The sequence below is a fragment of the Eleginops maclovinus genome, chromosome 22 (genome assembly GCF_036324505.1).
Source record: "Eleginops maclovinus isolate JMC-PN-2008 ecotype Puerto Natales chromosome 22, JC_Emac_rtc_rv5, whole genome shotgun sequence".
NCBI classification, from domain to species: Eukaryota; Metazoa; Chordata; class Actinopteri; order Perciformes; family Eleginopidae; genus Eleginops; species Eleginops maclovinus.
In genome coordinates this window covers 11,973,304-12,905,281 of record NC_086370.1, presented here as the reverse complement: position 1 = coordinate 12,905,281, position 931,978 = coordinate 11,973,304, and the positions used below count along the sequence as shown (strand labels likewise).

Sequence of the window (931,978 nt, the reverse complement as noted above, 5' to 3'; positions counted from 1 at the left end):
AGATCAGCCTGAAAAGGGTATAGTCGAAGATGTGTGAATGGTCAGATCAGTGGTTCATCTCTGGAAAGCTGTCTGCACAGGGGTCTGCCCTGAAAGATTTAATGTTTTTTTTCAAGATGATAAGTTTGTTATTCTTCTTTGTCCTCGTGGCATGGCAGATGTCATTTTCTGTTTTCAGAATCAGAATCAAAATACCTTTCTCCTCCCACAGAAACGTTGTTACAGCCAAAGTGAAGATAGAGACAGAAAATAAAACACTATTAGATAAAGGGCATACACAAAATATATAAAATTAAAAAGTTATCCCAATTTAAAAGTTACATAGTCACAGTCTTGTTTGTTACATTATTGTACGTTGGTGAAATTACACAACAGTGATATCTTAGTCTGTGTTGTTGTGTGAGTGTGGGGGTCTAACCAGGGCCATGATGGTTGTACAGTCTGACCGCTGCAGGAAGAACGGACCTGCGATATCTCTTTGTGAGACACCACGGGTGCAGCAGCCTGTCGCTGATGGAGCTGCACAGTGTGGATATGTCGTCCAGGAGTGGGTGGGACACATTGTCCAGCAGGGATGAAAGCTTGGCTGCCACTTTCCTGTCTCCCATCACAGTGTCCAGAGGACTCCCAAGAACAGAGCTGGCCTTCTTAACCAGTCTATTCAGTCTCTTCCTTTCAGCATCCGAGATGCTGCTGCCCCAGCAGACCACACCATAAAAGATGACTGATGCCACCACAGAGTCATAAAAGGTCGGCAGGAGGCCCCCTGCACCCCAAAATACGTAATTTTCCTCAGCCGATACAGTCTGCTCTGTCCAGTTTATTGTTCAGCCATTGATGAACAGCCAGGTAAGATTTCAAAATCTCCATGTCTGCTCCCTGGATATTCAATTCAATTAAGACATTTTATATACAAAATGGTTGACGATTTAAGTGTCTTCAGCCATGCACAGCAGTGTGATGTGCAAAAACCAGCTGCTAACAGGCTCATAAGGAAATGTGATGCTGGTGGAAATGTTTTTACACGTATTCCCTGCTGGCGGTGATATACAAAAATGAAGGGATCACCAAAGCGAGTAGGATTTATCCTGAGGGGGCCATCAATGTCTGTGCCAGATTATATGGCTTTGGATCAAACTGTTGTCTAGAAATGGAACAACTGACAATGTAAACCTCTTAGTGGTGACAGAGGGAAGTTTCTGGGATTACAAAAATATTTTAGGATTCATTCCCTGGGCAGCATGGCTATCTGTACCAAAAACTAAGGCAAGCTTCCAATAGGCGTCGAAATACTCCCGTTGTTGTAAAATGTGATTATTAACATTTAGAAGGATAAGGTGGCAGAGGAAAGAATTAGAGGGCACATAGAAATATCCATTTCTTGGCTTTCTCTGAATGGAAAATAATGCCTCAAGGGAAAGCGAAAATGCAACTGCACAAGAAATATTAGAAATCTGAGAGGAATGCAGAGAGTCAGTCAAAGAGAAAATAACAGTCCTGTCAACAAAAATGAAGAAAGTAATGCAGAACACATATTGAGGAAAAAACAAGCTGAAAAAGCACACCTATTTAAATGCACCAAAGCAAAAAACGGGTTCTGTAATAATGCAGAGGGAAAGATTAGATCTATAAACAGGTGGTGAGGAGAGAAGTTAACTGAAATGTTACTTCCAGCCAACACCAGCCTGATTGCCTAAAAATCCAACAGCTACTGTAGCAAACATCTTTAGCCTTGACCCAAATTAGAAGTGTGAAGCCATGATTCATCATCTAATACACACACACTCCCTCCCTCCCTCCCTCCCTCCCTCCCTCCCTCCCTCCCTCCCTCCCTCCCTCCCTCTGTAAATAGGAGAGCCAGGTCAGAAGAGTTTTATTGCTACTGTGTAAAATTGTCTGTATGCTACTCTTTTAGCTTATCCCTCATAATCAAATAACTTGTACACTGACATTTTGACACTTTCTGACATTCAAGGCAGCTCTGAACATGCGTTAGTTAATCAAACACACACACGCACAAAATTCCTCAAACATTCTGGCTCCCTTCCAGATCCTAAACAATGAAAACAAGTAAAACTAGCAAGCTTTACTGACACAACAAACTTTATTATTTGTGTTCCAAACAAGAAATATGTCGAAACTCTGAAACACTGGCCAAGTTCTCCTTTAGTGCAAAGGCTCTGAAGAGGTTTTAAAAAGCAAAAACAATCTCAAATTAAAGCTGCAAGCAGCAATGAGTAGGTCTGAGACGCTGGCAGGATGTTGTCACAACGTCGACATGTGTCGCGCAGGTGTTTCCCTTCACTTGTAAGAAAAAAAGAGAAAAGGCGGGAAGTTTCAGGCCGATCGGATGACATTCATGGGAGTTACAGCATTAACACAAACATGATCTGTCGCCATGGCAACGGCATATGATGACATCCCATAATACTCCTAGATGTGTTCAGGGCTGCATCAATATCAAACATGTTACGTTTTAGGTCATTTGGAGCATGTTAACTGGAGTTAAGAGAAAAACGTGTTGCCATGGCAACGGCATACGATGACATCCCATAATTAACATAGAGCTGGTCAGCGTGTGGCCAGTAACCAATATCTGCAGTGTGGTGCCATTTGGACGATTTTTCATTGACTTATGATGACAATGTGTTTTATGGCGAGCATTGCGTTTCAAGGGCAACGGCACATGGTGACACCCCATAATTAACATAGAGCTGTTCAGGGGCGGACCATTAACCATTATCTGAGGTCTGGTCGCGTTTGGACGATTTTCCATTCAGTTATAATGACAACGTGTTTTATGGCGAGCATTGCGTTACCATGGCAACAGCCTACGGAGAGATCGCAGATTTAGCTTGGAGCTGTTGAGGCATGGACCGGTGACATATAGGCGAAGATTGGGTGATGATCGGACCTTGTCCATTGGAGTTACAGCGACATTGTGTTTTTTGGCAAGGGATGCGTTGCCACGGCAAAGCCACATTTTGTAACGTACAGTTTGACGTACAGCTGTTCAGGGCAGCAGTGTTAACCATCATGTGGCGTTTGGTGACTTTCTGAGCATGGCGGTTGGAGTTATGACGTCATCATGTTCCATGGCGAGGGGTCGCCGAAAATCGCACGTTTTGTCGCCCATGTCTCAAGAAGCTACCCTACGATTTTCGAGCCAATCGGACAAGGCCCCTCGGAGGAGTTCGTTCAAATTCAAAATGGCCGACTTCCTGTACGTGTTTTCATACTGGCCCAAGAGGCTTTTTTGTTCGTCTCCGGACCCTGGATATGCTTAGCGATTTTCGTTCGTTTCCGATAAAGTTAAAGTTGGGGGAGTTTACATTAAAAACGGAAGTGGGCGTGGCCTACGCAATTTTTATCTGAAAAGTTCATACGGATATCAATCATGCGAGTTGCAGTACCCGCGGGCTACCCTGTTGTTATGATTTCGGACCCCTTCACTGGGCTTTTGCCCCTCCTTTTCCCTGTTTTGTGCGGCCTTTGGTGGGACGTTGTTCGCTTTGCGAACGACCAATTTCAATAGGGTCTTCGACGGCCTCTGGTCTCAGACCCTAATAACTCCTGATGAAATTGGAAACCTCTCCCTAAACCCCTTTTTTGTTTTTAGACATCAGTTGGTGAAGATGCATGAACGTCTGTAAGTGTACCGAGAGTAGCTGAAATTCCACATTAATGTAAGCGCTAGTTATAGTTGAGACTATGATTAATGTGCTTAATTTGGAAATAACTTGTGCTTCTTAAGTTGGGTTTTATGATTTACTTATTCATAAAAGAAGACGGCGGTCAGCATGCTTCTAGAAAGGAGAAGCAGATAGCAGTACCAACACATACGTTAAGTAAGGTAGTGTAGAGAAGTGCTCTTAAAGGCATCAAACTCCATTGACAAAAACAGTCATGTTCCCTTTCATAAGGCAGGAGTTGCTGGTCGGCAGTGTGTTATTTTTATTGAGTCATTTTCAGAGCAGATCAAACGTAGCATCCACAGCAGTGGCGTTACATTGCTAAGCCTCTGTGCTGGTACTCCTGTCTGCTTCTACACTTAAGACCACTAAAGGAGTTCTCAGTCCCTATTTACAGTATGATGTGTAACATTTATTTTGCTACTTTACAGTACAAAAAGAAAAACTGGTTTCCCACTTTTCTTTAATGTATATTTACCTAAGTGTTTTTTAATTCATCCATAGACAGCATCCTTTGTGTGCATGAAAAATTGAATGTTATGTCATTTGAGAAATTCAAATGGTTTTTCACATGGCAAAGTAGGGTTGGTAAACAAAGACAGGCATTGTTAATAATAATGATAATAATAATTTGAATTTATATAGCGCCTTTATAGGTACCCAAGGCCGCTTTTCAATTGAATACACCATTATGACACACCAGAGATATCTGCTATTTCCAGTCAAGCAATCATGTCCACATGTTCGGTCCTGTGCAAAATAACTGACAAAATAGCAACATCTGGCTGTCAGTGTAGTGAAATGTTGGTGAACATCAGAAAGATCTTCATATACCATGCATGCACAGTAAAATATACATTTACTAAATATACATCTTTGATCGATTATTTGAGAAATGTCAACTTTTAACGAAGATACTGACAATTAAAAACGTCTGACAATTAAAAACTATATTATGTTTGTTATGTAATAACTTTGTACGTATAACATACGATGTTTTTAAATGTGGGATTCATATTTACTTTTTTGTTAAATATTATATTATTATCTTGTTGAAATGATTTGCAAATAAAAAAGATGTTAATTCAAATGCCTTTTCAATCAACCTTTCTCCTACAAAAGCACTTTCCCATTAAACTGCATCTTAATGACCTTTTGTGAAAAAAACCCACAATTCTTCTGTATCTCTTGCGGCATTGTCTTCTTGAGTAAGATGACCTGGAATCTAATGAAGAGATGATTGTCATGTTTGTTTTCTGTCTTTAAGCAGTTCTCAATTCCATCTGTGTTGTACACGTTATATGTTATTCGGTAAGTGGAATTTGTCATTACAGAGTGAGTTTTGCTTGAGCTTGTATTGGATTTGCATTTTATTTCCCCACTGCGGTCAGTTTAAAGGGAGTACATATACGTTATGCAAACAAGTTGAAGTGAAATAGTTCAGACCCAATGAAACTGCTGACATGGCTTATGCAAAGAGTCTTTTTTTTCCCTGTGTGTTTTTGTATTGCTGGGTTGTAGTTGGAGGTGTGTAGTGGAGATTAAACAAAAACATGAATTTATCGATCACCAAAACTGACTTTTCTCCAATACATGAACAACAGCTTCACAATGACTCGTATCAGTTGCAGGGCATTTCCATTGAATTGCATTAGCCTTTACATGAGTACATGCATAACTGACCTGTCAGTGTCAAGGGCAGTTTTTTTTGTATTCCTCCTACAGGTATCCATAATGAATGCTGCAATTGTTTTCAACCTGCACCCACTAAACCCCACACAACATTGTACCCTCTTGTGTTGATGCTCCATGCACCACACTTGCTTGTGGAGAAACGTGAAGCTTTGCAGGTCAGCTATACTAACATTACAAATGCCAAGCAATACCCCCACCAAAAGTCTACTGTCATATCTGTTAAAAGTACAATTTAGTTTATCTTTATCCTTGTTGAAAATGTGTTGAATACAAAAACAAACAAGTTGACAACCACTGAAGAATTCCAATTATTGATGATTAAGCAAATCAGACGTGTCAGTACAACCCCTAATCATAAAACACTTTGGATGATCCATATTTTTCTCATGAATACCACTCAAGATATATTTTCTCACACAACTGGTCCACATGTCCCGTGACTCATACAATAATATAGTGCATTACCCCTGGCCTTCAACAATCCAGCATTCAATCAAAGGCTTTTACTGGTTTACTGTGCACCATTTCATCGTAACACATGTCCAAATATATAAATGGTATTTTGTTTGCCACAGACAAAGTGACAGCCGCAAATTATGAAAAATATAGTTCAAACACAAATACCAAAGCAAAAAGCATGTTGTGATACTATACTGTAGTTATAGGGATCTTATGTTGTGTAAACAACCTATAAGTGCTCTCTGAATGTTGCTCGTCTTCTTTGGCTTTAATGGCCAACCAAATAGTTTATCCTTTAAAGCTGGGGGGGTTTTTCTTCGATTTGTGTATTGGCTCAAGTAGTAACATTTGATGTCCTGAAATAAAAAGTTCTAAATGAAAGCATGAACTAGATAGCAAGACTCTCATCAATTATCTTGACTTTTAACGGTGTCTATTACAATGAGGCAATAATTAAGTTTATAAGGACTGATATAATCTATGTTTATTCCGTATAAGATAAGAGGTACTTTATTAATCCCAAACTGGGATATGTTTGCGTTGCAGCAACATAAAACAAATATAGCATATACAGAATCTAAATATACTGTATTTGAAATATGGATTGACCGCTCTTTGTGGGCCAGGTTGAAGCACAGTAAAGTCGCAACAAACTAGCCTTTCATTCTAATTAAATGTCAAAGCTGTCATTGTTGGCCATCAAAGGGTAGATCATGGACATTGTTGGGATTTTATTAAATAATATCCATTATATTTGAAACAGGCTCCATTTTCAAACAAGGAAATGAAAATGAACAATGGTGTTTTAATAATCATTCTGCCTTTAATTATATGAACAGAGAGATAGGAAATTAGATAATCAATTGAATTTAGCCATCATTAAAGGACTCCCGTACTGTGAACATATCACCTGTTCCTTTATTTAATTTATGTTTAATCTAAGTAAATACAATTCAAAGGAGTCTCCTATCATTAACTGATAAAGATATCATAATTAAGGGATAGTAAATAAGAATACAGAAATTGACATTGAGGATTTGAATGTTTTCTCAGATTACAAAAAGGCAGCCCATGGTTATTTAAGATCATTTAGGCATTCACCTTTTCTAAATACATTTTAAAAGGCCAGTGCCCTGTAGGACCTAACTCACACATGATGTTGGCTGAATCAAGTTTCTAAAATGAGATTAATGACTCTTTTTTCCAAATGTTGTGTTTTGTTTAATTTATCATAATTGATATGCTAATTTAACACAGAGGAATAATAATCTCAAGGGGAAATATATTAAGGACCTCTAGCATCCAACCTGTCTATATACATATTGATCATTCATAACGATGTAGAAAGTCAGTGAGTTGTTTGTGTTCTTGTTGCTATATTGGCTTTTTCCCACTGGCTGCCTGCATGGGGTTGGGATCTGGGGGAGTAAAAGCTCTCAGCATGCTTTATATACAAAGTGCTTGTTGGATTTTCCAGCAGTGTTCAAGCCAAACCTACACTTACTTTCTTCAGATGCATACAATCAAAGTGTGTCAGTTTTTGCATACACAGACAAGTGCAACAACATTAAAGCATTTGGGCAGAGACTATGAAAAAAGGTGTTCTCTCAGCAGGCATTTCAAAAACATTCAATGGGCATCATTGGTTTCCAGTTTGAGTAAAATATCTATTAGTTTAAAGAAAAATTGGAAAACACTGCACAGTGCTTTATACTGTTTACAGAAATGTCAGAGATGTGGAAAAAGTTGTTCAGAGAATGAGGGACAAATGCAACAGTGGAAGTGTCAACACATTTAAGTGTCAGTGCTTAATACCAACACTTTTCCCTTTCAAAGATGATATCAACTCAACCTTGAATTTGCTTTTTTATTTCATGGATAATGAAGCATCCAAAGTGTAAAAAAACTGCAGTGGAGATGTAGTGAGCTTTAGAGGAAAGTACAGAAAAATTAAACATAGAAAAGCCGCTGACACACAATCCCATGTGATCGACTTGCTCTGTGCACTATAAAGAGCCCGCGGGTGCATTTATGTTCTACTCTCTTACAAGTGATCACAGCTGGACACCATGTAGTCCCACAGCATGAGCAAGGAGATCAAATAAGAGTATTTTCCGTCATCACCAAAATCAAATGTAGATCCAACCTTTATTCTAACCACATGTGTCTTTTCAAATGTGCTTTTATTTTATTTTGTATTTTCAATATAGATTGATTAAGCTCAACATGTGTAACTGCTGTAGATAACCAACAAATTCATCTCAACAGATGTTATATTCACAGCTAATCGGGAAACTATTAACTTCATCTGCCTGTAGCTTTTATTAGAACCTTCTTTATCTGTCCGGCTAACTTTGTCTTGGTTTAAAGTCTGCTTGTAGTTACTGCATATTTCCTAAGCTCTATTACCAGGAAATTACACATTTCTATACATGTTCTTTTACATAAAAAATACAGGTTACTTAATGAATAGATGTTGAACAATTATATTGTCACTTTGCTTTGCCCTAGTAAGGCAGCACATGCACCTCACCTCTGACTGCTTCTATGTGTTATGCAAATTTAGTTTGGGAAGTGTCAATGTAGTTAGTCCGGCAGCAACATTGAAATTGCTATGGACTCCTACATTTGTTTCTTCTTACATACTAAAACCCTCATCAAGCATCCACAAAAAACGAAATGTATCATTATGTATAATAAACCTGTTCTCCTGTGTTTCGATGTACACCTCATTAAATAAAGGTTAAATCCTGCATTTAAACCTATAATTTACATCAACTGACACATTTGATGTCCCTCTTTGTGTGGAAATGCTTTATGTCGCTTACATTATCATCATCATGAGGATGGTATTGAAGATTTGAAAATGGTATGAAATGTGAATTATAATTCTGTAATCTCTATGGGACATCTCTCAATCTGAAGTATTTATTTTTTTACAGTCGGCACAAAAAGAGGACAAAGCCATGCTGGAATGATCAAAGATAAAAAAATGCCACTGATCCATCTCCTAAGTATATTGTGTTCACTCAGTGTCATGATAATGTTTGTCATAATGTCAGTCCTGCTTATAGAAGCACTTTACGACATCTGAACAGCACACCACTTGTTCAGACTTGCCGGCAGGAGCCAGGAACCACCTGAAGAACAGGTCGTGACGGAGCAGGAAATGGGTGTCACAAAAGGTGACTCACAAGGAGGCAGCTTTAGGATAAGGAACTCCGTGTGCCTTGGTGCGTCTGTTACGTTATACACACCCAGATTCAACACACAGCTAAACAATGGCACAGATATCTTGTTCTCCGTGGCTTTTTCAGTTGAAGCCACCAGAAGTGTTTCAGCCTTGAGAAAGGAAAAGTGTTTTTTTTATCCTTGTTACATTTCACACACTATATGATAGAAAATCCTGATTGTATTAACATAATTCATTAGAAATCTTTAATAAACCACTTGTGTAGAAGATAGTTGGCAAAAATAGAAAAAATCTACTCTACTTAATTTGCATTAATTATCACATTAATTATCACAATAGCGATGGATTTAATTTCCTGTCTTTATCTCAGTCACACTTGTATAATACAAATGAATGGACAAGAAAAAAAAGGAATGAGCATTCATCAAATTAAGTGTAATTGCCATGGACACATTTTATTATTGATAAAATGTATTAAACTAAAATATGATAGCCAGTTATTAGAATTATTTGATTCTGTTGGAGGATTGAATGGACAGTTTGTGATTTTTGGAAGTAAGATTATTCCTCAAATACATCACATTGACCCTAATTCGCTGCTAGCATTTAGTAAACTTAGCACAGCATACAGTCTGGAAACAGCAGCTTCGTCCAAAATCTGCGTATACATTTTTTTGACAATTTAGTATGGATTGAAGATTAAAATGTACCAATTGATACATTTTAGAGGTTCTTCTAGGATTTTGTTACCCCTAGTTTCCAGTATTTATGCTGACATAAACTAGCCAAATGCTATCTTGAGCTTTACATTTAGCCTAGCTTACTGTACACAGACAAGTTGTATTAATCGTCTCATCTAACTCTAGGCAAGAAGGCATAACATAAGCATATACTTCCCAACATATCAATCTCTCTCAGTTGGAGTAATCCTCCAGAGTGGGAGATATCTGTGTGAGAGGGGTTTGCATGTCCAGGTATTTACTGGTGAGGTGAGTAGAGGTGAGTTTGCTAAAGCCAGAGGGAGGATAGGTGTCCTTTAACCAAATGTCGTTTAGAGCCTCAGGGTAGTTTAAATACAAACCCCTGCTGACCTGAGAAATACTTTAGGGCTGATGGTGATAACACTGTGAAGCTGGCTGACATTCAAAATACAATATCCCATCTCACCTGAAGGTTGTGTGCAGGTCTGAACACATTTCAAGTTGTAATATTTGATGCAAATTGAGAAAAACTTTCCCACACGTAATAGAAATGACAAATGGCTAACAGAAAAATCATCTCCAGTAATAATTATTTGAATAATTTATTGAATATGTCCTGTTCTCAGTTTTACATTTGAAATAAAGCAAATGTATAATAATGACATTATGAGTATTATGTATTTTCTGAATAATAACTGCTAGGGTTTTGTAGAAGAGCATGCAGGAGTGTTTAATAGAAAACCCTTTAAACGCAGTGTTATAAAAGTAACAGTCAAAGAATCAGCTGTGGAAAGGTTTTCCATAACAACATGCCTTTTTTCTTTCCTGGAAAGTCACTTACATCCTTTATTGTACAATAAATTCAAAAGAGATATTCACAATATATGTCTTCAAGATGTGAAAATGTCAGCCATTTCACAAGGTCCAAGTGATCCTGTTTGTGCCTTGAAGGGAATGTATGCTCTTGTTTGCACCGTTTAAATGACATCAGTGCTTGCAGCGTTTCCCTGGAAGATTGCAGATTTAATGAACCACTTTTTCAAAACAGACCAAACAGGTTGAAGAATGCCTTATACCATTTATTTGTTGTTTCATATATTTTTAAGCAGCCCTACTTTAAGCAAAAATCTACAAATTAAAGAAAATCAATAAAGTCAGTTTATCTACAGTAAGCTTAATGCTCAATGTCCGGTTCCTTTAAACATTTACAAGGACATGAAAAGTGATTGTTTGCTTTCTCATGCATATACAGCTGTGTCCCCACCAAACGTTGATGGGGTCACTAACAATGACGTATTCATCAAAGCCTCTTTATGTCTATCATTATCTTGATATTCGTCTGTGTGCACTTTGTCCCTAGATAGAGAGGGGAGTGGCTAAATGCCTCAAACAGGTTTATGACTGTCTGAGAGCAGGTTTCGAGCCAGACCATTTTGCATGTCAAAACTAGAATCCACACCCTCCATCTGCAGACTGCTGGTCATGTTGAGACACCGACTTGTCTTTGTTTCTCTCCAGCGGCCAGTTTCTCCAAATATTGAACATAAGCTGAACATACATTAATCTAAGAGGGATATCCTTGGAGCAGTCAAGAGGATTTTTTCAAAGTTCACAATCCAGATGTAAGTTCTCCTTGTTGAACGTAAGAGTACAACGAAAAGCAGCAGCTGTTTAGGAATATGAATTACCTCAGTTTTTAAATGAATATTCCGAACAGTGTGATAAAATGTAAATAGTAGTAAATAGGCTTGGTACAAGGTTGTGATATGCGGTGAAGGTTATGATTAAACATGCTACAAAAACAGCTGCTAAGTGTTTCTCTTAGTTTGGCATATCTATTTAAATAAGTAACAGCGGAGTTAATGCTGACTTTGAAAGATCTTTGACATGCAAAGCTTAGTTGAATATGTCAATATTTTATTATAGAAACGCAAGCAACAGGGTTTATACAAGTGCCAACACCTATAAAAAAGAGATTGTAAGGGTTAAGAGTAGGTATAATACTGGTAGTGAAACTCAGGTGCAAGAAAAATGAATGAAAACTCAGCCATAAAGCGGGTATTACATCACCATTGTATCTTTTTTTTCTCTGCCCTTTTGGCATTCAGATGTATCAGAAATGCTCAAATCTTTAAAATGTCAGCTATTTCTGTCTCACTGCAACGGATAATTGGACGTAGTTTGGATTCATAGTGTCAAATATCATAACATGTATTGTGTTTTAAATGAAAATAGTGAAATTAAATCTTTACGGTAAATAGTTTAAAAGAAGGTTTTTTTTAAAACAAATGTTCAATGACAGATTTACAAGCTCCATTGTATTTCTTTTGGTGATTGAAGTTATTTGTACTAATTGACTTTGTCAGATAAAAACTAAGTCTAGTTTATGTGTCACTGACTTCCCTAAATACTATTGCAGAATATGAAGATCAAGATGTTTTATTTTACTGGTTTTATTTAACCTCTGATCCTGACTAGTGCAGCATCAACCAGTTAGTCATCCTTTATACCTGAATGTGAACAGGTTTTGTGTCTGATAATGATGGGTGAGTTTTCATGATGTGGCTTGTTGAAGTCAAACTGTTTTTTTTTGTTAATCAAAGGAAATACGGGGCGTGAAATGTGTTGCATATAACTGTTGAAAATGTGTTGAGGATGGAAATATGGAGTTTGCATTTCTCAACATTTTGAGCCTTTTAACTTATTACTGTACTAAACACAATCACAATGTAAACAAACATTGTAACCTTTACATATAAGGTACAAAAGATCATGTGAAGATATCCAGAAACAAGCAAAGTACTAATCAAATAGCTAGTCATTAACTGAACAACTTAGTAAATGGGGTTTTTTTTAGATTGCAGAGACATCTTACCTAGATACTGGTTGCATTTAGAGTATCTCTTTGTTCTGTTCCCATGTACACTCTCATTATGTGTGTGGTCAAGTGTTACCTAGTTACCATTTGTCATCTCTTAGATCTGGTTTGTTTGAATGTGTTTACCTTATTGTAAGTTATCACTAATGCATTTCATTAGTTCGTACATTACATGCAAAATACAAGCAAGGTAATTTACTTTCATAGTCATAGTGTGATATTTACACTGTGGTCAACAATACAATCTTTCCATGTATTGCATTACTTTGCATCATTGCTCTAACCAAGAGCCAATCTCTCTTTATAATGCTCCTTGTTTCTCTTACAACATGTAATTGATTCCCTTATTATCCATGACAGGTCCTAATGAAACAATCTGGAGCGATGGAGTCTCCGGAGCTTTCAAGGCTGTCGTCCTTGAGGGGAGAGTTGAAATCAGAGGATTACATCCAACCCCACTATAAGGAGTCATATCGCATGGCGATTGATCGACTGGTTAATGCCGGCCGAGAAAGTTACCAAGAGTTTCTCAAGGGAGAGCGTATTGGCAGTTTTCTCTCAGACGAGGAACTTCTCTTCATCACTGAAAATGCACAACAGCTCCCACCTCCAAACAACCCAGAGGAAATTGATGGGCCACCTGACAACCAATCATCCTCAGGGACGTACTGGCCACTTCACTCGGATGTGGAAACCCCTGAATTGGAGATGGGTTGGCCAGATGTCATGCATGAAATACTACAGACAAATATAGATCTGCTCTTCCATCCACCCAGACTAAACAACCCCTCCATCAAAGAGGTGATCCGGAAGCAGATTCAGGATGCAAGACAGGTAATCAAATACAGTAATACACACCCCTGTGGTTTTGCTATAAAGCTACATTGGAGCAGTAATATGTTCTTCTAGATTATGTCGTAAGAGCCTTTCTCCCTCAGGGCACTACCACAAAGCATTGTTGCCCTTAATTTCGACTGTAAGGAGTGTCTGCTGAGGTTGTCAGGGGCAAAATCTGGTTTTGCAGCTTCTCATAATGAGAAGAAAGTGTGGGAACTGTGTACAGTGCTAGCACTAGATTATAGTCATATCCATTACACAGTTAATGCCTCACCTATCCAAATTGTGTCATGATGAATCATTAACTAGTTTTGTTGCAAAACATTGTGGTTGGTAGACCATTAGTATTCTGCTGCATCTCTACAATTTGTTAGTACACTGACTCTTAATTAAACCAACTTCTAAGGCAAAGACTGAAAGGAAAGTCCGGAGACAACGAAATTCAGCTCAGAAAACCCTAATTGAGTTATTTTTTCTCTCCCGCATAATTACAGTCATTGTTGTGTTAAGTAATCTAGATTAAATGAGGAGAGAAATGTCATGGGACACAACAGCAGAAATGTCTTGTCTCTTTTCGAGGGATGAAAATATTTATACATGATTAACATTTACAAACACCTCTCATGCTTCACCTTGAGTGACATAAACAGGACATTAAATAAGCGAAAACTCCCAACAGCATTAATTAGAGAGCTCATTACGGAAACACATTATGATGTTTTCTGATGCATAACATTTAATATGTTCAAACTGCACTAACATGACATTTTATTGCAGTTAATTAAGACAAAACTATCTTGAATTGGGTATATATTCACATATATGTTCGAGTGACACAAATGGATTTGTTGTTGTTTTTATGTTTTTTTCTGTCTATTGATTTGCACATGAACAAGAAGATCGATCTTCTTGTTACAGCATCGTTAGCATCAAGGCTACTGCTACTGCTAGCAGACTGGCTAAAATTAGACTACTGTCCAAAGCAAGAAACAACAGTAAAAATCCCATAGAATTAGAAAACCCTGCTGTCGTATTGTAAAGACAGGCCTGGCTAACTGTAAACAAGTAGGCAGGTTTGGTCACTTACTGTTGTAACTTAATAGCTTACAGTTATAAGATTAATGATTTAATCTGTTTATTGATTTAATGCATAGAAAGCTGCTAAAGGTTGTATTACTATTTACAGTTAAAAGGAGAGTTAGAAATAATTATATTTTGTTGTATTCTATCTGATTGATATTGATTTGAGGTATGTTTTCTGTTCTATTGCCTAACAAAGGGTTAAGAAACTGAACTACCAGAATGCTTAGCGGCTAAAACTAAACAAGAGTTACGCGCGTTTTCCTAAGGATGAGTAGTGCCGCGTATACGAAAAATGACTAGTAAATACATGGAGCTGTTCATTATATGTTTTGTGGTGTTTGCTGAACGTGTAATGGTCGCTACTGATTTCTCTACATAAAGAAGCCTTTGTTTTCATATCCGACGTCCTGCTGTTTATTTGGGAGGTAGTTAATCTACACTTACAGTAGGTACTGATCAAGTTTAGTATAAAACATTTGCATTACTCTTCCTTCCTCCTCTTTGCCTCCTCCATATATGGGCTCCTTTGCTGGGGGGAGTTTCGACCTTAGCGTTACTTTGTTTCTTCCAACAGACATGCTACATCGGTATGGCGACTATAATCGGTTTTGATGAGTTTTAAGCTATTTTGTTGAGTTGCTTTTTCGCAAAATGCTTCTGGAAAGCAATGATGCATTGTATATGTATAGGTCTTTTATTTTGAAAGGTAAGAGCTCAGCTGTCATTTTTTGTTGTTGACTTTGTAGGAGCAAGATTAAATATTGAAAGCAGACAGAATTGCATAGTGAAAGGCAGCGTGCAGTGAGCCACTCAAAACAAAAATGTTGTCACTATTACACAACCTTTACATTGTGCAATCAATGTGTAATGATAAATTAAATTCAACTCGGTGATTCCAGGTTTTACAGGTGCAAGGTGGTCTTTGCCCCATTGAACTGATCAGATGTATTCACTTTGTGCTTGCAGGTCGTTGCCATTGTGATGGACAAGTTCACAGATGTAGATATATTCAAAGAAGTTGTCGATGCCTCGATACGAGGAGTCCCGGTTTATGTGATTTTGGATGACTCACATTTAAAAAGCTTCCTCAGAATGGCTGAAAATCAAGATGTCAAAATTCAACAACTCCGAGTAAGTATATTTGATTTAAAATATGTTTTAGATTTTTTCTTAATTATTTTCTAACTTTATTGGATGTTAATATGACCAGTAATTAGAAACTCACAAGAAGCGAACACTTGGTGGTTATCTATTTTAAGGTCAACAGTCTGTATAACAACACTCACACAAATACACAACTCTCTAAATGTTTGCATTTAATGAGTAACCTGGCATTTTTTGTACACTTGCATTTTGCCTATGACACTATTTTGACATGCATACAAAGTTGTCAATGTTGATTTGAGCCTATTGTACTAGCCACTTTGTACTTCACTGTTGGTTTCGCCAGTTGTCTTTGGTGGAGTTATAATTGTTTTTCTGTTCAAAAAATTCTAAAGATTCAAACACACCCATATAGATCCTTTTTAGTGTATTTCACATGCCGGTAACAACCGTTAATGTAGGACTCCGCCAATGCAACATGTTTACAACCTTTATATGTATCTGCACAGTGACTGTCTGTTTTCTCAGATATTTGATGATTGATATAACTTTTACTTTTTGCTTTAAGATTAATTCAACAACAATGATTTTTCACATCTTTTCACTGCTCTCAGAACATGAGGGTCCGCACTGTGAAAGGCCAAGATTACCTCTGTCGATCAGGAGCTAAATTTCATGGGGCAATGGAGCAGAAGTTTCTTTTAGTCGACTGCCAGAAGGTGATTTATGGCTCATACAGGTAAATAAAACTACATTGGTTGTGACTATTGAGGCATATACTAAATGCATTCATAAAGTGAAGCACTACATTTACTGACACTTTGAATTGCTGTCATCATTTCTTATTGACCCCTTTTGAAGAAACTTTCTAGAAAATGTTTCAACACCAAACAGCTCTCTACAAAGAATCATTAACAGACCAGGAGAGAAAACACACACATTTGCTTTGTCTCTATAATTCTTTGCCTCGTATTGATAATAAAGTAATTCCTGCAATATAAAACCTAGGTGTGCCACTTGATCTGTTATTAGAGTAAAACACAATTATGTTTTTTTGGTGTTTGTTGCAGCTTCACATGGTCATTTGAGAAGATGAATCTGAGCATGGTGCAGGTTATCACAGGCTACCTGGCAAAGTCCTACGACGAGGAGTTTCGAACACTCTACGCCCGCTCAACTGTGCCATCTGAACTCTGCCCACCAGAGGCTTTGTACCAAGGCAACGGGGAGAATGGAAGGAATATTTTGCCAAAATCTCATTCCATTCCTAAAATTGAGCGGAGGGACCACTTGAGGCATTCGCTGGACAAGGTCTATCGGAAGACCTGTGAGAGGAAACAAGGAGCAAGAGACCTTGAAAAGAGGCTCATTGAAGAGGAAACAAACAAACTCCGGCCCTTTAATGAGAATGGGATGATATTTCAGGCCCAGAGGCCCCAATTTCAGCCTACAGAGTCAGTGAACTACTTAAAAAGGCACAGCTATGCTGGTGAGATACAAGATGGATATGATGGATACATAACGCAGAACATCATGCCCAGAACGAGCAACTGGAATATCTCTAGAGAAACAGGAAATGGAACAAACCAATACCCAATGGACAATTACTTACAAGCACCACATATGCAGAGAGGTCCAAATATGCGTAAGTCTTACAGTGGTAACGACAAACAGATTCTATCCTTGCAGCAGAACATGCCAACACTGGAGAATACATCCAAGTCGTTCATGCGCACATGGAGGATTGAATCTTACCTCAAAAACCCTGAAGACCCATTCGGAGATTCTTGTGACTATTTAGACCAGTTTGAGCACCAGGACAAAGCTAACTCCTTCATGCAGGGAAGGATGAGATCTTCCCTTGCTTTCAGGTCATCCATACCAGAGCATATAGAGCCAGACAGACGCATTAACAACTCCATTGGTGTTAACTCAACAGCAGCAAACAGTCCTATGCACTACTCATCGATGCAATGGAATCAAACAGCTGCACCTGAAAATAGAATAAGTAATGAAGATTTCATGTTAAAGAGGCAAAGTTTACAGACTTTGGATGACAATCGAAATGATGCAATCTACAGTCCAGGTAGAACCTCTTACCACTCTGTATACGCTAGCTTAGGCAGAGCTAAGGGGGGTCACATGATCAGAAACCCAGACACCATGACAGACAGTTGGAACAAAAGGCATAGTCTGGCAGATCCGAGATCAAACACTGAGTACACGCATGAAACCTCAGGTCACATGTATGGAGCTTACACAAGGATGCAAGTTAATAGAAGCTCTGCAGGGATCAATGCACCGAGTGGAGGATATGGATCAAATCTGAAAGAAGATCAAAGATCTGCTTCTCATTATGATGTCAAGAGTATCACCGGCAGAAACAACCCTGGAAGTGCCACTTGGCAGGAGCCCCCATCAAGGACTCTGTCAGCAGCAGCCCTGGAAGTGAATAGCAAGGATTTAACTGCAAAATCCAACAGCATGGGTACCCAGCAACTTCTAAAGAAAGATTCCAATACAATAAAATCCGTACTGAACATACAACATAAAAGAGAAGATTCAATAGGAAGGTTAGAAACACAGAGTCTGTATTCAAGCGGCAGCACAGACACCATAACGGCTGAAGACGAGGAGAAGATATCACGTGGAGGAGGAAAACTTCCCCAAAGCACAACCAACTCTATCAGCTCCTATTCGGAGCGCCATAGGACGCAAATAGACGACAACACTAATCAACCTTCGAAACCTCGATTCAGAACTGAGGAGCATCAAAATCCACTGCAAGTTTCCCTCACTCAACCAAGCACACACAAGAAACCAAGCATTTTTGAGAAACAGCTGAAACCCGGCCTTGATTCAGGAAGCTTGAGCAAAGACAGAGGCCCAGAGAATCGTCTTTACAGCAGATTTGAGCCTTTGTACTCATCTGAAAAGAAACACTCCACGCGCACTGCACAGGGATTTGGAAGCGCTAAGGAAAAAGCCAAAGCCCTTCCCAAAGGTGAAGCATCTATTGAACACAACATCACCAGGGCTGCACGAGGGCACAATGAAAATAAACTGGAGAAGTTCTTTCAGAGAGTGGGTAATCTCATACACAAGAAATAGTAGCGTGTTTCCACAGGTCACTTATTACCAATGCACATTTGATACAAAATGTTTTTATTCTTAACGTTGGTCTTTCTTTCTGTGTTTACTCTGGAAAATGTTTTTAGAAAACACTGTTTACATGTTGACCTCCGTGTATGGTATTCTGTATATATGCACTGATAAATACTATTGAAAGGAACATTTGTTTTTAATGAATACTGACCTTTATATAATAAACTATTAAAAGCTGTCTCTAAGTTTGTCCTCCATTGGAGTAATCAACGTATGTGTCCACATTAGAGATGCTGGTGTTACTGTACATTCAGAGGGTTATACAGTATATATATGTTGTGAATACCAATATCAGACACACTACCGACTATTCCACATGATGAAAATAACAAGCTTAGCTAGAGCTTTTCATGAATGCTGTGGGGTTTACATATTTCTTACAGCAGAGGCTCTGCAAAAGACGTCATCCAGCCAAGGTTTGTTTTATTCTATGTATCTTAAGGCAAAACCAAATGTGCACTACAGGCACAATGACAAATACAATACACACTCTCAGTAACCTCTAAGGGATGATTAAAGTATTTCATCTTTAATTTACTCAAGGTGACAGATTTAAGCAAAGAGAAACATGGCCTTCAGTGTAAAACACATGCATGCACACAAGGGATTCATCTCTTTAATTCATACATATTTCATCTTTACAGTTAGTGACTCAGTATAGCAACTGAGTGTTTAGCTGATTTCATGGTATAGTTCATTCTAAACGTTTTGTTAAATGAAGCATTCAGTTATAAAATGGAAGTGCCAAATAGGGAAATTTGCGACAAAATTGGGAGAACAGACAAAACGAATAAGAAGCATCTTGGCTAATGTCAACCAGCACATCTAGAAGACCAATCGCAGCTATCCGATCTGAAGGGTGGAAGAGTGATTTTGTTAAATGTGTTGATTGTTGAATAAGAAATCAATAAATAAGAGCCTGCACACTGGAATCAGAGCTCCCTTTCTAGTGATTACTAAAACAACATGCATTGATACTCAGAAGCAGAAATTTGATTATAAATACTCACAGAAGAACAATAAAATAGCCATGCTCGCTTAACATAATTGATGGAAGATAGAACATTTGATTTGAATTATTTACTTTTAACGCCACAAAGGAGGTTCTGTTTGTTGGTTTTTCTGTGTGTTTGCCCTATGTGTATGAAAATAGTGTTAAGGGTGAATATGTAACTAAGATAGAGACCTTAATACTTTAGAGTGGATCCATATCAATGGGCAGATTTAAGCATTAATATTCACTTATGTTATAGAAATAACCCTGGCCAAGAACACCTCAGAGCCTTTCCAGTAGACACAAAGCTCATGAATAAATGGCTCTAAAAAATTACAGTCATTAGTAATTATGGTGTATTCATTTCATTTGAGTTGGTTTCTCTGTGCAAGTGCAGTTATGTGGTTGAATTTGGTTATTCAGCATCTATTAAAAGTAAACTCCACTTTCATCATATAAGTAATGAGTGAATGAACCAAATGTTGTCCTGTTTTTAATGTGAAGCACAAATAAAGTGACATAACAAACTATGTAGGACACGACATTGAATACTCAATGTTCTTTTGTCATTCAATCTATTTAATTATGCCTTTTATAGAGAGCAGGGAATCAAACAAAGCCTATTTGTAAGGGCTTAATTCTCTTCTTTTTTCCCACATGCCCCAGCCAACACTAAAAACAATATCCTGCCATGCTATCGCTTCAGTCACATGACTTCATGTACATAAAAGATGTTGAGGTTGTTTCTTCTAGATTCCTGTTTCTCAAGTGACTGAAGTGAAATTACTTTTGCTAGATAATGTTGTGGTGTCCATCAATCTGAAAGTAAATATAAAGACAACTTTTATAATTGTGTTTATAAGGGAAAACACAGGAATGTATGCATTCATGCATTTGATGCATTTTGTACAATACAAGAAAAAATAACTTATATACCTGAAAACTCGAGGTACATCTCATAGAACTTACTTTTGTTTCCTTAAGGAACTATTCCTCTCCACTTCTCCCACAGCCAAATGTTCCGAACCAGACTGTTTCATAAACGTTTGCAGTAGATAGCACATGTATTAATTCTGGCACAGCCAATCTTTTGAGTGTTTTTCAGCAATAGTTACATGATGAAATAATACATTTGTGTCTGTATGCATGCCTTGGGGAGGGACACAGTCTCATTCATCTCAGGCTTTTTTCTATTTTTTCAGATCCTATTTCCTTACGCTTTGTCAGAGATATAGCTTTAATGTATTTCCTCCTTGCAAACTGACTTCCATTCAAAAGCATATCTGGATTTAGTTTTTCTTAAACACCCGAGGAAGCTGAATATAATCTAAGCTAAGAGAAGCTAACCCCAAAAAGCGTAAGATATTATAACAGACACAGCACAAAGGCTTCACATTATAACATAACTTATTTATGAAGCACAGGCAGCATATGAGGAGTTATGTTATAGAATCACCTGAACATGTGCCCTCACTGTCACACTTCTGATCCATCACAGGCAAATAGCTGCAAATAAGGCAATATTATCATGTACAGGGGGTTGCTGTGGTGCAACAGGTGTAGCGGGACTTCTGCAACTCCATCACTGTTTGGATATTCTTTCCCACGATGGGATTCCCACCATATTAAATTGAATCCTACCCTGTCCTTTCATTTCCACCACAAAGCTTGAAGAGATACAGCAATATACTCCAACAATAGCTTCAATATTATGTGATGCAATGCATTAGATGTTCTCCCCCGCCACCACTCTGTCAGCAACAATAGTTGCTGTAAGACTGAACTTTTTGGATGTACCGACCCGAAGCATATCTCTAACACCCAAGACTGAGCCTTTCAATGCCGCTGGCATTCCACGGAGCTTCATTGCAATGCAGGTCATCTCGGGGGTGAGTGGATTACTGATTGCATTGCCAGCCCAAATGAGGGAGGGGAAAGAAGGAAGTAGGATTGCACAGTCCCTGTCTGACCTCTATACATGTTGGCATTTAGCAGATGGCTGTCTCTGCAATGGAGAATATTTTGAAAGGAGAATAAAAGAGCTTGCTTCTTTTTGTGTGCTAAGCAAAGATTAAAATAGTCTCGAATATTCATGCTACGAAAAAGCAATTTTAGGTATATACCAATGAAGACTGAGCTGTTTCCTTCTACAAATCAACAAATCCTTCTGCTAATATGAAAGCATTCTATACATTTACTCTGTTTCTCATATTCACTTCAAATGTTAAACATTTTTAGTTTTGTATAAATTATTCTCCCTTAAAATGTATAATATACAGTATCTATGACATAACTATATATATTTATATTATCTATAATAATCCAACTTTACAATGGAGGGTTGTAAAGTTTCCTGAGATTGCACAACGAGCAATTGTGGGTTATGGGATGTTGGGTTGCATAAAAGGCAAACAAATTAATGGGCAAAGGTCAAACAGAACTTAGAGCTGTACCAGACATCTCAGAGAGAATACAGTGAATTTGGCATGTACAGTACATACATACACCCAGCATTGCCTGCTCACTGATTGTGCCTGGATATCAAAGCGTGCACACATTCAGAAAAAACACAGCGAAAAGAGGTTGCTAAAAAAAAAAAGTAAATAGAAACACTGATGTGATTTCACAGTTGTTGAAAGCATGAGACATACAGTTAAAAAATGTTATACCTTTACCTGCAGCAGGATATCAGCTCCACATTTCTACAGTTTTTCACACAGCACTTCCTTTCAGATATTTGCTGGTTCAAATACAATGACAAATCAAAATAACAGTGTCCTGGTATGATTGTATAGTTAAAATGGATGATGTTCATTTTTATTGGAAAGCCTTACCTTCTTTTATCATTTATTAACTGCATGGAGTTTCGTATAGGCTTCTTTAGAGCCTTCAGACTCAAGTCCAGCTGAATATAGAAATGAATTGCTACCAATTTGTGATCATCTTCTAACACTTTGTTACATTTAACCAGCGGAGAAGAGGCAGAGCGCTTGACTTCAAACTCAATGGTAAGTTATTTTCATCATGTCACAATACTTTGGTATGACGTGTTTATCAATGGCAAACACACAGGAAGAGTTGAGGATCCTTGTTGTTTAGGTTTCATGTCAATCCATCACAGATAGACATTATACGCTAGGCCTCAGCAAACAAAGAAGCCCCACAGACCACAGCCGTAATAAATTGGCTGTGCTTCAGGAAGGATGAGCAGGAAGATGAATGGGGACTGTGTCCTGAGAGTATTCATATGAAACGGTTGATTAGAAATACCAACTCCTGAGAAAGAGGACCTGGAGTTATCATTTGTAACGATGACGTGAGTTTTGAGGGTAATGTGTTTTCCAAAAAAACTGAAGAAATCAATAGAATCTTAAAGTGGATCTGGGGTTCTCAATCAGAAACAAACCAGACTGTGCTGCCATGGAAACCATTAAGTGAAATAAGACATTAAATGGACATGTCACTGTGAGAGGAGCCTGTTCATTTTCATTTCTGTCACAGAACCATTAAAGGGCAGATTCACAGCATTCTCGTCTCCAGACCTGCTAAGTGAACTCTAAGAGACATTTGTCTGCACTGTGTTTAACATGTTTGTTATACTGGAGGATTGTGTCCTAATGAATTCTGCGTTTTGCTGTTCTCAGTGTCAGTCATGTTTGGGTCTCAGTCATGTTTCATTTCTGTTGTATTGGCTTATATGACAATAGTTGCTAATCTTAAGGAAAAAAACCATTCATTCATTTTGGAAAATATGATTTTTCACTGTCTGCTAAGAGCTAGTTATAAAGATCATTACCCCTCCCCAAATATGGCATTAGGAGTGTAAACAGGGGGAACCAGCAAGACTACCAGCACCTCTACAGCTCAATTATTTGCACTTACAAACTTGTCTTTCATATTATATTTAAGAGCTTCTCAATAATCCTCTCAACTAGAATGTGAAATATACAAGTCAAAGTAATGGGAAAAAGGCTAAAATGTCCAGAGTCAGGTATATTTTAAACGTTATATAAAAAAAAACCCTAAATGTTGAGAATTGCCAATCATTTGGTCTTTCAAGACAAATGTAAAGACACTCTGAGACACATGTTCAAAAGAAACACGTGCAAGTACGAGGGGATGTATAGTCATATACAGATAGCAAGGTAAGAGCAATCTCCGCAAAGGCAGGATTAAATAACAATGACATTAAGCATTATATAATTATTAATATTACACTTGCCTGCAAAGGATCAGAATTGTAACAGTGAGGGCCAATGTTCAGGTGATTTTAAAACATAACTCATATGCTGCCTGTGTATAAATGATGTTATAATGTAAAGGCTTTGTGTTGTGTCTGTTATACCATGTTACATTTTTCCTATAGCTCTTCTTTTTGGGGTTTAAACTATGTTTCGCAAATATTTTCCACCAAACAAAAGAGTTTTGACAGTACCAAAGTCACAGTAAATGTCGTTATCCACTTAATTATTAGTGTAAAGAAACATCAAATCAATTTAAAATGACACAGTGGGAACACGGCTGGTACTTCATCATAATGACTGAGGCAGTGGTCTTTAGAAACATTTCACGCTTATATTAAAGTGTGTGCATTGATGCAAAAACAGATGAAACCATGCGTAGAATAAAGTTTACACTTGTCATTCAACCCATTTTGACCTAAACTCTTAGCGACCACTTGTGCAGTCTGTCTTGTTTGTCTCACCACATGTTTCCACCACTTTCATCATCGAAGGCCTCTTTTCTCTCTGAAATACGGTCATCAATAACATCTCTCTTTAGTTTAGAACTGTCTCCAAACCCTGATAGTTCTCCATGGTTTTTCTGGCTTTGTTGTTGAGGTCATAGAGTGTTCGAGACCCTATGACCTTATCAAGCGTTTGTGTGCAGGATTATGATACCAGTTTTTGTACCAACTGCAGTGCAGAACTATTTCGAGAGAGATAATGCACCAAGGAGTGGGACAAAACAAAAGCGGCACAAGTATTAAGTTATACCATTCATTCCGTGCAAAACAATCTGTCTATGTCCCATTTTCCTCAAATTTTGAGGCAATTTATTTTGTAAGTACTGTTAGCAATCTGATCATGCAGGTTAATAAAGTGAGTAAAATGGTCTGAAATAATCCTTGAAACATACATTTTCCTCATTAGGAGGCTCCTAATGAAGTTCTGGACTGAATTTAAAAATAGAAGCTGCAAAAGCTCATTATCCAGTCAAGCACACTCCCTTTATTACCTGTTCTATTAGCAGCAAATGAGAAGGCCCTGTAGGAGTTTACATTTTTAACAAAACGTAATCTCATGCAAATTGAAATCTCCAAAGAGAACGTTTGAAGCAATAAAGACGATTTGAAATCTTGAAATTGTGATTATAGCATATGTATAGTATTCATAGAGGGGCCAAATCCTTAATGTTCATAATTATGGCTCCCTCATTTCAGTTCTCTGCCTAATTCAAAATGTTTCTCCTCCTATTTTTTCCTTCTCCTTGAGGGTTGTGGGTTATGGGTTGTTGTCTGTGTTGGTGTGTGATTCCTGCTGTGGTCTTTCACCGAGAACGAGAAAAGATCAGCGTCACACTGACGAGATGTGAGGAGCGCGTTAATATCGCTCCAGTCTTACGCGTCTCGACTGGCAGTGCTCCACAACCAGCGGTCGCTAAAGACACTCGGTGAACAGCAGGAATACGATAGACACATAAATACCTCGGAGGATGTCTGGGATCACAGGGAATTCTGATTGCGAGGAGTGTTTATCTGCGGCACATGTGGCCAACAACAGCACGGAGTTACACCCGCATGATGATGACGACGACGAACTTCTGAGATACATATGGAGGGAGTACTTACACCCCAAACAGTATGAGTGGGTTCTCATCGTTGCTTACATTATTGTCTTCTTCGTCTCTCTCATTGGAAACTCCTTGGGTAAGTTCTACCGTCTTTTTATATTCATGCACAAATGGTGTAAATATCCCATAAAACACTTTTGACAACTTTTGCTGAGAATGAGCGAAGTGCTTCAAGGAAAGAAAGCTTATCCCAGTGATGAAAAAACCCCCGAAATATTTACGTTTTTTTTTTAATGATCAGTGAAAGTGGAGCTCCTGATAGAGAAGGATGCACGAGGAGAGTGCGTCTCAGTGCAGCAAAGTGTAGCTAAACCTGTTCTGAATTGGATTAAAACTACAGACATAACACTTAGTGTGAGCGGGTATGTTTGATCTCAAGCTAAGTGGGGGAACAGACAGCTTAATGCAATGACAGAATGACATTGTAGCACAATTACAATTTGGTCTCAATTTCATTTAATCCCCACAATTGTCTCTTATTGGGCTGTCGTGTTGCTGTCTATACTTTTCTGACTTATTTGAAAAAGCCACCTAAAACCATTCCTCATACTGAGATTATGAGGAAAATGCAGTGAGCGAGAGCTACAATGTAAAGTGGACTCAAAATGACAATGCAGTTGCTTCTCTGACTTTTATTGACTGTACCTTAAATACACATGGTTGCAATTTATAGAAAAAACTATTGTGAAATATTGAGCAGTCTTCGTAATGTTTTGGATACCAGTGACAGAAAGTGAGAGTTATTGCAAAAAGCTGCTGAGTGTGATCCATTTTATCTCAACTCTCGAAGGCTTTTTGTGCAAATGTGTGTTTCTCATCACACTGCAGGATTCCTCCCTCTCTTATCAATGGAAGATTTTTGTCTTCACTGGAACCATTGTCTTCATAAATAACACAGTATTGTCATTATTGCTCACCTATTTAATTGGTTCAAATATTTCTCTGAAAAATACAGGACCGTTGAAACAGCTGTGCATATGGTTGCTACACCTTCTTACAACTATCTCTTTGTTTCCAGTTAGATGTAATGTCATTCCTAATTAATTAAATAAAGGATGTGTCATGCATGTTTCATAACTCGAAGGTTTATGAAAAAATTCATATTTTATTGCAGAGTTGTAGTATTGTCTTTATATAGTGTGGCAATATCACAATTGTTCATCACTTTATGCAGCACAAGGGAAAATACACCTCATTCAAAGATTCTAACTACAGTATAATGAATGAAAAATGTAAAGGAAAAGCATTTCAAAAAGTGAATTTAGGCCTTGTAACTAATTCACCAGCACTTACAATGGTATGAATTGGTTGAAGTGAATATATCTGCACCTTCTTTGTTGTACAAGTGCAAGCTATACTGCAGGCTTATATTATTTCAAGATGTCAATGCCACAAATTGCCAGCAAACACATTAGGCTGTCTTCTCTCTCCCACTGAAATTGACAACATAAATATGCCTGATTAATACTCCATGATTTGTGCAGAGGCTATGTAGAATATGTGCAGAGGCTATGTAGAACAAGAAGACATACTTTTATTAATCCCTTACAGGGAAATTGCTTTCTCTACTCTGTTGTGTTGAGACACATTAAACACACAGAGGAAATACATGCACACACAACCACATGCAGAGGAGAGGTGGCAGAGCAGAGAGGCAGCCAGATACCCGGCGCCAAGGGAGCAGACAGGTTAGGTGCCTTGCTCAAGGGCACAGTGGCCTAGGAGGAGAACTGGCACCTCTCCAGCTACCAGCTCACTCCATATTTTGGTCCGATCGGGATGTGAACCGGCGACCCTTCGGTCCCAAGACCAAGTCCCTACTGACTGAGCCACTGCCGCCCCAAAAGAAGATGAACCCTTATTTTTATTTACAAGTGGATTTGTTTGTCTAACAAATCCAGGGTACTTTGAGAGAAACTTGGCATGCTTCATCCGACGGGTCATTAGTTTCAGAGCTGACAGCTTTTCATTCTTGTTGTCTCCATTATATAACAAAACATAATGGAAACAATTGTAAACAGCAACACAGAAAGCTTTTTAAATCATTTCTTATTCTTTGTCATTTTGTGTCTCACACTTTTTTACTGATGTTAGCAGAAGCTTTTAGTTACTGCAAAATAATCACACCTTTAAAGAAAATCTATTAAAATCATAGTGCAGCTTCAGTAACAAAAACCATGTTGTATACATATTCTTGGTGAAAGAAATATGTCCAGATCGCTTAAGAGAAGAAAGTCGTAATGGAGGTATTTACTGTATATGGTGGCTCTCTAAATGAAATGAAATGTAATATATAATCAATATAAGTGGTCAATCCCAAAAATCCTAAAACAAGAAACAGTGTCATGTAAATAACTGTATTGTGTAGCCTGTTATTAAACTAAACAAAAACAGGCAAGATCAATGACACTTGCAAAGTTGAAACAAAGAAATTGTAAAAGAAAAAACTCTTGCAACGTATCTGAGTGATGAGGAGCAACTTCTATGTAAATAACTACATTTACTGTGCTGCATCAGCCAGAACGAGGATTACAATGAAAAGGAGAGTGATCATATATGTTGTTATTAATTGACACATACCATTCGGTTTCAAGGTGAATACTTTTATTGTAAATTGTCCTTTCTAGTAGAATGTACTGCAGCCTCAAAAATATCAGAGGGAAAGAGAAAAGACTTAATTTACATTCAAAGGCAGCCCAGCATCTACTGTATGTGCTCCTCAATTCACAGACAAGCAGAGGCCAATCGTGGAGTTGATTGTACGTGCTGCCGCATTATGAACCAGTTCACATCAGAAAATGAAGAGCTTCATTTCAAAGGGACAAAAGGAATGCATGAGTATTAACAATGAGATTGATGTCGGAGAAGCTGTAATGCATGTCATTAACATAATGGATATTAAACTGCAGGTCATTATCTAGCTGAAGGTCAAATGTATGAGTATTTGTTAACGGCTTCCGTTAAAACCTGATGAATAAAACTGATCATGAATCTGCAAATGATGATACCGTCTAACAACTGAGTTTTTTCACACTTCTTTTTTTGGGGTAGAATACTTATGTCTATAGATGACAGTGAGTTAAAAGTCAAAAAGCAAAATCTTAGTTAAAAGGTGTGGATTCATTGTTACATGCCAGTCTTGTCTATCTATAAGTGGCCCACTAATAAGCACCAGTTCATGTTTAAATATATTCAGGCCCTGCATTTGCAGGAGAGAGGAGGTTAAAATAACAACACCAGCCAAGTCGCTACTAAAACAGCAAAGCTTGGACTCAAAGTAAGATTAAACATGCTCCTTTAAAAACCACCTGCTGATTTAACCCATTATGAGGTCTGATAAATGTTGATTTGTTTATTAGAGGAGCCTTCTGTCTGTCAGAGAGCAGCATCAAACACTTGATGAGGAAATCTTGGAAACATCCAGTAGAGGAGTTGAGGCTATAACAGTCTACCAACACTCCTCGAACTTCAACCTTAAATGACACAAAAAGACTCAGAGCATCACACCAAACCATCGATTACAGGTCGATGCGCAACCCATGCTCCCAACTGGAGTTCAAAGGGAAGATATATATACCACGCGTAGATAACCAAGTCGAATACAATTCAAAGCTGTTTGGACTTGAGGAAAAAAAAAATATCTTCCTCTGATCCAAGCATGGCAGAAGTGGAATAGCACCAAGAGAAACCTCAGAACAGGAAATGTTGAAGTGAAAGCAGACAAACGCCCCCAGATGCTTATGGATCTTTTGTAGAGTCATTGAAGCCAAGGCCGACTAGAGAGGACATGCCATGACTGTACTTCTGAAAGAAAAACATTAGAACTCTAAAACAGCCAATCAGCAAGATATGCCTCCTGGTCGAAGCCTCAGACTTAATCAAGAAGCAAGCGCACTCAAAGACATTACTGTTATTCTATGTATAGTACACATCGACACTTAAAATATAGAAATATATGGAAGTATTTTTGTTTGCTTTGGCTGAATTTATTATTTTATTTAATTGCTACATTTTCCACTCAAACAATAGGGCCTGGTTAGGAGGAGCCCTGTATGAATATGAAATTTTACATGAATATTATTATAATATATTGCATGAAACAGTATGGAAAAAGTAATGTTGTTATTGTTTATAGTATACCACTAAAACCTTCTTTTTCTGCAGGCTGATGACCGGCTGTTGCATTTTTTAGACATCGCTAGTTCATCCGGTAGCACGTCAGCATCACATACGTACATAGTTACATACAAATACATTTAATTATGACCAGAAACAAGAACAGGAGATTAAAGAGTGTCTTTGACATAGGTGTACGTAACTGTTGCTATGGAAGCGGCCTGCAGACCACGGCACATCTACAAAAGTCTTAAATTGATAAGAAGTCTATCAGTTCCAAAATAGTTGCGAGTATTCTTTTTGTGTCTGTGCCAACAGATCGGGTTTGCTTAGTGAGGATTTCATCTTTTCATCTTGTGTTGTGTTCAAATCAAACAGCATATTTGAATAATAACTAATTCACAGCTGACCCACTTCCACAAAATGTGTAGCAGTAAACATGACAGGTGTATATTAATTGATATTCTTTTGTAAATAGTAATGATGAAATCTAAGGTAGTAATGGAAAAATGTAAATGCATGTATTAACTGTACCTTGTATAGCAGCCTTTACTGCCACTATATGAATATGTCCATGAATTGGTAAATGCTGACTTGGGTTGTAAAAGCGCTTTGAGTGATCGCAAAGACTGGGAATCTGCTTCATAAACCCAGCTTATGTACCATTTTACTCATACTGGGTAGAAGCTACTCGCTTACTGTTAGAAGCCGTGATGTATAACTTGGTGAGACATTGATTATATTAGAATTATAATCAATGTCCAGGTAAGTACTCCACTTTTCTTCACGGTTGGCAGTTTGAAATATGTTTTGATCCAGAAATATAATCTACATCCAGGCAAGCACTCTGAAGCGATATGACTATGTGATGTTGTAGTTTTCTCAATTACAGGATGCAGTATAAATGGTTCACCACTTTTCTTCATGAGTTGGCAGTTTAACTAGGTTTTAATCTGGATGCCTTAACACAACTTGCAGGTTTAGTGTACAGCATAAGTTACCATCCCAATGCTAATCCACCGCAGATGAGACCAAAAAGCCTGAAAATACTCCATTGTTAGTTGGTCAACCCACTAACTCTGCCTTGTGAGGAAAGTATTTATTCTCCTCTGGGGATTGGGTTGGCATGAAATAACGAGCCCTGTGAAAGCTGTGTATACTTCCTTTACTGAATTCCTCAGATAATTACATGTTATATCCAACAAACTGTTAGATAAACACTTCAGGATACCTATGGAGGTTCACTCACTAGGACCTATGCACAGTCCTTACAGCTCTTTCTTAACATTTCTCTGAGCCTTCCCTCATTAGTCGCTATTATGCACGGACATTCGGCACCAATATACAGGTGTTAAAGCATCCACCGGGGACATGATCAGATGCAATCATGTGCTAAACAAACAGAAGGGTAAACCTTACTACAAGCAAACATAACAAGCTTGTAGATTGACACTTTGAATATTCTGGCTTAGTGTAATTTATGTAAATAAAACACTTAAACTAATCAGTCTTACCTGAAGCACCTCAAACAGATTGTCCCTCATTGAATTCACAAAGACTCACAATTTAAATATCTCAATATACAGACAAACATTGCTAATTTACAAGCTACAGTATATGACAAAATATAGTATTCATGGCACATGATGCACAGGTAAAACCCCTCACGTGGAAGGAAGGACTGATATCTGGTAACATTCAAAGGTAAATAAACCTTGAAGTAACATCAGAAGTAGCAGCACCTTTTCTATATTTAGAATTCATCTGCCACAAACTGTTAATTAAAGCAAACCAGCACCCTTACGTCCTGCAAATTTAAAGTATCTTATTGGCTGTTCCATTGTTTTCACATATTATGTACAAAACATTAAACTAAACAAACTGCAAGAAACACACCCTGAACACAAACTCATAACAGGAAATAAAGCAAAACACAGAACCCAACATACAGAACAACTAAGACACTTCTGTACTCTTTATTATGAATTAACTGCTGCCTATTAAAGTGGATCAAACCATCCTCCCGGGATTAAGATAATGTTTTCTTTGATGTTAAGTTCTGAGAGATCAGATGTGGTCTAGATGTTTCTGTATTTTTTGTTATCGCCTCTGGCAGCTTGTTTCTACAGGCCGCACAGGACGCTGTAGGGGAGAGATTGTGGATCAAAAGGAGCACACTCATGTCCTTCTCCCTGTAAACATATAAGAACAGACGCTTACAACTTTACCATTCGTTACCATTATTGTTGATGCACACATGGACACAGAATCAGAGTCAGAAATACTTTATGTATCCCAAACTGGGGAATTTGAATTGATTGCAGGAGCGAAATACAAAAAGAAGCATACAAAATGTGATGTTTGACTTTGTTGCAGCAGACATTCAATATTAATATCTTTACATCTCATGCACCCAAAAAGTAAATTTCCCTTAATTGTATCTGTCTTTGGTGTTGTTTGTATATTTAATGTCTGCAGTTTTAAAATATCACATGATACCACATATGGGACTTAAAAAATAAACAATTATAATAAGAAAAAACACTTTTTACATCTGAAAACTGTGAAATGGTAAACAACAGTGAATCAACAGAGCACTGAATAGACCCCTTGTTTACTAATGCACAGGTGCTGACCTATGCTTCCTGATCTCTTCTCAGGACTGTTATTGATTAACATTTTCCACAACTTCCTATTCCAGCTATCAGAGTCACCAATCTATTTGATGATCTGATGTAAATGTGCTTTCAGTTTTCCTCTTCATTCATTTCAATGAGGAATAGACCTAGACACATTTCTATTCCAATCACAGTTTTGTCCATGTGTTTTGTCTCCCTGGTTCATTCTTTTAAGAGTGAATGCAAGTTAAAAGCTAGCATAAGGCTAAAAAGCAATTATACCAAAGATGCATAACTTTAATCCCACTATACTTGTCTGAAGTCTCATTTATCCTTTTGTTAACAACTAGTTTTAAGCTTTTATAAAAGCTTCAAAAATGTGTCACCAGTTCTGTCTGATTGACAAGCAACAATGTTTTAGACATGACTTTGTAGGACAAGCACAGACATACATACTCAATACTTTGGGCAATCCCTGCAGGAGCAATTTCGGGTGAAATGTGTTGCACAAGGACAAAGCAACATGCTGACTGTAGTGGGGACTGAAAAAATGCTCCCCTAATCCGAAGAACCTACTGAGCCACAGCCTCCCCATATCAATATTTTATTCATGAATTCCATGTAGCTGCTTAAGTTTCATTATTATGAATAATGACAAATTAACAACAAAATATCACATGTACCAAGGCAAGAGCACTGTCAAACATTGAACACTAAATGAAAAGGTTCTCTAACTGCCACTGCTTGCACTCCATATAAGATTTTGCTGCACCTGCTTTTACATAACAAGCAACATATCGTCAATGGGAGCCAAGCCCTGGACACAGCTTTACTGTATGCGTCATTAAAATGCAGAAGGCTCCTCGCTCTTCTGCCATGTTCAAATTAGAACGATTTAATAAAATATTGGCCCCACTGGACTAACATTACATGTTATGTAATAAGCTTCACAATACTATTTTTGCAGTTACAAGAAAGCAAGGTACTTTACTGTTCCCAAAAAATAAACAAGACACTGCCAATTTGAGCTGTTTAATTTAAAATAATGAATAACGTTTTATATCTTAGTCACAACTATTTACTAGGTGTGCGCAATGTGGGATTTTTAATGTACATTATTTATTCTCAAACAAAATAGACTACATCTTCATGCGTGTGAATCGTAGATTGTACATAAGGGACGTGAATGTGTATTGTTTCTGATGAGCAGGTGCCAGCGAGTGGTAGCTAAAGCTTTCAAAGTGCCATATACAGTAAATGCAGTCCATTTAATTGTCAGCCTTCTCACCTGTCTCTTTTATAGCAGGGTCAAAGCAAATGTATCTGCTGAATGACATGATTAGTATAAGGCAGCACTTTCAGAACATACTGCAAGTATGGAGAAATTGTTTTATCTAACTTTGAAGCCATTAAATCCAATCCCAAGTTCTTATTCAATGATACATGATTGGTTATGTTCCCTTATCTTCTTTTAATTCACTCCAGGCAAAGCAAAGTAGCCTGTTAACATTAAAGGTACCGTCTCCTGAAAAGTAATTGAAATGGACAACATGTGCTTTATGTTTTATTATTTTAACAGTGGCTGAAATGTGTTTTAACTTATTTTGAAGTAAAAATGATGTGGTTTTAATGTATTGGTACATTAAATAGCTAATGTTAAACTGCAACAAGACAAAGTGGATGTATTTTTCCATTATCTGATGTTAGATACGAAATACATTTTTAGAATTGTTATGTGACTTTATGGAATAGAAGGAACCCTTAATTGTCCCACAGAGGGGAAATTTACTTTCGCATTTGACCCATCCTAGTGTTAGGAGCAGTGGGCTGCCATATATGTACGGCGCCCGGTTTAGGGAACGGTGCCTTGCTCAGGGACACCTCGGTAGCATTTGGTCTTTCCGGGACTTGACCTGGTGACCTTTCAGTTCCCAAGCCAAGTCCCCATGGACTTTGCCACCAGCGCCCTTATATTGTGTATCATCCAATTCTGGACATTGAATCAAATGTAGCTACCATGAATTTGGTGAAGCAAAACTAGATTGACTAGATTGTCACATTTGAATTGTCTGTATGCACATTTCTAGTTGATAAATACTTGCCAAAAAAAACAGGACCAGCATTGTTTTAAATATAAATTCTATAATTGACAGAAATGCCTTCAATACAGTATTAATTAACATTTAAAGATACGTCTTTACATGTAATTTTTCCTTGGGTTGCCTTTTGATTGTGCACCATTTTCAGTTTGTTTTGCAGTGTGGAAAAACCGCCACATGCGCACCGTGACCAACTACTTCATAGTGAACCTCTCCTTTGCCGATGTCTTGGTCACCATCATCTGCCTCCCTGCGAGTCTCGTAGTAGACATCACAGAGACGTGGTTCTTTGGAAAAACTCTTTGCAAAGTTGTTCCTTATCTGCAGGTAAGATAATCGAAAATTAGGACTTTAGATATTTTGGTGAGATGCAAACCACGTTGCTCATTAAAAAGGGTGGCAGATAAAGTAATATTGTGCAGAAATCAGGACTGCCGGTTGATGCATGGATGAGGGAATGTTAAAAAGCATCAAAGCAAACCAAACAAACCGAGTGGGATTATGCATGCCAGCTTTGAAGGCTTCTCAGCCCAGCAGTCCTGGTGAACAACCTCCAACTAACGCCCTCGTCTCTGCATGACTTTTTCGTGAAAGAGAACGAGAAAAGAAACCATGCAAACCATGCCAAGCAGAGCAGGGAGGGCACAGGTCAAGACCTTTGTTTCCATTTTCCTCCTTTACTGTCATTATGTCAAATGTTCACTTTGATGTTAAACCAATGGATATTTAATGGTTTGAGCCTTTTCTTCTATGCTGCATTGTCCCCACTGTGCCAGCGCATCGAATACATCACACTGCTGGCCTGATTCATGTTTACAATACATCAGGGATAAGAGAGTGGATACAAATCCTACAAAATCTTTACAAATCCTATATTCTATTCACTTAGCAAATCCTGCTATAATCAATTTTTAAATTGAACTCTATAAAAATAAAAACCTCCAACCTCCAACGTCTTCTGAATGGATGCAGACGTAAACCACAGGGATAACACTGATTGCATTTTTTCAACTCATGGCAAAAAAATGTCTGTTGTGTTGGCTGCCAAACACCTCATGGCATTGAATAAGCCGCTTATTCAGTCCTTCAGTCGGATATGCATGCCATTTCCTGGTGTGTGCTTACTGCACTTTAACTGCTGCTGCTACAGTATTTTTGGAAGAGCCACCTCATGCTGCTTCAATAAACCCAGGAGGATCTTTATTTTGGATTTATTCCTGCTGCACTTGGGAATTACTTAAATTCTCCCTGAATTTTTATCAACAGTCCTCTGGCTTTTCCATTCTGCCGGGCTGTATTACCTCAGGGGGAGACGTGAAACTGTGCTGCCATCTTCTTTCGTAATACAGTATGTTGTAAATCCAATGAAATATGTTGTTTCTGAAAGACATGATCAAACAGCCGAGGAAAGTGTGATATGAATAAATGCTGATACATGAATATCGAAATAACTGCAGCATAGTCTCCGGTTTGTATTTGCATTCGGTTAGGGCAGCAAAAGCACGAAACCATACACAAGGCATTATGTAGTTATTGTAAGACTTTGCAAACTATGACTATAACTGATGAGAATGAAACTCATATGAGACTTCTATATTGCAACATATCTGCTGACTGTATGTGTTTAAGCAAAAAGGTAGTACTCAGTGCTTCTTTAACTAAGAAGTGGGAATGTATTGCATCATGTGAGTGTTTCTCTGGTTCCAATTTTGAATAAGATATACAATTTTAACCGCATGAATGATGACTCCAGTGTGACCTGAGGTTAGCTCCTGTCATATTCAAGTAGTTACTGAATCCCTGCTGGTTGCCTACAGCCACTCCCTGTGGTTTTTATGATTGCATCACACTCATTTCTCAGCCTTTCACATGAGCAGCAATTAAACTGCTTCCATACATAGCTCAACATACCTGTCAATCTATTGGATTTGTGATACGCAGAGAACAATTATTTTAGGATTTTTCCCCTGCTGTAGACAAGGTGATGTATTCCCCTCTTCTTTCTTTAGACCTTTTAAATTAAGGAAGTAAGTCATCAAAGGGGATTATGTTCACCGTGACATCTTTGAGCTAAGCGATTAAAGGTGATGGAGCTGGAGCTGTTTATTTCCCACAGGACATCCGCCAACCTCCACGTTCCACACGTTATGTCATCTGTGCATTTCACAGATCTGTTATTGAAATCTGGCTTCATTGGTTAAGATTTGAGAGAGGTCTGTCTGCAGGCCTCCACTCTCAGGACAGTTCCGTTATTTTCCCCGCCCCCCGAAGGTCTTGTCTGAAGGAAGTTTTTTCGCCCAAACCGGTTCCAGGGTCGTTTCAGGGCTAGAGCCTTATTAAGCTCTGGTTCTTCACCGGTAAAATATGTGTGTAAAAAACGGCTTATGCCACATTAAGATGGCAACAAGTATCAAGATAGTCAGATTAGCTGACGGTGGAAATAATAATAATAATCATAATAATAATAATAATAATAATAATATAATAATAATAATAATAATAATAATAATAATAATAATAATAATAATAATAATGATGATAATGATAATAATAATAATAATATAATAATAATAATAATAATAATAATAATAATAATATAATAATAATCATAATAATAATAATAATAATAATAATAATATAATAATAATAATAATAATAATAATAATAATAATAATAATGATAATAATAATAATGATAATAATAATAATAATGATAATGATAATAATAATAATAATAATAATAATAATAATAATAATAATAATAATAATAATAATAATAATAATAATAATAATAATAATAATAATAATAATAATAATAATAATAATAATAAAAAAGATTGAGACATCGCTTATAATCTATAGTGGAAAAATATCGCTTCCAACAGAAGAGTCACTAGATTTTATTTTGTATTTGGATGCATTTCCTGTGTACTCAGAGTGGAGGTGTCCTGAAATTGGTGCCTGCAGGCAGGCTCTAATGGAGTAAACTGCTTTCTATCGAGGAGACAACTAAAACAAGAAGAAAGTTGTCTGTGACCCTTGCCTTTTCAGACCAACTGAACCCTTTCAAAGGCTGCTCTCGGACTTTGTAGTGCATTGATAACCAAAAAGCCATCATCCATATAAGACTAGCTCAATGTGTGCTTGACTTCTACAGAGGTTCAGTGATGTGTTGTGAAGCAAGTGTTGCAATTGTATTCGCCAAATATAAGTGATTGCTAGTCTGATTCACCTACAAAATTAAATGTAATGATGTGATAGTCATCATAGAAATATTAGTGTTAAATTTACCATCATTATGGTTATGCAGATGCCGCCAGTACAAAGACAGATACAGCATGCTGTATTGCAAAAAACGTGAGACAGGACGTATTGCCATTTAGGCTTTTTTAATTCTAAACATCTGTATTGTAGGGCCTGACAGGTAAAAAAGGAAGGCTGCACTTAAAGCAAATCTCTAGAAATTACACATCTAAAATTACGGTTGCTGATTCATGCATAAAATCCAGTAACCTCCACAAAGTATATCTACAGTAAATTAAGGCAGAAGTCTCATGTGTCTCATTTGCAAACCATAATTCAAAAGTGACGTCTCTATCTACTGTAACTGGTGTTTCTTTTTCTTTTCTCCAGACCATATCTGTATCTGTATCAGTCCTAACACTGAGTTGCATTGCCCAGGATCGTTGGTATGCTATCTGCCATCCACTGATGTTCAAGAGCACAGCCAAAAGGGCTCGCAAGAGTATTGTTGTCATCTGGGTTGTGTCGTGCATCATCATGATCCCTCAGGCTATAGTGATGGAGTGCAGCAGCCTGCTGCCAGAACTAACAAACAAGACCAGCCTGTTCACAGTGTGTGATGAACATTGGGGAGGTGAGCTTTCACATATCCTCCTCAAACATTTGGAAATTGTGCCAAATCGCTCACTTGCCAAGCATTTATCTAAAACCAAGTGTTCAAATAAAAGACCAAAAGGAAAACTCCCACTCACATTTTCTCTTTGTTTTCAAAGCGATTCTTAAGAGAGCATTATTAACTCTGTGTGCTGAAATCATTATACGTGTCAGAAGCAATTTAGCTGCCCTTTGATGCTATAATTATAAGAGCAGAGCACTCTTCACAGGGCTTACTGAGACTAATACATTAGGATAGTTGACTTTTGATAGAATTCACATAATGAAGTCAGTTTGCATCACTGATTCATGTCCCCAAAGGAGGAAATCCATACAGAAAGAAAAGCTTTTTTAAGCTCTTCTCATTAGACGCAGGTTGTTGATATGAAAGTAATGACACTTTCTTGGCTTTCTCTATTGACACGTGAAAGCGAAAGTAAATGAAAAAACACTTATATCCTAAATACATTCCAACTGTACCAATTAAACATATCTCAAAGCAAAGTTGAATTCCCTTTGTTGGAAAAAACAGCATCATGCTCTACAGGACTGTCAAGCTTTTTTTTTTGCTCTTCACCACGGTATGCGAAGGGCTCTAGCTCTAAACGAAGTATATAAAGGAGAGTGAAGGGCAGTATTTATATCACCTTAAAACCTAAAACACAAGAGCAAACGTCTAAGGAATAGATTAAACAATAATTCAGTCTGTTCTAATGCAAGCTGCAAACATTAGGATGTACTTGTATTAATAACATATTGTTATTTTAATTTAAATTAGTCTGTTATAGCTTTTGTATATACTCTGGATATCAGTGTTGAGCTGAGTTAGGCCTGTCCGCCAAGAGCTGCATGCCACATCAATAAATCAATGTTTTATTAAATGCAGCACAAGTAACATTTCCTGCCTCAGTGCCTTTGGACGTTTAACCTGATTTCATTGCCTGCCAGTTGCCAAATGTTCTTCTGTTTAATTACTTTCACATCAGGTAAATGCCTTTAACTCAACCAGCCACGTGACAGTGTCTACATCTTGGCCATGTTATCTGCTACCAAACTTGTGCCAGCTGGAGGGAAAAGTATTCTCTGTTATCTTTGGCTACGGAAGTGTCAGTTCAAATTAAAGTGATATCACAGTATCAAGTAGAAATGTTTCATACAGATATCATATTATGTTACTGTCCAATAATGTTCTTGTCTGTGAAAACGGGACAGTGTCGGCTGCATTTGTTTGCTTCATTCCAGGGTTTTCTTCTTACAATATATGTTGATCTTCCATACTTTACATTTCTTCATGAGCTCTTTAATCTCATGGATGTGCACATTTTAGAGTGATCAATGCGTATAATAGAACTGACAAGTTTGCTCACAGTTATAATTAGGCAACGCCTCAGATGTCAGACCTGCTTACTCTTTAGTTTAAAACTGAGCTACACTGACAGTGATTCATTTCTTAATAATCATAATACTGCTCAAATGAAATGATACATGACATAATGAAGTGAAACACAGAGAGCTGTCTTTAACTATCACTGTTAAATTGAGTAAGCTTTTGGTTGGTGGTTTTGACCTCCGAAGATAAAGTCAAATTATTTTAACATCTGAAATCGTCACACATACGTCTGGTTGAGGTGAGGACATTGTCCTGGATAGTGTCTCAAAAGTCCAGGACAAGACACAGGAAACTGAAATTCCAAATGGTAAAAAGCTATTTGTGGTTTTAAATACATTTTCTTGCCAAAGTATAAAGATTTAGCAACGTAAAGGTTGAAAACTGGTGACAACATTTCTTAGCCAAGTTACAGTACAATACATCCATATATATCCAGCTGCCTGAAGCCATATTTAAAATGTTATACAGCTCCAGGAAAAATTAAGAGACCACCTCAGCATTATCAGTTTCTCCGGTTTTACTATTTATAGGTATGTCTTTGAGTTAAATGATTCATTTTTTAATTTATTGTATTTTATAAACGACCGACAACATTTCTCTGTGTGGGAATTCAACACAAACTTGAATGGCTGCCATACATGTAGAGAAAAATATTTAAGAAAAATGTGGAGTGGTCTCTTAATTTCTTCCGGGGCTGTATGTATATTTATTGTATAGATACATGTCTTTGAAGTATCTTTACTCTATAGGGCAAATGGCAAATCAGCACACACTTTATTCCATAGACTTTGACTTGACAGTGTCAATGTGACTTGCTTTGTTATTTTCTTCTGAATTTAAAATGTAAACATTTTAGAATAAAGCTTTTGTTTGAATATGCAGACATTGATGGACTTCACCTTCAGATATATGAACTGTCAGTTTCACCCATTTCTTACTATTAAATGTTATAAGCCCACCTGTGTAAAACTAACAATTAATTTTCTAAGGTGTATTCAGAACTTGGAAAAATTGCCAAAGAATACTTCAGGAGTGGAAAACTCATTGTGTAGGAGTTCTCTCCTGCATTTTATTTGTTTGAGGGTTTATACCCAAGCTGCACCAACCTAACCTATTAGATATTGGTTATTTCTCATCTTCCTTTTTTTTCTTGTAAAAGTAAAACAATATGGTTTGAAAAAAAACTTGAATTTTAAATCTGATTGAATATGACAGCTAGAGTTGTCAGAGACTCATTGTGCAAGAAAAAAGATGACTTATCTTGACTGATAATTATGATCAGAAGATTGACAGGCATAGCAACAGTAAATAATGGGGTGATTCTTGGCTATGGTTGCTTTCCAGAAGGTTTCCAATGTTATTAATGTGATGTTTTTAATCTTTCAACAGCTGAGATCTACCCAAAGGTCTACCATACCTGTTTCTTCATCGTCACATACTTTGCACCCTTATGTCTAATGGTCTTGGCGTACATCCAGATATGTCACAAGCTGTGGTGTCAACAGGTTTGCATTAGAGTGATTTATTTTATTTTGGTAGAAAAACCATTGCATCAGTTCTTACAAGGCCAAGATAACACCCCCTAATGTATGCACATATTAAATCAACAGATTCCTGGAAGCACATCAGTGCTGCAGAAGAAGTGGAGATCCATCCAGTGCTCAGCTTCGGCTCCGGTGTCAGGAGAGCCTGTGAGAGTGAGGACCAGCACGGTTTGTGCTGAGATCAAACAGGTCCGAGCCCGACGGAAGACGGCTCGCATGCTGATCGTGGTGCTCTTTGTATTCGCCCTGTGCTACCTGCCAATCAGCGTGCTGAATGTCATGAAAAGGTAAAAACATCTGCTGCTCAATGATCAAAGCCATTCAGAAATAGACACTGTGATAAACCACTGGCTCCAAATTTGGGAGTTCACCTCGTTAGATCACTGGGTAATCAGTGAAACTGATTCAGTATATTTAAGGTGTTGAAATGTTGCTCGTTTTTTTTCAATTTAAAAAAGTCATTTAGAGTATAACTACTGTAAAAGCATGCAAACCAGATCTTTAACCGATAAATTACTTTCTTTACCTGCAGAGTCTTTGGGACTTTCAAGAAAACAAACGACAGAGAGACAGTGTATGCATGGTTCACTTTCTCACATTGGCTCATATATGCTAACAGTGCAGCAAACCCCATCATATACAATTTCCTCAGCGGTAAGTCTATAATCTCCTCATCACTGACATCAATTCCGTGGGTTTGTTACTGCCCTCTAGTGGAAAGTTGGGTCACAAAAATACAGCTCACTGGTTTAAACTTGTTCTCTGATAAGAAGTAGTGTATAGGGCTTAGGCCTATGTAAATGAAATGTAAGAAAAAGGTGAACAAATAATCAAGTGTTCTTTTTTTATGGTGGCTGACGGGCAAAGGCTCCATCACGGCTCACTACGGCCTTACATTAACAGAAACACGCTTCACTTAAAAAACGATGCCAATATTAAAGCAGATCCGTACAAAAACACATGCCAATGAATAAACATCTTCACCAACTTGACTATACATATGCAGTTTTTACAAAAAGTGCTGCAAAAGAATATTCTGTTAATAAAATAAATGCTGCAAATAAACACAAAAACTGGAAAAAGCTCAAAACACAACGGAAATCAATAGACACTAAAAAGTGCTGCAAACGGCTGCAGCGTTTTTTGTAACGTTTTTCTTATTTGCAGTGTTTATTTTCTTGCAGCATTTATTAATGCACCACTTTTTGGAAGTCCTACCCATATGTTGTCAAGTTCGTGAACATATTTCTTAATTTGCATGTGTTTTGGCACATTTATTTGTTATGCTTGCATCATTTCTGAGGCTGCGGGACGTTTAACCTACTGGAAATGCTTTGGGCCATTGTTGCATATTTGCATCCGTCAGCCACCGTATATTTTGCCTAAAAATGACATAAGCTTTTGGTTGTCTTTCATGCAAGGCAACAATCGAACTGATGGTTTCTGTTTGGATTGCATCTTTTTAACCAGGGAAGTTCCGTGGGGAGTTCAAGGCAGCTTTTTCTTGCCAGGGTCAAAATCGAGCGCAGAGAACGAGGCCCATAGCAAGCACAGACAGCCGGAAGTCACTGTCGACTCAAGTCAACAACATGGACAATGTTTCACGCATTTCAGATCAAATAGTGTAGTCTTGTAATCCAGGTCAGACGTTCTTCTGACTCCTTCATCATTGAGGTATACACTGAATTGCTTGAACCTTATTAAAAAAAACAGACAGATACTTGAATGGGAAAGAATGCTTTACAACTGAATGTTTTGTGTGTGTTTTCACAAGGACAATAAGGATTTTTAGAGAACTGAGCAGTGCTTACTGTAAAGTTTCTCCCTTTGTTTACATAATGACGAACACAGTAAGGATAACCCAATCATTTGCAATTCCCAGAAACTGTGTAGCTATTTATAATCAAAGGACACCATTTGAATGTTTAGTATTAAAAAGTGCAATATGTAATGTCTGGCTCTAAACAAATAGGGGGCAAGCTGGTTATTGTGCTCATCTCAGTAGGTGGTGTGAACACATTACATGAAGACATCAACACTCACATTTTTAAATTGTTTGAGGCAAAATGATGGCCATATCTTGCTCATTGCACCTTTAAAAACTCATCGTGTATGTGGTTTTTATAACATAAACGTTCAATTACATGTATTAATTGCACATTGCTAGTATTACAGGGTATATATTTATTACATATGTATTTACTGGTTGGCTCTTTTTTTCATCGGAAGAGGAAGTGCTATAGAGATTAAGTATTTTAACTGATCAGGTTTCTTTAGTGGCTCCTTCATTAGATGTCTGGTTTAAGTGAAAATAATTTGATTGAAAAAATCTTTTTATAAAAAGCATGGATGTTATGTCAAACCTCCAACATGATTCAGTATCTATTCCTCATGAAGTATGCATTAGCTTTCCCGGTGGACCTCATTAATTCACTTTTCACACATGTCAAAAAAGGGGACTTTTCGGGGTTTCTAAACAAAAGTTTTAAAACCAGAACCGTCTTTTCAAAAGTTTCTTTGTAAATGCACATAAATACTTCAGTGGCTTTAGAAAAGGATTCAGAGCCAGATAGAAAAATAAGTATTTTTATACTTATACAAAAACACACTTTATTATACACAACTAAGACATGTCCTGACATGTGCTTAAGATATATGTTTGTCTTATACATCTTTAACCATGTGCATTGGCTAATGGCTACTAATCAAGCCTTGTTAACAAAGAAGCAACAAATTAATTTGTTGGCATAAATGCTGATCTTCAGTAACTCAATTATCACAGTTAATTTTGGTCTTAACAATGAATTTGACTGACCGTTATTTTTTTTAATCAAATAGAGGCCCAGTACACAGACAGTCTTACCTTGCCTAAAATAAAATGTATGTCTCAAAATAAATCCTTTTCGCCCAAGGACCGAAGGAGCAACTTCCCAAACTCCAAAAATGTTGCATACTATTGCTTTAGGAAGGACAGGGAAACTTTTAGGCTCTTTGAGGCATACTGAATAGTTTCAAGAGAAGATAAAAGCACAATATTCCTCTGAAAAAAAATTCTGAGCAAAATATAATTCTCATGAATATTTACAAGCAGCACATAATTGATAAATGTAATCACAGCTAGTATGCCAGCACATTCGAATGAGAAGTAAAAATAATCTCTGCAACAAAGGTTCCCATGCACAATTTATTCTCTTTGTGCCCTTAAACACCAAACCTCACACTCTGATGCACTGACTGCATGGAGCTTAAGGTGTTTGTGGGGCAGAAATAAAAAACTCAGTGAGACAAAGAATGTTAAAGCAGTTTATACACACTGTTTCATCCAAATGTAATGACTTAAAGCAACTGTTCTGCCAAGAGACCTTTTCGTCAGCGCATATCCATCAGAAATAGGGTGGTGCATAGAATTCTAATGCACCTGTTCAGACGGCAAACAGCTTGTGGTTTTAGAATATAGTTTCAAGAACATGCAACTTAAAAAAAAAAAAAAAAAGATTCAACTTTATTGTCATTGCACAGAGTACAAGTACTAGGACAACGAAATGCGGTCTCTGCATTTGACCCATCCTAGTGTTAGGAGCAGTGGGCTGCCATTATGTACAAATACTCCACATTTAAGCAAACAAATGTTATCATGTTAAACAAAAACAAATATCAATCATCACTGCATTTAGCAAAGCGCCACTGTTACTTTGGCTCATAGAGGCAGAAAGTGAAAACGCAAAGTCTGTCAAAGTTTATTTATATATTTAAAGTCTTGGTTGAAATCTCTTGACAAATCTAGCAAAACAAAGATTTCAACCATTCAAAGCCTTTATTGTCAGATGCACAATTGTTGCTGCGTAGCTGTTGGCAATGAAAAAAATACTTTTCAGTAAAGTAAAATGCTATAAAAAGAAAACAATATCATAATAAGATGAATAAAAATAAACATAATTAACAAAGCAATCAGGAAACAACAAAAAAACACAGTTAGAACATCAAGTTGTTCCCCTTAAAGGCATACTGAAGTGCAGCACTACACACCACACAGTCTAATAGTACAACTCAATAACTTGCAACCCATGTCATTGCGGTCGAATTAACGGAGTAGTTTTAAATTTAAAATTGCGCGCCAGGAAATCCCTGAAAACGTTCTTGTTTGAGACCCTTGGGGGCCCTAACCCTAACCGTGACGCTTTCATCTTGTTCAGCACCAACAGAAACAGACACATTTTCGCTGAAATCACTCTCACTGGTACTGCTAGCCATGGTTGCAACACTGTGACGTCACGCGAAAGTCGTCTGCTACTTCCGGTACAGGCAGACTGTTTTGAGAAGGTCCTCGCCGGCTGATAAAAATCGTTTTTTCTTGTCAATTATTCTGCTTGTAAGTGCTCCCCAAAAATACAAAAATTCCACCAAACGATCAACTAATATACATACAACTGAACTGCTATCCCCATTTAAGTAAAAAAAACAACAACCTTTCAGTAGGCCTTCAAAGAGGTCGTTGTGGTTAACAGTATCGCTTTGCATTTTCTCCCAAGGTTATCAAGACAGTTTACAAAATATTTTACTCCGGTCCACAAATCTACACAATGAAAGTGCATTAAAATCTTACTTTTTAACACATTGTGTAAAGTAAGTGTGATTTTTAAAAATCGATTTAAATATAACTAGTCAATGATTCGTGATGGTTTTGCATTTCCATTTGGGACCCTATTTGTGTTTGTTTTCTTCAAAAATGTACTGTATAAGTTTGTATATTCAGAAATAATTACATCTGTAAATATGTTTATATCTGTTGATGAGCTGATTTAACTAAGGGTGGCTGCTGATTAAGGACTATGATATGACATGACTTTCGATTTTACATGCTTTTCAAATGCAGTTTAATAAGAAGCTAATCAAAAATCCCTATGATTATTCTGTGCAATAAAATAATTTAAGCTCCTTCATCCCATATTGTCATAGCCCTTTAGTCCCAGAATGCCATTTTCTACATTTTTAATTAGCTAGGTTCAAAATGTCAAACAATCAATGTCTGGGACTTTAACCATCCAGCATTTGCACATTTAGTATTTGGCCTTTAACAAAACATAGTAAGTGAAAATAAGAAACATTACAGCAAAAGTCAAGAGTTATACACATAAAATGTACAATATCAAATGTCACGTAGAAGAATGTAAAATATCTATTTTATCCAAATGGATGGAATGTTCAAAATATTCACCAAGGAATTTGAAAATGTTTACAGTTGAAAGAATATGTGCAATGTGCATAAATAATACTTATTAAAGTCAACGTAATGCATTTAGGGCTTTGTGAACTAAGGCAGTTGGGCGATGTTCTGGTGGAGTAGGGTTTTTGGTCAAGTTGGACCATAATTTTGCCAACTGAAATTAAGACATGAAAAGGACGTTTAAGATTTGTTTTGTGACATTCAATGAATTCATTCAGGTATACGTTTTTATTTATTCACTAATTTATTTGTGTATTTATGACTTTTTATTGTGAATCTCATGATGTGTCCTCAGCTTGACCTTTTGAGACATTTCTAGTTTTCTTGACTTGATGTTTCTGTCCTAGTGAGCTTTCTAAAGTGTATTGATAAGTTGTTTACTCCACATCGTGTCTTTATCCCTTCCCATCTTTTATCAATAAAGTCTATATTGTACTACAATGTTTATCTTCTGTTGTCTCCAATTTCCCCCTGGGATTAATAATGTATTACAGATTCTGATTATCTTTGGGTCCAATTTCTTACAAAGAGACTTATAACAACAAACACAAATACAGGAAATATACAACAGCATTTGATTAATGGTAGTCTTAGCGTTGCTCCAGTAATAAAGAAAATGAGATTTAGGGAAATGTATATCATTGAAATGAAGACTTTCATAACGAGAAGAGCATCCAGAATGTGCAAACAGCCACAAAAGCCTTGCAGATGAAAAACAGTGCATGTACCCAACCCTTGATTTAGATTTGCTCCAGAAATGTAACTTAATTGGCACATACTCCACCCCTTACACTAAGGAAATCAGGCCTGCACTTTTCTCTGTTCCATTAAATTAAAATGAAGAACAACAAACAAACAAATGGAACTGGGAAAATTGAAATTGCCCTTGCTGTTTTAACTGCCATTTAAACACACATCAGCAAGTTTTTCAGTGTAACAAGTTTGTGCACCCTAATTTGAATAAATAAACTGCAAAACATCCGTTTGCTGTAATTCTGCAATAGGCTGTAATAGCTTTACTACTTAAAAGGCTGTTGAGGCAAGCTGTAAACAACAAAACATGTATAAACTGTATTATTAGCCTTTATAATAAACTTACCTTTTAAGTTGTTATCGTAAGTTACTGCCATGTATTTCCACATCCAACAGACCCAGAGAAACATGAGTGTTCATATAACATCTTGTAAACAGTAACTAATGGCACGCATTTTATTTGGGGATAATACAATCCCCACTACACAGACTTTCATGCAGTGTGACCCCCACAACGACTTGATTTTATATCATAATTCTTGCAGGTGTTTGATATTTCTGACCCAAATTCATCAACAACAACATTTGAATGTTGAATCCTACTTTGAAAGAGACACAGTGACATCCATTGAGTGTGCTCTTGTGTGCATGTGTAACTTCATTGCATGGCGCACGGTGCACCATCCAGTAAATGTGTTACATCCTGTTGACTGTGGAGGGTGTTTCCCATCCCAGCCGACCAGAGGCTCAGATCAGCAGCAGGAGGGACAGTGACAGCTCTACTACTGCTATCATGCCACTGATACGCCTGGAAGCTGCGATCATACTCGGTAAGTCAACTGTCACTATGATATGTTTTTAAAACTTGAACCCCTAGCTTATTGAATTCATCTTCACCTTAACAGAAAATCTAATTTAAATAGAGCTTTATGTCATGTAGCTTATAATGCATGTACAGTCAAGTGTGTTTGTTAGTGATGATCAACTTGTATACATTTTATATTGGACTCCTTTTTCGATAACAGCTCAAGACAAATATATGGTGTGTGGTTAGACATCGCATTCGAATCACAAAGAAACAGTTTTGAGGATATAATAAATACATTCTTGTAATGTATTTCAGGGATAGTGATTCATCAGATATCCACCACCAGCTTTTCACCCCCAACTTCTGACTGTTTCACTGCTGTGGAAACCTGCATGTCAAATCTGTGCAAGTGGAGTCAAGAAGCATTTTACGGCAGCATCTGTGAGGGTAAAAGTGACACATTTTCAATTTACCATTCCTGCTGAAGGATGTTAGGGCATGGTTTTATTAGATGTTTTTCTTGTGGCATTATAAAAGTGTTGATTCCATTTCCTCAGGAAGCGTGAGACATGAAGCCACTTAATTGAATTGCACCCCTTTGGGTATGGCTTGAATGTAATAACGGAGGCAATAGCCTGGGGCAAAGTTTGTATAACAACAAATCTATAATAATAAATAGCCTGTCATCGGTCCTCTATGTTTGTTCTGATTCATAGTGAGTTTTATGCTGTCTGACATCCCAGGGGAAACACCTGTTGCACGAACAAGACCTCATCTGCTTATCAAAATATCCTGTTTTTCTGCCTCCTCCTTGTGTTTGTGTTATTCAAGATGAAGGCTGCCAAATAAAAGGCTCAGAGGTGTGTAACTTGACCATCCAGACTGTGCTGGACCAATTTCCCTCCCTGCATGGATGTGTGTGTGCCTGGGAGGAGGAGCTTTGTGGCTCTATACAAGCACTGGCCACACAATGCAACCAAAAGACAGGTGCAGTATTCTCAGTAGTCTCTGAGATAAGCATTTATAGGTGAAATTGCATTTCTGTTTACCAAAGGCGTTCTGATGTACTGTGAGATTGAACACTACTATGCTACTGAATAAAGAAAGGCTGGTTTAATAGGCATTCGTAGGAATCATGTTTCCATTCTCCTCACAACAGCTCAGCAGAGGAGGAGAGCAGTGATGGACTGGCAGTCAAGCAGTTTAATAAGACATGGTAAATATGTGATCATAGTTTTAAGGGTAAAGTGCCCTATTTTCCCATATTTTTTTGACCAGTTTTATTTAAAATTGGTCAGGTGTTGAGTGAAAGAGCTGCAGCTGGCAACCACCAAACGAGCTGCAATGAAATACTATTGTGCAATTTTTCACCGTCAATTTCTTCCACTTTCAGTGCTTGTTTTATGCCACTGTCAGACTCAAATTGTTATTGTACCCGAAAGCCAATTGAAAAGGACCCTACCTCTTGTTATTGTGTCGAACCAAGCCTCCCTGGATGAAATATATTGTTCTGAAATCTTGTATTGCATCCACATTTTTTAAATGAAGCCTAACACTGAAAATCATCTTGACAACACCAAAGCACTGACAACACTAGCACTCCGCTCTCCAAATTTTACTCACTTTTAACCGTTTTCTTCTGGCAACAATGTCATAAGACAAAAAGTAAAAGAAATGTCACAGTTAGCTCCAACCTCAAGTTAAAGAAGGGAAATTATGTGGAATGAATTCATCAATTTAAAGTGATATGTCAATAATCTACAAACATTAAACATTATTTTTGTTGCAGTACAAAATGGTGCTGAATCCTGCTTGGACCAAATGAGAGTGTGCATCAATGATGCAGTTTGCAACAAGTACCTAACCCCTGTGATTCAGGCATGCGCGGCACAACAATGCGACCAGGACCGCTGTAACAAAGTGTCTCAGCAGTTCTACAACAGCATGCCACAAAATGTTGCCGAAATGATTGTCATGTGCGAATGTAAGGATTTGGATCAGAGCTGTCTGGACATAAAAAAAGCTCTGCACAGCGGCACATGTGGAGACCAGATCTGGATCTGCCAGGATACAGTTAACCTGTGTGTTGAGGACAAAAACTGCAGGTATGTGCTACTCTTTCCCTCCTTTCAGTAGTCTTGAACTGCAAAAATACTACAGAAGAAAATAGTTTATGCCACAAAAAGGTGAATTATGAACACATAAATTATTTGAGTGTGATAGTCTACCTTACTTCAAAGATTGTGAAATAAGTATTTAAAACATTGTATAGTTTTTCCTTTAAAAATCAGGTCATTAACAGATAAAGATAAATGTCTTCTCTGAGCAAAGAACGCAACTGATGCACCTAAAACACATTTTCTTTTGGTTGAGCAGATATCTGTTAAATAACTTCCGAGTTAAATGCTGGAGCCCTGAAGAAGCCCAGTGCAGCGACAGAGACCTCCAAAAGGATGAATGTATCAGCCAGATGGACCCAGCTCTCATCCTTGGTGCAAATTCTGAATGTAAAAAGGCCTTCCTGGCCACTTTGGGCACAGCTCTTCATTATCGGTGTCAATGCAAAGGAATGCGCAATGAGGATATACTTACGTGCAACATGATTCATGACGTATTTCACAACAGATCACACTTCAGTGAGTAGCATTTAGATTTACAAAATGAACACATTTTCATTATAAATGTTCATTGGAAACTTTAAACTTAAAATGTTATGTATTCCAGTGCCATCTTGGAAGAGCAGTGATGGTCCTACTAAATATCCGGAAGTCGATGAATCTGAGCAAACTCACACATGGTCAAAAGGTAAATTTAAGTAGGTTTGGTTAGTCCTGGCAGCACTACTAATTGAGCTAACAGCTAACAAGCTAACAGCTAACGGCAGCTACCTTTAGAACAGTTTGCCTTGCAATAGCAGGTAAAGCTTTCTGTCCCTCAGAAAACTTTGTAAAATCAGAGAAAATCAAGGACTTTTGAGGGGAATCCAGAAAACATTTCTCCCAAAACAGTGTCACCAAAATCAAATTAGTGAGTAAAGCCTAAAACTCTTCTGCTCTGGGATTTTAGCACCATCTCATTGAATAGCAACATGTGATTTTTTAATAATGAATATAATACATGAATAAGTATTAAAAGCAAACGAAATTATGGATATGATTATTGTTTTTGATATATTGAAATGTTTATGAATATTTTGTCTTTCAGATGATCTAATATATGCTTTTGCAACTGTTCTACTTGTTGGAGTTGTTGTATTAATGCCTCTGGCTGTTGTCAGTAAAATATGGTAAGAACATCAACAGTAAAATACATCAAGTCTCTCTGATATCTAAAAATAATGCACTTCTACTTTTTATTTTGTATTACAGGATGCTCAGAAGAAGAGACAAAACAAAGTTTCACCATCCAAAGAAAAGTGATGTTAGTCCTTGATGATGTGTTTATCCATAAATGTTTGTCATCAATAATCATGGATCAACATTTTGTTCCTTTTTAGATCAAAACGATTTTAAAAGTTGCCTGATTTTTTCACAATATTTATAACAATTATATACAAAAATCTACATATACTTAATTATACTTACATTTGAATTTGACATGTTAAATTGAGTATCAGAGATTTTTGAAGACGGATGAATATATTTGAATTGAGTTGTTTTGATGTTATTGAAGGGAAATCGTTTTCTTTCTGCTGTATATCAGTGTTCTTGTAATTTCTGTCTGTTTCACACTGACCTGGTTCTTCCATCATTGAAAGGAAATACTCATCTGGTACATTTGAAATTGCATCATGACAACAGTTGTCTTTTTGTGATGATTAAATAGTGATCTTTGGTCTTCAACTTTATGTGATAATAAACCCCACTCTTAACACCTGGAAGTCTCACTTGGCCTGTTTTTTTTCCAGCACAAATACATAGAAATTTAAGAAATAGGAAACAATGCAGAACAAACTGATTCAACTATCTGATTTGTTGTTGTTCTTTTAATCAAACTTGAACTTTAAACTTGATTTATCTGCATTTGACTTGATAATAGACATGAGAAGAGGAGTAGGGAGAAAGGTTAATGGCTTTAGTTCAAATAATTTAACCTCAGATTTATTTTCCTTCTGCTTGAGAAACTTTTCAGCCATGCTGGCTCCTGGAGACAATTATATGGTCTGTTAGTTTACTGTAATTATTGGGCTCCAGAGGAACAGGTAAATCTGGCCTTCAGCTTATCATTTAGCAGTCATCTGTACCTATACGGTCTTTCTTTTGAAGAACATTTTACTTACTTGTGACCGCTTGAATCTTGTCAAATTCATTTGTGTCTGATAAATCAAGAATCCGACAGAATGAAAGGAAGGCTCTTGAGTAATTTGAGCAATAAGCAGCTTCACCCAGTATTATTTATATTAAAAAGGACATTTTTTGATGGTGTTGTTTTTATGCTAATGACCTACTTACAATATTTAGGAGAAGAGAAGTGAAGCCGGACAGGTTTCACAGCTATGGGCTGTTTAAATTCACCTGACCAACATGTCTGGATTGCGGGAGGAAAGAAACCCACGCGAATATGTGAGCGATCAAGACTGAAAGTAAACACAAAACCACATGCAAACACATGCTACACACAGCAAGACCCCCGCTGGTAGGAAGCCAGAACATTCCTGCAGTTAGACTGTAACGCTGGACTCTGAATCAACCATGAAGTTATGGATGTAAATATAGGAGACTAAAGCAGGAACCTCCACAAAGTGCTTTAACCTAGCCAGCAACATAGGTAGATTGTATAAAATATGGACATATTCTCAGAGACGTCCTTTATGGTTTCTGAAGAGCCATTGTGAAGCTCAATGTGGGTGGATAATTCCATCGCCATCTTTGCAATGACAACACTGCCCACCTCGAGGCTAATTTAAAAATGGAATAGGTGGTGGATTGTTTTAGGGGCTTAGGGTCTGTTATGGTGCTCACCTTTTACTCAAAGCAGCCGCTCCCATAATAATGCAAAACTCTAAACCCTGAACAAAAATCAGCTATAAAGAGGATTTTTTTATACCATGCTTTAAAACCATGGGGGTCTGTGGGGATTTGCTTGCTTAGTAGTCAGTCTCAAGTCCTCATTAGAAGAGTTGCATTTTTTAGCTTAATTAGTTTGAGAAGCTTAAACAGTAGGTGGCTATGTTACAAAAAAGTCCTGTTTTATAAAAAATCAAAAATCCAAAGAACACCCTGATTAAAGTGCATAGACTTTGAAAGCAAAAAGACTTTTACTAAATGACACATTTTTACTGCAATGCCATTCAAATTGTATTTTATCTGTGAAATTATTCAGACTGTAAAACTTTGGGATTTTCTGGTTCAACAGTTTTCTTTGCAAGCAAGCTCATTATTCTATTGCTGCAACTCGATTCCCCTTGTTCACAAAGCCTTGTTTTCCCAAAACAGATCTGAGAGTGACTACACTTCATTAAATAATTGTTTGCACAGACAATGAAGCTGGACAACTTTCGGGGACAATTACCACATTTGAATATAAGTATGCCAGTTCTCTTAGCCCTCCCTCATCTGTTCATTAGAGTTATGTTTTATTATAGTCCCACTTTGCACCGCAGAGTCCTGTCCGCGTTCATTCTGGCATTTCAATTTAAGTAATTCCCTAGAGGGACAAAGAGCCTGCTATTAATGACAAGCTGGATAGAAAACCAAGGGTTCACTAAGTCCTGATGACAAAGACATCCACAAAGCACAAGCACTCCTTTCGTTCTGTTTTCTTTATTTGGATCATTGTAATCTCCAGCACATGAAAAGACAAAAACCTGATAATGATTCTCAAACACAATATATATATATACATTTATATAAAAGCTATTTATACTTGCCATCTTGTCTTGCATTACATTTAATTAGAAAATATTGTCATTTTCCATTGTAATGTTTATATTTTTTAGTTTTTACAGATAGCACACAGGATTTAAATACACGGAAGAAACACATTTGACACTTTCACAGACTACACTCACAGACGCTAGGTTGTGTAATGGTAAAAGCTTTTTTTAATGGCACAAACATGATCAAGGGGCACTTTCTTTATGCTTTTAGGCAAACCTGAGGGCAAAAACTATTTTGACAAGGTCTTATTTTTTTCGTAGTTTGATAGAAGTCTTGTTTTTCAGTTGCTATTCTCAGAGGACCTGACCTAGAATGAGAGCCGAAAAGGTCTTCGGAGGAGTAAAGTGCATTAAAGCTATTCATGTTTACAAAGCAGAACACAGCTTTTTCTTGTTGTTGTTTGTTTTCTCTATTTGTTAAAACGCAACACCCATGTGGTGATATTGGATAAAGTTCAGTGGGTTGGAAAAACTAATAAAAGTCTTATTCTGTTCATTTATTTTATAAGGCCACTGAGCTATGCAACGTAATAAAAGTGACTGATATTTAATCAGTGCCCATGTCTGCTCAAAATAAGTATGAGAAAGTTTGAAAACAGAAGTGAATACATTTGGATTTTAAAAAGGCCAGTTTATATTAGTTGAATGTGACACATATCTGACGCAAAGGCAACATATCTGAATGCAGCGACGACAGGGGAAGCACTTAAAATGTTGAGTAAAAAAGTTAATATTTAAAGATATTCCCTTCACAGTGTTCTGCCTCTTGCCTGGGCAACCTTGGAGTTTGTCTTGCGACGTAAAGCATTGCAGATGAAGTCACCAACCTCTATAACTTTGGCAAGATTCACACCCTGCAAAGAAAACATGTATCAGCAACGTCTACTCAGTGATTTTGTCTTAAGATAAACAAAACATTTGAAGACAGGCTTCTCATGACTTTAAGAACAATGTGTGCAACAGGTAGAAGAAAAGTGTAGTGAAAATATCCGACCAGCAGGGGTAGGGATTGTTAAATAAATTGTTCCCGAGATGGGGCATGCAACACTGTGGGCTTGTGCAAGTTGTGAAAAACCACTGATATTATAAAAGAAACATTAACAGAGCAGTATGTTTGCAGAGCAATCTTGTAATGTAAACAAACTCTGAAAAATGGTTGAGTTTGGTTGATCTGTTTGTATTATATATACAGCCAATATAAAGTGCACTGTGGAGAAATACTCACAGTTTCAATGCCCATGCCATGGAGCATGTAGAGAACATCCTCTGTTGAAACATTGCCAGATGAACCTTGAGCGTATGGGCAACCTCCCAGGCCAGCTACTGCAGAGTCCACCACACAGACCCCCATCTGGAGAGGACACACAACAGAGACATTCAGACAGACCTCCACACACTCCACCTCAGGTAAAATCCAGGAACAAAGATCCTTGTTCTGCTGGATTGTTCTGCCCGCTGCAGTGAGCCATGCCAGGGCTGCGGTCGTGTTTTACAGCTGTTTAGGAGAATTGCAGGCTTATGTCCCGAGGATGAGTGGGCACAGAATGTCCCACAGTATGGCTTAGTCATCCTCTTTGTCAGCTCCAACCACCAGCACCGCATAATTACGCTCATACGTGGGGAACTTTATAAATGCTGAACAGAATATGTTCCTGATTCTCCGTGTTACTCATGTTTTTACAGCAATACTCTACCCTTAACCATGGGGATTAACTTTTTTGCCACATGAGAATGCTTTTTTTTCCCCTTGGCTGGACGGTGTCCACTTACAGCGTGCCAACACTACAAGAATTGTAGCATTGCTCCACCAATTTGCAGTTGATACAAATAATCTTTAATGTCATAATAAATTTCACTGATGACTTTAGTAACATGTGTTCCTGTCCTGTGGTGGTGGAGCCTGCAATAGATTTATTTGAAGGCCTTTTACTTTGTTGCATGTTTGTCTCTATGGCTGCTTACAATCAAAGTTATTGTTACATTTCGTGGGAAACTTTTATTTTGTTCTTTTTTACTCGCTGCCAACAATACCAAGTGTGCTCCATATGAAAAGTTTTGTTTGACGGCTTAAGAATAAAAAGCGTAACTGCTTTTGTTTTGATGTTAATGCCTCAAGATGAGTACATTTATATCGTTGTATTTGAATAGTTCTCTGAATTCACATATTACGCAAAGCGATAAAACTGCAGTTCAAAGTGTAACACCTAAAAGTGTAGCTTTTATTTTCACACCAAAAACATATGAAGCCAGACCTTCAGAATTTAAGTCATTACAGCTAAGGTCTTGTGATGTTTTCCACATGTCCCTGGGATCGTCATGAGAATATTAAAAATGTTTTCCAGCTTCCGTGGCAGAACCAGATGTCAGAGGATCCCACAATGACACAAAATTAACACACTGACCCTCACAGTGGCATCGAGTCATGAAGGACTTTCAGCCCCAGAACCAAGCAAGCTAAATTAAAAGCATCTCTATTGCCTTTTTCCGAACAATGTTGCTAATTGGTTGCTTTTCCTCCAGACAAAAACCTATTTCTTTCAGGGGCCGTCTGAGCCAGCCGTAATTGCTGTTTGTGTTGGCAAGGGGAGAAGAGAAGGTGGGGTAGAAGGAGGAGGAGATCGACTCTGGTGTGTGCAGTGCACGAGATTTCCAGACCTTGGATAAAGCCAGAGCAGGATATTGTACTAGGCAGATTTTTTTTTAAAGCATAAACACAGAGTTGTAATCTAGCATGCCAATCCTCTCGCTTTCAGCTGCTAACCGTGTAAGGCCAGGGGTCCATGGCATACAGTTTCCGAGAGGAACAAAACGGACCCTTCATCAGCGTGCCCTGTACCTCAGGACACTAATCGTGCAGGATTTGGTGGTCAGCAGCTCAAGCTTGCCAATGCTCAGTTAGTTTCACACTGCCCTGAAACCAGATGTGCACTCAGTGTTAAAAAAGCCATATTGAGTAAGCTGTGGCCATATAAAAACAATACATTCCTTGGTAAAGACACAGTGCATTTTCAAACTTGCATGATTTGGGATAAGCTTGTTGACATTCTACACTCCGAGTGAACGAGGCTGAAGATGGACATGCTCCCACTTTGGTTTTAAAACTGCGTCAGAGAGAGAGCAACAGAGAGTGTGCATTCACTGAAGGATATGGAGCAGTGATGCTTTACCCACTGCTACATAAACTGGGAAGCTGAAAGAAACTGTCAGGGATCCACTGCTGACACATATATCACCTCTTTCCAGGAAGGCATAAACAGGAGTGCTCCTGAATACCAGAAGGTAGCTAGGAGATAGACAAAATAAACCTATTAAGAATAAATAAATCACATTTTTACTTCTGTATTTATTTGGGCAAAGATATTTGGAACCATATAATCACATCATTCATAAACTTGGATTACCAAACTAAAACCACCATTTCAATCATTTTATCAACGAATCTTAAACACATTATGATCCAAATGTTTTGTACAATTATTAAATGTTATGTCTTTATGTAAAGTTAAATCTGTGTGGTCAGTAACAGGTTGAAACGTATAAACTGTATATACAAACATACAGTTTCATCAACTTTTTAAAGTTTCCTTAAAGTTTGTTATTTTTATTTATCTGGTCTCAGTGATGAAGATCATGACAGTCATAATATGAAAATGTTAGATGGTCAATTATTGGTAAAACAAAGTTTTTTACAATGTACAGTCCATCAAAGGTTGAACAGTGCTTTAAAAAGGAAAACGCTGAATGTTATTGTCAGCGTGTTTTTGAGGATTCAATTGTGAGCCCAAACAGGTTCTACTGTATTCCCCAGCTGCAGCTGTACACAATACACCTACAATTGTGGATGAGAAGAAATAATTTTCGTTGCCAAACCTGTGAAATCTAAGTACATACGTTGTCATTGTGTGACCTGCCAGGAGTAGGTTTGTAACAAAGCCCCCCAGACCTCCTGGGAAAAAAAGAGGAAAGGTACAAAGACTGAGGAATGTCTTTATCAAGAACAAAAGAAGTGACTCAGGGCTGACAGCGCTGGGGGAATTCATTTCTATCCCAGTTGGTGGTGTGGACTTCTGGCACACAGTAATGAAAAGCTATGATAAAATCTTTCATTTCCATCTTGTTTATGGGTGAGTAAATGGTAGGCAAAATATCCCCGGCTGCTATTATTCTCTGTGGCCAGAGGGCAGCTGTGATGAATCATTCTGAATATGATCCACCGAGGAATTGAACCGTACTGCTGTGCTTTTTTACCCAGCAATCCAAAATCAAGGCTTACTTTTGTATATATTCACTATTTAACAAAAAGACCTCGTTTATCTTTTCTTCAGCATTATGCTAACGGATTACTGAGGAATAGAAGTGTAAATAATTAAGAGAAAAGCATTCACATGAACGCAATTCAAATCGTTTTTTCTTTGAAGGACTGCTGAGGCTTTATGGTGTTTTGTGTCCTGATAAGCGTTGACTGTCAATCATTAGTTGTCATTTTCATGAAGTAAATACTTTTTAACATCTGAAAACTCACGTCATGAGTTTTTTACATATCATCTAGTGTGCATGCATCTGCTATCTTAAGTTAGAATACAGTGAACTACATAAATAATGTTAAAGAGTTGGTTTATTACCTCCACGAGGGACAATATGATTTGGGTTTGGTTTATTTGCTTAGTCGTCAGCAGGAAACGCACTTTGTTCAATTTTAATGAAACTTGTTGGAAGGGTGTAGAATGAGCTAAGGAAGGACCCATCATATATGAATGCATGGCATTACAGCAGGTCCAAACAATGAGGGGGGTAGATCAATTATTTGTTATTACCATCGCAAAAAGGGAATGGATGGAGGTCTGCCCTATCTCAGCGCTCTACATACAATCATATTTTATTATATTAGTTAGTACAGGGGATAGTATTTACAAGACAGACAGGCTGTACAATTAACTGGCCTGCTTTAAATTAAATACCACAAAATACGAGTAAATGTTTGGTAACCGATTATAATATATATCAGAATGAATAAATAAAGCACCCAATACATTTAGTGGGGGTGTAACTTTTGGTAACTAAATGTTTCAAGGTTTTGAAACGTTGTCTTTGTACCTCAAACTAAAAGTCACGCACCATAACTACTTTTAGGACCCTTTTGAAATCTAGATTCTACATCTCAAGTGGGGTTGACTCTAATAAACAAACTTGAACATTATCTTCTGCACACCAGATATCAACAGGAGCTATCAAAGTCTGTTAGAGTTGGGTCTGCAACTGCAGTGCCATTCATCACGTGCTCAGCAGCGAGCGAATGAAAGGATCATTTTCCACTGGCCTTTAAGCACAGCATTGTCAGGGAGTTCAACAGCCAAGCGACAGATGAGTTAGGAGCCCCCCCGGGCCCTTCTATCCACCTCAGTTGCTTTGTCCAACAGACACTGAATAGGTGAGCCTTTGTGCTGACCCCCTCACATCTGTTGACCCACCCAGCCCCCGATGAGCTTCCTCCTCTGTGATGACAATGTGCTCCAGAGAACTGATATCTGCGTTACGTCTGTTTTATGTCTGCATTTATGTCCTCTTTACACTCGCTACGAGCAAAGCGGTAACAACACCCTGACGAGAGCTCTTCGACAGGAAATGTACAACCTAATTACATTTTTGTGAGATGTGTAGAAACCAAGTTTATTACTGTGGGCGTCCATGAAGTGTTGTTTTTTTGTTCACTGCAATACATGTGCACTGTGATGGAACGGCCCATTGGAAATATCTTATGCTCATTAAGATTCTGGGAGATTTTGTTCAGTGGGCAGTTTGTGAATCATCTTGCCTTGTGGGGAAGCTAAGATCATGTTTCTTATTGCCCCTCTTCCTTGTTGAGTGATGGTTCCTGCTTTTCTGTGTGTCCCATTGTAACCTATACATTTGTTTTGTGCGTTTTCAATACTCCCCAATACAGAGGATACATTCATAATGTTGTAAACAGACACATTTTCATTAAAGCTCAGGGCAGATTCAAGTTAACATTGTGTTACACTTTAAACTAAAAAAGTTAATCTGTGTTTAAGAGGCGAAACACTGTATAACACAGATGTATATTAGATCAACATTTGTATGCGTACGTTATTAAATCTCTTATATCATTTCCAACAAACTTAAGTGCCTTAACCTCAGCCTTGTTGAACCTTTTCATGAAATATAACTTCATTTTGCCAGATTCCGGTAGGAAAATAAACACTAATTATCCTTTGCTCTTCAAAAAATCAATCTTTGAATGTACTGTAACATCTGCCCCAAGATGGATTGGGCACAGCTTAGCATATGATTACCCAAGCAGGAATACTGATTTACAGCATCAGAAAAAACGCTGTGATCTCGGCAATGTTGGCAGTTACTTAAGGAAGTTGAAAGATATCCTGGAACAAGAATCACCACCTCAACTGTGCTTCCACATCTGGTTGCTCCTCTTCATGTCATCGTGAGTCAGAACACTGATTTATGAAAAGGCTGGGCCTTAATCCATAATCGGCCTGCGGTTCTCCACAAGATTGTTCGTATTCATCATAAGGAGGAAGATGTGCATGCGAGGGAGAAGGTGCCAAGCCGCTGAAGAAAGTCAAGCTATCAAGCAACTCAACAAGAGAGGATGTGTGGATCAAGAGGATGATATATTAATGTCTTGTGCTTTTACAGAGGGCTTCTCTGAAGAAAATAGGCCTCCTCTTCTAATCATGTCAGTATTTGGAGTTCCTCTTCAGACTTCTGCTAGAGAAAGTACTGGCACTTTAAGACCCCTCACACAAAGATCAGAACGTTTTCTCTTCAAATAAAATAACTATCATCAGAGCTCATGTCTATCTTTAATTTAGAAAAGACCAGAGAATTTTAACACATTACTTTCCGAGATTTGCAGATATTACAGGTCTCTCCTTCCCTCTTATTTTCAAAGATACAGGTTTTGAGAATGTTCTAGCTCCGTCCTCTGCGTTTCCCAGAATTCACAGGTCCCGCATCCAACATTGAGAAAAATCTTGGAACTGTTCCCCTTCATTTAAAGAAACTTGCCAGGTGCCTTAAGCAATTTGTACCTAGAGCAGGGCAGCAACATCTTGCCAGAGAAAGCAGCACCTTGTAAACCTTTACTGCTATTTATGTTTAGCAGATGAAGAGACTATTGTGAATTAGGGACTGGGGTTGAACTCTAGTGTGTGAGAGTGTGTTTGTAATTAATGTTATATTATTATCTTATCTGTTGATTTTCTTTTTTGGTGCCTATTGGTAATGTTTATGCCTTTTTTGGGCCATCTTGTAAATGAGATTGCTCGGGTTGTACACCATTTAAAAGTTTAAAATCTATTTAAAATGGACATTTATTGGATATGTTCATCTTAGATTTTACAGTCATCCTGTTTGTAACCAAACTCCCCAAACTGTGAAACTATGGGGAGTATCAATTGAATGAGTTGATGCAGCTTTGCAAAATGCAGCAAAAGGCTATGACAGAGTTTGGCTCATGTCTTATTGTTATTGTCAAACAATAACACTAAGTTCTTGTTTGTCAGTCTTAATTCAATTATTAAAAGCCTTTTTTACCACTACTTCTGGTAATACAATACTTATCGATTACTATTCCCACAATACATTATGAGTTCTTACCTGAAGTGCAGTAAGGATGTTGGGCAGTGCTTGCCCATAGGTGTCATGGCAGTGAACTGCGAGAGCGTGGGCGGGCACCTCCTTCATCACACTCTGCAGCATTTTCAACATGGAACCTGGAGTACCAACACCGATGGTATCCCCCAAGGAAATCTCATAGCAGCCCATTTCATATAACCTCTTTGCCACCTAAAAAAGTGTTTAAAAACGTGAAAGATTTTCTTATTAGCACAGAATCAGTTAATATCTAACCTAAAATTATGTAATCTTCTATGAATATATTTGTCTACAAAACCTGTATTTTGTAAATGTTTCTTAATATGCAATGTCATTTGATTTGATCACAATTCAGAATGAACATCATATTATATTTTCTCCACCGAATGTAACAGTTAATATGAATATTAGGATTTTCGAAAGGTTTTCTCACTTCAGACACTTTGGAAGGTTCAATGTGTCCCTCGTGGGGGCATCCAAGGGCACAAGACACATATCTGAAAGACAAAACATTTGGGATTTGCCTTTGAGGAACTATAAAATTTGACAACGGAGTTGGAATTAGAAGCAATTCAATAACAGAATTATGTTAGGTACTTTGAGGAAGACAACACTGTGGATTTTATTTCATTATTCCAAGTACTATGCAACAGTATACTGCACATATTTTAGTATAGATTTCATGTAAATCATTTTCTATATCTCAACGTATAATAGTTTAAATGGTTTTTATTTCATTTTTTGGTGTTTTTTAAAAACTTTTTCTTAGCAATAGACCTGTTTCTGATTCTGTTCGAAAGTTGCCTGTCTCGACATGGACTTGCTCTATTTAAATAAGAATAAGAAGATTGCTGATAATTCTGATGTTTCTAATCTTATTTTGGCTTTTCATCTTGAGATATCTCAAAGGCAGATGGAACTGTAATTACATTTTGGTGTGATAAGGATCTTCATTCGACTATCCAACCTTTGTTAAGCACTGATGTGTTCATCCTATTTGAACAGAGAGGTTTATTTAACCTAAAAAGACATGCGTAACAATTGAACTATATGCAGTAACTTTCACTGTTTGGTTTGCTTTAATGTCCATCTGGACGTGCGGTTCCCTAATGCATAAATATAACCTTGTGAACATCTGGACGTTTTATTTAAAGCTTTCATTACTGAATTGTGTGTTTTCTCATTGATATAGAAACTGCAGTATTTTCAACAGTCTATAATTTGGAAAGAAAAAAGAAAAAACAATCCCAAAAGTGGTTGAACTTTAGAAATGTGTTTTCATTAATTGTAAGAATCATTAATTTCCCAAATACTCACCCACGAACTGGAATCTGTTGCTCTTTGGCAGTGTTAATGACTTCCTCAAACCTCAGCATGCTTTCATCAATAGAGCAGTTAATATTTTTTTTACTGAAGGTTTCAGACGCTGACCCAAACACCGCCACTTCAGTAGCACCAGCTGCAACCTTAAAACAGGAGAGAAAAATGAACTTGTAAAACAGTTTTGAACACTGTGCTGGAGTCACACTGAAGTATGTGCAGGACTTATGTGGAAAAAAAGCACAAGTGCCTACATTAAACTAAGATTGACAAGCAAGTATAAATAACTATGGTCTAAAACAGAGATCATCAAGCTGAATTGGAAATAAATGCTTACAGCATCCTGGAAGCCTTGCATGTTAGGTGTCAAAACAGGGTACCGAACATGAGGTGCTCTCTGAATTCCTCTGAGTACATCAGTGTGGTCTGCCATCTAAATGAAGTGGGGGGAAAACATATGATGTAGAAAAATAAACCTTTAACATCATCAGAGAATAAATCATCCTGTACAAATGTTTTTACATGCTTGTAGGCAGCGGAAAGCACAGAATCACTTTTTCATCTACGATTTCTCAGTAAATAAAATGTGACATGTTCATGTTTGCTTTTTTTTAGGAAGTCAATACTGGCACAATTTATGACAGGGAACGAGAGAGTTAAAATACTCTTTCCAAAGGCATATGTAGGTCTAACAAGGATACTAGAGGAGATTTTCTGGAGGAGTTATGTGGACAAGAAAGAGAGCCTAATAAATCACTCAGCACTCTTTTGCTGTGCACAAAGAAGAGTTATTACCTGCGGTACCCACTTTGAAGAGACAAAGCTGGTGGCCTCGATCACCGGCAGGCCTGTTCCCGAGAGCATGTCTATCAGCTGGATTTTCACCCCTGTTGGAACAATTTCCTGGGGAACAATGAAACTGAAACTGCTTATTTTGCCTTTGATTCCACTCAGTATGGGAATTACAACAAGATATCTAACAGTTGTTCTTGCAACAATTTTTGCTAATCAATAACAATCTATATTCCCCTGCTGAATCTTGCACTTGCTTGATACTAATAACATATTGTGGTTATAAATGTACTTCATCCATGCAACTAGTCCGTGCAATCTGTAAAACTACAGGCGTCCAGTAAGGAGAAGCTGTGTCATCTTTCCTATTACATTTCAAAGAAAATGTGAAACATATGCCCCTGGCAATTATGGCACACAACCCATATGTTATGGATTGTTTCATGTATGAAAAATGGGAAATTCCCGGGTGGTCATGCATGAAGATACAAAACAAGGGTTCCTACTTATAAATATAAATGAGATTTGTGACGATAATAATAGTGTATACCTTTTCATTTTGAAGTCCATCTCGTGGTCCTACTTCAACTATTTTAACAAACTCTGGATACTCATGTCCTGTTATAGTCTGGGAAAATATCGAGAGATACAGAAATGAGAATTAGAGGTGCACAGGACTGTACACTAAACACATGCAGGCATGCAGTCATCCTTTTGGCACGAGATGCTCCAGGACATGATATTTCTAACATGAACAACTGTCTACCTCGAAACCACATGAAACCTGAGAACATAAACATAAACTTGTTATGACATTTAGATGCAAACGCAGGATGTCTCATTGAGAAAGGACAACGAAATAAGGTAAGGGTAACTCCACAAAAACCACATGGGATATTCTGAGGATCAGGGTATTTTTGGGGTCTTAACCTTGTTGTTTTAGAGAAAATTGAAATATAAAAACTGAATAGAGATTAAAGATAATAACAATTGATATACATGTAGCTCAAGATAGCTTCTATAATTAACATTATCCTGTCATGTTGACCACTAGCAGAAGTTGAAGAAGTAGATCATGTTCACAACTAAAAGTACTGCAATCAAAATGTTACTCAAATAAAGTAAGAAAAGTATTAGCATCAAAATATAGCCACTAAGTAGTAAAAGTGAAAGTACTCATTGCAGCAGATCGTCCCATTTCAGAATAATATAGTACATGTTTTTAATTCAAATTATTGATTCATCAAAGCTGGTTATTATGTTTTAATAACTTTGTATGCGGCAGGGTATCTTTTGAATTTACTCCAGGTCTAAATAAGGTATTATTTAAGGTTTGGTGTAAGAAATGTTCGTTTATTTGAAGCCCAGGAGACGGTTTAAAATAAAGAAAGCAAAACTCCCTTAGAAGTTATAAAAGGAGTGTTTAATAAAAGGATGCAGTAGTAGGCCTTACAAAAGCTTCACAGCTGTGGCTCAATAGCCCGGGACACGCGTCCACAGGCCACTGACTGAGCGGAGCTCATCAGTAGTTACTGTCTGGCGGTCCGGAACAAAAGAGAGCTCGATTTCACAATCCTTACATGTTTTATAGAACCACCCCTTTCCGACCATACAATAAACAACTTCAAAATCAGACGCGCCCCGCTGTCGTGCTCTCATTGGTTGGTAGCGGGGGCTGGAGCCTCCTCTATAGGCTGACGTCGTCGGGGGCGGGTCCTCTTATGACGTCACTGTCGCCATCTTGTTAGCGAAGTCCTGGAGCTGTCATCTACGATAGTCTATTATGCAATTCTTAGGAGGTTTATCAGTTATTAAACAGGCAACTGTATCATTGCAGCATCAATGAGTGAGAGGTAGAGGCGGTGTGTTTAGTATGCAACTCCACTGGTCCTTCTCCCTCTACTCATATATACAAAACAATATTAGCTTTATGCTATCTGAGGCTAAAAACAACATCCTGTAATACTACCGGAAATGGACAAATATGATCCGTCCAGAAACAGTGAATTATCTTTTAAAGTTCCGCTCTAATATATTGATTATTTCTAACAATCCCTCCTTACACACCTTTCAAACGGTGTGTAAACTATAATATAATCAATATGTTCTCCATTTGAATATTGCATAATACAGAATTGTATAGTTAAAAGTTATACATGATCATACAATCTTTTATTATTGAATACTTGTGGCTGAAATCCTGGAATGGCACCTAGAACAATAGCAGCAATTTCCTAAATGCGTTAACTCTTCAATTCCCTCCTTTCATATCTTGTGATGAGGTAAACAGATCATTTTCGATTCTAGTCCAGTGTAAATGCACTTATTCAATATGATCCTGTAAAAAATTAATGAACTGTGAGTAAATCATAACAGCAATCAACTCTACTATATAATACCAAGTTGTAAGAAGTGATAAATCACATCCTAGGAGTAGTTTATAGAGCATTTCATGTATACAGAAATAAGAACTTATAAGACACTTCCTTCAGACGAACTCATATTGCTCATGGTCTGAATAAGGGATAGGATCATCCTGTTTTTCAATTAACAAATGTAACTGTTTTCTCAAGAGAAATTGACCTTTATTTTTGCTCACTAGAGAGGACCGTGGTGATCAATTGGTCCGCTAAAGTGCGAATACATAGTATGTAACAACATCCACATAGTACCAAGATTGTATCCATTCCTGCATTGAATAACATTGATTCATTATCGGAGTCTAATATTTACTGAACATTCTTTCTAACGTTCCTACAAAGGGGTCCTCTACTCCACTATAGTCTGCTAGCTCGATGATCAGGGCGGTAAGTCCTTCTAACGCTCTGGTTACTGATCCATCTGGGGAAGGGTTATTTGGGATGAAAACACAGCACAAGATTCCAATTAGTCTGCAAACACCCCCTTTATTAGACAAAAACATATCTAAGGCCACCCTATTTGCCAGGCCATCAGACTGGTTCCATCCAACTGTACGTGCAGTCCCCTTACGGCATCATGGGTGTAATTTATGAATCTCTGCTGGTTGTAGTAAATATAGTTGATCCAATCCACATTCTTGTTGATTGTAGGCCAAAGAAATATTGATTCGAATCCTGCAGTTATCTGGTTTCTAGCTTTAAACTCCCTCTCACCAACTACACCAGTGCAAATGTTCCAGGCCAGTCATGTGGAATGCCTGGACACAAAATTTTAGTACCACTGTACCACCAAACATCTGCCCTGGGGTATTGTACGTTAGCCACAGCAATTCCTGAAAGAAGGTCCTGGCTGGTTACTGCTGTTGTGGAATTTCACCATCGTAACGTTCCCATACTGCCTCATCAATGCAAGATCAGTAGAGCCTGCTTTGTTCTACCGCATACACAACCCAATCTTAACCATGCATTAGTGCCTTCATACTATATTTCCACCGCTATAACCTTCTGCACAGTCGATGTACTCAAATATGTCACCAGTCTATTATTATCCAGTATATAAGCCTGCGCTGTTCCTATATGAGGGACTGCATTCAGGGAAGAATTTGAATCTGCCGTTTCAGGGACTATCTCCGCTTGGGGCTCAGCTATTTCTATCAAAACCGAGCACATAGGAACTTTTCCAGGAACCTCAACCCCTAATAGTAAATGAAATGAAGTTGTTTCTCCCCTTGCTTTGAATAGATCATCCAATACCATTTCATGCTTTCACCGTACCAAACACACTCTGTCATTTACCTTTCCTCCTATTTCATGTCTCTCGGGGGATAACACTTCATTTTACCCAACTTTGTAACTGCAAGCTTTCTGTTATTTTTATCCCAACCAGTCACATAATCAAAAATAATTCGACCACTCATTCAAACCATCCTGTATTTCGTTGAAACAACCTGTATGTTTCTTATCTGTTTCAAAACACTAAATAAGTAAATTATGAAAGTTATGCTCATCTGGTATTATCTGTTGTGCAACATTTGTTCCCGTCATTGGAAATTCCTTATGGTCTAACGTGACTTCAAAACGTTATTGGCTTGTGCCATAATTACAAACAAAAATGAAATACCCAACTTCCTTCGGTAAATTATGTTACATATTGCAATTAGCTTTGAATTTCCAATAAGTATCTAAATTATTCCTACATTTTAAAATCCCCATTTCAAGTCAAAATGCAATATGTCAACTCCTCTCATTTCTGGAGAAGGATACACTGAATGTGTAGATAGAATAAGACCCAGTAAAACCATGATGCAGCCAGAATGAATGTATTTCCTGGCTGTTGTTCCTGAAAAGGTGTGGATGAAATATACTTCTGTATCAGAATCAATTACCCACGGCTTCCCGTTCCTGCCAATCACTTAACCTCTTTAGATGTATCAGCTTTCTCCTGTGCCAAACTCCATGTCGATCTCTGCCTGAATCGTGTGCAGAAATCCCTCCTTAGGCACCAGACAAACTGCTTCTACCTGTTAGTGTTTAGAAGTTAGAGAGCTGGGACATGAAATCAGAATTCCAACAAAATGTCATCACATTTTTCCTAGGAACTTAGATTACATCTGTGAAATTATTGTTGTGTTTATCACCCTCCTTATACTCATAATCTCCAACTGTCTGTAGTTGAGCCTTACCCTTTGTTCCACTATTTTATTCATCGTACCTGGACCATGTATATCGAGTAGTTGGAGGAGCCTGGGATATAAGATTTACATTGACAACCTATATGCTGTACCTGCTGTGCATATTACAAACAAAACCTCTGAACCTTTGATACTTCTCAATCTCTACTAGAGAAAGGGCGCTGACTAACTTGGTTCCCATTTCATCACATCATATGTTTAGCTTAACTTTAAATATTCTTGTTATCTCCATACTTCTACTATCCCCAGGTAACATATCTGTTAAAAAACCATTTACAAATTCAATATCATTATCACAGGTGAACTTCTTTCATAGGTTCCACTCTGGAATTGTATCTGTCAGCAGCCTCTCGGCAACTGATTCTGCTTTTCCTGTAAAAAATGTAAAGAAATGGAAACAATAACATCATTTATAAAAAATTGAATTGTTAATCATGGAATTGTAATTTAAACAATCATGCTGTTGAGCAAACATGTTGCCACTCCCCCTTTTTACACATCTTAACAAAGAGGTGTAACAAAAACCCGGTTGAGAAAAAGAACTTCAGTTAAACTAATTCAAAACCACATCAATCATTATTCAGACACATCAAATCATTATTGTTCAAACATCAAACTCTCCCGTTAAAGAGTGTCTCTCTCCATCCATCAGTCCTGAAAGAAACAAAATCTCTGGATTTAGTTTGTGTTAGTTCAGAACATGCTCAGTTAGTCTCTGTTCCTCTCTAAACTCATGCAATTGCATTGATCAGATGCAAACATTCATTCTCACTCACACAGTCGGGTCTGGTCAGGGTCAACCCAGAGTCAGTCATCAACAGTGCTGTTGTAAAACAACAGTCAGTCCCGGTCAAAGGTCACTCGGTCTCAGTCTTCTGGTCACGTCATGCTCTGCAGAGTCTTTAATTATTCCGTCATACTCTCCATTTACAAAAACACTTATAAGTTTCCTTTTAATTAGTACTGTTTTTTAAAATATGTCTTATCATTCTATTAGGACAGCGCCGTGGTTATGTAGAGACGTCCCGGACGTATGCACATTCCAATCTACTCACATTAACCTGTCAAATGAACATATGCCAGATGTGTAGGTCACTGCTTTTTTGACCTCCTAAAGCGACAGCTTTATTACCACAATATATAATGTCAAAACTGTTGAGATATTGCACACATCTAGTGTCGCAGCTTGTGTGAAACCTTCTAAAGAACAACAACAACTTACTTCAATATACTTTACTTAGATTACATTAACAAAAACTGCTTCCCTCATGTTAAGTTAAGTAATTGTTAAGCCATCACTTCCTTTTTTAAACTACTGGATCTTTATCACCACCGAATTCATACAAAAATCTCTAATAGATCTTATTTCCAATACTCTTCACATACCCACTATCTTAAATCAAAACATTATTAGGATCTGTATGACTCTGCTCGATTCTCTTAATATACTCCATTATTTATGATCAATTCTAGTCTTCTTGAAAAATATTTCAAGTCTTTAATCAGGAAAGTAATGTGTGGAACTATGAGAGCTTTGACATGTTACAATTACACCTTTAATCCATAAGAATGTTTAAAGTAGGAATGACTTTAATAATGGTTTCCATTCACTTGGTTAATTATATTGGACATGGTCTGGTATCTAATGTTGGAGTTATCACTATAACAAGTTTGTTTCATTTAAGTATCATATCTGAGATCAAGTGTGTACTAAATCTCTCTCCTTCTGTAGATCAAAACTCCCACAATTTAATTTTACCAAAGTCACACCTCGATATAGGCTCTGAAATATTAATAGGTTAACATGATTAAATGTTCCTACTCTGTTCTCCTGACTCCTGAACAGGTTCTACCAAAAGTGTAGTGGATCTTGCTTATCTCTATAATTTCCCCCTATAATAATGTGTTACAGATTTATTTACTCCTTTACTTTAAAAACTTCCCTTTTTCAAATATCTTTTACCAATCTATAAAATGTTATGTAATAAAACATTCGATATTTGATCTTAAATTTACAAAGTCAATTCAAATTCTTTAAATGTGTTCCACTTATGTGTTTACGTGAGTGAATGTGTTTACACAAACTCACCCATTCGAAATCCCCTTCCTGCCACCTCTGCTCTCTGGCTTGATGACCCCGACCTCCTTAGATTCGGCCGATTGACCTTTTCGCCCCTTCCTGTGCATCTGGTTTTTGACAGTCTTTGACTTTTTGAACCTGCATTCCACATCAAGCTTCTCTCCTTGTGCGGATTTTCATTTCAGCATGGGTCTGCTCGATCACCGTCTCTTGATGTTTTTCATGGGAGACGGAACCCCGTTTTCATGTGTCTCATTGTCCATCAGAATCTGTGCTCTGAATCAACCCTTGTTGCTCTGGACCTCTGTGATCTTATCAGAGGGACTGGTGATGAGTAGATCTCTGTCAATCAGCATGATTCATGTTTGTTGCTGACCTGGGTGGAGAAGCAGACGGATGCAGTTCTAGACAAAGCCCTGCTTTTGCCTTCCTTTCTTATTGAATTAGTCAGGAAATCTCCGTGGGGGATGGTCTTTCGCATTATTTCAGGAGGACATGGGTCTGTCACCAGATTGCAGAGGCTGCAGTCCAGGTGGCAGCTTTCTTTAAATCTATGAATCTCAACACACTGGTTAAATAAGTCCACTTAATTTTCACTTTTTTAACTAAGCATGTGTTCTGTCTTGTGTATTAAATGCCATCTACTGTAATAACAAGTTAATGTCTAATAATAACATCTCTCAAATGCATTTGACTTAACTCCTTTAGGAAAATATTTTCTCCCATAATTCAAATATTCACATCCAGAAACCATATTCCCACACATTATCTTTGTACGGCCTCTGTTTTCTTCTACTATAAAAACATTCCAATGCTTTTTCAAAAAGTTAAAATCCCTTTAACTTAGCCTGTACAACCCAGCAGAGCATATTCACAGATCACTAAGATGTAAATGATTCAAGTGTAGTCATACGATTCACTCCTGTATTTATCTTCATATTTACTAGTGTTAACACTTTTATCTATATTAATAATCGCTAAACTTCTTTTAACAGCACTTTCTTATAATTAATTCCCGTTCTGTAAAATGTTTCTCCTCTCTTCTCTACTGCTTACAGACAGATGACTCCTGAGTCTCCTCTCTGTGTGAGAAAAACATCAAAGTTAATTTAGATGATAACAGCATTTGGTCTTACAAGAAGATTTGGGTGTCGCCTACACCCCCCTTAATGGTCTTAATCCCCTCTCTTACTCAAACAGGCTTTATCTTTATGGTTATTGCTCAACACAGCTTCACCCCCCTGTTCTGTTCTCAGTCTTATCAGAGAGTTACCTCTCTTCTGTGATCTTAGTAACCTTTCATCCTTTAACCTCTAACTCCCCACCATCTGCTTCTTGTTGGTAGAGAATTCACTCTTTTAAAGTGTAATTGTGTTCTTGCCATTTGTGCTTTCTCTGTTTTTATCATTCTTAATTTCAATGTATCTGTCCTAAACTGTAACTCCCATATGGGAAAACTGGTGTTGGATTGAAGATAAACATCAGCCTTAGCTCTATTGTTATTCATACTCATTACCTCTCTGGTTCTTTCATCTCTTGTGAGATTAACCAATAGGTCCAGACATACCGGATCCACCAAACAATATAAAATCACTATATTATAACAGAGACACATCTATTTGCAAAACTCTGCGGGAGTTGCTGGTAGTTGGCACATATAACCGCATGTTGCCCGGATGGTTTGTGCGTTCTCTTGCAAGATTTCTGTCATTACCATTTGGACCTCAATGTACACTATTCAATACCCTCACCAGAGGGTGCTATTTTGTTCCTGAAATAATACTGGATATATATTAATTCCTCCAGTAGGGGCGCTGTTTTTTCTTTCTGCCCCGTCTTTATTGGCTACTTCCTGACTGGTTTAGCCTCTCTGACCATTACTTCCTCTGAAGTTTTCTGTTAATGGCTGATGCTAACAGACTACGCTAACTAGGTTAGCCTATTAAAGACAAAGGACTTTGGGGGAGGGGAATAGAGAACCCGTTTCCAGATGGTTTCAAGCAAAACAGCACAGTTCAAAAAGGCCCAACACTGCTTGGTTCTTTAAAAAAAACCCTCTCTGATTACGATTACACATAACACTTAACCCTACACTAATAATTTAGAAATTCTCCATGCCCTAACAATTTAAGTACTCTTCAAAACAATCGCAGATAGAGAAGGGACTTCAACCTCAGCTCTTCTCGTTGTAGTTGGTACCATAAAACAAATATTTTCTAAATCTATGAACTATGCTTTGTTAAGTTCCAGAATCAGTAATGACGTCAGGACTCCAACCTGTGCTCTCACCATGCTTTCTTCCCTTCAACAAACAGTAGTCTCGAGGACTTTAACCCCAAGCTACGCCTCTCAGACAAAAGAGGTCTTCCTTTTAATATTAACACTATTTGCCAACTATGACTGTTCAATAACGCAACACGCTAATCAGAGACTATTGGAATGTCGTCACAATTCTCAACGTAATTCTGTCGCAAAGATTACATTTACTGACCCACTCACTAATCACTCGATTAGGCCTTAACCTATTAGGACTTTTTTAAACTTACTTTATCACAAAATTATACTATCAATGCCGAAATACGCTCCAGAACCTTAATCTGAATCTACGCTGCCAATTTTAATTAGCACTACGTTACCGAACTTTAATCGATATTTACGTATTAATTTTACCTAAATCTCATTCTAATTCCGGCGTAAAAAGGACAAACACAGACAAACAAAACAAACAAACAAAAAGCTTTGGAAAACCCAGGACCGCACCCCGGTTAATTTCAATATATTCAGTTCTTAACTTTAAATAGCCAGTTCATGATTAACGACTCACCTCCAGACACTCGCATATTAAAATGCTATATAAACTATGCAGATTTTGAAATAAACAGGCACTGCTCACCTTATGAAATGGGATCCAATCCGAGTGTCTGGAGTTTATGCCGATTCCGCGAAATCCCCGTCCCGTCCTGGCACTTCAAATCACGTCCGGGGTCACCAATTGTAAGAAATGTTCGTTTATTTGAAGCCCAGGAGACGGTTTAAAATAAAGAAAGCAAAACTCCCTTAGAAGTTATAAAAGGAGTGTTTAATAAAAGGATGCAGTAGTAGGCCTTACAAAAGCTTCACAGCTGTGGCTCAATAGCCCGGGACACGCGTCCACAGGCCACTGACTGAGCGGAGCTCATCAGTAGTTACTGTCTGGCGGTCCGGAACAAAAGAGAGCTCGATTTCACAATCCTTACATGTTTTATAGAACCACCCCTTTCCGACCATACAATAAACAACTTCAAAATCAGACGCGCCCCGCTGTCGTGCTCTCATTGGTTGGTAGCGGGGGCTGGAGCCTCCTCTATAGGCTGACGTCGTCGGGGGCGGGTCCTCTTATGACGTCACCGTCGCCATCTTGTTAGCGAAGTCCTGGAGCTGTCATCTACGATAGTCTATTATGCAATTCTTAGGAGGTTTATCAGTTATTAAACAGGCAACTGTATCATTGCAGCATCAATGAGTGAGAGGTAGAGGCGGTGTGTTTAGTATGCAACTCCACTGGTCCTTCTCCCTCTACTCATATATACAAAACAATATTAGCTTTATGCTATCTGAGGCTAAAAACAACATCCTGTAATACTACCGGAAATGGACAAATATGATCCGTCCAGAAACAGTGAATTATCTTTTAAAGTTCCGCTCTAATATATTGATTATTTCTAACATTGGTTATGTACTGTATCACATTATTAATCAAAATCTGGCAGGTAACTGAAGGTTTTAAATACATGTAGTGGAGCAAAAGTAGGCTACACCATTTACCTCGGAATTTTAGTGGAGAAGTACACAGTAGCTAAAAATGAACACACAAGTCCCAAAAAATTGAACTATGGTACATTACTTGAGTAAATCTACTGACCATTAGGGAGAAGAGAAACAAAACAACCCGGCAGAAATGGCAGCTAGCAGACTTGTTGTTGCTAACAATTCCCGTGTTAGCAAGCACTGCTTTCTTTATAGCAGACATGGAGCTACATTAGCATCTACTTGAGTCTCTGTCTGTCTGACGTTACCTGACCAACGTAAGTCCAGTTTTCGCGCTACCTGTTTTTTTAAAGACCACCAACTTCTGAGAAACATGTCTTCGTCTAAGTTGCTAGTATAGACATTTACCACCTACCTCAACTAGCTAACATTTAAGGAAATACTGACAGTTTAAACTAGCTAGTAAACGTTAGCAAGTTTGAATTAACTCACCAACGTCAATGAACTGCTAACTGTTGCATCAGTAATGAAGTAAGCTACTTTACTTCTGCTAAGTAAGACAGATGTTGACATCTGTATATTTGTAATACAAGGTGCTTTGGAGACTCCACATGTTTAGTAAATACACTGACGTACACACTTTTCTCTGTAGCCAAATCCCTCTGCAAATTGGACAGGAATTTTAAATGCATGGCTTTATGGATACTCGAAAATGCAGTATGTATCCGTGGGACCAAAACAATGAGCCAGAAGAGTCTGTAAAGAAAGATGCTTATTGAATAATTTGATTCAATGTTATGAATTCAGTAAGAATTTAAGTGCAGAATATATTTCCACTCTCAAAAAACAAACGTATTGTTGTTATTATAAAATAATTATGTTTAGGCGGCCAAATGGAGTAACACAACACAAAAGAAAGAACAGAATTATCCAGCCTCCATCAATTGTCACATACAAACAATTTAGCAAGAAAAATAACACTTTACTATATTGAAATACAGAGATGCATCCCTTTAAACAGAGTGATGTGTGGATGTAGAGCAGAGTTTCCATTGAAGAGGACCATTACATAAGAAGCAGCAGTGCTGTTATCGGTGGCTGGCTGCTGTGCATCCTCTCTGTCATGACTGAGTCATGTGGCAGAGCATGTGCAGCAAATTAGAAACAAGAAAAAGGACGCCCACCTTCTCCTCCAGCAGCCAGCGTTTCAGCCATGGGTAATCCTGGATGAGTTGCTCATAGCTCAGGCAGTGCTTCACTGTACTGGGTACGTTACCCATCCAAAGGCTGCCGTTCAACCCTGCTGCTCCTCTGTGTCCTCTGAGACTAACCTGCACAGAATGCTGCAACTCATATAGCAAATTGAAGTGTTAGATCAATACGCTAATACAGGCCTGGATGCCGGAGGGCCTGGCTGCAGGAGGAGATGGAATTAGAGGACGCTGCAGATGGATGGCGGAGGATGATTCAGCAGTTGCCATGGCAGCCACATCCCTACTAGGGAGGGGTTTAAAACAGAAGGGGATGGTGGGGACAGAGACTGCGGGAGAGGAGATGTTGAAAAGCGCAATTGAGCGATATGGGAGATTAGTTCTGCACTTTGGACTGGGAGTTCTTTTGTGAACATGGGGATGATATTATATGTGCTAAAAAAATCTAAAAAAAATACATGCAGGTGCAGGGCAGAAAAAAGATACAGTAAGGAAAGAAAAGTCTGTACAACTTTAAATCAGTTCCAATTATGTATAATCAGGCTAAGAACTGATTTTTTTCATCACTGTGGAAACATTTGAACCAGTATTCACAAAAAGTTGTATATCTTGGTTCAACAACAACATTAGATACACAGTTGACTCCCTTTTCTGGTGAAGGCTTCAGGGAAACTGCTTTGATTGATCTCCAGTCACCTGAACAGTTGAAGGGTTTCCATTGCCAGACTTGCCACTGCTGCCAATGTCAACTGCATGGTGTAATAAAATCCCTTGTTAAGCTGGGGCAACATTTACCAGAGAAAGAGCCATTCTTCTGAACCCAGATGTTAACAATAGAGGGTCTTAATGATGTCCTAGCATTCAGCCATCCCACCACGCTAAACTGCTCTGTGATGAGAGACCTCTACCTCTCGCTCGGGGGAGGAGGGCGACTCATATGATCAGCCCTTAAAAAGATTTTTTTGTAGCTGACTTCAAGTTTGATGTCTATCAGTTGCCACCCCCTAAAAAATGGTGTATTGCCTCTAATCACCTTCATGGCTCTCTAGAGTATAGAAAGAAAAGTAGTGCTGCAGATGTGAATAGTGGAGTTTTGTAGAGTTAAAGGTTTACAATTTAAAACATTTTATTTAGCTTTTTAGATTCCATTAAATCAGTGTCGATTAATATTTTTGCTAAAGAATTATCAAAGGATTTTTTTAATGTTGTTATATTTGCACATAATTATTAACCCATTTGAAATAATGTCATGGTTTCTGTGGTTTGTGAGCCTCTAAACTCTTTCAGATGTCTGCAAATATGTGCTTTAAATGTGTCAAAGCCCAAATAATAATGAAAACCGCATTTGCTAAAGCATTAAGTTCATGTTAATTGTTTCTATAGAAAATCTGCTACCACAGTTTACAGTGTTGGGTATGTTTACTCTACGTAGAACTTCAAAAGTATATTTTAAGAAATAGGATATAATGAAACATTGCTAAGACCAGTTTTCATTTGTATTTGCTGTCTATTGTCAGAAAAATGAAGCCTTTTAAGGAAAAGTGGTTTCTTCTATGGCTTTTTTTCAATCAATGATAACTGCATCAACCAATTAACCCTCACTGGCCTTTTACATTTCTACCTTCAAGGAAACTCGGCAGCTACGGTTTATCTTGACAAATGCCAGCTGCAGAGGGTCACTTTAAAGAACTGGCCTTCAGGGGCTTTCCTGCTTTTAGGATTCAATGTAATGCAGGTGAGTGGAAACTTTAAAGTCTAAGATGGTATGTAAATGGAGATAGGTTTGACACAAAAAACTAAAAAACATTCCATAGAAAAGGTCATCTGTTTTGCTGGTATTTTTCTGAAATATTAGACTAGACTTAATAATATGATTTTCAGTAGTACATATTTATTATTTTATAAGAACAACTAATACAATTTAACTTAAACAGGTCTTACTTACAAAGACATCTCTTAGTCGAAGCCTTTTTGATTGCTCTAATTTCTCTTTTAGAGTGTACACAGGAAGTAGGATTTGGGCATTTTGCAATCAAATCCAAAAGAGGGATTTTTGTATTACAACAGCATTAACAAATTATCCTATATTGAGACCCCACAAATCACTGCAAAAAAGTTCAATTTGTTCAGAGAAAATAGAATAGAGAAATGCAGTGAAACAAAATGAAAAATGAGTCTAATGATCAGGCTCCTGACTAATAAAATACATGCACAAACCTTAAGATGTTTCCTATAGGTTAAACTCTAAAGGGACAATACTTTTTACCTTTCTGCAGATTAGGCTAACAGATATTTCTTGACAGGAAAAGGGATGTCTGAGCGCTTGTTTGTAAGCTCTCTCCGGAGAATAATATATCTTAAACATGAGGATTTTGGAGACCAAGTACATGATTAATGCCTCCAAATATTAAATCCAATTCAAACAGTGCAAGTGTCACAACGTGTTGCTGAACTGGAAAAGTTGTGTCTTAAAGAAAGAGATTATTCTGTTTTTTGGTACTTAGAAACAGATGTGAAACACTGCTTTATAGGGTACAGGTTTCGGCAGGGCATGAAAGAGGTTTTAAGCTCTCAGATATACACTGAAAACAAAGTGGGAGAAAGAAAACAGGAACCAGATTAAATCAATTTTCATCCTCCATCCGTCTTCAATTTCTACATCATGGATTTAACTGAACTGTAACAACAACAGAGTCCTGATGCTGAGTCAATGGCACATGATCATCTCACTGAAAGCATTAATCCTGACTGTGTTTTATAACCAGAAAAAAATGGAAGTGTTTGTTGGATATACTGTAGAATAATTCACACTCACTCCTAAAAAAACACTCAGAATACACATGCTGTACAAAAACAGCAAAGAATGAACATATATAAATAATCTTGTGGAAGGAAAGGCATCACCCCTCCATCTCATTTCCATTTTATTCAACTCAAGAGAAAAAATGACCACAAACACCATTTTTGTATAAATTGTAAAGCTTTGATAAAAATAGCAGCCTACCTTACAGATTCTTCAGGAAAGCTTTTCTGAGCCAACTTTCCACAGCTCTCCTCAGAGACAGCATGTGTGTTAAAGATTATCCTCACAGTAATCACACCACAGAGCGCCCTGTGGCTTCAGTCGCAAAAGCCACTGACCTGTGTGTTGTGTCCACATGTGATCAGGACTGTGGAATATAATTTACTTAGCTCTGTACATGCAGACTAAACTAACGCAGTGGCACCCGCCTGTTCAAGCTAATTCACCTTAATCTACATTTAATAAGGAGTGTGAGCACAACAACCTAAAACCTCACTAGTGAATAATCAGTTGGCTGATATACATATCATTCAGTATGACATACTACAGTCCTTCTGTTCAGATTTTTCTTCTCTGGGATATACCACTTTGTCACAAAGACTTTCAAGCGGATGTTTCTAAGCAGCCAGATATTTACTGAGCAGATTTTTATTTCGTACCGCAGAGGACTTCATGGCTGGATTACTGCTCCGACTGGATCATAAAATATAGAGATTTCCGTCAGTGTATCTGAATCCTTGGTGGGAGAAATTGAATTTCACAGTCAAATTTACAACAGCCAGACTTCACATGAGGTGGTTTAAGTGGTGGCTGTTGACATGTCTATTTGATATCTAAACGCTTGTATTATTCATTATTGTCATTGTGGGGGGAATAATGCATTTCTCATCTTACTCTTTTTGAGGCATAATGTTTGTTTTACAGTTTATCTAAAGAAGACTAGTTACCTTTTGTTCATTGTTGTAGTCAAGCAGCCATACAATTTGGATATAAGTAGGATCAAATTGGTCAAATTGGGATTTAAATATTTAAAATAATCATTTAAAATACTGATGTTTTCCTTTAACTCATTTCAGTCGTTACCAAAAGTACAGATACCATCTACAGTGTCTATAGAAAATAGGCTGAAAATAGGGAGATGTCCCTATACTCTACAAGTGAAATACTGAATGGCTGACAACACCAAACCCATCATCCCTGTTTCCAAATAGCTTCATGTAGGAAAGTGTGCAGTTGAGAAAGAAAACACCTTAAAAAGGACCTTCAATGTGTGCCAACTATTGTGTTAACATTAGTTTTGACTCAGCAAGTCAAGATCTACCTTTTTAAGACATTTACCCATTTGAAGTGATTTGTTATTGTGATGCAGATGGATTTAATAGAACAAGTTTGCCTTAATGGAGTGAATTTAGCATTTTCTGTCTTGCTTTTTGTGTTGCTACACTTCTCTAAGTTGATAATGGTGCTCAGATATGCCCAGGTTCTTCTCTATTTTGGCAGCTTTTGAACATTAGTAAGAGGATTGTGTTGATACAGTAAATCAGCACCATTAGTACAGGATTGAGACATCCTTGGCATCCGAAACAGGTTAATATCCTGTGCATCTGTTTTGGTTTGTATATTTCTTTAAACCTTTTTTTCATATTTTACGTGTTCTTTCTTTGACATAAATTGTAGATGGATAGGCGACAGGAGGACATAACTAACCTGCATAAAAAAGAGAGAACAGACATTGTTAGCATATCATGTCTGAGGCTTTTTGTTTCTCCTGAGACAAACCACAGAAGAAGAATACTAAAGAACAGTTTATTCTGGATGCTCATGGAAAACACGTTTCATAAATGCTGCACACAATGTAATGAATGCAAAGCCCAACTTCAAAGATTTACATTTAAAACAACAACTTCAAAGTAAAAAGAAGTTTTAAATGTATGAATTTAGAATATTCATGAAATCACCCTAAGGAAAGCATTGCTAATGAAATTCAGCCGCATTTGAATGCACGTGTTGAATCCACACTAAAAATACAGGATTTCAAAATAAAGAAAGGGTTTAAATGCACAGGTGCCATCTGTAGTGCTAATGGGAAGTGACAGTTGACTTCACAAACAGGCTGTTGTAAACGCGAGAACCCAAAACCCTCTCTTCGCCTGCTGGGGAAGCTAATGTGCATATGTGAATAACAAGCAAAAACAACGGTGTTTCTGCGTTGCCCTCTGTCGGGACACATTCCTCCCCGTTCCTGCTGCAGCCTTGTCATACCAAACAACATGTAAAAATGCGACCCATATGGTCTCCCTTCTCATGAGGGACTGATTGAGCTGTATGGAAGTCATGGCCCACCCACAGAACGCAAATAAGGAGAACCATATGTAGGAGATGAATTAGGTAAACTGCACAACATTTTTATTAGATACAATTTCACTTGCCTTGTGGATGGACTGCAAGGTGACACTTTGAAAATAAACTTTGAGCCTCAGAAAGAAAAAAAGGGCCTCCGGTTAAGTGGGGGTAAATCAATGAAACATGGAATTACTAAAGCCAAGGAACAATAACTCTTTCGTTTTTTCCTTGTATTAGATTGACCAATATGTGACAAAAAATAGCCATAATGTCAATCATCTGATCCGTTTGCATTAGAGCAGTTTGAACTCAAATTAAATATAACCAGAAGTGTGCTCACCGTCGCTGGCACATGTAACTCCATTAAGACTGTCAACAAATGTTTAGTTTCAAAGTTTGTGGAAATCCCACTTTTAGGGACTGCTGATTTTTTATTATACCAATGTTCTCATTTAGCACACTTGTTTAGGAAATGAATAACTACTTAAAATACTTTGGAAAAACCTTAAGTAAATCATCATGTGAAGTTTATGCCTGCAAAGCCTTTAACATTTTTAGGAGATTTTGCCCTTAACAAGTACACACGTGTTAAAAATAAAAATTTGAGTTAGCCCAAAAATAATCAGGAAGTTCTACCCTGTCATAATTTCTTAAAATGTTTAGTGTCAATCTCTTCCTTCAACTGTTGCTTATTGTGTTACTTTAATTCTTTGAATTTTAACCACTGATATGCGTGTCTAAGGCATCTATTCACTAATCTAATTATCATTGCAGCTTGCATGAATGGATCTGTTAAGACATCTAGAGCACAAACACCTCTGAAAAAATCTGCACCTCGTTACATTAGCTTTTTTGTTTTGCAGTATGCAACATATTCCTGCTTTTGATGGTTTAGATTATATTAAATGACATGAATCATAAAGTATTTGCGACTTTTGATAGCCAGCCAGCTCCGGCCTGCTAAGAGCTTCAAGATGATCTCCCCTCACTAAATATATCACTTTCCCTGAACAAAAGCGCATGTTCTAAACAGCCGCTCACGTGGACGTATGTTTTCTCAATCAGGTTAAGAAAATAAACATGTTTGTTGCAAAAGAAAAATCCTAATATCAGCACCTGGAAACACATCCTGACGTTACGTAACTTGGTTTCTGTAAAGCCAGCTAGATGTTGTGACACACTGTTACCCTGAGAGCATGATTCATGAATTATTCACTAGGGACCCTTCTTGAAGATGACCTTTTTCCAGCATGTTTCAGAAGTGGAAGTGGTGATCTGATGAATGTCAAGGCACCTCTGACTCAATGGTGCCTGTTTTTGACCACGGGGGTCTCAGAGGAGAAGGGGCTGCTATATTAATCTGCCCTGAGTATGGCAATTGTTACTCTTTCCCTTTATGTGGTCAGGAGGTTGATTTCGTGAGGGCTGTGTAGTTTAGCAGAACTCAAATAGGGGCTCATTCATAGCAGCTCCCGCGTTACAGAAAAGGAAGAAATGTAGCTGAATTGGAAAGAATCCACGATATTAAACAGTAGATGGGATTGTGAAGTGCTAGGAGTAATCATGCCAGGCAACAGGCCGCAGGAATGCAAATCATCCCTCAAGCCAAGAGTTAAGTTAGCAGGTGGCCTCCTCTATTCACCGAATGTCAACACTCCTTTAAGACGGAGCCTACATAACATCTGGGCAGGCCAGCCACTGCTTTTAATTAAGTGAAATACAGTCACTCAATGTTCGGCCATGTCAGAGAGAAAAAATGTTATAGAAGTGGGAGGGTAAGGGGGAGAAAAAGGTGCAACAGTACATATCCTGTGTTCAGTGAAGGTCAACACAGTTGTGTAAATAAATATTAATCCTTAACCTTATCCCTAGATTTCCAAGATTATTGAATCAGCTCTTCCCTGGATATTAGCACGTTCGTTCACATGTTTCTGGAAATTCTGCTGACTGACTGAGGAGGTAATGCAACAACACTGTCTCAGTTTAGTTTATGGTTTCCACTTTGTTTCCAGGGGGGAATCTTAGCTCGTAGCAGTTGGCAATATTTAAAATACGACTGTACAGAATGTAGGCAAGCAGAGGTTGACATCACATCACATGCATCAGGTGATGGATGGTATCTTTCCCCATAATCAGAAAGAAATTGCTTAGCAAATGATATAGTGATACAGCTCCATTATAAGCACCCTTTTGGGCTGTCGCTGCTCACACATTACCAGCAGCATTATCACTCCCCAAGATTATGTCAACAGGCTCCATGGGTGGACCCTCCTCTAGTTTATATCATACTTGTCAAACATTTATAACAGACAGTAGTGTGTTAAATAGTGTGTAAAACATCTGCAGAACTCCAAACAAATACAAAAGGACAACTTGAATTTGAAGCGACTGGAGGACTTGCAGCTGGAGGAGGAGGTTTAAATGTATTTCTGGATATAGATGAGGGTGATGAATGGAGCAAGAAAAAAAGCTGTAAGGTCAAGTAAAGGCAGAGCAAAAGATAAACGATCTCAAGTGGTACATTTATTAAAATACACTTAACACTCTACATAAAGATATACTTTTCCCAAACATAAGATAGAATCAGTGTGGAGCAAAGACGTTTACAGCTAGTCCACAGAGGAATGACATAACAGTGTTTATGGAAGAGATTAACATAAACATTGTTATAAAATGACATAACTTGTAAAGCATTCATAAGTCAACGCTCAACATAATAAGAGATTCCAGACTTATATAATCTCCTGCTCTGAACACATTCTAAAAACATTTTTTTAAAGTTGGCTTGGAAAAGGTGAAACGCTATCAGTGCTGAAAGACAGTGGCAGCTTTAAAATAGCTTTGAGCAGTTTGGTTTACATTAGAGAAAACATTCACTATGTTTTTCCCAGCGAACCAAGTGAACCAATTTGATTTAAGATACTTAAAACAGCAGTTGTGATGTAAGTGCTAATGCATTGCTGTCTACCTTTATAATCAAATGTATATAGGAGGCTGCCTTTTGTGACTTTATTCTGTATTTCTGGTCCATATGAAAAACAAAGGAGAATAAATTAGCATTGAAAGAAAAAGCACATCATATACCATGTGTGTCTAGCTCAGTGATCATTTACAGAGTGTATTAAAAGAGGGGAAAAACAAGCAGGAGGGGAAGTGCTCTCATGTATCATGATGACTCCAGTGAATAATGAACTCATAAAAGTTATACAGACGTCACTAATAGGGAGTATATGCCAATGGACACAAAAGTTAACTGATAACTGGCGTAAAGTAAAATCACCATGTCGTCCTAATCATTTAAATATGACGATATTCAGTGCTATTTAAAAAAAAGGAAAATAAATTAGGTAATAAAGACTTTATATACATAATACTGTACACAACATCACACCTGCAACAGATGTGTTTTCCAGCGATTCCCATACCAGATAGCATAAATTAAAGTTAGCCCTGCCACTAATGACAACCACAAGACCTAACCACCATATTTCTATATTTCTTGAGGATTACATTTGAGCTGTCATCAAAGTAAAGCACTGATATTGCATTGAGCTTCGTTGGGGCGCAGCATGGCTTTGGCACGTTGTCAGGAAACATTAAATGGACCTATAAATGAGAGCATAAAGTAAGTTTAAAAGAGGTGCGACAGCAGTGGGTTTCAAATGAATAGAAACTGTTGAGAACATTATGGTAGCTTTTATTGCGACAGGCGTGTGCAATTAATTTAAAGAATGCTTACCAGGGTTTGCACAATTGCATGATTTGTAGCATTCATGTGTGCGTTGAGTGGAAAAGAACATTCTCCATCACAGTAAAAAGCAGCGTAGCCCTCAGGTGCTATGATCCAATCCTTAAAAAGAAGAGTTTCCTTTATTTATGACACCGTATAACCTAACGACAGAGTATCGTCCATTGTGTTACTACCATTTGTTAGTGTTATGTTTTGGGATGGGAAATAATTTCCTACCTGCCAGCCTAAATCTCGAAAACTGACGTAAAGTTCATGCTTCTTACAGGCTTGCTTCTGTTCACTTGTGTTGTAATCTGAAAATGAATAAATGATTAAAAGGGTATTCATAACAAAAAAGTAATGGATTATATATTTTGTTTGTGCACTGTCAAAGGTTTGCACATAAAACCTTTATTCATATTTTTCACTAACTATTATATAATGATACATTGAAAATATAGAAATGAATAAAAGTGCAGGTACCTCCAGTTTTTGGTGCCCTAGATGATTCTTGTTGAGTAGTAGATTTATTGCGATTGTGGTTCTTTTTTTTCCCACCAGCCGCTCTGACAGAGCGAAGCAACACCCCACTGGCCTTGAAGAAAGCAACCAGGAAAGGCTGTTTGGACTGAGGCCCATTCCTCCCAATGATTCCAGCAGATTTCATGTTGATACTTCGCCCTGCAAAAAACAGGTAAATGCAAATGTTTTAAAATACAGAAGAGTGGTTATTCTGGCAGCGTAAGTCTAGTGTCTTTTTTGTCCATTAGGAGTAACCGTTAATCTGTTTTGTGGATTTAAGGATGAAATAATGCACAAATTCTCGACCATTCAAGTCACATTTGTCCTGAGGTCTATTCATTTCTTTGTGTTATCGAAAGAAGAAGTTGTGGATAACATTTCCCGACTTCCTGTCGTTTTCTAGATCCAGAGGGTAACGAGTACAAGACTTCATTTTTTAAAACAAAAACTGAACTTTACTTGCCATCTACAGTTTCCACACAGAGCTGCAGGCCCAAGTTCTGCTGGGGGTTCATCAACCAGTGGTTACTGGTGGCTGTGATGTCAAACACTAACCAGCCCCCATCGGATGCCAGGACCCTTTTGGAGTCAAGCAAGAATGTCTCTGCATCTCTGAAGGTAATACACAACAATAAAACAAACATCTGCGATTAATACACACACAGTTAAAATGATGCTCACACAAACATGCAAGCAGCAACAGTTATAACACAACGATCAACAGCAAACATTGTAAATATACTTTATCGTAAGTTGCTGCGAGTAAGATACTTTTTAAGATGATGTGTTGCGTTTCAGAGTAGTGCCAGTGAAATTATTGTGGTCACTTTACTGCTGCTTTATAAACAAATTACCAAACCTCAGTTCCTGTTACAGTGTGTTGAGCTCTAAAACAAATAAAACCTTGTCGTGCACATTCATGTTGCAAGGCTTTAATGGGACACACAAAAGAAACCATATGCTTCTTTGAGGGCATACAAAGTGAGTCTAAAAGGTCGTACTGGAACAGATAAACAAGGTATCACTGACTGATCAAAAATGGATGCTCTAGCCCAAACACTGGAGCAGAAGCCAAAAATCTGAGTGGCTTTTATTAGTTTCTTCATCTCTTCATCTTTCCGAAGGCCGTCTTTTAAAAGGCTGTCAGTATAAAAAACTGGTGATGGTATTTAAGACTTCATTTAGTTTTGAATGCCAGTTTTGTAATAGAGATGAAAAGATGCAGTCCTGCTTTTGTTATATAGGTTGTGACTTGTAATAAGCTGCACAGTTCTGTGTGGTAAAAAATGCCAGGATTGCAGCTTTTTGACAGGCAAATAATTTCAGGAGTTATGAATCATGTATATCAGCCCTTGTGTATTTTTAACATGAGCCCGACATAAGGCATCAATCAACCTTAAGTTGAAAAAGTCCTGCTTCGCAATTTGCATTGGATTCCTTTCAAATGGCAGTTTGAATAAGGCAGTGCCTGTTCAGTTTTTGTGGTTACATTGCGCTGGTTGGATGGAATCAAGATTTTCCAGGTGGCCCCAATAGTTCAGGAATTATTCATGTGTTTACTACAGGTGTAATAAAACTCCACCTCATGTGGAATTCAACATAAGGTCAATCAGTGACTGAGTGACATACTGGTGAACTTCCTTTTTGAAATGTACAGTATTAAGCTCATATCCTGTGATAATTTGAGTTTGTGTAGGTAAGAATTCACATTTCCCACAGCCAAATCCAAAAGGAAAATGCTTATCCTGCCTTTTTATCTGTGATTACTGGATGTACTGTTCCACAGGGTGAGTCAAAGTCTGCGGAATTTAGGGATAGAGGCACTTTAGACAAGTCTTACTTCTGCAAATTATGTTCATGGCCACTATTCTCCATTAGCAATTTATGTTCAACAGCAAAGTTCAGTTCCGGTGCAGGACGTAAATATATTGGAGTGGAAGAAGTTCAGGGTGGTGCGTAGTTGTTTGGCTTTAAGGGTACCCTGTGGAGTGACCACAAGTACTGTATATATGAATGCATTCATTACACCCAAACGATGCACACAATGTGTCTTGGTGTGAAAGAGAGAATCTAAACATGTTTGTTTGTGTTGAAAAAAACAACTGGTTCACTTTAACATAACATCTGGACTTATCATTCTGTTACTCATTACGACTAATACTCTTAATCATTACAAAGTTATTTTTAAATGACTCTTGAATGTCTTGAACTGGGGACATTGCAATTACTGTACCTGCTCACTATCTTAAACCCTTAAGATACCATAACAAAGCTTTTTTTAATTTACTTCTTAAACGTACTTACTAACTTTACACTAGTTAGGTTTTTAATCAAATTAGCAACAATCAATGTTTGTAAGCAGTATCAACATTCTATCTTTCAAACCAATAGTATTCATATAGTTCATTGTGACTTTTATATGTTGAAACAAAAAACTCCCATTCTCCAAAGCTGTTTCTACGGTTTCTCGCACTGGGAAATAATCATTATTTGTGAACACTAACCAAAACACACTATTCCCCATGAAAGCGTGTGTGAAAACTTAGCCTGAGCAGTCTTCCCCTTTAAAATGGCAGAGTCCATTGACTTGGACCTTTTCAAAGCCCAGGAGGGCCATATCTCCCCTTCAATCACCCACACACATTTTTGGCAAGCAAATGTGGGCCCACTTTTAAGTACACCCTTGTGTATTCAGCTATGTCATGGTTTAAACTTCCGGAATATTGTTAAGCCAGGCAGGTGGTGGGCATAACAGTGACCACAGGAGCACCCGAGGGAGCCCCTTCCCCCCTATTGTGGGCCCTCATGGTTTCATCTGGGACGCGGCCAGTTTGGCAGGCAACACAAGACGAGTGATAAGTGATGGACCTTCCAAGCTTCATAAGTGGCCGACTTGCTAATGGAGTTCTCTTTATCCGAGGACTATATTTGTAAGGCAGACATGGTGCGAATGAAGGAGAGCAGAGTTGGAGATAGAAGAGCGTTCTGTGCAAGTGGAAAGTTTTAACAGTGCAAGACAAAAGCTGTTGGACTATATGGCTTTTTAACTGTGAAAAAGATAACTGCATGGGGTAAAAATACTCATCCGGCCCCTGTCAGAATGTAACTGAACGTTTTAACTTGTGGAAGTAAAGCTTGTTTGAAATACTTTATATAGTCTTGGTAGTTTTTTTGTATAAGAATGGATCATTTTGTGAAAGCTGGCTATATGGAAAATATACATTTTTAGTAACTTCAAAATAATAAAAAATACAATATTGTGTGCATACAAATTGAAAGTTGTACCTCAATTTTACACAAGTTTACAGTACTTGATTAAATCTACCTATAGTTTCAATCCACAACTTGCTTAAATGTTTGTTTTTGGTTTATTAGGTACTTACTTGTTTTGATATTCCTTGATGACTTGATATATGCTAACCTTCAGAGTAACATTGTCGTAGCGGGTATGACTGCGGTCCTTATAGATCCGAAACTCTGCCGCAGTCACCGCCTCTCCGTCGGGGATCTGAGTCAGATCAAAACGGAACTCCTTGTAGTGCCGACGTTGGTGAGAAAAATCTTTATCTTTCTCCACTAGGAAAAGAAAAAATGCTCATGATGAATTTCATTTTCACTGGAAGCAGAGCACACACTTATCAAAAGTATGATTTAAACTCCTGAACCGCTGCGTGCGTTTCTCTAAAGAGAAAAATATGTCAGCATTAACGCACAGAAAAGGAGTCATTTATCACATCTTCTTTTACATTCCAGGTCCAATCCAAACATTTTGACTACCAACAAAAGCACTTTCCAGTTCATTAAATCAGTCAACTGAATACAGGTAGCAGTTCCCAGACAGGCCCTCTACTGTGTGGCTAACTGCATTCTCTGGCCATGATGAATGGGCTGTCAGTTTAGAAAAACAGGCTGATTTCAATTAAAGACACTTTCGACTGCTCCTCAAGTGAGAGAAAAGACCAGACAGGATTCTTCAACGTCATGTAGCGTCTACTCTGACCTCATTTCTGACCTCATTCTGACCTCCTGTAGGTTTCATTCAGTGCGCTCAAGAGTGTTTAATGACCCTAAACCTTTAAAACTGAATATAATGAGTATTATAATATATATTTTTGACTTGTAATTTTATTTTGAGACTTTAAAAACAAAGTAATTAATGTATAATGTGCTGCATGGAATTACATTTCTTTTACAATTTGAGTTTTTCAAGGGGTTGTTTCTAGTTTTATAGATCATACTGCCTATTTGTATCTACATAATATACATACTGTCCATTTTATTTTTTATGATGCTCCTATTGAAGTGGCTGCTAGTTGTGTCCCCCTCTGCCTAGTAGCAGGAAAAGTGGCATGTGGCGTATGTCAGCGGATTTTCTGAGCAGTAATTTTATGCAGTGCATTTCCCCAATATTTTATCGAGAGAGAACGGCTGCGGTTACTTAGCACAAACAGGTTAAAGGTCAGGCCTGACTTTTACCCACTGTGCGTATTCCTTTATATTAGCCACAGGCAGTAATCTGAAGCAGAGGTGCCACTGACTGCATTTAACTAAAAATGCAAATTCAGTCAAGTGATTTCTTGATTGATGTTGCATATTCATTTGATTCAGCTTTACCAGTACAAAATACATATCATTGTTTAAATAATACATTACATTTTCTGTATCTAACTTCCTAGTTATGCACGGAAAGACATTGTTACAGTAGGCATATTAAACTGCATGAAATGCCACATGGATGTTTCTGAAACAGTTGAGGTCAGTAGCTATATTTGAGTGTACTGTAATAAAGACAGAGCCCCATTGAACATTTCACTGACAGTCCCCAGAACGAGAGCAGAGCTTTCAAGGCTGACAGTGTACATGCCCTGCTATAGTGCTAAGTGGAAACAGATGGGCTCAGGCCAAGATGAGGGATTACTTCCAACTACACAAATTCACTTTTACATGTTTTGTTCTAAATTTAAGAAAATAAAATCCTTATGACTACTATACCAACATTGTCTTAAGTATATTTCTGGTAATTATCAAAAACATCTATATTTGAGATATTTGTGCAATGATGCATCTTCTTTCATTGTGTGGGTAACTCCCCATGTTTCATCATTACTATTTTAATTCTTACTAAAAAACGATAGATGTTACTAATAATACACATATGAACATTAAAGCTTCTGCTTTCTCTTAGCAACCGGATGTCAAGGAATAAAGGCATCAGTCAATATCACTCCCCTTTTTAACAACAGGAAATCATTTAGACCAATTTTCTCAAGGTCAGACAGTCATCTGATAAGGTGCTCTGAACTACTGGGTTAAGGGTCACTGCTACTGAACAAACACAATCATTATACAGATCAGCTGCTTTTTTAATGGAAAGCAGCACAAATTGGTGAAAGGTCAAAATGTTGGGCCTAATTCTGTTAAATACTGAATATTTCACACAAGACTAAAGCGACTGAACTGACGGATTTTGAAAATGCAATTACACATTCACATTTTGATGCAGACATATCAAATGCCTAGAAATGTGCGAGGAAATAAACAACTGGATTTAATATTGTTTTATAGGAGAGCAGATTAATTAAACAAAATCTACATGTCAATTTATTTTGGCAAAATGTGTAAACTGCATTTGCTGATACCACAGAGCAGATAGTCCTTGATACAAGGTCTATTAATACATCGAAATAGACCCGACTTTTGAAATGGTTGAAGGATTTTATGCTGCAGCATTTAATAGTTCCCTGCTTACAGTTGAATGGAAAAATATGCCCTTAACATTTGGCGTTTTGTCAATGCCACATATTCAGGTAAAAAGCGTATTATACTGGAATGATTTATTTTACAGCGAAATGAATGAAGATGGAGAAAAACAAGTTGGAGATGGAGTTTTTCAAAACTTTGAGATCTCTCTAAATACGATTGAAACCTGGCCTACATTATAAAGTTGATTAATATCGATTTTAGGAAACCTGGAAATACAATACCCCATTTTAAGGCAACTTACCTAAATTGACAAAACTCATAACCATGTCGGCATCATTGAGAAAGTTGGTGTCGTGTGCGGTTGTGAGCGCGGGGCTGTGGCCTAACAGAGGGGCCGCTCGGTAAGGCTGTGCCACACGGGAGTACCCGGCATGCTGGGGGCTGTAGTACGCTTTCCTGTGCCCTTGAGCCTTGGCACTGAAGCTCTTCACTGCGCCCTGCTGCACCCCCTCCTCCTCCTCCTCCACGGCCATGGCGTTGTACAGGTCGAGCATGAAGAGCGGCGCCGAGGACGCCTGCTTCCCGGGAGAGAAGGGCCTCGGACGGTGAGGCAAGCCCAGGATGGAGAGGATCTCTCTTTGGATCTCCCTTCGTTCGTGATTGCGCAATCTCCTGTAAATAAAACTGGAGTGCACATGGTTGTCACTTAACCCGCAATGAGCGCAGTACAGAAAACTCAAGCAGCTCCACGCGAGTCCAAATACAGCACGGTTCAGAGGTGTAAGCGCTGTCATCTTGACAAATAGTTCACTTTGGGGTGTGAAGTTGAACTACATCGCACTCAGTGAAAAAATAAAATAATTTATAGCCCTGCCAATACGGAATCATAGACTTTCCATATTAGACAGAGGCACCACAACTCTCACGGTTGTTTAAGGAGGTCAGCCCTTCTACAAATGAGGTATCAGCTTGCAAAAAAGTCGCCGCTCCTCTCCTGTATGCGAGCTTCCTCCAGCAGTATTTACTCCTCCAGGGTCCATCCAAATCCTCTGCCACACCAAGTATTTATGAAGCTATGACCCTGTCCCTCACCTTACTCCTCTGTGATGCAGAAGCACGTAGTTACGCCCATAACGTCGAGGGATAACCCGGAGTTTCCAGCGGATGAAATGTGTCAAAAATGAGCCCCACTCATGCTCCTACTCGCATTTTTCTTTTCTTTTTTCTTTCTCCCCCTGAGAGAAAGTGCACTGGGGTCGGTTGCCCTCTGAGTCCATCCCACACTCAACTTTTGTTTTTGCCTCCACCTCTAGTGGCAGCAATAAAACTTCAGCCCGGTCCCATGATGAATGTGGCGGCTCAGGAGTGTAAAAGGAGACACTTGAAATCCGAGAGCCCGTCTTAACGAGTGAAAGAATAATGACAGAGCCTTTTAATCACCTCAACTTATTGAAGTCCCGTATTTATGGGACAGCACTGCAACTGCATTCTCCACCAACAATGAGGATCCTGTTCTGTATTTCTGTATGGCTTTAAACATTATCTCATAGGAGGCTGTGAATTATTATTTTATTAAAAGCACAAACAAACACGTAGGCCAGCTTGAAATGTGTTTCACTTCAAATTATACATAATTTCCATATTGGAACACATCAGTTTAGACATAACAACAAATTAACACAGAGGTTAATACTGCAAATCAATATTAAGAGCATTAGAAACACTGGAAGTCTCCACAGGCTTAAATGATTTAAATCGATGTAATTATTTAAAAAAACTTTTTTTTAAAACCCACCCCAAACAGTAGTATGGAAAGAAAAGTTAATTTAAAGCAAAGAGCACAGAAAGCTATGTTCTCAGAGGAGCACTAAGTAAACAGCATATTGAAGGAAGTATGCTAGGATAATTAAAAACATAAATACTCAGAGGTTTCCATGTGATGGGTGGCTACTGTCCAAAATGAAAAAAAGGAAGCGCCTTTCTTAGGTCGAGTAAAAATCCTGGATATGCTGGGATGTTACCACATAGCACCACCTAGTGTACAAAGCACCTCATTTAATATTCCTGAAGTCTCTTAACACACACATGCCGCCCACAGAGGCTTTCTAGCTGCACAAAGTTTCCAGTGCTCTGTCCTGAGATGAGAACCAAGGTGGTGAACTCTTTTTTTTGTTCTACTCATCTACTTGTTTGAGGCAGTTGTTAAAATGGAAAGTCCAGTCGAAACACCCGATGAAGCTTAAAAAAACCAGAGCAGAAACCAAACTATCTTCAAAAATCATTATTATGTTTTACTTCTAGAAAAGAAGTTCATACAAAATCACCATAACACAAAATAATATAATTACAAAAGCAGTTTAAAACATGTCAATGTAGAAATACACAATTACGTCTCTTTTATAAATAACAATAAAATACCTGCTACAGTAATGTAAGGTAAGCTTCTGGAACATAAATGACATCAAATTTCAAAGTAAAATATCAGCATGCTCTGTGGCGATTAAACGTTTTACTTCCTAGATGGAATAAAAGGACATTTAAATGAGTGGGTTACGTGACATGGGGAAACATATTAATTAATCTTGGGTGATACACATTATTAACTGTTGTAAAAGTCTTTATAAAGGCTTAAGTGCTTAACAGTCCCACTGAATGCTTTAGCAACACAGGTAGCTCATACTCAGCTACAGGAAATCACAGTCTTGAAACATGCCAATTTCACACATCATTTATGGGGAAATAACTCACTGAACATGGAATTTATAGATCATAGAGGTTGTGTGGTTTTTTAACTGAAGATGTATGACACATTCATTGAGGGGTAGAAATGTAGAGAGCAACATGAAGTTTATGGTGGTCAGATGAGATGTTTTAGATGGTGCCAATTATTAATTATCTTAACACCATTAAAAACATGTTGAAAGACATGTGAATTCAATACCAGAAAAGAAGCCAGAGAATGTGATGGGATCTAGTCTGAGATCACAGAAAAGGTGTTGGCAGAGGTCCGTTTTGTTTCCATGATAGAGAAACTGTAATGATTAGATCTTCCTGAGAATGACTGTTCTACATCAGCTGGAGACTGTCGCCTGCAGTGACGCTGCATAACGTCAATAGTTTGGCCCTTTGCTGTAAGGATTCCGCCTCATCATGCTACCATAGCACATGGATGGATCACACACCCCTGGCTGACCGGGGATGCCAGGATTACCACTTTTACCCTCTGCTCCGTTCAGACCAGGAGATCCAGTCTCACCCGGAGTACCTGACTTTCCGTATCCCTGGGGACCCATTGGACCTGTAAAAATAAAAATACTAAGCTATTATTGGTTCAACAAAACAGTACACAGCACTAAAAAAAATACCGAATAATCAGCCACATGATTTACCTGGAGGCCCTGGTGGCCCTTGGTCTCCATTGGTGGTCCGACCCGGGCTCCCTTTCTCACCCTTGTAACCTTGTTCTCCTGCAAACAGAAGGGAACCTGTTTAAGCATCTTGCAAAACAGCTCTAATCGCACACTGTAGACTTTGGCACTGGTTGTACCTTTCAACCCATTAACACCGGGGTGCCCTGGCCGACCAGGGTGGCCTGGCTGTCCCCTGGAGCCACTAAGTCCAGAAGGACCTCGGAGTCCCTGGAGCCCAGTTGGCCCTGGAGGACCAGGAGATCCAGGCCGGCTTTGACATCTTGTACAGCTGCTCTGCTGCTTGCTCAGCATTAATATAGGCAGCTCAGCTATGATTGACAAAGAAAAAATATATTTATGACGTGATGAAACACACAGAAACACATCATCTGCCAATGATGATACTCACACTGAAGGATCTCTCTGCAGATTTGCCGAATGTGATTGTCCGACATTTGACTTGCCTTGAGTATTGATCAGAGTATTACATTATGTTAGTCATAATCAGATAAAACATCAGAATAAAACACGTAATGGAGAATAAAGTTAGCACAAGGTGTAGCACACATACAGGTCTTCCTTCAGGTCCTGGTGGGCCACCTGGACCAATGTCCCCTGGCAGCCCTCTGGGACCGGGTTGGCCAGACTGGCCTGATTGTCCGGGCCGTCCCACATGACCTTCTTGACCTCTCTGCCCAGCATCTCCTGCTGTCCCTTTCTGGCAAAAATACCACCCCAGGGTTAGCAATACAAAAGATAATTCAGTTTGGAGGGAGGCACAGTTAATAAAGCAATCAACCTAACATACCTCTCCTTTAAGTCCCATTGAACCAGTGGAGCCCTGTCAATGAAATAATTATTAATAGAAAAATAGAAAACATTCAAGAAAGCACAAGGCTGGACAATTGTGTTGATTTGTAATAACAGAAACTCAACTTCCAGAAAAAATACATTAAAGATCAGTGAGTGGAGTAATCCTTAATCTAGGAAATAAAATGGTTTATTATGGTTTCAAATGTGTAGCATTTCAGAGTCATGAACAAGGAGTTTGTGGCAAGCCATTGTAGTGCCACCTATAGGCTTAATGGCATCACATTTTATGTTATCACTCTGATATTTACCCATGTCATCCATATGCAGTTACAGTTTCACCTGCATGTGCTCGCAACTAAGTTAATTTGTTTGAAATAGGCCATGATTTTTATATTTTTTTCTACAAGAAATAGTGAAAGAGTCATCACACAAATATGGTTTGGATGAGGAGTGTCCTGTCCTGTTTATGCTGTATTGATAGATTAGATTTGTTTTGTACCAACTCCTTATGAATTCTTTTCCCAAGAACAAAATACTGTTTCTTAGCCTCATTATTGGGAATGAGTTAAGATGCAAAGTGGTTGTCATACACATGGCCACATGATGGCGCTATCCACACATAAAACTTATTCACACTTTTGGAACTTTCCTCGTCTTACAGGGAAAAGATTCATTGTCCGTTCTTGAAGCCAATATTTAAGATATTGTTCAGGCTTAATTTGCACAAAAATCTAAATTAAACAATTTTAAAAGACATACTTTCAAATATCCTATAAAATATGGTTATTTTATAATACATTTTCACACTACTTTGGCCCATTTGTTGAAAGTTTTCGTAACACAACAAAGCTGATTGAAAATACTTACAGGTCCCCCTGGCCGACCCTGCTCTCCTTTTTCACCGTTAATTCCCTGATGAGAAAACCATTAGACCAACGTCACGATACAATCAGTCATTGTTTCAAGAGCAAGACTAAACTTTGCGCAGCATATGGTTTTGTAGATGGTAATAAAGGTAAATCCATCCATTCAAAACATGATTGATGCAAATGTGTTCTATTTGTGGGTGATAATATTTTGAATTACACACATTATTACCCAGTAAACATCATGAATATGATTATACTTCCTCGTTGCACTTCAAAGGTGATAAATGAACAAATGTATCCAGTTTTTTTTTTATGTATTCTGAAAGTCAGCAGAATGGCAAACGTTTTTTAAAACATCCGAAAAGCATATTGCTTTCCCAAACCATAATAAATATGTGAAAAAATGACTTTATTTACACTGGTTTATAAACACTCATGTAATAGAATATGATCCTCCACTAATAAAGGGACGCTAATTATAGACAATTATTTCCACACTGTGATTGCAATGAACTGAAGTCCTTTTTCAATAGTGATAAACAATACTCTAAAATGTATTAGATTTATTGAAATCTAATAAACTGAGTTACTATTTAGGTTAGCATTACAGAGATCAACATGATCATAGCACGATCTGCTTGGGTGACTAACCTGATTATGTCATGAATCTTACCTTCTCTCCTCTGTCACCTGCATTTCCTCTTTGTCCCTGAAAAAAAAAAAGGATTTAATGGGATTAATGAGGAGAGACGACGGTGTCACAACACTCACAGAAAAAAGTATGTAAAGATACCTTGCTGCCCATCAGGCCTGGCATGCCCGGGTGCCCCAGCTGACCTGCTGTCCCCGGTTCTCCTGCGCTCCCCTGTAATAGTTTTAAATGTAACACCAATCATTAAAAATAATAGCACCTTTATTTATAAACTGCACGACATATGTTGTTGCACTGTGAATAAATACATGAAAATTCACTTGCAGCTTTGATGATTCAATTAATTATAACAGCATTTTAAATCAGACATAAAGCCAACTGGTTCATGTTACATTATTTAAATGGAAACATACCACAGGCCCCGGGGTTCCTTGTATACCTGGACTTCCACTTTCACCCTTATTCCCCTAGATTAAGACATAAACATCTCTTATGTTACAAAAATACAATGTAAGAACATCCAAAACACATAAATTCACTGACTGGACTGCAGCTGTTTGTCATAATTCATCATCATTGATGCGTGTTTTACTTTCACAATGTTTGGTGTATTTCAGTCTGACGTTCAATTATGTCTAAGCGTGTGCTTTCTTTTCCAGTTGAACAAGCCTCTGTAATTGCAGTCTGAATCACTGCCATAAAATCAAAGTATTGCCTCGCTGTCCATAAACTAGCTTTTCACTTGTGTGCCATTTACCAATACACATTGGCTTGTTAAATCCAGATCAGCTAATGAAAAGTGATTAGGAAACAGAGCGCCCAGACCAGACAGGCCCAGACTGCTTACATTTCCACTAAAATTCCACTGACGAAAGCAGTAAGACTGGATCATCGCTTAATTTAGCTCTGTCGGTGTGACCAAGAGATCGTTGCTTGTGCTAAAGTGTTTTTCAGAAAAATATAGACCAAACAAAACATGCGGTGCTGCTGACTAAAACAGCTTTATATTCCTTTCAACTAACTCAGCTCCAAAGATTTAAATTTTTCCAAACTATTGAAGCTATCCACTGCTTTTATGGCTTTTGAATGTAATGTCATATAATGCCACACTTACCCATATTTTTTGGCAGCTGTTTAACTATTCTATATTGTTCTTGGACTTAGCTAAAATCATGACATCTCGGCATGCAGCTTGTCGGTCTTTAATGCCAGCTTGTGAGGATTGATCTGCAGTATTGACTTTTCTTTGTGCTCATTACCCACAGGATGCAGAGGGGGATAAACTCACATTATATGTAGTGTACAGTTAATCCATTTTAAATACTTTTGATGACTGTCGGCGGGATGAAAGTTATTGATTGTTCTTTGTGGCTTTGTGTCACTCAAAGTAAAAGGTCTTTTTAAAAACCTCAAAGGGGATTTTCTAACAAGCATACATGATTACCTTAGGTCCAATTGATCCTTTAAAACCAGGTGCGCCAGGTAAACCCATTTCACCCTACAGGAAAAGAGAGAATAGCTTTGGTAACTTTTCAGATTCAATGTTAACTCTTTGGTGTACACAAGAATAGTCAAACATATTTAACTCACATGAGTTCCAGCAGATCCTGTGAAGCCCCTGGATCCAGGCAAACCAGCTTCCCCCTTCAATGAAATCATGCCAGTCAAACATGATCACAGAGAGGGACGCAAAACTATTTGTTTATCATATTTTCGCATACATTAGGTACAGGAACTCACCTTTAGTCCATTTAAGCCTGCAATTCCTGGCAATCCAGGCATACCCTGGTAGCAATAAAACACATTAGGCCACTGTATTGCAAATCAATATATTCAAGATAGAAAAAAGAACATGTCTCGGAATCTGAAATGATACTGAAAACGGTATGAATGACCACAAGTTTCTAATTCATTATTTTTCACAGTAAAATAATTGCTTTAATGTGTCAATAACAATCATTTATCTGTTCAATAAAAGGAACTAATTGAACAGATAGGAAGCACTGAAATTAAAAATGTAAAGGTCTTCCAAAATATAACCTTATTTAATGTGCTTGCTCTGTGCAGCAGAAGTGCACTATTTTAAGCACTATTTCAACGCTTAAGATCTTAAGATATAAATCATGCTGCAAATAAACTGTTCAAATGTTTTATTTGCTGAATAATGCAATAATATAAAAAGTAGTTGCTCTAGTGCCTGTAGGGAAAAAAAGGAATGCAGATCTAAATGTATACATGAATGGTTTAATAAAATAAAAGTTGATGTGTTTCCCAACATTCAACAGAACTACCCTGGGAAGTTTTGTGTTTTGACATTATTTTTTTCTGAGATAAATGCTTGCAGATGCTTCGAGGTTGCCTCAGACTGAAGTTTGAGTAACATATGTTCTTAGTCAATACATTTGACAAGCAGCGAAGAGACAGAAACGTAGTTTGAGCTACCCAGACACTCTACCTACGTATAGGTGAGGAAATCCCTGTCTCGGGGCAACACTTAAGCGCTAACTTCATCTTGTTTTAACTTGAGGAGCTGCACTGCTAATCCTGTCTCCATGGATACATTGCTGACTCTATTGTTCTGGTAAGGAGAAATGGCTACAGGCTTCTGGAGCAAGTGACTCATCTTTTGTGGACCCAACACAAACTTTTGGATAACACTTATACTCATGATCAGTGGGGTGGCTGCCCGGTTGAAACACTTTCTTCCTAAAACAGATTTACAGCATTTCCTTGCTGAGTTGTTTCACTGCCTTACATTACAGCTGGAGACCGCTTGTTGCATAACAGGGTTATCCTGGGATGACCTACAGGGGAAATACCCTTAATTTACTGGCTGTCAGGGGTAATCTCTGTACTGCTGCCAGTGTTTTAACACAGAGCCGTACTACAGGGAAACACGTTATGCATTCAAATCTGCATGATCCTCTTCTGCGGTGTTTGCCTTTTTTGATCTTCTGTAAATTACAGTATCATTTCATGTCAGCTTCAATGAGTAAACCTTGATTTGAATACCACGTGACAAATATTTTATATTTCATACATGCACAATTTGCATCAAAACCTCAATTTGCTCTAGTCAGAGCCAAGATTTGTCACCTCAAACAAATAACAAATGTTCACAATGTTTTTACAACTCACAGGATGGCCTTCCCTTCCATCAACACCAGGAATACCACCAGTCCCAGCTTCTCCCTTAATACAAAAAAGAAGAAACAGTATTAATACATCACATTCTAATCCAATTTAGTAGTAACACGACCTTAATTTGAAACATCACAAACATCATTGAGTCATATTTTTACACGCCATCGTGGATTAATTAAATAGGCATCAATCTAAGCTTTGATGTGTACAAAAGTCAAATGGGGTTTAGGAAAATACGAGGGAGACACCAGGACTCTATGACTACATTTCCATGGTTGCCAAACATCAACAATACAACTCTTAGGAAAAGCATAGGCTGTTAATGTGCAGCTTAGCCAACATTAGGCCTCCATTATTCTGATAATCCCTTAATGAGCTTTTTAACATTCTGCAATTTCAAAGCAAGCAGACCTTTTGACCTTCACTCCCTGGAAATCCGTCCTTTCCATCTCTTCCAGGTAAACCCTGAAACCAGAGAAAATGATTTTACACAACTATAGGGGTACATGAGCTTTGGATTCGATTTGGAATTGTTTTAAACATACAGGTTCTCCAGGAAAACCTGGTGGCCCAGGAGGTCCCGAATTTCCCTTTTCTCCCTGGAAACATAATGTCATCAAGTTGAGTTATATTATTTTATTTCTTGGGTAGTTTGTATTATCCATTAGAACTTTATGCACCCTTACCACTTGCCCAGCCTTTCCAGGTAACCCTGCAATTCCTGTTAATCCTATTGAACCCTGGAAACAGTCAGAAGATTAGGAAAGATCATTAGACAAAATCATCCATGTTTCTCAGAAAGAGTTGGATTCACAAGTTATACTGTACTGCTTGGGAAATAAGCAGTTCATAAACGCATTGTTAAGTCTACATGGTCACAATTATGCAGTAATTATTTGACGTTAGTCAGCAGGGTTTGTTTTTCTGGGACAGACACTGAGGAAAGTGTCTGTTGAATGGTCCCAGACCCTGGAATGATCCCTCACTGCATTTTCACATTTTCACTAGACGAGACAGCACTTGAAAAAAAAGATAGCGTAATTTAATTTCAGATTTTGCTTTCCATCAACCAAAAATATGGTAATCGATTGAGTATACAGCATAAAGCCAAATGACGTGTTTATCACTGGCTGGATCAGTTTGTTCCCGTCATTTGCAAAAAGAATGAGTATATGAAAATACATTTTATTTCAAGTTTTGAAAATGACTTTCTTTAAGTTTCAGCTGAGTTCAACTTTAAGTTTACAAACAGGAAGCAGTGATATGAAAAAGGATTTATGCCTAGTTCTAAGTTGTGCAGTAAAGGCACCATCATAGAAGCCAACTGGTAGTCCTTGGATTGTCTTTATCCCGCGATAAGTATGGGATTGTGTTGGCAGTACCACTTTGTTTGACGCAATGGAGCATTAAACATGGGCAGCTGCTAGCATAGGTAGTGTAAGCACTGACAAGTGTGTTGTAATCTAGGGAATGCAGGAAAGATGCAAGAAAGACTTTTCACTCACTCAAGTTGAACTGTGAGTTTCTTAATAGGAACACAGATTTCGCAAAATAATGATGTAGTTACATTGTTGATGAACTACAGAGTTCTTAAGCACAGCTTGGTTGGAGACATCATTAGCGTTGTTCCTTCAAAGCAACTGTGGTGAAGAACAAGTAACTCAGACTAAATACAAAAACATAGCCATTATTTTGGCAAACATTCCTTCTGCCTCTTGTGTCCTTAAATGATGTGCATCTGACTTAATTTAGCAGACATCTCATGTTTCTGTTCTCATCATCCTATCCCAGGAAAATAAGATGACACCGTTGGGTGGCCTTAAATTATGGGTACAATTGGGTGAGGTAGATGTAAATAGGTTTCCAAAAATATACCTTACTATACACAGAACTATGAAATGTTTGTGATATGTCGACCCTCTTTTCAGAGATTATTTTCCATGAAAGAAGTGATGGAAAATCTCTAGCATTGCACCCCTCTAGGTGCTCACCTCTGATCTTTTATGATGCCATTACGCTTTTGAAATATCCAACTATGGGATTTTAACAAACCGCTTCGGCAGACCATGAACAATGATGATAGTTAAATCCTAGAAGCATTACAGAAAGCAGGAGAAAAGATGCAGTAAACCCTCCTGACCTTAATTAATGCACTGCTCTGTATTTTGTTTGTGGTGACAAAATCCAAAGTACTTTACCTAATCAAAGAAAGTTGAGAAGATAGTCAGGACACTATTAAAAAACTAAATGTGATGCATCCTGGACCTGTGAGTAACACTCGAACATTGGGACAGATGTTACGGGAGGATTTGCTCCAGGTGCAGACAGCTGAGACCATTTTCAATATGACATTGCAGGCAGGAATCTCCTGTGGTCACACTGATTACAAGGTACGATGACTTGACAGAGAGGATATAGACAGGATGCATTACCTCAATGAAAATATCGCTTAATGGCAAAATGTTAACAGCTATCAAAGCAATCCGAAAGATGGATAAAGCTGTAGGACTGTCAGGTTTCTGCTCCAGTCTGCTGTGACTGTCGTTGAGGCCTTCAATGGTAAAATGCTGGATCGTTTGGGAACTGCTTGCTTTTGTTGGGTAATTACTGTATATCACGCAGCATGTATGTTTTGTAATCTGCATGACTGAGCAGTAGAAGAGAAAATTACACCCCTCACAGTGGTCTATTGTAGTTTTTTGGAGTGCGATATGATTGAGCGGTCATGCTTCTGAGTCTGTTTCGTTAGACCATTGGGTTTTCTGTCTAATGTCTTTCTTGCACCTCAGACCTTGCTATAATTGTTTATTGGAGAATTCTCAGCAAAGTGCAGAACAAAAGTCAGGAAATATAAATACAATGAAAGAGTCTGACAGCCCTTACTCCCTTTCTATAGAACTTGCATTTTTTACCCTCCCGGAGATTATGGCTTTATTTTAATAACATATGGTCTCTAGAGTGATTGATGTGACGATGTTCAAACGATTCAACTTAATGTGTCTAGCAGGGATAGCCTTTCAATCCTACATTTGATCTCGTAAAAAAAAGAGAATTTACCCTGATGATTTAATCTATATCTGTATTTTAACCATCACTTGTTATTTCAATGGATATCCCTTTTACTCAGAAATACAGTATATTGAAAAACATATGTATAGCATATTATCAAGTATTAAGAATAATTAACATCCCGACCTTCTCTCCTTGTTGTCCAGCTGGTCCTTGTAATCCAGGCACACCCCTCTCACCCTAAAAAAAAACAGAGTTAGTTTAGACCATTGTTGTCGATTGTCAAATATTGTGCAATAGCTTAATTACAAAATCAATTTGGCAACAATGTGATTTTTGACCTTCCTACCGAAACACCTGGCCTTCCTTGATCGCCTTTGTACCCATCTGACCCGCGGGAACCCTGAGAAGAGGAACAAAGTAAACCAGCTTTACATACTGTATTTTGGAGGCTGAATTTAAGTTTTTCATTACCTTTACTCCTGTTGGACCTGGTAGCCCTGGACTTCCTCTAATCCCGGGGATACCCTTCAAACAAAAAAAGACGAGAGATACTCACAATTGGTTAAACATTTGAACCACCTTAACTGTGTGCATTTTCTCTAAGTGATTCTTTGCTGCAGGGTAGGTTTTTGATCACGCTGTAGAACATGTGGTTCACTTTTGGATGGTTTTCATCACACAAACTCACTGCTATGCTTCCACCAGTGGTATAATCAGACATGTTTTTTATTTACCCACTGGAAGAATAACTATATTTACGTATGCAGCGGTTTTAACCACAAAGGATTAACGAGCAGAAACTGTCAGGACTTAATGGGTACATTAACTTAATTGGTATGGGTACTTTCTCAGATGCTGATGCGGATACCGCTTTGTGTTTTTGGCGGTTATGATCTGTATGTTTGTATATTGAACTATGTAGTACTCACAGGCTTACCATCAGCACCAGCAGGTCCAGGCTGACCAGCTTTGCCAGTGTATCCTTGTTCCCCCTAAAGAAAGTGGGAAGAGTTCATTTAAAATTGTTTGCACATTTTCATCGTGCAATCTACAAGGTCCCCTATTATGCAAAATGCACTTTTTGATGTCTTTTATACATAAATATGTATCCCTGGTGTGTAAAGAGACTCACAAAGTGTCCGAAAATACAACCCTCTCTCTTTTCCTCCTTACCCACATCTCTAAAAACGGGGGTACAAACGAGCTGTTCCAGATTTGCTGCGGATTTGACATCATATCAGAAATGTGGGCTGGCTTTACATTGAACTCCTGGCAATGTCCCACCCACGTGACACGTCCCGACCTATCATCCACAATATACAGTCGCGACCTGGATCCCCTCCGCAGCACCTCTGTGTCTCTGTGCAGGATGTCTGCAGGAGGGACTTAGAGTTGTTTTATATATAATATTTATAATGTCACTGTTCTAGTGGTAAATACTGAGAAGTGTTTCAGAAATAATGCTTGATGTGGTTTTGAACATAATATGGCGTTTAATCATGGCAGCATTTAGCTGAGTTTCTCCATTAGAAACTTCTCTCTTCAGACAGAGAGCTGCATGATGCTCCAAAGGGGCGTGGCCAGCTTCAGCTCAGCTCAAATTTAAAGCAACAGTCACAGAATCAGCACTTCAGGAACAGGGCTGAAATAGAGGGGTATGAGGCATGGGTACAGTGGGGGATCTGTTTGGTATTTTGAGCAAAACACTTCACAGATAAGTTTTGTGTGGATATTGCCCTACAATATATTGTTCAAATATACAATAATAGGAGACCTTTAAAGCAGCAAAATGGATCCATTTTGAAACATATCTGGCAACAATATACCTTCTCTGGCGCAGATTGTAGATTTAATTTATCTTTTGAACAATGCTTAGTTGTTTTATGTAATTTAAGATGATCTTGAACACTATGTTGGGTTTTAAAGAACATCTGCAAGCCTGCCATGGTCCCAGCATTTTGGATCTATTAGTAAATGCAGTAAAACCTGGATGTGACACTATAAACACAAACATGCCTGAAACCATGTAGGTTTTATTAACAACGAGTGTTGTTGCTGAGGTAATATCTCTCTAAGGTCTGGGTGTAAAGTTTTTATGACCGGGGCTGCCATTATTTGGTTGATACACCACGATCAATAAAGGGAAACATGTAGGCTTTATACCCTATTTGGGTAATTTTCCATTCAAACCAGTGTTTATCCTGAGCAATGGCCTGGTTTGCTTCAAGCAAACAGCACATTAGGATCTTACAAGGCTAACCATAACTTCCTAACAATTGCTAGCCGCAATTTGCCTTACTTTAGAAAAGAGACTATAATGTTTGTCCATAATTTGTTTTTTTCAGCAGGTAACTGTGTATTAAGGAAATAAAAGTGCCAAAACTCCCCAAACCACACAGTTTCTGGCACCCAGGAAATCTATGTTTACAGGCTGTAATGACTGTAGTTAAATTTGATCTACTGTATTGGAAAAATGTAACCTCAAGGGTTCATCACTTAGACTCATCAGACACAGAAAGCAGCATTTAGACATCAGTTCACATTCCCTCAAAGCTGAGCTGTCTCTGTTTTTTAACAAAAGCCATCTAGTCTCTTTTATCTCCTAAGATCACACATAAACCATAACTGTTAAAGATTATCATTTTCTTTTCAACAGAATACAGTTTGCAGTAAACATTAAACCAACTGTATGAACACTGAGGACAAGGGGCTCTGTATTTAACCAAGAACAGACTGTCTCTGCATGCATTTCTGCAGGCTAATTTGGCTTGTAATCTGGTTTTCAGTGTAGCAGTATGTGCTGTATATTGAATAAGCAAATGATAAAATACAAAGAATCAAAAATATTATAAAAAGAACAATGTCTTTTAAAAACTGACCTTTATTCCTGGTGTTCCAGGGGATCCAGGAGGACAAACACAGGGTTGTTGAGTTGGTTCAGCGTAATCGGGACTGTAGCACTGCAATGAACAAAGACCAGGTATTGTGCGCACACACAGAGTTATACATATTAGAGGTTGAATTTTGAGTATAATAGTATATTATATTTTAGTTTTAGTTTTGGACTATTGGTTCAACATTTAGAAAATGAGTGACCAGTTAATTCATGTTCAAATGTTTGTGATAGTCACAAACTCAAATACTGAACCTTAAAACTCATTAATGCACTGAAATAAAAAATATATATTTACTATATTATTAAAAAAGCTTTCATAACCTGCTGTGTTCAACATACTACATCTATATTTTAGGTCTCTGCTTAAATATACACAGCCTAATCTCTCTCCCAATGTTTGAAAAATATTCTGTGTGATATCAGACAATCTTACATCAAGAACATACATCAAAAGGAAATGAATTACATAAATAAGCCATTCAAAATCACAGAGAGAAAAAATAATCGGTGTTATACTTGGCAAGCATTTCTAATTTCAGGCTAATCATCTTGTCTCTTTTGATATTTTTATCTCACATCATCACATTAAAAGCATTATTTAGCGCTGACTCTTAGGATATAGCCATTTCAAAGCCAGCCTAATAAAAGGCCAGTGCTTCACAAACACAGTTAGATCCAGCAGACATTTAAAAAAGTACTGAGTGCAAAATGTTTGAACCCGACCCATGCGTCTTCTTCCAACACATTGTTATGCATCAACAGATGTGACTTAAATTGATATGCTGAGTGGACACTTCCACTACACAATACTGCAGTACACTGCGCTGAATTGTATGGCATGCAGTATGAAATGTGGAGTGAAATGATGTGCTTTAAAACAGAAGCAGACACCGTTGGACAAGATGGGAAGTAGGTGAGAAAAAGTTATCTTTGTTGCTTTTGGACCGAAAAACACGTGCAGTACGAAGCAGACTCTTGTACTTACAACCCCGGGAATTTCACATGCAGTCTCTCGGTTATTCTGCTCTGGGTCACAGTAAATGCGAAGTTTCTGGATTTCAAACTAAACAACATTTGAAAAAAGAAGAAACTCTTGTTAAAAACACAGTGGCTGTGGGAAGCTCCAAACAAGCTGACAAAACAAACATGGGGGTAATTTTGCAACGTTAAGGTTGCTTTTATTAGTGCTTTGCTGCTAATGAATTGAAATTGCTATTAAACTGTTAAATTGCCCTCATTGGGCATTGAGCAGCTACATGTTGCCAGACCTCCCTCAGTGTTGGAAGCGTTCTAAATCGACGTTACACTTTTCTTCCATTATTTGGTATTTTGTTGATGTTGGGGTAAAATGGCTCCAGAATGTCCCGTACGCTGTTGCACTTCAGTAACCCATTCAAGCCGAAAGATAATCCCAACTCATGATTTATATTATTGTTGTCCTCCTGAGAACACTAGTATGACTGCATGTTGGGGGCATTAATCAATGTTGAACAATATTGTTTTGTTAACAATAACAGTGTCTTGTATTTAAGTTTAAACATGGTAGGAATGTGTGCTGTGGTCTGTTGGTTCATGATAATGTAATGTTGTTTATAAAATAGCATTCGGGTACTTTCAGATGTCCAATTCAAAAGAAATATGTTTCCAATTATAAATGTATTTATCCAAAAATGATCCTCCACTCACTGTTGAATGACTTTAAACAATGTGATCCTTCTAACTATGGATCCATACACACAATAAGCCAAGCTGTGGCTTATGTTAATATCAACAGCTATTCTGGTGTGACAACATACTGAGGGTATGTAAAAGTCATTAATTAATTACGTTTTGTTTTTTCTTTAAAAACTGATCATTTTTTCTGCACATACCCTATCCTATTATTCCTTAAGTAATCCTTTGGATGAAAGTTATTAAATCATATTTATCTATAAGAATATAAAGCCAGTCTTTTTTTAAAAGGAGGGTGGATTAATTACACGATATTAAATGTATTTTTTCTCCATATACCATTATAGTGGCCAATAATGCAATGCAATGACAAACCTGCCTACATGCTTACATATGTGCCTGAAGTCAAATAGTCAATGTGTGCTTTGTTGCATAATACAATTGTTTTATCATATCAACACAAACAAAGAAGAAGTATTGTACACAACACAGTTGCTCTTCTTTTCCATATTATTATCAGTACATTAAATGTTGTGTTGTGATAGCAGGGATGTATTTGCATTGAATTATCACACTACATTACCTTTTGCTTATTACAACACAGCGTAATTATGATTTATCGCGCCATTTTTCGGAGCAAAATGTGCTAGTTGAGACAAATAAAACAAAGATTAATAAGACCTTGTGGAGAAAAAGGCACATTTTCGCCAAAGATTTATTGTCCGCAGAGTTCCACATGTTTCTCAGGAGTTAGCAATAAACGGTGTATTGTTATTTTTAACAATGCAGAAATACTCTTCAACAAACTCTCCCTCTTTCTGTTGTCCAGTACACAAACCACTAGGTTACAGTTCTGGCAACAATCAGGTTTTTGATAAAAATAGGATTCTTGATGTTATTGAACTTACCGGGACCGTTGTTTCCTTGCTGACATATTTCCCGACTTGTGTTTTTCCATTGATGAAAATACCAACAGGGGGCTCCAAGGTTTTGGTATCAATTACCAGGTCATCAACATAAAGAGTCACATCATCCTCGGTGACCAGCAGACGCAGCTGGTGCCATTTCTCATCAAACAGCTTTGTTGTCAAAGAAAAAGAGCGAGAAAAATTCATTAATTAAAACAGTACAGGCTGTCAGTATGCTGATCCATCCATCCATCCATCCATCCATCCATCCATCCATCCATCCATCCATCCATCCATCCATCCATCCATCCATCCATCCATCCATCCATCCATCCATCCATCCATCCATCCATCCATCCATCCATCCATCCATCCATCCATCCATCCATCCATCCATCCATCCATCCATCCATCCATCCATCCATCCATCCATCCATCCATCCATCCTCTTCCGCCTATCCGTCAGGGTCTTGTCTGCTGATAAAGACATTCGAAAAACCTTTTGGCACCTTGGAGGGTGTGTGTTCAGTGCTGTTATTGTTGTCAAGAAAAAACAGGTGTTTAATATTTTTCTAAACCAACAAAGTAAAAATGTATTTGTTGATCTGTTTGAAGCCTGATCAGGGTCAGTCATGGATTTATTTCGAAATATTGTGACATTTAAAACCTACTGCAAGAACAGGCTCTTAGGAAAAGGTATTATAAAAACACTACCATGCAATTTAGGAATCCCCATTTGGTTACATTACACACATGCATTATATATTGTTTTTATCTGTTCTGAATAAACTGCAGTTGAGATAGTCGTTTGTTTATTGATATGAATTATATGGTAGCGTTACTTTTGCAAAGGACAAGGACAATCTGCTCATGGTAGAGATGTGGAGTAGCTTCTACTTTTTAAAGGTTGAACACATTTCTGAAACCCAGGCTTATGTACAGTATGTAACCTTGTTGCTGTGTGAATACCTATTCACACAGCAACAAGTATTGTGTTTGAAATAAATGCTTAAACCTTGGCGATACATTGATTTAAAGCAGTTCACAGTTTCTCTCATAGTTGTATTATATAAAATAACTAAAATAATAAAGAGAGGAATACCCTTTGAGCGCCATTGATTACTCTGATTCTTGAACAAGTAACACACATTTATACTCAGGATTAATAGCATAAATGTATTATTCAGGCTCTTAGAGGCATAATCCATCAATTCATATTTTCTTTCAGAACAAGAGTAAGATTACAATCACGATATTCAAAATAGAAAGCTGAGATATCCTTAATTATCTACATTAGTCTCATAACAAAATGCTGGATCCTAACTTTCCAATAATGCAACTCAGTTTATCTTTATGTTTGATTCCCTCTTTTTGGTCAACATATAGCCGTTATTTGATTTGACATCCACAAAAGCCTGTGTTGCAATCTCTTTGTAAAGTAAACTGTACATAAAGTGTTTGATCAGTAAAAGTGCCCTGCGTTAGCAATTCAAAGAGGCCTGTTTGAAACGTGTCTGTTTCGAGCTTCTGGAGAACTGCTCCTCCAAACTACTTGCACTCAACCCTGCACTTCATCATGTCTATAGCAATACACTATCCCAGTATGAAGACGATTGTCGACAAAATGAATGACCACTCGTACAAACAGAAATCTTATCCTTCCATTGTACTAAATTCTGAAATAAATAATTCAAACTGTTGCCGTACCCTTTCTGTTTGCTGTGAAAATGTCACAGTTTGAATTCCACTGGGATCCTCGCTGGTTGTGGTGAACATTACTGTGAACTGTTCTCCATTTAGAGTCACCGCCATCTGAGGTTTCCCATCGCGCGTCTGTATTCTCCACACATCCCATTCCTCCATTGCCACCGCTCCTGTATACCTCAGTGTGGCCACAAAAACGTATGATGGCGGCAGGCCATCGGGAAAAAGGGTCCTGGATGACCAGATAAAAAAGTCAATCAACTTGGGAATACACTGGTGGAGAGTAAAAATAATAACAGCAAGCTGAATACCGTGTGGCTTCACTCAAGTCGACGCGAGATGTCACTTGATAGGCCTTGGTGCCGTAATATGCCCCTTGAGTCTTCTTTGCTTTTTTTGCCAAATTTAAATGTAACAGAATATCAAAACCCTTTTCTTCACGGGAGTCTGTGGGGATTTTGGCTGGACAAACAGTCTCTGCAACAAAAAAGGAGTGAAATAAACAGACATAAGGATAAGTAGAGAATAAGTGAGATAAGTATGAATTATGTATTCGGAGGTGGAGTCACAGCAATGATACTGTCACAGAGTAATATTTGACTGAATAATATTTGACATGTTTAGCTTCAGACAATGAACTGCAGCTGTTTACCTTCACAGAGTTTCTGTCGAATGATCTGTATGATCCTGGAAATACCTTTGTAGTCCTCAACCGAGAAGACATATTTTGAATATGGCTTGTTTGCAATGTCGTTCAACTCGGACTCTTCTGTCTCTGACCCAACACCAATTGCAAACAGAATGACTCCTTTTTTTCTCGCTGCCTCCGCTGCTTTCAAAACCTCATCTTGAGACTTCCCATCTGTGAGAACAACAGCAATCCTGGAAATACCTGCCGGTCCACGCTCAGAAAAGCCAAACACTTTGTCTGTAGCAAACTTAATGGCCGTTCCAGTCCTTGTATTTCCTCCCATGTAATCAATGGACTCCATCGCTTTGATGAGTTCTTTGCTGGAGAAATGCTTCCCCAGGGGTATTTCTATAATGGGGTCATCACTGTACTGGACAACTCCAACCTGGGTAAACTTCTGTCCAATGTTGAAGCTTGATGTTATGTTGACAAGCCAATGCTTTATTAGTTCAAAATTGACATCTTCTACACTCCAAGAGCCGTCTAGAATAAAGACCAAATCACATGGGGCGGTCCTACAACCTGAAGCAGACAGGAAATAAACAATCAACGTAAACACAATTATTTCCAACAAATCCAATCTAGTTAGGTGAAATACATGAAATTAATTTACAGCAAATACCTTTGCCAGTTGTATGCATTCGATTTTTAATGTAAGGAAAACAAGCAAAACAAAGTGTGAGAAAATGAAGGCAGAAGCACTCTTACTTCTTATTTCTTCATCTTGAGCTGCACTAAACAAATGGAGAAGCATGAAGCACAGGCATCTTAAGACACAATGCATGGATGTCGCTTTGTAACCCATTATGCAGCAGTACCAAGTTCCAATTGTGCACCTACAGGGAAAGGGAAACACATGCTTTGTATTGCAGGTAAAAAGGGAAAAGGACAATGCAAGCATTTGTGACATGTGGTCTCTGTTGATTCTTGCCTTGACAGAAGTAAATTAGTATTGTTTTTCCATTATTGAGTTGTTTGGCTGCCATTTAACCATTGCCTGCATATACCACTATTTGCACTATACCTGCATTAACATAAAATAAGTAATATTAAAGGGTGTGTGATTCCTTAAAATAAAGATTCATTTAAACATCAAAGGCCAATTAATATCATGTATGTATGTAAAAAAACTTGGCTACCAGAAAGGAGTATTTTGGAGAAAAGATGCTTAACAGTGAATCTGAGACCTTATGAGGACTCATGGTTTACTCAGCAGTAAACAGTATGTATGTGTACTTCTTTCTTAAGGCTTACATTTGTTGGCCACTTGGGGGCAGTAAAACAAAATTGACATATAATCACCTTGTAAAGTTGAAATCGCTAATTTTTTGGAAAACATATCCTGCATATCAGTATTTATTTTGATTTAGGTAATTATCCACACAATGAATGTTTGTCCATTTTTTAAACTCTCTTTTAGCTCTGTTTTTGGTTTCTACTAACTGAAATAGATATCTGGTTCATTAGCTGCTAAATCTTCACTATGTTTACATGCTGGTGCTGATAAGTGCTGGGCCATTATACAGTGGGTTTGTCAGAGCTCTAGAAACAGCTGCAGGCAGATCTCACTGAGGCTGTCAAGTGCAAATCCTATCACCTGTATTTACTTTCCGCTAAGTAATTCATGTCTTCCCTACCACTGCTGCCACAGAAACCTCTGTACTACCCACAAATCCCTAATTTTCTCACTTGTACCATGCGGCACACTCCATCTTTCCAGTCTTGCTGCACAGCCGCAGTACACCTAAGCATTTTCCCTTCAAGCCTCATCCACCACATCCTCACATGGCACTGTCGGCTTTACTAAATAAACAAGTCTCTGAAACTCTGACCACAACTACCCTTAAACCATTGCTCACTGTTTCCTGTGGTATCATCAGCTGTTTCCTCAAATCTGCAGCTTCTGCCCATCTCTGCCCGCTTCGGCTCAAATAGAACACGACTGCCCAGAAAATCTTCTCTCCCACACTTTTCCTTCCTCATGGATAAAACCAATTATAATTCTAAATAATTACTGCCTTTAATGATGAAGTCATTTTAACCAGTTTCCATCTTGTGCTACTAAGAAAACTCTCAGTAGTGTTTTTATCAGTCATTCTGGGTGTAAGACTATTCTAAACATGGCAAAATGTTTGAAAATATTAGCAAGTCTGAACAAGGAAATTGACATTTTTGGAAGTAAAACAATTTTGACATATGATTAATCGCTTTTGATTTGCCTCCATGCCTTTCAACTCCCTCCAGCTGTTTTGTATTTATCCATTATGTTAGTTCTGCTAAAACAGCCTTCCTTTTGATGTTTTGCCCGACAGCCGTTCTTTACCTGAATGATTGACTCAATCAATAATGATTTCACAGCATGGGCTCAGCCCTTAAGGTTTCCCATTCTACTCCCGCAGAGCAACATCTGTCCTGTACGACTGACTGCAGACTGTTGAAATGCCTTTCCTTCACCTGAGGCCCTCAAAACAAAGAAGCTGATGTCCCAATATAACCTCTTAGTGCTGAGATTGTCAGATTAGATGATGGTGGTTGAGGTTCCTCATATATTTGGTATCTGATCTATCTAGCATAGTCAAACATTTCCCTTACCTAGCCTCACTGCCAGTACAGAACAAATACTTTGAATAACTGTTTTTTGATTTATGCCATGTAGCTAATATCATTTGATTGAGGTGTTTGGTTGTAGGTGTTTTTGTAAAGATTTGGTATCTATATCTCCATTTTGTACTAATCCATGTCTCCATGACATTGGTGATCCCCTGACTTTACGTCTATCACCACCACCAACAGGTCAAAATGTCTATTTGTCCAATACTTTGGCAAAGCTCAATACACAATACTTTGTGTATGATGCTAATTTAGCATGCTAATATACCAAACTAATATTGTGAACATGGTTAACATTACACCTGCTAACCAGTAGTATGTTGACCTTGCTATTGTAAGCATATTTAACATGCTGATATTAGCATCTAATCCAAAGCTAGCATGGCTCTTAATGTTAGATTATTTATCACATAACAACAAGAGGGTAATTTTGACAAATTACAACTTTTCAGGTGACCCCAGTCTTGGATATACTTTTGCGCCACAAACTCAGAAGGGAAAAACGAATCCGTAATGTCAAGGCAAGAGCAACACAAGACAGAATGCAGTAACACGGTGTCATGTCAAATACAAAACAATGGCATGTTACATATGTGCTATTTACTGCATTTCAAAAGTTCATTTCAGTACAGAGTGAACACTTATATTATTAGAGGTGCTGCAAACAACATGTAGCATTATAGTGGAGTAAAATGATGGTTATGTTCATGCTCACATAATTAGTGATGAAATGGGATATTAAGAACCACGTAAAACAATGACAAGAGCTGTGTTTACATTGTGCATGTGAGCAGAGGGTAGACATTTAATAATGCCCATTTCTTTGACTGCTCTATCAAATTATCTTTTACAGTATTTTCCAACACATGAAAGGAAGAAAACTGCTGACATCCTAAAAGGAGGCAGTTACAAATGAGGAGCAGATATGCTGCATACAGTAGAAGAGGCAGGACTTGTGGAAGGAATTTGATATGAAGGAACAGATCTTACACCTTATCCATAGCTATTTCTGAATGTGACACATGAAGGTCAACAATACAGTGGTTATAGGGCACAACCCATTGGCCTACAAAATGTTTTATTACCCCACAGCCAACGAGAGGTCACACTCTTTAACGTGACTGCATTTTTCCACCATGTAAACTCAGCGTTTAAATAACACAGTTGAAGGAGGCGTTAAGCTGCAATAGTTGTGCAAGCCATTTTCTTCAGAATTCTCCCCTCTAGAGAGCCGGAGGAGGCTGGTGGAAAACCCCCTCATTGGCAGGGTCCAGTCAGGATGACTTTCCCCGCGACTGACTTTCCCCAAACGCAGTGTTTCTACACCTCTGCTCGAGCCACATGGAATTCATTTACACCATCAGACGGTGAAATGCCAGCTGTGGACTGTGACCAAACACATGTAGTCATGATGAAGGGGAAGCAACCTTCATCCAGGAATGAAAATGCAACATTACACGTGCTGTGCTAAATGCTAAAGTAGGAGTGCATGCATAATGTAGCAGAAATAACAGGTGCACTTGTAGTGCAGGTTAGTACCAGACTTATTGATATCTAATGTTATTGGGGCAGCACAGCCACTTTGTAACTCCAGATTTGGGGACTGAATGGCAGAACTGTAACATAAGTATAAATACTGAACAAAACAAAAAGTCTGAAGGCTATAAATAGGACTACCACGAGGAATTCATTTTGAGTTTTACCATTTGTTAGTTGGAAGAATGTGCACAGATTTATGTGAGACTGCTGTTCAGGAATCTGATGAACAAAATATTTACTTGCTCAGATGGGCGACACTGAGTCATCAGACAGATTGTAGGACAGTGTAAGACCAAATATTTAGTGCTTTACAGGGTATACTTCCCTTTAAAATGACACTTTTACATTCAGCAGGAATCATAACAAATTGTTGAAGTTATGGAGCCCAGAGAGAAAATATTTTTGTATTTGTTTTCTACCTGCACTTTATGTTATGCAACGGCATGTTTTAACTCCACTTGAACTGTTGGAAGCTTAACTTATCTGCTGTATATTTGGCTAAAAGGAAATGGTTCCTTTCCAGAAAAAACAACTGCTGTTCCTGCTGAATGGGTGCCAAGATCAGCCGGATTTATTGCTGCCAAGTTCTTCCAGCAACAAGGGAAAGCCAAGCCCTATCTGTTGTTCTCTCCGTGGAAATCTGTTCAACTGATTCCAATAATGACCAAACAGATAAATAATGTCTCGTAAAACTGAGATGCTTTCAAAATAGTTTCTTTTCACAAAATACATATTATTGTTGTCCATATACATGCAAGTCTCACATCTGTAAAAAACATTATGAGTACAGTACATGCAATGGCGTGGTGCACTATGCAGTTTGCCTGCCCAGATTCTAAGAATATGAAAGAAAAATCCATTTTACGAGAAGTGAAATGGCCAGGAAATTTTTCTGAGCTGATTCCATTCATTCTTTGCATGACAGTAGAACAAACAAGGGACTGATAACTGGGCTTAATGTCTTCAATATGCAACTGTAGCAGCACTGACTCTGTAGGACACTAAAGTAAAAGTTGAAACAGTGCAAAAACTGTAACTTATCTGAACACATCAAAACACATACAGCACTGTGCACTAAATTAAAAACACTATAATCAGCCCAAGATCTCTCAAATGATACTAAAAACTGACTCGTTACATTCTTCTTTTGATGAAATAGAAATTGCAGGTGCGTGATTGTGCATAAAAAACAACAACACCAGAACACTTAATGCCAAACTGAATTTCTAAAAGTCTGAAATAAGTCGCCTCAGAATAGTAAAACAATGCAAGCAAAAAGTTACCAGTTAGTGTCCAAGCCTTGTGTGAAATCCTGTTAATCCTCTCATTGAATGCCAGTGATCAATACTGTTCAGAGCCCTGGGTTTACAGAAAGTGAATTAGGGGAGCAGTGCACATGTTTCTCTGCTGAATGAAAGCCTGCCCTCTCCAGCAGCTCTCTCTGTCTACTCTGTTTCTGTCCCTCTTCCTCTCCACCCCCCCCGAGCCCCCCCCCCCCCCCCACCTTCTCTCCGGACTTTTACTGGCCTACAGCCACCTTCAATTACCATGGGTGGAAAGAGAAGCAGATAAGGAGAGCATGAAATAGTGAAGCAGACAGGCCATCCCTGAAAGTCCAAAAGGAAAATAATAGTAATGAGTAAAGCCTCCTTCCGAGTGTTGAGGGTTTGGATCGTTTGGGGGTTGCTAGGGGCATTACCAGAGAACATGGAGTTTTCTGGATGCAGGACAAGCCAACAAGTTTTAGTACACTGAGACACATATACTGCACTGCTCATGGTACACCTCAGGACCTAGAGGGCTCGGCAATGCATAACTCCTTTTTGATTTCCACTTCATCACCCAAATGGACTGCAGAATATTTTCTTACAAGTCAGCAATGAACTAGGTGCGAAGAGCTACTGCTGTGCTGTTTCTGCACGAACAGCTGGAAGTGTTTAGAAATGTGGAGCTGAGTCTGCTATCTGTAGAGCAGGCAGATTTCAGTTTGATCCTCTCTAACAAGTTTTATCATGTTTGTGCTCAGTGGCAGCCTGCTCTACATCAACTCAGAGCAGCCTCAGTGTTTTCAGTATCACTCAAAGCCTCTAAAAAGGTAGTAGTGTGCTGATCATGGTCTGTACAGCACTATTCTATTCAGGCTATATTGCAAAATGCAGCATGATTAAATATTCTATTGCAACCACTTGGTTGGACAACACGTTTAAAACAATACATATGTTGTTCTTTTTGTTATTTTTTAAATAATTGTTATGAGAGCACACTTATTTATACAAGTTCTTAAATGTTGAGGTAATTTACCCTTTTGATTGTTAAAACCGAATACTCACGTTAAAGATAGATCATCATCCCGTGCTGAGCAGCGCAGGTTTCCTGAGGATGGCCTTGTTGACCCTGAGCCTGAGCACACTCTGGTGGATCACACAGGAATATACCGTGATGCTGTTTTGAGCCGGGGAGTGGCCGATCTGCTGGTGAGAGTAGACTTTCCAATGCTGACTAATCTTCTGTTTCTACGTACTGTTCTCTGGTTTGTGACCAAAATGAAGGAAATCCCCGGCAGAAAATCTTGTGCTTTTTTTCCTCCCAAGAAGCCACTTCAAATGTCTTCTGAGGCCTTTACAATGATCAATATGACTTTGGACAGTGGTCATATCTGTGAATGTGACATTATATTTAACTTTGGGCTGATCAAGTTGAATAATTAATATGTTTGGCTGGATTAGGACCATTGAAGCAGAACAGGACATATTGTAATAGTTGACATACTGTAACTTGTGCCTAAAACAATTGTAGCATATCTGATTTAATTAAAATAAATTGCTATAATAGTAAAATTAAGCATTTTTTTTATGCCAGTAAAGTCAATATGAAACTTGCCTCTTTAGAACTTTCCATGAATGAAGCGATTGCATTTTGTGTCGGGTTGCGAGTAAATCAAAACAAAAAAACCCATAATCCTTGTGCAATCATATCAAGGCCGTTAGCTCAATTTACTTTTACTTGAATGTGCACACAACATTATGACAAGCCCCAGTGTGGCTTCAAAAAGGTTTTCCCTCTTTTTGTGCAGACTGTCCTGGACTTTGGTATCCAGTGGCAACGTACAGCTGTGCTCCCCAATGTTGTTTTACTTTATTAAAAGGCAAGGCCTACTCACACTCACAGAATCAGCAACCGCTCAGGTTTATTTTTTGACCTCTTGTTGGGTTCCCGAACCCTAGGTTGGTTGGTAACCACTGTGTAGGACAAAAGGTTTATTGTCAGGATATTGTACTGTAGTGCATTCCGCATGCTTTTTTATGTGAGAAGTGTATACAACATGTGCTCGTATCTTGTGGTAAAAAAAGCAATGCAATTGATGGAAAATGTGCACATTTATAGGGTTGTCTCGCATGGTAAAAATCTGTACAAACATACTGACCCCTGTTCAGAGACATGTTGTTAAAGAGCTTTAAATGTTGCCAGGAATCTACAAAACTGAGGACTCCTTTTACAACTTCTTTTGGATAACAAATTTGCCTTCAGGCCACTGTGTGGAAAAATCCTCAGTTAAAAGCCTTTTCTATTTGGCGATTCATATTATTGAGTGCTCCCATTATATGCCCCCACAGTCTCATACAAAAGGAAGAAAGGCCTTTTAACAAATTTATGCTCTGCATTTTTATCTTATTTCTCACATAATCCTGACTAACTATTTTCTAATCGCCAGAATGTTTGACATTTATAAACCAAAAAAGAAACCCTTTTTGAAGTAATTTAGAAAGCTAAACAGAGTAAAGTACTTTAAATAAATATGCGAATGGTATTAATAAATGGGAATGTTTTATATCAAATTAAAGGAATACATTTTACCAAATAAAAAGTTCATGTTGTCCACCCACAGAGCAGGATCTAATTTTGCCAATATGTTAAAACGTGAATAAAAGACGTGATGACAGGATGAAAATTGGGCCTCACAACACAAGTGCTCTGGCTTTGCTCACTCTCACTTCTACATAACACAATAACACATTTAGCTTATGACTTACAAACATATACAGTGTGTGGCAGTTGGTCAACTAGTTTGTTTTTTTTAAACTGCCTTTGGACAGCATAAAGACCTCTCTCTCTCTAATAACCTCTGCTTCAGTGCCATCACTTTGAAGTTTAATGGTCCTGGGTTGTTTTAATCAGCTCACATGCATTAAGCCGCATTTATCTTGATCACTTGTATGGTTTGCCGCAGAGATAAATAGTGAGCCTGCATTCTGAAGCAAGTGGTTGAGCCCAGAGAGAAAAATCAGAGGATAACCGTGGATTAGTAATAGTTTCCATGACAGAGCTGGCTGTAGCATCCAGAGCAGCATGGCACACATGATGCTGCAGTCGCCGAGGGGATCAGGGATGACGATCTATGGTCTGTGGGACTTCAGATGAAGCAAATATAAGCCAGGAAAGACACTGAGGGGAGTCCCACACAGAGTTTTGCTCTTTAGAAATAATCTTTCAACAGATTAAAGCTGTGGAAAAATCACAAGCATGGTTTTTTCTAAACTCACTAAGTGTTTATCTTTAAAGTTTATTTAGCTTTTATCACCCAGGATACATTGATCACAAAGTAGGGAAGTGGGGGTGGTTGTCCATTACACGGCTAATACAGACAGACTCTGCAACTCAAGCCATTAAGAGTTACTGTTCCTCTTGACCAGCAGGTTATTCAACTGTAAACTGCACATAGGCCAGGAATCACACCAGCTCTGTGTTGATGTGAAGCAACAGTGCTACAACAGTATGTTCTGAGCCACCATGTGGGGAACTTCACTGTTTGTTCTCCTTGCAACGTCTTTTAACCGAGAAGTAAAAGTTGTGGCTCATTAAAACTTCTGTTGGCAGCTGAACTCAATTTTGAATCCATGAATTAAGGCTGAAACTACTCATATTGTAACCAGATATCATTACAGGGAGTATTTATTAAACTACAGCTGTGGAAAGTCAGAACAATTTCTAGCTTTGTGAAAGTGAAAGATGTATAAAGACATTCCCTGCTTTTATTACAGCACCGTTGGGGATCTTGGCCCAAAAGTGGCAGAGAAAAAGGGGGTATACTTACTGTCCCAAGGGAGAAAAAAACATTAAATAAACTTGAAACCATGTTCTAAGATGGCCCTGCATTTAATACAGTTAAAGTTGCTCATTTCATCGTCACACGAAAAAAGCTTGCTTAAGATTAAAGGCGTTTATTCTGATCAACTAAAAATGTACTGACATTCTTTCAGCAATTATAAAATAGTCATTTTTCAGTGTTTTACATTCAATCCAATAGCAATTATTGTGAGTGATATTTTTGGCTAAGTACGCACTGCTGTCTGCCAATGTTTTTAATTTTTCAAATCAAACTGAACGATTAGTTTACAAAAACAGCATGTGTACATCCAAATGATGTTGTTAGTTTTATGATTAATATGTGTTTTATACAGTCATTAGTCTTTATGGGAAAATAAAAACTGAGTTGCACTTCCCTCAAAAGTTTGGTTGTTTTGCTCCAGTATTTACACCAGCTCCCATATTTATTGACAGAAAGTCTTTCACAGAATTTGTTAAAAAACTTCAGTCTCATTTTTTGATTTTTATTATAAAGAACAGATGTTTAAAGACAACTCAGACTTGTGAAATAAGTTTAAATAAAACTATCAATGAAGACGGCCTTTTTATACAAACACTTTATAGTATAATAATTTGTTACCACTCTCCTTGTGTTGTCCCTTGTGGTAACCTTGCAGATCAGTCTGCTCCCAGAAGTTCAGTTCATGTTTCAGTTTGGGATTCATATTTACATGAAAATTTCAATAGATTTGAACAAATATTAACAAAAACAATCTAGCATTTTTCCCTTCTTTAAGATCAATGTTCAACTCATTAGCCACATAGCATCTTTCTCTACTGGCGATTCCTCAACCTCCGCGGTGCAGGCCGAGGTGTCTCGCGGTTGGAGTTAGACTCAGCACACCCAGAGGTAAGACAAACACCTGGAGGGCCTCTGAGACCTGCGTGGCCCCTGAGGCCAGGCCGGCCCACGTGTCCCCTCTCACCCTGCTTTCCTGGCTGGCCGTTAAAGGCTCGGCCGGTGCGTCCACGCTGACCTGTAATGTAGGAAAAATTGTTGTTTAGTCTTCAAGGCCTCTCTGTCTACTCACTTAGCTGACTAAGACTATTTCACAGTAAGAGAGCATTTTCACAGAAATATTTTTTCTCTTTTGGCAAATATCACACTACTCATACAGTAACATATCTCCTCTACCCTTTCCTGGGAATCAAAGCACTGACTCAGCTGCACATGGTTTGTAAAACCACGCACAGGCCCAGATGTGAACATCTATTAAATGTTCATCTTAACCGAACATTATTAAGTACTGAAAGAGTCATTTACCCTTTGGTCCCTGGTCTCCAAAGTACCCGGGCAGGCCGTAACCCTTGGGTCCTTTATCACCTTGCTCTCCTCTGCCACCTGCAAGCCAGACACACACACATTGGTCTCGACAGCAGATGGGCCGAAATGCCATTCTCCTAGGACGGAGCACCACTCAAATACACAGCATACATGTTGATTAAAGACCTTATGTGTTACTGAGATCATTGTTAAATAAACATTTAAACACCTTGTAAATATTCTTTGATTACATCGACTAGGCAAGTGAATGTGGCATGAGTGTGACATCATGCTCAGGCCTCTAACCCTAAATTAGAGCTGAGCATATACACGTTAGCCGAAACTAGTTTTACACTATTTAAGTGCGGTCCATGATGAAAGGTAGCTGAGTGAATTCTTTCCAGTGGTGGAAAAAGTAAGAAGAAGCACATTTAGTCATTACTGTACCAATATGCAATTTTAAAAAGGCCTTGAATTTAATTTACTTGACATCACTTTCCTTTACTGTAGTTCAGAGGGAAAGATTGAACTTTTTTATTGCTACACTACATTTATTTACAAATACCGGACATTTAGGTATTTTGGACTTACATCCAACAGCCAAAAAAAGACTCCAAATAAATAGTAATGTTGCTACATGTCTGCTCGATGTGAAATAAGCAACAGTTGCTCAATACATAAATGGATATGTTTTATGTTACAGCTTGTTGTCTTGCCTGTTAGAGGTCCCCAAAAATCAATTATTGCCAGTCGGAGTAAAGGATGTGAATCATTTTTCTTACACTCGTTCTCGCTAAAACAAGCACTGGTAATTTATAGTTTTTGTGTTCAGCATATTCATATTTTATTTTTCACACCTGTTTCTCCTTTTCGGCCAAGATCCCCGGCCTCTCCGTAGAATCCCGGCAGACCCAGTTCTCCATCAACACCGTCATTACCAGGGTCACCCTGACAACGTCATAAATAGGAAAATGCCTCATTAATCTTTTTATGTGTTTTCAGTGAAAACCTTGCAATGTTTTCCTGAATCAAGGTTCTGCTAACCCTGACCAGCTACAAAATCAAAATATTTATTTGGATGATTATATAATACTTTGTTGGGAAAACCTTGTTCAGTAGTGATACATCACTGTTCCTGGTTTGGCATTAAACACCACAACATGAGGCTTACTGGCCATAAAGTACTAAAGTGAAATATTTTTATAACGTATTGCCCTCAAGAGCATTTATCAGCCTAAGATGCTTCATGAGTAAAGAAGTTGTGGAACATGAATCGGTTCAACACAATTATAATGTGGAAAAGGCTTTCCAATCCAACGACAGCCTTGATACTCTCCAAAAACCATTCAACACAGACCAAGTGTCTAGTCTGTGACTCCTTATTTGTCCTCATGGAGACGTGGAAAATCGTTTTTGCCAAATACTTCAGTTTCTCAGTCCAGTCCAGACCCTTGCAATGTGTTAGCGTTTTATTTAGACGGGGTAGAAATGCAAGGAGAATGTAAAGGGCTCCGACGTAATGAATGTGAGGAAAAACAGCAAGGACTTTGTCTCAATTTATGAACAATTGTAAAACTCACAGCAGGTCCAGGGGGTCCCTTCTGTCCGGTGGGACCAGGGGCACCCATTGGGACGTCCCCATACAGAGGACAAACTGCAGCACACGTCCTCTTCACTGAGTTGGCAAAGGTGGACATCTGCACCAGGACCACTTTCTTACAAACCTCAATAACGTGTTGAGCAGAGAGTGTCGGGCCCTGTGTGAAAAAGCATAATGATCACTGGAAGGGACCCAACTATGGGACATGTAATACGAGGAATATTACGGGACATGCATGCTGAAGCAGTGACTGCCTCACAGAGGAAATGCAATGATGAAATGAAGCCAACAATATTTCCTTAGGCTCATTATGGATTTATAGCCACACTTAATGAAACCCGTGCTGTGAGTCACTTATTACTACAGGCTAATGTGAAACTCTTAAATGTGTTTTTGACACAAAATACTGTTTGTGTGCCAGTCTGTGTAACTGCTGATGTAAATGATTGCTCTGCTGTTTCTGTGCCATCCTTTAAAGATAGATGAGGTGCCAAATATAGTAGAGGCTGAAGAGAAGGTACTACAATACTGTAACTCTGTAATGTTTGTGGTATAAGCAAAAAAAAAAATCCGATTCAGAGGTTTGTATTTTACTTACGGGTGGACCCGGGGGACCCTGGAAGCCATCAAGTCCTCCTTCACCTCGAACTCCCTTGACTCCGACAGGACCCGAACGTCCGGATGGGCCAGCCGGGCCGCGTTTCCCCCGTGCTCCCTGAGGACCCTGCCCGCCGCTGTCTCCAACCTAGTGAGTGCATCCGTCAGCATAACAGTGACAAATGAGTTCAGCGAACCTGGGACTTTTAAACTACTTACTCTGCTCAAAATCCATTGACCCTTATCTCTTTCTTTTTTCTTTTTTTTGTATCTGCACTATTTACCAAGGTTTAAACGGTTTAAAAGGTTTTGGTTATTCTTTGGTTACGTCCAAATCAAGGCAATGTGTTCATTATATAAATATTACATTCTATCTGTTTACTTGAACTAATATCTAGTTAAGGTAGCTTAACAGAGTGGCCCTTCTCATGTACATTATGTCTTATGATTGTTCTTGTCGTTCAAGTGATTGTGAGCAGAAACGTAACTGAATAGCATTGATCCAAACTTAAAAAAACAACTATTTCAGGGTTGGTAGTTAGTAGTTCTTAGATGTTTCAGTTTGCAAACAGACACATTATATTTCTCATTGAATCTTGAAAACAGAATCACAGCTCACCTTTCCTTTGGGGCCCTTAACTCCTTTATCCCCCTAAAAAAAAAGAAGAAACATGTATGTTAATGTTATTTGTTGCCACAAGATGTAATGATGAGGAGAGAAGATGAAACATTTAAGGCCTTACCAGTGCTCCTTTAACTCCTTGGATTCCCTGGATTCCCGTGTCACCCTGCACAAAGCGAATGAAAAATATTAAAAGCTTGCAAATATTTGATGTATAAGAACTTCACAGGTGTTCGCAGCATGACCAGACGGATTGTTAATACCCTGGTTGAATACAGCATCTTTTAAGTCAGAATACTCCAGTTTTCAGCTTGAGAAATACATCTACAGATAGGCATTAAATTGTGTTTTTAGCCTCATTTTTTAGAGGATGTATTTACCTTGGATCCTGGTTTTCCAGGCTCACCCACGTGTCCCTGCAAAGAGACAACATGGTTTAATGGCATGGAGGAAAATGAACTACTGTTTGGGAGATTTCAGGAAATTCTTGTGGAGCACTTACAACGGGTCCCGGTGGGCCGATAAATCCGGGTCTTCCTGGCTTCCCTGCAGAACCCTTGTAACCTCTTGGGCCCTCGAGAATAAAACATTCATTAAACCAACCTAAGGGATTGCTTTAGTCTTTGGTGTTTTCCTTTAAGATGGTAAACTGATGGAAAATGTATTATGTGTTTATCTTCTGAAAAAGCGACTTACAGTTCGGCCTTGGGGACCCATTTCTCCTGGAGGCCCAAGGGCACCTTGCTCTCCCTGTAAAAATCACAAATGAATGAACATGCCAAGAAAAAAAGTTTTACATATCTTCAGAAAAACAAACAAGATTGGCGAGTTACCTTTGTTCCAATGCGCCCAACCTTTCCACTCTGACCTTGTGCTCCTTGGTAAGCCTGTCAGGGATACATGACATTACCACGAGTGCACTTTTATCAACATTCTATCATCAAAACATCATTTTTAGGAGTATATAATACCTCTATTCCTAAATCACCATCTCTGCCTGGCAAGCCTGGATCTCCAAGAATGCCCTAGTGAAACAATAAGATTATTATAAAACAGACACATGATTTATGGAGGGTTTACTGAGCTCTCAGGTGTGTCAGCAGTAAATCACCTTCGGTCCGAGGGTGCCAGCTCTGCCTGCAGGACCAGTGACCCCCTAGTTTCCAGACAAAAAACATCCATTACATTTCAAAATAAAAAACATGTTGCTGTAATGGACACAGCCTAACCCTATCTGTTATTAATATATAATACATACAGGCGTCCCCTTTGCTCCAGCAGCTCCCCTCTCTCCAGGATCTCCCAGAAGGCCCTGTCAAATCATCAGCATAAATAATACATCAAAATATTTGCAACACATTTCTGTCTTCTATCAACCCGATGAACCAGGGAGCCTTCATTCGTATACAATTGAGTACGTTAGCCTTGTGGTTGAGTCTATTGATTCAGTGAATACCAGTTTATGTTGATACAGTCCATGATCCCAGCCAATACCCTGCCACATGTACTAATGTTGTTTATGGGGAGCCAAAAACAGATTTTGATTCCAGTGTTTTACAACGTTAATAATGATTCTCTGGCTCTTAGTGCTTCACATGGGAGTTTGAAGGTAGTGTGCGAGAATTAGAAGCTCATTATGGATTGTGAGACAGGGGATCCCACACAACAACCTACCTGCTTTCCTCTGGGTCCAGCACGACCTAATACACCAGTCTTCCCTCTTTCTCCCTGAAAAAATTAGAGCATATTGGCATTAAATCACAATATATAGATTAAAAACAAGACAGTGAAAGGAAGGAAATACAAATACCTTTACTCCTTGAAACCCGGGAATGCCTTCATATCCGTTCTCGCCTTTAGCACCCTTTAAGGAGGCCAAATTGGTTAAAGATAAAATCATTACATTTTAATAGGGCTTACCGCTGTGTCTGAAGGGTTAACTCACAACTTCGCCAAGATTTCCAGTCTCTCCGATGTCTCCACCTGGTCCACGTACTCCCTTTAATTAGTCATAATAATGACATTAAGGGTGTCTATAAAGTTGTAACATTAGACTAAATCTAATAAAATGTCTGTAACCTAATTAGCTGCCTAATTAGACATTTAATTCAATCTTGAACCCAGCCAGGAGCTTACCTTGAAACCCGCTGCCCCTTGTAATCCTTTCAGCCCTTTAGGACCTCTGTCTCCCTGTAAACAAAACATGTCATTAATACATCATGTGTAATATTTGAGGAGTTAATAACATAAAAAATCTCCGTGTGATAAATTACCACTTGGCCCCAGAGTCCTCTCTTTCCTTTTTCCCCTTTGATTCCTTCTTCACCCTGAGGAAACGTGTGAGGTTTCATTAAAACGTTTGATAACAAGCCAAACTGAAGTGTAACCCTGATAAGGGGATATTAGAGGCAGATCTCACCTTTAGGCCTGTATCGCCAATGTTACCATAGTCTCCTGTGTTTCCCCGGATCCCCTGCAAAACAAGTTTTAGTCAATCAAAAGCTAACATGCGGCTATTTGTTTGTGAATCAACCAGCTGGAGAAAAAGAGCATAAAATACAAATTTTGGTGTCTGTTTCAAGAGAAAAAAGCAAGAATCACTTGTGGGAGATTACACTTTGGACTCACCAGACAGGAAAAACCGTTTAGACATGACAGTTAAACACACGGAAATTAGCTTTGATTTGTTTGCAGGCATTGTGGCAAGACAGACAGTGAACAATCTGAGGAAAGCTTACTTGTGTGATGCTTGTATACTTTAGGTTAGCATGAAGACTGGAAGACGGTTTGTCTGGTTTAGTTAAGTGTAAACTAAATCTGCCTACCAGCACCTTAATCTCACAAATCTACATGTAACACGTCAGGCGTATAACACAGAAAAAATAAAAAGTTAGAAGACTGCAGGAAGTAATTTTGCTTGGGCAAGAAATAGATCAGCAGACATGGTAATAACTGTAAAAAATAATTCATATTTGTATGGAGCTTTATATTTAACAGACAGTTATGAGAGGGTCATCAATATATAAGAAAAACACAACGTAAGTTGCTCAAAGTATTAAATGAATTATTAATCTCCAGCCAGATGTTGATATGAAGGGCTCATTCTAAGCTAACGAAACCGCAAATGAAAATGGCTGGCTTGCTGTTTCCGTCAGCTGGGCTTACCATTTTCTGGCTGTAGCATGGAGTTGTATCTTACTCTTGGTGAAAAAACAAGTATATTCCTTAATAAACTATTCCTATAACGTAAACTGTAAAGATTGAATGACAAAATGAAACAACTGAAGTTTCAAATCTGAAACTACTATAAGTCTCATGCACAGACGTATTAATGGCAATACACACAAGCATGTTCAGCAGGATCTAGGAAATATGAGTCATAAATACAACAAAATAGACCACAATGGTTTGGACAGATGCTGACTTCCTTAGTAGTAGAAGGAAAAGTGTTAACAAACGGATCAAACAAGCTCCAGGATGCCTTTGTGTTGTCAGTTTATTTGAACACCTCACCAGCCCAGTCAGCTGGGCAAAGGGTAACCTCAGACATGGCTGACAGTAGGGCGAGAGGCATGACCGTGAACTTTACAACGTTTCGAAGGCGGTATACCTCAGACAAGCAAAGGACCACCCAACACCTAAGATGGACAGTTTTTTAAATCTGTGCCAGGAAATGCCCTTCTTGAATGCCAGCAGGGGAGGAGATAAACATGTTGGGGCTCCGTGATTCACAAGCTGGCAGGAGGTCAAAACTCTAACGAGTCACAGAAGACAGATGTTTACTCCCAGATGAGCTACAGCTGCAACTCAGGACACCAATGTGTAGCCTAGCATGTACAGAGCTCTGGAAATGTGCTTTGAATGTGCGTGGGTCTGGAGGCGTGCATGTGCTCAGGCAGCATGGGGGATTTCCTTGAGTGCAACGGACATGTTAAATGCCAAACGATCACACACGTATAAAAAAAATAATCCACCTTCTTTTAAACACATGTTTTAAAAGACTCTCACAACTGTTTCAACACAACACTGACCGCTAAGCATGAGAGAGATTAACAAGTCATAATCTTAAGTGGAAATAATCACATCTGCGGCTCCCTGAAGTTTACAAAAGTGAGTGTATTTGCTCGTTTTGATGCATTATTGATGCATGTGTAACTGCAACAGAAAACCGTCTTCGTTATCATTTTCTTAAACCTCTCCTCCCTTTCACTATTTGGTCTTCCTGTGGGGAATTAATTAGCCCTATCCAGACAAATTTCACCCAACAGTAAAGCATACTGATGGTGCTCATTACCAACACTTGGAGGGTCGGGTTATTGCCAAACTGCTTGGTTTTACTGTGTGTGGGATTCATTACATTTGGCTGAGTGTTTTTTTTTTTCAAATGGAAAAGCAAAACCATTAGAAATCCTGTGATCTCAGGCCAGTTTGAGTAAAATCTTATATTCTAAACAGCTAGGGCCTGTGTTTTGAAATGCAAATAGTTATTTCAGAACGGCAAAAACAAATTGATTGTTACATCCGTATTGGTTAGTGTTTATATTGGCTCCCTCCTGAACCTTCTGCAAAGCGGATATTAGTTTTAAAATATCGCCATAGAGCTTCTATGTTTACTATCGCTAAGCGCTTCTGCTTCCAGATCTGTTTCCATCCTGTCCTGTCTCAGTTGTACTTCTATTGCCATTTTCCACAGCTTCGCTGCTGTCCCAAGAATGAAAGTTTTACAATGTCACTCTCCCACAATTTATTTTAACTCTTCATTGTATAGCAAGAGGAAGTGGATGCTAAAGATTACACAGAGTAAACATCATTAATCCAGTGTTACACCGGGGGTTGATATTTGATCCACTGAGAGACATTTTGTAAATGTATTTACCCAGTTTCCGTGTCTTCCTTGGTCTCCGGCTTTTCCTAGAAGACCTATGTGACCCTGCAAAAGAATAGAAAAAAATGTGTCAACACAGATTGAACTTGTCTTATCAGTAAATCTCCCTGTAAAGGCGCATTAACCTTTGGCCCTGGAGATCCCTGGACGCCCGGCTGACCGTGCATACATTTGCAAGACGCTCTTCCAGCTGTTAGGCCGATCTCTGCATAACCTCCACACTGCCATGGACAGAAAGGCGAGAAAACTGTATTTAAAACACAAAAACGTATCCAACTGATAGAAGGAAACCATGTTGAAAGAAAGCGGACATACCACACTGGAGAGCTCGCAGCAGCCTTCTGAATAAGCCTTCTCTGGGTCACATGACACCTCCATCTGCTGGAGATCCACCTGGAAAGAGACAGGGATCATATGGGAAGTTGTTAAGTTTTTGAAATGCTACTTTAGATGTATATATAAATCCAAACTGTGAACGTACAGAGACAGAGCGATCTCCTGCTGCGCGCTTCACGATGGAAGTGTATCCTTGCTGGATTACTGGCCTCGGATCATCAATAGACTCCACGCTGACCTCTTCGCAGTCCAGCAGCAGCTTCACACGACTGCCCTTCACACTTAGTGCCAACTTGTGCCACTCCCCATCAAACATCTTCTCCACACCACTGAAAGTCCTCAGCATCTGGCTCCCATGGGGGCTGGTGTAGAAGAAGTCTAAAGAGCGCGTATCCCCTTGGAAACGAAGGCCAACTTGCTCTTGTCCCTCTGGGTTGCTGACCTGCCACAGGTCCCAGGATTTCTTGGCCGTGTCCTTGGTCACCTTAAATGTTGCAATGACGGAGTAGTCGGAGGGAAGTCCATCTGGATAGACATCGCTGTGGGAAGAGAGTGTGGTTTAGAAAGCTGGGTACCATTAGAGAGAGGCAGCATTTAGGGGCAAAACACCAATTAAGGGCTTTTGTAAGAACATATGGGTTTTATTTCATAAGAACATGAATAAGTAGAAACAGAGCTTCTTGGATTTCAAATTCCACTTTAGCATGTGACACAATTCTTTGTAACTATTTTGAATAATGCACTATTTAGCAAACGGCCATTCTTTCTTTCTTTAATTTGAGCAAAGCATATGTTCACTTAACCCAAGGGTAAAAAATCAGGATCTAAAGGCAATGCTGAATTCATTGTCAGAGTATGAGAGTTGAACGTGAAGGTCTACACCCATGCTAGCAGCTTATGTGAGGCACAGCAGTTCTTTGAGCTACATAACTCTCATCATTCAAACTCACAACACAATATTGATGTGTTTCAATTTTGCCAAGAGTATCTTAGAACCAAAGTAAAATATAGTATTTTGTTGCAACTTTGCTTGAAGGTTTGTATTTTCATGACATGCAGAAACATTGATGGCTGTGCTTGTTGTACCTCTCACTGCACAAAGCAGTGATGTCACAAGGTACTGACACACACTTGAGTACACTTACATCACCTCACCAATATCACTGCAGCATGGTGAAAAGTTCAACTAGTCAAGGTCATCAAAACTTGATTAAAATCAATAATTAAAATTGATACATTAAACCATCAATTATTTAGTCCTTTGTGATGATGCACTGCAGGCTTAGTGGCAATGTCTCTTGAGGTGAAGGCGGTCAGCTAGCCAATATCCGTTATGTGGCTAATGTGATGTTTTACATGCAACCACTAACACTTTTAGCTAAAATTAACTTAAAGAGACGCTGTAGGTATACTATCAAAGTCTAAATTGATATACTTTATTTCTGCTGTACAACAGAAACTTCAAATTTCAGCTTTATTGTCAGTGCATAGCTGCATCCGGATGTCCATAATTAGTTTCATGTTTCTACATGTTTCTAGCATTGTATAAGAAGAAAACGAATATGTCCATTTTATGCTAGAAATAATATATTATAATTACCGAAAAGTTGTCATTTGCATTCCTTGTATTAACTGACTTTGCATTTTTTCCAAATTCATTGAAATAAACTGGGCTCAGGCTGTGGAGGATTGTACCTTATGGTCCTCCGTAGGTGGATGGAGGGGTTGACACGGTAGGCCATAGCCTCAGGTTGAGAGCCGTCCACTCTCTTCACGCCTCTCGACTGAGGAACACGAAACTCCTCCAGCAGATCAAAACCTCACAGCACAAACAGCAAGCTTAGTTTGACATCAAAGGGATTCAGCATCAAAGGTGCTGGACTGCTTCTAAAATGTACGTCAGTGCTGATATCACGGATTGTTTCAATAGTTGCATTAGTCAATGTCATTAATAATGCCATCCCTTCACAGGCTCAATGAGCTCATTTAAGAAACCCGTTAACACAAAGACGCTGTTCATTCCTTGCATGTGTAAGTTTGGCTACTGAATTCGAAACACTTAGTGCTGCAGTCTGAATGAGATCACCAAAGCTGAGATGTTTCCTGTGATGTCAAAACTATTGGCTTAAGTATTCAGATTACAAATGTCATGACTCATGAAGAAACTAACTCTTGATCTCAAGGTATTCTAGGTTGAGTAGTTGAGAGAGAAATGATAACGTTGAGGTGTCCGGTCTTGTTCTAAAATTGTGCGATTGTATTGTATTTCAGTCATTACACCAGCAAAACATATCAAAGTCCACTTTAAATTGATAGCAGATCACATTGAAAAGGCATTACTACTGGGATCATCATTGCTTAGTGCTGCTGAAACTATTTCTGACTGTTTTATAATGATATGACACCTCAGGTAGAACAAAGAGTCTTACTAATTCATTTATGGTGAAAGTGAGACTCAGAGAAGACTGTGAGCTTCAAAGGTTCATGTACACAGCTTAACACAGGATGACCTCTCAGTGTCACATCGGCACTGTGGGGGCAGGAAATACAATACTGGGCCGACTGCTGTGAAGGCAAACAATGGACCATGAACTGACAAACACTGACATCTGCTGGACATGGTGCTGTAATACAGTGTTCAACCCGGAAAACTGAAGTCACTCAACAGATAATTAATGTAATTTAAGTGATTATTGCCCAAAAAGTGTTTTTATGATTTAACACAAATGATGTGTTTCTGATATTATAAATCTCTACAACAGGAAAAACACATCCACTACAACAAGTGTTACCATATGAAACTAGCATATTGTGTTGGTGGCGAGCCAGTGTTTGCGTTATATTGTTGGAAATATGCTGTAGTCATCAAATAGGTAAAAAATATATACAAAACTTACTTGGGAGCTTTTGACATTGGGTCAGTCCCAGGAAGGCAGAGAGTGCTGCAAACACCAGCATTTCTTTGTAGGCTGGCATTCTGTCTTTATTGAAGTCAGTGGCTATAAGTGCCTGCAGTACAGAAATAAAATCAATCAGATTAACCATTTGAACATAGGCTGTTAAAAGTCGGGAACTCAATTGTTTTAAAACTTTATATTTCAATGCATGCATGTGAACTATTGAGAAAGGAAGAAGAAGAACAAACTTAAATGTCTGCCAAACCTGCTGGATCACATCAAAGCAGATATATTTGTCCTTCTACATCATCTTAAATATTTGTTTTAAATGCTTTTGAAAGCCATGGTTTTCATGGTAATTTTATGATAAGAAAATATCAAAAACCCATAATCTTTTATATTCTACTGAACAACATTCTTTAGCTTCACCACATTAGAGAAACACAGTTATTGGAAGATGACATACATCACTGATGATACTATATCGTTTTTTTCTATAGGTTTTCAATCAAGAAATATATCAAACCCAAAATAACATCAAAATGTATTCTTTTTAAACAAATGAAGAACAGTTTAAGAGAATGATGCATTACTCACATATTCCTGAAAATAAAAAATGTCCCAGGGCTGCTGCAGATGGGTCTATTCCAGCGTCTGGTGTGAGGATGTATCCCGCTCTAAAGTGCCATCCCGGCCCTGTGTGTGGTTGAACAGGAGGACCATTCAGAGAAAAAGCTGTGGCTCTCAGAGGAGCCTGACCCCTGAGCTCCACTCCACCTTTGGTCCCCAGGGGATCTGTCTCTTCTCATAGGCCAGTTACACTTACAGTCACTGCAGGTCCGGGAAATAGAGTCATCACTCACATTAAGGACATGCAGGTGAACATACAAGAGCCTTACAGTAGCTATTGAAACTTGAGGTATGTTGTATGCAAATTGCAGTATGTTTCGATAGGCTTACCTTCAACAGTTAAATGCAGCTCTCAAAAACAAGGATTTTGGTATTTTTACACATTACGCTGGTAGAGTTCAAAGAAAATGTTTTTTGGGGGGGATTTTTGTAATAACTTAATCTACATGGTTTAAAAAGTCTCACAGTTTTAGTGTATGTTCATTGAAAAGACAGTGTTTTACAGTCATAGTCTCACTGAGAGAAAGATGTAGTATGTCACAGCTAAACACAAGATACTCTGCAAACATTCCACCCTGTGCAGACCATAACCTCGATGTAAACCCCCACACTGCTGCTAGCAACCAGGCAGTAGGTAGACTGTGGGAAATGACAACAAATAAACAGGAGATAGCTGCTTCACAATGTGGCAACAAGAAGTATAAAAGCCTCACATGTTCTTAAACTTGAAGCACCATGCTGTATTTAATTGTTATAATTTATCAGCATGGAAGAAAGAGACAAGAGATAAAGCGATAGACCAGACTTTAGCAGCCATGCCAGCAGCTCTGTGAGGCTAAAGCTAAATGTTAACGTTAGCATGCTAACATGCTCACAGGTACCATGGCAACATACTGGAGATAATCCTATGTTTATATTTGTCCTATTCATCTTAGATGTGTCACTTATACTTTTATAAGTGTGTAATGCTGTTACACAAAGTACAGCTGAGGCTGATGGGAAAGTTTTGAAGGTCATAAACCAGTACCAAGAAAAATAACATTTTGAGCTGATGGTCATCAAAATGGAAAAGTTCTGGCATCAGTACGCTGTGCAATCCAACAAGAAGTAATATTTGAGATATTTTGCTGTATGTCAAAATTATACCTGATGATGGTGCTAGCATAGAGGGAAAGTCAGGCTATTTCATTTAGCATGACCTAGGTTTCCTCCTCGGTGACGAACAAGGTCTGTACAAATCTTTATAGCCATTTAAACGTTAATATGTTTGTGTTGGGACCAGTATCAAACATGATGATTCATTCTTTGGGAACCATGTATGACATTTCCTGGAAATCCATCCAATACTTATCATGTATCTTAGTGACCAACCCACAGCCTGATGCTGCGAGCATTGCTATCAAAAAGAGCTAAACCAAGCGAAGCACAGAAAATTCCTCGGTCCACACCAGGCTCTGGTGGCGTTCTGCAAGCAGGTTTATTACAAAGTAATGATACAGTGACAATTTCAGCTCTACCGAAATATACCATACATAGACATGGATGCACAAGAGAATGTCTACATGGAGTTGCAGCACACACCGCTGTGAAGTGGTCGAACTAAGCAGGGAGTGCAGCTGCTCACAAACAAACAGGACATAAAAGCTTCATGATTATGAGGTTTCTGCTACTTGCCTTAAATAGTGTTTTTTCAAAGGTTTCTGCAGTGCTTACTGGGGTTTATGTAATATATTGCATTGCCCTTTAAATGCATGTTGGCAGTTTATCATAGCACTTAATAATAATTGCAGTGCCTGAAATGGTACCATAATGCACCTTCTACTCCAAACATCAGCAAACATAAATTACAGTACATTCAGTAACTCTCATGTTGCCCTTCATTAGTGTGTTTAGAAATGTTAACTAACCGTATAACGTAGTCATTACCAGATATTCTAGTGTTCATCAAACCTCTACAGGTTTTGCATTAATAAAATAAAATACAATAAAAACAATTTGACATTTTTCACAAAAAATAAAATACATTAAAAAACAAATTCACAAGGCCATTAACAATCCATTCTCACATAATATTAAACCATATTACCTCTCAACTGAATATTTTACATCTTCGCAGCAATTTAAATAACACTCAACACATTTGCAGTCTTTTAAGTTATCTCCAGTGTCCGTTACGCGTTTAGGGTGCAACTAGCTCCTGGGTTGTTTGGGTTGAAGGCCACTGACTATCGCTTTGATCCCTTGGCCAATTTGCTCGTGGTAGTGGTTCTTCTCTGAGGAGTGGGGATCTTGGAGGGTTTCCCTCCTTTTTGATGGGACGCAGAGCGAGGTGTCCCTCGGGTCGAGTCACCAACAGTCTCGGACGCGTCCGAGCACACAGACTGGATGTCTGAGATGTCAAAGTCAGAGGCGTCACTTCCTCTGCGACTGCTCCCTCTGCTTCCTGCCTTACTTCCAGGTCGGCTGGAATTTTTTCTGTCTAAAACATAAAAACAAGGACAATAAATAATGCTGCCGAACAATATACAAAACAAGGTATCAGTATTTGTCACTGGCAGGTGGATTCAGTGGAAGATTATGTTGTTATACTTTAACAGTCATCATATTTATTAGTTTAATTAGTCTGGCCTTTTCGGAGGATTTTCAGAAAATACTCAACTTTCTATGACTGTTGTCTCCAATTTATTTTCATTTTCAGAAGAGATAACAAGCTAGTCATTATTAAAAATCATTCCTGCCAGGCAAAGTAAAATATTTTGTCGTTTATTGCTTGACAATTCTTGCGACACCTTTAGTGATTTCTAGGAGACAACTCAGACGATTCACTCATCATGTTCAACAGACTGGAAATCACTCTGTCTGTCCCTGAAGAGGGTATTGTAATGTCAACATGTTTATTTAGAAACATAAAATTGGGTTGTTCTTGATCAGCGGCAACATTGTTTTCACTCTTTAAAATCAGAAACACTTGCTGCGAGTCTTCCACACATTTTCTTCCAAACTCATGCGTTGCTGAGGTTTTTTCTCCACTTACCACCTATTGTCTGTCCTCGAGCTTTCAGTACAGCAGCGTTAATGAGCGTTCCCTCCTCACCACTCTGAAATCCTTTGCCTGACAAGTACCCAGGAAGACGCAATTTGCTGCCTTGAACCGGTGTACTCTGCAAAAGAAAGAACTTGAATGACTTCCCGTTGTTCTCTCAGATAACTGCACAACATAAAGACAGTGCTTAAAAGTTAAACGAAAACATGACAAATGTTGTTGAGTTAGTATGAAATTCGGCAGAAAGAATTCCCATTCCTTATTTTTGCAACAACTTGGGATCTTTTTGAAGCAGTTAGTACTTGAAATATAGGTTAAACGTGTAATTAGAAAGTCATTAAATTCACACATGCTCAGATTACATCCCAAGTTCTTCATATTATGTAGCCATTAAAAGGAGACAGACGTTTTTGTCAGGCAAGAATTAAATATTCAGCCTGTTAGTAAAAAGATAAGTAAAAGGTTTTAGACCCAACTGAAATCTGTAACACATAAAACCAACATCTTACGGTTCTGTCAGCGTTCAAATGCAGAATACATTTCAAAATATAAATCAGAAATCTAAACCACTAGAAAATACACAAACAAGGAACTGGCTGATACATAAATATTTCTTTATATTTTGTCTCTTTATTTGAAAATTGTGTGGTAGATTTCAGTCGGGTCATGACTCTGAAGCCTCCCACATCATGTCCTATATATGACTATACCTCTGAGGATGAACCTTGGCTCTCAAAGGAGTCTGATGATTTAAGAGGAGTGGATGGTTTGCTGTTTGTAAGCCAGGGCTTATCATAATTGCGGGTTATGTGTTGGGGAGTCTGGGGAATAATGGCAAATCAAAAAACACAGACATGGAATCACAAATCAAAAACTAGGAGAAACACTAGATGGAAAAACACAAAAAATAAGAAAAAATGTGATCAAATGATGTAAAGTAAATAAAATAAGGCAGATAGATGAGAGGAAAATCATGTTGGAGTGATCAATCAACAGTGTGACAGAAACTAGAGACCTGCGGGGCGGGATCTCTCACCTTCGGTGTGCTGGTCACCGCTTGGCTAGGGGGGACCGCACAGCTCTGGCTGGAGCAGGATCTGTTGGGAGACGCTGCTCTGGACGACGGCCGAGATCTCCGGCCTCGGTAGCGGAAGCTCGCCATCACCTGAGTGGTTCCCTCTGGCAGGATGAACTTCTCTCGCAGCTCCATGTTGGTCCTGCCTTTAGCTAAGAAGTGACATTCCAAGTTAGCCAGATAGCACAAGTTATACTTTGATTTTTTTAAGGGTGGATGATGATGAGTGAGATAACACTTTATTTTTTTTGTTCTTGAAGTCCCTAATTTCACTAATCATTTCACACATTTCTTGCAAGAACTGCTGCATTTACACCCAGCCTTTTTAAAATGTGTAATCATCTGTACGTTAAATATTCTTGGCTGTGGAAAAATAAATCACAAAATTTCCTTTTCCAACTACTGTTCTTTGTTTACACTAGGAATTACAATAGATTAGAATAGAATAGGAATATAAATGTCAAAATTACCAAATTACTGGGAAATGATAAGGGACATATATAAAATAAAGTGTTAAAATGAATTCAAACTAAAGATGGAATACTGAATAAATGACGAAAACACAAGACTCATGCTCTGTCACATCTCCTCCATACTGCTGCACTACAGCAAACGTTTTGTTTCTCAACCATCAACAGACGTTTGTTTGCTTGGACCGCAAAACAAATGGTTACAAATATTTAAACAAATTACAGTTTGCCCAAACACCCTGACACCAACAACCCCAAATAACTATTACAAAACCAAGAAAACATAAATACACAGAACAAACCAACACAGCTGGCCCCAGTTGTGTTGAAAACAAACTTTAACATGCAGATTAAATCTCTACTGACAAAGTGAAATAAATACTGTTGTCAGTGTTGTTTGGTGTTATTTGGAGACCACTCCATCATCTTTCCCAATGATGGTGTTAGTCCAGCTTTATATTTAAAGGTATAAGTCCCTCATGAGGTTTATTTGTTTGATTGTCAAGCAAACCTGATATGTGCAAAAGAAGGTCAACTGTGAGCCACTCGCTACATGCAGGGAAACACAAGAGCTTGTTTGGCACTTCAGATCCCATGGAGATGTGACTCACACAAAACAACTGCATGCATAGAAACTAGCTGAAGGACAGCTGACTGTGAGTTCATGAGAATGCCATTCACGATGACCACAACAATCACGGTACCCAACACAAGCAGCACACACTCGGATGTGCAGACACACATACCACTGGTGGGTTCATGGAGCAAGGTGAGATATTGTGAGATTTGCCAACCTATAGGAGACTGAGTAATTGAAGAGTTTGACTCCGAGCGCAACATTTTGCTCCCATGGTGATGAACTAGAAGAAATGATATCATGTTCAGCAGGAGGAAGGTTAGGCAGGAAATACAGAAGTTTATACTTTATAGAAGATGGCAGAAGGAGTACATAGAGCCTTTTTGCAAAAGTCTTGGGCACAGAGCGGACGTGTCTTCTTCCACTTATATTCAAAATAAAAATAAGGCTTTCCAAAGCATTTGATGGATAAGGAACCAAGTAAATACTACTGCCTTTTAGCCTCAGTTAAATAATAAAATACTTATAATATTTACCTTGTCCTTTTCAAAATGAGTTGCTTATGCCTTAATCGAAGGTAATATAGGTATGTAATAATCACAGAAATTAGTTTCTATGATTTCAAATCAGTTTAGATCAATATGAATTATAGTTTACCAGACATTGGGGCTGTAATTTTGCAATCTATACCTGCTTAAAAATTCACAAAATCATCCTTATACCAGAAATCATGATCTTTAAAGAGTACCTATCCATATATAAGCAGGTAACAATGGAACAGTTTATATATCAGATAAAACAGAATACATGAATACGCAAGTAGACATGAGACAACATTTGATGTGTACACTTTTTAGTGTTAATGCATCTATCTTGCGTTGTGGCTTTTTGTTGTGAACTTTGATCTCACCTCGACAGGGGTCGTTCTTCACCAGGAACTCATCCAGAGCCATCCAGCCTCCTCCCACACGCACCATCACAGTGCTGCGTAAAATCCTTACAAGCCGAAGCTGTTGAGAGTCTCCAAACTATGCGAGGGGGGGGGGGGGGGGGCAAAGAAGGGAAGTGTGAAATTGCTGACCTCTGCATGAAACGCTTGACTGCATGTGAAAAGCTGTGCAACCCCCAAAACCAGACTGGTTTGGAGAATGACATTTATTCCAAATATGACTTCAATTGAAGTTTTCCCAGCAAAAATCTAACAGACCTAAACGTTTTTCCATCCACTTCAGTACTGATTTCCTTTTCATGTTGCACAGATTTACACAAACAGGATTATTAGAGAAGTATTTGTAGTTTTCATTCTCAAAGACACAAGTTACACAAAATGGCAATCCAACTGGTTTTCTTCTAGTGGTGTGTGCTGGTGTGTGCTGGTGTGTAAGATCAAATGTGTTGTTCCTTATGAGCGAATTCATTCCACATAGCCTCATTTCATGCAGAGCAAGACTCATTTATTGTTGAGACAAAATGATTACCTAATATTGGCTTCCAGCAGATGCTGTGTATTGATATAATCGTGTATACACATTTGTAAAGACATAAAAGTAAAGTGAAGAAAACTCATTGTTGTAACTTCATCACATATTTATATATTCTTTATGAAGTTTAGTGGACTTAAGAGGACTGATGTTTTACTTTTGCATCGTATAATTATGTATACTTTGAAATAGTAGACTATTCTACTATATCAGTCAGGCTCCTCACTGTAATCTGTCACAGTTTATAGTTTATTGAATTTGAACTGATGCATTGTATTGACAAGCTGAACTGTAAAGGCTTTAAGCAATTCACTGATTTATATGGAAGCCCATTTCCGCCAAATTCTTAAATATTTGCTTGATTCCCCAAAATCATGAGAAGCTGTTTCAAATAATTCTATAGAAATGTCAACAAAAAAAACCCTAGAATTTAAACAAGGTTTTATTTAATAATGTTACTTTTACAAGCGGTCTTTGGTTCCCATGGAAACAGCAGTGGAATATTTTGTTAAAATGTTCAAATTAATAGCTTATGTGTGGTTTTATTTCCCAACATGTGCGGCTTTAATCCAACAGTGTTGTGGCTTCAGTTTGCTGCCTGAACTGCAGGTCGAGCCTGTGAAGAAAACATTAACTGAAGGCACAGTATTTCACCAGCAGGAGGCACTAGAGAATAATAATTTGCCTTCATCATACCAAACACAAATAGCAAACATAAGAACATGTGAGCATGTTATGGATGCGAATGGTTGGAGGTTTATGAGATGAGACACAGAAGTCAGTCAGTTGGATGTGACCACGAGCATTAGCACAAAGACATCATTCACAATCACTGCATGCTTTTTGTCAAAATCAATTCCACATCATGATCAAGCGGACAAACAGCAAACTCCTGCAATCCAGCACTTTGCACTTTCTAAGGCTACCACTCAAAAGCTCAGGATGCACTGATAAGGATGCAGATCCAATGCAACTAGCTCCAATGGCACAACGGGATAAACATGAGGAATGGTTTCAAATTATTTCCGTCTAATCCATCACAGTGACACGCAGACATGACCAAACACTGATGACGCTCCACTAAGTGCCTATTAACTCGTGAAGTCTCTTCAACTGGTAAAAACGATTTATGATTTTTATAATGATTTAATGCCACTGGTGATTTAAGTGATCAAAATGTGATGATGATCTGGAGAAAAACGAGGCACAAGACACATTTTAAGAATAACCATTTACCAGAATACAGCTTTCCAAAACTGCAACGTTCAGGTGGGGGGTAAGATTTTGATTTTCCCTGTTTGCTAATGTCTCGTCGCCGAGTAAGGAGTCATGTAAGCAGTGGACCAGACCAAACTGTCAAAAGAGTTATTATAATTCATTGTTGTGTGACACATCAATACAAACTACTTCATAAAGTTGCCCCTCTTACTAACACCTCCCATTATTCATCTTAATCCAAATAAGCTTCAGCAAGCATGTGGCTGAACATGATCACATGAGTTTGAAACAGCAACATGCAATTTGTCAACACATAATAACTCAGTAGGTAAAAAGAAAAGCTAAATAGTCATTAAAATCCTCATCGTAGCCTGACTATGTAAATAAGTAATTATACAGTGTGCGTGTACCACAACATAATGTCAGCCATGTTTGTAAATCATTCCCATGATACTGAAGAGCCCAAGGCAAGCACACAGATAGCATTATTTTCCAAGCTGCCCAGCAGATGAGTTAATGCCCGTGGACTTATAAAATATATGGGCTGAAATGGTATTGGCTTGTTATATTGTTTATCTGAAACTCAAAAGCAGATATCGTATATAAATATATAAATAAATAACAAAAATATATATTTCTATGCTTAGACTAAAAATGCATTTTAGGCCAATGATCCTCATGGATTGCATCAGACAGCCACAGATCTTTAACTCTACTTCTGAGTTTCAGTCTGTAAACATCAGCCAGGAATCTGGGCAAAGAGGGTTAATTAAAAAGCAAACATGGTAAATGAAAAAGACGTAAGGCTTGATAAGGCACAGAACAGAGGGGTAAAAAACAGAAGAGGACTTTCATATGTACCTGGTTTCCAAGGTAGAACTGGTGATGTGAGGAACAATAAAAAAATATATAAGAACTGTTAGTTTTTACAATGTATTGGCACTTGAAGCACTTACCTGGTAGTATTTTAAACATTCGAAGGCATTGCGTGAGTTTTTGGAACATTTGCTAATATAACATTTTTTAAATCTGCTTACCCGGTATTTGTTGGCACCAATTTGCTCCACTTGGAATCGTTTTGTACATTTACACTTCGCCACTTGTCGTGTAACCTACAAACACAGAAACATTTTATGGAACAGTTCTCTAGGTATTAATCTCTCGATATACATTTCAGGAATTAGAGTTTGTATCACCTCATCTTCAATTTTGTCAGCATCTGTTAGCGGTTTGTAAGCATCCTTGTTGGGATGAAGAGCTGCCACAAACTCATAGTAGTCAATGTAGCCGTCTCCATCTCTGTCGAATATGTCTGCCACAGCGCTCATCTCCAGGCGGCTGGTGGGGAATTCTACACAGGAGCCATTACAGTGTTACAACATGAGCATTTTGCTGGCTGGGGTTCATGCTGTTTCAGTGTGAGTTTGTATGTCTGACACTTACTGGAGGAGAGGATGCCCTCAATAAACTCCTGTCGGGTCACTTTGCCATCTTGATCCTTGTCAATGCGGCGGAAGAAGTCCATGACACGAGACTTCTTGTGGTTCATCCAGCGCATGTATCGCTTCCGCCACACATCAAAGTCGAAGTTGGCAAATTCTTTCAACTGCACAGAAACAACAAAGGGGGATATGAACAGAGCTTTTCAAGATAAAAACACAGATTTGCTTTATTTATTATTTTCTTGTAATTCAATATTTATTTTTGTTATCAGATACATTTTAATTTGAAAATGTTTATTTTTCATATATTTAGATTTCTACATTTCTTTTTGTAAGGGCAAGGAATAAAGATGTCTCCTTAATATTTAAGTACATATAAATACACCATTCAGGGTTGAAGAACTGTGTAGGAATTGCCATTATGTTTCAAACTTTCGTTTTAGGAATCAACTCTTGTCTGTGTTAATCTGAGCGCTTGATTACCTCTTCCAGTCGGTCCAAGGCATCGTTGAGTTTCCTCCTTCTGTCCAAAGCCAGCAGCCACACGTGCTGCCACTTAGTGACCAGCAGGTTGACCCGTGGGTTCTTGGTCTCAATGGGAGGTTGTGTTGCTGACGCATACATCGTCTGTGTGGGAGAGCGCTTTCCTGCAAGTGAAAGACATAAACCCTTATTGTGACTTTGATCTAACAATGTAATCAGCAGGAATAGATGAGAAGTGACATCATTCCAGGTGCTAAAATGTACAAGATGAGGATGTCGAATCACCCTGCAGTGACTTAAAAACAGGGCCAGATGGCTCAGGTCATGCTCTATGAGGGGCATTTATAGGGTACATACTTCCAGTCCTTCCTTTGTCAAGCACAGGGATGTGAGACTGGACAGGGGGCTCCACAGCAGCCTTCCTTTTGTGTGTCTTGGTGATTTTGTCAACATCTGGTTGCTTCCTGGTCATTTCCTCCATGAATGCCTGCAGGGAAAAGCAACACGTATGCTTCCAGTAAATGTAAACTTACAGGCAACAACAAAAAAACAAGTGACTTCAAGTACTAAATAACTATGTATTTTGATATCTGCTGCTTTACCTGGTGTTCTGCTATGAGGGCTTTGACCTCCTCGAGCTCCTGTGGCAGCAGCTCCTTGTCCTTATCGTTGAGGTTGGTCTCGGCCCACTGAAGCCAGGTCAGCAGATTCTCCAGCAGCTCCTGAGTGGCTAACAGCTCAGAGAGAGCTGTGGCCAGCCGCTGCTGGTGCTGCCGCGCCCATGCTTGCACCTGTAACAGCAACATTAAACACATTACTCATACTTAATAGAGATATAGCCATTCCTTTTGTGTGATGAGGCACACACGTTCCTCCAGAAAATGTTAACTTAGTGATTTGTGTGGAAAAAGGCTTCAGGAAGTTGCCTGTAGCTACTATCGGCATGTGTGCAGCTGTGCACTGACCTCTTCAAGACGAGCTTTAATGATGGTGTTCCAGTGTTTGATGGTTGTGATAGAGTCTGGATGGCAGATGATCAGAATAGCTTCCCCCAGACTGGTTGCTTTGTTCAGAGCTACTCGTTTCTCCTCAAGTTTCTTGATGAACTCCTATGAATTACAAATGTGTACAAGATTAAATTCCTATCTCGATTCTCGTTGGCAAGCTTAAAATGAAGCACTGTTCAGAAAGTTTTTATTGCCAGAGATAATAGTGACCTCCTCAGGGAGGTTGTTCCAGAGCGTAGGGCCTTAAATGAAAAGCTCAATCTGGGTGCTCAGCGCAGATAGCTGTAAGAGCCTGTATATATATATATATATATCTACATATCTGCATTGCTGGCATTACATATGGCATGGCATCAACAGCAGTTCAAGAATCAGCTGTTTAATCAAGCAAAAGGCATAAAAGATGCTACCATGTGAACAGTATTTATTCAAACCATCCAAACTGTCAAAAGAAAAATACAAATATTTGAATGCTTGCCTTGTGTTGTTCGATAAGGGTCTGCAGAGCCTCCTCGTCATCAGGCAGGCTGCCATGGAAACGCAGACTCTGCTCGGCCTCGGCTAGCCACTCCAGCAGGATGTGGACAGTGGAGTGAAACTCTTCAGCCTGCCGTGATAGGACACACATCAGCCAGCTCTCAGAGACAGTTTACCTTTCATGTGACAACAGTAGGAGCGCTACAGTACCTGGCACAGCGCCTGCTCCAGCCGTGCCTGTTTGGACACCGACAGGTTGCACACCGTCTCCCAGCGGGTGCTCAGTTCCTGCATCTGCACTTTGACCCAGGATGAGTCATCGTGGCTGATGTCCGTCAGATCCCTGGCTGAACGTTTGAGGGCCTGAACGCTGACCGTCCTCTTTCCCAACTCCTTCTGGAATACCTGCAGGGACCAATTAGAGAAGGACACAGTCAAACAACATGAACCCGTATACAATTAATATGTGTGTCATTAGAGCTCTATACATACAGTCTTCGCAATCAAGACAACACTTTTTTACTCTTTGTTTCCCATGATGTGGTTAGTTGGCCACAACACACAAATCTATTAACTTTTTTCAAGTTTCAATATTAAGTCGAGTATAACATACAAAGAAGATGAAACTGTGAGGACATAAATAACGAGACTAAAAATCCCAACACAAAATGTAGACCTTTGTCACCCAGCATTTAAGAAAGGCACGATTCACACGATGGAGAAGAGAAGAAAGAGGCCCACTTAAAGTACTTTAAATTGGTTAAATACATTGTTTTTTCTGGTACAGCAACCAAAAACAATCCCTTAGCATGGGCCAAAAGAGGGAACAGACAAATGTATAGTATACCTTATCTTTTAAACTTTTGTAAACATATTTGATCCATAAAGAATGCGAGGGGGGGTGAAAGTGATCCCCACTATTTATTATTTGAAGACCAGAGGGTAATTGTGCTAGTGGATTACAACAAGCAACTTAAAGTTAGTGCATTAGTAAACAGAAGTTCTTCCATTGGTGATGTAGTGCAGTTGTAACCTGTTCTTTATACCAAACTTCAAAGAACATGGACTCTGAATGGATAGGCAGTACAATGCTAGCTCGTTTGTAATTGTTACTATGAGTCAAACCCTGGTGTGGTTTAAGCGCTCTTTATTTTCTATTGTGATAAGAAACCATCAGTGATAAAAGGAAAGGGTGGGGTCAGTGCAGCAGCGAAAACTTGTATGCTTTTGAAGTTTGTGTTGATATGGTCTGCTGTTGTTTCCTACCTTGTGGGTGTCTATCAGGTTGAGGACCAGGTCTATGTCTCCGTGTACGGGCTGGTCCTCAGCCAGCTGAGGCTCCACCCTGTACAGCCAGTCAATGAGAGCCTGGAGAGCGTCTGTAAACTGCCCGGAGAACAACAGGGCCTCCTCAAGCTTGTTTTGTCTGCGAGAGAGCACAGATCATTCACAGTGAATGAAGAATCTCATAGTCAAGACGCTCAGTAGTTATTAAAACAAATGCAGGAGAATGATTACTTACCTTTCTACTGACTTGCCACAAACAGTGTCCCATTTGTCCCTCAGCTCACTCAGCATGTCGTCCAGCTTCTGGTTATCATCCTGCAGGGAGGTCTTGTCTTTCAGTGCCCGACCTGTCCGAGTGGTGGTGTCGTACACTGAGTGTTTGCTGCCAACAGCTTTTTGGAACTCCTGCTTATGAGAAATACTGTCATCAAAACGCTGCTACCTTCAAACAATAAATAAAGGGTTTTAAATGAATAAACTGTGAAGTGAAAAGTCAGTAGATTGTTTTAAATGTCATGCTTTAGAAGTAAAGGGTTACAGTGAACCTTCTCAGCTTTGCTTCTACACCATACTAATGTGAACAATCCTGTGTGTGTGTGTGTGTGTGTGTGTGTGTGTGTGTGTGTGTGTGTGTGTGTGTGTGTGTGTGTGTGTGTGTGTGTGTGTGTGTGTGTGTGTGTGTGTGTGTGTGTGTGTGTGTGTGTGTGTGTGTGTGTGTGTGTTGTAAGATTAAGGAGACAGTATTCTGTAAAGAAAACCTAAAAAGGGGTCAAAAAATTAAGAGTCACTGGGATTAAGAGTATCCAAAAGCATTTGTTCCATCCAGGGATTATGTAGGATTAGCACAATATTCCTGCGTAACGCTGCAGAGAGAACAAGAGGGGAGTGGTTTGGACGCAGGGTAAATGCACGACTAATGCTTTTTGTGGATACTGTAATTCAAATATTTTTCACAGTTAGAATTGAATCAGAATACCTTTATTCAACCCATTATTGAAGTGGACATTTACAAAATTGATGCATCCAACTCCCACATACTCATATCTGTGTAATTATTCTGATTTGTGTCTGTTAGATGACTGAAAATCTACCATCGGAGGGGCCTGCTTATTTTAACTTTATTCCAGAGTAAATCCTCATAAAACAATGCTTTGTCACCTTGTGCTGCGCCAGCTGCGTCTTAATTTTGTCTGGATCATTTGCAATTTCCACTTCTGAGTCCAGAGCCTTCTCAGATTCGTCCAGCCACTCCATCAGTTTATTCCAGGTTTCATGGAACTAAAGGACAAAGAAATAAACAAAGCTTTGGTATGAGGTAACTTGATTTATGGCAGAGTTCTGTTCAAACCGAAAAGGCTCACATTAATAAATACGCTGTAATAAGCTCGGGCCAGAAAATGATCAAGTTTAATATACTATTTCCAGAACTATCGTCATAGCAGTGAAACAAATACGATTATAAACCCCTGCATGAATAAACAGAGCAGTACCTGCTTGGCCCTCTTCCTGGCGTCGTCCAGCAGACGACCTCGCTCTACAGACCGCTGCACCAGCTTCTCCCAGCGGCCCTGCACGCTCAGCAGCAGGTTCTTGATCAGCACCACATCCTGTTTCTGGCTGAAGTACTTCAGATGTGTTCCTGTCTTGTCCAGTTCAATGATATGTTCCCTGTGGGAGTTCACCTCTGTCACAAACATCTGCATAGCACACAGAGGAGAGAGAGGGTTAGTTCAGCTGTAATAATACCAAAGGAGAAAACAGGCTGTTTAATTGACAGCAGAGTTATTGATGTGCTAATGAGCTTCATTCTGGTTGAACAGATAGTTTGGATTCATTGAATCGATGTTGGCTTGATGACAAGGAAACCAAAACTGCCATTTTCTATATGACACTGATATATAGCGTCCGGATTCAAGCATGGAACTGCATAAAAATGTGTTCACTTCATCAGTAAAAGCAATCATTTACAAATGATAAATATTTAATAATTCAACTTAAGAGGCTGTGTGACCCTCCTCTCCGCACAATCTTTACCTTATGCTCATCAATCTGAAACATGATGGTGTCCAGTATAAGGGAGGCGGGGGAAACCATGTTCAGTGTCTGCTCTGCTTGGGTGAGCCAGTTGATGAAGTCTTGTAGAGAGTTATGGAAATCTGTGGCCAGCGTCAAGGCCTCCTCTAGTTTCACCTGAAGAAACAACACATCATCAGGCTTCATGTACAGACATGGAAACAATCCTGTCGTCTGGTCTCTCTAAAAAAAGAGCACCCATATCCTCCCGCTGAAAAAACAAACTGCTTGGTTGCCACAACACTAGATAAAGAGGAGTGGAAAAAAACCATTATTCTTCAATTGTGCCGAACATGACCTCTAATTACACAGAGGAAGTTAACATCTCTAGAGAGGCTGATGGTGGAGCACAAGGGGAATGACGAGCTTTTAATTCAATGAAAGACACATCCATTTGTTACAGGCTCATCACGTGGCTGTAAATGGTAATGACATTACAAACCTAAAGAGATTTATGGGTAATAACGTGCTCCTCTTGAGGTTAATAGACCCTACTTATGCTATTATTTGAATAAACTCTTTTCTGCTTGGCGAACGTGTTTGTGCTCACTAGACTGTGGAAGTCTCACATTGCTGAAGAGAGTTTGGTGCCAGCAGCTGCAAGCCTGTGTGGCTCTAAGATTTACCCGACTCTGAATTTCTGGGAACAGGACCAAAGTAAATAGGTAGCAAAAGCAAAAATGTTACAGCAAACTTTAGAAAGCATGAATATATGGAGCTCCATATCTGGACAGAGAGTGGTTAAAGGAGAGAAGATTATTCTTTAAGCCATCTTATATGATTATGTTTATTTATTGTAGCAAAAAAAAGTGAAACAAATTCACAATGGAATAACATGAGTAAGCGATGACTTATTTTTTTGATTAGCACTATTATTAATTCTTTGCACTTGACAGGTGTTCACTGTAACATACTGTATGAGACCACAGTTGTTCCACACTGACTCAGAGTGCTCTGATCTACAGTGTAACCACGTCCTGTGTCTGTGCCAGCACGCCATCTTTATACCATTCATTATCAGCACCGGGATTACAGGCTTACAAATACAGAGTCATAGCTCAAATGTGTATCAGCGATCTCTCACTGGGGATCTACACATGGGTAAGCTGACAACAGTGAAGCTCTATACGTCTTCGCCACAACTCTCCACTGCATACCTTTCTCTCAGCGACCTTCCCCTGCACGGCTTCCCATTTGTCCTTTAGGTTAGCGAGGTCCTGCTCCGTGTTGCTGTCCGGACCCTCGGGTGTTATGGCAAGCAGCTGTTGACCCTTGTTCATCAACTCCTGATACAGATCCTCCTTCACCTCCAAGGCAGAACACAACTCCTGCAAGAAAACATGGCACAATGACATGAGGGAAGCCTTTGTCAAAAATAATAAATCACAGTTCTGCTTCAGCGTTGGATAAACAGGAACTCTGGAGTCAATGCATCATTTTTATTTCACTTTATATTTCTAGTACAAAAATGTTGTGACGATTAGACTCTTAAAGGAAAGTTCCCACAAGTAATCCCTTTGTTTTTCCCCCCTCATTATTGAAGCTCCTTCAGGGGGAGTTTGTTGTGAACTGTCTTCTCCATTAATGAAAAAGGAAAACAAAGGCAAGAAACATTCCTAAATTCATTATAGCCAGACGCGGCTAAATCAGTTCGACACACTTTAAAAGGCTCTTTGTCATCTTCTGCAGGGGGATGCAAGTAGTGTATTTTGCAATGTCATTTAATTTTCACACTTCAGATAAAACACAGAAAAGACATCGTCGTCTCCTTCCAAGCCTGCCATCTGTATGTGGCCTTTCATATTGTTAAACACATACCAGATGGGCGTTAAGCTGCTCCCGGGCCGTGTCTGGTAAGCCTCCCACAGCCTTTGATGCCAACAGCTGACGTTCTGTGTCTTTCAGCCATTGCTGCATATCTTCTATCTCACCATGGAAACCTTGGGCCTACAACACAATACAACCTGAGTCAGGACAAAAGGTGTCACGCACACGCATTGTTAGCATCCCATGGCTCAGATAGGAGGATGTCTGAGTTATTAATTCCTCAGATTCATCAGCAGTAGTAGTGGCTTTTTGTGGTATTCAGCAGTAGCAGTATAAACTAAGAAATGTAATGAAATAAAACATTTGATTTAAAATAAACTATTAAAACGGTTGAACTTTTTAAGCTCACGGAGTGACAAATAAAGAATGATATATTTTGGCACTTTTCTGATGAATACACTTCTCTTTAAAACCTTCGAAACCTGGTACAGATTCAGTGTTTTACTTTCTAAACATTCAGATCTAAATCAAAGACATATTTCTGTTTCTCCTATCTCCCCTCACATCAAAGCATGCTGCTAAAGTTCAAAGTTATGAATAGGAACTCCACAGGATAAAAAAGGAATGAGGAGGCAGCAGAGACAGGGATCACTCCCCCGAAAAACATTTATGACTTTCACATAACTTCCTTGCTACCCTGGGAGAAAAGAATCAATCATGGCTTATTAAACATTGAATAATGACATAAAGGCGGTTTGAGTTGCAGTGAAAATATTTTTCTTACCTGAAGCAGAGCACTCTTAAGTTGTAGCTTCCTCTGATCCGTCTTCTCCAGGATTTCTTCCCACCGCTGGTTCAGGTTCTCCAGTTTGCTCTGCAGACTAGAAGCTTCCTCTCCAGCGGTGGACTCCACCAGGTCTTTACCGGCCTTATTGACCGTCTCCACCGTTGCCCTGTGAGCAGACACATCATTCTGTAGGACCTGTGGAGATAAAAGAGCCAGAAAAAAAAATGATATTGGGTGGATGGACCCGAAAGGGACATTGACATGGGTAACAGTACATTTTGGACCAAACAATAGAGGGTGATATATCTACTGCCTCTTTGCTGTTTTTCTGATGCTCATTTACTAAAACATGAATTTGCAATTTGCCGTACATGATGCTTGGCGAGCTCTATCTCCACGGCTTTGGGGTCTCCTCCGGTCTTCCTCTGGTCATTGAGCAGTTCCTCTGTGTGGCTCATCCAGGCCAGCAGCTCGTCCAGTGCGTGCTGGAACTGGCCCAGAGCCAGCAGGCCTCCTTCCAGTTTGTGCTGGATTAACAACAGATCAAAACATTAGATATCACAGCGCGTGAAAGCACTGGCATGTAAACATCACAAAATATTCCACGGATCCATAGTTGAGTCTGTTTTATTATCCATGAGTAGGATCTGTAAATGCTATACAAATGTTATGATGTTATATTCATACAGAGTCGCATACTGTATTTAAAAAGCTTATGGGCACTCTTTTAAATCACTTTTGAAAATGTATCTTCAAAAATGGCTAAACTGTAAAAAAATCGTTTATTTTTCTTCTTATGGTTGCCTGGTTATTTAAACTGTTAAAATGTATAATGGACTTCTATGTGTAGATTTAAAGCAGTTTGTAAGTGTTGTTATTTTGTTTTCGGTCTGGCTTGTTGGTCTGTTTATCTGATTGTTAGCAGAATAACAAAACAAATACTAGTCTGAGTTTATCTAAACTTGGTGGAAGGGTGTACAGTACGCCAAAGAAGAACCTATTACATTTGTAATCCTGAACCCTGGGGCAGTTGCATGAGTTACGCTCTACCATTGCCCTTCTAGTAACATACTTTATTCAAACGGCGTAATGCCCCACTGAACAGTGTACATCAAGCATCCCCTCCCCATGTGTCCCTTTGCTGACCTGTCGGCTGATGATCTTCTCATCCAGGTTGTCCCAGAGCATTTTGAGCTCGGACATTGGCTCCTGGATGGCCAAGCGATCGGCCTCCTCCGTCACCTTCTTCAGCAGGAGACCGGCCTGGTGGTTCAGGCGCTCCATCTCGATCTGCAGCTGGTACGCCTCTCCTTTGAATTCCTGCAACAAACAGTGGTACAACCCAATCAGTCAACAGAAATACAAAAGCTTTTTGGACAATACCTCTAAACCTGGCTATGCCCTTTCAAGCATTAAGGACAATGTGACTACTTTATGAAGCAGAGATTTAATACAAACTGGGGCAGGTTATTAATCATCATATTAATACAGCTTATGTTACGACAAAGCCGCTGTAGCACTGAATACGGAGTAAAGTTAAATATGAATGAATAAGAAATACACTTTACCTTGAGCTCTACAATCTGCTGTTTGACAGTTTCCAGGTCTGTGCCGACAGGTGACATTGAATCCAGTTTGCCCTCCAGAATATCCACCCAGTCAAACATACCCTGTGAACAGGGTGGGAAATCATTGTTACTGAGAGAAAACCATCTTAGGACACAGGGAGTCATGTTTCACATCTAGTGTCAAGATATGCACCAAGTACAATTGTGCTGTAAGTATCAGCAAGTATCATAGTAAAAAAGTAAGCAGACAAACTCAACAAAGGAGAAAGAAGCTCTTCACTTAAATACCACCATTTTAAAGAGGTGTTTTTTCTTTCACGTCAGTAAAACTAAAACAGTCCTAAAGAGGAGGTTTTTTTTCCAACAAGGAAAGGATTTCATACACATGAGATGAAGTTTGAGCAAAATAAAGCGAGCGCTGTGGTTGGTGTTTATTGTTTCAAATTTAAAAAGGCCTCTCATAAAATGTATCACTTCATCAGGAGCAGTAAAAGAAGGGTTTTACAATCTGGCTGGCTCCTCGTGTGTGTTTAACTCTAAAATGCATGTGCATGTCTCCATTAACAATTCTATAGTTAGTCATACAATACAGACAAATAACAGTAATGAAAAAAATATGAGTTTCATGATGATTCAGGATCATTTCAGAAGCCTTATTTTATATTTCTTCATGAAATTCTTTACAAAACACCATGAAGGAGGGATCGTCGTACCTGCAGGCCATCCTGAAACTGCACGGCAGCCTGCATGGCATCTTCCAGTCTCTCTACTCTCTCCTTCCAAGTCTTATTCAGATTTTCCCACGCTGAGTTCACCTGGAAAAATGATCCGGCAACTTTACCACAAGCCATATGCAGCCCCAGAAAACAGCACAGACATTTAGAAGAATACGTCTGTATGAAGATGCTTTAGAATGTCATCCAGTACCTCATCAAGACTTTTCTTTATCACAGGTTTGTCAGGTTCTCCGCAGGCAGTCATAAGCTCTGCACCCTGTGTACGAACCACTTCAAGCTCCTCTTGCAGCCCATCAATCTCCTCCTTAAATCCCTGTTGAAACAAAAAGCAGTTGTTAAACCTCAGAAATGCTCCATCCCTCTTCATTACCCATTGGTTGATTCAATTATCTAATTCCTAGGATCTGTCTACCTCCACAAACTCCTGCTGCTGTTTGACGACGGAGGGATCGACTCCAGGCTCCTCCAGCTCTCGCAGCAGGTCCTGGCTGTCTTTGATGGTGGCGATGAGAGCGCAGTGGTCACACCAGAACTTGTCGGCAAGGTCCATCACATCCAGCAGCTTTGCCTCCCGCTCCTCCAGTAGAGCCTGGATGTCGTTCCAAAGGAACACCATCTGATCCAGTTTGTCTTGTACAACTTGTGTGGCGGGAAAGGAATATAGAATAAATCAATGGATGAAATAAATAAATAAAACTGGATATAAACAGAAGACCACAGATATCAGCATGTATTTGTCGGCTGTGTGCTGGGGAACACAGCCGAGAGAACACACACATTTAATGAGAAACAGTTTGGTCTCCATCTATGATTTTTTATTGCAACTGAAACTAAGAACGGCATTCCCATTAAAGTCACACCTGGAGGAAAGCTTTGTGCAACTCAGTTAACAAAAATGCTGACTCAACACTCAAGCTATGATTTTAACCAAGGGTTTTGCATGTTTTGATTGGAGGAGAATTATAAGTTTGGCCTGCAATTTTTGCGCAGTATATCTCAGTGTCTTTCCTACTGTTGACCTGTTCATTGTACTATTTGTCTTTGTGGCTTTTACAATCATCACATACCCTATTATGGAGAACATTCTTTTTTTTAACTAGATTGAATTAAATAAAAATAACCCTATTAAAAAAAATACATACCTTTGGCAGAGATGTCCTTGTCTGCTCCTTCAGATCTTGCAATCATCTCCTCGCCACGCTGCTTCAGTGTCTCATAAGAGGGCTGCAGCTTCTCCAAATCCACAGAGACAGCTTTATTATCCGTAATCTGCTCTTTGATCTTTTCCACCTCCACCGAGATGGATGGAGGCTGCCGCAGGCGCTCAGCGATCCGTTCCAGGGATTCCAGCATCGGGTCTATTTTATCATGGAACTGGTGGAGAACGAGGATAGGAAATACCTCAGATTGTTATTAAATACTGTATGTTACAGAAATACACTAAATGTACAACAATAAATTATATTATATTACATATGGGCATATATTGAAGAACTGCTCCTCACCTGGGTTGATTTGGAGGTGGCTTCATCCAGTGCAGCCGCTCTCTCCTTGACATCAGCCTTGAGTTTGGTGTAAAGTTTGTCAGTCGCTGTGTACTTCTCTCTGATGGGCACTCCCTCCACCGGGCTGAGTTCAAGAAGCTGAGGTCCAGTCTTATTCATCTTGTCGATGTGGGGCTTATGTTCAGAAATCAGCTCTCTCATTTGCTGTGGAGTATAAACAGGGGACACATTTAGTTTTTAATTGCTTAACTATATGTGTTTTACTGAAAATGTGCTCCTATTGGCTTCTTACCCTGAGCTCCTCTTGCTGCTGCCTGAGGGTTTCATACTCAATGGAGGGTCGAGGCAGCTTGCTGAAGGCGCTGACAGTTTCCTGAAGCCAGGGCCACATCTCCTCATACGTCTCCCAGAACTGACTGGCCAGAGACTGGGCTCGCTCTAGCTGCAGACAGCGCTCCGAGTTCAGCTGACTGACGATGCCGTACTTCTCCAACAGAGTCTGGGTCCTGGCCTGATTCAAAATCAACAAGAACCTTTAATATCAACTAACTTGAACTGTGAATTTTCTTAATTGTAAAATGAAGTAAAGTGTTTATACCTTCAAGATTTCTTTCTCCTCTGGGTTTTTACTGTTCATGATGGCCTTTCCTGTTTTCACAATATCATCCACTGCATCCTTGTGCCTCATGATGTCCATGGAGAAGATCTGGAAAACTGGTACAGTGAGTTTTGGCCGGACTTTACAAAACAAACCGCTGTGTTTACTGTAATTTCTTTAAATGGAGGCTGTATCTATCCATACACACACATACACAGTTTGATAGGCTAACCTTCTGTGCTTGGAGCTGGGCTGTGGTTTGGTCCTGCTCCAGCCTAATCTCACCCATCGACAGCAACTTCCCCTCAGCTTCAGTCAGCCAGGAGAGTTCAGTGTCAGCAGCCTGTTCAAACTGAAAAGCAGACAAAGGATCTTTATATTGTACAAAGCGGGCTCAACATTAAATAAGGAAAGTATTTCAATTCCAGTTCTATATGAGAAAAAGCTATATATAAATTCCTTTGGTTCACCTGCTGTGATTTGAGTATCTGAGCGTTGATCTGGTCCACCTGCTGGGTGACGGTGTCACAGACGGCTCTGTACCGCTCATTGTCCTCAGACACTAGCTTGTTCAGAGCCTCTCGGGTGTGCCAGGGGATCAGATCCAGTAGAGAGTTGCTCAACTCATTCAGCTTGTCCATCACAGGTTTGTGGTCTTTGCCCTCCTTCAACAAGGCCTGGATAAGATGACATGAGACAATGAAGCACCAACTTAAGCATAGTGAACAAATGTGTTTTTGTAAAGAAGCTGAGTAATGACATTGTTTTTGTCCTAATTTTATTGTAGAAACTCTTACCTTCTGCCTGCTTTGTGCATGAGTGAGCTGCTCGCCCACAGGCTCCTCATCAGCAAAAGCGCTGACCTCAGCTTCTACCTTCTCCAGCCAGGAGCTCAGTTCCTCATGGGTGTTCTGCAGCTTAGCAGAGAGACTTGAAACACGCTCCAATGTCTTCAAAACGCTGTCACTCATTGAGTTGATCTCAGCATACTTTGTTTTTATTCCATCTAGTTTGCCTTGGATAACCACCACCTCATCACCTATAAATAGAGGGTAAATTATTATATATTAATTCAAGAAATGTTGTATTTCTGCTGTACTATAGGTAACTACAGTATGCATTGAGCGGTAGCAATGAGAGTCAAGTAAGCAGCATTATACATAAATTGAGTCAGTGCCATACAATTTAAATGCAATATGTAGTTGCAAACATTACTGACTGATAGGGAATAATTTGACATTTTCACTTTGGATTGATACTACATATATATCTGAATGGTTTAAACAGCCATTAGCTCAGCTTAGCATAAAGACTGGGAAACATGTGAAAAAGCTAGTCTGGCTCTGTTTAAAGGTGGCAAAATAGGCCCATTAACTTCCCCAAGAAATGTAATAACTTGCACAAATAGGAAACTGCCCGTTCTTTCTGAAAATTAGATTATAGATTGTTATAGATTTCAACATTCAAACCTCTGATCAAGACTTTGTATTACACATCATAAGATGTCTGGCCCTATTTAGGGAGCGGTTCAACCGTGGACAGAGAAACAATTGTTTGAAATGTGATTTGGGAGTCATAAAGTGAAACATGCCTGTTGTTCGCTTCAGAAGCTCCATCCCGTTAGAGATGGCTTGGTCAACATTCTTCTTCCTTAAATCAATATCACTTTGTAGGGCCTAAAAATGAAAACACAACCTTAGGAATTCTTTGATAGAGAAAATAAATGTTCCAATGTAAGCAAGGATAACACTCAAAAAATAAAGTGAAACATGATTGATGCAACTTAAATGAAAGGAGTAAAAAGTGCGTGGCCTGAAGAGGAGTGTGTACCCGTTGTTCTGCCAGCTGCTTTTCAAGAACATCTACTTTGTAGTCCTCCACGGACACTTCACTCAGCCTCCCGTGCGCCTCGTTGAGCCAGTTCATGAGAGCCACCTCGTCCTCTCCGAACACCTGGGCGTTCGCCAGAGCCTGCTGCAGCATCTCGGCTCTCCTCCTGCATCGCTCCTGGAGCTCTATGTAACTGGCCTGGGTGGAGTCCAGTTTGGACTGAACAAACTCCTTTTCCTCCACTGAGCTAACAGCTTTGAGCATCTGACCCAGACTGACAGCCTGTAACAGGTCTTTACTGTGATTCATAATCTCCTCCTCTAAGGCCTGACCACGGGGGATGGGAAACAAACCAAAGAAATATGACACAAACAGAAAAAACTAAAAATGTAAACAGAAATTAAATGAAAAACAGAATGGTAATAACGAAATGCACAAACTTAAAGTAACAAGCAAAGATGAATGTAACTAAATTCAGCTGAACAAAACCAACTGTATGATAAGAACAAACAGCGATGATGTAATGATGATTTTACCTTATGCTGTGAGATCTGGTCTTCCAGCCTTGACGTCTCAGTGCCGATGGGTTCCGAGTTGGCTAGGTGTTTATCTGTTGCCGCCAGCCACTCGCTCAGGGGCTCGAGCGTCTCATGGAACTGCTGAGTGACCACTAAGATGCTCTCCAGTTGCTTGTGCCTAAAACATTTATGAAAAAAGTAACAGAAATGAATCACGAGCAAATTTTCTTGCAGAGGATTGTGTGAAGATTAATATCACTCCATTTATCTAGGCTAAATTCTACATAGGCTAACTCCAGCAGCCAGCTTGCTTAGCACAACCCCAGGAAACAGGGGAACAGCTACCTTGGGTCTCTTAAGGGAAATAAGATCCCTGTACCATAAACAGCATGGGATTATTAGCACTACTTAGAGGCGCGAATATGCAGACCTTGTTTGGATAGACCAAGCTTCAAGGGTTTTTAGCTTCAGATTTATAGCACAAAATAAAGAGTGATAACGATCCTCCCGTTTACTCCTTGGGTAAAAAGGCAATAATTAGGTATCCCAAACGTTTAATTAGTTTTAACTTCATTAGGGGAAAAGTCAAAGTGCATTTTGCAGTGTCTATCTTAGTAAGTTTTGAACATTCCCAGATCAAAATCCAGGCAAATACACCAATTAAATTAGTAGGAAGCATTTCAATGTTTAAAGTCCTTCATTAGCAACATTTAACTGTGAAGCATATTAAACCCTGACGTGTTTATACAGACCTGTTTTCAGCCTTCTTAAGCAGACTGTCCCACCGCTGTGCAAGGCACTCGATCTCCTTTGCAACCTTTTCTTTATCCACGGACTCTGCCAGTTGTGCAACCTTCTCTCCCTCTTTTTTTATCAGCTCCACTGTTGGTTTTCTGTCATCCAGCAGTCTCTGTAGGAGCTGTCAGAGGAAAACAAAGGAGGAGAGTTATTGGGTGCCTTTAACTAGCTCTGACCACGAGCATTACTTGGTGGTGAAAAACAGTAAATCTAACCGGCACAGATTAAGTGTCCATTCCACCAACAGCTTTGTTTACCACACTTTTGTTCAACAATGGGTGTCAATTAAAGGAGATTGATGGCCGAGTCATAATGCTGTGTGGCTTTTCTGGTGTTGAAGTGGAAAGATTAAAACAGAACTGTCACTGTGGTTTTATGGGTTTATGTATTTGTACCACGCAATACCAACTTACTTTCTGCTCTTGTATCTGCGCTTTGACCACTTTGAACTCTGCAGATGGAGGTTTCTGATTGGCCATAAGCTCTTCTGTGTCGGTCAACCAGCTGAGCAGTGATTCCAGGGCATCCTGGAACCTCCCACAATGCAGCAGAGCTTCATGCAGCTGGGCTGAACGCTCAGCAATCTGCAGACCACATGGTAAATAAAGAGGACACCTTTGTTAAAGCCGAGTGAAAACTGCACCTAGTAACTCAGGGGATAAGAATACAACAAATAAAACAGATGACTCATTTCATTGACAATATCTCTCTTTAGTTTCACGAATGACTATTATTCAAAAGCAAAGATCAACCAGTCAGACCGGTTGTATTAAACAAATAACCTTTTTATTGAGGGTATTCCACTTTGTGTTGACTCCCTCCAGGTCATCCTCAAGCTTCTTGGTGCTCGTGCCTTTAGCAGCATTTTGTATCAGGCTGTGGCCGAGGGAGCTGATGTCCTGAAGCTGCGTCTGCAGCGGATCAATGTCCTCTTTCTGGAAAGCCTAAAGACAAACGAGACAAATAAGAATAAATATGTTATAAGCACTCAAATTACAAAGTCATTAGTCTTACTTGGAGGTTCATAAAAACGACTGGAGTACTGTTCTAGTTTCAAAGCACAGAGAATTAATGACACTTTAGTTTTACTTGATTTTCCGAACTAGGCCAATTACATAGTTGATTCTTTCAATAGGAAAAAAAGACTTTCTCTGATCTTGGTTTTATAGAGAGGAAAAATCAATTTACAACAGGAATCCAGAGACTCAATAGTCACGACATCAATTAGAGTTTGTTGCTAAAATTCCAGCTGACATAAACAACTCTCTCAACCAGTCAGCAGCTTCTAGAAAAGGAGAGTTCACCTAAACACACAGCTGTGCTTAATCTCATTCACAGGCTGCAAAGGTAAGCTAGTAAGGGCGAGGCATATGTTAAAAGTGAAAGGTGTAAATATAGTAAATGCGTAGATATGTTATTATTTTTCTCTTTATCATTTTTATTATAATCTGATCCATCTGCAATACATATTTTTTATTTGTCAGCATGAAGTATATTTTCCCTGTGAACAATCGATTCAGTTCTTGTCTTGAACTATCGTAATTTAAAACCTATTTTACTGATCAGCTAATCAGATATAAGAGAAGTTTTAGCCAGCAACCGGGAACATTCCATCAAAGACGCCTAAGATCTAGTCAAACATGGGAAACCAGCTAATGAACAAAGAAATGAAGGCTATTTTTGGGCACCTGTGGGGAGAAAAAACCCATAGGGTTCATTTCAGGACATGCAGCGATGGCATTCAGTAAGGCCTCTATCTCCTGCTCCCCTGCGTGCTGGAACGTCTGTAAACTTTTGGGCAGACAAGCCTCCACTGATTGTAGAAACTCCTCCAGGTCCTCCATGTTGTACTTGGACGCTCCTTGTTCAACAGTACATGGTTGTGTTTGCTGGCAGCTCTCTATGGGTAGAGTTACAGAGTTTCCATGCGTCTCAGGCTGTGTCACCACCACACTGACCAACTCGCAGTCCTCCTGAGGTGACACATCCTCCAACAACTCAGCAGTGGACAGCTCATCATAGTCTGTTAAAGTCCTTGAACGCCATCCAGAGGTGTCGTTTTGGGTCCTAGAGGCTGACCCAGAGGATAACCTCCCTGTGGAGTATTTGTATTCTCCATTGCTGAGGGTATCCTTTCCATTTAAATCCACCGCACCTGATTCTGTTTGTCGCAGCCCCTGCACCAAGCTGCTGCTGTGATAAAGAGACCGATTGTCCCTCACCGGTGAGAAAGGGAACTCCCCCTGCCCCGAGCTTAGCGATCGCCCAGCTCTTAGGTCCCCGGACATATGCATTGCCTCTGAAGACGACAGGCTCCTTGTGCCGGGGCCCACTCTTTTGTGGGACCTATGAGCATGTCGCTCCCTTTCCACAGTTGGGCTGTATAATCCCGAGTCCTCTTCAGATGTCAGTGAGCTGGTCATACTCTGCCCTCTCTTGCCATTGATCAACCCCGGCCTATCCACACTCCCCGAGCACAGGGTCCCACTGCGGCTTGCATACTCCCCCAAGTTAGTTGGGGCAAAAGTCCTCCATGAGCGTCGGTGATGCGGATGATCCTTCTTCTCTCCTAGACGTGTCTTAGGGAGCACTGTGTCAGTCGCCCTGCTTATGTGCCCATTGAGCTTAACTCCATCAAAGACCCCACGTTGGTCCAGGATGGCAGGTTTACGGTTTCGGAGCTCAAATGAGCTGGAAGCAGAAAGAGCTCCATTTCCACACAAGGTGCTAAAGTCTAACGTGCGGTGAGTGTAAGGTAGGGTGCCTGTGAAGTGTCTAGAGGAAAGGCTGCCCTTAGAGCCTGAGTCTATCTGCTCATTGAGCCGGACAGTGTCATTAATGGACCTCTGCGGCACATAGCAGTCATCAATGTTCAGGTCCTCCTCCTCCCCCTTCCCCACACAGGAAGGGTTTTGTCTGAGGCAATCCGGTCTGCTCAGCGGCTTGCCCATGCTAACACAATTGTCTACACTCACTACATAAAAAAAAAATAAGGATGAAGTGAAATACTTTGAGGTATATGTTGTGCAAACTGTATAATTTAAAAGAAGCACAATTTCACTCATTTACAAAAGAAGCAACTGTGTGCAAAATCATAGCTGTCCTCCTCTTTTAAATGAGAAGTCAACAAATAAATATCAAACGTTTTAACTTTTGTTGTTAAAGATCAAATCTACAGTTGCTTTTGGAGATTTAATTTGAACAAAATTTAGTTGATCAATATTTTTCTTAAATAAAGCCTTTAGAAATACAAATATGTCAAACAATATACAAAATCCAAAACAAATACTAGGACTGTATAGCAGCTTCATACTCCGTATCAGGAATGAAAATCCAGTCTCTCAATACAGTTACTTATCCCGAGAATATTCCTTTAGGCTCTTCTACGTGCATTGCCAACACTTAATCACTATTCCTCTGGTCCAAAGTGCTTCTTTTTCCCTGAAATCCTCACAGCATCTACGAGGGCTCTTCAGTGCAAAGTGAAAATATCCACAGGCAAATCCAGCAGGCTCTACGTAAAAACTATGGGCAGTTTTGAGGGGAGCTGGTACTCCTGGATAAACAAAAAAGCCTGCCCTTTCTCCCTCATTGCTCCCTCGCAATGACAGACACCCTCCTGGCAGAGGGTTTCATGCCCCGCCCCCGCTCATTATTCAGACAACATCTGCCACAACTCCATTTGTGCTGAGAGCCACTCCGGCACATGTTGATTGGTGGACACATGACCCTTTTTTTCTCCTCCCTCTAATTCCCCCTTATGTCAGCATGGCCCGTATGACTTCACTTCTAAGCCATCTTCTGCATCCTGACACAATCACACACTTTTCTTTCAGTGACTGAGGGAATGGGGAGGGGAAGTGATACGCACTAGCTTTTTTCTACTTTACAAAAAAACAACCTAGACCAGCAGGCACTAGCAGCTCCCACTCTGATGACATCACACTTCTCTGAAATAGATACACATTTTTCCTTTTTTCTCTCTTTGCCCTCTGTTTTCTTCTTGTGGACGGTTGCTGTGGACCCCGCAGATATTGTTAATTACTGTGGAATGCTGAGGGAGGCACAGGTCCCAGGTAATTTAACACCGACAGCTCTGCCAAGTGCATGAAGGCGCTTTTTATGTCCAGTGACCGGGGAAGGAGAATAAAGGAGAATAGGCGAGATAATGAAAGGAAGTCATTTTGGTTTCCTGGATTGTCTACACCATAGCAGATCACTAAGGAGCTGAACAATCCCAAGTTCTTTGTCCAGCTCTGCACGCATGAGAGAGACGGAAAGAGGACACTGGCAGAGATAAATTAGCAGTTAAGATCTGGATCTTAAAAAAGGGGTGTTCAGCCACTGAAACCTGCAAAATCTTTTAATTTGCAGGCATTTGAATGTTAATCACCAATTATTTCTCTTGTCATTTTCTCTTTGGGATCCCTTTGTCCCCACTGTCCAAAATATATCTTCTACTTCCTGAACGTTACAGAAATTAGGAACCACAAAAGAGTTTAAAACAGCTGACAAGTAGATAATACTTATGAAGGTTGATTCAGTTGTTATACAGCAAACAAAGCAGGATGATACATTGTATGTATGGTTTAATCGCTTAGGATGTAGGCCTGCATTAGAAAACAAGGCTTGAACCCGTTCATGAATAAAATTGTGCTGCTTTACATCATAACGACTTTAACTGGACGTGTACAGCAACTGTCCCCCAGAAGTTTCATGTTTCCCTTTAAGAGTGTATCATTGCTGAGTGGCAGTGAGTCAGCGGTACTACATGGTCACGATGACACTTTTTGCCCTCTTTAGCTTCAATGAATTGGGTTAGCTAGAGTGTGATTCAGATGCTAGAAACTCCTTCCCGAACGTGTAAAAGACACTGATGTAATGTCTGAAAGAAGGGACGCCAACCCCCAGGGGTGTTGAGTCACCAGAGCTGCCCTTTAAGGTTCATGTAAAGATATACATTCGCCAGGACTCCCTCAGGCGGGCTCCTGCGAATCTCAAGTGAAAAACAAGAGTAAACACATGAAGTCAGGCTTTCTCTTTCAAAACTTGACCTAAAATGGTAACAGCACATAAAAGACAGGAATCCAAGAGCTGTCTTTCTCTGTTTATTTCTTTCTCAACAGCTGCCAATAAAGTCCACTTACCTACAGAAATAGGAGCCTGATCCACCGAACATATAACAGAATATGACACATTAATGACCTAATGTTGCAGCTATAAAATGGAACAACTCAAGTTCCGATACTGCTCTATGGGTACCAATGAGTACAATGGGGGTTTTCCACTAGCAGCTGAGGCTGTATATGCCCTATCAACCCAGGCTGATGACAGGACAAAGAGGGGGTAGGAACATGCACCATGACAATGCTGCTCAGCAACTCTTTGAATCAATCACCCCTTTAATAGTTTCCCTGCGAGGCCCATCCAAATTCCACACAACAAAAAAACACCCCCTACCCCCACGATATTTTAATCCATGTATCTCAACTGGAGGTATCCCTCCACCCCCGTAATTACAAAAAAAAAATCCCCTGACCTATATCTTAGCACAAATCTGTGTCATTTGCCTACCCGCGGCTGTTTACATTGTTTAATTGTAATACTATCTAATACTTAAATGAAGAAGTGTTTCATAATGTCACCTCTGAATATAGGTTAATCCTCTTTTGGAAAACTCCAAAGGAATTTAAAGGATTTTAAAACATTTTGCACCTGTCTGTAAAGCTGGCTAATGGCCACCCCTTGTTTTATCACTCACTCAAATTAAATAAAACATCTACAATGTAATACATTACATGGAGTGTCAGAGAAATTAAGAACAGGTCATTAGGACAATTACAAATAGTATGGTATGTCTGTTACAGTTAATATATGATAACTTAAAGGTACATGAGTATTGGGAAAATCCTTAAGGAATAACCTACAGCTACCTACAGGGATGATAAAGTCAATTAAATATTAAATGAAGCCTTAAGGTTTTTTATTAATGGTATCCTCACCATCAATATACTGGTGTCTATATCAAAATCAACACCAGGCTACTCTAAACTTAGAGACATAGATAATAGCAGGCAGTGAATGTTCAGGCTTAAAACAACAACACTATCAATGTGTAGAGATCAGGATGCAGGCCCAGCTTCTCTAATGGGACCATTGAATCAAGTGACGCCCTGCTGATGACCACCTGGCTGCGACGGTCCAGCCCTCCTGCCCCATCCTTGCATATGGGCTGAGCTCTTTTGTTAACACCAGATGCCCTTAATGAACCGGCAGTCCCCAGAGGATTGCTTTGCATGTAGCCAGTGTGCTGCTCAGAGAAGAGCCTGCGGATAATCTGCCCCAATGCAAGGTTTCTTTTTTGGGATAAATAGCTTCTTAAATATCAAATGTTCAAACAAACTGTATGTGAACCCCGGAGAGAATACAGTGTTGAGCCCAGATGAATTCTTGGTATACAAAAAAAAAAACACACGCCTTTTTGAATAACAAAGGGGACATTGTGGAAATTGGTCAGATACAAAAAAGGCCTAAACAAGAGTAAATAATAATGTTTGTGTAATATGATCGGCCATTTTGAACTTACTGTGAAAAGATTATTTCTTATTTTCCACCATTACCCTTATTAAACCTAAAAAATCTGCATATCTACTTTAATCAGTGTCAAATAGCTGTTTTGTTGCTTTATACCTAAATAAACTAATTTGATTTGTTGCTTTATCCATTGATTGGTCGACTAAAGAAATAATTCCAAAAAGATATTGATAATTTATTAATGGTTTATTTAATTTTGTTAGTAAAACATTCTATTGTCATCTTAAATGTAATAAAGGGCCGCTTTTCACCTTAGCCTTATTCTATATAGGAAAATAGCTTATATATCAACACAAATAAGGGTACCTGCTGCTGTAAGTTCACATATTTTCCATCATCAAAATCAATCTCTTTGCATCACTTTAATAAAAATACCATGTTAAGGTGTAAAAAACAAAAGTAATGTGAATTTGGAAAGCCATACCTTAAAGGCCTCCAGCTGTTGGTTGATGCCATCCGTCTCCATGCCGACTGCCTCCTGGGCCGCCTCCTTGGACACAGCACCGCACAGTTTACTGTCTGCTTGGTGGAGTTTATCGTACAACTCCTCCAGTTTGGTGAGTGTGCTCTGCACCTGCACCTCTCGACCTTTAGCCCTGTCCAGCAGCTTCCCACACTGCTTACTCAGAGCATCCAGATCTCTCTTCAGGCCCAACAGGTCGGGCGAGGTTTCAGTCTCCAGCATCTTCTTACAGCTGTCCCCAGCGTTGGCCGTGTTGGCCATCAGCTCTTGCAGTTTCGCTACAAAGCTCTGAATGCTGTCTTGCTGTTCTTTAAGAGTGGCCAAGTTGAGATCAACAGGAGCCATGCTGTCCAGTTCATCATCAAGATCGGTGAAAGAGGTGAACATCTCCCGGATGCGGTTTTGGAACTGCCCGATTCCCTGCAGTTTGCCCTCCAAAACCTGGCACGTGTCCTCTAGTTTCTTGTTAAGCGAGCTGTAGTCTTTTTCCATGCTGTCAGCCTGCAGTAAGAGGTCTGTCACTCCATCAGCATCTGGGACGCCAACAACAAGGTCCTTGGCCTAACGTCTTCAGGTGCTCCACTTGGTTCTGCGCTGCCTCTAAACTCTTATGTTGGGCTTTAATGTTGGTCAGGTTCTTGTTGCTGTGTGACTGCACTCCCTGTGATTCATATGTATCCACTTGTTTCTGAGCCCCCTCGAGCTGACCCTTTGCCTCTTTGTAGGCATCATTGAATTCCTTAACTGTATGTAAGATCTTCTCGAGGGAGTCCCTTTTGTTCTGAAGACTTTCCACTACATTATCCACTCTTTTGCCAATGCTAGCCTTCTCCTCTTTGATAGCTTCAGTGTCTGCGTTGGCAACCTCAAGCAGGCTATCGGCGGCTGCATTGAGCTGCTCTACCATTCCCCTGTGCTTGTCCACATCTTTCTGGAGAGCTTTCACTTGGGAAATACAGCTCTCGACAGCAACCGGATCAACAGTGAGTTTGACTCGGCCTTCACTGTCCTCACACTCTTGAATCCAGGAGCTGAGCTTCTCTGCGTGTTCTTGATACTTCAAAGATTTCTGCAGAGTGGTCTCCAGTTTGCCAGCTTGCTCCACAGAGCTCTTCTTCACCTCCTCCCAGTCGGATGACAGTGTACTGAGCTGCCCTTGTAAAGCCAACTTCTCTGCACCATCAATTTTCTGCAGGAGCGTCTCTCCTTCCCCATGGATTGTGTTATAAGCTTTTTCATGTTCACTGAGAGTTTTCTGGAGTTTAATGTGCTCCTCCAGGGCTTGTTGCAGGATTTCAGCCTTGGCAGAGATGGGCTTCGGCTTAGACTGTTCCTGGAGCTTCTCACCCAGCCATGACTGGAAGTCTTTGGAGGTCTGATGGAACTGCTGAGAGCTGGCAAATGTTGAGCTGAGCTGCTCGATGCGTTTCGCTACAAGAGAGAAAGTGCAGCAATTAGTGATATACTGCAAAGAACGCTAACTGGGAATATTGTTGCTTATGAGTTTTCATTCTACATTTCTTATTAATGTCTATAACAATATGAAACACCAAATATAACATTCATTGTAAAAAAGATTGCAAAAAAGCCAGCGTTTACAAGAGTGATAGTGATTGTGAGCCTTTTGGGTAGATGCTGTCATAGAATAAACACATTTTAGTGTGACTCAACACAAAGAGAATGGTTATTCCTCTCCAAACATTACAACATTTGTTTTAAAGGTTTAGTTGAAAGGCCAACCTGCTTTCTCTTCCAGCTGTTTGAAAGGTTTGCTGACACTCTCTAGCTGTCTGGCAAGGTCTGCTTTGAGGTAGTCCTCCGTCACCATCGCTGTGAGCTCTGCGTTGATGGCCTCAGCCTCCTTCAGCTTCTTCCTCTCCTCCCTCAGCTGAGCCGAGATGTTATGGACATCCTCCAACTGCATCTTCACAGCGTCCGGCTGGGTGCTGTGGCCCTGATGGTTGGTGAGCTGATTCTCCAGCTGAGTGGCAGTCTGACTGACACCTCTCAGTAAATCTTGGAACTGACCTGTCTTCACTGAGGCCTGGTCGATGAGGCTGTCTCGCTGGTCCAGCTGTCCTGTGATGCCCTGCCACTTCTGGGTGACGGCAGAGAGTTGCTCCCTCACCACCTTCCCACCAGAGGGGTCCTGGTTGCCTGATGAGCTCAGGATGGAAGAGGCAGCTTCTTCCAGTTTCTCATATTGGGGTTTGCGGCTCTTGAATTCATTCTGGAGGATCTGGGGGGCAAAGTAACCGGCAAGATAAGTACCTCTTACAACCCAACTCCAAAACCTCCTAACTATCCCTTTAAGATGCACAAACTTAAAGTTATTCAACCAAACATGTAAAATGCTTACCTGAACTTGTTGCTTCTGCATTTTGAGCATGTTTGGGTCAATGGAGAGGGGTCCGAGGACACTCATCATCAGCTCTTTCTCGGAAAGCCACTGACCAAGCTGCAGCTGAGTTGTTTGGAAGATTTCCAGGTTCTTGTTGGACTGCTCCAGGTGCTGCTTCCTTTCCTCTACAGTGCAGCTGATATCTGCCCAAGCAGCATCTGAGCAGGGGGGCAGGAAAATCACACCAGTCTGCCTTAGTCAGCATAAAATCACCTTTCTTTCAACAGTCCTACTGTTTTCCCACCAAACCTCCCACTGTGCAGGACTTGGCACCAAAAATGTGTTAATTCGACTAGTGTGGGAGAGAGCAGGTACCCAGACACATTCTGTGTGCACATAATGAGATACACTTTTGGTCAACAGGATTCTCTGACAGTTTCAGTGACATAGGATACCTCTGGGCCATCTGGAGACAACACCTTGAATCATACCTATTTCAGCGAGCATCTGCTTCCATTTTGCTGCCTCGGGGGAGTTTGGATGGGTCTTAATCAAGTTTAGGAGCGTTTCTCTGAGCTTCTGAAGCTGCTCCTGCTTTTGCTTCATGCCCTCCTCAAATGCCTGAGAAAAAAACACAAATTATAATTGCTGAATCCTGTGATTTTAAACTAGTGTCATATGATTATCATTCCAAGCAGAACAAATAATGTTATGAGAATTGCGTCATCAAACAGCTGTTTAGAGACAACAAGCCCGTACCTTCTGCTGTTCGAGCTGTGTTCTCACAGAGTCTTTCTCTGTGGCTGCTTTGTTCCAGGACGCTGCAGTCTTTTTCATGTCCTTCAGCCATGTCATCATGTTGTCCGCCTGCTCTTTGGCCTCTTTCACCTCCTGTACTGAACTACTCAGATCTGCTGCCCGACTCTTCAGCGTTACCCCGAGGCTTGCGTATCCCTCATTGACGAATGACATGTTCTGCTGAATTACCATCAGCTCTGAGGACATCAGATAACAGTTTAAAGTCAGTGTCATCATGTGGTTGTGATACCAGCATCAGTGAAAAAGTAGAAGAGCTATAAAAGGACTTTAAATAGTATTGCCTGAGACCCAATGAATATGTTTTTTATATTATCTGATCGTATGTCCTCCATATGTGTCTAAAAGTAGTTTTTTTTTTAAGCTGAATGGAAAATGTTGAGATAACTCAGAACCTGTGGAGTTTGGCTTAGGCTTAATTGTTTAAATGGGATATATATTTAAAAAAAACCTATATACTCCCTTTGTCTTTTTGTTCCTGAAACATTATCATTCGTATTTGAATATATATGTCCCAGTGATCTTCAAGAGTTGCTATTTGTTGGGTATAGAGCCACCACAGCCATAGTGTTTTGAAAACCAGCCATTATACCAACACAGCACACAACAAAGAATATATTTACACAACAGCATCAACACACACTTGATTACCTTTATTGGTTAGGTAGGAATGGCTCGCTGGACCACCACCATTAGTAAGAGCTGATGCAAAGACATAAGACAAAGCTTAAGTAAAGGACAGGCAGACTGTCTGGAATAGTTGGCACAAGATCTTTCCATGCCTTCTAATGGTTAGTGAGAGCAGTCCACAGAAATGCACCCCGAACACCATGCTTCCCATTCCATTGACGGATCCAAACATATGAGGGGAAGAGTGCGGATGTTTACCTGACTTGTTAGGGGTCTTCGTCTTGGCAGGGGATGTGAGTAAAGACATGAGGCTGCAGAGCGCTGATCCTTTACTGTTCAGGTCTTGGACAGCTGGGTCTTTGGATGTCCACTCATCTAATAATCCCTGAGTAATCACACAGATAAATGGTATAGGTCATGGCATTCCTAAAGCCACAAGTGATTTGTGAAAATGTACATGTATGGAGAAACAGGGTTTCACAAAGAGGATTTTCCACGGTTACATTTTAGGCCTGGCCGCATTTTATAGACTTTGTTAATAAAATACTAATTTAGGTCACAAGACGCTGAACCCATCCTTACTTTGTGTTTGCAATAGGACTAAAAACATTCATGCTTTCGACCAGGTGAGTGGTAACTTTCTTTTACACAAATTAAATTGAGGTAGTTTAGTAAATGTTCTCCTATCTATTTACACGGATGAAAAAATAAAAAAATGTATGAACATAGCAAGAGTATCCTGGATAAAGCTTTTTCCCCCCACCTTTTTAAGTCATAAACACAAAAGACCAATTATTAAGGACTGACAAAGAAGATGAAAAACAATATTCTATTTTTTCGTGATAAACGTATTCTGGAAGAACTGATAAAAGACTGATTGCTTCTGGATTTGATTCTACTCCTGTTTTTGCTTTCCAGGATCTATTCCTGTATTCTTTCCTGCAACACCTCGTGACGCAAAAGTTGCTGGACAACATAGTGTTTCACTCCCTGATCTGTCTGTGTAAACACACACCACCCATCTGTCATTAGTTGGCAGAGAAACAGGTTGAGATGGAGGAAAATTTAGGGAGGATAAGACTATGATCTATTTTAACACAGTGACCATCTATCTTTTGGAAAACACAAGATACCTATACCATGCCAAATACAATGTGTATCATCAATGGCTTCTTTTCCAGCACTTAAGAGTGCAGTTAGACAAAATATATACACAAATGTCTCTAAAGTAGACTTTTTATTTATCTCCAGACTCACGGTGACTATCTGCAGGTCCTTCTCCAGACTCTTCACACTGCTTGTCGGCTGAACTGCTGGTACTTTCTCATTGGTCTGCTCCAGCCACTTGGTAAGAGTGGTAGCTGCAGATCTGAACTCTCCCAGCTGGTCCTGACAGGAAGATACCTCCTCTTCCCTGTAGATGACAAGAATCAGCCATATCAAGCATCCATCCGTACTTTATAATTATCATACATGTTAAGAGTGGAAATACAAATACTTGATTTTTCCCTCCACTGTCCCAACTTACTTTTCCTTCACAGTGTCTTTGAAGGTGTTAAAAATATTTGAGAGATTGTCCATCTTGCTCTGGATCTCTGCTTTGTTTCCATCAGGGCTTATTTCAGACAGCTCCTTGCACAGAGTCTGCAGCTTCTCCAAATCACTCTCATGCTCAGCCATCTCAGCTTTAGTGTTCTACAGAGGGATTAAAAAATGTCTGTCATTCATTGCAGTATAAAATTACATTTTTAGATGGAAACGTCAGTGGTGGAAGAAGTACTCCGAAGAAAAGATCCTTTTCTTAAGTAAAAGTTGAAATCCGGTCGCTAAAATACTCCAATACAATTAACAGTCCTTTATTCAATTTGACACTCAAGAAAACATGAAAAAGTATTTTCAGAAAAATGTTGACCAAGTATTCATTTTGCAACTCTTTTTTAAATTGGTGTGATGTTATAGAATATTATAATTGTATTTATTCTAAGCACTAACAATGACATGTAAGAGAATTGTATTGTATTGATTGTCAAACGTGAAGCCAATTGCAAATACTTTGTTTACTCCGGTACAGCAGATAGAATATGATACAACATATACAACAAGCATAGGATGTGTTTAAAGTAAAACTAAGCTAGAAACAGTAAGTGACAAATAAATGTATTGCGAAATAAAGTACAATATTTCCCTTTGAATTGTACCAGAGTAGAAGTATAATGCAGAATGAAATGGAAATACACTTCTTGAGTAAATGTACTTAGTTACTTTTAAACAAAAAGACCCCAGATATTTCCATTTATGGTCATGAACAGCATCAGCAGTATGGTTACCTGTGTTAGCTGAGACAGTTCATTGAACGTTTTCCCAGGCCCGTCTGTCTCATGTATATCTTGTGAACGCTTCACGACAAACTGCTGGACATTCTCTGCGACCTCCTCGAACTGCTCCACCTTTTCCTTCAGCTGCTCCAGCTGGGAAACTTTTTGCTTATGCTTGTCACAGGCACCAGTGAATCGCTGAGAGAGAGTATCCATCTTAGACTGCAGCAGCGCAGCAGCAGATGGATCTGCCGTCTCCACAAACTTCTTCACCTTCGCTTTCATGGCTGAGATGCTGCTCTGGCGACTTGCTATGTCCTGCTCTAATGCCTTAGAAAATACACAATGTAAGGCAGTTATAATAAAGGGAATGTTTAGCTGGAAAAATAAATAAATAATACACACAGTGTCCAGTTATTGTAATGCTAGAATAATACATACTGCTTCTTTGCTGAGGATATCTCCAATGGATGCAGAGTCCAGGGGGATTTGTCCTTTCTCTTTCACGCTGGCCTCCACTCCCTCCATCCATCCCATCATCTCATCCAAACCATCCTGGACACTCATGGAGCGAGTCAGGGTGATCTGCAGTTTCTCATTTCGGTCACTCACAGACTTGGAGAGGTTGTCGTAGCGCTCAACTATGTCATCTACAGCACAGGCAAAGAAAATTGGTTAAAAACTTAACAAATTCCCATTGTTCTGGATACATTTAAACTCCAAGCCGAAACATATTTGGCATCGATGAGTTAGTTAATGCTATAATCATGACTATGGATTACTTAAGATTTGCTAGTAAAAGCATTTTAAAGTGGAAGCCAAGAACCCAATTACTGGAAAGAGGAAGTAGAAATGAGGCCCTCCATAAGAAATCAGTTACAACTTTCCAAATACTGATGGTGACCACCAGTCTGCTTATTTCCCTATTATAAGTTACACATTTTTGTAAGGCTATGATATTTACGAACTGTAAATGGTACTATGTTAAACTTAATTTTGAGGCTTTCCCGAACATTTGATTTAATTTAAAGTGGCCATATTTGGTTGATCCAAAAAATGTCCAGGTTTTACAGGCCCATTTACAACCCTATGATTTGTTTCTAGAATGAAATAAGCTGAATTGCCTTATTTGGGGCTCATTTAAATAATTATGACGAGATCTGCTCTGATTGGCTGGTTTACAAGGAGCGATCTATGGCTGCCTCAGAGCCCACAGAAGTAAGGGAAGTTCGTGAAACGGTGAGAGATGAACCATGGAGGCTATTGGCATTCAACCTTACATGTTTGAGCCTTTATTGGAGGAGGAAACCGATGGATTTGAGAAACAGCCAGTTGGTCGGAGATTGGAGAGCAACGTTACGGAGTGGTAAGTGTTAGCGTTAGTGTTTCCAGCAGCTGGTGTATGCAAATGTTGGGGCTGGACTACCGTATGTTACGTCACACACAGGGATTGTTGTAATTCGCCCGTTTTATTGCCTTGAAATGCATAATCATAATTTGCACGTGAAGGAGGAAACAATGGTGTTTGAGTTTCACGGTATGTCAGTTCAATGTACTGAATTCTCCTTATTCAACTATGCCAAGGTATAGTTTTCCATTCTAAGGCACTTTTAAATTTGCATTTATAATTCCTAATTCCATTATTTGATTGTGAATGGTGGCCCGTGAAATCATCTAATATTTTTAATTTCTTACACCATTATTTATAGTTTTGCCACTGTATCTGCTCCCTACTTTTTTTCCTCACCTACTGTCTCCTGGATTTCATCCGGGTTGCTCAGCAGCTCTCCTTCAGACGTGATCAGAGACTCAGCGGCTTTGCGTAGTGTCTCGACAGCAGTCTGATGTCCTGTCATCTGACCTTGTAGGGCCTAACGATAATTAAGAAAGAAAAGGTCAGAGAAATTGAACTGTATTGACATAATAAATAATAAATGTCCTCTTTCTATATTTCTACAGTAGGCCTACTGCTCAAAATAACCATTTCACCCGCGTGGTGGATCGAAGAAGTAAAAAAATGATTATGCGCAACATCTTCAGAATAACAACCATGAACATTTATAGTAATTTCCTTGTTATGGTTAGATGAACCTGTCTGTTTCCACTGTTGCACTAACAGAAAGGCTTAGATTCTTTGCAGTGGTTTGTAACTAAAGCACAGCCTTCCTCGTTCGGCCCACAGGCGCCTCTTATCTTGGATATCTGTGATGTAAGTCACTACCTCTCAACAGAGAAATGTTTAAGCTGACTGCTGCCAAACTTTGACAGAGACAGGACCGTTTCTTATCCTCCTCCAGGAGAGTAAGAAGGCTACAAATAAACAAAGTTAAACTATTCACATGTGGGTCTGAATTTGAACACAGAGCTAAAAATAACCATGTAGTACTTAAGTCAGTGGAAACACTATATAAGGTAAGGAAGGTCTATTGGACCTTGAACCTTATAACCCAAGTCAATACACAAAGCTGCATGACTTCCTTTAAAAAAAAAGAAGCTATTCATCATTTCTTTACATGGAATTTTCATATCCTAACATCTATTAAAGGTCACAGAGTAGATGAAAGTGCGTATTGAAACTGCTGCAAAGCAATTTCCCATGGGATAAATACAACTTTATCTTATCTTATCCAAGGACAACTTCTGGCATATGCAAGGTCAAATAAAGCACCAGCTGAACTTTAACTGTTAAAATCAAAATGTCAGCCCAAATGCACAGCACTACATTGGAAAATAAAGATCAGAAGGGCTTTGTCATATGACTCCTGTGTCGGCCTCAGTAATTTGAGAGGCCGCACATAAATATTAAGAAATGTACAAGATGAACAATAGCAAAATCTGAGATAAATCTGAGGTTTGCACTGTCTTGCCTTGGTGTCCTCCAGCTGTTTCTGTAGTGTTTGTGGGTCTGCTGCTATGGATTCTGACTGCTGCTTTCTCGCCTCCTCCTCTGAGCCGTTGAGCCACTTCAAAAGACCTGCGCTGGAGTCGTCATACTTCTTGTATTTATCAACAACATCCTTGAGGTTGTTGCCAAGCTGATTGCACTGAAACAAATGGAGATTCAATTATTAAGTACACAGGTTTAATACATAAAGATAACAGATAACTGTCCCTTTGTCATCTTCACAGGGCTTACAGAAGATTGTGTGAAATATTAGTTTTTATTGAAGACAAAGGCTGCCGCCCAGTGGCAAGAACATGTCATTGCACCCAAACTCTATCTGATCATCTGTAGACTAAATACCTCTGAATGTAGTGTTTTGTATCGGCTGGCAGCTGAATCTAACTTGTCCTTGACCGCAGAACAAGTTCCTGAAGTATCCACATCCAAAAGAGCGTTCTTGGCTGCAGAGTCAGCAAATCGACAGGCGTTCGCCACATCCAGCACTTTCTGTCCTGACATGGTGATGAAGCGAAGGTCCCCTTTGTGGGAAATCACATCTTCTGAAAAGCTTTTCTGTCGTTGGAGTTTATCCGTGAGGATATTGAGGGAGGCTGCAGGAGCTCCTAGCTTCTCTACGTCTGCCTCGGCCTGGTTTAACCAGCTGACAAACTCCTCACAGTCACCCTGGAACTTCTTCAGCTCCTCCTGGACACACTGCACCTGCTTCATCTGCTGCTCAGCCTGTGTCAGCGATGCATCATAGCGCCCCTTTAGCTCCTGGATGTTCTTCTGCAGTTTCTCCTTCTCCTCTGAAGACAGCACGTTTGCCTGCTTGTCGAGCAGAGCCTGAGCTGACTGTGTGGCCATGATCAGGTCCTGCTGCTGGGACAGGATCTCCTGATGGCGGGCCTGAGGGAAGGATAAAGCCTTGAGGACACAATACCAATATAACACCCAAAACTAATACATATAACTGCAAATATATATCATTTTTTTTACATATTAGGTCGTTGTAAGCTCTAAAATGTTCTTCTACAATAGCATTTTAAGCTTGTATTTTCTGTTTAAAAAATATTATACCATGTTGTTTATTTTACTGTCTGTGTACATTTATTACTTTTGCATGAACATTTTCCTCAAGTAATGCTCTGTGGTGCTGCATAAGCTCCAACATGTGTGTATGAACTGTGGAGCAAACTTAGAAGATTCCTATCTCTACATTTGGCAAAAAAACACTAGTACCTTGACCCTGTCATACTGCTTATCGAGGTCCAGGGAGGCATCGCTCTTCCTGCTGGTCTCTCTGCCAGAATCATTCTCAGTGGTCTGCAAAGCGTTTCCATTGGCATCGTCATCCTCAGCTATCAGATTTGTGGCTGAAGTTTCTTCTGGCAGATTTCCATTCTCTTTACTTATATGGTCGTCTTTATCCAGATCACCCTCGTTTTCATTGCCTATGTTGGATATCCAGTCCAGGAGTCCTTCAATTTTGTTCTTACTTTCTTCAAGTCGCTCAACCGCCGCTGCCTGAAAAGACAGATGGATGACATGAAATACTGAATAGAAAAGTAAACAAATACAAAATGTTGAAATTAAGTTCCGCAATATTTTATGGAGACTGTAGTAATAATAATAATAACCTAAATTCTCATGCATCACATGTTTTTTACAGGTTGAACTCTGACCTTTTCACTCTCCTGTTTTATGGCTGTGGTCACCTTCTCCAAATCTTTCCTGGACTCCTCGGCCCGCTGGTTGATGAGCTTGTCTTTGCTTTTAGCCTCTTCCAACTTGCTCTCAATCGTGGCTATTTGATCTGGTGTCAGCTTGCTCCGGTTTTCCTCCAGAAACTTTTTAGTACTGGTGATGACTTCATTTAGGGCGCTGGCGTTAGTCAACACTTCTTTTTGCAGAGCCTTGAGATCAGAAGGAATAGGGGTAGAGAATCAATGTGATGAAAACATGGACATGTCTTGTGAGCAAAAGAAATGTTTTTCAAACCTGGTGCTCCTGCTGGTACTGCTGCAGGTCTGTGACACACTCTGTGTTTTCAGCCTGTTGCCGATGACCAATCAGCTGGTTTTCTGTCAGGGTGAGATTATCACACACTTCCACCAACTTCTCTGTAAACTCCTTTTGTTTCTCCAATAAAGACTGTCAAACAAGAAAAGAGAAACCAAGTAAATATCACAGGAGGCTGTGATTAAACCTACTTGCATAAAACAGACCCTGAAACCTACAACAATGAAGGTTGTCAAAACAGGCAAAACAACACTTGAAAACATAAAGATAAGGCAAGGAAGAAGGAACTTCTCAGGCATCTGATGTAACATGCAAAATCTGCTCAACATAATCCTATATTATAACAGTGTAATATCTAGTATGCTGTAAACATGCTATTTCGCCAGCTTGGTCTTGTGGTAATAGGCACATTATGCCTGGTGTGTTAATGGGGGTTTTGTGATCCGACAGAGAAGGTGCATTTTGTTCACTGTTAATAGTTCACTGGTGTCTTGAAGGCCTGTGGGATACAACCAGCACAAAGAGTTAGTTTGCAGGAGCCATCAAGCACAAGAGCATGCAACGTTGTTAAGGTATTCACAGTAGAACCTCCCAAATCTGAATCTTATTCAATGTGTTAGAGATCAAAAATAGAACTACCAATCCTTAAAACTGACTTGTAACATGGCTTCAACAGTGCAATCTTCATGCACTTTGAGCACTCTTATTAATTCTTATTTGACAAACCAAACATGTATTTTTCTAAGAAACCATCTGTGATGTTTGATAGTATATCCACAGGCAGACCTTCTCCTGGCTCTCCTTCTCCCTGGTGTCCAGTAAGACATTTAGAGCGCTCCTCTGGGTAACCAGTCTCTCTGTCTGGTCCCTGAACAACCGCTGCGTGGAGCTGAGGAACTTTAGGAGGTGGCTGCTCTGAGTTGGACTCAGAAACTGAGCATGCTCAGAAATAAAGCACTGGATATCAAATGTGACATCTTCTAACTTGAGCCTGACTTCTTTAAACAGTCTGCTCTCTGTGTCCTGGAGAAAAAGATAGAAAAAGGGCAAAGTAAGTTTCTGTAGTGACTGTAGATATTGGATGTTTTTACTCACATTTATTAATAAATACTTTGTTCTGTTGAATCAAATGTTTCAAAGTGTCCAGATCAGATGTTTTCAAATCCTCGCCATACGTCTCTGAGTTGTTCTGGATGAAGCCCTGCTAGTTCACCGAGACAACTAAGATGTTTCTGGTATGTTGATTCCAAATGTACCTAAAACAAAATGTAAAGAGGTCATTATCTAATGCAACTCTTACATCATTGTACTTTAATTACTTCCAATGAACACTGACCTTTCCCGTTTCTATTGCTTGAGTTAGGGAGTTTCTCATTTCAGCAGACATTTGGATTACAGCAGTGAAATTTGGTTCTAAATCCAGATACGTCGAGGCCAAATCTTGGTGAATTTGCAAGGGAATGTCCTCATCAACGGAATTCAAGAGCTGTTTGGCTTTCTCCAGATCTGCTGTCATAACACCGGCCAGTCGAAAAACTGGGACTCCTGAGACTGGATAAAAAAGATCATTAAGTAAGGAACTAATGCATTTTTGATTATACACAAGTGAACATTAAGAGTGTATATTACTGTTCAATATTTTACATTTCCAACCTGAAAATCCTCCATTTGGATCTGCAGGTCTTCCATGTTGTTACTGATGGGTGGCTGGATTAAAAGGTCTTTTCTGACATCTTCTAAAACATCAGCGTGATCCTGCAGCCTCCCAACACACTCCAGATAATCCTGGACGGAAAACAGCTGATGGGAGAAGAAAACTGTTGATGAATATTGATACACATTTTGAAACCTAAGGGAAGGGATTAGTACTCTTTACAAAATTTACAAACCTTTTTTTTTACTTCCTCAACTTTGGAGGCATCAGACTCCTGAGGGGACAGTTTGTGCTTGCCTGCAGCAGAGCGACCGAGACCAGAGTCGTCATCGGCTGACTCCTCATCTTCCCCCTCTGAGCTCTCCTCCTTGATGCTCTCCAGTGTGTGCCGTCGCTCCTCCTGAGATTCCCCCCCAAGGGTGTCCCCCCCCAGGGCACTGTTGAGAGTGTCCATCACTTCCTGAAGCATTGAAAGGTCTTGGCTTGTGGACACAGTCTTCAGAACCTGCAGCAGCTGCAGCTGGATGTTTGGAGCATCAGACTGATTTTCTGTCTTCTCACCGGCTTTCTCTTTCTGCATTATCAGTTCTGAGTTTTCTATTGCTATGTTGTTCAAACTAAGGGCGTTTTGCTTCAGTAAATCCATGAGCAGGTCTGGATGACTGCTCTCTATAAGTCCATGAGGGGAGTCTCTCTCATGAGAAACACTTTCATCTAAAGGTGGTGGAGTGCTCTGAGCTTTGGTCACGATATTTTCATCGTCTTGAGTTTGGGCCTCTTGCAAATCACTGACATCAGTCCCTTTTGTAACACTGTCCCCCTTGTCATCTACACTTTCAGGATAAAACCCTGATGGAGTTGAAGATGACGCACCATATGAAACAAGGCTCTCTGATAGGAAGTCAGTATCTACCTGGGGATGCTCTGAAGCAAACACATCTAATCTGTCTACCTCTGAAAGAATATCAGATTCTAACAATACACTTATTATAGTTTTAGATTGCCCTGAATTCATTTCTGACACATCTCCAGCAATATCCACATTTTCATAGTCACTTTCTGTCTGTGCATTTCTTGACACAGATATCTCTTTAGTCTCACTGGTGAAAATGTCCTCATGTTGCCTCTCAGGGGAAAAATGTTTAGTGCCTAACTCATCATCCTCTGCAGCTCCATGCTGTGACATAACTTCATCCGCCAGTGGTGTTTCAAGTGAAACTCTGGTGGTAGTTAGAGTGTAATGGCCTGAAGCTTCAACATTGAAACACTTCAGATTAATAGCATTTATTGCGGTGAGTTCATCGGAAACAGCGTGCAACTGTGAAGATCTCTGATCATTTTCAGAGCAGCTAGACTCCGATCCAACACTAAAATCACGATCTGAACAAAGCGCTGCTCGCTGAGGTAATGTATTTCTGCTGCCATCTTCTGTAATGTTGTTGTCATAGCTACAATTACCCCTGAACTCTGACATGGTTACACTTTCAGCCAAATCTCTTTGTGATGAGTAATCTATGTTCAGTGTTTGCTCGTCCAAATGTGACAGGACTGAACTCGTGTCATTCTCCGCTCTACTTCCCTCACACAACACATCGCTGTGTGATGAGGACATGTCTAAGTCACTCTCACTAACTGTCTGATCTCCTACTTCATTTCTGGTAATGAAATAATCATTATCAACGGGTGAGCTGTCAAACGCATGATTAATAGATGTGCCGTAATGAGTGAGGCTTTCTGGATCAGTGATGATGTCGCTCACAGTAGATGAACGTGACTGTGTAGTTGGAGCACCTTTTTGTCTGACAACGGCCATATCTGTCGGTTGGTTATTGATTACACCCTGTGAGTCACTGCCTTCAGCCGGGAAAAGTGATTTGTCAATATGATGAAAGCCCTCTGCGGTAACCTGACTCCATGAGGCGGGTGACATCATCAGAGACTCTTGACCGCTAACTGAGGGAGGGGAATGATGCGGACAATCACTCATCTCTCCTACACTTCCTGTTTTCTCCCAATCTAACTCTGAATCTGTACTTCCACTTTCCTTCTCTGTGTTATCAGCTTCCTCGTGGATCAGATCAAGCACCATGACAGCAATTTTCCTCTCAGTATGCGTGTTTTCAGCCTCATTATTATTAATAAAATGCAGACTATGATTACCAGAGATAGAGGTAGTGCACTGTTCTTGTGGATAAATTCTGGCCTCAGGGTTTAAATCATCTACAAATAATCCAGACTCCACCGACTCACTGATGCTAATGGTGCAAGCATCCCTTAATAGGCTCTGCTGTTCCATTTTATGAATATTTGAGGATGTGGATTCATCATACACAGGCTGTTTTAAAACCGATAATGTATCCTCCTCATTTTCTACGACACTTTCGTTATCATCCGATTGTATTCCAAGTACTGCCTCCAGGTCATAACGTAAGTTTACATCTGAAATCTCTCCTTCCTCCATTTGCCCTTTCAGAAGATGAATAACATATTCTTGCTCATTTTCATCATCCAACATGTCCTCAGAGCATAACAACTCATCTTGGGTGATATCTGTACCTTCTGATTCACTACAAAGTGACTCTGCATCGTAGTATGGAAGTGTTTGTCGGTTGGATGTTACTGAACACTCAGAGTCAAACGTCCTCGAAGGGGAGGTGACGTTTGTTCTGTTCACTAAGTGTAAAGTTTGAAGGACTGGAATAGTTGGGGTATCAAGACCTTCGCTATCAGCGCCTCCAATACTATTTTGGAGACTATTTTCAGGAATTCTCCCTGCAAATTCATTTGCCTGTGTCCAATTTGTGTTGTTTTGATACGTGGTTTCCTCTACTACACAAAGCTCTGTGGTGTCCATGTCAGAATCCTCATCTAATGAATATTCATCTTTTACAGCCTCGTCAGATTCATGTGTTTTTTCAGCAAAGCTAATTCTTCCATTGAGGGACGAAACTGAGTTATTAGGATCCAATGTGTGCAGTGTGTATTTCTCCTCCGTTTCCTCATTTATGTGCAGAGGTATCTCTAAATCTTCCCTTTCTGAATGATCCCCTACATTAAAATCCAGAGAAGTTACATTTTTCTCAGACAATATTGAATCTTCCAGAAAGATTTTAATCATTTTACTCAACTGTCTATCGAGTATTAACACCCTCTGTCCTGACTCTGGATCTATGTAGCTGTTCAAAAACAGGTAGGAGATGAATAACTGCTTTGCTTCTGCTTGTGTAGGGATGTTATCAACTGTCAAGCAATCGGCAGCATGAAGGCATCCATCAGCTGTGAGTTTTTTGTACATGAGCCAAGATGAAAACTTGTCGTTAAGGTGATCAGGTAACACATCAGGAATTTCTATAGTTTTCAAAATCTCTGCTGTGTAGGTGTCAATCAAACCCTTCTGTATGGCGGAGGTCATATCCACCACCTCGGAAATTTCTGGAATGTAAAAAGCTGCTATTTTTTCCCGATTAGCGAACAGTGAGCTGGTAAACTCCTCAGTGGTGGTTTGTTGATCATACTTGAATGAGGTGGACACAGTTTGGATTTCCCCAGAGGGAGGCAACACGAGTCCTATAAACTGCTTCTGATTTTCAAGCACAATGAGTGTGCTGCTACAGCTCATCAAATCACACTGAACCGCTGCATCCACCTTTAACTTATCACTCATCACAGCCTCTGTCATATCCTGGTCACTTAAACCATCACAAAACAACCTCAAAGTGCTAATATCTCTCCCTGATGTCAGTGATTTTTTTCTGCTGAGGCACTTTAATATCAGTCTATTGACCTCGTCCACTGGCACATCCTCACTGGCAGCCTCCATAATCTGACCGGTGTTTTGCCTCTGCAGAATCTCTACATACATGGAAGCAGGTATCACACCACACTGAAAAGCCCTCTCCAGGGTCAGCGTGTCCCCCGAGTAGCAGACATTCAACCCATCACTGACTTTTTTGACTTCTATCAGTTTGATGATCGGGTCTTCACACGTTGCCCCTCGCCTGGCTGCTGCAATGTCAGAGAGCGACACAGAAGAGACATGTGAGCTCTGTATGAACTTTTTTTCCTCGTTTAACTGTTGACAGTGGGTCAGGGTGGATTTATAGGCCAGATCTTGCGTCTCAGACTGGAAGAGGTCGGGGGTCACAGATAGGGCCCCTGGTAATTCACTGATCAGGCCACTCATGGGTTCTGTCCCAAGCCCTGTAACATTGGATTTGGAATCCTAAATAAAATGGAAATTTGAGTTGTTATAGCATCAAAATCTGTAGTATTCAATGTTTCAAATTTGAAAATAAGTCGTCAAAATGCAAGACAAAATGTTTACTCACCACAAGATAAATACGGGCATGTTAAAACACCATGTGCACAAGTGCAAGACCGCATCAGGGTTGCAACAGGAGAGCGACGGATAATACATATAAAGCTATCATGCATCTGATAATTCAGTATCCAGCATTTTGCTAAAAAGAGGGTAGTTAGTCACATCACATAGTGTACTGTAAAAAAAGGCTTAAGTGTCATATCTGTTATCCTGTTGAAGTCAAGCACATTAATAACAGTGAAATGTCAGACCAAAGCCGGGCGCAACTAAGCATGTTTACAGCATACTCAGATGTTCTTGTCCAGTAAGGTAATATAATAAAAAGGGGGGATGCAAACTGCACACACTGTACTAAGGAGAAGAGGAAAAGGTTAGTCATGCAGTTGAACATCAGGTGGCACTGTTTTCTAAGACATTATAAGGCACAAATGCAAATCACTCATAGATGTGACAGCGTTTTATCAAACCTCTTCTGCAGTTGTAGTCTGATCTGAACAATGCTGGGAAAGTTCACTGTAGGCCTGATTGAGAGCCTTCAGCTGCTCCTGGGCCGTCTCTCTTTCGTCCTCGTTCATTCTGTAAAATGAAACACAAATAATGACGCTGAGGATTTAAACAGTGGAAGTGATGTCACTCACAGCAGCTTCACTTACTTGTCACTGTGTTTGTTCAGCATCATTTGCGTGGCCCTCAGGGCTTCTGCAATTTGTTCCTTCTTAGTGACCATTTCCTCGACTGACACCTAACAAACATCAAACAATGATATGTTAGTACCAAATATGCACCACAGTGATTCATTTTTACTTTTGTATGACTTCCCTTTGAATATTAATCATAAAATAATGTAGTAACTTATGCAAACACAGTAAACAGGGATACAACAAAAACCCTAACAAATTCTCTTGAACTGCACATTTTTAAAGGATTGGTCAACATTATATTAATTGACTCATTAATATAGAATATGTAATTTCCTAACAATTAAATAAATTACACTCGTGTGACTATGTTTAAATAAGAATACACAATAACGCAATCCAATAGAAAATGAAAGCAAATCAAAAAGTGGTCGATATAAAAGAAAACATGTAAATTAAAAGTTTGTAGACGTAATTTTTTAAGGTGTAATTTGTTGTATTGTTGTATTTGATTGCATTGTGCATTATTTCTCTGCATTACACAGATTGACAACATTTGAGAAAATACACAGAGATGGTTTTATAATCTGGCCTCAAGCTGTCATTATCACACTGTTGGAAGTGTGTATTTAAATCAGAATGAATACTAATTAATAATACGTATCAGACATAATTAATATTCTTGATAAGAATACATTTTACTTTATATTACTACTACATTTGTTGTTGCGATATTAACAGAATCAAATCAAATATCTGATGACAATAAAATATAAAAACATGTTTATCTGGATGCATAAAAAACACAGACAAGGTTTGGCCTAACCTGATTAGCTGATCTGAACTGAAAAGTGAAAAATATGCAAAACAATATCTACCAAAAGACTCACTGTTCCTTTTTTGTTTTTGTGTCTATCATTATAATTATTGTAAGTATTGTTGTTGTTATTACTATTATTATACAACTCAGTGCTTTAATTTTGTTCTGCAATATAATTAACTACAGCTCTAGTTATTACATTGAAAATAATTAATTTACTACCAAATCATTTAAGGAAACCGATCATTTCAGGATCCCCACACTCTTTCTCAGAACGATTATCTTGATCTTCAGTACACATAAGTGAAATTTAAAATTCAAAATGTCAGCTTTGGGCCGCATATAATCGTAAACCAACGTAAAGTCAAAGAAATATATATGAAAATCATTTTCATTTGTTAAACAACTGTTGGGCCTAAATGACATTTAGTCAGTGAGGTTGTTCTGAAATGTGAGTGCTTGTGCAACTTTTGGTGCTATTGAATGATCCTGTTGTAGGTGATTGACATACTAAAAACCTATTGTGAAAACCACATTATTGACCATCCGTTTGTGTACAGGGGATACACTAGGTATTTACACAAAGTCTAAAATACATCGACTACATGAATCATTAAGTAAACACTGTTGTTTTTATTAGAAATCATACACTGTGACAGCTAAAGGGCAGTAATATCATTTTGATTAGAAAAATACTTGTGACTTTCCAAAGCATTCTGTCATGTACAACACATATGGGGCAAAATATCAAAACAGGACACATCAGACGACACCCAAATACAAAACACATTATTTACCTGGGGCTTATTAGAAGCGTCTGTGTTGGCATTGCTATCTTTCACAGCATTTCCATCATTGTTCGTGGTCTGTTTCACATTGGACATCCAGTGCAACAGTTTGCTAACTTTATCCCCATGCTCTCTCTTCTCCTCATCAACAGATCTCTACAATTAAAACAGATGGGGTTTTGAAGATTGTTAACTTTCTTACAAAAAAACTAAACAGTGGAGGGGGGGGGGGGGTGCTAAAAGGGAGGGGGACATTACCGAAAACACATTCATAATAAGATTAAAAACACAAATATTTGAGAACCCCGGTGAGTTGCATCAACCTCTATATTAAAACATGTGAACCAAGAAAAGGTGAAGTCAGAGTAACTTTAAAGCCAACACAAAACCAAAGCAGATGCTATATACAGCTTTGGCTTTTATGCTATGGACAAGCATATATTTAGAAATGTGTATTACTTGTAGGCGCAAACATAATGAAATGTTGCCTTGGCTCCATAACCATGAATTTTGGTGGCCTCCAGTAACCTTAGCCCAGTGTGGCAGTCAAACACACTTCTCTCAAGTGCCTCCCTGAACGTGATCCTTCTCTTTGTCTTTGGACAGGTTAGGCTTTTGGTCTGGAACCTCTCATCTTTGAGTGCAGAGGCAGTAACTTTGTCAACAAGGCCGCTCTGAATGACTTCCTCAAGGGAGACTCTGTCATGTGTCTCAGGGTTTATTAATCCTCCAGTCAGGAGCTGGAACTCAATACAGCGGAAAGCTGCATCCTTTGGGATGAGATTTTCCTGAAAAGCCTGGGTGATGGACAAGGTCTTGGAAGTCTTGGGGTGAATGATCCCATTAAACACCTGCTCAAACTGTTGGAGCTGCTGATTCAATGCCTCATCTAAAAGACCTATTTTGAGTGCCTCTGAGAGGGTAACTTTCTCCCCTGAAGAGGGGTCACAAATCCCTCCAGTGCAGGCCTGGGCCTCCAACAGCCTTGAGGCAGTTGCTCTATCGGTAAAGCCCTGTTGGAAACCTTGTAGAACCGAGAGCCTTTTCCTCTGAGTGACATCCCAGAGACCAGCAATTGGGCTCTTGACGTCTTCCACAACCACCATTCTTGAAAATATGATGTCTGAAATCTCGTAGATGCTAAGAAGCCCACTGCGATAGCTTTCAAGCTCAATTCTTTCAAGAAGCCTCTGACTCAGAGCGTACTCCAGACAAAGTTGTCGACCAGTTTTAACATCCTTAATGATGTGAATGGGGCGTCCTTTGGAGTCAACTACAGACTTTTCCTGCCATTCGCTTTCTTGCTTTGACAGGAACAGATATGTCCTCTTGTCAATGTGTTTTCCCTTGAATGCTTCGTACGCTGACATTTCGATGCCAGAGCTGCTGCTGACAACAGACACTCTGTGAGAACTCGTGGGAGAGGTGTTTGTTAGATGTTTCTCACCAAATGGAGAGAGAAATACACCACCATCGATGTCATAAAGGCACGTCTTCAGTATTTCAGAGTAGTAAGCTTTCTGTCCACTGTCAGGGTTGTGGAAACCTTTGGGGTTACTGACTGGATCGTACAGACTCTGTAGGGTCTCCTTGTTCAAAAGACCCCGATCAACAGCAATGCTAGCTGGCACCCTGATGCCAATTTCTGGGTTGATCAGTCCACCAGTGGCTACCTGGACCTCAAGAATCTTCTTGCCTTTGTATCTATCAAGAATTCTTTCCTCCATTGCCTGAAACACGGACAGCTTTTTGCCAGCATGGATGTAGCCACTAAAAGCTTTCTGAGCTTCTATAAGTTTATCATTCAGGCCCGCCTCTATAATACCTCTTTCAATAGCCTCAGCAACTGGATAGGTTTGCCCTGTGGACAGATCTGTGAGGCTTCCTGTTGTAGCCTGAGCCTCCAGGAACTCAAGAGCGTAGGTCTTCGCCAAAAAACCTTTCTCAGCAGCTTCAAGGAAGGATATCTTTTTTTTACTTGACTCCACATAAATTCCAGCAATGGTTGTTGGTTTGCCGGCGTACTGAGCAAGCAATGCCTGCAGCTCTTCCATTGTGATGAGGCCCACCTCGAACTTCCGCAGAACCTCTTCGTCCAAGAGTTTAAACTTGATTAAGTTTTGAATACTTGTGAAGCCTTTGAGTTCTTGTAGCTTTTGGGAAGTTGAATATATCGCACCACTTCCCTCGCTGTCCGATGTGTTTACAGTTTCACATGTTTGTTTAATCTGATACGTCTTGGTTTTAGTGATGCTTTGTGTTGCATTGGGACGTTGGTCTGTTAGTCCACACAGCGCCATGTATCCATGCATTGTTACAGTCATGGGCTCATCAGGTTTGATTTGGCCCTTGTGTGTCACATTTTGCATGTCTTCTTGAATGGTAGTTGGACTTTTATAAGAAGAGCTATTTAAGTTTTTCTTTGTCAGTGATTCGTGAATGAGTTGGCTGTGAGTTATTTCCATTTTATCTTGTCTGACTTGTTTTAGTCCTTCAACAATATTGCCTTTCTCCATTGCTGCCATCTGTAGATGTGACATTGAAAGAAAGTTTAAGTTACAAAGAACTACAGTTCACTGTGACAGATAACTACAAGTGTAAAATGTATATTGTAATAAATTGCAAAAACATAAATATAATATAGTGCTAAAGTAATCTGGAACTTCTTCCATACCTCTGCAGACACTTTCATTTTGCGATTCTCGTCCTCAAGGTTGTATTTTGCACTTTCATACGAGGGCACCATCTTGTGCATCACTGTCTGTTCCGTCTTCACTGGAACAGCATTGTTGTCCCACACCTTGTGACGACTGGTTTCAATGAAATCCTGTTTGTTCATCCCCTGGTTTTCAGTTCTTATCCTGACTTCAAGCATCACAAGCTTTTCTTGAAGAGTTTTAACCTCTCTGACGTACGACTCGATTTGATCCCGAAGAGCTTCATTTTCCTTCAGCGTCAATTTCCAATTACTGTCTGTACCCTTAGCTGACTCAATTGACTTTTCATGACAAAGGCCTTGTAAAGCACTTACTTTTGAGTTGAGTTTGAATCGGTCTTCCTCAAGTTGGGAAGTTTGCAAATTAGCCTTTATGAGCTCATGTTCTAGCTTCGATCTTTCCTGTTGCAGTTGGTCCATTTTAATCTGCATTTGCACCAGTTGGTCAGACTGGTGCTTTGTTTCCACAGAGGTTTGATGAACTGTTTTTATTTGTTTGACATCTTGTCTGAAATACTTGTTGAGCAACTCTGCTAAATCTACACTATGAGACTGCTGTTTTGAATTTCCACTTTGACTCGAGATTTCAGATTTAAGTAAAATTAGTTTTTTCTCTACTTCAGTCTGCACTAGCAACAACTGCCTCTCATAGCCCTCTTTCTGAAACTCTAGTTTACTTTTCAACTCTTCTAGCATTTTCGTGCACTTCTCGAGCTGTTCTTCCATCTGCTGTGACTTCAGCTTAACGACAGAGCTTTCTTTTTGCTTTTGTTCAGCTTCTTTTTGGGCACGTTGTAGATTTTCTTTCAGCATTCTGACTTCCGATCCCAATGAGATACTTTTCTCTAACACCTCAGCTTTCTCCCTTTTAAGGATGGTATTTTCATGCTGAAGATTTGATCGGGATTTGTCAGAGCTGGATGTTTCTTCTTTTATGGTTTGTTTATGTTTCTGTAGCTCATTCTCCATCTGCAATATTTTTGATTCTTTATCTTTTCTTTCTCTGGTCTCTTTCAACAATTCCTCTTTAGTTCTCTGTAGGGAAGAACTGAGCTCTGAGATTTGTACATTTAAGTTCTCTACCTTTCTGTCTGCTGCTCGCTTGTCGCTCTGAAGCGTATTCATCTCCTGCTTTACGTTTTCTGTCACTTTCTCTGAGCTGCTGGTTAACCCTTTAATACTGTGCTTGTGTTTGTGAAGCTCATCTTCTAATGCCTTAAACTTATTCTGATGTTTCTGACTCTCTTCAGATGCTTTTTGGAGCTCTGCATTTCTTTTCTTAAGCAGCTCGTTCAAATCATTAATTTCAGAATTTAGCATGTGGATCTTTTGATTTGCAGAATTCTTCTCAGCAAACACAGACTGAAGTTCTGATTTCAGAGTTGTTGTTTCGTTCTCATAATTGCCAATTTTTGAATTTAGTATTTGGATTTTCTGCTGCAGTTCAGTCATTCTCCTTACTTCCTCACTGTAATCCTGCAGTTTCATTTGAAGCTCATAGGAGTTCTGAGATCTTTTATTGAGTTCATCCTCAATAATTTTAACCTGTGACTTGGTGCCTTCGGCCTGAGACTTGAAGATTTTAATTTGCTGATCCTTGCTGTCTATTTCCATTGTCACCTGATCGAGTTGAGCTGTTACACTCTTCAGATTCTTTTCCATCTCCATATTTATCTGTTTTAACTCCTCTACGCTTTTCTGTAATTGAGACGCAACTAACTCACTTTTCTGAAGTTGTGCTTCGGTGTTATTACATTTGAGTTGTGACGCCTGCTCAGATCTCTTCACTAAGTTGTATTCTTCCTCAGCTGTTTGAAGCTGCTGTTTCCAGCTCTCTATCTCTCTCTTTAAAGACTTTACCTTTTGATCAGAAGATGATCTATCTTTTTCCAATGACTCTGTTTGGCTCTGGAGACCTCTAATGTCACTGTCAGATGAGACATTTATCCTTTTTAGCTCATTGCATTTAAACTTCAGCTGATCCACGACTGCCTGCTTGGAAGCTACCTCTTCTTCTAAGTTGTTAATCTTGTGGATATTTTCCTGCTCCATGGAGCTTTTCTTAAGCAGATCTCCTTGGGTGCTTTTCAATTGCTCTTTCAGGCCTTCAATTTCAGTGCTTTGGAAAAATGAACTTTGTTCCAATGAGGACTTAGTTCTCTGGAGAGATCTGATTTCTTCTTGAAGCTCATTGATTGATTTTCTCATGTTTACTGCTTCCTGTTGGAGATCCTCTGATTTCTGTCTCATGTTGAGCCTCTCAGTGTCCATTTCCATCTGAAGTTTCCTCAGTCTGTTGTTGCTGTCATCCAACAGCTTTTTATAACTTTGAGCTTTCTCCTCAGCCACTTCGACTCTTTTCTGGATCCGGACTAGTTCCTCTTCTTTCTGCTGCAGGTCAGCCGCCATCCTGCTGTTGTTTTCTCTGACTGCAGATAACTCTAGCTCACTGTTGACTGTCGACCCAGTGTCAGATGCCAAAGGCTGCTGAGCCAGATCATTGACTTTAGCCGTGACTTGACTTTGCACCTGTTCTTCACTACCTTCCTCCAAGTTTACTCTTTTCTTAAGTTTAGGGCTTTGTTGCTTACGACCTTGGTCATCGTTAGTTTTCTTTAGGAGGTCCTCTACTTTCTTTTGAGCTAAAGTCCACTTGGCCTCTGACTGCTCGACTAACTGTTTTGTGTGACCTAACTCCATCTCACTGGCAGCTTTGTCTTTTACCGCTATTTCTAACTTGGTGCAATACTGATTAACGTCATGCTCAAGCTTTGATTTCTGAAAGGTCAGATCATCAATTGTCTTCTGTTGTGTCTCTACTTGTCCTTCCAACTTTTCCAGCTGTGCTTGTCTTGCAACCAGCAAAGCCTCCTGTTCCTGGACCCGTTGCTTGAGTTGGCTATTCTCTATTTCCCCTGCAGCTTTTTGGAGCTCCGCACTCTCTGTCCTTTTAGCTTTCTCTGTTCTCTCAAAAGCCTGTTTGCTCTATAATGCAAAAAACATGTCATCCACTGTGTTATGTTTTATTAGAAATTGTAGAATAAATTGAATGAATACTTTTCTTCTTACCAGAGTGCTGCAGGCATATTAGTCAATCTCTCCAGGAATTTATAAAATCAAGACTGTATGACTTTATAGTTTGCAAGAAATATAAAGGAGGGTTAAAAATGTAAATTTACCAACAAGGTGTTCGATACGACTTTTAAGGTTTTATTTAGGGCACTAGGGTCACTAATTTCATCACTGCAGCTTTGGCAGTGTTAGCACTTTTGACATAGACATTCCTGGAGAGAATTTATTTTTCCACAGAAAGGACATCTTAGAAAGACTCTGTGTGAAAGAATAAAAAAAGCTCCCTTTTCCCAGCAGGTCACCAGCAATAAGGAAATACCATGCATGCAGACGTGCACCGCATCCGCGCAATTCCCTTGCTTCTATTGAGCTATGAAGAATGTGTTTTCACTTGTGATGAGCTGGACATCTATGATAATAGAAACAACCCTCACAGGAAGTTAAGAACTCAAGGGGGATACAGAGTTAAGTGCATTCTTTCAGGATTCACTACATCTTAGTGAGGCAGTGATACAGTATATGTTGATGCGAAACAGAAGACCTAGAAACCAAGCCAAGATAAGAAGGTAAGGCTAACAGGCCTTTTAAGTTTAAGCATCCATATAGCCCCAAAAGTCAAAAATATTCTGCCAAAGCTCCTGTAAATGTGAAAGCAGGGAAGGATTGAAAATAAGAAACGCTCACCTCTTCGTCTTCAGTCCTCCTCAATGTTTCACTGGCAAACTTCACATACTGTGTCATGAGAGTCACAAGAGCAGTGTAGCGGGTTCTGAGGTCCATGAACTGCAAATTTAGGAAAACAAACAAAAGTGTGACTGAGATGTACTCAACAAAGAGCACTCTTTTCCTATCCAAAATAAATCATGTATATTTAGATACCTCTTGTTGAATAGCATCCGCACAGCTCTGCATCTTCCGTTTCTTGAGAGGAGATTTGTGTTGGGAGTCGACCATCGCTCTGAACGTCATCAGCTGAAGTTCATAATCCTAAAATGATATATATGTATAAGTTTACAAGGCTGTCCACATATACACTCTTCTATGTTCATGTGTAAGAGAAACCACAAAAAAGTAATATAAATTAGCTTGCCTTAATGGAAGATGAGTACTGCTCTGAGTACTTCTGACACTCATCAATACTGCCCTGTTTTTGTTCAATTTCAGCAACAAGCACCTGAAAACAAAGACCTTTATTTAAACTGCCATATACAGTATGTACATGTCTTTACCTTAACAGTTAGGTTATCTGTTGTCCTACCTTCTGTTTGTTTAACAGCTCTGCCAGTGCCTTGCTATCTTCAGGTTTGTTTTCTTGGGCGTTGAGCTGTTCTGCTTCCATTTCTCTCACCCAGTCATCCAGACTACTATAAGAGTCTCTGTAGTGTTTCAGGGATTTGCCGATACCATCCAGGTCCCGAAGCCTGAAAATTAACATATTACATCAATGAGCAATAAGAACACTTCTATAAACAAATATGTACATATTAATCGTGTTTCTTAAAATAAATCCTTTAAAATTATTTAACACTGACCTGCTATCAATCTGGGAGTGAATGTTCAGCCATCTCTCGCTCAGCTGATCAGCTTTCTCCTTGTGCCAGTCAAAGTCAAAGTCACGCTCGTTGTGTGCTTTGAACATGCGGTCACTGATGACTCGTGCTTTCTGCAGCTCATCCTCCATGTCATGGAACACTTCCTGCTTCTCGTCAATCTCTGTCCGCCATTGCTAGAATGATTATGACAAGTGGTCACTAAAAAAGGAACTACAAACGCTGCTAATGTTAGAGATGTGTTCAATTCAAAAGTGTATTACCTTTAGTGTTGAAATGACTGTCTCGATGGATTTGACGTCAGAGTTCATAGCGTCTTCCTCGTAGAGTTTGGATTCATAGGACTTAACAAGAGCCTCTGCACTCTGGCTGTGCCTCACCACTAAGCTCACTGTTTTCAGTCTGCAACACAAAAGAGAAAAGGCCTTCAGTTTAGGTACTTTTGATTCAAATATATATATTTTAAACATATCCAAATGCCCCGATGTTTACTTCTAGACAATGGCCACCTACTTGTCCATATAGATGGAAGACATGGAGTACACTTGGCTCATGCTCTGAACGAGGACGGAGAGTTCGGAGGAAAGTGTTGGCACAGAAGGAAAGCCTGCAGCCTGTCTGAGGAACAGCTCACACTTCTCCTTCATAACGTCAAGGTCCTCCTTCAGTCTGTTCATCTCTGCTGTCTTTTGCTGCAGAGTGGTGAGAAGAAAAAAAGGATTAAGATAACAACACGCATAAGTTCAAGAATAAATGAAACGAGTATTGATAACCAGATACGTACCTCATGTTCTGTGATGCGCTGCAGACTTTGTTCGAGGTCGTCTCTCTCCAGCGGTGTGCGGAGTTGCCTGATGAGGTGTTCTTCGTGAGCCTCCAGATGCATCCGAAAGTTGCGTATTTCCGAGATGTAATGATTATACACTGACTCCTCGTGTTCCTCTGTTTACAAAAAATAAAATGAGTACAAAGAAATCACAAAAAACATGAAATATGTTTATATCATTCCTTTAGTTTGTTATGTTTAAAGATATGAAAGGCCAATTATGTGGTATTTAAATAAAATGAAAATACCTCATAATAAAAAATATATTGTTCAACCTCCATTAAGTCTTATACACAGTAACTGAAAGCGCACACAATCCCCACTAGGTGGAATCATTATCCCAAGCTGAGTAAGGCCAGTTGCAACTAAACTGCTGACACTGCTAGTGGGAAGCGAAGTCATACATCAGAAAAACATTCAAAGATTAGAACTATTTCTTTAAAAAGGTTTGTATACACTTACATATTTGTTTCTTTACATCAAAACATAATATTTAGTATTTTTTCAGAGCTACACATCATAGTGTTTGCTTTTCATTTACACAGCACTTTTTTTTAGCTCTGTAAAAAAACAACATAATTCCAAAAGGCATTCAATTTGGGTTTAATAGGCTTAAAGAGCTGTGTGTGTGTGTGTGTGTGTGTGTGTGTGTGTGTGTGTGTATGTGTGTGTGTGTGTGTGTGTGTGTGTGTGTGTGTGTGTGTGTGTGTGTGTGCGTGTCCGTGTTCAATGTGCACCAGCAGCTCCTTGTTGGGCGGGACAAAAAGGAAGTCTGAGCCTTGCCTCTTTCTGCTGATCTGAGTAATTCCTGGTAGTACTCCTTGCAGGCGGCAACGTCTCTCTCTAGCTGGGAACAGTCTGCCACCGTGAAGACCTCGGACTCCTCGCTGTCTTCCAGGAACTCGTCAAAGTGGGACTGCAGGTTGCTCAAAACCTGCTGATGTTCACCTGGTAACATGGTCTTTATCTGTGGAGAAAAGTTGGAATAAGACAAACATGTACAGTATATACTTAAACAGTTAGTGTTTAAAAGAATGACAAAATGGAAAATGGAATAATGTCTACATACTGAGGCCACATTCCAGTTGCGGATGGCTCGTACATCAGCCATTAAATAATGCCAAGACACCACACTCTTCATGTTGATGTGGGAGTGATGCCACAATGCCAGCACATTCTGGTATAACTGCTCAGTACTGCAGGAAAAACAAGAAGCAAACAAAATGCAAACCACCAAAGTCAGGTAACAAGGAGACTCTTAATGAAAGCATAAGCTGTTACCTCACTAACAACTTCATTTAGATGAACAGGACACAAAAGGAAGCCTAGCATCCTTCCACTCACCTGGTTGCCATATCAGCAGCCTCTTTGTTGGGTGGAGGCACAGTGAAGCAGACAGAGGGCACCATGGCCTCGTTCCCTGCGGGGTTGATGACTTTCCACTTGGCTCTGTGAGAGTTACTGGCCAACACGCACTCATCTGCTTTATAAATGGTAATCTGAAAGAGTTATGATAAAGAAATAACATGGATTCATGATTAGAATGTCAATTAAAGGAGATGAAGTGTATTATAAATTAGAGGATGCCTGTATACCTCTATCTGACGATAATCACAGATGGCTTTGACAGGAATGGAGGATCTTAAGGGGCTCTCAGGGTTCCTGGGCCTGAGCTGCACGATATTCTTGGCCCTGCCCACTAACCCAGCGACAGTACTGCGGTACTGAAGAAGCTGCTCTTTCTCATCCTAAGGGAAGCACCATACATAAGAAATTGTTTTTTTATTCATTTGAAACTATCTCAAAATACACACACACTCATTCATCTTTCTATCAGTTTACCATGGACTCCTGAATGAGATCCTCCAGTCTGTGTAAGCTGCTTGTTCGATCACAGCTGTATTTTCTCTGAATGGCATCCTGCAGGCTCTTTAGGTAGTCCATGGACTCTTTGGCGTCACTGAAAAACTGCATGGGTTAAAAGAAGGATGATGAGACAAAGAAAAACAAGGGATAATAAATTAGATGAGACAAACAAATGCACTCTGCTGCATAGGCTATTACAGGCACAAGCTTACCTCAAAATAAACAGCGTTCTCCTTGAGATGCTGTTCTACACATGAGCACAGCTGTAAGATCCAGCTCCACTGCGTCTGCATGGCAGCCCTGTACGCCTTAAAGAGAGACAACTCAGAATTAAGACACAATTACCAGGAGTAATAGCTGAAAATTATAACACTTAAAGACACCACAATTATTTAAATTGTTGTGGGAGCAGTATGCAGTGTGGCACGTAACTACTGCCTGCAGAAATGAGAAAAAAGGGCTTACTTCAATAGTGAGCCTGGCTGGGTGGTTCTTGAGCATAAGGCGTTCTGCCTTGTCCTGTACAGACTTGATCACTTCCTCCTTTTCATCCAGCTCCCTCATCAGGTCCTGTAAAAAGACATTAGGCTGAGTATCTCTGGCATACAGTTGTGGCAAATACCCAGTCACTCCATCCTCTCACACAATCCCACATCCTGTCTCAGAGAGCTGAGATGGAAGGTAATTATTAAGGACACAATACACAAACCCCTCCACTGGGAGTATAGTTTTAGAAAATTAATGCTACTGTAATCCCTAAACATTTGTCTACGCAAGCCCTTGTTATTCCATCTGCGTTGAAGATGACAAAGTTAACTTAAAAGACTCTTTATTAATAAGGAAATACGTACAGCATGGTAGTCTCTTTTCTTGGAGATGTTGCCGTTGCGATCACTCCAGTCAAAGGCTACTTCCTCCTCCTCCTTCTCATTCAGCCAGATGAGCTCCTGAGTAGCCTTCGACACAAAGTCGTGCAGGCTCTCCAGGTCGCTTTGTCGCTCTCTGGAATTGCTCTAAAAAGTGTGCAAAATGAACAAAAACAAAGTTTAGCATTTATAGTAGCACACATTTCAGAAAAAGACTATTGAGCTCAGGGATCACTTACCAATAGCCTTTCATACTGCTTTTCTAGTTTGTTTAGTTTGTCGGAATAGCTTAGTTTCAGGGGGATCTGCATCTGAATCTGAGAAAAGACAAATATTTTCATTGTGTTTGAAGTGCAGCCCACTTCAGCATGATGTCACACCAGTTGTTGAACTGTTGTAAAGTAGTCTCTGAACTATGTTTCTGTTTTTAACATGTCTAAAACTAGTGATAGATACATACAAATTGCACATTTTACATTATTTGAACTATTTCCTATAATATGTCGCCTGGAGAATGCCCCTTTTCAAAAAGGTTTGTCTGGAATTGTCCTCTACATTTCCAAATGTGCAAATAATATATTGTGTTTATTTCCACTTTGATACAGTATGTGAGTAATGCTAAATTCTTACCTCACTCAGCTTGGCTTCTTTAAGACTCATTTGAAATTCTTCAATGGCTCTGTGTACACTTTTGTGGTTCTCTAAATGCAGTTCCACACTTGGCAAATCAGATCCCCACTCTGAACGATCAAGCTGCAGCTTTAATGCAAAAATACACACATATTTTATTGAAAGTGTGTACAGTTAAAGCTACAATACATTATGAACGTGTTGAGGGTTGTGACTCACCTGCATTTCTTCCACCCAGCTCAGGAGGTCCTGAACAAATTTCATGTTGACCTCCTCTTCTGTCATGTTGGGGTCTGCCAGGGAGGATTTCAGTAAGGGCTTGCGGATCTGCATGTGTTTCAAATGCCTGAGACTGCCGGGGTCCATGCCGCCACCACCACTCCCCATGAAGCCCTGGACTGAAGCGGGCTGTAGACCGGGGGTCATGGCAGGGCTGAAGGATGGGGTCAGGCCCGGTGTAAGGCTGGAGGTGAATGTGGACCCAGGGGTACCTAACCCCCCCGGGGTGAGTGCAGGGGTAAGGGCTGGTGTCAGGCTTGAGTTGATGTTCTGAGAGAAGCCAGAGTTCAGGCTTTGTGTGATGCCTGAAATCATCATTTTGGTTTGTTCAGTCGTTAGCGTGCGTCCTTTGCTGTACACGGAAGAACACTCTGACCTCAGGGATAGCAGGTCATCCCGAAGTTTAGACACCCTGCATTCAAAAAGGAACAACGATATTTAGAATCGGAGGATGAATCCCTCTTTATCTTTGTCACACATGCACACAGCACACAGTGAAAATTGGCCAAAAAATTTAACAATATGAGATGAAAGAGACCTGGAAAAGTAAAACATTTTTGCAAGAATATATATTTCACCTTTGGACAAGTTGATCTGCAAAGGGGAATTGCCCATCCAGAAGAATTTGGATGTCCACCACTTGTTGTCTGAGGATATTTTCACACTCCAAGAGGTAGCCAGCAATCTCAGCTTCATTTAGAAACTGGATACCAGACTCGAGACGTTTTGCATCCTTAGCAGATAAAAAAAAAGAAGAGACTCATCACAAAGGATTGTTCATACACTGCTATTTTATCTAAATTTGTATATAGTCAAAACACAAAACTTACAGACTGCAGGGCGATTCTTGCCAACGCCAGCTTGTCCTCTCCGTTGACACAGTCCCGCTGGACCCGGTTGGCAATCTGCTGCAACATCTCAAGCCTTTACAAAACAAAAAACGTTAAATTGTGAGTATCACTTGAGAGAAAAATGTAAAATCTTCACAATTTATACGGTAAATTCACCTGGATCCATAGGTAATGCTGTTATTGAGAAAGACCGAGCTGTTGATTTGTAACGGTTCAGTGATGAAGGTGTCATTGGAGCAGAGACTGTTGAAACTACTGTTGCTTAAAGACGAGATCCCACTTAAATAGGCCATCTTACTTTTACTGGTGAACCACCACTGCCATTACCAGCGACTCAAACAATCCACGCTACATTTCTCATCCTAGTCCTCCCGTTGAAAGGATCCCAGCCTCGACCTAGCCTTGACAGTTTGTCGGCCAGCATTCGCAGTCCTAACTGATGGAGCGGCTTTCAACTCACTCATATTTATAGCACATCGGCCAGGTGCAGCTTGTGTCTCCCACTCTGACATAATGTGCTGCCTCAGGGGATAAAATTAAATAGCAGGTTGAGACAGTACTCCTGTATACCAACTGAGGCTGCATAAGGAGTGGCCGAGCCGCTGTTTTTGCTTTTACTGCCAGATTTTACCACTCCCAACATTAATAGGGTAAATATGCATTTATAAATCATAAAGGCAGGGACAGAGATTTTAACTTGTCTAAACTATTGTCTACCTCAAAATCACTGTATTAAGTGTCCATAGAAATAGTGTCTACTCAACAAAAATATTGGAAACAGAGCACCAGCTTGAGATTAAAAACTTGACTGAGCCTGCCATCTGAAAGCAGCCACTCTGTTCTATGAGCATATGCAAATATCTGGCTTTTTAAAGTAACCAGATCCGTCCTGATTTGGTTTCTGAGTGGAAAGCACCTCATAGTTTCCACACACAATTTTATGACACAATATTAATTTATTTGCTTCCCATTTGTTTCAAAACAATCGATCATCAGAGCCGAACCAACCCTCACAACTTTATCCCAGAGATGGTGCATTATGGGTACGGTAAATCTGATCAGGAAATACACAGCTCATAAATATGTTGATAGAATTAATATCGTAGTGTGCCATGGTTCAGTGAGGGGATTTGTGATTTAATAAGGACAATCAATCTCTGACATAAACACTGACCCTGACCTCAGCGCAACAGAGACATTAGTATGCTTGCAATATTATCACACAGCCTTTACCACCCTAAGGAAGTCATGTAAGATATTTACTCCTATTTCTAGATGCTCTTCACTAAATAAAACACTATATTTCTTGCTTAAATCCTTTAATGTTGTCTCATACTGCCCACCTTCTGTCAAATCAAAACACAAGCTTTTTAGATGGTGACTTTTGCCGGACAAGTAACCCACAAAATGTGGTTACAAATACTATAAAGATGACACCTTTAAATCATATCATGTTGAGCCAGAAAACATACAGTATTAATACGTGCAGTGCCTCCACATACCTTTCCACCTCGGGCCTCAGGCTCTTCTCTCTTTCCAGCATAGCAACAATTAATTTCCCCCATTCCTTCTCCACATCATTTGGGTGATGACCCTGGGGTAACTGAATACGTCCAAACTCGATCCACATCTGTCAGATATGCCAAAAAACCGACTTGTTATTATCAGTACAGTGTGCAACCATTCAACCACTAAATGTGTGATTATAGTAGCATGCTTTTTCTATTTTGGATTAGTATACCTCAAGCATTTTATAGAGAGTCTTGATTTTTGTCTTCTCGTTCTCTTTCACTGGGATTTCATTTTCTTTAAAATGCAGATACTGTGTATAAAGTGCCTGTAAAAGAAAGCAGAGTTTGTAACAAAAATCATGATTAAGCACTTTAGCAGATTTTTTCTAGGAGACAGATCTCTAAGCATGTGTCCATGCCCTCCCCTTGTCTGCATAAAAACTGAATAAAAGTGCCTTTACTGTTAGCTGCTATCGACTAATTGCTGTAAATGGATGCCTCTGCACTTTCATATCCATCAATATCACTTTAGGTCTCAGTTACAGCAGTTAGATGCTGCACATGGGTTCTTTGTAGCACACAATTCACCTTCACCGTACTGACACTACATGCAGATTTTAAGCACACTGTTACAGTGTGTAGACAGCTTTGGCCAAAAAACGCTAAACAAACCAACTAATTCACTTCTTTAATACCTTTAGTTCGACAGGGTTGTTGGGGAATGATCTGTCTGTCATTATGGCCACATTGTGTTTGATCCACTGGCTGAGGTATTTGATCATGTTCTGGTACTCCACCCATTTGATATCAACATCCTGTTCAAAGAAAAAGGATCATCAGCAATGAAGTACTTTCCAGCACTTTGACTTGGAATTAAGGTGGAGTTACTAGTGGACTGATGCCATCAACTCACATTTGGACTGATTCCATCAACGCCGTCAGGTACTTTGGGGAAAGCATCATACAGTGTCGACACGTATGTGATTACTGACTTTTCATCGGGTGACTGAACGTCCACGTCTAACGAGGGAAGCCAAAACCAAAAGGTCACAGATGCACATATGACAATGAACTGTATTTACAGAAGAATTATCCCTCAAGCTAACATCTCCGAGCTTCACTCCACATGATTTATAGCACAAAGTTGTTAAAAGCTTTTAGTGTTTTTCTGGAGTCAAAGCAAACATGACACAATGTGAATGGATCTCACCTTCGGGATCCAGCAATCTGGCAACCCCCAGCTGTTCGGCTACACAAAACGCATTCTCTAAATTTGATCGGTTGGCCTGTGTCGAGACATAGCTCATGTCAATCAGGTCTGGCCTATAAAAGAGAAAAAGAGAGAAAAAATATGGAGTTGGGCAAAAAATGCAAGTAAAAAGGCGAAATCTGGATGTAGTGCTTTTCCTATTCTGCAGTTACTTTGTTGTTACGGTACCTGTATTTATGTATAATGGCGTTAAATAGCCTCCCATCCCTCCACGAGGTTGTGAAGTTGTCACATCGTACGCCAACGTAGCCCTCTGTCATTTGCCTGGACCAGAACAGTAGCCTCTCTTTGGCTGTCATGTCCTCGGACTCTCCGGTCACATGGATCTCCGAGATCTGTCGAGATGCACTGACATTAAATGGCGCACAGACACAGAGCATCTAACCCACAAACCTGTGAATACCAACCCTGCAAGACCTTTACTAATTAGTAACAATCACAACAAAACATTGAAATAAACAGTAATGCAATCAAACGTGACAAGAACACAAGCTACAGCCATTAAAGTACTACATTTTAATCTGCATGTCACAACAATGAGCGAACATTTGAAGCTTCAAAAATATGTTGAAGAATATAATGAAAAAAAAACCTATTTCATATTTGATTGATCTGTGAATATGGTTTGGATTAGTTAAATAGTTTCCTTATCTCGCTGTTTACCATTCCTTCTCACACTCGAGAGATGGAAATTGACAGGAGGGCAGTGTAAGATAAACATGTGTAATGAATGACTCAGCACTTTTACAATGTGTATTACTGAAGATTAGGATGACCACAAACAAACAGTGACACTTCACAGGTTGAGTTAAACAGCGTTGTTACCACAGCGGGTTTAAAGCGCATTTATGACATCTCCGCAAACATTTATATCTCCAGCTCACATTATATTCAGCAATATTGATTTACGCTTTTGCGCTTTGTTTCCTGTGACATACATCCCAAACAATCACATGTATGGTGACACCATATGTCGGAAACAGTGTAATTCAGCTTGCCAGGATTACATAGGGTACATCTTAGAGAGTTTGTTACTATGTACCATATACCAGCAGACATTTTATGTCAGTACATGGTTTGAACAAAAGCCAAGAAAAAGCAAAACGCAGAATAGATGTTACAGGAAGAACATCAACAACCTTCCAAGAGGAAGGTATAATAACCATAATAACCACATCCTGAAGAAAAAAGATGGAGGAAGAATACCACCAACCTATCCAGATTTCTTCATTTTTAAAGTCTGAAACATTTCTCCAGTCCAGTTAAGAACACATATTACAGTTACTAAGCCTATAACTACTGAATCCCTTAAAAAACCACTATGGCCCCACCTCAAACTTCTTGAACACAGTATGACATAGACAGGCTGAATTTTACTGATTGTTGAATATCATTTTTCAGGACAAGCTTAAGATTTCCATCCCACACTATGATGCAAAAGGATAAAACAGATTCAACTAGGTACTCACAGAACACAGACCTCAGGCATTGACAAATGCCCTATCCAACAATGTTAACAAAAGTGAAAAATCATTTGTGTATCCACCAGAATTGTCCCAAGAAATGTGTCATTATATAACAAGGTGATTTCAGAGCACTGTATAAGAGTTGATGTTCAACAAGGGAGAGTAGAAATCAACAATAAAGTGCTCTGTTTGTTTAAATAAATATGAAAGGATGACATCATGATACAAACTCATTGATTGTAGCACCACAAGCCTTTTCCTGCTACTGTAGAAGACAATCGCTGCATCATCATTAGAATTTATATTGTGCCGATTTCCATGCAAACTATGGTAGCCATTAACTTACAAAATGATAAAAAGAGCAGACAAACAACAACTGTAAAGGCCAGGAAGATTGCCACCTTTTAAATTAAACACTGTTTACTGTCACGTCAGTCTCCTATAAACCAACTGTATTTTTTTAGCAACTATTCTAATTTGATCAGTTATTACACACACACAAGGTAAGAGCATGCTATGACTCTTTTACAGTAAGCTACTAGTTCCTGATGCTGTGAAACAGCTGTTAACTAGTAATAGTGCTTGAAAAAAAAAATCAACATACTGTTCCCCTCTACATACAGATGAGAAGCATACATATTTTAACAGAACTAGGAAAATGATGACGCCAAAAAAGTTCATGTTCTGCACAGGTGACGCCTGGGGTGTAAAATACCTTCAATAACCTCGGCTTTGTATGTGATCCAAGAATGACTTTGGACAGACAGAAATACACAACAGTAATGACATAATGCTCTTCGCTGCACCATGGACCATGCTTGAGCGGTACAGAGAAAACTAGTCGAACAAACTTCCATTTCTCTGCAGAAGTTCTTAAACATGATAAATCATACTCCAACAACACTCCTTATTTTTGTCATTATTACTGGCTATTTATAACCCGGTCTATGTTTACCTCATGCTGGTTGGAAATGTATTTGGCAGGAGCTGGAAGATGGTCTACGTAACCAGAGCAGGTGTGGGCTCTCCGTCTCCTCCTCCTGTGTGCTTGAGAGCCACATATAATCTTGGCAAACGTCTCCTCACTCCCAGGTCTGTCATTACCCCTCAGAGTCTTTAGCATGTGCTCCACTGCTCCAAAGCTGACAGCCCTCCTTAACTGCCGTTGCAGCAGCCTCTTTACAAGCAGACCATCCTTAGCTGAAGCGCTTCCGGGAGTTGATTTAGTACAGTGAAGCTTTCCTTCTACAGAGGACCTGCTTCTCTCATCGTCTGTGAAAAACCTTCCCGGCCTGTAAGCTAACCTTTTGGTTGTTTGATTAGAGGGATCTCTGAATACCAAAACTGGTACCTCGCCAACATACACGCCTGTGCTGATGCTGTCCTGCCTGGAAACATGTTTCTTCAACTCTGTTGTTGTACCCAGCCCTGCTTGGGACTCCTCTGGATTCGCTACTGGGACACCTTTAGGTTCTGCACTACCGCGGTTGTCCTCGGTTGCAACAGCCTCACCACGTCTAAGACCCCTGAGAGATCCAGCAGTTTGAAAATCCCCTGATTTCCTTTTCTTCCTCTGAAAATAGCGCCGCCCTTTGAGCTCCTTAGATTCAAGGCTCAGTGGAGCTTTCTTGGGGTCGACATAGCATTCCTCTTTAGGGCCTCGAACACAGCCGCAGATGTTTCCCATGGCTGACAGTCAAACAGCCTATTACCCATTGACAGGGCTGAAATCCAGACAGTGAGCTTCTGCTTAGGCAAAGAATCCGGTGAGCTTGGATTGATCTGAAAGACACTATCCCATTGACAGAAAGCCATTTTCACAATGTGCCACTAGCGCACAATACACAGTGACAGAAAATGCCGGTAGACATAATGCTCGCGCCAGTCAGAGCAAAGTTAACTTTCGTTGACTCATAGCTGAGAACCGGTCAGCCTCTCTCCCCCCACCACCCTCTCTCTCTCTCGCTCTCCCTCTCTCTCCCTCACTGCATTTCTCTCTTGCCTGCGTGCTCTCTCTTGAGTCTCTCCTCTGACACTGGAATCCTTTCTGACCTTTGAAACATTTTTCCGGCTTTGCTAATCCAGCACAAACACCATAAATGCATGTAAACGTGGCCCATGTGCTCGTGGCTCACAGCTGAGCAAGAATGGGAATGACTTGTGGACAGACCTGTTTTGTACTGGCTTGTCTGCTTCGTCTACACATAAACATGTGCACATAACTTCCGCCCTCCTGTGAGTCTTATATTTGTGTCTGTAATAGGAGGACGGACAAGGTTTACACTGCAAGTGGAAGCCAGCTGATGGCCACCCATTATGCTGTGAGAAATATTGGCTCAGCAAGTTTGGCTGTGTGACCCAGACAGAGTCCCAGCCGTTCAGAGAGGCTTTGAAAAACAGAACAGCGTAGGTCAACCAGAGAAACAAATCCGAGCTGGACAACAAAGTGCTTTCACTTTGTCTATTAATCAAGCTGCGTACAATGCCGAAGCCAGAGGTGGGGCTTAAGTCCAATGGTTTAAACAAACACTACTATCTGAACAGATCACCACCAACGCAGTTCACAAGGGGGCAAATGATCTGACCAGGAAGTGATTCACCACATTAAACCTTTATAACAACACTACACCGCCTGTCCCACAGTGTACAATAGGAATCTAACAAAATATTTAATAAGTAGTGTGTAAAACAGTTAATATATGTCACCAACGCAGCTCAACTAAAAATAAACACAGGGCCAGTGTCAGCTAACATATTCAAACAATGAAGTTACCCTGAAGGGCAATGTCACCTGACAGCTAACACATAATACACATAATGATTACTCACACTGCTACCTATGGCCACCTTATGTCAAAACTATTGAATACAGCATCGGGTTATGCTTGCACATACTGTACATATTTAAGTAAAATAGTGGAAACTATTCAATATTTTTCATATTTCATATTAAAGTTATTCATTCATCTGTGAATTAATGTAATACATGACTCGTGACCGGAGCAGTAGACATCACGAAGACAGTGAAAGAGAATCAGGGCAAAACAAACAAACAAGCACAGAAATACCTGACAACAGCGCATTGTCGTGGTGGCAAACTGTCACTGGCTATAGTTAAATAAACATCACACTCAGCACCACGTCTCAGAAGAAAATACCGCATTGTCACCAGGGTGAAGACGAGCTGTAGCTTTGTGATGAGATTTACCTATCTATACAAACATTATCAAACAAAAGATAGTGTCTAAAACACCTTAACACCAGCTATGATGTAAAGATACTACCTGTCATTGCTCTCAGTTTACACAAGTCAATATAAAAAAACTGCCTGCAGCAAAAAGAAAACCCTGAAGTATGTCCCTTCACATTTGAAAAACTGTTCATACTTGCTTATATAATGAAGCTGAAGGTTAATAATGTGACTGAAACGTTTTTTTCTGCCCAACTATCCTTAAAAATCAAGAAGAAACAGGCCCATCACTGCTTAAGGGCTTGCGTGAGAAGGACAGCGGCAGGTGTTGGCATCTTTACCAACGCTACCTGTCAGCGAGTCCAGGCAAAATTGTATAAACTATTCAACTCCATTATTTTTTAATGAAAGCATTTATATATTACTACAATTATGCATCTGTTTCAGTACCATCTCAATCAAAGCTGTAAGTGTGAAAGATTATTTCAATAATAATCCTGTCCCTAACCAAAAACTGAGTCAAGTGGCATGAGCAAAAGATATAAACAATCCACCATTAAACAGTCAGAGACAAAAAGAGAAGGGGAGAGAACACGTGAGAGAGGTAAGTATGAAGTTTCGGAGAGTTATTGGATTTTATATAGATACCTGGATACTCATGGCATGCACACTGACTAACCCACTTGACATGATTTGTGTCACTCCAGCATAAAACGAAAATATTCCCAGAGAGAACCTTTTTTAAAAGCATTCAGGGTCAGGGAGAAAACTAAAGCTCAGCCTGGGGCTCACAAAATGTAAAAAAAACACCATCACAACCTTTCAAACTGCAAAATGGTTGCACTGATTTGTGCACAAAGCTAAAATACAAACAGTAGACTAAGCAGATTCTGTTAACTGAATACACACAGTAAAACCCTTTTCTTTTGATTAAATTGAATATATTATACAAACAAAACAAAGCTACGTTCAAGCCTTTTACCATTGTACTCAAACACAAATCTGTGCAGGGTCCTTTTCCATGTCTCCATACATCATGTGAATACCAACACATTTCTTCTAACAGATGTCAACTTGTCAAATTCCCCCACAGGGTGGATCAAACATAAATTATAGTAATCCAAGTAAACACTCACATCATACATTACACTTTAATCTTCAATGAGTAACACAGCAATTACAACATTCAACATGATGTTACTGCACAGTTTTGACACCTTGTGGTCAAAAGTAGAATCATTTTTGTAGCATAAATCTGGAGTGCATTTGACACGCTATTATGTAACTCAATCCCAAAGCATGCCAGTGTTTCTGCTGCACTGATCATTAATCTTAACAAAGACCAAGTTAACCTTTTGGAAGAATAAAATAAACAGCATTTGTCAGTGTTAACTCATCACTGTCATATAAGGAAGTTATATCCAGTATCTGAGTGATAAATATGAATTATTGTTCCGATAAAATAATCATAATAATAATTACCACACCATAAGGAGACAACACTGACCTGAAAGTGCAGAATTATGGTCCAGATCAATCCCAGGGTCAGTTTTGGGTTGCCGTCTGTGATGTCGTCATTCCTGATATTTACAAGTTTGACCTAATGACAGAAAACACATGATTAGCATATTCTATATAAAAGTATTCTCCAAGTTTTTGAATCATGGCATTCACTTTTACATGTAAATGTATTTGGAACCAAGTAAAATCAGTGTAGCTCCGTTTTCTATTTTGCCTGTCATTGAACAAGCACCACAAGGTGGCACAATAGTCATTATATTATGTCAGGGAACACTGTTACAGTAATCATGTGGGTATGAGGTGACACAGAGATGAATGATTGCTACTAATTAAATACTATAAATCTACTAGGAGGTTTTCATCTTCCACGAACATAAGTGAAAGATAATCTATATTAAATCTTTTCATTAAATAAAACATGGTTCAGAAAGCAGAGTCCAAGCATTTTCTTGTTTTAATGGAGCAGTTAATTTATTCCTCCAGTTCCAGCCTGATTATCTGTAATAATGTTGTAATCAATAGGCTGCAGGGGGAGACTTTAGGGAGTTTACACAATGAGGGTGTTTAACATTTAATGACAACAGATGATGCATTGAAGTGTCTGATATGTGTTGTCGCTAAAACAATAGAACAACTCATTTGTGACCATCTATGATTCCTTTGTCTCAAGCCTTACGTCACATCTGGCTACGGCTCAGCCAGCCTGTGTGTTCTTCATCACATCCTGAAAGGTTGGGGGAGGGGAGGGCAATCAAAGCTCCCTGAAAAACCCCACTGATGGGATTTGTAGTCAGTGCTCCTTGAAAGCTGCCATTACTATTTCTGGGACCTGCTTTTTTATTTTTATCAAGAAAAGACTGAAAATGCCGCGAGTCAATCAGTTTGCGTCTTTGGATAATATCTACTGAATGGAGATGTCCCACACGATGGGGCGTTTTCATGTGAGCCCAGATATTTACACATACTGTCTCCCAGTTCAATTACATGTGTTCCTTTGCTTGCAATTCCCTGCCTCAATGGCTACGAGTGAACAGATTTATAGTAATATGATGCAACTCCCAGGATACACTGTAGCTGCACACAATAACTGATTCAATTCTGTGTGCTATTCAGCTGCAGCCTTTTGGATAATCGACTTCCTTTATCAAAGGGCAAAATGTCCTAATTTATTATGTGGACATTTGTTGGAAACTGCAAGAAGGTACATGAATTTGTTTTTAGCAATAGCATATAATGGCAAATATTCTGAATGGATGTCAATAAATATTGTTATAATGTGAGCTGTGAAGGGTTGGAAATATCTGATGGAACTACATGACAGTTGCTTGTGTTGCTCAAAGACCCAACACGAAAGAATTTAACAGCAATTTGTCTTTCCGGAAATCATTATCCTCTCGTCCATTAGTAGATATACTGTAGTAGTGATACGGTTGAAAGCAAATAATTACTCTGTGGAAACTGTTTAAATACTCTGGATAATCTTGAGCAACCTGGTCACGATTTCATGGAAGGAGACCTAATGTTGTCCATAAGATATTTTTGTGGCTTTAAATCAATAGCCTACATTTTGCACAGGTCATACAAATGTTTTCCGATGAAAAGTGTGGCAGATCAATAGATGGAGAGTGTACTTGGTTTGATCCTTACCTGCCGCCTCTTTAAATAATCCAGTGCTATTTGTACATTCTGGAGTCTGTGGAAGCGCATCCTCCCTCTCTCCCGAGGCTGTGGACATACAGAGGGAAGGAGAGCCATGATTATCAGGTACTTATCAAAATCAGAGGACACATTAAATAAATGATTAGTAACATCATGGTGAACACAGGACATGCTCCCAGTTTCTTACCCGCTACTCTGGTGAGACACAAAAAAAACTCTACCTGCAACAAGAGTAGCCATTTCTGCAGGCTCACCCAAAATCTGAGCATATACAAAACATTTTCCACCATTTGTATCTCCAAAAATGTGCTCTTAATGTGCAATAACGAAACCCAGTAACACACCCAAACAGCTGCAGTGTACATGACACACAGAAATACAGGTGTTTTGCTGTGCAATATGTATTTTAAAAATAATAGTGCTCCATTGTTCGAGCAAATATCCAATATCTTTTGGCAAATGGACAGTCAGGGGCCACAGCATGAGGTAATGAAATGGAAAATGCGTTGAAGCCAGGATGAAGCAGCAGCAATAGATGTTTGCTGCATTCAGCCAGATTTCTAAGATGATAATAGCTGATAGAAGAACCCAGCTCATATCAATAGCAAAGCAGCAATTTTTAATAAACCCATCTCCCACAGCCTTCATTCCGTAGACCTCATACACTTATAAACAGCTCTTAAGGCTTCAAAATACCTAAAAGCAGCAGATGAGAAATGTCCTGACGGTTTAGAGCACTATGATTGTATAGCTCAAAGATGGGCAAAGCTAGCAAGACTGATATAAAGACCCAGGCTTTAAAGGCAATTTCCTTTATTGCATCTTTGTCGTGCTTTTGCAAAGTCAGCTTGCCTATTGTATTGTGGATGCATGCTCAAAAAGACAATTTGAGCCTGAATATGCCTGGGCCTTTAGATCATGTGCACATCCCCCTACATCATCAGTTTCATACGGTCATGTAAACAATGATTCAGACATGATTTCCTGATCAGAAAAGATGGCATTGTGAAACATAGTAGCAATCAAAGTTGTTGCTTGATTGTGAAAAGTGAAACACTACTCTCTAAGCATATAGAATAACTACATAAAATCAAATCATTCAGTGGGATTGTTTCTACAGTCCTGTTAACTGGCCACACAGCACAACTCTGCATTAGTTTGTTAAAAGGGGGTTTGAGGGACAAGCCACACGTACCCCCTTATCATCATCACCATCGACCGTGTCTCCATGCTGCTCAACCGCACATGCTTCTGTCCCACTCACCAACCGCAAAGTCTTCAGAAAATCACGCTCCCTTGGCTTATCACCGAAAAGGCAACACATGAGGGAAGAAAGGAAAACATGGACACACACAGCGGCCAAATCAAAAGGAAGTTGAGACAATGGACAGAAACCAATGAGAGAGTGGAGAACAGAAGAAGGGGAAAGTAGAGGGGAAACAGGATGTAAACAGAAAATAGATAGCTCTTAGAGGATGAAAGTTAGTCACACTGGGGAAGGGAGTAACTGCTGGGGCTTCTTTCACAGGAATACATGCAATATAAATACAGTAAATGATAACATTATGGAGCTCAGGACTGCACAAAGACTATTACCATACATTAGTAAAAGATGAAATAATGACATGTTAACATAAAAATGAAATAATATAAATAGCTGCTGGTTATATAAAATATACAGATACAGTTTGCAGCTATTTACTCTATACTGTATGTAAGGGACTTTTATTTAAATATACAGAATTTAAGATGTGTCTTGAATTAAATAGCCCCCATACTGCATAACAAGACCAAGAAGCCAGGAGGTAATATCAAAGTTTACAGTTTTTTGGTTAAAATAACGTGTGATATAGAAATCATTTTCTAACAATACTACATAGCAACTCTATTCAAATATTTCAGTTTTGCACTACACATGGTTACTGTTTTTAAAAAGTGTTTCTTTCCTACATTTTACAACTAAAATGAGATAATTTGATGTGAAGAAACTTTCTCGTTATTTCTACATTTAGCTTGAATAATAGCTGGAAAGTAACCTTGTGGAGAACAATCTCCTAATAGTTTTTTATTCTAATTCATTTTTACAGAGCAACCGTCATAGCAATCAATCCAGCCCTGTTTTAATCCCCAGCTTCCTGCACTCAAAATAAACACTGCTTATGATTGGGATATAACGATACACCTTTATAGAAACAATTCACATCTTCATGTTTGGTCCGTGTCAGGTGCAGTAATGTATGTTTGCTTAGCGTCAAACAGATAATTCTCAATAAGACTTGACAAGAACTTTATGAACCAGCAGTGTTTGTGTCCTGAGGGTCAAAGTTCTCAGAAAAGAATATGCAGGAATTCTAAATACATAAGTTTAAATAACTGTCCCTGTTATTGTGCTATTTAAATACAATTCTTTAATACAGAAAGGAAGGTCTGCAGCAGTCTTTATGTCTTGTACAAACTGATAAATCTGTGCTGTTTCTACATATGTTCTGTTGTTAATGCTAGGAGTTTATGCTATACTCTAATAAGCATGACCAGAACTATTTGGGGCTTTGCTTTGTGATTTCAAAGTAGCTTTTGATGTATTCTATCATGGTTTTTCTATTGCTTAAATGTTAAAGTTAGCTCCTGTTCTGGGTATCAGGGTCCGAGTGAAATACATTTTAAAAAGTTAGCCTTTAGCAGTTAGTGCGTTAAAAAGGCTAGTTAGCAAGTTAAACTTTGTTAATGACTGATTATGAGTGGCCAAGAACTCGCAGGAAACTCAAGTGGGCAACAAGAGAGTCAGTTTTCCTTTTCGCAAGCTTTTTCTTGCTTTTATTTTGCATACTGAAAAACAACCACCATTCCTTGGTAATCTCCATCTTTAATATCCCATCAAGTATTTCGATACTTGACCACCACTACTGTGACAAAAATAACCTAATCTCTTAGTGCTTCCAAGTAAAAAACATCCTTTAGTTATATTACCTACATGTAGTAGCACAACATAATTAAACACAATGAGGATTACATCAGACAGATATCCCAGAAAGGATTTTCGTGAGTTTGGTGGACGCAAAATCACAGCATATCTGATTACAGACCATCAAATCCCAGGATTTTCTTCCTGACATCAGTTATGTAAGTAAGAGAGAGGAAGGTCAAGTCCATCAGTCATGCGAAGGTGTGATAAGTTGCTCTACATGAACACGTTTGTAATGGTGTCTAATGACAGTGTGAAAGTGTTGGGATTTCGTAAGACTGATCAGAACTTAATAGGATCAACAAACATCTGTAACCCAGCCGTGTAAATAAAAACAACAGGGAAACATTAACTCACCAATGTGTCTCCAGACAACACCTCCAGGAGCGAGATCAGGTTATGTCCATCTCTTAAATCTTCATAGAGGTCATTGATATGCTTTCGTACCTACAGACATGAGGGAGAATGCAAAATGTGAACATCATATATCAAATTATTACTAACACAGCTTTAATTGATGATTGGTTATACTAATAGCCATGAAATCAAAATTGTATCCCTTGGAAAATGTCTGACCGCAGAGGATCAAACAGGAACAATGACAGACTCTCACATTTCAACACCTGCCGTTAATATAGCTCAAGCTTTGCTATTGGTGTTTCTTATGTCATTCAACTTGGTGTCAGTTTCAGTTTAGAAAAAAACTGTTTTACTCATTTAACAACTAAATTCATTTCGTTTTTATTTCCTCACAGTTCCCTCTAAATGGAAATGAGTGTAGCTTAAAACACACAGGATATCATCGTGAAGTCTTATCGTGGCACTTGAGCGAGACACCTAACCACTCCAGTCCCAGAATTTCTCCTTCCCGTTGTCCCATCTCTTCTTCCCGTCCTAAATACCGCGCCTCTGAAATCACCGTACTACCCGCTGCCCGTTGACCTGCTTTCACACAGGGCTTTCAGCACTGTAATCCTAGATAGCGGCCACAGCTGTGAAACCAAAATAGACTTACACCCTTATGTTATTGGGTCAACAAAGCATATCCACAACTGTTACTCAGCACCTCAGATTTCTTAAAGAATGAAAGAGACTTAAAGAATAGGGTGGTCTGATATCTGTCCCTGAATCATGAAATTAAGAGATGATTAAAAATAAACCAAAAACTTATGTTTGACAAGTTCAAAAACTAAAGTACAGCACACATTGTTTTTATATGGTGTTTCTCATTGCATGTGTCATGTTTTATTGCAGTACTAAGACATAAAATATGATTTCCTTATTTCTTCGTAACGTGACAAATATGACATAATGCATCTCTTATCAAAACAGAGTGAGCGGTAGCAGATATTTCCTTGAGGCAGATCTGCACGCTTCCTTATCATGATTTTTTTATTGGAGACAATAAATGCATTCTGTTTGAGAAACGAAAAAGCCAATGATCATAAAACAAGTAATCAGCACTGATCCACAGGAAGCCCCACTCCCAATAAGTAAGGACCCTTAACCCTTAAACTGACCCTTAAGGACAGGTTTATGGCCCACACCACACTTTGGAGATGATGATCAAAGAACACAAAAATCCCCTCAGGAGCAAAACAATAAATCAAACATGGTTGGGGGAAAAGAACAGCCCCCCCTTGTCATGTAATAGTACAAGTCTGTTAACAGCATGGCCCTATTTTCAAGGTGAAGCTGCTCTACAGCTGTGTTACCAGTTAATGGACTAGGCCAGAGGTTTTGTCTCACCCTGTATAAGCTGATGTTTAACAGGTGTAAAAATAAGCATGTTCCACATCTTAGCTTAGCGGGTTAGCATGCTAACATGGCTAAACTAAAACTAAACTAAACACAAAGTAAAGCTTATAGTCGTGTTGCTAGCACAGTGAACCTGGAAATGTTGAGTACACCAAAGTTTTATGTTAGAACGTATACTGCGGGTCCCGAACACACAGAAACTGCCTTATGCTAACTTGCATATGTTCAACAATTTGCACAATTAGCATAACTTGTGTTAATTACAATGAATGGCCTATGTAAAACACTTTTGGAGTGGTTTTCAGGGTGAGGATGCTGAATCCATTTCTGAAATTTTCAGGCTAAAAAATGTCAGTCTAAACCAGAACGTGGCAATATTTTTTCTCTCAGTGGGATGATTTTGACTACCATGAGGAGTGTTGCGAACATTAGATATAGAAACTACAAGATGAAAATGATTATTTCTACTGTGGACAATTCTTTTTCAAATAAATAGGCAATCTGTCCAATCCAAATGATAAAATGTTCTGCTTAAAACAGTCATTTTTGATACTGAAAATGTCAGAAATGGATTCAGCATCCTCAATTAACCCCGAAATCATTAATACTAAGTAACACAAGTTATTCTAATTGTTCAAATTGCCCAACATATGCAAGTTACCACCAGGTAGTTTTTATGTGCAGGGGACCCGTACTATACATAATATACAATTGTAACATAAAACTTTGGTGTACATTTACGGGTTCACAATAGGACTCTATGAGCTGGCAATTAGACTATAGGTGGATTGGAATTTGTAAAACATTCAACAGATAAGCAACGTTAATTAAAGGCTATCCTGAGGGGAAAGCAATCTTGTACAAAATTATAAGGCAAAACACCCATTGTTGTTTAGAGAATGTCACTGAAAACCATTACAGTCAACCTCATGGTGAGATTACAGAAAGCATGTAGGAACTATTATAGCCTGTATAAAATATATGGGCCCATTTTCACAACTCTGACCTGCTGATGTTTTCCAGCAAATGTACTGTCACATTGCAAAAATAAAAATCTCCTGCTTACTCAGCTTATGCACAAACTAAACTACCATTGTTTCATATTTTGTCACTGGCTCAATACATTTTTTAAATACTGGGTTGCTGCTTGCACATTTTTAATCAGAAAATAAATTGTTTCCCTGGAAGATATTCAATGTACAGGACTCATGGAATCTCATACATGAAGCAATGCAGTGTCATGCATTTCTACTCAATTTTATCATAAGTCAACAAATGCATGAATGAATCAGAAAAATCCCCTTAATGTATATATCACTTACCTGTATGTCCATGTCTTATAACAGAAATGAGTGTGTTTTTTAGTGACAGCAGTGATTAATGCACCACTGTTGCATAAAGTATAACATTATACATAAATCCTGGGAAGTGATTCATTTTTATAAAGGCTTCTTTGATGAGACTTGCCAGTGCTTGTCTGTCTGATAAAGTCTTCATTAAATTCCTGACAACCAGTTGCTGTAGCAGAGCTACAGCACTTGTCAAGTTAAATGACTTGTAAAGCAACTTTAATAACATTTAGGGAGGAATGTTAGCATGTTGGGACCCAACACAAAAGGCGGTAATTATTATTACTGCCAATTCTTATCTAATGGATTGTTTATGTTAGAGGAAAAGGGTTTGCTGATTGTTAGGTGGAAACATGTTGGAATTTTAACTATTATTTAGGATTCACCCTTTGGTTTGATAAATACAGTTCCCAAAGGAACACATGGAGGAAATCAGTTTTCATCTAAACAGAAATATATTCTAAATTGGACACAGAAACAGGTAACAGAAAATATGCAACTATTACACATTAGTTCTTACCTTCAGGAGATGCTGGTTTATCCATTTGGTAAATGTCTTTTTCTGCACTCTGTCTCTTTCATCTGATGGAAAAGAGAAAAAGATACAACTTGTGAGTTTTTCCCACATTGTAAAGCATCACCACAGAGGTGTTCAGGCAACATTAGAAAAGTCTAATTTGGCTCTTTGCACGTCTGATGTGCAACCTTATATGTTTAGTGGTAACCGAGAACAGAGAAAAATGAGGGAACAGCAATTATTTTCTGATGGGTTGATAATTCAACTCCAATTATTTGAATTTTGAACATAAAGCTGTTCACTCTTATACCTTAATATTTTGCTTCCTGCTGCACAGACAATGTGTTATTTTAGGAATTATTTGTCCACTGAAAGTGAAGGATGTCATTTCCCAGAGGCTGAAATGACATCACTTTCTCCTGCATGCTGTCAATGAACACATTATTTTTTTCGTTTCCCTTTACCATAGCAACCAGACTTCCTGTAGCCAGTGACAAAATGTGCAACCAGGAGGATAAAAATGGATGCAACAATTCAAAGTAATTTGGTTGCATACATCTTCACAAAATCAATACTTGTTTTAGAAATAGTACTGTAGTATAATAAAGAAAAAGTATCAAGTTTTCTTGTCAACATTATGAACAACTTGTGTTTCTCGTTGCTGTGTTCTCCCTTAAGCTTGGCCTCTATCCAATGTCAGAGCAGCAGAGCAGGATTCAGGCCAGTTACCACAGTTGTGACTCATTCCACTGCTTCCACGTCTCCCAGTCTGCCTGACAAAACATCCTCCTCAGTAAACACCAAAAGAAATGACCATGTTCAATCAATAACATTAACAACGATCTGCCAGTTAGTTCCCTTTTAACCCACTGCTGATGTCAACAGCGCTGTGGAAGGTCAGTATGTCCCTGAGCTTTGAACACAGATAACCTCCTCCATTTAATAACCCTTGGTTACAAAAGAGGTTCTGCTTCGGGAAATCTTAATGAGCAAGCGCAGACATGACTAACCTCACAAGGAAATGACAGGAAGAACCAGTAAGATAAATACTGACCCATGCAGCACATTAGCGTTACCAGGTGAGCTCTATGCTCACTCTCAGCCTGAAACAGGTACTTCATCCTCTGCTTTAGCTCCTGCGGGCTGTCGAGAGGATCTTGAATCGGGCACACCGATGCCATGTGTATAAGCGACTGAGGAAAGTGTAATACGCTCCCTCTTCTTGCCTGCCTGCCTACGAGCCTCTAGGGCAGCCGTGACTCCCTTTTTCACCAAGCATCTAGAACGAGTTCGGTCAGGTTTTCCATGGCTACTCACTATTTTCAGTTTCCATGCGGTTAAGTGTTTATCTAGCGGCAGCAGTCGAAACCACAGGCAGAAATCAGTGCTTATTATTAAAAAAAAAAAAAGTTCCTGCAAACGTGGTTCCAATGGAAGGATACAGACAGTTCATTCAAACTTCAGTTTAAGAGTAATGTCCTATCATTTCTGATGACAGCATGCATCACTTGATTAATGCAATCATCTTACTAGTGTATATTGAGCAACATAAACATGTCAAACTAAAGATCTTCATTTCCAAGGGTGTTTTCAGATAATCATCTCTTTTGTGCATCAGCTGCCAAGACACACCACAATGTTTGCATCAGCAGAACTAACTGAGCACACATCCTGGAAAATAAGAATCAACACCCTTCTTGAAACAACAGTAACAGAAAAGGAAATTGTTCCCATCCTTAGATGCAGGACTGTGGAGTTGTCTCATATCCTCACGCAAGTGTGCCACTATCATTAAAAAAAAGCATATAAAAACCCTTACTGTAGGCTTTTGAATTATCATAAAGCTTAAAAAAGGCATTTACACTTTATCAGAGGTAGCTCACAAGCCACGTGAATATACCCTCTGTAGATTACATTTAGTTCATCTAAAAATAGCGCATCTCTAAAAGCTGCAGAGAATCAGTAAGTGGGTTCGTCTGCCAATTATTTTTTTTACACATTTAGATCAAGGCCTCACATGATGCCAAACATCAAATAAAAGAATGAACACATCAGCCGATCAAACCACAGTCCAACAAAAACAACACTTATGAAAAAAGGATAAGCAGACACAGTAAAAGTAGTCAGTCAGAGCTGCTGTGTCATTGCTAATGTATCTGTTCCTGTGACTCAACAGCAGATTTACAGAGGACTAAAGCAGTGCTGCCAGGAGTAGGACATTAATTTGGTTTGTAAAGTCCATATATAAGCTCTTTGCTGCATAATGTATAAACCTCTCCTGTGAAACTCATTAGTATAGATTGGCTGAGCAATCCAGGAAACTGTCCAGCTCAAAGGACGGAGCTGAAAGAGTGCATTATCAACCAGACATGGTCAGCACTGGTTAATGCACATATAACGGTTGGCCTAGTCTGAGAACCAGGGAGCAGGTTTAAATATATGATGAGACAAGTTATTTCTGTAACTGTGCTTTCCCCTCAAAACATTCGGGTGTTTTAAAGTATGGTGCCCTCTTGAGGATCATATGAAAATAAAAAAGTGAACTTAAACTCTGGTTTGATATTTCTTTAAAAGAAATAAACTTTAAATAGTCTAAATTATAATATAAAAACAGTTGGATAGATGAAGGGGAACAAAATCAAACATTAAACAGAAAAAGTGACATGATGTCATATCAAATGTGATCACACACTCATTCTCCAGTTGCAACTCTGAATCGAATCAGTCTCAATTCTACTTATCCGATCAAATATATGTTGTGATTACAGTATAGTATCTGGACTTTTCCACATTTTATCTAATTAAGATTCACATATTAAAAAAATGTTTGCCATGTAATCTTGCCACAGTATTTGTATTTTTTACTCAGCAGCACCACACTGAGATTTGCACTCAGTTTAAATATTCAACACGCACAAAGAACAACATCCCAGTAAAAGTAATTCTGTCAACCAAAAAATGAACACCAAATTCTAGAAGATGTGAATTTAAAAAAAAGACCAGTTTCACTTCTTTGCACACAAGTACGAACCTTGAGTTCCATTTTCAAATATTTCAGGTTTGATTTGAAAAGTTATTTATAAGGTTTAATGTATCCAGAAAGTTTCCGCATGAGCCTGAAGCAAAGATAAAACCTAACAGCAACTGCTGAGGTGTAAATTAAACACTGACTGAGTGAACAACTTCTTTGGCTCTGGCATGATTTCTAATAATAACATGGAAACCGTTGATGACAGTTTATGTATGATATGCTTGTAAAGTGAAAAGCCTCCAATATATGAAAAATGACTAGAAATAGAGCAAAGTGATTCAACTGAGCCCTTCATGGCAATGCTTGAGGTATAGTAAATAATCAAACACACATTTTCTTATGATCTGTTAAGAAAATTCTTACTTTTAATTCAGATTCATGTCCACCAAAGGTTTGGGTAGAGTTTTAGAATGTGTTCACAAACAGCTTGTGACCTTTGATTTAAATGGGTTGATGTTTAAAGGATCACAAGAGCCTGAATAACCGCCTGTCTCTCATATTACACTTGAACTCATTCACATTTGAAACGCGTGTTAGTTCAATTAATGTTGTCATTAAAGCTTCCTTCAGATATGAAACTTAAAACCATGACAGTAAGTTAAACCTGGTTTAATGAATTAAAGATTGATATTTCATTTCATTGTATATCATTATTTAGGTAGTGTGAGCATATGAGCAAACCGGTACATTCCTTCTTTTAACAATGCAGCGAACAATGGAAATCATGACACATAACAGCCAGTTTTGTATAAAAGTAAAGTCTGAACCCAATGCTAGCCACCACAGCATTGGAATAGAAAGGGAGCAAAGCGCTCCTGAGACACTTATTTGTAGAGCTCAGCAGAGCACATGTGCATGGATATAAATAGCTACAACCCTAAAACATGCTGCCCCTGCAACTGCAGCCCACATAATCTGTGCCACTTACTTCATTTCCTAACATACAACAAATATGACTGATTAAGTATATGGTTGTGGTTGCATTTCGTAAATTAAGTAAAGTTAATTTCTTATGCAGAGGCTTTTTCCTCCGTATTACTACAGTTGAAGGAATACAGGAAAGAGGGAGAGAGGGAGAAGCATGCAAAGGGGGCCAGTTTCAAACCCAGGTCGCCGCAATAAGGATGCAAATGTCTCCCAAATGGCAGGCCAGAACCTCCTCTATTTGGGCTATAAACATGTGTGTAAACAGATGAATAAGAAATTGTGAAGCACTTTGTTAAGATGGGAAGTTTCCATCAACACACAACCAGAATTGAGCAAATGCGAATAGCAGCAGAACAGGCCACAGCACTTTACTTGTGCTTCTGTGTACAAGAGAGTGGATACATTGTTGTTTTCAAGAGAATGCCTGAGTACAGGGGGCCGGTGACACCCTTTGGCATCTTGTTATGGCCCAAAATATCCTCACATTCTGAGTATAGCAGAGTCAAAAAGTCTTAGCAATCAAAATCCATCTGGTAATCCGCTTGACCTCATATGGGAGGGAAATCAAAACAGACACAAAGAATAAACTGAAAAACCACTCAACCTTCCAGCCTATGACAAGGACTCGCTAAACATTCTTGCTAAACAGCTTGCATTTCACATGTCTTATGTCACAACCAACTCAGAAAGCAAAGGCTTGTGTACCTTAGCTTAGCTTTGTTTTTAGTACAAGGCTGTGTGTTGCATAGCAATGGCAGAGATGTTGAAATGCAAGTCTACATCAATGTATACTTGATCTAAGTCAACATTTCATCACTGTGATAGAATAACAAAGTTCTAAAATATCACAAAATGACATGAATCAGCAAAACTATATTGAAGTGACAGTGATAATGTCTAGTTCTACATACAAACAGGCAATATTGAAGCATCCAAAATGAAAAGTGTTTGCCGCAGGCAAAAGCTTAATCGCGAACCCACAATGTTTCATCAGGATTAATAACATGTAAAAACAAGGGTTTTCACTCAAAGTCATGATGTGTCAAAAGCCTTTTTTTATTTGTAACAAAATGATGTTTGTAAAAAGAGTAAAAGGCCATTCCAGCAGCTCTGAGTTTTGACAGCTAAATGCTAACATCTGCATGCAAACATGCTAACACTGACCATAGAAGGGATACAAAAAAGTCAGTTGCATGGCTGAAATGGGCTGGTGCAACTTAAAACATTATTTAACCATGTATCCTTGTCAGGTGAAGCATTAGGCAGTTAGTATTAACCTACATAGAAGTCCACCGAAATGATGAGTCGGCTAAATATTGCAATCTTCCCCCATTGCATTTTAATAGACATGTAATAATAATTGTCTTTTCTACAACCTGAAGCCGTTAGCATAAAGGTACATTGAAAGGACATGTACAAGCCAAGATTTTCTTAATTTCTGTCTTAAGAAGACAGTTTGTGGTTGTGAAATGTAATACTCAATTTCTCCACTTTTTAGTCTAATTACCTTTGATGAAAAAAAATGGAGGATGAAGGTGAATCTATCACAGTGCATTTACCACAAAGGCACTCCAATAGGAGGAAGCGTTACAGGCAGCTAATGGGAAATACACACACACACACACACACACACACAGACACACACACACACACACACACACACACACACACACACACACACACACACACAGACACACAGACACACACACACACACACACACACACACACACACACACACACACACACACACACACACACACAGTCTCCAATACTCGCCTGCATATGTGCAACAGCTGCAACTGCCACATAAGTATTTGTGCCAAGTGACAAAATCTTGTTTTCGACTCACACAATTATATTCAGTAGATTCTACATCAAGATGTAAAAAGTTAATTATTAGTGCTACATGAACACTAATTGATCACGATTGTGATTTAATATCAAGAACTTTCTGTCTTGAAAAAAACCCTAATTAGGAAATAAAACACTGCCAAAACATAAAACCTCCAACCACAAATATCTATTTTAAATAGAAAAATCTGTTCAGATGTAGAAAGCTTTTCTTGAAAGGAAAATTGGGCTTAGATTACAGCCATAGTATATGATTCAAACTATTTTCAGTCTTCAAACCAATTGTATCCATGGTCTGTATTTTATCCTTCTTTTTACAACCAACCAATGACATAAAAGCATAGCATTGATTTCAAAATGGTAGATATTGATTCATGACACAACAGATGGAACTGCTCATTTCCTGCCTATGAGCCAGTGGAGAAATCTGTTTCCTGCTGCTAATATGGGATTGCTTCCCAGCATCTGCTGCATTCAGGAGAGAAGGGTGGTGCAGCTGGAGAGAGAGCCGAGAGGCTACAGAGCATGAGTCAGGGGTGGGACGCAGACGCACAGAGATGATCTCATGTAAGAGGAGCTAAGCAGAGCTGTGGAATGAGATTCAGTAATGCTGGTCTTTCCATCACCATGACAGCATATAAATAAAACATTTAGAAATACAACAGTGAGCAGGCATTTCACTCGTAAAATGCAACTGCAAGGCATTGCATTAAAGCTATATATAGCAATACGTTAAAAAAAAAAAATGTAAAGAATTCCAGAAATCATGTTGCATGTAAATCTCGAAATGATAAAAGGTAAGAGGAATAAATTATTAAAAATAAAATAGAGCAGACATATTTCTGTAGCTGCAGCCTGATAGACCAGTGAGTAAAAAGCTTTGTGAGAGCTCTGTAGATTACACTGCCCATTTTAAATGAAGTCTATTGATTAAATCAAGGAAGGGGCTTGGCCAGGGCAACAATATTGTGTTTTAGCATAAGTACATATGTATATTGTGCTTTGTCTCCACTGTAAAGGCTTTTTATTTTTCAACATTTATTTTTCAGATAAAATCTGACAGACAATAATAATAATAATACCAGATACATTTCAGACAAAAACTGGCATACGGTTCTGAGACAATATCTACTCCGGATGAAACCTGTAAAATGAAACCACAAGCAGTTGCTCGATGTTATTGTGAAATTGCAAAGTAGAAAGTTGAGCTGGAGTCGGATACAGATCCAAAAATCTCATGCACTTAATTAACCATTAGCACATAGCACTTAGGATTTTGGCTTTGTTAGCAGTAAAATGACCCTTGATAATCAAATATCCCAGTTATTATCATATTTGTTGACAGTTTTGCTAAACAAGATCCAATGTGTGTTATTTTAAATAAGTTAAATCTTTCCAGATATCAAATACATAATATGTCATACCAAAACGTTTTTTCGGACTAATCTCTGCATGGAAATAACAATGAAATGCCATCTGCTTTGCAAAAAAAGGTTTTAATTACAGTGGAAAGGAATTCATTAGCAGCATTTTCGGGTATGTTCTCTATGTAATTTGTGTCTTTTGACAATGATAAATCAATCTTAAAATCTAAGTTTAATTTTAACCTATATGAAGCTGGAAAATAGTTGAGTAATAGAGTAGTCAATCAATAGAAAATAATATCCAACTACTGCTAAAATATCTGTTTTTAGCCTTTCATATACAGAATTTCCTGCTTTTCCCTGTTTTCCTGCTGTTCTATATTGTATCTGAATGTATGTGGGTTTTGAACAAATAAATAAAGACATTTAAAGATATCCCCTTGGACTTTAGAGTCCCGTTCTGGGAGACCACACCTGTACAGTGTTAATCTGTGAGCTCCGTTAATTGGGTTGAGACCACTGTTAATGTTGCTCCTTCATATTTAGTGAAAAGCCAAAAAAGGCGTGTCACAACATCAACAAGTCTCTGGAACTTGGATGCTTCTACCCTAAAAACAAAGCGTCTTTTGTACAGAAACAGACAGTCTCCATAGGGCAGCATGCTGCGTGTGGGCCACTGGGCCATTTGAATGTGATGAGTGGGCTGTCGACATAGAGCAGAGGGGTTGGGCTGGGCACGGCTCAGGAGGATGCACAAAGGCAGTGACTGTGCAAAAAACACAAAGCTCTCTTACTTGCCACTGTGTTTGATAATGCATGAAAACACAAGTGGAAATACGTGATTTTAAGAATCATACGTTTAATTAACGTCTCTTAATGTACCACAAATCCTTCTCTTATTTAAAGATTAGGTCATAATGCAGACGTAATGATTCACAACAGACCACACCCTTGCATAACCACCACTAAAAGAGCCGGCATTAGGTATGTCTTTGAGTCAGTGCATTCCCATAAAATAAAGGTTGAACGGATGCTTTTTATAACATCACATTTAGGAAATAAGCTTCAAATGTATTTTCCTAAAGTATTACTAAATAGAAACACAATTTAGGAACAATAAGTTTAGGCTTAAATCTTCACCTTTTTTCACTAAATGTTTTGTTTGATGATGTTTGATTTAAAAGTAATGCATTACTATTATTTAACCACTTCAATACAATAAAAACACATAGAGTCAATTTGTTGTAGTGTGAATGTATGACCAGAATTAAATAAACTACACATTGGGCCACAATTTTTTTCAAGAGAAATCTGTTTATGAGCACTGAAAAGCAGGTCTTGTATGCTAAAAATGTAAACTATTTCTCCATCTTGAATTCTAATGTTCTGAGTATTATCGGCAGGGCTGTCAAGGTTTTCAACAAGCAAACCATGTTTATATGGGTTCAAATGTACGGTATTTTAAATCAAACAATTTTAACCATATGGCATTTTAAGAACAACATGAAATGCAAAAGAGCCAACTGAAACAGCGAACTTCTGATCCATTAAACCTTTCCTGATGTCAGAGGAGGATGAACTGGTGGAAAACGCAGTGGCCCCTTCACACTGACGGCCTGTTGAGCAGGCTCTGCAGGAACTCTGTGCTCCCACGCAGCCAGTGCCCATTGCCATTCATTGTTGTATGCGTCGCAAAACCCCTTTATTATCTAATTCCACAAGTTTACAGTCTTTTGTAAAGCCAGCATTGAATTTCCATAAAATCCACAGCAAATCCCTTCTTAAGTGTACTATTAACTGTAGTACCTAATTAGTGTGGCATTCTTACAGCTGGAGCAGTAAGAACTACAGTGCACGCAGTCAAAAGTGATATCACCTCAATTCCTAAATCTGACATTTTTGTCAAACAGGTCAGTACTTCATGCAGCATTTCTTTTATTTTACTCAAATGTTAATCGGTTCATCAAAGACCAAATAGGTGTTGAACAACAATGTATCTCCTTACATAACCCTACACATCGCACTCAACCATTATTGTGAAGCCTGCACAATGTTTTTTCTTTCGGTATCATCTATTCTCTCACGACTCTGGAATTTAACCAGACAACAAGTGGCACACAGCCACATAAACATCAACTCATCTGCACAGTTATTGACTAAAATGACACATGCGGGTACCCAGGACGATTTTATAAGTGAAAAGTAATGCATGTATCCACCTGAGATCAGCAACAAATCTTATGTGCTCTTCCTCCCTTCCACTAATTTCCATTAAAAAACCATGTCAGTCATTTTCCTGTAAAACTGTCCATGGACAGACAAACCAAAAAACAGAGTTAAAAATAAGTTGCAGTGCATTAAAATAAACTATCTTGAATTGGTTAGACAAAGATCGACTTTATAGCTGGCCCACTGGTTGTTTACTGGTTTGTTTTGTTGTGTTTGTTCAGTTGCTAGTTGTTGAAAATGTCTCCCTGTGATTCTCTTCGCATCACATGGACAGGAGCTTGGGGCTCTTGGTGATCGCAACTGCAAATAAAACTAAAGCAACAATGAAAACAGTGATTTCCCAGAACATAGTCAGATATAAAGAAGATGATTCAGCTGTGGAGAAGCAAATTTGTTTTTAATGGAAACGATAAATACAATTATGAGCTAATTTCATGCCTTGGAGGGCAATTTAACATTTAATATTTGGCATTATTTGATTTAAGAAGATATGAGTTTGACACAAATGTAAATATGAATTTCTTAGTCATATATGGTCAAATACACTGCTAACTATGGTATTGTATACAATGAAATCCACCAACCATAATATAACTTTCTGACATTTTCATCTCACGTAAGATTTGCCTTGTGTAAAACTTAAATGTAATTTATCACCTTACTCTCCATGTGCCACTATTCTCTAACTAAAGCAGGCCACAACTTTGCAAAGACACTAAAAGCTGGATAACAGCATGTTCTTCTTTCTTTTTCCTTTTTTTGTGACGATGATGTAAAAAAGTACTTTGGGAAACAGAGTTTTAGTGAGTTTAGTGAAAGTAATGATTAGCCCACCGGCTGTTCTCAAGTCTCTTGTTCAATTACTCAGTAGCCACACATTTATGTGCAAAATATTATTGAGGTCAAGAAAATTAACTAACTTTAATCAGTTTTGCTTATAAGAAACATAAAATGTGGACAAAATGTTAGAATTGAGACAGATAAAACCTTTTAGTATTGTTTGAGGCTACAACTCTTTCAATACATTTTAAATTTGTTGGTAAAATTATCAAGAAAATACCAATATTTGTCTTACCCTTCTTAGCAAAGTTCATTGTTCATCGAAAAACTGGCAGAGAGTAGAATATCCCCCAAAATTCACAACCGAACATGTAAAAAACTAAACTCACAATGATAGTTGTGTGTCCCAGCTCCTCTGCCTGAAGACAACAGCTAAAGACTGCTACTGATGCTACATCATATGATCCCATTAGAGTCCAGTCAAGGATGTTAAGCCTTATACCACAGCTGACTGGCGCTGCTGGCTAGAATACTCAGCAGCTGAGAGAACATGCTCACGGCAAGCATTCAGTACAATAGTGTGTGTTTTGTTTTACTTTGGGTTCTTTTGTGGAGGGGAAACACAAGAGTTAAAACCGCTGCTGTCAGTTTGAATTCAGCTCCACCACATATCCACAGGCCATGGCCTCAGAGTGCACGTGTGTGATTTTGTCAGCGAGCTCGAGCTGTCAATGAGACGCAGAGTAACATAGACCCCTTATATGTGATGGATTTCCTCTAATTAATGAGACCCAAATAGCACCGACGTGAAGTGACAGGAGCTACTGATATGAGCTAACGCCTCACACTGCTATGTCATTGTCCTGCCAGCCCATAGACCACACATAGGTTGGCTGAGCAATATTCAGTCAATGATACTCACCCTATAATATGAAAAGATATCATTTGCAGGATGAAACTAATAAATTATTACTTAATTTCTGTTATGACCTTCTAATATGACATAAACTATGCAGAAATAGTGATCCTCTGGTTTGACAGACACATTTCAAGATCTGTGTTTCAATATTACAACTAAACTCAGGGAATACACCTCTAATCTATTGATCAGCTGAGATCATCAAATACAAAACTCATAATAAAGCCTTTGTCTTGGCTACTAAAATGCAGCCTAATTGTGATGTCATGCAGGAAATATTTCCACTTTTCCACTGCAGGCATAAAGACACCAAGACCAGCCAGTCACCAGAGAGAGGGGGCAGGCTGACATTTATGGAACTGTCAAGCAGCAATCAGGCAATTTCTGTATCCTCCCAGAGCCTTAAGAAGAACCAATCACCATTGATCCTACCTTTATATTTTTCCAAAACATCCTCGTAAGCTTGGAGGTATTCCTGTTCGTCCGAAAGTCCATAAGGCTGCGGTGCGAACTGAGCCATAACCCGGGCTCCACAAACTGGACATTCACTAGCGGCGGACAGGGACACAGCGTGTGAGTGTACGCGTGTGTGTAAATGTGTTTCTGTGTGCATGTGTATGTGCTGGGGACTCAAGAGTGATCGGCGCTGTTGTTGCACTGAAGGAAACGCCCTACATCCCTCCCTTGTCTGCGCTCTGGCCAATAGGCGACACTTCCTCCCTTGAGTTCACTGGATTGATAGGAAGGACTGTAGGACTTGCTGCGCTGCAAAAAGTGCCTGTCCTAAAAAGTCTATTGAGTCAAAACTGAGTCTTAAATGTTATTAAAATACGAATGAAATATTATTTTTTAAACATAAAACTCAATATCCTGTAGTTTAACTCGGTATGTAGAAATTGGCCTTAGTAGGTTAAATAGGATATACAAATCACACTGAATGGGTTGATCATTTTTTACAGTGTATTATAATAAACGTTTTTCCAGGCGTCCCCTGTACCGGCTTGTAACATGGATCACGATCTTTTTTCATTGTTGTCCACCTGCCAAAGACTATTCCCACATTGATTGACAAAAGTACAGTTTGACATTCTACCTCTGAATTTGCTGTCCAAAGCACAGCAGCTGTCGACTACGTCACACAGATTAATTTAAGGTGCGAAATTGAACGCAAAAAAGTCCCTAAATTATAATCTGATATAGGCCTACTGTAAGTGATTATACAACCTTAAATAGGGTCAAAGTATCATTATAAAATAATTAAGTGCTGTAAAACTTCATAATCACATTTGAATCTACCAGAGTCCATAACAGTCTGACTTTTATAAATCATAGTTTGCTACAATAATTCTTAATTTACGATTTTGATGGAAATTCTAATTAGCCCAGTTATCCCTTTACAGTCAGGAAAGGTTCCTGTGTTCGTTTAATTCCGTTGAATTTATCTAACCTAAAAGAGTACTTAATGTAATAACGTTTTTGTTATCTTGAGTCCCTTTAATCGCCTTTAATGAAATATAATCCACTATTATAAGGGTCATGTTAAAATAGTAGCAGTTTGAAAATGCACCACGTATGCAAATACCCAATGGTTAGTTGGAAAGCATACAGATTAAGAGCAGACGAAAATACCATCACATGCCACAGATCCAGACCCTGTTAAGGCTACCAGGAGAAATAGCCTACTCCTTAACAAGTCGCTATAAGATCATGCACCCAACATATACTGCGTATATTGCAGCATATTCGCTGATTGTTTTTCTCGCTACAGCAATAGCATCTCGTAAACACGGGCAACAGCAAGATCTGACTCACCTGCGATCCTGAGCACAGCTCTCTCCGCTGGATCCAGCACGGATCCTCCCTGGATCTTCCTCTTGGACCGCTCATGTCTGGGCAGGTTCCAGGGTAAAGTGTCCCCTGGAGCAGGTGATGCTGACCCGGATTTAACACTGTAGTCATCCTCGTCTGAGATATCCGCGGAGGAAGACATGGAGCAGTGAAGGGAAGGGTTCCCCGAACTGGAGCTCTGCGAGACAAAAGAAAACGGGGATAAAGAAAAATGGAACAATGCTTGTCTTGATGTAACACAAAACGAAAGGGAAGGAATAACACGCCACAAATCCCAATATTTCTCACCGTCGCGGGTCAAAGTGCGCACTGCGAGTGTAGGTGTGAGGCGGCCACCAAATCGCAATGATACATAACAATAAAAGATTGAGCCAAATCAAAGCAATGTGAAATCAATAGTATCTGGCTCCCCCGCCAGGACAACAATAAGACTTACCACTGTATACATGGTGAGCTGTCAGCTGGAAGAAAAATAACAATCCTTGTTGCGGGTTATTAGCGTCCACCCTTCAGTCACACATTATACGACTCAATTACAAAAGGTGCCACGCCCTTTGAGGGATGATCCGGCCACGAGTTCGTCCCTTATCTACGCATTTAAAGATGCGAGGTGATGTCAGATCTCCAGAGGGCTGAAAAGATGGTACGCTGTGTGCTGTCGAGGCAGAGCTGGACCGTGATGGGAGAGCAAACTGCATGTGTCTCCGCGTCATACCCGGTAGACAACAGCAGCAGCTTCAACAGCTCGATGGTGTTAGAGCGCCATCCCTGCACAAAAGGTGCTGGGTGACTACAAAAACATCAGAAGCGGGGGTAAAAAGAGGACAAGGTGTATCCAGAGTTTCTCATAGCGACGGCTTTACAACAGATCCACAGAGAAAAGCACTAAAAGGAACACGATACCTTAAGTGTCTGCATTGAAGATGGGTTGTTAACCACGGGGTGCAGTGAAAGCATTCACATATGTTGAGCTAATTACCTGAGAGGGAGGAGAGGACCATGGGAGCAAAAAAAAAAAGGATTAAGTAGGATTAACTGAGTTTAATTCTAAACCAATTGAACCAAAATGTAATTAAATAAACCTCTTTAAATGAATCCTTGCAAGGGTTTTCTTTGATGTCTTCTTGAATCTTTGAAAGATTATAATTGAACACAATTTTCAGGATGAAAAAATTATTTCTGTTGCAATATCCTACTGCACCCTGCCACACCTGGGATTGAGCAACAGAGCAAATAGAAGGAGCCTAAGGAAAGACAGGGGTGAGGCACAAATACTTGTATGATCAGTCACACTTCATTTGCTAAATGATAAAACAGTATTCAAAAGGGGAAATGCAAATGTACATATACGTGTGAACATTGTTGGATGAGTCTGCATCCTGGAGCATGTTGGTGTTTTTACTTGGAGATAGTACATGAAACGCACATCTGGAGGATGAACTCAAAAACTTCTGTCTGTATCTTGAATGAGGTTCATGACATACTTACTATTTTTAAACAGCTGTAGTGGTGAGAATTTGTTCTCAGTGCTTGATCAAAACTGATAAAACAACACAGTGTTAATATTAGCAGCCTTTACATCAATGCGTCACTTTCATGGGTCTAAAATGGCATGCTGAAGAGACCGCTTAGTATTGCAGTTTTTATCAGCTTTCTGCTTAATCAACATTTATACCACTAAAAGGAACAAAAGTATGTTATTTCAAAGTGAATTCCTAAAATAATTCTTAGTAAGACTGCTATATGAGTATGTGCATTTTCTCTGTACATTTTCACTTTCTATAGGGGGCATTGAGCTGGGATATGGATAGTTGAAGGACAAAGATACATTTTTTATTTGTTAACACCTAATATTCTGTGCCTATGGAGCTGTTTCTAACATAATAATAGACATAAGGACTTCACCATTATCTATATCTTTGTCACTAATATTTGAAACTACAGTGGCGAGAAATCATTTTTCATAAAACCTTACAAAATACCTAAATGGCCATTTTATATGCAGCCCTGATTTATTCCACTTTTCAAGGGATCATTCAAAGAGAATATCAGCTAAAAACACAAAAATAGGGTTTTGCCATCTCAAGGCAATCATTCTGAATTATTAACTGTGCAGATTGGTGTAGGCTACCCATGCTAATATATCATGAATGATGCATGGTAGGCTGATGTAGGCCTGTCTCAGACTATAAACGACTATTACATATTCATATTACAATGAATATGAGTCTGCTTATATACAGATAATCTTTTAGCTTGTGATTCCACAATTCTTCACATCGCCTTTCTTGTTGGTAAAAGTGATATGTGAAATTCAACTGCCTATTGTTGTAATAGAAAAAAATATATTGTTAAGTATTATGCTCACCGCAGGTACACCTGCACAATCAATGCATATCAATGACCATCAAAGTAAAGTTGATATGGTTTTACTCATGGCAAGGTACCCTGTAGCACATCCACATAAGTCTTCAATGAGAACTGGCTCTGATCAAGTTCATATGCATGTTGTTTCTGTTATCTACTGGGTTGCAAAACAAGTAATGGCAGCAAGGAGTAGCATCATTTTCACACAGATCAACAAGTTCCTGTAAACAAAGTCAGTTCAAACAGCACTGAGATGTAAAATCTTGCACTAAATGTTGATGTAATTGCTATAGCCCCTTGGAGTAGGGATAACAATTGTATAAAGCTAATTTTATATTCTGAACACAACAAAAGATATTCAAAGGACGACATAGGCTTGGTGATGTTGTCAATGTGGCATATGGATTATTTTTCTATGGGACATAAAAAAGGATATTTCCAGTTTGGAGCAGCACTGCATAAGGAAAGGTCAGCAAACCATAGGGGTTCAATGTGGTTGTGCCTTAAGTTCCCATAAGTACACATTTCCTGCTGAGGCTCTGTGTTTACACAGCTCTCTGTTCCTGTATAGTCAGATGTTACCTTCCAGGAAAATTGGATCAATATGTGGGTCAGGTGTTATACACTCCCCCTCCTCACCTGTCTAACTGCACTATCTGGATCTAAGAAAAGTACTGAAGGATTGTGAGCACACAGTTTTGAAAAGAATCACCAAAATAACAGGGCTACAACAATGCACAAAGGAAATACCAAATGCCTAAAACGGTTTAAACAGCTGGACCTTTGAGACATGTAGGGATACATATAATAATGTTCTTATCCGACATAGTAAATTGTTAACAGATTACATTAAAAGGTTGAGATGTACAAGCATGCCAACTAAAATGACTATAAACTAAAGCAAAATGTGTTATGTGATTACCATTTGATATTCAAACAGGAAAATACCTAATGACCAACTAGTATGAATGATACATAAAGGTTACATACATAAATATGTTAAATATGCTCTGATTCTTTAATATAATTATCATAAGATTGCATCATCATTATACATTTCTTGCTAATGTATATAAAATGTATGTAAAACACATAAACCCATTTTGATTGCAAGATTTTTGATACAATTATAGTTGAATTTGAAGAAATGTTCAATTGTTTATGCCCTATTAACACTCTATTAATGTCCCTTTACATTTTGTTTTGTTAAACCTAAAGGTTTCATATGCTAGAATAGATTGAGTATGATAACAAGTGAACATGCTTTTTTGATTCCAATCCAATGTATGAATATTAACTAAACAATACAAATAAATAAAGTAACAATACTTACAATATACATATTTTATAGGACCTACTGTATAATGAGCATAATTAAAGAGCAGGGATTACAACCTGGACAAACACTTGCCCTGTGTCCTTGAGCAAGCTTCTGAATCATTACCGGCATTAAAGGCACTCTGGTCCTGTGTAGGGGAGCAAGCAAAACATACAATCAGTATTAACCATGGTTACAGTTAAGGGGGGTACCTACGGGTTTGCGTGTGGGGGTGACTTGTACAGACTGGTAAAACTCTGGCAGGACCCTCTTCTTTACTTTTCGTTTTCTTAGAGACGACGATGATTCTGGTTCACTCTCAGGAATCTCAACCAGATTAGGTTTTTCCTCTGTCCCTCGAGCATGAAGGCTTCTTCTTGCATGACGTGGACTGTGCCTGAAGCCCTGGGAAACATTTGCAAATATCAAAATGGCAGAAGTTCATACTTTCAACAGCAGTAGATATTAAAAGCTCAAATCAGAAACAATGATTCTGATTCAATTCATGTTTCTTATGCCATGGAGGCACTGTTATGGTAGGTGACCTAATACATTTCGATTTATAGAGAAAGATGATTCAGCAAATCTAAACCTATCCATTGTTTTCTTGTTATACCTTTAGTTCCTTTCATCCAGAGGTGTTCATTGCTTGGCTTAATGCTTCTAAAGGTAATAATCAAGGAACTGTTGTTCTACATTAAGCACTGCACGGCTGTTGTGCCCTTGAACATGATACGAAATCCCTATCAGCAGCAGTCACGAGCCAGTGGGGATTCAGTATCCTGTTGTTCAATAACATACCAGCAAAGGGCAGTCTTTTGTCTTTCGGAACTTCAAAACCACAGCAATTCACCAAAAAACGAAAATGTTGATTTTCAGGCATTAGTGGATTATATTTCAATGCAATATAGAGCAATACAATAGATAGGCATATGACACTTTTTAATGTTATTTATTCAGTTTATTAGGAAATGATTTATTGTGCCATAATCACTTGTCATCAACCCCATTTAAGTGGTTTTTTGGGGGTTTTTTGAACGAAATTACAGACCACTCCTTTTAACTGTAGACAACGCCAGGACCAAAAATGTTGAAACATACTTTTATCTAATAAGATAGCTTTTGCCATAGTATCATTTTGATTTTAAGATGACACTTTGGCTATAATAGTGGTTTTAATCCATGTTCATGCAGTTTTTTTACACTTGTTTTTTTTTTGTATTTTTATTTTGAAAGCAAAGTGCGTAAACCGGAAACCTGGCGACTGAAGCTACTTGACGCACTTAGCCATCAACCATGATGACATAAGCCTATCGTATGTGGCATAAAATATGGTGGCGTTCGCAATTCACTTTCAGCTCAATGTTATGTGTTTTGGAGAAAACACATGAGCCTACGGAGTTTCAACCCTCCTCAAAGCATGAAACTGCAAAATCACCCGAATAATTTATTGATAGCCTAACACATGCGCATTGCGTACATCATGCTCCTTAAAATAGTCATGCAGTTCTGAAAAAGTACATCAAACAGGCTTTTGGAGAAATATGTTATTCTAAAGAAGCCGATATATGTACTGACTAAGACTTTCACACATGTACTTCCTGATGTCTCCTAGCTGATTAACTATTACAGAGCACTGACTCAAACCCACAATTAAAAAAGTTCATCCTACCTCTGATCGAAAATGATGTGTTCGGAGGCCCACTACAGGACAGATAACAGATGTAATGAGATATTATAAAACATTCACCAAGTAAATATTGTAGTATGAAATGACAAATACTGTTTAAACAAATTCAGGTTTTCAACAATTCCAGATCTAGGCTAAAAACTATTAAAACAACCTCAGTGTCTTCGCACCTATATGCGTTTGTTATAGCAACAACCCATACTGCAGCTGAGGGCTGGCTTTTCTGGCTATTAGACATAAAACAGACAATGAACATCCACAACATGCAGGTTACAGACATGAGCTGTCAGGATGATGAGATGCGCATGGCCTGCGCCACTCACCGCGGCTCCTGGAGCGTCCGGACAGCACTGATTTTATTGGATGTTTTCCATTCCGAAGCTTGCGATGCCAGCAGCAGAAAAACAAAATTGTCGCTATAGTCCCGAGCAATAGCAACAACAGCAGCAGCACACATTGAATGCTATACGGCCTCAACAGGACCAAAAACGCCGCAGCAATCATCGTAAGGCGAGATGTAGGACAGAGCCCGCAGCTTCAGACAGCAGCAGGCTGCTCTGCTGCCGATGTGTCGCTGAAAGCTCAAGATGAGAATAAAGACAGTGACGGACATACGTGGAGCATCGCAGAGCCAACTGCGTATAGCATACAGATTCAAAGTATACAGCCCACACTATTGATATCATTATTGTGAGCTATACAATGCATGACTCAGCAGAGAAGCAAGTTTTATTTATTTATTTTTTTACAGGGGCAGGGAGAGTCAGCAGATTCAGCTGAGCATCGCAGTAATCTGCTGCAGTCGGCTGCAGGATCAGGCTGTCCCACTAATAACAACATTATTAAGACCAATTCAGACCTATTAATGTTTGTAAACCTCAATAGTCCTGGTTGATAGGGAACTTTTGTACATTTTTCTGCTATGATGTTTACCTAAAATGTTACAACAACATATTATTGTAGGTCATACAATATATATATAACATTTATTTAATCATATGTTTGAATTATAGGCTTGGTGAATTGTACCTTGTATTGACAATCCCTGAAATGAGACAGGCGATGAACACACACTTTTAGGATTAGGGGAGGAAAAAAGGAACCAACATTATTCATCATAATCCAACATGGGTTATGTTATTTCTGGATGAGCTGATATCATTGAGAGCCTTTTTGTCACCAGTCAGATGAAAAACTCAGACGAGCAAAGTGAGGAGAGAAAAATGAGTTTTATTCGAAAATTTAAAAAAGGCCTCATGAACCCCGATGCTGTCATGATTAGTATTACATAATATGCATCAGCCATATTGTTCGTGTCAAAAAGGGAAACATCCATACATGCAACAAACCAATAGCAAATCATATAACCTGCAATGTACCACATATAACACATTTTAAAGTTTGTATATGGTTATTCATTTATACTATGACTCATTTTGATTCATTATGAATGAATGAATGATCTTTATTGTCATTGCTACTAAAAAAAAACAAGTTTCCAGAACAACGAAATTCGAGCAATGTCCTAGTGCATTAACAAGAATAGTAAAAATAGAGCAATATAATAAACAATTAATTAATTAAAAAATATAAATATGCATACTATACATATGAGGTATAAATAACAAAGTGTCAGTAGGTAAAGTGTTTGGAGGCAGGTTTTTTCTAAGTACGCTCAGTATATCTAGGATAACAGGGACGGAGAAGGATACTGTGGTAGTGTTCAGAGCATGTTGAGCGCAGCTATGGCTCTTGGATAGAGACTGTCTCTGAGCCGGTTGGTTCTGGCTCTCATTGTTCTGTAGCGTCTGCCTGAAGGCAGTAGTTCAAAGTGCCAGCTAGTGGCATTAAGTATAATGAATCTTTTTCCTATAGTAGGTCTGCAACTAATGATTTTTGTTCATCATCAATTAATCTATTGGTTTACAAAATGTCAGAAAATAGTGAAAAACTTCCATCACAGTTCTCCAAGTCTTGGTAATATCTTTGCAGGTCTTGTTTGAATGTCCCACACCAATCCTTATTCTGTTTAGTGAAATCATTCTTCTTCTAAAAGTTGAATAGTTCACTAATATAAATCTATCTATCTATCTATCTATCTATCTATCTATCTATCTATCTATCTATCTATCTATCTTATGTTTGTGTAAGACATGTTAACATATATTCTTGCACAAATTCCATTATTATTTGCATAATTAAATGTTCCTGTTCCTTTCTGTTGTTTTTCCCACGTTCATAGTTTAGCTCATAGTCAAACTTTGACAACTAATGAAAATGGCTTGAATTGCTTGAATACTAATAATAATACATTTATGTATACATAAAAAAAACAGTGCAACAATTAATTTAACAACGTATTTTGTTTCATAGAAGTGAACTCACATACAGTGTACTATATGTAACACAATCTAAACCGTCCCTATTATAACATGGTTAAAAAAATAATAAACATGAAGAGTAGTAGTTAGGGATAGTTTCACAGTTTGGTCTCATGTGTGTTTCTTTTCAACCACCATTAACCCAGTCCTTACGGCACCGTCCGTGTAGAAAAGGAGCGCTTCATTTACACGTGACGTTCCTTTCAGACTCGACTAGTTGCGTTAACTGTAATTTTGGATGTTGCAGCATCTACCACACTCTGCCAACTGAGGTGCCAACAGAATAACCAGGGGGTAATGTGATGCTCAGATTCATAAACCTGTTGATTCCAACCATATGTTATCAACGCAAACCTAGCGTATTAGCATGTTTACCTTGTATTGGTTTAGTAGAGTTCAGACGTAGCAACTGTCAGAGCTAACGTTAGCTTATCCTGATCCAGGACGTTTAGCATCCATTTCGTTGCCTATAAAGTTGCTGTTCATAGATGATTAATGAAACTGAAACATTGGAACGCAGGTGAACGTGTCAGTGCCGGAATAGCAGACTTCACATCGATGTCAAGTTTGTAAAGTTGCACAAATAAGACTTTCATTGACGTAGCGCAGCTAGCTATGCCTGTGGCGCGAACTTCTTCCTCGCCTTCTTCCTCGTTCGGAAGCTCGGCGCTCAGTGCTGCTGATAGTGGCGGAGAGCTGTAGTACAAAAACACTGTGTTTTATTGTTCATTAGACTGAAATTTAGCTTCCATCCAGTAGAGGCAGTCTTAAAAAGAACCACTCTGGTAGGTCGAAGAAGAAAAACACTTCCCACGTTGGACATAACATTGGATGCATTGTTTTTCTACTGACTTGAATTACACCGGAGTAAGTGGTGTGTTTGTTACCGTTGACATCGAATATAATTACTTCCCTGGGGTGCATTGTACAACATTTTACTATTCATCAATCGCAGCAAACTTACCGTACTAACATTAGCGACCTGTACTCTTTTTAGCCAGGCCACCGGATGATGCGGTTTGCTCAGTGCGCACATGCATTAAAGGGTTATCAAAGCTGGAAATATGTTTGAATGACTTTGTATACTGTAGGGTAGCTTTTGAATTCAAAGTCCTTCTTATACTGCATTGACTATATTCCACATCATTCATCCAAATCTGCAAAGTAACTAAATGTATTAAATAAAAGTTGTGGAGTAGTGATTTGGAGTGGGGTAGAAGTACAAAGTGCTACTTCTACCCCAGTCCCTTAAAATTGTACTTAAGTACAGTGCTAGAGTAGATCTACTTAGTTTCTTTACTTCACTGCTGACGTGTTACAGCCCCTCTCTTCTGCACACATGTTCAAAGACTAAAGCTTCAACATTTGTTTTTCCCCCTCAGATAGATGTCTTCTCCAACTCAAGCAGATGAAGATGAGGTGGAAGAAGTGGAGTTTGTATCAGTAAGTCGTGTGTACAATATCTATTTATTCAACAAAAAAAATCAGTAGGTTCAAAGGATAAGATTAACAAATACATGAGCTAACTTTATATCTCTGAACAATGTAGCCTGATACTAAGACAGCATTCATAAATATATGGTATTTGATTCACTAACACAAGATGCAGCTCTGTGAATGGTATGACTAGCTGTGATTCAGACATAGATCACCTCTGTTATCATGTTAAATGAGATAAATCCCTCTTCACATTGTACAGGTTTTGCTCATTATTTGATTTATATAAATATAGGTATGTTTAATAAGACTAAATGACTTGTCTTGCATTTGCTTCAGGAGGGCTCTGAAAGACCAGTATTGGAATGTATTGACCTGCTGAGTGATGATAATGATGAGGATGAGGGATGTTCATCATTTGCAGGCACAGTAAGTGGATGAATAGAATATGGTTTTATTAGACAGTGTCTGTTTAGAGTTTTATAAAATTGTTGTGCCTTTCATTTTCCTGCAGATTGAAGATAAAATCAGCCGCCATAAGGCTCGTATTTCATCAACATTGGACCGACTAGCACAGCAGGTGGCCCGAGAGAAGCAGGAACGAATAGATAAATGTCGGGCATTCAAGGTACGTTTGCTTTAAAATGAAGTAAGCTGCTATCATGTCTTGCTTGTTAGATACTATTAACTGCTTATTTTAAGAGTCAATGTGATATAAAATGTATTTATCATTTATTTGTGTGGGTGGTATATGGGGTCAAATGAGGTCAGTTGTAGCAGGGACACTGCCATCTTGTGGGCAGAATTCATATAACACAACCTGCAGAACCAACAGTGGTATATTCTCTCCATACAACTTCATACTGCTTGTGACCTAGAGAATTAGCAATAAACAGTGTCCGTAGGTTTTTACTGGCATCTGTCTTTCTGCCATACAGTATTGGCAAGTGTAAAAACATGTTCTGCTGTTCTGTCGTACAGGAGAAGCAAATCTTACAAAGAGCTCATGGACAGCAGGAGCTGGCTTGTAGTTCTTCAAATGGCTTTAATCGGGAAGCAAAGAACTGTGTGGACATGTGGTTGAAGAGGCCAGGTGCTTTTTTTTTTATATTGATCAGAAATGTGCAGCATAATCACTGACATTGTCAAGCTGCTATTGCTGGAGTAGATACACCTTGAAAACATGTTTCTGTCATGAGCTGTTTGATATTTTTACCAGGAGAATATTTTGTCTTACTGCAATAATCAACTTCATTCACATTGTTTTCAACTTTTCAAACTGTACGTTTTCTCTTCTTCATTACATCATATATTTAGCTCCTAAACCTGGAGTGATCCATTCTGGATTTGGATGGCGAAACAGACGTGTTCCTATTCCTGGAAATATTTCCAACAGACAAACTTGTCCAGTGATCAACTGTAGTCGAGTTTATGACAATCTGTCCCTTCTTGACGGTCACCTAAAAAGGTAACCCTTTTCTTGTCATTTCAGCAATGATGTAGTACCATTTAAACCTTTTTCCTGAGTACAAATATGTCGTAATTTTACAATAACATATCTTATTTGTAGGTTTGATCACTCCCCTTGTGACCCGACCATCCATGTTAAAGGATGGCCATCTGAGCTCTTTGCCTGTATCGTCTGTTCTCAAAATTTTCAGACTGAAGAATCATGGAAAACACATCTCATGTCCAAGGTTTGTGCCCGTTTTGGCTCTGATGTAAAAAATAATCTTGCATTATGAATGATTTCTTAACAAGATTGGAATAAATCTTTGTAATATTTAAATTAGAAACATGTTTTGATCACTAGGTGTCCTCATCTGCCGCTGAAGGTCACAGCATCACTCAGACCTTTCAGAGGATTGTGTGTTTTGCCTGTCCTGCCTGCTACCACCTCTTCAACCTCCGAGATGAGTGTCTGCAGCACATGTCAACCTGGAACCACTTCACCGAGTCACTCCCCATGAGTGGTAAAGTTTAATGAACGTTTTGCATTTTCAAAATATGTTCTCAAGAATGACTTGGCAATACTGATGTAAACGTTTTACTGTTCTCCTGTTGTTAAAGAGCACAAAGGAAGAGCACAACCGATTCCCGTCTCACAATACGTAAAAAATCGTCTCATTGGGCTGTGCAAGGATGTCCCGTTCAATATCCGATGCTCTTTATGTCACAAAGTACTGATCTCACATCAAGCAGCTAAGGCTCACTTTAAGTAAGTTGTTTGGGGATTCATTCAGGATGTGTATTGTACTTATATTTTTGAATAATACATGTTTATTTAGCTGGTGCAGATTTAGTTTAGATCTTTTATGAAGCTGATTTTTCCAATCTGTTTTTCTTCATATTTCCTGTTTTCAGTGTGCAATGCCGAGAGGGCTGCGCCGTGGCTTTGGCTGATAAATCCATCGTGCAGGTGATGAAACAGCTGCAAGTGCATGGGCAGTGTTCCCTCTGCTGTAAAATCTTTCTCAGTCAAGCTGAAATTGAGAGGCACAAAGAATCGACCCAGCATGACGTGGAGGTGAATGACACCATGGCCAAAGCCCTGCTTCAGTACTGCAGGTTTAAAGAAATGCAACACACCCAGACAGCTGGAGAGGCACAGGGCAGAAGACAGTCCACTGGCCTTGAGTCACCTTCTCAAAAAAGAAGCAAGAAGAGGAGTGATGAATTTCCAGCCAAACGTCAGAGACTGAATCGCAGCGCTGTCAGAAACTATGTGACAGCCTGGTTCTGCGAGTGTGGCATTCAGTTCTCAGAGGAGGCTACAGCCAAAAAGCATATATTGGCTGCAAACCGAATTTTCCATCAGTGTGGCGTGTGCGGCAAACACATGGGGGAGTCCTCAATCACCCGCCTGCATATGAGTCGCTTTCACGGAGGAGCTCATCTCTCCAACTTCCTGTATAACTGCCTGAAATGCAACGTGGAGATGCCTCGTTACGAAGACATCCTGTCGCACGTGGCCGATGCTCACAGCGGACACACCTACTTCACTGAGCGGGAAGTGCCCAAGGAGCTCGATACCAAGCCTTCAACCAGCAGCAAAGCCGCCTTGCATTCATCCTCCAAATCCACGGTCCAACAGGGCCTAGCGGAGACTTCCAAAGCAGAGCCGACGTGGATGTGCAGGATGTGCGAGGACACCTTCGACTCGGAAGCAGCCGCACGCAAACACTGCAGCGACTTGAGCAACCACAGCTTCCAGAGGTTCGTCTGTGGACACTGCCCCCAGAAGTTCTTTAAGGAGTCCACCGTGCGCAGACACTGTGCGAATGAGCACAACGGGCAGATAAAGAGCTCCCACTTCTGCGGCCTCTGCGAAAGCATGCCGTTTGACACAGAGGCCATGTTCCTGGAGCACTACAAGAGTCTTCACAGTACCGACTACTACCGCATGGATGAGAGTGAAGTTGATCAGCCTGCTGTTGCTGAGAGCAGCAGTCAGACTACATGCCTGTGCATGGGTTCCGACGATAGCCAAGAGAAGAAGAAAGCTAAATTCACCCAATGCATGAGGTATCTGTCTGCTGAGGGGAAATGTCACTATGTGTGCGCTCTTTGTGGCGCCTCTGTGCAGTCCTATGCAAGGATGAAAACTCACATCCACACAAAGCACGCAGCCTTGAACCTGGACAAGACCTATGACGTAGAGTGCGATGTTTGCCAGGAGAGTTTCACGAGTGTCCCGAGTTTCCATAAACACTATCACTCCCGACACTGTTCAATGGAACCTTGCATTAGCTCCAGGACCTGCAGAAAAACCATAAAAGTAGAACCATCCCAAGTGCCTGATGCCGTGGCGATCATATCAGAAACTAATGGTAAATCTGTTAAAAATGTTAACATGTATCATCTATGTTTGCATGCAGCATTTAATCCTGTTTTTATCTTGTCATTTTAGAGATTGAAGATGAAACCGTGGTGAATTGTTTGAGGATGGAACAGGCCAACATACAGCATGAAGCACGTGAAAGTAGGCAGGAAACAATACATATCACCATCACTCAATAGATAAGAAAGCAAAAGCACATTTTAGCTTTCTTTTACATGAACAACTATATTTCATTTTGTGATGGTATTTTCATCAACTTAAAATATATTAACTTTTATTTTTGCTCCTTTACAGTTGACTCGGAGGAAGAGATGAACCATGAACCCTCTTCAAATACAGAAGAAAGAGAGTCAGCAGGTAAGGGTTCTTGTGGCGCAACAGGCATGCCTTGTCTCTCCTGAGAAAAGTGTTCCATTACTGCAGCCTCTGGAAAAATACCAAACCACACAATTATAAGCTCGATATATAAAATGTTCCCAGCATAATTATATATACATATATTATTAAATTTTCATTCTTGTATTCTGCTTTTTTTGTTTACAGAGTTGGAAGAAGTTCTCAAAAGGAGTCTTCTGGAGTTTTGAGGACATGATGGTTTTTGTTTGTTTGTGACATGATGCTTATCTGACAATATCTTGCGGTGATTTGTCCAAAGTATTTCTGTTCAAAATATTATAAATAAAAAAATGGCTATTGGAATTTTGCTGCGGTTCAAACTACTTTGGAAATGCTCCAATATATGATGACATTTAAAAAAAAAAAAAAGAGTAATACAGGGCTTACCAACCACAGGGAACCGACCAGATGCAGCTGGCAGAAGGTCTTTTTTGTGGCGTTGGATTTATGGTTTCTGTTGTGTAGACTCAACACTTGTATGTCGACACCTGTGCTATAGATGGCATCGAATGACACTGCAAAATGTTGAAGCTGAACTTGTGACCACAGGGCAAACTGAACCTCCCATTGCCATCTCTGATTTCATTGCAGACTTGAAATCCAGTGTCTTGTATGCGCCGTAGGGAGCAGGGCCAACGTGTGTATGTAGACATGTTTCAGACTTCTTGAAGTTACGATCGTATACATCGCTTGTGAAATGAAGATGAAAGACCTGTTTAAAGGCAGCTGAAAGTGTGGCAACAGCTGTTAGTTCTCTGTTATGTTTTCTGTTGTTTTCAAAATCATTTGAGGACTGACTGATTCTTTTAATAACCCGATTAGCACTACGAAAAGGCATTGAGGCATTGTTTTTTCTATATTGCAGTCTTTGTAATTATTATGTGGGTAGCCTCTCAAAATTAATAATACAGTACAATATGATAATCGCTGGAATGTTTCATAAAGGGATTAACGTGCTGAAAATAAATTACAGAAAGTAAATTTAGGCTGCCCAGCTGAGTACGGCTTTGTGACACCAAAATAATTTGAAATAATAATCATTATGGCTACATGCCCACAAAATGTTCTATCTTTCTGAATTGTGTTGCTCACATCCCAGGTGCCTTTGCGCTAACAAACTTATTTTATCTTATTTGCTGGTTATGTTAAAAATGAACCAGTTAAAAGTAACACCAGGGCTCCCAAACTTCTACAAATTGGTGGACCTGTCTGTTTTCTAAAACTGCATGCAAGAAAAAAAAAATAGCAAACCAGTCATATTCACAACTAAAGCTCAATCTAAGCAGTTCTGGGAATCCTCTGGAGCTTCTCAGGGGCCTGTAGGGGTCCTCGGACCTGACTTTGGTTACCACTGTATCTGGACTCCTCGGGAAGCTTCTGTGAGGACGGAGCGAAGGAAGTCGCAGCCCATGTTAGGAAATGTTCTCCCTGGGGCATTACCGCAGTCAGCTGGAAGGCAAGGAGTGTTGAACGCACACAGGATTTGCCTCTGGGACGGATCATAATAATCATCATATTAAAAAGCTTTCACCAACATGGCTCAAGCTAAAATACAGGCGAAAATGAACGAGGCTATGTGCAGCAAGTTCAGCAGGACGGTGTCCATGGCAGATCGCTCCGGACAACTCCTGGAAAGTTTGGATCAGCTGGAAATGAGGTACAGTGAAGTAACAGGCCGTACCATGTGCGACCAAACAGACCACTTGTTTTTTTTTTTAGCCATTATCCTCATTTATCATAACATGATTAACTAATTAATAGAAGAGAGGAAAATGATTTCGCCGATCAGGTTTAATTCAAATAGTTACATGATAATATAAATGGGTGTAGGTGGGTATTTTAGTAGAATAGTACTAAAATGTTAATAGTTTATAATACTCAGATGGTCTTATTATTACTCTCGATTAACAACAGTCCGTTATTTTTACAGAGGAGGGATGTGGTTTTTAAATGAAAGCCGGTGGTCATGTGTTGTTGTCGGTGTCTTTTAGGGTGGAGGCTTTACGCGAAGCAGCATCGGCCATGGAGCAGGAAAGGGAGCTGATCCTGGAAACGATCCAATCCATCCAGAACGGACAGGAACTGAGAAACGTCTCTCCTGGTGATACACGACTTTGCTGTGCTTATTACCTGACTTGATATGTTCTTTGACTGTGTAGTAGTCGCTCAATAATGTGTAATCTGCTTTATTTTGCCGCTCCTCTGCTTTCTCTGTAACATTGTGATCCAATGAGGTGATGCTTTGAATGCTATATTGTAGTCGGGTGGTGTTGACTAGCAACCTCAGGCACTCCACCCAAGAACATAGAGCCCAAGTTAAAAAGTTTGTGTTCCTCACCTACTTGATATTATAAGGTATAACAAATGGTTAAATTAGAATTTTCATACAGTATATCCTCCTGAGGTCAATACAGTAGTCACCCTGGCCTAACTATAAATTGCTTTACATACAGGGGGTTGCAAGTGTCATTAAAGAGACTCATACAGATCACGAAGAGATGAAAAATTACCACATGAAACTTAAAATTACCAGAAAGACACGAAAAGGACACCGAGAGACAAAACGACTACAAAATGACCACACACAAACAACAAAAATGTGCATCACGACTTCAAAGAGAAAAACATAATGGTTTTGGCCTTATGCATGTCTGCCCGTGGAGCCATTGTTTCTAATCCACCATCGGTAGGAGGATGCTGGAGCACAAACATTTCAAAATGGAAACTCAACACAGTAACGAGGACAAAGATTCTTCATATGTGTTTTATTATTGTGTCCGCCTCTGTATACTCAGTGTATTTTGCTATTTACTGATGCAGCATTTATTTAAAAAAAATTGTTTTGTATCTTTTAGGGGAGAGAGAAGAGTTGTCATTAACTGCAAACCATCTGATGGGCCGGACGCTGTGTGTGGAGGTCTCTGTTGGCACCATCAGAAACTCCCAGCAGGAGGAGGCTCTGCGCAAGGCCACATCTTTAATTGATGAAATAGTGAAGAAGTTGCTTGATGACATGAACAGCGGGCGTCAGCTGCTGCTGGCCCTGTACGCTGCCTGTGTGACCGAGGCCCCGCCCGTCCCCATCGACCAGAAGTTTCAGGCCATAGTGATCAGCTGTGCTCTGGAAGACCAGAAGAAGATCAAGCGGAGGCTGGAGACTTTGGTGAGGAACGTTGACAATGCTGAAAAGAACATCAAGATTATGGATCACCAAAAACTTGAGGACCCACAAGCCAATGGCTGTCAATAACACCAGTCACCAGAACAAAATGGTTCTTTTATGCCACTAACCTCACCAAGAACTGTTATTATCTTTTACTAATGTTCTACGTGTAGCAGTAAGACCAGTACATTGGGAAAATGATAATGATACTGAACATTATGGCCAAAATACAGTAAAGCACAACTCTGAGGGAAGTGTTACCTTCAACTTAAAGCTGTTAACACTGAACTTCTTCATATGGATTATTCAGTGTGTATTCACAATTCACAATGTGTGTTCACATATGCACTTACTTAAGACAAAATGGCATAAAGCACCATTAGAGGTATGGCTTTACAGTTTATAGTAAGAACCACATGCATGTCAATGAGTCTAACGTTAAAGTGTTTTGTGTTTCATTGTATCACCTTGGTATCTGTTTTGGTTGTGTGTAAACCACCTCTGTGTGAAAGCAACACCAATCACATTTAGCTGTGGGTTTTAGTTCACATTTGCACAAAGTATTTGGGATGTCAGATTATATGTCAAAAACAGAATAAAAAAATTCACCTCTAAAATGTAAAGGAAATACATTTTCTGTCACAATAGATGAAGCAGGCACTTCTTAGCTCTAATACTCATTTACTGTATGAACAATGGCGAGGATCAAAATGATGAACATCTTTGAAAAACAAGTCTTGGCTGAAGGTGTACATGGTAGCCTATTCAGAAGCGTTTAGCCTTGTTTACTCAAATACAAAACCGCTTTTGTTTAAAAGACTGTATTTTCAGGGGAATACTGTCATTTGGAATTACACACTGGATGCTCAAGAAAAAAATTAAAGTTTTATTAATGTCATATCACCATCAACTCCCCACCACAAACATAATATTGGGTGTGCAGTTGTGTGGCACACTTAAAAGTTGTTATACATTTTTTTCACTGTTAAAAACAAAAATCCAACAATGTGTTGTTTTTGTCAGTCTGAAAGCAAACATCTAAATGTGTCAGATTGATTCATGAAGTCACGTGTGATAAGGTATATTAACAGTAAGACACACAGATCATTACAACACCTGAGTGACAGCACATTGTTAGTTTTAACTTATGGTTCTTTAAGATTATATGCCATCTTCATGATAAAGTGCGCTATATCCATTCAGGCAAAAAAAGCAAAAAAGCCAAAGTACACACAATGTTACAAAGCTCAGGAAATAGTTATTTACAGAGTTACTGTGCAGGCAATTGTATACAAACAGCAAGAGTAGGGATTAAAATGGTGGGAAGAATGTAAACAAGGACGAGTCATGGTGGCATTGTAACCGTGGTTCAGCATTCACTGAAAAAAAAGGCTTGCATGCATTACAGTTAAGACACACTTTCCATGTTTCCCCCTCAAAACAGCACAACCAAATGAGAACTGTTAAAATGTGACACAATAAACTGGAGCATTTTAAAAGCACCCGTTGGGATTTTCACAACCGTCTTATCTAAAGGTCTTGAGAATCGAGGTATTTTGAATAAATCTGGGAAAAGCTTGTAACAAAAATCTGAGATCTGTTACAAAACCTTTTAATAGGAGCATGACTCCCAGTTGTCTTATACCAATTGCATGTAAAACTGTCAGTTAGTGGCCTTTTCCACATCACCACATTCTTTTTGTGCTTCGTAAACTTTCAGATAATGAGCTTTAGGAAAACCTGATGCAGACAGGGCAGTATCATACAGTTCACAGATAGCTGTTTTGAGGTCTGGGAATTAGTTTAGAGATCTTTTGAGTATTGTCGTGTGTTGAGAAGAAACTGATTTTTCTTGCATATTCAAGCACAAACAAGCAAAAATATTCCATCCTGACAATCAGTAACAATACTGATATCAACATTTACAAAATAAATTGATTACATACTGCAGAAGCCAAACCACTAAATCCAAAACAAGAAATCAAACCATGCTTAGTGATTGAAATGTTAAAAATATATAGTGTTTGAAATGATACAAAGAGAGTTGTGTCATCTAAAATGTGTTTTAGTCTGAGACTTTTCATAAGTAATTCAAAGCAGTACCAAAGTTAAAGAAATGCACAATTAAATATGTAAACTGCAATCAAAATCATAGTGCTATAACTGTGACTCGTGTTTTACATCTCAACTCTGTGAAAGTCTTGATTAACAAACCCTCAAACAAGCTGTAAGCAGACATATATAAGACCAGTTAGTGTTTCATATTTGGTTATACATAAAAGCACATTCTATTATTTTCATGATACATCCATGTTACTGCAGTGTTCATATTTACCCACAGCTGGGAAAGTGGAAATTTGGCACTATGTCAACACTTCAGTGAAAATATCACTCAACACTAGTGATTCGTACAAAAATACTCCATCACAGAGACTTCACTCTGGATAGTGTTTTTATCCACAGAATAGTTTAAACCACAAATATGGTTCAAAAGGATCTGTGAATCTTTTACAATACATGCAAACCTATTGCACAGATTATATGTCCAACACAGGACGGGTGAGTTTAGAAGTCATACACTGAAGTTTTCACAGAGCCAGAGTGCAAAATTTGCTGTTTTGGAGAGAGGATTGTAAGTCATGTTATATATAAACTACATACAGTACTGTAGTGTAGCTGCAGCTGTTGCTGTTATGGCAACCACAAGGACGGGATTTTGTGCGCAGGTCATTGAGGGAAATCCAAGGCTGAATGTAAGGAAATGTAACCATCAATGTAGGGAAACAACTTAAGGTACAGATTAATCATCAGGTTATTAATGTAGTATAGAGGAGTAGTTCCCAGTCTTGGGCTTTGGTCTCTAAATGTGGCTAGCTCCACAGAATACAACAATGACCAATTTAGTCTTAGAAACAAAACTAAAACTAAATGATGTTCTATCTAGAGTAGGCTGCAGCTTCCGAAAGGATTTTTACTCTTCTTGGTCCGTTGTTTGTTAGGTCGTAAAGTGATGACTTCTCTGCCGTTGCTGGAGTTCTGGTTGCAGATATTACTACTCGTGGTATTAAAAACACCTAAACAAAAACAAATTATATGATTAATATCATCCTACTAAAGTAAGAGAATGTGACATAATTATGGATGCAATGAAAGACTCCTTACCTATTTTATTGCTGGTTGTATGGAGCACCTCTGTCTCCTCTGCTGTTTGCTGTTTGAGCCGCTGAAGGTACTTATCAGCTAGGTACTTAAAAACTAGAAAAAGAGCAGAAATATTAAATATTATATCACATCTAGAGCCGGGTGGTTTCACTTGCAGTGTTTTTTTTTCTCAGTACCCACCCTCGTTGACATTAAGGTCCTCTTTTACTGAAGCTCGATAGAATCTCAGCTTGAGCCTTTTAGCCAGACCTTCTGCCTCCTCGCTGCGATGCAAGGAAAGAAAATCAATTCACTGTCATTACCCTCCGCTCTTAATATTTACATGCTCTTCTGTTCCAGTGGGATTTCTGCCCTAAAGAAACAACCGCTTACTTTTTTATAACGGTGTCTTCCAGGAGATCAATTTTGTTCTGCACTAGGACTGTGGGAATATCTCCCACCTCGGCCTCCACCTTCTCCCTCCAGCTGTCAATAGCCTGAAATGACTCTCTGTCCGTGGTGGAGAAGACCAACACACATGCTTGGGCACCTGGAATGCAAGACGACAGTTAATGATTTCAAGCTGTTCCTCCTTTTAAGAATGATTCATAACTCATTGAGGACGCAAGGACTTTGGAACAGCCCTGCTGGAGATTCACTTTTAACTCAATGAAGTATTTGCTAGTGCAAGTGTTTTTGTTGAGTGCCGCGCTGCCAGTAATCCATACAATCTGTGAGAAATCTAAACTTAACCCCAGCAGCGAGGAAGTTCGGCCTGAAGCTGCAGTGTTATATTCGTCACGGCACGGGGTCTTACCTCGGTAGTAGGCCTTAGTGATAGCGTCAAACTCCTCCTGCCCGGCCGTGTCCCACAGCATCAGTCTGACCTCTTCGTCATTCACACTAAAACACAAGAAGGGAATGAGGTTAATTTAAAATATAGGCCATAATTGACAGAGGAATGAGAACTTCTGTGAATAAAGACACTTACAGAATCTGCCTTTCCAGGAAGTCCACCCCGATGGTCTTTTTGTAGTCCTTAGTGAAGATGCCTTTGCAGTACCGTTGGATCATGCTCGACTTGCCGACGGCTCCATTGCCAACCACCACCACCTTGATGGCCACTTCCATGTCCTCCTCCAACATGGTGGCGATGTCTGGCTGGCTCACTCAGTTCCACTCTGCCCGGGTAGATATAGTGATGTGACACGAACACGTATACCTGCAACTGCAAAAAAAACACATTTCTGTACGGAACAGGTTCTGAAACTCTCGTGTCGAGTCTGAGGAAACATTAAAACACTTTGTGTTTAATTTAAAATGTTACTATGCAATAATATGATTTATAATAACTGTTGTATGATGTTAGCATGTTAGATAAGACATGTACTTTATTGATCCCAAATTAGGAAATGTATCCTCTGCAGCAGCATAAAAAAACAAGGCATTGCACATAATTAGAAAATTGAAAGAGTAGAAATAAACAATTCTAATATATAAACTATAAACACATTTATATTACGCATCAGTAGTTATAACCTGAACATTTAGGATTTGTTTACCACCTAAAAGTAGTTCTGATTTAACTAAATGTGAGTAGTCAACTTGTATAAGATGACACAGATGATACAGTGGCTGACAATCAGTTAGATCTGGCAATAACATACAAATGATTTCTTATTCACAGTAGTTACGCCAAAAGCTTAGCAGGTACAGTTATGTTACAAATCACTAGGGTGGCAACTGTCTGTTATCTTATATTAAAACTAAATGAATTACAAGATCTTAAAAGCAGTTATTACTTATGTTTTGCCCACAGACAGTGTCTTGTCAAAGCAGAAAAGTAACCACAAACAGCAGCACAGGTTACCAGCAGAATATCAGGGGGTGGGGGTGGGGGGGTTCACTGTACTAAAGAGCTTTAGCAGAATTGTCCTGTAATCTGTTATGTATGCTAGCATTGATTTGACTGTTGTACATTTTAAAGGGATTGTGTTTGCAGCGGCTGTGCAATGTGTTTATTTTTCCATTAGCAGCGAGAGCAGCAGACTCCACATAGCAACTGGGTCTTCCACAATTATAGGCGTGTAGCGGCTGAGTGCAATGCTAAACAGCACTGTGGGAAAGCTGTTCCCAGTGGGTACTGACGGCCTACTGTGTGACTGTGGTGTCCAACAGTCTGTTCGGAATTGACTCACAATATGTATTGCAGTCAACAATACTATTCATCAGCCATAATTGAGCTGAATGACGCAGCATTTGTTATTACATGCAGGCAAACATGGCTTAAAGTAAAGCTTGGATTAGATTTGACCATGGCAATCTCTTAAATTGAACATGTTAAGCGGAGATTCAGGACCCAATCCTTTCAAGTTTGATTCACAAGTCGGGTTACACATTAGCAGTCATCTCGTCTTTCAGCGTAATCATTTAAAGATGTGGTTTTTTTCATTTGTTTAAGGACCACAGAAACAACAGAGTGAAAGTAATGGGTTAGGAAGCAGGTTAGTACTCTCCATAGATTCTAACTGTCACCACATGAACACCACAAAAAAAACTATATTTAAAGAAGGGTTGATCACTAGTCTCAGAAAGTCTGACAAAACACCTGATTATAAAGCCCATTTCAAATATCATACAATACCAGGGTTGGGCAATACATTAGTAATGATCACTTAGCACATTGTCTCTCACTTTAGTCACGTTTAATATATTCTTCATAAATTGTGGTTCGATCTGAAAATACAAAATGAAGTTGGAAATCTTCCACATATATTTCTGAAAACCTGAACCTTCAACATTTCCATCCACTCCTTCATCAGATATTTAAACAGGTGGTTTTCTATACCTGCATCAGAAAGGATCATATCACCTGTGGTTCTTCTGGTTATCATAGTGTTTTGTACTTACAATGAGATAATTAATCATGTTCATACTAAATATACTCATATATTTCATGTAGCACAGTAGCAGGGTTACATACAATTCACATTAAGATGAACTCTGACAAATGTAAAAATAAATAAAAGATAGTACACCTCTCCTTAACAGTGAGTCATCTTCACAGACTCATCATCACTTTAGGCCCCGTTAAAGTCAATATTTTGGGAAACAGAGAGAGTACAAATGTTATAATGCCAGCAGGAGTAAGTTGACTTTTCTGATACGGTTTAATGTTGCTGTAGGTTGTATTTCTTAAGTGTGTGATGAAAGTAAGTATTTGTTCAAGCTTTAAGTTTCCTTAAATCAGGATTCCTTGCCTTGCTCCAGACCAGACATGATAGATGGATAGATACTTTATTTAACCCAAGATGGGAAATTGTTTTGCCACAACAGCATTTTTGACATTCATTGTACAACAATTGCTAAATGTATTTAAAATAGAATAAAATACACATTAAAAAGCAAATATACACATCCAAAGAGTGTTTAGGGGACAGAAACATATAAGCATATCTACTCTGGTCCGTGTACGAACACATGACCTGTTGAATAGGTCGCAGGAGGGTCTTTAGGTACCAAGCAGCTGCTAGTACTATATAGCCCATTACAGCTGACCAAAGGACTCACTGTGCTAGTGAGGACAAATGGAACATTAAAGCTAGCAAAGTGGCCACATTCTTACCTGTAAAATCACGTTTCAACTCATCCAGTGTCTGCCAACATTAGATGAGCTCATCCGCCGGCTGAACCACAATCACATATCTCCAGCCTCCCTCTGTGGCAATAGGAGACGCTGGTGACTCGGGTGCTAAGGTTTCCTAGCTAATGTTAGCCACTTTTCCCAACGAAAAGAGCCTTCTCCTCCGCCCGTCAGTGATATATAGATTTACTACACAGACCAAATGTTCTCAGCTTCAAAACGAAAGGTAAAGTTGAATCAACATCTACAACTGACATAAATAAGTGACATGAACGGGATGAAAATGCATTGCTATCTATCCGCAAGCCTTCGTTACTGCTACCTACGTTGCGCATGAGAGTAGCTAAAGGCAACTGGCTAGCTGGCTAATGTTTGTTGCTAAGCAGCGGAGTCAAGTCTTCTTCTTCTACTACTTCTTGATGTTGATTTCCAAAAACTAAATATCACATTAGCGACACCAACTGGTATGAATGATGTATGATTTATATTTAAAGTTAACACCACTAGGCCTACTTATACCAGAGCTGGGCACAAATACATCATAAAGTATTTTGATACAAAATACAAATACTTGATCAAAAAATGTATCAAAATAAAATACAAAAATACTGGTCTGGAAAATGTATTTAAATACAATACAAGTATTTTGTATTTTGAAAATACAAAAATACACGCGAGATAATGCCTGTATTGAATACTGTCTGTAAACTGAGGAATGTACAATAAATAAAAAAGGAGACAGCTAACGCTACATTCAAATCCATTTTATTTTATCCATATTAAACAGAAAAACAGATCAGTTGTTCTTCAGGACAACCAACTTCTCCAGCATATCTGGTGTTAATGACCTTCTGTGAGGCCGGTTCACTAAGCCAGCAAAAGAAAACAGGCGCTCAACCGGGGCTGAGGATGGTAGGGTTGTGTTAAATCTCACAAAAAGCTGTTTCATCAAAGGGTATGCATTTAGTGAAGCCAGGTCTTTTCTGGGATCCTCCAAAAAATGAAGGGTCTCCAGTTCCGCCTTGCTGTGGCTGGGCAAGGCCTCGGCCTCCAGCTGGTTGACTGTTCCTGTAGAGATTGAAGACAACAGAAAAAAAACAAGAGCAATCAGAGATGGCAAGCTGGCCTCTGCCAGACACTATGCATGGACAAACAGACAGATAGACAACAATCAGACAGGGTCATAGCAATACCTAGCACAAACTCCCCCCCGAGGACCAAATAATGCATTCTTCAAAGTATAAATACTGAAATTGTCACCAAAAGGTAAAACATGCTATTGTAAATTACAGTGTAAAGAAATTCTTCTCACCTTGATCAGTGAACACAAAGAATTCGTCATTCTCCTCTGTGCTCGGTGTGGTCCCGTCACTCTCTGAGAGAAGTCCGAGTTCGTCTGCTGAGTGCAGCATCAGTTGCTGTATTCGCCTCTTCTCAGAAGCCAACCTCTGGGGTAACCACCTCATCTTAAAGTATGGGTGTGTTGTGGTTGCCAGGATGGCCTCATTCACGTCATGCTCCAGCATCAGAAAATTGTGGAAGCGTTTTTTGAACCCTGCTATGGTTGCTTGAAGAACGTGTGAGCAGTACCTCAAGTTTGATGCTTGCAGATCCTCCAGCTTGGCTTGAATGATGAAAAGTGTTGGCAACAGCTCACCATAATAGCATGCAGATTGCCCTTGAAGCCGATCTATTGAGATGGCAATCGGTCGTAACACTCTGCAAAATTCCTCAATGTAGTCCAGTTCGACTTCCCTGAATGGTGGAAGTTGCAGGGCAGTCATGGCATCAGGGAGCTTGTCACGCAAGAATGACAACTGACTCAAGGAGTCATGCAGAGAATTCCACCTTGTAATGCAGGGTGTCTTGAGTTGCTGCTCGATTACTTTGCCTAGCGTTTCAGCACTCTTTGGTCTGCCAGATGCTGTCCATAATGCTGAGCACTTCGCCATCGTTGAATGATTCAGCCTGCTGAGAGTTGCATTGCTAGTGATCGATTTCTTGACATCAGTAGTTGAGATTAAACTCAGAGTATGTGTCGCACACCGGAGGTGTGGTGGTAAAATGATGGAACACTCAGATGCTTCTTCTCTCTCAGGATCTATGACCAGGAAGGACAGCTCATCGTCCAGCTCTTCAACTTCATCTGGGTCATTTGTTTTTCCAGTGACACTGAACTCTTTAAAGGCCTTTGCAAAGTTGGATGCATTATCAGTAACTGTAGACACAATGGTGTCTGAAGACAGCCCATATTCTGTGTGAATCTCATCCAACAGTTCTGCTATTCGGTTATAAGTATGGGGGCTGGGAAAATGCCTAACGGCAAGAGCGGCTGACTGCCTTTCCAGCGTGTCTCCATTGATCCAATGTACTGTTGCTCCCAAATAACTGGTTTTCTTTGTTGACCAAATATCCACTGTTGTACAAACACGGCGAACATTTTTAAGCGTCTCTTTTAGGAATGCTTTTTTTGTTGCAAATTCTTCATCAATCCGTCGTCCGAGTGTCCGTCTGGACATTACATTGGCACCTGGGTGAAGTCCCTGCACAAGCTCGATGAATTCTGTTTGTTCAACGGTGGCTAATGAGTGCATTCCTTTGACAACAAAGGATTTCACAAGGGAGTCGACTTTACTTTGTGATATTGTTGGGCTAGCATGGTCAAACAAACGAGTCTGCCTTAATGATGTTTTGGCTTTCTTCTGCTGGCCACTTGCACTTTCCTTTTTGTAATTTTCAAATTCCTGTAGATTCTCTGGGTGTTTTCTTGTTTCCTGACGCCTCTTCATCATCATGATTGTCACTCATCTCAGTTCAGTGGGACATCCTCTATTTCAAACGAAATTGTAAAAAAAAAAGTTGTTAGTCAGTTACTCTTCAACAGACACACACTTAAATCACATCATAAAAAAAGGAAAAACAATTAAATCCGAAACTGACTACTATATGCACTTGCATGAAAGGGCTCTTCTAACCTGCCAAGTGAAATATTACCTAGGATACTAATGATAAAGCGTTTGGAAGTGGAAAAACTAAAAGCCAGAGGTGTCAAAAGTAAAAGTAAAAGTACATTTTCTGGTGTAAGTACAACACTAGCACGTGGTAGCCTATTACATAGCTGTTAGACCATTTACTCCATTGTACCTAATGGGATAGATAGACTGCGTTGTTACTGAAAAACACTTCTAACAATCTAACAAGGACCCACCACAAACTTGATCCAACCAGTGTAGTCAGCTGATCGTAAGACAAGTACACAGGTCTACTGGTTACTCAGATAAGTTACCTGTGTTGGAAGGAAACTGTGTTTCTTTTCTTTCTTTTTTTTTTAACTTTTACTTTTGACATCTCTGCTAACAGCTGAGCTAAGCTCCATGCACAAAACTAACTACTATGCGCCATAACAGGCAGTGACTCCAAATCTAGTGATCTACAGATACTGAATTAGTTTTCAATAAATACAAATATAAAATAAATAATATGCCCTAGAAATGCTTAATACAGCCTACTGTATTGGTCTCTAATGGACTATTAAAAAAAAAAAAAGCCAAGTGTGAATATGATTTTAGAAGCTAAATGTGTAGTTTAAGATTATATAAAAGTGGGTTTTCAAGGATCCTCCCTAGCTTTGGTTGGAGCTCTAACAGGAACTGAATCTCCATATAATTAGTTAGTATGAATCAACATAGAAGACTTAATATTATTCAGAAATGCTTAGACCTAGCCTACTGCTCTATGATGGACATTTGTCAAGTGGCCCAAGCCCCTAAACAACACAATTTTCTCACGTTTTTTCACAATAAATAAATAAGTACTTTATTGACAGGTTATAGTTATGGATCGTTCTGGGCTCAAAACATTGTTATGAGCCCAGTTTAGCCTATCTCATTCTTTCGTTTGGTAATAGAATTTGGTACCGAGTGGAAAAGGAATTCGCCAGCTCGAGGTCTTGCCGTGGGAGGGAACATGCCTGCGAGGGCTCCTACAACATCACTAGGCCGATACAGGGGCTATTACGGGTTTAAACACAAAACTGGCGTTATTTGTTTTATTGGGGGTCATAGAAACGGGTCCTTTCTCGTTTAACATCAAATAATATGGCCGTGTTCCTCTACCGTTTCATCCAATTTAAAATTGGATCTCCTAACTGTCCTCAGTGAGAGTGACTAATTTAATCACCATATCTTACGTTTAGTACTAGTTTACCTTTTGCGAGTCAAGCATTCATGTTTGACCTCTCTGGTCTATATTTGATAAGCTACCTAGGCTACACTCTAAGAAACTTGCTCAATTTCGCTGACCTAAGCAATTTGACTGACCGTCATTTATCAACCCCTGCCTATCAAACACTCATCATTCAAGAGAAAGCTAACACTCGAAAATAGTCTAGTGCTTATGGTGTAATTCTGTTGACAATGTGTGTGGGAAGACTGTAGCATTTTTTTTATACAAAACATTTCACCTTAGTGTTGTTTCATGCATCGAAAAGCCAGCAACAGAGCCGTGTAGGTGCAGCTCCTCTTCACTGCTGTAGTAGTGATGACTGCTGACGTCGCGGAGAAAAAATGGTCGCATTCAAGTCTCGATTGGGCGTGTCACGTGATTTACGTCTTGACCCAAAGATCTCTGGTGATTCGCTTAGTTTTACTGATTTAAAAAAAAGGTTTTTTGCAAAGTATTTTTGTATTTAAAATACCCAAATACAGCACCTCAAAGTATTTAAATACAAACTACATTTCATTTTTTCCAATCTTGTAAAAATACAAAATGCAAAATACTGAAAAGTATTTTAAATACGTATTTCAAATACATGTAGTTAAAATACTGCCCAGCTCTGACTTATACAACATAAAAATCATTACTGCTGCAAAATGTTAGAAATGGGATTACTGCAGTTTTAATTAATGGCTATAATGATAATAGTAACTATATCAAGGTAATCGTGTGTTTCAGTACACTTACATTGATAAAATACAATCAGTTACTACATTGTATATAAATGCTATGTTTAATATTTGAGTCAAAAAATCTATTGAGGTAAAAAAAAAATACAATATTTCCCTTTGATATGTGGTGAAGTAGAATCATTAAATAGCATACATTGAAATAACCATCTATCGTTTTTACAAGTGAACCTTTAACATTAAGTTCAGAGAGCGTCTTGACAAGTAATGACAGTTCCTAAACCTTGCAATTTAATAATATTTTTAACACAACAAATGGATTTCCGTCTGAGGTGAACCACGTGTTCTGGGTACGCTTGTTATGTTGTACAGATAACTGAAAGTTCCTCTTGCACCTATGTCGACGGCGAAAACAGGAGTCATGAAAAATAAAGTGGATCAAATAGTATGGCAAAGCGACTGATTGATAGATATCGTGCAAAAATGTAAAAGCTCTTTTATCTTAACTTGTTTTTAATATAAATTCATTATCATCAGGAGATACACGGTAGGTCACACGGATAAGTAAAACGAGCGCCCCCCACATTATGACAGCGTTTCTCTTCCTGAATGGTCTAAAGTCGTCATTTACCCGCGTTTGTTGAACAACCCACTTTGTTTGGCGGGCTTGAGCAGAGAAGAATCAACCCATCATATTATCGGTAATGTAACAACAATAAAACATTTCGTTATGGTTGTGGTACTTGTCGTATTTGTGTGATAAGTTTCCTGAGACTGTTTTAGAAGTCGGCTGCCTTCAGTACAGTTTCCAGATCAGTTTATGTAAGATAGCACCTTTCACCACGAAGACGTTGCTGTTCTAGGCTTCAGATAATGTGTTGACTAATGGAACTGTAAACTGAGGGCTAAGGGTACATGCTTGTTAGCTTGATTGTTACAGGCTAAATATGAAGGCAGTAACAGCTATTTTACTGCTTAACACATTACTATATAAAGAATCGCTAGCTAGTATCATTAGATATGTTTAGTTGTATTTCTTGTGGAATCCCTCTTACCTTTCCAGATGTTGTACATCTATGGGATCAACAAGGCAGCTGTGAAATAATAACAACAAACTGTTATATATAGCACCTGTCATACAATAATACAGCACCGAATAGTGCTTTGCAACAAAGGAAAGACATATCATTTACATTTAATCATCCTAGAATACCATAATGCAAAATACAATTCAAATGAGATGGAATAGACTACATATAATGCAGTACAGACTGCACATATTCATAACTGCAGGAGGCTACCGAAAAAAGTACATTATCTTAAACTCAGTGGTTGAGGTTTACATTTTTATTTAAGACTTAAAGTATTTTGCCTTCAGTGCACTATGAACGAATTTGCATCTTTTTATTATTCCACTCATAAAACATTTTGACAGGGGAGTATTGCTTTCTGTTATGAATATTCACCCAGTCTTGACCCTTCTATTCACAGTTGGAGTGTGGTTTGTAGAATGCAGAAAAGTTACACGGACTAAGTGTGCATTTTATTATGCTTTCAAACATATCTTTACTTGATTGAATGCACAAATGCCTGCACCCTGGTGTTTGTAAGATAGATGTATTAACAGCAGTAAAGGATAGTACATTGGAGAACAAAAGTCATGCAATTTGTTTTAGTTTCTGTGTGTTCTGACTGTTCAAATATTTCCCTCATGGTGAATAGTAGTAGCCTATTGTCTTGTGATGCATTAATTTTCATTTCTTAAAGCATTCATGTTTTCCCTTACCATCAGGAACCATGCAGTTCTCTAGCAGAAGAAAGAAATTCACCACCAACTCTCAGGCAGAGCTCTATGGGGAACCTCTGCAGTTCTATGGGCAGCCTCCCCTGGAAAACATCTCTCTCACTGAGTTTGAAACCTTTGCTGTGGAACGACTTAAACGTAAGACCTAGATCTCCTGCAGGCGGACTTAATGTGAAATGTTATGTGACTTATATGCGAATGCTTAACATTTATAACGTCTTATTTTAATTCCACTGCAGTGTTGAAGACCATTGAGAATTTGGGAGTGAGCTATGTGAAAATGTCAGAGTCGTACACAAAGAAACTGGGAACAGAATCCAAAGCGCTGAACTTTCTTTACAGACCCGAAGCTGTGAGTATGTTTCGCAAGACACACAACAGAGTTTTCAACGTTATTACACGGCACTGATCCATCATGTGTGTGTGTGTGTATATATATATATATATATATATAGGTACTTGTGGCTTCACACTGTAATACTTTTTTCTTTTGCTTTCCTTAAATTACAATCAGATGCCATGTAATACACTTCACAATGTGCAGCGTCCAAAATGACAACAAGTTGTAGTTATACCCGTTGTATCTGTCGGGTAGACTTCTATAATGACTTCACAGCTTCAAAAAGGCTCATATTTACATGTAAGAATTTGAGAACATCAACTGATTTCTTGATTGACTGCAAAATAAACATACATGAAAATCACATCTTCTGTATAGGGTGTGAATAGTAGTAATTGCTTACTTGCCAACATATTGCATTTGACTATAGCCTAAATTAATGGAAGCGGACATTCAGGTATTGTAAACATGACTGTAAAAATGATTACACTCTCATTTTGATATGACATCTGTCTTTACAAGCATACTGTTCCTCTTGTAACCCATTAAGGATGACAGAAAACCTCAGAATGGACCAACTGAACAAGAGAAACGCAGAAAGGACCATATCTCCCACTTCATTCTCAGACTTGCCTACTGCCAAACGTAAGTCTGTAGTTTCTGTTAAATGTTTGTTGGGGGAAAAAAAAGTGATTTTAAAATGATATGCAACTGATGCATGTTTGCCTTCTCTTTATTGTAAAGGGAGGATCTGAGGCGGTGGTTTATACAACAGGAAGTTGATCTTTTCCGCTACCGCTTCAATGACCTGCATCCAAAACAAAAGCTGGAATTTCTTCACAGAAATAATCTGCAGTATGACAGGGTCAGTTTGTCCCCATTTAAATATTATGAAAGCCTATTATTTACTTTAGATAAATTCTGTAACTCAAAGGGTTTATACAAAATGTCACTAGATGGTGCTGTTTGATCATTGTTAGAGAATACTGTAAAGGGTTATAAGGGCTTAAATGTTAACAGTGTATTTTGCACCATGGGTTTTTTGTGAAATATGTATTTGTCACCAAATGATATGTCATAGGTGATAAATGTACATAAGTGCTATTTTTATCAGTCACAGCCATTCTTACTCTCATGTGTTTAGTTCCTCTCTGGGTTGTAAGTGTGCCTTCAGTTCCCGTTGAGTAAAGCACTGTGGCAGGTTTTCATAAAATGAAGGTTAATACTTAATGGAAAAATGTCGAAAAAAACCTATTCAATAATTTATCTACACATAATGCGTCATGCCAGGACGAAAACTGCAACTTGGTCTGATGAATGGTGTTCAGTTTCCATAGGCCTCAGCCTTCTATGTACTGCCATAGTTCTGCGTGTTCTGCTCTCCGCTGAAATTCATCATTCTCATCAATAACTTTTCAGATTACTGTCGAGGAGAAGAAGGCTCTGAACGATAAACTGGTCAACTCCAGTTACGCTCTCAGTGGAATTACTGTGGTAGAGCAGGACGTCTACAAAGTGAGTTACTCATCCCTCTCCATGGACACCACTAAGATATCATGTGCCTATGCCTGCATAAAGCCTCATACATTAATATTCTGCAATTTATATTCCTTCAGTTCTCACCAGTGGATAAAGAAGCAAGTTACATTGATGTAGTACCTGTTGAGCTCTGTCCATGATAAGCTAGATGACAGAACTTTAATAAAGAAATGACAATTTTAACATTGATAAATTAGCAGACAGCCAGAGAACGTTATTTTTTAAATCATCGATCAACCATCCACTGTAATTATATTGAAAGTGATTCTTCCATTTACTTTCAAAAGCTTCAGTGTTTCCTATATTTACAAACTGGTAAAAGTGAGGCGTTTGAAAGTAGTGGCTTTTATCAGTTTGGAAAGGCTTAAGAAGAGATGCTCTTGATTAGGGCTGCTCAATATGATGCTTTCATTGTCATCTAGATGTCAAATTGTGCAATAAACTCATCGGTATAGACTGTGCTATTGCACTTATTACAGTGACCCGTTGTGTCACATTTCTAGAGTCTCAAGGAAAACGTTTTCCCTATTGGCAAGAAATGAAGTGTTTTAATCCACAGTTTAGGATTTTGATTGTAGTGACTTCTGCTTGGACATATTACCACTTTGTCTTTAGTTTCACCCACGTTGTGTAATCCTAACTTGGCCAAAAGTACCAGTCTAGCAGTTACTGCCAAGTCTGTTCCTAGGAATTAACATGGAATAAAACACTGATTTATTTAAATGTCCCTACCTTTTTGAGGCAATATTTTGTCAGGAGGAGAAAGACCATCTTATTAAATGAACTATAAATGAGCAAAGATTGGTTTGTATGGGCTTATAGGAGAATTCTTCTAGTCCTTCACATGTAGAATTTCCCCTCCTGAGTCTTGATTTTCTTGCTTAAATAATATTTAATATCATTTCACATTCGAATGCATGTAAGTCTACAGTTGTATGTTCACATAATGAGAGCAATGGGGAAAGTGTAATGGCCTGCTACTTGACTTTACATTTAAAGCTTCTTGCTGACAGTCTTATTCGATGAATTGCATCCAAACTATGAAGGGCAAAAGGGATCGCCTCAGCATCCTGACACTTATTTTATGCAATGTGAACATTCATATCTTTGTCTAATAAATCCATTCATTATTCCGATTTATTTTAAAGGTTCCATTTCAAGATGCCCTGGATCTAGTGCGAACAAGGAAAGTGTACCTCAAAGCCGGCTACGTGTACATCCCCCACCAGGATATTGTCACCATTGTTATCAATGATTTCCGCACGAGGCTATCTAAAGCTCTCGCAGTAAGTATTTGCAGCGCCTCAGTGTTTTACAGAGATGAATAATAACATTACAGAAAAATGTGTGAACATTGTTTCTCATTTACATACCTTATGGGAACACAGCGACACACACTGTATGGGGACTTACAGATGGAGAGATGCACCTTTCTGACTCACAGCTCCACTTTGCATTATATTGTGTTTATGTTAATTATGCACCCTCTACATGTAGTTTGTATTAATACATTCGGTATACAATAAGGCAAATTCTTAAATTGCAGCCATGGTTGTTCCCTTCAATGCCCTGTGGGAAACAGGAGGAACTCAGGGTTGAAATGAGGGGAATAAGTATGCACACATGGCATGAAATGTCTGGAGGGAACAGCGGGGACAGCTAGTGTAAAAGTGCTCATTATCCTTCAGGGCATGATGTTTTTTTTAAAGGCTGTGGGAGTAGTTCTATGAACAATTTCAGCATGCTTGTGCGCTGCATTGATTCCCCGAGGGACATTGAACATGGTATCTCAGGGTCTAGAGGCATTGTTATAATACATGTGAGGAGACAACCACTTCACTTAAATCGTTGTGAGGGGTAATGACTAGGGAACAGCAAAAAGCATGCTCAACAACCATAGGCAGTCCCACTACTGTTTGTAGTTTATACAAAAAGCGTTCCTATTAACGAGCTGCAAGAAAACTGAAATGCAGGCGAATCAAAGTCACAGCGATAAAATATGCAACCAAAAAGACCTGGAAGTCCTTCCTGGAATCTCAGTCTTTTAATCTACGTACAAGTATGTACATTGTATGTGTTGTCATCATTATCAGAACAGGAAATCTAAAGTAAATATACGTCTCTGGAGAATAATGTATTCATTACGCTATTTTAATATTTAAATTGTACAGTGTGGAAGTTATTGGATGCAATATTGTGTCCTAATTTATACACACAATCTAAGCTTATCATAGCTTAAACCTTAGATAGTACTTGTCGACTTGTATATTTCGCTCTGGTCGCTACGTGATATTTTGAGTTTCCCAGCTAAAGTGTAGAGCCACTCACTGCAATGCCTTTCCAAAGCAGCCGTTTGATTCCACTTTGAAACTGGGGGTTCATTGCTTTGTTCGTAGAAAATGATTTGGCAGTTTGAACAAAGGTCCTTTTCATGTTTGGCGATTGTGGTGTGTTGTTCACAAACTTGTAATTAACTGTGTTGTCACCTTCAATCAGTGCCTTAACGTGTCATTTCTGCGTTCATGACAAAGAATGCACTCTGTCCAGCCTGGGATGCATAATGCCCAGTGGCAAATTGAAGCACTCAACTAAAACTCACCTCTGGCAAACTGGGATGTGCTTAACTGGCAGATTCACACAATAGTGACGTCTAAAAGTCATTTTCAAATCCCGACTTGACACTAGATTATGTGAAAGTCATTGCCTCAACATGAACTTGATTTGCTTTAACACTTGTCCTCCATCGTGGGACAGAACGAAGCATTTTTTCTAGATTACAAAAGAAAAAACTAATAAAAGAGCAATTCAGCCCAGTCCTGCCATTTTCCCATTTTCTGGTAATTATCCGGACGACTAACTGCTGGAATGGAATAGCACTCCCAAAACCTTTTTTCTCTTGTAACGGTGCCATTTTGACTGTTTGTTATGATTGTTTCTGTGTTAGCACTAATAGTAATTCTCTTCCACTGGGGACAAGAAGGACCCATTGTGGAAATATGTGCCATTATTAAGGCATGGAGTTGGAAGCTGTTTCTACATTTGACTCCAATTGTTGGTGGGATGTTTGTTTGGACAGAAATGGTTTATATTAAAGCGTATTTTGTGTATGTCTAAGGCAGTTTTAGAAAGTTTTTGACTCTCGCTTGGGTTAGTCATGTTTATAAAGCATTTAGAATGGACAGCTTTTTGTTTTGGCCGGGATATGGTCAGACATTCAACTGAGAGTTCACAACAAGCTGAACTACGTGTTTAGACTGAGGCAGAATGTGTGTGTGTGTGGGGGGGGGTGGTTGTAAAGAATCACCGGACAGCTGCAGTGAAACGTTCACTAACTGATGCAGTTGACTTCAAATTGCTTGAGTAACTAATCTGTGGCCTGATGTTTTAATTACTGTTATGTGTGGTTCGAAATGATTGCCTTTAACGTGCAATCTTCGATTGTTCTTGTCCTTTGACCAACACTATTTACCATTGCTAACATGGTGTCCATCTCATCTGCAGCTCACAGCCCGCTCGCTACCAGCGGTGCATTCTGATGAACGGCTCCAACCGCTCCTCAACCACCTCAGGTAAGCAGCAGTGGGATTAATAACTTCGCTGCCACTTTGCCAGGGCTCCGGTGAAAAACACATTTAGCACGATTGATCTTTGGCACCAGAGATTGTTGGAGGCTTGTCTTGGTCCGAGTACACCCAATCTGTCCCTGTTCAAAAGTCCAGATGTTGTGGGAACTTTTGGTCCTAGGCTACGTGTCCAGCATTAACGATTCATACTGTTAGAATTACTCTGAGGTGATTAAGAACATGTGCGTTTACAGGACATCTCCATCTTGTCCCATGGGGGTGGTCGTTTCAGTCCCATATTGATCAAAAAAACAATGTTGCTGTCAGAGGCCCACTAGTACTGACTGAAATTAAGCAAGACAAGATCTCCTTTTAGATACTACAACAGCTAATAAACGTACTAACCCCCCCAAGATACCTAAACGATATAGTTTGGTAATTTCATATTTGCTCAAACGTCACTTTATTCTGACAGCAGAGACGAGATTATCTATGAAGAAATCAGGTTCCGGAGAAACCACTAATCAGAGCAGGGCAGTGTCAATAACTGCTTTTGGATTCCGATCAAGCTGCCAAACTAAGCAGCTGTTATCAAAAATAGATCAAGATTCTGCAACTGCATTGACAACTTCTTATCTGAAACGTTGTCAGAAACATAATTTAGTGAACCTTTCTGCTGTAAGAGGAGGAAGTCTGACCCGGCTGCCATGTTGAAAACAGTTTCACCAAATCAGGCACTGCTTGGAATAAACTTTACAGATTTATAGGCTAGATTTGAGCTTTTTCTCACAGATCCGTCTCACACACCACTGTACGGTTATGTGGATGTTTAACTTTAAACTAGATCAGCAACAGCACACAAGTTTATATTAAAAATGGCTTAATAGCAGCTGCCTTCATTTCAGCTTGAAAAGAAAGGAAGAGCGGCTCACAGCGCAGTGAGGGGGTTTATCTCACTTTAGATGAAAGTAAGAACATGAAAATAAGGGTGGAAGAAGTCATGTTGCCCGATTGTTGATGGGGATTAAGGGGTAGGCGGCTGAGATTAGTGGGCAGGCCACTAATCTGTGAGGTGGGGGGAACACAATGAGAAGTAAAGCACTGCCATACGCAACTCAATGGGTTGCCAAAGTCATCGACTTAAGAATTGAACGATTATCAGTTTATCAACAGCTTATCAGTTTATTTATTTATTTGGCAGGGTGTCCCAGGGGATGTTTTTATTTACTTTTGTAATGATTCTTTCCAGTCTTTAATGTCCAGTCTGTACTTGCTGATTGCATTTTTGGAAACAAATATAATCCGATTTCGTAGAAGCCCTGATTGCTTTCCACATTGTTACTGTTATAAACATTTGCTTATTTGTCACAGTCCTAATATGTATTTAAATATGTTTTCTTCTTTTAGTCATGCCTATGTGGGACAGGATTACAGCATCCAGAAGAATGTAGGGAAAATCTCCTTGGAACAAATTGATTCAGTAAGTTGCGTTGACCATCTATTCTTCAAATGTCAGGTTCAAGGTGCCCTTCTGCCGGGGGGCGCAGGGTGTTTGTATAGCATTTCTGTTGGCCAAGAGCTATACATGAATAAAAGTGTATTTAGTGCAAGCTTTAGCTTTAATAAAATCACTTCACATTGTGTAATATGTTGGTCCTCTCATGGAGTAAATTAAACATCTAGAAAAAGACATATTTACAGGTACAGATGGAGTTATTTAAATTTCGGTATGAAAGTCGTTTATGTTTTCTGCTCCCAGCTTTCAGGAAAGTCCTTCCCGCTCTGCATGAGGCAGATCCACCAGAGCCTCAGAGAGAACCACCATCTTCGTCATGGAGGCCGCATGCAGTACGGCCTCTTCCTCAAAGGCATCGGCCTCTCCCTGGAGCAAGCCCTGCAGTTCTGGAGGTCAGAGTTCATCAAAGGCAAAGTGGATGCTGACAAGGTAATGTTGGAAACACAACTAATACAAATGTGGGTTCTGTACCCCGGTCTGCTAGCTGTCCTAACAAAGACACTTTCAAACCACAACTGACTAATCTGAGTGCTTAATGTAGCCCAAAGAAAATAGCATTGCCCTGTTTTTGGCGGAGTGTCGTCAAGTCGGCTTTGTGAGACATCAATCGGCATCTCCTAAATATGATTTGGCAGATATTCATTACATAATACTCTCGCTGAGCAATGCCTTACTGCGACCCAGACCCGTGTTACAGACGAAGAAAAGAGACGTATTCTGAAAAGTTGCATAACTATGTCAAAAGCCATGATCTCATACCTTTAGGTGTTAATTAGATGTAAGATTATAAAGAAATGAATAACAATGATTCAATAATCCAGTGATGCCCACATTTGTTGTGTTTGTTGATATACTTGTCCAACATTATTTTCAAAACTAGGTAAAATGGTCTTTTTTCCAATAAAAAGTCATTTAGTTTTCATCTTCTAAGCGTTATACAACCTGATTTAAAATACCCAGACAGGATTTTGTTTGAACATCAGTGGACTGTTGGGACAAATGTCTCAATGTCTGAGTGCCTCCTCTCTCCTGGAGTGCTGTTCAACAATTAAATGGGTGGTGCTGTTTCATTCATGATGAAGCGGCCCCATCAAAGCTGCATGACTTAAAAGGAACTTCACTGGTTCCATTATTTGAGCAGAGTACTGTGGAGGTGTGTGTTCAGATATAATGTCTCTTAGTAGAAGTCAGAGTTAACACAACATGTGTTCTGCATGAAGGGAATCACTACTGAATGAAAGGCAATAGTTTAACAACTCAATAGTCCTGACATGATTTTGTTAACTATCACCCGCATTGTTTGGTCTGTTCCTGATTCTGATCTATTAGATACCTGTAGATGTGTGGTTCAACAGCTTGTCTGATTTTACAAGGTCTAACCTCTGAACCATGTACTCATTCAATAAGCTGTCACTGCATGTTATATAGATAACTGCACAGATAGTGTAGAAGATATTTACTTTTCTTCATGCTTCCCCCTCAGCACAGCCACTTAGGAATCCCCAGTTGAGATATTATGTCTTTTACAAGATGGACTCTGAAGTGCTTGAACCATGAAAATTAACTTCCAAGTGACTGAACTTTATTCTGTGCTATAGAAATAAAAATGATTTAAATGCAAAATAAAAAAACCCTTGGAGTTACAGTTTAAGGATCCCAACTAGAGCTGAAACGATGATTACAATTGAATCTGCAACTATTTAGATAATCCTTTAAGAGTTAAAGACCTTTTCATTGTTTTGTTACACTTCTTAGACAAATAAATCATTATTTGCCGCCATAACGTTGATTATGAACTCCCAAAGGTGTCCTAAATACAGTGAGGAGGTTGTCACCAAATATTTTAGTTTTATTGTTGCGTCTATGAATATGTTTATGATAGCTGAATTTGTAATATACATATCCATCCGACAAAACTGTTAGCTAGTTGGAGTACTAATGGGAGGATATAAAAAAAAAAGCATGACCTCATTTCACTGTAAGAAATGTGAAACTTAAATCACCCATGTGAGCTGCTTTTGTAATTTTAATAAACATGTTCTAACTCGTATCTAAAAGTAAAAACTAAAGGAAATCTTTGTCAATCTAACCATCCAGCTGACTTCCACTGATAAAGCATCGCTACATGTCACACACGTGTTCCATTTTTAGGTTCTCATCAGACGATTCAGTATTAACAGGGTGGAAGAAGAGTGCCAAGAAATCATTTCACCGTGAGTTAAATAGAGACCCAGGGCCCCGAACTGGCACAGTGTGTGGTGGAGCAGCCACATCTTCCGATAATGATCTGTAGCAGTGGATCTCCGGCCTGGCATGTGACTGCAGGTAGTGTTCTAACACGTGTTGAACCAGACAGAGGAAGCATCCTGGCATATTTTGAGAAGATCATGAGCTCCTCTTTCATGCTGGTGCCACAGTTTCAGATGTAAAAAACATCAAATACTTGTGAAGCGGACACACAGATACAGTCCTTAATGTTTTGAGCTGTTCGAAGATCAGATATGTTGTCTCTTTGCTAACTGCAAAGAAACATGTTTGAAGAGAGTGGAGAGAAAAGGTGGAGAGAAAAGTACATTCATATAGAAATAGTACAAGACATGATTTACACAGAAAAGTAAGCAGTACTATTGTTAGTGATGAAGATTTAAGATCATTCAACCAATAAACCAACACATTTCAATCCAATCTTTTGAAGAATTTGCCAACTGCAAAAATCTCACAAAGAAGTCAAGGTTACAAAGAGAGCTGTTTCAATACACGGGCCAGACGTCTGCACCCCATCATCTTTAGTTCAGCTTCAAAAACCTTCATACTCTTAACACGCCACTCTACACAATCTTCACAGTGAACTCTGTTATTATTCCCTGCCTCTAAAAATTCATCCCTTTTGTTTTTCCTTTTATTTCAATGAGTACCAAGGAGTGCAATCAGGACACAGAGAAATGTTGCAGAGAACTTACAAGGTTGCAATATCACCAATAAGTTGTGGAGCTCTTTGAAATGGTTTCACTCTGCATTAAACTATGTTAAACAAACGCTATTGTTGACATCACATCTTTTGTGAGCTCTGACACTGGCCTGTCATAATACCTGATATTAGCCCCTGATTGACAGCTTTGAAGAATAAAAATAAGATATACTTTATTAATCCCTTACAGGGACATTTCTTTCCCCACCCTGTAGTGTTTACACACATTACACACAGGGAGGATATACATGCACACGCACAGATGATATACATGCACAAACAACCACACACATGCAGGACAGGTGGCAGAACAGGGAGGCTGCCAGGTACCCGGCGCCAGCGAGCAGTTTCAGGGTTTGGTGCCTTGCTTGGCAGTGGCTCAGGAGGAGAACTGGCACCTCTCCAGCTACCAGCTCACTCGATTTTTTTCGGTCCAATCGGGACGTGAACCAGCGACCTTTTGGACCCCAGTCCAAGCACTTACAGACTAAGCCACTGGTTAATAAAACAAAAAAGTAACTATTTTGATCATGTAATTGTGAATTAGGAAGAAGAGTCTGTCCACAGCTTCTCTAATATATGTTGACGTCCAACCTTTCTCTGGTTTTTATCTTATTTCAGTGAATGTCTTTGTGTTTGGAACTGGCAAACCAAGACATAAGACATCACCTTGGGCTTTGAGAGACTGGGATGGACATTTTTCTCTTTGTCTTGACTTTTACGAACCAAACAATTTATAGATGACAATAATTGCTAGTTGTAGTTCTACCCTCAGTGAGAACGTCATGGCTACTACTGTACACTGGCTTTATGTTGGTGAGCTTTACGTCCTTGTACCATCTTCCAGAGAAAGTGTGATGGGCTGCACACAACACCCAGCTCGTGCTCCACAGCAAAGAGGCAGAATGCTGCTGACCATATCCCGGCTCTCACAATGATGTATGTGTTAAGTCAGGGACTGCACTTTGTGGCGTGCTGCACAAAGCCTGCTCATTAGTATGCGGCTGGCACAGGAAGAAGATGGGAGGCAGCGATGCCGAGAGGGAGGCCTGCAGGAAAAAAGGCAATGTAATATTAGACTAGAAGAAGAGATAAAACAGACAAAATCGACTTGATCTATCCATTTTTCTTGCCACAAAAGTTAACCTATTCATTTGGAGGAGTCTCTATTTGAACTGAATTTCCGTGTGTCATATTGCCTCGGGGGAGGGGCCGCTTTGGAACTGCTTGTTTTACAGATGGAACTTCAGGTTAATTAATGTGCACCGACTGACACAGTGTTTCACAGCATAGTTTTGGTTTGCTCTGGGGTCCTTTCCACAATGCAAGATTCTCTTTGGGTGACACTTTTATATTAACAGCTCTTATAGTTTGGTAAAAATCCATGTTTTTTATCGCTGGTATTTTCAGTACATATGTACAACCCTCTTTATAAAAACATATCCCAACTCTTCACTTCACTTTCTTATCGGAAAGATAACAATTCCTCTTGTAGAAATTACAAGAGAAACACATTGTAGTAGGGTCACTCTTTCAATATTTGGACAGCTTCCAAAGCTTTTGGTCATTTATCTTTTTTGGTGAGATGCTTGCAGAATAGTGCTACCGTCCTGTTAAAGTAGAAGAAAAAGAAGAACAAGATGAACCTTTATTAATCGCCCAGAGGGAAATTCAGTTTTCACTCTGTTTTTACATACATACATTAACCACACACAGGTAGGTGCACTCATGGACATGCATTTTTAGTACCCACGCACATAGACACACTATACAGTTTTTTGTAGGTTGCACACCTGCACATCTATCCCAGTAACCATTTGACAGTGAGCCGGCGTGTACAGTCACTGAAGCAGATACATTTATTCAGCCATCACTCACTTATTCATTTTATTATTTACATGATCCATTCTTTAGTTTTACTTTTGTAGTTGCCAAATAACAAGATAGTTAGAAAGAAATCACAAATAGGACTGTAAAGATATTAATAATCTAGCCAAAAGTATTCACGCTATGCCCGTAAGAAATATGTTTATTGTGTCGTTTGAGAAAACGAATATGGTTTGTGTATTATTAACTTGAGAACAATATTTAATACAATAGTTATTTCCAATACCAGTAGACTGCAACACCTATATTTCCATTGACTTTAAGCGCTTTACTGGGTGAGATGCACACTTTAAGTGACTGCAACCGACTCGTCTCAGTGACTTTTTACAGTTCTAATTTGTCTCCAATGCCTTTCACTTGTGCATTGTGTATAAACGACCTTTATAAAAAAGCTTCCCTGTGTCTTTCTACAACATCAAACTTCTCAACTTGTGCTTACTCGCAGGATTTTACAGTTCCTCACCTTTTTATTGTTCTTAGGTTCTGAAAAAGCCTGTAGTGCAGATTAAAACGGGACGTATTTTAATGGTATTACACATAAGAGGAATTGGAGCTGCAGGCACACCAGTCACTGTGGACTGAGCCTAAGAAGCCATGCCAAGTTTACACACACATGCACGCACGCACGCACACACACGTACGTAATCCCTTTGATTGTGTCCTATTTCTCGGTCTCCACCGCCGCGGGTTTTTGTGAATGTGTCCTAGAGTGTGGGGGGATGTTACCGTGATGGAGCCCCATGAGCCAAGATGTGAGCTGTGGCTCTGCGCCGTTAATGCAGCTTTTGTGCTTGTGTTTAGACACTCTACTCTGATTTTCTCAATTCTCTCAGTTTGGAGGTCAACTGCGCTGAGACTATATCCAGGATTATCTGAAGTGTAGGCTGAAATGTAGGAACACAGTTGGCGATTAAAAGGAGCACTGAAAATGTCTTATGTGTAGTACTTAGTATGTGGAGTAAAAAGGGGACAAATTGTGAACGAACGTCAATTTCTAACCATTTGTAATCTGTCTATGGTTAATCCATATTTCAAAAAGTTAGTTATACTTTTTTTTCCCACAATTTTTAGCATAAAAGTCAGACCACCTCAGTCTCACCTGGAAGTTAAAGTTTAATAAATTAGAATTTCTAAGTCTTGGTATGACTCCTTCATACCACATAGGATCTTTTTTTATGTCCTAATTACTTTACATAATACATATTAAACACACTTCAGTGCCAGTGGAGTTTCAGGATCTGTTTTAATAGAGTGGGGGGGGTCCTAAATCAGGAAACGGCCTCTCCAATCCTTCACTGCTCTACATAATTAATATTTGATTTATTGTACTTCCAGAAGATTTTATGGATTTGTGAATTGCCGCTGCAGCTTGTCACATTAGCAAGTTCAAGGGTTTTATTACAGCATTAATGTGTTATGATGGGAGCAGTCGTGATGATTGTGTTCAGCACACTGTGTGTACTTTACTGTTTGGCTTTAGAGGCTGTAAATCGTTTTTAATGGTTGCATGAACTCTGTACGTACAATAGGAGTAAAGATTGTGGACAATGAACAAATAAAAAAATAGGGTTGAGTATTTGGGTTTGAAACAACCTGAACAGAAGATGTGTGAAGGTTTTACAGACTCCTGGCTCTTTGTAGTTTATTGACAGAGTAACCTTGACTTTTATGTGCAGCTTCGTGGGAAATAATATGAAGATTTTTCTCGAACAGTTTGATTGATTTGGTACGTCCAGCGATTTCTATTTAAAAACGTCTGCCCACCTCCAATGAGTCACAACATGGAGAGGATTTGAGATGGGCAATGAAATAAATACTGAGTTTTTAAATAAAAACAGTTTTTTCCTTTCAGCTGTAAAATATTGAAATAAACACACGAGGAAGTCTAACTGGTAAATATGCCTCTGATAAAATTTCTAACAACTAATAGACACCTGAAATGTCACAAAGGGTCTCAACTTTACACTTCTTGTACTTGTTAAATAGCTGCAAATTAATGGAGTCGAGTGAAATGTCTAATTATATCCTTTGAAATATAATGGAGTATAGGTTAAAATGAGCATAATATAAAGATACTGAAAAGAAATACCTTGAAATAGTATGGTACTTTGAATAATTTCAGCTCTTCACATGCCCCTATTCATTTAAACAAAGTCTCCTATTATGCTATATTTAAACAATATATTGTATGGCAATATCTATACAAAACATGTCTGTGAAGTGTTTTGCTCAAAATACCAAACAGATCACCCACTGTACCCATGCCTCATACCCCTCTATTTCAGCCCTGTTCCTGAAGTGCTGATTCTGTGACTGTTGCTTTAAATTTGAGCTGAGCTGAAGCTGGCCACGCCCCTTTGGAGCGTCATGCAGCTCTCTGTCTGAAGAGAGAAGTTTCTAATGGAGAAACTCAGCTAAATGCTGCCATGATTAAATGCCATATTGTGTTCCAAACCACATCAGGCATTATTTCTGAAACACTTCTCAGTATTTACCACTAGAACAGTGACTTTATAAATATTATATATCCAATAACTCTAAGTCCCTCCTGCAGACATCCTGCACAGACACACAGGCGTGCTGCGGAGGGATTCAGGTTGCGACTGTATATTGCAGATGATAGGTTGGGAGGTGTCACGTTGGCGGGACGTTGCCAGGAGTTCAATGTAAAGCCAGCCCACATTTCGGTTATTACGTCATACCGGTAGCAAATGTGGAACAGCTCGTTTGTACCCCCGTTTTTAGAGATGTGGGTAAGGAGGAAAAGAGAGATGGCTGTATTTTCTGACACACATTTATGTATTAAGGATATCAAAAAGTGCATTTTGCACAAGCGGGGACCTTTAAACAATTGCAACAAGACAAATAACCTCATAGAATAGAACAAGTTAACATTGCAGTGAATACTAGTACATTATATTTTCAGTACTACGTGTTTTTTTAATGTTAAAATATAGTCTTTGTATCTTATCAAAGTACGCTTAGGGCAGGTGGCAAAATCAATCAAAGGTAAAGATGGTTAATCTGTGATATCCATAGTTCAGCTCTTATCTACTGTGTGGAAACACCTCTACAGCAGGTTGGCTCTAATAGCTCTATATTTCATGGAGGAAAACACCCTGTCAAAACTGACTTGATGTATGACAATGTCTCTTTTCACCCCAACCTTGTCCGTCTTACACTCTCATCCTCACTGATGCCTTCTCTTCCTCTCTGCTTTCTTCTCCCTCTCTCCCTCTCTGTAGTTTGACAAAGCATATGCCTACAGCGTGCGCCACATGTTTGGCAAAGAAGGCAAGCGAACAGACTACACCCCCTACAGTTGCATGAAGGTGATTCTATCAAACGCACCCAGCCAAGGCGACCATCATGGTGAGTTGATGTTCTGTTGGAAGAAGCAATTACCCATGCGATAAACCGCTCGACAGCCATTATCAGCCTTTTATTTAAAGTCATTTCCCTGGGAACAGTGACACAAGTGACTGTGGTCACCATTACCCAATTATCTAAATATAGTTTCTACATGTTGAGTATTTAATCTTCCTTCCATGAGTGAAACATTTGTTGTGCTAATTCATTATTTATTTAATGTTTGTAGGATGTCCTTTCCGTCACAGCGACCCAGAGCTGCTGAAGCAGAAGCTCCAGGTCTACAAAGTGTCTCCCAGTGGGATCAGTCAGGTGGGTGCCGTCCAGGGTCTATATCACAACATCTTTTATACATTTCCGAAAATAAGATAACAGTTTAATTTAACCAGTGGATCTGCATGATCCTCACCAAGGTTTGGTCAAAACAGGGTAACAGGGGCGCTGCGCCCTCTTACCAAAATGCCACTTACTCCCCGTAAAATATTAACATGATGCAAGAAAACAATATTTCTGATTGTCAAAAACTGTATCATTAGTCCAAAAATATGAAAATCATGTCAAATAGAGCGTGAGACGGCACACACAGCTTTTAGTTTTTACAGAGCTCTGAATAAATAGGGGATGGATGTCGGGCATAGACAGTACAAATAATGGACGTAGTATCCGTGACGTCACCCATAGGTTTGTGAAGAGCCGTAATGAAGCTCAAAGTGGGCGACTCCCACCGTCGACATCTTCTCAGTCTACCTCCCGCCCGCTCCCGGCTAATCCAAATACGGACATAGGGTTGGATCTGAAGCGGGCGTGGCTACTGAAACACGCCCATCTAGCTCGAAGCTACCAAGCTAGCGAAGGCTTCCAAGCTAGGCTACATGCTACCGTATGCTTCTCTCATGCGATAGTATTTTCTCCAGCGGCAAGGTGGCGCTCCCGTTTCGCATCGTGGGCGTCTTGCTCGAAGGCGAACCCACAGGTAATTAGCTCGCTAACGAGCTAATCTAACAAGTGAGCAGGCGATACTTTATACATTCTATGGAGCAGACACACTGATAACTAGTGCTAACGGTGCTCAAATATAAATAAAATAATAATAAAATTTCACTTGCCGAAAAAACTGGAGACCAGACTTCTTGGACGGTCTGTTAGAACAATTAAACGCACAGCAAGCCATATTATGTCTGATATTTGCATTCAAAAGGCACCAACACCACCAACATGTCCGACAGGTCAAGTGCAGTGACTGTTAGCGGAGCTAGCAGAGCAGACAACTAGCGGCTAGCGCCCACTGACGGCGCTAACCTGTATCAAAGCGACCAAGCCCTTAATTATGCATAACTTTAAGCCTTAATATAATTAAAACGGGAGCGTTATATAGAACTTCACCCTCCTCACAGTTGTCATGAATAGGGAAATTAGCTGTAGAGACCAAAAGCAATTTTTCTACCACGCTTTTACACCTTTTTTCTGTAGAGGAAGTAAAGAAACCATTACTCCGGATTTATTTGTTGTTTGAGGTGCAATATATGACTCAGTAGCTTTTAGACATGAAGAAACTATTATTTTCCGCTTCGCTCTAATGCAGTATTTTCGCCGGAAAGTGGGCGGGGCATAATTTGGACCGGAGGTGACGTTAGCGCCCTCGTTCTATTTTCTAGAAGAAACGCTGCCTTTGTGGATCTGTATGATCCTTATCCCCATGACCCTTACAGTAAACTTTTCCAAACACAGCAGTTCTGCACTGTTAGGCAAATGTATAGTAGATTATATTTAATACAATAAGTGAAACTTTGACCTACTGATGGAACCTAATATAAAGCCTTAAGGCAGGGAAACCAATGGATTAGGAATCATCCATACATGTCTTTACAAAATGTCTATCCACACAGGCACATGTATCAATGATATGATCATACAGCTTTCGCAGTGTTTTGTGGATTCATCATGTGGTTACATGTTAAATGATTCCCACACTGAGTCTCTGCTTGTGTCTCTGGGCAGAAAGGTTAATAGTCCAAAGGTGTAGCAGCCACCGCTTGGGTGGACAAGTTGTAGCAGCATCACAAAGATGCTGTGTTAGCAACGCCTATTAATTAATTAATTAATTAATTTATTTATTTGTTTGTTTGTTTGTTCGATTGTCCATGTTTGTTCTAATTGTTTTCAATGTGCTGGAGCCTGGGGTACTTTTTAACGATTTGTCTGTGTTGTTTGAAACTTGTGACGCTGACGATGGATACCTTGTCTTTTTACCGCAAACCAAATCTACCTACCGGTACAAATAAATAACCAGAGCTTCCTAAGAACTTTCTAGTCCAGAGTGAAGCTCCATAATTGTAGTTGAGTACTGATATCACACCAGCAATATATCTTTCTCCTGTATAAATCCGAGCTGCTTTTAAATATCACTCTTTCTGTGAACTTTTGCTAATGTTCCCGGTTTTCCATTTACCAATAATATGAACTGCATCATCAGGCAGAGACTTGGTCACACCAGCCCTGGTGGTGAGCAGGCCTGTGGCGGTATCATGCTGGAGGCAGCCTTCAGGTATATAGGGAATTATAAAGGAGCAAAATACCTCAGTAGACGTTGGATTTAGTTTTCAGCAGGCACCCTCAGTATAGAGTCACACTGGCACTACAGTGATTTAAGTACAAGAGAAGTGAGAGCTCTTATGTGAGCCAGCCAAAGCATGGGCTTCAAAATACCTGCTAGCATTCTCTCTTTTTAACCCTGCAGAGCTTAAGAAAAATCAGAAAGAAATTATAGGAAACTCAAAAGGTGAGATTTACAATGAGGTACAAGCGTTGCCAAAATGTATTCTACAAAGAGTTGACTCATGGTATGAATATTTAAATCAGCCCAAATAAGCCTGGTAATGTTTTAACTGCATTTCAAAAGTCTCTAAGTCTCTTTCACTGCTGTAATTTATGAGGTGTGTTTGATTAGACTCAGTGTCTTTTTAAAACCATTTTGAATGCAGAGCTGCAACAATTTATCTTGACATATGTGAGTGAGTATCTAAGCTTTATCCCTAACTTGCCATCATCTTTTGTCTTTTCCTTATGCAGATCCTGGAGCTGGTTAAAGGGATGCACTATCAGCTGGCCTGCCAAAAGTACTTTGAGCAGACACACAATGTAAGTGCAGGTGTATTTTGAAGTAGGCAGTAACTGGGGCTACCTGTATCAGAGGCAGGGGTTTGCTCCTTATACACGTCATGCATGGACGCTCAGGAGAGACCCTGAGCTGTCATCTCCTCAATCAGTAGCTGGTTGTTATAGCCACTTAATTTGTATAGCTTTATTAGAACATTTTAGATTAATTTGGCCATGCGTGGATACCCCTTGTGAATAAGTGAATCTGTTTTAGTTGGTATACTTGAGTCATCACCCCTTTCAGTCACACTCACAGTGCTCGTTTCACAGAAAATAGAAAAAGCAACAACGTTGTCAAAAGGACTGAGATTAGTACACAGTTTAGTGGTTGGATGGGTTAATAAAAACACAAGGTTGCTGTGTGAATCAGTGAAAAATCATAGTATTACAGTAATATAACATGCTGAGTCACATGGAATGGCACTGTGTTACCGGCTGTAATTTGTTCTGAACATTTCACAAGAGCACTTTAGGAACTCACTGCAGGACTTGGCACATACTATAACTCTTTCAAACATGTGACACACTGGTGTTCAAATAATGGCGCCATATGTGGGGAATACACTCCTCTAATCCTACTTAAATGAAAAATGCCATAACATGTTTATTCATTTAGATTATGTTCTGCAGTCATGTGTAAAATTAATCATTTGGTTAGAAATCTGTAGCACAAGTATCGTTTTATGTGATGCACATTGATTACCGTTCGCTTCAGCCGCACAGATGCAATATAATATTTTTATAGGAAGAACTTAAATCCCTGCATTATTGCCCTAAAGGGAATCAAACATCCACAATGTCTCTAAAGGCTACAGGTGGAAGCAGCGGAGTGAAATGTCTCCTGCAAGCCTTTCCCAGTAATTAAAACATTCATTCACATTAATGGTTTCAATAACATCAATTTCAATTACACAACTGTTTAAAATGATGTAAAAGTTCACAGAAAGAGCATTCAAAAGTGCTCCAGCTTCATCTGTAAATTGATTCATAGGTTTTTACTCCTCATGAGCGATTTTGACATTTTACTTCCTGAAAGGGCATTTCATCTTTTCATTGAATTAGCTCGCTAATTTGGCAAAGTAAGCTCGCTGTCCTCATCATCGTTAATAAATGATTGGATTTTTAGTAAATTAGCAAAACACCCCACATGGTTGCCAATGAAGCAGATGTTTCATGGCTATTTTATACAAGGTGATAACATTGAGTCAATAAATTGGTATGCTAACAACAAAGACTGCTATTCTCATTTTCCTCTTGTCCTTTCTCTCTTGTGTTTGCATTTTATTGGGCAGGTTGAGGATGCCAGTTTCTCGCTCAACCACCCCAACCAGTACTTTATAGAGAGCCAGAAAGCTTTGGGCGGAGGCAAGGAGATAAAGCGAGAGACGGAAGCGCCGCAAAAGCCGCAGGAAATCCCCACCGGAGGACCCAGCGCGGCTCCAGAGGCAGCAGCGAACACACAAGACGAGGCCGAGATGACGGAGGACCTCGATTCTTTCTTTCAAGATGCCTGATTTGCTTCTTTTTTGTTATACTTTTTTTTCTTTCTTTGATGACTTTATGTTTGATCGGGTTCATTTTGAAATGGTGTAACATTTTTTAAAGTCACTGTACATGAGATGTTAAAATAAAAAGTTGCATTCCAGTCGTCTCTCCACTTTTTCTTATTATAATGCCACAGCACAACAGGCTTTGAGTTGCCTGGACAGTGTTCCAAGTTTTCTACCCTTAAATTGCTTGTTATGTCAGTGACACAATGACAGTATTTCTGCAGTGTTAAAAGCACTCTTTGGTTTTTCTTTCTTTGTTTTTACTCCAGTCTGAACTCAGATGGCTCAGTGCACAGGGTTTTGGCAGGGATGTGGTTGTGAGGGTGGTGACTAGAACATTACCCAGCTGTCTCAGAAACAATGTCATTGTATTTGCTGGCAGGAGAATGGATGAATGGTGGCAGGAAGATGGATGAAAATAAACAATTTCCACAGCTGTATTATGCCGCCTTGGAATATTGCCTCACAGTGCACAATGCGATTTATTCAAAGCATACGTGCTCAGGAGGTATTTAAACCTTCTCTTACACCTTTGTTTGCCATAATTTGTGAAAAATAACCGCAGTCTGAAAGTCGGGAACCTTCTATGATTGTGGGCTTTTATCTCTACTCTTACTATATGCGCTTATTAGATTACTAACTTTAGATCCAATTAGGGGCACTGAACAGGTAGCCCTGAATTACATGAATACAAATGTGTTTTCCAGCAGGCCAAGGGAAATATTGAATGTATAAATGAAAACCTCTTTCTGTAATTTAATGATTTTGAATTTTAAATCAAATGTTATCTCCCCGCGGGGGGCGAATGTAAAAAGAAATCATAGCACTTAGTCACATATCTTCTGCAGGCTTTTCTTTTTGAAGTCCTTGACGCTCACTCCACAGTTCATCAGCGTCTCACGCTTGTAACACGCGGCCTGCACCAGAGATGCACATAGTTGGAATTAAATTAGGTCTTAAAATCCAGGCATGGTGCTTGACACAGAGAGGATTTACCCAGTATAATAAGGAAACTAGAAAGCCGGGCTGCTGTCAGCAAGACACCCTTGATGTTTAATATTTGGTTGTGCATGACTATATTTGATAAAGCTGGCACTTTCTTAGACCGTGGGCATGCAGTTGACTAGGACGCTGTTTATCTCTTCCAAATGGATTTACAATCATTAGTCATGACCTTGCTTTCTTTCATCGTGCGATTTGTTCCCTTCCCTTGCTCATTACATGGGCGAGAGGTGTTCTGGGGATGGTGTGTTATCCAAAAGGGCAAGAAATGTAATCCAGGACCCGACTGCAACATTTGTTGCATGAGCTTCGTATGGAAGCTGACGTGCGGGGAGAATCTGTATGCAGGGATGTGCTGTGTAGCTGGAGAGGAGCTTTGTCAATGTGTCGCAATCTGGAGCTGGTAAATGCTGCAAACATGACCTCATCAAGATCATTTGCATTGCAGCTCTAGGCCAATAATATAAATTAAAATATACAAAAAGGAAACCAATACGTAGGGAACAAATGATCCCGTCATTTTGTTTAAAAATGCACCCAAACAAATCAAAGGTTATTCTTCAGGAGTATTGAATACTTAACGTTGACTTTCTATTCACAGTATGATGTTTCTCTTTGTCCTCTTCCTGATATAATTTCACCCAGGGGATCAAATGTGCAGCATTGTGATTTGTTATTCAATATTCCTCACCAGGAGCCGCTTTTAGTCATTTGTAAACTTTTGCTCATTTTGTTTTCATTTTTTAGGGATGAGATAACATCCCATAACACATACTTGGGTATGTCGCCCTGGGGCTTTATAAATATGGGCACAATTTATTTGATAAATGTCTCATTCCTCATTTCAGATCTCATAAAAGTTTGTGCTGTGTCGTGATGGAGTATTAGCTTTTCAGTGTGAGGAAGAGCAGATTATTTTTGGGTCTATAGTGGATTTCTGTCAAATTAGCTGCACTGCAGTCACACTTTGTGTTCACAGCACCCTAGTTACTGCCACATTATATTTATTTTTCAAGGTAATCAAAGTTTAAGCAGATCTGAAACAAAGCCTGAAGGAGGGTAAACTGGTTACACAATTGTAACCGGAGGCCTTGCTTATATTTAGTTAAATAAATATTATATTCAATTGGGTTCACAGGAAAATCTGTTGAAACAAGGACATTTAAAGTGTAAATGTTCAGACAGTCAACATTTAAGTTAACATAAATTATCATTACATATCTTCCTGGTATTTTCAGGAAGAAGGGGTAAAGGGGCAAACAACCACACCCAGACTGACCATTTGCTATCGGAAATGAAAAGGCTATCTAAAAGTCTAAAGTCTTACCCCTTTTTCGTCCACTGTCACAGTGTGTTTAAAGATGATGGTAAGTGGTTGACATTTTGTTCCTTTATCCTCTAGAATCATCCAAATGTCATCCACAAGTGTTTTCCCCTCTTCAAGCCAAAGTCCCATTGGGATTTATTAAAACACATTACTTTGTTTACTTTGCTGACAGAGAAAGTAGGACAACATGTTTACAAAGGAAAACATTGCTCCTATCTGCTGTCAACAGCCTGGAAAAGTGAAAAATAATAAATTAAAATACTAAATAATATAGTTAAAGTGAAGTGTTTCAGACCCATTGAAAAGGGTCAGTATGACTCCAAAAATGGTGATAGTTTTTAAAGAAATTATCAAAGCATATTATTTTACAAAGGTAAAGATTAGAGCATTATGACGGATTTGTGGGACGTTGTAAGACTTATAATTTCCCTTTTAAAACATGTTTTTTAAAGACCCTTGAAAACCATTTATATTTAATCTAATCATTATAATAGAATTCAACCAAAACAACATAATGGCATTCATCAATTACTGAAAAGCATGAGGGTGTATTAAGAAACCACATTTCATAGCACTCAATTTGATGTATGAACTTTTACTGTCTTTCCATAATTATTTAACTAATGTTACTACAATCTTTGACTAAAGGCAGGATTTACTTCGATTTCACTTGCATTCTTTCGGGAGCTGGAGAAAACCAATACAAACAGAAGGTGAACATGCACACTCTTAATTTGGCGGGAAATTGATCTGTTTGTTCTTGCTGGGAGGCAACATTGAGGCGGCCGCTGGCTTGAAAATGTAAAAGTGAATACATCAGAAAAGTCAGTCCCTACCAATAAGCGTTTTTAGATAAGCTGTCCATCCTTGCTAGGGTTTTACAGTTCAGTGAGGATACACCTGTTGGCATCTTTCAATTGGTCTAAATCTGGAGATCCACGAGGGTCCATTTCTGTCTCTTGATGACGTTGTTTAGTATTGATTGTAACAGCAAACTGAAGCATACATGAGACTCCCATCAGCATTTTGTCCAATTCAACAAACCTGGCAGTTGTTATGATGCAAAGTGTGATGTCGGTCTCTTTATGTTTAAAAAAGAGAATCAAAATACCCTTTCCTTATTGTCAGATGTCTAGGTTACATCTACACAAAATTAACCACGAGATGTGACAATGCTGTTGATCGTACATTTCAAGGATCCATTTCTGCAGCTGTATGTTAAACATATCATTATTCCTTGGGACATCATTTCATTAACCTGACAGATGTGTGAGCCGCTGTTCATGTGATTAACTTTGCATCAAATATTGAGTGTTCCTAAGCTTCACCTGTAGCCAAGCTGTCACTCCATGCTAAACAAAACCTGTGGAAGACTAGAAAAACTCCCTAAAAATGCTCAAACTATCCCTGCTCCTGCATCGCTTTGCTAAACAGGCTGAAATGCACCACTAGTGCAAGTTAATAAAAAATGTTTCTCAATACTCGTTGCGGTTAATTGAACATCGACAATATTCTTTATCAAATCTTATCTCATATCATATCTTTATTGCTTGTTTGGACAGGATAGTCATATGCAAATATACCAAAACTAATTTGGTGTACATTCCAGTAGAAATAGCCATCATTTATTTTTTTGTTCCACTACACTTTATTCAATACAATTATGTAGTTTTAAGTCACTTATTTATCTGACTTCTGGTTTTTTCACGTGATAGACGAAGAAAGGGTTCCTTTGTGAGTTGAGAAAATTCTACTTCCTAAACTAAAACTCAGCAGGTACACTAAATCACATCTAAATAATAGTAAATGTGGAACTGGTTTATATAGCCTACTTGTAATAAAATTAAAATAAAATATTAGCAAAAGATAGACATTTTGGGAATTTGCTTTCTGGCTGGGATTCAGGCAAGAAGATTGACCACCATGAAGCCGTTAAGTTTAGCTTAAAGATTGCAAGGAAAACAGCTTTCCTGGCTCGATCAAACTCTGCCTCGAGCACCAAGCAGGTGTAAAGTAAAATTAAGAACATTTGCACAGCAGATACTTTGGAATGTCAAAGCAGGAAAAGCACAAGTGTAAATAATCTCATTGACGATGGCTGTATTCCATTAAGTATCTGAGTAAACTGTGTCAGTAAGTGAGCCTGCATAACACCAGGCTCAGCTAAATGGAATGCACCCCTCATTAGTGTTTTCACCTGTGTTCCCTCTGTTGACCAGTAAAACGTCTTCTGTGAAAAAGGTCTTACCAAATAACTGTAATAAATCCGTGTTTTACTCATGCTACATTTCAAAATTGCATCCTCTACAACAGGGGTGTCCAAACTACGACCCGGGTGCCAAATGCGGCCCGCAGGTCATTTTGAATCGGCCCTCTGCAAATTCTAAAAGTATAATGGAATATGGCCCACAAATGAACCTTTTACTTGTCTTATATTGTACTTCTCAAATAGATGTTAACATATATTAATGAGCCCAATTTTCATCTAAATGTAGTCATTTAGAATTTAATTTTTTTTCTAACAAATCTTAGTTGATAAAAAAAAAGCCCAATAACTTATTTCTATAACAAGCTTGAAATTTAACCTTCATATTTACTCTTATAAGCAATCTGAGGCTTCTGTTTTAAGGAATGAGCTGCCAACAACATAAATGAAACCCTAAAGAGAGATGGGAAGGCTGTTTTTTTCTTAAAGCATTTTCAAGTATTGCGCATTGTTCCCCTACATTTGATTTGTTTTGCTAACTTATACATTAACTTATGAGGCAATATTCACCTCTATAAATGGCCCAGCTCTTCGTATATTGTTCAGTATATGGCCCTCGGTGAAAAAAGTTTGGACACCCCTGCTCTACAAAGTTAAAACAGTGAATTTGAAAAAAAAAAAAAGGCTTCACAGAACCAGCGCTGGAGCTAAAAGGCAGACTCCAGGGACACTCACGCCTAAGAGGTGGGTCAACATTACAAGCAGGTGGGGCTAGAAGTTATTTAGTGAACCTTACAAAGACAACAACTCAACCAAAAGAAGGAAGACATGCTCACTGTGGTTAGCATTATTGTTTCCAAGAAAGAATATTGTTTCAACAAGTCAACTTAGAAAATGATGTAATGCTAGATGCTACTTAAGGCTAATGCTAACACAGCCGTGGTCGTACTTCCTGTGTGTGGATGGATTTCTGCATCCAATGAGATGCTTATACCTTCAATGAGGTCAGGTGTGTGCACACTTTCTGCTGTTTGGAACAAATATGACTTGGAGTGAGTGTTAAAGACTTATTCAGCTCAACATGTTTATAATGGCAAACGTTGTAGGAGCCCAGTGGTACTGAGAGGCTGGCTTAATGGAGAACGAATGCTTTATGAATGAACAAGCAGAGAGATTGAAGTTGGAGCAGATGGTAAAGGACTTCACGGTGGAGACTCCCACAAAGCCATTTTGACAGGTGAGTACAAGTCATTAAACTCTCCATATGAGAATGTGTGCACACTTGTAGTGGCCGTTTTAATAATGTCCAAAGTGTCTAGGCCACTTAGTCTGCAATGTATCTTGGTTCTGACTCGTGTTCCAATTCATTCCAAACCTTTGGTGAAGACCCAATGTAGTCACGGGAGGCAGGTAACACTTGAAAGAGGGTTTATTCAAAAATAAGTACAACGTTACCGCAGGTGATTTTCATCCACAATACATCTCGTCTGGTCCAATACCGACTTGAAGTTTTGATATAACACGTAACAGTAAACAAGTAACACCTAACACGTTCAAAAACGTATTGCGATCCAATCTTGCAGACTTCCAGCATGTAACTAGCCTAGCATAGCTCCTAAAACTCCGCCTTGAAAGCTGCGTTTAAGGCCCTAATTCCATGTTGGAAATAGGAAAACCTAGCATTTTTAAACCGAAACACAACCTTAGCATAATCCACCTATATCACTGTATACAAAACTATACAAACATGATAGTATAAATGAAAAAATATTTAGCACCATGTAATATGTCAAGCCAACATAAACATTTTCCCCCAAATATGACTGTGTGCTTAATTGGCTCTTACAACACTATTGGTGTGTACAAACTGCAGTATCTCCTTTGGTTTTATATGTGTGCTTTTGGCCGTAAAGTGTTTGTGTTGAAGCATGGGTGATTTATTATCCTGCTGTTTATCCATGAAAAAACATCAGACTTTTTCCATTGATGTGGATAAATAATGATTGTTGCACCTGCTGTGGTCACTATGTATGACAGATATGAGTTGTATTTCCCAAAAATGGACTACATTGTCGATTCATAAAATAACACACAGTAACCAACTGAAATGTGGATGTGACATTAATGTGAATGGCTGCTCCACCAAAAAAAACCTTTCTTACGTCCTCTCACTGCCAGTTAAGTGGATTCAGTCATACATATTAAAAACAAATCTGCAGCAGTGAGACACATCAAAGAGGAAGTGGAAAGTAAACCCCCTTGTTAATAGAGGGTATTGTGCAAGTATGGACTGTCGGGTGTTGTGGGGAAATAATGGCACTGACAATCAACCAGCTGAGTGCCTGTCCTTTTTCCCAGCAGGGAGTGTCGCTGGAGAGTAGCACTGGAGCTTGTTGATGCTTCACGAGCTGACATAGAGTTAGGTCTGTGTCAGCTCTGAACGGACGGGAGATAAGAATTCGAAAGGTGGGAGTATTGAGGAACTAGAGTTGAGAGCAATCCCCTGGATTTCCTCTTTGACTTTGATAAATTGATGAGCCAGAGTTCACTGCGGTACAACAGATTGCCCCCTTTGAGATTGATGGATATAAAAGAATGTTTTTTCCTCCATCTTACTTTTAATGTTGACACCCTTTTAAAGAGGTACATCTTGATAAGTTCTAGCAGGGTAACAGGCTGAGAAAGTGCATTTTGTTGCACACCATCCATTCCAATTTGAAAGCATCATTTAGATAAATGATGTATATGATATCGTGTTTTGGTTAGAGCTCATAAGTTACTATTACTGTAGCAGAGCCATAGCGTGAAGCTGCTTCAATTTCATATCGTCTCTTAACTTTTATCTGGCAAATTCTTCCAAATGCAATAACAAAGTAATGTAATGCTCTATCGTGAAGGCATGATTACGTGACATGATTACAAAAAGATTATCATGACATTAAATGTCAATGTTTTGTTTGAGCTTCTCTGATTTTATACTTTCAGAAGCACAATGTTTATCATTGTGAAAACAAACCTTTCTTTGGATCCTTCAGGTTGACACAAATTATTTGCTCCATTAAATCCCAACCTGTCATAGAACATTTATTAAAAAATAAATCATGTTAGAAATGATCTGTTTGAGAGGGAGAGCGGTGGAGAACAGGGAGCTCACCTCTCTCTCACAGCTGCAGTGGTTAATCTCTTTCTTGTGGTTCATAGCTTCAGAACCCCTCGGGGAGCTGGGAATTTTCACTACTAACATGCATTTTTCATCTTCACTGGGTCTCCAGCAAAACCCACTGTATTAACTGCAGTTTTCCAAGTCCACTAATTGTCTGCGTTTTGAAGACTTAGCTGTGGTAGGCCGCACACATGTGCTCATTTCAGCTAGGAACTTCAGAGCGAGTTGCAAAGAGACTTTTTTTTTTCTTTGAGATTTACATCAGTTTGAGCACACAGCATAATGTCAACACCTCACATGGCTTAGATGGTACAGGCTACACTCTGACAGATTACTCATTAATTTTTTTTTAATGTGTTTTGTATAGGGTTGCCCCCGAGCAACAGAATTTATTTTGGACCTTATACAGAAAATGAAAATGTGTCGTATCAGGAAAAAAGAAACCTTTTGAAAATGATGTCTGAAATGAAAGACTGAGAAAAGCATTAATTAAAATGTCAGAGCCGCTCTGTACGCTGTATTTGCAAAGTTGCAATTTATGAATCCTGAAAATGACCCGGGCTACTTTCACTTAATTTGCTCCACAGGTTGCCCCACTGAAAAGGAGAGGTCAATGTAAGCTTGTAATCAACTTCAACAGCGCACTGCAGCAACGCCTCGGGCCTTTTCCCAAAGAAACAAAGCAGCAGTGGAGTAATAATTCAGTAATGTCTAAACTGTGGCTGTGGAGTCTTGGTTTAATGATTCTATCAAAAATGCTGGTTACTATGGCCTAGTTAACGAAGACAATTCAGAAATATGACTTAATAGATAAACATATAGTATTAATTAGATAACTGAACTCGAGTGTAAACTGAGATATAGCTCTTTATACGTTTCCTTTAAATTAAAATGTTGGTTAAAAAAAAAAGGAGCAAAATGCATCTAATATTTTTCCCTAACCTACTCATTTTTAACTCCCTTATTTTTTTTTTCTTGGTAGATATATTTCCATGTATACACAATGTGTACCTACTCAACATTATTTTATTAACCATACTTTATTTATTTCAACACTGTGACGCATATTTTGGAGTGCAAAGTGAATATTAGCATCCTCTTGCAGCCACATGCCCTTACACATTGAGTGGGGCCTTCATGAGTTGTCACATTGAATCTTTTAAAAATAGCTGAAGCATTCGATGAAAATGTTCGCCTATAGTATGTGGGCACTGTGAGGCCCATTAGTTGTTGTCTGTCAGTCATTGTGAGGAGCACCGAGTGTCCTTTGCAGAAATGTGACGGGTCTAAGTAGTTCCACTTTTGCAAAGAGTTCCCTATAGAAACAGACTTTTGTTCTATGCTCTTCATTTAAGCACCCAGGCACAAAAAGACTCAAACTTGACCTTGTCTAACAATCAACGTCAGAATCAATAGCCTGCTGTTTGTGTGTGGGCTAGATGGATCACCTTGCCCTCTGAGCAATAGCTGCTGTAGGTCATCTTGTCATCCACATCTAATTCAACAACTGTGCATCATTTCCTCGGCTGTGAAAATAAATCCGATCTAGGCAAAACAAAAAAAGTTCATTGGGGAAGTCAGTGCCTCTGAATCCTGACAGCCACATCACAGCCTCGCCTGTCGGAGGCATTTATCTGACATATCATCTTGGACTGTAACTCATGGGGGAATGTAAAGCAGAAGGGGAGAGATACCTGAGCGGCTGTCTTCTTTCACAACAATCTTGGATGTGTTTTGTAAGCTGATTTACATTTTAGATTTCCATGACTGAATAGCTTGCCTGAAATAATAACGCACATTTAGTCTGTTCTTGTTGAAGATTATGAAAACAGATCCATTTATGTACACTGATGAACCAACAGTAGAGAACCAGACAGAAAAGCATTCAGAATATGAGAGGATTAATGTAACGGTAAACAACTTGGCTCATTTTGATTCTTTTGATAGAGAAGTGAACATTTGCAAACATTATGCAGATAAAATGGAACAACAGATGTCACATTTTACTCGGTTAACAGTTTGGGGCTTTTAAACCAGAGCTATTATCAAGTGTAGAAATGAATGATGCAATGAATAATTCACTTCTATCATCATACTGTAGATGTTCAAAACAAGTTGTTGCATAAGTTCTGATTTATGTTGCTCCAAAATAAACCACTTCAATTATACAAATGGTTATGAGTCATACACAGTTCCAATAAAGGCTTTTTGAGTTCACATGACTTACTTTTATTTTGATAATATAGAATCCTTCAAAACTAAGTTAACATGGTGATTTTGTGTCAATCTATTTTAGATAAATATTTCACACACCATTCAGTGGTAAAGAAATTACACTGGTATAAAATGAGGGCAAATGAACTATATTGGCATAGTATCGCAGTTAATCCTGTTCAGATCTGGTACTGCATACACATATTTGTCTGATCCTGTTTAGATTTACAGGAAAATATACATAATCTATGGATTGTCTACTATCATTAGCAAGGAAACCAGCATATTAACGCCTTATCCTGTTTACTTCTGCCTTTTGTGGTCTACAAAGGCTCGGTTGCCAAGAAAATAATATGTTTATTCATAAATATCTATTTTATAATCTGAATATGGAGATGTATGGAACAGTCTGTATCTGCATTATGCATGGGAACATTCTGAAAGGAAAGATTCAGATTTCACTGTTTGTTTTGAGGACAATATTCAGAGAGGAATCGATTTGCTATTCATTTATAGAGACTTGTGCAAACTCAAATTTCACACCCAACTAGTCAGGATCAATGGGTGTCAATTTTGTCTTTTTGAGTGGACTATTGTTTTCTTGGGGACCATATTTAGTTTTTTGATTAGCTGTATCTTTTCCAATGTTCTAAATATTTCAAGAAAAGCTAGATCCCGCCAAAACATGTTCCACAACGTTACGAAGAAACACATATTGTGCGTGCAGCTCTATATTTGTGAAGATGTTTTGTGTACCAGATTTTCTAGAGAACATTGTCAGCCCAATTCCCTTGCTGCTTAGTTCATCCACACACACAAGGCAACACAACATGTCAAAACTCATCTCTACAAAAAATAGCTCTTATGAGCTGGAGGGGGCTGGATTTTGTGCAAAAGAGACCTAAGATGAGATATACAGTAGTTGTAGGTCTACAGTAGCACATAACTTCTTCAAAACTGCAGCTCAAGCTGAACATCCTCACCTTCTGTCACCTGGCTTAGATCCCAGCCTGCTGTGGCAAGGGGAACAACATAGAAATCATCAAAAGACGTCAAGGACTCTGACTCAGTGTGTGCAACACTGGTGAAGAGACCTTTTAGACTCTGGTGATTATAAGCCCTCATTTTCTATTCTGGCTCATCAAGCAGCTGTCTAAACAGAGCTGAGTTTGCTCAGGTATCCGTCTCTGGCTGGGGGAAATGCTGTATGTTAGAGTTATTACCATGCACGGTTTTGCATCATTGAACATTTCTGGGTACTCGCCTAGATCCTGACCCACTTTGGTGTCTTTGTGTTTCAAATATTTAGATCAAGTGATATCGAGGAAGCTAAACGCTCTGCTGTCCTACAGGCTGCATGGAAGAAATGAATAAAACTAATGCCAGATTCAGGGGCTAATGTTTTGATGGAATAAGTCTGCTTATACATTTGGGTATATTAATGAAATCCCTTTCCCTCCCTAAATACAAGCAGTGAGTTATCTTCTGCATCAAATCTGACTCGTTAGCCCTGCAAGCTGTTCACGTCGAACATGTTGCGAGACGCTGAGATGTGCCCGGTTTACGAGGCCATCGATTTATTGTTTTGTGAATCCAACATGAACAAACAAATTTGGGGAGAAGACATTCATGAACATTCATTTGAACAGTGGGATGCGTGTATCGCTTCTATCAATCTCAAGTGTTAATCACCGCGCACCATATGTAGAGCCGCAGACAGCACCATTCATTATGACTACCACTCGGAAAATGACACAAGGTGTGAGCTGTGTCTGGCGGCCGGAGGATATTTCGGTGGCACTGATGGGCTGGGCTCGTAAAGTAGCTGTGACAGTTGGCCAGCAGTGGGCTCGACTTGCTTAATGAACTAACATGTTCATGTTGGCAGCACTAAGTGAACCATTTATTAGTGTGCTGGGAACAGACACAGGGTCCGTAATGACAGCAGCCACCAATATGACAAAGTGGCTAAAGTAAGGTGCAGTCATGTTGAGATTTGCGTCTACATTTCCAATGTTATAAGAGCTTTTACTTGGACCATAACAATGTCCAAAATACAACATATTTTTGTGATAAACTGAACAGAGGTGACATTGAGCTTAAAACCCCCCCATTTTTAACATCAGATGTTTTTCTTTAGGACAGCATGGACTATCACGTGGTGTGAATTTCAGTTTAAATGAAAATGTCCTTGAAAAGAAATACTTGGGAGTCTTTCGTTAAAAAATGTTTATTGTCCAACAGGAATGTGTCTCATTGTTGTCTTCTTGTACACTCAACAACCTGCAAAACAAAAACAGATGTTAAACACACTGAAAAGAAAAAAGAAAAATCACATATTTAACAGATTTTAACGGCAGGGGTAGACATTCATTCTCTATGACTGTTTGCTAAATATGCTGCTAATTTGAGGAGACTGTTTTCTTGGCATAGCTAAAGATTGTTATCTGACTGTAAAAAGCTAAATTAGCTCTTTCCAAAGGGACACAATTATGCGTACTTGCACCTCTTTATCTCATTTGTTTAATCCCTACATAAAAGAAGTTTAAATCCAACAATTGATGATTTTATGGATGCTTTGTGAGAGACTACTTGTTGACTTTTTACTATTTCTATATGCTGAGCCAAGCTAACTGTCTCCTGGTAGTAGTTTCATATTTAAAGGTCAGTGGAGTGCTATCAATCAGATCATCTAACACAAAGCAAGAAAGCAAATAAGTCCAAAATGTCAAACTACTCCTTTCAGTCTACAATAATCAGAACTATTCATTTGACGGGCATGTTGTCATCTGTCTGAATTGATTCTGAGGATGTATGACAAATGACATTGTGTCCTTGGTGTGCAGGAGTTGGTAGCCTGTATAGAGCGAGCCTTTGAGCCCAGATCCTGACATTTGGGCTGGGAGAACATCAAAGGCAGTACAGTAATTCCCCTCCGTCCACTGGCTGCCTCTTTACGAACCCCCCACTTATAATCTGTCACCATGCGTCTGACATCCAGGGTGACGTTCAGTATGGAGATGCAGCTTTCAGCCAAAGACAATCAGCTCGTCCTTGAGATGGAGATGGAAGGAGATAGACCTCCTCACTCTCACCTCAACCTTTTCAAATGAGCTTTTATTGTCTTGTTAGGAACAAATCGGTTCCATTATTCGAGAAAATAAGGCTCTAAGCATGAGAGCTGGCAGCCATCATTTATTTGTTCACACAGCCATTGACTGAATTAGCAAGTACAGCATGTTGCATTTTTTCTCTCTCTCGCTCTCTGTCTCGCGCTGTCTCTCTGTCTCTGTCTCTGTCTCAGCCCATCGCTGCAAGCAGATGGTGACAGGATTGTGTTGGAATAGACCCATCGAGTTGTCACCTTTTATTTTCGATCATACATATTCATACTTATATCTTTACTTTTCTTGCCTCATTACCAAGACAGTGTCACTACTAGGTTAAAATGATTTTGTATCAGAGACGAATAGGTCAACAATTAAGGAAAATTCAGACCGTTTCTTATTTATCTTACTCATTGATCCCCCTTTGATCCCTGTGGTATTTAGTTTCTCATCTAACTCTTGGCAAAAAGTGAGTAGGAGTATTTCAAATAATTTCCCCAACATTTAGCACAACACCAGTCCAAGAAAGACTTCAGTGGAGTAAAGGAAAGTACATTTAATTAATTTTAATATAGAATGTGAAACCAATGTAAAGGAGAGAGATTTTGTTGCATGCATTGTTATTCTAACAGTAAGAGCTGAGACGCATACCGGCTTCCTTACCTGTGAGTCGTTTGTCTTTCCGTGTTTCATGTTCAATCATCATTCCTGTCATCTCTGTCTGCAACACATACAAGTTAATACCAACAGTTGTATCTGTGTTTGTTTTTGACACGCGTACAGATGCATACGCAGAGAGTATTCACTAAATGGACTAATGTGTATTCTATTAGGAGTGTCGCGACTGCATAAATATTGTTGCCAAAGGTGATAAACTTGGCAGATCAACAAAAATAAACAGCTGCCAGTTTTTATTGCGCCAGAGGCTGCAGCCCAGGACTACCTAATGGGTAAGAATCATCGTGGAGGAATGGCTAAGAGATGTGAAGACAGCTGCAAAGTCTGTAAGTGCCTTAGACTCCTGTCTTTGTGCAAAACTAAAAAAGAAACGAGTATTGACTGTAAAATCAGAATTTGAGAGTTTTATCAGTTGCATTGACTTTAAGAAACGCATCAACCTCCATGGCGGGCTTTGTGAATTTGGACTCTTGATTGGTTTGGAGCTGGCAACAGGCTTGACATGAAAATGGATTTGAGAGCGCTTTTGGCAAAGGCTGCATGAACATCAGTGGCTTTCACAGAGTTTCCAGCAACACTCATCACTTCCAAATCTTAGGTGCAAATAAACACGAGATTTAGTTTTAAGAAAGGATGGGAACATGTTGAAAATAGGGGATTATATTTAAAGCTTTTCCCAATATTTAATCATAATTCTATTCTTGGCAATTATTCTTGAATCACGTAAATCCCTTCATGTGACTGACTGTCCTTCTTAGTGTCATGTTCCTTGAAATGTTTGATTTGAGCATGTTGTCGTTGTACTTGATGAATAGCACATTGTCAATTTACACTCATTTATATTTTGTATTATCTTTTTGCATTAGATTTATACAGCAATGCATGAAACCTCAACTACTAATCTTTTCCAAACTCAGTACTAAAGAAGCTTGGGAAGTTGAAATACGCACCGAGCTACTCTCCTGACTGATGAATGGCCCGAACGTGTCTGATGGCTGAGTCCAATCTTCAGTCTTCTGGGAGCAGATTCCCGAGCCTTCTGCTCTGTAAAGAAGTAGAAAGTAAGAAAATGCTTCTTTTTGTTTTGTTGCAGAAAGGCAAAGGGAGCATGATGTGAATTGTGTTACAGTGCTGCAGAGTTAGACTGTCTAGTATTTCTACAATACAGCTGAACAGCACTTCAGCACACATTTCAGCATCAATGTGGAAAAAACTCAACATGCAAATTGTTTTCCGCCAACCTGTTCAGGCAACGAGGTGTTTACCATATAATATATGAAAAACACAGGTTGATGAGGATGCTTTTCCCAATTTAAAATGTTTTGATTAAATATTGTATTAAATCTACAGTGTTGATTCAAACAAAAAGCTATTGTTCCTCCTAAACTTATAATCAATATTACAATGTATGCAGAGATATCTTTTCATATTATGAGTTATTATTGACTGACTCAATGGATGAAAGGGAAAAAGAGAAGCTTTTCAACTTCACAAGCTTTTATTAACTGATATTATTGTTGGTGTTGCTGTTGGATTACTTTGCGTGCCACTCTGCATTCATTTCCAAACAAATAACGGAGATAACAAATTTCCAGATTTAGATTTTCATACGAACAACATGGATCTACCGTATTTTCCGGACTACAAGGCGCACCTGCATATTAGCTGCTCAAGCTAAAATTAGGGGTAAATCCTGTTTTGTTCATACATTAGCCGCACCAGACTATAAGCCGCAGGGTTCAAAGCTTGTGCAAAAAGTAGCGGTTTATAGTCTGGAAATTACGGTACTCGTTTTGCTCTTGCTAATCGAGTCAATTTTTCGGGCTAATTCGTACGGCACTACTTTGCCTGGCGGACGGACATGTGACCAACATACCACTCTTTTCCCCCGTGACTGTGTCTGATCACATGCCCCTTCCGCCAGGCAAAGTGGTGCAGTACAACAGCGGAACAAACAAAACAAAACCTCTTACGATATCACAAAAATCATGAAAAATCCACAGAAAAGCCGCACCGGACTATAAATCGCAGGGTTCAAAGCTTGTGCAAAAACTAGCGGTTTATAGTCCGGAAATTACGGTACTTGCTCATTTATTCTTAGCAGCATGGCTATTGCTACCGGCCTGTTTACCTTCCAAAGTAATAATGAAAAAATGGAGAAGTGTATTTCTTTACAAATCAAGCACTAACTGAAACAAATGTTGGTGCTGTGTCCTGCTCTTCTGGGTCAGCTTTGTCATAAACATGTTTATGTATTAACAGCACAAGTGTGCAATTAAGATGGTGAGCCTTTGAATACATTTTCAAAAGAATTGCACCTTCGGAAAAAATGTCAGAAGAAGAGCATGAATTATGAATAGGCCTGCGGCTATCTGTCCATGGGGATTAAATGTAGCTGCATTTGCAAAGCTTTAAAACACAGGTTGGGTGAAAAATATAAACAAATAGGATTTATTGCAGAAACGGCAGAAAGAAAAGATGCAAATGGGTAGTACAAAAAAACACATTTGTTTGACAGAGAATAAGTTATGTAAAAAGGGGTAATGTAGGTAAGGTGATATTACTTTTATTAAAGTTCTGCAGCTTTGTTTTTCAACATTTTGTTTGTACATCTACCCAACCTACACACACCTCAAACCAGCCTTACAGTGATACTCTGCTGCTCAACTAAGCAGATGATAAATGACTTCTAATCACACTGCAGTTTAGTAAGGGTTTTCTTTCCTTTATTCCTGTTGTTTCCTCTCTTTTAATTGCATGTCTGCGCCTTATTGTGTTTTAAATGAGATGCCACAGTTATAGAAACTGAGTATTGAACCATTCTGTGTTGATGATAATGAGCTTTAATGGTGCAAGAATGCACAGTCAGATTGAAATGATATGTCAATCAATTGATAGTGTGCACAGTAGCACACAAGACAATATAACTCTTATTCACAAAGAATGGACAAATTCAGTCGTTGGAGACCATTTAGTATCAAAATCAACACTTACCCATTAACACGAGTCTGTTTTAAACTGACTGTAAACCGTCTTTGCAAATTGGTGGGTAAATTGAATCAATCATGGAGGCAGACTGAACCAAACCTTCAGATTTTCTGTTCATTATCTCATTTAAGTGTTAGACGTAAAATGATTTCAACAAACCTCGCTTCAAGTGCTGTCATTTTCACACAACGCGACAAACTCACAACATGCCTGCTGAATATTTCCACTCACCTGTATTGGTGGTCTCTGCTTCGACCAAATAACACAGTAGTGTGTTCCTTTAACTAAAGAGAAAAACAAAGAAATATAATGAATTTATTTGTTATTATGTATCATCAAATATGAATAATTGACAGACTTCATGCAATATGTATGTAATAATATAAGCACAGAACAGTTATAACATTTCATCACTGTGAAAAAAGTAAACCAATTCAAAATATCTTGAAACTTTATGAGTTTTGAGCAAATGTTTGGGATTTATTCACTGATGTTTAGTTTCTGGTCATTATTTTAGTATCTTTTATTATTTTTTCTTTTATAACAGTTTAGCTGAAATTCCTTATGGACTATTTAGTCAGCGATAGGAAGGGATTTTATTTGGCGTTAAAAAGGGCAGGTTTACTTTTTTTAAGTGGCAGTTAGCATTTTGCGATTATATTAGTATTATTATTAGGGTTACCTGCTTAGTGTTTAGTCTTCTTTTCAGTCCCGTGATCTACACTCTTAATGTGGGTCAGGCTTCAGGTGTACTAATCACAGAGGAGAATTCAAATGACTAAAGTGGATTCAGCTTTGATGCACGGAAACTAACAGCGCATATATACAGCTTTTCTCAGGTTGAATGACAGAATGCAGAAAGAGGATAGCAGACACAAGGATGAGTCGCAGATAAAAGACACAGCACACTGAGTGCATACTATCAGAGGGTGAACATCAAGATCTACATGGCCCATTATGCTCTCCACGAGCCAGCTTCAAACGCCGAGGGTATTATTATGACAGTAATATATGGGGACTTCTTACCTCTTTTAACTCCATATCATTCTCAGAGTCAATCTGTGTCTCTTTAATGATGTAAAACCTCACAGAATGGATTAAAGAAAGAAGTTTATTAGTTTCCAAATAAGAAAATGATCAAAGATTCAAGGACGATTGAGCAGGAATATAAATTATTTAACAAAAGAGTGATTTGGGACAGGTTGGTGGGCTTTCTTTATGAAACGAGTTAGCCGCTACCTGGAAGCACATGTTAATGTTAACAAAAAATGCCGATTAAAGCTCCTATTTAGAGAGTCTTACACACTGTGTGGAGGTTTATGTTGTTTTTATTAAATGCCTTATGTACAAATACAGGTTACACACAGAACAAAGCACGCATTAGAAATGACACACTGTACATTGCTGTTTGCTCTCAAGCCAAACAAAAGAAAGGTCTTGCACGATTACGATCTCACACATATCATTGAAATTCACAATATAACTTAGGCTAACTTTAGTCGTATCAACTCATTTCTAACATGAAGTCCTCTGAGGTTCATATCACTATCAGTTAGGGGGGAAACTTGAAGTGGGATTTAGATTTATGGAAAACATTTTATAATATAAGTCCAGGTCATTTAGTCACTTGCATACAGGTCTTCAATTCTGGACAATGTTTGGTTTCCATCTGTTGCCTTTAATGGAGTTGTTTGTCAGGTCATTTGTGCTCAGAGCGATTTGTGTTTCTCTGTTTGTCACCATAAAAAAGATGAAAAGTTAAAGCCACAGCTGGAATCAAAACAGGAAGTGAAGCTTCTGCAGACAAACGCTTTATCTGCCGGCGCTTCAAAAGACAAATTAACCACAGAACTGCTTTTGATTTATTTTCCAACAAGCCAAACAATTAACACATTTTATGGAAAAGAATCTGGTAGAAGCGTGTCGGAAAGTTTTGCTTTAGGGTATGAGTCAGGAAGAGATCCACTTAAACCAGACTGAGCCCATAGCCAGACCAATCAGTGAACTGTGGAGGAAGGTGATGCACGTTGAAAAAAAGCTCATTTGAAATTTGAGGGTACGTTTGATTTGCAGCCGTTCCTGGTTTCAGACCATCCCGTCTTTACACTCATTTTGGGTGACCCACAATTACCTCAGCCAATGTGTACGCCACTTTTCTTTACCAAAATACTTTTGCACCTTGTAATGTGTCATAGTGGAAGACAATGGACATGGGATGTTTCACATACTTTTCAAAATTCTAGTCTACCTTAAATGCTGTGTTTATTGGCGTTGACGCATAGGAACAAATACATTATGTCTGAGTAATATGAGCACCTTAAAAGGCACAGATATTGGTTGCCTGGTATTGCAGGCGTTGGCTACTGAACCTTAATATTAACTGCACTAAAGGCAATGAATAGAAACTATTTTTCATAATACTTTGCTGTATTTCTTGGTATTTGTATTATGCTTTTTAGGAGTGGGTGGGGGCAGGCGGGGAATGAAGGTTATTTTAAAAGCCAATTCTAAATACAACCTTCCTCTACATGGGTGAATGTCTCTCTTTTACCTCTCTGGATTTATGAAAAAGAAAGACTCAAACTGAATACTTCAATATGTGTTACACTTCAGGATTTTGTGCTTAATGGGGTTTGTGTCCAAAGGAGACAAACAAAAACAGGAAACATTTGAACATTTTATGAGGAATTTAAAAAAAATATAAAAAGTTTTAAATAGGAGGTCACATATCTGGAGCACCTTCAGTATCTACCATAGGGATGTTTTCTGTAGCCCCCTCTTGTCAGCCGTAAAACTGGGGCTTTGTGACTGGGACGGGAAGTCCCCCACTCCTCCTCTGCAAAAAGAGTTAAAGAAACATTGTAGACAGCTGCTTTATTCACTGTGCCTCCTCAAAGTCTGTGAGCTCGGGTATTGTATACCTCCTTTTCACAACCCGTTAAACCAAAGACAACAACATTCAAACCAGCAAATTCTATCCCAGCGTCTCCCCAAAGTAAATGCATTTCATAAGCACTTGCCCTCTGTTGGACCAATACTGAGATCTGACTGTCAGCAGCCCCTTCCTCTGAGCCAAATTACATAAAGATGGCACCTCTGCTGCACGGCACATTGCACTGCTTCCAAATAAGAAAGTGTTTATGGAGCAGAAAATCAAATCATTGCCCCCTTGGTTTTGGGTTTGGTACGACCTCAACACCCCAATGCACAATTCATTGTGCTGAAAATGAATGAGCCTGCAAACGTGCTGTGACAACCGGCTTACCGTACAGCGCCGCTGTCGTGTGACAAACATGTTACTCAACGTTTGGTGATTGGTTTTGATTTAATTCAAGTTTTAAATGTTTTATTAATGGTTTGAGAAAATGTAAATATGCTTTGCTTATCTGACAGCAGTGCTGTTTGCACAGCAGTGGTAAATAAGCCAATAGTAACAGCTTTTCTGGAATAAGCCAATGAGGGCATATCTCCAAAAGGCAAAACACTCCACCTTTCACAACGGGCATTGGTTCACCCCCTGAACTTCCACTGGCTCATTTACTGTTCTAGTCAAAGGCAGCCCGTCGCCACAGAGGGAGGAGGGGTGGTGCATGCAGGAGCCCCCCCCCTGGGTGATGATTAGAAGTGGGCTGGAACCACAAGGCTTCTTTCTTTTTGTTTCTGTGCTTCCCAACATCTTTTAAATATCAGTACAACAGCAGACGGCATTGTTTGTCCAAGACTCTTTTCTTGTGAGGAATGAATTCAATTGAGGTCCGTGGATGTTTCTGAAAAAGTCTGTTTTTAAAATCAAACACTGTGCCTCGTCTACAAATTCAACTAATTATGTTCAACAAAAGGGGGAAATGCTTTTGTGAAATATTACTGGCTTAAATTCAGTACAATGATAACACTGGAAAACATGTCACACAATTGCAGATATTGCTGTATATGCAGCCGAACCTTAAGGTTTATTATAACTTTATTTAAGATTGGTTGTTTGTGCCCGATCTTATTCATTTTCCAATAACCTACCAATGAATAATTATTTTAATTAACTGACTTATTTTAGGCTGTTTAGGCTGTAATACACATTTTGCTACAGTAAACTGTTGACAGTGTGAGCGAGTAGAGAGGAGGGAAGACACATGAAAGGGTGTGACTCATACTTATATAGATGTTCAGCTTACAAAAATACTTTCCGCTACATAAAAAATATACAGTACTTACCATAGTTGTTATAGGATTCATCACTGTTGCCATGTCCATATTCATAATATTCTGAGATGCTAAAAGCAGACACATTAAAAAGAGTTTAAATCAAGAACTACAAGTTGAATATGTCAATAATCCTGTCAAATATGGAAAGATGCTGACATCTTTTCTTTAGGTAAAACAGGTTTAAGTATATATAAGGTTGGCAATGTGTTTTTAATTATCTTATCATATACTTTGTTTAAAGTTATGCACACAAAGCCATGTGTTTTGCAAAAAAAAGCTCTGTCATTTCCAGAAGGCGCTGGGCACTGAAGTTTCAGCAACTTTACTAGGAATGATTTTATTGGATTCACAGCAGACAATAAGCCTATAGTTTCTGGCTTATTTGTTTTGGGATTTATTAACAATACCTCTTATCATACTTTATTTTGAGTAACAGTGGACAGATGGTGACTGTGTGTAACCATCACCTCTTTGACTGATTGCTGTAGTTGTCCTCGTAGGCTTCGTAACTCTCCTCGTCATATTCTCCACCGTACCCATCGTCGTAGCCCTGCGAGGAAACACCGTTATTAAAGTCGACTTGTCTCCAAATCTCTATCCAGTCTAACTGGTTAGAGGTGAATGTAAAACAATCAATACTAAGCTCCCTAGGCAAAGTCCATTACTTTGTGTCTATAATAAGAGATGGAACAGGAAAAATTCCTGTCCAACAGAGATTATTGATTCAGGCTTGCAGGGGAGCATGTCTCACTACTGGAGCGTAATAGACAGCTTCTGAGTCTCAAACTGCAATATGGATCTGGACTATTGATAAGTAGCTACTTGAGAAACAAGCATAATAAGCCAGCAAGTAGAGGCATGTTAAACAACAATTAAAATGGCCTAACAGCATGCAGAGCAACAACAAAGACTTCTAAGTGTACAGCTGTATGGAGAATGTCACTGTCATTATTCTTACCTTCCCTGCGGCTGTGAAGCAAACACCTATCCTGCATATCACTCTTATTTGCATATTTCACTAACCGCACAGCACCTTTTATTCTCTCCCCAAACAGATTCTCTGTTCTGTTTGATGGGGAAAACTGACAGTATCAGTATTGCAATGTAATGTAATTGCTTAATAAAAAAAAAGCTGTCGACATGTAGAATTTCTTTTTGTTGTCAAAGAGGTCTGCAGAGTAAATTCTGTCGCTTGGTTTTGAGTTGAACTCAGTTGAACTTTTTACATCAGAAGACTCAGAGGCATTGCATGTACTGTAACGTAGTTTTGAAACAACTCAAGTAACCATTATAACTCGGTTATAAAAATGAGAAACCACAGAGGGGCGCGCTAAGAAGCTTTTGATATCAAACTATTTTAATATGAAATTGATTACTGTAGCATGAACACATCTCATCACTTGAATGTTCACTCCGTTTCCTTAGTTTTTTTTATCACTGTTAAAGATGTCATTTCCACAGGAGTCCATTTTGCTTTTGCAGTTTCAGTTGATTTACTCCATAAATCGTTCTAAGCAGACCTTTTCATCTTTGGACTGACCAGCTGCCAAAACCCCGATTTGAGAAGAGGGGAGATCCCAAGCTCATCAAAGTCGCTTTCAAATCAAGACCGTGCACTCGCAGCAGTTATGTTTTAGGAGCAGATATCATTACTTTGGGGCTTTATGTCCTAGCAGAATGTTATGTATTTAAAGCTAGTACTCCAAGGACACTTTTAGCTGTATGCCTCCAATAAGCAAACTGGTATAAAAGCAGGAATTTACGTATCATTATTATGCATGTACATTTATATATATTAAGGAAACACATCTGCCTTTAGATCATTCACCCACTTCTGAAAACAAACCCTGTATGGACTGATCAGTCTGAAGAATGTACTCCACACAATATTCAGTTTAATGGTTTATTCATGACAGAGGGGACAAAAGGTTTACGTAAACAGCTTAACCTGAATAACACCTTCACTGGAAGAAGGCCAAAGTGTGTGAAGAACAGTAAACGTAGCCATTGTCTGCTCTTGTAATTGTGGGATCTCGCTCACTGAAAGATATTTAGTGGAGTTTAAAGTGCTTATGTTTCTTTTTTCATCATGATCTAATCTCTTCTAATCCTTCCAAGCTTTGCTATTTAAAATCGAGCTCCACGTCGATGCATGCAAGTGTGCAGCTCCTGTTAGAGATCGAATACATTTTAAATCAGCAGGATGGAATGTGTTGAAAGCTTCATAAAGCTGGTTCATGCCAGACAGGGTTTTAACAGTCCATTATTCCTGTATGCCTGTAACAATGGAGCAATATCATCTTGCTTTAGGTGTCGCTGCTTTTGGTATAATGCTTTATGACACCAAAGCATATTGGTGTGGAGGACATCAAGTGCAGCAACACAAAAGAAAATAAATGTTCTTGTACACACTCTCCCTCTAATGACGGGTATTGCTAACTCAAAAAGCTCTGGCTCATGTGTGGCTTCATTTTTGGGAACATGAATTTGACAAAATTAAAGTTAGGGATTATGTCAGGGATTAAGTTGTTCAGGGGATCCAATACTTCTCTTTTCTTGCATGAGTCTTTCCCCACAAAGGCCGAGTCACAGACCTGCGTATCTCGGTAATTGAACGGTTTTGTTAGCAATCCCACATGACAAATCGCTCCACGCTGGACTATAAGTGTGAAAAGATCGGTGGATTAATTTCAGTGAAATGTATTAAATATGTAAACCTTCAGTCTTGATAGAGTTATGACGGAATAAGAAGTCATGTAGCCTAAAACTCAAGTTCTTTTATAGTTATATAGTACAATTTTAAAGGGTGATTTTATTTGTACACTTGTAAAAAATATGAGAAAATAACGACAAAAGTTATAGTGATGCTCAATTAATTTGAACCCCTCTTGTATCAGCATACTGTTCTTTGTAGCTGTTTGTTAACTGGAAAGATGTGTGTGTGAGTTCACCATGAAGGATATAGTGATAAAGTTATCTCTGCGTCAAGCTGCTGTTTGAAAAGATTGCAGCTGTCTAATTCATGCTTTTCCATCTACAAAATGTGAGGCTACTTGTTAAAATATATAGTTTCCAACCTTACAAAGCATTCTAGAGAAGCTTTGGTCCATACTGTTGGGTATTATTTCAAAACCTTAAAGCTTTAGGATGCTGTAAGTAGGGTTAATTGACTGTGGGCCTACTTGGAGGAGAGCAATATATCTTTTATATGTCAATTATCATCTTTCAAAAACTAAAAACTGACTGATTAAACTGTGTTTATCTCTCTAACACAAGCAACTAGTGTGGTGGAAACTTCTGAAGCAATGGAGACGAAACTCAGAGAGACGCTGGAGAGCAGGAACTTGATGTCAAAACACTTTTGGGTTTATTCTGAGTTACGGCCGGAGAATTGACAAGACATTTACTACTCAGGCATAGGAAGAGGTTTTAACTAGTTCTGAATGGGTAAGAAACATTCTCAGAGCAGCAGACTAAACAATCTAGGACAATACGTCAAAACTTAACCTGACATCCCGTTCACACATAACGTGTCTAACGAAGCATCTGGGCTCAGCCCCAAACAATAAAACCAATCTAAGAACAGGTGTGAGAGTGTAGCCACTGTGGGAACAAGGCTGCGGAAGCCGAGGCTGCCCTTCCTTGATGAAGATAACAGCACCTGCAAGGCCGTTAGCCTATGCCAGAGGAGGACTGAGAGGAAGGACACACTGGCTAACTTGAAAACAAGCAGTACACAAGCAGCTGTGAGGAGACCAATGGTCACGTGTGTGAAGAGGTCACAGGCCTGAGCGAAAGCTTACAAGCTTACACAAAATATTTCCTAACCACTTCTGTCTAAACTGCTTATACTAGCTACAATTATTACAAAATATAGTGTTCTGGGTGAAACAATAGACTTACTTCTTCAAATAGTGATATGGAAGTTGCATTACCCTAGTACATAAGTAATGTGAGAGATCATTTAGTTGTTGTTTCCCACAGGATTGGACTCTCCGTCCTTTTTCTATCTTATGCCTCCTGGTCACAACTACATGGATTATATACATTTTGATTTGGTTGGACATCCAAATAATAGTTAATTCCTTCATGTTGCTACAAAAAGTCTGTTATAACAGCTTGAAATGTTTGTTTAACTTATTTAATTGTAACATTTTCAGTATGAACAAATCTGATTAGTATTACTAGTGTAACGTGCAAGGTCTTAGGGCTTCAAAGATAGTTCTGTCTAACAAAAACTCTGGAACTTTTGTCACAGACAGCGCCTCCGTTTATTAACGTACACACACCCACTCTCTTCTATGCTTACATACGTCCTCCCTTACTGAAATAAATGTCCCTATTTCTATACACAAGGAGAAAACACACAAACAAAACAAATCTCACAAAAATACACCAACGAAAAACCACAAAACTAAACAGAGAACATTTGTGTGTGTACTGTATATATATATATTAAAAAAACAACAACAACCTAATAGGACTTCAAGCCTGGTCTGACTCAACCTATTCCCCTGACCTGCAGATTAGAAATACGAACAGAACACAATTATGCAGCAAAGAATGCGCATGTCGTCAGAACACAGGAGAACAGAAGCACACATGCATGAAAACAGCAGGCACTCAGCCCATAACAAAGTCCATAAAGCGAGCAGGAGGCCGCGCAAACCTCCTAGCCCGAGACACCGTTGGCGAGGCCTGGTCGCGCCCAGAGGGTCCAGGGCTCTGTGGGGAGACTGCATCCTGCATCGCAAGGGGCTGAGCATGGCTTAAGAGAGACCTTGATGGCCCCTCCAAGGGAAAGGCCAACGGCAGGTTGTATCGCTGTAGCCCGTCATAAGGGACCGTTTGGAGAGCGAACTCATCCCCAAATGGGCTACTTAGTTGGTACTTGACCCCAACTTCATTACCCCTGTCCATTCGCCTCTGCATCCGATAATGCCCCTTCCAGTGGGGAGCCAGTTTACGGCGGCTCTCAGTGGGATCATTCAACCACACCAAATCCCCAACTTCATAGGGGACGTGCCTCACCCTGGCATCGCAGTACGACTCCTGTTTGCTGCTTGCGGCAAAGTTGTTATTCCTTGTCTGATCCCACCGCTGCCACAAATGTAATGTGCGAGGTGTTGGGGCTTCAAATATAGTTCTGTCTAACAAAAACTCTTTGTTAAACATTTGTGCTTTCTGAAGCGTCACAGACAGCGTCTCCGTTTATTAAGGTCACACACCCACTCCCCAGAACCGCCTGCGCATGCTCAAACACATGAACTCTCACCCCAATGCTTACAGTAGTATAAAGCACTACAACCCATGCAATATACAATATATAAAAGCCTTTATTCACATTCGCATCAGCTCAGAGAGGACACTATATTAATATTTTTGACGCGATGACTTATCTCTCTGCTGACCTCGGAATTAATTTGACATACGTCACAGGCTGGGGTTCGACAAGGTGTAATGTGTAAATAGCCTAGCCCCTTATTAATGAGGCTTGATTCCACAAGTTTGAGTCATCTGTAAAAACAATTAACGCTGGTCCTTTTTAACAAAGCAGAGGGAATAAATCAAATGTTAACACAAGGGTGGAGAGCCCTCGCTCAGTGTAATTAGGACAGCAAGAACCTAAAGGCCCTTAGCACTGTGCTTCATTATCAATTGACAACCTGTATGCCCCCTGACAGTGACTGATCTTCACGAGGGGCTGCCTGTGAATGCCTCTCCACGCCGCAGAGTGCGCAGGAAAATGGGATTCGCAGCCTTTTGTTTCAGTGACTAGATGGTGCTCTTTACCGCTATCTATCTGAGCAAATTCAATGAGCAAGAGCCTTTTATTATTGGTTATACGCCTCTAGTAGGAGTTTACTTTTGAATATATTCACTTAACTTGTGTCACGGGGAAATTTGAGAAAAGGGCAAATCTCTCCCCATGAGATTGATCCTTAAATTCTTTCAAGAAATGTGACATTAAACAATATCATCTTTTTCTCTTTTGCTGAACGGATGCTCAAGAACAAAATAAACAGACAAGTCTTCAGATGATCGCAGTTCTTGATGTGCTGTTAGAGTTTAGCATTAAGCTTCTGTCTGCTTCTTCCTTCAGACCGGGCCACAATCCCTGATGATATCCAACTGAAGCCACTATGTATTCCACCTGAGTCTTTTTCTATTAAATAATCAAGTGGAAGTGTGTGTCATACAACTGTTCTAATAAACAGAAAGGTTCTGCAAGGGGAATTTGCATAATTAATCTAACAAATGTGAACTCAGCAGTGTATCCGAACCCATTGTTACAAAGCAATTAAGGTGGCCTGAGAAACCGCTCTGCTACAAGAAATATACAGAATCTCACACATCTTTTATGTTCATGAAATAGATGATATGGGGAGAATTTTCCCCCGTTTCAAAAGGGTGTCCTTTTGCTTTTTCCACAGTAGATAGATTAGATTTTTTTTCTTCAAAGCCTCCCAAAGCTCTGTGTTTAATCACATTATGGCATTTCCCCGCACTGCCTCGGTATGGTTGCAGGGCTCAGGTTTAAAAATCAAGCTATGCGTTTCAATTTTTACCAGCAATTTGAACAATTCGTGGTCGTCTGTCAGCGACAGATTCCTGCACGACTCTCCAGATTCCTCTCTTCTATCATCAGCCCTGACATTTAAAGATAAGATTTGATCCAGATGGGATTTGATCTCTAACATTAAACTGAGGCCAGGGTCCCAGTCTATACAAAATGCCATCAATCACATCTTTAATCTCCCTCTGCTTTCTCTTTGCGCCTTCTTCACGGAGGAACTTATCCTGATCACACTGCCTCACTGCTGCTCTTTCCAGGGGATTAGTAACATTTTTTCATTAACGCTTGTTGAAAAGTCAAGAAATCTTGGTTAATAAGGGTAATTTTAGCTCCTAAGCAGAGACACAACCCTGCAGCAACTGAACCTTAGTATAAATGTGCTTAATGGAAACCATTAAATACACATCAAAAATACATATTCTGAAAAGTGGCGCCACATCAAATCACATACTGTTTTTATAAGAGCTCAATAGTGTGTAAACATGTTCTCTGGTACCAGTGTAAGTCCTATAAAAATGCATATGACATAGAAAAGAACGGCTGATTGCTGAATTAGTGGTCATTTATCACTAGAAAATACTGAATGACAGTTCTGCATTTTAGGCACTTTCACTGACAGGAAGCAAGACAGTGTTGTACTTAGGTGGCCCACTATTCATTTGTGAATAGATTATGTGCTTTGAATTCATTTTTCAATGATCAGACAGTCTTCATAATTAAATAAGAAACTCTTCACCTTAAAGCACTGGAGTTTTCCTCTTTTTACAGTAAAAAAACAATCCTTTATGGATAACTGAATCACTGAAGAGAACATCAATTTATCTGAAATGATGCTGAAAGCCCACAGGCGCTTCACTGTATGAGGCGCAGATTTTTAACAGACACACGGCAGATCATTTGGTGGCACTGCTGCAATATGTTAACGTCTTTCCCTAAAAGTCTGGCAATCGTCCTGTCTAAGGGTTTCATTTGACGATGTGACAAATCTGTACAATACTGCTGACCTGGAATACAAAAAATGTGTTTCCCTCATTGTGTGGAGGTGGTATTTATGTAGACTTCACCTCCTATAATCCACTTCACTTCTGAATGGTTGCTATCCTTTAAGAGGTACAATAATGGTCACTGTCACTGTATTAGTTTTACAACACTGACAGTGTGACAGAGTCCATTAATCACTACAGCCTCCAGAGGAAGCCCTGTTACACGATGACCTGCTCCATAGCAGAAACACAGGAATTGCTTATAGGAACTTCACCCCATTGTATAAACAGTCAGTCAGTCATTTACTTAACACAATGACTGCAACCACATGAGTCATGAAGAACTGCATGCATACTCGCTAGCTATAGATAAGCAATCCTATGCAAATTAGCCGCTGGCAGAGAATTGTAAAGCAATATTCATAACGCTTTGTGATGACTGTGCTTAAAATGATGTAGGACAATGAAGAACTCCAAAATGCTGCGATGAAGGAAACAAAACAGGGGCTGCATCAATGACTCCTTAAATGAAGATATTTCCCTGAATTATGAACTAGTGTCTTTTCTCAAATAAATTCCCATTGTTAGTTAGTCATAATTCCTAATTAGTAAATTGGCAACCAGTGTGCTTTGCCAGAATTTAAATAAATCCTTCATGTTCCACATACCGATGGTGCAAATCTCAACACTTTGTGATTTCACTACAATGTTTGTTGTCTTTTTTCTAAAGACTTAACTCTTTAAGCAAAATGTAATAGTTTAATATAAAATAAGGTTCATTAATTTACTCAAACAGCTGGTCACAAGTGGCAGCTCTTTGCCAATATTACACAACCAGTAAACACTGGGACTATTTTCAGCTATGGATTTATACACATGGGGCTCAAAGTTTCTACAGAAGCACTGGATTAACAACAAAAAAACTACAGTGCTGAAGGAAAACGTCCTTGAGTGCAGCAGCGGTGCTCAGTGATGTGTTTTTAATAGTTGTTTTTTTTCAGTGGGATTTGTTGGCAACAACACAAATACAATATCAAGCTGAAAATCTCAATAACCTTATCTTTGTATTACAATTTGGCCTTGGATTAGTTCACAGTGTAATGTCAAAACCACACTTAGGAGTGCAAATCTGCTTTTGCTTTTGGCAGGGCTGCTTTATAAGGTTTAGGATGTTGGACAAGTGACTTACTGCAGCTTTCTGCAAGACCTTTATGTTAAACTAACTTGAGTCATTGCAAAACCAATTTCTCTCCAGGAGGAACAAAGAAAACCGAGAAAGAATAGTGCTGATGTAAAGGATATACCAAGGTGAGATTTGTGGGGGAAAGAAAAGATGAAACGTTCATAAATTATGAAGCAAAAATGATACATGATAACTACCAGCTTCCTCCTGCTTTTCCCTTAAAGTGTCAAATCAATACCCCACTCGATTAGATGCAATTATGGACATTCTCACAGTATCACTTTTATGAGACAGACTGACAGTCCATCAATCAATAGGCTATGGAGAAATCTACACGATACTCTCACACACTACAGCATTTCTTTTCGTCAAAGACAAACACAGGATGTAGCAAACGAAGACGTTTTTGTTGCTGATCTGTTATCGTGTTCGGCAGATTGTACAGGATTCTTGTAGGGGAATAACAACAAGCCTGCATAGCGTCTTGTATGCTCGGTGATTGAAAAAGCAAATAAACTTGGACCTTTGTATAAAGAGGTCGTGCTATGTTCTGGAAACATGCTCAAAGAAAATTGAGTAATGTGGTAGAAAAAAAAAGGCAAAGTGAGATATAAGGGAAGAAAATGTTCCGGACAAACTCATCTTTCCATAATCCCCTAGTCTCTGCGCTCCCATCCTTCTTTCCAACCTCCAATTACAAAGAGAAGAAATGCCCCGCTTTTTACTCCTCAGAAATACACAGGCTCTACATCAGAACTCAATTTGGTTTGGTAATGAGACTGCGCTTGTGCATTTCCCAATGCAGACAGCCCAATCTTCAATTGCCAGCACACATGGGGGCTTTGCTTAGCAGGAGGGCTCTGAGGAAATAGACTGGTAAAAGCATTGCCTTTTTTCATTTGGAGGAAAACTTTGAGCTCACCTTGTGTAGTCTTTTCAAAATGACCTTGAGAAATGTCTAAGTACAAGCTTACCCTTAAATAAGGCTTTGAGTTTATTTTGATATAGATCCAAGCATTATTGCAAGTGATGTGAACAAGACTTTATAGACCCCTGGTCAAGGCGTTGCACTTCCAAATGGAGTGTTCTCTTTCTGCATGCAGCTATTCACAGTGCAGAACTTCAGTGGTATACTATTATATAAATCTATGTATGATGATAAGTGTTTTACCTAACATGATCCATAGTGATGAAACCTATAGCTCATGGTATGTTTTATAGCACATCTGCTTTCATTACTTGTGTTTCGTAGATTTAATCAACTATTATGTGACCTTGATTCACATCATACCAAAAACATGTGTGCTTACCTCATTTATCACAGCCTAATCAGAATGTCGATGCTTCCCGGCATTAACCTTTTTTATTTATACTTTTCATTGTACCACATCAACAGGTGAGGTAGCATTACATAACTTCCTCCAGGTTTTAATAACAAGATGGTGTTGGATATGCAATTCAGGGGAAAAAAAAATCCAGTTGCACAGCAGTCAAAATAGTACCTGTCAGACTAAGTGATGGATAGATTTTTCACGGCAAATAGAGTTCAACGGCGACATATCTCGGCACTCAATACAGTGAAACCTGAGCTAAAATGTGTCGGTACAGCGAAAGGTGCTAGCCTTACAGCTTTTTGTGGACAGGTAAATCGAGCTGTCCCATTATGGAATGCCTGTCAAAGGTGACCTCTTGAGTCAAAACACTCCTATTTATAAACAGCATACCCTTACATATGAAGGATGCTAATCAACTTTTAATTCAAGCAAGTTGAATTTAATATTATTCTGATATTAATGGAAATCAATGGCTGCCTAATGGATAAAATCATTGTTGCTTGATTATGGAGTGCATTTAATTTAAGTTCATTAAATACAAATTGTAGAAGTTTCCTGCTTGCCCTAATTATTCCAGCTCATGTCCCTGAATACCCTACCTCTCCTTGTAAAATAAAGACTCATCCAGATTCTCATTAAGGGGATTAAAACCAGTCTGATGTACTCACAGTTAAAGTCAATTTTTTACCAGCTATACTTTTCAGTGTGTGCAAAGAGGATTGGACTTACATAGTCGTCGTATGATTCATGTGTGACTGCTAACAGCGGGGGTCTGTATCCTGCACTCCCTGCTGCCCCCCTGGCTCTCTGAGCTTGTACGTCCCTCGTGAGAACAGTCGTGGGTAGTTTGCCGTGCGTTGCTGCTGCTGCTGCTGCTGTCCCCCGAGGTGCTGCTGCACTCCTCCCTGTGCCTCTGTGGCCCCTGGTGAAACGTCAAACAGACAAACATGGCATACATTTGCCTTAAGAATGTCACCCCATAGTAGGTTATGCAGTGACTTAAGTGAAAAAGTGGGGTTAAGACATTAGGAAGTTTGTTAATTCCCTCTTATCGCTGCATACTATGTACAGGCTGCCTCAGTTGGTGGCTGTCGTATAGTCTGCCCGGGTGAAAAACAAGATAAGCATAACCTCCGCTGGCACTGAGGTAGATCTCGTAATGATCAGAGGGCTCAAGAGTGTCACTTTGTGTCTCTCTCGGCTCGTCAAACATGCCTGTGGGACGCAGCGTGCTTATTTCAATAACACGGTGGAGCAGTGCCGAGTCTGCACAGAGTCTTTGTACAAAATCACACCTCCATCTGCCTGAAGCTGCACAACACTGTAGAACTACAAAGACCTATTCAGCACGGTCCAGAAAAGAGACATTAAAAGCCAAAGGACATGGGCAGGCATGGACAGTTTAAGGCGGATTGTTTCTTTTAAGGGGGTATGACTGTCCAGTAGCAGAACCACAGAAGATACTGCAGGGATTGAACGGTGGATTTAGCTTTGGATATCTGTCTTTTGTCCGCTAACTTAGAATTTTTTACAGCGGTATGATGTAGGTGGGCTAGGATACCCTTTCTTCCTCTGGCACATCCTAGGTAGCAGCCCATTGTGATCCAAAAATACATCCAGTCAAAGGGGAATTACTGGTGCATATTTTTCATGGAGATTAACAATAATTGCTTATCTTGCCATAAGGAGAAAATCTAGGAGGGTAGTGGTGGTGGTGCTGGTGGTGACTTTAAATTGGGAGTGTCCCATGCAAGATTTAGCTCATTTTAAATGTGCTACCTGAAATTAGGCCAGGTTGTCAGGGCACACCGTACCTGGTTACTCCGGAGGGACCGCCATGGCAAAGGTAGATTACGGACAATTTTCTCTAAAAACGAATTTTAGAGGAGACTTGAACAGGCACACGTTTCATACGAGCAGCTGCATGCATGGCTAAGCCGATCAAATGTTCTCTAACATTAAGTTCTTTCTGCAGCGGCTCCTGTCTGTATCCTAAAATCCCCATGAGCTAGAGTAGAGGATGTAGAAAACAACTCAAGAAACAACTCGAAAAAAAACATTAGTAAAGAAAGACGTTTAAAAAGGAATTACGACCTGATCAGATTTTGATGACGTATTGAAATCGAACCATTGTGAATCAAGAAATTCACCATAAAGATGGCCAATTCCTTTTACATTTTCTAAGGTTGAGTTATAATGCCAATATTGCTATAAATATAAGCTGTGTGAGGTTGACAAGTGTATTATCACTTGACAATGACAACAATGGGAAAATAAGAATCCTCAAGGGGGGATGGGGGATAAGTAAAACTGCAGTTAACACAGATGTCAATCTTTTAATTCTTGTGAAAATGATTTAATGGGAAAAGAATCGACCGTCTTAACAATTTACGTAGTCTCTGACGTCCCCCATAGCTCATAACTCCCTACTAATTCAAGAATGGGCCAAGAAGTAACGTGTTGGTTAAGCCCAGGCGATGAATCCAAACCATCCAACGCCAACCTCTCACTCAAAGTGGCCCCGTCCTTAGTTATGCTTAACTCCTATAGCCTTTATATCATTTAAACAATCGAGATTTTAAATAAAGCTATGTATAGATTCCATATAGAGGGAAATTAGCTGTAGCTACCAGCCTGTTAACATGTTATATCTGCTGCAAAATTGTGTATTTTACCATGGGGTGTATTGGGATTGATTTGATTTTGAGTCAGCCTCAAGCACCAATGGTTGCTACTTAAAACAGTGTTAAAAGGAGCTCTCTAGAGTCAAATAAAATAACCCTGACAATGAGGAAAACACATGCTCACCATTCTGAACCTACCAGTGAAAAAATTTTGAGTGTAAATTTCAATTTTACTGCAGCAAATATCCAAGTTTTCTGAAATTAAGTTTGTCACATTTTCTCAGCAAACCTTTTTTAATAGCCGTTACATTCAGAAATACTAAACTTCAAGAACCAGTGATTGTTATTATTGCTTTACCCACACAAATACTCAGTCTTAGAGCCCTTTTCTTTTACACCACAGTATTTATAGTGCTTTACCCTGTGGATATGGTGGCTGCTGGTCGTGCCGTCCTCACTTGCGCACTCCTGCCTCGGCTCGACTCTTCGGAGCCGTTCAGCAGGGAGAGCTCTCTCAGCTGCTCCTGTCTGATCTCGTCATTGTAGTCCTGCGGGAAACAAAACCCAGCAAGTCACATTTGTCTTCTGACTGCAACAGATGCTCGCAACAGCAGCAAATGTCATATAATCAAAATTATCTTGACACACATAGGAAACACATGGCGTTGCGGAGTGTTGAATACCCAATGAAGAATATTTTCTTTTGGTTATATTTGGACACAACATGCTCGGAAGAGATAACTATTGTATGGAACAACCATAGATATTCCTAAAAGAGCCTTGGAATCATTGTCAGCAGCAGTTTTCAGTTTGTTTTTGCAGAACTAGTTTGAGTTTTTGACAATAAATTGCCTTCTGGAAGGATGGAAGAATAAATGGAAGAAATAACCAAGAAAATCTTGATAACGAAATAATACCCAAACCTGGACGGTACAACGACATGAAAATATGAATTCATTAAAAATAAAAATAAATACTCCAAACCAAATAAAAAACATTCCCTATTTTTTACAAAAAGCCCAAAATTGACAGTTTGAACAACTTTGTTTGAAATGTTGTTTTGTAGGTCTGCACTATTTTTCTGAGCCTGTTATCAATCATGATACGTATCATTGCACATCAGATAAGGGAGTGGACAAAGCAGTATTCATTATCTTGTCTTTACTGACAGATAAACATGTGTTTTTCTCAGAAAGCACACCCACCTAGAATATGGAGTATCGGACAAAATATTTTTCTAATGACAGCTAAACAACAGAGGCAGCAACGGATTTCTTTGGTCTTCGTTGTGTTTGACAGCCACACTTTGTAACTTTTGATGGGTCTTTGTGACTGAATGACTGGTTGTCACACACTGACAGCAGCCCTTTAAAACCAAAAAAGCTTACGTCATCCAGAACACTTTTACAAACAAAGCTGGAACAACAACGTAGACCCAGTATGTGAAGTACGTTTTCTAGAAAAGACAGGAACAACCGAGTTACAACTGGAAATCGAATCTATAACGACATTCTGAGGTATCACCTTTTTTTTGTTTGAATCCTATTTATACCTCCTCATTCAACAGTGTAAAGTGTTTAAATACTTTCAATGTATTCCACATATGTATATATTTCACATCCTCAAATCTTTATTGTTGTTATTGTAAATATTCTTCTCTCTTTTTGCACTATTTTATTTATCTTATTTGCACCATGTATGTTGAGTTGTTGGAGGAGCACGCGACATAAGATTTTCATTGCCAACATATACGCTGTATCTGCTGTGCATATGACCAATAAAGCCTTGAAACTTTGAAACTTGAAATTTGTTTTAGAATATTTTAAGCTCATCTACACCACACTAAGGAATGAGTGTGTTCACACTGAATTTGACACTGAAGTTTACCAGACAAAGCCTAGTTTAAAATTATTCTGTGTGAACAGGAAACATTGTGAAACTGATTTAGTGTCTTATTGTGTGGAAAAGAAACTCATTATCAGAATGTAGTCTGGTGACAACCCAATGTGCAATCACACTCTTCTTAGGACTTTGTTTCAGCTCGATAATGTTGGTGGGTCCTTCAGCATAAAGTCATTAATGTTTCCAAATGGCTTTGGCCCTCCTTTTCTTTTTAAAAATCATTTATTCATTTTTAATGTTTGAGGCTCACTATGCAGAATGAGCTTCAGTTTAAAAATAAACATTACATCTGTAGTTTGGTAGCTAAAAGCTGTCTTATATGCAAGTGTGGTCTGGAAACTTGCCTCCAGTATCCATATAGTGAGGATGGACATTTCAATGAAGTGATATCCGGTATAGCATTCTCTGTGGGGTTTTTGTCCATTATTAACAGTGTGGAGCAATGTGTTGTTGAGTGGGTCCGCTCTGCGCTAACAAAGGTTGTGAGGAACCCAGATGTTGTCACTGCAGACTTTGCAAATGTTTTACAAGGAAGAAAACACTCTCAACTTGTTTGTTTAAGCAAGTTTAAAGCTTTTTGTGAGTAACACTGAATGGAAAAAACAAACTTTGCTTGTTTACAAGAACACTCCACAGGGACCCTTAAAACTTTGCATATTCATAGATTACGCAACATTTTAATGAGGGAGAAGGAGTACAGGATCTATCAGACACACATTTTCTCTGTATCTCTTAAATCATGTCTAGACTAAAACATACAAGAGTTTCTCATATTTGGGCCATCAACCACTAATTTAGAAACGTATGGGTTTCATTCATTGTGGTGCTTTATGGCAGATAGACATCCTCCTGCATAGAGGTTCAATGATGCCAAATTATTCAGGAACTAAAGGAAAACAACAAAACTATTACTTCATAAATTTGAATATTAAATGAACTGACATGCAACAAAGGTCCCAGAGTGGCACCAGAGTGTACTGAGTTCAAAACAAAACTAGTCCATCACAAATGCCTGAGAAATATATTTGTACATGTTTCACATGTACCAAAATTCAACATTATTTTCCTGTCACGTTTTCCCATCCCTCCATTCACGTCAATGTGATATCAGTCATATTGGGGCCATATGATGAACAGATTTTTTGTCCCTCAGAAAATAATCTGGTGATTTCCAAAACACTTGACACAAAGCACACATGTGCTTCTCTTGTTAATGAATGAATAAGTCCTACAGCGTTGTGCTGGTTTGAAGGAGACTGGCAGGACGTTTAATTGGAAAGCTGGCAGCTTATTCAAAGCACAACAAACGTGCCAGAGCTTGTAAAAGTTGACTGTTGACAGAGGCGTTAGCGTGAGCACACACAGATAAACCCCATGTTGAGGCTTCTCGGGTCAGACTGTTTGCTCACTCAGATTAATTCTGACCATGCATGACCTTATACACACACACAATGCCCTTCACAGAGCTAAAGTTCGACTTTAAGGGGTCGGCACAGTACGTGGCGATAGAGATCTCTCTTGTGTTTGGGTCTACCTTCGACATGTCTCTGTTGCTGGCTGTGTTGATTGATTTCTTGCCTTGCTCATTTTTTATCTATCCTCTATCGCTGTGATATGAGTCTGGTGGCTTCAGGACAATTTATGAAAGAACTCCTCCTACATCCTTGGACATTTTTCTGGCAAAAACACCAGACATTTTGGATAATCAATCTCAGTAGATCTTTAATTCAAAAAGATGGTGATCTCCTCTGAGACCTTGAGGGAATCTTGTAATGTCATTTTGCTGAGTAAATACATTTCTCAAACAGAAACAAATTATGAAAGACAAGCAAAGACAGCAAATCAATCCCAGCTTTTGAATCAGACTTGAAGCCCTTTAATAATATTATTCAATCAAGGTGGGGATCCACATTATCACTATTGAGAGAACCATTCTAATATACACAGATGTCTGATTTATGCACGTCAGTAGATGCGTTTGTCTCTCTAAAGTAATTCAGTGGTAATCAGAAATACAGATTCATGGCACCCAGGCCTGTGAATGACCTGATTTCCATGAGCTCCCAAAATGTGTGTTTCGACCTGTCTCAGCTGATGATGAAGAAGCTCTTATAAAGGGTTGTGTCTGCAGAGCTGGATAGGCAGAATTTAAGTGTGTGATACATCATGTTCCCTTACACAGCAGGCACATGGGTCAATTTGCAGGTTGGACAAACTCATATTTGGCACAAATGGCAACCTCCAACCGTGGGTTTGTTTCAGTCCATAAAAGAATGTCAATTGTGTCAATGTCCATATAGACACAAATAGTTGCTGACTCAAATTGTTTTAAAAATAGTTAAGAAAGACCTGTGTATACATTATTGAGTTGATTGTTTTGTAGGATGTAAGAAGACTTTCAGATTATTTAAATTTTGTATGCGTGTATGAAAGTTCCTAGAGGGCCCAGTCTCGTAAGATTTGTTTTCCAACTAAATAAAAAGTCTGATAAACCATTACAGTACTTGCTGTCCTGCATAACAACCTAGTGAAAGATGTTCTTATCTTCCTAATGCACATCAGGCCCGTTGATCCAGCGGCACAGAAGCAGCTGTAGCAACAGCTGTTTCTGTGCATTTTGATATGATGTTTGCTAAATTCTGTACTGTATATCCATATGTTTTTCCACATGAGCTGCTCATTTTAGCAAAGATCTGGTTGAAGGCCTGGAATTCAGATACTAAAAGTTTTAATTTGTTAGTATAAAATAGGACTTATGCTTGTGTGTTTCACTTTATTGTGCAGGTTTGATACCGGTTGCAGAGAAGAATCTGTGCTACTATCAAGGTCCTGGTGCAGCAAAGAATAAGCAAACTACCACTGCACCTGAGAATTTCATATCTGCATATATAGTGCGCCATTATAGGACAAAATCTGCTACAAAAAAAAAAGTATTCTTTCCTATGTCGAGTTCTTTCAAAGTTAAATCAAAATAAATTGCACTACATTTCCACAACAAATTGGCCCTGCATTGTTAAGAGCAACGGCTGTCTGGGTCTTTGCTGAAGTTAAAAACGCAGATGACTTTGCTTAGAAGTGGTTGCCCATGCAACATCAGGCAAATCTTCAGTGATGGTTCTCTGTCTCTTGTGTGGGATCATATGGAACAAATAGATTACATTTAATTCCGTTTTAATGGCATGTTCATCTCAGTTTGACGTCATGTTTGACTTATGCAAAAACAAATTACTCTCACATATCTTCTTCAAGCATCTGTGTCACCCTCTGTCTGCCAACATGCAGTTTGGCCCGCGATGAAGGCCACACACTCATCCAGCTGACAGCAGGAGCTCCTATCCTCCTCCTTCTCGCTCTCAGCCTGTTTATACAGCACCGCACTGATCAGGTTCCTGTTTGCACTTTTTTTTTTCTTTTTCTAGGGTGCATAAATGTGAGCTGACAGCACTGACAGCACTTCTGTAGTCAGGTTTTGCTTCACGCCAGATCTGAGGGCTCGGTTCAGACAATCTTCTTTTCTTCAATCGCTTCAACGGCTGATAAAACTCACAGTCAGACAAACTGTACTCCTTGGCTGCATGTTTGTGCTAGTTCTGCGTACATTCACCAAAAATACAGTAATGGTGCATGTTAGAAATGGCCACACGGCTTGTTCATGTAATAGTACGTTTTTTGTGATTTATATCAAAATAAACAAGTGAAATAAGAATAAATTAAACATTCAAAAATGATTCCCTGTTTTGTAGATATGAGATCACTGGGAAGCATGTTTCATTAAAAACCAAGACATTTATTTTAAGATTTTTACATTAAAAAACTCAAATGTGCTCCATCTTGGAGCACATTTGAGTTTTTGTTCGAGAGAGGTGTACAAGTGAGCTCACTTCGGCGCTCTTTCTCTGGCACATACTTAGATTATAGCTGCCACCAGCGGTGTAAGTCACTTAACTAAACATGTGGCGCTGTGGGAGACCACTCCATGTCTCTCTGATCCTGCCTGCTGCATCATTCTGAGTTGAGTTTGGTTTTTGAAGCATAATGTCTCACAAGCAGGGGTATATTGGCTACTGGAGCAGTGCTAGTTTTCCTGGTGGGCCGTCAGAGAGAAGCAATAGTGTTGCACACCAGCTGTCTCGAATCAGGCATGTTTGTAGTTGGATCATAAATTCAGTCAATCTTTTCTCCTGGGCCAAATTGTATTTGGTGCATTCTACAATTTACATGCTGAGCTGACAAAAACTGATTTGAAAAAAAGGAGTCTGTCCTGGTATTTCCCTAACATTGTTAAACTCAAGATAGACATTTTAAACAAATTGCATCCAGCGTAATCTTCCTCTTTGTCAGACCAGGTGTCTATATCCACAATGCAACACTAGAAGCAGCTGAAAGTTCACATTTCTAGCTCAAAAAACACTTTGAAACCTCCAGAGTTTTTACATTTCAAAACTTCTATCTAAACCGATCAAACACATTGGGTTAATTTCGCAGACTTCACGCTGCCCCCCTGGCGCTAAAGTTTTTTTTATACATATGCAGTAGTACTCCCCAACCCTAGTAAACAGACTTTGATGTGTTCAATCGATGTATTTCCTCTTTAGTTAATCAAATCCGATAAGCAAATTTACATTTTGCTGCCATTTGGAAGTAAAGGAATTAAAAATTGAATTAACAACCTTAGCAAGGTGTCAAACCCAAGCTGATAATTTTCGACCGCACCAATGCCAATTAGCGATTCACTTGAAGTTGCATTCTGAGAACAGTAACACATCTCTGTTAATACACAGTGAAGCAATAACAACAAGATAAACAGCAGGACACATTTGCCACTCTTCACCAGAGGCAGGAAACATCTGTTACTATGGATACTGACAGATGCCTGTTGTGTGACATTATCCAGTTTATTGGCAAAACTATAAGAGCCCTGAGGCAGGATGCATGTGCTATAAAATATAATGTGTGGTCTTTGTTTTTCTGACATAAACATGACTGTGGACTTAAGGAGGAATGTTTTCATATTTTCTAACTTCACATAATATTTTTGGGTTTCCTCCAAACTCAATAAAAAGAAAATATATCTATTAGGTATTCATTTAATATTATATCAAAATAGCAGCTATTATTTTACTTTGGAATAGCATTTCCTATACTGGCAACCTCATTGGAGTTTTTATTGTTCACTGCTGGGACTAAATGGTTCCCTGCAAATATAGCAAACGGTGTCTCCTCATGCACAGTGATCATTTTCAGCTCTTATGTCACTTAGTTAAACCTTATTGATTTTGTCTCTTCCTCTCTGGTCCCCCTGCATAATTAATTAAGTCTGTTGGCAGATTTATACAAAAGAATGGTTGGACACTTGGATGTGTACACCTATTTAAAAATAATGCATTACAGCCGGCGCTTTGTATAAACTATTTGGGAAACGCGCTGTACTGTTATTATTATAATTGAAAATACACCGTAACTCATCTTTTACTACTGCAATGACGCGAGAGCTGAGACTCTGCCAGTAATATATTTATTTTCTTGGAAAGATTGTGTGAAAGTAGAGCATCGTGTTTATTGCAGTTTATACAGTGACCCCAGCTAACGATACACGAAAGCTCCTGCTGATCTGACCCTTTTTTGTTCTACAACAGGCTGGTGTGGATGGCACAATGCAAAGCACATCAGAGCACAAATGGGTTGTGAAGCAAATGAGCATTTCTGAGAAAATGTACGCCTGGTGTGCATTTACAGCACCAAGATGCTGAATGTTATCACAGCTGAGGGTTTCACAAAGCTTGTTTCACCTGACTATTGAGCACAGTAACGCTTCCAAAATGTGTTCTGAATGCATTAATCATTTTTCAGCAGAGACCAGTTCTGTTTTTAAGGCCTGACATCTCATCACAATTGTTTTCCCCAACAGTCAATGAAGCTCATGAGCTGCTGTTAGGAGGGGCGGGAAGGCATTGAAAGGTAAATTACATATGTTTCACAAGATTTCCTATGAAATATTCCAAATTCTAGACGATTCGAATAATTGCACCACATACAAAGTGAAGTTTAGCATCATGCAGTGTGCTCAGGTGGTGAACTGGCACCTCTTAAAGTATCACTCTGTACTTGGACTGATCCGGGACTTGAACTGGCAACCCTCAGCTACCAGACCAAAGTCCCTGTCTGATCTACTGCCTCCCCGAGATATGTCTAGTTTTTACATGTGGTATTTTCTCTGATAGTCTGAAACATCAAGAGCAGCTTAATAACTATTTATTTCTTAACTTGTTTTTTTCCTGCAGACAGTGTCATTTGTTAGCTGTACAATGCAGATGCAGTATCATCTTCCTGATGAGCAGAGATGCTTGTAAGAACAAGGGCTCAGAATAGGAAGAAACAGCAACTCCATAAAGTAGACTCATGCAGCACAACTCCTCTGTAAGGCTTGTCACATTTGCAAAGCTTGATTAATATTTACAGCTTAGACTCAGCAAGAGTACACAACATGCACATTAATTATTGCTCAGTTCTCCGGGCTATACGTTGCCAGAGTCTTGCAAGTATTTTCATACTGCACATTAATTGCTGAATACATTAGTTTTCATTTGTAAGTAAGGGCATGAAGTGTAGGGAAGTTGCTGTAAAGCGGAGAAAGTGCTTATCGAACCCTTATAATAATAAACCCTGGATACTGTAATCTCGTGGAGAAACAATCATGTCAGCAGTAATAACTGATCTTCATATACTGCACAGTAATGAAAAACAGGAGGGGAAAATAAGGTGAAGTATTAAACTTACTGGAACAAGGAATTTTTTTATCTCCTCCAAGGCGTGACTCATGCGCGAATAGGCCTCTCCAGGTGGAGCAAAGACTTCAATTAAAACGTGTAGATCATTACTCAGATGGGCGTATTTGGCCTCCCCGCTTTTCCTTAATTCTTCTTCCTGTGAAAAAAGAAAGCAAGCAGAAGATGTGTACAGATAAAATACAACCCAATATGCATTTTGAAGTTGTTTGGGTTAGCATGTCGTAATTAAAAGATGGCACACTACTGGGATTTTGGAATACATGTTTTTTATTGTACTGCAGATTGAATAATACAAAAAACAAAGCAAGTCATCATGGCGGATGAATCATATTGACCTGTATGTGTGTACAACAAAAAAAATATAATATAAAAAAGATAAAAGATAAATAAAGATAAAACCTTTTTCGTCATGTTTTTTCAGGAAGTTTAGGACGTTGGCCTAGCCTGTCTTTGCGTTGGACCTGACTTGGGATGAGTGCAAAGTCAATTGGATACCCCACCGGTTATCAGATCGGACCAAAGAAGTCTGACATTGTAGTGCATTTTTATTGAGCCACAGAATATTCCTGGTTTAAAATCATTTAGAAAATAAGGACGGTTTGCTATGAGACACAACACAACCTTTTTTCCTCCTCTCATCATACACATTTATTGGACAGGCAGGCTTTAACCAACATCAACTTTTTGATTTAGTTTCAAGTCAAGGACACACTTGAGAAATCACTACATTCATCACTAGGAAGTCACTTGTACCCACACAAAAGACTCTGAATGATATGTGACCTTTTCTTCACTTGCATAAGGAATATGTCAACTTGCGAAGAATAATTACTGCTCATATGACAACTACACTAAAATAACCTGACAAGAATAACGGAGAAATAGTAGAGCTCAGTCACAGATTCTGGCACCAGGGATGCTGTTGGTGAATGTGTTTTTTTTCCTCCTTGAAATTGAGTTTTGTAACTCTTTGTCAAGAAAGCTCTGCAGGCTCGGCTCCATACAGCTCGCAGAAGTGTTTAAATGGATTGACATCCTGTGCCTGAGACATGGCATATAGTTCATGTCATCTTGATGGACACTAAATGATGAATGTGTCCACTTGTGCCAAATGGATCTGAGAAAAAAAATCATGACAGAAAAAATTCCCCCCGAAAAGGCAAATATACAGTTACAGTTTAGGAATGAATATCACATATTGAGCAGGCTGATTATCTTTAGGCGGTTAGTTTTCAGTCAGCAAGGCAAAGACAAATTAACGAAATAACGAGGTGCAGCTGCGGAGGCAGCAGACTGATTAGCAGATGAAGGACAGGTGTGCCAGGCAGTTAAACACACAGGGGACGCCTGGTGGACAGGTGAGGCATGACACGTTTGATAAATTAAACAACACACAAACAAACAAACATGAATTGATGCAGCACCACCATGATGGAGACAAACCGTCTCTGTCTATACATTATTGTCAGATCACTCCCTTTACATTCCAGGAACATCAGATTTGAAAAGAAAACTGGCCTCTTTCTCTCATCAGAAATTCAATTTTTTCACAGTGAATGGTGATAAACAATACAAATATATTTCATTAAAATGATCAAATGAAAACGAAAGACAATTTCACGTGTTGAGGCACATTGTGTGCAATGTATTCCTGGCTGGTTAAATGCCTCACGTTCATTCAGCCCCTTCAGTGTGTTCACTTGAACTCCACAATATCAATTAAATAAATCCTTAACACAAAAAGGTTCCACAGGATAAATGTGGTAAGGGCAGAGAGAAATAAATTAGGAATGCAAAGAGGTGTTCAATTTGGATAGAGGGCTTTGATTTAAACAAAGTCTGCTAAAAAGCATTGAAGTGAGGAAAGATGTCAATCCATGCTCCCAATGCAAACTGTTCAAAGGCCTGATGGCAAGAGAAAACCCAATCACTTAGTGATTCAGTCTCAGTCTTAACCAAGGCCCAGAGGGGCCCCTGCCTGAGGCTCCCACTAACTTTAAAGGCTTAAAGGATCGGTTATATAGCTCAGGGCCAGTCTTTTACTATGTTTTAAAGGGACCAGTTGAATCCTAAACATTTTTGGGTGCAAATAAAAGGTAGTGATGTCAGACCTTGAGTGTGTATGTTTTGTCGTCTTGTATTAGTTGCAAAAGCTGTGCTACTTAATTAGCAATTTAGGGATTATTCATAATGCCAAAATACATTTTGTTGGAACCTGTGTGTTCATACTGCACTGCTGCAATTGTGTGTTGAGTGTTTAGCTCAAGGACACCTTGATGGTGGCTGTTAAGACCAGCTAGAGAGCCACTCACCAAGCCAATCTGGGGATTCAAACTTTTGTCCTTGCATCAGAGGGCTGTTATCTACCCTAGAGGAGAAATCAGCTTTAATTAAAAATCACTCCTCAAATTAAATCAGGTTTCCCATTCACTGTCAGACAGCTTAAGTCATCATGGATCAGATCAAAACACGCATGTGGGCGAATGATCGTGTCACCATGTTGTTTCAATAGTTTGTCACTGGAATGTTTTGGAGTGTTTCACAGACAGGGCAGCACACACAGATATACATCAGTAACCCTGACTGCAATATGCTCTATTAAATCCATCAATAATTTATGTTTGCACTTCTGTAAGGAACTAAACAATCTCTCTGACCTTGCAGTGTTTGCTTGCAGTGCGATGTTCTAGGAGGACTCTCGGCTTCTACACACACCGTATTAACCGATATCAGTGCAGGAGGTGTGATATTGACCATATGGTCCAATATGTGTGGGTGGGCTGTTCAGATGCGAAATTTCCAAACCTGAGACAATACCCTAAGGCTAGACAGATGCGCCCAACTGACGAACAGGATGAGATGGCAGAAATGTGTGATGGGAACTTTTGCTTGTACTGAGACTTTAGCTGTGTCTGTACCCCACACTGTGTTGGGAACAGCTGCCTGGAGTGACAGGCAGACTTTCAGTCACGACCTTTAGGTGTCAGTCTCATCACAGAGTCCTTCAGACTCGCCCAGACTGTACACAAAATCGATATGGCACACAGGAAACACCAAGCTAAGGGAGATCGTTACAAAGCTGACCAGTAAGACACTGTTAGGGGTCTATTATTTTCCTTTGTGCTGCACAATGCTCCGTGAATCTGACTCAGACTAAATCTCCAGGTGAAACAAGCAGTATGTTATTAAAATTGGCACTGAGTAATGACTCACAACTTTTTTCTTGAACCTGGAACTTTCAACATGATATTTTGTAGTTTGCTGCAAACTTTCCTACATTCAATACATTTATCAAATCCTGTTTGGAGTACTGTACTCTTTTCTTGATTTTTCTTATTACCTCACTGTTCTAACAGTTTCAAAAACAACATCCACTGCAAACACTCGCTGATACTTGCATAGGATTAAATGCCTGTGTTTATTGCATCTCACCATATCAAATAAACCTTCAATAAATAAAAAATCCTGACTGTATAAAATGATAGAAAGTCATTTTGCATGATGTGCTGTGTAGTGCAGAATCACATCTTTATTGATGCATGCGTACACCGTTATTTTGCATATAATGCACCGCTTTACTTAATTTATCACTATGCAGACAAGTCAATGCAGCACACGAGTGAACTGAATAGACTTAGTGGCAGGATGCCAAAGCTTTAAATGAACTCTTGGACTAGCCAAGGCACATTCAAATATGTGACAGTAAAGAAACTTTTCAGTGCGCTTACTCGGACTGATACAAAATGGATGCAAAAAGGTATTACCCATACTTTCTAATTACAAAGTCATCCAGCTGTTGAAGAATTTGGGGATTTATTAAAAGCTTAGTCATCCGGAAGATTACATGGTTCAAAATCCACTTTTACTGGGACATAGAAGTAAATCTACAACCTGATGCTGAAATATATGTATATAGCATACATAGTCAGTGGCGTACTGTGGGGGTTTAGACAGGGCCTTCAGTAAACAATTTTAAAGCACATAAATACATATTGTATGTCTCTGTTCCAGCCAACGCAAGAAAGTCATCTGCTATTACACTTGTGTGATTGTGCACTAGTCTCACGTCACTCTAAAATGACGCGAATAGTAACGTACTCACCCGTCACTTGTAAACAAAGTCCATGCGTCTGTCTTTTTTGAGAAAGCACTCAATCACCGCATCATGAAGATGTCCTTTTTGCTTCAGTTGATTGAGTAGTCCTTTCTCAATGGAGACGCCAAAGAAGACAGTCTACTTACTTGTCCTGTTGTGTTCCTTGCGTAGGTTTTTATCCACTTTAAAGCCGAAAACGAGCGCTCCACAGAGGCTGTAGACACTGGGATAGTTAGGATCAGGCATGTGAGTGCATACAGTTCGGCCATACTGTCCGCAAAAGAAGTCAGGAGATCATCTATACTTTTGCCAAGAAAGTTTGACATGTTATACATGACTTTGAGCTCAGCTTTGAGTCTGTTCAGGTCAAACTGCGTGCCGTAGCTCTCCACCAGAATCCTCAGCTCGGTCTCTGGAAATGTGAGCTTGAATTTTTCAAACTGCTGGGAATCAAGCAATCCAACAAACATCAGCCTTTCGTGATCTACAAATCTATTCCTGCTTTGTGTGAGTATGTTGTCGATTACAGCTGCATGAAGCTGGCTGTAGTGGGCGCGCGCGTCTGGATGTCCGCGCAGTGCACTCGGTTGTCCCACGGCCTGCACAGTCTTCTCAAAGATGTCACTGAATTTCGCCTTCGCCCTTTCAACACTGCATGTCTAAGGTCGTGCTTTGCAAAATCCCAAATAGCACATCAGCAATTTCAAAAATGCAAGTAAAGGTAAAGAGGAAAAAACGGCAGTCGAAACGTTTTAACTGTGCCAGGTGTCCGGACGCACAGTGTACAGTTTGCTGGTCAAAATCTTCAGCATGATCAAGGATGTGCTGGAAAAGGTCAACCAGTTCTTTTTCCGTGGATAGTGCACACAGGCCTGGAATTAAAATTCCACCTCACTGGCGTGATGCGTGACAGCCGTCTCAGACAAAACTCATACAGTAATTTGATGCGTTTCGGAGAATGCGTAAGAAATGCAGATAATCCATCGATATTTGCAAAAAATATCTTGCATTCCTTAATTTTTGATGCCCCCTGGGACAGCACTAGATTCAAAGTGTGTGCATAACAATGCACTAAGAGGGCCAGGGGGACTGCGTCTTTTACGCGAGCCTGTACTCCGTTTATACCCGATGCCATGACGGCCGCTCCATCATAGCATTGAGCCACTAATTTTGATTTACAGTTGTAGTTCTCAAGCATCTCCAGAACCAACCCTGCTAGATCCTGCGATCCTCGTTAAAAACTCCATGTAATTGCCTCTATTTAGCAAATCTGTGGATTCATCGTGTCCTCTGAAAGATAATTATTGTTGTCCCAAAAAGAGAACATAGTCAATAAGGCGCTTCAGGATGTCTCAGTTCTTTCTGACCCTCTCTTTGTGGACGCTGATCTCCCGCCTCCTCTGCTCATCCAGCTGTAAATCCACCCAAGTGTACCACTGACATAATATGGCGCTCGGTGCGTTGGTGTTTTACAGCTGCCTTGGTGAAGCTATTCAGATTGCCAAACCCAGAATCCTTGTCCCTTAACTGGTATTAGACAGCAAGCATGGCCAGCAAATTAGCTTGTTGTGCTCGTGCTAGCTGTTAGCCACACATAGCGCTCAAAGTTGCATTCTTTGAAGTGGTGCACAAAACATTTGCCTGCCTTTGGTAATGCAGCGAGTGCGGGTGTAGGTCTTTTTTAAATTATTTTGCTTTTTTCTTCAAAAAGGACGCCTTGAAAAACGCGTTTCCAGTAGACTGGCAAAAAGATTTGCTTTGGCACTGGCAGAGGCAGCCATATTTGTTTCACTCTATAGCTATGAAGGAAGTTCACGGCAGAAGTTTAGAGTAGCTCAGGACACACTGCTAGGCCCAGGGGGCATACTGTCATAGAACCTCAAAATCTGATGTGTTCTCTTTCAGCAAAAGGCTAGGAGTATTTGTTGTGCTGGCCCCCGCCTACATCCAGTACAGCCTCAACAAATGTACTTAATTTTCTGATTTTGAGGATATTATGCGGTTAAAACGTATAACTAAATACTCAAGAAAAACATTTTACACACATTTTATTTTGTTAGTTACAGGGCTAGCAGAGAAGGCCCTGCTGACCCTGACGGCCCACCACTGTTTATAATAATACACTGCTGTGATTTTATTACAACAGGTCCATTCAAGCTGGACAACCCTTTCTGCTGAAGAACATCACGTGAAGTCAGAATACCTGAACACACATCGACAGCTCGAGGTGGGTAGCTCTTACTATTAAGTACATGACAAGTAAGCCAACTCTGTATACTGATTCAGATCATTCAATGTGGGTGAAAGCCCCAGCATTGCAACTTAATCCACCTTGAGTTAAGATATTTTTTCTCAACTAAACTGATTTAAAATGTACAAAGGGCCATTAGAACCGCACTAAATGCTAAATGCTCCAATATGGAGGCACTTACCGTCTGTCTGCTGTATGATGCTGAGCAGATAGTACTTATATATTAGTTTGTGAGCTTTTAGACCTTTTGTTCTAAACTAAAAAAACATCTGCCTGCCATGGCTGAAACTATGCTGAGACTGGCAGCGAAACAATGAGCTGAAACTCATAATACTCATTAATATTTTTCTACATTTATTGTAAAAGAACATGATTATAGCCACTTTAAAGCAGTTGTTACAGCCTTTGGATTGTGTTACCTAAACCTTCTCTGATGCTATAAAATGCAGATCCAGTTTCACCAAAGAGGTGGCAACACTGCAAGTCTTTTGTCATGTCTAAATGTCTGAATCTGAGGCTACAGTAATAATAGCATTGTAACTCTATAGCGGCAAACTGAGATCTGTTAAGAGGGTGAACACCAGATACAGCACGCTGTCTGTGTACATGCTCGGATAAGTTTGGCTCCAGGGGAACACCAGTCAGCAGGACAAATGACTTTGGCAAAAAGATTCATTACTCCGCGTTCATAATTGACTATTACAGAATATGCTATTAAACACCATACAGAAAAGCATTCACATTTTCATCTACATATGTTTGTCAACTGAAAGCTATTAATTCTACTCTGGGTGTTATTCATCTCAGTTACAGCTCAGATGTTTTGGGTTAGAAAATTCTTCTGGGCTTTGGTTGAATTTCAAGTGCTTTGCTTCTGTAAATATTTCTTTGAACCAGCCCAACAACTATCTCTCAACACAAATCGCTATCTTACCTTGCCTTTATCCCTCATAGACCCTTTGCCGAGGATTGACATCTTGACTCCCGTCTCCTCCTGTAGACGTTTCATGGAATTTCCCCGTGGTCCCAGCAACTTTCCCACAAAATTAAACTGTGACATAGGAGGAAAAAAAGCAATCAGACACCTTATCAATACTTGCAACATTATGTTGGAAGAAATGAAGTCTTAATGTGTTGAATGCTAAAGGAATTTAATCCATTTGGAGAAAAGGTTAACCATAAAATATGTTGACTGCATGACCATTACTCAATATCAATCTCTTTATCAATATAATCCAGTCACCATTTATCATGCGAGAAAAATCGGTACTGTAGCCTGTGATAAATCAATAGAAATGTGCTCTGTGTGTAGCACCTTAAAGGGGAGCGGAACTCGTATGCATCCACCCGTTTGCCTGTGCCCTGGTTAGTCATGTATTTCATAAGTGTTTAGGGTCATACATGTCGTGCAGATGAAAACGAGAAAAGCCAATAACATAACATTCCTGAGACTGTTCCAGAGGTCAGTGCTGAGATAAAGTCAGAAATAATGAGTTTCTTCCCAATGGGAAATTAAGTAATACTATCCAGATGACAAACTATCAGATCCAGGCCTCAGGGCTCTGACTATCATTCCCCTCTCGCTGTGCACCAGCTAGTGTTCACATTGAGAGAAGTAGCTCTGGGTTGTTGAAGCTGCAACAATGCTTAGATTAGCGGTGATTAATCAGAGAGGTGAAACTCACATCTGAAGTCAAATGGGTCGTTTCTGAACAAAAAAGAGCAAAAGATCAATTAAGAAAAGACAACCACTTAAATACACTTATAAAGGTTACGTGTACAAGCTCACACACTTAAAAAAAAAAAAAGTGAATCATTTGACCTTCAAATGTTTGCTTCTAGATGAGATGATAAGAGACCAACTCCCAGGCTGAACAGGTGGTCAGCCGCCCACCACAACACACTCTGGCCAACCCTAAAATGATATTAACCTTTTCACGAAGCGGCTTCCCCCACTGTGGCTGGGTTGATAATCACTTTAGTGCCAGCTGTGTGGCTGCTGCAAGACAACTCCGACAACTGCACACTCAGCTCATTTCATGATCATCATTAACAGAGTGAACGCTACATCTCAGGTTAGGGAAGCGCCTGGGGACGTGGAGATGAGAGCATCTTCAAAAAAAGGGAAAGAGTCCCTACTGTCCTTGGCTGTCCTCTGATCTGAATGATTAAGGCATCTACGTGGATGCCTTTCTTCACAGGGGTTGCTTTGACAGGACTATCCTATAGCTGGCAGGGAGCTTGAGAGCAGATGGTCGCTGCAGCTAAGTCGAGAACGCGCACTGGGCGGTAGAAGAAGAGTGGCCTGTTTTCATTAAGCTAATGAATGTCTGGAGCCACTCAGCTGCTCCATGGTGAGCGATTTAGGCTTTAGAAAGGGGCATGGTCTCGATGTTAAATGAGGTTTGAAATGATGCACTGTGCCCCCCGCAGGCTCACCACTGATAAGTATGCAGATATTAGATGGAAGTTTGTTGTTGGATACAACAATTACGCACAAAGACATTTGAGACATTCAACTGATGAAAGTTAATTTGATGTACTTATTTGTACTTCTGAAAGTCTCATCTCCGCATGAAGGACAAACGTTTAGCAAATAACTTTTCTGCAAGATAAATACTAATGTATTCATCTCAATATTAATACTGAAAAGTAATTTTAGAGAAGTTCTCTGTTCAAGTTCATAGAGCTTAGAGCAGGAGGTGAAGGTTGAGTCCCGTCCCACTAATGTAAATTTCCCCAAACAAATATCCCCAATAAACCCAAAGCAACTACAGTAAATACAAAAACCCTAGCCAACAAACAGAAATGCCCTGCATGTTCAGAAAATAAAAGCAGTTATTTACACAAAACCATTCATACTCACATCTACGGGCAATTTAGAGCTGCTAATGAAATTATCTGCATGCATCTCCATTTCTTTTTCTTTAACAATGATTTGCTGGAGTCGGGTTTCATAAATGACATTGGTTTAAAACCTCACGTTCTATGAAACAAGTCTTCACATTTACAAGTCGGGATTATTTCATAGGTCATTGTGTGTATTCTCCGTACACTGCACATTTTGTCTGACGCTGATTGAGATTTTTTGAAGCACAAAGTATTATCGTTTATGTTTGAACCTGTGATGCCTCACAACACCCCTGAGCAGGAAGTTTTTAATATTCATAAAGACTTTGGTGCGTTAACACTGTATGGCTTATCTTATACATTATGTAAAACAATATAACAACTGCTGTCTAAGAGATTATTTATTTATTTGTTGAAAGAAACCCTGTTTCTGCTTCAGGCTTAAGCATTCTATCTTTATTTCATACCACATCACTGCAGTGCCCTACAAGCCCCGAGATCTCTGTAAACAAACAGGAGCAGCCCAGCCGGGTGTCGGAGCAGCACACGAGAATATTTTTCCATACACTAAAAATAATGATAGTTGGTTATATTTTACACTTTTATGACCCAGATTCTTTAACACTACTAATTTTAAAGTAATAAAAGATGTGAAAAGCATAATAAAAAGCAGTCCCACGAAACCCTGGGATGATTTTATCTTTATAACCAGCCTGTGCATATGCTTGTGTATAAAGTCCGTACCCTAGAGAGCAAGAAGTATTGAAGAACCTAAACTTCTTCAAGATGCTGCACATCTAATAAGACAAAAGCCTTTTTCGGCTTAAGGTCTAAAAATGCACGCGGTGGCCTTCCTGTAATACATTGCACCGGGGCCAGGCAAGATTTGCAGATATTCAAAGGCACTTTCTGCCAGAGTTGCGAGCTGTGCTATTGGGGAAGTCCAGGTCTGGTCTGATAGGAGGATTAAAGCCTCAGGTAGAGGTTTATGCTATAATGACAGCTCTGGATGACTGGGCAGTGAGCGTGTCTGAGGACTGTGTCCTATCGGCTCAGCAGACATTAAAGGAAGCAGATGGGAGTTGTTTGGTGGGAGGGGATTTACTGTTCACCTGGTTCACTGGTAAAAGTTTAAAGACATGGATACCAAACATGCTGTACATGGGGGCCACTTTTGGAAAAATATATATAAGCAATAAAGGCCCATATTTGATCTTTCTTTGAAATGATTACATTTAATATGATATAAAATTAGTTCTATAGGACAGATTAATTACTGCATGTATTAACTGTAACGGCATTTTAGTTCTAATCAGTCTAATCAGTAACTTTTGAAAGCGCTTGTAAAACATTAAAGCTGGAATTAATTATTATTTATTAAGCATAAACAGCTCAAACCAGGGACAGAATAAATTGCATATTTAATCTCTTTTTGTGGCACATTTATGGGATCAGAATGATCATAATCTCGCTGTCTTTTGCTCCTTAAAGGTGTCTTCCCAGACTGTTTCCTCCCTCAGTGCTCTGATAAACCATCTCTATAAGTCTATGTTGATGTTTTTTTAATGCATTCTCGCAACTTATTTCAATAAAAATAAATCCCATGGTGAGTCAATTTATTTTCAATGTTAATTAGGTATTGATTGGCCAGCCACTCAGCACCCTATCTAAAAAGCGGGCTGTATGTTGAGTAGCACTGTATTAAGGTATGACTCTAAACCTATTGTCTTTGTTGAGGGTTTTATTTTCTCTGGTGAAAATATGACTTAAAACCTTTTAGCACACTGGATGTTCTACATGTTCGCAGTTGCAATACATTTCACAGGAAAGTGGGAGTTAAACAGTTGAAATTAAAAAAAATTACAATAATGGTTTGCTCATTTGCAGAGGATAGCAAACCTAGATCATGGCTTTCCTACCCGACATCTTCAGCTAACAAGAGCAGAGTTTCTGATTAAACTGTAGCAACTCATATTAATACATAAACCCTGAACAGTCACCCAGATGGATTCACACACACATAGTAAACAAAACAAATGTCAGGATCACTGTATATTTTAACAGGTGACAAACACCTTCAGCCAAGATCAATACAGATGAGCAGCCATCGATGCCAAAGTGCTGAGAAGCTACAAAAGCTGTTTAAGACCGTGAAACTGTTCCAGGCAAACTGTGTTCTGCTGTCAGAGCAGCAGCTGCATAGCTTTTCCTGCTGGAGCAAAGAAAAAATATATTGACACAACCTTTTCTTGCACGTCTCTAACAAGTTACGGCTTTTAAATGACTAACGACAAACACCATTTATGTTTTTCTGTATTGAATCTCATCCACTTTTGTAACAGAGAGCCAGAGCTTTACAAATCCTGCTCAAAATGCAACCAAAGAGAACTTCACTCTTTCTTTGCTGTAAAGTTTTCTTAACTAGATTCATTGTATATTGTAATATTAATAAATGGCAAATGTGTTGACTATTCCTGGTGCATTTCAGGTAATTGTTGTAATCTTCTGAGCTTTGCCTTTACTCAGATTGTGATTTATTTCCGCATTACTAGTGAATATTTAGGAAAAAAGGATTGTGTCAATCCTACAATATGGTCGCAATAAATCCAACATAGATTAGCTGCCTGCGGCTGACTAAATAAGTACGGTTCCTAAGAGTGGTGAGAGTTGACAAAAAAGCAAAGTGCCAGGGTCTGTTGATTTCCCATTAATCCATCCTTAAAAACACTGAAGTTAATGCTTTACAAAACATTTATTCCTTTATTATGTTTCCTCTGGTCTTCATAGCTGTCTCACCAAGTGTTGCAATTTGTTTAATTGTCTCCAGCTGTGGTCTAGTCTTCTATTTCTGTTGTTGACTGCATTGTGGGACAATAATATTAATCAACAGCACACTTCAAAATCAAGTGAATTTATGCTGCGTGCTGACATTTTACTGTTGTCACATTTCCAGGACAGATGCCCTTTGTACTGACAAACCCTGTTCAAATTATCGGTATAGAGCCGTATCCCTGTCTATGTGTTGTGCAGTTTTTAACATGGGAGCCATTTAAAGTTTTTATTGCTCATCGTGAGCAGCAGTGTTGCAGACAAAGTCATCACACAAACATTGACTCGGTGAAATCCCAAAGTGAACTATGATGTTATCGCACAAGTGCTGTAATGTTATTCACCCTCTGTACTATCCCTACTGAATTCCACACTTATCTAGACAAAACACCTTTCCCCATGTAGGCCTTTCTTTGGTAAAGTGACATCTCTGCAAGACAAAAATGGAATTCCTCTTTAGGTAGAGCACCACTGCTGCACTTTATAAAGGTCACTGTAACCCAAGACCGATAAGCTCAAAAACAGGGCACCCACAAGGACAAAACACACTTGTTGTGGGATGCGTTTGTATGTACCTGCAGAACGGATGGATAAAGTAAATTCCCCACAAAACGTATACTTTCAAAAACAAGTTTGTTTAAAGGTTATAAGAGCAGAAATATGGCCATTATGTTTCTAACCAAATGACACAAATAAACATGTGTAGAGTAGTCCCAGCACTGGACTCCCAGATGTAGACGGTATCAGCCATTGAAAATCCATTTCATGCCCCAAGGTTATGAGATGCTAATCAAGCTGTCTCATTAAACACCAGAGGATAAATTCTTGTTAGGCTGTAATGAAAATGACTATGCTGCTTAATCATCATCTTCTTCTTTTTTTTTTTTGCTGAGTAAATAGTCATATCAGTGTACAATATTAAGGCTTGCTTAAGGTCGCTGTGTGTATCATTATTTACTTGTCAAAACCTGACAAGTACAGATGTACCTGGTCCTCAACCGTCAACCGAGATCAACTCCGTTTTCAAGGTTTCGTCACTTTTTGAGAGGAGATTAAAGAAAGTGACGGTGAGATGGTGCAAAGCACCAAGGCCAACTTTACCTTATCTTGACAGGCTATACAACAACAGCAAACCTAATGTAGATTTTACAGCGAGTGGTGCACACAGCACACAAGTCGTCCCCTGTGAATGATGCTTTGCCACTGGGACGGGTCTGTAATAAAATGCATCATCCCTCCGGGTTTTATAGTAGCTGCAGCTTTACCAAGTAAATCTAATCACTGCCTATTGTAGACTTTGCTCTTTTCCTGCATCAAACTGCTTGTTGCTAGCAGACTCTGCCCTGAAAGCATTTCCTGAAAATTTGTTTTTAGCTCTATTGGTGCAATACATGTATGGACATTATTCCTAAGGTGAATAAGATAAAACAATTCTCAAAATGTGCTACTGTTGATATGGATGAAATGGTTTTGTCTAGTACCAAATAATATTTATATTTCAAGAAGATGATATTATTAGAATATATATATACTCTATTAGTGTTGGGTAATGATTAAAAAAATGTATCGCGATCAATTCAATTGATTCAGTTGTTATGCGTGAAATTCAATATTGAATTCAAAAGTAGTGTATTGTGCACTTTTATTTTAATAGTGCTGATATATGAACAAAAGTGCAATAACATTTGGTTTGCAAACACTTTAAACAAATAGTTTTTTTCTTCCTTGCAAACCTCAACATAAACATTAATGAATGTAATCAGTTGAAATATAAAACCAAAGCCACTGCCAGGGCATTAACGTTTTCTCGATGTATATTTTATGTGATCTCTATCTCTGACTCAAAGCCTGAGGAAGTTTCAGTCACTAACCTTGTTGTATTGTAACAAAATTGAATATCATTACTTTCTCATTGCAACTCAGATATTTATGGGCCTGAAGCTTGTTTTGCTATATTGTATCATCATTAATTAAATGCTACCTAGACCATAAAATTATGCAATATCACAGAACAGACCTTTTTCTCAACAGGCATGAAGTCATTTCAGGAGAATCACAGGTAGAACTAATAACATCAACGATACCTGAGCCCTGTAACTGACCAATGAAATGTAGCCGTCACTAATTAGTTACACCTGTGTTTCTTCCTGCTATGACATGTCTTCAGTGAACACGCCCACAGTAGGTGTCTAAGGGTGTGCCATAAAGAATCATTTCCTCAGCACTGGTTGTTTCCCTGTTGGACGACATTAATCCTCCATGTGTCACGTCGTCAAATCCGAAACCATGCGGAAGAACTCTCCCAAGTAATAATTTAATTACTTTGCATTTAATTAAGTTGCAGCAATATGGCAGCGGTAAGCACGAATGAGCACTGTTGGACTGTTGGAACGTGAAGGAACAGATTTATGACATTTTGTAATTTGCCACCGGTGACAGAGAGCGACACTGGGCATTATTGATTAGCTATGACACAAAGCGAAGTTTCAAGTAAAAAAAAAAAAAAGAACATTTACTTTGTGACAATCGGCAGTGCCAATGCTGCTCAAGTAAAAACATGTTTTAAAATCGGGTTTTCACGGCTTTTAAACCAATTTTAATGTTTGTATCTGTGTTCTTTAATAGAATTCTTTAAGGAAACGGAAATAACAGGTAATCTGCTTTTTTCTCTCTCTCTTTTTTTGCAGTTTTCAGGTGAAGTGAATATTTTAACTCACATTCTTAAAGAGAATTCAACATTATAGGACACAGTAACATTTTGTTGGAAAACCATTTATAATCAATACATGTACGATTTATCTAAGTTGTAGTCAAAAATCAGTTTTTAACTTGGGGAAGTTGGCTGTGTTTTCATCTTACTCATCTTTCCAAGCTCTTCGTGACTTTTTTTTTTTTGTTCATCCTCTTTGTGGGCCGTGCCCTCGATCAAAGAGTTCCTTCATGTGGCTAATTACCATTAACTGAAAGTGCAGTGTTACCAAGATGTTTAAGATAGTGACACAGCAGTGTCTTGATGGGTGCTGACTGTGCAATTAGGTCACAGAAGTTGTTGTTGGACAATAGCTCTGTCCCTCTGGACCGCTCTGCTTTGCTTACTTTGCAGGCACTGTTACATTCATTACACAGAACCAGGATTCTCAGCCAGTGTATCGTGGCTGTGAAATTTGTTCATGATCATGTGTTTATTTTTTCAAAACACATTTTTATGACTCCCTTGAAGGCGACAACCCAAAACTGGCCAGGCATTTTTGGATGGTCAATGGTTCACAGATTGTTTACTCCTTTAGCTCCACTGGTTTTCATTAACCAGGAGCTGATTTACACCTGGGACACCTAATCAATGCCAGAAAGTATGATAGAGAAAACAAGGACCTACAATATTTTCATTTTGCTCCTGATCTGTTGTCTGTGGAAGTGTTTCAAAACAATCAGATACTTTTACATTTTTGAGAGAGAAGAGATTGTCACCTAACTTAGTGAGTGTTAGGTTGTTTAAATAAACTGTGGGATCACTACTTCCCATCATTATAACCCTTTAAGAGTATGAAACATACTTTACAAACATTGCTAGATGTTTTTAAAGGAGCCAATACCAACAATGTTTTTTTGCTAGATTTCCATGTAATTGGTTGTACATTCAAGGAAGATTCAATGTTGTCAATGAGAAGTACGCATGCATAAAAAAAAGGTTACATTTGGACAGAATATGTACTTAATTAGGCAGAAACACAGGGACAGAAAGATATCCCTTGTATCCCCTTGTGGGTCTTCTGTTCCCAAGAAACTGTCTCAATTGGCATTTTCTTATGGATCTGAAATCTATTTAATAGAGTGAGGAGTTCCTGAAAACAGCTTAATTACTTTCTCCACAATGATCCTGAGGAAACAGCAAATTGATTTCTATGGAGTGTCCAGAGGGGCTCACTGGACTAAAACATACCACCTCTGCTCCTGAGGCTCCTGACATATTCCTCTGGTCCTTCTCTAATAAGGCCGGCAAAATCAGTAAGCCACAGTTTTAAAGCCACAGAATTAGGCTGAAATTAAATTGCTATAGGATCATGAAACGTTGAAAGACGTTGGCACAACACTTAACAGAGAAAGGAACTTGACTTGAGTTAGACGGAAAAAATGAACACTGTCAGTGTTTTGTTGGACATCTCTTCCCCATAACTCTTAACTGAGCACTTACACCAGCAGCGACAATGAGAGGAAAAGTGACCACAAGTGATTCATCTCAAACAAGTGCTTGGAGACAAAAAGTGTCAGATACTTGGGAAGCAGAGACAAGGTCGACCAAATTGTTAGGAGAGGAGAGTGCCCACTATGTTTGGGGTAGAGACCATTGAATCCGTCCACTCCCGAGAGTTGGAAACGAAAGGTTGACGATTCAGTCTGTTATCAGGCTTGATAATGAAAGCAGTATTGTTGTAAACTGACTGTGAAGAACAGAGCGTGCGGGTTTTTTATGATGTGGATCGCTTGCAAGGTCACATTGAAACCTATGATTAGACATTGTGGAGTTTTAAAGAATTTGCACCAACAATGACAAGATGTATCAGCAAAGTTTTAAGGCTTAAAGACAATTGGGTTTTATCGGCCCCTAAAATGAATAGACCTGAGCAAAAATCCAAGCCAGTTCTTATAAATGATCATATATCTCATAAGCAATAATGCTCTTTCAGATATCATTTAAATGGCTTGACATAAAAACAACATTTAAGAATTGTAAACCAGTGGAACAAAAAGATATATTACATAAAGATATATACAAAAATACAGACAGTAAAGCACAGGAACAAAACAATATTACAGAAAATAGAAAGACTCCCAAGTGATGTCTGTCTAACTACAAATCAATGCAGTATGTATTGTACTAGCAGAGCAGGACAAATACCCAATAAAATGAATTAAAATATGTTCAGTTACAATGTGTTGCTACGCTGATGCTATTATTCTTTAAGTTGCATCAATGCAAACCCAGTGGAGCAGGTTTCCTTGATTACAGTGGCAGCAAAGCTTTTGGGTCGCCACAAGCAGCTGCGTGTTGTTGCTTAGCTGCCTGACGGAGCAGCCTCATTAGGCTTCATTTCAAACTTTGTCACTAATGACATTTCACAAGTCAGAATAAGGCGTACTGTGTCACACAGTGATTTATGGTCACTGTTCTTCACTGTACCCTTGAGTGCTTTAGTGCACTAAAAACATAGCTTTTTGACGACTACATCAAATAAGCAGACAGTGCTTGGTGACTTTCTATTAGCCTGTTTGAGGCTCAGGCGGATTTTCAGTGCAAAAGTATTTGTTCAAAGGGCTGAAGTAGGAGGGAGACCTGGTGTGACTAGGATTTATGATTAATTATTATCTCAAATTTCCATTTCTGGTCAGTTTCATTTCCACATAAAAAAAAGCCCCCTATATTGAGTGTTTTATAGTCTAACACGGTGCTGTTGTGTCTCTTACCTTCGGATACTGTTGGATTGGAATGAGAACTCTTTCTGAGAGCTTGATATTTTTATTGCTGATGATATCTAGGTATTTGTTAGTGTTGCCATCTTTTCTCGATTCATCACCTTCATACTTTTCAATCTCTGCAGGGAAACAAAATAGAAAAAAACAGATGAAATGATCATTAGTTTATGTCTTTGAAAAAAAGTCAATATCGTCTGTCTTCCTTTGGAGCCATCAGCAGCATGGAAAACAGGCTGGAGACACATTAGGAGAAACGTTACTCTGCATTGCATTACACAGTGAAATATCTTTCTGATGATTTTCCACTCAGCTGTAAATATGCTCACATTGCAAATGTATAATGATATTAGATTATCCCACTGACTCCTGGTACCTCCTTTTACATCAGGCTCTGTAATCGCAAAATCTAGTAATTCCAATCAAAATAACAACAGAGGCAAACAGTCACACTCGCTGTGCCTCACTTCGCTGCAAACTGAGCTCTTGAGGGCTTTTGGCAGTTTCAGATACCCACACAGCACGGGACTTGCACGAATGGTGTACTAAACTTAAAAGATCCTCAATGTTATCGGATGAACGTCAAATGGGGTGGTAAAGACTGGATCTGTGAACTCTCTTAGATCCTATTTGCAGATCATTGGTTCCAATCAAACTGCGGTATTCCTCCTAATAATTTGCAGGATGGGCAAATCCTCTGCAAATTAGCCCAATAGTTTCCCCAGCCCTTAATGTAATAAGATGAGAAATGAGCAGTTTTAAGGATATTAAATGTTCGGTTGAGCTTGACAGGAATGCCCTGCACAGAGCTATTTTTTTGATTGATGCATATTATAGCACTTGAGCTGAACCACTCGCAATACATTAAGTGCTCAAGAAATGAAGCTGTCTGTTGTCCACCTAGAAGGATGCTCCTTGTAGTTAATAATAACCGTTGGAATTACAATTATCAGCCTGCAACACACGGGCTAGACAATTAAGGACGTTCCTGAACGAGACCAAGAACGAGTCAGCGACCGCTACTTGCTTTATTAAAACTCAAGAGTTAATTTAGTGTGGAGCACTTGACTGTTATCTGAGCTGTCAATAGCCAGTGGTCAAAGCTGAGGTCAAAACCAGCTGCAACCAAATGGATGTTTCATTACGGACAAATTAATGTAATGTTTTATCATTGAACAACATTCAAATGAATGATTTCCTCCGTTTTTCTGTTCACTAAGGCAGGAAATTGCTTACAGAGAGAAATACGTTCTAACGAGGGGGCTGAATCTACCACAAGATTCATGTTTCACTTCCCAGAATTTGAATAGTCATCAGTTTGTATGCTAAAAGTAATGCTATGTTGAAACAGTGTTCTGGTTTATGTTCCCAGTGAGACTTTTCCTTGCCGTGACCTTGTGGCCGTCCATAACTCCAGTTTAATGATCCCTCTGTTCAGTTCCAACATTCACCCACTAGCAGTTCCTAATGGCCAGTGGTATCATTTTTACACCCTGGGTTCATTTGTTTGATATTGCTATTGTCTGGGAAATCACCAAGACAAAACTCCAACAGCTTGAAATGGCCCGATTTCTTCCAGCGTGACACAATCTCTCTGATTGTGCCTGATTGTCCGAGGAAGATCGTTTAAATTGGAACATGCTGTCTCCACTTTTTTGCTGTTTTTCTTTTGTGAAATGACTCTAACCGAAGCTAGAAAACTTAATGGAAAAATTAAGCTCAACAAACTGGGCTGCTGCTAATAAATGAATGTTTGAAAATTGTAGGTAATCAACTATGTACAAATCAATGCCAGATGGAGCAGGCTTAACATACTAATACGTAGTGAAGAAACAATGTTGTTTGGATTTATTCCAGTATACAATATGATGTTTTTAATGCACTCAGTCTTATTTGAAAAAATATAAAATATCCCACGATGAGGCTCTAATGGAAAGGACTGCATTACTAAACTCAGTGAACTCTGTTAACTGGTAATGCTTACTCATACCACCATCGCCTGTCTGGGTACAGACTGTGCCTGAAAACTTTTGCTGAATCACAGGTAAACAGATTGAAATAACCCTCCAACCTTTTATTCCCATCAACACAAGGCTGATTCACACACCTCCTTTTGTGACACTTTACACAAGACAGGTGTCCCAGGAAACCAAACGTGTCTTTTAAAAATAGCATTCATACAATCTTGCCTGAGGAGATAAATCAAACACAACCTTTATAAACACATTTTGAGATAGCTCTGCTTTAAAGACAGTGGACAGACAGGGCTGAGACGTACAGTATGTTTGTATACAGGAAGAGAATGTGTGGCCTCATTGGTGATTGGGCTGGGATGTCAAATTTTTTCAGTGGGTCCACCACACAAACTTAAATATCCCAACAACTACTGGATGAATTGCCATGCATTGTGGTGCAAACATTCCTGGACCCCAAAGGATGAATCATAATAATATTTTGGGATCTTTTTGAGCTTCACAATGAATAGAACTTCTATTTAAATCACAATCTGGGCTAGTTTAAAGGGCAATTTGATTTACTTCAATGATAATGAAAATAGTGATGTGAAAAGGATCAATTCCCCCAATATTGTGAATCCTATCACAATAGCAGTTTCAGTCACAAGTCATTGTTTTTTTTATCCAAATCATGCAGCCCTTATAGGTGATACCCCATCAACAGGGTAGAGGATGATGACTACAAAACAATGTTATTCTCATATCAATGTGGCTGACATTAGCATTAAGCTCAAACGCCCTGCTGTGTTTCAAAATAGCCGTTAGCGTGGGGAAACATTATCGCTCATCAATACCGACAGCACCAACCATCAAACACCCTAAACACATCATATTTTATGAACAAATCCTTCTAGCGACAATACGAATTATCAGCAACGGTGGATGACATTGTTATATTTTAACAATGTCATCCACATTGTCACACACATATATCGTCCACGTAAAAAATTGCTTTGGTTCAATGGAGGGGTCAACAACATATTGTTGGTGGTTAAAGTTTTGGTACTTTTAAGAACATTTGCATATGTTTGTTAGTCATACCATAAAGTAAAGCTCATTTGCATTTGAACCGATTTTAATTCCCAGTTTCCGGTTTCATCAATCCTCTTGATATCATCTCACATTAGTTTTGGTCGCTCGGGTCAGAATTTGTTTTTGGTAATAGTGTATTTCTAGCCAATGAACCTGATTAAACTCTGGAACAGCACAGAATGGGAAACACCTTTATTCTGGTCTGCAACCTGCCAGTGAACTCTGAAGAGGCTTATGTGTGTGAGAGAAAAAGAGGCAGAGGATGAGGGACAAGGAAAGGGAAACAAAAAAGAAAATGAGCTTACAATATATAAATCTGGGGAAACGTTCAGGAGTACCATCGATGTCAACTATGTTGCAGGGAGCGATGGGAAGATCAGAGAAGCGAGAATGTGCTTTGAAGGTCACTGGTTTCACTCAGGATGAAACAGATCTCATTGGGGGAACTCAAAGAGTAAAACACTCTTTGCTGTTATTCTGGTGCTCTTGATCCCCTCTGTTGCTCTGCCCAAACTGCTTCAGTGCAACTGCTCAGCGACCAAGAATGAAAACAAAATCTGTGGTTTAACTGGGCAGCTATACTAGATACATTTGTGCAACTGAAAAAGAAAAAAATGTGCTCAGTCAGCCTGCCATGGCTTAAGGTTAAAACCAGCTTTGGTCTCTATACAGCAACACAGAGCATCAACACAGACGGAGAAACAGTTTGAAGTTCATTTTTCCTGGACACCAGCAAAATATCAATAAATATACACAGAACTGTATTCCTAGTTTTTGGATTACAAAAACTAGGAATACATAGTAATAGTATATTGAGAGATGGCAGGATGATTGACTGTGTTGCACTGATATTATCTCTAACAACTTGCACAGACTGGAATTCACCAGAAGCTCTCGTATATTTAGCTAAACGGACAACAACACAAACGTAAATGGCCTACTATGTTTGAGCTACTGCCAGTAAATAATAACATGTATGCAGAAGTTCAACAGCATACAGAAGGGGGAATGGGAGCCGCACCATGTGTTGGAGATAATATGTTTACTGTCGGTTGTTTATCCTCACATCGTAGCTTTATTGGATTTTCAGTTGTTGTTTGCAATACAGTCCATGAAACTACAGCATGCACTTTGTTCTACAGCTGAATGGGAGCTGTTTGTAAACTGTGTATGCTTTCATTTCTGATATGATGTTGGAGGGTTACAATCGTCTCTTACTGCATTGCTAGAGCAGGTTTCTCTGTTAACTGCACACTACTGTATAATACAGCCAAACACAGAACTGGTTCCTATATAGAAAACGTTTGATTAACTCCCACATTGTTCCACTGACATGCTGTAAAGCGACTTCACGAGATAAAAAAAGAGCATGAAGATTAAGCTTATCACGGCCAACAAAGAAAAAATCCGAGATCTGAAGTGCTCTGTGCGTCCTTCCCATTTTTTCCACTGCGCTAGCCTTTTATTTTGCAAACCTGGCTTGAAGACTGGAAACCTTGAATAACCTGCAAAGGGATGGATGAGCATTAAAGAAAACTGCACGTAGTAAATGCTAGAAAAACATATTTGAACTTCCTGTTTCTGTGAGGTGTAGTAGATGGGAGTCGTTTTGTTTGTTTGATGTCCAGAGCTGTTATTCTAGCACATGATTTTTATTTTTTTCAATCACTAAACATCTGTGAAAAGAAACCATTACTGAAAGATTAGAGAGTCACTTTATTTATATTTATATATATATTTACCCTGCTCAATGTTTCAATACTGAAATTCAGTGATTATTACTTCCTTTTCTTTATTTCTCCTTTGCTTTACAACTGCAGGGAGTTACCAAACACAAAGGCTTTTTAGAGTACAGCCATTAGCCTGAAGATTATTCTTTGATTTCTTCCACCTACTGAGTGCTATATCTTAGACTTCACGATGCAAAAATGAATCAATGTAATTATTTTCCAATACCTAATTGCTTGTTCACATCCTACACGGAAAGAGGTAGGGCTCCACTTAGCAGAGCGGGCATGGTGGGGGAATGGAGGACGAGATGTGCAATTAATTCTGTCCTTATTCACTCTGGACTTGTGATTGTAAATGCATGGGGTTGGAAATAGGTTGGCCACATGCTGTTTATGTGTTTTTAACTGAGCCGCACTGAGGCAAATTGCATGGAGCCCATTGACACACTGATGAAGTATTAAATCTACAATGTAATTATAATGCCCTCTTCATATTCTCTGCTGAGTGGTCGATGGAAAGTGAAGTGAAAAACAAGTTACTTCTCAAACTAACGACCTAAAAAGCAAGCAACCTATACTATTTCAATCATGATGGTGTTTCAAATATCATATATTTTTACAACATGGCCTAAGGTCATATATATAACACACATATATGTTTTGTTTCTCTTCATTATAAACAAGTATACAGTATGTGCAGAATGTTATTTTTATTCCATTATACAAACAGTGTGATGTATTATACATGACAAGTGTGAATTAAATTGACTTACAATATACGTCTATAATTTAATTTAACAGCTTTGTTATATTCAAGGGTACACGGGTATGATTGGATACAGTGTGACAATTATTTGATGTATGAGGCATTCTGGCATTTTCATTATCACTACCAGCAGATATAACTTCCAGGTGTTTCTTGTATATTTTCACTGCTGTGTGCGTGTCACTGTGTTGTTGAGTTTATATTCTCTGTGTGTCTTGGATTTTGGTCAACAAGCATATGACCCTTGACATCACCACAGCGAACACTGTTTTTTTTTTTGTTCAACAAACACAAATTGTATTTATTCCTTCTGCAGAGGGTCGAGGCTTGGCATTGATGAGGAGGAGATGGGGGGATATATTTATTTTATATTGCAGTCTCTGATAATGATATGTTGAACAGCACATTGGCTACCATCAGCATGAAGTGGTTTATAAATCAAATAAACAAGAACCAAGTCAAAGTGAACAATGTGAGCAGACTTTAAATCACATATTACAACAAATACATTTTCCGCCACAGTAACATACTGTGTGAACCTGTGATAAAGTTGGCAGTCACTTCAAATAAGTTACCAACAAGTAATTTGAAAGTGTTTTACCAAACACATTCCACAGAATATGAGAGGACGTGTAGTCATTTAGCTTATTTCCTAAATATGTGATCCAAAATCTGTTATTTGTCATAATTTTTTTACTTTAAAAATCCCATTTCTATTTCTTTATGTAATGTCCCTGTTTTATGTGAACTTTAAGGAAGCACGGTCTCTAAAACATTTTGTCTGAGGCCTGCTGCCTCGGCTCATCCACTTATTTCAGATTCTTGAAATGCTAGCGACCTTGGAGTCTAATCTTATTCGACCCATGCACTTATTGTAACTCATTCTTGATAGAGTGTTGGCTAAATGCTGAAAAATGTAATGCAATGTATCACTTTCCTAAAATGTATTTTTTGTGTCCTTTTGATAGGTGCAGTGGCTGCTGTTTTTCTTTCGCTATGAGCTGGGTCACTGCTGGATACTGGACAGTCCATAATGGATAGACTGATAAAAGGAGCAACCATTTTTAAATAAGAGAGAAGTAGATTAAAAGGAAATCGTTTTTCAGGGAAAGAATTGCATCCTATGGTGAAGCATCGTCTAAATCAATTATAACAAAGTAATACGTTCCTGACTTAGCAGGCCATGCATGGGTTTGTTTGGAAAGCCTGTGTCCCTACAATATGTATTCAAACATTGCTTGTATTCTGCACCATGCCAAAACAGAAAGTCTTTTTGGATGTAATGTCTCATATTCAGAGTATAGCGTTAGATTGAAATGTACTTAACAGCCACTGATTGAAGCTTCTCAACAACTAATCATAACTTCATTATCAGCTGACTGAAACTAAGGCTAAAACAGTCGCAGTGTATTGTATGGGTTCATGCTTTGTCTGATTAATTTTAATTAAAGTCAAAGGGTCATTGCCCAAAATGTGATGTGAGCTTGTTTTCGATAAAGTCGTGACTGAGCATTTTCCTCAGCCCGGAGTTGGCACAGTATTCATTCTCACATTTAAATGTGTGCAAGCAGAAATAGACAAATACTGTCATTTGCGGCTGGTTACTTCCTCTCTTTCTAAGAACGTTTCCTCCTGTGGCTAAACTCATACATTATATGGATTAAAATGGTGTGTTGATATCATACAATAGGTGGTTTAAGAGAAAATTTAAACCGAAAATACTGTACTAAATGGACATTCAAGTGGCAAAATCATGAAATTGCATAAGTGAAAAATGGGCCCTTGTGCAGTGGGCAGATTTATTTGTAGTAAAAATAACACTCAACTATATTTTGATCAGAGTACAATTACCTGAAACAAAAAATCTTGTTTTCATTTTCCTCATTTCTACATAGGGAGTGCGTCCTCCTCCCAGAGTCTGCTATGAGCTGACAAACAAAACACTGACTCTGGAGGGCCTTTGGTGTTTTAATGCTACCTAAAGGCTAGTGTACTTCACCAGCAGGCAGCAGCCTGAAGTTGGTGGCTCATAAAGTAGAGTTATGGTAAGGAGGACCTCTGACAAGTCATTAGGTCAAAGGTTCCTAAAGATACCACAGCTTTACAAAACTAAAAACATTACTAGGCTTTACTTTACATGAGTCACAGAGTTGGTCCTGCTCCGTATCTCATCTGATCTTTTATTCAGAGAAGCATCTTTCAAATCTCATCTTGTTTTTCCTGTCACTGTGCCTAGCAGCATTTGTGAGGGCATCTAAATATAACAGACCCTGTCAGAACACTTAGTGACATAAAACTAGAAACTAGTAAACTTAATCTGTTATTGCAAAAACAAATGTGAGAAAGTTCCGCTTTACATAAAAAATTGAAACACAGCACACCCTTTGTTTGTTTTTCTCAACATTTCAGCATGTCTGCCTCCCCGTTTGCTTTTCTTTTAAACTTATTAGGAATCACATTAGTTTTCATGGCATGGCTGGGCTACGTGGCATGTAGGAAAACCACTGGGATCCATTAAAGGCTTCCTTTTTTTGACACTCACTTCAACCCACTTTAAAAACAGGTACGCTGCTGTCTCTCATTAGGTTCACGTCACACTGAAATATGATAATATTGTGTCAGAAATAAACACTTTTATGCATGTTGTATTAAATCTATAACAACAAAGGAATTCGTACAAATATTCACTTTTTCATCTTCAATCAAGCTTACACTTTGCTCTAAATGGTCATTATTACCACCACCCACCTCTTGAATGGCTTTGTCCCAAACTGCACTAAATGTGCTCAAAGAAACACAAACGATTTAGCAGGCAACATCATTTAAACACATTCATGGATATGAAACCGGTAAACTGAGACCATGGTGAAACCATGCTGTGCTGTTTGTCGTGCATCATGTGAATAATGCAGGATTACATGCTTTACTATTGAAGGAAACTAGTTGTGAATGTATACTTCTCTAAACGGAAGATAATCCTGCTGTCCTCTGATATATGTGATCCTACATCCATGAGACAACAATAATAAAAACTTTGGGGAAGGTTCCTAAAACTATTAACAGATGCTGCTTACAGATGATTATGTTGTACATGTTCAGAGTTGATCAAATGAAGCCGTCTGAACTGACAGTTTATTCAACTGATTGTCCACTATCGTGTTTGATGCGCACTGTTTAGGCTTGACCTTGCAAACTGGATACATGCTTTTCTTTACTATTATGAGGAACTGCAAGTGATTTGCAAGTGTATGTGTTATTCATTTACAGAAATTAAAAACATTCAAGTTGCTGTTCACTGCAGCGGATTGTAATGACTTGAATTCTTTGAATCCAACTATGTGAGTCAGCCTTGAGTAAATTTGGCAAACTGTGGTGTGTGCTAGATGATCCCATCTGCATCATCGTTAGCAAGAAGAGCTGGCCTGTCAGGGTGTCTCGTCAACATATTTCAGCAGCAAAGCTTAAGGGGCGGGAGGCACCAGAGCACTAACACCCCGTCCAATCAGAGTGCATTAATCTGACGGACTAACTTTTAACAAACATGTCAGAAACTGTTCAAGCTAGACTAGTAGTGTTTCATTTTGGGGGAAAAGAAAGAAATAATATTTGACTTAAACCAATTGGTCAAATGTTACAGAAATATCATTAAAAAGATAACTTTACAGTAAATATTCACATTGTATTAAATAAATGGTGTAAACCTGACATTTAGTTGAAGGTTAATATACCACATATAAAAAGCATGGTGTTTAGTTTGGTCTTTTCCTATCTGATTACTATCCTTTTCAGACAAACGTATTATACCAAATATATATATTATTATATTATATATATTATATCTGTTTGTATTTTAAGTAGAGTCCTGTAAAGCCATGTTGCGTTATCATATTTGACACCAGAATAAAAGTAAATTAAATCACCCAAAAAATCACATCACTCAAACCTTCGGAGCACTGAATCAAAAATGCAAAAATACATTTGTAGACCAACTGAGCAGAGCTGTGTTTTTGAATTTGTTTTTTGCGATAATGAGCTTGCTTTTGAAAGTGACACATTATTAGCAACGCAGAGGCTTTCTGCAGTATGATTTTTTGTCTATATGCTGCAGTTTGGAGCTGATTATAATGCCCTGTTAGATATACTGTAACATTAAACCAGAAGAAAGACTGGAGAACATTTGTCTCAATAGCATTAGGTCCCCCTGTGACCTTGATGACAGTTAGTCATAACTTGTGATAAAAAGAGAACATAAATACCATGCCACATTCACATTAATGGTGTTGCAGTTGTATTTTTCATGTTGTATAAATGACTCATGCTACAAATAGCACTTACATCTCAGGTAGTGTTCCTCAAAATATCACACTGATGTCATTTGATGAGTGTAATACACTTTCAATCAAGAAAACTCAAGGAGTGTGTTAAATGATCTGAACACTGAGTGATTCTGGCAACATGTTCTGAAAAAAGATATCGCAATCCTGATATGCTGAATATACAACAGCTGGCGAAACATGAAAATGAACATGTGTAACCTTAAATCTAAAAAGTGCACTATCTTTCCAATTAATTATGCATTAAAGCAAATTAGTCATTTTCCATTTTAAATCTTGGAGATGTTGTCCACTAAAGGTTCAGGGTATTTTTGGGATGTTGTCAGCCAGAGCTTGACCTTGGAGGGCAGTGGGTTACAATAAGAGGTGAGAACTGTCTGACTCTACACTCACTTTACTTTCTTTGTTTACTGCATTTATTCCTTCGATGGTAGAAACCCCCAGAAAAGTTCTGCACTGGAGCCAAACAATAGCTACCTTCATTCAACACAATGCACAGGGAACCCACTACCATGAAACAAGCATTAAGAATTAAGGTCAGTGGGTTAAGGAAAGCTCACACTGGGTCACTGTATTTGCACAAAAATACAACACTATGGTTTTTAATTGCCGGGATCATGGTGAATGCCTCTGATGAAGAGGACTTAAAATACCTGACTTACCTTCTGCAAGCAGACGCACCGCATGCACATATGTAGGGTCCAAGCCGTTCTTCTCGGCTACCAGTTCAGGTAAGCACTTCTCCGGATGCATTGTTTTATTGGAGCAGACCTGTTCCCCGGCCGTGCAGGTGAAGCGACAGAGGGCTGAGCGTTGGAATGCAACTGTAAACCTTCCCGCTCCGGCTTTTCGATAGCTTCAGTCTACCAGTCTAAAGAGCACCACAAGAAAAACAAAACCCTCCAAAAAATAAGTCGTCCCGGGGCTCAGAGATGCCTGACTGGTGCTGAGATGTAATTCAGAGGTGTGAGCGACTGGAGGAAGCTTTGACTTGTGATTCAGAGGTGTGAGCCCATTTCCTCCACCGCTGCCTGCTGCCTCCCCTCGGCACCCCGCCAGACTCTCACACTCAGTGGGTCTGCAGACCGCGCTGCTCCCCGCCCCTCAGCATCATTATCAGCCATATTCCGGGACAGGCGCTGCTGAAAAACAAAGCCGGTCCCCGCTGAGCGAAAACCAATTGGGCAATGTGCATGGACAGAATGGATTTTTTTTTATTAAAGAAAGTTCACGTTCCAGTGGTTGACAATAATACCTGCAATATTTCCTGTACACAATGTAAGAATATTAACTGTTATGCATTTTATGTTGCCAATAGTGTATCATTAAAAAAACTACTGTACAATAAAAATGCCTAAGGTCAATGTACATTTGTTATTAAGTGCCAGTCACGATGCAAGTCCCTATAAGAGCTATCAGTGGAGCCTAAATTAAAGTGTGTATGATAAGTTTAATTATGGATAAAAAGTGAAGTCCTTCTACTAAGAGAGATAGTACCTTATCTCCAAGAAAAACATCTCACACCTAAAACAATGTGTGAATAATGTAGGAGCAACGACCTAAACACAGGTTTGATGTGTTGCTGTCTGAGGTGCTGAACACTTGCTGCATGGCTGAGATTTCTCTGGATGTTGGAGCATATTTTTATTACATGTATTCTAAATGAGAACCTAGCACCAGAATAAACTACAAAAAGGAGGGTTTTCCAATGTTGCATTTACTTTATTAAGTAGGGAAAATATTCTATTCCATTGGTGCACTTAGATGTTAAGCAGCCTACCTCATTGTGTGTTAGCTATAAAGAAAATGTATTTCTAATATAAGACTCAGGTTAATGTATACTTCTTACCTCCTGTGTTAAAGGGGGCTCAAGTTGTCAAGAAGAGCTATGTCTGCTTGTGAAGTGAATTATATGACACTACCTTAAAGAGGTTTCAATGTCAAGGGAATGCTTCATTAGGTCTTTATGAAGCAATGTCAGTGATGTCAGCAGTGTAAGCATGCATCCAATATGAAACGCTTCCCTTGTCCCGTTGAATGATATTGGCTTGAGTCCTAATGTCATCTGGAGCACAGCACGCAGGCTGCTTTACTTACTCAGTCTTGAGTTTGAGCAGGAGAGCCTGGTGAATGACCAATTGTAGCTCCACTTGACCTTTACAGTTGAGTCGCACTACAGTGATCAGAATCACTAAGACTGTGTGGGGACTGAATGAGAGGCCATTTTGGTGAATCTATTTTTTTTTTTTACCACAAATGTAAGACCATCAATAAAAGTAGAAACTGTAAAGGTATATAGGTATGAATTTAATAAAGTTAGTTGACTTTGCCCACATAACTTCATTTGTCATGTGTGTCATTATTCAGTACTTTTCAAGCACTATTTCTTCCTTTTGACCTTTAAAGTATCTTGACATTTAAGATGAGTATGAAGTATTTTCTTTCTTTGGTAGACATGGTGCAAATGGTTTCAGAGGTGACATTCCAAAGTATGTTCTCTGTCATAACATGTGGACATTTCATCTTATTTGATTTGATTTATCTTGTTAATTGCTATTTCTTCTCATATGAAATGGCAAGCAGTGCTATAACATTCCAATATTGATCATAACTAGCTTGTCCTTTGCCATTTCTTTTCACAATTAACGATAATGTCTCTCTGAAATGAGGCACAATTTCATTCTTTGGCTTATGGCCTAAAATAAGTGACTGGACCCATGTCAGCCAGTACTGGTTTTGCATTTCATGCTTGCTGAACCTTCACTGATTTAATTTAATTCAATGATGTGATTCATAACAATGATGATGATGATCCTGCTGCTGTGCTGTTACAGTGGCTACTAATGGTAATGATGACTTGAACTGTTAGTGTGGTTAATCTTGTAATCCTATAAAATGGATGTGAATTTAGACAGAAAAGACATAAACACACAATGTGCTCCTTCATCATGACATTATAGGAAAAAAGAAAAGAAAATACGGATGGGCAAAATAGTATGTACATTGATGTTTATCAGTGCAGTTGGGAAGAATACTTTTTCTAAATCAGACTATAGGATTGCAAGTGACTATTTTAACTTGAACTCTCTGTATCAATACTAAAATAAGTGTTCCAAAAGTTCAATGCATCCCATGCAGATTTGCTGCTCTCTAGTGGTCAGAGTGCAACAATACACATTTCACGGCTCTATCCATGTGATGCAGTTTGGCCTTTCAACGGTTCTTTATTGCATATTTTATCAAATAGTGCAGCTGAACCATAGGTGATACATCACTAAATATGTTAAACTTTATTTCCCTAGTTTAAACGTCTGCAGAGAGGAATTGTGCAATGAAAATACATGTGCTTGATCACAACAAGTTTCCTTTATTTGCCGTTCTTGTTTATCTTGTGTATTCAGTGTGAATAATAAGATTCTATTTTACAATATTGCATATTATTTATCTTTATTATTTGCTATGACAATGAAAAGTAACATGCAGGAAGGGTAATGGGGAATTTAAATCATTAGATTTTGTGAGGATATCTTATGCGTGCAATGCAGAAGACCAGCCTCTATGCACACATTGTGATTGTTTGGTCATCTGGTAAACTCTGTCCTCTTTTGTCTCCTTGTTGGACCCACTTTTGTGAACAGATTATCAAACTTTGTTTTCAAAATAAAACTATATCAACTACATACTATATAACACACTACTGTTCATTTAACAGAACTAGCCTGTTAAATAGATCCACCTCGGGCCTTCCTAACCTTTAGACCCTGACAAAGCTTTTTGTTTGTTTTTATTCTCAAAAATCAACACCAATCATCAGAATATTTTGTGTAAGACAGAGCATTTGAGATAATGCCTGAGAGATTTAATAGACTGAGACTGTAAAGTACAGGCCATATGCAATACATTCTCTGTATTAAACAAAGCAACACATTGTCTGTCTATCAGGGCAAGTTGTTGATTTATATTTATGTAAAGGTGAAAAATGAAGAAGAAAACATATCAGGTGGAACAGAAACCATGCATGCCTTGCCCAAAAAGCTTTGGCACCACCTGACTAGGCAGTTTGCAGGCCTACTTGTAGAGACTAGTTTTGGAGTTGCCTTGTGAATACTTGTGAATACATGATTAAAATGATTACATCATTTCAAAACAAAAATTAAACTTTTTTAAAGGCAGTTATGATTTAAGCCTACTACTAAATGTTGGTCTACACGGGTTTTATTATGAAAGACTTTACCGGAAGTTTACTTTGAATGAGGTTACATTAGTATTCAGGCTCTTGTCGGGATGAAGGCGAGAAAAACACTTTTCCGATACCACGTTATCACGTGACTATTGCGGATTCGCGGAATGTTTTTATCCCGGGATTAAGCGAGAGTATCAGGAAAGGTATGAAACGTCTACATGTTTAATAAAAGTACATTTTGATTCAAACAACTGCAAAAATAATGCTAGACATCAGTTGGCTTCTGAGAATAACATGTGAAAGCCCGAGTGCCACACTGCCTGACACACGTGTCCTGCAGTGTAGTCGTAGATTCAGTTCAGTTTTTTTTCAGTTCCTCTGTTGAAGGACTTTTTTTTTTTTAAATCAAGTTTCAGCGTTAATTATTGCCTTGGAAAAAGCAGTAATAGACAACAACTCGAGGTCTATTTAGATTGAGCTACTGAACATGATCCTGAATGCTGGATTTGAGATACAGGTTGTTTTCAATCTGAAGAGGTCTTGAAAAAGTCCTGCATCTGAAATAAACAACATTAGATGAATGTGGCATACAAAGTGATCATTGCCATGCCCCTAATGCAAAAGTTGTAGTGTTAATAGTTTTCTGAGTTTCTTAGAAGGCACATCAGCATATTATGAATATCTACAATCAGAATTGTAGGCTGAGACACATTAAAGATAACATATTGTAACACTGTTTTTCTTCTGCAGGACCATGTCAGCAGTGGTAGTGGTGCATGGTGGGGCGTGGGCCATACCTGATGACCTGGCCAAGGCTTCTGTTGATGGAGTGAAGGCTGCAGCACGTGAAGGCTTTTCTGTGCTGAAAGTTGGAGGAAGTGCTTTGGATGCTGTTGAGGCAGCTGTGAGGGCCCTGGAAGATAACCCTGTTTTTAATGCAGGTATACTATACACAATTACTCATAGTTCTCATTCCAATAGTTATACATTTATTCTATGCAGTCTGCACTAAAGATACTGTATATATGCACAAAGATTCAGATCAATTGGTCTGTAGCTTAATGTCTCCATCTGCTGGTGGGGATGCCAACATTCATCTGGAGATAGAGAATCAGAGTGATGATGATCAGTAGAGGTGAGGTAACTGACTGGTAAAAGGGCACATCCTTACACTCTGGCATTTATCCCAAATGTGTTTTAATCCCAAAACATATCTGCATTTTAAATTATGTTTATATTGTAAGTAGCTGGTGTGAATAACATAAACTAGCCCAACAGAATGTAGAGTTCTGTACGAAGAATAATATAAATAATATTATTTTATGTGTGCCTAAATGAGTGCCACAGCTTTTGGGGACAATTTGAATTTAAAATGTTATGAATCCTGAAAAGTTTTCACTTAGAGTCTTTACCAAGTAAATACTGGTATATGGACAGTATTAAGGGATGAAAAAGTGTGGATAAATTAGATAAAGTAGTAATGTATATCTCTCCTTTTATAGTTTTGTGTCTGCCTCCTAGACACGTAGCTGCTATACTTTTTATACAATGAAGATACATTAAAACTACATTGCAGAACTTAAAAGCTGTTGAATTCATCAAAACTATACATTTTAAAATTAGTTTTATGTACCAAAGATATTTGTACGAGTAAAAACAATCTGGACACCAATAATGTGTCACATGACTATGCTGTTTTTATACGGGTTTGTCACCACCCTGTGGTTTTGAGGGGACATAGCAAGCAATTTAAAGCCTCTGTTTCCAAAGTAGGAAGGAAAAGCCTGTTGTTCTAGCACCCTCTCTGTCTGTTGCTCTTAGATTCTATTTAGTTTCTCTGCAGATAAAAGCCCTTCAGTTCACATGCTGACTCACTTTTAGCTGTGCACATCAGTTTTTTATTTGAACCATTGTTTACGGGTTTTTTTTGTGTGATTGTAGGTCATGGAGCAGCGCTAAATGCTGATGGAGAAGTGGAACTTGATTCCATTATCATGGATGGAAGGACACTTGCCAGTGGTGCCGTGTCTTCAGTGAAGAACATCGCCAATCCTGTGTCACTGGCACGCGCAGTGATGGAAAAGGTGTTGTCTTAAATACTTGCTTTTGTTAAGAACTATAACTGATTTGATTATAGATTTGGACTGAACCTTTTTTTTAAAATATTTTTTGGGTAGGGATTGTTGTATTGCAGGATAATGAAAATGTTTTGAAATCCATTTTCTTTTATTACATGTCTGCTGCCATTGAACATGTCAGACATCCCATGTCATGCTGACATGCAGAGGTGCAAACCTGTTTGCAGAAAGCATTGGCATGGCCACCGTCCCCGCTGATAAACTGGTGACTGAGTATGAGAGGAAAGAGTGGGACAAGCAAAAAAACTATGTCACTGGAGTTATGGAGGATTTCAACTCTCAGTGGCAAGTATCTTCAGCTTTTGACCCCTTCTTTTCTCAACTTCAGATTTCATTCAAACATTTCTACACATAACATGAACGTGATGATTGCTTGTTATATGCAAAGTCAAATATGTTGTCGCTTACATTCCAGGGCCCATGATACTGTTGGGGCAGTCGCTGTGGACTCCACTGGTAATGTAGCATGTGCAACATCAACTGGAGGAATCAGAAATAAAATGGTTGGCAGAGTGGGAGACTGTCCCATCATTGGTACGACTTCATTCACTTTCAATTTAAAAGGACGATGTATCATTTCAGTAATACTCCCTACCTTTTTGTTTTTACAGTATTTAGGGACACCAATGTGGGAAATTTAGCAAAAAAGTAGATTTAATGGTTTTTTTTCTGCCATGTTCTTTCTTGTAAATTAGGCTCTGGAGGATATGCAGACAACCTCAGTGGTGCAGTGTCTTGTACCGGTCACGGAGAGTCTATACTTAAAGTGACATTAGCCAGACTCATTCTTTCACATGTTGAACAAGGTGAAGTATTACACTTTAAACTCTCTACATTAAGACAAACCACATACTGTATGTCAGACTTTATCTGGTCTTAATATAATCTGATGTTACCACTTTTGTTTTTGGGATAATCAATAAAACAGTAAAATGAGGTAATGATTCATTTTAAATCAAGTTTGTATGCCTTGTAGTTTAGTTTAGTCAGAGTATCAAAAGAAAATGTTCTGCATTGTAGCAAAAATATATAATTTATAGATTTAACTCAAATGTTGACTGTTTCTTTCAGCTGAATTTGATTTGATGGAATGCTGAATTTAACAATGGCTGCAGTTATTAAATTAGCTTGTTTATTCAAGAGTTGGTTCAGTTAGTTAGTTAGAACAAAGTGCAAGGCAAATGAGAACACGTTAGATACTGTTGGACCTTTTTACTATGTTCTCCCACTTTGATTCAAGTTTAGCTATATTACATTCTGGCTTTCATTGACAATGGTATGCAAGTTTTAAGAAGGTCAGATTTTTTGTAAAGAAGAAGGAACATCTTATATGAATACACTTGTTTAGGAATATGACCACACATTGGTTCCCTGAATGTTGATGGTTATTTAACCATTTTCCATTCATTTCCATAATTTCTCGCAGGTAAATCAGTGGCAGATTCTTCACAGTTGTCTCTGCAGTACATGGGAGACCGTGTCCGTGGTGCAGGAGGCGCTATAGTAGTTTCTCCTTTAGGACAGTGGGAAGCAACATTTACCACAGAGCGAATGGCCTGGGCAGCAGTGGATCGGGATGTTCTGTGGTATGGATTAGACCCAAATGAAAGACTGAAGGAGCAGATATAATAACATAACTATCTTAGCACAGGTTTGACTTTTTATAGTCAAAGCCTGGAGCTTTAGAATAACTGTATTTCTTATTTGTTTTCTCCTAAATCTCTATGGTTTGGATCACTCTGTCATATTTTATAGTTAAAAGTTGCTACTGTTGTTTGTAGCCAAATTAAAGTCGTTTTTTCATTAGTTAGCATGTCAGACCTACATATTGTAAAGTGCATACTGTATGCACTGTGAAATCCACTGTTGAATATGGAGATGATAAATATTATTGTAAGTCGGAAGAAATTGGACCAGTTGTTGTTATCCCACGATTGAATATTACATTAAATACTAATGAAAGATGTCTGATCTTTTCGTTTCTCAAATAAATATCTCTATATAATATATTATCTATTTTTTACATTATGTTTTAGATTATCTCTCCCCACCCAGGACTCTCTGTCATCACTCTTGCACACCTGATACATAAAGTGTTTTGCATGCAATGGTAATCAGCTCTGGTGTGTACAAATTGAAAGGCTGTATTAAAGGTACACAGTGTGGATAATACAACTAAAAGAAAATTAGCATCCGGTGATATGGTGTTATATACAAAATAATTACAAGTATTTGACCATATGTGGATATAAATACAGGGTTTACCATTGTAGCAAAAACAATTGCATACTGAGAGATTTGATAGATAATCAAATAGTAACGTGGATATGATGACCTAGTGGGAACAGCCAAATAAAAACAACCAGGACAGTCTAGTGAGTGGAAAAATACAGCACTTTAGTCACCTTAGCACAAGAAAATATCTAGTCTCATATTACTACATTGAATATATTTCCTAAATGAAAGATTTATCAGTATAAATATATTATTTTGAAGATGTATAGACGGTCAATTTACATCAGTATACATCTTCTTTATGCTGTTAAGCAGTTAAATGCTGGATAGGATACTAGACCATCATACTCCAATTTGAGAATCGTTTAGTTCAAATTGGATAACATTTCGTCTTAAAATGAATAAATAAGTACTGTATGTCTGTGATACTGAACCGTGTTTTTTATGCACCTCTGTTAGAAATGGACTATCAGGGGGTTCTTAACATAACAACAACCTCATTCATGAGCCTCTTCTTCATTTGGCCAGCAGCATTGTTGACCCTGCTTCATTCTTTTAAGTAATGGCTGCTCAGACAGACAGTCACTGTATGCAAACCTGAATCTGAATTTGAATTAGAAACCAAGACAATTTACTTCCTGTGAGACGTAGGGGCAGCTCTTATCTGCTGGTTCATACAGTACAGTGGTGGTTCACAAAACACTATAAACAGGAGCAAACATTACTTTTATGGGGTTCTTATGAAGTAATTTGAATGCATTCATACTGTAATTAAGAATGTTGATATGTGCAGTGCTAAAGGAAAAAACGTAAGGTAGCCTACTTGATCATGGGTAAACTAAACTGTAACTGTCCTAAAACATGAATTAGATAGCAGAAGAAGTCAATCCGATGGCCAAGGTGTCAGAGCTCCACAGATTTGTTATCTTTAACAATGTCCTGCTGTTAGTGTGCAGAGCAAAAGTGGATGCATTCAGAAATACAGTTACTGTATAAAAAATCATTTAAACTTTGAGCACCAAATTTCATTATAAAAATTATCCTTATCCGTACAACCCACGTATATTGTCAGTCATTGTCTTTAATAATAAGAGAGGGCGTTTCTAATATTAGGATGGTCATGAGCTACACAAACTAACTTGTAGGCTATACGTTGAATATTTGTATGTTTACTCAAGAGTCCCAAGTCCATTTTTACTCAACGACGGCGTTATGATCACAGGTTCACTTGAGATGATGCATGCATATGACGACTGGTCATTTTCCATAAAGTTTAACACAAACTTTGATTTCACTGAATGCATGATAGCTTAATATAACCCATAAATAAACCTATAAATGAAGTCACAATTAAACTAACAGATATGTACAAACATAAACAAGAACACACACTATGCATTTGCTTTCCGGTCAAGCGGTGTTCTATTTAAAGTTGCACTATCCAATGTATACAAAAATAGCATCTTTAGTGGGGCTGCTGAAACATTTGAAAAGTTAACTCATACAACATAGCTTGCAATTCAAAAAGTGAACCCTTGTGGACTCGTGTTTATAGAGCATACAGATTGAAAACCCCGATCATAAAAGTATAATGTAGAAATGTGTATTGTCCGCACTATCAACTGCTAAGCTACCTGTAAACAGAAGCCACGTGACAAGCAGCTCTGCCTGTCAGGGCTTTGCAGCAGCAGGACGAATGACGGCCGAGTTGGAGGAAGTTACTGGGGGCAGCTGTGCTAATGTAACCTTACACGAGTTGGATACAGCATTGCAGTATAGGAGAGGTAAGAGCGTTATACATGAAGATAAATATTTCTAAATATCCGAACTGATCCGGTTGAGCAGATGCGTGTGGTCGTGATCATCTAACGACCGTTAGCAGCACTCAGGCTACAAACAAACTTGTAGTTTAAGGCCTAACGCTAAAGCGAACCAACTAGCCTGTCTGACAGATTAAGCACCGAGCGATATAAATAAACCTGTACAGATTTTACACAATATTTTTTTGCCGATCTGGCCTTTATTGTTTTTGATCCAAATGATATTCACAGCAACAGTGCATGAGTTTAACACAGTAAGTTACCTTGGGTGGTAACTTCCTTCTTATGCTAGTGTTAGCTTGCTAACAATGCTAGTATTCTGCAGCAGATTGTTGTTAGCCGTTTTATAACGCTAGCATGCTAACTAGCAAACACTTTATACATTGCGAGAACTAGGTCACAGAAACCCTGTGTTTCAAATTGGGATTAAGTAATAGTAGGGATCATTAAAATTAAACCCGTCTGGGGTTCTGCTAACATATTAACGTAACGTGTTTTTTTTATGGACTGTTTATTTGTGGCCTGCACAAGAATGTGTAATGTAACTTTATTGTAAAGGAAGAGCAACTTGCTAGTAATTTAACCATAGCTTTGCTTTTGATGGTCTTCCAAGTTGGCCACTGTAAAAGCTTGTTTTTCACTTGCAGAAATAAACCTAAAGTTTACTTGCAATGACCTTTAGGCTATGTAAATGCGAAATGGCCAAAACTGAGATTATGCGAGGTTTTCTTAACGCAGCCTGAACCCAGCGGGACAGTAAACGGGCAACATTTACAGGGGATTGAGGCATCTCAGAAGCAAAGTTGAAAGCTCCCTGTCACTCTATTTTGAACAATTAAAAAGGGAAAATCCGTCAGTAAACAATCACCTTTCGAGTTGAAGTTGTTTTCTCTACAGGTTAACCTTTATAAGTGTGTTATAACCTGGCTGTATAATCCAAAACCACCGAACATTCAGGATAAGGGGCCCTTAAAATTGAGACATATTGGACCCCACGCAACCTAAAGGCACAGATATCATCTTCAAAAATAAACATAAATGCGTGTTCCTTAAAACTTTAAAATCCCACAAGGTTGTCTGAAGCTCCAAATACTTTTGGTCCATAATAAACAAATATGTCGATATACAGTATATTTCTAAATTAAACATTAGTTATTTATGATAGGAAAGTCGTATTTCTGTTTTGTTTCTTGGTTATAGACTACTGTACTGCCTGTTGCTGTGTATTTCTGTGGAACAAGGGAGTTTGCTCAAAACGAATGAATATCTGCTCATCCTTACTATCTTGCTGAGATAAGACATGTATCAAGAAAGTATTTCTTCAATAATTATTCATAAACTTAGCATGATCAATATGGGTGATTTGATTCCAGCTTTTGCTAAATTCTGTCTGTCTTCTTTTCAAACAGGAAGGCAGCAGCATTCATGGATATTGTGGACACCTTTAACCATTTAATACCCAGTGACCAGTTGGATGACTCCCTGATAACAAGTCAGAATTTGGAATGTGAGGCCAGTAATGAGTTTGGGACAGGACTCCGACTGGAAGAGTCGCTGAAGAACATGCTCAGTGACAAAGACCCGATGTTTGGATGTGCGAGCTCTCAGTTCAATCTGCTGGACAATGAGGACTCCACTTTTCCGATTGCTGGTTCAACAGGTATGTCAACGAACAAAATACAAATGTCTAATGCTGATTTGTATAGATACCAATCTTTGATTTAAAGCTAATTTACATACTATATAGATCTTTCTAGAAAAGGTTCCAAGTAAACACAATGTTTCACTAACATTATTTATTCATGAGCAGTGGCTTTTCACTTAATGCTAGTTTTAAATTGTACACAAATATTTTGGTGTCAGCATATCAGGCATTGAATTCAAACTATTGCTTTTTGAATGTTTGATTTCACCCAATTGCGGTCTCCAATGTGTATTTCATTCATTTTTTGGACCGTTATGATTGCCAATTCACTTTCTTTTGGTGTTAAATGTATACATATTGAAAAATATATTTGATTCACAGGAAGATTAAATACATGTATTTGTTTCAGCTGTTGCTGCTCCCAGTGATGGTTCAGCACCCACAGGCCACAGCGGTGAACTGGACATTGCAGAGACTTCGCAAGTCAAGCGACCTGTTGGCAGGCAAAAGAAACGTCCAAGTCATTTAGAAAACGGTAATCTGCTCATTAAGCTTCCCATTTCCGCCATATGACACCTTTAATTACAGGTGGCGTGATACTTATTTTCTATATTTTGTTCTGAAACAGACACATCCACCAACACCATGATCCGAGGACGAATAGGAAGGAAACCAGCAAACAGGCTTCAGAAGTCCTTTCTTATCGAGAAAGGCGTTAAAGGCGCCCAGCTGAAGAAAGAACTAATTCTGGGAGGGCGTGTTAATGTTAATGATCTTCAAGGTGGATTATGGCTGAATCCTTCTGTTGTATTGAGACGATTGACTGTCACAATTGCAGGATTTAAGATTGAGCTGCTTCCAGGACCTTCTTACACACACAATGTCGAAGGGAGCCTTGATGGTGGTTTTGCGTATGCTGGGGACATTGGGTTTGCTGTGCTGCCAGGTGATACCATCAGTGTACAGAATCCCACACCTGAGAATGTGGCAGCGGTGGCTGAAGTTAAGAAGAGCTCGACTGATGATGCAGCCCTGGGGCTCGGCCCTTATGTGAATCCCAACGACGTGCAGACCTCCAACGGGACTTTGATGGGGAGTGCCTGCACGCAAGAGACAAAAGACGACAATCATAGTGTTCCTGAAAAACAGAAAACAGTCGGTAAAGAAAAAGATGGCATCAAAGAGCCACAAAACATTCAGAATAGCACAACCACTGTTAGTAACAAGACGAATGATAAGGAAAAACAACAGATTGTGGCCAAAACACTACCCAGGTCGAAACAACTGCCTTCTAACAAGAATAAGGACTTGGTTTCTGATAAACCAAATAACATGGTTAAGGGACATAAAGTAACCCAATACATGCCATCCAAAATCCAAAGAGAAGACCTGCACAGAATGAAGAATCTCAAGGAAAAGAAAGAAATTTCACCTTTGAAAAGGCCTGCAGAAATCCCCCAAAGTGAGCACGCTACTAAAATGCAAAAGACACAGGGCACAGGAGAGAGTAAAGGGAAGCCAAGCTCTCTCATGAAGAAGAGCCCATCATCTGGCAACCGTGTTGATCAGCAGGGAACCACTAAACATACGCCACCCAATATCTCCAAGCTTGAGACGGGTTATCAATCACCTTTAAAATTGACGGAAGAGGGGGGGCAGGAAAAGCCCAAACTGAAAAAGCCAGAAAAGATTCTTCAAAGACAGAAAAGTAAAACTCAAAGAAGCATCTCCGTGGATGAGCCGCAGCTGTTTATTCCAGACAATGCTCCTTCTGTGAAGAAGGAGAATGCTGAGGAGCAAACCGCTAACAGTGAGACAGTATGGGATGCAAACAACTGCTGCGGCCTGTGCCAGAACCAGCACAACAACACGTAAGTTTTGCAAAACAGATCGTTTTGTTATTCAAACCTAATTAGTGTCTGTTGTAGATTTAACTTTACAGATGGTTTTTCAGTTTTTTATAGAACTTTGAACAATTTTGAATGATTGATAGTTGAACATCTACCCCGCACAACCTGCAATAGTCAAAAGATGATAGACATAAGAAGGAAAGGCAAAAGTTACCACGGTCTTTGTATAAATATCAAAAGACCTGACTGCCTTACAATCAAATGAGTGTTGTAAACAAAAATTCAGTTGTTCTATCGGTAATTGTAGTGTGAGAGAATTTATCTGCTGCACAGAATGCTTGAAAAACACCTTTTAATGACGTCTGTTCTTTGCTTAGGTTCATGGTAGGCTGCGGTCGCTGTGAAGACTGGTTCCACGGCGACTGTGTTGGGCTCGACCTGACCAAAGTACGCGAAATGGAGGAGGAAGATCAAATGTACGTGTGCTTGAAGTGTTGCGAGGAGGAAAGCAAAAAGGTTCAGCCCGAGCTGCCCATTGCAGCCAAACCAGAAGTTAAAGCTAAGACGGAGGAACAGGATGTAAGATCGCCTCCCAAGCCCCAACCAGGACCCTCCCCGAAACTCACCTCGGGAAGTGTCAGACCAGTAAGAAATGTAAGCAGCGACACCTTGAGGTCCTTGATAAAGCTGTTTGATCATGTATCAATTTAAATCTTTCAATACAAAGGATATTTTATGTGTTTCCCCAGGACCTCTGATATTAATCATAGCCAGTGTCAACACTGTACAATGCTTGGTTGTTTTTTCACTTTTACTTTGCCTCTACAGAAGGTTTGCACGTGGGTGTGTGGTTAACAAGATGTACCCACAAATACTCACCCTGTATTTGAAATATTTGGCCAGGGGTTCAAATATTTTCTGTGGGGTCTTTTTAATGTTGTTTTTATTTCATGAACTAACCATGATGCTTTCCCCACTTCTTTCCTTAAATAGGATCCTGACAGGAGGCAGTCCACTGATTCAGCTCATAAAACAGGTACTTTTTAAGAAGCTCAATTGTTGAGAGACTTGGATGGACAGTTCAAACTACTATCTGACATTTAAAAGACCAAATGATGAATCAAGAACATTTTTTGCAGATTATTTGATAATGAAAATAATTATTAGTTTCTGCCCTAAATGTCATCCACATTTACATCTACAACTTGCAGTCTTATTCAAAACAGAAGATAATAAAAAGTCTCTCTGTCTTTTCTTGGATATTTGATAACAGCAGTCTTGTATCACAACTCTGTGTCAAATCCCTGTTCCCCACTTGCTCAGTAGATATCTTCATTCTGTCCTCACAGGCTTTTATCTGAAAGACTCAAAAAGTAAGACTTCAGGTTCAAAGAAACCCGTGTCAGTGGAGGCGATTAGGCGAAGTGTGCGGGACTCTCTGAAAGAAATCCTCATACAGAGGTACGTTTTTCATGAGAAAAGTAATTAAAAGATAAACTGACGTGTATTTTTTTATTGAAAACTTAACAAACAACTAACTTTCTGCACCCCAGGTTGAAGGAGTCTGATTTGAAAGTCTCAGTGGAGAGGGCCTCTGAACTTGCCAAGAAGACAGAGAGAGAGCTTTTCCACTTGTATAAAGACACTGACAACAAATACAAGAACAAGTACAGAAGCTTGATGTTCAACCTTAAAGACACTAAAAATAATGTAAGTATCATTGTAAACCAGGCATGATTCAAATGTACTGAGTGTTAATATATTCATAGTTACACTAGCTCTTTTGATGTATTTTTTTAGGTCCTCTTTAAGAGGGTTCTCAAAGGGGAAGTTTCTCCCAGTAACCTGATTCGAATGAGCCCCGAGGAACTGGCCTCCAAAGAATTGGCTGCTTGGCGACAAAGGGAGAACCGACATGTAAGTAAAGCTTTCCTGTGAGAGTGAGTATGCCAACAAGTTCAGCAGCCCTCTAAAAAGCAATATATTCCTTATTTGACAGACTATTGAGATGATTGAAAAGGAGCAAAGAGAGGCGGAGAGACGGCCGATCACTAAGATCACACACAAAGGAGAAATTGAAATTGAAAGCCAAGAACCAGTGAAAGCACCTGAGCCTGCAGAGGTAAGGGACACAACAAATATTACTCTAAATGATTGTCTTTTGTGGCGACATGTTTGCTTCAATGTGTATTATTTTCTCCCCTTGTCAGCTGGATTCTCCTCCCAAAGTTAGCGAAGTCACAGCCGAACCTCCAAAAACCCCTGAGAAGAAAGCAGAGGGTACCGGCACAGAGAAAGACACCACCAACCAACACAAGTCTCACTTATTTGACCTACACTGCAAGATCTGCACAGGTAAACCCTGAAATAAAAAATAAATAGGATAATCAGAGAGGAGTTATGGCACAAAAAAACAAAACCTTGCAGAATTCGAGATGCTTGTCAACGGCTGACCCAATCAGTTGAAACCCAAAGGAACCAAGCAAGACAACAGTAGAACAGCAACCATCGCATTCTCCAAGCTAAAAATACAGATTTGTCAATGGGGTCTGGTGGCTTTGATGAGGCAGTTGCCTGTAGGAAAAACCCGACTAGTGGTAATATCAGAGGGTGAACATATTCTAAATTTAGTTTACACTTAAACTTCTACTTTTAGGTGGCTAAAATTAGTTTTGCTGCTGCCCTGGTCCACAGAAGTACATTAGATGTCATCCAAACTTTCCATGTGTTTTCCCGCTCATAACATGTCATTACCCAGAGTTACCAACTTGTGTTGTTGTTTCTTTATTTGAAAAAGGTCGAATGGCGCCACCTGCGGAGGAGGTGCCGACCAAGGTGGTTAAAGTTGCCACTACAGTTGTTAGGAGGCAGTCCACAAAAGCAGAAGAGACGAAGAGCACAGGAACCCCTGGAGTGGACGAAGACCTGCACCTCACTGTTTTAGAGGAAAGCTTCCGGAGCGCTCAGTCAGGCTACGATGGAAGGTCAGCAGTCATTTCTGATGATGTGTGTTTCTGTCTGGGTTTTTTTTTAAGCTAGCTCAATTACTGTTGTGTGCGCCACAGGTCGGATCATGTAGCTGGAAGGGATGAAGAAGCTGCTTTCCTGTCAAACTTAAAGTGCCTGTGGCAAGGACTCCTTTACATGCACGCTGTGGCGAAGTTAATGACGAAAGCCTTCCCTGTTTCAGGCATTATGGACAACTTGACTGAGGTAAAGTGGAAACAATCAACATATTTCGAGTTTGAACAACTGCTGCTAAACTAAGTCCTGCCACTAACGTTGGTTCTTTATTTCCTCTCTCCACAGGACCTTCCAGACAACATTCAAGTTGGCGGAAGGATAAGTCCACAGATTGTATGGGACTACTTAGAGAAGATTCGGGCAATGGGAACAAAAGTACGTTTCTGGCAGCTTTCCGACTGAAAGGGATTGAACGGCCTGTAGTAAAATTCCGTCATTAAATATGATCAGCAAGAATTACAAATGTTTCATTGTAATCGAGAGCAGCTTATGTCCATACTATTAACATCCACATGCAATGCATTATAAAGCTGCTCTGTTGAAGATTGATGTGCAAACCTCTGGCACTTGGATTGAGGATTTTTACTGACGCATGCTTTTTCTTTTATTAAAAGGAGGTGTGCCTGATCCGCTTCTCCCCCGAGACAGAGGAAGATGAGATCTCCTATACTCTCCTGTATGCCTACTTCAGCAGTCGTAGGCGTTTCGGGGTGGTGTCCAATAACCGGAAACAAGTGAAGGATATGTATATCATTCCTTTGGGTGCCACTGAAAAAGTCCCACATCAGCTTGTTCCCTTTGATGGGCCAGGTAAGGAACATGAAACATACATTATTTTTCTCTCTGTAGGTGACATTACATTTCTTATTTTGCTTAATCTTTTCCTTTGACAGGTTTAGAAAACAACCGTGCCAACCTTCTTCTTGGACTCATCATTCGCCAGGCACCTAAAAGGGAATTTCTTCCTGTGGACATGAACGAAACTGCCAGGATTATTCCGGAAATCAAGCCCATCACCATTTCCACAAAAGAAACCAGAGCGAAAGAGGAGGAGGAGAAACGTTTCATCTCTTCCTTGACTACTGCACATAAAAAAGAAAATGACAAACCACTTAGCCCTGCTGAAGAAGTGAAAGAGCCGATTACAGAGTCTACGGAAGAACCATCTGCCTCAGAGGAGCCCAACAATCAGGAGCCCCGAAAACCACTGCGCTTTCTTCCAGGTGTGTTATTAGGCTGGGGTGGGGAATTGCCACCTCTGCCAGATGTTGGAGGTAAACCTGCAACAACAGCAGATGAAACCCAGAAGACCCAACCAGCTCTAAAAATAGAGGCCTACAACTGGAAGCTTAAAAAGTCTAACAGCTGCTGCACAACGAGAGCGCTTTGTCATCAGGAAGAAGGAAGCTAAACCTGTTAAAGCTCAACCGGAACTATCCAGCCCGACTCATACATCTGTTGCTAACAACCCATCAGGAAAGGATGCTGCAGCGGTGACCCACAGTGCACCAGTCTCTCTGAAAGATAAGCCTCCAGATGTATCGACCGATGTGTTCTTAGCGAGCCTTTCAGCAGCTCCGAGTGGGACTGAAACCAGCAGCGCCGCTTCTTCGAACAAAGGCGAAGTTGGCCTTTTGTCTGAGAGTGAAAAACCCCCATCTGAAGGGAATTCTTTGTCGCTAACCAAGGCTTCTCCAGCTTATAGCTCAAAACCTCCTTTAAGTGGAATATTGAAAAAATCTTCAGCCTATTCCAGTGTGAATGAAGATAAAACAGCGGTGCTACAAAAAGATGAAGAAAGCCACCACGCTCCTTTGAGCCCCAAACCTGTTCCTGTTGTGAGCATTACTAGAAAAGAGCCAGTTACACTATTTCACCAAGGGTATTTACAGCTTTCTCAAGCCAAGAGCAAACCCAAGGAAGAAAAACAAACAACTATTCCATCACCGGTGAGTGAAAAGGAGAACCCGGGCACATCCCAGGCTGAGGCTAAAGCACTTCAGACAGCATGTGCTGCTACAGAAGGACCACAGGCAGCGTGCTACACAGAGCTCAAGCAGGACTCTGTAATGGCACCAGCTATCTCAGCACACAGCGATGCACCCATCCCATCACAGCAGCCTCAGGTACCTGTCAGCTACGACTACACTACAGGGCCTCAGCCTAACACTTTCTCCAGCCACCACCCCCAGGATCAGAGCCACAGTGCACCGTGGGCTCAGAATAGCTCGTTGGACGCTCTTGCTGCTCTTCAATCCCAGTACGCAGAGAGCTTTCCCGAACCAGCTCCCGCACCTCCGTCCCTAGCTAAAGAATACAAGCGTGAAGAGGAGAAATACAATGATCCGTGGGAGAGGCCGCGCACATCGGAGGACAGAGACCACCACGGAAGGCACAGCCATCACAGGGACACTCATCACGGGAAAAAGAGCCGAAACCACGACAGGGAGAGGAGGCGTGATCGTAGCCACGAAAGAGAGAGGAGCAGGCACCGCGGACACTCGGACGACCGCTACAGTGAGAAGAGGAAAGAGAGACACCACAGCGACGATCACAGCAGCCGTAATAAGGACAGGCACAGACACAGGAGGGACTCTGACTATGAGAATGGACGGAGAAGCTCAAAAGACAGTTAATTATGTTTTTAGTTTTCAATGAGTGGAGGGGCTTCAAGAGAGAATGTTGGTCACTAAGCCGATTCAAAACACTTGATGGTGAAGTTGTTTGTTATTTTATACAACGGTCCACAGCTTGTCTGCCATTTCCTTCATAGAAGCTCCATTTGATGTTAATAACAATACAGCCAAAATAAAATATAATTTCAGTCGGATTGTGAAGACTCTTCACGCCAAGAAGAACTTATTATTGGAACAATTTAAACATTTTAACCTTTTTATTGTATATATCGAGTTCATCTTTGAGCTGCCGTGACTACAAATGATCAGTAAATGTTTTCAGTTTTGTGTTAACATATGAACAAAGTGTGGACCATCTGGTGAACATTTTAAGTTGGCATGAATGTAACACATACAACCTTTAACTGAGTACCATGACCCAAACAGCAGCTTTTCTTTTCCCCCCCATTTCAATTCTTTTAAATTGCTTAATTATTTTTTAAACTTACTTTTTGGGGAAAAGTATGTACATTTTGGCTTGTAATATACATTAGAGATGACGTGTGCCTTTGCACTGTGTGTTTATGTACAGTTCGTAATAAAGCTAATTCTTTTTTATTATTGATTATAAACAAACGTGTTATATTTCTTTCTAAATGTATTAAAGGTAAAAATCACTTGGATACAGATTTAAATTGTTATATATTAACATGATTTTAGACATTTGGCTTTTTGTTTTTTCTTGCTGGAATGAAATGACTAATGTTCAGGCCTCACAACACACTTGTTTGAAATATTTAATCATAAAAGTTTTATTAAGTCTACTTTGAAACATTCAATCTACCCGTCTTCCAGTGATTTCATCATGATCTTTCAATCAGTCAGATGGAAATCAAGCTGTACAATGTTGCTGAAACAAGTTTAAAAATACAGTTTAGTGTCAACAACATTTTAACCTAACTAGTCTTCAAAAATCGCCTCTGACTATTAGTAGTAGTGTGTTAAAAAAACACAACTAATGTAGAGTTTACCATCGCCTAACAATATCACTACTATTCATTGCCCTCGTAAACATCAAAACCCTCACTGTTCCTGAGAAACTGCAGTGGCTTAGTATCTTTAAACAAAAAAACATTTCTTAGATTTCCTTCAAAGCCTTTTGAAAACAACCCAGAAGTAACAATTGATACATTTCTGAACACTTCAAACCCCCCAAAGTAAAGCTGACCCCCGTAGTTTAAAGCCACGTAACGCTCAAACGGGTCTAAATCCTGGAGGACTCTCTTATTGTCCACAACCACCTGGATAATGGTGCTGTTTAAAGATATAGAGACATTGTGCCACGTGTCGCAGCACAGTGTGACATTCCTGAGAGTTATTGGCAGGGAAAGTCTCTCCCCAAGATTCACCGCAATTTTGAGGTGGCCGTTTTCAAGTCCCACTGCGAGGTAGTCATCATCTTCATGTTCAGCCTTCCCCATCCACATTACCAAACTGTTATTTGAGTTAGTTTTAAAGCTAAAAGAAACCTGTGTGTATTTAAAATTCCTCGTGTTGTATCTCGGGTCCTGGTATTTAACAAATGAGCTTCCCACAAACTTGAGAGTGTCCGTGGCTATTTCTGAGTCGCAGTACCTCCCACCCCATCCCAAAGGGCATATGCAGCGGTATGAGGTAACACCAGATGGGGAACATAAGGAACCCTGTTTGCATACGGGGTTTAAACAGCTTACAGACTGGTTACACACAGAGCCAGTCCATGATGGTGGACACACGCACATAAATGAGTCACCTCCTGTTGACCTGCACTGTCCTCCATTTTTGCACACCTTGTACCCACAGGCGGTCCCATCCCAGTCCCCTACATTTGCTCCACTTATAGCCCCCGTCTCTGTTAACTCAAACTCTTCCCCGTTCAGTATGAGTTCTCTTAAACCACCAGTGAAGCCCACCGGCTCCATTTCTGTTGCTTCTGTGGAGACGAAGCTTAAGGTTGACACGCCCCCAATGAAGATGTCAGTAGCAACATCGAGAGTGGTCATCCCCCGAGTCACATCCTCTCTAGTCTCCTTGCTGTCCAGACTGAGAAAGCCTTGGTGACCGACCCGGCCAGCCTTCACCGTGTGCCAGGTCCTGCTGCCTAAGTCCACTCGCTCAACAGACTGCAGGATGTGGGGGCCATCCCCGAGATTGTACCGCAGCTGGACAAACCCTGATGTCAAAGAGAGGCACAAGAAGTCTCCTGTTGGAAGAAAATAAAACGGTCATACTTTTTAGTCGTGATGTCTCTCCGTTAAAGGGTCAGTCCACTAACAGTTTTTGTATTATACAAAAAGTACACGTTTTTCAATTTGTGACCAAACTCACAGGAACATAGTTGGTGTCAAGACACTATTCACTTTTCAAATGTAAAGTTAAAGGGCTCCGAGCCACACATGCACTTCTTCTTTTAATGCTGACAACTTATGACGAATGAAACTATTACTTTGTTGGCTTTCTCTGTGACTTTATGACGACATTGTCATGAAATACTTTACTATCTATTTTATATACTACACTATGACTTTTTATGTTTTATTTTAACATCACATTAGACAGTGTTTTCACTTTTTGACACATATTCTTATTGAGGTTACAATATAATACCAATATGCTAGATTTAAGATGCATGAAATACTTGCAATTTGAAGAATAATTAAAGCAACTCTTTTATTGGTTCTTATAGCTATTTATTTCCTACTCAAAAGACTGTTCTCAAAAGGTAAGTGCAATGGGTAAATCATTTATTTTGTATTATACTGTGGAATAAAAGGATCAGTGGCATATATAATGTGTGCCATGTTGGCAGATAGCAAATAGTAATCCTGGATATCAACACATTGACATTCTGCAAAGCAACTTTAACACTTCCTTAATTTAAATAAAGCAGCTTATTGATGTCCTCACCAGATCTGGCACTGAGGTGCTGTGCAGTGTACACAAGGATGCCATCAGGTGATAAAGGCTGGAACTGCAGCTGCAGAACCGTCCTGTGTCTAATGCTCATAGGCGGGAATGACATCCATGAAGACTGGTTACCACTGAAGAACGGATCACTGATGGTCACAGCTGTCACAGGCAACAAGATATAGCAGTTAAATAATTGAATGGTGAAGGTCTTGTGTTAATAAATAAATATAAAACATATATAATGATAAAGTTAAGGTTCAGTGACGCAACCTTTCTCGCAGTAGAGCCCTGCGGTCCCCAGGGGGCACTGGCAGGTATATCCTTTGGGCAGAGGGATGCAGGTGGAACCGTGGGCACACAGAGGCGGGGGGCTGTGCTCCACATCACACACAGACACCGTCTCAGAACAGAGTGCTCCTTTCCATCCAAATGGGCACTGGCAACTGCAGAGGGACACAGTCAGGCTCTGTGAAAAGCTTGTAAATGCTGTCGATTCCTTTCGCTATACTAATAAATAATAAATACTTTGTGAGGGTTAATTCCTCTCATCCATAAAGCCATTCACAAGTGGATTTGTTGCGAATAATCAAAATAATTATCCCAAATGTCACTTATTTTTACTTACTACACAGATGAGCCAGAGTCCACACATTTCCCCCCGTTTCTGCAGTGAACATGAACACAAGGGGTGACTCCACACTGACCCACGCTGCGCCCAAAGGCTGGATGTCCCGCAGGCTGTCCCAGCACTTGGAACTTTCTGTCTCTTCTTGTACGAAACTGCACATCAAAAATGCACCCTTTAAAAAAAAGGACAAACACACCCACTGTATGTCAGAGGGATATCTTTTTTATTCATCTGATAAGGGATTATCAGAGGAAACACAACATTTTAATTTCCTTGTATGAGAATTAATGTTGGGCATACTAAATGTGAATATTCTGAGTTAGAATGATTTAAAAAAGGGTTTGAAGTTAACTTGTTGGATGGTTTTTGAATCGTGTGACACCACAGGGGTTATTATGAAGTATAAATACTTAATTCCAAATGTTTTTGTTGATGTTGATGTTAACTCTTGAATTTGATGGAATAAATTATCTGCAGTCCCTGCAGTACACATCCTAGAAGTCCGAGTTCTTAAATGAAATTTCTCTGCCTTTCTCTTCTCATGCATCTCCCTCATCATATTTGCTTTTTGCTCTCATGATTCCATTTTATCCAGACAATATTTGCTTTGGCCTGTACCTGCAGAGCACTGGGCCTTCTATAAATATAAGGCCTGAGCACAAGCCACGGAGTCATGTGCACATGCTGACTCCCATCTCTCTGCTGCATTAGTCATTGGCATAAACAGGATGCAGGGAAAATGTCATGCTCATTCATGAATATTCATGGCATGATGCTGTCTTCTTGGCAGACTCAAGTGATGGTTGCCGAGCTGCAAACATCGTAAAGCGAAGCAGATTTATAAGGAAGATTATTAAAGTTAGGTATTTTTTGGTTTTTGCGGTTCTTACTGACTCTTATTACAAAGAACCAAGAACCAGAGGAGCCAAGTCTGGTATTAATAAATGTCAGAGAAGAAGCTGTGCACAGTGAATGTGCAGTGAACTTGGCTTCACAGAAAAAAATAGTCAGAATGTAGTTCCTGTGGCAGTCTTTAAAAATCTAAATAAAATATATCACCATGCTATTGATATTGCAGTCATATCTTGTGATATTGTGTAAAATTACCATAGTAAGCAAATGAGGCCAACAGCTTGTTTAGTTAGGTCACAGTCACCTTTCACTCCACAATTCTAACCGTTCACCCTTGGGCGGACATTAATGCAAAATTTGAAGGAATACTCTCAAGGCGTTCATGAGAAAGGGAGGCAGAAGGTCACAGCAACCTTTAGCTTTCGACCTTTGACCACCACCACTTCCTCTTTGAGTCGTAGTTAATGTTTGTGCCAAATTAGAAATGTTTCGCTCAAAGCGTTCCATGCCACATTCAATGGAATGTTTTCTATAATGAACATAGGGATACACGTACTGTATGTAGAGTTGTACAACCCCATTTATTTTTGCGCCGGTACTGACCCTCAATATTTTTCAACAAGTGTGCTAAAGAAATATCTGCATGCTTAAAAAACATTTCACGTTTTTTGATCAACAGCTCAAATAGAGTGAGTGATTTTTTTCACCACCCAGCTGCCGCAGTACCTCCTCTGCCACCTTTCCAAAGGGAAGTGTGGATCTGTTGATAACTGGGAGTGAAGTGCATTATCAGTGTGTTCACTGCCAGCCATCATGATTAGGGCTAGAGGAAGGTCACACAGATCTGATTAGACGCTCATGAGTTCTCATTACATCCCGAGCAGAGAGGTTATGGTACCACCAGCGTCGCCTGACTCAGGTGGTGCTCACCATTACAGGGGAGTACGACAGGCTGATACAGCATGGGCCGACTAATGCTTTACCATAGCTGATTCCATTTTGAAAGGTTTATTTGATGAGCAAAAAAAAAAGAATTACACAGTGATAAATGAGCAAACACAAAAAATCGCTCCAGTCCTTAAATAAATAAAAAGCTCTTGATCATCTCAAATGGATCAGCCATGACATCTTATAATAACCAGCTTCATAGCTGTAGTGCAAAGACTGCTGAATCTGGTTATGATGATATTCATAGCTGTTGTCATCATTACGGTTATGGCAATTTTGCTCCACAGCCCCGAGCATTAGCAGCACAATGAATCCTCTCCAGAATACAATCCTATATGGGGTCACCTGAGAGAAAGCACAAAAGATGTTGATGATGACAAAGATCATTTGTATGGCAGCCTTGTTCATGTGACTTATCAGCAGTGAAATGGATTTGCACACAACGCAAACTGCACATGGGTGTGAAGTGATTAAAGGGTGCAGACACAATCAACCTCAATGCTCTGTTCAGGCCTCATACAGCAGTCCGAGCCTGTAACTCCCTTTTCCATTACACGCCTCCCCCTCTGCTTACAAATAGACCGAAATCCTTGGAGGAAGTCAAAGCACAGGTGCTTTTACTCCAGACAACAGTGTTGGGCTGTAATAAAGCCGTTGCTGTCTTACCCTGAAAGCCATTACGGAACCTGGATCCAAGTGGCAGGAGTTCAGGGGTGTACTCATTATATCCACCCACAAAGAGCTGGTTGAAAACATTGAGGCCTATCAGGGGGCCCGGAGAGGATCCTGTTCTGTTACGTTGCCCGTCAACCTGAGAAAGACATGATAAAATGTCAATTCAAAGCACAAATTGGCTGCCTCCATAGCTTTTCACTGTTGCTGCATACTTTTTCAGCTGGTGGGTAGGTCCAAGTACTCAAATCTTGTACTTGAGTAAAAGCAGAAATATCAGAGTGCAGGAATACTAATCATATTTTACAAGTCCTGCATTCAAATGTAGCTCAAGTAAAGCATCAACATATACCTAACGTACCAAAAGTAAAAGTACTTATTCTGCAGATTGTTCCATTTCAGAATAATATATCATATGTTTTGATTATAATTATTGATGCATTCATTTCTTTATCAAAGCTGGTAAAGGTGCAGCTAGTTTTAATTAATGTCTGCAGAGTAGCTTGTGAATGTTACCCTAGGTTTAAATAAAGGCCTTTTTAAGAATTGTTTATATTTCACAAAATTAAACCAAAATCTTCCAAGTAACTAAAGTACAAAATAAATTCAGTGGAGTAAAAGTACACTATTTAACTGATTTGTAGTGAAGTAGAAGTACAAAGTAGCATAAAAAGGAAATACTCAAGTAAAGTTCAAGTATCTCAGAATTGTACTAAAACACAGTATTTGAGTACATGTACTTTCCCCACCTCTGTTTTTCAGTCACACTTAGATGATGCAAACATCCTTTTCCTGATCACTGGACCAAAAATGATTTGTTGGTACTTACAAACCTGATGTGTTCCCAGAAATCATTCACCTTACTGTGACACCATTTACAAGCCTGCATCACCGACACTGGGCAGGACAGATCTCTAAAGTGTTTATGTGCGGATGTACACAGTGTAATACATAAAAAAAAGGTTGGACTAAAATGCCAATAAATGAGTGGCAAGAACAAAATTAAAAAGTATGTATCCGAGTTCCGAGTTAAATATCACTTTACAAAATACTATTCCCAATATGCACTTTGCAACTCTTTTGTATTATCTGGTTGATGTTCAACTGCACTTTGTTTTAGTGGCTCTGTGTGCAATGATAAAAAAGTTAAATATAGTGAAAGCAACAACAATATATACATAGATTCTACTTGATACACATGCAAGTCAGAAGGGAATAACATGAAATATTTGTACAAAAAATGCTGTTAAAGGAAATACATATTGTTTCCTATCCCTTTAATTATCTGGTGAATCCTTAACCTTACGAAACCTTTGAATGATTTAAACCTCATAGTTGGAACCAGAATTGTGTATTGAAGCTCTTCTGGTGGCCCAACACCTTTCTAATTCACAAATATGACGCCAATCCAAACACAACATCACCTTCAGCCATCCGGTCCTCTTTGACCTTCCAAACGTAACGGTGTGAATGCTGGTCTGCTGATTCAGTCGATCACTGAATATGACTGCTACACCCGATCCAAGGTTGAATCTATGCACAACTCGGCCATTCCGCAGTCCCAAAACGAGGAAGTCATCACCATCATCGCCTGGAAAACACATAAATAGTTCGTCACAAGCACAGTAGACATGAGAACTGAAAACTTTGACCTTACAATTACCCATTTAACAGTCTACACCACTAAGCAGGAAATACATACAGTATATACTGTATATAAATATAGGGTTTGTGGGTGCGAAGATGCATTGAGCACGTTGTATGCAGAACACTAATTTCAAACATAGTCATTAAACATCATCATTAAGACTGCATCTGTACTATAATCCTAAAAATACATTATGTTTGTTTGCTGAAATATTTATTCTAGTTTTGTTTTATAGTTTGCCTCATCTGCTTGTTTAATTACGTGTACCTTGATCACTGCCACCCAAAAAATTAAAGATGCCACTTCATTAAACCAATTATCATGCGAAACGTTCCTTTTTTATCTATTCTTACTTTATGCCTTTGTACCATTTCAAACAGTGCTGCTCTCTCTCCTGACAAGCGTTTCATTATTCATACTGTGTTGTTTTGCCTCCACCTTGATGAATTTTACTCTCAAGAGAAAACGAGTGCATAAGATCCACAAGATCTTTTTTATTTCTGCGCCCTCTTCCTCGTTTGATGAAATATGCTGGTGACAATGACACAGCAGTTACCTGCTTCTAAGTCTGACCCTGCAGTAGGAGACCTTAATTTAAAGTGATGGCTGCTGACAGCATCACATTGCACCTGCATCTCAAAGACTGTTGAATGCAATTAGCACTGATACTTTTGAGATGCTCAGTTCACATGTTCATTTTTTATGCTAGCAATGCATCTTGCTCCCGTTGGAAGTCAAGAACAATAACAGTTAGCTGTTAACATTACCAGGATATCAACTAATTATTGGACTTCAGAAAGACTCTTAATAAATGTCTCTCGATCTGCCAAAAAATAAAATCCCTTTAGGGTCGGCCTTGATGGGAGGATCACAGATGAGATTGAAAAAATCCTTAATGAAGTTTGACAACTAAAATGAAGGAGACGTTTCAATGTTTTTTTCCCCGTCTTTTTTCATTTGACATTCGGCAGAATGATTTTAAACAGCTGCGAGGGTGTCTAAATTGAGCTCACCTTGTCCTTTATGCCCAGCGAACAGCATCAGGTTATCTTTCACAGAAGATGAATTATCTGCGAGGGTGAACTTCAGCTTGAACTCGTAGAAGAAACTCAGGCTCGGGATGGAGGAGTAAGCCACGAAAGAAGTGTAACCAAACTCATCACTTCCACTGAATCTGGCACGGGTAATATTGATGGCTGCAAAACAAACACATGTATTTCATATATTTGAGTTCAAATGGGATGGTTCTTTTGTGTCTGTGTGGCTTGAATAGAACAGGCCTGATTCATTTTCTCACTCACGGGTTACCAAAAGATGGCACTATTGCTACACATTACATACCAGGGGTTAGTGAAATATTTTCCTTTCTGAATCTATAAGATGATGACCTGTTTTCAAACACTATCACCTCTTCAGTCCTTTTTCTATTTCCATTAGTAGCTGTTTAAGAAAGCTTCTGCAAAGCACGCATCGCTTCATACCTGATGTTCAAAAGGGTAGCACAATAATCCCAAGATATTCAATTACAATCTCAAGTTTACTTATTCAGAATGGATGGTTGATTCAATAATGCCCTCTCTTGTACTCCATCTCAGCACACCCATCTATTTGATTTTTCACTAGGGACTCAATGTAAATTCACCCCCCCCCCCCCCCCTGGTCGTTCAAAATGACATGCTGTGCTGTTTTTTTTTTTTTACACAGCAGAGGATTCAGAAACAAAACTGCTCTTCTTCAACACCTTGCATACTCTTCTGCAGCCCCAGGCTATGGCTAAGAAGGGTTCAGAGCTCCCCTCTGCGACTGCCCTCAGCTCCGTGTGGCTGTTAAATTATTAATAAAGCTGGGAATGCTTCTGTTATCGTTTCCAGACTGGAAGAGCTGCATCTGCCTTTTGTTTCATTCAAATGAGTGTTTTTATACCCTGAAATAACATCTTAGCTCAGACTAAATACAAACATGTGAGCCATGATTACAACAAATAAAAGGACCTTGGATTTGTTTATAGGAGGTTATTTACTTGGTCCATGGACACACTACCCATGAGCTTACTGTACAAATATAGTGTCCATACCAATCTACAATAAACTGATATAGGCAAATATTAGATGACCAGCCATGAATACAAAACTATTTTAATGTGATATACAGTTATTCAGTAGTGGTTTTATATCAAATAAAATGTGGGGGTTTCGAATTTCTGATGGAATGATTTATAACTGAACTTTATTTAAGTGCCTTCTAGCGTCTTGCTCATATTATATTTGTACAAACATACGTATATTATAAGTGTTTGGTATAATATCACAGACTGTACTATCTAATTAAAGCCAGCAAAACAGATCTACTAGAATTAATTTCTTTCTGGGGGTTACATTTAATTTGTTTAAATGATAGTAAAAACTGTTAACTTCTAAATCTAAACTTCAGGGGCCACAGTTTCTAAAGCTATCGCTATAATACGTTTTTATGTTTTTTTTTAACAATTTAATTGTCTTTGATTTTGAAAGGGTCAAGTAAGCAAGAGAGAGACCGACAGTTTAATCCACATCAACCTGACTTTCATAGAAAACCACAATGGTCCATATCCTTCTTGTGATGAAGGTAAATAGGAATTCAGAAGTAAATAACTGAGTAAATCTTTAGGTTTCCGCCCAATATTGAACTACAGCCAACATTATGCATAATGTATACCCCTTCATTGGTAAACATTTGAGTGTTCCTTCTAGAAAAACCATCATTGTATTATACTTCAGAATTAGGTTCAGTGCTGGCGAAAGTCACACGGTTACTGAACATATTATTAACACAGAATCTTATGGACTGTAGCTGTGAAATGCATCCATCTATGGATTAAAACGTCACACTCCGTCAAATAATATCACCTAACATTTACACTGCTGGGTATTTGTGTAATGGGCTGCAAACTAAAAGGAGCCGCAGTAGAAAAAACAGAATGACATGCGGCGCCAGTCAGAGTGTGAAACGCATTTTGACAAAAACTGCATGTATGGTGTGCCTCTTAGCTGTCACAGTGCAGCTGGGAAAACAACAACTCTCCTGAGAGAGAGTGAGAGATACACTCCTAAATTATTTTCAATCTGGGAACAATGCAAGGTTAACAGAAACTTCCCTAAATCAATACTGAACTGAAGTGCTGATTCTGAATAATGCGGAATAATGCTGCACAGTGTCAAAGCACAGACAGTAAAACCATTGAAGATGGATTGTTTGAAAGGTATCTATGAAAATATGATGTACTAAAATGTCTACACTGACTGTTTTACAAAACAACAATACTGTGTTGGCAATGTTTTTCCGGCAAAACCTTTTCTTTGAATCATCCCTCCCTGACTTAGAACATCTTTTGATTAAAAGACCATTATAACTCATTATAAATTGACAACATCTCATAGCTCAGACAGAGAGGATATACTATTTGTAGATTTGAGAAAAAAGGAGCTGTAGTACTGTACAGTTTTTTGTCTTTGAACTCTAAACACGAACAATCTAAACATGCATCTTTAACAGGAGCTATGGGCAACTTGTATACTCAGGTTCACCATTAGTATTCTGAGTGAAGTCATCTTGAATATTCATTAATGTTTAATGAGCACGTCACTTGAGACTTACAGCATCAATAGCACTTATATTCATCTCCTCACTGCTGGTTCATAGACCAAACTTATCCATTAACATGAAGGTGGGAAAATCTTATATTTAAAGCAAACATTTAGCTCTTTAACGTTCCTCTGCTGGATATATAACTTTAGCTTTGTCTAAAATAAAGACAAAAATAACTACCATGCTATCACTGACTATTTTGTATCATATTCAAGGAAAGTACAAAAATAGACCCCAGAGGCAGGCAACCTTAGTAGTGATCAGGTTCGCCTCTGATCCCATCTGATGTAATCAGGATTAAAATTCAAATGTCAGCCATATACTGAGTTTGACACTGGAAGGTTAGATTTTCCGTTTGGGATGTGGGTGTTGAAAGACTGTCAGGGGCTGTGGCATGGCTGAGTGACTTATATGCCAAGCACCACGCTGCTCCTAAAGTCACTTTAGTCAAGCAAAACCCTTTTGTTTCTGAGAGGCATAGAGTGTGAAGCCTCTCTCATGGCATTACTGTTAGAATAGAGACCTTAAAATGCTCATTAACTATACTATACAACAAACAACAAAATATAATTAACAATTTTCTGTAATCGGATATCTCAATTTGGATTAAACAGGAGTCTTCAGCTAGGTGAATGCTAATGTCAACCTGCTAGCATAATCAAAATTACTAAATGATTTTAAAGCAGGTATGTGTACCATTGTCCCCATCAAGAGGTATCTTTAGAATTTGCCAATTAGCATTTAACATAAATGAGAATGTTTGTAAATACATGATGTTGTCATTAACCAAAGTATTGGACAAAAGCCTTTGACATGTTAATGCTAGAAAAAGTCATTGGATTACCAAAGTTAGAGGGACTCTTGCTCTGGGGATGTTTGAACAGAACTTGATGGCAATCTTTCAAATATTTATTTCAGTCTGGACCAAAGTGTCTGACCATATTGCAGTCCCTACAGCCAGCCTGCTAGCATGGCTGAAAATACAGCATGTTTTTACAGTCACATTCAACAAGAGTTGTCCAGTATGTTTTCATTTGAGTTATGCAGCAGTCCTTGAATAAATGCAATTTGTAGCATTTTCAATGTCTTGGTTTATTAAGAGACTTTAAAGAACAGCATTATTTGAGATTCACTGGCCAAAAAGTTTTTGTATTTAATTAAATTTTTTGGCAAATAATTGGAAGACTATTACAAACTCATCTAAGGATTCAAAATACATTAGCCAGTCAGTGTATGACCCTTCATTATCACTTGCTCTGAAGTTGTGTGATAGGAATATAAAGTTAATGCTTCTATCCTTTTGTCTTGTAAGTTAGCATTTGGTGAAACGGCGAAAAAGTGACCACAGATGGGCATAAGCAACAGTAAGCTAGCTTATTAATAACATCGCTGGTAATGTGAGAACACACGAACACCCTGCTGTTCAAGCAGAAACCTGACATTTTAAGAAAAAAGTTGTGAAGAAAAGTTGCTTTGAGTCACACCGCTAAAATTACAGTAGCAAGGAATTAAGATCTTATGAACTAAAAGGAGTCATTTGGAATATTCAGCAAAGAGGCATGGAGTTTTCCCTTGATTATCTGACTATTGCTGGAGGAAGAGCTTTCTGCCTTTTCAGCGCAATTTAGTTTCATTAAACCCTTTACTTTTACAAGAAGCTCCTATTTTACCAACTGCTCAGGGCTCTCATTCACCAACTGTTTGCAGATCAGCCTCTTTATAAAGCTGCTAAATCTGTGGCGCATTGATCTGTGTGGAGCTCTTCTCTGTAGCACTCACGTTCATCACACAGTAGACCTTGTCTTCCGTAGGGGCAGAGACATACGGCCTCCAATGGTGACTTTGGGATGCATGTTGCTCCGTGACCACAGGGGTTGCGCTCGCAGGCGTTGAACTGGCAAAGTCGGCCCGTGTAGAGCGGGGGGCATTCACAGAACCAGTCCTCAGCATCACTAAACGTGTAAACATAGAGGGAGGCATCATTAGGACAGAGGTGAAAATGGACCATGACATTGCAGCAACAGGTCCAGTGGCAACACACAAGGAGATAAGTGATAAAACACCCTGTGAGGCATGGAAGAACCTGAAATGATGTTACAAATAAATGTGAGCAGCCTGATGGCTTACTTGTGATATATATATATATGAGATCTGCTGAAATACTTGAAATAGAGGGAACATGTGCTGGAGAAAAAATAATAATCTTGTTATGGAGTTATTCATCTTAGCAGCTGCTGCAGAGGCAGAAATGACTTCTCTCAGTAAAGATAAACACGAACGCAGCCTGAAAAATAACAGCAGAAAGCGGAGATTAGTAGCATGTCAGAAAACGTATAACCATGTCTTTTTTTCCTTGATGCATGCACTTCCTGTCTTGGCAAGAAGGAGCGTGATCTAGCATACAAAGTAATATCCAGACAGGGACTTTTTAAAATGCACTAAGATGTGCACAGCTTTGAAAGGTGTATCATCAGAAAGAGGAAGCATTTGTGGGGTTTCAAATCTATAAATTAATAATGTGTTTTGAGCAGCAGCACTGGAGGATGTATTTTGCTCTTAAGGAAACTGGCTTTTTGGGATAAAATATTTACATTCTGTCGCTGGAGTTGAGCATTGTTAGATCTGACTGTATTGAAATATAAAATGATTTTTATAATGCAGTAAACATTTGTAGTGTTTGATTATTAACAGGCTGAAGACACTTTCACAGCCGATTGTGACTGCTATTTTCAAAATAACAGTAACAAATGAAGATTGTCGTGCGTTGAACAGAACATACTTTGCTATTTGTATAATCTGTGACAACCTGCAACAGGAAGTATCAAATATTTAATAGAGCAGCTCCTGGTGCATTCTCTGTGTTTCAATGCTTTGGGTTTGCTAACTTGTCCCCAGCATTGTCAGTTAGTGTTTGTGTTTCAATGTTGACAACACACAAACTGCGTGGGCTTTCCTCCAGATGTTCTACTTTCCTCCCCAGTCAGAAAGCATGCAGGTTAGGTAAATTCATGGTAGGTGTGATTGTAACTGTGAATGTGTTTGTTTGGCTGCTGTGAGACTGCTATTTATCCTCCATTACTCCCCCCTGAATATGACGGATAGATACACACACTAAACAGTTATTCAAATTACAGAAACTTTTTTGTTTTAACACGCCAAGAATTATAATTCTATATGACAGACGGTCAGACTTTACAACCACCACGGCCCCTGGTAGACCCCCCACGAGACCTGGCTGCAATTGCTAAACTGTTATTGGTACTGGACGTGTATTTCGTATATCGTGTAATTTCAAAATCTTTAATATTAATAACACAAAAAAAAAAAACGCTGCTAACAATTGTAAATTACCCCTGTGGGACGGTATTCTTATTCTGACTTTACAAATGAGATATTATAGATACTGCAACATAAGATCATTTCCACAACATTTCCAGCTATATTTTCTTTCATGCCCTTTCTGTGGACACATTTCTATGAACTGCTTTTGTGATTCAATAGAAGATATACCTACATACTTACATATTTTATAAATTCAAAATGAGGCTATTGTGTAAGATCTTACTGGTAAGAGAAAAATAATCTCAAAACATAATGTTGTGAAAAAACTAAATTCTCTTTAGATGTGTAAAGAGCAAAAAGAGCACATACACAATATGTAACACAAGGTGATATACAATATAACACAGGAATTTTCACATGTATAGCAAATAAGCACTCAAAACAGGAAGCAGATATCTCGGTCTACTGAAAGGTGTAAGTAGAGGAGGCGCAGTAGCTCAGTTGAAAACACTTTAGTCTTAATTGGCTTAATCAAAAATACGTGAAGTGTGGGGTGACAAAAGGTTACTTTAATTTGTCTGAGGCAATCACTTTGATTATGTAATTGTTGAAATGTTTGCACACTCATTTTAAATATGTAAATCTCGAAGGCATGAATGTGGTGCTCAAGTTTCTCAAAACCTACACCGCTGCAGCACAAAGGCTGGATGAATTATTAAGGAATACTACATTTTTAATCTAATGAGTACCAGATAAAATGATGAATAATTGACCGGTTAGCTTATGATATCCCTGTCAGCTAGAACCATAAGCTCTTCGGACATAAGTATTCCTCACATTTTATCCCTTGTAAGTTATTTACAGAAGACTTCCTTTTAAGTGCTTGTTGGTATGCAAATACAATCCTACATCGAGGCCCGAATGAGGCTCTGCTGCCATGAAAATCTTCAGTTCTCGGGATGAAAGCGTGTAGCCCACTTCATCCTTTGTTAAAATAAAAAGGACCGCTAGGTTTAGCAGATATTATTTATAGAGAAGAACTGCTCAGGTACTGAAACGCCATTTGCCTTTCAGTATAACAAACTGCCAATTTGACACTGTTATATTACGGACACTGTGATCCTGGGTGGGTTGGAGAGGAAATCATTTAAAAGGCAACTGACTTTCCACTCAATTGTTTGTCATCTGCATTTCATTATGACCAGAGGGATGAAGAGGAATTTACACATGGCATTCACCTGACTCACTCAGGCTCCTGTTTTAGCAGACGGCTGTTCGATATTTCTCTGACCTCTTCCAGGCACCCCTGCAAACGTTCCCTTGTCTGTTAAGTCCCCACAACAGAGTTCTTAGAAACACACTGCCATAGAAAAGCATACTTTAGATGATACTTGAAATGAAATCCTTATAGAAAGTAAGCCTAACGTGTGAGGGAACTTTTCTCAAGGGATCAGATATTATTTCTAAAGGTCCAAACTAGAACACACTGCACTCTGCAACACTTTTAAAGTATATACACACACACTTAAACTCTACACTTCTCAAATGTGCCAGTATGTTTATACACAGCTTTTTTTAGGGGGGGATTTTTTAACTCCTGAAAGGCTAAAAACCAAGCAGAATGTCTTCTTATAAACTGCATTGCCTCCGTGTATCAGAAATAAAGTTGTGCCAAACAAATCATTTCTTTACTAACGGAGGTTCAGACAGATGAAATGATACGTGATGATAACATGTATTTGCGGCAGACCTAAGCAAGACTCAACCGTATTTTCTCTTCAAACAGAAAACCGGTCCATTCCTTCGACTCCATGCTGTGATATAGCTCCATCACTGGTCTGCTCTCTCACCTTAACACCAGCTAGCTGTCATTGGGCCAAATGTTCCAGGCAACTTCTATGAAACAGACGTAGCCTTTGTAATGGAATAAAAATAAGACAACATGTTGAGCTGTATTGTTGTTCGAACCAAAACTGAAACAAGTGTTTAAAAGGTGAAAGGAGACAAAAAACATCTCAAACTATCACTGACATGACAACGGGGGGAAGGAAAATATAAAGTAAAAAGTGGTGTTTACACTGAAGACTGTCTTGTGTTGATTTAATAAAATAACATGATGTTATTCTTTTCTAGAGAACAGATTCCTTTAAATGGAGAGTGCAAAACCTGCAACAACTGAGTATGGAGTTCCCGAAAAATGTCTCCTAATCTCTCCAAAACTCAAACCACTGAAGTCAACGAATGATCAAAAGGCTAGTACAAACAAACACAAGGGCACAACACATTACTGATCACAACAATTATTTAGTGCCACAATGTTGTTACTTATTTTGCACTAAAATAACATTTCCTTTCTGCAGATAACAGCATGATTGCTAACCTGGCAGAGTCCTGCACATGTATAAATATTTCTTGCTCAGAACAACAGTCTCCAGCTGTTTAAGGGAATAACTGAGGCATTGATTTACTAAAAATCAATAGGTTTAGGTATGAGAGCAGCAGGCAGGTAAGGGAAGTCTGAAAGTACTCATGGAATGACTAATGCACTGTATTTTTTATTTTTACCAAATGTGTTGATGACCCCAGCTTTAACACTTAATAGTAGCCTTGGTTAGAAATTCTTTCTGATTATTTGAGATAACACCATTTCTATTCACGACTGTCTGAGACAGTCATGAATGTTCATGGAAACAAATCCCTTTATTCCCTTCGGCGTTTTTCTTTCTGTTGTTTCCAAGGTCAGCTATAAAAGACAAATCAAAAGAACAAGCATTTCCTTTTCCTGTATGTTTTTATACTGAGTTATGTGAGACCCTTGTTATTTTAATTCTTATATAATAATGATATGCAACTCCTAAGTATGTCAAGGTTACACAGAAACTCATTTTTAGACAAGAAATTGTCTCTGTATAAAAATAACCAATTCTGGAAAAAAAGAAGTTGTTTTGAATGCACATGTCCTCCAAAATTCAAAGACACTAATGCAATGAACTCTGTAATGAGCAAGTTCTCTCTGAAAATATTCTTCAGGGACTGCAATTGCACACGGGACGATAGCTATGTTTGTTTCTCATGGTAAATTAAAATAATTGTTTCTTGGACCTTGATTTATTTCTTGGGTACTTTGAAACAAGTATAGCTGGAACTCTGATTAAGATACAATTGGTTTCACTTTCTTTGTGAGGAACAATTGCAGGCAGTGAAATGGAGCAAGGGAAAAATTGACTTTAGTGGAGGTCTGTTTGTTTGGGTGTTTGGGTGTTTGTGTGTGTGTGTGTGTGTGTGTGTGTTTGTGTGTGTGTGTGTGTGTGTGTGTGTGTGTGTGTGTACGTATGTGTGTGTTGCTGAAGCTGGACCATCACAGAACGAACAAGACAGCATCTCATCTTGCAGGCAATTAGCAAGAAGTAGCACTGTCTACATAATTTTCCTCTATGTGTGTGTGTGTGTGTGTGTGCGCACGCTAAGGAGGTTAAGCATATTTCAATAATTCTCTCAGTAAACTAAATGTGGAACTATGTGTGTGATGTGTTTCAATCTGCTGTCTCTTAGTCCAACAACAAGAACTCACATTCTGAAACAAATCTGCTATAATCAATACTTAATCATTTCTATCCAAATTATAATATCCTAATTATACATCAGAATTTCAGTGTCTTTCAGCTTTTGTTTTTGTAAATTTAACCACCAAGTATATTCTTTTGAGTGACTTTCCCTGCTCTCAACAACCATACACGTCCTGCTCACAGACAACCAAAATCAAAAGCTAGTTAGTAAAAACAGCAAAGTATTGAGCATCTAAAATATAAACATTGCGCTAAAAGCAAAAACAAATATTGGACTTGAGGGATCAGGCTGCCAGAAACATGGCTCCAAATAACTTCTCACACTAAATATAAATAACATGTAAGTGAAAATTGCTGGGTGCATTACAGATGGTCTCAATTCATAGCCCCCATGCTGTTACTGAAGACGCCTATAGAGGTGGGTAAACAAAAAAGCTAGTTATATTAGTATAGAAGTAATATTCCAGTATTCTACTGTCCTCAAGAGTGATCTTGTTGTTACAGAGCAACAACTATTTACTTTAGCATGAATGTGTCTTGAAAGAAATTCCGTTTTATAATTTCCATGTGCTGAATTTAATGACATGGTCTCAGCAACCTAGCTGAGGTTTAAAAATGAATCAAACAACCGCTGAGAGCTCCCCTTGGTTGCTGATTGTCTGGCTCATCACACCGATGTCACTTATACAGTATACCTTACATGTAGGTATCCCCCGCCAACCAAAAGCCATTATGCACTCAGGTTTAATATCGATATTTCTGCATTTCTACGTGAACAGAAATATACCATGACAAAGCGACAGCGCCAATATCACCCCAAATGATCCCACAATCAAAATCCTTTTTCATCCTATTATAGTGCGGCGGTGCAATCCAGGGCAACTAACAGAATGAAGAGAGCTCTATGCACTCCGGGTGACCCCTGCATACCGTGTAGTTGAAGAGGATACTGCATTAACTTTTATTCGTCACACAGATAATTGCAAGGTGCACTTTTTCACACATGACAAGCCATCGTGACCACAATGCCCCCGGCTCTTAATTGGTATTCTTAGAGCCATTCATATTATGAAATTCCCGGCGCCCCTTTTCATTTCCTGTTTAATAAATGCATGTTAATTAACACTGTCATAACACAATGAAGAAGACATTCAGAGCAGCTATTTTCAGGATTACCTCAGGTGAAAGAGCATCATATGTAGTTATTGCACACTTATAAAGACAGCCAAAATTGCTGGTAAGTGGTGTGTGATGGCAGTCTGATGAGCTGCACTAAATAAATATGAAGGGAGAAAAGATCTGCACATATAAGGGACTAAGTTTGGCATAGGGATTGCCGTGACTGGATTTATAGAAAGCACTGGAATTATTTTCTTGACCATGCAGCATTACAACATTTCCAAGTGAAACCAATGTTATGAAATACTAAACATTGTTGTAACAAAGTATATATTCATTTTTGGAGGTAAAAACAAAAACAACAACAAAACTTTCAATGTTCACTAGTTTTAGCTCAGCTTTTGGTCTCCACCAACTTCTAACGGAAAATTCTGGGAGCTTTTCTAATACACGTAGCAATCTTATGCATTTATGTGCTACATTAGGTTTCTCTTCAGTCGGATGAGTAACTGCTGCAGGACATTTTGGCAAATTGGTTCGTTATCAGTATAACAATTTCAGCATTTGATGCAATTAACAAGCAATTTATATAGATTTTCTGCTGAGTCCCAGTCAAATATTTCACAGTGCACTGTTAGCCTGGAGTAGGCCGACATTAAAATCAGTCTAATGTAGATAAGATAAGCTTGACAACTGAACAGTTCTGCATTAAGTAATGGTTGGTGCTGGGGAGAGAAGCCATTGCCAAAACTGTCTTTTCCTAAGCTGGCTGACTGGGTTAGTGTGTGCTCAAAGCTCCTACTGCAGAGCCACAACTCATTCATATTTGTGGGGATTGGAAAAACAATTTAAAGTGGAATCTGGCTCTAGCAGTATTGCTTCATACTGAGTCACATGGGCGGGAGGAAACAGCAGGTCAAACGTGTAATGACCCTGTCACTCACGCTACTGTACAGTTTCATGATCTTTATTGGTTTTAGCAAAATGGTATTCTTCTTTCTTTGTTGAAACGTACATGTATGTAACAACTGAGCTGCAGTTCACCTCTTTCCTTCTGTAATTTATTGCATGTTATAGATTATTATCACAGAGGGAAAATTCCTTACAGAAACTCTGTATTTCCTATTCTTAATGGCTTTTAAGTTCAAAGATAGTTTGGTGACATTTCATTAGTGTAAAAGGTGACCAAGTACCTTCTACAAGTTCCTCCATTACGACAGGGAAGGTGTTGGCAGACAGGCGGGTCACAATTCTTGATGTTTCTCCCGCTCACAGCCTCACCCACCAGGTAAATCTCTTTTGAGTTGACCTGAAGTTGCCCGATGCATCCAATGAATCTCCTTGCTCCCTTTGCACTCCCATCATGCATCTCCCAATGGGATGAAACATCCCCGAGAAATATGGGTCCAAAGGGTTCCTGCAAAAAAATGGTAGAAAGCCAGTCCTCAGTGTTATCGTTTAGTAGATCACACTAAATCATACAAAATCCCATCACGTACAAGCTACTCAGCTAAAAACAGGCTCTCAATATCAGTGTGTGCATGAATATATTACCATTATTATAACATTAACAGGACCTAACCATATATTAAGATCAACAAGAAAGATTAACACTATCAGCTTCTGTTGCTCTTCAGCTTAATGCGGTTTTAGCATGACCTAGACAAGAAACTGGAGTTATAATCGTTTCCTTTTTCTGTCCTGCTGACATCATATGATAAGACACACACCTGATACAATAAGAGAGTGGTACAATAACTAGAACATGCTGCAAGCCTTCTCTGATGTGTAAGGTAATTGGTAAGAACTAATGTAGATACATTCTGTGAACTTGCAGCTTATCATACCATAAAGGTCAATTTAAAAAGTGAGGCATAATTGTGTCTGTTACCAGAGCGGAGCTGCAAGAAATAAAAATAATTAAGCACAAGACGGTCTCATATTAGTACTAAATTAAACATTTCTTTGACCTCCAGATGTTCGAATGAATATACTACTTTCTATTTAGATGCTTCACATAACACTTTCTTTCATACTCCCACCATGCATGGTGATTCATTTACGAAAGACATCCTAACATTTATCCCAGCTTCATTACGCATCATTTACACATTCTAGCCAATTATGTAACTTGTGTCAGTGACTTTCACAATACAGCACTCTCCTGAGTCAAAGGGATTTTCTCTTTAATATATGAAAAGCACTAACCTGGCTATTATAATTTGAAAATATTAAAAAATAATGTCCAATAGAACTGAGACCCTTTCATTTTCACGTTGCTCACTTCAAGCTTTCCAACCTATAAAATAAACAATAAAACAATGAAAAAAAACATCCTCACTTTTATTGACACAGCTGCCAATATGTAGATGAGTACTGACTTCTTAAAGTGGAATATATCAAATCTGGTCATGGTAGATATAAAAACTGGTTTTCATATAAAGGGTCATTAAATTTAACACCTCACACCTCATGTCATGTATTTAAAATGCTTTGTATCTAACAGACATGTTGTTATGGGAGGCTTTATATTAGAACAACATTATGGTGCTATCGAGGCTCAGTTATGGTTAGGTAAAATCTTGTGAATATTTTTTCAAATCTATGGTGAGGATATCCCAATTTATATGGCATACAATAGTATGTAAATATCTTCAGACAGAATAAAGTGACTGACTATTTGAGCACATAAAAAAACCCCACAGAATCAGACATTTTAAGACTCACATGAGCTGCTATGAAATCCGAACTGTTAGAATTAATAAGACTTCCCTCAAATGTAACACTAACCATTACACCATGCTAGCACTTGATGAAAGGTGTTGGGCAGCTGCAGTGGACCTTATCATCTGGGATGTTGAATTAACACAAGCTTTAAATGTCATATCTGCTACGTTAGAAAGTCTATAAAAAGACACAGACCACAGGGGTTCACAGGAATGTAACCTCACCACAAAGTTAAGAGCCCTAAAATCTTTTACAAAGTTGAAGGTACAAATAAAATAAGCCGCTATGGATGGATACTTTTATAATGAGCTGAACCATATTTCATTAAATACCACCAGCTATTGTCCTGAGAAGCTGCATGACGACAATGGGCTCATGTGACCACTTTATGGTGTCTTCAAGTTTGTTTACCATGTTTATGAGAAGAGCTCATTTGAAATATCCACTTATGTAATATTCATGACTTTGTGAATGGACTTGCAGCATGCATTTCATGAATGCCATATGCTGATTTGTATGGTTCTGTTTGAAGGGAGAATAAGTCAATGGGGCCTCAATTTCATTAACTTATTTCTATATAGCATTATTATGCAAATGCGGTGATACTTTACACAGTGAAAAACATGACACCAACAGAAAGAAAAGCTTTATTATTAACTCTTTTCCAACATGTGAGGGTTTTCTTTTTCCCTATTGTATATATATGTATATATATATATTAAAATGATATTAGCTTAAAGCCCAAACCACATTTTGATTCATTTAACTAGAGTTGAAGGCCAAACAAAAATGAAATGATATACATTTCAAGTATAACATTTAAATTGTGGTAATACATTCATAGATACTGTACATACAGTCCTACTTTTTATGAGCAGCCAACATGCAATACCTTTGTAGGGAAGATATTTGTGTAATGAATGTATTATTAACAAAAAAGGGAAAAAATAAAAATTCTGACATCTCAAATTAAAGACTATAAATCACATTGAGGGAGGAAGGGGAGACATTTGGAGCCTGTGGGAAGGTCGAGCCCCTGTCTGCCTCTTTGAAAGTGAAAAACAAAAATTATTAATTTTATAGCAAATATAGGTGTAGTTAATCAAATTAATGAGCCAGAATGAAAAGACAAGGCCGTGATTAACAAGTGAGAACTAGCTTTGTGCTTCTTACATGTCGACATTAGGTAAAGGATTTGCCGTGTGTGATTATCTTGGCGAAAATGTAACAGGTGCACACGTTTTAATGGGAGCTCATGCTCTTCATACATAAAGCAACTGCTCCTACCTAGAAACAGTGAGACGTTGATAACCTACACTCAATCTGTTCATAATGTTTCTGTTATATGTCTTATAAGTGATTAAAGGCATACAATTCATGATGTAATTTAATATCCACATGCAGAAGCTAAGTGTTTTAGCCCATATAGGGAAACCTTTGAAATTCTGTGATACTAGTAATAATATACCTATACAGGAAGACTGAATTAATTATATCTAATGTATTCCTTCTAATCATTTAGTCATGGATGCAGATGTCAAGCAGGAGATTTACTTATGTTTTAATTGACATACGATGTGTGTACACTGTAGTGTCAAACAATGGTAAAACAGGCATGGGTGAGACATGCAAAGGTAGAAATTGGTTGTGACAAAGGCTCGATTTGACTGCAGGTCGGTCAGGTTACCTCTGACACGGGGTTTGAAACGTTCTCCTCGAGACGCTGGGCTGTTCCATTATCGGCAGCTATTTCAATCATACAAGACCCTCCTTGTTTGCCAACGGGCAGATTGTATCTGTTGTGAGAAAAAAGAGAGAGACCAGGGTTAGAAATATCTGACACTGTAAATAAATCCAGTAAAGCATGAAAAATGATGGAGAGACAAACAGTGCGGTCACAGCAATAAGGATTGCTAATGTGACCATTGAGACTATACTGTAAAAATGTATGACTACTTATACATTTTACACTATTTTCTCAGAAACGCTATGCACTGGTGGATAGCGTTGGAAGCAATGGTGCATTTTTATCCCACCGTCCAAAAACCCCAGGAGAGACAACAAAAATATAAAACAGCTTCCACAGCCGGATTTAAATAATACATTCATGGAGATGTTTCTGCTCAGTGCTGCAGTGATATTCTTTAAGTTGTTGTGTTTCACAGCAGATATATAAAATTCACAAAATAATACCTGCAAACAAACTACAGATATACCAGGAATTAGGATAGATATTAACATGATATGCAGTTTTGTTTCAATTAAAACAGATTAAACAGCAGTAATAATAGTAAGGATCAAATCAGCCTGAGTGAAAGTGCCCATTATGTCATTTAGGATTAATTATGATAAAAATGAGGGCACAAACTAGATATACATTATAAACCTAATGAGTAGGAAGACAATTTTATCATTTGACCCTCTGTGTCTCTCTGGGGAAATACACAATGGCGCTAGTCATTAATGTTGCAGCCATAAAGTTAAGTAGCTGGTCTACTTGTGTCATATTCCAGCTATGGAAAAGTCAAGTGATTGTCTCTCCCCAATTCATCATTGGCTTTACACCGACAACATAAAATAGCAGGCTCTCGGAAGGGTTGTACATTATGCAAAAAAGGTGTCCAATCTGTGCCACGCGCATAAACACGATTCCCAAAGTGGGAGTAATCTATATGGCGCACTTTTGTTCCGTAGGTTCATGGATCTGCAAATCTCCAAATTCATTCAACCGTTCTCTGCTTACGTATCATGATGATGAAATATCTGCCATAATGACCAGATGGAAACAATCAGGGCAATCGGCCTCCAGCTAATTTGAAACAGCCTTCCAGGACGTCTCCCTCAGGCAATCACGCACATGCAACTTCGGGTAGGACTAATTACAGGTATGGAGATCTCAAAAGCTACTTTGTACAAACACACTGATACATTAAGGCAAATTTGAGACTGAAGATCTAAAATGCCACCTAACATCCAGAGAAAATATCTTTGGGGTAACTACAGTAGCTTGTCATTAGGACTGCTAATGCTGCAAAGACTGTCCCTATGAGACACAGAGAGCATGCTCACTAAGCAAACATGATGATGTTACTTGATGAGCTCTCGTGAGCACATTGAATGCTCCAACGGTCTAATTTACATTGGTCTTGCTCTAAGGCAAAAATGACTATTTATAAAGATGACTGCTTTACTTGGTCTAGTAGCCAGATAGCTTGGAATATACCCCCACAGGCCCTCATCACCATCATCATCACATATACACATACAGACACAAAACCACAATGGATTATATTTCACAAACAAACATAGGAGAGAATCAGAAGAAATGGAGGCTTGGGTTTGTCTAACGCAGAGATGAAACGTAATTTCTTATTGGGAATCCCTGCGCACCATTCAGCGCCGAGTCTCACAGGACCAACAATAGCAAATTCCCAACTCGAGGTAAACAAACAAAAAGTGTATGAATATTTCATTTTCTCCAAACACGCAAAACCACAATATGGCTGTGATCATTTTACTCAATCATCATTTATGCATTTCTTCATCTGGCTAATGCTCTAATCATAAGTGATTTGTCATCTCTAACATCCTCATTTAGACCGAGACTGGGGTGTGACTAATTCAGTGCAACTGCATTACTGCAACTTTCCTCGAGGTTCACCACTGAAATATTACCTGCAATGTTAAGGGACTTTGCAAGTATTTTCAGCACCGCACCTTTACACAGAGGTATTTGTTAAACCTTATGGCAGGTGTTTCCCTTTACAATGTTATTTGAACGATTCTCCTTCACAGCCCTTCGCAGAAAATAAATAATGACGAAGGATCATCATTAAAATATTACTATTGCATAAAACATATTAAAGTATTGGCAACAGATGGCAGTAAAACATCATGCACTGCGCTTGTGCCCCTGCAAAAGTTTTCACTGGCTGGTAAGCAAGTGCAACTTTTTTTCATGGGTTATTATTCTAATCATATTTTAGATTCTTACAAAAAGCAAAAGCTAATCTGGAACACGTTAGCGATTGAATATATAATCCGAAAGTAAATTACTTATTTAGAGTCAAGGGTCTATTAGTTCTGCAGCAAGACTCTGTGCTCAGTAGTGTTTGAAACCTGTGAGCAGATACAAAGTAAATGGGTCACACAGATTGCATATATAAAGATGAGTCCCACCAGTTACTTTGATATTTATTGAAGCAGTAGTGTTATAGATCAGATTATGATGAAAAGAGAGGGGGAAAAACCCCATATGCTTTATAATGATGCATTGTTATTACACCACAGCACCTGCGTGTCAGAACGGATCTGTTTGTTAGCTGTTCCTTAAGTGCAACAAGCCCCTGTATCAGACCATAATCTACACCTATAATGACTGTAATGCTCTAGCTCTGGTGCAGTGACTCTCTCACACGCAGCACTGCGGCATTTGGTGCATAATTTGTGCTGTGACTGGCAAGCCTCAATTAATTTGGGTAGCCTGTGTTCTATCATTATATCTCCGGCAATACAATTAGACAGCACACAGTGAGCATCTTGGCATGGTGGCTTCACAAAAGAAACTCTAAGCAAGCAGGCAGGGCTGCTGGTTGCTTCTTCAATTAGTCTTTTAGGGGCCAACTTGTCAATACAGTGCTGAATGCTCTGTGATTGATAAAGATACGTTGCCTTAGATTTGGCTTTTTGTCAGGAGGATGTGGATTTAAAAACAGAATGCTCAATATTAAGAACTCTCTTTTAACACAGTTGCACATATGGCATGGCACGTCTCCAAAATAAATGTTTTTCTCCTGATTACTCTTCCAGCGATTAAAACCAAGCGAGAAAGTGGGAAAAGATCGGTTCTGTCCACTGTTATTGTGTGGTCCAGAAAAGGTAATCAATGGATGTTTACTAATTACTTTTCCAAATTACAAAGGAATTACTTTGCTCATCACTCGGATGAAAGACAATTACATCACTAATTATTTTACTTTTGACTTTCCTACTAAGCCTATACACATGCTCACCAGGTGCCAAAATGCAAAGTAGATGGACACAAAACAGCTCTCGTAGCTCTTTGTTAGCAAGTATGTGATTGGGCGAGGTTACATGAGGTAAAAGCTTGTTTCTGAACTGAACATGAGAAGTCACTCTGAGTGTGAGTAGATATTTTCTCAAAGAACTCAGACCTTGTGAAATGCCCTACTACTTTGAAATGTGTTCTCACAGCATTTGTCGGTTGTCTTTCACTTACTGCAGCTGTTGCCAGGCAACATTTCACACCCATGTATGCATTTTTACATCCAAACAATATTCAATGGCCAGTGAATAGCCTATTATACGATACTATTTAACATTATCAAACTGAAACATGAATGTGTTTCAGTTAGTGATGGTGGAAAGTAAGAGTGACAGCAACATGTTATTATTTATTCATGCATTTCCCACAACACATCATTTTCAGTATTTAAAATGTGCTGTCTCGTGTGGACTTTAGGTCTTAAAGCAAGAAGACATTGGTTTCATTAGACAGGCCTATATGAAAAAACCTGTTCACACGAGACATATATACAGACATATATATCTATGATGTCTGTCGTGCATTTACACGAGATTAGCAAAGTCTGCATTATACTTGAATTAAGGGGTAAAATACCAAGGCTCGTCGTAACGGCTGCTTATATCCTAAATATTACATTACATCATATTTATGTGTAATTATATAAACAATATTATACCATATAATATTACTACCATTTATGTGTATATTATATTCAAAAATACCATGCTCTATAGTAAGAGGAACACTCTGTAATTGTACGCACCCTCTCTGTTTGGTTAAATATGCAAGGTAATTTGCAGTGGATGATCACAGACGACCTTTGTAACTATTACTAGAGGTCTCCAAGAAATACCAGTCCCAGACGTATAAGGCTTAAGAGTGGGATAAAAAATCTTTGATGGTTTCCATTGGAATTTTATGGTACTTGTACATAATAAGGTCATTTATATTCAAAAATGTAGGGTGGCTTAAAAAGGGATACTATGCCAATTTTACACATGAAGATCAGCCTACTTGTAACAATGAGTAGTTCACAGCTTTTCTATCATGTCTCCTGTGGCTCTGGAGGAGCTTTTAAACTCTGAGAAAAAAGGGTGATGTTGTAGGCTACTGAACTGCATCATAGGCATTGCAATTTTAGTCTTAATTATTTCAAGAAAAACTATATCCAATCATAAAGCATAAGCATAAAGGCAAGGTATCTTGGGTCCTTTACTTTTGGTGATGAAGCATTACATTGACATTTTAACAGCATCCAACACAGACATTCAGAAACCTGGGAGAAATTTGAAGATAGCCAGGTATTCATGCATGGCTCATACTAAACAACACCTTTTTTTTAAAATTGTGAACAGAAATAATATGACATTGAGATACGCATCAAAACCCATGACTTTTGAGGCAGAAAATATTCTGTCATACAAAGAAATATTCCAAGTAAGTCAGAGCCCTATTTGAGACACCAACCCCATTCTTTTACTGAAGAGGAAAAAAGCGCCCACAAAAAGAGGTACACATTTGAATAGTATACCTGCCTAGGAAGAGATGTGATAATACTACGTTTTACCCAGTTGATCTTTGAATGTTTGAGGATGAAATTTACACCAACAGTGAATGCTTAGCACAATGGGATTCAACCAATAATGTACACACCCTCGCAAATGACCAGGGGAGCATTTTTAGAGGTTCGAACTTTAATCATAGCAGTATTGCCCAGAACATCCCCGAAGGAGAACTCACTGACATCAAAAAGCCAAGCCAACAACAAACGTGTCCTCCCTAAATGAAAAATGACACCACATCCCCCCTGCACACTCCTCTTTGAAATGACATGGCAGCACAGGGCATTGCAGAATTGGCGTTTTGTCTTTCCACCTTCACAGTGTAAAAGGGAGAACTACAAATGTGCTGAAGAACTCATTCTAAGACAATTATTTTTTCTATTTTACAGAAACAGAATAAACATACCTTGAAGTCGGGATGATATTTTAAGCATTTCACATTTACTACTGTTCTGCTTATCCATACCTTTCTTCACTAAAGAACACAATGCACAAGTACATTCAGAAAATGTGCATAGCTATTGATAAAGCGCCAGGATAAATGTGAACTAAAAAATCTTACTTTCTTTTAACCAAACTGGATTATGCAGGCTACATTGTTACAGAGATTATAAAGTATAATCAAACGCGAGTTTTTCACATTTGGTCTACCCATCCGGTATCTCGAATGTACATAGCAGCCTGTTCGGATCATTCGGATCCTTTTAGTAGAATCAGTTCCAGAAGCGGATGATAAACAGTTGATTAAATGTGCCAAATGTCTATCCTTAATAAGTAGTGAGCTGTAAAATTGTTAAAAAAGTTCTCCTCAAAAAAAATCTAAATAGGACTTTGTTAAAAAAAAAAAACAGCACTTAATGTTGAGTTTTGGAATATATCCATATATTTTTTTATCTGTACAGTAGACATTTATTGCTTACTTTGTGTTGAAGCTGGAGTAGATCATTTTAGAGCTTAAATGTTAGATTAGCAGCAACAGCTGGGTAGACCACCAACTAGAGGGCTTTTAATTTCATTTAAATAAGCCCCCCACATCAATGTGTTGTTTTGTACTCATCTTCATTAATGCGAGCAATTATATCCTTATAAAAAACTACAGTGCTTTAAAGCCCAGCATGGAAAAACATCAAGAGTTAAAGTGCATCTTTTCATAGTGCAGTGCTGTATGTTGAACAGAGGTGTCATACCACTTTCAACAATGCTGCATCAGTGCAAAAATGAAAGCGGAAGACAAATGTTTTTGTTTTCTACGGACCTGCACGTCATCAGAACAATGCCTGAGATGACAATATGTTGGTGGTTTGAAAAAGGAGTGCGTATGAGATGCTGAAGAGGGAAAAAGTTGAAAAGAGGTGACTATGTGATGCAGTGACATCAGGCGATTCTATTCTTCCCTGTTTGGTCACTGGAGCTGTGGGATATTTACAGTTATATACAACCCTGGACGCTGAGGGCAATTTGATGCAGCTGTTTTCACCGTAGGCGACTAGGAAAGGAAGGAAAGGAAAGAAGGTATTTAATGCTCAAACAAGACTAGATGATGTCATGCGCTCATTTGCATATGAATACAATTGCTGAACCGATCAAGAATAAATAGAGGCAAAGCTCAGCAGCAGCCCCCTCCTGTTTCTCCCACTGGCTCACTGTGCCCCACAGTGCCTGAGCTGTAAGCCTGTATGCGCACAACAGAGACAGAAGATCAGCTGTGCATGGGGAAGCATTGTGATCAGACCTATTTGGATGAGACAAGCAAGTAGTGCGAATGCATATGGATCAGGTTCAACATTTGGTACCAAATCTGTTGCCAAATGCTAACGATTCAGTTGTTTTCCCCCGATAATCCAAAAGAGTAGCAACATTCGCTGCTTCTGGCTTTAAGAAGTAATTTCACTCGGGGATGTGTCTTAAGAAATTTGCGAAATCTAGAGAAAAGTGTGGGAAGAAGGCTGAGGTTATGACTTTGTATAAATACACTGTCATATAACAGAGTTACAGCTATCTAACTCCAGCTGGGTTTATTTTTATGTTGTTCTGTATTTTTGCATCATTTATTCAGTCATACCAAAGGCTTGTTGTGAAAAGCTACTTACCTTGGCTAGGATCATAGTTTTTGGAAATGGTAATATAAATGAATCACAATTAGTTGGACTTTGACAAACAAATTTAACATTAGTCTCGGCAAAATGAATCCTCTGATCTAATTAAATATGTTATTTTGTATTTTGTCAATGTTCAAACAAGGTAACGTTTTTTCTTAAATGGGACTAGCTGTTTTCAGATGGTACGGCTGAATTTAGTGGTAAAGCCAAATGTAATTAGAAGTGGTGAAGTGTGCCAGTGGATTTTTACTGTATACATTCAACTTTCATAGATCATTAAGGGTCATTGAAGTCGACTTGCTCTACAAGTTCTCTTTATGTGAGCAAAATCCTGAGAGCATTGCACATTAGGCAGGAAATGACTGGGTCAAGGTGTAAGGTTTGTCTACTGGATGCAGTCAAGGTAAAAGGGGCACTTACAGGAAATCACCCTGCACCTATTTGCTGAAATGGCCAATTTTCTCAGCAGACTGAATATCAAAGTTTAATAATCCTAAGTCTCTCACTATCTGAGAGTGATCTATGAGATGCCATGGATGGTAACAGAAATGTTCCTCTTTTTACATGGTGTTAAACCATTTAACAGTATAGCTCAGTATCAAAAACAGAGACATAACATAGAGTAAGCTTTAGTTGTTAAATATAGTATACCTATTTGTGCATGCTAACTTTATTATTGATGATGTATATAGTTTATATGTTTAATTAGGTAAGTTTAGCTATTCAACTCAAATCCAATGGAATACAATTCAATGTGTGTACAATATTTCATTGAAATGAGTATAAGAATGAAATGTGATTGCAGTTTCTGTCTATAATTGTCCTAATAGGCATTGTACCAGTCCCAAAACTAACACTGCCAACACACTGAATGATTTTCTTTGTGATTTTGACATTTTGACACATGTCAGGGGTATGACTGCTGTTCTGGAGGTGCACAGGGATGCAGGGCATTAAAGTGGGATTTATCTGATGCAGGGAGCTTTCATTGTACTTCTGTGATACCGTAGAATCAAATCTCTGATCAACACTGGTGTGGATAGCTGCAGTACAGACAAGCTTTCACAGGGCTTTATCAAAGAGACCATGACATGGGACTTTGTGTAAAACCCCAATTGAAGTGGAAACAACTGAGCACTGCACACACATTTCTGAATAGATAAATGTGCACACTTAACACTTAATACATTGGTGTGTCTATTGTGTTCATTTTCTTTCTTTCTTATTACCTCAATCCTTCTTTATAAGCTATTGAAACTGAGTGGAGGATGTGCAAGTGAGTAATGAAATTGGTGACTCACTTGAACTCTTCAACAGCGTAAGTTATGAGGAAAGACTTTCAGAAAATGAAAATTGTTTGTTATTTGGCAGAGATCAACCGTGCATACGGTATCTGTAAAGATATATCATTCTAGACAGAATGGGCTTAAAATGATAGCAATTCTTGCTTTGCTATCATGATGTCATCGGGGGCTTCTTTTCAGTGACAAATACAGTTAACATTTTTCACATCCTACACAAAGACTTCCTGATACACATCCATTTTTCAAACAAGTAATTACATAGAAATCCTGATCAATACAGGCAGTGATAATGACTTTGCCAACAGAATATTAAAGAACAGAGAGGAAAGTAGGAGACTTATCATACCTGATTGTGATTGGCATCCATCTGTTATTATTGACGTTCTGGCCCACAGCAGCATGCAGAACATAACCGCTACCACACCCAAGTTTAGCAACAGGACTTCCATCTTGAAGGAACACATGAAGGAACTGTTCCCCCAAGTTCTGCTGTTGAGCTGAAATAGAAAAAAATGATGTTTAGTAAAGAGTAGTGTTTTTTGGATTGCCAAAATATCTTTTGATGTACCAAGTAGTTAAACTTTAGCTTAACTGTAGTTTATCCCGTCGTAGTGTGTGCAATGAAAAATATTTGTTTTTAACAGAGAAGAAATGGTTAGAAGATTAAATGGTATGACCTGATCGCATCGGCAATAAGTTATTAACTAAGGTTAAATTCCAATAAGTCTGTCCCGTAAAGCAGAAAACGGTGGTGCTATACAACAACATACACAACTAGGACCAAGAAGAACCAACACATACCCAGCTAGAAGAACCTGATAAATGTCAGTGTGATGGCCGCAAGGGCATACTTGTTTGTGATCAATACCTGGAAAATGAAAACCCAAGGGATGATTCTTGCCTGCCAACAATTGACATTGTACAACCACAGCCTTTGCTTATACAGGAGTTTACCAAGAACATCCTTGTGGACTCCACATCATAGCACTAGAAACACAGTGAACCAAGAGTGCAAGGTTTTCTAAGATGAACAATTTACAATAAAAACACTGAACTGCCCGGGCCATAATAAAATCTAGTTGTTTGCATTGTTCAAAGAGCATAGATGTGACAGTGTTTGATGAGCCAACCTGGTTTAGAATCCAAGCTACAACAGGCTATTCCATCCGACAAAGAACTATCCACTTTCAATAACAGTTTATAGTGCAATGAGCTAGCACTGCACCACTATGAGCTTAATCATATCTGCGTGGCTTCAGCCTTGTCCGAGTCCAAATATTTGCAAGTATGGCCTGACATGAGTTAGCAGAGGGCTTTGCGCCTAGAGAAAAATATCCACTTCCTCTTAGATAAACATGTTCCAGCAGAGTGATGTGGTTACTCTGATCTGCTGATCTTATCAATAAAGTGTTGGCATCCTATAAGGAAGGTGAAAGGTAAAGTGCAAAAGTCCCTTCCATCATTGATGACAGATAGTTCTGAGTCCTGCATCCATGATTTCTTGTTTTAAAAACATTAGCAGGACAGTTACAAGACTCAAAGAAAGCAGCTTCATTAGTGCTGTCGGTCAAATCTTCTCCATGTTCCAAACTCTGTTTACAGCTAGTACAGGTTGGGAGACAGGATGTCATTATAAGATATACCACTTCCCAGACTTCAGCATCTTTTATGACTAAGAAAGCTTATGCTGTGCTTGCACTGAGTCTCTTGCAAGTGAGACAGTGCAGTGGGGGAGCGACAGACAGCGGCCGCATTAATCCTCCCACGCAAGCTACGATGGTCTTCTTGAGGGAGGTACACCTCGGTTCTGCACAGCTGTCTAAGAAGTCATGAGAAGAGTGCAGAGAGGCAACCTAAGAATGCAGCTCAGAAAAGTAGACGGAGATAGAGCTTGCCACTCTTTTGCCTGTCAGTGAAGACATGGTTGCAGGGCAGAGGACCGAACAGAAAAACTGCACTGTTAAAGACTTAAAATGTTTCAGTGCTTTCAACAAGGCACATTTCACAGCTGGATTAGAGAGATTGACAGGGAATTTAAAATCCAAAGGGAGTTGCTGAGTAGAAGTGACACTTGCATGGCTGACCCCTTGGATTTCACACCAACAATGATAATTGAGCCAGGACTCTGTAACAGGGGTAGGCAGGTATAGGTCAATGAACCTGAACAGAGGTGGCTCTAGAGCCAACCTTGTGTCTCCAAAATGCGTGTCATCCCACATGAAGTCATTGTACAGCTGGAGGATTTGGACACTGTAGGAAATACGCGCAAAAGCTGTACTCATTGTTTCAGGGCTGCATTGAAACTGATATGAAAGCTCTGAACAATTCCTCTAGGGTAAGAAGGGCATCCAGAAAATCCCCATCATTGTCAGAGGGAGGCTGTGCTTAGTTTAATATGCTGCACTCTGATAATGCATTTTCTAAGCCGACTTGTAGGTCTTCCCTGTCATACGACTCAATAGGGATGCACACTTAACAGGGCCATATTACTAAACGCTGTTGCAGAATGGACCACAGGAGGAATATCTTGTTTAGATAATCCACCATTTCCTCAAGCTTTTTTTGTGAAAGGGAAAGACGTATTTTTCCTCCGACAAAAGCAGCAGAAGAGAAAAAGAAGGCAGACTGAGTTTATTATTTTGCATTAGGCTTCAAGGGACAAATCTTTTGAACATCATTTTATAATTTTATGTCTAAAGCTTTGCATGTGAAGTTCCTCAAGGTTCAATCCCTGGTCTCCTGATTTGTATTTGAATTATGCATCCAGCAAGCCATTTCATCTAGATACACATCTCTTATTAGTCTCTTACCAAATGTATTGCTGAGTCATGTTTTGCAACATTGCTAAAACTGCTACATTATACAATCATAATGTTAGGAGGTGCTTGTCAGAGGCAGAGGCAAAAAGAAGAAAAAGAAGAAGAAAAACATGTTCCAAAGTCAATCTCCTGTAAAATATTTAAAATGCTCTACCCAGAAGACAGTGGGTGGACTCAAGCACATTCAAAATACTGTCTAATTTTAACAAGAGAAACCGTTATGGGATCCTGCCAGTCCTAAGAGCTCTACATTTGCTTCCACAAGTTTAGAACTGGTTATACAAATGAACACTTTTGTTTGCAAAACCAGTGTGGCCTTGCTCAAAAGAACATGGCTAAAATGTATGTCTTTATAAGGAAATTACGAGTCTAAGTTTAAAATTCCCTGTTTTCTCAAGGGTTACTAGATTCTGACAATAATGCTTTAATTCACTTTTACTTTAAAAGGCTTAAATGATTCAAAATCCCTAAAAACAGGATTCACTTGTCCATGCAAGGCTAGCATAAAATGTCACAATTTATATACATTTGCAATGCTTTACGAAATTGAAACAGATTATTTGTCAGTTTAATGTCGTTTAGTACAACTGTTTTCTGTTTGTTTCACTTTTGTTTTTTTAAATATATACCTTGTTAATACCACACGTAATTACTTTTCCATACCTCTTATACTTTTTTTTAAATGTCATTTTAAAATACTTTCATTTTGCTGGTAAATACAGTACATTGATTGTAAGAGGAGATTGCTTCTGAAATGTTCATGATTATCTTTTGAATGTCTTTGAACACAGAAGAGCATATTTAATGTGTTTGGCTATTCGAAGAAAACACAGCTTTGTATCCCAACCTATTCTTAAACTATTGTTTTTGACATCATGTTTTTTCTTGTTTGTGGTGTTTAGGAGATTTAAAAAAAAAAAAAGAGAGCTTTTTCAGGAAAGCTTAAAAATGTAATAGAAAATGCATCAAACGTTGTGTTATACTGCACACATATTGTGGCTGTCAGGGACTGTTTTAAGCATGGCATACAATTTATTGTGGCTGAGAGAGGCAGATCTTGAAATGTAACTTGAGGGAACAAACAAGCAGAAAAAGGCGATGTTTTACATTTTCATTTGATGCCTATTTTAGGCAAATAAGGATTATGACTCTCAAGCAGGAAGCGGGTCTCTCCAAGTTGTTTGTGATGGTAGGAATAAAGCTGCAGCAAATGAAGTCTTAAACATGGGTTATAATGGAAATGTGTCTGAGGTTTTCCAACTGCTGTGAAACCAAATGTCTGGCCATTGTTATTATTTTTATCATGACAATGTTATAGTTATTGTTATAACTATTTTTCATTAATGCATGTAAGTTCTCAAATTTACAGAATGTTACAGATTTTTTAGCTGTCAAACACAAAAAGGTCTGACTGTCTGGTATTTTATGGTAGTTTTTCTTCCAAACAAAAGCATGTCTGTGTGCATAAATGACCCCAAAAACATAATTATGTCTGGCACATAATTGTCCATCATTATTGTTGCTAAACTGCAGATTCAGGTGAAACTCAAGAGTTAATGAATTCAGCAGGAAAGACTGACAACAAAAACACAGATGCACTTCCTTCTGTTACAATGTGCCTTTGTCTTCTCAAAGCACTTCTTCCCGCTTAGCACCATAACTCATTTGTTGACAAATATCATTTACAATAGATGTCAATGTTGCCCCATCTTTTATTTTTCTTCTGTAAGGGTATAGTTCCCTACTGTCCCCATGGCCCTGTTACTGTGCATCGAGCCTAACAGAGCGTTCGTCCTTTTGTCAGTGCCTGTCACCTGTTCTCTCTGTTGCTCTCCCTCCCCCCACCTCCTCGTATTTCTCTTCTCGATCTGACAATTGAAGTCCAGGGGGAGACTTACATGTTTGCTTCGGGGAGAGGGGTAAAAAGGGGAGTGGAGAATAAGGAGAAGGTCTGGTGAAGAGATTCTCTGCATCTCAATGCATGTCTTTTCGTTCTCTTCTGATTAACTTTGTCTGTTTGATCTCTAGAGTTTTCTTTTCAGTTCCTATCCTCTGATGTGAAACAAGATGGTGCACTATGAGCCAGGAAGCATTACTAGATAAAAGGCACTGTGCCCTCTATACCTGCTTTCAGTTTCCATGCTCACAATCTGCTTTTTGGCTTCTGTGTGCTCCAGCAGTGCCATATTGGTAATATGGTTATGGAAAAAAGAATAGGTATATTAACTACTCAACGATTATGATTGTGTTTATTTTTTACTGTAGTGTTTCAGTTACATTTTTTGAGTAAGGATGGCATAATGTTCAAACAGCAGTAATTATTTTTCAAACTAATCTATAAAGTATATCTGTGAAGACTTAGACTAAGTCTTATAAAATCAAAGTCTTTCATATAAAGAACATGCCGTGACATTCATACATTTAAAGGTATTCACAATCAAGTACTGAAGAGTATCTAAGAATACGACTAAGAAAAAGACATGTCTTTCGCTGTGATGTGCTGTTCCCCCCAAAAACATCCCAAAACAGATATTCTTTTAAGTAAAGGGTAGAGAAGCTTAAAAAGCTTTGCCTGGGTATTATTCTTCTGCTCTCAAACATATTATTCGACAGACTTAAGTAGTTCCTAACAATGAGCAACACACATTTTTCTGATATTTTTCTTAATGAGAAAAACAGTCAAATTCAGATGCCCCAAACTCTCTCAGCTGCCCAAATGTGTACTTCCTAACATTGCATTAACACTGTGTTAACTGTGAAAACAAGATGATTATTCCTTAACTTGGTGAAGGTGATCTTGATCATCACACACAGATATGTTTAATGGCTTCATGAATAGGGAAGGCCTGTAATAACTTATATTGAAAAACTCCGATATCCAATTGAGAAAAACGTCACATCACTTGAATTAGTGTCAGACAGGATACTGTATCTTTGTCTTAAAATTGATAGCACCATGGCCTGTGTGTTTAAGGCTTGGCTGACTGACCTTTCAAGAGCACCAACCTTGTTTAAAGCAGTAATTTAGAGCCCTCTTAGGTCTTGAGATCTGGCTAATTAATAGCTCCTTAAATACAAAGATTTAAGTCTTTGGTGGAACACTTACACATTCATGAGAGTCCAATATCAGCTCGGAGAAAAGCTATTATCACTCTAAGGAATAGGTACAAAAAAATGAAAACACGTGCACAATAGAGCTTACATATGAATTAAAAAAAGTACAGTCTTTGTATGTTAAAAATGCAGATGGTAATCAACTGTGAAAAATTTCAAACAGTGTTACTAGCTTCACATATTTTTTGGTTTATTAAAGGGCTATGTGCAATTCATTTAGGCGTGCTGCTAAAAACATAACGGTGTCAGTTATCGGAGGCAGAAAATTCAAATTTTGATATAAGGAAAGAGGGTAGCGATGGACCCTTTGGTATATTCTAATGCTTATTATACACTGTCCGGCCCAAAAAAAGCGCATATGCCTTTTTGGGGGGCAGTGCTATGATCTGGGGTTGCTGCAGTTGGTGTGGTCTAGGTTCAGCAACGTTATGTGCCCAAAGAATGAGGTCAGCTGACTACCTGAATATACTGAAGGACCAGGATATTCCATCAATGGATTTTTTCTTCCATGATAACACGGGCATGTTCCAAGATGACAATGCCAGGATCCATCGGGCTCAAATTGTGAAAGAGTGGTTCAGGGAGCATGAGACATCATTTTCACACATGGATTGGCCACCACAGAGTCCAGACCTGAACCCGATTGAGAATCTTTGGGATGTGCTGGAGAAGACTTTGCGCAGCGGTCTGAATCTCCCGTCATCAATACAAGATCAAAAAATAATTAATGCAACTCTGGACAGAAATACATGTTGTGACATTGCAGAAGCTTGTGGAAACGATGCCACAGCGAATGCGTTCCGTAATCAAAGCTAAACGCGGTCCAACGAGTATCAGTGTGTGAAAATGTTTGGGCCGGGCAGTGTATATGCAGATGTTAGGTAGAGGTAAAAGACCTTAGACAACTGCAGTCATTAGAGAACCTGCAGCTCCAGGCATTCATGTAGCGGCTTCCCCCCTAGGCTGGCTGGCACGTAATACATACAATGAACAGATGTATAGTACACATAAAGCTGGATAAATGGAACAAAGTTCTCATGGCTCAGCTTTCTCAAAATAAGAAAAAACCTACTCACTCCCATTCTACCCAAAACAATGCTCTATTGTTAAGAGGGTCTACTCAGTGGTTCTCAGGCCTACCTATCCAAATTTCTTTCACTAACAAAAGAGAGAGTGTGTGTGTGTGTGTGTGTGTGTGTGTGTGTGTGTGTGTGTGTGTGTGTGTGTGTGTGTGTGTGTGTGTGTGTGTGTGTGTGTGTGTGTGTGTGCAGGTGTGGGAACAAAAGAGCTGGCATGAGCTGAGTGTACAATGTGGAGCTCATGGTTGAAATAAAGGGTCATCCAATCCTTGCTCCCCATGTGATCGCCCAGCTCTTGCCTTCTTCTCGACTCCTTTGTTTGCTTTTGGGTAATGGCTCGGATCATCAGCAGAAAAGCAGACCCCTCACAACTGTCTATAAATGCGAGGCTATATTTTGTCCGTCCCCATAGCATGGTGTACTTCGCTTTTATTCCACTCTTTTATCACATTACATTTGCTTGCGGTGAAAAAAGACTTTTGGAAATGCATGTTATGAATGACCTTAACTAAAGAGAACAGAAAAGCCGGTCGGATCATCTGAAAATATTTTTCTTGAATGTGTCCATGTGCTTCCATGCCCTTGGAAACACAGTAATCACCTTTGTGTCTGACAGTTCACTGAAACAGCAGATGATGACTTATAGTGCCGATGTCCCAAGGTGACTTCAATACTAATATGTGGGAGTAAATATGTTTAAATAGGATTATAAAGAAACACCAGAGGCAGTTACTACTCATCATTTGTTTATGAACATGTTATTGAACTAGAATCAATACAGACTTTGTTTTTCCTGCCTTTTCTGTAGCGCCATAACTGTTGCCAGGCACCTGCTTGCTTACACTCAGAAACAGCATCATTTTAAATGTATTCAGCAGTAAATGAACAAAGCACAGGCTGTTGTTTAATTTCTGCATTATTATTGATCCAAAAATAAAAGATGTTGTGCTCGTTAATAATAGTGATAACAAGCACGACAGTAACAACAGGGGATGTCAAGAAAAATGTTAAGTTATAACTTCTCTAGAAAACATTATGCAGTGTAGACTTCCCCGTCTCTTCAAAGGATCTTATATTGGGGACAATTGGAGGAGAATTTTCTATTGATAACAACACATATTATATACATTGGTTTTAGGTTTTATGTGATTTTTAAACATTTTATTCCAGGTGTAACTTTTGTGTCTGTGTTAAATGCCAGGCATGTTGTACATGTGGTGTGTTTTCCTTCCTACTCTTTTCTCTTTTCCCCCTCTCTTCAATGCAGCTAATCAGCAGCTGATTGGTACCTGCTGGTACACCTGAGACTGATGGCTGATTGGATCCCCTCACCCTCAGTTGGCCAATCAGCAGACAGGGCTGACCATAAAGGAAGCAATCAGGAAGCTTTATGTCTCTCTGACTTGGGCCTGCTGCTGTCACCATAGCCTGCACGACCATTTTTGTACTGTCTGATTCTAGAGAGAATCGTGTTCATCTGTTTAGTTTGAATGTGTGTGTTGTGGGAGGTGGAGGTGTTAGGTAAGTTTGGGGTACCCTCTACATCTCATCACGTAGGTAAAACTTGGTTAGACACACTAGGTTAGTGGATTGTTGCCACCCCTGTATTTTGGTTTGTTCCATCCTTACAAGTGCAGAGAGTGAGGGTTGTTGTTTGAGTATTTGTTTTAAGGATAGATTTGGAGCTAGGCCTTGTTTCGTTATATTCATTTATTTTGTTTGGCACAATCTCCCTCGTCTCCTCCTCCTCCTAAACATATGTTAACCGTTACTCTGACTACTTCCGTTATTGGTTGGTGTGTGTTATTGTCCCATGGTCCCCTAGACCTTGGTGGGGACGTAACAGTATGCATAGAAAATATGAAGGCAGCTGCTGGTTAGCTAGCTTAGCTTAGCATAACGAGGGGAAACATGTGCAGTGAAATTATGTTTTCTGTTTGTCAGGAAAACTACAGCGCGCCCGGCCAAGAGATACTCTGGCACTTAAGACACATAAACCACCATGTGCTGTCTTCATACTTTGCTTTTAAAGCAGATTAGATCACTGTCAACCAAGGTATCAAGTCATTATGCTAAGCTAACGTTCTCCTGCCTGTAACTTCATAGTTCAGCTCATACTCTCAGAAATATTGCACTATTGCTTAAACTAAAGTATATTCAATATAATTAAAAGTTATGCATCCACAGCAGCAAAATATTAGCCACTTAAAATATGTTAATGTATAACACTAACAGGTGATGGATTTCATTGGAGGCTATAACATATTGCTTTCACTCACAACGACAAAGTTATACTTTTTATCAAATGTACTCAACAAAAAGGGCATATTAACAAAGAAGCATGCATATTTTCCAAATGTCATCTACTTGAGTTGCAGTGCTTTTAAATGTTTGAAAGACAATGGGACTGTACTCACTGTAGAGGATTGTGCCTTGTGCAGATCTTGTTTTCACTGTCAAACTAAGAATAACAGTGGTGTCCTTGACTGTAGCAGACAGATTATTAGTGGCACCAGAAGGCTGGAGAAGGGATGAAAGGGGCTGCAGCTCCAAATAAGATGTGCCATCAAATGAGGATATGTATACTGTGGTGTCTAGAAAGAAAAAAAGGAATAGAAATAGATGAAATTCAAAGAAAGTAAGCGAGTAGATTCCTAAAATTCCTTAGAAAATACATTTGTACTCTAGAACATAACACAATCACGCGTGTGTGAAAACAATGCCCTACAGTGCTATTTGTTAGTCAACAGAACAGAAAGAGTTGGCTGCTGTGTGGCTTGGCAGCATTGAAAGCTTGTCTGCGAGCAGTCTGCATGGTCTGTCAGTTATTTCCCACTGGATGGAAAAAGTGGAATGACTTTAAGGAGAGGCGAAGGAGGTACTGGCTCAGGTCATCAACTCCACAAGCCAGTGATGATCTGCTGGATTTTACACCGACGACATTATACACCTGGTGGATGGTTTGCTGTTCAGGTGCATGACTGTCCATTAAAAATAGGCCACCCCGACCGCAGCTCAGGGGATTCTACCTTCAGAGTCCAGCTCTGAAAGAGAACCACAGCTTGTCTTCAGCAGAGGACCTCTTAATGTAGAGGATCTGGCGGGTTCAAGAACGTATTCTTTCATGGTCAGAGATGTATGAATATCCTCTCATGACTCATGCTCACTTTTTTTTGTGCTTTGATGTTGGATGAAATGGATTTTAAAAACGGACGTTAGAAAATCAAAGACAAGAAATATTAAAGAGACATTTTATAAAGATGTAACATACAGTGGTCTTGGCTCTTTCTAGGATTGACTATGCAGTGGCAATGGCGGAGTCAAATGGATGTTCAATCAGTGTCAAAGTTTAATTAAGTACAATGGTTGCTGATGCATATAAATGTCACAACCCAGTATATTTACTCTGTGATATCAGGTTAAACAGGAAATGGGATACTGCAGCATTTCAAAAACAAATAGTTTTGTGGGGATTTGTTTAACTCAGTGTGTACACTATCTTATTCTGCTGTGAAAATAATTAAGTAAATACATTTTTTGACAATTTTTCAAATGCATTATTGTTAGCTACTATGATGGTTAAATATCAGTGGATGATGTTGCTGCTATTTCTTATTACATCTTTCTGTTGGCCTGCTTGATCTGTGAGTCAGATACTACTGGTAGAAAGGGCTTGAGTGATTTTATTTATGGCAGCAGGGATGGCACAATTCCTGATAGAAGTCATTCATGTCTACAGCTTATCCTGAAATGGCTTTAACTAGGCTCTGAAAAGGAACTAAGTCAATAGTATGTGAAAATATGAGCAAAGTTTGGCAGTACAGACATCTCAGTGGCCTGGGGGACAGAAATGCAGACTTGGTCCAGTTTAATGATCAGTCACCAGACCAACACCAGAGAAGAGTTTTTATTCATTTCTCAAATAGTCATAATCCTGTTATCTTCGCCTGTGTGCTCTGGCACTTGTTCGACTCTTGCTCTTTTCAAAGCCAATAGGAGTGGATAACACTTCAGAGTTGCACAAAGAGTTAAGTGGAGCAAACATGAAAGCCGATACTTCAAATTACAAAGAGAAAATAAAAACTGTGTATCTTTTTGTTGAGTAAGGAGTGGCTTCCTTGGACTGAAAACAATGAATCAATCCTATAATGTTTGCTGGCAATTTCTGGGTAAGGCAGATTGAGCTGGCTCATTTTAAAAGACACCAGCAATTACAGCAAACACGCACTAGATGATTACAAAAAAAACCTGGCACCTAAGCAGTGTGTTGGCAAAGCAGGAAGCCGACAACCCCTCATCAGGTCCCATTAGTGTCAAACACAAAAACACAAAATACTCACCACCTAAAAGTGTCTTCTGATTGCTTTAAAAAAATGATCATCTTTAAACCACATTTACAGGAATCTCTCTGGTACTGATGTATAACAAAATTACACTGAGGGTCAATTCATATTTCATTTTCATAAAAAATATGCACAAATTGAATTGCAGTCAATTAGGTACCTCCTGTATTACTGTGATGTTGTTAAACATGAACACAAAAAGTGTATGTATTTTGTTGAACGGAAAATGGGTTGACATTGTAGGGTGAGGGCAAAATAAAAAAGGAACTTATTTACAAAGCTGGGTTTGAAAATGATTACAGAAATCATATAATGGCAGTTAAAACGAGAAAAACATGCACAGTCGTGGTAAGGTAAAAGCCGACAAAAACACAAAACTGGGACAAAACTGTGCTCCGAACTTTCATTTTATTATTCCTCTGGCAAACATTACAGCTTCAAATATACGAGAAGTCAGGACATAAGGTAATGAGCCGTAAAAGGAGGTCATGATCAATACAGACCAAGTCTGAATAATTTCCTGCCTCACTGGTTTCCTTTTTTTGCCAACTTCCATACCTTGAAGCCATTTACTTTGTAACAAATTTTTTTGATCACTTAGCTTCAATTGAATGCTTACATACTTGACAGAGTGTCTTTGGCAAGGTCTACGACCCACTGTGTCTTCTTTGGAGGGACAATTTATCATCGCTTAAAACTCTGACATGCTCAGATGAACTGGCTTTATCTTGACAAAACCTGTCTTACGGTTGGCTACTTGATATCAAATACTCACTCAACCACCAGGCACTGGCCTGAATTACGGTGTGTCCCACTAGAGGTGCAGCCCTTGTGTCCAAACATAGAGCAGTATTCACAGCTAATACAAGTCAAGTGTCTTAGTTTCAGGCCCAACATAAAATGCCAACTAAATCTGATTGAGAAAATAAGCCTGAAAGCTGCTTTGGATTCAAGCTAAACTACTAAACATATTAGAATAACTATATAATTGTTGTGATTTTGGTGATATAGCAGAGGTATGCCGGCATTTTGTGTGTAATACTGTCTGAGTAATACATTTGACATAACACCTGACATTAGAGCTTTAGAGAGGAATTGAAAGCTTTGCTGCGCATGAAATTATTAATATCATTCCCTGTTGTAATCTTAATCCTGCATTTACAACTAACTATAAGATGCACGGGTCACATAAACTGTAGCTAAGTGGTGGAGGGGGTATTGAGATTTTTTACCTAAGTAGAGGTAAAAATATCCGAATGAGAGACATACGGTGTAGTACTATTATAGTCCTGCATACCAAATTTTACTTGAAGCATCTATAATCAGTATTTTACAATGTATCAAATGGCATTGTGAGTTACAATGTGGGAGGGTTTACCAATAGTAATTAACCTACAGGGAATTATCTATTTGAGTTTCAGCTCATTGTTTAGCTCTCAGGATCTCATCTTCTCATAGCAAACGTTCGCGAAAGCAGGGAGCAATTTTCTGCAAAGAAAGCTCTAATTACCCACTGTACACTACCTGCTCAAACTGCCGACACACACAGAGACTACCTGTTCCACATAATGGAGCATTTAGCAGTTAAAGAGACACATATTTCCTTCAGGGAAAAAAATACGCTTTATTTTGATTCTTAACAGCTGGATGTGTAAATAAGCAGCTGTTTGCTAACAGGTTTACCATATTAACTTAAAGGTTATGATTTGTCAGTAGTGTGTTTGCTACTCAAAAAACTGTTATTGCTTGTACAAAAAAGCAACAACAAAAATGAAGAAATGAAATGTTCTCATAATGCGAAATGACCCCAATACATATTATATATATTATTTTAAGATTATTATAATTTCTTCACAGTAAGCATTGTTTAAATGTTTGATGAACAAGTTCATAATCAACCTTTAACCTTACTCTGCAAAGTAACTAACTTAGAAAATGCAATGTTTTCCTCTAAGCTGTTTAAAGTAGCATAACATGGAATTACTGATACATTTCAAGTACTTCAATAATTGAATTATATACAAGACTTGATTAAAAGCATTAACTAACATTGACCTGCTCCATGTACACATCAATATTTACATTCATATAATCTTATCCCTATGTGCCTCACTATATATCAAATCAAATGATAAACCATTGTGCAATGTTTCAGAACAACAACTATATAGTAACATTAATTACATCCATTAGTTGAACAGTGAACAGGCTGTAGAGACTCATGTGCTTCCTGATATACATCTTAGATATACACTGTATGACATGTCAGCTGTTCATCTAGGACACAAACACGTCACCATCATTATTCACTGGGCAGGATGATGCATCTATAATTAACTGGGAGTGGGGGCAATATCCTTCTCTTAGGTCTATTCTTAATTCAATAAGATGTGAGGGCAAGGTTGTCACCCAGCAAAGTCGCAGTAGCAATACACAGACACCGTGTCAGCATGTAAACAGCCCCTGGACTCCTGTCTGCCTGCTAACAGAACCAGTGTTGCAAAGCACATCGCTGGAAGAGTGCTCATATGAGATTGCATTCTGTTAACATGAGAGACTGAACTGCTTTTGAGGAAAAATAAAATCCTCAAACTCAGCAGAAATTACTCTAAAAGGCCACTGCTGGTATTTAAAGGAAAAGTTTATGAGTGTGACAAGTTCAGGAATAAGCAGGATATTACTTTACGGGCATGGAAGGGAAAGGCTGGAGATAAGTCCCATAACTTTAAAAAAAATATTCTTTGTATGAGTCATCGGGCAAAATGAAAAATAAAATGACCAAATCCTGGGAATATAAAAACATTTCATTCCTTTTTCAAGTATGGTGATGGGGAAATATATGATATGTATTGTATTAGAGTGCATTATAACATCATATTGTCAGATTATAATGCATATTTGGTTTGTCAGGATTTGTTTCTAATTAATAAGGTTAGCCTTGAATGTGCACAGAGGCAATATGTCATGTCATGATATTTTTAAGCACTCTAGTAATTACCCTTCCCTGAACCTGAAAGGTAAAATGAAGAGAAATAAATGAATGAATAAATTACTTAATTAATCAATGAATGATTCATATTCCTCAATCTCCACTGACTGTTTAGAAGTTGGCCATAGCTCTTTAATAATTAGATTAGCAAAGCAGAATCTCTGTCATGTAAGCAGCACATTTCTGCCTCCCACAGAAAAACGAAAAAGCAAACAAGAGTGAAGTTTAAAAATAGCATTTTTTTTCTATGCGAGTGCCTGGAGAGACAAATATCATTTTTGTAGATTACTAAAACACCAGTAAATTAGCATTTTCAGAACTCATGGCAGAGGTGTCAAATAGGGCTGTAAGATGCACTCAGGATGCTCAGGCCATGTTAATGACTGCTAACGTTAGCTTTGGGCGGCATGCTGTCAGATTTCCATGTATTCTGTAAATATGAGATAATGCTATCAGTTTAAATCACCTTAGGGGATGTGAAGGTGAAAATCAATCCTGTTTTGAAGCTGTCTGAAATGCTAATATGAATTTCAATCTTTCCAATGATGACAACATTGTTAGTGCAATACTCTTTGAGTTGCAGAGAAGCCTTTCCTTCTTGAATGTGGCAAACTTTACAATTATATGAGTGACAGATACTCAATAAACTACACACTACAGTACACACTATGCATGTGTTTTTTTTACCATTAAAAGCAACAATTTGTTTCATGGTAGTCAGAAGTTAGTGAATATGCTAAGGACTACAGATTAGACTTGAACAGATTAACTATATTTAATTCATTCCTTACAAATTTGATTGTGTTTTTCTCTTCTGGAAAGGCAAAACTAAAAGAGGCACCCTTCAAGCTCTTAAATGGCAGATATTGCTCTTAGCACAGCCTAATAATGTACAATGTGTCATGATTGATAAGCTGCCATTGGTCAATTAGTGATTTGAGGCAGTGTTTAGCCAACTGTCAATTGGAAATCATTTGCATTTCCATCATAATTACATTCCACAAAGCGTAACATGTAAAACAAATAGAACAGAAGTACCTTCTTAATTCATGTTCGGGAGTTAATCATTTTCTGTAGGTTGAGTGTAGGGAAGACGTGATTATCATAACAAAATATCTGAAATGTCAATCAGTTGACATCAGCAGCTTGGTTTGCCTTATCAAGCGCAACATCAATTAATTTACTCTAGCATTACTGCTGCTGCCACGTCAGAGAATGACTATAACAGCTAAATACAGGACTCTATATTCCACGCCGTCAAACATATCATCCAGGGGGACGTCAGTAACTACATCGCAAGTGCACTGAGAGGAAATCTCCAAAGAAGAAACTCTGTAGTATGCATGTCTAGTAGCGCTGTCTCCTTAACGTTGGAGTAGTTCGCACAAAATACATATTTTTGGAAAGAGTCCATTCAAAAAGAGTATCTAAGGCTTGCTCTCATGCACACTGCTGAATGTTGAGCAAATGCTGCAAGGTCGTGTCCTCATTCTCAATGAGCATTGGAGGTGAACATGGACACACAGCGTTGGTTCAAGCTGCTTATATGGATCTTTCATTTCATTAATCATATCCTGAATAATTCACATCGCTCAAAATTCCTAATGCAGCTCACTCCATTCTCCCTCATAGTGAAACCTATTAGCCAAAGAGGCTCAGCATATATTAAGCAACATAATTTTTTGGCTGCCTCTTGATGATACCTCTACGGAGGTCACAGAAGAGAAGCTTTTTAAGCTTTTTACTGCTTGTGTGTTATATATTTCTATCACGTACACAAACTCTGAAACATTGTCAGATATCAACAAAAAATGTCAAAATGTACCTTTCTCACAAAAAGTTCCCGTAAAATGAAGCGGGCATTGACAGGTAGGCAGAGATCCAGCAGGCAGCTGCACATCGTGACATGTTCCTCCGTTGAGGCAAAGACCATCAAAGCAAACTCGAGGTTCATGCAGAAGTTGTTTTGGAGTTAGTGCAGGAGCAGCCGTTGTTGTTGTTTTGGTCACTCTGTCAGGATTGGTTGGTTGATTGGTCAAACTTTTTGACAAGTCTTTCATGGCAGACAGAGAAAATCTGAAAATTGGACAAAAGTTGAAGTATTTTAAGTAGGAATTAAAAGTATTTGCTTTTAAGGCGAAAGTTATGAACTTACATTCCAAGGCAGCTATTGTTATCACATTAAATGAGAAGTAAATGTAAAATGCATTCAAGGAGAGGATGTTTTGACTACAAACTCAGGCAGAGGGAAACCTTGAGCATTCATCTGTATGCGTCATGCAAATCAGTTATTTAAATAGTTATCTCTTGTGTATATCATGTTCCATTTACATGTTATAGCCTTCTTCTTGCACTGTTTTAAATTGATTTACTTGGACGTCTTGCAGTATTTCTTTCACTATTTGTATTGGTTTCATTTGTATTATGTCCTATATACAGTATATATCAAGTTGCATTGTTGGAGGAGCCTTGAGACTTAAGTTTTTCATTGCCATATCTACATTGTAACTACTGCGCATATGACAATAAAATATTGAATCTTGAGTTTTATTTATCCCAGTATGTGGTCTTCCTTATTGCATCATTTAAAACCAACATGTTTCTACTGGTGCTTGTGGTACACTTACATACAGTATCTTATACAAGTGTGTTAATGTGTTGGGTTTATTTTTATTTTTATAAACATTTAAAGATTTTACCATTCAAATATCTGGTGACAATGAATCAAAAGAATGGATCATGATGAAGCCCATTGTTTTTTACTATACCTGCATTGGTCTACGTTGCTCCCGCCGATGGCATCAGATGTGTAAAAGCTCCTCAGTTTATTCATTTCAATTATTTCAATGCATCCAGTATAGTTGTGGAAGGGTTTTGCTCTCTACGGGACAAACACATCAATATTTTTATTGAGACAATTGATTTACTGTATAAGGAGCTCTTTCCTATAGGTACAGTGAAGGAAATAAGTATTTGATCCCCTGCCAATTTTGTAAGTTTGCCAACTTACAAAGAAATAAAAAATCTAAGAACTAAGGACATCAGGGACAAGATTGTACACCAGCACAAGGCTGGAATAAGCTACAAAACCACCAGCAAGCAGCTTGGTGAGAAAGAGACAACCGGTTTGATCATTAGAAGATGAAACCCAAAATGATCATCAATCACCTTCAATCTGGGGCACCATGATCTAAGATCTCATCTCTTAGGGCATCAATGATCATCAGAAAGGTGAGGGGTCAGCCAATAACTACACAGGAGAGACTTCTTAATGATCTCATGACCACAGTCACCAAGAAAACTGTTGGTAACACACTACGCTGTAATGGATTAAAATCCCGCAGCGCCCCTGCTCAAGAAGGCACATGTACAGGCCGTCTGAAGTTTGCCAGTGATCCTCTGAATGATTCAGAGGAGGCTTGGGAGAAGGTGATGTGGTCAGATGAGATCAAAATCAAGATCTTTGGCATCAACTCGACATATCGTGTTTGGAGGAAGAGAAATGCTGACTATTACCCCAAGAACACCATCCCCAGTGTCAAGCAGGGAGGTGGAAACATTATGCTTTGGGGGGGTTTCTATGCTAAGGGGACAGAAAGAAGAAGCCATTAAGGTGATGGAGGGGCTTAGCCAGGCCGGACCTCCATCCCCCATCCCATAGACAATCTGTGGAGGGAGCTGAAGCTTCCAGTTGCCAAGCATCAGCCTCCAAACCTTAAGGACTCTGAGAGGATCTGCAGAGAGGAATGGACCAAAATCCCTGCTGAGATGTGCGCAAACCTGGTGACCAACTACAAGAAGCATCTAACCTCTGTGCTGTCCAACAAGGCTTTCTCCACCAAGAACTAAGGCACATTTTGCAAGGGGATCAAATACTTATTTCCCACCATTACATGCAAATCAATTCATATATTTCTTTGATGTACATTTCTGGATTTTCTTTTTGATATTCTGTCTCTCACTGTGAAAATAAACCTACCACTAAAAGCATAGACTGTTCAGTTCTTTGTAAGTGGGCAAACTAACAGATAACTAACTAAAGCGGCAGGGGATCAAATACTTATTTCCTTCACTGTATAATTATGTTGCCATTTGAGTGTTTCACCTATAGGCAACATGATTGTAACATGTAGGTTTCACTTTAAGAACATTTTAATCAAAAGGCCGTTGAGAAACTACAGTAGAGTATAGGGTACTGTGAAGCCTTACCTGATTGAGTAGATATTCTTGTGGCAAACCGCCTGTGAAGATGTGGTTTGTTCTTTGTATGATGTGTCCCAACCAGTAATTACTTGCTATACTTCTGATTGTCTCATGACCAGAAAGAGTTAGCTCTGCCTCACAGGGGGTCAGGTGTTGTCTATAAAAGAGTATGAACACATCTTGTTGATAACTTCAATGTTTTCAACATATACATGTAACAAAAAAATATAATACAGATGCATGATTGTGGATTTTTTTGTGACATGCTGATATTTTCCATCTCATTTTGGCCGACCGCCGATGCAGGTACAGATAAACGCACATATTTTTTCACCTAATTGGAAAAAAGTCTCTCCCTTAGTAGAATTGATATGTCATTGTGCCTTCTGTTATTGTTATACATGTCATCTCATCAGCCCATCCTTTAATAAAACAGTTTTTCACTTATTTTCAAAACATTTATCTGCCAATGACTGACAGGAAGAGTGTTAAAAGAAATGTTTAGTTTTAAAGTGAATCTGTGACAAATGCGTATAGTTTTCTTTTTTACTCTGTGGATATATATTAATTGATCACCTACCTGTATTTGTTTTCTCTAGGTATCTTAAACACATTCATACAACTATTTTGGACCCCCCCCCCCCTACAGCCATTCATAGTTTCAAAAACCAATTCTCCACTTTAGAAACAACAGGGGAGAGCAGATAATTACCTGAGTGCAGATCTATTCTAACCATCTGAAGCTTGAGGGTACTCAGGCCACGAATACACTGCCTCCTCTTTAGTGTCTCCTGATACCCCTTGTTCCCAGAGTGCAAGTTAGGAGGCCCACGAAGCAATCTAGTCTGATTTGTTAAGCCTGTACTTTGCAGGCTGTTGCGTATGCCGGCTAAACACTCGGGGCATAACTCCGAGATGCATAAGTCCTTCCTCTAGAGCCGGCATGGAGAGGCGGTTAATTTAGAAGCAGTCTGCCAGAGCGGCCTGGCCCGCAGCCAGAGGGCACTGTGCTCACTGTCCTTGAGAAGTCAGCCCCACTGGGTTTCTATTTAACATATTGAAAAGCGACTTTGACGGGAAGATATATTAAAAGTCTATAATGAGTTAGGCGGTGACGTTGAGGATGGCCATGGTGTTGTAGCTCTGGGTTAAATCAGACAAAGATGGACGGACTCGGCCATCAGACAATTACAAAAAATTTGCTTTGTGACACCAGGAACCATTTTTCCACACTCCCAACCCTCTAGTTGTGACAGCTCTCTTTCTAGCAATGTCTCCAAGGGGTTGGTACAGAACATTATGATTGATTCATACTGCTGTTGTATTTTTATTGCAGAAAGAAAACAGGGTTGGGCCTCGCAGCCCCTTAAACCTGATAGGCCTTTCTAGCTGCATTAACGTATTTAGGGCAGTGCAGCATTCTGCCAAGAAACATGAGGCAACCTTCACACTCAGCTTTGTTTCCACATGAGATAATTAGCTCACCTTTGGCACAACACATTCATAATCACCTGCACTAACTCATTAGTCTCAATCTGTGTTCAATTCTTGTCACATGTCATCCTCAGAAAACTTTCTCAGTCTTATATAACAGTGTAACAAACAAGAACAGTGTTCTATAAAATAATTATCTTTGCTAAAACAGATCTTCTGCTGAAACATTTAAATGAAATGGCCCTTTTTGCAACATTGCTCTATCCTCAAAAGCAAACTGATGAGTTGAACATTTGCCACTTTGTCTCCGCTTCCAGCCCATACATAATAAACTTTGTTTCTTGAAACTGAACCACAATCTTCCTCACCTCAGAATATAATGGAGAGGGCTGGCAGCAAGATTGCACATGGGCTTCGGAACAATATAACTAAAGGGGGCCACAGCCTCACTTTAAATCATTTAAACATTGATTTTGTGCTCAGCTCTTGCTTGTTAATCTTTTCGTAATGAAAAACTGCAAATGAAGACTTTAGAACAGGCAATAAAACATGGTCAGTGATCGCTAATGCATTTTAATAGGCACATTCTGACGTTTGCTTTAGTTCTTTAAAATGTAAGCCCATTTACTCATTTGTAATAACATCTAAATTCTTAGTCTGGTGATTCCTGCCAATTATATATCTTCCCCTGGTATTAATGACAGCCCTTGTCTACAAAGAAAAGTCTCCTTCACTTGAAATGACTGGATAACCAAGGATTCAGTTAATACCACCTGAGGTGCTAACGCTTTTCGAGAGCAACTTGTATATTACTAAGATCTTTTGTAAGCAGCTTATCCTGAATGTGCCTCTTTTATTCTCATCAGAATACTCTCATCTGGGTTGATGTCTTTTTTAATACAACTTGTATTTTAAAATAAAAAACATTTGATTTTGATATAACATGCTTTCTCTCAGCTTGTTTCTATAAAACTGACCACAGCACAGATCTGAACATTCACACCTATGAATTCAAAAGGTTGATTGAATATAACAACGGTGAACATACCTGATATTAACAATGTGAACCTTGCCATCAGCGACATGAATTATTGTGCTGATCCGTGAAACCTCTTCTTCTTCATTACAGCAAAAGGCGTACTGAAAGGGGAGAGAATAAAAAGGTGTTCTCATGTCACTGCTCTCATGAACTGTATAAACTCACTGCCCGATAGCTGGCTCTTATAGGCAAACATGACAACATTTGATTTAATAACTAAAAAAGAAATGTAAAGAAATGCCCTGAAATAATAATAACAATCTTATGGTTTCTTAAAAAATATTATTGAGACAGAAATGGCATTTAAATCTTTACCTACCTGTATTTGGATTTATGATTTTTTAATATTTTGTGGGGGTTTTTGTATTAATTTTGGTATAGCTTAGTTGTTGCTAGGATTTCTTTCCTCTACCTGGCAATGTTGTTAATATTACATTATGTCGAATATAATGTTTTGGGTCTAGGGAAGTAGGATAATTGAAGAGGCGATATTATTGTCCTTGTCAATTGTACTTATCAAGATTAAAACATGTTTAACAAAAAAACAAATAGCATTGAACTTTGTACCTGCAAGCTTCCATTCAAGATGAAGAGTTTCATGAAAAACGAATCACCGTTGGCTGGTCCTTGGTCCACATAAAGTATGGTTCCCTGGGAAACTTGAGTCTGAAATCTCACAGTGATGTTGTTGAGTGCGCTGAGGTTAATACCCTCAAACTCCAGGTATGAATTCCCAAAGTAATGCACGTAGCTTGAATCTGGGAAATAAAAAATAAAAATAGAATATAACTGAATTGGGGGGGGAAAGGGTAAACAAAAGCAGGACACACTTCAGTTTATGCAACTCCACTGTCAATACTGCTGAGGTTCTCTATTGATCTCTGAAAGGAGAATCCAACTTTTCACTCACTTCCTTCACAGGCATGTCAGTGCACAGGGTGAGAGACAGAATCGCAACCTCAGAATTATTCAAGATGCAGTCTGTCTAAGGACACCTCAGCAGGGAGGACGCTTGTTCCCACTGAGACTTGAACACAGACTTTCTGGTTTTGTTACTCCATGGCACACAATACTGTAGGTTGCCGCATTGAAATGTAAATGTAACCTGTATCCATTAAATAACCTTGGCAACATGGAAGGAACACATCTTGAAAAGACTAATGCACAGAACAGGCAATTTAGTGCGGGGAGGCAATAAGTAGATAACTATTTTTTCTGAAAGCAGGAAAAAGGCTTTTAAAATCTCTTGGTAGCATTAAAATCTCCCCATTTTGCTCACTGTACAGACATACTGTAAATAGTCTTATTTGCCAAATAGCTATGAAGCAAGCAAATGGCACTATTTTAGGCTAGAGAAGAGACTTGGCTGAAATGAACCTATTTGTACAAGTTTATTACATGGCTCATTTTATAGTGAAATAACTTGGCTTATATTATCCATGAGAATAGGCAATTATGGGATATTTCAGTAAAAGTTACACTGCCCGCAAGCTTATTGGGGGTAGTGACTCAGACAAACTTAAAAGACTGGCTGTGACTGCAATTGGAGGCAAGCATTAGGTATTGCTCATGCTCAATATATTTCTCATTTGAGGGAAGTAGTGCAATTTGTTGGAGAAAACTCAAATTGGAGAGCCTGTTAAAATGAAACGCATTCCTGGTTGCACCTGTCTCATGCTCTGTCTGTTCTCATCTGAACAAAAAAATCATTACACTAGAGAAATCAGCAAAGCCCCTTAAAAGTTGTTCCTGTGATTAATCGGGCAGATGCAAGTGAGACCTTTATCAATATTTGTTACGCGTCAAATCCTAATAGGCTAGACCCTCTTTGATCTGACAGTGGGCCCCCCAAGGGCATTTGGCAAACAAGCTAACCTAAATACCCTCATTTTCTCTGGAGAGCAATACGACCAATACCCTGAGGAAAATCCCCTGACATAAAAAAGGGAGAATTGTTAAGCGCAGACCTACTGTGATCCGTGAATTAATGAGGATACATTCACGCAGCAACAATGCAGTACTGTCTTCTGCTTCACTCCTGACAATGGGGTTTGCCGATGCTGATGATGGAAAATTACCCCTTAGAGACAAAGCTATTCATTAATTTTAAAGCCTTGTTTAGTCTGATGTAGGCTTTGATGCAGTCAGAGGCTGTTGCCAGGAGGCAATATCATACCTCATTAGCACTTAGCTTCAGTCGCTCCTTCAAAGGTCTCCAGTTTTTACATTCTCACACCAGATTTCTCCTACACATGTTCCTTTACACTTTACGTTGCAGCTTATATTCTTTTCCCTTTCTTATTTTGAGCACCATGTTTATTTTCTTGACTGCTGTTATAATATTAAACAAGCGAAAATAATGCTGACCAAGGAGTTTGTCATTACTATACTCTGTTCAAAGGCTTTTCTAGTTTCAATATAGGAAACGAACAGTTGTCTCAGTGGGAATATTCCTTTACATAAATCTTCAGATCAGATTTGATAGGGCCAGTCTCAGTACGTATAGTATAGTAGTACAGTATGTCCATAAAAGATGTGAGAACATTGAAACGAGTCATATTAAATGTAACTTGTAAAGGCTGCACACAACAGATGTCAGATAGGGTAAAGCATATGATATTCCCATTGAAAAATACATTTAGAGGAGTATGAACTCAAGATCAATTAAAATGGAGGATTGACTTGGGGTGGGAGATTTAATTGACATAGTCTAAATGTCCCATTTATTCTAGAAGAGGCAGGATGTAATTCCGATTTCACCACTGATTTATTGGGCGAGGTAATAGACTGACTGATTGAACTTGTCACAGGCCCGAGATAAAATACTGCTGAGGACCATTCTGGGACCCCTTGTAATTTCACAGCCCTGAGGGAAGACAAAAGGTCATCCTGTACTGTACCTACAAAACTGGCAGAATCTTTTTTTATATTTAAATACGGGAAGTAAAACTGCTGACATACACAGAGGAATACAATCCTAATATAATCATTTAAAAAAAATCAATCTAATCTATTTAAATGATATGAATTTTGTGCGGTTTTAAAAATAACTGATGAAATGACTCAACACATTGACAGTTAGAGTACAGGAGCACACACTTCATTAACTGCAGCTGAAATCACACATTTAGACACTGCTTTTTTCATTACTATTCATGACTGCACACATAATGTGGACGTCATCATGAGGTGACTAACTCCAGACTGGGGTCTGTATGTTTGAAAGGACCCTCCAGCTAACCTCTTACTCATCAAGTAGATTTTTACGAGCTTAAGTCATTTCAGTTTTGGTACACGTGGCAGCAACAGATAACAGCTTCACCTGGGCTGTGTTGATCATTCCCAGGAAAGTCAACCAAATTGTGGCTTAGCTGCAGTAAGCCTCCCTCCGCCAGCAGTGTCCTCTCTAGATCCCATCAGCTCTCATATTGTGCACCTAAAATACTGCGAAGCTCAGCATTGAATAGTGAATTCTGGGGGGTGGGGGTTGGGGATTAACGCAGAAGACAATCCACTCAATCTGTGGAATAATATTTCTTCAGCTGCTCACTGAATTAATTTTTTTTCTCTCAAAATAAGGTGAGGGAAAATTTTGATCTTGAACAAATTCCCATGCTCTTTAGCTTTTAACAAGAAATGCTATCTTCTACTGTCAGTGTGCCACGTTAACTAGCCCCCCTATGTTTAAATTCCCAATGACTTGGTTTATTTCAAAGGTTGTGGAGCAGTCTTAGGTTTAAAGGAGAACTGTCTGAGTCTATTTCAAGCAGCACCAAGGGCACTGCATGCGTGGAGATGGTGACCTAGTTAGATAAACTCATGAGTTTCTGGGTCCTCTTATTTTTAAACTTATTTACTTTGATTATGCACGTATACGTAAAAGAGTTAAAAGCCATGTTTTGGTGTGTAGATGCGTGGGTTTGTTTTTCTTTACAAGTGTCTTGTGTTTCTCTTTAACCCTCTCTGAACCGATGCAATATGCACTGGATGAAGGCTGGATCAGGTGCAGCGGGGAGGACTCCATTACGTTTGGCCCACTGTGATTTTCAGAGTGTCTCACTGAATTGGTTCAAGCTCGTCTGTGTTCAATAGGTCTGTTTTACCGCTCTGTGAACAGTTTCAAAGGTAGACAGACCTCATCTGTCAAGGAGTAACAATCTGCCCAGTGCTCTGAATTCCTCCTCTCACATAGATGCCTGAATCCAACCCCAATACCGTCAACATATTGTGTTCTGTGTCTTCATTTGAGTGTTAAAGGATATAGCCAAAACTTGATTGGACTTACCCCTCTTTCAAATTATTGTTCTCAAATAGAAATTGAAAATGCACTTTTGGGGTCAATAAAAACCTAGGATTTTTTGTTCAACACAGCTGCACAAACTACCACAATCTCTCCATCAATCCTGATATCTCATTGCCTGCTATGTTCCAAAAGCTATACAATCACATTTGGAGTAGCAGCTCAGTAGGAGTCCTTTCTTATTGGAAATTGGCAAGCCTTGGGTAGCAAAAATGTTTAGTAGGAAGGACAAGAGAAGGATAGTGTTGTAATTTGTCAAAAAAAAGTAATCCCTGGACCACCTTCAGTTCAAATTGATTGGTGTAATGGCCTATCAGTTTAAATAATTTAGTGTCCCTTTCTTGCACCCATAATGTGAATTGAAGTAATAGCATAGTAATGGAAGCTATGACTTGATTGAGAAACGTTAGCATTTAAGTTGATGACACATTAAGAACAATTACTTTTCCAGAATCCCTGAGTCTGGGTTTTATAGTAAAAAAATATAATTCATTATCATTTTGTTCTCAAGTTTTGCTCTCAAGGGACAGTTTTCATCAAAAATATGCAGAACCATCCTTAACACAGACAGGTTAAAAAAATGAGAAGCTAATCTGAACTGATGTGAAATTGAAACTTCCTAAAAGTGAGCCTTTGAAGTTGTCTTTCACAAGTATGATATAAGACACACGTTGTTTAAGTCAGCAGACAGAGACAGCACAGGGAAACTGCAGTATACTCACTATATACCCAGTGTGGGAAGAAGTACCCAGATCCTTCACTGAAGTAACAATACAATAAGTGTGGAAATATTCCATTACTAAGTGGCACATTCGAAATCATTAAAGTACTATAAATATATTATAAAAAGTAAATTACGGTGATTCAATTTATTTGGAAACTGTTAGCTAGTTTAGTCCAATGGTTCCTAGCCCTAGGGGTCAGGTCTCCTAGAAAGGAATATAACAAAGGAAATCTGAGACCTCTTTATGATAGATGGTTTAGGAAAATGTTTGGCTACAAAAATAAATAAAGATTGTTGTCTTGTGTTTTGATTTTCCTGTGAGGTATTGGATTATTTTAGCTTTTGGGCCCCAGAGAATTCTTAAGATTGAATCATGTGAGGGGATATCTCTGCCAGAAACTAGTATCATAATTCATCTAAAATGGTATAAGAGGCCCAAAGAAGTCGTCGTTTGTAAGAAGTCACAAGACAAAAGGATTGGTCATCACTGTTTTGTTGTGAGAGGGCTTTGTATTTAATAACGCTTACACTGAACCTTGTTGTTTCAAAAATAATGTTTGTATTGTTTGCAATATAAGCATGCACAGACATGCAAGCACAGCGTACCTGTGGATTCCTCAGCTGCTGGTGCCGGGTCGAGAGTAGGCGTTCGCACCCTAGGTGTTGAGCCGAAAGTGGTGTTCTTTACTACCGTGGCCAAGGGAACAGAATCGGTAACAGGAGGCAGGCAGCTGACCTTGTTGATGCCATCTAGACAGGAAAAGGCTTCTGGACATGGATTCAACAGGCAATCATCATAGTTGTGCTCACAGTTCCTCCCCTGTGTATGGAACATAAACAGCCTTCAGATGTGTCCAGCAACTCTGCAGTCAGATGCTCAATGGAATAAAATGTTTACAGCCTGAATAATTGAGCATTAATCAAGGCTTTAAAAAAAACAGAAGTTTTAAAATGTGATGTAACATAGTATCTGATTACTGACAAATAAATGTTGTCATATTTCATTATTTTTGTTTGGTTTATTACGCGGGATACATTTTTTTATATACTGTAAAGTAGTAGTAGTAATTACAAACGTCACATGTTTTTTTACATGAGAAAGGTATCGGATTTACCTGCTTCACAACAGGAATAAATCAACGAGACTATGCACAACAAAGAAAAACAGGCAAAGAAAGGTTTTTAACACATTGGAAATGACTGCCAGGTGAGGACTCGGGAGTTGTAGGTGTAAGGTTAATCAAGGTTAAGGTTAATTTAAAAAAAAAAAACAGAGAGAGAGAGAACAGACGGCGCTATGGGGAATAAGGTGGGGAGCCTCACCACAAATCCAGGACGACAGAAACAGGTGTAGCCATAGCCCGGATCATTCTGAATGCATATCCCCTGGTTGCAAGGCTGTGGAAGGCACTCATTAATGTCATCCTCACAGTGAAGGCCTGTCCAACCTGCCAGGAACAAAAGCCCACAGAGTGCCGTGGTGAGCCCAGACTCTCCCACTTCCACCCTCTGAAGTGAATATCAATCAGATTCTCTTACATTGATTTGCTTCTTTTTGCGTTCACACACATACAAAGACAAGAAAAGGCTTTCACTAAAGAGTAAGAGGACACATACATTTTAATGAGCCTGAGTCGTATCAACTTTTTATCACTTTTTTTTTTAGTACTGTAAAGCCAAACATTCTCCCTGGAGAAAACTTCATGACTTTTGAACGACTCCAAGGAACAGAAGCTATGTAGGCAACACGGTAACCTTATGTGACACTTCATATGGCCCATTTCAATCCAATTTAGGCATTTTCTATGTATTAACATGGTTTACATATGGTAAACTGACATCTGGGGCACAGTGAAGTGCTGCTGTTCACCTCAAAGATGTCTTTCTAGAAATGTGTCTTTGTTATCCTGTCCATGAGTCACAAAGCTTTCCTGTAACAGGCCTTATAAAGACAAAAAATATGCTTTGGTCGCCTCATTTCAAAGTAAATTGAGAATCTTGCAGGATGTCTGAGTGACTCACCTGACCTGCAGTGGCAGACGTAGCTATTAATAAGATCTTGGCAAATGGCACCGTTGTGGCAGGGAGCCGAGCAACATTCATTAACATCCACTTCGCAGAAATCTCCCATGAAACCTGGTGGACAGCTAAGAAAACATATCATACTTTCAAACTGTGGGTCTGTCTCACAGAGCTGTCACTTCCTTGCAGCGCATGTGACACACTGCATCTGTAAGAACAGCTTCTTTTCATTATTTATCAAGAACACAGTTTTATAGTCAGTTGTTGCTTCTTATCTTAGAGTATGCTATTTAAAACAGACGCATTGTGTTTGAATTTGGAGAGCAGTGGAATTAACAAGGCTGGCATTTAACTAAAGAGAGTTTTGAATACTAAGTAATGATTTTTTAATTAATGTATAATTTAAAGCCATATAAAGTAGGTTTATAATTGACTCAGGATGAATTTCCAGCATCTGTTACTGTTACGATTAGTTTACAATAATTGTGTTATAAAGTGTTATGATTGTTTAAAGTCGGATGTGTGTGTACTCCATACTGTTATCTTCCCAAACTATTTGTTAACAATCAAGTCTGTGCATCCAGATGTTTTCATAAGAAAGGAATAGCAAAGCCAAACTGCACATTGTCAGAATAAATCCAACAATAAATCCACGAATAAACAGTAAACATAGCCATGATAAAGTACTTAGGAGTTCTTGTAAGAGGTGTGAGAAAACACTGTTCAGTGGTGATGTTGCCAAATAATTGATCTCCAACTAATGTCCCTTGTTGCTTTGTCCGAAGTTGGACTTAATTTATAAGGTCCTTTATCTATTCATGATAAAAAGCCTAGAAAAAAAAAGACTAGATGTTTCGGGCCAGAAGTGCTTCCTGAGTGTATTCTGGCAATTTTCCTAATGTGTTAACATCATTAATGTTATTACATTTCTTTGACAAACGGGGTTGTGCCAAACAACAACAAAAAACTCACGGATGAAACTTAAGTTTACAGATCCAAAACTTTAAAGTACAGACCTTATTTAAGGGTAAGATAAAACATAATGAATTGATTCAGCAGGAAATAAAATCCACAGGTTATTAAAGTGGAAATATTTATGTGTGATAGGGTTTTTCTTTGTTGTAGAACTGATGATCTGTAGATGTAGACGGCAACACCTTAAGCAAAGAGAGGTGCGACTTGATTCTGCTAATGTCATCCCCACTGGCTTTCAGTTATGTAGAAGAGCTGTCATTTTCCAGAAACTGATCATGCATCAAGCTACCTGAGGCCAAAGGAAGACCAAGGTCTGCTGACTTGCATGGATTTCCAATTCACAATCAACAGACTGTTAACTCATTGATCATCTTTGAAAATATTTGAAGTCAGAATACGTGACACAATCAGCCCAATGGGAAATACATAAAGTAGATTCTCAGATTTACTGTACCACACGTACCATTCAGATAAAAGAACACTGTATTTCATGTATTGCAGAAATTAATGCATGACTGATTTTACATTCAAGGCCATTAGCTAGTTTGTTAGCCAGACCAATCGCTCTCTATTCAAGTGGAAAAACTAATGAGGATGTAAAGAACATATGACTGCGATGTAAAGGAACATCAGAGGGTAACCTCACCTACGAAACCCACAGGATTGAAAACAGATTTCACTCAGACACCAGATATTAGCTAAACCTGTAATAATGGTTGGTGGTGTTAAATCCTGCAATTAACCCGCCGAAAAACATCTTGCTAAATAAAATCCTTTTCTCTCTAAAATTGCTGTGCTTGGAAAGTAGGCAGTGCAACGCATCAGTATATAACAGTGCATAAACCCATTTGGAGTTGTGGTAATGATGATCACATCAGCACAGGGTGAGACAATGTAATCAACTGTAAGGCAACTAGGGAGCTGCTGTGTCAAATCTGCACACACCTACTACATACACCTTTTGTTTGGATACACTTCATCACTCAGGGGGAGCATGTGAGCAATTAAAAGTAACGATTTCACTTCACCTGCTACCAACCTGGACGACTGCTACTTTGTATGACTGCACACATATAATCACAAGGATGGTACATTCAATCACAATAGGCATTTTTTTGTTAGACATACGTAACATTGGTATACTGACACCAATCTTAACAGAAAAGGGATGAACATTCAGAAATATTGATTAAATCTCGGCCAATCAGAGCATGGCAGGTCATACCTTCACCACAGTAGATCAGGTCTGATGATGTCATTCTAAACACATATCAGCCATGTGCTTCTGTTTATGAGAGTGTGTCTTTTTGGAGTAATGGGCCTTCATAACAATGGCCATTTGTTTTCAGGATAACAGACAGTCGTACAAATGGGATTTTGGGCCAATGGGCCAATTTTTGGACTATTGGAGTTTCGAAATAATGGTCCTTTAGAACAATGGCATGGCACCATTAGGAGATCACCATGGACACCACCCTAGCATTCAGAGAAATCAAGTGGTTTCCAAGCCAATTTTTGCTTGTTACTGTTGCTAAGCTATAAGGCTATTTTTGGTTAAGTGAGTCCCGGCCGTTTCAATTCAGGATGACATGTTGTCCAAATCAACTCATGTTATTACATGACTCCATCCAGGGACAATCTTTCAGTACCATTAGATCCAAGCATTATAATACAATAACAAAAATACTTGTGTACTTCCTTACCTGCATGTAAAGTTTGATCCCTCACCGTCAAGGCAGGCAGCTCCATTGAAACACAGTGAGACATTAAATGCAGCTTCTTTGCAGACATCAATATCAATCTCACACATTTTCCCTTTGTAACCATCCTGACAGAAGCATGCATATTTATCAATGAGATCCACACATGATCCTCCGTTTAAGCAGGGAATGGATGCACATTCCTGGAAATAAAAAGACAAAAGCACTTCAGCAATAATACCATCTATTTTAAACAGGTAAAACCAAACATGCATGATTTATGATGTACAATTGTGGCTCAGAAAAATGTCTCAATAGTTAAAAACAAATGATGTGATTATCTATTGAAGTAAAGTCTCAGAGACATTGTAGGCCACTCAATGTGTTATCTCTAGAGTCCAAAACAAGCTGTGGTTTAAATCAATTAGGCATTAGACTAAGCAATTCCTTTTAATCATGTAGTTGTACAATGCTTCCAAGATCCTTGTAGTTCAATTGACTTATTTTGTAGCAAAGTCAATGGAATTTGTGATACCAAAGGCTACACACAGATTACAAAATTCTCCCAGCATTTCTTGTGGACACACAGCAGCTTTATTAATTAAGCTCGACTCACGTCATTGTTTGTTTCACATCTGCTGCCAGTCCATCCAGATTCACAGAGGCAGGAGTAAGAATATACTCCATCTTTACAGCTGAGAAGGCAACAACACATGGGGTTAGAATTGACTCATCAAACAGTATGAAATTCAAACAAAACACATTCATAAATATGCAGGTATTTTTGCTTTCTAGTTCATGCAGAAGCCTTAGAGGAAAATATAATCTTTTGAATGAATGAGTATTGCCCCTTCAGGGGAATTAATGACTGTAATTTGGAGACCACTGAGACAACCTTTATGCACATCACATTAGCTCCTTACAACATGTGACATATGTCTCCACTCTGCTATAATTAAAAATAATTCTATGCTATTTCTGCACTGCATTTTCCAGTCTTTCTGTTTTAAATGGAGTGGAAAATATCCGTACCTCCCATGAAGACAGGGCGCTGACATGCATTCATCAATGTTGGTTTCACAGTGGAGCCCAATAAAGCCATCAGGACACAAGCAGTGGTATCGATTAGGCGCATCAATACATTTCCCATGATTTTGGCATGGGTTCGAAACGCACTCATCAATGTTAACTCCACACCGTTCCCCTGGGAAATGAAGCATATTTTATCAAGCCATTAAATATTTAACAACATAGAGAGGAAAGGTCTTTTTTGTACTTCAATACAAACTTTTTACGAATGAGGTTAGATTACACAGGTAAATTACACAATGACACACTGTGGCTACAGAGATACATTTGTCCTTCTAAATGAATTCTCAGCTTATGTCTTTAATGAACTCTGGTCATCATCATCAAAGTAAATACAACTTTATTTTTGAATGGTAACGACAGGGTTATACAGTATAAGCCATGTTAGATTGAAAACCGTGTACCCCAATGAATGCTTTGTCAGCAACATCAGTTACTTTCAATGTATCTAAAGATTATGTTTTACACCAAGGCTCTCTACTTAATGGGTTTTTGCTTTTTTACTGACAATGTATTTTTGAGATTGTTTTATGACATTCATCACAACTAATTCCTACTTTATAACAAAGAAGAAAAAAAAACACTGTTGCTGTACTATATATCTATATAGCAAGAAATCATGATGGATTTGAAGCCACCGATTTAAGATTTAATCCATCCAGTCAAACTGCTCCTGTTTGCCGAATTGAAATCCAAATACCTGCCTTATACATTTTTCAAACAGACAGAGATTAATCTAAACCTGTTTTAGCCCAAAATATTTTTTGCTAATATGATTTATTTAAATAGCTTTAGTAATAGCCATTCATATTATTAATATCTTAGGTTGTTTAGGATTTCTGCTAACTCCCTAAACCAACCTTACAGAAGAAAATATTGCAGGCTAAATATATTACATTATTAGTTGAAAGACTGCAAGATGCAAAACCACCAAAAAACGTCTCCTAAAAGCAACATGCTTTTATAAACCTCTGCAGCATGGCATGTTCTTAATCTCTGGTCTCTTCAGTAACCTTTGATGAAAAGTGATCATAGGCTGACAGGGATGGTAAACAGGCATGTAAAGTGTGTGGGAGAATTTCTCTATTTTACCCCAAGATACCTCTAGTTCACATTTAATGAAAAGGGTTTGATATTAAAGGCAATTTAGGTGGTTTTAACTTGTGACTCATGAGTATACATGTTTCACATAAATAGCGACAACATTCAAATACTGAGCAGAAACGTTTTAGATTTCTACGAAATATCAAGTGTTTTAACTGCTATTGAAATAGCTTATGTGGCTAATGATGGTAAAGCTAATAGCTAGTTTGTTACATTTAGCAAATAAACATGAAATAATATCAAATGTTGACCCAATAATATCTAGCTTCTTAAATCTAATGCTTTTCTCAAATGTTTACAACTTGACATTGAATATTGTTGGTATTTTGTTTATTTGACCTGAAAATGTCTTGGGCTCTGGGAAAATGGGCATTTTTCATTCATTCATTGACAACCCTTGACCACTTGAATAATGTATGCACCTACAGCATAAAACATATCTACAGGTTTAATCTTAAACAACAATAATACAGTAGCCCATTAAAATGTACTCAAATATATGTGCTTTTATGTAAATGGGTAAAAACTCTGTGTGCTTTTATTCTTTGCCAGGTCTCACTTCTTAAAAAGATCATTGATTTCAATAGGACAAACCTGGTTAAATAAAGGCAATATAAAAATTAATTTAAATAGAGTGGCGCATGCTGTATTAAAGTCAATGTCCCTGGGAGGACTCAGTGAAGTGCAGCATTGAAGTAATAGAAAAGTGTGCCACATACTGTACGCACTGTATCTTACGCTGTGCCTACACAGTACTATGTCTATTAAGGCACAATCTTTCTAACAAACGGTACTGCACCAAATGTGCTGACTTAAAGGGAACATTTGAATTATACTGAAAACAAAAAACATCTTCAGCATCCATCGGACACAATTAAGATAAGTCTGAGGATTCACAAAGTAAGTCAGCTTTACGCTGAGAGTTGATGATATTCATTATTTATGCAGACCTCACCAAAATAGCAATAACATCAGAGAAGAACTAACGGGGAGGGGAGATTTCAAACTGTGAAGGAAACACCAGAGAACACAAAGTGTCAAAATTAGTCTCCCTTCTGCCAACAAATCAGAACACTGATTTATAGAGGTCTAAGTGAGAGCAGGTACTGCTTCTTCCACAGAAATTACAGCTTTTTCTGAGTAATTCAAAATGAAAAATAGGTTGTAGCTACATCCACAAAGAGGCATTTTGTGGTGTTGTTTTTCACTAAATGGGTAAAAAGAATATGTACCACCCTATCCTATCTTACAGGGTTAGACAAATAATTGTAGATTAATGATTAATTGTTAAAGATTCTGTCAAATGTAAACAAACATAGTGATAATGGAAACTGTGTGATTTACCATTAAAGTGAATGAATATACCATCTTAAATGTGCACGGACGAATCCCATTATGATCTCTCATCAATGAATGTAAAACAGCTTTTTCTTCTGCAAATATAATACATGTTTAAATTACCCAAAAGAAAAAGCTCTAAAACAACTGAAAAACCTTGAGATTAAGGCAGAGTTGCAACAGAATGCTCTACTTTTAATTTACTGTAGTTGAGAAGTCATTAAATACTTAGTAGTTTTGGGCTGGCATTTTATACCAAATTTAAAACATGAATAGGACTGAACTGTAAATGGGATTACATATTTCATATTTCATGCTGGTATACCAGGGTTTAAAAAGGATTTAAAAATATGCAATATGTGATTAGTAGCAAAACACATGTATAAACCAACTCTCTCTCTCAGCATAAAGTATGGTTATAAATTGATAAAATTAATAAATTCCATTATTCTTTTCAAAATATATGTACACTAAACCTCTGAAGCAAAAGATCCCTGTAAACTTGATGGAAGGAAGGAAGAAATAAGGACCAAATATTATTCATCATGTTCACAGAGCCAAAGACTACTGAAGCTTTTACAGCAAACAGCAATGCGAGGGCCAGCTCATCATCATCCGACAATGTGCTGACGGAGGAAGCTGCAACAATGTGCTGATTGCACTGTACCATCACTCAAGGGAGCATGCTCCTTAATGATGGGTGAAGAAGAGAAAACAGAAGGTGACGAACAGTGTGCTTAAACTGTGATTTATATAAACAAGATTACCCATTAATCATGTCGCTGTAATGACTTCTGACCTCCGCACAGAGCACGCCGCCTATGTACAGTTAAACAATACATTACTGTGATTACACAGCCTTTTAGAAACATCCTAAATAATTATTAGACAGCTGAGAGCTACGCAACTGCCGAAACTTACAGTTTGAGTAAGTGTGTGTCAATATGACTGAAAAGCAAAATCACATCATATAGAGAAATAAACGTGTGATTAGGTCCAAGCTATAACCAAAGGCTGTACGTGAACAAGTGAAGGCTGTAAGTGAACAAGTGATTCATTTTGACACGAAAAGATAAAGACAAAAAGCAGCTTTAATCAGTCAACGCTCTAAGTGGGTCAAAAGATTTTTTAAAAGGTAAAAAAAATATTATAAGCTGGCAGAAGTGTCAGAAATGTGAAGGGGACAATTTCCAGCTTTTGCTTCAATTATTTTTCCCAAAACTCGAGGGAGGTATTAGTCTGAACATTTTGATTTAAAAAAAAAATATAGATGGACTAAATCACTGACCAACCAACAGATAAGAAAATTCAATATGAAAAGCAATGCATGTGGGATTGAAGTGTCATTATAGCTTAATAACATATTTGGAAGGGCTCCTCTTCCTCCTTTCCCTCCATGTAGCACAACACTTATTTATTAGTAAGCACCTTCAACTGTAGCAGTCAAATTAATGTTGGCATTTCATATACAAAAAAAAAACAATCTACTTCCCTGATGGCTGAAGCAAATAATATGATAATACCATCAAGTGACACAACGAGTTTCAGTGATGGAGGACATGACGCATCATACCATCAAAGCAGAATAACATTAGATCAATTCCAATCAGGCTACACAAACAAGATGTGATGAAGACTGAAAATGAACTTTTGCACTAGTTTAATAAGAAGTCAACACACAGCTGCAGTTGCAACACAAACCCATTTGTGTTTCTTTGAAAAGTTGCAATACTACTAGATGTTACTAGAGCAAATATTTTGTAGGAGTTGTGGATGGTTTGAGCCAATCCAAACTGTATCCTCTGGCCACTTGCTCTCTTGGGGAACCCTGTTTCCTCACATGAGCTTAGAGCAACAGAAAAAGTAATGACTTGTACTATGCTGTACGAAGGCCTAATAATAAAGGCTGCTGCTGTGGGAATTGGGCCATGTGTGTCAGGTTGGGCTCTCCAGAGTAGCAATACCTCAGAGATTTCCCCCCCTTTCTCAACTGGGGAAGGATAAATTGATGATACAGTGTGGAAGACAAATGAAATTAATCTTCCCAGTACCTGACAGGAATCGGCTTCAGTGTGCACACACACATACACACACACGCAAGCGCTAAAATAGCTTGATATCTGTCTAAGTGGAAAATAAGACAAATGGATTGAAGTAAAACAACAAAAGCATTCTGGGACTAAGGCTGATGAAATGAAATAAAGGCAACTAACTGACACTGTGATGTTTTCATCGGATTAAAACAGGTGACGTGAATTTATCTCTGGTTAGCTTAACTGAAGCAGGCACTGTATCTTTCAGAGGCAGGCCGTCTAATTAAAAGCGAGTATTGTGAGGCAGTTTTTCTTTTTTACACTAAGCCAGATCTGTGTCAGAGTTGCCTCAATAACGTGGCCGCAGCAGTTGTGATAAGCTTTTTAGACTCTCATATTGATCTTCATGTCACCTGAGGGCAAACGAGCTACCTGAGTATCCAGGACGACAGACACACTTGAAGCCCCCGGGGGTGTTGATACAGATGCCCTCGTGTAGGCAAGGTGAAACTTCACACTCATTCACATCCAGGTCACACAGCGTTCCAAAATAACCAGGGGGGCAGATGCAGGTGAACCTAAGGAAGATGTGATAACACAATTATTAGGGAAGCAAATGCAATGAAGACCGGTGTATTAGACAGTAATTATAGTAAACCTTTTTATGGTCTAACAGAACTCTAAACTTACTTTGGAAAATTCCAGTGGAGAAAAACTAGAGAAACTAAAGTGTGTAAAACCAACTTTTAATTCTCAAACTACCCAAAGTAGTATGAAAAACAACACAAATTGGCAGTGATTATGTTTCCTTGTGCGTCCTTAATTTGAATTAAACTAGATTAATAATTCGGGAGAGCCTCATCTATCCAATAATGTGATTTACTCAATTCAAGTCCCTCTCTGCAGCTGTCGGTGGGTTTAATATCCCGGACCACACACCTCAGAGGAGATGCTTATCCTATTTGTAAGCAAGATAATAAGACATTTAATTAGACACCTCTGTGCTAAAGCTAAACTAAATCTTTTGATTAGTGAGACATCTTCTTTTATCAGTTAATTACTTCATATTACTTTTTAAGATATATACTAAATAGTATTTATTATGCCACAACTGAACTGTGCTGCCTAATGATGTCAACTCCTTAATACTGGACTGATCCGAGACATCAACAAACAATTCACACTTTTTCTCCAATGCTCCAATTGGTTCAGATGTGTTTTTCTTTACATATATAGTTGGGAGAAAACACTTTTACAGAGTCAAACTCAAAGTTTCTACAAAAAGAGAAAAAGGCATCAAGGGTTGAGTAAATACACTGCAGTCTGATTCATCACTGCAGTACGTATGGACTTGTTTGGCTTGTTGGGTCAGGGAGACTGAGATAGCAGTGTGTGCAGTGTTTGTGGTGGGCAGCGAGGTTAAAACACACCTGATGTGAACTCCCTGGACTGTGCGATCAGGGGAGAGCTCTGAGCAGGGCCAGTTCACATGGGAACGAAATCATGATGGGAGACAAACTGGAGACAAACCATTTAGGACTCAAATTGGCCCTGGGACTTTGCTACCCATCTGTCCGACTAAGCCTGAAAGCCCCGGGGCTCCCATTAAGCACAGCAGAGAGGAGCACCAGTGGAGTAAAGCCCAATCTAGATACATGATGTGTTCCTGCTGAATCTGCTCTCTGTCTTTAGAAGAGCAGCTTATGTATGTCAAGGATGAAGACAGGCTTGCTATATAGACTGTAACACCACAACCTTGTGTGTTTCCTTTGGACAGACATTTCATTCAACTACCAAAACAAAAAGGCAAAAATTATTCTGCCTGCCCTTCACTGATATGTGGATTTTTTTTTAAAGCGCACATTGGATAAAGGCTAAGTCAACGCAATGGCAGAGTTTATTTTTACTCACCTGTTCACAAGGTCTTGGCAAATGGCAGAGTTGTGGCACGGGCTAGAGGTGCACTCATTGATGTCTTCCTCGCAGTGAAGGCCAGAAAATCCCATCTTACAATCACAGCTGGAAAGGAAAAATCATTAATATTGATATTTAGTCTCAGATGGAAAATATTGTTTCCCTTCTGGCACATGCACAGAACAGAAACAAATCCATGAATTATGAATGATATTAATTACACATCTTACTGGGTTTGCACATACAGTACAGTGACATACATAGGCATGGATTTTGACTGTTTAAACACAAGGGTTGAATGAACCAAGACATTAAGGCAGATACATTTTTCTGTTAAGAATTTGACTTCAATCTGAAATGCTACATAACTATCTATTCATATAATAAAGGCCACACGATCAGAGCTAATTCTTCAGCTCATTGTATTAAAATTAGACCACAATTGTCTGAAACCTTTACAGGACTGAAAGTTACTGGTACCAATATTCTGGATTCAATAATGTTTAAAGGTCCATCACTACAATGCCTGACATTTTCTTGCCTCCAAAGAAAAGCTGGTTGTGGATAGCACTCTTTACCTGTAGCCGTTGACCCGGTCCACACAGTCGCCCTGGTTCTGGCATGGATTTGAGCTACACTCATTGGTGTCAATTTCACACCAACTTCCTTCAAATCCTGAAAGATAGATGAGATGGTCATGGATCAGCAAGCCCCTCTAGATCCTTAAAAACGTCAGGGCCGATGATAACAAAGACCCCAGTGAATGCCATTTTAATGGAACTAGTAGCCCCTGTAGCATATCTCATCTTCCAGCTCTCAGCAGTCACTGTTTCCCCTTTGAGAGTGTGTGAGTCTAATAATACTTTAGTGCCACAGACAGATTGGTCTGCGGGTTAGTGGTTTGGGGGTTTGGGAGGTGTGTGGTAGCATGCGCCACCGTGCATATGTGTCTGTGTGTGTGAGAGGAAGCCAGGGAGTAGGGGGACATATTGTTAAGTTGGGGTGAAGCTAAACCCAAGAGCTCTTTTGCCCTCGTTCATTAGGGGGCTGAGGGGCAGGATGGCTAAGCAGATCAGCGTGGATGTTTTGTTATACTTTTGTAGGCAGCCCTGGGAGCCGGTAATGTTCTGCCTGTCGAGGTATTCCTCTGGTGCCTGGTGTGGTGGTGGTGATGGTTTACTGCTGAACAGTTCAAATTAAATGACTTTCTTATATGAAGTTAAAATGAATAATGCATAAACCCCTGATGCACAATTGAAAAGAAGCAAAAAATGCACATAAAACCAGAATTGTACATGAAACTGAAAACCTTAATCAGAATAAATACTAAATATGATGACATTTAATTACCACTCAAATTATAGCCTTAAAATTATTCAGTTTAGAAACCATTTATCTTAATAAGGGCTTAAAAAAGAACTAAGTGCCTCTTCGGTTTTCATTCCAGCGAATATGTACAGGTATATATATATTTTCGGGTTTACAAATTCAGCAAGCAGTATTCCAAAAATATTTTAAAACTCCTAAAAAAGGTAATTAGTTCAATTTTAATCAAAAGAAGCAAGTTTAATGTCAAGTCAGAGATAAGACATTTAGAATTTAGTGTCAAGGACATAAAGGATACACAATAAACCTTAGCCTTTTTCAGTCTTTATGGCCAGGATTTGCTTCCATACTTGGAGCCTTTAATGCAATTTAATTTGATGTGCTAAGAATCAGGATACAGCATGTCCTTTACAATACTACTATTGTCTTTAACTATGAGCAGAAACTATCAGCACTCTCTGCCAGGCATAATTAAAGGTAGTACAAGCATTCAACATAGGGTTAAGAAGAAAAAGTAATTTATACGCGTTAGTGATTTTATTGTTTCCTTCTCTCATTGTTACTTTAAATTATATATTTGTCATATATTTGGCTCCTGAAAATATGAATTCCCAGCTGAGAGCAGCTTGTGTTGACAATGATGAAATTCCCAATTAACAGGACATGAATGAAACCTTTATTGCTCTTTGGGGAATTTGTTTTGCACAAAAGGAAACACATAATTGAACATCAAAAGAACATCAACAACATAGCATGACAGATTTGATAAAACATAAGCATCAAACACATGGTTTATTATGGGGAGGTGGATACATTTGAGAAGATATGTTTCGTATTATATTCCAAAAACATGGATGCACCAGTATCAATGAAGGAAAAAGCTTTCAGATAGTGATGATTACGATGTCATTTTATTCCTTGTATTGTTTGCAATCATACAATACATCTGGAGGTAACACCATGTATGCTTTGTAATGGCAACAATGAATAACCATTTCAATGCATTTGAACTGTACATAAAACAGATTGCAGACACTTATATGGATCATACATATCTGAGTTTAGATAGGTGCAGCAAAAAGAGAGCCATTATTTGTGGTTTGCTTTTCAGCCCGATAAAGGTCAGGTCTATTGATTATTAAGTGCTGAATAAAATATGGCCTAACAAATAGATGGAGCTCTACGAGAAACTGCCACTGGTAATCAGCTGAATAAACAATAAAGCATATCATTACGATTATAAATGAAGAATCTTCTATTGAGCTCGAGTGATGCTAATGAAAAAACACTATGACAGCAACACTGAAGCAGCTCTCTGTAACGTGGGACCTAAGAGTGAGAGGGAATCCACGAGACCACAGAGAGCACAGAGCACCAGGTGAATTATGGGACAGCACAGGTTTCCCAGGCTGGTCTGTCAGTCAAAGCAATAGAGGAGCACCTCAGGGACCATTTCAAATGTCACCGCAATGTAATGCATCTTCTGCCACTGAGCAGTGACTGGATGCCTCTTCTTGACAGAGTACGGAGAGGGATACCCAAGGCGTGTGTGTACGTAGTCATTCCATCATCAGGCTGGAGCTCCACTACGTGATCACTGCTTCTGCCAGTGGATGTCTCCGAGGATAAGAAATTGTGGGTAATCCTCAGCGGATAGCGAACAAACTTTGACGGACGCTTCAATTGAAATATGAGTGATGTGTTCATTTTAAAACGGTGAATTTGGTCAGGAATGCTACATCTGTGACAATAGTCTTCTCATCAAAGTTGCTGTCAGTTTGATGTAACAATTTCTCAGAAGAGGTTCATTTAAAATTACTTTACCCTCCACTCATGCAATGTAGATTACTGTCTTTCTCTGTGCTGTCATCAGTGGGCTTTCATATGCTACATCAGATCTCAGACATCACTGATTGCATAATCTATGTATGATTCAAATGCTGAAACCAATCACATCTCCATTTCATTTATGCTTTCTATCAGTGTCGAGTTTCTATTCTATTTTTGACACTTTGCAAACATGCAAAATCCCTGCAAGGTTCATGGCAAAACTGTTTGCATTTAAAGTTTCCCCTCAAGCTAAACGCTGCGAACACACAATTTTTGGGAATCACCAAATCACTCGCAATGAAAAAATAATACATTTAAAAAATAAATAAACATTGATACTATGCATGTCCCACATACAACCTGGTGAATGTGAGCTTCACATATAGTTAAGACTAGTTCATTGATAGCCATATTTCTTACGAGGTTCACATGATAACGTAGAGATCAAATATGAGACAGAATCTAAAAATAAAATGTTCAGATGTATGATTGTTTAGAGGTGATGAATTAATTATATAAGCACTTGGGTTATGTATATCTCATGTGTATGAACAGCAGGAATTGTGTTAATTCTTCCATGCAATGCATCACTTTCAAGGCAAGCAGGGCAGATAGCCATGAAATTCAGTGAACACAACCAAGTTCCTGAGAGGTTTAACAGCTTTAATTTGTGATGAGCTCTCTCGTACTGCACATGTTTGAAAATAATGATCCTGGAACATCATTATCTATTTGCAAATATAAAAGTTTACAACACAAGTTACTTAAATCAGTACTTTGTAAATAACCTGAACCAATGTATTATCTAAAATGGCCCTGTTTCATTTTGTATTGGATGAAAAGATATCTATGCTTTAAGGCTGTTTGTTCTAAAATGTTAATTTGCAATAGGGGACACATCTGGCACAGGCAGAGGCATCATTAATCTTGCAAGAAACAATAAACAAATAAATATGGGCAGTTACGAAACAAATCCAAATGGGCAGACAAACCAGATATCAAATTAGTCTTCGGAGCTGTTTTCTACTCGGTGGTACATCATGCTTGTGAGGCCTTTCGGTGCACTGACAAAAAACTGGGTTACTTAAATAAGTGGGTTAAGAATGAATATCTCTTTCCATGTAAATACAAGCCACTGCAGCCAAGTTACCCAGCTACCACACCTGGACCACCTCCTCAGTATTACTTATGAAGGTACAAAATGATTAAACGCTGAGTTTATCCAAAAGTTGTTAAGAAGCCGCAGCTGTTGCCGTCCCAGGCAGATATCTATACTTTATGTAGAAACTAACTTCTTTCTCACAGCGGTGTCACCACAGTTACTGTGGCTTAAACAAAGCTCACAGTCTACATCTCATGTCATGAATAACCACTTTTCTCTGAGTAAATTCATACATTAGCTCGAAATCAAAACCTTGATAGAGCTTTCTGAATGGCGCTTTGGTTTGCTGGAACATATGTTTTAGTCCGATGTTTATAACCATTTCTTATGTATGGCAAATAAAGTGTGTTGTTTTTTTAGCAGTCACCTCAAAATGGAAAAAGGACCATGCCTAACAATGCAATAATCTCCAAAAGAGAATGTATGCTATAAACCAGATTATAGCTAAAAGCTCATTTCAATCTGCAGGTGAACAAACCAGAGCAAAATGGTTTCCGTTGACCGTTCCGTAGGTTACACATTAAACGTTAAAGGGCACACTTTCCAATGAAATATCCCAGGTTTTTTAATACTAATTGAGTAAATCACAACATCCACAGTGTCCTCTATTGCATGCTGTCACAAGCTAAATCAAAGAGCACTATGACTTGAAGCAAATCCAGATGCACTCATCTAGGACGCCTTGGGCTGATGCCCTGTGCTTATAGCAATAAGCTTCATGAGCTTTAGTGAGCACATTGGTGACTGCGTTTTCTTTTTAGTTTTTGCCTCTCAGGCTACACACAGGGTGGCTTTAGACATATGATTGGTGAAGCTTGCTAGGGCTCTACATAGCCTGGCAGCTTTGCAAAAAGCCAAAAAAAAAGCTTTCCAAACAGCAGACATCAAAAGTGACTGAAAGATTTCTTTTAAATAATAAAAACCTAAAAAGACTCATGGAACCTTAAGAAAAGTTAAAGTGAATACAGGTATTTGGCTGAAATCTCAGCTCTCCACAACTGAAAATATGAATTGATATAGAGAAGGCTCCCTGACTTCATTGTTTCCCGTCCCACATCGGAAATTAAATCCATGCCCTTGGCTATTCTACATAAAATGAGTGTATATTTTCTCAGCACTAAGGCCAGTCTACACCAGTTTATATTCAGGCATTTGGGTATTTTGACCTGCTGTGAGGCATTCAAGGGTTAAACATCAATATGTTGGGAGCCATCTATGGCTGAGAATTTTTATGAAGAGAGAACTGCAGATACCACCACATCGTCATTAATGTTTTTTTCTATCCTATTTTTGATGCAGCTGTTGTTCAGCCTGGAACCGGAGGTCTCAAAGCTAAAATACAAGAAAGGAATCACCTTTTGCCCTCAGCAATGGAATATCACTAGCATACCGAGACCTTTGCTCACTGAAGGGGCACGCCCTCATACTGAGCTTGAACACCTGCTACATTTTAATATTTTGTTGCCTCTGTGTGGGACTTCACTTTCAGAATATTAAACTAGATACTTGTTCCCCATGGAGCTGTGATTTACATGCCATGAACTAAGCTTGAATACCGTAATGGACTAATATTTATTTGAGAGATATTTCTTTGATTTCAGTAATTGTACGGTGTGCTAAGAAAGGTTATTGTGGAAGCCTACTCTTGGTTTATTGATTAAGTTTCAAAAACCTAAAGTAATGAGTCAAAATACAACTCAGTTTTTAGTTTAATCCCTATATGTAACCTCTATAGTCTACAGTAGGGGTCTTCAACTGGGGGTCTGTAGAGGTACTGCAGGGGGGTCGCAACATTTTTGGTTAATGAGACCATCACTTCTTTTTTTACCAATTTTTTTCTCCACACATTTAAATGTCTTTAAATACACATTCACATGAATCCGAGAAATTGTAGCAAACGTATAAATGGAGGAAGCACACCGTTATTTTTCAGTCAGCAGTGCACACAGTCAGCGAACACCCAGGAGCTTTTTTGAGAAAAAAATTGATCGTTTTGTAACTCGGGCAAAAAAATCCACAATCAAAAGTGAGATACCCTCCACTTCAGAAACTACAGGTGAAAATGCAAGTGGCGAGGCGGCACCAGTGTCTACTGTGCTGTCAGACAAATAGATGAAGCCATCAAAGCTGCATCACCACTTAAAAGACAAACCAGTTGAATGCTTCCAACCTCCATCCGTCCAAGGTTAGATAAGTTGTGTGCTACTCATCAGGGTCAGCCATCTCACTAATGCGGGAGTACGTGTGCAATCCATACGTGGCTTGAGGATTCACTGTCCCTTCTATATGTATGTTTAAAATAAAAACAATTATTGGTGAATTATTTCAATAGCTCAGTGATGCATGCCTTCACATGTTTCAAATAAAAACATGAATATATGCACCTGTGTATTAATTGAATAGCTTAGTATTGAATGCACAATGGCAGGGTAGCTATGTTTATACAAGGCGCAGTTTAATATAAAACACAATTTTATGCAATATATAAAGTATAGTAGGGGCCTGAAAAACGTTATGTGTCACTACATATATGAGTCTCTAAAAGGGCCTTTTAATATTAGTGTGGCTATTTCCTGCTTAAATTATCATTTTTATTAAGAATAATTATTAAAACTAATACCAGCATGACAATAAATATCCTGTAGCTCACATAAAATAAATGAATGCGCTCGGATGCATAAAGACAAAGTAAATCACGTTAATCTAGAATGTTTCATTATAAAACACTATAAATACAGTAAGTTGACTCAGAGTATGTTGTTAGCAGTCTAGTCCCAGAAGAAAAAAGTGCATTATGTTCTTTATCAGTATATGAAAACAAAAAAAAGGCCAGTGATATTTACATCCATCTGCCAGGACAGATGGTTAAACATTTAAGTGTATTTATTATAAGTTATAGTCTCTACTACCTCTAAAAAAAAAAGAGGCAGCAAACACATCTTTGGCAACAAATATTCTAAACACATCTTTTTTAATATCATGTTAGGTGTGTGTCAGTGCTCATGTTGGCACAGCTTCACAGTAGCTCATTAACCAACTGTTTGGTAGGACACAATCTCAATCTTGTGGAAGGTGAAGGCTAGTGTAGCATGCCATGCAAATAAAGGGGTTTGTACTCCATCTGGCCAGGAACACCTCTGGGGATATTCTGAGCCATGGAGACCAAATGGGTTTTGCATGTAAAGGGACTGCACAATGCTTCTGAAATAATTCACTCCACTGCAAGAATCATATTCCTCCCCTGCACAGGCAAGCCAATTGTGCTTTCATCAAATAGCTGACTTTTAAAGCTGAAAAATGCCAACCCCACACCCAATGAAGATGTGTTAATGGGCACTCTAGCAGAGATGGAATTTTATATTGTAAAACATTAAATGCAACAGTCATTCAGTGTTGTTTCCATTGTGACAAAAAGCCTACACTTTGTTGTTGCCTTTCTGCAAATGACACAGTTACAAAAGTATTCAATTATGAACGATTAATTACCAATTGTTAATTTTGCATGTCTAGTAGAATACCTTATTCTCTCATCACAAGGTAAGAATACATGATGTTTGCATTATTTTGAGCAGGTTTCAATTTAATTAATTCCAATCCCTGAGAAAAAAGCAAATAGCAATTAAATCCACAATATACCATATTATTTGAATCATTTCCACAAATAAATCAATAAATGCAGCATTTTGTTGCACTCAATCATGGATCTGTTGGATTGTACTTTGTGTTTGCATCTCTAGTTTCAGTAAAAATGTTATTGTATGATATATTGTTTGTGTACTGTAAAGACATTTTGCAGTAGCAGTCGACACTAATGAAAATAACTGCTGGTCAAAATAAGCTCCTGAGTAAATGCATCCTAGAAAAATTGAAAGACAGTTTCTGGAAACATGAAACATAGAATCTAGATCCAGTTTCAAACAAGGATGCAGCAGCTTCAACGTGCAAATGGTTGCCTGTTCAGCAAGGACAGCCTACAGTACAGATAGTGTTTAGGAATCACAATCTGCTGTTACTCTGCCTTGTACCGTGATCGCTGGTGAGTGATGCTGTGCGTGTTTGTTCAATTTGTTGTGGTTGTCGGCCATCAACCCTCACCCCAACCTCTACCCTAACTCTCCCATTTTCAGGTTGCTCTTCTATCAGGTTTGGCACTCCCTGCTGAGGCGCCTCATTAGGAGGAGAGTGGAACATCTGTGCTGGTCAGGCAAGATGACTTAGGCCTCCTGGCTAGAGCCTCAGCGGAGAGTCACTGCTGGAAGAACAAAAGCTTCCTGCAGGAGCCCTCTGCAATCAAGAGAGGATAACTGCTGCCTTTATATATTTTCTTTTACGATGATTCTCTCAGCTGGCTCTGGCTTTATTCAGGCCTCAAGGTTGTCACAGTCCACCTTTGTCGACAAAATTATTTTTTCATTATGACTGTGCTTTACAAACGCTTTTAATGTACTCCCAGTAGGTAACCCCTAATAGTTTCTTTTTAATTCCTGTTGAACTGACTACCACTAAAGTTGCCACATCACCCTTTTTGTTAGAGTCATCTTCTTGTGAAGTGTCTCGGGAAAACTATGGCCGCACTAAGCTTGAGAACACTACACGCAGTACAGCAGGTTTGAGAAAAAACATCATTAAACCCACTGTGAAAGTGTTTAACTTTGACGAAAGACCCCTGTCAACTGCCATTAGATATAGCTGGGAAACTGGCTATTAAAAAACATTGACAGCTAACATCCGCTATCAGACCGTTACTGTTGTCTCCTGGGTATCTTCACAATAGATACCCGTGCCTCTTCAGTTTACAACCAGCCCAGAAAGGAGCATGCATGTCGAAGCCTTTTACTACAACAGTTTTAGTTAAGGTTAAGATTAATGAGGCAGTATTGGTGTGACTGATTGCTATGACGATGGCTGTACTATTTGTATTCTAATCAACACACTGGCGACATTTTCAACTACTCTCCGAATCTACCTTCAACATCATTTGAACAATACTGTTTTTATTTTGTTACAAAAACTGGAGTTATATTTAAACTAGAAATGATGTATTGTTAGCAAGAACAATTAGTATTGGCTTTTTTTTCTACGACAAATTGTGTTACTGCAACACTTAAATATCTCATACATAACTCAGCGTTTGTAGACTGCATTTACTTGTTACTTGACAGCTGAAATTCCCACTGAGAAACATATCCATTGCTGTCCCTCCATCTCCCGACAGAATTCATCTAAACATATATATTGTGTACACGATCCAATGCCATCAATACCAGCTTCATGCTTCAACACACCTATGTCTAGACGACTGATGTACTCCATAGTACAGCTTCGTTAACAGCACAAGCCTTCATGTCTGCCCTGAGTCATGTTTACTACGGTTCAGCTGCCATGATTTCCAACTGTTCTCGATACATACACTAAAACACACACATGGTCTGTGTTTTAGTGTTGCTCAACTAAGCTGCAGTTGGACAATCTACCATATGACATTTGGACAGTAACCATAATATCTTAATTTCTCTATGAAAGAGACACTATTTTAAGTGAAATGAAAGGTTTCAAATTCAATACATGTTTGTGTTGTGCTCATTTGCTTGTACACACTGCTGCCATACTATCTATGTGCCAATAATTATACAACCATCTTGGACTGAGACATGTTCCATTTCATGTGATGTAAAAACATCAAACCCCATCTCCGTAATTCAGTTCATTTCCATACCCTGCATCTCTACCATACACCATGCAAATAAGCACAGCTAAAAGTCATGGGCAAAATGGCTAATTGAGGAGGATTTCATTACAAGTTAACCTTGATAATGTCTACTGTGTGGTGTCCATCATAAAAACGTGGGATGATATGTGCTTATAGCAGTAAATCTGACAGACTGATTTCAATTTAATTAGGCCTGGGAATAATGTAAGGCCAATTTCCTTGACAAATAACCTACACTGAATGGTAAATAACAAGTCTGTAAAATTGCTGCACTGGGATCAAGACACAGACCGTATAACAGCTCTGCGTTTGTTGAGTAGTAGCTATGTAGGATGGATTTATGGTGAATAATAATGGAGAGCAGTGAGTCACAATACTTGTGTGAAGTGAAGACGAACAAGCCCACACAAAGCTCTTGGTGTAATGTATGCAGCCAGCACCTAATTTCCTATTCCTCTCTAAGGAAGCCTTCTGAATCCAACCCAGTCGCTCTATTTATATCTGGCAACGTCTTTTCATCTCTGCGCTGATAGAGCCATTAGGTACAGCCCAACCATATAGCATCTTCACCTGCAAACTGATAAGTATGAATGTAAAAAGACTTCACCATTTATAATTCCTAAGCTATCACACATAACTAATAAACCTCATAAGACCTCATTAATTCCAACAAGATAGTGGTCATTTCGTAAGGATCCATTGCTAATGGAATGGAAATAAGATGTGTGTTTGAAGTCTTAGGGTATTGCTTTACATGCATAAAGGGACGTGATTACAGGGAAAAAAATCTGAATTACGACAAACATTTATCTTAAAAGCGTTTAACTTGTGTTCCCTTTGTGATATCAATACTATACAAGTGTTTGTGTGTGTGTGTGTGCGTGAGTGTGTGTGTGTGTGTGGGGGGGCAAACACACTGAGGATACAGCCCAGTATGTAACAGCTGATCCACCACAGACTATAAGGGAGAACATCGCAGCCACCACTGGTTTTAGCTAGTGTTGGTCATCAGGGGAAATCAAACCAATATATTGCAACAGGCCATTTATTTTCTTAAGTAGTAAAAAGGACAGGGACCCCCATGGCTCTTTTGATCGGACTTTGTAAAAAGAGGAATGGAAAATATGTAGAAACAAAACTGAATTTGCAACTCCAATATTTTCCAAAGCCAGATGAAATCATTATGAATAGCACCTTATTTTGGGTTTTTAGCTATGACTTGTTAAACCAGCACAAATTGTATACGTACAAAAAACATTTTCTTTGTTAAAACAATTATATTTTGGAAAACCTCATACACTTCAGAGTCGATACAAATGATGCATGCTTCACTGTGACAGGATTTTCATCTTTTCATCTTCTTTCCTGAACCCTCTGATCTATGATGTAAATGTTTAGTCTGTTTGATTTGTCAAATTTTCAAAGTACTTAACTGTGCAGGTTTGACTACATTCAGTAACCTATTGAACAAAATGGTGCAGTGAGTCTGCAATTCTGGACTGGAAAAAAACCCTGGTATTATTATGAGGCTGTGGAGGTATGTACACTCACCAGCTGGGCATCTGCAGGAGGCTTTTCCATTGGAGCGTGTCAGGCAGGTGGAGTTGTGCAGGCACGGATTGTGGAGGGGGTCGCAGGGGTCATAGGGATGGTTGCACAAGGGGCCGCTGAAGAAGGGGGGACAGGTGCAGGAAAACTCCCCAGGTACGTCTGACTCCTGACACTGAGCTCCATTTAGACAAGGTCCAGAATCACACTCATCCACATCCTCTGCACAGTCCACACCTGTCCAGCCCGGAGAGCACAAACACCTTGGATACACCGGAGAGGAGAGGAGAGGAGCACTTCAGAGGTTATTTTTGGCATAAATAAAACTGAATCCTAAATAAATAAACAACTTATATTGTATTCTTTTAGGGGTTAAGGTTGTCTTTTATACATGTTGTGTTGCTGTACTGTAAGGTTATGTTAAAACTACCACAGTAATTCAAATGATCCCCTAGATACATTTTCCAGCATGCACAAAAGTACACAGTGCTGCAGTCCATGTATTGGCACTGCACTCCTGGATCTTTCTGTGAAACGGTGCAGGGAATTTAAAGGTTAATTGAGCTACTGGTCGGAGCAGCTTTTAATTCTGGACAGCTGAATGTAGGACAGAGGAGGTTAGGGCACTGAGCGGGGATTAAATGGAAATGTGCTAGACATAGACAGAGATGGGGACTGAGAAGCAGAGATTTCTGAAGCATCTGCTCTTAAGGCAGGTGAATATTCCACTTGGTGGCAGTGAGTACCCGGGCTGTACCAACCACTCCACCTTGCGTTCCTTTTCACCCACCAACTTTTCCACCTGAAGCAGTTTTACGTCTCCCCTGCGAGAAGAGGGCATTAGCTGAAGCAGATACACCAGCTTTTTCCTCCAATGAGTCACAGATCCCCTGAAACCTTTTCATGCTGTGAGCCATTGATTGACTCATTTGTTTTACCTGCCATCTGCAATTCATTATCTCCGCTGCCAGTGGAAGGACATATTGCTATCTCTGAACGCCTTCTTTTTCTGCATTTATTAAGTGACTGATGCACCTCGGGAGAACAGCGCCCTCAGGCAGGCTTGCACACCTACTTGTAGCTGTTAAGAAGGTCTGTGCAGGTGGCGTTGTTTTTGCAGGGCTGCGATAAACATTCATCAATTTCTTGTTGGCAGAACTCCCCCTCCCAGCCTGAGTGACATACACACTCGTAACTCTGCAACACAAAAAAGGAAACAGCATTATATTGAAATATAGTGACACCTTACATATGCACTTGCCTTGGTGTAGTAAAGTGAGCCGTTAAAACTCTATTACCGTCATCATAATAGCAAAGCACACTATTAAAATATAATTGTATTATATGGAAGCTGGTAATTAAGTTGTTGTGGATCAGTGGCAGGATAATCTGAGAACTCTTTGTAAACATTTTTATATTTAAACAAACAAACAGTGCTGTGCTGTGCTGTATGTACTCAATTTTCTCTCAAATATTGCGGGATAAAACCTCCCACTTACAAAGAAAATATTTCCTGTGGAATTACAGTATGTCTGAACTGTGAGTGTTTCATTCTTGTCTTCAATTTTTACATTTCTGCCATGCAGATGTATTTCTTCTACCACCCACCTTCTGAATAATAGGCAAGCCTGTTATTTCCATGCCATTCAAGGCATACAGTAAAAGACCCTATCAAGCATACAATATTACCTTTGCATATTTTGTAAAGGAAGGGTTTTATTATATAAGCAAACTTGGTACATATATTGTTTAGATTTCTGGTAAATGCATTGTTTTTTACTGTACATTGAGAAAGAGATTTAAGGCTCCTACTCTTGCCATTTTTCTTTTCTTCTTCCACTCAAAGCAGTATTTCAACGGCTTGTTTTTTATTTCTTCATTGCAATCTGCATCACGATAATTAATCATGACAGTATTTTAATGTTTTGGTTTCGATTACTTTCCAATGTAAATGGTTAAATATAAATTCCCCTTTACATACAGGATGATGGTAGTCAATGTTTTTTTAGGATTCCTCATTGCCAACTTCCTGTCTATTGGGTCCTGGCTGCTGCTAGTTGAATGTATGCTAATCTGTATTTCATACACAGGAGGGGAGCTGTTAAACTTTGTCGGATATAATTTGTACACTGTGGGCCCCATGGTGATGGTGGGGGGGGGGGGGTGCCGTCATCTCTTGATAAATTAGATACCTCCAGGAGACTTCCATTCCTTACCCCTGGCAATAGAGCATAATCTCATTTTTGCTGCTAAGTCACCTTCAGGGAGCGCAATTCTCCAAAATAAGCTAAAGCTCTGTGGGACATGATGTTCAGAGAGGAAAAGCTGCACTGTAAACAAGACTATGTTGTAGGGTTTATAAGAACTGACCTTATTTAAATAATGGGATGGGAAAAAAAGTTATAATTGTGAAACAGAAAAAAGTTTGACTGAAAACATTGGTTGAAATGAAATTACAACTCATATCGCTCCTAATTCCCTTTGAATGCAGTGTCCTTTTGTCTTTGGAATTGGAGTATTCAGTTTATCCCAGACAATTACACTCTAATGTTTTAACCAGGAAATTGTGCTAGGGGAATTTCAAAACCTTGTCATAGAACTCCTTGTAGAATAGTTCATAAAATAAAGAGGGAAAATGAGCATTTGCCCTTCAGTTATCCTCACTACAGTAGCACAGTTTGTATGTGGGAAAACAAGAAAATGCTATTTTGCTTCTGGTATCGCCTGTGAATACTTACCAATTTACAAATTAGTGTTTTTTATGACATAATTACCCATGCCAGTATACTTCGTTCAGTAAATGATGGAGAGGACAAAAAGTAATATTTATTACACACTCAAATGCAAAAATATGACACTGTGAAATTGAAACCTCAAAGTGTGGTGAAGCAATACATAATACAGCTTTAATTATCTCCATAGAGTCACAACCCCAAACTTAATGTTATTCTTAAACACACCTCATCTTTCTAACATACATTATGCACAAATTTTCAAGAGCATAAACACATTTCAAATCCACACACTAGGGGTGGACTATGCACCAGAAGTTATCTGTCTTTGTCTAAAGGGAAAAAAAAACTAACCCAAAGACTTTATCTCTGACACATCTGCTTCACAACTGCAATCTGTTAGCAAATAAGCAGCTGTTGGAAAAAGGCCCCTGGTACTCATTGCACAGTTTGTAAGTAGCATGCAGCTCCCAAGGCCTTATTGCAGCTGCAACAGATCAATGTTATTGGCTAAAAAAAACATTTGAAAAACTACAAAAGTAGAGCTGTGCCTTGTATAAACTAAAATCCTAAATGTCCTCTTCAAACGAAGCATGTGCGTCTTTAGAACAGATAGGAGTAAAGAACAAATCATGTTCTATGATATGATGTTTTTTACTTGACATATGGATTGGGTAACCTCCTGTCTATCTCATATGCTAAACATAGCCAGGGAGGATGGACCTCGCATCAAGTAATTAAGAATATTTAATTTAGAGACGTTTTGAAACTGTTAAATCACTGAATGGCCCTACAAAAATGGTGCTTAATACATGCTTTTAATACATGTTTTAAGATCTCCAGGAACCCTTTAAATATGTATAACTACTGCACAAGGATATAACTGAGCAAATAGACAAAATGTTCAGGCATTTCATGGTAAAAATAACTATTATAAACCCCTGTGTTATTTTCTTAAGATTACTTGGGTAACCTTTAGATCATTTTGGAACTTTAAAAGCTCAGCAACAAAGGCTTAATGGCATAATTGGTATGATTTGACTAATAGGACATAATAATGAGGTGCATTTGATAGTCATTGTGAGGCAGTTCCTGTTCCCTTCTTGTTTCACCCAGAAACCTGACAATGACTTGCATCGCCTCCTGCTACAGTAACAACTTTTCGAAAAAGACCAATAAAGTCTCCCAGATTTGGCTACAATATATAAACTTGATCATTGCACAGCTGTATCCGAGCCTAGAGCCATATTTGAGTGTTTTTAATAATACACCGTTATTCATGTTATTGCCGTTGTTTATATTTTACTGCAGTAGGAATGATGTCAAACTTTAACTGCATGGCGGTCATCAAAGGTAATAAGCGATGCCTTATGTGGCTCAGGTCTGTCAATATGCAATAATAAATAGTAGTGCTTTGCAATGACCAACTGTAGTGATTTACAAGACATTGCGCCATTTTAAAGCCTTTTAAATTCTATTATATCAGGCTATTATAGTGCCAAACAAAAATAAGTGTGTACTTACCAGATGGAGGTCTTTACATATCGAGTTGGAGCTGCACAGACTGTTCATGCAGTCATCAATGTCTTGCTCACATCTCAGCCCAGCATAACCAGGATTGCAAAGGCAGTAAAAGCCGTCTGCAACTGAAACAAGATCAGTAGGACAGTTACAGCACCTTGCATCATAAATTCATTCGATCTACTCTCAGTAGTTCATCTCTACACAGGTAAGAGCTGATTGCGTCTACAAAACACAATCCCCCACTGTGATTTCATTCTTTAATGGATACAACTATTGAATAAACACCATGTGCTGCATCAGTCAAACCTGATAAATCCAAGTGACAGGTTACCTCCCTATGCATCAGCCAGTTGGAGTTTGACACACTAACCATCTATAAATTAACCTCCCAGCAAAATTCAGTCAGTCTCTTTTCTGCTTCTCCTTTCCTCGTCCCCTGTCTGTACTTATCCCTCTGTTCCTCAATGAAAGCCTGAAAGCCTTGTCATTTGTTTTCACACCTGAATGAGCTGAAAAGAAGTACAACGTCAGCCGAGTGCCCATTTAAAGGGCCATTCTTTATTCACATGTTACAAATGCACTAATTTCTTCCATCAGAAGTTAGTATTTCCCACGTCTAATAATCCATTCCTTCCTGTCTTTAATTATTAATGAAGTTAAGTCGGGATGCATCATTCTGTTTCTCCTACACAACACGGGTGTACACGCAGCCAGTGACAGAGGTAATTGCACTTCTTACAGGAGTGAATTTATTACTTCCCCAGTCAGGGTCCCAGGATTCTTCATTATCCCAAAGATTTACCACGTAATCTATGCTGTCACTCTGTCTTGGTGCGTGTAGCTGCTATTACTCTCATTAAATGCTTTAGGTCCTGGGTGGCAGCAGCATTACTCATCGCAACCACTGTGGCTATGCAGTGCTCTCCCTGGTGGCTTTGGCTGGCTGGATGTTGCTCAGCACCGGCCAATAGGTCCGCGAGGCCTGCTTCACTAACCTAAGGTGAACTGGCTGCACTGAAGATTAGTAAAGACAGCTGGCCGAGGTCTACTGTAGCATAGTGAAGGATAGGATACTCTCATATAGCAATCCACTGCCATCAGTGTTTTGTTCCAGCAGAGGTGAGATGAAACAAGGCAAGATTTGGTTAAATGCCACAGCTGCTAGAAGGTAATAATAGAGCACAAATGTTATACTACTTAGAGGAACCCACTTTGACTCTGCACAAGTGCTGCACAGTAATTTTAGGCATCTTAAAATAAAATGAATCAGGGACATTTGTGCAGTTTTTATTTAATTTTGTCCTTCACAATATGCAAACCTTACTAACTGAAATAGATTATAATCGTTGACCAACGCATGATAAAAAATCCTTAATTCAAGAATATTATTTTCGATGAACAAGTTTTTAATCACATCTGCGAGAGATGGAAGATATAGGGGTTACATTGTATCAAGATAGCCACAGGAAAAAAAAACTATCTTCTGCCTTTGATTGTATTACTTTTGTCATTTATCATCCATTATTCAAATTACAATGCAGCATTGACGCTTAATAGATTTCCTTCTTTTTTAGTTATGTTAAGGAACTAATCAAGCCTACTCCAGCAGGTAATGTCCTAGATCCTCACATCAGATGAAATAACTCTACTCTCATAACACTCCTATTAGCTGCTGTGGTGACCTAATTGAAAACGGCCTGTCAGACAGTAAGTGAGCAGAACAAAACTTGACAGATTCAATGTGTGTGTGTGTGTGTGTGTGTGTGTGTGTGTGTGTGTGTGTGTGTGTGTGTGTGTGTGTGTGTGTGTGTGTGTGTGTGTGTGTGTGTGTGTGTGTGTGTGTGCGTGTGTGTGTGTGTGTGTGTGTTTGTAGGTGCATAGACGTGAGATTCCATCTTGAGTGCCTGTTATTAAGCATGTTGGAAAGATAGGCCGTTTTCTTACCATCGTAGCAGAAACCGTGAAAGCAGGGGCTGGAGCTGCACTCATCCACATTGATTTCACAGCGGGGGCCAGTGAATCCATGGCGACAGTGACAGCGGAAACCAAGAGGGAAATGGTCCTGATCCAACTCCTCCACACACACTGCACCATTCTCGCACGGATTACTGGCCTCACAGGGTAAGAACTCACAATTATGACCTGGAGCGAGGGAAAAAAATCACAAAAGAGAAACCTTTAGCAGACAAGAATCTGTGAAGAAATGCAATATAAGTGTACTCCTGGGGTTGGTAAGGATTAAAACCCTTTTGTATGTTTCCATGAACCCATACATGAAGTGTGGTAGAGTACGCAATGTGTCAAAGTCTACTCCTGAAACAGAGGGACACGCCAACCAAACAAAAGACACACAAGAAGCACGGTTCCATAAATGTGTAATTTGGAATAAAGAAATCTATTTATTGTAAAACAGTCTTTCCCGTTTTAAAACAGAACCAAAGCGTTAACCAAATATAACTAAAATATTAGCAATCACAGACTTTCGTCATAGTTATATAGAGAATCAAGCACTTGCATGCATTTCAGAACTGTTATGTCCATTTCAGAACTGTTATGTCCATTTCAGACGCTGAGTGCTCGAAATAAAATAGCTTGAGATTTCACAGTACCTAAATTAAAATTAGTTATACATTTGAGCTTGTGACAAAACAATTACAAACTGAATAGTCTCTGTCCTTAGTTCTGGCTGGCAGTGCGGATTGAAATTAACTCATAAAAGCACACCTGTGGTTTTGAGGCACTCAGAGCCACCGCATTATTACTAATGCACTGAACGTAAATATTTGCAATATTAAGATTTCCTCCCACTTTGATTTTAGCAAACTGCTAGAAATGAAAGTGCCAGACATCATTATATTCACATCATGTATAAACAGATTGATGAAAAACACTCTCCTCAAGCACAAATAAGAAATGAAATACTACCAAATGGAAACAGATCATGCTTATTCTCACATTACCTAAACAAAACAGGTGCAGACAATAATCAGCCCAGAAAATGCACTTTGAATAAGTGGTTGAAAAATATTGATCGCTGCCAAACAAGCAAAATTGATGTAACACAGTTCTTTTGTCCTATGTCTAAAATTTATTTCAGCTAAAATGATCAATTAAACTACAATGACAGCCTCACTGTCGTATGCCTCCCTTAACCAACTAAGGAAGTTTCAGTTGGTGGGTAAAATTGTCATTATTTGAATAGAAAATCTGGAGTGGTTCACAGTGACTTTAACCTCTTGACCACCAAATTCTAATATTCTCACCCTTTTTTTGTTGACTTTTCCAAATCTGTAGAAATGTTTCTTCAAGCATCCCAGAGAACGAAACCGACAGACCCAGGAGAAACACCCCAACCATGACTTTAGTCGGCACAGAAGCATAAAAAGTCCTGGTGAAATCAGTTTGTCGAGGAATTGCTAAACCCAAATGGGTTCTGCACACCTTAATCAGAAGTATATATAAAGGCACATCATTGCTTTTGGCTGAACCAGCAGGTTGTAGTATCCACAGCTGATTAAAGTTCGGTTCTGGCTGTGTCAGCTTGCTACATAGAAATTTGGTATGTATACATTTGAAATACTTCTGGCATTATTGAACAACTGGACATGCATACATACCCAGTGGACAGTCTTTAAATTATGGTTTTCTGGTAAAACTACTTCATGGCCAAGTGGCAACACTATTGACACATACTTCTTACAAAATGCTTACGGTACATAACTGATCATTGTATACAAAGTAATAGGTTTTACACCTCCTTGAAGCAATATTCTAATGAGCAGATTTAATCAAATCACTCAGTATTGTGAAATTATTATTACCAGACCTGCCCATCTCATTGAATATAAACAACCATTCTACAGCTGTTTCAGCTATCGGGCCTTTGAGCGCCGGCAGCTCTCACAAACTCCAGTATTTTAGTATTATCAAACTTGTACTGTGGCAATCTACCATTTGGAGATAAAACTAAACTTGGACACGGAGTGGAATTGTGTATTAAATCAAGGAAGACAAAGGTTTCCTATTTGCTTTAGACGCTTGTGATTTCCGTGTGACCGAGGAAGATGAATGAGTTGCTGATTGGGTCTAACAACAAACTGGTACAAACCAAGGCCTCTGTTTTAGTAGATGAAGCTCTGGCACAGCTCTGAATCTGATCTGTGCAGATTTGGAATCAAACCTTAATGATTATTCAAATTCATTCAAAAGTAACTGTAGTGCACACAAGATTATTACCATGCATGTCACTTACATGCTTTTTTCTCCAGACTTTTAAATTGAGACTCTTTCTTACTCTCTTATAGTGCACGTGGATTGGGTTTTATTAAAGGTTCCCTTCATCTTTGACTATGAAAAGCCCCTTTTGCTCCCATGAAATGACATTTGGAATTTTATCCAATGACAGTCCCAAAGAGTTTGGTCGAGTCGATAAACAAACTCGCACAATCCAGAGTGGATCTTTCATAATGGTAAACCGATGGTGTTTGTTCCAAGTCATGTTCAGAAAATTGTAGTCATCACAAACACGAGAAGAAAAATGAGCTGTGCCAACAAGTGCACATCATTAAAAATCTGGTCATCATTGATCATTCGTTTATGGAGGTTCAAGTGGAGAAATACCTTCCAAATCTACTTAACGACTGATTAAATCCTAATGTAAAATAATGTAACACATTCATATTGCAATTGAAGCAGATACCTTAGTAATCACCAAATATAAAACTGTTTTGTTGCCTTCAGATTGTCAAATAATGCAATATAATTGGGTTTTTTTGTACAAATCATGTACAAATAATACAAACATTTGTGGAAGATTAAATGAATTGTAATGTTAGCATTTTAACTTTGATTATTATCTGCCGGCCGTGAACAAATATAATTATAAAACTCATGTCAGGTTTTAGCTACAAACAGTGATCATTTTTTTAACCGGATTGTCTCTCAATGAGTCCTTAATCTCTTTACCTTTTTGTTAAATGCATCCTTTACCCCAAATAACCCAACAACTTTTTTGATAGGCCACAATAATGCTGTACAGCGCCGCTAGCTCTGTCATCTGACTAAACTATGAAAAGCTGTCACTCGTGTGACAAAAGCAGCCACCATAGAATACATCTCACTTAATTACTTGAGTTTTCTTTATTTAACCTGCAGGTAGCAAATGAAGATGTACACATTCTGTTAGGATATGTAATGTAAGTTCAGACAGGTGAAAATAATAGTATGTGAAGTTAATTAACTTTGCTTTTTTGTCCCCATTCCCTCAGTGCTCATTACCTTTAAATGGAGCCGCACATTGGCAGAAGTAATTACCAGGCTGGTCAATGCAAGTGGCTCCATTCTTGCATGGAGATGAAGCACACTCATCAATGTCAAGTTCACACTCTGTACCTTTGACACAAAAAAAAGAACACAGGTTGGTTAATATGAAATATTAATGTGTCGCTGGCATACATGTTTGACTTTTCTCAAACAAGAACAATGTTAAATCAGACTGATTGTCACAATCACACATGCTTTGCTGTCTTACAGATGACAGCTTGCACAACAAGCTGGTTACCATCACTTTAGAACAACCACAACCTTTCATTTGGGTATAACCAGGGAATATATAAAAACACAACGTGAGCTTTAAATAATTGGGGTGCTAAAAAAAAAGATTCTGAATACAAAACAAATATGCAGTGAGAGCTGAAACTAATACTGTAACTATGCTAAAAACAGTAATGATACCCATGAGGGCTCTATGTTGCTGCAGCAAGGAATACAACTAAACTGATCATCCTCACAGCAAGAACTCAATTTTCGATATCACTTCTGAATATTCAAAAAGTTTTCTTCAAACAATTATTCAGGGATTCATTAATCGTTTTCAAAGGAGACAAACCAGCTCCTTGGGGACCATACGATACAGCATTTCAACCAGTGTTATTGTTTGTAATACACTGAATCTGGCTCTGCGTGAATTATTACCAATTATGTATGTGTGTTTGTTATGTGACTGTTACGGGTGGGAACACATGATCTTCTTTTTAATCTCCAGTTATTATTCGCCTTGTTCTTTTAACAGTTGGCATCACAGCATCACATGCAGGAGAATAATTATTCTGCAAGACTTCAAAATGTGTGCAAGGACAAAACCAATGTGCTATGGTTTAAAGAGGAGCTGCTGAATGCTTCTGAGTTCACTTTGAGAATGCACTTGTAATGTACAGAATGTATACATTTCATTGTCTGAATGTGTTGCACCTACAGTATACACTTGCATTTGAAAACCTAAAAACACATTTCTTGTCTGAAACTACGAGGTGAATTCACTTACCTGTAAAGCCAGGCCTACAGACACATCTATAGCCGTGAACCAGGTCAAGGCACGTAGCATTGTGCAGGCAGGGTGAGGACATGCACTCGTCTATGTTGACTTCACAGTAGTTCCCTGTAAAGACATGAGCAGTCAGTGCTCATGAATACTGCAGATTGGAGTTGCAAACATTTGATGAACATTTCATCCTCAGTTTTCCACTTTCCCTCAACTTAGTCAAGTTTATTATACATTGCGTTTGACTTAAAGCCTCTTTGTGAAGAATTTGATTGAAGGGCGACAGCTTCAATCCCTTGGTTGAAGACAGCTGTCACAAACATTAAGTCAGCTGACAATTTTGCGTGAGCTTTTTGCAACACAAGGAATAAACATATTTTCACTGTTATGCTAGCAACATTTATTTGACACTGACATTTAGTTTTGAATATTTAAAAAGTCTTTAAAAAACAAACAAGGTTTAACAGCAACACGACTACACTTTTTCTCCCAAAAAACAACATTAACAGTTTGTTCTACGAAGCAGACACAGTAAGATGCACAAAACATGTTAAGTGTCTCTGGATGAGACGAGGTCTTTGAATTTCAACAAAATCCTTTGTTATTTGAGTGTACTGTTGGCGCTGCTCTTGTAACACTACAAACGTGTAAATAGAGAAAAATGTTTAACCTCACAGCCTCTGATGTGGCTAAAGGTTAGCATTCGAGTTCATGAGTTCATGGTTGAAACACTCAGGGGTTAGAGATGTCAATACTGATGCTGGACGTAGCTAAACACCTTGCAATTTCTCTGAAAGACTTGAGATGAATCTATTTGTACAAAGGGAAGTGAAGCTTAACCAATGGTTTGCTCCCTTTTATACTCAATGTATATATTGTTTGACTCAATGTTATTCCTCTGCATTTAATAATAGCAACCATAAGTGAGGCTAATACTTGGACATTTAATTATAATGTTTATAGCACTATTAGTAACAAAAACACTCACTGAGCAGTGGCAAGACTACCGTGAAACCAGATATGCACATATGCATGCTCAGGGTGCACTGTTCCGACTTCCTCTAGTGCCAACATCTACCCATTTCATCAAGCAAAGTAACCAACTTTGTAAACAACATACAGACCAACAAATATGTTGATTTCCATAAAACTTGATGTGGATATTACCAATTCCTTGTATCTGTACCAATAATACCATTGCTTATGCTTCCACAGTGATAAACCTTTTATTTAATGACTTCATGCCCCTTCATCTGTCACTACCCTGTTGAATAACATGACATTTATACCTCAATATCAGTAAGAAGAACTAGGATCAAGCATTACTTAATCAGCGCTAATTTTGCATATTTCACCAGCGTCTGGTAGCAGAGCTTTTGAGTGCTAGTTGTGTTCCTGAATGGATGTGCATCTGAAAATTCTAGTCTTACAATATAAATCAAATAGATCTTAATTCATAAATCTCCTTACATCTGAATTTTATCATCTGTGATTTTAACTTGTTTCATTTAAAGGCACAATAAAAACAACAGAAAGGCATTACCCTCTTCATGTTGATAAATAAAGCCCTGATTGGATTTCTGTGGCTCTGCATGAGCTTCAACAAAAGGGGTTGGGAGGCATCAAAGTTGAATGGAATTTAATTATAAAAAGGTTTGTTTCCATAAAACCTTTGATCGATATCCAGAATGAAATATATATTGTAATTCTTGCAGCGCATTTACTAAACGCCTGTTGTTTAAGAAACAGCAAAAAAAGAGCTGATTATAAATCATTAGGAAAAGCCGGGGATCTCCTCAAATCCATCCCCAAGCCAAAAAAATTACTATTTACTCAACAGTTCAGCTGCAAGCAGTGATTACTATGGGAGACAACCCAGTTTAACACATATACGTGTATATATTTCATAGATTCACAAAAATAATTGTTGTTTAAAACATTAAACATCACATTTAGCAACAATATGTACACTTTATAATCAGCTAAATGTTCTGTATTCCATGCTGCGATATAATGCCATAACTTTTAAACGGCATTAAATTAGTATTGAATAAGCAGAATGCAAAATAACTCTTAGTTAATTAAACATACCATGCGACACTATACAATTATGCTACATCTCGTTGAAATTGTGTTATAATTAGAAATGTAAAGATCAGCGTTTAATTGTTACATGGAGATCAAATATCATGGCAGATATTGTGTATTAATTAGTACAGTTCTTGATATGATACCCAAATGTAGATTTTGGCTAAATCTTTTTTGAAATTGATTTAACTGTTTGGAAAGTAGAAAAGGTTTTTTAAGTAACTAAAACATTACCATATTTGATTTTGAGGATAAGACACCCTCAGACTTACAGTATATGGTTACAAATCTAATTTGACTGAATTTGAAAATCAGTTTCTAAAAGGTAAATTGAAATGAAATGACCACATTCAATGAAAATTGCCATGGTGCATTGATATTTAAAATATATATATGGTCTGTTTACTTAACTTCCATGTGTATAAGCACACTAGTATGCATGCAGGTACTGAACACTCATCATTTGTAACTTACAAGTCAAGAAGAAGGAACTCTTAAGTCCCACAGAGGGGACATTTACCTTCTGCATGTGACCCATCCTAGTGTAAGGAGCAGTGGGCTGCATACAGCGCCCTGAGAGCAGTGCCTTGTGCACTTGGTCTTTCAGGGACTTGAACCGGTGACCTTCCGGTTGCCAAGCCAAGTCCCCTACGGACTTCGCCGTCCCCTCCCGGAGTCAGAGCGTTGTCTTGCAAATAAATACAGTCATATTAAGAAGCATGTCAAATGGGTATGAAATACCTGTGATTCCGAAAGGACACTGGCAGGTGAAAGAGTTGAGATCATCGATGCAGGAACCTCCATTTCCACAAGGCTCGCTGAGACATTCATTCACTTCAATCTCACAGTTATTTCCTTACAAAGAATGAGAACCACACAACATGTTGACACATTGCTTCTGTGAAAACCTTACAAAGTATAACTTTGAGATAACTTTCACTTACCAATAAATCCAGGTGCACAAAAGCAATTGTAGCCACCCACAGCATCATTACAAACACTCAGGGCTCCACACGGCTGTTCTTCACAATCATCAATGTTTACCTCACAAAATTGGCCTGTTAACCCTGCAGAGAGGAAACGGTGTATAGGATTTCTCCATTTCAGAAGATTTTAAAGTGATGCTTGTAGGATGTAATATAACACCTCCTAGTACAGCCTTCGAGTATTGTTCACATGGCGGTTAATATTTCAAAATTATTATTGAAATAAAAACAATTATGGTTTCACTTTGTTGTACTTTTGATGAAATATTTGAAAGAAGCAACAACTGATTTGGTATTAGTAATCCTCAACCTACTGTGTGTTAACTTCTTAATGTCAACATAACCAACCTTTTTGTTTGGCTTGTCCCAAAATTATGACACAATTCATATTGGGCGTGATGGCATTAAAACATGAAATGCCTTAATGTCCGGTATATAAAAGATGGTTTTCAGCATTTAAATTATGGAATAAAAAGTTAAACTAAATAATGTTGGATGAAGACAACTGCTTAACAAGGATATACTACTGTACATTATATCTATAATAACCCTAATTGCCTGTACACAGTAATGACCTGTGAATTATTGCAACAAATATAATGATAACTAATTTGACTTAATTTCCAATTGTGTACAATCTTATTGTACCATGCTATCTTATAATAGTAGATTGCATCGATTGAAACAATTACTTTCATAAAGTAGGTGTAAAAGCCTATTGGACCATAAGTGAGTTAAAGAAATACATTCCCAACATCCTTGCTGCTTTGAAGTCGACTCACAACCTGATGAAGTGAGCCCTGACGTCCGCTTTTCAAAAGGCTGTTACGTGTTGTTGCTTAAGGCCAAAGAGATTAGACTCCCACAGAGAAGGAAACTGAACAAGAGAAAGCATCAAACTGCAAGTTTGTCTGCTATATACATGATTCATTTTAAAGAATTTCTTCCATTTGAGTCAAGCCGCTGCAAAACGGTGCACCTACCTGGTAAACAATCACACTTGAACCCTCTTGATAGATCCAAACACGCTGAACCATGTTGACACAGGCCATCAACACAGTGGTTTATTAGTGTTTTGCAGTGCGGTCCAGAGTACCCATTTTGACACACACATCTATAAGTATTTGCCAGTTCTTCACAGAGGAGAGTTCCCTCAGGGTGGCACGGATTTGACACGCATTGGTTCACAGATGAGAAGCACTCATTGCCCTGGTATCCTGTAAGAGGTGGGATCAAAGAAGTGATTGATGTGCGCGCTCTGTACAGTATGCTACTGACTTCCAACGCCTGGCAAACATCATGGATTGTGATTTCACGAAATGTTGTCATTGCCAGTGTTTTTCCAACCTCTCATTTACATAATATATCCAGCCAGATCCTCAAGCACTAAAACCAAGGAGGGATTTCAGCAATAGTAAACAACCTACAACAGAAGTGTAAATGTGGTTTGCAATTGTAAGTAATTTGCTGATTTCTAAATGTGCTTTCTTATGATATTCACTAAGAATTAAAGGCTGTTTTGGTGATACCACAGAACACACAACGCATTTACATTTTCACTTGCATGATGGGCTGATTTTAAACAAGAACGATTGATGTTGAATAAACAAAAACTGCATATGACACACTGTTGTTAAAATGATTAAAAATCATTGTTTCTACTTTTGCTTGTCTTCATTCTTAGATGGAATTACTGTAGCATTGATTAAAGATAAACAAGCTATATATCAAACAAAAAATAAAGAGTAACAGAGGTAATACGAATCAACAGTATGAAAGCATTTTAATACCTGGAGGGCAAATGCATTGTATTTTCCCCGCTGAGTTGTAGAAGCAGGTTCCTCCATTACTGCACACCTCAACATCTGAAGCACACGCTGAGACAGATGTGGAGCAATTCTTACCTGGGAAGTAAATAAAGATTGTTAATTGAGCGCTATAAAAAAAAAGAACACATGCTAAAAACACATCTTAATATCCTGTCCAACAAATGGGTTTGACCGCAGCGAGTGACAACCGTTAACGTAATGAGCTAGAGTCAGGCGAGACATTTGTGTGTTCATTAAAGGAGCCAGTAAGGGTGATACAATACAACTGCCATATCTTTGTGCTATTGTAGTTCTTTTCTCAAAGCCAAAGGCATACACAATTTATTTAGCCTTATTTGCCTGCTTATGTCGTCAAAAGTGGAGAAACATTAATGATACCCCGTTGCAGGTTTTTTTTATAACATTTTTGTGACCAATATCTCATCTCAGATTATTTCTCTCAAATTCAGTAAAAAATACATATTTTTACTCAATCAGCTGCAGTCAGTCTGATTTGGTTAATGAGCTCCTACATTAAACAATGGGGCCACTTTGATGGTTATCACTTCTGAAGTGTCATCAATCTGCACTATATTCATTAAAGTCTAAAATATGAAAATGATGACACAGATAACTCACCAGCAAAGCCCAAAGGACAGATGCACTCATAGTCTGCAACCAGGTCAATACACGAGGAATTATTGGCGCAGTATCCATGGACACATTCATCATAGTTGATTTCACAGTTAAACCCCCCAAACCCTAGTATGAAAGGGGAAAGAGAAATCTTATCAGAGGATATCAGTAAACACCAGACATGAAAAGACACTAATTAGTATCAGATTTAACCCAAAAGCAATTTGTTGCTTTTGTTAAATTCTATATGACTTTTCAATGGGAGCTCATCACAAGTAAAAGGGGTACATAAGATGGAGGGTTGCTTGCGGCATGGTGTGAATTTGAGGAAATAAATAACGTTTTGTGATAAAGCGTGACATTTTGTGATCATGCCCTTTCATTTTAAGTTACATCAGCAAACTTGATATAGAAAAATAAAGTTAAAGTCATGAAGTAAAAGTGAGTGCTGTCAATTTCTGACATTTTAGTCCCCCATAAATATATTCCACCGCATGGTCACGCTACAAAATGACTATCATTAGCTCTGTCACACTCTGCAGCTACAGGAGGCCCATGACTAATGCTCGGCTATCAGCACCATCGATGCAGGTCAAATTCTCATCATTTCTCAAACTGACCATGGAACCAATTTCCACCTCTCTCCATGTCATAAAATGTGACAATTATCCTGACTTCATTAAAAATGCATAACAGGCTTCACCCGCAATCATGGTTTAATCAGAGGTATGTCTCACAGGTAAAATGTCAACTGGACCAAGAAATTATTGGAAAAATACCAGAGATGTATTTCCTGTTACTCTAATGATGCGAGATACAATTTCTGATAGAATGATTTAATGTGATCAGAGACTTCATGGCAAATATATGTTATCCTTTTTGCGATTGAACTGAAAGCAAGGAAACGTGTGTTATGGAAAATCATCATGAATTAAGCAATCACGATCAGATGATACAAAACAAACCTCTTTTTGAGAATGCAAAAGTTTTCATTCCAGGAAAACACTAAAACATCTGATTAGTTCCTGCACTATGGCGCAAGGTTTTATAATCGACAAAATCACCTAGTGTGTTTGGTTTGGATACATTTCTGTTTACTTTCAACCCCTTTTGCACATGATTGTACAGGTACTAGGATAAACATCTTGTTGTCGTCAAAATCGAAGGCGAAAAGAAGATAATGGGGAAGACTGGTTGATGCATTCCCCTATTCAATGGAGTTGGTTATCTAGGTTTATGCTTTAAGAACATATTGCAGAAAAACGAGTCTGCAAATAAGAAATAGTCATCTGCGATGTGCAGGAAGTAATCTCTTTGGTTGGTAGTAATAACTTATGAATGTCGAAAGCTCTGAGTTGTATGGTTCAGGTATACTGAGAACATTTTCTAGCAGACTGAAGAAGGATGTTTCAAATCAATTTTCTGCCTAACTGAGTTCTTGAGTTCAGAATGTTGAAGTAATTGTTTTGAAAAAGATTCAAATGCATTTTGTAATAGAAATAGAGTGCATTATCATTAAGATGGCAACATATTCCTTTTTTATATAAAAAAAGAGAGAAAAAACTCCATTTGTATTTAACCATGGAGACTGTGGATTGGAACCAAGTACGCTTCCATAATATTTTTAGATGTAAATATTGGATCGATTGGGGATATGGAATTTAGTAAGGGTGCTCATTTGAAATCAAAATGCAATGGTAGAGGTGATTATATTTTTTATAGGTTATCCCATCCGTCTATGATTAGTATAGCTACTGTGATAGTCAAAGTGAAAAAGTCTGTTGCTAGTAGTAACTGGGTTTTTTCCTTGTAAGGTTGTTGAACATCAGCACCAAATGGAAGTTGACCTTGTATGTTGATTTGAATAATAGCTGCAATGTAAATAAATCAAAGTCTTTTTATTTCCATTTGTCCATTTATCCACCGAGATTACAAGACATGAGGGTAAAAAGTGTTTCTGAATAGCCATTTCATCTACGCCAGGGTCATGTCTCCAGGACTGAAAGTGGTTGGTTGCACACTTCAAACACCAACAAAGGTCTGAATTAGCCACATAATCGCTTTGTCTGGACTATTGGGGGAGTCTAATTGCGTTTCAACTTACCCTCTGAGCAGAAGCACTGATACAGGTCAATGCCGTCCACACAAATACCACCGTTCTGGCAGGGCTTTGACTCACAATCATTGAGATTTACTTCACATAATGACCCTCCAAATCCTGCAGCATATGTAAAAAACACAGTTATTGGACTCCTTTTTGCCTGGTTTCGTTCCTTAGCCAATTAGGCTCAGCATGACTTTGTTTTCACACACAAAAAGGTGTTTTTCAAAGCTTGTATTGATTCAAAGAGCTTGCTGGGCACACGAAGACTCAGCTCACTGGATCATTTAATCATGTTTAATAAGAGCCAGTCATTGCCCTTCTGATTTATTGCATTAAACAAGCCAAATCCAGTTATTTTTAAGATCAAAGTCAATCTATACACAAAGGAAACCACATAAAACAAATAACATGCATCAGTGAACATGTGTAAAAGCACACACACACACACACACACACACACACACACACACACACACACACACACACACACACACACACACACACACACACACACACACACACACACACACACACACACACACACACACACACACACACACACACACAGGCCATTAAAGAGAAGAAACATGTCAGCGTTTAAGGCACATTATTGCCGGTGCTACACAGGCTGTTTGTGGGTTAACCTAACACTTATCTAAAAGAGTATGTGTTGTGTGTTTGCATTGTTTCACACAGTCAGCCAAGGACTAAAGATGAGGGTCCTTAGATGCTCTTTACAATTAGGAATGTGGGGAAAAAATGAATATAAAGAAACTGTCAGGATAAGCAGTTTTACCTCAAAACAATACTGTAGGGCAATACAAAAACAAGAACAACCAAACAAAAACAGCTGCTGCATTGCCAAAACCTGCAGACTGACAAAAACTGTCTCATGCCAACTGGGTCTTTTGATGAAACAACAGCTTTTGGTGTTAAAATATTGTAATGGCAAAACAAAAATAAGGCTTGCACTGCAAACTTGTTCATACATAAATAAATAAATGCTAATATTAAACAAAGAGAAAGTGCTGATAATTATTGTACGGGAAAATCTGCTTTTCAGGAGTGCTTACTAACTTCAAAAATGTCCCTGACAATGTTTATGAAAAGCTAATACTGTATTTAATTTAGAATAATTAATACAAACACAACATCTCACATTTTAAATCCATGAAACATACTCAACTCAAGCAAGGGGTTTGGTGTGAGGACTGAATAATGCTAGGTCAGAAAGTTGACAGCGTGGGACAGGAGGGAGGGTATGAGTAACATGTTTTGCAACACATTAAGGTTGGCAAGCACGAGATAATATGGATGCCAAGACTGTCGACCTGAAACATCTAGACAAGACAGCTTCTTACAGTTTGCCCTTGAGAAGTGATCTGGGAAAGCAGCTCGCCGCAGGGTTGCTTTCATTTACATAAGAAATCACTCATAATCCTTCAATTTGACATCTGCCGAGCATAAGTGCAACAGGAGTAATGAAGTTAGGGTTATTGATTGGGTTACATGAACTTCTATGCAATAGCCATTCATTTGTAAAAGAGATAGCTGAACTGGAGTGGAGTACTGTCGACTGAATTATGATCGGGCTGGCAGGAAAAAATGTTATCATTTCAAGAACCGTAGCTGTATCCAGAAATAAGCTGCATGCTTTCCAGTGCATGTACACGCAATGCTTTACTGGTCCTCTGTCACTTACTGCACATATATCCTTGACTTGCAAGAGTCTGAAGCCTGATTACCCCTGGCAAGCCTTGGAGTTCCTAACAGGTCAAGCCTCTTCCTCTTACTCCTGTGTTATCCCTGTCACTTCTGGCAGCTACTGCTGTGATAACACTGTCATCGTCATGGAGGGGAATCAGCGGGACTTGACTGACACACAAACAACATTGTTTTTTTCTGCGGGAGCTGTCAAATTACTCTGCGAAAATCAGCGTAAGATTATCAGATGGTTATAAAGGCGTAACAAATGTTTTGCACCTATCTTTTTGTGGTGTACAAAGACAGCTTAACATAGGATGTAAGTATGTAATATGTAAATATTCACTGAAGCCGCAGTATGTACAGCCATATACTCGTAGTAAAGTGACCTTGAAGCACGACACATTTTATGATTTTGCACCTGTTAATATACCTGCACGACAAATTTGACACCTGTTAAAGTCCTGCTCACCTCTTTTGCACGTGCAAGAAACATTCTGTCCATCCTTGGTCTCACTGCATATTAATGTATGCTCACTGCAGAGTCCGAATGAGCAAAGGTCAATATCCACGGAGCAGTCTTTCCCCTTGAACCCTGCAATGAACATTGAATTAACAACAAAAAAGGAAATTCAGAATAGCCAAACCCTGGGAAATAAGAAATAAGGTCTGAATTCATTCAACAGCAACACACAGTGCGCACCATATTTATGTGGCTGCATGTTTTATTAGGCAGAGACACCTTTTCTTTAGCGGATTAATGGGAGTATTGATTTTTCCCCTAGCAATCTACCTGCTATGCAGTATGCTAATTGAGTGAATCATTGACAGGGACCCACCCTACCAAACTGATCTATATCACATTTATCTGCCCCACCAAATGCACACCTGAATGTCACTGATAGATACCGGTGTCAATATCTATTGTTGTAAATAAAGCACAGGCAGATGGTGAGAGGGATACAGATGAGTTAAAGGGAGAAGACTAAAATACATTACTGTTTTTTTTCAACTGACATCACACCTTTGATAAGGTTATGGAGGTCAACAAAAAAATGCAATTTATTGTTATATTCACAGAGGTGCATTGGGTCCTAGAATATGAGCATTATGACAGCAAAATACTTGAAAAAGTAATTAACATGAATAAAGGCTCTAAAGATAAATATAACTCAATTAGGTCAACCTTCCTAGCAACCATCTACTGAATATAACAGATGGAAAAGTTACCAAGTAATTGGGTTTTATAAAGTATGAAGTTTGAAAAACATGTATCTGTCTGCAACGGTTTGGTAGTCAATATCTGACCAGTAGAGACTAAACTCCTATTTAATTACTAAATGAATTCCTGAATGTATTTCATAATTATTTTATCTCTTTGTTTCTGTGTTGATTGTTCCTGCTTTTGATTGCTTCTTTAGAACAACCTCTTGAAATTGTTTGCTCCCAAACATGAAGGATGTTGCCATATCTCCTCTGCATTAATCTGTATGCAGCCTGCAAAGTAGGTCTCACTCACTGGCAAAGGAGTGAAATATTTTAAACATCACCTCCTAATGCAAATCCCTTTTATCAAGACTTGAATATACCAACAAGACAGCAGCTACATTAGATTATATACTTCCTGTTATAAGCACTTTTTTTTGACATCGCATACTTTACATCAACACATCTATCTGGATGCTTGATGACCTTCCAACTACCCCTTTTCTCATCATATTATGTATTGCCTGGACTAGTTAATGGACAGCTATTGCCTCCAACAGAGTGTTTCAGAAGTGTTTAATAACCAATTGTGCATGCAATTCACTCTGAGGTTAATGTTGCATGAAGGAATGTCACATTTACAGTGTCACCATCTCCAAATGGGACTCCCTGTTCTATCTCACAGCTAGTAGAGTCTCAGCCCAATTCTGCTGCAGAAACAAAAAGACAGTAAGTGAGACTTGCCGTTTTTGACTGTATTCATCGGGAAGTAGTTAGAAGACATACTTTGATGTGTTTCTGAATAGTTTTAAGCAAAGTCCTTATGTACCCATGCTGAGTGGCTAATGGTAACAGCCGTTGGTCATAACTATCCCTCGGCTCGGAGAACTGCTGCACATCAGCACATTTGGTCATCAGTACATCACCAACGTTATGTTTGCTTCACTGAGAAACTGAAAATGACCAAATACAGTTAAATACAATGGGATTTACTGTTTATATAATCTGGATTTAGCTTGTGTTGCTCATTACCTCAAATCAACCATTAGTTTCTGGCCTTATTCCTTGGGCTGTGTGCAAGTTAGAAAAGTAAATACTGAACAGAATTTAATCAAATGTGGGGTGAAGTCAGTTGATAGGTCATTGAAAGAATGATTAGTTTTCATCAGTTTGGTTGAAATACAAAATTGCAACATGCTCCCCTATTTTGAAGCAGCACCACAACCCCCTGGTAACAAATACCAAACGATGTTCTTCATTTTTCTCTAAACATTGTGTCCCTGTAGCAGTTGAATAACATGTCATAATTACGAAATGGGATTTTAAATTGTGACTAAGTTTATATTACATGCACATTTTAAATGCTGTAGAAAATTATGAATTTAAATGGTGTTAAATTCACGTTCAGGAGTCTGACGCATTTTCCAAATAACACGGCTGCCAAGAACTCGTTAGCATAATGGCCAACACTACAGTGATTGCATGTTTTGATGCAGATCCAGATTGGCTAAAATAACCCGAAGTCTGCATTAAAAACTCACCTCTTGGTCACCATAGCCTTTGACCACTAACTCATCTTACTCCCCTGTTCTTCTACCACAACTGCCATTTCGGTTTTCTATTTTATTTACTTTGTTTTTTCTATTCTTTTATTTGCCCTAGTTTTTGGTTTGTTTATTTGTTTTCTGTCTGTCCTCACGAAATGGAAAGCGGCCTTGGGTACCTACATAGACGCTATATAAATTCAAACTATTATTAAATCATAATTTAAAAATGAAAAAACGGAACAATTACAATTTTAAGTACATTTGACAACATAGAGATTTTGTACTGTAAATGCAACCAGAGAACAGAACGGGTCAGAACGCAGGATGGCAGAATAGTTACAGCCCAGTGTTGCTTATTTTTGTAGGGAGAAGCAAACAAACCTCACAGACCATATACCTAATTTAATTTTTGAAAAGATCAAATGAAAAACACCCGTCTATAAATCTGTCAATGAAAACAAAACAGTAATGGAAGCTTTACTGACACATTGGTGTTCTGTTTCTGCCCAAATCTAATTTGAGCATAGGGCAGAAAAACGAATAAGAGCAGATTATTTACAGTACTGCATTTGCAGTGGCCATAATGTTGTAAGAACACACCATGTAACAGGTGCTGCACGAGTTTCAAGGCAGTAAGTGTTTAAATGACTTCACCCACATTTTGTGCTGATTTATTATGCCGTAAAAATAACAGGCAAACTTCCCTTAGGGAAAGAGACCAGAAACAAGATGCACAATGAAAACCCAAAAGCAGAGATATTGTTTCACTACATCACATTCAAACAACTTAAGTATGAGGAGAGACTTTCTAAAGAATACAAATATAAAAAGCTTTGCATTAAAATGTGCAGTTCTTGCGTCTTTGTGGAATATATTGGGAAAATAATTTAGTGATACAGAACTATTTCCCGGTGCCAGAGGGTGTTTTGTGTCCGGTCCACTCGTATGTTTTGTGGATTTATTTGTTAAATATTTGTCTGTAAATCCTGTTGTGTGAATTGTGGCTGTTTACTATTGAATGTGACATTGAACGGTGGCATTGTGACTTGTGCAATCATGTAGTGATTAAGTATTTTTTTACCAGAGGGCCAAGCAAAAAATCAGCTGCAAACTGAGAAAGGCAACACCGCCCTCTATTTTGGACTGATTATGGATCCTTTCTGAAGAATGTGTTATAACATTTTAAGCTTACAGAAATATGTGAATGAGGATTTCACTGCTGTAATCTCAGTCAAATTTGGAAATCACATTTACATAAATTAATGCTTTAGCAACATAGAAAACAGGGTTGTTTTCTCCCTGGACGTCAAATTTAACTTTGAATCATAACAATTAAATGAAACAAACTCACCCTAACCAATAATAGAGATGTACTACCTATATTAGCTTCTTAGAGGGCTTATTCAAACTATTATCTAGTTTGAATAAGCCCTCATTCAAAATCGTGTAACTCGTCCTTCTTCTTAGCTGTTTTTTTTGGGGAGAAAATATTGAACCAAAAACTCTAACATAAATTTGTACATGAACAAATCTCCTACCATACTGATGTACAATATGCAGAAATGATTAGCATGACATTTCTGTAATAATGGTCAATAATACACGAGTAGAAGGTACTTACCAACAGGGCAGTGACAAATGTAGTCATTTATTAGATCCTTGCACAAGCCTCCATTCAGACAAGGCTGCGACCAGCAGTCATTTACATTCTCAGAGCAGGTTCGTCCTGCAGGATGACGAGAGAAACAAATAAACTCTAATGTCACAGGGACTACAGTTTAAAATGTGTTTCAACTAATACGTTTTCCTGTCACTGTGGACATTTCATTATTATTGAGTTTTTAAGCTCTAGTGTGTGAATAATATTTCTAAACACATTCAGAACATATGCAGTTACTTTTGTGTTTATTTTCTAAACAAGGAGCGGCACATGGTTTATTGATGAAGTGGTTTTATTTGATGGTGCAGCTGATTGCGTCTGATTCCACTGGCTCAAAATGTGATTGAATGATTATGTGTTCAGCATGTTGCAGCTTGTATGTATGCAGAAACGGTGTAACCTCAATTTTATTATCCTCTAGGCCAGAGTTAGATACGGAATTGATTCCTGATTTTACCGACAAATTTAATGCTTCACTAGGCCTGGCCTCTGGCGATATTTCAGACAACTTAGTTCTCTGTGCGCTCGAGAGCTCCTAGAGAACAAACAGCCTGACATCCTCAGGCTCTGCTCGTCTATGTGCACGTCTGTCTAAACCTAAGGTAATTGTACCTTTCCCAACAGGACCCCCCTAGACACTGGCTAGTGCTGTGTTAATTATGTACTGCAAGATACACACATAATCAAGGTAGCTGCTGACTGTAACTCCAGTCTAGATAAACTGTACGAGACACACTTTGTACTGCACACGCTTGCATGCACAGCCAGATCGTTATGGCAGCCAATAATCATTAATTTAACTGCTTACACCTTACTGCACCACTGTTCATTTTCATCACACAAGATTGGTAATATTAACAATCCACAATGTGCCAAATGTATGGGTAATAGACAGACCATTCAAAATGCACATTATCTAACCTACAGCTAATGTATTGTTTAAACTATTTACTTCATTTTGATTTGGCATAGTGACATAAAATACATTGTATATAATGTTGGCACTTTTACATTTGCCAACATTCAAATAAATTCAGTAATACGAGTTGATTGTATTTTTCCTACATTATATTTCTGGTATCAGTATAAATATATCCAAACTAGAGCTTATACAATATGACTTTCTTTGTATAGTAATTCAAATGTTCCATGATATCAACTGAACCTGTATATCTTCCATGACTTATTATACATATCAATCGAGAAGCTCTACCCTCATGGCCAACAATGTGAAGACACTTTTGATTAACATGAATTTTGCCTATTTCTCTCTCAACCTGTACAAAGGAAATGTCTCTTAAACTTCTTATTCCTGTGAATGGCCTTAGCTGGAAACAGGTGTTCTCTCATTCATACACAATCAGATAGTCCCATACCCTCAAACCCTGGGGGACAGTGGCACCGATAATCACTGATTAGGTCCACACAGGTGGCACTGCCTGCGCAGGGGAAGCTGTTGCACTCATTTGTTTCCAGTTCACAGAGCGATCCTTCAAACCCAAGCAAGCAGCGGCAGGTAAAGTTATACTGCTGGTCTAGGCAAACACCATGTTCAGCGCATCGATGGCCAACACAGTAATCAATGTCCTCTTCACAGTAGACGCCGGCGTATCCTCTGGGACAAAGGCAGCTAGCAACAGATTAAAGAGAATTTCTTAATACTGTATAGAGGTAGAGGAGTTCTTTCAACCCTAAAGGAAAAAAACTGTAAATGTCAGAGCTTTTTACAATCATTGACATTCTGGTGTCTGAATGGCCTTGAGACAATCGAGATTTGTACACTCACCTACCTATAACCATCAATCGCATCCATACAAGTGGCTCCATTTTGACACCAGTGTTGAACACAATCATTGACATTGATACGGCAGTGGTGACCTGACCAACCAGGGGTACAAATGCAGGTGTAGCTGCTGGCATCATTCAACACACAGCGTCCTCCGCTGGCACATGGCTGTTGATAGAAGGTAGAGCTGTTAAGAGACGTGTTATGAAAAATGATGAAAAGATGAAATGACTTCATCTTGCATGGTGATATTTTAGATTGCACTCAGCCAGCACTGTTCCAAAATATAACCATTGTTTTACAATGCAACCCCTAATCGTTTCTTGCTCCTGGCTGCAGGAAAATGAGCTCCATTACAGCCACATGACACACTCATGAATACTGATCAATGCTTTTTACTTGGTTCACTCAGTATTCCATGTAGCATCTACATCATGTCTTACAAGACAAGATCAATGGTCATTGAGGGCTAAGTCTCCCAAGAGTTCTCAGTAACAAAACAGATATGCCTTCTTGCTGCTACATGTGTGTATATAGTGTATAGTAGAGGGGAAACAAAGGGGCTGAGAAAGAGCTGGCTTGTGGGAAGGAGGATAATGCAGACATCATGGCATTTCTGAATGGGGGCCAACACAAGGCTTTCTCCACAGTGAGTGATCATCTCCATCTGTCATCTGAAGAGGCTCATCTGTTTAAAAAAAAAGCTTTTTTTAACCGCAGAGGGTCGATTCATCTATACCTGAAGAAACCAAGCATTCAAAAATACAGACATTGCAAATCTGCAGTGGCACTCATCCGCGTCAGGTGGCACAGGCCTTTTCAGTCCTGTAGATGTGCTCGCCTGCTGCATGCCAAAAGCAGAAGCCCTGACAATCATACAATTCCAGCTTTGTCTGCTTCCACCATGACTGCTTAAAAAATCTGGAGGATGTGCAACCACATTAAAAAATAAGAAGGACCTAAACCATCTGCAATATACAGTTTACTGGGAATACATATTTTGTTCAACCCTATAGTCACTAACAAGGTGTTTTATAATTAGTCAGTCTTTGGCCAGCATCTGTTAGTTAACCACCTTTTTATATTGGTTCTGTTATGTTTCTCACAGCTATATTTCAAATGTGTCAATAAAAGTCACAAGAAAGCAGTGAACTCGCTCATTAGTCAATCATTTAATACAGCTCTTTCTCCACACCAACATACTGTACAGCTTCAGCACCAGCTGATTGCTGTGTTTATGGATTATCGCTTTTGCTGCCAATCTTCCTGTGGGAGTTATGCTTATTTTTATCCCTGTGTATAACAAAGGATTATCCCACATTTTATGAATAAGATACTGAAATAATTTTGGATACCTTCACACTGAAGTCCTCAATGTTATTTTTGAGTTTTCGGTGACAGTGTGTCGTTATTTTGAAGGTTACTATAATCAACTTTAAGCATTTCCTCTAGTCTTAAATTTAACAGTAAGAGACAGAGCTTTCTGCATTTAAATTCAGTCAGTTGGATTAAGTTCTTAGGCCAAAGTGTCAAACTGCTCACCTAAAAACGAGTCCATAATTTACGATCACTCTGACCAGACATTAATGTCATAGTTCTATCCTGAGCATTATGTGTTCTTTTGTGACAAAAATGATCAAAGAGAGTGCCGAAGGTCCCTTTAATAAAAATTACATTAAATGTTCTCATTAATTTGCTTGTGATGGTTCCCTGCTGTTTGCTGCACTGTTGAACATACATAGACATTGCTGCAAGGGATATAAACAGAACATTTGGGAGCTCTTTAAACATGCATAGAACTTAAGACGAACACTTATAAAATAGCAAAAGAGCAGATCAGGACCAATAGTCCATTAAAATATTTTACTCACTTGAAGGTTTTGAGGGCAGGGAACGCGACAGGTATATTCAAGGCCACCTGGGAGATCCAAACACTCAGTCTTTGGCGGACATGTGATGTTGGATAGAGAACAGGCATCTATGTCAACTTCACAGTTTCTTCCCAGAAAACCTGAAATAAATAAATGAATTAGAGTAAATGTGACGTATGAATGAAAAAAATGAACTTGACCATATCCACTGCAAACCCCTTTCTAATTAATGTCACTGTACCGGGTCAGCCAGCTCTTGTGTATGTCTAATAAAAGGCCAGAAGTTAGCCAATTTTTGGTTGTCTGCAGGATTGGTCCTGTTTTGAAGAATATTGTATGAGCTAGAGTGCTTCCCTGAAGTTGCATATAACTTAACCAATAGTAATTAACATAATTCAATAGTTAAAGAGCACTAATACTTGTAGAACTTGTGTATATGCTTATTTTAAGAAAAACAACAATATTTATCTCACTGTCTGTCTGAGTAACCTGTATCTACCTCTGTCTAAAACGCTGTTGCAGAGTCTCTTTAAGTCCCTACTCTTAAAAAAGCTGAAAAAAGGTGAGCTTAAGACTTGAATGGAGATACTCAGATGGAGGCTGTTATATTAAAATGAACACTCATGCCAGATATGAATGGCTTTTTGTATCCCATGTTTTCTGACCTAGGCAACACACAAACAACTGAATTGGGAGTCAGCTTGTGGGTTAGTCGGCACTCCAGAACATTAAATCAAAGTGCACCAGCACAGAAAAGTCTGTTTTTCAGGATGTGTCGCATTATTCCACCCTGATTATTTAACTAAACCCACTCCTTGAGCTATTGATTTTAAGACTCATCCATAACAATTATCAGATTTTAAGAAAGGATAAGTTCAAATCATCACAGACACTTTTTTATTTAAGGAAAATCCTTAATGAGTCCCAATAGCTACATGGACCACTGAACTAACATATCACAAATGTGTAAGCTTTAGAAGATTTAGCTTTTATCCATGTACTGTTAACTGTTAAGGGAACATGCAACATTAAGTTGGTGAAATATTCAATGGCAGGTAATGCTTGGAAGAAAAAAAAAAAAAGAAGCCCAAGACAAATAATTCCACACATCCTAAGACTTTGCTCAGTACTGGGGTCCGGCACTCACCAGACAATTTCCTTTTATTGTAAAATTTACTTCAACCTGAGAAGATGCAGCGGATGAGGCATATGAGTGAAGAGGCTTAGGTTTACTGAGATAACAGATGGGATTTAGTTGCAAGCCTGGAAAGCCAGGACGTGCCCTGTGGAATTTCGTTACCATGGATCTGTGGCCGGATCTAGTACCAGTTTACTTAGGGAGTTAGGGATTCATTATCAGGGATTACAGCGGGCTGCAAAGACATCTTCAGTGGAAGCTAAAAAGAGCAACTAATGGCCATGGCTGAAAAGAAAAGACACCAGCTTGCATGCAAAAGTATGGATAGCTGTCCCATGTTAGAAGATACAGCAAATATCAGAGTCAACTCAGTAGTCAAACAACACTTTGTACTCTCTGCACAATCGCCTTAGGCTTACTGTTGATATTAATAGTAAGAGGGTAAATACAATCATCGTAGAAACATTTGTAATTTAAAAAGAAATCTATTGTGAGCAGAGTAACTGAAAACCAAAAAAAGCGGCAGTAGACCGACTTGATGTTTTACGCCAAAGGTTTATTCGAGCTCAGCCAAGGAGAGCAACACATGTGGATTAAAAGGCTGTAGTCACGCTGTACGCTGCCATCTATTGTGAAGCTTCGCCTTTCTCTCTGGGTATTTATAATACGCTAAATGCATTACATAAGCTCCAACTAATATAGCCATTATCTGCAAATCTATTTAGGTGGCACAACACCAATAGGCCATAAATACCAAAACATGGTAGCCACAAGATTACCAAAAAGAAACGAAGAATCCTACATTGTGATGCTTGAACCACGGGATTAATAATTCCCCATAGTGTGTAGTAATATTTAGGTTGCTAAATAAAGTGTATGGGAACAGTCCTGATATGTGCAATGAGCAGGTGTAAAGGGGCTGGCACAGACTGTTGAGCCTTCTGGGGTACGTTGGGTCTAATTCAACTTGACATCTGTGATGGGAGGGTCCCATTCGATAACCTGAATGACATAGCTATCAGCCAATGTGTCATTCCTTGAACATCACAGCAAGATTAACACATAGACACCGCCCCAAAAAAGCACAAGGGACAGTCACAGCAGTGTTGCATCTCAGTGGTGTTTTGTGTAATTCCGGTTAAAAAACAGTGATGTATTCGTATACATTGTCACATCCACATTTCAAAATGTAAATATTTATTTTGAACGCTGATCAGAAGTAAATGGAATGCATATATTCCTTTTTGTGCTTTTCCATATACAAGTCAACGATAACCCTATTACACCCATTTACACAGAGGCAGAGGCTTCCATACATGGTGCCACCTGCTGAGGGGGGCTATCAATTACACACCGTTGGCTTTGCCATTGGGAGCAATTTGGGGTTAAGTATATTCCCCAGGTATAAATCTTCATGTTGACTGCAGTGGCTGGGAATTGAACCCCCCGACCTTCAGATTAGACCATGCCACCTCACAGCCACAGCTTCATCAAAGATGAAGACACCGGTGATGTAAGTTTTTGTGAATTATTTTTTCAGGGAATTCCTCTTTGCTTATAAAAGGACAAGCGCGCACGATGTGAGACTTTTATCATATTGTTGCATTGTACATTGCTGTGTTCAAAATTGCAGGCCTTTAAAATAGTTTGCAAGTTCTCCCTGTGTCGGAAATGTTTTCCTCCAGCTTCCTCCCTATGTCAGTGAAGTGATCTGGAAACTTGTGATTCCCTGTAGGAATGACTTTGTTTTTCTGTCTGTGTTTTTGCCCTGAGATCGACTGGCAACCTGTCCAGGGAATGCCCTACCTCTTGCCCGTTGCAAGAGCATCCATGCCCTAACAACCGTGAGCGGGATACGCAGCAGAGAAAATGGATGCATGCCTTGATGGAGGGTTGACTCCTTGAGCTATCATTCACAATCTTTAGAACTATTGAGAATTGCGCCCGAGACACTTCAAGGGCTGACACAATTCATCAGCTGATGAAAATACAAAGCCACCTCTGAATGTCACCTTAAATGGAGACTCTAATGTGGCTTGCTTCAGCAGCTGATGAGGCGAACAGCCTCTACAACTCATGTGTCATTAACACTGATATTGTCCTTTAATGTTTGATTTAACAAGAGTGAACAAACACAATTTTTCATTACCATCAATGTTACATTTCCCTAAAGAGCCAAAGAACCTTTCCTGAGAACGGCTAAAAATAACAGCTTCAGAATCTTGTGAGAAGAACTTCATCTGGCCACTAAGATGCTGTGCCCACACTGCAGTGAAATGTTCCAGGAAAGTGGGCAAGAGCAACTGCCAGACAAACTAACTGTGCCCTGCCAGCAACACCAAGCTCCCGCGAGTGGTCCATCAGTTAACGTTCAGTGAATGTAAATTCAGACTTGGTAAGCAATTACAGGAAAGTGTTATTAATGAGAATGTCATAATATAATATTACGACACTCCCTTTAATATATTTGCACAATTTAGTTGCATTATAGAGTTTTGGCAATGGGCTTGGTTATTTTTTCTCCGTTGTTCATCAAAGGCCAAGGCTGTAAACTGATACTGTGAATAATGTGTCCCTGGCTCTGACTTGCTGCCTCTATACAGCACAACAGAGCATGTTGGGACCAGTGAGAAGCAGACCTTTCATAGGTGGTTTTATACAACTTGTAGTTTTAAAATAAAATGTATTTATAAGCTTTAATTAAATGCATTGGAAAGTTGTTAGATGAATATATTAATATGACTAGAATGGAATAGGAAGATGTTCTTCTGACTATGGAAAAAAGTTGTTGCTAAAAGCATGTAAACAACACGATGTGAGAGGGCGTTCACATCAAGTTCCATTGGGAAGCACATTTTTCGGATTATTCCCACATCACATGAATGCAGCACAAATCTCATATCCTGTAAGTTAAAGAAAGTAAATCACTTACAAGTTTGTTTATCTGCCCTATGATTTGGATCAACTTCAAAATTGTACGTGGTGTTCTTTGAAAATGCAACACCCTTCTAATAAATGTTTCATTAAAGTTGGGCCAGTCAGTTTGCAATCCTGCTGACAAATAGACAAAAAGAAAAACAAACCGGTTGGATATATTACTACTTTTGCGGGGGTTATGGAAAAAGGTACCCAAGAATAGAAAAAGGTTTTTAATTAAAAAGGGTAAAAGTAAGAAATGTGGTTCAGGTGAGGAATAAATCATGCCGTCTTCTCTATCTTAACTTCCTTAGGCAGGAAGCGCCACAGTCTGGGGTCCTCGCCGGCAAAGACAAATCAGCGTTAGTTTACAGGGCACTCTAAGATCGCTAAGAATCTTAGGCCACATCCTGCACGGCCTGCTATCACAGCTTATACGGATGTCACATAATTGTCATTACAAACCCTTTATTTTTTGACAATAGCCCAACCTACCTGCAGGACATTGGCATTGGTGATGTCCTAACAACTCGGAGCATGTGCCATTGTGCCTACAGGGACTGGAGTCACACTCGTTGATCCCAGTCTCACAGTTTGTTCCTGAAAAAAAGAGGTAATAAAGGTTTCAATTAGTTGAATTTGTATCAGCTCACAGAGCTACTTATGACCGATAACATATTGCATATTTCAAATATTACCTCGCCATTTTCCTATATGAATAGATATTCTTTCTCAGGCACTCATCGTCTGAATCCTTAAGGACCTCACTAAAGGATTTTCTTTTGTGGCCTAGTTATTGTTTAAGAGTAAGCTTTGCATAAAGGCTGAAAAGCAGGGAGAACAGCTAGTTTGGCCCTGTCCAAAAAATACACAGAAATATGCCTACCAACAACAGCATTAAGCACTAGATAACATGTTTTATCTGTAAAACCAATGCAAGGGTCGTCAGCAAATATACTGGAGTTAGATGTCTATTGACCTCATGACTAGGAATACAGATGACCTGCAGTCCTTAAAACCACTCTGACATTGATATGTAGCTGTTAGGCATAAATGCATATACAGATACAGTATATGTGTGTGAATATTTATAGTCGTTTCCACAGCCTGCAACAGTAGATTCATATTTTTGCATGCAGAAATTAGACTAGTATCACATTTCCTCACAATATTTCTGTACACAAAGGGACAAACATATTTCCACAAATGTTGAAAAAGAAAAGTCTCCAACAGCTTGAGTCCCTCTTCACCTGAAACAATAATTAGGCTGCAAAAATCCCTTTAATAAGATGCTGTGTAGGATTCAGGCGGTGAGCTGCTGGAATTGGAAAGAGACAGAAGTGATTGGACAGGTTGACTTTCTTGTTAAAAAAAATAAACACTTAATAACGAGCTCTGTCCCGGCTGAAGAGAGCAGAAGAGATGGGGGATTGCAGGTTGCCTGATGGGAGATTTGTTTTGTGCTCAGCTGCCTCAGCAGCAGCTATCTTTACCGCTGTGGTTGGGGGTGGGTGTCTTCCAGCGCAGGTTATTAATTTAAAGTGTCCTATCATCAATAACAGCGCAGCAATGACATGTAGTGAAAGTCCCTTCTTGACAGCAGCAACCTCATGCTACAGCACAAACACCATGATTGATATCATCTGCACGGCAGTTGCTACAGGTCATTATATTCAAAATATGCCATGCTGTGCCGCAGAATTATACAAATGTGTCCTACTAAAATCTGAGAAACGCCCACCTTCACTGATGGCTGTGAATTAATTCAATTATGCAGTGTCGTATATGGTGATTTTGGAAAATGTTTGTACTGCAATGTTTTATAAGTGATGCGGAACAGTGATGTTGAAACTCAAACTAAATGAAAATTAATTTTAACTACATTCAAGCAAATGACTTTTTGGGCAATCATTTTTTACCTGTATGATCCTTAAAGTCAACAGATTCTCATTGGCAAGATAAAAGTTAAAATAAAAAAACATTGCGCCTTTCAGGTAAAGAAACACAGATGGTTTCACTATGTGTCCTTTAATCACACTCCTGGATCTTTGGTGGATTCTCAACTTACATTTACCTGGATGCTTAGTTTCCATGGCTTCTATTGTGGTCCACATAATTAAAAAAGATAGTGAATTTGAAAGAGGCTATCAAAATATATGCCAGCAGTTGTTGTTCTGTGGAAAATAAAGCCTTTTAAAATGAAAACTGAATGCCTGGGTGTGAGTAATGTATCCTGAGTGATGATCAATGATAAGAGTACGGTGGGGTTTCTGGGCAAAGCTTCAAATTAAATTGGCCTTTTCTATGCTGCATGGTGAAAAATTCTAAAGCAAAAATCCCAAGATGCCAGAAAATGATGAATTCTATCAGTCACTAAGACCTGCCATAGTGTAAGAGACAATTTTCCATTACTGAAGTGGCAACAGATTTTAGCTTTGAACAGAGGGGGAAAAAGCATGTTCATGTAGTGCTATGTAAGGGCTTATCTGACTGACAGGTCAGTGTGTCAGGACTTTAAGCTAGATTGTGAAATACGCTACAGGCCCAAACCTGAGTGCACTGGAGAATAAAAACATATACATTCACTGCTTGTTCAAGCAGTAAAACAATACTGTGGGGTACCATTATTAACTCTAGTATTAACAATGTTCAGCAAGGATTCATATTTTTACTGATTTTTTATTATATATTTATAATAGATTAAGTAACACGATCAAAATAGGGATGGTGTAATGTATTATGCTCATGAGCAGCTTATGATATAATATCTGACCAAAGAATTGACGGTTAATTTAAGCAATGCTAGAAACATGATATTATTATAGATAACATAGCTGTAAATCAGATAAACCTTTCACATGTCCTATAGGGACCTATAGGGTCTCTGCTTCAAACATTATCACAGAGGCATTATGCTTATTTGTAAGTATGTTCTGAAATTCTGTGCTACTTTTATATTTGTCTTCACATGGGAGGTGTCGAAGCACTTATGGATCAAACATGATGTTGTCTGTTTTCTATGAATTTGTTGCATCTTTTTAAACCAAATGAAAAGGGCTACATTTTTTCTTCTTAAATTCATACTCTGTAACAACAACGTCTTTTGTTTTTGTGTCTGTCCCTTGTTCCCTTTTTCCTTTTTCTTTTTGAACAGTTGTCAGTGATAGCTTAACAACTTTCGGAAATGTTCTGAGCTGGCAGCTAATTAGTAAGCAGTTTGCCAGAGTACTTGGATTAAATGCTATCAGCAGCAGGCCTTAGAAATGTCAAGCAGGCAAGGCGACTGGTAAATAAGCTTCAAGGTTAAAAAAATCCTTCATCAAGAGAATTGGCTTTTGCTTTAGAATCTGTGGCTGGCTTGTCATTTATAAATCACAAGCCAGCCACAGATTTTTTGGCTTGAAACTTTTTGCAAATGAATTTTTTCTATTAATTTGCACTTCAAAGACAGTCAGTTGGTTGTAGAAGCTAGATTTGTTTCTTCCCTGTAAGGGTTTAGACAATGTTTACTGCTAGTGTTGACTACTGATAATACAAATGGAGTGATCAGTGGACGGAGTTTTAACTTGTTCACCTCCTAAAGAGGACCAGAGGTCAAAAAGTAGTAATGCAGCAGCAAAACATGAGCTGGTTTGGATTCAGTCTTTTGTGACATCAATCAGAGCAGTCGCTTGCTAACATGGGGGTTTAAACCAAAAGCTGCCTCTCTTCTCGCTATGGTGCCCAGCTGAACCATTTGCAAGCAATGTAGAGTAATTAGTGACTTTGAGTGATCCACGTGACCCCCTCTCTCAATTAAAAAACTGCTCGCAGGTGTGACATCACTAAGGTAACATACATTTACTAGGGCACAGTTCAAGATTGCTTTATGGTAGCTGTAAAGATTTTAGAAAACTGACTTCAGTCAATTAAATTAACTCATCAAGATTCTTTGTTTCAATAGGTCAACGGCAAATGTAAGCTTGACATCTCTATTATTCTGTCTATGTTTAGATACTGTGACATCAGTGCATGGTTATACTTTTATTGTGTTAATTTGAATTAAATTGGACATACAGTAATATACTGTAGCGTTAGAAAAGCTCCATTAAGAGACATTACATTTTCGATCTTTTTTAATTGAATTTGATAAAGTATATCTAATTGGTATGAAACATTGAATTAAACAGTGATGAAAAAGTCAGGAGATCTTTTTCTAGATTCTTGTTAACATTAATATAGTATAATAATACCATACCAGTATTTATTTTACCTAAGTTGTGGAGTTGTGTGTTTATTTCCAAGCTCAACCTTTTGAACTGCTACCTTAAAACACAAATAAAAAAGGCAATGAAGAAACGTTTATAATTAATTGGTGGCTGTCTTCATCAAATATTCAGAAAATGTATGCCTTCACCAAATGTGTTAGATGTCTGCCTCTCATCTTTGCATAACATACATTTCATACAAAATACATGATGTTTACATATAGCACCAAATGTCAAAACGGAACACAAACCTCTGCCAACAGCATGTTAATATCATACCACTTCCATGTCAGATTTTCCCCAAACATCAATCAGTCATACCTTGCCTGAAGACCAACATTGCCAAAAGTGTTTGAGCAATTGATCCACATTTTGAGATATCTTCCCAAGAGACAGACGGATCAACGGATGGACAGAGGCAACAAAAACGGATAATAAAGGAAAGTTATCTCACCTGTGAAGCCGTGGGGGCACTTGCAGGTGTATTGTGGAGGAGAGGAAGGCTGACTTGTTGTAATGCATGTGGCTCCATTCAAACAGCTGTTTGGTTTTATCAGGCAGGCATTGCCTACATATTGACAAAACTCTCCAATCCATCCTGAGGCACAAACACACTGCAGGAAAACAACACAGTATTTGTGTGAGTGTGCAGAGATGTGTTTTCCATAGTTCTTTTTCTACCCGAGCATACTGGATTTCAATTTAAACAATGACCATGAGGAATAAGTTGCTGACTCTCAGTTCTAAGGGGCAGTGTTGGTGGGTGAACAGTGTAGGAATTGAGTTTCTTTAGACCTTTGAGCTGCATGAATTAAAGAGGAAACCATTTGCACAGTGTTTATCTGATGGGGCTTTAAACATCAGGGGATGTTTGGAAAAACTGAGATCGTTTTCGTTTAATTGGCTTTGATGTTCAGGTTTTGTCTTTTGAATTTTTGAAGTAGCAGCATTAAAACATGTCTCCAAATAAATCCAGTAGTAGCTTTTATTTTTCTGCAGACAGGAATTTAAATGAAAAAGTGAAGTTGACACCATGTCTGTAGATTATCCAACAGTATTAACAAATTGTGTTTTTCTGCAAATAAATTGTGCTGATTAAAAAAATACACCACAAATTAAATGATATGGTATTGTAAACAAGGATCCCACAAACATTGGCACTCATCCAAACCCTTATGCATGGCTAGATACTACTACTGCTACTGCTACTGCAAAGGATAATGCGTTCTATTTTTTTATTTGGGTGAACTCACTCTTTTTTAGCTAGAAATCTGCACTTTGCCCTATGATGTGTTTAAGTTTGGTTCACTGGAGTACAGAAGCAAAGCATAGCAGTCAAAATAAAAATTCAAAAGTACTGATCTACACTTACATACACTATATAGACAAAAGTATTGAGACACCTACACATTACACCTACAGGAGCTTTTATGACATCCAATTCCAAATTCTTAGGCATTAACATGAAGTTGGTCCCCCTTTGCAGCTGTAACAGCTTACACTCTTCTGGGAAGGCTTTCTACAATATTTTGGAGTGTGTCTGTGGGAATTTTTGACCATTCGCCAAGAATAGCATTTGTGATGTCAGACACTGATGTTGGACGAGGGGGGCTGGCTCGCAAACTTCGTTTTAGTTCATCCCAAATGTGTTCAATGGGGTTGAGGTCGAGGCTCTGTGCGGGCCATTCAAGATCTTCCAAACCAAACTCATCCAGCCATGCCTTTATGGACCTTGCTTTGTGCACTGTGGCACAGTCATGCTGGAAGAGAAAAGGGCCTTCCCCAAACTGTTTCCACATAGTTGGAAGAATATAATTGAATATGATGCATTAAGAATTCCCTTCACTGGAACTAAGGGGCCTAGGCCAACCCCAAAAAAACATCCCATAGAATTCTCCCTCCTCCACCAAACTTTACAGTTGGCACAATAGATTCAAGCAGGAAGCGTTCTCCTGGCATTCTCCAAATCAAGACTCGTCCATCAGACTGCCTGATAGAGAAGCCTGATCAGTCACTCCACAGAACACGTTTCCACAGCTCCAGAGTCCAGTGGCGGCGTGCTTAACACTATTCCATCCCATTCTTTGCATTGTGCTTGGTGATGTAAGGCTTGCATGCAGCTGCTCAGCCATGAAGATCAATGCCATGAAGCTCCCGGCACACTTCTGGTGCTGATATTAATGCCAGAGCTGGTTTGGAACTCTGCAGTTATTGAGTCAGCAGGGCTTTGGCCACTTTTACGTACTATGCGCCTCAGCACTCGGCGACCCCGCTCTGTAACTTTACGTGGTCTGACACTTGGTGGCTGAGTTGCTGTGGTTCCTAAACGTTTCCACATTGCAGTAATACAACTTACAGTTGATCCTGGAAGATCTAGGAGGGAGAAGCAATTTCACGAACTGACTTGTTGCAACACTGGCATCCTATTACAGTAGCACGTTTGAATTCAGTGAGCTCTTTGAATTAAACACCTGAATTAAAGGATTAAGAGGAGTGTCTCAATAATTTTGTTTATAAAGTGTATAATCCAACCTCTGGTTTTATTATGTCTGTAAATAGCCTCTCCATGACCGACAGAATACATGAGCATGCTGCATTTAATGAACTACCCAATGGTTTTTCCATACTCAAAGGGAAAATTACTTAAAAAATATAAATAAAACAAAAAAAACATAAAAATAAAGAAATGGCACATTTGTAGTGAACAACATTTTTTTGCTTTGGTCCAACCGTGGTTTAAGGAGCACCAATAGGCAGCGCTGAAAAGTGGATTTTAGATTAAGAACATTCACAATGGCCTAATGGAACAAGACTGATGTAGAATAATTAGGAGCTATGGGGCATTAGGAGCAGTCTCAGGTGTTGTAATAAACGCAGACGTTGGAGGAGACTGAGCAATAGAAAGGCAAATTAGACCAGAAGCTGTCTGTTGGAGCAATACGTCTACATACTCACAGTAATCAATGGGTAAGAATTGGATTACTGCTGTCTGAAGACATTTTATGTAAGTGAAGTTATTCTCTGTTTTTTTAATTTCAACTAAGGACATGTTTTCTTTTTAATGAAGCCGATTTTATTTCAAAGACAGAGGTGTTAAATAGAACATTTATATCCTTGTGAAATCTGTAGTTTAAATGTGTATTTAATCAAAGAGAAACAAGCGTTGTAGCTGCCAGTTATCTAATTTAAGGATTGATCACTTTATACATTAACATAACAAATACACTTTGATTTTAACATATGTCTATCTGAATAAATATGTACTGTAGTATGAATCAGTCTGTCCTTATCAATGTGTTCACTTGATGTTCATACTGTTTTTTGGTGCAGCATGAGTCATATTTTGTGGCCGTAGAGTATTTAATTTCGACTGAAACATTGAATTACCTACCTGATACCCGCCAATTAAACTCAAGCACAATCCCTCATTCAGGCAGTTGATATTGAGCAGCCGGCAGTAGTCAATTATTTCTTCACAATTCTTCCCGGAAAACCCTCCCAGACATCTGTTAAGAGGAGGTCAGTGTCATCAGATCAATTCAGCCAAAGCCTTTAACACTAACAAGCCATATGTGTTTCTTTAACAAGATTTATTGAGTCATAATTTTGTTTTCTACATAACCTGTTTGTGATACAGACATGGGTGATTTATTAGCTGCAGATATATTTGAGTTTTTATGAACTGGATGGCCAAGAACAGGAAGTGGAGTTGGGATATTAACACAAATTAACATACAATCAAATCATAAATGACAATACTGTGAGTGAGATCAGTTCATTGTTGGTGGCGGTCTTAACGTAGGATACTTTGACAATGAATAATTTTCATCAGCCAACATTGAGACTTGAGATATGCCAGACAGGTTTGATAGGAGTCCTACAGATCTTAATTACAATGTCATTTTAATCACAATTCAACGTGGAAAACGGACCAATTTGTATCCCACTCTCACAGGGAAATTACCTTCCAGGCATCCGGGAAGGTAACAATGAAGAGTGGCCTCGAGTCAATCTATGTTATGCTTTACCTGCAGAAGTGATCATTCCCCCTTGACAAACAGGTGGCATTGTTGAGACAAAGTGATGGGCTGCACAGGTTCTGAAGCCTCCTGCATGCTGGGACCACAGCACCATCTGCACAGACACAATCAGAGGCCTGCACACAGAGACAAACATACCAAGTTTTTTATCCGCTTGGAAAACTGAGAGATTACACAACGTGGTGAGAACATCTTGCCTTGATTAACTCACATTAATATTTGTTACTGATCTCTTCAATGATATTTAAATGAATCTAAGTAGGCAAGTTAATAACGAGTTTTCATATGAGTTTAAGACACCATGAGAGGCTAATAAATGCTAAGGGTGTCGTAATTCAAAGGTAAAGAGATTTGCGTTTCACATTAAGCTTCTAGAAAAATACCTATGTCAGGCTGCAGCCATATCAGCCATTATTTTTGATAAATGTCTCTTGTAGACTGCTGTACTCTAGTACTCTGAATGTGCTGTGAAAACATGCAGTGCAATTGACAAACAGTAATGAACAAAACAAAGGTCAGGTGAAGACAATTAAACCATTACTCTATTTACTGTGGTGTATCCTTGGGAACATTAGAAACACCACAGCCTTTGCAAAATGTATGACCGCAATGGCATTTCTAGTAAAAGGTGAAAATTGCAGCAGGCATGTAATTGCAAAAAGGTTTTGACGAGAGGCATTTCAAACTGGCACTTAAACATGCGCTGGGTCATTCAATCAAAATACTAGAGGAAGCAAGCTTTCATTCCCCGAGCTCATCTTCAGCAGGAAATATTAATTGCTGTTGCAGCCTTCAAAATGAGGCTATTTGATCTTGTTTCAAGGCAGTATATTCATTTTCATATGTCATTTCTAGTTTATCTCCTACCGAGATGAAACCAATAGGGGAAATTAAAATCCTCACACGCTCCCCTGCAGTGCAGAGTTGTTCCTCCTGACATGCATGTAACATGCAATCGAACACCACTCTGGATTCGCAGGTGACGCCCCCAAATCGTTCTGGACAATGACAAATAAATCCTTTGGGGGTGCGCTCACAAACGCCGCCATTTCTGCATGGATTTGGATCACAGGGGCCTCTCCTCTTCTCACAAGGGGGGCCTGCAAGGAAGAAACAAAATGAGAGCACTTGTATTTAGATTGTGGAAACCGTATTTTTCGTTAAGGCACTATAGTGTATCAAAGCCTGTCACCTGATGTGGCCCGACACACGTTTACCACACTCTAAGTTTAAACCAAGTGGTGAACATGGGAAGGAACATGGAGCAGTTATGAAATAGGTTTATATCACTTTCAAGTTTTTGCCTGGAAAAACATGACTGAAATGACTCATTACCCTCAGAAGAAGGGCTGACTGACGTGTTTTATCAATGATTACACAAAACGGGGGCATGTGGCTACTTCTCAACGTAAATAACGTAAAAGCAAGACCAAGTGTATCTAGCATCGTTGCTTCAGAAGTCTATGGTGGCCTCTGATTGATGATGTTTACCACTAAACTAACCACGTCTAATTGACCATCCAGATAACATCCTACTGAAGCTAACAAACCACACCAACTGGAAAATAATCAATACCAGGAACCAGTAGTTATCCAGCACATGGAAAAATACAGAAGAATATATATAAGACACTAACTAGGATAACTACAGTTCTTTAGATCGTGATGCTGAACAGTATTGTTATGGTTGTTCAAGACAAGTCATTATTAGAGAACACTATTTCATTTGAACCTCAGGACACAAAATATGAAGTGAACAGGATGGCAAATATTCTGAAAAGCTTACAGAACAAATCATTATGTTGGGTTCACCTAAAAATGAACAGTTTTCTCTGTCAGCTAAAAACAGGGTGTTGATTGTGTGCCCCTGTGTTTATCCTGCTTAGTGCTTGTGACGGAAAATTGGCTCCACCTCAGGTTGTTGTGTTTCATGCTGTGAGCGTGTGTATTAAAGTGTGTGTTAGCACATCACAGGAGGATTGGTTGGTCTGCAGCTGTCATACCGGGAAGTCAGGTCTAGTGTAACATTGATATATAAATGAGTACCTTGGTCAGCACCATGATCGTGAATGGTAGTTTGCTGTAAATACTGTCAACTCGCAAAGTTATAAAATGATGTGTGGTTCAGTTACCCCATGATTTTGCCAATATACACTATTATTTTAAATATGCATTTCATTTGTTTGACAATATAGATCCCTCTTGTGAAAAATGGCATCAAACACCTGCAAACCATCTGCACATGCTTTGGTCATGTACGTCTCTGCACAACTACTGGACTTCAATTTTCCGTACTTTGTCCGAGGTAACTGGGACGCTTACAGAGCCTAATGCCATTACTGCAGTATGTGGCACCCCCAACCTGCCTTTGCCTAGGCTCAAAGCAGACCTTATAGCCTTTGCAACATTACTAGCAAGATGTCTTATTCTAACAAGATGGAAATCACCAACACCACCTTCCCAAACTATGTGGATAAGAGACATTTTAATAATCTACAGCTCGAAAAAAATCTGTCATATACGTATGGAGAGTGCTTTACTCATTTAGTTAAAACATTTTCATTTATTTGTATTCCTACCTGAACAGAATGAGGTTATGTGTTTGTTTGTATTTTCTTGTGTGACCAAGTCTACTGTTTGTCTTGTTGTTGTTGTTGTGGTAATGTATCATATATCAAATGATCTGCATAACTGTAATGTGACACTGTCAATCACAACGCTCTGTCATCCCTGTTCATTTGTGTACAAAAATCATAAACAGAATGTGTAAACTTCCTCTTTTTTTAAATATGCATTTCATTTTATTTGATCATGTTAAAATAATCTTTTTCTATTGTTAAGTTGGAATAGACAACACATTGCATATCAATAGGAAGTTATGTTGATTGCACGATGTAAACTCCATCAGCGTTTAGATTGGTTCACTTTAAGCCTCAGGTTGACTTCATTCATGATTTTCCATTTTCAAAAGGCTTTATTGTGAGAGACAGAGAGAGCATTTTGCTAAAAAGCGACTCAACAATATAGCCAACATTAGATATCCCCAGGTAGCAGAACAAAAGGAGTAACGTGAGCAGTGAAAACTCAACCGGGCCAGAAATATATGAAAAACATACGAACAGAAATTGCGTTTCAACCTCTGTTATTATCCTGTCCTCCATTATTATTAAACCATTTGGAACTGCTGTAATGGAAAAGTAATGGTCCTGCTTTCACAATTGTTTTAACACTTTTGTGTTTTATGTTGATCTGAGTCACTGCTTGACATAATTGAATGTAGAATTTTGCTTAAGAATAACTAAAACTTAAATTGCCTGTATGAGTACAGGTTATAGTCAGCCAATTACATCATCTGGTTTCATGTGGCTATATGTGCAGAACACTAAAGATCTCCCAAAGTGGGTTGCGGTATTCCATTAAACATGTTTGCTGTATTACTGTATATTATTAGCATATATATTTTGTGACTGATGTACAAAGCATACAATATTTTTGATTTATTAAAATGCCTACAAGTTAATGACAAAACGCTGCAATTATTATTGCTGCTTTAACCACAACAATCTTCTATAATCATTAACACCAAGTACATTAATAAAAAGGAAGTCATCATAACGATGTATAAGTGATTTTTCACTGAACTGTAAACTAAGCAGTCAGAGCTGCAGCCTGCTTCAAAAGCATCTTCTAAGATAAAGTAATTCAGAACTAAGCTGTAGTCAGTAGTTTCCAAAAACTGCAGGACTGCAATCACCAGCAGCTGAACAACCAGTGTCGGGGTAAAGCCGCAGTGACATTGTATGCAAAGGATAAAATGAGACTGAATTCCCTGCAGGTTCAAGGTGAATCAAATTTGATGTTATTCCCTGGTGAGGGTTTTCATTTTTGTGTTCCTCACAGGTGCCTACACATTTATCTTTCCAGTGACTCTTTCTTTGCATATTTTCTTTAATCCCCCTGCTGATACAAGTGCTCATGTCCCAGAGGCTCCTCATAGCCTCCTCTGTGGGCATCAATCTTACTCTGTATAACTTCAGAGTTAGCTTTTTCTTCAACTTATTTCACCCCAGAAATGTTCACAACCACACTAATAAAAGTTGCTAAAATACTTAGTAGCATAGTATGTTAAGGAACACGTTCATCAACCACAAATACATGACAGAGATAATGGTTGGAGCATTCAAGGGAGATACACGTGTTTTGCATGGTTTAATAGATTTTGAATCATTTGTATTTGTGCTGGCAAACATAACTGTTCATCTCTAACACATTATGGCAGTGATTATGGACTGCAGCAATCTAAAATTATACATAAAGAAAACAACATCTTGTCAGCATCTAATTAAATAGATTAAGAAGGGTAATAACTGTAATATAGTCCAAACTAAACTTTAAAAATATGATATCGCCACACACAAGATAAAAAAAACCAAAAAAAATGAACACCTTATATCAAATGGAAATGGCCCTATGAAGATTGCTAATACCTTGCAACAATCACCCTGGAGACAGTGCAAAGGAGAGTCAAATCAAAAGAAAATCTCATTTGAAACGTCCCATGAGTTCCGCTCATTATTCTGTGCGCATAGACTTTGGCCTTTGAGGGCAGCCAGCGCTGGAGCAGCCACTAACTTCCAGTTGATTAATGAGGCAACTACAGCAGGGAGGTAGAGGCAGCACAAGCTCCACAGAACTCCCAAGAAGCTGATGGGACAGCAGGACACCATGACTATGCCAAAGCACCCAGTGGAGTCTGCTTACTTGAGAGAGTAGCAGCAATTAAAGGAAATTAGATGAAAGCTGCAAAGGCACAGGGTGCATGCAACTCACCGATTTGTTTCTGATGTGAATCATTTGCAATACAAATTAAAAAACAGACAGGGGCAGAAGTGTTTACAATGCCACCTGTTTTGATTGTTTTTCACAAAATGTCATCAGACATCAGTTGTTTATTACAAAAGACATGTTTGTGTTTTTTATTAAACTGATGCTCAAGATAGACAATTTGCAGTCATGAGCAGCAAGTGAAGAATACAATTAAAGTTGAAGGGATGTCATTTTCTAAGGGAACTATGTGAATGTGAGAACACGATGTAAAACATAAATGAGGGGAAATTCATTTCCAATTTGTTATGACAATACATTCAATCGGGTAGATTAATGTTACCTTGATATTAAATAAACCTACACTATTTGTTGAAAGCAATGTATGACCATCATCTTATTTAAATATCAGCATTCAACTCAGCCTTCATTTGGTATTCCCTGCATCAAGAGTTAGAATGTAAAGTATAATTGCTGCCTTTCACATTCAGATATTTTTTCTTGTCATTATAAATCTTAAATACAGGCCCCGGCCGTGGCGCAACTGGCTTGGACACCCGCACCGTACGCCGGCGACCCGGGTTTGATTCCCGACCCGTGGTCCTTTCCGGATCCCATCCCGACTCTCTCTCCCACTTTCCTGTCACTCTCCACTGTCCTATCGGATTAAAGGCAAAAATCCCCCCAAAAATATCTAAAAAAAATAATAAAATAAAATAAATAAATCTTAAATACATTCAGAGTCGTTATAAAACAGTTGAACGCGGCTGGAGCACCTGAACTGTACTTTGCCTTTCTACTGTACAGATTCAAAAGGCTTCCTGTACTAGCAGACATAACAGTAGTAAGTAACATTGAAACCTCTTATCCACAAATAATAAGCAGGAAGCATGGGCTGGACTTGAAAAGGCAAAGCAATGACACTTCAAAAATACAGCAAAGACAAATTGAGCTCCAAACAAAACAATGAATCAATGTGAACAGCCACCTGGAGTTTTTACTCCGGAAAGTTCAATGCAAGCTTGTTTTAACTGAAGACAGTGAGTTCCAGGGCAACCGCAAAAGTACAGAGGTCTTGTAACCCACTTGTGTCTTCTACAGATTAACCTAAGTGTATGTTAGTAGAGTAAATGAGGTCCATTACCTAAATACTGTGTGAAGTAGTGTTGTAATAAACACTCTCAGCGGAACACAAGTGCCAAGCAATGCTCACACAAAAGCCTCCAGCAAGTTATCTAAGTAACATGGCAAGGAACATAACGTGGCTGCTAAGAGAAAGATATGTGACAATTTGCCGTTTATAAATCGTTTAATGGGAGAGGCATTAGCATACAATAGCCTTGACTTGGCTGAAGCTTATTTCCTCCAATGCCACAAGCAAGAGTCACAGAGAGTTAAAAGAAATAAGAGAGAATATAAAGCTGTTCTGAAGAGCTGTTTGTATTTTTGCCCTTGCGCTCTTCTTCCTAGCAGGCTTCAACACTTTGACCAGTATCAAAGTTGGGATTTAATAGTCTCAGCAGAAACAATACACAATAAATTACATTTTAATTGATTGCTGTAAACCTTTTGTTTTACCAACTGTGACACGCTCAGTTTAGCAGCAGCTTTTTACAACTGCAAGGTCGTAATACGAGGTATTTGATTTGAAGTGGCCGCTTCATATATTATGACAAATATCAGGTGGGATCAGGTTCAAAGCCGTTGAATGATGTTTTTGCTTTAACATGTTCTAAAGATGGTTGCCCCTTTGACATAATTGACAAGGTAGTGCTTATGGAACTGAGATTCAAATAAATTAAAATACTGATTAGCTATCTTTGCATGTGAGGGATCAAAGCTGTATCATTCCATTCAATGTATGGTTTCATGGTCAAAGTCACATACACCTTAAACCAACCAACTGAATAAGAGTTGCTTACCAGAGGATCCTGTGTCACAGATGCATTTAAAGGATGCAGGCGACCCTTGAACGCATGTCCCATTTTCACAAATTCTGTCACAGTTTTCTTTTCCAGTGATTTCAGAGCAGTTCACCCCTAAAACAAATGGCAAGTTAGTTGAGTACAACAAAGGAACACACATACAGATTTAGACATCAAAAGATATGCCTGGGTCATTTAGTTCATGGGGATATACAAAAGCTATAGATGATGGTATTTATTTGGAAATTTGGTTGAAAAACTGAAAACTAAATGAGAGCTATAGATTATATTGCTGCAGTACATGTTGGCAGCAAAGAGACTAAGAAAGTTGTCATTTGGAATGCAAGCTGTTTTAATATTAATTCTGTTTGCGTTAGATCTGTTGGGGACATGCTGAATGACATTAACTTGACGTAGAAATATTTGATTGAAAAGTCAGGGTAAGGTTTTTTCCATATAATTTCTGTAGACACAACTAACTTGGACAAATGCATCAATTAGATTATACAACATTTAAAAGTGTTTGGTTACTCTGATGTAGGGTAACAAATAATATATGATTTCAAGCATATTCATTGCACAAGATATGCAAAAATTAACAGGGGGATTTAAATCTCAGCAGTTTTGAATCCAATTTTAAAAAGTTACAAGAGCTCAGGAGGTGTTATCAGTGGTGCTTACCTGTAAAATGTGGAGGACACAGACATTTATATGTTCTGTGGTTTGGATCTGTGGATCCATTGCTCAAACAGACTCCTTTGTTTTCACATGGGTTATCCAAACAGGCATCAGACTTTTCACAAAAACTCCCAGAGTAGTGGTGGTGGCATCGACAGCGGTATGCACCATCCCGGAGGTCTGTTTGACAAACACCGCTCCCCGAACAAAGCCGAAGCAGAGGAGAACCCTGACAAAGTTGCGTTTTAACAGACACGTTGAGCCGTAGGCCAAGCTGGCACAGCTGCGTTTCTCCCTCATGCAGAGCGATGAAGTAATGATGACCCGGGACCAACCACGTGGCCTCAACTTGCTCTGTTCCATTTATAGTGTGGGGGAAAAGAAACTGATCTTTTTTTTGCCCATTTGTTGAACAGCTCTCAAAGTTTTCTTTTGACACATTGAGGAGTGTGAAGCCGTATGACTTCAGTGTTTCATCAGCAGACATCAGCAGTTTGTCTCCATGTTGCAGCTCAAGTGGGCAGATCTGTGGGAAGCTGACAGGGGTAGTTGACTCCTTTCCCCCCAGTGAATCCCAACACTCAGAAACGCTCCTACATATGTTTCCTACGAGGGTCCAATTGACTTGGATTGCGTGTTGTTTAGGGTGCCATTCAAGTGAAGCGTGTCTGTCGCAAACCGCTTGGCATTGGATCACATGGACGGCCACAAAGACAGCAATCGAGTGAAGCAATGATGGACCCATGTTTCCACCAACTTCCTATTCAATGCAGGTCAGCCTGGGAGTCTGAATCTCAAATTCTGTCATCTGTAGAATGGATGAGGTAGATGTGATGTGTGGTTCTTCATGAGATGCTGTGACAATGTCTATGAGAAAAGCACACAATGGTAATAGCCTGAGAAAAAAAAAATTGGGATTAATGAAAAGGAAGTGGATTTTCACACAATTTTTTCTCTAATGTTCTGTTATTTCTAAAACTTTAAACTTGATAAAAGCACAAGCACCGTCATAAACACGTATTTTTTTGTAGCATAAATATTTTCTTCCTCTTTTCAATTCGACTTTTGATTTCGGCAAGTGTAGCATAGCTGTCATAATCATATGCAGTGCTGCTGACCACCAAGTGTGTCACAGCAGCCTCAGCCTCCTTGAGGTTTCTACAGAGACTGACAATGTCAGATAAAATATTCTCTCTTTGCTGTCGGTGCCTGGTACCTCAGTGTCACGCAGAGCGATGAGTTTAAGCAGACAGCATTGTCTTTCTCCCTCTAGCCCTTTTCATCCGTGTACACAAGATAATACAACAAAGTAGAGAAGGCTCCCCGCAAGACAAAAACTCCTTGATCTCCTCAGAAGGGTTGATATGAATAACTGCATGGTGATAAGTAATAACATGCTGAATATGGAAAACTAATATCAATAAAAGGAGGAGTGGTGTGTCATGATGAAGTCAATGAGTTTGCAAGTATTGTCATGAAGACGTGTGGGCACCCAGAACACCTCTTTTACACAAGAAGAGGTTGACTATTATGTTTCACTGAAAGAATCAGAAAGCTCACACCCGATATCTGAGGAAAAACATAATTGAAATTCAAATAAAGAAGAGAAAACGTGTGTGTTTGTTTTTGTATGTAGTAATGTATTCAAAATGCGTTATAAGGAGCAGTGGAGGAATGCATTGCACTAGTCATTTGTTGATCTATTTTTACCATACTTTTATTGAAAACCGCTTTAAACACCTTTTTTTTATATTTACGATGAATACAATGACTTTGTCTTCAGAATCAGAATCAAGTTTTTTGCCAGCCACGTTGTTATGCCCCTGTCGTTTTTTGTTAGAAACACTGTTCAGTGTCATTTGTTTACTTTGGTTAACATAGCAACTCAGACGTAGTGCATGCTGGGAGATGTGCAGTGATTAGCTACGGTTGTGTGAGCCGTGCTGTCTTCAGTTCTTCCGTCACACAGCTATTCTTTCTCCCTCTTCGCTAAAGCAACGTCTGTGAATATATGTTTACACTAACCTATCGAGCAGTGCTGAGTTTGTGTGAGCATTAAAGACTGTTAGCATTTTGATTGTGTAGCTAAACTGAATTAGCTCTATATTTTACTACTGCCGGGTGACAGATTATATTGTTTATAATAATGCGGATATTTTGCTGTATTTTCAGTTTCACAAGGTTCTCAGTAAAACTTCATGGAATCAATCACATGCGTCCTGGAGATTATTGGGAGTGTTTATGCTGATTGGGAACGTAGCCCATGACAGTGAAAAGACGGCAACACAGCTAACGGGGGCTACGAGGATCGCTTCCTACGGAGCTACACCACATCAAGAGATAAGCGGCTAACACTACAGCTTCCAGACAGCTTCACGCTAGCTTCTTTCTCTTGATATTGACTCAACGCTGATTCGCAATGTCACAACGTAGCAACAGTAGCAAAGGAAATAAAGACGACTCTCAGTCTATACACTCAAGGAGCAGTCGCTCATCTGGTTCATCGTCTAGCTCAAAAATTAGCATAGTCATCATCAAGGCTAAGGCAAAAGCTGAAGCAGCGCAAGCTAGAGCAGCACATTCGGAAAAAGAAATTGAACTGAAAGTGGAGCAAGCACGTATTCAAGCCAATCTTGATGCATTAACTGAAGAAAAGAAAAAGACGCCGCCATAGCAGAGGCGAATACTCTCATGGCTGGTTTATTAGACATGGGCTTTGAAGTACGCAGTGAGGCTAGTGACAGGGACCCCCAGTTTATCAAACACCAGCGCACAGCCACCTACGTGTCAGAGCAAGACAGCCTATACAACATTAGGCCATCAGGCCCAATAGAGGGTAACAACGCTCCTCCAACACTCCACACACTCAAAGAAAGCCAAACTCAAGCTGCTGCTTCCTCTGCCATCACACCTCACCACTCTCCTCAGGCTCCCCAGACAAGCGGGGCACCAGTACAACAAAGCTTCAAGCAGTCTCCGCACTCCACTCCAGCTCCTCAGCCTAGTGGAATACCTCCACCGGACCATCAGACCTTCAATCAGCATTGCCCATTTCCTATGTACCTGCCTGTTCATGGGACGCCTTACAGAACCAGCCACGACTACTCATCAACCAGTGGAGACCTTGTTAGATATCTTGCCCGCAACCGTCTGGTGACGTCAGGTCTCAACCCGTACGATGACCAGCCAATGAACTATTGGGCCTGGAAAACATCATTCGGAAATACTATCGCCGGTCTAGACCAGTCTGCTGCAGAAGAACTCGACCTCCTAACCAAGTATTTGGGAAAAGAGTCAGCAGAACAGGTAAGAAGAATAAAAGCAGTCAACATCAAGAGGGAGCATGGCGTGGGAGCGTCTCGATGAACTATTTGGCTCACCAGAGGTCGTCGAACAGGCTCTGTTCAACAAACTGGAAAACTTTCCAAAGGTCACAACAAAAGATCCACAGAGTCTCCGGGATCTAGCTGACCTGTTGTCAGAACTACAGGCCGCCAAGGAAGATGGCTTCCTCACAGGCTTGGCATATTTGGACACCTCTAGAGGAATTAAGCCCATTATTGAGAAACTCCCATACAACTTACAAGAGAAGTGGCTATACTTTGGAACAAGATACAAACGTGAACATTCTGTCAGCTTCCCACCTTTCTTTGTACTGGTAGACTTCATCTACACAGAGGCAAAGGCTCGTGCAGACCCAGGCTTTAACCTCTTCATGCAAGCTCCAACAGAGAAAAAGAGCAAATGGGAGAGGCCCACAAAGACATCTGTATATGTTCATAAGACACAGGTCTCAGGAACAACCAAGTATGAGCCTAAAGGAGCTAGGGAACGAATTGACCCAAAAGAACATTGCCCCCTACACCAAAAGCCTCACCCTCTAAGAAAATGCAGAGGCTTTCGTGAAAAGAGCATAGAGGATCGCAAGCAGCTCTTGAAAGAACACTACAACTGCTTTCGCTGTTGCTCTTCGGCAGAACATCTCGCAAGGAACTGCACTGCTGAGATAAAATGTACAGAGTGTGAGAGCACTGCTCATGCGACTGCACTACACCCCAACCAACCTACCTGGAGATCTAAGTCGTTCCCTCCCACTTCAAAGGACAGCGGGGAGGAGGACAAAGCGGATGACCAGGAGGTCAAGTCGACATGCACACAAGTATGCGGGGAAGGTCTAAGCGCCAGAGCATGTGCCAAGATCTGCCTTGTCAGTGTTTTTCCAAATGGATGCAGAGAGGCCTCCAAGCGGATGTATGCCATACTGGACGAACAGAGTAATCGGTCCCTCGCTCGGTCTGAGTTCTTCGATGTCTTTGAGATCTCCGGATGCTCCTACTCATACACACTCAAGACTTGTGCGGGACGTACAGAGACAGCGGGGAGGAGAGCCAGTGGTTACACTATCGAGCCAGTGGACAAGCAACTGAGCATTCCTCTGCCCACACTCCTCGAGTGCAACCAAATCCCTAACGTCCGTGCTGAGATCCCTACCCCGGATGCAGCATACCACCATGCTCACCTGAAACGTATAGCTGGCAAAATACCATCTCTCGATCCAGATGCCAAGATACTCCTCCTATTGGGCAGGGACATCTTGCAGGTTCACAAGGTTCGAGAGCAGATAAGCGGCCCAGGAAATGCACCGTTCGCTCAAAGGCTTGACCTAGGATGGGTCGTCATCAGTGACGTTTGCCTCACGCTCACAGACCACTGGAGGCGAGAAGCTACAAAACAGCCAACTTAGAGTACGGTCGCACAAGCCATCTCCAACCATGCAACAACAAGATCACAGTCAAAGAGACGTTCCGTCAAGCACCTAAACATCTGGCATTAAACCCCACGTATGGCTCAGCGACATTCATTCGAGGCAGCCTGGGACAAACCATCTTCGCACGTACTCCTGACGACCACAGACTTGCTCCATCCATAGAAGATTTGAAGTTTCTTCAGATAATGGACGCTGAATGCCACCAGGACAGCTCCAAAAGTTGGGTTGCACCTTTACCTTTTCGGTCGCCAAGGCAGCGGCTGCCCAACAACAGGAAACAGGCTCTCGACCGTCTTGTATCACTCCACCGCTCACTGGAAAAACGGCCGCAGATGAAAGCCCACTTCCTAGAGTTTATGGAGAAGATGCTTAAGAGAGCGCATGCAGAGGTTGCCCCGCCAACAAAACCTGAACAGGAGAGCTGGTACCTGCCCCTGTTCGGCGTGTATCATCCCAGGAAGCCAGATAAGATCCGCGTGGTCTTCGACAGCAGCGCATCGTGTGGAGGAGTATTGCTCAACGATGTTTTGCTCACTGGCCCCGACCTTAATAATAGCCTACTAGGCATTCTCATGAGGTTCAGGAAGGAACAAGTAGCAATCACTGCTGACATCGAGCACATGTTCCACTGCTTTGTCGTACAGGAGGACCACCGGGACTTTCTCCGCTTCCTGTGGTATAGGAACAACGACCTCAACTCTGATATTGTGGACTACAGGATGCGAGTCCACCTATTTGGGAACAGCCCTTCACCTGCCGTTGCCGCGTACGGTTTGCGACGGGCAGCTAAGGAAGCAGAGGCCGACTATGGCAGCGACGCAAAAAGATTCATTGACCGTGAGTTCTATGTTGACGATGCTTTAAAGTCCTTTAGCACCGAGGAAGAAGCCATCAGTGTCCTTGGGCGAGCACAGAAGATGCTTGCAGCTTCTAACCTCAGACTGCACAAAATTGCGTCAAATCGGCTTGCCGTCATCGAAGCATTCCCATCCAAAGATCGTTCCAACGATGTCAACAGCCTAGATCTCTTCGTCGATGACTTGCCTATCCAACGTAGCCTTGGATTGTTCTGGAACATGCGCAACGACACCTTCACGTTTCAGATTGAAGATGACAAGAAGCCGTTCACCCGCAGAGGGGTACTCTCGACAGTGAATAGCCTCTATGACCCTTTAGGGTTCCTCGCACCCATCACGGTTCACGGAAGACTGATACTCAGAGAACTCACCACACAAGCAGAAGATTGGGACTCGCCTCTACCCAAAGACATGGATTGATTGAGTGGACCAGATGGAAAGAGTCACTCCAAGACCTAGAGGGGCTCCAAATACCACGCCCTTATACGTCCTTCTCCACTGCAGGGGCACTAAGAAGAGAACTCTGTGTCTTTGCAGACGCATCAGTTAAAGCAATCGGCCGCCGTATTTTGGAGTGCATGTTGCTGGACCAGAAGAGGTCTCGTTTAACACATGAGGTTCTGACTATACTCATGGCCGAGGTAGCTGCAATCATGAATGCCAGGCCGCTCATCCCAGTTTCATCGGACCCGGAATCACCTCTCATCCTCACACCAGCAATGCTTCTGACCCTCAAGACAGGCTCTGCGCCTCCTCCTCCACCAGGCAGCTTTGAGGAAACGATCTCTTCAGAGAGGAGTGGAAGCAAGTTCAGGGCCTGGCAGATATGTTTTGGAACAGGTGGAAACAGGAATACCTCAAAACATTGCAGCTTCGGCATAAGTGGCAAGGAAAACGGCCGAGCCTCCAAGAAGGAGACATAGTTCTCCTGAAAGACAAGCAGGCCAAAAGAAATGAATGGCCCATGGGCATCATCACGAAAACCTTTCCAGGAGAAGATGGATTGGTGCGGAAAGTCGAAGCTGAAATCGTCAAGGATGGAGCCAAGAAGACCTTCTTTCGCCCCATTACAGAAGTAGTTCTGCATCTTCCCCAAAGACTGATTCTGTTCGTTAATGTGGGCTCTTTAAAGACCCCAAGCGGGGAGTGTTATGCCCCTGTCGTTTTTTGTTACAAACACTGTTCAGTGTCATTTGTTTACTTTGGTTACCATAGCAACTCAGACGTAGTGCATGCTGGGAGATAGGCTAAGAAGCCGGTTTCTCAGCGCAGTGATCAGCTACGGTTGTGTGAGCCGTGCCGTCTTCAGTTCTACCGTCACACAGCTATTCTTTCTCCCTCTTCGCTAAAGCAACGTCTGTGAGTATATGTTTACACTAACCTATCGAGCAGTGCTGAGTTTGTGTGAGGCATTAAAGACTGTTAGCATTTTGATTGTGTAGCTAAACTGAATTAGCTCTATATTTTACTACTGCCGGATGACAGATTATAATGTTTATAATAATGCGGATATTTTACTGTATTTTCAGTTTCACAAGATTCTCAGTAAAACTTCATGGAATCAATCACATGCGTCCTGGAGATTATTGGGAGTGTTTATGCTGATTGGGAACGTAGCCTATGACACACGTTTACCCATACAGTACAAAGAATCTGCTTTGGTGTATGGTATTATGTGTAATGGCTCACTTGTTGTGAAAAACCATCATTTCACCCCAGGCTGTCAGTATAGTCTACTTAATTGCCTGTCTGTTTGTTCTAGGAAGGAAAAACGCAACACTGTACAATACAAATTGACTCTTTTTTTTTTTTTAAATCAGCAAGGCTGGTTGTTCAACCTGCTACATTTATTTATTCTTTCACCTCTTCAGTTTCTAAAAAAAATGTGATCCAAATAAAGTCAATACCATAATGATTATGAGAGAGATATATTAAGTAATACAAAAAACAACCACCTACATTTGATGTTTCAACCTTCATGACTAGTTTGACAAATGTAGGTTGTATTTTACCTCATTTTGAAACCAGAAACAATATTCCTTCAATATAGCTGAAACATACTTTGTGATTTAAGGATCCACATTTCACAGAGATGTCTCTCATATTATTTTATATTAAACAATTCCAATAACAACAATTTAAAACATTCCAGCAGCTCTGGAGGTATATTAGATATTAGGTAAGAGAAAACAGATCAATGCCACTGTATTACAAACACAACAAAGGTCATTTTAACTAGTCTATTTCTTCTGAAATGTGTCCATAGTAAGATTTTAAATAGCAACTCAAAAGAACATAAATCGACCACACAGCAAGGGTGGGATTATATGTTCCTAAACTCTGCCTTGGAAACATAAAAATAAAGCTATTAAAATGTGTTTCTTCCAGCAACTCTTTGCCACTCAGGATAAAGAAAGTAGTCTATAGTTATTTCATAAAACACAAAACCTCACGTAACATGCACATCTCTATCAGCATATTAGCCGCCTCGCACTAAGTTATGTTCTGCTCAAAGTTTTCCACACTTTAGAATGCTATTAAAACAGAAACACAACTCCAAATAAATGCCAATGTATCTCCATCTCTGCTTGATGTGTAAATAAGCAACCCAACATTTTCCTCAACGTTTCACTGGTGTTACAGTTTGATGCGCTTCCCCAAATTGTCCAATACAGGTTGAACCCAGGGAGCCTCCTTCAGATTCAAACCAGTGTCTAACTCAATGTCCAAGGCAAGATAGGCAGCAAAAGTGACAAACAAAGAAAAACTGACATAATAAAATATGGCACATGTTCAAAACTAAACAGAAATGTAATAAAAATATCATACAGTTGTCAAAAATACATTAGTAAAACTATTAACTAATTGAAAAGACTTATATCTAATTATAAAATGCCCCAAAACAGTGACTACCAGAACAGTTGCAGCAGCTAAAGGTAGAATTTTGTGGCAGTTGCATTGAATTACACCGGCTTTCTATATCACCCGCAATGCACCTAGACAGGAGGCAGTGGTGCTGGTAGTAGTTGCCACAATTCAATAATGTTATGATGGATTTAGACCTTTTCTATTAACCATATAAGACCTTGGTCACCATGACGGCAATGCTGTCTCACCGAGATCTGTAATCCAAAACTGGAGCAGAGAGACAGCTGTGGTAAAAAGACCATCACATATCACCACGCATGTGACAGCAAACTGGCAACGTCAACAAGCAGCATGAGTAATGGAAGGATGCTAGAAGAAACACTGTAGCCAAGGATGAAAAATGTAGGTGGAAAAACTGCCTTGTTTTCCAGTTCCAAATGTTCACAGATATGCACTAAAGCCTCACACATGCAAAGCTCAGTGGTTTAAATTCTAGTCAATACATTTGATCCCAATATTGATTTTTCAGCACCTCTAATACAATTTGTTTCAGTACAATCCAAAGAGATACACCTAGAGGCTGTTTCGGCTCCAAACAGTCTGCATGATGAATGCAATTTAGACCCTAAAAGCACATTCATCCTTCTTAATTGTGCAACAGTTCAAATTCATTTAATCTGAATTTTATTCAATACTAATTCTTACCATTACAGCAATCTATACTGTTGGCCTCTCCTCAGATAAACAGACCCAAAGATTTTCTGGGATATTAAGATGCCTTAAAGGTATTGATCGGATAGGATTAAACTGCGGGCCCCTCACTCGAGTGGTTCAAGTAATAAGGGCCGTGGGGTCAGAAGCAAGGTCTTATTTGTGGGGGGGTCAACCAATTGTCTCACACAACCAACTGCTTTCATTATAGCTCAGGTTCACCTACATTTTAGGATGCCAATCACGCTGGTGTGTAGAGGGCAATGGATCAAGGGAGCTGTGTAAATCCTCGCTTGACTGATGACACCAAGAGGACACAACAAATTATCACATCAACCTCCTATAGTATGTCATACTACAACATATGGGCTAAACTACTGAAATATTTGCTCCCTTCATCAATTATGCGATGAACAGGAGGCGAATCATTGTTTCAGTTTGGTAAATTCGATCAGGGTCTTAAATGTGTATGCCTGCAAAAATTTTTTTCATCAAAAAACCTGGCTTAAAATTAAGTGAATGAATATTAATATTGAGCGAAGGCAAATTATCACATCATGTTAAAGATTTGTTTAAATGTAATCTTGTAAAATGTAGTTAATCCGTAGAATAAGCAGTTTTCACAGCAAACAAAAATACATATTATACAGGGCATTGTGACCTGTTCCACTTCATAACACTAGCTATAGGCAGCTAATGATAGATAATTACAACTATAAATGACAATATTTTCAAATCAAAGCAAATATCTCTTTTAGTTTTTTACCTTGGTATAAAATGTGGTATCCATCATCATGTAATTGACTGATTTTGGCATTGAATTTCTGTTAATGAGACATACTGTACCCACATGCAGCCCTTGGTAGTTGGGAGCGCTATTTGTCACTTCAAAATGACAATTCATCTTTGAATCATGAAAAGGAACAGCAGATAAAACGATCATTAGAAGAACAAATAAATAACTGCTTGCAGCGTGATAGGCTACATGTCATTATAGAATAAACACTAGACAAGCTATTTCACACAACAATGCATACAGAATACAGCTCAATCATAAACTAGACCACATCTCAAAACATTAGGTAACTTGCCCTCTAATGAGAAAAAAATACTTCCAATTTTTTCAACACAAGCAGCAAAGTTTGACTCATTAAGCCATCAGCGCAATGCGGAGATGGTAATGAAGACGTTAGCCAGTGAGTGAAGTGAAACTGCTAGTTACAGTAAAATGGCACTTATCCAGGTATAAGGAGACCCAGGTGTAAGTTGAGGAAAACACTCTTGAGATAAACCCTCCTTGTGTATGGTAACCGCTCATGATCATTTCCTTGATTCAGAACTTTTTAAATCCGGGCAGCTGCAGTCACTGAACGTTGTTGGTGTATTGTACTGTTTTGTGAGGACACTGCTCGTTTGCCTGCTCAGGGATAGGGGATGACTTCTCTGAAGATGATATTGGTGCATGTCAAATAAAGTAGAATAACTATAACAACTCAAATTGTAAGCTTTCTACACTGTATAAATATACTGCATTTCTGTCATGATTACTATTCCTCAAGAACATCAACAATAAAAGGGCCCTATTCTTCACCTCAATGAAGTTGCTGAAATGATTAAATCAGGAAGAGAAAGCAAATATCCCTCTAGCTAGCACTACAGATGTATGAGGTATGAGACAGACAGACTTTATGATGGCCATTACGCAGTCCACAGTGTTTTTTTAAACCTCACCAATAAATTGTCAGAGAAGGGAGAATCATTTCTCACCAGCATGCCAATTTATTCTGGAAGCCAAACAATCCTTTGGAAAGTTATATACGCCTGAAAACATCTGAAAGTAAAAACAGGCTTTAAATCAACTGGCACAGTACTCATTCCTCGGCCCATTCACCGTTAAGTTAACTGCTATTTCTGACAATAAAGACCGCGGTGATGGATTTGGTAGATGCTGTCACATTTCTGAGTAGGTTAGAGAAGAATGAGGTCAACTACCATCATCATTAAGTGTTTTGGGAATAAAGACGTGTTTCTGAACACATTTACAAATCAAAACGACTTCAGCTACAAGATTGATGTGGGACCAGAATCATTATCACTACTTGGTCATGTGAAACATAATAGTTACTCTGATTTCCTGCAGCTAAGCCTCAAAACCTATACAAATCTGTTTAGTTTTCCATGTTCAATCACCAGTGGGATTCCACTGAACAATACAGAGCTATTGATGTGAGTGCTGAGCCACTGGAGGACTGGTAAGCCAAACTGCAGCAGGCTGCTGGCCACAGCCGCTGCCGGACTGATCACTCGTGCTCCCTGGGTAGCTATCTGCATCAACACTAATCAGTTAGAACACTGATGAGCACCCCTGCCCTGCAACCCTGAAAACCAATCCCACATCAATTTTCTCACTCTAAATGCTCAGTAGTTGAAGCCAATGGAAAAACCAAATTCTACACAAAAAATGTCCGTATCATTAGTGAGCAGCTACTTATTTATTGGCTTGTGGCAAAAAGAGAATAATATTATTGTGAATTCTATCTCAGAAAGGTTACTAAAACAAGTTATGGTTAACATTTCCACCTTTACCTCCAGAAATATACATTTCTTTGTTCTTTTTCTTCCCTATAACCCCAAGGAGCATTTAAAAGTGCAACTGTGGGATGTTTCAAACACAGTAGTACCTCAAAGAAGTTATAACCCTGGGTTAAATTAGGCCAGAGCCAGCAGCAGCACAGATTCACCAGCGTGACTTCACCTCTATGAATTGCTCATTTTTGTTTGGGGCTATACCTTCATCAGTCACCAGCCCCCCTGTAGTATAGACTGCAGTGTTTCCTGTTTATTTGGTGCCCTGGAGGAGAACCTCAATAAAGCAAGGTTGTGCGTCTTTGTTTGTTTGTAACACTTGTACAGCGCTTGGGGGAATTGTGGTATAACCTATTTCAGCCACAGAGAGCCTTAAGAGCCCTGCATGAAAGAAATACTGCAGGTCTATGGTGCAGCATCGTCCCTTAATCATTAACCACTGCTAGATTAGCATTAGGATTTTCGCTCTCTAGTGAATAGGACGTTGTCTGAATTAAAAAGTTTCATTTAATGTTTTTTTATGTTCATCAACAATGAACAAGCTGCTCCTGGGTGTAAACAGGTGTTGCTGTTTGAGTTACAGAAGTTCCTCTCACTTCAATCAAGCAACAAAAAAAACAAAACAACACCAAACCCCCTACCCCTTGTTGGAAAGCTCTTGTGTACTCACACAGAAAATAATCAGACCTCTTTTGTTAAGATTTTTTTCCCCCACTTCTTTTTCTGTAATATAAACTGCAGCTCAACACAAACCAACACCTGCTGAATCTGAAAGTATCAGTATGTTTACCAGGTGAGAATAGAGCCACATGATAATGAGAATCCAGCAACGTGTTGTTACATTTTAATTGTATTTGGTGTAAGGTTTGGTCACCAAACGTAAAATGCAGAAAGTTACTCTATTATTATAAATTATGAAAGATGTATTTAAAAATACTCAATGGATTGTGAATCTTTGTGGATTATTGCAATTATGTTTGTGATTTCCTGGTTCCCTTTGATTTATAGTGCGGCTCTGATAAAATGACCGTTCAATCGAAAGGCTTATTACAAATGCCAGGAATACAATAACTTAAATTACAAGTCGGATGTTTTTCTTGGGAAAAGGTAGGGCATGTTTTACTGTTGTGCAGAATTTACATCATAGATTCTGTAATACAAATATGCAGAGTTTGATTGTTAATCACTTCTGGCAGTATTGGAGGAGGCCGTCTCATTCAGTCAGGCACTGAGGCCTTTATATCCACTCCTTCAGTTATGTACTGTATGTGTCTGATTTGAGGCTATGATTGAGCTTCTGTGTTACTGAACAGTGCAAAATAGTCAGTAAAACTATAGGTTACATCAGACCAGGTTCAGAATGGTCTAAACAAGTAAATCTTTACATCCCGTTGCAGGAGAGTCCACCTGCTGTCTGTTAGAGTGAGGGTGAAATAAGAGGCTGGCAAGCACTGCTGCTTCTCACACATTATAAAGCTGAAGCAGGCCTGCAGCCAAGGGGTTTGTACTAAACAAGAGCTTAGCATTAAACTGAGCCGACGCGTCTCTCTGCCCCCATTCTGCAAGGCCTCGGATTTACTACTACTGTATGGCCGGTAATCTGACTAGTAGGGTGCTCACATGGACCATCTGCCGCGACGTGCTGCTCGGTAAACGCACGTCTCTGCTGACTGACAGTTAATGTGAGGTTACATCGTGTGTGCCGGTAGGGTGCATGCTCACCATTAAGTTGAAAAGCTGGTCCGCCCTGGGACGGCGACTCGTAACATCATTTTGGAGTTTCTTATCAGAGCTGAGAAGTGTCTCTCTCTTGGGGATGTGACAGCTGAGGCGGTGTAAGCGCGCTCAGGAGGAGACATGTTGCTGAGGTAATGTGATCAGACTCTGAGTGAGGGTTGAAGGCGTGCCCGCGAGCCCCCGCCTGCAGAGGGGCCTTTGGGCTAGGGAGGGGGGGGCTACAGCCTGCCTGATTGATTATTTAATTACGCCTAACTAAATATTCATTAGCCAAGCAAAGTCATTATCTTGTGTAAACAACTGAAGCTCTCATAGGCAAGGAAAAAGATTGTATAGGTAACTGAGGGGTGAAATAAAAAACTGAAAAGAACAGCCTGACTGTCCTATAACTAGGAATGTACCGATGTAAACACTAAGAACCAACACTTTTTTAAACACTTTAATATATTTAATTTGTGGCTAGTCATATAGCAAATAAATACACATTACAGTAATACTCTGCCCTGCAGCACAAATGCTTTGACTGAGAATGAAATGGAGACAGCATTATCGGTAATGTTGCCATTCAGAAACTTGAATACTGTAGTAGGTCTTAAGGAGAGACCGGCTAAAATGCATTCATAAAGAGGGTAAATGCAGGTAGGCCATGCTGAGAGTATGGGAAAGAACGTTTGTGTTATTTGAACATTGAAGCATGTAAACATGTTTTTGTGGAAATCCAAAATGCAAGTATGAAACTGACAAGTAGCATGTCCTTTTGAATATTGGTGTAAATTCACAGTTCAATTCTTCTTAACATCCTCCTCGCCCCATCCTCCTCCTCCTCCTCCTCCTCCTCCTCCTACACAGGCAGCGAGAGGAGACTGATACCATTGTGGTATTGCATTGCATATATACCATATTTAATGTTTATATGCCCAAAGAATGTTTTGGCAGATTGTGCATGAAGCTTTTTTTGCAATGACCTACATCCCTTTCACATTTGCACCAGGGAGCTTCATTGCAATCAGTCTTGTACTGCTTGTTGCCGAGCAACAGTATAAGTAAGGGGTTAAGTGCCTTGCTCCAGGGACTATTCGGCAGTAGTTGCTGAGGGAGGGAAGAGTGTTGGCCGTTTACATTTTCCAGCCTAAATCCTTCCAGCTGGACAGGGATGCTACTTGGAGACTGTACATTCATTAGCCTGTTCCTCTGCCGCTAGCTAACACTGTCTGCCCAGGAAAATCATCTGAGAGTCAGTTTAGTTATTCAGAGAAACGTCTTTCATCCCACATATTTCATTTTTTTATGTCATTTGAAAACAATTCAAAATAAAGCACTGATTTTATGGGCACATGTCCAAAGCCCCAATATCATTATTTGACCCACTTTGAAGTCCCACCAGTGGAGAAACCCAGAGCGAGATGACAGATGTTCTCATAAAGGTCACTGGCTTCTGTTACTTTTTCCTTGATTGTTTGCTCACAGTAGGATTCACACATTTCATTTTTTACAAGTGGGTATTCCTCTGTGATTCGTGCCCTATACTCATTGTGCCCTCTACAAGCTTTCTCCCAAGAGAAGCTCTGCAAATAATAGTCTTGCCAGTAGTCAGTTTCAAGTAATTTCAGGATCAATTTTAAGATGACTGCTCTTATCAAAATACATCAGTATGAAGCACATGCCTGACCTTAAGATTTGACATATTCTATATTGTATGCTTATCCTGGTGAAAGACATTTAAGTTCTCAAATTTGGTTTGTTTCCCCACTGTGACCAGATTAACGAGCTGCCCTTTTGTTTGTAGCATTGGCCATATTTTCTCCAGCTTTAGGTATCTTCATTAGATGTAGAAATATTGACCTTCAGTGCTTTTACGAGGATGTATAACAGAGAAAAGCAAGCATTTATCTATATAGCTCCACAAACTATTCTCATCATGTCATATCCTCCTAAGGCAAGTCCATGGCTTGAGTTTTCTATTGCCTTTGAGTTGATATGTGAACAATCTGTTCAACATCTGATTCCTAATTCAATATGGTCAATTTAAAAAAACAGTAAAATACATTTTACAAACCATTGCAGCGAAATTGTGACTGCATGTGCATTATCTCTTTCTTAAAACCTGAACTAAAAAGAATTAAATGAAACAGAAGTAATTCCGCTAAGAATCTACCATATTCCATCAGCAGTAATTTCTGTTACTTTTTAGCACCTTGCTGTAGGTTAGAAAGTCTGTTGGCTTGAAGCACTTTCACTGTATGTGCTGACTCAACAACTTGTTAATCAAGTCCACAGTTATGCACACACAGTCAGCTGCATGGAGCCCGCTGAGAAATCCTTGGATCCCTCTTGAATATAGATATAATTAGATTGTTGCACAAGATCTTGCTGGCTGAATTATTAACTCTAGCGCACACTGTATATTCACTAAAAACAATGTAATATACGCTGAACTGTTCTCGCTAAACAATATGGCACTTAAGTATAAAACTAAGGTTTGGCGCTCAGATATGCAAACATTGCTATCTACATTGTGTGACTTGTTTTAAATGTAAATAACTGAAATTGTGAACTTATTTACAACTGTAAGATATTGTAATATTCTTCTCCACAATATTGTTAGCTGTTGACTTTGTGCAGATGTTCAAAAACCTATCTAACGAGAGCTTCCAGCTAAGAATGTCAAATATAAAAATAGGCCGAAAATACGAGAAATAATGAATATAGAGACATTATGTTAAAGTGTCAGGGAGAAACGTTAACAATTAATTACTGATTCAGAGTGAAAATGCCATGTTGTAATTGCCACGAAACTTAAATGTTTGAGGTGATAACATTAAAACATCATATTTCATACATTTATATGTCGCAGCCCTTATTCTGCCCACGAGTTATGCGACCTTTCCCGGTCTCTTAACTGCATACATTAGGGCTCTGGGGTAAACGCTGTTTTGCTGTATGAAGCGTATGCTCATTTTATACAAATGCAATATATTATCTTGCAGCTCCCCAAACTGACTCATAAAAAGCATATTCCCATCAGGTTTGGAGGAAGAAAACATGTACAAAATGAGTAATTGCTGCAAACAGAGGGAAATGAATCTGTGTTTGCCAGTTAAGGAATTCTTAATAGCCGCACAGCAAACACATATGATCACAGATACCACAGAGATGAGAGAGGCAATGTTGTAATGTATACAACATATGCTGAAAAAGTGAACAATATCAGATATGAGAACAATCGCAAAACAAATGACACGTTAATTCTGGCAATGCAGATAAAAATTGCATCAACATGTTGGTTAAGTATCCTATACTTTACATACTATTAAATTAATTGAACAGTAATCAATCATAGATGTAATCGAAAACATGAATTGTGATTGCAAATGGGGCTTTGCTGTTTGACAGATTACTCCTGGTCGAGTTGATAGAGTAAGGAGGGCACAGGAAACAAGGACACTGCAATCTTTCTCTCCTCACCTCTGGGATTTAAATATTAAACATAAAGGATGGCAGATTATTATCCCTGTCACCTTGCCTTAAGCAATGATATTCTGTTTTTACAGTGCCATCAAGTACCTGCTGTGTCACATATTAGTGTGATTTCAGGTTCTCTGAAATGTTTATGAGGCAAGTGAGTTAAGGGACAAACCACCAAGGGTTGTTTCTTCAGGCTCATAAGCATTGGTTACAGTCTGAAGTAGTTAGTGTAAAGAGAGTTTAAATTACCATAATGAATTAGATTTTATTCAGTAAAACAATTTAATTGAGGTTATTGCTCATGCAGATTTAGTCTGCAGAGATAGAGTCTTATGGTCTGTCATTTACAGCTAATGTGATGTATACAGTGTTGTTTTGAGGTAAAAATACAAAGCTGTCAAGCTATTGTTATTGTCCGTATCGCTTTACATATGGAGAATGAGCTTTGCATAGAATATTGCAACACACTTACATTTAATTGACCCAATTAAGAAAATCCATACTTTACCATTTACCTATTCTTTCTAAGGTCAACACAAAGGCAAGAAACTCAAAAATAACATTCTTAACAATCCACAAAGTCAGTAACATCTCTTTTTTTGTTAAATATAAGCCTGTTGTATGTTTGAAATCAGGTGCGAAGTACATCAGTACATAAAATGCAGCACAATCAAATGGAGCTGTTGAAACGCAGAGGAAAATGATACCAACAAGTACAGATCTGAGAAAAGCTCCGTGAAAGTAACAATAAAATCAATGCTCACAGGTCAATCTACTTTGAGCTAGTAAAAACTGCTAGTGAGTGCTGGGAATAAAGAGGACATGTCACATGTGGTTGTGCACATTGAAGGTAACAGCATTTACAGAAAGCCCAATTCTGAACATTTCCACAAGTTCAGTCTGTCCCAAAAATTTGCCAAAGAATGTCATTGTTTCTTTTCAGATTTGTTAATTTCAGATTCTGCTTCTCTTGGCAAACAAAGTACATGTCAGTTTAGGAAGAGCTCAGAATTTCTATTTTTTTCTTTAGCCATTTCCATGTCAACATTATCAAAATGCTGTTGCTGTCATTGGTCTGCATTACAACCAAGATTGACAAGACATGACCTACGTGGGTTCAGTCAATCCAATCAACACTTACATTGAATATAGTTTTACTGAATGCAGAGTACTTATAGATAAATAAACAACATTCATACACTCACCACTGTTCAAGGCTCTATAATGAAATGTTGTTTCTCTGTGCTTGCTACCAGAAATAAAAAGCAGCTTTGTGGCTTTTGCTGTTTTAAAAAGGAAAATGGGTTATCTTAAATTCCACAACAGGATAGGGGAGATATAGTGAAAGGTTTGACTTCTGTGGCCATAAATAGACTAAGTTGTATATTATTGTAAACCATTTTAGCAAAAACTTGTTTTCACAAACTTTATTCAGCAAGCTGGCTGAAGGATTTAAGGTAGGATACAGAGTCAGAGGCAAAATATTACAAGTATCTAACTCTGTAGTGTCCTAGGAGAGCTATGTGAATCCTCAAAGCCAGAAAAACATAAATCATCAGTGAAGCACTAGACACATCACTAACTGAGCTGAGCTCTGTACTCACATGAAAGTCCATGCTGGGAAAATCACTGAAGTAAAAATGTCACCTGTCTATACTGGTGTGCTTCCTGGCTGCATCCTCAAAGTCTCTCTGTGGCTTCATCTACAGAATACCAGATACTGTACCCTAGTCTCCTTGACACAGCTTCGTTTCTCACAGAACTTTTAGCATATCTCATGTCTTCCCAAGAAACAGAGTATAGTGTAAGTAAAAAGTTCAAATCCAAAATCCAAATGATGATTCCAATATTCCTGACAAGCTAAGTAAATATCATACCAAACTCAAAGATCTTGCTGGCAGCAAATAAAACACCCATTTCAAAAATATTGGCCCAAAAATTCTTCTTTTTTTCAATGTCGTTAAACTCCCAGAACTTCTACAACAGATGACCTGCTCTATCAGATTCAACAAAAATAAAAACAACAGACAACAACACAATGGTAGGCATATTCAGCCAATCAGAAAGATCTTGCCTATGAGATCCTATGTAATGTCTGTGATACAATGCTCAGCCATATTTGCATTGTTTTACTGATCCTCCCAAGACCTCATCATCTGTTTCTTTAGTGTCTTTGTTTCTTATAATGTGAACATGTTCATAAATAAAAGCAGGTTACACCAAGAGGAATAATGACAAAAGCAATGTGTGATTATTAAGGGATGTTAAATAGGCTCATTGCTTCATTCACTGCTGTAGTTAAATCCTGTTTGCCATTAGCTGCTCACGTTATGATTGAATTACATTTCTATGACATCCTTGTCCTTTTTAGTGTTTTAATTGGACAGAGTTATTAAGAATGCGTTGCTCACAGTTGCTTATTATCCATTCCTACCTCAATTCCAATACACAACCTTTGCAAAACAACTTCCTTTGGCCTCAGTTCGAGCTAATTTGAGTTTTGTTTTACCATCAGCTTTAGTGTTCAGCAGAAACACTTTCTTTAATGGAATTCAATGCAACACAAGAAGCTTGCCAGCAGTCGCCCTAACCCCAAACCAGCTCTGGGACTGAAAAGTGGCTCTGTCCTGTGTTGCTGTAGGGGCTATTCTCTCTGCCTTATGCCCTAGTATCCCCATATTTCTTTCTACACTGCCCTCATCTTGGTGTCTTTTTACTGCCAAAATAATATAAAATATGCAGCCATCCATGACAACTTCCATGTTGTTATCAAGGGATGCATTTTTTTGGCTTTTGGCTGTAGCAGCATTATTTATTCATCTATACTGAGTGCTATTTTTGCAGTTAGTGATGCTCTGAGGAGATCATTTATTCAGCTGTGAAGTAGTTCAGATATGCAAGCTACCATTTCACTGTTTTTTAAAGTGAAAATGGATAGGTGGGTGATCTGAATGCAAGAACATTCACTTGTTGTGTTTTGCTGCTGGCCAGACTACACTGCATTACATGAGAGGTCACTTTTAGGCATTCACTGAGCATTGGGAACCACAGAATAAGAAATAGGGAACCAAATAAGTCTCTGTTGGCACACTTTAGTTTGGTTATTATAACAGTGATAGTGTGGCAAACATAATCACTAAAGTCTCTAAACGTTTCAACTATTCAAGGGAAATAGAATAGTAGAATATTTTAATTTCACTTTAACATATCTTGAGTCAAATTTGTGTTTCAATAATTGTAGAAAGCAGGATGTGAAATCTTGAAGGGGAAATGGCAGTACATTCTCATGGTTCATATAATAGATTCAACTGCTGCTTCAAACAGACATTTACATCTTCAACACGTCACCCAGAGATCTTGTCACACTGTTACTGAATATGGAAAATGTGGCCCATGATACTGAAATAACACTGGCCTTCGTTTTGAATGTGTCATTGCCAGCTTAGTCTGGAAACTTCTTGCAGACCTGTCAAGAAACTACACCTCTACAAATCCAAACTTTCCATATTGTGTCTCTTCAAAGGTACAAAACTAAATGAAGTCCACCTTTGAAGTGTTATGTATATTTAATACCATCCGTAAGAAATGATCCCTGACACATTTATCCTGATCTTTACATCCAATATACCATTTCTAGTTCAGATTCTGTTATCAATATTAATTCAAGTAACCCATTAGCAGAGAGAATGGTTTCTGATAGCCTTGAGTTGATGAATACATTTTTTTTTCAAAAGATTTTCTTTCCAGACTTTCTATTGAAATAAAATAAAAATGTGATTGCAGCCGTAGGATCAAGCACAACCTCCTTTTGACCTAGTTATCAGTCGACCTGGTCACCCTCCAACTGAATCATTACTTCTGTGCTGTGATCCAAACCAAAAAAGCACTTCTGTCCATTAGCCACAGGTGTCTTCAAGTCACTTCTGACTTTGCCCAGTCTAGCTGTAATTCCCTTGATATATTATGGGATGGTAATTGGACGGGGAGTAGCCATGACTCAGAGTGGCCAGAACATGAATCAAGTTGGACAGAGCATATCTTTGTACCCAGCGACGCACCCGAGGTCATAGCTGTGTTTTTTTCTGTTTGGATGGATGATAACGACAGTACTAACATTTTTACTGTCATGCTATTATGATGGCTATTTTGATTTCCTGTCCAGCATCGTTTTACTGCTGCTGGCTGAGGACACACTGTGTGACAACAATGATTTCAAGGAGAAAAAAGAGAGTTGACAATGTTTATTAGTTAATGTGATTTATAACGGTACTTGTTTTGTTTTGTTGTAATACTGAAGACAGTGTCATAAACGTTTAAAAAATCCATCGCTGAATACATTGATAATGATGTGTTTTCGACTTCCGAGTGGAAAATACGCTTATTTGATTCTGAGTTAAATGAAAATATTGATCCCATCTCATGTGTGTCTGGTAATGGCAGATAAATAATCTGGCTTTTATACCCACTAAAGCAAAACATCTTTGTTTTCCAGCTCGGTTTGGTACAGATAGAATATATATTGAATTATCTATTAAACTTTAGATGTGATGGCAGGTGGATTGTTATCACCATTTGGTCAGAGCCCACCTAGATGTGTCCTCCTGTGTCCAGTCTTTATCCTAAGCTAAACTAAGCTAAATTAAGTAAGCTGAAATAAGCTTAGTTAAGTTAAAGTGAGCTAAGCTAACTGTCTATGTCGAATGTAGCTCTGTCTGTTGACTTTGGCCCCATAGAGAGCCCTGGAGCCTCATCAACATTTCTGTGTCTGTAAATGAGATCATTAGTAGCCCAAGTAACAGTAAAACATTATATACATACTAAATTGATGTCATACTGTAAAAAAAATGTTGTATTTGTTCACCATCATAACTTATGAGAGAGCAGTTTGTGGTGGGATAGATGAGAGATTCTTCTTTTTTACAAAATGTGTAATGATTTCAATAAATATTATATTCATACATTCAATACAATCCCCATGCATGGAAAGATCTTTATATCCACGTTTGTACTTGCAAATACAAATGAGTATCAGAGCAAAAGCAAAATGAATATGACCTGGTAACAATTGGCTGGTCAGTGAGTGTGAGATCATATCTCTAAAGAGGCTTTTGAATACGAGTTGCATTGCATTGACCTTGCTGCATCAAGTTTCCAGCCCTTGGTTATCCTACCAGGTGCTTGAACTGGATCAATTGTGCTTTTGTAAGGCATGGGAGGCTGCTCGCCTTGCAGCTTCCCTTAGTCAGCACACTGGTTCCTTAGATGTAATATCCTGTTTCTATGCTGTGTGATGCAAGTTATTTGTTATATTTCCCCTGGCACTTCACACAATATGTTTTTTCAGATGAAGTGTGCCTGTGCAGTAACATATCTGTTTGCTTACATTAAATACATTGCAACATATTGATTGACCTTATAAGATAATGGTCCAGAGATTATAATGCTGCATTGATAGTTGTTTGAATAATAAGTATGAAATCTCAGTTCTAATTTCTCTGTGCACAAGACACTTTCTACATCCCTGTTGTTGGACTACTTAAGTTCCTAATTAGCTATTCAAAGCTAAAAAAAAAAAAAAATGCACATGTTTCCTCTGGGCCTGTGATGTAGTTTTCTAAAACATTGTGTTTTTTTGTGCAAGGGAGCACAATTCCCTGAAGACATGCATCATCAAAGACATGAGTCAGCCTTGTAATTGAAAACTGAATTATTTCCTTATGCAATGCTATATATGATAATATCAATAACATGATTTCACTAGTTTACATTCCCTTGAGATCCCTTACCCACACTGTTGATCAAGAGCTGTTAATCTCAATGTCAATATTTTTACCTCATTCAGTAATAAATTCAGAGCTGAGGGGATGAAGAAAAAATATATAATTGTGTAATGTTTTGAAATGCCAACATTTTAACCCATTTACCCATCAGACTTTATTTGCACAGACAGCGAAAACCTCTACATCTTTGCTAGGAGGAAGAGATTGACTCCGCTCATTGCATAATCATTTCGTTGTCTTTGTTTGCTATACTTAGAGACTAACCTGACATGCATCTCAAACAAGTCCGACAGACAACTCCATCCTCATACACTGTTTTCCAAGGACTTTTTGCTTTGGTGTATATAGACCTGGCATTGTTAACACCAGGAATGTGTGCCTAGCATGCAAATACAGCAGATGTTTTTATGTGTAGTGGGAAAGCAGAGTGCTTCCTCTCCTCTCCTTGCTGGCGGAGCTGAAGGCTAGTGCCTGAACCAGGCGTTGTTCTGGAATGTATGTGTTTTTATTTGCAGATAAAATAATGTTTACCAGATTACTAAACAGATTCCTCAAAATATGGATTGAAGGAATATGATTTCCATCACTTTCACTTTGTGTTTTTCCCTGTCATGCGATATAAATGTATTTGATTAAGACTGAATGTGATAAGGGAACACTTAATTGAAATTTCCTGTTATAAACATATTTTAATGAACAAACCATGTTAAGTTCACCTGAATAAAAAAAAGATTTGCTATTTTATTTCCTGGTGAATTGTAGTAATTGACAAACAGCTCCAATAATATCGCATGACAACCCACAAGCTGCTTGTAGAGTTTCCCAACCACCTCATAACTCAGCCGCTGAACAATAAAGCACCCTAACACTAAAACAAGACGTCAAAACAAATCACAGAAAGACACCAAATGACTGAGAGGAATAGATACCCTGAGGCGGCATGTCTTTTTTGACACATTATCTGCAGCTGTTGGTTGTTTTGTTTTTTATTATAATGAAATAGGAATTCAAGTCATAAACAATGACAAATCAAAGCAAAGTTAAGAACAGCATTTTAACAACAAAAGCCCAAATTGATGATCAGAAAAGATGAAGGAACAGGCAGCAAACATCTAAGATGAGTGTTGGTTGCAGTGTTGTTATGACATTTATTGAATGTTCTATCTGGTGCACTTTGATTTCACAAAACAAAAGACTTTAAGTTCTGCTGGGATGCAAGCAAAAGCACCTTTGTGCTATTAATCCCTTTGCAAGAGAAATATTTCTTAGATAGATAAATAAAACATTGCTTCATATCTTGTATAAATGGACCCTGAGCAAACGAGGGAGCACATTCATGTGAGGCAGTGTGCTGGGGTTGTTCCAACAGGGGACTTCCAAACAGAAGGGAAGCTGGCTATGCCAAGTATGGTTGCAGCAACAATGCCAACACCTTGATGTGAGTTGGTGATACAGAGCTCAGACTGCTCACTTTAAAGTTATGCAGCCCTGGTTAGACTCAGGCAGGTGGAGAGGGAGCTGGAAAAACTGTCTGATATGTTCCAGAAACAATATACAATACCTGTGTGAGTATTTTTATGGCATAGTATGGTAATAGAAATAATGTTGTTGAAGTCTGGCCCTGAATGTTTGACTTTTTAGTGATGCAAGTTCAAATGTCACTTTTAGAAAATGGCAGAAGGGAAAAGGTTTACGGGATTGCGTGGTAATATGATTTCAGATGTTTGAAAAGCATGGTCCTTCTCAAAAAAGCCTCCTGACAAAGAGTTTCTGAAAGAGTACCTACTGTAGCTTTCAAAGGTTGTGATGCTGGTAGCCTTTGCAGCTTATAGTCATCCTCTTCTCTCAAACAAAGACCTGCCTTCTATTTAAACCCTTAAAGGTCAACCTGAGTGGCACAGACAGGCTGCTGCATGTTGAATAGGAGCAATGTTTAAGATGATCACTCATGGTGAAATTACCTTTAACGCTGTTTTTTTTTCTTGTGTTTATTTCTAAATGCAGTACTCTGCACAATATTACTAACAGCCAAAAGAAAAAGTAATGTTTATTGGACCGAGTTCTAATGGAAGCTTTACTGCTCCCAGATCACAGTGATTCAACCATAAGGGTGTGTTTTGAAAGCTTTTTAACCCTCCACACTAATGACAGAATGAGCACTCAGACACAGCCACCATCTTTTGAAATACACAGACAGCGTACTCCCACTCACTCTGCTCCCAGAGCAACTCTTCTGCAGAAAATATCTCCTGCCAGTATGAACTGCTCCCATTGGGTTTCTGTCTTCATCGTTCAGGGTGGACAACAGATAGACATCGAGCCTCCTTTGTTCCTCAGGCCGTGCAGTTACAAAACTGAACAGGACAACAACAAAAACCTGTGCATGTAACGTAGAAAGAACTTTCCCCGGCTATAAGTAGCAGCTGAATAAATGCACTTACTCTTATGACCTGTGCCTTTATACGATTGTGGTTGAGTAACTGTGAATCACTGTGACCTCAAAAACTCCCAGGATAAGATGTAAAGATAGAACATGTATTGGATTGGAGTTCACTGAAGCTAACAGACCTTGAAGTGAACGGCAATGAACCAGCACCTAACTGAACTGAGTTGGTGGTTTATAGGATGAAATGCTATTCCAGAAATGCTAAATGAGGTGTCAAGGGAATGAAATGTGAATATGAGCAATTAAGAGATTCACCTCACCTCACCTTTACTCTCGCTCAATCCAGGTACTGTTATTACTAAAGTGGAAATGTATGTGTGGTTTCAGGGTTACTGCTGCAGAATAAAACCCTGCAGCCCACCGATCTCTGACAGTTTTGTGATGTACTGTAGCTCTTGGCACAGAGGTACTTGTAGTGTCTGTCTGTGTGGTCTGCTGCCAAACAAACATATATAGTTATATGTACTTTTGTAACATTCTTGGCCACACTAGTAGCATGACTCGTTAAATTGCTATTTCAGTTGTCCGGAAAAAACAACTCGAATCAAACATCTGAAAAACTATTAGATGGATTGCCATGAAATTTGGATGGAACGATTTACGTAAATGTTAATAGGGATCAGCTCTCAATAGACTAAACAGCGTGTAAATAACACATTGCTGACAAATATTTGCAGCATTCACTCCACCTTCTTTTGGCCTTTCAGCAGCATACCTGACAACTATGAAGTAAATTAGGTGAACAGTTGAGAGGAATTTGAAGGACAGTCAATCAGACTAACATTGAGAGAATCCTTCCATTTTTATAATATCTCTAAAAATGTCAAATGGAAAAGGAAAATAAACACTGTGTAGCCTTGTTGCTGTTCAGAAGTCGGCTTTTGTTGACTTGCCTGTTTGGTGTTGTTTAACTATTGTTAATGCTGTAATCCCTCTTACTAATGTTCAATGAAAGATACATAATAGGGTTAACTACCAATAATTCTCTTTATAATTACACTTTGAATCCCTGTTACCTTGCACCTTGCTCACAGAGACTGGACACGGTTTGGGGTCATAACATTTAGAAGAATTGCCTGGTTAGCACAAATGCATATTAATGATGTGGTGTGTTTGCAGAGGAGAGAGCACAGGGCATGTAAGGGGCAGGACGAAGGGATTTTATTTTATAAGCTCTCTAATAAAGGTTTTGAACCATAAAATCAAGATGTGCACTGATGCTGGGTTGTCAACCTGCCCCTGTGACTACAATTACTCTTAGCCAACACCCAAGCTGGTTTATATGAAGCATGTATTCTGTTATACACTATCATATAATTATGAAGGATGGGGAAGTATATTAAATTATGGAAGTGCTGTTAACAGTCTTGGTCATAAAACTGGCTTTATTTCATGGGTATACATAACCATGGTACATTTTAATCCAACGTCTGAACTGAAGTCAAGCTTCACATGCTGACTAATTAGCATGAGGACTGTAGCTGTGACTGGCTGGCTGGTAAATATGTGAAAGAATTGGAACAATGTGACCTTTTGCAAATATAAATGTCTCTCAGAAGACAATATAATTGGCTCCACTGAATACCATGGGGAGAACAATTAAGGATAACAAGCAAATATCGTTGTCCCTAAACAGTGCAGCAATGGAGTTGAAAAATAAATGATTCAAAGCTGTGCCTGCAGGCTGTTCGGGGAACTTAGCATGGCATGCATACGTTCACAATAACTCTTTACATTTACAGTAAATGTTTGCTGATGACAAGCCTTTCCATTGAAATAGATTAGACACGCGGTGTGCGGCAGAGGTTAAGCAGTGCTCTCCATGTGCAGGAATTGACAGTGTAATTACTGAGATGACTGCAGCATCCCGGAGACCTGCTTTAGCTTACTATGCAGCTGACAACCAACAAGCAACTCAGCCCCTACATATGACTTTTCATGTCTTTGTAGTGTAGGAGAAGCTGCAACCCACAGCAATAATTCCAAACTGATCTCAATCAAACACATGTTTTCACAACACTGTGAAGACATCATCAAGAAGATGAATTTAAACCTAGCTCTGTTTTCAACATCTATCATTTTTCTATCATCTTGGACATCAGATAAGGATGGGAAAGAAGTTATAAATGTTGCATTGTTCCACATTCATAGTGTGTAACATTTATAAGATAAGAATAAGCACACCATAATGTTCATTTATAAATGAGTTTGTCCGCTTACTTTTATTCCTGAGGAGTTTGTGGAGCCTGTGCAGCACTGCTGCTGCAGTAAAGCCGTGCTTGAGGAGTCTGTTTTTTTGTTGTCAGCACGATTTTTTTTTCTCCCACTCCTACATAATTCATAACTCTGTCCTTCACTTTCATATAGTTCTACTTGAATGCAAGTCAACCCCCTTCACATAGACACAAAAATAGATTTTAGTTCCGAGCATTCTTATCCTGCCACGGTAAACCCCCTAACTTACATCGACTTGAAAACTGAAATTGTCTATGGCTAAGTCTGACGCATTGTAGATTACAATAGAGCTTGTATTTGCACTGGTACACAGTGCGCATCGGAATAAGCGGTTTCATTTATTGTAAAATATAGTGTTGTGACACTCAGCTTTTCTTATATGGTGAAGGAGTATATTTTAGCATGAAGGATTCTTACCTCATTTGCTACACAAGCAAATGCAGTGTTATTTCTTGGAACAATCTTTACTCTAAGTTATCTACATCTGATTTACTTCCATTAACATTGCACCTAGGCAACAACAGGCCTCCTTTTGCATTACATTTTGATTGGAAAGATAAAGCTAAAGTGAATCAACTAAATGGATCCTTCTTGTCAAGGTGATAGTTTGAAGTTGTTTTTGCAACTTGAATTTAGCAAACTGGTTTGCCAAGCTTAGCACAAAGACACAAATCGGCTAGCACATAACCCCTAACATGTCGTTTTTGTACGGATTGAATAACAAAACAACTTTAGCTTTATGGTACTGCTGGACCGGTTGGGGAAAACTTGGAAAGACTTTTGCTAGCTTTTTCTTTAAAACAAAAAAAACATGTGAGATCTTCTCACCAACTGCCAAACAACAATCCCTAAAGAAATGTGATATGAAGCAGCAACAGTGCAATATAGGGAAGCTGATTGAGTTTTCTGATAAAGTTGGCAAGTGTTCCTCTCCTTCGTTCAAGTGTTGTCAGGTGCTGTAAGTTAAGTCAGTTCAGAAACCAGACCCCTACAAGAGTTGACTGCTAGAAACTCTTGATAAGACAAAATTCTCTCAGCAACAATAATAATGTATAGAGGATGAAAAGACACAGGGAAAATGCATCATTTTAAAAGTGTGTCAACTATTGAGTACCAGAGTGAAAGGGGATTTTATAAGCAGGATAATTAAATGTTTCTGTTTGGTGTTCATCTTGTGCCACCTGGGGACATCAATAAGGCCAAAGGTCTAGTCTGTTGGAATGTGCTAACTGCATTGCTTGGGATGTGTTTCCAGAATAGGTCAAATCATGTGGCCATTAATATTTCAAACATGCTAAATGGAAAAAGATGTTCATATGGTCTCAGTGTCCAAATAGCTGTCCCCTCTTCTAATAACACAATATATATGAGAGACAATTTCCAACATCAGATCGGGGAAGATGGCTCTATCAATTTCTTGTTGGGCCATTTATCTTACCAACATTGATGAATTCATTATGGTGACAATTTCTGTCTCTATAATGAAATGCCACCCAAAGATTGGCCCATGGTTGAAATAGAGAGCAGAGATATCTACCCCAATTATTGTAAAATTTCCCTCCTTGGTAGATCCATCTTTCTTCTGCGGGATGATATTACTCATCACGCTATTGTGTCTGCCATCGCTGAAGGTCTCTTTGACATCTAAATGAGTTTAGAACATCCCCCCTCAGCATACACTCTTCTTTAATTGGACCCTTTACACAGGTTTAGACAAGGATAGGAAGCTTTGATTATAACTTATTAAGGGGTAGACCTGTATCACGCAGGACAAATCCACATTTTTATTACAGAATATTGTAAGGTCAATATAATGTGAGTCTAAGATACTTTTTATTTTATCATTGATTACTCTTGCTGAAATAAAAGACTAGAGCAGTAATAGTGCCTATTCAATTTCATTTTATTTAATCCATTTAAAATGTGGCTTTATGAGTAAGTAGCTAAAAATAACAAAAGGCTCACTAACAATATCTCCTACACAGACAAAGCATACCCAAAATCCATTAGGCAAAACAGTTCAAAACGCTGGAAAAAGCGACCAAACACAGTCTGATCACGATCCCCACAAGATGTTATCACTCGCTGCTGCCCAGTGCTGTAAAAGTTTTGATGGGATGTGTGTCACTGGATTATCTCGCCTACATCCCCCGCAGGCTCTCATTGGAGATCTGTGACATGGGCTGAGGCGTTTACTGCGACTCCCAAGTGTCACTGGCAGCACAGCAGGACCATGCAAGGCTCCAGGAAGCACCATCTATCATTGTCATAAGACCAATCATCCACATCAGCAGGGCCTTTCTTTCCGCAGGATCCATGACACCCATTAAGCAGTCTCACTGACCCTGTTTTGGTATATATTATTTCACTTCTATCTTGGCAAAAAAATGGTGCTGCTACCATGTTGAATTCATAGCTGGTTGACGAAATTGCTCATAAACGTCAGGGCAGAGTTTAAGTTTTGCCTGCTAGATATCAGGTTGGATTTGGGTACTGAATTTGGATTTGACATTCAATATTCACAAAGGAGAACATCCTGTATTAAACTCTGTGTAACCACAATTACGAAGGAAATTGAAGTTGATTTCTTTATTTCTCCGGAGAACACCGGGGTATATAATTCAGGGGCAGTGGGCAGAGTATCTGACATTTATGAACTATTTAAAGACAAATGTGATGATGGGGAGATAGGGTCAATAAAGTTTGCACTGAAGCTTACTGCATAAATTCCCTTCTAAATAAGACGTCAAATTATATTTACAAACATCTCTGCATAAATGCTTATCCTATGTGATATACTTCAAACATACCATTTTTAAATACATACAAGGACTGAATGCAAGAAACACTACACGATTGACTCATGTCGATTTTATCTTAAACGTATCCTGAAAGCACTCCACTGTACCAATGTGATTTACGCAGATATTGTTATTACACTGATATTTCCACTAAAGAGCTATATTTCTAAATGTTTGAATATGTATACTTCATTGCCTGAGTTTACTTTAATCTCATATGTACATATTTTAGGGAAATCAATGAGTTATACAAGCTTTTTGACATACAGTATCTTCCCCTTATACAGATCATGAGGCCATAATCTTGCTAATTTTTTATTCTAACAGTAAGCTCACAGAAATGTCATGTGTGCAAACCTGATCTGGGGAGATTTGCACAACCGTTGTCCTGTTATATAAGCTCAAAATGCTTGGGAAGAAAACATTTGAAGTTGAAATTCACTTGTGACAGTGCCTAGTGAGCCAAGAAGTTAATTTCAAGCCATGCTGGTGGAACACAAATGAAATGCAGTTATTTTGGTCAGTAAAAACTGTTTCATGAGCCTATATTCCTTGCATGCTCAAGGCTCACTTAACACAGCCTGTAGTTCAGGCATGAAATCCAACTACAAAATATAAAATTACTGGTCAATCAAAATATAAACATCCCAAATCTCAATGCACTGACGGTTCTTACAAGACATTCACAGGCGTTACAGTGCATGCTGAGCTCTCTGCCCACACTGCTCCCACACTCCCGCAGCTTGTTAATGCAGATTCCAACAAGGAGAACCTCAGGCTTTTATTCCCTCGGTGCAGATCATGAAATAGGATGTTAGCTCATTCAGTTTGATGGAGCTTGCTGCTTTGGCTTATCCAGTGGGATAGAGCCTTGGCTGGTGCCTGTGGAAAGATGAGCTCTGGCTGTACACATCTGGAATAATCCACCTGCACCTCTAAAGAGTGGTATCAACTCAGCCATGTTTCAGCAAACCTGTGTCAAAACAGCTTATGGACAAATGGTTATTGTCAATTACTGTGTCCGTCATTCATGAAGGAAACCATTTACATCTATCATTACAATTTTATTTCATGATTTTAAATAAATCGAAATCCCAGAGTGCACTTTTTTTTTTTTAGTTCTGTTGCACACGTGCCATTTCCTGTTTGTCTTATGACTTTTAAAATATATGAAGAACATTTAGCTCAACCGTTGAGTAACTTGAATGGATTGTCCATACATCAATCATAAATGAACACATAGCAGCAGAGGACAGCTGTTTTGCCCCAAGCTGGAGAATACGTGCTTCTTCGCTGTCCTTTTGGAAACATTCATTGTGAGAGGCTGTGTTGAACAGCAGAGCAAGAAAACATCCTGCAGCAGAACAGCCATAAACACGATTGATGTCTGCGACCAGGACATTTGACTCTATCCAGTCGAGCTTGAGAGGGATCATTCAGCTTCATTGAGCTGTACTGAGGTTTTGATCAAATTGTTTTTGCCACAATATTTTCTTTACCTGTTCCCAGACATTACCGATGGATGTCATATAATCGGAGGATAAAATGAAAGCAAATGTGGTTAGCTCAAAAGCTATGTTATGCCTGTTAAGCGCTTTCACCGGGGGTAGCGGAAGTTCTTAATGGAATAGATTTATGGTTAAAAATACTTTATGTTGTGATGCAAACTTTTCTTCTAAAGAAAAATAAGATTTCGAACATTAACATTTTTGTTAAAATACACTTTCCGAATTGAAAAATGTAAAATGGATATTTCTAGTAAAACTGTGATTCCTTAGCTAAGCTCTGAAACAAATGAATTAAAATCGCACTACACTCAGTTAAATATATTTGTTATATATAAGATAGATATTAAATGAGCTTTTCTACATTCAAGATTAAGAGAATTATATTGATACAGATCGAACTAAATAATATGAATAAACTACAACGACAACACTTTGCTTTCTCTACAGGTTCAGTTGTGCTAGGCAATCCTAAAGAAAGTGTGTCCATTTGTTCGGCCATGAATAAAGATTACATCATTTTGCTTCATGAAGCTTTAAAACTGTATTTGAATTCATCCTTGTGTTTAAGAAACCACTTTTGTATTTGTGTTGTGATGTGCTGGGAGGTATTAGCATTCCGCAATATTGAAAACATAATGAGGGAAAACTGTTTGCACCATAGGATGCATCAAAATATCTTCATATTCTGTGGGAGCTACTCATAATGCATTGCAATCATGGGACCTATTGCCTCTCATGGGTGGGCCGTCCATACTATTACAGCACCACCAGCATCATGTTAAACAGTCGGCGGCAGTCATTGCATTTTGAATGCAATCTTGTATTTCTGGATCTTTAAAATGGCCTTAAAGAAAAATGACTTTGTACTCTTGCCTTGGGGTAGGCCTACAAGTATTCTGCTTATTATAGTAAACCCTGAACACTGGATTGTTCAATTATTACTGAATCACCTGAAAACTATAAAAAAAACATTACAGAATAATCTTGCTGTTATGGAATTGTTCCCTCTGCCAACATGAATCTGTTTGGTGGTTGAAGTGAGGTAGGTTCAAAGATGGCGAGAATTTGAAATGATACTTATCTTTTTAAGCCACATTTATTTAGTGCATGTTATAATGTGTAGCCCCAGATTTACTCCTCACTGCTGGGCAGACTGTGCCACTGGAGTGTGTTTGGAAATAAGTTAGTGGTATAATCCAACGCGGCACTTGAACACATACGCTACGACATCTCAGAGTCTGTGCTTATCCAAAGAAGAAGTTGGTGAAGAGCTACCTGCTACACTTTTTAATGCACCAACTCAGGGTATTAAAAAACAAAACTGGAGAGAGCGATTCACTCTAAACTCCCTCTCAAAACTATGCATTTTAAATACATTATTAACCTACATTCTGTTATATTGCTTAATCATATTATTTCCCAAAACTGGATGTAACAGGGAAGTAATAATAGCTTTTTCTTGTGTCACAACAGCATGGATTTGTTGAACTGCAACATGATGATAAAGGTTTTCTAAACATTGGATTCCAGGTGAAGAACACCAGGCACAATTCATACGAGAATGAGGGCACAAAAACTTAACTTTGCTAAAGCATAAAGTGAAGCGAAATAAAAAAGAACCCAAAAAAAAGGCACGGCGCTACTTTCTCAAAACTGTCATCGCACAAATTGCATGGTATAAAGTCTACAACACAATGTCTGCCAGACATCCAATAAGGTTTGACTAACTGTCTTTCTTTATTTTTCTCTCTCATTATCTCGTTCTAATCCCACATATAACCTAACACACAATACACAACATGTCTTCCCGTCATTTAATTGCCTTTAGAGGGTAGGATAAATAGATCCTGGAGGATGCCAGACTGAATTGCCACTGTATATAATTAAGTAAATGCTATCAATTTCTGTGGTAGCAATTTAACATTGCTGATTCCATGTCCTGGGTGAATACTTGATTGTAATCAAAATATCCTTATCTAATCACTGCAATGCAGATTAGACTAAATTATGCCAAATTGGGTTTAGAGAGGGATTGTTTGAAACAGTGCACCCTGTGCCCAGCACTGAGTATCATGTTTGGTGTAACAACGCACAATGGATTTGAGATATAAAAAAAATTATCAATTTAAATCCTTAGAACTTAGAATGAGGCAAGTGTTTGTTTCTGGGAAGAGTTTTCCAATATGTTGCTGGGATAAACGTTTCACTTAGAGCAATTTATGCTTATAAATAATGGAAAACTAATGAGATGAGTCAAGAAGGGCAAGAACAAATGTCCATTTTTTATAGCAATATAAGCACAAAATCCACTGCTGCTGTGATTTTTATTCTGCACATTTAGTGAGTGAAGGCAGAAAGTGGATTAACTGATCATACAGAAATGCAGAAGCAATCTTACCTCTAACCCACAGTGGCATGTTGACTCAGAGCCCCTGAAGAATCATGAACACCGGCAGGCTGTAGCAGCAGCCCCGATCACTAATGCACCATGTGATGAAAGGGAACCATGTTTGGAGAAAAAAAAATGCCTAAACAGTTTTTTTTAGACTCATTTTAAGCATGGTGGCAATGTTTGTATTTCACTTCAATTAACTGAACATATTTGCAATTACTTAATACGTTAACTTAATCATGCCCCAAAAAGATTAAGAAAAGACTAAAAGTTGAGTCAGCATTTTCTGTTGTGCGTGAGCTGAAAGGATGATGAATAATTAACAGGAGCTCCATTTAACTAGAAGAATGCTGATGAGATGCCTTCCTACATACCTAAAGAAATTTATACCCAACATTAATATATATTGAAAATGGAGTAGAACACATTAATATAGATTGGTATGTTCTATATGGGTCAGTTGATCTGGTCAAATGTCATTAATGTAACCCGGGTTTATGAAGAACGTTGTCTAGTTTCTAGACAGCTCGCTGAGTTTTAGCTAGGTCAAAGCCTATTTACAGGAGAGTATGATCCTGTTATGGAGATGTGATACGGATGACTGGAAATAGTGGGAAGTAAGGTCTTCCTGTCCAAAGTGAATGCTAATTCTTGCTAGCTTCAAATGACTACCTGACAAAACTGTTGTTTTTTCTAACATGGCATCATCTCACAAGCATCAAATGTATAACAATTGTTGGGGTTGATGCCAGGGCCATTACCTGTGTTTGAAAATCCAGAGGCCTTGATTCCAGATTCCCAGCCCCAACACTTATCCATTCTACCAAGACCAGTTTAAATAGTCAGTATTTGTATATTCCTTATGATATGTTTTTGAAATTAAATATGTAAATCCCTTTGCTTGGATTTATTTCCTTTGGTAATGTTGCTCTTAAAAGGTTATCTTTTTCCTAAACGAAAAATAACATCTTTTGTTTTTGTCTACATTATGCTCCAAATTGTGTTACCTAACACTGCCAATTTTCAATGGTTTATCACAAATGGAAAAATAAGTAAACCTTCATCATATCATCAAAGAAAATCAAATGTGCCATTAGTGAATTGTGTCACTGTTGAACAAAACTGAATTAAAGCTACAGTCCTGTAAATAGTTAACACGGTATGTATATTCACTATCTATTTTTCTTGAGCAATAATATAAATCACATTTCTAAAAGACATTTTCTGCTAACATTTGTACATCTGAAGTAAAGATAGGTTTAGATAAAACATAAATATGTTTCTCTTCTTGTTCCTTTGGTACAATTTGAACCCCTTCTCAGAGATGATATTCTTTATTATGAATATACGTGAACAGAGAAAGATAGGCAGAACAATGCAAATGTGTCCATCACGATTAAGTCTGTTCAAAGAGCAGTCTCTGTCCCCACTGTGGGCTTCTCAGCAGAGGCTCTTTCTGTTGAAACTTGTATTGTTTTTGACAAATGATGTGCAAATGTTATCTGCTTTCAAATTCTGCTTGGCACACACAAAAGAAGAAGCACTGAGCAGGTACACGCCGCCCCTATAATCACCTCAGCAGGAATTCCAAACGTTAATAAAGCAAACGTGAAGAAATGCAGTGTGAATGCTTTGCAGTGAAGCTTTGAAATAGGAACATTCCAAGTAGTGCTTTCACATTGTGTGACATTACATACGCCTTACTATGAAAGTACTTCCACTGCTGTGGAAATAACCCACTGTATTTAATGGGGATATTCCTGATGAATTGATCTTATTAAATCAGTTTGGGAAAATGTAGGTAGTAAGGACTTTTTTCCACTCTTCCCGATCAAATAGACATTCTGTGAACCATGGTATTTCTTCACTCCTGACTTTATGCTTTTCATCTTCCTAAACAGGTATTATCTGTTTACCGCTCTCACTCCTGGGACCCAGTGAATATTATTTATTTTGCTCTTTGCAGCCTTCTAGCTCCAAGTTTCACTTTTCAATGGAAAAATGGTAAATGTGTTTTTCTCCCTCCCAACACCGGAGCTCCAGGAAGGAATTATAAACAAGGAATACAAACCAACCAGCTGCAACACAGTTTACACAACTGCATGTAGAGTTGAGTTAACTGCTCATAACCCCCCTGCTCAAAGCTAGGGATGGCTTACTTTACATTAAACATTGATGTCCTATTATGCACCCAGGGCACACTGTTGCTGACCTTGGTCCAGCTGCAGGCTGCACTGTGACCTGGGGACAGGACCCTCTCCACCTGGAGTTATCTGGCTGACCTGAATCCTGGGCAACACTGCAGCGCCTGCTGTGACTCACCTTCTGTGTTTGGTCTCAGCATCTAGCACTACCTGCTATATTGTGTATGCTCTTTGAATCCTCATATGCAGCTTATTGTTGCTATAGCATCAAAGGCAAAGACACATGGTGACCTAGATTTATGTTTCACTTCCAGAAAAGCCTATTTTCACTGAAATGAATTGAGGGTGCTGGTATTATAAAAATGTTTCCGCAAAAAATGCTGATGAAATGCTTTTTGAACTAACACCCAATGGCCTGAACAAAAACAGAATAACTGAACATAAAAAAAGGTATACAGGTCCAGACGAATTACCAGTATTTTTAAATTGACTGAATGTAATTTAATTTGAATGAGCGAAAATAAATGCTGTAATAAACCATAAAGAATGAAAGCTACTTGAAAATGATGTAACAATTCATGCATATAGTATACTACATGTCTGAGAGTTTTCAAGTGCTTATTGAGGTCAATCTGTTTAGACCCCATCATTGCAGCAATATTTGCTAAAAGGGGTTGTGCAGCCAAAACTGTAAGATCAAAGGTCACCTACAGAATACGTGTATATGTTAATAATTGATATCATGTTATTTATTGATCAATGCATGTTATCAATTAGTGGGAGTTAGCAGGGCTATTCAAAGACTTTGATATTTCTGAAAAGAATTGAATAATTAGATGTAATATCCTAACATGAGTACAGAGTAAATGATCTAGCCATTGACTTATATCAAACAAATGTAAAAATGTTCTATTTATTGGTCCAATATTGTTATTGAAATAGGTATTTTCAAATCTGCATTTCACCTGGGACAATAGCACATATAATATGTATGTATATAGTATTGAAGTTAAGCCAGAGCCTAGAGCTGCAGCCACCTTTGTAGAGCACGGCAAAGAGCTGAAAATGTGTCTAATCACTGATCTTGTGATTTATCAAATATCTGTTCACATATGGGGCACAGGCAACACATTACGTTCTGTGTTATCTCCTATTAGTTAACCAATGTAAATTATTTATCACCATCAAACAAGTTTTAATGCACTCTAAAAATCGTGTCTTCTCTCACCATCGATAAACCCAATGGGAATCATCACACTCATTCAATTTGAAAAGGGTAGAGATGAAAAAAATAGGTTGTTTAAAGTATTTGGTCAAGATGAAAAAGATGTTCCCATTTTCCTGTACTTTCTCATTGAGGTGAGCACTGGAGTGGATAATTAAATGTAAACTGCCCTGTGTAATTTGTCATGTCATGGGAAGGACCCAAGGCATTTTCACAGCGAGCAGATGCTACTCAGCACTTCTCTAGCAAAAGCTTTCATATGGGTCACAATTTCCTTTGCTGTTGTTCGTGCCAGATGGCTAAGTTAGAGGGGTTTGCCTTTCAAAACCACCTTTGTTCACATGTTAATAGCTTCTAAGTGTAGCATTAATGATAGGCTGGAATATGAAGTTGTTGTCCATTTGCCTTTGAGCAAAGAGCTTCACCCTCAAGCTGCTCAGTGATCAGCAGTGCGGCTAAGGATATTGATACTGGGTGTAAAAACATGAAATAAATAAAGAAGTGATTCTAGAAAAAGAGGAAGGTACAACTGATGTCTTCATACATACACAGATAAAATATATATATATATATTTTAGCTGAACAGATTGAAATCAGCTGCATGTCACTCTTCAACATGACAACCTATGTTGTGGGCAACAGTGGGTGTTCAGCTTGTCCTAAGTAGACATAAGATCTGTTTTCCATTATTTCTTATCACACTTTAGCTGCTTGAGCATATTGTTTATGTCACAAAGTACAGATCATTATGTATTCCAAAGCAAAAATGAGTTGATAAATGGATGTCCTTGTAGCACCAACCACAGCTAACAGTTTGTGCAAGGTCTGGTGCAGCCTCGAACACTTGGATATTCTTAGATGCTGAGGACAAATTGAAAACCTTTCAAAGCTGGGGGGTTTATTGGTCACAAGTGAAAACAGGCCAGTTGTTCTGTGTACTGCAACTGAGATGCATTCTTCTAGTCACAAAACCACCAAAAATCAATAGCAACAAATCTGAGCCATCAAAGCATGTGCCCAAGAGGCCTTAATCACAATACATTTGATGGACTGATTAGCAGATAAAGAGTAAATAAAGTCAAATGTCTGGCTGTCTTATTTGAAATTCTCATAAATCATTGTCGTGTTAAAAGGTTCCTCATCTAATCAAAAGCAGAATATATTATTAGTGGTTGTTATTGGGATGACTAGAATACATTTGAGATTTTTATTTGTAATTCATATTAAGGCAGAGGGAAATGTATTCATTCACAGCACAATTTAAATACAACTGACGTTAATGTGATCACCCACTGTGAAGCCTGGTGCGGAAGCTGTATGCCATCTACATTTGTAAGGCAGTGTGTATATATTGAAAAAAAGGCTGTTCTTAAAAAATACCATTACATCAAATTCTGTGTTTTATACAGAGAAAATAGACATGTTTTCTTTGTATGAAACACATTTCTAATTATGCACTCTTGTTCAAATTCTTTTGATTTAATTTAGAAACAGATCTTTAACGCAAACCAAGAAATAAAACGCTCAAGCTCTTAACTCTGAAATTATGAATTTATCTCAGAGCAAGACCTGCACACTGGAGTATACTTTTAAAAAAAAGAAGAGTTTATTAAGCTTGAATGCTACTTGATACTGAGAACAAAAATGTAACCCGAGTGACTCTTTGTTACTTTGTGAATCTGTAAAAGAAATTCAGCCTGTGATCACTTTTCACCGCTTGAACTTTTTATTGCAAAACCATTTTAGCAAGAAATGTACAAACCTAAAAATAATCAAACTTTTGTTGGGTTAGTACTTGGATCTTTTTTTCATAAAGGCACTCACTACTACCTGCAAGTCACTTATCCCGTTATTCACTACAGATAAACCCACCTGTACAAAGGGAGGTTTGTACAGGGGGGCTGCACAATATACTAGCACACATAGTTCCGATTTGGAAAAATGGTTGAAAATGAATCTCTTTTCATGAAGATTAGGTGTTTCAAATGTATTGCTTTTAGTTTTAGTCTAACACGATTCTATTTACCTCCATCAACTTCAGCAGATCTGGATAAGATAATAAGTGTTAATGAGAACATTTGTTTTATGCTTAGGTCTCAGTGGCAATAATAGGTTTCAAAAACACAATTTTCTTTAACAGACCCCCATAAAACAGGATTTTACAGCAATTATGTTTTATGGAGGTGTATAACTGAAGACCATTTGAATCTGGGTGCACAGGCTTCTTCTTTTTAACTGCTAGTCATTGATGTGTGATCTTCACATGAGTTTTTTGCAGTCAAGAAAACTGCCCAGAGGCCAAGCTGTATTATGGTGTACAGTCTACTGTCGGTGGAGAAATGATTATCTCTTTCCAGCCTATCATCGATTTAAATCTGTATGATCTTTGCAAAATGGCTGCTGTTGAAGAAAGCGATTGGAAATGGGGAAATATGACATTGATGTATTCAATCAATAAAAAATTCAAACTTAACTCAAGGCGCGCTGGAAATATCATCTATACATTTTCAGACAGGCAATAGTTTAAACACCTATACAATTTAATTGTTCAAATATTGTTTTTTATTTCAGATTGGGAATTTTATGGTGATTGTTAAATAGTATAACTTCAGAATAAACAAGCCAGTGGCCATTTTTATCCTGTTGTCTTTTAGTCATTAGGTCCTGCAGATTTAGTTTGTCAATTTTTCCATAGTAAGCCCTGTCTTAAAGATTGGTGGTTGTGTGCAGGCAAAACATCTGCAGGTATTGATCCACCAGGCTCTAACGCCCTTCTGATCCATATCACTGTTAGGCCTTATCAGTGACATACAGGGATTTTCTGTGATGTGCATAGTCTCCACCCAGGTCTCATGCCTGAAAGGATACGAGAATATGCAACTCTTCTTTAAAGCATTAGCAAAGATTAAAACAAAATGACATCCAATTCAACATCAACATCACATACAGTAGTTTCTAGGAATTAAATTGCCCTCAGGGGACTTGTGGTATAGCTCAGCTCTTTGTAGATCACAGTTATTTGCACGCACAACAAGACGGAGATAAAGACATTTTGTTGATTTGTGCTCAAAGTGACTACATTGCTAAGAAGGATGATGGTATGTGCTATGAAGGGAACTCTAAGGATTGTCTAAAGCAGGAAGCTATTCTGGGTCAATACTCATCACATTTACTTATTAGGAAAATTGTATTTTGAACTTCTCTTGCTTTAAAACCTATATTACTGCTTTAATTCTAATCATTCCTTTGCAGGCAGAGTTGGGACAGGACTTTATTACAAAAGAACATCAGATGCTGCATCATCAGTTCCTCAGTCTTTGGATGCGCACAACGCTGCCGTTCCGAGACAATGTCCTCCCTCGTATTCCTTCTTCATATTCCTGTTTTAAAGCCCCCTCTTCATTCTCTTTCCATCTCGTCTCTCCTATCAAAGCAGAAATCCTACCATTGATAAGCTCGAGAATTTCATTGCGATTTTATTACCAAAACCTGAATCGACCTCATAAGATACAGAGAAAGATTACAGAAGCCATTAAACATCTTTCCAACCTAATGGCCCCTTTAAAATGAAAAAAAAAAACGTCAGAGAATTCACGACACATACCTAAATACTCCAAAGAAAAAAGGAACTATAATATTGTACAAGTGACATTTAAGAGAATGCACCATTAGATTTACGTGTCATGTTAATGCTCATATGCAAGAAGTCATTTGTATCCATCCAGTTTGCTAAGTTGTTCATAGTATTTCCAATTATGTTAAAGCCACGTCTTTATTCCATTGTTCTCCTTGACAAAACGTATTATGGCAGTGTGAGGAATATACTGTTTTTGTGCAGTGTAAACAAAACTATAGAGGGTTGATATCTGAATTTCAAATGTTATCCTTCCCATCGTATGTGGGTGTATTGAGGACACTGCCACAGATGCTGTAGGATTGGTGTTGTGACCCTACGGGAAATATGTCTATTAAACCGGCACCACTTCAAATGTCCAGCATATAGAGCGAAAATACTTGATAAAGGATAGCATTCCATTTACAAAGAAGTGGAGTTTTCTATTACAAAATATAAGAGGGAGATTTGTCTAAAAAGACATTGCTTCTCAGAACACAAACAAAACACCTTGTACATTCAATGCATAGAGGCACTTTCCAAATGTTAAATGTGCAAAGTTATTATACTTACACATTTCTATTTATGTGAAAACACAACTGTATGATATAAGCAGCCAATGTTTTCACATATTTTTTATTAAAAGTTTCTGTTTATTAAAGATGCATGCTTTTCCCTGGGTAAATGTCAACAAGCTTCATCCGCTAATGCTAAACATCTGTCAGTCATGCTAATATGTTGAAATAACTATTAATATTATTAGCTGAGAGAGTGTTTGGTACGGTGGTGTATTGCTATCACACTAAAAAAAAAAATAAGGCTCAGTATCAAGTAATTACGTGAAAGTTTCTTGTTATAACAAGATGTTTTTCACGTTTAAACAAGATAAGTATCATGTTATTACATGAAATTATCACGTTATAACGTGAAAATATCATGTTATTTCAAGATATGATATTTTCACGTTTTTACAAGATATGCAACTATCACGTTATTCTGAGATAAGAAATCCACCAAGTCTGACTGGGCTTTCCTCCTGAACAACCCCAAGAACTTCAGTCGCCTCCTTAGCGTTGGCATGCTTATTATAATTCCGTCCATCCTAAGAAATGCCAATATCTCCCAGTGTCTCAGGCCAAGTAGGAAATAAAAGCATATATTATCAGAAACATCCATCTCGGGCAATTCGGTTGCGCGTCGGGCCGTTTTACTTCCTTTATAGGCTATTTCTTTGAAGCGAACGCTGTTTCGTCCATGTCATTATCTTGAAATAACATGATATTTTCACGTTATAACGTGAAATTATCACGTTATAACGTGAAAATATAATTATCACGTTATAACGTGAAATTATCACGTTATAACGTGAAAATATAATTATCACGTTATAACGTGAAATTATCACGTTATAACGTGAAAATATAATTATCACGTTATAACGTGAAATTATCACGTTATAACGTGAAAATATAATTATCACGTTATAACGTGATAATTTCACGTTATAACGTGATAATTATCACGTTATAACGTGAAAAAGATCTTGTTATAACAAGAAACTTTCACGTAATTACTTGATACTGAGCCTTATTTTTTTTTTTAGTGTGATAGCAATACACCACCGTAGTTTGGAGCCCAAATAAAAAAATATTTAAATAAGAGGATGCCACTGCTTTTTCAAAAAAGTCCCATATGACTGTAGCTAAAATTAGCATTATTTTCTGATCTGCAACCACCATCGTTGGAGTATGGTTTAATGCTTGGACAAATCATCAAGCGTTTGGTAATGACCGTGGACATGGTAAGAAAATACTTGTGTTGACTGGTCAAATGATTTGGATCACTTACAATTTGGATAGTTTAATACATCAAGGAGATGTACATTATTTTAAGCATTTTTTAAAATTACCTATGCCAAAGAAAACTTCCAGGAGCCAGTTGTGGTAATCTACCTTAAGTCACGTTGGCAATGGTATCCCATTTTGGACATAACTGTGGCCACATGGCTTGCTGCCTTCTGTTGAAATCTAGGCTATCATAATGTTCGCCTTCCATCACAAAAAAGAATATGTCATTGGTTGATTTGTATCACTTTGACATTATTAGTTTGGCTCTCATCCTATCATTCAAAATGTTTAAATCTTAAGAAATAAAAATCTTTACTTTGAGTGAACACAAAAGTGCGCACAGCTGCATTCATCTTACACTTTTTAATTTGAGTTCGATTGTCAATGTTTTTGTTCCTGCTTATTTTTTTCTTTATACAAATATTTGTATTACTTGAATTACATTTATTTCAGCACTGTCCTGCAGTAGAAACATCACATTATAGGCCAACATTTTTACAGTTTGTGTTCCTTTCTTATAAGGCCGAGGGTTCATCGGCATCATAGTCCGTAGTTTCCTATAAAATATTAATGTGTCTCTGTGAGTCTTTCAAGTCTAGCCAAGTTAACACTTGCAGCACACCTAAACCCCATATCAAACAGCAGCAGCTGCAGAGAAGCCCCAAGCCACCTCAGCTTAATCCAATTTGACTGGCCATCACTGTGGGCGATGCTGGATGGAACATTATGTGAGGTGGATAGAACGTTTTTACTCTGCATTAGTCGAGAGGGATTTATCAGTCAACTTTTGACTTTGCTGTGAAAATATACATTGGTTGTATGCTAACATTTATGCCATTTAAGCGATGAAATAAATAATCATCAGTATTAAGGACAACATTGGGTGGAAATTATAGGTCTATGTTGACAGGTTGCTTACCAAACTTCACACAATTATTCATAAAAATACAATTGTTTGAGAAATATCCCTAAGCAAACGGTTTATATTTCCAATCTCTGACCTTGAAATGTGAGATGAACAAGTTGGACAACCTCCATTTCTGTTGCTTGGACGCTTCAAAGCCTGCAGATATTTTGGAAAGTGGTGTATACTTTGAGGAGTCTGAACATCAGTGACAGACAAGGTGCAGAAATAAGCTTTTAGCTAATCCATGCCAAACATATCAGACATCTGTCACTCGCAGCGCCGGCCAGCCTTCTGCTTTGTGAGCTCATTTGGCCCTTGAAACTGAAAATATTCCAAAGACAATCTTCAGATTATGATGCTATATATCTGTCTCTGTACTTTCGATGGTGCTCGCACTCGATTCCCACTCCCAACAAAGCGGGGGCTCCCTGTGGTTTAAATATCAGAGAGATGTTCATTCCAACCGACAGAATTAACTTACAGTCATCTCAGCAGGAGGGGGGTGGGGGCTCAAATGATAGTATGCACCATCAGGAGATAATGGTAGTCACCTGAGCTCCAGCAGAGTGAGAACAAATAAGATGTGAATGCAGAGCCACTATGGCATTGCGATGACCTCATAACAAACAATTAACGCTGCGGAAATCTGATGTGAAAGAAAATAGGGCATACTCTTTGTCCATCTTTGATAAAAAAAAATAAAAAACAGACAGGTATTGTCAATTTATTTTCACACGCTCAAAACACATTGTATATTCTGTTACATCCTCTGTCTATGTCTGTTTCTGTTTCCCTCTCATAACAGATGGTATGGGGGATTCACTCCCGGGTCAGATGCTCTCACAAAACAGGTACGGTGTACAGTAGTAACTCAATGAACTTCACTGCAATGTCATGGAAGAGTGTTTTCCCCAACAGCTTAATTTGAAGGAAATAAAGTGTGCTTGATGGTATAGCCTGTATTAACTGCCTGTAATATTAACAGTACTTGACAAGGTTATGTTAGCACAGTAGCGGTTGCTTCCTAAGTGAGAACTCATTACCAGAAATAGAGAGGTGGTGTGATAATGGCAGCATTACAGGTGCCTCTGTATGTTTAACTCTTTTGTCATTTAAATATTGAAATGAAAAAAATGTACAAAAGAAGAACCAACAAACTGACAAAAGACAACAGAAAAAAGGAAAGAAACGTCACTAGACTGACATGTTTGCGGTAATCTAATTATATCTATATGTTACCTGAACCTGAACCTTATATATCTTTTTTAAATTAAACCCATAAAGTACACAAAGAAATGGAAAGTCAGCTTTAAAAAACACCTGGGAGTGAATCAATTGAAATATGCTGATAGAGAGCAGCTAGAGGGATTATGTAATGTGGTGTTGACGGTTCATTTGACAACGATGTGTTAAAGAGGCCCCGATGGGTTTCTGCCTTTACATTAAGTCCCTGCTATTGAGTTGCTTCAATTGGTTTCGATTAAGCAAATCGTATTTCTTTACATTGTTGAATAGAAACATAATCTTGTGCCTAAATAGGGAGTTTAGAGGAAGTGAGATTCAATGTGCCTAGGAAATATAAAACTGAAAAGCTTTGGCACCCTCTGCTGTTATAGTGATTTCCAGATGGCAGATATTTACACAGACCTGCTGTTGAGATGCAGACATGGCAGAGGGCAGCCTGCAGACAGACAGGAAGATAAAAATATAGCTCCTTCTGTGATTTTGGGAAATTATTATGCTTTAATTAACCCATCTAATAAGGTTACTTTGTATTTTAGGAGGGACTTGACACATCTTGATTTACATTCAACTCATTTAAATGGTTATCTCTTCTTAATCTCAAGAACCTGGATTTGTCTAAAAAGATTAAGTTAAAGAGTTTCTCTATTGTAGTTTTTTGTTGAACATTTTTTTTCCCCCTGCATGATGATTCCCAAAGGAGCACCAGACTAATTGTTGCTGTTGGTTGTTTCATTTTCACCTAACACCTTGATGCTTTTCTTGTGCTCCCAGGAGTACTGCACGTTTGCTCTGCAGTGCTTCGCCCAAATAGAGTGTGTTCTGGATATCCGAGGTGAACTAAGACAAACATTAATTGGTGGCACAGGATCCTCTGCTCTGTACCTGCTGTGCGCCCACAAGCCGCTTCAGTGTGGCAACCTCATCATCCCTCCCATCCCAAATCTCCTCCGACAGGGCCAGCAGCACCGAGCTCCTGCTTATCATTTATCATCCCAGCAGATTGGCTCATGTAACACGCGGCAGACTGATGGGTCATCCTCATGCTGGGGACCTGGCTGGAGTAAAACCGTGGCCAGTTGTATGCATGATTTGCAGAGCTGACAAATGGATGGGAGGGCTTGTCTTTAAAGAGATAGGAAGGAGGCATCTAATTCATCTCTGTAGACGTCGCTCTGCAGTATAAGTGCTTCAGACAGCGCCGATATCGTATTAGCACACCTGCACAGGCCCCAAGAGGATAGAACAGGGCTTCTTAGTGGAGTTCCTCAGCAGCTCCCTCGGAGATGTACACCAGAGATTACCCCATTAATACATCCCACTACTCACTAGGGTGGGCGGAGTAGCTTGCCTCCAATGAACATCTGTAGGAAAACCACAGGTGGCCTCCCCTCTGCACAGGGAAGTACCCTGATTGTGTTTTCTGGGCCTCCTCAGCTCAGTTGAGAATTTTTGCTGTTTTTTTTTGGCCTGGTTTCGACACCTGCAGTGTTGCACACTCTTTACAAGCCATCAAATCCCTTCTCGCAATGCCATGCAACGTTCATGCAATTTTATTTCTGACTTAAAACAACACTTTTTATCTGCACGCTACTTCATTTATTGTGAGTGCCTTGAGTTGATCAAAGGATGTTGGTTGACAGGTCATCATTAAGTCATAATCCGCCCCAAACCTCTTTGTTATTCTTCCGATCTCGGGCAAAGCAATGAATACATACTTATGAGCAAGGACTTGTGTTTTGAAAAGGTCAGACCCAATGCAATCAATGAGCTGCCCCATCAACCAGGAGGTGACATTGTGGACTCAGAGGGATATTTCCTGTAGCCTCAACACATTAATGAGCTTAATTTCATAGCAATGCTCAACAGGGGGATATATATCTCCCCACTGGCTGTCACCATGGATACTGACTCTTATTGTGTGTTAATGGGGCAGACATTGACAGTTTTACTTTGATAACATAAAATATTGACTTGCTTTTATCTGCTTCAGAATAAATATGGTCTCAGACAGACACAGACCTTGATTCTACTTTCAACCTAATAGGCATAATATAAACAGTGTTTTATAGGATATTTTTACTTCCATGAAAAATATATTTTGCATTTCACTTTCTGGGATATACACCGTCTCTCTGTTACTCATTTCCTATGATGGACATACTCTGACAGGCCCTACGCAATATTGCAAGGTGAGTGAACTGTGCCAGATATTATTACAGGTTTGATAAACAAAGGGAGAGCCCAAACAATGATTTGAAAAATAATACTGGGGGTTCCGTTTTTATAATTCATGTTCAAAATAATCAAAACCACCCACCCACCCTGATATAGTATCTGATACTAGTTATAACAGAATGGAAATTATTGTATGAAATTCTCTGAAAAGTTATGTGGTGCGATTTAAACGGATGGCCTGGTTGTGATGACAGAGGCACAGTTTAGCATGACCATTCATTCTGTTGAAAGCAGCTCTCTGGGCAGATGTGATCAGTGGAGGCAGTGTCTCCCCCCTGACCAGATTGACAAGCCAGACCAGACTCGCGAGATGGATATCACGAGGGACAGCTGAGCTGCAGGAAACCAGCGGTGCAGGCAGTTTTCAGCCAGCCTCTTCACATGACAGGTTGATCCAGGCATTGCTCTTCACACAAGGGTGATTTCAAAGCACTAATTGTAAAATGCATTATCGAATAACGATTATTAAACGGTTGTAAGATGTTTGATTTTACCTGAGAAAAACATGTGTGAGCTGTATTATAAGCAGCGTGCTGTGGCAGAATTAAACCATAAAACGTGAGATACATAGTTGAATGGACCTGCAAATCAAAATCCTTTATGTACATAATTTCCGAAAGGCCACACAGGAATAGTAAAAGGGGCAATTAATTCCAACTGTATAAAATACAATTTCAATTGCAATAAGAGAAATGAAGGAAACATATTCTCTGCAATTTGATCATTTACATCATGTTGTAACAGGGCATTGTTTGTTGCTGGTCCTTCTCTTAACAACAAAAAGCAGCAGATAAATTATCGCCTTTGCACTGTGTGACTGCATTTAAGTATTCTCTTATGTGCTTCACTCATCATAGCAAGAGCATAATCTCTGAGCATTAATCTTTATTGCTCAGCAGAGCCACTGCAGAATTCAAATCACCAACCATATACTCAAGGTCAGAGTAAAAAAAGAACATTTTACACATTTCAATAAATCAAAGTGTATGCCACCACTCAAAATGTAAGTGGCACACTCAGTATTGATTGGGGTGTCCTTATTTTGCTCAGTAAAACCATACTGAATACATATTTCATGACACATCCAAAAGAGAATAAAGGAGTTCAATGGAAACAGCCTATGTTTGCTTTTCACTTACAGTTTTTTCTATGAAACTGGCGATCAAGCATTCTGAGGCTTCATCTACTGTGCTCTGGGAATTCAAACTGCCGAAGACAAGAAGCTGTCCCCAAACGTGTTGTGGGAGCAGGCAGATCACTACTCAATTTACTGATTGGACATTCATTTTATGTGCACACACAGCTGCACCCACTACTGAACACATACAGTAGGAAGCCTAAATGCAATGAATTTCTCAACTTGGGAAAATTAAAGATGTGTCATAAAGATGTTATAGGAAAAGAGTAAATTATTTCAGTTGAAACTGTTCTAAATGATACACTTTTAATGTTCGATTTGTGTAATTTGCTCCTTGCTGTGGATATTCTGTGCAACTATAATTGACCATTGGCAAAACCACTCACCTGAGTAATGATTTTCAAGTCATAGCTTAGCAACTCTAGGCTAACTCTGCAGTGATCTGTTCTGCATTTGGGACAGAAGCAATAGGAAAAGTATAAGGATTGAATGGTGTGTCAAGCAGCATTTCTAACCTTGCGGTACTACCAATGCCTATTGTTGGTATATCACTTACTTCATTAGTTACACAGGTTAAATGTTACTCTAAAGACAATAATGAGGATTTTGCCTGACAAACAATGTCAAGAGAAATATAATTAATCATCGGATTCTGACCCACCCAAAGTGTGTGCCGTTTTTTTGTATCTACAGAAATCCCCCCCACTGCCTATGTTCTCTTTTCTTTGTATTTTGCTTGGAGTTGCTGACTTCTGGACATGACAGCAAAGCAGCAGTAGTTACGCTTGTGTTTCCGAGTAAATATTAATAGATTTCCAATTAGTAAAATGAAGACTCTATCACTCAATGTACCTTGTAGCGGTTTCCTTTGAAATCATAACCTGGTTTCAGAAAACACAGGTCTTGCATTATGTTTTGATCCACTCCTGCATATCCACCTACTGGGATGAAGGCATTCATCCAGGACATTGTTTTGAGCAAAGTGTAGGGCTATCTCTAAGTGAACATTAGTAAATGAGTTGTGGCTGTCCTTTCGACAGCAAATTGTTGGATGCTTGAAAAGTTTCTTATCAGTTCATTTGAGTTATTATGAAAGAATTTCATTCTCCATTGTCTACCGGGGAGGCTAATTATTTTATCACAGAAATTTTAATTAGCTGTATCTCAGTTTTCCACAGAGCTACAAAAGCTACAATAGATAGAGCAAATAGTGTATGTGAGGCGTTTCATATGAAGAACGAAGCTTCACATAGAATAAGACAAACAAAATATGGACTGTTCAGGATGAAAGAGGAAACGTTATGATTAAAAAAAAAATCTCTGTATGACATTCTGCTATGCTTTCAGTACAGCTCAAAGGAATGTCAGTATTACTGTAAAACACATCACACAAGGAAGTCAGCAGTTGCATGAATTTTTCAGTTGTAAAAGACTCACCAGAATCTGATTTCAGCATATGGTATCATCAGAAAAACGAATGTGATGAAAGGATTTTGCAAACCGCAGGGAGATCATCAATAAATCCAACTGAGCCTTGGTCAGATCAGTCTTCGTAACGCTGCAGATTCAAAGTTACGGTAATGATTGATTAGAGACAAGAAAGCCTATGGAAGACAAAAGCGCACACTAAAGTCAATTAAAAAATTATAGGGGTTAACTCATATTCATTTCTATTATTAATGTCTAAGGAGCCACTTGCCAGGCATCTTCTAGATTGTCAGTGTTTTCTTTCCCGCCCCCTCAATTGCTCATCGCCGGGTAAAATAAATTATAGACAGGAAAATGAAATAGTGGCAGGTGATTTGTCGAAAAGATAGTTTGTTATTGTGTGCATTAAGAATTGATCATTGCTAAGGTGACCTATTATCTCCTTGATTAACAAGGACACAGCTCTCCATTTCGACTGCTGCGGGGCTATTTCCAGAGCCCTTTGTCAGCATGATTTCTGTGTGTTTTTGTACTTAATGAATCATGTGATACGCTATCAGTCATCCATATTGTCTCCCTTATCCTAAAAAAAAAAGGGAAATTGTAATGATGTTTTATAAATATACCTTTTGGAATTATAGCACCTATAACAAGGGAATTCCTTGGCTGTTAATTCAAATATAAACATATAAAGATGTGCCACTTGTTTTGTAAAATAAAGCATGGGTAATCTCAATTTTAGATTAAAAACCACTGTTAAAGATGAAGTCAGGAATTGTTGTCAATCCACATGTGTGGGGGCAATGACTCATGGAATATTTACACAGCCAGAGAGGGGAGGGTGCAGGAGTCTAAGGCCTAGTGGTTGGAACCACATTCAAAGGAAATGGATAAAGGCCCTGAGGATTCATGCTGTGCAGCATTGTCTCTAACGAAAAAAAATACACGAACAATGCTGGGGAAAAATACCTTGATTTAAAATTCAGTTATAAACCCAGGCATGGAAAAGGCAAATAGGAGTGTGAGAGGAATGTAAAGCAGAGCTGTTTGCACCAGACTGGCATAGTTTAGGTCACATATGCATGAGAGACAATATGTTTCCCTGAATTGTAAATTCCAGTTAAAGAAATTGTGCCTTTTAAAGCTTACTGGCTATCAGGCTAACAAAGGCTGAACAAGGCTGAAGGCTGAACAAGAAGCATTTGCAAAGCTCACATTCGACTTCTACTTATACAAAGAATCCATCTGAATTATGCCTGGATTTTTAACCATGTATTAAAAATGAGAGTTAATCTATTCATATTTATACCGTGCCATATGGTAAACAAGTAACACAGTGGCTGGGAGATCTGGTTTGGTTTGGTGGATGGCAGCATCATTACTCTAAAAGGAGAAATCTAAAAAAGCAAATTCCTTAGAGTAGACAGCAGAATGGTATATTCTGGTATATACATCAAAAAGACCCAGGAAGGAAAGTAATGAAAAAAGCTGATAGAAAGAACACTTGTCATCATGGGGATTATATTCATTAGTTGGTGTTTGATTGTTGAGAATACAGCCACTGATGATCCAAAAGGTTACTATGTAAAAAACACATAAAATGCAAAAATAAGTGAAACCTTTATTTACTTATTCAGAATTATCCATACTATGTGTTTTATCGATAGAATTGCATAAATATATATTTTTTAAGCGCTAATCCCATTTTTCAACAGTGCCAGTTTGTACACACAAATTACAGCACCATCACGGACTCCTGAACCCCCTCCATTTTTGCTCCGTCCCACCATCATATAAAAAGTCAAATTTCAATTTTCAAAGTGGCAATCTAAGGCTTGGTTTTCACCTGTAAACCAGGTATGATGATGTCCTGGTGGCTGGAGGGTAATGTCATTGGGAGAACTGGGATCTGGGATTATTTCCATCCAAAACATCCTGCTTCCTACAGAAATATGTCAAACCCCTGAAGCGAGACAACATCAGTTTTCCCTCTGATTGTGAGCACTACATCCAAGCTTTGGAGGCTTTGCTCATTCAAATACTGAACACTGTGTGGGTGACTGCTTGCTCAACTGCGTACTTTAAATTATTCTACAATGATTAATTTAAGACAGCACCCACACTGTTGGAACACCCAAACTCATTTTAAGACTCGTTGTCTCAACCACAAGTGCCATTCTTGACAAAATGTTATCAATAAAAGACAAGGTTTCTAATTGTTTATCACACAACATTTAGCAAAAGTCCTAAAACCTTAGCCATCTCGACATATTAGCCAGTCTGAAAGTTAATAAAGCCTTAATCTCAGTGACTTTGAATCTAGTTTTTTTTTATTTCTTAGATTTATGTGTCATCATTGTCAACGGTTTTAGTAAAGTTCAAGGTTCAAGATCGAAGCTTTTAACTTTTCTTCCTGATCACAAGCAGCAGAAAGGGTTAAAAGCAGCAGTCACTGCTGTTAAAAGATGAGATCATATCACCCCTATAAAGCATTTTTACACTGTTGACTAACCGACTTTCCCCTGATACTGCAAAGACAGTACATATAGACTGGAACATCATGCAAGGCGGACCTTGGCCTAATGTCTCTTATCAAGGATGTTTCAGGGCTGTGCTCTTACTGCGGAGGCTATCAGAGTGCAGTATGTCAGTACACCTTACATTTCACTTCATTAATCAGGCAAGGTTATTCTAAGTTTGAATTTAAAGAAGGGTTTAAGTTGGAAGAGCATGTCTCAGCAAATGAGTTTGAACAGAGCCTGTGAAAACATTTGAAAAACATTTTAACCTATAAAATAATAAAGTATATTTACATTTTAATGTTCATAAATGTTTCATAGACATTACAATTTGGATAAAAGTGGACCTCTAAAACTCTGATTTATTGATAAATCTTTCAGATTTAAATATGTGGCAGTTTTGTTTTCCGGATGAGCTCTGAGAAATTATTCTATACGACCATAAATGCAAATATACAGTATTTTATTTATAGTGTTGTTTATGCTGGTAAAGAAACATCAAATGACTGCATTATTATCTTCCCTCAGCACCAATTTGAGTGATCACTAGTTTATTTCATTACATTAAAATTCAAATTGGGTTGCAAGCAAAAAATAAATGTGGTTAATAATGCATTTGTATTGAGCAGTAATGATCATGTGTGCTCAAGAGTCAAAAGGCTCATATCCCACACATGGGAAGTCATTTTGATACATCGATTGCATGTGCAATATATCTTCAAATTGCCACAACTATGCATCTTTTTGACAGACATTGATTATCTCATACGGTTAACACACGTTTCCCTTTGCACTCACTTGAAGTGTTTATGATTGCCATACAAGAAGAAGTGCAAGAACTGCCCTTAGCACTTAACCTCATCTCGACTTCAGCACTCTGCAATTTCTGTAACAGTTTTTAATCAAATATGGAGAAAAATGGGAAAACAGCCCTTGAAGGGATGCAAGTGCCCACACTTTAATTTGTTAATAGAGCGGTACATCATTAGTGTAATGATTACATCGAACCATAAGACACAAGCCTGTATACACTAATAACGACATCCAGTGGACATGACACATGAAGAACATTACTGTAAGCATGAATCCATAATGCTAATAGTTCTTGAGCGTGTGAAAGGTGTCGGACTTGAAGCATTTATGAATCCCCCCACTCTCACAGTATGTCTAGACATTCTCACAAGTTTCCTTGGCATTGCCTTGTCTGTGAACGTGTGCACTTCTATTCATAGGTTAAGGCTTCCTTATTTAATCATGCTGCTCTAAATAGTAAGATCTTAGAGTTCCTGCTGTGAGATTATACTATTTTTACATGAAGCTGTAGGACAAAGACATATTTTGCTGGTTTTGGGGAAATATTAAACAACACTCCTTTCTGTTAGGCTGCAGGCATACATGTAGCAATGCTTTTAGCTAAAATATGCATGGAAATCGCTCACAATGATAATGCTAATATGTTGATGATAAACAGGAGTAATGTTCACTGTGTTCACTATATTTGTTTAGCTTGTTACCTAGCTAACATTTGTTATTAACCTACACTGTAGGTGTATTGAACACACTCATTAACAACCACATTTTTTGACCTGATGATTGTGCGTGTGAAGGTGTGTATGAAATGCAATTGAAATTCTTCCAATCTTTTGAATTTCATATTTCCCAATATTTCTTTCAAAACCAAAAAAATTGAACTACTGTAAAGGTGGCACTGAAGGAAAAGTAAAGGAATCCCTTAAGTCAGTTAGATTTATCATTCAGGGACCTTCAATGTGCACATTTCATGGCAATCTATCCAAAAACCAGAGAGACTTGTTGACTGACTTCAAAACAACCAATCAGCATCACCGTCTAAAACACAGACGAGTTACATATGATAGCCCACAGGAACCTAACTATCTAAACCTCACTCTCTACATAAATGAAACCATATACAGTACATTAGTAAGAAAAAACAGAGGTACTGCTGCGTGTCAATTTGCTAAAGAAATGGTTTCTGCAGTAATCAAAAAACTTCCAGATCAGACCATAAAGAAATATATCACTTCTGTAATGACACATTGTACAATAACGTGTCCTTCAACAGCACAGGAGGATACACAACAGTATACAGCACTCCAAGAAAAGTTCTTTCAGACGCCCTCATTTGGGGTTTAACCATAAGTCATCCAGCTGAGATTCTTACAGGGAGAGAAGCCCATTATCACTGTGCTGAGACAAATGTAACATATGGACTACCTGATGGTGATGGAGTTGAGCTGAAAGTCTGAATACATTTCACCAGTGTCTGGAGAATTGTGCAAGTGTGTGTGAGTCTGCGTGTCTGTATGCACTGGTAGGTACAGAAAAGCTGTATTTTTTCTATGAGAGTAATAGTTTATATATTCCTAAAGCAGTCATGCTATAATGATTCATAAAGGTTGGTCTACATCAACAGACGATGTGTATCACATGATCGATGGACGGATGTTTATCGCATGAGACTTTGTAATGGACATAAATGCTGTAAAATAGCCATTACATCAAACAGACGTTCTATTCACAAACACACACGTACATACACATGTACACACACACACACACACACACACACACACACACACACACACACACACACACACACACACACACACACACACACACACACACACACACACACACACACACACACACACACACACACACACACACACACACACACACACACACACACACACACACACACACACACACACACGTGCAGGCTCAGTCACACAAACAAGAGCAGGTGATAATAGGGCTATTCTTTATGCCAGGTCATGAATAATTCAAAATCCATGTGCTCAAACAGATTCTTGAGTTGACAGAATAATGTGACGGATTCTGCAACTGCTAGTGGTTGAGAAATATCACAAGGGTTTGAGAGATCTAGCAGGGGATAACTGATCTGATGTGTGAGCTAAAATCCAAAAGGGATTTATGAATGTTTGTATGTTAATACATGTTGTCTTGCCCCAGCTATAGAATCTTTTGTACTTACTGTATAGCCATCTGATAGTCCTTTGGCTTGGACAAAAGGAAAATAACGCTTTCTTTATAACATACTGCATAATGTCAGACCACACCACAGACCACATGATGTCATCCATGTTATTTTTCTTCATTTTGAATGTCAAACCATTGCAAGAAATGCAGCTATAGCATTGACATTGTACACCATTCCACAGTAGATTTGACCTCTTAGCCATGCCATTACTTCACTCATTCAGCTCTAACTACATGGAACCATGTTTCCTCATGAAGTTCATTTTTCCTCCAGGTCGCTAAATCACCTAACTTGCAGGGGGCCATTTGGACTCTTGAATCATCTTTGCAGGGGAGAGTGATGGCAGCTTTCCTGAAGCTTGGCAATTGGCCTCCCCATGAGTCAGTGGAGAGACACTTATTGTCTTTTCATTGTTCAATAAGCCTTTGCATGAATTTTTTCAACCTCTTAGCTTAGTCAGCCAAAAGCTCCCTAAACGCCAACGTCTTCATTATGGCCGTGGAAAGAGTCGCTGGCTTGAGGTCACCCCTGATGTTCCACTGACTGCCTCGGGAAGACTCAAATTAGAAAGCTGCTGCAGTCACAGGCCACAGTAACCAACTGTGCTGAATTACTCCAATCTCCTTTATAAGTTTTGGCAACAGATTAACAGTGTTGTAAACGCTGCTTGGGACAGGACGTTGGGGAAATAAACAAGTTCTTTCAGATTGTCACAATGCTGTGGCGGATACTCTCAGTTCTAGAGCATTCTTTTGAGAGGCTGGCTTACAAACACTTCACACTGAAACTTCCTGGAAATAAATAAACAAATAGGCTCTTCATGCAGCATCTGCTCGGATGGAATGGATTCAGTCAAGGCCTGAAAAAGACGGCCAAGCTAATGAGAGTTAACTGTGCACATCAAAATGATTAGAAAAGCGGACCAACCCTCCAAAAAATGAGGGAAAGGAATGTGGAAAACACAATTGCTTATATGTGCATTGACCAATCGAATGTATCCCTTTTCAATATGCAAACTAATCTAAAAATGCAGATTAACTGAGCTCCAACATGTGTATATGGGAATATTAGCAGGTTCCTTTTTGATTAATTTGGATAAAGATTGCTGGGTTAATTTATGCATCAGATGCTTTATTCGCATCTGTTAAAAAGAACCAACAAGACCCTCACTCCATCTTCAATGGGAAGTTGATCAGCAGGCGTTTCAGATGTCTGTTTATCTCTTACCCGTGTCCATTATAGTCCCATTCTTTCCATGTGTTTATGTAAAGGAGGCTATTGCAGAGCCATTGATGCCGCATTGTCAGTGACCAACTCCTGAAGCCTGGAGCTTAAATTGGATTTAATAGACTGTTGATTGTTGAATCTCAGAATGTCTCTCAGAAAGTCAGGGTGGAGTTTTTGGAAGAAGTAGAATGGGCTATTCGATTACATTTAAGAGTTCTTTAATTGAATCAGGAAGTCATCATGAATACATTTTATTCTTACCTTGATTATACTGTAGGCTACACACTTAAGCATTCTCCTGATGTCTAAGAAGACAGTGAGATGGAAAAAAACACAGCAGGTTTGAGCTGCACCTGTAAAATGAACAACTTCCCAAAGAGAGTACAAGTTGCCCCATAAGCATTTGTTCTTCCAGCAGCGTGCAGGCAGTGCACAGGCGGATGGCAGCAGGCTTCTACACCACTGAGCAGTGAAGAAATCAAAACAACAGCGGCTGTCACCCATCAGGAGAGAATAGAAAAATTACCAAATACCCCAGCGAGCTTCAGGTCCCACTGATACAGCACGCATGTTATACCTCATGTTTTTCTCATGTACTTCCCCCTTTCCTGCTAAAAAATATAAAAGTCCATGAAATATTCCTGTCTTGGTTATGCTGCAGCAGCAATGCGCGGCGTTGTCTGAGCACAACTGATAGGGTCCAGTTCAGGGGGGAAACCCTTTTGACTCGAATTAAGGGGAGGCATACAAAAGAAGAAAAAAAAAAGGAAGGAGGAGGGCAGGGAAGAAAGTATTGGTGGTGCCAGACGCAGCGGCAGTAAGAAGCGTACGTACGTGCTTTATCTTAGCGGCTGAGTGTGTGACGTGATATTGCAGCCTGCTCCTGGAGCTCTGCAAGCACCAAGCAAAGCGCGTCTATTTCTCTCTCTGTTGTAACTCACTGGCCCCCCAACATCTCACATCCACCCACTACGGATCTTTTTTTTCTCCCCCCTATTTTTTTCAGAGGGGGGGTTTGCGCGACTTGCTGGAGAAAACACATTGGAATAGAGACGTGGAGTCTGCCGAATTTATTTATGGTAATACTGTAAGAATTGCCTCTATTCTTTTTATCACTCCACGAATTTCTTTCTCTCTGTGTCTCTCTCGGTCTCTTTCTCTGACTCTCTCTCTTTCTCGGTGGCTGTCGTGTGTTGTTTCGCTCCGTTTTGATGGGAAAAACCCAGAAGAAGAAGAAGAAGACGGGGGGGATATGAACGGGCAGACCGGAGTGTAACGCATTTTATTTTCATCCATTGAACCATCTTGTTGCGCCGGACTTGTGCTGTCGGGAATGGGGAGTACTGATTCACTGGAGGGCTGCAGAATTTATTTATAAAGGATGTGGTCAAGTATGTTGGAAAAATAGCCATAGCTTCCGCAGTGTAAGGTAAGATTTATATCATCATTATTACAATTATTTCTTATTGTTGCATGGAAAAAAGATCATTTGTCATGTCATCCCTCAGTTTAAAGTTAAGTCTCCCCATGTTTAAAACGTGCCCAGTCTATTCAACATGATGGCTTTGGAGCTTTCATCCGCTCACATTAGTCCAGGGTGCTTAACAGTTGATTTTTTAAGAGCTGATCTCTCTCCTAAGAGGCAAAAATCACTTTAAAGCGCCGTGCGTCGAACTGACACTGCATGAGATGTAGCCCGTGTCTCTATATTCAGATGTCCTCTCGAGACCAAATGGCTCACAGAAGCCCGGCAATAAAATCAGCGTCTCTTGACGACCGATCACTCGTCTCCAGAATACAGATTTTTTTTGGCGTAGCCTTGGCTATGAATCTTGCGGAATCATATGGATTAATCGCGACTAAAAGCTGATTTCACTAAACACTGCTGCTACAAATCCTTACGTAACTCATATTATCCTAATGTGTTGTGCAGTGCAGGTTTTATCATCTAAAAAAGAATAATAAGTTAGAGGCATACAATAAGTGCGATATTCGTTGGACTCTCGTATCTATAGCCTACTTCGTATTTTAACGCCCCCACACAAACACACACGCACACATGCACACACAGTTTGAGACACACACGCACGTTCTGCTGTGACACTGCTCACAGCTGCATTGCCTGTAGGATTAAAGCAATCAGGACATCGCATTGCATTCTCTCCCTCTCTCTACCTCCCTCTCTCCCCCACAAACGCACTTAGGCGCGCACGCAAACACACACAGAGGCACACACCACACACTCACACACACTGGCTCTTTATCAAATTGCATTGTCAAACATGTCAAACCTTGAATTTTCGGAGACATGCAGGTCGTGTAGTGGACAGAAAGCGCGCAGAAGGAGAGGAATGCCATGATGACCAGGCACACGCAGAAAGATATTTTTTTCTGTCTGTGCATTTGTCTCCCTCTCATTATCTAACTGTCGTGTTGGGAAACAGGCTAAATCACCAACAAAACAGCTTGATTTGAAAGAGATCTTCGTTACTGCATGCGTGAAAATGAGCAGTTGCATCCCACAGCTCGTGAGTACGGCACTGTGACTTTGGACACCTCTTTCACAGTTTATCTTGTTGATGTCAGATAATCCACACAACTGTATTTGAATATCTCCAGGGATTGTTCCACACTAAATACGACCCAATTAATATTGTCTAAATGACTCACATTATTGCACCCAACCCCAACACCCCCCCAAATAAATAAATAACGTAATAAATCATGACCAAAGCAACCACAAGGTGGCAATGCTTGCACAAAGTACAGTAAAGGGGGAGGCAGGATGGAGCTGCAAAAGACATGTTGCTCAGGTTAATGTGCCCCCCCCCCCCTCCATTTTCATGATAGGGCGTGATAAGAAGTGTGTGAAACACATCAACAAGACTTGACAGATGATCTCTATCAAGTGTGATTGATGTGCTTCACGTCCTCTGGTACAAACATTCCCTTGTGTGACTCTCTCCATCTCTCTTTGCAGGCCAAATGACATAGGATGAAGGCTGTTCGAAACCTGTTGATTTATATATTTTCCACCTATCTTCTGGTTATGTTTGGATTAACTGGTGCCCAAGATTATTGGTGTTCCACTCTGGTCAAGGGGGTCATTTATGGATCATATTCGGTGACTGAAATGTTTCCTAAGAACTACACAAACTGTACATGGACGCTGGAGAACCCAGACCCTACCAAATACAGCATCTACCTGAAGCTATACAAGCGAGACTTGGGCTGCTCTGAATATTCTTTACTAGCTTATCAGTTTGACCATTACTCGCACGAAAAGATAAACGAGTTGCTGAAAGTCAACGAATCTATAGTGTACCTGTGCGATTCAAAGAATATATATGTGTTTTTGCTGTACGACAAGAATTTTGCTCAACTACGGAGAGTTTTCCCATATGATTACAACGGATTGACAACACAGAAGCTGGATGAGGAGGAGAAGTCCAATGTGGAGTTTTTGGTGTTGAATAAGGCGAGCCCCAGCCAGTTTGGGTGTCAAGTGCTTTGTACGTGGCTGGAAAACTGCCTGAAGCTAGAGAAAGGGACAGTGGAGACATGTGGGATCGTGTACACAAAATGCACATGTCCTCAGCATTTAGGCGATGGAGAATCAGAGAGCATGCTCTTGCTCAACAACGTGGTTTTACCTTTAAATCCACAAACGGAGGGTTGCTTGTCACCCCAACTAGAAGCTGGGCAGGTCTGCAATCTGAGTGCAGAAGTAAAGCGTCCTCCTAAAGAAGGTGAGTATCCTTTCATGATCCTCTTATGGTGAAATAGATGTAAAGTTAATGGACTACTGTATGCATAGACGAGATAGTAATCATGTCAAATGTGCACGTCAATCACTCCCTTCTCTGCCCTTATTGCATGTTTGAAGTGTGATGGCCCATGAAACAAAGAGCACACATAGACCTTTAGACTGCAGTTGGCTCAGGAATGTGTCAACTTCAAAAACAAAGCTGCCAGAGGAGTTGGGTGTAGTAATGACCACAGCAGCACAAATCAAACCACCAACAAGGGGTCTTTTTTTTGGTTGGACTGAGTTCAAAATGCACTATCATTGCTGTGAATTTAAAATGGCTGTTTTTTCTACACATCAGCACAGAGTTAAAATGGCTGTAAATCAAAATGCATACTTTTTGAATGTGTTATACATTTATGTCAGTTGTCATCTTTACAAAGACCAACAGTTGCCAATATGGACGTATCGTTTGTTTTATTGGCTTATGTGACATGGAGCAACGGAGGCAGCAGCATCAGGTTGGATAACATTGCTCATGCAATGCAACATTGATTTTGCTTTATAAAATCTGATATATTTAAACACATGTTGGATTAAAAGAGAAGTGGTATTTTGAGAAGCTGCTCTTTTATATAGGGATGCTAACTGCCCAGTGTTGCCATACAGCAATGCAACGTGTTTATATGTTGGAATTGAGCATTATTATAATTATCAAATGCTTACAGAACAAAAAAAACATTTTCAGCAGACCAGCTTGCAGATACAATTCTGCATGTGCACAAGTGTATACATAAAATTCATACACATCCACATGTAGACATCTGAATGAACATTTAATAGTAAATGGTAATGTTAAGGATACAATGATTGTGTTCATTAGTGTCATTGTCTAGCAGGGGGGAGTTTTTTGTAGTTAACATACTGCGAAGGCCTTTGAATTACAACGGGAGCCCCTCTCGACACCCAGTTGCTTGTGTATTAACAGATAGCAGAGGAAAAACCCCAGAGGAATATGCTGCATACTTCAGAGGTGAGGTGCGTTTCACCGTGAGACATAAAGGAGGGGCATTCATCACGGCACACTGAACCAAAAATAATGAGTCAACCTTTAGATTTTGGGGAGGAAAAATAATGATAGCAGAAATGTTATGGAGCCGTCTCCCTTGTGGCTCTCACCAAAATAACAGTTGCTATAATAGCTCCCTTGAGAACAGGTGGCAGTTTTCTAATCAAGAAGAACATGTGAACATCGATTTCAGGAGTTCAGCTGTTTGGTTGACTCGTGCTGAGTTCTTCACCACATTTTTAGACAGGTTCTTATATCACATTCATACAGGAGGATTTTCTTGGACTAAAAGTTACAGGTATTTTAATGCTCGAGTAACTTTGCACACTTTTAAATGATTTATTACGGGGCTTGCCTCCATCAAATCAGATGATCAACTGATTTTCAGAGTATCGTGCACCCACCCTTTCACTATAGCCCTTAAGCAACAATGCATACAGTTTCTAATTCAATCTAGCATTACAACTCACCCTGCAGTTACAAGCATCATAAAGTATAAAGTATGGGTGTTTTTGGTGAATTACTTCATCATTTTGCGAATCTCATGTTGAAATTACAATTTACTAGGAAGCATTATGCTTATTTCCATAGATTTGTTTTGCTCCAAAACAACATTTGACATTTTAATAATGGCTTAAGAGCAGAGCTTATTTTTTTCCCCCTCAGAAGATTTTCCACTAGCTTCTATTTATAGGGCCGGTTGATGGGAGGTTTGAATAAATCCGTTTTCATCTGGATAACGGGGAGATCACCACCGGGTTTAAAAGAGCACTATGTCTCCCGTGGCATCAGGGCGACAGAGTGGGTGTTCCTGATGAAGAATAAAGCATTACAAACAGTCGACAAGGGCTCTATTTGATAAAATCGCCTGTCTTTGATCTTCTCAGTTCCTGGTAGAGGACGGCGTCAGAGCACATCAAAGAAAAGCAGGGCTGGAGGTTGTATACTCAAACCATACCACTGAAATGCCCCCTTCAGTGTTTTTCTGAGGACAACCACATTTTAAAGGTTAAAGCTCCTAACTATTTGAGGTGATTATGCAGACAAAGAACAGACCTCATTCTTTGATATGTGACATTTTGGAGACCAGTGACACCAGATTACTAGGATGACTCATTTATGCAGTCCTATTTTTGTCACATCCTCCCGTTTTAGGAATATAATTGTAAACATGTTCTCTTCTTTGTGTTTTGTGTTGGCGTGGTTTTCCTCCCACGTCCCACGCATGCAAGTCAAGTGGGCTGCTGACTAAGCTGCTCAAGGTGAATGGGAGAAAGTCTATGTTAGCTCTCTGATGCCATGCTGACGTGACCGGGGTCTTTTTTGCTTTAAATCCAATTAATGATCAGACAAATTCAAGCAAGAGGGAATTTTGGAGAGAAGTAAAAGCTATCCACTGTCACATATGTAAATGTCCCTGGTGAAATAATATTGAGAAATATATCAAATTCATAAAGAGGCTGCAGTTAGAAAACTACAACCAGACATTTCAGACTTTTAAATTCCCCTTCCCTGTGCAATCCAGTGCAGATGCCTGTGTTTACATGTATACAAGCTTAGAATCCTCAAAATCACAAAGCACTGCTCAAATCATCCACAAATTGAACTTGGCTGCAGGAAATAAACAACAAATGATGCATTGTCTTGTTTAGTGGCTCAGCATACTGGAATGTCCTTGGCTGCAGGAAACTGTCTCTGTTTGGAAATTGAACGTTTTCAAGGATCAGGGTCGAGGATTCTACTTTGTTGGGGAGGACTCAGCTTTTTTGCATGTTCTCTGAGCTGGGTTCTTATTGTAACCAAACTAAGATAAAATAAAATAAAAAAGCAGAGAAAATATTGACTAAATGGAGCAAATATACCATTTTATTAAACCAGCAAATTAGCTAAAACTATGTTGCCATGTTGAATAACAAATGTACATTTGTTGAAATGAGTGGAAATAGATTTTTGTTCTAGTTTTAAGCTATAGTATCTCAGTATCAGAACAAAATGGAGGCAGCATGAATTTTCGTCAACTATCGTGACCTTGAACTACAGACAAAACCTAGCATTCAGGGTAGATGGCGCTATTCTGGGCATTGCTACACAATTAATCACTGTTGTTTTTCACATGCTGACATAAATTGTCAGTAGATAATTAGAAGTAGAAGTTAAAATGCATTTCAACCAAGCTATTCAGTAGAAGTCTAATGATAACAAATTGGGGCCAGGATGACATCACATTTGGGAGTTTTTTGTGAGTATGGTAGTAAAAAAAATACTTAAATTCTTTATAAATTTTAAAATGGTCAGTCAATCACTGTTTTCCAACCGTGTATGTTCTATACAAATGTAGCTACATACTTTACTGAGATATTTTACGTTAAAAAACTATATAATAGGGGAAATTATAGTCAATTAAAATAAAATACATTGAAAATATAAAACTATTATAGTCAAGTCTACTTTTCTGTTCCCGAATAATGTTTCTGAAAAGCCTATGCACAAAGTTATTCCTTTAAAGTAAAACGGGCAATCATTTTTCACCCAAACCTCATTTAAATTCTATCAGATATTTCAGTTTGTATAACTGCACCCGTCTCTGCCCCGACTTTCCATTCCCATGTTGTCATGGGATGATGTATACTGTAATAGTGGGCAAAGATGATAAATGTGACAGTGGCAACTAGATGCTTTCTGGAGATAAGGTTTCATAATTAGTTTCAAACCCAACTATGCTACAAAGAACTGGAGCTCATATGCATGCAACACATTCAAATAAATATTTTATGAGCCCACAAAGTACGCCTCTTAATGCATAGTTAGTACAAGCAGAAGGTTAGGATTGACTCTGGCAAAACACATTTACAGATTCCCCATATTCAGTCTTCTTCTTCTTGATAGAAAACACCAATTGACACATTGGTGTTTCATGTAATACCTTTTATCATTTCTTGCTTTGTTTGACAAGGTTGATTTAAGTCAACCGGTACTAAACGTACAAAGAGGGAAAGGAATTTAACAACTACCAAAGGTTTTCATCAAATCTAACAAATCCACTCAAAGAATAAATGCTGATGCTTATTTGTGGAGTTGCAAATGCTTATTTGATCATTGCGGTATCTGACGGCACAGAGCGTGTGCCATGTGGCAAATGGCAATAGAATTTTATTGGCAAATGAAATGTGTGTGAAGCGTTCTAATGCACTGTCACCCGCCAAAGTCCTGAGCACTGCAGCGGCTCAGCCTAGCTGCCTCACATAGTGAGGCCTTTTATTCACTTTGGATCTCAGTCAAGTCACTCAGTAGTCACACCGCATTATGCTCACCCCCATTGTTCTGTACACTTGGAGGCCATTTTAGTTCCAATTCAGTGGAGGAGAGCGCTCAGTTCAACAGCACAAAATCTGTTTAATCTTAGACATGCTTTATTTGTCTTTAGCTATATGTAAATACCCTAAATAGCCCATGTCTCAATTCCCCCTACATTTCTTTGAGCCTACTGTAAATAATGTTATGATTTGAGTTTTTAAGAAACAGCATTTTCTTACCGGTGTTGTAGATGTATTTCCTTTGTTCATGTTTCTGTAATCAACTACAGCTGTGTTGAGATGGAAATAGTGAAGAAAGAAATTAAGGTCAAAACAAAAACACAAAAAATATGACGGACTGCAAATGATCCTGAGTGCCAGTGAGTGTTGTTTTCCTTTAACTACATATTATACGTTGCCTTAAAAATATAGGACATTGCAGTGGGGAACGATCAAATTTGTTTCATGCAGCGATCAACTACAAAGCTTTTGGTCGAGTCCAGTCAGTTTTGAGAAACATATAAAGAAAAATGAGGTCAAACATTACACCAAATCTAACTCGCCGCTTCTCAGAGAAGGAGGTGAGGGAGCAGTTATTTTCTGTGCATGGCTGAAAAAAGATACATATAAAAACTGTATCTTCAAATGGCCCAAGTCACTGTTTCTGAGTATAAAAATTAATGACGCTCGGAGGTGACTCCTAAGTCATTTTACACAGTGATAAAAAAACACCAAAATTGTTGCATGTTTAAAATGCTGCTAAATCCACTTACACTGTCACACAGGGAAGCAAATGGGCTCTTTGGAACCACAAAAGTCTCAGTTTTCCAACCATTACACATTTATGATATGATAAAGTATAGTAAACCACACGAGGCCTGGCATGGTTTTTAATTTTGCACAGCAAGTGAAATTATTAAAAGATAAAATGTACAGTTATGTTCAATAGCTAAATGCGCCATTTGATAATAAGCTTTATTAAAAAAGGCCTAAAAAACATATTAAAATAACCTCTTGCAACAGGACATAGGGTCTAACATGAACAAAAATATTATCCGCCAAATATCATTTACTTTTTGTTTAATTTACAGTATCGTTGTTTTGTGTCTGTGGGGATAGTCCCGGGAAAAAACACGTGTAGTGGCAATCTCTAGGATCAACACATAAACAAACCTGCAATTTCTGCTTATTGTCATAAATGCCGCCAAGAGGAACAAAAAGATTTCATTTGAGCAACTCAATCAAAATCGATGACAGTTGTGTATCTGCCTCACTGTCAATCAAATACGATCAATCCACATCACGCTATAGCAGCTAATACTTAGTACGATACACAAAATGTAATTCAGATTAAATAATCAGAGTTACAATATGTAGTTAGCATGCATAACATGTTTAGGACAGGAAGAACCTCTGGATTCTCTAGAAGACAGCTTTTCATATTTCTATACTTTTTTACGTTAAAGCTGTAAAATGTCCAAAGTTATACCGACGAAGCATTCTGTTCAAATAGACATTGCACATTGGCTGTGTGAACTGATTATGTTTTGATGCATGATGAAGAGTAAGGTGGTTCTGTTCTTAGGTTGCAAAGTATATTGTACCAATAGACATTGACTCAAACTGACAGGAATCTGGGTATTTTGCTCATTCACTTTAGGACCAGCTTTGATGCTACCAATGTTAACCTGGCAGTAGGGGGGGTGAGGGGTGTTGATCAGCTGTGTATACTGTGGTTCATTTGACATAGATTTGTGCTGCTGTGTTACAGCAGCATGGTAATTGAAAGTCAGAGTGATACCCACTATATCCACTATACCCAGACTGTGTACTGCACAGCCTCAGAATAATTAAAGGCTTGTGTTGTCACAGCTGTACTGCAGAGAGGATGTAATGAAATACAGAACGCCCGGAATCTGAAATACTATTTTGAGAAATGTGGACATGATTCATGGTTTCTAAGTAGCATCACACAGGAAGATATTGGTGGCTACATGTGCTGAAAAATAACTGCTTACATTTTAAGCTAAAATGATTCCAAGTTTCTAAAATATTTAGCTCAAATTACAAAAACAATTACTTTATTATTCATCTGAATTTAAAAAGGGGAAAAGTCCATTACCATTATCAGTTTAATTAAGTAAAGTAAAAAAAAGTAACAAATCAATTCTGACATAAATTGCTCCATGAGTGTTATACCATTAGTTATTATACATGTAAACATTAATCTAAAACATAACTATATTTAGTGATTCTGGTTATTACGTATATACAGTTATTGCAGTGGGGTAAAAAGTGCAATATTGCTGTTTTTTCCCATGACATCGAAATACTAAAGTAAAGTACTTTAGATGTTTTCTTAAGCAAAGTACTTGATTAATCGCATCGGTTAAAATAATATATCACAGCAAAGTGCCTTTAAAAAACCCAGAAAGGTCCAACCAGTGCATCAACCACAAGTGCATCTCTATCATTTCTGCTGTGTCGTGTAGGCGACAAGTCCACTCTTTGACTTTAGTGTCTACAATAAATACAGTTGTAGTAAAATCAGTGAAAAGCAGTTGTTGCCCATAATAACGTCATATTACAGTAGCAATCGTAATCAGAGTAATGGGTTATGTAATGGAGTATCTAATTCTCTGATGTGAAGCAGCCACTCCTGTTGTCCTCGAAACTGTGGAGCGTCACCAGTAAAACCCCGCTTAGGCAATGAGGAAGAACGCATGATGGATTTATCAGCGTGAATATTCCACCTATGTGCATGTTTATGGAGGTAGATTTGTGAGCATGTATATGTGCGCAGCTCCCGCAACTATTAGTTCCCCTGAAAAATGCACCAGATTCGCCTGTTTAGCACTCAATCCCTTTGTCAACTCTTTCAGCTTTCCCCATTTAATAAAAGTAACACAACGCAACAAACCTTAACTGCCACTGATTGCAGTTAAAAGTGTTGAAGTGAGGCTGGTTCGATACACAGTTTAAAGTTTTGACATTACATAAGAAAAGTTATTTATCTTTTCTATTCAAATGATTTATGGCTCTATCACTTTGCATACTTCCTATAAATTACTGTTACATCTGAAACATATTATATGTAGTCGTGTGGGACTCAATGCCATGGAAAGAATACTTAGCGTAATAAATCATTTGTATTGTTTAAGTCTTGTGTAAACCATTTTAACCTATATCTAAATATGTAACACACTGGTGCTGCATATACTTTTCCATGAGCTGATGCTGGTCTTTGTCATGCTGGCTCTATACAGTATGCTACTGTTTCATCCCTACAAAAGCTAGGTGTACTTATCATGAAACATTTCCATGTGTAATTGCATGTCTTGATTTGACATCAGAGCTCCCAGTCTCTATTTTGCAATTTATGAGTTAAAGATAAGTGAACCTTGTAAATCAAAGGAGCAGCCATCATTGTGCTTTTGTTTCCTTTGACTACAAAAAGGTTTCTATATGAATGCAAACATAACACGTAATGAGCCTCTGTAGATGAAGAAGAGTGTCTCATCTTCCTATTATACAAATTAGATGTGTTCACTGCCATATTATGCATAATTCAGTAGTAACCGCCATATCTGATTTCCTGCCATGAAACATATTCCTGCAGTCTCATTCAGGAGGAAACAGGGCACACCAGGAACGTGTTTCCATTATATCAAACCAGAATTGACTTTGAAATGAAGGTTTGGTATCTTTGCTCACAGCAGAAAGGAGCTGTTCGTCTCTTTGTAGAAAAATACAATTGGACAAGTACAAAAGTGATTCTCATATGACAAATTCATTTGGAAAACAAAATCCTTCAGAGTGGGCCTCAGCAAGTGGGATATTCATCCTTTTAAGAAAACATGACCATTCATACAAGTTACAGCTTTGCTCCACTGTTCTGAAGCGAGGGCGAGTCTTTGAAGCTCTTAGGGTGGATAAACACGGTCAGATGTCTAGAACATTTATTGTCAATTTGGAAATAGGCTAAAAAAAATCCTATATTCTAACTTTTGTGTGGGATTGCTTAATGTTGTAAATGCTATAAAGCCCTTGTTATGCAATGCCAGATATGGAAATGTAAATTATGCACTGCGTTCAGCCTCTCAGTAGCATGTTCCTGCATTTCAACCCAGTTAGTTTTGGCCTGTCATTGGAAGGCTATTCCAGCCCACAGAGGAGAGGCATTTGCATAAACATCCACCCACAAACCTGGCAAATGAGTCTGTCACTCAGAGACACAGTCTATGTGGTAAAGTGGAGGCAAAATCCTTTTTTACTCTCATGGGGCTTTTCTCACTGGCAGCCCCTCTGCACAGTATGGCAAGTGTCTTCGTGTAGCTGTAATGGATGCTGCCTTAAAACTTACATGATCTAGGGCAGCATACACACTTACATAATGAGTGTCTCATAATAATATCATGTACATATTCCACATGGAATTGAGAAGAAGAACAGAAACGATAGAATCTACAGCGTGTCAAATATAACTATCTATTACAGATCAAGTGCAGTTTATTGGACAAGGTCAAGAGGTGCATTTGACTCAACTTGCATATGTTTTCTTTATTCCAGATTATTCTATGAAAACATAAAACTGTCCTCCAAAGACTCATTTGTCAGGATCAGGAAAATTCAAATTAACCATTTACTTGTATTTTTTTTTAAGAAACTCTATAAGCCTCTCAGTAAAGGGTGCAATTTGCATATATTACATATCAAGCTTAACAAGTCACCAACAGTTTTCAACAACTATTTTGGATTGACAAGATAATGTTATGTTGTACACACGAATAAAGCCTTTGTAATAATGCATTGTCCACTCCACACACATTGGAAAACCGCTTACTTAATCAACAAATCAGATATAAAAAAAATTGACTGAAATCCAATTTCAGTGTCATCTCAGAATACTGTCTGTGTGAGGCATTGTCCATCTGTTTACTTCAGGTTTCAAACTGTCCTTTAAACCATAAACCAACCAGCACCAAAGTTAATGTCACATTCAGAGCAAGGTTAGTGTCGACGCTGCTGCAGATCTCGAACCCATCTGTCACCGACGCAGGTCTGTTGCCTTGGCAGGGTTCTGCATCTCTTCTAGTTATTGATATGGTATAAAAAAGAGGGTTTATTTAGATTTTTCATCTGGCCTGCTGCAGGCTGGTCTGACTACGGCCCGCCACTTAACATAGCTACACACTACTAAGCTCTTACTATAGCAACCAGTGTAGATGGGTTAACAATGCCTGAACATAAAAGTCCTTATCAATCTCTCACAAATAGCAGTGTGGACACTTGGTCTTTAAATTGAATATCAGAAAGAAATTGGATTTTAAAGCCGTCTGGGTATACTGTCTTTTTGCCAGACAGATTTTATCAGCTGTCTTTGGTATTACCGCAGTGGCATACCCCCATGGCATGATGTTCCTATCCCATCTAATAATATTTGGTCATAAGTCCTTGAATAAGTTTAAAGGATGATTGTGCTCATGAGATTCTGCAGCCCTGTGATTCTGCAGCCCTGAGTATTGTTTTATCCATTTTCCTTTGGCCTTGCATATCTGTAACAAATTTCAAAGCAATCCGGCCAATTCATATTTTATATATACACTTCACTAAAAACCAAGAATTCCATATTAATCACTTCAATGAGATATTTAAGAATTTGACCAAACAATTGACATTGCCACCGACAGAGCCAGCTTCTAGCATTGCTAAAAATTACAGTTTCGGTGTGTTGGCAACAAAAACTACTGCGTAGGTTTGGAAAATGATTGCTGTGGTTAAGTGGCATCTTCCATTTTTAGCTCTATTTTTGCAAAAGTCTCACTGCTCATTTTCAACTGCTTAAACAAACAACCTATGCTGTCATTTTACCCGGGAGAATACTTTTCTTTGTTTCCAAGATTCTTTTTGCTGCCATTTCCAAATGAAGAACAACTATTTCTGCCAAATAACTTATAACTTATAACCCAATAACTTAAATGTAATTTCACTATTTGAGAATTGAAGTTTCATAAACATGCTCTTCCTTTATATTATATTTATTTTTTGAAGTTTAAGGATCAGTTCAGGATCTCTTAAAAAAGTATAATGAGCAAATCACATTCAAATTTGAGAAAGTCTACTGTGGAGAGGCGTACCCATTCAGCCGATACAGACACATAACGGATGGTTAGATGCTCTCTGCAGTATTGTATTAAAGAGAAAGAGCTTCAGAGCACAGGGGCCATAATAAAATAGGACGGATAAATCAGCAGCACTTGGGAGATGGCTTTGGATTACTGAATCAATACCACAGCTAGTCTGGACTTCCTAAACTTGCACTGTTTTAGCAGAACCTCCATAAAAGCGTTTCATTTTTCCTCAGAGGCCGCTAGTTTGTTGTTCTCCTTTTAGAACAGAAAACAGGCTACAAAATATTTGAGGAACAAAGGCAAACATGCATATGAAGTTGTATGAGAACATCTCTCACATCTGAAATCACCACATTATGTCTCAGATAAATACAAGGGGCTCGCTCTGAGCATTCAAAGCTTTCTGTTGTGAAACACAAATCATTTCTACATGATACATTTTGATTCCTAAATAACGACAACAGCTATCATTTTTTTTTGCTGACTGCTTAATGTTCTCACTTTGCTGCAATGATGTAAATGTGTCCTGAGGGTGCGTTCAGTACATTGTGACATCCCTGTGAGAGGCCATTACAGGTGCAACAGAGCATGCCTCTGATCAACCTCTGATGGTATAAGTTGTACCTTTACCATTTGGCAGAGGTTTTCTGTAATTGCATTCCTTGTATGGAATATGCAAATGAAAATATAAATAATTAAATGACCGGAAAGCTGGAATATATAGTGCTGATCTTGTTTCTTTTTTTTTTTACACCCTCGGATTGAGGCTTTAACAGCTGACAGAGTTTGTCCATTATTATAGTTTATATGTATCAATGTATGATTGTGTTATGCAAGAGGTCAACCAAGCAAAATAAAGATCAGCAGACCTTCCTCGATGATGGAGAGGTCCTTCTCAGTGTGAGGCAAAGTATTCATTACTGGTAACTGAAGCCCTGCTGTGGCCTTAGCATGCACCATGTCATCTCTGCACTGTCTGCTGGTTATTTCAATTTCAAGTATGACATGTCACAAGGCCAAGCTGACATATAAAGAGCAGCAGTGAGTGTGAATGTTCTGCAAATGTCATTCATACTGTGTAAACTAGGGAAAATTTGTTTTAAAACAATGGTTTCCTTAGTCAAATCCCAGAATTATTCAAAACGAATGAATCCATGTGAGTTGACTATGAACAAATGCATGTAAGGCGTTTGAGGGGATAAAGAATTAATGGTACATTAGCTATCACCATTACAGCATTTATATTTAATGTTAGAAACATTCTAGAGCATGTTTTATTCCTACATACATTATCATTATGTTTAATTAACTATTAGCTGAAAGAAGTAACAGCTAGTCTGATACAGCAGACGTACAGAAGTAATAATAATTATAACTACATACTTTAATTTTTAAAGGCCACCTGTGGCCCATTACCTTTTTGACCCATTTTGATACCTTATCTCGTTTTTGTGATTTTTAATTTAGTCATGGTAAATCAGGCCTCTATTGGATTTTCTCTTGACAAAATCAATACATCATTTTTTTATATTACTTTTTTTTTTTTTTAAAGACATTTTAGATTATTTTCTACATCTACAGTTTCTGCCGTCTCCTGGGTAGTCTCTGCCACTCACAGCATGAAGCAAATCAATTATGGCTGCCCGTAAATACTGTGGGCACTTCTGTTGTCTGTTTAGTCTTTCATTTGGTGCATTCAAAGGCACCTTTGTTTGCTAAGGAAACATTAATAGATCATTTCTATGTGTGAAGCAGTTTTACAATCCTTTGATTCTGTCTCTTTGAAACGCATCTATGAAAAGAGGTCATGAACACAGATGCTGTGTGTATGCGTATTTTATCAAGCTAATGAATATAGAGCAACTGGCACTGAAGTGATAATGTAGAAAATAATCACTCTCTGATAGTTGGCTCGCCGCTGAGCAGGATATGGTTTCTGTCAATCTTCATAAACAGTTCTTGCAAATCTGGTTCATTATGACTGTGCATTAAAATTACATTGCTATTGTCAAATTGACTTTGCAGAAGGCTTTTTATGAGAACAACAGACTGATTGTACAACTGAAAGTGTACATTTAGATGTAGGATGACAACATGAACAAAAACTCTTTCAGCCCATGTCAGGCCATAACATATACAGTGGTATGCAAAAGTTTGGGCACCCCTCTGAGATTTCATGACAATTTGCTTTTCCTTTATAATAGAAGATCACAGCAACAACATTTGTTTTCCTACAAAGATGTAGACGTTTTAGTGTTTTCCAGACCAAAATTCTTAGGGTAGCATTACATAGTTTTATTATAATAAAATAAAATGCAAAAAATGGGATGTGCAAAAGTTTGGGCACCCTTATAAATAGCATTCATTTCAACACCTGTACGGATTTATAGCTGACAGGTTGCTGCACAAAATTGCTTTGATTAGCTCATTAGACCTTCAATTACAAAGACAGGTGGAACCAATCATGAAAAAGGCTATTTAACATAGGTAATAGCTGGCTGTGCCTGGCCTAGGTTCTTTCTTAGGGAGTGGCAAGATGGGGACCTCAAAACAACTCTCCACTGACCTGAAAGCTAAGATAATCCAACATTATAAATTAGGAGAAGGGTACAAAAAATTATCTGACAGGTTTAAACTGTCTGTCTCCACAGTCAGAAACGTAGTTGTGAAATGGAAGGCCACAGGAACAGTCCGTGTGAAGGAAAGATGTGGTAGGCCGACAAAAATAGGGGAAAGGCACAGGCGAAGGATGGTGAAAATGGTCACAGAGAAGCCACAGACCACCTCCAGAGAACTACAACAACATCTGGCTGCTGATGGTGTAGTTGTTCACCGTTCCACAATCCAGCGTACTTTGCACCAGGAAGAGCTCATTGGAAGGGTGATGTGCAAAAAGCCTTTCCTGAGTGTTAATCACAAGAAGAGTCGCATGAGGTATGCAAAAGCACATCTGGACAAGCCAGAAGCATTTTGGAACAAAATACTGTGGTCAGATGAGACCAAGATTGAGTTATTTGGTCATAACATGAACAGGTATGCATGGCGAAAAAAACACACTGCATTCAATGAAAAGAACTTGTTGCCCACTGTAAAATTTGGTGGAGGATCTATCATGTTATGGGGCTGTGTGGCTAGCACAGGTACTGGAAAACTTGTTAAAGTTGAGGGCCACATGAATTCCTTACAGTACCAGGAGATTCTTGACAAGAATGTTCTAGAGTCAGTCACAAAGTTGAAGCTACGCCGGGGTTGGATTTTTCAGCAGGACAATGATCCTAAGCACCGATCAAAATCCACCAAGGAATTCATGCAGAAGCACAGGTACAATGTTCTGGAATGGCCATCCCAGTCCCCAGACCTTAACATCATTGAAAATGTATGGATTTATTTGAAGAAGGCTGTCCATGCACGGAGGCCAAGAAACCTGACTGAACTGGAGACGTTTTGTGTGGAAGAATGGGCCAAAATACCACCTGCCAGGCTTAAGGGACTTGTCTGTGGCTACAGGAGGCGTCTACAGGCCGTTATTGCAGCAAAAGGAGGCAATACTAAATATTAATGGAATTATTTCTTAGGGGTGCCCAAATTTATGCACATGCCTATTTTTGTTTGAATGCACATAAACATGTTTCTGTTTGACCAATAAAAGTTATTTCACTACTGAGATGTTTCTGTTACCATAAGGTATAACATATGTTAAAATGAAGTTGCTGCTTCAAAAGCTCAGCAAGTGACAAACTGATGCAGTGGTTTTCCTAAGGGGTGCCCAAACTTTTGCATACCACTGTATCATATCGTACTGAATGTTGGTAAGCCTAGCTACATAGAAAAAACAGTCGAACACAAATCCAATTTTCTTCGAGGCAAACCTCAAACGCTTAAATTTCAAACTCCCATGCCAAAATAATCTTTTGTTTATATGCTTTGGGTGGCACTGGGAACTAATTCTCAGCTTTTGTTTTCCGTTATATTTCAACATGTCATGTAGGAAATGTGATTGAGGCAAAGATTGAGGGGTTGTACTTGCTGGTGCACAATGTACATTAGAGGTGCTGTTAATGACTGGGAGGGGTTTGACCTGACATCTTCAACCCGACTAAAATATACAGTAAAATTCCCAATAGATGCTAAAGTCTTTAGATGCATGACCAAAATTATTAGTCCAATTATATGCAATAATTGCAGACAGATTGTCTTAGAAATGTATTTTGCAAAGCTTATTTATGTCAACACAAACAGAGGGAAAATCGCTCTTTGTTAAAATGCTCTATAAAATCAGGATACTAAACTTTCAGCATGAATTATGACTATTTATAGGAACATATATTTCCCATCAATTCAGCGATATGTTTTAAATGGTGGGTGTCATGCATTCCCTAAAACAATATAATGCAATGTATGTGTCATTTTCCATTGGAAACACACACTAAGTGCCCATTTACTTTTAGAGTGTGCATAACCATAAGCCCAAAAATTTGTGACATTACAGTTAGTGCTGATGCAGGGCTACTCAGTGGTGATGGAAGTATTTCAGGTTTCTTTAGGCGCAAACACCTGGAACCGCTCTGTAGATTTACCGTTCAATGGGCACATGAAAATGTGTACACCCTCCAGCACTTTCACGCAGCGATCTAAAGCTATCATTTAGCAGGTGCTTTGGAGCTTTGAGATCCTCCAGTTAAAGAGCTCTGCTCCTCAGACCATCTTGCCTAACCATCAGCTCAGCGGTGTCCAAAAGCCCAACTGTTGTGATGTTGTCTCAACAGTTAGTGAAGTGCAATAATTGCAGCTTTGTTCTCTGAGGTGAGGTGACAATTAGAAGAACGGGGCGAAAAAAGAGGATTAGCTGTGAGAGTGAGAGAATACTTTGCCATTTGGCAGAGTGAACGCACACATACTGAAAAGCGTGGAGAAAAAAATCAAAGGATTTTGTAAACATTGTTCTTTGTGGGTGTCAAGAGATGCAGCGTTGACATTTTTTCCGAGTCGTTCCACATAGGCGATAAAGCCTGAATAAAATTTCCTACCAACACAGAGAGGTATTGTGTTCCCTTTTCTTTTCTACTTTGACTTTGGAGATTACAGACTTCACTTTAGCTTTGCGACTGTAAAGAGTAATCGACAGAGTTAAGGTCATTGTTGTCTCCTATCTTTGACCCAAGAGACCAATAAAGAATAGTGACTGAAGATGTTGATTTTGTTATCTGCGTCCTGAGCAGACTGTGGCATTACAATAAGCCTCATAGGTCAGGGCCAGTGAGTGGATGCAGAGATTGCTCATCTTAATGTCAGCTCTTATCACAGAGGCATGTTATGAAGTGTCTATGTCTGCCTGTCCCTATTATGGTAGGTCTCAATCCATGAGCCCTTACTGTTTAGTCCATTCGGGAATTTCACCCTCTGTATGCCATTACAGTCCCTGCCCCCAAGTCTGCTGTGCACTTAATAATGTGCACATCTTACAGAAAGCTGATTGGAAGTGTTCCTTAAAGAAATTAACTGTGACATTTGTTGCTGGCACAGCAGTAAAAAGTGGACAACAGATGTTAATGAGATACAGATTATTGGTGGGTTTATCCCCACAGCATCAATGCTGTTAGAGGAAGAGACAGATATACAAGATAGATCAGGATCAACAGAATAAGTAAAGGGCCTGAAACACTGTAGAATAAAAAGACTATGCCGAAGATAGACTTTATAACAACCATTAGTTGCAGCCCTTCATTTTAGATGAACACGGCGGTCTCAGAGCAGTGCGATACTCATAGCAAATAGATGTGAATGTATGCATGCATGTTTAAGCACAGAGGTAAACAAAGTGAAGAGATACTTGGATTAATGAAATAATCTCAAGTTTTACATTAAGAATATATTGAGCTAAAAGTCAGATATAGGCCACAGTAGCCTCCATGGGTCCGGTGTTCCCTACACTTGCTTCTCTATTGCTTGCACTTGCTGATGTAACACTCTGATTCAATTAAATTGGAAATCTTCCTTTAGGGACTGCTGAGCTCAGCGAACTACTTGCAAATGTATTTGACGGTTCAGATATTAAGCCAGGAGTTATTTTGACAAAGCAGGCAAGGAGAAGTATGCATGGGTGGATCATTATCAAAGCAGTGATATTGTCTAATGCAAAACACATGAACGTCATTTCAAAATTGCAGTCAACTGCTGCAGGTAGTGGTTTAAAATGTCATACACAACATATTACAATATTGCATTTCTAACCATTTCAGCTGTGCTGGGAATTAAGGCAACTCAGAAACATGACCAAAATAAAGCTGATTGGGTGATTGGGTTTATGAAAATAGCAGAGGAGATTCATGTCTTGAGTGGATTTAGTTGGATGGACAAAAGTTAAATTAGACAAAATGCAAAAATGTGTATAATCACAGATTTGTTTTGTAATTAGTACCCCACTGATTTGCCAAATTAGACCTCAGAAATCATCCTCTGAGCTACAATCGACTTCAACTTACTGTGTGTTGCTGTCTCACCGTCACCGTGTACAAAGGGTTTTTGTTTTTTGATGTTTTTGGTTCAATTTGTAATTTACTAACCATGTCATGAAACTGATAAGAGGGCTCTCATGTGGGTTACTCTCCACCAGAACAAAACAAGCCGAACAAATGTCTGTGTATACTTTCTGCCCTAAAGCTTCACTTGTCCACACGGAAAATCACACTTTTTTTCTGGCCTTTAGGGGAGAGCATATTTGGATGTTTGGCCAGTACTTTATTTGTGCATGTCCTACAAATGCCCTCAATCAATTTCTTCTTGTGTTCGTCTGACAAAAGCATTGATTTATTGGGCTCGCTGCATTTTTGGAAATTAACAGTGAAAAAACAAATTTGATCTCAGAGGGAATGTTGGTTTGTGTCCATTCTTGCAGCATGTCAGGTGTGTAACTCCAAGCCTGACTGAATTCCCTGATGGACTGAAGCCATCAGAGCCAGCCAGACAAATGAATCTAAAGCCAATGAGATTTCTACCCGACTCTGCCTTTCAGGACAGAACGGCATTGGTGAACTCAGTGTGAAAGAGGTATTTGGTCTAGACAGTGTCTCCCTGCTTCTTATGCGCAAAGCCGAGGCTGTGTTTAGGAGGCCCCTCACGTCCTGGGGTAGGGCAAAGCCTGTCAAACAGGGACTGTCAGAATACCTCCTCTCTTAACAAAAAGAACAGCATGCTGATCCCATTTAATTATTCAGGACCTCGGACTGGCAAGAAAAAATAAATGCCGCCCATAAGATAATGTCAGTGTTGGCTTCGACAGAGAGTAAACACCCACTCAAATCTGTCACTGGTTTGTTAATACTCCATTTTCTCATGAGATTTTTTAAATGTAAATTAAATGTCTATGGAGACCACATGTTTTGTTTTTTTTAACTGTGAAAATCGGTTGCCATGTAGAAACAGTTAGTATCAGGCACAGTAGAGAAAATAGTACAACCTGTTCTTGATTTCTGGCCAAAATCATAAGCATATCTGTACACACTGGGATCATCAGCTCCACTGAAAAGCAGTACCAACGGGTGCTGTAATTCTACAAAAAAAAAAACATAGCCACCTTTTCTTTAAACAATTAATAATGCAGCAACAAAAGGGTTTTGATTTTTTGGCCAAACCAAACACATTTGAAATGGCGCAAATATGTATAGAATAAATAATACATCTAGAAGATTTACCATATACGCATGTGGCTTCAGACTTCAAGGATAGGAAACAAAAACTAAGGCTGTATTTACAGTAGAGAGGCTGAATTGAGATGGCTTTGCCTGTCAAATTATTAAGTCATTTTTTATTTTCAAGCCCAGAAACTAAATCTCAGCTGAACTATTTTTGCCTTTAAAGTTTGACAAAGGCACCAGCGCCAGGTTTGCATGAAAGGTTTTAAACAGTAAATTTTAAACAGATTGGCTCTTGGGCATTTGTACATCACATTATGTGCCCATTAGAGTTTAACGCATCCCCATTGGAGATGGATTTCAGTGTCTGTTATGCTTGTACTAGTTCTGATCATCCCCGGGTGCGCTCAGTTAGAAACTGCTAAAATCAGCTCGTAGACAAGAGCAGAGGGAAGTTCGCCCTTTAAAGTCTAAACTGTCGGAGTGAGAGAAAAAAAATCTTATGTAAATTATAAAGCCACATATTTTAAGTCCCAAAAGCAAAAGAAATGATGAAAAATAACCAATGTGCATGTTAAAAAAAGTTACTCAAAAAGTGTTACATTTATCTTCTACAGTATAAATATAAATGCTGTCAGACCAGGGCAGCCGAAGCTTCATCACATGTCATTTATGTTTCCATTGGATTGCAGTTTGGCTCATGATGGGGAACAAGTGGTCTGAGTTCATTAATTGGCCTATAATTGTGGAAATAAACACGCGTGAGGAATAAATGCTGCACTGCATTATAATGCACTGTAGACATGAGCTATTATTACAAGACAAAATATTGTGTTCAAGGTTTTTTCTGACAGGAAAAGAGGCGAGGAGAGGGTGTAAGACGAGTTAAAAAGGGTTTTGAGCTAGATTAAAAATTACAGTATATTGCATGTCCCACGCATGCTGAGCAACCCAGGACACCCTATGGCATGTTATATTTTGATATTTCATAAACATGTCCTATTATTAGCCTGTCCTCAAGCTCTTGTGACACCAGTCTCAGTGCAGCAGTCTCCCTTCATGTCTTGGCTTTGCCTATTACACTTGGTCTGACTCACCAGTGCACTGTGCCTCCCAGCTGGCCATAGGCTGACACTTTCTTCCACCTCATTACCAGGAAGGCCAGTGAATGAAGTGAATGTGCCTCCTAGTCTAGTTACAGGATGGCACCTGGGGCTGTACAGTACCTTGGAAGACAACTGAGAAAACAGATATAATGAACCGGTTAGGCATGTATCGTTTCCATGTTTCAATATGCCTCTTGCAGAACAGTGATGTTGTCAGATGCTGGCCAAATCAGGGATATTCATCCACACAACACAAGAGGAATTATTTTCTCACCAAAAAGGTGTCAGACCCATTCATACTCTTGAATAATGTCCCCCTCTGAACCACACTGACTTTTCCTATAAGCTTTTTGCTTAAAAATGCTACAATTTCCCCCAAAAATCCAAACAGATTTCATGTCATAACAAATGTAAGCGCTATCTGAAAACACTGCATGGAATGTGGTAACTTTTGCACCATTAAACAAGTCATTTGTTGACAAAATTATTTGGGCCATGATAATGCATGCTGCTGTTTCTGCGCCTGTTCTGTGTACGGTTATTTTAGTCATAGCTCATTTGATTCTTAATTGAAACAAAGCTCAAAATACTGTCTTTTTTTTTCTCTTATGAATCAGAACATTAATTATGTTTTGATATAATTACGGTGGCATATTATTTGAATGAGCTATGCAGGGAGAATTGCTTGTTGCTCGACTAAATTCAGCCCTTTGATTCGGGTTTAAGTTTGTATGAGGCACACACCATATGTACAGTGATCTGCTGCACTTTTCATTATCAGTAGGTTGTTTGGAGTAAAAGCATAAGGTCAACTTTGTTGCCTTCAGGGGCCATGCTTGCCCTGCATTTGAAATGTTGCCATATTGCTGAAGGGACTCAATTATGGATGGGCTGAAGCAAGCATTTATCATATTTCACATCCAATATTATGACATATTTGTCAGAGCATTAATTTAGATTAATGACGTGGGGAGGGTATTGGGTTATCTGCAGAGCCCTTAACAGCTCATCCCTTAAGAGTCAGATGGTTTTAATGAAGATGGTCATACAGTGGATGAAAATATAAGAGCTATTAAATGTATTTTAGATTGCTGTGAAATGCTACTTCTAAGGACAATGGCAATATCCTATATGAAGTGATAGCCCCTAACCTCCATCCACCCACGTATGTATCTGTGCAGAATTAAAAGGAGGCAGGTGCTCAGTCCAAAAATAAATAAATGAAACAGTGAGTGGGGACAACTGTTCTTCAGATAAGAATAGATGAAAAGAAAACAAAATAGGTTAGTTAACAAGGGAACCGTAACCTCAGACAGCTTCAGTGACCCCGGTGTTCATTCTAATTTTGAATAATCTCACGTTTAAAATCAGCACTTTCCTTTCCTTCCATTATTCACAAAGAGCCGTGAAGACACAAAAATGTGATAATAGTAACTCCCTTTAAAAGTCAATTTATTTAGTCATGCGGGTGTTTGAGCAGTAGTTGTATTTGGCCTATCTCAGTGCTTTTCGTCCATCACCTCAGCTTCAGCACCGCGGCTTGCTGGGGAGCGCCTGCATTATTCAAATGCATTTTGTGTCTCCGTTATCTGTCATGCAGAGGGCTGTCAAGTGCCATAAAAAGGTGGGTGGTACTGTCATGCGCTTCCCGCCCTCTGTTGAACTGAAATGAACTTGACAAAGAGGCAGAAACAAAAAACATAGGATGGATATTGGTTGTGAGTGTGATGACTTGGTAGGGGCGGATGCATTCTGCCCACTTTTATACACATAACGGGGCAGCTGTGAGCTTTAAAGCACTGTGCTTATAATAGTGCATGACTCAGGGCTTTTAGGATGTGTGCTCCAGCAGTGATAAGCTATATGGTGTCATGCTAAATTAATCTTAATTAAACATGGTAGAGACTTTAAAAAGTATAGTTCAAGACGATCTGGTGTAGATATTTTTTTCTTATTTCTAAATGCATTGCCTAGATTTGCCCCTTTAAAAGCTATCTTTTTACGGAGGTAATTGTCTTCAGGTTTAAACAAATAGTATCGTATGTCTTTCTATAAGCACACATTGATAAATGGCAATGTGCTTTCAGGTGTCAGTGATTCCCTAAATTTATATGCCAGTCTTCTGAAAATGAAACTGTCTTTTCTGATAATCCTTATCCTCTTATTGTGGCTTACCAGAGACAAAGTTATGCCTAAAATAGCACATATATCTCCCCCTTGTGCCTCGGACTTCCTTCCTTTTTTAATTGTTATAAAGGCCTGCAGAAAATGTATTGCCAATCACCAATAGCCAATTGCTTTGGACTCAAGTCACACCAACTTGGGAGTCTCAATAACGCCTCTAAATGAGCCAAGTTCTCATTAAAGGAATTTCAAACTCGCCATTTAGACTTTCGGTCCACATTCCTACTTCTTTGTCCTTTAAAATGGTGTTTCCAAAAAAAGAAGACTTGAAATCAGACTGGAAGCCCAATTCCCGTCATCCTGCCATTAATACGGACAGTGTGGTATGCACATTGGTTGACTTGGTTGCTTGGTAACAAGAAGCTACCCATGCGGTTCACTTCTATGCTTTTTTGGATTTAATTAAGAAGCCTTTTAATAAGTGATACACGGGTTAGCTCATTTTGGACCTGTACTCATTTGATGCATTTGAGACCATCTCAAGTGAATCAGCTCAATATCACACAAACAAACCAGAGATGAGCCACAATTGTGAGCCAGAGGATTGAATGAGTGCAGTGTTGAAGTGCAGAATGACTCACAAAAAACTATCACTTGGCATGTTTTTAATCCTCAATGTAATATTGTTAGATTTCATCTCAAAGTGAAAATGGAAACAGTATTGCTCTTTTGGTAGCTCACTTTAATAAATAGATGAATGTAGACATTTTCTGGAACAGATCTAAATCTAGCAGACATCAGAGCACTGAACCCCACTGAGTTAGCAAACAAAGGTCTTATGGTTCCAACTCCAGAAGCCGCACTTTGTGCTGCTTGTGGCATTGCCGTCTTCTTTGCCCTCCCTTTTGCTCGCTCAGAGACGCTGCTGAATAGAAAAAAAGGAGTGACTCTTGTTGGGTAAGAGGCAAGAGGCGGTGTATAAAAAACAATGTGCAGGTATAAATGACAGGTGAGATTAACAGTTCTATCGTATTTATTGGCTGATATTTGATTGATCGTTTGTGGTTTTATCTCATTAACAACTGAATCAAGCTAAAGCATCCCCATGAATTTATCAACAAGACAAAGAGTCTGGCATGTTAGTGGCTCTGTAACGCTGTGGTTAGGCACAGCTGTGCTTTGAGCTACTTGCTAATGTCGGCATGCTAACATGCTCTTCCTCGCAAGGTTAACATGCTGATGTTGAGCAGTAGTTATAGCAACATTTCATTCTCAACATATATTTCAACCTCATCGCGGCACTGAGCGAAAAGTGGGATCATTAAAAAGTAATCAGAAACCCTGAAAGTCATCTCCTAAATGTTGAGATATTGCACAAGATACGCCAAAGGAAAGGGATTATAAAAATCAATAGGATCCATCCTTGAATGTCTGTACAAAAAGTTCATGACAATCCATCAAAAAGCGGTTCACAAAGTTCAGTCTGAGCCAAAGTGGTTGACGAGCAGACCAACAAACATTGCCATCCCTAGAGCGAAGCTGCAAGCAATGATAAGAAGCATTAATGTACCACATACTGTAACTCTTACTTTCTTAAGTGTATGTTAAGTAATGTGGCTGACTATACAACTATTGTGATCAGTTATGGTTATTATAATGTGTTGTATTCTTATTATTTGTTCTACTCTATTTCTCCAAATAACTAAATACTTGCATAGAAAAATGATGGCATACAAGATTGATAAATACTACCTGAAATATCGACAAACTAATTAAAACAATTTGGCATTTAATGTATTATTTATGTTAAGTATTACCAGAAGATACTATTAGGATGAGTTTGAAATGTCAAATCCAGTACATTCTGTAATTGCTTATTTATTTAGATGTGCTCCAGGGTCAGCTAACCAACCATGCATTAATCATCATATTGTACATGCTATTAAAAATAAGAGAAACTATTGAAGTTGTACAGCAATTACAGCGAGGCCGATGTTTCCAAATGTTTATTTCATATAAATAAATAGTATGTTCTATTGATTCATGAAAGTACCGCAAAGAAACTCTCCCCATTGTTTCCATTTAATTGGATGCAAGTGTAGGTTTACCCTCAATGGATGCACTTTATATAATGCATTAAAATGAGGTCTGCATTGACTGAGCTTCAGAGATTATCTATGAGGTTTATAGATGTCCTCTGCTTTCCAAAGTACCTTACAATATAAAGTTAACTGTACATTTTAAAGACAGTGGTGCGGATGTTCTTAATTGTGAAGTACTCCAATAAAGTGAGGGCTGAAGCTTCAGCCTTAAATAACTGTGCCGCCTGCTATGGAAGATCATGAGAGAAAAATCTCCTACTGATTTGTGCTCTTCTGAGATTTCCATTGGAAGTTACGTACGTCCACTGCATGTGTCAAATGTCTAATATGTGAAGGAAAGTGTGTGCCTCTGGTGAGTGGTAAGAATGTAATTGAAATAGCAAGATGTCTCAGTTAATCATAAGTTGATCATGGAGGAGGTCACTCAATTCAAGATGCCAAGCCATGGTTGACCGAGGCATTAAGACAAGGAGAAACAGGAAGGGCTCATTTGTAATGAATTATTGAGGTTGCCATATAATGAATACAGTCTCCTGTCTCTGTAGGGTACCTAGAGACGCCGGAATTGCTCTAACTTCAAATGAATGTATTGCATTTTGCATTACCTTGTAAATGCAGTCATGAGGGAAGTGTCTGGGCTCATTAGTTTAAGCTATTTACGTGCCAATGTGTATTAGACTAAAACCCACATGCAATTTTTATTTTGAAATAATTATCCTCGCTGCAGAAAAGACTGTATTAACCACAGACAGTCGTTATTTGGTTGGGATATTTGTGTTTTCATAAGTGACTAACATAGCAATAAATGTTATCATACAATAAATTGTTTGTTGTCGGTTCCTAAGGAAAGGAAAACCATATTTATTGGATGTCGTTCCTTTTTTCATTAATTGTTGTGAAAGTTTCTCCGTTAACTATTATGGGAGCAACCCTTAATTTAGTTTTACTCCTGCTGGGTATCCTGCCAGTTATAGTTATGTTTATTTTACGCCCGGCTGGCTCTGAAAAAAGGCCCTAAATGCGGTAGACTTTATTTATTTTTTAAGGACTGATTTATATGCCCATATATTTTATTTAAGAGAATAACATTATCTCGACTGCGGATAGTAAAAACGCTTACCAGCAAATAGATGTGTCTAAATGTCACTGCAGCCTACTTCAGGAACGCCAGTAGAAATTAACAACAGGGAATGCTGATTGTTGCCATATTGGCTTTGTAGACACTAGGTTCATCTACACAGTCTGGCTTATGTGTTTTAATACAGACACTTGATGGAGTGAAACACAGCATTTAATATTGTTGTATCCTTATTAAATGATAGCAAAATTCCACTATTTTTACATACTGACATTGAGTTAATAATATACTGTTACTGTTCAAACTTAAAGTGGGTCTGGGAAGGTTTGCCAGTCATAAAGCTAAAAGAAACATCTGTCAGTTATATAACATCCCAAAGGGGAACATCTTGTATGGTTGAGCCCATGTGCCTCCTTGTGGGTAGCTGGCTGGTTAGCAAGGTGGGACTGTTTGGACATCAGCAGCTGTGTGGGGGCTGTTTGGAGTAGGCTTTAGCCCCCAGTAGCCTGTGTGTGGTTTACTCATTTTTATATTCATATAACAATAAGTACTTTGTTAGAGTTCTACCACAACAGCTCACATAAGGCTTTGATAATCAGTGCTGTCAAAACTTCCCTGAAGTGTTACGCACTGAAAAAGTATGTCAATATCAAGGACTGAGTCAAAGGTTGGCCAATGAACAACCGTCCCCTTCATAGGTGATTGCACTCCCTTGATGCCACAGCATTTTGTATTGATCAGAACTCTGTCAGTCTGGCTCTTTGATTTTTAAGACCAGCAGAACAGCAACCAGACTTCTGCTGCTATAAGTACAAGGAAACATTCTGTACTTCAAGCGACCAGTAAATGTGAGGAGAAACACATTGATCAGTTGGACAAGTCAGTCAATCTACCAGTCATTCATGTCTCTCTGTAATCTGACACTTTACCCATAACCTCAAATGGCACTCGCTCGTATTGTATTGAGTGATACTTGCTTGGCCCATATTGCGGTCTTGCCAATGTGTATTTCATTGATGTTTTACTACAGTGTCAACTGTATACAACATTTGAATGATCAATGTGTAGAATTTGGTGGGATCGTATTGCAGAGATGGAATACTACATTCATAACTATGTTTTCTTAGTATATAATTACCAAAATCCAGTGGGTGAGACAGTCCCGGAAGGCTGTTCAAAAGCTTCTGGAAGCAGCTGTGTGGAGGTGGGGTGAGGTTAATCAGGCATACACGAAAAAACGACCAGTTAGTTCTCATTAGAAAATCTTTTCTCTTGCCAAACCGAAAAATGATGTCTGAAACCCCTTCACATAGAGCATTAATCTCACATTTGTGTCACTTCTCCCAAAATAAGTTTTCTAGTGTGGCATCTTCTTTGCCCTAATGAAGTGCGCTAAACTGTGAGGGGCTTATTACTGCCCCATGAGGCTCACTGCTAATTCACATTTGGTGAGAATTGAATTTTGTAGTAGAGGGTATGCAAATGTAGTCTGGTTAACCCTCCCACATCTGTGGCACAACAGCGCTTTTCTAGGAAGGGTAGAAAGTATAGGTAATAAGCAAATAGCTAAAATAATTCAGTTTTAAATTAAAGAATGGACAATTACCCTGCAATATACATTTTAAATGGTTCAACAGAAAATACAAACACGTTCGCAACCATCCTTACTATCATTATTTGCACACATTGTATAAATATTCTGTAAAATGGCCAGGAGGTGGTCCTTTAGAACAAAGAAAAGACAAGGACAAGGCCACACATGTCTTTAAGCTAGTGTGATTGTGTATGGCAACACATCACAACACTGGATGAAATTAACAATGGTTCTAACAAGACTTGCACCTGGTTCTGCAGCATAGTTCTCCTCCTTGTTCTACACATTAAAATCTTATCTGCATTATACCTGCAAAATCAGTAAACAGACCTTTCAATACAAATCTCATTTTCCCAACAACAGTCTCCAGTCATTGTTTTCACCCCAGGCAGCTATCCCATCACCTGAATTATATATATATATTGAGATTTGTCTTTTACCATGTACTGTTGCATTTTATATGTAGACATGTTTAAGAGTGAACATAATCTGTCTTTTATCCTTCTGTTCTTCTTTCTGTCATGTAATATTCAGCAAATAAATAGTACATTGTGCCCTCTGATTACCCTCCATTTTTAGATCATTTCATGTCCATGGAGATTCAATTACTGGCTGAATATAGTTGATTTATGCACCATTCAGTGCCGCTCGTTTGAAAATCAGAAAGAAATATAGAAAATATGCATTCATCAGTGACTCTAAATGCCATAATGAGGCGAAATGGTACTCAGGATTAAAATGGTTCCTTCATCCATTTGATGTACTATCCTTTTTTACTGTGTAAGTAGCTGTGTGTGGAGGAAATTGTAGCTATTGATGTCCTTGAACTTTTGCCTAGTTAAATAAATTCTAATTAGATTAGAGCAAGAGAGTGCATGTAAAGACAGATTTTTTCCTTTGCTGATTAGAGTGGGGAAAAAATATATGCATGGGGATCCCTTTTTTTGCACTGGAAAGCTCATTAAGGCTGCTCTAACAGAAGTGCAAGGGAAGTGGAAGGAAATGGATTTGTCAGCCGGCCTCACTAACAGATCACAGTTTGTTTGTTTGTTTGTTGTGTGAGTAACACAGAATGAACAAGTGGCAGCCTTCATATGCGGAAATGTTTGATGCATCACTAATTGCGGTGTAAGTTTTGATTTTATGCATGTACACAGCCGCAAATCTTCAACACAAGTATTTAGAAACTATTTTTTCATTCATTTTAACACTGCCAGTAACATTCATTTTGACATATTCAACCAAGCAAGATTAAAAAAAAAAAATACTGGGAAAGATTATGTAGAATATGCTAAAGCCAAGACAGACTTTTCTGCCAATTAACGGCTTCACCTGGTACCGTCAATGAATGGAAGAAAGACATATGGTTCAAATTGCCTCCTTTTAAAGCCTTAACGCACTTTTGGTGAGAGGCAGCAGACGTGAGAGCTTTGACTGCGTATCAGACAGGTACATCGACAATAACGTGAACTAGCTGACAATAGGTCAGACAGGCTATTCAGCCAAAGCTATCGGGGGCCTTTGGTGTCGTGGGCCTTTAAAACTCACGTTTCTCTGCAGTGAGTGTGTTGCCAGCTCCCTCTTTCAGTGCTCTGCAGAGCACAGCTGAATGGACAGCGGCCATTGTGTGCTCAGATAATGCACTTCAATCATCCTTAATGTCATCACAGCCAAAAAGGCTCAGGAGCTGAGTCAGAGAGGCTTTATTTCCTCCCATATCCGAGAACAAAAATGGAAGTTTAAATATTAAGATTTAGGACTGCACTTGTTTTCCACACTAAATGTACTGACCAGCTGTACTTAGACTAGTTTATAAGGATGGAAATGTGACTGAAATGCTGCTATAGTTGATTTTCGATGCACGTTGGAAGTGGCCTGTGGGAGAAAAACAAATCAGTAGTCATGTTAGGGTGAAGCTGATTTAATTTACTCTGAGTTTTACTTTTTTTCTTCTTTTTTTTACATAACACTTAATATTCTGGACATGGTATGCTGCAGGGAGAGCTTGTGGTGTGGTAATCAATTCCATATATTGGCCAACGGTAAGATGTTGAGTGGCTAATTGACCACCGTAATGGTGCATGGCTCTGTGGTGGTGGACGATGGAGACGTGCACATTAAAAAACAATTAATTTCCAATACTAATGTCACTCTTGGCTGCCTCTGCTGCTGCGTATAACAAGGAGCTGTCACTGATTAGTAGTTTCATACTTCATCTAGGACTTGATCCAGGCTATGTAACAAGGCCTTTTTTGATTCGATTGAGACACACACTTTCTCTGATGATTTGATTTGGTTTTTTTTATGTATTTCAAGCATTGTTCTCCTTGTTTGCAAAGCTCAAGGTCATGGTCTAGTCAAGGACTGATATAGTTTTCTGCTTTTAGCCACTGAGTCAGATTTATTTCACTCTTGTCTACAGCAAACTTCAAGCTGCATCAGACAGAGTTATTCTTTGGCATCTCCACATGGGAGAAAGACATCTCTATCAAAGTTGGAATAACTTCACTTTCCAGAAATTATAACATTACTTCAATAAACACAATCTCTTAGCTCTCTAAAAAAAAGGCCAGCAAGTTCAGCCATCATGATTAATTTGTAGTGTTTGCTGGCTGTGTTTTCCTTCAAATGTTGATTTATTACGTCTAGCACATGTTTATTTATTCATTCATATGCACATGGGTATTTACTTTGAAATGGTTACAGTGCTCTGCAACCATATCAAAAAGAAATCCCCACTTAGGCAATAGTTTGATTATCGAATCACAGAAAATTAATGTATCTTTTAAAGTGTCTTAATGATACGTTTCATAATCAACTTTATGCCTAGAAATATGTAGATGTGTTGATTATTTTATTTCTATTGATACATGAATGCTGCTCCCACCCAGAACAGTGATGTTTTTGTTTTAAGTCACATTGGCAAAATAGCTGTTTGTACTCAGGCAAAGCAAGTTGCATGTCAAGGAAATATCTACCAAAATAAAAAAACTTGCAAATTTATGGAAATGTTTACTCTCCTGCTCTTCATCAAATCTTATAATGATGAATAATCATATAAAGACTTCTAGTGGAAAATAACCCAAGACCTCATCCAGAATAGCAAAATAAAAACAACACGAGCTGATTATTCCAATGTTAAACTGTCCCCTTTTTATAGATTTCACACAATTATTTTGCCCTGCTGAAATTACAATTATCCTCCACAAAGACTCAGCATAATTTAAACAGTGCTATTCAGCATTTTTTTTAATTAAGATAATGTTTTTATCTATGTTTTTTCTAATTACGGTAACTTACCAGTACTTGGCATGTCTTTGATAGAGGGTTGCAAAAGTTTGAAAAAATAAGACTTTGAATACAAGCATTACACTTAAAATATGAACCCAGCAGTTTATTTTGGATGCAATATCATCGCTGAACCTGTGGTTGGCTGTTGGATGGAAAAAAGGGATAGTTATCATTGTGAGAAATACTAAAAGAGACATTTTACTGGAGGCACATTTTTAACCCCGTAAAAAACATTGTGCTGCGAGTTTTTCTCTGAATTGTTCCGTGAATCCAGAGATCATCAGGTGGTTAAATCCCCTGCCTCTTGAACTAAATGCCCCCCTTGTCTTGGGACTGGATCCCTGCAGTTTTCTCTCCAGTGTTTTTAATTTGCTATCTCCCTCAACCATTTTTAAGTCTAAAAAAAGAATAGAAAATCCTACATTTTAGAGGAACCAAATCTGACTTTAAAATGCTCATTCTGATGTTGATGGAGTTCACTGAATTTTATGATTAAAACATGACTATTTATAGAACTGATAACATAGTGTTAAGTGAAAAACAAGCACAATTATATTTTTACCTTAAACCAAGGTGGTTGGTTATCTGGTTATTTTCTGACTAGAGATTCTTTTTTCAAAACTGAACACATTATCATTTTTATATAAATAAAAACACTGTTGTTTTGAAAGGGGAATAAGGAAGGATAATATATTGCAGCACAAATACATGATGCATTTAATTTTTAAAAAACACAACCATATTACAATCCAGTGCAGCCATGCATGGCTTTGAAATTTGCAATAACTGTGATGGCTCTCATGTTCCCAGACTTGGCATTAGAATCCATTAAATAAAATCCCTACTGCACCACTGTCGTGCTCTTGTCTGAGGTCATTTCCGCATCGCCACTGTGTCCTTGTAATTATTTTGGAGAGTGTATTTGCTTTAACATGAGCTTAGCCAATGAGCGAAGACAGGGCATGTTGCAGGCATCTTCCTCATGACTAACTTGCATATGACAAAATGTTCCCTGTACTGATAGATGCAGGATGGCAGTCTGTAGCACTGGGTTTTACCACCACAAAAAGATCAGACATGATTGGTGCTGTGGAAAAGCTGACAGTATGAATTATGAAAGTCTCATTAGGGGCTGTTGGAAATGATTTATCTTGCCACGAAATATGGCCATCCAACCACATTAGCCTCCATGGTTACAGAGTCCATATTGTGTTTGGCTCTTTTAATTTCTTAGGTGTAGCATTTTCAGTTTATTAGTGAGTAGTTTCCATAGACGGCAAACCATCACTCTATTAAATGGAAGGTCATTACTTGGTATGCCAAGCAAAATGGCTTAGAAAAGGACAAGGTATGCTCTTTGAAAATTGGCTGCAGCCGCAAAGGTGCTAAAAAATGTGTCATGTTTCTCACTTGACAGATGCATTGCTTGGCTTGGTGGCATTGAGCTTGGCAGTGTGTTTGACTGCCAGGTCATCCACCAGGGTTGTGTGTTTCTATAGTGATGCCAAGAGCTACCTCCATAGTCTCTTCTATGCCCCTTAGCAAGAGCATTGTAGTGAAGCATACCCTGAAAGATAATCATGCATAATTTACTACAGCATATTAAGATCATATCCTGCTGGTCAAAAAGGGAAAAAATATAAATTGTTTCGAGGCCAAAACTTACAAGAGAATATTTCATGAAGTGCTTTAAGCGACTGACGAGTGTCCCAGATTTGAGAAGGCTTCAGCTTTTCATGCAGTATGAATTGTGTAGTTTTTTATACCATTCATGTAACATTACTTCTCTTTCTGAAATGGTTTCATTAGTAATCCGCTTCCATCCTTGTTTCTGTCGGCGCACAGTAGTCCTTTCAGTTGTGTCCCTGCAGCAGCCCCACTTTTAGTCATGGGTGGTTCAGCAGAGTCGCTTTTTGAAAAGGCTGGTGATTTTGCAAGTTATAAGCTGCAATCTTGGCATTGCTTTCACTTGAAAATGCTCTATAGGCGGATCCATTTTCTGATAGCATCATGCAGCTGAACTGAAAGCACGACACATTGCTTACTTTATCATGCGGTGGGTACATCTTTGTAAAATCCCGGAATAGATGACAAGGAAATTAGTATCTTCAATTGTTGTCTTTCCCAATTCCTTTTACCCTTGTTTCTTTTTAAATCAAAATGAAGTCTTTGGGGACATTGATAAGCAAGCATTTGTTTGCAAGCCAAGAAATGTGGATGTTTCTTTTGATACTTGTGGTGACAGATTATGATAGAATAGCTTAGACTGTTGAATATATATCTAAACAGTTAGGCTCGTGAAAGATATTAAATTGAAACATGTTTGAATGAGTTGAAATGATATAAAGAGAGAATGCTGAGGCCCGTTCCCTGAAGTGAACGGAGCAGAGGGGGAATGATCTGCTCAAGGCACCCAGCAACAGGGCTACTTGATGCAGTGCTTTGATAACGTCAGAGCTCCATCTAGGTTGCTTTGTGAGGTACTGCTCAATAACCTTGTGATTTGGCATTGTGCTGTAAATTATCAATGCAATCGGCAGTAGCCACTCATTTGTGTGTACATCAGTCATACAAAATATGTCTTCTCTACTAACAGCAGACTGATTTCGGAGTGCTTGTATCGCCACACTCACTCCATTTTCAGGCGAGTTCACACGACTTCTCAATGGAGGTGCAGTGGCAGTTGCAAAGAATTCTAATTTGGCTTCAATCTAAGTCATTAGGAGAGTCAACAGGAAGCAAACAGATGGCAGAAGGAATATGATGGATAATTGTACGTCTCAGAGGACAGTTCGTAATTTGTATCTGATTCTGTGCAACCCCCTCATTTTTTTAATGAAGGACTAATTGAGTTTTTTGAGATTGGCTCAAGCATATGGTCGCATCAATGGTGAAGGGTTTGTATAATGGCTGTAAGGAGATACATTGAGGACATTGGAGAAGATTCATAATACTAAGTTCATGAATGATAGTGAGATTTTTTCAAGGTTTGAGAAACACTTAAGAGGCCGTTTAGATGTGGAAATGCACTAATGAGCTAAAGTATGACGCATCTCCATTAAGTCACAATCATCATCATGTCTATGATTCTTTTTTTTATTAAAAAGATACTTACTGTGCGAAAATAAAATGTATTATTATGCCTCCAAAATGTTGGAATAAAAAAACCAGTAGTTGGATCTGTACTTTATTATAATTAAATGTATTTTCAATGTTTTTATATCTGTCTCTTTTATGTATTTTACTGTAATACATCATGACTGATTTTCTATTGTTTTTCTATTATGTTTATTCTTCTCTCTATTGTAATAAACGTGTGTTGATTGTTAATTGTTTATTTTGTAGCGAAAAACACATAATTAACAATAACAGGTTTTTAACTATTTTCTGCATCGATGTCTACGTTTTATTACTTTCAGGAAACAAGCAAATAAAAAGGCGCAGTCAGCAAAAACAACATTTTGAAGGACCTTAAATTATATTACAACTGTTTTAGCATGTGGTCACTCTTGACTAAAAGTCAATGTCTGCTTTTATCGTTCGGCATACTTCCATTGTAATTCCTGACTGACTGATCACAAGCCCAATACACTGTATCTAAGAAGAATACAGAATGGACTTTAGGCGTGTTACAACCCAAAGGTGTGCTTCATTTGACCAACATTTGACAGCAGCTCAGTTGATGAAAAATGGTTTGACGAAAGTCATAGGAAGTGAGGTATTTTTCATCCTGGTCTGCGTAGACTGTCCGCCTGTCTCTACTTTGGGAACTCACACTCTTTAAAGTGTAGTGGTAATGAAGTGGCTCTCATTAAGAGTTACATTTGTGACAGTCAGTCAGTCAGGCAGGAATGCATGGAGGGCAGGAGGCGTAGCGCCCCTGATAGAAGCTGCTCGTAGGGGCCTTTGAGTAAAGGCTCATTTCATGCAAGGTTAGACACATCAGTCATTGGACATGGGGCTGGCTTTTACTGCCTTTCAATGAAATTACACATGGAACGTGTCCACACAGTGAAGATGAACCTGAAAATCAAATATCTTCCATTAGGGTTTCTGCTGCTGGCATTATCACTGTGGGTGTGTAAGCCTAAAATTATCTGCATGCACTGAATCAAAGCCTCAGTGATGACAAAGGTCATGGACCCAGGGAACTTTCATCCTCTTTGATTGTGTGTCGAGTCTGTATTTGTTTGTAATGTGTGCTGCGAGTACTTAGTAGTGGGACATTAACTAAATCAAGCGTACGTTTGGCCACCAATTAAGCTTGAAAGCATCAATGAGCTGTGATGGTTAAAAAAGCTTTGAGCCCACCAGATCAGGCTCACATGAATAGTTTGGCTTGGGCAGGAGAACACTGTCCAGAACTATCCATGTTTGCACATCTTTGACACTGCGATGAAGGCCTGTGCAGGAAACAGCACATTTAGTAACACTGTTGCCCTAAAATCCGAGCCCCGGTACCCCCGTTATAACCTTCATGTATTGTCACCTGCTGAGGTCACAGCACTGTGGTTGCTTGATTGCACAGCCAGTAATTTGACTGGACATTTTTGCCAAAGGTTTTCATTGTTTTGGCTGTTTCTGCTTCATCATGCAGTGCTGGCTTTGCAAACAGATGCACCCTTTGAGATCAGCTACTAAAGCTCATTAAAACAAAAGAGTTATTATCCTTTCCACTGCGGCCAGACACAATAAGATGAACTTCCGAAGCAGTCTGGCTCAAAAGACCAGCCGCTAAATAACTTCTGTTTCTTAAAGTTGAGTCGGGTATTTTAGCCCTTAAATGTCGAGTCTTATCCCTCACCTCTTTATCATTCAACTGATTTGTTGATAATCCCTGACAAAAACGAAAAAATGGCAGCCGTTATAAATTGATGGCACAGCACAGTGGCAGCAGCAGTTCGGCTTGCTCTTTTGAAAATATCTATTCTGCACAAACTTGAAGTAATTGCAGGTTCGATGTAGATGTGTTACTGAATAGGGTGCTAATTTTAACTTACTTCAGCTAATTCGGACTTCTTTAAATTGTAAAAACTGAACTACAGGCCGAGGGTGTTGGTCTTAATTTTCATTTGCCTGTGGGTTTGTGTGTGAGTTTGTGTGCATTTGCAGGTGTCTGTATTTCTTTAAAGTAGATTTAGATATTTGTGCTATACATAAAAAAGATCACGGATAAAGTTTGATTGTCCCACCTTATATCTCAGCTACAAAATACTGGCAATTGTATCGAGAGGAAATCATGTAGTTGTTTGGATATCAGTATGAAAAGGCAGGCTAAGAAAATAAACAGCAAGTACGGGTATATATTTGACCAGGGGTCCCTCTTTACAATGTAAACTGCATCTTTAAACACCTTATTTATTGCAGTATGATGCAGGTTGTGATGATATTAATTATGGCCTTTAGCCTCACTTTGTTCAGTTAATACAGCACACTGTTCATTTACAGCATTTCCATTACAGTACCGGATACATAGACTAGCTTATGACTGCTTTATTTAAATGCCAAATGTTCCCTCAGTTCTAAGTTAATGTCATGCATTTAGTTTTGTCCACAATATACTGAATATAAACTAAATTAGGTCTACTTGTAAGATCCTTCCTCCTCTTTCCCCCCGTTGGATTCAGACTGTTGTAGATTATTTACTCTTTTCAAATGCTTGCTGGAACAAGCTGCATGGATTTGACCTTGTTTTAAAATATGTTGCCTGCTGGGAAAGTAAAAGTGGCAATTGCTGACCTGTCTGCCAAGGTCACTGATGTAATTCAGCTCCATATTTAAGGCAAATCTATTTAATCATCCATAATTATTTCAAAATAACAATGCCACTATTACTCAGTTTTGTCAAGGCTGCTACATTTATTGTTCACAATTAGAACTCTAGGTAATTTCCTAATTCTCAAGCTCAAAACGCATGCTTAGTCACGGTTTAATGCCAACAAGGGTATTCGCATGCAAACCAAAGTGAATGAATCTGTCATTGCACGAAAGGACAGAACGCTAACAATGAAGGATTTCTCTGAATGGCATTGCCCCTCCTAGTCTGTTTGAGCTTGATGGATATCAATAATAAGTGTTCACTTCAGTCTTGTCTGAAGGGCAGACACCTCATTAATCTTAAACTTAATTTTCTTAAAAACACACTGCTCTGAATACTGGCCAGAACATGAAAACGATACCATCTCAAACTGAGGAAATAAAATGACACGCTAAATGCATCATCTGCGCTTTCTGCCTTGTAATACAGTGAAGACACATTGTTTTGGGCTGCTTTGAATAATGGCAAACAGCCTGCCCCATCAGGTATTAAAATGCAGGTTTGATGTTCACGTTTATATAGCTACGGGCTTGAATTAAATCAAATTAGTTCAATTATTCCGTTGTGCTTATTTCTCAGAAGTTTTTTGGTGTCATGTTTCGAGATCTTTCTATTTTCCATTCTACCTTCAGGCTCTGTGAAACACAATGTTAGGATTAACATCTTGGCTTTCTGGCATCAAAAGAGATTCCAGTCTTGTACAATTAAAACTGAGACTTATTATGCAATAGATTACCCATTTTTTATTTGTGTACTAACAGGTTTAGCTTTTTTTTAATAGCTTCCTGTCCAGATTGATGAAGATATAATTACTCAGGCATCAGTGATGAAGACATGAATCCATGATGATGAAAAACATCTATTTAAAATGTGTGAAGTTTGATTTATACAGAGTGTGCTCTGTAATGAGTACACAGTAAGTATCTAACTGACATCACGCTTAATGACATTTTTATAATCCCTTTCATGTTTCAATGATTGTGTTGCATTGTTCATCACAAACTGCATAGAGCTAGATGAGATTAGGTGTGACTGACTGCAGGGCTAATATCAATGTTTAATAGGCTGAGTTGATCAATGTTTTGCCGAGGCAAATCATTTCATAAGGTATGATGGAGTTACGATCGATGATAGGCAAGGACGCTCATGTTGATTAGAATTTTAAAAGGACAATGTAGAATATAATAGCCTGCAGCATTATATATAGGTCGTCCTTCATACAGACACTGAACTATTTATTCATACAGTATTTATGTTGCTTCTTAATGTAAATATTACAACAGAGACCTACGTAGTATAAAATAAAGTAACTCTTTTTTTAAGCCCTGTGGCCTTTTTCTAGTACTGTGTTAAAACTGTTGCTTTGTTAGGGGATAAACAACAGTAGGAATTATATTACAATTGAATTTATTTATATATTATTATGTCATTTTGCATTTTTATAATTTATCTATAAAGCAAAACAATAAAAAATATGCAAAGTCATTTTTTTTATGTATTGTCCAGCCCCACTGAGCCAAGTGGCATGAAAGTGCCTCCATATGCTTTTTTTTTTATAGCTCTTAGTGTTTCGTTTCACTTGTAAATTCATCAAAAACCAGTGAGCCCTGCTTTTTGTATGATTTCCTGCAAAGAAGCAGACATTCAGGCTGACTAAATCAGACAACCCTTTTATTCTGCTAAATGGGGAATTGGTTTATGATCCAAGGCACCGTAGAGTAGAGCAGAACACAGTAAAGGGGTAACACGTCAAAGTATAAATAGTTAGCATCGCACGACTGAACGCTAAATTAAACTGCCTGCTGTTTGTCTAAGTTAACCTGCACATTTCTTTGTCCGGCACAGACTCCAAACAGTTTTTTCTGCTTAATATGAGCAAAACAGATGTGGACAAGATCAAAACAGACAGAACGACCTTTGAACGCGCTTATGAGGCTCGTTACTTTGTGCAGTCACGGTTCTGAAGATTCCAATCAGCTTCAAAAGGCTCTGATATTTGTTTTGTTACTGGCGGCTTCCTCTCCTTTCATTATACCCTCGAAATATTCAAATTTCGTATGCAAACACAACTTTCCTGATGCTGCTGTTTGAACACAGCAGAGTCTTTTTTTTGGGTCTTGATTTATTTATTAATTTTCCTTAATCCAATCATGGAACATGTTTGTTGATATAATTTGGCTAATGCCAACAGTCTGATGCGTGGATCAGACAACTGTCTTTTCATGTACTCGAGTGATTTACCGTATAATTAGTCCTAAAATTTCAGCTTTCAGTGGAACATGATCAGATGAGATGACAGATTTCTCCCTCTAAGCCTCACTGTGAGGGAGGTCAGTCTCTCTAGGCTTACAGTTTGCCGTAGGGAATAAAGGAAACTGAGACTACAAACTACAGTAGAAGAGACGATTCAAACATCCCCATTATCAATGGCTGATGCATTGTATTGTTTAATGTACTAACATAAGCTATGTGTGAATTTGTTGTTGATGCATCACCTGCATTGCCTATTTGCAAATTATAAAATCACCTCATAAGGACCACACTGTTAAAAGTTATGCTTTTGTACAATTGAAATAGGAGATCAAAAACAATATGCATCAGCTTTCTAAGTAGGTAAGATAAATATAACAAAGAGTGTCGATTGACTTACAACAGCTGCTGCAAAGTCTTAATTTGAGGCAATACTGCAAGCATCACTTTTCTCAGTGTGGCGTCGGAACATTGTTCTCATTGTCTTTTTGTCCCTTTACGGGAAACAAAGAGGGCATGCATTGTAATGAATACAGCTCAGAATACATTTGTCGAATGATACAAAAGAAAAAGGCTCACAATATTTTGAACTGAGTAAACAAAAAAAGAAATTCTGCAAAGATGACAAACTGTTGAAGAAACTGTGGATCAATAGCATGTTATGTCCATGACCCCCTCCTCTGTGGCTTTCTGATGGCTTACACATTTTTACTTTCATTTTGTTTTCTTTTGTTTTCTGGGTGTGCAGGAGGGTGGGGAGGGAGGGAGCTGGTCTGGTGAAGTGTTAGAGTCTTAAAAAACCAATGTGAGTTTATCTGCATGTTTGTATGTGTCTACGCTGTGCTTACAAGCTCAATTAATACTTCCAACTCACCCTGATAAATTGTTGCATTGTTCTATGCCCTAGAGTCAAGGACAAATTAAATACAATCGTGTGTGGTCTTTGTTTCTAGCCATGTACTGCAGTTTCTTCGAACATATTGAAAAGAGTATGTAATAAGCTTTTGTTCTCAGAAAATCATGTTTAAGCCTAGATTTTTTATATGAACCTCTACTTTGTCCCATAGAATATGGAATGATCGGAGAGCATACAGTAAAAAGTCAGCGGCCAAGATCAGTTCATGACACAAAGGCCCTGCAGGAGCAAGCTGAATCTGCTAAATTTATGGCACAAACTGGTAATACCGTAGTTACGTTTCTTTACTTTATTTTGTTAACTAAACTTAATTTCATCATGCATGCTCTCTATTGTACTGCACCTTTTAAGTGGAAATGTTTTGCATTATTATTTTTTCATTCTCTATGGCTACATATGAAGTAGGAAGATACATTTCTCATTTCTCTTAGAGTGTTTACTTTGAATATAGAACATAATTGGGTTTTGTGGGTCTGTTTGTTTTATCGTCATATAGTGAGTTGGCAAGTGGGTTACTCATACAGTATATTCCTAGAACATGAATTAAACAGCAGTTTACAACTAAGACCCTGATGTAGCTAATTATTTCCTCCAAGGCATAATAAATTAAATGTCATTCAATGAAAAAACCCACCCCTTCAGCCAAATATGAAACACATACTTGGCAAAAGTTGAAGTGATAGATGCTGCCCTTAGAGATAAAAGGAGGCTTTGTTGCTTAATCAAGTGTGGCATCCAATAAATTAAAAACTGAATTCATCTAAATTCATAATGACTTTTTTTTAATATAAAATCAGAAAGTATTGAAATAAGTGATAGAACTATTAAAGCAAACCTTCATTTTGCTTTTTGTTATTTTTCTGTTTTTTCCACAATGATTCCCAGTGGGTGGGTTTAGATCTAGCTTACACTTTTTCAATATTTTTTGGTGGATTTTTGGGAAATGTTTTGTTTTTTTCCATGTGTTGTTCCATTTAAATTGCTGTCATCGTTCAAAAACTCCTTTCATTACCATCTTATTTTGCAACAGACCATATATACATACCAGTACTAACATATACTCATTGACACCTCTCCATTTTACACATCCCCTAGGTATGTTGTTTCCCTGTCGAGTCACATCGCTGTGCTTTTCTGTTTCTCATTCTCACACAATTGACTCTCCCTGTACTGCCTCATTTAACAAATTGATCCACCTTTCAGTCTATTTTATGATCTGCAAAATTAAGGGCAGGGTTTAGATCCCTATTTGGCTGAATCTACATGACCTCGATACTACATGCCGATACACTACTTTAAAGCATATTGTGCTTAAAATTATTATACAGTTGATTTGATGACTTCCAATGACATAAATGTATTCAGAGCTGCAACTGAAATTAATCCTCGCATTAAATTACTGTTATCTAATGCATAAAGCCTCAAAAGGAAATGAATACTTCACCTGAGGGTTTAACATAATCAAACACCAATTATTCTGTGACTACTCTGAAGCAGGAATTTGATTGTCCAGTCACTTATCACCAAATAATTCATTCTTTTTTCATTTAGGCTACCATTGCTTTGGAAATCATCCTACTGCCTCATCATGATAATCCGCTTTATTTAGCATTTCATGGCTTTTTGACATTTGACCCTTTTAGACAATGAAGATTGAAAGGCTCAATGCTGTTTCTTCTTACCTTCTCTAATCTTTTTGACTTAACTCAAAAGATATCTTGATATCAATTTCACAACTATGATTCTTATCTTTACTTATCTGGAACCAAATGCAAAATGTTATATTCAATTACATCAGACCGCATGCAGAGTTAAAGTCCACTTGCCAAAACCTTGCATTGGCACAAAGGCCTGGACAGTAGGAACAGAGCCCACTCTCGTTCTTTGGCAAAAAAGCATCTTTTTTTCGAGGCACTCGCAGTGAGTGAGCTTTGAGCCACATTCACACATGTGTAAATGACTGTGACCTGCTGAATAAAATCAGCTCACTTTTTTCATTTTCCTCCACCCTTAGGAGTTAACAAGTTAAGATTGATTTCAATTTTTGTATGAAACAGTTGCCTAAAAGACATAATTTGCTCCACTGTTGTCAAGGGAACTAGAAAGTTTGCTGCAGTGCAAGGGAATCCATATCTCAACCCTCCGAACTAACACCCATCCAAATCCATTTTTTTTTTCTCAGACGTTGTCCTTGCATGTTGCCATGTTTTTATGAATTTTTCCTTTGTTTATGGTCTGCTTTGTTTAAACATATTATTGGGTTTTATAGAAATGCATGCGTTATTTCTTAAGGACGAAGTGAAACAGTTAGATGTTTCCCTAATATCTGTTATTTCTATATCATAGCCATGCCTTCACTGTGATCTTTGCATAAATGCTTATTTTGTTGTGAAAAGAAAATCTCTCCTGAACTAAAAAGATCATTTTCAATGCAAATACTTTCCCTGTGATGGTTATACACTTTATTGTGCTACATACAAATTAAATCAACTGAAGAATCAAGCTGTTAATCCTGTATTTATCAAAGATCACATAGAGGTAGTATACATGTACAATAGTTATGTAAATCTTAAAGACCCCACTTCCCCCCAACGTGCCTCATGTTGGCCCCTCCCCATTTGACTCAACCCTGCCAACCTTGCCCCGTACTGTAAGCCCTGCACAAGGACCATATTGCTGCATTTAACTAGTGTCACCCTTCTCCCACACAGGTGAATCAGGTGCAGAGGAGTGGTCCCAGTGGAGCTCATGCTCTGTAACATGCGGTCAAGGGTCGCAGGTGCGAACAAGAACATGTGTCTCACCATACGGAACACACTGCATCGGCCCTTTAAGAGAATCAAGGGTTTGCAATAACACTGCCCCTTGTCCAGGTAGTGTTAGCCGCAGATTCTTGAATATTAATGTTTTGCTCATATGTTGTGTATAGGAAGAAATGTGTTGCTGTGTTTTAACAAACTTTCTCAATGTCTCTATTTAAAAATGTATGATTACTGCAGTTATTATTACTATAATGAATCTAATGTTTTCTTTTCGTTGATGTTATTTTGTGAATGTGTTTTTTCATTATCACGTTTGTGTTTTTCATTTCATTTAACTGTAAAGCGATTCATCAGCATTGTGGTTTAATGACATTTGGTTCTGCATCGCGCTTGGGGAGCAGTAGATTCTGATATGTTGTCAGCTTCATTTCCTTGAAGGTCAGCCGTACATTTTTAAAATAGCTTGGCAGAAATTCTGCAAACGCGCTGGAAGGCATTTCTTCCTCAATCCAGGATGGCAGGGCAGATGAGTCACTGGCAGGCAGGTATCCGCATCAGATGCTTTTCAGACTGGTGGTTGCAGTGCTAATGTTTGTCTGTATGCGGACATCCTGTTGTGCTAAACAAGTCACCAATATCCATTTTTGCTTACAAAGACAAACAGTAGGGATAAAACTCTGTACTCATGTTGAGTTAAGGTATTTGATTGCACCGTTAAAAGGTAGAGCTTCTGAATCTGCACCACAAAGGTAATTATCTTAGGTAATTATGGCTTGTAAATAACTACTGCAAGCTGCATCCTCGGACAAACTGATCCATGATGTACTATACTTCATTTTTAGATGTGTCATGTGTAAAGTGGGAAGTTGGCAGTTGGCAGTTTTCAAAACGGTCACTCTCTAACTGTGCGTGGACATTAAGAGCTAGAAGGAGAATGAGTCATTTCAAAGAGCAGTTGCCTAAATACCAGGTTAGGTGTGACTCCTCTATTGCCATTATTTTTAGCTCAAACTGCATTAAAGTTCCTATTTCTCAAAAGCGACACAGCCCTATCCCAGGTATATGCATTAATTTGCATGAAGAATTATTATTAATTTAAAGACAGAGCTGCCCATTCATTAATATCCTTGATTTATTTTAAGACCAGTAGACATTAGGTCTTTGCTCATGGCTTATTGTGGATCCAGAACTTTCCTTCACAACACTTATCACCTAATAACTGGGCCATAACACTCTGGCTCAAACTTCTCATTTGGAGAAAACAAAAGAGGGATATACTTTTTAACGTTCTGTTTTCTATTTACTGAGGCCTAGTTATAATAATAATAATAATAATAATAATAATAATAATAATAATAATAATAATATTAATAATAACCTAGCTCTCCGATATATCCGATTATAAAGCACTCACTTGACTTTCTAAACTAGTAGACTGGTATCAAATAAATACCACCTGGCACCACATAAACACAGAGTTCATTTCTAATAACCCAGAAGGCAAACAGATCAATTCCCTCTGTTCAAATTGTGAGTAGTATGCCAAGGTGGAAAAATAACTCCACAATAGTCTATACTTAAATAACAAACAAATCACTACCAGTTTAAAAGCAGCCTTACCTTAGAGCCAACGTCGCTGAAAACATCAACATCATGGATGAACAATGGTTCAGGCGCTGCAGGCTGAAATCAGGCGTGTGGTTGGAAATGCTGGGCCTCCATACAGGTTGTGATCCTCCTTGTCAACACAATGCCTCTGCCAAAATATGATAAAAACTTCTACTTTACAATAAATTCCTTTTACCTGAATCATCCCGTTTTTAACCCAACTATTAACCCTCAGATACGTATTTTAATTTTGGATTTAGAATTCTGGAATAGGTTTGCAGAAGAAAACAGTCCAATCACATTGTACTTGTTTACAGTACAGTATACAATGAGTTTTAAACTACAGCACAAAAAACTATACAACAGAAAGACATGGTCAACATTCAGTATTGTGATGTAACTATCTAAATTATTTAAACACATACTGGCTGGTTTCATATAAACACTGCACACTAAGTGCAAACAGCAATATCAGGAATAAAACAGAGCATTGAGTCCATTGTGTCATGGGTGGTGTACTTTCAAAACGAGAAGTCTTACTTTCATTTACTTAAGTTGATTCTAATAATTGGGTTTTTATTAACTTTTGATCTCATCAGTCAATGTGAAAACTGCTGTATCTTGTGACCAATAACAAAGGCCAGGATACCACAAGAACACTACATAAATCGCTAGCTAATTTAAAATTGATAGGTACTAGATATATAGTTCCCTCAATGCCATTAAATCTCACTGCCACCAAAAAACAGATTAAAAAGACATACCTTTAAATTCGGGTGCGATGTTCTCTTATGCAAATGATTTTTCTCAGCTTGTTAAACCAGCAAAGTGTCATAAACACAACACGCCAATTTACCGAGCATGCACAGACTCAATTGTAACGCGCCGTCCTTATCTACAGGAAGTTGATGCAGCCGCAGATTTATTTTCAAAATAAAACTACCCTAGCTTTGCTAATACCACTGAAGTGTGTCACTCAAATGTAAAGGTACAGTTTCTTTTGATTTGAAATGTGTTTATGGCGACAGTGGACTTATTGTTGCTTGGAGGAGATCTCTTTCAGGCTTGGGCTGTTGGTTGATTATGCCTTTGTTATGGGTTGTGTTGAGATGAAGCCTGGTAAATGGATCAAATAACGTCAGAATTACCATGTAAACGTAGCAAAGCTTGAACATGCAAGAACATGACATCATTTGAATGTGTTGTTTAATCTATTGTAATTAATTCAATTATTAATCGTTTCTTTTTTTAGTCATACTGCTACTTATAAGCTAACTTGGTTTCAGCATGCAGAATGTCATCTAGGTACCTAGAATAAACAGAGGCAACATAAGCAGTGTTAACTTCCATTGAAACAGGCAAAAATGGCAGGTGACTTAAAAAACTATCAGAAGAAAACACTGACAGTTTCAAACTATTACAATAATGCAACTTGATTTCATAAAAAGAGAAAGGGGGGAGTGTTTAAGTGCTTTCAAACTATTTAAGACTGAAATAGGTCCTTTTTTAAATTATTTGCCAGTAAAGTTCAGCACCAGGGGAACGCTAACAAGTTAAATCCTTAAAATCTCACTGGAGGGATATGAATGAAATCAACTAAATCCCAATTTACCTAAAATTAATGAAAGCATTCTTGGCAAACCATTTACTCTGCCACCAATTTGTGCTGGTCCAAGGATTTCACCTCTTACAGCACAGTAAAAATGCTCATGGCCGCCCCAGTAAATTATGGCTGCAGTTAAGAAAAAAAAAAAAATAGGAAGCGAAATCCTATTCCATCACTGATACAGAAGCTTTGTTGACATCCTGCTTTGAACTTGAAATTGTCAAAGTAAATGCTTTGGCCACCAAGGGACACTTAGCTAAGTGCATCAAAGCAGCGCCTAGAGTTAGGGCCTGGGAGAGACAGTAACTCCCCCTTATGGCAGATCATCAGCTTGATCCCGATATCCAACTATTCTACAACCAATCCTGAGGTCCAACAACTATAATGCAGGAACATTAAACCCTACACAAGCTATTTAGTGAGCCCTGTGAAGTGGACAAAGTGGTCCAACACATATTTCCAAAGGTCCTAATCCCCATTTGTAATCAACAGCTATCCTGTGAGAACTGCCAATCTGCTTGTCGTTTGGGAATGCAGTGTGGTTTTGGTTTGATCCAATTTCAGACCCCTGAAAGCTTGTTTCGGATAATTAAATTCTGCACCTTATCCCTGGGATCAAGAAGCCAGCAGATGCTTTTAACAATAAAAATATAGTTTCAAGTTTTACATTTTGAAGTTGTGTTCATTATTTGAAATTGCTGTGTAGCCTACATTTAGCCACACTGCAACTGCCAAGACAAGACAGGAGGTGTCTAACTTCTCTCTGATTCTCAGATGCTCACTTTTTGCACTCCACAGAAAAACTTTAAGCCAATAGCAAATATCCTCTGCAGTTCTATAAAGACTCACCATCTGTCAACTAGAACCAAGTTAAACTAATATGCAAACCGAAAACAAGAGCAGCGAGGCCTTTTGCCTGATATTGTTTAAAATTATATTAAAATAATATTTTAAAAAGCAATCATTTCAATATATGTATTTTAATAAGAAGTCAAGGAAAACCACACATTTCATTACATTGTGTTAAGTAATGTAAATCCAGAAAATGAATCTCAAACATGGAAAAATTATCCTTTTAAATTATAGTTTGGGGAAATTTAAATGATTTACAAAAAAACCCCACTAAATGTCACATTACATTTTGAATTACTTTCATTTAGACAACAGTATAGGCTCTGAAACATTAACATCTAATTTGCTCATGTGAAAACATCTGATAAGGATACACCATATGAAGCATATCAATAACCACTTTCCCCTTGGATTTGGGCCGTCTGTGATGAAACTGAGTGGCCATTTTATTACAAATTGTAAAATCTTGGCAGTTATTCAGAGGTCTGGAACCAGGTTACGCGCTGTCTGCTGTGAGCATTACCATGATAAGTATGTTGGTGTAACGACAGATTTGCAGAACCATTGTCAGCCCACATTAACCTGAAGGTTCCCAGCTATTAGATTCCCAGTCAACCAAGATGCTCAACAAACTGTAACGCCTGCTGCTCCGACACCAGCACCTTGAAAATCAGGCTTCCCATGTTAAAAAACGCTGTGTTAAAGATTGACATATTTATCATATTCTTTACCTTTCCTGTGGCTAAAAGCATTGTTAGCGGGATGGCATTTATTATAATGTATTGAATGTATAGAGGTGATTGAAGCTTGCAGCTGAGGCTTTGTAAAGCCCTGCTGTGTCTGTGTGCTCAGTGCTTCATTTGCATTAGTTTTGATTGATTTTATTTCATTTCTTGTGTGCAGTTTTTGTTATGGGTGTGTTTATACTATAGTAGAGACAGAGACATTGATTAGGCCTGACGCCTTTTCTGTGCCCGCAGTACACGGTGTATGGGAGGAGTGGTCACCGTGGAGCCTGTGCTCATTCACATGTGGCCGGGGGCACCGCACTAGGACTAGGATGTGTGCCCCTCCCCAGCATGGAGGCAGGGCCTGTGACGGACCTGAAACCCAGACTAAGCTTTGCAACATAGCCCTATGCCCAGGTATCGTCCATCTGCTGTGTAAATATATTCAAAATAACTATATTTACCATTTTCCCTGAAGGCATCATTATGACAGGTATTGGAGAGTTAAATAGTCTAATTTCAAAAGATCAATTATTGAGAATGGTAGCAGTTTACCTCATACATTTCTATTTATAATCACTAATCAATACAGAACTTCAAAGGTGAGTAAAAAACTGAACAGGAGTCCGGACTGTGGTGCGTTTAAAGTAACAGTTCCTATACTGTAGTGTATACTGTAATGTGGATTAGGAAACCCTGGTGAGAGTCACTACTTTAATACTGACGTCAAAATCACCTACCAACAATTGCCTGTGAATGGTAAGCGGATTAGTAAAGATGATTTTTTTTCTACCCAGTAAATGTTAGCTTTGCTCAGGATAACTTAAAAAAAACACTCAATCCCAGTTGCTTTCCCCCTGCCTGGACAGGGAAAAATGAAGACATCTAACATATATATTCTGCAGTTTGAGCCTTTGGCATTTAATAATCTAAATCTTAACATGAGGAGATTGCACAAAAACACCTTTTATGTGTTATTCTCCTTTTGCCTTTGGCTATGTTGGGAATTATAATGAGAGCAGGAAACAAGTAGTACAATTCTCGAAAAATCTTCAAGTAGTCATGTCAGTTTTTTTTACTGTTTTTTGGCTTCCAATCTGAGAGAGAATAGTGATCTGAATATCTCCTCTCATTTCTGTCTGCCCTCTTTTTCCCTTCACATGGGACATGCTTGTTGGGTTGTGGTTGGTGCCTCAGTGGACGGACAGTGGCAGGAGTGGAGCTCTTGGAGCGATTGCTCGGTGACCTGTGCCAATGGCACTCAGCAGAGGACCAGGCAGTGCTCAGCGGCCGCCCATGGGGGATCTGAGTGTCGCGGTCACTGGGCAGAGAGCAGAGAGTGCCATAATCCTGACTGCACAGGTAAAATCCTGAGCCTCTTAATTCTATATCCGCTTTGATGTCTAAATACAAAATCATTAATTGAAATGGGTGGGGGAAGGAGAGACTAATAACAGCCCGTCCCATATTGTCGTAATCATCATTACAATCAATACTTTCTATCACCTAAAATAATAAATGTCGCCTGATTTTCCTGAAATGTATTACTCTTTCTTTTGCGTACTGAAAGGCTCAGCAGCATCAAGAATCAAGCTATGTCGTAAGAGTCAAGAATAATGTCTAAAACCATGCTCTATCAATTGGATTTGGGAAATCCATTTAGATATACTATGCCTTTCACATAATTCAGGGTTAGCTGTCGGAACTGTCTGTCAACATCATAGATGTATTAGAGGCTTGAATATGTCAGCTTAGCGGTCTCCATCAGGCTTTGAATTGTCTGATCATATGAAGGGCCCGAGCACTCTCATAATCTCCTGATGCAATTTTCACTTTAACAGCCTAAAACAGCTGGCTTTTTTTCTGTGTTTCACTGGTATGTGTGTGGCGAAGATATTCCTCTGAAATATTTGAACCAGTCAACCTTATGCCCTCTTGGACTCTTTAAATATGCTTCTGAATGCGTATTTCCAATTTGTGCTTATGATAATGAAGCAAAAGATGCTGTGGTTTGCCTCACGGTGAGATGATGCATTATACAATTTATTCATTTAATGAGGCCTACCTATTTAGCAATTCTTATTTGTTTGCGAGGTGAGAGATCAAACATTAGTGATACAAAGCCGTCTAAGCCTCCCAATGAACACGTCAGCTTGTGTCCATGACTGCTGGAGGCTTTGCTCTTCTTTCTAAAACAAAAAAAGCCTTCATTACAAACCCAATATGTTTTTCAGAAACAGTCAAAATTATGTTTGACTTTAATTTAGTGTGCTCCAAAGCAACAGACATTCTTTTGAATAAAAACAAAAAACTTAAATATAGGAAAAAAATGGACTAATGACTACAATAGAGGCCTTTGTAGGATTTTAGTCAAAGCTATTTCATTTAGATTTAAAGATTTTCTTCAGGGCTGCTGGCACAATGAGCTCTTTGTTACCCATGAGCATGCATCTGTCTGAGGAATCAGCTGCTCTGAGGTGGAGCCGAGGCTTCACTATCTACACCGATTTGATCAATGTCTTGCGAATATTCTTAGCCAACAGGTCACAATGGTCTCGGTTTTGTCCCTCTTTCGGATACAATCGTGACAAAGGTTAGTTGTAGGACATTAGATGGCCCCGCATGTGTGAAGGAAGGGGTAAGCGGAGGTTAAAATGAGAGTGTGTTTCCTACTCACTGTTCGTTGTACCTTCCCGTTCAGACAAGGGCATGTGATTTACTACATTGCTGAAGGGGAGCATCTGTTTTTTTGTCTAATGCACAATTTAACAGTGTTCATTACAAGGGCATAAAACATGCTGCTGGTTTTGGAAACTTCAGCATAAATACCTTTTAATATTGGCAAAGTGAATGCAACTCACAGAGCAGCTTCTTTAGCCATAAAACACACATTCTCCTGATTATTCAAAGTCATTTTGTGCTTTCTTTGGAATAACAAAATGTATCTGCAAATCAGTAAAATAAAATATAAAGCTTGCACTGCATCAAATACAATTTGTTATGCCACTGATAGTATCTGTTTCTAACAGAGGATGATTTTGTTCCAGCTAACGGTCAGTGGAATCCTTGGGGTCCGTGGAGCGGCTGCTCTAAGTCTTGCGACGGCGGATGGCAGAGGCGAGCGCGGGTGTGTCAGGGGGCAGCAGTGACTGGGCAGCAGTGTGATGGCAACAGAGAAGAAGTCAGAAAGTGCAGTGACCAACGCTGTCCAGGTGAGCCAAAGGATAATAAGACTAAAAGCTGAATGAGAGTGAGGAGATGATTATGTTACATAACAACTACAGATTCTGAAAAGGAGATGCTTCTAAGTGGCTACAGAGGAGGGATGAACAAGTATGGATATCTCCCAATAAATTAAGTCAGATACTGGTGAATTACTGATTAATGACGGTACCATCAAATCTTATTATGAGATTTTCAATTCAAGTTCCCTTTTGAAGTGGAGTCTTTCTCTTGAAGTCACTTAATAATACTATTTACTGAAGTAAATAAAAGAGTATTCCCCAAACACATTTTATTGTTATAATATTATATCATTTATGCACAAATATTGTGATTAAAGAAGAGGGTACATGTATGATTAACAACATTTCTCATGTTCACCAACACTATGCTGCTTTGATCTCCTATATTTCCATACCTCCGTGTATGTCATATGAAGAAAGTGTTGCATCATATTGGAAATACTGGAAAGCTCCTAGAGCAATGTGGTTACATTTGTATCACTTTGTTTTTAAGCGCCATATGAGATTTGTCCGGAGGATTACGCAGTATCAATGGTGTGGAGAAGGACTCCTTCAGGAGAACTGGCCTTTAACAGATGCCCACCCAATGCCACAGGTAAGGACAAGAGAAATTACTTTATTAATTCAGTCTATTGCCACATTTCTAAATGGGATAGTCTTTGTTTACATTATGATTACCTGTCCCGCTAACCCCTGTAGGATGCCATTAAAGTTTGAATACAGTATGTACAGTGTGAAATCAGCCTTTTACTTTAATATAAAGCCGCTGATTGACCATTATTTGACACATTTTCAAGGCTTTGCTGTTTGAATCACTCCAAAAAATGCAAATGTCACAGTAGCATTACCCTGCAATTTTATACTAATTTTAAAGTGTCAGTGTTTGAATACACAATACAATCCTACTGTACCAATAATGCTACATAATGATGCATAACACTCGATTTCTGCTACCATAGAAAGCTTTCCGTCCTATAGAGGTTATTTAGAAGCATATAATGGTTATAGTTGCAAAAATTGGTTGTTTATGGTATTTAAATCACCATTTTGGATGTGTCCCCTATTCGAGGAGAGAGCGCATATCCCTTCATCCCACATCCACATTCAGTGATGTAACTCATCGCTACACCCGTCAGTACGCAGCATGTGCAGCAAATGGATTTTTATTTTTACCGTGATTCTGAGAGCATTGTTGAAGAAAAGCGCACGGAGGTCTGTTTTCAGACATTAGGCAGAAGCTTTAATATGTGCACGGAGGAAGGAGCATTAGAGCAGAGGATGTGAGTTCTCCACTGGGGCGAGACTAACACTCAGCTTAAAAATGAAAAAAAGAAAAGAAAAGAGAGGAGAGGATGAAAGGAATGCATCCTCTGTTTAAGCTGATATGATACAGGGTTGCTTTTGTTCTTGTTGAAGGTCAGTTTGCCAACAAACAGACAACAAGACAATGATGGTTGCTAAAGTTACAGGTTGGGTTGACACGTTGAGCTGTTGTGAACATTTAAACATTGAAGGTGTTCTGAGCTGACATTTCCTCTACAATCATAAAATAGCTAACTGGCAAACTAGATGTAGCTGCAAACACACTGTCATTCACAGATGGCTTACCTGGGGCAAAGTTACACAGAGCAAGATTTAGTAGCCTGACATTGGCTCTCCGGCTCGACATTAGTTTATATGGCTAATAAAATTTGGCACCACAAAGCTGTTTTCGACTCACAGTAATGTCTTTTTGTGTTGCTGTATTTCCTCTCTACGATGTTGATGTAAATTTAACATCTCTGCTGATTAGGAATTTCATTGACATTAAGATCTGGCTTCATGTGCCAGATTTAGGTCAGTGAGTTGGGTTGAAAAATCTGGCAAATTTATAGAGCCAAAATAATGTGGGTTCATTAGTGAGAAGTATCATATTAATATGTGAAGTAATGATATTTAAAAATGCGGGTGTGGACAGTGGACATTAATAATTGATCAATCCCCTTTTATTTCTAAAACGCAACAGAATGTGAATGCTATATCAGGGGTTGCATTGACTAAAAATGTGTGCACGATGTAATGTTGTTTGGATGATCATACAGTAGGTCATACAGTACATTACATCAGACCTTAGTTGATGGAATCTGTACTTCTGTAGGCACAGGATGTGTGCACACCAATTCAAACACACATGGTGTTATATTACTCCACCAGAGAGCCAGGTCCTTTGAAGTCTGAGCAACAGAAGACCAGTATCATGATAAAAGGCTAAAATAACAGAGAGAAGACATTTTTCATGTTTAAGCACAGTGTATCCCAGTGTCAAAGCCGGCACTGACCAGAGGGGGGGAAAAAAACGATGATGGACAATAGTTCAGGTTAGGTCAAGTTTATTTGTAAAGCCATTAATCACAGTTCCCGTGTCAGCGGGTTTCACAAAGCCCACATTATGAACCTGTAAATGAAAACAGCACCTCCCAACCTTTGACTTGTAATTAGATCAAGGTCAAACTCATATAACCCCTAATTAGAACAATTTGAAAAGAAATCAGAACGCCTCACAGACAGATCTCCTCTGCCCACGACGGGGAGACAAGTAGTGACTGCTGAGAGCGGGTAAACAAACATGAAATATTGATCAGCAAAGGCAAAATAACAAAATGTGTGACATAGATGCTGTGAGACGGCTTTGGTGAAGCATCCAAATGTGTTCGGGGGGGCTTCAGCGCCTACTCAGCCGTAGTCACTGTCGTCATCAAGGTCAGCATAAGAACAGCACCCAGGGCAGGGGCGTCAGCCCCGCCACGGTCATCATGGATGACAACTGACACCAAAGGCGAGAAGGAGGGAACATTTGAGAGGATACACACACACCCATATACACACTCCGCAGCTGTATTTGTGCACTTTTGATCACTCAAACAAAGGTTCATACATTGGTACATAGTTTAACCATACATTATTAAATATGCTAATTTATGCTATTTCACATTATTATTTGTTTACTCTACTGACACCGACATGAACCAGAGATTTTTTGTTGTAAACATTTTGCTCTAATTTATAAGCCTCTCTAATTAGAGCCCCAAATCTCAATTATCAATTTAAGTTTGAGTCACCCAACTGAGAGAAGAGCAATTAAAACAACATAACCACATGTTATTAACGACCCCTCCACAGGTTAATGTGGAGAAAGATGATCATGTGTTTAGCAAACACGAGACAACATCATTGAGAGTGATAGAGGCAATTTTATTTATGACATTTAAGTCATTAATTGTATTGATAGTATTGGAAGTAGATGTTTAAATGCATCTTTCTTTCTTAAAGCAAGAGATTTCAGCGTTTCTTTCCGTTAATGGATGATATTCAGCAACATTCCTCCTAGGGAGTGCTTTCAGACACTGCTTTTGTGATACTCCTTTTTCAGTTAACACTTTTTTGGAGGGGATTGTTTGAAAAAGAAACTTTTCTTTAGTAGCTGCAGAGTTGAGGACGCTGTTAAAACAGGATTGTGACAGATCAATGCCTTGGAGAACTGCAGCCTTGATCTTTGATCAAGCTAGTCCTCATTGACCAATATTTACATATTCAACATACTTTACATACATCACTGATGGAACAAGAGATGACAGTTTGGTGCAGAATCACAAAAAAAACCTCACATGGCTCTTCTCTGACCTTTTCTGATCTCACTATGGACATGGATTTAGGCCAGGAGGGATCCAGTGTTTAATACCCTTTATATTTCTTAAATTCATAAAATAAAGTCTCTTTTTTGGTCTTATTTGTTTTAGCATGTCACAAAGGCACTTAAAGGGTGCTTATGGAAATGTTTTATTATATTTTATTTTGTATAGCTTATAAACAACAGCAGTGTTTTAAAAAAAATAATCCTGCTAAAAAACAAACAATGAATAGCCCTAGTCCAGGCATTTCAGTTTTGAATAGTTTTGGCCTTGGGCAATTTATATGCTGGAATCACATCATAATTGCAAAATAATCTTAAAATAAAAACAAACAGCAGGTCCTCAAGCACTTTCTTACCACAGCTTAAGATTCATATGTATTTTTATAAACAATACACCAACAAGAGTTATATCTTTTATTTTAGGAGCTTGACCTCTTCTTACTGCTGTGTGTCATTTTGCCAATTCCCCCTCAGTCTTTCTCCGCTAACAATGAACTTTAGGAATGTCTGAGCCAAAACTGATGTGAATCCCATACTTCCTAGGTAGCAATTTATTATAAAATACTCTCTATTTTTGGAGTATGAGTTCCTTGAAGACAATTTTTTATTTTATTTAACCTTTATTTAACCAGGTAAAAGACCCATTGAGATCGTGATCTCATTTTCAAGGGTGACCTGGCCAAGAAGGCAGCAGCACGTGTCATCAACATACAAGATACAAATACATTACAATAAATAGGGCCACAAGTGAATAAAATAACAGCAAAGTGCAAGAGCAAAGGAATCGATCATAGGAAATAATTAGGAGCAGAGGCACCGTCCAAATATTTGTTGTTGTCGGTCCTTTAGGAACAGGCGGAAGACATTAAAAGATACAAGTTCAGACATTTTTAGTACGGCCTGAAAATTGTTCCAAGTTGATGGGGCAGCAAAACTGAACGCTTTTTTCCCCAATTCCGTCCATTAACTATCGCTGGACCGTAAGGCATACCGGGTTTCTGCTCCTCGTAGGAGTGAACCAAGCCAAGCAGAGCCTTATAGATCATAAGCAACCAGTGAGTTTCTCTGCGAGTGCTCAATGATGGCCAACCAGACTCGGCATAAAGCTTACAGTGATGAGTGAGGCGGCCACAGCCAGTAAAAAACCTCAGTGCACTGTGATAAACAGTGTCCAAAGCTGATATTAATTTGAATAACAATGTGAAAACATTCTACTGTGGGCCAGCACCAGGACTGTAAAAGTGAACAAAAACAGCTCAGGTGGAGCCATCTTTGAGGGAGACGTATGCTCAGTGTGCCGTGTGCTGTGGGCCTCTGCTGCTGCCCTCTGGGCTGTCTCATAGTGCTGCATGGACGCTCCCGGGATATAGCAATGTTTGGTGTGCACTCATGGCATCACCAGGTAGTAGCAGTGGAAAGGGTGGGCGTGGGAGGTGTGGCTTTGATCTCTCTCTGTCTGTGTGTGCTAGTGTGTGAAAGACAGAGAGTGAGAGAACAAGAGATAGCGATGGGATTATGTGAAGCACCGATGCCAGGGGAAATGTTTTGTACTGTGGGAGTTTTTCCTCAGGATGTCAAGCACCTGTGTTGGAGCGGTGGGGTGATGTGTGAAGTGCACTCCACCGGGTCAACAGCAAAGAAGGTGTGATGTTGGACCCCTATGTAGGATATGTACGGCGATGTGGGTGGATGTTGGGTGGTTCTACTATTTTGGGATCACTGTTTAAATTCCTGACAGCTATCATAGCTGAGCTGCAGCATGCTTGAATAAGCCCCTGTAAGTTGTATTAACACAGCACACAATATGTATATATGGAAAGCAAAGCGGCCGGGTCTCATAATATAAACTGGTTCTGTTCAAATGCTGCAGCACTCTCCTTCCAGAAACCTCTCTCTCTCCGTCTTCCTAAAATGTGCTTCAACTTTACTGCAAAATTTAATGGGAGACATCAAATTTTGATGGTGAGTGATGGGCACCAGAAGTGGAGAATAGGGAAAAAGATAAGTCTTTCATGAAAATAATTAATACCTCTGTCTTCCTCTTCCTTTTTTGTCTCCCTCCTTCTCCCAACTCCCTCCACCACTTCCATCTGCCTTTCTTTTGCCTCGCCTTTGGTCTTAATCCCATACCCCCCTCCCTATCCTCATCTCCCCTCTCCTCCCTCCCTCCCACACTCCCTCACTCTGTCTCCTCTCCAAATCTGTCGCTGTCTCCTTCCCCTCTACAGGCACCACTAGTCGACGCTGCTCTTTGGATCACCGTGGTATGGCCTTCTGGGAGCAGCCCAGCTATGCTCGATGCATAACAAATGAATTCAGATACTTGCAGCAATCAGTAGGTGCAAAGTCAGCTTCCTTTCACTGCCTCTGTTTCCAATGCATCATAAATTACCTCCGCGGTGTTTTCCCCCTCCCCCTCCCCCTCATTCCCGTGTGGGGAGCCAAAGATTAACCACTTCAACAGAAGAGTAAATTTAAACACTGATTCTTCCATCTTTTCTGTGGTATAAATAGTCATCCTTGATCCCTTTTAGTGTTTTGATTTAGATTTTCTGGCATGTTCTTATCCATGTTTGTTTTGTTGTTTCAGTTGTGTTGCACTTAAAATAACCAATAGCCATTTTTTATTGGATAATCAAGCGACCTGATCCCATTGTAAGGGAAACTCAGTGACAACTTACTGTGTACTTCTCAATAGTATCACTTTTATTTACCAAAAGAACCTGGTGTGAACTCTATCCCTCTCATCTGTTTTTCATCTCGTGCGACATCTGGATCACAAAGAAAATCTGCTTTTTATTATAGTCTGCCTCCATTTTAAAGAGCTTTATTTAATAACATTTTTGCTATTGTGTGTTTCCCTTTAGTCTGGAAACACAATAGCACTTCCACTAGAATGGGTAATTTGGTAACCCTCTGTCCACAAGATAAAATAATTCACAAGAGCTGAGATAGCACATATAGCCCTGCACCTGTGAACGAGCATTTATGAACATAAACCTTGTGCAATGATGTGAAATGTCATTTCACAGTGCAATTTCTCCCTAAATGTGTGTCTTCTGCTCCAGTTAACCCTTTTATTCATATTGGCTCATTTCAAAACATCCGTGAGGCAGAATACATCCCAGCCTGGCTTAGATATAAGTGTCGCAATAAGGGCCTCAGAGAGTGCAGTCTTTCTTCCTGATTTTTGCACTCCATTTACTCCGAATGGGTAGTTTAGCATTCATCCTGCCAAACCTGCATAGGACACCGATGCCCCAAGTTCTGTGTTCTCCTGTTTTTGGAGGTTCAGGGGCACCTTGCAAAGGGCCAGAGGATGCTGGCAGGGGATGGGATGTCCCAGGTCACGAAGAATCTGCTGGACCTCACCCAGAGGAAGAACTTCTACGCCGGTGACCTGCTGTCTTCTGTGGAGATCCTTCGCAATGTGACAGAGACCTTCAAGAGAGCAAGCTATGCGCCTTCTTCGGATGATGTGCAAGTAAGTGCACAGTGTGATTGTTTGAACACTAAGTGAAACATATATTTATATCCCACTCCTCCTCCATTGTGGAATGGAGGTCCAATGGTATAAGAATAATGTTTCAGCGTATTCTATATATGGGGGAAAACAATGTTTCGTAACATGTCTGATATAGCACAAATGCTGAAGAACGCTCACCATGGCTCTATTGTATCAAAAGATCTCCCTCCCCGTCCTAAGCTGTTTCATCTCATCATGTTGGGGTTGACTGCAGTCTTGATCCTCTTTATGTCAATAGGATGATGGAGATTATAGCTAAAGCTCCACCTCCATCACCAATAACATAGTTTATGTCCTCAGAGCCGTGTCATTTTCAAAGACCCCCTTCTCCAGCCTCTTTGTTTCAATGTCTTTGGCTCGTGCTGTTTGTTAGAGAGAGCTAAACGGGGAAGGAAATAAATGTTACTTGCTCTTTTGGTGGGAACAGCAGAGCATGTTTTGAATATTGCATGTGTTTTAATGAAAAACGCTTTTCTCCATTATGGTATTTTGTAGAGTTTCTAATCCGTCTTTGTTGCTGCACCAAGCTTGTTTTGTTGTTGTTATTCTGCATAGAGATGTAAATAAAAGCGCCGGGAAATTGGAAAGGCAAGATTCTTGCCCATTAGCCATTTTCTGTTTTGGAGTAGAAATGAATTCTGCTTAAATAATGCGAAAGTTGAGTTAGTTATAAGGACCCATATCACAGTGCTGTTTCCACTGATTATAAAGTATTTTCATTAAATTATAGGGGACATTTTTTATATCGCTGAATGTTGGGGGCAGTACTGTAAAAAAGCAATTAGTATCAGTGATATTAGATGCACATTATCAGTATTTGAGTGTCTTTTTAATGTGATAGGATTTAATTGGTTTGGTGCTTGCACTTCAGGTTAAGATGTAGGTAATTGAAAATGTTGAAATATGAATTATGGACCTCCAAAGCGCAGTGATATTTGGACTCCAAAATGTCAGGGATGGTCTTTTTTTCTTTTTCTGCAGCTTTTTCTACAGATTTATCCAGTTTCCACCGATCTGTATGGTCTGCTGGTAATATTCCTGCAGAAATAAAACCCAAATGTGTTTTCCATGGATGGGCAAACATAGGGCCCATTTTCCCACCATAGAAAATCTATGAGATGTGGAAAGCATCCTTTCTCTGGTTATTATGAGGGCTCTATAGTGTGTGTGGGCAGACAGGAGAGCAGTCAGCCAGCCCACCCCCTCCGCGTGTCTCTGAGCTAATGCAGTGTTAAAGTGGGCACATTACCACCAGAGGGAGCATAAGCATTCAAGTAGAAAACAAGATAGCCTGTGTCAAGAGAGAGAGCCACTCCCTCAGGCACACTGTAGACCAGACGAAATAACAAGGCTAAAGATCAGACAGGGGTCCTATTACTACTGCAGGCATGCACCCCCTGCAGCCCCTGCCGCAGAAGAAGACAATCCTCACAGCTGCTCAAACATTCCCTTTCATCTTTCTTTATGACTGCAGCTTCTCTCCTCCAGCATAATGTGTTTGCTGCAAGCTGCAGGTGGTTTGATGTGTATTTGTGTCAGGGCTGATCCACAGGTCCATTTTTTTTTTCTTCTGATGACACCATCATGGCGTCATTGGCAAATTTCCTGGAGCTATTATACCCTGCAGTGACCGTTAGTCCTCTTTGAGTGTGTATATGATTCCATACTGTTTGTATGTCAGGCTTTTATAAAGCATCTTGCAGCAGTGCCTGTAATACGTCTCCGTGGGTATGTGACATATTATTCCATTTCATCATCTCCACAGAACTTCTTTCAAATCATCAGCAACCTCTTGGAGGAGGAAAATAAGGAGAAGTGGGAAGACGCACACAAGGTAAGCACAGAGCTGTACACATAGTAAATAATTCAGGCTGCTGCATGAATGTTTTGTGTCTAAAAAAAAGATTGCTTCTCTGCAGCCGCTTCATCTGAGTAAAAGCAGAGATAAAGTAAAGTCAGGTTTGGGGTACAGAGGATGTTACACTTACACATATCATGGTGAGAGGTCATTTTGCGGCTGTGACATCTGGCCTAATTTAGAAAGCTATTTCCTTAGAGCTCCACTTGGTGGCAGCAACACTGCCACAGAGACTGTCCAACGTTAACACTGCAGGACTCACTCACTCCTGCACACACATTGTTCCACCAAGCTGCTATGGATCACAGCAACCAGTGTGATTACACCATCATTTTTGCAACAGTTTTGATGTGTAATTGCTTCTAAAGTGACACTAATTGCCTTTTCTGTATTTCTATGACATTGTGAGGAAACTCAATCAAATGGAGAAGCAGTAAAATAAAAGCATTGTCTCATATCAAACACAAATTGTGGGAGCAAACGGTAATACAGTAAGGCACTTAGATCAAAAGATGTGTGTACAGAACAGTGCACTTTCTAGCCATGGTGTTTATTCAAAGAGATCTGCTTCTGGCTGCATCCTCTGTCGGCCACATCTTTCAACTTGAGAGGTGGCAAATGTTGTTTTCAAAAACCTGCCTCTGGTGTCTCAGACAACCTGAAATCACGCACATCCAGACTCTGACAGAGATACCATCTGTGATGGACGGCGAGCCTGCAGAGGGCATCTGCTCCGTTGTCACCTTCACTGGTAAATTGACTTAAATTGGGTATATCACCAGCACTGACACATGGCTGAGGGATGTCTCAAAATCACTAGGATCTCTTTTTTGTCTGCGTTTCTCCATGCTTGACTTTAACTTGGATGCAAGGGAGAGCACACAGTTCAAAGTCAATGTCTGCTGTCTCTGCAGGCAGTAATTACATGTGTACTCAATGCAGCTTTAGTTTTGCAGGGCAAAAAGGTAGGTTGTCTGTGAGAAGAGCTCACAAATGAGTAGCTTCGTCAGGAAGAATGCGTCAGAGATGGAGACAGATAGATCAGAGAAAATATAGGAATAGGAAAAGTTGTCTCAGTGATTGAACGCCCAGAAGAGATATGTGTTAATTATTTCTGTCGTTATTAATGTGCCTGTCCGAGGATGGCTCCTGCTTCAGATTCACCAAGAGGACGTTGGCTAAACGACGTTGTCTGATTTCAACAGACAACGACGCTTGGACTTTGCAGCTATCAATTTTTCTCACTTGCTGGCTTGTGGTACATTAATGAGTGTTCTGAGCTCACATTGCACAGCACCCACACACTGCGCGCTGTGGGCATTCAAAACACTCACATGAAACACCTCACTATGAGGTTTTAGTGCTGCAGAGTTGGCTCTGTTCAGAGATCACTATATATTCACCTCCTGTCACTGTTACCATGGCAAGGAAAGGAAGAGCTCTGTCTACAGAACCTCCACTGCAGCCATTTCCCTGCGCTGCCTTCACATCTCAGGGTTGCCATGGAGACCAGCAGAATGAGCATGACTGCACTGTGCGTCAGACATGCCGGAAGGGGCGACGTGATGTGCTTTTCTCCCCCACTATGGCTTTCACTCTGCTGTGTCAGAGGCTCTTAACTTCAGCATCACTGAGCCGCCTGCCTGGCTTAGCAGCAGCACATGTGTTGGCATGTGTGACCACACACACACACACACACACACACACACACACACACACACACACACACACACACACACACACACACACACACACACACACACACACACACACACACACACACACACACACACACACACACACACACACACACAGTGTTACCATCCAGGGGGTAAATACCTGCCTCAGGTGTTTGTTCAAAATTCAAATTGAAGTGTTAATTGCCAAATGCCACTCACAGGCATTTCTAATTGCCTGACATCCCCACTATGTGCTCACACATTTGTTTTGACATAGCTCTTTAACAGACATTTTGAAATATTAAAACAGTATGGATCTGTGCAGCGGCATCAGATGTTGTCATTTATGGCACAGCTTCACAGGACTACAGAAAAGTTTTGTCAATATCGGGGTCAAAGGAATGCAAAACTGCTCTCCACCCCATTGAAGCTTTTTATTACACTCGACCCATCAGAACTTGATCGGAAGCCCTGACAGTGGTCCAATCTTTTGAAGGTCAATTATCAGATTAGTGTGCCTTTGATTTATCGACTCGGAGGAAAGAGCTGACGGGACCAGCAGTGTTACTAGTCGTGGAAGTGAAATCCTGCCTCTGCATTCCCCCACTGAGTGCTGCTGTCCGTGAAGCGTCACATGAACCCTGGCAATCACCCTTGAGCTGGCAGAGCCTTTCAGAAGAGGAGCCAACCAGTAACTGTGTGTGCAAACATGGGGGTTATCGCTCTGGTGCTGATGTCACATGGTTCAATTAGGCTGCATTCAATTCAGGCGTTGCGGTGACAACACCAGTCAGGTATTGCTTTTAATCTGAGGTGGTGGGGTGCCAAAAAAAAGAGAGGCCTGCAGCAAAAGGTTGAAAAAAGTTTTTGATAAGCAGGATAAACACAACCCAACGTCATGCTGTGTTGGCCAATCACGTATCCGGCAAACCAGAGCTGTACACCGCCGCCATGAGGGAGTTCAAAGGCGTTAATTGTCATGCAGTCACTTGGTGCTAAATGGGCCATTTAAGTGACACTCAACATCATCGCATAACCCTGCGCTGACTGCTGTAACGCCTGATTTAATGTGATCTATCTACCCACTACTTTATTTGACCATTTGATCTATGGAGTCATCAGAGGATAATGAAATCTCATAAAAAAAGTCCCAGAACTCAAGATTACATATTTACATTGCTTGGGTATTAAATACGTTTATAAAAAAATACAAAAATCTTCACATTTCACAATATCAGTCACTGTTTTAAACTAAAAATATACTTTTACTACTAATGATGAATAATCAGCTGTGTAAAGGAACTGAGTAGATTTACTCAAGTACTGTACTTAAAAACAATTATCAGATACTTGTACTTCTACTCCACTACAGTTCAGAGGTTAATCGTGTACTTTTACTCCACTACATTTATTTAATAACTTTAGTTACTTTACAGATTTGGATTAATGATGTTAAATAGAATCAACACTTAAATCTGACTTGTGTTACATCTGGAGTAATTCACAAGCTACCCTGCAGTATACACAGCGATTCAAACTAGCTGCACCTTTACCAGCTTTGATAACACTTTAATGATCAATAATTAGAATCAGAACTTAACATATATATCTGCACTATGAGTACTTTTACTTTTGGTACCTAAAGTATATTTTGATGCTTGTACTTTTGTACTTTTACCTGAGTTAGATTTTGAATGCAGGACTTTTACTTGTAACAGAGTATTCTAAACTATGGTACTTCTACTTTGTCTTAAGTACATGATCTGAGTACTTTTCTCCCACCTCTCTGATTAATCAACTATCTACATATGGTGTGATTGTTCTAGATGGTTCAATTTTAATTACATTACATTTTGATACATTTATGTGAAAATACTGTGAAATCTGTTTTAAACCACAATACATTTTAAACAATCTAAGTATCTGTAACACTGTGACCTTTTGCCTATTGCTTTTTCTTCTGTTTTAGTTTTGTTCAGCTAAAATGGCTTTTGAAGTTGAGTTTTTGAATGTTTCTCACAGCGTTTGCATTTAACTATATTCATGAAGTTTATTTACAATATGTTTTTATAACCTGCTTTTATTCGCTGTGTTTTCCATTCTTCTGTTGAGCTACACACTCCTATCTTTCCCCTGATAACAACCGTTGAGATTGAAAATGTCTCCTTGTCTTTCATATCTTGTCCAGATCTATCCCGGAGCAGTGGAGCTCATGCAGGTCATCGAGGAATTCATCCACATCGTTGGGTTGGGCATGAACGATTTCCACAATGCCTATTTGATGACTGGGAACTTGGGTAAGAATCGGCCCACTTCTCCTCCCTGCCCTCAGGCACAGACTTTGTTTTCCTATTTATTTCCGCATGACATGGACACATAATCCCTGCTGACTCCTTGAGTCAATTTCTCCACCATCATTAATTTAGGATAAATGGTGCGTGGTAAGGGTGGGGGAGTAAAATTACTGCTAATCAATAATGTTAATTAAAACTGAGCTTGTGGTCTTAATATGCTGAATTCTTATGGAAACACTTAAAATTCAATCCAATATCGTGAGTGTGCAGTGAAGGAACCTCCACAAGGCAAATTATGTTCTTTAATAGAGCTATAAAGGAAAACATACACAAAGCAATCCTTAAATATACGTTTTGTGATACTTTACTGTTATTTTAGATGTTATTATGTTCTAAATACAATTGTTTTTGTCTTTATTATTCACTTTAGTGTTTTCTAAATCCTTATGCTTTTCTTTTATTGTAGATTTTCTATCCAGCCATAGTTTCAAATGTTTTTTTCCACAATAATCAAAGTATGTTTGTGTCATATTTGGTGGGTTAGTAAGTATGTGTGATGTTGTACTGTACTGCAATTCTAAGAGAGAGACATCGTTAGCAGAGCATAACCTTAAGCAAGTGCCGCTGCTTAAAAAGAGATTGTTTGTCAGCTCATTTAGAGATAAGCAGTCATGCAAAGAAAAATATTGTTGGAGTACCTGATAAAGGGCTATACAATTGGAAGTCAAATTACAGGTTTTTCTTTGCAGCTGCCATGAGCTTGAGAACACTTTTCCTGCGCCACTGATTCTGGACCAGATTATAACTCCCACTCTTTAAGAAGAAAAACTTATTTTAGCAACGTTTCTATTCCCTGATGTTCTGCTGGGTTCCTTTTGCTTCTGTTGCGCAGCCTCTTGGATGATCTGAAGTCTCTATGGCATTTAATTTGTTACTCAGCCATAAATGGTGTCTTACTGTAATGGAATAATAGATCTGCAGTCTTGATTTATTCATGCAAGTGAATGTGAGCATGTACAGCCTTGCAATTGCTCTGAAGGAGCAAGGTTCCTTTTTCATATTCTTCACAATAGCTAAAAGTTGACCCACTTCTAACAAACAGTTGCACTTGGTGGCTCTTTATGGCATATGATTTCCATATGGATGAATAGGTCGCCCAGCCAGAAAAGCATTACACACATGGCACAATGAATGCACACATCAAAATGCCATTACAAAGCATCATGAGCAGCAAATTAAGTAATCAGCACTTGGAAATAAGGCTTGAATGCATGACGTAAAGCCAAGCCTTAATGACTTCTTTCACAGATGTGAGAATATTTCAGTTCCCTTCCGCTGTATTATTATACTTCCTTCAATTTGGCTTAATGATACTCGTCCCAAATCAATGGCAATGCCTACTCTTTCTGCTTCAGAAAGCATTTACACAGACCCCTTCTGTATGCTAAATGTGCAGCGTATTCTGTGAAACTGACTCTAAATACACAGTTAAGTGGTTTCATCCAGATTTATGCAAATTCCTTGAACAGCCGTGTGAATCGCATGGCTAAACTTGGATAAAAAATACTTGACCCTAACAATATTAGTCAGCCATATGACAGTTGAGCCCCCGCTCAAATCTGTGGGACTGCAGATTAGACCTGTGTCAGACACGATACCACAGAAAATCTTTGGGTAAACATGAAGCACTGATACATCTCAGCATTGGTTGTCAGATAGCACTTCCTAATAATCAGGGCTATTATTCTAAAACTGGAATTATTGCAATTTCCAAAAACATATTAGACAAGAGACTTTTTTCTAATATTTTCACATTTAAGAAGGTATTTTGTCAGCGGGAGCGAAGCAGGCTGGTGCAGCACAAGGAGGTGGAATACGACGTTCAACAAAAAGCGAGCTTTTATTATTGTAAAAGCTGATAACAAAAATACATGGTTAGGGAAATCCAGAACATGAAAAAGACTTAACTTGACACATGAAGGACGACAATGAACTGACAACGAACACAAGGGAAAGCAGGACTAAATACAAAGGGACTTATCACAAGACAAGACACAGCTGGGAGGGGAGGCAGAAACACAAGGGCAACAGGTGACAACAATGAGACAATCAGACACGGAAAACCAAAGACAGGAAGTAAAACTAGACCAGACAAACAGAGGGAAGACATTTCAAAATAAAACAGGAAACTACAAACACAAAACAAGGATCATGACAATTTTTAGTTTGATTTTTGATAAGATTACTTTATATACCAAACAAGTAACTTTCACTAGTGTGATCAAAATGTCTGTATGACAACTTCTCAAGCTATTCTGTAAATCACTGCATTTAAGGGGCATTGATAGAAGAATTGGATTTGACTGAATTAAAAGTCAACAACTGACATAATGTCTTGTGATAGATAACCCTACAACTAATGAGGAAATTAGATAAACTGTGCTTTATGTTGGCATAACCTGCAGCCACTAGAATATACAGCTCTGGAAAAAAATTAAGAGACCACTCCAAATATTTCTTAAATCTTTATCTATACATGTATGGCAGCCTTTGCAGTGTCTGTTGAATCCCAACACAGAGGAAAATTGTCAGTAGTTTATAGAATACAATAAAAAAAATAAAAAATACTTTAATACCATACAGACTATAAATAATAAAACAAGAGAAAATGATAATGCTGTGGTCTCTTAATTTTTTCCACGGCTGTATTAGAAAAAATGATATATTTAATTTTCATAGGATAAATATTGAAACATTCTGCTTTAGGCGTAGGTTTTGAGATCACAACTGATGTATATTGCTCCCTAAGCAGAGGCAACATGTTCAGTATCATTATCTAAGACACACTTTACATCTATGCATCAAAATAAACAATAGCTTTCTAAAAGAAAGAAGATTCCAGTTTTATTTTTTTCCTCTTCCAGTTTTCCAGGTGTGACTGACCTATTCCTACTTTTAATTAGTTGCAGATCTGTTGCTTCATCAGTTTTACTAATAAAACAGACAGTCCGTCTTTCCTTCATACTAATGTAGTTGAAATACACAAAAATATAATTATAACAGTTTTAATATCAAGTAATCTGCCATGTAAAAATATGGCGAAAGGTGGGAGGTTAGCTATAGCTTGCTCAAAAACTGATCATTTTAAAATAAATAGTCCTGAAAAATATGTTTGAAAAATGCTAGGGGGGAGTTAGTGATAGCTTTTTCAAAAATACATTATGTCCCAACGTAATCTTGGAGAACAAGAGCAAAAAAAATGGTGAAGTGCAGTATGATTATTATTTCTGAGATGCAGGACTGAGTCAGAGAGATTTCTGAAGCAGCTTTTTGAGAAATGATTGAAGATGTAGCAGTAATAAGCTGCCTCTGGCTAGGATAAAGCCCAACCTTAGCTCGCTGCTGCTGGGAAAATATGTAGGTGTTCTCGTGCAAGACCTCAGAATAATGTTTTACCTGTTAGTTGAAAATGTCAGGACAAAATAATTATATTTCGAATGCTTTAAATCCTGTCATATATGGGAAATAAATCTGACTTAAAAGATAAGTGCATTTATTTAAAGGTGCGTTTAATGTGCATTAGTTATATTTTTTACACCGGATTTTCAAAATAAGTCAATATAACAAATTCTATTTTAATAACCCATTATTAAGTAATGGAAAACATTGGATTCAGGATGATAGATTCATCCCTGGACACAGCGCAGGCTTTCACTACAATGATTCGGTGTCCACGTGGCTCTTTTGATTAAAGGAATGGAACATTTTGTGGATCCATCGGTAGAAGCCAAGTAGAGAGCATCTGGCTGAGTAAGATATTGCGGCATCATTTCGTCACTAATTTATGGCAGCCTCTTGACACCTAGATAAATACTGGCTGTCACCGCTGCATCGTCCTCTGTCCTCCTACTTTTAGTCAAATAACCTTGATTGCAGAAAGCTCTTCAATCCAGCAACTTGTGCTCTCTTTTCACAAGCAAACACTTGGAGGACAAAGGGAAGACTGGTAAAATGAAACACCACGTTGGCGGTGAAATACATCATGCCCTTTTGACACCTCTGTTCTGGCTGTCTATTTTGAGGCTGTACTTCAGGCAAATTATTATTATGACACTAATAATGATTAATTGCAATTACACACCGACAAGCGACAGCTGCTAATGTTTATTAATTTATTTTCCGTCCGAAATGTTGTCTGACTTTGAAGGTTTACTAAATGCTGAACCTCTCAAGAACGCATTCAGACGTAATGAGCGGTGCAATTATTCCCTCTTATGATAATGCCCCATACAGAATACTCTCGGTGTTCAGCAGAATCACAATTCTAAATTATCACTTTATTTGTGCTGCCTATACCCATCAGGCAAGTGCAAAGCCCCATTTACCTGCAGAATTACCCAGAGTTCTGAAAGACAGCCGCCCTAGCCCCCTGTTGTGTTTCACAGAATGCCCCGTGACTAAAACCGCCAACACACAAACACAAACACACACACGCTCCCCACTGCTGCCTCTAACATCTGGTGCTGTGAACAGGACTCTTTGCAAATGGCTGGTCTCGCGGCGCTCTGTGATTTCGTGCCCGCTGCTGGATCATCCCAAACACACAGACACACCTTCTGTCACAGATTTCACTCAACACGGGGTCTTGCCGGGGAATTGTATTGTTGGCACAGCACAAGTAACAATAAGGTTTTGCATCAATGATAGGATTAGCCTCAGATTCCCCAGCTGACTGGGACTGGATGTGATACCAGGGAGAGAACAGTACAGCTTTATCCTTCGCTTGTAATGCTGAGGCCCTTCTAGTTGATCCTGGGTATTTTCCTTGTCGCTTGCCTCAGTGCACGACTGGCACCTCAGCAGGGAGGCGAGAAAAAGGAATGAGTGATTAAGGAGATTTCCTGTCTACCAGTTGTCAGGTGCCTGTTGTGGCTTTTGATTTTGCACTTCATGGTTAATGTGTAACTGAACGCATTCAAAGCCCAGTTGGAGATTATCTGTCATATCATTTACCTGAATCCGCACAATTCAGTTTGACAAATGAAAATAGGTATTTCTGTGTTTTGTCACTGTGTCACGTTGCCATATGAATGCATTGCTCCATTGTTCAGTGGTGCTAGACAGAGCATTAGGAGATCTGCCTTTGAAATTGGGAGTGATAGCAGACTATAATCCTGTTTTGAATATTGGTCGCAAGAGTGTTGCACAACCTCTGCAGGGTGAGAGGACTACATACAATATAATAGCTCTGATTCTTGTCATGAAAGAAAGAAAAGTCATTCAAATGACAGCCCTTCGAAAACAATGAGCTGTAGCCACCTAGCCCAACTTAGCTTAAAGACTTGAAAAGGAGAAATAAAGCTAGCCTGGCTTAGTTGGAAGTCACTGGTGCCTGTAAAGAAAGGTAGAAAAAACAATAGAAAGACAATATAAAGGATTTTACACAAAGTTTATGCAATAAATATCAATACTCTTCACTTAATAATACAAAACACATATTGCACATTGCATTTTTGTATGTTCTATCCTTTTATTCATAGTTCATAGTGACCTGCTGTGTGTAAGAGACTACAAAAACATCTGCCATGTGAAAACATTTTTATTAAAGGCAGACGTTTTTTTTTAACTGGAACCAGCATGACTCTCCATGACACAATCTATAAACTCATAAATACTCTAAAGTATATCGATCATCAGTATTTTTTCCTTTGGTCTGTTTGTTTGAATTCTGCAGTGGCCAGCATCCAGAGACTCCCCGCTGTGTCTGTGATGACTGACATCAACTTCCCCATGAAGGGTCGTAAAGGCATGGTCGACTGGGCCAGGAACTCGGAAGATAAAGTGGTCATCCCCAAGGGCCTCTTTGTTTCCCAGTCAGCAGGTATGTAAGCGTTTATATATCAGAGCTCTACTTCTGGTCCAACATGTCTTCATCTAGCAGCTGTAATGTATACACATGCTTCTTGTACTGTACAAACTTGAAATGATATATGTTTAAAGTTAAATTCTATATTAAACTTCCAGTTACATTTCCAGAATCTGGAGAGCGCACTGTAGAGGAAATGTATGATTAATGCATCGTGAATAGACAATGATAGATTCTCGGGCCACAGCTGAGCAATGACAAATACATATATGTACATCTCAGCAAAAGCAGAATGATGTTAGTGAAATTGTGCTGTCTGATTTACAACATGACTTGCATACCGACGGTATTTTCTAATGTTAAATGCTTTACCACCCCTTGTTTTGGGAAAGTTAAATAATGCTACAGCCTGCTTGCCTGTGCATGTTCAGTCACTGAGTTTCCCATCGACTCAGCATTTTCAGCATCCTTTCAAACTCTGCCAGTCACAACTGTATATCGTAATCCAGAGCCAGATAATTTGGTTAATTGGTGTAATCAGTCTTATCTGGAATATATCAAAGATAACAAAACAATGAATTGATTTGGAATCTGTGCCACGTGCCTAACCCCAGCCACTCTAATTTAGACCGTGTAAGAAGCTGATACTATAGAAGACTCGCACATATTTTACTGGAGTCAACAAAGGCTACTGGAAAAAGTCACACAATTAAAGTATAATTGGAAAAAACTACACTGGCATTTAGAACTTGCAGGCTTACTTCCTGTAAGCCAAGACGTGTTACTCCCAATTAAAACTTTAAAATTATTCAGCATGTTATTGGAAGGAAAACCCTACAGTATGGGCATTTTTAATATGCACTTTTCATCTATTAAAGCAACAGTGTCAACACGAGGTTGGATGAGACTAAAAAAGAAGGGCTATCATTAAACAACCTGAAAATACTGTTGAATAATTGTTCCTTTTTTCGTTTTCAGATATTGAGGTATCGCCCGTCTTCATTCTGGGAACAGTTCTCTACAAGACTCTCGGACTCATGCTACCTTCACCAAAGTAAGGGCAGCATATCTCACTGTCTGTATTTTCTGGTCTGGTGGCTATAGGAAATATGAGGCAGATTTAGTCCCTGGCAGGGTGCAGGGGGTGTCCGTTTGTATTCAGAATAGTATATCAAACCTTAAAAACAGGATGCACCTGTCTCCACTGTCCCTGATATGTTCCATTTCAAAGACATGAAAGTGAGTTTAACTTGGGAAAGAGGAATTCTAAAACTTGTCCTTTACTGCTTTGGGTTTGTATGGTCCTTTTGGGGAATATCTTTCTTTTATAATTCTTCTAAATTGAGTCCTTAGGGAATAAGCTCAGGATTTAGCATGTATAAAACTTTTTTAAATGAAAGAGTAGTGCGCTTTTAATGAAACATATTCCCTGTAGCATGGAAAATGTAGTTAATTAAGGAGGACATTAGTGCCTGCAAAAGCAGCGGGACGTTGCAAACAAACACCTGGTGTCACACCCCGATCAACAAGTCCCTGGCACCGACGTCCCAAGGACAGAACGGTCATTCCAGGCCAGGCCAGCTGTCACAGGTGGAGCAGCAGCGCCCTGTGCACATGTGGAGAGGAGCCCATAATGGGACCCTGAAGCCCGGGAGGATGAGCAGATCAAGTGGCAACTGATTTTTTTCTTTGCCAAATGTCAAGCTTGTGAAGTTTCAATGAAAAAACTAACTTTTTTGCTGCTAAATGTCAGAGGTCTTTTTAGTGCATTAAAAGCAGATAGCTAAATAACTTTGACTTCTTTTAGAAAATCCAGAAAACTGACTGATATTGTGTGAACAGTCAGATAAAGATATTCTGAGCTTGGGCAGCGGGCTGCTCGGACTTAACTCTACTTTCCTTTGTGAAGTTGACATTTCTCATACTAGTGAGATGCTCTCATGGATATCAGATTCTAACAATAACACTATTCTGTCAACTGTACAATAGCTGGAGATGTATTTTTCTATAAAAGCACTATAATGGTTGATAAAAAAAAAAAAGCATAGATACAAAATGAAAAATATGGTTCGGTTCAGACGAGCCTTTGATTTCTACTCTCTGTTTTCTGCTTGGAAGTTTAGAAAAGCATTACTGGTAAACATCCTGAACAGCTGCTTTGAAGTTTAATGGGCAGCTTTTTAAAATCCTGCATTCCCTGATATTTGAGATAAAATTCAATACAAACTGCTCTAGAGAAAATACCTTCGACTAATATGCAAGTTGTTTAAAAATGTTTTCGAACTACAGGCACTGTGAGATGATCACATTTGATTTGAGGGCATTTTAAACCTTTTTAGAGACCTTGAATCCGGTTTGATGCAAGTGTTTCTTATAGATCCCACATACTGTAAGTCTCACTGACTCTACACTTAAACCTTAACTGATAATAGGTAAAATCAAGGGTTTAAGACTTTGAACACTGGGAATGTTACTCCTCCTACATACCAAATGAGCTCTGTGTACCATTTGTAATTCAAGAGGATAACATTAGCCTATGTTACCCACATAGTGTTTGCATTTGACCCTAAATGACAACTAAACACTGTGTGTCGGAAACTTCCAAGATGTGTCTTTTTTCTTATTTTCTGGGATTTTTTTCTTTGACTCAGGAACCACACTGTTGTGAACTCCAAGGTCATCGCTGTGACTGTGAGGCCTGAGCCAAAGGCAACTGAATCCCATCTGGAGATCGAACTGGCTCACCTGGCAAATGTAAGCACCACCGTTTTTTCCCATTCAACAAAAGCACAAGTTGTTTGAATATATGTATGCTGCTCTTTGTGCAAAAAATGACAGGTTCTCTAGAAAGACTTTGGTGTCTGTCGACTGCATATTGTAGAGCACATATTACTCCCATCTTCCGACACAATGGTGGTTAATTGGCTCGATAATTAATTTGCAAGCAGCCGGTGTCAGGAGAGCGCACCGCAGTCAGATAATTACATGGACAATCCCTTTTATGATTCAGGCCTCTTTAGTCATCATGGAGATAAAGTGCACGGAAGTCTGAACACGTCAGCAAGTGTGTATGTGTGTGTGTGTCCAAAATCTGTGCTGTATGCAACACAAAGACCTACAATGAAGGACAAATATGCTGTAGATTTATGATGATGGTGATGATAATGATGATCAACTATCATCATAATTTACCTGATAAACATTATGTCCTTTTCTTGCCTCCCAGGGAACAATGAACCCTTACTGTGCACTGTGGGACAGCAACATCATGTAAGTGGGCATTCGCTTTCACTTTTCAAACCTTTCCGATGTATCACCGTTGTTGTTATTGTTGTTGTTGTTGTTGTTGTTGTTGTTGCTTTTCTATTACACCCCTGAGATTGGGACTGTGTGCATGCTTTCTTCATCTTCAAAAGTCTGGAACCAATTTCTCTAGTGCATTTCTTTGCGAATAAGCTGGGTTAACCAATAGCACAACAATTTATTCGTCCCACAGAGGGGACATTTACATTTGTTACAGCAAGTAAAGAGCCAAAGATAGCTTAATATCAAACAAGAAGCATGCATACAAATATTGAAGATACAACTAAAAATGACACAATGTACAAAATGCACATCCAGAAAACCTTCAGGGCAACATTTTACATTAAACCCTTACTAGGGATGGGACAAAATAATAGGAATACCATCATTCCAGGTGTAAATGAAACAGTTGTGAAGCATTGTGTGAATTATGCTTTGCCAAGATTCACAGATCCAAGTTTTTTTCCAGTTTTTATATGTGTTTTATTTGGCCTTCAAACTCTGAGTCAGTGTTTGTAAGTTTTGCAATTGCAGTGTTCCTGCGTCCAGCATATACTGTCATGAGTTCCTCTTATCAGAGCACGATATGAGTCACGTCTGAGTCACAAGTTTCATCCTCTGAATCCAAGTTTTAGAAACTTTTGTTCAAGTGTACCATAGAGTTAAAAACAAATTAGCTGAATCTTTGGTTCTCAACAGTCATCTGAAAAATAATTATTTCATAAGGAAACTCGCAGGGATACAAATAGGCTGGCTACTCACTGCCTGAAGTGGTGGAGCCATAAATACTGCAGCATTATGTAACATAGCAGGGGGAAATCTCCCCAAAATCATGAGGACATATGCAAAACACAGCTGCATTTGCAAAAAGAAGCACCACACAACAACAGCACAAAGGAAAATGTTAACGAAGACAAAAGAAGACGTGACACAATCACAACTGAAGTTAAACATCAGCCTTTGCTAAAACGGTTTTGAATTGGGTTGCAGTACACTTATGTGTTTTTATTATTCCTCTGTCCACAACCTGTACATTCACACACCCAATAATGCTTTTCTGAATCTTTTGGTTATTGCTGAAAAGTGAGCATCCTTTTAAGTTGGACTTTTTGTCTGAGATTGCTGTCCTGATGCTTCTAAATGGATTTGATGTCAGCTTGTTTGCGGTGGAATGATTTTCGTGTCTGCACCGTTAGCATTTGACGCAGCAATGTTCTTGTCACAGTGTCACTTGATAAAACCAAAGTTCTTGGAGCGTTTCCACTTGCGGAGGGTCAACCTCCTTTGCTACTTTGCAGTGAAGTCTGTTCACTGCTTTAGCTGAGAGGCAACTATTTACTAATTACACTATAACAGGAAGAGAAGCTAATAGCTGTTGAATTATTTACAGCTTTAAGCTTTCAGAACTTCATTATGGCAAACCCTGTTTTGAAAGTTTTTTGGCCAGCTATTTTTAAGATATTGCATTCTGTAATTGTCTCTGGATTTTTTAATTGTTATCGGAAGAGATTTATTGTCCTGTGTGGGATGCAAATACACAAGGGACTCGCAGGAAAAAATGCATTTCTGATACTGTTATGTGGAATATATAATTGGGTGTCCGACAACATTGTTGAATGTGGGGAATCGTCGCAGACTATGATTTGTTTTTCTGCACACTAGTTTCTCTCGTTCTTTTGTGTTTCTGATAATAATATAATTCTGGCATTAGCTGCTGAAGGCACGTTTGCTTCCCGCAAAACCTGTTTTTTGAAAGCAACTACGGGACCACCGGCACTTAACGCCACAACCACTAACTGAAAGTGCTGCTGAATCAACAAGAATATTTATCCCTTCAAGAGTAATTTGATTTTTAGATGTGTTAATGGATAACTCTGTGGTATATCTTATCATGTTTTGGAAACAGATTGAACGATGGCACATTTATGCGTTGCACATTACTAAAAGCAGTCCTACATGTTAATTATTTAGTGTGTTTTGATGTGTAACTAAATCAAGTCGGATGAGCAGTTACTGGAAATACTTTGGACCTCAGTTTTGCTTTGGTTTTGGGAAACTGCATTTGTGGCTGAAGCACCTCAGTCCACAGCTTGTAGGAGGTGGTTATTCTTACTTTCAAATAGCATGTGAATTGTGCTGTCCTCTATCGTGCTGCATTTGAGGGCAACCGGTCTATTTTAGAACAGCAAAGTTACAACTGGGACAACTCTGCTTCATTCTCTTTTACTCTGACTTTCACAAACCGAGAGTTTTAATTGCTGCATTTGTGCAAAAAGTGGTATGATTATCATGTTCACTTCAAACTGTTGGCTCGTCCTGTTACACAATAGCACTCACTCTCAGGACTCTCATCGAGGGGGTAATACGCCATCTGTCAGCCATGTTGGTTCAAACCAAAAGAGAGTGCTCACTGTTACAATTAGCAGAATGAAAAAATGTTGTTCACAAGAGGAGAACTGTGTCCTCTGACTTGTGAGGTCCAGATATGGAATCATGTGAATACTTAAGGCTGGAAGCAGCTACAGAAAAGCTGCGAGGCTTAGAAAAAACTGCCACACCAGAGCCTCTGCTGCTTTACGTTCACGGCATGAGTGGAAGCCCGAGGGGTAAGTATGCTTACGTGTGAACATGAGGAAAGACTTGTGATTTGTCTGTTTATGTGCTGGGAGGGATGAGGAGAGGGACATGCTGTTCATCACTACAAACCTGCAGCTAATATATCTCTCTGTGCTTTTACCCGCATGTTGCTATGCAAAGGCAACCAAATTGGTGCATTTTTATTGAATCTTAATAAAGGCAAAACTACATAATTGCAATCTTCTGTTTTTAGCATAAGGGAGTAATAGGAGAGAAGGGAATAGTTCTTCATTTTTTATTATACCCTGATCGGAGGCCTAGGTTTAATGAAAATAATTGGATTTATTAAAATCCATTTATTTAAGGGGATAGAAAGCCAGCTGAATATTTCAGAAAACTGCAAATGGGCATAAAATTTGGCAATTCTTTATAACCAGTATTGAATAGTTTGTATGATTAAAAAATGCAATTACTTTTGTTAAGAACAAGATGCCCCTAATACCTGATACCAGTTGAAAATGCATTCACTCCAGTGCTGTAATTAGGTTTGAGGTTCTCTATTCAAATCAATTACAACATTAAACTACTACTTGTATTATGCATCAGTGGTATTAATTTAAAAACGTTTGAATGCAGGGTTTTTACTTTACATAGTAGAGTATTTTCAAACTGCAGTGAAGGATCCGGGTGAGCGTTTTACACAACTAACAATATTAAGAATAAGGTCATTAATATGAAAAGATATTTGCTGCTTCTTTTTAAATACTAAAAAACAAGTCTTGACAGGATCATTTATTCTCAAAAGTCCTCATTTGATTATTTGCAATTAAAGTAAGATATCAATTGGGATATTCATTCTTTGACTCGTTTTTTTTAACCCAGAGAATTGATGCATCTGGCATTGGCTTACAGCAATAAAGAACGTAAATGCAATAGAGAGTTAAAAAAGATAGGAATAAACCTGAGTGCCGCTCTCAGTGTGAAAAGTAAAACATTGGAGAATCCGGAGAGCCACAATAATCAAGTCTCCACAGCACCGGGTGTAAACAGGTCAGATGCATACACTTTTATTACTCTTTGAAATGTCAATATTTTCAGCTATCAAACAAGCCTGAAATTGCCAATATCCCACCACTGTGCCAAGGGAAAAATGTGTAATGCAACACTGTGGTTTTAGATCAGTCAACTTCCCTGTAGTGTTCAAAAATAAATATTTGGGGGTGATAGATCCAACTTTCTACCCAAGAAACATAATATTTTACACTTATGTGCGATAACTTGGGGATTAAGAATCACTGAATGCAGCATGAGTCTAAATCAGATCACATTGTTGCTTATTTTAAAGCTTATAACTCATCTTTATTTCAATGAAAAAGATAATGAATCTCATTTTGAGCATTGTAATCACTTGCATAAATTTCTAGCTCCTTAGCTCCTCCAAACCGCCACTAAACTTGCAGGAAAATAAAATTAAAGAATTACATAACGAGCTAGTTTCAGCCTTTTGGCGTTATCCTGCAATTAGATGCTTTTATAATCCTCTGAATCCTTGTAAAGCGCAAGGAGTGCATGGAAAGCCGAATGAGAGTCTTTCTGACTTTTTAATCGGAGATGTTTTTGCTTCCCCCTCTCAGATTATCCACCAAAGCCTTATCGAGGACACCCTTCATTACTAACGGCTTTTAAATCCTGAAATAAATTTCCAAATCCGAATTAACAGCATCTTGACCCCTCTTTACCCTTGACCCTTTCTACTGACTGCCATATTTATCACACGTTATTTTATTTCTTATGATCTGATTCTCCTTGTTTCTTGCTTCCTCGCTAAACCTCTCAAAAAGGTAATAGATTATACTACAAAGCTATTGTCACCATTACATGTGGTTTACTTTTACGATGCAGTATAACCAAACAGATTATAATCTTTATGGCCAAACGTGTGTAATATATTTTCCATAAATGCAGTGGTCTGAGGCTCTGACCACAAGATTAGGGGTTTACTTCTTTTTTATTTTTCTTCTAAAGTATATAGGAGTCAATTTCGATGATTTACTCTGCAGTACGCAAAAGGACACAAACCAAATAATAGCGGCCTAAAGGATATAATAAATAATAAAAAAACATGTCATGAGACACAAAACCAGGGACCACCAAGTCTCTTATTGCTGGATTTAATTCTTTACGAAAATACTAAAAGATCAATCTTAAATTAATGATCAATGGAGATGGGAACTAATGGTGGAAAGAAGAAAATGTGTTCATTCCAAAGGTACAAACAGCACTTTCCAAGCTGTGAGATGTAGTCATTTAAACTGTAGAAAGTAGTAAAAAGCTGTAATTCAGCTTTCTTGAATGAATGATCTCTGGCAAGAAAGATCAAGCTCTATAGAGTTCATAACATGAATTTACCAAGAATGCTCTACTTTCCGCAGAACAGAAGCATATTAATCATTTATGCGTTAAGGTGTGAGAAGCAGCTGTTGCGGCTTCAGGTTCTAACAAACATCTGGATATCCTGGATTCGAGCCAAACAGGCTACAGTGAGGCAAGGCTTAAGAACCGAGAGAAACATTTAGTGCGAGGCTGGTTCTCCATCACCTTAAAGATTTAGATAATGTAGATGTCACAAGATGCATGATTTGGATACACTTGTATTTCCCACTTTGCTTTGCTGATGCTTAGAAATAGACAAACAAAATCAGGCTTCTCACAGACTGTTGGACCAAAATGAGAATCTATTGTCATCAGGTTTGGTGTACTTAAGTTAAGAGGCACTTAAGAAATTCAACAAGTTGTTTAAACAGTAAGTGCACCTGCAGCTGGTGATATATATTTAGGGCTTTACTCCAGTTTCACTTTTCAGTTAAAGTTGTTTTGGATTTAAGGTTCACGCTCTGCAATTCTGTTGAAATCGCTCTGTAATGGATCCCTTCTTTGACGTCAAGCTTCTTTGACATTTCCACATCTGAGATCAGCAGTTGTCAAGGTTTTTCACATCACAGACCCTTAAATAGACACAGTTTTGCTAAAGACTCACACTCGATCAGATTTAGACCCCTGTTTTTTCTGGTTCTGTTTTTGAACAGAAACCGTCAACGCTGCAGACGCAGAGATGGTAATGGCGAGATTTACTGTATTCTTTGTTTGTGATGAAATTAAACTGCTTCTGGTCTGCTTTTCAGTAATTGCAAGGTCGTTAGGAGGCAGAAGAGGTAACAATGTGGGCGATGTTTACAGTAATTCTAAGCTTCGCTCCGGCAAAAACTATGCATTAGTTGGCAGCAGGAAGTTTTGCTCTGTTTGCGTGGGAGAGTATACACGGTGATGTGAGTTAGGGTAAATTACAAGTACACCCTGAGGTAGGGCTGAAATGTCATTATCAGTTCTGACTCAATTCAGTTTGCCTTCATTGTTGTTTTTATATAATGTCAATTTAAAACTGGTGGGTTTCATTTCTACATAAGAGTATAGGATTCATGTTGCAGGTTTTACCGTGTAATGAAGACACAGAGTTGCAACACTTTTTCACAATTGGTAAAATATCTTATCATTTTTCTGACAAGCGAAGCAAACTGATCTATGTACCTACTTTGAGGGGTTGCGTACCACTCATGATTAATTAGATATTCTTGCTACTTCAAAAAAAGCACTCGTTTTTCTTTTCTCTTCATTCAGCTAACACACACAGTTTGGCCCAGAGGCTGATATGAATTGCCTGTCATCAAGAGATCCAAGATGGATGGAATAATTTCCCGGCATTGCTCCCACCCTCTTCTGCCTGTCATTGTGTCTTTCTAGACTTTATAAAATTGCCTAAAGTGCATCGGGTAAGGCAGTCCTTCAAGCCCTCAGCCCAGCGCCTGGCTAATCATAAGTGGGCATGTGATGAATTTAAAGAGCTTTTTGGAAAGCTATCCCCCATTCCTGATGAAATACTATATGTTTAACAAAGCAGTGTTATATCAAATATGATCACGTAGAAGAAGAACACGGACTGAAAAGCAGCAGTCTGATATTTTAGTCTATGCGGCTGCAGCAGCCTGCTTAGCTGGACGATCATGAGGTCACAGAGCTTCGCTGTTTGACTCTTAAGTGCACTGCTTGGAAGTGTGGCTAAGTTATAGGTTCAGTAATAAGATCTCTATGGCTGCAGGAACACCATCTGTCAAAGTTCAGCAAGAAAGACAAACCTAATTGGAGTTTTGAGCCTACGTCTATCTCTGTTTCGACGAGACACAGGGGTTCATATACTGAACGTGTGTAAAACTTTGTGGACTTGTTATGTCACTCGACTGTCATCATAAAATTGGAGCACGATCAAAATCTGTCACAGAATTTCAGTCCAGAAAGTTTGACTAAAAAAGTTATCAATACATCAGTGCATGGGTAGAAAGTGGTCAACCAAGAGTGTGTGAATGTCATGTCATCTGTGTCACTGTGGTTAACATCGGCAATGACATTTTCTCTAGGGGGCATTTTAAATTCTGAGGCCACCAAGCTCCCCCCATGAGGTCAGACAAACTATCAAACGTGGCGCACATAAATCCCCAGGCAGGCATGTTCTCCTGTCAGCCTCTCTCGCTGGCACAAAAGGGAAGCAAACATCTAGCAAGTCAAAAGTTAGGAACACATTATGTCGAGGATTGAGTTTTCACTGGGGAGAACAGTTCATTTATCCCAAAGTTATCAGGAGGCGGCATCACACAAGCTATCAATCTGAGCACCACACAGTGTGCATCGGAGAGTGGGTTCTGAATGTGACAATAGTCTTGTCAGAGTGTAACAGCAGCAAAGGGTGATCTCATGTGGGCAGCTGTGTGAAGGCTGTGAAGCTTGTTGGTCACACAGAGACTTCCTCACTACCCGTCTGTGTCCTCCAGGAATTACCTCAAACAATGACAAGGCTTCACTGCTATTAAAGGATGTGTTCCCTTTACATGACTATTCACAGAACAACCTCTCCAATAGACACAGTTTTGAAGAATTACCATTCTCTAGCTTCTCACAGGGACCATACATATTACAGAGATTACTTTTCAAACAGGCAGGAACCAACAATCATGTTTCCTTTCAAAGTGGAAGCGCGCAGATAGACTGTTCTACTGCTGTAAAGCTGCGGCAAGCAAGAGTTTCTAGTAACGGATGCACCTAACAATAGGTTTCATTATGAATTAACTTGCTGATAATGTTCTAGATTATTGTATGGTTAATAGAATGTTTCAAAAATGTCCATCCTAGTTTTCAAAGAATATCGTGATTCCTGTTTGTCTTGTTTTTTCACTATTAACCCAAAGATATTAAGTGTAATGTCATATAAGACTGATAAAAAGTAGGACATCTTCATCCTTTTCTGACAATCAATCAATCAATCAATCAATCAATCAATCAATCAATCAATCAATCAATACATTGTTCATTGCAGATATCTTTATATTTTGATACAATATTCTGCTTATGTGGCAGATTGGGCTTCTGTGAGCCACATTATTTTTTGTCAGTGAGTTGATGCCACCATCGCCAAGCTTTTTGTAATCTGAATTTCCCTAGTTTTCAAAGAATGGCTCCTATACTGGTACCACACTGGGGTCCTTGGTGCACTCACATGTGTCTATGTATTAGCAGCCCAGATTAATGCCAGCCATTTCTGTCCTATACATCATGCACCTATCAAGCTTGAAGAAATATAATATCTATAATATATACGAAACACCTGTCTTTTTGTTTTTTTACTATGCTTGACATTGGATGTGAGAGTGATGATTCATATTATTCAGTGCGGCTCAATAGAGTTACTCATGAGGACTTGTTTAAGAGCCTGGCCACACAGATCATTCATCATTGTGCGACATCAGTGCTCAAACCTTCCTTTATGAGGCCAGCTAAGAAATCCTTGAAACTTTAAATCAGCAGTATGGTGCGTCATATACTGTACATACCTTTTATGGCGTGAGTTGGCCCTCCACAGCCTGCAGAGAATTTGGGCTTTTTTAATTTAGATCATTCTAATCCTGTTAGGTTAATCATGTCATCTAGTAATAAAACAAATGTTCTAGTGGCTACATGAGTGTGCTTAACTGAATAGACCTGCTTACTGGTGTTCTGTGTGCAGGCTGGTATGTTGGAGTAAACAAGCATCAGTTGTTTGCACTAAACAGTCACAACCCAGTTAAGAAGAGAAGAGATGAGGGGGAGTGATGTGGAGAGTTTTTTTTATTGTTGCATTGCTGTGTACAGACAGCTCAGAGTACTGCTTGGGAATTTGCAAAGGGCTCACAGTCCCTTCCAGGAATAATAAATATTGCAGCCATATTGATCAAATGACAACGCAGGATTGCCTCACACAGCAGAGTCCACTTGGCCCACAAATCAACAGCCAGTATGCTCTGTGTTGTTCTAAATCACTGGTATGAATCTTCATATCTCATGGGAATTGTATAGCAGGGGATAGAGGACGGAAAGGTGTCTATCGGGACAACAGGTGTTTGTATCATGAATCTTAATATGAGGGTATGTGCTGCAGGCAAAACATGGGGGGGAACAAATCGGAATATCGTTGTGAACATTAAGTTTCCACATTTAATCTGAATGTTCAAAAGATGTGAAATGAGTTGGGGCGATAACAAATGGAAGAGAAGCGCTCCTTTCATTTCACCTACTAGCGGTGTGAAGTGGAGACTGGCTGCAACCATTCGCGCTGCTTCCGTGGGGTGGTATTAGTTCTGCAGTGTTTTTTTATGCCAATCTCTTCGCACCGAGCGGCGACAACTTTCGTGTAAAATGATTTTTAGGAATATTCCAAAAGCATCATGTATTCCCGGCATATCCTTAGACCTGCAGGCGAATAAACAAATCCTGCGACAGCGTGCGTTCCTCTTCTCATTGTATCAACCTCCCCCTCTCACCGAGCACAGAGGAACAGAGTATCAATCTGATGCTGTCCACCGTTTCCAGGGTGAAAATCCCCCTAAGGAAGCATTCAAAAGCTGCTAATTAAAACAGTTGAGCAGGGGCGAAAAAATCAACCGAAAAAGGAAAAAACACAGGATAACAGGCGCATTGAGAGAAGGGGGGAAAAAGGAATACTGTCGTTTTGGGAAACATCTAGAGGAATAGAGAATCACGCTGACAGACATGCAGGTAAATATGAGCGCTGTTATCCCTAAGCTTTATGAGGGAATAACGCTGTTTTCATATCGGGCTTGTTTTTATGTGCGTTTGGCGAATCAATCAGCACCGGTCTGTTTGGACAGCGCTGTGCGTCCTCCCCCTCCTCCGAGCCTCTGCCTCTCTATCAGCTGAAATGCTGCTCGTAGCCACACAAGAGCCGTGTCGATGTCTCTGATCGTGTTTTTGTTTTTTTATCCAACAGTCTCTACGGATCTTTAGCTATCGATTGAAATAAATAATCAAATAGGAAACGCGAAACGATGTGGACAAGTCTCGTGAAGTCGTGCCACCGCTGGAATTAAAGCTCTAACTGCCTCTGCCTTTTTCTTGCAGGAACGATTCTTGGGGAGCCTGGTCCTCAAAAGGATGTAAAACAGTGCTCACAGATGCATCCCATACAAAATGCTTATGTGATCGTGTATCTACCTTCGCCATTTTGGCTCAGCAACCAAGAGAAATAGTAAGTAGGCTATTGATTTGTTATTCAGTGTGGGTTTCATAGGCCAATGTTAAGGAGAAACGCTGCCTGTGTGTGCGTGCCTGTGTGTGTGTGTGTGTGTGTGTGTGTGTGTGTGTGTGTGTGTGTGTGTGTGTGTGTGTGTGTGTGTGTGTGTGTGTGTGTGTGTGTGTGTGAGAATGGAAATTGAATCTTTGGTGTGCTAATCCTGTTAAGTAGTAATTCAGCAGTAAAGGGGGATTGTGGGGGCTGTTAGTAGTTTGCACATAGATTTGGATAGCTCTGTGTGCGTGCACACTACAGGGTGTGTGTTCCATCAGTCAAATGCACATTTTGTTTGGGGGAGGGATAAAAGTTGTCAGATTTGACATTTTCTTTTCTTTCCCTATGTTGACATCAGTAACCTGACCTATGGGAGGACATTTTTAAAGCATGTATTAAGATCATGTGCTGAAATCAGACAACTGTAAAGGCCTGTAATATCTTGAGATGATAAAGCAGAGAACATTGAGAACTTAGAGTGCTTTCACCATGGCCTACAAGTACACAGTAGGAATTGCCATCACAAGGAAATCAATTACCTTCTTCTCTATCAGGCCTGAAGCATTCAACAGAATGACAATCATTCATTTAGCCATGACTACTGTATATAATGTATAATGGCACACAGAGTGTGTCTGGCTTCAGGCCTGTAATTGGCCGCTCACATGATTTCATATATGACTGGAAAAACAAACACAACATTTTAGTTGCACTTCAGCCGGTAGTTTTCAGTGTCTCTGCTACAGCCCACGCATGCACTTCAACCCTCACAGTATATTAAGGAGCCCACAGTGGAATGTTTAGATTGGTGGTGGTTTGTTTTGATTGGTTCCCTCTACGTGCAACAATAAAGATTTACCGTCCTGCTTTGACAACATCCCACCTCCCACTAACTGCTTGGTCTTGCTCTGTCTCCTCCACAGACCATGGATTACTCAGGGGTCCCATCTGTGACATTGATAGTTGGCTGCGGTCTATCTTGCCTCTCCTTGATCACGTTGACCGTCATCTATATTGTGCTCTGGAGGTAATTGCAACACTTACGCTGCAACCATGTTATGTTTATAAAGTTTGTGCATTTATATTGTTTAATCATCTGATAAGACTCTGATTTGGTTATATCATTCTCTGTTCTTCAGGTATATTCGCTCTGAGCGATCCATCATCCTGCTCAACTTCTGCTTATCTATAATCTGCTCCAACATACTGATCCTTGTGGGACAAACGCAGACGCACAATGTGGTAAGTCTCGTTTAAGGATTGTTCAACACAAACTACGAAGCAAGGTATTTTAAATTGTGTTGGGATAATGTGGCAGTGGACAGATCCAAGAGACACTTCACTGCGGCCTTGTGGTCTGAATAGAGCTCGATGTTGCATCGGCCACTGGGTGCATTTCTTTTCAATCTTCAGGGTTGTATGGCAGTGAAAACATGTTTGGAGAGCTGTATAGTACAGTTATTATGCACAATATCATGAGGTTCCTCTGCAAGATTTTAAAGATGAAACAAAAGTAGGAACTACATCATGTTTCCTATTCAATTTGAGGCATACACTTTTTATGAGAAGGCCTAACATTTGATTGATAGTGAATCTCAATCTACAGGCCTTATCTTCAAATGAGTCCTTATGTATTATAGATGTTGGCTTTGTCATTGAGAATGAAAATTAAAAAAAGCAGTCACATTATATACTATTTCAAGCAAATTACTGTCTTCTTGTGGGTCTCTCGCGGACAAGCTTCTCATTTTTCATCCAAATGGAATATTAAGTGTTTCTAATGCCTCCATAAGATGTCGATCCACTTTGTGTTGGCTCAGGACCATTTGTGTTACATTGTCCTCTGATAAACTTGGGACAACCCCAATCTGATGGCTGCGAGACAATAATGATCTTTAATTGCAATTAAAAATGCGATGCCATAAAAAAAACAAAAAAAAATGAACAAAAGAGGACGCTCGGATCACTTTGAGATGAAATCATACCCATTTTATTACTGTGGTTCAAATGTGAAGCACTGCATGATAATAAGCCTGGCAGTGCTGGATATTCAGCAGTGTAGAGCAGCAAGGCCGACATGATGCCCATCAGAAGACATGGGACACTGGTCATTAAAAAAAAAAAAAAAAAGAGTTATTGCAATTTTGACCCTGGGATGTGGAAGACAACCTTAAACTTGGCTATAAGAAAAGAAGCTCAGACTACGATTTGTTGCTTTCAGAAGTCAATAAGCCCTTAGCTTAAGGACGAGTCAGCAGTATTCAAAGGGGCAGCTTCAATAGTTATAAAGAAGGACTTCTTCCTATAAATACGTGTCACTTCCTCTATCTTCTAAATAACTGGCCGGTACACGAGTGGCAAATGTAAAAGATTGTTTGGCAAACATCAGTTGGGATTTACAAGCTGCCTACACAGATGCCCTTCTCTGTCATTTGGCAGCACTACAGTATGACACATTGTCCGTATTATTGTGTAACCATATTATCAGTATACCTTTAGACTGTACAGTTAACAAGGAACACTGTTTTTTGTCCTCATTATGACCCAGTGTTTCTCCTCATTAATCCGTTCTCTTCAGTTTTTCGGCTCATTAACACATTTTAGTATTTGGGCAAGTTTACATAGCATACAGTAAGTCATAGATTTAAGTGGAGATCAACAATGCATGTAAAACACAGCCAGAAAGCTTTATAAGTGCTTGCGGAAAATGTCAGTCGTGTAGGGATTGTATTTGCTGGTGATGTATGGCTACTTGCACCTGTGTTTATAGGTGTGACCTATTCTGGGAGCAGATATTAAAGCCTACTCATAAATCAAAATGCTTCCTTTTAATTCTACTATTTTCAACAAAAAATGTATTATAAATAATGTACAAGTTAACCAAAAGAAAAATGATGGGAAATGTGTTGGTAAACAACGCCTGGTTCCTGGTGACACTGTAGATTAACTATGGACATAATATACTAGCTGAAACCATTCATCACACACTGAATTGGCAGACCATTTTAATCTTGTGAAATGACAAAGAAACAGATTCCACACATTGCGAGTTCATCTGTTTCCTTGCTGGCCCTTACATTTCTGGCTCACAGTAGTACCCAAGCACAAAGCTTTAGGGCATTTTTTAAAGCTGAGCTGATTTGAAGCCTTGTCAGATTTAATCAGGGCTCCAGTCATCTCCTGTCTTGATTATGAGGACCACCACTTTACATGGAATCCTCACTCTGCATGCTGCTAATAGGATATCTGTCTCTGAAATCTGCAGAAAGATGAAGTGGTTTTCAGAAAATCCAAGGACATACTAAAGATGTCATTTCAGCATCTCCCAGAGTGACTCGACAAACTGACTCATTCACAGGGCGCCGAATTAAATAAACACTGACTAACTGCTTTGTGATCCAAAAATTTGATCCAACATTTTTGGATCCGATACTGTACCTTCAATATTTCTAATTGATTTGATATTTTTATTTGGGCTTGTGGATCTAATTACACTGTAACATGAAAGGGTGGCCCTAAGTGATGAACCCATGGCGTGTTATCCCTGACTCAACAGTTACCCCCCAGCTCTATTGAGCATCTTTAAGCACATTGTTTTGGTTTTACAGCACAACTTTGCAGTTTTTGTTCTCTCCAATGACTCTCCTAAGCCTTGTGTCTTTCAGAAGCAGGTAGCTGTTATCAGTGAAAAACTCTGATTCAATGAGAGGCGCAACATAGTGGATCATTAAGCGGCCAAAGAGCTATGAAGCTAAAAGCAGATACTATATTTGACCCGAATGCATCAGAGAGCCAGAAAGATAAAGTTTTGCATTGGATTGACACATTATTTTTAAGCAGATGTACAATAAAGTTAAAGGACTCTATATTGTACAAATGAAAACATAGAATACTTAAAGTAGCATTTGTCTTGTCAGTCTTTGCGATGCTGAGGATACAACTTTCAGAGCAATGACTTTTTCACATTGTTCTGTTTTGAATGTGTCTCTTATCTCTTGTGATAATATTTGAGCAGTTTTTTTATTAGTTTGATCATACATACAGTAGAACCCAATGTTTGAGTGGTAGGCCAGCCAGAGGAGGAAACATGGCTCCTGTGTGGGTTTAATTGCCATGCTGCCTGACACTGCCTCACTTGTTTTTCCTCCATATTTTCTAAGAAGTGCATATAATTGGCTCCACTGTTTTGTGGATTCAGACTAGCTCATCGTCTTATAGAAAATCATCTCTTTGGTGTGGAGGTGTCCTCTGGGAGCAGAAAGTCAGTGAGTCACCTTTGCCTGTATTTGCTTTTCCTTTGTCCTCTGTCGTTATTCGTCTTAGGAAGGCAACTAAAAAGAGGAATAAGGGGGTATCGCTACAGGAGGGTATGTTCCTCGAAATTGTTTATACCTATTATGAGAAAAAGATCAATAATACATTAGGTGAGTGAAAGTCAAAGTACACAGGGTCAGCAAACAAATGGTTAGCTTCAAAGAGAGATTCACTTTTTTAAAGTTTGCTCTTAACATGTCATAAAGTCAGGAGCAGAGTGAGCTGATATTCTTTAAACAAGCTTTGTATAAATGAACCTCCCGATGAGTCACAATATAAAAAAAACCTTTTGGTGTAACACTGCATGTTATTCACCAGTGAAGATGGCTTATGGAGCTACGAGTGGAAGATGAATACAGTTCCTACCCGTTTGTATGAGACAATTGATACATAACAAGCTCAAGGCCAAATATGTACTGTATTACACATACACAAACTGCAGTGTGCCCATATAAGCTTTGGTTTATTTTAAGTACAGAGAGCTTGACCTCCCTTACAGTGAGGTGCAGCAGAGGGGAATATAAGCTATCCCGTCTTCCAGTTTGAGGTTACTTTTAGTCGCTACATAAGTGGTGAAAGTTAACATGTAAACTACACATACAGCTCGAGCCTTCACGCCTCGCAGCAGCTTTATGAGGCAGTAATCGTCTGGTAAAGTTCAGGAGAATAGCTGTATGCTTTGTTTTGAGCCTTTAGAGTGTTACATATTGATGTAAGTAGGCAGAAGTACATGTGTCATAAATATAAGCTGACTCCAGTTAGTGTGACGTGCGTCTGTAGAACAGTAAGTAGCCATTTTCTGACGCTAGCGGGCAAAATTAATGCCTTTTTTCTTTATGGTTCAAAATCACTTTGCTGCCACCACTTTGTTGTCTGAAGTCCTCTACCCAAGCACCTCTTTTGTAAAGCACTGGTGCACTTGTTGCTTGATGTTAAAGGAGGGTGCTTTAAATCAAAATAGCACCAGCCTCCACCTCCCACACGTATTCAGGAAAATAAAAGCAACATTTTAAATAATGTGGATTTAAAAAACCTCTACTATAGATACTGTGCCATTAGGAGCTTATTGCAGTAATAGTGATATGTATTCAAAGTTTACTGTACTCTTATATGACCGATTAATGCATCAATAAATGATGGAAATAACTAAATTATATATTGGATTTGTAAATAAATAATGCCTAGGGAAAAAACGTCAACATTAGTTCAATCTAATTAGGAAGGACGCAGCTCCCCGCCTCACTATAAGCAAAACCGAAACCGCTTTTTTAAATGTTTCGCTTTGATATTATGTGACTGTTCTGTTTCTGTATTATTCCAGCAACCAGTAATTGCATTATGAAGCAAAGTGTGACAAGTTCATGGCAATAAGATGTTCAGATTTTAAAGCGTAGACCTTTTAATTCTGAGTTTATTCAGTCCGCAGTGAGACTTATCCCCAACCGGACATTAAACTGCTAGTATTGAACTGACTTAAAGTAAACTTTGTCAGCCTCTACCCGTACCTTCAAGTCTATCAGCTCTCCAATGTTACAATGTGGTGTCTTCGTCAGTTACTCTGTTTCCATGGATACTGACACAGTGTGCTCAACATCTCCAGGCATGTGCCTTCCTAAAGGGCAGTGTGAGCTCTGGGTTTTTAGGTTTTTTTCCTTTCGCTTATGTCCAAACTATTCTGTCATAATGTTCTCGTAATGTACCTTCCCCTGTTTTTCAAATGCAGTTTTTGTTTTGGAGGCTGGATGCTATAGGGATCCAAATGAACCGTGAAACATAAGGGTTGCATATGACCTGTTTCCAGGAAACAAGGCAGGCTCTATTTTCAGCACCTTGGACAGCACATGAGCAACAGCAAGACTGGAATTAGCTCTGCTTGAACAGGCAGTATAGCTGCTGCATTGTATGTCACACACTGTTTCCCCTTCCACTATTGTCTCCTTCACTCCTTTTTTTTTGTACTTTCATACAAGATTCCCCTCACTGATTTGGCATGTTTACATAGAAATAATCACATACTGCACAGCGGTGCACTAACATACAGGTCACTGAATTCGTTATTCCGCACAGATAAGCCAGAACATTCTAGATGTAGCTATGAAATAACACGGTATATATTATTTCTTATTCAAAGCTTTTGTACAAAACAGAGCTTATGTGTGATTTCAACTAAAGCAGGTGGTCGTGTGTCATGGGAGCTTCGTATCCATCGCTCAACATTAGCAAGAACAAACATTGTTTCTGAGTAATATAAATAAGTATATCATTTACCTGTTTCTGTTACCTTTAACAACATTCTTAAAAACATGTAAAATGGACTCATATTACATTATATGATAGTATTTTAGATTGGGCCAGTGGTGAAATAAGTGCATCTGGATATGAATTAGCAGATTTCATCGTATTTGTTTTACAACAATCAGACATTTTTGGGGAAAGTGCACTCTAATGTAATATTGCTGCTGTTGCCTCTAAGATTTGCCTTTATTTGGCAGGTTTGTGTCCCCATTTCTGTCCAAGCACACTCATTTCCTACAGAGCTCAGTAATATTATTTTTTAAAACATATTTGGGACGATGATTGTGTCAAATGGTCATGAGATATGGTTGCATCAACTCAAATAGAAATTGTATAAAGGCAGACTTTGTAATATCAGGAAATATGAATATTTCAAAAATAGTTGACATATTGTCTTGTGATAAAACTTGTGACTAACATCTCTACTTACAGAGTTTGTTTTATGTATCTTATCAATGTAAGGTGAATTGGTTTTATGGGCAACTCATTTACACAGTGGGCCACTGAAAAACTTCAAACCAGCCAGCAACAATTAAGGATCCGAGACATTGGCCATATGGCGGCGTGACATACTTACACCTGAATAGATCCTACTTAAACTTTGATAAATATTTAGGGTTACATAATTGGGATCCCTCATGGACGTAGGTAAACAGAATTCCCCACTACTGGCACACGAGGTAATGCAGGATTACTGTGTCGTGTGAACCCCGTGAACACTTCGGGGGATGGATGGATTTAATGTGGTTTTCTCAGTGGGGATGGTAGTGTACGGCAGATCTCGCAGTATGGTGTGGACGCCCTGGGACGAGATGATACACTTCAATCTTCCCCTCTTTGTGCACCATCGCTCAGATTACCACTTCTCCACACTGCAAACAATCAGTAACTGTAGAAAAAGCTTAATCTCGTCTCACAAATGTCAGTGTGCAATGACACGATTCTTAGAGATCCTCCTTATTTTTTTTGTTATTCTAATCCTCTTCTAAACAATCGCATTTGGAGAGGGCTTCTCAGTGGAACAAAGATGGACAAGCTAATGAAGCTGAAAAGTGGTGCTTCATTGTCGAGCCTGAATGCAATCTGCTGTCTCCGCCACGTGCATTCTGTATCATTTAAGCGCTGTTGTGTCTCTGTGTAAAACAGTTGACCTTGGCTCACATGCCTCCAGGTGGGATCCCCAGCATACTAATGACGGTGAGTGCAGAGGAATGCTACGCTAGGCTCTCTGTCGGCTAGCTGCGCTCTGATCTTTACTACTGCTGCCACCTCCGCTGCTGTAGTTTAAACTGACGCTTCGTTTCATCCACTGCACAGGAAGGTACTCCAGTGGAGGGTCTAGACAGGCAGATTCTGCAGGAATAGTTCACAGAAATGAGGAAATATCAATATGACCGATTTATAGGAATCTGCACAACTTCCTGCAGCTAATGTAGATATATCTCTCTGACCCTTTCTTTCCCTTTGTATCAATAGGGAGTCTGCGTCATGACGACAGCCTTCCTCCACTTCTTCTTCCTGGCATCGTTCTGCTGGGTCCTCACCGAGGCCTGGCAGTCCTACATGGCAGTGACGGGAAAGGTTCGGACCAGGCTCATCCGCAAGCGCTTTCTGTGTCTGGGCTGGGGTAAGTAAGCAGCATGTTTCCCTAAACCTCTTCATTATCTCCCATCATCCCTCGCAGCTGCCATATTCTCCCAAGGTCTCTGGCCAAGGTGTCTTTCCAAGTATCTGTGTGTCTTTTTCCGTCCGCTATTCCCATCCTCTCTCTGTGGGGCAGCCAGATCTTCCTCCTGTCAGCCTCTTTGTTGTGATGCTTTTGTGCTCCAGTCAAGCTCTCTGAGGGCCCAGTAAATGGACCGGTCTCAACATAGACTGGTGCGGCTCCAGCAGAGCCGGTTGAAATGACCTTATGTCTGATAAAGAGTGTGTATGAGTGGAGCACTTACACTGCGGAGAACACATTGTGTGTACAGTAAAAACCTCAGGTAAAGCAGTCAGTACAGAGGAAATGTAGTGATTTATTATGATTACACATACTCTGAAATCCTTCCAACTCAATTATGTGTAATATAAATATGTATTGCAAATGAAATAGTTAGTTACCAACATAATACAGTGGGGCAAAAAAGTATGTAGTCAGCCACCAATTGTGCAAGTTCTCCCATTTAAAAAGATGAGAGAGGCCTGTAATTTTTATCATAGGTAAACCTCAACTATGAGAGACAAAATGAGGAAAAAGAAATCCAGGAAATCACATTGTAGGATTTTTAAAGAATTAATTGGTAAATTCCTCGGTAAAATAAGTATTTGGTCACCTACAAACAAGCAAGATTTCTGGCTCTCACAGACCTGTAACTTCTTCTTTAAGAGGCTCCTCTGTCCTCCACTCGTTACCTGTATTAATGGCACCTTTTTGAACTCGTTATCAGTATAAAACACACCTGTCCACAACCTCAAACAGTCATACTCCAAACTCCACTATGGCCAAGACCAAAGAGCTGTCAAAGGAGACCAGAGACAAAATTGTAGACCTGCACCAGGCTGGGAAAACTGAATCTGCAATAGGTAAGCAGCTTGGTGTGAAGAAATCAACTGTGGGAGCAATTATTAGAAAATGGAAGACATACAAGACCACTGCTAATCTCCCTCGATCTGGGGCTCCACGCAAGATCTCACCCCGTGGGGTCAAAATGATCACAAGAACGGTGAGCAAAAATCCCAGAACCACACGGGGGGACCTAGTGAATGACCTGCAGAGAGCTGGGACCAAAGTAACAGAGGCTACCATCAGTAACACACTACGCCGCCAGGGACTTAAATCCTGCAGTTCCAGACGTGTCCCCCTGCTTAAGCCAGTACATGTCCAGGCCCGTCTGAAGTTTGCTAGAGGGCATTTGGATGATCCAGAAGAGGATTGGGAGAATGTCATATGGTCAGATGAAACCAAAATAGAACTTTTTGGTAAAAACTCAACTCGTCGTGTTTGGAGGAGAAAGAATGCAGAGTTGCATCCAAAGAACACCATACCTACTGTGAAGCATGGGGGTGGAAACATCATGCTTTGGGGCTGTTTTTCTGCAAAGGGACCAGGACGACTGATCCGTGTAAAGGAAAGAATGAATGGGGCCATGTATCGTGAGATTTTGAGTGAAAACCTCCTTCCATCATCAAGGGCTCTGAAGATGAAGCTTGGCTGCGTCTTTCAGCATGACAATGATCCCAAACACACCGCCAGGGCAACGAAGGAGTGGCTTCGTAAGAAGCATTTCAAGGTCCTGGAGTGGCCTAGCCAGTCTCCAGATCTCAGCCTCATAGAAAATCTTTGGAGGGAGTTGAAAGTCTGTGTTTCCCAGCGACAGCCCCAAAACATCACTGCTTTAGAGGAGATCTGCATGGAGGAATGGGCCAAAATACCAGCAACAGTGTGAAAACCTTGTGAAGACTTACAGAAAACGTTTGACCTCTGTCATTGCCAACAAAGGGTATATAACAAAGTATTGAGATGAACTTTTGTTATTGACCAAATACTTATTTTCCACAATCATTTGAAAATAAATTCTTTAAAAATCCTACAATGTGATTTCCTGGATTTTTTTTCCCCATTCTGTCTCTCATAGTTGAGGTGTACCTATGATAAAAATGACAGGCCTCTCTCATCTTTTTAAATGGGAGAACTTGCACAATTGGTGGCTGACTAAATACTTTTTTGCCCCACTGTATATTTATTACCCGCACACATTTTTATCAGTCTGGATGTCAGATACTTTAGTTTTCATGCCTCCCACGCTGTGTTCCTGAATCTTGAGTATTACGTCAGAAGAGAAGAGGCTTTTGAAAGGCGGCATATCTGTCAAGAAACACGCAGATCAACATCTGTATCAAAATTTGAAAGATTTAAATGTTCGTCTTCATTTGATAAATGTCAGTCTGTATGTTCGTCCAAAGGGTTCTTTTCTTACAGTCTGCTAGAAATCTCTCCTTTAAAAAAAAAAAAATCAATTTGATTATGAAAGAGCCCACACTCATTCTTCTTGTTACCTAGCAACAAACAAGGCTCTCTTAGTCATTGCAGTGCCACCGCTTGCTGCAAAAGAAATGGACAAAGGCTGTTCTACAATCACTAAAAACGCCCAAACAGACAATTTGTTGAGAAATAAAACAATCAATATCATTTTGTTTTACAATAATAAAGCATTACTGAATATTAATGCTATTTTTGACATACAAACCGGACTTAAATCCTCCTCAGATTACCCCGTGTTCGAATAGAAGACCATAAACCTTTTTAGAACGCATTTACAAAGTGATACGCAGCACACGGTACCTGTTGTCTCTTAATTCAGCCTGTTTGAAGTGCGGCGTCTCTGCCAGGCTGTTGCCGGCACGGTGATTCATGACATGCTTGTGTACACTCGGCACTCTTTACCTCTTCAGCACTGCAGAGAGACACTGGATGGCCACAGGGTCTTCGCCTCGTGCCTCCGGGAAACTGATTACATCAATAGCACCTGCCTGCGCTGCTCCGAGAGGAAAAAGCGTTAATATTCTGAGCACACAGTCGCAAGAACCGACTCCATTACACCAATCCATAATGAGGAGTCATGCTGCAAAAAAAAAATCCCTCCATATAAAACATGTGTGGAGGGCGGTGAAATTTCTTACAGTACGTTGATGAAATTTCACAATGTGGTTTCCTGGACTCGATGCTGTGCTGCCATTTTGTCGAAGCACAGTACAGTGTGTTCTCCTCTGCTACATAATGGAATACTGTGCAGCATGTTGAATGGAATATTAAAATGCATCATATACGTCTCAGACTATTGTATACTGTAGCATCTGATGGAGTGAATATGCGCTTTGTTAAATGGCTGGAAGGCAGAGAGTGACTTTTTCTGCATTGAAGTGGGCTTCTCGAATAACTATTGATTGTTTTTCTCTTTGCAAGGATTACCAGCTCTAGTGGTTGCTGTTTCAATGGGATTCACCAAAACAAAGGGCTACGGGACACCTTTATAGTAAGTGTTTTCTAAATTCTTATTTTTTTGTGTCATGCACACACTTAAGAGTAATGAATAAGTGCTTCTGCAGTGGCTTACTTATCTAAACAGTGCCAGAAACAAAGTCCCCTCAACCCAATCAAACTTCTTGCAGCAGGACCCCAATTCTGTGTGAGTTGTTTCCCTGCTGGATACCATACGCATAAACACAGCTTAAAATCTCTTTAGCATTTTATCCCCCAGTGAAACTTTGGAAATAGAGTTACAGCATATGGCACGTCTCCCTTGACAATTGAGGGAAATACAATTGTACGCTGGTGTGCACCATTAGCTCTGATGTTAATGCCTTGGTGGGAGTTAACTGTTTTTTTTTTCCTGTTCTCCGCAGCTGTTGGTTGTCTTTGGAGGGTGGACTCCTGTATGCCTTTGTTGGACCGGCAGCTGCTGTTGTTCTGGTATGTTATGTCCAGTTTTAACTATTAAATGATGCATAAACAGGGGAAAGTGATATACAACAACAACAGCCAGCGTCACCTGAAGAAATATATCCCAAAACACAACCATTGCGTGGCCTTTACTTTTAGAATTATAATCAATTACTTTTGAAATGCACACAAATCATTGCGTTGTCCTGGAGATGCTACAGTATCTATGTGGGACATTTGCACTGTGATAAAAAACGACTAAATGTTGCTCAGAAAATGCCTAAGAGTAACACACTCTGCTTTCAAAGTCAAAGTAATGAGCATCCCATCAGGCAATGTGCTCAAGCAATTCCCTTTCATTTACCATAATGGTGCTCCATGTCGCTGTGAGGTCATAAAGTATTAATGCATTAGATTTGTTCAAAATCTAATATACTGGGGTATTTTAATCATCTGGTATTTACATTGTTGTACAGAGAAAATTACACCAAGAATGTGATTATGCAAATCGCTAAATCTGTGTCGGAGGGACAGAGGACGTTGAATACTGAGTGATATTTTTCGTTGTGAAACCACTGTACTGTGGGGGGATTTTTAAATCAAGAGATTTGCTATTAAAAAAAATGACTAAACGTCTTAGTTTGAGCTTTAAATGCACAGAAGCTCCCAGTCCTGCTGTGCTTTGGTTTTCAAATGTGATGAACCTAAGAAGAACACAAGTTAATCTCTATAACAACTGCAGAAAAGGATGTATTGATACAGTAACATCACAATAAGACGTCTCACAGACACAAAGGGAGTCGGAAAGAAACGTCCCCGCATGTATAAGTATGAATACTTAATAGTGTCTTTATCTCAGCTCAGAGCGATTTCATATAGAAGAATATTCAAGAGAAGTGTCTACCCAGCTGCTGTAAATCTGCAGTTTTCTATTTGCCTAGGTGTTGCTAATAATAGGGGGAAGGTGCCTTTGAGGAGACGAGTGTTTCTTGTCAAGCCGATCTTTTCTTAAGGCTGTTTTGCCGGGCTGGGTATCCAGGGCATGCCTCATCCCTTGGCTGAAATGTCACAGAGAGGAACGAACAATAGAAGCTAGAGGTCAAAGCTCAGCGCAGGCAGAGAAGAAAAAAAAGCCCAGCGGGATAATGAAATTAAATAACAGGCAAAAAATGTCAAGCTCGGATATTAAGCGATATATTTAACATCGTTTTTAAAACAATCTTGTTGCAGATGATTCGTTGTAAAAGCTAATATTCCTGTTCCGTTTCTTATTGACAGGTGAACATGGTGATCGGTATCTTGGTGTTTAATAAACTAGTGTCCAGGGATGGCATCCTGGACAAGAAGCTGAAGCATCGAGCAGGGTATGACAGCACATCCTTGTCAGTACCTCGTTTTTTCTTCTTATCATCATGCAAAAATACAAATACGCTTTGATATTTCTTTTCACACACATATGGAGATTCAGACCTGCTTTTCATGCTGTTGTAAGGAAATGTAGAGGCATAAACATAAAGGGGTCAGATCTCTCTCGGGAGGGACGTGGCTTTCGTATTTCTTTGGCAGAATCAGTCCACGAGATGAAAATCATTAAATCGCCCACACATTGGCTGCGTCTGCTGTTGCTAACATGCTGGGGGAGAATTTTAAAGTCGGGGATAGTGGCTGTTAGCGTTGTTTGTCATGCTGTTGTCTCTATGTCCCACAGACAGATGAGTGAGCCGCATACAGGATTAACTCTCAAGTGTGCCAAATGTGGTGTTGTATCAACAACTGCTTTATCAGCAACTACAGCTAGCAATGCAATGTAAGTGCCTGTCAGTGTCTCTGAATCAATAAGACGATGCTACAGGGAGTTTCTGCATGTAAAGCGTGTCCACCGTTACAATTTAAACCTTGCAGTCCACTGCAGCGTGAACTGATGTTGAACTAACATCTACAACACACCCGAGCTACAGTGCAGGGATGTGTTTTACTGTAAACATGTGATGTTACATGTCTATTTTACAGCTTACATCACTACAAGCATGCACATTAAAGCCCTGGAGTAAAAGCGTTGATGGAGATGCAGCCTTCTGTACTCCAGATTTTATCGTGTAATCTATACCAGTAGGCCTGCTTTTATTTGCGCTCTCCTCCCTTCCTTCTCTCAGGGCATCCCTGTGGAGCTCCTGTGTCGTCCTACCTCTGCTGGCTCTGACCTGGATGTCTGCAGTGCTCGCCATGACGGACAAGCGCTCCATCCTCTTTCAGATCCTCTTCGCTGTCTTTGACTCGCTGCAGGGATTTGTCATCGTGATGGTGCACTGTGTCCTACGGAGAGAGGTAGACGAGGATTTTAAGTCATGTTTCCTTCACCCCTTTTTACTTGGAGAATCTGTTACTCTGTTTTATTTAAGATGTTGCAGGGAGTAGATTTGCTCAATCACAGGTTAAAATGGAGATGACAAGCAGGAAGTACATTTAAGTGTTTTTTTGTTGCATTATTTTCTTAGTCACAAGGTAAATACACTATCTTTTTCAAACTTGACAGAAGACAAGACCCATTTACAGTACAGTAATGCACTTCTAATTGCTTATCTCTAATTGCTATTAGTGACATGATTAATTCCCTCTTTCTTTAGGTCCAAGATGCCTTCAGGTGTCGGCTCAGAAACTGCCAAGACCCAATCAGTGGAGATGCAACAGGAACCTTCCCTAATGGGCATGCTCAGATAATGGTAGGCACATTTACTCTCCGTTTTCTGCCACCATTAGTTCCTCTGTAATTTACGAGACCTAATGCTCCCTGATTATTTATAATGCACATCCAGAACTCCCTTTTTTCCCCCATTGACCTTAATTTAAGTTGTGCTCTTCATGCATTGTTTTGTTCATTATTATTCAGTTTTAATACGGCCTCTAAAACATGAGGAATTGTTTTCCATAGCTTTATAATTTTCCACACAACGCGTTTGCAAAGCTGCAATTACATGCAGGGTAGACATTTGGCCCTCTGATAAATGGCATCAGCTCCCTTTGGTTTTCTTAGGCCCCGAGCCCAACGCTGTATTTCCATTTGATTGAACGTACAGGCCGTGTTTGCGATGCATCCCTCTCATTTCCTCTCACAGGGTAATAGAGGACTGTTCCCAGTCTGACCTTTGAAATGGGACACCAGCCCTCTTCATCTAGCACAACGATGCCGATGGCACATCATAGCAATGATCGGCCATTAGTATTCTAATGCACCTCAGAGTGGACTAGTTCTCATGATAGCAGAATGGTGTCAAGGCCCCCTAGTTCAATGCAGCCATTAGCAGCACCAAATACATGCAGCTGCAGCATTTATCCCCCAGAGATGTGTTATTGATATATTGTTGGGATGCGGAGAAGAAACGACTGCTTTGCATTTTTTTGCAACTCGGAAGACCACTCCAAATGTGTATTAAATCTCAATATCTACATGTATAGCAGTCATTTCGGTGTCTGCTGAATTCCAACATAGAGAAATGTTGTCAGTAGTTTATAGAATACAATAAAGAAAATTCAAATTAATGTAACTCAAAGAGATACCTATAAATAGCAATACCAGATAAACTGATGAAGTGGTCTCTCTCTTAATTTTTTTATAATGTTGCGGCTGGCTTTTCCACATGGATGTATCTTCTTTTGTATTTGCATATTTTACAGTATAAAAGGCATCTTGTTTTGCAATACTGACCTTTTCCCTGTCTTCTGCCTACAGACTGACTTTGAAAAAGATGTGGACATCGCCTGCCGATCAGGTAAAGAACCGACAGCCTTTTATCAACAACATTCTCCTTTGCCTTGCATGTGAAAGGAAAAAAGAAAAGAGGATCCACAATAAAAATAGCTGAGGTTACATAACAAGCATCAAACCCCACAGGAGATTTTTCTCACAGTTACCAAAACACTGACTTTAATCTGAGAACAAAACAGTATGAAGAGAGCTGCTGGATATTCACTTTAGGATTAACAGCACTAAAGTGAATAACATCAGCCTTTCCCTTCCTGCGTGTTTTAATTATGTCTCTCATTAACATGTAGACACTGTCGCAGGTGTGTGTGTGTTTCATTTCAAGGGGATTTTCTACCTTGGCTTTAACTAGTGGGAGTGTGTAACCTCCTGATTCTAGTTTTGGGTACTTTAAAGCCGCAATAGTTGTTTGTAGAGTGTATGATTTAATAAAAATAAATATACCGAAGGGTTTGTCAAAGTCAAGTCAACTTTATTGTCAATCTTTCCATTAGTGTTTACAGACAGAAAGTTTGAAGAACTGTTTCCCACAGTCCCGAGGTATATATTAAAAAAAAGTTAAAGTAAAAATATACAATATACAGTATATACAGTAGAATATGTAAATACATACACTCCTATACACCCAACCTATATATATATATATACACACATGAAAGGGCATAGATTAAAGATCAGTCAATATATACAAAATAAGACAAAAACAGTTCCTTCAAAACTACGAGGTCGGATATATTGAGAAATAATAGTAATAAATATAATAATAAAAAGTTGTGCAAGTGATCCTGCATGTATTTGGTAGCGGTCACTTGGCACAAGCATGAGAATTTGCTTTTCTCCAATCCCTTCCGATCCAATGAAGAACACATAAGTGGATCTGCAGGGAATAACAGAGCGGGCCACTATGAGGAGCTTTCAGAAACACAGCTTGTTAAGAGACAGAAAAAAAAGGTTGTCTGGCTCTTTTGACCACACACTACTTTAAGCCGTGCAGTCTTGTGAAGCTCAAGTGGACTTACTCGATACAAAAAAGGCAGAGCAAACAGGTGTCATTCATAAATCATGAGCACAATCAGACTGGTACAGTCGCCAAGAGAAATGCACTTCACAGATTACTCTCCGGGGTCAGAAAGTTTAATTTGGTTGTTTACAAATGGGGATTATTGTCGAGTGCAGTGGAAATATTCTGCTGTGTCACTCACAGAGTATAAGAGTAAACGGAATACCAGACTCAGATGTCAACACTGCAAATTAAATTAGGCTGAAACAAAAAGACAAGATGGATCTCTTGCTGTCCTTGTAATCTGCTTGCAGGCCTTTTGTGAACAGACAACATAATTCCTTCTGATTCATGAGGAGAATATTAAACTGCTCAGCTTGGAGGGCAAGTTGTTCTTATAACCGGAAAGTATTTCTGAATAGATAGCGGCTGTAACTCGTGTAATATTTGGTGCATCAAAAGGTCATCATGATCATTAAATTATGATAAGGCTACATGTTTTATGGTAGGGAAAATGTCAGGATACAACTTTATTTACTGTTACAGTCTCCAGGGACAGCTGCTGATGCGTCCTTTGCCTTTAGATGAAATGTCGCACTAAGCATTTATTTACAGTTATGTGTCCTGTCTGCAGTACACACTGCTTCGAGAATTGGTTCATATTGACTTGAATGTCTTGTTCTTGTGATCATATGTGGATTTATCTCAGACAAACTGTGACACAACTTTCATTACAGACAAACATCAACTAATGGGTGTATCACTCTGCCCTGCAGCGCTCCACAAAGACATGGGCTCGTGTCGCGCAGCCACCATCACAGGCACCCTCTCGCGCATTTCCCTCAACGATGAGGAGGATGAGAAAATCCCCGAAGGCCTCAACTACTCAACGTTGCCTGGCAACATCATCTCCAAAGTGATTATCCAGCAGCCTTCAGCTCTGCACATGCCGATGGGAGTGGGTGATCTGAAAGAGCAACAGTGCATGGTCGACAGCAACGCTGAGCTGCGCCGCGCCGTTTATCTGTGCACCGACGACGCCATTCGCCAGAGCGACCATGACATGGTGGGCCACGACATGGAGGGCCACGCGATGCAGGCGCAGATGATGGAGACAGACTACATAGTCATGCCTCGCGGCTCTGCAGCGGCAGTGTCGGGGTCGGGCACCCTCTTGAAAGACGACACCAAGATGAACATCACTATGGATACGCTGCCACATGAGAGGCTGATGCATTACAAGATGAGTCCTGACTTCAATATGAGCCCGTCAGGCATGGACCACATGAATGTGAACCTGGAGCAGCAGTATCCGAGCGCTACCGAGCAGATGCAGAACCTGCCCTTTGAACCACGCACGGCTGTAAAGAACTTCCTCGCTGAGATGGAGGAATCTGCGGGGCTTTCTAGGAGCGAGACAGGGTCCACGATATCTATGAGCTCCTTAGAGGTATGCTCGTGTGGTTGAAGCACAGAGGAGTCAGAGCTGCAACTAACACCTTATAATATACCATACAGCTTTAATGTGCGTACCTTCTTAGACTAATGACTTCAATGCTTGATGTTTTATTTTCACAGAGACGAAAGTCACGATATTCTGATCTGGACTTTGAGGTACGTGAAACATGAATTCCTTACGACATGCATCTAGCTTTTTTATGCAGAGAAAAGCCATTTCTTTTGCAGTTTGTCATTTGATTTACTAGTACTTGTTGTGCCTCTTAAGCTTATTGGAGTTACAAAGCCTTGACTCAACCAGATTTATTTACCTGCTGTGTAGATAAGGTAAAAGCAAGGCTGTCAACTGACAAACAGGGCAACAGTTCTCATCAACATTTGTTCCTCCTCCGTCTCCCCCATCCATTAGCTATACGTTGATTTTCAAAAATGTATGCTTTTAAAGTCATTTGCACATTTCACATCTGATTTCACCACTGGTTTCAACAATGATTATATTGGCTTGCAAACACATTCAAAACCCCCTTTGGCAGGTTTTAAGCATTCTTTTGCATTATTTAAGCAGGCTTTACTGCATATATCTTGTGCGCACTTTCAAAGTAAAGGAAACACGAGGCTCCTGGCAGCGATTTTGGTGAGGGGTGCATTTTGTTTTTGCGCTTCGATGCATACCAACCCTTTAAATGGAAGATTTGTGCCAAGGTTTGATCATAAGGATTTCCCTTACGCGTACAAAACCCTAAACGAGTCAATTCGTCAGTAATGAAGAATTATGATGAATTCAGATACTCCAGACATGGCAAATTAAAATAGTTTCAGGATTTAACTGTCCCGTCCCTCTAACGTTCATTATATTGGTGTTTCCTTAATTTTGGCAGCCACTTGTATATATGCAGAGACAAGTAGATTTGTTTCAAACCTGGCCTATAAGTCAATTACCATGACACTAACAAATTGATCAGAGTTGGAGTGGGTGGAGAGGAAGATGCTTTTCCATTATTGGCTGTCAATACCAAAGCAAAAACCCTTGCCATTGCAGAAAGTCATGCACACCAGGAAAAGACACATGGAGCTGTTCCAGGAACTGAATCAGAAATTTCAAACCCTGGACCGATTTCGAGACATACCAAATATGGGCAGCATGGTGAGTAACAGGAAACCAGTAGGGTGGCAATCAGTTAATTAAAGAGACTACATCAAAATAGCCTTATTTAAATATCCAGTGCAGGACACGTAATGTGTGATTGTGCAAATGAGCGGTTACAATATGTAGCGGTGTTCATGTGGCAGTGAACCTTCCTATACATAGAGGGCCTGCCAGCAGCTGGCGGGGGGGCGAGTGAGGGGGCTGCCCCCTTTTAAAAAAGGCACTGAAGCATTTTCTCCACAAGGCCAGTCTCAGGGAAAAGACCTTTGGTAATCTTGTTGTAATAGAGTGCATCCATTCCAATGCAAGGCCATGAATGCACTTTTATTTACATGCACATTTATCTACTTAGCAACCCCATCATTTTTCCATTAATGCATGGCAGATTTTTTAACCTATCAACATCTATACAAATATTACCTCAAGTTCACGGTTCTGTTACTGCTCTGTGTGTGGGAGGGGGGAACTTTTCTTCTTCGTCAAGTCAGAAGTTTTATGAGAATTCGTTCTGACGTTATCTGCAAATCCAAAAAGTCCCACCTTCTGTCTCCACACCTGGTGGGAGCTGTGGACGTCGGGAAACGAGCAGCATTGTTTTTTGTATTCAAGGCAACAAGTAGGAATTGGGCTAGCGACCGAACACAGCCAGACATATCAGACAGTGTCGGGCACGCAGCAGACTTTTGGCTGAATGTAATCATTTTTTTGCACTCACATTTCAATCACCCCTACAGCACTTTGTAATTTAAGGCCTGTTGCTAAGTGACCAGTGCAAGTTATTTTATATAAAAACGATAACAACAATATATTCTCACTGCCCTTTTCTCCACAAAAATGAATCTACCGTAGAGCTGGCTGCAGACACTAGTATCCATTTTATTTCCCTGTGACTGGGAGCAGCTTCCAGTCCTTATTTGTCATAGTGTCTGTGAGATTGTTGACGAGAGCACATTTAAGTTAATGGCCCCCACATGAAGCCCATACAGTGCATCCGTTTCCGAGCTTGGGGAAAAACACAATTCTGTTATGATAAGCATGGTCACATTTAATACACTGTCATTATCCTTTGTTATTTGATGCTTTCCACAGCATTAATCCATTACTTTCAATTATATGGAATTCATGCAATGCCCTTTTGAATGAACTGACTTGGATGGAAATGTGTTCTTTTTTTTCCGTTGTAAAAATACCAGTCTAGCCGCAGAGGAAGTCATGCCACTAATATCACACCCCACTGGCCATGTTCACAGGACAAGGCAATGCCAAACAAGAACCCATGGGAGAGCTACAATCCAGCCTGTGAGTACCAGAATTACGCCACTATGAATGTACTAGAATCTGACACCAAGGACTCACTGGAGATGACGCCCGCAGAGTGGGAAAAGTGTGTCAACTTACCCTTAGACGTCCAGGAGGGAGACTTCCAAACAGAGGTCTAGAGGGCGACGAAAGGAGAAAATGCAAACTAGGAAAAAAGGAGGAGAGCGAGATGTATTTTGCACTGAATAAAGCAACAGACTTTTCTAACAGCCTTGGCATACATATCTGGATTATGCGAGTGTGGCAGGGACATTATGTGCCAATACAATATATTACTGAGGAGAGAGGAAAAAAGAAAAAAGGGAAAAAAACATCAGTGTTACTTTTTGTATTCTCACTAGTGTACTTAGTGTGGGGCAGCCTGGTGTACAATATTTACCATCATGTGTTTCAAATTATCTGTTGAGGAATTGGCTAAAAAAGGTAATCTCTCAAGATGAAACCTCACAAAGCAAATGACATGCCATGTCGTCCCAGCTTCATTGGGTCCAGTTTTGATTTCATAAAACTGGACCCTGGAGCACAATGTATATATTTATGCAGGTTTTTAAAAAGTTTATAACAGTCTGTTTGGCCATTACTACACTTTTTACTTTATAATATAAAACATGGAGGCAAAGAGGATTTTTCTGTCATATTAAAATGAATGTTTGTCAAGCTACATTCTTCATTGCTTTAAATGCAATAAAGATAATACTCACTTTTATATAAATAATATATTTCACAACTTTAATACTGCAGAATCCGCTTGAAGGATCCCAGCAAGCTCTCTCATCTGCAGCTCTGTATAAAATATTTAAAAACAAAATGTTGTATGGTGTAAATAAACTTTTGTCTACATATGTTTTACTTGTGCCAATTTATTTTAATGAGAACAAATGCCAACCTGATCAAAAGTTATAGCGAAAAATGTTAACATTTGAAAAGGAATGTAAATAAAAGAGGAAATATGTTCGTACTGCTTCAGGGGTTGTGTCAAGTTTATGTGGTTTGTTGATTGTGGAACTCATTACTCACTCTGACATTTGAATGTATGAAACCAATGAAGGGAATTTGACTGGATATACAGCCATCACCGTCTGAGGATGGTGAAAATTAATTGGATTTATAAGATGAAAACACATGATTGACAGTGTCTTATTGGTAAAATAATTGTCTAAAAGTTCTCTTCAGTACCTCTCTGATGATTTGTGTCTTATTCCCTTTAGGATTTCAATCCTAACTGCAGTTAAAGGTGAAACACTCTAAAGTTTCCAGACTCACCCAATATTCGATTATCTCTCACACTCTTGTCTGATTGCTGAATTTGGATAGAAAACATTCAACTCTTTTCTGTGGCTCCAGAAGGCTCACCTGATAAGATCGGTTAAGATTTTCCTTGGCAGACAGGTCCAGACAGAGTAAAAATGGAAGGAGGGTGTGAGGGCTTAGGGGGAAATCTTGTTTGTCCCATCTGGAGGTTTGCGGTGCGTCTGTCACTTTGGGAATGAGTGTCTCGGTATGAGTCTAGCCTCTTGGGAGGAGCGGTCCACCTAGCAGGAGAGGAAGATACGGAGGAAGTGAGGTAGTTTGACTTTGATCGGCCCCATCAGTGAGGATGATGCAAAGAGTGAAAAAAGGGGAAGATAATAAACACAGGCTCACATTAATGAGGATACATTTAAGTTGACCACATGCAGAGCTCAGTCTAGACATCACCATCAGAATTCACATTGCATTTAGTTTTTCTCTACCAGACATAATGAGGTTAATTATATACAGTGCTGCTGCAGGTTCTGTGAGAGCTTATTTTCATTAACGTGAAAACGTCCAACACAGTGAAATGCCTGAAGAAACAGTCACTGGCTTTTATTTTTACCCACAGACCTTGTATGCCCAAACAAGATCTGACAGAATTTAAAATAGATACAAAAAATGTATTTAAATATATACACTCTTTGAGAAACTGCAATAATTAGCTGCAGACTTTATTAGGAACAGTAAGTGTATAATGACAATTTAGAAGTTGTTCTTATTCTAAAATAAATGTTTTCTCTTCCTACGGACAGACGATACATATAAAATCACCAAGGTCGTTTTAGGAAAGCACACACATCATAAGCTTTCAAATGCAAAGCTGTCCAAACTTACTTTCGGTCCCAAAACCTTAAGAATTTGCCCAATAAATGCATGGCTGACAGACTTGTTCATGCACAGAATGAATACCATTTGGAGACAGATGATATCAGACATGCTTCAGTGCCCCCAGAGATAATTTACGTGCGTTTATGACCTGATGGTATTCAAAAACAGAGCTCTTAATGTGTATGGGGTCAGAGTTCTACATCAGCTCTACTGGGTGGATTGTGTCACCGTCAGAACTGCGTAGTGACTCACCAGCATTTGAGCATAACACATTTCACAAGGCATATGCACAAACGAAAAGGTCCATTTTGAGTCTGTGTTGATCACATTTCTTGACAGTAATATTATTTATTCTCTACTTTTGTGTCAAAAACTGTTTGCAGAAAGGGTTTTAAAGACATGCATCTTTTTCTATCTATGTGCTAGTTTCCTCCAACAGTAGCTACAACACAACTTTTTGAAACACAATTCCCTTTTTGCTTTGACAGCCTGCAAATAAGGCAAATAAGTCTCAAGTAAAATAACTCAAATATTCATTATATTCTGTATGTACCAACACTTTTCATGCAGAAGCCATGATAATCCGAGTACTGCAACTTAAAGGTCCCCACTTGTGCAAAATGCACTTTTTGATGTCCTTTATACATAAATATGTGTCCCTGGTGTGCAAGTAGACTCACAAAGTGTTAGAAAATACAACCCTCTATATTTTCCTCCTTACCCACATCTCTAAAAACGGGGGTACAAAACATTTGCTTTCCTTATGACATAATAAGGAATGGGCTGGCTTTACATTGAACTCACGGCAACGTCCCGCCCACGTGACCTCTCCTAACCTATCGTCCCATATGCAGTCGGCGAGCCGAATCCCGCACCACCTCTGTGTGTCTGTGTATTCAGCAGGATGTCTGCAGGAGGGACTTAGAGTTGTTGTATACATAATATAATGGCGTTTATCTAGCGGTAAATACTGAAGAAAGAACATGTAAAGCTATGTGCTCTATCAGAAACAATGCGCGACGTGTATCAGTATCTCCCGGTAGAAAACTCTCTTCAGAAAGGAGAGAGCTGCATGCCGCTCTAAAGGGGCGTGGCCAGCTTCAACTAAGCTCAATTTTAAAGTGACAGTCACAGAATCAGCACTTCAGGAACAGGGCTGAAATAGAGGGGTATGAGGCATGGCTACGATGGGTGATCTGTTTGGTATTTTGAGCAAAACACTTCAAAGACATGTTTTGTATAGATATGGCCCTACAATATATTGTTAAGATATAGCAAGATTGGGGACCTTTAATTCTTGCAGGATTTTGATTATTTCCCTGGTTGCCAAGAGTATTACGACTGATTTTATGACTGTCATTTAATGAAAAGGCATAGACCTTTAAATTTAAATTAAATAATCCTGGTTGCAAATGTGTGTTTGACCAAAATGTCCTATGTGTCTGACAGTAAAAATCTGTATTATTTATTGGTAAATTGAGCAGGGACGTGTTGACAAGCCTGGTGGACAATTCATCATCTGGGAATGAGTGGCAGGCCCCACAGGCCCATAAGAGCTGAGAGGTTAACCTGCTGAGGGGCTGCAAACACTGAATCAACGTAATCACATTGATCCCTGCGTCACTTTCCTCCCTGGAGGCATGACTGAGGGGTAAGGCAAACTGTTCGCCTATCAAGGGCCTGTCAGAGGAGCTGAAGCCCTGAGGAAAGACCAGGGCCACCCAGAAATCACTGAAACCATCCCGGAAAAGTGTTGTGGAGGACATAATGACAGAGCAAAAGTGGTGTAATGTTCAAGTTTAGCTCCATCAATTGTTCTAACTTTAGCAGCCCACCGACTTTATATATGGTGCCATGATGCATCAAAATGTGTCCATGACGTTATAACGATTGGCATCCATCACAGGGGTGCTCTGTGTTCTAGTTAGCATACACAAACATCGCAGACATCTTAAAAACAAATGTTAAACATTAAGTTAGCACTGTCCATGTAAGTGTGTCTGAATTATGACATTTAAAGAAATCACGTCAAAATGTGTCAAAGGAGGTTCATGATTCCAAAACGAATAGCATCCATCTCCACTACATTTTGTGTTTGCTAGCATCAGTGCTAACTAGCATCAGTGCTAACTAGCAAACGCTGACATGGCAAAGATGGTCTATATGCCAACAACATTGTCTGCATGCTTAACAACATGGCGGATGCAAGTCTTGCTAACGGTTGTCCGTAGTTAAGGCTAATGTGGCATGAGGGTTTACTTAACATATCGAGAATGAATAAGCTAAGAAAAAACTTGGATTCAAATTTGTATTCTCAGACTATATAATGAAATAGTAAAAGTTACAAGTGTTATATAGTTTTTTTCATAGGCTAGCACAAAAAGCATATCCAACAGGGAGACAAACTGCAGGGAGTAAGGAGTGAGAGTTAGCTACCTTATGTGGCAGAAAATAGGTGGCCTAAAGCTACAATTAAATATACAGCTAGAACTGTGCTTTCCAGTATTGTTAAACTTAAATAAGAAATTCTGAAATGAAACTTTGTAAGACTCCAGAGGAGGTAGCCTACTTACCTTGCACTGTACGACAATAGATTATGTTCCTTCATCCTGTGGCGCTGTATGATTGGTAAAGAGGCCCCTGCAAAAGCTGTACGACTTCTGTTCTGTAGCCTAATTCCTCTCAGTATTACTGTACTTCACATATTCATTATATGAAAACATGGTTTGCCTCAGAAAAAATGAACTGTACTTTACTCTACTGTCAAAAGCCCAAAGAGTGGACAGTTTTGATTTTATTTAGTTTCTGGAGTTTGTGATGTCGGATAATCTCATTCATGAAGGGAGATAATCAAATTCCTTGTATTCCTTGTATAAACCCACATGGCAATACACCTGTTTTACTTTATTTGAATTGTCTAACTAATACTTAGCTAGGTGGCTAGGCAAGATACACATTGGCACAAAACCAAATTGAGTCTAAAATCCCACTACTGACTATAGAGATATAATGGCATCTGTTTTTGGAATTACATTTTTTTAAAGATCTGCAACATTCATATTTTAAAACCTCACCAGCTTACATCATGGGGTGTCACTGTAAACGTCATACATGTAAAGAGTTAAGAGCTGAATTAAATGAAGAAAAGATGCATGCACAAGAGCATGAATGAAAAGCAGCAAAAGACCATATTAGGCAACGTTAACTTATGACTGTTTATACAATCAAACCCCTAAATTCCTCTGTTTTGTATTGCCCTCAATAGCCTACGGAAGAGGATTAGGGCCACATTAATTTATTTTGATGTTGACTTAAGTCTTTATCTATATACAGTCTATGGTTATAGCTCACCTTTTGTTCTGCCATTTGGAATATGCTTTCCTCCGGGACCCCTCTGTCGCGCAGAAACTCCGTTACCTCCTTCATTGTTCCGTAGTGAATTATGAGAGTCTCTCACTGAAGTAAGGCCACTACAGGAACCCGTACTTTAAAGTCAGAATTATGAGAAAAAAAGTCAGAATTCTGAGACATCCCCAAAGAAAATGTTTCATGTGGCCCTAATCATCTTTCGTATACCTACTGATACTGTAGCTCCCAACAAATATTTTATTTTCCTGAACATATTCCCTCATTTATTCAATAAAATAAGTTCATTTCTCACAAACAATCTTGCAAAAGATACCTAAAAAGAGATACAGGAAGGAAAAGAACGATGAAACAAGTCTGGCTTTTGAATAAGGGGTATGACAAGGTAGGTTGCACTCCGAACAGCAGAAATCCCTCTGATCTGACACGTTGATCACACAATCTTCTCTGCTACAGTTCTGGGGCTCTGTGTTTTTGGCTCAAGGCTTATTTGGTTTATTAGTGAATGAGGGGGTGGCATATCACATAATGGTTTAACTCAAAATAAGCTTGCACAATAGTTATGACAAGGTATGCATACCCTAAACTCTAATTTGACATGTACTCAAAATTATATGCAAATCCATCCGAAGCAGCCACTGAGTAGTTATGCTAATTTACAGAGAGGTTGTATTTAACTGTCAGTTTCATTTGATACGTTTCCTTAGTCCTCTAAAAATGTCAAAACCTGAGCTTAAAGCAGCAGAATACACATGCTCACTCACAGAATTACTGATTGTGGCTATGTGGTAATTTAGTCCTTGTTATAGTCAATAGTACAAGAGTACTGAAGATTAATAACAGAAGACTCACAAGAAGCTGTACCGCAAATCTGTTCTAAGGAAGGTAGACAGTTTTCAGACATCTGGAAAGATGCTCCCTTTATTGTGTTGCAATTAATTATATTGGTTTCAGTTATAAATTTGGGCTCAAACACAAGTCATTAAAAATAAGAAGTGTTATACCAAATCATTCTTAAATTAAATGATATGTTGCATGAAGAACTCACTAACAATTAGTACAACAGAAATGACTAGTTCTAAGAAACATCCAATGAGATTTTAATATACTTTTGATATACTTGATTTAAGCCAAAATTGAGGAAAACTTAGAAACGTCACCTCCCTCTGTAAAAAAAAAGAGTCTAATAACAAATTACAACATATTATCATTTATTGGCCACTATGTATTTAAGAATACAGTCTTTTGTTTAAACGGTTTTATTTTTTTTAAATACAGGTATCATTCAATATCGACACAAGAGCAATCTTATCACAGTCGAGACGAAGTGGTGCAGTCTTTGTTGTCGTTGTGTAACCACATTTGTAACTGCAGGTGAACAGACTTTATCTCAAATCAAAAACCAAACTCATTAGATTCAGGCTAGTAGTAGCACGAACACGTACCGCAGTGTGTGCCCATCATGTTGCTATACATTCATGAGGCACAGGTATTTGGTTTCCATATAAATATGTTCTGACAATTCGTTAATGGAACTTGTTCATTTTCACACTTCTAAATACACTGAAAAGAAATTAATCATAGCTGGAAAGAAAAGCCTTTTATAGTTGCCAAAAGTCTGCTGTTGATCAACTCTAAAAGCCATCCCTAATTAAATAAAATCACATCCTTATTCGATTTATCTATGTGTAAATTATGATTTGCATACTTTCCTCATGTTCTTTCAAGACAGACAGCAAAAACCTGTTGGACCAATTTCATTCAAAATCAAGAATAACTAAAAACTTTTGAGATTGGTCCTTTATATTTTACAAAGTGCAGGTACAGGTACAGTAACATTTGTCCAAATAATGGTCTGAGATAGCAAATGACTAAATGCAGACAAAAAGAAACAGCAAACCAAAGCACTGAATTTAACCCCAGACAAAACGAGCAAAACTAAGTTTGAAAATGTTACTTCTGTCAACACTTTTTTTTTTTTTACCAATTAACTTTGCAGAAAAACAATCACAGAACAGTTTATCTTAAAATGTATTCTGTCTTAAAATGTATATTACAGCCAACTAAAGATGGGTAAGGTGGTCAAAAAGTAACAATTTAAAGGGCCTAGAAAGTGCTTTGAGAAGGTTAAAAGTATTTTGATGATAAAAAAAACCAAACATTTGTGTCATTGTGCAAGTCAAGTGAAGTCTCAAGGTAGGAGTAAGTTGGAGGACACTCCCAGAATCCCAAAGTTATTAATAAAATTGACCAAATAAGACGCAATAATCAGTCTCAGTGGTCTCATCCTCAACACATGTCTAGAGTCCACAAGACGTCACTAAAATATCTCTTTAAAAGCAATATATTAAATTATGACAAATCACTGACGTCCATTTATTTGTTTTTTTAAATTGCACTTTCTAGTCCCCTTAAGTGATGTGGGGAATATTGACTGATTATTAGTGCACATATTCATCATCACTAAAGTCGGAGTCGTCGGCCTCGACCTCTCCTTCGATCACAGACTTCTTCCCTCTGCAGCAGGACACCGCCAGACCGATGAGGAAAGCCTAAACATATAAAGGAGGGCACACAGGAAATATTTTGTGAGGATCATTTGATCAATACAATGCATCAACAGCACCAGGAGAGAGGCTATTAAATATTTTGCTGAGCAGATTAGCTGCGTGCAGACTATCATTTTTCAGTAACCTTTTTCCTGAGAACAAATTAAATGATGTGTCTTGGCTCTCACACTGCCCCCCCCTGAAGAAACACTGAACGCTTTTAAGCTAAATTAAATTCTTCAATATATGTTGTTTTTTGAAAATGTTTTGTTTCTCAAAAGATAAAAAAAACAACAATGTCAATTTTTTTTATCTAAGAGATATTTTCTGAGATTTTTCTTCCCTCAAATTTTCAACTATGATTCTCACTCTACTTTAACTAATGACATTGTATATAAATCCTTGGACTTACCCCAATAAAGGCCCAGTTACCAAAGTAGTAGATGGTGCTGAAGAACCAGAACTTATGGAGGAACAGATAGGATCTTGTCACAGTGCACTGGTCTGAAAGGGACAGAAAACAGGAGCATTAAATCGATTAATCGACACAATAACAGCATTTTTACTTTACTATTCAAGGATTCCCTGATTGTTAAACACTTGGTATTCAACAGTCTTGTTAAACATTTTGCATTTTGGATGCACAGGGTTTTTCCACCAGGTATTTATTTCAAAATAAGTTTAAAAAATGTAATTATCAAATATTTAAATTCAGTAAATGTTAAATGAAGTGGTAAAGAATTGTTTTTACACCTCTTTTTCGGGTGTAACATTTCTGCATGACGCCAATGAACATTGTTTAAAATACGTAATATTTATCTACACAAAAATAGGTGACCAAATTTCGGCCAATATGTTGTTGGGTTACAAAATAAAAACAATGAGTTCATATAAACCGATGAATAAAATGTGTTACAATGAGAGAATGCAACTGTCGTACCCAAAAATATGAATTTTAAAGGTCCCCTATTATGCAAAATGCACTTCTTGATGTCCTTTACACATAAATACGTGTCCCCGATGTGTATGGAGACCCACAAAGTGTCAGAAAATACAACCCTCTCTCTGTTCCTCCTTACCCACATCTCAAATTCTTATAAAACATACATAACTGTTATTTTTGAAATGGTAGAAATGTAGCTGCTCCAGTTCCACGGCCTCCAGGACAGTCTAATCCGACTCTCAGCCTCTTTAAAATGTAAATGTTTTAATTAAAAGTTTGCTATATCACACCTTAAGTTATCCTCTGCCTTTCTGTAGTTTTGATTAATTGATACAGAAGCCCTTGAAGGAAGTAGGAATCATTACAGAAAGAAGGAAAAAATAGACTTGTCCTGCAAAGTGACTGATGGTGGGGACAGGTAGAGGAAGAGTGAAGACAGGACAAAGACAGACAGACAGCCTGAGGAAAGAGGATTTTAGTCTTTAGAGAAATATGAGAGGTAACTGGTTCCGGAAAAACAGCATGAGTGCAATAAAAGGTGACATATATTGCTAGACGGGGTTTATAAATGCACAAGTGTAGTTCTTGTTATACATCTTTGTTATAAATGGCTCTGCACTCACTTAAGAGCCAAAAACAGGCTGCTATTACTACATGGAGCAGTGCCTCGGGCAAATTTGTCACTATAACTAAAGAAGACAACCGGTCTTCTGAAAAGAGGAAAGCCATGTCACTGTCAATGTGAATGTGGCTTAACCAGTCGATAAAACAGGGATGAGCTAACATTTAATGGAGCCTTGCATCAAAAATAACCAGTATTACACATTTCAGAGGTAAAAGCGTGACACGCGAGAAGACACCAACAAATTGTGAAGACAGTGAACCATAGGTTATGGGTTATGCATGTAACCCGGATTCTCGGATGAGTTAGAGAGGATTAAAATGAATATGGGACCCAATGGAATTCATGACAAACTTGCTATACTCTCCTCTTAAGGGTGTCAAAACATCTATTATAGGGCTGGGTGAAGTGAAGAACATCAATTATCACAATATGTTTGATATCCATAATGTGACAGTATTGTAGTGTTGACCATTACTGCTTTCACAAAATATTCACACAATCATTTATTGATAAATATTCATCAATTATGTGGACTTGATGACTAAGCGGGTTAAAGGTTATATTAGAATAGAGTAGAAAATGAGGGCATTTTGATGTAATGCAGCCTTTAAACCCAGGAAAAGACACCTACTATATTACAATAAACAACTCTAACCTGATATCGGCTCTCATGTGACAACATCAATATAAAAGCCCTATTAAATTAGACAGCTAGCTAACTGCATTTATTCAATATGCTATAACAAAAACAAAAAAATGATATTCTTGTAAAAGTTGGGCTCATACTAACTCCAAAATATGTGAAAGATATCTTATTGTTACCTTTTCATTAGGACAATATGCTGATTGATGTCTTGCTGAAGCTGTTTGGATGCGCCTTTCCCATCCTATCCAACAACTAAGTGCAGCAACGATCATGAATAAACCAGTCCAGAGAACACTTCAGTTTACCTGTGATGTCCTTGCCATACAGTAAATGGAAAAGTTCCCTAGCAAAAAGTATGAAAAGCTTTCTCAGCAAGCTAATCTGGTTTACCAAGCAGAAATCTACTCACTTATGTACCAAAGCGAAAGTAATAAGTTAAATGTTATGGAGTCAAAATCAATTTAATAAACCAATTTGAACCAGACAGGAAGCTCTAAGCCATTTTTCTGGGTGCACCTCTGAAACCAGCCTTGGTCCGGATAAATAAGACTTTACTCTGAAATGTGCTATGACCGAGAACAGTTCAATCGCTATTGACTAGGCTCTGTGATCATGAATATAAAACACATCAAAACCAAAAACTGGTTTATTTCTTATAAAAAAAAAATCGAATAGCTTTCTGTGTCCGTGGAGCGGCTCTGTGCTATATTCTCTTGACATCACCTTCGAGTCTCAGCCCTCCAGTTTTTAACAGAACTTGATCCTGCTATTGATCTGTCTGGCATTGACGGCAGGAATAATGTAAGAATTCTTAAGCTGAGTCATTCCTCTTTATGTGCATGAATGGGTATTGGCAGGAATGGGAAATGCTGATGACGTCAAGTGCGGCAAGTGCCAATGATATGCGCGCAGTGTCTCGCTCTCTCGTCTGTGCTCCAATTGTTTTGGTGTGAAAACACAGAGAGAAAGGGAAGCGGTGGAAGAAAAAAAACCGACTTGCCTTCAGATCACTTGTATCAATTAACTTACCATGCACACTGAAGCAACACGAGGAAAAAGTGACTTCAGTATACTCCTAATCAGACCTGTATTGTTTCCACAGAACAAGGAAAGACAGAAATTCAACAAAGTGGAGACGAAATGTCTGGCTATGTTCAAGAGCCATCTGGAGCATTAACGCTATCCCTGCTGAGCAGCTCCTATCACACTGTTCCTTACACAGCTCTTCACACTGAATTCAACCCCATGAGCAGTACAATCAGACTGCAGTGTGGTTTAGAATTTATCCATTAAAGTGAGCATTTCCACAAGTGCTCCTCTTTAAAGTGTTCATCATTAGAGCAAATTATACAGTCAATGCAGCTGAGGATGTACCAACAATCAGCTTGTACTTCACCAACATCAACACATAATAGAGGAAGCAAGTCTATCTCCATCCCCATGACCCCTCTCTTTTCCTCCGGTACCTCAGCCATCTGTAGCTCTCCAGCTGCTCGCCTCAATTGCAGGGCTCCGAGTGGGACCTACAGATGGTTCACAACAGTGGTCTGCCTAAATATATTATCATGTACACCACTGACCCACTTCACCTTGAAGTCATTACCGTTCTCCGATAAGAGCACGGGCCAGTGTGTGAGTGCAGGAAATTTCACCTTGACTCATGATACCTGGGTGAGTGCTGCCCTGTGTAGCATAATGCATAATGTATAAGTCTCACACACACACACACACACACACACACACACACACACACACACACACACACACACACACACACACACACACACACACACACACACACACACACACACACACACACACACACACACACACACACACACACACACACACACACACACACACAGTGCTCTTTGTGAAAGCGTCTCTATCAAAAAGCGCTTGTGTTCCTACACTGTATGCTTTTACTTTCTCTCTGTCTTAAAAGCAACAGAGCACTTTGCAGTGTCCTTTGAGGATGTTGATGTTCCTTCTACTGAACTATTTTCAAATCTCTGGCATCTCATATTGTCAATACAATTTACACAAAAGCATATTTCTGCTGTGTACCTTCTTAGTGTTTTTACTTGCAGAGAAATCCATTTAAGTAGGAAATCCACACAGACTAGACAGAGACAATATATGTACCTTACCGAAACTACTCATACCAACATAAACAAACAAAGAAAAGTATTGCTGTTTACAATATGGATCTTGTTTCCTAGAGATACATCTCCATAAACATTTGACTTAAGCCAATCAGACAACCTGTATATCTGTAAATGATATACTCTCCTATGTGTATACAGTATGTCTATGCTCCTGTAGTATAAGCCTATATTCCTGCTAGTGCAGTATTTTTAAAAAAGTTATTTTTAGGGGGCTTTTTGCCTTTCTCTGGATAGGACAGTGGAGAGTGACAGGAAAGTGGGATAGAGAGTCGGGGCGGGATCCGGAAAAGACCACGGGTCGGGAATCGAAACCGGGTCGGCGGCGTACGGTGCAGGTGCCCAAGCAAGTTGCCCCACGGCCGGGGCCTAGTGCAGTATTTTAGATTTTTTTTAGAACATTTTAACCATGCAGAATATGTTATATTGTTTGTATTTTTATATTATTTATTTTATATAATATTTTTCATTTTCTTTTTTATTCTCTATTCTACTTTTTAAGTGTTTGTATTTTAATGTCTGAACACACTGCTGCTTCGTAAGGAAATCCTTCCTTCCTTCCTTCCTTCCTTCCTTCCTTCCTTCCTTCCTTCCTTCCTTCCCTTCCTTCCCTTCCTTCCCTTCCTTCCCTTCCTTCCCTTCCTTCCCTTCCTTCCTTCCTTCCAACAACCTTACATTATTTAGAGGTATTAAATATTAACTCAATTTCTATAAATGTTTTGGTCTCCACCATCTCCTGAGGGACATACATGGATCTCTCTGGATGTCACAAGCTCCACTATGTTTACCTGCTCTCTCAGGTTATCGGTCTCCTGTTTTGAGCTGGGCAGGTAGTTTGGGGTTTTTCAGAGTTTTTTTTCAGGGTTGAAACTTGAAAAATACCAATTAAAACAGCTATAGGCAGAGAGTATCATTTTAATGACACCTGATTCGTAGCCCTATTCAGAAGGTGTTTTTATTCTGTTAGTTCACAGCAGAGCTCTTTTGTCACAATAATAACCAAACAGATATTATTGAAATTGTATTTCCTTTTCAAAGGTAAGGGGTGTCTCTGGATTACAAGATGGACATTTTTCCTTAACGAGAAAAGCTTTTGATTGGCACATTCTATTGTAATGCAAATTGATGATGATCCCCTTGATACAAAGAAAATTACTACTAATTTGTGTTGGGGTTCAGGGAGCCTCCTGTTGAAATTGCTTGGGCACCTGACATCTCAGAGGCAACACATAAAATTATGACCATCTTCCCCCTGAAGCTCTTTCAAAACTACGCAGTGGAAACTGGCAAGTTGCTAGGAAACCAGCCGCAGTCCACAGTGTAAAAAAAAACCCCACTCCTCTTTATGACAAAGTTTCTTCGCTGGGATTCAAACTAGAAATAATGTGGTGTGTCTTCTAAGCTGAAAACTGGACTTCAGCATAGTTAAAATTCAGCTTAAACTTCCAGCAAGACATTTACAGAATGGCTCGGGCGTGAGGGGTCGAAAACCACAATAATTATAATTGTGTAACCGAGAGTGTCGACCTAAATGGTGGAAAAGAGCAAGAAAATCATTAGCAGAAAAAGTGGAACGATGACCCAGAGGGCATTTCTTGGCAAATTGAGTTACTGTGTCAAAAACAAAAACATGTGGTTGGATCTATTGATATGAAGGGTGAAATAAACTCTGCTGCAGAAGTGTCGGAAAGACTATTCCATTAGGATTTAAGTTGTTGTTGACATACTAAGGTTTTAAAATTAGCTTTTTAATGAGTATAACAGAATTAACTTAAGATAATCATTTTTGTTTAGGGAAGAAATTGTGTCAGAAGTGGTAGACAGTAAATCATTGGACAGATAAATCTATAATGGAAGCGGTCATAACGATGTGAAATCAGATGCAGCAATGAGAATTAGAACTCCTTTAAATTGGTCAAATGGCTCCTTTACATTTAAAATCTTCAACTTTAAAATCTGATCATTTGCAGCCAGAAAAAGTACAACATAAATGGAAATAATCAAGTACAAGTATGTAAGAGGGTAGATGTTAAAGAACTTTGATGCCAGTCCCAGTGTGCGATCAAAGCGCTTCGCCCACCATGAGAAGCAGCGGGAGCATCATGGTAGAACGCATAATTTGAAAGAGCAGCCTTGTCTAGTGCTGAGAACTTTTCAGCAAGACTCTGAGAAGACATACATTTTTTGAGGATTCATTAGTAAAATGACTTGAAATTAGGTGATTGAATACACTAAAACCACATTCGGACTAAGTGTTGCATGGGTCGAGTGAAAATGATATAAAAGGAAATGGATTGAGATCTAACTTTTCCCTGTCTGGAATTAACAGCTGCTTAAATAAGGAGGAAAGCAGTGTCACTACTGTGCCGATACTCTGATTCTTCTTTTCCTTAAAATACGTTTGTGTTAAATCACATAGTAGACTTCAGAGTTCAGGTTGTCTGGGGGCATAGCAACTAATTCCTAAGGATTCATTTCCATTTGAGTACATACTCCAAATGAGTAATGGCGGGTAATGACCTTAGAGTAGATAATGGAGAGCTTGGCAGCGAGCACCTGCTCATCAAGATGTTGGCGTCATTACATCACTGTGACCAACCGGCCAATCAGTCAGCAGCTTGACTTATACCCTCTTTTGCCTTAGCTGTAGTTTGATCCAGTGCGGCACTAAGGGTTATTACAAAGTGATGCTCTCTGCAGCCGGTTCCGAATCTGATGCTATTTTCTACCCATTCTCATTTTTCACAGCAAGGGTGTCAAGGGATATCCGTGTTTGTGAATCCCTTGGTCATGCCACATCATAAAATAAATAAACAAATAAAGAAATCTCACAGGAGAGGTGGCGTGGCATCGAGAACACTATTATATTTGACAAAGCATACAGTTTGAGTACGCTGCCTAACGCTATGCTGCTATGGCTCTACATTAGATTTAAAAAATAGCAAAAGATTAATACAAGGAAATTGAATACAGGGTAAGGTATGTGACCATACAGTACACACACTATGTATTTTTATTGTACATGATTTTATGATAACATTTACATAACCTGTAAATTCCTTTTTACTATCAGTGGAACAGCTTCAGTTTATGTCCTTTATATTGGGCCATGCAACCAGGAATTTAAGCATAAATTATTAAAACGGCACAGATTATTGACAGACATGTAGATGAGACGAATGGACTGACTGGCACCTAGCCATGAAGTCCTCACCCCATAATCCCTCTCCCTGCCTTTATACTGCTACGGATAAATACATTTAAAGAAACTCCTTTTAACACAGAATGATGAGGTACCCTCTACTTAGGGGAAAAAGCTGCTTTATATAAGTAAAAGTTGCACTCTTTCACCACACAAACAAATTATTTCACCCGTTACTTTCTACAGCGTGTGAGTCTGTAAGCGTCTGATTGTATTCCCTTGCAGTCGCATGTGTTGTCTCTGCATGACACTTCCTCCTCCTCATGGTAGGAGGTACAACGGCTGTTATGAAAGCAGGAGCCATTTCCAAGATGGCAAAAAAAAAATGAACAGTTTCCCTAAGCTGGTCAAAAGAGAGAGCAGAAATATTTGTGGTCATTGCCCGAGGGACTCTGGCACCTTGATTCCCCAATACTTTTGACATCTCAGTAATTAACACTGCTCGGGCGAAAAACGGACTCATGTTCTTACTAATGGAGCATCCTGTGGTGCCAGCAAAAAAATATTATTATAATGTTTTAATTTTAATTCACTTAATTCAGCTCAACCTTCACAGCTTTTTTTGGCGTCTCTTCTAACTGAATTACTGTACAATACAACTTCCAGAGAGCAATAAACCACGCGACGGGAGCGGTGCAGGATCATGGATGGATCTGCCCGGGTTGGTTGTAATCGTTGTGGGACGGGAAACAAATTATTTGTTTGAGCAAAACAAACACCCAAATCAATTCATTTCAACAATTCTGTGTGTATAGTGATGTAAACAAGAGCATTATGGGGGATTGTCGTTTCTGTAATTAATGTATGTTTGCAGCTTTGGCTTTATTGTAGCGTGTAAACATAGCTCGATTAATGGAATTTGGATATTTGGGTATCAATTTGGCAACAACACATATTTTATTTCCTTTATAATTTTACTGAAAGATGTTATTATTATATATTATTATACTAGTTGTCTACAGTCTCAAATCTAGACAATAGACAACACATATAATAATATATCATCATTCTATCTATACTCTAGATAGAAGAATGATCCTCATCGCACCATAGTGCCAAATGTTTTGAATTTGGAAGAATCATTCATTTAAAACAAAATACCGGCGAGCCTTGGAATAACGACGACCACCTTTTGTGAAAGGTGCCACTAATTCATGAGAACTTGGCCCAAAGAGGTAAGCTTTTTTCAAATGCCAAATACATTAGTCCATTAGCACCTCCGTGTTGTATAACCCTTATATCGTCACCAACCATGAATTACACCCACTTCTGAAAGCCCAAGCAAACATGCTAATGTCTTCTTTCTTCGTTTGGTCTGTAGTTAAGTTATTCTTATTTAGCTGAGCACAGTTTTTTAAGGAGCTGTATGCATTGTTTTATTATCATAATTGTATCCTGACTTCTAAGGGAAAAACCTTGTACCCAGTAACCCATGGCGTGTCGTACAATGTGGCTTTGAATATGCATTATAGTGCTCTGAATTGATGCACAAGGAAGATCCGGTGCAATCTATTCAATAGGAAGTCTTTTTTAGCCTTGAAGACTTTGAACACTTGTGAACAAATGCAGCAGCATCAGTACGCCACATCTTCCTACACTCCAACGTCAATATAACTAATTCGAGCAGCAGCAACACCTTAAATAGTCTGGCGATTCAACATCAATTCCAAATTTAAGACAAGCTTTAGGCTTATGGTATATTTCGTCAAAAAACTTTTAGTGGCAGGATTTACCAGCTGTTGCTTTTGGCTTAAAAATAAAACCCAAAACCTGTATGCAAGCAAATAAAATTAAACATTTTTTAAAACCTAATCAAAAATGAAGAGTCTGGAGAAAATATATTTGTAAAATGACCAAACAATACTTATTTACACATTTAATTTACAATTATGCAATAATTAAGGGATGGCACAGGCTAAATAAGTATGTAGGAAATATCATAATGCTTAATACATGTGAGAATCCACCACTTTATTTAACTGTTTTAACGGGACCTTAACTCAAATAATGAATTAAATATTTGACATTTAAACCCATCATCGCTCATTAGCTACTCTAATTGCAATGCAATTCTGCGTCTTCTGGGAGAGCAGTTATGGACCCACACCTAGTTTCATTTAAATGAAACAATAATGACTCCCCGCACTAATAGACCTTACAAAAACAAACATGCACAAGAGTCCAAACACAAGGATAGACTTGGAGACTGGGGGAAACTGATGGGGGGGGGTTAGATGTGACAGGTTTACCAACGTACAGAAATCTATAGCTGGATAATTGATATTATAGACTGGACTGCTGAGTGTAAGCGATTCTATTCATTACATTTATTCCTACAGACAGACAGCCACATAGACATAATTAAAACTATCTCCGGCTTTATAACCAAATACGGCAATTCAAACTTATCAGCTCGGCACTGACAAGAGCCTTACTTCAGCTTTCAGCCCAATTAATAAATGATTGTGATAAAGCTAACTGGTACGATGTACATTTACAAATTCATGGCTGATTTACTGTAATAAGCGTTGGCATGGAGACGGCAGGAGTACAGCATTAGTAAATGTTTGTCCTTGGTATTAGACCCTCTACTGAATAATGAAAGGTATTAAGACAACTGAACTGTGCTCTACACGGAGAGGCCGGGTTGAACACTGTCCTCTGTTTCTTCTGGTATAGACTTGACTTGTGAGCGATAAATCTTTGATGATGTGTTGTAAGGTCTTCCAACATCTTACCGTTGGGCCACGCTACCTTGCTGTGCTGGCGGTGATGACACACTTACCCTCGGGCGCATCAGCATCACAGATCCTGGTGGTGCCGTTCCCTGGTGCAGGACCTGCTGAGGGCATCTGAAAAAAAAACAGGAGGCATAAACCGGTTGAGAAAAGAATCACTTCCAACTACTTGGTGCCGTACTACCATACTGTTGCTTTAAAAGAGGAGTTAAAACTATACTAAGTTGAAGTCTATAACACTACAATAATACATTTTAGAATGAGATAATAACAGTAGAATCACCTGGAAGTTGGAACGATTCAATAACTAGAATTAATTGAGATCTAACTAAGCAAATTATACTTTTAAATGGACATTAATCTGTTAATAAGGGTATGCTTTAAAGAAGAGAACACAAAATAAAGATAACCTTAAACTTTATAAAGAATCTCCCTGTGCACAATTCTTATTGTCTACGGCATACAAGCAACATTGTACATGCTGGGCTGGTAGAAAAATGATGCATAATATATTCACATACTGTAGGTAAGAAGACAGCAGCAGGAAATGATAAGGCATGTTTACTCTGAGTCATACAGAGCTGGGTTTAAAAAGGGTTTTCTCTCTCATTTAAAAGAGTATGTTTCAGCAAAAACAAAACCATGGTTCATTTTAATTATGTTGCTTTAAAGGATTTTTGAGAGAAAGCATAGACACAAGGGTGGATCTAAACCGCAGGCAAACACACACACAGAATGCAGAGCGACAAAACACAGAAAGAACAAGAGTCTGAAAGCCCCGCTCGCAGCCTGCTGAGACCATGCGGCTGTGACTCTCCGCTGGACCAAAGGGATTTGAACCCGCTGGCTGACCGACACTGACATCGTTAGAGCCCCATTCTCAGAGTTGGCTATTATTGATGACAGGAAAAAAAACTATAAATAAGGGAGAATTGACATCACTTTTGCTCACCTGTACGAGATATTTCTGGCTGCCATACATGACGTACTGTGGGGCGAGGCTGTAGATCATGTAGCTGGTGTGAAGGACTATCAAGAGAAGAATCATACAGAGGAAGAGGAGAGCCTGGGGGCGAGTTTTCTTGGGTCTTATTTTGTACAGCTGAAAAACAAGAACATGTTAGTATTGTTATTGTTGATATGGTGGTACGTTTTTAGGCTAATACATACTGAAGCTATTTGCTTACCCTTATCCAGAAAAACCAGATGCCCATGTTGCGAATGCCAGCCATGGAGGTGACTACAAAGTACATGGTGATGATGGTGATCAGGATGTAATCCAGCGGGAAAACCTATAACACCAAGGACAGGGGGTCAGCTATATCTCTCACATGTACACCCTTACAATGTAAACAGTATTGCTGTTAATGGCTGGTTTCCTGTCAGGGACAGTTTGGAGCTGTTAAAGAGCAACTATCACCAATTACACTTGCTCCAGGCGAATTAATCTAAAGTACAGTCGAACCACCTGTTGGTTATTTTACCTAACCTTAAAATTAGCACAGTGCGTGTGAGTATTAAATCAATTATGTTCTGATTTAACCTCAAACCTGATCCCTATGCAGTTCTCCATTGTTCTCTGTATGGTGCACTTAATTCCTTGGATAGCAAGGTCATACTTCTAAACACTGGCCGTAGACATTTAATCAATGCCACTATCTATGAGGCCATTCTTTAATGTCTGAGCTGTCAGTCATTTTTTCCTCTGAACTCGGCAGTGGAATACTAAGTTTAACAGAGTGTCCGATGTCTAGCAGCAGACAAGAGGGAGAGAAGAAATGGGTGTGATGTAATGTTGTTTAAGTCTCAAAAGTTCACTTTTTAAAAACTCTCAGGCAATGCTAACATCAAGAACATTTATACAGAAATACACAGGATTACACAGGAACACAAAACAACTCCCTAGAAAAGCAAAGGAATACATTGTGGTTCATTATCAGACATCCATGCAAAATTGTGAGCCTACATATCGTATCATTTTATGAAAATGATATAAATATTGCAATTAGCAAAGAGAATACTTAAGTCCTATGGAAAGTTTGTTTGTATCTTTGCATTCATCTCTTTTATACTGCACTATACTTTAACACATTTTATTTCCAATGTTTCCAAACGTGGTTTACAGAGAAATGTACATCATGGAACTGTATTGATTGACCACTTGACAGCAAAGCACACAGTGGTTTAAGATTAGTTAAGAAAAAATCAATCCTAATGCAATTCTGCCTTAAAAATAAAACCAGTTAAGCTACAGACAGTCTGGTGATGTTAAAGATAGTATGCTGGGATCATTATTATGTAAGGGCTAATGTGCAGCGAGGCGGTCATTATGGGGAAAAGAACACCCGACAGGCTGATCAGGGAGCCCAACGCGAAGCAGAGGGATCTTGATCAGCATGAACACATTATCCCGCTTATTACATGGCCAGGTACTAAACAAACTAACGACTCGTCTCCCAATATGAATTGAAATTCTTTTATTGAATCGGAAATGATTGTATTTCTTCCGCTAAGAAAAAAGATCTGTTACACGGCGCACCAACGGCTGGAACAACAACTCTACGGCAGCACTGATCGAGGTTTTCTGTAACTGTTCAAGCCTGTTCACAGTTTCTGATCCACTAACAAGTCCTTAAACACTGCAGAGCCCAGACCGTGTTCCTGTTAGTGTTCACTTCCTGTTTGTCTTCTTCTGGTGATTTATCGGACGTCCAGCGCTCCGTATTTTAACATCTTTTCCTTTCTCTTTCTTGATCCACTTTAGCAACGGTCAATAAATCTTTGACAGCAGTCTGTACTACTGGATTAACAACGTGTCACATGTTCTCAATTGACCAATCAGAATCGAGTATTCAACTAAGCCATGTAATAAATACAAATAAAGGAGGTACAGTTACAGTTGTATAACACTGTATTGTACTGTAGGGGTTTACTATTATGTTTATCCTTTATGGAAGTTGCAATCAAAATACATTTTCTGAATAACTTCTGCATCAATGTGAATAAGTGGTTTCAGAGTCAGATCAACAGGTTGTTCATGTAAACAGTTATGCGAGCTACAGTACACAATGTTTATGATGTAGTAGTTATTTGCTTTGAAGGAGTTTAGCAAAATCCTTTATCGCTGCCATTTAACACTCATAATGCTCCCACTTAAAGCTATGTTATTGGACTTTCATTTCTCTCAGCCTTTCTCCTTTGGAACATTACATTATTTTGAAGTAATATCAGACTGCAAAATCAATTGTGAGTAAATGTAGGTATCATTTTCCTGTCTGCAATTTAGCTTTCATATGATATTTTGTACAAGTGGTGACCGACAGAGCATATTTACAATGTTATTTAAAGCCAAACTGTATGACTCATTTAGTGTATGTATCCGCTTTTGCCGTTTGTTTTTCAAAGCTCACCTGCCGTGTATTAAAGCAAATGGATGGAATTAAGCTTAATTGAGGAAGATGATGATGGAAACAAAGAAATATGGTTTTAAGCACATCTTAATTGAGGATAATCATCATTGTGACAAGACAGATGAGAGGATACTCACGGGCTGTAATACTAATAGAAGTTCATTCAGAGGATTGGTAATGTTGGTGCCGAATATTATGAACCCAGAGCTGATGCCAGCAGAGTGGAGAGCTTTATCCAAACTGAAACACAAAGTCAAATTTAAACACGTGTCCTTAGGTCCAGATTTACACATAGCTGGACATACTTAAATAGAAACATGTTGGTTGATGCCTTATGAATTGTAGTGTTATGACTTACTTTGAAATGAATAAGGCGACAGTGAACAGCAGTGCAACCAGAATAAAGAAAATGCCCAGCATTATCTGCAGAAAAAAACAAACAAACAACACATTACAACACCACGCAGTGATTATGTTCCCGAATCCAAAGAGCAGGGATCATAATAATGACTGAACAGGCATAAAGGAAGAGGTATGTTTACAAAGGCATCTCCAGGGTCAGCAAATATAACCTTTCTAACATGTCTTTTGTCAAGGAGAGACCATATGGCATGGCCCAACACAGTTTGGCACTGCTGCCTGAAGGGACAGGGGGGGGGGGCAATGGCACAGGCGCACACAGAGCAGGCAGGGTGACACCAGGGAGGCACAAGGTGGGTAGCAGCCAAAAAGGCAATAAAGCCCATCAACTGCTCGCCTTCAGGGGGGCTTCATAGCTATAACACATTATATTTGATCCTGTACCAGCCATAGGGAACTAAAAAACAGGTGAACAGAATATACAGTACACTTTAATATTTGTTTCAGGGACATACAGCCGCGGGAAAAATTAAGAGACCACATCAGCATTATCCTTTTCTACTGTTTTATATATTTATGTGTTTGAGTTCAATTATTTTCTTAAAAGTTTTATTGTATTCTATAAACTACTGACAATATTTCTCTGTGATGGAAATGAACAGACACTGGAATGGCTGCCATACATGTACTGTAGAGATAAAGATTTAAGAAACATTTGGAATGGTCTCTTCATTTTTTCCAGAGCTGTATAGCACAATGTCTGAACAAATAATTATAAAAAAACAAACTTTCAAACTGATGAGCTATGACCAAATATTCCTGGATGTTTACTTATTAATTGCAAAGCCTCAATTACAATCAAGGAACGGATAATCAACACACATTTTGTTCTGATGTCGATATTGCCTGGATATAAACACAACTTCAAAAGTCAGTTGGCTAGACGAAGGAAAATATAGTAATTAAATGAACTGATTAAAATGGCCTCATCTATGTAATCCAAAAAAAACCATTGCAAAAAGAAGGGATAGCTTTGATATGCAAAAACAGTTTGGCTATTAAATAGGAAAATGCAAAGTAGCCAGGAAAAAATAAATCGAAAAGGTGGCATAGCTTTTTATGATCCAATCAATACACAGTAGCTATTCTTCTGGGGTCCAAGCTGTTTTGAACTGTAGATATCTGGATGTTCAAAAAGTCATTCTCGCCCACCACCAGAGTTGATATGAAAAGGACAGCATGTGTCGGAGGAACGGTGGAGCAACTGCTCTGGAGAAATCACAATCATTTGGCTTATCACTCTATACCAGTGCCTGAGTATACAGTAAATACATCTCCCAACTCATTACTGTTCAAATTTGGGTCTGGGGACTGTCATTAGCAGCACCACCTTCGGTTAAAGACAAACTGTTACAGACACTGGTTTAACATGCCTGCAGTGCAGTAAAATACTGGAAAATGAATAGCAGTGGGAGTTAAATGTGAGCCGGGAGAATGATAGTCGAATTGTTCCTGTCCATAACACAGATCAAATGATAAAGATAGTTTCAAAATGAATATTTTGGCTTTGCAATTTTTACTTCATGTATGAACGGACAGAAAGGGAGGTCATGGAACGTCAGGAACGGATGCTACTCTGCTCACATCGTTGCAATGCACCTGAATGTGAAGGAAGGCTGGGTGTTGTGATTAATATGGTGATGAGTCATTGGAGAAGCATGTCCGTCAGTCCCAATACCCTTTTTACACTCATTTAACAGCTAAAGCAGGAACTGTGTGAGGAGAATAATATTATTGTCGTCGGAAGGGTGCAAAAGGGTTAGATACAAGACAAAGGAAAACAATAACTGACCCACCGACGTCCCGTTGAAGCAGATATGATTAGTCTTTATTCTGTTATTCCGGGACATATTTGTCAAGACAGCCTCTGGGTTACCTCAAGATGAAATTGGGTATTTTTTGTTAAATAAGAAATGCAATGCTGTAGTGTATTCCAGAACTACTACATAGACTCTAATAATCACAGCTGTTGCGTCATGGTAACCAGGTGGTTAGGGATGAGGATACAGATTTTGTTCTTCTACAGTACGGTGCAAATTGGCTGTGTTTAATGAGTCTCTAGGATGTACCTTTTCTACGATATAAATCAGGGGTGTCCAAACTGCGGCCCGGGGGCCAACTACGGCCCTTTGTCCACTTTGAATGGGCCCTCAGCAAATTCAAAAAGTATAATGCAATATGGCCCACACCTGAAACTTATGCTTTTCTTACATTGTACTTCATAAATATACATGTAAACAGATATTCCGCAATAGTATTCATGTATTAATCAGCCAACATTTCAAATAAATTCACTCGTTTAAAATTGAAAACATTTTCTCACAAATCGTGGTTAATAAAAAAAAGCCCATTAACTTATTTGCATAACAAGCTTGTAATATATCCATCATATTTCCCCTTATCATAAACAATCTGAGGATCCTGTTTCAAGGAATGAGCTGCCAACACTTTTTGTAACAAGATAAATGAAACCCTATGGACAGCTGGGATGTAGGCTGTTTGTGTTTCTTAAAGCCTTTTCAAGTATCAAGTAAATTAAACGTATTTGATTGATTTTGCCAATTTATGACTTCATTCATGAGGCAATATACCTCAGCTCTAGTGAGGGGCCCAGCGCTGTTAAGTTTTTCTGTATGTGGCCCTCAATGAAAAAAGTTTGGACATCCCTGATCTAAATGCTTATAATGTACTACTGCAAGAGACCGTTTAAAATATCAGAATAAAACTGATCAGTATGAAATACACAAACCCATTTTGTGCATGTATGATGTAGTTTAGTATGTTTGCCTGGACGAGGCCAGTAGATAGTAGATAGAAAGGTAGTACTGCATTTTAACTTTAAAACAAGGGTTGTTATAAACCAGCTCCATTCCCAACCCCCTTTTGCAACTTTAAATATGGGAACAATGATATTCAAACTGCATATATAAGGTCCAAGTATGGGTTGGCCCAACCCAAAAAAAGCAAAATCAAGAGAAGTTTGTGGTTGTTTTCGATGATCCCAGGGGAACCATGAGATCTAGCCTGTGAAATGTGAGACTCCCTGAGAGACTTCAAAGTAAATTAGGTGAAGAGACTACCCGTGGGAATCGTGTAAATATGCGGTTGTGTAAAGTAGAACTAAAAGTAAATCTAGAGCAGTCCAGGTAAGAACTTGAGCACGAAGAAGTTAAGGAGAAAAATGATGAAGTTGGCGATAAATAAACAACGCATGATACCTGGCTTAACATGAATCCTTAAAATACACAACTATAAAGTGAAGAATCACAAAATTAGCTTTGGTTTATTGTGCAGCCTTAACCTACCTCTGATCAATAAAACAACAGTGCCAATTAAAACAAGGCAAAAGCACGTAAAGCCCATCCAACATACATGTACCGACAATAAAATACTGTTCATATAAGAAATGTAATTCACTTCTGTTAAATAGAACCAATTTCATTATGTGGACTCACCTTTAAAGGTCTGAGAGCACTGCCCACTTTAGTGCAGCAATTCCTCTCTGCAATTTCAAGGTGTCTCCCCCTGCGCCGGAGGACCTGCAGTTTGCCCTCCAACTCCTCCAGGTTTGTTCTGTCCCTTGATGAGAGAGGACGTCCATCTTGACACTGACAGAAAGACACATAACCAAATAGGTCATTAAAACATATTGAAAGGAAAACCAATGGGTAGAGGTATGTATAGTATTATCTGTTGTAGTTGGAGTGTGTGGTTCAATAACAAATATATAACAAATAAAAAGAATATGGTATGAAGGTTCGCGTATATCAGATCTCCTAATATAATAATAATCACTATTAAATACTGTGCAAAAATAGTTTGCTATTTTCTACCTTTCATTTCAGAAATAAAATCATTCTGTAAGAATGTGGACTTTTGAAATTCAAGTAATTTAAGCAAAATATCTTGTGTGTTCTAAATTAGACATTTTATCTACTATATATGTGATCTGTAATACAACTACAACTTCACTGAATACATATAGAGAAGGAATGACGAATGCATTGTGACAAATGTTTTTCTCTGTTTAGCTTCACGTTGCCACTGGCAACTAATATCCACTCATATACCTCTGTACATGTGTCTCCCTGTTTGTGATGCCTGCATTTGAGGGGGGTGCGGATGAGCATCTGTGAATGCATGCAAAGACAGAGGGACACTGCAGACAGATGAAGGAGAGGGACTGGTGCATGTTTACCTCTCTATGAACGCGTGAATAAACAGTGTAAACCAAAAACAACAAGCATTGTTAAAATGTTTTGATATTTGCTGTTAATACGTCTGTTTATTATGATCTATTAATGTCCACGCCTGAGGTTTGTCCAATGTAGTGACTTGTCACTAATTTTGTTTATTTGCAGTATGCACAGTGCCAGTGCTTTGTGTCAGCTGAGATACCAACCTTGGATTTCAGCTTTTCTATCTGATGCTCGACATCATCAATGTCCTCTGTGTTCTCCAGGCGTTCGTACACCACACTCCGTGTGCCTTTTATCAGATTCAAAGGCAGGACAGACATACCGTAAGCCTGAAAACAAGAGCAAAGCTACCATTATAATCACACAGTATTGACAGAGTGGAATGGAACATATGCCACGTGCATCCACCCACACATACACACGTCTGTTTGATGACAAACCCATAACAATGCAGGAAGCACGACAAATGTGTAAGCAAACAGACACAGGTTATCGTATAGTTACTGGCCTGCTGGGCCATGACATTTTTGAAGAGGAAAAAAGATTAAAATGGTGGAATCTATAATTGTGCTGAGGTTTATTGGTGAATTTGCTGCAACCATTTTGTGTGGAAGTAACTGCCTCATTTCACTGTGATGCAATTTACAGCTTAACAGTGCCCCCATGTGACAGCACTATCCTCTATCCAGGATTTGATCACATTTTTACAAGTGGAATTTTAGAGAGAGAAATCTGGGTTAAAGGAGGGGGCATCGAGGGGCCATCAATGTTGAATGAAATGAATTGAAATGAATATGAAATGTTCTTTTTCCATAAGAAGAAGATAAAATGCTTAAATAATAAACAATGGTTAACAGGCATACACATAAACACCAAAGACAGACAGAGTGAATATGTGCACGGACGTCCAAAGACATTTTCAGCTTTCAGTGGGCTTTGATCTTTTTAAGGGATGTTGAACTTAAATTAAAATAAGGGAAACAGTATAATGAATCAAAGTGAAAATAACCACAACAGGCCTGTGCTTTCTTGCTCTCCCTGCGCCGTCTTGCCTTAACCAACTTCAAGAAGTGCCATTTTATGGCTTCATAATAAAACAAAGTGGCCCTCTGTGCAGAGACACTTGCAGCCCTGTCACTGTCCTCTTTATTCTATTTTCCAAGTGGTGTAATGTCAGAGCCTATATTTTCCTAAAACTACTTTTACTAGTTTCAGAGTGTTAGGAAGCATTAAAAGAGTCGCATGGGATACTAAGTCAGGCTTTACTATTATTAGTCTCTGCAGTGGATCTCTGCTACGGGCGAGTGTCGCCTCCTGCAATGAATCATGGAGCTCTTAAGGCCGGAGCATGTCCCGAATATCAAACACACTCATAAAAGGAAAACCTGTCCCAGATCCCAAGAGAAACATTTCCCTTTGCTCAAATTTGCAACTACATGGGCGAAATATAAAGGAGAAAAGATAACCCCACAGGTGTCCCTATGCTATTGTAGTTGACATATAATCATCATGCATGGACATTAAAGTTATTTTAAAACCCACTGTAGTCAATAACTACCAGCCATAGCTTGGAGCAGTGTGGATGAAGTGTGTGTGACTCGTGTGTGTGTGTGTGTGTAGGTTGAGAGGGGGTATACTGGCTGAAATCATTCAGTGAGAGTCATGTGACTGCTGAGTGGGAAGAGGGAAGACTAGATGGACATAGGTCTCCAACACAAGCCTCCTCATTGTTGCTCTTTATACTAGCGGTGGTGGAGTCAAAAGGGAAGAGGGAGGAGAGAGAAGAGCCTTTCCCAACATTACACCTTTTTGCTTAAGAGGTAACTCCAGTATTATGTAATAAATATGTTAATATATATAACAATGCAGGCTTCATTAGTATGTATTCTTGTATGACTGAGCTTCCAACTCCTGTTTTCCTGCCTTTCAGCAGCTGCATTACATCTCATCTGTCTATATAACCTTCAAGACATAGTGTAGTCAATTTAGTAATAATAATAAGGAATAGTCTGTGGCTAATGCAGAGATTGGCACACATTTTTAGTCAGTTAATAACTTGCCCTATGTTGACCTCCCTTTAACATTGGGGAGGTTGTGTTATTGAAAGATTTAAATGAACGGAAAGCAATTTTACCCGTTTTTCTACAACGGAAAATCCAACTATGTGCCATTCCTGTAAAGGCCTGCCATTGTGACATGCTTCTTTAAACTTGAAGTGCTCTTTTGGCTTTCTAAAGACATTGTATGAAGTTTGACCTATCACCTCTTCTTTACAGAAATTGCAGTGAGCTTAATGAACCATTACAATCAGTGGTGTGCTAATCATAAAGTAATTGTATGTTAGCCTTTGATAAAAAAAAAAACAGAAAACTTTCAGAAAACCATGCATTTGAACGCACCAAAGTACGGTCACTTAACAAGTGCCTTGGTAAAGCAGCATGGTGTGCCTGTGGAGTAGGACTGTGTGCGCAACCAGGCAATCAAATGTGATTAACGGAGGGCTACAACTGATTGAAGCAGACATCAAGCGCTTGTTTTTACCAACTTGCATTTTAATAATAGGGTGAAATAGTATTTTGTAGTTAACCCTAATTAAACGTCGCCATTGTCTGTACTGTTTGTACCACATATTTCAGCATCAAAACAGAGAGGGAGCGGTAAAACAGTAAAGCCTAACTTTTGCTTGATTTGATTGGATGCCTGGGCCAAGAGTAATTGACTTGCTATGTGACCTGATGCATTGCGTTGAATGGTTGAGCATATTTGAGGTTTATTCTAGCTTCAAAACATTGAAAAAAACATGACACATGGCACAAGAAAGGAATGCATGATAGGCAGACTCTAGCATAAAACTAGTGTTTATGAATCCTAAATGACCCGAAATGTGACCACATATCAAAAGAAGGGATGTCCTGCTCAAGTTTTTAGGCACCTCAGAATGTTATTATAATTGACATGTTAGTTTTTGGTACCTCTTCCCTGTTGGGTAATTGTATTTTGCATTTTAAAAGTGTTATTAAAACTAGACACCAAACCACTCTACTGCAATGAATCTTTCATGCCATGTTTCACTTGAAATCCAAAGTCTAAATTCAGTTAAAAAGTGCTAAAGAAATATAAATTATATTAATGAAATGTAAATATTAAATATTGAAATTAAAGAAGCATCAAAGGATTTGATAGTGCTAAAGTAATATGTTTGAATGACACCCTCTGATTCACTCAGAGACAACATCTTCCCAGGTCAATCTCAGAGCTTCTGATTAGATCAGCAGACATTAATCTTCCCAACTTCAGATCAGCTGGCGGGCAATTTAAGAGAAAGAGACAGGTAGGCCCACGGGAGATAGAGATGTAAGAGTCATACGCTGACCTAGCTTTTAAACAATGTCAAAGGACTTCAGTTAAAATCAAATCATAATACATAAGGAGTGCATGTGTAAACATCGCAAGTGATGGGAAATAAATTTACCATTATTATAGATGGCCATTGTCAAGTTACTTAATCATCACCATAAAAAAATGACAGCCTAATTATTAAGTGACAATGGCTTTCATCACAAATCCAATACAAAGCTTATGAGCTATTAGAGATAAACTTGCATAGTGTTATTCATTTATGTTACCTGCTATTGCTCGAATCGATTAACAGGTGCTAAAAAATAAACTATAAAACCACACAACAAATGAAACTGACTGCCTTTATTTTAAATCATAATCAGATGATGCTTTTGAAAAATGTAATATTTCTGTGTACTTTATTTCACTTTTATTCTTATTTATTATCAGTTTAACGTGCGGGATAAAAAGACTATTACATATATATATAGTTGATTTAAGATTAAGTTGTGAGCATAGCACAAGTACATCTATAGTATGTCAATTGAGTAGAAAAATACATTTATTTGATCTGGATTTAAAGTGTAACTATAGAATTATCTAATCTAAGGTTGAGCTCTTTTTGATGCACTATAATAACAGTTATATCACTGTTACACCTTAACAGACAACAAGCTAATTGTATCATGAGTGGAGGATTGACTGACTATTGTATTCCCAATAGAAAGATTTTGCATTTAAAATCATTAGTTAAAGTTTAGTATAAGGATGGACGGACATACACCAAACCTGGTCAAATTAGAACAGTGTCGAATGATCTATTTTTACAACAGGATATCTCTGTTTGATGAAATATGTATCACACACATATTTCTCTCTTATGCTCCCTCTTTCTCATAAGAGAACATGGCTTAAAAAGTTCAAAAGGATGTCAAAGTTAGAACTTGTTTCACTTTGTATTCATTTTAAGTGCACTGGACTGCACTGATATATACACTGTTTACATCACTGAGTTTTGTGCATTAGGTGAAGATGGCAAGTTTTGTACGCAGAGTAGTGATAAATTAGCACAGGAGTCATGGACAACATTTTGCTGCTTATAGTACCTGTCACTAAGGCTCCATTAAGTTAATCAGGCTTAATAGTAACACATAATAAAACATAATAAATCAAAGAGCTCTTTGCAAATATGGGTAGGCTGCAACTAAAAGGACTTTCGCCGCCTGAAGACGGAGGAAGGAGCTAAAAAGGTAGATGAAAGTGAGATAAAGAGAGTGTCTGCACTTGTTTCTGTGAGAATAAGGAGGGAGTGGCAGATGCTGCTGTCGCCCAAAGGCCTGATTCCTTTGACTGACTTCATCAAAACAAGAAACATCAGAAACAAAGTCACACCGGGTGTTTCGACTTCTACAGGGCTTTCGCAGAATTAACATCAACACGGGGTCAGTGCAAATCTGAGAACACTTCCACATTCACTGGGTAATTATGCACCCTTTAGTGAACAGTGGATACAATCCCAGTTTAGATGGATTACATGTCCTTAAGCGAAAATCGTTCTACAACCCACTTGTCTCAGTTGTGTATTATTCATTAGGAGTTCCACACTCTATTGTTGTGTGCTTTGTCAAATAAGACTCTTTGAGCTCAACAGAAACTGGAAAGATTGGGGTTGGCTGTCACTTTTACTCTCCCTCCCCGGGTTTGTACAGGAACACTTTTTTTGGGGATATTTCTACCCAGTAGGCACTTTTCTGTGTTACTCCCACATTGGCACCAGTGCCCCCTCCTACAGGGAATATTCACAGTCTATTCACCAAGATAACAGCTATGAAAAATGGACAGCATTAAGAAGTGTTACAGCAGTCAATTTTTCTGATATAGGAAAAAAGTGCAGAATGCTGAGGGAATCAAAATATAGGCATATATTAATGGCCACTGAGGTGGATCTATATATATATATTCATACATTTATAAATAGACGTCTGATAAGTGGTAGATAAGCCGGCGAAGGGTGCACAACATTCATCATGCAAAAGTCTCGGGCGCTCAGGTGAAAGACAGCGTTCTGAGTAATTTGAGCAATTGAATGCCAGAGCTCTAACATCACACGGCATTACAAATACTGAAAGGCCACTCCATCACCAGGTACATCTCAACCCAGAAGGAGAGGAACCATTTGTACAGGAACAACTTTAAGAAACTGTCCTGCATCTTAAATAATATTTAGCAAAAACATGCTTTTCTAGCCACTTCCTAAGATACGAGTATATTTAGTCTTTCTTGATACTTAAAATACTTAACAGTGTCGATACGCAGATGTTCTATTGAGCTACTGGGCTGGCAACATTTTCCCCTATGGATGATTTGACTTCAACACTGTGCAGCTGTAGCTCCATTAAACACATGAAACAACATCAACACTTGTCTCAGGTCCCCACTCACCGTGTAAGTGATCACTGCCAACATGCCAATCAAGGTCAAGGAGCTGATGGAGAAAGAGAGAGCAGGTAGACCATCTGCAGGTAAAAGAAACGACAGGAAAGCCATTAGAGATTTGTCCTTGGCCTCTGAAAGAAATATCAAAGGACTCTTTGCTGAATGCACAATCTATCAAGAGCCTTTTGTACTGGGTCCACTTTGGCCGTGTGTCAGTTAGATGTTTGTCGTCCGTTCTAAAGATGCTTCTGAAATGACTCTGACGCATTTCTGTACACAGTGCAATGGAAACATTTATGAAGACTGTTTGAAGTAATTTAGATTACTCCAGGTAGATAGAACATATTCTGTGTGAATTTAGGCAGATCCACTGTGGAGAAGGTCCTTTTAGTCTTCAGGTGAACAGTTGTATGTTGTCTGCGGCCCTGGGGAGGCTTTGTCTTAGGACACAACCTTAATGATGTCATGGTGATATTATCAGGGCCATCCTATTGCAATGGCCCTGAAGTATTGATGTAGGGAATTTACTAGATGAGGGGAATCTTTTGGGGCATTGTTAAAAATGTAGGATCCAGCGAGGAGAGCCGGGTAGCTTTTCATCTGCAGCTAACATTTTAATTATTCTTTTTTAAATCTCTCTTTTGGTAGTCCCTGAGTTACCTCTTTAAATTGTTTCAGAATTCATTAAACCTCTGCAAAGGCAGTAATGGTAGCTAGACATCCTAGAGGTAAGTGGGAAAATATTTTTTTTTGGTTTTGTTATTTGGGTGTACTGATCTCTGAAATGATGTCCTGAGTGTTATTAAGGAGCCCCAGGAATTGTGAAAGAAAATTGCATCTCTTCAAACAGAATTACAAGATATCCAGAAATGAAGAGTTTTGCATATTTTCTTGCCAAGAAAACAACCCATGTGGAACTGCAAGAAATCACCTTTCTGCTAATGTTCTTTAAGTGAAAATTCAGGGAATTTGTTCACTTGGGAGGAAATATTATTCACAAGGACAAAGAGGAGGCCTCGTGCTGGTACTCTGTTCCTGGATTATAAATCCGCCTTTAATGAAAGCACAGCAGCAAAGTCTTCCTCTGGGAGACATATGGCCCATTTTTTTGTCATCCTTGCCATTTCATACATTGATCACGATGGGGAACAGCTGGGTCTTTCAATGTATGTAGGTTGAGATGATGTGTGTCACCTTTGATTGAGGCAGAAAGGGGACCACCCATCAGGCGAGGGCAGCAGTAGGTGCCACACCAGCTGTCAGAGTTGGTGTTGGAGGACAGGGATTGATGGAGAGACTGATTGCTTCAATCCCCTGTCAAGCTCCCACCTGTTATAGGGCTCCACGCAAAAAGCGATACAGTTGTCCCTTTATAGATATCCCGCATCCTCACAGCAGCATCTTCATTGTGCCTGGGCTACCTGTCAGCATGGCCATAGGTGGCTCCCTGCTTGCCTTTCTCCTTGTCAGCGGTCTTTGATTGAAAATATTAAGTCCGTATTCAGAGCATGTATACTTCATTTTGTTCATAACATTTATCACTTTTTTTTAGAGGCATTTCACAAGCAGCAGAACAAAGAGGTGGAAAATGGAGATAAATTATATGCCTGCTTCCTATTGTATTGTATGCAAAAAAGGAAACATTTTAAGTCTGACAGCTGGGCTGAACATTAACATTTGAATACGTTTCCTATTCCCGAGTGTTTCATGGCGATTTTGTTGCCATTGTTTAGTGGTGAGCTTTGAAAATAGACAATAGCTCCTTGTTCTGCATGGAGAACATTCTGTTCATGAACTCCACACAAAGCATAGGATAGATGTTTGCTGCCACTCTTCTTGGTCGTCTTGAGCAGATTTCCGGGGATTATACAGAGGGAATATGGTGTATTATTGGTGAGGCTTCCATATTTGTACAGCTTTGAATCCAGCAGCAAAGAGGTGCTCTTATCTGACGCCGCTTATAGCCCTTCAGGCTTGTGTGCATTCTTGTACAAAGAGGTGTTAATTAAGGAGCTCCTTTAGCACGGGCCCATACTGTGGAACGACAGAATCATCAAAACAAGTCAAATGAAGCTTTACGATCATGGGATGGGATAACATTTACTGTATGACTGCAGCAATTGCCACAAATTGCCAACAACAGCATGTGGAGGCCTTTAGCAAAGTTGGGAAAGTTGAAAGCCATAATTAGTTTTTCACCGTGTGGGTAAAGCTGTCATCATTTGAAAAATGGGGTCAGATACTAGCTTGTATTTAAGAACAGAGTTTGGGCATATTTTAGCTTTAATCCCACAGTTGAGGGACACTTTGAGGGACAGCAGGAATTGTCAAAAGATCCATCAAGTTGAGATCAGCGGCGTCGCATCAGCCCCCTCACTAGGAATCTATCAACTGAAGCCTCCAATGCATTTCAAATAAACTAATGGCCTCTATTTTTACTCATGCTATCTTAAAACTGAGTTAGCAAAACACAAACATTGGACTATGTTTAGAAGTAAAAAATATCAACCACAATTCTCAAAATGGACTACTAACTCCAGGACCCCACCAGAGACTCAAGAGAAGGAGACACAGAAGAGCTCATACACAGAATAACTTGGGGCTTATATTGCATTTCCATAGTTATCTTCTGTATGGATGTTGAAGACAGAAATTATTGATGTGGTTTAGATTTGCTCAACCACATCGATACACAGTACACGTTCATATTTCAGTGTCAGTGTGAGTTTATGTGTTCTTTTCTCAGTGATAATGAGCATACGCAGTAATTCTTGCCCAAGTACATTTACAAGGGAAAATTGGACTCCTACCCACTCCAATCCACCTTGAGGCATGGTCGAAAAGACTGTAGTTTCTGCTGTTGAATACCAACAGCTGCTGATCTAGAGAACATCCTGCCATCATTGGAACATTGTGTAGAAAATATTAGAAAGAGTAACGCAGCACCGGTGGATCACACTGCCGCTCTATATAAATGCCTTTGTATTCAGATGACGTTTCAGCCCTAACGCCTCTTTCAAAATGATTGTTGATCCTGAAGAAAGCCCGAGGGCCGAAACATCATCTGAATAAAAGAGACCTGTCAGTACGGAGTGTGCATCACCGGAACAGTGTAATGTTGGAGCCATTAAAGAAAGAGATGTAAGAGGCCTTAATGAACCAGCGTTTCAAAGCAGTCAGCAGGGTTACGGGGCAAAAGTGCCTTTCCTTTACTCAATTAACCCCCCCATCTGGAGAGGGAAAGGGATAGGAATTAGAAAGGGGATGATCTTCACATTTCCTCCTCAGCAGCAAGAGCTATTTCCCCCTGTGCCAAGGGAGGAAGGTTAGGGAGAGCATGTAGGGGTCCACTATTGTGCAGAGGACAGGCAGATGGTTCAACTTCCTCCTTGATCCCCTGATGGCAAAAGGCCAGAAGACTGATAGGAGTCCATATTTGGCAATGCTCTGTTGAGCAAGTGAAGATGCCCAAGGAGGGTTTTTCCGCAGTGTTGGGATCACACAGTCAACCATCATTACCAGATGATTAGAACTGGACAACTGAATTTCTTATGTCCCTTTTCCACCAAACCGGATCCGGTTCAACGTATTCCCTATGATATTTCTACAGCTCTTGTTCTTGCGGCTTTTCGTTGTTGATGATCAGGTTAATCCCGCCCCCGCCTGCGACGTATGCGTGACGTATTTGGTTATTGGATCCTGCCGGGCAGCCGAGTGGGGTCAGCTAAAATCCGGTATTCGCCGTTTAAAGCCGGCGCCACTGCGGTGGAATCACGAAAAACCAGATCTTTATCAGCTCCAGCTCCAGCACGGGATCCTGATCCGGATCCGTGTTGGTGGAAAAGCGGCATTACTGCACTTTGAAATTGAGGCTATAAAGTCACTTTTTATTGCTAGTAAAGTGAATTGATGGAAGAATCCAAAACATGTAATTGACAGTAACATTTGGGAATCTCACGTTCGGTAGACTAAGAGTAGTAGCACGAAGGATGCTTAAATATATGCCATTCAACATATTTAGTTTGGTAGTGAAGATGAATAAATAAAGGCATGATGTAACATGTTTTCTATTATCTAACATGCAGTCAGCTGACAGTTGACCCTTTAAAGGTTACTATTTAAATTAGGTTAAATTCATATCAAAACATGCTAACCTGAATTAGCTTCTATAGCTACCTAAAACATTCATGATGAAACTTACCAGCCTCTGCACACCTATGCTCATAAAGCTTTGGGATGAGCTTATGTTTTTGCTTGAGCTGAAGTATTTTCAAATCGAGCAAACCTGTCATAACCCAATATGCACTTTCTTTTGACAACTTGTCTCTTTTTTTGTCAGCTATGGCAACCCATCTTAAATATGCTCCCAATTCTGGCGTAAAATTGTAGACTTTACACCGGTCAATTTGTCTGGATAGTATAAAGTCATGAATAGAAGAGGCTGTACTTACGGCTACTCCCAAGCTCTTCAAAAAGGTATTGTACTTTCTCCCATTGGGTGGAATTCTGACCAGGTGGGGGCTCAAGTGGTACGAAGGCTCTGAAAGCAACAAAAGGATAATTTAGCAGAAGGACAAGAATAAAATTACATTATTTTCAGTCCCGAATATAATAATATTTTCCCTGTTATAAAATGTTCACAGCAGCAAATACAAATCTATACAAAGCACATTATCCACTTTGTGACTGTGCTTGAAAACAAGATGAACCTCTTTTTCTTCATTTTCACTTTATTTTGAAAGAAAGATCTACATTTATTATTATTACTATTTAATAGTTTAGCACAACCAAACATGAGGGACATGCAAAGATGTCTTGATTTCCGTGCCCGATAAACATATACAATCATGTTCCACTAAACACTTTTTACCCGTTTCCTCGAAGGTGAGAAACATATTTAGTCAAAACTTCTGAAACAGAACTGATGCTCTCGAAGCTAAAGGATTCTTTGAGGAAATTCAAAAACTGGTCCTTCAAAAAGTGAAAAAGCCTTCACCTGGGGAGGTAAAGGACCTTAAATCAGCATCTCTAAGACGTCTCTTTGCCTTACATGCAAAAAGAAAAAGGTCTGAGGTCTCAATAGGTTTTATCTGCCCCACTCTCATGTGGCTACCCTCAGGGCTGCACACTTAATCTGTTTCCTTTAGGCCATGGGATGTGTCATTTTTCATTCCTGGAAAAGAACACCTCATGAAAGTGACCTTAGCTGTGAGACATCTCTTCACAACTGTGACTACTGTGAAATGTAACTTTTGCAAACTCTAAAAGGTATTTTCTTAGAATAAATAAACTGAGTAATCATTTCCTTTGCCTATTCATCACGCATAATGTTCGAGCATTCTGAAATACACGAAGCCTCATCTAAAACCTAGAAAAAATAACCTTATGTAATGATTTGGATTTTTTATGTATTTATTTTGATTGGGTTGAAGCACAAAAGAAAATCATTCACATTTAAAGACGATGAGATGCCGGCAGACACGCGGCTCGTTTACTTATGTAGGTCATGTAGAAGCATCATTGAAAACTACTTAAACGTTTCTTGTTAACTTTAAAACAAACACGACTGGGTAGGGTGCGAAATGTTAAAAGAAGTTACTTGCAGTGGAAAAATAATAGGAAACGTGACACATTGGAATATAAATAATACAAGGAGGTGTAAGGAGGAAATAATACAAGGAGGAGCTATGTAAGTAGATAACACATGAACCCCACCTTTATTTAGACAGAGCTCTATAGTTTTAATGGCTGCAAGGTAAAACAAAAACACAACATATAAAACGCATCTAGAAAAGACCTAATGAATTAACAGGAACCCAACACAACCGTGACCTCTCTGAGTATGAGAAAAGCAGGCCAGTATAGAAGCCATTATTTCGTTGAACACCAAGGGACCGCAGAAACAATAGCCAGAATAAAGCCTTCTAGTTCTAGTTTCCAGTTCAGGAGGTAAAAGAGGAGCTTAATTGCTTGCGTCTCAAATAAATCCTTACTTCCAAACACTAACTGTGAAAAAGTATAGCCATGGGTCCTCTATTTTTCTAAAACCAAGTAAACCTTCAATGTATCATTTAACGGCTGAGAGAGCCCATTGCTTGTTTTAGGTAGCACTCGTGGCGTGTTGCTGTCACGGCTGCAGAGAAATCTATTATGTCGTGCAGGTGCTACTAAACACAACCAGTATAAAATTGCGGGATAAATGGGACATGGCTGAGAAGGTGCATCAATATAAATTTGACGATTTACCACATAATAGCACCAAAAAAGACTCAACATTGCCTCCACATGAGCTTTGTAAGTAGATAACACATGCTGGGTTGGAATCAGATTGACAAGAACCCCACCTTTATTTAGACAGAGCTCTATAGTTTTAATGGCTTATCATGGCCAGGCAAATAATATGGTGGCTGTTTGAAGGGGCCTTCCTCTCATTAACTCCACACAATGGCACATCCACACCCTCTTCCACATATAGAGTACTGAAGCCAAAGAAACTAGCCATTTCTCTAACTTACCCAATTAAAAGGAGCACCACGCAGACAATGGCAAATCCAACTGTGTATTTCAGAGCGTTTTTCACTTGCTGTAAAAGAAGAACATTTTACTGGTCAATCACGGCCATGAAATATTATTATTCATTTTTAATGAGGGAACGGGCTCATATACTTCATTTAGATAAGGACAATTGTGAATGACAGCTATACAGAGTCAGTGTAGATCCAGCTTGACCTGGCAGAGATAACTTGTCACTCCCGGTGCTATTCAATGTGCTTATAAAGTAACAATACAAAAGATTTCACTCTCTGGAAGAGAAAATGCCTCTGTCAGCTCAAACCTAACACAAGGAAATTAGAAAAAGGGCACTTTGTGATCGTGGTCCATTACTCACTAAAAATACTTGTAAAGATCGAAATTCTTCTTTCAGTCACAATATGGGGTCTATGACGTACAGTATGAATGCACTAGTTGCAGTATTATCTTTTTCCATAAATATATAAAGATTGTTTAGCTTTTTGTGGTTGTTTTTGTAAACAAATACAAATCAAATGCATTGTCTGTATCTTCATGGCCCTGCAACACATTCTGACTGAATACCCTACGCATACAGAGCACTAAACCATAGAGATTAATATTTGACTGTATTTAATATGATTCTATTTCTTTTGAATTAATAATACTGATTAGCTAGTTCCAGGTTTCAATTTTATATATGTCATTGTGTATGTAAAAATACAAGTCAATTCAATGTTTCTTCAGTGCCAGGCCACCAAATATTAAACCATACAGATAGATTTGAGTATTTGGAAAGATGGAATCCATATTTGAGTGTTTGTCATGTAAAAAGACTGAATCTAATGGTTTCATGTTGCCTTATACTGGCTTGCAAGTTACATCGGAACAACAAGACATTTTGCATTTAACATTTTGGTAAGCAGCACCGAATTCATTTGAATGAATTTGAATTCTTCAGAACCACATCTAAGCAGACTGTCGTGCTGTGTGTTTAAGAAGAAATGTGAGTTCTTACCGAGCATTTGTTCATGTTGTCGTCCTCCCTTTCTTCATAGTAGAAATACACAAAAGGGATCCATAGGAAGACGCAGAAGAGTATGATGGAGTAGAGTGCTATATGTAAACAAAGAAAGTCCAAAATGAGTCACATACATATAAACACATACAAAAGTAAGGTACATATGAATACTTATATCATGTTTTTCATTCAGATTTGAAATATATGTTTTTATTACAGTGTTATTTATTTACCCTGATCCTCCTAAAGGCAAAGTACATACAAAAGGATTTCCCTTATCAGGTCATAGTACAGTCATAAACTAATATAATTCCCCCTTTCAGTAACACCATTTCATCAAAACTCAAATACTTCAGTCATCAGAATGTCTGAGACGGCAAGACCCCATTTCTTAAAAGTGTTCTAATGACAAATCTAGGGCAGGGATCAGTGATTCACATACCAAGAAACATTGAAACCACAGAGAAACCTTAAATAACTTAAATTCAGTCATCCAGAAAAACTAGTTTGGGATAATACACCTCCCGTTTAACTTGCCACACAGAACAAATGTATCTGTTTTCCATAACTTTGAACCATTTGTATAGCTTTTCTCTTTTGCTAGTACTTTCCTAATTTCCCTCTCCAAAACATACTGCATATATCAATGGTTGCTCAATGAGTGACTATTGGGCATTGTCTTAGAGGTTCAATTTGACCCTCTTGGCCATTATCAGGAAAACAAAACACATGGGGTTTACGATACATGTTACAGAACCCGGCTGTTACTGCAATTCCCTTAACTCAAAATAGCTAGAGATCCTGGATGGTCAAAGCAAAATGGGCATTTAAAAAAACACAACAACTCGTAACTCGTAAGTAAGGGAGGAGGGATCTAGATCAGCATGAAGGGTGTTCTTTTCCCCATAATGACCGCCTCGGTGCACATTATCCCACTTATTAATATTAATTGAAATGATTTTATTGACTCAAAAATGATCATATTTCTTCCGTTAAGAAAAAACCCTGTTCCACGGCGCACCAAGAGCTGGAACTGCGACAACAACAACAGCAACTCTACGGCAGCACTGATCGAGGTTTTCTGTAACTGTTCAAGTCTGTTCACATTTTCTGATCCACTAACAAGTCCTTAAACACTGCAGAGCCCAGACCGTGTTCCTGTTAGTGTTCACTTCCTGTTTGTCTTCTTCTGGTGATTTATCGGACGTCCAGCGCTCCGTATTTTAACATCTTTTCCTTTCTCTTTCTTGATCCTGCTTAACAACGGTCAATAAATCCTTGACAGCAGTCTGTACTACTGGATTAACAACGTGTCACATGTTCTCAATTGACCAATCAGAATTGAGTATTCAACTAAACCATGTAATGATCTTTGATAGCGACCTATCCAAACACAGGGTAATGAGTTTGAGGAGCAATGTACTAATCTCTGTGAAGCATGATTTTAGTTGAAAGCATGGCCGTGGGTTACAGAAGCCGTTTTAAAGAAAGTTTCCTAAAACAGTTTAGGGGAAGCTTCCATCGGAGTAAATGCACTGTATACATTTGGGGCCAGCAGCAGGTAATGCATTTTTTTAATTAATGTATTACCATGTACCACCCTGTAGAGCTTAATATGTATTTAAAAGTTACTTGGCCCCGGCCGTGGCGCAACTGGCTGGGGCAACTGCACCGTATGCCGGCGACCCGGGTTCGATTCCCGACCCGTGGTCCTTTCCGGATCACACCCCGACTCTCTCTCCCACTTTCCTGTCACTCTCCACTGTCCTATCCGATTAAAGGCAAAAAGCCTCAAAAAATATTTTAAAAAAAAAAAGTTACTGAGTTGGTTTGCAGGGAAAAATACTATCCCTTCATGGAAATGTCTCATATAACTAAAGTGAGCTTCTTATTTGATTGAGGAGGTAAGGTTATCTAAATAAGCATACTCAATTTAGCAATTCCATACCAATTTTAAACACTTCAATATCAAAAAGCCAACTTCAGGGCCGGCAGAGAGGTCAGTGGTTATAGCCAGGGCCCATGTGAAGTCACCGCTGCCTAGCAAGCCAGTTTGAATCACGAGCCGGACAAACATTCAGCCCATGTCATCTCCTCTATCTCCCCTTTCAACTCTTACATCTCCAATAAAGGCCTTCTGGCCCAAAAACACCTAAAAGATACAAGCCTGCTTCATCAGAAAATCATTTCATAGACTTCTGTGTGGTTTGGACACAGTGGACAGATAAACCGGTTCTTGGTGAAAGAACTCGCTATTCTGTAAGTTGGTTTAGTTCTTCCTGTACAAGAAACGTTTTAAGAGAAAGACCAACAGTTGAAAACATTAGGAATTCATAGAGCAGAGTCAAAAACACTTTAATAGAGAGATGCTATTTCAAGCTGGGGGCTTTTCTTTTTGCTGCAAATGCATGCCAGTGAAGACAGCCCAGACAAACCCAAAATAACTCAAAGGAAAGCATGTCACAAACACGAAGGCACCCAGCAGCATGGTTGGCATAGCCCAACGCCTCTTTGAGGTGATAATGTGAATCATTAAAACAAGTCACATTGTGATGCCAAGTAAAAAATGTGCAAAGAGACAAACTAAGCTAACCACAACTACAACAGTGTCCCCTTTTTCATACATGTTGAACTGAGGTTTGACCATAGTGATTTTCAATAAATGAGTGAAGTCTTTGTTGGAAACACAGAAACCAAATAATGGATAAATATTAAGACCAAAACAAAACAACAACTTATTATTTGCCCTAAGCAGTTCCATAATAGCGTATTATAGCAAATTTATATCACAAGCTGCTCCTGATAACATTTAATCCAGAACATTAGCACCATATTTCAACTTCAATGTACATGTGGAAAACAACTGTTCCATATCAGTCAAATGCATGCCCTCAAGCAAGTACTAACATGCATCCCTGTGAAAGGTACTATATTTCACAAAATGCTCTCTCTACTTCAGACAAATGAATGTCATTGTTATAGTGGCTTTCTTTTTGCCAGCTGTGATTGTGATAGGGCATTACTTCCAATAAACGCGTATTCATTGCTCCACTAACATATCCATTTACACTCATTTACAGCCAGACAAAGTGAGTTTAGGATGATGCCAGGAGCCAATAAATGCAAGCCATGCACTGTGTGCAGCTGCTGACATATGCTTGTGGGTTAAAGCAATGGGTAAAATGAATCAAAACACCATGAATATTAACATACTGAGAGAATAGGTCATACTGCATTACCATGTATCATCCATTACTCTAAGCACATCTTCTACAGGGAGTAAGCACACGTATCCCCGCCCCCCCCCCGACAGAGAGTAGAGATTAAATAGTAAATGTCCTCTTTTCACCCTTCATACATGTTTTGTGTTCATACTCCACTTACTGAAAGGAAACGACAACATTTTGGAAAATTTGGAAGAAATGGCTTAAAAAAAAGCCTTCATCTACCAACAGTGCCAGCTGGTGAAACTATGTGAGTAAATCAACACACGCAATAGTCAAAACCTCATTATATTTTAATCATCATTTGCAGGAAATTTACAACAATTATAAATATTACAAGATATCAATCAAAGCAAGTAGCTTCACTCTAAATGAGAAACATTAGAGCCTTGTCTTCACCTTGCTGTGGCTCTCCACAGGGATATTAGCACCTGGTCACTTTTCACTTGCAGACAGGCAGCATGTATTACATTTTAAGTGAAAATGAAATGCCAGGGGAGGCTTCCACAGAAACACAGTCTCTGACAAAGGACTCCAGAGACGGATGAAAATATCTGTCTGTACAGACACTTGCTGAAAGGTATGACACTCTGAGCTTGCACTCTTATTTCCAGTAAACATCAGGGACGTATCCATTTTTAGGGGGTCGAACCTGGAATACACACTAGTAAATATTCAAGTTCACTTTGACAGGTAGCATGAGGGCCTCTAATTTGATGCTTTGTTTCTTCTGAGCGTGTGAGTAAACAGATGTTTGCTAACAAACAACACAAAGAAACTGGATAAGCTGACGCTGCATCCCGTTGTACTGCTGTCAGTTGTCTTTTTATTCATTCTTTGAGTCGATACAAGTTTTACAACTATTTTCTAGAGTTCAAAAGGTGAAAAGGAGTGTGTAACCCCTGTTATGAATAACAATATGAATATAACATTCAGATAGCTCACCACTATACAAAGAAGAAAGCTTTTGGCAAACTCTATTATAGCTTTGAAGACAATGCTGAAAAAGCACTTTGACAGTGAATGTTTGTGAAGTGCATTATTAGCATCTTTGCATTGACTGACATTTCCTCTCGGTCTATCAAAGTCACTCAAGTGATTTTGACTGTCACTGGCTTGGCACACCTTTCCCTCACCGACCTTCCACAACACTGTCACCCAAATTTTGATTTATTGACTCCAAACTGACGACAAGGCAGCGAGCAGTAAGTAAACCCGACTGCAGACCTTAAATGGACTCTGTGGAAACCTACAGGTTGTGTGGCAGATTCTGGTCTGAATGCAAAAATCTCAAGCGTCCAGACGCATGTTTCTGCAGTTTTTTCCATCTGCCTGAAAATGGACTGTCAAAACAAGGAACATCCTGTTAATCTTTGATTCACCTCATAGCTCAATGGCATGTTTTATCTGGTTGAAAAGAGTTCGTCATATCCCAAATGGACTCTACAGGGGGACGATCAATTTCAGTAGCCATGAAGGACATGAATAGGGAACTGATGAATACTTAAATGGAGGAAAAATATCTTTATGCGCTGCATTATCAAATGGTTTCCGAGCCAGAAGATCTGTGTGTGCTAAAACGATTTCTATAGCTTCATTGAGCAAAACCAACGTCACCAGAAGGAGCTTTCTCCGAATATATCCGGGCTATTTGACAGACAACACGCAAATAGTAAAACCCTAATCTCAAAGTAAAACAGGTATATGAAGATTTAGCTGGTTAGTTGAGGACATGTTTGTGCCGAATACGTATAAGAGTAACATTGCAGCCTACACCTCTGCTTCAATAAATAAACATGTCTCAACCTTTTTTATAATAAAATAGTGCCTTTAGCAGAGAAGGGAGCGAATCTCTCCTTTAAAACATGACGTCCAACATGCACACCTGGTAACATCTCAACGCAGTAAAACCAAGCAAAGGTGAATTTCACTGATTATATTATTTATATTTTGAAATTGGTGATGGATGACTTTAGAATATTGCTATCGTGATTTATTCTGGGAACAATATAGTAAAAATATAGTAATGTGACCGACCTCTGGCCAATATTATATTACTATTAACTTATAACAGAAATATTGTTATTTTTGTTTTTCTATCAAGGTACTGCATTACAAAAAATCCATAGATAGGATTAGCCTTATTAGGAATGAATGCAGTAATAACCTATTTTGTCAGGTTTATATTCCAAATGTAAAATGTCCCGCTCAGTATATTATTTCCAAAATGAGGGAACCTCAACATTATAACTTGATAGTCACAGAATCAGCCTCAGAACTCCAGCTTTAGTTGTGCTAAAAACAACCACAAAGGGACAAATGATTGAAGAGGTAACTACAGGCTTACAATTCTGTCCAAGTCTCGGAATCCCTGTTTTGTATATTTAGAGTTAGATTCAGGAAGAAGAAGTGGGTTTTGGTTTGTGCACATGGTGGCAAAATGTACCCATTGTTCTTATTCACACTGGACAATGTTCTTATGGCTGAAGGCCCCTCTGGATCACACAGAGCTGCTCTAAAAAATAAAACTGCAATTTGTCAATGTTTTCAAAATAGTCTTAAAGAAGCACTTGGCTACCACTTTCCTCCAGAATTCAGTCAGCACATCAGGGTGGAAAAGAATCACAGACAAAGAAAAGTACTTGCCGAGAATTTACAAGAGTATCCCTTCCTTTTCAACTTCTCCTCTACAAATGGCATTAAAGAAAAAAGGAAGAGAGAAAGCAAATGATTTATTTAGAGGTCCCAGGGGTGTTTTGCACTGTTGCTTAAGGGTCTCATGCACCACTGCTTTGAAGTACTGAGCAGTCCAAGGAAATGTATAAATGGACAGAGGCTGGAGATTGAGAGGCTAGGCTTGCAAACTTAGGGTTCATCAAAGATCACAAAAAGCTATTTGGGCTCTAAAAGGAAGTGGGTGTTGCGGTTGCAGGCATCCATCCACTCTGTCAATTTGAAGATAGATTTTATTGAATATAACACTGTGTAAGTTATAAAACTGCAGTTTTCTCTACAGAAGATAAGGAACATAACAGAATATTTTCACATCCGGTTTTTTGACATTGCAGTTTTCTGAATATCTGTTTCTCACTGGCACCAAGATTTATTGTTCAGCCTCGAAATGAGCCCTATGATTTAACTAAATGCATTTATTTGACTTAAATATGATGCCATTGTTGATGCAGCCAGCATAAGAACAGCAGAATGTAAGGAAATGAGAGATTTCCCAGATATTTGGTGTGCTTTAACATAAGCACACATGCAGTTTAATAAAATAATAAGCTATAAATATCACGGTGAAAAAGGAACAAATCTATAAAATAACTATGTAGTGGTGTTGTATTTCACCCGACTATATACAGTATTTCTCCACTATGACCTGACTGTGCATGTTAAACTTTTCAGGGTAATTATACAGTACAGAAAAGTGCATTTTAAATGCTGCAGAAATGTTTACAGTGTCAACTTTAGGGTTGATTAAAAATGTGTGTGCTCAGAGAAAAATGTACATTTTTTTAAACCAACATCCGACATTAATTTACCAAATGACAGCTATGTAAGGACATGCCACACATTATGTTAATAAACAGCAGGGGGTTTAAAAAGCACCGGACATACATATGTTTATTAACTGTGATCACCACTGAATGCAAGTCAGTCACCTGGAAGAAAAGCAAGCCTCACTGGAAGAAATAGGAACAGGGATCAAACCTATAATTACTCCATTTGTGAAAAGACAAATGGACATTGCTGTCAAATATGGTTGTGAGAAAATTCTACTTCAAAGGTTAGATTTGTGAGCACACTGTGCATGCAGCACACATGGAGCTTAGTCTCCACCTACTGGCAAATAAAAAAGCAAAGCCTCTCGAAAGAACAGAGGAAAGAGTCTCTAGTACGACTAAAAAAATCCAATCATCAAACACAACAGGATAGTGAAAAAGCCAAAATTGAATTTATCACATTTTCAGGTTTAGCCTATTACTTTAGCCTTCAGCAAAAATGAGACTTACTCGGCACACAATCCACTAAAAATGTCATCTTCACAAACATCTATTCACTGCAGTGACAAACAGTCAAACAGAGAAGCATGATGATCCCACTTAACTTTGTAATTAAACATTTAAATCTCACTGAATATATAACAACTCCATTCTGATGGTTTTGGGCATAACAAAAAGGAGCTCTGAATCTTATCATAAAAGCAGTGCACTGACCTCAGGAACTTGTCTTGTGTTAAATGATGTGTCAGAAGTTTTCCTCTCTCAGATTGCATTCACACATTTTTTCACCTTCAGCACCACAACACCAATCAGACAGAGAGATTGGGAAATGCGGGGATTGCTTGTATTTTAGGAAGGTTTAACAAGCAATCAACCTTGCTTATCAACAGTCGAAGGTTACAAGACAACAACAGATTTGCCGGCAGATATTTCGCACCACACAATCCCAGAGCTATGACTACATAAGAAAATGCATAAAGGAAAAATCCCTGCGAATAGCATGAACAAACTATTTGGCATGTTGTCCTTTACGAGTTTGACAGTATGGATGCATGTTTCCCAGTAACTCTAGCAGCCACTAAGACATGTTGACGCTCTACTTTTCTCAACCAATAGAGTGGTGCAGGGATGACGTATTTTTGTAGGCCGACCCGGAAGTACGCTGCGCATTGGTTCGATCGACAAAAAAGCAATGCGATTTCTCCATAGGATTTTGGAATATTGTAAAAAATAACATCTGTGGAAAACAAACATGTTTGATAAATGCACGTTTTGTTCCGCCGGATAATCTCCACATGTCTACCCTACTTTTATCATTCTCGTATCATAAATCTAATCGCCAGAAGCAAAATGATAACGTTATGCTATTAACGTACCACAGACGAGTACAGCAGGGTCGCATGACTTCAACGTCATTCCAACTTAAAAACTGAAATTTCTAAAATACAGATTCAAGTTGAAGCGTTTGTTTTACGAGTTTGTAAGAGCGCATGTACTTGCTTTCAAGCAGAACAGGGGCATACAAACTTAGCGGGAATGTTGACGTGTTTGGTGTAATGACGTACAACGTCCTCAACAACTTCTGTAGTCCTATTGAGCCACTTGTTAACAACCATCATTTTTCAGACGCGTAAACTCTTCAAAAATCCCCAGGTAGGGGGTTCACTGCTGATGTATTTAATGTCGTAGAGCAAAACGTGATCCTTCTCTTAAATTTGTGTCAATCACAGACCTTATTTCGAGCTATTTTCCAAAATCCTACGGAGAAATCCCAAGACCCTGAGACGAGGGAACCAGAAGTGGTAAAATGCTAACTCACTCCTGGGTTTTAGAACTCCTGCACCACTCTATTACCTGACCTTTGACGTGTGACGTATGCACCATGACAATGGTTTCTAGGCGGTTTGATACAATAACTGGAATTACTGGCAGTCCATGCATTCAGAACGATACCTATATAATCATATGTTTCATTGTATACGTCTATATAAAGCTACTGTACCATTAAACATGATGGCAATTCCAAACTAAAATCTTTTGTATGAAATCCTCTGGGTGAGTCCAAGGACAGTATACTAGGGGCTTTGAATGCTGGATCCAGGTGCAGTGTTCATAGTAAGCCAATTTTCTTATGTCATTTTACCAGTAGAAGTGGTTTCTTTGATTGGGCTGTCTGGGCAAGTAGACAGCTTGTCTTCTTTGCATTTGGCATTTCTGAACAGACGGCACATAACATTGTAGCTGACAAGCACTTTAAGCCAGCATCTGTTGGAAACCGTGTGATCAAGCATCTTTGGCATGACTGAATTAGCTATCGTCAAAGACAACCAACTCATGTTATCCTTTAATATGACAATCATGAAGAAATTTCCGTGGCACTAATAGCTTTCAGTTAGGAATGTAATAGCCAACCGGGCCTGGATACTATCAGTCCTCATGAATTGCAACCATGTTCAAATAATGGAATTATCCATGGGGGATAGACATGCCTTTCCTCAATGGAAGAGAATCAGGCAGGAGAGTCCAAGATCCGTGAATGGACGTTTAACAAACCTACTTATGATACAACTCAGTAGGCCAAAAACGAACTGTCAGACCCTTAGGGGAGATGCGCATTTGGGCTCAATGGCATAGCTTCAGAGAAACTGGCATCAATAAGGTTGTCCATTTCACCTGTGCTTTTTCTACTATGACAATTCAAATTGTTTGCTATCTAACAAGGTCCCTCAATGCGTTTGTCATGCTTAAAAGGCCTTGCACACTCACACAGGTTTTTTCACTTATTCTGGCTAATTGGACTTGGCTTAGGTTGAAGTCGGGCTGAGATAAACTTGTATTACCAGGGGCCAACATATTTTTTGAAAAATGATAAAAGGTGTAATTCAAAACCATTAGCAGGATTAGACTGATGTCAATCAAGCACGGTTGGCACACTCGTTAGGCAGCGTCTGAGTTAAGTGGGAACATCTGTGCTCCATCAGAGCTCTACACAAACCACAGCAACAGGTTACAATCACACCCAATGAACTCAGTCAGATTGGAAAAGCTGTTTTGATCACTACTAGAGAAATAACAAAATCCTATTAAAATGGTTATTTACTTGATCTATAAGCTTAGTATTTTCCTATCCTGGTAACTCCCTCACATGAGTTTGTAGCCAGGCACACAAAGCATCAATATATGTACAGCAACATACTTGATATATGGTTAAACAAAAGTAGAGAGCAGATAATAAAATACATTCCTTTTTCATATATTGTAAGTCATATATAAGAAAATAATTGCAAGGCATGTTTGCCATTAAAGACCACAATAGCACAAAAGTTAACAAGGCTGCATCGACAAGAAGTGCATTACATAAACAAAACAAAGATCTGACTCATCACTCTCTTAAGAAAAAGTCGGCAAAGTACTAATGTATATATATTAAATGTCTTCATATGAGTGTCATGAAAACAATTCACCTTGTGTTCTCCAGTAAAATAGTGTGTGCTGCACATCCAACGGAAAGCTTTTTAGCATAATTATGCAACAGTAAATGTAATTTATTATTGCCAGCTTCAGTTGACTAATGTAACCTGCCTGCTCTTTGACAAATTCCATTAATTTGTATGCTCATCCTTGACATTTTGCCAGTAAACACTGTAAATGTTGGATATCTCTGATATATTACATCATCATGGAAAACATTATCGGTCAGTTCATTAAGATGAACCAGTTAAAAGGGCTTTTGACTATCTACTATTTTAACTGTAATACCTATTATAGATTATTGTATTATGACTGGTTTTAATTCTATGTTTTATTTATTCAGGTTTCATGAATTACATTTAGCTCAGCCTCTGAATTGTTTTCTGATATACTGTATTTTTGGTGCAAACTTGAGCGAGACTGCTCCAGGGGGAACAAGATGTACTACTAAAGTTGATTTATAGTTACCATGAGTAAGAATGACTTGCAAAACAGCTTAATTCAATGACATTTTTTTAAACAAAAGACCAAATTTAGGGAATGAGATACATTTTCCATTACATTCTGCAATAAATAACCCCGATGTGATATGTGACAGATATAAAGAAAATGCACTTACTGTAATATCCATACAGCACAGTGTCTTCAATGTGCCCTCTTGTCTCATTGTTAGCTGCCCAATCCTGGAGGGTACCAAAGGAAAACCATGGCGAACAATTAAAATCAAGTTGAAAAGTAAAAGGAATGAAGTAAAACAACGAGAATAGATACCAGGCTTATCGTAAAAAGAAAAAAAAAGGACAATAATGACTATAAAAAAGGTTGTGGAGAAACTCAAAGGACAGACATGCATGCACACAGACACAGACTCTTTCCATTCTTGTTGGATTACAAGGTTTGATAACCAATAAAGTATGTTTGTTTAAGTAAATTAAGCATTATGTCCCGGTCGAGTTAACATGTGCATCTTATTTTAGGTTGCCTTGACTGAACTGTCCAAAAAACAATTAACAGCTAAAAGTAGAAAGCACCTCACAACCCACTGAAAAAAACAATTACCTGCTCTTCAAATGAAGATGCCAATACACACTTTGATGTATCTTCAAGTAGATAGAAACAAATGCAATGACTTTGCACAAAATTCATGAGCCAAGAAATGAATTCAGCTTTTAGATTGGACTAAAACAACATCCACTTTGTCTAATTCTAAGAAAATTACAAAGTAAAGTTAAAAGCTGCCTCAGGAGAAACTCATTAGTATTTCGCAAATTGATTTTTACTGGCGCTGTTAGAAGAAAGGAGACTTACCTTATAGGTACCATTGGGGTACTTCATAAATGAAACAAGGAATATGTCGACGGGGAGAAGTGCAGAGGTTATCAAAGCAATGGCCAGGGCACATATTGCTGTGATAGTTGAAACAACTTCACTCTCCTGACGACTTTGAAATTTCCGAATGTAGAACCAACAAAAAGTCAGGATTACCTAAACAAGGAGAAAAACATACCATCAGGAGGGATAGTAAATATGAGTAATATGCAAGAAAGACTATTCTAAAGCCTAATGTACAATCAAAAATGTAACAGTTCAAATACAATATAAATAGCACAATGTCCTTTTTGACTGGCAACACACCTAACCATTGATCAGTGTTGAACTGCTATAAATTCATTACACCGTGTTCACAACATTGTGTCGTCTTATGTCTGTTCAACAGTGCTAAAACCATTACTGCCATGTATGTGATGAGGATGGCCAAAGAGGAAATACCCAAACCAAGGTGTTAACACAACACTGGGGGATTAAAAACTAGAATAGCCTGACTGCAAGCGTTGGAAAAAAAAGACAATCTGATTATATCATCCTCCCTACTCCTATCCTTTCAGCACAAGAGTGGATACAGATTCACAATCAATTTAAGGACTTAAAAGAAATAACACAAAGGTACTGTTTTATAAAATGTTTAATTAATTCATGAATTTCCTCATGTATTCTGTTGCAGTTCAATAAGAGTAAGGGGGGGGGGGGGGACAGCAATTGTCCTAGTAACATGCAGGGAACTCAATAGGGAGAAAGGCAAATAAGGGACTTCAAAATGACAAGGTCATATTCACGGCACACAAGCTGTAGGAAGTGAGGACACTGCTAAAACTAGCCCCTTAAGATCAGGGGCTGCCATTCACAGACAGGATCAATTAAAGTCCTGCTGCCTTAAGCCTCTGGCTGCTTGTTTTGCCAGGTAATGAGCGGGGTTTGCATCCAAATAAGACCCACTGAAAGGTTTGTTCAAATAAAATGGGGCTGTAAGTGATGGGTGGGGAAGCAGTATCGGCATCCGGGGCATTCTCCTTGACGTCTTCTGATTAAGTCACGTGACTCTGACTGACAGCTGAGATAATGGGAGCTAAATTGGGCAGCAGATTACTGAGACCAAGTTCACATAACAGTTAAGTAACGCTACCGTTTAAAGTTATCTCTGAATGGGTCCAATTCTGTTTACATAAACAGAAAGGTTATATGTGTTTGCAGAAGCCTTATTAGCTTTTCAAGCAGCACTGCGATGACATTGAGTAAAGCACATTTTAAAACCTTGTGGTGAAACCTAACTACGCATTAGCACAGGTAAAAGCTGTAGATGTCTTAATTTTCTGTACAAGAATAAAATAGTTCCCACCTATTTTCGAAATACTCCTGATTTACACTACCCCAGCTTTTGGTATGCCATATAAACGAATTATAACTACTACATTGAGCACAAAACAGACTGTATGCTAAAGTGTGTCATGGCTAATGTTAGCTAAAACCAATCCCAAGCCAATATTGACGTTGATACACCGTAGCCATATCGTGTCGTAACACCTTAACCACGACGCCTCTACACCTACCTAAACATCTCAAAGTTATTGTATGACAGCCCACAACTAAATGAAAACACTACATGACTTAAAATGTGCTTACCATAAGTATAAAAGTGAAAATAGACCACCCGAGCATAGACTCGGAGAGAAACGACTGGTCCGCCATCTTCACTTCCTGCAATAACAAACCCACGTGATCCGGGGACCTCACCATAGTGGAGGGCGAGCAGCATTCGTAACGTGTCTGCAAAAAGTGCGCTGCGCACAACGTCTGTAGAAGTCTACGGTCTGTAGATAACTCCACATGTATGCACATGATTTTAACAGCAGTTGTATTGGAATTACAGAGCTTCACTGGTGGTGGGATAGGACGGAAAAACAGTGGAGCCGAACACTTTAAATACCAGAAGCTGTCGATACCAGCAGCCTACAAAATACTGCCTTTTGCATGAATCCAAATACATCTGGGTCAGCTATCCTCGAAGTAGTTGTTTTATAAAAATAAAATAAAAACACCATCAGTGACAGATGAATTAAATAAAAGTAGTCACACCAACACTAAACATATATATGTTAAAGTTTGACTTTTTGGAACAACAGAAGTATGATCAGAACATTTTTTCTTAAATATTTCTTTAAGATTGCCATATCTATTTTTATAGCATAAATAATATTATAAACAAATTGGATTGGTGATCATAGTGTATACACATAATGTGCAGAATAACACAGTGTTAGGTATTCCCTAAGCAGTGGTTCATATCTTATGTGCTGGTTCCATTTTTATGTGGAAAATGTACACATCCACTTAAGCTTACCTGACAGGCTTTTTTTTGAAAATATGAATATCATTTTGGCACATGGTCAGACCAGTGGGCACCTATAAGCTAACATTCAGTATTCATCCAATCTATCCAGAAAAACTCATTTGTTTTATTTCAGTTTTCAATTTGCTGAAAAGCTAGAAGTAGGTCGCTGTTAACTAGCAGTGCACCTGTAGTTGCATTCCCATGTGTAGAGCAGATCATTGGGGTAAAGCTTGCCATCAATTATCCACCACAGTGGCCCACACCAGTCAACAGCCACTGTTTGTGGGGCTGAAGCTAATCCCCATATGATATTGTATTCCTTGTAAAAATTATATTGTTAACATGCCAAATCTTTCCATATTAGAACAGCTGTCCAAGCAGTGGCTCCCTAGAAGCCTGTCTTTTATGAATAGATAGTCTGGTATAGATACACTTTCTATACAATAGACTTTTTCAGTTGACTTTGTCTTTATATATTTACATTGGGCTTATGGTTTATCTTCTTTTGGTCTCTCCTCTTTGGTTGGTCATTTTAAGCTTTACTCTGTACTGTATGCATGATACTTTTGTTTAAATTTCCATTAAGATCCAACATATATATATTTTTCCTTGTACCTCATACTGTATGTGCCATATGGCCAACCTACAGTAATAAGTCAACAATACAATGTGTTTAGGCCTTTCTTCTGGTGTATTCAGTATCTCAACAGCTAGAGGGTAGATGAAAGTCTAAGCTCAATTTTATGTGAAGTGTAAAAAAGTTATCCATAGCAATACCATGTATTACGTTTTTCAGTGTAACATAGTAAAAAGAAATAGAAATGACACTTTAGAGGCATGAGATTCTGTTTCATTCAGCAGGGGATCCAGAGTTCTTCAGCAATGGGATTATATCAACTTTTCAAGACTCTATGAGAAGTGTAACAATCAGCTTGGGTTTTTTTGTGCATGCAGAGCTTCTACCCATTTGCCAGGTACATTTACCATTTCTTTCATTTCTTATCCAATTTATCTTGCATTCAGACCCCATGGTATCTAAATATAAGGAATTTTCTGGCTTTATATTCTAACATTCTCCTACCACCCACTTCCCAGTTTTGAGTGTGCACTGTCCGGAGAAGCCTACTCCATTTATGAAGTATATTGTCCCTCAAATTACAACAGTATTAGAGTGTGCAGTCATGCTTCACCATGTCTGGAATTATGGAGACCAAATTAAATTATTACTCGAGTAATTACTTTTGCAAGTGGTAGACAGTGACATTGAGGCTTCAAAGTTTCTGAAACTAATACTTTAAATTATATTGCAGGAAATTGGTCTGTTACTAATTTGGAATGAAGAACACCAGTTAATTAGTCGGTCACTATTTGACACTTTCAAATTCAACTCACTAAAATCAATAACCATATATCTAAACTTCATTTATGCTTCTGTCTTGAAGCTTTTAATTAGACTAATGTAATTCATTCAACCCATTATTCACTTGCACAGGGGAGGTATAGGTCAACTTTATTCATGCAACCTTTCATAGCTTCATATCAGGAGGCTTGGCAACATGCCCTATTGGAAATCATGTACCTTAATGTATTATAAGGCATTTGGTGAGAAAAAGGTATGACATGTCAAAATTGTTAGTCAATGGATAACTGTTAGTCGCAACAGACTAAAAGTTCATAGGCTTATGCTGTTTTCATTTTTATTTCAGAATGGCACTAGTACATTGCAGGGGTTCCTGCAGTAAGCCGGTCACAAAACCATTGTTACCTACTCCATTTTTTTTCTCACGAGGATGATAATTCTGTTGCAGCAAAATTATAGTTTCTCCTCCAACTCTCATCCACTCCAACCAGCTTTCTCACCCAAGCTGAAAAAGCACAAGAGACACTGCAGAAATAGCTTCCAATTTGTCCAAAAGCGTTGGCCCTGAAGTGCTTGCTCCCCTATCAAATTTGTCCTTTAATTCTTAAAATTAATATGCACTGCCACTATTTAATGTGACCTCCTCCAACTGAATGTGTCAGTGAGAAATAGCTGGAGGGCATTGTGACCAAAGCAGACACTGATAAAGTTCAGAGACTTTGGTTGGATGTGGTATATGTTGTCATCAATGTGATGTGTCGATATAGGGTCAGTTTCTGAATATATGCATATTTTCTGCACTCTATCCTCAAATATCATCTTTTACCCAATGACCTCACCTTACTCTAACCTTGACTATTTCATTTGCTACTTTGGGTGTGAATCATTTGCAGGTTGTGCATTTGCCCTTCATAGGTAAATGTATGTAAAATGTCACGTGAACATTAGATGAGAGCACGCAGGTTGCTAAAAAAACACTCACAATTCAATGTACTGTGAAAGGCACTAAACAACCACATTTAATTCAGGATAGTGTACAAATACTGTCGGTGCAACACTGTCTTTTGATTGCAGTGCCATTTAGAATTGCAATGACTGGTGCATTTATTGCTCTATATAGAAAATGATTTAGCAAACTGTTTGGATCTTTGGCTGCTTGAATGTTTACATGTTCTGCTTTCTTCCCTTACATTCAAGTTAATTTAATATCTTTGGATTTAAGTGGAACAGTTATTTAACAATTGAGATGGGCATTTCACACTGCATTTTTGTAAACTAAACAATTTGTCAATCAATTGAGAAAGTAGTCGGCAGATTGCAGTCCTTAAGCTAAGTTGCTTCAATACAGATATAACAAAAGTGATAGAAAAAAACGATTTGCTGTTTATAAGGTCCCAATAGAGATGCAGTGTTTCGGCACACATGTTTTATAGCCCATTTACTGTGTATTCTAGATATAACCATCAAAGCATATTGCAGTGTCTGTTACCTGAAATTGATGTTGGTGCTTTTTGATTCATGCCTGCACTTGTTCCTCATGTTCAAAATGTATTTCAAACCACTGAATGTTTGAGATGATATCAAAGAAAAGCTGCTTCACACATCTTTCCCAGTGAAGTTGCCATTGATTTACTTTCATTCAATTTCAATGAATGGGTCAGCTATATGCTCATATTTTCCCCTTAGACCTGCAGCATAGCTGCAGGCGAAACTCACATGTTATTGTATCCTTTTTAATTATTTTTCTTTTATTGTCTCTACTTGAAGCGTTCATGCCCAGGTGAACTCTCAGAAATGATGAATGAGAATCCTTAATGGCTTTTGTGATTTTTATGAGCACATGAAAGGTACACATCAATCGTTATGTCTGCATACAGATTAATGATACACAGTATGCTGTCTTTGTCTAGTGCTTTGCCATATGTCAATTTAGTAAATGATGAAATGGAAAAAAGGACAGGTGTTTTGCTTCTAAGGCTCTTCAACAATGGGGACTTTACTGGCGTAATGAAGAGTCAGAATAGAGCGATTAGTGTGTTTGTATTTAAGGCAAATAACCGCTTATAAATAACAATAGTGTTTGCTGAGGTACATATCTGTGCAAATATGATGCTACACACATGCAGCAGCACGTATGTGCAAGCAAATACACACAAACACCAAAGATGAGAGTGCTGTATTGTTCTATTCTGGACACTGTGAGTTTCAAATCTTTTATCTGCATTAAGGGAAGCACAAAAGACTAATTGAACAGTAAATTGTTGATCTGTGTTGTTTTATATAAAGCTCAAATTTGATGTGTGAATATGAGGGAATGTGTGTATGAGTTTGTGATAGGGAGCATTTGATATGATCAATGCTGTTTATCATTGTTTATAATTGCCCAAAACATGTTATGCTCACCTTCAAATGATTAATGAAACAATATAAGCGCATAAATTAAAGAGAAACCACCTAATACTAATGTTATGATAACCAGATTTTACAGAGGTTGAATAACGCAGGTTGAAAAATGATTTAGTTTGAACAGTTCACTGAAATCCGATATGCGCCTTTTTAAGAGCATGTTATCTTGAACACTTATCAGAGATACGTCTTAGGGAATTGATCGCTGTATTAGCATTTCAATAAAATATTGTGAAAACAATTAATCATAAACAAATTATACAGGATGTACTGAATCGCTTTGAGTTGAAACTATGCTTCAACATGCAGCTTTACTTTATCAATGAGGAGTGATTTTGTTAGGACGCTATGTCCGGGTCATGAATACTATCACAAAGAGCAGTTCCAGTTGGATCAATATACTGTGAACATGTCCCATATATCAAAACAACACCACCTTCACAACATCTGAAAAGCTACTCAGAAAAAATCGTAAATATCATATTATGCCAGCATTGATAAAAATGTAAAAATTGCAACAAATATACATTATATATTTTCATTGTTGATTAATGCAATTTGCTATTAGAAATACAGCAAGAGGTTGGGACAAGGCAGATGGCAAGATGCCAAAAGTGTGAAGGTTAATTGATGACCTCACCTAGAAAGAGTGTTCTATTAGGTTATTTACTGATACTGTTTCAGCATATTGACTTTGGTATATTGTTACGCTGTGAACCTCTACAGCCACTAGAGTGCAGGCAAAGTGAGAATGCAAAGGTAAATACATTTGTAAACTTGCGATTACATTTTTTTTTTTTTTTCATGTCTTGTGCATGGAACAGTAAAATTCCGATGTGCACATGGTTAAAGTTGACAGCTCTCAAATGTTTGTTTGTTTGTACTTTTGTAGCAGTGACGCTGGAAGTCATTCAAGAGTTGGGGGTGCTGAGTGACGTCACCCGGTGACGATGACGTCACACCAAACGCAGCGCAAAGCAAAAAATGAGCTATATTCAATATTATGCTACAATTTACAATAGGCTACTTAAATTAGCTCTATCTAAAGCTAACCACCTCACAAGCCATATTTGTGAACATAACATCATTTTTTTAATGACACAGGAAACAAAAATATCACGATTATGTAAAAGTAGAAAATTAATGTTTTTATTTTGAAAAGTAAAAAGTTGAAAATAAAAAATATTAATTTAATGTCAGTGTTGCAATAGTCCTTCACCAGGGGGTGCTGCAGCACCCTCAGCACCCCTACTTCCAGCGTTCCTGTTTTGTAGTCTAACGCAGAGCCCTACAGAGATTACGGCTCTGGTATAACGCTAAGTCAATTATATGGGACGCACCCCTTCCTTGGAAAAATGGATTCGCATAAATCAGCTGCTACTTTATTAGTTTGATTCTGTCTCTTTGACATGAGATGCATTTTAACAGGTAGGCTATTTGGCTAGCTATTGAGTATGCATCATACAACTAGGAGAAACGATAGGCTGTGTCAGATGTTCCTTTTTGTCACGCAACATTCACACGGTTCCGTTCCGTTAACGCTTGCCGAAGGGCGTATCTGGCGCTTGCAGTTAACGCGACCGACAACCAATCACATTAATCTCCCGCCTGGCTACATAGTGGTCGTACAAAACCGGTTGATTCCCTACAGTTACTGTCATTTTTCCTCCATGTCTTTGGTAAATGAGTAAATGAGTAAATGAGTCGAGCTATGGCTCTCCCGGCATTTTTACATACAGGCGATTTGATTGGCTGGCGCTTCCGTCAACGCTTGAAAAGTTGAACTTTTCACATCTTTCGACGCGAGCAACGGAGCCGACGCAACGCGACAGAACCACAATGCAGTTCGATGTCAAGCGTTAACGGAACGGAGCCGTTAAGGTTACTGGAGCGTAATCGGCCAGCCAGTGTTAGCTAACCCACAGCTCCTTGCTAAGTTAGCTAGTGAAGGAAGGCTGTAATGTCTTCTGCATTCTGAGTATCTGTGACACGCTTTCTTTCTATTTAGTATAGAAATATATTAGCAGGCAAGATTAAAATATATAAGAGGCATTTGTATAACATAGTTTCAACTGTGACTCTTTTCTCGCATGTAAATTAGCCGGCGGGCTTCCTTGCTCATCTTGTATGATAAATCACCATCATTATCAGTTAAATGTAGCCTATATTTTTCCTTGGTATGCTTTTGTTTCTGATTCTTTCACATTAAACATAAAGCTATTGATTGATTTGTATTGTACACTGGGAGCCAGTTAATCACTTTTAGATACCATCTTCACTTGTTTGCAGTTTGCATGAATTACATGCACTGTTTCTCAAAAGCTGGATAAGACAACCTTCACGGAATCCTTCAAATGTATTCAAATCACTGGCCAGTGTTGTCAAACGGTAAGTGGGGTATTTTTTAACGTTTGCTTTCTATGTTGGAGGCATATAATTGAAATAATATCATGATGCAAAACTCAAATTGAAAACATCAATAGAGGGCCCAACCGGCACTTTGTTTTTCTGAATAAAACATGAGATGCTTTAAGTGGACAGAAAATTATGGGGTAAAAAGATATCTTAAAGGGCAATTTCTGGCATTATGTCTCAGGATTTTTTACGAGTTACGTCGGTGGGGCGCCAAATATGTAAATGTAATGTCTTGGGGTAAGAAACAGCATTACCATCTGTTGCCGGACCCTCCTGTCTGCCTTCCAGTTATATATTTTACTGAATGATTAAAGCTGAAATGGCATGAACATGTTATGTTAGGAGAAACGGTAGTACAGTAGTAATGGCCTACAGTTGCCAATTTAGCCCAAACTACTCTAAAATCATAACATTTTTGTATGACATAAAATACAAAGATATCTTGCAACACTGCTAAAATACCTGTCTTAGAGTGGAGATCATGTCATATAATTTAATTTGAGCAAAATAAGGAAAAAACATCAACAGCAATGTCTCTTTTTGACAACAATCTGCTGCCCCGGATGATCCCTATCAGATTAGTGATGTGTTTACTTTGGACCTGCCAAAGAAATGCTGTGAAAAGTTTTGACAGCATGTGATTTAGTGAGGAGTTTAAGGATAGCACAAGCAGGGCATCAACCCCTGAAATTCAAGCTATAACAAATGATAGAATTTCACCCTCTTTCATACAGGTTTGGCACACAACACCAACCCACTCTGTCTCTGCCCAGAGAGCAGCTACCAGGCAACAGCATGGCTTTTAACAACAGTCTGAGTACGGGATATCGTTCCAAATGACAAAGGTGAATATGTTGGACTTTATTCAAAAAATGTGTATGATCTCATTCTCCAAAATGAAAGGTTGTCAGGCCAGCGATGAACTAGGAATCCAGACGTCACCTGAATAACAACCAATGAACTCCTTCAATATCAATTGACAATGTATTCTCCATGGAATATTTGTTGGAAAACATCTACATGTTCATTATTTTATGAAAAAATTGACTGAAGACAGGGTATTTTAGAGCCTCCTGACAGCTTTCGGGACTTTGGAGTTTATAACATGTCCTTCTAGTTAGATGTGCTTGGTACATTTACCTTGATGCAGCACTTGCTGGGTTGCATTTGTCACCTATTTCGCCCTGACACACACTCTATTTATTTAGTGACAGCAAATACACATAAGTCTAGGTGATGCACTGACCGGGATGTTGGGCAGTAGATGATGCAGTTCCAAAATACAGTTCAGTTTGTGACGGAAGAAAAATGTTCTGTCAGCGTTACTATTTTTAGATTATAGTACTTTTTTAAATTAAATTATTTCAATTCAACCAGTAAGTACGAGAAAACAGTATCGTTTTCTTATGTTCAACACATTAAAAAGCACCTACCTTGAATGCCCACTATTGACTAACTGTTTTAAGGGCACAGGTGAAGTTGATACAAAATGTAGCCTGCTGGGCCATCAAGGCACCATACTATTTTCATTATTTACCAAAGCTCTAAACTTGCCCTTGCCTTAAGGGGGTCAGTTCAGCTAAAACACGTTTCCTTAGTGGTAGTGAGCCATTCAGTTTTTGTTTGTTTTTTTGCAAGGGTTTTAGAGTTATTCACCAGTGAGATTTCTGCTGCCACAGTAGTATAACAGAGGTAAGGATAAGTTAGCAATCCAAAAATCTCACAGTTAACCATTTTTATTTCAGGTATTAAGTGTGCAAAAAATAGTACCACTGTTTTAGATGCTATTTTGAAGAGAAGCTCAAATTCCCTCCCTGCTTTTTAGGTTAAAGAAATAATTTAATGTCCAAGAATGTGATTGCAGATGGAGAGGGCATCCTCTTGAGTTGAATCGAGAAACTGTCCCTCTAAATGCTTGTGCTCAGCCTTATTATCAATCCATTGTTTGTGAAGAAAAGGCTCTAACGAACTGCTGGTGAAACACAGACCAATTCTGAAGGCATGAATCTACCAGTCCAGAGAACACAGGGGCTGATTATAGATCCTGGCACTTAGTAAAAATAAATAAGTCAGCTAGTGTTGAGTTTATGTCACAGTGGTAGCATTCCAGCCAAAAAGACGAGTCAATTTGCACAAAATGGCTGTATTATAGTATTTGAATTGAAATACTCCCACCCTTTCATGCATAGTTTAAAATAAACATATAATAATGATCCCATTTATAGAAAAACGCAGTAAATAAAACTATTTTTATATGTTAACTGCGAGACAGTCTGCAATTAATATGCTGCTAACGATTGAAGTTTTCAGTCCTCACATTAAGAACGAAAAACAAACGAGTACAAAGAGCCAAAAAATAATTCAGTGGTTACGTTTGTATAATGTTCAAGAAAGAAATATTGCCATCTGCTTCAGTGTAATTGTTATGCATACCATTTTCTCTGTTTCTTTCATCACACCACTGAAAAGTATGTCTGTGTGTGTCCCTGTGGTGAAGGGGAGGGTGCTTTGAAATCATCTGTCTAAACAGTTATGTGTGTGGAGCCCGGACACCTGTTTCTTTCGGTGTGCTGTTTCAACAAAAACGTCAGGGGACAAAGTACCTGTGCTTTTAACCTTCATTTAGTTAGAAAAACACTGTAATACAATATGGACGAGGCATATAGACTCATGTTGAACATGAGTAGACCCTTAGTGGACAGCCTGTACATACTACTGATAAGACTACATGTGGAAGTTGAATTTGTTGCCTTCCACATAGCAGTATTGAGACATGGCACTAAAATAGTATGTGTATGTTGCTGTAGCACTAGGCCTGCCTTCAGAGCTGAGAGCTGTTACTATATTATGTTGGATCATCCATACAAATCTGCTATTTTTTGATGAGCAAAACATACATCATATAACATTTTACCTAATCTTCCTGTGTTCATATAAATAACTTTTATTCTATTTTTTTTATTTCTTACTTTAACATCTTTTAGTTCATTTTATTTTATTATATATATGTTTTTTTCATTATGTATCTTTTATTATCTTACAGTATCAACTGTCACAAATCCCAGTTTTCCCTCTTAAATAAAGTTAGGATATTCTATTATAGTATGATATAATGAATAATCTCTTCTTTTTGTATCATGATAAATTAACTGAAGATTTTTTGTATTGTTCTTATATTTACTTTACTTAATGAAGCCACCTTAAAGGGTTAGCAAATCCCTTACAGTTAGACATCTATTCAGAACATTTACTAAGAAGACAATACATCAAACTGAGGTTAGCTCCCGCACCTGGCTGAGTTAGAGAAGAGTTTGTTTTAACCCCCGCTGGGCATGCACTCGCTCTTAATATGAAAGCTTTCAGTGCGTGCTCCTCTTGTTTGCTGAAGTCTCTGTCAGTGCGTCTCAGTAGTAATGACAGAGTGGGAGGGCCACTCGGTGCAACTAATAAGGACTGCGATCTAGCTGGCGATCCCACTGTGACTTTTATTTCCAAGTCCTGGAATCCGGAATCACACTGATCGCTATCACACATGGATTATACTCTTTTCGCTGCTTTTTCTTTTTTGCTGCCTTAGAGGAAACTTTCTCACCAACTGTAAGTACTCGTAGATTTATTTCACAGTACATTTAAAAAAAAAAAAAGAGCTTAAATATCAGCGTGAAAACCCTTTTATAACTGATTCATTTCGCATCTTTGTTGCTCCGTATTAAAGTGTTTTTTTTTTTTCTCCGCATGGCTTTCTAACTTGTGTGTGTGACCGGGACACATTCCCTTATGAACAGGTTATTCTGATTTACGCACGCTCCGCAGCAGTAAGCACGTACCGTATTGTATGACTTGTTAACAGCAGAGTGCGAAATTGTCCGGACACTAAAAGAAAATCCATCATACCGTAATTATTAAAACATTTAAAAAATACACTCAGCCAATCAGCGGCCACGCAGAGAAACACGCTTCTTTGAATAATAGAAAACGTGTCACATTAAATGAATAATGAAGTGACAGCATATAGTAACGTCACTTTCCACCTGAACTTAAACTGTTAGTTAATAGTAGCCTACACAGTTAACTACACTGCCAATTTTAGATTGAAATCCATGCAGATGGTGCTGTAGCTGTACACTAAACTGCATGATTTAAAACAACATGTGGTCTTAAATCAAGAAATAATCTCTCACCAAAACAAAGTAGATTAGTTGACTGCAGATGTTAGAGCTGTGTGCATTGATTGTATTTGGAAAAATGACTGGAATAGCATTACTCCTTCACACAGAAAAGGAATGTGATACCTCTGTAGTGTTGCTTGTCTACAGCCCATGCATGGTTGTAGTTGTGAGTGGCAAAGTCACTTCATCTCCATGCGCCATGATACTGTGGGCCTACATGCAAAACTTTATGATCCACTGGTTGGAACAAGTGCCTGGAGTAGCATTGGGAATTAATCATTCAGGCAAGATTTATTTTTGATAAGACAGCAGCAGTTAAAGAAGGAGAGTATCATACAAGCTTTTGGGGACACACTGTGCCCATAAATTTACTGAATGTGTTGTGGCTGTTTTCTGGTCTGTGGAGGTCAAGTTCAGTACTCCGCTATGTCTTCATTTGTTTTTTCCCTTGTGGGAATATATAACTGTGCATCAGGAAGGAAGGATTATAGTCTCCGCAACAGAATTAAAGTTGTGATGTCAGAAAACTATTTTCCAAGTACAGAAATAATAAAGTTAGTAGTTAAATTAATTATATTCCACTTAATTTTCTGTTGGACTGACAAACAGACTGTTGTTTGAAAAGAATAAACCCAAATACAAATTGATTTTCCATCATGCTTTTATGATGTGTAAACCGGTTTCTGTTGAGTTTCTTCCATCTTTTTGTACTCCCTAAAAGTCATTTTTTTCAAAACTAGCACCTGAAATTATTATTTTTCTTTCTGTGTTCTGTATAATCGACATTACTTTGCCAGTACACCAATTTTAGCAGGCAAATCAATACAGAAGTTACTGAAAGTGTTTTGTTTGAGCTGGAATAGTCTGCTGAAAATGATTGACTATACTTTTGACCACACTCGTGGTATCCAGGATGACTCGGCTCTAAAAAAAAGAATTGCTTTCTATGAAATGGCACAAATAATGCTGATGATTTGGTGTGACACCACGGTCAAATGGCTTAAGAGAACTACTTAAGATTTCAAGGTTTTTTATTTTAGCTGATGACGTCCTTGAACAGGACACTGCTGTCAGCTTACAGATCAAAACACAAAGTTCAGAGAGTACTACAGAAATAAAGATCAAGGCTTTGGCGCTATGAGAGAAGACATATATAAGAATACATGGGGAGACCGCAATCATGTATCGAACTTCTCATACAATGGCACATTCTTCAAAGTTAATGCAGTTATTGAGATAAAGTTAGAGGAAGAAAAATAATAAAAGGAACTAACACGTTTTATCTTTGATCATATTGCATTTAGACTAACATCTTGCATATTAAAATCTCCTCATTTTATATTCTGAAGTTAAGTATCAGCGCACTTCCTCTGCTAATTTGTGGTAACGACACAGGCCTAATGAATTACAAACCGTCTAAGGAAAGCAAAAGGGAGCTTGGCTGCTAGTTACAAACCTAAACATAAACATTGCTTAGTGTATAATGATTTAGCTGCAGTATAGACATCTCCATTCATCAGTGTATGGCAGGTGTTCATGAAAACTAATGAAGGAAGGACTCAGAAGTGCATTCTCCAGATTGAGTGGCTTTACATAAACACAAAGAGGCTTTAGGGACTTACAAGTGGGCATAAGCGTGGGCTGTTTAGAGAATTAAAATTGATTTACACTTTAAATGCTTTCTCATAATAGTGCATTTTGAACACTCTCTGGTTTACTGATTTGAGGAGAATTTAAGTGTAAGTTTGCCTAGCAAATACATCGACATCGGATTGTTTCAGACCATCTCAATAAGTCCAAGTATCAGTTAAACCCAGCCAAATAGCAGGTGTACAATAAAAAAAAAAGGTTCCCAAATAGTTTTCTTGTGTCTGCTATGAAGTTACAGTACATATTAGATATTGTTAAAATATAAATAACACATTTGAATAGTAAAATAAAAATGTTTATGTTTGTGTCCAGGTTTCCAGGTGGGACTGCTTTCTAGTGTCAGAGCCATGAGTTGCTTGTTAAGATGGACTGCTTTGATTTGGACTGTAAATGTAATTCCTTGCACTTTTGGAATGGCAGTGAGTGAACGAACAGGTATGTGTGTTTTGTTGTCCTCGACTGAACAAAAATAATTGTATTTTGCATAAAATAACCATTTATTGTACTCTTAAATGTCCCTTTATTAACATAAAGCAGACACCTTTTATCACTTTAATATAGAAATCTGTAGCAGATGAATCGATGGTCAGACATTTTATGATTAAAAGGCTTTGTTGGCTTTTATTTGATCATTTATTAAAATGAATGACTTTACAAATTTGTATGCAGAGGGTAACATATCCATGCTATTGTTAAACTGAGCATATTGTATCAAATTCTACAAAACATTTTAGGTTCACAATTGATTTACATTTGCATTTTATGTTTGGAAACAATTGAGAGTGTGAGCTTGAAACAAATCTTTTAGAGTTGTAAAAATGTTATTGAAATATCACTATTCATGAAGCTACTCTCAATTTAATCTTCAGTAAAGCAGTTCTAGGCTTGCCTCTTAATTACATCCCAGAGTCCTGTCTCTGTTGGTAACTTTATGAGTTCAAACTAAAGTTTTAAAGATTAATAGGAAAAAACTTTGAATTGATTTCCCTTCGCTCATTTGAATTTTTCTGAAGAAGATGAAACGAAATGCACCTTCCAAATAAATTCATGATTCAATTGATTGTCTCCTTTTCTATATCAATTGTGCAAAACTGGTGCAAAACATAAATGAACATCTGTGCTCGGCACATCCAACTTCTTGGTGGCTTTCCTGTAGATGGCTCATGTCCCCCTCTGAGCGTAGAGGAGCACAGGTTCTCAGATGTCTTAGATCGTCCTCTGGATATCACAGGTATGTTCTGGATGAACCCAATTATTTTCGAATACATGTCAACATTTGCTTGGTTCAATATATTGACACTGAATCTGTTCACAGGATTCGATCTCACAGAAAAGTTTCTTCTCCGAAAGGGAACGATCACCGAGGACCTTCCATCGTATCGTTTAGGAAGCAGTCCTCTCATAAAGCCAACAAAGTGAGTAGCGTCTTGTGTGCTTGTTTTCTGCATCATTGGGGTTCAGATGTTGTACTCTTGTACCTTATAACATTTGAGGGTAACTCAGACAGACAGCCTGCATGTCTTCCATGACCTAATAAATAATCCCCCTGTATCCTGCTTCATTTCTACCACTCTCATGCTCTTGCTATGGAACAGTAGCCTGATGAAAGCAGGCCAAAAGATGCAGTCACTCAAGTGAAGCCGAGAGTATGAATGGTGTTAAACAGCAGTGTTCATTTTCCTTACCACCTAGTGGATTGCTGGTTTTGCTACCATATGGGCAGGTTCTGAATGTGGAAGTTAGTTCATGAATTAATATATTTCAAGACCATATGATAATTAAGAAAGATTCTAAATTAAGACTGCTGTAATCGATTTAAGGTAACAGACCATTATGCGGCTTAAAAGTTTCTTTTCTCTCAGATCTGGGGATATTCTAATATTAAAAACTGTGGCCATTTCTGTATTTCATGACTTGAGGCAAATCAGAGACACCCTGCTCAGGGCAAAAGTTCCATTTGCCTTGGCTAATAAGGGCAAGCTGTGAGGTGAGCTGTTAGACAGGGAATAATTTGAACGGAATTAATATATATCGCGTTTATTCTAGAATCTCCTAAGGGCACAAAGTGGGACAAAAGGGAAAGGGGAAAAAAACGCTGGGGCACGTATAATAAGACAGGCATATTAAAACTCTACATAAATGACACACTAAGGTGCTATTGACTGAAGACTTCCCCCTTCAAGTCGTGGGACAGCTCTGTGACTTCCCCTCTGTGCTAATATTGATGATATAGTGGGGATGTTAATTCCATATGATATTTATGATGGCCCATTATACTTATATACTAGCACCATCAAGAAAGACACTTGGCACATTTGAACCTTTGTCGTTCTTGTCCTTACAGTAATGTCTTGGATTTGGAAAGATGTATTCTTAGATGTTTATTGTTTTGTGACCTCAGTGAAAGAGAACACTGTGTCATTCTTCCAGGAGGAGAGGATATTTTTAGCATTTTTACATGACATGCAACTGTAAACATTTACTGCCACTCTCTCTCTGGCTAGGTGAAGGTATCTTTGCGCCAGGTGATTTGTGATCCGCTTTCCTGTTCAGTCGGGCAGCCGAAAATACATTTCCTCCAGCCCTTCCCTCAGTCTACGCTCATAGTGCAAGAAGATGCTAGTTCTCAATGACACTGCTGACAGTGTCATTGGTTATAGTGGCGAGTCTGCTATCCCTCTCATATCCAATTATCTAAGTACTTTGACAGGTGATACTGCATGTCAGCTGAGGAAGGAAAGCGAGGGCAATTGCATGAAGCAGGAGGCCCCCTCTGCCCCCTCTGCAGACACTAAAACATTGCTCACTTTACTCGCAGGATATGCAGCAATAGATGCTCCACTCTCCGGATCTGCTTAATGTTCTACCAGCTTCTTGGCACAGTACGCCTTATTGTGCATAGATCAGAGCTGACACACTCAAGGAACATGTGTGCAAAGTGACAAATTGCCCCTACGAAATGCAACATCTATTCAAAACATGCTCACACAGAATTGAAGCACAATGCTGCAGTCAGGTCTGTCTGAATACTGAAGAATACTCTTTCTTGAAATGTTCAGCAAAAAATGATCAATGCATGGTTTTTCTCTTCTTAGCAATAAGGCAGCAAGCCGTCACATTGGACTAAAGTCTTACTGGTTTGCAAAACATTACATACCCGAGCATTTAAATGAAAATGCAAACTTGTGCTTATACATATTTAAAATGATTTGTGCTTTTCGTGAGCTAAACCTTTAAAATGTTGAAGACATGTTTGTTATTTTTCAGCCTTTTAAAGATCAAATCAAATTCTCAGTATAAAGTTCAGCACAAAAGGACATTTTCCATTTCCCTAATAAGTTTCTCCTTAACAGCCATTGCTCATTTTGAAATGGTAATTGGAATCCTTCATTGTGACAACAATGTCTCATTATGTGATTTCTGTGACTGGAATGCCAACTATGATCCAAGCAAGTGAGGTAAATGTTTCAATGGGAAACAGAAAGCTATTTCATCATATATAAAAGCTGAAGAAACTTTAAAAGCCAGGTTTGTTTGTGTTTATTTATCTGAGTTTTCGGTTGTTTTTGACTGTTGTGTTAGTTAATAAATCATATGGTTTAACTGCAATCAATACTGTATACCTGACTCTGTATTTATCTCAAAAGTATCTGAATGCCTTCTACATAATACAGTGCTTCTCTGTATTTATACCTTTCCTTTTAAGAAATATATTTTGCAACCATATTCATTGACGTCTGTGTTGTTTTATCCTGCAGTCTTACATGTGCTAGCGGCTTGAAGTGATTTAACTGACCTGTATTTACCGCCAATTTCACGTCCAAGGCTTTGTGTCCTGGGGTGGGTACGAGGCAGCGAGGAAAGTGACTCGAATACAAACCTGCAGACTTGAGTGATTTTAATAGTAAAATAATCAAACAAAGGCTTAAAGGCAGAACGGTAGTAGCTGACAATCCCCAGGTTAACAGGAATGTGGAAGCTAAAAGGGTTCAGGTTGACAAGGCAGGAAAGCAAAGTCATGAAGCAACAGTGACAATCAGGCCAGGAAGACTTTGAAAATGAAATGTTCTGGAGAGTGATGCATGAGCCTGCGGGGACTTAGCAGAGGCTGGAGACGGCCACTGTGAAAACTTGTTCGATAGTCATAGCAACAGTTGTGTTAGTTGCGGGGATTTTCTACCATGAACAATAGCCCATTTAAAAAAAACGATTCCGTGTTGATTGGAGTTAACAAATTACTCTGAGTTTATTTTACGGCATGCACTCATGGTGTCAGATGACATACTTGTTAAGATGTTTGTCTGCTATTGGTGGCTTGTTATCTCTCAGAGAAACACCTATTTACCCTGGAAGGATGATAGCATAGCAGTCTGAGCTTCACACATGCACACTCGGTATTATAAAATGTCTCTCCAATGGTAAGATATACTTCAGCCAGATCACAGGCATGCATTTGATTTGGCTTCATCAGTGGCAGCCTTCTATCATGCTGGCAAGCATTTCCACATTTAAACAGGAAAGAGGAGTCCTGCTGAGAGGAGGTATAGACCTTGATAGCATGAATGATGCATTTAGCGTATAAACTGTCATGGTTGATCCCACTTTGATTTGTCAGAGGATTGAGTGTCAGTGATAGTGATGTGAGCCAACTAGGCAAACATTTGATTGTTTCAGCCACAGCCATCTGATTCCTCTGACTAATTTGAAGAATCCTCCTGGATAGGATTTCTTACGAGCCGGGACACTAGAGCCGCTTCCGGAAGATTCTCTACCAGACCGGCAGTGTTGCTGTGACATTATGTCAAACTATTGTCCCTGATTATACAAGGAGTCGTGCCAGACAAGCAATATGCATGGTCAAAGACGTCTTCCAAGACTAGTGATGGTTTCCAGAAAGCTCCTTATTCAAATGGAATACGAAGATACAAATTGAATTGGAAGACAGCGTGTTGTTCTGTGATCTCTGTGCTTATGCTGATCGTTCCTATAGTTGTACACTGCATACTACTCAAAGTGTATTTTTTTTGCCATCCTTCCAGCTGGAGCTGTTTCAATTATTTGAAATTTGAACCAGGCAGAGTAACTTTACATTTACAATCCAACCCTGTAGTATAGAAACGTCTCACTTGCATTAAAACGTTATTGAATGTAATTGTGTAGGCACTTTATTCCCTCCAGAATATGCCAGTGTACGTTAGTTATATTAATAGAACTTTTATGAGACAGGGTTGGCAAAATGCGGTGCCGTTTACTGTGAAAGTTGCAGCATGAGAGCTTGCAAAATGATCCTCTTCCTTCACTCATCACTTCTTTGAATATGCAGAGTAGCGTTTCTTCCAAGAGTCAGAAAAACAGTGTTGAAATCAACCCACGCTGAGCTCCGGTTTAGCCATTTAGCCACAGATGGCAGTCAACACAAGGTCAAGAACTTTACCCTCTGGGCCCACGGAGATCAAGTGTGCCGCACTGCAGACAGGCCGTGTTTTGAAACACGAGCAGACGTAGTTGGGAACTTTGTAAAGAAGCGTGTGAACTGCAGAGCTTGAGCAGAAAACAGCCCTCAATTTTAATATTGCAGACTTGATATGTTGTATTAAACATGCTTTAATGTGTTATATTCCATAAGTTGCAGGTGCAAGTGCTCTAGAAGTTCTCTTTTCCCCTTTGCCTTGTTGAAACTGCATGATAATGTGTTACACATTGAGTAAAAGCAGTTGGTTTACAAGCAGCATGGAAATATTCAGTGTTGAATTTATTTTATGAATCCTCATTTTTATAAATTGCCCTGCCACTTTTCATATTGATTTGCAGCTGAAATACTCCTTTAGCCCTCAGGCAACAAACAACCTTCCCAGCCCTTGGCCTCTCAAAGAGGCATTTCTTTTCGGGAGCTTTAACTTGGTGTATTTATCATTTTAGTCATGTACCGTTTACACCGAAATCTCAAAGAATTCAGGGGACACAATAGGAGAGGGTATGAAGCTCTGAGAGAATGGGAGATGATATATTGGAGTGAAAACTAATTTCCAACCTGTCTGAAGAAACTCTCTCCCTCCTCCCTCGGGCTGTGCTCTGCCTTTTCAATGACCTTATCATTGCATTATTATTATTTTTGCTGATCTTGATTTATTATGTTTTTGTATTTTTTTGCACTTTTGACTGTTAATCTGAATCTGGAGTTAGGGCAGGGGTTAGGGTATTTTGAAGGCTACCATTTTTTTTTCTTTTTACGCTAGGTATAAAATTAATAAGAGAACGGGGTGTGGGCTGAGAGATCAGATACTAAATAAGCCACAATTCATTTGAGAGCGTGTCTGATTTGAAATATGATATTGTTTTTCTATATTTTCCCTCTTTTTTTCTCTGCATAGTTTGCTTCTGTTGAAACACATTTTCGATTGTGAATACAGAATTGTTATTTGACTTTACAGAGCAGCTGAGGTCATACACATAAACCTGTAGATGCATTGCATCTATAACCCGATATCGTTAGCGCGCCATATCTCGGTGAGGTTAGAGATTGGATTCTGAGAGTTTGGATCAATTTCAACATGTTTTCATTATCTGAGAGAAAGGGAATGCAATTCATAGACCTTGATGCAATTCATCAAGCTAAATGGAACCAAGTTTGTCAGGTTTATTTATGTGAGGGGCTCTGCAGCTAGAGGATATTGAAATGTTTTATTGATCATTGAAGTTGATTGGCTGGTTCATTGTTCAGCCCCTGAAAGCTTTTAGGTTCACATTCAATATCAAGAAATGACGCTTACCTTTATTTTATATATTGTTTTAATATTTATATTCAGTCAAAATCTGACTTTGTTATCTGTTGTATTTCAGAGTAATATTTCCAAATGGGTTTTCAAGTGAATTCTCCCTTGTCACCATCTTCCGTGTAAGAAGAACTACAAAAAAAGATCGCTGGTATCTATGGCAGATATTTGACCAATCGGGAGAAAGTCAGGTGAGCCCTACTGTATTTTCAATGACACATATCCGTTTCAGTATCTACAAATAAGCTGCAACGTGACAGGATAGATGTTTATTTGCAATAAGAATCCTGTCTTTAAACTCTTCTTTCCTCCTCAGGTATCTGTGGTGGTCGATGGTGGCAAGAAGGCGGTGGAGTTTTTCTCCCGGGGCGAGCTTAAGAACGCTCTCCGCTACACGTTTAAGAGCCGTGACCTACATGCCCTTTTTGATCGCCAGTGGCACAAGCTTGGCATTTCTGTCCAGAGCAACATAGTCTCCATTTATATAGACTGCAAGCTTGTAGAAAGGAGACTGACGGATGAGAAAGACAACGTGGACTTCAGTGGGCGCACTCTCATCACCACCCGAGTGGAGGATGGACGACCTATAGACGTATGTCCCACTCAAACTCTGTGAAGCATTTTAGCTAGGCAACAGTGTCTTTTAAAGACTAACCAGTTTTAGATGCCATTTTTTTTTCACTTCTCTCCATTGATAGTGAATTATCCTATAGAAAAAAATGAATCACCTATGATTTCCATAGGTATTTAAAACATGCCTCGGGAGAATTCTCTTAATCTCTGTAAATCCCCTATTGTGTGATCTGTGTTGCGCCTATTCTCAGATATGCCCCTAAAGCGCTGGAGAACATGAGGTCAACTATGCCATTTGGTCACCCAGTGCCTCTGGGCAGAACTCGGCTTAAGTAGCATTAACAGCTGACTTTTTGGGCCATGAGATTTGTGTAGATGTAAAGCAGTGCATCGGAAAAACGGCAGGGTTCAAGTACTGCTCTGAAGCAGCTGCAATTCATGCAAAGGTTGAAGCCTTGTGAATTGTGATGTCTTAACCCATGAAATGCAGGGTCAAAATATAGGCATAATGTGGTGACACCTCTGTGCAATGCTGATATGGTTCCTTGATGAGATTTTTTTTCCACAGATTGAACTGAGACAAATTCTCATCTACTGTGACCCTTACATAGCCGAAATGGAAAATTGCTGTGAGCTACAGGAGCCAAAGGTAAAACATCACGATATTTAACCCAAATAATAATACCCTCTGTTTATTTTAAACAGTTGGACTAATAAATAAGTAATTCAAATGATGTATAATGAATTTCTGAGACATGAAACTCTATTTGGTGACCTATTGAAGAACATTTAGCGATTGTCGTGATTGCACTAGCTTGTACATTATCCTATGCAGTGTCTTTAGCCAATAACGGTGTACGTTTGTGGTCTTGTCTATGAAGAAATGTAATAACCGAGCTCTTCTGTCACCGTTTAATCAATAACAGCTAATGTTACAGGGATTCCAAATGGAGAGATGACCTTTGACCCCTTACCATTACATGTCTCCATAAGCATGCTGTCATGTCAGTGTAAAGTTACTCTGAGGGAATTCATACAACCTTGACAAGGACTTATCACTGCTTGTCTACTTAGTACTTTTTGAATTTCACTTTTATTATTGTTTTTAGCAGCTTGATGCAAATTAATTCCACCTACAACTCGGGTTCGCTTGGATTGATAAGGCTGTATTATAGTGGATTGTTAAGAGTTTTTTGCCTTGTTCTGAAGCAAACAGGAAAAAGGAAGGTGTCTAAATGTCGAACATTCTTTATTGATCCAGAGTGAAGCCAACAAGACCTTTAATGGGACGTCCCCTCCCCCAGTTGCAGCCCAGCTCCCACAGATGCTGTCTCAACCCGCCACAAAGTCAATTGACAGATGTCACTGTCCAGCTGAAAAGGTACAATCAATTCCAGCCAACAAGAGCCTCTTATTGAGTAAGTGTAATGCCTATTGTTACTGACTCAGCACTGATTTACACCGCATGTAGGCATTTAACTGCGGCAGTATAGCCACGATCTATCAGCAAATACAGGTATAATTCTCCCAAACTGTTCAAACATAGTCAATCCAGACCTGCTATAAATGTGTGGGAATGCTAAAATATTATTTGTACTGCAAAAATTGATGTTAGATAAAAATGCAAACTGAGACGTTACGGCTTCCTCTTTGGAAGGGAGCAGATGGTACAGCTCCAAGGTGAAGTCCAGTCCCACAAACAATCTTTTGTGATTTTTACATTTGACCTGTAAGTTAGGAACAGAATGAGCTTGTGCGGGGTCCTACAGAACATTAGAACAGTATTTTGCTACTATGCAGAAATATATTTTAGATATTACAATAAGCTCAAATAATATTCATTTTTATAACACTTTGACTACATTTCTTTACTGATGGATCATTATTTTTCCTGTTAAAATATATTTCTTGTTTGGTCAAGAACAATTTGGTCAAAATCAAAAGACTTACATTGGTTGATAGTAATGTTTTTTTTTTCCCTTTGTGATCAACTTTTTGCTACAGATATAAACAAAGCACACATTAAACAATACACCACAAACAAAGAATTGCTCTATTGTCAAGGTTCAAAGTGTGTGGTGCTTCATGTTCTCATACAAAATGTAGCACCATAGAATTCCTATTTAATAAAGAGAGATCTAAAAAACAAAAAACCCATTTTCTCATTGATTTTACATATTTGTGTTTACCATATACACAGGGAGATGGTCTTCCAGCTGTAGTTGGACTGTCAGGACAAGGAGACAAGGTAAGGACCACATTGTTATGCTGTTCATATACAAATGTGTTTTTTCCTTTATAATTTAAAGGAAACATGCTGTGAATAAGTGCAATATGTTCACTGCAGTGTAGATTTAAGTATGGAGGCAGCATCCACAATTCACTGTAACTCATACATAATTCAGAAGCATTCATCGCATCACGGAGAGAATTATCACTGGGTCACTGTGCTTTTTCTTGTGATGTAAATCACCATACTTTTGTTCTCAAATGAAAGTCTGCCGTCCGTTTTCTCTGTGTCCAGAATCACTAGTATTCCCGGACAGTTGCAAGGTGTAAATATGAAGAAAAGAGCAAGTCCCTGCGGGGCGGATTTATACTTTGGGAGAAAGTCATCGTCAAAGGAAGAGGAATACATCTCTCTCTCAGGAAGCAAATGTCTGTGCTGTAGTGTCTGACAAAGGTTCATGTTCTGCTGTCTCGGGCCTTCAAAAAGGCTACCTCACATTTGTCCAATCACTAGAAAAATAGGTAGTTCAAAAAAAGGGAAGCATCCGTTCTGAAAATCGAGGGTGTTGGTTAGAGGACAAGGAGAAATAAATTACGAGTATGAAAAAATTCCCTATTAGCCGCCGGTGAAAGGAACCACAGGACAATGCATTAGGCTATGAATGGATTCATAGGGGATAAACAGGTGGTGCTACTGTATGCCTGATAAGGACAGATGGCTCTCGGGGTCAGTGTCTTAATTACCATGATGTGGCTGCGGGATTAAGATATGCAGGATGACTTTTGTTCCTGGAAAACCACTCATTCCTGGAAGGCACAAATGTGACATTTATATTAGTGTAAAATCATTATACCTGTGGAGCTCAGCACAGGAACTCTGAATTGGGGCATTTTCTGCGTAATTAACATTGTGAAATGTTCTTCCTGTTAAAATGGCATTGTGTTTAAAGCTGTTTAACCTACAGACTGCCCCCACCAGGTGACTCTGGCCTGAATACTTAAGATTGGTTTGACATTTTAAATAGCTGTTTTGTTTGAATTTGTGTGAAATGAATCAAGAATTATAGATATAGATTCAGGTTTTGCATTGAGCGGACACATGTAACTGGAAATAATGAGCATCATTCGTTGTCATGTGTACTTTTTTAAATTATTTATATGGTTCGGTGGCAATTCTGCCCTTCTTCCATTTTTGTAGCTATGAATAAAGAGGTGAATATTGTAAACGTTGTGTGTATAGCAGCAGTTTGTACTAATCAAATGTGTAAATGTGTTATAATTGGCCTCTAATGAATCTTAATTGACCTAGCAGGGATCAGCTCTCAGGCTGTCATGTGTCTGTGTGTGTGCACTTGGAGTCTGTTGGCGGTTCTGGTGATTAATTACCTGCTGCTCGGTGAAATAACTGGTTTCTGTGGGTATTTCTTTAGATTTCACCAGGCAGCATGTATAGCAGGCTCTTTCACACATAGTGATATATTCCCAAAGGTGGTTTTGAGGCAAAGCCTAAGAGCACATCCAAAGAGAAACTTAGTACACATCTGTCGTGTTACAGTGCTAAACAATGATTTAAACATGATTTTCAGGCGGCTGTTCCATTATTTCTGCAGGCCTTGTGCTATGAGTCAGTGGCTCACAATGTTTACACCTGAAATTAGATTTCAGGTCTTCAACAAATCAATACTTGGCACCGCTTGTTTACTTACTGAACAACAAAATTCATAACAAATCCTATTACAGGCTTGATCTCCAAATCAATAACGTTAAATAAAAAACTTGATTAGGGACTGCACATTCATTCAACTCTAACTGGCACCTGTCAGTTGATAACACCCCATCGTTGTGTTTACCCCGAAAAAAGGTCTTCATATTTTATTCATTATATATTTAATTTATGATATTAGAAGTTGTTCTACTTTGGATGAATGGCATGCTTAAGTATATGTGACTTGTTTGTCAGAAGGCGGATAAATGTAAATGATGAACTGAAATGTAACTATGGTGATATATTTGATGATGCTTTACTGTCACATACAGTCTGACGTTTTCTTGCATCACAGCAGCTCCATTTGGGACATCAAAAGACAATCGTTTAAGAGAAGAAACAAGACTCAAATTGATATGCTGAATCTGAAATCATTAGGTTTTCTTGCTTTACCTGTATCCATTTTTACCTAAATTATGAAAGTAAAAGTACATTTTTTTTTCATATCTATTTTATTGTAAAGACAAATATTGAATCTACTCCTGATGGGTTCCTCCCACATCAGTCCTTGAGAGGTTCCTCGTTTTGTTCACTTTCCTCCTTATCCCTTGTTCATCCCCCTCATCTCCTTACACTCGCAAGGAGTAAAGAATTGTTGTTGTAACATGAGAGCTAAAGAGCTTCGCAGTGTGGTAAAATAACACATGTAATCTCAGGTTAAGTGTTGATTTAATAAATCTCTGGAGCGGTGACATTTGTTGAAATATGTGTAAAATCAATACATTAAAAGGCATAACATCAGCGCGCCGCAGTGGTTATTTGTAATACTTTCCTGATCTAGCATTTCAATGAGTTCCCACAGAATATAGCTACTGTGTTTAATAGACTATGGTATGTTGGCAATTTCATCAGAAATACCTAGAAATCAATCATCTTGGTTCAACATGATAATATACACTGCCCGGCCAAAAAAAAGGTCACAAGCCTGTGGGGGGCAGTGCTATGATCTGGGGTTGCTGCAGTGGGTCTGGTCTAGGTTAAGCAACGTTATGTGCCCAAAGAATGAGGTCAGCTGACTACCTGAATATACTGAAGGACCAGGTTATTCCATCAATGGATTTTTTCTTCCATGATGACACGGGCATGTTCCAAGATGACAATGCCAGGATCCATCGGGCTCAAATTGTGAAAGAGTGGTTCAGGGAGCAGGAGACATCATTTTCACACATGGATTGGCCACCACAGAGTCCAGACCTGAACCCGATTGAGAATCTTTGGGATGTGCTGAAGAAGACTTTGCGCAGTGGTCTGAATCTCCCGTCATCAATACAAGATAAAAAAAAAATGAATGCAACTCTGGACAGAAATAAATGTTGTGACATTGCAGAAGCTTGTGGAAACGATGCCACAGCGAATGCGTACCGTATTCAAAGCTAAAGGTGGTCCAATGAATATTAGAGTGTGACCTTTCTTTTGGCCAGGCAGTGTATTAAGACAGATTGCATGTAATCATGCAGGCAGAGCTGCATATGAGATGGTGTCAAACGAGTATGTGCAACTTGAGTAGTACTTGAAGACAACAAAAGAGTTTAATCATGGAGTGGAAATGTTTGTCATGACTTGTGGGATTTGCAATTGCTCATGTTCCACTACCACAGAGAGACAAAGTAGAAAAGGTGTTTATTTCCAGCCATCTGGGCAGTATATCAGGAATGTCATGCTTTGACAAGATTGCGTGTGGTAATAGCTTTCGCTCTTTTACCCTCTCACCTTGGGCACATTAATCTGTCTGCTAAATTATAGTAGCAGTGGCCCTCTGATTAAGCATATTTAATTCTTATTGATCCCTACATTTCCTACGGAGTTCCAGTGACTCTGAAACGCACTCTTTAAGATTTACATTGAAAGGGGCTAACAAAGTCATAGCAAATGCTGTTAATAAGGTAAGCTCATGAGACTTTCAATTACCGACATGCAGATCTCATTTTAAAAAAAATATTCAAAGGTAGTCCGAGGATACTTCTAACAATTATGCTTGACTTTGTAGAGATTAATCAAAGACATCTAGGCAATTTAGAGCATTTAAAAACACCCATTATGAGAAATACAGGCCAATCAGCCTGACCTACAAAGAGGATTTTTTTTTAGGGAAACAAGCAGGGATTACTTTGTGTTACTCCAACAGAAAGTACTATCCCGCATTACAGTCAGGAGTTTGACGGTGGATTGTAATGCAGTGCCGAGGGATTAAACTGCTATGATTAATCCAGAATCCCTCAGGAAATTAAACAGATAAGGATTGGGTTATAAGAATGCAGCTTACTTGAAAGGAAATCCATTTTCTATGGCCTTGCACATAAAAGCTGGTATTGCTAGATTTACAGCTCCTGCATGTACATGCAAAAGGAAAAAAACGAAACACAGGCATAATGGTGAAATTAAAACTTCTTCCCCTTTTACAATACCTTTAACTTGTTTTGCACCGTTTACAACTCTCCTGCCCTTATGGCTTTTGTTTTCAATTAGTGCCCTCTAATTCAATTTACACCCCATTGTACCTTTCCGGAGTGAATCATTCCAGGAATTTTCAAGGCACTTTATTATTTTCGCTGACACCGTATTTCGATTAACTGTCAAAACCTTCCATTGTTCGTATTGTATTCATGAGTGTTAAAATGTTATTAGCTTCAGCTCTTTCTAAAGCAGGGGTTTGAGTTAGTGGTTGAATGGGAAATCTAAATGAAAGGATTGAGAGCACTGTAAATCACGTATAGCCCCATACATTTTATAGGAGACTTATCTGTTTAATGAATGACATCTGCAGCTATCTCACACAAATGGAATAATCTTCTAATTGCGGGGTCCATGGAACGTGTTACATTTGCCACATGCTTAATATCTAGTCAAAGAACAGCATTTTCTCAGAGCTAGTTTTTAATTTACTCTTACAGTATGTGTTCTGGGATAATGGGTCTGTAACCCGTGGCATAAAGAGAGCTTCGGAGTTGTTTGGTTTTAAGACACATTTTCTTGTTCTTCCTAAACAGTTCTAACAACAGGGCTTCTAATGAAGCTTTGACTGAGTGGGCATCGCATTTAATTAGATTCTTAGCTTGCAGCAAGTTCTGTGTGAGCTTAATTTGTCCAATAACTATCTACCTCCATCTTCTCTCTCTTAACAATATTGTAGACAATCAGTTTCCTTTTCTGAATTACATTATAACCCTAAGACAATCAAGCTTTTCTTACTTTCTTGCCCTGTCTTTTTCCTAAATATAACAATTAAACAATACAATGTTTTTTTAACAAGCTTTGGATTTGTGCTTTCCAGTTGTTGGGAAACAGTATCCTGATCTGCAGCTGCTGAGCACTGTGTCAGCATTAACTTGTGGAACAGCTGTAGCAGCAAGATCGCTGCTGAAATGACAAACCGTCATAAAGCTATTCACTAATGTGTGAACGAGAGACCTTTCACTAACTCTGCTGTGTGTTGTTTCCGTCACAGGGGGATACAGGGGAGGCTGGCGTTTCAGGAGATCCAGGACATGAGGTAGGCTGTTGACTGATGAAACAACTTAAAGCCCTTAGTGTTGTTTTTCCCTTAGAGCTGTGATTCAAGTTTTGAAGAACTCAGTTGGTAGCTGACGTTTTTTAGTTTTTCTGCCTGAATACATTGAGCTTTAGTTTCAAGTAGATTTTTTTCTTTTTACTGCATGGTTTTTGTTTGCAGTGAATAGCAGCTGGCCTGTTTTTTGTTTAGTGATTTATGGAATCTGTCAGTGGCCATCTCTGAGATGATTTCCTAACATCATTGGATTGAATCACTGGCTGGCTCTGTGTTGACTCCAGTCACAGCAACGCAGAAAACAAAGCAATCTCAAAATCAAATTAAACCAGCAAGTGGGTTCATGTTGGCACAGTGTGTATGGTGCTGCTACAGAGACACAAGTTCAGTCCCAAGCAGCGGCTTGGCCAGACACCCCATTAGACACAGGTGGCTGCATACTGGGTAGGAAGCCAATGGGGGGTTGTGTCATTGTCGCTGTTGTAGCAACTTCTTGTAGAGGGTCGGGCTGTGATCAGTGTGGATCTCCGTGTCTCAGCTATGTCCTCGCTGTGAAGCTCTTCCCCGATGGGTGAAAAACAAATGGCTTGCATAACTGAATGTGTATTTAAGGGAACAGTCTCCAACCTCCCCCGGACAAAAGCGGGGGCCAAGAGTCTGACATTTAAATTGGGAGAAAAGTACATAATTTAATGGAATTTTTAAGAGTGGATAAGTGCCTTTTTTTGTAATTGGACAGTGCTGTGACAATCCTGAATAGCTGGGAAAATTGGCAAATTTTACATGCTTTTAGTAAAATTACATTCGATTATTACTTTTTGTTGCCTGCTGATTGTGTTTTATGATATAGTCATTAGTGAAATTGTTAGCCCTAAAATGTGGCATCTTGGATTCATGTGTTTATCTCCTTCAGAGAGAAGGGACAGGTCCAGTCACCAGGGTACAATGCTTTGCATACCGCCAGCATGTGGGTGATTTTTCCATGTCTGAAAATGCCCTGTAACACCTTCATGTATTGGAAAAACATGCTACAGTATGTGGTTGTGATTCCACTCTCCAAAAAGAAAAAGCAAGGAATACATTACACATACAGAAAACATTAATATCCACAAGATATTGCATTTCATTCAAGTGATCAATTGTTCTGCAGTGCATCTGCAGAAAATGGGATTCTTCCTAGATATGGAAGGAGACTTAATCCTGGCCCTATATCTATAGAAGATGTTAAGCTCACTGTGGGGGGACACTTGCAGCCAGCTCTCTCTCCTTGTGCTTTCTAAGATGAGGTTTAAGAGCCAGCTAAAGCTCTTTCGTTACACAACGCTGCGCAAGAAAAGTCCACATTAAAAGCTCCAGCAGTAGTATTGATATAGGTGCTAATGCTCCTTGTGTTCTACCAAAGCTCAATCTTTCAATGAAGCTGTTTCCTGGTGCTTTCGCATATTTTTCTTCTTTTGTTAGCCACATTGTGAGAACAACAATTTCAAGCAGCTGTCGATATGATACGAGCAATGATATGGTTGCCCTTGGACACAGGACTATATTATGGTTTTAGGGGCCAGCTGAGGTCATGAAAGTGTATAGGTTACACTTTAATAACAGAGCCAACAAGGTCCAAGACATCTCATACATTTCTGGCAGAGAGTGTGGAAAATAAGGGCTGGGTAGCTTAAGAAGAATCAGTGATCAGGAAGGTATTTGTAGAGCCTCTAAGATGTTATATTTGTGAGAATAAGTCTCAAACAGCTTATTCCCGTATAATCTTACACTTGCTGTAGACTTTGCTGGAGCTGAAATGATGCAGTGAGCTCACCAAGAAACAGTATCGCCTCGAATTGGGTATCTGCTTCCCAAATGTGTTTTTATACCAGTGTCACTGTGGAGCATGCGTTCGGTTCCCCGCTTAACTCAGTTTGAATGGGCTATTTGGGGGGATTTAACTTTGTTCCACCAATGAGGACAGGACAAAAAGTTCTCAATAATCTCAAAACCTTTACCACAGTTTGATTTACGGGAATAGTTGTGTTTAGAAAAGATTTCTATTTGTTATTTGTGTCATGCCAGAGTGGCACATGGCAGTTTCTGTGGGACACAATGTTACCATGGACACATTCTTCTAAACACAACAACTCATTAAAAATACATGATATAAAATATCATACAAGCCCTAGAGGGTCCTTCTATACCATTTTACTGCTTGGATTATATTTTGGAGTCCTTCGGATCTTAAATTTGCACGGTGATGAAGACAAGCGGTTTCATTGAAACTCCTTAATGCTTGTAGTGATTTCCTAAAAATAGATATTGGATATATTAAGAGATATGGTAACATTTAGGGATGTCACAAGATGCTTTTGTACTGAATCGATGCAAACAATTTGAAGACAATGATGGCACTTGTTCACAAACGCAGCGTGCCATTTCCCTGTTTGTACAATGGGTTGAAATTAGCAGGAAGATAGCAAGTAACATTAGCTTTAGCATCTGGAAGGTAGCACAGTCCCACTTGGCTAAATAATGGAGCTAACAAGGGCTGCATTGAGTGAAGATGCATTCTAGCTGTGTTCAGTAATAGTTAGTATTGGGGGGAGGAAAATGATATTGTTTTCAAAATATTCAGGTTCTTTTTTAGTATTTTGGTGGGATCAATAATACATTAGCCAAAACCAGTATGCAAATAGTTATAAAGGGGTTAATGTTAAAGACATTTGAACTTATTGTTTTACTTTTGTCTTTTTAACCTTGATTTCTGTATCTTGACGTTGCTACTTTTACTTAGTATAAACGTTTGGGAATTCATCTATTATTTAGACTCCAAAGGATATTTATCTTTTAACTAACGAATAACAAGCTTTTTGGAGTCACCATGTTCCTCCTTGATTTTGTTCAGAATTTATTGATGTTCTGGTTGATGGAACAGCGCAATCATTATGTAGACCTACATGGTGTAAAAGTCTGGGGAGAAGATTTAAGTATAAACTTTGCAAGGGTGCTTTCTTTGCCTTTTGACTTTCAATCTTGTCATTGTAGGGGGAACTTGGATCAGAAGGGCAAAAGGGAATCAATGGGGAGAAGGTAAGTACTACTATCTCCAGGAGACATATATTCCATACATAGCACATCAGCCAGATCTAGTTTCGTCAGGGAATCAATTCTTATAGGCTTTTCATTTTCTGTGTGATGCCCCGGGGGGAGGAATGAAGCGCAGTTTTCTCTTTGGCTGTTTTCAGGTGCCTGTCATATCTGAAGTGGGTCTAAGTGTTTTTGACTCTGCAATGTCCTTCTGTAGTGAAATAATTGATATGTATGCTACCATTGGCTCGGCATACTAATGGACTAAACTCATTTTTCAAATGACCATAGCAAGGCTATGTCATTTCAGGTTAAACCTTATGGCATGCTGTTAAACCCGGCTGCAGTGATGAAACTAATGTGTGTCTTGTGAACAACTACAGGGAGGCCAGTAAATCCTAGTCCTTTTTTCTTTAATGAAATAACTTGTTTTTGGAACTTAGTGAAGTTGTATATTCTTCCTAAAAGTATTGGTTGAATCAAAGCGTGTTTTATGTTGTACTGCATTTGTTTGCCCACAATGGCACACTCTCAGTTGATGGCAGCTGTGCAGATGGTCAGTTAAAGCGGTTTAATAAAGGGACTACTTTTCATCACTGTCTCCCCCTTGAGTAGTCAAACAGCTGCCACAGAAATCACCCTCCCTGCAGCCTGTGGACATGCACACTGTCCTAACAGTAATTCTGAGGAATATCAGAAAAGAAAACCAGAAATACACATAAAAACATAAAGCTGAAAGCTCATTGAGCTACAGGGTACTGGATGATAAAATACTTGGTTTATGAGCATTCTGCAACAACTTTATGAGCTTTGTGGTGTGTTTACGTGCTGCTGGCGATCACTTGAAAAGAAAGTAAAGCAACCTGGTGTTACTGTACTCAATTTAAATAAAGAAGTAGCTGCTCTGACAGGATAGATTGTGTATTGCTTGCTTTGAATCTGTCAGGTTTTCCTTAAAAACGGCTAGCGTGGATAACGGTAATTGTCGGTGTGTAGTAATTCAATTTCTGGTAAAAATAGGTTACAAACACAAGCTTTGCAGAACAACCAGAGTGGCTTTGTTTCAAGGTGAGTAGCTTTTGGCAGCCAGTTGACGTCATGGCTGTATTTGCATCTGAATGTCATGATCAAGTGTATTGACATAGAAATTTGAAGGGGTGGGAGACAGCAAAACTGGAAATGAACCCAATCCGCGTCAAAGACTGAGTGATTTTTGCATTTTAGTTTTGTACAAGTATAATGGAGGAATGGGATAATCATTTCTACTGGGGCTGCAGCAATCAAGAGGAAAGGGTGGCAGAACTGGTGAGCAGCCCTTCTTTCTTCGCTCACTGGTTCACCCCTCTCCACTTGACTGGAGATTGTTTTCCTTTCCAAGAAAAGCAGCTGCTCAAAACTTTGTGTAGCTGTCACCAGTTGATGTCATTTTATGATTTGCATATCAGTGCAGCCGCTTTTAAGAAGGCAGGGGTCTACTATGTGTATGTACAAATCAAAGTCAGCCACAGAGTTGTATAAATATCTTTGTTACCGAACACGTCATAAAAGATTGACAAAATTGGCAGCATTGGACCCAGGGTCTACTCCCCCTTGCTGTGTGTGTTTGTGTGTGTCATCATAACATTTATCTCCAGAAATCAGATTGGTATTCTTATGTCAGTCTTCAGTCAGTGATCAGATAATATGGAAACAACAGTTCTACTTTTAGCAGAATGGAAGGCTTGTTCTTCATCATTTTTGCATCCCAAATGGGCATTTATATTTTCTATGGTCACGCTCTCATATCTCTCCATGAATGTCCTTTAGGGATTTATAATTCTTTACCCCAATTCCTTGAGTGATTTGGAACAAGGGAAAGTAAAACATATTCTTCTTTTTTTGTAGCATTGCTTCAAGCAGGTTGTGTTTGTCCGGCACTGCAGACACCAGTTATGGATAATAATGTTTGGCTCTGGGCGTGTTTAAACTAGCGTGGCAACAAGACAGACAGTCTAGCTAAATCAAAAGTGAAAAAGCTGTGCTTCAACCCAGCTGTGTATTGTCAGCTAGCAAGCCATTGCTTAATACATACAAGACCAATGGGTGGTGTGGACCTGTCTTGATACTGGAAGCCCAGAGATTAAATTGACATTTCTCTTAAATATCTGAAAATACGGTCTTCAGTCTAACAGAGGCTGATGAGAGCAGGAGGAGTAAACAACAACAACAACAACAGGTTGTTCACCAAATCAATGAGTTGATGTACTGTTGCATGTATGTCTCCCTGAGCTACTACTTTCACGTTGAATTAGGCTTTGCTCCTTTGTAAACATAGAAATATTGGTTCTAGTTGCCTTCAAGTGAAGAGATGTCCAGTCATTTCTTTTGCAAAATTCTACACATTTTGGCCATTTATCACAATTGATTCAATGGATTACATTTTCCTTGTAAGCACCTCTTCTAGTAATTCAGTAGAAACCAAGAAATTCTAAGATTTAACAGAATCTCCCTACCCTGCGAAATTACAGCATAAATCAAGCTGTGATGGGATGTTCATTATTAGTCTTTTCCACAGCTGTGCTGTAGTCAGTGATTTATTTGATATCTTGACCTAACCCTTGTATTTGATTTAGATTAATACGAAGGAAGGACAGTGGAATATAATATATGAGGTGACCTAGCCCCAATAATCATCATTGAGCATAGAGCAGTACAGGATTAAAGGGTTAAAACCAGTATCCCCAGTGACTGTGAGTGGATGGGGTTGAGCCTCAGCGACTTAATAAAGCAAGCCTTCTTAACCAGTTAATCGCTTACAGAAATCCATTCGAAAAGACTTAAAAATACATAGGACATTTTTTGCTGCACCTAGACTGTAGATGTTAACATTATAAATGTGGATTGTGTGGTCATACATGTATATATAATACATTACATTGATACTACCACATATGAGTATACTGTATCTGCCATCAAGTGATGGTTGACTGATTTGTTTCAGTTACTTTTAAAGTGAATTAAAAACTGGTCCATCCCATATTCTCATAATGCCCATAAAGAAATGCTTATAACATATAATTCAACTTGAACTGTTGTAGTTGTAATGCTCCTTGTGTTTATTAAGATGGTGAAAACGGAGGAGCTCGAAGAAGTTAGTAAGAGTCGGATACATTATGTAGATTAAATCTTTTTATAACAAATCAATTGTAAACTGTTATGTTGCCCAAATAGATTGTTGATTTCAGTCACCCTATGCACTGGGAGACTCTATTACCGATCGGTTCCTTTACTGCAATTAGCTCATATTCCATTTTTAAAGCAAGTATGTTATTTAAGGCTTGAGTAGTCACCTGAGACGCCAGAATTCTATGTATGAGCATGTGATCTGGTATCGTTTTGCAGATACACGTCCTGTAGGACAGACAGAGTGCACACCGTGTTATCTTGTGGGTGATCCCAGTTACATTTCTGGATACATGTTCAGATGAAGAGTGTGGTAGGAAAAGTCAAAACAGGATATCCTCTGCACTCTGACAGTGAACTCTGATCCCCTCACTAATGGTCCTTTGTTTTGGTCAAACTGTATTTGATCATAGAGTGTACTAGATATGCTAATAAGCTAACCTTTTAGCACTCAATATGATTAGTCTTATATCTCTATCCTGTACAGTATGTGGTGGTGTAACGCTGAGCAAATGGAAAGTCACAAAAGGCATTTCCTGCTGTAACCTCCCTGGCATTTGTCGGCCGGCATTCAACATATCTCTGTTGCTTACAGATCCTGTTCCATAGAGCTTTAACAGCCTGTCATTCACGATTACACATTTTCCTTACCAGAATGTTCTGATAGTGCATCTACAAATATTTTATAATGTAGCATCTCTTTAATAGGCTGAATTTATTGTGTGATGATTCAATTGTTTACATTAACTTAAACCTTGCAATTATTCTACCTCCAGTCAGACAAGTGCTGTGACCTGCAACCACCCTGCTAGGTAAAAGGTAGAAGTAAACATAATTAAACTGCATTTGTATAACCCGACTTCTTGCTTGCTTTAGTTGTCATGTGCTGGGGAGATGCCAGATTGTCTTGTGGCCCCACAGCTACGGGAGTGGGGAGACACAGTGGTGTGTGTAATTAGCAGGCAAGTGTACACAGCTCCCCACAGTGTCCTGACCTCGTGCTGCAGGAGCGACAGCCAGCACCGGCCTATTCCCAGCCCCTTCATCCCCCCTTCCTACTGCCCTGAACATGTAACAAAGCCCACAGCTTAGGGCAAAAAGCTGACAATACATCCATACCTTCCTGTCTACATCTCCCTCTGTGACACTCGGCACTTGAATTAGGCCTGTGGGCTCAAGGTTGAGTCCATTAGACAGAGGGCATCACCTTAATAGGCTATGGTGTGGAAGATAGGATGATTAAAGGGAAGAAATCCCTTTTGCCTTTGCAGCCTTTTGTTTGTTTTATTCCTCAGGGATGGGATCTTTTTGACAATAATTAAAATAAATATATTGTTAGTTGAGGAAAATTGGGACGATTTAAAAAGCTTTGCTAAGAACCACACATTCATTATTGCTTTTCTAACAGCTATATTTATATGTTTCAATTTAAGGAATCCCTTCTTTTGTAAAGGTAGTAATATCAGGGAAATACTCTGTTACAAGTAACAGTCCTGCCATCAAAGCAAAATTACATTATTATATTTATTTTTAATTTGATTATTAATCTGAATCTTAATATTACTACAGCAGTCTTATACCAGTACCAATACAAACTAGCAGGATATAGAAATATGAAAAGAAATACAGGGCGCATTAGGGTGACCTCATCCCTTGGTATATTAAAAGCCATGCCTAGTTTTTGAAATCTAACCAAATTTGTTTTAACGTACATTGGTTCGATATTCCTTTTGGATATTTATGGCAACATGGATGCTAGTCTTCAAACAAATTAGGAATGTTACTGTTTTCAGTAGCAAATACTGTGATATTTGATGTTAATTCAAATAAAAGTTTGTATTATCTCCTTCTACTACATTCTACTCCAAATGAATTATGCATATACCAAAATGGTTGTACAATTTCTAACACATTATTGAATTTTTAGCAACATTACACAACTGTTTTAAAGTCTCTGCCGGTGGAGGCTTAGAGAAACAGGATGAGAGAGTGTTCTGGCACAACTTTCCCAACAGTGTCAAGTGTATAAAATTGGTAGGTAACGCTTGACTGAACAGCTTTGTACAATATTTGCGGCAGTGACAACAAGAAAGATTTGGCAGAAAAAAGATTGAAGATTTTAGCCCAGGGCTTTGGAACCAACTGTGTCACAAATCAGATTTATTAAATACAGTAGTTGGGAGTTTCTGCTCTCCTAAAGTTCAGTGAATTGGAGCGTTTTTCTGTTTTATGAAAACCACCAATAAATAAAACAAAATAACAGCATAAAAAGTCCACAGCAAAAATTATTTCTAACAAAAGCGTGTTGACAAATATAACCATGATATGTATTGTTTGCTTCAACAAGAGGTTGTGTGTTACCTTAAGCTAAATATTAAAATATATACAGCAGTTAACCTATTTAAAACAAATACAAATAGTAAGCATGGTGTGTATAGAAGACGCTGTATGAGAAGTAGACAATTACAGCAAAAACTGTTTATTTTGTGTCCCGGAGTAAGACTGAATGCAACATTTGACTGCCAAAAGCCTTATCCAACAAAGCAATTGATGGCTCACTTTTAATTGCACTGGTTGTTATCATATACAGCACGTTACTACAGACAAGTCCCGATGCTGTGCAGTTCCTCAGGTCCTATTACTGACAGTACTGCAGTCTTGGAATCATCTGAACAATCGCACAGTTGAGCCAAGTTTTTATAAACTAAATCGAGAGCACACATGGGAAAAGTGAGCATCACTCTGCACAAGTTTAGAAAGTGAATTGTTAGCATTTGGCAAACTTGCTGAATTCCTCATCTTTTATGTAAAAGTGTGTTAGGATCTGAGGGTTTGGTAAAACACAAAAGGGAGAAGTACTGTATTGTCTGATGTGGAAATAGTTCCACTGATATGAATCAAAGAGGCAAATCCTGAAGACCATGTGTAGAGATGGCCCAATGTCACATGTTTTAGGATGTACAAACTGCACATTCGATAGCCATTAGGCTTTGTTTGAAGTAGGAATTAGCTAAAATGTGAAATAAACCCTTTAATTTAGGCTTAAATTCCCATAATCTAATTTCTGCGTTTGTATGTTTCCTTTTGAGGTTCAGAATCAGAAATCCTTTATTTGTCCCACAGTGGTGAAATGTGCACTTTACAACATGTTCTTAACACAGTATTTTGTACAGCGGTGAAGAGAAAAATGTGGAGTTAGACGATTGAATTTGCTCCTAACTCGTTCTCACAAAGTTGTGAATGGAAACGTCAGCCTTGTGGTCCCTTCCTCAAATGAACAAGAGGAAACCACATAATGACTGTAACAGATCACACAAACAACACATGTATATTACAAGACACTTTCCCCCACAACAACGAGACGAGATCACAAAAAAAGTTCCTTCAAAACTCGTGCAAGATTAATCAAAATCTCTTGTGTTATCGACTGAACCTGAAGTTGTTTACGCCTTGTACTCCTCGGTTTCTGCCACAGCTCTGGTAATAACTCAGAGGGGAATTTGCTTGTGGATCCTCTCGTGTCAGATTGCCCCAGTAAGGTAGTTAGGCTGTCGATTCAAATAAAGAATACGGCTCTCATGTGCAGCTTTGAGACGGATGCCCTTATTATTGACAGTGTGAGTGGGCGTAAGTGTCGCAGGTAGAGTGATGCAATCTGATAAAATAATGTCACAAGCATGTCATCATTAGTGCATTTTAACAAAATGCACTAATGAAGTGCAATTAGTGTTAGCTGTGGTGACCATAGCAATATTTATTTTAGCACTACTTACGTATTAATGGTAGTGTCCAATAGGAGGAATAGGAAATTAATTAGTTAAGGTGGGTAAGGTGTTAAAGGTAGCTAATCATCCTCCACATATATATAGTTAACTATTTTTAGCCTCTCTGTCTCTATATTTAACCATGACAAATTATTGTATTTCTGAATCATTTCGCAGACCGCTCACACTCAACATATCTCTTGTCCTCCCCCGAACCCATTTCAAAGAGTTGCTGCTACTGGCCCAAATATGTCATACCTAACAAGGCCTGCTGGAAATTTAGCCTGTCAATGTGTGTCAAGCTTCATTTATCAGCTATCACTCTTTATCTCAGCTGTACCACCTCTTTCACATTTCTACCGAGAGCTTGACTTTGCCCCGAGCCTAGCGCGGTTTAATTCCATCCTCAGGTCCTCTGCTTCAAGGTGTAAAAGCAATGACAATTGCAGTCCTTGCGACGCTGAAAAGCATAGCAGGGGTTGAGGGGCAGGCACTGTATAATCAGCTGATTGTCAATCTCACATCACACTTTTGGAAAATGCAGCGTCTAATGATTGACATTATCTGCTCTTCTCTTATTGACCGGCTGTGTCAGGTCTGAGAATTTCCCACCTGCATGAGATACTCACTGCCAACATACTGACATACAGTAACGCATTTGGGGTGGTTTTTAACCAGCTTTTTATCCGTAACTCTCACTAAAAAGAAATATACTCTAATATATTATATATTCTTTGTTCCCAGGGTCTGAAAGGTGACCCAGGGGCCGGTTGGTCCAAAAGGAGACAAAGTGAGTGAGTCTGTTGTACAGGCTGACCCGGACGAAATGACACTGTAATTGTTTTTGCTTTTCTTTTTTAAATAACAAACGACATTAGAGGGAATCTGCTTGACTTTCATGAGCTGTAATCCCAGTCTCAATAAGGGGTATTGCCCATCTGTTTGAAGTGCTGCTATGATTGCTACTCCGAACATGGCCAGCCAAAGAATACTGTTATTGCTATCATAACTTAGCAAGACCTTATTGATGGTCATATAGAGTAGCTTTTATCCAGGCCTAGAGAAAATGTTCCACTGGCTATGTTCGCAGAGTATTTGTATATTCATAGGAGTAGCTGTTTGCAATGGACATAGCCAACAAATCCCTTTATCTTGCCCTCTCTAAACAGTATTTATTTAAAGCCTGCAGCAGAAATGGGGATTGCACACTGCCTTCTTATTTAGAGACTGCTCACACATACTTGATTTAGAATATATTTGACAATTGATCACAAATACTGTAGAAATCCACTTAGGTATGTCCTATACAATGCCTAAATGCATACGCCTGGGATTTAAGACAAGCCGGTAGCAGAGAAGTTTGATTCCCAACCTTGGTCTTATCTGCAGCCCCTTTATAGTCTGTTCACTGACATCACTGGGTTAGATAAACTCTGGTTGCAAAGCAGAAAATATTGGTCTTTTTTAAAGTTTCCATTTCTATTCTTCCCACTGTGGGATTACTCTTCATGTATGAGATGAAATGTTTTTCCTGTAATTAGTTGCTATACCTCCCGTTCTTTTATTTTCCTCCTTTATTGAGTTTTTTTGTTTTTGTTTGTTGTTGTTGTTGTCTTTTGGAACTCACCGCATAATTGTAGGTGCAATGCTCTGTCTGCCAGCCTTGAAGTTATAATGAGGTCTGTGTGTTTCTGTGAAGACAACAGAGTATCACAGCGTATTTTATCCTATTTTCCGGATGGAATGGTGGGGTTGGGGGTGGAGAGAACGTTTGTTTGTATTGAAACTGACAGAGGGAGGCAGCTTTGGAAGCATAAAGTAATGAGTCCCCTGCATATCCCATAGCAAGCATATTTTAGCTGTGACATGCATTTAGACAACAAAATGGATATGAACAACAAAAACCCTTTTTTGTTTCATCCTCATCTGATAAACGGGTATTGCCAGATTCAAAGTCGACAGATCCTCAGCTCAGTGCTTTAGAAAGTCCTGTTGGGTTTGTGGTGAAAAGGGGAGATAAATGCAGGAATATTGGACGGTGACACATGAGTTTTTATCTGCAAAGACAAAAAAGAAATCTGGGAAGCAGTGAAAAACCATGTGTGAGATCATTGCTTACATTGGGTTATCTTGGCGTCAAAAGACTTCCACGTATTTCCTTATATGCCTTTTCGTGGCTGCCCGTATGTCACAGTCACCAAACAATGTTATCATACCTGTCCATTGTTAATACTGCAAAGCTTTTACATGAAATAGTATGGCTGTGTTTATTTTAAAACCTGTCACATTTAATAGAAGCAGCCCACCTGCCAGTTGTCTGACAGTTTGAAAGTCATAAGACATTCATTTCAAGACATACTGTAAATACCAGTTAATAGCCTTCTATCTCACATGTGTGCATATCTTGATATATTACTGCTATGCATCATAAAAGCCTGACCTTCAGTTTTTATCACAAACATGATTGCTGGCCTTTAGGATAAATCTTTGAAAAAGTCTAGAATGTATTAAATAGATTTAGCTGCAGTCGTTTCCACTACACTGCACAATGTTAAAGATGTTATTGACTGAAGTTTAAGGAGTTTTTTATTAATTAGTATCTTCCTTCACAGGGTGATGTCGGTCTTCCTGGAGCTGCGGGGCTGCCTGTAAGTTCACTGTGTTACATTTACATCCCATTATGCTATCTGTGATGCAATGTGGAAATGGGAGGTGTGACCTGAAATGGCTGGACCGAGCTTTGTAAATATCACAGCCTTTTTCGCTGAGCTGTCGCTACATATGGTGCTAAAACGTCTGGCCCACAGTGATGGGAAGTGAGGCACTCAGGTGAGTAGTGTCTGTCACATTACCATCGCCTGGGAATGGGTCAAACAAGAAGCAGATAGACAGGGCTCAGTGGGCATCGTCATTTGGGTCAAAAAGGACAGGGATGAGCGGCCAGGCGGGGAAGAATCGAGCTCCCTGCCTCGGTGTAGGGGTGGAGGTTGACAGGTAGCTGTATCCCACATGGGTGAGACATGCCCCTACCGTGTCTTTGCTGTTCCTGCGAACTTGTCGCATTTACAGACAGCCGAGGAGAACGACAACTTTGTGTATTTCGATCTTATAATTGGACCGGCTTTACTAGCGCTTCCTGTATGGTCTTGTAAAATCCAGAGGACAGAGAACATAACCCAGAATTTTGCTCGTTCCACTGCACACACAAATTGAAGCTACATGTGTCAGAAGGCAGTGGATATATGTTCTAGCAGATGCTCCCATAGTCACTTATCAATACGCATAGGGAATGTGTGGGCACGGATGCAAACCCACATATTCTCAATGCACCGGATCCAGGGAGTTGACGGCTGCTGGAGATTAAAGGTATACTGCGGGTGGTTAGATAATTATGTACACATCATATCTGGAATGACAGAAATACTGTGTCCCAATGCTGCTGGCTTGCCCCTTTTATGTCACCAAAGTGCCTATACCCACAGCACACCACCAACCATTAGCCTTTTTTCCAATGCTAATTTTTTACATCTACAAGGACGGGCAAAATAACAAACTCTCCCTCTGAAACAGATACGGTTTCAGCAAAATGTTCTCAAAACATGCCAGTAAATGAGTGTCAGCTGAACATGTTAGGAGGAAGTTATTAAAGTAGTGTTGACTTGCTGCAAGGTGGATTTGCATTGTATTGCTTGTTACCCAAGGACAAAACTCTGTGCTCACAAGCCAACAAAATATATACTATTGTATACGAATAATTGATTTATTATCAGAAGCCCTGCACTGACTGAGGCATGTTTTATTAAGGGTGTCACAGGTCAGAGCTGTCACTCTTGTTTTATAGATACAGCTGCAAATATCTCCGAGCCGCCAGCCTCCTTGTTAAATGATTTTCCTTTTGTCTGTTCTTTGCATGAGGCATTCGACTAACTTGAAAGACATATGTTGAATGTCCATTACTGCAGCTGTTTCCATGAAAAGTCAGCAGCGTTTGACTTTTAGATGCCAATTGAAAGAGGACACCAATTATTTGGCTTGTATTCGAAAGACGAGATGTTGTATGTGGCCTTGTAACCATTTTGTCGCCTGGTGGACAGACGACTCTGTCGGCCCTCTCCTGACAGTGGTCAGCAGGGTGTCTGGGGAGTTGTAACAGCCATGCTCTGACCTCTCCTTTGGTCATCCGGCTAAAGATAATTACCTCTTTACCAACTGTATTCTGTTGCCTATAACTGGCAGACATGTATTGGTTAAATCGTACAGGATGAATGTTTTCTTATGTTTGGTCATTTGTTTGATTCCTAGGCTGACTGTTTCAAAGGAGATCAGGTACTTAAATAAATGAATATTGTTCTCACTAAAAATAAATCTAATCATTTTCTATTCTTGAGTTTATGCTTTTGCTTTCTTGTAATCATGACTCTTTATTTGCCACATCTAGGGCCTTCCAGGTGACAAAGGAGAGAAGGTAACACCTTTAAGAATAGTGTCATTATGTCATCTGTTCTTCTCATTGCACAAAGTCCACATAGCCTATTCTTGAGCAATCAAGTACAACTATTAAGGTCCATCTAGCTATTATTGAAGCCCCATAAGTATATCTTTGTGCAGTAATTTTAAAACAAAATCACCACTTAGTACGTACCTTTATTAACTTCCTAATTGTTCTTTATCAAGATACGGCGTAGAATAATGGAATAACGCTCTGATCAACCGAGGCTGAAAATTGCCTATTAAGGGGATCCTGGAGAAGTCACCTAGAAATTGTTCATGAGCAAAGATGGAAACTGCAGCTGTACACACTCACTTATATCTTCTCATGCTAACTTAAATAAGCTAATGCTGCATTCCCTATCACTGCAAGTAAGCCCACTGGTTATCCAATGGTCTGTTGAGAACATGTGGCACAAACATCTGTCCGCATCAGTTTTTACATGAAGCCAACCGTTATTTCATCCCGCATTGCCAAATGAATGTAGCACCTGATTCACTATGATACATGTGCTTTTCCCCAGGGCGTGGTGGGGGTCCCAGGGGAGCCAGGAAAAGAAGGCAAAAGGGTGAGTAAACAGAAACAGTCCACCAGTTGTGTGGCCTGTCTGAGAGGACCTGGTCTGGTGAAAGGCCAAGCAGCAGCTGAGTGGCTGTTGTTATTTTTTGGAGGGAGGCGAAGACGATCCGTGGCAAAGAAGGAAGGGGAAGTGTGGGCTTGTTGTATGACAATTAATGAATGGGTTTCATGGTCAAGGGGTCAAACGCACTCAGTCTGACTGGCAGCACACATGGTACAGTCCCTCTGGGTGACTGTAGTGACAGTATTCTGTTTCTTCAAAGGCCAGCTTAATTTCAGCATAGTAACAATGTCAATGACTGGATCCACTGAAACATTGCACCATATTTATTTACGTGTCCAGCCTGACTGGATAACTGCGGTTAAGAACACAAGTTTCTGGATTTGTCAAAGTATGCACTCACATGAACATAGAAATAGTTGTCACAGGAACGTTTCCTTGATTCTCGTATTAGAAAAGTACTTTAAATGCATGTTCGAGGTTCTGACATCTTTGTTAGGTAAACATTATGACACTATGGTGGCCTGACGACAGTAGGAATGTTGTTGTTCCTTGACATCACAGCTGCAAGGCAGTGTTAAAGGACAGGTGGGAGAGAGCATCTTTTTGTGTCCAGTTTTATTGAGTGTTGTGTGAATACCTGTCGCCTGTGTCACCGCGTTCAGAAATAGGCCCTTCAAACTTGCCTTAAAGAAAATGCTCATGAAACAAAAAAAAAACTTTGCCTCGGCTGGAGAAAAAAAGGAAATATATAGCAAGTTGAGCGCTAGAGCACCCATAAGTATGTCATGCAAATGTTATTTTCACATTAGGTAACAGTCGAGATGATGCACAAAACTCGAGACATCTGGACACAAGTATCTCAAGAATTCCACCCGTCTGTGTGGAATACACTCACACTTGTTCCAATAACATTAACACAATACTTACTCTACTTACTTACTCTTCTTTATTAGTGAGGTGTTATTACGTACCTAACTTGACTTATGTAGGGATTCAACATCAAACGGACCGCGGGTCAGAGTGGCATCAATTTACTGTGTGCACTTTTCTTCCGAAACACAGTTTTGTGTGAATTCCTTCAATCATAATTGGTTTTGAGGTATAGAAAATCACTCCGTTTGATGTTTTTTGCTTCTTGGTTTCCTATACCACCATCATTCTTGCACTCATAGCGTCTTTGAAGATACTGAAGGCAAAACCGCCACAGGGCTTTAAACCGGCCATTTCAGACATTCTGCTGTTGTTGTTGATGCTGAAGACACAGTTCTGATCTATTAATACCCTGTCTTTGATGACTAGCTGTCTTCATGGTGACTGTTAACGCACTAAGGTTTCCACTTATTCTTAGCTCTACGAGTCACATGTGGCGTCGCACTTGTTGAACCAATGCGTCTTACTGCGGTTTGACAGCCTATTTCAGGACGGGGGACGGCTATCGTTATCAGGGGCTAGCTAGTGGCCAGCTGATACAGCAGGAGACTCTCACCCAATTAGCAGCTCTTGTCCACACTAGCAACTTATTGGTTTCATGAAGAGCCATGGAGGACGCGCAAATTATGCAGCATATCTTGACACCGGCAGACCAATCTGCAACCTTCATAGAATAGCTGTGAGAGGAAAGCTTTCACAAAGCCTTAGATTCAAGCCAGACCTTCTCTCACACTGTCCACTTCAATTTATTGTTGAGGGAAATACAACCTCTCTAAGCCATTTAGATCTACTTCAAGGATATGTGGAGGACATTGTGGTGAGGAGAAGAGGAAGGATGCCATTTGCGCTGATCCTTCTCTGAAGCTTAAAGCAACATACACAAGAGTGCATATCAAGGGCAGCCACCCAGCCCCCACTGTGACCCAATGTCTAACATTCACAGTATCTTGATTTTATATTATTACCTTGATGGATGACTAATGCAGTTTGTCAGGGTGGATGTAAGGGCCACTCCAAATCTCATGTCTAGGAATTTATGGGAATGTATTTCCCCCACATTACACATTAGCCATTAATAGTAATATGAATGGCTTGGTTTTTATCTATTATGGATGACATTGACACAGAATGACAGGCCAAGAGTACGACTGTTGGACTCAGTGGCACATTACAGCAGTTCAAAAAACAAGATGAGGAGCCCAAGTAAATAAAAGGATATGTCCCTCCTGCTAACTGTGGCTGGCTAAAATATTAATCAGGTGCTGTGACGATGTGCTAAGCTGTGTGTTGTCACTGTAGGCTGACCCTGTCCTACACGGTCGACCAGGCGAAAAACGTGCATGCTGAACAGAACAACCTTGACGTTTTCACAGTTTTAATTTGTAAGCCAAGTATTCTGTATGCTCATACAGCATGCAGTGCCGGCCTGACACCTCTCAATACATACAAATGAGAAACTGTATAACAAAGTCTTGTGTGCAAGGGATGTAGGATTGGTAGCAACAAGCATTGCAAAAGTACCAAATGACGTCATTTTCCACGCTACAAATAGGATTGAAAACCTACGCTTGGTCAATGCACGCTGCTTCCTCAGACCCAAGATACACAGGAACGCCACGGCAAGCTTGGTTTATTCATGTTGTGCCAAGACTCCCCAGCATACTGCGCTTCAGTTGTTGGCACTGGGTGGTGAGTGGGTTCAGTGCAGACATGGGTTCATGCCTGGGTAAGGCTGTAGGTTCCCATGGATTAATAAATAATCACCTTAAGAAATCCCCCATTACAAGGTGGGTCTTGGAGTTTTTAATCCATGCCTAACACCCCATTAAGCCTTATTAGCTGTATAAATTCACCTGTATGGATAACATAAGTCCTGCTAAGTATAAGTCACGGACAAATGCCATGTTGATTCCCTTATTTTCTGTGTGATCATACAGAATGGACGGGCATTTGTTTTAATTAAAATTTCTAGGACGATTGCATAAGCCTTATAAATAGAGTCTCTCTATACACACCCGCATAATATATATGTTGATAAACGATGAAATATTTTCTTTGATGCATTTTGCTGAATGCAAATATAGTGAATGCAAAGCGTTTGAAATCCCCTTTAATCAGCTGAGGGCCTCTAGTGTGTCGAGGAGTCTTTGTGTCCTGCTTTGGAAAATGCACACGTCTGACAGATGTGCTGCACAGTGTTAGTTCTTATTCGACATACTGTAGCTGTGCTGCACAGATGATGAAACTCCAGCAAGCCCTAGAGGAAGCAGAACAGTGCAACTGCTCTGTCTACGGATGTGTTCCCCTCAAATGAATTATGCAGCCCAGATCCTCTTACTGATTTATTTGTTGATTTATTTAAATCTTGTTGGTTGGTTATTTATTTAGTTACTTTGCTGTGGAAGTGGACTAGTTGGAACTGTTGGCAAATGATATGGATTAATAACCTGTGAGTTGTATCTCGGTAATAAACATGCAGGTGTCTTTTATCGTGCGTGAGCTGATGAGATTCCTGTAATCTCTGATGCTACAAAGACTTTTCCATCAGGTAAGAGGTGACATTCTCAACTGACTGATTTCCAATTGTCTTCAGTTTTTCTCTCTTGTCAAATGGCTCTGGTTTCTCCTTGAAATATTCCTGTGTGTGTTCCTCAGCTGTGGATGTGTGTGTGTGTGTGTGTGTGTGTGTGGGGGGGGGGGGGTGACACTCTGCCACAAGGGATTTCTGCCTCATATGTCAAGGAGATAAGAGAGGACAAAAGTCACAAAACAGGTGAAAAGACTTTGAGACCATTGCTAGATGGGCCACACAAGATGACCTAGTGGAGGGAAAAGCCATTAAAGAGAGACTTTTAATCTGGGAGAAATGATATGCTGTGCCACAGCAAGAGCATGGAGAAAAGAATCCACTCCGGCTATTGATGGCTATTGAAAAAATATTAGAGAGTAGAGCTCCAGATAGGGCAGTGCTTGGATTTTACTAACAGGTTATTTATCCTAGGCTGGATCAGCTCCCTCTCTCAGCCTTTCCGCAGTACACCGCTGCAGCCACTAATTACTGGGTCCTACTGACAATCAATTATTCATTTCCGAGTCATTGTAGGGTTACATCTTTAGTTACATTATAGAACTTCAAGGTTTTTTTTATTTGAATGTTTGTTTTTTTTACAAAGCTGATGGTATAAGATACCTTATAGTTCAGAGCTTCATACATTGCTTTGAATTACAAATGTTGCACAGATTTTCTTTTGCATGTATTCCTACACAGTTGCAGATAATGATGAGGCTACACTAATGTTATTCTTATGTACTATTTTGTAAATTTGTCTGCGTAGTTTTGTTTTCTAGTTGGAATGTCAACATTTAAAAAAAAAAAAACACATGACGAACTCATGTCTAAAAAGATATTCCGCTTCAGTATATAGTTTCTTGCGTTGTTTTGTTTTGGCATTTCAAAAACTAAATGTATGGCGCTCTCCTTTCCTGCACCACACAAAGGGAGGCATGTGTCTGTTTAACGAGCTGCGTCTTGAAGAAATCTAGCAGCACCTTCAAATATATATCAACAATAACAACAAAAAGGACATTTGGCACAGCCATAGTTATATATTATAGATAGGGACAGATATGGCTTTATTGCATTTGGATCCTGTGGCTGTAGGCCATAAACTGTAGACATGCAGCAGTATGGTGTCTTATATTAGTGTGCTTTTCATTTTGCAACAAGCTAATATCAGGGAAGTTTTGAGACTCCTTAGACATGTAATCCTCGTACCAGAAATTGAACGAAACAAGAGAACAACTTGTCATCTTGATGTTCACTTTATGAAGACAGTTTCTCAGTAAAGAGACTCTTTCTCAAGTTATATGGCGGATATGACTATTTATAAAATAATACGAGTCTATTTCTCTAATCTTACACTGCTGTCACATCATATTCGTCAGCTGTCATCACTTCAGATTGAGTGATAGCACATTCCCAGATCAATGCACGTCAATGCAATTGTTGTGCTGGCAGCCTTTCGGTTCTGCACTTGTGACAAAACATTGGAAACAATGTGAGGAGAATCTACAGCAGCTGGTTGGCCATTTTAAAGTGACATGGATATAATCTGTCAGTATTAATGGAAATATTGTCTGTCTTGTCTTTGCTTGGCAACTGTACTTGTCTACATTTCCCAAGAAGAGGGTGGTAATTGCTGTCTTTTGGAAGTGATAGTGGTGTTTACATTTTCTGTCCAAGCCCTTTGCTGAATGACTGAGACAGCTGTCCATAATTCTCGACCAAAGACACAGGGGTATTTATCCCCATCATTTTTGCACCTTGTGCTAGCAGCACATTTCTCAAAGGTCACAGTCCAATGGATGCTTATACTATAGGTCAAATGTATTTCCTTTACCAGGGAACAACTATATAATATTTTAATTTTGACATTTTCTCTCAAACCAAACTTCTGTCCTGTTCTATCAGCTCAAGGCACATGTGACTTTTGCAGTCACATGTGAGGGCAACATAATATAATATAGGAATTATTTTAACAGGGCATGGATATCCTTCTCCATTCGATGGCATAATGCAGGTCAAAACATTAGTGTCAGAGTAGAAAATAACATTCATCTACTTCAAACTAAATCCATGTATCCCCATTGTGCAGTAAATAGCATTTGTCATTTAACCCAATTTGGTTTGAAAAAGTATGCCTTTCTCTGAAAACCAAATGCATGCTGGAACTGCAATTTAGCTGCCTCTCCTCTACAGGGCTGAGCAAATGTTGTTTCGAGATAATTGAGCCACCACAGTATATATAATATTCATAATATCTCTGATGGACTTGGCTCAGGTTCATTTGGATCAGTCTGTGTGTCTGCAGAGACTAAAGCAGGCAGTGACAGTGATAGGGAACGAGTTATGGTTCGGCGTGTGGGGACCAGAACATTTGGCAGTGGTTTCATGCTCCATAGGTGGAGGCAGACATGAACAGCAAATGCAACTGTAACACACTGTTGACCTCTACCAGAGCACCTGCAGGGTGAGATTATTAAGTAACGAGTCCCTGGTGAGAATAGTAGCCTTCCTGCCAGAAGTCCTCCATGGGAGGTTGCCTCTGATTTGGGTGATGCAGTAAAAAATTAAAGCAGCTATTTGACTGAAGCCATGCTTTATTCATTCATATCTCAATATGCACATTCCTATAATTTACATGGAAGATTAGGAAATTATAAATCATGGCTAAATGTAAATGTGATTTAAATCACCTTGACACATTTGGTTTATCTTTAGTAATTTCGTGGTACATTTTAGAATGCAATTCGAGAATAATTACAAACTGGGGTGAAATACAGCTTATCTGAACTGTATACATTTACATTTATGTCAGCAATGGTTTATTTTTAGCCCTTGAGACACAGTTGGTGACCATTTTGATGGTCAGTGTCAGTGTTTAAATACAGTAGCGTGATGTAGATATGTAGTTACAGTTTTGGCCCGGCTGTAGAAGCTCAATGGCAGAGTAACGCGGAGAGAGGAATTTACAGGTCAGCAGGGGCTCACAGCTGGGATTTTACGGCAAGATTTACACCCCGTGCCATTTTACACCAGGGGGGGGGGATTGTTAACCCTGTGTTAAACAAAATGGAATAGGTTATTCTTCTCTCTATCTCTCCTTCCCGCACAAACTCATGTTGAGGAAATCCAGAGAGCCGCGTTTTTGACACCTGTATTACACCAGGAGGTAGCGCGCTTTCCCAGTGCACAAGGCAATTAATCTTGTCAATGTCAAGTGCATTGGGACAGAGGATGAAACAAAGATTTGACCTGATTGGCTATGAAAAGGTCTCACATTTGGGCACAGTTGGGAGAAAAGAGGGTTACAGGGGAAAGCGTTTGGCACAGGCAAGGACAGATGCACAGAGCTTTGATTTATCTGTCTGACTCTTGTCTTGTCCCAGGGAGCCTCAGGTTGGCGACATCCGTGGTTGTTCAGAATAAACACACATTAATTGGCCAATTAATTACAGGGAGTAATAGAGGGGGTAGAACTTTGAGGTGGCCATTTCACAAGTCCAAGTCCATTTTTATAGTCAGCGAGTGTGTATGTTTGTGCATCTCTAAGTTGATGTAGAAGTATAAAAAGCTGATATTCAACAAAGGGTAATGTAGGTCAACAGATCCTCTGAGTGTTAAATAGGCTTGCTAAAGTTGGCCAGGGCCTGGTTCTCATTCACACATCCACAACATCACAACTTTCTCAGGACGCAAACTTTACCACACAACAGGAGCGCTGCAGGCAACACACGAGTGCGTCCTTGCTGCTCCAGTGTCACAATTCATCAGGGCCCGGCATCCCCTCGGCCTGTGTCTAATACCTCGGCAACATTTTCAAATTCTGTTTCAATGTCTGCCAGGTCATAGCAACACTAATGGAGTGTCATGTGTCAGAAGGGGTCAGCAGAACTGAATTCGCTCGACTCATTGAGGTATGTGAGTGGACAAGAGGTGACTGGCCCTTGTGACTGTGCTAGGTATCGCTGTCCACACCCCAGCTGCAGTCATCCAAACAATGGGATTTCTCTGGCTCCAAACAGTCTCATAATATACAAAGACATGTTCGAGAAATGCTGTGAATGTAAATACCTTTCTAAAAGTGCGTTTTGGATCCAGGACACTTGGATTGAAGCATGCCCTGTGTAAGCCCTGTCTGTCTTAGCTGTTTCCTTGGCCAAAAGGAGGAGGGAGGAGGGCTCAGGAGTGCAGTCGGGGCGGGGGGGGATTTAGCCCTGCACACTGCAGAACACAGTAGTGGGAGGCTGCATCACTGTTACAGCCTGCAATCCATATTTTGATGCTTCACACTCTCATTCAAGCCGCAACCAATTTTGATACATTCATCTGTGTCCACTTTAATGGCATGCCAGGGAGCATTGCATTCACAGTAGCCTGATATTATACTGGCAGTTGTGTGCAGGACCTTAGTGTAATATCTTGTGCGTGGTGAGTGATATGAAGCATAAGACTCGCTGAGGGCTAGAGTACCCGGAGTGAGCGCCTTGTGAATCTTTGCACAGTGTATTCGCTCTGACCTCAAATATTTAGTTTGTAAAATGAACCAGGGTTTATTCAGAGCAGATTTTCAGCTTCTCCCATTCACTCGTTGGATAAAGCAGTAATGAAACACTCAGTATCTGTAAACCCAGGGCTGGAGCAATCTGCTCTGGATGAATAATACGCCCAAAATTCCAGATGAGAGTTTCTTAAGAGCCAGGACCAACAACAGCATCCATTAGGAGATGTGAACATTGAAGAGGCAGCTCCGACCGCGTGAGAAGCCAATTCAACGAAACAATGCACAGACAGGCAGCTGATTGGCGGGAATTGAGCTCGTAGTTTAATATAGATTTATCATCTTCCCCACATAAAAATGCAAATTCAGATATTATCATCAGGCCCCTTTCCTCTCCTTAGGAGTTGTTAAAATCAATGAGCTCTTAAAACTCATCCGTGAAGATGTGTTAGAGACGCGGCTGTTGTAAAGAGCTGCTCCAAGGCTCCCTTGGGAATGCCTTGGCTTAGTTTCCGAAGACATCCACTGTCTGCATTTCCTGTGTTTGCCTTTGGCTCTAGTGTTTGCATACAGTGTGGCAGTGAGGAGAAACTCTTTTTAGCTCTACAAGGGTTATTTTACCCAATGATGTGCTGAGTTCTATGACTGGGTACCCTTGTATTGCCACCTGTGTCCCCTTGTATTGTGTGGCAGTTGAAAAGAGACATAATGCGGTATGGAAATTATTGTCCCTCTCACTCACTCTCACAGCTTCTTGCTCTCGTCTATTTCCTTCTCTCATTGTTATAAGCCCTCTACAGAAAAATCTCCTTTACGGTATTCAGTGCCTAATTGCCAGACTGCCTAATTAGGGATGTTACCCAACACACATCATACATTCATGCATTGAGGACATCTATCCTCTCTCATAGAGAGCTTACAGTCTCCTCATTGGCTCTGTCCCCCCACCGTGTACGATATTTGTGATGAAGCTAGTTTGCCATCTAGTGGCGTGTGTACAAATCACCATTGAGTCACGTGGGATCTGGGACTGAGTCTCTGTGAGGGAAGCCTTCATGGAAAGCTTTAGCCAACAGACTATAGGTGCAATCTTGGCTAGCTGAGCTGTGTCTTAAGACGGCTGCAGTGTCAGCCATCTCTTTATACGTGCCTGAATATTTAGATGGCTGGGAGTTAAAGAGAGCATTGTGTGCCAGTCAGAATGGTGAAAAATGCTAAGCTGCATTTGAGCCCCTGCCAGGCAGCTGTCGGCTTTGCCGTTCTCTTCCTGCCCCGGCCGCTCCTCTTAACCCTCAGTAAACAAGTGGAACAAATCCTATTTTATTAAGGCTTTTACCAAGTGCAAGGGATCTCTGCAAGCTCCGGTGCCCAGGCATTTTCTGAGCTTGTTCAGTGTCCTAAGATGGCATCCAGCGAGGGCAGTCACAAGTAGGGAATTTGCACTGTCTGTGTCTAATTGGATCCTTGATCAGGAGCAGGTGAGGCTGCGGTCTCTTCGGTTTGTTTTGTGACATTTTGAGAATACAGCATAAATCAATATTTACCTCAGAATCCTTGATAGCTGATTTGACACAGTGAAAAGGGCTTTGGTGAGAATTTAGTGAACTGCAGGATATCGAGCTGCATATTTGGTGATAACTTACTGAATGTTTGTCCCCTTCTCCAAATGATACCCTGCTGATATTATGAAGCTAACACCTAGAAGCAGCTGGGCTGTTCTAATGTAAGAATGTCATAGAAAACATGAATGTATGTGAAGTTGGGAATGCATATCAGATAAGTTCTTTACTTATAAAATAGAGAATAACATATACCAATTCCTGCAGAAATGTTGGTGTTTTAGAGATCCTGTGGGTACTTTATGCTCTTTTTTTCTAGTCTTGCTGATTTTGCTGGGTCGTGGTGAACAATTTGAAATGAAAAGTCAGAAAATATTTGCAAGGGGAAAGGATGACATTTCAGAATTAATTGCAGAATATATTAGCCTTTGCTGCAATGTGAGTAATTGTCTGTATTTTGTCTGAATCTGGATACAACAAGTGTTCCTAAGGGACTCTATGTCTGACCAAAGGAATGGTTGTATAGATTTTCCGCACTTTTTTTGCACCTTTCACCGGCCTGGGACCACACAAGCTAAATCTCTTTGGGATAAATATTGTGACAGGCTGCATAGGGAATAACTTTCTCCGAAGCATGTCTGTGTGTATTCAGCATGTGCACATCTGTGTCTTTTTAGTGTTTCAATAAACAAGTTCCCACTTATACATGTGCATTTTTTGATGGTCTAAATCGACACTGATCTGAGAGGATTTTTCTTTTTTTTAAACTTTGGACCCACACTGTATATGAACACAGACAACAATAACAGAAAACTCCATACCATCTACTCTTTGTCCGGTGAATTGATAGACAACATTGGGATATCACAAGGGTTTACGGTCCTTACTGTTGTGTACACATTTGTTTACCAAGCAAATACAGCTGCTGCTTATAAGCCAGTTCCAGTACAGCACTTAGACAAAAGGCTCAGGTGGCCCGAGTATACGTCCCCGGAGGGAGACAGGGCTCAGCTCAGGCAGAAAGAGTGGGAGTGGCGTGTGAGTTTTTCAGTCAAGAAAAGGTCATCTCCCCCATGAGCCACAGAACATTGTCGCAGACCAACTTGGCTTTGGTAATGTCACATAGTTTCCTCTTCAGGGCGTTAAACTTCTGTGTCACTCACAAAACCTCACTCAAATTCTCAAATTGTGTCTCCTTCAAATACATAACAGGTTAAAATGAGATGTCAAAGTAAAATAGAATTGATATATAATCAAGGGAAAGTAATGTTATTAGAGAAATGTACGTTTTGGGAGATCCAGTAGATTTGACCTTTTTTTTTTTTTTACATAGAATAAATAATATAAAAATAATAAGCAAAAATCAAAGATGAGATAGTATTTGAAATAAAAATCAACCTGGAATATTCTAATTAACTTAAAACGCTTTACCTATTGATAGATTTCCCTGCCTTTAAAAGAAGAAAAACATGTCTTTGCTCTATGCTGGGTGTCAGCTCTGAGTTGGTCCTGCAGTGTTTATTTCAGAAGGCTTCTCCATCTTATCTCCTGACCCCTCTTGACAGGGGCATTTGTCAGGTGGATTATGTGGCTTTTTGATGGTATATCTGCTTTATTGCTAAAAATGTGACACGCTCTGGCCTCTACATTTTACACCACTATGTTATCCCAGTATGGGTAGTCAGACAGGGAATGTCTCAGAGAACATGTTGACATTTGGGATAAGGATTATGGAGTCATCATAAACGAGCTCTGCTGTGTGTCACTGTCGCTGTAGACTCTGCTTTCAGATTGTGTTGCAGGACTCAGCCTGGCCCCCTGTCTGTGCTTTCCTTTGACACTTTACAACTCATGGCAGAGTGGAGGTTGGAATCCATGTGGATTAAGTCTGAAGTTGGAAATATGCCGTCAATCTACTGCTGCTCAGAGGTGTACTCACTCTAGCTTTACTAGCCCCATTATTGAATTAGATGTTAATGTAAAGTGCTTTTCACATTCCCAGCTATATATTTTGCAGGATCTTAGAGTGGAACAGATAAATAGTGCTTGTGAATATGTGTTTGGTCTTTCACTCACTCGGGAAGCCAGTTCATCTTTTACTCCGGCTTTCTCTTCCACAATCCCTTCATCTTTCTTCACCTCCCTTTCATCTCACATTTCCTTGCCTTCTCCTATCTCTCCCTCCCTCTAATCTACTGCAATGACCTGAAGGAGGGCTTCACACTGCAGCGCTCAAATAATAATCAAGCTCTCGGATGTTGTCAAATTTATAGGACACTGAGCGTTGCATAGCAACAGAGATTGCCAGGGTGATCCAACAGGCGCTATAAGTTGGGTGAGGGAGAAACAGGGCGAGTGACAGGAGACAGGAGAAGGAAGAGGAGATGATAAGAAAAACAGGAGACAGCAGAGAGGGCTGAGATGGGAGTTATGGAGGTATGATATTGTACACAAAGGGAGAGATAAATGAGGGCGCAAGAAACAGAAAGAGGAAATTAGAAAGTTAAGGTTGGCTTAGTTGAAAAAAACATCCTCACACTGCTGGCTGCTCCTGTGTGTTATAATGTTCTACTGCGGAATTTTGGCATACATAGGTGGAGTGAAGTTTAAAAGTGACTCACGTAGGGCAGAGCAGGATAGCCGTGTCACTACTGATCCAAGTCCAACTACAGGCGGCTATTTTGAAACCTCATAGATAAAAGAAGAACATCTTTAGTTTGTCCTCACACATTTCACCCTTTAGCCCTTTAACATGTTTGTCTTTCTCTTTATTTTTCTTTCTTTCTTTCTTTCATTCACTTTCTTTCCTTTGTTGGAATCCAAAATTCCCCGGTTTCAGTTTCCTGTCTGTCCTTGTTGCCTAGAGACTGCTCTGGACCGCAGTTTACCTCTGGCACTTTTTTTGCTTGTGTTGTGTCTACCTCCTTAACCAGGAAATGTATTCAAAACAAAAACAACTAAGCAAATCTACAACAAAGCTTTATTTACAGTTGCCGAATTCCTGTAACTTGTAAGCAGTTTGGAAGAACATACATATTAGTCACAAGAAGACAAGGATTGTTGAATACAACATACTGTGGACCTCGATGAAGAACGTTTGGACTCCCCTACTCTTCACCTATACATATCAATAAACAGCTACTTGTAAAGTTAGTTCTTTCAGCTTGCCCTCAAGCTTTCAATGTTGTCTGCAATGTACTCACTCCAAACTCTTGAAGTGACTCTCTTTTATGACTGAACAGGATTGTTAAATAACCTCAATTCCAAATGTCGGAGTATCTTTTAGTTATACTTTTTCAAAAGTCTAGGAGGTCAATACATGACATTTAGACAAAAAAATATGATTAACACAGGATTCACCTTAAGACCCTCAATTCCAGTAATACCCTGCATGTATCACACACTTGCGCTCGAAGCTAGACTGTTATATCTGATGCTGTAATATTTGGGTGCTCATGGGCACTAAGGCAGTTGTTTTTGATTACCTCAGTATTGAAGGGCTCAGTAAGTCCCTTCAGACGCAGTTATCTCGCTGTGTCACTGGCAGGTGTTTCAGTTTGGAGAGTCAACTGAGTGCAAGCGGTGATGACAGCTGTGCTCCGGACTAATTATTTCTTGTCACTGGGCACAGATTTGTTTTGGAGCTAACCTGAGGTCCTCTTCACAGAGAAGTGTCAGTCCAACCCCAAGGTCATCTGCTGTAGTCTCTTTAATGGATTGCTTTATAGTGAAAATGAGTGTCTGAGCTGAGGCTGTTTATGAATACTAAATGAATATCTTATTAAAGAAGAAAATCTCTGACCTAGACATAACATAGACACCCCCAACTCATTGCATCTATAATTAGCTAACTCAGCTATCCATAACGTTTGCCGATAACACCAAACTCATGTCAGTATATGTAGGTAGACTATACACAAAAAACAACAACAAAACAGTAGCAGTACAAGATACAGCCTCCGAATGACCATAACGTTGAATGACTTTTCTACATCAGTTCCAACAAAAACTAAACCTAGAAAATAATATACTACAGGGCATTGTATTGCATTGTATTAGTTTAACTGTAGTTAGGTATAGCCAGTAAACCAGCAAGTGAATATAAATCCTGTGTGACTGTTTTATATGTCTTGAAGGCAGTAATTGAAGATAAAAGCTTTTCCTTTTTTGTACCAGAATGTACAAAGGATTTGCACGTTTTGAACCAGCAGAAAATCTTCCCTGAAGCAGGGTTTTAGTTTGGTGAACTGATGGTGCAAGTAACAGAAATGAGAACAATTTGCACATAACAAGTAGATAAAAACTGAATTTAAAATAAAATAATGTACTGTAGAACAAATGCTGTTTGCCGTAATTATACATAGTGGATAAGTGGAATAAATAAATGCACAAATGAACAGTGATTTAAGAGCCTTATAATGACTGGTACGTAACTGTCTGCGCACCACTGTTTGTTTTGATGATGATATGCAAATGTGTGGACATAAAATTAGAATGCACTTTTGCGTTAAATGAGGTTTAAGGGCAAATGTGGAGAAATAATTTGGAAAACTGCATAATTCATGACCTGCTTGGAATAATAGCATATGAAATATTCATTAGCTAAATTACTTATCTATGTAATCTGCTTTTGTTGTGGGGTTCAGGGGAGAAAGGGCAACGGAAGGGAAAAAAATAACACCATCCACCCTCACCAAAACACTGTCTTTGTTTTCGAGAAATAGAGCTTTTATACAAAAGAGATGTGTTGTGAATCTACATGTGGCACCTTGATGCACAAGCTCTTATTAAATACCTTGCCTGCCACTCTGACTTCTCTTTTCCTGCCACAAAGGTAACCTACTTCAATTACATTGTGCTTTTGAGAGGGTATTGTAATAGTCATTTTAAGCGGAGGATTTTTCTGGTTTTAAGATGCTGTTCCTTCCTACGCATCAACTTGATTCGACCTCTTCCAGCTTTTTTTCCCCACATGGCACTCATTTATGCTGGCATTAAAGCACATGTATCCTCAAAGCTACATTAACACAGATGATCAAAAGGCGCTGGCCAAGCCTTTGTTGGTACATCAAACAGCCTGAACATTGGAAAGCGTGCAATTCCCAAAAGGAGGCACACATCGGTTCCACTGTGTCATTATTAAGGTTAATATTTACCATGCTACACCTTGGCTGGTTTCATTAATCCTGTAATCTGTGGACTACACACAGAGAAACACAGCATGTAAGCACAAGCTTGCATGCAAACAGATGATTAAAAGCATTCGCCTTCAGTGAAGTTCTTCCCTTTGTCTTCTTTTTGCACATCAAACTCGACCCAGTTAATCAAAGTGTGAATACACGGAGTGTCAGAGGGAAAGATTTGGGGGTGTACTTTTGTTCCGGCAGCCAGTGATCCTTTTCTTTCCACAGATCTGCACCACCACTAACTCAGCGGAGGAGAGAAGTGTTTTTGTGTCACCCGTACTGACACATACAGTAGGAGAGAGATAAAATGTTTCAGAATGGCAATTGTGTCAGATGATGAAACTCCTATTCGAAAGAGGTAATCATGTGTAGCCCCATTAGAGATATCTGCATTGTCTCATGCTTCTGCCGATGATTACGCTGCCGTACAGTGAATTGATACTGGTCAGAGTATTACCAACTCCTAATTGAGTTGATTTTACATCCGTCTCGTGTGTGTGAAAGCCAGCTAATTCCAGACGCTCTTCATAACACAGAGCCAGTGATGCTCTGCCAGTTTATGGGATAGCTGTAAGGATATCCACAGAGCTTTATCCTCTTTCTCATGAGGACATAAACCCTCTTGATGTAAAATTATACCAACTTTGGTAGGGTCGGGATTGCATTACATCTCATTAAGACGTCAGCCTTTCAAGACTCGCAGTCTTTCAAGCACGGATGCCTTTTCGCAATTCACAAAACGTCACAAAAAAAGCCCTTGGAACAAGCAAAAAAATGTCTCAAAAGCTTTGATTCCTTCTGACCTCGTTTCGCAATGCTGGACAGCACTGGCTGGTTCGGCCTGTTTGTATCTGCTCCTTGGCTTGATTGATGCACCGGGGGACTTACACAGCTGGGAAGGAGGCAGTAAACCAGAGGAGGGAACAAAGAGTAGTGGGCCACACGGGGTGCCGCAATTAAGCTGTTTACTTGTTGTTAATTAAAAGCAAATTAGAGACTGCGACAGGAGTTGCAGTCTAGCCTTAATTGCTGGCAGCATGTATGCCCAGCCACACCTGTTGCTGCATCTTCTCCCTCACATCTTTAATATTTTCTTTTTCCTTTTGTGTCTTCCGTAGGGACGGAGAGGAAAGGCTGGGGAGCCTGGAGTCAGAGGCCTGCCTGTAGGTGACATACAGTAACACAGACACACATTATTACGTACTGCTTGCTTTTTGATTTAGGAAAAGGAAACCATGTGTTGAGCTACATCATCACATTGTTCATCGTACTTTAAGGAAATAAATGCAGTGATTTCAGTTGAACCAGTTATGACCTAGTTAGCTTAAATCAGTCAGCCACGCTCCTAACTTTCCTACCACTCAAAAACAATTCCAATTTAACTTATTTGACCCTGTATTCCCTTGAGTTTACCAATGTCTACTTCAGTCTATACCTGTCTAGAAACAGGCTCCCCAAATTGCAACTTATCATGATTGCAAAAGCATATTAAAGCAGTCAATCATTTCAACAGGCATGCATTACAAAATCCAGCTTAAACAGGCTATTACTCTCTTCATAGTGAAACTTTGGCCATTAATTCCATGCTTAGGCTGTATTGATCTCTTCAAAATCTTCCCACCCTGCTGCAAGCGGGCTGTTTTATTAGCTCAAAACCACAAGGGGTGTATTAAGATTAGCTCCTGAGAAGGCTTGTACTGATGAGTAAGACAAGTCTGCCAATAAAGGCCTGTTGACTTGTTGAATTATGGTGTTCCTCAGGTGTCCAAACCAGTCCCAGACACTCTTGGTGTGTTTGTGTGGTGACCCACATAGTTAAAGGCGGAAGCATCACAATGTGTTAAAGGAGACAGCCTGTCAGACTCCTCACTGCTCTGGAGTCAGGACGAACAGGAGTGTTTAGGCATCATGTAGCTTAGGGTGTCCAATTATTTTCATGCACTATCGCCCTAATTACATTCTCGATCAGGACAAAGGGTTTATCTTGCTTTATTTTGCACGGAAATCAAGAAAGATTTTGTTCTTTTTTCTATCACCTTTATTCTCAAGGTTCATTTATCTTTAGTACAATACACCGTTAAACCTTTCCTGCATGACTCAATGCATCTCCTGCCTCCTTAATAACTCATAAAACTGTAGGACGCAAAGTCATGGGACAAAAGAAAGACAGGATGGAGAAGGTGTGACATTTTCTAAATGGCAATGTCCTGATGATACCCTTAGCATGTGCCGGCTTAGCTTCCATCCCCTGGTATTGGCATTTATGAGTCACCTGTTTTGCTGAGGTGGATCTCAGGGGCGAAATCATCTATTCATAACACACACCAGACTTGTGTATTGGCAGCAGAACAGTGCTTGGTTATTTTTAAGTCCAATTTGCATTTCACGACAACAGGAGGGGCAGTGAAAGGCACGCAAGATGCTCTCAGAGATAATCTATAGACTGCTGGGTTTCAGTCACACACTTATGAGAGATAATATAAGTGCAAAGGTTGGAAAGTATAATACAGTACACCTGTGATATGAATATGTTTTTAAGTAAACCTGCTAGTTTAAACTATTCTGTATGGTTTGACTCTATAAAGAAAGTCTAAAGCTGTCTCATTATTACATTTTTTGCTATGTTAATATTCATTTAGTTTAAAACGGGATGTTTGAACACTTGCAGATGAAGATAAGGCGACACTTTTTATTAATATTATGCTGTTTGAGTCAAAAGCCTATGAAACTAAAATCAATTTATTCAATGTTTATTTAGTGATGAAGAATTTATGTATTCTGAAAGAAATCCCCCAAATCAATTGAAAACCTGAATTAAAGAGAACATTTGCATGCAATGCAGCCTTAGTTTAAGAAGAGGTGATGAAAGGCTTAGGGTTGTTAAAAAACAATTAAAGAAAATATAGAAATACTGTTCGGTGTTTATTTAATCAGCTTTTGTTAAATGAAAAGCTTTTATCCATTCTCTGTGTGTAAAGGAGTTTGATTTGCTTCTGATTGCAGGGTCCCCCGGGAACCCCGGAAGGAGCAAGTGTCAAGGTATCACTCACAACATTGTTCGTCTCAAAACAAAGCGCTGACATGTGGCTTTAAAGACGCGAGTCATCTCCCTGTTTGATAAACAGGGCCTCACCTGCACTTCCAGCCAGGGTGAATTGTCAAGATGACTGAGCTGTGTTTATTGTAGCAGTCCCCCAAATAGGCAAGGAGTTTAATCATCTGAGCTATGTGTCGGTATAAAGACATGCTTGGTGTAAGTAGTTGTCCCAGGAAACTGGCCCGGACAAGTCGGATGTCTGTGTGACCAGACCTCTGTCCTTGACTGATGGTTTCTGTGTTTTCAGTTAGGATCGGATTGCCCCCGTCAAAAATGGCACCTTTCATTCAATCGCAGCAGTACCTACTGTACTTTAGAGAAGCTGTTCTTACCCCGCACTTCCTGCAGGACAGCACGGCGTGACTCAGTGCTCATACTCCAAACAGACAGATGGCCATTGCATACAGTGCTTTTGCACGGAAAATAACGGGTTTGCAATAATTTTTCATGAATCCCAGGGGTGTTGTAGCTCACCAGAGGCACATGAAATATGCAATGCAAAAAACTCTCAGACACGGACCTCTACCAGGCCTCCTACTGTCTTTGTTGCTACCCGCCTTCCTTCACAAACCCAAACCCGACCCCCCCGGCAGCCCCTTACACCCACCCACCAGGCCTCCAGTGGCCCACTTGTGATCATGCAGAGAGTGAAAGCTATTGTGTACTGGACAACCTCCTGACCGCAGCTGTTCATTTGATGTATAGGTGCGTTGTTTGCCGGTGTGTCAACGCAGGGCACAGAATGCCTCCTGCTCCCTCTGCCCAGAGGAAGGAGAAGTGTCAGCTGGCCAACCTTGAGAAAGAAAGTTGTCTTTATGAGGACACATTTATTATACCCAAAAAAAATGGGATAGGAGTAGCTTAAGCATAGGTGGAGGGGCCCACTGGATAGTGGTTTCATTTGGATGAAAAATGACTCAGTGTTGCCATGACCTATTAAGACAAGCTTAAGAATAAAATGACAAACAGAGGTTACCTTGATTAAGTTTTCATGAGCCTTCTGTAATTAGCTGCCGAGTTGCAGTTTATTATCGCACCTGAATCAGTTTCATATCATAAAATGAAGCCATAAAACCCAAACCTTTACTCGGCAGAGGAGAGAGGAGCTCTGAGATTGGGGGTTCAACATATTTCAAATTTACTTTACACTTTCATAGGCCTTTTATTAAATAAATGACAAAGGCACTAAATAAAAAAAACACCTAAAAGCAATTCCATGTAATAGCAACAAATATTGCTCAAGAGTGTTGCTGAAAGTGTACACATTTTTATGTGAGCTCACTTTTACCTGCAACTTTAAAGCGATATCAGAATGAAGTTAGTAAAACATGCAGGTGGTAAAGCTTGCAGGAGACCAAATCCGCTTCCCCCTTGAGATTAGATTAAAGGTTTCAATATGATTAAATAATATGTAAAGTGTTAGTGCAAGTGTTCATTGTCTCCTGCTGATGTTATGTTTAACACACCAACAAGATTGCTTGCATTAATTGTGCATGCCAGCCTTACCCTTGCCATGAATCAGTCATATCCTTACATCTTCCCTTTGTCATTATAAATTCATGTTTAAGGTTAACGACAAGGAAGTCCCAGGGTATTACTTTACATTGAAATCTGCTCAAGCGGAAACGTACATAACTTTGCATTTAAAGGAACTTAAACAATCCAGCGAGGAATGAAAAGTAAGAGTTTCCAGGAGAAGAAATAATTGAACAGCATCAGAGATTCTTCCTTCTTGTGCATTTTTTAGCGTGGACAAAACAGACGCAAGTTAGAATAAACTGCAGCTCGTGTAACATCTGTGTGAGCCGAGCCCCCTCTCAGTCACTCAGCAGCGTGTGAATGTTTTAAAGAGAAAAACAAAAGGTCCTCACTGTGCATGATGTGCCTGGAAGACTGAGCTCTCATGAATCACATCTCCATAACTGTATCTCCCGCTGACGGGCTCAAACGGGCTCTGACAGCACACTGCAGATATTGATGGAGAGACGAGGTGGGATGCAGACAGGCCTAATTGCAGTTAGATGAGTCGAGGTGCCTCAAAGTCAACATATTACCCACAGGTGGAGCAGTTCCCTGTCCTAAGCACGCTGGGCTTTCTCATTGTGTAAATACAGTGATAATCTGGATAAATACTCGCCGTGCTGCAGTTAATCTCATTTGAAAGGTTTATTAACTTGTCACATACCCCTCTGCTTATAAATTGACTTTGAATGATCTTCCTTGGAGATCTAACAATGATAACGACAGAAATGTTTTGCCTTGAGCCTATGCCAGAACACATGTTTACAACAAATCACATCACAGGCTAAGAATAATTGAGATTTACGTTGAGTCGTAAATCAGTGGGAAACCACGGTATAGCGTGTGTTTAACAGCTAGTGTCAGACAGATACTGCATTGTGAGAGGCTTTTGTTATGGAAAAGTTCTCTGACTGATAGCACACCAACAATGATCTAATTGATAAGATTATGATAAGATTATGATGGTAAGACTACGCGTTCCCATGTGGTTGATAAAGCTGAACGGAATTCAATTAGTGCTCAAAGTCAATTTAGCCTATAGTCTGTCTTCCCCGCCTAAAATATTAATAGGACAATCCATCTGCTCATACATGGCAGCATTGTACTGACTTAATAACGGCTCATAATTTGGACGAGGAAACAGTGACTATATCTCATTAAATGAATGGTATCACAGCGTCTGCCGTTAGCAAGTGGAAGGCATGGGGGAGGGGCTGAGGCTGAAAGGCAATTATTGTTTGTTAGAGTCCGGGTGCCGCTAAGGAGTGTGCAAATATCCTGCAACCTTTCTCAGATGTCTTTCTGTCTTCTCAGATTGCTAAACAGATGCTCCTTAATGTTGTCGTATCTACAGTGTTCCCTGCAAATCGGCACGCATGTCACACACAGGAACAATCATTTTGATGAACAAGCTATAGTTCTGTTTTCTGTTACGCGTGATTGAAAAAAAAAAATCCCAAAATTTCACAACAGATGAGCTTTAATCAGGCGTGTCCAGAGATGTGAAACAATGCATTTTCTGCTACTCCAGATGCATTTGGTAAATTATATGTCACACATCTGCTATGAAGGGAAATATGGCTGGTAGAAAGATGTTGGTATACTGTATGATGGATCTTCTGCTGTGTATTTCTCCTGTGTGTATGAAAAAAGGTTCCATCACAAATCTTTTTAATTAATCATTCACTGTGTGTCTTGGCCAAGGTGCAGGTACATTTGTTTTACAGTTATGTTTACTTAGAGCACTCTCCACATAACTGACAGGAAGAAATCCTATTAAAAACACTCTTAGGGAAGCTCACCAGCAGTCATCAAGTGCCATCTATTGGCAGACAGGGGAATGACTTTAACGTGGAAGCGTGCTGCAATGCAACAGGGGTCTGTATTTATCTTCATCCTGCTACACTGTCAACACTATACTATCATAAAGTCACAGTTTCCCTTTTTCCTATCAGGGTTACAAACGACACAATACTGTATTTTTATAAAGTCTGCCATTGCCTAAGTTTCACTCCCTGAGCTTTTCTGTCTTTTTGCCCTGCCTTTACTGTCAGTCACTGTCAAGGATCTGCTCTTGGCACATACAGGTGGTGGGGGCTGAGTCTGTCGTCCCGGGGGCGAGATGGGAGAAAGGAGACCCTGTATGTATTTTCCTGCAGTGACATTTACAATGCTTTGATGTTACACAGTCATTAACCAAAGCCTTCTCCCACAGGGTCAGATAGATGCTCAGGGGGCCGGAGTGATGAAAGGACAAAAGGTAAGTCATGTCAATGTCATATGTCATACATGATGCTTCCTACTGTTTGTGCTCTCTGAAACTCAGACTGTGTGTATGTGTGTGTGTGGGGGAGGGGGGGGGGGTCATGGCAGTGTTGATAGAAACTGAAAAGTGGTAGAGGTCCAAGTGATATAATTGGTCTGATATAGCAGACCTACAAGGTTAATCCTTGTCAAATCGTTATCATCTTTAAGTCAGCTTATTATGTAATGGTCTCCAAGGACATGAAACATTACATTTATAGCATACTGTGCCTATATGTGTTTTTTTGTATTCTTTTGTTCAATGTAAATGTGTTATACGCCATTATCACCAAGAACAATTAGTTTAAATGGTAATATACTTGAACCGTGCATCTTGGGTACATTTTTGTGCTATTAGGCGAAGTAGACCGTGAGTTATAAATAACACAATACCAGGATCAACCATTCCTAAGAATTCCTGGTACCATATATGTAACAAATGTCATAGCAGTCCTTCCAATACTGGTCCTGAAAATCCAAAAATGTCAATCTTGCGAAAGAAAATTCAGGGGCTCACCCAAGTCAGTAAGATTCATCCGCTGGGAACCGTGAATGCCTGCCCCAAATGTCATGGAAATTAATCAAGAAGTAATATTTCATTTTGGACACCAACGTTGGACAATGCCACATTGCCACCCATAGAGCCATGCCCCCAGCATGCCATAAAATCCTTTTGTGAGTTTATTAATGTTTAATTAAAGATTAAAATGACACATTTAAATGATTGTGTGGGCCCGGCATGTTAAAGCATGTATTCTCTAAAAGTTTTTTAGTTGTTAGTACTATGTATGATCGCAGATGTTGTGCTGTGTTTCCTTGTTTCATTAAAAGCGCTAAAGCTATAGCTTGTAAATTATGAATGGAATAATGGAGGCTCCAAAATGCAATGCATCACAATTAAGGACCCTCTACGGTTCCCTGGGGCACCCAATAGGCCCATTAAAAGGAGTTCAAGGCGGTTTAACTATATACACACACACACACACACACACACACATACACACACACAGACTGTATAAGTACATTTCACATGACGCACATGAAATGCTCTTCCCTGACGAATTTTTTCTTTCCACTCATCTAATGGCTCTTCTCACATTACCTAAGGTTTGCCAGTACTTTTCAAAGGTCTGTTCATGTTATTGCTTTCTTTATTGTTGCTCCAAAAACTATTGATTAAGATATACGAGGTCACCTGTGGCAAGTGGTTTCAGAAGTAGTTTCTCAAGTTCAATATATTGCCTATCAGTTTCTTATATAAGTAGTAATTCATGTTCTTTTTCTGTTCTTTTTCAGGGTGAAGTTGGCCTTCCTGGTCCTCCTGGTCCTGTAAGTACAATGTAGTTATAAAACCCACCTTACATAATATCATACATTGTCAGTTAGTATGACATTTTATGTATGTTTTGTCTTAAGAGACACCAGACTATGTTGCATGGCTAGCTTAAAAATATATTTTTAGCATTAGCGCTATGTTATCTGGCAGTGAAGCAATGGCAGTGCTGTGTTTATGCTGTCACTCCTCACACATGGAGGCATGTCACCTCGTAACCAATTCCCATTATTTGACCAATCTGCAGATTTCCTATTTTCGGTCCGGAAAATCCTATTTTCCTCCATCTTCAAAAATGGTCGATTGGAATTGATAAAATGAATGCAACATGGGCTGTCATTCTAAGCCAGATGAGATTATAGTTGTGTTGGATTTCACCAAGGAAGAACTTACTTCTTTTTAGGTAATGAAGTTACTGATATTTGGCAGCAAGCTCCCAGGGAGTTTATGCAATGTACACAGCAAAGAAATATGCACACCATAGATTACCATGGCACTGAAAGCTGTGAACGATGATTTCCTTCTCCTATCTTGTATCAAATTAACACATTTGCACTAGCCATCGCCCACTGATGTGCTAATCTTTTCGCTTGGAACAAAAACATCTTTACAGTGTGAATTAATAGGGGCCAGCAGGACATGACCTATTTATAATGCAATAATTGTAGTTCGTAAAAAGATTTTGTAGAAAGTCACTAGTGCTGCTTTCAGTAGAGCAATACATAAAAAAAAGCCCTGACGTCATGGTGTGTGTCTGATGCACGCTGAAGGTGACACAGGGTGGGTGGTGCTGGGAAGATAAGAGTCATTGCTCAGACATTTTTAGCAAAAACACACTGTGACAAATCAGTGAAATATCTGTGATGGTACACTTGCAACTATGACACCTTTTTTTATATATATATAAAATAGGAATAAAAGTATAATTAATGTCAAATAAAAACATTTAGTTTGAGCTCACATGTCACAGTCAGGGGTTTGACATGTAGATGACTCTGTCCTAATGGGTTTTTATTCTAAAGACTTCCTGCCTATTGAGCCTCTGAAGGCTTCACATATGAGCTTGGAAACAAGGTTTGATGGCTTTCATTCTTGTTCTCATTCTTGTTGCTTGTTAGCAAACGATTCATATGGAAATGTGACAACTTAATTATATAGAGAACAAATATCGCTCACCCTCCACTGGTTTCATTGGTTTCTCTCGCCCAAACAAAAAGTCTGCTCCCTTAATAAGAATAGATATCAATGTGGGAGGTTTTAATGGCTGTTCAAAACATTGAGGTTTTTGCTTTGCAATTATTTTGGAATAGCCGTCTTTTTTCCCTAAATTTCACTTCAACTGGGGAAGCAAGATAAAGAAAAGTTCCATCAAAACGTAAATACTCAGTTATGTCCATTGTTGTGCGGTGAGGTATGGACCACCCAGGATATAGGAGATGTATACAGTACTATGGCAGAGGGGGAAACATTAGTCATTTGATAAATGAGGCTGTTTGAATATTTAGTACCCCATCTCTGTCTGTGCTCTCTGCTTCCCCGTGGCAGATAATTTTGGCAGTTAAGCATTGATTTCCCTTACACAGCAGAAGCGAGGGTTTGGATCATTACCTTCCCTTCATAAACCTTCTTGTGCTTCTGTTTATTAGTGACGGGGAGGAGCGCAGGGCTTACAGGCATGCACAGCCACCACCTCCCACATCGTCCTTAAAGTGGCAAAACGGTCTTTTCATCTCCGAGATTGTCCTGTTTTTATTGCTGCCAGTGTTGCTTTACAATATGCTTTATAATCTAGTAAAGTGAATCTGTTTTTCCAAGTTATTTCGAGTAAAATGGTGCCTGCATATTTCATTTCTCTGGCAGCAGTGTCTCACCGGGTCTTGTACTGATTGATCCCGGTTTAGAATCACAGGCAAGAAAAAAATGTCAGCAGCTGTTTTTTGTGAGTGACTGCAGGTTGAAGGTTGACTGATAATGCAGTCAGTCCGATGGGGCACTCGGGGATTCAGTACCTTACTGAAGGTTATTTTGACTATTGCTGCGGAAGGAGGGCTTCATGTCAAGTTTATTTGTGTAGCTCTTAATCACAGTAACACTCTCAAAGGGCCCACTGACACACATAAGTCCTGAAACAAGGGCACTTGCAAAGATGGACTAAAGAAAAACATGCCACCAGGGCATCAAGATGTGTCTGAAGAAGAAGCTTGGCTCTCAAAACGTGATTGGTGGTAATATTTTAAATATATTTTCATTGGAGCATTATCTAGCATGCAGATTGTATTTTTCCAGCACCAACGTTTTCCCCATCTGGATGTATTTCAGTATGATCATTGCTTCTCTCACTTCTTTTATCATTATGCCTAAACCACCCAAGACTGAGCTGGTTATAACTGCACATGGGGGTGAAACATGTGGTTAACCAAACACAAAGGGCCTGAGGACATTTAGATGTAAATGAGCTCTGATAATTATAGGTTGTAATGAAGATGGATAATCAGATTTGCATTCTTGATTGCTTGCTCATTTTAATACACTGGATTTCAAACACTGGCCTCCCATTTGAAACCTTTTGTGCCGTTTACACCAACTTTTCATCACGCATATCAAACAAAGATTGTATCTAGATGTTTCTGTGCCCCCCTGCAATTAACATATGTTTCCAGTGTGAGCACTGAGATGCGATCAAGAACAGTTTTACTGAAACAAACACTTTCCTCAGAACTATTCTACCTCTTCCTGGTGTGTGTGCATGCTTAAAAAAAAGATGAAAATAGCCATTTTTAAGATTGCATTTAAGAGACAACTTCCTTTTTCAATTAAGGTGAAAAAAAACACATTAATGGCGACTGTGGCTATGAGAAAGTCCTGTTGTCTTTTAACCAGAAGGTTGCAGGTTCGATCCCAGCCCCTGCCGTCAACTTGTCGATGTATCCTTGGGCAATATACTTAACCCTGAGTTGCCCTTGATGGCATGGCCAAAGGTGTGTGAATGTGTGTGATTGTTAGTATCCAAGAGCAATTGCTCTGTATGAATGAAGTAGAGAAAGGGTGAGTGAGTTGTAGTATGTAAAGTGCTTTGAAAAGACCGGGTTGTATAGACCTGATAAAGCGCTATACAAGTGCAGTTTATTTAGATGACAGACATGCAATCGTGTCCAGTGTGGTCCATTTTTTCAGTATTTTGCTACTGAAGAGAAATGTGTCCTCAGTGAGACCTGGATGTATTTACACCTGAAATATTATTTGACCAATATCTATGAGATTGTATTCTGATCTGCTGTGAATTCAATGCCATGCTGATTTTCTATGACTCAGTATACCGAATGATATGAGGGTAATTTAATGATCACCTCTTTTGTTTTGGATTAAATTAAGAAATGGCTCCTATTCACCCATGATAGTAGTAGGTTTCAGTCTGCCTCAGCTGGTAACTGTTGACCTTTCCTGCTCCAATGCATTTTATTTTGTTATAGAAGGCTCTGTCCCGTGGTTTTGGACTACACATTCTTACCTTTCTATTTGCAAAAATCACTAATTACTTATGAATTCCTTTTATTGATTTTTGTCGATTATTTTTACAAGAAATCAACAGCTTTTACTTGCAGGTGTATCGACATCGGTGGATCAGAGTTTAGGTAACGCTGTGTCTTTTTCATTACTTCTAGGTGATGACAGCTCTTGGATTAAGACTGCTCTCTACAACTGTGAGCAGCTGGTTCAATCAGAAAACGTGTTGTTGTTTTTTCTGTGCTCCTTCTACATTCAGATTCTGAAGGTTTTCTCTTTTTTTTAAAAAGGATGAAATGAATGAGGTGAAAAGCCATACCGGAGAAAAGGGAGATCAGGTACATATATCCATCTTTGTTATTTTCTACTCTAGATACAAATCTCATTACAGAGTTTCACTGTATCCAACATTTAGTGATAAAATGTGTATTGGTTCTATGAAACATGTTTACAGTATTTAACACCAACAAAGGGCAATCACTTGTTTGGCTGTTTGTCAGGCCAACCAGCCATACTCATATTTCAGTCAAGAATCATCATTTAACAACAAAACAAATTAAGGGCATGGTACATAGTTTTTCATAATCTTGTATAGACATGACAGAGTTCCAACATCTAAATCCATATACGTAATCTGCCAGAAACTCCCTAAAGGGCAAAGTGTCCAGCGTTCATCAGAAATAATGTACAAAATGTTGTCAAAACCCAAAATATATATATATATATATATATATAAAAATGAAGAGACCACTCCAAACTTTTCTTAAATCTGTATCTCTACATGTATGGCAGCCAGTCCAGTGTCTGTTGAATTCCAACACAGAGAAAAATTGTCAGTAGTTTAGAGAATACAATTAAATAAAATAAATAAAACTGAAAATAGTTTAAGTCAAAGACATACCTATGAATAATAAAACAAGAGAAACTGATAATGCTGAAGTGGTCTCTTAATTGTTTCCGCAGCTGTATATATATATATGCTGATGATTCAGGTGTCTTGAAGAAAGTGATATATATTGAATATATACTTATTGACCAATAATTGTATCCAACATTTGACACCACATCAGATGCTTTTTCTCTTTTCTTTTTATAATATATCAACAAAAGAACTTGACATTTCATTTCGGAAGAACAATTACCTGCTGTTCAAATGAGTTCAATGCCGTCTTTGTGTTGTGCATAGGTGGAGCACAGAATAAATTGGCACACCATTGCTTGGACCTCAAAACAACAAAAGCATCTACTTAAATCATCCAGATTACAAAGGCCACTGACGCAGCTATGGACCAAATATCGTAGGACTCCTAGCTCAATGAATAAAAACAACATGTAGAGATATACAAATCTGCAAATGATTGAAAAACAACTGAATTTTAGACAAAACAAGAATTCGAACATGTGTACAATGTTCGTGGTGCAGTATAAAGAAAAAATCACAACAATGCCCTATTTTAGAGGTAATTTAAAGTTACTGCTTTCATTGTATTCACATTCTTAGAACAAAGAAGCAAACTTCACAAAGGAAAAAAACTTTTCTCAACCTTCACACAATATGAAAGATAACTTCATGAAGGTCCTTTTTTTCTTGCCTTACCCCAGCGAGCAAGAGGAAAGACTCACTTGAAAATGTTCTGTTTGCACTTGTTGAGAAATGACGGTTGTCTATCTCCTGTACTTTCTACAGGGGGAGAAAGGAGCTCAAGGGCCGCAAGGCTTCAAGGTAACTTGTTAAAGACTTAGAAAGCTTGCAATAGAACTTGAGAATCAATATCTACAGTACCTCCAACAGTATAAGGTTGAGAAGTCCTTTATGTCCATTGAGTGTGGTGCCCTCCACGGTGTCACAACAGGGAAGGTCTGTGAGGAATATATATATTGTCGATCTTTTATATTCTTTCTTTGACATACAGTGAGCCCTGACCTCAACAGCAGCACAACATGTCAGAGATAATATATATCCATTTGTTGATTTTGAGCACCTGTCAGAGAGACTAACATTTGTGGCGACCGACCACAGTAATTATCCTCCACTTGCGACTGAAGTAGACCTTTACTCCTTCTGCTTGACCTCTATGCCTCACCAAACTGTTCTGGAATTTAGATATTTTACTGTGACAGGCCTAATGTTTTTCTCTTCCATTATACTGTCCTCCCCTATAACTGAATCTCACTCCCACTTTGTTGTTCCTGTGACAGGGAAACGTCGGTCCACCGGGACTAAAAGGAGATCAGGGGCCAGAGGTAAGACTTTGTATTTATCTCATGTCGGCGGTGCCACTTACAGTAGGTCAAATGGAGAAGAATGAAAAGCCTGCTGAACATAAACAATAGTGAGATGAGGGCAACTTAAGTAGAGGCCTTTAATAAAACTGGGGGGGTAATGTAAACATCCTATTATATCCACTTATTTTGCGCTCATTTTTCCAAGATAATAGGATATCTGCACATGGAGATGAATGCAAACAAATTATTACACATTCCATTTTTTAGAATGCTTGGTTTTCACAAGTAGTACACCAACTCATCAAAATAAATCAAAGGAAGAACTTTTTCAATTAAGGACGTTAGAATTAGCTTTGAACATAATAATGCTAATATCTTTTTAATCTAAATCTTAAAAAGGGGAATATAGAAAGCTGCCTGGTAAGGATCTTGTGTTCTCCTTTACTCAGTTATTATTGTTCAACATAAGCTCAGTTGCCATCGTAATATGTGGCTTGTTGAGTTCGTTAAGAGATAATGAATTGTAAAGGCAATTGCATATAAAAAGCTTATCTGTATAAGCATAACCAGGGTATAAGCGATTATTTCAAAACACGTGCATGTGAGCAAACTTACTGCCGCCCAGTCATGATGATATCCTCCGCATGCAGTACAGAAATTACCGTGAAACTATCCATGGTTTATTAAAAAGGTGGCATGGGGGACACTTCAACAATACTGTTCTTTGAAATAGTCTCGAAAGTCATGTACATAGTGTCCCTGACTGGGGTGTAACATTTGAAAGCCCAGGCAATTTTCTCACCAAACAAAAGGAGAAAATATCCCAAAGTATTGGTTTTCCTTTGTGTTTTGCCAGGGCAAGCAAGGCCTACTTGGATCAACAGGACTCCCTGGACTCCCGGGCGAGCCAGTAAGTATATTGGCGCTAGACACTCCGAGCCCTTCATGTCAAGCCTTCCTTTCTTTCATTGCCTTATCTGTCACCTTGCCATATCCTCTTCTCTCTAACTCAGCCTGCCAAAGTGAAGGATAGAGATAAACAGATAAACCTCAACAGGCAGAGACAGAGAGGAAGTCGGGAGAGAAGTCCAGAATTTTTACACAGACGATCAGTAATCAAATTTAAGAATTAATTAGTGGAAAGAGGCAAATCTAACTGCTTTATGCCAGGAACGGAGGCAGAGGCTCAATCTGTTCTCCACACCTGCTTCGGTAATGAGCATCTGTCTTTACTCAAAAGCAGGGAGGGAAAAGAGGCATTTCATAAATCCTGGCTAAGGGAAATTATGTTGGAACACGGCAGCCCGCTGAAGCAGTGAGGAGGAGGAGATAAATGTGTGTGAGTAGATGAAGGCCTGGTGATAGATGTGTCTCTTTTCCCCACTATTTACAGGGCTCGCCAGGGGAGACCGGGGTGTCTGGAAGAGATGGCCTTAAAGGAGAAAAGGTAGGTAAACTTCAAATCAAGTTCTCCCCTTAAAAAGATAAATATGAAGCTCAGGCTCTTTATCACAGGGTGAACATGTGAGACAAAGTGTTAATACACCTTTCAAATAACCTGCCATGCCTGCCCTTCTCAATCATGTAACTTTTGGCAACCAATGCTTCAAACTGCTCTATATTTTGTATAATATTATGTGCATACATTACTTTTTGCTGTAAGATTTGTTCCAAATACTATGCAGAATGAGAATAAGTGTGCAGTTTGACATGCATATGGGGTTCGTCACTTGTCAAAATATAACTCCCCAACCACTGGAGTCACTCTGGTTCACTCAAGGGCAGAGAAATGAAACCTAAAGTGCTTCAGCCTCCGACAGTAACTCACATCTTCTTTGCCATCTCTGCTGTAGTGAACATTCATGTGGTAGTCTATAAATAAATTTGAACAAGCAAACAATGTCTGTACGTTTAATATGAAGCTGAGCCAGGAGACCATAACTCAGCCTGGGAGCATAACAAAAATACAGGCTTCGTTCTTCTCTTAGGCACAGTGGTGCTTTGAGTTAAATGCTAATGTCAGCATGCTAACATGCTTACAGTGAAACTGCTCACACGCTGATTTTTTAAAAGACAATGTTTACCATGTTCACTGTTGTAGTTCAGTACAGCTGAGGCTGATGGGAATGCCTTCAGCTTTTCTGGCAATTTATCGGAAGTATTGAAGTATTGGGGAAGTTGACATTTTGACCTCATCGCTGCTAAAAAAAAGTCAATAATAACCAGTCATTGAGATTCATCCTCAGGGGGACTTTAAATATTTGTACAAAATGTATGGCAATCCATTTCAGTCTAGACCAGAATTGGGTGAACAACTGACCGCTAACAATGCTAAAAGACAGGACACTAAAGCTTCAGTGGTAATACTTCAAGTTGGTTTTTGAGGCAGGACACAGAAAGCAGACGTTGCTAATTTGGCCTTGTGGACAGCAATTTCTACTCCACAAACTTGATGGTTTTGTTAGGGTGCATGCAGTGCCAAACGCTGTCCCCTCTATCTAACAGTGTCAATGTATCCATTCATGTGCATCATCATTCTGGTAAATGGCATGTTCCCTGGCTACACCCACCATAATTTTTCAGCTCCCTGTGTGTCAGAATATTGCCTTGCTGAATACTGTCTTTCTGTTTGTAGGGGGACTCTGGTACAGTGATGGGGCCACCGGGCCCTAAGGGGGAGCCTGGAGAGCCTGGCGGTGGATATATGGTGGGTGCCATTTCAAGTTTAAAAACTGACTATCTTCTAACCTTGTTGCGTTCAGCCTTCGAGTCTCAGGAGGCAAAAGTGTAAAACAACAATCCACACAATTCACAAAACAAGGATAATTTGCAAACAGCTCGACATTAGCAGACACACGAGTACAAGAAACTAGCCCCTCTAGCTGTGTTGCTGCCATGACATTAGGGAGATGCAATGCCATTAGGTAATCCACCACCGGATAACCCCAGCCTGGGTAATCACCTATCCTCCCACTTTGGAGCTTATTGCTGTTCAAGCACTCTCTTTTTATGGACATGGCTTTGCATATAGAAATGTTCATTATAACGTCCCCAAAACCCCTGCCTCAGTCCTGGTTGAGGACGCTTGCACTCCTCAATCACTGGCAAGTGCTCTATGGTTTTAAACAATCATGTTTGTTTGTGTGTGGAAACGCTGAAGAGAACATTAGGCCTGACTTCAGATGTACTCATCAAGCAAGGGGGTAGTGAGTTCACTTGAGCAGAGTAATACGGGAAAGATTGCGTTCAGACAGAAGTATTCAAACCTCTTTAATGTACTCCAGCTGTGAAAGTTGGAGCAGGATTGGAGAAGAGGGCAATAATATGTGTGAAAGGTTCAAGGGGGAGATCTTTACAGTATGCCAATGACCTCTTGTCATTAAATAGTTCAACAATTGGACAAATACAACTGTTTATTGTTTAAAACCATCTTCCTTCTGTATAGATACTATAAACCCCTTTTCTGTTTGGAAGCACTAGAGGAAAATGGGATTCTTAACATTGTGTTGCCTTTGCATAAAAGACAAAGCAAATAGAAAAAAGCAATAAACACTTGTCATTGCTGATGGTCTTGGGGTCTTTAATGAGTCTGCTCTAGAAGCTAACATCACTTTAATAAATTTCCCTTTAAGTGAATAATGAGCAATGTGGTCCTTGTTTCGTTTGACTTTTATTATTTGCATACATTAGCAATCCAACTCTATTCTGAAGTTGTGATATAAATTAACTTCATTATGTCCAGTGGAGCTGCAACAAAGAGAAAATGCAGTCTTAAGATCATCAGTCCCAAAAACTTCTCCACTCTCCAAACTTTCCCTCTGTTTCATTCTGAAGGAATTGGTACATTTCTCCCCGAAACTGGAGAACTGCTGTGCTAGTTCCAACTTCTGCACAGCTAATTTACATTGTGCAATGTAGGACTTGTAACACTAATAGATGCTGACCACAGAAATCAATGTCTCATCTGATCTGTATACAGTAAATAATGATTACAGTAGCCCTGATTCCAATCAAGGTTTTTCTCTGCGGTATAGCATTATCAGTTTGCCTCTGTAAACAGAAACTATGTGTTGTAAACAGTAAGACATGAGCTCATAATGCGACGCTGTGTGCCGACTGCTCACAGTGTGGAGTGTAGCCCTCGTACAGATTTGATATTACTGTTTAAACTCACTCACAGCACTGGAGCAGCTTTTTTTGGGTTGCACCTCGGGTCTCAAAGTGAATAGCTGATGAAGGTGGAGTGAATATCTATTCTGATGTCTTCTTCCTGTTGTTTTTCAGGGCGATGGGTTGTCTCTAAGCAGAGGGTCTCGCGGGCCCAAGGTAGGAAGCGCTTTGGTGGTGAAGCATCAATAACACTGCCTAAATCTTAACTGCTAACAATGTTAACTTCTGCAGTTAGTTAAATATAAGTAAAATACAATCATGTTCAGGAACAGTTAATGTCAGTGGTTCATTATCAGACTTTACCCAACAGCCTTTTCAAATATACTCAAGCCTTCCTTCAAGAACACCATTCGTCATCTTCATCAGAATTTATTCTCAGTTTTTTCAAGTTAGTCTCAATGACATTCATTTAAAGCTGCACTTTACACAATTTCAACCGGATTTGTTTGTAGTAAGAGCACGTAAATGATGTTTGGCCTCCCTTGCCAGTAAAAGTCTGCTTGATGACACAAAAACATCACCGGCATTTTAAGTGGTGAGACCCGGGTGCTGGTAACACAAAAGCCGAACATTGTTCAGTTGCACATACCGCCTATGTTTCAACGATTTGAAGCTGGTTGAAAATGAAATAGCTTTAATTTAAAAGGGTGTTCATGGTCTCACTGTCCAATGCCCAAAGAGGGGACAGAGCGGTAATAGAGCCCACAGATCACACAAAACAGAGATCTACCAGATTGTAACTTACTCTATTAATTTATAAAAGCTGAGATTGTTAGCCTACAGTAATGTTTCATTGACTTTGTATTTGTCAGTGTTTAGGTAGTTTGGGTGTGTTTGCCATCAAGCAAGGTGGTTTATCCATTACTTTTAGCATCTATGTTAACTGTTTATCTGTTACTTTAAGTCAACATTTGGGTCTCTCTGCTTGCTTGCTGTATTTACTTTCTTTTTCTCTGTAGTGATTTCAAGCTTTTTGGGTAATTTAGAGGTTTTAAGCAGGTTTAACAAACAATGCACTCAAGGTATCCTAAGTATCAAATACATTTAAACCCACTGTGTGTCCCAACACACACAGAAATGTTATACATAATTAACATGTTCATGCCATGGCCTTGGATAAAGTCTTGTTTCCTACTGTTGCTGATACTGAAGGGAAAACATAAATGGATATGACTTCTGGCAGTGTTTGAATAGCTGATGATGATGCAGCACTGCAGCTGTCCATGACTTGTGGATTCTTGATCACGGTCTGCTCCCTTTAATTTTTGTCAGGGTGAGAGAGGTGTCCCAGGATTGCCAGGAGAACATGGAGACAAGGGCGAACCCGGAGACAGTATCATAGGTTCACCTGTGAGTATGATGTTGACTGACCTGTGTCTCCCACATTCAGCACAGTTCAAACTATCTTACCTCGAGATCCTCGTCCTCAGGCATTTACTGAGAGAGATTGTTTTTGAATACCAAGATCAATGTTCATTAAGTACACTCTGCGATGAAAACAATGGTCAATACTCTGAGGGAGTGCCGTGTTGGCCTCTGCTTTCGTCATGTGTTCTCTGCACCGTCTGAACCTCACACTGTTTTGATTGTGAGTGAGTCTGCTTTCATTTTTGGAATGAAGGATTGTTCGAGACAGAGAATCAATAGAGCAAAAGGTGTCCAACACAATTCCTTTATTGGATCCTGGGTGCTACAGGGCAGATAGTGTTAACAAGATGTGTGATGTGTTCTTAGGGCCGAATGGGATCTTCTGGAAAGCCGGGAATTGAGGTATGTGGAAAATACTCTGAATCCACAACACACAAACAATATGATATTCAGCTTGTTAATGCTGTGGCGCCAGCAGAGTTGCACTTATTTTACAATACAAATAACACTGCACTGGTTATAACTGCTATCTGGTTCAATGAAGCAAGATTGACAATGTCTTGGTTTTCTTCAGGGCCCTCGTGGACTCCCGGGTTTATCTGGCCCTCCTGGAGCTCCAGGTAGAGAGGTAAGTGGGATCAGTCAGTCCTTACAATCTTATTCACCCCCCTCACACATGTGCAGATAAAAGATGTCAGCTACCAGTGTGGAAGAGCATGTGTGTGTGTGTGATGTATCACAGCTCCTGGACACAAATCCCCCCCCAACTGAGACGGGAGCAGAGATACAGCCGTGCTTATGCACTTGATGTCATAGCTAGGAGGATTGTTGACTTCTTTATTTGTCTCAATTAAAGGGCTCCCCTGGTAGGCCAGGCCCCCCGGGTCCTGCTGGACCCCCAGGTGAACCGGTAAGTGAGAAAAATCTCCTTCTTCGGCTTCAGAGATCTGCAGTGAGAACTACTGAGCTAAAATTGAAAGTCAGTATTCACAATGCAGCTCCAGTTTTTAGATAATTAGCAGCTCATCCTGCTGTTCACTAACCAACATCACTCTCAAGAAAATGATGCAGTTTACGACAAATTGGCAGCACCCTGTTGTTAGCACATGTTCTCATCTCTTTCTTGCCTTTTTTATGTTTCAAGTAAGCGACATTAACTATAAATGTGAAGCTTGAGTAGGATTTCAGTGGGAGTGTTTTGCTTCTGCTGCTTCAAAGACTTGTCATTATAGTATTTTAACCAATTTAAATTCTTCCATTGTAAACACCCATGATACCCATTTATTGTCCGCCTAGTTTTTTTTTAAGAAATCAAAAAACTATTCTCAGCTCCAGAGGACAACAATATTTTGAAGACATCTTCCAGCAATAAAATGATTAAACTGTTTCCTCAAGCGTTGCAGATAGAAAATGAAAAACTGAAACAGGGCTTTGTTAAAAGATGTCTGTGGCAAAGTGACATTCCTTAAAGGCATATAAGATGCTCTAATACATTGATGTGTTGAGCAGTTCAGTAGATGCAGTAGCACCAAACAAACAGCTGAATTTTGTTCTGACTGTGACAATGTTTCATGCATATTTCCTTCTTTATTTGATAGACTGCCCTGCCAATTGTTGGAGACATGGGAGCACTACTCAAGGTAATTTAACCTCATAGTTCATGATAATTATAGCTATTTATAACCAACAACATGCTAACACTGGCCTGAGTTAGTGGTTTTAAATCAACATGTTCCATTATTTGAAATAGTACTATAGGTATTGATGCTGTCAGTTAAGAGAGACAGCTAAAGCCCTCGAGTGCCTCCATCAGGATGACTGAGAGAAGTATGAAAGAAAACAGGCTTACTAATTCACCACAGGTGCACAGTGGTGACATACAGTGTGACATCTTGTTTAATAAGTCAGTTAAATAATGTCAATATTGCATGCAAAACACTGTAATATAGAGATTACTTTATCAGAAAGACGTTCAACTCCTCTGCAGATATGCAAATATACTATAGTTAGATATGCAGAGACAATGCTTACGTGGCAATTTTCCTCCCACCATATGAAGAGTGATAAGGGATTGCTTATTAGTTCATTTCACGGCCGTCATGCAGAGTGCAAAAAAGATTACAGTATGTGAGGAAAGTTTAAATTGGTGTTAATTATAAAATGCACAAAAAAACACAAACACCTAAATACATAATTTAGGGGAAGAAAACTGCACAACGATAGTAAAGCACTCATCAGTGTTAATGGGGCAGCACTAACTACATGTCCGATTTAAAAATTGTTCCAAATACAGTCTAACACTAACCAGTGCATAAAAACACAAACGCTAAATCATGCATTGCTCTTATGTCACAATTAAATTCATAAGAATGCTAATGGTGATTGTTTTCGTGTTGGCAATAAACAAAAAAAAGATGGCTTAACAAATGCAATAATAATCTTAAATCTGGCAGCACACTTTGGTCTCTGAAGTATTCGTTTATGGAGAGTAACCACGATGAAAGCTGGTATTCAACACTGTTTGAAATACTCTATTCCAAAACCCAAATAAACTCTTGAGAATTGCTCTCACTTCTCTTACTTCTAAAACCTTTAATTTAATTTCCTCCAGTAGATTTCCCTTGTCGCTTAAACTTTCACCTCCAATTACCAAACGTTAAAGCATTTTATAAGAAACTTACACATGCTTACCAAAGACCTGAACGAAACCCTGTTCCAAACCACCAGACCCGCACCTTATATCTTCATTTTCTCACTTTGAAAGGCTATTACACCTAATTTTTCTCATCAATCACTGACCAAATCCAGAATTTGCACAGGGACTGCCAGGCCAAACGTAATGTGAAACACTTTTCAGCCTTCGGTTTTTATTACCTGAGATTCTTTTGTGGCCGTTACTTTTCATGATGGCCATTTTGCAACAAAATCCATGGACATCACCAATGCGTTCTGTCTTTCCTATTTTATCAGAGCAGGTAAATCACTTACACTCATCAGGTGACTTGAAGGACAGAACTTTTCAGTTTTTAATATGTTATGCAAATCAACATGAACATTTATATAATTGTATTTAATAACTCATTATTGAAAGGATTAAATGCCCACCCTCAGAATAATTTTCTTTTATCCATTACTTTATTCCAGTCCTTTGTGAATGCTTTCTCTACAATTGCTGAATGGCAATCTAATAAGTGGTTTTAGTAACTTGCTGAGACAAAAATGAACATGCTCAGCTAATTTTTTATATTTGATAATAAGATGCCTTCCCTATTTGTTTGATTGGTTTTATAGAGCATTTTCTTGTACTTTTGGAGGTTAATGAAATGACAAGCCTATACAGATTATTTCCCGTTTTATATTTCACACTCAGCTTCTTTTTAATGCAGCACTTTAATGGTGCACTGAAGCTGTTTCTGCTGCCTCCCTCCAGCTTAGAGCTCATAGCTTTTTCCTGGATTTCCAGTGCCTATATCTAGACTGGATTAGGGACAATGATATTTAAGATTCTCACCTAAATGTCACAGTCAATGAGTTTGACAAAGTTCACCCCTCACCGAGACGAGAGACACTCTTGGTGGGTTCACATTATTCTGCTCTACAGACATTTAGAGAACGCTTTGTGTCAGTTGGGGTCTTGTCCTCCCCCCAGGGGATGTGACATAATAAAGGGCGAAAATGCACTGCTCCAGCTTTCCCTGATGAAATCTTATCTGTGCCACCACTTTTTGCTTCCTGCTTTGCTTGCGATGGCAGAATGCCTGCAGTGTGTGCCAGACGAGAGTCCCAGGGCTTCCTGGGCAGAAGGGAGAGAAGGGGTCCAATGGAGCGCAAGGAGTAGAAGGCTTGGTGGGAGAAAAGGTACAAGTAACTCATCAGCGTGGCAGGCAATCGAGAACAGATGCTGTACATGTTAATCTGACCACCGTACTGTGCATTACATGACACTTGTTAAATGTACTCTCGGGGATGCTTATTGAATAATTTAAGAGCATGTGTGCTTACACCCATATTAATTGTGTCTGTCTATCTTAAACAGGGGGATCCTGGTGTAAGAGGGCCCATGGGTAACCCTGGGAAAGAAGGCCCAAAGGTAGGCGAGGCGATATCAGATAAGAAGACACTCAGAAGATATCAAAGCACATTTTTTTCAACTAATTGTTTGTGCGGATCTAAATGAATTATTCAGTTCCTCTGCATGGCAAACAAATCTGTAACGCTAATGGCCTCATTATGTGATTTTGTTTACGGAATTGTGCGTAAATTGAATCTATAGAGATTTACATTGACATACGCGCTTCATGAATCACCTTTTAGAATAACTGGGGGAGCATAACCAGCTGTTCTACAACCTGTATTATTCTGTATGTGCCCATGCTCGCTGCAGAAGTTGTTGCTATGGATACAGTGTTCTACCATGGTGAAACCAGCTAGATTATTTTCACGCTGTAGGAAGGGAAAAGACATTTTGAAGTTTACACCCATCAGCCCGTAGTTTTAGGCCTTTTTTATTTTTGGTAAAAAACGTCCTCCCTCATTGATTCTGCCTGCCTGCAGGGAGTGAAAGGAGAGAGAGGGTTCCCAGGCCCCACTGGAGATAAAGGTGATGAGGTAAGTGAAAAAAGTTTAAGAAATCCAAATGGATCCGGTAGTTTTATAACCAGCCGGAAGTCACTGTGACATTGAAAGTTAGGTGTTTCAAAAGAGTGTACTGCCTCCTCTTAAAGCCCGTCTACTCTGAAAGTGTGTTTTCAAAAGATGCTATCAAAAGCTCTGCTCGGTGCTGCGTGTGCACTCTGCCCTATCTCTTGCACTCCAAGGAGCTACTTTACAAAGAACGCAGCCTGCCCCCGTGTGTGTGTGAGTGTGTGTTTGTGTGTGTGTGTGTGTGTGTGTGTGTGTGTGTGTGTGTGTGTGTGTGTGTGTGTGTGTGTGTGTGTGTGTGTGTGTGTGTGTGTGTGTGTGTGTGTGTGTGTGTGTGTGTGTGTTAATTAAAAAACAAAGCACTCACAGCATTAAGAGGATATGAGCTGAAGAGAAGCATTACATAGGTCAACTTTCAGCATTGAACTGCGATGGTAGGAGATTTTCAAGACCAGGAAGACTTGTTTATAGAGGTTCAATAAAAACATGTTTTTATGGCCCTGTTTTTCTTATATGTTCTATCATAAAATAAATAATTGATAGAAACATGTGCATTGTCATCTTTAAAAAAAAACAACAGTGCAGGGTTGATATATCTACAGTATACAAATGCATGGAGGTTCAGCTGTAGACAATGGAACATTTCACAGCCTCTGCGTATCAAAAGGTGCTATGAAGATAAGAAAATGTGAACATCGTCCCAGTAGTCATTGCAGTGAATAGAAACATGTTTTCAGTCATTCTCTACAGTATACTTGCATGCTCTATGTGGCGTATTATTATCTGCGCCAGGCGTAAGCCTTTGGGGTAAATGTTGAGTTGATGTGTTCGCTCTATGTGAGCATGTGTGTGTGTGTGTGTGTATCTTTTGGTGTTTCTGTCCACAGTTAATGCTGCATGTTACTGGACCCATCAGCCTCCTTTTTTTTGGCTCATTTATCACAGTTTGATCAAGAATCTCTAGTAGTTGAGTTAATTAACAGTTATTTTGAACCTATTTTATTGACTATTTCTTCCTGTAATTGACTCCTGACTCCCCTCTACTTTTCACTGGCCGTCTAACAGTCACCCATACAAACATTTGGTCTCATTTTAAAACCAGAACATCTGTAGGTTTATTAAATATCTGAATTGTGATGATCCACTAAACCTGAACATGATGAATAGATCCCCATTTGTGTCATTGACTTTAAATGAGCCAGCAGGGAACATTGAGTGAGATTAAACTCATCATGGTTAGGTAGATAGAGATACACCAGGCGGAGATCTGCCTCTTTACTTTTCTAGTTTCATCTGATTGTTGTTGCTCATTGATTCCTAGCTACCAGGCGTCAACACCTTACAACCATTAAATGACATTTTACTCTTTAAGTTTAGTTTAATCTTTAGTAATACAGCTTGGCCAAGTGCCCACATCACCTGATAGCCTATGTAAGTATTATAAAAATGTCGATCAACAATGTCTCCTACAGGGGCTTTCAGGAACACCAGGACTTCCTGGAGTGACCGGTCGAACAGGGTCTCCGGTAAGAAGCCCGTCCTTTATGAGTTCAAAGTTTACACAATATCTATTCCATTTCATGACACAAAGTACATAGTTCAAAGTCTTTATCTCGACATGTGTAAGTCCTATTTCGGCGGTTAACCCTTAAAACGTGATGCTGTTCTGTTTGCAGGGGCTTATGGGTAGACCTGGACCATTGGGGCCACAAGGCGGAAAAGGAGAAAGAGTAAGTTGTTTTACTCTTTAAGCATCAAATGTGTACAATATATGACTATGTTTGCCAGTTTGCATGCAAAATATTTCAATGATTAAGTAAACAAATGTAGCCATCATTCATTTTAAAGATTGATTGGCAAAATGACTTTCTGAAATAAAGATGAAAAATATATAAATTCTTTAAATGACTTTATAATTCAGGGATTCTTTGCTAGATTTATTATTCTCAGGGTTGGCTTATGAGATTCCATATCATTAGATTCAATTAGAGGGACTGCTATAAATATTTCCATTGCCACATGTATATAGTTAACATTTCCTGTGTTATTTGACAGGGAAATGACGGAATCCAGGGCATACCAGGCCTTCCAGGGCCACCGGTAAGTTGCTCCTTCCTAATGAAGAGTAAGATAGTTTTAAAAACACTCAAAACTTCCATAAAGGTCATAGATTCTATTTCACGTAACATGTACATGCAAATAAATCTTATTGTTTTTTTGTTGCTCAAACTATCCTTCTTTATTTTCAAGGTTACAGCCTAAAGCCATCTATTCAGTACACTTGGCACATTGAAAACATTTAATCATCTTGCTTTTCTCAGCACTCTCCAAACCGATGATTGAGTAAAGGTTAGAGCCAAAGCGTTGCCTTGGCATCTCTTCCTACAGAAATGACCATCAGTGCAGTTATATTTTTGCTCAGTTCAACAGTATTTACTGTACTAAGGAAAACATAACTGACAAACAAGCACAACGACGAGGAAATTGTAAGGATCTGCTCACTGGCATAGAATCATGCCTGTACCCTTTAAAAGGCCAGTGTGTAAGCACTTTCAAAGGCAGATCTATAATTCATCAGCCGTCCCCTTGAACCTGCCGTGCCCCCCCCACACCCTGGTCTCATAAACTGCTCTCTGGGAGGACAGGGGATGGCTCAGTGGCCTGAAAAGGGCATAGGCATCCGCTTGCTTCCAAATGAGAACCTTGACTCCTTCTACATTTACTATAACTGTCCTCTACCAATCTATCATGGGAAAAACACTCTTTATGTTCCACTCTACCCAAGAACACTACATTATCTAGTTCTCATAGCCACATCTCTTCTAATCAGTGTGCTCTTTTGTGTTGCGTAAATACTCTGGTTTTCTGAATTAAAAGTGGCACAAGGATTATTAGGTCTACTGTTCTCTGTTTTTCGTCTTCCTTTCACTCTTCACTCTCTCACCCACTCCGTCCCTCTCTTTGTGTTTTCGCCAAATGAGCTATTGATCTCTCTCATGTAGCTTTTAAGAGCTTAACAGAGTATAACTGCTCCAGACCTACTGTACAGCTTTCTGTAAATAAACTTGGTGCCTAAAACTCACAGAGCAGTGAGTAGAGTTGCTTAGAAGAGATGTGTAATTTACTTTTGTTGTGTTTCAGGGTGTACCTTACGTGGAGGGCAATGGGATGAGCAGTCTGTACAAGCTGCAGGTACAGACTTTTCAAATGGCTCTCGTTATGATCTGTTGTTGCATGTCATAGTTCAATCATTTAGCAAAAGAAAGAGTCTGTGTCTGGGTTAAATTGTGTTTGACTCTATTTTTGAAATAGTCATAACAAAGGAAAAACATGTCTTTCAGAGCGGTGGAGCTATTTTGGGAGCTCCTGGTGCTCCGGTAAGCATAATCATTGTTATGCCTGAAGCAAATCCTTTACAGTGTGCTGCGGAGGAGTTAGCACACAGGCACACTGATACTGTATGAGCCGGTGAGAGCTGAATAACAAATAATTTGACTGGCCCTACAGTGTTATCTCAGCTACTGAGGCACTATCACACTCAATCGTGTTCAATGAGAGCTGGTTGTTGGTGAAGGCCAAGAAGCGTCCTGACTCCCAAACAGGTGTTTCTGACCCGCCCCAGGATACACAATAATCATCGACATGCAGAATGGACTCAGACATTCAGTTGCTCCGCACAGTGCCGAGCTGAAGTGAGACGATTTGCTTATCAGCTCCCCCTGCTCTGCCTTATCAGGCAGTTTGTAATCTTGTCCAGTCTCCTGGGAGACGTTCATTCACTGGCCCTGCAGGGATCCATCCAGCACAACGAACACTAAAGGCAGTGACAAAAAAATAGACACTTCAATATCCCCGGTGCACAATGCACATGAACCATAGCTCAATCTTGAGTCTGCTTCTCCCTGAACTGCATCTATCACAGCCCAACAGCTCCCCTGGAGCAGACAATAAGAGAGCATCTTCATCAGTGTTAAGAGGAGCCAGGGCTACATGTATCATCTTTTCTTTCTTGTTTTAATGCAGAAAAACACTGAATTGCTTTAAAACATGCCTTACTAATATCTGTAAAGCATAACAAGACTGGATTTTATCATTCTGATCATTTTAAATCCTGTTTGAGAGAGACCTCAGTCTCACCAGTGTCATTATGATGTTAGCATGATGTACAGACGGAAATGGTGAGATAAGAGTAGCAATAATGTCTGCTACAAATTGTATGACCCTGACATACTGTAGCCTATATTGATGATTTGGATGGTGGTAACTGATCTTGCATTCATCGGAGTATTGTCTTTTTTTTATTTTCCTCTCTTTTCAGGGTCCCAAAGGAGATGAAGGAGTTGCAGTGAGTTAAAACTTTTTATTCTGGAATATGTTTTTGTGAAATGTTTAGTGCTGCCCAAAAAACAATCAGGGTTTCCAGTAGCTTTCTATCATTGTCTCTGTGGTTCTCCGCAAAAGTCAATACACCCTCAAGCCTGAGCACTTAACCACTCTCAGTAGAGCTCCAACACACAGCGGGAAATGATCATGCCTCCTGCAAATATGAAACTGTTGTACCATATTGTCTTGCCAGTGGGAACTTGTCCTGTCCTTCCCCCCACACCGATGCCTGATGCCTGAAAACCGTCCACGCAGACATGGAAACAATTCCACGCGTCTGCCATTAACTTGAATTCTTTATTCTCGCGGGGCCAATTGCATTTTTTATTGTTTCGTTGCACAGTGATTTTTCACCAGGATGCTAATTTGACATTTTAATAAATTGTGTGAGCGGCTCCAGTGCTGTGGTGGAATTGCCCCAATCCGTCTCACAGCTGATCCTCTGGCTGGCCCACTCTCCTCTTAGTCGCACTCGCTTATTCATGACAATCTACATGTGTGACAATTACCTGCACAATCCGTCTATGTCAGAACCGGTTGCCCCTCTTCTCTGTGTAATGGCATTTCTCCATGGCAGCCCGAGCAAGATGAGGTAGAGAGAGGCCACCATTTGCTCCAACACTGGGAATTGGTGTCTATTTATAGTGCAGAAAGCCAGTCTGATTGTGATTGCCTAATGGGGCTCTTTTTCCTACCAAATCTATAGTCTACAGTGTGACACTACATGTCATAGAGCATCTATAATAATACACTTAGTTTGCAGGGTTTTCCTTTTAAGCTTATCTTCAAATTGACACACGAAAGGTAATATTAATACGTCACTGAGAAAATCAAAAATGGTGGAAATGTCTTGGCTCCTGCTGAATTGAATTGTATTGCTTGTATGTAGCTTTGATCTATATTTGCTTGTTTATGCGTAATGTTTGCCTCATGATATTCCCTGCGAGTAAGCTCAGCACCAAACTCAATTCCTTATTGAGGACTGTAAGACAGAAATAGCATAAATCAGGAGTCTTTTTATTTTTGTCTTGACGCAGTGTGTGGTGTGTTTTTTTCTCACAGGGGGAACCAGGTGCCATGGGATTACCCGGGCTTGAAGGGCTACCAGGTGCCAAGGTAAGCAACAGTATCGACTCAGAGAAGCATTTTATCTGCTTTGACCTAACCTGATTACAAAGTGAGGCAAAGTGCTTTCTCTGTACTTTATTCTCATTACAGAGCATTTGAAGAGTTTATGTTTCTTAAATTAGATATTCAGCTAAAAGAACAAAAAGTAGGAGCTTCCAGTATGAACCTGAGAAACATTAAGGGTTCCTGGTATAAGTCAACTTAAGGGAATATAATTATGTTTATAATCAGTACAGAAAATGATTATGGGAATTTCAGGTTTAGACTTATTAACTGCACATAATACCACAGCAAAGTAACGCTTAATGTCATAGTTAAGTCTGCACAATGAACTGGACGCATTATTCTTAATGCACCCCTACATTCTCACCAAGACAACGTCTAAATCTGTATTTAACCCTTAAATGGTTTCTGTACCCTAGGGGATACATCTTTGACAGGCTGTTTCCATGTTATGTGAAATGGGTGTAATAACACTGTAATTGCGGTGTAATAAGTGGAATATTGGTGTTGCATGGGTGTTATAGGGGTGTCTAAATGTGTAATATGGATGTAATAACAGTGTAATATGGGTTAAATAGGGTTGTAGTATCAGTGTAGTATGGGTGAAATTATCATGCAATATGGGTGTGATGTAGAAAACAGGACTCAATTCATTTCCCAAAATATTGAATGACCATTTAGGTGTTATGGAAATACCGTCAAATGTTTGCTCTTTTAAAATACCAAACTAAGTCTGAAGTTCATAAGGAGGTTGTTAGTCATAACTCCCAATTAGTGAATTTTCTTAGTATAGTTTTTAAGGATGAAGCCTTTTCATGGCATTTGTTTGAGGAGTCCAGGAGCATCCGTTATAAACATGTTTATGGCCGTTTCTGACACCAGTGTCTGTGTCTATGTTGATTTATGTGTATACTTTATGGTATGTGTATGTCATCTATCTATCTCTCCCTCAGGGCGATATTGGTTTGCCTGGTCCATCTGGGATGATAGGTCCTTCAGTGAGTTTTTTCTCTTCTTCTAATTAATTTGCACTGACTCACTCTCCTTGTTGACGTATCATCTGTGTTGTTTCAGTCCGCTGCTGGCAACAAGTTTCATAAAGCCCATAGAATAACAACCATCAAAACAGAAGTCCCTTAACACAACACCGCTTGAAACTGGCATATACGTAGACCCATAATGTGTTCCCTGGATTTACTGTGAAGCTATAGTACACTTGTTGGTATATTGTGAAGCTGCAGTGGTGCTGTAGATATGACAACATTGAGGACCTGTCAAACACGTCTGTTCTCTTCCTGTGTTGTGATTGACAGGGGAAGCCCGGCCCTCGTGGAGAGCCAGGGATCCCAGGAGAGTCGGTGAGCCTCAGCCTTCTTACTCTCTTTGAGCTGTCAATCCATGCGTCATTCCTTTGTCACTGCCGACTGACACATTGGCTGTCTCTGTTCTTCTGCAGGGTGAGAGGGGGCCGCTCGGAGAGACAGGATTCCCAGGGCCTGAGGGACCCCAAGGTGTTCTTGTAAGGATGCTATATAATTTATTTTTGCTCTTCCCTATTCCCTATATAATCACTTGCTCAATGATGACGAGACTTACGTCAAAGCCGTAGCTTAAATAACACGCTGCTGTTTTAGCAGGTCATTATAGCAGTATATGAGAGAAAAGAGAGCATGATTCCGGGACAATATGGATAGATTTGTATGTTGGCGATCACTTGTCCGGTAGGTGATTGCAATCCTCCGTGTAATTACCATCAGAGATGGTTTCTGTAATTTTCCCTGTAAGCATACAATGGAACAGTGTTCGCACAGCAATCAGGATCATTATCCCTTGGTTGAGATATCTCATTAACTGTGGAGATTACTAGGAGTGCAACAGTGCTGATCCAATCGAAGGTGGGGGCTAATACAAAATGTCTTTGTTTGTGTTTCACTCCTTGAGCAGGGTAGACCTGGAAAAGATGGAACTCCTGGAGAAAAGGTGAGTTGTGTGAACATGTTTCAAATCCCCTTATAGACAGTGCTTTACATCCGCCTAGCTACAGAAAGTTGGCTCAGCAGATTTTTATCCCCCTCAAGCTACAGCATCCTGAGTGCATGAAAGCTATTTGCATATTCGAGATTTTAAGGATAAAAAACGGAATAAAATCCTGCAGATTCAAAGCTTTGTTGACTTTTGGTCTTTTTAACCTAATTATACAGCTAATGCTTTTAGGCAATGATAAAATGATCGTAAAAGAGGGAAGCAGACACTTAGATTAAATATGCATTTTCCTGCCTGATGAACCTGGCAAAAATAGAAACAAATACTGCGGCGATGTCTGCTTTTAGGTAGTTCATCAAACATATTATAAACGTTTTACTTCATAATCACACAGAATGGGCTCACAGCATGCAGAACATATTCGCCCTGAGTAGCCATTACTAACCCATTATACAGTCCAATAGAAAACTGGTTTGAGAATTACTGTTTTGCTGTCTGATTTAGAAGATCGGTTTTCCCTTTAATGACAACCCCAACAGTTCATTGTTTGCTTATTACTATTAGTTTGTATTCTTCCACCAGAATCTCAGCATTGCATAAAACCCTTATGGACTTTTATCCTGTTTTCCTGCATTAGTGTTTCATTTTTCCGTGGGGCAACAGTGCCATCTAGCAGGTGGCTTTCCCCCTTCTACCGAGACTCATTGCACATTGCTTTGAGGTTTAATGTAATGCTCATGGAAGCACATTTCAGTGGGCAAGATGATAGATTTAAGCCTCCTTTTAAGGCATTGGGGAATACAGAGTAGCACAGATTAAAGCAGGCAGGGGAGAACAGCATCACAGAGAGATGCCCGTTTTAAAACCACATCATGCCAGATTGTCTTTTGCATGGCTCCCATAATTCAGCAGGAAATTGATACAAAGACGCTCCCAGGGGTATTGCTGTGAGCACCGTAAAGGGAAGCAATGAGGAGTGACAGGGAAGGATTGGAAGACACAGGATGTTGTGACATGAAGCCAGAGACAGGTACTTTTCTCTGCCAGCTCCTCCACACAGTAGAGGCAGCCGGTGGGAAAGCAGGAGCGATGCAGAGAAGCCGTGACATTGCAGAAGGTGAAACACTCTTACAGGGAGATTTTACACAAGCAATATACCTGAGCTGACTGAGAAGCAATCAATGCACAGTCATCTGAAAAGTATACATTTCTCAAAGTCAAGTAATTCCGGAAAAGCTTGCTCAAAGTTTTTTCTTCAGGCAACAGAACAGGCAATTCTGCAAATATTATGGTAGATATGAGGAATATGCCAATACGATGGGTTTAAATAATATAAATCTCTGCTGTGTGAGAGAAGCTTTAGGGTCAGCAAACTTTACTTTCCCAATTATTTAGATGTTATCTTCTTTGTGACAAAACTATGTTTCCTCTGCTTTTCTCCTAAGGGAGTTACAGGTACAGGAGGAGACAGAGGATCCAAAGGAGAGCGTGTAAGTAGCATCATCCCTGTTTTCCTAAAAAGTGTTGCTGTTGTCATGACTCACACTTTAATGCACAAAAAAAATGTTGCGATGAATAGTAATGAAAGCCTTCACTTCAGCACAAATATGACTAATCCGCAGAAGCACGTAAGCACTAGATAAAGGCATGTAACGCTCAGTGCAGTTTCCTATTTTATTTGCACGGCTAAATTAAAGCACTCCGTCACACTCACGCAGTAATCTATTGCAAATAGACGATGCAAAATGAGGCTTTTAGCTTTATAGTTGGCAACCGCACCTCAGGACAGGTGACCAGCTGAACACATTAGGAGAAATCGGTTGGTGTGGACCGCATGTTAAGTGATACAGTCGTGGATGAGTCAGCTGAGACATGTCTGGACTTCTCTACTGCAGGGTGACCCCGGTATTCCTGGAGAAAGAGGTGTTCAAGGCGAGAGGGGGCGATTTGGAGATCCTGGCCCGGTTGGACCATCAGGACAAAAAGGAGATTCTGGCGCTCCAGGACAATTTGAGAAAGTTCATCTCTTGGTAAGGTATCAGATAACTTTGATCAAACACACACTATCTTTCCCTGTAGATGATTAAAACCTCAGTCAGCCTACTTCCTCCCTGAGCTTGCGAAACTAGTTCAGTTTCTTATGGAAGGAATGGTGCAGCTACATATTTTTGTGTGAAACATCAAACAAGGCTTTGTTGGGGAGGCTGCTGTTCTCTTTCTGCTCAGCGCTTCCCACTCCTCATGCAGGCGCAACAGAAGGTCAGAGAGGGAGAGAGATGGAGACAGAGAGAAAGACAGATATGTGGGCGTGCCTGGAGCTCCGCAGAGCAGTAAAAACACCTCCGTGTGTCACAGACATTTTACACATACTGAACGCAGTCACAACTGTTATATAACACAAGAGATTGAATCTGTTTGGATATATTAGAGGTCCAAATCCCCTGTTGTTTGCTCTGCAATGCTCAAACTGCTTTTTAGAGTCATATATTGTTAAACACTATATTCGCCTTGTTAAAAGAGGCATGCAGATGAGAATCCAGTCTTTATATCTGTAGTTGAGGGCTTTACTACAGAATTGGACAGAGAGTGACACCTGGAAGTCTGTTTATAGACTCATAATACCTAATTTCATATTCCCAGGCTCAATCCATTTTCTTTCTAGCTGGATTTAAGGCACAGATGTGATATTACAATGCAAGGGGGGGATTTCACTGAGTAGTTAGAAAAGAGAAATTTCAGAAATAACCTTTCCTCTGGTTTCAATGTTTTTTGTGCTGAGATAGAAGTCAATTGAATTTTCATGCTGCCTGTTAATTTTGAATGAAAGACGTTTGTATTCTTCTCCCCTACACGCACAGGGTGATCCCGGCTTCATTGAAGAACTCAAAATGCTCATCAGAAATGAAGTATTAAAGGTCTTTGAAGGTACAAATTCTCCCGAACGAAAACGTTCCATAATTTTTATTCCATGATTTCCACGTTTTGAATGTGAGTTGTTTCATTTTGGTACCTTGTAGAGAAGCTATCGAGCTCTGCCGCGCAACAGAAGACACCTGCGGGCATCTTGGCTTCACAAGTCCACGGGCCTCCAGGACCTCCTGGAACGGACGGATTACCCGGAACACCAGGAGAGCCCGGACCTCCGGGTCCTCATGGTAAGAGTTCAGGCTGCCAAACTGAACTGCTGGTGTTAACATCAACTCAGAGAGATAACCACTTCTGTTGAAATGAAAATAACGTTTAACCTTTGATTGCTCTGAACCATCGCAGACACTTACAGTAACCCTTTGATAGTTTTTAGCACGAAACACGTTCACGCCTTATTGGTGTTTCATTCACCACTGAGTGCACCACACATATTCAAAGCCAGCAGGAAATAGTGAACTGCAACATCCTTCAGTTTCTTTTTCTGTGTTTAAAGAGTTACGGTGAAACATTGAGGCTGGAATTGGGTGGGGGCTACCAATAAAGGTTTGTATTTTGGGGATTCATGGGTATTTCTCTCTTGCTTAAACCCGTTTATCAATGCAGACTGAGGGGCGGTAAGCAGAGGAAAGGCCCGGAGTGTGGTGCACAGCGGCTCTCTGGGAAATATGAAGACAAACGAAGAATTGGCTGTGAATAAGAGAAAGCATTATCAATGTGGACAGGAAAGAGCCCCAGTATTGATACCTCACTCCGGGGAAGAAAGCTTCTAAAGTAGAAAAGTAGCATAGTCAGGAAAGAGGGTGGACGTTCTTTATCAGACTTTCTGACTGCTACAACACTAATGGTTTGCTGGTCAGGCTTTATACCTCAAACTCGCTTAGAATAGTACTTTGTTCGCATCAGAACTTCGGTGTCTTAACTTTAAAAGGAATGTGTTACGTTGTCGGTGCAGATCAAAAGCACAACTGCATTGTCCTTTTTCTCCTTAAGCTATGTATCTACCTCACATTATTCAACACCATGTACACTTTAACTCACTGCTATGATATAAAATGCTGCTTTTATCAATGAATAATGCAGTTAAAGTAGGCGACTACTGGACTATAAATATGTGTGCTGTGATAATGCCTTTTGCATTACACGTCATGATTTCATTCAGCTTGTTTTATTTTTTTAAAGCTTCCAAAGAGTGTTTTATAGGTGATCCGTGATGCAGCTTTGCAATAAATATGTATTGAAAACAAAGAGGAAAGTTTTTTTCCCTTGATAAATCAAAAATTCAACAACTTCCCTAATTTTTTCTTTGTTGACTTGTGCCTCCACTCAGCTGGGGAGAGAGTTTGGGGTAATATTTCCTCATTATTTCTCGTCATCCTCGGCTGGAGACTGTGCTTCTCTGAAAAATCCAACTTGACTTATTCTCCAATATGCCAAAGTGAATTGTTTATGGAGAAAAATAACCCCTCTGTTGAGTTCCTTTTTTTTTTCCTCTTGGTTTGACTTCACATGGGTGAAAGTCTCAAGCTGTTAAAGAACACCCATAGGGACGCATGCTGAAAAGCAAAATGTATTCTTGTTTTTTTCCCCTTTTCCTATGTTATTGCTCGTTTATCATTCTATATTCATGTTTTACATTTGAGATCGTAAGGAGAAAGTTCACTCCGTAAGTCCTTTGTATTTAAGTGAATTTCATAAATTATTTTGGTTGTTTTAACATTCTTTTTTTGTTTGATTTTGTATTTTAGTGTGTTCTGTTTATGTATAAATACTGAAATAAGTGGGTTTTTTTCCTTATATCTGGCTGTAAACTCTGTGTTTTGGAGGTGCAATGCTTTGTCCTGTACAATTTGGAAATATCAGTAAACATCCCGCAGTAAATGGCCTTTGAAGGAGCAGCTGCTCAAAGAAAGGTGTTTTTTTCCCTTTCCTTTTGTAAGGCCTGGCATGGCAGAATAAATAGATGCTGCTGTTAATGCTGTTCACAACAGTGTACAACAGGTGCAGCACTGCAATCCTATCAATCAAGCATGAAGAACCACTCTCTTGTAATAATATTTTCTATTAACGCATTTTGTCCATTAGTGCCCGAGTGCCGAAAATGTTTTCAACCAAGTGCAGACGCAGTGTGGAGTGTTCGATTTATCAGAGTGCACCAATCCGGCGTGCCACCCAAGCCTATTGCACTGCAGCGTGCTATTCAGTATTTTTTAGCTTAAGGTACAGTGCTCTTTTCTTCATGGATCGTCTCCTCCCTGAATGAATGCCCCAGGCTCTGTGAGTGTTGAAAGAAGTCTCATTATTGTGGCAATGTGTGGATAGCCCCTCTCTTTTGAGACTCTGTTTCGGAGCATTCATAAGCCTTTTTTCTGAGATTTCCTCCGACATGTATGCGTCGAAGCGTTTCCCCTTTGGGCCAGGCGGTGCGATGCTTGATACTCCTGTCAATGTTTCTGATGCACTCCATGCAACCGCTGGTCCTGAGACTCCATTACTTTAAGTGCCTCATGGGGAAATATTTTCCCAGCCCCTGAAATTCTTACTTGGTATGCTGCTTGTTTTGTACTGCAAAGACTCAGCAGCCTAGCATGGAGTGAGTGAGAAGGCCTTTCAATAACATCTTTGTGTGCTCATTGTTCTAAACCACGCACTTGCTGGCCTTGAAGATTAATGTAAATGCTTTGATTTGATTTCTTTTACTCATCATCATTTCTTTAAGCATGTCCTTGTGTTATTTCATCTTGGAGGTAATCATGCAGAAGCAAATTAGCATAGCAGAAAGCATTTTAAAATGAGATAAATGAGCTTTTCTCTCTTTGGTCAAAAAGATTAATGATCATATTTATCCTCCTGTTAAATGACTTCTATTGTAATAATTAGATATGATGGTTTTTTTGCATCTGTTTGTTGTTCAATGGTAGAGCTTTCTGAATGCCTTTAATAAGCAACATATCTGACCTTTGATTGAAAAAAAAAGCCTCTTCGCTCTGTTCTTCTTCAAAGACTTGTGCTGGCGGCCGTATTGTTGCCAGAGAGCCGTACAAGCCCGCCACGCGTCTTTCAATGGGACGCTAATGTTCAGATGGCTTGTTTGATGATTTCTATTTTGACAGGATATCAGTAGGTCTTTCATTATTCAAAAGGCTGGGATTGAAACTGGGATTCCTACATCAACTATCAAAGCAATGGTTCTCAAAATAAGTGCAGGCTTGATGCTGGACATTGCAAACGTATTGTTAATAGTTATATGATCAAGAAGCCAGTCTGTAGAAGTCCCTGGGAAGATACAAAGATTTTACAGTCTCCAAAAGTTGTTTAATAACATGTTTGGGCATTTGGACTTATCTCACTAACTGTGACTCTGCGCTCCGTAAACACAACACCGTACACTTGATTTTGGCAGTATCTGTGCTCAGCCAGAGTGTTGTGTCTGTCCTCAGGGTACAGGGGGCAGAAAGGAGAACGGGGTCAGCTTGGTCTGGGGTTACCAGGAGATCCAGGAGCCACGGGGCCACCAGGTAAGAGACATCTTAGTTTCTACACTAAAATTGATGTCATTAGTATATTTTCTTACAGGTAGCAAGGACTGATGCAAGGGATTGTGTTTCAAGTTGCTTTCCATTGGAGACCTTCTAACCAACATTGATAAAGCTATACCTTAAAGCGGACCATCAATATGTATATGTTAACAAAGGTCTAAATGACTGTTTGTCTAGTGAAGGCTGAATCATTTTGATACAGAAACTGGACAATTGAAATGCTGCTTTAAAGAGATGTTTACCTCAGGAGTTTGTGAAGACCAACAATGAGATAAAAGGAGAGATATTGGATGCCAAAGTTGCTCTGTATCTGCTCTAATATGTCAAGATATGTTTTTACTGCCACTTCCTCACTCATTTACAATAAGCCATAGACCAGTAAAACTTCAGAAAGTACTTCCCTGCCCTTCTGGTGTGCTTCGATTTCACCCCATTTGTCACTGAATGACCAACGCTGCATTGATGTCCCTGTCTCCTCCACATCTGGGTTTATTAAGTTCCCTACCTACTGAAAAGAGGGACATGAAGTGTTACTCGGTAAACGTCAGTTGTGTCAAGTCTCAAAGCTCAAATCTATTTCAGCCTTCATGTCGAATCTCAGCATGTTGGAGATAAAAGCAACTCTCAGATGGCTTTTCCTTTCGTAAAAGGTCTGTGGCACGAGTGGGAACACAACAGAGGACAAAATGCTGCAGAGACAGAGTAATGTAATGCTAAAGCTCAGCCTTATGTGCCGAGCAAAAGTTTCTCCTAACACGACCCAAGATGTCGGCTTGTCCCCTGCTCCCGTGAACTAAAAAATAATTCCCCATACCCCGACGGAGCCTTGACGTCAGTCCTTTGACAGCAGGAGTATATCACTGAACCTAAAGTCACTTATCCAACTACATCAGTGCATAATGCATGTGTGGGGCAAAGTTTTTTTTCCTTCTGTGGCTCCTCTGGAGAGGACAAATCTAGGCTGTTGAAAGACATTATCTCCAGGGGCGCACAGTGATAGCAAGCACCTTCGGCACAGCTGCTGGGGTTAGACTTCGACTGTGTTCACATCTTGGAAAGAGTCATAAAGTTTAATAAACTGCCGGTAGGAATGTGCCGGGCCACTGCGTCGGTTCTCCCTGGGCAGTAACTGTAGTCCCTGTACAGCAGAAGAAAAATTCTAGCAACCAAACTTCCGGTCACCCGGGCATCAGGATTGACAACTCGTACCCCTGGTCACATAGAGCAGTTTTCACTACAGGTGCAGGAAGACCTACAAGTCACATACAGGGAGATTATACTGTGTTTCAGTGGGAACACGATGTAATATTTGCAGGGGTGACCACAATGTCCATATTTCCTGTCATTTTTCACTGTCACTGTTTTTCACTTTTTAACAGATAGACGTTGATGGTGCAGAATTCATAAATGAGCTATGTGCTAAATATATAAGCAAAAATATAACCAATGCAGGTTAATACCATACTTCTAACAGTGTTATATTAACAGACTTTTATTATCATCATGCTGATGAATGTTAACTATGCCTTACAACACCAGTAATAGCACATTTTAAAGCATTATACTAAAGGTGACTTGTAATACGTATATTTATTATACAGTAATAACTTTATTTATGATAACAAATGACCACATTGAATTACTTTTAGTCACATTGCAATGTATTTTAAACATGATTTTGTGACAATAATGAAGCTTTATGATACTTTCAAGTTATTATAAAATGTTTGATGTTGGTTGTTTTAAAGCACTCTAAGTGTTTATGAGTGTATAAGTGTAAGTTAGATAGATTTTAATGCACCATACTTTGTGGAATAATTAAATATCGAAATGGGCGTCAAAGAACGTGTTACCCTAAACATTTTAGATAACGATTTAGCGCCTTTGCTCTGGTGGTGACAGCCCAAACCAGCACAGTACTGAGGAGAGTTTAGTGTGAGAGCAGTTAAGCAGGAGATGGATGTGGCGGTGAGGGAAAGGGCAAGTTGTGTTTCCAGAGGGAGGAAAAGGACAAGGCTGTACCCACGATTTGTTCTGTATGAAGAGCAGAGGAGGCCCTTTCCGAGCTGTGACTGATGTACTGTAATGGACATGGAGGGGTTTTATAAACTTCTAGAGACGTGTCACAAAGAAAATACCATCGCTGGTCCTTGCGTTTGTACGACAATGAAGCTTTGTCACTTCAGCAAGCCGTTGCTAAGTAACATGAGACACTAATGTCTCATCTGTGCAGTGATGACATCATAATGGAGAAAGAGGAAATGTACTTTCTCTGTCCTTCATTGCCGTTACAGCGAAATAAAGAATTTAGTCATTTTAAATGAGATACCCTGAAACATATTGCATGTGTTAGACATTGCTGTTGAAGTAAAGTAAAATAATAATGGTAAAGCAGAATATAGAGAAGGATTATTATCATACCAAATGTCAGAAGGCTTTTCCAGTATAGATCGGACTAATGTATACAAAATCACATCCAGTGAATCATCCTATATATATGTTTACTGCAATTAAAAGTGTGTTTTACTACTTGGTTAAGATACTTTAATACTGTCAAAAACAGATTGAGTTTTTTAAAGGTTGTATTCAAATCATTAATTTAACATTGTTTTTGTTGCAGTTTATGAAAAGTAAAAAAGTATAAATAAAATTGACATTACAGATCTATATTATTATATTCTAGATATGAAATTTAGAATGATGTAAAACACAGAAAATGTTGTTTGCCTGATTGAATCGCTTTTATGAAACATCTTCTTACACTTTATATATACACTTCAATAATATACACTTTGTGTTTATTACCAAATCAGTTAGACATTTTCACAATATGATTTCACCAATACAAATGCAGATGATTAACTGCCTGTACAATGAGTACCCATCAACTCATCAGTGCTCTCTGGTGGCCGTAATGTTTTTTATAATTGTGTCAATTTCTTGTTAATCATCCAACAAGACATACCCATAAAGATATTCATGCAAAGAGCTAATATCAGCGGATACATCACCCTGATTTATTGGTCTAGCTTTAGTAGAAATATCTGCAGTGGATGTATACTGTGGCCTTCTCGAATTATGAAATATTCCTGTGTATTTCCACACAGTGTGTCACCCCATAGAACGATGATAAAGTGCAGCCCGGCGCAGGAATTATTAATGTCTAATTCTCTGTCCAGGCCCTCCTGGGATCACTACTCAAGGCCCTCCTGGCTCTCCGGGGCCCCGTGGACCTCCTGGGAAATGTGACCCAGGTGACTGCCTATTTCCATCCCTGTGAGCCCAGCGGAGCGCCGATTGGAAAGCTAACGTCAAGCTCCGGACCTACAAGTGACCTCTTTTGTTCACGTTACAATAACTTTGGGATGCAGTCAGGATTTTTCTTGTTCTTGTTGGGTTTGTTTTAAATTGGATAGAAAAACCTTCTTTTGTTTTTTTCTGCAATCCTGTACTTCTTGTTTTCACATCCCCTACTGTGATGCATTCCTTGTCAACTCTCATTATGTATTTCAAGACCATGAAATGACTCTGTTTCATCAGTTCTGTCTGAAAAAATGATCTTAATAATTATTTGTTTGCCTCCTTAATGGGCATGCCTTTTCACTCTTCTGTTCTTATTCAGATAAGCCAATGTGCTGGCAGAAGGTACATCTCAAGTGTGTGTGTGTGTGTGTGTGTGTGTGTGTGTGTGTGTGTGTGTGTGTGTGTGTGTGTGTGTGTGTGTGTGTGTGTGTGTGTGTGTGTGTGTGTGTGTGTGTGTGTGTGTGTGTGTGTGTGTGTGTGTGTGTGTGTGTGTGCGCGTGCGTGTGTGTGTGCAAGCGAGAAAGAGATTAGCTGAATGAATGAACTTGTTTTATGTGGAGGTGTGAGAAAATAACAGATTTTTGAAGCTCCTTATGCAACCAAAGTGCAGCAGATGCGTCGGATATGGAAATTATTTATTTCAAGCGTATTATTCAAGAATGTTTTTAAAGAGGGTACTTATTGTAGTAAATGTAGCATGGATGTTCAGTAATAGTGTTACTAGAAGGAGGATTAATACAGCTCTGGATTACTGAAAGTTGCGTTTGATGAAATCATCACTCATGACACATTTGCATTGTGCACGATAATCTTTTTTTTTTTACTGAATCTGCAGTTTTATAATTGATAAAGATGTCTTCCTTTTTTCTGTAGGTAATGCGTCGGTACTCAGCGCCATGTTTTTTGCAGTACAAAAACCTACAAATCATACTTTTACAGAGACTACTGTGTTAGTAAGACACATCCATCAAGGGCAGATTCAAAGAATGTAATATTTAATGTTGTGTATGAGTGTGACTTGACCTCACATGCGCCTTTATTATCTGTTTAATCTGTATATAAGTCCAGGGATTGTGTTTTTTCTTTTATTTCTTCCTGTCTAATGGGGCTTGTAATGGGACCTGATCATTCTTACATAAGCAAGTTGTCATTGTGGTGACACATTCAGGTTCTCACTTCGTTTGTCTGAGATGATAATTTAACATTTACTGTTTACATGGTGTTGTGTATGATGATTCCTCTGGTTTATTTGTATATTTTTGGTTTTCAACCATACAAAGGAAGTCGGACTACTACACTACAACTTCAGATTTTTATTTTGGTGAATCATTTACTCATAAATCTACTTGAAGTTTCTCGCTGTTTGTTTTAAAGGGGCCTTATTATGCTTGTTCCCTGTCCTGTAGTGTGTTATATAGGTTTGTGTGCATTTAAATGATCTGCAAAAGCTAAAATCCCAAAGTTCACGCTAAAGGCAGTTTCTCTCCCACCGCTGCCTGAAATGCCTCCCTTAGACTCCTTTGTGTACTTACGTAGCATAATGACATCACTCGGTGACATTCGCTCTTCTATTGGCTAGTGCTTCAAGACATTGTAAGTGATAGGCTAAGGGGTGGGCCAATCAAAACAGAGCTGGGTAGCTAACCAATCTGAGCAGACTTGGCTCTGGTTTCAGACAGAGGGTGAAAAGAGGTGCTGCAGCACAGGCAGTGTGAGAAGAATAAAGAGCTTTTTGAACATTAAAGTATGTAAACATGTCACTGTTGAGGCACAAACTACAAATATGAACCTGAAAATGAGCATAATAGGGCCCCTTTAAAGACATCATGGTCTACATCCTGGTCTTTCACTCATTGACCTCCACTGTGTCACTATAATTTCTGGTTTTGGGGTGTCTTGGGACTGGAGTTTGCATGTATTTATTAACTACAAAATAATGTTTTATTGTCATTTTAATGTTATGACAGAACAGTTTGAGTTCAACCCTACCTTAACAAGCCTTCTGAGTTTTCTCATCCAGAAACTCGATACAACTGCACATTTGCAGACCTTCATCAAGACAAAAGTTCAAGCATTCAAACCTTAACGTTGAATGTCCTCAAGTGTATTTTATTTTCCTCAATCTTCTGGTTTGAGTGCTGTTTTATGAGAGTTTGACTCAAAGGCTTTACTAATGTTTAATGTCCTGCTGTGATTTATGTCTGAAAAGTTCTGTGGGTGTATCTGACATTTGGTGACGTTGTAAGAACTCTTTTCTGTCTGAGGTTTCATCCTTTAAGATCTGTTTGAGACTTTTAACTTCATTTCCACATCAGACCATCATTAAGCTTCTCTTACACATATGAATTATAACTTGCTTCTTCCTCTGAATCTGCAGAGCAGCATCAATACTTCTATCAGCATGCAGGCCTGGTTTTATCCCTGCTAAGTTTTATCAGTGTGAGTTGGTCTAATTTCAGAGTAAATCAAATGTGTGAAGCTGACTTCATTTGTGAGTTGAAAGAGCCCCCTGCTGGACACATATTTATTTTCTCATTGCTTGTAATGTGGCTGAACAACATCTATGGGTTTTACGCTTCATAAAATCCCCCTTCTATTGGCTTCTGGGTTTTCATCACGCTTATTTTTCCTTTACATATTCCAATTTATGGGTTCCCTTAACAATAATGCTGACCTTGACCAAATGTAAATGAGGCAGCATCAGCGGACAAATCTGATCTGAACTTTGTTTTGTACTGACGAGAGCAACTCTCTGCAAATATTGAATTTAGCTTGGATTGACTTTAATATGCGTCACTTTTCTGGCGTCAATTTAGCTTAACACTATGATAACTACGGAGGCCACAACAGGGCCGCTGATGTATCCAGCCTACTTTGCGATCAATTTGGAGCCAGCCATTTTAACATTGCTCTGAGTTTAAATCCAGTTAGTGGAAGATGTCAGATGAATGCAAACTAGAGAAAGTGGTTTTTTGTTTGTTTTCAGCGTCCTTCAAATCAAATGTGGTTATACATCCAAACAAAGGCTTGTCAAATAATACAAAATTCACTATTTCATTATTGCTTTAACACTAATGTCAGTTGATCCTGTTGCCACATTTAATCTAATCTTGTAAATAAGCTTGTAATGAAGGGGAATATGGATCAGCCTCTCAGCACGGTCCCCGGGATTAAAAAGGTCCGCCTGCTGCTCTCACTGTTGCTCCTCTCAGCTCCTCTATAATCTCATGTCGTGTATTGGGACTTTAATGTGTGTTCATTTCGTTGGATATCTACCTCAGTCTTGGTTTACCACATGTCTACATGATTAGTTATGTTGGAGAGAAAGAAAACCACAACACAAACTGTTGCCTTTTACTGAAAGAAGCAATTGAAACCTCGTGTGTGTAGAAATCAATCCGATTAATTGTCTTTGGCTAGTATTCAAGGATTTAATTAGCTAGGTGACTTATTCAAAACAGACTGGGTAGTTACAATTGAGAGACTTGCTTGCTAGAAGATGCAAAAATGTTCCACGCAGTGTAAATAACTTTGTTCTTGTGTAAATCATTTTGAGGCACAACTACAAATGCCTGAAATGAGATAGATAGACCCTTTAACACATGGTTATCTGTTTTCACTATATGAGTCACTTGAGCATTCATTCTGGTTTTGGGTCCTTGGACTGAGTTAGATGTATTTATTAACTACCAATATTTTTATTGTCATTTTAATGTTTGAAGTACGTTTGGTTCAACCCACCTAAAAAGTCATGATTTGTAGCATGCCAGAAACCGCACTGCACTTTGCAGCCTTCATAAACAAAAGTTCAGAGTCTTTCAACCTTTAAATTAATGTGCTCAAGCGAGTCTTTTTAATTTTTACAATCCTTGGTGTCTGAGGTTTTTATGAGAGTTGACTCAGGTTCTAATGTTTAATGTCTGCTGTGTTTGTCTAGTTTGTGGTGTATTGACAGTGACGTGTAAGAACTCTTTTTGTCTGGGTTTCATTTTGAAATCTTATGATCCTTTACTTCTCCAATCAACCATCATTAATGCTTGCATAACAATGAAATAAAATAGTTTTCAATGCAGAGAAGAATAATACATATCACAGCATGCAGCTGGGTTATGTGTAATTTTATCATTGTGGAGTTTCTAATTGAAAGTATTTAAACTACTTCATTTGTGAGGAAGAGTTGGACAATATTATTTTGTATGCTTGTAATGTGGCTGATATGACTAATTATGGGTTTTGCTACTATAAAACCTTATGGCTTCTGGTTGTATATTATATATATTTATATACAGTGGGGCATTAACCATTTATGGTTCCCTACAATATGTGACATTGACCAATTTAAAAAGATGAAAGCGGCTAATTGATCTAGAACTTTTTTTATTACTGACGAGACAAACTCTCTGCAAAATCGAATTTGCTTGATTGATTTAAAGATTCATTTTTGGTCAATTCCTTAAACATAGATATAGGTACCACAACAGGGCACGATTTCAGGCCTCACTAGCGTCAATTCCCTTTTTAAATGCTCCTGTTTAACATCGTACCGTATTAATGGCTGTGAATCGTCATATGCAGTACTAAGAAAGTGGTTTTTTTTTTCACACCTCAAATCAAGTCATACTCCAAACACTTGTCAATATACCAAATAGCTGTTACAAATGCATGATCCTGCACATTAAATTCTAATCTTGCAAGTGATGAGGGAAAATGAATCGCATAGCGTACGCCAGGATTGGTCGCTGTAGACTCAACTGTTGGAGCCTAATTATTCGATGATATGGGACTTTAAAGCATCTTGGAATCTACCTCGTCTTGGGTCCACGCAAGATTACCGTTGGGTAGAAAGAACCACAAACAAACGGGTGCCACTAAAGAAGCCAATGAACACACGGGGGGACTAAAGTGGACTTAGTAGTGGGACCAAGTACAGAGGTTAATTTACACTTTATCGCAGTGCCCTTTATTACATGTTAGAGGTACCCTGCTTAACGTGCCAGTAAATGTACCAGGCCTCTGGTTTCTAGGATCATTTGGATGACACAGAAGAGGTTGAGAAGATCACTTTATACACAATAGAACTTTTTTTTAAAATGAAGTTGAGTTTGGAGGAGGTAAAGAATAGTATTTTCAACAAATATATAGTCAGATATTAGAAAACATGTCTTGAGTGTTTGATTGCAAACCTAACAGATGATTGTAAGGGAAGCATAATGGTTGCCATGTATCAGTGGATTCTGAGTGTACTTTAAAGCAAGGGCTGCTAACGGGCCGCTCTTTAGATGACAATTGATCTAGAAAACACCAGGGCAAGAGGAGTTCAGTTAAGTAAGATTTTCAAGTCTGGTGGCTATGCACAGACTCAACCAAGTATATTTGGCGGAAGTGAAAATCGTGTTGTCCCAGCGCCCCAAACAACTCAAATTGCATGGTGCAAAATACAGAAATTAAACCTAGTGAAAAAAGAGAAAAGTATTTACAATTAACAACAATAAAGATTTGAGGATTTTTTGAAATATTAATTTCGAATACATTGAAAATTAAATACTTTAAAATCTGAATGGGGAGTTCCTGGATTTTTTTTGTATTCAGTCTATATTGAGGTAATATGATAAAATTACGGGTCTATCTTTTATAATAAACAATTGATGCAATGTGTATAAATACTTTTTTTCATTATATGTATATATATATATGTGTGTACTATAAACAGATGTGAGTAGACAGTCACAGAGCTCAGGAGTTCAGCAGTCTTATAGCCTGTGGTATAAAACTGTCCCTGAGTCTGGTGGTCTTGGTCCGGATGCTGCGGTACCGTCTGCCAGACGGCAGCATACAGAACAGATTGTTGCTGGGGTGATGGGGGTCCTTTAATATCCTACCGGCCTTCTTCCTACACCGCTGGGTGTAGAGGTCCTCCATGGATGGCAGCTCCGTCCTGGTGATGTGCTGAGCAGTTTTCACCACCCTCTGTAGAGTCTTACGGTTGAGGGCGGTGCAACTGCCATACCAGGCGGTGATGCAGCCAGTCAGGATACTCTCGATGGTGCACCTGTACAAGTTGCAGAGTATCCTGGAGTCCATGTTGAACTTCCGCAGCCTGCGGAGGAAGAAGAGCCGCTGTTGAACTGTCTTGGATATGACCCTGGTGTGATGTGTCCATGTCAGGTCCTCACTGATGTTTACCCCGAGGAACCTGAAGCTGCTGACTCTCTCCACAGGAGTCCCGTCGATGGTGATGGGTGTGTGTGCCTCTCTCTGCCTCTTCCTGTAGTCCACAATCAGCTCCTTTGTTTTGCTGACGTTGAGATGGAGGTTGTTGTCCTGGCACCAAGATGTCAGGGCTCTGACCTCCTCTCTGTACGCCGTCTTGTCGCCGTCTGTGATCAGGCCGATGACGGTCGTGTCGTCAGCAAACTTGATGATGGTGTTGGAGCTGTGTGTGGCCACGCAGTCGTGCGTGAACAGGGAGTAGAGGAGAGGGCTGAGCACACAACCCTGAGGGGCTCCGGTGTTGAGGGTCAAGGTGGAGGATGTGATGTTCCCCATCCGCACTGCCTGGGATCTGCCCGTTAGGAAGCTCAGGATCCAGTCACAGAGGGCGCTGTTGAGCCCGAGGTCCCTGAGCTTAATGATGAGCTTGGAGGGCACAATGGTGTTGAATGCTGAACTGTAGTCAATGAACAGCATTCTCACATAAGTGTTCCTCTGGTCCAGGTGGGAGAGGGCAGTGTGGAGGGTGAGGGAGATGGCATCATCCGTGGACCTGTTTGCTCTGTAGGCAAACTGCAGGGGGTCCAGTGAGTCAGGGAGGGAGGAGGTGATAAAAGTTTTGACTAACCGCTCAAAGCACTTCATGATGATGGAGGTGAGTGCAACTGGGCGGTAGTCATTGAGGCAGATGGGTTTGTCTTTTTGGGGACAGGGACAATGATGGACTCTTTAAAACATGTGGGGACTACAGACTGGAGCAGTGACCTATTGAAAATGTCTGTGAACACATCTGCCAGCTGAACTGCACACACCTTGAGGTGATAAGGTGGGCGGGTGTTACTTTGGTTGGTTATTGGCTAATGGTTGCACAACCCAAAAAAACAAGGGGCCAAAATCTGATGAGCTCATTTTCAGACAGGTTCTTATATACTGTAACCGGACAAAGAGAGAGAAACTTTTTTCTTGAAACGTTCTGAATCCCTTAACACAGAAGAGACACACGTGTTTGTATAAAAGAGATGACAAAAGTGGACTTTGAATAATAGGTGGTGTTTAAGTTCCTAATGTTACAATGAGGAAAAACTTACGACCAAAGTTTCTTTGTCTAAGCATTAACTGTGATTTTGGGCATATCCACCATACAGATTTGAAATTAAGATACAAGGATATGATTGACAGGTTTTTTGATAATATAAGTAAATATATATGAACATCGTTTTGACAAAAGAATCTCAGCTTGATGTCCATAGCTGTTCTGATCTTTTTTCATCACATCAAATGAGCAGATGAGGTTTCCTCCTTTGTCATGGAAATGTCGATTAACCCATTAACATTTCTAGAAATGGGCAAACTTCATACGATGATGTAGATGTGATCTAAAACTGCAGTGTTTTTATTTTAAGTTTTGGAAAAAACAACAGAGAACATGCATTTCCTTGGATTCATCACAAAATGATAGCAGTATACAGAATAAATTAAACACTTCATGTGTTGTCTTCTTTATTTGTAAAATTAATGAGGTTCTGCCTCATCCCTAAAATATATTTCCATATATGCACGACTGTACACATCAAGTTGTTTTGCAGGAAATATAACGAACCACAATTCAAACATTTTTTTTACAGATTTACAACATTTTCAACAAAGTGAAGTCAGTGTGACTTGATGACATTTTTATCCTTTCTCCTTTTTATTTGAACAGTGGGGCTGAAGACAGTCAGACAGGTAGAAATTATATTTCAAAAGGGGTATCTTTGGTACATTAGCATATACAGCACAAAATGTTGAAGAGGCACTTCAACCAAACAACATCCTGATTTGCTGTGGGTGGTTGTTTGAAATGTTGTGTAATGGGTGGAGGGGCTTTATTTAAGAGAACTGTAAAAAAAAAAAATACAAAGAGGCACAAGGAGAGCCGGATAAATAAACAGTTCTAGTCATTTCATATCTTCTCAGAAATGTGAGAACACTTTCAGCACAAGCTGTTATTGCAGCACTTAAAAAAACAATTATTGAAAGGTTTTTTATGAAGAGGCTGGCTCATTGTCATGGAGATGCCACAATACATGCTCACAGACTAGAGGTTAAGTGATGGAAGGCACCTCACAAACCGCAGGCCCTGGGAAGAACGTGTGAAAAATGTTGTGTGCTCAGGAGAGCTGATCCATCAGTCTTTCTGTCTCTGCCAGAGTGGCTCTTTAGTTTCCTGCGGGGCCCTTCGTATCCACAAGCTGGGCTCCTGGCTGGAGGTTGCAGGCTGATGGGTCGCAGTATCCGTTAGGACCAGCTGAACCGGGAGGACCAGGAACGCCGGGCTGTCCGTGAATACCAGGAGGTCCTCGCTGCCCGTCCCGACCGTCCTGACCGTAGCCGGGTTTGCCGGGCTCACCTGTGGACACAAAATGTATTTGAAGGTTAGGTTCGCACAGTCAAAGGCCCCCATATTCTATGTTAGCACAAAAGGGATTTTTTAGAAATAATCATTTTGGAAAAGCTCATGTATATGTCCACTGTGCAGCAGGTTAAAATGAATGCCCTTTTTTATTTAAATTATTGCAATGTTATTTATATGTATTTATTGTTTATATATATATATTCAATTATACAATAAACTTCAATACAATTGTCATTTAAGTGCCCTGTGGGCTTCTATAATATACATTCTAAGAATTGTTGGTTATATTAACCATTTTTGTTATTGATACCACGTTCAAGAGATCCCAACTTTGATACTCGATAAGGTGGACAAAATGGTTTTACATCCATTTCACATTGTCGTACATAGCTTGAACATTTGAAAGGCCAAATTGTACTCACCAGGGAGTCCGGGAGGTCCTGGCTGACCTTTAGGTCCTCGAGCAGTGGGCCCTCTGGAGCCTCTGTCTCCCAATTCACCTGTAACACACATTATGTAATAAAGAGGTCTGTATACAAACATGTCATAATATTATGTGATGTATAATTCTCTGGCTTCATCCTAAACTGTAACACCTGCCAATTCATTCATTACCTTTGGGTCCTTTAACTCCAAGCATTCCTTGTGGCCCTTTGAGTCCTGGAAGGCCTCTTGTTCCGCCCTGCCCCGGGAAGCCGTTGTCTCCTTGAGACCCAGGGGGCCCTGGAGGACCAGGTTTTCCAGGTAGACCAACAACGCCCGACTCTGGCCTTCTTAAGCTAGCGGCTAACTGTGCCAGCTGTTCTGTAGGAGCACAACAGAAAGGACATGATGAACCTGAGGAACTTTAATAAATTGAAAGTAATTTGTAACAGATGCATAACTGGCACCAAGACAGTAACTGTTTCTAAACAGCTGTAGCTGACTGCTATCGAGAGACTTTTTAATACACAACACATTTTTATAAATCATAAGGCAGCATAAGAAGGCTCATCTTTGAAAGCCCCAGAGCTACCCTGGTAAAAGGTGGTCAAACAGCTCTTGTACTTGAAGCTGAGTGAAGCAGAGCAAGGTTGAAACCGTGGTCCCGATATCCCTCGAGCTTCTGCTGTTTTTCAACTTTGTCAATAGAACCTCGGTAAATCGAGCAGAAAGGATGTAATACTCTTTATTTGGCTCCTGCAGCATGTCATTCTGCACTCCAGATTCCAGTTTTCCGGCTCCTGATGGAAATTCATGCAGCCGCTGCTTGACTGCTCTTTTTTATTTATTTCATAAAGATATACCCTTTCCAGGCAGACTCTTTACATGGAGCGGTGGAGAGCAGGTCTGCTGGAGGTGAAATTCATTTTTCAGCACTTCGGGGTATAAAAAAATCATGAGTGTAGGAGATGAGTTGTGGAGACGCAGGGGCATTAGAATGAAGAGAACAGAGGTTGTGACTTCAGAGAAACATTTCTTAAAGCTCCGAGAGGAGGATCTTTTATCCATCAAATAAACAAAGACTGAAGCTCATTTCATGTTTTAGTTATTGTCCCTTTTTTGAACTCAAGACTAATCAGCAGCTGCCCAGATCAATGACACCACAGAGGGGCGGCTCTTTGTGTGGTTGTGTAATGAGGCATTCTGGGAAAGATTAAAGTCATGAAATGAGGCACAAGGGACTGATGAATGGGTTCAAAGGCCTATCAGTTCTTACCTTGCATGACGCGCATGCAAACTTGTTTGATGTGCTGATCGCTTGGCTCTTTACCCTGAAAGGAAAAGAATGATTTAATAGATTTCATAACTTAAACATTTATAGCAAGAATACATGCTCCTGTTTTTCCTTGGAGAACATTTTACCATTCTTTGGCTTATAAAGCCTGTTTAATCAAGTATTTTAAAGAATCCTGCGTGGGTAGTTTACATATTCCCTGCTGCTGCTCAATATTGAGCTGTAGTGTTTAAATGTTTTTTTGCAAGTTGAAATTAGAAGAACGACATCACAGCATAAAGATAAAATATGCAGGTAGAAGTCCTCAGCCCAGAGGGACTTATTAATGGCTTCCACCTTTTCTTTGCTTTGCTTTTTTATGTTCAGAATGAATACATACTCCCAAAATCTAGTACCTCGTAAAAACTTTGGGGAATTAGATGACAGTGTGGGTGCTGGGGGTACCTGTAAATTAGACTGACAGTAAAACTTCTGAAAATGTCTGAAGCTCTTGGAGATTCAAAGACTGTTTCCATGAGAGGATTAAAATAATTTTATAGGTCACTTTTTGGGAGCTTGGTTCTGTCACACTGCTTCAAAGTGTCCTTCCAAAATTTTTTTCTAACAATGTTTTTCTTTGAATTACCGCAGGACCCTGGGACCCCCTAACTCCAGGTGGGCCTCTGTTCCCCTGCATGCCCCGTGGTCCAGGTGTGCCAGGTGGCCCTTCGATGCCTGGCTGTCCTCGGCTTCCCTCTGGTCCTCTTTTGCCAGCATCGCCTATGTTACCGGTCTGAACAGAGATGAAAAATTAGACCAGGAAAATGTTTCAAATCTTCGGCACTTCCTCAATCATCTGGAAAAAAAACTTGTAGATATTATCATTTTGAACTCACCTCTCCTTTAGCTCCACCTTCTCCAGCCTCACCCTTTAACACCATGGACAAAACACAATTGTACTCTGGTGAGCTTCTCTTCTGAATAGAACTGTTGAGTAAGTTGAATTAATAATGTTGGTGTCACAACTTACGAGCTCCCCTTTGTCTCCAGGGTTTCCCTCATCACCTTGACCTCCCTATGAAAACACAGTCTGTCAATGATTTATTCAAACACAGCATTACCATTAAGATGTATTAATATTTAGTATGACGATATCATACCTGCTCTCCTTTGGGTCCTGGCTCTCCACGGTCTCCCTGTTACAACCAAAACAAACGTGTTAACTAGCTAAATGATCATCAGAGTGCGATATATATTCTTCTTTTACACACTAGAGGGAGCTGATCAGCTGTTTTTTTGCTGAGCATTAACCTCCCTGTTACTGTTTCAGACAATTGTCCTCCAAAGGTCAGAGTCGTTTTCTTACCCTGTCTCCCTTCACACCGGGCAGTCCATGAGGACCAGGAAGACCAAGGAGGCCGGGGTCACCTTTGGATCCCTATAACAAAAAAAAACATAAACAATCAAAGATAGAATAGTGCTGATATCTACAAACCAGAGTTATATAACATATGTTATCAGTGGCATTCAAGAGACAAAATATTGCCTCTGTTTGTAGCTGTTTCAAGCATAACACCGGTTCACTGGCAGAAATGACTTAATTATAAATAGTAATTGTAAAATATCTCATTGCTACTAATTCTGTTATCTGTCACTGTGTGTCAGTCACTGTTTGATCACTGAGAGACTGTCAGAGGAATGCCAGGAGAACAGAGGGCTCATTCAGCCCGCTGCTTACTGCTCTCCCCTTACTGTGAAAATAGACCTCATGTGAGATCCAGCCTCGGCCTATTCTCTGAGACATTCCAGTGAAACAACAGCCAGGATTGAGGCTTTCCTCCTTTTCTGCTTCTTTCATTCATAGAATCAAATGTGCATGTTCAATGGCTGCTGGGGTGTTCATGTGGGCATTTTCTTTTCAAAAATAGGGGCATGAAAACAAGAGTTTTAATCAAATTCAATCAGGATCAAATTCAACTTTGTTCTCTTGTGTTTATAACTTACCCTGGCACCTGGCTTGCCTGCTGAACCTACAGGCCCTTGCACACCTACAGCTCCCTGAGGGAAAGAGGAGGAAATTATGAGGAAATAATAGTTGAAATTAATATATGAACAAAATAAAGACAAAAGAAATTCAGGGTTACTATTGTCAATTATAACTGGAACTATAATCAAAACCGGCGGAGAAAACTATTGTCGTAAACCGAAACTAAATATAAAAACATGTCCAAGAAAAAAGACGTAAAGCTATATCAATATTGGAAGCTTGCATTTCCATCAATTCTTGTGAAATTAAACTTTATTTATATTATAATTTGATAAAATTGCAATGAAGTTATAAGGTCAAAACTTTGAAAACTTAAAAATGAACTTAAAAAACTTAAAAATGAAAGCATAAGATTGTATCAATCCAAGCACCAAAATACTCACAGGTTCTCCAATAGGCCCAATAGGTCCCAGCCCCCCCTGTTCTCCACGCTCACCCTGAGGTGTGACAGGAAAATGACTCAGTGACATGACAGAGGACAAAAATCACAACAGGGTTTCAACATTTGATGCCCATAATCAGGGTGCGATTTGACAAAAAAACAGAGGGGGGGATGTTTTTATTTATTTATTCATAGACAAGAACATTGGACTTTTAACTTGCATAACTAGGGAGAAAAAAACGCAAAAAGTAGACAGGCCTTTTTTTCGGGTCCGTGGATTAGTCCCCATCACAACATGGCAAAACTTTTAATAACCCATACATGGATTTCTATTCAACGTCACAAAAACATGCGTACGCACTAACAGGCAGAAAGCACCATAGAACAGCATCAATGCTCTCCATGAAAAGACCCTCCAATTAACTTAAATCAAACACTCAAAATAATTCACTAAATAGCACAACGTGCTGTCAACACTCAGGGACAGGTCTGGAAAACTAGACAAAGTAAACAGTCGGCTCTGGTGACAAATTTGTGGTGGCTTTTTCGTTTTTCCTATCGGGGCATTGTCTGCAGCATTTCGGCCCTCTTCTATCCACAATTCTGCAAATGGGTCCTGTAAAGTAAGATGATATGCTGCTCTGAACGCGTTTCATGTTTGGTTCAGCGCTGTTTTTCCTGCGAAGTTCCCGCACAAAAATGTTACAATGTTTTTGTGTTCGATGACGTTCAGAAATATGCACCGTCTGCCAGAAGGCTGCTGAATAGCCTACTCTGATGTAAAGACACTGAAGATCGTTAGATTTCAAGAGTTTAAGTAGGCTAGCAGTTAAGTTGCATTCATCGCTATCAAGGGGGGGAAATCCTTGTCCCCACCGGAGATAAAAATAATTTAGCAGAGGTAGGGATAGGAAAACCAGAGGGGGGGAAATCCTCACCATCCCCCCCTACAAATCGCACCCTGCCCATAATACTCACTGCTTTGCCAGCAGGTCCCATTGTTCCCGGGATGCCTGCCTGACCAACGTCTCCCTGTAAAGAAACAACCAACGTTGCTTTTAAATTTTCATAATTTCATAAAAATCGAAAAGAATACAAGAACAAATAGTAATGTTTTATAAATGATAATGCAAACAACCTTAGAGCCAGTCAAGCCTTTTGGTCCAGTTGAACCAGGCAAACCCTAAAAAACAGAGAACAGTCTTGATGAGACGAAACAGAAACAATAAAAACAATTGACAACAAGTAAGGATGAATATTTCTAACAGGAAGAAACACTGGAGCAGAAGAACACATTTGGTTTGGTTTGAGCTTTTGACCCAGATAAGCTTAGGTAATCTGGATATACAAATTGGCTGATGACTTTTATGCCTATGAAATCTTTCTTAATTCTGCAAAAGGCAAGCTGTTCAACTGATTCTCATTAGGACCTTTTGTTAGACTAATCACAGATTAGTGGGCTGAAGAAACTTTGCTTTCACTTTTCTCCAGCAGGAAGCCAGAGAATACTGTCTCACAGCTCAGCCTGCTGTGTGTTAAATATCACACAGGGTGGGGATTAATACTTTGCATGAAATGTCTAACCACAGAACCTTTCATATCCATTACACAATATGATGGTAATAAAGGGTAACACTTCCTTTGATGTCCATGTCTTTAATAAATAGACATGGGGATAAAGTAGTATTGTGTATAGTATAATGTGATTTTATATGTTGTATTTTACAATAAAAAGTAAGTAATAGGACTTATACAATGACCAGTTGAGTAACCTCTAACCAGATTATAATGCATTACAAAAGGATTATAATATCTTACATACTATGGGAACACGATTTTATTGAGAGACCAGCTATTTTGTAGTAGTAATGTAGTATAAGTGGACATTATATGTATTTATATAATCTATTATAATGAATTATGATTATTGTTGTAAAGAATTATGTATAGTATAAGTACACAGTGATATCAAATTCATAACAGACATGGGTGTCATATAAAGTGTTACCAAACATTATCACCGTAGCTTTTCACTGCAGTACAGATGTGGGCATGAGTTTTGTACAGCAGCATGCCTCAGCTATGGTGCTTTAAACGGCTCCTGGTGAGTTTACTCAGGTGCATCTAATCAGAGTCACTCAGTGTGGGGTCAAAGGTCATACTCACAGGAAGCCCCTGAAGTCCAACCTCTCCAGGAACGCCTGACTTCCCAATGACTCCCTGCAGAGACAAACAGAAAGAATGAAGCTCATACATCTCCTCAGCTTAATAGAAATACAGCTATTTTTAAAACGGTTACATAATATCTGGTTTTATAAATAATTGAGGCTTTACCTTTGCTCCGGGCATCCCAGGAATACCCTCGCGGCCATCCACACCGGGCAAACCCTAGTGATAAAAATAACAATGTTAAATATGTTGGAGAGAATGTAGCCAGCATATTAACCTGATCGATCGCACACTTACACCGTCTCCCTTTGGACCGGGAACACCTGTGATTCCTCTCGGCCCTAGAACACCCTGAAAAACAAAGTAAGAGTTCATTTTGTTAAAACTGTACAAACAAATGGCAATGAATCAGCGTTCATGGTCAACATCCGAAAATATATATGTTTTAATGCGTCTACTTACAGTTTCACCTTTAGGCCCAAGCTCGCCCATCACACCTCTCTGGCCTCGATCCCCCTGAAATAAAGCATTTTATCATATCACATCATATGTGCCACATTTGCTGCAAAACTGTAAAGTATTTGCATTGTGGGACAAACTTACAGTTGCCCCTGCAACACCCTGGGGACCTGGATCTCCACCAAGACCTCGAGCTCCCTGAAAGAGAACAATATTTACATTTAAAACATCTTTAAAGAATAAAGAGTGTAAAGGCAACAATTCATGAATTTCAGTGTTAAAGAGCTTAAATATCATAGAAAACACCTACCAACTCTCCCTTGTGGCCCATCATTCCCATGGCTCCACGAATTCCCTGAGGACCCTGAAATAACAAACACAACCAACAGGTGACTCAGTGAGCCGGAACAAAGACACAGGAAAATATAAACTATAACTTTAAATGTTTTGACTATAATTTTGTATATTCATTTAATTGAATTATTGTGGTATCTTACCGTTGGTCCTTGGGATCCGAGCTCCCCTGAACCACCCTGGTCTCCCTCCTCACCCTGTGTCAACGAAAGAGAAAGATTATTAGCAAAACAGCACCGTAAAGTCCATCAGATGAAACAGTAAACAGCATATTGAAATGGAGGCTGCTCCTATCGACTTTGTGTTAATAAGAAAAAGAGGCAGCCTTTCTGAAATGTGTTTAAAGGTTACTTTTTAATGGACTATGAGGGGGGGGCAAAAGCAAACAGATTAGCTCCAAATTACTGTTCTCCTGCTTTGCAAATATAAATAGTTTATATGCCAACTGGTAGAGTGTGGTAAACGTTATATAAGTATAGACATGAAAACAATGCATAACTGAAAATAAATATTAAACAACAAACAGAAATGAACACAATGAAACGGGTCAGCATCTGTTTACATCAAGGAAAGCAAACATATTCCTTTTTCGGTTCGGTTGTCTGATACTGAACACAATCTCAATACAGTTCAATCATTAAAAGTAAATGTCTTCAAGTTTTTCTTATTTTTATTGTTACAGATTTGTAATTCTATTGTTATAGGTTATATAGAATGAATTCATTGTTTCAGTTTATTTCTAATACAAAATGAAGTACCGCATGTTTCATCTGCCTTCTTTCAGACACTTACTTTTCTTATATTTTAATATTCTCACTAAATATATTAACATTACACACTTCCATCCCTAGCACACCATCTGGTACTCCGTTGTTAGCTGCAAACATCTTAATGTTTGGGGATTTGTGAGTGAGAAACAGGCAGAAGGCATGAAGATCTCAGTGTGGGAGAAGGCGGCACAGACTGACAGTAAATCATAAGCTGCATGGGGTGATAAAGGGAGATAGACCCAGGCTCATTTCCATTTATATAGTGCATAGACACATTACAGGGAGAGGCTAGTTTGTGCTTGAACATCATTTCAGATAAATCATCCTCCATGCATTACAAGGAGTCAGACGCATTACACACAAGCATGTATCACTTCCTCATGAAATAGAGAGGCACAAAATAAAACTTGTCTCCAAAGCGGAAATCCCCTTTTCACGTTCAAGTTGTGCATCATTTTGTTTTGAAGTGGAATGTTATGGTATGTGTGACAGTTGTGAAGGGGAAATCCTATGTTTATGTAACTATTTAAGCAGTTTTATGTGAGGATAAAGTCACTTTGTTGATGTTGGTAATGTTTAAAACATGTTATACGACTTTAAATAAACAAGGATTTCTACCTAGATGAATCTTATCTTACCTTGTGCCCTTGTTTCCCAGGTTCTCCTGCTTCACCTTTTACACCTTTATGGCCCTTGAAACATACAGATCATCAAATCAGCGCGATTGGAAAAACACAATATTGGGACGGAAATCTCATGTGACAAAAAACATTCACTCTGCTACTCACCTTCATGCCAGGGAGGCCTGGATGTCCAGAGGTCCCAGGCGGACAAGAGTTTGGACACTAAACAACGACATATGTCAGAAAATAATGCTGACAATCTATACATTTTTTTAAAATAATGTCTTTCATATTCTTCAGAAAAAAGCTTTACCAGGTCAGAACTGCCTTGCATTCCAGCTGCACCCTGAAATTGAGGAAAAAATGCAAGTTTAGAATGTATTTTATCAACACCATGAAGGAGCTTGTGAATCACCAGATGAAGGACAGCAGTGTGCAGTAGTGGGATGCTCTTAGGCCGAATTCATTACATTTCAGCTTCTTCCCTTGTGAAATATAAAGTGAAATGTAATCATATCCAGATCTATGTCACTTACTCTGGGCCCTGTTGTTCCACGAGGTCCCTGTGGCCCTCTCACACCTATGGACCCCTGGGAAAAGACAAAAAGAAAATGTGTCCAAGACTATTCAGGGAGAATACAAGCACTGGGCACTCAATTTAGGGGATTTAGCACTGACTCTGCATTTAATGTGAATTATTCACAACAGATGGTATCATTTAAGGATTGGCAAAAGTAACAATAATCCTTAAAACAATAATGTATGTATGCATGTCTGTGTTGATTTGTGATTATATGTGGATGCATAAATATATTTACTCCATTCAATATGTTTCACTTCTGCTTGGATCGACTTTCGTTTCTTTCTGTTATCGGGGCCAACACAACTGATTTGTGTTGGCTGACCTCAGTGCTCATGCTATTATTATTGATGACTCTAGCCTCGAGTTCTAATTCAAATAGTTATAGTCCATTGCTCTGTCAATACTCACAAGTGGTCCAACCCTTCCCACTTCACCCAAAAGTCCTCCAGGCCCAGGTGGTCCCTGTGCAAGGTCACATTCGAGGAATTTAGCATTGACAATTTCCTATACCTCAGAAAATCAACATAAACTGTGGAGTTAATTGTGTAGCAAAATAAATGACTTACGGGTGGTCCATCTGGCCCAACACCCTGAAGAGAGACACACAGTTTGAATAAGGGGGATATATATATATATACTGTCATTTGATGTACAAGAGGGAAGAAAAGCTAACAATATAATAAAGACATCTTATGCTTGGACTGATAGGTGTAGAGAGGATATGCTACTCACAGTGGCTCCACGAGGTCCAGATTTTCCAGGCTCACCCTTAAGATCAAAAATAAATACATAAGATACATACATGGGTGTTGAAATAAAAATACTGAAACATTGTGTTCAGGTAAAATTGAGCTGTGTGAGTCTGCAGATGGTCAGAGTTAACATTCCGGATGCTCATCACATGACTGCGCCGGGCACACTTGACCCAGCAATGTTTTGCTTTAATGAGGAGCGATGTTGGGGCTTTCGTTCCCCACGGAGATTACACAGAAAACTTGCAGGATTAAGTCTCATTTGTCATGAGGAATTGGTTTATGCACTGCGGCTCCCGCTGCCATGCCAAAAGACCGGACAGCAGCTTGGCACCATTTCACTGACAGTCTCTGAAGTAGTAAGGCAAAGGCTCATTAGTCACTCACTTTCTGTCCGAGGGGACCATCGGGCCCTGCGTCTCCAATAGGGCCGGTCAAACCCTGAGGAGAGACAGCATGCTTAACGAATACATCATAACAAATAGTAAAGCACATATTTTCACATTATATTTAAAAATGTTGCATAAGGCAACCTTTTTCCCCCACATCTTTAAATAGTTGCATCGCATCTCCACACATTACATCATCATAACATAATGATACTCCAGTGGGAGGAGTCTAAACTGGACTATACCCCCCTCCCCTTAAGTGTTTCTATATAAACACTACACTGCAGCTCCACGTTTACGAATCAAAGCTCTGTTGTGGAGCACATCATGACGTACACCAGAGTGTGTGCAACTTCACAGACACACAGAAAGTCAGCAGCAGGGCAGAGGGCAAAACACTCAGACTGCAAACCAAGCACAGAGAGCAACATTCCTCTGGCTCATTTCAAACAAGCCCACTGAAAGAAATCATTCCACACTGTTTTGAGGATTCTCGACAGGAGATACCAGCAGCGGCTAGCCTACAAAGCTGCTATTGTACTCAGAACCCTAGTGCATGTACCCAGGTTGGCAATGAATCATAATACACAACAGAAATATATTCATTGCAAATGTTGAAACTCATACTGTATCTAAGCCTTTAAGTTGAAATAAATCCACCTACAGTCAATCTTTGTCAGTCTATCATCAGCACCAGTGTTATGTTTGGATGTTTTCCTAACCCTCCTTTAAACTCTAGGGAGCAAAGTTAATTACACTCTGGACCTGGTTTACCCTGCTACAAAGGAAATTTGGATTTTTTCATCCTGTGTAATAAATTCCTCACATTTTTGCACAACTTTTGCTAAATGTGACATTTCACTGACCATTTTAAACACTAATATGCCAAAAAAAAAGCCAAAATATGAAGAGGATATAACAATGAGATGAATCCTCACTTTGTAGTCCCATCCACTTTGCAGCCTTATGGGCATGTTGACCTCATTGTGTCAAATAGGGCAGATGTATATAATATGTATTTTTGTATAAAAAAAAGTGTATAATACTCACATCATTTCCAGGAAGTCCAGGTAATCCTGTAGAGCCGGGTTTGCCTGCATCTCCATCAGGTCCCTGAAAACAAAGGTTCCACATACACACACGTTAGTGAAAAGCACTACAATGAAAAGCAATACTGCTTTTTAACTGCATTTATTAAATGTTATAACTTACAGGAGGTCCTTCCGCGCCATCTTCTCCCCTGGCCCCCTAAAACAAAAGGGAATCAAAACGTTAAGGTCAGCAAATAGTAAACTTTATGTTTATTATTTTGCAAATGATAGGAAGAATGTAGCAGATCTGAGAACACTTACAGAAATGCCATCAATTCCTGGTACACCTGCAGGCCCAGCAGGTCCTTGGCTCCTCTGAACAAAATAATAAAAATATAATATAAGGACAAAATATAAGTTTTAAAGAACGAGAACGATTGCATGTTGCCATTTGACTGACATACTGCTACACAGACAATGAAAGAATTAGAACAGGTGCATCGCCTTTTTTTTGCTACTAGAAGGCAAGACTATTAGATACATTACAAAAAGCTTACAACCTATATCCTGTATTTCTCATGCACAAATCATCAGTTTTATGTAGCATTTTGCAAAAAAAAAAGCTATAGAATGAGACTCCAGACAATAGTCGCACCCCTGACTTTTTTCCGTGCTAGATGCAAAATGTATACATGTATAAATGTGTTAGATAAAACTATCTTAGCATGTCGCCAGTGTTGCAGGTAGAACATATCTTGTCATTTGGCATTAGGAGACACTTACCTGCACCTCTGTCACATCCGTCTATAGAGACAACAGAAAGAGAAAGAGGGAGAGAAGGAACATAATAAGTCTTACTTGAGCGGAGCAGATAAGAACAAGCTGTAGAACCAGAACCAAAAGTGGCCCTCTAACGCTCGGTGCCTGAGCCATGATCTCCCGGTGGACAGGAAAGGTAAAAGTTGTAGTCCTTTCTCTGGGAATTGTTGGGTTGAAGGAGCCCCGACAAAACAACCCAACTGAATTCGCTTCAGTTATCTAGACCGTCCGAGGTCCCATAGCCATCAGAGGCTCATGTATATTCATGCAGATTGGTTACAGGAAGGGATTGGAGGTAGGGGAGGAGCCACGGCGCAGACACCACCAATAGGCAGGGTCAGCGGGTTATTTAACCTCTGCTAAGGATTGTATTTAAACTTAATTTATCACTGTTATGATACATATTGTGTATTTAGACAAGTGGAGTGACATTTAAGACACAAAGAGACAGCATGAATAAAACACATGGTTTTACGCACACAAGTTGGAGCTGCTCGATTTTAAATTCCCCTGCATTAACACAAATTAAAACGAATCAAGCCTAAACGATTCTAGAAGTTCGTAACTGGTAGTTTGAAACATATAACTATGGATTTAGATTGTGATTGTTTACTTTATTTTTAAATCTTCTTACCGATGTCCTGGCTGGGAGGTCATGACAAGGCTCGGCCTGGGCTCGCTTCAAGTCGCAGTGAATTAACATGGACTGGAGTTCAAACTGTATAAACATAAAAGAAAAATAATAAATTAGCACTATAACATCATTACATTGTAGTTCTGCCTCCTTATCCCGAAAGAGGTTAAATCAACACATATCGTCCCAAAAGCAAGAGGCTGCTTTCATTAACAACTACCCTACTCTGGATGTTCTGCAGCATACAGTGAAATTCAGAAAGCAGGGTGTGCACAATACTGTTAAAGAGCTCATTATGGAAACATTAGCACGGGACTTAAACGCTCGGAGTAATATGAGTTACTGGTAAAGGTGAATGTTTTTGCATTAGGATATGCTTTCATGCGTAATTGGAAAATGTGCACCTGCGCTACACGGTGTGGGATTACAGGATTGTTTAGTCTGTGCATAGCTAGTATTCTTTGCCACAAGCTGCAACAAGTTCCGAATATTTGTCAGTGAAGCCCGAATGGAGACACAGTAGACTTTAACTACTGACCATTGTCAGAGACAAACCAAACAGCAGGGTGTGAAAACACAAGGATTCCTAAAGGTTTGCAGGTCAACCTAAAATGTACTAAATGATGACGTTGGCTTCTCAGTAGAGAACATTTGCTCCAAATACTAAAAGAATAAGTCATCACACATCAGTCAGAAAATATGTCACTTTGGTGAAAGTTCAACAATTCATCATATATTATGAACTCATTCTATATTTTCATTTAGCCTCAACCTTAAGAAAAACAAATATACAAGCATCACAAAAATATAGTCAATGCATTATCAATTTTCACAAACTGAATATGATCATTTTTATGTTATAAAATTATATATGCCTTGCTGTTTAACGTGGACTCTTGGAGGATTAACCAATGAGCTAAAATACATCCAATGAAATATTGAAATCAAATAATCTAGTTTGCAATTTTGGAATAGTGCTTGAGAAACAAGATTAATTTCCGTCAGTGCCAAATCTTCCTCATCTTAATGAGGAGATGTGGCTATAAAAGTCGGTACAGTATATACTTGTGAAAGAGTCAAAACATTATACAAAAATAATAATATAAAAGGTCAAATGATTCTGAGCAAAAGTAATACGAATCTATGGGCTAAATGCATCGCTTATTCACGTTCACAATAATTGACTACATGTTTAAAATTAAAATACATTTAATTAAAATATACTATGAGATAGGATGAGTGTATGTGATCAAAATAACACACACTAGGGCTTTAACAGCCAAATAAGTACCCCCTGCTGGCAACTACCCCTCTATTGCCTGAGTGATCCATGTTGTAATGAAAAGCGCTGGGCCGCAAATAACGTCTTGTTCAGGGCCGTCAAACTCCTAGGGCCAACCCTGGGGGAGAATTCTTAAATGTTATTAACGCATATGTCTTCCTTCAGAAGCTCAATCTGTAGGCTACTCAGTGCTATAATAGACGTACCGGTACTGCCAGCACTGGGTTGTCCTTGAGCTTTCCTATCAACGTGAAGCCATCCAGGCTGACTTTGTGTCGGGGTGGTATATTCTGTGAACCGATCTTTGCACAGTCCACGAACAGTGTTACAGAGAGCCTGTTCACGTGCAGCACCACTTTGTGCCACTGATCGTTGAAAAGAAAAGGCAGGGGGCCGAACACAATAATCTGCCTCCCGGTGTCCAGCGCAGTGAAGGTGAACTCCAGAGACTGAGACTGCCCGTTGAGTCTGACGGCAAGCTGCTCCATGCCATTCACATCCTGCATTTGCCAGATATTCCAGTTTGTATTGATGGTGCTGCCACTCATGCGCAGCACGGCCACAAATGCAAACTCCTCAGGTAGTCCCGAGGGATAAGCTGATCTGAAATACAAAGGAAAACCTTTTTTTTTTTTTTAAAGTAGTGGTGTCAGTACTGCAGATTTGTTGTGTTTCATCTATTGTCCTTTTTATAATGGTCAAATCATATAAAGCCATCATATAAAATGTTCGGTTTTTTAAGAAGTATTACTTATAGTGCAGATAAGATCAAGCTCTCATGTTCAGGACCATGGACAGGGTGAATGACGTTATACCAGCTCACCCACTAGGTGGCAGTATTCACTCACTCAACTCCATTTTAACGCCATGCAGCTTACCTTGAGTTGATCCTGAAGTTGAATGTTGGGCCTATATGATAAGCAACATGCTGAGGAGATGTTCCAGTAACCTTTTTAACAGTGCCCCTTCTTGCCAGCTCAGCAATTTGGAACTGGGACATAATATAAAAGCCTAAGGGAACAACGACAGAAAGTAGTTACTTTATAAATCATCTGGGAGGTCATGTAAGACCTCGGGTAGACCCTACTACAGGGTTAAGGACAAAAAGACATTATTATTTTTTATGATGAGGTTGACGTTATTCCTGTAATGATAATTCATGGACAATGGTTACTGACCAAGTGTCTTCTATTTAGTTTTTATTATCATGTTTTGCTTTTACCGGTATTAAAAGTGATCATATAACTAGTTTCACAAACAGAGCATCTCCATGAAATGTGTACTGTTTTGCAGTTGTATTTATATAGGAATAAAAGTCTGTACAGTAGCTCTTTTTCTCATGTGGGCAGGGAAAATGTCAAGCAAACAAGAAAGCAAACTGTGCTTAGTTTTGGTGAATCCACCTGGGAAGTGATCCTCCCCAACGCTGATCTGAGGGCATATGGACTGCTGCTCCCTATGAATACCAACTTGAGATGAAAATCTCACAGCTGAAAGAAAGAAACAAAAAGCAGCATGTTAGTAGTTGGAGAGAGAGAGAGAGAGAGAGAGAGAGAGAGAGAGAGAGAGAGAGAGAGAGAGAGAGCGAGAGAAAAAGAAAGAGAGAGTGACAGAGAGAGAGAGAGAGTGTGTGTGTGTGTGTGTGTGGGTGTGTTTGTGTGTGTGTGTGTGTGTGTGTGTGTGTGTGTGTGTGTGTGTGTGTGTGTGTGTGTGTGTGTGTGTGTGTGTGTGTGTGTGTGTGTGTGTGTGTGTGTGTGTGTGTGTATTGTGGGGAGGGAATAAAAGCTTAGTGTTTGGAAAGCTGCACCGCTGCCTTGAATAAATATTAGGCTCTCTCTGCCTGTTTGTGGTTTCCTCTTTAACACTTAGACTCTAAATTTGCTTGTGCATCTGGAGAGAAAGTTAAAGGTCTTTATCAAGGTTGAATAATTACTTCACAAAATGTGCACTTGCATTACCAAAATTGTATTAAACATCTAACACTGTTTACATGACATGAGTACTGATACTGTTTTATTATACTTTGATGCTTTGGATTATTCACTTATATCATAGCACACTTGAAACTATACACAGCTACACAGCTTGACTCCCTAACCCTGCAATGCTAATGCTGCTACAACGAGACACACAGTATGCATGCCATAAAATATAGATAAGAGCAGCAGTGTTTATCTAGGAAAGACAATAAAGTGGAAAAGAAAAAAATGATTAATTGAATCCTTTAACAAACGGTTGGTTTAATGATTATGAATTAGCAGAGATTTTAAGCTATAAAACAGGTCTGCAACATGAAGCAGAGGTCCAAATTTCATATGTATTAAAGAAAAACTGCAGAAGTATGTTAAGGGTGAACAGATACTAATAATTAGTATGCAAGTGAACCCTTACTTTTGCAACTATCCACTGCATTGGTTATTTTGCAATCTTAAATACATGAAATATTCACATTATTTGAGTACTTACTCTGAGAATGAAGTCCTGTGCAAAGGTATTGTGGAAACACATAGCAGCAGCAAAATGAGTACAGAAGGATATTTCTGTAATACAATCAGAAGAAAAAACTAGACATTATGGCTTTCATTGTAGAATTAAAGACAGTATTGGCAAATTACTCAGAAGGTCATTATTAAGTGAACTGTTTACCTTTTGACTCCATCCATTTCATAGCTTTGTCTGACAATAATGATACAAGGTGAACACCTGCTGCTGGATGTTTCTTCAGATTGGCTTCCAGGAGAGAACCAGATCCTGAGTAGTTGCCCCGTCAGCAGGAGTGAAAACCGTCAGGTCACAGTGAGGGGTCCTAACGTCTTGACTGTTGTCATTTATTTGGGGGAGTGTGTCAACAGTCTCCACAGTGTCAACTTTACATTCCAACAAAGTTCTCCTGCAACCACCTTCCATTTCATGTTTCTTCAAGGATACAGTCACATAATTGTAACCCATTTGTAGTTCGATTTCCATGATTGAGCACTATAATTAATGCCATGTAAGTAGCTGTGAAAAAGATAATGTTACCCTTGGGTGGCTTTATTTACCCAGCACTTTTGGGATCCACATTCTCTGTGATCTCTATGGAGGCGAAGCATTCAGACAGCATTCTTTCCAGTGCAGTCCAAACTAATAATCTAGAGACGCAGACTAAGAAGCCATAAGAAAGTATTCAAGATGTGTTTGTACTGTCAAGCCAAGAGGCAGAAAAAAAGGAGGACTTAAAACATCTCATGAAAAACATTTCACATCTATAATCTATCATCTAAACAAAAGCCTACAGGCAAATACATATACATTAAACTAACCCTGTAGGCTACTAACCCTTGCATTTTATAATAACATAAAAATGTATTGTATAATGCTTTAAGAATATGTATACATATTTTGAAAAACATCCACCACTTTAGATCTTTGACAGCGTTAGTGGTGCATAATAAATCATAACAATAATGACAATACTACTTCTACGACTACTTCTAATACTACTACTTATAATAACAATAACATTGTTGTATTTGTATTATTATAATTAATTAAAATAACAATAATAATGATGTTGATAATAATACTATGAATAATATGAATATGAGTACATATTATAAATATACTATAATTATAATAATTGTTGTTATTATTATTGGAATATAATTCTTGTTAATAAATCATGTATAGATGTTCCATTTACAAGTCAATATTGCATGTGCGTCAACTGCGCCTGTATAACGCGCAGTTAAATGTTCGTAAGCGTGCAGGTGGAGCTACGCTTGCTGTCAGCTCCTCAGATTGAGCCCAGTTACTTAGCTGTAGGGCTAACAGACAGCACTGCTCAGAGAGCTACATGGATAGTTAACTTTTTGTATCATTTTAAGGGCGTTCCTCTCGTCACGCTAGCAGCCTAGGAAGTGGAATAGTCTGCACACTGTTGTGTTTTCAGTCTGCAACTCACCGTGAAAGGACGACGAGAGGTCTGAAACTGGAGCTAACGTTGGTTAGCTAGCTAATGTTAGCCTGCCAACGCAATGGTAAGTAGCGTTAGCTTGCCTTTGCGGCTAATGTTAGACCCGGGGACCACTGCTAGAGGGGTGGCTAACGTTACGCTAACTGTTGCCGTTAGCTGACTGGCTATCAAGTGGGAGTTTTTCTCGTTTGTCTGTTAAAGTGGTTTGTCGGATCGTTAGTGACCTTTTGTGGGCCCTTGGCATAATGCTTTTTTGGTAGCTTACCACCTGTAACCCAAAAGATACCCTTGCAGAGATTGTGCCCACTAGCCAGGGACCTTAACCATCTCATTCCCTCTAGTGAAATACCATGTCGCTCAGTCATAACTCTAACAGCTGTTTTTAAACTGGTCTGTATCGGTTTTGGGGTTTAGCTGCTGGGGTAAAGGTTCCCCTTTTTTTAAAGAATACAAATTATCCATGGGTTTATGTTAAGGCCAGGTCATTAACATTTCCGTAAGACTGTTGTTTTAGTTTACTTTATCCCATGGGGGCTGTCGTCTTGAAATGTGTTAAGTGACGGTTACACTTCCTTATTACTAATAGCCTTTTTTCTGAGAAATGTCGCATTTTTTTTTCGGGTTATGGTTTTTGCATATTACATTTTTTTTTTTTATTATTAAATCTAACTTTATGAACAACGGTTTCAGTGGAACACCCCCATTGACAGTTAGTTTATAGTCTGCCTTTCTCCAACGTTTTTATATAGTCCATTATTGGGCTTTACTCAAGTGTAGAGTTACATCTTCACACTGTGTTCTAAGACTAAACCTGATTAACCAGTTGCTCTGACCACCCTTGAACTACACACCAGACATTCACTGGATCAAGAATCGTTAGTGTTGACCTCAATGTAAATGTGCTCCTTTTTTATTTTGTAAACGTATACATATGTCTGCATTAAACAACTGGAGGAAAAGGTTTATACATGACGTTTTTCCCAAGAAGACTAAAGAAAAGAGGCTTTTATTGTTTTGCTTTGAATAATTTATCTTAGTAAACAGTCTGCATAACTGCTTCATTATTTGTTACTGACCAGTCTTATTGCCATTAGTTTTAAGTCTGTAGAATATGATATGAAGGGAAGGACTTCTCTGAAGCATTACATTATTTACAGTCATTCCAAACATGTTTTGTCTTTTAAAAAAAACATTTTCCTTATTTAAAAAATATATGTAGTTTTGCAATTTAGATAGTTTTGCTTATCTGTTTGGAAGTATTACTGAGTTGCTAAATTGTATGTTGAACAAATAATTTGTGTCAATTTCTATTAAAAAAATGAAGGGGCTATTTCAAGGTCTTAGTATAGTTTATTAATGGTTGAAACATAAATGCATCAGAGACAGCCAATATACACGTAGACACATTTAGTAGTAGGAGGACACAAATACTAGTGTCCTCATATGTCCCCTGTGTTCAGTTTGAATTTGTTTTAGATCAACTCTTCCTGGAAGAGAAGCACATTTTAGATATTTAAATGACCTGGCTATGCTTGTTCAGCTTAAGGCATGCGTGTCAACCAGTCATGCTGTCGATCTGTGTCTCATACTGGACCTGGTATCTCCCAGTGGATGATTTATTCATTTCCTTCATTACTTATTTAGGGACCATCTGTATGATTATTATTATTATTATTATTTATTTTGTTTAGCCTTAACTACAGCCAAAAACAAGTGTTTGGCTTTTTTCTTGAATCAGAACTAAAATAAGTCTAGAGCTAAAAATGTTTGAAATAAATAACAGGGTTCTATGTTTATTTTTGATACTGTATTTATGGCAGCGCAATATTTTCCACTGTCATAGTGATGCTATAATGGTCAGACAAATTAGGCCCAGTGGACAGAATACCACCTATGCCAAATGTAGACCTAATCCCCTAACAGTAATTCTCTATTAGGAGTTAACCATCGCCAAAGTGTTACATATTCTTAATCTTCATGTTGCCTTTTGGTATTCTTTGAATGGTTTCTTTTGATTGTTTCTGTCTTTAGGCATTCCTGTGTATCCCAGATGATGTTAGTCACCTCTGCCTGTAGAGACCAAGATGACTGAAGTCCAGGCCACAGTGGAGTTCGCTGTGGAGCTCCACAAGTTCTACAATGTGGACCTGTTTCAAAGAGGGTGAGTAGTGTCTCATTGTCTCTACCTAACTTATATTTCACTCCTTTTTGCCAATGTGTTTGCAGCAGGTGGCAATTCAGTAATCTTTTACCAAATGTTTTTTTTTTTTCCAATCCTATGTGACTAACAAGTTTACCTCACTTGGTTTGCAGTAGAAGCTCTCTGTGATTGTTCGAGACAATTTAGGACTGTTCACAATCTTGTTTAGACTTTGAGCTGGATGAGAAAATACTCTTTCAATGTATAGATTATGCTGAAGTGTTTCTTTAAGTCTTTTCTCTGTAGACGATGGTTGGTTCTCTTATACATCAGAGTAACTGTACAACGTGAAGATCCCAGGGTAAAGGTTTTCATTGCAGTTTCTTTTTATTTGTCATAGCTTCACTAAGGTGTTCCACAGGTTTTGAAGGAGCTTCTCTTTTCTGACTCACTAAATTTGAATTTATATCTCTATCATCTTTATCCTCTTTTATGGCCTATCTTATAGGTCTCAATTATAAACAACATGTATCTGACGTGTTTTGCTCAAAATACCAAACTGATCAGATTCTGTGACTTTCCCTTTCATGCAATGAGCTGAAGCTGGCCACGCCCCTTTGGAGCGTCATGCAGCTCTCTGTCTGAACGAGAGAAGTTTCTAATGGAGAAACTCAGCTAAACGCTGCCATGATTAAATGCCATATAATGTTCCAAACCACATCAAGCATTATTTCTGAAACACTTCTCAGTATTTACCACTAGAACAGAGACATTATATGTACTATATATCCAATAACTCTAAGTCCCTCCTGCAGACATCCTGCACAGAGACACAGAGGTGCTGCGGAGGGGATTCAGCTCGCGACATTATATTGTGGAGGATAGGTTGGGACGTGTCACGTGGGCGAGACGTTGCCAGGAGTTCAATGTAAAGCCAGCCCACATTTCCCATATGAAGTCATATCGGCAGCAAATCTGGATCAGCTCGTTTGTACACCTGTTTTTAGAGATGTGGGTGAGGAGGAAAAGAGAGACGGCTGTATTTTCTGGCACTTTGTGAGTCTCCTTACACACCGGGCACAGATATTTATTTATAAAAGACAGCAAAAAGTGCATTTTGCATAATATGGGACCTTTAACTATCTCTGCTTCGTTATAACATGAAACTGTTTCTTAGGAAGCCTAATTTAGCATAATGTTTAAATGATGTAGTCAATTAAAACAATAATACAGATAATAAAACAAATGGTGTTTATATTGAGACCACAAGGACAAACCAGAATTGCAATGTTTCATGTAGATCTAAAAAGGAATAGTGAGTCATAGTTTAAACTGTAGTAGTCTTCAACGCTGGATTTTGACTATTCCCTACGACAGTGTAATGATACCCCACTCTTCTGAGATAAAACTGCTGCTCTATGCTCCTGACTCAATAGCGTTTTAAGAGCTCAGGTTTACTACATGAGTGAATACAAAAGAAAGTGCTCATTAATTATTCATCAAAGGTCTGGTGTCATTTTACAAGTAGAGGCACTTGTGGCTAACCTTTGCTGTTTGTCGCCCTGTGGCACCAAGCTAATACAACATTGGTCTACATTTTCAGGTTCTACCAGATCCGTGCCGGTCTGAAGGTGCCACCCAGGGTTCCACACAAAATTGAGACCAGTCTGCTTCACCCAGGAGGTACTACTTATTTAAAAATGGGTATATTATAATCTTTTCTTATTGTTACCCTTCATGTATCCAGTTGGTCAGCCATAAGCCCGCACAATTTCCCCTTAAATATCCAATACAACTATTATCTAATATTTTGCTTACTTGCAGTATGCATAAAGTAATGCACTCTTCTCACATGTAAGTGCTGTTTCATGGGAAATAGTTGTTATTATTTCAGATTTGGTTAACTTTTTTAGTTAGCAGGAACTGGTGGAGCGCTGGCTTATCCTACAGTCCTTGTTCTGTTCTGTATTTCTCTAAGGCTTAGTGCCTGTGCCTCACCCCCTCGGTGAGAGACCTGCACTGCTCATTTTTTCACAAAGCACTCAATTCTTTGTTTCATAAATAAACAGGATCATGGGATGGAATTTTAATTCTGAAATGTTTTGTTTCCCATTTTCATGAAAACCTGGTTCAAGATATTGTACTGTGAAACAACTCAAATCTTCACTGAGACTTAATAAGATATACCTTGTGAGGTCGTTTCTGGCCCTTTACTAATATCATTACCATTTAGATCTATAAAAGCATCTGGATTTGTGTGCGAACTCCTGACCCACTAATGATTCTGTGCCCGATCACGGCACCAGATTCTGTGTTTCTAAAGTATACAGAAACATTTTAAAGCAGACGCTTTAACCATTGAATTCTCATTTTCATGAACGCACAAGCTAATACTCATGTCTTTGTCTAGGCTCTGACCTGGCATTTCCTGCTTCAGTCCAAGATGATGTCATCTGCAGCAAAACTTTCCAAATCCTTTACAAGAATGAAGAGGTTGTGGTCAACGATGTCCTCATCTTCAGAGTGATGATGCTGCTTGATGAGAAGAAGGCAAGTTTAAGAAGGAGAGGCGGTTCTTTTGCTATGACATTTTTTATTGTATTATTATGAGTAAGTTTCATTATGAGGCAACTTCTCTCCCCTCCTAGAAAAGAGCACAGTGAAAGCCAGTCCAATTCACGTGTGTTCATTTGACAGCTTTTCTATCGTGTCCTCCTTGTGTAAAATGAAAGGAGTTGGAGCGGAACTTTTTGTGGCAAGAAAATTGGGACAATCTTTTTTTAACACCCATTGAATACAGTTGCTGTCTCCAAACAAATGGCGTACATAAGAAGCAGGATGCACCTGCAGAATGTCAGAAATGCAGACAGGGACTTTTTTTCATTTCAAAGCAGTTTAGCAGTCAGGATTAAGCATGGTTTAAGGAATGCAGAAATTCAACTAGTATTCCAGGGAACATGGGAGTGTTTAAACTTGCGGTTTGCCCTCAGTACAACCCAATATGACAACCATAGACTTCAAAATCTATAAGGGTTATTAGAGCTGATGCCATAAATTAAAAAACTTGCCTGTAACCGTTCTTGTAGACGGACTTGGAACATTCACACACTGGCTCTAAATGACACTGTTCCTTAATATTCGTAGGTGGGAGAGGCCCTCAATGACATAGATTTCCAGCTCTTCTTGGATTTATATTTCACAGATGGTGATTACACGTAAGTGTTGCATCCTCTACGTACTTTAAATATTTCCCTCATTTTATTTTAATTAAGCACTAATATGGCAGTTTTTGTCTTTCCTTATTTAATTTCACCAGGCCGGATGATCCAAGCTCTCTACAGAATATCAGCGGCCGCACCCTTCGTTTGCACTTTAGCCTTCAGCGAGGCATCCACCAACATGTCAACGTCATGTTTGACTACTTCCACCTGTCTGTCATCTCTATCGCCATCCATGCCTCCCTAGTGGCGCTACATCAGCCCCTTATCAGGTCAGCCTGCTACCGAACGTATGAAGGACACCAGCAGTTTTACATTCATGGAAGTGTTACATCTCAAATAAATCCCTATGTTCCTTACTAATGTTGTTTCTGGTAAATTCAAACACATTTTTTAATTACAGTTCAAGTAAACAACTTATCTTTGAATGGAACTTGACATTCATGTACAGCAGTGATTCAAAGGTAGAAGAAACCTAATAGGAAGTGTCCCATTGCATTGTGAGAGCGATAAGCTAAGTTGGATTTCCTTTGTGTGTTTATCTAGTTTGCCTCGTCCAGTGAAAACCACATGGCTGAACCGCAACGCTCCACCACAGAGCAAAGACTCAGTCATCCAGCCTCTGGAGAACGTGGTGTTCGGCAGCAGTTATGTCAAGCAAGTATCACAGGATGTAAGTGGACCTCATTTACAGCCATTACAATGTATATGAAATCTCCCTTTTTTTTATTATAACATGCAACTAAACTTCTGAGCTGTCACGGAAGTGTAAAAAATGCCTCCTCCTATCTTTATTGTTGTTCTGTATCACAAAGGGCTAAATTAAGCACTTGATAAAAAGTAAATGGTTGTCATAAACCTAATAATACTCAATATATGCTGTGGAACTTGGGTTGTTTTCCTTTTATGAGGAAGGAATAAAGCTGAAAGGATAAAAAGAATCAAGTTTTAGCTTCCTGCCAGTGAGACAGGCTTTGATGATACACAGACATGACTGTGGACTTTGATTTGACAGGTTTCTGGCTTCAGGTAGGATACTGTGTTACACTCAGTGCATCTGAAGTGCAGGGAGATGTGTCAGGCTGTTGACAGATCTGGCAAAGTGAACTCTCAGACCACTGTCACATTCGGCGAGTAATTGGCCTCTCCCGACAGAGAAAAGGTGGCCAGCTAAAGCCGAGAGTGCAGCAGAGTCCCTCCGACAGAAAGGAGGGTATGCCGCGATGCATCATTAATGGCAAGCTTGGGAACAACAACGCACAGACAAATACAAACGCCACTACAGTTATCTGTGCTACAAAGCATTGCCACAAAGACACAATAAATGTGTGGAAGTAACAAGCAGATGAATCAGTAGTGGAGGATCTGATCCACTTTTGAACGCTTTCTTCTCTATTGAAGGATTTTATGGGTAATATAGGCCAGTGTACAATTCTTCATCAAGAATCAGGTTTCCAGCATTATCGTGTGCTTATCTGATGTCAATACACGACAGATACCATCATGTTTTTGCCTTATTCTATTTGACAACTACAGAAAAAGTTGAATCTAAAATGATCTACAGATGTTGTTGCCGGATCTGAGTTTGTTGTCTCTCCTGACAGTGGCTACAAACCAAATGTTCACTACAAATGCAGCGACAGTTCAGAACAGCTAAATGTTGTTTACAGGATTGAATTACCTATTACATACCCTATTCTCTGTTTTCCCATGATCCCATAGGGCAGGAAGTTCCATGTGTCTGACGGCTGTCTGCAGCATGCCTTCAGTCTGCACCACGACCTCTGCTCCAATCTCCTGCTCGCCTACCAGGGCCTCTTCGACTACTTCACATCTATAACCAAGGACCTGCCCTCCTCCCATCGTATGGAACTTGGTAAACTGCACTGCGGCTTCACATCAACACAATTCAGAGTGTGGGGTGACGAGACGTTGTAAATGATGGAATCCTTACTGCACACTCTTTATTATTATTATTATTATTATTATTATTATTATTATTATTATTATTTTAACTCACAAGAACAGAGGATAAGCTAGTATTCTCCCAAGGTTGTATAGTCTAATTCTCTTAATTATTTTGTTTCTGTGGATGAATTTTCATTGTTTTGTCTTTCCAGCGTCAGTGTTTGTTGTATAATGCAAGTTGGTTCAGTTCTCATATCATTCCACCTGCTCCCTACACATTGACATATCTTAAACAGACTAGCCCACCTTTAACCCGCGCAAATTTGCTCAGGTATTCTCGTTATTTTTACAAAACCATACTTGCACTCATATTAATACAATAGATGAGTCTGTTAACCAGTGGACTGAAGCTTAATTGTGACAACTCCCAAACGGTAATCTTTTTGTAACATCACTATCCCACACAAGAGGACAGATATTAACCCAACCAAATAATAAAGAGGTTTAATATGTGCAATCTTACTAGCCAAGCCCAGCATGCAAGTCCTATATGAGAGAGTACTCAGAAGACCCTATCCCCGAAGTCAAAGGCACGTCTACATAGGTATGTCCTGACCCTCGCACTACCTCAAGTCAGCCTTTCTCTCTTTTTCTCCATCTTTCCTCCAATTTCCTTCTTGTACAAATCACCATGTTCTCCCTATGTCCCATTTTCCAGAGAAATATACCCAAACTGCTGTTGTGCCATCTTTTGTCTTACTGTATTCATCTAGCTGTCTTGCCATCTTTCTGAGTGTCTCCTAGCACAGGGGCTCTGTAGAAGTTCTATAATCCAGTGCTGTTGAACACCACTTCTTTTTTCTGCCTGTTACCCAGGCTCTTTTAACAACAATCTGTTTCACTAAATGGAGAGAATAAAAAGCGAATATCAGTAACGATGTTCTCTGCCTGCTCACAGAACAACTGGATTTAGAGGCCCGTCTAGCTGAGCTATGTGAACAAGTCAAGGTAAGACCTGTCTTTGATTTTTATTCATAACATTTATAGGAAGAAACAGCCTTGTGTTTTGTTTAGGAGGAGGAGGAGGAGGAGGAGGAGGTGGTAACTGGAAATATGGAACATTCAGAATTTGTTTTAGGAGTGACAGATATTTGATTGCATCATTGTGTCTCAATGACGGGGAAATGAGTAGGATTTCCCGATTCTTTGGAAGTAGGCAGTTTTTATATACAGTATGATTCAAGCAGTAAGACAATAGTTGCCTGGTAACTAGAGTTGTGTCAGTAAATTCTGGAGAAGAGGTGCCATTAGAGCACTCCTATGTTTCTTTACATTATGTAGAATGTATTTTGAAACAAGCCTCTTAAACATTTCATAATGGTGTAGGTGAGATAACCACTGCCCGGTGGTTGATCGGTCGGCTCACTGAATATTACGAGGGATGTAAAATGTGCAGCAGCGCAGTGGAATGAGAGGAATGTCTGTAGATGATGCTACATGAAGCAGTTCAAGTGACTCTTGTTCTTCTCAGTGTAAACCACTTTGTTTCCAAACATACAGAGGTAAGCTAAACTCAGGAATGGCTTGCACATTTTTAAGGCTGTAATGTAGCTTCTAAAAGAAGGATTCTATGTATAGACATTTTTAATAAAGACAACATAATTATTTAGTTTGGATCATCTATATTGGCCTGTACACACTTTGTGGAAATAATAACTGAACTTGACTTTACTCTTTGAAGGTTGAGATATAGATTTTTGTTTGTCTGATTCAATTAACAACTAACTTTAGGAGGGACATTTTATATCCTTTAGAAATAAATGTCTGTATGTTGACAATCAAACTTTACCCGATGTAAAGTCTTCGCGCATAGAACTGCATGCCTTGTTCTCCGTGCTGGTGTTGGGGAGACACGCTCTCTTCAGCCCCCTGGTGGGTGACGGGTGTCTTTGTGCCTCCAGCAGAAGGCAGAGTCCCCTGACGAGCTGGCAGAGCTGGTGAACATGAACCTGGCTCAGCTCTGCTCTCTGCTCATGGCACTATGGGGACAATTCCTAGAGGTTGTGTCCCTGCAGGAGCATGTCGCTGCCCTACTAGCTATGGAGCACCATACACTAAGAGTGAGTCTCAACTTCCAACACCATCTACTCATTCAAAAATAACTTGACTTGTCACCGTTTTGAATTAAAATTAAATTGTTTTGGTCTGATCAATTATCCAAAAGTATACTCAATCCTGTGGAACTTAAAGGTATTTTCTTTAATGTGTTTTTTACAGGTAAGGCGGTTTGCTGAGGCTTTCTTTTGTCTTGAACATCCCAGACAATCTGCTCTAGCTTATCAGGAACTACAGTAAGTTGCAGGGGCTTGTTTGTCTTCATTGTGAAATGTCGTGTTGCAATCTTCAAGCCTGTGCCAGCAGCTACTCGTCTGAAATACTATATTCAAGTATGAGCATACCAATTGAATTTGCATTCTCTACATCAGCGCTCACAGCCACCAGCAGATGACTAATGCTATCAAAAGCTCCAGCTACTTCTTGTCTCTGCCTCCACTTCCAGTGGAATGTGCAGACCTTGATGGTGATGTAAGCTCCCTGCCAATCATCTTTGAGGATAGATACCTTGATTCTATCACTGAAGGTTAGTAATACAATATTGACATCAAACTAGATGTGATAAAGCAATGACTGATGACTATTTCTTTGTATCTTTTTTATGTTTAACCTGGTTTGATTCTACAGATCGTGACGGACCCTGGCTGGGCATGCACAACACGAGGACTGGCTCAGTGTCCAGCAAAATGGACAAGCCTAACTCCAAGGACTGTGGTGCAGCAGCCAGCCCCATACCTGAGACTCAGTGTGCCACTATGGATAACACCTGGCCAGATAGCTTTGATCCACCACCAAAGTCAAAAGGCAAGTCAGTCAAACTGAAGAAGAATTCAAAGACCGAGAACTCTAAGAAGCTGATACGACAGGGCTCCAAAGACACTGTAGTGCTGGTGGGCTATAAGAACCTCAAAGCTCCTTATGGCGACACCAAACACAAGGAAGGAGAAGCTCCCCTAAACCAAGAAGAGGAACCCGAAACCTTTCAGACAGATACAAGTAGTTATTTAAGGACTAGTGCAAGTTCAGTTTCTGACTCTGGGGCCACGTGTCACAGTGCTGCTGATTTTGTTACAGATGACAATACAACTACTGCTGCTTGTCCAAAAGGCTTTTTCAAAAAGCCTGCAAACTTGGATGCACAGAACAATCCTCAGGCAGGTACTGGGGGTAGTGCCACATGCAACCAACCACTAGATGAACAAGTTTACCACGTCGAACAAAAGCAACCAGAGTGGCCTGCTGGGCCTAAGCAAATTGAGGTGAAACCAAGTAACAATGACCCATACCGAGGGGACAAAGTAACAGTTCTCTTTCCATGTCGGACTGAGGGAACTCTGAGCATCCAGACAGACCTCTGTGACTCAAAACCGTCTGTGGTGGACTCTGTGTTTGCACTGGCAGCCCAGCATAGCCAGTCCTGCCTGGTGTCAGTACAGGTCAAGAGTGATAGCATCAAGCTGCCGGATGTAGGAGCCCCGAATCCCTCGTCTCGTTTCTCAGATTCAGGCATTGAAAGTGAGCCCAGCTCCTTTGACACTCAGTTTGGTCAAGGACATCAGACGTGTATCGCTGAATCAGGTGCTGCTGCCCCTCAGCCTGAGAGGCCCCTCCTAAACCCCGCCCCACGACCTGTTCAGCAATACCATCAAAGGCCCAGTGTGGCAGCAGAAACTCCTTACCCAGAAAATACCAGTGGTGTCAGTGGAGTCCAGTCTCTCTCACTTCCATCAACTCCTTGCCCTCAGATGATGAGGGCGAAGTTTCCTCTCGGGGCTCCGGCGCAGGAGGCAGGAAGTCCAGTGTTTTGGTGCAGGAGCAGAGTGTAGTGTTCTCTGGGGATGACGCTAGCAGACCTGCCATCGGCATGTCCTGCAACCCCATGACTGCACGTGATTCCAAACTTGTAAAACCTGCCTTTGACTCAGGAACAGGTCCCAAATCAACAGGTGTCTCTGAACTCGGACTGGAGGGAACAGCTGGTTCTGGGGCGTCTGGTAGTGATCCCCACACAACCTGCCCATCCAGTAACTCCGCCACCAGCAGCACTGACATAGTGAAGCGGGGGATGGTGGAGAACTACTTTGGCTCACGCTCTAGCACAGATGTGTCCGAGATCAGCCCTTTAGAAACATCTGCCATCACACTGGGAATCCATGCAGGTCCGACGGTCCCGGACGACGAGGATGAACCGGAGCAAGACATGATCGAGAACGGCTACTACGAGGAAGGCGATGGCTATGCTTTCGTCAATGGTGTTGCAGATGAGGAGCAGAGTGGGGACGGGGACGCAGCGGCTTCAGAAACGAGTCTTCTGTTTGAACAGCTTGGCATCGGCTACCCCCATGAAACAAAAGATTTGTCAAAAGCTCCCATCTGCTCCAACCTAGCCTCCAGCAGTGTTGGCCACAGCTTGGCCAGACCTCCCTGTCCCTCCACCTCCTTTTCCTCCGGCCTGCGCTGGTATGAATGTGCACCCAAACCACAGATGAAGGCGTGAGTATTCATTATTAATGTACTTTTTACAGATATTTTGTCCTATGTTGCTCATTATATATTAATATTTATCTACTATTTATTTTATGCAGGTTCATTAAGGGTAAGGAAGAAATGAAACAGCTCAGGCTGCCTGGGTTCTTGTATAGTGAGGTACCTGAGCTGGCGTCCACTGTGCCCTACTTTAGCTTGGAGGAAGACGAAAGCTGTGACGAAGGCATCCATCTCATAGTCTGCGTCCACGGCCTGGACGGTAGGAATCATTAAGATTATTATTATTATTATTATTATTGAAATTAGCTCCATTAAGGTCTTGTTGTTTGTAAAAAAACATTGATTTGTTTGTGCTCCCTATGTTCGCTGCAGGTAACAGTGCAGACCTCAGACTGGTGAAAACCTACCTGGAGCTTGGACTGCCTGGTGCTCGTATCGACTTCCTCATGTCAGAGAGGAACCAGGTGAGTCAAAAAGCATGTGTTGTTAAATGTTAAAGAACCAAATAAAACCAAATAAAACCCATAAACTTTACTTTTAATTTAATTCTCTTTACTTCCACAGAATGACACATTTGCTGACTTTGAGTCAATGACGGACCGATTGCTGGATGAAATAGTCCAGTACATTCAGATATACAACCTCACAGTGTCAAAGATAAGGTAACATGTTCTGTTCTACCAGAATGTAATGCATATTTATTTTAAAATAACATTGTTTTAGTACAAGTATTTCATTAAGTAGCTGCATGATGCAGTATCAGTCAGCTTTCTACTGTAGTGAAAGTGTTCTCAGCAACATAATAACTGAATCTTAGAAACCACTTGAATTTTTCAAAGCCAACTTTGCTTAGATTGTGTCAAAGCATCCTGTTTTTATAGAATTTAATCTCTGAAAGTGTGACACAAGTGCATATTATTGTTGCTTGGTGTCATTGTGGTCATTAATTATTCCTCCCTTGCAGCTTTGTGGGCCATTCTTTGGGGAACCTCATTGTCCGCTCAGTGCTAACCAGGCCTCGGTTCAAATGTTACCTGAGCAGGCTGCACACCTTCCTCTCCCTCTCTGGACCTCACCTGGGCACACTGTACAACAGCTCTGCTCTGGTCAACACAGGTAAGAGACAAAACCTTTAGCTGAAGATGGCGCATCTTATCAGTTTCAGATATTTTACTCACAGCTGATTGTTTGTTCCTAGGCCTTTGGTTCATGCAGAAGTGGAAAAAGTCAGGGTCACTCTTGCAGCTTACGTGCCGTGATAACTCTGACCCTCGCCAAACTTTCCTCTACAAACTCAGCAAGAAATCTGGTTAGCTTTTCTTTATTTTTTTACTAAAGACAATTAAGACTCTAAATGTTGAATGAAACAAGAGATAATTATTTTCTATCCATCTGCTTTTGAAGGTCTGCAGTTTTTCAAAAATGTGGTGCTTGTGGGATCACTGCAGGATCGCTACGTGCCCTATCATTCTGCTCGAATAGAAATGTGCAAAACTGCAGTAAAGGACAAACAAACAGGGTAAGATGGGAGCGACCACATATATCCAACAATTGTGTAATGTCCTACAATGCTACACATAGTGAATCAATTTGCCCTGATCAGCCTATTTCACTCTTGTCCATACCAGGTCCTGTGTATGCTGAGATGATTGAGAACCTGCTGCTGCCCGTACTCCAGAACAAAGACTGCAATCTAGTACGATATGATGTCATTCATGCCCTGCCCAACACAGCCAATTCCCTTATCGGCCGGGCCGCCCACATTGCCGTCCTCGATTCTGAGATCTTCTTGGAGAAGTTCTTCCTTGTCGCAGGCCTCAAGTTCTTTCAGTAGAACTGTGGCAGAATCAGACCGATTGCTGAGACAGCAATGTGGAGCTAATACCTCACGGCATCTAAACCTTTTTATGATTATCATATGTGGATTATCTCTTGGTTTTTAAATACATATATTCACTTTCAAATACATGTGAGCAAAATCACAATTTCTTTCATTACATGTTGTTTGTATCGAAATCATGGTGGATATGGACATTTTTATTTTTCTACTGCCATCTTTAAAACATTGTTTTGTTTTTAGTGTTTGGAAAATGATTCCCCCCCATCATATGCTATATTTTCATTGTTATTTATGTGTTTTGTTAATGCGTTTTAATTATAATTCAATTAATATTAGATGCTGAACTGGAAATGTAGCTGCTACAAAAAATGAAATGGCTGTTTTTGTAGAGCTGGCCCATGTCACGTCTGCACATACTGTCATCACGATTGCAAATGTTTTCCACCAATTTTAAGAGACACTGCATTGATTTGCACCACAACTACATTTTACAAGCTTTTGTACTAAAAAGGGTCATTTGTACATGTTACTTTTTTTATAAACAATTTTCCATCATTTTTAATGAAAATGATTGCATTAGAAATAGGAAATGTTGCTCAGATTTCACATCCTTTGCTTTAGTCTTAACATTTTATGCTGTCCTTTGCCATTGCAGCATTCTGCACAACATTTACCCAAACTGGTGTTGGGAGAATAAAGCATTGTCTACAACATAACGTTTTATTACAGGGGTTTTAAGCAATGGTCATGATTCAGCAAAAGCACATGTTGGTAATATGAACGTCTTTTAATGAAAGTATTTGCTTGATATCATTTGTTGATCATGTGTTTGAACTGGAAAGTATTGCTTGGAATATAAAATGTTTCTTGGAAAATTGTTTATATATCATACATCATTAAATATGCATATTATGAAGCTGATTATATGACGGTTCTTTCTTTCTTATTTTTCTTTCATCTTCGTAGAGGATTCCAATCACTTATTGATATAATCTCATTTGAATTATGATTGAAAGTATACATGCAGTTTTAAAAAATAAAATGTAATTTTTTAGCTTTTAAGATTGTTTTTTTTTTATTGCAAATATAGCAATAATGGTTTCTTCAGTGTTGTGTTTTTTAAAGTGTGTTGTTGTTGCCGTGCCATTTCTTTGAATTGTTATTCATATCCATTTATTCCATTTTAGTTAAGATTTATTTTGTTTAACTGATCAAATGATCCTGCAGATGGCACTGTTATCACAGCAACTGCTCTTTTAGAAGCCCTACAATAAATGTGTTTGCTTCGAACCAGGTTAAATACATAAATGCTAGTGGTCGTGCTTTTACAATTTGAAGTGTTATATTTATCAATGATGCATTACATTTTTAGTATTTTCTGTAGTAGTATTCACCATACTGTAGGCCTGCTGCATGATCCAGGAATGTCTAATGTAACTTTTACTGTATATTTGACCCCTCTGCCATGAAGGGTATTTTAAAGCCATTGTCCAACCTACTGATTGAAGCCTTGTATCTTGTAAATGCAATAACGTGGAAAGGGTGGCCCTTTCATTGACCAAGAATTGACTGAAAGTCAAAGATACGAAGATGGATACTCAGAAATACACGATTGATGATTTTTTTTCATAAGATACTGAAAGATAAACCACTTCTGCTTAGTCCGATGAAAATATTTGCAGTAAAGACATGCATATAACAAAATAAGCATTGTTAATATAAGGAGAAACATTCTTATTTATTATTATTACAAAATGAATTAAACTATTTAGTATAAACATTTAGAAATAGGAATGTAATTACCAGTATTTAGTCTAAATGTAGTATTAAGTGTAAATACTGGTGATTATAAATGTGGGGTGAAACATGATTGCATGATATGGTTTGACTGTCGGAGCAATCCATCTTGCACTTCATCCACTTTCAGTCTCTTTTGGCAAATTTTTTTATTTATTTTTAATGTAAGGATATAGTTATTAGCTGTAGTAGTCAGCTAATAACTATATATTTTTAAACCTTGTAACACTATATTCATTGTTAACAGCAAGAAATCCGTCCAGTCGTCTCATCACTCGGTGCTTGAATCCATGGAAGTGTATAGAATGGCATGGACCTCTAATTAGAACGAGATCATCTTACCAACGCAAAACACGGGGGACATGACTGGTACTACCTTTAAATATTGATGATTATTTGATATATGTTTTTATTAAGAGGTGAAATAAAAAAAATATATATATATATTCATGTGATAAAAACAAATATTTCTTCAACTTAACGTAAAAATAACATTACTTTGCAGTTTGCAACCAATCATAAAAGTAATTCATTCACAACAGTCACCCCCACAACAATTCACAATGGTATGGCTCAATCGTTAGGATTTGACGGTGGTTGGAGAAGTTGCAACACGCAATGGGGAGTGGGACGAACTGATGCCCTCCTTACTTCTGTCATGTTTTTATTCGGATAAAAAAAAAGATTGTGTGCCGAACAAGCATTGAGAAGACCTGCAACTGATTTGTAAACTACTTCGTCTCTTGTGCTGCAATGGTAAGTAATTTACGGCTTTATAGTTAGCTAAAAGAGCTGCCAGAGTTAGTGATGCACTTGTTGCGTTAGCGTTACCATCCTATCCATCCAACCAAACGCACTGTCCTAAGGAAATGTTTCCGCGATTAGGGTTACTATGAACGTACTTTAGCTTCTCCTGCTGTGTTGCTTAGCTCAGGTGTCGTTAGCTCACGCAGACATTAAATACCTTTAATTAACTAAGCTAAGTTACGCAGAAACTTTGAAACTAATGACACTGTTCGGTTTAATAACGTCAGCCCCCGGTATGTAAATCATTTATCAGGCTTTTCATAACATGGGGACATCACATGGACGTTTAAATGCAGTTCTCCTGAAATCAACACGATGCAGAGTTTGTTAAAAGGTCTGATGTTGTAAAGACGTAACCTCTAATTAAATCATCAGTCATTGCTCTGAGTCACATGTAAGTAATGCACTGCTCCCCCCCCCCCAAAAAAAGGGGGCTCAAACTCACCCTATTGTTTTCAAGTAGGATGACTATAAATGGTATTCCTCTGTTTATTCAGATACCCCCTCTAAACTGATTCCTTTATGGTGTTAGTGGGCTGTGAGGTTCACTTCTGAGAGCATACACTGGGGATGTTTTTTTTAATAACATGCAGTCTGCTCAGAAAGAGGGATTATGACAATCTTGGAGGGGAATTAAACATACAGATGGCTGCTCTCATGTGATGCCAGGTTTCCACCTGGTCAGCAGCAAGGGGGATGTCTGCAGAAGTCAGCCATCACTGTTTGGGCTGATGATAGTTAACATGTTTTGGAGGTTGGATGCACTAAGGATGTGTAGTCTATGTACCTGATGTACTCAGATTAAGGTTGTCTCAGTTTATTAGTTATGTGGGACTGTTCATGCTTTACACCAGCTGTTTGACTTCAATAGTTCAAGCATATTTGGATTTAATATAGCAGCAATGTTGATAACTCCTGTTGCCTGTTTTTGAAGAAAACCTATGCTTGCCCTGTGTTTATTGATCACTTGTTGTAAATATATTCCATATGATACGGTGGCCCTTTAAGCTTATATTGTATCTGTTGTCATGTTTAATAGTTTTAAGAAAAGTAAGAGCAGATGAGAAACCAAGCACCCACATGCGCATTCAAATTCCAGAACAAAGCATATTTTCCCTGAAGAAATCTGTTTCTATTTTTCAGTCTTGTTGCTTCACACATGAAGTGCTCATAAATTGTTAACATGTGTATACAAACTTTTCTTCCAATATTTTTTTGGTCGGAGAAGAAAATATAGTGTTTTAGCATGTTTTATCATCCCACCATTTGCTTGCATTGTAGTTTATTGATCAATCAGGGTAAAAAGCTACTGCACTCTCACAGTGGGAATAACTTGCATCAAAGAAGCACTCCAAAACCCAAAAAGTAGATATGTTGCTAAAAAGAATACTTTAAAAGATATTGTCTATGTGAAAAAGGACTTGCCTTTTGATTTTGAGTCAGTGTAGTTTGACTCATAAACAAGTCAGATGTTTAAGCTACTGGAATATCAGGTTTTTTAAATGTCTGTTGCACTGACACAGATGTGAGCAAGTTTGAACATGTCCATAAATCATATTCGGTATGACATTTATTTTGCTCTCTGAGCCAAGTATATAGACTCTACTGTAATGCTCAATCAAAAAAGGGAGGCCTATTTCTAATGCTTTTTAAAATAGTAAACATACATGCAAGTAAACATGCCCCAATGCGAATGCCCGGCTCATGAAGAGTTAGGTGTAAACAGGATTTCATTTGTCCAAGAATCTCTTGTATGCTGGTTTTTTTTTCTTCTACCTTTTGAGGAGGTCAACAGCAGGCTGTTTCTGTTACAGCTCATTTGTTTTTGGTCCCTTTGTACTTTTTTTTTTTTTAACTTGTTATCGTCAAGAGCGGGATTTAAGGGGATCAGAGTCGGCGTGCGGCAGTAATTAACCTGATTAATTGATTCTGAGACGTTAATCAGATGAGCCCCATACCAGTAGGGGCTTCAGGTCATCATGGTGGGGCACGCTTCAGATGAGCCTTGTTTGCAAGTAGTCTTTCCTACATGGCCATTTGTTTTGGGGTGTGTTTTAAATTTCATTCTGCTGTCTTCATCTTCATGTTTTTATTTAATTTCTTTGCATATCTCACTCTGACATCATCTATCTTTACAGATACAATATGGACGAACTGCCCTGGAACAGATAAAAAGTGAAGTACAGATGAAGCGAGAGGAGATTAAGGGGGTTTAACACAGAAAAAGCACTTATCAGCGACATACTCAAGACGTCATGTCCACCCTGATAAAGCAGGAGAGAACCATTTGTGTTCTCCTCCCCAACAAGGACCAGCTGGACATCACTGTCGGGGTGGGTGTTTTTAATATGTCTTTTACTGTCATCTTTATCAGTATGAGGTCTAAGAAGGTCAAAGTTGTTTATAATTTCATGGGTTGGCTGATCTTAATAGTTTGTAAGTGCATATTGAACGCAGTCTTCTTTATCTTTCCAGCCTAAATCCACTGGGCAGGATGTTTTTAATCGCGTGGCAGAGCTTCTCGGAATCAAGGAGCTGCACTTCTTTGGCCTCACAGTGGTGCGGGGTAAGTTCTCTCATTGGCTGTGGAAGTACTGTTCTCACCACAGTACACAGCAGACTGTTTGTTGATCAGTTTATGCACATACTTTGCCCGTAACATTTCAGAAGTCAGTCAGTAAGATGGGATCACAACAATGAATTACTAAGGGTCGGTAGTTCTAATGAGCCTTTTGTTTTTGTTATATTGTAGAAAATGTTTTCTGCCAAACAGCTAAGCCAAAGCATTTTCAGTGCCCCTCCCAGTCTGCATAATAGAGTAATCCACTTGAGCTGAAGTTCTGAACTTTCTGTTTCGTTGTGTTTCTGCTCTCCTTCTCTCTACAAATACGTTAAAATGCCTCGGTCATCTTGTGCGGCTCACCACTTGAACAAGCAGCCTTTTGTTTTTGTGGTGTTGGTTCACCGATCACTTAGTGCCTGGATTCCTTCAATATTAACTTCATTAAGCCTGGAATGCACCCTTGCATTCCTCTTCTTCACTGAGGGAAGCGACGGGTTGATGATGGGAAGAGGAAGGGTGGGAGTGGAGGGGAAAAGAGGCAGGGGGGGCTCTGCATGACACAGGCCGCCCTTACTCAACTTCTTCTCAAAAACTTCAATGAAGGATGAGAGGCGAGGGAGGAGGAGTGATTCAGAGAGCGAACAGGCTGAAAGGAGAGATGGATAGTTGAAGTTGTGAAACAGCTATGCGAGCATGATTTGGCTACACAGAGTTGAACAAAAGAGATAAGGTGGATCAAATAAAAGAACATTTGTGTCATGACTCATAGGACCAGGCTGAGAGGGATACAACATCCTCATTCCCGGCACAGGGTGATAACAGGTTTCATACACTTCATCTGAGATAGAGTTGTATTTGATATTGGGGATTGCAGGATAGATACAAACCTAGACATCACGATAAAAGGTAAGCTATGTTAAATGTATCTACCCATCCCATAACACATTTTAAAGATTAATAACCTGGCAAAGGTCTTGCTGCAGTGTTTGCATTGTTGCCATTAGCTTCCCAGTAGCCTCATTCACAAAAGGAAGAATAAGGGCTTTTTTTCTTTTTGCCCTAATGAATCCCATTGTTGGTCAGATTTCACGCTTGGTTTCATTTCTGTTTTGTGTGCTTGCTAACTGTCTGCTTGTTTCCTGGTTTTCTTTCTCCATCCCAGACAATGAGCACATATTCTTAGACATGGAGGAGAAGCTGACCAAGTACTTTCCTAAGGAATGGAAGCAAGACTCAGGAAAGGTAAGGCAGCCTGTAGGGTAGAAAATATTAGTGAGTAAATTAGGAGCACTTAGCTGTGACCCACTCTCTAAACTATTGTACACTTGAGTTAATTGGGAGGCACAGATCCGTGGCCTACATGCCACAACTTGTCATTTAGCATGACAAAAAGATGCACACAGGCCTTCCCTAACGCGTCTCTTTCTCTATACAGGGAATACAGAAGAGACCCTTTCCTATAGTGCTGTTCCTCAAAGTGCAGTACTACATAGAAAACGGCAGACTCTTTTGGTATGTCCTTTCCATACTTGTTCTATTTAAATCCTTAAATATCCCTCTTTGTCCTCTTTTCTGACATCCTTTTTTTTCCTGTTGGTGTGTGGTACCAGTGAGCGTAAGGCACGGCATCTTTACTACTCCGACTTGAAGGAGCGGGTGCTGCGCTCTGAATGCCGTCAGCAGGAGGAGGTGTACTTCCAGCTGGCAGGTTACGCCCTGCAGGCCGACCTCGGTGACCATGCGCTGCCCAGGGAGGACATGGAGAACAGTTCTTACTTTGAACCCAAGGAATACTTCCCCCCTTGGGTAGGTGTGACCGCAACAACAAAAGAGAAGAACATTTAATCTAAGTAGATGTTTACTTATTATGTCTTCTCCCTGCCCTAATCCATGTCCGTCCATTCTTTAGATTTTAGCTAAGCGTGGAGTCAGCTATATCCTCTGCCATGGGCCAAAGGTGCATCAGGAGCTGTGGGGCATGTCTCCTCGTGATGCCATGCTGCTCTTTATCAGGGAGTCCTGTCGACTGGAGGATGTACCCGTCACATTCTACAGACTGCAAAAGGTTGTGAGTCAATTTAGTTTTGGGTACCACTTTACAATAAGACTACCCTTATAAACGATTCATAAAAGGTTTATAATTAGGTTATTAATTAGGTTGTAAACACTTTAGTAATCATTAAGAACCATTTATAAACCAGTCCTAACATAGTTTCAACACAGGCTCACTATTTGGCAAGATGACTAAGCCTTATGTTGGCTACCTAGCTTACTTTGTCTTCTTCAACATCCTTGGAATCTGTTGTTCACTGAGTTGATTTCCTCCCCATCAATCTTGATGTTTTGTTTATGTCTTGTCTTATAAAAGCTTAATAATGATTTATAAAGTATTCACAACATAATTGATAAATAATAACAAACTATTCGTAAACCCTTTATAAGGGTTGTCTTATTGTAAAGTTGTACCTAGTTTTGTTAGAATTGTAAATTGAGTTGCTTGAATTGAGTATTTGTAGCACACAATATGCATCCTGTATTTATTTGCATATATTTAAAAAAGAATGGTGATTACACTCGTGGGTAATTTGCATCGGCACATACTTATCTGCAGTTCATTCCTTCCCTCTGACTGTAGTATAGTCTCTTCCAACACGTATACAGTTAGTTTAGCTTCATTAGAGCTGTGCTGGACAAATGACTATAGGGGCAGTTATGTAACCATTTATCCAAACAAGTATATTGTCCTCCCCATTCCAAGATCACTCATCCACTGGGTGATATTTTTGAACGCTTGCCTATCCATGCGTAATGTGCCATCACTTTTAATTTGTTGTTACCAGCAGCCCAGTGTTTCCCAGTGAAGCAGGAGAGTGAAAAGCTCCCTTATCTGAACTGCTCACATGCTTCTCTGACATCTCATCATTCATTTATCCAGGACAAAAAGGCGGAGAAAGGAACGGCATTGCTCGGTCTGACCCTGCGAGGAATGCAGGTTTATCAGGTACGTGCATGTGTGAGTGTGTTATTGATGCACAGCCTATGCGTCAACACGTGCGTACATAGGAGGGAATCTGCGTTTGCTCAAAGATTCGCTCTTTGTGGCTGCAGCCCTATAAAACCTCTGACTAGACGTGTGAAGAATGTGTGGGATCGCCACCAACAGCAGTGCATCAGGAGATAGGAGCCGTCTGCCATGCCCGTCAATTGTTTGATCTGTCCATCAGGGGCCATCTGGGGGGGATTAGGGCTCCAGGCCTTGCTGATTAAAGAGCCAGCAGACCGTGAGATACCTCGAGAAGCCCTTGGCCTCTCCGCCAAGTCCAGATGGCTCCTATGAACATAAAATATGATTATTGATCCAGTATTTTAAAGTAGATTACACATCTAAAAACCTCTTGTTGCTAAAACATAGAGCTTACAGACATTTGAGCTACTTATTTAATTGTGTGTTTGTATTCAAAGGAGGTGGACAACATGCGACAAATGCTGTACGACTTCCCCTGGTCAAATGTTGGACGTCTCACCTTCCTGGTAAGCACACAGCTCATTTTCATTCTTTGTAAAGATTAGGTGGAAAATCGTAATTATTTAATGGGCATTAGCTATGTATGTATGTATAATATGTTGTGCCTTTTCAGGGTAAGAAATTTGAGATCCAGCCAGATGGTTTGCCGTCAGCCAGGAAGCTGGTTTACTACACCGGGTCATCGTTCCGCTCCCGACACCTCCTCCTGCACCTGAGCAGCAGCCATCGCCTCTACCTCAGCCTCCAGCCTGCCCTCAAACACCTACGCCAGCTGGAGGAGAACGAAGGTAGGGGTGAATTCAACAACAAGATTCGTATTAGCTATAATTACAGTTTGGCTGGGGTCCAATTGTACTCTTCTGAAGACACTGAAAGTCAAACTGATCACCAATAAAATGTCCTTTATCCCATACAAAGAAATCCAGTTTGGTTTTGCTCTTCTTTAATTGCATTGTAGCACAGTAGCCAGATCTCTTTGGCACAATGGACAGGAAAATGCATTGTAAGAAAAACATTATGCATGCTCCTCCAAGAATTTGGTGTGTTTAAAGCACTACAGTGCTTTAGAAATCCAGAGATCTTCTCTGATCAGCCAATATTATCTCCAGCATTTAATCATATTCCAGTTTCGTGAAAACAATTAACGCTTTATATTTTCAGTTTCTATCATAACAAGCACATCAACTCATTGTTAAGGGATTTGTTTTTCTCTATTTTTTCTCATTGCAGATAAAAAGCGTTACAGAGAGTCCTACATCAGTGATGACCTGGACATGGACCCCCCCGGCAGTGAGAGCAGCCCTGGTCTGTCCCGGCGCTCCACCAGCAGCTCTGGGATTGAAGCGGACGCCCGCCAACACAGCATCTTCCCAGAGATGGCCTCAATGGAGGAGGAGGGTCATCGCAGAGCAGAAAGGTGTTTCAGCTCAACAGCCAGCCACGGCAGTTCCTGCACCTCTGGGTTTGATGCAGGCTGTAAGCCCCGGATAGAAGTCGAGGGATGGCATGGGGAAGGTGAGAGGAATGTTATACTGAAACATTGGTACAGAACATATTGTCCGGAGTAAACTGTTGCTTTGTTTGTTGAATGAAATGATCAGTTGCTACTGAAAGCAGCTGTTTGCCCTTCTGATCTTTGATTTTCCTTTTGAAATTTGACTACTTGTTCACTGTACAGTATGAGTTTAATGTTATGGTTGTCATCACTTGCTTTCACCCTTACTCTTAACTCGAATGTACAAAGAAAAATGGTGCTAATTGAGCCACACGAATGTGGATCAGGGACCTTGTTATTTATTATATGAATATGTTTCTAAATATTAAACTTCAATAACAAAAGTTGGCTTATCTGTTTTTTTGGCATCCCTGAGACATTAGCTCAGTCTGTGCGGGTGTTAGCAGTTTTTCCATACAGTTGGGATGAATGCGCTGTTTCACACTAGCATCCATGGGCTTTGCATCGTGCAAAACAAGTGCGCAATGAAGAGTATTTAATTATTCCACATTTTCATGCATATCTGTGTTTTTTCAGTGGCCAGCACAATAGGCTCTGTTAGACACTATGCTTTATTTGTTTTTCTTTCATTGTTTAAGATTCACTTTAAAGTTCCACATTGTGGGAAATTTGGTATGGGCTCCACCCATATTACAGCCATAAAACAAATGACACACACATAAAAGACAAGCTTAGAACAGCTACAGGAAATGAGAAACACACCCAAACACACAATAATGTATCTGATTCTAAAATACATTTATTTAAAGCTAGAAAAATCGCTGCCAGTGGAAAAAAGTCCATTTTAAAAGTGTTATTAAGAATAAATTTCACCCTTTTTTTTAATTGATCTTCCACAATTTGAAATGTATTATTAAAGTAGAGATACATCTAAAAATGAGGGTAGTAACTGGTACTTGATGTGTAGCACATGTGATGGGTCTGTGGGTTGCCTAAGAACAGTCATCTTAAATGCATTAACTGATTTTTAAAAAAAATTTCAGCAAACAAGATCAACATTAGAAGTCCAAAGGAGGTTCTTGTGGATGATCCTTATGAGATGTTCCACTTGGCTGATCTTCTTGATGGAGTGTCAGTGGATTGTTCAGATCTCTCCTCACAGACTTGCTCACCAGGTATAAATATCTTCATTGTGACATACTGGATACCATTTAAAAAAGAATTGAGTTCCTCACATATCAGTAGCGGAAAAAAACGAATTGGTTTGTATCCCAAACCCTGATAATATCCTTTGATCTCTACAGAAATCAAGGCGTGTCCTTCAGACAGTGATGAAGAACTCCAGAAATTACAGAACAAGGATACGTTACCTTCGGTACGTTGACCATCTTCTCTGCCTTTTTCTTTGCCTCCTCTGTTGTAGTGTAATAACTATGATCTTCACCTCCTTTCTCTCTTGCAGACACTGCCATCTAGGGCACAAGTTTGCGTGGATCGACACAGCCACAGTCTGGATGATGTACGTCTGGTCCCACCTCCGGCCCCGCTGGGGACCACACTGCCACCCGATTCCACCCACAGCTATACGTTTGGCCTCCCAGATGCCTCAACAAATACTAAGACCCCTGTTGATCCCAGTTTGTACCCCCTTTTGCACTGCCAAGCTATACCTTCCTTCTATGGCCGCAGGTCTACAAACTGCGTCTCCTTGGACATGTTAGGTGATGAACAGATCCTGGAATTCATTCTTTGAGCCCTTTGCTTGTCGTCCATTTACAGTGCAACTTAACTCATAGGTTGGAAACACATGAATGTTTGTGTTTTCTACGGTCTGTGATGATGACAACAACAACAACAACAGCGTGGCATGTGTGTTTCATATTTGAGAGACATTATGGAAAATGATGGGACCAATCATTCCCTTTAAAAGCTTTGGATAAGAAAACAGAGATTTATTTCAGCAACATTTAATTCATTATAAATGGAGCATATTTATTAATGTTGTATATTTGTACATACTCTCTGCACTGTTTTATTACATTTCAACTTAGCTGAGGAGCAAAAACATTTTCAATCATTTAATTATCTTTTATACATTTTACATACATTTTTTTATGAATTGTCTGAATAGGTTAATTTCTGATGCATAAAGTTCGACATTTTATATTTTGATGTTTAAAGGCCATGCATTCGACATTCATAAAATGGGACTTACTCTTCCTTTAAATATTTTAAACGTCCTTGTTTTTATTCAGGAGAGTCTCAAGACGCCACAGCGCTAATGTTTGTGGTTTACTTTATCTTGTTTTTTAAAATCATATTTTATAATATACTCTATTTTTGTACAGTGTGCTCTGTCATGCTTTTCATATTAGTCTGCCTCAGCAATGTAGCCGCCAAAGCGGAAAATTAAGCTTCTTTACAGCTGGTATTGCATTCATCCAAAGCTTTCCCATGATATACTCTCCCCATCATAATTACAACAGAAAAGTACTCTTTGTAAAGCACTATTTCTGTAACGAGTGTATAATGAATCTGCAGTATTTTTTATTATGTAACCCTCAAACAAAGAGTCTTTGTCACTTTTTTCGATGACATTGTTTTGTAAAAGATAATTGGTATTCAAATAACTGATGTCATTAGCCACTTGGAAAGTTATTTAACACATAAAAACGTATCCGCAGTGCCTATAATGTATAAACAGCTGTCTGTTAAGTCACAAAACTGAATAATTAATTTTTAAAAGCAATGTTTTTTTATAATGGTGAAAATAAATTATTATTTCAACTAAAGAAACCTTAGTCTTTAATTGTTTTGTACTGTTTATTGTTAATGTTTAAATTAGACACTTAATGGGTATTTTTTAATTTTAATTGAGAAGTAATAATTGTATTAATAAATGGTTAAAATTATCTTTATAAAATGCACATACTTTTACTTTAATGTCAATCACCTCTCGCGAGAGTTTGAGGTGACGTTTGCGGAAGTTTACATTCTGTTTGGTAAAAACGTGTAGCTCATGGGAGCTGTGAGAAGATCCGGTGGCGGGTTATCTTGTTTGTTCCTGAAAGTATAGCAGCCCTCTGCAATGAATTCCGTTTTGATTAACGCGGTTTTGTCCAGCTCTCCTGACTACGAACTGTTGTTTGAGTCTCTGAGCTGGCAGAGTGACTCATGGCCGGGGACGGAGCGAGTGGAGGCGCTGACAGCTTTCATAGAAGGGCTCGGACCACTTCTGGCAGAATTGGACACTACGCCGTTTTCAGCTGCGAAAATAAAATCTATCAAGGATAAAATTGAATCGTTGGTTTTGACCAAGTGTATAATTCTTCTCTGCAAAATATCAGCAGAAGCGGGTGAAGGCATGCGCTGCAGGGAGAGCGCCGCTGCTGCCTGCAGACTCTTGAGTGTCTGTGTCCCGCTGTGTGACCAGGCTGTCCCGGGACAGGTGGTTCTATCTGTGCTGCAGTCACTCCAGCCATCAGAGGAGGATGTTCCCGGTCCGGGACGACTTAGTGTGGAGGTTGCCAGTGAAGTCATAGCTGCTTTAATACCTTCTCTGTCAGCGGATGAAAAACTCACTCTGACCATCCTGTCATCTGCTTTGTCCTGCATCAAAACTCTCCCTGATGCACTTGTTTCTAAAATCACAGTCAGGCTTCTCTTAACTGTCCTTAACTGCTGCAGCGGTGAAAGGCTATCAACCATCCTTAAAGTGATCGTGGATGATCTTTGCAGCTGGCACTCCTCTGACAGCACACCTGTGGTAACAGAGCGGGCATTGCTGTGTTTCACCGCCCTTTCAGACCACCTGCTGAAACCTCACATCCTGCCGTCCTCTTCGTCTTCCTCCTTTGAACCTGACCCTCGTCTGTCCCTCCAGTTCTGGAGGATGGTCCAGGATGGACTGACACACAGAGACAGCGTGTCACGTAAGAGGGCGTTGTACCTGCTGAAAATGTGCGTGGCCCTGTCAGAGGAGAAGGGGCAGGAATGTCCTCTGAATCCATCAGAGGAAGGTAAACGTCTCAAATTTCCTGTAGCAAAACCTGTATGGGTTTTTTTGGTTCGTTTTCTCACTGTTTTTGAATTGTTGCAGAAGACATCTTGTTCAAATGGGCGACTAACAGGAGCAAGTTGCTAAGAGAGTTTTGGGAGGATTATGCCCTGGTGATGGAGACCCTGGAGGAGAATCAGGTACAACATCCCACAATACCTTTTGTTCACTGCCAGTTCAGCTGTCATCCAAATACTGCTTTGTAATCATGCCTTTCTCCTTCCTCTGCAGATTCATGTCGTCCGGCCAGTTTTAAACAGAATAGACACGTTGATCCAAACAACAGTGAATGATAATCAAGGTTTGATCAAGTTTAATTTGTTTTGATTTCTTATCTACCTCATCTCAGCAATTTTGTTTTATTTTTTTATTTTATTTCAAGCATCTCTGGATTTGTTTTGGTTTAGATTTAATGTAGTGATGCAGCTGTTGTTAAGGAGATATACTATGAAAACCTGCCTTTTCCACTGCATGTGCACATACATTTTGTTACCGAAAGACACAAAATAGAAGAAGATGAACATTTATTGTTATGAGTGTTGTATGTTGTTTGGATCAAATAATGGGATTTAACGTTCAGATTTCGCTCCTCTTTCTATCATATGCAGCATCATTCGAATATACCTTCTTGTAATTCGTGCCTGTTGTCAGTGCTCTGTCTTTGTTACAGTTTCAGATCAAGGCTTCTTCCACCCATCCTGGCTACTGTGTGTGTACCAGCGGATGTTCCACAGCGAGAATAAATCCTTAATGAGAGAGGGAGTGTTTCATCTGCTCGAGCTGCAGGTCCTTAAGCAGCCAGCCTTTGCTTTGGCCTTTTCTCAGGTACAGGCTTAAGGTACTTATTTATTCAACTTCAATGGAATGATTTATTGTTATACGTGTGCATTTAAGTGTCGTCTGCTGTTACTTTGCTTCTCAGTTCATCGTTGGTCCTTTTATGAATGTTCTATCTGAAACTTCACTTTTCCAAAGGTGAGGATTTGAAATAAAAACGCCAAGCCAATAAATTAAAGCAGGAATTAGTGTGTTATTAAGAACTCATTAACCCACTTTCTGTCCACATGCAGGACACTTGGGCAAGGTGTAGGTGATTGTCCTGAGATTGGGGTTAAACTTCAAGTCTTCATGGTCACGTTCTTCAGCAGCCTACCGTCAGAACATAGAGGTAAAACAGAAGCCGCAGAGAATACATGTTAATATATCTCATACACACTTCCCATTGTTAAAAAGCCCCCTCCACTGACCATTGTGTTCGCTTTGTAGGTCGAATTTTGCTGCAGATGATTCAGCAGCTGTGCTCTAAGCACTGGTGTGCAGCACCCCTCCTCTTCCTCTCCCAGGCGCTATCCAAACTTCCCCCAAGTCCAATGCTGGGGATCGACGGGTTCACTGCTCTCAGGTTCTTCATCATTGTCGTTCTTAGTCAGACTGTGTCCGAGCTGGTTATAGTTGATATGGAAGCTCATTTCATCTGTTGTGTTTTACAGGGAGGTTCTGCGCAGCACTATGATCACTCATCAGGTCCTGCTGAGAGGTGCTGCCCAGTGCTTCCTGCTGAATAGCGCCCTCTGTCTGACAGAAGTGGTAAGTCTCAAATAGTGTGCATGATGCTGAACCAAACACTGAACTCACCTCAGGGCTGTTGTTTTTTCGTCGTAAGGTGACTCTGTTATTTTGTACAACCACTGTACGTTCATACTCAGCTTTAAAGTTAGTAAGCTGTATAATTGAAATATGTTGTTTCAGAGCGCAGTGACCCTCGATGATGTTTTTAGTTTCCTGACGCATTTTCGTGCAGACGAGTCGCTGTGTAGAGGGACGCAAATGTGGAATCAGGTAAGCTGTAGCATAGACGTTTGAAAGAACATTTGACCTAATATGTGGTAGAAAATAATTGTCAGTCTTTTTGCTATCGTACATATTTGTGACTGCAGACATGTGCCTGGATGTTGGACAATGAATGCAGTTTCAAGCCCAGGCTTATGGATGGAGATTGCACTGGTGCTGCTACAAAGAAAGAAACTGTAAGAGACTACGTTCAAAGCGAGATGCAAACTTATCTCCGAGTACCAGCTAGCACAGGTAAAGTGGAAGTATGATAGAAAAAGTGGATTTTCGAAGGATTTCTTGAAGGATTTTCTTTTTGTATGTATATATGGATGTTGGTTAAAGTACCTTTCCTCTCCTCAGGTCACACTGAGAGGTTACCCGACTTCAGAGAGGCTGATAAATTGGCAAGGGCCATTTTGCTGTGCGTAGACATGGAGAGAAACCAACTCGGAGCAGAGTTCGGTAACACTCTGGAGTCATTACTGTCTCCGCTGCTCGACACCCTGAGCAGAGTCAGCACCAATATATACCTGCCTCTGCGTAAAAGCGACAAGAGTCTGCAGCTCCTGCTCAGTCTGCTCCAGCTTGGAGGAACACAGAGCTGTCAGGAAGTTGGAGAGGAGCAAGGTTTGTATTGACAATACTGATCAACTGTTATAGCAGTCAAGTTAGGCATATGCAGTAGGTATAGTAGATGGGTCAGTGCGTTCCTGCAGGGAATAAATGTTACACCTCTTGTTAAAAAGAACTTTCCCTTGGTGCACTATTGGGATTAAATATCACACTATTCTTTCAAACTCATATACATTTATCTATTGGTTAAAAATGATAGGTTTATTTTTTTGTTGTCTGTCAAAAACGCATCTTTGTGCCTTCTGACATTTAACGAAAGACAATTATTTCAGGAATTGAGGGATTTTTGCTCTTTGGCGTAACTTTTTTTTCCAAACCTAACACTGAGATCAGCAAAAAGATCAATACGTGTCCATTTATGCATTTATTTAATAACTCATGTTCTTCAATGAGTATTTGCTTGAACATAAAACTTGATGGTTTGCATAAATGTGCCTAAATATCCTACCATCTTGCATGCTTTAATTGTAACTGAGCTATAAGAACACATTTAGAAACCTATAATACAATAATTATCCAGATAATAAGCATAACATGTCTCATTTTAAATGTTATTTTTAGCTTTTAGTTTATGTGTTAAGGGTCAGATGAATTGATTAACTCCTCTTAGTCTTACCCTACCCTGTCTACTCTTTTACAGTGGATAACGTGATGCTCGCCATGGAGAGGCTCATTTTTAAGCTTGTTGACCCAATCCAGGAGTTTATCCTGAGGAAGCTGCTCGGGGAGTTGCAAGAGGTAAACAACGAGTCAAATAATTCACCGTCACTCCAATAAGCACATATTCCCCTATTGGCTGCACTACTGTTTACATGTGCGGTTTCCTTCACAGCTGGTTGACGTGGAGCGGGCAGAGCTGTATCTGTGTGTCCTGAGGCGACTGGTGGTCATGTACAAGTTTACACCACAGCACCACAGTAACATTCAGCAGAACTATTTCCCTAAACTCATCAAGTACAGCCTCAAGGTCCTGCAAGAGCCACACCAGCAGGTGCGATGCTCAGGCAAGAATTGAATAAATCTGTTTGCTTGCTTAATTATTCAACTCAAAATATTTGTCCCCATTGCCAGATTAACTCAGTAGCCAACCAGGTGGGAAGAGCGGTTGCTATGGAAGCCCTGGCTACAGTATGTGGTCTCGGGGAGCAGGAAGTGATCGACATGCAATCAGAGACCATTTCTGCACTGAAATCACTGAACGACTACTTCTACAATCCAGTGTCCACTTCCTGTCAACGTCAGTCCTCTCTGGGAAACTTCAATCAATGGCTTCAAAAACCACAGACAGGAGACGGCACCAGGTCAGTGAAAATCTCCTTAGAGTAAACCTTAAAATAAATTATAAAACGGCATTAAAAAAGAGGATACTGGATTTAATATTATATACAGTACACGCACCAGCCTAGCATAAGGTACCATCTCTTGTTTCCTTCAGTGATGGAGGGTTGCAGGGTCGTCCGCTGCAGGACTGGGGACGCATTGCTGCCAATTTTTTGCGGGACCAGTGGATTTGTCTGAGCTTCCTGATTAAGGCTGTTGGGATTCCGGAGACTATAGATATTTCCACAGCATCCGAGACACTTCAGGCTGCTCTGAGCTGCAGCGTGGAGGCCCTGGCTCTGCTGCCCAGTGACCTGGTGCTGCCTGCTCTCACCTTTATGGAGACCATGCTGCCACAAGTGGGTCTCAGATAAATTGAAATATAAACAATTGAAATGGGGTGTTCAGGGTATAACAAGAAATTGCTTGCACCTATAATGTAAAAAATGTACCTAAAAAACTAAGTTCATATCTGATTAAGTGTTTGGTTTGTTTATATGTTGTTCCCAGTTGCTGCTAGATGAGGAGGCTCAGTGCGTAGAGGCTGTGAATCTGAGCTGGGAGCTGGTGCAGGGCCTGAGCAATAATGCCCATGACTTCTGGCCAGCCCTGAAAGGCTTCGTCTCCATGGCTTTCCACCATAAACTGCTCGAGCTGACACACACTTCCGCTCCAACGCTCCTGGGCACCTTGAAACAGGTGATCGAGATCATGCCGGTTAACTTGGGAATGAAATTTCTTGATTTCAATGGTATTTTAACATACACTTTCTATAACAAATACATTTATATTGTTTTTAGATAGCCAGTGAGCTGATGGAGCTGTCCCAGTCAAAAAGCGGAGTGTTCGGTGTGCTGATTCAACACTGCTGTCACACGTGGCTGCCCACAGGCGGAGGCAGCAGCAACACCGTGTTTTCTTCCATTTTCAGCCACATCAATATAATCAGTGAGGCTTGTGTATACGGACCAGTTTTCAGGAGAGATCAACGGTAACTTTTACAGCTTCACACGGATTTGCACAATTGTTTGTCAGGCACTGTTTTAATTGTTTTCTCTTTCAAAGGCTCATTCAGGATGTGCAAACATATGTGGAGCAACTCAGTGAAGAGTGTTCTGCCAATGTTGCAGTTACAAGGTGGGCTTGAGTTCTCTCGGTTTGCAATTTGTGGAAATGGAGTGTTTTAACGGCTATGTTTAACATTGTGCCACTAGATGTCTCTGTTGGGTGTGCTGATGTTTTCACACATAAACCTTTGCTTTCTTTAAATGTTCCAGTGATAACAGAGATGATCAGTTGCCCCGCACATGTGTACTGGCTTTCCTGAGCCGCCTGGATTCCTCTAATGAGCAGCACGAAAGACTGATGGAGGAACTAGTTATGGATTTGTTAAAAAAGGTAAGCTGTAGATCAGTTTAGGTTGTCTAATGCAGTCGATATGAGTGTCAAATAATATGTATTTTTATCTTTCATATTAACATTTAATGATACAGAAAGTGAATACAAAATCACCCATAAAAATGATGTAATTGATGCTCAACACAAATGTTTACCCCCCCCATTATCTGTACTTTGCTTGAAATAAATTACAGATGTGTTGATATGACATTTTTATATTACAACCTAACAAAACATGTCTGATCCTCTGTATTTACTGTGGCAACAATAACACTATGGCAACAGATCATTTTTGAGATATGACTTCGCATGAACATCCATACAGCAAATTAAACAACAGCTTTCTATTCTCTCCTCCCAACCCCCCACCCATCCCATTTCCCCAGGATAATGACATATCGAAGTCAAAAGTGCGTTACTATAGCAACTCCCTGCAACATCGTGTAAAAAACAGAGTATGGCAAACAATGCTGCTGTTGCTGCCCAAACTCAGAGAGGTAAGACAATTACACTGACACTAACAATCACACAGGAAATGACCTCTCAGAACATAACTGTGTGTGTGTGTGTGTGTGTGTGTGTGTGTGTGTGTGTGTGTGTGTGTGTGTGTGTGTGTGTGCGCGTGTGCGCGTGCGTGTGCGTGTGCGCGCATAGGAGTTTGTTGCCACCGTGCTGAACCATGTGTTTGAGGCTGGATTCTGCAGTAACCATGCCTCGGTCAAGTACCTGATCGAGTGGATGATGATTCTGATCCTCGTCCGCTATCCACAACACATGGACAGCTTTTTGGTCTGCTTCAGCAGGGTGAGCTCCCACTCTGAAGACCAGAAAATGATGTGTTATGAGATAAATATTCCAATTACTTACTGATTTCTCTAAAACTAAATTAGCTCAGTCTTTTTATTTATATCTATAGTTCCATAAATTGAAATAAATTACTTGGTAAACGGTTAGATAGAAACAATATATCTCCCCATGGTTTTGCTCAAACGGAGACCTATCCCTATTACAGATTAGAAGTACCGTTTAGTTATAAAAAAAGAAAAATACAGATTCCGTAACCAGTCACATGTACACATCAAATATGACATAGTGTGACATAAAGAAAATGGAAAAATACAATGAACGAAAATAGACACAATTTATTAATAAAAGTAACAATTCAATAAATAAGCCAGTTATGTACAGTATCATTTTGGGTCAGTAGTGCAAAACTACAACATAATATCAGGTGCTTTTATTTGTTCTTTATAGAATATATTTCTTTGTTTTCTTTATAGGATCACGAAAAGACCAAGACAAGCATCTGCACCTTCCTGTCAGTCCTTGTACACTTCAATGTCATCATTCCTAATCTTGAGGATAAGGTAAAACCTTTGATGTTTTTTCTGCACTCACAATTTTGTACTGCATCTTTACTCTGAGCCTACAAGAATTTTATTCCTGTATGTTTTAGGATGCACATTTGCGTAGAGCGTTGGACATTATCCTGCAGTGGTGTTTCAACCATAACTTCAGCGTGCGCCTGTATGCATTACTGGCCCTGAAGAGGGTGTGGAGCTTGGTGGGGGTGCGGGCAGATGAAGGTTGGGGAGGGCTGTCCACTGTGATCAAGGCCTGTCTGAACCAAGCTGAGGCCATGCAGAGCACTGGGTGAGAGCAGATCACCACAACAATCAGAAAAATGTTGTCCTAAATGTGCTAATGTATTTACTGTGTCATCATTTAGGAATGCCAACAAGAATTGGACGAGGATTCAGGAGCACTTCTTCTTCGGTGCCTTTCATCCTATCAGGGATTACAGTGTCGAGGTGGGCTAGTATGTTTGTGTTGAACAGATGAAGCCCGCTAAAATAAATTAACACAGTTTTATGAAATACAGTTTTATAAACGTTTTTCTATGTTTGTTTTGCTTTCCCTAGACCATATTTCATACATTCCCCAGTCTGTCAGAGTTGGCTGATGATGAGTGGATTCCACTCTGGAAGTTTGAGAAGCTCTCGTGTTTTAATGAAAGACCATCTTGTCCTTTGAGAAATCCTGCTCCTGACCTCAGCCAGCTCCAGCCTGGAGACTGGATCCAGCAAGACAAAGGTAAAGTTAGTGGCACCTATCACACACAGCATACTATAATCTAACCTAGATTCTGTTTGAGCTATCGGGCTGTTGTTTCCCCCAGGCGAGGAGAATAAGGAGGAGCGCTGGGCCGAGGTGCAGAAGAAGATCACTCCCTGGAGGCTGGGGATCCAGGAGCAGGAGCCTGAACTTCAGCTGGTTCCACAGCAGAGGGCTGCTCGTGTGGGCAAACAGCATGGCGCCCTGCTGGTGGTAGCCTCACTTATCGACAAGCCCACCAATTTAGGAGGTCAGGAGAATCAACAAATTACACACTTCCACAATTGTATAATAGTCCTTCTTTAGCAGGAAATCAAATCAAATGTTAACTGATTGTGGAGAACTAACATCACAGGATTTATTTTGGTTTCAAAATGATGATCCGTGCTAAGAGGTCAAACACAGCCACAGCTAAAAGCAATTAACAGAACCCTCTTATCAGAGATTAGACGGGGAGTGCCCAGCTTTAATCAGACACTCCTATTTTATGTTCTCCTCAAGTGTACTCCAATGCTTTTGTCTTTGATGAAAAGGGCCTGAATCAATCACAATTTGTTTATTAAACCAATATTGGTACTAGATGATGAGAGCAAGAACATAAGCTTGGTCGTTCTGTAAACGTTGTACTTGAAATTGTGCTCTCAATTGCCATTACAGGTGTAGCTATTGTACATCAGTCTGTGTCCATGATCACAGACTGTTTGCCATTTGTGCTTATTCATCACTGCCACAGATTATGTGAAAAAGGAAAAAGAAAGGAAAAGTCCCCTTCTCTCTACTTAAGATTTCTATCCAGACAAATTGGAATTCAGGCAAAGTATTAAGATACTTGTTACAATAATGCATTTGTTTCTTTTCTTCTTTTTTTTTCTAGGTCTGTGCAGGACCTGCGAGATCTTCGGTGCGAGCACTTTGGTTCTGGATAATCTCCGCCACGTCAGTGACAAGAACTTTCAGTCCCTGAGCGTCTCATCTGAGCTGTGGCTTCCACTGTTAGAGGTAGTGCTATCTCTCATTTCACTCCAGTGATCAGGATTACCTCTCTGTCGTTCCCCAGATGACCTGTGAGATGGAAATGTGTGATTCTGACCTGTTGGCTCAGTGTTAAAAACAGAAAAGATGGATGTGCACAGAAAAGATTGATTTCAATGAAAAATATTAATGGGCACATTGGTCATTCATTTAAAAATAAATAACATTTAATGAGGTGCATGCAAAATGCTCCTTTCTCTTTAGTTAACCCAGGATGTTTTTTTATCCCCAAATGTAAGTCATTCTTTAGTTTAGTAGCTGTCAAGATAGACAAAGGCAGTGAACCAAAAATGACCCAAAACTTCAATTTAAACTCAAAGGAAACATGAGCATATTTTCATCCACATTTATGGAAAAAATGAACACATCATCATTTCAGCTATTTAGCAGTTTATCACATAGATTGTCATGATGAAACCTTTATTTATGCTGCAACTCTGAAATTATAAACTCTATCTGTGCATCATCAGGTAAAGCCACTGGAGCTTACTGACTTTCTGCAGGTGAAGAAGAGTGAGGGGTACTGTATTGTCGGAGTGGAGCAGACGGCCAACAGCCAGAGCCTCCAGGACTACCAGTTCCCTGAGAAGACTCTGCTACTCCTAGGGTATGATAGCTTTAAATCCTATTTTTTCCATCAATGTCATCACCTGCACACAACCAGTTGTGCATAAAAGCACGCACGCTTTGGTCTTCCCAGGCCCTTTGTGACTCTCACAGTGATAAAGATGTGCGCTGACGAGGCTGTTTAATGTTATCTCAACGCTTTATTGTGTTTCCCTTGGGGGGCCAGTGCTCTCCTCTCTGTGGTGCACCTGTCGGGGCATGCTGGACTGTAATTGGCTCTCCCTGAGGAGGAGAACAGAGGAAATACATTTACAGAAACCAACGCGAGCAGTGTGATGACATCAGCAGAAAAAGAATAAAAAACGTTATCTAGTGTAGTTTGAGTCACAACGCTGCCTTGATGCTTTCGTTAGTTGGGACACAAAACACTCCTGTGAAACCATTTGTGGCTACTCATGAGTGAACTGTTATTTGTCAGAATCATGATTCACTCTCATTACTAAAAATGCGGGTAGAGAGAGAGACAAGAATGTACATCAGGTCTGTGTAGGTGTCCTGTTTTGTTTTACCCCGTTCACTCACAGAGCTGCGAGTAGTGCTGTCAGTTTAAACACCCCGTGTGTGAGCTCAGTCTCGAGTGCTCTCTCCCACCTATGCTCTCCCCAGCACAGCATGGCCCTGCTCTAATCTCTCATCGGGTCGCTATTATCTCACCCATATTTATGAGCTACATTTAATAATAAATCTAGCTCATAAAATCACACTTTTTTTACTCTGTCACCCTCTGAGGACTCTTGAATGCCAAACTCATTGCTTTGCCTGGCCTTATATTGCTGGATCGCAGTGTATATCTTACTTGAGCTCATGAGTCATCTGAATGAAAAGCTCATTCCTCATGATTGTGAGAATCATGGTGGATTAAGTTGGCCCCATTCCAATTTAAATGCTGCAGTGCAGAAAATGTATGTTTTGTCTTCTGCTATTGAGAAGATAAGCTATGTAAACTTCTGTTGGGCTGGGTCTGTATAAGTGGTTTTTATTCTAAGCCTTTGAATTTTATTTTTATCAAATTTAAAGGAATGGATAACTATTTTGGGGAATTTGCACACATAGATACCATTCATGTGACCATATGGTTAATATGTAGCTAGATCCAGCGTCTGGTTAGCCTATCTTAACATAAAGACCTAAAAGACTTTATATGGGGGACATTTTTTCAAAATATAGGAAAATACATCCAAATCAGCTCTAAAACTAAAAAAAATGGAATATCCGAACTCTGTTGGACAGTCCAGACATTCACTCATACTAACGGCTAAGTTTTCCTGATTCTTTGTAGCGTTCTACAGTGTATTGTGTTTCTTCTTTCTCACAGCAATGAACGAGAAGGTATCCCCGCCAATTTACTCCAAATGTTTGATGTGTGTGTGGAGATCCCTCAACAAGGGGTCACCCGTTCCCTCAACGTGCATGTGAGCGCTGCCCTGCTGATCTGGGAGTATACACGGCAACATCTCACCTCAGCTGTAGTCGACTCGAAACCAGAAAACTAAAGAATAATTCAGCACAGCAGACATATGAACTCGACACGTGACCGCTACACAATGACATTAACTGCTGCTCTCTGGTAACAAGGGTGTAAATCGTCTCAAGAGACATTAAGATGCTTGGATTGTAGCATTTTTATTTTCTGTCTGTCTGTTTCTCCATCCTTTCAGGATTTAATGATTTATAATGTCATGAGTCATCAGAGCTGGTCGTGTGCCTTAATGAGTCATGAGTAAATATTCAACTGTGGTTATTACATCTAAATATTCCACTGGGCATGCTGTGTGATATTAAAAGAGGCAGAGTAGAAATAATGTGGCACCAGAAGTGGAATATAATGTCCATCCCCAGGAAACTATCATATCACTATACATGATGAATAAATATTGCTTTTGTGAATTCATAATTGCCATTTTGTATTTCAAATGAACTGTTTTTATACAATTTAATAAAATCAACTCTGATACTTTATGTTATGTGTATTTTTTTTAAGTATTGTTAAATGCATCAACAAAGGAAACGCTGAAGGGGTTAATAAGGAACAGGAGGTGCTCCTTCATCCTCCCTCCCATTAAAAGCAGAGTAGCTGGTTCACCTGGAGACCGTCCGAGCAGCAGATGAGTTTGGATAATTTATTTTTCCGTCAAGTACACGCTTTTACGTGACTCATGATGTGAGGATGGCAGCTTTGTTCAGGTGGGACATGGAGGACCTGGACGGCTCCTGGTCGGTGCCCCTGCAGGCGGCAGCGGTCAACGCGAGCCGGAAGGAGGCCGCGAGGCCCGGCGTGTCTGCGCAGACCCAGCTGCTGCTTGAGATCCTCATGGTGCTCATGTGTGTTGGAGCTGTAACAGGTAGATAATTAAACTGCTGACATTTTGATTTTAAATGTATAAAAGCAACAAAATGTTACCGATTTTATCATGTTCTACTATACAAGCACGTAGCCTACATTCTACAATAAAGCATTTCCCAGTAGTAACTCCATTTAATGGTTGCATAAAGTGACAATTATTTATAACCTGGGTCAACTAATTTCATATGAAATTCCTTTCATTTTGTGGGGCGTTTTTGTATTTTCATTAGTGTTAAGCCACTTATAAAGGAGATTTTTCGGGTTGCCAGGTTGTGAAATAAACCTTTTGGCTGACATTTGAAGGACTTTGTTTTTTAGTTCTGTATTCATAACACAAAGTGCGTTTCTAATGGACTATTGCGATTGTGTTCACTGCTCTGATGTCGTTGACATTTTAAACGTAATGTTTTATTTAAAAGTTACCCATTTTGTTTAATTTGGGACTTATTCAAATTTATGACTGCATGGCTTGAGTCATTAAAATCTAAAATATCAGAAAATCCATGACCTTTTTATTGTTGACTTAGTGGACATTCAAAACTGTAAAAGTAATGGCCTGGAGAAGAAGGATCCAATGTAAAAAAAAATGTAATAAGTAATGAAAATACATATGTTGAATATGTTGCCCTATCATGTACATTTACAAACAAATATCTGTTTGAATAAATTATTATTCAAAGTATTTTGAGTGTTTGTGTTATTGCTTTCCAGTCTGAGATCAAATTCAGTCTTTACATTTTTTATATTCAATTATTAAAACACAGGTTTAATAGATGTTCTCTATAGCTGGGTTGCAGATGGAAAAAGATGGTTCTGTGGACTACAATCCACTCAATCTGACTTCTGTGTTATTGTGTGTCTGTTGTATCTCTGTGTAGGTAATATTCTTGTCATTGTTATTGTGGCTGCAACCAAGACTCTCCACTCGGTGGCGTCAGTGCTGATCATGAACCTGGCCATCAGTGACCTCCTAGTGGGCGTAGGAGTGATGCCGTTTGTTGCTTTGTCCATCATGAACCATGGATGGGGAGACTGTAAAGTACGTCACCTCTGTCCACAACTATTTCATTTACATTACCTTAATCTGCCCTCTTATGTCATATATTTTTATTTGACCCAGTGAGTAGAATGTGATAAGATGTCTACCTCTCTTCTGTCTGACAGGACCTCTGTCAGTATGTGGGTTACACCTCCTCTGTGTACTGCACAGCTTCTGTTCTGACATTAGCAGCCATTGCCCTGGACCGCTACCACTCCATCATGGACTGCCTGCGCTACAGCTCGCGTTGCACCGTGTGGCGGATCTGCGCTGTGGTCCTGTGGATCTGGCTGCAGGCTCTGGTCACCAGTTGTCCTCCGCTGCTGGGCTGGAGTTCTGTCAGCTATGTGGTTCCCATGTTCAGCTGTGCAGTCAACTGGAAGAGCAGTCCCAGCTACACTGCCTTCATGGCCGCTCTGTCCTACCTCATCCCAGCTGTGGTCATCCTCTTCTGCTACGTGAACATCGTCAAGGTGGCACGCAGTCATGCCAGGAGGATTCACACCCTGGAGGACTCTGTGCAGCGCAGCAGGAACTCAAGCTCTGCTTTTTCTGGGGACTCATCTCACCAGCACTGTGGGAGTCTTCATGGCCCCTCCAGACTCATTTATCATGTGAGTGGACAGTTTGTTTCTGAGGTCAGTAGAGAAGAAGGGACCTATATTAGCCCTGATGCTACCACAGAGCAGAATAACCCTTCATCAAGACGTTTGTTCTCCTTCCTGGCTCAAAGCACCTCGCAGCCCCCACTGCAGAACTCACAGCAGAACCAAAACCAGCATGGAGTGGTTCGTCTCTTCCTGGTCATCGCAGCCTTCTTCCTCTGCTGGACACCTTATATAGGCGTGGCCCTGGTTCAGGCCACAGAAACTGCAATCTCAGGCCAGTCCAGCCTCGTCCCCCCCTCTGCCATCACCTTTTCTTACTGGCTGGTGCTGCTGAACTCTGACATTAACCCTCTGCTGTACGCTCTGCTCAGCAAACGTTTCCAGGGTGCTCTTCAGGGACTGAGGCAAAAAATAAGAGCACGATGGGGAAGTGTGGTGGGCTGGGGGGAGGGAGTCAGGGCAGAGGGGGATGACGGCAGGAGCAGCGACCTCTGCACTCTGTCCACCACTCATCCCGGCCCACCTTCCAGCTCTGGTGATGACTCCAATTATTCTTCTGTTTTCACTGTCAGCACTGACTTCAAACATAACTCTGAAGAGCATCTATGCAAAGTGTGTCACCGTGAAAATACCCTTCCTTCCTGCTCTGTGTGGCAAGGTGCTGGTGGGGAAGGGAGGGTGGACTGCCTACAGGTCCCCTCTCGGCCACAAGAGGGCAGCAGATTACCTTACTCTGCTCTGACCAAGGAGCGGCAGGCCACTTTCTTCTATGGACAGATTACAGTCAGAGTAGAGCATGATGTTTGCTAGACTTAGAAACGCGCATGCTGTTGTACAATTACATATTTTGTAAGTGAATTGTCAAAATTTGGGCCATAAAATGTTTAAAAACAATTTAAATTGTATGATTTTTTTGAATTTTTTGTTAAATTAAAATAATATTGGTTGTTGGGTTTTGAAAATAGTAGCTCATCATTTTTCTGTCCTTCAACCAAATGATCAATTAATTAATCTGGAAAATCAATGTATAAGGTTTATTCAAAACTCTAATGTTTTCTGCTCAACATTCAGAAACCCCAAAAGGTTCAGTTGGAAAAGATGCAAATGTTCCCATGTGAAAGCTAAATCGAGTTTAATTTTGCATCTTTGATTGTAATAGGACTACAGTCATCGAAAGTTATCTATATTGCTTAATTAATAGGCTTGTTTCTGCTTTATTACTAAAAGTGAAACTTCTTGTTCCCTGTGGCCATTACCAGTGATCTTTAATAACAAATAACAGTACTACAACGATCTTGAGAAAACAAACCTGGACAGTGAAATGTATTGAAAAGAAATATTTTATATAGTACATGTGATTACACTTGAAGACAACCAGCAGTAGATTCAATTAACCCATCATTTATTGACGCTCTAGATATTCCTTCCTCAAATGTGATAATCATACGTTGCATCTCAGTGTAAAATGTATCATCCTTACAAAGGTTTACATTTATGTCTAGCAATAATTCCAGAGGAATACAATATTATAAATTATTGTCATAGAGCATGACAATGGGAAACAGTGCTAATGTATTGTATTGCAAAACAGAAAAGGCATTGAAGTGGACTTCAGCTGTATCTGCTTATACACTGTGTGCATGCTCGTCCTGCAGATGTCACCCACTGTCCCCTCAACGTAAGACTGCAAAAAAAATATAAAAAGTCCTGTACGATGAGTCAAGAATTTGCTCCAAAAAAAACTGAGATGAGAACAAGGAGGATAGTATTAAAGAGTCTCTCTGCAGCGGTCAGTGGTGGCACTGTAGAAATTAGATGGCACGTAGCGAGCATGTGTGGACGAGTGATGTTCATACATTCACAACAAGGCAGAGATTCCACCGGTCGCTTTACAAGGCGTAGGCCTCAGTCGCTCTGTGGTTTATCTCGCCTCGGGAGAGTGATTGATGGGTACAAATACCACAACATTTTATTTTTGAAAGAGCAGAGGTGGACAAAAATGTGAGCCATTGTCATGTGTCAGTACTCCTCGCCTTAAACCACAGTGAGACAGTTTTCATCCGTCTGTTATTTAAGTTTTCTGTAAAATGTGTATTGTGCATATACTTCTAGAAATGTGATAGGAATTCAAACGGGGGCTTAGTGATAGCTCTGGTTGGTGTTACGAGTTATTAAAAGGGTTGTTCTAAGTTTTAGTACAGCTCCGGAAAAAATTAAGAGACCGCTCCAAATTTTTCTTAAATCTTTATCTCTACATGTATGGCAGCCATTCCTGTGTCGGTTGAATTCCAACACAGAGAAAGTTGTCAGTATTTTATAGAATACAATAAAGACATACCTATAAAGAAGAAAACAAGAGAAAATGATAATGCTGAAGTGGTCTCTTGATTTTTTCCGGGGCTGTATGTGTTTATTATAAGCTGTTAGTGCTTCTAGTCCATCCAAACATTAGTACACCTGAAGCATTAATTGTGAAAATAGGACCGTTGATAGTTTAAACAGCTAATGGAGAGTTCAAAAAAACCTATCTGAATATTATTTGGATGACAATACATGTCCTGTAAATACATGTGTATTGCTTGGTAAATAAACTGTTTACTGTCAGTTTCTGTGCAACAGACAATGCAAAGCAGGTGCTTTATGGATGGACTGAAAGCACTCACACTTTTTGGCAAACAAATCTGAACCATCTCACGCATTGCAAACTGGTTTTATATCTCTCATGCCTTAACTGTGGGACTGAGAAATGAGTGTCAGTGTCGACAGAGGGGGGGTTAGCCCCAGGAAAGCAGATGACCACAGGGGGCCAATCAGTGTGGTTAAAACGGACCTGACCTCTTTTCTCAGGATGAACAGAGACACACTTCTTCTTCATCTCAGATTGATCCTCAGGTCTTCAGACAGGTCCTTTCACACCAGATGAGCCCATTGGGTCCACAGCTCCCGGACATGAACGGTGTGACACACAGCTATGTACAGTGCACGAAAGGCAGGTATTTGTCATCGAGTTTACACCTGAGGGACGCCACTGTGGGCCCCCTTTTTGTTTTCAGGCATTCAGCATTTTAGGCATTCTTCTTTGGATCTTAAAGGTGTGTAAATGTTGAAGACAGCAAGTCCACACTGTGTTAGGCCTGCCTCCAAAAATGTTGGTTTTTTTTTGCTCGGAACTGAAAAATATCAGGCAAGTTGGCAAGTCTTCCCAGGCGCAAGGATGTAGAGAATCCATGGATTGATTAAGAGGTACAGCCAGATTAATACATGACTTAATCAGTTATACCTGATAATCTTTTGGGTTACAATAAACATTGTTCATGTCCATGCACCAACTTTGACAACTTGAATGATTCACCATCTGTGCTTCCTGCATCTCCCATTTTGACCGAAGTGTTACTGATCAGAGGGCCGTCTAAAACACTTTTTTTCATCCTGGGAGCTTCGTGAAAAGAGGGCAGATCAAATGTCCTGACATCGTCAATGAGCAAATGTTGACATCGAGGTCCTGGCTCTCCCTCTCCAGTTGAGCCCTGTGGTTGCGCCTGCCTCTGCGCTGCTCTCTGCTGGCTCGTCACGCTTGCGCAGCTTTGTGCTGAGCTGGATGATGCACTGGTCCCAGTCCTCCGGTAACAGCAGCATGAGGAACCCCAGGCAAATGATGAACACAGCAATGAGGCGCACTGTGTTGAAATTAATTTCACATGTGTAGAGGTCCACCACTGTAAAATGAGGATAATGTGTCAGTAAGAGCATATGAAGAAATGTAGACACATAGACATTAAGGGTAATAGTGATATTTGAAAAACAATCAAACAATTATGTTAATAATACACACATGATAATTTCATGTTGGCAGATGTTATGTCTTGCACATTTCTTGGCAGTCAGGTCATCTGGTTGCTTTTTTTTTTTGGACTATCCATTACTGTTATTGTTCTTTTTGTACACTTTTATAAAGTTATGTTTACAGACTTTCTCTTAACCTCACTAAACTTAAAAATAATTGAACAAGTGTGATTAATTGGTAATAAGAAACAGAATCTAAGAGATAAATATGAATGAATCCTTTTGTTCCTTCAGACTTTCTACGGGGAATCGCATTAACATGGTTAACGTGAATTACTTGGGCCACAATCATTTTGTAGTGAAAGTCTGATATTTTGATACCAATAACTGTAAACAACTAACAATGGTTGATTGGAATAATTTAAACAATGAATATGCAGAAGGGGAATCTCAATCACCATGAATATGTGTTTTACACAGAAAATGTAATATTTAACAATAATAAGAAAACCAATTTGAATGTAAGTTCTACTCTCCACCAAATATAGATGATACATTTTAGTGGGATTTCCTTTCTTTTTAAATGGTGGCCGGTTTAAAAAAGAGCCAAGAGACTTACTGGCATTGACTGGAACACTTAGGACGATGCCAAGAGATATTAGTGTTGGGTATGTTACCGCAACGCCAAAGTTCAACAGGAAGTTGAAAGCTGTGGGAAGAAGCACAGACTACAAAATGAGCTTGTGAAACCACGACACTTTAAAAACATTTTTATGGGTTGCATAATCACTTTTTCGTACCAAACATTAGGCCAGCAACGCCGCAGAAGCAGGCCCAGGGGATCTCTCCAGGTGAGTCAATGTACTCCACGTGTGTGAAATACAGGATGAGCGGCACAAAGCTGATGAAAACAAAATTGGCGCTTCCAACGATGCTAAGAAAGAGTGCAGCCTCTCCGAATTTGGCACTGCCCAGGACCATCTTGAAGAGCACCTGAGGACAACAAGGGAAGAAGGTCATGAATGCATTGAATCAGCCCCCTTTAGGAGCAGAGGGATATTGCAGAGGGGTGCACCTGCCAACTAGCTGCCATGTTCTCTGGCACCGGGCCGCGGCTGTCTGTTTATCACATTAGGCAACACAGACAGCAGGGCAGAGGAGACCAGAGCTCTGTCAAAATATATCTGACCCATAGCATCCTTGATCAGAACATAGCAGCCCAAGGCCGGCAACAAAATGCTCACATATCACATGCTTCTGTCATCTGAGGCTTATTTCATAATCCCCTCCCGTCTTCTGCCACCTGGTTACATAAGTAGCAGGGAGCTAGTCCAGGATTTCTTATACAACACATCATTATTCATACATATGTTTAGCTATTTTTACATGTTTGGATCCATTGCAAATGAAGGCGTCACTACAAGGGAGGTTTATGGAAGAACACAAGGTCAGTGTCTTTATACCTTATAAAGCGCTGACATCGAAGCAGAGGCCACGACCAACGTGATGCCGATGACCGAGTGACTGTGGAATCCGTCAGCGTAGGTCATCATCACAATGCCTGCTATGGCCAAGATCGCAGCTACTATCTGTGTAGAGAGAAGGAGGAACATCAGCGAATGACGGATGGGCAACACGCTGCTCGCAGTGAGGGGATAAAGACGCCTGAGCTTTCATTGCCGTGTAGGAACACAGCAGGCACACATGGCACATTGTGAATCACTGCAGAAGCATCACAGGACAAGGCTCATAATGATATAATTAGTTTGTATTTAATAGTCATCACAGACTGCTCATTTGGTATTTACAGTGGCGGAATAATATTCAGGTACACAGAGTATTTCTATTCAACTCTACTTAATACTTAAAATCCACTTTAAATCTGAGGAATATATTATACCAAAACATTGATATATTTAGCTACGATAGCTACGATAAAGAAGAGCCACATTAAAGCCATTAGATGAAGCCAGATTAACAAGTCAAAAGTTTTTACAGAGAGAATTTCTCTTTGTATCATTCCATGAATCACAAAATCCTGTCAATAGCAAACAAAAAATATATTTCTTCCTCATGTTTTTTTGAATCAAATGTTATATAAATCAGGCTATGAATAATATATGAACAGACCCCTCTGTAGAAACCTTTAAAATATAGATAGGGATGAACCTGTAAAGGGTGGTGTATGAAGAGCTACTTAAGTGTAGATTTCTGGCTCAGAGTATGGAATAAAAACTCATTTAGAGAAACAGCTTTAAAGATTGATATTGTTCCATTAATTTTGCAAGACACACTTTTTGTATTACAAATGCTTCTACTGTCCTTTTAGTTAAGTAAATTTAAAATTGTAATTGTAATGGAGATGTTTTAAAGTAATGCATTGATATTTTCGTAAAGGATCATCTTCCACCTCTGAACACACTCTGCTCTCAGATTCAAAGAGCAAGCGTTCCAACACAGGGCAGGCAGCTTCTGGTGTGTTGGCTTGATTGTCTGCCATTGATTTTCGCTACCCTGCCATCATGTTTACAAACCGAACCACCCCACTGGATCCACCAGCCATCCCCCCGAACCTCTCACGTCCACTTCCCACTCCCTGCCTCACTGATTGTCAGACCAAAACACCACCGAAGCATCTGTTTCATCCCGCTCTCAACCAGCCCTCAAGAATACAGACCAAAATCACTCAACTATTGAACTTACAGCATTTGTCTATACGTGTGTGTGTGTGTGTGTGTGTGTGTGTGTGTGTGTGTGTGTGTGTGTGTGTGTGTGTGTGTGTGTGTGTTTGGCTAAAGAAAAAATGCTTAAGGGATATGTCGCAGACCAGTGTATTAACCCTGAGTTAAAGAGGTGTCAGGAAGATAAATGAGCCGTGTGTTTTTGCTTTGCCAAAGTCCTTGAGCACCTCTGGAACAATGGGTCTTTCTGCAATGCAGCGCTTCACCTTTCTTTACGCATTTCCTGTGACGGGCTGCTTACAAGGTCAGCGACCCTGCATCTGTGTTTTAATCCTTGACATTTTTCAGCACAAAGCAAGGGTTAAAAGGTCAAAAACATTATGACACCTGCACATTGAGTTATGATTTTTATTAGTTATTAGTAATAAGGATTACTGTGTTGCCTCTCCAGGCATTTAATATTATTACATTTATTTCTTAAATAATTACTTTACAGTTTAAATTAGCTAATGTAAAAATTAATATTATTTTGTTGTTTTAGTTTTTGCGACGTCACTTCCGGTTTAGTCACTTCCGGTTCAGTCTCTTCCGGCGATCTTCCTGTTGAACTTAGCTGGGTAGAAAGAATGGCCGACATGTGCATCGGAACATAATCAATCAGCATCCACTTGGAGGCATCAGAGTGGCAATGCCGTGAGTTGTTTGATTGTTAAAGGACATGTTGAAGATGTTATATTATGATGGATTTAGTTCGAAAAACTGTTTGATGTGTTGTATACAAGCTAAAAAGTGATGCAATTGTCAATCAGAATGCCTCATTTCAGTATTGGACAGTTTCTGTTGTTATTTATAACTATGCATAACGTGATGTTAGTCATAAGGTTGTCATAAATAGACACAATATTTTTGTATTATTGTATTTGCAGTTTTCACCGTCTGTTGATGAAGAAGTGAAAGTAAAAGGTCAAGCTTACTACGACTTTGTCTCATTGGCTACGGTTTAACTCAGTGTTTAGTCAGAGTTTCGACACACTGCACGAGAACACTACAGTGAAAAGGCAGCATTGGATGTTTTGAAGTGGTCGCGATGGCAACAAGCAACAGGTCGGCTGTCGGCAGTGCTAGGAGCAGCAAAACATCAGCATCATCAGTAAGGGCAGCCCATGCTCGGGCTGAAGCAGAAGCAGCAAAGGTGAGAGCTTCATATGCCAGCCAGGAGGCTAAGCTAAAATTGGAAAAGGCTGCTAGAGAAGCAGAAAGAGCTACTAGAGACGCTCAAAATAAATTGGAAACTATAAGGTTAGACACAGAGTTGGAAGTGCTAACCCTTCATAGAGAAGCTGACGCAGCCATAGTGACAGCTCGAGTGTTGGAAGACGCAGAGGCGATGCAGTCTGTTATCGAAGACGGGAAATCTGAATCCGAAAAGGGGAAAATCGAACGCACCAGTGAATACGTTCTATCCCAGATCAGCCTTAAAAATCGTTCTCCTTCCTCACCCTTACCCGTTGCTCCCTCACTCAAAGCAAGGTCACATGACAGCTTCATATCATGGCATCCACCTGTGGAAGACGATTCACAATTACAACCTGTCAGCAGGGAAAATGCAGACATCAAGCAACCGTCTCCACCAGAATTATTTGACCCAACTAAAACTGAAACAAAGGCTAAGGTTAGTAGAGCCAACCCCACCATGAATGCTCATGCTCCGTCGTATACTCCACGACATTTCCCTCAAACTGGCACACCCACGTCCAATTTAGGGGAGCCTTTGGCACAGTATTTGGTACGAAGAGACCTTGTGACTTCAGGGCTGTACCAGTTTGATGACAAGCCCGAGAATTATCGTGCATGGTACTCCTCCTTCTCAAGTGCAGCCAACGAAGTCAACCTAACAGCAACCCAACAGTTGGACCTCATGACCAAATGGCTTGGAAAAGAATCTAGTGAACAGGTTAAACGCATGCGATCGGTGCATGTCAACAACCCCAATCTGGCTCTAGACAAAGCATGGGAACGGTTGCGTGAATCTTATGCTGCCCCCGAAGTCATCGAAAAGTCAATGTTCCAGCGCCTGGACAACTTTCCTAAGATTTCAGCCAAGGATCACTTGAAGTTACGTGAGCTTGGGGATCTACTTGCAGAGATCCAAGGTGCTAAAGAAGATGGATATCTGACCGGCTTGTCCTATCTGGACACCTCTCGCGGGATAGGACCAATCGTGGACAAACTCCCTTACGGGCTTCAGGAGAAGTGGGTGTCCGCAGGGTCACGGTACAAAGAAGGAAGCGACGGGCGTTTCCCCCCCTTCGAGTATTTTTGCAACTTTGTTAGCTACGAGGCAAAAAAGCGTAGCGACCCTAGCTTCATTCATCAAGGCAGCACCACAACACCCACCAAACCTGACAAACCATTTTCACGGAACTTTAACACCAACAAACCCATCTCAGTGCACAAAACGGATCTTTCCACAACCAACGACCCTTACAAGAACTGCCCGTTACATAACAAACCCCATCCCCTTAAAAGGTGTAGAACATTCAGGAATAAACTCCTCGATGATAGAAAGGCCTTCCTCAGAGAGAAAGGAATATGTTTTAAGTGTTGCGCCTCCATCTCTCACCTTGCCAAAGACTGCAGGTTCTCTGTGAAGTGCTTTGAATGCAACAGCACCAGTCATGATACAGCCATGCACCCTGGCCCACCTCCTCAAACCGTCAAGGCTCCTTCACCGTCACGAGAGTACGGCGGGGAGGGAGAAGACGATCCCGACATTGCTGTCGTTGGAACAAGCTGCACAGAAGTTTGCAGTCCAGGCCAGTGGAGCCGCTCATGCTCAAAGATGTGTCTCGCAAAGCTTTACCCCAAGGGTTCAAAGGACATGGCCATCAAAGCCTATGTGATCCTGGATGACCAGAGCAATCGCTCATTAGCAAGACCAGAGTTCTTCAAGCTGTTCAGTGTGAAGAGCAAACCATTCCCGTACCATCTCAGAACTTGCTCCGGCATCATAGAAACATCCGGCAAGAGGGCAGAAGGATTCGAAATCGAGTCACTGGATGGCACAGTGCTCATTTCTCTCCCACCACTCATTGAGTGTCATGAGATCCCGAATAATCGGTCTGAGATTCCAACACCGAACGCTGTTCTTCATCAGCCTCATCTCCATCACATTGCCGAGCACATCCCTGAACTGGACCCAGAGGCAGAAATACTACTGCTGCTCGGAAGAGATGTCCTTAGGGCACACAAGGTAAGGCAGCAGGTCAACGGACCGCATAATGCCCCCTTTGCCCAACGTCTGGATTTAGGTTGGGTAGTGATAGGAGAAGTGTGCTTGGGTAATGTACATAAACCAACAGTCAACACGTTCAAGACAAACGTGCTAGACAGCGGTCGCCACTCAATCTTTCAACCCTGTACAAGCTTCATGCATGTCAAGGAGACGCCCCGTAGCCTTAACAGGTCTGGTACAGCACCAGAGAGTATGCTAGGACAGACAGTGTTCAACCGTACTGAGAACGACAACAAACCTGCTCCATCAGTGGAAGACACCATCTTCATGAAGATAATGGACACAAACGTCTACAGAGACGAAGCTAACAGTTGGGTCGCCCCACTGCCCTTCAGAGAACTACGCCAGCCTTTACCAAATAACAAAGGGCAGGCAGTCAATCGGTTCGCATCCTTGCAACGAACCTTGAAAAGAAAACCAGAAATGGAAGAACAGTACGTGACATTCATGAAGAAGATATTTGCAAATGGACATGCAGAGGAAGCACCATCGCTGACAGAAGGGGAGGAGTGCTGGTATCTCCCAACGTTTGGGGTTTATCACCCACAGAAACCCAATCAGATCAGGGTTGTCTTTGATTCCAGTGCCCAGTACTCCGGCGTCTCCCTCAATGACGTGCTCCTCACTGGACCCGATCTCAACAACTCCCTCCTTGGAGTGCTTTTACGCTTCCGGAAAGAGAGGGTTGCAATTCTTGCAGACATCCAACAGATGTTTCATTGTTTCTTAGTGCACGAAAACCATCGCAACTTCCTCCGGTTTTTGTGGTATAAGGACAGTGATGTGAACAAGGAAGTTGTTGAGTACCGGATGAAGGTCCACGTCTTTGGCAACTCACCATCTCCTGCTGTTGCAACTTATGGGCTACGAAGAGCCATAAGAGAGGGCTCACGAGAGCATGGAGCCGATACTGTCGCGTTTGTAGAAAGACACTTCTACGTGGATGATGGCCTAATATCCCTACCATCTGAAGCCAAAGCCATCGACCTCCTCCAGCGAACACAGGCCTCTCTCGCAGAATCAAACCTGCACTTGCACAAGTTCGTATCAAACAGTCCAGAAGTCACAGAGGCTTTTCCACTGGAAGATTGTGCTCCAGTCGTCAAAGACCTGGATTTAAGTGGAGAAACTGCACCCACACAACGGAGCTTAGGTCTACTGTGGGAGATCACGTCTGACACGTTCACCTACTCTGCATCAACCGTGGATAAACCATTCACTCGACGTGGAGTCCTATCCACAGTCAACAGTATTTTTGATCCCCTGGGTCTACTGGCACCTGTCACGATCCAGGGAAGAGCCCTCCTTAGAGAGCTTACCTCTGAACTATCTGACTGGGAATTCAACCCTCCGCACGCCTCTCATATGGGAGGTTCCTGGGAGCGTATGATCGGCGTTGCCAGAAGAATCCTCGATTCAATGTTTCAACGGCAAAACACTCGCTTGACCCATGAAGTGCTATGCACACTAATGGCGGAGGTCATAGCGATCATGAATGCACGCCCACTCTTACCTGTGTCTACGGATCCCGAGAAGCCCTTCATACTTTCTCCATCCATGATCCTCACACAAAAGTCGGGGGTTCCACCTCCCCCCGGAGACTTTTCCGACAAAGACCTGTACACAAAACAATGGAGGCAAGTCCAGGCCCTTGCAAACCAGTTCTGGACCCGCTGGAGTCGAGAATACCTACCTTCGTTGCAGCACAGACAGAAGTGGACAGTGCCCCGAAGAAACCTTCAGGTTGGAGATCTGGTTCTGCTCAGGGACAAGCAGGCCGCTCGCAACTATTGGCCTATGGCCAGAGTCAATGCCACGTTCCCTGGGAAAGATGGACATGTAAGGAAGGTCGAAGTGAAAACAACTGACCAAGGCAAGGTCAAAACCTTTCTCCGGCCGACTGCAGAAATTGTTCTGCTCCTTCCTAAAGACTGATAGACAGACTATATTTAAGATCTGTACAAGTTCTAAGTGACCTCACATAGGTCAGGCGGGGAGTGTGTTGCCTCTCCAGGCATTTAATATTATTACATTTATTTCTTAAATAATTACTTTACAGTTTAAATTAGCTAATGTAAAAATTAATATTATTTTGTTGTTTTAGTTTTTGCGACGTCACTTCCGGTTTAGTCACTTCCGGTTCAGTCTCTTCCGGCGATCTTCCTGTTGAACTTAGCTGGGTAGAAAGAATGGCCGACATGTGCATCGGAACATAATCAATCAGCATCCACTTGGAGGCATCAGAGTGGCAATGCCGTGAGTTGTTTGATTGTTAAAGGACATGTTGAAGATGTTATATTATGATGGATTTAGTTCGAAAAACTGTTTGATGTGTTGTATACAAGCTAAAAAGTGATGCAATTGTCAATCAGAATGCCTCATTTCAGTATTGGACAGTTTCTGTTGTTATTTATAACTATGCATAACGTGATGTTAGTCATAAGGTTGTCATAAATAGACACAATATTTTTGTATTATTGTATTTGCAGTTTTCACCGTCTGTTGATGAAGAAGTGAAAGTAAAAGGTCAAGCTTACTACGACTTTGTCTCATTGGCTACGGTTTAACTCAGTGTTTAGTCAGAGTTTCGACACACTGCACGAGAACACTAGAATTACGCTGAATCCTCTTAACCCTCATTTACATCCAAATTCAAGTCACACCTCAGCTCAAAAGCTCTTCAATTCTTTTCATGACCTTCATCCTGACTTTGCCTCCAAACACAGATATTTATTTGTAATATCACTCAAACAAGCTCATATCGCTGTTCAGCAAAGATGATTTAGCATCCCTCGTCTTTCGCGCTCCCCTCCTTTACCTTCATGACAAACTAGTCCAAGATCCCCTGCATTGCTGCAGACATTCAAACACTGCAATCCCCACCACCAAGATGGAGAGAGAGAGAGAGAGAAAGAGAGAGAGAGAGAGAGAGAGAAACTGGGGGTGTGAGAGAGCGAGAAGCAGGATTATTACAGTACTTGTCTCTTACTGAGGCCTTTCATCGCAGATAATGGGGGTGGGGAGTTGGGGCATGCACGAGGGAGAACCGAGGTGGTGAGTGAGTGTAAAGGAGAAAAAAAGAGGGGAAAGCCATTCTGCAGGACGGCTGCAGATATGAAAACATCTGAGGGGCTGGAGACAGCGGGAGATTCCTCAATCCTTAAAAGCTAAACCTCACTCCTCTTTTTCTTTCCATTCATCCAGACACAATCAGGGACAAACACACACCAGGAGTACATTTGAAAGACACAGTGATCACTGGTGGGAAATCACGTTGTCACACAGGTAACATGCTCTCTACTGGACCGTGCTAGTTTGTTCAGTCAGAAAAACACTATTTTTTTTTTGTATAAAGAGGACTGCCATTATTGTGAGTGATCTGTGGTGCAAAATAGGGTTGATGGAAACACACCAGGACAACTTTTGAATCCCGACTTGACCATTAATGCGTAGAAGAAATTGTGGACCTCTTTCTTTCCAGCAAAGCAAAGAGAGGCACGATTATAACCTTAAGGCAAATGAAGGTCACCTCGTCCTCCAGCATACAGTAAGTCTTTACCTGACAATTTCACAGGTAATTTAACAGATTTAATGCAAATAATAATATAAGCACAGACACATAACATAGACAAAAATATTCAACATTTTGTCTATGTTGATGGTCGTGACTTTCCAATGTGTCATAAGATAAACCTGAGGGTGGACAAGGTGATTAGCAGTGACAGGGGGAAAAATGATATTAATCCCAAAAGAAAAAGTCACTATTTGGTGGAACTACATTTTTTAAAATGTAGATATTGTGGCACTGGCCAAGCTTGTATCTTAGTCATGTTTGAGACTGTGGTAATAAGGAAAAAACAAGGATGATCAGACATTCAATTAAAAGATATAATCACTTCCTGTTGTAGCCATTACATTATGCAAATGTCTTTTCAGTAGCTTGTTTTGTTTGTTATTATGTTGTTTATTACAGGTAGAGGTTACCACAGGTGAGGCTAGGAGAGTAAATGCATGTTTAACTTGTCTTTTGTAACTTGTGCTTGACTCAACATACACAAACACACAACTACAGGGAGATGAACTCACCCTGACCCCCATGAAGCGGTCTCTAAGTACAATCCAAGACAGCAGGAAGACGAAGGCCTTGTTACAACAGAAGAGCGCTGACGCGTCTGTTGTGTTGATCTTCCTGAGGGCCTGCAGGTACAGGTAGTTGGTGAGGATCCACAGCAGGCCAAAGGGAGCCACCTTGGTGAAAAACACCTTGGGTGTAAGCCCGTCATCCCCGAAAAACCTACAGCACTCCCTGTGCAGAGGGATAATGCAGAGGCTCAGTGTTAGAATATTGGAAAATGTAACATAATTGAGTTGATTAATGTTATAACGGTCTGGGACTTTGATCAATATTTATGAACACAAACAGCTCTCTCTGAACAAACCATACCAGAGAGACCAGAGACTTTAATCAGTGATGAGTGTGAAATATTTCCTAATTTCAGAAGTCAATAGAAGAGAAATAAACATTGCATCTCAGTGCATGTGGGAACAAGAGAATTAAGTCAATATTAACAAATCTAATTGGATCTGCCACAAGGCATTAAAGTTAAATACTGAGGAGCTTTCATTGTTGAAACTAACTTTTATATGACTTGTCTTTGCCAGTTGTAGGCTCAAACATATCAATATATTAAAAGTATATAAAGGACATACATAATATTGTACATAATATTGTCTGGCAAATGTTCTAAATATATAAGGATATATGAGACTATAGTACATGAAACTGAGAAACAAAAGTTAACAGTCAAACTGGTGATAGTGTGTTGTCTGGAAGAAGTGATTTAACTTCAAGAGCTGTATGTAGTTTTTCAGTGGATATTGTCAGAAATTCCAGCTTCAGTTTGGAATGAATCCCTGCCTGGAAAGGTTTCAACAACCACAAGAAGATGTAAGTTTCAAATATTGAAATGGATGAACATGTCCTTAAATAAAGGCAAACATTCCTAAGCTTTTAGCCAGACAGTCAATATGTCAGACTGTGTAATGACAAGGATGAACCAAAGCGTGACATTAGGTATCAGAATTAAAATACGTCTTTGTGATTCTGTTCACTCCATTACTATATTTTGAAATGTTCCACCCAATAAGACGTTCTGCAGCATCACTCTGCTGCGATGCCAAGAACTCCCTCCCTCCCTACCAGAGTCAAACTATAAGATTAATGCATTTTTGAAATACTGACATTTTGATTGTGCTCTTGAGTTACACCGTTTACTCTGCTGCTGTGAAGATGATGAAGCAGCAAAAGCTGAGGAGTGACAGGCTGGATACCGAGAAGCAGTATTGCTATGAATCAGATTCAGGAAGCTGAGTCAGCAGTAAAACACACTCCCCTTTTATAAACACACTGATTCAGTGACAATCACATCAAAGTATATCATCATTTCATTACAGACACTAGATACGCCACATTTAAATCACAACCACTGAGTTTGTGGCTTTGTTTCTGCCGTACTGTTGCACTCATGAGACCCGTAATCTGCATTGATTTCGGAAACCCTACAACGAGGACGGTAATGTAGCTTCTAGCAGATCATAAAGTCAACAGCCACACTTTATATAAAGAGACAGGACAGCTTATGTCAACTCTTAGTTTACATTTCTCAGCTTGGTGTGAAAATCATCAGCACATCCAGTGTGATTAAAGCTGCAGGCTGCGATAACGGGTCCTCGCACATCCATGTGCTTCGGGGTGACTGGTGGGACACCCATTGATGCGGCAGTGCATCACCGTGGTGGGCGAACATTGCAAGTAAACACAAGTTCCTGTATGGAGTGTGATGCACTGAAGAATACATACAGCTCGGGAAAAAATTAAGAGACCACTTCAGCATTATCAGTTTCTCTGGTTTTACTATTTATAGGTATGTCTTTGAGTTAAATGTTTTCTGTTTGTTTTTTATTGTGTTCTATAAAGTACTGACAACATTTCTCTGTGCTGGAATTCAACAGACACTGGAATGGCTGCCATACATGTAGATATTGAGATTTAAGAACATTTGGAGTGGTCTCTTATTTTTTTCTGGGGCTGCCTATTGAATCTTGTACACCTTCTTTGTATGCTATGTGGCGCTTGAGAACACAATGTTTCTCTGTATCAAGTGTCGACAACACATTGTCATTTTCATGTCAATCGGATTATGTTTCCCACATTAGGCTGACTTCCTGCTGCCAGTAGGTGTTGCTATAGAAAACACAATAAGATTTAAAAACTGGGTTAATCAACCCAATGGGATAATCGATATTCTTCATCTAATGGGCCAATCAAATGATAGAATTCCAATGGGCAAATCAAATGGCTCAATCAAATGGCTCAAGCTAATGGGCCAATCAAATGATTACCATTACACCCTGTTCCCCTCTATCATCCCCAGTTAAACTTGTATCCACTGACAACATGTGAGTTTTTGAGATTGACATTTTCAAAGGAAATGTAGAGACCTCTGACCACATATTTCTAAGCCCTTCTCAGAGAATTCAAATCAAACCCTATTTGTTTTGTTTGGCTCACTTTGTAGGTTATTATTTCCCATGTGTTATACATAGTCTCTGTTTAAAGTGATAAGTTAGAAAAGGTGACTTGCTCCTCACCTGAATCTCTGTCTGGGCGTCTGTCTCTCTGGACTCTTGCACAGGTGGCCGATGTAGTAGAGTGGGAAGAAGAGGCAGTTCCAGCTGGTGGCAAACCAGGTGAGGGTGAAGGGGGCGTCAAACTGCCTAAAGGTCAGCTTGGCCAGCTGGGTGGAGCCTGCCCAGGAGGAGCATACACACATCACCATGGCGACGCCCCACAGGGCCTTGCTCACCTGTACGGTTGTTACTCTGATGCAGCAGTGCAGCTTCCGTTTGCTGGAGCCCGACTCTGCTCCGGCCGCAACGCCCGCGGCCTGTGTGTCTGTGGTGCCCACCACACTCTCCCTGATGCGGTCTTCTCCTGTAGATGGACACATGCATGTCAGAGGGATGGATGAACACTGATAACTAACTAAATCAGGATGATTTATTTCAGTTTTTCTTCAGCTGAGGGAGTTGTGCTTCAGAGTTATAAAATTAACTGTTTTTAAACTAATTTCAACCAAAAATGTATTAATAATTATCCAAGTACTTATTGAATTTCTTCCAAGTTTTCATGTTGTTTAAAATATGGTTTAGCGTTATACATACATGTACATGTGTAGGAATTATTTGATTATCTCTTGCAGTAAATCTGGACTGAGGTTTTTTTCTCTGTGATTGACTTCAGGTCACCCATGTCTTGCTGTCTTTTTCTGGCTAAAAATAGCTTCTTCCCCAGTTTAATTGAACTTGAAGCTAATCAATCGGACATCTGAGTTAAAAATGTGGTTATCAAGTGTGACAAGGCTGCAGCGAAACAGAGGACAAAAGAGGGCAGATCTGACATCCAATCCAAGACGACCTCTTCTCTACCTTGTGAGTTACAATGACGTGTGTGTGTGTGTGTGTGTGTGTGTGTGTGTGTGTGTGTGTGTGTGTGTGTGTGTGTGTGTGTGTGTGTGTGTGTGTGTGTGTGTGTGTGTGTGTGTGTGTTTGCCAGAGCACGTACCGCCTCACTTGGCTTTTGCTCCTGTCACAACCTGATAGTCCCTAACTCTTCAATAATTGTGTGAATTGAAGCAAAAAACTGATGTGCTGTTTTCTGTCCAACTCACTTACACCCACCGTGCTTTAAAGATGATTCACTTTCCAAGGTCATGTTGTTACCTTGAGTCATTGAACATGCATTGCTTATTGTCTCCTTTGAACAATTCAGTTTAAGCTGTCCCATGTAGTGTGGGGAAGCAACAATAGATACATAATTCGTTCAGCAGATCTTTATTTACTCATTTTTCTGTTAGCCACAACAAAGATCCCTGACACTATTATCAGTAGAGCCTCATCCTTTTATTTGAGCCTTAAAAAGCCTACATTTCTACTGTCACCATTGAAAACACAACTATGAGGTGTCAGATTCACAATCCGGGCAGAGAGATGACAGCAAACAACAAGCCAGACATAAATTCTGTTTCATAACGGTAATTTAAAATGGACCATGCATTTTGTGTACCACCCTGCCTTCCAACAAGTTAAAATGGAGGGATCTCCCTAATGGTCCTTTAAGGGGTAATGATGTGCCGCAGGGAGCCTTTTTCCTTTTTATCTGCACTGTACAGTTCTGCCTGGAATACAAAATGTGCTTCAAAAAGCCTTTGCCGGACAAGCATAATTTCAACTAAAGTAGGGGTTACAATGTGAAAATAAGACATTAAACTCGTATTATTTCACTTATCCTGTGTCAGCTTATTGCCATAAACTGCCTTTATGTTAATGTGATCTGTGCAGTCAAAGGGACATTTATCGTTTTATATGAAGGTTTGCTACGTATTTTGTAAAAGAGCAATATTCAAGGGAATTAATCATGCCGAATGAGAGACTCATTCTTCCTGGAGATGCCTCTGACCTTGCCAGGTGGTCCCATTAAATCACAGATTAACATCCCTGATGAATGTCACTTCCCATGCTAATGCCTCGGGTTCCCCTGGCTCTCTGTGATGCAATTAAGATGAAATTGTGCTCCACTATTTGGGCATGGTGAACAATGCTTCCTACTCCTGCAAAAAGTGATTGTCAGTTTTGAGACACATGTGGCAGCAATGAAAGATGATTCAAGATCATTCTCTATTCCTGCAACAAAATGGTGAATCAGCATGACCAAAAAAAGAGACAGGACGCACGAGGATGTCTGTCAAAGTCTTGGGTACAAGGGTGAGAGTTAAGTTTCTCTATTTTGAGCCTCTGAGCCTCTATGTCTTTCTGAAGGTCATGTCTTGTTCAGGCTGCCCAGTTTGTCCTTGCTGTGCCACCGGCTCACATCCTGTGGCCCTGGTCCACTGCTGCGTACTGCAGCACAGTTTAATCTTCCAAATGCAGTGATGGGCCAAGCCAATCAACCCATCGAGAGGCGCTGGGAACCAGCTAAGCATTTCAAGCTTGGCATATGTGTGAAGTGTTATGAAAACATTAAGCGTTTGGTATTCCGCTCACACTCTGCAATTAGGCTGTTAGCATGATACTCAGAACAAATACATTCTCTCCTTTATTAAATGAAACACATTTGTATAAATTATTAATTGAAGCTTTGATGATCTATGCAGAGGCATTAATGTATATTCATTTGTTATCCACTATGCTGACTCAGGGATTTGAAGCTAACGTACCTCCTTGAGCCTGACGATGACTAATGATACTGTATCAACCTTCACTGCTGGTGATGAACAATATGGAGCACCGCTGAACTCATCAGTAAGAGAGAGCTGGGTCAGTAGAGTGGCCGACTGAAAAAGGAAGGCAATTCACTAATGTCACTTGAAGCCATACCATGACTAAAAGAGTCTCCTTATGTAATTGCTAAATGATTCACTGAAAGGTCTTCACTTTATCAGTTTCTCATCAAATGTCATCTGTCAAGGTCATATGGGCGGCAAAAGGCCTGCAATGCAATCTTTGGTTTGATTAGCTGCAGTTTTTTTTTGTTAATCTAAAACAGATTTAGATTAGGTTTTGTTTGAGATTAAGTGAAAATATCTAAATTTATTCACCTAAATTTATGTCCGGATGTGCTTAGCTGAACCTAACATTCATCTGTGAAATCCCCTTGGACAGGATGAAAGTGTGTGGAGTCTTTGTAGGAGTTGTTTTGGATCCAATCTGACAGCCTTATATGTCTTCTCCTTCTTAAATGCATTCATCCCAACCAACCACTCAGCCGAATTGATGCACACTTACACCATGGAATTTAATATGCAGGTAAGTGGACTCAAGAGTACAACAAAATTGTTAAGAAAAGGTTTTGCCACTAAGTTAAAAAGGACTTCTTTATGCTTTTTGTGCCAAATGCCCGAATGGAAATGGGAAAAAGGGCAATTGTGTTTTTTTCCTGCACCCAGAATATTTGAAACTTAAGTAACTCATCTGGCTTTCAAATCCAAAACAAATCATTATTAGAGGCAGGTTTCATTGAGATGTCAATCTTTTTATTGACATGGTTAGGTGGTTTTGTTTTATCATTTACTTGGTTACAAAACTTGCCCTCTAAAATGTATTTTTTAGATTGGATTTTTTAAATTTTGATTTTGATTTATCTGCGTATTGTGTCTTTGCCAGGTCAAGAATAATATATCCGCCCAACTGGGTATTTACCACAGCAAAGGGTACAATTTGTCGCTACTTAATCAACAATTTAGGGGGAAGAAATCACCCCTGCATCTTTGTGAAAACCTGTTGACAAATCAGTCTCTTCATCACTCTTGGCCCAGTAGATCGATCTCATCCTTATATGCTCATTCGTCTGCCTATAGTGTTTTAGTTCACTGAGCACATAGGGAGAGTGTTAATTACACATCCCTCTTGCAGTAGGTGATGTAGCACTCCTATTGGTGTTGAGATTTATCCAGCCGATTTTTCAGTTTCTCTCCCACCACAGTCCATGCCTTCCCTCCAGTGTCATTCCAACTCCCGCTCTCCTCCCTCCCCCTGCAGACTCTGCAGTGCAGATCTCTCCTGCTGATAGCTGCAAATCCCAAACGTGCCAGCAGAGCCCTGCCTGACTGCATGCTCCCACACGTCACACAGCCTGACCATGGCAGGACCAGAAAGCCCAGCTATGTCCCTTTCTAAAGCTTCCAGAACAACAACCGCTCACTCGTTGCTGACCTGATACCCACACAGGAAGAAAACACATCCCAGCAGGCTGCAGTGACAAGACCGTCAGGCTGGTGTTGGTTCACCACGGTGGCCGCACAGCTGTCGAGAGTCTTCACTGGGACCTGGTGTTGGAGCTGAGGTAAGACAGGTTTGTCTGTTTGTCTGTTTGGCGACACCTCTGTGGGAGTGAGAGAGCAGTGCAGCGCTCTGCCTCAGTGAATCAGAAAGGTAAACAGATCAATCACCGATACACACTTCAGAGAAAGTCCTCTCCTGTCCGATGGGTCTCTGCTTTGTGATGAATATGAATTGACTGGTGCAATTTACTCATTCTGTCATTCTCATAATCAACTATCATTCCCTGCTTATTTATCAAACATAAGTTTAAGTCTGGGTGTAATAATGTAGATTATTAAACAATGAACTCAACCTTAATTTTAAATGGCACCTACACAAATGTGAAGGTTTGTGATGACTGGATCAGCAAAACGGGGTATCAATTCGAAGGGGGGAAATAAATCCCCAGTTCATCCCAAGGAGCACTTGAAACTCAACCTTTATTTGGAGTTTTACTACACTTCGGTAAAGTTTAGTGTCTGCATCTTGCACAGTTGAAACTATATCATAGTGTGACACACACACACTGAACTAATGCCGGTTTTCATTCCCGTCTGAGCCTAACAGCCTGCATTTGTTTCAAAAGTAAGACAATTTCAGACTACAAATGTCACATTAGAGAGGGATGGTAGTTTTACCAGGGCAGGTCAGACAGACAGGCAGAAGACAGACAGGCAGCAGTCACAGACTTTGTCGTCTAAGTCTGACAGACAGTGGGAGTCTTTGATATTTGGCTGTGACAGCTTGGTCAGGCCAAGCTGACAGTCAGAGGTCTTTCAACACACCAGAGCAGGTTCATCTGACAGGCCTGTCTGGCTCAATCACACAACAGAGAGTCAGGCGGCAAACACCCCTGCTGTGTCGACCAGCTGAGGAGGTACCACATGGGCCAAGGGGACAAAGGCCCAGGAGGGCAGACAAGGGCGGGACGACTGTTACTGATCCTGCTCTCCTCAGTTCCTCAAAGCTTTCTCTTTGAACCTCAAAGGACAACAGAGCTACTTCCTCCTCGAGTTGCAAACTTGTTGTTTGTCACCGCCCTGACCTGCCCAGCTGGTTCAACAGATGCTCGAGATGCAGGTCAATGCTGCAGCTCTCTGATGCCTCATTGGTTATTGTCACAACGAAACACTGGTGCAAGCCAACCAGTGTGTGTTTGTGTGTGTAACTGTGCACTGTGCAGTGTTACAGCAATTACTCATATTTGGCAGCGGGTTCACTGCCCAACAGTATTTCCCCCAGTCCTGAAGTGTCCCCACTCTCTCTTGCAGTCCCTTACAGCAGCAACTCTAGTGTGATGGACCTGCAGTTTAACACACTGGCAAGAGTCCCAGCACTTTCCCGACAAATCAATATTTAAAAGATTGGCCACAGCATCCCTGTAGAAGTAATGGATAGACAACCACCGCAGGTGTACACTCTAAGAGCCTGCCCAAACAGCGGTTTTACTCCCTCTCTGTACCCCAAGGCCGCTGGTAATACAAGAAGTCTATCAGACTTACATTAAAGTTACCTTTCACAGTTTTCATACATATCCACATCTTCATTACTCCTGTAAAATGATCCTCACAGTTTGATGACTGGTTAGTTTTTTAATGGCATGAAGAGAAAAAAAGTTATGAAACAAGTTTCAGGTTTAACTACCAACTTAGTAATTTCCAGAGATGAAATGCAGTGAACGACACAGCATGCATTTTTGCTGACACAGTTCCTGGGCTAGAAACACTAACTACAACTGCTGTAGGGAGGGTAGAAATATTGTGTTACTTTAGTTTAGTACTAATTAGGCTTCTAGGTACACAACAACTACCATCTGGTTAACTGGCTGCATAAAACATTTTGAGCGGATTGGCTGTCGCCTCACACCCTAAAGAAAGCTTTTCGGCTCAACTCCCTCAACTCAGGATTATAGCATCGAGCTTCCTCTTTACACATTTCTGCAGAGGATTTTGCTAAAGGATGAAACGTTACGACACAGAAAGCCTTTTCTTATACAGAATACAAATCAGATATGCAGCAATGAAGTAGTGGTAGCAAACCTCAAATGAACTTCTATAAATGAATCAGTTTGGCTATAACATCAAACCATCTATTCAGTGAAATCTCATTCATTACAATTAAACTGATGGCTTTCTTTGCACACACACACACTCTGCATTACATAAACCGGAGCAAAAGCTTGGCCTGATAATAAAATAAAAGGCCTGTCATTGTATATTCATTGCACACTTATCAGGCGAGAAAGGCCTGTTTCCCTGACTTCTTAAATGAATTTAAAAGCATTAGGCTTCTCCTCTGACTACCTTCAAAGTCAACTCCAATTACATTCAAAGGATCAAAGTGAGACGTAACATTTGAATGGGGCTTGCAGAGGAAAACTTGAACATTACAGTGCTTCTGATTATCTTTGGACTACACAGACGCAGCAGATTTAAAATGACGTATATTTACACATGCCTGAATGTAGATTTACAAGCAAGTACGACAGAGGCGAACGAGTAATAGATGCTGGATTCTATTTATGTTCTTTTTGAGTGTGCTTGCAGGAAACACGTCATGTTATTTTTGGGTCGATGATTCTGGTTGTTTTGTTATTCACCTCAAATTGACAAAATGATTGCTCAGTGATAAATGCTGCTGCTCTTATGCAAAATTCACATATTTATTAAGATGAAGATGACTCATGCCTGGTGCACAAAGAGTAGGGCAGAAAGGACAAATCAACCAACCTTTAAATCCATTACTTTATGCAAAATATTCACATGAAGCTATTATTCTTTAGTACATTTTCTCAAAACGTCTTTAAAAGTACCTTCAGGCAGAGAGAAATAGAGGCTAATGCGATGGAATCACACCAACCATGACGCCAAATCAAGCGATTCTTGCTTGTCTCACACCCATGTTTGATCTTCCTTCTTGTCTCATCTACACACCTGTAAAGTTGGATAGCTGCATTGTCCACAGGCTAAACACCTGGCAAATTACTTAAAAAACGCAACCCTATTCATTCCTGCCACAACAGTTATCTCCAGAAGCACATTTTGCAACGATGACGCACACACAGACTCCCAAGGTGAAAACAACATCTACTACACTCTGTAGCAGCTTCTAATAAAGCAAACTGCTGGCACAATAAAATGATAATCCATCATCACTCACCAAGAAACCCTGAAGATCTAATACTGTGTCAAATGGGTTCATTATCTGTACATTCAAACCTCTCTTTGTGCATGTGACAAGGTATGATTTGCTATATTGAGATATTGTTTTCAGTGGTCAGGGTAGATGGAGCCCTGGAGAAAGGGTCTGGGAACTCATAAAAGTAGCTGATGAAATATGACCAGCTTCCTCTGGGACGAATATATAGTGAATCACTTTTAAAAGACGCCTGGTCTGTTTCCAAGTGTGTAATGAAATTACTGAGATTAAAGAGATTTTTATGAACTTTTAACCCTTGCCTCTGACAACACAACACAGACATTCGTCAAAGAGCTGATCGCTAGAAACACATTTGAAGAGAAATCAATAATCATCATCCAGGAGCCGATGGTTAGGGGAATTTATCAGGAGCAAGAGGTAAATGCTGCAGATGAAGACAATGGATCAAACTTATGGCCGTAGGAGGCAACAGTAGAGACCCAGAAATGGACAAAACAAAGTCATTAAAACGGGAACATTAGATGATGCTTATTAATCTCAGGTTGCGTGACTAACCTCAAGGATATTAACAGATGATTTGTGGCAGTTCATCCCTAACAGATAAAACAGGACTGAATGGCTTAATGTAGAAAAGCTAGAATCAATATTGAAATTCTGGATTTGGTTTTCATTTCCGACATTGTCACAACATTTTCTCTGTCTTGTATATGCTGTTTAAACACTCGTACTATGTGGCACTATGGATGTTAACTGGACACAAAAAGAGATCCCACACTGAAAAAAATATGTCTATGACAGTCTGGAGCAGGTTGTTAGTGAAGAGAATAGAGATTTTGGAGCTGGGGTTACATAAGCAGCTGAGTCTCTGAAAAAATGTGTGTTGATCCGCTATAGCCCCCTGCGACTCCCTCCTCCTTCAAAGCAGCTGCCAAAATTGGGAGCCGTACATTCACATCATAAACTCTACAGCTCTACACTCTCTTCAACAGTTAACAAAACTTTATTACTCCCAACACACACATTTACAATCCCTTCTCTTTCCACAGCACAACTTTTGTTAATTCTGTATATATAAGCTTGTCGAATAACAGCACGCCATCTCGTCTATTCGGAAAATATAATATTTTGAGCCGACATTCACACAAATAAGCTTTAAAATCGTTGCTTATCCAGTAGTAGTGATTATTCAGAGGTTATCCAGAATGCTTTGCAGTGAGTGAATATGCAACACAGTATGAACAGCTACAGCATCTGGTTTTAGTTCTGCAGTGTCCAGCAAACTGCATGAGAATCCCTGATTTATATTCAAGCAGCTGGTCAAGCCATAAATTATGCACAAAGTATTTTTCTGACATTTTCACTAATAAAGCTGTGAAAAATAATGAGAAGAAGAAGCTTCAAACTACTCTATTCACAATAAAATACAACTTAACAACATTCCTTAAGAGGCGACACTGACAATTTAGCATATTACCAGCACTTGCTGCAGTGTCACAAGTTGACTAGTTGCTATTTATTAAAGCATTATCTTACTGCACTGCACAAAGAATAGCTGCCAGCAGCATAACATTAAGATGAACAAACAGTAATTAAATCTGTAAGTCATCATACTCACTGCAGACTCTTTTTATGCACCATGGTATGTGTAAAAGAATGCAAGTTTGCTATTCAATTCAAATCCTGAATCCTATTTTTTCTTTTTAGGTTACCTGCGAGATGCCAATGTGCTAGCAGTTTTGCCAAACACAGATATTTAGTATTCTTCTGTCCCTCACACAAGAATTAGACAGAGGAGAACATTGTAGTAAAGGGAGCAATGACACACCATGTTCAAGATGACAGCATAGGTGATGACACACATGGGAGTCAGAGAGGAGTACTCCCTAATAATGGCAACAGGAGATGTCTTATTTGTGCTCCTGCAGATTAGAGAGACTTGGACTATAGGCAGGGAGACCCACTGTAAGACCTTCATCTACAGACATACCGTGGACCAGTTTACGGGGACCATCATCATAATTACAGAGCATGGGTTCATGTCCCAGCTGCTCTGACATGATGCTCTGGTATTTTAGCTTTAGTGATGGGTGGAGGGTGGAGAATGTGTGGGGGAATCCCTGCTGCAATAACAACTTCAGATCCTCCCTATGGACCAGTAAATGTAGCAGCATTCATCAAGCACCCCCCCCAAATATATATATATTATATATATATATATATATATATATATATATATATATATATATAATATATATATTTGCGTCAATAACTAAATATGGACATTGCAGGTATATAGCTATAATAGGTTTCATTGTGGATGTTTCCAGCGACATCACGCGATGAAGAAAAAAAAACATGAATAAATAACGCAATTAAATTCAGAGTGCATTTGGTGACTTATATGCAAACATTGATGAGGAAGCTGTCCAATGGTAAAATAGTTTCAACAACGGTTGCTTTTAAATGTTACGGTAATTACGTGCTTGATTGATTCCGGTGTCGCTTTATCTTGCTCAAAATCCTAAAGTTGACCCATGTCCTAATTAAGAAAGGTGAATTCCTCTCTCTATCAGATCAGCAGACACACACACACACACACACACACACACACACACACACACACACACACACACACACACACACACACACACACACACACACACACACACACACACACACACACACACACACCAGCCTAAATGGATATGAACTCTCCCTACCTTCCACTTTGGTGAGGGTGAGCACCGGACTGTTGCAGGCGGACAGCGGGGCAACCCTGGCGGAGTGTTTCTTCATGATGATGAGCTCGGATGGGCTGAGCTCTAAACCGCTTCGACTACATCCCTGAAGCTGATTTGGTGCAGACACCAGACCTCTTGATGGGACCCTTGATGTTCCTAAAGCCGCTGTCCTGCTCTCTGTCCCTTCGAGTCCATCCGACTCTCTCTCGGCAATTTTTTTTCTACCTCTGTCGGCTCCCCCCACCCCCTTCCTCCTCCACTTGCCTTCCCTTCTCAAATATGCTCGATCCAGTGCGTCCTGGCTGGTCTCTCCTCACGTACACTTTGGCAATTGCTGCAATTCGCCAACGTCACACATCCATCAGTCTCCAAAACAACATCACGATTACCACCCACCACCCAGTGTGCCGAGGCACTTGTGCCCGCCTGTCCTCCACGGACGCCACGGTGACTGTGGTCCGTCCCGGGCCGGGAAGGCTGGAAGTGACTGGACTGAGACATTGACCTGACAGCGTGCAGGCAAACTCTATGGGACCAATGCAGTCAAGGTTGGGGCGGTTTGGTGTTGTTTGTCCCATAAACTACACTCTAATTGGAGTAGATATTTTTATATTTATTTCGGGTCAACGATTAATCCAATTAAACCATATCCCCCATATTGATAGGAATTCTAAACTATTTTTCGTCGTTATGCTCCAGAATTTTGGTTTTATGTTATGTTTATATTTATTCTTCAAGGTCATGCAGTTCCTTCCGTGTCATTTAATGTGTGTAGAGTGTAAAACGTCCTCTTTTTTTTACATGATTGGCTTTACCGATGATGACATGACATGTTTTGGCTATACTCTAAACTTTGGCTATATTTTTCAGGATTTTTTTCCATTCTTGCCACAATGTTGGCATATAGTGTTGATAAAGATGATATGGACATTAGTTGGGCATTTAATATGAGATTAAGAATAAAACAAATGATTAAAACTGAATAAAAAGGACAGTATAGATCCAGCAAGCTACTTTACATTGTCCACATGTCCTTTTAATATGATTATCTTATCATTTTCATTGACATAATACAATGGGGGACATTCAAATCAACATGAACAAGACTGATATATTCTAATGTGTAATTAGTCTGTGTGTTCAGTAAAATTGTCAGGGTTTTCCAAATGAGTGCAAATTATGTTGAATTGTAACACACAGATAAGGGATTCACCAATCCAGCTTTGTCTGTCTAGACAAAGATTCTAGTACCTTAACTCATCTGTCCATACATACTGATGCAATACCAGTGCTTTTATCTTCCATCATTTACTGTCTGCACGGCAAACTATTATATTTATGCGAGGTAACATGAGGTCAGGGATTGCTGTGGAAATAAAAACTTCCCGCAGTCAACAGTGGCAGCCCCCTAGACTGTAATAATGCAAAAGATAGAAACACAGACTATGATAACAAAACAAATGTGCTGCAGTGTTATGATGACTAGTAAATGCACCACCTCAATTATTGTTAGATACTGTAGCTCTGGGCTCTGACATTCATACTGTGGATCTCTTTTGCTCACCATATGTTTTACACTGAAAGGTATCCTTATTTCTGTTCTGGTATGTGTATATTTGTTTGAATTGTGGAAATGATTGTGCTTTTTTAAAGCCTTTCTTTGCCCACTGTGTTGTTCCCAAAGTCCCAAGATTTGGGAAAGAAAGATTTTGTATTTTCTGTACCTACTGCATGGAACAATCTGCAGACTGATCTTAAGCCTCAAACCATACAGTTGTAATCCTGAATCTTTGGTGAAATCTATTGAGTCAAGCGTGTCTCTGGGCAGATGTTTAATTTGTTCATTTGTAATGTTATTCAAATACGGGCTGTAAAATGTATGTAAAACTCATTGTGCTGTTTGCCTGGTTTCCCTTTAAAAGAGATCTGGTCTTTATGGGATATACCCGGTTAAATAAAATAAAGAAATAATGTGGCTTTAATTCACTATAAAATAAATATCCTTTACTTCTCCCATGAACAGACTCTACATTAGGACTTCAACTGTTCAGAGTTTCCTGTCAGCTTTGGTTTGTTAAATGATCGAGACTTGAATCCTAGGTGACTGACTGACCTGGGTCAGTCCCGAAAGCTTTCAGTTTCACATCACCCTTTTACAGGTTCTGTCTTTGACTTTGGCAAAGTTATCACAGCTCAAATTCTGGTAAGTTTTGAAGTAAAAAAAAATGTTCAGGTTTATTCCTGTGATGCTGAACACTTTTATTGTCCCTCGACTCTCGTCTGTTAGGTATTTGTCGAAATAAGACATTGGTTTTGAAACCTGAAATGACAATTGAAAGCTTCACACTGAGTTTCCTAACACTTTTAAATTAAGAGCTGTCCAACTCGATTTGTGGTAGCAGCTGGTCAACTGCAATTATGCCTGCCATCCTTTCTGTATGTGGTTATTTTGTCATTCTTTATGTCACCTCTGTTCTACTTTTGAGGAGCCACTATACTCAAACAGAAAATCAATTAGAGGACAGCAGATCACTGTCAGTAGTGCAAATTAAACTGCTCAGTATTGATCTGCAAACACCTATGCTGTCCCTGTGACCCTGCATCATTATCTTTGAAGACCTACTGTACATATGAGTGTGTCTGCAGAGGCTCTGCAAAGCCGCTGAGAGTGAGCATGCCTAAAGGAAGCTGCACTGAATAATTCACTGCTTAGACTCCACCCCACACTCAAGCCATGCCTAACTAGGACAGGAAGCTCAGACCTTCTTTGACGTCCCTCAGCAAGCAAATCTACTAGATCTTGTACTATTTTCCATAGCCTCCCTCTCCTGTGTTTGGGTTTGAAAAGGGGAAACGTCAGGAGCAGTGCATTGGGAGCTAATTGATGAAGTGCAAGAACTCAGAGAGAAAAGTTCATAGAGCAGCACAGGATGTTTGATGGATAAACATTCTAAACTTGTCACCTTTAAATTATTTTACTGTGAGTGTCATAGAGAACGATTCCAGGTCAGGCTTTTTTGTGTGCGTCTCTTTCTGCCTCTATTTTGGCCCTGCAGCTGCCAGCTGTCACCGGTAACTAATGTTGTCAATTTACAACGTATATGGTAAGAGCAGGAAGATTCAGTGCACATGCTATTATTGATAGAAAAGACAAGGAGGTTGAAAAAGGTAGAGCGGGTGCGATCATTAAAAGATCCCAGTCAGTGACTCATAGACTTTTATCTGCGAAACACGGAGGAGGATCAAACCAATCCCTGCTCTGAGACGTCGCATGACAACTCTCTTTTTCTAACACACACTCGAAGGCTGTATATGAATAGGGGAAAGTGTGTATGAGCAAAAAAGTTAAAAAGACCCTGCGTCTGCACAGCCTTTTGAATCTCTCTTTCTACATAGAGACCGAGAGATGCAGATCCGGGACTGGGAGAGAAGATCTTTCCATTTACAGTAGATAAGAGTAGTAGTAAGAGATGCTTTTATTGAATGTGTATTCATGCTGCCAAGTGAGAGGAAGCTACTGTAGTCTTTTAGTCAGGTCAAACAATCTGTAACTGCACTACCCATGCTGCAATAATGTTCTTACCGATGAAGTACTGGAACTATAAAAGGCATTATGGGATATGGCATTCAAAGAATGTTGCTGTAAGGTACCTTAATGGAGAAAAATTAGGAGGCTAACAATAAGGAGACATGTATTAGATATAATACAAACATGTTTCATTGTAGCCAGCAAAAAAATGCACTACAAGAAATGAATGGGAAGCTGCTCCTCCAGGGAAACAGTAATTGCTTGATGTTATTTAGCCAATTGTTCTTTTCGCGGCATCTGTCTGGTTACCTTTAGTGGATTAGAAAAAGTATTTGTGAAAGCAGACTGGAAAGGAAGGGAGAGGTGTGAAAAGTCACTGAACCTAAACTAGTGACATTGCCATTGTGTGGCAGGTACTGTAACCATTCAGCTGCTAGGACGCTCCTAAAGGAAATCATTTTGATATTGATCATTCACTGTAAACTAGAAGCAAAAAGGACATAACTGTTCAAATATAGATTATATGAAATGTGAAGAAACATACATTTGTTTTTCATTTAAAAGCTCAGTACTGGCACATAAAATCTTTGCTACCATGCTTCCAATTACTTGCTCTCCATCCAATTATGGTTAATAATGTTCACTCAAAATGTCAATCTCATTGTGGCACTAGAGGAGAAGAAAGAGGACCGCAATCCAAGTCAAAGAGATATTATACTGGATACATGAAAACCACCCAACACAGAGTTGAGGAGTAGGAATGTGCACTGATAAATTCCTAATAATACCTTAATCTGGGTATGAGGTTTTTCCATCCACCTTACATCATGAATTCACCACATTCACAATTACTTTTTAAATCAGCTGTTTACTGTAATCCTCTAGAGCAGGATGGGAAGGAGGGAAATTAGGTAGTTGGAAATCTATTCTATTGATTTTGCATTAAAGCATGGAGCACAGAAAGTTATTGACTTGGAGTGATAAAATGTGTGTGCGAGAGCAAAGGATTTCTCTCAGTTTGATCTTAATAGTGCCAATGTAAGTAAATGTGCCTGGTTTAAGTTTTGTACAACTGCTCTCGATATAAAGACTGCTGGTGCTGTTGTAGTTGCTTCTTTGCCAAAACATTAACATATTTGTTATTGGCATTTCCTAATGTAATGACACAGCTGATCCTGATTTACTACTAATCAATTCCTTATCTAACACCAACAACAACTACTTAATGTCATCCTAGCTCAGCTGGAAATAAGGAAGCTCTGAGGCACTTGCACTCGCCACAATATCATCAAGAGCAGAGCATCAAGTCAGATACACAGGTAGTACGATTCATGGTGTGATTTACGTATGAGCTCCAGATTTGTTTACCTAAAATGTGTGCATACAACAAGTAGAAACTAAAGTGACTCACAACAGCACAGGTTAACATTAAAGAGAATCATTACTCTTTGGATGATCTGGGTTAGGACGGACACAATTCTTTATGTTAGATGATTAGAAATGAGCTCAATTGTGATTGTGAGACAGCTTTACTGTAGTTCGATAGATAGATCATTTCCATTACCTGTCAAACCATGACAGTGTTGCAATCCCATTTGCTATGCTAGCAGTGCTGCTTCAGTTAAAGTGGCAATAGAATGCATCTATCTGGTATTTTAAATCTCTGGTGTCTACAAAGAAGGTATATAACTTTGGTTGATCCAAAAAATGTCCAGATGCAGTTTTACAGACCCATGTACAACCCTATGATTTGGTCCTAGAATGAAACAAAGCAAAACAAAGGAGCTGATTGTGGACTACAGGAAGAGGCAGAGAGAGGCACACACACCCATCACCATCAACGGGACTCCTGTGGAGAGTCAGCAGCTTCAGGTTCCTCGGGGTAAACATCAGTGAGGACATGACATGGACACATCACAACAGGGTCATATCCAAGACAGCTCAACAGCGGCTCTTCTCCCTCTGCGGGCTGCGGAAGTTCAACATGGACTCCAGGATACTCTGCAACTTGTACAGGTGCACCATCGAGAGTATCCTGACTGGCTGCATCATCGCCTGGTATGGCAGTTGCACCGCCCTCAACCGTAAGACACAGAGGGTGGTGAAAACTGCTCAGCACATCACCAGGACGGAGCTGCCATCCATGGAGGACCTCTACACCCAGCGGTGTAGGAAGAAGGCCGGTAGGATATTAAAGGACCCCCATCACCCCAGCAACAATCTGTTCTGTCTGCTGCCATCTGGCAGACGGTACCGAAGCATCCGGACCAAGACCACCAGACTCAGAGACAGTTTTATACCACAGGCTATAAGACTGCTGAACTCCTGAGCTCTGTGAATGTCTACTCACATCTGTTTATAGTACACATATATATATACATATATATATACAGTGGGGCAAAAAAGTATTTAGTCAGCCACCAATTGTGCAAGTTCTCCCATTTAAAAAGATGAGAGAGGCCTGTAATTTTTATCATAGGTACACCTCAACTATGAGAGACAAAATGAGAAAAAGAAATCCAGAAAATCACATTGTAGGATTTTTAAAGAATTTATTTTCAAATGATTGTGGAAAATAAGTATTTGGTCAATAACAAAAGTTCATCTCAATACTTTGTTATATACCCTTTGTTGGCAATGACAGAGGTCAAACGTTTTCTGTAAGTCTTCACAAGGTTTCCACACACTGTTGCTGGTATTTTGGCCCATTCCTCCATGCAGATCTCCTCTAAAGCAGTGATGTTTTGGGGCTGTCGCTGGGCAACACGGACTTTCAACTCCCTCCAAAGATTTTCTATGGGGTTGAGATCTGGAGACTGGCTAGGCCACTCCAGGACCTTGAAATGCTTCTTACGAAGCCACTCCTTCGTTGCCCTGGCGGTGTGTTTGGGATCATTGTCATGCTGAAAGACCCAGCCACGCTTCATCTTCAGTGCCCTTGCTGATGGAAGGAGGTTTTCACTCAAAATCTCACGATACATGGCCCCATTCATTCTTTCCTTTACACGGATCAGTCGTCCTGGTCCCTTTGCAGAAAAACAGCCCCAAAGCATGATGTTTCCACCCCCATGCTTCACAGTAGGTATGGTGTTCTTTGGATGCAACTCTGCATTCTTTCTCCTCCAAACACGACGAGTTGAGTTTTTACCAAAAAGTTCTATTTTGGTTTCATCTGACCATATGACATTCTCCCAATCCTCTTCTGGATCATCCAAATGCCCTCTAGCAAACTTCAGACGGGCCTGGACATGTACTGGCTTAAGCAGGGGGACAGGTCTGGAACTGCAGGATTTAAGTCCCTGGCGGCGTAGTGTGTTACTGATGGTAGCCTCTGTTACTTTGGTCCCAGCTCTCTGCAGGTCATTCACTAGGTCCCCCCATGTGGTTCTGGGATTTTTGCTCACCGTTCTTGTGATCATTCTGACCCCACGGGGTGAGATCTTGCGTGGAGCCCCAGATCGAGGGAGATTAGCAGTGGTCTTGTATGTCTTCCATTTTCTAATAATTGCTCCCACAGTTGATTTCTTCACACCAAGCTGCTTACCTATTGCAGATTCAGTTTTCCCAGCCTGGTCCAGGTCTACAATTTTGTCTCTGGTCTCCTTTGACAGCTCTTTGGTCTTGGCCATAGTGGAGTTTGGAGTATGACTGTTTGAGGTTGTGGACAGGTGTCTTTTATACTGATAACGAGTTCAAAAAGGTGCCATTAATACAGGTAACGAGTGGAGGACAGAGGAGCCTCTTAAAGAAGTTACAGGTCTGTGAGAGCCAGAAATCTTGCTTGTTTGTAGGTGACCAAATACTTATTTTACCGAGGAATTTACCAATTAATTCATTAAAAATCCTACAATGTGATTTCCTGGATTTTTTTTTCTCATTTTGTCTCTCATAGTTGAAGTGTACCTATGATAAAAATTACAGGCCTCTCTCATCTTTTTAAATGGGAGAACTTGCACAATTGGTGGCTGACTAAATACTTTTTTGCCCCACTGTATATATATATATTATACACATCTGCCATAAATATCTGTTTATACGTAATATATGCATCTGTCTTTACCTCTTCATACAACAGTGTAAAGTATTTAAATTACTGTACAGTATATTTAAACAATTTCAATTTAGTGTACGTATGTATATATTTGACATCTTTATTGTTGTTATTGTATATATTTTCTTGTCTAATTGTTGCACTATTTTATTTATCTTATTTGCACTATATATGTTGAGTTGTTGGAGGAGCCTGGGATATAAGATTTTCATTGCCAACATATACGCTGTATCTGCTGTGCAGATGACCATTAAAACCTTTGAACCTTTGAACAAGCTGAATTACCTTATTTGGGGCTCATTTAAATAATTATGACGAGCTCTGCTCTGATTGGCTGGTTTACAACGAGCAACCCATGGCTGCCTCAGAGCCCACAGAAGTAAGTGTAGTTCGCGAAACTGTGAGAGATGAACCCTGGAGGCTATTGGCATTCAACCTTACCTGTTTGAGCCTTTATCGGAGGAGGGAACCGATGAATTTGAGAAACAGCCAGTTGGTCGGAGATTGGAGAGCAACGTTAAGGAGTGGTAAGTGTTAGCATTAGTGTTTCCAGCAGCTGGTGTATGCAAATGTTGGGGCTGGACTACCGTATGTTACGTCACATACAGGGATTGTTGTAATTCGCCCGTTTTATGGCTGTGAAATGCATATTCATGATTTGCACGTGAAGGAGGAAACAATGGTGTTTGAGTTTCACGGTATGTCAGTTCATTGTACCGAACTCTCCTTATTCAACTATGCCAAGGTAAATACAGTTTTCCATTCTAAGGCACCTTAAATGCAATGTTGGTAATGTGTTTAGTCAATGGATTGTTGGACAGATTGCTGCAAACTGCATTGTATCAAATTAAATAAGGTATGCTACAGACATTCATTGTTCCCAGTGGATGAAAAACACCAACTTTGATGAAACCTTTTCCCATAACAAGATCAATATGTTCTATTATTCTGTGAATCATGTCAACATTTACCTATACATTGGCACACATACTTATACCGACATGCATGTTTTCTTAGATGATGTGGCTTTGGTGAATTTTCCTCTTTTAGTGCAAACACAAGGTGAACCTGTGATTTTGAGTGGGATGCTGTGACGATTACCATAGAATTATTTTGTACTGACAATCATGTTCCCTTGAGTCTAAATGAAATAATCCCATTAAGCAATTTCCCTGTAAGGGATAATAAAGTATGTCTTCTTCTTCTTCAAAATGTTCATTTAGCACCATCATCACAAGAAATGAAATGGGTCAATTAGTTTTAATTTTACTATAAATATTAATGGTGCAGTGGTTGATAACAAATTCAAATATTGGCAGTGCTCTCTTCAGTAAAGTAAAGAGATTATTTCAGTGTTTGCTTCCAGGTCACTTCTGGCTCCTGCTTAGCATAGAAGAGGAGTCTGTCTCATTGCCCTCACACTAACTCCAAGGCAGGAGAAATTATGAGGGGGGTTGTATCATTGAGTCCTAAATAACAGCTTGTTTCAAGTACTAAACAGGTAGAGTCACATTAACTTTCCCTCTTCCTGTGACCTATACATCTTCAAAGCACACACAGCTCATCTGTGGAGGCAGGCGGCTGTCAAGGTACTGCATCCAACAGCAGTTTATTGGATTAATGTCCTTGGAGGGTTTCTTCTGGGATGTAGGAGGGGGCAATAGTTCCCCAAACACGTTTTCCATTTGGTTACATCACAGCTACATGGTGTGCTACACCTGCATTGATCATACATGTGTGTATGTAGCAAAAAATGCTGCAAAGTTGTGACTGATACCGTCACTAGGATAATGATAAAAGCAGATATTAACATGCTGTAGGTGGACGTTTCCACATTCATACTCATCAAAATGATTTGTAATTATCTTTTGGAAATCAACCCCCTGTTGTCTGCTGCATTAATACCTTTGTGCATTCATGTAATATAAATTTGCTCCATGACAAGAGCAGCAGGAAATTATATTAGATGTGCTGATATAAACATCAATGGTCACTCCATGGGACTTTCTAGACTTTGTTGTAATTGCTCTAATGTTTTTGTCATCAAAATCTTGTTTAATCCGACCAACGATCACAGAGAATTTAGTGGACAAGCAAAAGCAGCCAATATATTCACATTTAGTAAGCTGGAATAAGTAAATTCTGGGCATTTTTGATTATTCAAATCAAGACACATACCAAAACCCACATATGCTTGTTAACACAAACAAATATCAATAGTCTGACTGGGGACTTGAGAAGAGTACATTTGTCGGAGAGCTTATAACCTCAGAAAACATTGAGCTGTCCAGGAAGACCGAAAGAGCTGCCACTTTAAGATGAAGTAGTGTTGGACTACCACTTAATTAACAACACTGCTTATAAAGTCCAGCAGCATCTATTAAATAGCGTCAAGTGGTAATACCTAGTGATAGCCATGGAGGCACTCGGCTAATCAGGAAGAGTGACTATCCTTTAAAATGACATCCCACCAGAGGACTCAAACCCAGACAGCTAATTCCTGCTTTGCAATTAAGATTGTTTCATAGCCACAGCATGTGATGGGTAAAAGTTGAATTTGTGGTGCAGATGTGCAGGCAGGCTCAGAGGCTAGGGACCAGTCTAGAGCATGTTTGATATGGGACGGTCGGGCAGCGATGCTCAAACTAAGGTAAGAATGATTCTGACCAGTACTTCACGCAAAGTTTGTTAATAAGAACAAACACGTTATTCATTAACTTACATGCTTTGAAAATGTGTGATCTCCTCATTATAAAACTGCAAATTGTCTCAAGGGGAACAGGTATATCTTAAAAAATAAAATAAAGGTTAAGATAACACAATGTAAAGAAAGATGTATATTAAAAAGGGATTCACCTTGCAAACAAAACAACATTTAAAAAATAAGGTATTAAACACATACACAACTGACATACAGTATGTAATTGTTTTGTATGAAACATTTTGAAAAGCTATTTTTTTAAAGCAATGATTAAATATCAATGCTAAAATAAAATGTGTAAACGATAGGTATATGACACTACTTTTGAGTCGACTGTTTCCTCCTTTCATTCAATTGTTATTTCCCCCCAAAATATTATTGCTGCACTGGTTCTAAAGTTTCCACACTTTGGTGATTTCATCTTTGGTCTGGTTGTTCTTGTCAAATTATCCTTAAGAGGGCCAATTAACTGCCATTTGTGTGAAGGACAATGAAGTGACCTTTGCTGCCTAGCTGCTGGTTGAAGAGAAGTTTCTCTAAGAAGTGATTTATGCCTACAGAGAAAGTGGTTTTCTCTCCAATAAATGGCGCTGGCTCCCTCTGTTGTCTAGCTGCAGTATGACAATTCATTTATTTGTTTGTTGTTATTTTACTGGGCAGATATAAAACCTAAAAATCAAGTTTTTTTCAATTGTATATATTAAATACTGCTTGACTTTCATGTTGCACCTGTTTAATTTGCACTTAATGCTTTTTTAATATGCACAGCAGTCCGTGGATGAGAAACAGATGTGTTTTGTTTTTTTTCAAACGGCTCCTCTTTACCTACACTTATCTCACTTCGCTGAGCATTACTCAAATTGTTCTGAATTGCTGTAATTATAGGACAGCAATTTCAAAAAGCTTCTCTCTGCCACTCGCATTTATATGAGGCAATTGTCTGAGCCTGGTGTGAGCATGAAATACTACCGTATTTTGTATCGTCATTTTCTTTCTATTTTCTTTGCAATGGTCTATAGAAAATGAAATATCCTCTTGGATTGTGAATGTTGTTCCAACTATGACAAGCAAACCCAGTCATTTTTATATACAGGATCAACACATGTAAGAGTTTGTACATTTGAAATGTTATGTTGCGTTTGATATGACACCTGTGGCGATGATATCGTGACACTGCAGAGCATCCACTGTGCCTGCAGGGGGCACTGTGACCACATGTACACAATGCTGAATATTTTACACAATGACACCTGCTCAGGGTTTGGATAAAAAATGACCGAGAACTCAAACTGCAGCCCAGAAGTGGAGCAAAAAGTGGGACAGTAATGGAAAGAGATGATGTAACTCATATACTGACCTGTACAGTTCACTTAAAATAACATCAGAAATACGCATTTAAAAAGGCCTTGCAGAAAGATTTGAGATGAAAACCCCACTAAAACACACACACACACACACACACACACACACACACACACACACACACACACACACACACACACACACACACACACACACACACACACACACACACACACACACACACACACACACACACATATTTCTAACTCCTCACTTTCTCCTCTCTATCCAGTCCTTTCTAAGAAGGTTGTTAAACGTCTTTCACACTGAGAGCCACTATCACACATTTAGGATTCTGTATTTTTCCTTCAAAGAACAGTTCCTTCATAGTGAGGTGACAAAAGCTAGAGTGAACTTACTCTGTCCTGAAAAAAAGCTACTTTCCAGCATACGCACTTTGAGATATATGTATGTTTCTTTTAGACCAGAGCAATCCTTTAATTTGTAGACTATAGTAATCAACTAAAAATAATGTAATACTTATAATATACATTGACTGCCTGCAGCATACACAGGGATATGTATTCAATTATGAGGCAGCTTTCATGTCCTGGTGCATAGCAGATTATTTTACATCCAGGCAAGTTTAATTAACATGAAAAGCAATCAGAATTTCAACAAGGCCCCAACTGAATTTAATTTCTTCACTGAATTTATGATTTACTTTTATTGATCCCTTGGGCAGTACATCTTCTTCTCTCTCCCCCATTTCAAGTTTGGATGTTGCTCTGAAAAGCCAGTATGCTACTTCACATAAAATACTTGCAGAAGGAGAAAGGAGTTATTATGCTGCTGAAGGATGCTTCGACATGTATGGCCACACAGGGGGCCGAACCTCTGACATTGAGTTTGGAGACAGCCTTGCTAACTGCCAGGTGAATCCTTGAATCATTAAAGCTCCCAAACAGCAAATGAAAAGAACATTTGATCCTGTTCAGCAACAGCTGCGAATAGTGGACTTGTTGCCATACTTCATTCACTCCTCTTGCATAAACAGCCTAACTGTCTCCCTGCCTGTGACATGGGATGTCAAACGAGGGATTCAACTAATCTCCATCTTCGCTACTGACGGTGCCATGGAAACAGATGACAGGACTGTGAATATCCTGTAGCCAAATGACACCAGCAAATACCAGTAAAACAATACACTAGAGACTCTACACCTTGGTTATGCAGAAATTTAGCCATATGAATCATTTTGCTTGAACATTATTGAGGCTGGCAGACTGACAGAAATTGGTCATAGGACTCTGAGTTTGTGGTAAATAATTCAGAGCAAGGGAATAGGTTCATACACCCGCAAAAAGCTAGTGGTTAAACACAGTTGGCAGTTGAAGCAGTAACAATATCAAGGTCTCTCTCACAAGGGAAGAGTGATGTTTATAGATGGCCAAATGGAAAAAAATACATTCATTCTGCCCTGTATCATTATCATTAGGCCTCAGATCTGTTACTTTCTGTCTTTGAAGTGCTCTGATTCGCCGAGTCCAGCCGGGGTCGCTTTCAACCCTGATCAAACTGTCTTTCTGATCACTAGCGAACCTAACCTTCCATCTACTTACAGCAGCAGGTGTTTGGAGGCCCTTCAAAAAGCCAGGAGTGTGTGTGTGTGTGTGTGTGTGTGTGTGTGTGTGTGTGTGTGTGTGTGTGTGTGTGTGTGTGTGTGTGTGTGTGTGTGTGTGTGTGTGTGTGTGTGTGTGTGTGTGTGTGTGTGTGTGTGTGTGTGTGTGTGTGTGTGTGTGTGTGTGTGTGCCCTCAGTAGTGTAAAATCCACACTCTTACTCTCCTCCCTCTTTACTCCTCAGTCCAATCTCAAACAGTGAGAGCACCCAGGCAAAAAGAAAGCCATCAGTGTTAGACAAATATAGAACTTGATGCCCTTGCGTTCCCAAAGCTGTAATTGCGCAGCTTTCATGCACTTATTATGGGGTTTATAAGAGAGCCAGTGATAGAATAGCCAAAAATAAGCGTAGAGAAAGCAACATGGGTGACAAATGTCATCGCAAATCATGTTCCATTTTTCCACAGTAATCACACTGATATCACATTGAGGAAAAGAAAAGAGGTGCTTTAAATATAAAGGATGTATCGTCTGTTTTTAAAAAAATTACAATTGACTGGACAGGATATTGAATAAGCCTTTAAAACTGTGAGCATGAAGAAGCTTAAAGCTCATATTTATAGTTGACACGTGTGATGAACTCAATAAACCCTTCCCCAGGTATTATATTTATTCAAATATATTCTCATCGTGCCCCTTGGTCAAAAGACAAAACCACTTTCAAACTGCATATTTTTAGCAGCCAGAAACACAGTAGTCAAAGTGTGTAAATGCTTTATGCAATGTGCACTCATAAACAGTTCCTGTCAGAGTCATTTCCTGTTAAGCATGGAGTGATTGTGCATAGTAAGTACTACTCAGGCGTGTGCATTGGCTTGATTTAGGTAAGCGTTGTGATTAAGTTGTTGTTCTATACAGTGGGCTGAAGGATGTGGACCAGTCAGTTCCCTGAGGGGGAGACGAGGTTAAAGCTTTCCTGGCTCCTTCTGCACTCCCCCAATGGCTGTCGGCTTTCATTCATGTCCACAGCTCACTTAATTGCCTGATTTCCTAACCCCATGTTGAATACTTTGTACATGGGGGGCTGTGGGTCATAATAATGACTTGTAGTGACATGCAAGTGGAAGACTTGCTCCCTTGGCTATCACAGCTCTCACAGAGTAAATGAAGCTCCACCACCAACCTTTTGATTTAATAATAAAGTGAAGTGTGGTGTGGGCCATGTGGATACAGAAACTTCCAGATGAAACAATTTAGTCAACTAATGTAGATGTCAAGTAAAAGACACTTGATCAGCAACAATTTTGATAAATTTGTTTTTTACTGATTAACAATCAATTAGCACATTTTTGCATGCTTACACAGCATGCTAGCATTTTCACTGTTTAGGGCGGTGGTGGCGAAGTCCATAGGGGGTTGGCCTGGGAACTGGAAGGTCACCAGTTCAAGTCCCCGAAATACCCAAGTGCCACCGTGGTGTCCCTGAGCAAGACACTGGTTGCCTACACTGCTCCCCGGGCGCCGTACATAATGGCAGCCCACTGCTCCTAACACTAGGATGGGTCAAATGCAGAGACCGCATTTCGTTGTCCTAGTACTTGTACTCTGTGCAATGACAATAAAGTTGAATCTTCATCTTAATCTTGTTTACATTTTAGCATGCTGACTTTAGCATTAGCCTCAAGTACAGCCTCACTAGTACTGTACAGCCTACCTAGCATGACCCTTAGCCTAGTTGGGTTATATGAAATTTGAAGATAACACTTTTAACTCTTCTCTGAAATGTTAAAGACTCAACAGTTGATCAGTTAACCCAGAGAATGGTACGTACATATTAAATGATTACTACCAGCTCTGCCGTAAAGAAGAATCTTTAAAATCATGAAAACCTAGAATGTACTTTGTTTCTTTGTTGGTGTTAGAAAAGATCAGCATCCAGCTGAAAAATGCATTGCTGACAGTTGCTTTGAAAAACCACGAGTGGAGGAACATGTGTGTGTGATGTACTGCATCAAGACTTTGAAAGCACTTTAGATCATAGAAACTCAGGACACAAAAACTGGTCATTGGGGAGTTTTCCCATGATTCACTTTTGTTCACTTTTTATGTAGCTCTACATGCAGTGAGGATCAAGAGAAATAGGTGGATGCGCTTGCCTGTGGCTTTTGGATTACAAAGGAAATGTAAGGCTTTCACTCTCGCGTTCATTAGTGATACTCCTCCAAGCGCAACACTAATCTATGAGACATATAGAGAGAATCTGTTAGACAACAGTGTCTTAGGCTGGTTACAAATGTGATTTTGATGTACAATTACAAGTACAATTTCAAAGCATCCATGTCATTTTATTTCAATGTACCACCTCTTAGCATATGAATTTCAACTAGTGAAACCTGTCAGCTGGTTGTAGTCCCTTTTAGAGTCCCTATCCATGTTAATACATTTGTCTGACCAGTAAACAAACCAACAAAAACCATTGAAAGCGATTCAAATAAGTGCCCGCTGTTTTCAGTGAGGATTATTCCCCTTTGAACCATTTCACAAAGAATTGATCAGCTGATAATTGTTCTCATCTAAGATACATCAATTAGATGGCCAATGTATTATTTTGTTTACATTTCAGTCACGTCATTACATCCGGATACGATCAGGAAAGCATCCTGTAGGCCTACTAAAAGTAATACTTTTACTTTTTGGGTATAAAGCTAAATTAATTTCTTGCCAAGAGTTAAATAAGATCAAAACAGCTTTCATGCCTGGGCCACAAATATGATGCTATCAAAAGCAGCTGGTAAGCCTGGCAGCATGAGAAATGGAAATAAGGGAATCAAGCTATCTCTGAAACCATCGGCTATCTGTCTGATCAAAATAAGCCTCTGGGGGAAACTGCCAATACTACTGGGGTTCTGGGGTTGCCAGCAGATATCCGTGCCAAGACTTTCTCTTCTGTGCGCAGCAAGTTGCTTACAGTTTAGCAACTTTAGATTCAAGCATAAAGTTGTAAAACGTTATTTTCAACCACATTTTTCACAAGGAACAAGATCATTTTAAACCAATTAAAAGCTTAATTATGGTCAGACGATAGCCCAGTAGGTTATGAGATTACATTTAGGCCAATGCACTCTTTTTATCCAGCTCAGTGTCTCCCAGCAGTCTCCACTTGCCTAGAGCAACCAGTTATGAAATAAATTTGAACTTCTACTTTAATTCCAGGCGATAGCCTGTGAACAAGGAAGAAGATACACTGCAATGGAAGAGCAATGCACAATGTCAGCATGGGAGCTTGGTGAGGCAATCTAATATCTGATCCTCCACTGAGAACAGCGCACGGCATCCTGGAGGCTTAACTGTACTGTTTACCCCCTGCTGGGTTGCTGCAGGCTGAACTATCACAACCTTCCGTCCTCCACAGTGTTACTTCTATGTCATTTCCAGGATCATAAATCAGTTATTAATTGTATACATAGACTCACATATACAACCTACCAAAGGCACAATATCAAACAATAGCCTGAAAACAAGCTCAGCATTGCAGTTGTTTAAATACATTTTTAATAGTTTAATACTAGCTTCAGGTTTACAGTCGCTGAAGTCTTTTAAGGAGAACTATTTTTCACACACCATGCATGGCTGCTCCTGTTTGTTACTCATTTACCTTTCATAAAACACTCTTCGTCAAATTAATCTCAAGAGTCTCATGCTGAGCTCTATTGATTTTTGCTGCAGTGTTTTTCTTCTCCATGTCCCTACCTGCTTTAAGCTCGAGATGGAACGTGACTAAAACAAAGAGAAGAGGTAGGTACAGAGAAGATGAGACTGGAAGATATTCAGGAGTACAGATGGGATTAAAGATCTCATTCCGTTATTATTCCCATACTGTACACTAGGTACTTCAGACAAAGAAATGAAAGCAGAATAACAAAATAGTCTCACGCAGATGTTGCATGACTATGCAACAAGGAAAAAGGCTAATAATAGTGCATCATCACAAAGAAAGTGAGGAGAAATCAAACTACCTTTTCATAGGTTTCATTTTCATTTATATTTGTCCTTTACATACATTAAGCTCTAGGCCTACTGAAGTGCAGAAACCTGGTTGAGAGAGGTTCTGATAATAAGGTGGGTCCTTCATCTCGTTACCCAACCAAAGGGAAGCATTAGGAGGAAGCTTAACGGCAACTTAAAGACAATTTATGGGTGAATAACAAAATGGAATAGGAGGAAGTAAATTTCACAGTCCACAACTCAAAAAGGCAGTAAACCAGTAGATTTCAATATCATTGTTGAAGTAAAAGTATAATCCTGGGAAAGAAATGCATTGTAAAAATAAATAAACCTCCAGAAAAAGGAATCTAACTCATCAGTATTTGAGAAAGGAGAAAATACTCTGGCTCATTGCTGATCAATGCTTATGATCCTCAGACTCCACCAGTTTCACAGTTCCTTCAGTATATTGGTAACCCCTAAAAAAAAACCTGCCAGGGTCCCCTCTTCCTACTCTGTTTCTCCTCATCAAACAAACATCCCACCCAAACATTTCTTCTTTGTTCCCCGGGCCACACCCCCGTCCACCTGTAGGGGACAGCCCACCTGATCAGTGCCTAATGGGAGGCTACAAGTTAAGGGAGGGAAAAGAGGGACACACTGCATCAGGGGTTTAATCTGGCAAGGCTTTTATTACGCCCAGAAATTCCCTTACAGTTTTTGCAGGTGTAACACATTTGGTGGATTTGTATGTCAACACAATTTATCCTTGGTGACAAAGTATCAGGTTTAAAATAAATGTGATTAACACTTGAAGAACTATTCATCATCGTTCATCTGTCAGCCTCTGGACAAGATGAGTCACTAATGCTGATGATGATCGTTAGCCTGGACTGCACACAAGATATGTATTACTCAATATGTTTACTGCTCTGCACTGTTCTTAATTGTTGGCAGGAAAGTGACTCATTTTGATGTTGAATAATGAATGTTTTGACATTTGAATGTTTTAACAATCAGAACAACTGTATGATGATTAATGTATTGTACAATGAATATTCATTAATCCATGTTTGTATTCGCCAATGTTCGCTATGTACTGCCTTTAGGCCTTTACATGCATTTTTGTGGTTTGAGAACATAATGTATATTTTTCAAAATGTAAGAAATGATTGCATTTTTGTAGAAAAAACAAGATATTTACAACTTTGTGATCCCATTCTAGCCGGTAAAAATGTATCAGTCTCATCAAAACAATTTTAAAGTAGCATCAAACTATTTTAGACAATTGGAAGCAGAAGAACAAGATGTCAGTGAAGCAGTGACATAAATTTTTTTGTCAAATATGTGGCTCTTTAGCAGCGCTAGCTCGTTGCTCTCTTTGCCTGTATGCTGTTTGGTGCTGAACAGTTTGTGCACAGTGAATGTATCGGAGTTCAGACGCTCCGCAGAACTGAGGGGGAAAATCCTTTGTGGGTTCAACAGTGAAAGCACCACTTTGACACATGACTTCTCACATTAGGCTGCTAAATCAAAAGCTATCTAACTGACATACTTCACAGCTCAACAACTTTGCCTACTGATGCTATAATTCTCTAATGCAGCGCCTTACTGTTGGATAGTGTTGGATTCTGTAGCATTTCAGGCCTTAATGCGGTGAGGTCAGCTATCGGTCATGCACCAACCCTGCATGTTGCTCCGAAAGAGAATCTTAATACAGGAGCTTAATGTGTAATGTCATATGCAAATTTGGAAGAAAAAGGTACAGGAGGCTTATACTGTCTGAGAACTTAATGTGATTGAAAAGCTGGTAAAAAGCTGCTCAGGCAAGTATCAGAGAGGGCACAGAGATATGACAGATTTGCCTACCTTTTTATAACTAGATCAGTTGATGCAAAACTTCAATATCACATTGATGCTAAAATGAAATAGACTGGGATATAGATAGAGCTGACTTTGTTTCTTTTTTTACTCTTTCACATTTTCTCTGGTGACACATTGCAAGGACTCAAGTGTCAAGATTATCGTCTAATCTCTTTTTTGGACCATTTTCCTCTGTCATATTAATCACGGCAGCAGTCTTTGTACTTACAGATTAAAGCAGAACATCCGACACAAAGTTGTGTTTAAAGCATCACATTAAGCAAGATTTAAACTAGTTAATAGTTGAAAATGGCTTGTGTTTGGGTCAGTGCTACAAAATGCCATCAATACTCATCCCCCTCCAATCAAGATACCTGTGAGCCTCCTAATTACTCGCACAACCCAATTTACACTTTGCTCTTTCTGTTCAAGACCACTGCGTTTCTGTGGCCAACCCAGACAATGATATGCTGTATATGGCCACAGCAGACCCTGGATTAATTACGCAGAGGCAGGAGTCATCACTTCACAACTTCTAATTAACAGTAGATGAAAGGAGTAAGGATGACAGCAGGACAGGAGTTGGCATTAAACTGGCAGGATTTCCATTACAAGGTTGAGTGAGCATTGAGTACGGAGCACTACAGCCAGGATTCAGTTAGTGCTTGAGTCTTCAGGGTTAATTCTAAAGAAACACAAGCACGAAAGATATCAAGCTCAGGCAACCAGTCTCAGATTTGACATAAGCTGTACAGATGCTCAACAAATCCATGCACGCAAAATGTTTACCACTCCATCAAGCAATGTGTCCTTGTGCAAGAAATACTACAGGGGAGATATCCAATTCTGGACCAAGACACAATTTTTCTTTACTATTTGAAGCTCAGTGAAAATGGTGGGGTCATTTTCTCCACTGCATCCATAATTCTATCCATAGTATTCTCCGTCACTTTGGATGAAACTGAAAGCAAAGACAAGAAGCTGAAAGAGACAAGAAGACTTGAGGTTTCTCTTTTTCAAAGTGGTATAGCTGATTTGTCACTCCTCCACTCCACTGGGAGTGAGCGGGACTTCAGGAGCAGGTATCTGATGATCTATGCATCCTTCTCAATTATAGATGTGATGTTACGCAACAGAACTGGTTCTACTGCACTGGAGACGGTAACAAAACATAAAAGCCTAAAATACGCCTGCTCAGGGAAAGCTTGCTTGCACCACTTGAGCAGAACATGAAACCAGAAACGTTCCTTAAAACATGGATTTTTCCAATTAATTTTTAAACATATCAAACCAGATTAAATAGGTTATTCAGTTAAATGTCCGCAGAACTGGGACAATCTGCTCGGTACTCCACTGAATCTTTGTTTTAAATCAGGATAAGCCCGAAAGCAACTGTCAGAAATGTCTTCTACACTGAGTTGTGTGCATGTCCACTCCCTGTTTCTGCTGAGATTGACAGATATGCAGTTCAGTTTTTTACTACTGAAGATAGAATTCCGCAGTTTATAAAAAATAAATAAATACCCTCTCAAATACAAAAGGACTCAGAACACTGAATGACCCAGTTCAGTTAACATGTCAGATGCTGGCACCATATGGTCATATAAACTATTTACATAAAATATTCAATATATCATGATGCTCAAATCCTATGAGCATACTTTTTCTTTGTATATGGTATGTCATGCACATCACTAAAACATGAAAGCATGAAAAATGTATGAATAAAGAACATTAAAGAGATGTAACACTGCACTGTTATGAATTGTATACATACGTTCTTTAATGTCTCTATTTATTTTTTCTTTATGGGTGACCGCATGTAAGCATGTTAACTGACTACACTTGCACCCCTGACTTATCAGAAGCCTCTATGGCCATATTTGTATCTGAGCTGTGCTTCACTTTCAGGTCTCACTTAAAACAAACCGTGAACACGCAGAACAAAAGGATTTTCCTTTTATTCTGCACCATTTATACACTAACAGGAAAAAAACTGGCAACACTATTTTCTTTTCTCTTATTTATTGAATACATTTCCCGTAGTGCCTTGAACCCACCTCAGTAAACTTTCTAAGCTTGTCACACTCAGCTGTGGATTACCTCAAAGAGAACAACAGTTATATGAACAACATCTCGCCTATGTGAGAAAAAGACTGAGCTGCAATACCCGTTTTTGCATTGCATTCTGGTCTTTTCAAGGTTTTTGTTGATGGATAAAACTGGTGTTGGTGTAACCCCGGTTGAAAGTGATATTCTAAACAAACAGAATAAGAAAAAGCTCTTGTTTTTTGTTTGTAAGTAGTTATTAACCAAGCCTGTATGCAAGCTGGATTTATCCATAAGCAGCTGTGTGCATCTGCATTACTATTCTGTCTTCCTCCTCAGCTCCAGCTGACTTGAGAGGTGTCATTATCGTCATCACTCACAGTCGGTCCATAGCTTTCCCATCCCCTCCAGCTGTCCAGTTGTGTGCCTGCACACATTGGTTCTCTCCAACCTGCTCCAATGTTTCACCATCCCCAAACCCTGAGCTATAAATAGAACCCAACCTCATTTCATGCTTTGCAGAGCTCTAAATTTGTACAAGAGGGGACGCCACATTTGTCATAGACAGCATGAGTACATAGAAAAAGAACAAAGACTGTTTGTCAGACAAATGTTTCGCTTCTCCTTGAAACTTCACATGACAAAAAGGACAGTTTCCCAGGCAAAGGAAAGGCTTTACCTAAGAAAAAGGCAATCTCTGGCTATGAGGATCTGAATTAAAACAAGCTATTTAGTGTGAACTTTGTGAAGGCCAGCTTTCCTTTTCTTTCACAAAAGGGACTAGCTTTAAATATATTCTTTGCTTCATGTTTGGATACAATATAATCCATTGCATCACCTTTTCAGAAGTCTACTCTCTGACCTATCAGTCTAACGAATTATGCCTCTGCCACTTCTTCATCTCGCCTATATGATCCCTGAGCTGCCCTTAGTGCCTGTCTGGGCTTTACTCTTATTTGTAATCATAATCACCTACTTAATATCAAAGTTGCTATGCACATAAACATATATCACAAGATTACATAACAAATACAAAAGGGCCCCATAACATAATAATACAGTTTCCATTTCAATTAAAGAAATGTGGGTCCCACATAAATAATCTGAAGGTAGAATAAATGACAATAATAATAATGATCAAGAATATCCTAAAAAAGCAAACCAACATTTTAATCATTATTTTTTTTGTTCCTTAAGCAAAGGGAGGGTGACGACACTCTCAGACATTCATGTGAAAAAAGTTTCTTCGTAATTTAAAATAGATAACCTGCAGCAGAAATATCAAATTCAATTACTGTTGGGGCAAAATCCTAATTGGTTTGCGAAGAGGACACTAATTTATGTTTTATTCATTGTGACATGTGTAGGTTTTTTATGATGACATTTTGCAATATTCAGCAGAAGTAATCGTCCCTGGTGGATGGACAAGAATGAGATAATATTTCAGAATTTCTGCAGCACTGATACCGTTGCACCACTTTATGTGAGAGCTGACTAATAAAAGTCTGGCTCTTTTCTATTAGTTGTTGCTTCTTTTAAAGAGCTGCCTAGTACCCATCTTGCCACATATTTCTCTGTCCCATGCCGAAAGTGGATATTTAATGTTATAAACCAAGAGTTTCTGTTATTGTAACTCAGTATATTCTAACCAGTGACCTTTTCTTTGATGCAGGCATGTTAATGTTCCACCATGCCCCTTGCTTCATAGACCCTCTAGCCATTTAGTTTGGTAAAAAGCAAAAACAAGGCAAAACACTCCCTTCAAACAATTGAAACAAAGGTACACAGACCTACTACATTGAAATAAAAACCTTTTCTTAACTCAAGTGCACTTTTCAAGCAAAAGGACTCCCACCAGTTATGATTAATGAGCCAGGTTTTTGTATGTTGCATTTAGCTCTTTTACACATACTCATTGTGATGACGTGACCTTTCATCTGAAGCCTGAGTCACGGCTTACTAGCCCCACATTTTTACCAAGCTTACTGCTGTGTAACACAGCACATGTACCAATCTGGATAGGTTGGTGGTAAATGAAACAATCAGGCGTCTCTTTGCACTGCACAGAGAAGTACTCTGCCTCCCACCTCTCTGAAAAGTGGCTGCCTTAAGCATCAGCCCTCCACTCTACAGCCATTAGCTTCTGCTTTGTAGTTGTCAGTACGTCCTAAATAGTCAGGTTGTTTGTGCTCGGGTACATTGTGAGCTGACTCTGCTCTGCAACTACTGTAGAAGGTCCAGAAAGAACTGAGAATGCTGATGATTTGGAACATGGCATATTTCTATTTGATTTTAAAAGTTTGTTTTTTTAGTATCCAAAACAAGCTGAGCAATCCAACTTTTCATGAAAGGCAAAAAACACAACAGCAATTAATCTAGAAGTGTCATTTCATTTGATATGGCCATGCACAGAGAAAAATGTCGGATGTAACAGTGGAAATCATGAAATGTTCAATTTGCAATTCAACTGCAGTCAACAAAATAGTGTTTTCGGGGACAGACTACACTGGTTGAAGCAGTGACTTTATTATTCAGAGATACAGGGTTTTGGAATTGAACCCATTTATCTCATTAACATGAAGTGGACACTCATAACTCTCATTCAGTTTCATTCTCTGATGAACATTACTCGCTATTGTGTCTCTTCCACATCAGTTATTATAATTACACAATAAAATGGAAAATACATGTCGTATTAAAGATAAGTAAGTTCCCTTAATCAGTTTGAAACACAGTTTTGAATAAAGTGCATAAATTACCTACACATAAAAAGATGGTTTAAGAGACGGGTTTAGATACTTGGCAAATTAAACTCTCTAGAAGAAATTTGACAAAATATGTTGCATTTATTACGCTGTAATGGCTGTGGGTTACACAAATGCATTTATTACAACTCCATTTATTACTTTTGACATCAATGAAAATTATTGTGTGTTGATCTATTCAATTAATCTGATGGTCCTTGAAGGCCAACTTGGCTTGATGAAAAACTTCTCTATGTCAATATTCAGCTCTTTAACCATTCATTGTTTAAAATATAAAGTACAACAGTGTAAGTATATCGCTTTGGAATATTTCACTTTTCTTGAATATCCTTTCCCCTGTCACAGCAGTTGTGAAGAGGTAAAGAAACATGTAGATCTCAGCTTTTTGAAGACTGCAGTGTTCACATATGTTATGTATAGACCTCTGAATTTTAAAGTAGCCTTGCACTTGTTTAATATTGCAGTTCTCATATGAAATTTACAACGTTTTCCACAAGCTACCGGCGTAAAGTTATGGGTTGGCAAAAATCTAATGACGGTGTTTACATCAGAGCAGCCATGAAAAATGAAAAAAAGATCGACTGTTGTTAAGAATGTGGTAAGTGTTTACACAGCAACAGCAATATAGAACTCCTTCAGAGACACAAAGCAAGTGAAGCGAAACTGTAATCCATCAGAAATGTTGCAGGGAAAGGAAATGAGGAAAATTATGAATACAAAAGCTGCGTTGAATCTTTTTTCCATTAGAGAATAAACCTCCCTGAGCAACATTCCCACTGTCTGGCTCCAAGCTCAACAAACTCTAGTGAAGCAAACATTATCCCCACTGTCTGCAGCAACTATTCAGCAACACTGAAGCTTTAGCAAACTAATTAACAGAGTGTGCAAATTCAGTGAAAATAATGATGAAGATGAGCAACATCACGGTACAAAGTCTGAGACACAGTCTGTACACAGGCTGAGATGTGCCAATGATATAATAAATCAAATACATTGATTTTGATTAACTGCATTCACTGCTGTGCTACATAACTGCAGCAACAAATCACATCATTTTGGGCGATGGGGCAAACATGATAACATGGCTAAATATGGTGGACAATGGTTAAAGTGAGATGGAATTTTGCCCTAGCAGAAGCCAGATAAAGTAGGATGCATGTTTTATGCTGTGTGTTAAAATTGTGTTTTTCAAAGGGGACAATATAAAAGTCTGACTGTCTTTATTTTGGCTATGCAGTCATAGGAGCTGAGGTTCAACTTCAATATTCTAAAAACAAAAACAAACTCACGGCCATGCCAAAATTAATGCCATCAAAAAAAGCCACTATGATTGAACAATTTCTTATTGTTGCATAAGGGTTACACATGGTGGGCCCAAATTGTGTCTAAACGTGCCTCAGCGTTGTTTTCATTACAATGCAGACTCTCAATCTCAATATACAGCACCAAGTATATGGGTTAGTAGATGTTACACTTTCACATGCAGCTATTTAACATGTGTTCCCGATCCTCTGACTCCATCCACCCACAACATCACATAGAGCACCCCATCAAGCTGCACCTCCAAACTAACAGCACTATCTATCATTTTCATCAGTAGTCTGATGTTATCTGATATCCAATGAATGCCTGTGTGAGGTGTAACAAGGACTAATAGCCCGGATGTGTGGGCCAACAGTGCAAACTAGATTGATCACTGAATGTATCACAGCATGCAGCCACAGAAGTTAACAGCTGTACACTGACTCACTCTTGTAGCTTGCACTCCAAGGCTGATATCCATAATAGCCGGTGATTCGCAGGATTCGCTCCTCTATGGACGCACTGTTGATGTCCTCAACTGAGCGCGAGGACTTCAGGTCCTCTTTGATGGCCTCGTCCACCACCAGGTACTTAAGCTGTCTGAGCTGAGGGCTGATGTCCGAAAGCCTTCTGGGGCTCACGTCGGGCGACTTGCGCATCCCGCTGGGAAAGGAGAACAGGGGGTGGTCGGTGTTATAAGACAAAAGTGAGAGCGTTTTTCAAAGGGGAAGAGAGCCTGTAAACCTTGAATGTGAGATGATAAGACAAGAGTTCTCATTGGATGAAGCCAGAAAGTTGTTGTTACACAGAGACCTGCGTAAAGGGCCCCTGTAGCTCCCCTCACTACAGAAATCCTCATCCTTCACTGGCCCTTTGTCTGCACGACAACACTGTGAAATACACTAAACGACAGTGACTGCTCCTGAAACTGCACTGTGCAACTTCTATAATAGGATTGTGCAAATCTGAAACTGATGAATCTATCACCAGTGATTTGTAGAGACGGAGAGAAAACACTTGGCAACTCCTGGCTGCATGCAGACATCATAGGCAATGGAGCACAATCTGCGAACTAAACACTATGTTTATCTTAATTCCTAGGAGATGAATACTTGCTACTTTGTGTCCAGCAGGTGAAGTAACCGAGATAGAACGGTTTAATACTGTACTATTAAAGTTGTGTAATGCGATACACCTTACAAAGTAGCACACTGGTGATCAGAATGACTCCCAGCTGTTATGAAACCGCCAGCAAAAGACGATTCATGACCCAATCAGAGAAAATCAGTGCGTAACCCCCCCCCCCCCTCTGCTGCCATATTCGAATCACATAGTTGTATAATCTTCTTTAGATGAATATCTAACTCCCAACAATTATATTCAGCAAAAACTCCTCAAATGCAATTAAAATATCATTCACACTTGCATAGAACACACGCTACACCTGTACTTGATGTTTATTTAGGGCACTTCTGCCACTTGAAGTACATTTACTTTACAGCGCCTATGAAATCTAGCGCGCAACAGGTGATCCTGTCGTTGGGCTATAAAGTTAAAGCTGAAATATCTTACATGGGCATCAAAGTAGGAGGTCCAAGGTAGCACATACAGTCCCGGTGGGGCCGAGCGACCCGGTCCCAAACCATGCCCTCTCCATCCCCATACATCCTCAAAGCCCCTAAGAAGGCTGCTAAAGTGGATTTAAATCCTCACTAAGGCTGGGAGACAATTGACATCCTTCTGCTCCTCCTCACCCTCACCAAACATATGCCTGGCCACTACAGTAGAGTCTGTTTCAACCTCAAAAGGGTGCGCTGTGCTCTGGAAGCTGCTGCTGAGTCCTGCAGGCACTGCAACAGCGCCATCTACCGGAGTCAGAATCAGAAATAAGTCCCACATTGAAAGGTAAGTACATACATACTACAAAATATAACAGTGTAAATAATGAGAATGCTTCAAAAAGTGATCTTTAATTAACTATGATAAAATGTAAGAATATTATAATAAAACCCAGATTTTAGTGTAGAGTTTTGATAAACAAATGCAGCATTAATGCCAGGGTAAACTAGAACGCTGCACTATTGAATTATTGCACAAAACTATTGCTCTGTTAAGTCAGTATTGCACACTTTGTGGTATAAATAAATGATGGGCTTATAGATGCTGACAGGGGTGAAATAAGACCAAGGATCAGAGACGGATAGTTCCAATAGTAGCACACTCTTAAAACACAAGGAGGGGGGGATTGTAAGGCAGGAAGGCTTATAATTGTAGTATATAATTGCACAATTGCCTTGATGATAATAGTTACTGTCAACCAATTAAATCCCTGTGAATGTCTTGTGTCAGTGCAGCAGCCAACATACTCAAAGCAAAAACCAAGGGGCTGTTTTTTTCGAGAATAACAAATATTAGTGTATCTCCATTATCGTGCAGAGTATCAACAAAATATTGACTACACAAACCCAGACTGTTTGAAATGTTTTGTGGGACAACTGTGAAACATATCAGCGCTGTTACCAGACTTTTTCAAGCAACTATATATTTTTCAACAATTCACAGTCTACTGGGTTTCCCTTTGGTCTATTATTCATAGCGTACTTCAAGCATTTCAAGATGATAGAAGGGTCTGCATTTAAGCGGTTTAGGAGTTTGAGTTAGCAAGGACACATGTAAGGTTGTTTCTGTTCAATAACACAAAATCAAAGACAATTACTGGTTGATTACATCCAATCAGAGCCTTGCTTCCAGTAATAGGGTAATTATGTTCCCTGGTGGTGATTGTATGTACTTGGTAATTAAAATCAAGTCAGAGTCTTTGTCTCGAGTATTCAGAAGTGTGAACTGTACAACAATAACATTACAAGTAGGTCCTTTCACTCTCATGAAGTGATGTAATGATGCAGTGATCTGACTTTGTCTGGCAATGACCCTTTGATTTCAGGTCCAGTGTTAATGTATTAATTAGCTGTACCTCTTACTGTGTGGAAGTGAATGGGATCCTTATTTTAAGGAAACATCAGTAACATAGTAATCTTGCTTTAGTTACTTTGTCAAACAAATAATAGATAGATAGAGTCGGAGGATGAAACCCTCTTTATTTGTCACATACATGCACACAGCAGAGCACACACAGTGAAATTGGTCCTCTGCATTTAACCCATCCTAGTACTAGGAGCAGTGGGCAGCTATTGTGCAGCGCCTGGGGAGCAATGGGGAGGGGGGATTGGAGGTGTCCGGTGCCTTGCTCAAGGGCACCACAGCAGGGCCTAGGAGGTGAACTGGGACTCCAAGTAGCAGTCCACTTTCCATATTTCAAGTCTGTTCGGGGACTTGAACCGGCGACCCTACGATTCCCAGTCCAAGCCCCTACTGACTGAGCCACTGCTGGACCATAGACATACCTTTAATGAATTGTTTTTTACTCCAAAAATTACAATTGTGCACCAGCAACTTGATACAAATATTTTAAAGAATTATTTCTCAAGTGTTAACCTTTTTTTTTGTAACAAAAACAATTTCAAAACTCAAAACAGGCTTTCATTTCAAAGCCAGTATATTGTGCAAAAATTGTTTAAACATAGAATTGATTGAATATATCCGCCCTGTTTGCTCTTTCAGTCACGATCAGCACAATATCCCACTTCATTATCATTGCATCCCTACTCTCATGTTGTTATATGAAAGGCAGGAAAGTCAACTGATCAAGCTTAAGCTTTCATGCAAGTCAACCTACCTTTCATGGAAGTTTAAGTTAACTTCTGTCCTTAGATAAACCTAAACGCAACATGCAGTAACACTAATGAAAAGTGGAGCTTACCTTTCATAATTGGGGTAGTGTGGTCTAAAGGTCCCCGGTCTGTGGTCCCCGGGCTGCATTGCGTCGGCATTCTGTGCTCCTGACTGCAGACAGAAGCACAAGTACACTGACTGTTTCTGGTAGACAGGTTGTGCATGGATCAATGACCAGCCACACCTTTCACGTCCAAGTATTAAATGGGAAAGGTAGG

At 39.2% G+C, this 931,978-nt stretch overlaps 29 protein-coding genes and 2 long non-coding RNA genes across 54 annotated transcripts; 16 read left to right on the top strand and 15 right to left on the bottom strand.

Annotated features, from left to right (window-relative positions):
* The first annotated feature begins 11,183 nt into the window (after nucleotides 1-11,183).
* On the top strand, nucleotides 11,184-18,985 carry fam83b (family with sequence similarity 83 member B). The gene is made up of 5 exons (XM_063874388.1): nucleotides 11,184-11,362; nucleotides 12,979-13,452; nucleotides 15,505-15,669; nucleotides 16,257-16,381; nucleotides 16,713-18,985. The coding sequence occupies exons 2-5, from the start codon at nucleotides 12,985-12,987 to the stop codon at nucleotides 18,751-18,753; spliced, it is 2,799 nt and encodes a 932-aa protein (XP_063730458.1). The 5' UTR covers nucleotides 11,184-11,362; nucleotides 12,979-12,984; the 3' UTR covers nucleotides 18,754-18,985.
* A 6,429-nt stretch (nucleotides 18,986-25,414) lies between these two features.
* On the top strand, nucleotides 25,415-43,320 carry hcrtr2 (hypocretin (orexin) receptor 2). Its single transcript, XM_063874425.1, has 7 exons — nucleotides 25,415-25,730; nucleotides 34,636-34,814; nucleotides 38,120-38,363; nucleotides 41,163-41,278; nucleotides 41,384-41,604; nucleotides 41,850-41,971; nucleotides 42,788-43,320. Exons 1-7 carry the CDS (start codon nucleotides 25,517-25,519, stop codon nucleotides 42,943-42,945), a joined length of 1,254 nt encoding a protein of 417 aa, XP_063730495.1. The 5' UTR covers nucleotides 25,415-25,516; the 3' UTR covers nucleotides 42,946-43,320.
* A 4,738-nt stretch (nucleotides 43,321-48,058) lies between these two features.
* gfral (GDNF family receptor alpha like) lies at nucleotides 48,059-51,978 on the top strand. The gene is made up of 9 exons (XM_063874427.1): nucleotides 48,059-48,124; nucleotides 48,418-48,549; nucleotides 48,934-49,089; nucleotides 49,262-49,318; nucleotides 49,892-50,207; nucleotides 50,479-50,738; nucleotides 50,827-50,907; nucleotides 51,307-51,388; nucleotides 51,471-51,978. Exons 1-9 carry the CDS (start codon nucleotides 48,088-48,090, stop codon nucleotides 51,532-51,534), a joined length of 1,185 nt encoding a protein of 394 aa, XP_063730497.1. The 5' UTR covers nucleotides 48,059-48,087; the 3' UTR covers nucleotides 51,535-51,978.
* Nucleotides 51,979-53,863: 1,885 nt separating this feature from the next.
* On the bottom strand, nucleotides 53,864-76,007 carry hmgcll1 (3-hydroxymethyl-3-methylglutaryl-CoA lyase like 1). The gene is made up of 9 exons (XM_063874433.1): nucleotides 75,351-76,007; nucleotides 64,278-64,355; nucleotides 63,731-63,838; nucleotides 63,273-63,368; nucleotides 62,933-63,081; nucleotides 62,049-62,112; nucleotides 61,619-61,807; nucleotides 55,206-55,331; nucleotides 53,864-54,834 (listed from the first exon to the last, which is right to left on the bottom strand). The coding sequence occupies exons 1-9, from the start codon at nucleotides 75,444-75,446 to the stop codon at nucleotides 54,730-54,732; spliced, it is 1,011 nt and encodes a 336-aa protein (XP_063730503.1). The 5' UTR covers nucleotides 75,447-76,007; the 3' UTR covers nucleotides 53,864-54,729.
* Nucleotides 76,008-83,026: 7,019 nt separating this feature from the next.
* bmp5 (bone morphogenetic protein 5) lies at nucleotides 83,027-91,695 on the bottom strand. Of its 2 annotated transcripts, XM_063874421.1 has the most exons (8): nucleotides 91,571-91,695; nucleotides 90,780-91,162; nucleotides 88,159-88,351; nucleotides 85,239-85,387; nucleotides 84,737-84,934; nucleotides 84,491-84,567; nucleotides 84,263-84,373; nucleotides 83,027-84,129 (listed from the first exon to the last, which is right to left on the bottom strand). In XM_063874421.1, the coding sequence occupies exons 2-8, from the start codon at nucleotides 91,030-91,032 to the stop codon at nucleotides 83,980-83,982; spliced, it is 1,131 nt and encodes a 376-aa protein (XP_063730491.1). In that variant the 5' UTR covers nucleotides 91,033-91,162; nucleotides 91,571-91,695; the 3' UTR covers nucleotides 83,027-83,979. The 2 variants fall into 2 exon arrangements, with proteins under 2 accessions (XP_063730491.1, XP_063730490.1); XM_063874420.1 differs by having other exon boundaries at nucleotides 90,780-91,689.
* On the top strand, nucleotides 84,745-105,359 carry LOC134858524 (uncharacterized). The gene is made up of 3 exons (XR_010164967.1): nucleotides 84,745-84,947; nucleotides 85,248-85,393; nucleotides 105,278-105,359. It is a non-coding gene; the product is annotated as an uncharacterized LOC134858524 (long non-coding RNA).
* On the bottom strand, nucleotides 92,745-115,817 carry col21a1 (collagen, type XXI, alpha 1). Of its 3 annotated transcripts, XM_063874386.1 has the most exons (29): nucleotides 115,681-115,817; nucleotides 110,957-111,084; nucleotides 110,210-110,770; nucleotides 109,869-110,034; nucleotides 109,561-109,789; nucleotides 107,854-108,024; nucleotides 106,260-106,337; nucleotides 105,258-105,338; nucleotides 103,308-103,370; nucleotides 102,850-102,903; nucleotides 102,725-102,778; nucleotides 102,562-102,615; nucleotides 100,053-100,106; nucleotides 99,912-99,965; nucleotides 99,778-99,831; nucleotides 99,361-99,414; nucleotides 97,963-98,007; nucleotides 97,813-97,866; nucleotides 97,667-97,720; nucleotides 96,636-96,689; nucleotides 96,364-96,435; nucleotides 96,244-96,279; nucleotides 95,569-95,613; nucleotides 94,697-94,729; nucleotides 94,460-94,606; nucleotides 94,298-94,352; nucleotides 94,026-94,217; nucleotides 93,868-93,945; nucleotides 92,745-93,776 (listed from the first exon to the last, which is right to left on the bottom strand). In XM_063874386.1, exons 2-29 carry the CDS (start codon nucleotides 111,051-111,053, stop codon nucleotides 93,589-93,591), a joined length of 2,877 nt encoding a protein of 958 aa, XP_063730456.1. In that variant the 5' UTR covers nucleotides 111,054-111,084; nucleotides 115,681-115,817; the 3' UTR covers nucleotides 92,745-93,588. The 3 variants fall into 3 exon arrangements, 2 of the variants coding, with proteins under 2 accessions (XP_063730456.1, XP_063730457.1); XM_063874387.1 differs by lacking the exon at nucleotides 110,957-111,084 and having other exon boundaries at nucleotides 115,681-115,815; XR_010164966.1 differs by lacking the exon at nucleotides 92,745-93,776 and having other exon boundaries at nucleotides 93,873-93,945; nucleotides 94,460-94,602.
* Nucleotides 115,818-119,992: 4,175 nt separating this feature from the next.
* Nucleotides 119,993-131,822, bottom strand: zmp:0000000760 (collagen alpha-1(IX) chain). Its single transcript, XM_063874398.1, has 26 exons — nucleotides 131,744-131,822; nucleotides 130,542-130,665; nucleotides 128,992-129,385; nucleotides 128,826-128,903; nucleotides 128,636-128,731; nucleotides 128,502-128,555; nucleotides 126,045-126,098; nucleotides 125,899-125,952; nucleotides 125,762-125,815; nucleotides 125,571-125,624; nucleotides 125,436-125,489; nucleotides 125,300-125,353; nucleotides 124,884-124,937; nucleotides 124,737-124,781; nucleotides 124,597-124,650; nucleotides 124,459-124,512; nucleotides 124,322-124,375; nucleotides 124,128-124,199; nucleotides 124,006-124,041; nucleotides 123,747-123,791; nucleotides 123,623-123,655; nucleotides 123,005-123,151; nucleotides 122,387-122,563; nucleotides 121,664-121,754; nucleotides 120,807-120,884; nucleotides 119,993-120,519 (listed from the first exon to the last, which is right to left on the bottom strand). The coding sequence occupies exons 1-26, from the start codon at nucleotides 131,820-131,822 to the stop codon at nucleotides 120,317-120,319; spliced, it is 2,292 nt and encodes a 763-aa protein (XP_063730468.1). The 3' UTR covers nucleotides 119,993-120,316.
* A 2,004-nt stretch (nucleotides 131,823-133,826) lies between these two features.
* Nucleotides 133,827-232,133, bottom strand: dst (dystonin). The gene is given in 100 exon segments (XM_063874378.1): nucleotides 133,827-134,852; nucleotides 135,408-135,534; nucleotides 136,127-136,237; nucleotides 136,453-136,643; nucleotides 137,708-137,821; nucleotides 138,449-138,566; nucleotides 140,256-140,372; nucleotides 141,099-141,116; nucleotides 141,275-141,349; nucleotides 141,434-141,588; nucleotides 141,681-141,843; nucleotides 142,163-142,326; nucleotides 142,520-142,649; nucleotides 142,765-142,953; nucleotides 143,128-143,271; nucleotides 143,648-143,776; nucleotides 143,857-144,051; nucleotides 144,913-145,072; nucleotides 145,169-145,338; nucleotides 146,092-146,211; nucleotides 146,424-146,630; nucleotides 146,968-147,123; nucleotides 148,164-148,334; nucleotides 148,825-148,953; nucleotides 149,558-149,755; nucleotides 149,932-150,087; nucleotides 150,707-150,880; nucleotides 151,129-151,230; nucleotides 151,842-151,943; nucleotides 152,056-152,178; nucleotides 152,278-152,504; nucleotides 153,008-153,239; nucleotides 153,371-153,574; nucleotides 153,663-153,881; nucleotides 153,969-154,076; nucleotides 154,201-154,320; nucleotides 154,439-154,645; nucleotides 154,766-155,007; nucleotides 155,560-155,644; nucleotides 155,799-156,125; nucleotides 156,335-156,494; nucleotides 157,069-157,235; nucleotides 157,528-157,698; nucleotides 157,897-158,058; nucleotides 164,133-164,732; nucleotides 164,734-165,602; nucleotides 165,912-166,410; nucleotides 166,531-166,730; nucleotides 167,004-167,133; nucleotides 167,272-167,507; nucleotides 167,980-168,030; nucleotides 168,217-168,343; nucleotides 169,216-169,372; nucleotides 169,487-169,653; nucleotides 170,286-170,603; nucleotides 170,715-170,923; nucleotides 172,021-172,144; nucleotides 173,141-173,317; nucleotides 173,518-174,066; nucleotides 174,400-174,684; nucleotides 174,843-175,073; nucleotides 175,159-175,311; nucleotides 181,622-181,730; nucleotides 181,808-181,896; nucleotides 183,410-183,556; nucleotides 189,873-189,971; nucleotides 190,068-190,175; nucleotides 190,279-190,362; nucleotides 190,447-190,609; nucleotides 190,721-190,914; nucleotides 191,002-191,140; nucleotides 191,252-191,430; nucleotides 191,523-191,680; nucleotides 192,348-192,531; nucleotides 192,634-192,760; nucleotides 192,909-193,063; nucleotides 193,160-193,312; nucleotides 193,407-193,532; nucleotides 193,643-193,738; nucleotides 193,896-194,000; nucleotides 194,282-194,443; nucleotides 194,536-194,613; nucleotides 194,927-195,055; nucleotides 195,146-195,617; nucleotides 195,784-195,938; nucleotides 196,036-196,129; nucleotides 197,559-197,686; nucleotides 197,798-197,893; nucleotides 198,263-198,382; nucleotides 198,481-198,587; nucleotides 198,778-198,890; nucleotides 199,006-199,172; nucleotides 205,001-205,093; nucleotides 206,662-206,739; nucleotides 209,993-210,082; nucleotides 213,263-213,324; nucleotides 226,174-226,387; nucleotides 230,111-230,299; nucleotides 231,567-231,598; nucleotides 231,908-232,133. Coding segments are annotated over 100 exon segments (17,250 nt in total). The 5' UTR covers nucleotides 232,089-232,133; the 3' UTR covers nucleotides 133,827-134,598.
* Nucleotides 175,652-181,016, bottom strand: LOC134859134 (uncharacterized). The gene is given in 8 exon segments (XM_063875472.1): nucleotides 175,652-175,678; nucleotides 175,966-176,202; nucleotides 176,291-176,380; nucleotides 176,382-176,435; nucleotides 176,516-176,712; nucleotides 176,715-176,730; nucleotides 176,833-176,979; nucleotides 177,069-181,016. Coding segments are annotated over 8 exon segments (4,716 nt in total).
* LOC134858465 (desmoplakin-like) lies at nucleotides 183,226-189,813 on the bottom strand. The gene is made up of 2 exons (XM_063874379.1): nucleotides 186,075-189,813; nucleotides 183,226-185,925 (listed from the first exon to the last, which is right to left on the bottom strand). Exons 1-2 carry the CDS (start codon nucleotides 188,814-188,816, stop codon nucleotides 183,856-183,858), a joined length of 4,812 nt encoding a protein of 1,603 aa, XP_063730449.1. The 5' UTR covers nucleotides 188,817-189,813; the 3' UTR covers nucleotides 183,226-183,855.
* Nucleotides 232,134-234,128: 1,995 nt separating the features above from the next.
* Nucleotides 234,129-239,942, top strand: znf451 (zinc finger protein 451). 2 transcript variants are annotated; one of them, XM_063875468.1, is made up of 13 exons: nucleotides 234,129-234,259; nucleotides 235,348-235,408; nucleotides 235,742-235,831; nucleotides 235,917-236,030; nucleotides 236,384-236,495; nucleotides 236,720-236,870; nucleotides 236,973-237,099; nucleotides 237,216-237,375; nucleotides 237,473-237,620; nucleotides 237,767-239,232; nucleotides 239,313-239,384; nucleotides 239,538-239,600; nucleotides 239,787-239,942. In XM_063875468.1, the coding sequence occupies exons 2-13, from the start codon at nucleotides 235,352-235,354 to the stop codon at nucleotides 239,825-239,827; spliced, it is 2,601 nt and encodes an 866-aa protein (XP_063731538.1). In that variant the 5' UTR covers nucleotides 234,129-234,259; nucleotides 235,348-235,351; the 3' UTR covers nucleotides 239,828-239,942. The 2 variants fall into 2 exon arrangements, with proteins under 2 accessions (XP_063731538.1, XP_063731539.1); XM_063875469.1 differs by lacking the exon at nucleotides 234,129-234,259 and adding an exon at nucleotides 234,653-234,832.
* A 1,099-nt stretch (nucleotides 239,943-241,041) lies between these two features.
* On the top strand, nucleotides 241,042-243,419 carry bag2 (BCL2 associated athanogene 2). 2 transcript variants are annotated; one of them, XM_063874739.1, is made up of 3 exons: nucleotides 241,042-241,296; nucleotides 241,631-241,740; nucleotides 242,495-243,419. In XM_063874739.1, the coding sequence occupies exons 1-3, from the start codon at nucleotides 241,175-241,177 to the stop codon at nucleotides 242,887-242,889; spliced, it is 627 nt and encodes a 208-aa protein (XP_063730809.1). In that variant the 5' UTR covers nucleotides 241,042-241,174; the 3' UTR covers nucleotides 242,890-243,419. The 2 variants fall into 2 exon arrangements, with proteins under 2 accessions (XP_063730809.1, XP_063730808.1); XM_063874738.1 differs by having other exon boundaries at nucleotides 241,631-241,758.
* A 248-nt stretch (nucleotides 243,420-243,667) lies between these two features.
* Nucleotides 243,668-249,953, bottom strand: rab23 (RAB23, member RAS oncogene family). Its single transcript, XM_063874737.1, has 7 exons — nucleotides 249,569-249,953; nucleotides 246,935-247,171; nucleotides 246,761-246,846; nucleotides 246,337-246,493; nucleotides 246,145-246,227; nucleotides 245,965-246,057; nucleotides 243,668-245,876 (listed from the first exon to the last, which is right to left on the bottom strand). Exons 2-7 carry the CDS (start codon nucleotides 247,087-247,089, stop codon nucleotides 245,743-245,745), a joined length of 708 nt encoding a protein of 235 aa, XP_063730807.1. The 5' UTR covers nucleotides 247,090-247,171; nucleotides 249,569-249,953; the 3' UTR covers nucleotides 243,668-245,742.
* Nucleotides 249,954-250,329: 376 nt separating this feature from the next.
* Nucleotides 250,330-254,063, bottom strand: LOC134858358 (uncharacterized). The gene is made up of 3 exons (XM_063874211.1): nucleotides 254,049-254,063; nucleotides 250,899-252,415; nucleotides 250,330-250,654 (listed from the first exon to the last, which is right to left on the bottom strand). Exons 2-3 carry the CDS (start codon nucleotides 252,379-252,381, stop codon nucleotides 250,383-250,385), a joined length of 1,755 nt encoding a protein of 584 aa, XP_063730281.1. The 5' UTR covers nucleotides 252,382-252,415; nucleotides 254,049-254,063; the 3' UTR covers nucleotides 250,330-250,382.
* Nucleotides 254,064-254,919: 856 nt separating this feature from the next.
* prim2 (DNA primase subunit 2) lies at nucleotides 254,920-276,245 on the top strand. The gene is made up of 14 exons (XM_063875587.1): nucleotides 254,920-255,191; nucleotides 256,283-256,432; nucleotides 256,534-256,646; nucleotides 257,185-257,279; nucleotides 257,379-257,499; nucleotides 258,054-258,149; nucleotides 259,322-259,459; nucleotides 261,675-261,742; nucleotides 263,144-263,216; nucleotides 263,496-263,681; nucleotides 271,353-271,479; nucleotides 271,706-271,788; nucleotides 274,546-274,614; nucleotides 275,925-276,245. Exons 2-14 carry the CDS (start codon nucleotides 256,288-256,290, stop codon nucleotides 276,144-276,146), a joined length of 1,536 nt encoding a protein of 511 aa, XP_063731657.1. The 5' UTR covers nucleotides 254,920-255,191; nucleotides 256,283-256,287; the 3' UTR covers nucleotides 276,147-276,245.
* On the bottom strand, nucleotides 267,161-346,871 carry khdrbs2 (KH domain containing, RNA binding, signal transduction associated 2). Of its 9 annotated transcripts, none has more exons than XM_063875590.1 (13): nucleotides 346,493-346,871; nucleotides 335,948-336,075; nucleotides 325,740-325,856; nucleotides 318,448-318,594; nucleotides 310,189-310,316; nucleotides 307,874-308,066; nucleotides 297,535-297,617; nucleotides 297,077-297,135; nucleotides 295,620-295,703; nucleotides 293,099-293,151; nucleotides 290,830-290,918; nucleotides 289,865-289,922; nucleotides 288,246-288,377 (listed from the first exon to the last, which is right to left on the bottom strand). In XM_063875590.1, the coding sequence occupies exons 1-12, from the start codon at nucleotides 346,581-346,583 to the stop codon at nucleotides 289,913-289,915; spliced, it is 1,182 nt and encodes a 393-aa protein (XP_063731660.1). In that variant the 5' UTR covers nucleotides 346,584-346,871; the 3' UTR covers nucleotides 288,246-288,377; nucleotides 289,865-289,912. The 9 variants fall into 9 exon arrangements, 5 of the variants coding, with proteins under 5 accessions (XP_063731663.1, XP_063731660.1, XP_063731659.1 ...); XR_010165055.1 differs by having other exon boundaries at nucleotides 288,336-288,377; nucleotides 289,865-289,918; nucleotides 290,830-290,923; XM_063875589.1 differs by having other exon boundaries at nucleotides 288,336-288,377; nucleotides 289,865-289,918.
* LOC134859221 (uncharacterized) lies at nucleotides 281,472-343,140 on the top strand. Its single transcript, XR_010165058.1, has 4 exons — nucleotides 281,472-281,726; nucleotides 281,824-281,954; nucleotides 324,701-324,781; nucleotides 342,465-343,140. It is a non-coding gene; the product is annotated as an uncharacterized LOC134859221 (long non-coding RNA).
* Nucleotides 346,872-350,085: 3,214 nt separating the features above from the next.
* On the top strand, nucleotides 350,086-354,085 carry si:dkey-103j14.5 (isoaspartyl peptidase/L-asparaginase). The gene is made up of 7 exons (XM_063875170.1): nucleotides 350,086-350,216; nucleotides 350,764-350,954; nucleotides 351,955-352,097; nucleotides 352,273-352,436; nucleotides 352,567-352,685; nucleotides 352,847-352,957; nucleotides 353,578-354,085. Exons 2-7 carry the CDS (start codon nucleotides 350,768-350,770, stop codon nucleotides 353,778-353,780), a joined length of 927 nt encoding a protein of 308 aa, XP_063731240.1. The 5' UTR covers nucleotides 350,086-350,216; nucleotides 350,764-350,767; the 3' UTR covers nucleotides 353,781-354,085.
* A 1,949-nt stretch (nucleotides 354,086-356,034) lies between these two features.
* On the top strand, nucleotides 356,035-365,963 carry phf3 (PHD finger protein 3). Its single transcript, XM_063874990.1, is given in 17 exon segments — nucleotides 356,035-356,170; nucleotides 357,616-357,866; nucleotides 358,261-358,386; nucleotides 358,480-359,722; nucleotides 360,079-360,355; nucleotides 360,695-360,737; nucleotides 361,051-361,162; nucleotides 361,255-361,411; nucleotides 361,502-361,618; nucleotides 361,701-361,823; nucleotides 361,912-362,056; nucleotides 362,499-362,685; nucleotides 362,767-362,914; nucleotides 363,011-363,100; nucleotides 363,340-363,535; nucleotides 363,619-364,073; nucleotides 364,075-365,963. Coding segments are annotated over 16 exon segments (4,941 nt in total). The 5' UTR covers nucleotides 356,035-356,170; nucleotides 357,616-357,631; the 3' UTR covers nucleotides 365,362-365,963.
* On the bottom strand, nucleotides 365,781-508,560 carry eys (eyes shut homolog). Its single transcript, XM_063874989.1, has 51 exons — nucleotides 508,414-508,560; nucleotides 494,905-495,756; nucleotides 494,221-494,337; nucleotides 488,489-488,574; nucleotides 487,463-487,590; nucleotides 486,826-486,940; nucleotides 483,889-484,048; nucleotides 479,683-479,787; nucleotides 475,134-475,273; nucleotides 473,267-473,430; nucleotides 472,853-473,106; nucleotides 471,438-471,542; nucleotides 467,536-467,658; nucleotides 465,360-465,473; nucleotides 463,259-463,381; nucleotides 462,602-462,715; nucleotides 461,795-462,028; nucleotides 460,770-460,892; nucleotides 460,567-460,680; nucleotides 457,741-457,854; nucleotides 456,696-456,809; nucleotides 453,363-453,560; nucleotides 451,419-451,540; nucleotides 448,238-448,359; nucleotides 447,166-447,425; nucleotides 436,165-436,261; nucleotides 435,584-435,691; nucleotides 434,105-434,250; nucleotides 429,141-429,312; nucleotides 428,725-428,803; nucleotides 428,112-428,311; nucleotides 425,434-425,558; nucleotides 424,735-424,859; nucleotides 424,018-424,231; nucleotides 418,955-419,145; nucleotides 418,397-418,488; nucleotides 415,921-416,071; nucleotides 414,480-414,592; nucleotides 413,537-413,787; nucleotides 406,797-406,973; nucleotides 397,714-397,864; nucleotides 389,043-389,151; nucleotides 385,822-386,045; nucleotides 378,441-378,613; nucleotides 374,051-374,233; nucleotides 372,814-372,980; nucleotides 371,384-371,528; nucleotides 368,915-369,089; nucleotides 368,560-368,732; nucleotides 368,287-368,448; nucleotides 365,781-367,582 (listed from the first exon to the last, which is right to left on the bottom strand). Exons 2-51 carry the CDS (start codon nucleotides 495,644-495,646, stop codon nucleotides 366,393-366,395), a joined length of 9,084 nt encoding a protein of 3,027 aa, XP_063731059.1. The 5' UTR covers nucleotides 495,647-495,756; nucleotides 508,414-508,560; the 3' UTR covers nucleotides 365,781-366,392.
* A 43,942-nt stretch (nucleotides 508,561-552,502) lies between these two features.
* On the top strand, nucleotides 552,503-658,653 carry adgrb3 (adhesion G protein-coupled receptor B3). 10 transcript variants are annotated; one of them, XM_063875401.1, is made up of 32 exons: nucleotides 552,662-552,684; nucleotides 552,832-553,034; nucleotides 554,586-555,354; nucleotides 593,908-594,018; nucleotides 596,468-596,629; nucleotides 601,565-601,729; nucleotides 602,510-602,674; nucleotides 604,360-604,524; nucleotides 605,051-605,152; nucleotides 610,456-610,562; nucleotides 611,517-611,711; nucleotides 613,519-613,587; nucleotides 617,479-617,587; nucleotides 623,319-623,465; nucleotides 624,429-624,504; nucleotides 626,102-626,204; nucleotides 626,677-626,720; nucleotides 636,831-636,957; nucleotides 637,920-638,023; nucleotides 638,136-638,238; nucleotides 645,082-645,232; nucleotides 648,554-648,623; nucleotides 648,994-649,060; nucleotides 650,309-650,412; nucleotides 650,739-650,837; nucleotides 651,184-651,355; nucleotides 651,655-651,750; nucleotides 652,758-652,797; nucleotides 654,528-655,240; nucleotides 655,369-655,404; nucleotides 656,288-656,392; nucleotides 657,589-658,653. In XM_063875401.1, the coding sequence occupies exons 3-32, from the start codon at nucleotides 554,601-554,603 to the stop codon at nucleotides 657,832-657,834; spliced, it is 4,707 nt and encodes a 1,568-aa protein (XP_063731471.1). In that variant the 5' UTR covers nucleotides 552,662-552,684; nucleotides 552,832-553,034; nucleotides 554,586-554,600; the 3' UTR covers nucleotides 657,835-658,653. The 10 variants fall into 10 exon arrangements, with proteins under 10 accessions (XP_063731479.1, XP_063731475.1, XP_063731473.1 ...); XM_063875409.1 differs by having other exon boundaries at nucleotides 552,503-553,034; nucleotides 650,309-650,394; nucleotides 654,567-655,240; nucleotides 657,646-658,653; XM_063875405.1 differs by having other exon boundaries at nucleotides 552,503-553,034; nucleotides 650,309-650,394; nucleotides 654,567-655,240.
* Nucleotides 658,654-664,399: 5,746 nt separating this feature from the next.
* On the bottom strand, nucleotides 664,400-710,687 carry lmbrd1 (LMBR1 domain containing 1). Its single transcript, XM_063875165.1, has 16 exons — nucleotides 710,565-710,687; nucleotides 708,915-709,091; nucleotides 708,226-708,289; nucleotides 697,406-697,503; nucleotides 696,393-696,460; nucleotides 694,329-694,417; nucleotides 689,884-689,957; nucleotides 684,306-684,431; nucleotides 683,359-683,511; nucleotides 679,842-679,906; nucleotides 679,621-679,723; nucleotides 677,261-677,365; nucleotides 677,026-677,175; nucleotides 676,121-676,187; nucleotides 666,167-666,258; nucleotides 664,400-665,757 (listed from the first exon to the last, which is right to left on the bottom strand). Exons 1-16 carry the CDS (start codon nucleotides 710,676-710,678, stop codon nucleotides 665,647-665,649), a joined length of 1,656 nt encoding a protein of 551 aa, XP_063731235.1. The 5' UTR covers nucleotides 710,679-710,687; the 3' UTR covers nucleotides 664,400-665,646.
* Nucleotides 710,688-720,951: 10,264 nt separating this feature from the next.
* Nucleotides 720,952-809,712, top strand: LOC134858958 (collagen alpha-1(XIX) chain). Its single transcript, XM_063875201.1, has 54 exons — nucleotides 720,952-721,051; nucleotides 723,586-723,708; nucleotides 724,430-724,504; nucleotides 724,589-724,688; nucleotides 730,114-730,237; nucleotides 730,363-730,638; nucleotides 731,188-731,268; nucleotides 731,881-732,000; nucleotides 732,820-732,867; nucleotides 738,059-738,103; nucleotides 741,176-741,193; nucleotides 748,880-748,906; nucleotides 750,729-750,764; nucleotides 752,419-752,442; nucleotides 752,555-752,581; nucleotides 753,129-753,173; nucleotides 769,043-769,087; nucleotides 770,928-770,963; nucleotides 774,630-774,683; nucleotides 774,758-774,802; nucleotides 776,143-776,175; nucleotides 779,842-779,880; nucleotides 779,974-780,021; nucleotides 781,371-781,406; nucleotides 781,883-781,927; nucleotides 782,766-782,819; nucleotides 783,303-783,356; nucleotides 784,545-784,616; nucleotides 786,194-786,235; nucleotides 787,352-787,429; nucleotides 787,814-787,849; nucleotides 788,022-788,075; nucleotides 788,304-788,357; nucleotides 789,046-789,087; nucleotides 791,201-791,305; nucleotides 791,484-791,537; nucleotides 792,002-792,055; nucleotides 793,561-793,614; nucleotides 793,765-793,818; nucleotides 794,144-794,188; nucleotides 795,230-795,280; nucleotides 795,430-795,465; nucleotides 796,407-796,433; nucleotides 797,534-797,587; nucleotides 798,556-798,600; nucleotides 798,916-798,960; nucleotides 799,059-799,121; nucleotides 799,547-799,582; nucleotides 801,031-801,075; nucleotides 801,481-801,615; nucleotides 802,444-802,510; nucleotides 802,603-802,740; nucleotides 805,951-806,028; nucleotides 809,229-809,712. The coding sequence occupies exons 2-54, from the start codon at nucleotides 723,621-723,623 to the stop codon at nucleotides 809,327-809,329; spliced, it is 3,288 nt and encodes a 1,095-aa protein (XP_063731271.1). The 5' UTR covers nucleotides 720,952-721,051; nucleotides 723,586-723,620; the 3' UTR covers nucleotides 809,330-809,712.
* A 7,383-nt stretch (nucleotides 809,713-817,095) lies between these two features.
* Nucleotides 817,096-830,280, bottom strand: col9a1b (collagen, type IX, alpha 1b). The gene is made up of 32 exons (XM_063874236.1): nucleotides 830,071-830,280; nucleotides 829,534-829,587; nucleotides 829,394-829,429; nucleotides 829,232-829,294; nucleotides 828,180-828,233; nucleotides 827,773-827,808; nucleotides 827,607-827,630; nucleotides 827,449-827,502; nucleotides 826,994-827,047; nucleotides 826,771-826,803; nucleotides 826,623-826,679; nucleotides 826,473-826,526; nucleotides 825,208-825,261; nucleotides 825,021-825,074; nucleotides 824,855-824,908; nucleotides 824,714-824,767; nucleotides 824,549-824,602; nucleotides 824,417-824,470; nucleotides 824,249-824,302; nucleotides 823,221-823,265; nucleotides 823,061-823,114; nucleotides 822,084-822,137; nucleotides 821,658-821,711; nucleotides 821,020-821,091; nucleotides 820,814-820,849; nucleotides 820,684-820,728; nucleotides 820,550-820,582; nucleotides 820,300-820,446; nucleotides 819,657-819,711; nucleotides 818,573-818,761; nucleotides 818,380-818,457; nucleotides 817,096-817,951 (listed from the first exon to the last, which is right to left on the bottom strand). The coding sequence occupies exons 1-32, from the start codon at nucleotides 830,143-830,145 to the stop codon at nucleotides 817,761-817,763; spliced, it is 2,025 nt and encodes a 674-aa protein (XP_063730306.1). The 5' UTR covers nucleotides 830,146-830,280; the 3' UTR covers nucleotides 817,096-817,760.
* Nucleotides 830,281-830,502: 222 nt separating this feature from the next.
* On the bottom strand, nucleotides 830,503-834,693 carry LOC134859175 (collagen alpha-1(IX) chain-like). Its single transcript, XM_063875518.1, has 7 exons — nucleotides 834,594-834,693; nucleotides 834,414-834,487; nucleotides 833,351-833,437; nucleotides 832,826-832,958; nucleotides 832,154-832,550; nucleotides 830,666-830,749; nucleotides 830,503-830,541 (listed from the first exon to the last, which is right to left on the bottom strand). The coding sequence occupies exons 1-7, from the start codon at nucleotides 834,608-834,610 to the stop codon at nucleotides 830,503-830,505; spliced, it is 831 nt and encodes a 276-aa protein (XP_063731588.1). The 5' UTR covers nucleotides 834,611-834,693.
* A 1,020-nt stretch (nucleotides 834,694-835,713) lies between these two features.
* Nucleotides 835,714-850,531, top strand: fam135a (family with sequence similarity 135 member A). The gene is given in 22 exon segments (XM_063874910.1): nucleotides 835,714-835,966; nucleotides 837,934-838,063; nucleotides 839,646-839,725; nucleotides 840,453-840,592; nucleotides 841,187-841,257; nucleotides 841,359-841,532; nucleotides 841,807-841,933; nucleotides 842,983-843,136; nucleotides 843,695-843,772; nucleotides 844,127-844,176; nucleotides 845,130-845,288; nucleotides 845,446-845,519; nucleotides 845,655-845,809; nucleotides 845,911-846,993; nucleotides 846,996-847,776; nucleotides 847,869-848,029; nucleotides 848,143-848,234; nucleotides 848,335-848,432; nucleotides 848,735-848,886; nucleotides 848,969-849,079; nucleotides 849,175-849,289; nucleotides 849,400-850,531. Coding segments are annotated over 21 exon segments (4,137 nt in total). The 5' UTR covers nucleotides 835,714-835,966; nucleotides 837,934-837,986; the 3' UTR covers nucleotides 849,605-850,531.
* Nucleotides 850,532-852,012: 1,481 nt separating this feature from the next.
* Nucleotides 852,013-862,048, top strand: zgc:172136 (uncharacterized protein LOC566376 homolog). Its single transcript, XM_063875448.1, has 14 exons — nucleotides 852,013-852,163; nucleotides 854,353-854,547; nucleotides 854,690-854,780; nucleotides 855,940-856,019; nucleotides 856,213-856,289; nucleotides 856,388-856,583; nucleotides 856,687-856,842; nucleotides 857,713-857,778; nucleotides 858,240-858,308; nucleotides 858,416-858,590; nucleotides 859,033-859,317; nucleotides 860,302-860,433; nucleotides 860,563-860,633; nucleotides 860,721-862,048. The coding sequence occupies exons 2-14, from the start codon at nucleotides 854,470-854,472 to the stop codon at nucleotides 861,009-861,011; spliced, it is 1,767 nt and encodes a 588-aa protein (XP_063731518.1). The 5' UTR covers nucleotides 852,013-852,163; nucleotides 854,353-854,469; the 3' UTR covers nucleotides 861,012-862,048.
* Nucleotides 862,049-862,244: 196 nt separating this feature from the next.
* tarbp1 (TAR (HIV-1) RNA binding protein 1) lies at nucleotides 862,245-874,232 on the top strand. The gene is made up of 29 exons (XM_063874153.1): nucleotides 862,245-863,277; nucleotides 863,358-863,455; nucleotides 863,547-863,616; nucleotides 863,986-864,140; nucleotides 864,238-864,290; nucleotides 864,386-864,483; nucleotides 864,582-864,717; nucleotides 864,806-864,902; nucleotides 865,065-865,154; nucleotides 865,253-865,400; nucleotides 865,509-865,775; nucleotides 866,422-866,519; nucleotides 866,614-866,772; nucleotides 866,853-867,082; nucleotides 867,217-867,460; nucleotides 867,612-867,800; nucleotides 867,902-868,092; nucleotides 868,167-868,238; nucleotides 868,379-868,499; nucleotides 868,886-868,996; nucleotides 869,154-869,303; nucleotides 869,780-869,866; nucleotides 869,956-870,152; nucleotides 870,229-870,310; nucleotides 870,422-870,593; nucleotides 870,679-870,864; nucleotides 871,489-871,613; nucleotides 872,117-872,253; nucleotides 873,589-874,232. Exons 1-29 carry the CDS (start codon nucleotides 862,347-862,349, stop codon nucleotides 873,764-873,766), a joined length of 4,872 nt encoding a protein of 1,623 aa, XP_063730223.1. The 5' UTR covers nucleotides 862,245-862,346; the 3' UTR covers nucleotides 873,767-874,232.
* A 208-nt stretch (nucleotides 874,233-874,440) lies between these two features.
* On the top strand, nucleotides 874,441-877,074 carry LOC134859174 (5-hydroxytryptamine receptor 1D). The gene is made up of 3 exons (XM_063875517.1): nucleotides 874,441-874,615; nucleotides 875,496-875,656; nucleotides 875,782-877,074. The coding sequence occupies exons 1-3, from the start codon at nucleotides 874,441-874,443 to the stop codon at nucleotides 877,072-877,074; spliced, it is 1,629 nt and encodes a 542-aa protein (XP_063731587.1).
* Nucleotides 877,075-877,718: 644 nt separating this feature from the next.
* On the bottom strand, nucleotides 877,719-929,743 carry slc35f3b (solute carrier family 35 member F3b). Of its 2 annotated transcripts, XM_063875127.1 has the most exons (8): nucleotides 929,541-929,743; nucleotides 928,417-928,631; nucleotides 892,675-893,017; nucleotides 890,110-890,329; nucleotides 881,511-881,636; nucleotides 880,848-881,040; nucleotides 880,667-880,756; nucleotides 877,719-879,980 (listed from the first exon to the last, which is right to left on the bottom strand). In XM_063875127.1, exons 1-8 carry the CDS (start codon nucleotides 929,633-929,635, stop codon nucleotides 879,739-879,741), a joined length of 1,524 nt encoding a protein of 507 aa, XP_063731197.1. In that variant the 5' UTR covers nucleotides 929,636-929,743; the 3' UTR covers nucleotides 877,719-879,738. The 2 variants fall into 2 exon arrangements, with proteins under 2 accessions (XP_063731197.1, XP_063731198.1); XM_063875128.1 differs by lacking the exons at nucleotides 928,417-928,631; nucleotides 929,541-929,743 and adding an exon at nucleotides 902,781-903,035.
* Between the last annotated feature and the right edge of the window lie 2,235 nt (nucleotides 929,744-931,978).

What these genes read in the sequence shown, in the direction of transcription:
- fam83b (XM_063874388.1), top strand. Translation starts at nt 12,985, where the DNA reads ATGAAACAATCTGGAGCGATGGAGTCTCCGGAGCTTTCAAGGCTGTCG. An exon ending in TCAAAATTCAACAACTCCGA is followed by an intron (nt 15,670 to 16,256) that starts GTAAGTATATTT and finishes CACTGCTCTCAG; the next exon opens with AACATGAGGGTCCGCACTGT. An exon ending in GTGATTTATGGCTCATACAG is followed by an intron (nt 16,382 to 16,712) that starts GTAAATAAAACT and finishes TGTTTGTTGCAG; the next exon opens with CTTCACATGGTCATTTGAGA.
- hcrtr2 (XM_063874425.1), top strand. Translation starts at nt 25,517, where the DNA reads ATGTCTGGGATCACAGGGAATTCTGATTGCGAGGAGTGTTTATCTGCG. An exon ending in AAGTTGTTCCTTATCTGCAG is followed by an intron (nt 34,815 to 38,119) that starts GTAAGATAATCG and finishes TCTTTTCTCCAG; the next exon opens with ACCATATCTGTATCTGTATC. An exon ending in GTGCTGAATGTCATGAAAAG is followed by an intron (nt 41,605 to 41,849) that starts GTAAAAACATCT and finishes CTTTACCTGCAG; the next exon opens with AGTCTTTGGGACTTTCAAGA.
- gfral (XM_063874427.1), top strand. Translation starts at nt 48,088, where the DNA reads ATGCCACTGATACGCCTGGAAGCTGCGATCATACTCG. An exon ending in GGAAGCTGCGATCATACTCG is followed by an intron (nt 48,125 to 48,417) that starts GTAAGTCAACTG and finishes AATGTATTTCAG; the next exon opens with GGATAGTGATTCATCAGATA. An exon ending in GTTGAGGACAAAAACTGCAG is followed by an intron (nt 50,208 to 50,478) that starts GTATGTGCTACT and finishes TTGGTTGAGCAG; the next exon opens with ATATCTGTTAAATAACTTCC.
- hmgcll1 (XM_063874433.1), bottom strand. Translation starts at nt 75,446, where the DNA reads ATGGGTAACGTACCCAGTACAGTGAAGCACTGCCTGAGCTATGAGCAA. An exon ending in CTTCAAAGTGGGTACCGCAG is followed by an intron (nt 63,369 to 63,730) that starts GTAATAACTCTT and finishes CACTTCATTTAG; the next exon opens with ATGGCAGACCACACTGATGT. An exon ending in TGCAAGGCTTCCAGGATGCT is followed by an intron (nt 63,082 to 63,272) that starts GTAAGCATTTAT and finishes TCCTGTTTTAAG; the next exon opens with GTTGCAGCTGGTGCTACTGA.
- bmp5 (XM_063874420.1), bottom strand. Translation starts at nt 91,272, where the DNA reads ATGACAGCGCTTACACCTCTGAACCGTGCTGTATTTGGACTCGCGTGG. An exon ending in TATGAGTTTTGTCAATTTAG is followed by an intron (nt 88,352 to 90,779) that starts GTAAGTTGCCTT and finishes TTCTTTTCCTAG; the next exon opens with TGGAGAAAGATAAAGATTTT. An exon ending in TTCGAGATTTAGGCTGGCAG is followed by an intron (nt 84,374 to 84,490) that starts GTAGGAAATTAT and finishes CTTCTTTTTAAG; the next exon opens with GATTGGATCATAGCACCTGA.
- col21a1 (XM_063874386.1), bottom strand. Translation starts at nt 111,053, where the DNA reads ATGGGTTACAAAGCGACATCCATGCATTGTGTCTTAAGATGCCTGTGC. An exon ending in ATGGAAGGGAAGGCCATCCT is followed by an intron (nt 98,008 to 99,360) that starts GTGAGTTGTAAA and finishes TATTGCTACCAG; the next exon opens with GGTATGCCTGGATTGCCAGG. An exon ending in CAGGATCTGCTGGAACTCAT is followed by an intron (nt 97,721 to 97,812) that starts GTGAGTTAAATA and finishes CTTTTCCTGTAG; the next exon opens with GGTGAAATGGGTTTACCTGG.
- zmp:0000000760 (XM_063874398.1), bottom strand. Translation starts at nt 131,822, where the DNA reads ATGCCAGCCTACAAAGAAATGCTGGTGTTTGCAGCACTCTCTGCCTTC. An exon ending in ATGGTGATTTAGGAATAGAG is followed by an intron (nt 124,513 to 124,596) that starts GTATTATATACT and finishes TATCCCTGACAG; the next exon opens with GCTTACCAAGGAGCACAAGG. An exon ending in AGGGACCCCCTGGACCTGCT is followed by an intron (nt 121,755 to 122,386) that starts GTGAGTTTTACA and finishes TGACGTTGTCAG; the next exon opens with GGTGACCCTGGTAATGACGG.
- LOC134858465 (XM_063874379.1), bottom strand. Translation starts at nt 188,816, where the DNA reads ATGGAGTTAGGTCACACAAAACAGTTAGTCGAGCAGTCAGAGGCCAAG. An exon ending in AAATGAAAGTGTCTGCAGAG is followed by an intron (nt 185,926 to 186,074) that starts GTATGGAAGAAG and finishes TCACATCTACAG; the next exon opens with ATGGCAGCAATGGAGAAAGG.
- znf451 (XM_063875468.1), top strand. Translation starts at nt 235,352, where the DNA reads ATGTCTTCTCCAACTCAAGCAGATGAAGATGAGGTGGAAGAAGTGGAG. An exon ending in AAACACATCTCATGTCCAAG is followed by an intron (nt 237,100 to 237,215) that starts GTTTGTGCCCGT and finishes TTTGATCACTAG; the next exon opens with GTGTCCTCATCTGCCGCTGA. An exon ending in AGAAGAAAGAGAGTCAGCAG is followed by an intron (nt 239,601 to 239,786) that starts GTAAGGGTTCTT and finishes TTTTGTTTACAG; the next exon opens with AGTTGGAAGAAGTTCTCAAA.
- bag2 (XM_063874738.1), top strand. Translation starts at nt 241,175, where the DNA reads ATGGCTCAAGCTAAAATACAGGCGAAAATGAACGAGGCTATGTGCAGC. An exon ending in TTGGATCAGCTGGAAATGAG is followed by an intron (nt 241,297 to 241,630) that starts GTACAGTGAAGT and finishes GGTGTCTTTTAG; the next exon opens with GGTGGAGGCTTTACGCGAAG. An exon ending in TGGTGATACACGACTTTGCT is followed by an intron (nt 241,759 to 242,494) that starts GTGCTTATTACC and finishes TGTATCTTTTAG; the next exon opens with GGGAGAGAGAAGAGTTGTCA.
- rab23 (XM_063874737.1), bottom strand. Translation starts at nt 247,089, where the DNA reads ATGTTGGAGGAGGACATGGAAGTGGCCATCAAGGTGGTGGTGGTTGGC. An exon ending in GAAGACACCGTTATAAAAAA is followed by an intron (nt 246,228 to 246,336) that starts GTAAGCGGTTGT and finishes CTTGCATCGCAG; the next exon opens with CGAGGAGGCAGAAGGTCTGG. An exon ending in GGACCTTAATGTCAACGAGG is followed by an intron (nt 246,058 to 246,144) that starts GTGGGTACTGAG and finishes CTCTTTTTCTAG; the next exon opens with TTTTTAAGTACCTAGCTGAT.
- LOC134858358 (XM_063874211.1), bottom strand. Translation starts at nt 252,381, where the DNA reads ATGATGATGAAGAGGCGTCAGGAAACAAGAAAACACCCAGAGAATCTA. An exon ending in CTTTGTGTTCACTGATCAAG is followed by an intron (nt 250,655 to 250,898) that starts GTGAGAAGAATT and finishes CAATCTCTACAG; the next exon opens with GAACAGTCAACCAGCTGGAG.
- prim2 (XM_063875587.1), top strand. Translation starts at nt 256,288, where the DNA reads ATGCAGTTCTCTAGCAGAAGAAAGAAATTCACCACCAACTCTCAGGCA. An exon ending in TTCTTTACAGACCCGAAGCT is followed by an intron (nt 256,647 to 257,184) that starts GTGAGTATGTTT and finishes TAACCCATTAAG; the next exon opens with GATGACAGAAAACCTCAGAA. An exon ending in GGCTATCTAAAGCTCTCGCA is followed by an intron (nt 259,460 to 261,674) that starts GTAAGTATTTGC and finishes TCTCATCTGCAG; the next exon opens with CTCACAGCCCGCTCGCTACC.
- khdrbs2 (XM_063875588.1), bottom strand. Translation starts at nt 346,583, where the DNA reads ATGCATCCGGAGAAGTGCTTACCTGAACTGGTAGCCGAGAAGAACGGC. An exon ending in TACAGCAATCAGTCAAAGAG is followed by an intron (nt 297,136 to 297,534) that starts GTGATGGTTACA and finishes GTCTGCTTTTAG; the next exon opens with CATCTCAGAATATTATGAAT. An exon ending in CTACAGAAAACATCCCTATG is followed by an intron (nt 293,152 to 295,619) that starts GTAGATACTGAA and finishes TTTTCTCTTTAG; the next exon opens with TTAAAGGAACACACTACTGT.
- si:dkey-103j14.5 (XM_063875170.1), top strand. Translation starts at nt 350,768, where the DNA reads ATGTCAGCAGTGGTAGTGGTGCATGGTGGGGCGTGGGCCATACCTGAT. An exon ending in TAACCCTGTTTTTAATGCAG is followed by an intron (nt 350,955 to 351,954) that starts GTATACTATACA and finishes GTGTGATTGTAG; the next exon opens with GTCATGGAGCAGCGCTAAAT. An exon ending in GGGAGACTGTCCCATCATTG is followed by an intron (nt 352,686 to 352,846) that starts GTACGACTTCAT and finishes CTTGTAAATTAG; the next exon opens with GCTCTGGAGGATATGCAGAC.
- eys (XM_063874989.1), bottom strand. Translation starts at nt 495,646, where the DNA reads ATGGGTCCATCATTGCTTCACTCGATTGCTGTCTTTGTGGCCGTCCAT. An exon ending in GGGAATGATCACTTCTGCAG is followed by an intron (nt 486,941 to 487,462) that starts GTAAAGCATAAC and finishes TCCTCTTAACAG; the next exon opens with ATGTCTGGGAGGGTTTTCCG. An exon ending in GTTCCGTAATGGCTTTCAGG is followed by an intron (nt 369,090 to 371,383) that starts GTAAGACAGCAA and finishes TTTTTTTTAAAG; the next exon opens with GGTGCATTTTTGATGTGCAG.
- adgrb3 (XM_063875400.1), top strand. Translation starts at nt 554,601, where the DNA reads ATGAAGGCTGTTCGAAACCTGTTGATTTATATATTTTCCACCTATCTT. An exon ending in CAGTGACCAACGCTGTCCAG is followed by an intron (nt 604,525 to 605,050) that starts GTGAGCCAAAGG and finishes TTTGTTTTTAAG; the next exon opens with CGCCATATGAGATTTGTCCG. An exon ending in ATTCTGATCTGGACTTTGAG is followed by an intron (nt 655,405 to 656,287) that starts GTACGTGAAACA and finishes TTGCCATTGCAG; the next exon opens with AAAGTCATGCACACCAGGAA.
- lmbrd1 (XM_063875165.1), bottom strand. Translation starts at nt 710,678, where the DNA reads ATGGTGAGGTCCCCGGATCACGTGGGTTTGTTATTGCAGGAAGTGAAG. An exon ending in TGGCAGTGATCACTTACACG is followed by an intron (nt 684,432 to 689,883) that starts GTGAGTGGGGAC and finishes TCTTGTTTTCAG; the next exon opens with GCTTACGGTATGTCTGTCCT. An exon ending in GTGCTCTCAGACCTTTAAAG is followed by an intron (nt 679,907 to 683,358) that starts GTGAGTCCACAT and finishes TTTTTTCTGCAG; the next exon opens with ATAATGCTGGGCATTTTCTT.
- LOC134858958 (XM_063875201.1), top strand. Translation starts at nt 723,621, where the DNA reads ATGAGTTGCTTGTTAAGATGGACTGCTTTGATTTGGACTGTAAATGTA. An exon ending in TTCCTGGTCCTCCTGGTCCT is followed by an intron (nt 776,176 to 779,841) that starts GTAAGTACAATG and finishes CATTACTTCTAG; the next exon opens with GTGATGACAGCTCTTGGATT. An exon ending in CTGGACTCCCGGGCGAGCCA is followed by an intron (nt 782,820 to 783,302) that starts GTAAGTATATTG and finishes CACTATTTACAG; the next exon opens with GGCTCGCCAGGGGAGACCGG.
- col9a1b (XM_063874236.1), bottom strand. Translation starts at nt 830,145, where the DNA reads ATGGCTCAGGCACCGAGCGTTAGAGGGCCACTTTTGGTTCTGGTTCTA. An exon ending in CCGGTCCAAAGGGAGACGGT is followed by an intron (nt 824,471 to 824,548) that starts GTAAGTGTGCGA and finishes TTTTATCACTAG; the next exon opens with GGTTTGCCCGGTGTGGATGG. An exon ending in TTGGGCCTATTGGAGAACCT is followed by an intron (nt 821,712 to 822,083) that starts GTGAGTATTTTG and finishes TCTTTCCCTCAG; the next exon opens with GGAGCTGTAGGTGTGCAAGG.
- LOC134859175 (XM_063875518.1), bottom strand. An exon ending in ACCCAGTGCTGGCAGTACCG is followed by an intron (nt 830,750 to 832,153) that starts GTACGTCTATTA and finishes ATGTTTATACAG; the next exon opens with TTTGAACTCCAGTCCATGTT. An exon ending in ACCTCCCAGCCAGGACATCG is followed by an intron (nt 830,542 to 830,665) that starts GTAAGAAGATTT and finishes GTGTTAATGCAG; the next exon opens with GGGAATTTAAAATCGAGCAG.
- zgc:172136 (XM_063875448.1), top strand. Translation starts at nt 854,470, where the DNA reads ATGTCCACCCTGATAAAGCAGGAGAGAACCATTTGTGTTCTCCTCCCC. An exon ending in AGCTGGACATCACTGTCGGG is followed by an intron (nt 854,548 to 854,689) that starts GTGGGTGTTTTT and finishes TTATCTTTCCAG; the next exon opens with CCTAAATCCACTGGGCAGGA. An exon ending in CCAGCTGGAGGAGAACGAAG is followed by an intron (nt 858,591 to 859,032) that starts GTAGGGGTGAAT and finishes TTCTCATTGCAG; the next exon opens with ATAAAAAGCGTTACAGAGAG.
- tarbp1 (XM_063874153.1), top strand. Translation starts at nt 862,347, where the DNA reads ATGAATTCCGTTTTGATTAACGCGGTTTTGTCCAGCTCTCCTGACTAC. An exon ending in TTTTGGTCTGCTTCAGCAGG is followed by an intron (nt 869,304 to 869,779) that starts GTGAGCTCCCAC and finishes TTTTCTTTATAG; the next exon opens with GATCACGAAAAGACCAAGAC. An exon ending in TGTGGCTTCCACTGTTAGAG is followed by an intron (nt 871,614 to 872,116) that starts GTAGTGCTATCT and finishes GTGCATCATCAG; the next exon opens with GTAAAGCCACTGGAGCTTAC.
- LOC134859174 (XM_063875517.1), top strand. Translation starts at nt 874,441, where the DNA reads ATGGCAGCTTTGTTCAGGTGGGACATGGAGGACCTGGACGGCTCCTGG. An exon ending in GTGTGTTGGAGCTGTAACAG is followed by an intron (nt 874,616 to 875,495) that starts GTAGATAATTAA and finishes ATCTCTGTGTAG; the next exon opens with GTAATATTCTTGTCATTGTT. An exon ending in ATGGATGGGGAGACTGTAAA is followed by an intron (nt 875,657 to 875,781) that starts GTACGTCACCTC and finishes TCTGTCTGACAG; the next exon opens with GACCTCTGTCAGTATGTGGG.
- slc35f3b (XM_063875127.1), bottom strand. Translation starts at nt 929,635, where the DNA reads ATGTATGGGGATGGAGAGGGCATGGTTTGGGACCGGGTCGCTCGGCCC. An exon ending in ACCGCTTCATGGGGGTCAGG is followed by an intron (nt 881,637 to 890,109) that starts GTGAGTTCATCT and finishes CTCTCTACACAG; the next exon opens with ATAGTAGCTGCGATCTTGGC. An exon ending in CGTTGCTGGCCTAATGTTTG is followed by an intron (nt 880,757 to 880,847) that starts GTACGAAAAAGT and finishes TTCTTCCCACAG; the next exon opens with CTTTCAACTTCCTGTTGAAC.